The sequence below is a fragment of the Camelus bactrianus genome, chromosome 8, assembly GCF_048773025.1.
Source record: "Camelus bactrianus isolate YW-2024 breed Bactrian camel chromosome 8, ASM4877302v1, whole genome shotgun sequence".
Classification (NCBI taxonomy): Eukaryota; Metazoa; Chordata; class Mammalia; order Artiodactyla; family Camelidae; genus Camelus; species Camelus bactrianus.
In genome coordinates, this window is record NC_133546.1 from 73,439,923 (window position 1) to 74,593,355 (window position 1,153,433).

Below are 1,153,433 nucleotides of genomic sequence, written 5' to 3' on the forward strand. Positions count from 1 at the left end.
TACAGTGTTTCTTGAGTTCCGGCTTACGTTGTTGCTGCTCCCATGGATCAACTACTACTTCTTTAGAGGTGCTCTCTCTTGCTCTTTCGAGACCTTCACTTTGAGCTCTTTCGCTTCCGCGCACCACGGAAGATCCTGGTGTCGCCATGGGCCGCCGCCCCGCCCGGTGTTACCGGTACTGTAAGAACAAGCCGTACCCAAAGTCACGCTTCTGCCGAGGTGTCCCTGATGCTAAGATCCGCATCTTTGACCTGGGGCGGAAGAAGGCAAAAGTGGATGAGTTCCCACTCTGTGGCCACATGGTGTCAGATGAATATGAGCAGCTTTCCTCTGAAGCCCTGGAGGCTGCCCGTATCTGTGCCAACAAGTACATGGTGAAAAGCTGTGGCAAAGATGGTTTTCATATTCGAGTGCGGCTCCACCCCTTCCACGTAATCCGTATCAACAAGATGTTGTCCTGTGCTGGAGCTGACAGGCTCCAGACGGGTATGCGGGGTGCCTTTGGAAAGCCCCAGGGCACGGTGGCCAGGGTCCACATTGGCCAAGTCATCATGTCCATCCGCCACCAAGCTGCAGAACAAGGAGCATGTGATTGAGGCCCTGCGCAGGGCCAAGTTCAAGTTCCCCGGCCGCCAGAAGATCCACATCTCAAAGAAGTGGGGATTTACCAAGTTTAATGCAGATGAATTTGAAAACATGGTGGCAGAAAAGCGGCTCATCCCAGATGGCTGAGGGGTCAAATACATCCCGAATCGTGGCCCCCTGGACAAATGGCGGGCCCTGCACTCATGAGAGCCTTGGCGCCATCCCCTCCTTCCTCACAACCACCAATAAATCCTACTTTCCTGTCAAAAAAAAAAAAAAAAAAAAAAAAAAAAAAGACCTTCACTTTGATTTGGGGGCTCTAGTTTTGTACCAGACCTCTGCATACAGATTTCCTGCCAGCCTGCCTGCTTCTTCCCTTTATTCCTTCTTTCCTTCCTTCCTTCACTTTGATCTTGCTTAATACTTGTCATTTCTAGATATAAGGATTAATCTTTTCAAAGCCTTAGAAATGTTCAGATACTGCTTCTCCAATTATTCTCTCTTCTCTCACTTTCTGGAATTCCTGTTAGACATACGCTCAACCTTTTTTTCTACTTTTTATTACTCTTAACAAATCATTCATGTTTTCCTTCTATGTGTCTTCCTTTATTGCTTTCTGGTTCTCTTAACGTAGTGTTTAATTTATGATTTTGCTTACCTATTAAAATTTTAATTTGTGGGATTCCTCTTTGGTGCTATTTAATTCTAAGATAATTTTTATCTCTCCTCCTGGTTTTGTTTCATTTTCATGCCAAATCATCTTCACCAAATATATAATTTCTAACAGCTTAGTTGGATAAAACTCTTGGATTCAAATAATGCTATTTGTCACATCTGACTGTCATTTATGGTGACTTATTTCCTAGTGTATTTTGTAATTTTACAGTATAAATATCACTTTAGTAATACTGCTGAAATCTTTTGCAGCCTGGATTGAAACCCTTTCCTTTCCAAAAAGTTTTGCATTTGCTTCTGCAGGCACCTCAGCCACATCCCTAAGCTAAAACAATGTCTGTCATTGTCTTGCTAATTTCTTAGACTGGAACTTTCTGGACCATGAATTTGTAAATTTGTGCCACAAAGTCAGATGTAATACATTTAAATTTTAAAAATCTTATATTAAAAAAAAAAAACTTAGTGATAAGGCCAAGGCAGGAAAATGTTGATTACTTATTATGCTGTTGAGATTTATTTTCCTACTGCTTACATTTAACTGAACCCCCTTGAGGGCTCTGAATTTATGCAGTAGAATCACTTATAACACCCCAATCTGCAGAGTCCAATGCCTTATTTCCTGTCCCCACATGGCAAACACCTACTAGAAACTCTACAGCATCAGCCCATATGCCTCCCACTCTGGTTTTCAGTCTTGTCTTTGTTTTAATTTCCTGGGTCCTTCCCAAACTTCCTTATGAGTTCAGCTATGTAGTATTTAAAGAATGAGGATTTTTTTATTATTTAAATTATTTCTAGGTGTCTTGACACAGGAAGTTATTTAGGTTATCTAATCCATCATGGTACTGAAAACAACAAGCTATCCTCTTTGATTTTAGTGAAGTTAGCCTTAAAGGATGATATGTGATACCATGCTTGGAATTACCTTCTCATCTATATCCTTCTCAGAACTCAGATTTGCCTGGCCTGGCTGTAAGTTTTCAGTTGTTTTATGTATTGGACACCTCCCTTAAAAAAATGCATCCTTGATTTTTATTTAGCAAAGAGGTACATTAATTAAGAGCTAGATTAAGATCATGATTTATTTTTGGCTTTTTTTCTTAATTGAAATATAATTAACGTACAACACTGTATTAGTTTCAGGTGTACAACAAATAATTTTATATTTGTATACTTTGCAAAATGAATAAAATCTGTCACCATAAATAGCTGTAAATGTTTTTTTGTAATTCTAATCAGAGAAGCTAAGAAGTATATATGCTTTAAAATAATGTAACATACCCATTTATTTTTGATCGTCTGAAAAGGACCTAATCCTTTCCAAGGTAAAGAACAGGAACATGTGTGTTAAAAATTCCTTAAACTGCTCAAATTTTCTATTATTTGAACCTGTGACCTACAATTTGACTACTAAAAAGTTAAATATGCTGAAGAATGAAAATTCTTCAGTACAGTTAAGTAGGTCACGTTCTACCTAATATAGAATATATTTTATGGTCGACATTTTAACAGCATCATAATATCTATCTATGTCAAGGGATTAAACTGTAGTACTAGGCTCCCAAAGAGGAAGAAAATTAATTTTTACCAGTATTGCATTTGATCCAGGTAAACTTGGATGGGAGAGAACAGGGGGTTCTTCAAGGAAATTTAGAAATTGGGGGCATTAAAGACTTCTTTAGCTATTTGTGTCATAGTTCTGCTCACCACTTTATTGTCTCTTCATTCTGACCTCATCAATTATTACAAATCAAGGAAAAGAAAGACTAATGTATTTATTTTTTAAATAGAATCAAGGCAGTATTAAAATTACTTCTAGCTAATTATAACTGAGAATGATTACATCATAAATGTTTTGTAATCATTATCGCGTGTGTTTGTGATCTGTGTGAGAGCTCATTTCCTAATCTAGAAAATTCTACGTGCAATCGTATTAGTTTCCTTTTTATTATTTAGGTGGAACTGTATTAACAGAGAATAGAATTACCTTTAAGGAAGTATCTTTTATTAATGGACGTACTATTTGATTTATTTGACATTCAGTTTAATTATCCCTCTACATGATTCAGTGCCCTGAATTATATAGTTCCATTGTCCCATTAGGAAAACATATATTGAAGACCCAACAACATGCTATGCACTGCCTTAGACAACAGAGGTATGGCTACAAACATGATCGTATGTGTTATCAAGGGTTTTGCAAATTCATGGAGAGAAATCTTTCAAAGTGATCATATCTACTCACCATATTATCTGATTATTTAGGCCCGCTCAAATGTTATTCCCTTGGGAGCAACAGCGTGATATATATATTAAGAGAGCCTGTTAAAAATGACAGTTTTCTTTATTGCCATATCATAAGTTGTTTAAATAAACATAACTAGCTCTTGCAGAAAACCTATAGCATACAAACATGAAAGCAATGGACCAGAATGTGATTCCCAAGACTGAGTGACTCATAATAAATTAGGCCACTTGTAGTTGAACGCTGCCCAAAGGTAGCTGTGCTACTGGGGATCTAACTTGAATGTGATAGTAGGTAAAATTGAGGTCAACTAAAGAGGCTTTTAATACCTTAGTGAGGAGCTAGAAAGTCACATGCCTGGTTTTCTGAATGAGTATTGAAACATTTTGTTTGTTTTATTATTTTTATTGGAGAATTCCAAATATTTTCTTATCCAGAAGTTTGATAAATTTTCTATTGATAGGTGGATTTAGATATTTCTCTATCTCATGAAACTTTTTTTCACAAATAGCAGTAAATATGTACAAATACAATTCTGTTTTACAACCTTGTAGTCTCTATCTTTGGATAGTTTTATAATCACATTGATTTTAAAAATAAAATTTTAAGCTACAGATTTAATTATTATCTTGTGAATGAAGAAATGAAATAATGAGTTATGATGTCAAGGAAAATTGCGATTAACTTACTGATACTCAAAATGGCTTTTAAAATTCCTTATATTTTGTGTAGTATATTTATAACCCATAAATATATATTGGGTAAATATGTATCATCTTAAATATTCCTTTGTAAAATATCAGTATTTAAAAGTGTAGTTGTTATATTTTGTTAATTTTAGAAGAATAAAGCCTTGGAATAAACATGTATATATTCACATGTATAAAACAGAAAAGAAAATAGAATTATAAACAGAATTTTTAAAGTGTCTATGAATTTAGTATGAATAAAATAGTTTAAAAATTAAAATGAAAACATAAGAAACTAAGATAGTTAACCACTTAGAAGTTATCTTGATTAAGTCTTTCATTTAATGGGTGAGAATCCCATTGAATTCTCACCATTTAAGTAAAAGGTTATATGTTGATTCTCAGTTGTTTAGAAAATTGTTAATTGCACAAGGTTAGGGATCTAATTGTATGAAACAATTAGCTTTTTATATAAAAAAATCAACATCAACAACAACAAAGCTGTTCTACCAACACAAATCACACCATTAAGTGCGGCCAGCCATTTAGGAAAACAAGACAATGGTCCCTATGGGATGGGTACAACATATTTTCTCTCCTGGAAGAACAATTAAATACACATTTCCAGCTGTTGTCAGTTCAGCAATAGCATCTTAATTTAGGAAGACACCTTTGAAACAGAGGTAGCTAAGGGGGAATGATCTGTGATGAAACAGCAGGCAGGGAAACCAAACTGAACTTCAGAAAAAGTACAGGGTAATAATTGTTCATCGCTTAACAACCTCAAGCCATGCAAAAGTTTTGGACTTCCAATCAGTCCCAGAGCTGTGGTGACTTTCAGCAGTCTTTTGGAATTCAGAAAGCGTTGGTTCTGTTCCATCCTGCAGCTGGTAGCCAGCAAACCAAGTAAGCACACCAAGAAATGGCACCGTATTTATTTGAAATAGTAGGTACACCAAGAGCCTTCACTTGTGAAGGATTGAAAAAGGAGGCTAAGTATGCTTGAGTGAACTGTTAAAAGTTCTCAGCAATCGAAAGGAGTTCCAAACAATATATACTCGTATTCAGTATTTAAAAAATAAAATATAAAACTTATACTCTGAAAACTACAAAATATTGTTGAAATTAAAGAAGAAATAAAATAGAAGATATATCATGAATCAACAGATTTAATATTGTTAATGATGGCTGTCCTCCTGAAATTGATCTGCAGATTAAATAAAATTTTCATCAAAATCTCAGTTTGCTTTTTTGCATAAATTAACAACCTAATCCTAAAATTCATATGAGTATACAAGGGACCCAGAATTGCCAAAACAATCTTGAAAACGAAAAACATAACTGGAAGATAATACTTCTTGTTTATCAAAATTTACTATAAAGCTATAGCAATCAAGACAGTGTAATGAACATACAGATCAATGGAACAGAATAGAAATTCCAGATGTAAATCCTTACATTTATGGTCAATAGATTTCTAATAAGGGTACCAAGAAAATTAAATGGAAAATGAATAGTCCTTTCAAAAATAGTGTCAGAGCAATGGAAAATCCACATGCAAAAGAATGAACTTGAACCCTTTTCTCACACCATACACAAAAAAAAACTCACAATAAATCATAGACCTATATGTAAGTGTTAAAACTATGAAACCATTAGAAGAAAACATGGGTCTGTCTGTTCATTGCCTATTGGATTAGTAAAGCCTTTATATATGTCACATCAAACGCACAAGTGAAAAAGAAAAAAATAGTCAAGTTGAACTTCATCAAAATTAAAAACTGTTGTGTTTCAAAGGCATTTTCAAGATACTTCCACATGAAAAGACAACTTCTATAATAAGAGAAAATATTTGCAAATCAAATATCTGATAAAGAGCTAATATCTACAATATAAAGAACTCTTACAACTCAGTAATTAAGAAAAAACAAATAATCTAATTTTTTTCATTTGAAGTACTAGAATAAGTGAGGAAACAGGAGAGGGAGTAAAAGGTTAAAATTTGGATTTAGAAGTCATCATAGTTACTAAGGGTGAGAACATATAAGCTATATCTAGAAAGTGAGTGGTCAGAAAGTGTAAAATGGAGGAAAGATTCTTAATGCTCAGAAGGCAAAGAAAAGACCAAGAGAGTCATCCATTTGGGTTGTCAAGACGCAAGGATATGCTTGGGGAGGAATTCAGTGAACCAGGAACCAAAGTGTTCAGTGAATATTAGGAGTGACTGGGAGGTTACATGGTGAAAGCAACAAAAAGAATTTTAAGGGAATTCAGGAAAAAATGAGGTAGTAGTTATAGGCATCAATATCACATAAAAGTTAAGAACTTGGATTTAAATCACTGCTTTGTCATTATTTAATTGTGTAGTTTATGACAAATTACCTAGTGTCACTAATCCTCCCTCCATTATCTGTAAAACTTGGAAGAATAACACTTACAAAGTTATTGTAGGAATTGAATAAAATCATGACTATGAAGTACCTGGTATATACTTGGTTCTTAAGGCATTTTAGCTACTTATTGATTAATGTATTAATCTAAATCATTTTTGCAATAGAAATTCCCGAAGCTAGCTTGGGCAAAAAGAAATTAACTGAAAGACTAAGTGTTGAACATTTATATTGTCTGCTAGACTTTGAAATAACTTTTTGTGTTCGGGAATTTGCCATTGTGCAGCTCATGGAGAGAGGTGGGATTCACCTCTGACCTCAGAAATGGTTTCCCCTTGAGTCTTGGTGTGTATACACATAACCTAGGTTAGGTAATCAGAGGGTCTCCCCTGGGACTTTACCCTGGGTAAGTGAAGCAGAGTAACTGACAGTTGAGAATCCATTCTGGTGGGAACAGCAGTGACACCAGGTGGTAGGGGTGTTAGAGATGACATCTAATGTCTAGAGTTGTCTCCCTCAGACTGTTTCTGTGGTTTGGTTAGGCTGTTCTTGACAGTCTCCCCATATTCAAGTCTGGTTTCAGGAACAAGGAATTTGAATGCTATAGGTCTCTTCCTCTGGAATATTTGCTTCCATCTCAACTTCATTCTCTCTCACTGTCTCCAGAAAAATGATGGGAAGTATAACCAGCATCAGCCTTTGCTCCTCATAGTTTCCGATTAGCCCCTGAGAAAGGCTAAAGATTTTCCTTCTTTGATTACAGATACAAAACTGAGGAAAGACTGTGGTTTTCCTGGCAATGTCTATTCTTTGAGTAATTCAGTGGCAATAGTGATGAAGAAATACATTTGGCTTATATCAGATTGAATGCTAAACTCCAGATCCATCATCATACCAATGTCTCTTTAAAAAATGGAGTCATACTAGAATAAACATGATTGGAATAGAGGGAAGACAGGGAAGGAAGAGAAAATGGAGTAATAGATAGGTGAGTCAGACATCCACTACAATTTAAGCATGTACATAGGAGCAAGAGAGTTAACACATCAGATACCACTTTGTAAGTAGAGGAGAACCATTAAGTAACTTGGCACACCTTTATATATCCCACACAGTGTTTCAGAATATCATATTATGATGGGGTATCAAAAAATATAGGAAAGGAGAAACTGAGGAAATAATATTAGGAAGAAATATATTTTGATGGATTTTGATGGTTCATTTATGCAGGCTTAAACTAAGGTAAAGTCAATAAGAATATGAAAAAAGGGCTAAATGAAAGACTTATTTTGAAAGAAGAATCAATGAAACTTGATAGATGATTGGTTCAGATTTGTGAAGGTGATTTCAAAGCTGACATCGAATGTGTCTGTAGTACTGAATAAAAAACCTCTAATAGAAACAGAGAATTTATTTGTGTGTACATGTGTGTTTGGGAGGTCCATCTGATGACAATGGCAGAAGCAAATGAAAACTATTTTAATAAATTTCTCAATAATTTATACTATATTAATATAAAACTTTTTCTTTATTTGCCTTTTGTATTCATTTATAGTCCTCCAAAAAATAGGTCAATGGATGAACGAATACGTGAATAAATATATGTCAACATTTCTATTTTACTGACTTTCTTATGATACATCAAGTGACTGTAACCCATAATCTGCAAAATGCTGGCCTAATGCAACAAAATATATTTGAAATAGAACTCACTCATTCTTCCACTGAGCAAGCTGCTACCTGCAAGCAAATTAGGCACTTTTCGTTATTGCATCAAACAATAATTTAAGGCCATGAGAGCAAAGTAATGCTTTTTATACTAAATGTATTCTCACATTCTGAAAGAATTGGTTTGGCTTTCAGAAGCAGCTGACGCTGTAGAAGTCGTTTACTTCCTGTAAAAATAGTTTTGAATTCGTGTTTTGGGGTTTTTTTTTGTTTTTTGAATAAACATCCAGGAGGGATTTGCTGAATTGCATGTTCTATTTTTAGGTTTTTAAATTTTTTAAATTTATTTTTTAATTTTGTTGGTGAGGAGGTAATTAGGTAATGTATTTATTTTTTTAATGGAGGTACTGGTGATTGAATCCAGGACCTCATGCATGCCAGGCATGCATTCTACCACTGAGCTATATATCCTGACCCCTATTTTTAGTTTTTTTAAAGGAATCTCCATCTTGTTTTCCATAGTGGCCGCACCAGTTTACAGTCCCACCTACACTGCATGAGGATTCCCTTTACTTCACATCCTCGCACTTGTTATTTCTTGTCTTTGTGAAAATAGCCATTCCAACCAGTGTGAGGTGATATCTATTTGTGGGTTTGGTTTTCTTTTGCATGATGATAATGATATTGAGCATCTTTTCATGTCCCTGCTGGCCATCTGTTTGTCTCATTTGGAAAAATGTCTGTTCAAGGCCTCTGCCCACTTTTTAATTGGGTTGTTTGTTTGATAATGAGTTGTGTAAGTTCTTTATGTATTTTGATACTAGCCCCTTACTGAACATATGATTTACATACATGTTTCTCCCACTCAGTAGGCTGTTTTATTTTGTTGATGGTTTCCTTTGCTGTGCAAAAGGTTTCTAGTTTGATGTAGTCTGTTTATGTATCTATTTATTTTTACTTTTGTTGCCCTTACCTGAGGAGACAGGTCCAAAAAATATTGCTAAGACTGATATCAAAGTGCTTACTGCTTATGCTTTCTTCTTGGAGTTTATGGTTTTAGATTTTTCATTTATGTATTTAATCCTTTTTTTTTTATATATAGTGGGAAAAAATGTTCTAATTTCTTTTCCTTTTTTTTTTTTTTTTTTTTGCATAAAGCTGTCCAGTTTTCCCAACACTGTTTATTGAAAAGTCTGTCTTTTCCCCATTGTATATTCTTGGCTCCTTTGTCATAGATTAATTGACTGTATAATTGCAGATCTATTTCTGGGCTCTCTATTCTGTTTCATTGATCTATGGGTCTGCTTTTCTGCCAGTACCATGCTACTTTAATTACTATAGCTTTATAGTAGAGTCTTAAGTCTAGGAGTCTTTCTTTGTTCTTTTTCCTCAAGATTTCTTTGGCAATTTGTTGTCTTTTGTGTTCCCATATAAATTTTAGGATTATTTGTTCTAGTTGTGTGAAATATGTTATGGGTATTTTGATAAGGATTGCATTAAATCTGTAGATTGCTTTCCATATGATGGCCATTTTAACAATATTAATTCTTCCAGTCCAAGAGCATCAGATATTTTTCCAGTTCTTTGTACAATTTTCAAATTATTTCACAAATGTTTTATAGTTTTAAGAGGACACGTCTTCCACCTACTTGGTTAAGTTTATTCCTAAGTATTGTTTTTGATACATTTTTAATTGTGATTTTTTTTTTTTGCTTTTTATTTCAGACAGTTCATTATCAGTGCATTGAAAAGTAACAGTTTTCTATACATTAATTTTGTATCCTGCAACTTTACTAGGTTCATTTATTAATTCTAATAGTTTTTTCGTGGAGAGTTTCTGGTTTTCTACATGTAGTATCGTGTTATATGCAAGGAGAGTTTCATAAAGCTTTTAGCATTTTCTTTATTTAATTGGTTACTAGTTTCATACTGTTGCAGTCAGAAAAATAAAGGCTTGATATAATTTCTATACTCAGATTTGTTGAGACTTGTTTTGTTGCCTAGCTTGCAATCTATTTTGGAGAATATTCCATGTGCACTTGAAAAGAACGTGTATTCTGCTGTTTTTGATGGAATGGCCTGTAGGTATCTATTAAGTCCAACTCTTCTAATGGATTATTGAAGACCACCACTGCCTAATTCATTTTCTGTCTAGATTATTTCTCATTTGAAGTTAGTGAGGGTGTTAAAGTCCCCTAGTATTATTGTATTACTGTCAGTTTCTACTCTTCTGTCTGCTAATATTTTCTGAATATATTTAAGTTCTCCTGTATTACGTATTTGTTAACAAATGTTATACCCTCTTCTTTTACTGATCCCTTTATTATTATATAACACCTTTTAAATAGAATTTGTTTCAAAGTCCATATCATCTGCTATGACTATTTCTACCCCCACTTTCTTGTTGCTTCCGTTTGCATGAAAGTTCATCTTCCATCCCCTCATTTTCCCCTCACTTCTGCGTCTTTGACTCTGAAGTGAGTCTTGTAAGCAGAAGATAGATGAGTCTTGTTTTTTTATTCAGTAAACTACCCTATGTCTTTGACTGGAGGATTTAGTGTGTTGACATTTAAAGTGATTATTGAGACGTATATACTTATTGCCATGTTTTTACTTGTTTTCTAGTTGTTTTGTAGTTTTTCTCTGTTCTTTTCTTCTTGTAGTTCCTTCCCTTACAGTTTGATGATTTTCTTTAGTGGTGTGGTTGCATTTATTTCTCTCTAACTTCTATGTGGCTATTGTAGGTTTTTGATTTGTGGTTTTCATGAGGTTCATATATATTGTCTTATGATTATCTCACATCTACTTGTTTTGAACAGGTAGTCATTTATGTTCAAACACATCTTCTAAGAGATCTACATATTTACTTCTTTCCCCCACAGTTTTTTTTATGTCATATTTTATTTGTTTTTTTATGTTGTATTTTAAATCTTCATGTTTATCCATTCATTGATTATTGTAGTTATAGCTGATTTCACAATTTTTTGTCTTTTAATCTTTGTACTAGCTTATACATGTGGTTGATCCTCAGTCTTACTATCTATTTGTGTTTACTGGTGAGTGTTTTCCTTTTCTATAGGTACTTACTTCTTGTAATTGCCTTTTCTTTCCCACTTAGAGAAGACCCTTTAACATTTCTTTTAGGATTGTTTTAGTATTGATGCTTTTAGTTTTCACACGTCTGATAAGTTTTTTGCCTCCCCTTCAATTCTAAGTGATAGCTTTGCTAAGTAGAGTATCCTAGGTTGCAGGTTTTTCATTCTCATCAAGTTGAATGCATCACTCTCTTCTCACCTGCAAAGTGTGTGCAGAATAATCAGCTGATAGCATTATGTGGGTTGCCTTATATACAACTCTTTGTTTTTCTCTTTCTGCCTTTAAATTATCTCTTTACCTTTAACTTTTGCCATCTTAGTTATGATATTAATTGGGCTGGGTTTATTAGCTTTCACATATCTTTGGATCTTGTGTATTTCCTGTACAAATATATCTGTTTCCTTATTCAGGTTTGTAAAGTTCTCAGCATAATTTCATCAAATATATTTCCCACCCTCTTCTTTCTTCTCCTTCTGGGAACCCTATTTTTGGTACTCTTGATGGTTTCACAGGGTTCCTTTTAAACTGGCTTCAATTTTTTAACATTATTTTTTCTATTCTGATTGTGTGATTCCCATTATTCTGTTTTTCAGATCATTTATGTGTACTTCTGTATCACATAGTCTACTATTCACTTCATCTCATGTGCTTTTCATTTAGTTACTGTTTTCTTCAGTTCTGTGTAGTACTTTTTTATGTATTCTACTTCCTTGTTAAAATTCTCACTGTTTATCTATTCTATCCTTTTTTCTTTTGGATGAATTTTGATAGATGTACATCCATGAAACCACCACCACAATCAACACAGCTAACATTTTCATCACTCCCCAAGAGGTGCAATTTTCAAATTCCCAATTTATCCCTCCCCCCCCCCCACTTACCTGCTGGTAACCATAAGTTTATTGTCTATGTCTGTGAGTCTGTTTCTGTTTTGTAGATTCTTTGTCTATTCTTTTCTTTAATGCAGTTAGCATTTTTATTACTGAAGCTTTGAATTCTTTACCTAGTAAGTTGTTTATTTCTGTTTCATTACTTATTTTTTAAGGGGCTTTCTTTTGCCCTTTCAATTGAGACCAATTCCTCTGCTTTTTGTTTTCCATAAATTTCCCTTCACTTTGAATTTGGGGAAAACAGTTATCCATTCTGCTCTTGAAGGGGTATCCTTAAGTTGGAGCATCCCTGTACATATTGCATGTGCCTAATGCCTTTGATAGGAAAGCTGGATTTGACATGGATGTAATTCATGTCTTTCCTCGGGGTGTGCAAGTAGCTATCACTTTGGAGAGGAGAAGCCCCAAGGCCCTCTCATATTGTAAAATGTTAAACTGCCTATGGCCCTGGATAGTATTCATTAATATCAGTAAAAATCTTAGAGTTAGTTTTAGGGCACTTTTTGTTTTGAGAGCATGCAGTATAGAATGTGTCAATGAGATTGTTAATAAAGCTCAAGCCTCTTGCAAAATGATTTTTTTAATTAAATGCAAAAAGTCTTTTTGAATAATATTGTATGCACTGCCATTTGCTTGATTATGTGATGTCAAAAGTTTAACTATATTCCAAGTACAAAAACAAACTGGATTATGTTGAGAATGTTGAATAACATTGGGACTACTCTTCTTAGTAGCCATCATCATCCTATCATGGGTGGATTCAGGTCCCAAGGTGCTGGCACAGAAGCCTTGAGAACTGAGTCCAACCTGGCTGCATTTCATTAAGTGTGTGTTTTCCACCTTTCCAGCGCCAGCAACCTGACCCCAGAGGACAGCAGTAATGGAGCAAGAGGGGCTGGTGCAGGTACTTGGCCTGGATCAAGGTGTGGGCTGTGTCAGGCCTGGTTGCAGTCAGCAACTTGGACCAGTTCTGATATGTTGCCTGTGTAAGCAACAGTGGTGGCTGCCCCTGCTCTGCTCAGTTGCAGCTCTGGGTCTGCACCACCTTTGTCCCTCACAGCTCAGCTCTCCACTCAGCCATGGCAACCTCTGTCCCAGTGTGGAGCTTTTTCCTAAAAGCAAGCAGAGCCAGAGTGGTGGCTTGTCTCAGGCTGGGGTCCACTTGGTTGGTTGTGGGAAACAAGCCAGCATCCCATGCAATTTTAATTCATCCTCTCTGTCCTATTTTTGGAGCAAACAAGCAGGGTACACTTCTCACAATTAGAGTCCAGGCTTCTCATAGCCCTCCTACTAGTCCTAACAGTCAAAGGGACCAGTCAAAGGCACTTATCTTCTCGGTGTTGGACCTCAGGCCTGGAGTCAACATATGAGGCTCAAAACACTCCCAAGGAGGATCTTTTGTATGTGATCCCCTCTTTTTCTGACTTCTTTCCCAGGGGCACATGTCCCAACCTGATTGCTTCTCTTCCCTTCCTACCTGATTCTACGTGGATCTTTCTTACAGTCTTGGTTTTACAGGAATCTTTCTGCCAGTCTCCAGTTAGATTTCAGCAAGAGTTGTTCTCCATGTAGGTGTGTTTTTGATGTGTTCATTGGGAGAAATGAGTTCTGCAACTTCCTACTCTGTCATTTTGAACTTCTTCTCCCTTTTTCTTCTCTTTACCTTTACTTTTCCAGCTGAAACTTTTCTCCCTCCTTTCTTTACAAATTAAAGCTCTAATTAACCATTTACAGCAAGCTGAAATCTAACTACTTTCATTAAGGGATCTGGTCCACACAGCTCTTGTTTTCACGAACAGGCCTAACTCACATTGAATATAGCATGCTTTTGGCACTGATGTCATGCTGAACTGCACTGTAATTATTCATTCTTTTTTGTCTACATATGCATTTCTCCTCAACCAAATTGCACTCTTTAGGAGAGTGGAGTCATTCCCCAAATTTTTTTACACCCTTCTCTCTATCCTATACCCTCACTCTTATCATCATGACACACACACCCCGGGTTATATCTATCACATAGTATCAACGTGCTTTGTCATAAATTTACTAGAGTTATGCAAATATACAATTTGATGCATAGTCGATTGGTATTGATAAGAATGGGGACCATTCAGCCAACACCCTTTACCATAAAATGTAACTATATTTTCATTTCTTCTGGCCTTTTTAACTCCTCTCAGGAATGATATCAAAATGCATTAATGGTTTAAAACTAATTTCTCCTTCCTTTCTTACATGGTTCAAAGTTCTTGAAATCTAAATGTCTTTAAACAGTCCCAAATATCCTATAACATCCCATTAATTGTCATGTTCTCAACCTCATAAATGTCCAATTAACTTTCTGCTTTGCATCTCCCATCATGCTGTTACTCTATGAGTAGTGTATTTATTCATTGAATGAGCAACATATCAATGTGAGTAAGGCAATTATTTCTTATTTTACTGGTGTAATATTTAGTTTGCCTCATGGAAACAGGTATAAGGAATCTGTGTGTGTCAGCCTAGTTAATTGGCGTGTTCAGGCAATTGCCTTAGGTGTATGAAATTTATTTCCGTGGGTGATATTTAATTGCTGGAAAACTACAGTATTCATTTAAATCTAGCGGCTTGCATGCACATAAGACATTCTTTTCATTGCTGAAAACTCCCTTGACTTATTATTGTTTTCATCTGCAGTATTTTAATAAAATAATTATTTAGTTGATAGTATAATACACATCCATTCTTCTGTGGATTTTGGATGCACTTTATCAATCAAAAGTTTGTGATTTTAGACTTATTTCTGACAGAAAGTATAGACAATTATTAAACTATTAAACTGTAAAGTATGTCTAAATCTATGTAAAGAGTTTCTTTTTTAGCATGTCAGATATACTACAAAATAATCATAGTTTTCTCTGACTTCACTTGATTATTTTCTTAATAGAATAAAAGCAATTTACATGTCCTTGTTCTTACACTTAACCTATTAATTCCATTTATTGACTGTGTATTTTCTACATACATATTTATTTTTAGATTAAATCTCAAAGGGGGACATCTAAGGACAATGTGAACGTATTTATGTAAAATATAGGTCAGTCTTATCTTTTAATCTTTAGATAATCTTTTTATACACAAATCATATGAAGATTAGACAGGTAGCTTCATTTTATGCATTTTTTAGTAAATGGATGCAGACTGTCTCATTGCCCTTTTTCGGTAGAAAATATTAGTACATTTAGAATTTTTCAATTCCATTTGTTTTTCTGTGGGAAAGAAAAATTACATACAAGGTATTAGGCAGTAGTTGACTTTTTTTCTTTTTTTTTTTTTTAATCTCTTTGTGTGTGATATAGTGAGATAATTTATAAACAGTTTTAAAATAGCAGAAGTGGAATATTTGAATCTTTGAAATAGAATGAAAATATCTCCTGAGGTCATTTAGGTTCTCTGATACCAGAACTTCAATTTCTTTTCATACTTTGTATTTTATATTGCTTCTATGGATTCCAGTGTAACCTGATGAACTGTAATTATTAAAGTTGTCCTATTTTAATAACACAATATTGGAATTCAGTCAAGAAGTAAGTTACAAAAAGTAAAAAGTTATATAATAGAAATTTCTCTCTACTTATTCAAGATCAGAAGAAAGAAAAAACAACAAATAACCCTCCCAAAAAATTGATGCTAGACTTCCAGATAATTAAGATCCTAAATTCTAATTAAATATGCTTCTGTATCTTGCAGAAATATTACAGAAAAATTTGCCTTTAAAGATTCCAAAGAGTAAAAGCATATTATAGAACGGTTAAAGAGGATCATTTCAAAATCATCCCCATGAGATTCTAGTTTGTGACGGTGACCTGCATTGGCAAACAATCTGTCAACATATATAATAAACAAGACACTTGTGATAGAAACAAAGTTACAGTAACCTGACTTTCAAAAAGAACTTTTTAAATGAACCTGCTCAATAAGTTACATATACTTTATTTGTATAAATTACCAAATTATTAACATTTCATTATATAAATATAATTATGAATATACTTTAGTTGCATTTTTTTACTAAAATAGGAAATATTGATTTCCAAGAACTAGATAGAAAATGATACAGAACTTTTGGGAAAAAATGGACAAGCAAGAACTTGCATTTACTAATTCTTCTTCCTATACCTCATTAAAATGAAAAAAGATACTAGAAAAATTGGAATTAGCCATTTTAGAAAGCCCAAAAATTATCAGACTTAAAATTGTGAAGAATTTGAGAACATATAAACTATATGGGACCAGAGTAAGGATGAAATGGAATAGAACTGAAAATTTCACAACCCCATTTATCAAAGAAGAGAAGTTTCAAAGTGTGAGTATTACTTGCAAAACCATTTTAGAAGTCTAAGGTTATAGATATTAGTGGATGACAGAATGAGAAAAGTCTAAGGTGAACAAGTAATTAGAATGTTATTTAAAGGGTTACAGAAACTGGTATTTGCTTCCAGGATAAAGCAGCAAATACAGCTTGTAAGCCACTGTTGCATGAATTTTACCACTACATAGGGTTGAATGAAATGTGACCCAATAAACCTAGGCATTGTCACACTTACCTCTCCTTTTCCCTTTCCATCAAATCCTTTGATCCAGGGTGCCAGAAATTGGAAGTGTCACCAACTGGAGACACTTCAGCTGTAACTGCAGGAAGGCAAAATTAACCCCCTCAAGCCTGGCAAAAAAGAACAAACTGGTATCCTTTACCAACATATAGATAAATTATACTGGGGGGAGGGGGAAAGGTGTACCCTGAAGTATAAAATATGAGTTCAAAGAAACTAAATTTACACTGGGGTTTAAATAACAATAACAAATCATTTGAAACCAGAAGACTGAGTTACACTCATCTCCGTATCTCTGCTTAGGAGAAAATGGAGAGCTGCTCTATGAGGACATGTCTACTCTTGAAAATAAAGACACTCTTTTTTAACATTCTGCACGTTTGTAGTGAACATTGCTAGTGCCCTGCCCAAAGATCTTCACCCAACCAGTATGTAGATCTCCCAGTTGCTCTATTTGCTGCTAATAACTCATAGCTTGTCCCTACCCTTTCCTGCTTCCAGCAGTCCCCTTTTGAGACCATTTCTTCAATAAATCAGAAGGACATTTTTCCATACTTGGATTCTGCTTCTAGGAAATACAACCTAAGACAATATCTATACTAATTCTATTGAATATATAATTCAATTTGTTCCCTACAATTGTATTGGTTATGTTTTTAGAGATCATAGATAAAGCAACCTATGTGAACTTGGTATAAAATTGTGTATTTGAAGACAGTATGATACATAGTATCATGACCAACAATAATTCCAGTGCTCAGTCATAGAGCCTCAGTATTCAAATGTGTATACAGTGAAAAGTCCAATGAAGGGTTAGCAAAAGAAAAATATTATTCTCCTAATTTTACCCAGATGTGCAAATCTCTTACCAAGCTCCAAGTTCAAACATAAACAATGTCCCTCAATTGTGCAAGACAGTATTTTTTAAAATGAAGAATATGATAACTAAGATCTGTTTGATCCTGCGTAGAGTTCAAAATAGATGGCAGTGCCTCTCACAATAGCATTATTTCTTTGTTCTTATACTAACTCTAATAATATGCCCCATAGGCAACCAACATTTTCTATTAAAAATTTAGAATTATATAAGTTTATATACGAATAGAATCACTATTACAAAAAGGTGAAGGGAAATGAGATCTTTCTCATTCAGATTAATGAAAAAATAATACTGTGTTCCCTGCATTGTAGCCTAAGACTAAATATTTTGAGACATCTCATATAGAACAGAAGATGATTTTTGGATGACTCTACATTGACATACATGGCAGTCATGTGTCTCTGTGCTCTAAGTCTTCGAATAGTCCATTTAAAAAGTCAAAACACATCTTTTCTTAAAAATGGAAAGTGCTTAAGTCATTCAATATATTATAAAAACAGTTAAAAGGAGATTATGTCAAAAGGCATTATGTTCTTTGGTTATTTTTATTGTTATACTGCAGTATTATTGTTTATATTCATTATACTGTGCTCATTTACCATTCATTACAAGTTTGTGCTTTTAAACACCATTATTCTTATCCTACCCTCCCTCTGGTAACCACCACTTTGCTCTCTGTTTTTTACAGGTTTAATTATTTAGATTCCAGCCATAAGAGATATCATACAGTAATTTTCTTTTTCTGTCTGACTTATCTTGCTTAGCATTGTGTGCTCACGGTCCATCCATGTTGTCACAAATTGTAGGATGTCTTCCTTTCTCATGGCTGAATAATATTCTATTTTGTATATGTACCATATCTTTTAATTTTATCTGTTTATTTATTAATGGGCTTTCAGGTTATTTTCATATCTTGGCTATTGTGAATAATGCTGTAATAAACACGGAAATGCATAAGTCTCTTTGAAATTCTCTTTCTGTTTCCTTTGGGTATGTACCCAGAAGTGGAATGCTGGATCATATGGTAGTTCTATTTTTATTTTTTTAAGGGACCTCTGTATTGTTTTCCATAATGGTTGGACAAATTTAACTTCCCACCAAAAATGTGTAAGTGTTCCCTTTCCACCACATCCTCACCAGAATCTTTTGTCTCTTATCTAGAGTAGGGTTTTTTTGTTTGCTACTGAGTTGACTGATTTCTTTATATTTTTTTGGATACTTTCTACATATCCAATACGTGGTTTGCAAAAATTTTCTCCCATTCTTTAGCTTGTCTTTTCATCTTGTTAATTGTTTCTTTTGCTGTGCAGAAGCTTTGGATTTTAATGTCGTCCCATTTGTTGATTTTTAAATTTTGTTGTTTATGCTTTTGGCTTCATGAACCAAAAGTTATTCACAAGACAAATATCAATGAGATTCTTTCCTCTGTTTTTTTCTAGGCGTTTTATGATATCAGGTTTTATGTTTAAGTGTTTGATCCATTTCAAGATAATGTTTGTGAATGGTGTGAGAGAAGGGCACACATTCATTGTTCTGCATGTGTTTTTTTCAGTTTTCCCAGCACCATTTGGTGAGGAGACTCTTCTTTCCTAATTGGGTATTCTCGGCTCCCTTGTTGAATAGTAGCTGATTGTATATGCCAAGGTTTAATTCTGGACTCTATTCTGTTGCATTGTTTTTTGTGTCTCTTTTCATGCCAGTACCATACTATTTTTATTACTATGGCTTTGCAGAATAGTTTGAAATTTGGTAATAGGGATTGCATTAAATCTGCAGAAGGCTTTGAGTAATATGGCCATTTTAACAATATTAATTCTTCCAATTAATAAACATGGGATGCCTTCTCATTTGCTTGTGGTTTCTTTGATTTCTTTCAGCAAAGTTTAGTAGTTTTCATTGTACAGATATTTCATTTCCTTGGCTAAACTTATTCCTAGGTAATTTATTTATTCTTTTTTTTTTTTTTTTTTTTTTTTTTTTGCTATTGTGAATGAGATGTTTTTCTTTCTTTTTCAGATGCTTTATCATTAGTGCAAAGGAAGTTGATTTCTGAATGTTGATTCTTATTGTGTATTTGCCACTTCACTGAAGTCATTGAGTAACTCCAACAGTTTTTTGACTGATTCTTTAGGATTTTGTATATATAGGATTATAGCATCAGTGAATAATGATAATTCTGCACTTCCTTTCTGATCTGGATTCCTTTTTATTTTTTCGTCTTGCCTAAATACTCTAGGTAGGATTTCCAGTACTATATTTATTGAATAAGAGTGGTGAGAGTGGGCATTCTTGCCTTATTTCTGATCAGGGAGGAAGTGCTTTCGATTTCCCTCCATTAGCATAATATTAGTTGTGAGTTTTTCATGTATAGCCTTTATTATTTTGAGTTATGTTCTTTCTATACCCAGTCTGTCATGAAAGGTTGATGCATTTTGCCAAATGCTTTTTCTGCATCTATTATATGATCTTACAATTTTGATCTTTTATTTAATTGATGAAACGTACTACATTTATTGATTTGTTTGTGTTGAGCCATCCTTGCATGCCAAGGATAAATCTCTCTTGGTCATTGTGTATAATCCTTTGAACATGTTGTGAATTCAGTTTATTAATACTTTGTTGAGAATTTTTTCATATATATTCACCAAGGATATTGGTCTATAGTTTTTATAGGTGTTTTTTCTTTTTTGTGTTAACCTTACTTGGTGTTGGTAACAGTAATGCTGGCCTTATAGAATGAGTTTGAACATGCTCCCTGCTTCTCAATATTTTGGGAGAGTTTGAGGAGGATTGGTATTAATTCTTTAAATATTTGGTGGAATTCTCCAGTGAGTCATCTGGTCTTGGGTTTCTGTGTGGGGTGTTTTTTGATTACTGATTCAGTATCTACTGGTTATTGGTCTGTTTGGATTTTCTTTCTTTCTGATTCAGTCTTGACAGGTTGTGTGTTTCTAGAAATGTATCCATTCCTTCTAGGTTATATAATTTGTTGCATACATTTTTTCACATAATCTCTTATGATTCTATGTATTTCAGTAGTGTAAGTTGTAATGTCTTTTTCATTTCTAATTTTATTTATTTGAGTCTTTTTTTAACTTACCTAAAGGTTTATAAATTTTATTTATCTTTTTGAAGAACCAACTCTGTTTTATTGATTATATAATTTCTCTAGTCTCTGTTTTACTTATTTCTGTTCTGATTCTTAATATTCATTCTTTCTGATAACTTAGGCTTAATATATTTTTATTTTTCTAGTCCCTTAAGTTTTAAAGTTAGGAAGTTTATTTAAGATCTTACTAATTTTAAAATATATGTTTATTGCTATAAACTTTCCTCTCATAACTGCTTTTTGCTGCATCCCACAATATTTGATATGTTGTGTTTTTATTTTCATTCGTTTGGAGATAATTTATTTCCCTTTTGACTTCTTCTTTGACCTGATGGTTGTTTAGAGGTTTGTTGTTTAGTTTCCACATATTTGTGGATTTTTCACTCTCCTCTTGCTTATTTCTAGTTTCATATTATTGTAGTCAAGAGAAGATAGACGGTATGATTTTAACTTTCTTATATTTGCTAAGGTTTGTTCGGGGGCTAGTAAGATCAATCTTGGAGAATGTTTCACGTGCACTTGAGCTTATGTATTCTGCTGCTCTTGGATAGAATATTCTGTATATGTCTGTTAAATACATTTGTTTTAAAGTGTAGTTCAGCATTTCTTGTTGATTTTCAGTCTGGATGAACTGTCCATTGCTAATAAGGGTGTATTCACATCCCCTAATATTGTCATATTGTTGTCTATTACTTCCTTAAGATCTATTATTCACTGTTTAATATATTATGTTTCTCAGGAGCATTTACATTTGTGATTGTTATATCTTCTTGATATATTGGCCCTTTTATCATTAAATAATGACTTTTTTGTCTCATTATCTTTTTAGGCTTCAAGTCCATTTTGTCTAAGAATGAATACATCTGTCTTCTTTTTGTTTCCATTTGTTGGGAATATCATCTTCCAACCTTTCACTTTGAACCTATATGTGTCTTTAGAGCTGAAATGAATAACCTATTGGAAGCTTATGGTTGTGTCTTGTTTTTTGATCTATCCAGCCACTGTGTGCCTTTTGATTGGTGAACTCAATGCATTTACATTTAGGGTGATTATTGATATGTAAGGATTTACTACTGCCATTTCATCTTTTGCCTTCTGGTTATTTTGTCTCTCCATTGTTTCTCTCTCCTCCTTTCAACCTTTGTAAATTAGTGATTTGCTCATTCTCCCACCTCACCTCATTTTTCTTTTTTACACTGTGTGTCTCTGCCCTAAATTTTTGCTTTGTGGTTACCACGAGGTTTACATAAAGTATCTTATAAATGAGGTTTACATAAAGTATCTTATAAATAAAAGTCTCTTTTATGCTGATAGCAACTTGCTAATTTCCAAATTGTCTTTAAAAAGTTCCATCCTTTTACTCTTCCCCTTTCATATTTTTGATGTCACAGAGAATCTCTTTTTATGCTGTGATTTTGTTACCAGGTTGTGGTAGCTATAGTTGTTTTTAATGCTCTTTTCCTTTCACTTTTACACTATAGTTAAGAGTTTAGTACTATTTCAAAAATTAGTTACAGGATTCTAATTCTATTTACCACCTAATCAGAGTTTTGTGTACTTCAGCTTTTCCATTTCAGGTAGGAGACCTCCTTTCAATGTGACTTATAATGCAGGTATAGTGATGGTGAACTCCCTTTGCTTTTTTGTCTGGGAAAGCCTTTATTTCTCCTTCAGATCTGAGGGAAGATATGGCAGCAGGATGAGGGAGGCATGTACTTAACACTTGGGGCTTTGTGTGTGCCCCTGGCTCAGTAGGGGGATCCAAACCAGGGACATCCCAGAGGTCTGTGGGCAGCTTTCATAATTCCTGGGGCAGATAGCAGGAGATGCTTTCCTTCAGTTCTATTTGTCTGCCTACTTCCCTTTTCTTTCCCTTCCTCAGTTGTTGAAGTCTCTCTTCAGAGAGAGCAACTGATCCTTCCAGCCACCGTGTGCACGGCTGGGCAGACCCCCACTCACCCCTTCACACTTCATCTCCTCAACCAGGAAGGCCTTGCTGGCTTGCTGTCAGACCAGATGCTGCCTTCTCTGCTGTCACTGCCTCTGAAAATGTTGGCTCTGCCACCTGCTTCCCTTTGCTCTGCCGTCTCCACCATGATCCAATCCACTCTCTTTCCAGTGTATGGACAGATGGACTCTTGGGTGTCCTATGCCATGACAAGCACCTTTTTTTTTTTCCAGTTATTCATGCCCAGTTGTTGGAAGTCAAAGAGGAGAGAAAAGAGAAATGGCTTACAACTCCATGATGCTGACATCACCCTTCTTTGGCTATTTTTTTAAATTAAATCTTACAATGGGTGAATATTCATAAGCATTTTTAAATATGGAAACTAGTACAAAAAAGAAGAAATATATACTTGCTGTGTATCAAGGGGCTTTGTGGAAAAGCATACACATGAGTCTGAGCAAAAGAAACGCACAGCTCATATCCAGGGACTGAAGGTAAATAAAGGACAAAGAGATGCCCGAGCATCCAGAAGTGGAAAATAATCAGATACAAAACATTGGCAAGAGCCAATGGAGCAAAGAGGATGTCCGTGGGGGAGACAATACAACAGTATTTTAAGTGATATTAGTCATTTTAGACTAGGGAGAGCTTGAGTTCCTATTTTAAATTATTTGATAGCTTTGTTTTTATTTACTACTTTCAAATATAATTTGTATTATTCTAGTATGCTCTTTTACCTAAAGTAAGAATCAGTTGTGCTTTGTAAAACCCTGGTTTGGTGATGCCTCATTTGAGTATTTTAATTCAAGCATTTTAAAACAGAAATAATTGCATTAACCCTGGTATTCTAAAGTGGTATGGTATCAAAATTATACATTGATTTAATATGTTAGTATTAAATCTTATTAGTGATGTTACTAGTACTTGACAGTATGCTTCTTCCTCTCCTGAGCGGGAACACTGATTTTGCTGAAGAACAGCAAGGCTGTGTGTGCACTGATGAGTTTGGTAATCTTAGTCAACGGCAAAGTTACTATTATTTATACTGTTTTTTTCACCAATGGTTATTTTTGTAAGAAACAGTATTTTGTTAGAGAAATTACTGAAGGTTTTAAAAGTCAAAGAAATGAACAACCATGAAAAAAAGAGAGACATTATGACAGGATAAAGCATTTGAAATGAGAATTTAAATAAATCAGACTGGACAAGTAAGTTGTTTGTTATTAGTATTAGATAATGGAAAGACTGAACTAGAAAAGTAGGAGAAATAACACTAATTGAAGGACAAAATGCTATGCTCTTCCAACTGAAAAATAATCTGAAATCAATTGCCTATAGTATCTAATTAGGGAAGGAAGGACTAGATGCCAAAGCAAACAGCCATCGCACCGTTGCTTGTCAGTGATGGGCTCTGTGAAGGGATGCCAACAGCGAAAGTAAAAAGCCGTCATACTGTGTGGCTTAAATAAACAAAAAGGACTTTAAGACCATCGCTTTAAGAGAGAATCAATGAATGAATTTATTGTGGTAAAGCATGGTAAAGAGGACATTAGTGGAATACAAGTGAGGTCATAAAATTAGAGTACCTTTTAAGAACAAGGCGGGCTAAACACAATGGCAAGTATCTGTACATTTCCCTGACAAGGTTGTCTAGGGTATTTATGCTAACAGTCCTCTTAGATGGGAGCACTGGAGAAGAGAGGAAAAGTGTATTTTTCAGTTAATATTTTTTTCAAGAAACATTATGTTTTCTTGGCCAAGCTTCAGTTCTCTGAGTATATAGCATACCATGAATATCATTTGCTATAGCTTTCCAAAGCTCCCCATTTACATTATTATAATGGATTTGACATTTTACGTTTTGTCTTCTAGGAAAATTTTGATCTAATATCTTAAGGAAGAGGAATTTAACAATTCTTACACATAATGAAATTAAATGATGGAAATGTGCAAGTATTTCTCATAAACTTTCTTAAAGCATAGCCCCTTTAAGTGAACACATGTACTGATGTGATTACATACTTCCATCATGCTATTAGTTATATACTGATTCTTTTATTTGGAAAGCATATGTAATGGATTAGAGAGTAAATATATAGCTATGTGCATGTGTTACCTCAAAGTAGAAGATTTCCATTAGCATAAGAAAAGCTATATAAGATTCTGAGATCTTGCAGTAAATCTACCACAAAAATTATATTTGGCAGAAGCTTCATATTTATAGTTTAAATTTTGTAAACATTTTAAAATGGTTCAGGAATATGGGTCACAAGGGAACTTCATTTAGAATTGAAAACTTATTGTTTTGCCAAAAAAAAAAAAGACCATATACAGGTGAATAACGTTGTGCAGCCTGCATGCTCCTGGGGGAAAGTATCACGGAAACTTCTTTTGCCACCTGCAAGATTTCACAGTCATTTTCTAATTTGAGGGTTCAAAAAAAAATGTAAAAACAGGCAGTTGCTGTACAGATCCTACACATGGGACTGCAGCCATAGCAATCATGTATGGCTTGTAAATGATCAATCATTAAAGCTTGGATAGCATCGTCTGTCCAGAAGGACAAGTTGAGATCACAATGAAGCTGATGCTTTGTATGGTTGCTTGCACCATGACAGTCCCACCACCACTACCACTACCACTACCACCACCACTGCACAATTCTCCCACTTTCTTTTCAGGCTCCCCCAGAAGATGGACACATGGTAGCTGGAGAGGGTCACTGACTCTGCAGGAGAACTTGGAAATTGACTCTGAGTTTGAAATTTGGCAGCCTGCACGTTGCAAGGGAGTCAGATTGTTCATTACATAGTTTGAATAGTACATTGGTTTTACACATAATTTGACTTTAGTTAATTAAATCATTTAACAAGATACTATTGACTGCTTACTTGCTTCAGGCTTTCTTAGAGGCACTGAGGATGTACTGTGGGAACAAAGACAAGATATCCACTGTTACAGAACCTAATAGTCTAGCAGGAACCAGTAGATTTTAAGAAATAATTCCCCATATAATTTCAGAGAGTGATAAGTGATGAAGAAAATTAAACATGAATAAGTTAAATGGAGAGAAGTATACTGGAAGCTAATTTCATCTGAGGATACTAATACTTTCTGAGGAGGTGACCTCTAAGACAAGGTCTGGAGAGATGAGCCACAGGAAGCAACATGGTGCATCCAGGAGAGGGAGGGTCAAGGCCAAGGCCCCAAAGGCACAGACGAATTCATTGTGTTCTTGTAACAGAAAGAAGGCCAATGTGCTCACAGTGTGGTGGTTAATGCAGACCATATAGTGGTACCAAATAAAGAAAGAGAAGCCAATACTGAAGCTTACTTTTCTGCCTCCAAATCACCTTTAAATGTCTCACTGGTGCCCTAGTAGATCCTGTACAAGAATGGCTTTATCAGCATGTGCTCTTTATTTAATTGATGTAGTGTCAATTTCCGGTGTACAGAGTAATGTCACAGTCGTACATATACATACATATGTTCGTTTTCATATTCTTTTGCACTATAGGTTACTACAAGGAATTGAACATAGTTCCCTGTGCTATACAGAAGAGACTTTTTAATTTATTTTATATTTATAATCTACATCCCTGTGGCTGTCATAGCAGCTTAAATATTGGGGTTACTGATCCACCTTTAAAGATTCTTTCCTTCCATTCTCCTTTCCATAAAACAAAAACGTCATGTTCTGTCAAGGGACGTTTCACAGTCTAGAAGCCCCACGTGAGCTAAAGACGTGGTCCCATGATGATACGGCAGGGTAAAGAGGAAGCTGGGCTGCTAAAAGAGCACACCTGGATGTAGACATTATCAAGGTAAACAATGTTTACAGTCCCTATCATATCACTTATATGTGGAATCTTTAAAAAAAAATGAACTTATTTACAAAACAGAAATAGACTGATCGACATAGAAAACAAACTTGTGGTTACCAGGAGGGGAAGAGGGTGGGAAGGGATAAATTGGGATTTTGAGATTTGCAGATACTACTATATATAAAATAGATAAACAAGTTTCTACTGTGTAGCACAGGGAACTATTTTCAATATCTTGTAGTCACCTATAATGAAAAGAATATGAGAGTGAATATATGTATGTACATGTATGACTGAAACGTTATGCTGTACACCAGAAACTGACACAACATTGTAAACTGACTATTCAATTAAAAAATAATAATAATGTTTACAGTCACTATCATTTTTTAGAACAGTTTTCAAAATTGTGCAATTTTGTCTCAGAATATGTAGAATATTTGTTTTTCAAAGTATACATACTTTATTTAGACAAGAATAAAAGTAGCCACATTAAAATCACACTGCGGGGGGAGGAGATAGCTCAGTGGTAGAGTGCCTGCCTAGCATGCACAAGGTCCTGGGTTCAATCCCCAGTGCCTCCACTTAAAAAATAAGTAAACAAATAAACGTAGTTACCTCTTCCCCTAAAAAAAAAAAATTACACTGCAGATAGCACTCATGTCATAACACGGGTAACATTCTATCCACTGAGGACATATATTAAAATCCATAAACTTAAGTTCAAATAGATGTATAATCTATAATTTACGCATATTTCTATTTGTCTCTAATTTTCAAAACTATTTTGAAGTAGTTTAAACTTTTGTAAATCCTATGACTAATGTTTTTAATTTAATTTTATGTGAAAGCAAATATGTTAAGTTAAAAAATAACATAAAGGGGGAATTGATGAACACTAAAGTGCTGTGTTTTTAGACATATGTGCAGTGCTTGATATCATGCAATTTCTAATAGACCCTTACGAAACTGTTCAGCTGAGAAAAAATTAAGAATAAGATCAAGTGAGTGGGGAGGGGATAGCTCAGTAGTAGAGTGTGTGCTTAGCATGCACGAGGTCCTGGGCTCAATCCCCAGTGCCTCCACTAAATTATTGCCTCCATTAAAAATAATAATAATAATAATAAGATCAAGTGAAGTGCCGTGTCCCTATGATACTGAGGCAAATCCCTGGTGACTCATAGGGGACACCTTAGTGTTTTACATTTTTCTGGGAGAAAAGAACAAGAAATCATTGGAAATCCTGCCTAGTGGCCTAGCATGCTGGGCGTTCACTGGAGTTATATTATTGAGCTAGATAAACCCTCCAAAAAGAAATTCCACATGGTAGGTCCAGGTCCAGGAGTTCACTGCAAAGTCACTTAATAAGGGCAGTTAGAACACACAGCCTGCAGAATCAATCAAATGTGCTTAGGTAGGTTACTCCCACCAAAGAGCATTTGCAGCTATACGAATAACTTCCATTTTGAAATGATTTTGTTTTACTTCTTTAATGGATAATTGATGTGATTTACAAATGTATATACTTAATATGAATAGACATATTAATCAGGAACAGGAAGAATTACGAGGAAACAGCATTGTGTAAGCAGATTAGAGTAAATACTGGTCATTAAATGATTATCAATTTATAAGACACAGACTTCTCTGTTCTAATTCTGGAGGGACCATTAAAAATGTCAACTGGGGAGCATGAGTGTGAGACGCAAAAATGGATCAGGCAAACAAAGTATTCCAGAAGTATATCTTGTTTGATTTAGAACAAAAGCTAGTGGGAACTTAGGCACTAAAGTCAGTAATTTGTTAGACAAATATGTTAGGGCAAAGGCTAAGTGTGTGAGTATAGGGGAGTATTATTCTATGAGATGCCTGTTTTCCAGAAAATGCATAAATTTTATTTTCCTTAATAACTTTTACAGCAGTCATGTCTTATTTACATTAACCTGTTTTTTTCCCAGAAATGGAACATACCACCATTCTTTCAAAATGAACGGAAAAGCAACTACCTTTTTCATTTTGTTTGTCTGTTTTCACTGTATGTCAGTGAATTAATTCATATTAAGCCCTACTTTGGCAAAAAATCTCCTGCTTGAATTTTTCTTTATAGATATATAATTTCATGAAGTCATTCCACCTTTGAATGTAACTTGTAACCTAACCTAACATGCATATCCAGTTGCCAAGGGTATTTCAATCCCAGCATCATTAAACTATGAAAAATGGATGTTATAATATTCTGGCAGTAGAATACTATTACATTAAGATGAAAATTCTGTGGATCTTAGGTCTTTATGCATAAAGTCCAAGAATAAGGTAATATAATAAAACACAGTCTTTCAGCAATCTTTTTTGCCATTCAGTGCAAAGTCCCACCCGCTAAAGGCTTTAAAGTTATTTTAAGTTCATAATAATAAAAGCCCAACCATAACTAGCATTCTTGCACACCTTAGATAAGATTGAAAACAGGGCACTGTTCAGACTTGAAAATCATTCTTTTTGAAGAAAAATAAATAATAATTAGTGTTTACCACCTGCACATATAATTTCTTTCCTAACAAATTTATTGTTTTGTGGATAACCAGTATGAAAATGGCAAGTTCTTTTTACCTTTACAAAAAATCTGGAGAGTGACTGAGCATGGCTTTATGTAACTTTTCAAAAATTTCTGGAAACCCTAGGGAATATTTCTCCTTGCCATTAATTACTATAGTTAATAATACTTGAAGTCTTTATAAAGTATTTGTTCAGGGGAATTCAAAACATGTTAGTATTTTTCATATCTACTCCCTGAAGCAAAAATATTTTCTTGATAACTTGAAAACTTAATTGTATACAATGTATCCTTTATTCAAGGTCACTAGGATGACTCAGTGTAAAAAACCAGGTGTATAACTAATATTTACCATGAAGTGTCTTTTTGTAATGCATCCCCCTGCACCCCATTTCCTCTCATTGATCCTGTAAAAGCATGTAGAGAATGGGAAAAAGCATGACTGGAAGAATTGGGATCTTCTTTTTGTGACCTTGAAAGTATTATTTTATCCTATTGGAAAAGGAAAGTAAAGCTGAACTGTTGTCATAGACAATAGGGTCATTATGAAATATAGAAGTAAAATAAATGGAAAGCCCTAAATATATTTCTTGAAAACACTTGAACGCAGTCTGTCTGTGTCTATTCCCATGGACAAATCAGGCTTTGAATTGGAATCAGAGTCTGGCAAGGGGAACTAGAGGCCACACAAAGTGTCACCATTCCAGTTAGATCAGACAGCTTGGGTACCACCAGAGGGACGAGTGCAAACCGCGCAGGGACTGATCTCTGTTACCCCTGTTACCTTTATTACTGGAACAAGCACTGACATTGAATTCCTCGGAAGGCAAAGGGAATGTTGCTTCTTAAACTCAGTCATCCCCGGACAAAACGCAGCTGGAGGCCAGATCCCAGGCTAAGAAGCATGAATGGTTGTTCATAGATTACCAATCATGATCACCAGCACCATTCACAAATGATGTACTTAAATAATTTTATGTCTATTTTTGCATTTAGCAATGTGTTAAATGAGCTGTGTAAACTTTTTCACTGAAGTTTTTCCGGTTACTGGATTACACAACCTATACTGTAAAATTAAAAAAGGTTCCTTCAGATAAGCACGGTTAACGAATCACAGTGGTAACAACATTAAAGAAGTTAAAATACTAACGAAAGTTGAAACAGTTTTATTAGGATGACTTACATTAACTTACATGGAAACAAGATGTAAGTAATATAATTAAATAAGTTAAAAATACAAAGTTCTATTGAATCAAAGTGTTATCTCAAGTGCTGGTAAAGATCTAGTTCTAAGAAGTAGATGTTAGAATTAAAATTCAACTGGATAATTATATTTTTATATTCACCATAGTCTGCAGGAGTTTAGACAAATAAGTGTATTAAAAGAATGGCTTGAGAAAATTAAGGGCAATGGAACAGTGAAATACATCACCCAAAACAATTTAGATAATAATCAAAAAAAAAGAAATTTGAGAGCTACCCTAGGGATCACAGTTTTCAAGGCACCATATTTTTTAAAGTGCTTTTGTCAGCTGAATAACATGCTTGCCTATTCATTGTTGAATGAAAAACCCATGTTCCCCACCCTGGCCCTGATGCCCTTGTTGTTTTCAGAGATCAGAATCATGTGGATTTCAAACTGTAATATCAGAATGGCATTTGCATTTGGAAACTTGGATTCCCAGAGATCAAGCTGCTGATCACCATTTCATAAAGCGTGCACCATTTCTGACTATTTCAAACAGATGGATGAGGCCGCCTTAACACCTAACCACACGTCCTCTTTCTACAGCAAAGGCCTACATGTATGTTATAGCAAATGACCCACATACACAATTTGACTTCTATGTAGGGCTCGCCCTAACAGTGGCATGTACAATTTTTTCTATGTACTTAAACCAAGAAAAGAGGTTATTTTAAAAAGCAAGTCCTGCGCATGGCATAGAACTAGGGAAAGATGAATTGACTCTAGATAACTGATGTGTCTAGACAATGTCATTATATTTTTGAGACTGAATTTACTACACAGCGAACGTTACCAAATATTTAAAGACTACCTAATATTTTGAACAAGCAAACATATGCTGTATGTGAACCTTTCCTCCTCTACATTACAAAATAATTAATTGCTGAAAATAAAAAATTACATATATATACAAATAAAAGTCAACAGAATTAGTGAAATTTTTACGATACTTCAAAGCTCTTTTCAAATAAGACCATCTATAAATAATACTGTCAGTACAGTTTTAAAAGGAAGGTACACATGTTATCTTCAGTATGTATCAAAAATGACGAAATTATACTTATTTCTATCTCTTTTGTGTTTTAGTCTCTGTTTTCTACCTTCACCACTAGTTTTCAGCACAGTCCCTCAGGCTGGTCATTTACTTCTTTATATTTATTCTAAGTAGTTAACATTTATAAATTAAAACATATACATAACCTCATGGTTATAAGAAAGATGATTAAAGTATATGGTTAAACTTATTTACAAAACAGAAACAGACTCACAGAGAGAAAACAAACTAATGGTTCCCTGGGGGAAAGAGGGTGGGAAGGGATAAATTAGGAGTTTGAGATTTGTAGATACTAACTACTGTGTATAAAACAGATAAACAACAAGTTTCTTCTGTATAACACAGAGAACTATATTCAATATCTCATAGTAACATATAATAAAAAAGAATATGAAAAGGAGTATATGTATGTACATGTATGACTGAAACATTATGCTGTACACCAGAAATTGACACAACATTGTAAATTGACTATACTTCAATTAAAAAAATAAAGTACGTGGTTAAAAGAAATAAAATATATATATATTTATAGTGTATGGAAAAATTACCAAATTATTTTCCAATATTAATAATAATTACTAGGATATTAAATCTCAATATCTCAGAAGATTAAAGGCAATTAGATTGCACTATGGCATATAATATTATAGGAAAATTAGATAGCCTTGTCACAGTAATGAGGTTAGACACAAATGACACTTAGTTTTTGTGGATCCCTCATGAAATTTAGAATGACTTTGTTTTCCCAGAATGTTAATTCCACTGTTTCATCACAATGATGCAAAAACCTAAGTACAATGCATACTTTATAATTTAACTTTAATAAAATAAATTGCCACAGGCCAAAGATTAATAAGCTTGTAGCAATATAATTGGCACCTAAAATAACCCCAGATTAAACACTTCTCATCATTTTTATGATGCTGTGAGAAAGATTGCTTGATATAAAAATAATTTGTACATCCATTGCAAATTAAATATTATATATACATATATGCTATTGTACATACGTCATAATTCCAAAAAAGCTAGAGGAATTGCATATTATTTGCTGATGATTTATTACCGTCTGTATTTGTGACTTGGTTCATATATGGCTCTTCCTCAAATTAGGGAAAAAACGCGAATGACTGACTTTCAAGCGTCTTCTATAATAACCAGAAGGGAGAAGTCACACTGGCTTTCAGCTGATGGGTCTGTGTAACCACTTTTGAAGTTTCACATAAGGAAAAACGCTGTAGTCTATGTCCTCCAAGAAATCCAACATCAGTTAGGATTTTCTCCTGTACAAGTTGATGAATTACATCCCTCACATTTTTAACCTTTTAATCGAGATGTTCAGCCTTTATTCTGGTATCCTGTGCTTCTTTATTTCATTTTTATTTTACCTGATTCCTTTTTTAATTTGTCTTTGTTTGCTTGGCTTAGTTTATTTTCTATAATTTCAGGCAGGAGCGGAGGAAAAACAAAATGCACTTAATAGTCTGTGCCTGCGGGGCGGTCTTTCTCGTGAGCTCTCCCCAGCTCTCCAGAGCCCGAAGCCCTGCCCTGAAACACAAATCTCTCAGCTTTCTGCCTGATTTCCAGGGAAAATTACATTCTATAGACACAATACCCCTCCCTCTAAAGATAACTCAGGGGTGCTAAGGGAAATTGATGATTTTTCTCATATTCAGAACTATTGTTCTAATATTGAAAAACAGAGTGATAATATCAATGTATACAATCATTTTATGCCATTTAATTTATCCACACTTTCACAGTCCCAGGACGAGGGGACAACCATGTATAGATAAACTGAAGTAAATACACACGTTCCCTATAATTTAAAGGGGTTTTCGTTTTTGTTTTTTTTTTTTTACTGAAGTATAGTCAGTTACAATGTTAATTTCTTGTGTACAGCACAATGTCCCAGTCATGCATATACATACATATATTCCTTTTCATATTTTTTTCATTATAGTTTACTGCAATATATTGAATATGGTTCCCTGTGCTCTACAGAATAAACTTGTTGTTTATCTATTTTATATATAGTAGTTAGTATCTGCAAATCTCAAACTCCCAGTTTATTCCTTCCCACTCTCTTTCCCCCCGGTAACCATAAGTTTGTTTACTATGTCTATGAGTCTGTTTCTGTTTTGTAGATAAGTTCATTAGTACTTTCTCTCTCTCTCTTTTTAAGATTCCACATGTGGGTGATATCTATGGTATTTTTAAATGTGCTTTCCGATGACTAAACAACTTAATGGGCATGTGGGAGGATGCAGAAACAAATTTGAAGCTGTAAATCTTATAAACTCTTTATATGGAATATTTACTATATACAAAGAGACAAATTGCTATCTTGATATTTCTGAAACTGTAAGTTTTGAGTCCTTTAAGTAGGAAAACTCCTATAAAGTGAAATTTTATCTACTGAGGATCCCAATGCATGTTACAAGTTGCAGATTAAAGGGTGGAGACAGAGAAAGGCTCTGTGCATTTAATGTGGGAAACAGATTTTTGTTTTTAGGAGAGAAAAGTTAGGTGTATTTTATTGCTCTCTTTGTTTTGTGTGTGGAGAATAAAGTCTTGAATCTGTGCAGCACATTTTTTTAACTTCCACATGATGAATTTGCTATGTCATCTAAGAAATTCAATTTTTTAAGAGATTTTCTTTTTTTTTTAGTGGTTTTTTTGGTTTTGTTTTATTGGGGGGGTAATTAGGTTTATTTATTTATTTATTTATTTACTCAATTATTTACTTCTTTATTTATTTTAATAGAGGTACTGGGGATTCAACCCAGGACCTCGTGAATGCTAAGCACATACTCTACCATTTGAGTTATACCCTCCCCTAAAGTCAGATCTTCATTTGCATCAGAAGTTCAGAAATAACAGACGCAAAGACAGTGGATCACCAAGGTAGAAATTCGTTTAAAAGTTAATTGTGCACACACCAGAAAGACAGTTCTTGACTAGGAGCACTCAAACCAAAACATGGAATGAGTCTCAGGGACACACTGTTTGTTATAAAGTAGTTTATATTTTGAGAAAGCAGTGACTGTTTATTTTTCTCAGTGGTTGGTTACAGTATTAGAAAACTTTTTTAACAATAGGCAATTTGTGAGTGATTACCTCCCATCAGTCTTAAGAAACAAAATTAACTTATTTAAATTAATTAATATAAGTTTTGCTTATGATTTCCAGAGACATAAGCAAGAAATAACCTGGTCAAGTTAGTCTTGCAAAATAAGTTAAATTAAATTTGGTTTGTATAACTAAAATGGTTTTGTCTGTCCAAAGCGTTTTCAAGACTGGTCTCTCTTTGTTTTTGTTTTAACAGTTGCAAAAGCTGGTTATTTACATCTCTCCCTTTGGAAATATGTTTTAATTTAGATGTTCTGCTTTCCTTGGGCCTCATTAAACTTATTCTGCTGCCTTCGACCATCGTAATTTCATCTGATTTTTCTTAATTTTTAAAACTTTTAATTTTTTCTTTTGTTGAAGTAAAATGCACAGCAAAATGCACTGATCATAAGGGCCCAGTTGCATGAATCTTGATAAATACATAAACCAGGGTGACCATGACCTCAATCAAGGTATTAAACAGGAACATTACTCTTGAAAGTTTCCTATTCCAGTCAGCCCTCCCCCAGCAAAGGCAACCAATCACTGTCCTGAATTCTATCTCTGTGGATTCTAATCTATCTAATTTTAATTCTATCTCTGTGGATTTTGCTGCCCTAGAGCAATATACAAATGGAATCATACACTGTTTACTCTTTGGTTTCTGACTTCTTTCTCCTAACGTTCTGTACTTGAGGTCTAGCCCCATCGTGGAGTAGGTCATTCACTCCTTGTATTGTTGTATAGAATCCATTGTATGAATACAGCATATGGATAAACTAATTTGGTTGTCCATTCTTCTGTTCATAGATATCTGAGTTGTCTCCAACTGGGGGCTAGTCTTATTAAGATTTTCATAAATATTTCTGTACAAGTAATTTTGAGGATGTTTTTCTTTCTTTCTTTTTTTAAGATTTCTTTTGAGTAAATAATAAAGACTGAAATTGAGTTAATGATACTTAAGAGTGTGTCAAAGGATGGGTGTATAATTATCTTTATAAGAAGCTGCCAAATTTTTCAAAGTGGCTGCACCATTTTACCTCCCCACAAGCAATCTATGAGAGCCCCAGATGCCGCGTGTCTCCACTCATTATTTGGTGTTGCTAACCTGTGAAAATTTAGCCAGTCTAGTGAATCTATAATTTATCTTACGATTTTAATTTGAATTTTCTTGGTGACCAGGGATATCAAGCATCTTTTCACATGCTTATGGGCCACTTGAGTATCTTCTCTTGTGAATATCTGTTTAATTCATTTGTTCCCTGTTGATATATGGGAGTTATTTATATATTTAGGATAAAAGTTCATTGCCAGATACATATACTGAAAATATATATATATATATACATATATATACTGCCTTTCTTTTCTTTTTTTTAACATTTTTTATTGAGTTCTAGTCATTTTACAATGTTGTGTCAATTTCCAGTGTAGAGCACAATTTTACAGTTATACATGAACATACATATATTTATTGTCACATTTTTTTTTCACTAGGAGCTACCACAAGATCTTGTATACATTTCCCTGTGCTATACAGTATAATCTTGTTTATCTATTCTGCACATGCTTCTCATTAGCTACAAATTTTGAAATCCCAGTCCTGCCTTTATTTTCTTGACAGTTTTTCAAAAATCAAAAGATATTTAACATGAATAGATATTGAATTTACACCATTTTTATTCTTTATTCTATTACTCTGGTAAATTTATTTAGTTTGTTTTTGTTTTTAAGTGTTACATAAACTATGCTTTCCTGGGATATACCCCATTTGACCAATATATAATTTGCAAAAGATTTACTGATGTGTCAATTTGGCTAGACCACAGTCTCCAAGTTTTCAATCAAACAATAATCTAGGTGTTTCTATGAAAGTACTATTTTACAAATCCCACTAATCCGTTGACCTTCAAAGTGAGGGGAATCGTGTTGAGTACAATGTTCCCTTGTGGTGCTGACCAGATCCCTTTGAAAGCCTTAAAATCAGAGCTGAGGTTACCTCTGGAGAGAAAAGGAATGGTATCTGTGGATATAGTAGCTTTAGCCTGTGCCTGCGGACCTCCAACCTGCTCATGGCCTTGCCTTCCTCACACTTACTAGGCTAGCTTCTACCAATCATGTATGCCAGTGTCTTCTAATAAAAACCATCTATCTATCTATCTATCTATCTAGCTATCCAGTCAATCTATCTAATCAATCTAGTCAACCTATCATCTATTCTATCATTTATTTATATCTATCTACCTACCTATCTGTCCATCCATCCATCTATCCATTCTATCCTATCATCTTTCATCTATCTAATCTATTCTCTATCGATCGATCGATCGATGATCTGTCTAATCTCCTTCTGGTTCTTCTTCTCTGATTCAATCCTGATTAATGAAAACATATACCTTATATTTTGCTGAATTGAATATACTAATATCTTGTAGAGAATTCTTGTATCTATGTTTGAAGGATTTGTCTTTAATTTTCCTTTCTTGTATTAACTCTGTCAAGGTTTGATATAAGGGTTCTGCTTATAATTTCTGAAAGAGGTTTTATGTAATTGGCTTTATTACTCACTTAAGCATTTTGTGGAAACCATCTGACTCTGGAGTTTTCTATGTAGGAAATGGTTGTGATAAAATTAAAAGCTTTAGTAGATACAGGCAGGGCTTTTTAGGTTTTCTATTTATGCTTGTGTAACTTTTGGTAAATTGCAATGAATTTGTCCACTTTATCAAAATTATTGCAAATAATTGGCTAATAAGTGTTCATATCTCCTTATAACTACTATAATGTCTAGGAGCTATAGTGATATGTGTCTTTTTAATTAACACAGTAGGTGTTTGTCAAATTTTAATATTTTCGAAGAACCAAATTTTGGCTTTTAAATTTTTCTGTTGTTTGCTTTCTTTTTAGCTGATTGATGCTCTTATCCATATTATATCTTGCCTTTAATTTGTTCTCTTTTTGAAGTTTCTATGAGACTTACATCACCAAAAGTAGAACTTTTCTTTTCTGATATAACTGTTTGAAGCTATGGTTTTTCCTTAAGCATTGGTTTAGCTGCCAGAAGGCAAAGTTGGATATTTGCTTTTAATATAATTCAGTTTACAGTGATTTCTGATTTCCACTTTGATCTCATCTTTAAACTCTAGATTATATAACAGTATATTTGAAAAGAAAAACTATCCACAGTTGTTGGATGGAGTGGCCTGCAAACGTTCACGAAGCAAAGTTTCTTCTCTTGTTTTCTTTGTTCAAGGGGAGGTTTGAAAATGTCTTGCTATGACTGTAGATCCCTAATTGTCTCTATTTCTGTCCATTTTTGTTTCATTAGTTAGGAGATTCTGTTAACAGCTTTGTACAACTTTATAATTGTATATCTTTGTGATAAACCCCCTCTTTCATGATAATAGAGGTCGCTCTTTGTGCCTGATAGTTATCCTTGTCTTAAAGGCTACTTTATATGATCTCCATATAGCTATCCAGATTTCTTGCATTTATTTATGATTGCATAGTATATTTTTTTTACATACATGTTTTGCTTTCAAACTATATCTGCCTTTGTATCTTGTAGATAGCATCTAATCTGGTCTTGCTATTTTAGTCTTATCTGATAAAACACCTTCTCATTAAAGGCTTTAGTCCATTTATTTTAACTAATTTATTAGCATGCTTGGTATAAATAAAATATTTTATAATATTTAATTTCCTTGATTCACATTTGAATTATATTTCTTAATATTCTTTTTTTCAGTTTGGTTCTTTAAACACAAGTCTGTATTCTTTTTAATATGGGGCATTAAACAAAGCTAATATTTTTGTTAGAACTTCCTAAATTTCAGCTTGTTAAAGTTTTTAAATTTACAGAAAATCTTTTTTAATTACTATTTTTCTTTAACTACTCTATGTTTGAAGATATGGGAACAAAGGGAAAAAGAAGAAGCAAAATAGAAGATATAAAGACAAAGTAATAAAGACTTTTACATGCAGATCAGTACGAATAGTATCTAGAAAAAGACAAGTCATGAATGATTAAACAATAGTTGAATTAATCAAAGCTTCATGTTGCCCTGTTTAAAACAAAACAATTCTCCCCCTACCTTTGTTCCAATTGGTAATTTTGTGTAGACTCTGCTGCTGAATCTGGGTCCTTACACAGAGAGTGAATATCTTATTTCCCTTTGTCTCCCACAACAGGACACACGGGGCACCTTGTTAGTGCTCAAGACATTATTTGTTGAATTAATAAAGTAGGAAACCAGTTTTTCCTGAGCATCATCTTCAGGATGGGGAAAGAAAATGAGCACAATTTCATTTTGCAACATTTCTCCCTCGGGTTGTAAAAGGATTTGTGATTTCTCTAGTCTTTTGTGCTCCCAGTTGACATAAATTCATCCCATCCTGCATTGGGGGCACCAGTGTCTCTATTTTAGGATCTTAGAAGGCGGCTACTAAGTCTAATTTGACTATTTTATGTCAAGTTTGTCTATGCAATATTGTATGTTTTGGTAAGAAGCCACAAAAACATCATTTTGCATTTTTATGAGACTTCACGGTATAAACCATCTCACATATATTATTTAATCTTTGTAATATTGCGGCATCATTCCTGCTAAGAAAAAAATATGAAAAACTTGGAAGTAAGATAGAAGGATGATTACATGTGCTTTCAATGTCACACTGGAGCATTGTTTAATAATCTCACACAAAAATTATTGAAATCTTTAGTGTAAAGCAACTTTTTTAAAAATATGCTTTTTATTACTCATCAGAGTCCAAACTTTTGAATGTTACATGTTACCTTAACGACTTTGTCTGATAGAGATGCAAGTAATTTCTGTCTGGTTGAAATTATAAACAAAGGAAATGGTTTTATTGTCCTTTACGACATTATTCAGGATTGTATATAAACTAGAAATCCAATAATTTTTGTTCAGTACTTGTCAGTACTCAGTTCCTAAACCTCCTTTTGAATAAGGTTACCATCCTGCTTCCTTCATTAATGAGTTAAATAAATCTGTTGCATATATTTATTCTTTCTTTGTATAATAAACACATTTTTTAAGGTTCTTGAAAAAGTACTCTTTGATACCACCATGCTTATTTTCAACTAGCTTCCTTGGGTTGTCTACAAAAAAATGAAAAATTGAGGAGCTTTGATACACAAAAATGAAATAGGGGCACATAATGATCACTTGAATCAGTGTGTCCTAATTGGCAGCTCTTGGAGGACAACTACTCACAGGTAACAATGTTTGTAAAAATGAAAAATGAAAAATGTGGGGAAACATGTGTAGTACCAAGACTCCACTAACAAAAGTCTGGGTTGGGAATAGGGAGGAAGAGATGGATAATGCCAACCGTGAAGAGCCATCATTCCATCTTTCCTCTGTAAGTGCAAAGTGAGACAAATACGATGTATGAACACATCAAAATGAAGACAAAGAAATGACTGCCCATTTATGAAACAAAGACTTCAGCAATTTCTTTAAATAGTTATCAGATCGAAAGCAAAGCCCAACTCTGGTGAGAATAGCCATTTCAAATAAAATATTTATTTTGTTCTCAGCTGTCTCTTATTTTTAATTAAGGTATAATTGATGTATAACATTATATTAGTTTCATATTGCAACATACTGATTCAACATTTGTATCTACTGCAAAATGATGACAACAATGAGTCAGGCTAATGTCTACCATGCATAGTTACAAATTTTTTCCCTTGTGATGAGAAATTTTCTGGTCTACTCTTTGAGCAGCTTCAAAATGTGTGATACAGTCTTACAAACTATAGCACCATGCTCAGCATTACCTCCTCCTCCCATTTATTTATTTTATAACTGGGAGTTTGTATCTTTTGACACTCCTCATCCATTTTTGCCTACCCCCAAAACTGCACCTCTTGCAACCAACAATCTCTTCTCTGTATCTATGAGCTTTTGTTTGTTTGTTTTTTGTTTTTATTTTAGATTCCACATATAAGTGAGATCATATGGTATTTATTCTTCTCTGTCTCACTTATTTCACACGGCATAATGTCCTCAAAGTCCATCTATGGGGCCACAAATTGCAGGATTACCCTCATTTTCATAGTTGAACAATATTCCACTGTATCTATAGCACATTTTCTTCATCCATCAGCGGACATTTAAGTGGTTTTCATATCCTTGCTAACTTAAACTGTGCTGCAGTGAACTTGGGGACGCATACATCTTTTTGAGTCAATGTTTTCATTTTCTTCAGATAAATATCTAGGGGTGGAATTGCCGGATCATATGGTAGTTCTACTTTCAATCGTAAGAGAAACTTCATACTGTTTTCCATAGTGGCAGCACCAATCACATTCCCACCAGCAGTGCACAAGGGCTCCCCCTCCACGTCGTCACCTGCACTTGTTGTGTCCTGCCTTTTTGGTAACAGCCTTTCTAAGAGGTATGAGGAAATATCTCATTGTGGTTTTGATTTACATTTCCCTGATGGTTAGTGATGTTCCGCACCTTTTTCATGTGTCTGTGGGACAACTGTACATCATTTTTGGAAAAAATGTCTAGTCAGATTCTCTACCCATTTTTAAAAAATGGATCATTTTCTTTTTTTGCTATTGAATTATGTGAGTTCTTTATAGATTTTGGATATTGACCTGTTATCAGATTTGTGATTTTCAAATATTTTCTCCGACTTGGCAGTTTGCCTTTTCATTTATTTGATGGTTTTCTTTGCAGTGCAGAACTTTTTTAGTTTGATATAGTCTCACTTGTTTATTTTTGCTTTCATTGCCTTTGCTTTTGGTTGTCAATTCAAAAACTCATCACTGAGACCAATGTCAAGGTAAACTCAGTGAGTTTACTGCCTATGTTTTCTTTAGCAGTTTTATGGTTTCAGATCTTACATTCAATCTTTAATTTATTTTGAGTTAAATTTTGTGTGTGGTATACGATAGTGGTCCAGTTTTATTCTTTTGCATGTACCTGTCCAGTTTTCCTAACACTTTTTATTTGAGATTCCTTTCCCCATTATATATTCTTGGCTCGTTTACCATAAATTAAGTGACAATATATACATAAGCTTATTTCTGGGTTCTCTATTTTTCCATCGATCAATGTGTCTGTTTTTATGACATTATCATACTGTTTTAATTTCAAGCTCACCTTGTTTCATTGTGCTTCACTTGCCCATGCTTGGCAGACATTGTAGTTTTTTACAAATTGAAGGTTTCTGGCAACCCTGCATTAAGCAAGTCTGTGAGCCATTTTTTCAAAAACATTTGCTCACTCGGTATCTCTGTGTCATACTTTGGTAATTCTCACAGTATTTCAAACTCTTAAGTTTATGATTACATATGTTATGACAACTGTGATCAGTGATCTCTGATGTTACCCTTATAATTATTTGGGGGCACCACAAACTACTCCCAGATGAAACAGCAAACTTAATTGATAAATATTGTGTGTGTGACTCCTCCACCAACCAGCCACCCCTCATCTCCTTCTGTCAATCCTCAGGCCTCCCTGTTTGCTGAGACAAGACAACATTAAAATATGGCCAGTTAATAACTCTAAAATGGCCTCTACGTGTTTGAATGAAAGGAAGAGTCACACATTTCTCACCTTAAATCAAAAGTTAGAAATGATTAAGTTTTGGGAGGAAAGCATGTTGAAAACCAAGATATGCCAAAAGCTAGGCCTCTGGCACCAAACAGTTAGCCAAGCTGTGAATGCAGTTTTAAAGGAAATTAAAAGGGCTATTCCAGTGAACACAAAAACGAACAGAAATTGAAATAGCCTTATTGCTGACATGGAGAAAGTTTTAGTGATCTAGAGAGAGCATCAAGCCAACCACGAGATTCCCTTAAGCCAAAGCCTAACCCAGAGCCAGGCCCTAACTCTTTTCAATTCTGTGATGGCTGAGAGAGGTGAGGAAGCTGTAAAAGAAAATTCTGGAGCTACCAGAAGCTGGTTCATGAGGTTTAAAGAAAGAAGTCATCTCTGTAACGTAAAAGTGCAAGATGATGCAGAAAAGGGAGCAAGCTATCCAGAAGATTGAGCTCAGATCGTTCATGAAGGTGGCTACACCAAACAATAGATTTGCAATGTAGACAAAACTGCATTTTATTGGAAGAAAATTCCATCTAGGATTGAGAGGAGAAATCAGTGCCTGGATTCAAGGCTTTGAAAGAAAAACTGACTCTCTTGTTAGGGGCTAATGCTGCTGGTGACTTGAAGTTGAAACCAATGCTCATTTACCGTTCTGAGTATCATAGGGCCCTTAAGAATTATGCTAAATCTACTCTCCCTGTGCTCTGTAAATAGAACAACAAGGCCTGGATGACAGCACATCTTTTTACAACCTGGTTTATTGGTTATTTTTATCCCATGGTTGAGAACAACTGTCCAGGAAAAAAAAAAAAAAAAAAAAGATTCCTCCCAAAATATTGTTGCTCATTATTAAGAACTCTGATGGAGATGCACAACAAGGCTAACATTGTTTTCATGCATGTTAACACAACATTTGTTCTGCAGCCAATGGTTCAAGGAGTAATTTTTGCTTTCAAGTCTTATTATTTAAGAAACATATTTTGTAAGACTACAGCTGCCATAGATTGTGATTCCTCTGATGGATCTGGGTAAAGTCAACTGATAGTCTTCTGGAAAAGAGTCATCATTCCAGATGCTGGTCTGCAGAAATTCTGCCAAAAAATGCTGACAGTCTTATGGGAGTTCCTTTGTATGTTATTTGTTGCTTTTTCATTGATGCTTTTAATATCCTCTCTTTATCTTTAATTTTTGTCATTTCAGTTATAACATACCTAGGTGTGTTCCTCTTTGAGTTAACTCTGTACGGGACTCTGTGCTTCCTGGACTTGGGTAACTTTTTCCTCTCCTAGGTTAGGGAAATTTTCTGCTGTTATCTCTTCAAGTATTTTTCTCAGGCCCTTTCTCTCTCTCCCTTCTCTTTCTGGGACCCCTATAATGCAAACATTAGTATGCTTGACGTTGTCCCAGAGGTCTCTTAAACTGTCATTTCTTTTCATTCTTTTCTCTCTCTCTTTTTTTTTTCCCTGTTCATGGCAGTAATTTCTACTATTCTGTCTTCCTAGGAACTGATCCATTCTTCTGTATCATTTAGCTTATTGTTGACTCCTTCCAGTGTATTTTTCAGTTATTGTATTCTTCATCTCCGTTTGGTTGTTCTTTATAACTCATTATTAAACCTTCTAACTTCTCACTCTATGCATCCATTCTTCTTCCAAGTTCTTTGATCATCTTTTCAATCATCACTTTGAACACTTTCTCAGATAGAATGCCTGTCTTCATTTAGTTCTTCTTCTGAGGTTTTATAGTTTTTTTTCCATCTGGAACATACTCGTCTTTGCCTCATTTGGTTAAGTTGCTGTTTGTATTTTTATACATGTAGTTAGTTAGTTACATTTCTCGACCTTGGAGAAGTGGCCTTTGTAGGAGACATCCTGTGCATCCCAGCAGGGCACTCCCCTCTGGTCACCCAAGCTTTATGCCCTAGGATCCCCCTAGCAGAGCTGAGTGGGTCGTTCTGTTGTGGTGGGCTATGTGGGCAGTCTGGTGGGCCTGGTTGGCCCCTAAACTGGATAGTTGCCAGGCTCTGCCTTTTGCAGATGCTGCTGGCTGCTGTTTAGCAGGGCCTGGTCATGATGTGGCTGGTTGTGGAAACCTAGGAGTCCCCAGGGCTGGTGATGAGCGGAGTCAGGGTCCCAAACTCTCTTCACCACTGTCAGGTGAAGGCAGACCCTGGGATTAGGGCCAGACTGCTGACAGGCAGAGCTGGTTCCTGGAGTCTGGCTGCAGGGCCCAGGGATCCGAAGGCTCATAACAGATCACTGGTGAGAGAGACAGTGGTGGGGTTCCTGACATAGTTGAGAATGGGGTCTGGGGTATTCCGAAGGTTTCACTGGCCTGCTAGTGGGCAGGGCCAGGACCCAGCTGGTCCCAGGGTAGGGTCTGCCCACTGAGGGCAGACCTGGTGGGCAGACTCAGTCTGCAGGCTGCAGGATCATAGTTTTCTTGCTTCTGGTGTCTGCCCCCTGGTGGGTGAGGCTGGCCTAGAGGCTAGTTCAGGCTTCCTGAAGTGGGGGTCAGTTCCTCTCCACTGGTGGGTGGTCTTGGCACTCTGGTGAGCAGGGCCATGTCTAGGGGCATGTTTTGAAGTGGCTCTGACTTCAGGAAAGCTTTAGTTAGCCTGTCTGATGGTAGGTGGGACTGTGTGTGTTCCCCCCCCCCCCATTTGTTTGGTCTGAGAGGTCCCAGCACTGGAGACTGTTAGGCTGTTAGGTGGGGCCAGGTCTTGGCACTCCTGAGCCAAGATGGCAGCTGCCAGGAATGTTCCCCAATATGTCTGCACCAGTGTCTTTGTCCCTGGGGTGAGCCACAGCTGCCCACTCCCTCTCCAGGAGATTCTCCAAGACCAACAGGTTGGTCTGGCTCAGGCTCCTATCAAGTTACTGCTTTTACCTTGGGTCCTGGTGCACGTGAGATTTTGTACGCACCTTTTAAGAATGAGGTCTCTGTCTTTCTCCTGGTCCTGTGGGGTTCCTCTTGGCCTTCAAAGCCAGATGCTCTGGGGGTTCAGCTTCCTGGTGATGGGCCCTCAGGCTAGGTAGTCTGACATGGGGTTCACAACTCTCACTCTTATAGGAGAACCTTGAAATATAATTATTCTCTAGTTTATGGATCACCCACCTGGGAGCATGAGATGTGATTATGCTGCAAGTCCACCCCTCCCACCCATCTTGTATTGGTTCCTTCTTTATGTCTGTAGTTTTGGAAGATCGCTTCTGGTAGATTCGTTTCTTTTTCATCAGTAGTTGTTCTGAAGATGGCTGTGATTTTGGTTTGCTCTTGAAAAAAGGTGAGCTCAGGGTCTTTCTACCTCACCATATTGGTTGATCTCTGCGGAAATCCCAAGTCTAGAAACCCTGCTGTGGGGCTTGGTATCCAAATAAATTTTAATTATAGTGTTTACATTATTTTTTAGACATGATGCTTTTGCACACTGAGTAGACTACAGCATAGTGTAAGCATAACTTTCATGTGCACTGGGAAGCCAAAAATTTACTTGACTCGCTTGTGATGGTCAGTTTATTGCGGTGGTCTGGAAGTGAGCCTGCAGTACCTCTGAGGTATGCCTGTACTGTAGCGATGTAATTTACTTTGAAATCATGGGTCTCAGTACCTCTTGCTTTGTTTTTCTTTCTCAAAATTGTCTTGGCTATTTGGCGTCCCTTAGGGTCCTTATGAATTTGAAGATCATTTATTCTCTTCCTGTAGAAAATGCCCTTGTTACTTTGGTAGGATTGCATTGAATCTGTAGATTGCTTTGGGTAATACGGACATTTTAATGATATTAATTCTTCCAATCCATGAGTCGGAATTTTCTTTCCATTTGCTTGAGGCTTCTATAATTATTTTCATCAATGTCTTATAGTTTTCAGTGTATGGAACTTTCACCTCCTTGGTTAAATTTATTCCTAGGTATTTTATTTTTGATACAATGAAAATAAGTTAGTTTTCTTAATTTATCTTTTTGATATGTTGTTAGTGTATAAAATGCAGAGGTTTTCATATATTGATTTTATATCTTGCAGCCTCATTGAATTTGTTTATTAGTTTTAACATTTTTTCAGTAGAGTCTTAGGGATTTCTATATATAATATCATGTAATCTGTAAATATTCACAGTTGTACTTCTTCCTTTCTGATTTAGATGTATTTTACTTCTTTTTCTTGCCTAATTGCTCTGGATAAGAAATCAGTACTATGCTGAATCAAAGTGGTGACAGCAGGCATACTTATTTCATTCTTGATCTTACAGGAAAATCTTTTAGCTTCTGATCGCTGAGTATAAGGTTAGCTGTAGGTTTGTCAATATATGACTTTATTATGCCCACTTTATAAAGTTTTTTTTCATAATTTATGTTGAATTTTATTAAATGCTTTTTCTGCATCTATTGAGATGATCGTATAATTTTTATCTTAATGTAAATAATATGCCTCATTACACTGACTGACTCATGTGTTGAACCATCCTTACATTCCTGGAAAAAGTCCCACTTGATCATGGTGTATGATACTTTTAATATCTTGTTGAATTCATTTTACTAATATTTTGTTGAAGATTTTTGCATCTTTGTTTATCCAGAATGTTAACCTGTATTTTTTTTTTCCTTTTGGCACCCTTGTCTTGTATGGTGAGTTTGGAAATTTTCCCTCCTTTTCTATTTCTTTAAGAGATTGGGAAAGATTGTATTAATTTTTCTTTGACTATTTGGTAGAATTCACCAGTGTTGCAATCTTCTCCTAGACCATTTGGGTGGGGGAGGTGATTACTGATTCGATCACCTTACTAGTGATCACTGTTTAGATTTTTTATTTCCTTATGATGCCTCCTTGGTAAATTAACACTTGCCCCAAATATTAAAAAGTCATCGCAGTCAACATTTTTTGGTACCATTTGCTAAAGAATTATAGAGTCTTGTTCAAGTACTTTTGAATTGCTTGATAAGATTCAAAGTTCATACATAATGGAGAATATTGGCTCCATTTAAAGTTATTTCTACTAAAGTGGATTGGTTTTCCTCCTGGGTAATAAAATGTCAGGTTTCTAAAAATTGAAAACAAATAACTTTTTAAACTTCGTATCTAATAGTACAAACATCAGACTTTCTCTTACAGTGATACAATTTGTAGCACAGGGCAAGGATTAAGAGTATGGGTTCTGAGCCAAACTCCATGGGCTCCAGTCCTGGCTCCACCACTTCCTAGTAGCCTGAAATTGGCCCAATATATTACGCTCTCTGTGCTTCAGTTCTCAACCTATAAAATGATGAGTACAATTATATCTGCATCACAAGACTGATGTGAGGATTAAATTAATTAATAAATGTAAAGCATTTAGAATAATCATGGGCTCATAACATGTACTATACAAGTATTAAAACCATTATAATCCTGTAAAATAATTCAAATAAGAATTGACTTTACTTCACCGCCTTCCAAAGATTTGGAAAGTCATGAGACAACTCAAAGTGTCATGTTATGGTCATTGTTAATAGCCGTCCATCTACAGCCTTAAAGCTCTATTTAATAGTAAATTAATAGTAAATATTTTCAAAGCTCTTTGAAAAGTGCATCTTTGCTGGGGGAAAGGAGGGTTCATGCATTATTCTTTCAGTCAATATTTGTTGCTTGCCTATTCTTAGACAATGAACAAAATGGACCCCAAATATCTACCTCATAGAGTTTACATTCTAATAGGGACTCAGAGAATAAATAAGTTATGCAAGAATGTGTGCTAAGAAGCGAAAAAGGAAGAAAGGATATAGGAAGTGTTAGGCATGAGAGTAATTCCAGCTGTAAACACTCTTGTGGATGGGGACTTGTCCACTGTACTAGTGGTTTTATGTCATATGCCAACCATTCTACTTTGTCATGCATGATGCATAAAGTAAGTCACTTTGTGAATAACAGCACAATCCTTAAATCAAATCTGGGTGGTAATAGTTGTCAGGTCAGCAAACTATTAAGTATATGATTAAGTTCTCTAGGTTCAGTTTATCCATCTTCCAAGGTGGGAAAAACATACCGTATACAATTTTTGTGATGGCCAAACCAAACAGGTGGAAGAATTGTTCAGAGACCTCTATGCATAAAGCACTCCCTTTTGAAGAACCCCAATAGTTTCCTCTCAAGAAGGGCCTAGTGATTCATTTTTTTAAAATTTTTTTAACAAGCTCTTATTTTTTATACTCTTTGATGGGGACTTGTCTCAGCACTTTAACAACAGTAACTCATTCATTCGATCCTCATAACCACCCAATTCGTATTTATTATTAACCTCATTTTAGAGATGAGAAACTGAGGCACAGAAAGGCCAACTGTTTTGTCCAAGGTGACAAGACCAGTAAATGGTAGGGAAACCCTTTCATATTAAGTTTTCTTAAAGTTTATGTTACTCTGCACAGTTAGGAGAAAGTGACACCTCCGCCCTGGTCTCGGCAGACCGGTTAGGACAAGGCACCACATCCTTCCTGCGGATGTAGCTCTGTGCCAGGGAGCAGTCAAACAGAGCTGGCGTGGAGTATCAATGCCCAGTCAAGCTGCTCCTGCTTCGTGTGTTCTGTGGATGCTTAGGAAAACTTACACAGTCCTCAGCCACCCTCCCTCATCACCTGCCGTGTAACGATTTTTTCTTCTTGTGAGAGACATGAATAGGAGTATACGTGATGCTAAACAAAGTGTGGCTAACTGTTCACGCAACCTGTAATCCTGGTCATTCCTTATTCGGAACACGAGCTATGCACACACTCGAGAGGGAATAAACAACAGATGTGGATTCTGTGCTTCAAGTCTCTGTGTTTAAGCGTTTTGCTGGTTCATCCTTTTGGATCTGTGTCTCCCCTACTGAGAAAGGGGCTTGCTCTTGCATTTAAGGTTAATTAACATCAACAGAGTGAGAAGCAGTATGTCTTTGCTTAGACAATATCTACTAGAAATAAGCCCTGGGAGTCTGAGGCGAAATTGAACACCAGCTACTGTCTCTGCCTTTTCTGCAGAAGAGAAAAAAAATTTTAAGAAGTAAAAAAGAGGTCACATTGCCCTTCCTTCTAAGCCAGTACTTCTAAACTCTGCCTGCACATTATAATATTATGGGATACTTTTTTTTTTTTTTTTGTCATGGTAAACATCAGACTATTTAAATAGAAACTCCAGAAATGGGGCCTGAGCAGAAGTGTCCTTAAAAAGTTACCTGGGTGATTCTATAGTTCAGTCAGAGCTGATCTGGAATGTGAGGGTTGGACACTTTGTCACCAAGCCTCAACTGGGACCCTTTTCAACTGAAGCCTCTCACCTTCAGCAACAGGACCACAGGACATACGTCCAGGGCATAGTTAAGAATTGCTTATTAGGGATTAAAATATTTGCTGAAACCCTTTGAACAGTCTCCTCCCTGGTGTCCTAAAATTCCTTTTAATAGTTATTAAAGGGACCCAAGTGTCATCTAGTCAGGTAGGGGTGCCACCTCTAATTTCCTGTAACAGAGTTAGTGTAATGCTTGGTATATAATATACTTATGATAAACAGTAGTAGTTATTAGTTCTCAAGAAAAAATTTTATGTGTATACTTTCTATTGTTAAATAATGATAATTGTGTAAAACGTTTTTAATTCCTTGAAGTTTTATGTGCCAATTAAGTCAAAGGGTAACTGCAGGGAGCCAGTTACATCTATGCCCTTTGCTCATTATAGGATGTTCTGCTCTTGTACATAATTTATTTATAACATGGTTGATTATGAGATCAAATTATATAGCCTGAAATATAAATATGTAAGTAACATGTTAAGGTCATGCCATCAAATATTTACTAGTTAAATCATGTAGGGCCAATGGTTAAATAAGGGGGAAATTTACAAAGTAGTTTCTTATTGGTATAATTTTTGGAGGGGGAGTTTATTGCTACAGGACGAGTTTTGCTGTTTTCTACTCTTTGTAAACAAAGGGTTTATTAATAGTGTTTATTAAAAGGGTTTACTTATAAAGTCATCGTAGTTAATAATCATATCTAGTAGCTTGGAAAATAGCATTAATATAGATTACATAAGTTAAAAAAAAAAGTCAAAACACATCACACTTGACTTCACATTTCATAGTATAACCTAACATAAAAACTGTTTTATGAATTTTGCCATTATCATAACATTTTCTTACTGGAATTAAATTTCATTTAAAAATGAAAATTTTTAAATATAGAATTTTAAAATGTAGAATTATTTAAAAATATAGAATTATCTCCCAAATCAGAGTAAAACTCTGCATACTAAAAACAGAGAAAGGTAAACAATCTTTTCTGTATTAGGATTCTCCAGAGAAACAGAACCAAGAAGTTCCATGTGCTCCATGGGCGCACGCGCGCACGCACACCCACACACACACACGCACACACACACCCACACACACACACACATAAATCCCAGGATCTATAGGTTGATGTCAAACTAGAAACCCGGGAGAGAGAATGGTGTCACTCTACTCCAAAGGCTGTCAGACTGGAAGCCTTGAAAGAGGCAATGCCTGAGTTCAAAGGCAGGAAAAATCAGTCTCGGATCAAAGACAGTCAAGTAGAAGGAATCTTCTTTTATTCAGGAGATGGTCTGCCTTTTTTTTTTTTTTTTTTTTTTTTTCCTTCTACTCAAGGTTTCCACTGGTTGGCTGAGGCCCACACAGCAGGGAGAGCAATCTTCTTTACTCAGTCTAACAGTTTAAGTGTTAATCTCATGCCAAGACACTCTCACAGAAATATCCAGAATAAGATTTGACCAAATATCTGGACACCCTATGGACCAGTCAAGTTCACACATAAAATTAACCACCACAATATGCTTATACAGTATGCTATGAAATATTGAAAATCTGGTTTGTATTCGTAGAGAAGCGCATAATGGCAGACTGTGGGTGTAGTTGTGAAACGGGCTGACTAGCCCTGGGCCTCCTCCTCTCCTGTCTGTGCCTTCTCTGTATTGAGGACACCCACTACCTCCACTTTTGCAGGGCTAGTGTTTGGCCAGCATCCAGATGATGCACTGATCGTTTCGTGGTCTGTGTGTTTGTAGACATGCTGCCCACATTTTCTGGCCTGAGTAACTTCATTTGTCAGGAGATACCTGAATGCCACCAACTCCCAGATCCTCTGCTCTATAACCTCTAAAGGAAGATGCAGATCTCACCTTTCATTACTATGAGAGATATTATGATATAGAAAACCCACACCAATGAGAGAATGAATTTTTATTCTCCACTTACTAGTATATTGTTCATGAGAATGTTATTTGGCCAAGTTACTTAGTATCTATAATCTTTGCTTTTCCCCTGTACAAAATGCAGAAGAAAACAACCTACTTTACAAAGTTAGCATCGAGACTAATTCATACATAGAAAGTTCCAGGAACAGTGTCTGATACATGGTAAAAGCATTGACTGTGTAAATATATTTTGAGTAGGAGACCCTAAGTTGCCTGTCTCTGTAACTCTAAAGTCCTATCCACGTAATTTTCATATTTGAACACATATCTAACAATAGTGACCCCACAATAACCTTTAATTGTAATTTCTGCAACTCTTCTCCTTGGGGTTAAAGAATTTTGTTTTAATGGTCCATATAAGGAAAAGGGACTTTTAAAAAAGTTTCCTTGTCTTTGAGATGCTTGTGAACTCTCACATCATCTTCTCATTCGATACCACTAATTGTTGTCAAACTCAGAAGGTAATGGGTGAGACTTCAAGTTATAATAATATCTCAGATCATAGGGAATAAAGACAGGCTTCAAATATATTTCAAATCTCTTGGCTTCTTGAGGAAATGGATACTAAATCTGTCACTTGACTCTAAATCAAGTAGTCAGCATTTGACCCTGTTCCAGTATATAATGGAACAAATTCCAGACCTTTCCTAGAGTAATTCTTCTTTGCAGTCCAGAGACATAAGGCTGCTGTAGTTAGATGTTAATAAAAGATCTCAATGCAGTGGAGCAAAGTCCAGGAGGAGCAAGTCTTGGTGTGTAAGCCAAACGGGTCAGCTCTCTGTCATCTGGTAGCTGTCAGGAAGGAACAGCAGAGAGCAGAATTATAAAGCATGGCTATATGTGCAGATTAAATAAACTATTGTCATTGTTTTGGATAATTTTAAGAAAATCAAAGAGCTTGAAATGGTTATGGAGATGAAGTGTAAATTATGTAAAGATGAAAAGAAAAAACATTAGAATTGAAGAATTTCATGAAAACTTTGTTACCTCACGACAACTAATCTAAAAATGTTCTTCTGAAATGAAATTATAACGTCCATCATTTATTACTACCATTAAAAGAGGAGTCTGGTCTGATTAGTTCAATGTATAATTTAGAATTTAAGTCTCTAAATTGAATCCTTATGTTACATGGTTCCTCAAGCCAGGTGTATGTTAAAGTGAGCAATGGTGTGTAGAAGATAATAAACGTCATTACTGGAACTGACTCCTCCAGGGTAATTTTATGGGTGACCACATGGCTGAGGTAATGGTTGGTTGTAGTCAATTAAATTAACTAAATGCAATTCTTTTCTAATTTAAACAATTTCATTCAGAATTAAAGTTAAAAAAAACATTTTTTTCTATATTAAGCTACTACATCAGGAAGTTACGGGAAAATATCAACTTTCATTAATGTAAAAAAGAGATGTTAGTGAGAAATCCCCAATCTATGTGCATTAACTTAGAGGATGTATATTCATTCTAGTCTTATAATCAGTTACATAGAAATGCGTAGTCCAAAATCTTTATCTACCAAAGCAGACTTTTAAACAAAAGTAAATATTATATGAGAATTTTCTTGGAGTCATACTAAGGGTCACAAGATTGTATCAGTGCTACTTCTGCAATGCTTGAATATGGTTAGGTGACTAAAATTGGTACTTACCAATTCCAACAGGGTAGAGCATCGTGGAAGTGACACACACTTGGGACGCTACACCAGGACATTAATCCTAAATATCAACCAAGAGGAATAAAACAAATATGGAAAGCATGAAGAATATGAAGAAATTTGATGTCAAAAAAGCAAATGATAAACTAACAAGTTTCTCCTGTAGAGCACAGGGAACTATAGTCAGTATCTTGTAGTAACCTATAATGAAAGAGAATATGAAAACAAATAAATGTATGTCCATGTATGACTGAAACATTATGCTGTACACCAGAAACTGACACATAGTAAGCTGACTATATACTTCAGTTAAAAAAACGAAAATTAAAAAATAAATCTAGATTAAAAAAACAAATGATATTTTTCATAAATGGAGAACACAAATTTGTGCAGAAAATTAAAATCAGAGTTGAGCTTCTATCTGTGTTGGTAAACATAAAACCTATAAACAATAAAGAAATGTATAGATAAGAATATTTTCTGTAGAAGTGACATCATGGAAAATGACAGAATAGGCCAAAGAACCAGTCCCTCCACTAAAACAATTATAAACTCACAAAGACTGACAGAATCTTTTTTTGTTTGTTTTAAATCTGGAAACTAATCCAAAACTTTCATCAGCCTGAGGGCTGTTTCATGAAGAAAAGGGCAGCTGACTGGTAGCAAGAGAGGGCTGTACTCTTCTCACTCGCCTCCCATCTCCCGTTCCCCAGCACGGCACAGCAGCCAGTGTTCCTGGGGCAGGCTGCTGGTTCCAGAGGACTAACGCTGACCTTGCTCTTAAAATACCGTGGTTGTGCATTTTGACGGGTTTGTAGTTCCCTCAGGAACCAGTGCAGAGACTGGTCCTGAGGCTGAGCAGTTTTCCCAGGCAGCCACAGCTGGCTGATAGATTTAAAGATGTGTACTACCTGTGCCCACCTGATAAGAGACAGCAAGCAGGGTAAGCGGCGGAAAGACCCAGAAACCCAAGAAGGAGAAGGTAAGGTAAGAAGTCCTTTGAGGGAGAAAGAGCTTAGAGAGCCTCCGCATGTACTGGGTGGGAGGGAATGCAATGCGCATGCTCAGGTTCCAGGCAAGGAGTTTAAGACGAAATGCAGAAGAGGAAACGACAGGACAGGGCAGCAGGGGGCCTGGCTTAGCGCTGAAGGAATTCCTGCTTCACGGCCAAACTGCCCAAGCCAAGTAAAATAGTGCTTTCCATGTTTTAGCTCAAGACATTTAAGTAAACCCCTGTCAAGTCACTGGCTGCCCCGTGAGATCATGAACAGAGACTTCAGTGACCACACAGGACAAGAAATAAAGGCTTTACAAAAGCTCAAGGAGATTAGAAAAACAGTTTACAAAGAAAAAAAGAATGTCAATAAAAAGAAAGTATGAAAAGGAACAACATAAAAAGCCTGGGACTGAAAAGCACCATAACTGAAATAAAAATGTATTAGATCTTTTGTCTAGCACAAGGAAATATATTTACTATCTTGTAATAACCTTTGATGAAAAAGAATATGAAAATGAATACATGTATATATATGCATGACTGGGACATTGTGCTGTACACCAGAAATTGATATATTGTGACTATACTTCAATAAAAAAATTCATTAGAAACTTCAACAAGTGATGTACGGAGGCAGAAAAGATAAATCTGTGAACTTGGCCATTGAGCAGAAAGAAGAAACATAAACAGAATCAAAGGACCTGTGGGAAACCTTCAACCAATATGTACTATGGGAGTCCCAGAAAGAACGTATGTCAGAGAGACATTGTTCCCTTTAAAATGTATAATTTTATGCTATGAATCTATTAATTTTACCTCAATTTTTTGAAAAGCACATTTTCTATCTGTAAAAATATCCTGCTATTTTTAAAGGTACCTGGCCAGTGGAATCAAATCTTGAATAAAATACAGACAAACCCAAATTGAGGAACTTTCTACAAAATAATTGGCATGTATTCTTCAAAACTGCTAAGATCATGAAAGCCAAGGAAAAATGGAGGAATTCTTCCAAACTGAGATACTAAAGAGACATGACAGATAAACAAAGCATATCTTCCTGGACCAGAATCTTTGCTGTAAGTGGCATTATTGGAACAATTGGTTATTTCTAAATGGAATTATGGATTAGATGATTTTAATTGTGATTATGTGGCTGTGTTCTTTTAAAGGTGTGATAGTTTTCAAGGATGATGGGATATAATATCAGCAGTAAAGAAAGAGAGATGGAGAGATAATTTTATACACTGCTAACAACAATGAAATCTAAATTAATGGAATAAAGGATATTATTTGTGCTGTTTTTTCCCCATCACTTTAATGCATGTATTCCTGTGTTCCATCATTCTAAATCTGCTGATCTTTGTAAACATGCTTCCCTTGGCAACTCCGTTCACTTTCTTGGTTTTTAACTCCCGCTTTGATTTTAATGATTTCCAAATCCATACATTCACGCCAGGACTTGTGCCTCAGGATCCCACTTATCTAAGTCCTTAGAGTCACAATTACTTCAAATTTAACACAATCTATTCATTCACTGATTGAACAAATATTTGCTGAATTCCTAGATGGCAGGTATACTAGACAGCTTGCGAGCTGAACTTTCCCAAGCTACCAGTCTTGTTTTATTACTTTCAAGGCTTTCTTTGCTAAAATCTGTACCCTATGAGATCCAGAAATCTAGGAGTCAGTCTAGCTTTTATGATTAATCATTCATCTACTTGCATTTTATTACAAAATTGTGCCAATTTTATTTCCTGAAGATTTCTTTTTTTCCCAGGGATGAACTTTTTTTTAATGAAGTACAATTACAATTGAAGTCAGTTACAATGTGTCAATTTCTGGTGCACAGCACAATGTCCCAGTCTTGCATATACATACATATATTCATTTTCATATTTTTTCCATTAAAGGTTATTACAAGATATTGAGCATAGTTTCCTGTGTATACAAAAAAATTTTAATCTTTTTTTATATATAGTGGCTAACATTTGTAAATATCCAAGTCCCAAATTTATCCCCTCCCACCCCCTTTCCCCAGTAACTATAAGATTGTTTACTAAGTCTGAGAGTCTGTTTCTGTTTTATGGATGAGTTCATAATGTCTTTTTTTTTTTTTAGATTGCACATATGAGTGGTATCATATGGCATTTTTCTTTCTCTTTCTGGCTTACTTCACTTAAAATGATGATTTCTAGGTCCATCCATGTTGCTGCAAATGGCATTATTTTATTCTTTTTCATGGCAGAGTAGTATTCCATTGTATAAATACACTGGTACTTCTTTGTCCGGTCATATGTTGCTTCATTTAGATTGCTTTCATATCTTGGCTATTGTAAATAATGCTGCTGTGAACACTGGGGTGCAGGTGTCTTTTCGCATTAGAGTTTCCTCCAGATACATGCCCAGGAGTGGGATTGCTGGATTATGTGTTAAGTCTATTTTTGGCCTTTTGAGGAATCTCCATACTGTTTTCCATAATGGCTACACCAAACTACATTCCCACCACCAGTGTAGGAGGGTTCCCTGTTCTCCACACCCCCTCCAGCATTTATCATTTGTGGACTGAATGACGATCATTCTGACTGGTGTGAGGTGATATCTCATTGTAGTTTTGATTTGCATTTCTTTGATAATTAGCAATATTGAGCATTTTTTCATGTGCCTATTGGCCATTTGTATGTCTTCATTGGAGAATTGCTTGTTTAGGTCTTCTGCCCATTTTTGGATTGGGTTGTTTGTTTTTTCTTATTAAGTTGTATGAGCTGTTTATATATTCTGGAGATAAAACCCTTGTCAGTTGCATCATTTGCAAATATTTTCTGCCATTCTGTAGGTTGTCATTTTGTTTTGCTTATGGTTTCCTTTGCTGTGCAAAAGCTTATGAGTTTAATTAGGCCCCATTTGTTTATTTCCTGAAGATTTCTTTATCTGACTTGCCTTCCTTGCCACTTCACTTTACCTCTCCCTATCACTCCTGATTTCTGCCATAATTTACTGTTGGCTCTTCATGTGAATTTTGTTAGCAACCTTTGAATGGATTCTGTTACCTAGAATCTTGCCTTGCCTAAATCTGTTTTACATGCTACAGCCAGGCTGATCCATTTTAACTAAGAGTTTATTCACATTCATCTGCTAACAGGGTGCATTAAGTACATGTTATATAAAATAATGTTTATAGTATCAGTTAAAACAGAGAATGCTTTATGCTAACCTCTTTTATACCTTTCCCCAAATATCATTTTTTAAAATTAGGCATTTCCTGGCCACTCCTTCTAAATTTCCACAACCCACCGACATTCACTATCTCCTCTATCACTAGGATTGCCCATCTTAGTTCTAAACACCTTGTTAAATACTGTACATGTTACTTACTTCTCTTCATTAGCAGTAGTCTTTCTCTCCCTAGAGTACCAAGCTCTATGAAGACAGAAATATTTGCCTTTTTTTGTCATTTTCTGAATCCCCAGTGCTTAGAGCAGTGCCAGAAATATGATAGCCACTTAATAAATATTTGTTAATTAGATGAAGGAATGCATTTCAAGGAAACTTTAAAGTACAAAGCATGTAAAGGAGCATTGGTTTGACTAAAGAGTGAGGGAGAAACGAGGGCAGTGACTCTTCTCTCCCCAAGCCCAAAACCCATCGGGACTCTGCTTCCCCCAAGGAACCTTCCAACGACTGTCAGTGCCTGTTAGTATAGACCTGAGTCCCTGGTCAGCATCTCAAAAGTCATACTCCAGTGTCTAGGAATACAGACAGAGCTCTTTATAGCTGGCCGGGGTGCTTCCTGTCCCGCGCACTGGCCCATGCTCGGCCCGTACTCCATTTCCAAATGCAGGATTCTTATTCTTTCATATTTATGAGTCTCACATCTGAAACCATCCCAGACTTTTCTGTGATCCCTACTGTGCTGTACGATCTGCTTCTATGATAATGAAACTCCCACTTCTATCTTGATATCGTAGCAATTAAAATATAATTTTGAATTATTGGTTTCTGTTTTAATGACATATGTAGTATTATGTTCAAAATGAAGGCCTAATTCATTACTTGACATCTGACAAGGGTTGAACATTTTTAACAGATCTGAAAAAAAAAATGGTTTTTATGATACACGAAGTACTATATTGATTGTAAGTGAAACATTAGTGATAGATTGTAGTTTTTCAAAAGCTCAAAGGCTTGGACTCAAAAGTATTATTGACCATATTTTAATAGAACAATCCATAGTTTTATTTAAAATCACAGATATCCACTCTCACCCTGGGAAAGATAAACACAGACTGTTGAGAGGGTGCTGGGTGGCAAGCACTGCTAGGCACTTTCAAGCATTGTCTCAGTCAATACTATGAAAAACCCAGTATTTTTACATATTTCTTAAATACAGATAAATAAAATGAAACTCTAAGAGATTAAATATTTTGCCTAAGGTCATGCAACTGGGAAATATCAGAGCAAGGTTCTGATCCAGACTTATTCACCTTCCAAAGCTGATACTATGTCCACTCTTCAAAGGTGCTCTTCTACGAACAATAACAACAGTGGTGGCTTGAGATAACTGAGTATCTACTTAATATGCATCGTTTCATTGACTCCTCATGAAAATCTGCACTGTGGTGACTAGTCTTTTCACAGCGTCATTTCCACTTTAAGGACGAGAAAATCGAAGTAAAGAGATTAAATCATTTACCCCCAAGAACCAGAATTTGACCTCATTTGCTTTGACCCCAAAGCATGTATTTTTATAAATATAAATATAACAAAGAACTTCAGTTTTGTTGAGAAAATAATTTGTAAGCCCCAAAATAAATGCCAAAACAGTTTGATTCAGATAATGACTAAAACAAATTTCAGTAAAAGGGAGATCAAGGCATTTTAATATTATCAACAAAAAATTTTCACAAAAGCAGCAAAAGTACAACAATATTAGAATAAGAAATAAGGAAATAGCATTTTAATACTTAATTTTTAACATAATTTCTAATTATGTAATTTATAACTGTATTGTTTTTACTGAATATAGGCACCAGGAGGGCAAGGGCTATTGTCTGCTCTGTTCCCTAATATTTCTAATTGTAGGAGATGCTAATGCCTGGCATATAGTAGACACTCAATAAGTATTTCCTTATTGCATAATTATGGGAGTAGATAGTACAGTGTAGCTGGGATTGAGGTAAAATGCTACCTGAAAAAGAGCTAATCTGAAACATAAAATTATAACCAGGGAAGGAGCATTTTACAGAACAAAAAATTAGCACAAGTAAGGAATTTCAAGAACGGTAAGAAGTCATCTAATAATTATAAAAGCAAGAGTGCTCTTAGTTTTTACCTTGTATTCTAAGCTTGAGAAATTGTGAAAATATAGACATATAAACATAATATAAATCATATAGAATATTATTTATCAGCTAATACTCTGTTTACTAATATATTAATACAAATAAAGATATGCCACCCTAGCAAGATTCATGAAATAAATATTTAGAGAATTTCTTAATAAACATTTACAAATATAGTTGATAAATGAGTAACTTTTATAAACAATTATGTGCCACCAAATAAGCAAACCTAGAGGAAATGGTAAATTCCCTGAAACATACAACCTACAAAGACTGAATCATGAAGAAGTAAAAAAATCTGAACAAACTAACTACTAGAAAGGAGATTGAATCAGTAAGCAAAAACCTCCCAACAAACAGAGGTCCAGGGCCAGCCGGCTGAAATGGTGAATTCTACCAAACATTGAAAGAATACTAATCCTTCTCAAACTCTTCCAAGGAAAACAGAAGAGAAGGAAGTACTTCCAAACACATTTTTGGAGGCCAGCATTACCCTGATACCAAAATAAGACAGGGACACTGCTAAAGAGGAAAATTACAGGCCAATATCCCCGATGAACACAGATGCAAAAATCCTTAACAAAATATTAGCAAACTGAGTTCAACAATACATTAAAAGGATCACACCATGATCAAATGGTATTTATTCAGTTTCATATCTGCAAATCAATGTGATACATCACATTAGCAAAATGAAGGATAAAAATCATGATCATCTCAGTAGATGCAAGAAAAGCATTTGACAAAGTTCAACAACGATTTGGAATAAAAACTCTCAACAAAGTGGGCATAGTGGGAACATAACTCAACATATACAGGCCATATGTTACAAGCCCACAGCTAACATCATACTCAATGGTGAAGAGCTGGAAGTTTTTCCTCTAAGATTAGGAACAAGACAAGGGTGCCAATTCTGGCCAATTTATTCAGCATAGTATTGGAAGTCCCAGCCAGAGCAACCAGGCAAGAAAAAGAAATAAGGCATCCAAATTAGAAAGGAAGAAGTAAAACTATCACTGTTTGTGGATGGTATGACGTTATATACAAAAAGTCCTAAGGACGTCACAAAAAGCTGTTAGAATTACATAAATTCATAAAGCTGCATGATATAAAATCAACATACAAAAATATGTTGCATTTCTGTACAGTATAACAAAGTATCAGGAACAGAAATTCATTTAAAAACTCCCACTTGCAATGCACCAAAAAGAATAAAATACCTGGGAATAAATTTAACCAAGGAGGTTAAAGATCTACGTGCTGAAAACTATGACATTGATGAAATAAATTAAGAAGATCCAAACAAGTGGAAAGATAGTCCATACTCATGAATTGGAAGAACTAATACTGTTGCAATGTCCATCCTTACCCAGAGCAGTTTATAGATTCAATGCAATCCCTATCAAAATTCCAATGTCATTTTTCAGAGAAAGAGAAAAAACAATTCTAAAAATTTTATGGAGCTCCCAAAGACCCCCAAACAGCCAAAGCAATCTTGAGAAAGAATAAAACTAGAGGTATCACATGCCCTGAGTTTAAACTATATTACAAAGCTATAGTAATCAAAACAGTATGGTATCATCATGAAAATGAACACAGAGATAAATGAAATATAATATTGAAAGCACAGAAAGAAACTCATGCATATATGTTCAATTAACAACAAAGGAGCCAAGAATATACAATGCGGGAAAGACAGCCTCTTCAATAAATGGCTTTCAAAACTGGACAGGCACATGTGAAAGAATGAAACTGGACTCTTCTCTTACACCATACATAAAAATTAAATTTAAATGGATTAAAGACTTGAATATAAGACCTGAATCTATAACATTCCTAGAGGGAAACATAGGCAGTAAACTCCTTGAAAGTGGTCTTGGAGATGATATTTTTTGGATTTGACATCAAAAGCAAGGATAACAGAAGCGAGAATAAACAAGCAGGATTGTGTCAAACTAAAAAGTTTCTGCACATCAAAGGAAACCATCAACAAAATGAAAAGACAACCTACTGAATGGGAGATAATATTTGCAAATTACATATATGATGAGTGATTAATATCCACAATATACAAAGAATTCATACAAGTCAACATCAAACAAATAGCGTGATTTTAAAAATAAGCAATAGACCTGAGTAGAAATGTTTCCAATGAAGACATACAGATGGCCAACAACCACAGGAAAATATGCCCACTAATCATGAGGAAGAATTCATACAAGTCAACATCAAACAAACAGCGTGATTTTAAAAATAAGCAATAGACCTGAGTAGAAATGTTTCCAATGAAGACATACAGATGGCCAACAACCACAGGAAAATATGCCCACTAATCATGAGGAAAATGCAAATAACATCCCAACAAAATACCACCTCACACATGTCAGAATGCTTAACATCAAAAAGACAACAAGTAACAAGTGATGGCAAGGATGTGGAGAAAAGGGAACACTTGTGCACTACTGGTAGGAATGTAAATTGATGCAGCCACTGTGGAAAACAGTAGGGTGGCTCCTCAGAATAGAACTACCATAACAACCAGCAATTCTACTTCTGGGTATTTATCCAAAGAAAATAAAAACACCGACTCAGAAAAGATATACCCACCACCCTGTTCATTGTGCCATTGTTTACAGTAACCAAGATACGGAAACAACCCTCATGTCCACTGATGCTTGGATGAGTAAAATGTTATACACACACACACAAACACATACAGGGAGAGAGTTCATGAAAAAAGAAGTTAATCATGTCGTTTGTGACAACATGGATGGATCCTGAGGGTATTATGCTAAGTGAAATAAATTAGGCAGAAAAAGACAAATAATGTATGATCTCACTTATATGTGGAATTAAAAAAAATACTAGGCTCATTAATATAAATAACAGATTGGCAGTTGCCAGAGCTGGTGGGAGGAGAGGGCAAAGTGTGTTAAATGTGTTAAAAGGTACAAACTTACAGTTACAAAATAAATAAGGCATGGGAATGTAATATACAGCATGGTTACTATAATGATATTGTATTACATATTTGAAAATTATGAGAGTTCCTAAGAGAATAAATCTTAAAATTTCTCATCATAAGAAAAAAAACAAATTTTGTATCTATGTATGGTGTTGGATGTTAACTAGATTTAATGAGGTGATAATTTCACAATAGAAAGTTTAAATCACTATGTTGTACAGCTGAAAATAATATGTTACATAACAATTATACATAAATTTTTAAAAAGTCCTGTAGCTCAAAATCATTTCTTTAAACAGGAGTAGATATTTGTTTCTGGGTGAATTAGAATTTCAAGCAGAGAGAATAATGGGATTGATGCCAAGTAGATGTGACAATGCATGGTATACTCCAGGAAGGATAAAAGTTCTTTGATCTATTCAAATTAGAAATATTTAATTCATCCATTCACCAAACATTTGTAGAACACCAAATACGTGTGACATACCAGATTATAGTAACATGACAATTAAGATAATATTTTCCCACTGATATATACTGATTTCTATATATTACATGAGTGGAAATGAATTAATCCATTTCTCTAAACTTCCTGTTGATAATCTGCTTCTGTTGTATAAGAAAGTACAATGAGTAGTTAAATATATTCATACATTCCACTCCAGAAAAACAATAGTCTTCATTCAACAATAGACATCCACTCAACTCTTCCATTACATTGAAAGCATCAAGCATTTAGATACATAGTATGTTCTAGATACAATAGTCTAGTTAAAGAAAAGGCACAGACCTTCCTGTCGGAGTAAATTGTGTTAGTTTCCATGTTGAAGGTAAGAACTATTCATGTTGTATCCCATGTGGTTCTTCTAATTCATCAGGAACAAAATGGTGGCATTATATAATGTTGTTTTTATTTTCATCTGTACAACCAAAAGTATCTTTCCATCATACCTGAAAATATAATAAAAACCCAAAAGCTGAATTTTTGTGAACATTTGGATATGATTAGGGATTATAACTGAATCATTTTGATAATAGGACTGAGGTTCATTGCTCCAATATTTATTTGTTATATGAATTTAAACAATTTGGCCTCTCTAAGCTCAATTTACTCATTTTAAACAAGGGAAATAATAGCCCCTAACACACAGGACTGTGGTAAGATTCAGTCTGATGGCTTGTGTACAATCCTTAGACCAAAACGAAATAACTAGCACTCTACAAATGCCAAATATTATTTGTAGTATCTTCTTGGTCAGTTTTTAGCAAAAGATGTCTTTCCAATGGTAAAGACTTCAATTACTGAGATGGTGATTACATGTCATAATTGCAAACACACTAGCTTTCAAGAAATGAGATGTCCAGAACATTATAGAAGGCAAAACACACCCTCCATGTACCCACAATCAAAGAGACGTGGAGTTTTGAAGGAAACAAGAAATATTAATTTAGGAAGTAGAGGTCACCAAGATTATGAAGTGGGAGACCCCAGCCTTCATCCTCGCAACAAAGATCGACAATTGAATAGCAGTCCACAAAGGAAAACCACTCTGGGGAGTCTACTTAAGAAATTTCAGCAACACAGTGGAACAACAACAACAACAACAACAAAAACAGAGAGTAACTACACAAAAAAAGGGAAGAAAGAACAGCTTCATTCTGCCGGCATTACCCACCCCCTGGTCAGCACAGCTCAATGCCAAGAGGACATTCCCCAGCTAGGAGTTCCCCTCACCAGGTAAGGGAGAATGGGGTGAGGGTCTAGCTTCCCCAGCCGTTAGGGGCAACACACAAGGGACCCGCTTTGGTCTCACCCCACCCAGAGACCAGCAAAACTGAGGTGTATAGAGACAGCTGGGAACAAGGAGGAACAGGGGCTACCGGAACCAGCCGAGGGAGCAGCGGCGCCCGGTGACCTGCTGTGCAGAGAACTGCTTTCGCCGCCGAAGAAGCCAGTGGCTTCCCCACGCACGTTTCATCCCCCGGGTATCCACGCTCCTGACATCAGCCACCGGAGTCCCTCCCATCTCTCTCCCCTGCCTGGGACCCACACAGGTAGCCAGCCCGAGTCTCTACAGCCGTGCGAGTGGAAGACACCAGCCTATACCCCCACAGCTGACCCTCACCACCGTGAGGGTGTCCCAGGGCCAGCCCCTCTGACTGGGGCGAGGTCACTTGCACGCCAACTGCCTGGTTCTCGTCACCGGCCTCCACCGCTGTGTGCCAGTGGCGACACCTGCGCTTGCAGCCACAGTGGTAGATGCCGATACCCAGAGCCCCGCGGCTGCTGGATGGCCAGGCCCCGCCCCGTCTCCTGTCACTAGCCTGCTCCCCTGTGCTTGCCTGCAGCCAGCCCCTCCAGCTGTGCACCTGCACGTGCCTGGCCTGACTCTCTTCGTTCGCCTCCACTTATGTCCATGAACCCACGTGGCGAACTGACAACCACAAGAAAACATGCCAAGAGCCAGGGCCCCTGCAGCTCCCTGTGGGCCTGGCTCTGGCCCTGTCACCTGTCAGTGGCCTGCACTGCTAGGCTATCTTGCACCTTCAGCTATGAGATTGCACCTTGCTGCCCAGACACCCTTCACTGGCCTCCACGACTATGTGGACCTGAGTTGAGACCCTGCAGCCACAGGAGCACATGCAACATCCAGGCCCCTGCAGCTGGCAGTGCCCTGCCAGCTGGCTCTGGGCCTTGTTGCTGGCCCCAGCACTATGTGTGTGCGGGAAACTGGCCCATGCCACCACACAGATAGCTTCAGCGGGCTCCTGCAGCTGAGCGTGTGCGCACCACCCACTCCGGCTCGCCTGCTGCCTGCCCTGATTCCTGGCACTGGACCTGGAGGTCCTACTGAGGACCCGAACAGTGCTGGCAGCCACTACAGATCCCCTACAGTGGGCACCAAGGGCCATACCCTGGTGGCCTGAGCTACAGAGTCATCATGCTCCCCTGGACTTGGAACCATCACACACCCCTGTACTTGGCGCCCTGCACCACTAGGCCTGAGGTCAGAGCTTGCTCCTGGATGGCCTTGCTGCGGGTAAAGGTATTTCCTTACTAAAGTCATAATCAAAACAGGACGTTACTGGCAAAAAGATAGACAAATGGATGAAAGGAACATAATTGAGAACCCAGAAATAAACCCACATGTATATGATTAACTAATATTTGACAAGGAGCCAAGAATACTCAATGGAGAAAGGATAGTTTCCTCCATCAATGGTGTTGGTAAAAAATTCACATTAAAAAAAATGAGGTTCTATCTCCACCTTATATCACTCACAAAAATCAACTCAAAATGAATTAAGGCTATCAATGGAAGACTGTTTCAGGCCAACCGCCCAGATGCAAATACTGGGGAAAACCTCTGACGTCAGTCTCCAGCAAGAATTTTTTGGATATGCCACCAAAAGAGCAAACAACAAAAGCAAAAATCAGTTGAGACTACGTCAAACTAAATTGCTTCTGCACAGCCAAAAATAAAAGTTAAAAAATTAAAAAATCAGCAACATAAAGAGGCAACCTATGGAACAGGAAGAAAATATTTGCAAATCTATATCTGGATAAAAGATTAATAGCCAAAATAGATTAGAAACTCATTGGCAAAAAAAAAAAAAATCTACCTTACTTTAAAAAAATGGACGGAGGACTTGAATTTCTCTGGAGAAGACATACAAATGGCAAACAAGTGCATAACAAAGTGTTCAACATTATGAATCACCAGGAAAATGAAAATCAAAATTTTATAATGAATAAATTTTGGGGATCTAAGGTACAGCATATTCATATAGTTAACAACACTGCTGTATATTTTGAAGTTGCCACGAGAGCAGGGCTTTAATGTTCTCACCATAAACAATCAAACGGTAATTACATGAGGTGAAGGATGTTTTAACTAACCTATCATGGTAAACATTTTACAACACGTATGTGTGTAAAATCATCACATTGTACACATCAAACTTATGCAATGTTTTATGTCAATTACATCTCAATAAAAAAGAAAAATTAGTTTAGTTAGGTGCAGATTTGTATCACCTTTTTGTTTCCTCTTCCTTCAGAAATCTGTTTATTTAATATTGCTTATTATATAATACAATATAATCTTATATTGTCTGTAAACAATAAACAATATCTGCTTACTTTTTTCTTTTGGAAAAAGAATGTGTTTAGCCTAAACTTGCAACTATAAGTGTCTTCTTCATATCCCTTCAACAATTAAGATTTAAACAGTAGATTTAAACTATGCCCCATGAATAGTTAGAGAAACTTAACTTCCAATGATTTACATATGGCTTTGTCAGCAAAAGATGACACATGATTGAGCAATAAATTGGAAATTTTTACTTTTTCTTCTTTAAAATATGGTGGCAATACTGTTTACTTGCACATTTATGTTCTTTAATCTTATTGGTGTTAAAGGATATAAAGCTGATGCAGAATACCGCTAATAGGTTAACAAGGGCAGAGCAACCAAATGACCTTGGAGAACTTTTTAATAAAAGTGAGAGACATTACAGTCCACTGTTGACATGCATTTTCCTTTATGTCCTACAGAAAATATTACCCGTAAGAAAGACGAGCAATAACTTCTTATTTGAAAATTTCTGAGTTTTTAATTACATGTGGCAAGATTAAATTTTAGAATATTTAATCTTTACATTCCTAATCTCTTAGTCAACAAGTACATGATGATTTCAGTGTCATATACTTATAAATTGCTTTTCATTCACAGTCATCCTATACAAATATCTCTAATTTGAGTTGAAATAATTCTATAAGATGATTTCTGATGAAAATTGCAATAAACTTAGCCACACTAAAAATCAAGAACAATCTGGCTTAGTTGACTCAGTTCAAAGCAACTTTCAAGACTTTTTTTTTTAATAATTAGAGCTTGACTCCCCCACCAAAACATATCATGTAAATTTAGAATAAGATATGCAAGATCTGTCAGCACTATTATCTAAAATGTCACTTATAAATCTTGTAATATTCCTACTCTAATATTATGCATGCTTTTATAGTAGGAGATAAAAACCGAAATCACCATCAAATGGAGCTGCTCTCCTGAAAACTATTTATTCCTTTTACAGTTGTTGTAATGGAAGGTACAAAATCAACACGACCTGAGGAAACTAACCAGCTGTCTCCTGCCGGGATATGGAAGAAAAACCTTTGCCATCTATTTGTGTTTATTTTTATCGCATCCTTTTTTAAAAACTCTGTTTTTTTATTTGTTTTATGTTATGCAGCTTTCAGTAGTATGGTACACAGATATAATGCATAAATATGTATGAGGTTAGAGAATGTACACGGAAAAATATTAACTGATGGGAATGCGTGATATAAAAATTTAGGGGACTCCCAGACTAGATAATGATGCATTCATTTCCAGAAGAAGTTTCATTTGACACAAGGGTGGGAGGTTGTGCTTTGTTCCCTCTTCCTCTCAGTTTTACTGCCAGTCTTCGCTAGCTCCCAGCTAATTTTAAAATTTGGCACCACCGAGGGCTGAGCAGTCTCTTTAGTAGCAAAACCAAGCATTACTTGATCCAGTTATGATCTACATTCGAAACTGACTCGTCAAACTTCCAACATCCCGACCTATATTTGTTTTTCTAAATTTATGAGGCGATACTCAGCAGGAATGATTGAGGGGCTGGGGGGAGTGGCAAGGGGCACTCTTGTTTCCTACTAACATTTCCAACCAAAGCTGAACCATCATCGATCTGTTTAAGATTGGGGACTTCAGGTAAGATTTCGTTTTGAGAAATCATTCCATAGTTACAACAGTTTTACAAAGCAGAGCTTTACGCAAATAAGCAGCTCTAATTTGTCTCTATATTCAGCCTTTCTATTTCATTTAAGTAATATGTTGTCTACATTTATATCACATACCATTCTTTCACTTTAACATTAAAAACACTGACTGTATTGTACATTCTAAAAAGTGTATTTCCTGAATTCAAAAAATGTTATCGATATGTGCAAACCTAGCCCTCAGTTTGTATGGTTTATGTGGATGAAATATAGGCAAACGTTTTATTTGTCTACATTAAACCTAAACTACTCTCACACCTGTCGCTGATAAACTTGTAAGGAGAATAATGTATATGATCCATTTCTCCATGCCAAGAGGATTTTAGTATATAGTACAAACAGGTTTTTGAGTGTCATAAATTAGCTACTATTTTCAAAGTCTCTTATCATTTTCTATTAATTTATCTCATTCTTAATTGTTTTAAGGAATTATTTTAATGTTTTGAATAATAAACCCTTATCAGATATGTGAGTTAAAAATATCTTTTCACAGTTCTCTTACAGTATCCTTTGATGACATTCTTATTTTTTATGATCATGTTGTTTTTCAGTTTTTTTCTTCAGCTGAAGACTGTCCAGCTCCCATGTTGGGCACAGTAGGATGTAATGTATATCCTCAGATTCCTCCAAGTGCTCCAGCTTTCTCTAAAGCTCATTTTTACCTCTTTCTGAAGTTAGGAATCAATAACTATATAAAGCAGATGCTATAGTAATTATTCCTCATAAGCCATTCCTAATAAATATATTCCCTATCCTCTTTCCACTAATCCTTCCCTCCTAAAATACGGTAACCTTTTTCCTTTCCTTCCTTGCTAAGTATTTTAAGAAATAATTTATTCTCCATTCCCTAACCATCATCAGGTTTTTCTTCTTTAAGTCTTTGAAACCTTGCTCCAGCTCCCAGCACTCTATTAGGCTCGTAAAAGTCACTAATTTACTGATGTCTGGCAAATATATTATCCTTTTCCTGGAACTCCAGCTTTTCAGACACTATTAGGATGCTGTAAGGTTCTCCACGCTGCAGAGGAATCGCAGCGTACGGTTTCCATGGTAGGGAGTCTGTCTTCTTTGCTCTGGCCTGCTCTCCGGCTGTTTCTCTGCAAATGCCCTGTCTCCGTGCATGTCCCTTCTTGCTCTGTTCGAATCTCGGATGCAGTTATTCTGCAGAGATTAGCGTTTGGTCCTCTTACCTTCTCATTCAAAGTTGCATTTTGTGAGGAAATTTTCTATACTTACTCGGCTTCATGTGTGAACTTTTCTAATTAAAGCATATAGGGAAGTTCTTGGCAAATACTAAGCAATAATATTTGTTTAATGAATCAATAAATAAATGGATATTGAATGTCTCTACCTCCAGCCATGACTACCGTCTTTCATTGAAAACAAACACTTCTATCTTCCTATTTGAATTTCAAAAAAAATACTACACAAAAGCATCAAACTAGTTGATCCACATAACAATGTAATTCTCTACGACGTCCCCTCATATTTTAGCTGTTGAAACCACAATTATGGGGATTATATTTGGTCAAATGAAAATCAGAACTCATAACTTGACAGATACTAAAGTAAATTCATTTAATTTCCAAAAAGACTAGCTCTTAATTTGCTTAACTTCAAGAAAGCAAAAAAAGAAAGAAAAAGGAAAAAAAGGCAGACAGCATGAAAAGTTCTTATTCTTTATCAGGAAAAAATTAACCTGGCTTTATGTATAACTCTGGCACATAAAGCATTCCCACAAAATATTTACATGAATTTACAATTAAATCATTTTATTATGTTAATGTAATACATTGCCTTGCACAGCTTTTCTAGCAAAAGATCAAAAAAAGATATAATTCTTTTCAAACTAGAATGCTTGTGATACTTAATTTACTATGCATTTTAATAAAATAACAAAGGTAAGATTCTTTTTAAGATAACCTGAAAGGTTTAGTTATGAATTCTCAATTATTGCCTATGTATTTTTCTAACAGTCCAGAATTTAGAACAGTCTACAACAAAATAAGACTTAGTGAATATGAATGAATATTTGTTGAATTACTGGTTTCCCACAAGAAAGCATTCACATTTCCTTTTTTTCTCAATTATTTACCCACTATCTAAGAGACAATATACGCCAACTATTTTCTGAAATATAAAACAACCTCATACATTTAATTAAGATATATTTTCAGTAAAAAATATATTTTCAGAAATGAATTTTCCAGCAAGATTTTTTTTTGTAGTAGTTGTTATTCATCAGCAAACTCAGTAATTTATTTTAGGAGCACATTAATAAGAACTTCTTTATCTGGCCTTGATACTTTCTCAAACATCTCTCTTATGATTAATTCTCATGTGACAATTCAGCAATCAGATCACCTGCATCTCTCTCAGACCAAATATGTTTCTAAATGAAAAGAAACTTGTAACAGTGATCATCATATACTATTTGCACATCATATGATAGTATCCTAAATGTGTTCCTATCTCTGGTTTTATCCTTCTTCTGACTTCCCAGATTTGAGCATACCACATAGCATGTAGTACATACTCAACAAATTGGAATGATCTACCACAAATGATAAATGCTGGAGAGGGTGTGGAGAAAAAGGAACCCTCCTACACTGCTGGTGGGAATGCAGTTTGGTGCAGCCACTGTGGAAAACAGTATGGAGATTCCTCAAAAGACTAGGAATAGACTTACCATATGATCTAGGAATCCCACTCCTGGGCATATATTCAGAAGGAACCTTAATTCAAAAGGACACCAGCACCCCAATGTTCATAGCAACACTGTTTACAATAGCCAAGCCAAACAACCTAAATGTCCATCAACAGATGACTGGATAAAGAAGATGTGGTATATTTATACAATGGAATACTATTCGGCCATAAAAAATGATAATATAATGCCATTTGCAGCAACATGGATGTCCCTGGAGAATGTCATTCTAAGTGAAGTAAGCCAGAAAGAGAAAGAAAAATACCATATGATATCACTTATATGTGGAATCTTAAAAAAAAAAAAAAAGAAGAAGACAAATGAACTTAAACGTAAAACAGGAACAGACTCATAGACATAGAATACAAACTTGTGGCTGCTAGCAGGGAGGGAGGTGGGAAGGGATAGACTGGGAGTTCAAGATTTGTAGATACTGACAGGTATATATAGAATAGATAAACAAGTTTATTCTGTGTAGCACAGGGAAATATATACAAGGTCTTTTAGTAGCTCACAGGGAAAAAGAATATGAAAATGAATATATGTATATTCATGTATGACTGAAAAATTGTGCTGTACACCAGAAATTGACACAACATTGTATACTGACTATAACTCAATAAAATTAAAAAAATTTGTGATGACCTAAATTAAATACACTAAAGCTGGTTTCTTTTTTTTTTCCCCTATGTGTCTGTTAAATAAACCCTCTGTTTCTAATTTTATAGGACACTCCTCTCCTGAAATATCAGATGTGCTTGGTAAATTCAAAGCACATACTGCTTTTTATTTTACTTCTTCAAAATATTTGTAATATTGGCTTAATTTCAGACCTAGACTACAACCAAAAACAACACAAGAAATTGTACACTCAGAATCCCCCGTTGCTAATACTTTATCACATATACTTTATTTTTTCCCTTTCTCTTATGCTCTACTTTATTTTCTGAATCATTGGAGGTTAAGCTGTAAATATGAAGCCCCACACCCCTAAATATATCATCATGTTTTCCCTTATGGGTGAAGGAATGTTCACCCACAACATCAGAATACAGTGATCAATATCAGGAAATTAAATTGATACAATAGTATGAAAGCTATAAACTTTATTTAGTTTTTGCAATTGTGCAGACAATGTCCTTTATAGTAAAATGAAATCTTGAGTTGTGTACTGCATTCAAATTTCTCATTGCTTTTTTCTCCTTTAATCTCTGATGGAAATCTGGATCTACATAGAGAAATGAAGAGCAACAGAAGTGGTAACTACATGGGTATATGTAGACAGAATTTTTTTATTATTTAATCTCTTTAAAAGATAATTATCTGTCTAATAACAACAAATTGAAGAATTTACAACATATATTTTATTAAAATGTGTGACAATAATATCATAAAGACCAGGAGAGGGGAAATGGAAGTGTACTGTTTTAAGATTCAACAAATGGTACTATATCAAACTAAAAAGGTTTTGCACATCAGAGGAATCCATGAACTAACACAAAGACAACCTACTGAATGTGAGAAGATATTTGTAAGTCATATATTCAATAAGGGGTTAATATCCAAAAACATATAAAGAATGTATACAAGTTAATATAAAAAAATAAACAACCTAATTATTAAATGGGCAGGGGACCTAGAGAGACATTTAAAAAGATACGTACAGATGGCTCACAGGCACATGAAAACATTTTCAACATCACTAATCATCAGGGAAATGCAAATCAAAATCACAGCAAGATATCACCTCACACTTGTCAGATGAATAATATGAAAAGGAAAACAAGGTAAGTATTGGAGGAGAGATTATGAAGAAAAGGGAATGCTCATGCATTCTTTTGGAAATGTCAATTGGTGAAGCCACTGTGGAGAATAGAATTAACATTCCTCACAAAATTAAAAACATCATATGATACAGCAAATCCACTTCTGAGTATTTATCTGAAGAAAACAAAAATACTAACTCAAAAGGATGTATGCACTTCTATGTTCATTGCAGCATTATTTACAATAGCCAAGATACAGATGCAACCTAAGTGTCCATTGAAAGATGAATGGATAAAGATGTGATATATAATGGAATATTTCTCATCCACAGAAAAGAACAAAATTTTGGTTTTTGTGACAACATGGATAAAATGAGGGTATTATGCTAAGTGAAATAAGTCAGACAGAGAGAGATAAATATCATATGCTCGCACTTACATATAGAATCTAAAAAATAAAACAAACAAACAAAACAAAACATAAAGAGACTCATAAGTACAAAGAATAAACTGGAGGTCACCAGGGTGGGAAAAGCATGGGGTTGGATGAAGTAGGTGAAGGGGGTTAAGAGATACAGACTCCTAGTTACGAATAAGTCACTGCCATGTATGTCATAGAGAGCGTTGTCAATAATATTGTAGCATCTTTGTATGGTGACAGTTATAGACTTACCATGATAATCACTTTGTAATCTATACAAAGGTTGAATCACTCTTTGTGCTACTGAAACTACTATAATATTGTATGTCACCTATAGTTACATAAAAAAATTAAAATGAAAAAAATTTAATGTTGCTATAAACTTAAGTGAGAAAGTGAAGTTTTGTCATTTCTAGTCCTGCTTAAGTGGAAGCAGGTTCTGCTGATGATCACTAAGGAGGTTGAATATGTTTTAATAGGAAATAATACCTGCTAACTCTCTTTGATTCCCAGTTCCAACAAGAAAGCAGGCTTTCTGTCACACTTGGACCTTTGGTGAGAGAGGTGTATTTTTAGAAGAACTTGGCAGCTTTCTAGGGATGCACTAGAGAGGAGAGGTGTCCAGGAGAAATGTTTGTCCGTGTGGATAGGTAATACCACAAATTTCTTCCACAGTTACCTTCTTGGCTTCTCAACACATCCCTCTTCTGAAATATACAATTCAAAATCTTCTTCCGTCTCCCCCAGAATATATTTTAGATATATTATTTTGGATTTATCACATTAAATTGTGAATACTTTCACTCCTGCTATAATAGAAAACAAACCAAAGTCATAACTAACAACTTCCTCCACTTCCAAATTTAGAACCTCTGGTTGTTATTCATTCCTTTCAGTCTTGAGTGCAGTTTAAAAAAAAAATAGATTTTATTTTTAGAGTAGTTTTGAGTTCACAGAAAAAAATTAGCTGAAAGTAGAGAGAGTTTCCATATGAATATAGTTTCTCATGGTCAAGCAACATATGGGGTGAATGATAAATGTATCATTCACAAACGTATCTAATATACCAAAATACGGATGAAAAAATAAACACTACCATCATGATTAGAGACAAAGGGAACTGACATGGGTTTCAATTGATCCCAGTGGTTCCATCTATGCTTCTGAGTTTCAGCTTGTCCCTCCTCTCCCCAGCTTCACATCCATCCTCTCTTTTAGACTGCCTGTCCCGAGGCTTACAGTTCCAACATCACATGGATGACCAGGCCTTTGTAAAGAATTTGCCTTTAATCAGTTCCCAGAACTGCGTAAGGTCAAATTCCTTTAACTACATATGTAATATACATACATATATATGTGTGTGTATAGACATTGTATAAAACATATGTATTATTTATCTTAGCTATTCTGCTTTTCTGTTGGAATCTTGCCAGATACAGATAAATAGACAAGTACACAGTTGCAATTGTTGTTGGATTGTTTAAAACTCTTCTCAACAATTTGTAGAATAGGTGGAAAATCAGTAAGGATACAGAATATTTAAGCAGGACTATCAACCAACTTGACTCAACGACTGTAAAATATACAGGTTTTTCAAGGGCACATGGACCATTCATCAAGAAAGATAATAGGTTGGACTATAAAGAAGTCTTAATGAATTTAAAATGAATGAAATCGGTGTTAAAAGAATCTTTAGATATTTAGAAATGGATTAAAGAGTAAACCACAAGGAAAATTATAAAATACTTTTATATGAAGGATAAATAAAATAAATCAAATCAAATTCTGTGTGTTATATCTTAAGCAACATTACTTTAAATATTTATGTTTAAATATTTAATGTATTTATAGTTGAATATTTAAATATTTATATTTGAAAAGAAAACAGGTCTAAAATCAAAGATATAAGATTCCATCTTTTGATTCTAGATGAAGGATAGTAAAATGAATCCAAAACAAGTAGAAGGTGGGAAATTACTTTTAAAAAGAGCAGAAATCAATGAAGTAGAAAACACAAGCAATTCAAAAATTCAGTGAAACCTAAACTGGTTTTGTAAAAAGATTGATAAAATTAATAAATCTCTAGCTAGACTAACCTAGACAAAAAGAAAAGCAGCAAATTGTCAACATCAGAAGTGAAGAAATGACGTATCCACAGGTACTACAGACAATAATAAGATGATAAAGAAATACATTTTTAAATCTTTATGCCAATACATTTAACTACTAGGATAAAATAGACAAGTTTTTTGAATCTCAGAAGTTACCAAAACCAAATGAAGGAAGAATATAAATATGAATAACCCTATATCTATAAAAGTAATTTAATTCTTAAAAACCTTCCTATAAAGAAAACTGTAGGCCAAGAAGTCTTCCCTGGTGAATTTTAATAATTAAGAAAGCAAACAAAAATGAAGAAACTAAAAACCCTCTTGGAAGAGAATCGAACACTTTCCAACTAATTTTGAAAGCTCCTCCTCAGCAAAGCTCTAATCACCAAAACTTTACAAAAACATTATAAAAATGAAATGAAATTACAGAATCCAGACCACTATTCTGATCACAAGAAATGATTAATATGCCTTATGAATGTAGATACAAGTGTCCCTATCAGAATATTGGCAAAGCAAACCCAGCAATTTATAAAAAGAATAATCCAGCACAGGTAGTTATGTTACATCCTGGGAATTCAATCTGGGTTAACATTTGACAATCAGTATAATCCAGCATATTCACAGAATAAAGGATTAAAAACCATTTAAGTATTTCAGTATGTGTAAAAATCTGACAAGATTTAATATTCATTCTGGATTTTAAAAACAACTCTCAATAAACTAGTAATAGAAGAAAACTTTTCCAGTGTGTAAGGGAATCTGTGGAAAATGTATAACTAATATTATACTTGAGTGAAATACTGAATTATTTCCCACTAAGGCAAAAATAAAGACTAGGATAACCACTATTATTTCTTGTAATTAACTTAGTACTAGAGGTGCTAGCCAGTGCAATAATGTGGGAAAATGAATATAAATAATAGAAATCAAAAAGAAAGAAAACGTACATGACATGAATAAGACATGCACACACACACACAAAATTCAACATCCTGACGAAAAGGGCTAAAGAAGTCCTCAGTAAATGTAGAAATGTTTCATGTTTAAAGATTGACAGTTTCTGTATTCTTAACATGTTAATTCTTTTTAAATAGATCTATCCAAAACAATCACAATTGAAATCTCTGCAGACTTTTTAGCAGAAATGGACAATATGTATTTGGCAATTCAAAGAGCCCAGAAGAGTCAACCTTTTTCAAAAGAGATTTGAAAAAGAAGACTTACTATTAGAGTTATCAAGAGAGTATAAATCAAGCATAAATACAGTGTACCCATATGTCCAAACAAATTTTAACAAAAGCAACCAAGAAATTCAATGGAAAAAGATGGGGTCTTATCAACAAATAATTGAAAACAACTAGCTATCCATGAGGAGGGAAAAAAGGGAACATGGTCCTTACAACATACACAGATGTTAATTCCAAATATATCATAAGCCTAAAAGAGAAAAATAAGACACTAAACATTTAGAAAAAAATATAAGAAAATATCTTTGTGACCTTGAGTTAAGCAAAATTTCTTGGTTATGATACCAAAATCTTAACCCATAAACACATTGATAAATTTGACTTAATCAGAATAAAGAACTCTGCTTTTTGAAGAACATTGCTGGGAGAATGAAAAAACAAATCATATACTGAGATAATTTATTTGAAGTTTCATAATTTATTAAAGATTTGCATCCAGAAAATACAAAAAACTCCCAGAATTCAGCAACAAGGAAAATATTTAGTAAGAATGTTTATTTGAACATTCTGAAAATAAACCTTTAAAAATATTTTTCAATAGTTATCATAAAGAGTAATGTAATTACAGATAATTTTAGCAAAAAAAAAAGTACAATATTAGCACACTGGAAATCTCAAATTATTGATGAGAGACTATAAGGAGACCTAATTGAGAAGGATACCATTATCATGAATTGGAAGACAATAATTTGAAACATTCAACTCTTTGCAAACTAATCTATAAGTTCAAAACTATCTTACCTATAATTCCATCAGGATTTTTTTTGCAGATAATGCAAAGCTGAGTCCAAGGTTATTGTGGAAATGCAGAGCTTAAAATAGACAAAGAGAAATCTTGACAAAGAACACATTTGGAAAATGTAAGTGGAAAAAAAATACATAATGACTAAAAATTAAAAGCACAGGTGACACCAAATGTTGGTAAGGAAGTACAGTAATAAGACTCTCAACACTGTTGGCAGTAAAAAGATACAACCAAAGTGGGAAAGGATTTGGCAGTTTGTTATAGAGCTAAATACATGCCTACCCAGCGGATCAGAAATTTCATTTCTAGGTCACTGTCCAAGAGAAATAAAAATATGTCCACAAAAAGATATGTGCAATAACTTTTTATAATAGTCCCCAACTGGAAACAGGCCATGTGCCACCAGTAAAAGAACAACGGGCATGGTATATCCATGCAACAGACTGTTCTTCTGTAATGCAAACTAATGAACTATAAATACATACCATATGTATAACTATGGGGGAGGGTGTAGCTCAGGGTGTATGCTCAGACCTAGCATACACGAGGTCCTGGGTTCAATCCCTGGTACCTCCTTAGAAAGAAAGGAAGGAAGGAAGGGAGAAAGAAAGGAAAGAAAGAAAAGAGATAGAGAGGGAAAGAGGGAGGAAGGGAGGAAGAACCCCCACAACAATGACAATTTAAAAAAAATAATGTTGAGTAAATAAGCCTTATACATCTGTATTATAGGATTCCTCTCATTTAAATTTCTTAAACTAGTAGAATGAATCTACTGTGGAAAAAAGAAGAAACGCGGCTGCTTCTTGGTGGTAGGGGCAGACATTGACTGGGAAGAGGCATAAGAGAACTTTCTAGGTGATAGTAATGTTCCTGCTCTTGATAGAGGTCTGGGTTACCATACGAGTGTGTCGAAACTCATTGACTAGTACACTTAATATTTGTGCATTTTCCTTTATATAAATTTACCTCAAAAGAAAAATAAGAACTGCAAGTAAGTGTCGAACTCAATGATATACCTACTAAAACATTTACGGTGATATTTACCACTGTTTGCATTTTACTTTGAAATACATCAAAACAATAAGATGGATTGATAAATGGATAAAGGGATGGGTAGATGGACACATAAGTGACAAATCAGTTATAGAAAACGTAACCAAAAAAAAAGAAAATGTAACTAGTAGGATCTAATGGGTGGTAGTGTGAAGATTCACTGTAAAAATCTTTCAATTTTCCTGTGTGTTTGAAAATTTCCATAACAGAATGTTGGAAAAACTCTTCAACTACACACTTGAAAGGGGAAATTTATAATATGTAAGTTATGCCTCACAAAGTTGATTGGAGATAACTCTACACACTTGGGCTGATGTTCTGTATAACTTTTCAGATGGCATTGCAAGTTGTTTCAATCTTTCAGACTTTTGTTGAAGGTTACAATAACTCCCATTTTGCATATTTTCTCATCAGGTCTCCTGAATTTAGCTATTTCTTGAAACTCAAGCTATGTGCTCAGTAACTGATTTAACCAAGCATTTTGTTCCTTTATAATAAGGACTGCTAAAGAGTCAGTCCAGCTAATGGGGTACCTACTGCCTCCCAAAATTGTGCATCACTCAGATACTTTCTCTCAGATGCAAAAGACATAGACTCAAACTAAAAGACATAGACTCAACTTAAGTAGATTTATGAGACAGAACTTTAAAAAATGACACCCTGTGAAGGACGGACAAGGAAGCCATTTGGCACTCAAATCAGGAATGCCGTAGAGCTAGAAGTAGGTAATATTTCTACAGCTCTTTAACTATCCCTCCATTTTTTGGTGTTTGTTTGTTTGTTTGCAAAAGGAGATTTGTTTTTCGGGTGTGTGTGTGTTTTTTTTTTCTTCTGATCTTGGACTTTATTACCACACTGCAAACTGACTACTCCACTTTTAAAGACACATGGCTTCTATATTTGCAAAATTCTAAATCCTGTGGTTTTACTAACTGGTGAGAGTTACTACTGATGCAATTATTCCTAATTGCAAAAGTCTTAAGAAAGGATCTCTTCACCCTAGCTTAGTTTACATAACCACCTATGGTTGCATTGACTATGGCCAGGGAACCAGGGGATATGGGGTCATGATATATATGGCATCTCCAGTGATAGCTTTGAGGATGTCAGGGTTGAGAAATTAAGAAGGGTATGCTACAAAAGTGAAAAATACTTGGAAAATACTTTAATATAGGCTTATGATAATAGGCATATTGCTATGTATTAAATATTTATCCAACTACTCTTTTTTTATCCAAGTATTAAGACACAAAGATGGGCCCTGTATTCATTTTTTGCCAGAATAATATCTAAAATACTTCTAAATCAATTCTGAGAAACTAACAGGCCTAATAATGAAGTAATGTTTCAATACATTTTCCATATTTTACCAAAAAATCTCTAAATAAAATTTTGAAGTAAAAAATTCATATTTTAATCATATCAGCAATGAAAGAATGAGCACTTTACATTCATATAAAAGTAATGAACAATTTGGGAAGGAGAACTCTTACAGTGAGTGGAAGTAATTGAAGGAAATGTTCTAGTATGGACACTGGACGGGGAGAAATTAAGGGAATCAGGGTCTAGTTTGAGTTCAATGATTGATCACTGGTTCTTCCATGCTGTTCATCTCTGGCAATCAGTTTTCTGTCACACAAATTAAAGAACTGACAGTGGATGACTTTCAGCATCCATCCCATTGGGATGCTGTGGGCCCCCTGGCCCCAAAATCCTTTCCTCACACAATGAATGTTAGAAGGTAGAATTTAATCAGGGCTATTACTAAGTAGTCCTTCTAATGTGCTGAAAAAGGATGAAACCTTAGAATCTAAGAAGGTTAGATATTCTTTGATAAACAGAAAGATGCTGGAGAACAAATTTCCATTCTACAAGACTGCCATTACTTAAATATTGTCCCTGTCTTCAAAAAAGGGACATATTAAAAAAGGAAGTTTGGGTTTTTATTTGACAACTTGAGGCAACTCTATAAAAACATAGATAGTCCAAGGAAATTTAAAACAAGTGTATTTTTTAGCAGCAATATGCTTTTTTGGTTTATTACATATTCATATCCTTATTGAAATGTAAGATGATGCAGTAAATGTATGTTAACTATATACAAATCATATATTTTGGCATTTATGGAGAACATTTCTAAATGTATATGTAAATTCAAAATATTTTTCTGATTCTAATTTAAGGAATGGAATTTCCATAGTTTTAAATAAATACCATGTAAGTGAATATTTATTTCCATTATTCTTTCCAATATTGATCTTACACCAGTTAAAATAAAGTTTTTGGTTGTATTTTTAAAACATTTTAAAGTATTATGTTCTAGAACTTTAAAATCTTGCATCAATTCCATGAATGAAATTCTGATTTTATATATCTTATTCTACACTAAATTCAGGTCAAACAAAAAGCAGACTATCAACTTTAATATTTATTCACTTATTCTCCACTAAATTCAGGTCAAGCAAAAAGCAGACTATCAACTTTAATATTTATTCACTTATTCTCCTCGACCCAGAATTGGTTTTTACCCTTCATATCAATCTTTACCCAATCATTTCAAGCAGAATTCCCCTGAGTTAAGAATTTTTACAAAGCAGTAACAATAATTTTTTAAATAATCATTATTGAAAATACCATTGTTCCAAAATAAACCACTATATGAGATAGCAATTATTGAAAATACCATTGTTCCAAAATAAACCACTATATGAGATAGCAATTTTTCAAAATGCTTCCCCAGAATTTCCCCCAGAATAATATAGTATTTTAAAAAAATACTGCAGTGAAAAATGAATAGATCAGCAACTTTTGTCCATGAATAACTCTCCAATGAGAAATTTGTAATCAGGAAAATACAGCATCCATTAAATGAATGACTGAAACCAGTGTTTCTAACTTGTTTTAGCGCTATTTTGGAGGCAGATTCTTCCTACTGCAGTAAGTCCAAAAGTTTGCTCTCAGCTAATATGATTCATTTCCTAGCAGTTGGAAGGAAACTTTTTGAATTGCAGAGCAAATTTCCTTGTCAGCATCTTACAGTGTTTATGGATGGTACTTTTAACATTTAATTGTAAATGTTCTGATTACCCAGAAATTACTACTACCTTGAAAAGACAAAATATATCAAAATTCATGTAAAGAATTAGATGCTTGGATCAGTGTTCTACAAGGCAGGGGTTCAGTGCATAGCTCCCTAGTGACTAAGCGTTAGTGTTGTAGTCAGTGAAAATCCAGGACTGTTTCATCTTCCAATAAGCAATAATTGCATAGAAATTTACATAGCTAAGTTACAGAAATCTTCCTTTGAGGTTGATAACCATATACTTGGACAAAATTGTGTTTCCTTATTAATTATACACAATTATACCAGTTAAAAATGATTTAACTGCATATATTGAAAAAAATACAAAAGTACAGTGAGTTAAAGATAGTTTACCTCTCTCTTACATAAAGGAAACCTAGAAGGAAGCAGTCCAAGGAAGGGTCTACTAGGTCATCAGTGACTAAGATCATTGTCTTTGTGCTTTATTGCCAAGGGTATGATTTCACTGTAAGAATCACCACATAAACCTAGGTGGATACTGAAGTCCAACCATCATATGAAAAGTTTTCAGCCAGAATAAAAAAGATAAGGTGAAAATAGTGATCTTCTCAGTTGAGTTGGCTCCCTTAAGCTCCTTTCCTAAAAACTTCCCATGACATTTCTTTAATCTGTGCTTTAAAATCAACTGCTCTAGACTAGGTTCTTCTCTTATAGAACTTAGTTGAAATTAGCAAAACATTGCCAGCAGGTGATAGTATAATGACCTACAACATCCCTAGTACCACAGAATCCATTGACATATGTCTAAAGATTGTTTTCTTCACAGTGAGATAAAAAGACAACGTTTTAAGGGATCAAATAATTCCTTCCTCCACAGTAAATGGTATTGCTTTTCTACATGGTAATTCATAAGATGCAACCATTACCATTATAAAACAAATGTCTGCAATGTGACTAATCCTTTGCTAGCTTCTCGTGAGTCATTTTGAACAGTAATTTCACCACTTCCTACAGATCACATATTTTACCATTTTTCTTTTGGAAATTATAATATGTAGTTTATATTCTGTTTGTGTATCTATATGTGGTTTTCATAAATCAAGATTGTTGATTTTGAACTTTCTAGGATCAGTGAAATTCAGTTCAGTTTCTGTAGCACTGAATTCAGCTCAAGTGAAGAGCTTTCTATCTACTTGCCATCCTCATTTCCGTCATTTATTTCCATCTGTTTCTGTCATCTGCACCGGTACTGCTCCTCAGAAGATCAGTGATGGGGCTCTGGCAGAATCATTTCTACTTACCTAACAAGATACCATCCTTCTTCTAAGAAAGAAAAATTTCTGAAATTTCCCTCTTTACTGTGCTTAAATTTTGTTGTATTTGCTCTCAATTTGTCAGAAACACCTGGAAAATTTGGCATTTAGATTGGGTTCTTTCTTTGTTTATGGCAATATTACAGGAATTCTCTCATTTTTATATAGTTAGCAAATTTTTCAGTTAGGATTTCAGAGGGAGAAATGTAAACACTTGTGCTTAAGGGTTGTTTTTTTTTTTAATGTTAGAAAGAGCAAGCTTGTATTTAGTATATACTTCATATGGAACAAGAACGGATTTCCCTTAATTTTTATTACCCTGATATGTTTACTGAGATAATCTCAAAATATGCAAAAAGCTCCACTACTTTATTTTTCATTATTTTATGATAAATTTGGGTCTGTTTCTAGACTCTGCTGTTCAATTGATCTATTTTTCTAGCCTTATACCAAAACTAAATTGACTGCTACAGCTTTTAGTGAATCTTGACAACAAATAATATAAATAATTCAAAAAATTTTTTTTCAAAATTGTTTTGGCTATTCTAGATCCTTTGCATTCTTGTATGAATTTTAGAATTAACTTGTCAATTTCTATCAAAAAACCACTTGCAACTATTTTGATTGTGATAATTGTGTTAAATCTACAGATCCTTTTACAGATAATTAATAATGCAAAATATTGAATACCTCAATCTATGAACATGATGTTTCTATTTATTTGGGTCTTTAATTTTTCTTTATATATTTTATATATTTTATAATATTTTATATATTTCAATGTAGACTTCTTGCCTATATTGGTTAAATTTATTCCCATGTACTTTGTATGCATTTGTAAAGATGTTATATTATAATTATAATGTTATTTTCCATTTGTTTATTGCTAACATAATAATAAAAACTTGACATTTATATTAAATATACATTTTTCAAATGTATTAAATTCATTTATTAATCATATTAAAATTATTTATATACAAAAACTTTGTGTGAATAAAAATATTTTTAAGGTTTTATTTCAAACTTTATGCATTTTATTTCATTATATTTCTTTCTCTTGCCTTATTGCACTGGCTAGCATCTGTAGTACAATGCTGAATAGAAAATGTGAAAGAAGACGTCTTTGCCTTAGTCCTGATCTTGTGGGAAAGCAATCAGTACATCAGCATTAAGTATATTATTAGCTGTGGGATTTTAGCACCCTGTGTCAGACTGCAAAAAATCTCTTCTATATTTTTTGAGAGTATTTTTTAATAATGGGTGTTAAATTTTGTCAAATGTTTACTTCTGTGTCTATCAAGGTGGCCACATGGTTTTCCTCTTCATTATTTTAGTGGTGAATTATATTTTCTGAGCAACCCCTCATACATGGTATACATCACACTTGGTTATGGTGCTTTATATATATATATTATATGTATATATGTATTTCTGGAATTGATTTATTTCATTAAGATGTTTATGTACATGTTCAGGAGAAATATTTGCCTACCATTTTCATTTTTTGGTAATCTTATTAGTTTTGACTAGCAAGGTTTATACAACCATCATAAAATAGTCAGAAAAGATTCTTCCTCTATTTTTCAAAGTAAGACTGTTATTATATTGCTATTTTCCTTCTTTATATGTTGGGGAGGATTTATCAATGAAACAGTCCAGTGCTGTAGTTTTCTCTGTGGAAGAAGATATATTTTTTAAATTTTGAAATAATTATAGATTCACAGAAAGTAGCAAAAATAGTAGCGTACCCTTTGTTGAATTTCCTTACTCAATACATAACTTACATAGTACAATATAAGAACATGGAAATTGGCACTGGTAAAATGTGGGTGTAGAGTTTTATGCCATTTTATCACATCTGTGTATCTGTATAATGACCACCACAAGATACAAACCTATTTCATTACCACAAATATCTTCCTCATGCTACCTCTTCATTGTTTCACCCACCCAATTGTCCCCACACCATTCCTACACCCCAGAAGCCACTCGTTTTTCCTTCACCTCTACAATTTTGTTATTTCAAGAAGGTTATATAGAGAAGCATATAGTATGTGTCCTTTTGAGACTGACTTTTTTTTTTTTTTGATTCAGCATAATGCCCTGGAGATTCATCCAAATTATTGCCTGCATCAATAGTTTGTCTCTTATGCTGCTGAGAAGTGCCCCATTGAAGGGAATAAAACAAGGTGGGCCCTCTGATTTCCCCAGATACTTCCCACAGTCAGATTCCAGGCTTCACTGCAGAGAGCAGAAACCCAAACAGAGCCCGGAGTCTCAGTAAATACAGAATATGTATATTGGACTTCAGAACGTCTGAGACATCTAGAACTTTCAGAGAGCAAAATCAGCAAAGGAGCCATATCTACTCTTTGGATGAGTAACTCTGCATGCCTGGCTTAACGCTCCCCATGCTTGACGATATAAATAGGTTGAAACATCCCAAGTGCACACATCCCTCTTAGAGCACCTTGTCCCATTAGAGAGAATGGCGAGGTCTCACAATACAGGATATTACATTAAGTTCCAAACGGCCACACTTCAGTCATCAGGCAAAATTAGAACCTGACTGATAGCTAATCTGGATTCAGAATAACAAACCAAGCTTAAAATCAAGCTTTAAAAAAAAAAAAGATTCTCAAATAGCGTTAAGTACCTGCCAGAACAAAACCCAAACCTCTTTAAAGAATGCAAAAAAAAAAAAAAATCCAGATTTCAGCCATACAAAATTAACAAAGGGGAGGACTCGAGTAAGTAAAGTAAAAAATGGAAGAGGAACATTACAACTAATACCAGAGAAATACCAAGAATCATGAGAGACTACTATGAACAAATATATAACCAAAAATGCGAAAACCTGAAAGAAAGAAAGTTCTAGAAACATGAACCTATCAACACTGAATTATGAAAAAATAAAAAATCTGAAAAGACTGACTACTAGTAAGGAGACTGAATTAGTAATTAAAAACTTCCCAACAAACAAAAGTCCGGGACAGCACAGCCACACTGGTGAGTTCCACCAAACACTCAAGGAAGAATGAATGTCAATCCTACCCCAGCTCTTCTGCAAAAAAGAAAAGGAGGAAACACTTCAAAACTCATTTTTAAGTTTGACATTATCCTGATCAAAACCAGAAAAGGACACCACAAGAAAAGAAAAGTACACGCCAATTTATCTGATGAACATACATGCAAAAATCCTCAATAAAATGTAAGCAAACAGAATTCAACAACTGATTTAAAAGTTCATCCGTCATGACCAAGTGGGATTTGTTCCAGGGCTGGAAAGATGGTTCAGTATCTGGAAACAACAAAAGGAAGGGAAAATGCCTTTGTTATTTTGACAGGGACCACACTGAATCTATAAATCGCCTTGGGGATTATAGTCATTTTAATCATATTAATTCTTCCAACCCATAAACACAGTGTATCTTTATATTTGTTTGTGTCGTCTTCAGTTTCTTTCATCAATGTCTTATAGTTTTCAGAGTACAAGTCTTTTACCTCTTTGGTTAGATTTATTCATAGGTATTTTATTCTTTTGATACAATTGTAAATGGGATTGTTTTCTTAATTTATCTTCCTCATAGTTCATTATTACTGTAGGGAAATGCAACAGATTTCTATATATCAATTTCGTATCCTGTAACTTTACTGAATTCATTTATTAGTCACAATAGTTTTTTGGTGGTGTCTCAATTTAAAAAAAGATTTTTTTTTGCAGAAAAGGAAAGTAGACATTTCAACTTTGTGGCTCTAGCAACCACATATATCACCAAGAAATCCATGTTCCCCGGATATGAACAGATTCAAATAAGCATATGCTTCCTTGAATAGCCCTGCCAGGGAAATCTGGGTCTTCTACTAAAATAGGATTGCCATTTAGAGCAGGTGGATTCTGCTATTGTTTTTAGCCTCCTTCCCCGACACCTTTCAGGAATAAGAAGTTAAGCAAGACCAGTATCCATTCCTTATTTAAATGTCTCAACTCTTCCTTAATGGCCCTTGACCATGGAAGACAAAATATTTTGATATGTGGTCATTTCTTAGACAAACACTTCCTTAATCTGTGCATTTTTATATGGAATCAAAAATATCTATTGAAATAACCAACCACAGCTGAAATAGAAACTGAACCAGAACCCTTCACAGAGAGAACACATCTTTAAAATCTATGTTTACTTTTAGAACAAACTTGCTCATTCTTTCCCAAGAAGATATAGTAACGTAGATAACTAGGTAGAAAAAGAATGGAATTTTTTGTATAGTATTTTTCCGTGGCCTCTTTGATGGTCATTGTGGATTTATTCAGCCATACGGCTACAGATAAAAGTATGAAATAGGTCATTTGTCCTTAGCCCGCATGCGTGCCAGGGGTTCCCTGTTCACGTCAGTCATTCCTGAGGATTTCTCTATTCTTTTACTGCATAGTCTTACTCTTGTAATTTTCAGTAACTACCAACTATTAAACTAAGAACCTAATTCCTGCCAAAGTGATAGTTGAGAAGTCTTATGTTCCTATCCTTTTCAGAGTGTGTTTGTTACATGTAAGCAAAATACTTTTTTAAGACTAAAGCATATTTCTTTCAAATCGAGGTATGAACGCAGTGCTTTGCATATCAAGTTCTGAAGTCTGAGGAAACAATTTTGGCACAAGAACATTCTCAGTATGCAGAAAACCAAGCCCCATATTGTATTCAGAAGTCAGATCCTAACTATAGACTGCTTTCTAGATCTCTGAACAAGATTTATATAAAGAACCCAAACCTTCGAGATCTCCTACATGGTAAGCATCTTAGAAAATACGTATCTTTGTGGACAAATTATTTTCCTGGCAAAGACCAGGGATTTATATTCAGTATGACAGATCTTACACAACTTGGGCCAGGAGGAGATTAGGGAGACTCAGAGACTGAGATAAGATAATTAGGTCCATGAGCTAATGCAGGAAGGAGTGATGCCAGGAAGATGGCATATGTTAGTAAAGTTTAAGCAGGCATATTGTTTTCAGAGCATTCTGGAAGTGGTTAGCAGAGACGTAACTCAGAGGACTGAAAAAAACACAGTCCAGGACCATGTGTAAGAAAGATCAAAAACAGCAAGCACTACTGCCTCTGAAATAGCTGGAGTACCAGTTATCCAGCCTGAGGGAATAGATGTGAAAACCATCTGAAGGATGAGGCAGGGGCTTGCTCACAAGAAACAAGGTGAAGGCCAAATAATAAAAACTTTGGTCAGAATCAATATGTTCCGAATTTCTACTCCTGGCAATGATACAAGAGTAAGTGACCAGACTTACATTTCAGTCTTCAACAATAATAAACTGTGAAACAACAGCTTTCAGACATTCAGCAAGTTAGCCCAGGAAAATGATCCTTGAAGAAGGGAGACAAGGTAAGCGTATGGCAGCCCCAGCCTGCCACCTGGAAAGAACACTTTTTGATGTCTCAGGATTCACTCATCTCTGTTCATGTCTTTCTTTTTTTTTTTTATACTTGTGTTTTGTTTTTAATAGTCTCTTGGTTTGTTTTCAAGGTCAGTAAATTTTTTTTGTAGTATCTTAGCTGCTATTAATCCCACCCACTGTATTTTTCATCTGATACAATGTATTGATTATCTCTAGTAATCTGATTTGAGTCTTTCTTTTAAATTTCGTATTTATTGTCATGCTTAACATTTCCTCGACCTTCTTTTTTTAAATTTTTTATTTATTATTTAATTTTGGCAGGGGAGTAGTTAATTAGGTTTGTTTATTTTCAGAGGAGGTACTAGGAATTGAACCCAGGCCCTTGTGCATACTAAGCATGCACTCTACCACTTGAGCTATACCTTGCCGGCTAAATTTTTATTTTTGGAGGGGAGGCAACTAGGTTTATTTATTTATTAATGGCAGTACTGGGAATTGAACCCAGGACCTCGTGCATGCTAAGCACATGCTCTACCATTGAGCTATACCCTCCTCCCTACCTTTACTTTCTTGATATATGGATATTAGTACATATTTAACATTCATGTGCACTAATTTTATCACAGGTATTATTTCTGGGTTTGTTTTCATGATTTTTTTTCTCCATTGTGTGTCATATTTTCTTCCTTTCTTGAATGTCTGTAATTCTTTCTTGCATATCAGGCACTGTAAATTTTATACTTTTGAGTGATGAAATATTTAATTTAGGGGAAAAAACTAAGTTGAAGGACTTATAATTACTAATTTCAAAACAATATAAAAGTAAAATAGTGTAGTATTTGCATAAATCAACATATAGAATAATGGAACAAAATCATGAGTCCAGAAATAGAGCCATACATAGCTGTTACAATGATTTCAACAAATGTGACAAGGATAAATTTTAACAAATGATGTTCAACAAAGACAGTATTACAAGGAGGAGGGGGAATGCTGGATTCTAATAAAAAAAAAAAAACAACTTAACTTGCATGTGGGATAGTAATTAACCTGTTATCTATCACAGACTTAGAAAGGGCCTAAACCTGTTAAACTTCTAAAAGAAAACATTAAAAAAGCTTAATGATTTTAGGTAAAGATTTGTATGATATAATAACTCATATATAAAGCATAAAAAGAAAATTTTATTAAATGGCCTTATCAAAATTAAGATTTTCTGCTCTTCAGATGACAGGTTTTAAAAAATAAAAACTTAAGACAGAAATGAGAGAGAATATTTTCAAAACATGTATCTGATAAAAGGACTTATATCCAGAATATAAAGAAGGCTTACTACTCAATTATAAGATGACAAACAACCTGGTTCAACCTGGTTTTAAAATAAGCAAAAGATGTGGAGAAAACAAAAACCTTCCCAAAGAAGGGAAACCAGTGCATACCCACTAGAATGCCTAAAATTTTAAAGTTTGACCATACCAAGTGTTGACAAGGAGGTAGAGGAAAGGACTCTCACAGAGGGAATGAAATATATTACAATCCCTTTGGCAAACAGTTTCATAGTTTCTTTAAAAGTTGCCACATACAGAAGAAAGTAACTTTATAGTGGAGGAAACTGATAAACACTAAGTCAGCTACATTATCAAGGTCATCATCACCAGTGATAAGTTATATAGATGCAGATATCCCTCATATGATGTTATGAGAATGCAACTTAATTCTGTCATCTTATACCCAAGAAGAAACATAGCCCCTTGTCTATCATGAGTAAAACACCAGACAAACCCAAATTGGAAGACATTCAACAAAGTGCCTAATGATATGCCTCAAAATGGTCAAAGTTATCAAAAATAAGGAAAATCTGAGAAACTATTGCAGTCAAGAGGCACCTAAGGAGAATGATGACTCTCTCTAATATGGTATCCTGGATAGGGTCCTGCAACAGAATAAGAACATACAGAATAACAATGTATAATATTCTTCATTCTTTGTGACAAGTGCACCATAGTTATGTATTATATGAACAATAAAAGACCTGGGCACAGGGTATACTGAGTCCTCTCTACTATCTTTTCAACTTTTACATAAATTTAAAATTATTCTAAAATTAAAACTTTATTAAATACAAAAGTTAGCTTATGGCCCAGCCCTTTCACACCCAGGTTTTTACCCAAGAGAAATAAAGGCTTATGTCTAAAGAAGACCTTGTATGTGAATATTCATAGCATCTTTATTTCTAATAGCCAAAAATTGGAAGCAAGCCAAATATCTATCAAAAAGCAGATTATAAAAGCATTGCATTTTATCTATACAATAGAATACTATTCAGCAAAACAAAGGAACAGAATATTGATACGTGCAACAGGTATCCAGACCTCCAAAAAAAGGAGTATGTATTTCATAATTCCATTTATTTAAAATTCTAGAAAATCCAAAGTAATTCTTAATGACATAAAGTGAACCACAGTTTATTTTGAGCAGGGGATGAAAGACAGATTACACAGGGGTACAACAAAACTTTTCAAGGTGATGCAAATGTTTGCTACCTTGATGATGGTGATGTTTTCATTAATGCCAAAACTCATCCAACAGGACACAATATAAGTAGTTTATTATGTATCAGTTGTAACTTCATAAAGCTATAAGCAATAAAAGAGGTAGTAAGTGCTCATTATTTTGTCCTTATCTATCTATATTCACTCCCTTGGTGAATGAAGAACCCCAAGAAGACATCAGGTCCTAATCCTTAGAACCTGGGAATGTTACTTTCTTTGGAAAAACAGGTCCCTGCAGGTGGGATTCAATATCTTGAAACGGGAAGGTTAGCTTGAATCACCCTTGTGGGTCCTAAATGCACTCACATACATGAAGGCGACAGAGGAAGATCTGACACAGAAAGAAGAGAATGAAGCAGTGTAACAACGGAGGTAGAGACTGGAATGATGGGGTCTCAAGTAAAGTCAGGAGAAGGTGAGAGAAGCAAGGATCAGAACACCCAGGAGCCTCCAAAGAGAGGTCAGCCTCATGACACCCTGATTTAGTATCAGAGAAACTGATCTGGGGCTCCTGGTCTCCAGAATGGGGAGAATAGTTTTCTGTTACTTTAAGTCAACAAGTCTGTGACAATTTGTCACAGCGGCCACAGGAATCTGATAACTATCTTACCCATTCCCAAAGATTTAAAAACACTTTCTCTTCAGAAATGATTTTTTTTTGTCGTTGTTTCTGCTATTATGTTTTTGTTGTTTTTAAACCTCCACTCTAGTCTTCTCTTCAAATTTAAACCATGAACTCAGTTGGCAACTTGAGAGCTTCCCTAGGAAAATGTCAATGTTTCCAAAGTTGAATACTTTTTCCCCAAAACCTGCTCTCTGCCCAGCTTTCCCATATCAGTGATACCAAATCTGTCCCTCCATTTGCCAAAATTCTTATTTGGCATCATAAACACTTCTTTTCTTTTCACCACCAACACCCAATGTGTAGGGAGAATCAAGTTAGCTCGACCTTCAAAGTATATCCAGAAATCTGACCACATAGTGTATCTGCCACTCCTGCTAATTTGGTTCACGTCTCCACTCCCTCTCATTGGGATTACTAAAGTATCCTACAGCTCTGCCCTTCTATCTTTGCTGAGCTCTAGTCACCTGGCAGAAGTTACTTACCCTATTAACACCCCGAAAGGATCAAGTCACTCATCTGCTCTGAATGATTCTCCACTGAACTCAGAGTAGCAGTATTGTCTCTACGTGGCCTACCTCCAGGCCCTACTTGATCTGGCCCGCCCATCACTTTTCTAACCTGCTCTCCCAGGTGAGAGTTCAGTCACCTGAACTCTCAAACTCTCCTGGCTGATCTCAAATAGCCCGCCTCAGAGCCTTTGCTCCAACTATCCCCTTTACCTGGAACGCTCCTCTCCTAGATAGATTTCCGAGTCCATGCCCAATTTCAAACTCTCAATGCAGTCCTTCCACAGGGCTATACCTAATAAAACAAAGCAAACCCTCCCATAGCTGTCGTGCTCAATTCTCCTCACCCTGCTCTAATTTTTCTTTTCCCATAATACTTATAATCTTTTAATAAACTATGTAATTTTACTTATTATATTTATTTTTCATTGTCTTAGCAATACTGGAAGGTTGTGTTCCAAGGGTAAAAAGCAGTGCCTGCTTCACAGCAGGCAGTCAATGAACACTTACTGAAAGACCAACTTAATAAATAAATGAATTAACATTTAAATGAATCCCTGTTTTTGTAATTTATTCTCACTTGAATTGAGTGATAGGACAAAAGCAGGCTGGGACAATATTTTATTGACTATGAACTTGTAAGAAATTAATTTTGTTATCGTTCTGGTCAGTTTATACACAAAGTACGCTATCTTATTACTCAACAAAGTGTCATTCATGGGAATGCCACTTCCAATTGGGTAGGAAGAAAATAAATTCACCTCTATGTTGTTCAATCATGTGGAATCCAATTCTCTTGAAGCTTTTCTAAAATATTCTACATTTTCAAAACGGTTAATTCTTTCAAGGTAAAGGACTGAAGCAAGACCTTGCTAAACAGTAGTCTGAACACCTGCAACAAATCAACTTCCAAAAACGTTTTCACGAACTGAAGGAAGGAGCCTAAGATACATGAAAATTTGCTGACCTCTGAAACAATTATATGAGCACTTAATCCATGCAAATGCTCCACTGAAATTGAAATTTGCTCAGTGAGAACCATTAGAAAATAAGTGTGTTTTCACGACAGTGAGAAACTGTTCTGTGTTCTGACAAGTACATTAGGAACAAAGAAAGAAAGGCAACCGAACACAGAACAATTCACTTTAAAATTCTGTACTAATTCAATATGAAATTACTAGGCATTTATAAATATTTTTCTACTTTTGAACCACCAGACATAATTAAGTTGTGAGATTCAATGACATACTCTTTTTCACTGCCTTTTCATATTATAGGTTGTTATATATAATTACTAAAATTGCCTTGTAAGTCAAAGGACCGTGGAGGATATAATTCCATCATAATTCCGGTTGCTATCACTGGAGATTCTAGGATACAAAAGTTTCCTCAAGGTTTTGGACTAGAAATAAAAACCATATTTGTACTTGTCTCTATACTGCATGGTACCTGCACGGAGGTGTACAAATGGTTGTTATTTAATAAATATTTATTAAACAATGAATGAATAATAACAGTTACCTAGACATACACCTGAATTTCTTAATAATAATAATACCTCACGTGAATCCTTGAAAAAAATTTTTTTTTCCCGTAGCTGCTTTTGTGTGTGCCTGTTGCTGTAGGCTACCTACCTCAGCCACTATTCCCATCAGCATACTGATTAATCCTATTAACACTTCTTCCATCTTTTTTTGCCCAAATTGTATTTCTCTTTTATCAAACATATAAAGGCAATTACAGTAAATGGCTCTAGTCATTTATACCAGTAATTTTATACTGTGCACACCATATTAAATAAGGTACCACCTCAGGATTAAGATTTCAATACATTTTAGAACTGTAACTTAAAAGTAGAAGTGAAATTTCTTCATATTTAATCACATGGTCCTCAATTCAAGGTCTTTTTCCCAAAGATCAAAGTTCCAAAGAAAATGATAAGCACTGCTCAGTGTACTGGGCTAAATAGTATCCACCAAAACTCCATGTCTTTCCTGGAACCTCGTAATTAGAGCTTATTTGAAAATAAAGTCATTGCAGCTGTAATTAATTCAGTTAATATGCACTCACCCTGCACAGGCCCTTAGCCAACATGACTGCTGTCCTTAGAAGATGGGGAGAAGAGAAACAGAACGAAACACAAATGAGATGGCAGAAGCTTGTGATGTTGGAGGCAGAGTCTGGAGCACAGCTGCAAGCCAAGGGAAGAGCAAGATTGCCTGCAAACACCGGAAGTTAGGGCATGGCTAAGCTCCGCCCCTAAATCCTCAGAGAGGGTGCATGTCCCTGCCTTCACCTTCCCTTCAGGTTCCCAGCCTTTAGAACCAAGAGAGAATGAACTGCTGTTGTTTTTAGCTACTAGGTTTGTAGTATTCTGTTATGGCAGCCCCAGGGAACTAATGCACTTAGTTTCTTCTTAATCAATTAATATGCAATATCTATTTACAATAGCCAAGGCATGGAAGCAACCTAAATGGCCATCAATGGATAAAGAAGATGCAGTATGTAGATATAATGGAATACTATTCAGCCATAAAAAGAATAAAATAATGCCATTTTCAACAACATGATTGGACCTGGAGATCATCATACTAAGTCAGAGAAGCCAGAAAGAGAAAAAAAAGTACCACATGATATCACTTATTTGTAGAATCTGAAAAAAGGATACAAATGAACTTATTTACAAAACAGAGACAGACTCACAGACATAGAAAACAAACTTATGGTTACCAGGGAGGAAAGGGGGTAGAGAGGGATAAACTGGGAGTGTAGATACTAACTACTATAAATAAAACAGGTAAACAACAAGATCCTACTGTATAGCACAGGGAACTATATTCAGCACCTTATAATGGCCTATAATGAAAAAAAAATGTGAAAAGGAATATAAATATGTAAAGTGAATCATTTATGCTGTACACTAGAAATTAACACAATTTTGTAAACTGACTATACTTAAATTAAAAAATTATGTGCAATATGAAAATCTATAATTAACACTGTCAACTCACCCCCTTCCTTAACTCCCACACCACTGAACTATGGAATGAAAAGCTGGATGTTTTAATAGTCTTCTGTTACAAGAAGTACAACACACCCTTAGGATATGACTATGTCTACATTTCAGTGATTATGTCTAGTGATTTCAACTCTGAGACACTGAAGTATGTTATTTTATTTTTAAAATGCTTATATATATAAATAATTACTCGTATATGCGTATTCATATATATATGAAAACTATCTATGACTACTATTTGCATTTTTATTAACTGATAGTTATTAATTTCCTTCAAAGCCATTGCTAATTATGCAGGAGACAGTGATTTTTTCTTCCTCCCTCATCCATAACTGGATATTTTGAATTGCACTGTGCTTCGTACACTCAACAGCATTTATGTGTGTATCTGTGTGTATTTTCGTCTTAGCAGATGGCAAAACTCTCCACCACTTCTCTGAAGTCTGGAAAAAGAAGAGCAGGGACATCCTGAAAGTGTGTTTAGAGAGAATTGTCTGAGACCTACTGTATTAAAGCACCTGGTGGGCTTTAAGAGGAAAGCTATCCAAGTTGTCATTCTATATTATAATCATTTTTCTCTGTTATTTGTCACCCACAGATAGCATTCATTTAATCATTCCAGAATGATTTTTTAAAGTTTCAACACATAATATATTAATTAGATGAGCATCTTTTGTCTTTACCTCAGTCAATTGTTGAGTGATTTTAAGGAAGGTTGAATATCAATCAAGGTGTATCTGGCCATGTCTTCGGTTGCTTGTATTTGACAGAGTGACTGTAGACGTGTAATGAAGGACTCCTGCTCACATAATTCATGCTTTCCTGGCTTCCCTCTGATTGTTTATGACTTTCTCTTTTCTTGCATTTCTTTAAAAAATAATCCTGAAATGAAACTAATGCTGTGTACAATTTCTTCCCCTAGAATACCTTCTAAAGTCAGAACAAAAAAGGGTTGCATTGAATTAAGCTTTTATTTCAGTTACAAATTTGAATACAGTTATCAGTTAAGTGAAGGAATATACATGACAGTGCTCTGTGTACTCCAAGGTGTTAAAAACAACCTGGTTGTAATAATGTAATAATTACAAATATTTATAACATAAGGTATATTAAAACTAAACTTTAAGAAAGAATATTTGTGACATTTACTTTAGTATTACTAATTTTAAGGATTCTGATGGTCATAGCCGTTAATTAATGAGCTAATTGACATATACTGTGATTACCAAACTAATAAAAGCTTGTCTATTAAAATATGTGGGCTTTATTTTAGTTGATGCAAAGCATTTGATCTCATATACTCCCTTTTGCCTGCTAGAAGTTCTGAAACAATTCTTTCTACAGAGATTCTTTTTTTAATGAAAGTATAGTCAGTTACAATGTGTCAATCTCTGGTGCACAGCAAAATGTTTCAGCCATACATATACATACACATATTGTTTTCATATTCTTTTCCATTATAGGTTACTACAAGATATGGAATGTGGTTCTCTGTGCTATACAAAAGAAACTTATTGTTTATCTATCTTATATATAGTAGTTAGTATTTGCACGTCTCTATTTCCCAATTTATCACTTCCCACTCCTTTTCCCCCCAGTAACCATAGTTTGTTTACTATGTCTGTGAGTCTGTTTCTGTTTTGTAGATAAGTTCATTTGTGTCTTTTTTTTTTAGATTCCACATATAAGTGACATCATATGGTATTTTTCTTTCTCTTTCTGTCTTACTTCACTTTAAATGACAATCTCCAGATCCATTCATGTTGCTGCAAATGGCATTATTTTACTCTTTTTACAGCTGAGTAATATTCCATTGTATAAATATACCACAGTTTCTTTATCCAAACATCTGTCAATGGACATGTACGTTGCTTCCATGTCTCAGCTATTGTATATAGTACTGCTGTGAACATCAGGGTGCATGTATCTTTTCAAATTTGTGTTCCCTCCAGTTGTATGCCCAGGGGTGGGATTGCCAGATCATATGGTAAGTCTATTTTTAATTTTTTGAGAAATCTCCATACTGTCTTCCATGGTGGCTGCACCAGACTACATTCCCAACAGTGTAGGAGTGTTCCCTGTTCTCCACACCCTCTTCAGAATTTATCATTTGTGGATTTTTTAATGATGGCCATTCTGACTGGTATGAAGTGATACTTCGTAGCTTTGATTTTCATTTCTCTGATAATTATTGATATTGAGCATTTTTTCATGTGCTTATTGGCCATTTGTATGTCTTCACTGGAGAAGCTCTTGTTTAGGTCTTCTGCCAATTTTTGGATTGGGTTGCTTGGGGATTTTTTGTTACTAAGTCTTAGGAGCTGTTTATATATTCTGGACATTAAACCTTTGTCAGTAGCATCATTTGCAAATATTTTCTCCCATTTGGGAAATAAAAGCAAAAATAAACAAATGGGACCTAATTAAATTTTACAGCTTTTGCACAGCAAAGGAAACCATAAGCAAAACAGAGATTTTTTGTTTTAATCTTGAACAATTACCTCTCTTGTGCAATAAAACTTCAAGTCTTTAGGTATTAGAGAGGAAATTTGGGAAATATCGGATAGAATAGTCTGTATTTTTTAACTCCTTTGCTATTTATAACTTATATTTGCCTCAAGTGCTCTTTTCTTCATGCTGGAAGCATAGTATATGTATCATAGGTTAGAGTTTTTATCTAGAGAAAATTACATTTCTCATAATACAGTTATCTTGCCATATATGTTTATTGTATATGTGTATGTCAGTCTAGGAGTCTTAAAAATTGGTGACTTAATGACAACAAATATATATATGGCAAGTATTTATCTGTTTCCAGCTGCCTATAACTTCAAAATGTAAAAGGATAGTATATTTTTGAAGAAACAGCCAACTATATTGTATTTGGAACCCCTAAACAGACTGACTATTTATCATGTGATTTTTTTAAACATAATAAATATGCTTTAACTCACTGTGGTCAGCACTTGAGTGTCCTTGAGAAATTTGAATATGCCACTGTAGGTAAGGAACCACCGATGGATGTTTCAGGTGATAAAGACCATGCGTTTAGCCAACTAAGGAAGCTTGACCCCTGTCCCTGGCAAGGATAAGATTTATAGTGCTTCGTAAGATGTGCAATACAATTTCTTGCCATTAAATAGCTACCTTTTGCCTCAAGCCATCCCTAGGTTAACTCTTCTAGGATAATCACTATGTTTATTTAGACAGGATCACTCATACTCAGTAGTCTAGTATTCAGCAATGATAAACATACAGCAAGCAATTATTATAAAGTGAAAAATTCCAGGAGACAGTTTTACAATTTTGAGAGAAATGTACTCACGAAAACTTGATTTCTAAATAACATGCTTTAAGTACACATAAATGTTTACTTCAATGCCATAGAATTGAAGACATAATAAGGACATGGCTAGATTCACCTTGAATTGTAGGCTTATTTGATGGAAATCCTAATGTTATAAAATTTTTATATTTCACAAACTAGGAGAGATTTGACTATTTTTTAAGAAGTCGGGATTCCTCCAAGGGCAAAGCAGCGTATAGGACAAGCCCATTTGTATACATCAAGCTCTAACCATTAATCTCCTACAAAGCTGACCTGAGCAGTTCTCATTAGATTTCTTCCCTATCCAATGAGCATGATGATTTGCAAAGGTTAAATTGAATCAGAGCCGTAACCCACAGTCTCATCGGATTCTGCTCCTTTACAATCATAACATTTCCCACCTAATTAGGTCTCTATTGTGCTTCCTATTATTAATTTGTAGATAATCCCCAGCCTTGCTTTGGCAAGTTATACCTCTTTTCCATGACCCATGTCTTCTCTTCTCCCAATAGCTTGAGGGATATTACCTCCACTGGCTGACCCAGTCTTGCCCCTGGTTCTCTGACCTCCTGATGTCAACTATATGTTCAGATATGGAGATATTATATACTTTTATAAGTGTTCTGACTATATTTTAAATATTAGTGCTTACACATCAATCTGAACTTGCTTGCCTTTAAGCCAATCACAGCCCACCCAATGTTTATTTACCAGGGCGTGGCCAGTACAGCACCACCATATGATCTGCAAGATCCTAGATGAGACGCTATTCCTAAGGCTATGAATTGCTGTAGCTTTAAATTTAACTGTCATTACACTGTTGCTCACATACCAACTCGACCTACTGTGTCAGAAACTGGCTGGGAAACAACAGCTTTTTAATAATACCGTGTTCCCAGAAATGGGTTACAAACACCCACACCAACAAAATGTAGAAAGGGACTACTGAGAATCAGATGTCTGGGGAGTTATTCTAGATAATGAGACTATGGGTGGACACTTGACTTTATTAAATGGTTAAGGTTCTTAATCACACATTGACAATATGTTACAGAAAATTATGGAAGGTTTTTAAACAGATGGATAATGTGGCAGAGTTTATGAGTTAGAAAGTTTCCATGGAGAATGGAATGAGAATGGAAGAACAGAATGGGAGAAACTCTTGGAAAGGAGCCTGGGAAAACCTAGAAGATGGACAAAAATAGATACCCAGTTATAAGGACGAGATAACACTGGGGGTGTAATAGAAAATCTGAGGTAAAGGGATGACTGTGCCTCAGGATCCCAGATGACACACTCACTTACTGTGAACTTCCTCAACATGCTTCTGAGGCTATTAATAGTTTCTTTGCCTTAATTAGAACTAGTTTACAAAGAGGCATGTGGCAAAATTTGCAGCTGGAAGAAGACAGTACACACAGTTCTAACAAGACAGTCTTGGTAAGGGCAAAGAAAGCAGGCAGGAATGACAAATTTTATCATTAAACAGAAAAGGAATGAAAGGGGGACCGGATGTAAGGGTGAGGAACGAGGTTTCTTGGGGATTGCGCTGAGTGTTAAGCATTGTGGGGCTTCCAGGTAAAGGGCTAGTGGACGTGGAGCCCTAGAGAAAAGTGTGGATTGGAGGCAACGTGTCACTAAATGCAAAAGAATAAAATTTCAAGAAGAAAGAGACAGCACTTTCTCATGGTTTAGAAAGGTTAAATAAGAGGAATGCTGAAAACACAGCACTGATTTGGCAATTAGGAGGTCGTTGGGGACCTTCGCAAATGCTGTTTTGATAAAATGACGAGGCAGAAGACTGAATTGAGTGACGGGATGTGAAAATGTGAGTTAGTAGATGCATTCAAGTAGTTTGCCAATGAATACGTGGAAAATAGTTTTATATCTTCTTGCCCAAAGAGGGAGAGTTTGCAGACATTTCTAAAACTTTCTATTAGGCTTGGGAAACTCAAGAGAGTTAATATGCCAATTAAAAAATAATAATAAATGAAAGGACAGTCTGGTTCCACATGTAAGGAGCTTGGAAGTTGCCACTTCATCCTAACAACGAATAAACAGCCAAACTGACTGAAAAATGAGCAACTTCTCTTTCATCCATAAGACAAGGGAAGGACACAAGGCAAACCACGGCCCCTGGGATTGGCGAGACAGACATGCAAATACAGAAAAGTTATAGCTTACCAGAGCAGAGACTCGTGAGCTAAAACGCTGTGGAAACCAGTTCTGGGGCAGGAAAACCTGAACTGTCATTGAAGAGTTGCTGGAGGCTCAGGGTGGACAACTCTGAGAGTTTAAAACTCCAGGGTGTCCCAGTCACATTGGTGCCCCCCATATTGTGAGATTTACCTCCAGGAGCTCAACAAGGTTCGCACGGTGAATATCAGAGAAAAAAATCCCCTCACGCTTCCAGCAGGAGGAGGAGAAAAGGAACCACCTTGAAATGGCCAGAGCTCTCAGTTCTTCTTAACAAGACCTGTGCTCAGGGGAAACGAGTTACCTAGATCCTCTCAGGGGAAACTAGTTAACCAGAGCCCAACCTCCTCATGAATTTTCAGAAGCTAACTGACATAAGGAAGGGAAACACTCAACTTTAGCCAGCTCTAGCCATCTTGTCCCACCTAAGAGGGGAGAAAAAACCGAGAAACAATTGTGAAGTTTATAAACCAGAGGTAGAAGCCAATTAAAAGGCTGCGGCTATATCACAGACCTAAAGAAGCCTTCACCTCCCCTCACATCCCACCACCACCTTACGAAAGGCTCTTTTGTAGAAGTTCCTTTCATCCAGTGTATCATGTCTGGCTACCAAGAAAAAATTGCAAGGCATACAAAATACAACCTCCCCCACCAAAAATAAAAAGAAAATTTTAAAAGACAGAGCAAGCATTAGAACCAGACTTGGCAGGGATTTTGGAATTATCAGCCCAGGAATATTAAGCAACTATGACTAGTTTGCTAAGGGGTCTAATGGATAAGGTAGACAGCATGTAAGGGCACATGGACGACATGAGCAGAGAGATGGAAATCCCCAAGAAAAACCTCCCAAATGCTAGAGATAAAAACACGGTAACAGAAGTGAAAAATGCCTCTAATAGATTCACTAGTAGACTGGACACAAATGAGGGAAGTCTCTGAGTCAGAGAACATACCAATAGAATCCTTAAAAACCAAAAAGCAAAGAGAACAGAGGCTGAAAGAAAGCACAATATTCAAAGACTGTGGGACAACTATAAAAGATGTAACATGCATGCAATGGAAATGCCAGGGGAAAGGAAAGGAAAATGGAACAGAAGAAATGGTTGAAGCAATGATGACTGAGAATTTCCCTCAAAATAATGTCAGACACCAAATCCCAGACTCAGGGAGAGAACCCCATAACACCAGGTAGGATAAATACAAAACACCACACTTAGGCATCTCATCTTCAAACTATAGGAAATCAAAAAGAAAGAAAAAAATTCTGAAAGAAGCTGGGGTTCAGTGAGGAGTAGGAGACACCTTACCTGGGGAGGAACAAAGAATCTGACTTCTCAGATCTGAGTTCTCAGAAACCATGCAAGCAAGAAGAGAGCAGAGTGAAATACTTAAAAGTAGTGAGAGCAAAAAAATATATCCCACTAACCTGGAATTGTGTACCCTGTGAAATTATCCTTCAAAAGTAAAGGAGAAATAAAGACTTTCTCAGACAAACAGAAAAAGGGCTTTGTTTAGTCAGTAGACTCACCTTGCAAGAAATGTTAAAAGAAGTTCTTTAGTAAGAAATAAAATAATAAAAATAAGAAACTTACATCTTTATAAAGATCATTGAAGAAGGAATAAGTGAAGGTAAAATAAAAATTTGTATTTTTGTCTTTCTTAATTTACCTTACAGGCCATTCTTTTGAATGATAAAAATAAAATAAAAATTAAAAATTTGTTCAAAATAATAAATAGCACATTTTTATTATGAATGCTTATGTGTATATACATATGTGTATATATATATGTATATATATACATGCTTACATATAAGTGAAATGAATGACAACAATGACACAAGAGATAGGAGGAAAGAAAGTAGGATTATTTTGTAATTATAAGGTACTCACACTACCCATGAAGCAGTATAGTGTTACTTAAAAGTGAACTTAGATTACTTGTAAATATATACTGCAAATTCTAGGGCAAACACTAAAAAAAGTAAAAAAAAAAAAAAAAGAAGAAGTAAAACTGATATGCTTAAAAAAGAAAGAAATGGAATCATATTAAATGTTCAATTAAAACCACAAAAGGAAGAAAAAGAGTGGAAGACAAAATAACAACAAAAAATAAAGGCAACAAATAGAAAACAGTAACAAATATGGTGCCTATTAACCAACTATATCAATAATCATTTTGAATGCCAATGGTCTAAATGCACCAATTAAAAGAGGTTGTTAGAATGGATCAAAAATACCCAACCAGATGTTGTTTACAGGAAACCCACTTTAAATATAAAAACACATATAAATTACAAGTAAATGAATGGAGAAAATACATTATGCTAACACTAATCAAAGGAAAACAAGAGTAGCTACATTAACTTCAGACAGAACAGGCTTCAAAGTAACAAAAATTATCAGGGGTAAAGAAGGCATTACAATTCTCCAAGAAGATGCAACAATTCTTAATGTGTATATGCCTAGCAGCAGATTGTCAAACCATGAGAAGCAAAAACTGATATAACTCAAAGAGAAATAGATGCATCCACTATCATAGTTGGAGACTTCAACACTCCTCTATCAGAAATGCAGTCTCGGCAGGCAAAAAAAATCATTAAGGACATAGTTGAACTCAACATCATCAATTCATTCAACATAATTGACATTTATAGACTACTTCATCCAACAACAGCAGAATACACATTCTTCTTAAATTCACGTAAAACAGTCACCAGAATAGCCCACAGCCTGGGCTGGAAAGCACTCCTTAACAAATTTAAAATAATAGAAACTGTACTATGTCTGCTCTCAGACCACAGTGGAATTAAGTAAGAAATTACTAACAAAACAAAAAAAAAAAAGGAAAAATCCCCAATGAAGTGAAGATTAAACAAACTTCTAAATAACCCCTGGGTCAAAGAAGAAATCTCAAGAGAAATGAAATATTCTGAAAAAAATTAAAATGAAAAAACAACTTTTCAAAATGTGTGGGATATAGTAAATGCAGTGCTTAGAGGGAAACTGATGTCACTGAATGCATATATTAGAAAAGAAAATCTAAAATCAATAATTTAAGTTTCCACATTAGTTTCCACTGCAACATCACCATCATTTGTATTATTAAAACATAATTTTAGAATTTATCCCCTTTTGTAGAATCTCTTTTACAGACTTTCAGTATATATCAGGCTAAACGTGTAAAAACAAGATTTGAGTGACATTTGATATAGTGACAAATAAACAAATTTAGAACTACATGTTTTATTACTATGTCAAAATAAAGTAGTGACATTTAGAACTATTTTACCTGAATGCTTTTCTATTCTCTCCAAACAATCTGAAGTTTTTAATTTGCTGTACCCAAGTTCCGTCTAAAGGTAAATAATTCATCTTGGGTCAAAAAATAAATATTTTCAAATACCACATAATGAACCTTTTTAAAGGAAGTAGATAAAAAGTGTTACTTATTTTCTTCTCTGTATTTTTCCACATTTTCCAAATTTTTTATAATAAATACATGTAGCTTTTATATGAGAAGAGCATTTTAATGGGATAGCAAATAAAATTATACTAAGGACTGTCTCCACCAGAACAAGTTGAGGTTGATGCATACTTTAGAATTTGGTGTGTATAAAAGGAGAGAAAAAAGCTACAAAATTTTCTTCCCATTTTCTTGCAGGCCCTTAACCTGAATTATGTTCTGAGTTGTATTTGTGTAAATCTCACTTAACTATTAAAAACTGTAATAAGACCTGAAAGACAGGATAATTAGTCTTCCTGTGCTCTGACACCACAACAGTAAACTAAAAAGAAGAGAAACTCAGCATCCAGAAAATAATTACGGAACTGATTTCACTACAGTCTTCTTAGGTGAGCAATGGGTGACAAGAACCTGCTGAAAAAGAGTCAAACCAACTTTCCTCAGAAGTATGAAGTCTGCTTTCACCTGAAGTTTAATAGTCATTCATTCAAAATGCATAGGAGGGTATAGCAACTGAATAAAAAATAAAAATATGCTTTCATTAATGTATAATTTTTATAAAAAGATAAATACTACTGCTTGAGTGGAGATGATGTCCAGAATAAAAAAGCTCACTGATTAAAAAATAAATAAGTCCCCTAGAGCAAAAAAAGTAAAAGAAAAAAAGAAAGAAAAGCAAATTGTTTCCCGATATGCCAACAATTAACAAGTGGAGTCCAAAATTAAAAACAAAATACCATTTGCATTAGCACCCAAAAAACTGAAGTACTTAGGCATGAATTTACCAAAATGTATATAAGATTTATATGAGGAAAACTACAAAATTCTGACCAATGAAATTAAAAAGAACTGAATAAACAGAGTGAGATTTCACATTCATGGATAAGAACATGTCTTTCAACACTGTTAAGATGTCAGCTCTTCTGAACTGAATCTCTAGATTCAGTGCAATCAAAATCAAAATCCCAGCAAGTTATCTTATGGATATAAACAAATATATCCTAAAGTTAAATGGATAAGCAAAGGATCCAGAATAGGCAACACCTTACTGAAGAAGTACAAAGTTGGAGGACTGACGCTACTTGACTTTAAGACTTACTTCAAGGCTATAGTAGTGAAGAAAGTTTGATATTGGTGAAAAAAAACAGACAAATAGGTCAATGGAACAGAATAGGAAAGAGACCCCCATAAGTAGACTCAACTGATCTTTGACAAGAACCAAAGACAATACCATGGAGCTGCTTCTGCAAATGGTGTGGGAACAACTGGACACCCACATGCAAAAAATAAAATGAATCTAGACACACACCTTACACGCTTCACAAAAATTAGCACAAAGTGGGTCATAGACCTACACATAGAAGGCAAAACTATCAAACTCCTAGACAATAACATAGGAGTAATTCTAAATGATCTTGGGTATGGTGATTCTTTTTTAGAAACAACACCAAAGACACAATCCATGAAGGAAATAATTAAGCCAGGTGACATTAAAGTTAAAACATTCTGCTTTGTGAAAGACAATATCAAGAGAATTGGAAGACAAACTACACACTGGGAGAAAATATTTGCAAAAGATACATCTGGTAAAGAACTATTATTCAAAATACACAACCCTTAAAAATTAACAAAAAGGAAACAAATGACCCAATTTAAAAATGACCCAAAGACCTTAACAGACAGTTTACCAAAGAAGATAAACATATGGCAAATAAGCACATGAAAAGATGGCCCACATCATTTGCTTTGAGGGAAACACAGATTAAAACAACATTACATATTTAGTAAAACAGCCAAAATCCAGAACGGTGACAACCAAACACTGGTGAGGATGTGGAGCAATAGGAACTCCCCCACCTTGCTGGAGGGAATGCAAAATGGTGCAGCCACTTTGGAAAACATTTTGGCAGTTTCTTACAAAATTAAACATACTCTTCCCATACAATCCAGCTCATGTTCCTTAGTATTTACCCAAAGGAGCTGGAAAAAAAAATATGTCCACAAGGAAATCTAAACATGGATATTTACAGCAGCTTTATTCATAATTGCCAATACTTGGAAGCAACAAAGAATGCCCTTCACTAGGTGAAGGGATAAATAAACTGCAGTACATCCAGACAGTGGAACATTATACAGCACTAAAAACAAATGAGCTATTAAGCCATAAAAAAAGTGGAGGAAGCTTTCATTCATATTGTTAAGTAAAAGAAGCCAATCTGAAAAGGCTATATACTGTATGATTTCAACTGTATATCTGGAAAATGCAAACCATGGAGACAGTAAGATCAGCAGTTGCCCCAAGTTGGGCATGAGCGGAAGAACGAGTAGGTGAAGAATAGAGGCTTTTTAGGGCAGAGAAAATATGCTAGGTGATAATGTGACAATGGCTGTACATCATTATACATTTGTACAAATCTATAGAATATGTAATACCAAGAGTGAACCCAAAGGTAAACTCTGAACTTTGGGTGATTATGACTTGTCAATGTAAGTTCGTGTTAAAAGTGTATCGTCCTGGTGAGCGATGTTGATAAAAGAGAAAGATGCTGCATGAGTGGAGGTGCACAGTATATGGGAAATCTCTGTACCTCACTCAGAATTTTGTTGTAAGCAATTTTAATTGCTCTTAAAATTTAAAGTCCTAAAATTAAAAAAGTAAAAAAAAGTAACACTAAATAAAAGAGAACTATGATGGGCAGATGAACACGGAGAGAAAATCGAGAGTCCAGAGGTACCTACACACTGTTGGTGGGAGTATAAATATGCATGATATTTCAAGGAAGAACTTGGTATTTTTAAGAATCAAAAATGTGTTCTTACCCTATGTAGCAATGACTTAATTGATGTGGTTCTATACTAAATAATCTCCATGTTATGTAACTTCCATTTCTCTCCTAAATATATAATCAGCTATGGCAAATGAAACATATACAAACATGTATCTATATTTATTTTTTAAATGTTGACAAACTGGAAACAACTTAAAGATGTCCGAGGATGATAATTAATAAGTATATATGAATGTGCTGCAATGATATGGGACCATTAAAATCTTTGCTTTGGGAAAGTATGTAGCAACACAGAATAAATTATCAGTGTATAATAAGTTTAAAAATTAGGATATATTGATGCAAAAACAGACACATGGACCAGTGGAACAGAATAGAGAGCCCAGAAATAAACCCACAAACTTTTGGTCAACTCATCTTCGACAAAAGAGGCAAGAATATACAATGGAATAAAGACAGTCTCTTCAGAAAATGGTGTTGTGAAAACTGGACAGCAGCATGTAAAGCAATGAAGCTAGAGCACTCCCTTATATCATACACAAAAATAAACTTAAAATAGATCAAAGACTTAAACATAAGACAAGATAAAATAAACCTCCTACAAGAAAATATAGGCAAAACATAATCTCACGTACATCTCAAAAATGTTCTCCTATGGCAGTCTACCCAAGCAATTGAAATAAAAGCAAGAATAAACAAATGAGACCTAATTTAACTTACAAGCTTCTGCACAGCAAAGGAAATCATAAGTAAAACAAAACAACAACCTACGGAATGGAAGAAAATTTTCGCAAACGATGAAACTGACAAAGGCTTGATCTCCAGAATATATAAGGAGCTCATACAACTTAATAAGAAAAAAACAAACAACCCAATCCAAAAATGGGCAGAAGACCTAAACAAGCAATTCTCTGAGGAAGAAACACAAGTGATCAATAGACACATGAAAAAATGGCCAGTATCACTAATTATCAGAGAAATGTAAATCAAAACTACAATGAGGTACACCTCACAACAGTCAGAATGGCCATCATTCAAAAATCCACAAATGACAAATGCTGGAGAGGATATGGAGAAAAGGGAACCCTCCTTCACTGCTGGTGGGAGTGTTTGGTGCAGCCACTGTGGAAAACAGTATGGAGATTCCTCAAAAGACTAGGAACAGATTTACCATATGACCCAGAAATCCTGGGCATATATCCAGAAGGAACCCTATTTCAAAAAGACATCTGCACCCCAATGTTCATAGCAGCACTATTTACAACAGCCAAGACATGGAAACAACCTAAATGTCCATCAACAGATGATTGGATAAAGAAGAAGTGGTGTATTTATACACTGGAATACTATTCAGCCATAAAAAAAGAACAACATAATGCCATTTGAAGCAACATGCATGTCCCTGGAGATTGTCATTCTAAGTGAAATAAGCCAGAAAGAGAAAGAAAAACACCATATGAGATTATTCATATGTGGTATCTATAAAAAAAAAAAAGAACATAAATACAAAACAGAAACAGACTCATAGACATAGAATACAAACTTGTGGTTGCCAAGGGGGAGGAGGGTGGGAAGGGACAGACTGGGAGTTCAAAATTTGTAGACACTGACAGGCATATGCAGAATAGATAAACAAGATTATACTGTATAGCACAGGGAAATATATACAAGATCTTGTGGTAGCTCACAGCAAAAAAAAAATGTGACAATGAATATATGTATGTTCATGTATAACTGAAAAATAGTGCTCTACACTGGAATTTGACATAACATTATAAAATGACTATAACTCAATAAAAAATGTTTTAAAAACTAGGATATAAATTTCTTTAGAGGGTTATTTCTATAATTTTGCAAAATTGAAATACTTAGAATGATCATAACCATGTACATAATTTGTAAATACAAAAATAACTGAAAAGTAATATATTAGAATTATGACACTGGATAAACTTGAGGGTGGTAAGTAAATTAGATGTGCATTTTGATTTGAAAGAATTATTTTGGGTGCAGCATGGATAGAGTTTCAGGAATATAGGATTGCATCCAAAGAGAACAGTTAAGAGGAATCTAAAAAAATAAGATACAAAGTTTATTTACAAACCAGAAATAGACTCACAGACATAGAAAACAAACTGTGGTTAGGGAAAGGGGATGAGGGATAGAATAGAAATTTGAGATTCCTATATATATATAGTGATATGTATATATTGGGGTTCAGATATACATCACTATATATAAAATAGATAAACTACAAAGATACTGTATAGCAGAGGGAACTATATTCAATTTCTTGTAATGAACATAATGGAAAAGAAACTGAAAAAAATACATATGTATGTATGTATATGTATAACTGAATTGCTTTGCTGTACACCTGAAACTAACATTGTAAATCGACAACGCTTCAATAAAAAAATAAGAATTTTTTTCAAAAAAGGCTATTACACAAATAATGAAGGTTGCTGGAATTAGCCTGCTGGTAGTGACAACTGGGAAAAGTGGAAAGATCTTCACAATATTTGAAAGTTACATCAGTGGGGTTTGATGAAGGGTTCATGAATGAATTGAGGGTGTTGCTTATGACTCACAGGTTTCTTTCTCCCTTGAATCACAAGGACAAAAAGCCAGCAGTAATTGTGTATCATTATAGCCAACACATTTTTTTTCATGCTTCTTATTTAAGCCCTCAGCAATAAACGGCAATGTTTGCCATATTCTTGTGGTTATATAACTTGAGGGGAGCACCCATTTTAGCTCTGCCTGTTTTTTCTCCATTTCCTTTACTGGCTCCTCTCTTACTGCTCCTATGAACGTAGTTCTTATAATCATGGTTCTAATATTCCATCTTTTTATTCTATACAATCTCTACATGTCAATGGACTAAAAAGTTTTTGACTATGTCCCACAATCAAAAATAAATTTTACATTGGAACCTAGCACACATGTATGTATTTACATAGAATTGACACAAAATGTTTTTTGAAATAATATTTACATGAACTATGTGCAATCCTCTTTAATATTTTGTATTCTGTGCTATTTTATTTCATTTTTTACAGATGAATTTTTGGTACCTCTAAATTTATTCATGACCCGCAAAGAGACCTTTGCTCATGATTTGAAATCAGTATTTGATTATTCTTAAGTACTACAATGACTTCTGTTTTATCTATTAGCTAATTGAGCACAAATTTGAATTCTTTGTAAAAATCTCTTTTCAAAATCTAAAACCATAAATTCTGGTTATAAGTAAAAATTAACTATTAATTCCCCTAGAAAAATTACAGACATGTCAAATTCAAGGTGACTGAAATGGAGCCTGTATTTCCCTCCAAACCTGCATCCAACTCCAGAAAGCCTCATCTTTGCAAATGCAGTGGCATCTACACATAACACATGCCAGGAACTGGTGTTCATTCTCACGTGACGGTTCTCACTCTTCTCTATGTCCAACCAATGTCCAGGTCTGGTCAAGTCTGTTTAATATTTCTTGAAGGCATGTTCTTCTCCTGATCCCATTAATAATACCTTTGAGCCTTATAGGAGTTTCTCTGGATTACTGCTAAAAATGGTATCTTGGCTTCTAGACTAGACCAGAGCAATCTTTTTACCATACTGCATCCAGATGGATTTTTTTGACAAACAAAGTATTTATAGTATTTTCCATTCTTAAAAGTCTTGAGCAGTTCCATGTTGCTGGCAGTGCAAGCTCTGTAGTATGGGGATACTCTTCATGATCATATGCAGATTTGCTTCTCCTTCTCAAAATACTGGCACTTACACTCTGCCCTTATTTTCCTCCTCCATCCATACAGAATTGTACAGATTTTAGTAACTCCTGCTTGAAAAGCTATTCCTCCCCAATCCTCATACACTGATCCTTCAGGTTTAGGGTAAATGCATCCCCTTCAAGGAGACTTTCCTTCCCTGCAGACAGGGTGAAATACCATTCCTTAAGGCTCCGTTTTGCATTTATTTCTAACGTAAAACTCATTATGTTGAGTTTCAATTGCCTATTTACTTAACCATCTCCCCTTCAGCACATATGCTCCTGGAGGGAAGGGATAGTTTCTTGTTTATCACTGAAAGTTCAGCAATAAGTCACTGGCACAAAGAGAAGAAAATAATCTTTAAAATTAGATGACTGGATGAGTTATCAAAAAAATATTTCAAGTGATGACATTCAAATTTAAGATGTAGATGAGATCAGTGCCTAATTTTCCTTCAAACTTTTCATTAAAATACTCATAAAGGAGCTATTCATTATAGGGTCTAATTGAAACCCTGTTTAGATGCCTACTGATACAATCAAATAATTAAAAAAAAAACAGAAACACATACACATTAAGTATGAAAATATAGATTAGGTATGGATAGATGGATGGATGGATAGATAGACAGATACAGGCATAAGTAATAAATATGATTAATGTATGTAAAATATAATGCAATGGTCTCATTCACAATACATTTTTAAATAGTAATAATAATAAAACACCTGGGGTGAATTCATAAAACATTATATGCATGAGAATAAAAACAGAATTTACCATAACCCCTGAGCATTTCCCAACCCGAGAGGGTGTATAGTGGAGAAAGTTCAAGGGTCCACATTAAAGATACTCTGTTCTATCTTTTCTTAAGTTTGGTTATTGTATTTCTCAGTTATAGAACTTTTATTTGGTTTTTATTATCCTTTCCAAGTATCTGCTGGAAATTTCAGTGTTGCTTGCATTTCACTGTGCATATTAAGCACAATTATTTTAATGTCTTTTTCTGACAACTCCATTATCTGGATCCCCTGTGGTTCTGTTTCAGCTATCTATTGTTTGTCATGGTTGAGAATCACACTGTTTCATCTCTTGATGTGTCTGGTTAGTTTTGATTGAGTGGTGGATATCTGATATAAAAATTATAGAAATAATTTCAGGCCCAGGATAATGTGATTTTTCCTCCACAGAGAATTGGCTTTGCCTTTGCTGGGTGCCTATAGAGACTCATTTTGAGAGAGCTACAATCCGATACAGGGACTGAGATCATCTGAAGCTGAGCTACAGTCTTTGTTAAATTATCTCTACTTGGGGCTCATCCTTATTCGTAGGGTGCAGCCCTTCTGTCTCAAATCACAGAAAGCACGGTCATTAGCATATACCCTTTGGCAGGCCCTTGACGTCAACATTGACCCCTAGCCCTACAAGACTGTCAAACTGCTCCCCAAATTTTCAGATAATTGGGCCCCTTCAAAATCAACAAGCGTCTTTCTTCCGAGTAAAAGCAGACCCGAATGCTCTGCTGGTGCCCCTGCAGCTCGTGTGTCTGCTAGATGTTGCTCCAGCATTTCTTCCCAGTCTTGGAATCTTCCCACACCCTCCTGCAGCTTTACCTACAGCAATATCAGTCTGAATCCAGATCTCTGTTTATCCCACTTTTCCCCTTGTTCTTGGGCTCGAGAATTAGTCTGCTTAGCACAAGTTGGTGGTGCTGAAGGCAGAAATCCCTGAGCTAATCTTAAATAAAAATTCCTCTGTGGAATTCCTCCAAGAATCGAGTTGACTCTGCCTTCCTGGACAGCATCTTTCACATTTTTTATCAGGTGCTTCTCAGCTAGGGGTGTATTTTCATCTCACCCTCTCAACTTGTTGCTTTCTGGCCCACACAGATAGCGTATGTTTGAAACCCAAATATATTTGTTGGGTTTTGGCCCTTGGTTACAAATTCACGGGTAAGGTGCTTTTCCTGGCCTAGAGTCTAAATAGCAATATAGAAAAGTCTTGTTCTTTTGGCAGCAGTGGATCAATTCCTAGTGTTTCAAGGTTTAGTTTTCTCTCTGTACTTCCTGTGTATCCAAACAAGCTCTTGTCCTGTCTCCCTAGAAATTTGTTAACAACCAAACCCCTTAGTTACCAAACTGGAAACCCTCCAGCATGGCCTGAGAGTCAGCTCAGGCGTTCAACAACCCAGATTTTGGTTTCACCTTTATTTTAGATTCTTAGTTTTTTTCTTCGTTTCTTGAATGCTCAAGTGGTAATTTTAAAATATACCTGATAAACTTTATCCAGAATTTATCTATATTTCATTACAGCAGCTTTTTCAGATTAATTTGTCTGATACATGGCTAGAACCAGAAGCCTATTAAAAAGGTTTATGTGTATTATTACTTTCATAATAAGCTAGCAATGATTATGAATAGCCATGAAAACTCACAAAAAGTCACAAAAATTGTACCAGCCCCGAAATACAACAGTATGATATGAGTTAACAGAGTTTCAAAGAGGAGTCACATTGAGAAATTATCAGTGACCAATGGGTGCTTTGACTTATAAACTCAATTAACGGGGTCAAACATGAGGCTTATCAGATTTAGACTGAACTCAACTCTCTTAAGATTTGCTACTACAGAATCTCAGAGTCTATCAACAGAGAATCAATTCAGGAACTTAGTGCTCAGGCCTTACTCTGCGGGCAGCCCTCCCCGAGAGCAGTATACTCTTCTACCCTCATCCCACACTGATTCTGACCCTTGTTAACCACTCTGTCATCAGAGGTACCTTGGTCCCTCCATCCATTTGGAGATACAGTGCCCAGGTTGTACTAAATCATCAGCTAAGAAAGCCTAGGAGACCAGGGGAGTGTTCATTTTCTTCTGTTTCTCAGAAAAAAAAAAAAAGTGGGTATTGGAAGTGAAGTCTGAGAGGGTCCTGGATACAGTTTACTTTAATTGTGTTTTTACGTATATCTTTTGGTCAAAAAAGAAAGCACAAATTGCCTTTTCTTATACAGGAATACATTTTCTCCACAGAGATAACCAGTCAAGGGGAAGAATAAAAATTCCCTCCTTAGCCAATAAAGCCATTTGAGGCCAATGCTGCAAGGTCCGCGGAGTTTGTTGAGGGTGTGTACACATCTAGACTGTATAGCTTAAAACGAAGGAAGAGGGCTCTGTCCACGTCCAGCAAACACTACAGCGTATGCAGAAGAATCTATGTCTTCTCTGTTAGTAAACGTCAGTTCTACATAGAACTATCCTACTTTTACAACAATAAATCATTAGCAACAACAGAGAAACAAAATAAATATCCAGAAAGCATCTACTTTGCACAGCATAAGACCGATACAACATGTGGCTACGGTAAAATGTGAGACTGAAGATTAGATTAAGAGACAGTGGACTGAGTGGCTCCAGGTACAGAAATCAAAGGGGATCCCAATGAAAATAGAACAAGAATGAAAAAGTACCTCAGATGAAATATGAGAATTAAGTTCCCCAGAAAGAGTCCATTAAAGGGAGAATTAACACTGCAGAGGCACAACTGAGTGACAAGATGAAAAGCTTCCTACGAATCCAGGGGAAGTGAAATAGAGACGAAAGTGAAATAGATGATAAATAAGGAGGGGAGAGGAGGGGGACCCAACCCATGAATTACAGGTGCTGCCGAGGAGGAAATGAGAACAAACAAATGAAGCAGGAGGAATGATAATAAGCAGAATCATTGTAATAAAACATGTTCCTGTGCAAGAAAATCTGTCTGTAGATCTTTCTGCTCAGAATGTTATGGGAAAAGAAACAGAATTAACCCATGCCTACATTTATATAGAAATAGATATGCTTTCTTTTTAACTTAAACCACCAGCACATTTTAGATAGATAGATCGATAGATAAATAGATAGATAGATAGATAGATAGATAGATAGATAGATAGATAGATAGATAGATAGACAGACAGACAGACAGGCAGGCAGACAGGCAGGCAGACAGACAGACAGATAGATAGGATTCTCTCTCATAGAAGAAGTCATAGTTCATTAATAAGAAAAACTAAAAGAAAATAAAGACCTGAGCTAAGGTGTATATTCAGTGATGTGGCTCATCATTTTCTAAGCACTTTACATATACTCTGAATCCTTAGTAAGATTACAAAATAAGAAACCCAATCAAAAACTGGGATGAAGACCTAAATAGACATTTCTCCAAAGAAGACATCCAGATGGCCAACAGGCACATAAAAAGATGTTCAGTATCCCTAATCAACAGAGAAGTGCAAATCAAAACTGCAATGGACGTATCACCTCACACCAGTCATAATGGCCATCACTAAACAGTCTACAAATAATAAACGCTGGAAAAGGTGTGGAGAAAAAGGAATCCTCCTGCACTGTTGGTAGAAATGTAAATTGATGCAGCCGCTATGGAAAACAATATGGAGAGTTCCTTAAAAAACTAAAAATAGAGTTACCATATGATCCAACAATCCCACCACGGGACATATATCTGGAGAAAACTTAAATTTGTAAAGATATATACACCTCAATGTTCATAGCAACACTATTTACAATAGCCAAGACTTGGAAACAACCTAAATGTTCATCGACAGATTGGATAAAGAAGTTGTGGTGTATTTATGCGATGGAATACTACTCAGCCATAAAAATGAAACAATGTCACCTGCAGCAACATGGATAGACCTAGAGATTATCCTACTAAGTGAAATAAGTCAGACAGAGAAAGACAAATATCATATGATATCACTTATATGTAGGATCCAAAAAGTTACACAAATGAACTTATTTACAAAACAGAAACAGACTCACAGACAGAGATAATAAACTGATGGTTACCAGGGGGGAAAGTGGGAGGAGGGATAAATTAGGATTTGGGGATTAGCAGATACAAACTACTACATATAAAATAGGTAAACAACAAGGTCCTGCCATATAGCACAGGGAACTATACTCAGTATCTTGTAATAACCTACAATAAAAAAGAATATGAAAAAGAATACATATACATGTATATGTATGACTGAATCACTATGCTGTACACCAGAAACTAACACAACACTGTAAATCAACTATATTCCAGGTAAAAAAAATTACATACAGTCTTAATTCTTACAAGCACCCAGTGATGGAGGCATCGCCATCCCCTGTTCCGTGCAGAGTGGATTAGCTGATTATCCTTCTTCATACAACCAGGAACTGGCTAAGCCAGAATTTGCAACTGAGCAGGATGTTTCCAGAAACTGTGCCCTTAACCACTGGCATTTCATCTAAAATAATTTAAAATATCTTCAGAGATATTTAAAGCAAAGAAGTTATGATAAGATATTACAACAAGTATTTTTGAATAAAAAGTAATTATAAAAATGGTTTTAATTTCCTAACAATGAACTGACTCTCAGATTGAGATATAAACTATATAACGGTGTATTTCCATTTTAGTCAGGAGTCTTTTGGCTTACAGTAACAGAAATCTAACTCAACATATGAAATTTATTATTGCAAAGTACAACTGATGTGGCTGGTTCCAGATGTGACAGAATCCATGGTTTCAAAGCAGCCCTGGGACACGCTGGCCATCCATCTCTCACCGTCAGATTCCAGTGTTGATTTCATTCCCTGCAAGGCTCTCTCCATGTGGTGGCCACAATGTAAACAAGCCACAGCTAAGGATTTAAAAATTCTAAGTAATGAGTGACCCTGAGTAATGAGAGATAGAAAGGACTCTGATTGGCCCAACTATGGCTACAAATCCTCTTCTGAACCAATCGCTGTGGCCAGGCGTGTGGGACTCACAGAGCAAAGATGGAGTAGCCCCACAGGAGGAGGAGGAAGTGCTGACAGAGGGAGAGATGATGCTAACTGCAATACATAAAACAGATCAACAACAAGGTCCTACTGTAGAGCACAGGGGAACTACATTTAATATCTTGTAATAGCCTATAATGAAAAAGAATATGAAAACAAACATATATATCTGTATAACTGAATCACTATGTTGTATACCAGAAACTAACACAGCATTGTAATTAGACTATAATCCATTTTTTTTTAAAAGGGTGAAGTGAAGAGCAAACACAAATGGCAACAGACGTCCACTGCCACTGCTCACAAGAGGACCACTGTGATATAAAGATGCTTAAACAAAAATGACGCTTAACGTTTATAAAGAAAATAAAGTAAAATTGGAGTATTACGTCAGAAAAGAATCCAAACAAAAGCATGAGTGCAACAAACATCTGTACTGATGGAAGTTAAATGCATAATGAAAACCGAACATGTATGGGCCTCTATCAATTGAATAATATAGCAAAAACATAGAGATAGAAAACTGTTAGAAAAAAATAACAGATCTGAGAGAAATGCAATTAAGGTATAAAAACCCAAAATATAGTAATCACTCTATGACAGATCAGTAGAAATAGGAAGACAAGGAAGACTGTATAGCAGAACAAATGTGGAGGAACGTTGATATATATTTTGAATTTCCTAAATAGGAAACATAACTTTAATTTTCTGCAAAACCTTTTCAGAAATTGGCTATAAACTGAAACACAAATTTAAAAAGTCTCAAATTCCCAAAACAGGTATTATACTGTTCAGAATTAGACATGAACGACAAACACCTGCAGGTAAAAAAATCCAAACACTTGAAAATCTAAAAATCCTCCTGAATTAAAGGGCTGAATAACAAGATTCCTTTTAACTCTGTTTCTAGGATTTGATGAGTTGAAAAATAGTTAAAGGAGGATATTAAGTTAATAAGCGCATCATTTTAAAATTAAGTAAAAGCATTGTTCATTCATGTTTAAAATTAATGACCAGTTTAGTAGGTAAAAATGTTGAACACATATTTAGAACTTAATAAAATCTACTTTAACTTAGTTGTGTATTTTTTAAAGCCCCAGATTATTTTCTTCTGTATATCTTCCAATACACAAAATAACCTATTTCTTCATGTTTTACCCTTTCCAAAAAAAAAAAACTGATGGTAATTAGAAAGTATCACACAGGATGAAAAAGGTGAATAAAGTCGATTAAAAGGATGCAGCCAAGATGCCTGTATTCTGGTTGAATTTGATATTAATGGTTAACTCATATGAAGATTATAGAAAAAATTACCTAAAGTTCTCGCCAACTTTAACACATTTATCTTTATTCTTAGATACTGACGCTATTTTTCTCTCAGACATCTCTAAATTTGTGAATACAATTAATTTCCCAAATGAACTTGACAAACGCGTCACTACTAGAGGGCAGTACAGTCTTGTTTTGCGCCCAGGAGGATTGCCAGGAAAATCCGTCCCTTGCAAAGCCCACGTGGGGTAACTGCATGATGCAACCTTCCGCTTTCTTTTCTTTTCCTTTTACCACAAGTAGTGAAGGCTGAGAAGTCTGTCTGATTCTAATACTTGCATTTTAAACAAACCCAACCACGTGATTCATCTTAGTCCAAAAACACTGATTAGCAAGCCAACCTTTGTCAGTAGGTTAGAAATCAGTTAAAGTGGTCTCTTCCTTGTAAGTCTCAGATATTAACTCTCTTCCACTAAAACTCTCTATGCAAATTGTCTTCGGACTTTTTAAAAAACGGTCATTCTAAATGTAATTACACCATTGTTTCATTTAAGATGTCATGACAAATATTTACTATAAAATCACGTATCTAGCAAACTTTGAAACATTTAATGATTCACTGGAAAGAAATAGCCAGAATAGAATTTTGGTGCCCTGAGAAATATATGTTAAGAATGATGGAGTTGCCTGGCAACACACCAAAAAGTAGATGAGAAACTTTGTATACTGTGTAGCTGTTTATTCTTCTTTTCTTTTCTTTCTTTCTTTCTTTTTTTTTTTTTTTTTCAATGTTATTCCTGTCGTGTAGCGTATTAGATCAGCGTGGCTTGTGAACAGGATTTTAACAGTCAGGAGATGTGACTGTGTTTAAGATTCCTTTTTCCAGTCACTAGTTCATTGTCAGCGGCAGCTACAGAGCAGCTTCACGCGCATTCAGAGACCGCCAGGAAATTAGCGCTGCATGACTGAGTCAGCGCTGGGGCCCAGCGAGCCAGGCTCACCCACTTCCTTCAGCAACTGTTTATTCCTTGTTGGGATAACAATCTGAAGTATAATTCTGGTGTTAAAAAAAAAAAAAAAAAGGTCACGTCATTATAGCTCCTGTGAACACATAGCCACCCCTAAGAGGGTGACCCATACTGCAGACTTTACTAAGTTTAAATGTAACTTGCTGAGCTTTTCTTGGCTTCCTGTCGCCTTCCAAATCCTGGATGGCTGTTGATAGCCGACTTAGTATCCTCTCACCTCCCGAACTGTATGAGGCAGCGAAGTACAATGTCAGTAAAACCGATTCTGGGAAATTGAACGTTTGAAACTCACAATGGCTAAAATTAAAGTGATCTTTAAAATGAAAGCAAGTGTTTTTGTTTCTATGGTTTTCAAAAAAGGAAAAAAAAAAAAGGCCTGGGCATTAAGATTTTCCTGTCTGCAATAATTAGGCAGGAGGCTGCCTCCCAAAGTGAGTGGACACTCTTCCCACCGGCTGCACCGCGTGCCCGTCCTGTCCCCGGGATCCCTGTAGCCCACCACCCAAGTCAGGTTTCATTTCTGTTCTTTCCATCACAAGGCAATATAAAATATTCCTAGACCCAGTCTTCTAGGTTGGGCACTGTTTCCTAATTAAAGTCTAAGCTGTGTATCTAAATAATGCTTTTGTATATTCTTTTCACCGTTACCACACACTACACATGCATAAGCAAGACTGCAGAGAGCCTCTTCGTTTTTTGGTTTTTTTTTTTTTTTTTGGTACATTTCCAAACCATATATCAAAATATAATATATAATCTCAAAATATTGCACACCTCCACATGCACACACCATTCTCACACAGCTTCGAGTTTAGGCAAATTATCCTTAACTGAATGCAAAGGTATAACCTATTCAGAATTTAAGATCTAAGAGTTCTCTGGGGGAACTTCTAGGTATTTTAATAAAGGCAGGATTCCTGTTTTATGTTCCTCAGTGTATATTATATATACGTGCCTCTTTTTAGGATTTCAACAAAATTGCTAGCTATCATCTTTTAGACCCAGGAAACTGATATGAAACTGTAAACTAGAACATGGAAAAGAAACTCAATTCAACAGAAATGTATTAAGCACTTATTCTATAGCTTGAACTTTGCCATGGTGAATACACAAGTACATGACACAGCTCTTACGCTGATCTTTGTGCTTTTTAACAAGATGAAAGATACCAATTTACACATCTGTCATGAGTTTTTGGTTGAAAAATGTAAGAACATGTCAAGTAAAGTTAGCTTGTAAAACTTTGCAAAGCAGGAAGAATAGAACAGAACTTCTGCATAACAATATTTTTTAAATTGATCAAATTCTGTTTTACGATGGAAGACAGGCTTCCTAACTTAGGAGAATCAGGAGATGTAATATGTTGACTCTGCCTAGTCACCAGTACCAGCAAAAAAATGGAAAATCTGGTTTACTCTGAACTGTCTGCTCTGACTTGAAAATGGGTAGTGTCAGGAATAAATGTTAATTAACACGTTAGCCCAAGGAGGACAGAAAAGTAGTGCTGTTGGGATCATTTGTTGAATCTGAACTTGATAAGTGACAAAGTATCAGGAATCTATTTTGTTGCAATCATAAGTTGTAGCAAACACCAAACTAAGAAATTGGGAGAGATGAATAAATATGCAACAATCAAAATCAGACGAGGAGACCAGGATACAACAAAGGAGTAAAATCAAAGCCAATGAGAATTTGTGTGACTTTCTAAAGAGCTAAGTCCTAATGTTTGGTTCCCGTTCTGAGAGTATCTTATTACCACTTCACTGAACCTCCAAGTGAAGTTAAATTTTGAAGAACTAAAGGGCATCACAATTCATTCAGGAAAAATATTAAATTTGTTTAAAAAAAAACACTAGGACTACCTAGCCACGAAAGAAAATAATTTAGAAAAATATTTTTTAAAAATAATTTAGTAGAGGAGGAATACTTCTGATATTCTTTAATGTCTAAGACATGCATACATAGGTAATGTACAAATACCATCAGGGATGACTTCCACAGGTGCACTAGGGTCCTGCACAAGGACCAGTCTGAGCAGGTGACTGAGACGAAGTCTGCCTCCAATCTGTTCTTAAAGTCATGGGGTTGTGTTGACCTGGAAGGAAAAGATACCTTTTTAATACGTATTTTGTCCAGCTGTCTAAGGAGTCAGAGGAAGCACAAGCCTTTGTTCACTCACGAGCAACTTTCTCTATTCATTTGTGTTTGCTTGACCCTTCTTGCCCTTATGTAATAAAAAGATAGCACTTTGGATTAAGAAACATTTTTATACATACTGCAGTCATTTACTATAAGAAGCAGAGGCATCGATATTCTGTAGCAATTATAAAAGAAGTATTTGTCTTTTCATGATTTGTTCCATTATTGTTTTCTTTTCACAGTGAAATTATTTTTAAAAATTGTAAAGAAAAATCTTTATTTAGTTAACTCAGCTTGAACACAATAATTTATACTCTAAAAGTATACTTTATACTTGTATCTTTCAGATAATAGAGAGCTGAATCTATTTCATAGCCTTTAATAGATATGAAAATAAATACTTTGATTTTTGCCTTATTTTAAAGTCAATGTTTTTACTTTGTCAAAAATAAAAGCTAGTCAAACTGTAAGAATGAGGATTTTCATATTAGCTATAAAGTTTTCTTTTCTGGGTGAGATCTACACAATTCTTGGAAAAAGGAAAGAAAAATATCAATTAATGCATGCAACTACGTATCACCAGCCAGCTGATGCACTGAACACAAGACATTATGCTGAGAACTGTTCAAAACTTAAACCTTAAAGTAGCTCTAAGCCCATTAGGAGCTGACAATCTGTCACCATAAGTAAGCTCTACAAGGCAACTGTGTGACAAGACTTGCAAACAGATACTCACTTTCCAAAAACATAATCCCAATTATAAGATTTTAGAGCTCTGCCAAGAATGTAAAGATCCTAGGAATAAGAAGATGGAGATTTGATTGAGAAAAAGGGAAAAGAAATGGTACAGGCAGTCTGCAGCAGGTTGGGGTAGATGATTATGAGTTGGGATTCTTAAAGAGAGAAGAGAAAATAAAAGATGAAGAAATAGAGAACATTGATCTTCACCTACACCCAAAAGAAAAATTGTCCTCTTTCTCACCTGATTGTCATTTCTACTCAATTGTGTTCCGTCTCTAATCATTCCGCTCCACCCACACCTGTTAGAGGAAGGCTCCACAGATAAGACCAGTTCCACCCCGATCACTTACTAGGCTTTGACTGATGCTCTCACACAACCACTGCCAACACTTCGGGACTCACTCCTGTACCTCTTGTCTCTCTGGGAGCGGAAACTAATGATAGGATAATCTCTTGCTCGGTATTACTTCCTGACTCCTATCATGGTCATTCCAGACTTCAGATGCCTTTCCTCACAGGGTAGGATCAGAAAGTCCACAAAAGATGGTTCAGGAAGCAATGAGAACTCACAGTGACCAAACTCCCACGAGCTGAGATCTCTAGATTTCCTGTTTGTCAGAGCCTTCTGTCTTGGCTCAGAACCCTTCCCACCATTCCCATGGCCATTGGAGCCTGTTACAATATTGCACAACGCAGTCCCTGCTACATTACAACGTGCATGTTCTGCAGCTTCCTTTAAAACAAGGAAAACATACATAAAGATGCAAGGAGAAAAGGAACACGATATTGAAGAGTTATGAAAAAAAGAGACACCTTGATCACCTAACTCCAGTAAAGAAAAGAGACAGTGTATCAGTGTCACTATGCTTACTCATAAAAGGAATAATCAACTAAGTGGACAACTGGCATTTGAAGTATGTGGAAAGTGTGGAAGTGTCATTTGAATCTGGTCAAACAGAAATTAGTGGATTCAATTACAGAATTTACATCATCTGTAAGCTATGCTTTGGGTAGATCAGCTACGTAATGGGGTGTTTTGTGGACAGGTATTTGCTGTCTGATACATGTAAAGATCTGCTGTTATTTCAAATTGGAGATTAGGCTTTATAGATCTGTAACAATTGTAGAGGCCAATAAAACAATATCAAAAAGTGAAGTGAGACTTGTAACAGATCTTCGAGTGTATAAGATTCTTAAAGCTTTTAGTCACCATCTCCATCTCAACAGACCATACTCAGGTAGTTTATCCACGTTTTCTAGAATGAGACCCTAACAGTATCATAAGTTACCCCATACTTTCCCCCTCCTTTAGGTTTCCAAATGCTCAAAACCAAAACTTTTTTTCTTTCCCTAGCAGAGTCTTGAGATTCCATTTGGAAATTCCTGTGAGTTTTCATCCATCATCTGAATGGAGTGTGGAAATAATTCCTTGTTTTGTCTTTGCTAAGTGCGCTAATGGACTTCTGATAGACTCATAACCCTTGAAGGTAATGGTGTGAAACTGCTCCAAAACGGGCTAGAAAAATAGAGATCCCATTTCAGCCCCGACCTCTTGATGGTTGCAAATCATATACTTTTTCTATTAGAGGGTGAAACAGCCCCTCAAAGAATATTCCTTAGTTTTCACTCAAAAGAAGATACATATTTTGAATTTCATATTTTAAAAAGCCTTTTCAGCCAAATAAATACTTTCTATGCAAAACTATTCAAATCTAACTATTAGGTGATAATAAATAAATTAGAGTTTTTATCCCAATCATAAAATTTCCAGATATTGTTTATAATAGCAACAGTTTACCTAACATACACATACAGACACATACACACACACAAATTTCACTAAGCATCATGTAATGTATTTTACTCACATTTCAGTGAGTAAATGAGCTGCACCGCGCCATCCCAAATACGCCAGCAAGGTTGGTGTCTTTATTGTATCTCTATTTTAGTTACTGTATGAAATTAGGAAGCTGGAGTATCTCACTCCAGGTAGAGTCAGAGTGTGTGTTCCATCTTGATGAAATCTTCCTTTGAATTTCATAATGACTTTGTATCACATTTCTTTGCCTTCATTGTAGTTTTATTTTACTTGAAGGAAATCCAGTCACTAGAATGGACTGATTCCTTATGGAATAATAAATTGCCGTTTTTTTAATTACAAAATTCTTCAGTTTATGAGTGTTGAATCATCTTTCCTTTATGAGAGGTTAGCTGAAGAGAATTTATATGGCAAACTCCACAGTGTCTTGTTTTCTGCATATCCAGAGAAAAGCTGATTTCTCTCTCACCCTAGCAATGGTAATTTAATGCTTTATTCTCAAATTACTGTATCCAATAACTGCTATATTTCTTCTTGTTTTCAAAAAGTTACATTTTGTTTTTAATTATTTGTTCGCTAAGGGTTATGCAGGGAGTTATAACATCTGTGATCAAACTGCTATTTCACTCTCTCATGAGGTATATTGAGGGAATATGTGGCATCTATCAAAAAAGTGCAGACTAGCAGAAGAACACAACAGATAGTATTTCTTTATGAGCCAAAATGATTCCAAGTGAGCAGGGATGTTACAGTACATCTCTGCTTTCACAGAGCCACTCTCACTTACCCTCGTAACACTACTCACAGATGTAGGAAACAAACTGAGAGTTACCAGCGAGGAAAGGGGGAAGACGGATAAATTAGGAGTTTGGGATTAGCAGATACACACTAGTGCCTATAAAGAAGATAAACAACAAGGACCTACTGTATAGCACAGGGAACTATATTCAATAACTTGTAATAACCTATAATGAAAAAGAATATGACTGAATATATATGACTGAATCAGTATGGTATACGCTGGAAACTAACACAGCATTGTAAATTCTATACTCCAATAAAAATAAATAAATAAATAAATGAATAAATGAATAAATAAATAAATAAATAAATCTATAAAGGCATTGAAAAATGCCTGAAATAAATAATAATAAAAGGTGACTGGTTAAAAAAAAAAAAAAGCCCTTTGGTGAAACAAAATCCTATGCTGTGACTTAAAAAAACACAGAAAGAAGAAAGAATGAATTAAAAATGGGAGAGGAAGAGAGGGAGGAGTGAATAAGTCTACAGAATAATGGGTGAAAGAAAAAAAGACTCTAAAGAATGAAATAATGCCATTGGCAGCAACATGGATGGGCCTAGAGATTATCATACTAAGTGAAGTAAATCAGGCAGAGAAGACAAATACCATATAATATAACTTGTATGTGGAATCCAGAAAAAAAGATACAAATGAACTAATTTCAAAACAGGAAGAGACTCACATAGAAAACTAACTTATGGTGATGAAGGTGGGGGGATAAATTAGGAGTTTGAGATTAGCAGCTATAAACTACCATATATAAAACAGGTAGACAACAAGGTCCTACTGTACAGCATAGGAAACTACGTTCAATAGTTTGTAATAACCTATAATGAAAAAATATATACAAAAGAATATATACATATTTATAAAATAATATATGTATATATATAAATATATAACTGAATCACTTTGCTCTACACTTAGAACCTGATATTGTAAATCAACTATGCTTCAATTAGAAAAAGATAAAGACTCTGGAAAGTATAAACTATTAGCAGGAGCATTCATATGACTTTCCTGATCCCACATCAGAATCCAAAAAAAAAAAAAAAGTGGAGAAAAAAGGAAAAAGTTCATGAGAGGTTTTGGGGGTGATGGAAGAGCTTTACATGAAACCTATGGTTTTCAGCTGTTAATTCTTGCTACGTCAAGAGAATACACAACTCAGATATTTGGAGCAGAAATAGGTGGAAAGTCAATTATGTAATAACAAGTGTTACTACGCATAATGGTTAAAAGGGCATGTTTTTGAGGGAGACAGATATGGGTTTGAAATATTGGCAACACTATCTCTTAAATTACTTAAGTCTCCTGAATGTAGTTTTCTTACTTAAAATGGAGACGATAATACTTACCTTGTTAATGATGTTGCAGATTGAATACATAGAAAATGCCAGGCAAATTATAGCACAGAGGAGTAAAAAAGCGCAGCTAACCTCCCTCACTGTCTTGCTCTCCGTGACACAGCAAACCCATCCTTTGCTCAGTGCTTACCTTCCTTGTTAGCATATCCTGTGATAAGACATCAGCTCACATTCACTCTGCCCTCTCATGCGACTTCGGCCACTGTGCAGTCACCTGCACAGAATACACAAAAGTATGGAGTAGAGAACCTAGAGTAAGTCTGTCACTGGCCAGGTTCTCAGTCTCCTTAACCAACAGAAATTGATAAGAGGCCAGATGAGAAATTCAGTGAAGACTCTACTGGGACTCATGCTACAGCACGAGGGAGCAAATACAAGTAGCAGATTCCCTTGCTGGCTCCCTGTGCAGTGGGGGAGCTGGCCCCTTAATTGGGGTGAGGGCAGGTCCAGGAGTTGGGCTGGACGGCTGGCTTGGGTGGGCTGCCCACCTCCTTGGCGGTGCTGTGTGTAGGGATCCCGCACAGCATCTGGCTTCTGACCCAGGGACCCTGCTTTTGTTCCTAACGCCTCAGAAGTGGCAGTTGGAGTAACCTATAATGAAAAATAATATAAAAATGAATCTATGTATGTATATGTATGACTGAAGCATTATGCTGTACGCAAGAAACTGACACAACATTGTAAACTGACTATACTTCAATAAAAAAATAAAATGCCATGAAATGAAAAAAAAAAAGAAGTGGCTGTTGGGTTTTTGGTCTTTTTGTATCTTATTGCTCATAATTCACCCTAACTGTACATGCATGCAGTTATTTTCAGTCCTTTATAGTTTCCCTGTATTTTGTTGTTCGGATCCCAGTGCAGGCATTGCAGCCCAGGGTCCCAGGTTCTAGGTCCCCGTCTGTCTCAAGTCTAGCTGATGCACTGGAGTCATCTGTAGCTGTTAGGAATCCAGGGAGATCTCCTAACATGACTACGTGTAATACGCGAGGATGATACAAATAGGTGACCAGATGCAGTGTTGACAGTGATGCCAAGCAAGAGGCTTGAGACACTGCTGAGTGGATGACGTGGTGAAAAGTGGAGGCGTAGGAGCGGAAGTAAAGGCAGAACGGGGAGGAAGGTCAGAAATAGTCTGGGATCTTGGAAACAAAGTCGGCAATGAGTGTTTTATTATCATTGTTAAAACATGTAACAACACAGCAATTACAAAATCATATATAACACCACTCCCTCCAAAAATGGATATTGTTTCCTGTGGAGGATTATTAGAAAAGAACACGGTGGTGGACAAGGTAGTAAACCAACTCCACCACTGCTCCCGGGCCAGAAGCTGAAACATATGCATGAATGAACTATTTCTACTCCATAAACAAGGTCATCCATAGCTGTGTTACCACACACCAAGGCATAAAAGAAAAAAAACAAGAAAGGGCAGAGATGACAAATGAATACAAGAGAATGCATTTTAAGTGATAATTTTAAAAGGGAAAGCAAGTCAAAACATCAGAATTCAGCTTTAACACTCAAGTGATCACTTGTGAGGCTGAGTGGCCCAGTATTTCTATAATATTTAAGATAAAGTTTAATTTTTATCTCAGTGACACAACCAAGCAACTCCTTCTGCTGCTTTAGCCTCTGCATAATTGTGAAGTAGACAAAAGAGTGTCCTCTCAGATTTTTATGCTTCACCTTTTTCTGAGTAATCAGTTCTCATTTTTACCTCCTACCAATGTTTGGTCTTGTGGTCAATAAATAAGTTCCTGAAAACCACCTAAAATGTCACCCCTTAAGCAGATTTGAGTTAAGGAAGAGAACTCAGAGTCTGTCTGAGGTCAAGTCCCTAGAAACTAAAAATAGACTTACCATATGATCCAGCAATCCCATGCCTGGGCATATATCTAGAGGGAACTCTAATTTGAAAAAAATACATGCACCCCAATGTTCATAACAGCATTATTTACAATAGCCAAGACATGGAAGCAACCTAAATGTTCATGGACAGATGACTAGATAAAGAATGTGTAGTATTTATACAATGGAATACTACTCAGCCAAAAAAAATGAAATAGTGCCACTTGCAGCAGCATGGATGGATCTGGAGATCATCATTCTAAGTGAAGTAAGCCAGAAAGAGAAAGACAAATATCATATAATATCACTTACATGTGGAATTAAAAAAAAAAGACATAAATGAACTTCTTTACAAAACAGAAACAGACTCACAGGCATTGAAAACAAACTTATGGCTACCAGGGGAGGAAGAGGGTGGGAAGGGATAAATTGGGAGTTTGGGATTTGCAGATACGAACTATTATATCTAAAACAGACAAATCCTACAACAAGGTCCTAATGTAGAGCACAGGGAACTATAGTCAATATCTTGTAGTAACCTATAGTGAAAAAGAATATGAAAAGGGATATATGTGTGTGTGTGCCTGAAGCATGACGTTGTGCACCAGAAACTGACACAACATTGTAAACTATACTTCAGTTAAAAAAATTTATTGAGACAGAGAAAAAGAAAAAAATCACTAAAAACAAGATGATTCATTACAGGTGAGAGCAGGTAATTCACTACATTAAAATCATCCTATGCTGAACTTATACAACATATTATGATAATATTTAGCTTATCAACAGTGTAGCATTATTTATTAAATTGCTTAAATTTGAAAAAAAAAAAAAAAAGACTAAGATTGAGATTCTTAGACCTAAGATTGTCAAGGGCATGTCCTCAGGAGAAGCCTTTGAGGCTGTGAATAGAGCTGCTCCAGGGAAGGGGAGAAGTGAGGGAAGGGTTGGTTTGAGGGGAAGTGACTCAGCCTGGTCCCATCAGGCTCTAGAGCACGCATTTCACTGCGGTCTGTCTCCCGGAGGCAAGGGCCCTTGCAGTCCAACATAGTCAGGCCTTCTCTGGCCCCCCAGGGAGTGAGGCAGCTCCGAAAGTCAAAGGATCAGCACTCCAGGAAGGTTGGAGAAAGCTGAGTCCTTGGCCACCCCTGCTGCTGTGGTGAAAAGGGATTCCCCAAGAATCTGGGGGAGGCACCTCTAGGGTCAGCTAGACCCCTTATCAAAATCACCTAAAAAATTATCCAAAAAGATTCTTACAAAAATCTCTAAGAAGTTACATTGAGATGAGTTTTGAGTGACTGGGGAAGTGGGGGCAGGCATGGGAGAGAGAGAAGTAGCATCATTCTGGTCTCCCTGAAGGCATTTTTCGAAGTTTGAGCCCTGATTCCTCAATAATATGACTTAACAGTGTTGGGTAAGCACGGAGCGGCCCGAACAAAGGGGAGGAGTCGAGCCTACAGACCCATCCGTTGGCGTATTTCTCAGTACAGATCTGCAAGTAGGTACTGATATTCTATCTTGTAATAATACAGATGTTATTCATAAATCCTCTAATGACCCTGAGAAGTAAGTGGAGAAGGATTAATGATCTTTTTATAAACAGGCAAACCAAGACCCGGAAAAATCTCACACTGATGCTGTTCACGCACCTCTTAAGTGGTGTTTCCAAAACCCGAACCCACTGTATCTAACCAGGTTTCAACTTCCCAAACTACGTTTAAAAAAGAAAAAAAAAAAGAAAGAATGAAAAGAAAATCTGTTGTCTAAACAGATCAAAGTTCATCATTCCAGATAACACTTCGTAATAACGCTGGTGAACTGAAGAGGAAAAGCACCTAGCATCAAAGGAAATAGGCTTCTGGACAATAACGCTAAGTCACAGGGGTCTGTATATTTTTCTAAATTGAAACAAATAAAACAAAAAACAAACAAAAAATTTAAGATCTATCTTTGTCACTTATTATCTCTACAACCACAGACCATACCTGCTGAACTTTAGTTTTTTCCACTGAAAAATTACAGGTCGAAATATTACCTTTGCTTCAAGATGGGTTGGGCTGTCTCTGCAAAAGATACACTATTTGAATACCGTCAAATACTGGAAGGTGTTTTATTATCATCAGCATCGTATGGAAAAGACCATATGGTCTCTTTTCAGGGAAAGTCATTTCCACGTGACCATTACACCAAGTCTTTACAGCTTCCATCATTCAGAAGGCTTTAAGATTCCAAAATAATAGGACTCCAGAACCTAGGTTTATGATCCAGACCTAGCTTTACTATCTGTCCATCCAAATGACTGCAAACTTTATTCTTTTTGCTCCTGGGGTTTAGTGTCATCTTAATGCCAGACACCCCCTGGGGCCCAGAGCTTGTGTGGGTCTTTCTGGATGAATCGTCCTCACTTCTTTTGGGGTGGTTGCACCATTTCCTACCTAAGTAGCATAGCTTGGGGATGCCATTTAACTCTATTTTTCTGACGAAAATCTTCATGTTCTGTTTCGATTTCCTGTGACTGCAATTAAAACTGCAAATAGAATTCATAGTCATAGTTTGGGGTCATAAATTACGAATACCTAGAAGAATTTCCTTCGAAGAGAAGAGAATAAATTCTGAGGTTTTAAAATGAATAAAACTACCATGATTACAATGCACACCTAGTATAAATCCCCTCCTGACAAGGACATACAGATTTCAAAACCTAGATTAGACAGTACGAGTGCCTGTTTAATCGCTCCATCAGAAGATTAAGTATGATTAATCTTGTAACTGAAAAATTGTACCTTTTGACTATCCACATCCAGTCTCCCCTGCCCCTCGTGTCCAACTCTGGGAACCACAAATCTGATCTCTTTTCTTAAGCATTTGTTTGTTTAAGTATAAATGACCTATAACATTGTGTGGGTTCCTATTTCATAACATAGCAATTCTATATTTTCAAATGTTACAAAATGACCACCATAATAAGTCCAGTTACCATCAGTCACCATACAGAGATATGACATTATTATTAACTATATTCCCCATGCTGGACAAATAGTCACATTCATAAGCTATTTGAATTTCAAACACAGTTATCTATTAAAAAGTAATCTAAAGCAACCATGTCTCAATTATTTTATCAAAGTAAAACATATGTTTTGGCTTAAATAAACTAACAAAAGCATAAACAAGAAAGACCTACTCTATAGCACAGGGAACAAAAAAAGTGACAAAGGCAGTCAGATACCTGAAAATAATACAGTTGGTAGTAAAAGAAAATATTTCTCTCTCTCTCTCTCTCTCTCTCTCACATACACACACACACACAGACACACAGACACACAGAGCAATTGACACTTGAAGAATCCATAATTTCCCTTTTGTTTCCCTATTTGTCTGAATTGGACCCAGGAGTAGGTGGCTGTGTGATAATGCAAATGATCCAAGATAGTCTAAGTGCCTGACATCTTAAATTTTACGGTTATGATTCAAACTGAAGTACAACATATAATTCAGCTAGAAAGAAAGGAAGGAAGGAAGGAAGGAAGGAAGGAAGGAAGGAAGGAAGGAAGGAAGGAAGGAAGGAAGGAAGAGAGAAAGAAAGAAAGGAAGGAAGGAAGGAAGAGAGAAAGAAAGAAAGAAAGAAAGAAAGAAAGAAAGAAAGAAAGAAAGAAAGAAAGAAAGAAAGAAAGAAAGAAAGAAAGAAAGAAAGAAAGAAAGAAAAAGAAAGAAAGAATGAAAGAAAGGAAGGAAGGAAGGAAGGAAGGAAGGAAGGAAGGAAGAAAGAAAGAAAGAAAGAAAGAAAGAAAGAAAGAAAGAAAGAAAGAAAGAGAAAGAAAGAAAGAATGAAAGAAAGGAAGGAAGGAAGGAAGGAAGGAAGGAAAGAAGGAAGGAAGAAAGAAAGAAAGAAAGAAAGAAAGAAAGAAAGAAAGAAAGAAAGAAAGAAAGAAAGAAAGAAAGAAAGAAAGAAAGAAAGAAAGAAAGAATCTCTCAATGAGTGCAAATAATCATTTTGCACAACACTTTAGTTGCCTGGATTCTGAATGGAGTAATGCCAAATATTGCAACAAAGAGACTAATTCCGTGGAAGATAATTGTTCTCCAGTGACTTTAAGATATTTAAAGGTTGAGGCTACATTTTCAAAGAACTGGCTCTTCTAAATCAAGCATTTCTTCAAAATAAACAAACTCACAGTTCTACAATGGGAAACTTTTTTTTTTCCAACTAACTCTCAGAATGTAGCCTTTTTCTACCCTCCTCATCCAACTTGAGAGGGAGGATTTCAGAACACAGTTACAATAGTTTGTTAAATCCTCAGGACAGCACAAAGGTATTCTGCTGATCTTAAAATCTCTTTTTCTGCTACCAGCCTTCCAGATCCCCATGCTCATCCTAGCCTGAGGGGCTACACGAGTCATGCAGCCTGAACCCGGTGCTTTGGTTTAGTTTGAAATCAGCAATCACAAAACCACAGGAATTCGATCTGGAACTGGGCTTATACCAGTGGAGCAGCCTATTTTGTTTTAAGTATCGTGTCCATCTACGAGACAGAAAAATAGCACATTAGGTCAAACAGACAATGCTCATCTCTGTCCAATTAGTTTCAGCACAGGCTCTTCTCTATGTACGGTCGCAGGCTTGGATAATTATTCGTTTTGTTTTACTAACACGCTATGATCACACTGCTGATCAAAGTCCAAACTGACTCTCAACAAGGACAATATACTGGAACTACTACTTAATGATGTAGCTGCTTCCATCATCAAGACGCATTTTAAACCTATAAAATACCTCACGGATGTTGCTAATTGGTCTGCACTTCTGAAAGGACTATCACCATGTATTTTCGTGATTTCTATAAATCAGTAGGAAAAAAAGCTTCAAATGAGGTAATGACAATCAAGTCCTTCAGTTGCCTGTATAAAATAACAGAGCATTCATTGATCTTAATTAAAAGCTAAATGAATACAGCCAAGGTGGAGTGCCAAGACAAGAAGAGATATGTTGCTTGCTCTCTGTGTCCAAGAAATTATTAACAGCATCCTCCCATCATAGTCTCCTTCAGTGAGTGTTCATCTACTGAAGAAAGGAAAAGTAGCAGATATTGTATACCCATGGAGGTATTCCTCCCTTTACTTAAATAAGAATAATGCCATTCACTCGAATGGTACATAAAAATTATTTTATCTCCCGGGTGCTCAGCATGGAGGTACTGCTCCACTCTGATCAAACTTCTTTTGGAGGAAATACACTGTCATGTCAATAACAAATCTACCTACACCTTATCTTCCTACTGGAGACCAATTCAAAACTCATACTCAGTAACTTTATCTCAGTTGCCTTCTGGGCAGTACATTCTACAACATACACATTTTGGAGATTTATGTTCCAGAAGTGTGGAATTTTTAGTTATTTAAGAACACAAAAACATAGATCACATATAAATATTTTGACCAGCGGGGAGGGGTATAGCTCAATGGTAGAGTGAGCACTTAGCATGCATAAATAAGGTCCTGGGTTCAATTCCCAGTATCTCTATTAAAAAATAAATAAATAAAAACTTAATTACCTCCTCCCTTCCCCCCAAAAAAAGAATTTAAATATTTTGACAGATTGTGGCTTAGTTAACATTTGGTTCTTGAAACAACAAAGAAGCTGTCTCGTATTCTGTGGTTTTGGATCAGTCATTAAGGTTTAATGTAAATCACACAGTAGGCATGGGCAGGGGTTGATATTTTACAATTTTTCCTATTTTATTTATTGATTTCCTTCTATTCTATACTCTTCTTCAACTTCTCTGCACGGGCCACCATTAAATTTCATGTCTGCATGTGGTTTTTCAAAGTGTATATAATTGTTTTGTGGGTTTGTGTTTTTAACTCTCATAAAGGCCTGTGCACTGTACAGCTAATTCTCTTTCTCTGCTTCTTCACTAAGCACTGTTATTTTAAGATCTGCCTTTGTTTATCCAGTGGACTTCTAATAAGCTGCTTCTAAGTGCAGTATGATATGCATGCATCAAGCATGTTTTACTTATCCCTTGAAATGGAAACCCAGAGTGCTTCCAACTGCTCACTTGCTATAATAGCTTACTGCAGGGAACATATACATACATAACCCCCTATGGAGCTGTGTAAAAATGACTCCAGGGTTCATCTTCAGGAAGGTGATTGATGACTGAGCATTAGCACACTTTTCTCAAAAATGGTTGCACCAAACTACAGTCCCACCAGAGTATTCCCAAGTCCCACACAGCCACCCATGCTTTGCACTTTGGGTTGGGTTGAAAGAGGTATAGTGAAATAAGGTGGTTTTAGTTTGCATTTATATGAATACAATAACTTTAAAATCTCTTCTTATACTCGTGAAATTGAGGGATCACATTTCTGGCATCACAAAATCATTTGCTCATTTTCAGTTTTGGATGCTTTCCTCATTTTAGTAAAGACATCACTTGTATATTCCAGATAAACAACATAACATCGTGTTGTATATAACACTAATGTTGTGTTATGACAATATCTTCTCCCATTCTATGATCTGTGGTCTCTTTCATTTCACAAAAATCCCCAATTTTCACATAATCCCAATGGTCAAATTTTTCCCTTATAATGGGTGCTTTTGAAGATTGTTTAATATTTCCCCATACGTTGGTCACTAAGATATTGCACATACAGATCTTTTTTAGAATAAATTATTTTCTTAATTCTTTTTTTAAAAAATTTTATTTGTTTTCCCTTAATGGAGACATTGGGGATTGAACCCGGGACCTCATACACGCCAAGAACACACTACCACTGAGCTAAACCCCCAACCCCCAAGATCTTTAAGCTCTCTAGAATCCTTCTTTCTATAAACAAATTTGCCTATAGCATACAGTGACTGCAGTTGTCTCAAAAGAATGGGTAGGTATAAAGGTTGGGAATGCAACATTACGAAAGTATAAGAGTAAGTGATTATAACTGACAAGAAAATATATTCGTGAAGGGAAAAACAAGTTGGAGAGAGAATTATTTTTAACAATTTCACCTTCTAAAGTAAGTTTATTTTCAGATTTTTGCAGATGTATTCTATAGCAAACACAAGGATAAAGACACTTGGCAAAGAACTATATATGAATTCAAACAGATTTCAACCAGTACTGTGGTGACAATATTCTATAGAAAGCTGATTCTCCATTAGAGTGACATTGTTTATTTCTTGAGTGACTCAAATCCTATGCTTTCCCCCTCCACTGGGCTCCCCTCCCTCATTCCTTCTTTTAACCGAGATACACATTTAGTATGAATGAGAAATTAATAATACTATATACAATTCTTCTACGACAATTTGCTTTTTAAGCATTTCTCCTAATACTGAAAGAAAATAAATTTTAAAGGAATGTTAAGTATATTGAACTGAGACAAACAGACTGCTAGATATTTCTCCAGCAGAGATGGGTTTATGTGGGACCGGCAGAGAATTGCAATTCTGCATCTATATAATGTGGTGAGCCACATGCAAGTCCCCAGCAAAAATAGAGATGAGAACCCTTTTATAGAGGGGAGAGGAAGTGGGGGTGGGGGCTCTAGCAACAAAGAGTCCATGGCTTCTCATTGGCTGAGTCCTTGCCGGGAAAGAACAGGAGTCTTTTTCCTTCCTGTGGGCCTTGGCTATCATCAATGGGTGTGAGAGCTCCCCCTTGCTGGTCTCCCCACTCTAATGTACGTTTCTGTTTATTCATTTTTCATGTCATTATTTAAGCCTTGAAATAATAGGTGAATATCAGTTGATCTTTGAAAAGTAATGGATTACATATTTCATCATATCAAACTTTCCACAGCAGTACTTAAAAATGGCTTCAATTGCTTCAGACTAAAAGGATGTGTTACCAGGCAGCTATTGCTATATACACAACCACGAGATCTCGATGGTCTACAAATGCCAGCATTTATTTCTCGTACGTCTGAGGATCTGTTTTAAACTGTGATTCCTCACCGCTGATTCATCACTCTTCTACTAAATATGTTCTCATTCAGGGGTCTGGGATGAAGAGGCAGCTAGCCTGGGGATGTTCTTCTCCTGGTAATGATGGGAAAACAAGATGCAACCCCTCCCCGTGCAGGCAAATTCCGGATTTTGCGTGCACTATGACTGCTATAATCCATTGGTCACAGCAAGTCACGTGGCCATACCCAGAGTCAAGGGGCATATTCAGCCCACCATAAGACCAAGGAACACATGGCCGAATCCACCATATAGCAAGACAGGAAGTGCATTCCACCCAAGGGGGTCAATATCTTCTGCACAAAAATCCAAACTATTACAGGTAGTTTTTAATTGAAGTATAGCTGATGTACAATACTGCATAAGTTCCAGGTGCACAACAATGTGACTCATGATTTCTAAAGTTTACCTTCCATTTATAGTTTCTACAAAATACTGGCTATGTTCCCTTTGTTGTACAATACATGCTTGTAGCTACTTTATTCTATAACCATCACAGATATTTTTTTTGAAACAAGTACTCAGACACACCCTTCTTACATACATTATTAAGCACAGGAGAAAGGAGGCATATCTTTATCACTGGGAATCATATAAGTTTTGCAACATGATTCTTGGAGGCTTGGTAATTAATGCAGAAGGTTCCTGTTTTAATTTGTTCCAAATACCATAAGGAAATACCATAAACTGGGTGGCTTAAACAATAGAAACTCATTTTCTCAAGGTTCTGGAGGCTGGAAGTCTGAGATTATAACCCAGCAGAGTAAGGTTCTGATGGGAGCCCTCTCCCTAGCTTGGAGATGGCCACTTTCTCACTGTGTCCTCACATGAAGGAGAAAAAAACAAGCTCTGGTCTCTTCCTTTTCTTGTAAAGACATTAATCTCATCTTGACAGCTACAAGGTCATGACCTCATCTAAACCTAATTATCTCCTCAAGGCCCGACCTCCAAATGCCATCAAGTTGGAGATTTAGGGCTCCAATGTATGAATTGAGGTTGGGGAGCACAAAAACTTTCAGTCCATAACAACCGATGAGAAGATTCTGGAAACACCTAACAAAACTACACATGCATCTGTCCTTTGACTCGGCAATCCCACTCCTGAGCATTTATTAAGGAACATAAACATCTAACTGTGTTTTAAAAACCCATGACACAAGAGCATTTTCTGTGGCATTATTTGTAAGAGTGAAATATTAGAAACAATCTCAATGCTCACACATAAGTAGCTAGTGGAATAAACTGTGATGTGACATTCATGCAACCAGGTACTACGCAGATATTTGAAAAATGAATGAGGAAGAGTTCCATGAACTGGTGTAGACTGATACCCAGGACATACCATAAATTAAAAAAAAAAAAAAGCCAAATTCTAAAGAGTTTATATAATACACTTTTGTGTGACAAAGAAGGAGACATGAGACCACATGTGAACATTTGCTTAAGTTTCAAGAAGCAATGCAGGAAGGATAAGCCAGAAACTAGTGTAATTGGTTCCTTGTAGGAAGTTTGTGAGAATGAGATGGAAAAGACTGGAAAGAGAGTTGAGACAGCTTTGAGCTTTTATCTCATTACATTGTGATTTTTTTAACAATACCAAAGTTTTATATATTAAAAAATAAAATAAAATCAACAAAAATGGGGAGGAAATCTTTAAAACTGAAGAGTCATAAAGCCAAATGAATCGAACTGCATACCAGCTGACAACATACACAGAAGTCATTTTGTACAGTCAGAATATGTGCATATAGAGCTGATTGAAGAATTCAGCAAGGTAGCAGGTTACAAGATTAACGTTCAAAAATGAGTTGCATTTCTTTACACTAATGATGAATCAACAGAAGAAGAAAGTAAAGAAACAATCCCCTTTAAAATAGCACCCAAAGTAATAAAATACCTAGGAATAAATCTAACCAAGGAGGTGAAAGAATTATACACAGAAAACTATAAACCACTGATGAAGGAAATTAAAGAAGGCTTTAAAAAATTGAAAGATATCCCATGCTCCTGGATTGGAAGAATCAATATTGTTAAAATGGTCACACTGCCCAAGGCAATCTACAGATTTAATACAATCCCTATCAAATTACCCAGGACATATTTCACAGAACTAGAACAAATCATAATAAAATTTATATGGAACCATCAAAGACCTAGAATTGCCAAAGCATTACTGAAGAAAAAGAAAGAGGCTGGAGGAATAACTCTCCCAGACTTCAGACAATACTGTAGAGCTACAGTCATCAAGACAGCATGGTATTGGTACAAAAACAGACATATAGACCAATGGAACAGAATAGAGAGCCCAGAAATGAACCCACAAACTTTTGGTCAACTAAACTTCGACAAAGGAGGCAAGAATATACAATGGAATAAAGACAGTCTCTTCAGCAAATGGTGTTGGGAAAACTTGACAGCAGCATGTAAAAACAATGAAGCTAGAACACTCCCTTACACCATACACAAAAATAAACTCAAAATAGATCAAAGACTTAAACATAAGACAAGATAAAATAAACCTCCTAGAAGAAAATATAGGCAAAACATTATCTGACATACATCTCAAAAATGTTCTCCTAGGGCAGTCTACTCAAGCAATAGAAATAAAAGCAAGAATAAACAAATGGGACACAATGAAACTTACAAGCTTCTGCACAGCAAAGGAAACCACAAGTAAAACAAAACGACAACCTACAGAATGGAAGAAAATTTTTGCAAACGATGAAACTGACAAAGGCTTGATCTCTGGAATATATAAGCAGCTCATATGACTAAATAAGAAAAAAACAAATAACCCAATCCAAAAATGGGCAGAAGACCTAAACAAGCAATTCTCTGAGGAAGAAACACAAGTGATCAATAGACACATGAAAAAATGGCCAGTATCACTAATTATCAGAGAAATGTAAATTAAAACTACAATGAGGTATCACCTCACATTAGTCAGAATGGCCATCATTCAAAAATCCACAAATGACAAATGCTGGAGAGGCTGTGGAGAAAAGGGAACCCTCCTACACTGCTGGTGGGGATGCAGTTTGGTGCAGCTATTGTGGAAAACAATACGGAGATTCCTCAAAAGACTAGAAATAGACTTACCATATGACCCAGGAATCCCACTCCTGGGCATATATCCAGAAGGAACCCTACTCCAAAATGACACCTGCACCCCAATGTTCATAGCAGCACTATTCACAATAGCCAAGACATGGAAACAGCCTAAATGTCCATCAACAGATGATTGGATAAAGAAGAGGTGGTATATTTATACAATGGAATACTATTCAGCCATAAAAACTGACAACATAATGCCATTTGCAGCAACATGGATGCTCCTGGAGAATGTCATTCTAAGTGAAGTAAGCCAGAAAGAGAAAGAAAAATACCACATGAGATCGCTCATATGTGGAATCTAAAAACAAAGCAAAACAAAACAAACAAAACATAAATGCAAAACAGAAACAGACTCATAGACATTGAATACAAAGTTGTGGTTGCCAAGGGGGCAGGGGGTGGGAAGGGATAGATGGGGATTTCAAAATGTAGAATAGATAAACAAGATTATACTGTATAGCAAGATCTTATGGTAGCTCACAGAGAAAAAAATGTGATAATGAATATATATATGTTCATGTATAACTGAAAGATTGGGCTCTACCCTGGAATTTGACACAACATTGTAAAATTATTATAAATCAATTAAAAAAGTTAAAAAAAAAGAATATGTGCATGTAATTTTGGATACAGTCCTCTTACCACACACCCTCAAGAAAACTATTCAAAGATAAAATGAACAGCAGAAATATTTGAGCCATATTTGGTAAGTAGGTGGCGTGTTTGGACTCTAAACCATTTCTTTTGTCATGAAAGTAGAGTAAATAAATAAAGACGTTGATATAGTTCAGAACCAAGGTTCTCAATGTGAGGGAAGAGAGGTGCAAATACAGACGCAGGAAGGACAGAAAGAAGATACAGTGAATGGCCTTGGACTTGAAGGTACCAACATGAACAGGTGAATTCCCCAGCTCTGATCCTGGCAGGGCCTTGAGGCAATGCTAACTCAAGAGCTATGCATATTTCCAGTGCCCAATGACATTCATCAGAAAATGCGGTTGGGAAAGGACTACTGGAGAAATGGCAGATTCCAGGACTGAACTGTGAAAAGCGCGAGGTAAGGTAAGCCTGGAATATCTATGCTGACAGGGAGGAAGTGCCACACACTGAATGTGTGTGTATGTTAACTGAGTCATCAGTGATACTCAAAAATACAGTGGAGGTGGGTACGAGGGGAGCTGTCCTTTACAGAAGAATGATGAACAGTAATTGTAGAAGGGAAGACAGATTAAAAATTACCTTTAGAAACCACTAAAATAATACATGCTGTAGAAAAGAATCATCCATTGATGCTAAAACCATGAGGTGAATGATTGGGAAAAGGGTCTTCACCTAGTCTCAAAGACTTTTTATGAATATGTTACATACTGATTAAAAAAAGGAAAGGACACCTTAGCAATGGAGAAACCTGTTGGACACCTCAACCAAGCCTTCAGAACTAAAGGCTTCCATATGGAGCACACAGGCATGGTGGGTGTCTTGCTATGATATACTGAGGACATGTCACCTATTTAATGTTATTTCCAAAACAGTATTTAATCCGATTGTCACAATAAGGTCCTAATCAGACAAATTCAAATTGAGGGACATTCTAAAAAACAAGTGGCCTGAAATGTTTTGTTATTTTTGTTTTCAAATGGTAATATCCGGAAAGGCACAAAAAGAAGGGAGGGGCTCTTCCAGGTAAAAGGAAACTTTACAACCAAAGGCAATGCTCTAAATTTCATTGGATTCTGGATTTTTTTTAAACTTGTTTTTATTAAATTATAGTCAGTTTACAATGTTGTGTCCATTTCCAGAGTAGAGCACAACTTTTCAGTTATACGTGAACGTACATATATTCATTGTCACACTCTTTTTCGCTGTGAGCTGCCACAAGATCTTTTATGTGTTTCCCTGTGCTATGCAAGTATAGCACAGGATTCTGGATATTTTTTAAAGTGAAAAGAATATTATTAGAAAAAGTGAAAAATTTTCAAAATAGATCATATGTTAGATTACTGAGTCGGTGTTAAGTATTTCCTCTGGTTATCGTGATGGAGTTACATGACTACACTTCCTCTCACTAGCTTGTATTATACATTAACTATAACACACTGTTTATGAATTATAAACATCCTGGCAGTGTCTGAATGTGATCAGTCAACAGGCATTTATTCTGAGTCTATTATATAGCAAGTCAACAACTGTCCCAAGGGGATTCATAGGCGTGTGGCGATCCCTGTGCTTGACAGGTAAGAGATTAATCAGGGAAACAATAAACAATGGTATAGGTAATATACCCCCAAAATGTCAAATTCCATGGAACAGACGAGTGCTTCTTAAATTTGTTATGTACTATGAATCACCAAGGACCTTCTTAAAGGGCAGGCTGTGATTCAGTAGATCTGGTGGAGGGCCTGAGACTCTGCATTTCTAATAAACTCTGGCCCTTGGACCACCATTGAAGCAGTGGGTGTAGACTGTAATAGCTAAAGAAGAAAGCAATTAAGCATTAGAGTAATTAAGGAAGGCTTTGGGAGAAAATGAATCTTGATACCTTAACTCCTTTTCAAAAATGAAGGGGCAAAGGGAAAGTTATTCATGTAGTGCTGATTATGTATTCATTCCTTGTCTCATGTATCTTCTCAGCATCCAACATGTTAAAGACCCTATATGCAGTCGTGAAGGCAGTGTTTCAGTTCATTTGGCATCTCTCACAGTGTCTTCCATAGATGAGGAGCTCAGTGAATATACTCATTAAACTGAATTTATGGCTAGGAAATAACTGGAAAAAAGAATTGGAGAGAGAAATGATCATGACACAGTTGTCAGCTGGCAAAATAAATAATCCAACTCAAGAGAAACATAGCTGCTCCTGGGAGGACAGGGTGAAGAAAGGTGAGGAACACATTCAAGGGGCAACAAAAAGTGTACATTTGATACAGTTAAAATTTTCTGAATTGGGAAATAACATTCTAAAAGTAATGTTTGAGACCAGTTTGGCAACAGAAGATCTTGCCTGGACAGAGCTAAAATGAACGTGTGTTGGAAGCTGTTGCATAATCCAAAACCACCTTATCTCCCAGCACCCGTCTTCTCTGGGCTACAGTCATTTCCTTTACCATTTGTTTTCTTTTGTCTGTATTAAAGGTTGGTGGGCTGAGTTCTAATTCCAGGACACTAGGTCCCTGGTGAAGGTGAGACAGACCCTGGTCATCTCTTTTGACCCACGTCAAAGATTTTTATATTCACAACTGATTTTTTTTAAAATGTTTTACAAAAATTTCTTTCTAAGCTGCTTTTAGAGGAACTTGATATCAAAGATAAGGCATCTTGCTAATCATCTTAATCAGGTTCTTCCTTGAATCACTGATAAAGTTCAATTAACTAGACAATCGTTTATGTTAGCTTGTTAGGTACAAACATTTAACAGCTTCTGTATGTTACACTTACGCCCATTGGTAAACACTATTTACATGTATATTGTGAAAATTCCTCCCTGTCCATGGCTTGCATTTTTATTTCTGTAATGCTATCCTTTGACAAACAAAATGCAGTCATTATTAAGAATAATTTATCCACTTTTTCATCAACCCCTAATAAGCTGTTGAAAATATGTCTAGAAATTTTTGGAGAAGAAATAAAAAAGTGTGAAAATTGAATTACAGATTAAATCATATTATATGATTTATATCTATAATATGAAACCATAACTATAAAGTGAAATAATTTAAACACATTGATTCTTCCAAGAGATTCAAAAATATATAAATGCTTAGAAATGGAAAATGTGGCATTTTAGGTACCTGCTAGGAATCCATGCATAGTGCCAGGAGTATATGATAAGGTGTATTAATTATGTGTTACAACATAACACATTGCCACACATTTAGTGGCTTTAAAAAACACAGATGTATCGTCTCAAGTTTCTTGGCGTGTGGAGTGTGTGTACACATTAGTTCCTGTGCTCAGGATCTCACAAAGCTCTACTCCGCGTATCCCAGGCTCCTATCTTATCTGATGTTTATGGTGCTCTTCCAAGCTCAGTTGTTGTCACAGAATTTAGTGCCTGGCAGTGGCAGGACTGAGGTCTTCAGCTACTGGAGGTCACCAGCTGTTCCTGGCACATGGCCCTCTCCCCAAGACGGCAGATTGCTGACGCCAGGACAACAGGACTTCTCTCCCCTTTGAATCTCTCCGCCTTTTTCCATCTCTGACCTCCAGACCCTCAAAGGGCTCACTTATGTCCGACTTAACCAGGATGATCTCCTTCTTGGTGAACTTAATTGATTAGATATCTTAATTGCAGGGGAAGGCTACAGCTCAGTGATAAAGCATGTGCCTAGCATGCACTAGGTCCTCGGTTCAAGCCCCAGTACCTCCGTTAAAAATAAATAAATAAATAAACCTAATTATCTCCCCCTCCAAAAACAAAAAAGAAATCCTAATTGCATCTACAAAACACCCTCATCATTCCTTATTGCCTAATCTCATCATTGGAGTGCTTAATTACCATGTTCTCAGGTATCACACACGATCACAGCTTGGGATTACAGAGGACACATACATGGAGCAGGTGCATGGGCGAAACCAACTAATCAAATAATTAGATGAAAATAAAGATGCCCATTTAGTTCACCCTACTGTGGGGAAAGCATTACCTGAATTAAGAAAAAAGAAAGAGAGAGAAATAATAAAAAAAAAAAAAGAGGATAGTAGATTTGTTTATAAAATACTTCTTAATTATATAAATTAAAATGAGAAAACTTTGAAAACTGGGAAATTATATTTACATTTTTAATTTATTTTGTTCCTGTGGAAACATGTCTTAAGAATTTATAAGAAAAATAATCTCAAGAGAAAAATGGAAAGACTATAGGAGCAAGAATCTTAACACATAACATTAGCTGACAGGGAATCCGACTGCACTCTGCCACAATCTGTGTTAAGAGCTTGGCAGCAGTTAATCACCACAATGAGCTTGTGATGAGATGATATTATTACACCTGTCATGAGTTGATGGTGTCCCCTCCAAAAAGATGTTGGAGTCCTAAGCCCCAGTACGCTTATCTAGAGATATCGTTTTTATAGAGGTAATCAAGTTAAAATGAAGTCATTTGCGTGGGCCCCATCCAGAATGACCAATGGTGATATAAAAAGGGGAAGTTTGACACATACATAGACATGCATAGAAAGAAGAGGATGTGAAGAGATTCTCAGAAGACAGCCCATATAAACCAAGAAGGGAGGCCTCAAACAGACCCTTACCCTCGCATCACTCCAAGGGAACCAACCCTGCTGACACCTTGATTTCAAATCTCTTTCCTTCAGAATTGTGAGAAGGTAAATTTCTGTTTATAATCCACCCAGTTTGTGGTACTTTGTTACAACAGCCCCAGCGAAGTAATACACAAAAGAAAAAAAAAAGTCTTAGATGAATTAATACATCCAAGGGAACACATCCAATGATATCAGAGCCTGGTCTCAAACTCAACTCCCTCTACGCCGAAGGCCATGCCTTTAACCATTTCACTGCACTGAAGATGGCAAAATAGTCAATACATATCTGAAAATATTCTCATTGGGAATAAGCAGTGGTGATCCTTAAAGAAATAATCATATGTCTTACTCATTTATCAACAGAAAAATGTTTTTAGTTGTGAATATTGCGGTGGGAGACACTTATTGAATTAGTCGCTCTTGTCCATTTTTGTTTGGGGTGTAAATTAACACAAATTCGTTTATGACATTTGGTAACTTGGCAATATAAATATACACAAATCCTTAGAAATTGTCATCTGTTACACTTAGAAGAGATTCATCTAAAATGTCATTAGAAATGTGAACTAGAAAAGTTTGATAATTGTGATATGATTTATAGTACCAAAATTTTAGACACTTTCAAAGTTATCAAGAAAGTAATGTTTAAATGAACTATGTATGGCACATTCTTATGATATAATTTTATAGTCATTAAAAGTGATGACAAAAAAAAGTTTTTAAAAAAAAGCCAAATATACATTCCTTAAAAAACAAGTTATGAGTGGGAATTTTTAAACATCATGGCAAGGATGGAAAATGGGACATTAGCAAGATGGCAGACTAGAATTTTCTACTGTCACCTCCCTGCCTCCCCACCAGAAAACCAATTGTGACAATCAGCCACAAATGAGAGTATCTTTGGGAGAGTTCAAGAGTTCAGCAGAGAAGTTCCAGCACAACACTAGAGCAAACAAATCTGAGATGGACACATTGAATATGGTAAGAAAACAATTTCACTCCATCCACATCACTCCTCCCCCAGTGTTGTAGCTCAGTGCCGAGAGATCCCCTCTGCCCAGGACCCCTACCACGGGGAAAATGATAGCATTGTCGTAGGTGCCTGGCTTCCCCATTGTGCAGGGTGCTGCCCAAAGGCCCACTTCTTTCATGCGCCACTTGGAATACTGAGGTGACCTGCAAAGCTGATGGGTCAGGAGAGATGGGGGGCACAGTAACCAGAGTTCAGGACACTTTAAAGGGATGTTATTCATCAATTCACAGTTCATTCTATCAGTCTCCTGGTGGACTGCATCAGGAAGCCAGCTCACCAGCTGCTGAGGACAACTTCCCTGCAGACCCCTCCAACAGGAACACAGGCACCCCAATGCTCCAGTGCTCTGCACATCTCACCCAAACTCTCTGTTCTGCCATGGCCAGATCCCCACACACACTCCAATAGACAGCAAGTATGTATGAGCCTTTGCAAACAGCTGGCAAGGACTCACAAAAAGCCTCCCAACCCTGTGAGATTGACAAAAGACTCACGAGCTTGAGTATTTCAGGACACTGCCTTACGGAAAACAAACTAGAGGTTTGCAGGATTGAGGGACGGCATACAACACACACTTTTTATCCCACAAGAGGGAACCTGAAGTGTAGAGCAGATATATCCACAGAAAAGGTCTGAGAAAGCCTCAGAATCCCTAGCTGAACTGACTAGTGAAGGCATTTCTCTCCTAAAGCCAGTCAGTAAAAACATTGGAGACAACAATGCAAGACTTCAGTGAACATAAAAAATCAAGGAAACATGACATCACCAAAGGAACAATATAATTTTCTAGTAACTGACCCAAAGAAATGGAAATCTACTAATTGCCTTACAAAAATTCAGAATAATTAGCTTAAGGAAGATCAGTGAGCTGTAAGAGAACACAGACTACTCAATAAAATCAGGAAAATAATACATGGACAAAATGAGAGGTTGAACAGAGACAGAAAAATCATTAAAAAAAAAAAAACAAACAGAAATTCTGGAGCTAAAGATTACACTGTATGAAACAAAAAATGAGTAGACCATCACAGAAGATGTGATCAAGCAGAAAATGTATCTGTGAACTCAAAGATAGGTCATTTGAAATAATGTGGTCAGAGGAGAAAAAATGAAAAAAAGAAGGCTATATCAATTATAGGACAATGTCAAGAGAAACAACACATACATACACATGGAAGTCCGAGAAGGAGAAGAGAGAGAGAAAGAGGCAGAAAGCTAATTTTTAAAAATGATGGCTGAAATCTTCCCAGACTTGGGGAGAGTATGTTCATCCAGCTAAATGAAGCCCCTAGGTCCCCAAGCAGATTTATGCCAGAGAAAACTTCACAGAGGCACATGAAAACAAAACTGCCAAAATTTAGACAAAGAGAGAAATTTGAAAGCCACAAGAAAAAAGAAACATTGTGTACAAGGGAACCCCCATAAGGCTATCAGAGAGTTTCTCTGCAGAAAACTTTCAGGCCAGGAGAGCGTGGAATAATAAATTCAAAGTGTTTAAAGAAAAAAACTGCCAACCAAACACTTTTTACCTGGCAAAGCTGTCCTTCAGAAATGAATCAGTAATAAAGTCTTTCTCAGACAAACAAAAACTGAGGGAGTTCATCATGACTATACCAAAGAAATGCTAAAGGGAGTTCTTCAAGCTGAAACAAGATGCAGTAATGAGTAACACAAAACCATAGGAAATTATAATACTTACAGGTAAAAGGAAGTATATGATGAAATTCAGATTAATAATGTAACAGCAGCATGTAATTACTTAACTCTAATATACAGGTTAAAAAATAAAAGTATTAAAAGTAACTATAGCTATAATAATTTGTTAATGGTTACACAATATAAAATGATGTAAATGTAACATCAAATGATAAAATGGAATGGGGAAAGTAAAAGGGTTGAGATTTTGCATGTGACTAAAGTTAAGGCGTGATCAGCTTCAAACAGATTACTGTAACTGTAAGCTGTTTTATGTAAGCCTCATGGTAATCACAACACAAAAGCCAACAGTAGATATACAAGAGATAAAAAGAATCAAGGCACATCACTATAGAAAAATCATCAAATCACAAAGACAGCAAGAGAAAAGGAAAGGAACTATAAAACAGCCAGAAAACCATCAACAAGATAGTAATAATAAGTCTGTATCTATCAATAAATCTCTAAATTTAAATGCATTAAATTCTCTAAACAAATGACAAAAAGTGGCTGATTTTTTTTTTTTTAAATCCAACAACATGCTGCCTACAAGAGACTCATTTTAGCTTTAAGGACACATATAGCCTGAAATTGCAGGGATGGAAAAAGATATTTCATACAAATGGAAACCAAAAGAGAACAGTGGTAACTCTACTTTTAACAGACAAAATAGACTTTAAGTTAAAAAGTTAAAGATGATCATTATATAATGATTAAATAGTCAATTCATCAAGAGGATATAACAATTATAAATATATACGGACCCAACATTGCAGTATCTAAATGTATTAAAGGAACACTAACACTTCTGAAGGGAGACATAGACAGCAATGTAATAATTGAAAGGGAATTCAATATGCCATGTTCAACAGGCAGAAAATCAATTAGAAAACATTGGACTTAAGCTATATTTTAGAGCAGGTGGTCTTAGCCAACACATAACAGCATATTGCAACCAACAGCAGCAAAACTCACACTTTTCTCAAATTCGCATGGAACATTTTCCATGATAGACCATATGTAATGTCACAAAACAAATCTTAACAAATTTAAGAAGACCGAATTCATATCATGCATCATTTTCCAACCAAACTGACATGAAACTAGAAATCAATAACAGGAGGAAAATAGGAAAATTCACAAATATGTGGACATTAAACAACAAATTCCTGAACAACCAATAGGTCAAAGATGGAATCAAAAGGAAGTCAAAAATATTTTGAAACAAATAAAATGGAAACACAACACAAACATAAACAAAATGGAAACACAACATACCAAAACTTCAGAGGTGCAGAAAAAGAATTCTAAAAGAGAAGTTTATAATGCTAAATGTCTATATTGACAACAACAAAAAAGGTTCCAAATAAATAACTTAAATTTACACTTCAAGGATTTATAAAAAGAACATACTAATCCCAGACTTAGCAGAAGGAAAGAAACAATAAATATCAGAGCAGAAACATAAAGAGACATAAAAAATGGAAATGATTAATAACAAAGAGCTTATTTTGAAGAGATAATCAAAATTGACAAAACTTAGCAAGACAAATTATGGAAAATAAAGAGAGAAGCATCAAATAATATCAGAAATAAAACAGAAGACATTACAACCGACAATGCAGAAATTTCAAGGATTATTCTATGAAAAATTATATGACAACAAATTGGATAATCTAGAAGAGATAGATAAATTTCTAGAAACATACAACCTACAAAGACTGAGATACAAAGGAACAGAAAATCTGAACACACCAATAAAGAGTAAAGAAATTGAATCTGTAATCAAAATTGTCAGAACAACAACAAAAAAGGCTGAGGACCAAGCAGTTTCACTAGTGAATTCTACCAAACACTTAAAGAGGAAGTAATACCAGTTTTCCCCAAACTCTTCCAAAACACTGAAGACAGGGGACACTTCCAAACCCATTTTATGAAACCAGCATTATCCTGAACCAAAACCAGCCTAGGAAGCTACAAGAGAGAAAATTATCAATATCCCTGTATATAGATGTATATAGATGCAAAGATTATCGAAAATACTAGCCAACTGAATTCATCAGCACATTAAAAGGGTCATGCCCCATAATCAAGTGTTATTTATGCCTGGATACAAAGATGTCTCAACATATCACAGACCAAACAATGTGATACACTACATTAACAGAACAGAGGATAAACATAACATGATCATCTCAATTGATGCAGAAAAGCATTTCACAAAAATCATCATCCTTTTGACAAAAGCTTTCAACAAATTGATATAAAAGGAATGTATCTCAGCATAATAAAGGCCATTTATGACAAGCCCACAGTTAACTCACACTCATCAGGGAAAACTTGAAAGCTTTCCTCTAAGATCAGCAATAAGACAATGATACCCATTCTTGCCAATTCTACTCAACATAATACTTAAAATCCTAGCCACAGCAATTAGGCAAGAAAAATAAATAAAAGGTATCCAAATCAGAAAGAAAGACGTAAAGTTATCTGTTTGCAGATTATATAATCTTCTGTGCAAAAAAACCAAAAACTCCAACAAAAACCAGTTAGAACTAATAAACAAATTCAGTAAAGTTTAAGGACATAAAATCAACACAAAAAATTTTGTTGTATTTCCATGCACTGACAATGATGTATCAGAGAAATTAAAAAAAACAATTCCATTTACAATAGCATCAAAAAGAATAAATATTGAGAAAAAAGGTGAGAGACCTTACACTGAAAATTATGACATTGATAAAAGAAGCTGAAAAATACTTCATGTTCTTAGAAGAATTACTACTGTTAAAATATCCATACTACCCAAAAGGCTTTACAGATTCAATACAATTTCTATCAAAATTCCAAAGGAATTTTTCACAGAAATAGAAAAATCAGTTCTAAATATGGAAACATAAGAGATCCTTAATATCCAAAACAATCCTGAAAAAGAAGAACAAAGCTGGAGGTATCACTTATTGGTTTCAAACTATATTATAAAGGTATAGTAATCAAAACAGTATGGTACTAGCAGAAGACCAGAGATACAGTTGACCATATGAAGAATGTGGAGATTAGGTGCTTTGACCCTCTGTGCATTTGAGAATTAGAGTAAAGTTTACAGGTGGCTCTCCAAAAACATAGTTCCTCCTTATCCACAGATTCGACCAACTGTAGATTGTGCAATGCTGCAATTTCATTACTGAAAAAAATCTGCATGTAAGTGAACTTATGCAGTTCAAACCCTTGTTCTAGGGTCAACTCTAGTCAGATTTAGCAAATGTTAAAGCTTTGCAATATGTCCCACAGATTATTTTATAAAGAAATAAAACTTAGATACAGTTTTAAAACCCTCTTACCACTCTCCTTTTCTCTTTCCTCCTTGTCCAGAGTTAAGCCCTATCCAGAAACGGTTATGTTTGTTTCCTGTGTTGTTTACCATTATTATTCTGTATGCCATGCATTATATAATTTTGCAATTTTACATAGTTTTATATTATAGTATTTGTTTTTTACATTTTATTGCTTTGAAATGTAGAAAGCATACTATATCCCTTTGCATAATTCACTTTATTAAGATATTCCAAATTTTTTTCAATTAAAAAGAGTTACAGAATATATACACAGGATGATACAATTGTGCATATGTACTTAAATGTACTTATACACAGGCAACCAAGGAGATGGTTATAAATACAAATCTTGCCATGTGTAGTTCTGAATATTTTCTTCCTCAAACTGGTCACATTCTTAATGAACTTGTGTTCCTTATTAAATTATATATATATATAATATATATATTATATATATATATAATTTGTATATGCAACTTTTAAATATCACATCCATAGATCAGTGAACTATATGAACTATGTAATTTGAAGGACTTATTTATCTATTAGTATTGTGTAGGTGGGAGTGGGGTCAAAAACTTTTTGGTGTCTTATTAAGGGTTTAATTTATAAGCCAAAGTGATTTAAACATGTATGAAATCTGTATTGACATATATTGAATCATAACTCCTTTGGAGCAAAAAAATTAAGAATCGAGCACATTAGTCCACTAGAGACATAAAGAGTTATAAAGAGAATGAAAATATTTGAATAAATATGAGGAAGCAATGGGCTAACCTAATATGACATTAAAAAACCTGATCTTTATTAATAAGGTAGTAACATGCTGAAATTGTCAAGCCAGTTGCGCAGAGATTAGAATAAGAAAGTAGATGTGTTTAATTATCACGGTATTTGTTGAAACGACAGAGTGAGTTGTCTGATAAAAACCCATGTAGCTATTATTAGTACAGTGAAACCTTTCACAATAACCAGAGGAGAGCCTCCCAGAGCTCCCGAGTCTAAAAAACATCTGTGAGAGCGGGTGGCGCAGCAGTGCCCGGGAATCCAGGATATTTCTGTTGGTTTGTTCGGAACCTCAGTATTCTAACTTCATCTCCCATCAGTGACCCCTGTCACTCAAGCATCTTTCCGTTTGGGCACCTAGTTCCTGAGTTTTGGCCTCTGGAAAGTTGCACACCCCTCTGGCAAAGGTTGCATCACCTTGTACGGTCGGCTCCTCAGGGCTGATACTCACTGGCTTTGGAATGTGATGTCTGGTGCCTCAGTTTCCCCCTCACATTGTTTCTACTCCTTGTAGAGTTCAGACAATTGCATAGTTGTGCACTGAAAAGGCATCTATGCAGCCATATCAAATCAAAATCGATTGTACAGTTTTTCATTGCTAAGACAGGTGTTTCCTGCTAATGTTCATATGATGTTATGGAGAAAATAAGCCTGGACATGGATTTAAAAGAGTTGGCTTTGCATTTGATTGATTGCACATGTGCATTCGATTAGGTACATAAATATGTAGCACTAGTCAAACTTTTTGCATTTCAGTTTAGGCATTTATAAAAGGGTCGGACAAACATTTTCTGCAAAGGATCAGATAGTAAATATTTTAGGTTTTGTGGGCTATACTTCGCTGTTCTGACTACTCGACTCTGCCCCTGTAGGTCCAAAGCAGCTATAAAAAAATATGTAAATGATTGGACATGGCTGTGATCCAATAAAATTTTATTTACACAAACAAGTGGTTGGCCAGCTTTAGCCCACAGAGCACAGTTTGCCAACTCTTGATGTATGAAATGGGAATAATAACACTCTTTCACAGGGCTGACATAAACGACCAAGCACGTGGGAATGAACTCCTTCATGAACTGTGAATTGCTATAATCCTGCATGATGTTATTATTAATAACTTTGTAATCTTAGACTTCATTCTGTGAGATACTTCTATGTTGAAACATAATGTGATACTTTGATCTATAGCAAGTAACTTGACTCACTTCCATGAACAGCTTGAGTCTAATATCTGCTCTTTAATGTCGAAACACAAAATCCTGGATTTTTAAATATACCTTGAAGTGTCAAATTTTGATGTTTCATCTATGAAGAGCATATGGCATAAACACACGACTGCATTTTATTTGATTGATGGACATCAACAAAAACGTAGGATGAAATGACACAGGAGAATGAAATAGATGGTATAACATTAAGGTTACATACTATCTTACTGAGCCACCTTAAAGAGATAGAATGTTCCAAAATGGATTTCCATCAGAGTAGTAAGGGGCGATGCTATCCATTTAAATGGATTTTAATTCATCCTAAATTATAATTGAAATACAAAGCACACGAGGTGACCACATTAAAGAGTCATTGTTCAGCAAGACGGAGCCTGATGTCAGCTTTGCTGTCTGCTTGGGAATGCAGAGCAGAGACAATGGCACTTCTGCTAGGAAATCCAGGAGAGCCCATTTTATGGACATCTCTGAGGAGCAATTAGACTAACCGAATTCAATTAAGAACTGGCTGGAAACCAGGAAGATATGAATGTAGCCAGGAGACTTCAGCTATGTATTAATTTTTTGTTGTTGTTGTTTTAAACCCTAGACTTGGAGGCAAGAGGTAGAGCCTTGTTCTGATGCTTGCAGATGCTACAAAGAACGAGACGGTGTGACTGCTATGAGAGCAAATCATTTTAATATTCAAGGACTTTTATGAATTTTTTCCAGGTCACCACTTCAAAAGCTAAACTAAGCAACTGAGTATGAACCTTGCCAAAGTATTTACTTGGAAATCTCTTTTATACCACTTAAGCTATTCTCCTTTCTCATGACAATTTGTTTGACATATGCTAGATTTGCCTGCATCTTTCTACGTGATAAACATTTAAAACCACCTCTACATGTCTAAGTTAATCATTCTGTTCTACTTTCTTATCAAGATGTATATTTTTTTCTATTTTCCTGCTGACTGCATTAGCCTTGTCAGCACACACATATATGTACACACAAGAAATAGTCACCTGTGAAGACTACACCAAGAACATTGCCGTTCTATTATAAACATCCAGTTAAGTAGATAACAAGGGTAACAGGTTATCTTCTTTCTTAACGTGAAATTTACTACTACATAAGGATTTGGACGTAAAGGACTGTGACACGGAAAGTCTATATTTCTTCCTAGGTATTTTATATTTGTCTATTAAATACATGCTAGTGTTTCAGTTTGAATTTGTTGACCCAGTAGAAAGGCTTCCTTATGGCGTGGACAATAATATACTATCTGATTTAATATTATATATAAAAATGTTATTAAAATAATACAAGCAATGAGCAATTATTGTTACACTTAATTGCCAGATACAGTAAATATACAGTGTGTATAGAAAAATGATGTTGAGTTACAAGTAAAAGCAGGGACAATATAATATATTGCTCAGTGCTGTGCCTGGGGCTACTTACTGTGAAACTCAACTGCATTTTTTTCTCTCATACCTCACAATAACTCTATGAAGCAGGTGTTATTATTATCTCCAATTTATATTTGAGGAAACTGAGTGCCTTTGATAGACTAAGGATATTAATTAGTATTTAACACTCCTTACTATTAATCCTACAACCCTATAAAATGAACATTAGTCTCCCCATTTTACTGATGAAGAAACTGGGGTTCAGAAGTTAAGCAATTCAAATAAGTGGTAGTACTACAATTAGATTCAGTATTCTTTTTTTCAGAATTCACCCGCTTCGCCAATACAATATGCAAAATATAATCAGCAATGTCAATATCAATGTTCATATTGATTTAACTACATAGTTTTAGATTGAAATTAATTGTCTTTATAGCTGGCACCACAACATTGCTCAGGGAGGAAGTATCTTTGTTTGGAAAAATAGATTGGTGAGTTGCTTGGAGGTAAGACTTGAATACCAGGATATAGAGACATAATTGAAAATAAGATAATTTTTTTTGGTCATTGTTCTTGCAGAGCAGGAGAAGAAAGATGGAAGATGAAGAGAGGAAGATGGCTTTATAATTTAAGGGAACTTTAGGAATATGAATGTATAATATGCAACGTCGAAGTGTGTGTTGGTTGGCTTGTGACATGATCATTCCACAGAAATTGGGTTTTGAAGCATCCTTGTTAAGATCTCAGGAGACATAGAAGACTCCTAATGACATCAGATCGATCAATCTATCAATCTATCTATCTATCTATCTATCTATCTATCTATCTATCTATCTATCTACCTACCATCTGTCTATCCATCTATCTGATAAAGGCTATGATAACAAAATTCAAGCTAACTTACTTACCGGATTACCTAAACTGGCTGGCTCATTCTCATTACTAGGACATTTATTCAAATATTTCCATGCAAAGCTTTTGAATACCCCTTCAATCTTATAACCATATCCCGTATACATTTATAACTAAACAAACTGAGAAAGGGTGGAAATGAAATACCTGTGTTAAAAAGAAAGAATAAATTAAAATACTGAAAATGTCAAACAGATGATGTTGGAATTTGATCAAAATGTATGTTTGTTAAATCTAAAATCTGGCTCCATTCCGCGTTCCAACAGACAAGAGGAGACTGTGCAGAGAGACCTGGAAAGATCTTCTGATGCAGAATACTAGATGCGATATGCCATTCAGAGCTCAACATTAATTTTCTTTACGTAACAAGGGAGATAATCTGATTCTTCAATTCCTATTGAATTTCAATGGAATTCTGAAATTTTATGAACTCCATGGGCATTGATATGAAGATTTGATGTCTTGGCTACATAGTGATTATTTATGCAGATTTGGAAGAGTGAGAAGAATGTGTCTGACAATTTGTAAAATGTTCTCTTCAAAAGTTGCCATGAGTCCTTTTCTCTTTTTGCTTTGAAATAACCGGCGTATTTAACAATTTTTGTAAAATAAAAATATTGGCTGTTGTTTCAAGTTAACTTATACTTAGCGATTGTTTGGAAAGAGTGTTGCAGTTAGTAACACCTAGCAATGACCCCAGAACACTTAACACTGTTCAACATCTTTCGAAACGTCATACCTAAAAACAGCTAGATTAAACCCTAGTTTAATCTTAAGTTTTAATTCAGAAAAACTAAGTTTTCAATGATTGCCATAATCTACTTTTTACTGTAAGCACACCACAGAAACTTAATTTTCCAATTACTTGAGTTTTATTATGGAAGCACTCAACTATACTGCCACAGTCGTATTCTCTGTGTGTTTTTTAGGAGGTTGCGAGCAGTTTGACGTTCGCTGGAAATGTTCATCTCAGAATAAAACTTTACGCTTGAAGCCTCTTTCAGCAAACTTTTTAATCATGTGAATTGAAAAAAGCATGACAATTGTTAGAGTTAACATATGTCTTGAATCTATTCTTATGCAATTGTTGAAAACTAAGATGATCACTATTAAATAATCAGAAGTGAAAAGTAGGTTTAAAGCTTCTAGTGCCATTTTTGTTACATGTAGAAGAATCTTAAGAGATATTTTGATATTTTATTGTGCCTATTTTCACAGAATTAAAACTAAATTTAAGTTTAAAATGTTAACATAGTTCCTGAATCATGGACTTATTATTTATCACCCAAATCTGATTATAAATAAAATTACTTGGCATAAGTAGGAATGTATCTGAATGCTGGTTTTATACGTCAGGAATACCTAAATGCTATATCCACAAATGAAGACAGGTTTGTGCTTAGATATTTACTGCTTCAAGAAAACATAATTCACATTCTATCATACAAGTAACGTTTTTTGAAAAGAGTTTTAACATGGCTAGGATTTAATGATAACCATTCAGACTCCAAAGATTATGACCTGAATGTCACCATCTCTAGAAAACTGTTTCATTCAATCAGTTTTCTATATCTAGCTTTTATTTTGCTTTTCATGGAAAAAATACATATAGCCAAATAAGTTCAAGTAATGCTATTTTAATAGTTAAACCATAACAGAAAATGGGTATTATATTAGCTCATTTTAACCTTTCTCTGCCAAGTGCTTGGAATATTTGATATAGAAAGTAGTCTCCAGTCTAAAACTATGTGGGCAACACTTAACAATATTACATGTCAACCCCTCCCCGCTCAGCACCACCTGCAGGGCTCTGGGTCATATCAATCCTTTACCTTGAGAACAGGAAATTCTCATATTTATCCTTCTGTCACTACTGCTTAATTCAGCATATATGAGTCAATATCTATGAGTCAGAGTCATAGGTTTGTAAATAGTGCCAACCATTACCACTTCTTATAATAACAATGTAATTATGCAGCTTATAATTATAATATTTATTTATATTATAAATGAAGTCTTATTTCTTCCACCATACTTAGCACTTCCCATATTATCCCTAATATTCATGACAATGATGTGAATTAAGTGGGATCATCTTCATAACTGATTTTTTTTTTTAATACTGAGACTTAGATGGGAAATGACTTACCTAAGTCATTAGGAAGCCAAGTCAAAATCCAAACTTCAGTCTGTCTCAAAACCTATACTTCAGCACTGACATGTTCTGTTTATCTCTATCCTGCAGGCCATGATGATCTTTGAATTATTTCAAATACAGCATATCTATAGCTGGAACAGAGACATAGCAAACATTTCTCTTAAATGGATGCATTAGTAAAAGCTTATTGGTTTTATGAATAGCACTCTTTGACTTCCATGAATTTCAACCACAATTTTAAATAATTAATTTCAAAGTGCACCGAACAAAGCTCTCCAGGGGTTACATAATATTTAACCGGCTCTCTGTCTAGGCACACTGAAGAGGGGTCACCAGGATGGCTCCCCATTCTCTAAAGGTTGCCTATTCTCAGCAGAGCAGCCACAATGCAGGTCCCAGAGCAGAAAGATAAGGAATACTGATATCTTACTATCAAGGAAGAGAAAATAAGGCAGTATATTTTTTGTTCAAATTTGATCTAATAAAATGATCAAAACATCTACTGGGGAGAATTGGATGAATAATCATTTTTCAGGAATTGAGATAAAAATATCAAAGTAGAAATGATTTTGAGAATAGACCATGGAAACTGACCATGGAAACCTAGCTTCTCATCTCAGCTCTGCCATCGCCTTGCTGGGTAACGCTGGCTGGGTCATGCTGACACCTGTGTCTCAGTTTCTTTATCTATAAAGGGAGGACCTTCTACTACACTATCATTTCCCACACTGATCTAATCATAAGAATCACTTGGGGTCAAGGTTAAAAATATAATTCTGGAAAGCCTAGAGATTGAGAGTCCTTGAGAATAAGAGTGTGTATTTTAATGCAAATCCTTGTTAATGCTGATGATAAGGTAAGTTTCAGAAACAAAGGAGAAAACTGCTTCCAGTGTTGCTTACAGTTATGAAAATCCATAATTCGACTTTCTAATTAAGTGACGAAGTCTTATGCAGAAAATGGAGAGTGGATAATCCACATGATGCATCATTGCTCATATTTGTGCTTCATCTAGATTTTTTTTTCCCTCCAGTTTGTAAGTTACTTTCTTGAAGAAAATAAAATTTAGCCTTAGTACAAATTCTGTTGTGACTGCAGGCCCTGCTACGAAGACAGTATGAAGAACGAAATATTGAGTAAAATTAAGATAAAGTTGCATATGTGAAGCATGAATTTCTCCCTATGTTTAATGTGCTCAGTAATTCAGAAGGTAACATTAATTTGATGAGGACATTTCATTTTTAGCCTATGGGGAAACTGAATACGTAGATGTGAATCTGCATTTTTATATCTTAATGGCAGCTGAAAATGAAGCTTTCACTGCTTCTAACTCAGGGTGATTCAAGAGAGACATAGAGGGAAAAAATGAATACGAGCCATGCTGAATCCCCTCCTCTTCCCTATAAAGAAAATACGAAGATGCATTTAGATAACTGAGACCCAATTAGCAGTTTGTTTTTCTTTTGAAGTCACCAAATAATGCCTTTATAGCTAAGGTTCTAAGGACTAACGTGTCACCTGGGTGCCCCACAGCTGTGCTGAGCAGGCTCTGCGATATAAAGGAATTATTCAGATGTTGACACTGAAATGGTCAACTGAGGAGGCTGGGTGGCTTTTAAAAAGAGACCTTTGTAAGGAGCTGTTTACCAGTCTTGCCCGTAGGAGAGCAACTAAGATCATAGGGAGACAGAGGTAACATGAAAATGGCAAAGGTGCCTGAGATTTAATCTCCAATAGCAAAATCAAAAAATAATCTATTGATTGATTGATTGATTGATTGAAGTATAGTTGATTTACAATGTTGTGTTAGTTTCTTGTTTCCAGCATAGAGATTCAGTTATACATATATATATATATATATATATATATATATATATATATGTGTGTGTGTGTGTGTGTGTGTGTGTGTGTGTGTGTGTGTATTCTTTTTCATATTGTTTTTTATTATAGGCTATTACAAACTGTTGAATATAGTTCCCAGTGCTTATAGTAGGACCTTGCTGTTTACCTATTTTATATATAGTAGTGTGTATCTATTAATCCCAAACTCCAAATTTATCTGTACACCCCACCGCTTTCTCCTTTGATAACCATAGTGTGTTTTCTATGTCTGTGAGTCTATTTCTAGTTTGTAAATAAGTTCTCTTGTATCACTGTTTTAGATTCCACATATGAGTGATATATGATATTTTTCTTTCTCTTTCTGGCTGACTTCACTATATATTACAACTCTAGGTGCATCCATGTTGCTGAAAATGGTATTATTTTTATGTTTTATGGCTGAGTAGTATTCCATTGAATAGGTATACCACAACTTCTTTATCCAGCCATCTATTGATGGACATTTAGATGGCAGAAATGATTTCTCTATGTGTCAATTTCTCCATAGTATTAAAAGTCAAGATATATAAAAGAGGTTCCAGTAAACAAATTTCTCTTCAAAAGACTCTATTTTAATAGATTATTTTACCTTCAAGGAAAAATGTTTTAAAAGTATTAAGAAAATGAACTGCCCCAAATGGATAATCTATGTAACTCCTGTCAAATAAGGCCAAAATTATGTGAGATAGTGTCACTAGGATCCCTCAAACTGAGATAAAATTTTGAAAGGATATTAAAAAGAGAGAAATATGATCACATGAAGCAAGACAAAGGAAACAAGTAAGTTCAAATGTGTAATCATAACAGAAAATCTGAAGATCCTGACTTCATGGTCCAGAACGTTTAATGACAATGGAGGAGAGGGGTAAAGCTACATTTATTCTATTCTTACTTTGATGTTATCTTCCACCAAAAAGAAAATGATCTTTCACCTTGTAAGTATGGTCCAACAATGTTTGAATGAAATGATACTCAAGCAATCAAGAAAATACTGAAAGAACCCTCACATCCTTCATATTGATTCAAATGTCCTAGTCCAGAAAAATTGCATCACAGTATAAAAAAGGTATAAATGGGCTTATGAAAGCATTTTCAATGATTTTTGAAAAATCCTGCAAAGTAAATAGGCACAGGAAAAAGACAGCATTAAATGGTAGATACTGACTCTATCCTAAAAGGGAGAAAGGACTAATTTCTAGAAACCATAATTTAATAAATTCAGTATTTGTTCCCTGGAAAAATTATGAGATAAATTATTGAATGGGTGGTTGGTGAATATATAGAAAAAAAATGGTGATAAATAGGAACCAAACTGGTTATCCTAAGAAACAGTATTGTTAATCCAGTGGCTACTGCTGGGGACGTTACAGGAAAGGAATGTCAGATGTTTCTTATTACAAGGTATTTGGCATCATCTGGTATATTCCTGGACAAAGGAAAGACAAACGATGTGGGTTGTTTGGGTAAAAAGCACTCTACAACAACTAGAAGAATATCAGTTAGTGGTCCAGCCAACAAGCATTTATCAGGTGCTGCTCCAAAGACTAAAATCACGGCGTAAGACAATATCCTTGCTTTCTGGAAATGTATACCCTATGGAGAGATGGTTCTAGTGGTGTGTTGTTATTGGACAGTATATTTGAACCTGACCTATTTACCTGTCCACTTTCCACTGTCTTGGATAAGCACATCAGATATGCAGGTGTCATTAATTCAGAAATAATACTTGATACTTTAAATGGTACAATCCATCCATAAATGTTGATAAACAGAGTGGGCACCATCTATCACACATTCTTTAACATTCCTTCCATTGAGAAGTGATCACGTCAAGAACTAGAGACATTCCTCCAACCCTACCCCTCACTGCCACAGGCACCTTGAACTTGGCCAAACTTAGTGACTGCCCCCAGCCAACAGCCTCCGCCCAATGCCAGTCATATGAGTATGCCATCTTGGAAGTAGATTCTCCTGATGCAGTTTGAACAAGCTCTTCCAGCAAACACTGCAAAGCCTAGAGACAATCCTTCCCACCCACAGAGCCCTTCTCAGACTATATATTTAGGAGGAAAACAAATGACTGTTAATAAGCCACCATGTTTTGGGATGTCCTCCCACCCACACACACACTAAAAACTCAATTGTGTAAATAACACATCGGTCAAAGCATTATAACTGATTGTCACTTCAAAAGGAACCAGCAGTAGGTAGGGTCACTAACAGAGGCTCTTATCTCAATCCAGTCATTCTTGCTGCATCTAACCATTGGCAAATTCTACTGATATTACCTCCAAATGTCTTTTGGATACTTCTCCTTCTCTCTGTCACCACTGTCACTTATGCAGGATCCTAATAAGTCGTTTCTTTGTACCCATTCTTACTCTCCTCAAATCGATCCTCATACTGAAGTGAGAAGAACAGTTAAAAACAGAAATCCGGGTGGGGGAGGTATGGCTTAGTGGTAGAGCGCCTGCTTAGCATGCACGAGGTCCTGGGTTCAATCCCCAATACCTCCAGTTAAATAAACAAACAAACAAACAAACAAACCTAATTAATGCCCCCCTCCCAAAAAAAAACAGAAATCTGAATGAGTTACTTCTCTGTTTACAAAACTTATTGCTATTAGTATAAAGACCTAATGATTTCATCCTAATCTTCACCAACAGCATCAATTACCACTGACCTCTTCCTTTTTTTTCATCCCCCTCACCTTTATTCTCATTTTCTAGAATGTGTTCTGCTCCCGTTAGCCTCAGTACCTGGGCACACTCTGTCCCCCTTGCATGGAATAATTTGGAGTCTCTCATTGGCCTTCAGATCTCTGATCAAATGTCACTTCTTCAAGAAAATGTTCTCTGTCCTCCCACACCAGGTCATACATCCCCCCTCCTCCACCATACACACTCCACACCTTTCATTATATACAGTTGCGAGTTACAATTAAGTAATGCCTGGCTGCTCATTAGTTCTCTCTACCAACAGAGACAATCATCACAAGGTCATGCACTATTATTACCACCTGTTTCCCAAACATCTTACAACATGTCTCATATGAAGTATGTGTTTAATAATTGTGTTCAGTACATCACTGATTGGTTCATTTCAGGGAATTTAAAGCTTTATTCTCCACAAATGGAAGACCATGAGATACTCATCCTGCAAATACAGAGTATGGCTAAGTAGATGCTCAGTAAATCTTTATCCATTAAAACTGAATAAGTAGATTTATCATATATATGCTAGAAAGTTACAGTCTGGAGTAATTGTTAAAATTGCCCATCCAAGGACCGAAATACTGACAAACTGAAATAAATTCAACTAAAAGCAGCCATAAAGGTGAATAAAAGATGGCATATTAATAAATTGTCATCTGCAAAGATTTATGTTACCATCTTCTAGCAGGCTTGGGAATTTGGATGAAAGGGTCTCCATGAAGACTCGGTGTGAAAAACAGATCTACGATTTAATTTTCTCAAATAAAGCCATTCCTCCAAATTTCATTAACATAAATAAACAGCCATAAAAGTGGAGAGTCTTGACACAAGGCACACAAGAAATGACTGGAGGAAACAAAGCACTTGGTCCAGGGAAGAGAGAACTCTGAGCTGTGATACAAACATGGGTCATACAGCTATTAAAACAGACAATACCCCAGTGGGCACAAACTAATACCAACATACGGAATTTATCTTGCTGAAAATTTCAACCAACTCATTCCCTTAATATTAAATAATCACTTACTATGTGACTTCTGGCATGTTAGGCAAAAGGGCAGGCTAATGAGGAAAACTTAAATAGCAATTAAATAATTAAAACTCAGCAAATCCTGCAGAGGTGGGGCGGGTATAGTTCCGTAGCAGAGCACATGCTTAGCACGTATGAGGTCCTGGGTTCAATTCCCAGTACTTCCACTGGAAAAAAAAATTAGCAAATAGTATAAAACAGACAAATAAGTATCTTGAGAGAGAATATAAGGAGAGAGACCAGAGACTGGGTGGTTACAAAAAAAGCTTCTCTGAAGAGACGATTTTTCAAGATGGAACCTGAGAAAAAGACAGGCCAAGGAGAGTTATCCCAATGCCAAGAGAAGGGAAGTCCATTCCTTACATGGGAAGGGTGCAAGGAAAGGAAAAGAACTGGTACCCTTGAGACAGAGGAAGTAAGCAAAAACGTGCAGGATGAAGGGAAACAGAAGTCACATGATGTGGGCCCTGTAGGCCATGACGAAGGGTTTGGATTTATCCTGTGCGCCATGAGAAGAGTTAAAAAAAATATTTTCAATCCATTTTAAAAAACACACCTTTTTTTTTTGCCTTGAGCATGATTGATTGAAGGTGGATTAACAAGGAACATTTCAGGCCAGGTAGAAGGCTATCACAGTCAACTAGGCAAAAAACGCCAAGCTCTGGGAAAGAAAGATGTAAGTGAAAAGGGAAAGAATTGGCCAGATTTGAGACACATGTGTTTAGGATGTGTTACGGTTTGAATAACGTCCCCTCAAAATGCCTATATGTTGAATCTGTAAGTCTCAGTACCACAGATCATGACTATATTTGGAGAGAGGGTCTTAAAAAGGTGATTAAGTTAACATAAGGTCACTAAGGTGGGCCCTCATCCAATCTGCTTGATGTCCTTATAAAAAGAGATTAGGACACACAGAGAGACACAGAGGTGCTAGGCACAGAGGGGCCATCATGTGACGAAACAAAGAGGGTGGCCATCTGCAAGCCAAGGAGAGACTTCAGGAAATCAACCCTACCCACACCTTGATCTTGGACTTGTAACCTCCAGAACTGTGAGAAGATGTATTTATGTTGTTGAAGCCACCCAGCATGCGATAGCCTGTGTTATAGGCCTAGCAAACCAATACAAAGTGGAACAGGCAGCACTCATCCAGAGGCTGGACTGAAGAATGGGAAAAAAACGAGGCACCAGCATAATTCCGACGCCTGCAGGTTGCATAGCTGGGTGCACAGTGTGAAGATGGAAAGACTGAGGGGAAACACGTTTCTTTGGGGGTAACCAGGAGTCTTGTTTGGTTACTTAAATCTGAGATGGCTGCACAACATCTTGAGTACAGCTGTCATTAGACAACTGATTATATGAAAATCCAGCGCTCAGAAGAGAGTTCCTGGCTAAAGAAATATATCTGTGTGTGCCTGTGTGTTTCTATATAAGTGTGTGTGTTCATTTGTTTCTATGTATGTGTGTATGTCTACATTCTTCCAGTGATATTTGCTATCAGGGAATGTGTTAGATCACCAAGAAAGAGATGGCAGAGAAATGGAGAGAAGTAGATCCAACATTGATCTCTAAGGAGGTGACATTTCAAGGTCATGGAGAAAAAGACCCAGTTAAAGAGTATGGAAAGTTAGTGAGGCCTAGGAGAGCAGGAGAAAACAGAAACCAAGATGGAAGTGGTTTTCAAAATGCCGGGTTCAGTGAGCAAAATGCCCCTGAAAGTTGGAGTCTAATGAGAAAAGATATTTATCCTTGAACTTGGCAACAGGAAGGTCTTTGGTGACCTTGGTCAGAACTTTTCCAGGGGGACAGTGAGGCTGCAAGCAGGCTGGAGTGAAAGAAGAAATAAAGAGGGAAGTGAGGACGTGAAATGAATGTGACAGATTGCTTTTTAAAGGTTAGTTACAAAGGGGAACAGAGGATAGGGATTGCTGATCAAAAGCCATTTTAGGATGAGCAACACTGCTATAAAATACCTGTATGCTGATAAGAAAGATCTAGGAGACAGGGGGGGTTTGTGGTGTGAGGACCAATAGATGTAAGATCTGAAGCACCTGGAGGTGGGATGGCTTCTGAGACAAGGCAGTATCTCCCTAGAGACAAGAGGAGAAAATGGGTGAAGACTCAGTAGGTTGGCAGAATTTGTTATGTGGGATGAGGGAGTTCCTATGTGCTCACATCTGTTTTATCGAAGAAGAATGCAGAAAGTTATCAGAAGTAAAGGGAAGCTTTAAGTTTTAATGATCAAGTAAAAGTTACAAAATGTTCATAGGGTACAATGGGAAAGTGGGCTTACCAGTGAAAGTTAAGATCTTCAGCCTGTGCGTGAGGCCACGTGACCCTGGTGAGCGTACAGGGACATCAGACTGCCCGAGGGTGTGTTGGTATCCAAGACCAAGCAGATCTAGAAGGCAAAGTGGGGAGGGAGGCTGCCAAGATGGCGGAGTAGAGGACACGGTACCCACCCTCTCCCATGAACACGTCAAGAAGTACACCTGCATACAGACCAAGTCGCACAGGACACCTACTGAACTTCAGCAGGATATCTCTACATTGGAAATACAAGGATAATCCTCACAAAATCAGATGAACAACAAGTTTCTACTGTAGAGCACAGGAAACTCTATTCAATATCTTGTAGTAAGCTCTAAAGAAAAAGAATATGAAAAGGAATATATGTATGTGTATGTATGACTGAAACATTATGCTGTACACCAGAAATTGACACAACATTGTAAACTGACAATATTTCAATAAAAAATTCTTAGAAAATAGAAGGCAAAGTGAGAAAATCTGGCAGAAAGAGGAATAGTAGGGGTGAGTGGGTCAGGACTGGTCAGGAATAGGACTGGAAAAGTACAGGAGTTCAGAAATAACGGGTGATTAATAGACCTCAATCTCTAGTGTTGATTAAAGCCAGACATGCTGGTCCTCATAGCTTTAGTTCCTGTTGTCACGACTGGTAGGGTGGGAACTCAATCTCAGAAAAAAAAAATGATCAGGGCAAGGAAAGAATAAGCACATAAAGGGCTGTCTTTACACTAGCAGATGACAGCAGGGATGAAAGTAAAGCTCGTAAAACAATGGAGGCTTTAAAAATTACATAGAGTAAAGCTGTTTCCAGTGTTTGAGGGGAACCTCCGTCATTCTTCGTAGGCTGGACTTCGTTGCATTTTTCTCATTGCTTCCATTTCTTGTGAGATGCCTTCTTTTAGTTAGAAGATAGCAGGAAAACGCTTAGAAATTATTTACTCAAACCTTTTTCTTTGAGGAAACTGAAGTCCACAGCATCTTGTCCATGACCAGGTATATAAACAGTGTCAGATTCGGGGAAAATGAGAAGACTCTTGGTTTTTACTTCACTTGAAGTTCTGTGGATAAAAGATAGTGGCATAGATATAGTAACTCATAACAAAAATGTAGGCAGACAAAGTAGCTGACAAGGGAAGGATCTGGGAGTGAATTCCTGTTTAATTGCCAACCTATATTTTGAGCTATTAAAGTCCATGTTTTTCAAGATGCTTTGACAGCACACAAGTGTGACATTGGGTCTTATCTACCTATGGCATTTCCTGAATCTCAAATGGAGCCTTGGAAATTGATAGCCAAATTTTTTTTTTTTTTTTTTTTACCAGTTTTTGTACTTGTGTCACCATAGAGGGACATAAACACAGAAATGGAAACGGGATGTAGATCCGTTCTTCCAACTAAAAGGAACTCAGGCTGTGCCTGGCATGGGGCAAGTTGGGCCTAACCAAGCCAGGATAACCACTGTATCACATCCCCCTTACTGTACTCTGTCTTTTGCTTTTTAGTACTTTTTTCATGTACTTTCTATTCTGGGATGTCCCAGTGAAAACGGCCAATTTGTTTTTAGAGACTGATGAGAATCAGCTAAGTTCCTGAAAGACTCCAATATTTAATAATAGTAATAAGGAAGAAGAAAGGGAGGCGGAGGAGGAGAAAGAGAAGCTGTTGTTTCAGTTCATAATAAATGTGCTAATTGTAAGTATAATGTAAGTACTCATAACTTGATCATGTAATAGTTTGTTTTATCAACATAGAATATATATAAGCATTAGTGGATTATCATAAATGATAAGGTAAAGGTTTGTATCTCTGAAGTTACTACATTAATTTAAATGCCATAATTTAATTTAAATTCCCTCTTTAGAAGGAGTTAGTGGTTTCCGATCTTTTTTAGTGTACATTGGAGACATTAAGTATTGAAAAATTAGGGCATATTGAACAAGGAATACTCTACAAACTTACTGGTGCTTCTGAAAGCCATAAGAAGAGAAGTTATAAAATTTAGAATGTGGTAATATAGGAATACCAGAAAGATGATGAGAGAGTGGGGTGAGGAGAGAAAACACTTATGAAAACTGAGTAAACATATTCTTATTCTTTGAGGCTGAGAATTGTGTAGCTGATACTGAATTTTAAACCGTGATCCTGGAGGATGGGGTCATTTTCAAATGTAGTAGGACCAAAACATAGCAAGAAAAAAAAAAGCATAGAAGAAAAAGTGAGAGATAAATTACACTTAGAAATCTCATTTTTCTGAAGTACTTTTAATAAAAATGTATAAAAACTTAGAGAAACAAACTGGAAAGACTTTAACTTGACAAACTTGGGCCAACTGAAAATACCACACTATATCTTGATGTGTTAACACTGGTTTCTCAATAGTCCTTTTGAAAGTTGCCAAGGAAACTGTTGAAAGGAAAATTAGTTTATACAGGTAATCTGGCCATTTGGGGGTTAGAATAATTTATCAAAGAGAAATAAATATAAAGCAATGTAGTGAAAACATCCTCCCAAACAAATCTATGTGTAACAACTGAAATACACTTGTACGTATTATGTATTTATAGCTGGGTGTATGCATACTACATATAACATGTGCACGGATGTACATGTGTATTTATCGTGTGTATATGTGTGTACATGTGTTTTCGTACATACAGACACATACAGGGACTTGTGAAAGAGGCCAAGGAAGGCTGATGATTATAATTTGAAATGGTAATTTTAAATGCATTAAAGCACAACACAGACCAATCTCAGTAGAAAGGACAGAGAGCCTGCCTACAGCAAGTCAACTGTTGAGCTCCTTTTGTTGGCGGGTCAATGTGTCAGTGGTGCTATCACGAGGAACACCGTGCAGACCTTGCTAGGGTGCTTCTCCCTTGCTTTGCCCTGGAATTGTGCTGTTGTCAGGGTCCAGAGACCAGATTCTCCATGGAAGGTTCTTTTTGTGATTCCTGATTCTGACTCCTGGAGGAAGTCAGACCAGCCTGGGATGACTGGAGCCCGTGTCTTGCTTGGCATATTTATCATCCACAAATCATCTGCTATAAATACACCTCAGCAGGACCACCATCAGGCCGGCTCAGTAACCTGCAATTTATGAAGGTTATGGAAAACAGAGTGAAGGGTGAAGTGCTTTATTAAGGGTGGCTTTCTCCCTAATCCAGTCCTGCGTTCCACTTCAGTATAAATGGGAGAGAGTGATCCTTTCCTTGCCTGATTAAGGCTTTTTAAATTGTCCCTTTTGGCTGTTATTCTTATGTCATTATGCCATGAGACACACACAGTTTTTAAAGAAACATCTCAATCGGTGTTCCAAGATAATGTGAGAAATCATTGGATGCAGAATGAAAGTATAGCTAAACCTCACAGTGTTTCCTGTTTATGTACAAATTATGCAAAACATTCTCCTTTTCTCCATTTTTTTTTTTGCACGTCATTAGTCTCTTTATCTTTGCTCCTGGCAAAATAGCAGAACTGACCAAAATGTCTTGCAAATGGCATAATCTCAATTTCAGTAGAAGTTGAAATAAACGAAATATGTATTGCTGAATGTAGTTTGGTTTTCAGAGAAAATGTGTTTGCTAAAGACACAATGTTTTGGGTTATGCCCTGGATATAAACCTTATTTTCCTTCCACATTCTCTTAAATGAGTAAAAAACAAATACTGTAATGAAACAAAAATGACACAAAACCAAACTGCCACCCAGGCGGCTCTCTCAGCAGTGAATTTTCCTGGAACATGGTGAAGCCTGCTGGCTGGAGAATGATTAACTGTTTCCCTTACAGAGTGTTATTCTGAACACTTGTCCCAGAAGAGGCCTTGAAGAGGGTCACCCTATTCATATGTATTAAGCAGTAAAGGGCCAATTTCAATATTTCAAACAACTCCTGTGTATAAAAGATCACTGGCACCTTCCTGTGTTCACTATAATCCTCTTTTTAAAATGACGTTCTTGGCTATCCAATCGCCCCAAGGGTGAGGGACAAGAGGAAGAAAAAAATGCAGAAAAAGTAGGGAGAGAAAAATGATGGAAAATTGCTTTATTCAACTTCACCTACCGCTCAAGCAACTCCCCCTTAGAAGACTCGACACTTCAGATGAATTACCCATTACAGTCTCCTCCCACCAGATCACCGCACTGTTTTAGCACCTGTTTTGCAAACCACCAACTGCATTTACAAGCAGAGACACAATCGGTAGGCGAATGACCTTTTGCAGCACGAATTGGAAGCTAGTTCATCAAATACTTGTCGGCCAACTGTCCCGGAGGCAAGAAAATTAAGGTGGGGAACGGTGGAAATTTATCCCTCTTCTCCCGGCTAAAGCGAGAATCTGATGGCTTTTCCCCCCCGTTCCCCTCCTTCCTTCCCACCCATCCCCTCCCCAAACCTGTTACTAGGGAAACTTGAAAAGAATCTGAGACATTAAGAAAACAAAAGTTTAGATCCCATTGCCATGCAGAAACCAACGCGGATGCCCAACCTCGGTCGCCGCACCGCGGTCCTGACAAAGCCTGTATCAGCCAGAACAAGATGCTAATTGCAGCCTCGCTGAGAAAAACTAGTGTTGTTCCAGCCGGGGACACCAGCAGTTCGGGAGCTGCGACGTGCCCCCTCCGCGGTGGGCGAGCCATCCGCTCTGAATCCCGGGGCGGAGATGACAGCTCTTCGGCTGCGACAGGTCCGCGCTGAAAAGAGAGAGAAAGACGATCAAGTCCACTGTTTACTTCCCAGCCCCCGGAGTCGCCTCCCCGCACTCCGCGCCCCCCTAGCCTCCCTCCCAGGGAGTTTCTCTTACAGTGAGTGGGGCGCCGCCAGCCCCAATGGTGGGAACGGAGGATGCAGAGACCTCCCAGACGCGGAGAATACCGCTCGGGGGACGTGCTCGGTTTTGAGTAGCGGTGACGTGGAGGCGCACCGCGGCCCGGGACTGGAGCTGGCGGGGCCCCTCCCGCCTCCCTCCGCGCCCCCGCCTCCGCCCGCGCCCCGCGCCCCGCGCCCGGCGCCCCGCAGAGCTCCGGGGAGGCGCCGCGTGCGCGCAGGGAGCCCCGGGCGGCCGCCGGGCGCACCGCGCTGGTGCCGGCGAGGGACGCGCGCGCCCACGAGCACGCGGGACGGCGGCGGCGCGCGCGCGCGCCTCGGGGACGCGCCCCCTCCCTCGTGCGCCCAGGGAGAGCGAGCGCCGCGCACCGGCGCGCACACCCGAGACAGAGCTTTACTATCTCGCTCCCTCCCGCGCCTCCCTCCTCGCTGGGCATTCAAACAGCTTTCCGACATCACCAGCCAAGGATTTTCCCCCCCTCTGCTTAGTCGCCGTCCGTCCATCAGTACCTGCGGGGGGGAGGAGGAGGAGGAGGAGGAGGAGGGAGGAGAGCGGAAAGAGGAGAAAGCAAAAGCTTGAGCCTTCCGATCCGACCACGAATACTCTCGTAATAAACCCACCGCCCCTACAAATCTGCCTTAGCTGCCGCCGCCGCCGGCCGCTTCTCGTCTCAGCGCTTTCTTTGCTTCTTGGCTGATCGGTTTGTTGTGGGGGGAGATTCGGTCAAACAAATCCTCGCTTTTAAACCACTTGCATTTTTTTGTTTTCTTGGTGTCTGTCTTGGGGGCTTCCCCCCGCCCCCCCGCCGCCGCCGCCTCTCGGTTGGAGGTTGGATTCAGTTGGATACGGCGTAGGCTCGGGGATCCTGGGGGCTTTTTTTCTCATACCCCCCTCTTTGATTCCCTCCCCCCATCTTTTGCCTCTCTTATGTGTGCGTTAAAAAAAAAAATAATAAATCCTGATTTTTGAAGCTCAGCCGGGGAAAATGGGCAACGGTGCTTGGGGCCGAAGGGGAGTCTCTCCGTCACCGCTGCTGGGACGCGTGCCTGCGCTGGTGTCTTAGAGCAAGAGCCTCCCTGAGCTTTCGGAGTGGAAGGTAAGGAAGGGGGTCCAGGGGTCACCTTTCCTCTGCCAGGGTCGTCACCGGGGAGCTTTCCGCTGGGTGTTTGCGGAGGGAGGACCAGCCAAGACAAGGCTGTCCCTGGCTGACGGAGGGGCTGCGAGCGAAGCCGACTGTCTGCGTTTACTTAAACGACGCAGTTGAAAAGTTAGAGAAGTCGGGTTTGCAGGATATGTGCGGGGTCGGAAGGAAGAGGCAGGGAGACCTAGAAAATCTGATGGTTGTGCGTGGTGGGGGTAATTTTATGGGGGGAAATTGTAGGTTAAAAGGAAGTTAAGATGAGGGGAGGCAGTGGGTCTGCTATTGGGGAAAAAAATCAGTGGAGTGAGGGCGCCGTCTATGTTCGACTAAACTAAAGTGTCACCCAGAAAATCAATTTGGAGCAGATCTAAACTAAACGCCGCTTTGCTTCGCAGCAGGAAACTAATAAATAAATGCAGCATCCTTGAAACCTGGGTGGCCGGCCCTTAGGCACCCCTCCCCACCCCATTCTTTCTTTCTTAAAGAGAAAAATACAATTGTTTGAACCGGCCCTGCAGTCGGGGGCTGGAGCGGGGTGGGGGCGGTGGGAGGCGAGTGGCGACAGAGTTCAGTGCTTCATTTTTGATTATTTAGAATAATCAAATAAGGAGACTCCGTACACCAAGAAGGAATGACTCAAATAAAGCGCATCCTGTTGAGGGGGCTTTCTTGACCAGGCTCGAAAGTGCGATCAGAGCCATTTCCTCACTCTTTCTAATCCTTGATGAGCACAGCAATGCAGACGTTGCACTGGCAAAGAAATGGAAGCAAAAGTACTGGATTTCACTAGGCAAAGAGATACGACCTCTTTTTGAGTTACCGATTCTAAAATGAAGCCCCCTTTCATGGGTGGAATTCCTAATTTAGACACTTATTGTCACATTGGCTCTCAACGCCTACACTCTATCCTGAAGAACACTGCGCAGACCTGCATTGCCTGCAAAGTGCTACAGCAAAAAAAAAAAAAAAAAAGAGGAAAATTTTTCCAGAATTTCCTCTAACTTTCCCAATTTTTTAACCTCTAAATGTTCATTGGCTTTATTTTCTCAAGAAGAAAAATGCATTATTCATGGAGCTGCGTGGTTGACTCAGAGAACACTGTTTTGATAGTCCCAGCAATTCTGATGTTATTTTAAACTGCTGCTATACAGAGATTTAGAGTTGGGGCTGTTTTTGCTTATATCAAGGCATAGAATTTGAAGTATGGTCTGGGGAATGCAGATCTATCCTCAGGGACTTCAGTCACTGGATTTTGTGTGCATGCGTTGGTGTGTGTTATGCAATGAAGAAGGGTTTTATCCTTTGGTTCAGAGAGGACCCAGGCAAAGACATGAAAACTCTTAACTATCTATGTATGTCTGTATGTCTGTCTCTGTTTACAGAACAGTGGAAGAGACTGCAGCCTAAAGACTTTTAAAATTAACTTGGCATCACTTTTCCCAGCTCAAGGCTAAACAAACAAACAAACAAAAAAGCAGTGTCATTTGTTCTAAGAAATAACTTCTTAAAGGTTAAAGCTGAAAAATATTCAAGTTACTTTTGGATAACAACTTACAGAGGTAAATATAACCAAGGTTTACTGTATTATGCAAGGCAAGGTTTAAAAAAAAAAAGGAAAGTAAAAAAGAGGAGCTTTGGAGCTGGGGTTGGATAGAGATCAATTAATTTGACAATTGAAATCTGCTAGGAAAGACAGTGCTGATGTCTTTTATCTACTATGTGCAAATCTTAAATTACAGTAGGTAACTCTTGATAAAATAGCCCTAATTAAAAAAAATAAAAGACTGCAACCAGCTCAGTTCCTGTGGTTCTGGGATTTTTTCACTGACATGGCCTTTGGATACAGATACTAATACCGTGATCCACTTTATGTATCTCAAGAGGGCATGTCACATTGGAATGACTGTTTTAAATCCTGGTTCTCAGTGATAATGTCCAGAAACAAGTGTTCCCTATGTATCTGCCCTTCCTTGGATGATGGTTTAAAGATTCTGTTCATCCACGTGAATACCTGTGTTTCTGCACAGGAATTTCCCGTTAGCTCACAATGTGGCCCCTGCAAAGACTAGTAGCAGCATTTGGGAAATGATGTTCCAGTTGCAACAAATGATCAGTTTTGCTTGTAACACTGAGGCTCACATTTATCACAATGGCTTTTCACGTTTAAAAGCAAAGAAATATTATGACAGCTGTTCCCAGATTATCAGATTAGATTTTGTGTGGTGATGTTTACTGCAAGCAGACGGCTGAGGGAAAGAAAAGGTGGTACAGGTTGTTAACAATATTTCAAAAAATTAACATTTAGGCTATTATACTTTAAAAAATTATTTTTCCTCTTCTTTCAGTAGAATCATAGTGCGCTTGAAGGAAATTCTGGTAGAGAAGTTAAGAGCATTCCTATTAATAATCTATTGAATATTATTTTTAAAATGCATGTAGAGAATTTGGCCATTGTGAACAACCACGTGAGGGCGCTGTTCACACAGCAACAGATAATTCTCTGGCGTTACAAAATAAAGATCACCTGCCCTTCTTTTAAAAAGGGTTTTTTCTTTTTTTAAACTGAAATCTTGAAAACAGCTGGCTGTACTATTGGAAGCAGTTTCTTTTTTTCAATGCGCATAGACTCCTACTTGCATTTTACTTTCATTGCCATTTTTACAGGCCAAATGACATAGGATGAAGGCTGTTCGTAACCTGCTGATTTATATATTTTCCACCTATCTCCTGGTTATGTTTGGATTTAATGCTGCCCAAGACTTCTGGTGTTCAACTTTGGTGAAGGGAGTTATTTATGGATCGTATTCTGTAAGTGAAATGTTTCCCAAAAACTTTACAAACTGCACTTGGACGCTGGAAAATCCAGATCCAACCAAATATAGCATTTACCTGAAATTTTCCAAAAAGGACCTTAGCTGCTCTAACTTTTCCCTCCTGGCTTATCAGTTTGATCATTTTTCTCATGAAAAAATAAAGGATCTTTTAAGAAAGAATCACTCGATAATGCAACTCTGCGAATCCAAGAATGCTTTCGTTTTTCTACAGTATGATAAAAATTTTATTCAAATACGTCGGGTCTTTCCAACCGACTTCCCTGGATTACAGAAAAAAGGGGAAGAAGATCAGAAATCGTTTTTTGAGTTTCTGGTATTGAACAAGGTGAGCCCAAGCCAGTTCGGTTGCCATGTCTTATGCACTTGGTTGGAGAGCTGCTTAAAATCAGAAAATGGGAGAACCGAGTCCTGCGGGATCATGTATACAAAATGCACCTGTCCTCAGCATTTGGGAGAGTGGGGGCTCGACGACCAGTCGCTGGTTTTGTTAAATAACGTGGTGTTACCCCTGAATGAGCAGACCGAGGGCTGCTTGACCCAAGAGCTGCAAACCACCCAGGTCTGCAATCTTACCAGGGAGGCCAAGCGACCGCCCAAAGAAGGTAAGCGCCGGCGGAGAGGGGGCTGGGGGAGGGATGGAGCTAAGATGTGCTGTGTGGCAACGCGTAATCTTTGCTCCTATGCCCTGTCACCTTTGGATTCATGTGGTTTGTGATCGTCACTGCTTCAGGTCTCTTAAGCTTAGTTTTACGTTTCGAGATTGTAGAGATGGGTCGGTGAGGATGGGATAGCTCTCCGCAACAGGCCCCCGAGGTGCCAGCGGAATATTCAGGGAAAAAGAGATGTAAAATCACGGAGCCAGTTTGCGCTAGAGGTCGGTGAGGAGGGAGGGGGTGGGGGAAGAGTGCTTTATTAGGCTGCAGCCCCTGGGGAGGCAGGCGGACGGACACACACACACACACACACACACACGCGACAACGGTGAATGCATTTGCCGACTTCTCTCCTGCTCAGAAAAAGTCCCTTTCGTTTGCCCTCTCCTTTCCCCTCGCCCTCCCACCCTCTCATCCGTGACCTCTTTCCAGGTTTGAACTTGGGGCATCGCGACTCAAAGATGACGCACAGTCAGGAGCGCGCCTGTGAGGACCAAATGTGACTTACTGACCCCCGAAGACAAGGGTGCCCCTCCCCCACAGGCCCGGGTTTTGTTTCGGCTGCTTTGCGCCAGGAGGAGTCCGCCTGCTGGCTCTTCTGTCCAGGGAACCCCGCTGGCGGCGCAAACTCTGGTCCCCTGGGCTGTGAAGTCACGTGGGGGCGAGAGGAGGGCGGAAGCGAAACAGGCGGATGCTGCCAGACCTGATGTCCCCTTGGCGTGCCTTTTGCCCCATCTTCTCGGTCCTTTGTTGGTGTACAACAACCAGGAGGAGGAGAGGGAGCTTGTCAGGGGTGAGCTAGATGGAAAACCAGGGCAAGGGAAATGCAGGGCAAAAAGAGAAAGTACAGGAGTGATTAATAGCGTTCACCCAGCCCCTCGCGGGGGAGCTGCCAGGGGATTTGAGACAGTGGGTTATGTTTAATGATGCAAGAAAGCTGTCAGATTCTAAGAAAACGACTTTCCTGTTTGGAAGGTTAGGGCATGTGTTCTGTTCGTTTGAGGGCACGGCTGGTGCATATTCGCTCTTGCTCCCCAACGCTGCAGCCAAAGAGTGCGTTGATTTTTTCATGCAGGAAATGTTTTCTGATCGCCACAAAGATCCTTGTCTGGAAAGGGACAGCCAAGCTCCAGTCCCTCTTTCCTCCCCCTCCGCCAACAGAAGTTGTCTTTGTGGCCATTATAAAATTGACACGTTGTTGGAGAATTTTCTTTAAGGGTAGCCAAGGTTTTGTAAAGGGGGGGGGGTGAGGGAGGGGAGAGAGAGAGAGAGAGAGAAGGGCTTAACGAGCGAAAAGCAGTGATTTCTCTGCTGAAAGCATTTGTTGGGGGATGGGAATTAAGGAAGTGCAAAGGCACAGGGGGAAAAGAAGTGTTGGAAAACAAATGCAGACAGACTAATGCCATTGAGAGAAGGGTGAAAAACCTTACGATTTCTACAGGTCAGTGTTTCACTAATAGCTGTGACTGAGGAAAGCAAAGTGGTTTTAAATTACAGGAGTTCTTTTCTCGAGTAAAAATCCCAGAGAAGCACTTGCCACTGCAAGGATGGTATTTAACACCATTTAAAACCAATTAGTGTCCCCTAGAATAAGAAGCTACAGTACCCAAGGAAAGTGTGATGCTACAGACTGGCTAATAAGACAATTAACACGAGGAACTAGTTTTTGTTTGTTTGTTTTGTTGTTGTTTTAATGAAATTCAGAAAATCTCTGTCTTCAATGCTTAAGATTTTTATCTTCAACATGACTGCTGATGACAGTGGAAAGAGAATCCAGTTTGACAAGCTTTTTTTTTTTTTTGTGAATGGTAGCAAGTGACAAAAACAACGCTGTTGTGGGCACATGAAATATGATTTTCAAAGATTTTGCTGGTTATGATCACGCAGTGTGGGTTAAGACAGTGCTGGGACTTACAGAAGTTGGATGAAATGGCCATTCGTTTTAGTGAATGACTAAACATAAGAGTGATTTTAGACATTAGATGTTTAAGTCGTGTGGGAGAACGTACGTTTCTTTTGGCTAATTAGCTGGCAAAATGAGAAATACCTCCATAGACAAATAAACGTTTGTATTAAGATTAACACGTTAATAGAACTGAAGAAGAAAAGTTAATGTAAAAGGGGAAGAATATAGGCTGCATCAGTAAAATTGCACAGCCTGTGTTCTCTGTAGTATAAATTTGTGCTCTGTAATTGTTTAGGTATTATGAGTCAGAAAGGTAAGAGTAATCGTGATGACATAATGGTAGCTGATGCATCTGTAAGTAATTCTTATAAAGTATGTATATAGCACGCCTTACCTCATTCAAAGAAGATGTTTGAAACTATGCTGAATTGTAGGAAAGGAATGTGAGAATCTGCAGACTCTTAATTCAGTCAAATTTATGCAAAGTACATTAAATCTTGAATATTTGATATAAACGACATGTAAAATCTTATGAAAGAATTATTTAATGCTATTGCAAATAAACTGCCACATAATGATATTCACAAGGCTTGAAGTTAATAATTGCATACATTTGTGCTTCTCCCATCTGATTTTACTCCAAAAGAGCTTCACTTTATTTGGTAACATGGAATCCTAGCTTCTAAAATGGAGTTTTAAAAATTCCACTTCTATTTTATATTAATTTATGGTTTCTATTTTTTTTGTGAAAAAATAAACTGTTCTCTAAGTCATCGGGGAATACATACAAGATGATTCTCCATAGTTTTTGACTCCCACTTTATTCACTGTAGTAAGTACTGACTCAGAAGCCCTGAGTAGAAATATTTCCCACATTTATTACATCACAGAGGTGGCACAGATTTGACAGAAGAGAAGTTAGGCTCAGTAGATGCAGACCCAGAATTGTTTTATGTGACGCTAATAGTGATGCTGGAGGTATACCAAATGTTGAATATGTTGAATGTGTCCATTGGTATTATCATATTTAGTTAATATTTGAGAAAATCGTAGGCTCTTAGGAGTGTGATGTCAACTTTGAGATAGGATTTCTACTACGATTTTTAATTTAATGATACATTCAGGTACTTAAGAATTTCATTGCCAGAAAATAGCAAGAAGACTGTCACTGAAATGACAACACCAACAATTACCAATGTTACCTTGAATACATTTTAAAAGTAAATTAGTGAAAGATGTTCCTTAAAGTGTTAAATTTGAGTACATTTAAGTCTCTTCTTATTTAAGGTCATATTTGAGGGGCTATGTGAGTATAGAAAGTTAGTTGTCATTCCCCAATTTTTATGTGAAAACTTGAAAACGAAGTAAATCAACAAAATGAAGCCTTTTAAAAATAATGATATCTTATTTCAGGGAGTTACTAAATAAAAAAACTGTCTACCTACAGTGCATATAACTGCTTTTAAAAGAAGACTCAAATAACATTGCTGTTAACTTGGTTTTCAGATACAAGTTTGGGGAGAGTGCGACATTTATTCATAATTCTTTATTGTGTCTTGTAGGACTCTTTTACCAAAGATGATTCTGACTATATAGCTCAAATATAAAAGGTGAAATATGGTCTTATTTCTTACTACTTCACTTAAAATAAGTAATTAAAACAGCTTGGACAGAAAACGTCCACACCAGAGTATTTAAGTCACATAATAAGCCTTAATGGAATCTTTGTTTGCTACTTACATCAATGGTGCTACTTATGTGAAGGGAGGTTGGGATCCCTGTATAATTCCAGGAAATCTGAACACACACACTTACTTGTCTTTTCATTCTGCCTCTGCTGATCCTTTGATAATCAACCACCCAAGGGAAGTCTCACCAAGTGCCTGTGTGAAATCTCACCTGTGTTTGTGAGTGTGTTTGCCCTTTTAGGCACAGATCTAGAGCAATTTGTGTGTCTCTTAGTTTTAAGTGTTTTTAATTCTTTCTACCTTTGCTTTTTTTATCCTCTTTAGTATTTCAGGCCCCTTTCACCTTCCTCTTTGCCCTCCTTTGATCTTATTTCCTTTGCAAATGCTGTGATTGCACACCCTTTTTTCTTCATTGAAGAATAGTTGATCTACAATGTTGTGTTAGTTTCTGGTGCACTGCATAGTGATTCATATATATATATATATATATATATATGAATATATATATATTCTTTTTCCAATTCTTTGCCATATTGGGTTACTACAAGATATTGAATATAGTTTCTGGTGCCATACAGTAGGTCCTTGTTTATCTGTTTTATATACATCAGTGTATATCTGCTAATCCCAAACTCCCAGTGTATCCCCAACCCCTTTTCCCCTTTGGTAACCATAAGTTAATTTTCTATATCTGAGTCTGTTTCATAAGTAATATCTATAAAATCTGTATTTTTATAAAATATATTTACAAAAATATTTACAAAAGATGATTCCACACTCTCTGTGAGATTGTGGAAAGATACACTGAGTCTGCTGTTCCTTGAAGACACAGAGCCTGACAGTTTGCCCTACCCCTTGGCTGGACCCATGGCCCTTTGCACACACTGTATTTCTGTTCTAGCATTTATCATATTGCAGTGTATTTTCCACTTATGTTTCCATCTCCCTCCACTGGACTTGTGAGTTATTCAAGTATACAGACTTGGTCTTCTAATTGTCCAGCACAGTCTAAACAGAGCTTCAGAAACATTTGTTGAAATGAATGTTAAGTGAACAAAACAAAACAAAAATCTCAATAGGAAAGGTAGCAATAAATTGATTGCAATCAAAAGAATAAAAATGACTCATTGTTGGAAAGCAGCCTCTGTTCCTGTCTCTTTTTCTAGGGGAAGAAGGCTACCATTTATAGCATTTCCAGTTCCATTAATGTATTATTTATACCAGCTCTGAATCTCAATGGTTAATGTTTAATTACATTTTTAAAAGAACAAGAAGAATGGAATCATTGAGAAATAGTCTTAATTCCATATGTATTATTTTAATAATTAATGTTGAATATAACTTTCTATACATGGCTATCTACACAAAAAGTGGTAAGAAAATTTGCCGATTTCTACTTGTTTTATTATGTTTGTTTCCGCCTACATTTCTCTCTTCTGGCTCTAGTGTTACTTCTACAGAAGTGACATTTCCCCAATCCTTTCTTCCACAATGTGAAGACACACGTATGCAAACACTTTCCAAGAAAGAGGAAATGAGTATTTGCCTGTCAAGTTCCGCACTTCTGCTGTTCACTCCAGGTTATGATCTATAAATATAGGAAATGATCTATAAATATTGTAATAGTAGAATACTAAAGTTGTAGGGCTGCTCAAATAACATGTCCTAATTTTTACTTTGACAATTGTAGAATTTTGTGAAGCAATTTAGGAAGTAGCTTATATATACATAGTACTAATAGAAACGAAACTCCATTGGATGGCAATTTTTTTTTGGTAGACAGCAGATTTACATATTAACAAGAACATATTTGTGTACGCACGTGTGTCACACATGCACACGTGTGCTGAAATGCACATTTCAACAGGTTTTACTGTTACCTTAGATAAATGCACTGAAGACTAGTTGTCTTCAAACTTGAGAGGTAAAGTTTACTTTGAATCTTGCTTCATGCATTCCTTTACTTCATTTTCTGAAAGAAGTGATTTTATTGTTAAACTGAATCCTTTTATGAAATATAGTATTCTTTAGAGTCAATTTGATGTATATTACATATAAAAGCGATCTGGCCCTTGGATCTGAAATCAGTGTTCATTCAATATATATGTATGTATGTGTATAACTGAAACATTGTGCTGTACACCAGAAATTGATGCAACATTGTAAACTGACTAGACTTCAGTAAAATAAATAAATAAATAAATAAATAAATAAATAAAGATAAAAATAAAAACAAACAAACAAAAAAACCAAACAAAAACAAGTAAAAGAAACTTTTCTTACTTTTTTGAAACTTCATGAGCTGGGCTAAGGACCCCAAACACAGAGAGCTGAGTTTGAATCTGCTCCTTCACCTCAGAGCTGTGTTCTACTGAGTCGTGACTTACCTTCTCAGATTGTTAGTAATGCTTATTCCTCAGGAGAACAGGATATGACATTTTGTAGTAAAAAAAAAAAAGGAAAGATAAGAAAGAAAGGAGGAAAGAAAGAAAGAAAGAATAAGAAAGAAAGGAGGAAAGAAAGAAAGAAAGAAAAAGAAAGAAAGAAAGGAAGAAAGGAAAGGAAGGAAGGAAAGAAGGGAGGGAGGAAGGGAGGGAGGAAGAAAGGAAGGAAGGAAGAAGGAAAGAGAAGGAAGGAAACAGAAAGAAAAAGAAAAGAAAAGAAATGAAGGAAGGAAGGGAAGGAGGGAGGGAGGGAGGAAGGAAGGAAGCAAGGAAGGAGCTAATAAAATTAATGGCTTGGAATATTTTAGTTCCTGTCAGCCCTGTGGAAATGTCTTACCAATTCAATTAGCTAATAAAAATAAGAGGGGTATTCAATTTCTCTAAGAGTGTCCCTTCACTGAAATGAAAGATATGTTTTGGTGTAAGAAACACTTGGGTCCTGGGAGTGACTCAGCCACCTCGTTGCATCTTTGACAAGGGACTGAGCTTTCCTGAGCTTAACTCATCAGTCTACCATAGCAGAGTGTTGTATTAAATGAGATTGCAGATGTAAAACACTCAGTCAGCTTAGCTCAAGTTGCATTAGGTCTTTAATTCAGTTTTTGAAACCTCTTTTTTATCCTTATCTTCTGACTAGAAGTGATAGAGAATTGATAATAAATAACGAAGTAGATTGTAGGTTAATTATTTCAACTTGTTTAAGACTTTAGGGCATTTTACAAAGGATCACTGATCATCTTGAATGTATGTGTGTTTTGTATTATATAAAGAAAGGCATCTAATACCTTTGTGTTGGTGGAGGCATGGCCAACACATCAAATAGATGGAGCTGGTGGTGTGTGAGTCATTCTCCGCCTGGGAGGCTGTCCTTCGGATATCATTGCTGATAGTCTGCAAAATTGAAATGTAAATTAAGCAGCTTCTAAGGATCTTAATCTTTGCTGCCTTATGCAAAGTTGTCATGTTTTGAGATCTATTTTGAAAAGGAATTATCTTGAGATATTAAGTGTATAGTAAACCATTTGGAAAAAAGTAAGACTTTTTTGGGATGTTTTTCACCAGTTATTATTGACCAGAGAGCCCCAAGATTCCTCCAAAGGCTTACATATTCAGGTATTGAAAAGAAAATTTTAAAAATTAGTTAATACTCATTCGAACAATCTGATATTTTCTTAAAGCAAAATTACAAAGTGCCGTCTGTAGGCCTCCATAAAATGCTAAATGCCCTATGTTCAGTTATCTTTCCACTGTCAGACAGGAATTTTGACCTAGCTTATCTGTTGTGGGTCAATAAGTAATATATTTCTAATTTGCACAAGTAACAAATGCATGGTAAATACATTAGTGTGTGGCTGTTTCTCTAAAATAATTGCATGAGTAGGAGTCTTTTCTGAAATCTGACATGTTTGCTGATGTCTTCCCATAATCAACCCCTTATCACACATTTATTATGCTTGGAACGTGTTATAAAACATGAAGGCAAAGTGGTTGTTGTTTGGTTTCTGCCATGTTGAGTGAAGTAATTTACCTGCCAACCCCATCTCGGATGTTCTATTCTCAAATTATTTCTTCTAGATAACAAGTTTCTTTGGGGACTGAGAGTTGCTTGGGGGAAACAACAAATATGTGCATGGAAAAGACATTGATACATTGATGGGACCAGATTACTGCGGAAGAACGTAATTTACATGCACTTAGACGTAATTAAAAGCACTGAAACAGTTGTGGAACCAACCAGGGATGGTTACCTTGGGGAATTACTTTTTAGCAATAGATATGTTGAGGTGATAGAAATGTCACAGAAATACTTGCTCTCCTGGGTAATTCATACTGGCTGAGTGGTGTAGAGTATTTATTTCATGACACTTCAACCGGTGTTCCTGTTTTAAAATAATTTTTAATTTTTAAAATATATTTTATATATTAATATATATATTTTTTAAAATAATTTGATAATTAAAAAAATAATTTCTGTACTTGCATATCTAAAGAGGGATAATCTGTTCTCCAATAAGCTGTTTTTAAAGAGAAGCTTCAGTTACATATCACCCCTAAGTAAATGAAGAAGTGTTTTAATAAGCATTTTATAAATTAAAAAAATACAATGAACCCTAACTTTGAGCAAGTGCTTTCTGGTTTGCAAAGGTCTGTGACATGTGCCATTTTACTGGGGCAGTAACTGTGTGAGGTAACTGTTAATTGGTTCAAATGAAAAACTATAGAATTTCAGAGCTGTGGGTTTTCTATTTCTGGAGCACTTGAATCAATCACAAATTCTCAGTTTGTAAGGGGCTTTAGGCATTATCGAGTCCAAATCTTACCTGGTTAAAGGAATCCCATTCTGCAAATGTATCATCGGAACATTATTTCAGCTGAACATACATCTCCTTGGAGTTTATATTTAATACCACTTCTATAATGTGAAAGAGAGACAGTCATTTAGGACAGCTGGAGAGACCTAATCAAAAAAAAAAAAAAGAAAGAAAAAAGCTACCTGGTGTCCAGCCAGGACAATAACCAGAGTATACTTGGCTAAAATATTTAATATAGTCTCTAAAAATCAAGGCTTTCATTCATTAGATTTTTGTTCTATTTGGTGTGTATTATTTAAACAAATGTGATGTAGGTCTCAAAAAAACTATTGGTTTTCAGTCCAAGTTCATTAAATTTAAAGAGCAGTGTGTTTCAAGTCCAGAGTCTGGATTTAGGAAGGTCATTTAGCAAGCTCCATCTTGGATTTTCACTCCATTATCATTTTCAAGGGAAGTCTGTATTTTGGAGAAATGACATGTCATATTTTTTTAGTCATCTTTTGATGCATTGAGAAATACTGTTGCCGGTGGGAGACAGGGAGGTCAGGATCTCCTCCCTGTGCCGAAGGTCACAGCTTCTGTGGGATGGACTTGCCCTTGGCGCTCTGGAAACCTACTCTCTCCTGTCACTCGGGAGGCTGCCCACTGCTTCTAGCCCCAGGAGCCTACTCTGTCTCCTTGGTTTCTCCAAGCACTGTCCGCGCCTTACTCTCTTCTCAAACTACCTTCCTTGAGGACATGGTCAGTTTCTTGCTAGGCCCTGACTGGTACAGGAGTGTATGATTTTATTGGTGAGGTGATTTCTGATTACTTATGAGATTGGTCTAAAACCAGCATTTAAAATCTTTGATCCTTCCTTTTAATGTGCTAAAGATCTTATATAACAATTGGCCCTTTTCCAGGTGGGCATAGAGACCAGCCTATTTAACGAAGAGATAAATAAGAATGATAATTTAAAGAAATGGCTTAATGAAAGTGAAGATCAGTTGGCCATTTTTTTAAGCTCAGTTGAAGTGATTTTTTTACACTGAATTCTAGCTCAGCCTCAACACATGTTCATCTTCATAGCTCCATGGAGTCTGGGCCCTCCTCCAGAGGTTTTCCTATACTTACCTGTTGGTTTGGTGATTATTTAGCTTGTTTTAAAATCACGGAACATGCATCCATTCAGATACATCTTATACACAATTTTTCAGTGTTGTGACCAGGGAACATTTGAATTGGCCTGGATAGTCAAAGAAACTTGTGTGAGTTGATGATTTCAAGGCTTGCATATAAAAAAACAAAAAATCTTGACAGATTAATATTTCGGTCTAATTTTATGTCATTATAATTATGGAAATACAAAACAAAAACAGAATTTCAGTTACTAATATGTTTCATTTTGCCTGTTGATTTCACTAACCCTCTCAAAGCAAACAAAACAAAACAAAACAAAAACCCCAAAAGCAAAACCCAAGACTCACACCTCACACAAAGCAATTTTTTCTTTTTTTCTTTTTTCATCGCAAAGAAGAAATCAAGGCAGCTAAGGTTGCCCTTATGATTTCATAAAGAAAATTACAATTTTTAACTCTTGCTCTGTGTTACGCTACTGGTTCCCTTTCATGTCAAGGAAGGGTCCTAAGATGGAAAAAGAGAAGTAATTCCTCCTGCCCCCCCCCCCCAAAAGAGGGCTAAATTTTTTTCTGACATTCTGTAGGCATTCAGCTTTATGGTCTTTCTGGATAGATGATACATAACAAATATTCATTATATAGTGTTTGCTTTTGGAAATATGTCTTCTAATGCTGGCTGCTCATAAGAATTGTAATGTGGAAGAGGGCACCTTGGGAAGACAGAGAATCTGTTTGCTTTATATAATCTTTCCACATAAATCTGGCAGACTTTCAAAGATCTGCTTCTGCACCGTAGACTGAGAAATTTCAGTTTATTTTGGCTTCCCAGAGAGGTCAGCTTCCTTTACAGAAAAGTCAGCCTGTGGTCAGCTCTCTTTGGCTGGCCTTGGTTTTTGTAACTTAGAGGGCAGACAATGTATATTTTTTAAGTGGTGCCTGAGAAATTAACCAAGTGCAGTCCTTCAGTAGGCTTTTACTTCCAAATATGATGAAGTAAATAGCCACGAAGCCCTATTGTTCTGTTTGCACTGTACAGAACATTTTAATACCTTAGTTTCTAATATATTAAAAATCTGTTCTCTTAACAATGTATGGCTTCTTTTCGTTTAGTGATTTCCCTGGAATTTTCTGATGACTGTACTTTGGTGTTCAGTTGGTTACGAAAGTCATAAACAAGTTCTAGGCAATCATAAATATTACATATACTTGCCTCTGGTCTATGCATCCTGAGGCCACCGAAACCACAGTGACAGAGCAAGAGGAGTTTGGAAGCATTCTAGAAGGTGATCCACTGAGCAGCCAGAACTGATTAAGGCACAATAAATAAGTACACATGGGCTGTGAATTAATACAGCTTTTCTTTCCCCTTTAGCCTTAGAACCTTTTTTCTGAATAAAAACCAATATACAAAAAAGATTTTTAAAAATAGAGCTGCTTTGGTGGAAGTGGGCAGAAGGCCCAGAGCCTTGCCTAACTGGTCTCCAGAGGTACAGCCCCCTCTCCCACCCCAGCACCACACCTGTGGAATGAGACCCGCTCGTGACCCATCCCTCGTGCCTGTGATGTGAACACTTCCCTCCGGGTCTGCCAGTTCATCCCGTGGCTCCATGTGGGGTCTCAGGACAAACAGCCCAATTCTCCATCCTTTTAATCTGGATTCTAAACCTCTTCCACCCAGGGTTCCCGAATCTGCAAATTTGCTTATTTCAGTCATGTCTCTGGCTCACATCCTAGTTTACTCAGAGAAATACGAACGTTCTTTAGAATCCTTCTGGCTCTTTAAGTTTACCTGATAAATAGTAAAGCCCTCACTTGAAATCTTTGTAAGTGGAGTCTGTTTGTGTGGTAGTCATTCTGTTTGGTAAATCCCCAAGTAGTTCAGTTGCAAACTGTCAAATTTCTTGCAATAAACTAGAGTTATCAGGGTGATAAATGAAATGAGATATAGGGAAGTCCTTATGGCTTACACATGAGCTCACTAAAATGGCCTGTGACCTACCGAACATACATTGTACATCTGCTTTAATTATTAAAGAAGAGGGCACACTGGCCAGAAGTAAAGACTGTCCATGTTAGAAATAAAGATTTAAATGCCCCTCTTCCCGGGACACCAGTGCTGGTCCTTACTTGGTGATAAGACACCCGTGCCAGGTGCAAAGGCCACGTTGTACGTGCTGTACGTGTGTGTGCTGGGCTGTTTGTGTGTGTGTGTATGTGTGTGTGTGTGTGTGTTTGATTAATTTTTAAACTTGAAGAAATATAACCGTGACTTGTTTAATGTTCTTTGTTATGACAAGATGACAAGATATATAAAAAAAAAAAAAACTATGCTGGAAACCCTGCTTCTCCAGAGCAGCTTCTCAGAGTAATTGGGGAAGCTGGCTTCCGGGCTACAGTCCTCAGTTTGGCTCAAATAAAACTCTTTACTATTCTTATTACTGATTGATTATTTTCACTGACAAGGGCATAAAAATTATTTTGAGTTCCTTTGATTGCTCACACATAATGGATATCCACAGCTGAAGACAGGTTATTAAAACAAGGGAAAGCTGATTAGCATGGCCATTGCATAGATAGGAGTGGGTAACTGAGGCGGAATTAAAGCCCTTCATGTAGTTCCAGCCTTCTAGCAGCCTGGGCACAAGTAGGAATTCTTTTCCTGGACCATTTGTTGTTGGATGGGGTCATGTGACTGGCTCTGGCCAATGAGTTGTGAGCAAAGGTGGCATTCCTCACATCTGAGCTGGATCACTTCATTGGAGTGAGACACCAAATGAAGACCTTGGAGTAAGGCCACCAAGGTGCCTTTACTTCTGGCAGGGAGACCTGTGCTTAGAAGGGCCTCCTCTGTCCATCTGAGTCCTTGAATGTCTGAAATGAGAAGGTCCCCCTCCCCACTTCCCTTGCTGATCTGTGGTGGTCCTGAAGACTGAACCAGGCAGGACTTTTCCTCTTTTGAGACATGGGGGATTTGGGGGTTGTCTTTGTTACTGCAGCCTAACCTAGCATATTCTGACTGATACAATGTCCTGTGAGGGAAGATTGGGTTGTAGTGCTGTTGACTGACTGTGCTAAAGGTGATGTGTCACGTTGGTGATGTGCTCTGTGATTCAGCTGTAATGATGTGATGGCCATACAGGACTATGATGTTTTTGGTGGGGAGAAACTGACCTGCATATGCCACAATGTATTCTGGGGTAGCTGTACTTGAATTTATTGCTAGCAACCCTCTGGAGTCCATTTTTGGTATTACTTATCAATATTTAATTGTTTTAGTCTAATTAAAACAAACGTTAATATACCTACAATAATTGTATGTTTATAGTACAAAGGACATCCTTTTGACATAGATTTAAAATTACTGGGTTTTTAGAAAAAAAAAAAATCTGATCTGGGTTTTTGAGTTTTCAAACTCACCCCGATTAGAGAGGGCATGGTGGTCTTTTGCTGAGTCACAATGGTCACAGAACTAAGTAGAAAACATTCATTGTGGCACGGTGGTTCTTGCTAAAGGTAAAAACCTGTCTTGTTCCCTGCCCTTCATCCTTCCTTCTCTTCTTTATTTCTTCCTTCCCTTCTCTTCTTTTCTTCCTTCTTTATTACATGCTTTTTCCCCCCAGATACATAAGCTATGATTTATGCATGTTCATCCAGATTTCCTGTTGCAGTAATTTACAGACTCCATTATCAGTATACAGGGAGGTGTTGGTGGTAAACAGATATTTCTATGGCGGTTCGGGAGGAGCTGATAATCACTGGGTAAGCACCGCTTCATTAATCTTAATTTTCTTGCGAGGTTAATTATGTAGTAATAATTAACCTCCCGTTTGAGTAGGTGGGCTTCTGCCACGATGAGCAGCCTTCCCTTCCGTGAGAGGTGGGAGGGGAAAAGTAGGCTGCTGTGTGCTTTAAACAAGCCCCTGTGAGTTGGTGCAGACTGGATGTTGCCGTTACAGTGGCAAGTTCTGTTATCCCGGGTGGTGCCTCCCATCAGCTCCCTGGTTTTCCTCTTTTCAAGTTTGGATTCTGATAGGCTCAGGAATTAAGAGACTCCAGGATCTAAATAGAGGGGTACAGAACATTGAGCAACTGAGAAATTAAAACAAAAATGAACACAAACACTTTCAGGTTTCTTTTTTTTTTTCCATTTTATTTCATCTTCTGATAAAAATACAAATACGGAGCAATCTGTCAGTTTCTTCCCCACATATTTTATATCTGATGTGCGGGATGATGCCCATATACACGTAGTCACTCATCTATGAATCCGTGGTATTAAATGCTCACAGGTATTTATGCAATATGATTTGAGAAGATAAACATTTTTCAATAGTTAGAGAATATTGTCCCTGTTAAAGTGCATAGACTAACTCAGTGTTTACAAAATATAAATCTAGCTGGAGTGACTGAGGAGAAGACCCTAGGAAGCATGGAGAATAAAGATACCGCTTGCAAGGGAAACTTCAAGTTGATGGGTTTGAAAATTCATACTTGGAGTCTTTTAATAAATACATTCAGATCAGTATTTCGTGGATCTTCTTGGATATCAGAGATGAACGTTTTACTTAGGATTTAAGAGTAAATCTTTTGCCAAGCAGGTTTCCCAAGGTTGAAAACAAATGTCCGTTTCAAAAAGTGAACATTTGCGTTTCTGAGCAGTTCATGTAGATCATGTTATAACAAATTAGTACTCTTTTAAATTCTCTTTTATCATTATTTTCTTCTTTTGGAACTGGCTCCCTATTGGAGCCCACACATCCCACAGCCGTTAATTCTGTTTCAGATTTTAGACATTTCCTTATAAGAGGTAATCTTATTGTAAAACAAAAATGCTGCAAGAGACAACATTTCATAGTGGATGAGAGTCAGACCTTCTGGGTTCTAAACTCTTTTTTTTTTTTTCAACTTCTAACGGAAGTCTCTCGGTTTCTTTGCTTGCGAAGAGGTGATTATTGTAGTGAGGTTACTGAGAGCTTGAATGAGATAATTGATATAAAAACTTAACACGGTTCCTGTACTGTGTGGTAGAGGGTCAATGAATGTTAACTCTCATTAATTGGATGATTCTGGAACCCTTTACTGCATGAGATTTCTTTAGTGCAACAAGTAAAATTTTGGCTTGTAATAAAAAGTAATCAATTTATTTAACTGACCTCAAAGAAATTAAAATGCCTCCTGGGTCGTTTAGTCTGGAGAAACGCACTGTCTCTTTGATCCTTTCCTCCCTTTGAATACTCACGTTCCCGAGAACAGTCTGAGTTAAGCTGCCGTGTCTCTTTTCAGAAATGAACTACTCTGTTCACAGCTTCGTCATTTTCCTTTTAAAACAGACTAACCGGGGATATTCACAGGTGGTTTGACGCAGAGTAATTGCCCTGAGTGATTTTTCTCCTGGAGACCCAGGTCCCCTCTAAGCAGAAAGCGTTGTTGATTGCATTTTGTCCCTTGAAGCAACTTCATCTTCTGGGGATTTACCTGAAAATGTGTCCCTTTGGGATAGTCGTTTCTCCATAAATTATGGTTTCAGTGAATTCATATCTTATTGATTAAGTCAAGGTAAAATCTGTATTCTGATTTCTTTCTAAGAGTTGATATGCATATTAAAATGAAGCCCACTGTAACTTACTTCTTGGCTTGCAGTGAATCCCTTTTTCCTTCTGAGCAGAGTTGGAGCTCCTGGAGAAATAGCTTGCTTGCTCTCTGCTTCTTAACATTTATTCTAAGGCTTACTGGAAGAAAATATCAATACAGCACAAATCCATACTATATTTTTCAAAGGATCATCCTTTTCTACTTCAATTTTGTAAAACTTTTCCTTTTGCCATTATAAACAAGAGAATTAGCAATGTGGGATTAGATTTTTTTTTTTTCCCCAACTCTGTATAGTGTTTTGTATTTGGAAGGGCACTTGAAGGACTGAACAGCAACCTTCTGGATGAGGTTTTCCCTAACTTCAGGCAAGTCACAGCAGCTCAGAGAGAACTTCAGTCTGCTCAGTTATGAAAATAAAAACGGGCGTCTGAAACTCACTGGGTAATATGAAAAGTAAAACTATACATGAAGGCCATTAAGAAAATGAAAAGAGGCATCCAGAAATGTGGCTGTGACTGTTATTGCCAACATTAACTTGTAAATTTGATTAAGTGTATTAGTTGAGCTCCTTGGCGTGTATGTATGTGAAGTAAGGGTCCTGTCACGTGATGCTAAATATCACAGATTGTTGGATGGTTGGCTGGGCTGGACGTTTTTGTCTTCTGTCCTTGGGAAAACACCATTCTCTCGGTTTTTCCTTTTATTTTTTTACATCAGTGGAAGCAATAACAATTTGAGCTTCACATTCAAACCTTTTAGTTTGATTCTCAGCCTGGCCTTCCACCGGCTTGGTGACCTTTGGTAATTTGCTTCATATTTGCAAACCACATTTTCTGGGTCTGTATAATAGAAGTCATCTCTATGCCTTTTTTTTTTTTTTAATGTAGTCTGTACAGAAAACAATATTAAGATGAATGCATGAAAAATGCAGAAGTGGTCAATTCTCTTAATGCAGAGTAGTCAAAGTCTTTAAGTTTTAAGGGGGGAAAGATTTAGCTCAGTGGTAGAGCGTATGCTTAGCATGCATGAGGTCCCTGGTTCAATCCCCAGTAACTCCTTCAAAAACAAACAAACAAACAGATAAATAAAACTACCTCCCCTCAAAAAATGAAAAATGAAAAAAAAGATATCTTTTAACAAATAGGAAGCTTTAAGTTTTAGACTGCCCACAGTAAAGTATGACTTCAATTGTGCTCAGCTCCAACTTTCCTCATCTGTAGATGAACATCAGGAACACAGTGACCCACCCCGCTTGCACTCTGTGTCAGTCAGAGAAGCAGTTTGAAAATGAACACACCGTTTCTCTCCTGTGTCGTGGAAAAGTCAGGAGTTAGCATTAGCAGAGAACCGAGTAGATGAACGCTTGCCCCAAAAACTTATCCCAAGTGCCAAAAACCTGTGTGGGAGAAATTGTAACTTTACAGAACTACTTGTTTCTCCAGGGGACAAAGTCTCCCTATAAATAAGCAAGGGTTTCTGTGTCATATTAAGCAATTAAAAATGAAATGTATTTATTCATCGTTAAGGACTACACGTTAGGTAAATTTTGCAACAGGGTATGTTCTGAAACAGACTAAAATATGGAAACGTGGATAGAGCTTGATGATTTCATGAGGTGCCCATCGGTCCTCAAAAGACTACAGCTTGGAATCTGTTCTCTACAGGTCACAGGTGGGACTATTTAAGAGGTCAGCTGTGATCTAGCGGCCAGTCATGCAGTTGTTCTGATGGGATTATTCATCAAATAGAGTACATAGAATGCCTGCCTATTACTTTCTACTTAAAATAATAAATTAACCTATGAAGAGTTTTGGCAAACTGAATACTTGGTAAACACTGTTTGCAAACACTCAATTTTGTGCTTTTGAACAAGTGTAGCAAAGTTAATAGGTGGAACTATATTCAGATTTTTAAAACAGACTTTCTTTAATTCAGGCTTAAGCCTAAGTATTTACTTTGATTTAGCTTCCTACACTTGGCATTATACAATTTAAGCTCTAATGTCATAAACTTTTCTGTTAACCTGGCATCAGTGGGGAATGGCTACTTTAGAAATCCATTAACAGAAATTTACCATGGATAATGGATATTTTCAAGAGAATCCAACTGGAACAAAATGGACCACCAAGACTATACTTTCTAAATTTAACTTTTTGTAAATTTATGTGTGTTTTATTTTCTAATCACAATACTAATGAATACCTGTGTGTCAAGCATAATTTTAGATATCAACTCTTTTAATGTTATAAGACCCCTGTGAGATGTCTATTATTGTTATAACCTCCAATTTCCAGGTGAAGTATCCTGAACACAGAGACACTGAGTGACTTGCCCAGTGTCACATTGAGAAGGGAAAAGAGCTGAATTTGAACGCTTCTTTTAATCCTTACACTCTGTAAGGATGAATGCAATCAATATTTTGAATAATTCAAGACGTACTTAAACTCTTGCAATCCTTTGGAAATGTAAGGTGTTTTAAAACAGTATAAAGTTTTATTTCAGTCCCTTCGAAGTACATTTCCTTGTGTGTGTTTGTGTGTGTGTGTGTGTGTTTCCTTTGTTCTGTTGATACTCTTTCGACCCTCAGTCTTTCCCAAGCCCTAGCCTGGGTGTAGATCCTAACACAGGAGTTTTCTTCTTTAACCAAGTCCATTTTTCATAGAACTCTTCGATCTCATCTCTCCCGGGAAACATCAAGTGATTAAAATAAGAGTATTGATTTTGACCTGCTCTGTGACATGCAGTACTTATGAAATACTTTTTAACTCATAAATATACATTTTTGAATTTTTATATTTGCAATTAATGTAAATATTCATTTAGATATCAGTGTAGCCTGTGTTTAATATTTTTCAATAAAGGTGAATTTCTTAGGTTACGAGAGTATGGATGGTGAAGACTGTGGTTTAATAACCTTGAACTTAGCACCACATTAACACAAAGAGGTGCTTCATCTTTTCTGTAATTATGATCATAGAAGATCAAAATAAAATTAGAATTACAATGATCTTTTCTTGTATAAGTTAAGCATTTTAAGTTGGTAAGATGCCATTTATATTAGACAAAAATAGTTGATAGTTGGATTAAGTGTCTCTAACGCTAGAAAATACAGGAAGCTTATAAAAAGGAGCAGAGGTGAAAATTTCATTCCCCATCTCAGGGAATATTTTATTTAATCTTTGCCCTTAAATTAATTTTGATCAGTTCTTTTTAAATTCTCGGCTTTTATTTGCTTGGCCATTGAAAATGACTATTATCCTATTGGGAAAAAGAACAGATCCTGATCCATTCTGATTAAAATCATTCTTTGCGGAATTGTCTTCATTGTGATAACATTCAAATACTGAAAATCAAGCTGGTGCCTACTTCTCTTTTTGAATGACAGTGATTCCGTGTTTTGGGGATGTAAGAGTTTCTTGAGAGGAAGTAATCAAAATAAAATCATTTTTCTTCATCAAAAGAGCATCTATTCCATTTATTCTAAGAAGGGGAATTCAGAGACTTTCTGTAGGTAAATGTCAATCATGAAGTAAAAAGTGGAAAAGATAACTGGAAAACAATTACCTGAAAAGTTCACGGACATCAGAAGATTTAAGGTTTACTTCCGTTTTCTCTTTGTTTATTTTATATTTTCTTGAATTTCTTTCACACTTATGTGTACTAGGAAAACATATTCCCCAATACATTTTATTCTGTGTTTCTTATTGAATTTTATAGAGAATATATTTTTATTACAACTTAAATATGCCTTATCTCCTGTCAGCCCCAATAGTCATTATTTGATATACTTCATTTATTTCGAAGGGTAATTGTATTTGAATTACCCCAGAATTCTTGCTACTTTTGTAGCAAGACTTTAGGTGCATGATTAAAAATATTCTAGCATTTGCATAATTTAGCAGATTAAGAAAAAGAATTTAGAAAAACATTCTGGGGCAATTTACTTGTTTTGAACATCTGGTTAACAGCTGGAGTAGTGCGAGTTAAGGCAGCAGAAAGCATCTACTACACTGATCCCCCAAGCACTCACAAATACTAGGAGGGATTAACTACTATTAATTCTTGCTTTCTTTTGCTGTAGGGATTTGCTTAAAAAAGGAAAAGAAGATTTGAGAATTCTTAACCATAGAATGTCAGCTGAAATTTATATGCAAAATGGGAATAACATGGACTAAAATCAGATTCCAACTTCATTATTAAATTGTAAAAAGAAAGCTAACTCTTGATAGCTGACACAGATAATTACGTTAGAATTTCCTTGAAATTGAAATAAGCACACTTGATGCAAGAAGTCATTTTGTTCTAACAGCCACTGTCACATTTAGCAGAACCTTAATGTTGAATTGATTCAACATTAGATTTGATAAGAATTGAGCACACGCATTTTAACATGTTTAATATATTTGTTATGTTATAAATTTTGTATGTACTGTATATAATACGTAATAAGTGTAGTATATTTTAATACTGTAAGTTTTTAACCTTTCAAATGAATCTTTTTAATATTAATCTATTTTCCTTTAGAGTGTTGATAACTTTGGGATGCTTTCAGTTAGAAATGTTAAATGAGCTTGATCCTATCCTCAGATCCCAGTGAAAAAATGATTAACTTTCTGATTTCATTTAAAAAGTAAATAATCGTTATACTCTCAGTTGTTAGAAAACACCAAAAGTTAGTATAGTGAGTGAATTGTCCTTCCAAGCCAAAATCGCTCAGATTGATACTCCTTCCTTTAAAAATTTTACTCCCATATATCTAAATTTTGGGGCAGAGTTAATAGAGTGAAAACAGTTGAAGACAAAGTTGAAATTTTTGAAAAGTAAACCATAATGGACATCTTTCCAAATGTCTCATCTCTAACTAAGCTTCAGTGGTGTGGCATAGTAACTCTTACAATAATTCTAGCTTTTAAGCTATTGTCAAGGAAGAGGCTTGAATTTTGTCACGTGCTTCTCTCCAGCAAAGTTTGTTTAGTTCATGCCACATTACAATAGTTGTAAATGGCATATATATATATATATATATATATATATATATATATATATATATATCTCCTTAATCTGAGATAGTTTGACTGATAAGCTGAAAGAAAAATCATGATTTTTGGTGTTTACTTTCTTTTACCCTAAGATCACTTTGCAAGAATAAGATTAGATGAATTTGTATATAATAGTTAAAATATGTAATTACTGGCATATACATGGTATCTCAGAGTGATGTAGTCTGATGAGTTCAGTTCTTTTCTGTACAAAATATTTGTTTTGCAACGTTACTTTCCAAGAAGTGTCTGTAGGTATGGTATTACATGAATGAGTAATGGCAAACAGGCCTTATTGCATATGTTATGTTCTTGTCCTTGACGTTAGAGCCATGCAATAGAAATATAAGGATCATGTTTAATATATATCCCAAATGAAGAGTTATTTAAGATTTTTGCCATTATTGGGAAGAAGCAAACACTATAGAGGGTCAAAAAGAAGAGATTATTATGGCTCACGGCCACTAGGATTTAGACATTCAGAAATTGGCAAGAGTATAATTGAGGCGAAGGAAACAGCTTTAACAGAGATCAGTAAGGGAATATTTATGGATTACTCTTGAGAGGTGTAGAGATTGGGTTATAAGAGGCATGGGTGCACATAGAATTAGGTGGGACAGATCGGAGAGCTGCTTAGGCACCTTGGGTTCTAATCTGAAGGTAGTGGGAGCTATGGAAAAAAAATTGATGATGAGTGTGGGGGAGGAGGGCAAGAGTTTATCATGAAGAAGGTAGAGGTTGAGTGGAGTCTAAGTAACAGCAGAATTAGACTATCTGGGAAGGGATATAAGATACCTTACACCTTGAGATGTAAGGTATCTTACATCTAGTGGTGGCGTTTCTGCTCTAATAATGTGACTGAACAGCCCTAATTGAAAAGCAACATGATTAGCTTGAGATGTTTAAAATGGCAAAAGGTGGCGTGCTAGGGGTAGCTCAGTGGTAGAGCGAATGCTTAGCAAGCACCAGGTCCTGGGTTCAGTCCCCAGGACCTCCATTGAAAAAAAAAAAAAAAGAGAGAAAGAAAGAAAAAAAGTTGCTGTACACCAGAGATTGACACACATTGTAAAATAACTATACTTCAATTAAAAATTTTTAAATTAACAAACATGGCAAGAAGTGATCCGTTTTTCAAATGAAAGACCGGAGGGAAAGAAGAGGCCTGAGTTTTGATGATTGTGGCTTTGGCACAAGGGAGGAATCTGCAAAGAGGAGCTGGTTCAAGTTCAGTCAAGTATGGTTCAGAAATGATGAGTCTGAGGTTTTTGGCAGATAATTATCTTGGCAGTGTCCTGTGAAAAATCAGACTTTCCTATCACAGCTCTGTCACTTGATAGCGGTGGGGCTCGCCACAGAAGTAAATACACACATACACACAGAAACACGTCCATCAATCAGTCAGTCTATTGATAGAGCTTAGAGTAGTGACTTGCATGTAGTTGGTGCTTAATTTTGGAGAAAAACAGTAAGTAACTGGAGAAAGTAGTCTAATTTCAGACGAGTAACTTATTTCATATGATCAGAAATGGCAGTGACTTAAGACAGAGAATTGAGGTGAAGACCATAGGATAGGGCTAAGGTCCTTGGGAGCCCTTGGGAGTGGCCAACTTGTGAGAAGCGAAAACAGGGTTAAGTAGAGAATTTTGGGAGAGGACTTCAAAGCTGTCATCATGGGACATGCGTCTCAGACATTGTATGGTTTTCCGAAGCATCGCAAAATCTAACGTTTAAAATCAAAATAGTGCTGTGCGAGGCAAAAGGAGAGCCAGGGATAGTCAAAATATAAAGCTGTTTATTCTTTGAGGATTTCTTAAACACTGTTATTTAAGGGTCATTGAATTAAGTTACAGATAAATGTTTTATTTTTCTGACTCTAAGAAATAGCAAATGTACTTTAAAAATAATGTTAGGATATAAAATCCACTCATTGTAGAAAGTTTATACTACAATGTATCATATGTAAAAATATCATTTTTAGTCTTGCTAAAAATCTCATGCATATACGTTAGTTTTGTCACAAGGGGATCATGAAAATCTTGCTTGTTGACTTTATTGGCACTGTTTCTCAAATTAAAGCTAAAAAGCAGTCTTCTAGAACTAGTCAACTTACAGGGGAAAATGAAAAGAAAAAAATTAACCCTGAGATTTTAAAAATTGATAGAAAAATGTTGCTACAAATTTCTTCTCAGATACGATGCAATCCTATTTGTCAAATAAAGAATCCATTTTTATCATATTAATTTTATCAGCTTTTAACAAGCTATTTAAATAATAAAAACTAAAATAGATAAGAAAAAAATTTAAACAACTTACATTTTCTTTTAACTTACCTCTGTTATTCCAATTCATTTTTCTGAAGTTTTATAAATACATAGGAAGAAGACATTAGATTCTAAGAAAGAATTTTAATGGTATTTTGTAAGCAATAAATTATTGTTTGTATTCATTATATAATTTCTACATAGAACTGTACCATTACCCCCATCAGCTCTATTTTGAAAAGCTGTTGGAAGTGATTCTTGATTTTGGAATCAAATTTTTTTCTTCTTAGAATTCTATAAATGTATATAGTTTACCAAAACTTTGCACAATAAATTATGCATAAACACAAATCACATTTTAGTATTTGAAAAAAAAGTCTTTATATATTAAGAGTCATTTTAGGGATTTTCAGTTTGAGATGAAAAGGATTGAATTGTCCATCCAAGCCCATGCAACCAATTTTATGCCTTTTACGTTGCCTGCGTTTGCTGAAATCTGCTCTTAATGTCCATATATGTTCTGCCTACACAAGGCAGTGCATCGTAGGAATTCTGAGTTATTTTGAAAGAAACAGTTTGCCTTCAAGAAAGTAGGATTCAGAATTGCCCACTTGAAATGTTTCCCTTCTTTCTTTGGAAGTTGTTAATGGCTTTGAGTAGAAATAATTTTAAAGTAGAAATTCCCCAGCTATCAATGAACCAATTGCTTTGATTTCAATGTGAATTAAGCATGCAGAGTGGAACAGAGTATTAGGCCTTCCCTTGTTTCTTCTTCATCTAGAAACTTCAGTGTGAACTGAGTGAAAGCCGCCGATGATGCCGGCATTTTAGCATCCTACATACTGTGATCCTCAGAGTTACATTATCTATAAATTACAAGTAGCCTGACTAAAACATCTGCAGTGTGGCTGTTCCTGGGCAATTTAATTTTCCCTAAAAGCATGTGAGTCAATAGGAAAATCACCCCGTCAGCAAAATTTGAACATAGAAATTCCATTCATGGGATAAAAGGATTATTTGTAAATGGTGTAAGACACGCTGAGTGGTGTTTGTCATTTTGTTAATGATCCCTGTTCTCATTTGCCCTAATTTATTTTATTTTCCCTCATATGTGCTACATTTGTAAAATAGAATGAATAATCTTACTCACATTTTTACTATTTTACAACCCCATCACTACCTAAAGCTGATAAGCTGTCATCTTCAAACTTATAGTTTTGAAATGCCATGATATGAAAATGTTTGAGGTGTGCTTGATGTTTAGGATGGAATATCTTGTCTTCCTAGTGTTTTCACACTGTTCTGGCCCCAGCAAGGAGGCTGAGGATGAGTGGTTTCATGCAATTTTTGGTGGAGGACTTAAGGGACAGGACACTCATCTGCACCAGGGCAGTCAGTCTCCAAAGCCTGTGCCCTCCTCCACTGCAGGGCACTTCACTGCCTTCAGATGTTTGCTGAAAAATTTCATAGGAGGAGGGCAAGTGAGGGAGTCTTGGGGGTAGAGAGAGTGTGGTTGCAAGTGAATATGCTGGAGAAATTTCCATCAGAGCGTACAGTCTTACACATTCTTACTGAGTCTTCTTTTAATTCCTTCTTGGCGGTTGGTTGAGAGGATATCTCTGTTTTCTGTGTTCAGACCCACAGTGTCTGAGATCATTTAAGACCCACAGTGTGTGAGATCATTTAAGTCATAGGATCTCACCCTTCCCACCTTTACCAGGCATGACCTTCAGCCCTCTGTACCGGCCAGGAGACTTTAGGGACCCCTGTATCCTGCTTGAGGGCTGAGGAGTGAGGTGCCACTCTAGCAACAGTCCCCTTTCCATGGGATTTGTAGGTTCTCCGCAGCTGGTGTTTCAGGGCTGATGGTGGTTTCATGTCTTTGATGAAAATGGAGTTAGTCTTGCCCTCTGTGTATGTTTCACTGTGTTGCCACAAAACCGGCCTCTGTATTCCCAAAACCGGATTGAGATTTGGAGGCGGAGTTTTGGGAATATCAGAAAAGAACAGCTTTATTGCTCTGACAGTCAAAGTGGAGTCACAGTGGCTAATGCCTTAGGGACTGTGGGTCCATCTTGGGGTTGGGGTCTTGGGTTTCTGGATGAAACAGAAAAGGTGATAACAATCAGGGCACTTTACAGGGTGCTGCTACCTTCCTCTTAACCTTGATGAATCTTTCTGGTGTCATGGGGGAACTCCCAAGGGTCTGTCCATTCTTTGGGGATTACCTGGATTATTGGCTCATTACCTCCTTCCTGGAGCATAGCCTCTGGGTGAAAGCTATTCTCAGTGAAGAATGTAAGGGAAAGCTTTGGGGGTGTTTAGCAGAAAAGCAGTAAGGGAGAGGAAGCAAATGCAGGATTTCTTAGAAAAAATCAGCAAACAGTTTTAGCATCAGGGAAGTTAGTTTTTTTCCGACTCCTTCAGTTGTGCCCATTGGGTCTAAAGGATTGGGAAGAAAAAGGTTTAGAAACTTGTTGATCCTCTGCAGTCTTTAACCATCACCCCCAATTTTTTTTTGAAAGAATTTTATCTAAATTAAAATTATAAGATCTCAGGACAACTTGTATACCTCTGGGAGGGTGGGGGGAGCACAAAAAGTAGCTATTGCACAGAATGATATTGACGTTTAATGAAACTCACAAATGTGCAAAGCGTTTAGCCAAGTACCATATACTGTAATAAGTACACAATGTTTAGCTGTCATCATCATCATCATCATATAATTGGCACTTTTTGGGGGCAAATATTATATATATGTTTTGTTTGGATTTCACTTTAAATTTTGAATTAATTCAAATTAATAATGCTACAGATACTTTATTTTGAACGTAATGATTGATGAAATTAAATGCTTCCAATAATTCTTTTTTAATCTTTGGAGCAGAATTTACTGTCAGTGTATACACGGAGTGAGCTTTAACATTCTAAGCTGCAGCCAGACTGATAGAAATATATATCACACAAGCATCAGTATATCAATGTCTGATTTCTATATTCCCAAGTTGAGCAGTTCAATATGATCTCTTCAGAGTTTCTCTATCATCAAACGGTAAATAGATATAGTCTTAGGTTTAATATAGTATCTTTTAATTACTTATGTGTGTATCCCAGCTAGAATATACTCATAGGCTTTATTTACCCTGACCTTAGATGAGAGACTTCCGTCCTGTGAGTTTCATGTTCCTCATTATTGAAGTATCTCATAATGAGTTCTAGGATCATCTACTAGCAGACCTGAATCTGCCTGGAGAAATGTTTTGATGTATCAGTACAGTGTTTATGGTGTTTTTAATTTAAATGCCTCAGTCAAGACGTGGAGTTACCAGTTCTCTCCAGACTGTACCTCTCTCAGTGTTAGTTTACGTGCAGCTGCTTTATACGTTTATGTTAGGTGTGTGGCCATGGAAGGAATCTGAGGTTTTGACTCCTAGATCTGAATCTCTGAGGTCCTTCCCACTTTAAAGATTTTGTGCCTCCGTGTGACTGTTCCTCAAGTAGAGAGTTGAAGGCATTGGTTGTTATTTGTACCCACCTGCCCCATCCATTTGGTGAATACCTATGTCTGCCATATTTCTCTTGAATAAGAATGGCTGTTTCTGTGTTGAACATGGGACCCAAAAAATAACATTATGATTTTTGTCAGTGCTCATTATTTTGCATTCTATAAAGCTAGTTCAAGGAAAAAATGTATTATTAATTCACTGTAAAAAGTAGCAGATTTAGATTCCATCTTATATTCTCAATTTTATCATTGGCTATTTTCATTTTTCTCTTAAAACATTTTTGAACAGTTGTGAATGTCAAAAACTGTGATTTATTTTGAACTTCATAAGCATAATTGGATGACTACCCCTCAAAAGTAATGATACATGATGTTGATATAAATGTCATGGAAATTTGATAGGCTAAAAATCAAGATAATGAGGTAATTTAAAGGAATTGGTTTGGACTCTTCGAAAAAAATGTTATTATATCCAAAGTAATGATGATTTTTAGTAATTTATAGATGCGAAGTTGACCCACGACTGTCAGTAGTACTACCTGGAAAATGAAGAGGTGTCGTTCACTGGTTCTAATGGATTGTTTTATAGTCAAACTGCCTTATAACCATGGGAAAGAGTAATATAACTGAAAATATGAGGTTCAGACTTGGTCTTATTAACTGAGATCAGTTTGTCATTATAATTCTGGAATGACCAAGAAGAAGACACTCATGGCTGAAAAGGGGAGATTTGATAGGGTTTAAAGTGATTATTTGCTCATAGTATGATAAAAATAAACACTCAATATTACAAATTTAAGCAAAACACATCAAACTGCTTGGTGGTTTCACACTTCTACTGAAACTGGATTTTGCATGTGAAAATTCTAATTCATAGGTCTTTCTCTGTTTACAGTCAACAGTGCTATGTCCTCTGTAACTCAAGGCAACAGATTCATAAATTTTAGGAACTCCATCAGTATGAATTTATATCTTGAGAGCCTTAGAGAGTCAAACAATTCTTAGAAATAATATGTGTTCCAAATAAATATTTGAACAAAATCATTATTTCCCTACAGTGTGGCCTTACTTAGGGACCAACCATCCTTCCTTGATAGATTTCAAGTGTATTGGTTAGAAACCCAGGGTACAAAATGTTCATGTAGTTCTTAAGGGGTCCAGGTCGCTCCAGTGGTTGAGGAACAGTGGCCTGCAGGTATTGTGGGGTGCTGCGTACACTGTCTGACCCCCGTAGCTGGAGCTTACCTAAATGTGTAACATCTAACCCCTACCTTAATGCTTAGTGGTCACCCAATAAATGTTGCAGGAGTAAATTAAAATAAATAAATAAATAAAATGAAAGAAATCAATACAATGATGAGTGCGTTCACCAGAGCAACCATAGCAAAATGTAATAATTGCAGCTACCGACAACCTTCGTAAAAGTTTATTAGGAGTATTGGAAGAAAAAGTACAACTTGGTAAAGAATATAATTTTTTTAAATGGAACAATATGCTATTTTGCTTAGATGATAAATCTAAGATTTATGAAAATGTTAATTTTTCGAAAGTAAAATTATGTTTCCAGTGGATTTTTTTAATGGAAAGGTTTGAAAATATTACTCTAACAACAACTTTTTTTTTCAATAAGACCTCTAAGGGGAACTCAGTTATCAAGTAATTATAAAATTATAAGTAAAAAGTGTAAATATTTACTCAACAATTGACATATATCACTGAGATTTAATATAAAGCCCTGGAGACCATTGATTAATGGGAACTTAATGTTCAGTAAGGAAGCATCATCACTGGATACAAATGGAATCAAATGTTCAATTCATAGCATCAAATGGCTATTTGGAAAACTACAACTCAAGTTTAAATTCTCCCCTCAAATCTTATGCTAAAAGGAAAAAAAATATCTGAATGGGTTACATGGATCGCTGTGTTAAATGTGAATATATAATTACAAAAATTGAAAGAAAATACTGATATTTCAGTAATCTCAGGATATTTAACATTAGAAAAAAATGGAAAATGCAAAAGAAATTTTTGATAAGATTGACTATCAAAAATTTTAAAAAAGAAAAGAAAACTAATACATATCAGAAAATGTTATAATCAAACTTAAAAGCCGAATTTCCAAATAGGCAAGATATTTACAAAAAAAAAAATTCAGAGAATAGATTGACTTCTTGCTGCATAAACAGCTCTTATAAATCAAATCTCTGTTTCACTGTGCTCAGAAGTCAGTATTATTTTAAATTAATAATGACTTATCATAAAAGTGCTGTAATGAAAGAATACAAGATATGAATAGAAAGTAGATCAAAAAATAAATCCAAATGAGCAGTAAATATATTAGAACACTGAACATCACTAGTCATGAAATACCACTCAAGCAACAATTAGGGTGCCAGTTAGAATATCAGTTTTTTAATCTATAGAATCTGCAAATTTTGAAGAAGATAATAGTGATAAGAAGAATGAAATCATAGGTGCCTTTTAAAAAACTACTATTGGTAAAAAATATAAAAATACATAAAATATAAAAATATAAATTTTTAACAAAAATAAAAAAAGAAATTTGGGAATATATCTCAGGAGCTTTAAACCAGTAATTCTGCATTCTAAGAATATAACTGAATTTTCAGAAAATCTTTATGTAATGTTCTTGTGTAATTTTTATATTTATCAGTACCTGGAAAAATTCATGTGCCCAGTGAAAACTAAATGATTAATTCAGTTATGATATGTTTTATGCTGAAATAATAATGAATATTCAGATTCATGGTTTTGAGTATTTATTAACATAGAAAAGTGACCGGGATTTAATGCTAAGTGAAACAAAGGTAGAAAAATTGTGGCTATGAAGCCAAAGTTTTAAATTATGTATTTGTATATGTTTAGACTATCTAGAAACACACGTTAATATTCATAGTCTTACCTCTAGTAGGATTATGGGTTGGCTTCATTTGCTTCCTCATGTGTTTTTAATGTTCATTTCCAGTAAGTACAAGAACACAGAAGAAAGTGTTATATAGTAATGTTAAAACTTTCCAATCCCAGAAGACATACGTTGCTGCTGAAATTATGGTAAAAATTGCAATAAGTCAAAGTTCAGTTACCATTAATGGAAATCACTGTCACTAAGCACAAAGGACTTGCTAAGTTTGTATGTTGGAAGGCACAGTGGCTCTCCTCTGATATCCTGATGGGGCTGCAGTAGCTAAGGTGGTACCTTGGCTTCCCCCATGTGTCCTCAGTCTTTAGTAGGTTAGATTGAATTTTTTCACAGCATGGTTCTCAGGGTCCCACAAGAGCAATAGCAGAAACTGCAGGGCATCTTTAAGCCTAGGAATCCAAGCAGCAAGTGCTTATTTCTACCATATTTTATTTGTCAAAATGAGGATCAGGGCCATCCCAGATTCAAAACAGAGGGGAATAGATGCTTGATGGGAAGAACAGCAAAATGTTGTTGCCACGTTTTCGTGTACTGTGTGATTTGCTTTGGCCATTGGGACATTGAGAAATGCTTGCAATTAAAACTAGCCTTCTGGAAAGTGAGAGGCCACAAAGAGAGGGGATCCAGCCATCCCCACCATTTCCGCCATCCCCACCAGGGGCCAGATGTGTAACCATTTACCTAGACTTGAAGTTGCCTGAGGCTCAGAAGAACAACCCAGACAATCCATGTCATCTAGAGAAATATAAATGTTTATGGTTTTAAGCCACTAAATACTTTATGTCAGAAGCTAACTGATGATAATCCCCTGTGGTACAAGTCAGAGAACAGGAAGTTAGTTCCCAGGTCAGATATTACCTCAAAACTGTGAAGCAACTGCTCCAGCCACACACTGAATTTCGGGGCAGAGTCTCTGCACAGCCATCATTGATGGACCAGGGCCCTGGAAGACAGAATCCTTTCATGGGCATCCTCATGGCAGAGTGCATCTCTTCCACCACTGCCCCCCGCGGTGCACCCTGAAGGAACTCAGGATATGGAAGAATAGGATACTGGCCCTAGATAGCTAGATTCATATCAAAAGAATGATTTCAAAGAGCCCAGACTTTTGCATACATAGAAACGTGCTAAATTCCTTAATTTGAGATATCTGGTTCTCTTTAATTAACAGTAGTCTTTTGATGTTCTGACTACCTGGTCTTCGTTGCAAAAACTCCTATATATCCTGGCTCCTCCCCTTCCTCTTTGGAGAAGTCTCTCAGAGTGATCAGAGAGGCTGTTATCCTGGGCTTAAGTCCTTAGAAATGTCTGCTGAATAAAACATAACTCTCAGCTTTTAGATTGTGCATTTTTTTTTTTCAGTTGACAAAGGCAACATTAAAAGCCAAGTGAATCTTAGATTTTTTCCAAAACTGTATTGGGAGAGCTCTGCTCCCCTGAGAGATTTTGGAGTTCACAGATTAGTTATGTTTTGCCTAGGACAGAGGGTGTGGATCAAATCAAGAGTTAAGATGGGAAAGTTACTTAAAAGTTGAGGTTTTGGACTCTGTTTCAGAGGATGTCCTTATTCCTGCTAATTTTGCAAATATTGAAATTTAATATACACCAGTCTTAACTTTAATGCAGTCTAGTTGCAAGAAATTGATATTGTCAGGGAAACTTTAGCATTTTTTCCTGAACGCATGGTTACAAAGTGCAAAGTAGCTGGGAGTAAGATAACCTCCACTCTCCTGAGTCTGATACATTGGCATCCCCTCCTCTAAGCTTACATCTTGCTGATGGTCAATTTAGAAAAGAAGAGAAGATAAAGGAGGTTATAAATTATTGCTATGGAATTTTAAGTTCAGGCTTAAAGTCAGTAAGCAAAGAAAATATAGGGAAAGAAACAAGTACACAAAAGATTTAAGATGGGAGATTTAAAGGATCAAAAGCAAAGAGAAAAAGAAAAAGGATTATAACTAGGCTTCAAAGCTCAAAATAGTATTTAGAGCTGAGAAATAAAGTTGAGTGAAATGAGTGTTAGAATAAAAAGCAAAATTGGAATCAAAGTGAAGAGGCTGAAACCTGTGTATAAGGCAGAGAGAGTAAAAGGACCAGTAGGAAAAGCTGTAAACTTAAGGAAGTGAGATGAGCAATAGAATCAGCAGGAGAGAGCCAGGAAGTAGGAGGTCTGGAGGGATGCCAGCTCGTGGGGAGGTGCCTTGGCAGGACTCAGCTGCTCCAGTTTACCTTCCCTGCAGGTGAGGGTGTGGCCTTCCCCGTGGAAGACCAGTGATGGAGCCCCTCCCTCTGCTGTTCCCACCTCTCCCTAAAGGGGGAGCTGTAGGTAAGGTTCTCAATCACTGTTACATGCAGAACCTTCTCTAATCACTCAAACCACAAATAGTCACTGAAGAACCTGTTGTTTATAAAAGTTAGTGCTGCTCTTTGATGATTTTCTTGACTTTTCTTTTCTCTGATTGGATTTCTCATAATTGAAACATTGTAGAGAATTATAAAAAGGTCCATTCTCTTTGCCAACTTGCCATTTTGTTTTCCACTCCCCCCAAAATGCCTTTTCTTTGTCCCATTTTAGCATTTGTGTGAGAAAATACTTGGTATAGATTTATTCAAAATGATTTGACCTAAAGAGTCCTCTCCTTTAAAATTATCTTCCAACATTTCGTTGTTTGTTTCCTAAATGAAAGTCTGCCATGTTTATGGATCGTGTTGTCTTTCTAGAATGTTAATGCGATAATGAAACTGTAATAAAGCTAACTCACAGCCAGAGAACTGCTGTTTAAGCACCTACCTATGTTGTGAATCTCTTCAAGCTACATTAATAGGCACTTGCTTTCATTTTCTAATATTTCTATGGGCTTCCGTTCCCAGCTAAACTGTAAAGTCCCCCAGAACAGGGACGGTACCTTAACTACTTTTATGTCCTCTATAGCTCTTGGTATAGTGCTGAATACACTGTGCTTTTTAATGTACGTGTGTTGAATTAATGAGACAGTTTTTACATGCGTATAAGGAGTCGGGTAACATCTCTAAGTTACTAAGGATTTCCAGTCTAGTCAACCTGCATTTAAAGGAAAATAGCTTTCTTAAAAAGATGCTTTTTAAAAAATTTTGAGAGTCTGCAATTCAGTTTGCAAAAACATAATGCTGTTACTCAGGAGTTAACCATTTCAGAATATTGTTTATTCTGATTGCATTGTTTAATTCTAGAAATCTTAAATAAATCCTCCTTAGTGGACTTTTTTTTTTGGCAAAGAGTATACCTAAAGAGTAAGTACTCGATACATTAATCTTTGGCAAGAATATTTACATTAGATGGCAAAGTTCTGTCATTTCTTTTATTCAGATACTTGAATTTCTTAAAAGCCTCCAGAAGACCAAAACAATGCAATGCATGCATTATGTAAAACTGAAAGGTTTTTTTTGTTTGTTTTTTCTTTTTTTTTTTTTTTTTAATGCTGCATGTGGATTTCTTTCCTTAGGAGGTTTATTGTTCTCAGTGCATTTCTACTGGCTTTGATTTAATGCCAATCTTTGATAGCTCTCAGTTTTCTTCAGAAGTAAGTCTCTTTCTTCTTGTCACTATGATGCCAGCTCAGTTTTTTAAGAGGTGCCACTATTTTTCCCTGTTGTGTTTTCCCCCCCACCTGAGTGTTTCTAAGAAACACTCAGAATTTATTGATATACATGGAATCACAGGAATTCAAAATGTAATTTCAAGTAATGGAGAGGGCACAACCCCAAAAATGCATCCAAATTTCTTTCCTTTCCTTTATTCACTTATATGAGAAAAAAATGTAATGGCTCCAGGTATAATCCTGAAAAAAATAACAATATTGATAATCTGTCATTAACAAAGGCCATCTTGTCTCTTTCGGACATGCTGAGTCAAAACACAGGGCAGAGTATCTTTGCTCCTGAGTGATCTTTGCTTTTTATTTTTTTCATCAATTTAAAATACACCCTCCGTTGTTCACATATAGGTAGAATCTTTAGAACACAGGTCAGGGCTGTGTCCGCAGTGTATTTTGGTTGCTTTTCAGTGTCTCAAAAGTTAATTTCACATGCATCTCTGCACTGTCAATTTTTCTGAAAAACAACCAGAAGATTCAAAATCCCTACACTGGCATTTCCACAAGGCATTTGCCTGGAGCCTGGCATCTGCTTCCTTTAGAGGGGACACAGCTGCCTCCATTTCATTACAAGCTCACACTGCCCAGTAAGTATGGCCTGCAGGCCTAGGCCACTCCCCACTGCCTCTATGTTTTGGGATTTGTAGTCCCTGCTATTGAATATATAAATGACAGCTATATATGATGAAAAATGGTGGTTAAAAATAAAAGGTTGAATTCCTATGGAGTTGAAATATGGATGTGATCAGAGGAAAATTAGATGGAGTGAAAGATATGAAATTGAGGAATACATCCAGGATTCAGATCTTTATATTCAGGACTCCTGCCTGTTGATCTAGTAGCCAGTTTTCTCTCTCTTTTTTTAGAATTTCTTATATTCATTAACTTGATTATGATTTTTAATATGTAAGGTTGTCAGTATTATAGAAATCTTAACACTTTATTAATTACAGGATTCATAAAATATAGAATATATAAATTAAAATAATTATAATAACAAAGTTGAAGGAACATCATCATCATCATCATAATAAGAATAATGATAAGATTTCAAAATGATATTATTTCAAGCTATCCAGTGACTTACCTTATTGCCAAAATACTGGCCTCTATACTCCAGTAGCCAAATTGAGGCTTACAGCCAGAGTTTTGGGAGAATTAGAAAAGAATAGCTTCATTGCTTTGTCAGGCAAAGCGGAGTCACAGAATGGTAATGCCTCAAAGGCTGTGAATCCAGCGTGGGATTGGTGTCCTGAGGTTTTATAGAAAAACTGGACAGAACAGAAAAGTAACAACAATCGGGCATTTTCCAGGATGCTGTATTCTTAATCTTGCTGAATCCACCTGGCGTCATGGAAAAACTCTGGAGGGTCTGTTCATTCTTCTGAGGCTATCAGCCCATGAGTACCTTCCTGGAATACAGCTTCTGGGTTAAAAGATAAGCTATTCTGGGTAAAGAAAGTATAGGGAGTGGAGAGTGTAGTGAAAAGTTTGGGGGCTTTTTAGGACAGAAGCAGTTGAGCAAGTGAAGCAGAGATGAGAATTTGTCAGAGAAAAGGAGAAAAACAAGTTGCAAGAATTTTAAGTCAGAATGAATCAGCGAACAGCCTTAGCATCAGAGAAGCCATTTTGTTAGTTAGTTTCCTATTCTTTCAACCTGACATATGTTTTGGTGTTAAGCACACAAATGCAAATGATGGCTTTTCTTAGCTCCTTTCAAATTTCTATCCCAGTTTAATGCATTGTTTAGATTTTTACATTTTCTATGCATCTTCTCAAAAATATTTATGCTGGTATTTCAACATTCAAATTGTATAGGAGATACTGCATACAAGTAAATATTTGTTAGATTACTATGAAAATGTTTAAGTCTAGACCAAAAAAAAAAAAAAAACCACTGAGATTGAGAGTGTATTAATTTGGGTTAGGTTTGGTGTTGTAACAAACTCCAAAGCTTTAGTGGCTGAACACAATGGAATTTTATTTCTTGCTCTTATAACAGTTCAGTGAAGGTGTTCCTGGTGTGTGGTTGGCTTTCCTTCATGGGGCGATAGTAGGGTTCAGATTCCTTCCTTGTGATTCCGCATCGCTTAGGGATGGGGAGATTCTTGCATCTAAGTTGAGAGAGGGGAAAGCATGTAGAGAAGGAATGCCTCCTTATGGACTGGAAGTACCACTTCCACTCACATTTTTATTGGCTAAAATTAGTTAATCTATCTTCCCACATTAATAAATCGTTCCACATGAAACCCCATTCTATACTGATCACAGTGGATCTGACAAGCAAAGAGGTCAGCTTTATTTTTGAAGGAGAAACAAGTTAAAAAAAATAACTTGAAGACATATTAAAAGAAAAAGCATCATCAATTATGATTACCCAGGGGGAAGGGGTGGGAAGGGATAAATGGGGAATTTGAGATTTACAGATATTAACTACTATACATGAAATAGATAACAAATGTCTTCTGTATGCACAGGGAACCACATTCAATGTCTTGTAGTAACCTATAATGAAAAAGATCATGAAGATGAATGTATGTATGTATATGTATGACTGAAACATGCTGTACACCAGAAACTGACACAACACTGCAAACTGACTGTACATCAATGAAAACAAAGAAAGGCATCATCAAAAGAAAAAAACCTGAATTCAGTTATATTTTTCCCATAGAGAAAAAAGTGAGAATAGTAAATGTAAACATATAATCTTCATAGATATATTGTTATCAGATAAATATAGAAGGAGGAAAAATAACGCAACTATACCTGTTGGCATTTGTATGTCTTCTTTTTAGAAATATCTGTTCAGGTCCTAAGCCTGTTTTTAAATTGGGCTATTTGTGTTTTTGCTATTGAGTTGTTTGAGTTACTTATATATTTTGCTTATTGACTCCTTTTCAGGTATATAGTTTGCAAATATTTTCTCGTATTCCATAAGTTGCCTTTGTATTCTGTTGGTTGTTCCCTTTGCTGTGCAGGAAAATTTTTAGTTTGATGCAGTGACACTTGTCTGATTTTTCTTTTGCTGCCTGTGCTTTTGGTGTCATATTTCAAAAAAATCATTGCCCAGACCAATGTCAGGAATTTTTTTCTCTACATTTTTTCTATTAGTTTTATGGTTTCAATTCTTATATTTAAGTCTTATTCCATTATGAGTTGAGTTTTGTAGATGGTATGAGATAAGGGTACAGTTTCTTTCTTCTGCAGGTGACTATGGAGTTTTCCCAACACTAGTTATTGAAGAGATGATTCTTTTCCCATTGCTTATTTTTGGCACCCTTGTCTAAGAACAGTTGACAATAGATGTGCATTATTATTTTGGGGCTCTATATTCTGTTTCATTGGGCTCTGTGTCGGTTGTTATGCCAGTATCATACTGATTTGATTCCTGTAGCTTTGTAATATATTTCCTATGATGCCTCCAGCTCTGTCCTTCCTCAAGGTTGCTTTGGATATTCTGGGTCTTCTGTGGTTCCATATGAATTTTAAGATTACTTTTTTCTGTTACTGTAAAAAGTATCATTGGGATTTTGGTAAGGATTGCACTGTATCTGTACGCCACATAGGTAGTATGGACATTTTAACAATGTTAATGTTTCTGTCTATGAACATGGGATGTCTTTACATTTACCTGTGTCTTCTTTAATTCCTTCATCAGTGTTTTAAAATATTCAGTATACAAGTCTTTCAACTCTTTGGTTAAGTTTATTCCTAAGTACATTATACTTTTTGTTTGCTACTGTGAATGGGATTTTTTTAAATTTCCTTTTTAGATAGTTTGTTGGCAAGGATATAGAGAAAAGGGGACCTTTGTACACTGTTGGTGGGAGTGTACTTTGATTTTCCTGTTGTGGAAAACAACATGGTGAGTCCTCAAAAAATTGAAAATAGAACTACTATATAATCCAGCCATCCCAATTCTGGGTATCTACCCAAAAAAAATGAAGTTAGTATCTTGAAGAGGTATCTGCACACCCATGTTCATTGTAGCATTTTATTCACAATATCCAAGATATGGAAACAACCTAAATGTTTGTTGATGGATGAACAGATAAGAAGTTGTGAGATATGTGTATAATTTCAGCCTTTAAAAAAGAGGGAAATCTGCAGCAACATGGATGAACCTGGAGGACATGATGTTAAGTGAAATAATGTAGCCGGAAAGGCAAATAATGCGTGATCTCGAGTGTGGGAGCCAGAACAGTGGAACTCATTACAAGTAGAGATTAGAATGGTAGTTGGCAGGTTCTGGGAGGTGGGAGAAATTAGGAAATGTTGGTTAAAGGCTACAAACTTTTAGTTATGTAGTGTGAACAGGTAATGAACATTTACTGTACAGCGTAGTAAAGGGCAGTTAATAAGATACCATATACTTGAAATTTTCTTCCTTTTAAAAAAATTTGTTTCACTTTTTTTTTGGGGGGGGATTAGGTTTATTTATTTATTTATTTATTTTTGGAGGAGGTACTGGGGATTGAACCCAGGACCTCATGCATGCTAAGCATGTGCTCTACCCACTGAACTATACCCTTGCCCCCATACTTGAAATTTTCCAAGAAATTTATCTTATGTGTTCTCATCACACGAAGAAATTGTAACTTTGAGGTGAACTGTATGCTAATTAGCTTGACTGTGGTAATCATTTCACAACATACACATATGTTGTATGCTTGAAATAGATACAGTTTTTATTGATCAATTTTACCACGATAAAGGTGGAAAAAAAAGGAAAAAGAGCCAATAAGCTAAGAAACCAGAAAAAAAGAAGGAAGAGGGAAGGTAGAGGCAGTAAAAATAGACCTATACGAACCAAGCAGAAGGGGAGAATGAAAGAGACTCACAGCGGGCAGGGTGTAAGAAGGGAGGTTTTCAAGTGTGTGCTGGAGGACAGCTCAGCTATGCACTTTGCTCTTGGGCAGTGGAGCATCCTGGACTCTTAGTCTATCTGAAATGTGGCAGAGTGCTCTGTCCTCTTTAATCCTGAAGTCTTTAGGCTACTCTGAATCGAACAGCTAGAGCAACCCAACAGGGTAGAAATTAATTTCTGTGCCTGGGGATCAGGAACAGAAGAACTAAATGAAATCAGTTGCAACTGGTTTCGTAGTTAGTTTCCTCTTCCTTTGAGACATACATTCAGATACCTATTAATAGATGAATAACAACAAATATATTTTTGTTTTCAGCGGAGGAGGTAATTAGGTTTATTTATTTATCTATTTATTTTAATGGCTGTACTGGGGAGTGAACCCAGGACCTCATGCATGCTAAGCACTCTCTGTACCACTGAGCTGTACTCTCCCCCACCAATAACATATTATTTTCTATGCATTTAAATTATATGTTTATATATAAATTTATCAAAATTTATATTTATAAAAATATAAATATATATAAAACACTTGGATTTCTTGAATATGTGTAAGCACATTTGACTGTCCTTTAAGATTGGATTACTGCATTCTGTTTTGTGTTTGGCTTTATTCCTTTGGTAACTATGTAAGTTTAAAAAGCTAAAGCTCTGAACTGTTATTAGAAACAATGAACAGTACATATATGTAAATTGAGAAAAAAGAAATGTCCAGAATAGATAAATCCACAGAGAGAGAATGCATATTGGTTATTACCAGGGGCTGGGAGAAGGGTACCAATAGAGGGAAAGTGCTTAATGTGTGAGAGGTTTTATTTTTGGTGATGGCAATGTTTTGGAACTGGATAGAAGTGGTGTTGCACAACGTGAATGTACTGGATGCCCCTGAATTGTTCGTTTTATAATGGTTATTTTCTAGGTTGTGAATTTCACCTCAGTAAATTATTTAAATAAATAAAAAATAAATAAAGTGGCGAAAAAAAAAACACCCCAAAACAAAAACAAACAAAACTTGGAAATTAAAATATATATTGCTCAATTTATTTTCTATTTCAAAGTTATGGGGTTACGGTAGGGTTATCATGAGAAGACTTGGAACTCTTGTTCCATAACTGACATAGAATATAGGAGATCTATTTATCAATAATACGGGAACACAGCATAGAGGGTAAGAGTAATTTAAATAGGATGCTTTAAAATCATCCAAAAAGAATGAGATTCAAGGCTATGGGAGAAATGCTCCCTTTTTTTAAAAAAATTCAGTACCCTTGCAGCTTTTTTGCTTACCTGTAATAGTTAAAATGAGTTACACATCTTTTAAAATCTCTAAACTATCCCCTGGAATAGTGCTATTTCACTCTTTACTACTTTCTTACTCTTACCTAATTAAACTTAAGTTCTGCTCCAGATCTGTGACATTATTATTTTCCCAGAAATTAAATGTCAGTTATCTGGGTGATGAAGTTGGAAACATACTAGGACATTTTTAAAGCTATGCTTCTTTGTTTGGTTTTGTTTTTTTCCTCTAGAACAACATCCCTTCAGTGAATTGTGTCTATTCTAAAACATCCAACTTCCTAAATCTGTCGAAATGCAACAGAGTTATTATCTTTACTAAATTAGTTAAAATAAAACTAATTCATAAAGTTAATAGCTTTTAATGAGGTTGAATTTATCTCTATCTAACCCTTTTAATACCTGGATGTTTGGATGAAGGAAAAAAAGTTTCTGATGAGGCTGAAGTGATGGTCATAATGGTTGCTGCAAAAGACTCCTCAATTTAGCCGACAATATTTTCAAGATATTTTGTGCACTGATTAGCTTCATGTATGAAAATTCTAATAATATTGGTGATCTGATTTTTCAGATTGGCAGTAATAAAAAACTGTGATGGTAATAAACCCCATGTAAAGTGGCAGACGTCGTCTATATAGTATTTGAAATTTTCTAATCATCCTACAGTTTAAGGCTAGTGCTATTTTCCATTAATTCTGAAGGGGAAACTGAGTCATTCCAGAATAAGTGACTTCCTAAGTCACACAGGTGGATCTGGACTTAGAGCCAAGGATTGTCTGTTCCCAGACCCTAACTGCTTCCAATGACACCACTCTCACCTAGTTTTAGAGCAATGCTCACATTGCAGTGCAGTTCATTACTGGGTGGGGAAAAGGCTGACGTCAGGTAAGTAAGAAATATCTGTGATACCTTTGGTATGGTTAGTTTGAAAAATGAAGAAATGCAATTCCAAAGGAGTTTTTGGAGAACATATTTTAAGTTAAATGCAATCTCTTGGCACTTAAATGAGAAAATTCCGATTTATTGGGACACTTGGCTAGACAAAAAAGCACGTTTCATGATGACTACATTTATGTCAGCAGAATCAAGGACTCCCGCAGTAAAACAAGTACACGTTATTTCTCAGTTATTAGTAAAAAAAAAAAAAATTTTCATGTTGAGTTATTATTCATTCTGTATTAGTGTGGGTTTGCCAGAGGGACAGAACCAGAAATGTTGGTTGGTTTGTTTCTTCTTTCATTCTATTTTATATATATCATTCTACTTTCTATATATTTTTAAATGTGTATATTTTATTTTATAATGTAAATATATTTATATTTTTAAATATATATTTTAAATATAAAATATATATTTTATATATTCCATATATGTAAAAAGAATATTTTATATGTGTCAATTTTATTTGTATATATAAAAATATATATATAATAAAAGATTGGTATATGTGGTTTTGCAGGCCAAGCCCTAGGATCAGTGGTCAGTGAGCAGGAGAGCAGACAGAATAAATTCCAGTATCAGACTGAGTTCTAGGGCAGGGGAAGACTATTCTGGTTTGAAGACAGTCAGACAGAGAGGGAAAATGATTCAGGCTTTCAATGACTCAGATGTAACCAGCCAGCACTGAGGAGGACAACAGCTTTATGCAATCTATTGCTTCAAATGTTACTCTCACCAGAAACGCCCTCACAGTCACATCCAGAGTCACGTCTAGCCAAATATCTGGGCACCCTGTGCCCTAGTCAAGGTAGCACATAAAACTAACCATCAGGAACTTCTAGGAAAATTTGTATCAGTACTGGTTTTTGAGTCATGATTGATCTAATAATAGCTGTACAACAGTATTCAACAAACACTCAACCTGCATCATAAATATACTCACTAACTAGCTTTCAGAGAAAAGAAAAGATGGATAAATGTATCACTATCACTACTTTGAATTAGAAAGGACTTTCTTTCTCCAGATTTCCTGTTTCTTTTTCCTTTCTTAACTGCAAATCTGAGATCAGAGAATTCACGATGGAACTAGACTAGATTCAGACTGGCCACTAGGCCGGTAAATAATCATTATTATCACAACAGCAATCAGGCTATGACTGAACATGGTGAGTGCACTTCAGACCTACTTTTTTCCCATTTAATCCAGGAGAGAGTCTATGGCTATCTGTGAATTTATCATCGAATTTAGATGTTGGCAAGTATCATATTCTTAAACTTGTCCTAGAAATCTGTGTGTTTACTCTAATGTGACACCAGGTTGAAGCGTTGGTTCCAGGTGAGGAGGAAATAGGCACCAACAGTATGAAGAGGAGCCATGGGAGGCAGGCAGGTCAAGTGCTGGAGGGAGCTGGGAGATTTCTCCAGTCCAGCAGGGGAGGTTCACTTGTCAAGGCTGACCCTGAAACCAAGGATCCGAGGAAGAAACCAGTGGACGTTGTTCCTGGAGAACCAGTTGAAGATGGTGTTTTCCTGCTCAACACTTGAGGTCAAGCTCTCTTTCCTGAATCCACTCGTGGGACAGATACACCCTTACTGGTCTTTGACCGTCTTTTACAAGAATCGCTTAAGAGAGCTTATTTCACACACTGATGGTGAAGGAGTACTTCCAGTGTCCAATGAATGCAGTCAGTTTTGCTTGAACTCATCTTATTTTGTTACATTCCCAAAGCAGGAAGATCCTTGAAGACAAAACCTATTACATAAATGAAGATAACAGCTGAGGTGGCTTGAAGATGGATATTTGACCTAAGCAGATAAATTCAGAACAACAAATTATGTGAATAAATTTATTTACATTGATAAACTTTCAGTCACACAATGCACTCTACAAGTTAATTGTCAGAAAAAAAGTTAGTTTAAAAACTCACTCCCCATCATATACCACGTGAAGTTTCAGTATTCATGATTTTTTTCAAAAAGAACAAATAAACAATTATAATTCCGTAAGAAATTTATTGATTATTGGGTCTCAGTGGCAATCGGACTTTTTAACATAAAAAGCCAAGGAAGAAACTCTTAAAAAAAATAGTTAAGTATATTTGATGTTACAAGTTTAACCATTTTGGATGTATACCAAACACCGTGAATGAAATAAGTGACAAATGACACAAATGTGCTTGGTTCACTGATTTTTAAAAACCAAATAGTTAAATATTTTAAAATAAAACTAGCCAAAGCTATGTGAAGGCTTCAGGTACACACTGCTAGCTAGAATCGTGGAAGGTGGCTTACCTGTTTATTTTTAAATAAATTGATTCATAATTCTTCTTCCCATTATATGTCTTACAAAAATAATCTGAGATGTTAATAAGTTGTATTATGATGGTTGTATTTATAAGACACTCCGTTGGAAAAAAGGTACCCAAACTTTGGTCCATAAATTATGACATAAGGTAATATGGTACAGCCATAAAACAAAGATTACTTTTAAAAATTTTATTGATTTGCTAAATTTGTTTGCATCGTTTCTCTTATTAAATTAAAAGAAGCAGACAAACAAAATGATACGGTTATTAAAAACAACCAGCATGGTGATTATTTTAGAATACATAGGATTAAGAGTAGTTTTTTTTTTTTCTTTACCTATTTCATACTTTTGAAGTTTCCTACAGTAAGTAGGCATTATTTTAAATTAGGTGAATGTTGATATTGAACATAGTGAGTTGGTCACTAGAATTATGATGAACTGTGTGGCCTGGCAGCTGGGGTTGTGCCGATACTGCAGGGCCTTCGGCTTCCATTTGGAATGAGATGTGGGACCCGTGGAGGGCTGTGACTTAGGTTTATAAATCCCTGCTGACACTTCCTGCATTTAACCTTGGAGGGGTGTTCTTTTCTCTGTGCACGTGCCTCATACAAGGCAAAGCAAATGCAAGGGCGTTTTTGTATCAGGCAGGTGCAGACCTGGGTGAAGGGTGCCGGGCATGAGGGCATGGGTGTCCCTGCACTGTGTGAGTGATAAGGACACCAGGAAACAGTCTGGAGGGGACATCTGCTTCCTAGCTCCAAATGACCTTAGAAATGGGGGAAGTGTTACCTGATCTAACATGTTGACCAGGAAAGCTGAACATCTCAGTTTTCATATGATTTCAAAATTTTGTGACATGGCAACATAGATGTGGGATAAATCTCACTCTGAATGTTCGTTTGCAGTCTTTTGTCTTCTTCTCATTCATAGTATCTTAGAATTATTTGCAATGTTCCAGTAGTCTCCTGATAGCTCTCATGTCTGCCCTTCAGTTTTCTCTGTTGCTCTGGATTTAATGTACTTGGTTTATCTACCTGCCTGTCTTATTTATGGATCTGGTTGGATCTTGAGCCTGCACAATGCCTTTCCTGGCTATTTGCTGCTTAGTTTTAATTCCGCTGCATTGTTTGTTATAGTTCATACTGTCAGTTAGGAGGAAAAAAAAGAAAAGAAAAAAATAAAAGCTCAAGCAGCTTTTTAATAATAATCTTGTTAGCTCAGGGGCAAAAAAGATTCAAAAGATGTATTTTTTAGACCCCCAGTGGCAGAATATGGCCATCTCTTAAGATTTAATCATACATTTTATAATGGGGTCACTGAAATCTGAATTGCGATGTCTGGCCTACTTTAAATTAGGCCCCGTTCTTTTAATATAGCTTTTATTAAGAGGGACTTGATTTCCTTTGGGAGAAAAATGAGGGCAATATGATATAAATTGCAATTATAAGAGATTCTAGTGTTAATATCGGGGCATTTTTTTTCCCAGAAAAAAAACTGAGGATGTGTTTATAATAGACAATAGATGAGCTACACATAAACAGATAACGTTTTGGAGTAAAACCATATAGGCATATAATTTAATTCTAAGTTAATTCTTTTCATTAAAATTACCATAGAAATGCCTTTTTAAAAAAATAATGGTTCTTTTAAAATAGGAGTCTATACTTTTGTGTATGTTAAAAATACACAAGTATCGGGGAGGTGAGCATAGCTCAGTGGTAGAGCACGTGCTTAACAGTATGAGGTCCTGGGTTCAATCCCCAGTACCTCTGTTAAAAACTAACTAACTAACTAACCAAACTTAAATTACCACCCCTCCAAAAATCCTAAAAATAAATAAATACATAAATAATCAATAATAAATCCATTAAAATTAAAAAATGAACTAGTCTGAAAAAAAATATATGTGAGTGTGGAAGCAAGGAGTGTTTGAACTTGACTCTCAAACTCATAGGAGGGTGGGGTGACCTACCGGACAAAAAGGGATGGAAATATGTAAAGAGACCATGATTAGCTCTTACTCCGCTAGACCCCAGATGGCCACACCTTCCACCTTTCAGGGAAGGACGGAGGAACAAGAATTGAACCAACTCAGACAAAAGACCTTCTTCACACCCGTAGACATGACCTTCCTCAAAAACCTCGATTTGCATTTGTGAATCTCCTTGATTGGACACTGGCTGCCGTGACAGGCAACTTACTCAGCATTTTCCTCCTAAGTAAGTTAAGGAAAACCTCTAATATTAACAGTCCCAATAAAAAGAGTGAAAAAGGAACCCAGGAAATGACTTTGTGAGAGCAAAACTTCCAAGAGGCTATACATTGTTATCCTGAAAGAAATCAAAGGAGATATTGTATCTCTAAAACGGAAGAAGAAAAAAGAACTCAACAAACATGAGAGAACTCTTAGAAGTGAAAACTATGAGAAGCGAAAGACACGTTCACTATATGAGGTTGAAATACAGAATGAAAGATGATGGAAAGTAGGAAAAGTACAAAGATGGACAGTGAAAACTGGAAGAATTCAAAAAGTACAGCTCAGTCTGTAAGATGCAGTGTCTGATGGATAGGGACTCCCCAAATAGAAAAAATGCCTGTGACACAGGAAAAACGGGGCATGAGAGGATGGCCACGTCCCGGGGCCCAGGCGAGGCCCTGGGACACGCCCCGCCGAGTGAGTGTCAACAAGCAACAAACACATACTGTGTATTTATTATACAGACATGAATCTTCCCTTTCAGAGGAGAAGTTGCACATGTAACTTACACAAATAATGTACAACTAACTCCACCTGGACGTTCCCAAGCGCCTTTCCCCCACTAAAACCCAGCATTTAGATCCTGAGCTGCGTGGTTCACTAAAGCACACCTAGTTCTAGTGTAAGAACAAGGTAGTTTTTCATCATCCCTTTCAACTAGATTCAGAAAAAGAGAAAGATATTGTTCCCTCTGTTTGGCTCTTGGGGAAGTTGAGTCGAGGGGAGACTGAATAACTTGTCAGAGAAAATTACGTCATGAAAGCTGGAGCTCGTTCCCTCCAGGCTCCCGTCCTAGGACTGAGTCGTCAGGCTTGGCTTGTAGACAAAGAATCTAAGAACCTCAGTTCCGACCCCATCATTTTGAAGAGGGTAATATTTAGGTCCAGGGACTTGCCCACCGTCAGAAAAAGTGTGGAGCTGAGCTAGTGTGCAGCTGACTTGATCTCAAGCCTTCTACTTTCGCTTCTCTCTGACCTTAAGCCATCGTCAGTAAGGTTACTTGTACTTTAATTTATTATTATTATTTTTTTAACCAAGAGAAATAAAAGTTTAACATCACCAGAAACCAACCAAGGGACCAAGTAAAATCAAATTATCAAATTGTACTTTAAAATAGCTATGTTTTTTTTTTTTTTATTGAAGTATAGTCGGTTTACAATGTGTTAGTTTCAGGTGTACGGCATAGTGATTCAGTTATACACACATATGTATGTATTCCTTTTCATATTCTTTTCCATTACAGGCTATTACAAGGTATTTAGTATAGTTCCCTGTGCTCTACCGTATAAGGTTAATTTTAGATTCCATCTAACTTTTAAAGATTGTGCTTTCTCTTTAAATTTAAATATTCCATACTGTCAGAGATTCTGATTTCCCCTTCATCTGCCTCTACTTAATTGGATGCTTGGTCTTCACCCAAGCCTGAGATTTCTGGTAAAGGTGTAGTCCCTGAGACACCTAGTCTGAGTCATGATTTCACCTTTTCCCTCCTGCTGAAATTTCTGTTTGTTGTTCCCCAAATACCGGGCTATTTCATGCTCACTTATGTTGACAGCTTATATTGTCCTTTTTACCGATTTTTTGTGCAGTAACAAGCTCCATTGTCCGGTTGTGGAAATACATCTTCTGTTTCTGCCTTGGTTTTTCTGTGAAGGGCCTGTCCTAAGTTTATGTCCCTAATAACTCCCCCAAAACATAAAGCATATGGTGGGTGTTACATAAAGGGAATGTACCCAATATAAGCGTTTTGTGTTTAATTTCATGGAATTTTTTAACTTCATTTTTCTCTCCCAGGTATTATCTAGTCAGTCTTTAAAATGTTTTTAAACATAGTCATTATTCCTTATCTGAGTTCTGTATTCCTTTATTAACATACCATTGTTAGCTGTGGGTTAGATACTAGCAAAGGAAACACATACTTCTTCTTAACAAAAATACTTATAATTTTTTATATATTTTTAATATGGAGATAACGTTAATCTAGTTGGTGATCTCTGCTCGACCATGGCAGGGAGAAACATTCAAGAGGCAAGACAACAGAATTTTGTGGTATCCACAGCCTTAATAAAGTTTGCAGTCGCTTTTAAAGAAAGAATGCAAAAGTATAGATATGGATGTGAATATTTAAGACAAGGAAACAAATTCATATGAAAATGTACATTTGGAACTGATAAATGCTGCTAGTGTCATGAAATCCAGAATACTTCAGGAATTTTAATAGTTAAGCAACTGAGATAGCTCTTTAAGTTTTCCTAATTTTTTGACTGCATACTTTTAAATCACCTCTTCATAAGACATCAGTTTTATACTTTTTTCTTCCCCCTAAGGGAAATAGAGAGTTGATTCAGTCTTCCCCTAGAGTGAATTTTATTATTGATAGCTGAGATGAATAAATCATGGCCTTTGGCACAAAGGCGGACTTGCCGTTTGTAGAACTGCTCCAGGTTTGTGCCCTGAACACCCAGGGGTTATGGTAAATTCTATTCCATGCAATTCCCGTGAACAAGAGAGAAAGTATGGCGTGTTTATCACGTGTATTGCTGAGAGCAGAGAACTTCTGTTTGGACAAGACATTGATGAGAACCAAACTCTTTGAGTTTTATCAGCCTGGCGTTTAGAATCATTTTCCACGGAGCTCACTTTGTGGTCTGTACACGATGTGCGAAAAAATCTTTTTTTTCTCCTCCACCACCCACCTACTCCCACTGCCGGGCACGGCACGAGGTGTGCTTATTGTGATAAAACCTTCCTGTCCCAGCGCCTGTAAGTCATCAGTTAGCATGATTCCAGGAACCCATTCCCCCCGGGGAGGGACCGCAAAGATCACTCTGACCATATACCTAGATCCCACAAGACCCAACCTGAATGGGTCCTTTAGTTTCCTTCACCACAGCTGGATCTCAAATCGCCCAGGACCACGGTATTGTCACCCCATGTGATTGAGCTAAAACTGTCTTAGAAAGAGACAATGGTTTTAGTTGACTGCAGTTGAAATATTTATGCAAATCTGACAAAAAAGAAATGACCATATAAGCATATTGCTAGGCTCCCTTCCAAGGTTTTAAGAAGATCCCCGCAAGTGGGGGGCCCTGAAGCTTAAAGCTTCATTGAGTTCACAGGACATAAGCCTCTGGCCCCCGAAAGCTTGGAATCAAATTTGCAACCTACCTTTATCAATAGACTTGAGAACCTGATTGGAATACATTTCCGATGTCTAATCTTTTCTCTGGCATTATTTAATCCTTCCATGAGTGATTTCCCATTGTCTTAATTCTTGCTTATTTTGTTCTGTCGCATTGTGTACAGACACAAATGGCACCTTCAGAGTTTTTGCTGATGCAGTTTAAGAAAGATCTGTTTACAGACATGTGGACAGGGTTCAGGTGAAGTTCTCAGAGACTAGCTCATGGGAAATTGTCAACTACCTAACAACCCCAGGCCTGGCAGGGCTAATGGGGGAGTCTTAGCATTGGAGCCAGAGAGAGCCCAGGCCCCTAGGATGGAAGAGGAGGGGGTGGGGTGGGGGACTGCAGCTAATTAGAACCTAGGCTTTGAGGCAGAGTACTCAGAGTGCCCCCCAGCCCCACTTCCTCAGGTCTCCTGGTGGTGCCTCCCACTAGAGTTCATAGGGTTCAAAGTAGAGCAGAGAATGATGACCATGAATGTGGTGGTGAAACAAACCAGAATTAACTGACACAGGTACCAAATACCCTTCGAGTGAGGTCTGGAATAATGTAGATTAGTATTTTGATTACCTGGCTACATGTCTATATGGATTTCTTTTTGTTGTTTTTGTTTGTTCATTTTTCCCTTTAATTTTTTTAATTGAAGTATGGTCAGTTTACAATGTTGTATCAATTTTTGGTGTACAGCATCATGTTTCAGCCATACATATACATACATATATTCTTTTCATATTCATTTTCCTTGTAGGTTACAGCAAGATTTTGAGTATAGTTCCCTGTGCTCTACAGTAGAAACTTGTTGTTTATCTGTTTTATATATAGTAGTTAGTATCTGCAAATCTCGAACTCTCAATTTATCCCTTCCCACTCCCTTCCCCACTGGTAACCACAAGTTTGTTTTCTATGTCCATATTTAAATTTCTATCATGATCACTAATTAAACTCTCTTTACCACTCATTAAAGCACCATGAAAAAGAAAGCAAAACTGCTAGAGGTTTTTGTTTGGTTGGTTTTGTTGCTTGTTCTGGTTTTTGATGTTGAGGGCTAAAAGAAACAAAACAATTCAAAAAAAAATTCATAAGGCGCTGGTGTTACAGAACCAAACTTGGATCCCCTTGCTCTGTACCCAGTAAAGGCAATCTACTGCCACCAGGTGGTGGTGAAGGAAAATGCAGCATTTATTGCAGGCGCCATATGAGGAATCCAGGACAGCTAAGGCTCAGAGAGCCCAAAGTCTCCTATGGGTTTTCAGGCAAAGCATTTTTAAAAGCAGGGTGAGGGAGGGGAGTCACAGGGTGTGTTAGCAGCTCGTGCTCAATTCTGATTGGTTGATGGTGAGGTAATAGGGCAGTGTCACAGGGGTTGACATTAGCCATCCTTAGGTGCAGTAGGTCTGGGGGCTCTGTGCTCATGGTCATCAAGTAGTTAACGTCTTCCATTTGGTGGTGGTCTTAGCATCTGTAAAACAGCTCAGGAATATGCATCAGATAGTGTTACCTAGGTACTTCAGGGAGGAACTAAAGATTCTGTGACTGCCATATGGCTGATTTACTGTTTAAATTCTTACCAGTTTTCCTGGCCCATCTGCTGCTTTTGTCACTACATGTTCATGTCCTTTCAAACAGTAATTTTTTTAAAAAAATTGAAGTATAGTTGATTTCCAGTGTTTCAGGTGTACAGCAAAGTGATTCAGTTATACATACATATGTATGTAATCTTTTTCAGATTCTTTTCCATTACAGGTTATTGTAAGACATTGAATGTAGCTCCCTATATTAGACTGTAGATCCTTGTTATTTATCTGTTTTATATATAGTAGTGTGTGTCTGTTAATCCCAAATTCCAAATTTATCCCTCCTCCCCTTCCCTCTTTGGTAGAGCCATAAGTTTGTTTTCTATTTTTGTGAGTCTACTTCTATTTTGTAAATAAGTTCCTTTGTATCATTTTTTTACATTCCACATGTAAGTGATATCATATGATATTCGTCTTTCTCTGTTTGACTTATTTCACTTAGTATGATATGTCTAGGTCCATCCATGTTGCTACAAATGGCATTATTTCATTCTTTTTTATAATTGAGTATATTCTAGTGTGTGTGTGTGTGTGTGTGTGTGTGTGTGTGTGTGTGTAATCTCACAACTTCTTTATCCAGTCATCTGTCAATGGACATTTAAGTTGCTTCCATGTCTTGGCTATTGTAAATAGTGCTGCTATGAACATTGGGGTGCATTTGTCTTTTCAAATTAGAGTTCCCTCTGGATATGTGCCCATGAGTGGGGTTGCTGGATCATATGGTAAATCTTATTTTTAGTCTTTTTAAGCAACCATAAATTCTTGAGTTAGGCTTTTGTGATTCAGGGGAGGCCTGGGAGACTACAGCTGTTCTACAAACAAAAGGCAGGCAGAGGACATAGTGGGAGGGATCTGTCCCAGGAAGGCCCTATAGAGTCCTGCCTGGTTACAATGTGAAATCATACAATCATGCAATATTTAGGGGTTTATTGCTCAACCTGTGTTTGGAAAACACATATTCTGAAAGGAGAGTGAACTATAGTTTAAGCACAAAATAAATTCTCCTGCAAACAAAAGTTTGGAACCATTTCCTGGCCCCTTCCTGGAAATTACTTTCTTCAGACTCCTTGGCTCAGTTCTTGTCCAGTGTGTCCATGGTGACAGGCTTGTGTGGAGGTGACAGTGAAGGCCTTGTCAGCCAGTGAGAGGTGGCCTTGCCTTTCTTCTCTGTGTGAGTCCATGGGTCCTGCAGTCGGAGAAGAATTGAGTAATTAATGTAGGTGTAGATCTCAGCCTTTATGTGCTGCTGAGCTGCCAGGAGGAACGTGTGGGACAAACTGCAGGTCTGTTGCGTGTGTGTGGGAGGTTCGTCCCCAAAAGACTTGAAAATATTATAATGCCCCTTTGTTAGCTTGTGCGTTTTTCACATACATTTAGGGACTATAGGTTTCCTCCTGTCAACGTTTAAATCTCAAAAAGAATAACTCCTTTTTGGGTGACGTAATAATAGGTTTGCTGCTGTCAAAATGAATGTTTCTGTCCACTGGTAGGCTCTCTATAAATAAGATCAAATTCCTTTATGTTTTAAATATATAGAAAAACTAAGAAGAAAAGTTTGTGTATCTAACCCCCGAATAACTTCAAATCATCAGTTCTCTTGGGGTTATGGTTGAAAGTGGATTTTTGATTTAGAGAAGCTTCAGTTTGATTTACTTTACTAGTTTCCCTAACTTTCCTCATTCATAATATGAGCTTGGAGAACAACTACCTTGTGTAAGGAATAAATCATTTATACAGATTAAACTAATTCTTTAATTAATTCTTATTTAACTAATTCTTCTGAATAATTTAACCAATTTAATTAATTATTAATTTAATGAATTTTTATCAATTAATTTAACACATTCTTATTACTATAACTAATTCTTTTAATTATTAACTAATTCTTAGCTAATTACTAATAAAACTAATCCTTAACGAATTATTCATTTAACTAATTCTTTAATTTGGTTGGGACCCCAAATATAACAGTTTCCTTCTTTCTTTTTTTCTCCATGCATTATTATTTTATCTTTATTTTCCTAGTCATTTCATAGAGACACCATCTGGGTTATACTTTCCGTAAGGAAAGGAATGAATTATCCAAAGAATTAGAAAAGAATACCTTACACTAATGTACTCATCTACAAAACAGAAACAGACTCGAATATGTAGTAAACAGTCTTATAGTTACTGGGGGATCGGGGGTGGGAAGGGGTAAATCTGGGAGTTTGAGGTTTGCAAATGTTATCCACTATATATAAAAACAGATAAAAAAACAAGTTTCCTCTCTATAGCACAGGAAACCATATTCAATATTTTGTAATAGCCTTTAATTAAAAAGAATATGAAAATGAATATATGTGTAATATATGCATAATAGGGGCATTATGTTGTATACCAGAAATTGGCACATTGTAACTGACTATACTTCAATTAAAAAAGTATGTATAGAGAGTTGAAATATAACTATAAAAAAGAACACCAGTAATCATATTATAAAACGACTACAACATTTTTTCTAGACAGCTAGATGTTTTCCCACAATGCCACGTTATTTTACATATTTTAAGGACTTGAGACATGTTTGCCAAAAACGCTTGTCACTGGTTTTATTTCATTTGTTATTACTATAGACTTTAGGACAAAGTAGGATACATACAGGTTTATATGTAATCATGTGGCCAGTTTAGTTGTAGGGGCGTCAGTTGAATATTTGCAAGGGTCTTAAGCAACACTTGAATGTGTTTTATAGAGGACACGACTTTTTTCCTTAATTAACTGCCTGAATGGCGGTAGGCACTGTGGTTGGTTTCCCATCATGGTTGCTCTCTTCTCTCTGAGAATAGCTGCCGACTTTATCAGAGTGCGAAGTCACAGCTGCAGGAACCTTCCAGAGCCTTCAAACAAGGAACTGTAATTTGGTCAATTGATGAATGTGCAGTGTCTGAGTTTTATCCCTCCCAGGAAAATTTTGTATGTGTCTGACTAGCAGCAGCTTTCCGTGGTGGAAACTTCTTTATCACCAAGTGTCTCAGTTAGTGGACTCCCCAGACCGAAGACAGTGTATTTAAATTGACTGTGTTATACAGGCACCTAAGTGTAAGTGATTCTAAGTGCATTGACTCTTTAATTGCCACTTTCTTATCCAACAATCTTAGGTGTGATGGCAGCCATTGGAAAGACATTAATACAGTCATTTTTAATTCATACTTTCACATCATTCAAATAAGTTAATAAGTATATATACATTTTAGACCACAGATTATTTCAGTAAACGGGGGCTAATGTTGACAACTAAATAATAATAGTAAGCACTTATTAAAGTGCCAATTTCTATTTCTACTCTGCCTGAGAGAGAGAACCATCCAAGGCCTATTTAAAGGACCACAATTTATAAATACCTAAATAAGTTTAGTGTTCATTTTGAAAAAAATGTCTATCTGAATTGCTTTTAAATTTCAGATGCATTATCTCTTCCTAACAGGTGCTAATGAAACCAGCCAAAGAAGCTGGACCCTAATCCACAAATAAATTGTTAGTATACAGGGAATCGGCAAAAAAAAATTGCCGTGTATACACACTTATACAACTGTGCACATACACACTCATATATACAAAATCCAAGATGGAACACCTCCAATATTTAGACCATGATACAATTATGAAAGAACGAGGCTCTTAATATTTACTCCTAAAATAATTTCAGATATGTTCCCTTGGAAACTTAAAGACGGGATTAACATTTTCTAACATTTGAAGTAACTATGAAAAATCTCTTGAAATCAGTTTTCAGAGTCCATTAACTTTGATGTCATTTAAAATGCTGTTTCCATATGGAATAACTACGTTGATTATTCCCTAAGAAGTTAATTTGGTGTTTCAAGCAGTGAAATCAGCTTTCTTCCACACTTAAAATTACAGAGGGGAAAAAAAAAGTAAAGAATAGCAGTTTTGTAAGCTAGGATGCTGAAAAAATACAGTCCGTGCTGCTCAAATTATGTTTTTTCTCTAAAATTCCTATTTTTTTTCTTTCTAATTTTAAGAAGTGAGGCAATACATTTAAATATTCCATTTGTTACACCATTTCTGCACCTGGGTTTTTTCAAAAAAATGAAGTATACCAGAGGTTACTCAGACCTGTAAAACAGCTATCCAAGCCCCCATGAAATACACACTCACCAGCAGTGCTCCTTAACTAAGGCTGAGATCAGCCCAGCAAGGGAAACCTTAGGGAGATTGTGAAGTGGCTGTGGTTGTTGAGGCTACTGTTGCCCGTTGGAGGTTGTCAAACATTTCATTGCTGTGTTGTGTTACTAGAATTTTGAAATTGATAGAATTTTGAAACTAAATATCATTGTTTTTTAAAAGTTTGCCTTTTTGACTCTCACTTCTGTTTTGAAATGTTGGAAAATGATTTTTCCTCCTGCAAAGGGGGCTGTAAAGAGAAATGAAAGTGGTAACTACTAGGGCAGAGAGAGTTGCCTCCTTAAAAATGTCAACAGTGAAATAATGCTTTCAAAAGGGCTCTTAAAATCACACACTTAAAACCAAATACTGAAAAAAAAAAAAAAAAAAGGCATGGCTTCCATGACTACTCAGCTCCATGGAATCAATTTAAGGGAATTTAGAAGCTGCAGACAGACAGCATGCTCAATTTCAAAGGTAACTGAGTTTAAGGAAGGAAATAATAGTGGAAAATTGCTAGCGGTCAAATTTTTCCTGATAAAAATCTCTGTTCTTCTGTGAGTTCAATGGGTGATGTAGTTCACTGACCACATTTTTCCTCATATACCCGTATAATCCCAACTGTGGGGCTTAGGCTTATGAAAATTAATTGCACAACAAAGAGAGTAAATGAAATGAATTGTCTGGCTTGGGGTTTGGCCATCTATTGAAACCTACCCAAGTGTATCATGAATCTAGTGATGAGAACATTGCAGTATTTTATAGATGGTCTTCAAAGTTTAAGGCATTTTAAATTATTGATAAGATATTACTAGAGCCTTCCATACTGTATAATCTAAATCAGTTAACCAGAATGGCATGTCACTGTCCCCTGACCCCTTAGGAACCGTGTTGGATTTACTTAAAATTAAGTAATGTGTGCTATACTGTTGGTGTTTTTTTCCCTCTGATGTGTATTGGTCTTGGATTTTCATGTATATTTTTGCCTGTGAATTACCAGAATCATTTTTTTTCACCCTGAACTTATGATATCAGCGGGACTAGATGTTCTATACTCATCGACAAATTAGATGCGCATTAATCACCAGGAACACATGGCAACGACCCGCGAATTTGGAAACCACTCAAAAGTATCATTTGTGAGTTTGGCACTGTTGACAAAATGGGCAGTTTTTTGTTTTTCTTTTTTTTAATGCAAAAGGCATGATGCCAGGGACCTGGTGAATTAACATACTGAACCCTGTTTATAAGAAAGTATAAAGGATGTGACGGTCGTTTCTCAACTTGGGTGATAAGACAGACAGCTCCATTTGGAATCACCTTCCACCAGGATGGTAGAAACTTAATTTCAGTGAGTTTCTGACCCGGTCCCTCCCCTTCAGCTCCCTGAGATTTACCCAAGTTTGGGGTAACTAGTGTCAAGATATTTCGTGGACGTGGGGTGGAAGGAAATGAGCGTGGGGGTGGGCTGACCCGTCTTGTCCCCAGGTCCTCTGCCCACGCACGCGGAGGTCGGCGGAGATGGCCGTCATCCCATATGGCCCTCAATCATTTTTCCCATAGGTTACCTCAGAGCCATGCTGTGTTCCTGTCAGATCAACCTCTTAAGGTCTGGTGCCCTCTCCCTTTTCAGAGCTGGCAATCGTTTGACTGTTTCCAGGCTACATTATGGAAAGGAAAAGGGGATTTTGTACTTTCCAGACTCCCACCCACTCCCTCTGCATCTCTGGACTCAGTCCCGTAACCAACCACCTCCTTGCTCCCCAGGCCAGGAGTCCTGTCTAAGAGGAAGCTTCAGTCTCCTTAAAATCCATTCTCCTAAGCATTGCAGATCCATCTTGGACTTCTCTCTGTGTCCCTGTGGGTTTACACTTGCAGAAATTAAAGTCAGGAACATGCCTTTCTTTTCTGTGATGTTCTACTTTATACCTCCTGTTATGAGGTAATAAGCACAGTACAGTTTGTTGTCAGTGTGTCCAATAAAACTTGCTGTGATGATGGAAACAGCTGTCCAGTATCATCGCTAGCTCCATGACGCTACTGAATGCTTGAAATGCAGCCAGTGCGCCCGAGAACTGAAGTTTTAATTTTATTCACTTGTAATTAATTGAAATTGAAATTGCCACATGTGGCCAGTGACCACTGTATCAGATAAACCCAGGTAACTACTTAACTGTGGGAAAGGACCAAGGCTTTTTTTAAGATATGGCTCTAAATTGCAAAATATCTTACAGTCCTAAAATTGGATTTGGGAAGTACTATACGGCATGTGTAATTCAAATTTTCCTCATTGCAACTCGGATTGATTGCCTGCAAGAAAAACTGCTCCTCTTTCTGAATAGATTCTTCTTGTGCTCCTCTGTCACCAGTGGGTGTGGGCAGGTTGCAGCACGAGCAGATGGGAACAAACCTCAAGTCTCTGTGTAAGATCTCTTCTGACTCAGCTCTCAGTCTTTCATGAGAATTCTTTCTTTCAGTTTCCAACAAGGCCTCTGGAGATGTCTTCCTGGGATGGGAAGGGGCTCCCTGGCTGGCCTGCCATTCGCAGGGTCTCTTTAGTCTCCCAAAGACTGGAGCTGGACAGACGTGTGTCTGGGCACGGCTCCCTCCCTGCTGGGACAGTCCACAGCAGCTCGGACTCCTGGTCTGGTTCTGATGGTTCTTGTCGCTCGTGCCCTCCCCTCATCTGACCTCAGTGTTGGTGGGATCAGCCTGCTGGCTCTCCCGTACAGCACAGACAAAGATCTCTGAGAGCCCAAACTGTTTCTGCATCATTTCCTAGTGCTTTGGAGCTGACAGAGGCCAAACAACAGCCAGTGCCACGTTAAATGGGGTGGGGGAAGGAGCCAGGTGCTCAGAGGCTCTTGGGTTCATCCTTTGCTTCTCTGGAATTTCTGCGGGGAATTTTCTCAGCTTCTACCTGCATTTGGCAGAGGCCCAAAGGCACAGTCACTTTACAGGGTCTGTGGAACTGAATCTCCTCTTCTCTGAAAGCTTCTCTTCCTCTTCCTGCCAGGCAGAGCTTCTCTGAAATTCTCAAATGGTTTTTAGTAAGCCTTTTTTCTTTAATTCATTATTTTTTTAATTTTATTTTTTTTAATTGAAGTAGAGTCAATTTACAATGTTGTTTTGATTTATGGCGTACAGCATCATGATTCTGTTATACACACACATATCTTCCTTTTCATATTCTTTTTTATTGTAGGCCATTAAAAGGGATTGAATATGGTTCCCTATGCTCTACAGTAGGACCTGTTGCTTATCTGTTTTGTATACAGTAGTGCGTATCTACAAATCCTGAGCTTTTATGATCTGAATTAGCCAAATTTGTGGAAACTTCTAGAATTTTAGAATTTCTCACTTTCTCTTTAGGAAAAGCCTGGCTTTCTCATAATTATTGTGTCACAGTGGAATCAACTGCCTAGTTTTGAAACTGAAAGTGAATACTGGTTTTTTAAAATTTTTTTCCTGCATTAAAAATACAAAAGACACATACAGTGATAGTAATAATGCAGCCTATAAAATTGGGAGTTTCCATTTTTGAATACTTGGCTGTGTTTTTGAAAATTGACATTTGTCACTTTTATGTCCTAAAAGAAATACTCTGCAAGGGAAAATTAGCAAATCTCCCACAGTTTTATTTAAAAGTAAAATACTAACCACAACTGAATTAATGAAAGTGTTTGGATAAAGAAACTCCTGAATTTGGTATCTTTTTGTTCCAAAAGAAAGCAGATCTCCTCCTGAGCTTCATTTAAAAATGTTTAAATGTGTAACAAAAATCAAATGTTTCGCACGGTATGAAAAATTCTGAATCACGAACACTTATGTAATTTTTTGCCCTAATGATAAGAAGTAACTAAGGGACAGTTTCCATTCTGGCTGCAAAGAGTTGAACATAAAACTGTTTTAGAGATCATAAAGTGGGTAGGTCCCTTAGTCTAGAAAATTAGCCATTTATTTATATATTGTAGAAGATCAATATGAAACAAATTTAGCCAAATTGTAGTAAACTTTGCTTGAGCGTTTGCTTTAAAGAAAGTCTGGAAAGCCCAAGATTGTTTTGATTAATTAAAGGACGGTTCATTCTCCTGTAAACTGATTCCATCGTAGTATGGTGCCTCTTCCTCTTGGAGAATTATCACCTGTCAACTCAGCAGGTGGGAGGATAATAAAAAAGGCCTCAGGTGACCGGAAAGGATGCTCTGATGATACTCCCTGAGGCACTGAGTGTGGGAAGGATCAAACCTGAGCTCAAAATGTTCAGCCATGATTTTATGTTTAAAAAAACTACAGCTTTTGATATTCCCATCTATACATTAACACCATTCTTTTTGGGGGACATGGTGGGACATCATCATTAAAGTTGACACAGGTAATTTCATAAAAATCACTGTTTCATTTTGCTTAACCAGTTGCTTCATGGTTCATTTCAGAATGGACTTCCTGAAGCAAGGATTCTGGTATTTTTGAAGTTAGAAATTTTTTTTCTTTTAAAAAGATTTTTATTAAAATGTAGCTGATTTACAATGTTAGTTTCAGGTGTTTACCAAAGTGATTCAGCTATACATGTACACATATATATATATATATTTTTTTTATTTTCAGATTCTTTTCCCTTATATACTATTACAAGAAATTGAGTATAGTTCCATGTGCTATACAGTAGGTCCTTGTTGTTTATCTATTTTATATACAGTAGTGTGTGTGTGTTAATCCTACATTCCTAGTTTATCCCTCCGTACTTTCTCCTTTGATCACCATAGTTTGTTTTCTATGTCCGTAGGTCTGTTTTTGGTTTGTAAATAGAACTTATATCATTTTTTTTTTAGATTCCACATATAAGTAATATCATCATGATATCTATCTTTCTCACTCAATATGATAATCTCTAGGTCCATCCATGTTGCTGCAAATGGCATTATTTCATTACTTTTTATGGCTGAGTAATATTCCATTATATACATACCACATCTTCTTTATCCAGTAAAGCTAGAAATTATATGTAGAGTCATCTTTTGGTCATAGTTATTGATATCCTCACTTATATTAGTCTAAGGGGCAAATGACTGACTTTTTCTCTTTGAGCATGTAAACTAGTGTTCATTTACACTATTTGTTCTTTTAAAAACATGTGAAATACTTTGCTGGTTTTCTTTTTTCTCTCATCTATCTTTATTTTAAAGGGCTAAGTCCTTCATAATGACCTTTTTTATTGTTGACATATCTAGGTTCATTTTTCATTTTTTAAGACTTTTAGTTTTAGAACAGTTTTAGGTTTCATTTCATTTTTAAAAACTTTTTAGAGCAGTTTTAGGTTTACAGCAAAACTGAGAAGGAGGTATGAAAGTTCCTGTATTCTCACTGCCCCAGTACATACATAACCCCCGTTTTCAACATCCCGCACCAGACTGGTATGTTTGTTACAACTGATGAACCTACTGTGACATGTCATTTTCACCCCAAGTCCACAGTTTACATTAGAGTTCACTCTTGGTGTTTTACATTATTTGGGTTTAGACAAATGTATAATGACATATATCTATCATCACAGTATCATAGATTATTTTTACTGCCCTAGAAGTCCTCTGTGCTTCAGCTATTCAAGCCTGCCCCAACTGACCTGGGCAAGTGCTGATTTTTTTTTTCACTGGGTCTGTAATTTTTCCTTTTCCAGAACATCCTATATTTGGAACTATACAGGATGTAGCCTTTTCAGATTGGCCTTTTTCACTTAGTAGGTATTTAAGTTGCCTCCATTCCTTTTTATGACTTGATAGCTCATTTTTTTTTTTAATACTGAGTAATATTCCGTTGTCTGAATGAACCACACTGCATCTACCTGTTCATCTCCTGGAGGACATCGTGGGTGCTTCCAAGTTTGGCATTATGAATAATGCTGCTATAAATACCTATGTGCAGGTTTTTGTGTGGACATTAGTTTTCAACTCCTTTGGGTAAATATCAAGGAACAGGATTGTTGGATCATATGGTAGGGGTATATTTAGTTTTGTAAAAAACTGCCAAACTGTCTTCTAAAGTGGCTGGACCATTTTGCATTCCCACCAGCAATGAATAAGAGTTCTGGTCCTTATCAGCATTTGGAGTTGTTAGTATTTCAGACTTTGAGCATTCTAATAGGTGATGCTGATTATTTTATTAATAATTTCAGTTGTTGTAATGGAATGGCCTACCTATTTGTTTCAAAGTAGTGGGGACCACTGTTTAGAAAGCAAGGATTTCACTATCCTTGCCTTCCTTGTCTTCTGTTCAATGCAAAAAACTGGACATGCGCTGTTACTCATTCTACTGCAGGGTGACACTGTTGCTCACCACCTGTCATTTAATCTTTGCCACTTGATGAAACAGACACCTCTCACTGTTTTCTGTATTATATTGAGTCTCAGACGCATGACCAGTTCTTTGCTATTGAATATTGTCAGAGGTCATTACAATTTGTAATCAGAGGAACTTGAGGTTGAATTCTGGCTCCACCAAGTAATATTCAAATAATATTGTGCATGTTATTTGTAAGATAAACTTGAGTTTCTTCATCTGTGAAATTGGAATAATGCCTACTATTTAGGGTTATTGTAAGGACCAAATGGGTATACAGATTCATAGATATGGATATACAGATAGATATTGATTTAGATTACTAAGCACAAAATCTCTCTTACAGTTATGGTATATTATAATGATTACATGATTATCATTTGTGTTGGATTTGTAACTAACCATTGGGATACATTTATATTTTAATTTCACTGAATTGCCTTCCAATTTGGAACAGTTTTGAATTGCAAGCTTTTTATCTGACTGGTGGTGAGCAAAACTGGGAAAGGTCAGTGAAACAGAAAAAAAGCAAGTCTTATGCAAAATTTAAATGAGACAGTAATCATTTAAGAATGTGAATGATTATAACACAAAGAATACATATTAATGAGGAAAGATCAAATTGTAAAGAACTTAAATTATACCGTAGTGAATTGAAATGGATTTTTCACAGTAAATAGAAAACTTTGATTCATACATAAGATGGTCAACTAATTGCTCTATTTTGTTGGTTTATTTAATCATCTTAGATCATGTGTTCTGTTTACTTTATTCATTGTCTTCAGTCTTTCTGTTTATTTCAAGTTATGTCATTGACTATCTTACCAAGTGATAGACATAAATCATCCTTTTTCCTTTCTGAGTAATGGGCACCGGGGCATGAAAACTGGTCATAGAGAGAGAATATGGTTATTAATGATGGGATAAAAATATGCTGGAGAGATCGGGTGGGGGAAAGCAAATAGGAGAGATATTTATTCCAGTCTGTGGGTTCAGGGATGGTCCACTGAGGAGACGGTGATGTGTCTTTGTGACTCCCAGGTCTAACCAAGCAGGAAGGACACAGGAAACTGGCATAGGATAAACAGCAGGATCAAAGATGTTCTCTTGGGCCTGCTGAGTTGGAATCTGGTAGACCTGGGCACGTGTATTATTTGTGCAAAGCTTCCAGGCGACTCTCATGCCTCCTTGTGCTCTTTTCACTTCAACATGGAAGTCTCTAACTTTTATGTAGTTTCTTCCTCCAGAAAAAATAACTAACAAAATGAATATTAAAATATTGTTTTAAAAGGAAGGATTTATCTATAACGAAATCATTTCCTAACACCCTACGAATTTTGAATCACAAATCCTGGAAAGTCAAGCTCTGTAATGTGACTGGACATCAGCTCTTCCTCATTTGACAGCAACTGCGGAAACTTATTGTTTGAATAAACACGGTACAATTTGCAGATACCTCAGGCTCGTCTTAGATTCGTGTGTCTCCCTTTGTAAATTCTTGCTATTGAGAGAGAGAGAGAGAAAAAAAAAAAAAAACCAGCCACCTAAATGAGGTAATTCTAAAGAGGAAATCCAACTATTTTGCTCCTAGAAATTTTCAGAGACCAGTATTTCAAAAACTTTCATAAAACCAAGCTGATATTACTGGGATATAGTGATTTATTTTGAATACTGGCAGAAGGGAATGAAACTTCTTAGTTTGGCTAAGAAGCATTTTCATATTTTGAGACAAATTTAGGTGAACCTGAAATGTATTGTCTGCAGCAGCTGGTTGGGTTAGGTCAATCACATTTGTTTCTATTCAGACAACCTCTTCCTTTAACACCCCATAGTTTCCTTTGATTTAAGTGGGCATGTCTCATTTGGAGACCCAAATCAGACCTGTCAGCCTGGGCACAGTCACACAGAGAATACAAACTCCCAGGGTTGTGTATTAGCCTGAAAAAACAAGAGGCAGAAGATGACTGCTCATCACCATCCAGAGCAGGTGAGCAGGACCACATACCAGACGGTGCCCCTGAAGCATCCTGCCATGGGCTTAGCTTTAAGCTGCCTTCCCAGCACTGGCGGACCAACAGGAGACACCTGATTCCAAGGTGCAGTTAGTGATTCCAACAGAAGGCAGTCTCCACCGCTTACCTAGTCTAGGTGAGGTGCTTCCTGTTTTCAAAGACATTTAATGTTTAGGCCAGGGTTGACGAATAAACAGGAATTCTGCTAGTTCCCTCCATCCTTTCCAACGGGAGCTGTCAGTCAACACTCGGGCATCCCTTCCCACCTGGCTCAAGTGAAGACCCACTGACACACTCAAGAGAGGACTCCAGACTGTCACTCCCAAGTGATCACAACTGGCATGAAAGATGAAACCTATTCGCCCTCTCCATATTAGGGTGAATTTTTATAAGTCAACACAGAGGGCAAAAAAACTCGTGTTTGTGGCTATGATTATGGCTCTGCCGCATCTGAAATTAACAGAACGTCTTCTTGAAAACTTGCTTCTTTTATTTAATGATCTGTCTTTTCTTTTTTAAACCACATCTTGGTTCAGGGTTCTTAATGGACAGCTTGCGAAACAAAAGATTCATTTTTCTCCTGTGCTCTGAAAGCCATTTAAATTGGCTATTTATTACTCTTCTGCCTCAAAAAGGAAAATTAGAATTTTCCCAGATCAGATGCTACAGACACATGACACCAAAAAAACCCTCCTTTTTCACATTCATCCATTGTCCTAATTACTCTTTAAAGATAGAGAAGGTGTTCTAAGCGCTTCAGGTTTTTGGTTTGGGTTAATTTTTCCAAACTGGGGGAAGCCAAAGAGACTGGGGGCAATTGATTCTGATTTGGAAAGATGGATAAGCTGGCTTAGAATCTGCAAAGTTTATTTTATATTTAAGCCTCTGAGTGCATTTACTCAGTTCATCAAATTATTTTTAAACTCCTTAATGACTTGAGTGTGGACGAGGCCGGCTGCCCCCACCTGGAGTAACACAGGAGTGGGCTTGGGAAGGGTCTGTGGCCAAAGGAGCATATCAGTGAACTGTCTTCCAAATGTTAGGGCCTCTTAATATTTCAGGCCCGTTAATAAGATGCATATAAACCTAAGAGAATCTGTAATCAGCCAAGAAAAAAGTATCATAAATATCTCATGGTAATATTTTGGTCTTTTGGACCCACTCACAGTGGTTTGTGTTTTCCTAATTGGACCCCGACTGATACATTTACTTTACTGAAATATAAAATATATAGATTTGAGTCTTATCTTTTGGGTACATATATGTGTGGTTAGAACTGGCCTACTGTTTGTGTCACTTCTGACCATTATTTCACAGAGTATTTAAGATATATCTATGATTTTTAAAAAATATTTTAAACTTGGACTTTTGGCAGTATTATTGAAAATGCTTTTTAGTAACCCAAGGATTTTTTAAAATAATTCAAAGAATTGAATAAACCAATTACAACTTGATATCATCAATTTATTTTAAAATAAACCAAAAATGATATAGTTTGATGTTTGTTAGGAAAGATCAATAATAGATTGATATCAAAAAAAAAGTATAGTAAAATGTTAGTAAAATCAAGGTATACAGCTGTTTACTGTAAAAATCTCTAATTTTCTGTATGTTTGAAAAAGTTCATAATAAAATTTTGGAAAAGAATCAAATTTTGTAGATTCCAGTACAATTTCTTTTTCTTTTTGACACTCAGAATCAATGATTTAGAATTCTTAATCAACTTTTTTTCTCCTAATTAGCTAAAAATAAGAAGAAAAGCCTGTTTAAATACAACTTAAGCAGTCTTCTTCATAGACTACCACTATTTTGTAGGTCATCAAAGGACTGTAACTTTAAAATTTTAGGAGCATCATCATGTAGTCATAAAGGCCAGATTCATAATTGAAATGTAAGAAGAGAACATTATTATTCACTTTACTAATTTTTTAACAGAAAGTATGACTATGATTGAGGACCTTTCCTGTTTGGACGATTTAATTGATATTTTTGCATAATGCCTAAAATATTAACTATAAGGCGTGTGATTCATGGAGGTTAGCATTTTGCTCTTGAGGTAGTCCCTTTAAAGGAGGTCTCTGCATGATTCTTAGAAGTGCACTGTTGTCAACATCTATGTCCTTAATACATGCTGATAACCTATTCAGTTATTTTTATTTTCCCACTGAACAGCATTTTACCGTCTTAAATGTAAATTCTTACGTAATTTTTAATTGAGATAATTGACGTCTAGCGTCATGTAAATTTAAAGTGTGCAACATTATTGATCTGAAATGCAGTGTCAGCTCACACCTCTATTGGGTCACATAATTGTCATTTCTTCTAGTGATGGGATCTTAAGATTTAGTCCCTCAGCACGTTTAATGTTTACGATATAATTGTACTGTTGTCTACAATCACTGCACTGTGTATTAGATCCCCAGGACTTGCCTATCTACTACTTGCCAGTCTGTACCCTTAAACATCATCTCTTCCATTCCCCGACCCCCAAGCCTCTGGTGACCACCACTCCACTTTGTTTCTTTTTTAATTCTTTTTTTAAAATTCCTCATATAAGGGATATCATACAGAATTTGTCTTTCTCTGTCTGACTTATCTCACTTAGCATAATGTCCTCAGCGTCCATCCATGTTGTCACAGACGGCAGAATTTCCTTTTTCTCCCCCCCTCATGGCTGAGTAGTTTTTCACTGTATATATGCCACACATTTTTATCCATTCATCTGTTGATGGACACTTAGGTTGTTTTCATGTCTTGGCTATTGTGAGTGATGTTGCAGTAAACATGGGATTCAGACATCTCTTCAATAACTTTTCCATTTGCTTTGGATGCACACCACCCCGAAGTGGGATTGCTGGATCATATGGCAGTGCTGTTTTTAATTTTTTGAGGAATCTCCATACTGTTCTCCATATTCTGCATTAAATTTACGGGTAGTCCAAGTTTTTTTAAAATAAAATGTAAGTAAGAACCCCCCCCAACCCCGGAGTATTGAGGTAAAAGTGGCATTATTGAACTTCACATCAAGACTTACTACCCTCACATATTATGTATCCTTGTTGTTGTAAAAGTTTTGCTCTGTTTTAAGATTTGGGGCATTTAGAGAATAATGCCAATCTGATTATCATTCTCAAGTGAGCTTTCAAGAGTTCATTAAAAGTTAAGAGAACAGCATGCTCTGGGAAGCAGCTATTTTTAACAGCACCAAATTTGAATTCACCTACTTTAAAGCTTTCCACTCCTTTTAGAAAATATTTCTACCAATAATTTTTAGATTTTTATAAGCCTGTTGAGGTTGCAGTTTATAGACCTATCTTGCCATGAACTGACATTTTTGTCTTTTAACTGATTTCAAGAGAACCAAATTGTTTCACTTCAAGAGCAGTCTATATAGAGAAGCAGAGTTTGCTCTAAAAAAATGGGAAATCATCAATCAGCGTTTCCAAATGTTTAGTTTAGTTGGGAGTCCTCAAATATAAGTGCTTATTATACTTTATATGATAAATGGCAGCAAAGTTTTTGGCTACATGAGAACCTCGCTTTAACGGTAAAGGGCTCCTTTTAAAAGTGGAAATTTATAATTCCACTAAAAAATAAAATCCTAGAACAGGAGGTATACTTTTGTCTTGGATTTGAATAAAAAAAAATTAAAAAAAGTCAAAACCAGCCTTTGAAAGCTATAACATCTGCTGAGTAATTCAGCTATCTCACCAACAATCTATTTTCAGTGTACTTACAAGTATGTTATATTAGTGCAGATTTATTTAGAGAAATCCTGGAAAAATAATTTTTGAGATCACAAATGTATTTAACAAAAGTTACTGGACAAAAGAATGCTGCATTTTGGAAATACCGTGCCTGGAACCGATCACAGCTCTCTTGGCTGTGGTTCGCTGTATCTGAAATGTTCTTCTCTTTGACTTGTCAGCTACTCTTTGCTCTTGAGTGTCTTTTTCTCTATGTCTGTTTCCCTGTCCCTGCAATATATTCCACAAAAGAATAAGAAAAGAAAACAACTCCAAAAAAAAAAAGAAAGAAAGAAAGAAAGAAAGCAGAGAAAAATTAATTTGATGAAATAACTCTGCCTAGCCCATAAGAGAGAGAAGCAGGTTGTGCACAAGGAGGTGATTGTGTGTGTGCAACACGGATGTACGTTTGAGTGGCTGCGGTGTTCGCGCATGCGCTCTGAGCCAGGCAGGCTGCGTTCATGTCCTGGCTTTGACACTTGCTAGCTTCGTGACCTCGGGCAAGTTACCCGATATCTCTGAGTATTCACTTCCATGCCCACATAAATGGAGATAACAATATTGTTTGCCGTAGGATAATCTGAGATACACAAGTTCAGAGAACAAGTCATACAAGCCTTTATTCAATATTAGCATTATTCCAAGTATGTGTAATAATTTTTAATGCATATATAATGTTATATATCCACATATAGTTGTCCAATCCTAATTAAGCTGTTACTCAATTATAATTATGCTTTTTTGACTAAAGGATTTGCTGGCAATGATTGTACCAGTGACAAAAAAGGTCTTTTTTGTTTTTTCAGTATAGCCTATTCGAACTACAGTCTTGATGGGCTGACAGATTATATTGAAACTGGTCTTGAAACAAGGCTGGATTAGAGTTTAAATCACATCTTCTTGGATTAATTGCGCTTTGCAGGTATTTTCCTTCCTAGCATTAAATCTGCATTATCTATCCAGATACCTTAAGAAACTCCTGTATTTGCGTATTTTCTGCTAGAGCAAGATAAAATCATTTGTGTACGTCAGTGTGTGTGTGCATGTATGTGTGTATCTGAAAGAAAAAGGACTTCAAATATCTACAACTTAGTATTATAAAAAACCATACTCTTTTGCAAAAATTTTCTCCCATTTTGTAGGTTGTCATTTTGTTTTGTTTATAGTTTCCTTGCTGTGCATAAGCTTGTTAAGTTTAATTAGGTCCCATTTGTTTATTCTTGCTTTTATTTCTATTGCTTGAGTAGACTGCCCTAGGAGAACATTTTTGAGATGTATGTGAGATAATGTTTTGCCTATGTTTTCTTTTAGGAGGTTTATTGTATCTTGTCTTATATGTAAGTGTTTGATCCATTTTGAGTTGATTTTTGTGTATGGTGTAAGGGAGTGTTCTAGCTTCATTGCTTTACATGCTGCTGTCCAGTTTTCCCAACACCATTTGCTGAAGAGACTGTCTTTATTCCACTGTATATTCTTGCCTTCTTTGTCAAAGATTAGTTGACCAAAAGTTTGTGGCTTCATTTCTGGGCTCTCTGTTCTGTTCCATTGGTCCATATGTCTGTTTTTGTACCAACACCATGTTGTCTTGATGACTGTAGCTCTATAGTGTTGTCCAAGTCTGGGAGAGTTATTCCTCCAGCCTCTGACAAGGGCTTGATCTCCAGAATATATAAGCAGCTCATACGACTTAATAAGAAAAAACCAAACAGTCCAACCCAAAAATGGGCAGAAGACCTAAACAGGCAATTTTCCAAGGAAGACATACAAATGATCAGTAGACACATGAAAAAATGCTCAATATCACTAATTATCAGAGAAGTGCAAATCAAAACTACAATGAGGTATCACCTCACACCAGTCAGAATGGCCATCATTCAAAAATCCACAAATGACAAGTGCTAGAGAGGCTGTGGAGAAAATGGAAGCCTCCTACACTGCTGGTGGGAATGCAGTTTGGTGCAGCCACTGTGGAAAACAGTATGGAGATTCCTCAAAAGACTAGGAACAGACTTACCGTATGACCCAGGAATCCGGCTCCTGGGCTTATATCCAGAAGGAACCCTACTCCAAAATGACACCTGCACCCCAATGTTCATAGCAGCACTATTTACAAGAGCCAAGACATGGAAACAGCCTAAATGTCCATCGACAGATGACTGGATAAAGCAGATGTTGTATATTTATACAGTGGAATACTACTCAGCCATAAAAATGACAACATAATGCCATTTGCAGCAACATGGATGTCCCTGGGGAATGTCATTCTAAGTGAAATAAGCCAGAAAGAGAAAGAAAAATACCATATGAGATTGCTTATATGTGGAATCTAAAAAAAAAAAAAATGAACATAAATACAAAACAGAAGCAGACTCATAGACATAGAATACAAACTTGTGGTTGCCAAGGAGGAGTGGTATGGGAACGGACAGACAAGGAGTTCAAAATTTGTAGATACTGACAGGTATATAGATAATAGATAAACAAGATTATACTGTATAGCACAGGGAAATATGTACAAGATCTTGTGTTAGCTCATAGTGAAAAAGAATGCAACAATGAATATATGTATGTTCATGCATAACTGAAAAATTGTGCTCTACACTGGAAATTGACACAACATTGTAAACTGACTATAACTCAATAAAAAAAGTTATTAAAAAAATAAAAAATCATACTCAGTGATAAAAAACAAATGACTTTATTTTTACCCAGGCATCAGTTGATTGCAGTTTACATGTCCAATTAATATAATCCAATCAGGTGGGCTAAATATTAAAATATAATTTTCTGTAAGTATGAGATGAAGTAATTACACTTGAATAATCTTTGTTTTTATTCAAAATAAATTCATCAAGTCATTATAATTGCATTAGCTGGTAAATGGAAGAATAAAATTGGGTGCATCATTGTTAGGTAGGAGCCTAGCCGTGTAACCACCATAGAGATTAGTTATTCAGACTCCCACCCCACCCCCCATCTCCACTTCCACCCTGATTAGAGCACTGGCCGGCTGGGGGCCTCTGAGGGGCTGACACAAGGTGGGACAATTGGATCAAGTCACTTAGCCCTGGAGGTCTGAACAGGAAGGTTAGAAAGCCTCAGAGGCTGGAAGTGAGTTCCTCTCCCCTGTCCTCACCAGTCCCTACCTCCAAAAATGACACTCTCCACTAAGGTTTCTGAAGGGCTTGGTTCATAGATAAATGCAGTCTGAAAAATGAGCAGAAGTTTGAATCATCTCACATTGTTGGATGTTTAAAGTACTAAAACCAAAGATATTTCTAATTAAAGAGGTCTGCCTTTAAAAAGATCTTAACCATTGACATCTGTGCTGAATATTAAAAAAATATTTTGTATTATTTCAAGAACAGCTAATTAAGAACAAGATAAGAGCTCACTCTTGATACACATCAGATTTGAAGCTTCACTTGATTTCATTTCTAACATCATTTTCTCATACAGAAAATCAAGTGAATGTTTCATACTTGCAAATGGTGTCTTAGGAACTTCTGAAAGTGAGCTTTTTTTTTTTTTTTTAAAGAACTTGATTAATGTCAATGCCTATTATCAATCTGCACCTAATGTCATTTTCCTACTTAATAGCATTGAAATCAGTAAAAAGCCATTCTGCCTCGCTCATGGAAATGTACACTGGGGTTGGGATGAAAGGAAATGCACTTTGCAGGCGCTCCTTGAGTTTAGAATTTGTTGAAAATGTAGGTGTTTCTTCCTTAAAGCTCAACACTCTGGACATTTTGAACCTTTTGCTTCATTAACCGCATTCATTCTAAAATACCTTTCAATGGAAAACAGGAGCTAATTGTAATACCTTGAAGCAAATGAGATATTATTGCAATCATTAAATCCAAAATGAGATGCAGATACATTAGGCCTGCCGTTCTGTCAGCCTGTTAATAGCGACTCACACTTCCGTCGGTCACACCGATTTCTTTCTTTTCCAGTTGAGACGGAGTACTGCATACTAATCGTCTACTAATGCCTTTTACAGGAGGTAAAATGTGTATTGAGCTCTCTCACACTATTTTCTATTCATCTAATTTTGCAAAAGTGACATATGACATGATGCTTTCACCCCATGCAAAGATGCATCTGCTTTAAGAAAATGATTTTATGTAACAATAGGATGACGAATACAGAGTGTGTGTCTTTCCACTAATGAAACTGTTGGTAGAATCAGGGGGCTTTTTATGAGATCTCTCAAGATTCAGTGTTTAAAATATGCCTCAGCATTTCTGTGCAAGGTGCAGAGCCTGTGGACTTGGTAGGGTGTGTGGCTGGCTTATGCCAAGAAGAGAAAGCATCTGTTTTCTCCAAATTGTGTGATTTATTTTTTTTTTTTTGGAGGGGAATAATGTTTTCATCAAGGACATAGCTCCTATATTAAAATATTCAACTGAGATACGTTATGTGTGTCAAATGACGTAGGCAAAAGGAAGTTTCTGTTTATAGAATCGACCTAAATTACGATTCGTCGTGAACTGCTTCAGGTAGATGGGTTTTTCTTTCGGTGAAGATTGCTATGCTCTTTGGTTTCTGAGAAGCTGAAAACAGCTATGGTCTTCCTGACCCTTTAATCCTTGACCATGTCCTTTCTTACTGCTTCTTTCTTCCTTTTATCTTAAATCTTACCTTAATATTAATAAAAATGCTACTAGAAATAATAACTTATTAACACTTATTGAACATTTACTGGGTGATGGACTCTATGCTTAGTACTATGAAAGATGACCCCCTTTAATCCACACAATAAACATATAAAAGGGATATCATTATTATCTATATTTTACAAGCAAAAAGCCCAGACCCATGGGTGGTGGAGTCACTCACGTGATGTCCTACAGCAGATGTGCGTGTAGGTGGTCTGGTTCTGGGTCTCCTGCTGTCAACATCTCCATCATCCGGTGTTTACAGGGGCTGGCAGGATGGATGCTGGAAAGAGAGTCAAATCAAAGATGTAGGTAGTGTTTTCTCAGAAGTGTTTTGAGAATAACCTTTAAGCTACACTCTCATCAGAAGAATCAGGGCAACCTCGTGCCATGCAAGCCACTTTCTTCCCTTGATTCTCTCTGTATGTTTCTAAATCCACTCCAGCTGCTGCTGTGGGTGTCCATTTCCTTGCCCTCCGCCTTCCAGTGCCCCCTCCCCCGTTGCCCCCGTCCCATGCCATCGTAAAGCAACTTTGATTTTGATTTTGTTGTAAAGCAGCTTTGAAGGTTCTCCGTCTTCTGCCCTGGCCCTTGTTGCTGACTTTTGTATTGAGTTTGGCGTTCCTGGTGACTCGTGCCCTCCGATACTTGGGTTTACCTGGCTCCTCTCCTGCTGGCTGATGTGCTTTTGCTGAGTGTTTAAAGGAGAACCAGCGTCCAGTTCCTCCAGCTACACCATTGTCATCGTGTTTCTCGTTGAAGGCAGAACCTTCTCTCTTGCTGCCACAAGGGATGCGAGGGGATGGCTGGGACAGTGCACCTCCCTGACCCTTGAGGGTGCATCTCTGTTGAGCATCCTCTAGACCTTTCTTTGCAGAAGCCACTAATGATCAAAGGGTAGCTCCGCCTTCTGCCAAGTTTCAGAGCCTTAGACTAGGGGGTGACTCTGTGCCCAGGGTTTCCCATCATTTTCCTACCGTGGGCTTAGCTAGCTGGTCTTCACGGAAATTGAACTCCAAGACGTGTGCACTGATAGTCTGAAATCTCCCTGAGGGCCTGCCCCCTGCAGTAGTTTTCTTTCTGAGGCCCCCTTTCTTTCCTCCTTCCCTTACATGTCTTGAAATGAATGAAAGACCTTGATGGGAAAGTGAACTATTCTAATTCCCACACTCCTCCCTCTCCCCTCAAACTGCTGTGAGTTTAACCCAGTGAGTGTCCATCTGTGTCTGTACATCCTTTGTTTTCTACCCGGGCCAGATCTCTTCATCCTCATGGCGTAAGGACCACAGGTGCTATCTTTATCTCTCCGGATCCCAGATCCACAACCCAAGACCTTCTTTCTTTCCTCCTGCCAAGGGTGTGAACGGCTTGTATTTACACCTATTCTAGCATTTTCTTTGTCTTGGACTCCTTTCCCCTCCAGGAGATGGATAAATTTTAATTTCTAATTCCTCTTTCACAAGACATTTATTAAAACCAATAAACACAATGATTTCTATTTTGTATGAGTTTTTATGGCTTGTTCATAGGAAAGCAAACAGAATTTACAAAATTGGCAAATAATGAGAATTATGGAAATGCAAACCCTCTGAAGGCTTAATTCAAACTGAAGCGGGAGCTTCAGGGTGCTTTCTAGGATGCCCCCCAAATGCCCTTGACTTTCTGCATGGGTGTTCCTCTGCCGACCTCTGGTTTTTATCTGAGGGCTCAGTCAGCCCAACAAAGCCAATGAGATTTTACCCTCGGGAAAAAGAGGCTGATTTGGTTGCCAGGTTAGCTGTTAGCCATCCTGTCCAGAGTGCTTGCTGGCCCACTTCTTTCATTTTCTGTAGCCACTTTGACTAATTCACAGCCATGGCTCCAATCACTGCCCAACTTACATCTACACAGGGACTCATCACATGATATAGAGGAACGTGGTCATGCCCCTTAGTACCTTAAACCCAATTAGCATGAACATTTTTTGTGAACTAAACACTACGAAAATTCCTTACGCAAATGAGATAGGGTTGGAAGGAGTGGCTTTTAGGGGAACATGATTTGTTGGGAAGGCATATTTTTTTGTTTATTTGTTTGGTTTGGTTAATATTTAATTTTTTATTGAAGTAGAGTTGATTTACAGTGTTCTGTTAGTTTGGAAAGGCATAGTTTTTTAAACTGATGGATAGTCAGTTTACAACGTGTCAATTTCTGGTGTACAGCATAATGTTTCAGTCATATGTATATTTGTTTTCATATTCTTTTTCATTGTAGATTACTACAAGATATTGAGTATAGTTCCCTGTGCTATACACTAGAAACTTGTTGTTTATTTATTTTATATATAGCGGTTAGAATCTGCTAATCTTGAACTCCCAATGTATCCCTTCCCACCTCCTTTATCCCGTTGGGAAGGGCATAGTTTTAATGTGATTATATCTTAAAGATTCTGTCTGTTCTTGGCTTATACTATTATGCTATGGAAACAAAGGATAACTCTGGGGTAAGTGTTCTTAAAAAGTATGAATTAAAGTCCCATAAATAATGACTGAGGACAAAATATTCCTAGTAAATTTATTGACTTCCAAAGTGCATAAAAATTTTTATGAAACAGAAGTTGAACAGAGGCTTAATTTATTTGTGGAACATTAGTAGCAGAGATAAAAGCCCTCTTGTATAAATAAAGAGGCAGCGATTTATGGTGATTAAGACTGAGAAGGTAGAGGGTGTTATTGAATTGAACCAGGGTCTTGTCTGCAACGCAGCAAAGCCTATCTACTGACACTAGGTTGTGGTGAAGGAAAGTACAGTGTTTATTGCAGGATGCCCAGCAAGGAGAACAGGCAGCTCATGCTCAAAAGACCTAAACTCCTCAATGGCTTTCAGGCAAAAGTTTTTAAAGGCAAGATTTAGGATACAGGTTGCAGCTCCTGGACTCTAGTACAATTGATTGTTGGTCAGGTAACATGGTGATGTTTCAGGAATCTCCATCATCAACCTTCTGGTTTCAACCAGCCTGAGGTCCACTTGCTGTAGTCAGCATGTAACATCCTCCTCCATCTGAGTGGGGGTCTTACCTTCTGAATAACAACTCAAAGATTCATCACCAGGAAGGCCTCACAGGGTCCTGCTCTGTTTCAAGGGCATGGCTATATTAGCAATTTTGATCTTGATCTATACCACAGCCATTTCAACTGCTACAATTTCAAACTCTTTTTTTTTTTGTATTTTAATATCCTTGCTTCTAACACTAGAATGCAAATGTGAGTTTTTGCTTTTGGCATATTTTATTTTTTACCTGGTCAAAATCACTAGGAATCTATATTCTTATAATAGTACCCTGCACTTCTCAGAAATCAGGAGAAGAATGTAGGGGTAAAAAATGAGAGGGTATCAAAAGGAGTCTTGTGAAAATGAGGACAGACAGAGACAGAGTAGAAATACTGGAGGAAGGATTAGGGGAAAAGGAGACACTAAAGAGAGACACAGAAAAACAGAGTAAAACATGAAAGAGAAGTTCAATAAATTATGACTTTGGATGTTTAGACCAGTTGAATGAATTTTACTTTTCCCATTTATACTTGGATAATGACCACGCTCAACTTTTATCACCATTACTTGGAATAGTCACTATAATAGCTAAGAGCTCCCCTTTCTTCCTTGGCACCTTTAATTTTCAGAGTTCAAAGTTCTGATGTCTGTAGAATAAACCTTCTTGAATACAGATGGTTTTGCTGGAGGATGAAATAATTTTTGGTTTATAAATTCATTTTCAAACTTTAGAGGTTTTGGTTAGTTTAGAATATGGGCTTATATACATACCTCTGACGTTCAAACGCGGGCAGAAAATCGTTTTTGCTTGTTTGTTTCTGTTTGTGGATTATTACAGCTGCCTTGTACCAAAATAGCTGAAGGTTATATTTTGAATCAGCAGCTACTTCATACTTCTCAGCCTTTCCTTTCAAATCAAACTCAGGTTTACAGACTAATTAGGGATAACATATGGTGTGAACAACAATAACAAAACGCCGCCTTGATGGAAACAAAAAGGCCCCGAGGTAAACAGATTAGGCACCTTTCCACAGTTTTCAGTTTTTGTGAGCAAGTCATTCAGAGAATGTTGTTCTGAATCATGAGACCAGAGCCTCCACTGTTTGTCTTCCTGCTTCCACTGCCAACGCTCCTTGCACCTCATTCCAGGAAGATTCCAGTTCCTCTTCCACTGATGTCCTGGAGTTCACATTTTTTAATTCTTAGGTATATTTTATATGATAACAGAATTATTCCCAGATTGCCTGCTGGGGGCATTTTATCCCTTGTCACTGCTCTATTTCTGCCTTCCTGTCTCTCTCTGTGTGTCTTTGGGTCTCTGTCTGTGAGCGTCCATTGCTTTCTGAATCAAATGGAAATTTCTTAACGCTAGCTTAACATGTGCTTTGCCAACTTGACCTCTCCTTTCATTGCCTGTTGTAGTTCTTCCATTGTCAGCCTCCTTTTTAACAAAATTTTAATTTTTTAAGCTTTTTTTTGGGGGGGAGGGGTGGAAGTTTATTTATTTGTGTGTTTTTATTAATGAAGGTACTGGGGATTAAACCCAGGACCTTGTGCACGTGAGGCATAGACTCACATTGTCACCCCCCTAGTTAACAGATCGCCTTCCTTTTGCCCCTGTGGTATGGACTCCCATCAGGTGTCTCTTCTTTAGTTTGAACACACCAGGGGTGACAAAGGGCAGCTGCCCTCATTTCAGATATTTACACATCTCCTTTATGTTCAAGTTAAAATTTTATTTTTCCACCTAGAAAGTTGGAGTGAATATCTCTTATCCCAGGATAATGTATCTATAACTGTTTAATAAATTAAAACCAAATCTTTATTATTTATGTATCGTATATATTGTACATTTAAAATGTAAAAAACATATGGAAGGAGCATTATGGAGTCATGTCTCTTCATTAGAAGAGCAGTACATACTTGCTAACTGATGTCTTCAAAGAGGATTCTTTGGTTCCTCTAAACATTTTGCACCTGTGTTCTTATCTGTGTACTGGAAACAGTTGCTCAGGACTTTCTGTAAAATATTTGTGGGCCTGGGTGGTGGTTTTTAACCTGTACTTAAGACTCTAATTTGTGAGTTAGTCTTTTGAATTTCAAAAAATAAATCGTTGAACATATATTATTTTCAAAACTTTTGTGAGCATTCATCAGTGTAGTCTGTTGATAACCTAGGTGACTTTTTTGGGGGGAGACGGAGGTAATGAGGTTTATGTATTTACTTATTTATTTATTTATTCAGTGGAGGAACTGGGGATTGAACCCAGGACCTTGTGCATTCTCAGCACACACTCTACCTCTGAGCTATACACCTCCCCCCCCGCCCCAGGAATAAACTCTTCTGGTAAACGTGTGGGCAGCTAGTGTACTTTATTTTAGGCTTCTTATATATATCATGATCAGTCTCAACAGGATTCTATAAATCAGCCGTCTTATACCTATTGGTATCCACTATTGGCTGCAGTTGACAGAAAATAACTGAACTCAAAATAACATAATAAAAAAAAGGAAGCTACTTTACATAACGAGGCATTCAAAAGTGAGAAGAGGCATGAGTCATGGTAGTCAACTTGCAAGATTCACGTCTCTTTAGCGGAATGTGTGTGTTGATGTGTATGTTTGTTGGGGGATGTTGACAGAGTTTGCTGTACACCTGAAGCTAGCATTGTAAATCAACTACACTTCAATTAAAAAAAAAAAACCCTCTAAGGGCTCCAACTAAGTGCCCAGCATTGTACTTACACAATCCCATCAGGGTTGGTATAATCTAGATTAAATAAAGAAACTGAGGTACCACTGGGTCAAATGAGTTGTTTGGGGCTATGCAAGTCATAACTGGTAATTGGGGCATTCAGATCCAGGTTTTTCTGATTTTTTCAATCTGTGCTTTTTCCAGTGACCATACCACCATTCTTCCATTAAAACGCCTTGGGAACATCTGGAGTTGATCTTCCATTACCCTGTAGGATAAATTTTCACTTGCTTGATTTTGTATGAATATACATATATATTCATATATATGTATATAAATAATGAATATATATATATATATTCAAAGGGACTATATGTGTAAGTACAATCTAGTTTGGTAGATTTGAAATATTATTATCCTACTTAATTCATTGCAAAGAATTCTAAAGATACTAAAAATCTAAAGTGGACCAACGTTTTACTTAATGGTCTTATAATATGGACCTTATTTTACATATTTATTGGTATTAGTTAAAATTTACATCACAGCTCAGTTTCGGTTTCTTTTCTAGAGGCAGAGTGAAACCATCTCATAGCAGCTCCCTGAGCTGGTATTTTTTCCTGATTCAGTGACCTCACATGGGTGGCTTGAGATCACCTACTAGGAGTCTTTATACCACAGAAATTGGCAGACCCTGCAAATCAGAGCTTCTTCCTTCCTCATGTCCCACCTTCTGCCAAGCCAGGAGAACCAGTTGTTAAATTTTTTCAAGCTTGTCACTGCTTGTAATTCTTGCTTGAAAGTCTGCTGAAGTATTTAGGAAGGTTTGTGAAGAGACTGCATCTAAGCAAATTAATTTACCTTCCTGTTCCCAAGAGATAAGCTCTGACTTTTGGAAGTGATTTATTTTCTCTGAGCCCATAAAGTTAAGATTCAAATATTTTTCTTTCTTGTAGGACTAATTTTCTCATGTTCTTTATTTCTACAAAGAGAGCTGGTGATAGAGCCGACTTTCTTCGTGTCTCACTTTGGTGCTTATCTTTCTACATGGGATGTTCAGCAGATTTCAAGTTCTGTCCAAGGCTGTTTTGTTTGAAAGGACCTTCTTTTTCCCAAAGTGCCACTGTATAACATATTTAGAAATAAATTGCTTCAATTTGCCTGAACAACCTTTCAATAAGGGACAATCTTTAAGGGAAATTTTTGCTTCTGCAATATCAACAGTTTTAAATGCTAAGTACGCACAGCACTTAAGAAGGCCCTTGCAGCAATGGATCTATACATAATTCACAGCATTTTATAGTAATTCCAAGTTTAGAGCTCCAGCTACAGATGCTAATCTCTCCAATTCACGTAAAAGCCTTGGCATTAGAAACCATACATTTTGGATGCCACATCATAGCAAATTCTGCTCTGCAAATGTCTTAGATATTCAAAATGATGAAAATAAAAGTTACCTTATAGAAAGTCTTCCTGACTGGGTAAGATGAAAATGAGTTGTAGTGTAGATAAGTGCAAGGTCGTGCTTTTAGGGAAAAGTGATTCTGCTTGGAAGTCACTTGGGTCCAAGATCTCCTGCACCCAGAGAGAGCTAGAAGTACTCTCTCTCTCTCTCTCTCTTTTTTTTTTTAAAGAATCTGATGGAATTTTATTGATTAGAGAGGTCTTCACATTACTAGCCAATTTAATGAGGATATGAAAATTAACCTCTTTTTCTTTTGATTTTTGTGAATTAACAAAACCATAATGTCTTTCTGCTATGTTAAGTAAAATTCATTAATGTGTCTCTTGAAGGTAACATGGAGAAACTCTATTGGACAGAAGATTTGATTAAGAAAATTTTGGAGGGAGGGTATAGCTTAGTGGTAGAGCACGTACTTAGCATGCATGAGGTCCTGGGTTCAATCCCCAGTACTTCCATTTAAATTAATTAATTAATTAATAAACCTAATTACCACCTCAAAACAAACAAAAAGCTACAAAATTAAATTAAATTAAAAACATTAAAAATACAGCCTGAAAAAAATCCTCTAAAAAATAAAATAAAGTCTCAAAAAAAAAGGAAAAAAAGAAAATGTGAAGCAAAGGATGAGAGTGAAAATGACTTTAAGAAGTTATATATTTTATTCCAGAAAACTGAGGCCAGAAAAAGGGAGTAAGTCAAATATTCAGATTCTTCAGTAGAATGATAAGGTGAACACAGGCCCATGCAATGAGCTGAAAGGAGTTACAGTCAATGGGGAGGAACTTCTCAAAACCACTTTCAACAGTGGATAGTAAACTAACTACTTCAAGAGAAGATGATGACTGAAAACTGACTCAATAATACTTCTAATACTATTCAGCCTGTATTAAATGTTCAGTCCATTTTAAATGCTAAAACTCTTCGATCTGTTTTAAGTGATTAAGGAAATGTACTTAGGCACGTTTTAACTAACCAATATATGTCAGTGGTTCTCACATGTTCATGTGCCTCAGAATCACAGCAGTGCTTGCCCAGAATGGAGATTTCCAGGCACCACCCCAAATCTACTGAATTGGAATTTCTGGGGATGGGGGTGCAAGACTCTAAACTTTAACAGACACCAGAGATGATGCAGCTGAGCCATGGACCACTTGGAGAAATCCTGCTGTTAGGAAAGACCATCCTAGTATATTTTTAGAAAGCATGATGGCTTCTCACTAATAATATGTTCTTCTGGGTGAATCTGTCAGCTCCAGTTACTGTATCTACCACCAACTCACTGAACGAGTCCCCGGCTTTTAAGCCTTTTGTCTTTCTTCACGTTGATGCTTCTTGCTGAGTTTCCTGTGGCTTCAAGTCTACTTCCCTGAAGTCATGTTCATCTTTCAAGACCCATTTTGGATCTCAGCTCCTCTGGGAAATCTTCAGTTCACTCAGTCAGAATCTATCTCTCAACTCTGTGTTTCTGTAAGACATTGAACATGGGATAGCATTTATCACAGTGTGTCTGGTATCTACGTAGAGTTCTTTACCAATTATGTAAGTGCTTCTCTATCAGCGCGACCAGGGGTTGGCAAATTATGGTCTGTAGGCAAAATCTAGCCCACGCCTGTTTTGTAAATAACATCTTATGGGGACGCAGCCATGCCCATTTGATTGCACATTGTTTAAGTCTGCCTTTGCACTATAAAGGCATGCTGAGTAGTGTCAATAGGGAGCAATGGTCCTCAAAGTCAGATATTTATTATCTGGTTCTTTTCTTTTTCATTTCATTTCATTTTATTTTTTTTTAATTTAATTTGAGGTATAGTTAGTTTACAATGTTGTGTCAATTTCTGATGTACAGCATAATGTTTCCATCATACATATATATATGTATGTTCCTTTAAATATTCTTCTTCATTGTAGGTTACTACAAGATACCGAATATAGTTCCCTGGGCTATACAGGAGAAATTTGTTTTTTTTAATCTATTTTATTGAAAAGCTGTACTTTAAACTGATCTATGAGCCCAAGGAGGTGGCATCCCCTACTATTAGTTGACTTCTCCTTTTCCAATGTGAAGATCTTTAAATGGGGGAGAGGAGGACAACTTGAATAAACTTCAGAAATGACAATTAAGCATTTCTTTAATGATAAGACTTAATGTGTTCATGCAACTCTGCAATAAAATTTTACTAAAAATTTTTCCCTCACATTTTACAAAACAACTTTCTTCATTTTCATATGCATTTTGTACAGAGCTGTGTCAACATCGTCACCACGGTTGTTTTTTTGAGTTATATAATGCAGATGGACAATATCATCGCTTCCTACCAAATTATTTGAAATACAGTTCGTTTTTGAATCCGTGTATGGTTTTACTCCAAGCCACAGATACTCATTTCCATAGTGTTAGGATTTCAAACATTGATCCTGAGTTTTATGTTCCTAGGTGCCACAGAAGGTGATTGCTGCTAAAAGATGAGGTTATACTGCCTTGCATAATGAATGAATTTGTGCTCAATTTCTTTTCCTCCTTTTTCAGGTGCTTCTACCAGGTTTCTTGTGTTATATCGAACCATCATTGCTTGAGGTCATTTCAGGCTGATGTGTGTTCCCAAATAGCACTTTATTTTGGAAGATAAAGTGATTAAAAACTGCCCCGTAAGATGCGACACTGTGTGAAGTCTCAAATCAAAATCAACTCTTTCTTTCCTAAGTGATGATTTCAGGGAGGGACCCTATCTTGTCTATATTTAATTATTGCATACAGTGATGTTCATTTAGAAATGAGACCAAGACAGTAAGCAACCAAATGAAAAAAGGCAAGGAAAAAAACACCTTAGAAGTTCCATGGAGGAAATTATGTGGAGCGAAAGGCCCCCGAGGACACAGTGCTCTCTGGAGTGCAGCCGGCCCTTTGCGGGCTTTGTGCGATTCCATTCATTGGGTGAATTATTGCCCGTGGACATGGCTGTACTCAAATAACAGTGCAGTGCTTGCAGATGTTAAACGTTCTATTGTATAACCGACTTCTTTTGTTCTGATTTTATGCTCAACAAGCAAACTTCTGATAATTTGGCCTCCCACGGAGTTTGCTTGTAGAAAGATAATATGAAGATGTGACTTGAAAAAAGATAACAAGCTACCTGGAGTCAATCCCCGGGGTGGCTGGACTCCACATTTGCCTCCATGCCTTTCTTTGTTGTCTATTTCCCCCAGTTCTCTCTTAACTGGTATCTTTCATCTTCTGATGTTAATACATTCGGTGATGTTTTAGCCCCTGTCTGCCCATCTTAGGGACATTTGACCTCTTAAAGCTGACTTTCTATGACTTCTCCCTTATCTGCTAAGTGATGGTTTGACAGTGTAACTCTCAGAAGACAGTATTATTTCCTGCTTGCTCTGGGAGTCTGAAATCCCTGAAGAGGAATGATTATAAATTGTGTTCTTCCTCACATTAAAAAATTGAGCAACTTACTTACACGTAAAGAAGTCAAATGCTGTTGGTTTTATAAATTTTCCCAGGAGTGGGGAGAATTCCATCTTCCATCAGTTCTTATGGACTGGATAGACCCTGGGGCTGCGACACGTGTAATTGTAGGGTTGCTGAGACAGAGTATAACCTATAGTTTGAAATATTATTAGCACTTTCTAATTTTTTAAGGAAATGTATTGAATACCTACTCTGTGCCGGGTGAGATGCTATGTGATAACAGCGTAAAGAAGTTTTAGGCAAGTTGCTTTTCATCTAAAGCAATGATTCTCACTTGGAGATTATTCTGCCCCCTGGGGGACATTTGGGAACATTTGGAGACATGTCTGGGTGTCACACTTGGGAGATGCTGACATCCACTGTCATCTAATGCCATTTAGGGACGTGCTAAACACTGTACAATACACAGGACAGCTCTCCACATCAAAGGGATATCCAGCCCAGTAGTGCCAAGGTTGAGAAACCTCGACCTGAATGTTAAAACAAGTGTAAAAAATTTCTGCATGACCTGATAGTGACTCTAACAGAAGTATATGTGAAATGTTAAGGAAATAGCCTCAGTGGAAATGCTGTTTTTATCTGGTTGATTATTTTATATTTTGCTTATTATATACCAGTCTAGGGCATGTTGACTTCTGGACAGATACCTTCAAGAACCAGATAGATGTCCTGTTATCACATTAAGAAGTTCAGTCTTCATACATTGATTTTTCTTTTTAGCTTGTATTGCAGAGATTCCAAATCCCTGACTAGAAACAGATTTTAACTGCGCAATGGGAACTATGAAATCAAATTAGAGGTTCAGTGGACTTCTAGTGACTTTTGGGAATGGCCAAAATATAGGTCAACTGTCGGTCAGTTCTCTAAATCTCAATAGTTTATTGTCCAAGGAAGAAGTATCTAATTTAATAACTCTTGCTCAGGGTGAAAACAAGCTTTTCTGCTTCCTGGATACCAACAACATCTTGAAATACACGTGTGCATGCACACGTGCATGCACACACACACACACACACACACACACACACACACACACACAACTCCCACAAAACTCTGTATTAGAAGTAAGCAAAATAAATACATAAATAATCATAAAATTTTAACTTGACCTGTTACATGCCAAAGTGAGAGAACTGATTACTGACTTTGTGTGTCGCTTTGCTTTCTAGATTTATGATCTTGGCAGATCTGGGCTCACACATAAAACAAACAAGCACAGATTGAAAAACAGTGAATTGTCTATAAAAACTCATGTTCCTTTATGAGTTCATGCGAAGAGTCTTTCCCATTCTCCTCGGTTTTTTTTAACTTTCGTCATTGGGAAAAACATACCCCAAAACTGTTTAATTAATTGAGAAAATGCAGAAGCAGTTTGTTCATCATTAGGATTATAAACCAAAGCAAGACCCCATCTGTGCACTTGATGGATATATAGTTACAAATGCTGTAATGAAGGTGTGTGTACCGCCACCTTACATCCCACAACTTCTAATGCTGTCTTAGTGTTTAATGACGGGACCTATAGTTTCCATGAGTATATTTATATCTGTCAGACCTTGTGGCTGTGCTACTGGGAGTCAGAAAATTGTCCTGTCAATGCCTTGGGGAGCTTAAGAAAGCTTCATAGATTAGGAAGGGTTTGGAATTCTGGGCAGAAGGGAAGTGACATTCAAGGTCATTGTAATAGAAACATGAAACACAAATTTTAAAGAGTACACCTGTGCCCCTCCACCCTTTGGAGGAGCAGTGGGAGACAAAATGGGGGTTTGATCTGGAATGGGAAGGATGTCATTGGATATACTGTGAATTTTAGGGGTTATCTCCTATGAAATTTAGATTCCGAAATTTTAAGACAATGAGAATGGCATAATTAGATTTCTGTTTTAGAAAGATAATTCAGTAGTTAGTTGATGGATTAGACGGAAGGAAAACTAGAATGACAGAACTCATCTAGGAGGCTATCATAGCAGTCCACGTGCCAAAGGTGTGAACTAAGTCAGCAGATAGCACCCGGAAGGGAATGTTTTTCAACAACAGCTTCAGCACGAATTGGAAGGAATTGATGGCCAGTTAGATGTCGGAAGTAAGAACACACAACAGTCTGAGAATGATGGATGTCACAGTTTTAGCCTGGGCAGCGTGAAGGATGCAAATCAAAGAACTGTTTTGAGATGAAAGTGTTTTAGTTGCCTGTGCAGCATTTAGGGAACTGTTGAGAAGACTGATCTCTTGGAAGAGAGGACAGAGTGAGAGGTTAGGATTTAAGAATCATTAGTAACTGCAGATGGTGGTTCTGATTCTGAGAGGGATGAGTCTGTACCAGCACAAGATGAAAAGTAGGCATCTTTGACAGAAGTTTAAGGAGCAGGTTGATGAAAAGGAGCTAAGAGTCTTAATTTCAGATACAGATTCCAGGAGAGTGTTGTCATCGTCACCAAGATGGGAATAGAGGGAGTTTGGAGGATGAACAACAGCAGCAAATTTTGCAGAAAGTCTAAGAAAGCTAAAGCCTATGAAAGAAGCTTATGGATTTGAGAACTGGGAAGCTATTAATACTGACTATAAATTTTTCCATAGCATCTGTGGATAAAAGCAAGATTGCTGAGTTAGATGGAGTGTTGGAGGGGGTGCTGTTTAGATTAGATGAGTTTGGTGAAGATTATTAACTGAACATTATATGCTGGAAAGTTTTCTTCCATGATTTTTTTTGTTGTTATCATCTGAATGATTTTTTTTTTTCCAAAGGAAAGTACACCCACATAAATAGAAGAGGGACACAGAAAAGAACTGTATAGATTATCTTATCTACCTACTCAATTTAGAGAGAGGGAAGTCAGAATCAAAAAGGTTAAGTGTCTTGCCCCATATATGCACACAGTCAGTTGTAAAACCAAATCTGGGATTGGCCTCTTGATTCCTCGTCCGGTACATTATCCATTCCTCCGTGAACGGAAAGATAGAGGTCATTTCTATGCAGAGGAAAACAAATGAGCTGTGTCATTGCAGAAATGTTCTGCATGGTTTGCTGCCATCTGTCTTGACGCTCTGTCTGGACTCACAGGAACTGAGGCTGCTGAGTTGCATTTAGATGAACCGTGCGGGCACAACATGGAAAATCTTTTACTTGGGGGTTCAGTAATTTCCATAGATGGAAGATGGAAGATACAAAATCTTTAGGAGACAATTCCTAGAGCTGTGGAGTTTTTGAGGACTGACTGTGGTTTCCTGTTTTGTGAGATTCTGGATCTCTATGTCTTCTTATTAGACCTTCTGTATTTTATATGGATGGAAATGCAATTGGAGCCAAATCCATTGCTTTCAGAGGGAGAAAGTGATAAAGCAGGCAGAGCATTGGGGTGGAAGTCGGTTCACCTAGATTCTGACCCCAGCTGTGGTCCTTTGTGCCTTTAGACACTTCACACTCTCTGGGCCAAGTTTCCTTTTTGGATTAGCTCAGGGTTTGAAACTGGGGGTCTCTAAGCCTTGCTTGTCAAGCCCACGTAACTGTTGGAATTTTAACGTCTTCAGTCAGAAGTGCTTTCCCTAGGTTACCTTATGTCCTCTCTTCATACACACGTCATGTCGTCTGTAGACATAGGACTTGTGAGCCCTGATGTCCAGGTCCCTTTCAGCTTGGGCATTCAGTGATTCTGTTACTGAGCCCAGCTTGGGTCCACCTGGCTGCACAGCAAAGCCAGTCTACTGACACCTGGTTGTGGTGAAGGAACGCGCAGCGTTTACTGCAGGAGCCAAGCAAGGAGTCCAGGTAGCTAGTGCTTCAAAGATCCAAACTCCCCAATGGCTTTCAGGGAAAGAATTTTAAGGACAGGATGAGGGAGCAGGGGTTGTGGAGTGTGTGATCAGCTTGTGGATATTCTTCTGATTGGTGGGTGGTGAGGGAAGCGGGAGTCAACCTCATCAACCTTCTGGTTCCAACTGGTCTGGGGTCTACGTGCTTGTGGGCAGCACACAGTTAGCATCTTCCACTTGGTGGGAGTTTCAATGTCTGAAAAACAGCTCAACAGATATGACTCAGAATATTCTCTGTAGCCCTTGAGAAGGAACAAAAGGTCCTTGAGTTTGCTTAATGGCTAAACTATTATTATTTTGTCTTGCTTGACAGGTTTCCTCTCTTTCTGCATTTTCTCACTTCTCTGATTAAATGTACTCTGTAGAACTTGAAGAAGGCTAGGAGACTGAAGTTTTTCTCCAGACAAGAGGCAGGTGGAGGACATGGGGTGGGAGGTTTGTTCCAGGAAGGCCCTGTAAGGTCCTGCTTGGTTACAATTCCACAACAGAAGGATTTAGAGTTAATAGCTCTGTGGATTCAGATGTTCAAAGTATTAATTTACTACATTGAAACTGTCAAAGCAAGTGCACTTAAGCTATATGTATACAACCACCACCACCACCACCACCACAACAAAAAACAAAATATAAACCCAGAACTATTGTCCAGGCTTATTATTTATTGCCCATAATGGCATAATTGTGAACTTCTGGAAAACTGACTTAGGACTAGAAATTAAGAATCCTTTAGGTTAAAGAAACGTGTAGTTTGATGTAATTATTAAAACTTATCAGAACATTAAAGGTCATCAGAAGAATTGCACCAAGATGTGATTAGTAGGATGTTCTTTCTTGTTTTTAAACAGCCTTTCCAAATTACTTTCAATATTCTTGCACAAAATTTGGAGAAAAAGCAAAAGATCTATCCACAGAAATCTGTGGTGGTATGCCATAATTTAGCTCCCGTTTCTTTTCCAAAAGTCACTTTAGACTAAGACATGTTTGTCATTATAGGGAGTGACTACAGTTCTATATTTTATTTCATTGAGACTTTCTTGGCTTACTTATAAAGGGTCATAAGATTTGTCCTACATAGGGAACACTGGGGCTTTCTGTTCTGTACACGTTCCTTGGAAATCCAAATGTCACATGAAAAACTAGAAAATTGATGCTAGGAATTGTTTGTGTGACTTCCCTTAAGTGTACTACATCCAACCAGTTGACAGCAAGTCTGTCTCGGTGATAAACTGGTTGTCCTCTCAATCAGATGACAAAAACCGGTTCTCCAGGGTCCAGCTGAACTCCTTCACCAAGAGGACTGTTGAACTTTTAATAGTTTCCGAAAATGAAATAATCAGGCATTTATTTGTCAGAAGCTTAATATAAATTTCTTTTGTTTGATTTTATCTGGGCATTTTTATTGAATTTTTCTTGATTCAATTTCTCTGACTCTTCGGTGAGAATGGCTTTTTGCTTGTAAGTTTCACTCAAGTTGACATTTTGATGGTTTAACACATTAATGAAATTTCTAGAAGATGGGCTGTGTTCTTTGAAAAATAAAATATTGACAGAGTACACTAAAGGGACATTTTAAAGTACGTTTTGATTTCCTTTGCAGCTTGATAACATATTTGCTGCTGTTCAGTAGCTCCCCAAGCAATTCTTACCACTCCACGTCCAGATGATATTTGACAATGTTGCAGTACATCTTTCTGTGTCTAGATTTATGTATGCAAATCTAGTTCTTGGCTGTCTGTGAATACCACAAAACCTTCATCTCCTAGTCTAGCAATATGGAATCAAGAAAATAAAGCTTTCTGGAAACCATGAAGGAAGCTTCTCCACAGACACTGAATTTCCAGACCACAGTCTACTTTGCTTTACAAAAGGTTTTATTTTGCAAAAACACAGACTTGCATACATGTAAATGCTTTCCGTATGTTCACATACAGGTGCCAGGCACACCTCTAAATTGTATATATAATCCACATCATTTGTTCTCAATAGCCTCCTTACATTATAGGGATGTTGTTAGCTGTGTTTTGCAGATGAGGAAATTGAGGCACAAAGTCACATAGCCAGCAAGAGGGGACAGAGCAGGGCCCGACAAGATAGCTTGACTCCCAAGTCCCTAAACCTAACCAATAACACTGTTCTGCGTCACCTAATAAATGGGCAAAATACAATGTAAGAGCGTAGCTCCTAGTGAGACAAGATAACCCTCAGAGTTTCTTACTCAAGCCAGAATTCTGCAATGAACTGTTTCTTTCTTCCCATTAAGAGGCAGCCATGAAACTTTTCCTTTTCCACTAGTGAGTGACAAACTAAGCTAAGCCACTGTGACGTAGGCAAGGGATTTAGATGAGTAAGGATAGAATAATTCAAACATTACACTGGTAAGTAAATTGAGAAATATTTGCACTGTAATCAGATTCAAATTCAAAATCAAATCCCAGACTCCACTTTATCCCTCCCTCCCCCCCTTTCCCCTCTGGAAACCATAAGTTTGTTTTCTATGTCTGTGAGTCTGTTTACATTGAGTAAATAAGTTCACTTGTGTCATATTTTTAGATTCCACATATAAGTGATATCATATGCTGTTTTTCTTTCTCTTTCTGGCTTACTTCACTTAGAGTGACAATCTCCAGGTCCACCCATGTTGCTTTGCAGATACACACTTCTATGCATAAAACAGATAAACAGCAAAGTTCTACTGTAGAGCACAGGGAACTATATTCAATATCTTGTAATAGCCTATAATGAAAAATAATCTGAAAAATAATATATATATAACTGAATCACTATGCTGAACACCAGAAATTAACACAACATTGTACACTGACTTCAATTAAAAAAGAAAAAACAAATAAACAAACAAACAAAACACCCAAAAAACAACAGCAACAAAAACCCAAAGCAGCGTTAGCAGGTGATATTAGTCTAGCCATGGGAGTCCCTGTGCCTCTGCCTGGTTGCTCTGCCCTGGGCCACGCCCCTGGATGGCAGGAATGCCGTGAAGGCTCTGGTGCTGTAGCTGATGCTCAGTGTAGAGGCAGGACTTAGAGCCTCCTTGGATGAGTAATCAGGAAAATAGGAGGTCCCTTTGCAAAGTAAAGCCCTTGCTAAATGCTCGATTCACCATAAAAATCAACATCTAACTTTCAGAAAGCTTCTGTTATGTATTGTTAAGACTTGGTGTATGAGTGACCTTGATTATCTTCAGGAAATGTATGGCATCTGATTTCTGATTCAAGGAACCCCAAATTCGGAGCACTGTGTCTCGTGCCAGAGAGCATGATGGACACTGCGGAGAAAAGGCTGGGGCAGGACTATTCCAAGGGACCAGCAGGGACCAGAGCCTGGAGGGAGGTCTCTGGCTCCTGTACATCCGTGGCCTGAGTTTATGGGGTTCTTGTGCTCTGGGGCAGGCAGCTAGGGCCCGAGCCAGGTTGGACTCATGGACGAAACCCGAGAATCTCTTTCTCGTGCTATTTACAGAATCAGGGCCAGTTTCAATTATTGTTCCGTGGGAGTTGTTGCAATTACTGTTGCTATTACGGTGACACTTTTCAGAACGGTTAACTTCAGCGCTGTGCTGAGGGGAGCATGGTCAGATAATGGCTTTTCTGCTTGCCTTATTGATTCTCCATTTACAAATACACATTTTTTCTCTATATTCTTATAGTCAGGAACCTGCATCTAGAAGCCAAAAATCTATTGTGCCAATTTATAAAGTGGTAAAAAAAAAAAGAGAAAAAAACCATCTCCTCAGCTCTGGTAATGCAAAGATGAATAAGAAAGCACCTTTGCCTTAGAAAAGTTTACAACTGACTAGCAAGAGGATGCTTGAAAAAGAAGGCAATTGGCATTGCTGTGCAATTGGTATTTGGAAATAAGACTGTATCCTGTTCCATTTGTCCTTGTCTGCTTCTATGATTAAACAGTGAAATATTGGAAACTAGGGCGAGTGTCTTACTCGTCTTTATAAGCGCCTGGCACTTAAAAGTCTTTTCAAAATGGAATCAGGTAAATATCTAAATTCTTATATTCAATTAGATATACAGTAAGTTTGTATTTAAAATTTTAGTAGGTTTTTAGCCATAAACAATTAATTGTACAATTTTGTACCAGTCATTCCCATTCTCTTAAACTTCTCGATCTGTCCATCGTAAGAGGTTCATGAACCATCACCAGAGAGAAATTAATGAAATTAATCTCGTGAGGGGAGTAACATTTCGTTTCTGTATATATTTCTGCAGTGCTGTATGCAATCTAAACACTGTGATGCCTCTTTCCTCTAGAAATTTGCATTTGAAGATAGAGTTATGACACACATTCTGCAAACATCCCTTACAGATGATGACTCAGGCACTGTGGAGCCCGAAAAAAGAACTAGAAAGCTTGAACCCATAAATCCACATGGACAGAAGCCACACTCCATTGCCTCTAAGATGTTGAAGGGCTGTGGGCTGTAGATTCTCTCTCATGCTCCCCAGTTTGCTTCCTGCTTTTGGTCATTCTCACCCTTCTAGCAAGTGAGCAGGAAAGGGGGCGATAAAACTCAAGGGTAGATGCCGTAATTTTCAACAACTGGTTTACAAAGAGAAGTCATAGTGAAGATGCTAAAACTAATGGTTTATGTGAAGCTTTTTAATTATGCGTAGCTTTCGCTGACACATGAGTGTTTTTGTGTTCAGTTAGTCATACGGCCGAGTTAGCTTCTGCTGTAGATGTTAATCTGAAGATTGAGATGGTGCTGTCACCACTGCTGTGGCTTTGATGTCAGTGACGGGCCTTCAGGTCATGTTCAGAAAGGAAGAAGAAAAATCTTAATTATTCAGAAGGGCAAGGAAAACTTCTTTAGGGAGAAAGCAAGAAGGGATTAATGATTTTTCTGGATTACAGCCAAGCAACAAGTAAGTTAAATGGAGCAAGCGTAATAAAGTATAAGAAAGGGATAGAAAAGATGTTTATAATAGCCAAGGCATGGAAGCAACCTAGATGTCCATCAACAGATGACTGGATAAAGAAGTTGTGGTATATATGTGGTATATGTGTGTGTGTGTGTGTGTGTGTGTATACATATGTGTACGTATGTATACACACACATATGCATATATATACAGTGAAATATTACTCATCCTTAAAAAAGAATGAAATAATGCCATTTGCCATTGATGGACCTAGAGATTATCATATTAAGTTAAGGAAATCAGACAGAGAAAGACAAATATTGCGTGATATCACTTATGCATGGAATCTAAAAAAAGATACAAATTTTATTTACAAACCAGAAGTATACTCACAGACATAGAAAACAAAGTATGGTTACCAAAGGGTAGAGGGAGGGGAGGGATAGATTAGAAGTTTGGTATTAACAGATGCACACTGCTAACTATAAAATGGATAAACAAGAGCATGCTGGATAGCACAGGCAAGGATACTCAATTTCTGGTAATAAGCTATAGTGGAAAAGAATCTGAAAATATATGTGTGTGTGTATGTGTGTGTGCATATATATTTATTTTTGTATATATACATATGTATGTATATGTATAACTGAATCATTTTGCTGTACACCTGAAACTGATATTGTAAATCAACTACAGGTCAATAAACGATGAAATTTAAAAAAAAAAAAAACCCACCAAAAAACCAAAAGATGTATAAGTCCTTTCTTCCAAGTCTGCTGAAGATGAAAGAGACTTAAGAATAATAGTGATGATAGACAAATATATAAATGAATATTTGGTCAATAATCATGTATCTAATTCTTCCTTTTCTCTTGAAAGCGTTTTTTTTTTTTTTTCCCTATAGATATCTTAATCTTCATGAGACTGATTTACTATAGGTCAATTACATGTATATTTTTTCCAAAAAGAAAGAACTCCACTAGAGTTTGATTTAAATTATTTCTATTTGAATTTTTTATAAGGAATATACATTATGCTTCAATGCAACAATACAAACTATAATATAGTTATGCTTCAGTGCATAACTTAAACTGCATTTCAAGATGTCAAGTTGAGTACAGACCAGTCACACAAAAAAACCTACAATTTCAAACTATAACATTAGAATGTGATTTACAATGCTGATACTTTTGTTAAAAACCTTCAAGTTCAGAACATCAGTGTTTTAAAAAATGGCATACTTCAAATAAATGTTTTACAATTTCTAATAATATGATGTGTCACTAATGATCAAACTCATACTTTTTATACACACTTTAGATTACTCAGGTTTTAGTCATAAGCATAGCTTATAGCATACACTGACATATGCCTAAATCAAATTATTTTCATTTATAATAAAACAGGAATGATATAATTTTAGTTATTTTTACAACTTAAAATTCTATTTAAGTTCAAGGATGAAAATGAAATAGGATATATTGATGTTACCTATTTTTAGACATGTGAATCACATTATCAATATATATAAAAATTGATCACAGTTTATAAAAAGTAATAGACTTGAATAAATTAGATAATATTCATTAACAACTTAAATATATATCATCATATATGGACATGTATACACATATGTATATATACACACATATATGTATACACACATATGTTTTCAGTACTTTTAGGTTGTTTTCTAAGACTTTATTGGTTAATAGAGTAAAAAGAAACATGCATTAGAGCTTATCTACTTGTAATTATATTTTATAAATCAATTAACTTTAGTATTACCCCTTATAACAGTGAAATAATTGCTTATTACATAATTGGTAATTTAAGAGCACAAATTACTAGCTTTAAAACCAATTTAACTGTTTAAAAGGATTTCAGTATTGACCTATTTTTGAAGGAGAGTTGTTTCTAGTTATAAAAACTGTAACAGTTTTAAATTCAGAAAGAAATGAAGATGATCAGAGGCCACGGTCTCCTATTGTAGGACCACTGCTCAGATTGTGGTGTGGTGCTGGGGTGGGGGTCAGTGACAAGGGGGCTGAGAAGAGGTTGAGGAGTTGGGGCACAAGGAGTCCAGGATGACTGTGCAGAGCGTTCCACTGCGGGCGGACAGGAGTCGAACTGAAGTGCAGGAGACCTGTGTGCGGGTCCAGGAGACACGAAACTCCACTCTCACTGCGTGTCAGTGTTGGTGAGACACGGGGCTGTGCCGTATTGGGATGCGCTGCTCTGCGGTGAGTCCTCCCCAAGGGTACTTAACAGCTCCCAGATGTCTTTAATGTGCGGTGAGGGTTAAGGAAAACGATTCATGGTTTTCAAACTTTGGAGAGCATCAAAACCACCTGGAGAGCTGTGAAAGCACAAGTTGCTGGACCCCACCCCAGCATTTCTGATGCAGTCGAACTGGGGCTGGACGAAATTTGTATCTTTGCTATTGTCTCATCTGAGGATGCTGCTGTGGGTCTGGGACCTTACTCTGAGCACCACGCCTCACCATCCTTGGGAGAATTTTGGTTTTAAAATGCAAGGGTGCTATTCAGTAATTAGAGAGAGGACTTTCTCAACTTCTTCATGGAAGAAGGTACTATCATAAATAGATTTATAAATACAAACTTGAAAATGAAACAAAGTTCACAGAAATATTTTGTACGAGAAAATAGATCATAGGAAAAGAAAATGATAGTGATAATAGAAATAGAAAATAGTAAATTGTAGGGTGTGCTGAAGTTTCTCATAGGACTTAAGAAGGAAAAAATATTAATGATGACGTTTATCAGAGGAATATAGAATATAGACGGAAGGGGGCAAAGACATCTTCCCCTCTTCCTCTAGACAGAATGATTTTGAATGTCTCATTTTTGAACCTTTCTGTTCCATTTTTCCTTCCTGAGCACTGCACACCTAGTAATTATCTTCTATCAGCTTCTTACTACCTATTCATAGCTAGGCATCCACATTGAAAAATTAGCATCTTGCCCCTTTATTTTGACTGGCATTTATCGTTTGGCAAAAGTATTACTCAGTTGTATTTTAACTTACCAAGAAGACCGAAGAAGTTAATGACGTGCAGTTCTGAGGTTTTTGAAAACTCAGAGGGCGAAAGATTAAAATGTTGTGTTGAGTGACAGTAAGTTTTGCCTCTTGTCCTAAGTCTTGGGCATGTGCTGAAGGAGTACATATGAGAAGACACTGAATTTTACCTCGTGAAACTTAAAAGGGCTATTCCATTTGGATATTTAAATATGTGTCCTGGGTGACGCTAATGTAGAAGAAAAATACTGATTCTGTAAGAACATTCTGTAAGAACACTGAGAAGTGTCCCAGATCCTAGAGGGTGGTAATGATAATGGGTATAAATGGATATAAACAGGTGACAAGGATGTTCAACAAGGAGGCTGTTCGGCAGTCTAACCAGACGGCATATTTATCAAAAAGACACATCAGGGAAGAATGGGGAGAATGCTGGGTTGCCCTTTTAATGAAACATTCGGAAGAATGGTCAACTCTTCAACTTGAAGGAGTTTTTATGAAAGTACTTTGGGAAGAGGGGAAGTCCAGGTTTTGGTGCAGATCAGGTCTGCCGATCAAGCCGCCTGAAAGTTCTAATTCTTACCCTACTGACGGAGTCTAACCTGGGCTTCTGCTGGGAGGTCCAGTACTTGAATGCATAAAGCGTAGTGACAAAACACAGAGATCATACAAAGTCAATACAACTATGAAAACGACTAATATTGATGCAAAGAGTCAAGAACAGTTTCAGAAATTGTGATACTTAGACCACTGCCCATGCCACTCCTAGTTTACTCTTCTTAGTTTCCCATTATAAGTGAAAACTAAAAATAAAAAAATAAATCTGTGTATCTCCATCCTCGTTAGCTTTCCGCCTCATTCACTATGACTCGCTCAAGCCATCTGGGACTTCTTTCCAGTGCTCAGCATTCACCTTAATCTTTTCTGTCTCACTGTCTCTGCTGTTCTTTCTGCTTTGGATACTGGCCACTTCACCTCTGACCTGAAGCTCCTGTGTCTAGCTAGGGTCACTGGTTATGAGCCCCATAACCATCTTTATAACATTCTCCATACCTGAGCTTATTTGCTCCATTTTTTTTCCCCCTTCTAGACTGCTACCTCCAGGAAACAATCTAGTCTACCCAATGCAGTGCTATACATGCCATATTTAGTATACACATAACGTAATAAAAATGTTAGTCGAAAAAATGAATAATCAGGCAACTCTATTCGTATCTTGTAATAACCTTTAATGAAAAAGAGTATAAAAATGAATATATGTATATATTTGCATGACTGCGACATTATGCTGTACACCAGAAACGGACACATTCTAACCGACTATACTTCAGTAATAAATAAATAAATAAATAAGAGAAGAAGAAACAATGAGTAATCAATTTATAGAATCAAATTCTAGCATTGGGATTATTAACTAAAATAGAAAATACAGATAGTAGAGTCTAAGACATGGCTGACCTGAAAAATAGGCTTAACCGAGTTTCTGAAAGCCTGTTCAGTGCTCAGAATACCTAACATATTTTCACTTTTCTATGATGGCAGATACAATGATGATTTGATGATTTGATAGCATCTAAGAATAAAGAAACTGCATTACAATTACAGGCTGCATAAATGCAAATGAGAGAGGACAGGGAAACACAGTGTTACAAACTAAAGCTAGAAATACTCTATTAATTTACTGAGCAGATATCTGGAAAGCTCTAAGGAGGGTATGATGGTTTAATAATATGTTTGTGCCCAAGTGAGAATACACTGGAGGGGGGAGGTATAGCTCCGTGGTAGACTGCATGCTTAGCATGGACAAGGTCCTGGATTCAATCCCCACTGCCTCCATTAACAAAAAAATAAATAAACCTAATTATCACCCCCTCAAAAATTGTTTAAAAAATACATTGGACACTAAAGATTTGTCAAATTAAATTGATTCCACATTTTTGGAGCTTTTTAGGAAGCTTAGTTTTGAAATTATAAAATTAGACGGGATAAATCCTATCTTCAAATTTATTCTCTGGAAAGGCTTCTAACCTGGATACTTGGGGTTATCTGATCACTATGCCTGCATGAAACAGTTATTCAGTGGAGGCTGAAGGAGGCAGTAGACTGAATTTAATTTATGGAGAAAAAGAAGTAGAGATTGCATAAGCACATATGAGGGTCAAACTCTGGAAACCTATTTTTCTTCCTTCTGTCTTAAAATAGATGAACGCTTCAGTTTAGGTGAAAGGTTTTGAGTGAAAAGATTTGACAGTGTTCATAACACAGCAGCCACTGAATTCTCCTTTTACCCTAAAAAATATTTTATTGCAAGTATTGACTTTGAATTTTGCACTATGGGTGGAGAATGATATGGCTTAAAGTAGCTTATCAATGTTTTATGACAAAATAAATCTATTTTAAATTGAAATTATTATTATTATTATAATGTTTATAGGAATCATTATCATTCTTCTTATTGGAGTAATAGTTGAAAATCATTCTTTAAAAATTTATAATATAAATAACATTGAATAGTCACATGGAAAGAAAAATATATTAGACTGTGTTAATTTGAACTCTGCTTAGCTACAAACAAATAGCAAGTTTTGTTTTCTCACAATTTGGCTCTTCAAATTGGACTTGATGCATATATATTACTGTTCTGTGTAAATACTGGTAGGATTTAATTGAGGGCTCTATGATAAAGACCACTGGATTGGTAAGTAACTGAGAAGGACTAGGGTGGGGAAGACCTGAAAAGTCCCCAAAACAGGACTGGGGTGCTTTTAGAGGACATGTGCACCTAGGACTCACAGAGAATGAAGATTGAATTGTGTGAAAATGAAAGGCTGGTTGTCAAATAATTACTGTTGTCTAGTTAATATAAAAAAAATGAATTTATTCCACATTAAACCTCCATTCCTGAGGGGTATAGGCAAACTTTAAAAAAATATTTTTACTTAAAAAATTTTTGCAGAAAAGTCGTTTCACTACCCAAAGGCACTCACTGCTAGTAGTTGTTACATTTTCTGTCAATCCATCTTATTGTTTAAACATACTTGAATGAGTCGTGTTTAGCATTTTAATGTCCCATACTTTTCAATAAGAGTATTTCCCTTAATAAGGCAGAATGAGCATTCTATGTAACAGGAGACATTCCATGTGGTTATGATATACTCCAGTCTTCATAGTCCTCAACACACCATAATTTGTTTAACTTTTAAAAAAATTTTGGTGGTTTTTTTTAAATTTCATTATACTGTGACAATGACTATTTTCATGCTTAAATTTTTATGTGAGACACAGATCATTACTGTTCATAACTGGAATTACTGTATTAGGAGTTATTAATGAAGCAGGAGTGGTGTATCAATAATCTTCCTTCAACCAGGAGCCAGCTCCCCATACCCTTCATACCACTGAGTATTTTATAATTTGTTATTTCACAGGGAAAAATGAGATCAATACCATTTTGCATCTATTTCATTACTAGTGATGTGTAATGCTTTCCCCATGTTTAAAAGTCACTGGTGTGTTTTTTCATCCGAAAGAGAAAGTAAAAAAAAAATCCCTTTTAAAATCATGTAAAAAAATAACCTAGGAAAAAACTTAACCAAAAGGAGAAAGACCTATATAGGCTGAAAACTATAAAACACTGATAGAGAAAATTGAAGATGATTCAGAGAAATGGAAAGATACCCTGTGTTCTTGGACTGGAAGAATGAATATTGTTATTAAAATGGCCATATTACCCAAAGCAATCTACAGACTTAATGTGATATCTATCAAATTACCCATGACATTTTCACAGAACTAGAGCAAATAATTCTAAAAAGCATACAGAATCACAAAAGACCCAGAATTGCCAAGGCAATTCTAAGAGAAAAGAACAAGGTTGGAGGCATAACTCTCTCAGACTTCAGATAATACCAAAAAGCTACAGTAATTAAAATAGTATGGTACTGGCACAAAAACAGATACATGGATCAATGGAACAGAATAGAGAGCCAGAAATAAACCCACATACCAATCTTTGATAAAGGAGGCAAGAATATACAATGGAGAAAAGACAGTCTCTTTAGCAAGTGGTGTTGGGAAAGCTGGACAGTTGCATATAAATCAGTGAAGTTAGAACATTCCCTCACACCATATACAAAAATAAACTCAAAATGGCTTAAAGACCTAAATATAAGATATGACACTATGAAACTCCTAGAAGACAACATAGGCAACAATTCTCAGACATAAATTGTGGAAGTATTTCCTTCAATCAGTCTCCCAAGAAAAAGAAATAATAAGAAAAAAATTAATAAATGGGACCTAATCAAACTTTTTGACAAAACAAAAAGACAACCTATGGAACAAAAGAAAATATTTTCAAATGATGTGACTGACAAGGGGTTAATGTCCAAAATATGCAAACAGCTCATACAACTCAGTATCAATAAAAAGAAAAACCCTAATCAAAAAATGGGCAGAAGATCTAAACAGACAATTTTTTTTCCCAAAGAAAACATGCAGATGGCTTACAGGCATGTGAAAAGATGCTTAACATCATTAATTATTAGAGAAATGCAAATTAAAACTACAATGAAGTATCACCTCACACAGGTCATCATCAAAATGTCTACAAATAATAAATGCTGGAGAGGGCATGGAGAAAAGGGAATCCTCCTGCACTGTTGGTGGGAATGTAAATTAGTGCAGCCACTATGGAGAACAGTATGGAGGCTCCTTAAAAAACTAAAAATAAAACTACCATAGGATTCAGCAGTTCCACTCTTGGGTATGTATCTGGAAAAATAAATGAAAAGACTATTTCAAAAACAGATGCACCCTGTTGTTCATAGCAGCACTACTTAACAATAGCCAAGACATGGAAACAACCCAAGTGCCCATCAACAGGCGACTGGTTTAAGAAGAAGATATATATGTATGTGTGTATACACACACACACACACACACACACACACACACACACACACACACACACACAATGGAAAACTACTCAGCCATGAAAAGAATGAAATTATGCCATTTGCAACAAATGGATAGTCTTAGAGATTATCATACTCAGTGAAGTTAGTCAGACAGGGAAAGACAAATATATAGCATCATTTATATGTGGAATCTAAAAAATAATGGAACGGAATCTGTATACAAAACAGAAACAGACTCACAGACATAGAACACAAACATATGGGAAAGTGTAAGGGGGGATAAATTAGGAGTATGGTATTAACAGATATAAACTGTTTATATCTGTTATAAAAATATCTGTTTCATAACAGATATAAAACAGATAAGCAAGAAGGATTTAGTGGATAGCCCAGGAAACTATACTTAATATCTTATAATAACCTATAGTGGACAATAATCTAAAAATAATACATACGTAACTGAATCACTTTGCTGTACACCTGAAACTGACACAATATTGTAAATCAACTATACTTCCATACCAAAGCTTTAAAAGTCACATATATTTTTCAATTTTTTTGTTATTATTTGTTTATAAGCAACCACTTTAAATATAAGGATGTTGTTTCTTAATAAGCCTTTTGACTCCATAGGGTCGGCATTGGCATTTGAATTCAGGCTTGAAAATGCCAGTCCTTGCCACTTGCCCCCTCTGCAGTCAGGATGTTACTGGCAGGCACGGGATGGAAGGCAGGAGGTGGCAGGGTTGCAGAGATCCGAACTGGAAAACGGCCAGGGAGCCTGAGGGCCCTGAAATAAAAGGGTTTAACACAGATCATCTCTCTTCCCTGGGTGTTCCAGCAACCTGCACATACTCAGTGGTCAGCTCAGCTTCCTGTGCAAGACTGTTTCCAAGTAAAGCCAAAATATGTGAAACTGAGAGCCTCCAGCAGTAAATATTTATTAAATGCTACCAATGGGCTAGACATGACTTTAGGGGCCAAGGTTACAATAGGACAAAAGGAGACGGGAGGAATCTCCATACTGTTTCCATAGTGGCTGCACCAAACAGTACAATCTCACCAACAGTGTAGTATTGAGCATTTTTTCATGTGCCTATTGGCCATTTGTATGTCTTCATTGGACAATTGCTTGTTTAGGTCTTCTGCCCATTTTTGGATTGGGTTGTTAGTTTTTTTCTTATTGAGTTTTATGAGCTGTTTAAAATAGACTTACCATATGATCCAGCAATCCTACTCCCAATCATGTATCTGGAGAAAACTCCAATTCAAAAGGATACATGCACCCCAATGTTCATAGCAGCACTATTTACAATAGCCAAGACACAGAAACAACCTAAATGTCCATCGACAGGTGACTGGATAAAGAAGTTGTGGTATATTTAAACAATGGAATACTACTCAGCCATAAAAAAGAATAAAATAATGCCATTTGCAGCAAATGGATGGACATAGAGATTGTCATTCTAAGTGAAGCAAGTGAAAGAGAAAGAAAAATACTGTATGGTATCACTCATATGTGGAATCTTAAAAAAAAAAAAGGACAAAAAAAGACACTATGAACTCAAGGAGTTCTTCATTTCTCTGAGGTTTTAAAAGTCAGAAATCTGCATCACCTGAGTGTGGTAGGTTTAAGGGTGGATAGGAAGAGAGTGATTTGGAAGCAACAAGTAAAGGCAACTCCTTCTGGGAACTTTGTTGGGAAGAGGAACAGAACTGGGTATTGGCAAGGTATGTGTCGTCAAGTGGGAGTTTTGTTTTGATTTGTTTTAAGATTGGAGAAAGTTTAGCATGCTTTCATACCCTGATGAGAATGATTCTGTTGAGAGGAACAACTTGATGATGGAGGGAACCAAGAGGGTAAAAGCTTGCCCTTAAGGTGAGAGATGGGAATGAAAATGGAGTTAGTCTCAGGAATTAAATAGGAGGGAATCTGGCAATGGATGGAGTTCTTCACATGAGTTAAAAATAGATTTGTCCTGCGAGAGCAGTGGGCTTTGTCTCAGGAGGAAAGGGGCAAATCTTGCGAGATTTGCAGACCCTCTGGTGAGAGAATAAGGGAATACTCTCCCCAGGGTACACAGTTGGAGGGTCCTTCTTTAGATGGGAGCCTGGGGGAGATGAAGGAACCAGAATCTGCAGGTACAGATGAAGGTAGATGGTAGAATCATTGGAAACTCTTTTCTGTTTGTTTGTAATTTGTGGTTATAAACTCAGCTGCAGGTGAGGATGGAAGGTGTTGAAGGTTTAGAAAGAAAAGATCTATGGCATAATTGACCAGGAAAGGGAATCATCCCTTCCTTAACTCTGACTTATTTTTCAAAAAATCCATAGTACTAAATACAGTGCATGTATTTGCATATTCAAATTGTAGGTTAACTATTAACAGATATCACTGCATTTCTTGTCATTCATTGGAGAATTTAAACTATTGTCCTTTGGTTTCGTCATCTCAGCTGCTTGGTTTTAAATAGTTTTCTTTGCTTTTGTGTTTAACTTTCTGTCCTACTGGTAGCAAAGGTTTGTAGCTTGTTAGGGGAAATGCTGATTTAGCATTTTCAAGTGAACAACAGTATTTCTCAACGCAGGTACAGACATTGGAGACTAATTCCAATTATTCAGAAGTAGTGGATCCTCACAGAGCTTTCTGTCTTGTCAGTTACTGTACACTGGACTGGGCACCTATACTGTCTGCTTTTGCTACTTTCTGCTGATCAATAAAGAATTCCTTTCAAAACATATGTCAGGGTGTATTTTAGTGAGTGGAAGTCTGTACTAATAATCAAGCACAGTGTCTGGGCAAGCTTTTCAAAGGGACTCCGGTCCACACCAAATCCATGAAGTGAGAAATAAATATCGACAGCAAAAAAACCCCAAACCATTCTTCTAAATAATTAAAACACCTTAAAAATCAACTTGTATCATTCAGATCAGGTGGGAACAGGGGAGAAGTGTAGGTTTAGAATTAGACACACTATTTTAGAAACATTTAAGTTGGCTAGCGAGAATAAAACATGAACTTTGCGGGAACCGTGACATTATATGGGCCACAACGTCAGTGTTCATTTTCTTGTGTGCTTTTATTTAAAAGTATGTATGCATAAGTTGGAAAGTTATTCTTTCATAATATCATATGTTAGTAAGACATTTTTATTTATACCTGTACTTTTTGGAAAACTAGCTTCAGTGTATTTATAGAAGGATATCAGCAATTTTTTAATAGAATTTTAATTGGGACACAACCTTGTCTTCCATTTCTCTTACACTCTCAGCAAAGATTCAGCAAGTCTGTGGGAACTGAAACAGCTGGAAGGGATGTTGGTAGACCCAGTCAGTCCTTCATGTGACCCGGCCCTGCCCCTAGCACTCTGTCCTGCAGACAATGATCTGCACTTTAGCTGAGGGAATTGTGGAGGGGAACTGGATTGTCACACACAAAAAAGAAATATTTTGGTTTTCTGAGCAATGCTATTTTTACCTGCATGATGTGATGGATTATGAAACCGAGGCATAGGAAAGAAGTAAGCTTTCCAAGGGCACACAGCTATGGTGGGTGGTGCTGGCATTTGAACACAAGGAGCTTGCCTGCCTGCCTGCCTGCCTGCCTTCCTTCCTTCCTGCCTTAACTGAAGTGTGATCAGTTTACAATGTTGTGTCAATATCTGGTGTACAGCATGTTTCAGTCATACACATACATACATATATTCCTTTTCATATTGTTTTTCATGATAGATTACTACAAGGTATTGAGCAGTTGTCTGTGCTCTAAAGGGGTGGGAAGGGAGAAAATGGGAGTTGGAGATTTGCAGCCTGGCTTTCTTAATCGCTATTTCACATGGTCTTTGCCATCAGACACAGAGGAGGGTCATCTAATGTCAAATTGGCTCATTGAGGGGGCACTTTGAATTCATGTTGTTAATTCCTGAGAGACTAAAATTATTTGCTTCTGATGCAATGTTTTAAAAAAATCATTCCCATCTTTTTTTTTTTTACATTTTTTATTGAGTTATAGTCATATTACAATGTTGTGTCAAATTCCAGTGTAGAGCACAATTTTTCAGTTATGCATGAATATATGTACATTCATTGTCACAATCTCTTTTTTTACCTTCTTTTTCTTCAAGTATTTTAATCTATGTGTGTAAATTCTCTCATCGTCACTCACAAGTGACTATGTTGCTTTGGTAAGAAAGGGCAAGTGAAAAAGTTCATAAAGATTTTAGAGCTGAATTCTTTTGCTGAAGGGTCAAAAGACTGAATATGTATGTATCTTGTGTGAAGAATTTAGCCTAAAAAATAAAGAAAATAACAGACCAACATCTTCTCTGAAATGAGAGTTATAAGTCAGTGATGGTTTTCACTACTGTTGTCTTGCAACTGACTTTTGGAGAAATCCTGGAAAATAAATTGCTTGTATGTGTGTAGGTTTTTTTTTCCCCAGTCTTATCACTAAACATTGCTCATGAATAGCTTCTTCGTGATGTAAAATAGTTTCAAATTCAGCACGAATTGTAGATTCTTCAAGTTCTAATTAAGCACACTGTTTATAGAGTGTGTCTCAACATAAGTGTCTGAATGGAGAGTCACGCCTTTCCCAGTGACAGGTGATACACATTTAACCACTGATCTGACGGTTTTCCCGCCTCCTCTGGGACTTGACTCTGACAGAGGAGGAAGAGAAATATAAACACACTGCCTAGACCCCTCCTTCTCAGAAATAAGGTTCATTGTTTGAAAATTGAGTTAGTAGATTGAAAGAGGACGGAGGAAAAGGGTAGCTGAATTTCAAATTTACAAAGTGAAGAAGTTCTAGAGCTATTTCAAAGCAACATGAATACACTGCACACTCCTAGACTGTACACTCAAAATTGTTGTGTTACACCCTTCTTAACTCTAATAGAGAAATGATAGGAATACTACTGAGACATAAAAAATGACAACATAATGTGGTTTGCAGCAACATGGATGTCCCTGTAGATTGTCATTTTAACAGAAATTAGCTAGAAAGAGAAAGAAAAAATACCACATATCACTCTTATATGGAATCTAAAAAAAAGAAGACAAATGAACTTAAATTTAAAACAGAAACAGACTCACAGACATAGAATACAAACTTGTGGTTGCCGGGGGGAGGCGGGTGGGCAGGGACAGACTGGGAGTTCGAGATTTGTAGATACTGACAGGTATATATAGAATTGATAAGCAAGTTTATACTGTATAGCACAGGGAAATACATTCAAGATCTTGTAGTAGCTCACAGTGAAAAAGAATATGAAAACAAATATATGTATGTTCATGTATGACTGAGAAATTGTTCTCTACACCAGAAATTGACACAACATTGTAAACTGACTGTAACTCTATAAATAAATAAATAAATAAATAAATAATAATTGAAAAAGAATCCTCCTCTAAAAAAAAAGAAATGATAAAAAAATCAATATGTAGCCTTCCATCCTTCCGCAGCACTTTTGTGAATCACAATGTATGTCATTTATATATTTACATATATATATATATCTTACATCTAATATCTATACATTGATTTAGAAGTAAATTTAGAACACACCTATAAATATAAGTGTATATCTGTACACATCACACATATATCTAGTTACCGTTTTCTCCCCAGTGAGGTCTTATTATTTCTTTTGTGCTGCTGCTGGCCCTTTGCACTTGACAATATAGCACAGCTCTCCATCTGTGTCTGTTTATTACAGTTTGTGTGGAAGGTGATATTGATGATGCTAATGTTACTGACAGCGTAGCATTCTTTTACTGGTGGGCACGTTTATTGTAAAAAGGGCTGCAGCGAACAACTCTGTACACATTTTCTTATAGATGCATTCGTGTAAGTGGAATTCTTAGTTGCTGATATATATATTTACTTTTTTTTTTCTATTTTAAAAAGGTAACTCTGCAAATTAATCCCCACAGAACTTGACAATTTCCTTTCTGGTATAGCCTTGCCAGCATTGGATAATATCACCTTAAACAGTTTATCTGAAAACAAAATTTGCGAATGTAATTTTTAATGCTCCGTGATTTGTATTTTTTCTGGATACTTCCTATTCTTAGCCACATTCTGCCTTTTTATTGTGATTATTGCTGTCTTCTTTTTGATTCATGGGAACCCTGTCTGTATCTTTGCTTAGAAAGAATCACACTACAGAAATGCATATAGTCTTTATATAATCAAATAAATTAGAGTTTATTTAATAGGACACATGATGCTAAATTATAATTAGAATTCGACTTCTTCTGTCTTAATAAAGCTTGTCCCGTAGTGCCTTGGGACATGAACATTGCCCCAGGGGCTATTACCCTCTCTTTCTTTGGTTGTGAAACTGTTCTTTTCACTCTTCTTTTTCTTGTGGAGCATTTTATTATTTATCCTTAGGCTTTCTTTCCTTAATTTTTTTTTCCTTCTCTACGTTTTTCTAGGCTATCCAGAAATATTCATTTGATTTTTTTCAGTACATTTTTTGACTCTCTCTAATCCCCTTAAACCAATCTTTTAATTTTATTTAATACTCTTTGAAGATCTTTTGATTTTCACATCCTCTAATATTTCACTCTATGTTGTTAGTCCCATGGTCCATTTGTTTTTCCCTGTGGATAATTGAACTTGCCCTGTCATTGGGCTGTTGTGTCTTTTGGACGGAATATATCGGTCATAAAAGCATCTTCTTACAGCTCCCATCAGTCACTGCCTTGTTAAGGCGGCAGGTACTTGATGGTTCACACAAGGCTCGGGTGGGCAAGACAAGAGGCAGGAGGCCCATGGAAAGAAGAAATTAAATTACCTTCAGTGAGTTAAATTACGTGATCACACGCAATGCACGGATTTATTTTTATGTAAATATGTATTTATATAGATATGAAAAGTTGCTTTCGATATAAAATCGCCTATCCGAATGAAGACTCTGGCTATGTGGGCAGAAAAATAGTCTCCTGGGAATGTGACCCCCTATGTTGCTTTTCAGGACAATGAATCATCCAGATATGCGTGGTGAGCAGCAAAAGTAGGGAAATAACTCAAAGGCAAACATTTGTATAACATTCGTATTTGTGGCCAAGTTTGCAGTAATGGACCCATCGATTAAGAACTCTTTGTTGCATTCTGCAGTCAGATGACATGCTTTTTAATCAATTACTCTTTTTATCCATTTGAACCTATAGAATGCATTTTCATGCAGCAGAAGGCACCTCCTAGAATTGTCTCAGAAGCTGACATACTATTTCCATATACTTTAGCATAATTCATCCAAGGACTGTAAATGGCATCATGTCAGCCAATTGCATTTGCAAATTTGGCACTAATCACAGAGCAGTGAAGAAGGTTGATAAAAAAAGTGTGACACGAAAGAATCTTTGAATAGTTTATGGAAGACTGTGAAACCGAGAAACAGTCAGAATTGTCTAGTTGAGAGTTTTCTTGTCAATAAAATGCCCGCAGTATTCATACTACCATTTGGTAAAAAAAAAAACTGTCATTAGCAGTATTAACATTTCATTGGCAATGTTGCCTGTAAATGAGTCCAGGATTGTAATGTTGAATAAAAGTGGTTTCAGGTAACATGATGATCAAGTTTTCTGTCACTGTGAATCTGTCCAATAGCACTGGCTGTCAGGAAAAAGTGTTATTAAATTTCGTAAATCACTATGGCTTAATCACTATGATTACCTAGTCTAACATTTTTGCAGCAATAATCTTGCAGAGGTGCAGCATATATTAAAAAAACAAAAGGACTCTGGCATTCTAAGTCAAGGATTGTGACTCCTGAAAAATAAGTTAGTATAGTCCAACTTAGGGTACAGCCTTCGGTTCCTGGCCTGTAGGCAGCATTTCTAAACATCTGTAAGGATACTGACAGATGTATATGACTACAAAAACACCAGCTCCTGGAGCATGATCTGAATCAATGCAAAATGAAATTATTTATAAAAATTGAAGAATAAACTACTTTAGTGTGCTCTACTTCTTGGATTATTGGTAACCCACATAAAATATCCCTATGCTAACCATAATATTTGATGAATGAGTTTCCACTTTATGCCATACTGGATAATTGAAAAACTTACATTAAAATAATATTGTGAAACTGGGTTTAGTGGAATTTAGCAGTTAACACCAGTGCCGTAAACATCAGTATCCATGTGTGCTGTAGTAAGAATGAACAGTATGGCTCTAAAAGGAAGTAGGAAGTTTTAGAATATTTTATACTTAATATTAAATCAAGCATCTCTGATTAAACATGGAGTCTTATGATCACTGAATTGCTATAAAAGCTTTTATGTGTTTCTGAACTATACAGTATTGGGTACACAGTTGCAGCCTATGTGACTGGGGGTAGGATGAATTTGTGGAAGAGGGTCAATCACAATAGGCCATATGCTTTATTTACTGCTACAAGAACCATGGTTTTGTTTCCCCTTTGTTTAGAGACTATGAATAAATGAATGCATAAATTAGAGTCCATTTTATTTTTCCATGTGATCAAATGTAGCTCTCTGCGTGTTTGCTCTGAAGCAAATCTGTATGACAAATAACTTGTCCATTAATTCTTAATTTTATCTTTGTGTACAGCTTTGTTCGTAACATGGTTTTTCTTTTCTTTCCAGCATTTAACAACACTGTCTTGATTCTGCAAGGCTTTCTTTCACCTCTGCCTTACTTTACACAATCTGTGTTGCTGTTTTGTTTGGACCCGTATTTCAAAACCTCTTGGAACGTGCTTGCTTTGAAGTATATATGATGCATAATATGGGAAACCTTGCAATGTGAGCACTGTGTGAGTATGAGATCTGGACCTAATTAAGATAAAAAATCATTCAGCATTTCTTTCTGCATATTTTCTTACCTACTGTTACTGAACTCAGGTTTGGCTGCTCACTGCCCAAAAGCCAATAATCCAAAGGCAAATGTCAGCAGAAAAAAAGGTGCTTTAATTAGAAAATCTGAGAATCTAAGGAGAAAGTGGACTCATGTCCAGAGACCACCTCTGAAAATTCTGCTCAGCCATGACAGCATATAGAGGGAAAAATAGGGGAGGAATCTCAGTGAATCTTTGAAACAGGAGGTTGGTCTCTGCATCATTCCCCATCGTGAGCAGACTGGCTGACTCTCTCTTCAGAAGTTATCTTGTCCCCATGATCTGCCTGCAGGATTGCTCAGGGGGCTGTTGGGAGTAGGGAGCTAGTCATTCTTTAACTGCTTAATTCCTCATTCTTTGTTCTTTCCATCTAGGAAAAGAATCAACAGGTTAGACAAGGCATGGTGTGCATTCAGGACAGCATAAGTCAGGAGTCAGTTTCAATTGCTTAGTGATCTCATTCCTATAATTCTGTTCTTTCAAGGTTAGAGGGGGACAGAGAGGGTGAACAGGAAAGGAGCCAAAGAGCTGCTTTCAATTCTGTGGGATTTCTATGGGATTAGGGGAGGAGGTCCATCTTCTGTAACATCTTCATGCTGACGTAAGGCACCATGTTCTCAGAGTCGAAGATGTCGACATGGGTCTGTGGCATTTCTTTGCTGACCATTTTAGTTACCCACTTACATGTACGGGTGGAGCAATCTGCAAGTACTTTGATGCCCACAGAGATACAGATTATCATGAGCAATAGGGTTAATCCCATTCTCTTGAGGCCAGTTCTTGGAAGCGTTCAGGGCATAGCTTCAGTCCTGCTCAAGGTGGAGCAGCTTATGTCATGGCTACAGTCTGGGCATTATGCTTTTTTTCCTCCAGGGTCAGTTACAGTGTCTGTAAATGACTCAGGAGTGTGCATCAGACACTGAGTCTGTGGGTCTGTTGTCCTAATCATAACTGCTCAGTTTTGTACTTTGAGGTGAGCGGGGGCTGGGGGGACTCCAAGGTTCTGCTTGGTCCCACTACCATGGACCAGTGGAAGGATGGAGTGGAAGTGCTGACTGCGGGGAGGTAAGGGATGGTGGAAAGTGTGTATAACATAGGCCAGAAAAACTACAGTGTTAAAGCATTGAGCTGCAGAAATGTGTTGTTTCCTAGGCTCCTTTCCCCATGTGTTTCTGGAAGTTGGGAATTCTGACCTTTCCCACCCATCTGCCCTGGGTTCCCGAGATGCACCGCCCTCTTCTGGAAGTCGTCTCTTGTCCCTCATGGGCAACTTCCTTCTCCCAAGATGGCTGTTTCTCTGCCTGGAAAGCTGCTCCTCCAAGCCGGCCACTCTGAGCCTGGCTGGGTCCAACCTCTACTACCTCGCGGTACTTACAGAAAACGCTGGTCAGGCAGGAATGACTCCAGCTCAGTGCTGGATGTACCTACTCTCAGGCCACATAAGATGAGACTGGGTCCCTCGCTGGGCGCTCAGTGCTTTGTCTTCTGCTGTGTTTCAGAGACCAGTTCATCTCCCCTCAATGAGACCGCCCTTCTCCAGGTCACTCCCAAACAGTTTGTGCCTACCTACTCCCCTCCCGCCCCACTGCCGTTAGTACGCCCAGGCTACGCAGAGGAAAACTAGTTTCCATCTCATCTCCCTTTCGCCCACTCACAGCTCAGCCTTCTAGTTAAATAAAATAAAATGATAAAACTACGAACATGTAAATTCATGGAGAAAGGAAGAAACCTCCTTAAAATATATCATTAGGCAAAATGATTGTCTCTTAGGTATTGCAAAATGTTTACATAACCAAAAGGCTTATTAAATTTTCCTATCACGGAAGCATTTTGCACTCAAATAGTTTAAAATGCAACCTGCAGAGAAATAAAGAAAAGCTGATGGTTTAAAAAGAAAAACACAAATATATCCTACCATCAGTCCCCCATCTGTGGATAGCCACTGTCAAAGTTGGAGTCCGTTCACTCGCTGCTGGAAAATCCTGTTTCATATGTAGAGAGAACATAAATGTAAGAAGATTTACTGCAATTATTTTATTATTACATATAGATGACTACTCACTGAGCACCGACTTAGTGTGTGACACTATTGTAAAGCCTCTGTCTATATGACATAAAGAGCCTTGAAGATGTGATGTGAATGACTAGGCACTCATTATATATTTCCTGTAATTCTGTGTTCATTGAATTCAATTATCATTCGCTGCCTATTCATCTCACATCAGCCCATGCCGGATACTGTAGAAAATATGAAGACATTTATAACAAAGGTTCTCACTTTTCAGGAACCTACAATAATTAAATCATGGGTAAAAATGTGTGCATGAAAATTTGAGATGATTTGCAAGTAATATAGAAACAAATTGCAAGATAATGCATTGTAAGTGTGATAAGCAATTTAAAACTGGGATGGGGAAGTAGTTAGCTTACCAAGGGATGATAAGAATTGGCTTAGCCTTAAAAAGGTAATGGCTTTTCAGTTGTGGTAGACTCTTCCTGAAATATGAAGGTATATATGAACAAGTCTCAGAAAGAGCTAGACTAAATAAAGAGAAATATGCAAAACGAGAAGATGGGGCCAGTTGAAGGGCACCCTTGCGTGTCAGACTGAGCCGTTGAGGTTAAGTTCAAGAGGCAGCATTGAAGTGCTTGCCCCAGAGAGTGAGGCACGTACAGTGCGTGTGTGATGGATTGCTTTTGATTGATGAAATCAGATTTTAATGAGGAAGTCTGGAAACTATTTTAATGATGGGAGAACTTGGGAGCAAATGAACATCAAAGATTCACGCAGGCCTTGGACCAGAAGGAAAATGGAGTTAGCTTTGAAAACCATTAAGAAGCTGCCGATGGAAAGTGAAGGACTTGTGTTCAGTTTTTTTTTTTTAATATTCTTATTTTTTATTGAGGTGTAGTCAGTTTGCAATGTTAGTTTCATGTGTACAGCAAAGCCATTCAGCTGTACATATACATACATACATAAATTTTTTTTCAGATTTCCATTACAGCTCATTATAAGAAGTTGAATATAGTTCCTTGTGCTATACAGTAGGTCCTTGTTGTTCATCTGTTTTATACATAGTGTGTATCTGTTAGTCCCCAGCTCCTAATTAATAGAGATGGTGTTGGAGGCAGGGCATATGGAACAGGTATCTGTGGGAGGTGTTAATGGCCTCAGGCTGATGAGATGACAACAGGTCGTCAGCATTTTCATTAGAAACAAGTCGAGTTGCTGGGGAAGAGTTACCACCCTAGGCGATAAGGATAGAGTGAGACATCAGGCACCCTCCCCGACTTACAGGGATAACAGGATTCAAACACAAACATACCGGTGACAAGGTCAGGCCTCACCTGCCAGGAAACTGTCAAATTTGGGCACATGTTCAACAAAGGAGATTGATTAGAAAAACCCTTTGGACAGAATTGGACTTGAGCTGGGCCTTTCCGGAGGAGTAGGAGAGAAAATGGAAAAAGAGATGAGAGGAAATGACCTGAGTCTTCCCAGAGTTTGCAGGTGGATAACACAACGAGGATTTGCAGGGGACCAGTGGGCATCAGATCAGCAAAGTAGGCAGAGCATCATTTGGAACTCATCTTTCCATCAACGGATGCCTACGGAAGAGTTTTAAATATAGGCTGATGCAAAACCTTCTGTTTGGGGGAGTTATCATTAAGGATGCATTATTTGATCTGAGGATAGAAACTGAAGGCTAGCAGAGCAGATGCTGCTTAATTATAACAGTCCAGGTGAACTTCTCTATAGAGAGGGGAGGAGACAGCTGGCCCTCTGTATCTGTGGGTCCTGTTTCTGTGGATACGGAGGACCACCTATACTGCTTCATTTTATATCAGGATCTTGGTATCCGTGGAAGGTCTGGGAACCAATCCTCCAAAGATTCCAAGGGACCACTGTAATGGAGAAACAAAGAAGAGTACCAATGGAGAGCCACTGTAGGGAATAATCTCAGTAACTGACTGGAAGGAAGAGAGTGAAAGTAAAGAAAAATCATACTTCCTAATCTGGTGCGTTTTTAAGGTGATCTGTCAGGAAAGCAGGCTGGTGCTGGTTGGAGGGGCTGGTGCACCCCTAAGACAACACGACAAATCTGGGTTTGAGGTCTTGGAAGAGTGCCACGTTGGAAATTTTTGCCAGACTGTCAGAGATGCCATTTTTGAAAGCACAAGGTTATTTTAAAAATGAGATTTCTCAATTAAATCACTTTAAATAGAAGGACTTCAGGATCCCAAGAAGGCATATTATTTGAGGTCACAGCTGGAAACCTGAAGTGTGAATTCTGTAAAAGAGCAGGTCCCTCCGGGAAGAGCAGAGTGTCACCTTGTGATGTGGGTCACTGACTTTGGAAGCAAGATTTACTTTTCTCTGGAAGTCAGAGATGAAAACTGAGGATAAAACAGACTGCTTTCAAGTGCAGAGCACCTTTGATCTTCATGTTAATCATGAGGGAGGCAGGACAGATTGTGTTGTCCCATGTTGAATTAGGAAAGGCAGACTTTTGTTCCTCTCTGAACACCTTGCTTTCCTGCCAGCCCTCTGGCTAGCGGAAGAGAATCAAGACACAGAAGGCAGGGGTTAGGGAGTACCTCCACTTGAGAAGTTGCAGACATGAATGATGCATAGAGCTGAGGGCTGAGCAGCATTTCTGAATGAAAGGGCTGGGGTCTGGGAGAGAGACACGGGTGACATCACAATCCATGACAGACAGACAGACAGACAGGTATTGAAGGTGTGAGAGGAAAAAAGGAGATAAGTCCACGTGACAGTGTCAAACAGAGAGTCCCAAGATCATGGGACATGTGTGTCCGTCCGTAGGAGTTTGGATGTGCAGGGTGACGTGCTTGTGGTCCAGCAGCTCCGTGAGCTCGTTTGCATCTGACACGAGCCAGTGGGAGCATATCTGGTTTGGAGGCACCAATGAGGGTGGAGCTAAGGGTCCTACAGAGGCTCCAGGAGTGGACAGCAAGGTCAAGCACATTATGAGGGTGGAGGTTATCTCTCCCCCAGGTCACTGTTGGTATGATTATGTTTAAGGATGTAAAGGAAGGAGCAAGGAAAGTAAGACAGCAAACATGCTGCCATTAGTGATGTTACCATGAAAGGCCAACTCAGAGGGAGGTGGGGGCTGGTGTCTGGGCAGCTTTGGCCTGATGGAGTGGGATGTGGTGTCTCTATTTTTTTTGACCTTGGAGAGAAGGATGAGAAACGGTAGGGATGCTGATGGACGTGGAGGGCAACTCCAAGAGTGAGCTCATGATAGATTCCACGGTCCTTCATGGTTGTTCTTGGAGAATTAGATAGCAAGGTCACCTGCCAAGGATGAGGCTGATGTAGACTTGAAATAAGAAGGAAATGTTAGTAGTGAGCCCCGTGGGAACCCCATGGGCTCAGTGGAAGATGAGTCAAGATGCTGGGGGTTTGAAGGGAACAGAGGTCAGCCCAGGGGAAGTTGAGCACTCAGGATCGGAGGGAAGGAGGGGAGAAACATCAAGAGGGGAAAAAGAGTCAAAATATGTATGATGAGAGCAGGAGCTGAGAGCTTTGGTCACCCAGCAGTGGTTAAGTCGCAGATCCAGGAGAAATATTTTTCTGAAGAATTTACTGAGGGCGTTTGCTTTGGAGCACTGCACCTAAAATTTCCATTTTCCTGCTCAATGGTGTCTTGTTTTGTGTTAACCTCCTGCTGTAGATCTAGTCCTTCTGTTTATATTTCCATTAAAATAAAATGATTTGCAAAAATAAGTCCTTTAAAAGAAGGTAACGCTCAGGTGATGGCAGAAGCCCTCTTTTTCCTGGCCTGGTTTTAGAAAGAGCTTTTAGAAACCGTTGCTCTATGGGTCCTTGTTGCTGGGCACACTGGCCTGCCAGCGCCTCCTTCACTGGTGGCTCACTTGGCTCTGGAAAATCTCTCCAGGTCAAATTAAGGGTAGAGGACAGAGAAGTCCTGCCCCAGGAGATGGCTGTATATAACTTCCCATTTCAATGCCACCCCTGAAAAAATTGCCCTGGTGTAATTTAAAGCATTTGGTTAAGGAGAGAGTTACTTCGTAATTAAATAACACTGTTTCCTTCCTATCTACCCCATGGGTATGAGAGTTAAGAACTACAATGATTTAATAAGATCATATTTCAAGAGCATACAAAGCACTTTCAAGCCAAGGGGGACGAGCACGCGCAGAGTCAAGGCAGAAAGCTGGGCTCCTGGAAGCTGGCGGTTGCCGAGATGCAAACACAGAGCAGAGAAGCAACGCAGAGGCTCCGTGTTTTTAGCAAATCTGTTTGATGGGATGGCGGTGGGTTATTGTCCTGTCGTGCAGTGCAGGTGTTCACTTCCCCCAAGGCCATTTTCAACACTAAAAAAAAAACTCTCTAGATCTTCATGGGCCACCTGCCCTACCCGGGGACCAGATGGGAGCTCAGGGCTGTTTTGTGTCTCAGGCAGCTTCTACTGTTGGAGGAAGTTGCCACAAGGAGCAGCGACTGCTTACTCCCATCGCATCCCTTGCCTTTTTCTTTTCTTTCTTTTTTTTGTATTCTAAAAGTTGCAGACACACTGCTTCTGCGCAAAACACGTTTTTACTTTCAGGATGATCATTGTTTGGGTGCAGTGTATTTCTTGCAGTGTGATAATGGACACTGAATCACACAACATGTGGCTTCGTTTGTGAGCCATCACGGAGCCTTCAGCCCAGCTCAGTGCTGCCACAGCTCCGTGGACACGTCTCTGACTCTCCTTTCCCCAGAAGGGCTGCCACCCATCTTCTGCCTCTTCCCACGCCTTCACATCCTTATCTCCGCACTCCTGGATTCCTGCTTCTCTGAGCTGTTAGGAACTCAGCCATAAAAAAGAATAAAATAATGCCATTTGCAGCAACATGGATGGACCTGGAGATTATCATACTAAGTGAAGTAAGCCAGACAGAGAAAAAAAAAGTAGCATATGATATCACTCATATGTGGAATCTAAAAAAAAAAAAAAAAAAGAAGAAGAAGGAAAGAACACTATGAACTCATCTACAAAATAGAAACAGACTTGCAGACATAGAAAACAAACTTGTGGTTGGGGGAAAGGGGGTGGGAAGGGATAAACTGGGAGGTGGAGATTTGCAGATACTGACTACTATATATAAAATAGATAAACAACAAGTTTCTATTGTACAGCACAGGGAACTATATTCAATACCTTGTAGTAACCTGTAATGAAAATGAATATATACATGTATATGTATGACTGAAATATGCTGTACACCAGAAATGGATGCAACATTGCAAACTGACTATACTTCAATTTAAAAAAAAATGAAAAAAAGAAAAAAAGGAAATGAACAGCAGCTTGTTGAGAATGCCTTCACCTTCCCTCCAAGTTGGTCACAGATTTCTGTGTAGTCATCCCTCCCTTTCTGTTCTTTCTCAGGAGTGCACAACCCCTTTCAGAGCAAAATCTCCCTTAAGCAGGACCCTGTGCTGAATGTAAGGGCTGTTTCTCCACCAGCCCAGCTGTGTGAGCATTCTCTCTCCTGACTTCCCCATTGCTGGGTTTTGTTTACCTTCCTCCACTTTATCTGGACTCTCCATCTGCCTGTACTTTGGGAAAAAAAAAAAAAGTAGATTTCCCTCTTGGGTGCTGCCTTGTTGCTAAGCAGAACCCCTAAAATTAGTGCTTAAATCTTGGCAATTTCCTTGTCTCCACCCAATTGGCCTGACTAATTCCTCATCTGAGATTACCTGACCTCGTCCCCTCTACATGACCATAGATTTGAAAATAAAATGCCTATAGCCTCTAAAGTTGAGGCTTTGGCCAGCTTATCTCCCAGGGTTGTTAATCACACAGTTTCATTTCTCCAGGCTCTGCCCTTTCTTTCCCCCATATGCTCCTGAAACTTCCTTGTCACCTCTTACAGCTCTTTTTCTGCAAGCCCTCAAGATGCTTGAAAGTTTCCTATTGTAATAAGCCAAACGAAGCGTTTTAAAATAACCTTCTTTTAATCTTGCTTTCCTCCCTCAAAATAACAACCTATCTCTCTTTACTTCCCTGAAAACTGTTTGAAACTTACTACCACCATTTTAGTCACTTACAGTCTGGCTTCCAAGGTTACCACTTATGTTCTCCACCATTACTGCTGACCTCCAAAAGTACTGATTATAGTATTTGATTACAGTATTTATACTGCTCGTTGCTTGACTGTTACTTGCAGTTTTGATCATAAACTCCTCGTTACGTCCTCTTGGTTTTTAGAACATGTGTCCTTTTTCCTGTCATTAATGAGAAGCACTCTGGTGAAACTCTCAAAATGTGGGCTGTGGAGCCTTACAGACCCACATTTCCATTCTGGCCTCTGATGATACATATGTGACCCTAGGAGAGAGATTTAACTCTTCTAAGGCTCACTTATTCATCTATAGAAGATAATGGTCCTCACAGATTTGCTATTATGATTAGAGGTAATGGATATTAACTTTTAGCAAGTTCTTGATACATATGAAGAACTCAGTAAGTGGTCCCAGCCTCACAGATTCCTAACATCACTACGTCCCCGTATCACCATCACCACCATCATCCCAGTAACATTGCCATCACCACACCATTATCACCATCACCATTACCATCATCACCATCATCACCATCATCATCACCATCATCACCATCATCATCACCATCAGCCTTATCGGTGCCTTAACTATTGGAGCACCAGGTTTCTCTCCAGTGATGTGTTCACTCATTATCCCTTGCTTGCTGATAGGCCTCCAATAACAGTAACACAACTATAACAAACACAGCATTAAAAAACAGAGTGTCACTGTGTCGCTTTTGTTGTCAAAAACTTCCAGTTGTCAGCCATTTCTCCATAATGCTATTTATGTCATCTATGATTTTGTCTCATAGTATATTCCTTTATACATCTCATGTTTAAGCCGCAGGGTTTCACATACTTCCTGCACCTTGGTGTTTGTTGTTTATCGGCCATATATGTTATTTACTCATGCTTCCTGACACCAGCAGTCCAGCTGAATTATCGTCTCCTTCTTAAAGCAAATTTTACAGCCCCCAGTTGGAAATGAATGATTAAATATTCCTCCCGTTAAATGTATTCAGAACTTCTTACAGCTTTAGGATGTATCTGTTCTTAAGCTTGTAGTTTATCAAGTTACTTACATGTCTGTTGATCCCCCCTCTCCTAATCCTAAAAGCTGCTTAGAGTAACTGCATTGTTTCATTCATTTTTGATTTATAAGCAGCTTTGTACCTCAAATGGGTGATTTCTGGGACTGAGAGTTTTACATATGCATGCCTGCAAACACGCATAATTTCAAAGGTAATTAAATATAGTAGGTGCCCAGAATATGAAGTCCTGGATGCATAAACTCTTGTGGGCTTGAAAAATCAAAAAGATTATCATGTTGGAAGAGGCCATCCATGATAAATTATAATGAAACAAGCAATCTGCCTTGATAGTTTCCTTACTACTGAGAATATAATAGACACTGAATTCCAGAAGATCTGGGCAACTTAGATATATTTTTAATAGATTGTGGCCTGTTATTATTATTATTATTAATTATTATTATTATTATTATTAATATTTAGTGTGTATGGCTATTAATAAACAGCATTTAGTTTTTCATATATTTGAGGCAAAATGAAAAAATATAATCAACATGTTCCAAAATATTTAAATTAATTTGCTATTCATTTATGAGTTAAAAAAAAGATTTATATAGTACTCTGACCTTTTTTTGAGTTCTTTTATTCAGTTCTTAAAAGATAATTCACATTTCCTCACCTAACAAAATGTGAGCTCCTCACTGACTGTCTATCTAGACCAATCCTTTTTTGTCTTTTCAGTTGTCTATATTAATTCCAATCCTAGCCTCTTTTTGTTTTTAATATAGGCACTGTGTGTGAAATATTTGGCCAATGCTCCCCGTAACTCCAGAACTACTTTTACATTTGCATTCTGATAGGGCCTAATTTTATATAAAATGTTGCTCATGAAGTCTTTAGATCAAATTGAATTCTTTTGTGTACAAGATATTTCCAATATATACATCCAAAATTTCTTAAACTCAAATATGACTTAAATATAGATTATTTCTGGTGTTAATGAACATTTTCTTAATGTGAAAAAAATAACTCTCCTCTCCAGAAAATCCAAAGAAAATAGGTCAATTGAGACATTAAAAAAAAATTGAGGGCTATAGTTGAAGAAAGTGGATTTTAATAGTACAAGTTATTTCATTACATTATCATATGTTATAAAATTTAACTGAAGACGATCTCATGAATTTTTGTTCTTTAACTAAAATAATGACTGTTTTGAAATTATTTCTTTTTTTACTTCAGTTTGGGTACTATACTATATATACTGTTAATTTTTCCTTCTAGTCAATGTGTTTTTAACTCGGAAAATTTTATTTAATCATGTAATTTTCTGGCCAGGTCCATTATTTTCTATTAAATCTAGATTAAAAGCAGAAGATATAAGCAGAAGCAAGCTGTTCAGTATATCTGAACAGCATTTCATAATAAAAAGTCTTTCATTACTTACACGTGATGTTAGCTCCTTCTGCCATCAAAGTTGAAGGGAAAAATTAGATATTTCAGTGATTTTTGAGAATGGCTGTCATACTGTCACACGCACACACACGCATGCGTGCGCACGCATACACACATCTCAAGGACCTTTCTCCCCTTGGGATGGTTGTCAGTATGTTTCAGTAATGGAGACTAAATTCCTAGTAGTTAGTTGGGTAAGTCTTTTCCTAACGGAGAAGCTGAAATTCATTAAAAACTAATCAGGAATGTATAGCAGGTTAATTTTCCGTGTTCAGCCTTGTTAAAATGAGATAACTAATTCATAAAGTATCAAAGGATTGCTTTGGACAAAACTCAATAAAGTGACACTACCAAGTTTTGGTTCCTAAAAAAATAATAGAAACTGTGAAAGCAAGTCAAGGTGAAAATTCAAGTCCAGTGCATCTTGCCTTTGGTCAAGAGGAAAACCGCAAACATCTTGTGCTCTCATGAAGGTGGACCATGGCCCTTTTAGCATCCTAGCTAGAGAAAACTGTGCCATTTGCAGAATAGATTTCCCCCCAGCAGCAGGTAACTGGATATGAATTCTAGCTGGGTTTGGTATCCGATGGCTGCACCTACCAGAGGATTCTGTAATAGCAGTGTGTCCAGTTTTCTGAATAAATTCATCAGTGGCAGCTTAGATACATGGCATGTAGTGGAAACCAAGGGAAAATATTCTAATACTGTTTTTTTTTCTTTTTGTCAAACTTATAATTTCTAAAATACATTAGCATCCCTTTGAATCTTTCCTTCGGGCTAAAGAGCTTGGGTTATTTCCATGTTGCTGAAAAAAAAAAAGTCAATTCCGTTGTTCATGTTTCCTGCAACCTCCTCCTGTGGGTGTCTCAAGCCTCCTTGCTGGTCATAAGGGACAGGACAGCTGCTCTGAGCAGTCAACAGCCATGTGATCCCTGTGGTCCAGCTCAGCTCCATGCCCTGGCAAGGCAGGCAGCCTCCCACCTCGCAGTCTCCAGGTGAGAGGCAGGAGGGAGAGATGGAGAAATAAGAAGTAGGTAGGCAGTGCTGTAAATATTGTCAAATAAGCGTGCTTTTATTTGTCTGTATACAAATGCCCTAAACCTCCTTATTTGGTCCTGTCTTTTGACTCAGCCAGGCTTTAGTTGGTACCTCCTGTGGGCAGTCCCTGTCAGGCCCAGTTAGTCTCTGGCGTTGGCTCCCTTGGGCCTAAATCAGGCTCTCCATCCACTGGTGCACCTTACTATAAATCCACACAGCCCAGGTGGTATCTAGTGTCCTCGGCAGCCTCTTTCTGTACCTGTGTGGGCCTGGTTTGGTTTCCTTCAGGGTGTACACAGTGTTACTTTGCTGCTATGATCCACGTTGTGTACGATCCAGCCATGGATTTTCTGTTTTATCATATGTCTACATGTGTGTATGTATGTGTTTGTCTGCAGATCTATATGTAGATGTAGTTGGTGTTACATTGGCCTGTTTTTTAGGTTCTGCTTTTTAGGGGGTGCAAACTTGCTTTTCTTCAGATTAAGTCCAAGTTTTTCTCCCCTCTAAGGACCATATTTTATTCTTTTTTTGTATTACAATGTCTAACACTGTACTTATTTACCAATATCATACCATCATACTAATTAGCATATCTTATTTTAAAATTGGTATGTCTTACTATCAATATCGTATTATAATTTAATTGTCAAATTTTTTTTCTCTTGCAGTGGTGAATAATATAATAGTCTCCTGATATCAAGGGTGGTTTAGATTCAGGGAAATACAGTAATAAACCTCTGGAGTCATAAATGGAGCATCCATTCTTCTAAACAATTTTTTTTTCTTCTAAGCATCTTCTAATGCATTTTAATTGGTGGCTGTCTCTCTTTTTTTTTTTTTTAATTGAATATAGTTGGTTTACAAATGCTGCTATATTTTACTGTCAGATTTTTTCCTTACTGTTATACTTGCCTATCTTCCAAAATAATAATTAAAAAACAGAAATGTGCTTATGAGGCCAATTAGATAATATGTAGGTCAAATTTGTGGTTACCTGAGAAGTACTGAATATAAACATTTTACTGCCTACTACTGCTTTTATTTAAGAATGATAGGTTTTCATTCTTATTCATATAATGACTTAAGCCAGAACACCACACTTAAAGTGTAAAATGACCCCCTAGTAAATATATACATAGATTTAAATATCGTAGAGACACACCATGTCCCTGGCTGGTCAAACACAGTAATGTACAAAAATCGCTGTTTTCCAACCTGCTCCCCAGGTTCAGTGCAGCCTTTTAGCATTGCCCTCTTCCCCCGTCTCCCCCTTCATTTTTCTCCTCAACCTTCTCTTTTCTTTTTCCTCCTCCTCTTTTTCCTCTTTCTTTTCCTATCCACTTTTTAAGAGCTTATAGGAGTGATCCTGGAGTTTACATGGAAGAGCAAACAGGTGAGAAATAACATATGTTTTGTTTTAAAAAAAAGTGAGTAATAATGAGCAGCTTGATCTAAGTGCTAAACCTTCCTGTGAACTCACAATAGTGAAATGAAATAGTGAAGTAGTGACATGTACAGATGGAGCATAAAAATAAGGCAAAATAAATCAACCCCCTTCGAAGACCAAGTATGAATAAATCCATAGTGAGTAATAGGTATGACCCAAAAAGTGGATGAATCAAAGAATTGTTCAATAAGCAGGACTGGTAAATAAATTATTTGTAAAGTAGAAAAAAGTGGAAAAGGAGAGACTGCATTCTAAACTTTCACCTAAACATGAAAACAGTGAAATAAGTCATAGACCTAGTTGTATAAGTTTTAAATGCTATATTATGCTTAGAGTTAAATAATATTATGATTGCTGATAATTGGAACACAAAATTATCAGAGGATTAGACTTATGGGTATAAATAATAAAATAAGAATTAAAATAATGATTATAATAATAATAGCACCTTTCATTTTCTGAAAATTTACATTGTGTCAGGAACTCCATTTGTTCTTCTTTTTCTAGTTCTTTTCGGTGGTAGGTTCGGTTGTTTATTTGAGATTGTGCTTGTTTTTTGAGGAAGTCCTGTATTGCTATGAACTTCCCTCTTAGGACTGCTTTTGCTGCATCCCATAGATCTTTGTGTGGTTGTGTTTTTATTGTCATTTGTCTCAAGGTATTTTTTAATTTTCTCTTTGATTTCATTGTTGACCCTTTTTTTTCTTTCTAACATATTGTTTAGTCTCTATGCAGTTGTTTTTTATTGTTTTACTTTCTCTGGTTGATTTCTAGTTTCATACCATTATGGTCAGAAAAGATGCTTGAAATAAGCGGTTTACTTACAATATCACATTTACTCTTCTGTGACGCACACATTATAATCTCTGTAATCTTCAGGAGAGGGATGTAGGGCTTAGATTTCAAGTAACTCAACAAATTCTGTCATAATTTAAACTTTAGCCTGGCCTTTTATATTTATTTAAAATAGTCCTGTATGTAGTTATTTAGGTTGTTTTACTTTATTAATAACACTGAGATGAGCTTTAGGATGTACACACACACATGTTAAAGAGAGAAATCTACTTCTAACTGTAGTGTTTTAATGATTCAGAAGAATGGACCACTCACTGCATTCATTTATGTCATATTGGTAGACATTTATATTGCTTGTTGATTTTCCCTATTCCATGTGAACATTTTCATGTACCCACATTTTTGCACATATTGAAAGGTTTCTTCTAGTAAAATTACTGAATGATAGGGGGTGCACATTTTACATGCTAACTTGTTGTTATCAGAAGCGATAGCAGGTATTCATCTCTTATTTCTGATTTTAATGGAAATGCATCTGAGGATTGATCTTTAAGGATTATTTCATGTTATTTGCTTGTTTTTGAAACAAGAGTTATTGTTCCTTAATTGAGGAAGTTGTTTCTATTCCTTTTTTTAAATAATATTTTAGACATGAACAGGCTTTCTAAAATTTTTGTGCAATTGTTCTCTCGTATGATTCTTACAATCAATATTTAAAGTTCTTGCAAAAGCCTACTTGCAAAAAAATCTTCTAGTTCTATTGACTAGAGTTCTGGAGTAAGTAAAAGATAGAACATGCCAGATTTTTAGAGAAAGTCAAGACTTAGAAAAAAGAGATAAAGAATATGGTGACTGAGCTGTAACATCAGAGGGTACCAAACAGATTATGACTGTTATTCAAAATGAAGATGAAAAGAATAAAGAAGTGTATGTGACTCATGTCAGAGCTAGAACCAGAAATAAAGATAAGGTTACTCATAGGAGCCAAAATTGCAACACTGGAAAACGTAACTGGAATCTTGCATCCTTTCTCAATGAAGATGTAAGAAGCAAGATGGCGGAGATGGTGTCCCTTAAAAAATGTCCTTTAGAATTATGGCCCATTTCTTGCTTTAATAGTGTTATCCTTGCATTAGGAAAAAATGTTCTCCAAATAATTCCTGATGGGATTTGGATTAGCATTGAATTCATTGATTATTTCATCTTTGAATATTTCAACATGTTGCACTGCCTCGTTTATTCATGCCTTCATTCATGTTCTTCTCTAAAAATGTATAATTTTATTTGCAGAATGTTTCACATTTTGGTAAACTTTGCTCTGTTATATTTTATAAAATTTTACTACTTAACTTTCCTCTACTAAAATTTTTGTTTGATTACTTTTGGTTTAATGGAAGGTCATTGCATTTAGCATGTTGACCTGATAGCCAGCAACTTTTTGAACTTTTTTCTTAATTCTAAGAGGTTGTCTATAGATTCTTTGGGTTCATACAAAAATGAGAAATGCCTGTTTTCTGCAGAATATGTCAGTTTTGACTCTGCTTTATGTTTCTTCCAACCTTTCTTTACTTTCACTAGAAGTGATAGGTTCTTGTGCCATGATTCTTATGGTGTGCTTATAAAGTGACACCAATCAAAGATACGTACTTTAGACTGGTGTGTTTGAGGAAGAGGGGAGCTGTTTTTCATAGATTAAGGAAGTAACTTTTACTCCTGGTTTTTTTTATAACACTTTTGAATGTTCATAAATATTCACAAATAGTCATGAAGGGACATTAAGCTTTATCACAGATATTTTCTGCATCTGTTGACACTGAGCATATTGTCTGCCCTTTATGTGATGAAATTACATTGGTAGACTTTCTAAATGTGGACTATCATTGAAAAAAAACCCTTCTTATCTATGATATATAAATATTTTAAATATACCAGTGGAACAGAAGGTTGGGGTAATTATGCCCCATAGTTCACAGCGTGTTATCAAGGCTCTTGTCTTATTTAATTCATCTTTATTTATAAATTTGACAGGCTTGTAATTTTCTTTACATATGATGCCTTATATAGTTCTAAGATCAAGTTTATACTAGTTTCAAAAAATTGGATAATTTTGGATTTTTTCCTATACTATGGAACAGTATGTATAAGGATTATATGTTGGTTGAAATATTGAAAGAGATCCTTGCAAATGCTCCTAGACTAGGCACCTATTTTTATTCTTTGGTCAATTCTGATAATTTGTATACTTCTAAATATTTTACAGATTTCTAGAAACATATTGTTTCATTTAGGTTTTCCAATTTAGTGACACATTTTAATGATACATATATTTTAAAATGACAAATTTATATCTAGGTATTCCATTTTACCTATTTTTAATATTATGTGAGCTTTTATTTCATTTTTGTTTAGTTTTGAGTTCTTTCTCAAAAAATAGGAAATTATTTTTATTCACTACATCGTTTTTTGTTCTTAGTTTCTACTTTATTTACTTTTTCCCTCAATTGTTTCTTTTCTTTATATTTCTATGTTAATTCTGTTTTTCTTTTTATTGCTTATTCCACTGAATGTTCAGATTATTTTCAACTTTTTAAATGTTTTCTGTTAAATGAGTTGTTGGCTAAACATTTTCCTGAAGGTACTATAACTGGCTGCTTCCTATGTGGTATGAACTTTTTCAAATATCATACACGTATTGATGGTTGTTTTACAAAGCCTATGTCAGTTTATACACACAGCAACTCTACGTATGAAAGTGTGTGGTCTTTGGCACTACATCATTTCTAGGTCTAGAATTATAGATCTTATAGAGTGTTTGCAGTTTAATGATCAAATATATTGTGTTTGCTTTAATACAAGTGCCAAGACATCTTAGAATAAAGCCATTTTGAATTTCATTTTGTATTTACTTGATTTGTATTCTCTTGATTGTCTTATTTATTTTTGAAATTTTTTTATTGAAGAATAGTCAGTTTACAATGTGTTAATTTCTGGTATACAGCATAGAGGTTTAGTTATATATATATATCTTCCTTTTCTTTTGATATTTTTAATAAATGATTTCCCTTACAGACTTTTGTTAATAAGTGAAGGAAATGATCCCAATCAGTAGTCACTTTAAAAATATTTTTTATTTCTTGTCCAACTCCTCTTTACATACTTAATAGTTACTAGTTCCACTTAAACAATCTCCAGAAGAGATATATCCATAGAAAATTAATTATGGGAAAAAAAAGTTACAGCTTATGCATGATGCAAATATACCTGTTTGCATCGTATCTGTTAACGATGAGTATTCAAATTAGTTACTAATGTGGAGATTGAGTCAATGAAATCTGTTGAAGGAACAATAATTCATTCATAATGCATTGGTTATGCATTGGAATGATCCATCGTTCCCAAGATAAATTGTACCAACACTACCTTCTCTGGGTTCCTCCTATCCATTTTGACTACATGGTCATATTTTCAAATGCCCAGGGAAGTAAATTTTCTATATATTGTGTATACTCTCTATAAGTCTAGATTCACTTTAAAATAAAAGTGCTTTTTAAAGGTTATTTATTTTTAGGTCCTTAATTGTATGTTTCTAGAGGCATAAGTTATTTGTTTTAGTATCTACACATCATTGATGTAGAAATAGTCAGAGTATGTTGTCCCGCTTTTTAAGTTTTATGAATTAGAATAAATAACATTACGATTCTGATTTAGCTCCCATTTGGCAAGCTGCAATTTAATTAAAAGACTCCAGGGGCAAAGTTGTACATAATCTCTCCCTTTAAAATAACAGCATAGTAGAACTCCTTGCTGAAAAATGTGGCATTCTTTAAATTAAAAATTTTAAACTTAAGTATTTATACCATAAACATATATGATCAAATGTCTTGACTGTTATATTTTATATATCGATATAGTCTAGGTGCTGACAATAAAGGAAAGGAAATAAAATTGTAAAGTATTAGTAAATATAGCAGTTGCATGACGAAGCATATGTGGGGAGAAAAAGTCTTTCTCTACCCTCCCGAGGTCCTTTGTCTGGTCTAATCATCACATTAGCATTAGATGGGTTAACAGGAGAAAAACAAATTTAATTTTGTGTGTAAAATTTACATGTAAATATGTATGTAAATTGTATGTAAATTTGTATGCATGTAAATTTGTGTTTAATTTAATTAAGTATAGAGGCTCAATAAGTATGAGAAGTAAGGGGTGATCAAAGCAGGCTGTTTATATAGCTTTTTAGGCAAAGAATCAAGTATTTGCAAAGATTTGACTAAATAAGAGGGGTTTCGCTTGGAGTAGCAAATTAACGAAGAAGTAACAAAGTTTGTTTATACAGTTTTCTCCGCCTCTAATTCCCTGTCTCTGGTGATGAGGATACCCTCCATCCTCCTGGCAAGGGGAAGATACCTTCCCATGGGAGCTTTGTTTCCTGCTTTCATGGGTGCAGAGGAGGGCCAGAGTGCTCTCTTTGTACTGGCTGTCTCTCCGGTAACTTTAATTCAGAATAATCACTGTGCCACCTTGCCATATTTTGGGGCAGCCTGCCCTGAGCCACATCACAGGTAATATTGAAAAAGAGAATCTATATTAAAATACCATGCTTGTTATATTTTAGAATCTCTTCCTCGCACTAAAATCCCTTTTCTAGAGATATAATTGAATTGATTCTACAGTACAGGCCAACCTCATTTTACTGCATTTCTTAGATAATGCGTTTTTCACAAATTGAAGGTTCTTATTAACCCTACCTCAAGCCAGTCTGGTGGCGCCTTTTTTGCAACTGTATTTGTCACTTTGTGGATTTGTTACATACTGGTAATTCCCGCAATATTTCAGACTTCTTTGTGATTATTGTTACGGTGATCTGTGGTCAGCGATCTTTTTGTTGTTGTTGTAATACCTTAAATAATAGACTTTAATACACCATGGAATTACTTGTAAAAAAAATAATGGTCAGATCTTTTTCCAACCCCAGCCCCCTCCCCTCACCCATGTGAGTGCATCTGCCCACTCTGAAATCTTTTAGTCTCATATTCTTAAAAAAAAAACAATATTTTTAAATTCTTATTTTTTAAGTGTGAGATAAAAGGGAAGGGGGCAGGGCACAACCATTGAGGGGATGACACAGCACTGAGGACAGGACAAACTGGTTAGAACCAAGATGGCAGAAGACTGGGCTTCCAGTAGACCTTGAGCCTATTGCGCACCCACAGGCGCCATGACAGATCCCAGGCTGCCCATAAAAGACCCAAAAGTGAGCAGGGGCCCAATTCCTGGAAATTCCAGCCCCTTCCCCAAAGTAATTAGAATAATCCTCCTCCTCACTAGCATATGCAATTACCCAGCCCATAGAAACTAACCACCCCCACACCTGGTGGTGGCTCTCTCTCTTGCCTTCTGAGATACCCCACACTCTGTATATGGAGTGTGTATCTACTTTTACTTTAAACCAAACATCCGACACCTCTCAGTCTCTCTCCCTGTCACCCTTTTGAGATGGCCCACAATCTGCCTATGGACTATATATTTCCTGAGCTCTTTTCCATTATGAGTGAGACAGACCTCACTCTGTCTATGGAGTGTGTATCTCTCTAAATAAACTTGCTTTTGCTTTACTATGCCTTGCTCTTAAGTTCTTTCCTGTGCTAGGCAAAAGCCTCTTCTCTGACAACAAGTGTAGCTGATTTACAATGTTAGTTTCATGTGTACAGCAAAGCAATTCAGTTATACATATACATGCATATATTTTTTCAGATTCTCTTCCATTACAGCTCATTACAAGAAACTGAATATAATTCCCTGTGCTATAGAGCAGGTCCTTGTTGTTCATCTATTTTATATATAAGAATGTGTACCTATTAATCCAAAACTACTAATCTACCCCTCCCCGCCTTTCCCCCTTGGTAACCACAGTTTGTTTTCCATATCTATGAGTCTATTTCCAGTTTGTGAATTATTTTTGATGTTATGGTTATAATTGTTTTGGCGCACCAGGAACCGTGCCTGTATAAGTTGGTGAACTTAATTCTTAAGTGTTTTGTGTGTCCTGACTGCTCTACCCACCAGCTATTCTCTCTCCCTCTCCTCGGGATGGACACAGCAATATTGCATCAGGACAAGTCATAAACCTACGATGAGACACGGCAGTATTGGTGTTAGGACAGTGAATAACCTTACAATGGTCTCTAAGTGTTCAAGTGAAAGGAATAGTCGTATCTCTCAATTGAAATCAAAAGCTAGAAATGATTAAGCTCAGTGAGGAAGGCATGTCCAAAGGCAAGATAAACCAACAGCTGGACGTCCTGTGCCAGTTAGCCACATTGTGAATGTAAAGGAAAAATCCTGGAGGAAGATTGCAGGTGTTACTCCAGTGAACACAGGAATTATGAGAAAGCAAAATAATCTTATTGCTGAGATGGAGAAAGTTTTAGGGTCTGGAGAGAAGATCAAACCAGCCATAATATTCCCTTCCACCAAAGCCTAATCCAGACCCAGGCCCTATCTCTCTCCAATTCCATGACGACTGAGAGAGGTGAGGAAGTTGCAGAATAGTTTCAAGCCAGCAGAGGTTGGTTTGGGAAGTTTAAGGAAAGAAGTCACCTCCATAAAATAAAAGTGCCAGAGGAAGCAGCAAGAGATGTTGTAGAAGCTGCAGCAAGTTCTCCAGAAGCTCTCGCTCAGATAATTCATGAAGGTGACTACTCGAAACAGTAGATTTTTCAGTGCAAATGAAACAACCTTTCATTGGAAGATGGTGCCATTTAGGACTTTCATAGCTAGAGAGGAGAAGTCAACGCCTGGCTTCAAAGCTTCAGAGAACAGGCTGACTCTCCTGTTAGGACAATGCAGCTGGTGACTTGAAATAGAAACCAAAGCTCACTTATAATTCTGAAAATCCTAGGACCCTTAAGACTTAGGCTAAATCTACTCTGCTTGTGATCTATAAATGGAACCACAGATCTTGGATGACAGCACATCTGTTCATGATGTTTTTTTGAATATTTTCAGCTCATTGCTGAGACCTACTGCTCAGAAAAAAAAAAAAAAAAAAAAAGAGTCCTTTCAGAACATTACTGCTCACTGACAGTGTACCTGGTCACCCAAGAGCTCTGATGGAGATGGGCAATGGGATTAATGGTTTTCATGCCTGCTAACACAGCATCCATTCTGAAACCCGTGATTCAAGGAGTCATTTTGACTTTCAAGTCTTATATAAGAAATGTATTTCCTAAGGCTGCAGCTTCCAGAGAGAAGGACCCTTCTGATGGATCTGGACAGTCAGTAGAAAACCTTCTGGACAGGATTCGCCATTCTAGATGCCATTAAGGACATTCATGATTCATGAGAAGAGGTCCAAATACCACCATTAACAAGAGTTTAGAGTCACTTGATTCCAACCCTCATGGGTGACTTGGAGGGTTCAAGACTTCAGTGGAGGAAGTCACTGAAGATGTGGTGGAAATATCAAGAGAACTAGACTCAGAGGTGGAGCCTGAAGATGGGACTGAATTGCTGTAATCTCATGATAAAATCTTAATGGAGGAAGAGTTGCTTCTTAGGGGTGAGCAAAGAAAGTGGTTCCTGGTAAAGATGCTGTGCAGATTGCTTAAGTGACAACAAAGGATTTAGAATATGATGTAAACTTAGTTGATAAAGCTTCATAAGGGTTTGAGAGGATTGACTCCAATTTTGAGGTTCTACTGTTGGTAAAACACTACTAAACAGCATTGTGTGCTACAGAGAAATGGTTTGTGAGAGGAAGAGTAAATCAATGTGGCAAACTTCATTTTCTTCATTGAAGAAATTGCCACAGCTACCCCAGCCTTCAGCAACCACCACCCTCATCAGTCCGCAGCCATCACCCTCATCAGTCAGCAGCCATCACCATCAAGGCAAGACCATTAACCAGCAAAAAGACTGACTTGCTGAAGGCTCAGTGATGGTTAGCATTTTTTAACAATAAACTATTTTAAAAGTAAGGCATGCACATTGTTTTTAAACATAATGCTATTGCACACTTAATGGACTAGAGTAAGTGTAAGCATAACTTTGTAGGCATTGGGAAACCAAAAAATTTGTGTGACTTGCATTATTGGGATATTTTGTTTATTGTGGTGGTCTGGAACCGAACCTGCAGTATCTCTCAGGTGTGCCTGTATTTAATTTATTTCTTAATATCTTAATGTAAATATACTTTAGGTTAAAGAAGATAAAGAAGAAAGGTGTATATTCATTGTCAAAACTTAAAAAGCATTCCTTTAATTCAACTTATATATATATAAAACAAACATGCCAATTTTTGTTCCCATTCTTATTTCAAGTCTTTGTAAAACAAATTTATTTAATATATGAAATATATAAATTTACAGACTTGATTTCAATCTATAGTAAGTACTCTAGCACAGAGGTTCATAATATATTTGAATTTTATTGATACGAACTTTGATCTAGTATGATCAGAGAATTATTGTCTTGAAAATATAAAATATACAGTATCAAGTTTTTCTAAATTTTGTGAAAACAAATGGAACACTATTTTCTTTTGCTGTATATAGGAAGCGAAATTCTGATTTAACATGTTTGAAATCATTTTATAAAAGAAATTTAAAAGTATAGCTATCAATCCGTTAAGAACCCATTTCTAAACTTTGTCCTCTTACTGGATGGGGGGAGCTGAGAATTCACCACTGAGAGAATGTCCTAAATTTTTAATGACTTCCTATTGAAATTAACTGAAGCTCAATCATTAGAAACATGCCATGGCATATCTTTATGCATTCAAGATTTTGAATTACTCTGGCTGTCTTTGTTTTCAACTGACAACCACGGTCTTCATCCTCCTAATAGAATGAGAAAAAGAAATCTGCATACTTTGTTTTCTGCTGTTTAATACCCAAACCTCGGTAATTGGATTCTCAGACTTCACTCTCATTGTCATTCCAGGGCTCTTATTGATTATTTGGCCAAGAAGAGCAACACTGTCTGATAAGTGGTTGCCAGAATCACTGATGTCATAATTTTGGAAATGCATATCTCTGTCTCAAGTTATAAGGTTGGGAATATGTAGACACTCTTCTCATCACTGTATGTGTCATCTGCTGCCTTTTTGCCTGTCATTAGCGTCTGCAGTCTAATCTGTGCCAAAAAATGAGGAACCACACTTTTGCTAGAACAATTGGGAGACTTTTTTTTTTTTTTAACTTGGTTCATAACCACTAACACCACACTCACCAGCAAACTAGAGGAAATAATTAATTTTCTATCCATAAGAGAATGTGTTACCCAAATGAGCTACCCAAATGAGCTGTTGTTTATTTGCAAGAAGGACTTCTGTTCTGCTCTTCTTGTTATTCAGACATGCTCTCATTGTATTTCAAAAAGAATTTTGTTTAGGTTATTGTTCAACTTACATAAATCATTATGTTCTCAAGATGAGTGGGTGTGTACTTGAAAGACTATTCTAATGAAAACTCAAAAGTCATTGGTTTATTTCTATGCCATGGAACACTTTATAAAATTTATGTAACCACTTCAGAATTCTTTTAAAAAAGTACTAAGAACATGCTCTTCTATAAAATCAAAATTTCAATTGAAGTTTGCAAAATACCAAGGTAACCCTGTGTATAATTCAAATAATTGAAATTACAGTTGAAGATGTTGAAAGAAACCTGTACAGTATAAAATTATTCATTCTAATGCTGGAGAGGGTGTGGAGCAAAGGGAAACCTCCTACACTGTTGGTGGGAATGTAGTTTGGTGCAGCCATTAGGGAAAACAGTATGAAGATTTCTTAAAAAAACTGAAAATCTTACCATATGATCCAGCAATCCCACTCCTGGGAATATATCTGGAGAATACTCTGATTTGAAAAGATATATGCACACTAACGTTCATAGCAGTACTATTTACAATAGCCAAGATATGGACATGGAAGCAACTTAGATGCGCATCAACAGATGATTGGATAAAGAAGATTTGGGGTGTGTGTGTGTGTGTGTGTGTGTGTGTGTGTGTGTGTGTGTGTGTGTGTTGGAATACTACTCAGCCATAAAAAAGGATGAAATAATGTCATTTGCAGCAACATGGATGGACCTAGAGATGATCATACTAAGCAAAGTAAGTCAGATGGAGAAAGAAAAATGCATATGGTATCACTTGTGTGGAATCTAAAAAAAAGGACACTAATGAACTTATTTACAAAACAGAGACGAACTCACAGACATAGAAAATGAACCTATGGTTACGGGGGGAAGGAGTAGGGAGGGATAAATTGGGAGTTTGGGATTTGAAGATACTTACTACTACATATAAAATAGATAAACAACAAGGTCTTACTGTAGAGCACAGGGAACTATATTCAATACCTTACAATAGCCTATAATGAAAAAGAATTGAAAAGGAATATTAAAAAATAAGTCAGACCGAGTAAGACAAATACCTTATGTTCTCACTTATATGTGGAATCTAGAAAACAAAACAAAACAAAACAAAACAAAACAAATACTCAATATATGCATATAATTTGATTTGATTCACTGTCTACTGAACACCTATAGTGTGTCAAGAACATGCTTTGTGCTGAAGGGGCTATAAAAAGACATGTGCCCTGCTCATATGTAGATTACATTTTATATGCAGATTGCATTGTAATAGAAGAGATTTAAATGGAGACAGCTATTGTATTTTAACTCCTAAAGTGATAACAGCCATATTCATCCAATCATCCATTCATCCGTTCTTCAATAGGTATTGTTTGAGGGCTTGATCTGAGCCCAGGTTCTGAGGATACCCAAGTGAATGAAATAGTGTCCCTGTGCTCAGTGAACTTACTTCAAACCAGGAGAGACAGACAATGACCAAGTCAACAAGCCAATGTTTAATATCATAGTTTCAAGTGCTCTGAAGCAAAATAAGGCAGCATCAGGAGGTAGAGATGTCATGCTCTAGATGTGCTCAGGTGGATGTGTAGGGAAGGCTTCCCTGGTCACCTTGGCATCTGACTGGTGGGAGAGGGAGAGGTTGCAGTGCAGAAAAAGCAAGTAGAACCTGAGCGAGAAGAGGTTGTTTTCCAGAACCACTGATGCTTGGTGGAGGGGCGTGGTCTCCTGAGTCAGGCGTGGGAAACCACTGACAGCTCTGCTTATTGCTTGCTTCTATTTATAAGCAGAGGGCTACTATGAGGGGTGTTGTTCTTAGAAATGGAATAGTGTTCCACTGACACTTTGTGGGAGGAAGTGGAGGAGGGAAGAACCCACTCAGACAGATCAGTTACAAAGCTAAAGCAACTCCCTGGGCAAGTGAGTAGTGAGATCAGATTGAGAGGATGGACGTGGAGCTTCATAGAAGCAAAACTGAAAAGGCTTGCAATGGAACGTGTGCACAAAGGGAAGGGAGGTAGGTGAGATGAAGGATGGGGGCACTAGAGGTGCTTCTGAAGTTTTGAACCTGAGTACATGAAGGCATGGCAAAGCCATGAATGGAGACATGGAAAAAGCAGGTTTCTGGAGTTAGGACAGGTCATTTCAGATGTGGACTTGTGAGATAATGCTCAGGATTTGAGATATCCAGGAATCTTATGCAACGATGGGCTGTATTTGGGAAGACTGAAATTCAAGTTGCAGATTTGGAAGTGAAGATGTTTAGCATAAAAAGGAATAGCTGAGACATGGTTAGTTAGTTAGTTAGTTTGTTTAAAGAACAAAACTGTCTGTAATGATACAATACCAGTAATCAATTCTGAGAGATCTGTTATTCTGTCAGTTACTCTAAGGGGAAATGTGGACATTTGAAACAGAAGAAAACTAAGGCAGCTCCCAGTTGTGTAGGCAAAAATAGCCCTACACAAGTTAGTAATAGTAATTACAGACATGACACAGCTGGTTATTTATTGCTTGTTGAAAAAATTTTCAGATATTGTCTCATTTTTTCCAACAACAACAACCTGTAGGTTCAGTATTGATATTCACATTTAACACAGAAGAAAGTTGAGGTTTAAAGAAACAGCAATTTTTCCAAGGCTGCCCAACTTGTATGTGGCAGGGTTAGCACTCAGGTTGACCTCCTCCTACTGTTTAACCACAAGAAAACAGATTCCTTCTTCTGTCCTGTGCTGTGCTCACAGAATTGATGCCCTAAACACGCCCAACTGCCTGAGTTAAGAAACATCAATGAAACCATTACCAACTTGGTGTAGTGCTATTCAGTTCATGAACTCGTTAGACCCCAGTATTAGTGATTGGCTAAGTACATGAGACAGAGCACAGGGTTTGAGCTAAAGGCATAGATCTAATACAGAGTCAAATTTGTTCTTCCCTGTTACAAAGTGATTTTGTTACCAAACCAAACTTGGATCCACTCACCCTTGAACAGGAAAGCCAATCTACTGACACAGAGTTGTGGTGAAGGAAAGTAAAGCCTTTAATGCAGGTGCCAAGCAAGGAGTTCAGGACAGCTAGTGCTCAAAAATGCCGAACTCCCTGTTGGGTTTCAGCAAAGTATTTTTAAAGGCCAGGTGAGGGAGGAGCATCTCAGAGTGTGTGATCAGCCTGTGCACAAGTCTCTGGTTGGTTGATGGCGAGGTAACAGTCGGGGTCACAGGGGTTGACATTATCCATCCTTATGTGCCTGTAGGTCTGTGGGCTACCTGCTCATGATTGTCAGGTAGTTAATTTCTTCCATTTGGTGGGGATTTTAGCATCTGTACAACAACTCAGGAAATGTGCATCATATACTATTATCTTGGTACTTCAGAGAGGAACTAAAGCAGAGGATATGAGGGAAGGGTCTGTCCTGGGAAGGCCCCCATAGGGTCCTGCTCAGTTACAATATCTAAGCTGAAATCTGAAGTGTGACATGATGAGTTGGGTTTATTAAAGAGGCAGCAAGACATGAAGATGGAAAGTCCTAAGATGAGGACAGTGTTGTTGGAACCTAAAAAGATCAGTCGAGAAGGGCACGTGTGAACTCAAAGAGGTAAGAGGCGGAGAGCAAAGTGCAAACTTGACACCTAAATTACACATAAAAGTATGAAACTATATGCTATGGGTTTTCTCTAAAGAGGATAGAATGTCATACATTTGAAGTTTCTATCAAAAATTTTTTAAAGAGGATGGAGTGAAGCCTAATATATTTTAAGTTGCTATCAAAAAAAATTTAAGTTTATAAAACTTATTGTTAAATTTTAATTTTTCTGGAAAATGACCTTGTGAGAACTAAGGTATTCCTGGATGCCTGGGTATCCCTGTGATCCCTTATAGTCTGTGAAGTCATTTGTCCTAAGAATGGAGGAAAGTGTAGTGTAGGGAAAAGGAAAAAAAAGAAAAATGTTCAATAATTTTGATAATCTATTTCTGTGTAATTTAGTGCCTTTTTAGGGCAGAAGAACGCTGAATGTTCCACTTTGCCTCCTTTTCTTTTTTAGGGGGTATGAACTCACCAGTGGTTCAACTGAACTTTCTTGGAATTGATATCCTCAGGGTTGCTCCCAAGAATATATGAATTTAGCTCTAACAAACCTCTAAATGAAACTAGAGTAATTTCCCCCAGTTTTGCCTTTGTAATTACATGGGTTTTTGGATACAGGAGGAAGATTTTGGACACTGGACCTGCAGGGGCATGGGCCTGTCAATGTTTATTGCTATGTTCTTTTTCAGTGATACTTCTGTTCTGGAAAAGGTCATGTTTCAGGAACACAGTTGTTCCTAAGAAACATTTCTGAAGATGTGAAATACAACAGGAGGCCTGGGAATCCATCCCAATTGGCTCCCCAAATATGTTACTTTGAAACATTTTTCACCCACATGAAAGCTACAACAGTAATGTTGTTTGATCAACAAGTGTATTTATCATAGCAGTAAACACTTTTCTAGCAAAAACTTGTTCAGGATTCAACAAATATATCCCAGCCCTGAGCATCATCCTACTCTATAAATATGGCCTCATCCTGTAAGATTTGGGGAAGAGGAGTTCAAGAAGAGAGGTTTTTTTTTTTTTTTTTTTAGCAAGGGGCATTTCAGTTGTTTAAGAGGGTAATTGGGCAGGAGTCAGGGACGGCTGGAGAGAGGGAAAAGAAAGACCTCACCTGTTAAGTGGTGTAACTGAACGTAACCTTACTGTCATCACTGGTGACCATTGGAAATCTGTAATGGTGTTTGGAGCTGCTTATCTGTATGATGGTTTGAAGGGTTTTTCTCATGCTCTTGTTGACCAGGGTTGGGCTGGAGAGGAGAGAGTCTTGGGCGGTCCCCCCAACCCCCTTGTGGTGCTGTGTACAGGGGTCATACTCAGTGCCCTGCTCTTGCCCCCAATGCCATGCACTTGACTGCTTGTGATTTCCTCATATCCTGTTGTTCGAGCTACAGGTCTCAGCCTGCAGCAGGAGGTTCCATGCCTCAGCTTGGTTAAAACGCTAAAAGCCTTCATCAAGCTGACTTTAGACTGTACAGGTTTCTCTCTAGAGCTCTTTTCCATGATCCCCTTCCTATGCATCCTTTGTTCTAGGTACAAGAACATTAAGAGGGTCCCAAAGCTGGAGGTGAGCTTCATACCCAGCAGAGGGAAGGGGGCCACTGCATCTGTGAAAACAAGAACAACTTTGCAGCAATGTACTACCCTGTGTATGATCTCTGTGGAAACTAGCTCTGCCCCATGAACTTTTATTATGAAACCCCCTGCCCTGTCTCCCCAGCAGGCTCTCAGTCATGGAGGCATTAGTCCTCAGTGGCCTCCTTAGCCAGGCAGAGACATAAAACTGTCTTTTCTACTTCATCCAAACCTGTGCCCTTGAGTCTCAATTGGTTAAGTGGGGTACGGTGTCCATCTTTTGGCAACAGTAGGAATAAGAACCTTTCTTGTGAGATTTAACTAAGTTCCAGAAACCCGTGAGTCCCTTATTTGATAGCTATATACCACCCTGTCATAAATCTTTGATTATTATCTTAAAATCTTATTTAGGAGGGAGGGTATAGCTCAGTGGTAAAGTGTGTGCTGAGCATGCACAAGGTCCTGTGTTCAATCCCCAGTTCCTCCATTACATAAGTAAGTAAGTAAATTAAGTTAAGTAAGTAAGTAAATGAATGAATGAATGAATAAATAAACAAACCTAATTACCTGCCCCCCAAAACAAAGCAAAGCAAATACATTTTTTTTTTTAAAAAAATCCTGTTTAAACCTACTTTGTCATGTATCTTTTTCATTCGTAAGCTTAACTCCACTACAGATTCTCTTTTTAAGGCTGAGAACTATGTCAGGTTGACCTTTGTGTTCCCCACAAAGCCTAGCACGTCTTCAGTTTTGAATAAATATCTGGTATATTAGTTAGCTCACATGTAGGTTTCTGTGTATTTCATACGAAGTATTCTGTTAGTTTAGAACCTGTGATCATGTTAAACAGTGGTGAAAGTCATCTGAAAGTGCGGCAAAAACTTGAGGAAGTTTTTAAATGTATGATTTATATATTGTCTTGGTTCAGGAAGAGCCACAATATAAGTGTTATGGGAAAAGTATCTAACAGGGAAATGTTTCCGTCTATCTAGGTAGATTGAGACATGATTTTAAGATCTAATAAAATCACAATGACAGAAAAAAGAAAAAAAAATCTTGTCTCTCAGAAGCTAATTGCTCAGGGAAAAAAAAAAAGTAGTAGTATTATTTTTTCTTTATCCAGTCTTAGTTTCCAGTCTGCATTTTCCTGTGGCCCAGTGGAGGTGGGGTGGGGTAGGGAGTGAGCAATAAGGGTCGAAACAAACGAGGATGGATGCAACCGTGTCTTGCATTTCCTTGATGTGAGAGGACGGTACCACTGGTCCAGGGGCACAGAAGTGCTGCCTCTGTGCATCACCTGATGTTTATGGGCCTCTGGTCACTGCAGGTCACCGGAGATGGCCATGGAGGGTGGAAGGCAGTCGGTGCCTGCCTTCTGTTAGGGGGAAGACAGCAAGATTAAGGCAGGAGCCTGATTCCTCTGTCCGAGTTCCCTCCCGACAGCAGCTGGAAGCCCCCAAGCCTCACACTTAACCTTTGATGCCCAAGAGTAAATGAGTTAAAGCTTACATGTATAAAAAAAGGGGGGGGGCCTCAGAACAGCGGCTGGCCTCAAGCTGGCTCCATGCAACTGTTTTGAATAAAATAAAAATCAGCATCTGAGGCATCCCCAGATTTCATACATGATGGACAAAAAACAGCAAGTCTCCATTTTGTGCTTTTCATCTTTTTTGTACACGCTGGTCACAAACTTCTCTATTTCAGCCACCACGCATCCTGACCCCACCACGAGAAGTGTCCTCTCTTCGGCTTCTCAATTCATGTTGACTCTGCCAAAAGAATTTTTTTTTCTTTTTCTTTTTCTTCTTTCCTATAAAAGAAATACCTGGCTGATTTATTGTTTTTTAAAAAAATCATATTTTTGTATAGTACTTATTAAGTAATATATCATCCTTTTGTTGTTTTCAGTGGGGTGAGACATAAGAATTTGGAGGGTAAGGTAAAATTGTGCTGTGTCACTCCAGGCTGAGTGTTTTCCTTACATCTTTTAGTGCATAGAGAGCACATATTTGGTTATTAACCAGAGACCAGGACAAACACAGACTCTTCTGTTACTGCGGCAACTTCTGCTAATTGCACTTTCCCCACTTTGTGGCCATTTGCTGCTAATAGTGCCTCAATTTTAATTGGATACAAAAAAATCAGGAGGTAAGGGACTAAGTCTTGCCACTTTATTCCTGGTTAGAAAATCTAATAAGAGCCTTCGCGCACAAAGTCATGATATTAAAAATAAAAAAATTGCTTTGCACAATTAAGTCAGTGATGCTCTCCTTAACCCTCTAGCCTAGGTAACTGAGAGAGGTTACAGATAATGATCTTTAAAAGAAGGCTCAGGTTTCACCTGCTCTGAGTGGCTGACAAGTAGACGGGGAGCCTGAACGAGCCGGGTGTGGATGGAGGAGTTGACCTCCCTGGCTTCCTTTCAAGTCCCTTGGTCCCATAATTTGAAAGCATAATTTCCCTTGCATCTATTCAGAAATATGTGCACCTAGACTACTCTCTGCTAAATGCAGACTCCCACTCTTCAACTCTGGATAGAGAAAGACGAAGCCTGTTAAATGACATTTGCAATTTCAGAATGGCACCGTGTGGGAGAGAGAACTGTCAATCATTTCTGCCAACATCACTCTCCAGGGGGATCTAAACGAAGCTTGGCTTGGTCCAGTTAAAAGAAGCAATTATGAGTCATGGAAAGTAAACAAATCTAAGAAAAATGGTAGTCCTGATTATAGTGGGTGCTCACAGTGAGAGGCTGTCATCTGTGGAGTATCATCCTTGTTGCAAAAGCTATTAATCGACTTTGATTTTATTGAAGATTTTTAGATGAAATGATCAGAAATAAATCATTAACCTTCATTTCGTAACCAAGGAACATTCACAGTACTGGAAAAATGCGAAAGCTCTTTACAGAGCTTTAATTATGTCAGTTTTCTACATGGCCTTTGGGTTAGGAAAAATATATAAAATATTACCTTGTGACCCCTTTAGCTGCTTGGTTATAGAAAATATTGTGAAACAGCCTGGCAGACCTACTTTTTTTTTGCTAAGGTTGAATCTATAATATGTGAATTTTTCTTTTGTAATATAATGTAATCCAACTGTCGTAAAATGCAGGTTTTGATAAACTCCATCTTTATATCTTCCCCTACATGCAGGGGAAATTGGACCATGCACTGTCATGTAGCATAAGTGTGTGTGTTACCTCTGAAAGCACAGTGGTGTATTTTTACCACTGCCGACAAACTTTGTGTTAAACTCATTAACTTGTGTTTACTTGCACGGTGATGTAACTAACAAATGTCTGTGGGCATCAACATTTGCTTGATGAAACAGAAAAATATGCCTGACTCAAAGTTCTGGAAGAAATGTAGAAATTTTTTTTTTCAAAATAGTTTTCCTTCTCTCAGTATCTCTATACTTGGGTTATACAAGATAAATTTTTATTAGGGAAGCAAAGTACAAACTCATTACCTACCATTGATAATCGGAATAAAAGGCACAAGAGCAAGGGGCAGGTGTCTTTGGACACACAAGAAAGGGTGGCAAATGGCTGAAAAAGAAACACAAGATTTTTTAATACTGGAAAACTGCTAACGGGACCAAAGGGAACAGAAAGCAATTAATTGATCTCGCCGGGAACTAAGAAAACTATTCAAAATAAGCAGGACATGCTAACGTTTATTCACAGAAAAGGTTTTGAACCATCCATCAAAGGTGTTTGCAGCTGGCTTCCAATTAAGAGGAGATGAAGGTCCAGGAGTCTCATGCACAAAAATGTCCATGGTTTGCTTCAAAAATACAAAATTGAGAGCTGAAGCTCAATTTTCATTTAGCTGATGTCCAGAGAGTGCTGTAAAATGCTATCTTGATAAGCAAGGTAAAGCAAAACCATCCTGCTCGAGTCAGCTGAGCACATCCAGAAAGCAAGGCACCAGCAAAGCCTGTTGGTGCCAATGGCACATCCAGCAGGTACAAGCCTGCGTCTACCCATCCTTGTCTCTGGAGCTGGCCCTTGAGCCCGTCCCGGATATCACATCGGGCGTCCTGAAGTAGGTGCTATTTCATTAGCATCACTTAACTGCCGGCAAATGACATGGTCCTGGAGCAGAGCCAGGCTCCTGGCATGAGAGATGCCTTGGAGATCCTGGACTGGATTTCCCAGGAATGGGTGAGAGCTATTGGTTTGGTCCTGGGTCAAGGTTGCTGAGAGAGACAGATGGGAAAGTTTCATGCACCCCATGCTGCTGGGCAAAATGAGCTTTTTCAGGAATCCCTCCATCACCACAGAAGGACAATTCCTTGCAGCTCGTCTGTGCACGTGAACATGTTCTGACTTAGTCCCACGGGCACATGTCCTCATGCCCTCTTTACAAATGAAACATTGAGGCAGTTTCTAGCTACGAAGCAGAGGCACATTTAGAATACTCACCCAATGCAGTTAGTGACTATAACTGCACACATGAGCATGTTCTATGTTTCAGAGGTTTGTTTGCAACTCCTGCAGAGACCTGTAGCAGAAGCTGAGATTAGTCATCAAAATATTTTTAAGCCAGGCAGTTCCAATAGTTGGCTTTGTATTTTTGTAGAACTCTTGTGATGAATTTGTACCAAAAACCTACACTTCATTTCTTACAGACCAAGCTGTATATGTGTCAGTATTCCTATCATAGAAAAATACCAGAATTACATACTTTTAGATCCAAAATTCTACTATCAACCCCCATTTTTTTTTCTCCTAGTCCTGATGCGGGACTGCCATCTGGTGGAACGGGGAAGGCACTTCTGGTTTGGACTTGACCAAAATTGTGTGATCGTGGTTTCTCAGGTTTCCAAAAGTCCAGAATAACAAGTGGAAACCCTGTTTCTGGATGGAGATGAGCCTATAGGGCAGAGAGAAGACAGTCATAATGATGATCATAGCTGAGACCATCACCAGGAAAGGCAGCGGTCATGATGGGTGATGGATTGCAAGAAGAAATCACTTGATTTTATTAGTCAAGATATTTTTTAAATTTTTAAATTAAAAATATTTATATTTAACTTTAAAATATATATATATTTATTTATTTACACATAATGCATATATATATATGTTACATGAACGTGTGTGTGTTCATTAGACAAGGTAAAGAAAATCATAGTGGAAACAAAGCACGCTCAAAAGCTGGAGCAGATACAGCAGAGCTACCTTCCCGACTTGACCCCCTCCCCACACACACGTGCCCCGGTACCCGCTCCCTAGAGTCCCTGGCAGGGTCCCACACTGCCCAGAGATGCTTCCTGGGCTTCGCCCTGGAAGGTTCAGTTCTTGCTGTGTGGCAGCCCTGTTACCCTCAGGGTTAACGTAGACATGGCAGCAGAATTACACTGACAAATGGTGAAGCAGCACAGAGGGAATGTTTATCAACATTTGGTGCACCCGATCGTGAACTGAAACCAGTGTCCATCATCAGTGGGAAGGGAGCAGAATCAGTGCCCAGGTATTTCAGGATAATAGGCCTGCCTCTGGCCATCTAGTTTTCAGGAAGCAAAGGGCTTCTTGGGTGCCACGTACTGTGCCAAATCCATCTAAGTGAATCACTGGCATTAAATACAGGGTGCTTTTTAGATGAGGCACAGAGAGGCTAAGAACGTTCTCAGTCAAACCGCAGGGATGATGCTATACGTGGTGCACTCCCAGCAACTTCTTCCACCTGCGGGCAGGGAGGAGCGGGTGCCTGCTGACTTCTGACTTCCCCTACTTCATACACAAGCTGCGTCTATGCGACGAAGTAACATTTTGGAAGGAGATAAAGCCCCAGGACAGACACTGCTGGAGCCTCTGGAGCAGTTTTCCTAAGATGTTGTTTGTTTGAAAGTAATGTCTTTGAGGCTGAAGAATCCCATTGCGCCAAGAAAAGGATGCTTGTATGTTTTTCATCCGGAGGAAATTCAAGGTGGCTGGGAGAAATTCCTGAAGCGTGTTCATGGTCAGAGCCGGACTCCCGCTATCCTCTTGACTGACTTCAGGGATCCCTGGACTCAGAGTGGAACCCAGCCCTGAGAGTATGTCCCCAAACATCTGCATGATGAAGAATGGAACTGCACTATTTGTCCTAACGTTTTCTTCTTTTCCTAGTCCTCAGACAAGTTACGTATAGACCAAGAGGTAAATATCAACCGGAAGTGATCAGAGCTTCACGTTTGACTGACAGGTGCGTGGTCTCTGACATTTTGAGAAGCGAGCTGTGGGTATCTGGTGACTAGCTGTCCTTGGATGTTCATGGGGATGAATAAACCTCAAGGAGAGGAGTTTAAATTACTGGAAACTCACGGCCAAGTGAAGAATGGATGGGAAAAGAAGACAGAACATCTCTCAAATGGTAAAAGACCTGAGGACAGGTCTTTTGTGACAACACACCCAGGGCATAATGGCTTGATGGTCCATGTTTGTGGAGTGATTCAAAAAATGCTTAAGTATCTTGGTTATGTACAGAGTAAGAGCTGTATTTCTAATTCCATGCAGACAGTCCTACGGCTGCAAAATTTGCACTTCATCGTTTCAATGGCTTTTTTTGTTGTGTGTTTTACATCCCCTTGGTATATGATGCAATATTTAAAAAAAAAACTTTATTTTGAATTAAATAGCTTTGGTTTTACAAGTAGTTGCAAAAATAGTACAGGGTTCCTAGCTCCTCTAATGATAACACTGTACTTAAACAGAATATAGTATCCAAACAAGGACATTGACATTTGTACACTACTATTAACTACAGACTTTATTTGAATTTTTACAATTATGCAATTTTTTAAAAGTTATTTACTATGTCTTCATTGTTTATGTTTTTGTTTTGTTTTTTAAGTATTTTATTGTGTTTCAGATAGCTGCTTGGTAATATGCCTTAATTCAGAACTCAAAAATTTACCTGAAAATTGGATTTCTTAAGCAAAGCCTTGCTATCTGCATTTCTGTCTTACTTTTGTTTTTGTGTTGTTCTCAAATAAATGGATAGCATAACTGGCCATTGCATGAATTCTTGTGGTGTTTAATGTGATTGCTCATCTGCAAAATTAAGGCTTGGAGCAAAGTCTAAGGTGGCTGTCTTCCAAGTGGTTCCTTGTTTTCCCTAAAGTCATAATTTTCACCGTTGCTATCAGTGTCTTCTGACTTATGAGCTCATAAGAATGCTGCTGTGCCAAACTCAGTTATCTCTTGGACTCTGTCCTCCCCTTTATAATCAACTGTGCAAGTTGCAGGCATGATGTCATCGGAAGACATCAGTATCCTTTGGAACATTGCTGCTGTAGATCAATGAAGCTACATTGTTCCTTTGCAAATGTTGTTCTTTTGAAAGTATTCAGAGCAAACTGTTGTATTTGTGTATAGTTTCAAAATACTTTCACGTGCTGAAATTTCCTGGATCCCACACAGCCACCCTGTAAAAATAGAGCACTTTTTTTTTTAATCTTCACTTAAACTCTGTGAGACCCTGAGACTAAAGGTCAGATCCATTCAGAACAAAAAAGAAAAAAAAAGACTAGGCTCAGCCAGGAAGACGTATTTGTGCCAGTTAAAGCAATAGAGGAACTTCAATATGGAGCATTGAAAATATGATGGTTAGAATTAGATGGGAGAGGGAGAGAGGGTAGAGTTAAGTGGTAAAGTGTGTGCTTAGCATGAACAAGGTCTTGGGTTCAATCCCCAGTATTAATAAATAAATAAATAAATAAATAAACCTAATCCCCTCACCCCCCCCCCCAAAAAGGAAAAACAATTAAAACTTTGTTAAAAAAAAGAATGAGATGGAAGAGATGGAAGAGTTCCAAGAACAATCAGGGGAAAGTGAAGCCAACCTGAGGTTGACACACCTCAGAAGCTGTCTCCTTATGCTGGAGGGGCATGGAGCAGAGATGGGGTGACTGGGTCTCAGGAAGCAGAGGTGCCTTGTTCAACCAGTGCCACCCACCTGGATGCAAGGTTAAAGGCAAGCGAAGGAAGGAAACATAGCTTCACACCAACAAATATTCCAAGCAGGAGAAAGGAAGTGTAGGGGGCTGATCTGAGAGCAAATGTGCCAAACAGCGCTGTGCCGGGTGCACTCATTTTTAATAAAAATGCCACCTGATGGCGTGTTGCTGAGCACGAAGGTCAGGGACGAAATGGACATCATCTCTGCTGGGAAGAAACGTTCAGTTTTGTAAGCGGAGACCGTTGTTAACCGCTCTCATTATTACTGCTGCCAACCCTTATGTTAACAACCAACTTACATGCATTGACCACTTCCTATATGCCAGGAACTACAATGCACTATTTAAATGTAGTTCCTCATTTAACCCTTAGAGTTCTGTTTATTTTTTTATTGACGTACAGTCAGTTTACAGTGTTGTGTCAATTTCTGGTGTACAGCATAGTGTTTCACTCATACATATACATATGTATATTCCTTCCCATATTCTTTTTCATTATAGGTTGTGACAAGATATTGATTACAGTTCCCTGTGCATACAGAATAAACTTATCTATTTTATATAGAGTACTTAGTGTGAGTTCTGTTTATTATTCCCATTTTACAGATGATCTCATTGAGGCTTTAAGAGGTCAGGTGTAATGCCGAGGCTCACGAGGCTGGATAGCCAAGATTCTGACACAGACCATCTGAATCTAAGGTCCATGCTCCTTTCTCTACCCGATATTGCCTCCCTAAATGTAATAAGGTGTTTGAAGTTCTAGGATTTCTTCTAGGTCCTGGTAGATGGGTAGGTACAGAAGAATAAGTGACCAATTTGCCCCAGAGGGCCTGGGGAGACTTCAGAGGAGACAGTACACTCAAGTTGAACTAGGATTAAGAGTGAAGGTTTCTCCAGGCGAACCAAGAGACCAGAGGCAGGTCAGCACCAGGTCACATTCAGGAGATACTTCATACATGAGAAAGTGGGAACCTTTGATGATGGTGTGCTGTGCAGAATCCTGGCCAGTTTTGCTTTAGAAACTGCCCTCTGCCCGCAGTTAGGCGGCTGCTGGGATGCATTCATGTAGCACGTGATTGTTGTTCTGCAACTGGGTGAATGTCAGGGGGCGCCTTGAAAAAATGGACTTGAGCTTGCATGTTACTCTGTGAAAGCAGAAGCACCACCAGCTCCATCCAACCATTTTCAGTTCTTTCTCAGCTTCTCAATCATTGGAAATTGATGTTCTTGATAAGAGGTTGGTGATATTTGAGTAGGCGTCTGCTGTATGTGCTTGGTTGGGCTCTTTATTACCTGGGTTCAAAATTAAATTGTCTCTCATTATTCTATTATAATTATGCCGTGTATTTATTTAAAGAAATTAAATGTCCGTAGCATTCCCCCAGTATTTCTCTGTCTTGTGTTTTCCTTTTATATCCCCATGCACACTTATGACTTCTCAGTAATGGACTTTGTGATGGATTTAATTTTTTTTTTCCCTTTGGCAATCGTCTGCATCTCAGAAATGTCACCTGTCAGGGATATCAATTTCTTCAGTAAATAGAAAGCTATCAAATACGTTTATATGAGCCTTAAACTTCGCTTCACCTGGTTTCCATTATGTTGCAAGGTGCTTTAGAGGTAGAAATGCATTTTTTGGTCTACTCACAAACAGGTGAAAAATGATTTTCCTGCCTTCTTTGATGTACTTTCTTGTAAAGCGCTCATCTGAGTTATACGTCATCTGTGTTAAAATGGAAGTAGCTTCGTATCAGCAAAGCAGAAAGAATTCTTAATATTGAAACAGTCCGCCTCCTTTTCTTGTTTTCTTCTTCTTCACAGAGTTTAAGAGTGTTCACCTTATTTATTTGAATGTCGGGATTCACTAGGAACCTGCCACAAGTCTTGATGAAAGCGGTTTAGGTGAATGGAAAAGAGTAGGTCAGTCGGCGAATTTAATTACGGTTGAAAACCACAGTAGGAAGGGATGAAAGGCATTGTGATTCTCGGAGCACTTTCTTGCACTGCTTACTGAGCAAAATAACTCAGTATTAATGAGCGTATATTGTAATTGATTTATCTGTGCCTGATACAAAATATTAGGTCCTTAAATGACAATCTCTCTATCTTCTGAGTTTCCTTAGTAACATCTTCGAAGTTATCAATAGGATTTCGTCAGAGAACAGAGTTTAAACTGTCAGTATCTTGATTCCGAAATGAACATCGATTTATGACTGTTCCTCACTGGGCTCGCATGCACCTATATTCACAAAGCGATTCATGACTGTGCAGGTGACAGTTGGAAAGTGTTGCTCTTAAAAAGAGTAAAAAAAAAATCATACCATGTGTATAGAAGTTATAAATATATGCAATGTAAGTATGATGAAAATATATATAGGTATAGATAGAGTATAAAATACAAAGAAAATTAGTTGATGATTTTTATTCCGTGTTTTACTCCTTTGGTCGCTGTTGTTTCTCTGGAAATTGACTATTTAAGAAGATTCAATCTCCTACCAGGAAAGACCGAACAGTGTCTTACACAGGGTGGCGTGTAGGCTCTGCAGACTCCCTGAGTTGGAGGCCATGAGCTTGGGAGGTGCTGGCTGGCTGACAGAACAAGGAAACTGTGCCTCATTTTCCCATAGAAATAAGAATGTGATCACATTTACAATCTAAAATGGTCTTCTTGAGGATAAATGTAAAAATTTTGTGTATTTTAACCTATGAGGCTTTGATGAATGCAGTAATGTCTTGGGAATGATGTTTTACATTTAAACCAGGTCCATTAGAAATCAGTTGAATGTGACAATATAGATTCTTTTAGCCAGGCCAAGGATCTTACAGTCATGCTTGTGGGCAAATATAAATTATGGTTTGGAAAGCCCAGAAAGACAGGTTCTAGGAACGAAATCAGAGTCCGAAGTCTTGAAAGGTCAGTGCAGTTGGACAAGTGGTCCACTCGAGCAGGGTTGGCATAGCCTGCAGGGTGGCCAGAGAGAGAACTTTGGTTAAGGAAGAATTTAGTAGAAGGGTGAATATTGCTTCCCTCCTTTACCACCTCCAAGCCCTAGAAAATTGACTCAAAGAGTGATGTAGGGTGTTCCTGAGTCTATTGCTAAAGATTATTTTACTCAAGGAAATTTTAAAGGTAAGTGCATTTGTGAGAATGATGGATGTAATCCCACACTCTTCGATGACACCTGAGTGCAGTTAATTGGTTGTGACTCTGTGTCCTGCTCATGGGGGAGCCAGCATAGATACTACTTGAGACTGGGGAGGGGAGCTCTGCTTCTTATAGCAGAAAGAGAGGCAGAGCCTGGCCTCTGTCCTTTGAGCTGGGTTGCCCACGGGGCATCTTATTGCTAAGTTATGGTAAATGCTTCACCTTTCAATTCCGAGTCACGCCTTGCTTTTCTTTCTCTGTGATCTACAAAGTGATGCTTCCCCGTGGTTCTGAAACCCTCCATCTCACCAACCTGAATTCTTCTGTGTCTGTATCTGTGCTGTCCTGGGAGCCTCCTGTGTCCTGTGCAATCAGCCTTCCCTCTCACTATCAAGAGCCCTGGCATTTTAAACCACCTGGGTGGAAACAGTTTACTGTAAATACGTCTCCTGTTGAGCAGAACAAAGATGCTCTGATGATGCTTGTTTTCGGTCCACAATAAACACCCCTGCATTCTCCCACCCCCTCACCCTCACAATAGCTGAGATGCATGGCCTTTGAAGCATCTTTGGTCCCTGCTCTACTTGCAAGCCTCCTCGTCATTTAGGGGGGCAGGTAGGATGGCCAAGTGGGCTACACAGAGCTACAAGACCATGCGTGCGGGAAGGCATGGAGCAGACGTGGAGAGACAGTCCATCATGGGGGCCCCCATGCTTACCTTGGCTGACACGTGCCTTCTTGTTCCTGGTGCACTTTTGTCTCATCCTCTCCCTCCTTTTTAGACCCAGGGCCTCCCCCAAGCCCCTGTCTAATCTTAAAATGTTAACACAGAGCTACTTTAATGAGGAGAGTACTCAGCACGCTGACAGAAGTGTTTGCACTTGGATGCCTGAGCGAGTGTCAGTCTTCCCTGCCAGACGAGTGTACGAGCCACACAGCCAGGAAGACCCAGCGGAGGAACCCTTGGCTAGACACAGCTGTGTACCTGCAGGAAGCACATTTCTGGGCATTTTGCACAGTGGCTGCTTTGCTTTTGTTTGTTTTTCCCCTTGTTTCCTGTTATCAAGCATTTGGAATTATTTCTGGTAAATTTTTGCATTCAAAATATTTGGCCATATGATTCAATTAGGATCCTTGGTAAACCAAAAACAGGACCTCAGGGGCACACAGTTGTGACAGAGGAGAGGGAGGTGGTGGCTACGAGCTTGCCCAGTGGGTCTTCCAGGCTGTGTCCCTCCTTCAGGCCTTCTGCCCCTGTGGGTTGATACCTGGGTTTTTACTTTTTTTTTTTAATTGAAGTATAGTCAGTTTGCAATATTGTGTCGGTTTCTGGTGCACAGCATAATGTTTCAGTCATGCACATACATACATATGTTCCTTTTCATATTCTTTTCCATTACAGGTTACTGCAAGGTACTGAATGTGGTTCCCTGTGCTCTCCAGTGGAGACTTGGTGTTTCTCTGTTTTATATATAGCAGTGTGTATCTGCAGATCTCAAATTTCGCTAACTGGGTTTTGATCTTTGAAATTTGCCACTCGTTATGATAATCCCAGCAGCCCCCAGGCCACACATCTTGTCTGTGTGCACCACACTCACCAAGCGAGAGCACGCTACGCCTCTCGTATTATTTGTGTGTGCACGTCTACTTGTGTACGCTGCAGTTGACCCCCGGACAACACAGGTTTGGACTGTGCAGCTCCAAGTATGAGTGGATTTTTTTCAATAGTAAATGGTACATTACCACACAGGGATGGCAGAGTCTTTGGATGTGGAGCCGTGGATACAGAGGACCCACATAGAGTGCGGGCCCAGTGTAATTTATAGTCTGATTTTTTTACTGCCCTGAGGGTTAGCATCCCCAGCTCCTGCCTTGTTCAAGGGCCAACTGTATTTCCATCTATATATTGTCCCCTGAACTTCATGGTACCTGGTCCAGTGTGAGTTACTTTCTTAGTTATATGCACACATTTGCTCTTACAGCATTCATAATTTTCTTCAAGGTTATACTCTGTCTTTTAAAATTTTAATTGGCTAAAATTATCACCCTTTTTACAAACTAGTTTATATCCGTTACAGTCTCACTCATCATTGAAAACAGTCTTTCGTGCTTTAAATCTGGAAACTATACACAGTTAGCGGGTTATTTACTGCCCTTGCAACCAGAGCAGAGTGAGTTTTTCCACTTCTCCTTTCTCAAGATGCATGTAAACCTGTCTCATTAGAGCTCTAAGTGTTAAAAATCGCCTTCGCAGTTTGGGAATTGTATGTGAGAAGCAGTATTTCAGCTCAGATATCCGGGCCTTACTTTCTTACTTTCTAAGCTTGTCGGGGCTCCCAGATGGCAAAAGTGCTTATGGATATTAGCAAGTCGTATGTATTGTTTAAATTTGGAAGTGATTCAAAGCTATAGCCAGAGTAAAGAGGTGAATCAAAATATAGTCCTTTAAGGGAGAGCTGTGTGATGTTAACATGTCTTATGTTTTGACATTGTTTGTGTGTATATGTGTATGTATTTATACTAATGCTTACATGTCCATATATAAATATTTATATATAAAATATAAATAGATACACATATTTATATATAAAATATAGTTATATAACTATATTAAAACTTATTCATATATGTGTATGTTTATATATTTTATTAGTATGTATTTATATTTTTCCAATATATAAATAAATACTAATATTTAAAAGTCTAAATAATTTTATATTTAAATAAATTTAAATATTAAATATATAAATGCATATTTTATTAGTGTATATTTATACTAATGTATAAACAGATCAGTGAACTATAAGAATTATTAAAGCTGTGGAATCAGTCTGAAATGCAAGCATTTATGTTTTACTCTTCTGCAAGATGAGATGCAAAATGGGGAAGAAATTTTTGCTGTGGTCGGAGCTATAGCGTGTTGGGTCCATACCATGGACCACTTTATATGCTCATCTATTTAAAATTCACAACAACCCTTTAATTATACTATTTCTTATTTTATAAATTTATATTTATAAAAAATATAAATAATACTATTATTATTCCCATTGTACCTAGAGGTGAGCCCTAAAGATATCAAGTAGTTTACCCAAGAAAGGGAGTCAGCACGTCTCCAGCCTGGCGGTCTATTTGAGTGGCTTTATTGCCTTTGTATTTCCAAGGAAGGGAGAGCTACAGAGATGAGCCAAATGCCTGCTAGGAATACAATTCATAAGAGGCTGAATCAGGGATTGGAAGCTCTTCTCCGACAGCTAATCCTCCCTGAGAGGTCTGTGTGCAGAAGGGATCACAAGGTTTTGGAGTTCCGGCCCTTACATCCGGCTTGATCCTGTCCTGTATTTGACTGTTACCAATGCTCAGATAATTTAAAAGTTTAATACCAGGCACTGCTGGAGTCCTGCGACGGCAGCATGTTATGAATGTTATATATCCTCCTTCCGTTCCCAGAGATCAACCGGAATGTTAATGGATTTCCTGGGACAGTTCTCTGAAAAAAACTTCATAAACTTTATTATTTTTAACCATAATTATTTTGGTACACTTTTGAGGTTATGTAAAATATTGGCTAAAGCCAGGAACACATAGGTGGAACCAAGTGATGGAGCTTTTGGGTAGCGTTTTCCTGAGAGGGGAAGTGAACACGTGAGCATTTAGGCTCCTTAACTTCAGGCCCCTGAACTGTCAGGTGTGTTCTGGGGTGTTAACTGTTCCCTGGACTTCCATGCAGATGCCAGTGGAAACTTACACTTTAGCAATTATACATCTTAAGACTGGTGATCCGTCCGTGGTATACAAATCGGAAGTTAAAGTTGTCTTTGATAAGTTACAGGTGAATGATATTATCCTGGAGGGAAAAAATATATATCTTGATATAAAACAAAATGTATAGTATAGAAAGGCACAAAAGTCCAAGAAAAATGAGATCTGTTCTTTTAAACTCAAGATTGACAAGACATTCAAGAAGCGAGGGGTTGCTCTGAAAAACACAGGTGCAATTATATATTTCTTCTGAAAATAATCAGATGCAAGTGTACAGTGATCAATTGCAAATCTTAAGGTGCTCTCCACTAGCTTGAGGTTAAATCAATGTTTTTCCCCAAATCAAAACATCAGAATTTTTCCTCAGTCGAGGTTTAATTTTTTAAAGGTTGAATATTTATGGGGAACCTAAACACTGAAATTGTCAGAAGTCCTTGGAGAAAGGTTAAGCTAGGTAATGAGTAAACTCAGAATGTTCGGGAGTAGTCCTGAAGGTGTCCGTGAACACCTTGAATTAAAATGCAAAGCATTCTGTAGAGAAAGTCTGTACCTTTCATCAGATTTCCAACAGAGTCCAAAAACTCTTAACAATTATTTCCTTAGGATGGCATTGCTTTCCTTTTTTTTTTTTTTTTTAAATTTGTCCATGAGCTAGACTGGCTTGGAGACTTTATACTTAACGTGCCTTAACGTCTTTATATAAAGTTGTAGAATCACAGGCTCTTGGAATGTATCTCTTCTGTGTTTGCCGCCAAGTAAAAATAACCCTGTTCTTAAGAATCACTCGTGTGAAAGAAAAAAAAGAAAAAAAAAGAAGCTTTGAAGCCTGGTAGACTTGAGTTCAGAGCTTTCTCTGCTACTTGGTCAGGTTTCAGAAGGTTTTTTTTTAATTTATTCCTTTCTTATAATAATGATGATTATATAGCATAAGGTTGTAGTGGATTAACTGAAAAAATAAAAGTAGATAAAAATCATTTGGCATCTAGATGGAACTCCATATTAGTCCAGGATATTTCATTCTGTGTTTTGCCATTTTAGCCGAATATTCTTGTATGTACTATATTGACTGGAATTGGCCGTGATGTAATTTCCCTCCAACTTTTTTTGAAGCAGTGTATTCAAATATTGCGAGTCTCAGCCCTCTTCTGCCCGTGACTCCCCGGCTCCTTTCCACTCTTCTGGGGCGTCAGGTGTTCTCATCACCTTTGCCATTGTTGGGATGTCATATATTAATGTCAGCGCGTCTGTGCTCATTCTGCCAACAGTCTTTCCAAGTGATTTCTGAGAATTTCCTATTTGCTCCAAAGGCTGCAGCGAAGCGCTTTCTGAATGCAGGTCTTCTGGGAATACGCCTGTCCCGTCTTTGAGGTTCGCTGCATAGGTCTCTGCTGTCTTGGTGACCGTCCTACTATGATGACCCAAATTCAGAAAACTGTGAAATGAAAGGTTGCTTCTAAAACTTCTGATGCAGTCAGTTCAGGGAATAACATTGCCCATTGATAACTACTTAGGCGCAAATCTTTCTGGAAATGAAATAAAACAGCATGGGTTTGCCAAAGCACAGGGTACAACTTCTTAGGTACCATTTTATAGGTAGTCTTTGTAGGGGAAAATAGTGTAGAACAAAACGTATACTGTTTATGTATATGTGTATCTGTGCTGTACATCCTCCTTGTAAAGTGAGAAAAGAATCTCACCAGCAATGATAAAAGCTATTTGAACAATATTTTCAGGGACACAAGTATTTGTTTCCCTAATGTCCAAGGGTTTGGGGAGAAAACATTCTATGACGAGAATGTCTCGTTGTTCCCCATATAAGTGATATCATATGATATTTGTCTCTGTCTGACTTACTTCACTTAGTATGATAATCTTGAGGTCCATCCATGTTGCTGACAACAAGGACCTACTGTAGAGCACAGGGAACTATATTTAATAGCTTGTAATAACCTGTAATTATAAATAATGTGAAAAAGAATATATATATATATACATATAAAAAACTGAATCATTATGCTGTACACCAGAAACTAACACAACATTGTAAATCAAGTGTATTTCAAAAAAAAAAAAAAAGAATGTCTAGTTGTCATCTCAAGGCCCATCTAGTAGGTGAAGCGAGCCGTTACCAGAGGTGGATGAGCCTTGTAACCTGTCGTTCCTGAATCCGTTCCCTCCACACACATGCATTGGGTGTCTAGCATTGTCGAACGCTGAGATAGAAGTTTCTGGTACTGGGCAGAGGAGGACTGCCTGGCTTCTACGCTGCAGATGCTCACTGCCTAGTGAAAGGAGACAGACGCGTCAACAAGCAGGCTGTGGAAAACAAACTATGTCGGGAAATGTTCCGTCCCTCCTGGAGCTGAAAGGGAAAGCTTTCTGGGGATGTTTTCCACTTGCGTCTCAGCAGGAGGAGAGCGGGGCGAGGGCACTATGTTTAGAAGGAGGACGGGAGAGATGTCTGCACCCCCTGAACCCCGGAAGCTGCCTTCCCACTAGAGGGAGGGGCGCCTGGTCCCTCGGCAACACCCCTAGGAGTCACCTTCCCATCTGACTGAAGTGGGAGGAGAGGTTCTGCGCTTGCCTGGAGGCGTCTGTTTACTGAGTTACATCACTGACCTCGAGCTGAAGGCTCGCAGCTCCTGCTCTAGGGACTTGGTCATATCGCACGACGTTGCTGCCTCTGTGGCTTCTAGAGACAAGCAGCCTCCTTTGGGGCAGGTCCTGCCCCTATTATTTGGATGCCTTCAGTCGTGCATACTGTCACCTCTGTTGGACAGTAGACCTTAAGCAAGAAAGCTGACACCATGTAATTACGTTTGATTTATCAACAAAGCATTTGAAAGCATTTCCATGTGACGGGTTCTACCCGGCACCAGTGGACGGGCCTCTGTGCCTCTTCTCCTCTCATCCTGCTTTCTTCCTCCTCTCTGCGCATCCTCTCACCTTGGCACTCCCGTTGGCTCCTCTCTCACCTGAAGCAGTTCTCTCCAAGATGCATATTAAAACTGAAGAGCATTTTTCCTGCTACCTCGTCCTTGGGGCAGACTTCCTTTCCAAGTCCAAGGATGAAATTCTTGGAAGAAATTTAAAATAAACTCATTAAAATGGATGGTTTATTGAAAAACAGCTACCCTACCCCTGATGTAAATTGATGGAAGGATATCTTCATAGAGTTCGGTGGATATTCATGGATTCACAAGACTCCTATGCTTCAAGTCTGCTCTCGGTCTTCATGCAGAGGGTTAGAAGATGAATGAAACATCACAACCACGCTTGAGGGGTTCTCAGGTTGGTAGGGGAGCCAAACATTTAAGCTAATGAACTGGAACAGTGGACAGAGGATGCAGCATTGGTGCCCATGTAAAGTACAGAGAGGATGCTGAGAGAGAGTGACTAAACCGGAGAAGGAGAAGCTTCCTGGAGAAAGGGACCTCAAAATTGTACTTTCAAAACAGCCAAGGATTCTTCTACGATGAGCCAGTTAATGGGGGCAGGAACCCCCAGCAGAAAGAATGTTCTGTGTAGTGATGTGGATGGATGAAATGGCATGAAATGCTCAGGAATGGCCAGTCCATCAGCCTTGAACTTCAGGTGTGGAAGGACAATGGGAAAAGGTGGGGTCCTGGCAAGACTGTGGCTGAAAGGTCTTATAGACCCACCTGATGGCTTCGACTTCACCCTCTGGGCTGTGGGAAGACAGGAGAATTTAAAACAGGAAATTTAAAAGACTTATATCATAGAAAAAATAAAGACTTTTTTAGTTGGAAGAGTATGTTAGTGGGTGGAGGGAGGGGAAGGGAGCTGAAATTTACAAAAGGGAGACTAGTTAGAAAATTGTTGCCAAATCCAAAAAGAGACGATAAAATATTAGAACCAAATGGTGACGTTCTCCAGAATCACTGCAGTGCTGTGATGAAAAGTGCACTTGAACCCTTTTCCATCTGACGGCTGGGCTCTCCCGATAGAGGGTAGGAACCGGGGTGCCCTTGGGGCTCCACCTGTGTCTGTCCGTGGGGCAGGTGGCTGGCATCCACAAGAAGGTGGCCTGGACCATCGGGATCTTGATGGACCCGAGGTGGGGGAACAAGAGCACAGAGCCCCTGCAGACCAGCATGTGGTGGCTGAAGGGGCAGGGCGCCGGGCTCGTCCTCGTCCCCAGGAAGCCCTGCAGACCAGCATGTGGTGGCTGAAGGGGCAGGGCGCCGGGCTCGTCCTCGTCCCCAGGAAGCCCTGCAGACCAGCATGTGGTGGCTGAAGGGGCAGGGCGCCGAGCTCGTCCTCGTCCCCAGGAAGCCCTGCAGACCAGCATGTGGTGGCTGAAGGGCCAGGGCGCCGAGCTCGTCCTCGTCCCCAGGAAGCCCTGCAGACCAGCATGTGGTGGCTGAAGGGGCAGGGCGCCGAGCTCGTCCTCGTCCCCAGGAAGCCCTTGGCCCCCTGAGTGGAGGCAGCTCTGCTGAAGGGCTCCAACTGGCCACCCAGCTGATGGGAGCAGTCATGCTCATATGGAACATCTACAAGAAGGAGAAAGTCAGAGACTTCACAGAGAAGGAGGAGAACTTGAAGACGTTTACCAGTCTCTGCATGACCCATGCCTTTTGGCATCTGAGCAGAAAGGGCCAAGGAAGCTGCAGAACAAGATGTTGAAAAGAAAAAGAATAAATAAAATGCTGCTGGCAACTTGTGATAAATAAAAATAAAATAAAGACACATAAACCGGGAAGTGGTACCACTAACCAGGACAGGGGATGGGAAACTTTGGAGGGAGCGGTCATTCCTTCACTTAACAACTATTATCAAGTATTTAGATGCCAACGTTGCTCTAAAAAACAAAGGAGACAAATCTCCCATTCTTTGGGAGTTTATAATCTGTAGAGAAAAGAGGTAACACACAAAAAGAATTTGTCGTATAATTCCAGGAGGTAGTGAGTGCTACTGAGAAAATTAAGGCAGGTAAGCAACGAGAGGCTGTAGGCTGGGGGTGCTCTTCCAGGCAAGGTGGTCTTCTCTCTGAGAAGGTGATATTTAATTGGAGAACTGAATGAAGCAGGCGTCTGCATGAGGATCTGGGAGAGAGACCAGAAACGGGAGTAATTTGGGCGTGGAGTGGAGAGAGCCAACGTGGAGAGTGAACAGGGTGGGAAATGAGTTTCAGAGAGAGAGGGAGTGGCCTTGCAGTCAAGAAGAGTTTGGATTTTATGTCATTTGAAATGAAACCCTGAAGAGTTTGGTCATCAGAGTGACAAGATCTGATTTATGTCTTTAAGAGATCATGCGGGCTGTTGTACATAGAGAATTGATGGTTGGAAGGTGGTATCGATGCAGAGAGATGAACTAGAGAGTGACTTCCGCCTTTTAGAGAGGATATCAAGATCTGTTGGACCAGGGAGATGGTGAGGAATTGAGGAGTGTTTAGATTCAGGATGTATTTCCATATATGGCTCTATCGATGGGTTACTTTCAATGGCAGAAAAAAAGAAGAGTCAAGGAAGAGTACTAGATTTTTGACCTGAGCAGTTAAGGTGTGATGAGAGCAAAGTTTTTTGGGGGGGAGATGTGGAGGAAGGGACATTAAGAGTTTCTTTTTGGCCACCTTAAGCTTGGGACACCTTTTGGACATTCATGGAGAGAAGTCAGGTCCCTGGTTGGCTGGCGTCCTCCGGAGTTCTGAGAGAGTTCCAACTGGAGATGTCAACGTGGGAATTATCAGTGTGTGTGAATGACATCATCCAGCCTGGAGGACAGTGGGTGGGAGAGGCACCCAGGAATCAGGATAAGATGGGTCCTAGGAACTGAGGGAGAGAAGAAACAGGGAGAGATTTGGGGAACCCTCCCTTGAGTTTCAGTGATAAAAGTGTCCCTAGAAGGAGGGGGTGGACCAATTATGTCGATTGCGACTGACAGGTCAGATAATTCAACATTGAGTTATTGCAGAGTTTTCAAAATTAGCAGGACTCTGCTTTTGAATAAACTAGTTCAAAGATTCAGAATTGACTGGTGCATCTGAAATTACTGCACAAAAGAGCATTGCTGCTCAGACCAGTACAAAGAACTGTGGTGGGAGAACAGAGAAGAGGGAGGTGGGTCTGAAAGGCAGATGGTGGATGAGAAAGCAGCAGTAAATTTCTGATCCAGACGTGCTGAGGACCAAGAAGGCCTCACAGAGTGTGCAATGTGAAGGCTTTATTCTGAGACAGAAGCGTCGTGAACTCCGTGATAACCAAATTTCACTTCTGTTTCCTCCAGCTCCATTAGCCTGTGTGTATAGGCTTAACTAATATGCATGTTATTAATTTAGTTATTTTACTTGATTCTTGCCCATGTGCATAATGGAATCTTAGTCTCCTCTTCTGCCCTGTGTTATTTCTAGGAGTTTGCAGAATATGTAACTCTAGGAACTGCAGAACGTTTCTAGGAGCTCACAGAACATGGGTTCCTCAGATGTTCTGTCTCTCCCCTCCTCAGCGTCATGCTTTATTCCTAGATGCTGTGAGTATCACTCTCCTTCAGTCTGGACTTCAGACAGAGACTTCAAACTCAACAGAATGAGTGTCTTTCTCCTGCCCTTTCCGTGTTTGATCTCCTCAGTGTTTGTCAACCAAGAGCACAATGCTCACCCATTCCTGGTTAAGCCAAAGAACACTACTCACATGGCATGGATAAATCCAGTCTTCTCCAGTCTGTCCACTCACCTGACAAGTATGCCCAGACATATCCGAACCACAGCAGTGGACACAACGTAAGATGAAGCGGAACTCTGCCACATAGATTATGGGATTTCCAAAATATTGAAACCACATGGTAATGAAGCGGACCAAAAACAGACATACAAGCAAACAAACAAACAAAAAAAACTGCATCTTGGATCCTTAGGCAAGAAAAGGAAATAGTCCAACCTCTTTATTTTTCATGTGAGGAAAACTGAAATCCAACAAATTTAACTGATGCATCTAAGGACACAAAGCTGAACTTTGCAGAACTCAGACATGTACCCACGTTTCCAAACTTCAGGCTATTTCCTTTTCCAATAAAATAGAAGCACACACATACACACACAGAAAGGCCACAGTAACTGACTTAATTCTGAATACAGTCTAATTCCTTCCACTGGATAGGGGGAGTAATTTTACTGTATTCTTGGAAATAAGAGCACTATTTGGGAAACAAATATGGTAATATATGGCTATCATATAACAGATGCAGAAAGAGAAGTAATTATAATAATAATGCTTGGCTAATTTCTGTTTGTGTTTCAAGCTTCAAAGTGTATTCAACTGTATTCAAATTGTAGTTTGGAAGCAAAAATTTTGACTACATCTGATTAGACGATGGGGACCTTAACACATATTGACAAGGTGCATAAAATCTTAATTTCTGAAGTTCATGAATCTTGTAGAGAATAACAGTATAACCAAATAATTATAGTGACGTGTGTTTACTGGACAACTGGTCAGTTGAACTGCAAATCTAATTGAACTAATCATTTGATTAATGAATCAACTTAATCAGTTAAACTGTTGGCCTGTGTACAGAAGGTATGTTAGAGTTTTTAAAATTTATTTGTGTAAATGGCTGGGAAATCAATTTTCCAGGTAGGAGATACAGTCTCCACCAATCCAATCCTGGTTCCACATTTCTCTAAGAGTTACCCTTTTAAAACCCTCTGTTTATTCATTCTCTTTATTTAAAATCTTCCCCCCTATTTCCCACAGAATGAATATCAAACTTCTTTCAGTGGCAGTCAGGGGTATCTCCATCTGCCTGGACTTATCTTTCCAATGGTGTCACTGGCCCCTGTTCCTCAATCTCTTTCCTAGCCATACTCTTTTTTCCCCTTTCTTTTAAATATTCTACTATATACCTTTTATTGAACAACTGCCTCTGATATTTTTTAGCCTGTATACATCACATACTTAACTCACCCCTGGGCCTTTCTTTATGTTTCTCTCTCTTACAGGAACCTTTCTAAACTTTCTTTACTGGTTGACAGCCTATGACTTCTTCAAATGCCCAGATCAAATGTCAACTTATCTGAGACTCCAATAACTGCTTCTGGGCTTCATTATAATTCATAATCTCTTATTTACAGGATCTTCCAGGAACATCAGCTACCCACTTTCCTATCCAGAGTCCCATAGTTTTTTATTCTCAGAAGCAGCCAGTTCAAATATACCGGTTTTCATTCTTTTTATGGCTGTGTAATATTCCATTGCATACATAAACCACACATTATTTATCTAGTCATCTGTCAGTGAACATTTAGGTTGCTTCTGTGTCTTGGTTATTGTAGATAGTGCTGCTATGAACATTGGGGTGCATGTATCTTTTCGAGTTAAAGTTCCCTCTGAATATATGCCCTCGAGTGGGATTGCTGGATCATTTGGTAACTATTTTTAGTTTTTTAAGGAATCTCCATACTGTTTTCCATAGCAGCTGCACCAAATTACATACTCCTTATGAAATAAACAACATCCTACTGTTTAACACAGGGGACTAGATTCAATATCTTGTAATAACCTATAATGAAAAAAGTATATGAAAATGAATGCATATATATATGTGTATAACTGAATCACTATGCTGTACACTGGAAACTAACACAGCATTGTGAATCAACTATACTTTGATTAAAAAAAAATCTACCACTTGTTTTCAACTCTCCAATCCCATCACCATCATTACTCACTCGGCTGACTCACTGAGAAACCAGCTGTGAGGTGTGAACACTACCAAATTGTATCCCTCAGCTTCCGCTGCATCCATGCCATCCTCCCGCATCCTCTCTCCCACGGAGCAGAGCAGTGTCCCCTTCCAGATCTTTCACCTGTGCTCTCGGCCGCTTTCCTTTCCCTATCTGGGATGTTTCCATATTTCCCTCTCATACCTTTGCTATTTTTTTTTTTTTTTACCATGTCTTTCCCGGCCATCTATGCTACACTTGCTTTTTATTTTTGTTCATGGTAAACAGCAGTGTTTTCCAGCAGCTCTGCCTCTTTCCCAGACAACTGCCATGTAGCTAATTGCTCATTTTGTATCTGATGACAGACATGTAGAAATGCTCATTGACGCCTGTGACCTGCCTTCAGTTCTATTTATTCTTCAGTTCCATGCACACAGGTGATAGCTCCCCCTGCCCACCTGGTGTGGTTCTAAAGTCCAAATCCATGGTCTTTCCATCTTTGTTCTCATTCTCTTTATTTCCCTCCAGTGTTCAGTGTCCCATGTGACCTTCTTTCATGAAATACTTCCCATGTCTTGTTTTAAGAATATGGATTTTCCCAGTGTCCTCTCCCACTTTTCTGAGTTTTCCCCTCCCTGTTCATTAGAAGCTGAATGTCTAGTTGGATGTGCCCCTCGTGAAATATTATCCATGGCTCCTCATTACTTACGTAATAAACTTCGTGGCCTTTCTCTGTCATAATACTGACTTTTACACAACCTTTTCGAGCCAGAACACCTCCAAAATGCCCCTCACTCATTCCTCCAGACCTTGGATTATGCTGTTGCTCTGTCTAGAATGCTGTCTCATACTTTCCAACTTGAGAGAGTCATGCTTATCTTGCAAATTATCCCCCAGATGTCACTTCCCCCGTGCCACCTGCTTTCTCTAATTATTACGTGGAGAATTAGTCACTGCCTCTGCTGCCTTAACACTTTTTATGTGCATTACAAACTTTTGGTAATACTACATGTCATGTGTTGAAAGTAATCTTAAAACTGTCTCCTTCCCATTACACTCCTCCCTCAGTTCGGCTGGGGTCTCCATTAATCTTTACATTCACAGTGTAAGTGGTCACTAAGGACTGATTTATTTAGTAATTGCTTGTCCTCAATCAAAGCTCTCTGGTGAGGGGAATTCTACAATATTCTTCCATATCACAGATCTCTATAAAAGAATGAAGGAGATTGAATTAAAAAATAGTTTTTCTACAATATAAACGGTGAATTTGCAGTAATGAGGGAGAAAATCTTTATTGTCATTGCCACAACAAAATTAAATATTTTAAATAAATATTCAGAAATGCTTCTCAATATTTATTTTGCATGTCAGACCCATCACATTCAATTAATACTAATCGTAGCTCTTATTTTTTTCATCATTCATGATTTCTTATCTCAGACTTTTCTCTGATTTCTTATGTTCTATTAAATGTGTAGACCATGGTTCTGAAAAAAGGTCATATTAAAATGAGTCTATACGCTATGCATGCTACAGACTACAGTGTGAACATTTTACAGATGCTTAATCTCCCCCAAACACTGATCGCTCACCTGAGAGCTGTTTCTTTTCTCAGCCTGACTTGACTTGATTTACTCCATCTTGATAACGGGTGTAACTGAATGGTTGAGAAAACCCAACGCGGGCTAACTTCCGTCTTGTTTTACTTTATCCCATGAAAGAAACTTTCCTCCCTCAGGGGACCTTCTGGGAGTCTTTCATCCACTGAAGGCCTTGGGACGGGAGATAAAAATTCGGATTTTTAGCAACCGAATGGTGGGGGAGGAGGTGCTGGGAGCCTTCACCCCCCTGATCATATCTCAGTCCCAGGAACCAAGTCTGGTAGCTGCATAAGGCACTTCTGTGCCGGAGCTCAGCACAGTGGCTTTGTGTTACAGATGTAAATGAATGAATGATGACCATGGTAATTCTTTTTCATGCTAAAATTCATTATATTATATTCCCTTTTTTGTTTTAGGATTATAAGAGTGTTTACAAAATCAATGTTTATGATTTGACAAAATTAATGTATTGAGGTTAAGACGGATTATTTTTTAACCCCTGGGGATTTGGTTTCGCCATTTGAAACAAATATACAGACATCATGGCATTTCCTCTTGTCATAGAAATAAAATGTCCTTATGATTCCAATTGTTAACTTTTAATCTGAACACTTTGGTTTATATAATCACAACCCATATTCTTTTATAGTCAGTAAGGACCTGGCCCATCAGAGGTTCAGAAGTAAACAGGTACTTGATGTGAACTCCAGGATAAGCACTTAATATTTATAGATTACAACTTTGGATCTATGCACCTGAGTTCAGATTTTTAAAAAATTAAGATTATTAACATTTAAAGTGTTAAAAAAAAAGAAAAAGCTCTCATAATTTCAAAACCTAGTAAATCACTGGCATTGATTTTTCCACGTTCCTCCCACAAAACTTTTATAACACTAAGTTGGAATCTTAGCATATATACCATTTTGTGTTCTGTGGATTCATATTTTGCCAAACAGAACTGTCCATGTTGTTAAAATTTTTATATTATTATTTAGTGGTTGCATAATCATCTAGAGAGCTGATATTCTAAAATTGACATAATACTTTCATTACTGTTTACTTACAAAATAATCACATTTATTATAGTTATAAATTAGCAAGCAGCCTGAATTGAAAAGAAAAAGTACTTATCTCTTCACTTCCCAGAGATGATGACAATAAATAATGGATATATTAGACTATATCTTGAACTTTTTATTGGAGTGTAGTCGGTTTACACTGTTGAGTTAATTTCTGATGTACAGCATAGTGATTCAGATATATATATATATATATATTCCTTTTCATATTTTTTATTACAGGTTATTGAAAGGTATTGAATACAGTTTCCTGTGCTATACAATAGGACCTTGTTGTTTATCCATTTTATATATAGTAGTTAATAGCTGCAAATCCCAAACTTCCACTTTATCCCCTCCCCTCCCTTTTCCCCCCCGGTAACCATATATTTGCTTTCTATGTCTGTGAGTCTATCTCTGTTTTGTAAATAAGTTCATTTGTATTTTTTTTTTTTTAGATACCATGTAAAAGTGATATTATATGGTATTTTTCTTTCTCTTTCTGGCTTACTTCACTTAGAATGACGATCTCCAGGTCCATCCATGTTGCTGCAAATGACATTATTTTAGTCTTTTTTATGGCTGAGTAGTATTCCGTTCCAGAAAGAAAGAGAGAGAAAGAGAGAGAGAGAGTTTTCTCTGGATATATACTCAGAAGTGGGATTGCTGGGTCATAGTTTAAGTCTATTTTTAGTGATTTAAGGAATCTCCATACTATTTTCCATAATGGCTGCACCAAACTACATTCTTACCAATACAAATGGCCAACAGGCACATAAAAAAAATGCTCAATATCGCTAGTTGTCAGAGAAATGCAAATCAAAACCACAATGAGGTATCACCTCACACTAGTCAGAATGGCCATCATTAAAAAGTCCACAGACGATAATTGCTGGAGAGGGTGTGGAGAAAAGGGAGCCCTCCTGTATCTTGACTATCTTACATATCTGTCTTCTTAACTATCTATACAAATATGCATACAAATATATATTATGTGTATTTCTTTAAAATGTGACCATATAATTTATAATAAAATTATACAGATTATAATCAGAAATTTTGCTAATAATATATTATGATCAATTTTTGTATCTATAAATCAGAGTTTTCTGTGTAGCATTTCCCTTTTGGAATATAGTATAGTTCCCAGTTTTAGAAAACTGAATTTGTGGCAGTGCTATGGTAAGCACGCATATCATTACACAGTTGTCTTATTAGTTATTTAACATAAATTCCTAAAATTGGGTTAAAGGTATGCATATTTTTAAGGCTTTGGTAGCTATGGATTAGACAGCATCAAGAAAAAGTTATACAAAGTTATATTCCTAACAGCAAGGATGTGACACAACTTAGTCTTTTTGAAAATTTAAAAAGAACTCTTTGGCATAAATTGCTGAATTTACTTCAACATGTTACAAAATAACAAAACCCAATTTTAATTATAGATAAGGCAAGAGATCTTGGCTGTATTAGATTAGTTCTCATATCACATTGAAACAAGTACTAATTTCTTCCCGCATGACAGTGCAGTGATGTATTTTCTGCTTGCCACTCGGCCATGAATTCCAAAATAAGAGTAGAGACCGCGCGGTGACGATGCACAGCCAGTCGCATCCCTTAGTCTGTAGATGGAGTTCTTTCAAATTAAGAATTTAAACAAATGTTTAGGTGTATTTCACTTAAGTGAGGGCCCAGAAATCTGTGAAACGTTAAAAAAAAAAAACCAAACCTAGTGTTTTTTCCTACTTGGGTACTGTGCCGCATTACCAGTGGAGCCACTTCTAACAGCTCAGTTAGTTAAATGTATGGTTAGTTAATAGTTGAAAGGATTTCATGGACTGAGAGTTATGAAAACATTTAAGTATATGAATTTCCATTTGCATTCCCTTTAATACCAAGTCACAATAACTTTGATGGACCTTTACGAAATCTCTGAAATATTTCTAAAATTAGTTCAATGAGAAAATTTCAAGTTCAGGTGGATCTAATTTCCTTTTTATTGCTGAAAAACTAAAGTCAAAATAAAATTAAGTCAGGCCCTGCGGATTCCAGGATGATAGCTTCAGACCTGGCATTTAGCAGCTTTGAAAGGCCAGGCACGGGGTGGCATATGGCTCAGTGGTAGAGCGTGTGCTTAGCATGAGCAAGGTCCTGGGTTCAGTCCCCAGTACCTCCTTTAAAAAAATAATAAAGAAGAAAAAACTTTTAAATAGAAATCCAGTGAAAGGGAGGGGAGTTTGTTTTGGTGATTTCATCCATCATCTTGTCAGCTGGATACAAAACAGAGATTTGGCTTCTATTTCAGGTAGCATCTCTGGAACCGTTCTCAATCCTACATTCTTGTTACCTATGTAGTCTGGCAAGACAGAAATACCTTACTTTTCAAAACCTTTCTTTTGCATAACTATGCATTTACTGCACTTAGGACTTTTTTCAAATCTAGTCCATTTTCAATATTATGCAGTTTGGATCCTTTTTTTTTTTTTTTTTCCTGAACAGTTATTTTTGTCACAGAAGTACTCTCTGCCAGGAATGGTTAAAATGGATATATCCAGTTAGACTTCACATACAATAATAGTGTATTTCATAATACCCCTCAGAATGCGTTAACCTCCATGAGATACTATACAAGGTGACTCATTAAAAAGTACATTTTGTGTCTATTCAATGATGAGTGTCATCAGGAAGGAGGAGGAGAAAGGAAAGGATGAAAAGGAGGAGAGGAAGAGAAAGAAGTAAGATGAACGCCTGATGAGTAAAAGAATGTCCTTGCCTAGGCAGCTGCTATCAGAGAATTAGCTACAGTGGCATTTTTCCAAGTGTGGTCAGAGGACCACCTGCAAACGGATGACACTGTGTGCTTGTTAGAAGCAGAGCATCCTGCCTGCTCCTCCTTATCTGCTAAGTCAGATTCCCTTGGGAGGGAGCTCAGGGATCTGTATTTTTCCTGAGCACCGAAGATGATCTTGTGCCCACTGAAGTTTTAAATCTCTTGAACTAAAGTGTAAAGTTAATTGAAAATTCTGACCCATAGCCTGATTTAAAAAGATTGTACTGGCTTGGAAAATCTGCTCGTATATTATGACTTGTTCTCAAGCATTCAGAGCGGTATAAATGCACAGCACCCTGTCAAGCATTTGGAATGGTATAAATGCATGGGATCCTCTAAGAAAATAAATTTTTTATAGAGAAAGCATTGGAAAGCGGAAACTGATGGGGACTCATTCACCCTATATTCTCAGTACTGTTGGAAGACTCATCTTTGAAATGCAAGCAGGGAGGATATTAGGATAGAATGACTATTCACTTACAGAGTGTTTTTCTTTCAAGAGAATCTTAAATGATGAGTGTAATTAATGTTTAAGTAACACAATAATTAAGCATGTAGGTATAGCCTCTCTCTGAATTGCTGAAGCATACAAATTATTTTAAGAATTTGAATATCAAATGCTGCTTGCATGCCAACATGTTTACTATAAATTTATTGATGTGGGAACACAGTTTGTCCAGGCAAATAGTGTAAATACAATCTAAATAACATAATGGTCGTTGACCATTGGTAATAGTGATTTTTCTTAAATTAAAAAAAAAATACATTTGTAGGCATATTTTAATTATGGCTTCTGAGAATAGAAGCCTGTTTCTCTATTTATGTAATTTAAATAAATTTTCTGATCTCAAGGGAAAAAAGTAGTGTGAAAAAACAAGAGATGAATTCCCAGCCCCAAAGGTCAAATGCTAATTTTGGATTTCCTTCATTTAAGAAAATACTACCAATTTCAGTGTCAAAACTATTGATTATTAATGAAAAACACATTTGCTATGGAGCTGTTTTTGACTTGTACATTTTAATCTCTGGTAAAAACATATTAATCTCTGCCTCTTTTCCCTCCAATGTCTGAAGCTGAATCACAACACAGGGACATAATGCAAATCAAGACAATTCTTTCCAAAGCTCTGAAAATTTAATGTCAAAAAATACATATTTTAGCATACATTATTTAGTGAAAAGTTCACTTTTATTTCTTATGCAAAAGTGCTCTAAGCTTTGGAATAAGAGAATTTTGTGGGTTCCTGGTTTTACCGTGTGATTTAGAAGTTTTAACTTCCTCATGGGTGTCCGGAGGTGTTCACGTTTGTCTTCTACTGGTCATTGCACCAATTTCATTTCCATTTTATTGTTGTTATGATTATGAGTATGATTATGATTACCCTAGGCAGGCGCATAAATGAAAATCACTCGAAGGGTCAGTCAGTGACCAGCACCTTACTCGGAGGCTGTGATTCCTGGGAGCAGTGGGCCATGTCTGCTCCCTAAGGGAGAATGGAGTCATGTTGTCTGTAACTTAGGATGGCCCATAAATGCTTCTGAAAACAGTCACCACCACCTTCACCAACAGCAGCCCACTGAGAATCCCTGCCCCGGGCACAACCAGCGATGGCAAAACCTTGAGCCACTTCTGATGGACATGGGCTGGCAAGAAGCAGGGGCTTATCCCCAGATGGCTGAGTTGTTGGTTTTTGAGGTGCAGGACACCGACTTCTAGGTCTCACTGTCACTAACACATTGATTTGGAGAAAGTCAACTGCTCTTGCCAGACCTGTTTTCTCCTTTGAGGAAAAGTGGTTGGAAGTAGATGATTCTTAATGTTTTCTCTGGTTGTACAAAACCCGTGGGAGGGTGAGGAAAACGCAAAATACGTGGTGGTGAATAAACAATGATCAGATCACAATGAGACTGAAAGTGAATAAAAATTAAGGAGGCTAATTAGAAAAACATGATAAAAATCAAAATATGAAACTTCTTTGGGACAGAAATAAAACAGGTTGTGAGAATGACAGGAAAGGAATTTTGAAAGTGTCCTTAAAAGTATAAGGCATGTCTCTACTGGAGAAAGGTTTGTGCAGGTCTTCTGCCATTTCGGGACTGGGTTGTTTGTTTCATTGTTATTAAATTGTGTAAGCTGTTTGTATATTCTGGGGATTAAGCCCTTACCAACCACACAGTTTGCATATGTTTTCTCCCATTCCATAGGTTGTCTTTTTATTTTGTTTATGTTGTCCTTATACCAAAAAAAAAATTTTTTTTTAAAGGATACAAACTTATTTACAAAACAGAGACAGACTCATAGACGTTGAAAATAAACTTACGGTTAACAGAGGGTGAAAGGGAGTGGGAAGGGATAAACTGGGAGTTTGGGATTTACAGATACAAACTACTAAATATAAAGTCGATGAACAACAAGGTCCCACTGTATAGCACAGGGACTAGAATAATTAGATAGCTTTTTAAGACGATTTGAGAGAATATTTCACTTCTGTGAATAAAGTTTGCTTGTCTTTTTGTTGAGAGGAAAAAAGTATCAGGTAGTGAACACTGGTAGAGGGATCAAGTCAAAAAGAAAGAATAGCAGTATTTTTTTCTAAACTTCTGTGTGATTAGATAAAAAGAAAATGAATAAAATAATATTTTAAAAAGGTGCTTTTCAACACATCTGCTTTAGGAAATTTTAACCATGCTTTTTAAATTATTTAACAAAAATGACAATGTGGATTCATTCTGTAGTTTCTCACCATTTGCTTTTTATGAGGGTTATTGAAAATATAAAAATCATCTTCCAAAATTGATTAAAATCAAACAACTCCACTTAACCTCACATGGTCAGTAAATTCTTAATATCTGAATACACTGCTACACTCTATCTTAAGATCAACTTCTATTACTATTTTTGTGCTTTTGAATTGTTCTCTTTTATTTACAAGGATAGGAACAGTTTAATTCCTGGGCACTTGCATTTTCTGTGTATGGGACGTCTGTTGAGTTTTCTACATCTCTATATATAAACAAACCAAAGTACGTAAGTTTGTATTTGGCATAAATCGTATGGATCTGATTAGGATTTATATTTTATGGGTTTTTTTTTTTATTATTCAGTGTTGGATCTCACCATCATGCCAAGTCAATTAATTTTTTAAAGTTACTGATGGAACATCACGGTGGACAAGGCACTTTTCAAGTGGAAGAAACATGATAGGAGATAGATACAGAGATGGACAGATGATGACAGACAGACTTATACATACACAAAACTGACATATTATTCAATGTGTAAATATTTTTGAGTGGTTGAGTCAGTGAATATGCTAAGGATTTAGCAATTTAGTGAGGAAGAAATCATTTTTAGTTGCAGTTGATAAAGAAAAGATTGTAACAGCAGAATTAGAATTATTTGGCCAGGGTTGGACCTGGGCTTTGAACCCAGGGTTCTTTAAAAATTGAGTCCGGGGAATCTAAATGCTCTTAGCATCCTATGAGTGGCCCGGAAGTATAGAGGGAAGATGAATACGAGTATGAGTTTGCAACATGTAAAGCGGTTTTGGGGTGACACCAAGGAGATTAGTAGATGAGCCTGTGTATTAACAGCAACCTCATCTGAGAAGAGGTGTATGTGGTTGGGACCCAGTTATAAAGAGCCTTCAGTGCCAGGTTAGCAGAAATGTATCCTGTGGGCACCAGAAAGCTTAGGGATAATAGAAATATTTACACTATTACTGGACTCTCTGTTCCGTTCCGTTGTCTGTTTTTGTGCCTGTACCAGCACTGTTTTGATTCCTGTAGCTCTGTAGTATTGTCTGAAGTCTGGAAGGGTTATTCCTCCGGCTTCATTCTTTTTCTTCAGTATTGCTTTGTTAATTCTGGGTCATTTGTGATTCCATATAAAATTTTAGGATTATCTGTGTTAGTTCTGTGAAAAAAATGTCCTGGGTAATTTGATAGGGATCCCATCATATGAGTAGATTGCTTCGGGCAGTGTGGCCATTTTAACAATGTTCATTCTTCCAATCCAAGAGCATGGGGCATCTTTCCATTTCTTTAAGTCACCTTTAATTTCCTTTATCAATGTTTTGTAGTTCTAAGATATGCTGAGGTTAGATTCATCTGCCTTAATTCTTATTTCTGATTTTACTTTTTAAAAAAGAATAACTACTTTGTAAATATGTGTACTTCCTAGAGTTTAAATACATTCCTGTATTAGATGATTCTGTTAATTGCCAACTGTAGTGGAAGAATTTTAAGTATTTTAGTAGTGCTTTACAGATAACAGTAACTGTCATAGCTATCCTTTGAGTCTTGCCTAATATGACCATTCCTTCGGGAATGACAGTACAAGTCAGTGGCCTGTGTAGCAAGCACGTTAAGGCTTCTCATCAAGCAGGGTCATTTATTAGGTGCTTAACTGTGAACGTTGCTCTCACCAGGCAAGGTACCAAGATTGCTACTTAGGGGTTCTTTAAAAGTTGAGTCCAGGGAATCTAAACGCTCTTAGCATTCTCTAAATGGCACACTACTTCTGCACCCACTGGGCTAAATTGTGCTTGATAGTATCAGCTGAATATGTTGAATAGTCACAGTTACAAGCAGCCTTCCAGAAATACCAGATACTGGACCTATTATTACCGCGAAGCAGGTACGTAGGCTCACATCAACTTAGCGCCTGCAGTAACCAGACAGTGCAAAGGATTTGACTTGCCATGAATGACAGAATGCTTTCTTTTGCATTTGTTAGCCAATCCTTCAGGGCCCTTTCCTCAGATGCTCTAAGTGATCACTACACAATTTAAGTTAGAACTTAAATTTCAGTTCTTTTTTTTTTTTTTTTCACTTTTTCCAAAATAATATTCTCAGTATTATTTATTATTGATAGCACATGACTTCACTTCTTAACATAATTAAGAAAAAAAGATTTACTTCTTCTTTTTTAGGATAAAGTTGGTTTGCTTTTATTTTTTCCCCTTTTTCAGTTTTATTATGTAGAATTATTAGAGTTCGACTGCACATACCCATTATATTGCATGTAAATACATATCTACAGTATACTGCACATTTCTTTTAGTTTACATATATGTACTAGTTATTGTTTCTAAGAACAGATTAGATCTCTAGCTTTTTAAACTTACATAGTTATCAAAGGAATAAAGCCAACTACAAAATAAGAATCAACAGAATGTGATAATTCAATTTTAAAGGACAGTCAAATGTGCTGACACATATTCAAGAAATCAAAATAATAATTAGTTCACTTGTGGCCTTATTATTATTGCGATTATTTTTTGGACTCCTCATATAAGTGATATCATTTGGCATTTTTCTTTCTCTTTCCAGCCCACTTCACTTAGAATGACAGTCTTCAGGTCCATCCGTATTGCTGCAAATGGCGCTATTCTGTTCTTTTTTATGGCTGAGTAATGTTCCATTGTATATATGTACCACATCTTCTGTATCCAGTCATCTGTTGATTTCAGTTCTTACACTTTTCCTTTATGATACTCACAAACTAAATACTGAATCTCGAAAGATGGGGCTTCTTTAGCTTTGAATCTTAATATAAGGTAACTATAGCATTGGCATTATTAGCCAACAGGCTAAATTTGTCAAAGCCAACTGAAATTGTTGAATTTTTATGAAACAGTTAAAACGACAGCATTCTGTCTAATTGTGTTGAGTTAGGAGATTCTTTGTATCAGCTTCCCAAAGGAAATATTTATTTTCTTTAGTGTACTTTTTGTTAATCCAAAAACACTTTCAGCACTCAATAGTCAGCTTTCAAGATACCCACATCTGACTGATTTAACTGTCAGGAATACTTACATATGTGTGTGAGTATAAGTGTGTCTGTAGTCCTTATGTGAAATAATAATTCCCTGAAGACTCTTCCTGGATAACAAAACTCAGCCAAATGAAAAAAATTACTGGCCTTAAACATATTTTGCATATATAATTACACAAAATAGTCATATGTTAGAGTTACACAGCCAAAAATATTCCAGAAAACTTTAATATTTGTATTCCCTTACATATTTCCAAAAAGGGTGTAATGATTTGGTTGATAAACACTCTGCCATATTTGACACTTTTTTTAAAAGTCATAATATTGCACATAGTCACATTGCTCGATTTATTTACCAGCCTCAAAATCATTTTATATTTTCTTTTAGAGCAGTATGAAGCTTTTCAGCTGCAAATTATTATCCTACTTGGAAAAAAAGAACTTCTAAAATCTCTTGCAGTTTCTCTGAAATAATAATGGCCCAATATATCATAATTCTAGGCTGCAAAAATCCTTTGGAACAAAATATTTTAAGAGAAGATTATGGTAACAGGAGACAATTGCCTTTTGACATTACAATTTATCTAGTAAAGTTAAGAAGCCTTTAAATAGGATCTATTCATGGTATTTCAACTTCCTTTCCCATTTGTTGGTGTATATGTGCTTTTGGTTTTTAAACTGGCTTTGATAAAACTGTGTATTTTGAAAGAAAACCCTCAGTAATGTAGATGGTCATGGGGAAGGTGTCTTCCAGCATCCTTTCTTCTGTTTTTGGCTTTGAAAGTTCCTGAAGAATAAAAATCCATCCCTGAAAGAAAAGCAGAAGTCAAAGATCGAATAAAATTAAATACAGTGGACAAAAGCTTCTACTTGAAAGTATTAGTTGATATATGAAAAGAAAAGGTTATTTAATTGATTTTAAGTTAGCCAACTAAGTTAAATGGACTTTGAATAACCAATTTAAGCACTCTTTAATATACTGAGATGTATTTGAATCTGAAATAGACCTAGAAATCTCTAGTTTGGGACAAGTATCCAATGCTTATTGGAATAAAAGTTACGATTATTTATTATTGTGAAAATGATTAAGAATCTGTACTGAGTTGTGACACTGTTAAATGGAGAGTTATTAGAAAGCATAACAGAGAGTACTAATATCTAATTATATGCAATTGATTTGTAATTAGCTCTACAGGAGTGCAAAAATAATTCCTGCAGTATTAATGACAACCAGATCAGAGAGGAAAGCATTTTTTTTTCACTCCTTGCTCTAATTAGTTTGGTTTGCAAATTCTTATTTATGAAACAAATATTTATCTTCCTCTAAATGCTATGGCCCCCAAGCTACCTTTCCTTGCATGAAACTTTCAGGTGTCTTCTCCCTACTTTGCCTTAAAGCTCTTCTTGTAATCACACAAAGGCTACAGCGAATGAAAAAAGAAAAAAAAAAATAGACCCAGTCCTAAACAAGTGATTATTTGTAAATTATTTGTCAATGGCATGGATGCTTCTTCCATTCCCCTAAATCACGAGTTTCAGTCCCCTTCAGTGTAAGCAGCCTTCAGGGACCCTTGGGTTCATCAGCACCAGATCCCCAGCCCACCCAGCCTGCCCTCCTCAGTGTGGGATTTTGCTTTTCAGGACTCCCATGGCTCCATCAAACTCACAACTCTGTTGGGTACCATTCCATGATGTCATTCTAAATTTCTTGTTGGCATCTCACTAATCCCGTATGAATCCACTAAGTACTATTCTCTCAGATCTTACTTGAGAAGTATATAGAGACTCTTTACTCTTTTCTAACCCAGAGAGACCTGTGAAGATAACCCCTGGCTTTCATCTTCACAACACCAAATATCTTTTATAAAATATACTTGTCTTCCCTATCTTTATTTCTGAACAGTAAATACCTGTTTTGCTCAACCTCTCTCTTCCTCAGTGGCCACTATTCCACTTGGCCACTACCGACATTTTAAAAATATTTGTTGAATACATGAAGAGAAGAAACACTCAGTATCTATCTGATATAAATACCAATGAGCACAAGGAACTACATTCAATATTTGTAGTGACCTATAATGAAAAAGAATACAAAAACGAATATATGTATGTATCTACATGTATGACTGAAACATGATGCTGTACACCAGAAATGGACACATTGTAACCAACTATACTTCAATTTAGAAAAAAAGAAGAAAGAAAGAAAACACGCCACAAGCAAAGGTTTATCAACTATGAGGTAATAAATGGTGAAAAGTTGCTTCTTTTGTTTGTCCTTCTGTGTATGAAACTTGTGACTGTATGTTACATTTCCTCCCTTTAAGGCAGTCATTTTATTCTTCTAGCTAGTTTTGTTCTCCCTACCTTGAATACTCTTTTCCAGCTGGGACCCCTGTCTAGTATAAAAAGACGGCTGAATGTGGTATGATACTAGAATGCTAAAAGAGTACTTTTAAGCGTACAAAAGTCCTGTGTATAGAAAATGTATATAGCAAAGCACCCAGCAACACCCAAAATGCCTCCGTAAAATGCATCTTCTCATCATCCTTAAGAGGGTTGCAAGTTTTAGCAAAAATGTTTGTAAAGTATCTGGGATAGAGCCTTGCGTCCACGGTGAAGCCCCCAATACATTGTAGCTATGGCTGTGTTTCATGCTGCTTTTCAAGCCAGGTGCAGTTGTGAGTAGCAGGGAGGCAATCAGAAAGAGTGGTTATCACACACAGAGGAAAGGTGTATAGTAGAGCTTTGAGGAAAAAAAAAAAAAAGAGTTAATGATCTGGTCTCCCCATTTCTGTTGCCACCTACCTGCTCATTGCTGTAAAGGGACTGTCCTGCTTGTCGTTGAAATGTTTAGTGTCATGATTTGTATCTGTGGCTGGAGGTGAAAGGAGCTAGAAGAGAAAGTGATTAACTGAGTTATTCTTTTTTATTGTTATTTTTTAAACAGCCAAAGCTTAGGGAATAGACTTCTGTTCTAGGACCTGGGGCCTGTTCCTTCTCCTCTGCCATGTTAGGAGAGATGCTCACAGAACAAAGGCTTTAGAGAAGGAAGAATGCAAATCCCAGGCATGGTTCTCTGGGCTGTCAGCCTCTCCATCTGCACACTCTCCCTGCAGTGAGAGCGGAAACCAGCACAGACGGTTTCCTGGCTCACACCTTTAATGTCACCACTCCTTCGTGTAAAATCGGCAGCTCGGTGCCCACCTCCATTAGTGGGATTGAAGGAGCGAGAGAGAGACCGGCATCCAGCAGCCTGCACGGGACCCGGCATGTCCTTCCCCCTCCTCTTCCCTTTCCAACCCTCCGTCCACGCTCTTGCGATGTGTGACGACACTACTGGGGAAATGAAACAGCTTGACTTGCAGGGGGAGGTGGAAACTCAAAGGAGGAAATTTGGATTTCGAGCCAGTTGTGTAACTACCATGAAGCCTTTATTGGGAAGGAGAAAGTGAGTTCAAGTCCTGGCGTGGTTACACTAAGTATGTAGTCTGGGACCCTCCAAGAAATTTTGGACCTCAGTTTTCTCCCGTAGAATGTAGGTTTAGTTATTTATTACTTGCAGCTCTAATGATCTACTATTCCAAAATGAACGGTCAAGTCTTCCATCCCCAGACAGAGAGACACTAAGAAATGTCAGGACATTTTGCCAATACAACAATTTGAAACATGGAAAATTCAAGGACAAGAAAGCCTCTCCAGTCTTCATTTAATCTTCCAGACTTTCTCTCTTTCACATTCTTAAAGAAAACCCACTCGCCAAGGAAAGATAAATTTCAAAGAAGTCAGCAGTGTTTCTATAAAAGACTGATAAGTGCACGTTTCAGTATATAACACATTTGACTTAGAAGGAACAGAGCGCATGGCAGATGCTTCTTTATCCTGAAATTTCACAGCTGTCGTCTGTTGTAGCAATGATGGTGGAGTGAGTGGAATATTGTTTATTCCACTAAAGAAATTACGCAGCCTTCAGTATATAAAGACTTCTTTCATTTTTCTCACCTTTCTATCTGAAAGCAAAGGAACACACCTATCTTCGCAGGGAACCAGCTGCTCACTGCCAGTTCTGGGAGCTCTCCTTGACACTCGCACGCCCCTTTAAAATCTGGCTTTCACCAGTTTCACTCCGTGAAGGCTGCTCATTCCCACTGCAGTGACCGTCTAACTGCGTGCACGCTTTCCCTCTGTCTCCTCCTCAGCCTCTCTGTGCCACGTGGCCCCTTCCACCGTACATGCTTTCTGCTCTGCACTGCCCTGCATTTGCCATCATCCATTGTCTCTGAAATTAGCCTGCCTTTGCGCTCCCGTCTGCAACTGGGGTGCATCCTCAGAGGACTGCTCTCCGTGTAAGTCCCCTTCTTGTTGTGTTCCTTCACCCTCATCCATGGAGTTCAGCTAGTACCTCTAGGGCCTCAACTCCAGAATCTCTATAAGTAATGCTGACATCTTCCATATATATCCAGCTGCTTCTGGGTATTTCTGCCAGCGGGTACCAACGGGCACCTCAAAGCCCTGAGTCCCGAGGCAAAACTCACTGTTTCCTCATGGAGATTTATTTCCCCTTTCTTTCTTATGCCGGTAATAGATGTCAGTTTGAAGTTGCAAAGCAAAACTTCACTTCCTCATTCCCTTCTGCCCCTTACTTGCTTTTGTGCAAGGGGATTTTCCTCCTCGTTTTCAAAGTCACTGCTTCTCTACTCCCCCGCTCTCACCATCCAGCTTTTGTTACCTGTCGCCTGAGCTGTTGTAATAAATGTGCTTATAATTGGTTCCACATCATCTCTTTTTCTGTCTCGATCCATCCTGCATCTCTGCCGGGCTAGACTTTTTCAAGATTCACGCTGATTGTATAATTGTCCTTCACTGTAGCTGCCGCTGCCTTCTGCGTCGACTTGGCATTCGAGGCCCTGCACAGACAAGCTGATCTGCCTTCTACTCAGTGCTTGCCTTCACGTTAGTTTATTTTAACCCTATTAGTTCTATCGCAGCCACACCCATCTCTCTACTTTGCTCACAGTTTCTCTTTTTATAAAACTCCCCCTACTTCTCTTCCTTCCTTCCTTCCTCTCTCTCTTCCTCCCTCTCTCCCTCCCTCCTCCACTCTCTTCTTTTTAGTTCTTTTGTCTATTCTTTTATTTATTCACTTGTCCACTTATTTGACAAAAAATTTAAAAAAACACTTTTAAGCATTTATTGTGTGCTGGGCACAGTTTGGAATACTGAGGCTAGAATGTTAGAACAAAGCAAAGACCATGCGTGATGCCCTGTTGCCTCTTATGGTTTAGACAGATGGCTCTCAGGTAACCACGTATGTGTGGTCAGGGCTGAGAAGATGGGGTCCAGAAGGGTGTGCAGCCCTCCTTCATAGGCCTGCTCTGTTGTCCGAGGCTCCCTTCAAATGCCACCTTATTCAGGAATCCTTTTCCCACAATTGGGCCAGGATGGAAATTTTGTGCCCCAATAATAATGCACATTTCATGAAGACAAGGATTTGGGGCAGTTTTTTTTTTCCTTTAATTATTGCATTCCAAGCACCTTAAGAAGAGGTCAATGTGAATGCTCTATAAATACTCATCAAACGAATGAATAATTGAAGCTCCCCATTCTTTGTTTTTACCTCGTCTCGTGGCATTTATATTACCATGCTTTATGCCTTGTTTGTTTATTTATATATTTATTTTATCCTCCCTTCAATCTGTAAGAACCGAAAAGGCAGGGGCTACACTTCACTTATTTTTCTAACCTCGCAATGGTGAACCCAGTGTAAAATACTCTCAAATATTTATTGAGTTGAATGGCAATATTCACTTACAGCTGTCTTAATGACTCAGATCCTTCTATGCAAATACTATGACTTATTACTTAGATACAAACATTAGTCAGTACTGTTGTTGTGTATTGAGATTGGTCTCATTTTGCCGCTTTGCAATATATTTTCAACGGCGTGACTTAATGCCTCAGCTGTTTATTATTTGTTTCTATAAAAATTGTGTTAATTGAAATGGACCATATATGTATTTTGTTTCTGTAAAAATGTTGTGTTGGTTGAAATGAACCATATATATATATATATATATATATACACACACACACACACACACACACATATATATATATATATATAAAATCTGCCTTTTTCAAAAAAATCTTTTCAAATTCCAGTATAGTGTTATATAAATTAAAAGGGCTTAGGACAAGATTGATAAGTTTTAGTAAGCTCAATTGATAGCAAGGCTGCACTGTTCTGTTTAAACTTTTGTTGCATTAGTAACGTTATTTATAAATTTCTGACATGGATCTTACTAAGAAACAGAACAATTTAGTATTATGATGCAACTGGACAACTGGAAAGCTACAGATAGTAGTTGTTAAAATGTGGATTGTGTTTAGTACGTGTCTCACCCTCTTCTTAAGATGGAGATTAACCCATTTAATATTTTACAACTGTGGGTGTTCAGAACTATTATTGTCCACATTTACAGATGGAGTAACTGAAACACCCAGAGTTTATGTCAATTGTCCAACATCAGAGAGCTGGTGCGGCCACTAAGAGTGACTTCAGATTCTGTGCCCTTAGGAATGTTACTCCACTGGCTCTTGTATAGATGTATGTGCCTGTAAGCTGAGGAAAAGGAATGCCGATGGCATACAGAAAATAAAGAGATGAGAGGCTAACTTCAAGTACATTCCTAAGTATATCGTGCACAATTTAATACACAGCTTTTCATGTAACCAGTTCCATCATTCCCAAAATGATGAGTAGTAACAGTAAGGAGAGGGTGTAAAAAGAGGAAATATGGGGAAAAATGAAATAATTATTTATAATTTGGTATATACAATTCTAGAATGTATCAGAACACAGTGATCAGAAGCAGCCTGGTGAGATCTTTTTGATATTTGACAATCTGGCTCCTTTTTGACGACTTCCTTCTTTTCTCACATTTTGTTCCATTTGAAATACCTATTATTTGATATATTTGAGACGCATTGTCAAATAAGAATAGTTTAAAAATGTTCTTCAAATAGGGTTATTGTGTCCTCTGAAAGCCAATATTCCTATTGTTTAGTAGTTTTTCTTATTACAATTCAAAAGCTGCCATTCAGGGTCTGTCTGATATCTATTTGAACTACCAGATCTCCAAAGGATTTACCCAAGGAATAGTTCATCATGCAGCTAAAAATATATATATATATATATATTTTCTCTGTAGAAAGTTTCAGATTTAGAGCCTTGGACTATACCTCAAGAAATTCTATAAGCGATCTTGAGAAATGGGATTTGTCATCCAAGCATTTTATGAGGCATTTCATTTTAGATCTGAATTAAAGGGCTTTCTGGTCGTTAAAGGTAGTGACAGTTTGAAGAGGCTTTGCTGGCACTAAGTTAAGTGTCTCTGGAAGTATCATTTCCTTTTACATCTGACAAGAAAGCCATATTGGTTTCCAAGCTAAAGAATAAGTTATTCCCCTTCTAGGAATCCAACTGGAAGACATAAACATAAAGCACAAAACGTTGTACGCACAGAGGTGATTGCTACTCTCAAGAAGTTCATGATAACTGCAGAAGTCCTTTGCAGGGGCAGAGGCAGGCGGATTTTGTTCATCTGCACTGTGGAATATTACAGAGTCACTAAAAGGTGCTATTAATGTTCAGTGAGAGTTTTAGAGCACAAAATCCTACAGTCAGTACGACCATGATTCTGGGCACAGGGGAAAATAGAGCAAGTCAGCGTGGATACTTGTCATGCTTTAGAAGGTTTTACATTTTGAATGAGAAGTTACTACTTTTATGATGGAAAACATGAATTTGCTGTTATAGCAAGTTCTCCTTACCTTTTGAAAGCTTACAGAAGGGGGAGGGAGGGAAGGGAAGGGAATGGAAAATATAGATAGATGTTAATATTCTATGATTTATTTAAACGTGGAAATGCTTATTAAGGTCATGCAGAAGAAAATAGGTTTTCCTGTGTTCTGGTTCTTGGTTTTTTTAAGACCTTCATGATAAATAATGATAAATATTTTTTTCTGTCATGAAAATTTCTTCCAGCTGTTCACAGGATTATTTTTCTAAGAACTCTTCATATTTTGGTTAATAATGAAGCCAGTGACTCGCAGTCTTGATGCAAAACTAATCACACTTGATGTGCTTTGTTATATGATGTAGGGAGAAGTTCGAGAGGATGTTTTGAATGTGGGAGTCACGTTATAAAACAGGAAATGAAACCTCATTGCTTTATTAAGCTAGGTGATCATTACTTCATTCTCTCAAGTTAGAAGTTCCACCAGTGAGTTTCCTTTAACGGTAAACTTTCTCAGGTTTTTTATAAAATACCAAAATTCCCTCATTCTTGTATGATAATTTAGTTAGATATTCAATTTTATGTTATTTTCTCTGAAAACTGAAGATTTTAACCCCACTATCTTCTGATTTCTGTTGTTTCCGTCTTGTCTAACGGTTATTCCTGCATAGGATTTTTCCTTGACAGCTTTTGATTTTTTTTCTGATTGTCTTCGTGGGCTGAAGTTTTAGTGCCCTGTGCCTAGCCGTGGGGTTCTTTATCACCGTATGGCTTGCTCTAGATTGCCTTCTTGCATCTGAAGTTTCATGTCTTTCATCATTTATGAGACTATTTTTTTCCGTTTTCACTTTGAACATGTCGCATCGTCCATTGTACCAATTTTCTTATTGTGAAACTCATTTTAGAGATAGGCAGGACTCACCCTGATCTCCGTGTCTCCTAGCCTCTCTCTGTATTTCCGTTTCTTTAAATTTCTATGAAGAATTTCATCACATCTTTAGCTACATCTTCTAAGTGATGACTTTTCACACCGTGATTAACCTACTGTTTTCACCATTCCCTGCACCTTCATTTCCAAGACTATTTTTCTTTCTATAACTTCCTCTAAAATCAGCTTTATTGAAGTATCTTTTACAGAAGATAAACTTTCCTGATTTCAATATCATGGATATAATAAATATATGTAATCATAATGGGAAGCTTTTTTATCAGTTATTTTTGGGGTTTTTTCCCCTAACATGTCTCATCATTTTTAATAGTATCTTATTGCCTTCACATATTTCCATTCATTATTTGAGTCTTGAGCATTTAAACATGTTCGTTTCTTGATATGCACCCAGTTAGTTCTATAATCTGGACCTTTTGTGGTCTAATTGTGGCTGCCTTTTTGGTTTGGTTTGTTTTTGATGACTTAGAACACTCGTGGTGGCTTTGCTCCCTGTGTGTTTTGTCAATGTGCACAGTGAGTGCTTGTTTTTGCACATTTTCAACTGGCAGTTTTTGCCTGATCTTTACTGTGGATATGTTCTTCAAGGGAGAGTCTGCGTTTGTTTTATCTGCGTGCCCCACAGGTATCCAAGATCACTGTAAAGTTTTTATTGGGTAATACCTCACGCATAAACAGAATTTTCAAATACATAGGGGGAAGCGTACATATGTATCAGATGTCATATGTAAATAAAACATGATAATGAAATGAATGCCTCTTTCTCTCCCCACAGATCGTGTCCTCTTTTACAATAACTTTCCAGGACTAACCATCCACTCTGGTGGGCAGGTTCCTCCCTATGTTTGTGCCAAAAGTTTTTTTCTTGAGGAAATCATTTGTTTATGCATACAGCAGGTAGTGATTAAATGCCCATTCTAAGTGCTGGGAGCAGAGAAATGAGCAAAACAGATGGAATCCTCTGCCCTTAGAGAGCTTACATGCCAGTAGGGACAAGGTCATACACTTAGAAGGAGTCAGTAACACACACGACTTGTCCGACAGGAGTAATTGCTACAGAGGAAAAAGCAGAAGAGTTATAGAGAGTGTTCGTGGGGGCAGGAATTAGACTTTGAAATTTATGCCTTCAAATTTAGAGTCTGGCAGGGCCTCGCTGAGAAGACAGACTTGAAGAGGGCGAGGAAGTGAGTCGGGAAGTTGTATGGGAAAATAGTGGAGGCAGAGGGAACGGAAACCACCAGCCCTGCAGGGGGTTTAGGACAAGGAAGGGTGTGGGCATCGGATCTGCCGGAGCAGAGAGATTACAGAGAGATTCAGCAGCAGGGGAAGTCGGGTCTGGAACAGGGGCCAGACCGTGTAGACACTGGAGGAAGCTTGGCTTCAACTCCAAATGGAACTGGGAAGCTATGGAGGGTTTTGAGAAGAGAAATGGTGTCATCTGATTTGTCTTAAAGGGATCGAGATGCTGGAATTAGTCAAAGATAAAGTGGGAGGACCTGCCAGGAGGCCACTGTAGTGGCCCAGAGGGCAGATGGTGATTCTTCCGGAGTGGCAGCCATGGAGGTGGAGAGAAGGGGCCAGATTTGGGGGTTACTTTTAAAGGACAGCCCACAAGACTTGCCCGTGGGTGGGTTGTGCGATGTGAACAAGTAGAGCGTCCACACTGTTTCTGCTCCTGGGCACCACCAAGGGTGGGCTCACTGCCAGCTGAGACGGGAGGAGAACAGGACGCCCGCGATCTGGAGAGGAAGCTCGGTTTGGGGAACGTTCAGCTGATGCTGCCGGCCAAAGTGGTAAGGGTAGAAAGGAGATGAATTTCTAGGATTGAATCCCGGGGAGCTCTATGTTGTGAGGTTTAGAGATGAGGGGAAACTGGACAGGTGAGTTGGAATCGAGCAGGTCACTTAGGAGAAGGAAAGCCACAAGTGTAGCATCCTGAAAAGAGGACAGTGATGCCGTGACAACTGGGCTGGTGCTGCTGACAGCATGGAGATGGGGACGGTGACTTGACCGCAGCATTGTAGTCGGGAGGGCGGGTTTAAGGCTGACTGGACTGAGTGCAAGAGAGAAAAAGAAGAAATGAGCTGATTCTTGTTTTGTTTTTGTTTTTGTTTTTTAGCAAAGCAAGAAAATGGGGCCATAATGAGAGAGGAAAGGGGGATATAAAGGGTTTTATTTGGGTGGTGAAAACAGCATGTTTGTAGAGGGGAAAAATTGAAGAGAGAAGAACTGATGCTGCAGGAGAAGGAAGGGAGATTACTGGGGCTTCGCTCGAGAATAGAGGGGGCGGATGGATCTAAGGCAGCGTGAGCGTTGGAGCCTTTGCTGAGGACCCAGAGGGCTTTGGCTTCAAAGGATGTATTTTAAGGTGTTTCATGGATGGGTTTTTTTTTTGTTGTTGTTCATATAGTCTGCAAGATTGTCAGAAACGGCCATATATTTTCCCAGATGCAATGTGTCATCTTTGGTAGCACAGCATGAAGCTGCCTACTCCAGCCCCCTTCTCTGTGGTCCAGCCACAGCAACCTCTCAGTCTTTGAAAGCCTCGTGTTTCCACTCACCTTTGCACCTGCTGTTACATCTGCCTCCAAGGGCATCCCCTCCATGGCTTCATTCAGCTTTCATAGCGCTTTCCGCAGATGCAACTTTCTGTTCAATCACATGCTCGCTGATTAACGCGTCTTTAACACTAGGCTTTAATCACATGAGCCTGGACCTCATCTCTTAGAATGTATAAAAAGCACACAGTAAGTATCTGCCATACAAAATAGATTAACAACATATATATACAAAATACATCAACAGCAAGGACCTACTCTGTAGCACAGGGAACTATATTCAATAGCTTGTAATAACCTATAATCAAAAGAATATGAAAAAGCATATGTGTATATACATATTTAAAACTGAATCACTGTACTGTACACCAGAAACTAACACCACATTGTAAATCAACTATATTTCAATTTTAAAAAATCACATAGCATACTGAGTAGCAAACTGACATTCACTATTTATTGATTAACAAGCGTATTATTAATGCAATATATTTTTATTTTTAAAAATGGACTTAGTTTATATTTTCAATCTGTATGATACAAATTAAATAATGAAGGTGCCTCCTGTTGTTTAGTTTGGCTGCCTAGGTGGTATACAGATTATGCAGACGATATTCATAATTGTACTTAGTTCTCTGCTGTCTGGGTAGCATATTTTAAGGAATAAAATGTAATCTCAGTGAGCCAGCAAGTCATTTTACATTGGAAGAAGATGTTCCAGCACTCTGTTCGAGAGAACAAAATGCATTCACACAGCAAATGCTATTTGGACATCCAAGACTAGGCTTGAGTTTAAGAACCTTTCTTTGTGCCTCTGCAATTTAGAGACAGCACTGCCTCAAATATGTATAATATTTTCCAACTGAAATAAAATGTTCACTGGCCTGTAAAATCATGTCTTTAGCAGAGCACGTTGATGTTGAAGTGTGAGTGGGACTGTGGGAGCAGAGGGATGGAAATCAAAATTTAAACAAAATAAAACCGAATCAGTGGCTCCATGTAGATTCAAGTGATAGACAGACAGTGAGGCTAAAATATTTTATTGACACCCAAAAATCAAGAAACTTTCAAAAATAACTAAAATCTAGCAGGAATCAAATAAAATGAGTGTTAGAAATGTAAATTTAAAGTACTGAGTTCCACAGAAAGAGATTACCTACTATCAGCATATAATTTTTTTATATGTTCCATCCATGAACATGCAGCCTCAAGGTCCATATTGTCCCTTATTTGGTGTCCCACATAGCCTGCATCTCAAATGGAACAGACAAGGTTTAATACGTGTGCCTTTCCAATAACTGCCCTCACATCATGGCTGCGGTGCCAAAGCAAAATTCAGTCCTAACAGTTTCTGGCATAAAAATAAGTAGAGAATTTTATGAGACAAAGTCAAAAGAATGAAGGAATTAAGGTGGGGTGAGATGTTACATAAAATTACTTAGATCTTTAATGCAATAATCTACATTATTTTAGCATCAGTGGAGAGAGGGAAGGGAGATTTGTGATTCTCTGACTTGAAGCTCTATAGAATTAATTTAATATTTTAGAAAGAGTTAGTCATTTTTCAAAGATGTATTCGTTTTGGTAAATTAAATGTTGTGGTGGATCCTGCAGGAGGTTCGACTCTGACCTGTGTTGATTCAAAGCTGAAGAGTGTCAACGATCCAAAATCATCACGCTGGTAATGCCTGCTTGTTAGGAGAAGTGAGTAAGTTGTCAAGAAGGAAAAAATATTAATTATTCAGATGCTTATAATGGAACTGTGCTAATACCCAACGTCCTATCTTTGATGGATATAAAACCGGAAACGTTTTTGTTGACAAACACATTTAGTAACTTCAGGTACCTCTTTCCTGGGATCTGCTTTTACATTGACATGTAATCAAAAGGGCTCACTTAAAAGACAAGTTTTCAGGTTAATTGTTCTTAATTTTCCCACGTTCATCTTTAAATGAGTATCATGTAACGCAAGTACTGTTTTGCACATTGATTAAAATAGAAAATAACGTTCTGAATGGATTTTACTATTATTAGAAGATGAAATAAAATAATCTCATCTGAGATAGAACATAATGAAAAGAACGAGTATTTGAAGTAGCTGCAGCTGCTCTGCAGACACACTGAATTCACAGAATTATCGTCAGTGAGTTGAACGATAGATTTTTTTTAAGAAGAGCAATAAATGGCTACGGTCTTACTCTCACAGCAGAGGCAATAACAGCTGTCCCAACTTACCTTCAAATAGAATCATGGTACATGAGTCTCACTTTAAGAAAAGTTTTGATTTCTTGTGAATCGGAAGTGTTTCCATAACCATAGTCAGTCAGCAGTCTCCATTAGCAAGTGTTATTTTTGACATTTTCAGATCTGTGATGGGATCAGAACCAGAAATGCCTTGCCCTTTACTTGGACATGGACGATAAAATGCTAGATAAAGGGGAAACAAGGAGAAAAATTCAAAGTAAGCAAAGTTCATATTCAGATTTGGAATTTATAACGTAAACCAACTTTTTCTTCTATAACCTAGATCTTTCCATTCCAGCTACAAATTCAGTGTCTAAAAGCAATACATAGAACTTGGGATTTCTGCCTTAGTTCTCACATCTACATGGTATTGGCTTTGAGAGACTTACCGATCACACCTTTCAGTTTAAATTAAAATGACTGGTGTCTAAAGATACAGAAAAGCAAAGTGAATTTCTTTTCTGAACTTTTCCTAATTTCAGTCCCAATTATTGTGCCTAGGTGACCAGAAATGATATATTTAAAAACACTCATAGAACTGAAAATGTCTGTTCAATTGACTGCCCAACAGAAGGGGAGTGTGGAGAAGGGGCCACATGTAAGAAAGTGGTAGGGACACAGTAGGAACCCTGGTGCTGAACCAGCTCTGAGTATAAAAGAGAGCGAAGATGTCACAGTGGCCACCAGGCCTTCCTTCTCATTGAGGCCAATGGTGAATGCTAACGTGGAGAAGACAGAAGGAAACACTTGTCTGAGTGATTTGGGGCATGTCCACTTGGAGGCATTCAAGAGTTTTGTGGCTATTTAAGTGGCAGGTCATTCAGCAGTTGAGAGAATGAGGGTAGAAGTCCAGAGAGAAGACTGGGTTGTATTAATCAGATTACTCAACCGTGATTTTCTGTCTGTGGGACACAGTGGTCTGTCTTGTTAAGGTCTCAGAGTCATTGGATTTAGTTAGTATTGAATAGGGTAGTGAATGAGATCTCCTGGGTGAGCCTGTGGTCTGGGAGAAGGCGGTCAAGTGTGGGACTCAGCGAAAGCCCTTAGCTGAGGAAGTCATCAGAGAGGAAGGAAGGGGAGGGACCAGGAGAGAAGGGAGACTGGAGAGTCAAGGGGGGATGGTGTTGAGAAGAAGGCAGTGGTCAAAAGGATCGGACTCTGCAAACAGTCAAATGAAATGAGAAATAAGTTGTGCTTCGGAGATTGGGGAAAATAGTTATTCTAATTATATCCTAAATTGTATCCTCTGCCCCCAAAGCATTTCCATCCATCCCTCGTTAGAGGGCCAGACGGTCTTGGAGATCACTCCGGCATTTTCACTTCCACCATGCTTAACTCTTTTGACTGGTCCCACCACGATCTGAGCCCAGATGGACTTAACAGAGTCAGTGATGACATTGCTGGCAGGATCATGGGCAATGGTTAAATATGAACTTGGCAGCTACCTTTTTTTGTTACTGTCCCCATGTTAAGGAGTTTAAATCAGAGCATTTCATTTTAATTACCTATGCATATTTTAAAGCATATGTTCTAAATTGGACTTTGTATCCAAAGTATGCAAAACCTAGTAGGATTGAACAGAATTAATATAAAAATCCTTAAGGTGATTTGCCATAATCACATTTGGAGAAAAGACCCTTGACATTCAGAAAGTATTTTTTTAATTTTTTATTGAAGTAAAATTGATTTACAGTGTTGTGCTGGTTTCTGGTATACAGCATAGTGATTCATATATATATATATATATGAATCTTCTTTTTCATATTCTTTTTCATTATAGGCTATTACAAGATATTGAATGTAGTTCCCTGTGCTAATATTAGAACCTTGTTGTTTATTTGTTTTATATACAGTAGTTTGTATCCAGAAAGTATTTTAAAGTAGTAATGTTACATTTAAATCTGACTGAATTATTAAAATAACTATGTGTGCTTCCATAAACATGAATAAAATACAACACTGATTACGTTACCATTTATTTAAAAGTCTATATCATTAGAATCAATAAAGACACAACCTTTTTCTAACTTTGTAATTATTCAGGTATTTCTCCTCTTCAACTGACTCTTAATTTCTCTGGTGAGAGGACTCTTCTGGCTCATGTCTGAGTTCCCCATTTGCTTTGCTTCCAGACCCAACGTCCAGAATTAAGATAAAATGAAGTATTTCCCAATATATCATATCAACATAATATCAACAAAAACCACATATCTGGTTTGATGAGATTCAATCTTGCTCCTGCCTCAATGAAATCAGCTCGCACTGAGTGTTTTCCAGTCTTCAGATTAGCCTCTTTAATTTCCTCATTACAGCTTTGACCAGTGATGAGGCTGGTTGGAGTGTGGCACTAATACCATCAACTCAGGGTTTGAATTCTGCCTGGGACTTTTCGCTGTCTTTCTCAGAGCCACAGATCCACTCTTAACCTTGGCCACATTTTGCAACTGTGCAATATTGGTTAAAAAAAAAATAAAGGGGCAGTGGGTGGACAGACGTGGAAAATCTATTTACAAATCCATTTATATACCTGGGAAATGAGTTCAAAGATTGTGTCTATTCGGGATGAATCAGTAGCACATTTGTTCTCAAGGAGCAGCATGTTTTCTTTGCCCTGCCTGAGATCTGAATTTCCTGTATTGATGATCCTCCAATATTGACCTGTCATTATCTGCCCTCTGTGAACCTTCTGGTGTGCTGTTATCAGAAGACTGAGGAGGAACATAAGCCTGTCTCAAACCTGACTCATTTTTCAAAGCATGACTTTCATAAGACATGTTTATTTCCAAGGCTCATGATTTTAAATCCAAATAGCCATCTCCTTTCTGTACAGGAGAGAACATTTGTAAGCAATATACAAACCCAAGATGTTATAATGTTTCTTGATTCAATTACATGTAACATTTTATGCTGAATTATTTTAAGAAAATTATGTAATAAATGAAACAAATTAACAGGTAGTATGCAAAATTTTTTCATTAAAATAATTTTAAGGTAGTACATAAGCTAAACTAACTAAAAAATTAAATCTGTATGGGAACACAGAGCTTAAAAATATTATAGATATTCAGTTTAAAATACTGATACTGTGAAGGCCTTTTAGTATCAAAGGGACACAATACATCAGGTCATTCAGGTTGTGGCTTTGGTCAGGTCTAAAAGTTGAAAATCTTATCATTGAAATCAATTATTATTATGCTGTTTATACTTTCAAGTAGTAAAAAGAAAAAAAATTCCTTATTATGATTAGTTAAGTATTCTTACCTGAAAAGATGAAAAAGTATTTGAACTCAGAATTGTCAATATCTTCCTATTTTTCTGAAATCAGTGTAACAATTGGCTCAATATTATTTAACTTACTAAAACAATAGAAATTCATTAATATTATTGCAGATTTATTTAAAATAGAAAAAATAACTTTCTTGACAATTACTCTACTAAAAGCAATTCATAACATACAAATGATTTAACTCTCGTAATTGCTGGAAAAACATTTTGTAGTTATTGCTTCAAAAAAAGCAATATTTTTTCCTGGAATTAGAAATGCTGAAAGAAGGGAAAGGAAACATTAATTTATTTGATATTATAGCCAGGCAAAGGGAAAACCTTTTCCTTTGTACCAGAGTGTAAGCTTCATGTGGGCAAGGATTTTATCTGCTTTGATCTCTTCAGTATCCTCAGCACTGAGAACAGATTTTATATACAAGTGATTGATAAGAAGCATCAAATGAATGAAAATGAATCCGATAATCTGGGAACCATCTCCTATTTATACATCAACATAATTGTGCTGTACAATAATAATAATAATAATAACATGTAAACAGAGATGAATGAACTTTTTGGCATCGTTCTGTGCAAGTCCAGTCACTTGTCCAATCTGTACAGAACCCAAAGCTTTGTGCCCTCGCAGCAGGGTCTCGCAGTCCCCAAGCTCCCCCAAGGCAGACAAGGGTCCAGTCTGGACCAGGAGAAGGTGTGTGTAGATCAACACAAAGCTAATGACCAGCCCTGTAAGGAGTAATCACTTGTAATAATTACTTGAACATCATAGTCTCCTGAGTATGTGCCAGGATTTATTTTAATTCAGGAAAAATAGGATAGTATTAAAATAACAATGGCACTGTGCTTAAGGTTTTGTGCATAGCTAAATATAAAGTTTACTTTTAAAAATCAAAAATATCAAAGCTTGAAGGCAGTCTGATGGTTCCATTCTGTGACTGGTTGATCTGAATTCAAAGTTATAAAACAAAGCAACTTAGAAAATAACCACCTTGTGTGGAGGACTGGAAATCTGGAAGATCGTAGCCAAGTTGAACTCCTTCAGGAGAATCCTTCAGCCCGATGCTTCCGCCGCCTTTTACATTCTGAGTTCGTTTTGCTGAGTTTATTCACGGAGACTCCATCTGTTCGGTGCGGAGGGAGCTAGAGGAGCGTGTCTATGGGAAGCCTCTCGCTCCGATCTGATGAGTCACTAGAGCAGGAAAGGACTAAGATGACGCCCGAATTCAGAAGAGCTTGTGAAATACTCCTGATAACATAAAGTTCAAGATTCTGTTTTGAAGAATCTGGGTCAGACCACAAGCCTACAAGTTTTGGGCAAATCAGGCATAAATATTTTATTTTTTTCTCCAACTGAAAATTACTGCTTAAGTCAAATTGAAAATATTTGAGTTGAGACAAGCAGTATCTAGGTCATTTAACAGCTATGCAACTTCTTTATTTGTGTCCTTTAAACCCTTTAAATATTTGGCACACCCTATTAGGGGAGAATTTTAAAGGAAAGGTCAAAAATGTTTGTCAACATCACAACACTTGGAACTCTGAGTTTGTACGGTGGGACTTCAAGATAAGAGGCTTGGTGTTGGGTCTGCTAAAGTAAGGTTGCCTTCCTGGTCCTCACCTGCTGCTCTGGGGAGTAGGGGGTTCCAGGCTGCACAGAGGGGTTAGGCCATCTGATACACCATTGGCCAACAATAATTTTCAGATTCAGCTTGAATTGGTATCTTTGACATCAATTTAAGCAGCTGTTCTGTGATTGGAGGCGACTGATCTTCCAGAGGAGTTTATATTTAGACAAAATATATGCAAATGATGCGTGGCAATTCCTTGCTCTCTTATTTTCATAAGAAGGAAGTGTGTGTTAGGTTTCTTTTGCAATTAGGAAAAAAAGATAACTATCCTAAATGTAAATAAAAATAATCTGGAGGAGTTATTAAGGAACCAAAGTACATCCCACATAAACATGAGGTATGATCCAATTACTGTGTTTTGTTTTGTTTTTCATTTTTACCCTGGCTTTTTCATCTTGTGTTCTTTTTTAAAAAATTTTGAGCCCTTACACACGTTTATAGAGTTCCTGTGTTAGAGAGGTCACAACGTCCTCAATTTCTTAGATTTGAAGGAGTCTTTTTATAGTTGTCTGTTTTTCAGCACAATTTTTCTGCTTGAAATTCTTCATCTGTCTTGAGTTCTTCATGGCCTTCTCTCTCTCTCTCCCTCTCTCTCTCTCTTTTTTTTTTTTTTTTTTTTTCCTTGTGGCATTTTTTTTGGATTTGATTTTGGCTAAAATCGGTTTTCTTCATGAAGAAAGGTTTAGTGAAAGTTATTTCTTTTCCCCGGCCCAGCGGTTTTGTAAGAGCTGTGTGGGGCGAGGGGCTGGTGGGATGCGAGCTGGTCCATGCCAGGGCCGCCCCGCTCCAGCCCGCTGCCCTGCAGGGAGCCCGTCTCTGCTCCTGGCTACCAGGGATGCTGGCAGGCTCATGGTGATTCATGTGTGTCACCAGTGCTGGGCATCGCAACTTACTTTTCTCTAAGACACAAAGACACGGGTGTGACGAATCAGAAGTCCACCTTGCATTAGAGATGCCACAGATGTGCTTTCTCTCGTCTGGCTCCATCCTCCCAGCTGCCCTTTGATGAAGGGCTCAGGGATTTTGAGCCTATCTGCCCAAACAGCTCTCATCTTTGTAGGTGAGGCGTACTGGCCTGGTACTGAGGGGTATTTGCTGCCGGCGAGCTGCAGGGGCAGGGACTCACTCTGGACTTCGTCCCTGGACGAGGGCCAGTTTTCACTGCCCTTAGCTGCCTGTCTTCTTAGATCGTGGTTCAGGACTGTGGCCATTGCCTAGTTTCACCAAGAGGCGTTTTTCTTTCCTGTATTTGCGTTCTTCTTGGTTAGTTTCAAAAACAAGAACCAGACAGAGGCAGCCTTACTTCTGGATCTTTAACTGGATGGTCTAGATTACATTTATTTATTTTATTTTATTTTTAATTTAATTTTATATATATATATATATTTAATTGAAATGTAGTTGATTTACAATGTTAGTTTCAGGTGTACAGCAAAGTGATTCAGTTACACATATACATACACACACACACACATATATGTATATATTCTGTTCATATTCTTTTCCATTACATGTTATTACAAGAAATTGAATAGAGTTCCCTGTGCCACACAGTAGGTCCTTGTTTATGTGTTTTATATGTAGTAATGTGTGCCTGTTAGCATTATGTCCTTTGAAATTCTGAGGAGCTGCATGCTACGGGTACTGATAGATGTTTAATCTGCTATGGAAAAATTATTTATCCAAGTTTGTCATAAAGAACAGCAATGCATAACTTCTTACCTCGTTTCCATGTACATTATTTTAAGAGTAAAGTGTCTGTGAAAGAGGATGTGTGGAGAGAGGATGAAAATAAGTTATACATGAAGATGTGGTGGGGATGACTTTAAAATTCATTTTCATTTGATTGTAAAATTCAGGGTGTTAAAAGCCCATGTGTCTCAAACAAAACAAAACAAACCAAACACCTCCCTTGTGAGGATCCTAATTTAGAGAAATTAGAAAGCTGCTTAGCTTTCCTGCCCCCCACCCTCCACTCACCAATCCAACCACTGACCCTGCCCCCCCACCATCTAAACCCTTGGACGGGAAGAAATGAATTACCTCCAAGATTCACACACACCAAAAGCCAGGAGCTGAATGGAAAACACAACAACACCACTAGAGACCTTTTTTTTCTGTAACCACTTTGCTGACTATGAAGCTTTCCTGGGGTATAGAAATTAATTAACAATCTTGATTCAGGAGGCTGGTCCTTTTGACACTTGCTACACTGTGAGACAGGTGAGAATGTAAGCGTGAATAAAGAAGCTCACAATTCAAATTATGAAGATAAAGAAAAAATGTATAGAAGTCAGTAATATAATTTTGCACTAAAATTAACTTTCTATACAATACATTCACTTTACATATAGCATAACTATGTGTTATTTGTACAACTCTACAAATGTGTTTATAAATAACATGATAAAATTAATCTGCAATTTGTATAGTTAAAAAGTAGATAAATGCAAGAATTTCCGTAAAGTGCATGCCCTTTAAAGAAAAAGGGGGTATCCATAAAAAGTTTCATTTGCTCTTTTTGAAGAGTTGAAATTGGCTGAAAACTGAGTTGTGTCATTCAGGGACAGTTTATGGCCCTTGCCTATGAAATAGATATGGGCTTAAAGACAGCCTTTCCTAGATAGGATTATAGTCTTTCTCATTTGAAAAATTGGTTTGGTGACCTGGGGTCTATTGCCTGGCTTCTGAAGGCCAAGCTCCCATCTGAGTGGATTTATCATTAGAGCCACCTCTGTACGTGGACTCCCGCTCCCTCCCCTGAAGGAGAGTGCTGCTGTCTGAGGATTTAACCAGGTTTAAAGTCTATTTGAAGTAGCAACTACCAAGCATTCTCTCAAGCTGAGCCCATCAAGGTTAACTCCCAAGGCTCTTCTGCTATCATCGCCTTGATTCTGGAGCTTGAATTTTCGGCACCTAAATTTTCACTTTCCTGTGAAAAAAATAATCAGAGGGAAAAAGAAGTATTCAGAAAACAAAAATGTATATGTATATTTATATATATAAATACACACACACACATACATACAGGGAAATACCAGCCTGGTATATGACAGGTAAATGAATGCCAGGAACTCAGCAGACTGTTACCAGGATGCCAGTTTCAGAAACCAGTTGGTAGATGTTGCAATAAATAGTTTATGGCTTTCCAGAACCTTCACGCCTCACCAGGGCTCATTTCCCAGAGTCTCCTCAAAACAGAGAAATTAGCATTAGCTCTGTCATGCTAATTTCGCCTCAGAACAATCAGCCCTCTCTAACCCTTGTCTCTTCACGCCTTGTAGCTCATCTGTTTACCATAACATGTGGGCAGAGATGTAGCTCCTGGGGCACATGCAGCAATTTGTCTCACTTCCTTTTCTTGCTTTAACAAAGTATTAAAGGAAACAAATAATGACAACAACAGACTTTTATTCCTGTGCTGAACTGGAGTGACTTCATTGTTCCCCGTTTCTCATTCCACAATCACCTCATTTGGCAAACACAATCAATTCAGATCAGATGCAACAGTGAACAACACTATATTCCTTTCGTCTGGTAAACTATTTGGTTGGTAAAATGAAAGTGGTTGTAGCAGAGCCAAAGGAGAAAATGGAAAGACCGTTGATTGGTTGATTGAAGTAGGACTTAGGACCCTAAGCTGAGAGTTCTCTATATATGGACTCGGTTTATAGAAGTGGCTCTACATCTCTGTGCCTGATAAGCTGATGAGCAAAGTGGATAAATGCTTCCACTAATTTAAAGGATTATTTGGCGATCATTTCATGTTGTCTGTATGTGTTTGCTTTTTTTTTCATCCCGCTTTGTTTCAAAATATGTTTGAAGTGGCTTATGGAGACCTATAGAGTATGAGCAGATAATTGGAACAAAATTAAGTCACGGCAAAGAGTAGGCTACACGCGGGACTTGGTCGGTGCTTGGTCTCTAGAAGTCAACCCCAAAAGGAGAGAAAGCTCTGTGGGTCCACTGACCTGAACGTTCTCTTTCTTTGCTATGACTAGTCATGAACAGGGTGGTCCCGATTAGAAAGACGGTCTTGATTTGCATTCAAGGATAGAACAGAAGTCCCTTTTCTGTCATTTTCTGACAGTTTTTCATCCTCATCTGGCTTCTCACGAAGGCCAGGTGAAGTTGTGTTACTCTGCCGTCCTTCCGCTCCAGGGCTGTAGCACATTTAGTCAAAGTTTATCTGGAACCATGAACTTCAAAAAGTACCGCTTCTTATATGATGATTTGATTATGTAGAATGTCAAAGGCAGCAGCATTCTGAAAGGTCAGGTTTACCATTTATTTCTATGTGAATAGCACTTCCAGTCCTGGTATGTTTTCTCTGCCTTTCTTCCAAGTACCCAGGAATGCAGTGTCTTGCTGAACTCACTTTAGATAGATGCTACCTTCTAGGAAGAAAGTTCCAATCTCCTGTTGGTGGTGTGGACCTTCTCCCATTGTAGCCTGGCAATCCTGTTCCCCATTGGCCACTGTTAAAACATATGAAATCAAACGGTGTAACTAACATGTAAAAACCACATTCAAAAGGGACCAGTGGAGGATTACATTTGCAAAAGAAGAAAGAAAAAAAAAAGTGGGGGGGGGGTTGTTAACAAGGTAACGATTTAAGAACTTGAAGCATACAACTGAGAAATTATACCCAGAAAAGATATACCAACGTCAAATAGTTTTTATTTACTTATTTTTTTATTGAAGTATAGTTGATTTACAATGTTGTGTTAGTTTCTGGTGTACAGTGTAGTAATTCAGTTGTACATATATATATTTTCTTTTCATCATAGGTTATTACAAGATATTGAATGCACTTCCTTGTGCTATACAGCAGGACTTTGTTGTTTTATCTATTTTATATATAGTACTTTCTATCTGCTAATCCCAGCCTCCAAATTTACCCCCCACTCTTTCCCCTTTGGTAACCATAAATTTGTTTTATTTGTCTGTCTATTTCTGTTTTGTAAATTTAGTTCATTTGTTTCCTTTTTTTTTAGATTCCACATATGAGTGATATCATATGATATTTGTTCTCCTCTGTCTTACTTCATTTAGTATGATAATCTCTTGTAAAATATTTTTTAAAAATCTAAAAGATTTAAATGAGGAAAAGCTAGAATTTATTAACTATATTGTAAAATTAAATAACAAGTTATTAAATCAAAATGAAAAACATTTATAAATTTTAAAAAAGGACTAGAACATTTAAAACAAAACAAAATAAAACAAAAAAACCCCAACAGGGTGGTAACCATTAAAAAACAACATTAAAAAAAAATCAGTGAAGAACAGTCTATGTAAAAGCATAAATCTTCCATATTGGTTATTCAGTCCAGGTCTCCTAATTTCATCTTGCACTTTGGTAACTACTACATAAATAAAAGACATTTTATGATTCCCATTAACAACAACAATAAACATTTCCATCTAAAAAGCAGAGGGAAAATGCTAATCTTCATTCACTCTTAAAAACTAAGAAGGCAGGTAGAAACTCAAGTTTTACATGTTTTCATTTAAAATTAGCTTTTCCTACAAATATATTGACTCTTGGAGTTGTCAACTGAAATAAACGCACAGCCTGAAAGTTGAGAGTTATGTTTTATTTGGCGGGAGGACTTGAGCTGGGATGACAGCCTCTCACATGGCTCCAAGGGACTGCTCCGAAGAGGTAGGGGAGGAGCCAGGATATATAGGAGCTTTACAACAAAGACCAGGTAGTGGGAACAGTAAAAGATTACTTATTAACTAAAGAAAAGCAGGCATCTCAAGTTAAAGAATTTAGTGCTTTTCTATGTATGGGAGGAAGCAAAGATTTGGACTTATTGAAATCATTCCTTTGACAAGCATCTAGCTATCTAGGGCCAGGATCCTGTCCTTTCTTATTTTACGTTCCCTCAGGCTGCAAAGCCAGGGCTACAGGCTTCTCTTCACTGTTGGGGGTGGTGGCAGTGGCTGATGACTTGATTGGCTTCTGCATTCTTCCTTTACTGATATGGCTTGCAGCATTTTTCATTCACAGAGTGAAAAAATCATAGAAACAACATAGTGGCTATTGTTTTGTATCAATCTAAGGAACTAGCTGCCAAATATTCCATTTCTATTTTTAGAGGATCTTCTCTTTCTCAGACTCCTAACATTTTTTTTTTACCATGTTTTACGTAATTCTACTAAAATATGTTTCTATTTTTCTCTGTGGTTTACAAAATCACAATTTCAAAATCAACAGGGAAAAGGAAAATTCTGACTGAGGAACAAAATAATGCAAACAGTACTTCTGTGTTTGTTCTGCCGAAATGTGTTTTGCCCTAAAAGTTAGTATTCTTTCCATGATCAAACCTATCAAAATTTAGAACTTAATAATTAGTACACATACACTAACATTAAAAGAAACTTTTTCTGAGGTTAACTTTTTCTGAGAACAGAACTGTTCGTTGAATTTTGAACACTGACATTTCAAAGACTAACCCAATTTTTGATGTATCTTCCCAGTAAAGAAAAAGGCTATAACCTGATTAAAATTTGTTGGAGGAAAACAGAAGATTGCTCTCTAAGGTTGATTAATTTTTTTAAAAAATGTTAACGCTCACTCAGACTTGTGGTGAGTGAAATGTCTAAGTTGTTTATCAGGAAGATTTTGAAGAGGAATAATATGTGCTTTGATGTCTTTTTTAGTTGAAAAATGGTTCTTGAATCATGAAAAAGGGCCTTTGGAAAACATCAGTGTCCTTAAATTAAATCTTTCCCAGTGGAAGTACTTTTATGACTTATTTTTATTAATATCATCTTAAAATCTGTGTCTGGGGATTTTTCAGGAGAGTCTAAGGAATGACCAGAATGTATAGGCTGGTATCTGAATCACACAGTTCAGTTAAATTCAGACTTACGATTTTTAAAAAGACTCAATGAAATTTAAAAATCATCTCTTACTTAGGAAAGGAAATAGCAACCGATGAGTAGCTAAATTATACACACAAAAGTGTTACACCCAGGTTATCCAAGTCCAACCTGTCATTAATCTTTGATTAGGAGCTACCTAATGAAAAATTAGAATATTACAGCAGTTTTACATATTTGCTTCCAGTTTTTAAAGAAAAAAGTATTTCATTTTGGGGGCATAATTATATAGGCTTAAGAATACAAGCAATATTGGAAATTAAAGATGAAAAATTAAATTCTACTGCTCTAAAACAATCATTTTCAACATTAGCTGAACACCATCCCATACGTTTCTCATTGCACTGATTCCCTTTTCTCTGTACAGAAATACGGCTGGAAATCTGGGTCCATGGATGGATGGGTGGCTGGCTGGCTGGATGGGAACATGGAAGTACTTTATAATATGGAAACCATAATGTAGATGTGTTTTTTTTTAAATAAAAAACAACTCAGTTTGATTTGAAGTTCATAGAAGAAAAGTAAACTGGTATAAAGATGAAGAAAACTTTTAATGTCAAATAAATGATTCTTCACTACAATGTAGTATCTCTTTAAAAAAAAGGCCTCTTAGGTTAAAGAGAGAGCTGGGGAGGGAGTAGGGAAGAGATGAGGACAGGAGAAAAAAGACAAAGGAGAAAATAGCAGGACAGGATGGAGAAGGGAGGAAAAATTTTTTTAAAGACAGAGTCGTTATTCAAAACTATCTACTTTAACTCTATGGGCTCTCTGTTTAAAAGATGAATATATCACCACTCATTTTGATACAGCATGTTATTGTTTTTACATCTCCCTTGGGTGTGACATTCATATTTTGTCCTGTAACCTCAGATCCCGTGGAGTGTTATTACTCTTTCTGAGTCACCGGATTCAGTGTGCCTCACCTGTCCTTTTACCACGGAGTGTCAGTTCCCCAGAGTTTATTTTCATTTACTTCTTAATTGGACGGATTAATGGTCTACCTTTGTTTCTTATCTGTTTTCTCGACGCATACCTCGGGGAATTGCATTATCTTAATGTTTCCTGTTTAAGAATACTACCTTCCTATTGCCTTTATACATAAATAACATTGTGACTGGCTATAAAATTCTTGGGTTACACTTCCGTCACATTACAATGTTACCGGCGTTGCTTTATTACCTCTTGCCTTGAACGTTGGAAATACCTGATGTTTTCCCTCCTATTAAGCAAAGTTTTGGGGGAGACGAGAGAACACTGTAGAGTTAATAGGTTAACTAGCCCATGTCTTGGCATTGACTATTCTTTATTAAATTTGTTTGAAACAGTGTATTCTTAAATGTATAGATTCAGTTCCTCATTGAGGGGACTTATGTTACAGATTTAAAATGCATCTTCTCTTGCATTTGCATGGCTCTCTGCTTTATGGACATAAATGATCTTTGTGCTGGATTCCTTTTGTCTTGCTTCTATACTTATTTTACTCTAATCATTTTAATCCCTTACATTAAAAAAAATCAGCCTTCACTATATAAACATCAGTGTTTCCTCAATATCACTTATTTAATATTTAATCAGTTTTATTTGTACTGTTTCTGAATTATGTATTGTTCTGTAACAATGGAATTATGATCCTGGGTTTGTGGTTCTTAAGTTTTCAGCAGCCATCTTAATCTCATGTAGTTGCCTCATGTCATCTTTGAACTCTTTTTCGCAGAATTCACATTCTCAGTGTTATTTTTAAATCATGAAATGATTGTGAGGAATTCCATTTTGTTCCATGAGTTAGTTTTCTTCCATGTTAGACACTTGATCTTTCTGTCTTTATTTGCTCATAGTAGGAATTCTACAAAGATGTTCTATGTGCTCTGATTCAATATGGTCAACATGTTTACCCTCTTCTCACTGTACCTGATACCAGTTAGGTTTTCTTTCAGAGCTGCAGATCGAAGGCTGTGTATTTTGTTTTCGTACCTTTTTTTTTTTCCTTTGGTTGCATGTACTTTAATTTTTTTTTAAATTTTTAATGTTTTAAACAATTTTAAAAGTTACTTTCAATTTACAGTTATTACAAAATAGTAGCCATATTCCCTGTGATGTACAGTGCATCCTTAAGCTCATCTTATACCCAGTAGTTTGTACCTCCCATTCCTTCCCCCCTATATCGACCCTCCCCACAACTGATAACCACTAGTTTGTTCTTTATATCAGTGTCTGCTTCTTTTTTGTTTTCTTCACTAGTTTGTTGTATGTTTTAGATTCTACATATAAGTGATATCATATAGTATTTATCTTTCTCTATCTCATTTCACTTAGCACAATGCCCTCCGAGTCCATCCATGATGCTGCAAATGGCAAAATTTCATTCTTTTTTGTGGCTTAGTAGTATTCCACTGTATAAATATGCCATATCTTCTATATCCAGTCATCTGTTGATGGACACTTAAGGTTGTTTCCATACCTTGACAATCATAAATAATGCTGCTATGAACATTGGGATGCATGTATCTTTTTGAGTTAGTAGTTTTGGGTTTTTTTTGGATATATATACTCTGGAGTGGGATTGCTGGGTTATATGGTAATGGTTTCTACTTTTAGTTTTTTGTGAAACCTTTAGTTTTTTTTATGAAACAGTATGGCTGTTTTCCATAGTGGCTGCACCAATTTACATTCCCATCAGCAGCGTAATCAGGTTATCTTTTCTCCACCTCATTGCCAATATTTGTTATTTTTTTGTTCTTTTTGATGGTGGTCATTCTGACAGGTGTGAGGTGCTACCTCATTGTAGTTTCGATTTGCATTTCTCTAATGGTTAGGAATATTGAGCATCTTTGCTTATGCCTGTAGGCCACCTGCATGTCTTCTTTGGAAAATGGCTATGTAGTTCTTCTGTCCATTTTTCAATCAGACTGTTTTGATGTTGAGTTTTATGAACTATTTATATATGTTGGATAGTAACCCCTTATTAGTCATATCATTTGCAAATAACTTCTCCCATTTCATAGGTTGTTTTTTTCTTTTTGTCAATGGTTTCCTTTTTAAGTTTAATTGGGCTTCACTTATTTTTTTTTTGTTTTTATTTCCTGTACTTTAGGAGACAGATCCAAAAAATATTGCTGCGATTTATGTCAAAGAATGTTCTGCCTATGTTTTCCTCTAGGAGGTTTAGAGTATCTGGTCTTAACATTTAGGTCTTTGATCGATTTTGAGTTTATCTTTGTACATAGTATTAGGGGACACTCCTATTTTACTTTTTACATGCAGCTGTCCAGTTTTCCCAGCACCACTTATCTAAGAGACTGTCTTTTCTCCATTGTGTATTCTTGCTTCCTTTGTCATAGGTTAATTTTTAAAGTCAGAGGTAAGGGCAGAGTGAGTGGAACTGGGTGGCTGGGCTGAGGTGCTACCCAGTCTTTGTTAGATTTTTCTCTCCTTTTGAAATTGTGTTACATATTTGATTCTGGAGTCACGCTATCTGATTTTAGGGGGGAGGGTATAGTTGATTTTCAAAAAGCTGGACTTGGGATCAGCAATCCAATTCATTCTGTATCTTCCAGAATCTTCACTTCTACTCCACTTTACTAATAAGGATGCTTACTCAGGTTTACGTCCCTACAGATTAAGCACCTTTAGTGGGGGTTAGTAAGCTTGTGACTCAGTGGTTTTAAGGTAGAACAAGGTGCCAGCAGGTGCTGCGCTCAGCAAGCCCCCCCCCAGAGACCACGTGCCTGCTCTCCCTTCTCTCTGTGTCTCTCTCTTCTCCTCTTTCTTCCTCTTTTTCTTCGTGTAAGTCTTCTCTCTCTCCGTTTTGCTTGCTTGTTTTTGATTGTTGTACGATGTTAGCCGATTACCTTGTCTGCATACTTTTTTTTTCCTTTGCATGACCATTTCTTCTTCATTATGAGGTATCAGTGGAGAAAAACCTAATAGTATGAAGAGATTTTAGTCTTCTTAACCCAGAAGTCCCCATTTAATCTTCGAAGTTCTGCACAAACATTGTCAAATGATTTTCCCAACACCACATATAATTTTTAATGATCATTTATTTCTGAGACAATTATACTACATGAACTGCAGTGTTTGTAAATACCTTGCCTTTTCTTTTAAAGTGCTTTATTAGTGACAGAAAGCTTACCATAACGTATTGGGATGATCCTTAAATATATCTTTGAATTTTTTTCCTCTGATCAGTAGGTAAAATGACATTTGGAGAGTTTCTGCACAGCAAATAGAAGTCACATTAAACATACAATTTCCATGCAAGCAGTTTAACTTCCTTCTGAGATTGTTGCCTGATCATAAAAACAGAAGCTACATTTTCGCGTTGTGCAGTGAGCCATGGCTTCTTTTCTTACATGAGTAAGACAAAAACACATGTTTAAAATCTCTTTATCATTTATTCATTTCAACACTGATTTTTATAATCTGTTGTAGTATGTTTTTAAGTCCTTGTGCTGTAAGTCAGTAGTTACTAAGCCACTTTCTAAATAAATTGACAATTTATATTTCTTGTTTTAAAAAAAAAAAAACAAGGGTTTGAAAATCATATATCAAATCAGGTACTTACAAATATATTCTCATCATGAGGATCTAGATTTTTTAGTTATTTTGTGATGACCTTGAACTCTGTATTTGAAAAAACATATTTGCACTCTATGTCTTTTATATTTAATTAGTAAGATCTCCACAAATAAGAGCATTTTTGTAAAGAGATTCAGGACTCTTTAAGAAACTAAATGTGTGTACGTTGAATATATTAAGTTAACCTAATATAGAAAAACAGAATAAATATGGTAATGGTTCTGTGATAAAAATGCTCCAATTATTTTATATAATTTGTAGAAAATTGTGTTAGCCAATTACTTGTGCATCTTTAAAGACTATAGATACACACTTGAGTTATTGTCAAAAAAGCTCATAAAGACCATCTGAAATTGTTTTCTTTCAGAGGCAAAGAAATGCCTTCTGGCTTCATTAGACATTTACATAAAAAAAAATCCACCTTTTAGGATTTATATCAACACCATTCGTGACTTCTATTTAATAGAGTTTCCCTGAAAAAAGTGCTATGTAAGCTAATCTACTGTGGTTTTTAAGTTCTGAACATTTTTTTTTCTTTAAATAAAACCCTGTAGCTTTCAATGCTGCACGCTGTAACAAGCTGGCTGTCAAAGACTGGGGAGCTAATTTAGCTGGAAATGAATTAATGCCATCTCATGTCACGTTAATTTTGTTAGAATTGCGTCTCAAGTAGAAAACGTTGGCTTTGAGTATGGAATAATGAGTTCCTTCTTTAGGCTCAATTGAGTACAATGCCAAGAGTGGAAACCATGTCACCTTTGTGACTAGAATATTAAGTGATGGATGTGTATTGTTGAGTGGCAAAAATGTCCTCAGTGCAGATGTGATCAGTTTGACCAAGTTCACTATTTGAATTCATCCCTGAAATAATGTATAGTTGGCTTTGTGTACATTCTAGAGCTCAGATTTTTTTTTCTCTAAGAATTCTTATTCATTAGTGTATATAATTTATTTTTGCCCGTGGGTAAACTTTTCATCTTTTCTGCAATCATGACAAGCCAGAGCAGAACAAATTATGATATATCTTTGTACAACAATACCTGACAGAAATTGCCCAGAGTAAATAAAAAGAAAAATGCATTTGGGAAAAAAGCAATTAACTTATGTTATAATTGAGTGGAGATTTCATAACCTGTATTGTTTCCAAAAGATTTTAAAGCCTGATATTTAGTAACCATAAGTTGGAAATAAATGAGTGGTTTCATTCAATTGTTGGCAAAACATTTAATAACGTTTTTCATTCTGCAGTGATTCTTATCTTTCCAAGTAAAAAAACAACCCAGTTTTTTTTTTTTTTTATTGGAGACAACATGAAATCCATGTTATTACACAGAGAAACAACATGTGGGCAATGGGGAAAACAACTAAAATCTGAACTATTTCTGTTAATATTTTGAGTCAAAAACCTAATTGTAAAGAACATGCTTTGTTAAACATAGCTCTGTGAGGGGTACGGCACTGCTATCTGCTCAATCTGGAAATATTCTCAGTATTTGTCAACTTGGGATCTGTTTCATGTCTCCATTTAACACTAACTAGAGTGCTTGTTCTAACCTGGGCTTGCAAAAAACAACGTAAGTGATGTGGGAAGGACCGAAGTCACACATGGAACATAATGTGTACAGCTTGTTAGAGAGTTCACTGAAACGTGAGTAAAGATAGCACAGGTTACAAATAGCAGAGTTGTGATGTCTGTGTCCAGATCAGGGAAGTGCTGAAATCCTTAACCAAGTGGGTGCAAAGGGAATTTTCTTCAACCCCGTCCTCTGCAGACCTTTTATTAATCATCCTAATTCTTAATTCTGCAGCATCTGCTCGTTCCTCGCTGTGTTTGTTTTGTAGTGATCTATATAAGGACGGCTACTTCCTGCTGTCAAGGCATTCTAAAGGTGTTCTGTCTTGGCTTGATCCAAGACTCTGTGGGCACAGACTGTCAGCTGTCCCTCTTAGCACTTATTGTTTCCTTCTCTTGGACAATCTTTGCAGATCTCTGCCCCTGGCTGCTGGTTTTCTGGAAATCATTTTTCTCTATTTAGTTTGCATTTTTGCAAGTCAAGAGCTCGGCTTTGAGAGCTGGGCTGGGTGATGCAGAGAGGTGACTCACCCATACGGAATGGTTCTCATTGTGGCAAAGGGTTTGGCTGTGAAGAAAAGTAATGTCCAGCCTGTGCCAGCATTTCGCAGATTTAGAGTCTGAACCAAGAGATCTTAGCCACCATGTGCTCAACTTCATCCTCTCCAGCTCGGAAGCTAGAGCACACATCTCTCCGTGTTGGTTGCTTGCCTTTCTGCTATGAACTTGACCTCATTTCTGCTCTCCACCACCCAGTCCCCACAGCTGCTCTCCTCCAGCTGTTTTCATTTCTCCTTCAGGGCAGAGTACCCATGGAGAGCATCCTTGCTGGACCTGGCCTGGGACCCTCTCCCTGTCCCCTCCTCCTATAGGTAGCTTCTCACCTCTCCTGTCTGCCAGAGAAACTAGACCCAAATAGGATGGCTCTGGGCGGGAAGGAACCTGCTTCCAAACTTATTCTGACATAAAAGCGCTCCCCTTGTGTCCCAAGTCTTTGTTGCATTATTAATTATTCCCTTTAGGAAAGTTCAGGTTTCCTGTGTAACTCTTTCATGCCTGCCTCGTAGTAGGTATAAACTCTTAAACATCTCCAGATATCTACAACCAGGGTGACGGTGGAGTAGGCTTTCTAAAGCCAACAAAAACTCTCATTTTAAATACTTGTACATAGCAGGTATAGCTTTACCTTATAGGGTCTTCAAATAGTTTCCTGTCTACTACTGAATGAGAGACTACCAGAACGTGAGCTTTTTGATCCATAAAATTAAAATTTTAATACTTGGGTTGGGGGAGGGTATGGCTCAGTGGTAGAATGTATGCCTAGCATGCACAAGGTCCTGGGTTCAATACCTCCAGTAAAAACAACCAAAAAAACAAACAAACAGACAGACAGATAAATAAATAACTCCCAAAGAAACCTTAAAAATAGAAAATAAAAAAATTTTCAATACTTTACCCTAAAAAAACTAAAAGCATCTATAATTTCTACTTACTAACCTTTACATTATTTGTGACTCCTTAAACGTATCATGCTAAAAGTGTATCCTTTTTTCTCAGATATTATATATTGCTTTTTTATTTGAGATGATCAGCCATTTTTATTCTCCAATATGCAGCATTATTAAACAAAATAATTTTGTAACTAGTGTCATCATTTTTGTAAACAATGACAAATTCTGCTCTTTAAAAAACAATGGGAAAATGATAACATTGTAACTTATAGACTTCATTATTTCATGAAATATTAAGAATGTACTGGATTGGTAACAAGTCCACATTGTTTGTGCAACTGAGTAACATAGCCATTGAAAACTATTACTTTATTACATAGTAGAATGCTGTTTTTAAGTTACAATGATAAATAAAATTTTAAAAGATTTTTTAAAAACTATACCTATTACTAACCAAATTAAGGGAGGAAGGTATTGGTATTCACTGGGCCAATTTTTTCTCAAGTTTTTTACACTCAGAACTACTTTTCACTCTTAAAAATGATTGAGGAGACCCCCCCCCCCAATTTTTGTTTATATGGGTTATATCTATTAATTGAAATTAAACTGAGAAAATTTTAAATATGTATTTATTCATTTAAATGAAATAATGTCTATGGCATATTAATAGCAATATAATCTTAATTAAGAGCATATTTTTCAAATCCAAGCAAAAAATAATGGAAAGAATGGCACTGTTTTATGTTTTTGCAAATATCTTTACTGTCTGGGCATATGGAAGATAATTGGACTTCCATATCTGCTTCTGCATTTAGTGTGTATGTTTTACTGTTTTGACTATGTATATACTGACATGCTATGTATATAAAACTATATATAAAAAGAAATTCAAGTCTCACACAGGCAGGTAGTTCAAAAAGGGAGGACTGTTTTAATATTCTTTTCAAATAACTATGGGTATTATTTGGTACTGCCCTAAAACTTAATAAGGGATAGTATCTTTAAAGTTACTTAAATGTAACATCGGAAGCCATATCAATACACATTGCACACCCATTACATCAAAATCCTTTGGTCTATTTTGCACTTCAAATGGATGTTTTACCTGTGCGTGATTCTGACCTTGAAGACCCCAAAAGCATCTTGGGTGCCCCAAGGGGTTCCTGGACCACATTGGGAACCACTCTGCTAGTCATTGCTTTTGGAAAACAAAATGACAATATGAATCAATCCTGTTATCCTCTGCTTGCATATTATGAATCTGAGTCTAGTTGAGTGGACGATGGCTAGATTTTATCTCCCGGCTAGCCTGGGTTTGCAGTCCACCTCCACCACTTACCAGCTGTCTGACTTGAAACATTTTACGCACTCTTTCCTATACCACAGTTGTGCAAATATGCACATGTGTAGTATTTCATTTTCAAAGAGACCATATCACAATTAACTCCCTTTAGTTTATTTTTTTGCAAGGTACTCGATTTTGATTGAATCTCATATTCAGCGATCATTAGCCTAGCCTAATTTTTAGACACCTGGACTCTGGGAGCCAGATTTTCTCAGTCCAAACCCAGATTATGCCATTTTTCTAGTCTACATGACCTTCAGAGTCCTCATAGGGCCCTTTATGAAGTTGTGAGAATTAAATAAGCTGAGACTCTATGTGTTATGTGCTTAGAACCGTGTCTGGCGTATGGGAAGGGCTAGCTGAATGCATGCTATTAATTACTACCGTGACTGTTACTGCTGCTAATGATTATTTATGCTGCTGCCTGGGCCCTTTTTGCTTTCTCAGGAGTGAGTCGGACCCTCTGCTATCCTGGCTCCCAACCCCAGGAAACTTATTTCAAGCTCTCCAACTCCAGGGACACTTTCTTCTAGGTGGGGGTAGGGGTCTCCTATGACTCTTGCCAAATAAATGTCTCTGCAGACCCCCTCCTTTCCACAGTAACCACCTTTGATAGCCTTGATCTTCCCCAAAGTTCTGACATTGGTTTTCAACCATTCCTTCATGAAATCTTTCTTTGGGGATATGCCTGTCACTCCCACTGGTGTCTGCTACTTACCCGATGGACATCGTGGATGAAACAGGAAGTGATCCATCTTAATGTGCCATCACACAACAAGAACAACTCAGGAGAACACAGAAGGGACCTGAGACACTTTGTATTTCTGTACAGCAAGTGGCGTTAGCCCTTAACAAGCATCATCACTTTTCATCTTTCCAATGATTCGGGGAGGCACTACTTTTTGTCCTCCCTGAAGTGAATACTTATTATCTTTTCTCATTTCATTGTACTTTTCATATGGTAAGCTTTGTGCATACCCACCACCATTCCAGTCCTCAAATGTTTGCTAATCATCTCCATTTTCCCACCAAACGTTCTAGCCCCACCAAGGGCTAGGCTAATAAAGGAGTCATTTTTTTTCCATTAATTATCACATTCTATTTGCCACCTGTTTGGATTTCCAGAGATATTTGAAATATTCATAAATCCAGTTTTGTCAGTACAAATGAAAGGAAACGGCCAGATATATTCATTTAAGAAAAATGTATTAACGAAATTTCTCATTTAAGTTAATATTAAAAGTGAATTGTTATTAAAATTGCCTTATATTTATCACGTAAGACAGCCTGTAGAGCTTCTCATTGCATTTTGACTGTGAAGTTTAAGGTAATTTGGAATATTCTAGCAATTAGGAGAAGTCATAATGTCACGTCTGAGTAAAATGATTGTATCTGTTACAATGATTATGAAGCACAGTTACTGATCTTCAATAGCATTTATAATTCTCTTTTGGTGCAATTCAATCTATTTCCAGTCTCACACATTTAAAAAATCTGTATGTCCAAGTGCATAAAAGTTGTTCATTGATGAACACACTTACGAATGTACACAGGGACATATTAAAGGTAAACGCTCAGATGTCTGGCTTATATTGAGAATGGATTTTTCTGAAGAGATGAATTTTTGAAATGCCTGGTGATTGTTGCCGGTAAGCACAGAAATTAGCTAAATCTGGCCCCAAACTGCATTACATCCAACCCTGCTTTCCTTCACAGAGCACAGCCTGTCTTGAAAGCTCAAATGAACTTCAATTATTATTCCAGTGATACTTGTAGTATAAAATAATGACTGAATGGCATATGCCTGACACTCAATATTTCTAGATCTCTGTGCTGTTTGAGTGTTGTGTCTTTTTTTTTTCTCCCCCTTAATTACATTTGCTTTCAGGCTACCAATGTTTGCTCTCGTGTGGTATCTCTTTCTTTTTCTTCTCTTCTCCTTTCTTATAATTGATTGCTTCTCTTCCACTGAGGGCTTTGTATCATAGAATCAAATTTATTTGATCAGGGTAAAAATGAATAATGAAGCTCTAAGGGCTTTTTTGTGAATAAAGCTTGGTGCATAGATTTGCAATACTTCTATGGACTGCCCAGGATACACTATGACTTAATTCCTAGGTGTCACTTGATCTGTGTCTAAGTAAGCTTGTCATAAAAGTGAGGTGTGTGAGCAACAGCTGTTTGCTAGTTACCCCCCTGTGCCTTCTCTCCTTCTTCTGTAACAGAACTGTCACCTTTAGCTGGGGCACTGGCAGCCAGGAAGGGGCAGCTGTGTGACTTAGTTCTGGACAAAGAGGGGAGGGAGAGGGTACCATTTTCAGGACTCAGCCTGAATGGAAGCCGTGTGGGTTTTATGCCCCTCTCTCCATCCTGCTGCTTGGAATTCACAGTTTCCCCTTTGGCGGGTACAGGATGACAGTCACACCCGAGGGATGATGGGGCAGAAGGTTGACCAGGAAGTCCTGGAACTAACAGCAAAATAAACGGCTTGTCTTTTGTTTAAGCCTCTGTTATTTGCAGCATATGTTACGCTTCTGCCCGTGAATCCTAATGAATATAAGTGAACAGTTAATTGTGTGAAGACGCATCTTCTTTGCCCTAGGTGCTGGCCAGTTCATTTGCTCTTGTAGCCCTGGGGTTCAGGGAAAAACCTTAGTAGACTTTGCTTAAATCTCACCCACTTGGGCCCTGAGGTTTGAAACATTAGTTTTCTGAAGATAGTTGGCTGCCCTTACATTGTTGATTTGCTAGACAGTAAATCAAGCAAGTACTGCTGAGTGAGGTGTTAATTAGAACGGACTCTTTTTCTCAGACTCGGACTCCAGTTGGTAAACTAAACAATATACTGTAAGTTCTGATGATGTTGGCCTATTGAAGGTTTTGAGGCAGTGAAGAACTTATCTGCCTTCTACCCTGGAGGCTGAATCTTGGTCTGCAAAGTTGTTTGTACTTCTGGTGTCAGCTGCCTCTTCTCCAAATGTACATTCAAAAAATAATAGAAGAGACGAGAAGAGAAGAGATGAGAAAAGAAGAGAAGAGCCAATAGTAACCTGAGTCTTGGTGAAACTGCATTTAATTGAGGCATTTAACTCACTGGGAGGTTATGTATAAAACTGATTTTTTTTTCCTTTAATCTTTCAGTGCTCCTCAGACCCTTTCCTATACTCTGACAATATTTTGTATAAGTTGCTCAGTTTTCTTGTGATTTTGGTTATTAAAAGCCCAGTTCAGTTCTCAAACTTAAGATTTCATTTTCTCTTCTTTCTCAAGCACAAAACATGGCCGTGGCTGACGGGCCTGGAATGGGAAGGAAAGAGAAAAATCTGATTTTTCTCATCTCATTTCACCCTACGGGTTCACCTTCTCTAGGATGAGAGGATGAAACACCGGTGTCTTGTGGGAGGGCCCTGCAGGGTCTTCCTGTGGCTCAGTTTGTCAGGGTGGAGGTGGAAGACCCTTCTGGATCATGACCCTGCAGCCCTCTGAGCCCTCACCCCTGGAAAAGCATGTGCACACTCCAATCCAGGTGCCCCTTCATCATTGGGGGCGCTCTCCTGGGTGGATGACTGTGGAAGAACTCAAGTCCTTGGCCTCCTCGGGGGACCATGGGCCTGTGGGCACTGTGGGCATTCCTGTATCGAATGCTGGGCTTGTGGGGGCCCAGACCCACCCCGTCCAGCCACACTCCCTGCTGTCTCTCCTTGCTGTTTCTCACCAATTCTCTTTTGTCCAGAGGTGCCAGAGTCAGATGATTAAATCTATTCCTTCAGTAGCTATCTGGCCAGATGGGAGTATGATAACATCTTTCTTTCTACCATGGAATTGCCACTTACGCTGTGGGCATAATGCGGCAGGCCGGTGACTCGGGTTGGTAAAAGCATTACCGGAGACCAGGAAAAGTTTGGGAAAGTTTAATAGGGACACTGTTACAGGCAACAGCGGGCCACACGGAGGAGAGATGCCCGTGTGTGCCCCGAGGGTGGGCGTGCAAGGTCTTTTATTGTGGGGAGAGGGCTGTGCACACAAGGAGTAGGGGCTACCTGATCAGTCCCTTCTCAGGTCCCTGGCTGGCTGTAAGGTCTGTCAAGGACTTCTCTGAACAGCAGATTTTACAACTTTGATCAGGGCAGGATGTGAGACCTGTCTAACTAGGGTATTGTGAGATGGGCTCTCTCCTGGGGCCATGAGTTTTGGTAGGGTAAACACACATCAAGAGATTTTTTTTTTTTTTTGTCCTGCAAAAATGCAGGTATGCGGAGTGGTCCTTCAGTGGGGAGTGGGGGTTAAGGGGTCAGTGGCTCCAGGCACACAGAGAGCCCAGGAGTGGGGGCTTTATGACTCTAGCGAGTGCCAGCCAGCTTCACATCTTAGTGGTAACAACATTTTCACAAGAGGTAGGCGTTCTCACCCGACCTCTGCTCTTTTCCCATCTATTTACTAGATGGGGCTTGGAGAGGTTCTGTGGTCCTTTGATTCTTAGAGACCCATGAGAAAGAGATCTGGCCCCAGTGACAGGCATCTCTCTTGAGGAAGGCGGGTTACTTAAAATGCTTTGTGTCTGTTACAAGGTATTCAATTCAATACCTTGTCATGGCCTAGAATGAAAAGGAACCTGAAAAGGAATATATGTGTGTGTGTATAAATACATGTCTATGCATAACCGAATCACTGTGCTGTACACCTGAAATTAACACAATATTGTAAATCGACTCTTCTTCAATTAAAAAAAATGCTTTCTATCCAAGTTGGGCCATCATCCCATTTTACATGCTGTCAGCCCCTGGGAAGATGTTCGTAGTAAGGACCACGCATCACTTTCTACAGAGTAATATGATTTGTAAACCAAAACTGCAAAATTGGCTTTAGCAATTATACAGTAGTTTCACAAGGCACATTTAAAACAAACATTTCTGTTCTCTTGCTCCCCAAGTGCCCGTTTTTCAGGGAGTATAAAATGCTGCTATTTTTAGGTTTATTTGAGAACATCTAGTTAAGGAATTGTCATAACCTTGATAACTAGTATTATCTTTCTCAGAGAGGTTTTGAATAAATATTATGCTACACATTGGTGCAGTATTTCTGTGCAGGCAGATTCCAGATGTGTAATGACCTGGAGCCTTGCAATCCAACAATTCCAGCTCCTGGAAGCGTAGTACCAGGAAGTAATTCATATACTGAATATAACTCTGGAGGCAAGTCTCGCAGATAGTGGGGTGTGTGTGTGTGTGTGTGTTCCAGAAGATTCCAATGAAACTAATGAGTTTAACCTCCAAGATTTTATCCTTCTCTGCAGTCAACTAGAAGCTAACATCCATCAGAGAAAAACTAATTATAACAGGCTTGCATTTCAATTATTCTGCATTTATCATTCCAATTACTAATTTCATCTGTTGTTCACTTGCTAAATATAGGAATATAGGATTAAAAAAAAAACCCAAATTCATAGTCCTTTCAGAAATGAAAATAGTCTGTAGTTGACATACACAATTCTTTATGTATTTGTAATTTTAAGTATGACCAAAACCATGGTTCAATTTATTTAGAGAGATTTCTCCACGATAGAACGTTTAAGAAATAATCTTTGGTCGTTTTGAGTATGCCACATACAGGCTTCAGATTTAGAAAGAAGAGCATATCTGTAGGAACTTAAATTGTCTGGACTGGAAACTAGGAGAGAAATCATGTAGGAAAGTCAAAGATCAGTTGGAGCAAACAGTGGAAAGCAAACTCATCTCCCCTGATGTGGCAGCCACAGGAGTTTCACCGCATGTCCTGTGTCTGAAACCCAAGGCGTCGCTGCCGTAAGTTTCCCTTGGGAAATGCTTGTTACATCTCCTGCCACGTGGGTATTGTAGGGGAGTTTTAGGGCATTGGCTCTGGAGAAAAAGCAACAGGTGACTCATGACAGCATCCACCACCGTTGTGCTTGGTCTAGTTAGTGTTTCAAGTATTCGGAAATTTCACATAGAAATGTGGATTCTCAGCTTGTTTTGAAAATTCACTGGAGTTTGAGATTTGCAAATGTTTAGCCACTATATATGAAAATAGATTAAAAAACAAATTTCTTCTGTATAGCGCAGGGAACTATATTCAATATCTTGTCATAACCTTTAATGAAAACAAATATATGTGTATATGCATGACTGGGACGTTGTGCTGTACATCAGAAACTGACACATTGTAACTGACTATACTTCAGTCAAAAAACAAAAGACAAAAGAAAATACACTGGGCCTATGTAGCCATCAGGGGAAGCTGATCCCTGTAGAGGGAGGTGTTTTCCCCAGGCCTCCACAACCCCCACCATCCCCCTGCCTTGCCAACAGTACGCTCCACCATTCAGCATCTGGGACACTCGAGCTTTTGACTCCTGACCTAGCTGGTCTTCTGCAGGTGAACACATTTGAGGTCTCATGGATCCCATGAGTTTTCTAAACATAAATATAAGGTACTGGTTAAACGCATGATCCCTGGAGTCAGTCTGTAGGGATTCAAATCCCAGCGCAGCAACTTACCAGCTCTGTGATCTTGAGCAAGTTACGGAACATTTCTGGGCCTTAGTTTCCTCCTCTCTAAAGGAAGGAGTGAAATATACCTGCCTCCCTGGATTTTGTCAAGCTGGGCCAGTCAATGTGAGTGGTGCGCTTAGCAAGCTGCCTGGCAGACTTTACGCTGTGAATGTTTGCTGCTCTTATTGAACTTTCTACAGAAGTCGAGGCCCGGAGTGACCTCTTCACAGGGCACGCCCATCCGCAGCCAGGCCCCAGATCCAGGTGCTGCTTGTAGACCTGATGTCCACTTGTCGTCCCTCTGGGTCGGCCCCTCCCAGCTCCGTGTATTTGAAGGCAGGCTTTTGCAGTTTTGGCGTTTGCTGTGTTTCACTGCTCTTGGACAATGTGGTCTTTTTTTTTTTTTAATTGAGGCATAGTCGGTTATAATGTGTCCATTTCCAGTGTAGAGCATAACGTTCCAGTCATACATATACATACATGTATTCATTTCCACATTCTTTTTTATTATATGTTACTACAAGATATTGAATGTAGTTCCTTGTGCTATGTCGTAGAAACTTGTTTAACTCATTTTGAGGATTTTCCTTATATTTCCAATGTAAGAGATATTCTGCCAAAGTTCAGTAGGTGTTTTGTGCAAATTGTTCCGTATGTAGATGAACCTTCTGATGTATTTGTGGGAAAGGGTGAGCACCGCGTCCTTCCACTCCTCCCTCCTGGCAATCCCCTCTCAGGGTGGTCTTGAAAATGAGGAAAGTATTAAGGTTGGTGTGGAAGCCAGTCCCAACATATAAAAGATCAGATCCAAAAGTGATCGAGAAGAATTAAGTATTGTTCTAATGAACAGCTTGACTTCTTTAAGTAAGAAGTTGTAGAGATAGAAAAGTCACTGATGATTTTCACCTTTAGTTGTCAATTGCAAGGAGGAGGAAGAATTTCATTATTTTCCCATTTCTGTGCATAATTAATATTAACATTTTGAAAAGCTAGAATTCGATTACTCATTGAGGAGATAAAGGGGATGGGACAGGAAATTCATTCCCTTTCAAAATATTCTTTAATTTGGTTAGTTGATTTTAAATGCTCTCTTTTAGAATCACATTGATTGCACTGGGTAAAAAAAGATTCTTTTTTATTATTCGTATAATCAATTTTATACTCAATAAAGAATAAAGTGTTTTTCTAACTGAAAAGATTTTTGTGACAGTTTTTAAATGTATGTTCCCAAACGTTCCTTTCCCATAATTACAATCAAGAGGCTGTGCTCCTCTATAAAACTGTTATTTGTTAAGTAAATTACAAAGGATTAAGAATGGTGTTGACATGCATTAGTCTACTCTCTGACAAAAAGGCCTTAAAAATCCTACATTTAAAGGGAAAAATTTTGTATTCAACATATATATACATATATATGTATGTTTATGTGTGTGTGTATATATATATTCTTTAACAATATATATATTGTCCTAAAGAAAGGGACTTAAAAGAGAGAAATATATTGAATATTCAGGTCTTTGGATACATAAATACTCTTCCCTAATGGCTAGAAACTGAAACTTCATCAGTTTCCATGAACCCACAACCACATGTGTTCCTCTGTGTCCTTGGCTACTGAACACATACTGACTTTTGGAAAATGGCATTGCTGAAAATCCGAGAAATCTGAAAAACTGAACTGGCCACTTTTGTTTTCAATGACTGAAATTGTGACACATCCTTTAAGATGTCTTAAAAATAATGTGGTATTAACATGTAGTATGGTACTGCATTAGCTTTGCATTATTCTGAACCTGTCTCAGCAAAGAAAATGGGTGAAAATCATTTCTCAACAGCAGGGGAACACACTCTGATTTTCAGCTTGGCTACTTTTTTGTAAGATCGGAGTTGGATGACGGTCTTATTTCATGTATTTTTTTGTCTCCGAAAGCTCACGAAAATTGTCTGGACGTAATGCATTTAACCCCTGGAGGAGAAATAACTGGGGAAACATTCCGTATCACAGATGTGGGCTCTGTAAGAGCTGCTGATAAGATCAGAGTCAGTGCATTAGGCAATGACGGTTAAATAAGGACAGCTGAGAGATGGAGGAAACGGTTCTGTTTGCCCTGAGGAAAGTGTCATGATAAACCAATGCCTTCAGTGTTTGATTTCAATAACATTGAGGTAATAATAAGTAAGATTCAACCTTGAATTATTGACCCAACCGTGCAAAGTATAAGATAATCATTACAAGATCCAAGTTTCTTCACCAAAGAAGCAATATTAATAAAATATTCACTCTTGAGGGAGGGCGGTGTAAAGGAAAAATAACTTCATTATACTAGGGGATTGTATTAAATATTCAAAATGCCTATATTACATTTCTCTATAGGTAATTCAGTATGTTTTGAAGGACATTTTTATTTTATAAAAATTTAGTGTGTATTCTTTCTTCCTTCCAACTTAGTTCACATAACTCAGAAAATTCTAAATATTAAATGAAAGCTCTAAAATTATATTGGTCATTAAATATTATAAATACTGATGATCTCGGGATGCTAATTTCCCATGCATCACAGCGTGTAGCAGCCCTGAAATCTGACTTTCAGAAATGCTGGCTGTGCATGCACATTTTTTATGCCATGTGACCCTGTTGATAATGTTGGAACTTTCTAATAAGATGGGGTAATGTTTCCTATAATAAATGCTACTGTTTATAAATCTGCTTTTGGCAAGTATGAAAATGTATGAGTTCCCATAAATATGCCTACTGTAACTGTTTTCTTAAAACATGACCTTCTGGGAAATAACATGTTGTGTCCTCATGATTTACTATTACACTTTCAGGTAACCCCTCAAGTTTCTAAGCTTGACTTCTTATGACTATAAATTTTTCAAAACTATGAATTATGAATTTTGATTCATTCACTATAGAGTCTTAAACATACTTCAAAAAATTCCCACCTCAGGGAGCATTTAGTCTGGATTACACCCTAGCCTCTTAGAAGATTAGTAATAAGTAAAAATTTGTCTATGTCCTGAATTAGCTTTATAAGAAATCTATACATTAAGCTTCATATTTAGGCAAAATTAAAAATGCTATTTATATACCTTAAACAAAAATCACGATTTTAGGAAGATTGAGAAAGCCAATATTAATATTTCAGTAACCCATATGTACAGTGTCAGATCCTAGCAGAATTCCATATATGAAATTCCAGTAAAGCCACTTTCCCTTAATTATTTACATGGATTAGCATGTATTAAATAATCGTAAGTGACTTTCACGGAATTTGCAATTAGAGTGTTCAGTTAATCAGTCCATCCGTGAATGTGTCCTCATAACTTTGTGATCATGATTCACATAGTACATTGTTTGGGGTCTGCTCTTGAGAAATCCGAATTAAAGTGTCACGAACAACGTGTGAGGATGTCTAAACTTCATACTCCGTGCAGCAGAGGTATACGCTGAAGCAGGCTTGGTCCCACGATGCCCAAGGTTGCTCGTGAATGCCTGTGTGTTAGGGATCAGTGCGCCCGATGCCAGTGGCAGGCACCTCCTTTCCTCCAGAGCCTCGATGCTGATATTTGATACTTGATGCTCGTCCACCCCAAGTATCAGTCTGGGTGGAAATGTTTTCTTCTTGTTCTTTCTTTTTTCTCCAAAGCAAAACTCTTTTAACAAGAACATGGGTTCTTAGCTCTCTTTCTGATCATCATTTTTCTAAGTTAGCTGATACTTCTGCTGGGGTTAAATGGGAATCTTGGAAGTGAGCCGTTGCCCATGAAACAAGTGGTTTCCCCAAGCTGATGACATGGCCCTACGACCACATCTGCCATATGCACGTGTCCACTTAGAACCATAAGAAATAGCTCAATTCAGTTACCAGGCAGTCTTCCTCTTCCTGAAGTGTGCCTACCACTTAGATTTTATTTTGTTTCAATCACTGTATTGACACAACATCCCTATGGGTTGCAGGACTCTTGTTGACATTTTAAGGATTAAGTAAACTGAGTATTTTATTGAAGTAACAGAAAGGTGAGATTTGAGTCCATGCTTTCTGATTTCCAAAGTGGTAAAGTCTTTTAAATATTAATTAATAAATAAACATTAATTTAAATATGTTGATACTATTTTAATCACATTAAAAAATAAAAACAAATTACCTTATTTCAAGTAAATGATTTGGTGTTAAGTGAAAAGTTTTCTGGGAATATTTTATTGGACAAACAGTTTCAACTTTTTAAAAATTTCAAATGGCAGGAAGTATATTCAATACCTTGTAATAGCCTATAATGAAAAAGAATATGAAAAGGAATATATATGTATAACTGAATCACTATGCTGTACACCAGAAATTAGCACAACATTGTAAATCAACTGTACCACAATTAAAAAATTTCAAATGGAAAGAGTGAGAAAAACCAAGCTTACTAATATGTACCATGTTGGCCCCAGAAAATTACAAGTACTGTTACTGTCCACATGCTCTGTGTTGAAATTAATTTATTAATGTTTTCTGTTCAGTGCTGAAGCATATAATAGAATGAATCTTAGAGGAAGTTATTTTGGAGACAGTTTTAAAATTTTATATTTGAAACTTATTTCCATTGACATCTGATTTAATAAACAACCATATATACAAACCTAACTTTTAAATATAAACAATGCATTTATTAATTCATTACTTAATGCATTAATCAATAATTATGTATTGAGTATAGCAGCCATTGAGCACAGAGGTCGAGTGAATGAACCACATGGACTGTCTCTGCCTTCAAGGAGCTTCCTGTCTCGTGATGTTTGCACACATACACAAGATGAGTCATGGCTAAAAAGACATCAAACAGAATGGTGACCTGCTGTTTGGTGAAGGATACCCTCTGCGAACTGGACCTTGGTGGATTCTGCAGAGCTTCTTTGTGGGCTCTGAAACTGAACTATGTCAGTCTACCGAGAGATGATCAGTCATTGATAAATGGACCCTTCTTAACTAAACTCATCAGAGAGGGACATAAAAGCCAAAGCAATTGACATAGAACATTGTGTAAGTTTAAGTACACACCAGAAATTGACACAACATTGTACGCTGACTACACTTCAATTGAAAAAAGATTTAAAAACAGAACCGTTATTGTATCACGTATTCTTCTCATGGGTTACTGAAAACAACATTACAGAAACAATGTAGGTTAATGGTTAAATTTATTGTCTTTCTCTGGATATACCCTAGTCTTCTGGATGTGACCTGGCCATTTGCCTTCTGCAGAATATTCTCAGGCTGAGCATGTTCTGTATTATTACATATGGCCAAGTTTGCTTTTTATTGATAGTTCTAACTAGCTTTTACTGACGTTTTCTCAAAATTAGAAATATCGATTTGTAACCAGCCAATAATACATTGACAAAAATGGGTTTCATTTGGCTATACCATAATCTTAAATGTTTAATAGGAACACAAATACTTCAAAATTTTTAATTTGTAAAATGACCTATGAAACATCTTTTTAATTTTCAGTAGTAGTAGCAGTGTTTTAGTGCACATTTAAGTCATTCTCGATTCTTTCACTTTTTTTGGTAAGGTCATTGATAAAATATCCATTCATTATTTAATAGTTTACTTCTGTATTTCTCTTCAGAAACATTCAGGTGGATACATGTACATGTCAATTAATATTTGGATATAATGATAGGAGTGGCTTTTTGTGAATCATTGGGTTCTGTACTTATTCTGTTTCTAGACATTATTAGGCTGTGCCCAGCTTTAACCCTTAGGTGGCAGCATTTGAGAACAGTTACGTACACACTTTGAAAATTGCCACCATTTAGAAAAATATGATGAAGAATAAATAAGTTCAAAAGAAAGGATTTAGGATTTATTATACTTTGTATTTAGATTCAAGACAATCCTTCAACCAGCCACAGTACAGTCTCATATTTAGGAATGCTAAAAAAAAAAAAAATCTCCTGTCCACAAAAGACTACTTTGTTCCCATACAAAGTCCATCATTTTTTTCCTGATATTTCTTCACTGCTTATACTTTCATTGAAGGCAGGGGATCTTCCAAATGCATATTCCTAAGGGGCCTTTTTTTCTCAGCGTAGCTCCCATTTTAATGAGTCTTAGCTAATTAGATGTATCTGAATATTCCTTCTGAAGTGCTGAAGATGAAAAGATAGCTTCCTCCTTGCAATTCATTGGTTAAAAAGGACTTCCAATGAATGTATACTAAGTGATGAAAGAGGAAAATACAGTTTAAAACTATTTATAGCAACCATTCTGGTAAATCGTCCATCTTAGTCGCTAAGTAGAATCATCATCACACAAGGTAAATTTTGTTGCAAAATTAATAGCTCAGTTGATCTGATCTAGCACTCCAATCTTGTTTCCTTTTTTAAAAATTGGAGTCAAGTAATTTTATTTCACTATTTAAGTACCTAGTCAAGCTCAGGCCATATATGACTAACTTCATTAAGAAATAAAGTTATGACTGGAATCTACAGTATTTATTGGAATTTGAATGTTTAATTTTCACATAGGATCATGTCAGCTTTTCCAACACTGACTATAATTCTTGTTGCTATCACTTTTCATTATCTTAAACTCAAAATTTTTTTATTTGACTCCATTTAGATTTTAATATAGTCAAGGAAATCAGAGTAATTTTTAAAATAATATTTCTTTATTCTTTGATCCTTATGCTTATTGGAAAATATTTCAATATTTTTATCCTGGTTAAAATTCTGAGAATATTTTATTAGACAAGCAGTTTTAATTTTTAAGTTTTAATTTTATTCTAAGTGCTTATTCCATTATTATAAGACAGATATCAAATTTAAAGGGACTTAATTAAAGCCATGTTTATACAGAGCTACCTGGTCCATAAGATTAAAGAATGTGTAACTCTTTATTTTGTCTGTCTAAAAAAAATTAAATCATTTTGCTGAGGGTGAAGTGTTCAGTATGACTTCGATGGATGGTTAGCAAAATCGTTTTAAAAATCTCATTACCCAGTAATTATCTAAAAAATTATAGGCATAATCCAAACTATAGAAAACCCTTCATGTTTTAGATATTCATTTTGTTCATTTCTGTGCTATTTATATTCATGAAGGTTTGGGAGGTGCCTAAAGATTCAAATATGGGAGAATGGGTAATGCTTTCATTCACGTTAGGACCTGTGTGTGGTCTTGGTGAGTGCAGGGTACTGAAGTGTGTGTATTCTGTGACCACTTCACTTTTTGTCGAGATTCTGTCATTTGCATGAGTTACCTAAAATGGTATAATGCAGGAGAAATGGTTTGTCTGTTTATCGACTGGACCCAGGGGCTGGGAAATCTGACTCTCCCTGTCTCTTCTCTGCTTTCCTTTCGGTTGACTTCATTCTCCGTGACTCTCCTCCAGTTGGTAGCAAAGCAAGTTTCCACCACTCCTGGCTGGCGTCCCCGGCAGAGAAAGCACAAGCCTGCATCGTTCCAGGGACCTCAGTGCATATTCCAGGCTGGGCTTTCCTTGTCTCAGCCTGAGTTATCAGCATCAGGAAGTAGGGGTGGGCTGGGGTCTCAGCTCCCCCTCCTTTGTCGCCCCCCCCCCCCAGGAGGACAGAGTTAGCATCAGCCTTATCCAAGCCACATGGACTAACGCAGAAGTGAAGCTGGTTCCCCAGAGGAAAGATGAGAATTTTCACTTGAAGAACCAGTATCTATGTGTGTATATATGCCAGACAACCTGTAAAATTAAATAATAGACTGTTTTATACCATGTGAGAGAGAGAGAGAGAGAAAGTCAGTGGGAGAATGATACAAATAAAAATAACATGGGTGGATTAACCTCTTTTTTTTTTTTAGATTTTTAATTTGTTTGTTTGCTTTGGGTTTTTTGGGGGGGTGGGAATTAGGTTTTGATTCATTTATTTATTTGTTCAGTGGAGGGACTGGGGATTGAACCCAGGATCTTGTGGATGCTAAGTGTGCGCTTAACCCCCCCCCCAACCCCCGGATTAACTGTCCTTGAGTCTTATTCTGATCACATAGCTGGTACGTATGTACAATATTGATGACTAAAGCCAGTTACAAAGACAAGCCAATTAACTGAAATCAAGCATAATGAGAGTATAGTGCATATTTTTGTATATAATGCTGTATTACTAAAAATTCTAAGATTGTTCTGCTATCCTTAACAGTCTTATGGTGAAACCTTTGTCACAATTTTTTTAAGTCTCTGTATTGGCATAATAAAAGGTAGAGTTCAGATGATTATTTTAAAAGACATATCGCGAAGAATTCTTTGCAAGTGTAATTGTGGTAAAAGAGAAATGACTGTGAATACCCTCTAAATTGGGCAACTTGAGGCCCAATATTCAAATTTGCTGTCATCTACTTGTAACTGTATTTGCTAGAGAGCTGCAGTGTTTGGACAAACACTCAGTTTCGTATTCAGCAAGATGGGTTATGATACCACACTGGCTCTTCTGAGGAGTAAGTGAGATGGGAGCTCAGCACAAAAACGTACACACTCACACACATTTCCCTTAGTGGTAAGGGCATAGTTAACAGTTTTGTGACAAAGATTATTAAAATGATTAGGCTCACCTTCTAAGAGCTTTAGTGACTTAAAAAACTAAATTTTGTATCTGTACTTAAGAACAGTAAAATTAGGATTCAGTATATTCTTTAAATGTAAACCTATCAGGACTTTTTTGGACTCATTTAAATTAAGCCCCTTAGGTTCCTTCTTATAACTGACTTATTAAGATGAAAGTCAAGATTAAAGGGCAGGGGGCAGGGTGGGTGGGAGGAAGGAGATAACTCACACGGGACGACCACGAGGTGGGGGTTCCTCTTATGCAATGACCCCAGCATTCAGCTTTCTTGTGATCATACTATTTCTATCTCTATGAATCCGCTATTTCCAAATTTTAAAGTAGCCTTGTATCAAAAGCCTCTGGTTTTCTTTTTAAAATATTTTTCTTTTTAAAAAATTTTTATGGAAGTATAGTTGAATTACAATGTTGCGTTAGTTTCAGGTGTACTGCAAAGTGATCAGTTATATGTGTATATTTTCATATTATTTTTCACTATAGATTATTACAAAATACTGAATATAGTTCCTGCGCTGTACAGTACGTCCTTGTTGTTTACCTATTTTATATATAGTAGTGTGTATATGTTAATTCCAAACTCCTAATCTAGCCCTTCACCCCTTTGGTAACCATAGTTTCTTTTCTATGTCTGTGTCTATTTCTAGTTTGTAAGTAAGTTCATTTGTATTATTTTTTTTTAGAATAAACATGTAAATGATATCATGTGATATTTGTCTTTCTCTGTCTGAGTTACTTTACTTAGTATGATAATCTCTAGGTCCATCCATGTTGCTGCAAATGGCACCATTTCATTATTTTTTATGTCTGAGTAGTATTCCGTAGTATATACAGACTGTGTCTTGTTTATCCAGCCATCCATTGATGGACATTTGGTTGCTTCCGTGTCTTGGCTATTGTACATAGTGCTGCTATGAAAAGCCTTTGGCTCTCTGAAATACCTTACATATTTAGGTACTGAGAAATATTAGCAGAGAATCAACACTGCAATGTATATCTTTTCTGAGTTCAAACTGTAATCAGGCCCTGACAAATTTTAGCTTATGCACCATCCAGGTCATTTGGGGGTGTTAGTTAATTTTTATGTTAATAAAATTTAGGACAAATGAGCCAGAGCAGATATCGAGGCTTTTTACTCTTTCTCGCTGGCACTTTGACCCAGTTCAGTTGTATTCAAAGCATGTCTACAGGACAACACAACAAACTGTGAGATGAAAGCCAGTTTCAATAAAATGGAAATGTGTGTGTTGTAGCAGTTTTATAATAGTATTTAGGTATGTTCTGACTGCTTGAAACTGTATGAAGAGGAGAGATTGCTAAATCAGGGGACATTGTTATATGATCAGAAGGTTTGGGATGCAAAAGAGCCTGACTTTTGACCTCCAGATTAGCACAGCCACTGCCTGGGGTTAAGCGGTGGGTCCTGTCTGATAACTCAGCATGTGTGAGGTTGACTCAGAATTACAAAGCTGCCCCACCTGACAACAGCTCCTACAGTCATGGCAGTAAGTTACAGTGTTAGACATGGCTTGTGTCATTCCCTCCACGTGAACAGTCCTGTTTCCTATACAATTACAGAAGTTTATCCCTCTAAAAATGACATTTAAGTCAATTTTTCCCTTAAGTGTAAAATTTTTATACAGTCAACGCTTCTTTTGCATTAAGTTAGCTTTCTTACTACCCCACCATCCAAAGCATCTCTTCCCACTCCATTTAACAACACTCTTATTTCAAGCTGGCTAGATAGATATCCTGTGAATCATGAGGGAACCACATAACTCCTAATTCATACTATAGTGTAAATGACTACCGGAAGAATACTTTTTGAAGTGTTTGTACTGTATAAAGAAGACATTTAAAGAAGGCACCAGAGGGGACTGTGCAATTCAGATCAAAGGTGTGGCCTTTTTCAGAGAATACATACAAGAAAAAGAAAATCAAAAGAGCCACCATACCCTAGAACAAATTCAGAGTTCATTCATATATTTAGTCAACCAATATTGGTTGATATTGCTATAATATTCTAGGCACCGCTGTTGAAGTTTTATTTTTAATCATAAAAATATAGATCTTACCTTTTAAAAAAGACCAAGGAATATAAAGCTAATCAAAAGTTCAACACTATTTGTATCAATTTTGTGATTTGTTAAAAAGGAAACGCATCAACGTGCTCATAGTGATTAGCTGTGGGAGGTGAGGATTATGGACGATTGTCAGTTATTACTTTAAACTCTTGTGTATTTCTAGTTGTCTGCAGCAAGCATGGAATTCTTGTAAAATTGAAAACAATAAATGTCATTAAAACGGAAAATAATGTTTAAAAATAGTAAGAGGGGGAAAAAAGATATATTTTGTGGTTTATTTTCTTAACTGGACTTCTATTGGTTGGGAAGAAGGAGCAGAAACCAGTTTCCCATCTTCACCAGGGAGCTGCACTGGGAGGGCTGAGGGGTCGACCCTCTACTCCCCGGTGCCTGGATCTGGGGCAAGCAGCCCAACACTAGCACAGCCCCGGTTTTCAAACCACCATTCTTTTAGAAGTTCTTTAAAAGGGGTGATGAAAAATATGCGTCGGATATTTTGACATCTTTCATGTCAAATCCACAAATTATGACCGAAAACCACAAATCGCACCTCCTTGCCGTCTTCATGTGGCAGGGCGATCGCTCTCAAAAGCCAGCCTGCTTATCACATCCTTCTTCTCTTTGCTCTCTGCTCCTTGTGTTTAGGACGGGTGTGTGCTACCGGGCCCTTCATCCAGGCCCATCCTTCCAGCCTCCTCCACGATCTCCTCTCTCCACTCTCCTATCCTGTTACTCTGCATTAACTCCACTAATACAGCATCGTGTCATTGGTTTTAAGTGCCCCACCTTCACCTGCCAGGGTCCTTCTCACTCATCAGGACTCACTTTGCCGGAGTGCCTTCCTTCAGAAAGGCTCCTCTGATGGTGCACCCCGTAACCCCAGCATCCCAAGGGTACCCTCTGTTCGTGTATCAGAGCACTCAACACATATTATTGCAACTGCTTTATTACTTGCTGTCAACATTTAGCTCTTGAGGGCAAATATGGTGTTTGCTTTGTTCAGTGCTTAGCAGTTTTCGCCCAGGGTAGGTGCTTGGTTAGCGTATGTTGAACGGATGAACTACGTTCCGTTCAGTAAATATTTCCTGGGTGAGCCTGAGTGCACAAAGTTCTCTTCTGTGCAACATAAAGATGACTAAGACACGTGTCTTCTCCTCACACAGTTTTCCATGTAGTAGGCGTAGGTGTTTGGAGATAAGTCAGTACAAACATCCTATCATAAGGCGGATTGCAGTCGTGAACAAATGGTTTCGGGGATTTAACCTCAGAGGTCAGAGATCGTGGAATCTCTTGGAGATTAGAGTTCATGGTGGAACATTTTGATTAGTGTTTTGGAAGCTAATTCTCTCTTTGAGTAGCTGGTTTTTAATTGGCTTTTTTGATTAACGAGTACCACAAGGATTTGCTTCCTTTACGCTGTGTTTCAGTTTAAAATAGTAAAAATGATGATCATATTTATCTGTTCCATCCTGGAGTAAACAAAATATTTTATGTATATTTCAGTATTGCCATAATTATAGTTTTTATCTTGCTAGGCAGGTTACATCCAGATTTGACGCACGTAGGTCTGTGATTATGATAATCCATTCATAATTGCTTGTGTGAAATCTATGAATCCTTTTCTGTACACTGTTGTATCCTCCTAAATGTTGATAAACTAGATCCATTAACAATCTTTAATGTTCCCTTAAAGGTTATTTGACTTTGACTTAGAAATGTTACGTTCCCATTAATTTCATAAAGATTCCTCTAATGCTTTTTCTAAACCTGGGACATAATATAGATCTTTATTCCACAGAAAATTATATATATTACCAGTAATTGCTCTATTGCCACAAGGGAAAAAAAACATATTTAGATTGTAGAGTCCTGAGGTATTTCACAAAACCCTTCGAAGTGGTGGTTCAATCCTGGAAATACAGGTAGTTTGCATACAAATAATAGTTATTATGCATTCATGTGTAACTCTTAAGCCACTGGCTACTGATGTTCTCATTTCTTGTTGGGAATTTTTCATGTAAATGTAGTGCTGTTCTTCTATTGAAGAGCTATAGATTTCCGTTTTCTTGTATTAAATGTACAGTGGAATGATGAAGATGCTTTGCTGTGATTTTTTTTTTAAAGGTTGTTTCCAAAGCCTGAAAAGAATGCCTTGCTTTCTTCACATTGCATCATCTTATTCTATTTTGTGATAATATCCTTTATAATTCCTTCTCCGAATTGAAATCTGCTCTGGGGATGGACTCGCCTCCTCCCTTATCTGGCGACATAAGAAACCTCAGCTATGCTCGTTTCTACACATTAGATAAGGTATTTTCCATGACAGTATAGATGTCCTCCTCTTCCCTATTTTTACTATAAACGCATTTATACAACACCTCAAAAGGCTTTTTGAAATAATGGAAGACCCATTCCCAAAGCACACAGTCCGGCAGCTGCCACTGTTACTGGCTTAGTAAGTCAGGTGTGAGCATCTAGCCCGCAGGGCAAGAAAATGTTCAGGATGATAAATTTGTCTTCCTGAGATGCTCTGTGAAATGGCTTAGTCAGAAAGGCATAGGATAGAGGCATGCCTAGCTTGCATGAGGTCCTGGGTTCGTTCCCCAGTACCTCCATCAAAAATAAACAAATAAACCTAATTACCGCCCCAAGAAAAAAGAAAAATTTAAAAAAAAAGGCATAGGAAAAGAATGATTCATTTTCCTAAGTATTTCATTATCTTTAATTCTTTTTTTTCATTTTTTTATTGAAGTATGGTCAGTTACAATGTGTCAATTTCTGGTGTACAGCATTATGTCCCAGTCGTGCATATATATACATACAGTATCCTTAATTCTTAATTGACCATGTTATAATGTTTATCTTTCTTTTAAGTAAGTGATTAAAAGAAAGATCAAGCCTCTTTTTAAAAAAATATAAGATAAAATTGTTGAGAGATTAGTGTAAAAAAAAGCCTCTTCTTCTCAAAGTAATGAGAAAAAGAAATTAGGTATTTTAGAATCTGCTCTGACATGCTCACTAGGCTGCTTTGGTGAAGATGGAAATACTGAGGCAAAATACCTTTAAACCTGCAGACGTCTCATTTATTTAATTACAGTTAGAATTAACGAGGCTTGCACTCGAACAAGTATTAAACATACTGCTTAGATTGGTGTTCTGCCCATGGATATTGTTCAGTGATATATTTTGAGTAAGAATGGCAGAATTAGAAGGGAATTTGAGCAGAACTCCAAGTCCTTGATTTGTCCCTCACTTAGTGTGGGACTCATGCTCTCCTTCTGTCTCTAAAATAAAATGAGGTCATTGGCTTTGGTTTCCACGATCTTCAAAGTTCATCTAAGTCTAAAAGAGATCAATTTTTGGAATGACAATAGTCTTTTCTGTACTCTGAGCACTTCCTTCATGTGGGGCACCTGGCTGGACACAGGGATCAAATGTGGACAAAACAGGCAGTTTCTGCGCTGTGGGGTCCGGGGTCCGGGGTCCAGGTCACATAATCAGAGAAGTAAGTAGCCACGTAGAAATTGTGACCAGCGCAGCAAACACATTGTGGAAGGTGTCGGGGAGACACCAGTGGAATGAACCTGAACTAGAGGAGAGCTGGGACTTTCTCTGACAGAGTGAGAGGGCTGAGCTGAGACCCGAGGGCTGGGATGCAGCAGCAGTGGGCGCAGGGAGCCAGAACCCGGGCTCCGGACGGAGCCAAGTGTGCCTAGAAGAGCCTTGAGGTGGCAAATCACCCAGCACAGAAAATTTCAAAGTCAGTTAGATGAGTAATCATAAAAATTGATATTTCAACTCACAGGTGGTGGGTGACAAGAGCCGCATCTTCACTCTTCTCATTGGCACCCCTTTCCGAATGTTGTGCTGACTGCATGCCTTTCAGTTTCTCACACGAAATTGTAGTTACTTAAAAGAGTAAGAAAACTTATCCTTCTCAAGACTAGAGACGTGGGCAGAAATTTGGTGATGGGGAACCTATTGAGATGGACATCGGAGACCAGGTTATGATGGTGTTCACGGACCCATCCGGTGAGAACAGAGGAGATAAGGGAGGGTAAGAAGAAAGTATGTCTACACAGTGTGTGTCACCTTACTTCTCAAGTGTTTACAGGAGATTGAGGACAAAAGTGGTTTCTTGTGGTGGAGGGTACAGCTCAGGGGTAGAGCGCCGTGCTTAGCATGCATGAAGTCCTGGGCTCAGTCCCCAGCACCTCCAACAAATAAACAAACAAACAACTAAATAAATAAATGAACCTAATTACCTCCCGCTCAAAATAAGTAGCTTATTAATGCAGTTTAATAATTGTTTCCATATATTCATAAGAAGAGATATGGTCATAGTATGAAAGGCTTCTCTCCATAATTAACAGTTTAATCCATTCATGGACATAAATTTTCTATCTGATTCTGGAAGAGGTAGACATCAGGCAGATTCGCATTGCCCGATAGGATCAATTAGTTTGGTCTCATGATTTGTTCCACTGGTGTTTATCAGCAGGTGTCAGATGCACAGTTCGGGTGTCAGAACAAAGCTTGACCGAGAACAAAGCTTGACCAAGAACAAAGCTTCTGCCCTCCACTTACATTCTAAGTGGGAACTTAATAACATGCAAACTGACAGTTACAGAATATAATGAAGGATAAAGATAAGTGCTATGAAGAAAACTAAACACAGGAAGGAGTTAGAGGGAAACAGAGGCTCTTACTGTTGTGTAGATGATTGGTGATGATGACTGTGAGGAAATGGCACTGGAGCGCGGTCCTGGGAGAATTCTATAGATCCCTGGAGTGAAGAGTGTCTAAGTCTGAGAGAACAGCACATGGGGGTGGCCCCGAGACAGGAGTGTGCTTGATTCTAGCAAGGTCAAGAATTGTCTGGAAACTCTATATTACTTCCTCATTTTCTTATTGAGTTAATGTTTTGCAGTTAACATCAAATCCACCCAAGTGAATGGAAAGTAGGAATCATTCATCATGCATCTTCATTGTCTGTGCCGCCCATCAAGTTGTTAGTGTATAAATTTTAACAAGACCATTTTAGTGGTGTGACTAATGACCTCCAGTGACTACATAAGTCAACACTGTTCTGCGTATCCGAATATTGAAATCGAGACTCATTTCAGCTCAGTGTCTTGGTTTCCATGCACGATTTAAGTGACAGCAACACCACCAACAAAAATTAGTGTCTTTGAACAATGACTCTTCCAAAAGTTATATCCACATTTGGTTCCTGGATTTTTATTTATGGCTAGTCGCCATGAGACTGAGTTTAAAAAGCAAAACTTAATGGAAGCAGGTATATGATATCTATCTTTTAGACTATTCCTACTTGGTGCTCCAGACTGATATCAAATAAATATTCCTGGCATCAAAATGAGCAGTGATGACGGCATTAACAGAATTTGCAGTAACAGCATTTGCAAGATTAACCCAGCATTATGATGTAACATTTCCATATTCTTTTGTGTCTATCTATCTATCTACATATATAGCATTATTTATAGTGTTATGTATAGATATAAATAGTAATCAGTACTACTGTAAAACTCTAGCCATGACCGTCAACTAATTATGAAATTTTTCAAGTGCTTTCTCCAAAAGGATATGCAAAACAATAAAACTTCAATGATACTTCTGCACATTTCATGATTTAAATGATGAAGGCGTTTTTTTTCTTGAAGACCTTCATTTTAATAAAGTCCTGAGGAAACAATAAAGCCCTTAGTTCATCAAGATGTCAGCCTGTCTGTTCTTCATTGTATGTGCCGCCCATCAGGAGAACTCTGCTAAGTACCCAAGAGCAAATCATGACTTTTACATTCTCAGGAACTCAACTGGGGCTAAAGACTTTGAGAATTGAAATCCTGGCAGAGGTTGACTTGCAGGTAAGCACAGTCACTTGAGAATTTCACACATGATATTCAATTTATTCTGAGCAAATACTTTTGCCCTGAAAAAGCAGAACATTTTGTGCTTCTTTTCCCAGGTAAGAACAATCTATCTAAGAGACTCCAAAGGGATTGAAGACTTCAGTTCCCACTTCCAAACTTTTTTAAAGGAACATTGCTAAACTACTTGAGAAGTCTTTACAAGGACAGTAGGCTTTTTTTTTTTTTTTTTGATACCTAGATAAATTAAGGCAGGGTATTTCTTTAGAACCACAGTGAAATCCGTAATGAATATGGGGATATTTGTATATTGCATTTAATTCAATTAAATAAATATGTTAGATGTTGCCTTGTATACAAGTATGTGGACACTATTCTTGCCCTTAGAATCTACCATGTATAAGACAATAATAAACCCTGATGCTGGGTGAAAAATTGTAAACTCAAGGGGGAAAGACATTTAAAAATTGTACTGAGAATTAACCAGAGAAAATGCCAAGTTTTGAATCTAAAGAACAACTTTAGAGCAAGTAGCATTTATGATGGTTATGAAAGGAGAGTTTAGATAATCAGAAGCGGAGACGAGATGTTTAGCAGATGGAAAGGAGTTTCCATGAACAAAGTTTGAGGGTGAAATGGATGGGACAGGTTCCTGTAATAGCAAACAAGCTATGAAAAAGAGTAAGAAACAGTAAAGTTGAAAATCTGATGTCATTTTTACACCAGTACTGGGAAAAAAGTATGACTCTTTGAGCAGGGACTATATTTGACACTGATTGAAACTTTAGTTCAAGAAGATTACTCTGACAATGCTGATTTGGAATGAGTTTTATTGGGGAAGTTATAAAATTAGCCTAGGCAAGAATTAATTAGGCAGTATTGGAAATAGAAGTGTGTAAGAGGTTATTATGAAGGCAGCTCATATACGTATAAGCAAATTGTTGAATGCCCGTCTGAGAATGGAGTGGAGGTGACTGATGGCAGTGCTATTCATAAAAAAATAGAGGGATCAGGAGGTGCTATGGTCACGGGGAACATCAGTACAGTTATGGACGTCTTGGATGTACATTGCCTCATCACAGCTCTATGATGCTGTGCAACAGGCTGCTAGAAATTTGTGTCTGGAATAGAGGAAGAGAAAAGGGAAGAACCAATGGGGAAGGAGACGTAGACGTGGGAGAGTCTGGAAAATGCAGAAGGAAGGTGAGGAAGCCAAGAGGCTTGCTATAGCTGGTAGGTTCCGTGGAGAGGTGGAGATGCTCAGGATGGAGGCCAGGAAGATACGGATGCTGTTGCCGAGCATCACTGCCCGGAGGAGGTCCTGCACTGATGGGAACGTTCTCTATCTGTGCGTCCAGGATGCTGGCCAGCAGCCACACGTGTCTGTTGAGGACCTGAGTTTTAAATCTTGTTTAATTTTAAAGAGTAACTTTGAGTCCCCACATGTGGCTGGTGGCTACCACATTGATAAGTGCATTCCGGACACTTTGAAAGCACTTCTGTCTCACTTGCCATCACATGTCCACTCAGCCACTGAGTGACACCCCTAAAATATAAATTGGGAAATGTCCTTCTCCTGCTTAAAATTCCCCAGTGGCTCTTCACTGTCTGGAATAAGGTCCAAACTACTGCATCACGGCTCCGAGGAGGCACCACCAGTCTCACCCTCCCAACGCAAGCCCCGGCCACGTCCGCCTCCCCGAACAGGCTGATCCTTTTCCAGGTCAGACTTTTGTCCTTGTTTCTCTAGTGCTTCCATCAGTTTTTTCCCTGCTTTCTCCGTGTTACTTCCTCCCAGTATTTCATGCCTTCCTGTAAGTGTCCTTCCTCAGAGGGGTCTCCCTGGAGCCCCCATTCTAAACAAGCCAGATTGGCTCCTGTGTTCTCCATCTCAACTCTCTTTCCTTTACACCACTGATCATAATTTGTCAGTTACTTCTTTTCCTCAGCCCCACTCATTAAATTGTAAACTCCCAGAGAGCAAGGATCATATGTGTCCTCTCTTTCTCAAACCTCTCAGAGTGCCTGGCGTATGGTGTGTGTGCAGTAATTCTTCACCAAGTATTGATCAAGTACCAAAAAAGACTGTCTGAGGAAAGACTATGTACCTGCTGGCAAGTGTCCACAATCTTTTGCTGTCGTTACCCGAGTACATTTCAGTAAACACCTGCTCAGGGAAACTTACACAAACAGGCTGATAAAAGATAAACTGGAAAAGTCCATTAAAACAGAAGAAACTATTAAAGTGTTGAAAGCTGCAATTCGGGCAATACTTCATGTGGAGCAGAGTTGTGTAACTTTTGTACTTTGTAAAGCCTCACGTCTCGAATTTTCAGCCTCGTCAGACACTAGAGGAAGATTTTGCTTCTTAGCTCCTCCTCTAATGCCTACCTCGGATTTATATTTTGGACTCCTATGACCCTTGAAAGCACCGGAAAATTTTCGCTCAGGGTATTTTCTGGGATTGTCACTAGTGCTGGAAGACAGACATGACCACTATTACCATTTGGAAAACAAAATAAAATAAAACCTGTGTTCTCAGATGGGCAGTTTATTAGAGAAAGAGAAAGGATCTGTTATTGCTTGGCAATGCATGAGGAATAAGGACCAATTTATCACCTGGAAAAATAGTTGTTTACTTTCATTGTCAAACTGAAATAAAGAGGCTGGTCTATTGAACTGCCTCCATTACGTAAGTAACCAGAAAATGATACTTTTGATAAAATTTTATTTCACTAGGAATGAAATTGATGGTACATCGTTTTTAAGTTTTTAAAATAAAAGAACTTTGTCTTTTAAGGTTAAATATAAAAAAAAATTACGTCTATGAAAGCCAGTATTTTTCCATAGTGTTTAGAGTGAGAGTTCCTATCTACTGATCGAAAAAAAAAAAAATTAACTCCAGGAGAAGCAGATCTTTCTCCCCCAGTGTTCTGTTTCCCATTTTACTGCTGTGAATGTTTAAAAATATTTTCAAAATAGGAAAAGAAGGGCAGTGAAGGAAGAAAGAAAGGAAATATAACTGAATATGCTCATATGAAGTGGGCAGGTTTTATCTCAAAAATATGAGTTTAATGAATGCTGAATTTATTTCCAAATCTAAGTTAAAAATTAAATTCCATGGATTTAATTTGTGTATGCCTATGTGTAGTTTTTATAAATACCAAGGGTCTGGGAAGTAAAGTTGGATTTATAAAAACAGATTCTAATTCTAACTCTATTCAAATACTTATAAATCTTCCTTCATCGATAACTTAGTCCCGTATCCAAATGTGTTCCTCCAGGAGGCAGTTTGAAAAGCATAACATTTCTTAGATGTGTATAGATAATTTAAACATAGATAAAATGTGATTTTTTAAAAATGATATGTTTTAGTAATATAAAATTAAGGCTTCAGTATAAAAAATACTCCAATAAAGTTGTCCCCAAGTTGAGATAATCTGATGAATAGTACTGTAAAATAACCTCTTTTTTGAAATCTTTTTTAATTCCTTCATTTTCCCATTGAATTAAACGCAATTACTCTGGGACCCATTACTTAGCAGGGGGTGCTTGTTAAATTAGACGATCATGAAATCCCCCGCAGAGGGATACTGTACATTTGGCTAATGTCCTACATCAAAGAATAAAAGTAAAATGGGTCTTTGTTTTAATGTTCTGAATGATAACTTGGGACATAAAAATGGGACATACTTTACAAGCTTCGTAAGGTTTTTCTGATATGATTGCTGAACTTCCAGAATGTCTATTCTGGGGATGTATTTTCCATACTATGTAAGTTACAAAATTTGTAAAAATCTGTTGCTAAACTATGCCTCCTCAGGTAGAAAATCTGAGAAAATAAAAGGCAGATGACTCTCCAGCAGTGAAAATTACTCGTGAGTCCTCAAAAGACTGGCTCTTTTATGTTCCTTTCTCGCCCAAAGGGGCATGGTGGGAAGTGGATAATTACCGTGTGAACTCATGTTGTATACACAGATGGATTGGTTAGTACGAAAAAAAATTGCATGAATGGCCTGTGAAATGCAGATGAGGTGATTACTTAGATAGCTCCTTCAAAACACTAATTCATTCTGATCTCAGAAATTTAAATGAGTCTCAGGAGCATGTGGTGTGTCCCAGTAATTTGGGCATAAACATTTCACTTCAAATCGTAAGAGTTAAGATACAAGCTTAATTTGTTACTTCAGATAACTATTAATCCAACTGCTATGTGAATTAACATCATTTTTATTTCTGTCTTCTGGTATGTAAATAATCAGATGGGATTCCATTATCATTTTGGTGGTTCCTAACCGACTACATATTTAGGTTATCAAAAAGCATCATTTTTGAAAAAAAAAAGTCAAACTTTAGATCTCATAGGTAAAAGGAGTCAGTGGAAACAATAACTGAAGTGCTATTACACATATTTATTAAATACAGGAAACCAAAAATTTCTGAAACAGATCATACTCATTAGCATAATAATCCTTTCCCAGACATAACTCTCCTTTGGCATCCGGTTTCTCCTTAATTCAGAAAACATTCCATTGGCTTCACAAGCTGATGAATCTGCTCAGACTGATAATGTTTTCGGAGTTCAGTGGGTGCAGATGAACTTGTGTGCTTGTGTGCAATGTGTGCTTCCTGCTGAAATATTTGAAATAAGTCACACTGACTTGAAATATAAAGTCTTTTGCACTCATATTTTTTTCTTTATTTTTTCAAGTCTTGTGGAATGTGTATTTAGGGTCCAGGACTTCACAAACTTTTGTGATGCTTAAGAGGACATCTTTCTGGGTCCGGGGTTCTAGTATGTACCAAGAGAGTGGAATTGAACAAATCTGCCTGCGTCCTACCCCACAGATCTGCCATGTGTCCTACAGGAGGGGAGGAGTACTTGCTGTGTGTTCTTATTTAAGAGGATTAAACTGAACTTATAATATATGAAAATATTTCATGCCTCAGAACATGAATATATAAATGTTAAGTCTTGCTGTCTCAAAATTTGACATTGGTAGAGGATGAATGTAGTTCATAGGATATCAATTATTCAGATCAGTGCTTCCCAGTGTTTCCTGATGAGTAAAGTCACCAAGAAATTTGTTGAAAATACAAAATCTCCAAGGCCCGCAGTATATAAATGAAATCTGAATACCCAGGTAGGGGCAGGGGGAGCTGAGAACGTAAGTGATGTCATTTTTTCTGGTGAATGGTCATCAGTGTATATATTCTTGAAGAAACAGTTGTTCTAAGAAAACTGAACCACACTAGCAGACCAAAAAAAAAAAAAACAAACAAACAAAATACAACAACAACTTTGTAAAGAATCAAAGTAATAGTTTTAAGAAGGGAACCTATTATTTGTTATTAAAGGAAATTATGTCATTGAGGGCAAGAAGAAAATGAGTAACAGTGGTGAATCTTCGTGTAGACAACAATTTCATATGGAGAACTTAAAGTTCTGGTATAAGGACGAAGGTCAGAAACAAGGTTAGCACAACCTTTTTGTGGATTTGAAAGATTAATGGAACTGGAAGCTTCTTTTAAGGGGAACATAAACACTTCATGAGGGACGGGAGAAAGAGAACAGAGATTCACGTATAAGTCATCCTTGAAAGCGATACTTCCCTTAGAACTTGTTGACCTGACAGCTAATAATCACATAGGGCTTTGAAAAATATATAAAAGAAATGGAGAATTTATAATAGTTTCTGAAAGTCCTCTGTGTCCTGATACACACTATATAGAGAGGGAAGACCAGATGAAAAGTCCACATTACCTTGGGACCATGGTCAGAGATTGCCACGAAGGGACGCAGAAGACTCTCTTTTCAACAGATTGTCCTTTTCTGTTAAAGAGAGCAGAATTTAAAAAATAAATAAATAAAGTTACAATTTTAAAGTTATGGAGCAAGTAGAAAATGCTGAGAAGCATTTTGCTTTAGTCAAGAACCAGCTCTTCTCTGTTTAACTGACTATAACTTCTCCCCACTGTCACCTCCTGCCTTAATTAACCCCACTTACAATGGTAATTAATCCTGCTACGCCCTCTTGTAGTTGTGTAAGTTTCACAGACAGAAAGTTATTTCTTGCTGGCTAAGCATGAAGTGTGTGGGGAAAAAGATTTTTTTTAGAGTTTTTTTTTTTTTTTTTAGAGATTGAATATCTGATGTTTCATTGAGAATTTTAAAGAGAAGTAATATTATAAATCGTCACCTGATCCCATCTGAGCATCAAGATAAAAACACCTGGCTGCTAGGCTACGCACCCTAGTTGAATTGCCACCCCCAACAACAGTCTTGCTAAGAAAAATGGTCTCTAACCCATGATTTATGAAATCAGAGCCTATAACTTTAAATAAACCAACAAAATGAAGCAAAAAACTAATTCTTTTATCTGAAAATCAATAATTCTCTTCGTCTCCTGGTCTCACCTAGCTGTGACTCCAGATACCTCACTAAGGTTCCAAGATCAACCTTCGATTTAATTTTTTCTCCCAGCTTCCCTGAGGTCTTAGACTTTAATCTCAGCCCTCAGGCTAAGACACACTTAACAGAAAGCCCACCAGCTGATCTAAACTGGTGTGTGTGTAGCTGGCTAGATACTGGAAAAGAAAGAAAAAGAGATTGCAGAAAGGTCAGGGGATGGTGATAATTTTATTGTGAAACATCAACACTTCAGATTTAATAAGTCTACTACAAGAAATGCAGGGAAACACATTATAGCAAAACTCCAGAATATTTGCTTTGAGAGAAAAATTATTTGGAGCACTTATTTTAAAAAGAGTAGAAGTCCCACCTGCTAGGTGTGGACGGCATGTAGTGACTTCCTTCCAAAGAGGACAGTGTGGGAAAAGGGGGAAAGAACTTCACAGTGGAGATGGGGAAGCCGTGCAAACACTACTGCAGACGGGTGACCAGCGTTGGCATCCATGGTGGTGTCACGGCGAGTATCCCTGATACAATGTGATGAGACAGGTTCTTCACTGCAGTGATCTCCTCCCTGAACCCTGTAACTCCAGTCTCATCATCAGAAAATTATCAGGCGAATTCCACGAAGGGACACGCTACAAAATACCTGCCCAGTCCTCGTCAAAGCTGCTAATGTCATCAAGACCAAGGAGAGTATGAGGAACTGTCATAACCAAGGAACCTTAGGAGACTTGACGCCGAAGTCTCATGTGATGTCCTGGGTGAGATCTTGGGCAAAAGGACATTAAATCTAAGGAAATCTGAAAAAAATATGGACTTTAGTCACTGATGATGTAACAAAATTGACTCATCAATTGCGACAACTTTACCATAGTAATGGGAGATTTTAACAGCAGGGGAAACTGGGCCTGTGGTAGTGGGACCCGTGTTCCCAGCTTTTTATATAAATCTAAGACCAATCTGAAATAAAAGTGATTTAAAAAATTATTTGATGGCTACGCACAACATAATATTAAGAGCCTTTTAGAAGGAAAGGTGTGTGAGATAAAACTGGTTTTTAGATAAATGCTTCTGCCATTCTCATGTCATTATGATAATATCTATATACCAAATATAGGCCAAAGGGACTGAATTGTTAAGTATTAGAAAATTAAACATAGCAGTAATAGGAACAAATACATTTCCAAAAAGATTTTGTTTTTAAGATTCGATGTGTTAGGAAGAAAACGTTTTAAAAGATTGTTTTTTAAACTTCTGCCTAAACAATATAAGGTACTGTATAACACTATTAGAAGTTTAAAAATATACTATTTAAAGACTAATGAATTAATATTTTTAAATCAAGGGCTCAACAGAGCAGGGAGGGTATTGCTTAGTGGTGGAGCACATGCTTAGCATGCATGAGGTCCTGGGTTCAATCCCCAGTCCCCCCATTAAAATAAATAAATAAACCTAATTACCTCTCCCCACCCACAACCCCTCAAAATAATAATAATAAAAAAAAACAGCATTGCCTTAAAAAAAATCCCAAACAATAGGGAAACAAAGTTATATGTGAAAATACAGATTTAAAAAGCACTAAAATAGTATACTGCATTATACATAAACGGAACATTCTTACTTAAAAAAAGAGTTCAGCAGACGACTAAGAGAAAGACATGAGCAGTCTGCATGAGGTTCCCCCTCTGGTAACCATGAGTTTGTTCTCTATGTCTGACAGTTTGTTTCATCTTGTAGATAAATTCATGTGTCCTTTTCTTCTAGTTTCCACAAATAAGAGAGATATGAGTTCAGCTTAAGAACTGTCCTAAAATGGACATGACTGGAATGAGGATGACTCAACTGCAAATTTTTTATCACTCATGGCAGTAGGCTTTTAGTAACATTATCCTGGTGTGTATAGAATCCATAATCTTGCACCACGTGTTTTCTTATCTGTATTCTGGAACCCGCCTCCGAGTAATCAGGCATTACTCACACTGCTGCCTCTGATTCAGACTGGCAGGAACAGCCGTATGCATTCAGTTGTCTTACTCACTGAACGCTGTGTCTGCTGTCGCATCCATCACTGTGCCGACAGTAGAGGGCTTATCCCCTCAACCTTTTTAGGACACTAAATCAAACCATCTGTAGTAATTTTTTTTTCCATTTAGGAAATGATCGTTAACATATGGTAGTGTCAAATAATTTTAATTTATCTTTCCTTAAGCAAGAAATAACATGTCTCTTCAGTAGCCTGAAGATCGTTTGCTTTTTTCACTGTGACTCACTAATGAAAGCATATTGCCCACTGTCCTTCCCCGTGATACACCTGAAAAATTCAGAAATGTCCCTAAGTTTATATAAAAAGTCAAAGAATTTAAAGAAGAACTTAACAAATGAGATACTGTTAGTTGAGATTTCAGCACCAAATTGTGATGAATAGACTTGGTTGTATGATAATCTTGAAAAAAAAAAAAAAGTCCTGAAAAAGCCTATAATCTTGTTGAGAGGAGGCACTGGAAGGACTAACTATATTATTTACTATAAAATTTTTTTAAAAATGCATTATCCAATTACAATCTTCTGCAGCCTTTCCCATTTGGATAATAAATTGAAAAAAAGCTGTACCTAACGATCTTGGCACTGGTACTCAGAACTTAACCTCCCTGAGATTAAATAGAATGAAGGGGTTAGACGGTGTGATTTCAGTTTCTCTGACCTCATGGTATCTGTATCTGACATACTTTTAAAACTATTTAATTTCAGGGAGTTCACCTTTGTGAGGTTTCTGGTGTCTGTGAAGGCTTTTTGAATATGGAATATATAAAAACAAATATCCATCCACATGTTCTGATAAATATAAATGCATTTATGGTTATAGAATAAATTGGGGCTCCTCTAGAAATCTAAGACATATGACGTAAGATTTAAAAATCTCATTGGTCCGTTATTTCTCCACCTGAGTTGAGCTCACTCTCAGCAGGCGCAGGGATCCACCCACAAAAGAAGTCTTCTGAGAAAAGGAGATAAACTGGGAGGACAAGAGCAATTTTCTAAGTAACAATGATAAATGCTGATAGGATAGAATAGATTTGACAGTCTAGAGTTAAACAATTTTATCACCATCATCATAATGATGATACTAAACTATTCTGTGTCTCTAACTCTCTTATCGCCTAAAATAGAGAAATAGCCAAAGTAATCTATCGTGGACTAAAAACCCACCGTGAAGGAAATCTGAACACAGATTTCTTAATGAATGGAACAAGATTACACACTGACAATGTTATTTCAAAAACATTCCATCAGCCTATCCAACATATTGTATTTGCTTTAGTATATATTTATTACTCTAGAGATAAGGCACTAACAACCCAATACCCTATTAGTATTTTTTTTTTTAGTAGGAAGTCCTACCTAATTAGGACAATAGAATTACAGCTATTTTAAAGTTGACAAAATAATACTGCCTGTAAGACTGATAACACTTGTCGTGCTTATAACATCCTGAGGAGTAACTAAATCTCAGTTACTAATTCAATCTGAAGAAATTCTAGTAAACGCTCAGTCACCTTTTGATGAATCAAACTAAATAATTCAACTAAATAATAAGAACCTAGTGGGGTCTGTAAAGAGCCCTCTATCAAGTTCAGCCTGAAAGTCAGACATCAGTTTGTATTTTGAGATAGGACGCCCAGATGATCTGCATGTGTGGGAAGTTCTGAAGTCTAGAGTTGCTAACAGGCAAAGTTAATGAGTGAAACTGGTAAGAAAGGTGTTCAGGAACTGGTGGGGACGCTAGGGACTGGAGTGTGTGTGTGTGTGTGTGTGTGTGTGTGTGTGTGTGTGTGCGCGCGCCTAGTCTAAAGAATTTTCTCCCCTAGAAAAAGGCTGTCCGTCATTGCCAGATGTTCAGATATTTAAACAGAAGTCAGAAATGTTGGTCTAATGGGAAATTACATGATGGTTAAGACTCGTTTTAAACCAAGCCCAACCCTTGTGCATACCGTTTGCGGTGGTTGATAAATGTTTTTAAGGAGGGGTGACTGTTAGGAGGTAGAGATGGGCTGCACAATCACCAGGTATCTGTTACAAATAAGTGTTTCCTGGGGCTCACTGCCATCACTTCTGATTTGACAGGTCTAAAGTAGACACTGATATACATTTTTTAAAGCTGTAACAGGTCTTTCCTCGGCAATCTGAAGTTTTTTAAACGTAGTATAAGCTATTTCTTCTGAAAATTTGAAAAGGAAAGAAGTTAGAAAGTAACATGTAAGCGGCGGGACCTTTTAGGCAGAGGCATTATGGGAGTATCACCTTCTTCCATGTGACGTCAGGTTTCTAGGTTAGTCATTTCAGTGTCACGTGATCTCTGAGAAGGCACATCTCAGTCTGTCCTGCACCTACTGCACCACCACATAGGAGACTTTCCAGTTACAAACATTAAGAAAAGTGGTATTTAGGCATGAAAGTATTTATTTTGAGAATCATATTCCAGAAGGACTTGTGTGAGAATGTCCCATAATGCAAATGATCATGCCATTGGAAGTGACCCAGGACTCAGTGGAACCAGCGTTTCCTTGTATTTTGAGTGCAGAATTGAGTTAGTTGTGACTTGAAAAAAATCCCCACATCACTGCCCAAAGCTGGGGAGTGTTGTGGAGATGAAGCCTGAATCTGCCCTGAGGTGAGAACCTCTTTTCAGTTACGTTCCCTAAAGGTCATCTTGTAGATAATCAGTCCCCTGTGTGTGTCTGCCGTCCAGAGCCGCCAGCTTACAACTTGCATGTGATGTATACAGTCTCCCATTCATTTATGTAGATTTACGAAGATTAGGACCTTTCTGAGTTATCCTGTGCTTGACTGACTTGATTTTTTTTTTGTAATCCTTAGACTTAAAGAAAAAACTGTTTCAGTGCCGATTTTAAAATTGTTGTTATCCTAGTTAATACATGGTTATGTGTTTACTGGAAAAAACCCAAACAGTACAAGAGTATATTGACTTCATACTTCGATAGCTCCTCCATCCGACTTAGGTACAAAGACGTAACCAATGTTAATACCCGGTGTGATTATTTTGAGACATTTATACATGCACACAAGCTCACTAACATTTTAATGAAGGTCTAAATACGTGGAATTGGGTGCAAGTTTTCTGACTTTTTATTCACTTCACAGTGTAGCTTGGAGGACCTTCCAAGTCCGTAAACATGAATCTGCTTCGTATTTCATTGCTTGAGAAATATTCTGTATTTTGGCAGTATTCTAATCTCATTCTTGCTTATTGATAGACATTTAGGATGTTTCCATGGACGTACTTCTGATCATGGGCATCCAAGGACCTTGTGTTGCGACCTCCCGTTTTGCGTGTTTCTCTCATGGTCCTGTTTCAAATACTGAAACCAATCCCCGAGTCCTTTCTTCCCTTAACACCCAACCCAATGAAGTTCTGTTGTGATTTCCATCACTTCGGTGGTGTTAGGACCATTGAGAATGTAAATCTTTCTTTCTCTTAATTTAAAGGAAGGCGTGTTTATAAAATGGATCGTGTTACCCGGGAATTGAATTTTAGTCCATTTGTAAAGATAGACGTGACCACTTGTGTAGCTGCCAACTTTGGCTCATCCTGGATGAAGAAAATGTATGTTTTGGTTGTTGGGGTGTCTCCTCTCTCTGTATTATCTGGCCAGTGTATAGCACCATTATGCTTTGTAATCATAACGTTACTAATAGTTCCAAATTGTGTTATTAGAGCTCTCTTTCTAAAGACAAAGAACATGTGATTGAGGATACATATTAGTTTTGAGATCTATGTTGTTTATGCTACCCTCAACCTTTCTCCAGCTGACATAAACTCCACAAAGCCTCTTCCTGAGCCTCTGACATTGAGAGTAATTAATAAGTTCATCCTGTTTCTTATTATATGAGGTTGCATAATTCACTGTCCATAAGGATTGAGCAAAAACACGTCCTTTGTTATGGATTAAAACCATAAGGCAACTTGGGAATAGATGTATTCCACAGGAAAATATGCTGCAAGCTCTTATAATCACAAAGCAATGAGGACTCTGGCAGGCTTCCCTGTCTGCTTGGTTGGCCAAGCAGATAATTACAGGTGTCCCACTTCAAAGACACCTGCTGCAGGCTGGTCCCTGACCTCCATCCTCCCCCTCATCACTGCACAGCGCTGAGCAGAGACGGTGAAGCTCCTCATGGCTCCTTGCTCCACAGTGGTTCTTTGATTGTCTTCAAACTGTAAATGAGTTTTGCAAATTAGGTTAAAAAGTTTCCCAAATATTCAAACTCTTTCCCTCTTACCATTGGCCCCAATTTTCTCCTTTTTTTTTCACAGTTACAGAATGAGTGAACTTGACCACTGTCTCCACATTCTCCCCACCTACTCTCCTTAAATACATGAATTTAGTTTCTATATATATATACATTCTAGTGAAATTGTGCTGAAAACAAGTTCTTTAAAAAGGCTCCCTTCCTGAATTAGAAATAACACATACTCATTGTGGATAACTTGGAAAAGATAATGAACTATAGTGACACACAAGAAATTGTTTATAATGTCACAGAATAAACACTGTGGGCCTGTGTTTGGTTTTTTGTTCTATTTTGTTTTTCTGTTTATTTTAGTTTTTTGTTTTCTTGCTTGTGTGGTTGTTTTGTTTTTACTGAACTTATAAATACAGCAAGAACATTTTTCCTTTGCCATTAAAATTTCTTGGAAAATGGTTTTTAAAGCTGCATTAATTTTATTATTTACTATTTGTTCCTTAGCTTTTAATTATTTGCTATTAGATTTGATCATACATGTTTTACTGTATCTCCAGTATTTTTATTTTTATTAAAGTATAGTTCATTTACAATGTCATGTTAATTTCTGGTGTACAGCAAAGTGATTCAGTTGTGTGTATATATATATATATATATATACTTTTTCATATTCTTTTTCATTATAGGTTATTACAAGTCTCCAGTATTGTTAATCATATACATTCAGGAAAGTAGCCTGGTCAATATACAATATTGATCATTTTCAATTTCCTGGTACAAGTCGAAATAGTTCAGATTCTAATAGCTTTTGCTGAGCATTCGTTTCTTGAAATGAGCTCTTAAAGGGATTGTCTATCTTTTAACGTTTGCTAATCTCATACATTAAATACAATTTTGTTATTGCAATTTGTCTTACCTGGGTTGCTAGTGGGGGCAGCATGTGTATTAGTTACTATCTTTTTTGGGCTGTTCATCGTGTGTTCATGGAACATGACCACAAGTATCTCCACTGGTTTGTTGTTAAACCTTAGATTATGATGTTTCTGATCAACAAAATCTTTACTACGAATAGAAAGTCTTCCACAGTAAAATCTGTCATGTCCAGGAGTAATCACCTCTTTCCCTTCACCTTTTTTCTTCCCTCTTTTCCTCCCCTCCTGTCCTCTTCCTTCTGCCCCTTAACTGTGAGGCACTAGGAAAGTCTGTTCATCATGACAAGCCTCAGAGGAAGACACTACATATACAGAGGATGATTGTAAGGGGTAAAACAGGTCATATTGTGAAGCACAGTGTCTGTCACACTCTGTATTTCTGATTACAATTTTTAATTTTGCTTCATAGAGCTTTTGCATATTTATTGTTAGCTGCTTGTTTTATACTTTGTTGGTATGTTTTAAGAAAATATTTATAATTTGTTATTGTTGATTGGAGTAAGGCTTCTTCTTTTGGGGAAAAAAAACTGTTAGTACCTTTACCTTGGGATGACTTTCAATGGTAAAGTCTACTCTTGTGTCCATGGAAGACACTGGAGATTTTAATTCAGTAAATTTTTTCTCAACAGTGAAATCTTTGCACTATTAAGTCACCCCCAGTACAAGTTCTCAAAGAAAAACTTTGTAACATCTTATTACAGATGCCTCTCCACAAAAGAAAGGCCAACACTTGGAAGATACTGATAGTAAGAATTTTTTGGTGGTGGAGTAGGGGTATATTTTTTCTGGCGTCTTTGTTTTCTATAATGAACTTGAATTACTTTTACGTGGGGAATGCACTCTGTGCCTTTGTGCATTTACTTTCAGTATTGTAGAGCAAAGAACATAGGCTTTGATCAAAAACATACTAATTTTGAATCTCAGCTCTTTAATTTGTAGTTTAGGTGACATTATTACATTATCCTTTGCTTTTTCATCTCTGCACTGGGTGAGGGAGTAAGAATTCTTAAATATAAGTGATGTAACGAACTCTGTCCTTTTACCAAAGGGTGCTATATCTACATAGTAGATGCTAAAGAAAGGTTGGCATCCTCACTTAAGCACAAAAGAGAGTATTAACACATTATTTATGTGGGGACTCTGAAATTAATTTCATATGATCATTCCATGGTAACTTTGTTAATGTCTTTGCTGATATCACATACTGGCTGGTCTCAGGTAGGACCAAAATGGTTCTAACCACCCTTTTCCAAACAATCTGTTCTATGAAGCCTGGAGACTGCCTTTTATGGAAGCAGTGTGAGATCTGGAGGCAAAGCCTGAGGTCTAGACAGCAAACCATGAGCCTGCTTTAAATGTGCAAGTCACTAAATTCAGTGAGACCCAGGATACCGGCATACGGTGCTCTGCATCTTTAGAGGAGGCTGCAAGAGAAGGCGGTTTAGCAATTAGAAAGAAAATGTTCCTTCGGTAAAGTTACCAAAACTGGCTCAGCAGTTTTGCAAAAGTGACATGAGAATTGATGGAGCATTTCTACTTAATCTGGGCATTGAACTTCACTAATTTCAGTGGTGTTTGCAAAAAAAAAAAAAAAAAAAAAGTTTATGGCTAGTAATTACTTTTTAGCTGGTGATGTCTTTTCATTTGCAAATTTGTTTCTGGGAAAGTTTAAATATTGGCTTCTTGGAAAATGACTCTATTTGCTACACAAAGGTCATTCTTAAATGTCAAACATCATTTGCTAGTCGTTCATGTTTCTTTTTTTTTAACATCTGGAAGAGTATTTTTTTTCCAGACTTGTTTTTGAGGTCAAACTAGTGTTTTGAGGTAGTGGGAAATTCTGATTCTCTGAAACCATTGGGTATGAGAAAAATGTAGAGCACTGTTACACAAGAAAATCAAGCTTTTGTGTGATTCAGTTGTGACCTTTATGAGTGATCAACAGATTGCTTCTCTGGGAAAGGAGTTCAGTTCTCTCTCAGCCGTTTATCAAAAAGAATTGAGTACTGTTGTTAGAATTGTATTCTTTTATTAACATTGGGGTCAGAAAACCTTTACAGTCTGTAGAGGACACCAAAATTAATGCCTTTTCAATCTCAATAATTTAAGAACTGAATATATTCATTTCTCTGACTTTCTATGTGCCTCTTCCAGAATGGATTTAATATGGCCTCGTGTTCACACTTTTAAATTCTTCATTGAAAATATAAATGCATCTTCTTTCTTATGCTCAATAAAGAAAATTTGGGTAGAAGCAAATTAAAAAAGCGTCAGTTGCCAAGGGTGAAAACATTGGGGAAGGAGCAGTGTGATACATTACTCACCATCAAAATATTTCCATTATATCCAACCTCATGTTAATGGTGCTATCAGATTATACTTTTTTAGGGCATCTTAATATCAGTTCACATTGTGAGGCTCTTAATTTAGCAGATTTTTCTTCCTATGGTGTATCAGGGAAAAACCTACCAAGCAGTTGGGCAGGATCTGCAGCTGAGATTATAAAAACTCTGAGCAAACATTAGCCTGATTATATATTCCACCATGATGAACATCAAGAAAACCACATATTCCAATTAAGGGAAGTAAACCATGCAAAGTGCAAGGATATAAGATTAATTTTAAGAGTGAAATGGATTCTAGTGGTCTTATTAACTATATGGCCTTATACTTGAGCACCTTTCTTGGCCATTGATTATAAGTAATTTTTTTGAATCTCAAACCTAAAACACCATAGCTGTATACTGATGGACAAGTGATGTAACCTCTTGAAATGCCATCATCTCCATATTTAAAAGAGAACTAATAATAGAACCTAACTCATGAGGAAGATAGAGCTTAAATATAGTGCCTAACTCAATGGAAAGACTTCGAACAACATGGCAGAATGAGCTGATGTGGGCAGATCCCAGCCTTGACAAAAAGTGGGTAGAAATGCTAGGTAAAATGTTAGGACAACAAAAATGAGCCCCACTGAAAAGAAAAGGAAATATATAGGTTTCCATAAAATACAGTAGCAACATTAAAAGACAAAAGTCAAAGTGTTAAGGATAAGCTGGGTCTTTTCAATGTTTTGGGCAGTTGTAAGCTCAAACAGTTAAGAATTAGGATTTCAGTGTTTTTGCATGGAGAGGAGAGTGTCCTCAGCCTTTGTAGGTTTGGGTAATGAAATCAATTCAACTACGTAAGGCCTGGGGCCTCACAGGATTACCTTTCTGTCAAAGACAGTGTAAAGAACTTTTATTCAATGGCCTGAGAAAACAGTGAGAAGGAACTCTGCCTTCTTTTAGGAGCCTTCATGGGCAGAAAAAAGCCCCCCCCCCCAAAAAAAAAAAAAAAAAAGATTCTAACACATACCATGCAGACGTATGGTGTAAACTTCTGCTTTTGTAATACAGTAACCTAGAGTCAAGAAATTTACTGCTGCAAAGGGATGTTTTTACAGTGAGGATTACAGGAGTTTCACAGGGGGAATACTGCTATGCAAGATGAACCCTCAACAGAAATAAGATAAAATAAAATAAAAATAAAATAAAATAAAATAAGCTATAAGAGAAAACAAAGACCATGCAAAATCAGCAGAGGCAAGGCAAGGAGCACACTGCAGACTAGAAAACAAACAAGAAAAACCCTTCAATAAACCATAAAAGAAATGTTTAAAGTGATTTTTTTTTAAAAGAGTAGAAATAATAAAGAAAGGATAATAAAGAGTAAAGAATAATAAAGAATAAATATAGAACAGAATCACAGAAAATAGAGTTGGGGAAAAAAATGGAACTACCCAAAATAAAGCATATAGTCACTGAAATTAAAAATTCAGTGGATGGGTTAAGTATTAATTTGACACTGTTAAAGGGGATGTTTGTGAATTGGAAGATAGATCTGAGGAAGTCACCCAGAATGCAGTGGGCATGATATTGTTCAGTAATTGTAACTATCCCCACCTCATCTCTTTTTCCGCTCTCCATTCCAAAGTACTTTTTAGTCACAGGGCACAAGATATAATTAGGGACAAAACAGGTAAGACTCTCAGCTCACATATGAAGCTCACATTTTAGTGGGTTGATGGATAGAGTTATTAAACAAATAAATGAAAAATAAACAAAACTTGGATATTGATAAGTTTTGTGCAGAGAATTAAAATCAAGTTTCAAGGAATGATTGTATAAGTAATTTGTATTTGCCCATCAGGGAGAGCCCCTTCAAGGAGATGAAATTTTAGCTTAGATAAGAATGACAAGAAAAAAATCTACCATGCAAAGATCAGAAGAATTTCCCAATTAGCAAAATCAATTGTATATTTAAGGACCTGAAAGGAGGCCAGTGTGGCTGGAACTTGGCGAGTCATAGGGAGGAGGATGCGAGACCATCTTGCAGATGAAGGCTGGGGTAGATTGCAGAGTAAGGAGTTAGATTTTATTCTAAGAGTCAAGAAGACATGAAAGGACTTTACGAAGGGATTTACAGTGTCCTTTTTACCTTTTAAAAGATCTGTGTGTCTGCTCTGTGGAGAATGGGCTGTAAGCAGAAGTGCAGGCAGGGTCGGGGGGCACTTAGGCGTCATTGCGGTGGTCCCAGTGCTGGAGAGAACCGGGGTGTGGACGAGGGTGGTACCGTTGGAGATGAAAAGATGCCGACATATTTGGAACGTGCTTTGGACAGAGACATGATGGTTGATAACTGATACAATCGGGGTTCGGGGAATGGGAAGAATCAAATATTCTAGGAATCAGAGATACATTCATGTAGGAACAATCACTACAATACTCATTAGTCGCACAGCCACTACTTAAGCACTTCCAGTGATGAAGATATTGACACTTCCTAGGGCCACCCACTCATTTATGCACCCCAAATTGCTAGAAAGCTCCTCCTGCAGATTTCACCCTTTCCCCTTAATTCTTTCTTAATAAACAACATACCTACAATCCTTCTGCTACATAACAAGTTTCTGAATATTCAGAGAAAATGCCTCTTTCTTCCTGAGTTTTTTCCCCAAGCTAAATAACTCAGTTTTTCATTCTAATAAAACCTATTTTATGGCACTCATAGCTCTGATAATTCTATATTGAGGTTTGATTGTTTAAATTTGCCAACCTTTCCAATTAAATTCTATTCTCTAAAGTGCTGTATCTGTTGGGCACTCAAAATTTATTTCCAAAATATGCCTGGCACTAAACTATACTTTTTGAGACAGTTCTCACTCTTACCATTTTGAGCACTATTTCTTTCCACATATTATGCTTTATCAATAGTCCTCTCCGAAAAACTAGTGACCACAACTAAGTGCTAAGTACTCCGAAAGTTCCGAACTCCATCCTTTAAAAAATGCAACCAACTTTAAATTGAGATTTGCTACAGCTGTTTCACAATGTTGACTCATAAAACTTCAGTCGTCAAAACCCCAGCACATTCACTTATTATAACTTGTTGAGCCAGGTTATCCCAGCCCGGAAGGTAGACCTTCACACACAGTTCTGGCAAAGGACTAGTAATATATGGAATACATGGATTTGAAGAAATATTATCATTAATTGGAAAACATGAGAAAAAAAAAACTACAGTACAAGGAAGACACTGTTTCCTTCAGAGAAGCAAAATTTTAATTACGTCTTCCACTTAAGTCTTGATGCAAAGGTTCACAATAATTGGGTGATCAGAGCAAGTGTCCCCTATAAACGTTGGAGACAGGGAAGAAGAAAAAGCCCTAAACTGAAACAGGAAAGGTTTTAGCATGTAAAAGCTGGCATCTGTAACCCCCTCTGCCAACCCTCGGCCACTTGGCCTCCAGCCCTGTTGAAACTCAGTCCTGGGATGATCAGTAAATAATTTTGGACTCCTTGCTAGATTAGGTTAGAGCTCACATTTGGTTCAGAAAGTACGAAGTCAGCTGAGGGACCACGTCAAATGGCTATTACAACTTGACCACCCCAAACCCGGTATCAGAATGTCGATTTGTCATCCTAGAGTTATCATCTTTACTTACTTTTATCTTTACTTTAGTCTAGGTTTGAAACAAACCCTTGACTTGATCTTCCACATAGTTTAGAACTAGAAATCCAATATACTCCCAACATCCCTGAGGATTCTCTGAGGGAGGGTTTGCACGACCCCTGCCTTCTGACTCTCACACGTATTTCACTACATCATCAGCCATCACTTTGTATATTGGGTCTCGGGCTGTTCTCTTTTATTCTGTCCCTTGCCAACCTCAGTGTGAAATCAATCTTTCTTTTCTTTGACCATTTTTTTTTAAAATATTTCTAGTACAAGGTATGGGCTTTGAATAAAAGTGGCGGTAGAAGGATTTTATTTCACCCCAGCGCCGTATGTACATTTATACCCGAATATCACTGTTCTTAAAATTGCTTCCGGTGTTTCTTCCACTTGGAATCTCCTGGTTTTCTCCTCTTGTGTTATCCTCCCACCCTTTTTCTGGACACTTCCTTCCTTACTCCTCTCCCAAGATCTCTTAACCTCACCCCTCAATTTTCCTCACCTTCTCTCTCTGTCAGCCTCAGTAAATTTCAAATCATTATTCCGCTATTATGCAAAATAATGTCTCTCTTTTATAACCTTTAAAGTTTTCCACATTTAACCCTAAGGCCTGTCTTTACCCAACCCAACTAGTCTATCAAGATATGTTTGATAAACCTAAGAAAAAAATTCTGCATTATTTCTGGGCAGCTTTTATTTTTATTTTGCTATTTATTTATTCACAAACTATTTTGAGCACAGTATGTTTATTAAAAGTGAATCTGAAACACACATCGAGGGCCAGTCTCAGCAGGGCAATGGTTAGCTTGCTTTCATAGATGCTAGGTTTGCCACAGACTCTAGGTGGCGCTGTAGTGTTGGAGGTCTGATGATGTAGCTCTGCCTCCTGGAGCTGGAGACCAACGGACTTTGACTAAAAGTGATATCCGAGTCTGCAGGGATGGGTGGCGTTTCTGAGGGAGAGCATTTGAGGAGCAACTTGAGGGGAAGCTCATCTTTAGAATGTGAAGAGTCATCCAGGCAGTGAAGGAGGCAGAAAAGCAGTCAAGAGAAGGCAGGAAATCAAATTGTCGGCTTTGAGAACCAAGGGAGGCGAACGTTTTAGGAAAAGTTGTGGGATGGGTAGGGGGAGGTGGGTGGGTGGGAGGGCGTCAAATGCTGAAGGAATCAAGATGAAGGTGACAGTTTCTAAGAAGGAACTGACTTTCCAGAGAGCAGTTTTGTTCAGGGAAGGAGGCTTGAAGTCAGATTGCCTGACACGATGGGGTGAGTGGGAAGTGAGGAATGAGAAGATATTCTTCTGAAAGGTTTATGTAAGTAGGAAAAAGATCTGCGCGGAGACTGAAATGGAAAGTAATATGTTTGGCACTTGCCCTTTCATAGAAATCAGGGGTTCAATTTTCTCAGAGAAGTTCTTAGTGAATACATGGGGCAGAGATGGAAGCCAGTACCCCATGCAGTAACTGAACCTCCTCATCAGATACGGAAGGAAACCAAGAAAGGAGGCAGTTAGTTCGAGAGAAAAGAACTCCATGTGCTTAGCTAAAGTGCAGGACCTTGACTGGAAAGGAATCAGAGTTCCAAGTACGCTGAATGGGAAAGACCAATGTCTAGACATATGTTGGTAACATTTCAGAACTCCAAGGATAAAAGAAAAATCTTCAAAAAGGCTTCTAGGAAAAAAAAAAAAAGATTTTCTTACCAGAAGACATCTCACAGGCAACACTGGGTACCAGCTTTCAATGTAAAAGTTATCATCAAAGTTCAGGGAGAAAAAAACTTTTGATCTCAAGTTTCTGCACTGAACCAAAGTAGCGTTCACGTGTGAGAGTCCCAAGGCTGAGTCAATTTTAGACCCTTCTCTGTTAAAGGATGTACTTGAGCAAAAATTAAAAACAAATGTAAGAAAAGATATCAACAAAGAAATTAATAGTAAGACTAATAGTTGAGAAAATAGTTCTAATTATCACAGCACAATATACAATAATTAAGAAATGAATTTGGAAAGAGTGACATATGAGCATCAAGGCAGAGGGACAAAAAATTACACTCAAATTCTTGTCTTGGTTTGGAAAGAGTACAGCTATTGACTCACTAAAGATACTGAGAAATTTAAAAACATATTTAAGTACATGTGGTAAAATTAGTGTACAGCATTTGAATGACTGAAGATATCAAGAGGAAAAAAAAAGCAACAAAATCCCTATCAATTCCCCCCCAAAAAAAATTGAAAGGGGAAAAATGAAGAAACAGCAAGAAAATATGCTAAAGAGAAACCCTAATATAAGATGGAAGGACTAAGTTCAACATTATTGTATATATAATAAATGTCAATGAGTTTAATTTCCTACTAAAAGGAAGTGGACCAGATGGGAGTTTTAAAATACAACTAAACGTGTTTTGTATGAGATGAATGCTTAAAGCAAAATGACACAGAAGTAGGAAATATATGGGGAAAGATGTAACAAACAAATGTGTTACCAAAGCAGCAGTAATAGTATTAATATCAAGCAAAATTGGACAAGGAAAAGCACTACTCAGAATGAAGAGGGATGTTGTATGTGGATAGAAAGTAGACCAAAAAAATCTAACATTTTTCCTTCCTTCACTATTTGTTGTGAAGTACATTACGATAAACATTTGGGAGGGAAGGTGACATTAGCATAATTTTAGTGTTTCCTCACAGTAAAACCACTTTTAGGAATCTTTCCTCTGGTAACAAACCTTTGAAGGCAACACAAATGTAAATGTCTGGTAATAGGAAATAGAGAGGATTGGTATAATGAAAGTTATGTATATCTTCGGGGGTACTTTACAAAATTAAAAATATTTAAAAGATATAAGATGACAATAAGTGAATAGAATGAGAAAGAACAAACATTTTCTGAGGAGGTATTTGGAGACTATATCGGTGTATAACAAATTCACTTAATTTAAAGGATAGTGATTCATTTATACATATGTATATTCAAAATCGACTGTAATTCAGTAAAAAAAAAAAATTAAAAGAAAGAAAACTCTAAAGATAATACAAAAGAAATCAATGAGATAACTGCATTGTTTTGGACATGGTGACCAGGCTTTAATGTCAATGGTTTTCATCTAAATAGCCCTCTTAACCAATTTCTGTTGAATGATATGGATGAGAGATGTACTTAAATTAGTTTTATCTGAGACAGTATATGAATGAAAGAATGAAATTTAAAGTTGTCAATCTGACAAATGTATATTTTACCTTTCAAAGGGCTGGCCAGTAAATTTAATATTCATATAAGATTTTTTATATATATCAGACTAGGAATAACTAAAAAATTTTCTCTTACAAAAACAAACTTTTATCTGCTCTGTTCACAGCTTAATCTCCAATGCCTGGAATCCCTCCTGGAATATAACAAGTGCTCATTTAATGTGTGTTGAATGAATGGAATTCATTCATTCTCAAATGCCTTTGAAAGCCTATTGTCTTCTAAAATAAAATCCCTCTCCAAGGTGGATGCTAGCTACTGCATTCAAATAAGTCTAAAGGAGCCTGAGGTTTCACAGGCAAAGTAAACCTTGCGTCAGTGCTTAGACAAGAATTCAGTTCATTGTTTGACACTGATGGACTTAAGAAAAGGTTTAGAAGCAACTCCAGCTCCGTGCTTTACTTAGATTCCAATGTGTGTGTGTGTGTGTGTGTGTGTGTGTGTGTGTGTGTGTGTGTCTGTGCACAGCCCAGTCCAGCTTGGTCGGAGCCTCCAGGCTTCTAGGTTTGCTAAGAGATGGCCCATGTGTTCATGGGCCAACTTGTGACTTGAGAAAATAATGCAGTTTTAGAGCTTTACAAGACCTCAGAGACCATGTTCCCAGCATCCCCTTTTGCGGGAAGAGGAAACAGGTCAAGAGGACTTCAGGTGTGATGCTCTGAAACAGGTGCTGCACCTGCTCGTCCCCATGTATTTGTCCAGCTCTCCATTCAGCTTTAGCCTACGTCTTAAATGAAGTGGACTTACATGTCTTTAGGCGCTGCTTTGAAAAGGCTTATCATTTTGAGTTTTCTCTATAGAATACCCTTTGGGCTTCAATACTAATAATGAGAACTTACGGGAACAATTTGAATATACGTGAACTGATTATAAAGATAATTTACATCCTAGAAAAATACATGAAATTATCCAGGTGTATTTATTTGTCCCTGAAGAATAAGCTAAAGTATTACGGGAATAGTTAACATAGTATTACTGCTATTTTTAGAAATTATTGTAAACACTATGTGTATGTCTTAGTAGAATCATTTTCATTAAGAAAGTCAGCTTTAGTATTTCAGTAAACATGTATACAATGGCACTGCTTTAAACTAAAACATTCTGTACTAAAATGTCGAAAGATAGCAGTAGAGAAATGGTAAAACATGAGTAGAACTATTCACTTTGATATTCATAGATTCTCTAAAAAAGAAATTCTGTGTAAACAAAGTGGCTAAGTTAAAAAGCGTAAGTGATAGAGGAAATTTTCTTTCTCACCTCCAGGTAGAAAAAGTAAACCTTGAAACCATATAAGTCAATTGAATGTAATTTAAGTGCTATAAAAATGTTTCAGAACTATCCGGATACTAGTGCCTTATGAAAAAAGCAAGTTATTTTGTGGACCATGCACTGTGTATATATGTTGAAATGTTTTGGTCAGGTAACCATTGATCTAGTCTTTTAACTTCCAACTGGGGTGTAGAATGTACTAATTATTTTTATGGAATATCTTATTAGTTTATTTCAGTAAATATGCTTAGATTAATATTGCTTTAAGTTACGTTATTCTGTGCTAAACTGTTGAAAGTAAATGAGACAACTTTAGCAAGTTGAAAAGGTCCATATGGATATGAGTCAATTAAAAAATCATAGAGGAATCATTTTTCTTAAACATTCTAAATAAATACATAACAGATAATACAGTATGTATTATATATATATATATATACATATACATATATACACACACACACAAAGGTAAGCTCTATCAAAAATATCATACTAAAAAGGACCACTCTTTTTAAGCATAAACTTTCTCATAAAACACTTTTCCTGTAAATTTTTGGGGCAAGGAAATTTGCTCTAATTACCAACAATTTGGACCCAATGGTCCAAAGATGTTTTCAACCTGCGGGAAGCTGGGACTGGCCGGCATTCTGTGTGTTGTTCTAATTCTGATCTAGTAGGGGACCTCCCTCCATCTGCTTACCCAAGCTTAGGAGCTGTCAGTGAACCACCCATCAAACTTGACCCCCTCTCCCAAACCATGGATAGTTGTATTGGACAATTGCAAGAGCCTCTTCATGGTTTATGCTGCCTTGAGTTTATTTCCCTACAGTCTACTCTTCATTCTTCAATTAGAGTTAGCTTTCTGAAATTCACATCTAACCATGATTTCTCACTCCGCAAGAGCAACTCTTAAAACCCTACAAAAGTTTCACATTTAATCGGATAAAGATACTCTCCCGGGTTCTTAGGGAGGCCTAAAAGAGGCTTTCTGTGGGCCTCATTCCCTCTGCACGTCAGAGAGCTTGGCAGGAAAGCTAGTAAGCTCCATTCTTCTTAGGAAAATGTAGAAAGGCTTCATCCAGGGACAGCTCAGTACACTTACTTATAATTCAGCTTCTCTAAGATCTTTTGGGACCACTTCAGCAATAAGATGATCCAAATCTTACAGTGTGAGAGTTTTAGTCCTCTGCAAAAAAGGCTAGAGCTCACAGTACAGCATCTTATTTTGCCACTGATGTGCTAATGTGCTAAATTAAATTCTGATACAGATCAACAAGGAAAAGCAAATGAATACTACTAGTTTACTGTTGGAAATAGAACGGCATTTATTATTTATGTGCGTGTACATTTATTTTATTCACCACCAGAAAATAAAGTATTTTTCAAGCAAATCATTGCTGATAGTTTATAAAAATTCAATAGTTACCTCAAAAAGAGATGAGATCATAAAATGCAGTTGGATGATGTATAAGAAATATTAACAAATAATTCCTACATGATTTCACACATTGATGGTTTCTTACATGGAATGGTGCATCGAATTCACTAGCATTTCCCAGAAGTGAGGCAGAGGAAGTATAAAAATAATGATTAAAGGGTTTACACCCCAAATTTCCTGGAATCATTCTAGATGAGATGTTTTGCAATATACATGATTTTCAAACACACATTTCTGAAGATCTAAAACAAAATCTGTTGTGGGGAAGAGGGGATAGCTCAGTGGTAGAGCATGTGCTTAGCATGCACAGGGTCCTGGGTTCAATCCCCAGTAAGTCTAGCTGAAAAAAAAAGAAAAAAGATTTACATAAATAAAAAAATAAACCTAATTCCCCCCTCCAAAAAAAGCTTAAAAAAATCTATCATTGTATGTAATTATTTTAAAGTTTCTACCTGGAAATAAAATAAATTAATCATTGTCTAAGAGTTATATACACTAAATATATTTGATAATCACTTCTGTAAAATATTTTAGGTCTCATAATTTAACAATTTAACTGAATACACCTGAACATTTAAAGATTTTTTTATAAACATACAAGCAGTATGCCCTGTGACAGTATGTTTTGCCTATTTTAGAGGTGCCATCAAATCACCCATTTACTTAGAGTCATGCCCAACTGTCTAGTAAAGTCATTTCTGTGGGTGTATTTTGAAAAGCAAGATTCTGTTTTATTGTTGTAATAAATAGCATTTTGGTGCTTAACGAGGTATCTAATCATGGCAATGGAACCAGGAAATCATTTGAAGGAAAGAATATCAATTAACCTTTTAAATTTTAATGATGGATTCCTCAGATTTCTAATATTTTTAATATGTATTTATTTATTGTAAGTATTTCTTAATATTAATTTTTCTCAAAATTTATTTTACTGAACTATTTCCTGGTATGTATAACTGTCATTCTTGAGTTATTTCTTTGGAAATTGTCTTTTATTTGCTTATTCTATTCCTGTTTGGTTCTTCGGGAAAATAAAATTAGTATATTTATAATTATATACATATATATATTTATATAAACAGTAAAAAGTATTTCTTAACCAAAGTCCTTCAGAATTTGAACTGATGGTATTAATATTTTAGCATTCTTGTTAAGCTTTAAAATTAAAACTTTCTTCTTTGTAATAATTCATGCTAGTTCTAGAAATGTCTTGGATAATACAGATTGCAAAAGATAATATAGTCTTTTCCCCGATCAGCTGTATGTTTTCATAAAGCACCTGACTCAACAAATAGTTGATGAGGTACATAATACAATTTTTAAGTTTAATTACATTTCAAGTAGCATTTTTTTAAAAAAAAATCTCAGTAAACAGAAGGATATCAAAATGACTGATAATCAGGGCTCCTCTACACTGTCTAAATATCTCTAAACTATCTAAAGCACATAAAAAATTTTACATTCAAATAATTGTGCCAACTCTGTTTCCATTAAGTGTAAAAATAAATGAACAAATTTGGTGATTTATACTCCTATTAATGTGAACCTAGAATGCATTAAATATAATAACCTTATTTCAGAAAATATCTGGTTGCTTCGTGACAAAATTTGTCTATACCACCATAATCCAGCCAGATAATAGAATCTTTCCTCTGCCAACAGGTTATGCATTCAATATTCTTACTTGCTAGGCAATGACAAATGAAATACCGCTTTAAATGTCCAGTTGCATGATTTAGAAAACGTATTTTCTCTTTGGAGAAATAATATCAACAAGTCATTGTTAAGAGTAATGAATTATTTGGGAAATTAATATAAAAATTGGGTCTCAAGTGTAGCTTAATATTTCAATTAAGATAAATAATCTTACATATCTGAATGGATGAGGACATGGTTAGTGGGTTTTCTTGGGTCTGAGAATACCAGAGACTATTTCTTACTTAATTTTGTAATTTTAAGTACTTAACACAATAAGTAATTAATAAATGTTTACTGACAAAGATTTAGCATTGTTTTAGGGCATTAAGCTTTATTTTAGGGCAGTGAGATTTAAGTTCTAAATAAAGCAACATTTCGATTATTTTAATAATGACCTGAAATACTTATCAATAGTAAACTTTGTTGACAAAAGAAATGTTGACCACCATAATAATAATAACTAACTTTTAAGTATTTCACTAAGAATTTAATTTTTCCCCATTGAAATATTCACCAAGAAAGTTAAAGAAAAGGTTTTAGACATCTAGAAATTCATGTTTTAGAGAAGCAATTCTTTGCATGATATGTATTTATAGAATAAATATTGAACCCCAGCTATGTGCAAAGCAAAAGGTAATTTTAAGACTCATAAGTCATACTTCCTTCCCATAGAAATTTATACTCTAATAGGAGAATCTAGTAAAAGTCCATTATTGATGCAAAGCAAAACAGAAGTTAAGGAAGACGGAGGCCATGTATGATTGGTTGGTTAGTTCATGGAGGTGGTGCCCTTGGCATTGGACTTGAAGAGGGGCTTTATTGTAGGCATGGTTAGAAGAGTAAGTGTTCCAAGTGGAGGAGAATAAGAGGCAGAATGCATTAGCTTGACCATTTCCATGACAAAAACTAGTGCCGGTTGTCCATAGAGTAAAGGTAGGGGATGACTTTGAGAGTTTCTTGAGAAGCAGTAGTGGGCTTCTGTGGAAATTCAAAGGAAAGTCAGCTAACAATGTGAACTTAACACTTCCATTGCATCATAGATTGCAGTAATAAATGTTATCAACTAATCTGATATTCTGCTTGTCTATACGTTGAAGGATAAACACAGGGTAAAATAACAAATGGATATGTGTGTGTTTTAACTTTAGGATGCCTTCAATGTCACGTTATTTTAACCCTTGATTTCCAGACTAAAATTGTTCATAACTGACAACTGACTTCCAAGAGTCAGTTTTCAAGTATGTATGTTTCTTAATGATCTACTTAGAATATTCCTGGATGCGGGAAGAAAAGACAAGACACAGAACTATGCTTAAAGCAACAGATTTTCAAAAACCTTTCTTTCATGGGACTTTGATTGTATCTCACTTTCAGAAACTACTGCTTTGCGTCAAGAAGAACAGTGAAAGAGGGCATGTGAGAAAATGTACCTAAACACAGAAGTCATGAGTTTTAGACATGAACACAGTTATTTACCTACCACTTCATTGATACCATCAACATAAAGGTTTAGGAAATAACCCTCTCTTCATAAGCCATGTACCATATGCACATACACAATATTACGCTGGACATTACTTTTTTTGATTTCATAACTTGCTTTCCATTGCTTTCACCAAGGCAGATCATCTTTTTATTTGGCTATGCCATTTTTCTCGTGTAACTAATGTAGTATATGATCTTTGCCAACTCAAAATCACTCAAATGTGAATCAGTAACCATGAAGAACTTCTATTATTCAGAAGAGCATAACATGCTAAAGGTTACCACAACCCACAGTCACCAAGTAAGAGAAGAAGTGTAAAGATAATAGCTTGGTGTTTCTTCTAAGTTTGGATGGTCCATTTGACCTTCATTTTCATTAGAAGTCAAGGAGATAATCTCATCTTGAAAGAGAACACCAATATTTTGGAAGTATTACATTGTGAGATATGAGTGGAACCATAACATGTATTGTTAACTCTTACCATTGACAACAACCCTTTGACAAACAGGATTTTTTTTTCCCCAAATATTTGGCACATAAACATTGGCAACAGAAACTCCCTTTGTTAGATAACAGTTTACATGTTCCACTTACAAGTTAGGACACTTTTAGGTCTGAAACAATAGGTCTAGAACATTTAAAAAAATACCACCATAGTGTTGTTTTTCCATCGGAGAAAAAGAAATAAATTGTTAGTATTAGTCTTCGATCTTATCGGCAATTTAGTTATATCAAGGCCTCATATTAGTTTTAACTCTTTGAAAGTAAGTTTTCAGATAAACTGTATGGAATACAATAATCAAAAATTTCATTTTAAACTTCCGGTTGTGTAAAAATATATATAATTAAGGCCACTGATGATTGAAGAATTTCTTAAATACTGTGACCCATGATAAGGGATCAGCACTAACACTCATATAACATTGATTACTGATAAGTGGAGGTGACGACAGTGAGGAATAATGAAATTTAATTTGTAATATACATACGTTTGAGAGTTTTCAATCACATTCCAGCTAATAATATGAAACAGTTCACTGAAATATGAATGCTCATTTTAAAAAATAAGTACTTTTACTTGTGCTTAAATTTCAGAAATCATTAAAAATTAAAGATGACACTTTTAAAATGATCTCAGCAGTGTCAATCTACATAGGCAGACTCCTACATTTCAGGATCATAGCCCCTGTACAGTCAACTATTTTTCCTCAGAAAATAAACTGACTTATGTAAACACACGCTTTGACTCAAATGCCCCAAGTGGTAGACACACACAGGTGCACAGCATAAGTGATAAGTTCAAGAGGACAAATGGCAAAGCACACTGTTAGGAAAAATCACTACTAAATTTCTTTTGCTGTTTCAGATCCAGAAAGTTTTCAGCTATATATAGCATTTTTTAATGTTGGGTAGTGCGAAAGAGTCTAAATATAATTCTAACTAGTCACTTTCCAAAATCGTTCAATGATATGTGATTAGATACTTCTTATTAGCAGAATGAAATGTGGTTTAAGAAGCACATACCAGATGCATAAATGAATGGACTGAAAGGATGTTGGCGGTCAGGGAAAACGCGGAAGGATTTTACAAGATTAAACCAATGGGCATGTTATGAAAATTCCTGTTTCCTGCCTAGGATTTTATCTAAACTGACAAAAACAAACACACATTTAGAGTTCTCAAATTTCTCATGAGATGTTCTCCTGGGTAGAATATCTAGAAAGAATTTCTGACAGATCAATCCATCAGGGCCAGACTTTAATATTGATGAAGAAATCTGCCCAGATGGACAAAAACACGTGCTACTGTCTTCTCCTCACATGAAAGATGAGAGTTGTGCATACGGAAATACACTGCTTAATTGCACAAAGGGAGTTGTCATATTCTTGCAGGAGATGATTTAAAGCTTGATGGGAAAAGGCAAAATAATAAGCTGGTGAAATTATCCATTCCCAAATGTGGACATTATTAGTTCTAGCAACACATGTGCACTGTCATTGGAACACATTTTACCCAGCCTTCTTTGTCATGTATAAAGGACCTGGTCTTAAGGACCCAACAATGTTCTCGATGTAACAGTGAGCATCACTGATCCCTGCCCCTCAGTAACACCCTTCCCACAGCTACACTCCTGTGAGTCAGAACCAACTTCTCTATTCATTAGACTTGGGTTTTATTAAACTTGTTTTACGGTAATAGTGAAATAAACATGGAACTCTTGTAGAATTCTAAGCGCATGTATTAAAAAAAATACTTTATGTGGAATCTGTTCTCTTGTTCAACTTATTTTTCTCTCCCCATCTGTTTCTGAGATAGGCTGAGACTTTTTTCCCTTTCTTAAGAGGTATCCTTTTCAAGGATTAAATAGCAGAAACCTGGAGTCATTCTCTTTTTCAAACCTAACCTTTAAATGAGAAAACACTCTTCCATGTAGTTAGAAAAGGGATGAGGAATTCTTGGGGGACCAGGCAGGTGAGAAATGAGAATTACATCAGCCACCATTTTCTGTATAAGCTTTTGAGAACACCAAGGGCAACTTCATCTTTAGAAAAAATAGTCCATCGAGTGAATGTTTACCTTAGGAAAGCTAGGTTACAGGATTACTCATTCCTTAAAAAAAAAAATGCTGAAAAACTTGTAGGGGTGATTACTCTTCAGCAAAGTAGCAGCTGTTACCGCAGTCAGGATCCTACCTCTGAAAAACAACAGTTAACACTGTGGTTGTATTTTTTCTGATGTATTGCTTGAAGACGTTATCAGAGAAGAGTACACTATTTCTGTGAACCAAGCTGACTTCAAACCTGATGTGTCATTTCATTGACTGTTATTACTGTTTCTTGAAGCCTTGTTCTTGTTTATGGATTTTTTTTTTTGACTTGAGTTTAGAAATATTCCAAGCAGATCAGTCTAGAGAATTTAGAATTGTGAATTTGATCAGTAACTTCTAGTTCTGTGTAGGAACATATTGCATGAGACAGTGATGTAATTTGTGAGAAATGTCTACACACAAGCTTTCATATATACCTTTATTCTGTCTTTAGAATTTGGAATGATGGGAGATCATACAATTAAAAGTCAGCGACCTCGATCTGTTCATGAAAAAAGGGTCCCTCAGGAACAAGCTGATGCTGCTAAATTTATGGCACAAACTGGTAATACGTTAGTTACATTTTTCTATTTATTGTTGTTAATTTAATGAAACCACTGCATGTTTCCATAATCTTTTGCTGCACATTTGTCAGTTTTTGGAGCTGATATTTTTTTGAGCCATTTTTTTTTTTCTTTGTCACCAGTTAAAGTCCATAAATGAAGTAGCTGTGAATTGAAAAGTGCACAAAAAATGTGTAAGATTTATTTTGTTTTCAGTGTGGGACATTTAGGGTTTACATATTATTATTTACTTATGTTAATTAACTACTTACAGTGTATCATTAAACTTTTAAAGAAAGTCAACAAAGTTATTTCATCAATAATTGATTAATTTAGGACTTTTCAGAATTAAATTTTTAAGTAAGACTTTAGATGATGAAATTTAATATTTAATATGTTGAGTATTTTTTTCAAATGCCATGCATCTTATAAATATTGATTGTTAAAATGTGTAGTAATAACTAGAAACTTTTTTTAGAACTTAATATTTGTTCTTTGAAAAGAGAGATTTGTTATACAAGCTGAATAATAAAAAGTTGGCAGTCTTTGATACTAAGCTCTAATATGCTCCAAATAATTAAATATCAACAAAAATGACTTTTGATTTAATTTAATTGATTTAATCCTAAATTAATTAGATTACTTCTAAATACCTCCCTTCCCAAAATATTTATATATAAACAAATAGATACATTCCTATTTTGGCTTATCATAATAAATGGGCTATAATTTCATCTCTTCAGTTTGTATGTAGTATATTCTTAGATGAAACCATGATTAAACTGTGTTATGAACATTTCTAGGTGTCACTTTTATTTCAGGAAATTGCAAACTAACAGTTTTATCTATGTCTTCAAAAAGGTTTAGACATTCCAATCTAAATGATGTGTTTTACCACAATGCAGAAGTTTCAAGTTTCAAGTACAGGACCAGCTTTTTTCCATGGCACTCAGACTGGTTTTTGATGAAATCCCCTTGAAGAATGAATATTTCTTCCTTTTGTTCCTATGTTCTTAGGATAATATTTACTCAGAACATTAGATTTGAGTCTACAACTTAAAAAAGCAAATATTCTTAATGAGTTGTGCACTTGGTAATGGGTGAGTATTTAATACATTAGTTGCAAGTAGGTCAAAGAATTTTCAGAGCAGGAAAGATGTATAGAATAAATTCTACATTAAGGACATATTTTTAGCTTCTTAAAAATACATATTGCAGCCAAATCTAGAAATGAAGAAAACCGGCTTATCTGGATTGCTTTTGGTGCGCCTTCTTATTTAAGAAAAGGCAATTAACATTTTTACTATTTGATTGAACAAGTCCAAAAATGCATTACCAGGTTTGGGCAAATTTCAAACTTCTCAATGTATTTTTCTCCTTTACAAGGAGAAGAAATTCCACTACTGGCCAGAAATCAGGATGTTTGATGCTAAACAGAGGCACAGGGCGTGGGCCACTCCGTAACCTACTCCATGTGCCATTTCCTGGGGTATTTCTAAAGCTTAGAGGTGTCCTTACTTTTTGCAAAAGAGGGGCAGGCATTCGTTGACTGAAATTCCTTAAAATTAGGGTCACTTAGTAGTAAAATGGTGAACCATAGCTTTAAATTTCCAAAAATGTAGTAAAATTAGTTTATACATAAATATTATGCAGTTTGGCCAGGAGTTTTTATATAAATTCAGTTTTTGGATTTGTCTGTGACATATACCAAGAAAATGCAGACTTTTCAGCCAAAACCCTTTTTGCAAACTCAAATCACAGAGAATATGATGTTTTTGTTAGTGAGAAATTACTAATTTCTGTTTTCATTTACTCGTTAATTTCCAGGCATTGTTTTGAATCTAATATACAGCGACATGTGATTTAGTAAAATAGATGAAATACTTATTAAATAGATCCATGAGGAGCTTTAAAATCATTTCTCCATATTGTTAACAATAACTCAAAAAGCTAATGAACTTCAAAATTAAAGTTCTGAAAATATTGATTGAATGGATTGATGAATTCATGGATAATACATATTTATTATTTCATTTTAAACAAAAGATAGTATAGGGAAATATAAATACACATATAATACTTACTTTAAATTTAAATTACTATGATACTGATAAAAGAATGGAAAACTCCATTATTTAAATAGTTTTTAAAATATGGAATTTGACACTAGACAATTATAAAGCTAAAAAAGGGGGGTTTTTTCCCTTAACTTTTTCTGAAATTCTACTTTCTTTAGTTGTTAAGGTAGTCTAAATAAATAGCTAAATGTCACACAGTAAAATTTTACAAAAATTAATTTTTAATTAAACTTCTATTTGTCTTTCAAACCAAGAAATGGATGTTATATATAAACAATGATAAACATTTGCTAACATTTACTTGAGGACAAAGAATAATGCACTAGAGGTAAAACTGAATAATACAACATATATATAATATACTTTTATATTAGTCATGAGGAAAAACAAAGCAAAAGCTATCAGACCCCATAAATTAAGAATTACTTCTCAAAATGAGTAACCCAGTCTCTTCAATCAATATGATCAGTCAGCCCTGTATTTTAAAATAAGCTTTCTATAAAGTAATAGCATGAGTGGAAATTTTTTTAGAAGAGTGATGTCTAGTAAAGTAGCATTACTTTATCAAAATAACTTGATTATTTTGGTCAGTTTGATAATTGAAAGAAGCTAATTTGGACATAAATGTACAATGCTCAAACAGCCTGGGCCAAAATGGCATTTACAGTCAAGGGAAATGAAATGGTAAGATACAGAGATTTAATATAGACATCTAAATTAAGTGCTAATACGAAGGCTTAAGACATCTTACACTTACTGATGATTTTCAACATCATAGCTATCACATGATCTAATACACATGTTTAGAAAAGTAGTCTTTTATTCCAGCTGGGGACACAGTCTACATCAGCAGTGCATAGCACGTTACTAAAAACAGAAAAATAAAATGAGAGGTGTGTTTCTAATTTCACGATTGTAACATACTAGCCACATTTTATATTACTATTTTATTTACAGCTTAAAACGCACTCTCATACATTATCGCATTTAATCCTCACAAATAGGCTGTGAGGTGGATGTATTACTCATTTTTTTGAGAGGTTCAGAGAAATGCAGTGACTTTCTCAAGGTCACAGAGCTAACATTCAGTAGCCTTCCATCAAACACGGGTCTTCTGAATTTAACTGCGATGTTTTTACAGTTTCCTTCCATGTTTTGTGTCAGGATAGAGAGTCTTAATTGTACGTTAGCTGCTGAATCCTTCTACGTGACGTGCAATGTGCCTTCTCAGCTGTAAGTTAAGAAACTGCTTTAATTTGTGCCGTCTCCCAAGACACACACACTTAAGTAGTATACTTCGTATTATACTTTAATATCTTCATATCAGTGTTTTTTTTAATCTTTCTTATAAAATATATTACCTATTTCTCACAATGCCCCAGTGTAATTGACTAGAGTGCCTTCATGCCTGCTGGAATGAGGAACTGGTGGCACTGAAATCATCTCTATTTAGTGGCAATGTCACCTGAAACTATAGATTTGAGATACAACAGGGTCATTTTGGTCGGTAGGCCAGTCTTTGAATGGCAACATTTGATCCATAGTTTGAAAGCCCATTTATGTTTTAGTCGGTTATTTCGTTTTTGATCAACAAAATGAACCATCCATTTGAGAGAGAGAAGAGAAAGAGAGTGAGTAAGGCCAGTTCTGAGCACTAATGGTCAACGTCTCGTGATCCTCGCATCACTGCCTAGCCTGGTCAGTGTCACTGTGCTGTCGCGCATTGCAAAGCACCCCCAACATTTAACTACTTGTGCAGAGACACACTTAAAAGTAGTTATTGATCCTGATGCATTGCAAAGTTTAGTTAAAACTTTTCCTGCCATGATAACAGTGTAAGGGTAAGAGAAAGACTGCTTTTGTGGAAAAACATAACTAATTGTATTCATAACCTTTACCATTTTGCTTAAGTAGATTTCACATTGCTCAAGGTTTTCTGGCTTTTAATTCATAATACACAGCCATAATATTTCTACTTCACTTAACCTCATCACAAACACAGGTTGAACTGTCACAAGAAAAATAAAATTGCATTATATTTTCCCCAAATTTAAGCTTAAGTGTTTCATTGCTAAATATATATGTGCATATATACATATATGTGTAGTTTTTTTTTAACCACTGTCATATGATTGGGTTTCTAAAAAGTAATTTTTAATATTGACAGAGTATTCTTTAGTGTAAAAGAACAAACTTTGAGGTATAGCTTTAAATATTATTCAAATGATCATCCAATAACATTTTAATGGATTACTGATAAATAAATTGGTAAAGGCAAAAAATCCTGAAATAATCAAGGGTGAAGCATAGAGGACTGCCAGGACAAACACTGATCACAACGCTGAAAAGATCCTATTTAATATGTTATCCCAGTTACCACTGTCTGTGCCCTTTTGATACATATCCAGTTATAAATGCCTTTATTGTCTACACCTCTGGGTGCATGATACAGACCAACATAAAAGCAAGTGCTTCCTAAAGGTGCTACCCAAGGTGTGGTTGAACTTGTGCTTGTCTGAGATTTAGTTGTCGTGGGCCCTCGAGGAGATAAGAAGCTTATACCAGAATGTACCTTGAACTACTTGATCAAACACGTGTTTTGTTTTATTTCAGCTGACTCTCCTCTTTTTTTTTTTTTTTTATGGAAAAAGAAATGCTCAGTGAAGAAATCAGCCAGTTGAATTACATTCTGGTCCAAACTCCTTCTGTCCTAGCATACCAATGGGTCAGCTGCCTTGAGTGGCACTGCAAATAATTTCCACATCATTTACTCACCTTTCAAAAAAAGGTGGACAAATGATGATCATATTCTATCCCTTGAATGCTACTTCAAAGGCAAATTCTAAACAGAATCTCTAAAATATAAATTGCTCCTTGATTTATATAATCGGTGATTCAAAGGTTTCAGAAACAGTCCACCAAGTGAATAAAAAGTAAAGTTTTTGAACAAGTAAGGTTAATTTAAATAGTTCCTGCCAGCAGGTAAATGGCCCAATTTTGTATCTGGAGAAAAGCAACTGCAGGTTTTCAAACCACTCTTAAAAATCTGTCCTGAACACGATGCCAGAACAGAATTAGAAGCCCATTGCCATGGTCTTAGAAATCCTTGACTTTACATCTCCATGGGGCATGACTTTAGGTAATGGCAGAACTTAAACATAGTTTCAGTGTGATGCCTACTCCAAAAAAATGAATGAATTCAGACATTCAATGACTTTCTCAGGCCTTTTTTTTTTTTTTTTTAGTGTATTTTAGTTCCATATTAAACTAATAGAAATCATAGGGGAATTGTCCTTCATTTCAAGTAAAAATCACTACTCTCATTTCATGGGGGAAATTGTGAGCAGAATTTTTTAAAATAAATTCTCACAAAATAAATAGCTGTCATGGTTTGAAAAAGTAAGGATTGCACTAAGAATAAATTATAAATGTGTCAGTGTTCAACACAATAAAAAGAGGATGTGCCCAAACTCCCAGAGCTCTGCCTCCTGCAGCGTTAGAAAGATTACACAACAAGGGGCTGAAGAAGACCACCTCAGTATAACCCTGCTCACCCACGCCAGATGAGTTTAGCCATACATTCTGCTTCCTCTTCCATCAAAGTCCAAAGCCTTACACTGGCTTGAAAAGAGTCGTTGGAACAATCACTCTTGTTGAAGAATGCTGACTGGTCCCTTCCTGGTGCCCACAGCCCAGGATGGGTGAAGCGTAGTCTCGCTAACCAGGTTAGAGCTAACTTGGCCCTTGCATCAGCGTGATGTGTGCCTCTCTGTACATTTCTTTTGCCCTGAAAAGTTTTCTTGTACCTTTTGATGTATTGTCATATTTTTACATTTAAATGATCCTTGCATGTCATGATGTTAGCTTGGTATGATGCTTACTCGATGACTATTCAAGACAGTATTTCATGCTTATTTGTTGTCTTGCACACAGGTGAATCTGGTGTGGAAGAGTGGTCCCCGTGGAGCACATGCTCAGTTACTTGTGGTCAAGGGTCGCAGGTGCGAACCAGAACTTGTGTATCACCTTACGGGACACACTGCAGCGGCCCATTAAGAGAATCAAGGGTTTGCAATAACACTGCCCTCTGTCCAGGTAGTGTTAGCAGCAACTACAACTGTGGATGTTTTGAATTGTGTCATGCTACGCATTGGGAACGATGTGTTATTTTCCTATGAACCGGGTCTAGACATTTTAATGAGAGTGATTATGTGTGATTGTTATTCAACTGTGAAATTTTATATGTCTGCGATCATTTCTGCGTTCAGAGCAGTCAAGAAATTCCATTGACTCCCTACCCACTGCAACTTTAAGCATGAAATTTCTGTACTAGCTGCTTATGGTGTTTAAGGTTCAAATAGCTTTCCTTATTTTAGATGGTAAAAAATGTCCAGTGGAAGGTTTGAGGAATTATGTCATTTGCTAGCATCCTGGAAATAAGATCAGTACCCATTGTTTAAGGCAGTGGTTGATACAGTTTTTAAGGCAGTCAGCTATTTCCTTTCCACTTATTTGACCCTTTGGGGGGGGGCAATAGTGCCCCCAGCCGAGGGCTTTCTGTTAGTTTATTTCATTCAAGTGACTGCCCTCCTCAGAGCCATCATCTGCTTTGTAAACTTAAAGTCACTAATGGAGGAAAAAAGAAAAAAGTTCTTTCATGTTAAATGGAGCACAGCATACTAGCTTGCCCACTTAGGATCAAATTTACTATGTGACATCAGTTGATGTATTCATGAATATTACACGTGTTTCCCCCACTCAGACTGCTGACTTTCATGTAGAAATAAGCACTCAACGGATTCGAAGTCAAAGCACATAATCCTGTGAATCTCCAGGTTTCTATTTCTGTGCAGCCCTTTGGTGGGTGAGTGGTTCACTCACTGGCCATGGCAGCTGACACTGGACTTGCATTCACAGCCCTTCTGGGGGCCTCCGAAGTGAGGTGGCACAGAGAAAGGGAGCTGGCACTGCAGCCTTTCATCTGCTAAGTCTTCTGGCAAGTTCCATTTCCAGAGGAGGCTGATTCCGCAGTGGCTAAAAGCAAGAGTACAGAGGGACAGGGACAATCTCACGTCCCCAGAAGAAAGGACAAGGGCAAGCCACTAGAAAACAATCTGAGGGAGGAGGGTATAGCTCAGTGGTAGAGTGTGTGCTTAGCGTGCACAGAGTCCTGGGTTCGATCCCCAGCACCTCCACTGAGAAAAACAATAATAATTAGAAAAATAAACCTAATTGCCTCCCTCTCCCCAAAAGAGTTTGTTTTTTTTTTAAAGAAAAGAAAACAATCTGGAGGAGGCCTTGTTTAATAGGTGCAGAGTTTTGATTTGCAAGATGTGAAGGTTTTGGAGACCTGTTTCCCAACACCATGATATACTGAAGGCTACTGAATTCTGCACCTAAAATAGTTTAGATGGTAAATGTTGCATTCTATATTTTTTTATCACAATAAAAGAAGAGAGAATCAGGAAAAGAAATAAAAGAGGAAGGAAACGTTGGGCAGTCGAGGAGGGAGGATGCTGCAGTGAGGTGGGTGACCCCTTTGTCACCCACCTGGGAGGCACAAAGCAGCAGAGAAAAGACTAGAATTAAAAGATAAACAAGGTAGAAGGCTACGAGGGAGGGAAGACAATTACAGAATTAGCAGGGAAAGAGCAATGATTTCCACTGCAAACAAGAAAAATCAATGAGAGTCAGTGGGAATCAGATTAGGGGGAATGATTCATCCAACGAAAAATAAAAAGATTCAGAGGAGGGAAAAATGCTTAAGGAAGTTGCGGATGGAGGGGAGACAATGAAAAAGATGACAAAAACAGGGGTCATAGAGCAAACAGACTCTGGTACATTGGGCAAGAGAAGGAAAACAAGAGCAGTAAGGAGACGGGCATTTTAGGAATTATAAAGTTTCTAAATTTTTTAGGCAAAAGGACCTCATGAGGAAACGCCAGTGGATTCTCCATTCGGTGTGGGTTAAGTGTGTTGTCTGGACTCGTGCACGAAGCTGGCCCCTGTTTACAACATCTACATTAAGGGATTCAGAGTCCAGTGCCCTCTACTGGGCAATGAGAAAAGTTTCAAGGCAGGGGAAGCTGCCCTTGACGCACTTATCTCGGCAGCATCCTTTTGAAAGAGTCAAGATCCTTTCAATGTACGAGGCTAGAATCTAATGGCAGATAGGTCCCCTAATGGGAGTCTGAGTGGGTGCTAAAGTGTTCTCCACGCTGCTCCATTCAGAACTTACTCCTCAGACACGAGTTATGAGCATTCACTTGGTTGACATATGGAAATCTCCATCCTTGTACCAGAGGCTCTCAATGGATCCCGTCAGTGGGTGCAGAGAGCATGTGTAGTGGGACCCAACTGCTCTCCCTTTTACGCCAAGTCTCATGCCCAGAAAACTGAATAATATTCAGTGATTCTAAAGTTCTTCCTCCATTTCTTAAACCTCCTACCGTTGGACCTACTGGAGAAGCACACGCTAATTACTAGTTCCTCCTCCCTTTCTCCCTTCCATACACATACAGGTTTGTCTTTCTAAATTTGGTTAAATAGTCCTGGGGATGACAAATAGGTATCTTTTCATCATTGCTATAATTCATGTTGAATTAAAGAGAATGAAAAGAGTCTTGTTGATTTCTTGTTAATTTTTCAAACATGAAGAATAATTTAACAACTCCATTATTTTAAATGTATTATAAGGATCCTGCTAGAGGAAACTGGGGTAATCTCTCAGGTGGTTATTATTTTTGTGATGAAATATTTTGTGTTCAGTAATTTGCCATGCTGGTAAATGTGTATTTTTTGGATACAGTACACAATGAAAACACTGACAGAGTGAATCTGAAACCTACAATAGGACTTTAACCAGTGTAAATTTCTTTCTTAAGTAATACTTTCTTCCCAAGAAGAAAATTATCTCAGAAATCAATAACCTACTTGTCACCCTGCAGATAATCGAGTGAACTTGGACTAATTTACGGAAATGACACAGGACAAACCGAGTATTAAAAGTCACTTTCCACAAAATATGTGGATTGATAAAATTAGAGCTTATGTTTATGTGTGCCATTAGGCTAATCAACAGTGTGATAAGTTAGTTACCTTTCACCCATTTAATTCAAACTTCAAATGAAAGGTTTTCTTAATTAAACTGCATAATAACGTATTATCTCTAATATGCATCCTAAGATACCCAGCCTTTTACAAAATTGTTGTTTTGACATTATAGTCCCTTCAAAAGACTCTTTTCACTCAGAGCAGAAAATGATCCGGATAAAAATAAAGTAAATTAGAAAAGTCGAGAGCTACATAAAATTGTGTATTTACTGTCCTGGTTTCTGACTTCCAGTTTTACGATCTCCTCCAGGGCTTCTCACTCTTGGAACTATTGACATTTTCGGATGATAAAGCTTTATTGTGGGGGCTGGCCTCAGGATTTGGGGATGTTTGACAGCATCCCTGGCCTCTGCGCATTAGATGCCAGTAGCCCCTGCCTCCCCTGAACTGTGATAATGAAAAATGTCTCCGTGTTGCCCAATGTCCCCTGGGGGGCAGCATTACTCCTGGTTGAGAACCACGGGTCTGCTCTCCATGCATTCTAATCCTTTAGAAAAAGTTTATTTAGGATAAGGAACGGTTTTAAACTTTTTTTTTTAAATATCAGTTTTCACATCTGTTTATTTCTTAAGAAAAAAAACCTTCACAAGGAGTTATTTTATACATCCCATTTTAAATCACAAGATAATTTGTATGCTTATTTAAAAATTTGTTACTAATATAATTTATGCCTTGTATATTCCCCATATCAGCTCTAGATAACAGAGTAGAGATGTGATAATATAGCGTGTCTAAATAAAGAAGAAAACTATAAAAATAGATTAATCTGATTTAAATTTCTTAGTTTTATTAGGTGCATTTTTCAAATCGACTAGCTCATTTACAGATTTTCATGCTTTTCTGAAAAATAATAATTTCTATAACAATTTTCCATTGAAGTAAATATATTTCATCTTTTTCATAAATCTTATGAAGAGCATTCATTAAATTACAAGACATGTCCTATAATTTCCTACTAATACAATGGTATCTAAAATAACAATCTATTAATGATTTTATATCCTTTTCGAATGAAAAAGAGTATTTTTTGCCTTTTAACAGTGATGTGGAGGAGTCATGAAATTTCACCAGGGAATAATAAAGATTGTTAAAAAGTAGTTAGTAAGATTACTTCTCAGAGGATCCCAGCTTCATAATGTAACTAAGTCGTCAAGGTTAAACAACATGTCCTTGAGATTTTAGAGAAAAATCTGCCAATTTAGCAGCTTTATCTTCTGGGATTTTTCAGTGTATATGGAACAATGTGATTTAAGAGAAGACAAAATGAACAGACCCAGAAAGACGAATACTGTTTAGTCTATTAACACCTTACACAGAAAATAGGGGAGAAAAGTTGGTTTTTAAATGGAGAAATTTGGTGAACTAGAAATAAATGCAAAAATCGTTCAAAGGTATACATTTCATATAACAAAATACATTCATATAAGTGACTTTTAAAATATTTTGCTATAATGAATCATATATACCTATACGTAAATATAGGTAAATGCATAGTTTTTTTTTCCTTAGACTTAAATGCAGACTTACTATTTCTTTTTATACTTACGGATACAAATTGCCTTTGGTTTTCCCAAACTTAAATGGGAAATCTGTAAACATCTTAATTTCTCTCACCCTCTTTTTTTCTATATAGTATTTTAAAAATGTATTTTCCAGTAAGTTTCACAGAAACTTAAAGAATTTTTCATTGAATGTTATATGAATTTGGCTAATTTTTAAAAATCTTTGCACATATTTTTACAGCCAGTTGGGGCAGCTAAACAGTATAAATAGAAGAGAACAGACTGTTTCATAATTAAGGGTCTCACATGTGTGTTTTTAAAGTAACAGCTTGTGTGTCAGCAGATAGACACAGAAGGTTCTAGATATACTATGTTTACTCGCATAACTCCTCTGAGACTTTATGTGGGCTTCTGCTTACCCCTACCAATGCTGAGGAGAAAATGAATATTTGTGTCATCTTGTATTACAAGTTTCTCCTCCCCCTACTCATGTCAGTGGGTGTTATATCAAACATCTGCTCATGAACTTCTAAGAGTAAGGCCAGAGGTCCAGCATCAGGACAGGAACTTTTGCACCAAAGAGCACATTTGGTCTGACTTCTTTTTATCTGTACTGTCCATGGAGTGCTGTTTACTTAGTGTCCCAAGTAGGAACAACTGAGATGAGTTTGATTTGATAGTACAAGGAAGGGGTCTAAACTGTCAACCCTCATGGATGGATTTTAGTTTTCAAAAGATGTCAGGATTTATTTACAGCAGTAAATGGAGAAACACAAACTGTATTAGTATTTCTGACCGAGTCTGAATTTATTGTTCTGGCGTATTTGATGTATCGGTGTCTCAATAGTTATGTATATGCTTATAAGCATAATCTTAATTAGATCATTTTTTTCTAAAATTTTAATCAATCAAGAGGATTTCCAGGGCCATCCGGTTATTGGAAAAGTTATTGGCATCTCCTGGATTCAAAGCGGCTAGGAAGAGATTTTCATATTTTAAAACTGGGGAAAGACGAGGATCTTATGCGAGTAGATACAATTTTTGAAATTTCCCTCATATTCAAAAGACAGTGACTTTTAATATCCACATTTATAAATGGAAAAAAATACATTCATTTTCTAAAATGTGAGGCCACAAGGCTGTTTAAAATATGTACCATCAGTTTTCAGATTATTTTTCATTCTCTGACACCAGAAAATGTATGAATCCTGAAACTTTGTAAATGTTGGAAGAATTAAATTGGCCCTTATCTTTTTAAGTGCAATTTTAAACTCCAGAATATCACTCTAAGTCTAGTTGATGTTACTTTTATGTAGAAATAACTCATGATTATTTTACCATGAGGGAGACAGGTGCATTTACATTAAAAAAAAAAAAGGACATGTTTAAACTTTATGAGATAAATAACTGTTCAAATACAGAAAAAATGGCATACAATTTTCTATTATTTTAATGATTTTTGAGTTAACTCTTGTGTTTTGTGGCAAATCAGAGTAAGTTAACTAAGTTTTTAAAATATCGCCATCACTTGTCTATTTGATGAGTTTTTTTTCTTAGTGATAAAGAAAAAATAATCTTTGAGTTCACCTCTGCTTTTGTTGTTGAAGCTTCTTTGCTTTATTTCAGTCCATGGAGTCTGGGAGGAGTGGTCTCCGTGGAGTCTGTGTTCATTCACATGTGGTCGAGGCCAAAGAACGAGAACACGGTCGTGCACTCCGCCCCAGTACGGGGGAAGGCCGTGTGAAGGACCGGAGACCCATCACAAGCCTTGTAATATTGCCCTCTGCCCAGGTGAGCATGCTCTGCATTTGGTGAACTTTGCATTATTGTCCTTTGTACGTGGTGCTTAGTATTCACAGGAAATGTTAAAAAGTGCAACCGTCACTTGATTACATTGGAAAATGTGTCCTTTGGTTATTGATTCTTGGTGAAAACTGGGTCCCTTCCATGATTCCATCATACACAAAGATGTATGATAATATTTCCTTGACTGAGTACCAATCATTGCTCACCTTTATTGGATTTCTATAAATATGTACATTAATGCTTCCTGCTAAGATTTTATCTATACTTGGTTTTCCCTCCTGGGAAAAGTAGAAGTCGTCCCATAGACTTGGATTGACTGTCACATCCATACTGTAACTGGAGAGACTGATGTAGACACTGTCCTTCGGATGTTACTTTTTCACGTTCATCCAGGTACGGAGTCGGGTACCCTTCTGACCACGTATAAGCCTGATGGACACCTGCTGGGGAATCAGATTTTCTAGATTCACTGCTGGATGCGTAAAATGTTTAGATCACAAATGAAATGTAATCTCTATATGATCTTAAGGACTGTAGAGTCTGTTCTGAGAGTGCATTTAAGTTATTTAACATTTTTCTTTCCTTTAAAATGTTTCAATTCTGTTTCACCCAACTTCGATCATTTCACCCATTATTCCAGAGAGAAGTCTTCAAAATGCCATTATTTAGGTTGCTGAAACGTTCAAACGTAAAGCAAATACCTACAAAATGAAAAAGACTCATCTCCAGCTTGAATGGGCTTGCAATTTATGGGAGAAAGTAAACACAGATGACATAGAATCTCCCAGGAAAAGCAAAGGCAAGGCACATCTTAGAGGAAGAGACAGACATGAGTGGCAACGGCAAAGGGTGACAAAAATGGCAAAGACCAAAATCAATAAGCATTCATCTTCTCTTGGGGAGAGTTTCTCCCCTGCCCACGGAGTCACATATTCTGCGTACAAGCATCGTAGCTGGGATCCCGGTCATGTGCTGTAGACACGTTATTCAGTTCACATTGAGTCCTGTTTGCACTGTAAATCTGCAAGTTAATTTAACTTCCCCAATCTATGTTATGAGGCAGTGATTCAAAGTTCTTCTGGGAATGTTAAGAATCTAAAACATGTGAAGACTATGAAAAACACCCAGAAAGGAAAAACAAACAAGCAAACAAAAAGACAAAAAAACACCCAAAATGTAGAGAAGCCACGGTCATCTCCCAAGCTTAATTGTTCCCTTTTACTTTGAAGACAGACCCCTGGGTTCCTATACTTAGGGATATCCATTCAAATATGTAGTAGTTGTATTAATATCATCACTTTTAGAATTTTATGAATTGTATTAATTGTGAATAGAACTCATGCAATTCAATATTCAGGTATCATGAATACTGGGGAGTCAAAAATCATGATTCCTTATTTGTAGGAAAATCTTGCCCAGAAAATCTATTTAAGTTCTGTCTTATTTCTATCTCTCATTAAACACACAGATAGGCACACAGACACACACATATATATTTAGGCTCTGACTTTCCCCCAAAGATTTGAGTAAGCTTATGCAAATTTTGGAATTTTTTTTTTAAGTGCCGAGGTGTGACATTTATAGGGAGTCAAATGGAGTTCACTCTTATTTGCCCGTGGAGAATGAAAAAATAGATAACACAGGGAAATAAAAAGTGATAGCTAACTATAGAATCTCTTCTAATATGTTGGGTTTTAATTAACTCTTAGCTCAGTGGGTCCCCTTAAGTGTAAGGATAAAATGGCACTGGTCAGCATAATGTTATCAATCTGGGTTTTCATAGTCTACTTTCCATAAATTTTTCTAGGAGTAGAAAACTTGGATATCAGTACACAGGGACGCTAAGTTGTTAGCATTCAGATAAGAAAACTCATTTTTCTAAGTTGATGTAGTAGTTGCTTTATCAAGTCATAACCACATGGGTTTTCAAGCCAGTTGTGTTTTCCCTCTATTACACTATCATCGGAGTCACTCTAAGACCATTAAAGTCGGATGGCTGTCTTTTGTTAGGTCCTTCATTTTTGGAAGTAATGATTTTTTTGTGTGGTGGGGGGACAAGAAAAACCATCTTTATTGATAAATAGATTAGAGTGAAATAAAGAGAGTGACGGTTTCTAGAGGAACGAAAAAGCAGAATCTCAGTCTCTCTCCACCCCACCTCTAGCTCTTGGCTTCTGCCTTCTTACTGGCCACTCTGGGTGATGAGGGCTTGGTGGGACCGCCAGGCCTTTTTGGGTGCTTGAGGGCCTCTGCCTTCTGGCCAGTGGTACCATCTCCATCTTGGACTCACCACCCTTGGGAGAAGCAGGACCCTTGGCCTTCAGCCCCTCCCTGACCCCCTGGGCAGCAGCCTCTTTGAGGCCTTGTTCTTCATCTTCTTTCTGGTTATGGAAGAGGCACACTTCCCCCCCTGGGGGCCACAGGTTTTGAACTCTGACTCCCAGCCTTTTTTTTCCTGCGGACCTCGGCATCTTGGAGGCTTTTTCTGCCTTTGACCTTTGACTTCCTGCCCGGCTCACTGGCACCGGGAGGGGCCTGAGTGGTCTTGTCTGATGAGGAGTCCACGGGGCATGCCGGGGGCCAGGGCCTGCTTCTGCAGGTGCTTGAGCCGGAGGCTAGTCACCGTCAGGCACTTCTGCAGGTCGTAAGTCTGGCCTAGCTCATCTCTTCTCATAAGTAAGCATTACAGGTCTGCCTTGAATACTGAATACATTTATCTGTTATTTCCGACCTCTGTTATTTCCATTCTTAGTTGCATCATAAAACATATAAAATTCTTACCCTTTTGTATCCCAATTTCCTTACTATCTAGAAGGGAATTCTAATTGCTATGATAAAAAATATATTTTACACTCTGCTCAAAGTTGTGGCATTATGTTTTAAAAATATGTAAGATTTATTTGGTACAAACATTTGGAGATTCTTAGATATTAGAAGAATTAGAATTAGGACTAATTCTCTTATAAGCTAATCTCAGGCACCTTCACTGAATACAAAAGCACTATCAAGTATCAACCAGATGTAAGACATTACTGAGAAGAATATATGGTCCCTGATGTCAGGAAATTTGCAAACTCCTCAGAGGATTTAGAAGCAAGCGTGTGAGAAATTGAGTGCAATTCTGAAAGATGTATATAAACTCTAGGCTCAATGAAAGGTGGTAATTTGACTTTAAGGGGTCTCAGCCTACATTTCTTGGAGCCCTTCTACCTGAGATCCCTAGGGCACTCTGCTAAGGGTGAGAACTGTAGTAGGAGGCATGTCAGTGATGAATAAAGTAGGTCAAGACCTGCACTTGGTTCCCCTTGGTTAGGCTGATTGTGAAATAGACCAAAAGAGGGCAGAAGAAACATTCAGAACAATAAATTGGCTCTCTGCTCACCACCTGTGCAAGATTTGCCCACGTGGGTTGTGGTAATGGGCAGTGACGTTTTTGTGCGAGTTCAGGTCTGAACCGCATCGCAGCATCCTGCTTTTAATAGATGCAGGTCATCACTATAATGAAGCGGGTGCTATGTAGGCATGATGCGGATCGTTCACATCAAATAATGAAATGTGTTTATTTGTGAAAATGTTGCTGTCTACTTTTAAGTAGATGATATCCTCGTTTTTTTCTTCTTTTTTTAAATTTGAAGTATAGGTGATTTACAGTGGTGTGTTAGTTTTAGGTGTACAGCATAGTGATTCAGTTATACATATATATGTTATTTTTCAGATTATTTTTCAGTATAGGTTATTACAAGCTATTGAATATAGTTCCCTGTGCTCTACAGTAGGACCTTGTTGTTTATCTATTTTATCTATAGTAGTTTGTATTTGCTAATCCCAAACTCACAATTTTTCCCTCCCTGCCCTTTCCCCTTTGGTAACAAGTTTGTTTTCTATGTCTGTGAGTCTGTTTCTGTTTTTTGTAAATAAGTTCCTTTGTATCATATTTTTTAGATTCCACACGTAAGTGATGTCATATGATGTTTGTTTTCTCTGTCTGACTTACTTCACTTAGTATGATAATCTCCACGTCCATCCATGTTGCTGCAAATGGCATTAGTTAATGCTTTTTTGATCTCTGAGTTGTATTCCATTGTATAAATATATTACAACTTCTTTATACAGTCATCTATTGATGGACATTTAAGTTGTTTCCATTTGGCTATTGTAAATAATGCTGTTATGAATATTGGGGTGCATGTATATTTTTGAATTATAGTTTTCTTTGGATATGTGCCCAGGAGTGGGATTGCTGGATCATATGGTAGCTCTATTTTCAGTTTTTTAAGGGACCTTCATACTGTCCTCCATGGTGGCTGCACCAAATTACATGCCCACTAACAGTGTAGGAGGGTTTCCTTTACTCCACACTTTCTCCAGCATTTATGATTCGTGAACATTTTAATGATGGCCATTCTGACCAGTGTGAGGTGATACCTCATTGTAGCTTTGATTTTCATTTCTCTGGTAATTAGCGATGTTGAGCATCTTGCCATGTGCCTATTGGCCATCTGTAGATGACATCCTGTTTTTATCTGATACTTTCCTTAGTCAATATACAAGTTTCTCCCACCTCTTTTCAGGTAAAGCTTAAACCATCTGCTCAAGATCCATAGAAAAGGAGAGGAAAGAAAGGAAAGGGTGGATCTGATAGTCCCTAGTTTGAGTTATTAGTTACTGATTTGTGTACGGTGACGTTGATTGGGGAAGATGAGCCAGATGTAAAGAATAACAAAAGGATTTCATTAGGATTCACTCTCTGGCTTATAATCATAATGGGACCCATTTTCCTTCTTTTCTCATCTACACTAATAATTGTGATATTATATGAAAGGGTGTGAGTTATGTACGTGTGTGGTCAATGGTCTTTGTCATCCGTTTCTCTTATCTCACCACACTCAGAACCTCTGGAATTCCAGCTTATGTTTTCTCGTTTCGTTGAATTTTCATTGCAGTCACTAATTGAACATCATGTTCATAATGGCATTAATTGATATATTTGAGGACAAGGAAATGCTCTTCCATTTCCTGTTTGTTTCATGCAACTTTGTACCTGGTAGGAACCGGTGGATGTTCTTGACACGTGCATATCCAAATTTCTAATACTCATCCAAATTTTTGTAGGACATTTTCTGTGTCTACTTAATCATACACTGATGTGTTGTAGTGGAAAGATCTTGGACTTTTGCAAAATAATGCATAGTTAAATTGCGATATCACCTTCTCATATCTGTGCTGCTCCTCTGATCCTTTGTTTCTTCAGCTGTAGAATGAGGACCATATCGTGATGCCCACTTCCCAGGAGGACTGTGACAGGACCACACGAGATGCTATAAGGGAAAAAACATGATAAACAGCAAACGCCATTAAGTATTAGTGTTATTATCACATCAGTGCCCTCCAGAGAGAGCCCGTCGCGATGACACTTGTGGTTGAGCAGGTTGGATTTGTTACTCCTGGTGGTGAGGAGAAATCAATAGGGAACCAGAGGGTATCTTAGTAAGAGAGTTAGGAAACATCTACGAAGGGTTGGAGCTTGTGTTGGGTAATTTCACAGAGGGTTTAAAAACGTGGGGCTTTGTTCCAGATTTGGGAGTCTCAACGGGAACAATTCTATGATTGGGCATCTTAATAACTTTTCTAGGAGGAAGGAAGAACTAGCTGTAGTTGGTAGAGAAGTGAGTCACTCAGATTAGCAGAGAGAAGAGAATGTTTGGAACACTGTGGGTTCCACTGTGACCTTGTCTTTGTGTATGAAGTGGCCTTGCTTTATCTCAGTTTTATCACGGTCTCAGAGGGACGTTGCCTGGTGTTAAAGTGCCCTGTGATGGTTTTAGGTTCAACAGGAGATAACACAGCCTGGTGATGACACGAAGGAAGCCGCCTGGATGTCCCCTTGGGGGTGACGCCTCCTCCAGGGTAATAATGATCACGTTAGGTGTTTCTGTTTTTAATGATTTTCATTTTGATCAATACTCAACTGAAGAAAAGGGACATTGTGGAATGTTTGCATTTTCTAGGTAGGCCCTTCGTTAAAATTTTATAGATCCATACCCCCATAAAAAAGTTGATGTTGTGTTTCCCAAAATTAAATTATTAGGGGGAAAATAAAAGCTTACGCTTTTAGTTCAAAGCTTCAAGCTTGATAGTAACTTTCTTCATGGTATTTTACTTTAAAGTAATAATATTTTTTCCTCTGTCAGTAGCTGAAGACTGGAGGAACCAATGATTCAAGCTTGCCCTCTTCGAGTTTTGACAATTCTCTTTCTGATATATAGTTATGAAGTAGCACACACGTAATATAGAGGATGGATAGGGATAAATAATGAGACATTGACAGATTGAAGACTGCAGTAAAGAACTATTGACAAATCAGTTTTCATTTATATACAAAACTATGTATAAATGAATAATTATGTGATTCAGTGGTCTGGAATTCACAAGACGCGGATCAAGCTTTGGCCCTACTCCTTAATCACAAGTGTGTTCTCATGCAACGTCCTCCTCTCCTGCATTCCTTGGTTCTTTCATTCTTAAAATAAGGCCAATATATATATATATATATTTATTGAAGTACAGTTAGCTTACAATGTTGTGTCAATGTGTGGTGTACAGCATAATAGCTGAGTCGTACATACACGTAAATGTATTCCTTTTCATATTCTTTAGCGTTAGAGGTTACTTAAAACGGGGGCTGGTGCCAGGAGAATCAACCCAATGATTGGACGGTTGGAAGTTTCTTTTCTTTTTTTTTAAATTTTATTTTGTTTTATTTTAGTGGGGAGGTAATTAGATTTATTTATTCATTTGTTTTAGTGGAGATGCTGGGGATTGAACGCAGGACCTCGTGCATGCTAAGCACGTGCTCTACTGCTGAGCTATACCCTCGCAACGCGGGCCAGCATTCATTACCCTTCTATAAAATAGGAATGATATTTGATTAAGTGGAAGAATCTTGAAAAGTATAAAACAATATAAAGTCGAAGCATATTTCTCATGGTTTATATGAGAATGTCATTTTAAAAGAAAGGGATCTGGACAGAAATAGGGGATATAAAGTCAGGATATTACGGTGGTTTTTGAGCTTTGTTTCTTCTGGACAGCCTTAATCAGAAACTCAGAGGGGTTCTTCAGTCAGGATGGCACTGGGAGAAGGATGTGCATAAGGACCTGTGTCAGTCTGTGGGGCTGAGCCCTGTCACACTGGTCAGTCCTGCATTTGAGAAATGCATTCTTGTCAATCCAGAACCTTTCTAGAGACATTCTGTTAGGTTGTAGTTTCCAGATAAATTTTCAAACTCCCACAGACCCGAAGAAGAAGGAAAAAATCACCCAACAGCAGGTCCAGAGGAACACAGCTGGACCGGACATCTGTTACCTGTAGCAAGAGGCTTCAGTCTCTGTGGAGCTGGTATTTTGATCTGTCAGCCTCTGTGAGGGGCGACCTCCCCACAGTCCCTCTGCAGGGAGCCGTTCTGGTGAGCACAGTGGGAGGGAAGGTGCTGAGCGTTTGTCCCACACTGGGTCAGAGGTCCCTGATCATCCCAGCATGAGGGTGTTATCATTTGAAACCCAAATGCTGCCTCATTAACCTGGTCTTTAAGTAATTTGCATTTTAGCATCTTAACATTCTAGTCTGTTGTATGGCAATTGTATTCATTTGTGTCATTTCAGATTTTTAGCATTCTTCTGGTGATCTTTCAGTGCTTAGCTTATGAGCTTTTGTTTTGTTTTGTTTTGTTTTTTAGTTAATTGTCTCTTTATTAATCCTGGCTTGCTTTCTTTTACTATTTAACATATTTTTTCTCACTTAAACTTGGTCTTACTTACTTACCAGCTTTTTTTTTTTTTAAGTCTTCTTTGCCTTACCATGATAACTTACTTCTATTGTTAATTCTAATTTTTTAAAATGGTATTTCATTTTGAGTTTTCCTCTATTGTAATTTATTTAAAAATAGCAAATAGGAAACATAAGTTTTGGCTCTTTTACATTTCAGTCCTGTATCCCAAAGGGACCTTTCCAATTCCTTGAGTAACTCCCAATTCAATAAAAATCAGAACTCAAGAACTTTACCAGCACTAAATCAGACAGCCTCAAATCCAGGGACCAGAACCCCTCCCAACAGGCAGGTTAATCAATGGTAATCAATCCAGCAGAGCTGCTGAAATGATGGTTTTAGTATTCAAAATATTTGTGACTTTATAATGAGTACATACGTCATTGTTATCCAGCCTGTTCTATATTGTCGCCAGTTATTGGTCAAGGTGTGAAAATAGACTGAAACATAGCCTTTTCATTAAAATACACAGTAGAAATGAATTTGGCCCCTGTACGTGGGAGACTGGGTTTCCTTTGAGGCAAACACAATTGCAGAAGGAAGTGTATATAACAAAGTAAACCCTAGGAATCTAACAATGTAGCCTTTGCAGTTTTAATTCTTCTGAGTCCAGACAATCTGGTAAATGTCATATTACTGAAGCAAAACGTTAAGTGTCCCCAGTGTGACACTGTTGTATAAGGTAGCATGTTATGTGACAGTAAGCCAGGCTGATCCCAGTATCCTCCCATCTTCAAAACACAGCCTGAACTTCTCTCTTCTTAATCACCTTTGTGGGATGGTTCATAAAGTAGTAGGCTTTGGGATTTTTAAATTGAAAAATAACACTTCAAAAATTTTCAACTGCAAATGCCTGTGATCAAATGAAGAGGAAGTTGCAAAGCCTGAGAAATGGCTGATTCTTAAACCGGTTGCATATCATGGAGGGAACTCTGTCCTCCAATGCGATGATTTCCAGATGGTGTTCCATGAAAGGGATAAAGGGAAAGAAGGGAGGGAGGACTGCCTTTCAAAGAAACTTGGGAGGTACAGTTTTCAGCAAAGTCTATTCAAGGCAGTAACTCCCTGCATTTCTGTCTATAAATGCATCACAAATTCAATGTGTTCAATGTAGACATTTTGATTTGGGGGCTCTATATCCACCTACCTGTTTGAAACCTACTCTAACCCAGTTCTGTAAAATGTTCCACCACTTACCTCTGTCTGAGCTACCATAGTGTCCCCTGACATCTCTCATACCCATTCTCACCCCTAGGCAATCCATTCTGCACACAACAGCACAATTATGGGTTAAAATGTGATTTATATCCCGTCTCTTCCCTGCTTTAAAATCCTCTTGTAGCTTCTCAGCCTTTTGGTCACGTGGTGGCAGGGTCTTCCAGGATCTGGCTTTTGTTCACCCTCTGAACCCACCTCCTGCCTGGCCCTGCTTCGTGAGCCCTCAAGCCCCAGCCTGGTGTCTGTATTCCAATAGATGAAGCATCCTTGACCTCAAGACTGCCCTTGGGTAAAGCCTTCCACAGATCTTCATGTTTCTGGCTCCTTCTAGTGACTGGGGACTCAGCTTCCCTGTGGTTATGTTAGAGCAGGCAGATTGCTAGATATGAGCAGAGAAAGGGGGAGGGGGACACAGGCCAAATGGCAGGAATTGGGAAAAAATAAAGAGAGGGGCAAGGGGCCAAACGCAGGAAACCATACATCATGTGAACACCAGAGGTCCGTGGGTAGACAAAGAAAAGCAGAAACCTCTGGGCTAATAAGAAATCACACATTTTGGGGTGACAAGTGCCCTGGAGGCTGACAAAGAAAAGTGGGGAAAGGCAGGACTCTCTAGTGTCTGAATAGAACCTTTTGCTCATTATGCCCTCATTGCAGTTAAATCAACCTTGCAGATTAGAAGTCCCCGTCATGCACCAACGTCATGACACTTCCGATCCAGGCCAAATAAGGACGAAGGTCCCTCCTCCCCTCAGGAAGGTGGAACTGGGATGAAAATCAAGAATAGGACCCCAGACCCCTCCCTCCCCAATGAATATTCTGCCCATTCATTTTTATACCCCGGGTAACCAGCTTGCCAGAGAAACTCAGGGCAGCCGCTCACCTGAGCCTGCCCGTCTCCCCTTGAGAGTGCACTGTCCGTCCCTTAATAAATCTTCACTTTACTTTCTTGACCTCCATGTCTCATTGCTGAATTCTTTCTGCGATGAGACAAGAAACTAGTCGCTGGGAACAATTACACTGTCTTCTTAACACTTCCAACTGACACTCCCTTGTTTCCGCTGGTCCCCACCCCAGCCCCAGCCCACCTGCCCCAGGAGCGCAGAGCTTGGCGGGTGGGGAGGGGGCTGGACTCTCTGTGACTCTTTCCTCAGGAGAGCATCAGGAGGCTCCAAGACCAGCTTTGGAGTGTTTTTACATTTTCTCAAATCTTCGAGAACACTCTTCTGACAGAATGACAAGATGTTCGTTGGTGTTCAATAGGAAAGTTCTAGAAAGAAAGCTTTGAGGTGTTTTCAGATTTATGGGTTTTCAGTGCATCTGGGGGTCTATGAGTGTGGGAGGACCTCCAGACTCACCCAGGTGGGAAGGAGACCTCACTGCAGCTGCGGGAGAAGCAGCTTCAGTAAACTTAGAATTCCCAGTTAAGCATCAGACAAGAGGAAAAAAAGCGGTCTCTTCACATCTTGTAGTGCCTAGATAAGTGGTTATGAGAGACAAATATTTGGTGAATCCTATCATAGCTGTTTTTTTTTTTAATATCTCAATATTTATCCCTGAAATAGAATTAGCACATATCTGACTTGGAAATGTTTAAATGTCCAAAACAGAACTCTTAATTTCCACCTCTCAAAGCTATCCACTTTTTCCCATCCGGTAAAAATGACACTACCATTTCCTGACAGATCTTGGGGCTAATAGCCCTAAAAAGAACATAACTAATGAATGCTTTTTGTTTAGTAATTCTAGGATGACAAACTGAAGAAAAAAAAAAAACTAAAATAAAACATTGTCCCACATTTGGCACTAAAAGAAATTCTTTCACGTACATATAGTGTCCGTTGTCTAGTCCTTTAAATTAAATTCACATACCCCTCTCTTTCTAGCTTCCATTTTCCCAGTGGAAATGGAATTGTGACCTACCACACTATGTAACACATTAAAGGAGCGTTGGGTTTCTCCTCTTTTTTAAAATATTCGATCAGTTACTTTGTCAGTTCTTTCATGATGGTGCAGTGAATGTTCAGCAAAAGACACTTCCAGTTCTCGGTGTAAAATAAACATCAAAAATGCCCACTTGCTCCTTCTTCGATTTCATTGTTACTGATATTCTGTAACTAACTTTATCAATAAAACTGTTCGTGTCTAAAACATATGTTTTATTGATGTTTATGGTGGTGTTGAACCACAAAAATTCCCTCAAATATCTAATTTAACTCATGCTTGAACTTCAGCCCAAACATCAAATGTGTACGTTGGCAGAAAGAACCGAACTGACCGCACAAATGTAAGAATTTGAAAAGTTTAATTTTTTTAACCAGTGGTAACACAGTCTTCTTTCAGGAAAAGCCTAATGAGCAAAACACAAATGCTCTTATTTTTCCTAATCTCTCTTCAGCAAAGTCTTCTCTTTCCTCATCCTCAACTCAGCCCCCTGCCTGATTACCTTCTCTCTGATTCCACCTTCGATTCTCCCATTCCTGACATCTTCTTAGCTGGAGAGACATCCTTTCTTCTTTGCCAGTTGAGTGTTTAACTATTACATTCATCAAAAAAAAAACAAAAACAAACAAAAAAACCCCTCAAGCCAGAATTCTTAAGGACATCACATATTACATTATTCTAGTCACCTTGCCCTGCACCGGACCGCATCACTTAATTCATCTCTGTTTTATGTGTTGCTTTCTGAATGTTCTCAATAATTTGAATACCTGCACATTCTTTTGCCAAATAGGTGGTAAGGTAGAAGCATGAATCTGATTTTTGTTTTAAACTCTTCTCCTCAGAATGCTTTAGGAGAGTGAGAGTTCATAATGTGAGCTCCATCAGTGTTATCTTTGCAAAGCAAAATTCTGAAGTGAAAAACACACATCTTGAAAGCCACCGTAGAGAGGAAATGGCTACTTTATAACATCTTACTGATTCACTAGACTTCTCTTTTTTTTTTTCCAGCAAATGGATTACATAGCCAATAAGACTGTGTCATGTATTTTTAATAAAGTGAGATGCTAAAATTACATGAACAGGATAATTAAATTGGCATTTTGTGATTTTTTCATCTCACAAGGGGTTTATTAAAACCCTCTATTTTAATACCTACCTGCATGACCTGAAATTAGGTGGAAGGTACTGACTCCTGTTCTGCCAGGCTTTCTCGTTTTGGGGGGTGGGTTTGCAAGCAACGTTAGTTTCTGTTGGTGCTTCGGATTTTAGCAAACTCTCTTTCACTGTAATGAAATGGACCAAGAGCCTTGGAATGATATTGGGAAAATAGACAATCATATATATGCTGGTGTGTTCATAACACTTACCTGCTATTTTATGTCTTCTAAATGAGGTAAATATTTTTGACTGATTTCTTTGCTCACTTGTGTTTTGTGGCTTATGGTCTTATACTTTTGGGAATGCTGTCTCCTTTGTTGAAATTATCCAAATCTTACCATATTAGTCCAACATAATTACCCCCCAAGTAGATGTGATCTGTCCTCTGAAAGTCGTCATTGCTATGTTGAGATGTTTTTGCTCTTAATTTTTTAGTTACTTATTTGTGTGGGTAGAGTAATTCTTCTACTGTTATAAGATTTTCAGTGTTGGGATTCAAATTCTTCTATTTCTGTTTCTCATAACACCTATCACAGTGTCTGATGACTTACAGATTCTCAAAAGTCACTTAAATGAGCGAATAACGAAATGCATCTCAGTTTGAACTCCCAAAGACAAGTTCAATCGTCTATATTCCATCCCAGTCACAGGACATCGGGGCGGCATCTTGATCATCTCTCCATGCAAGGTCCTTCCCACGGAGCCCTGATCTTCCCAGGACGCCCCGTCGGTACTGTCTCATCAGCCCAGCTCAGACCCTCCCTACCCTCTCCTGTGATTCTGTCTCTGCCCTGCACTAGATATGATCACAGAATCCCATTCAGATCCTTCAATGGCTTCTTAGTGAGCTGAGAAAATAGCCAACGTCCCTAACATAGTTGACAAAAAGTTGGCAACATCTGTCTGGCTTCTGTCTTTTCCCTGACATCCTCTGCTCTAGTTCTTTACCTGGTTCTCTGGGTTCCACTCACACTGTCCTCCATTCAGTTCCTGCAAGTGTTCTTCCGCTCCGGGCCTTTGTTGTGTCTTTACGGGACATGCCCCAACCTGAGGTGTTTCCCATTATCCTTCTAGCTAACCTGAAACCTCACTTTGTCAAGGAAGACGCCACAGACCCTGCAAGTCCTTATCTCACAGTATCTTGAAATCATCCTCTGCAGTGATGCAATGTAATGAATGTTTTTGGCGTCTAATTAATTTTTTAACTCATTCTAGGAATTTCTTTTCTAAACTACTGTCTCTGTGAGTTACGGGTCATTATTTATTATGTTCACTGTTCCCTGGGGAACAGGGTATCTCTGGGATGAAGGTCTTGGATTTTCAAGTGGTCAACAAATATTTTTAAAGAAATAAGTACATAGAAAGAGAAAATAATGCATAAAAGATAAAGAAGTGAAAAATAAGGTAATAGTAGTTTAGGGAGTAACAAAATCTAATGCCAGTGTGACCTCCTTTGCATTCATTCAAAGTCTCTGGGTCAGGACACATTGTCAAGGTTAGTTTTACTTGGTGCGAGCACACCGCAGAGATATTGTGGGTTTGGTTCCAGACCCCCCAGTAAAGCGAATAAAGTGAGTCACATCAAGTTTGTGGTTTCCCAGTGCATAGAAGAGTTACGTTTACACTACACTGTAGTCTGTTATGTGTGCAATAGCATTATGTCTAAAAAAACAATGCCCATGCCTTAATTTAAAAATATTTTATTGCTACAAAATGCTAACCATCATCTGAGCTTTCAGTAAGTTGTAATCTTTTTGCTGGTGGAGGGTCTTGCTTCTGTGTTGATGTCTGCTGCCTGACCAGGGGGGTGGTGGCTGACGGTTGGGGTGGCCATGGCAGTTTCTTAAAGTGAGACAGCAATGAAGCCTGCCTCATAGAGTGACTATTTTACAGATGGTTTCTGTGTAGCATACGGCACTGTTGGATAGCATTTTACCCACAGTAGAACTTCTTTCAGAGCTGAAGTCTGTCCTCTCGAACTCTGCCACTGCTTTATCGACTATGTTTATGCAGTATTCTAAACCTTTTGTTGTCATTTCAACAGTCTTCACAACAGCTTCACCAAGAGTGGGTTCCAACCATTTTCTTTGCTCACCCACAAGAGCAACTCCTCCTCCATTCAAGTTTTATGGGATTACAGTGATTCAGCCCCATCTTCAGGCTCCACTTCTGAGTCTAGTTCTCTTGCTATTTCTACCACATCTGCAGTCCTTCCTCCACTGAAGTCTTGAACCCTCCAAGTCACCCATGAAGATTGAAATCAGCTGGTTCTAACCTCTTCTTAATGGTGGTGTTTGGACCTCTTCCCATGAATCACAAACATCATTAATGGCATCTTTCCAGAAGGTTTTCTATTGACTGCCCAGGTCCATCAGAAGAGTCCTTCTCTCTGGAAGCTGCAGCCTTAGGAAATGTATTTCTTAAATCATAAGACTTGAAAGTCAAAATGACTCCTTGATCCATGGGCTGCAGAGTGGATGTTGTGTTGGCAGACATGAAAATGACATGAATCTCACTGTCCATCTCCATCAGAGCTCTTGGGTGACCAGGTACATGGTCAATGAGCAGTAATATTTTGAAAGGAATCTTCTTTTCTGAGAGTACATGGTTTAAAATATTCAGAAAACCACGTTGTAAACAGATGTGCTGCCACCCAGGCTTTCTTGTTCCGTTTATAGAGCACAAACAGAGTCAATTTAACACAATTCTCAAGGGCCCTAGGATTTTCAGAATGGTAAATGAGCATTGGCTTCAACTTGAAGTCACCAGCTGCATTCACCCCTAACGAGAGAATCAGCCTGTCCCGTGAAGCTCTGTAGCCAGGCACTGACTTCCCCTCCCTAGCTATGAAAGTCCTAGGTGGCATCTTCTTCTAATACAAGGCTGTTCCATCTGCGTGAAAATCTGCTGTTTCGAGTGGCCACCTTCATGAATGATCTGAGCTCGATCTCCTGGAGAACTTGCTGCAGCTTCTGCATCGTCACTTTCCGCTGCATCCTGCACTTTTATGTTCCAGAGACGACTTCTTTCTAGGAAACTCATGAACCAGCCTCTGGTAGCTTCAGAATTTTCTTTTGCAGCTTCCTCACCTTTCTCAGTCTTCACAGAATTGAACAGAGTCAGGGCCTGGCTCTGGATTAGGCTTCGGCTTAAGGGAATGTTGTGGCTGGTTCGATCTTCTCCCCAGACCCAAACCCTAACCCAGCCCTGCTCCGAGTGCAGGGGGCCGTGGGCAGAAAGCAGAGAGCGTTACAGCTCAGCAATAAGGCTGCTTCACTTCCTTATCATTTGCGTGTCCACTAGGGTAGCGCTTTTAATTTCCTTCAAGGACTCTTCCACTGCATCACAGCTTGGCTAATCGGCACAAGAAAGGCCAAGCTTTTGGCCTGTCTTGGCTTTTGACATGCCTTCGTCTCTAAGCTTAATCACTTCTGGCTTTCAGTTTTAAGTGAGAGACACGTGCCTCTTCCTTTAGAACACTCAGAGGCCACTGTAGGCTTATCAATTGGCCTAATTTCATTCTTGTTGTGCCTTAGGGAAGGGGGAGGCCTGAGGAGAGGGAGAGAGACGGGGGAGCAGCCCATTGGTGGAGCAGTCAGGACACACGCAGCATTTATCTGTTTAGTTCCCCGTCCAATGCCGGCATGGTTCATGGCACCCCAAGGCAAAACGTCAAAGATCACAGATCACCATAACAAACACAATCATAATGAGAACGTTTGGAATATTGCCAGAATGACCAAAATGTGACACAGAGACACAAACTGAGCAAATGCTGTTGGGAAAAAACGGCACCAAAAGACTTGCTCCAAGCAGAGTTGCCACAGAGCTTTCGCTGCTAAAAAAAAAAAAAAAAAAATGCAGTCTATGTGAAGTGCAGGGAACGGAAGCTTGTGCTTTGCCTGCAGCCTTGCCCCCGGTGTCTGCTCACGCCTCTCTGCTCCTGTGTTGGCAGTTGACGGCCAGTGGCAGGAGTGGAGCTCCTGGAGCCAGTGCTCTGTGACCTGCTCCAACGGGACGCAGCAGAGGAGCCGGCAGTGCACGGCAGCTGCCCACGGGGGCTCCGAGTGCAGGGGGCCGTGGGCAGAGAGCAGAGAGTGCTACAACCCTGAGTGCACAGGTGAGGCCTCATTCCTGTCTGGATTTATTTTTAAAATTATTTGTAGTTTGTTTGGGGTTTTCTGGGAGAAGGTAATTAGGTTTGTTTGTTTATTTTTTAACAGAGGTCCTCGTGCATGCTAAGTAGGCACTCTACCACTGAGCTACACCCTCCCCCCTGATTCTTATTTCTAAAGGATGCTTGCCCTTTGTATAAAGTGACCGAACCATGTCAGACGGTCATGGCATCATCAGATAATTAGACATTTCTAGTAAATGAAGCTCATTCTACTGTATGTTATATTAACAACAAAATTTGAGAGATTTTTAGATGAAATTAATTATTAGATTATATAATTAAATTGGTGACGGTTAGCACCAAACCTGTATTGTTTACAAGTAAGATTCAACATCCATTGGTAGACGCTGACAAACTCATACAAACTTCTGTTTATCAAAATGCTCTGTAATTGACCGGCAAGTCAAATGCTCATGTCCGTTTCATTCTGGGTGGGGGAGTAATCAGACCTGAAAAGACAGCAACGGTCCGAAATTTTAGAATTGCTAAAGCAGTGCGCAGTGGATGACTGCCGCTGACCGTGATGTGTGTCTTCCAGCCAATGGTCAGTGGAATCCGTGGGGTCATTGGAGTGGCTGTTCCAAGTCCTGTGACGGCGGCTGGGAGAGGCGAGTGAGGACGTGTCAGGGAGCCGCGGTGACCGGGCAGCCCTGCGAAGGGACAGGCGAGGAAGTGAGAAGATGCAGCGAGCAGCGCTGTCCAGGTGAGAGAGAACTCAGATTCTCCCCCCTGGAAATGCTTTGGTACCTGGGGAAAAACAGCTTAGAAATACTGTCATTGGCTAAAGGCAGTGTTTCGTCAATTGCAATATGGCCAACAGTAAGTGACAATTCACTTGCTTCCATAAGGCATGAGGTTTCCTCCACTTGTGTGTTATGGACTATGCCTTCCAGAGTCAGAGTTTTTCAAAGTATTTGCTGCAAAATGATATTGAAAAATGTGATAATACCAAAGTAGGCATACTGAACAATAACCTGGCTAGATATTTTAAAAACTAGTGTGGGGTACTGTTTTTTTTTCACTCCTTTTATGGAATATTTGTTTACTGAGAACACAAAATAAGTTGCCTGAGAATATTTTAGTAGAAATATGAAGATTTAAATGTGAGATAGCTTAGCAAGAAAATAAAGAGGTGGGGTTGAAACTCAGAAACTTGTAAATTCCGCTGCTAATGCATCTCGATGTGTGACCTTGGACACCCCCAATTTACTTGTTCTTGCCCTGTTTCCACCATAAAAGGGAATGCCTATGAAGAACTCATTTTAAAATAACAGCATAAAGTCTTAATTCATAGTGAAAGATTGGAAATACTGCTACATTAGATGATTTCACATAAAGGCCTAGAAAAGAAGGTCAGAAACTGCCCAGATTATAAATCATGGGTTTTAAGCAATCATGTCGAACAAAGATGCCTTCCTAAGTGTGTGGACTTTCCATAAAATACTATTGACATCCTCAAGACTCAGTAAGTGAAAATTCGGATTTTTGGATATCATAGGCAAAATTTTATAAACATGCTAGAAAAGCTGATAGAATGGAACTTAAAAATTTCCCAGCTGGGTATAAAGCCCAGACTTGAATTTAGAGAATTTGAAGACCCAGCTAGCGTTGTGCGGCTGCTGGAAACTCTTTGTGGGCAAGCTCGCTGACCTCTGGCTATCGGGGTCCTAGTGGAAATACTGACCGCACCTGACTGGGGTTCCTTTTCAGTTCAGAACGCTATGGATTTCCGTCTCTATCTAACGTGACGACTTTGACTTAGAAAAACCAAGGAATTCAAAGAGATACCCGGGGGTCCAAACGTCATATTTCTCCATAGGTAGACTTCTAAAGACTTTTCACAGTTCAACACTAATACCAAAATAAACTGAACTCTAAGGGTAACAATACAGCAATAGGTTTGTTTGTTTTTAGAGCTTAAAAAAAGATCTAAAGTTAGTTGTTTTTAATTCTTAAGGCCACGTGAACCCCGAATGGTAAGAAGTAACTAACATGTAGGATGCTGTTTAGAAGGAAACTGGTACAGATCAGCACTGTGAAATTTCTCCAGTGCTGTGTAAGAATTAAGACGCATGAAACAAAACTATTTATTTTGCCCAAGGATGATTTCTTGAAACACCAGGCATGATTAAATAAGACCCTTTTAATATCTGAAGTTATCTAAACTAGGCTGAGCAGGCTAAGCAAGGTTCTTAACTGGTGTTTTAAAACTGTCTTTCATCTGCATCTATGGAGGTAAGATGGTCCTGCTACAATCAGATTTATAAAGATTGCCACCTGCTGTTTGGAAAACATTTTACATCTCTGTTTACAAAAAAGATACAGCTTATCTGCTGGCTTTCATGATTTGAGGCATATTGAAAAATTACCATATAAGACTGTAAAAACTTTTTTGAGATTATATTCTGTATATTTTGGATATTAATCTTAGTGTGTTTATATTTCTCTTTTCAATAAGATGATCTGAAATCACCTCCAAGTATATAAATAACACTTTCTAATTAAAATGAAGTATTGAATCATTGTTGAATCATTGAATCATCAGCTGTTGTCAATAAACAATTTACAAATTAGTGCTTATGCAGGGATTAAGAAATAAATATATGTGCGAAGCTTTTGAAAATATATCCTAATCTTTTACCTTTATGCAAATCACATTAGCCATCAAATATTATATGTGGCTATTAATTTCAACTATGCCTCTGCCTTCGTAGAGTATAGAATATTTTAATCAAAAAAGTAGGGTGTTTTTAATATTCATCCTTTAACTTTTCAATGTGAAGTCATGTCATTCCCACATTATTTTATCATGAAAGCAGGATTTATAAATAACTCAGTTTTCCACAGTGGGCTTGATTTATGCACTGTTGTTCCAACTCTGCGCAGTTGCTACTCTGTGGTCGAAATATATTCCTTTTACAATTAGCAGCATAGTGTTCCTAATTTCTGCCATTACATTACTCCAAATTTACACATTGACAATATAAATTGAGAAAACTTTCACATTATCTTAGCAGGTGCGAAGGCATTTTTCTCCTTTTGTCAGTGAGAAAGCCTTAACAAATGCTTATTTTGAAACAATATTTTTTTCTAGTTTTATTTTTAGTATCACTCATTCTTAATTTTTCTTCATCTTGCTGGAAACAACTAGTATTTATGTTTACACTCCACTTAATTTGGATACAAAAACACATTAATCAGGTTTGCCAAGAGATCTGTTGTCAAGAATAAGAAATATAATATATGCACATCTTTGTTGGGATAATTAATGGAAATAATGATTAATCATCTGGATTTAATCAAAAGCTGTTGTGACATCTACTAAAAATGGAAAATGAGAAGTGGTTTCCCATCAAGATTAGGATATTCCTTTACTGGTAAATGGATCAAATGAAAGTATTAAAAATAACACTATTGACCAAAAATAAGATACTGCCCCTGCCTTTATAAGAAGAGAGAATTAGAGGTATGAAAAAAGCATATTATTTTTTAAAAATACTTCTCCTTGAGGAGTAGAGTAGCTACAGGGGAGATAAGTAAGTTGCCCAATTTTTAAACTGGTCATACTCAACAAGTAATAATTTCATTGACGTCAATCTCATTGTCCACACAGGCTTTGACGGTTAAAATAGTAGAAAGGTAATAGCTCCTCTAATTTTGTTACATTGCCACAATGTGAAAATGTACTATTTTTAATCCTTTGTTTGTTTGTTTGTTTGTTTTTCCCCAATAATGCCCTGGCTGATACCACTCAGAAAGCAGAGGTTATGGGTGGATGGACCTAAATCAGCCCAGAGTCCCTGCCCAGTTCTAGGATCCATTAACCTGTAGTCATTAGCTACTAAAGTGGGACCTGCCATTCACAGGTAGATGTCTAACTTAATTTATACATAAAGTGTCCTTCTTGGAGTCACCATTGCTTTTTCTGCCAATGGCGAGTGAAGCCCGCAGGTTGGAAGTGTTGAGAATAACTTGTGAAGTATGGTAGCCATTCCATAAATGTGCACAGAAACAGCAACCTGGACCAGAGATGGAGAGATTATTATCAGATCTAACTCTAAATATCCATACTGAAGGAGGTCAGCAGACATGTTGTCGTCCCAAACTGGTCCTGGATGCTGCGATGCATTTGTGTTAGAGTTTGGTGCCCTGTGATCTGGTGACTGTCAGCCCTCACCCCCCACCAAGGAGAGCTGCCATTCTAGGGTGACTCTTCCTTATCTCTGCCAGGCTACTCCCCTTCCCCACTTCTACCCTTTTAAAAATACTCTGGACTGTGCCTCTCATTAAAGTGCTGAGTTTATCACACACACACACACACACACACACACACACACACACACACACACACATACACACACACACACACAAAGGGAATTCCCTAGGATTGCAACTTCTCTGGAGTCTCATTTGGTTTCTGAGCAATTTTCTTTTAGTGGGAAGAAAGAATCACAATGCTTGCTTCCTCTGGGTTCCTGTCTTCTCTGAGTGGCCCCCCTCATTGTCCAGAGCTGTGCTTCTCAAATTTCAGCGACCCAGAGAACCACCCAGAGAACTCATTAAGACAGAGATTCTTGAGCCAGCTCCCCTCACCACCCCCGCAAGATCCTGATTCAGGAGGTCTGGTCCCAGCCTGTGAATCTGCACTTCTCACAAGCTCCCAGGTGATGGCATGATGGTGCTGTGGATGCCCCCTTGGGTTGCACTGGCCTGGAGTCAAAATAAATAAATTAATTAAAAAGAATGGAAAACTCACCAGGAGTGGAAAACAGTCCTCCCACCGCGGCGCCACTGCTGACAGTTGAGATGATCTCCCAACAAAACTGCAGAAGTTTGTTCGATACATACTTCTTCATAAACAGCAAAGGGTGGTTTCTGCAATCCATTCATTAGGAGAAAACAGACAACGCGTTTCAAGTCTCCCTAACCAGCTTGTGTTTCAACCGAAATAAGATCTCTTTACAGCCATCACTTACACAGGGCTGTCAACTAGTCGTGGACAAGGAAGAATGGTTTAGTCATCACCCAGATCTCAGCTGAACAGCCCCAGTGCCCCTGTCTGGTGGGGAGCAGGAGGAAGAGCTGGGGGTCATTGAAACCCGTTTGCTGTGAAGCTCTGCCCCCCAGAACACAGATCTAATGTAGCAGGAGTGAATTTTCACTGTCCCCCAAGGCTATATGCTACTCTAGGTGGATAACATTTGGGATGGGGGCATATCAGGGAGAAGAATGGGGTATGAGCTCTCATTAAAATGCTTTCCTCAGTTCCCATTTGGAGGAGTGTGTGTGTGTGTGAGAAACAATTCTGTCTCTGTTAGAGACAAACTTAACGAGTAAAGAAGTCAGACTTCCAAATTTTGTGGACCACTGTATTTTAAAGCTAAACGTAATCCTTCTTGGAAACCCAAATACAGAAGTGTAAAATTTATATTTTTTTCTAAAGTGAAAAAAAAAAAACCCCTACTACTCTCTATGGAAATTTTCCCATCCAAGTTGGCACCTTTTTTATCTTTTTCATTCAAAACCACAAGGTGAATCACTAACAGTAGTTTTTTTTAAAAAAGCTCCAATTCCATTAGATTTCTGTCCTTTTTGCAATCAGATGTTACCTGTGTACCCTCTAAGGAGTTATATTATGACCTGTTCAGTTTCAAAAGGTTAAAGCAAGTGTTTTCACTGAATACCTGGGGAAATGGCAAGTAATGTCACACCCAGGTGACCACACCAGCCATTCATCTGAAACCAGCCAGCGAGGCCGGGGTGGCAGTAGGTGGCACCAGGCACTGACTTCTTTATCTTCAGTGCCTTATTTGTTCTTGCTGAGTCATCTCAGATACACTCCAAACAGTAGGGCAATAAGCTAGAACTTGAAAACACCCCAGAGGGATGCTTATTCAATGTCTAAACCATCATCCGATCTTCTTGAAAATCTGGGGTTTCCCTCCCTGGTCTGGTCTGCAGTTCGGCAACAGATCGGCTCGACGGGAGAGGGAGAATTAGAGAAGAACCACTGGGGTCTGAAACAAGCCATGCATATGCCAGATAGTACCACCTGTCTGCTATTCAAACCTGTTGCTATGGAAACAATTACTCTCAGACTTTGCCTTATCAGATTACTCATCAGATGAGACTCTGAGAAACTCACAGCTTCTGCCAGAGCATAAACTTGAAAAGCAATTTTTGTAAACTTAGATGATGCTACCTTGGCCAATTTAGAAATATTTGGCAACATGCTGATCATTGGCAAATTGAAATCGAAAATTTAAGAAGCACTCTAAATTTTTTTTTATTTTTAATACACTGCTAGATTTGAATTCTTAGGTTTTTTTTCCTTCTTTTTTTTTAATTCAAGTGTAGTCAGTTTACAGTCGATGTTGTGTTCATTTCAGGTGTACAGCATAGTGATTCGGTTATACATTTATATTTATTCCTTTTCATATACTTTCTCATTATAGGTTATTACAAGACATTGAATATACTTCTCTGTGCTACACAGTAGGACCTTGTTGTTCATCTATTTCATATATAGTAGCTTGTATTTGCAAATCTTGAACTTCCACTTTATTCCTCTCCCACTGTCCCTTTCCCCCGGGGAAGCATAAGTTTGCTTTTTATGTCTGTGAGTCTGTTTCTGTTTTGCAAATAAGTTCATGTGTGTCTTTTCCCCCTAGATTCCATGTATAAGTGATGTCACATAGTATTTTTCTTTCTCTTTATGGCTTGTCATCACTTAGTATGACAATCTTCAGGTCCATCCATGTTACTGCAAATGGCATTATTTAATTCTTTCTTATGGCTGAGTAGTATTCCATTGTATAAATATACCACAACTTCTTTATCCAGTCATCTGTCAGTGGACGTTTAGGTTGTTTCCATGACTTGGCTATTGTAAATAGTGCTGCTGTGAACATTGGGGTGCAGGTGTCTTTTCAAATTAGAGTTCCCTCCAGATACATGCTCAGGAGTGGGACTGCTGGATCATATGGTAAGTCTACTTTTAGTTTTTTGAGGAATCTCTATACTGTTTTTCATAGTGGCTGCACCAAACTGCATTCCCACCAACTGTGTAGGAGGGTTCCCTTTTCTCCACATCCTCTCCAGCATTTAACATTTGTGGACTTTTTAATGATGACCATTCTGACCAGTGTGAGGTGACTGACTTCCAGAATTAGAAAACAATTTTTGCAAAATACATAAATACTTATTCTACCTCTGCAACAAATGTTTAGAGATGGTGTAACATTCTCTGCATATGGGCTAAGAGAGCTGTTTGATTGACGTCGGTCCACCACCTCCTCACTGAGTGATTTGTCTCTGCCGTGTTTTCCCCATGTTTACAGTGAGAATAATTGCACCCACTTTAAAGGTTGTAATGACAGTTATTTGAATTAAAACATTTAATGTGCTGAGAAGAGTGCCTAGTTCAGAGTGATGTGTAAAATATGCTTTCACCTTGAGGCTGATCACAGTCATTCTCTATGTAAGGAAGGCTAGTATGAAACACATTCGATAAACACCCTTCTTTTTCCCTCAGACCTTAGCAGCACCGTGAATTCTTCATGTGTGTAAGTTCCACTGCTGAGATGAGAACTATAAGCAGTGTGAACAGAGAGGTTGGATCCATCTCATTCTCCTCTGCGCCCCCTCCAGCGTAGGGGATTCCCAAAACTTAAGAATTAATGAATTGCCAGCAAGTGAAATTTGAAGTGTGGGGTCAGGCAGAGTGCATTTTTTTTCTTATTTTTTTCCATTCTGCACGCAGCTCTGTAGTTTAGAATCAATTTCTCTTTAATGCTGAAATTCTCGCATAAGTGGTGAAAACTAATTTTCCACATCAAATTGATTTAAGCCCTGTATAATTTCTGCTATTTTTAAGAGACAGAAAATCAGTTTGAAGACACTGATTAACAGCTAATCACTAGGTAATTGCTACCTTGTTTTAAGGGAGCGTGCTAACTACATACTTGTGACTTCAAGTACAGTTGTGTCTTTGCAGATGGGTTTTTCCATCTTTACACTAGGACAGCAAAGTGTAGGGTCCTTAAGCTGATGAACAGAGTCTCCATTCCATTTGGCTGAGGCATAAAGAAGCAAGGACTTCAGATTGATACATAATAATCTTTTTTTTAATGTTGAGCACGGAGGGATGGCCTGAGCTAATTATATTTTCTAATTTACAAAATTCACACAGGAAGGATTAAACAGAAAAAAAGTGAACACACATCTCTATCTATAGCTTTTGTTTCTTTCCGGAGACTTGGGTAAATGCACCAACCAGCTTTTTACACCAGGATGTGCTCACATTACCTCCCACTTGAAACTATTTTTAGCATTTTCTCTCCCAAGTCTACCCTCCTCATGTGCTGTAACTCAGGGTAGAGCAAACCAGACGTTCTTCCTGGAAACCTGAGTTTCATCTCTTTTTTCTCTCTTCTCACCTCCTACACCAGCTGGAGCTGAGCCCACCCCTCCTCTTAAATAGAGTTGGAATCTGCCCACTTCCGGTGATGTCACAACCCTTCTTCTTCAATTACACCCTTTAGATAGGGTGACACAGGCCTCCTGACTTCAGTGTCGCTTTCCTTCAACCCATTCTCCAAACTGTAGGCACAGCCTTCAGATCATTATAATACATTTCCCTCATACTTCATTTTTTTTTATTAAAGTCTAGTCATTTTACAATGTTGTGTCAGTTTCCAGTGTGCAGCATCATGTTGCAGTCATAACACATACATACATATATTCCTTTTCATATTCTTTTTCATTATAGGTTACTGCAAGGTATTGAATATAGTTGCCTGTGCTTTACAGCATAAACTTGTTGTTTATCTATTTTATATATAGTAGTTAGTATCTGCAAATCTCGACCTCCCAGTTTATTCCTTGGCACCCCCTTTCCCCACCAGTAACCATAAGTTTGTACACTATGTCTGTGAGCTTTTTTCTGTTTTGTAGATAAGTTCATTTGTAGGGCTATCATTAAAAAGTCCACAAACAATAAATGCTGGAGAGGCTATGGAGAAAAGGGAACCCTCCTATTCTGTTGGTGGGAATGTAGTTTGGTGCAGCTACTATGGAAAACAGTATGGAGATTCCTCAAAAGACTAAAAATAGACTTACATATGATCCAGCAATCCCACTCCTAGGCTTATATCCAGAAGAAACTCTAATTCGAAAAGATACATTCACCCCAATATTCATAGCAACCCTATTTACAATAGCCAAGACATAGAAACAAGATGGCTATTTGATAAAGTAGTGGTATATTTATACAATGGAATACCAGTCAGCCATAAAAAAATTAAATAATGCCATCAGCAGCAACATGGATGGACCTGGAGATCATCATTCTAAGTGAAGTAAGCCAGAGAAAGAAAAACACCACATGACCATACGATATCACTTATATGTGGAATCTTAAAAAAAAAGACCCACACCCTTAAATTCAACCTCCTAGTTTAGCTCATCATTTTCACCCTTTCCTCCTCCTGCAGTTACCCACTTTCACTCATCCGCAGATTTTCCTAGCCCTTCTGAAATGTTCCTAATTTCTTGGATGCACCAGGTTTTCCTTGCCCCAAGTCTTGCCACATGTGGTCCCCGAGGCACACTTTCTCATCCTCTTTAACTAATGCCTACTGGTCCTTCACCTCTCAACCTGGACATCCTTCTGGAAGTCCTCCACTGATGGGCTCTCCCCTCAAGTTCTCCTGGAGCAGCCGAGACTTCTCAGGTCGTAATGGGAACCCTGCTGTATTATAATTTTTCTACTTACTGTGTCTCTCACCTTCTTGGAAGCTGAGAGGCCCTGACTCTTCTTGTTTGTTCTTTTTATGCACAGGATTTAACAAGGTGACTGGAACATATGGGTGTTCAGTAAATATGTGTAGAATGAGTAGGTTACATTCGTTCCACTGAGGAGGCCCCAGAAAGTGTCTCACAACGGGCCTCCATAAGCCTCAGATGGACGAAAATAAATTGGTATTTTAATATTTAGGCTGTTTTGCTTTTGGGATGGGCCTAAAGAGACCTATTTTCTGAACCAAAGTTTTTAAAGATAGAATCTTCAAAGATGTCAAATCACCTTTGATGAAATATTCAAAGCAGCTGTGGGATTTGACATGACTTCTAAAAAGCTGAAAACCCTGGCTGGACCCATTTGCAGCTCTGAATCTCTGATTCCCCTGTTGTCTCTCTTTCTGATGATTTGTGTCCTGAGTTTTGGTCTCCAAGAAGCACAGTGAACCCAAAGCTTCTCGAATTTACAGTGCAGAAACCAAAGTTCGTTGATTTTCAAAAAATCACTCTGATTATTTTTTGGTCTGGAAGTGCACCATAGTGATTGTCACTAGGTAAATGGGAATTGATACTTGAGCAGTGTGATTGGAAGAACTATTTAATCAGCTTTCTTCTTAACCAGTTAGGATGGATGAAGATCACATCACAGGATTCTGAATAGGGCCCTCTGGACTCTTACCAAGTCAGGCCCAGCCCTACAAGGTCAAGTTTTGTAAATACTTGGTACCATGGAAGCCCATTTTGGCTAATTGGGTTTTTTAAATTTTTAAATTTTTTGAATTTTTATTCCCATTTCTGAAAAATTGAAGTATAGTTGATTTACAGTGTTGTATTAGCTTCTGGTGTACAGCATAGTGATTCAGTTATACATATATTATTTTGGCTAATTGTTAAGAAAACTATAGGAGCCAAGTGCTCTCTTATTGGTCCTAAGTGAACATACTACCTACTGCAGGCCTATTTCATACACACACACACACACACACACACAGAGTTCTTAGTACTTTGCTGAATCATCCTCGTTCTCTGTCCCCTTAAGAACTGGAGCAATGGGAAAATAGATCTTTTGAACGTAATTACTAGTTAACGGTATATGTGTGTCTGCAGGTGTCCACCATCATTTGCTAGACCTGAAAACGCTCTGTGCTCTGAGTGAAAAAAAACAACAGAAAAATCCCCGACTTCATGGTGCTTACATTTTACCAGGAGGAGGCAAAAAATAAAAACTAAGCAGACTAGAGAACCGTGTAGAAGTTATAAGGTGATGGGTGTTTTGGAGAGTAGTCAGGCCGGGGAGGGGAGGGAGTGTGGAAGGCAGACAGGACGCCTCTGAGAAGGTGAGATCCCAGCAGAGCTTGAAGGCAGCGAACATCAGCCCTGCACAGGCTCAGGGGTGGGGCCCTCCTGTAGTACCGGAGAAGCCTCTAGGGGGCAGTGTAGCAGAGGGGCCGGTGGGAGCAGAGAGGGTGGGAGTGACGCCGCGTCCAGATGGAGGGGCCCTGTAACTGATGGTCTTTTAATCGCTCAGCGTTGTACTTACACGAAGAGAAGAATCTTTTCCCCAAGTAGTGTACCTTTAAAACACCGAGCAGTGACCTATATCTGAGGGCTGCCAGTTACTCCTTCTGTCTTCTTGATTTGAGCCTCGTGTCAGCGGTGAGCCCCGCAAGCGCTTCTCCCTCCTGGCCCACCCGTGCCATCTAGTGGTGAACGCCTGCAATTACCAGGTTTTTTGACCACGAGATGGAAGGGGGAAAGGCTTGGGGAACAGAGCCCTCGTGAAACCACACGGGGAGATGAAGACATCCCCTGTGCGAATTGCTTCTTCATTGGCTATGTCAAGACTGCATCAGGGAAAAACAAAACAAAACAAAACCCTAAAAGCTATAGCAACAAATTTCATGAAATGCATTTCAAATTTCATCAGTGGAAACTGAAGAAAATTTGTGTCTGAGGGCGGGGAGGGATAAATTAGGGGCCAGGGATTAACAGACACGTTGCTCTATATAAAATAGATAAACAACGAGGACCTACTGCAGAGCATAGTGAACTATATTCAATACCCTGTAATAGCCTATAATGGAAAAGAATCTGAAAAGAAAAAAAATATGTCTGTATCTGTATAACTGAATCACTTTGCTGTACACTTGAAACATACATTATAAATCAACTACCCTTCAATAAAAAATATTTTTAAAAAAAGAGTTTGAAAACATTAAGAAAGTAAGAGTGAAGTGAAAGATTAACATGAAGAGTTAATGAGGACACTGAACAGAAGTTGGGCATATAGATTAAAAAGAATAATCAAGCATCATAGTAGTATTAGATTAGTTACTGTTATATCTTTATTAAAAATAGACTAATTTATACAGGATTCAACTATGTCATAAAGTAGGCATGATGTATTTTGTGAGTTTCAACATGTGTTATATTTTCCTTTTCATATTCTGCAGTTGTTTTGGTTGACATTTACAGAAACACGGTTATCATCTATTACAGTGTCGTCCCATGTGGTAGCTATTAAAATTCAAATTTACACACAGCCCTGCAGCCCAGCAGGGACTCCCTCACCACGGCCTGCCTCCCGGGCTCTGCATCCGCCCTTCACGAAGCAGGGGACGGCGCAGTGGGTGAAGCAGCCAGTCTGCTAATTCTCTGGCCAGTGAGGGAGTGGCTGCTGCATCTCTGAATTTTTTTCTCTGCTGTTTCTGTTCTTGCGATATAGGGTGAAAGAGTCCAGGACCTTATCCTCGCTGGAGTTGGACCATTTGCGGGAGATGGGTCTTATTTTTTATTTTATTATTTTCTGATTTTATTGATTTATGATGGTTCCTCTGCAATTCATCACTGCTACTCCCACGCCAGACTCAGTGGCACATTCAGCAATCTGGTCCCAGGAAGGGGCTTTGCCAAACCTCAGCCCTCCAGCCCCTGTAACAGTCCAGCTATGCAGGCGGTGGGTAAGGGTGGGAATGGGAGGGTCCAGAACAGCTCCTGAAGGGGTAAGGGTGGAGCACCCCGGCAAGGCGACTCCTCCCCACCCAGTCCTCTATTCCTACCCTTAGTTTCTCCTCTGGACCCACCATGTAACAAAAATAATATATATTTGGAATCTGAAAACAACAACAACAACTCAATTCACCTCACTCTACCTGTTTCCCCATTTGATAAATGGGGCTAGTATCTCTACCTTATAAAGTTGTTGGGGAAAATTAAATGAGGCTATTCAAGGAAAACTGTTAATATTATTACTGTTATTAATAGCTTGGAAATTATCTAAGGAAAGCATTTAACGTAAGGCAAAAGTAAAGTGTGGGTGATTCTGCGAAGGACACGGAATGAGATGGAGAGAGAGCGGTCCGAGTCCCTGGTGGGGTCCTGAGAGAAAACAGCTTTCTGAGACCCTCAGAAACATGTTTTCAAGGAGGAGGGAGAAGTCAATGTGGAACGCGTCATAGGAAAGGTCCAGTGCGTGATGATCGAAGGGGACGCATCGGACTTGACGTTAGAAGGTCATTGGTGGGGTGAGGAGGGGACATTTATGGAAACAGGACCGATGAAGGTTGGACCACCTGCTAAACCACCCACTATGGGTTGGAAACACGTGCCTAGGAGTTTTAATGAGAACCTAGATTAAATATATGGATCATCTCAGCGTGAGGGGAATTATCTTGAACAATTCAAGGGAGCAAGGAGGCGATGCAAGAATCAGGATTCTGGAATCTGGTCGTGCTGACACCTCCACCAGCCCCATCACCTTAGACAAGCCCCTTCTTCTGGGACCCTCCTCTGTAAAGAGGAAGGAGATGGCATAGGTGATCTTCAATGTCACTCTCCTTTCTAAATGCCCCACGAGTTTAAACCATCCGTCTTATCTCAGGTAATTATAAAGTAAATATTACTTCAAGACAGTAATGCCTCAAACTGCACTGTTTACCTGCTCACAATTGTAATGTATCGTAATGAGTCCATAAATTCTAAAGTTGAATTCGATTTGCATTGATTAAATCATCTATTGTCCCCAAAGGGGGCAGTTCTCCCCAGATAGCACACTCACATATATATTAGGTACTTACAATTTTTAGGTCCTTATTTATTTACTAGGTATTTATATAGCCATGTATTCATTCACTTATTCATTCAACTTTGAGCATCTTCTGTGTGCAAACCACACCATTAAGTGAAAGATACAGAGATAAGAGGACCCAAGATCTCAGTCAAGTTGTGGAGACAAATATCTGAACATATCTGCATGGCAGTGCCGTGTGGGTGTGTCTGGAGGAGGGACTGGTGTGTTCTTTCTGGGAGCAAGATGTCAGCTTTCATACTACAAAGATAGACCTGGGGGAAGGTATGGCTCAGTGGTAGCGTGCCTGCTTAACATGCATGAGGTTCTGGGTTCGATCCCCAGTACCTCCATTAATAAACCTAATTACCTTCCCCCTCCAAAAAAAAAAAAAAAAAAAAAAAAGAAGAAGAATACTATATAAGTAGATGTTATTCTTTCACGAATTCCTTGGCTTTCCACTAAGACATTTCTAGGATGCATCTGTTTTTCTTGAAATTCCCTTTAACTCTCTTGCCTCACTGATAAAATTGAGCTTTCAAAGTAAATAAGGCTAAAAGATAAAAGCTGTTTATTTGTATATGCTGTAGGATGATTGACATCATTGCTTTTATAGGAAGAAAGAAATAAAAAAGTTTTAGATCTTTGCCCTTTATGTTTATTTACTCTTGGCACCTACAGTTAATAATTCTAAGATGGCTTTCCATTTACTAGAAATCATTTTATTGTATCACTTCCCAAAACCTTATGGATGTTGAGGAATGGCAGAAAGATTTTTTATATGTCTGCTTGAATATAATGTTCAATTTATAGGCAAATCCAAATGACTTTTTCTAAAAGCCTATGCAGTAAGCACGTTCAAAAGAAAATACATCTCTGTGAAGATTTTGTAGATAATGAAGTGAAAGCTAGTGGTGTTTTGTTGATGAAGACATCTCTGACATTTCAGTTAACCATCCAATTTAAGGAAAATGAAAGCTCTTTATATTTTGGGGATTGTATATTGCCAATATTCAAAAAATAAACACCACTGGCATTCAAGTCCCTCTGTTTTAAATTGCAGCACCTTATGAAATCTGCCCAGAGGATTATCTGATGTCGATGGTGTGGAAGAGGACTCCAGCCGGTGACTTGGCCTTCAATCAGTGCCCACTGAATGCCACAGGTAAAGCAGGGTGACCCCCCACCCAAACGATGACCGCCACCCAACAGCAGGATGCTGTGTTCCTGGGCCACGCTTTGCCCCATATCCACAAATAAATCCGTCCAGTAAGCAGCTAATAAAGCAGTTTTGGTAAAGGGCTTTCTAAGTGGAGGCAACAAAGAGATCTAGAAAATATTGCTGATGGAGTTGGTTTCTTGACGTGACTCCTATGCATTATATAAATCAACCAAGTACCAGTTCCACCTGCATGTTTGTTTAGAGCACGGAAGTGTACACACCCAGTTTTTCAGCCCGCCTCTGGGTTCTGTGTCGCCTCCCAGCCTCCCTGTCCTAAAGCTCTCCCTGTTCTCTGTGACTCGCAGGCACCGCTAGCAGACGCTGCTCGCTCAGTCTTCATGGAGTGGCCTTCTGGGAACAGCCCAGCTTTGCAAGATGCATATCCAATGAGTACAGACACTTGCAGCATTCAGTAGGTGCAAAGCCAGCTTTAATACTTGCTCTGTTTCTTGTTTGCTCATGATCGCTGTCCTAGAATTGAATCTTCTGCTGTAATGTCAACTCCGTAAACTCTCTGAAAAAAGGCCGGGAGGAAAGCTAATGCTTATAAGTCAGCGCTGTATTGTTTCGTTCCCAGGGTTTGGGTTTTTAGGGGTCCTGCTATTTAAATGAAAGAATTCCTTGTCTAGCGGGAGAAGGCCTGAATCGAATCCATCATTCAGGTTTATCTATAAGAGTTAAACTGTATATCATGATTGACACAAACCTGTGTTACATATTACATAAAACTTACTTCAAAAATACCCTGCTTTTTTAAATTAAATTTAAAAGTAGTTGGGAAATGAGAATGCTTTGTCACTTAGGTATCAAATTTCTCACTGCATTTTGACATTGACACACACACAAAAATGACAGTGCTATTATCCAAGAGAAAATGAGTTACTCACGAAAGATTACATGGGGCACGTTTCCAAAAATAGCCCCTGTTCTCCCACACATCCTTGTGTTATCCATGCTGGATGGATATTTTGAGCACCGGTAAATGCCGCGTGGTACTTTACGAGTGCAAGTCATTGTCATTTTCGAAGACTGTTGTCATTCACCCTGACAGTCGAGAGAGCTCCCTTCCAGAACAAACACTGCAGGGCTTAGAACAAAATACGAAGCAGGAGCCACTGGAGAGCCCACCATTGGCAGGGATGCTGTTTTGATAAGAGCCTTGAAGTTTTGTTGTGTTTATAATTTCTTTTCATTTTCTTACTGCTGCTCACAAATAAATGTGATTCTTAAAAAAAAAAATCCTGGAGAAACTTCTTGCTTGTGGATGGACAAGTAGCTTGTGCAGTAACAACTCTTACTAATGAGGGAAAAGTATCCAATTATCAGAGAAACAAAAAAGCACGATTTAAAAAGATCTGAGAGCCAAATGCTGTCTAATATGTTTACTTACCAAATCGATAATTGAATTGATGATCACTTGGCTACATAGAGCTTTATTTCTGTCATTGTGTACATATACATACATATATATTCACATACATTATATATACATCCATGTTATTGAATATATATGTATACACTTAAATACTGATTACACACAAATGCATATATTTAATAACAGATATTTATGTCCATATCAGTCATGGGTGATATTTGGCTTCACTGAGTTTTATTTCTATCAAAATTAAAATATTTCAGAATTAGGTATAACCAAAGACTTCATTATGAATTTCATTTTTAATAAATTCCATTTCCCCCTAATTTTAGAGGTTAGACTTTGTTTACTTAATCTTAATAATATCCATACTTAGTTCTTGTCTGTTCATGATAACAAGTGAGACTAAATTGCATGGATTAAGTAAAGCATGAGTCAGCTCTTACAGATTTGTTAAGAATGAATACTATCAGTTGTTTGCAGAAAATGTTTTCCTTTATAAACTCAGTGTTTTGTACAATAATATTTAAATGAGTTTGCTTGCTGTGAGAGCAGGCCATCGGATAATAGAAACAGAAACTCTCTTTGAAACAGGAGAGATGGTCTGGAATCGGGACTGTCACAGGAATTGTGTGGTCAGCGGCTGGACAGCCGGGGTGCCTGCTGGTGCCGAGGTGCCCGGGGGAGTATGTGCAGCCCCAGGGCACTCCGCGCCCACAGGGCGCCAGGCACTCGGCGGGCACGTTTATAATTAGCCCCAGTCCTCAGCACGCCTTGCAAGTGGGTCTCAGGTTGCATGAAAAGAAACGGACCCTCCGCGGAGGAGCAGTCCAGTTCAGTGAGACAAGAATGAAAGTCACACCCCAGGTACAATTGTTCCAAAGTGTACCCTCTTCTCTGAAAGTCATACTACCTCCTGATTTTTTTTTTTTTTTTTTTTTTTTTCTGGTTGGAAATCCTCTGCCTTGGATTCTGGTGCTGGGGACGTTGCTTTCTGGTTGTGTGTCCTGTTTAAAAGCCATGTGATTTCACTCAAGTCTTGCCTTGCTATTTGCAAAATGAAACTGGTAGTGTCATCGTAGCATCTCTGGAGGTTTGGGAAGAGTAGATGAGATGCTCTAAGTGAGATGTTTGCAAAGCAAAAGTTATGTAACTATGAGATACCGATATCTACATGGACAGAAAATGGGTTAGTTTAAAAATTATCTCAATGAGAGTAAAAATTTAGATTTCAGTGTATTACTGACATGAACTGTGCATGTGGAAAAATACAGATAAATACAGATGAATGGATAGTAGGTAGGGAGGCAGGTAACTGATTGGATGGATGGATGGATAGGATTGACATTACATGTACTTTTGCACATGAATTCTTCCTACATGCACATACAGAAATATACACGCACTTAAACCTGCATACACGCACACGTACACGCATACACACACACATCTAGGGTTGCCTGGGGGCCACGATCTTTACAAGTTCAGGGAAGTATAGGACCACTGTATGGGTGCTTATCCAGTACATCAAGCTCATCATGTATACTCTGAACAGTCACCTGGAGGTGGAAATTAAGTCACCTTCCTTGCGCACTCTCACTTTCGTGGGTCCCACGCCTTGCTGTGTGGCAAAGCTAGCTGGTGCTTGTTTACAGAACAGTTCTGACTCCTGTAAATTCTTAAATCACTATGAAGACTCTACATATGCTCCTCTAGGAAAATTTATCTTTTCACAATTTAATGTTCTCTTTTCCTTGGGAGATTTCACTAATTGACTCTATATTCATTAAGCTCATTAAATGTTCCTTGTCACCCACTAAAGAGAATTACTTAGGGAGATCTGTGTTTTCAAACTCTTCACGTATAGAATATAGGCGATGTACTGTACAAACACACACAGATTGCACGATTTTATACACCTGTTTTATAAAGTGACATGAAAAGTAAGTTGGAAATGACATTTTATCATCAATAAACATAAGTTGACTGTGTTCTATGATCTCTCATAGTTATAAACTAATGGAGGTAGGCAGAAAGGAGTTGTTAAGCAATTTAATATATAAAATTACTAATCTGTGCTATTGAACATTCACTGAATTCTTTGAGGAAAGAAACCATTCCTTTTAATCTTCATTTCTCTGGTGCCCATCACAATGCTCAGCATACTCTAGGTGTTCCAGAGATGCTTGCATAAAAAATGACTGTCACTTTTCTTATCAGGAGGGGGATACTGGCAGCAATGCCAGACTTAATGTTCACGAATTTTCATCACGTGATCTTATTAAGTGTTATCCCTCATGTGCAATTTTCCTAGCCCCCAAACATCTCGAAAGGTGGAGTGACTGATGATGTTACATTATGAAATAATTTGGCCCTTGCAGAAGAATTTTGATAAGCTAAAAATCATGACGTTTGTTGGAAACTTTGTAAGATAGAAAATTAAATGCTATGACTGGACCGCTGTTTATAAAAAAGGAAAGTCACAAAGAAATGCACACAATTAAAAGAAAATTGAGGATGGAGCAATAAAGTGTTGAATGTAGTGGACTTCTTGGAAATTTCATGGTTTCTCCATACGATAACATGTCATTTCATATTCTGGGATATTTTTTGAATTTTATACCAAGCAAGGTGGAAATAATTTCAGAACTTATTGATAAGTAGACACAGAAGTCAGGCAAATTAAGAACACTGTCTTTTACTTATAAAACTATTTGGAGAAAAGGGGTGACTATTAGGGGTCAGGTGAGTCAGTCTTATCTTGAATTAAAGAAACAGATCCATCTTGTCTTCAGAGCACCTGGATAGTCCCAGCATGCCTCTCCCTTGTTCATTCTCTCCCTCTCTCTTGTATTCACACACAGATGCGGACCTACACACACGCAGACCTGAAGTGACAGACAACACAGAACTAGGAGAAGGCATCCCCTCTGCAGGTAGTTCTAGAACAAAAGGAGTTGACTCAAGCATACTTGGCTTTACCTAAATTCATCAGACAGGAAAGTCAGTCCTCCTTCCCTGGAGAGGAGTGAGTGATGGGGGACTGAGAAAGGCCAAAGGTACTCCTCTTAGAGAAGAAGACCCTCCACATGGAAATACAAAGAATCGGTGTAAAGGTTTCCTTTTAAGTCATGGTTTCTTAAAACCTCTGTTTCTATCTTTTCAAGCCTTCATTTGACAATGAATAAATACAGACTTTGGAGCACTGATCTGTGTGGTCGGGGAATGGTGACTTTGTGGGAAGGATGTCAAAAAGCCCACATCCTGGTTGAAGGATGTTGTTTCTCCTGGTTTCCTCTGCTTTTCTGGGTGGTTTATTAGGAGAGAGAGAGAAGGATAGAGATGGGTGGGGTGAGGAGTTAGAGGAAGGGAGAGAGAGCCAGAGAGAGGCTGACATGGAGAAGGGCTGGCTGATTGTGGCAGGACCCAGCAGGAAGAGCAGGTGAGAGTCAGGGGACTGGAGATACTCAAAACCAGTGGCCAGTATCCAGTTTACGTGTCACTCAGTTTATTGCAGACAATAAGCACGCAACACAGGTTTGTCTAAGTTGTGAAAATAGAAGAGAAGGTAACAAACCACTGCAGGCAAAGCTTGGCAAGAGGGGTAGCGGTCTCTGCTCTGACAATGTGTTTTGGACACGTGTGAGTGGGGAGTCACCATCTGCTCCGACTGGAACGGGTCTCAGCATTTTGGAGAGGGTCCTCCAGATAAGAGCCTTCAGATCACTCAGCTTCCTGGCGTCTTTGTAAGGAGCAATGGTTACACCAGAGGAGGGGGTCTTGACTTTACCGGTCGCTTCCTCTGTTCCAGTGACGTCCATCACCCATCAAACTTCTTATCTAAAGTAACACTCTTAGTTTATCACTCAAAGACACTCACAGTCCTACAGAGGACGTTTGAGAACAACCAATATGGAAGTTCACACTGGCCTCTGTGACACATTTTGAGCTACTCATCGTGTCTTAACGTAGCTTAAACTCTGTAAGTTTCATGCAAGTTGAGTAGAAATTGTAACCCGAAAATCGTAGGAATCGTAACCCAAAGGAAGTCATGTCATAATATTGCTTTCTGTTTTCCCATATTCCCTGCCTTCCTTCCAGGGGAATTTTGCTTCATTGCGACAAAACTTATCACATATCACACTTTTTTGGCCACCACCTCAATGCACAAATGTCCAGCCCATCACCAAAAGAGGGCAATACTTTTGATTATTGCAGCTTATTTAGGGGAAGAAAAGTAAACAATGACCACCATCGTTTTGTTGACAGCAAATCCATATTGAGCCAAAAAAGTAGATTAGTTCTATTGTTTTTTTAATGAGTGATTGTGAAACAAAGAACTCAGGACTATGGACCAGTCAGCCAGGGAAACTAGCATGTGATTTTAATTTTTGAAAGTAAGTAAAGGTGAGTGAGCTTGGGAGAGCAAGAGATATTTGTTCTGCCATTTTTTTTTTTTTTTTTTTTTTTTTTTTTGCAGTTTAATGTAGCTGGGACAAGGTGAGTGATGGGGAAATCGAGGAGAAGCTAGATTAGTAGCTTTTGTTTTGTTTTGTTTTGTTTTGTTTTAATTCTGGCTGAACATTATACCCATGTAAGAGTTCTTAAAAAAATACCAATGGAAAGTTCAACCAAGGCCAATTAAGTACAGTTGTTACCAGCCCTTAGTGGACGTTCGATGGATGTGAACTGTTATCATTATTAATTACAATATTAACTTGACATTCATGTACATATGTTTCTATTTACATGGAGTTCTCATGAAACAATGTGGACATCCTCGTTTTAAGTACTCAAGACATAGCACATGACTGTCTTTTTATCCTTGTTGCCAAATTTTAGGTTTCTCAGAGTCCTCCCTCCCAGAGCTCAAAAAATCGTTGCAAAATCCAACAATGCCAAGGGAAAGTTGAAGAACATTATTTCCTTTAAGATGGACAGAAGCCTCTTAATTTTATTTTCGACCATGTGTTAAAATTTTGGTATCTGAGTTCCACTGTATGATTCTAAAGTTTTTAGCATGTGGCCCTGAATAAAATTATGAGTTTCCTAAGTGTTCAGTAAATGATAATAGTTCACAGTTTTTAAATGCTACCTTCCCTGAAGGAGCTGATTGGAAAAAAAAAAATCGGAAGGAAGGTGTTAATTGAATCGTGATATTCTAAGCAATTTATATGTCAAAGTTTACAGCATATTTCAAGGACAAGATAGAGAATATTTTAGACTTTATATTCCGTATGCTCCCTGTTCTAACTATTCAGCTCTGCTGTTAGAGCACAAGAGCAACCATGGACAGTTAGTAAACATGACTGTGTTCCAGTAAAACCTTTACCAAAACAGGCAATGGGCTGGATTTGGCCCGTAGGCTGTAATTCGCTAGCTCCTGGTCTATAATATACATTTTATTTTAAAGTTTGGTTTTTCTTTTTTAAGATTTTAACTCTATTAGAATTTTCCATCAGAGAATGGACAAATTTTATTTTCTTCTTTTCTTCTCTGTTTTCTTTAATGTTTTAACCGGTCATTTTAAATTTCTTATCAGCGAAATTTAATATTTGGAAAATCTGTGAAGGGGCTTGTTTTGTTTTCTTGCATCAGTCACAGAAGCAGGCATGTCTAGTAATTTTTGATTAACTCTCAGGCATTGTGTAAAACAGATGTAGCTTTTTAGATAACGTTAATTTCCACCCGAAAGCATTCCCTCTTTCCTTGGTTATTCAAATATAAATGAAGAGCTGGAACTTTAATGCAGCTGAGGATTGATCTGGGTCAGGATGTTTTGCAGTTTTTGTAAGACTACATCCATGTAGTCTCTCCTTCTTCACTGTGTGTCTTACATGCTTTAGATAGAGAGCTTATGTGTGTCCATCCCATTAGCCCTGAGAAACTGTAGAAGATTCAGGTCTGCCTTTCAAAGGGTCCAAGCTTTCTGCCCAAGCAACTTCAGATGCATCGGATGTCCTGAGGAGGAGACAGCTGGTTGCTTAAAGCTGGAATCCTCCCTCAGCAGGCATTTGTTTCTAAATATCTACTTACAGGGATGGAGAAAATTGTGCCCTGCTTTTCAAAAGTGTTTATCCTAACTCTTCACTTCCTACACATTTCAAAAATTCAGCAAATGTCTCAAGGAGAAAAATCCGAGTAAGATTTTTAGGGATCCTACAATTTCCATTATATTTCTCCAGCCCTAGGCAACCAAACCTAATAATAATAATAATAATAATAATAATAATAATAATAATAATAATAATAATAATAATAATAATAATAATAATAATGACAATAATAATAATAATAACATTAGTTTCGCTTTCTACCCTAGAGGTCCTCTGCCTGGGCCATGCCTGCCCCTCACTTCTTGCCAAAATTTTACAAGCATTCCTAAGGTGGGGGGGAATCCAACTGGCTGAAATTGTTGTTCTACCTCAGAAAGTATCTCCTTTTCCTGGAATTTTAATTTGTCTCATCCAGAGCTTTCTGATGCTTTAAAGAGTATGATTTTTGTAATTTATATGGTTTTCTTTCTAGTTGTGGTGGCAAGCACATTAGCCTTACAGGAATTGCTATATTCTACCAAACTAATAAATTTTAATTAAAAAAAAAATCTTTAATCATGTATGATAGTGTTTCCTAAGGAATTTTAAAGGAGTCTATTACATAGATGTATAATGAAATACTTCTAAAATTATACTTTATTCCTCATTTTGAAAAACTCACAACATATTATGATTGTATTTACAAAGGCCTGGGAGATTTTTAAGTTTATCCCTGGTTATGGATTTAGTGTGCCTTGGTGAAGAAATGTTAGTGTTAGTTCTAGCCATTGAATCCACTGACTTGAAACTTATTCATAGGGTGACTTAATGGAATATACTTGTACAGAGAATTATATTTAGGCTAATGCCAAAGGAAGACTATTATAAAGGAAAATGTACTCTATTATTCAGTCATTCATCCATTCATCCAACTACCCATTAGGTTATTCTACACATATCCACTGCACTTTACTAGGTCCAACACAGTGCGAGGATCGGAGGATGCAACATAACAAATACACAATAAAGTAGACAGGAAAAGGCATAAAATAATTCCAAACTCTGATATGTTGGAGGAACTTAACAAAGGGCCAACATAGGGAATAAAGTTTGGGGACCACTTTACATAAGGAAGTCACTGAGGTATCTATGAGGAAATGAACTCATAACTGTGACCTGAAAGATAAGGTAGATCTAGACGTGCAAAGAGTGAGGCAAATGAGATTGTCAGGGAACAAGAGTACATTTTACCAGGGAGAAGAGCATATGAAAAAACCTTGAGATAAGGAAGTGAAACTTGAGTCAGTGTCCAGAGATGGTGAGCAAGGAGAGAGTGTCATGAGATGAGTTTGGAGAACTAGGTAGAGAAGAAATTACTCTGTGCCTCAAAGACCTCTGCTAAGAGTTTGGATTTTGTTCTAAGGGCAGTGGGAAGCCATTGACAGTAATGAGTGATGTGATTCAGTATAATTAAAGAGAGTCATAAGACTGTTCTATGGAGACCAGGCTGTAGGGCCGGGACACAGAGCTGTGGAGTTTGCCTCAGAATTCAGAGGAGTCTCTCCTCTGAGTAATGGTGCCCTTTATTGAGATTGAGTGAGCACATGCAGCTGATGGTGACATCATTTTCTGCAGTGAGGAAGGCAGGATGCTGAAGATTACCCTGAGGCAGGTGGGCTTTGGGTTTGCCAAAGGCTGTATGGTACAGAAGTTTGAAATAAAGAACTTAGAGTAGAGCTAGCAAGGGTCAATGTGACTACTCTTCAGCAAAGTCAAGCTCCTTGGATGCAGATGTGGAGAGCGCATCTGGTGGAGCCAAAATGTTTCCTAAAGACCAGAAGTAGAAGCAGTACCCGGGAGCTTGTTAGAAATAAAGAATCTCAGACCCTGTCCCAGACCTACTTCCTCAGAGTCTGCACTTCGGAACGTTCCCTTTGTGATTTATATGCACACGAACTTTAAGAAGCACTGTGGTAGGTTTTATCTAGGGTTGAAGTTCTGGTGGATGAATACAAAGAAGTTAAATGAGTGCCAGCAAGCTCCACACCATCACAAGACATACTATGTCAAGCAATACCCAGTTTTCCTCTCCTGGGCACACAAGAGGATTGTGTTTCTTCACTGCTTGATGTTGGATGTAAAAAGTTGGTTGTGTGTGGAAGTGACCTTTGTTCTGTCAAGCCTGAGACTGCTCTTGCCAGTGCAAAACTCTTCATCCTCTATCATCTCTATACCCTAAGGGACTAGGATGAACAGAGCCTCCCTGATAACCTGAGTTGCATATGGCGTGTGAGTAAGAAATACATCTTTTTGTTTTCAGGGGCTGAAATTTTGGAGCATTTTGTTATCATAGCATAACCTATCCCATTCTGACTGATGCAGTATCTCTTGAACTAGAAAACTCAAGGAGCAGAAGCAGAATTGAAAAACTCTTTGAGACAGGGGGTTACTTAATGCTCTATCTCCCCTTGAACAGGTTCCTGAAAGTTTGGGTCCCCATCTGTGTGCACTAGGCTGCTTTGAGCTCATGCACATGCTCTAGTGCTGTCCCCTGGCTCAGAATATTAATAATAATTCTAGATGTGTCTAGTGTTAACAGGAGAAATCCCACCTACCTATGGCCTTTGCTTGGGAATTGTACTTTTGATATTCGACTAGAAATTAAAGCTTTTTCGAGATTTTTACTGGGTAGGAAGTTGACTGTGCTGTCATCCCTACTTTGGAAACATCCAGGCTTTACAGGGAAATATACACAGTGTATATTTATCTCTGTTTTCTTCAAGAACTTACATTCTCGTAACAATACCTTGCAGTCCTCAAATTCATGGCATCCTATAACTCACTCCAGGAACTCCTAGGGCAAGAATTCAGGGTATTCAATGCCCCTGTGGCCAAAAGCTGTTCATCCTGGGTTCTGGGTGATACATTTATGCAGGGGAAATTTAACTAAATCACCCAATTACATTGTCCCTAGACAAGAATTGTCTTTTCAAATTTGAACTTCTAGTCCTAAGATGAATACACATTTTTTATATCAAATATGGGGGCGGGGGGGTGGGAAACAAGTATTCATGTATTAGAACAAAAGATACACTTTCTTTTTCATACAGGATGATTGTTGTCTTTCCTGAAGATACCAGATAGATCTGTGAATAATTTAATACCATCATTTAGTGAGTGACTTTGGTCTGAGTAAATGGCAGTTATGAACTGAAGCAAAAAATGTATATTTAGATTATCGCTTTATGAAAAGAAGTGTCTGGTGTAATTATCTCTTAATTGAAGCCACTTAGCGCTGTGAGAACCTTTAATATACCTTACAGATGGACTGTAGGAGTTGATGCTGAAAATAATATATAAATATATGATGTTTAAAGTGTGTCATTTGCACAGAGTGACTATGATAAGCCTTCTTTTAAGATTCACACAACAGAGGCAGCTGTGGCTGGCAGTGGGAGGCATACGATGAAAATAAGATTATTTCAGAAACACACCTACTCTTTGCACCATGACCCTCACCACATCTCTCTATATAAAGAGTAAGGAGGCTTAATCCAGAACCATAAAAAGCAACTCTTTTTAGACTTCAGGGATTTCTCTTTTTTCTTTCACTGTTGATCTTGTCAACAGTATTAAATGCGAATGACACAGGAACTTTTAAGACTTGTCCTTTGGAGCAAAAATGCTCACAGAGTACTGCAATGTGAGCAGACAAAATCGCTGATAATTGTAATTTTAAAGGAAATATTAAAATTACAAACCTTTCTGAGCTACTTCAGTGACCAAATTAAGATAGAAATTTTTAAAAATGCAGCCTAAATGTTATAGAATCCTTGCTGTATCCATGGAATCTTTTTGTCTACACTTGAATAAAACTACCCACAGAAACGTTTATAGAAGTTGGCAAATAGCTTTAGGAACCTTTCCACATTGCTTTCAAAAATAGCCATCACAACTCAGGTCATTGATAGCCAGCCCCTCAGCAGCCTGGAAAGTTGTTCTTCAAACTGTCTGCTTCCTATACTCTTTCTTCATGTGATAAAAGATGTAATGTCTCTTGAAAACAGCCATGATTGAGAATGATTTCTAAATATTGAAGCATTCTGACAACGTCCAGCAAAAGCACTCTATAAAACCTGAGTTAAGCATGCAGTGGTTAAGAGCATGGATTCTGGCGTCTAACTGTCTGGGCTCAAATGTTGGTACAATTTGGGAGCTATGCAATCCTGAGGAATGCATGTCACCACACTGGACCTCTATTTCTTCACTATAAGGTGTAGGTGATGATAGCACCTCCAATGGTTGTTTTAAAACTCAAATAACTCATGTAGAACACTTAGTTCCATGCTTACCATAAAATCAACACTTAATAATGCTCTACTTTTCTAATGGTTATTATTTTCTAAAAGGTAGCAATTTCATAACTATAACTGTAGAAATTTAAAACTTCTGAAATCATTTGCCTATTTGTATTAAGTGGATATCATAATTTGAAGGCAATGCTGCCAGACAATGTAGACGCAGTCTAATTCTTATGTATTTCTTTGTTTTGAATACTCATAGACAGCTCTGTTTTTACCTTGTCAACTTTTGAGGATGATAGTCACAGAAGAAAAAAGAAAACCCTTCTGTAGTTTCAGTTTAATTTAACAAGCACTTTGAGCAGATACCTTTGTGTGTCAGACAATATGCTCAAAATTATAGGGGGAACAAATTGAAAAAGAAACGACAGGCCCTTTAGGAGTTTGTGGTCTAACAGAATGGATAAGATAAGGACACAAACACTATAATAATATAAGATAGAGCAAGATTACTTCCATGAAGTTTGAAAGTAGAGATGGTATCATGATTGCCGTTACCTGAAAAGAATTCAGGAAGGAGAAAGGAAAGATAATTTAACAAAAGGATTTGGGGAAAGCATTTTAAGTTATAGAAGCGAATAAGTCAGGGAGTAACAGCAGGATCCCTGCTTGGCCTTTCTTTGGGAAGCGGTGAGCAATTCATTCTGGTTGGTATCAGGCACCTGCAGCAGTAATGGAACAGTGGGACGGACCAAGCTGATACTTCTGAGCTGAGCATACTGAGGTTCTAAATAAATTATAGCAAGAATATATTTTCAAGCAGTGTGTGATGGCTGAGCTCAGAAGAAAGACAGAGAATTACTTAGATACCAGGATTGAAGGGGAAAAGTAACACTGAAAGCCAGAGCAACAGGAGAAAGCTGATGGTTGATCTATGCAGGGTTTGGGGAGAAAAATGAAAGAAATCACCTTATGGAAACTGAAACTCCTGGTCTAAATCATAAATAGGAGTTAACATGCATAGTAGCATAAAATGATCTGGCTTCACTGAACTGCCTGAGGCCTTTGCCCTCAGAGAACACACTCTAACAGCTCTTCCACAAACCAGCCAAAGGATAAACACACCTTACTGAATATGAGTTGACAGTAATTTCAAATATCATGAGGGAGAATTAGCAAGTGCAAGAATGAGGAGAATTAGCAATGCAAGGAGTAGAAATAATAGAAAATATGAAAGAAACTATAACATATTTGTTTAAAATAATTTGAGAGATGAAAGAAAGAACAGAAAGCACAGTTAAGAACTGGAAGAATGTGAAAAAGATGAGCTAGAACTTCTATAAATGGAAAATATTGTAATTGAAATTAATGAACAAAGTAGCCAATTAGACACAATTGAAGAAAGAATTAGTGATCCAGAAGTTAGGAGTGGAAAACGACCACCCAGGAGCCAAAATAGATAAAGAAATGAAAAACATAAAAGAGAACTTAGAAAATGAAGAGTTAAATGGGAAAGTTTAGTAGAAATTTATATAACGTAATAGAAATATATTCTAGAAAGAGTCCACAAAGAGACTGCAAGAGAGGCACCATTCTATGAATTAGTGCTTAAGAATTTTCCAAAGTGGAAGACAGATAATATATTCAGATTGAAAAAGTCCTGAATAAATAACAGCAAATCCACATAGACTTAATCTGCATTGTACAAAAACACGAAGAAAAATACTAAAATCTACCACAAAGAAAAGACTGGTAATCTACAAAAAAGCAACTGTTTAACTTGGAACAACAGAGGCACCAAATTCCATTATGAAAATGCTAAGGGGAGAATAAAAACATCCCCATCTAAAAGATCCGTTGAAAGTGAACATAACTTAAAAAAAAAAAAGTGACTGCAAGATTGAGTTACCATTCGCAGAACCTTACTAAAACAAAAACAATTGCTAAAAGATTAGAAAACAGGAAAATATGCTCTGAAAGATGAGAACTTAAGAAGCAGTGGTTGAGAAGCAATAGTGAATAGATTGGATTAAAATGGTTATACTTTAAAAAGTCAATAAGAATGATAGTAAAGACTTACCTAAGGAATTCAAAAGCAAAGCAGATTGAATCGTAATGTAGCTTAAAGATGGAAGAGTAAGACTGAAATAATCACCAACTGAATAGAAATAATGGGAGAATAGGGTTGATGAAATGAGACAGTGAGATAAAATGTTTGAATTGTAGGTTAGGATGGCCTTGGAAGTCAAACAATGGAGGATGTATTTGATCTAATGTGAAAATGGAAGGATTTTGTGGTTTTTTTCTTTTTATAGTAGAGAAGTGACATATTCATACATGTGAAGGGTAGAGTAGTTTAGGACGGGGAAAGACTCAGTAAAACCGGTTAGAAGACAACTGCAAAGAGTGTGAAGATAGGGACTGATGACCTGTAACAGGATTCATCGTTTTGGTTTTTTTTTAATTGAAATATAGTCAGTTTACAATGTGTCAATTTCTAATGTACAGCATAATGTTTCAGTCACACCTATACACACATATATTCGTTTTCATATTCTTTTTGCTATAGGTCACTACAAGATGTTGAACATAGTTCCCTGTACTGTACAGAAGAAACTTGTTGTTTATCTATTTTATATATAGTAGTTAGTATCTGTGGATCTCAAACTTTCAATTTATCCTTTCCCACCCCTTCTCCCTGACCCTGTAACCATAAGTTTGTTTTCTATGTCTGTGAGTCTGTTTCAGTTTTGTAGACAAGTTCATTAGTGTCTTCTGTCAAGATCCATCTTGCCCACAGATAAAAAGATGGATCTGAGAAACATTTCATAGCTAGTATTTAGAGGAATTGGAAATTGAAGATGGAAAGATAAGAAGGGGAAATGGTCACTGAGTGTCCACTTTTAATCTCTCTCTTTGTATTACCCCATCACAGCCACATTCTGATATTTGCTCTTTTTTTATAGACAAATCAAATGATCCTAGGAAAGAGACAATTTTTCCAGTGGTCCTAAGTAATAAGGGGTAGAACCACAATTTAAATCCAGGTTTTATGACTCCAGCTGCTCCTTAAACTTAATATGCTCATAAGATTTCAAGAGAGAACTCTTAGGAGGTAATCGTTGAGTTTAATTTACAACTTAAAGAGCTGTGGGGCTCAAATCTGATTTCATACTTCTGATTTTGATTTTGAAGAGAAACAAAGACTAGCTGAAAGGAAATTTCAAGATGAAGAGTTGGTACTTAAATCAGATATCCAATATCAGTCCATATTTTTGAGAGAGAGAGAGAGAGACAGATTGGAGAAGATGAAGATTGAGGAGTGGATGGGATTCAAAGTCATAGAGATAGCCATGGAGTTCAATCATCGAGATAAAAACAGAGGATACAAGTGAGGGAGAGTCTGAAATAGGGAAAGGTGAGGTGAGCAAACTCAATATGAACTCTAGGTTTTCAATATCCCATAAAGAGAAAAACAGTCCAGCAGATAACCAGGGATTGGTCATTCTAGAAAAAGGTAGCGAAGGGGTGGGCACAAGATGGGAGAGAGCCGTTCCCAGTGTGCTGGTGTTGCAGCAGGAAGATCAAGAGACTGGAATTGTTCTCCACCTAAATCTGTTCTGGGTGGAAATCTGTCTTATCCGGACACCCTTTGTGCCCTTTATAAATGCCACCAATAGCCTACGCTGGTGTACAAATGTTACAAGGTATTTGTTCCGGGGGCCTTCCGCTGACAATGCCAGGAAGGATGCTATTAGTGCCAATTGTGAGAGCTGGTGGTGCGATCTGGACATCTGCTTCCAAAGAGCTGGACCAAGAATAAGTTATTCCACATAAGCCAGCCAAGCAGCTGTCAGATGGCAGGGATGGTCATTTACTAGCGACTGGGCCACATTTGATGCTGACCCAGTTGTGAAAGACTTCCTTTCCTATCTCTGATGAGCAGAGCCATTCAAGGTCTTCTGTAGTATTTTTATTGCAAACAGAAAAACATGTCTACATGTCTTACTCCTCAAGATTCAAGTCGGTGTTGCGATGCTTTTGTTTGAAAGGAAGGGTGTATGACGTGTGAGTTAGACCCTCACGGGCACAGGTAGGAGTTGCTGAAATAATAAATCTGGAGCTGATCTGAGCAGTCAGACGATGTTGACCCTGGCAACCATCACTGCATGTCACTCCTAATGGAGAACCTTCTCAGCTCCCCTCAATGTGAACACTGGATTCTATGACATTTTTAGAGTAGATCTTTTTAATTTCATTCCTCTTCAACAATCTTTACTCCACCTACTACATCAGATGCTTTTGAGCCCAGGAGCTGCACTGTCTCTGTAAGTCGGGTATTTTAATTATCTCATCCTATTTAAAACTGATGTTTTGTCTAAACTATGTTGAGGGACAGCTTAGGACAGATTCCTGGTGTGCCCGATTTAATTCGGTGTGCTTCCAAGAGCATAGAAGGACTCATTCAATCATTTGTTTATTAACTCATCTGTCCAATATATTGAGTAAGTCCTCTAGGTACTGGGAATATAATAGTAAACAAAATACACAAAAATCTCTTCATTCACAAGGCTTCTATTCTAATGGGGGAGACAGAAGAAAAAAAAAAAAGAAGAATCAGACCAAAAATAGATGCACAGTGGCAGGTAAGTCTGATTTTTTAAAAAGGAAAGATAAATAAGTAAATACATAAATACATAGAAGGGTAAGATCGTTGAGAATGACAGGGACACCACTTTCGATAGGCAGCCAGGTAAGACCTCTCTGAGGAGATGACCAAAAAAGCCTGTGGATCTCTGTGAGAAGACTGTTCCAGGCAAAAGGAAAAGCAAGTGCAAAGGCCCTGAGACAGGCAAACGTCTTTGAGGAAGATCAAAACGACCAGAGGACCAGAGCAGAGTGAACGGGGGAAAAGTGTTAGAAGTCTCCAGGAACTAGATCAGATAGGGCACACACACCGTGACGGGGTGGTCCATGTGCCGTATCTGTGGCCGTGCTATCTTAGGCTTGTGTGGGTTCATTTGAATTAAAAAAAAAAAAGAAGATTTTTTAAACTTTTTAACCATATAGGCACATTTTTCAAAGCTTAGAAGAGACATGGTAAACTGAATCTCTGATGGCTTCAATTATATAAAAAGTTGAAGAGCTTAAATAAAAATCTAGGCAGTCCTGGCTCCAAAGCCCATTCCATCGTGTTTCCATCATGAAGATATAGTTAGGATATCATAACTGAATTCACTGTAACAAACTCTTACTGTACTATATTCTTTTTTCTTGTTGGAGTATAATTGATTTACAATGTTGTGATAGGTTAGAGTGTACAGCAAAGTGATTCAATTATACAAATACGTATGTATGTATATTCCTTTTCATACTCTTTCCCATTATAGGAAAGGTTACTGTAAGATACTGTAATAACTATTCCAATATATTGAATATCGTTCCCTGTGCTACACAGTAGGTCCTTGTTGTTTACATATTTTGTATATAGTAGTGTGTATGAGTTAATCTCAGACTTCTAATGTATCCCTCCCCTTTTCCCCTTTGGTAATTAGAGTTTTGCTTTCTATATCTGTGAGTCTATTTCTGGCTTGTAAACTAGTTCGTTTGTATCATTTTTTTAGTTTCCACATATAAGTAATACCATATGATATTTGTCTTTCTCTGTCTAACTTACTTAGTGTGATATATCTAGATCTATCCATGTTATCGCAAATGGCATTATTGCATTCTTTTCTATGGCTGAGTAGTATTCCTGTATATATATACACACACACATATATATATACACATACACATACATATATACATATATGCCACATTTCCTTTGTCCATTCATCTGTCAATGGACGCTTAGGTTGCTTTCATGTCTTGGCTGATGTAAATAGTGCTGCTAGGAACATTGAGGTGCAGTAAAAATACTGTACTATATTCTAAGGCAGTAAATAAGGCAGGGAGCCTACCCTCAAGATTTACAAAGACATATAAGCAAATGATTATAATTCAGTATGATAAAGTAATGTGTGTGTGGGTTAAGAGAGAGAAAGAGAAGGAAGTGATTAACACCATTTGGATATTTAGAAGAATCAGGGCTAAATCTGAGAGGTGTATAAAGATGAGATAATGTAAGAGAGGAGGGCAGACTATCCAGCACAAAAGCATGAAGTTATGGTATGTGTGAGCTGAACAGGAACTTGCAAATAGTTATCACTGATTTAGAGGCAGGGCTGGAGCTCAGCCTGGCGGTACATACCATCATATCATCCTGGTACACTGCTGCCTTCTATTCGGAGGATCAGTGTCCTTTCTGATTGGTGAGCACAGTATCTGTGTCCTGGTTAGTATGTTACTGTCACTCCACAGCAGTGGGCACTGACACTGAAGGGCCAGGTCTCTGATACCACGTCAGTCCCATGGGCTTCGGTCAGTGGTGGATGGCTGCCACTGAGGGGGCCAGAGAGAGACGTGAAAAGAGAAAATGGGCTCAAAAAGACTCCCCAAATATGTCATGTTTTTAACATCCCATGATGGAAATAGAGTAGGTCCCTGAAGATTTTTATCTTGCCAAAGTATTTTTAGACCAAGTTTTAGAGACTAAAGAAAAGTAAAATATCTGAGGTGTCAAGATAGCACCTTTTAAAACATGTTTTATAGAAAATCCCTAACTTTTGGATTCTTTTAGATTGATTGCCGCACTTCAGAGGGCTTGCTGGCCCTTTTCTTAGTGGGAAATTGAGGATGACAGTGGCTCTACTTCAGCCTCTCTTGTTCAGTCTTCCTCGGGTGTGTTAGTCCTTGTTTATTCTGTGATCTTTTGATAAATTGATTTTTTAATCACAAATGATAAAGACTAACCTTTTAATAAACGAGTAAATGTGTGTGGATCCTTGCTAGGGCTTCACCTTCTCGCGCCCTCACGTGCTTCCACTTTATAAGATTTTTCTTCCCTTGGACTAGTATAAGCAAATATGAAATTTGATGGCATATTCCTCTGGCCATCAAACCAACTTAAGCCTCACACCTCAATAGTTAGTTCTGTTGCTGAAGACCTAGCTGAGAGTTTTCTTTTCCTTTTTTTTTTTTTTTTCTTTTTTTCTCTCTCTTTTTTTCTTTTCTCTTTTAATTTCCTCTTTCTCTCTTTTAGTTTTATTATTATTAGTTTTTTAATGGAGGGACTGGGGATTGTACCCAGGACCTCATGCATGCTAAGCGTGCGCTCTACCACTGAACGGTACCCTCCCCCCTAGTTGAGAGTTTTCTTGATTTTGTTGTTGTTTATTTCTTTTTCAAATAAAGCTAAAGTCACGTAGCTTTCAGCCTCATCAGTCACAGTAGACCTCCAAAGTTTTGCTAAATGTCTTTCTTACACTCAGTGTCCTTGTGAAAACTTTTTTTTTTGCTGCCATATAAAAATGTGTTTATTTTAAGAGATAGGGCAAAAATCATTAAGCTCTGCTTGTTAATAAAAACAGGTATTTTGGAGTGTTTACAGTCTCCCATCTTGCTCACACGTCACTAAACAATCTCCCATGTTTACCACGTGCAAAAGTACTTTTTAATTTTTACTTCAATAAAAACCCTAAATTAATACACACTTTTTGCAATGTGTTAAATTGTGTTTTCTGAGAACTAGAAAAGGCAAGTCCAGAACCTCTGCCAAAGTGTGGACACGGATGCTGGGTGCTTATCCATGTGTGTGGGACACACACAACTTACAGGTCTGAAATCCTCCCAGTGTTACAACGCTATTTGAAGGTGGACTCCACAGTTTGAAATACATTTGTTTGATGAAGATAGTGGAGGTACGGTCATGAAGATTCTGATGTTTATGCTGTTCTTTTGACCATCCCAGATCAAAGAACACCTTGCGAAGGGGCAGAGGATGCTGGCAGGTGACGGGATGTCCCAGGTCACCAAGACACTGCTGGATTTAACTCAGAGGAAAAACTTCTATGCAGGAGATCTTCTGATGTCCGTGGAAATCCTCAGGAATGTGACAGACACGTTTAAAAGGGCAAGTTACATCCCTGCATCCGATGGTGTCCAGGTAAGGGAGGCAGTCCCATCAAGGAAAAGACAAGTGAGCTTGGGATCAATTCTGGGCCTTAAGAAACCAGTGCAGCCACCTTGGAGGAGGCTTCCCGGCCTGGAGGGGAAGCATCCAGGCTGTGCTTGGTGTGAGCTCTGGAGATGACCCCGATTCCTTAGTATTTCTATACCTCAGTGTCCTCAACCGAAAACGCACATAATGCACCTCAAGGAGGTGCTGAATGAAAATGTGTGTGAAGTGCTTTGAACCCTCAGATTAAAGGCACTGTAGCAAATTTAAGGTTGTAACGTGGATATTTTAATCCCACATTTAATAGCACCATCTTGCCACAGGAAACTATTAAAAGTACATTAAGCGTAATGAAAGCACATTAACTGTAGTGTGCAAAGAACACACTGTTTAAGTTTTGTTTGGGGTTCTGCTATTAGAAGGGAGAAGGTTGTATGTAATTTTGTGGAACCATTGTCTGAAATATCAGGCAAACAGAGGATTGTTCTGGATAGGAAAATGAGAAATTCAGTAACTCCTCACCACCTATTTTTGCTAGTCATGGAAGACTTGTATAACTTCATCATTTATTTCCATAATAATAAAGTTTAAGGACTCACCCAATTTCAGAATCACCTTTGCCCTTAGAACAAAGCTTGTTGAATGGCAACCATGCATATTGAATGCAACTCTAGTTTGCATTTCAGATTAACTCTTCTTGTGCTGGGGGCTAAAATGTTCTCCTGCCAAGAAGGCTGAGTTGGTTTTGGCATTTCCAGCATAATGTTCTCCCTGAATCTCTGCAGAAAGTTCATTAAAATGAAGGGTTGGCAAAACTCCTGGATCAAGTAGCTTTCTTTCAGCCTACTCTTCATTTGGGAGTTTTATTTGCATGTCACTTGGAGAATGCAGAGGGTGGGTTTTTGTTTTGTTTTCTGTTTTTTTGTTTTGTCTTGATCAGCTATTGAGGGTGATACAGGAAAAATGGCACGCGAGAGGATGGCCACATCCCAGGCCACATCCCTGGGGTGTGTCCCTCCACGTGTGGGTCCTTGGCTTCGCGCAGGAAAGAATTCAAGAATGAGCCATAGTTGAGTAAAGGTAGATTTATTCAGAGAGATACATACTCCATAGACAGAGTGCAGGCTGTCTCAGAAGGCAAGAGAAAGGCCGAGAGAGAGAAAGAGAGAGAGAGAGAGAGAGAGATGTGAGGTTGTTAGTTTTTCTGGGCTCAGTAACCTCACATGCTAACAAGTTGGAGGATTATTTCAACTACTTTGGGGAAGGGGGTGGGATTCCCAGGAATTGCACCATCACCCACTTTCTGACCTTTAATGGGCAGCCTTGAAACTGTCCTGGCCCCTGTGGGAGGGCCACTTAGCAGCTACCGTATGTCAATGATCCTATATTAAAGCTCAAGGTCTACTGAGAGTTGAATCTCCCACCATCTCGGTGCTAATTGCTGTGTCATTCTTTTAATGGTTGTACCCACCCCCTACTTCCCTCCTGCCTCAGGGAAAGAGGAAAAGAAGGCTTTTTGGAGTCATGGGATTATTCATAAGTAACCCTGACGCCCCAGTTTGTATAGAGGCACATATATTACTTACGTTACATGCGTTTACTGCTGAAAGGTGGTGGGACCATGGGGACTGTTGGGACTGCATGCTGTGTTGTATTACCAGTGTCCAGGAATAGACTTTTAATTGTAAAAAATACATTGGTGGGGAGGGATTGGTGTTATTTGATCATTTCAAAGATTTTTTTTTCTTTACAAAGCATGAAACAGTTTTCCAGTTTTAAAAACCTTACTAAAGTAAGCCAGGTAACACCGTTTCCCTGTAGCTCTGAAGTACTTCCATCCATTAGCATTGGCGTTAAAAATAACACCTGACGTCCGTGACGTCAAATGCAAGATGCAGTTTCGAAAACCCTCAGATGCTTGTGTTCACGGCTGAAACATCAGGGCGAAGGCTGCACTAGCTGATTTCCAGTGCCTCTTCTATCCTTGACAGTGTAGGGCATGAAGGTTTGTAGGTGCTGAAGTTCAGGAAAGTCAGATTTCTAGGCTGTATTAGGAACGTCTCATTCGACTGCGTGTACCGAACGAACAATTAGGGACACTAGCTGGCTTGACTTAAATAGAACGATTTGGTAGATTCTTTTGTTGCCATTTGGGCATAAACAGAAACAGATCCGTCCAGGTCCGTCCTGCCCGCTCATTAGGCCTCCACACGTGTACAGAATTCTCAGCAGGTTGGTGTCCTAGTTGGTCTCCAAACAGGAGCTGCATTTTTCTCTTCCATCGTCTTTACTCGTGTCTTTTCAGGCACCTGGAAGCCTTCCTCTGCTGGGACTCCTCCTTCCATCTCAGCCTCCCAGAGTCCTCACACAGCTCTAAGTCTTCCTGAATGCCAGACTTGCAGACCCAGCCTCTACCTGAAAACCATCTCTCTCTTCTCTGCAATCCCAGAGAACTCGGCATCTCTTTGGTTCCACTTTCCACAAACAATTTTGTGTAGATCTTTTGTATGGACGGTCTTTGCTTGGTTATAGCCTTATTCAGCACCTCCTATCCTTATTTAAACTTCAGTTCTCTGTGTTCAAGGGCTCCGGGCACTTTTGATTGGCTAGCCCCTCGGGCTTAATGTGGCATAAAGGAAACTCGTCTGAGTTCCACATTTAAGTGCATTTTCTACTTTGCCTTGGAGAATTAGTGGTCCTGAGGCTGGAATTGTGATGTCATCCTGACCTTTTCTTTCTCTTCCTTTCCTGTTGGATGGGCTTACGCGTGCCTTCCCATCCATTCTTTCTTTTCTCTCCCCGCTGCTGTTTCCCAACTTCGCTTCAGTTACCCCAGCCTCTGTTATTTCCTCGGCCCCTTTCCTTTCATCCTCCCTCAGATCTTCACCTACATGCCTTCGCATCTCGTCCTCTGGGGTCCTATTGGCTGTCCGAGGACAGCTCTGGGGATGTCATTCCTTAGTCAGAAGCCTTCAGTGGGGCTCCAAGGCCACCTGGATGGCAACCCGAAGCCTTGATCTTGGCTTTGACAGTCCAAGTCCATCCACAGTACTTAGGTCACCTACCTCTCCAGTCATGCACACGGATCACTCTTTATAGACTTGGAGCCAAATGAACCACTTCTGCTTCCTGAAAGCATCATATTTTCTTGGCTCCAGGACTTTGCTTTCTCTGGGTTTTCAGGCTGGCTTGGTCTGTCTTCAGATTCTAACATAATCTCTTGGTCCCCGAGATGTCTGAACTCCAGTGGCACCTTTTCTCCTTCATCTCTTTATATCTCGAATTATAAGCGCTCATCCCTGCATCTTTGAAAAAGAAGAAGTAGTCCTGATCCATCTTTAAGTCCCAGCTGAGCTCCACTCCCCTCTCCCCCAAACAAGATTTAGCACAGAGTCTTGCCTATAGAAAGTGTCCAGCTAATGTTGGTTGAATTAGTTAACAACAAAATTAATAATAATATCGATACCACTGAGCTCTTTTATCCTTTTTAAAAAAAAAAACTGGGAAGTAAACAAAGACCAAATAAAGATTAAATAAAATTATTTAAAGAGAGTGCATTTTTTCAAATTCTTAGTTATGTGCTGGGCATTTGATTTAAAATGCCTAATAATGCTGGATTCACGAAAAGATTGACTTGATACATTGAGGAAAGTGAGAGAGAAGAGCTACAAGCTGTTAAAATTGGGGAAAAAAATAAAGTGTGGTTTTGTGTCTTGGAATGATAAAATATAATTGTAGTTTTATTTGGGGAAACTGGTAGAAAAGCTATTCCAAAAGTCTTTTCCCTTTCGATATGTTCTTTTCCAAACCCTGGGATTGGTCATAATGCCAAGTCTCCGCTCACGTTGGTCCTGCACGTAACTTACTCATCCTATTTCCAATCTGATGCCAATTCCTTCAAGCTCTAGCTTACAATTCATTTCTACTCCAAAGTCTTGTCTTCAAATCCAGGCAGAATTCGGTATTTTCCTAATTGCCTGGCCTTTTAGAACCCCGTAAATATCCCTGCTAGAGCGCATCTCTCCTCTAACAAAGGTAATTACTTGTTTCCAGGCTGCCCTGCAGCAGTAAATTTGAAGCTTGTTGAGAGACAATTAGGTCCCTGGGGCTTCGCCTGGCACTTGGAGCATCGTAGACACTCAAATATTTGTTCAAGTAATTAATGAATGGATATGAGTAATGTAGCAATAGTGGGGGCATTTACTTGCTTCACAAAAATAAAATAGGAAAAGTACTCTGAACTTCCAGTTAGGAGAGAGCGAGAAAAAGAGGGGAAAACTTGTCCATTCACTTTTTTTCAGCCCTGGGAAAATCCTTCTTGAGTCTCTTATCAACAGAGGATGAGTTTACACCCCCGACACCAGAAACTGTGAGGCCTGACCAAGGTGGATGAGACGTGCAAGCTGAAATTCCCGCTTGTCCAACAACTGCCTTGATGTCTTCAGACACATTTCTTAGTCCTTCTCTACTTCATGTCTTTATAGCTAAAGAAGAAATAGGCGTGCAGTCCTTCCCCATCAGTCACAGGAGTCGTGGTCTATAAAATTAAAGAATATCGAACCATTTACTCGTAAGATAAATATGGGATGGGTTCCGTCCAGTATCTGGTCATACAATTTGCATCAGCTACTCAATACATGACCTTGTTTTATGTGTGTTTCTGTTAAAAGGCACCTTATTTGATATATATTGTTATTCATTACCATGGAGCTCACAGCCAAGAGACTCTAACTTACGCCTAAACAAAGCTTATTTAACACACACATGTTCTGTGTAGGACACACCACTGGCTGCTTGAGTTTAGGAATTCAGCACTCTGATAGAGGCCATTTTCAACAGTAAAATTACCAACAAAAAGCACAAAAGATATGGCGGAAAAAAAAATAACTGGGCATTAAATAGACCATGAAAAGGACACATGTTTACAGTCTGTGGGCTGAAACTAGAAGTTGAGCGGCACCACGTGGCTTCAGCTGGGCATGTGTGCGTGGGGTGACTCAAATTCACCTCTCCGTCCGTGTCCTGGAAGGACCAGGAGAGCGCTGTGAGCTTTGATTTGGGGGCCACCCATACATTTTTAGCAAGTAGTTGAATTCGCAAATACGGAATCCATGAATAATGAAGTTTGATGGTTACAATTTTCCAGGCATAGGAATAAAGTAGATGAAATACCTAATCACTCAGCCATAATGATGTGCGTGAGTTGGCCGGCACACAGCAGGGAATCTGTGACCCAGTAGGGCTGGCGGTGTAACTCTGAACATAAAAGATGGGTCTTGCCCTCAAGCTGCTCACAGTGTCATCTAAGAAAAAAGGTAACACACATATACACACGTACAAACACACACACATACACACAGCCCTCACCACACCCTTACACATATGCACACAGACCCACACATACAAACACACGCACACACATGCACATACACACACCCTCACCACACACAAGACATGCAAACACACATGTGCACACAGAGACACAAACACATATACACATACAAACACACACATACCCTCACCACACACACACATACACACACATGCACACACACTCCCTTCGCTGCCCATTCTCCAGCCCCAAAGACTTTAATTTTTGTAGCATCACCTCGAATCATTTTTAAAATGTGCTTATTTATCACCTTTCTTTACACCACACAGTAGAAGCTCCAGGAGGGCAGGAACCCTCGTGTGTGTCTTGCACACCCCTGTGTTCCCAGCCCTCAGCTCAGTACAAGTAGGGAGCAAGGGTTCGGTAAGCACTCCCGAGAGTGGGCCCATCTCTGCCCATCGAGGAGTCTGTGTCCCTCCTCCCCTTCCCGCCCACGGCCACTGCTCTCCTTCAGGTCCTCGCAGTCTCACCTGGGCTGTCCATCAATTTCCCAGGGACGTTCCTTTCTCCTCCCTTCTCCCTCACCAGGCGGCACCCCTGCTCCTGGGGAGGGGGCAGTGGGCGTGGTGCACGGGGAGGGAGGGCCCACTGCGTTTGGCAAGGAGCGAGCCGTGTGGGTGGGAGAGGAGGCCCCTTCCTTGGGAGACAGCCAGGCTCCAACCTCCATCCCTGCTCTGTCCACTCATCAGTCTCTACACTTTCGCAAAAGTGTGTCCCTGCACCCAGAGTGGCCTTGCGACCTCAGAATGCCATTTTCCACAGGAACAGTTTGAGCCCAGATTTATTCAGGTTAACTCACTTTCTCATCTGTAAATGTAAGCATCCACTCTCCTTCCGTGGACATTCTAGAACCCCGGGTATATGGCAGAGGGAGGTATCGAATTGGAAAGGAGGCAGTGAATTAGGTGGGATCATTTATCGATGTCTTGTAATGCCCCCAATGCCTGGCACCTTGTCATCTACACAGGAGGCATGCAGTCAGTAGATTTGAAACACTGAGTATTTACGTTTTCCTGTGCCTTAAGCTGTACGTGGCGGGGGGGGGGGGGGGCTGGGGTCGGGGGAGAAGACTGAACTAAAGAGAAGTAATGCCAACAGAAGTGTAGGCTGGCAGAGAAACAGCCCTAAACCGATCGTCATACAAATGCATCGTAATTAAGAACGGTGATGTACTTCCAAAGAAGCCGACACAGGGCAAGGTTCGCCGCCCTGTAAGTCAGTGCCTGCATCCCTGGCCTCTCTGGTATGAGACGGGGAAGGAGCCCTTATCGCTGGAAAAGTGCGCTGGTTTTGTATCGCTGGTTTTGCTGAGTTGCTGGTGCGCGGAGGTACAGCCAGAGACCGTCATGCTAGCTCACCCTGTACCGGGGAAAGCTGACTCCCAGAATGGAGAGCAAGGACCCCTTCTGGTCGATCTAACCTCTCCCTTCACATCATATTCTCTTGGGTGATTACTTCCGTAAATTGGCTGTTTCCTTTTGCCATAGATATTTTGCAAAGCATGAATGATGATGGTACTGGTAAATGAAAAATAAAAATGTTTACTGATGAAAATCAGGAAAATTTAAAAAACTATGCAGACCCTGTATACCTGCGGGGGGGTGGGGGGTGGTGATCTGATAAAGCCTTTTTGAGGACACTGAGTATAAATCTAGACGTGGAGGACAAAAAAAGTTATTTGAGTGAAGAACCAGAAGTAAAGTGGCTGAAGAAAAGGAATAGCATTATATAGGGTCCCGAGGCTGGGAGGAATGAGTCTGGGATGCGGGAAGACGTTTTCTGAGTCTGGGGTAGAGACAGTATGGGGCAGGACCGCTCAGAGAGAGCTGGAGGGACAGCGAGGGGCTCGACTGTGCTTCACCATGCACCCATCAGCTGCCCTCTGATCAGGGATGAAGGACCGTTCTGGGCTGTGCATCCTAATTCTGATGGCGACGGCGTGTCCCTGCCTCCTCACTTAGCCTTTGAGCCTTTCTTAGGATCCCTTTATATTCTTAGTCAGGACCGCCATGATTCCTCAAAGCTTTCAGTTCTACTTATTAACTCTGTTCCTTGGGGCTTGTGTCTGCCTCCAGATGCCCAGATATTTGCTGCTGGGTTAGGAGGGGGAGAAGTTCCCTTGTAGCTCAGATAGTTCAGATCACTAGCCTCACCTACAGCCTCATTTCCACAGGGAATTCAGCAAATCTGCGTGCTAAGATGTGCTTCTGTATATTTATAGACAATTGTATATAGTCCCTGAGAAATTTGTTAGCTAGAAGCCGACCAGACATAGAACAAGGAATTGCATGGCCACCACTTTCCATAAAATTGAATGTCCTTTTCGTCTCTCATGTGACCAAAGCTAGAACTTACAATTTGAAACTGGCAGAGACATTTATACGTCTATGGCCTTCGTTCACTGCACTGATTTTCATATTTCCTGCAAAGGAAAAGCAGAGTCCTGCCCCCTGATCTGCGTGTCCCAGGACTATTTGCCACAGTCCCACCCACATAGTGGGTATCTCGTTGTATCAGCACTGAAACTCCTCCCTGCAGAAGACGTTTTTAGGAAGGAGAATTTTCTGATGAACAAATCATGGGCCGTGTGAGTAAGCTGTGTGCTGTACATGTGCTCAGGGAGGGAGGGACTGGAAAGCACTGCAAGAGAGGGAGCTTCTGGTCGTGAAAGTCTGGAGCAGCATTTATAGGTGCATATCCACCATAATGTGGCTGTAAATGCAGATCACGTAGCCAGTCGTAAAAAGATAATACAAAGGCAATCAAATCATAAAGCTGCTGTAGACTGAGTACTTAGCGTGTGTCAGATACTGGGAGCTTTGCAACCACTCTGCACGGCAGCTCTTAGCGTCTCTGCCTTACACATAGGGGAAGGCAAGTGTAGGTGGGCAATTAACCCAGACCCACACAGTTAATAAATATCAGGGGCATTTTAAACCAGGTCTGCCTTGTTCAAGTTCCAAACTCAGACTCTGCCAAGGACACTCAGTTTTTCAAATTGGTCCGGGCCATAGACATCAGGGCTGCTTCAAACCACACAAAATAAACCTCCTGTCTGATGCAACAAAGGGCCCAAGGCATTTGATCCATAAGTCATCAAGAGAGAGATATGACCACAATGAGCAGAGCTCTTAAAAAAACTCTAGCAAATACTGGATCTACTGCTCTGCTTCCTACTTTTCTGGAAAATTCCATCAAGTGGCCTGAAATGTTATGAGTACCCTCTTCAAAATACTGTTCTGGTTAGTTCAGCTTTGTTCTGTCTGTCTCTCTGATCTTTAAGCAAATGTCAAAGTGAATTGAGATATATATATATATATATGTGTATATATATGTATGTATATATGTGTATATATATGTGTGTGTTATATATATATATATACACACACATTTTTTCAATGTGTGAGAGACAGATTAGGGCAGGGTCAGCTTCAAGGAATGAGGCTTGTGTCTCGTTAGAGACCCTGAGGTGTACTGACTATCACTTCATTATTTCCTTGAAGTCGGGACTTCGTTAAATACCTGCTGTGGACAAAGCATTGCATGTGATATCCACACTGATGAACAAGAGAAGCTCAGTATCCCTGTACATGTTCCTCCTCCTCCCCGACCTGGGATGCTCAGGCTCAGCCCCACCCCCCGTGCCCCTGCCTGGCCCCACATCTAATCATTGCCAAACGGAATCCACCAGGAGATAGAAGAAGAGCTTTGTTCTGTACCAGTGCCCCATGCCGATTTAGTGAAGTCCAATTTACTGGCCTTGGAAAATAGTACAAAAATGTTTCTTATACTCTCCGCTTCATTGAATGTGTATCTGAAACATTTGTGGGGTTTTTTTTTTTTTTAATGTATGCCCTTTGGTGATTTTGAAAACCGAACTCTGAATTTATAGTTTTGATCAGGGAATGGTGTGTGCTCACTGGCTTTCGCCGATAGCATAGAGTCGCTGACCCGCTGTCAGGACAACATGCTTTGTGAAATGTTTTCCCAGAAACGGAGACGCATTTGCACAAATTGCTTCCCATTGCCGTGGTTCCCTTGTTAGCAGCAGCATGCATTTTGTATGAAAGCTGGCAGAGATGGGGATGCAGCCGCGGTGGTGGACCTCAGCACAGCTCGCCAGCGTGGACGTGGGTGAAATCGGCAACTTTAGCCTCATTAGCACCAGGTCCCCTACTGAGTTAACCAGCTGCAGGCAATCTCAGAACTCTGAAGGTTAATTCTTTCTGCACAGACATAGAGTTACAGCTCAATGGACAAAGGCCCTAAAATGTTATCCCTCCAGCCAGGAAATTTTAAGTGGGAAAAAAGAAGAAAAGGTTAAATGAGTTAGGAAACTGGTCTACCACAGACTTGCAATTTTTGTTAAGTGTTGCAGCAAATATTCTGTAACTTTTATCGCGGTTAGGACTCGAAACATGTTTCCATGTGGTTGCCAGGAGCTATTAAAATAAACAGCACAAAGAGGGCAATTAAATATAGATACTAACAGATTCAAACCACAAAATACCAGGAAGTATCTTGTATGTTTCGTCTAAAAACACTCAGGGTGAATTTATTTGGGATTAGAATAAAGGCATGTTTTGAAAAGCTAGCTGGATAGGGAGGCAGGCTGAGGAGGCTAAAAAATTGCAACCACCTCCATCCATCTGCCGAAGGGAGTCCTGTCCTCAGGGAAGGCATCATTGTGAGGCAGCGGTCCTGTTAATTACATACGAAGCAGTTACATGCGAACCAGTTAGAAGAGGTGTGCTCTGAGGACAAAAGCAAGGGACCTCCATCCGTGAAGCTTTAGACAAACGTCGTGGCTTCACTTTACGCTTCTTAAGTCTCTTGTGACCCCAGGTCACTGCTCATCTTTAAGGGGCACCTGATTTTCCTTCCCCGGTTCCTGTGTTTTGAAGACGCGGTGAGTGTGAGAGGACAGGAAAGTATCTCTTTGGTAAAGTCGCCTTGTGTGTGAACTCAGCACTAACACAGCCGGCGTGGATGTGGGAAACAAAAATGAATGCCAAGAGGGAAAATCAAAACTTGCTGTGGGTACTCTTGGAATAAGATAAAGCCAATGGGCTCCAACAGTGAGGACGAGGGGAACGGCAAGGATTTGGAACTTCAGTAGGGACATGATGCTGTGTTCAGCCCTCTCTTTTGGCTGGTTGCAAAAGGCTGGGGTGTTGAGAAGAATAATTTGAAAATAGCTAAGATTTATTGAACTCTTACTGTGCTGGGTCTTTGAAAAATTGCATGTCATCTTTATAATATGTCATTGTGAACGTTAAACTAAAACAGCCAGGAAGGGCAGAGCCAGGATCCAGCCGAGAAAGACTCTCACTTACCTAGGGTTTGTTCATCGTCCATGTCTTTACTATAATGCCTTTCAAAACAGCATGGCTCACAGGTACTGGGCGACTTTCCTTACAGGAGCATGCAAAGAAAGCTTCTTTGTAGGGAATAATTATGCAATGACGTGAAAGAGTATAATATTGGGGCAATTATGGGACAAATACCTGTGAGAGAAAATAAGTGTCGAGCCTGTTCTGATGCCTTCCAAGGGGTATATATGAGGATCTACAGAAATCCCAGAATCACAACGCTGAGAAATAGTCCTCCGAGATCTCCTAGAACAGCTCGTGAGGGTCACTCAGCAATATTGCATAGCGTTTATACCCTCAGCATGTAATCAGTCCAAACAGACGCTGTTGGAAAGTATATCCTCTCACCTAACATTAAACCTTGCATCTAATTTCATTTGCAGAACTTCTTTCAAATAGTCAGCAACCTTCTAGATGAAGACAACAAGGAGAAGTGGGAAGATGCCCAGCAGGTAAGGCTGGAGTTTTTCCCGAACTTAAGATGAAGTTGGCTAAATATAGTCTCATTGGGGGGGGGGGGGCTCGCTATTCTAAGAACGTAAAAGGAAAATTTTAAAAATATGTCTTGATGATCTTATACTGGTTTGCAAGAAAACTAGTGATCTGTTTTATCTTAACCGTCTATGGAATGAATGATATTTATAAATGTGGAAAATTCTAAGCAGCTTCCAGTACTGTATCACTTGAAGGTGCCAGCACATAACGACTGTCTGGCTTACCCATCACTTCCGTTCCTATCTACAGACTATGGGAAAAGCAGCAAACCTTTAAGGACATATTACAGACTGAACTGTAGGGTCCTACCTAGCAAAATCATTTGTGTTTACTACAACGTTACACAGAGTCTGCATCATATATACAGATGTGCATTTTGACTCAAATCCAAGAGTAATTAAAAAAAAGAGTTCTCTTTAAAAAAAAAATTGTATTCTGCTTTTTTCTCTTTCTGTAGCAGGTAGCCTTATTGTTTTAGTTATCATTTTAACAATACCTTGCACAGCACTTGTGCTATGCTGACACGTGGTTAACAATATTTTTTTCTAAATCACAGCAAATGTGGGCTAGAGGTTAAAAAAGGGCTACTGAGCATTAAAAAAAAATCCTGTGAAAATTTAACTGAATGTTCTTTAAGTTTTCTCCTGGACCTTTGTTAAAAATTCCAAGAGATCAATGCAATATTGAAAATAAGAATATTTACTGAGGTTCAGGGGAACCGTCTCTCCCCTTTTCCCTTTATCAGGGGCAAACTTGGCCCTTTATTTGTATTATGATAGGAACTCTAAAAATCATCCATTGTGGGCTCACCTCCCTCTCAGGTACAAATGCTGTGCTTCTGGCCACAGCAAGAAAAAAAAAAAAAAAAGCCTTAGTTTAAGACCCTGAATCTATCTTTTCCTGCTAGTTTGAATTGTGTGTTTGTCCTTGGCTCCAATCGCCAGGAAAGCCTCAATCACTCCCTGTGGGAAAATGGTGTTTTTCCTGAGAATACAGCCGCAGAGCCTAAGCACATTTTTCTAGAAGGCCGGAGGCTCTTGTTTATGGGTATGTTTAGAACAAATGTATAGTCCTCTGTTTAAAGCAAGACTGCAGTTCATCAGGGGCTGTTATTTACTGAGAGGTCCTGACCCGAACAAGTAATGAACAGTGGCAGAACTTTTGTCAATGGAAAATCCTGGATCCGTAATCCATCTACTTACTTGGGATTCTGAGTTAGTAATATGCTTATCTTTGAAATATTTTTTTCCATGGTGATGATCCTTAATGCTCCTTTGAAATAACTATTTGAAATAAAAGCAGCTGTTTTGTCACAGTGTTGTCATAGAAGCAGCCACGCGGTAGATGTCTCCAAGTTTGTGACACAAAGGCTGAAGGCCTCGGAAGTCAGAGATGCTTAAAATCTACCAAAGATCATCCCTCGCAGGGTCCCTTATCTATTTAAGAGGCATTAGCGCCAACACAGTGCAACATAAAACACCGTTCTGTGTGGATTTGGAAAACCAGCTGAGGAAAACGGTGACTATTGACCTAGGAAGGTTTTTGCAATTAGAATTTACACTTTGGGGCAGTCAACAGTGTCATTTCAGAGTTTGATCGCTACACATCAGCCCCAGTTAGGAAAGACCAGACTGTGCTGAGTTATAGCATCCGACTGAACACAGAGTGAAGTGAGGTGGAAAAAGGCTGCACTCTATATGCCAGTACTTTCTATACCATCATTGTGGTTAGAATGAACAAGTCCGTTTCAGTCCAGACAAGCCATTTCAGTTGTGATATTGGGTTCCGTGTTTCCTGGTTATACAGAAAGCTCATGTGTCTCTAAGGAGCCGGCAATCTGCGGCCAGGGGCCAGATCGCACCTTGCACCTGCTTTGTAAATGAAGTTTGGGCGCATAGCCACACATATCTATGGTTGCTGTGATACCACAGAACTGCGCTGTCCCCACAGGGACCCCCTCATGCCCCTGCCATGGCCCACGAAGCCGAAAATGTGTACTCTCTGGTCCTTCACAGAAAAACAGGAAGTATTACCAGCCCTTGTTCAAAACCATTTGAATACTGTAGGGAAAATGTAACGACGAACAGAATCCCCTGTCACCCTAGAAAACCTCTCCATAAAGAAAGAGGAGAAAGGAAACAGGTTTATTATTGAATAAGCATTGAACCCAAATGTGACGTGCACTACAGGCAGGCCACTAGGAGACTGTAAAGACAGAAAGAAACCGCACCCTTTTACGCAGCCGAGAGCGGATGCAATGCATTACACCTGTGTCTTCAAGATGAATGGTGACTAGTCCTCAAGTAAGAGGACGTGATGACACCGTTTGTCACACTTGGTAATTGGGGTGGGTGACCATCTTGTTACTTAATTGGATTTACCCAAAGAAGAAATAAGCTTTTATATCATAATAACTGGAGGCAGGTCTGCAACTCGAAGCGAAGCACCTGCTGACGTGAGGCTCCCGTCCGCCCACACCGACAGAAGATAGACCCCTGTCTTCCCTGGTGACTTTGTTTTCAGGGAGAGACATCCCTGGGTCTGTATGCTGGGAAGAGGCTACTTCGCATTTAAAAAGATATACATACGTTTCCGGGAGACAGAGAAAGAACTTCACAGTGACTGGTTTTCTGAACAAATGCTCTTAAGAAAAGGGAGGGGGAGAAAAGGGTTGGGAGGAAGTCTCTTCCCTCTTTGCAACAGGGAGAATGAAGCCCCTTATTTTTAATTTGTATTTACCCCACACTCCACATCCTCAATACACGTACACCTACACAGAGACGGAGGGAAAAGACAGTAGCAGCAGGAAGCTCGGAGCTGATGGAAAATTTGATGCTTTTTTTTTTTTTTTTGGAATGGGGATGATGTGCTGTCAGAATTCATATTTAATGATTGGAAATGTAGGTAAGAAACAGCATTTCTCCCCAGATCTTCCTGAAATTAAAAAAAGTACAACTATTTAGGCCATATGTTTCTAACCGTAATAGCCACTGTTCTTGTCGTCAAGTATATGTGAGTAGAAATATTATGTATTCTAGGTGTCTGATGTTTGGATGGGCACAGCCACAAGCTCTTGAAAAATATACACACCGTTCCCGCTCCCCGCCCTGTCCGACACGTCTTCCTGCTAATAAGCGTGTCTCTGCCCCTTCTGCACCAGCCTTTGCAAATACAAAGCCACTAAAACTCTCTAATCCACTTAAATTTTTCATGGCTAGAAGCTCCTGTCATGCTGAATGGCCAAAAGAAATGAACCTAACATCAAAAGACTTTCTGCCCTAATAAGGTTATATAATGCCAGATGGCTTTAGAAGCCTGATGGGTTCCAGATGCTAAAATTCACGTGACCTTGTAAATGGCCCTCACATTCCACTCCCTATAATCTACCACCAGAATCGGGTCATCTTTAAGCAAACACTCATCTGTTTGCAGTGTGCAAGGTGGATGGGGTCGGGTGTGTCTTGTGTGCGGACGTGTGAGGTATCAACACGACAGCTGTTACTATGATCCCGAAAGTGTTGCCAACATTATTATTCATACAGTGGCTATTGTAATGATTAGAAATAAAGGTCTCTCCCAGGATATTCTGCAGTGAACTTAATAGTCTGTAAATATTCATGTTGGCAATAATACTTGTTTTTTCTCTCAGTACTTATCTTATAGATGCTAAGTAAAAAAGATAAAAAGCACCCCCTCGATTTCAGTGTTTGTTCTATGTTATATTTAAGTGAGGACAGGAACCCATCCAAAGTAAAGACATGCCACTTCTAAGAATACAATCTGTTAGACATTTTCGGATTTTTTAGATTTGTGAAGGATTAATCATTGCATCATAACACCGCCAGAGTTCTTGCTGTGTGACACATGCTGTTACTCTCAACGATTAGTTCAAAAAAATGCACCTGTTAGATGGGTTAAAAAATTAATACATATAAATACATAAATATAATTTAAAGAACTATTAAAAGTTAAAAAAATTAAAAAGTCAAAAAAAAAATACAGCTCCTGCTGGTTGTAGAAATGTCTTCAAATAAATCAGAGCTCATTTATGTTCTTGTTGTGTACCTTTTAAATTCTAGTTATATGTTCTATTTTATAGATTTTTATTTTGCTCCATCTAACCTTTGCTTGTTTTCGTAGATTTACCCAGGCTCGATAGAGTTAATGCAGGTGATTGAAGATTTTATACACATTGTTGGAATGGGGATGATGGACTTTCAGAATTCATACTTAATGACTGGAAATGTAGGTAAGAAATAGAATGTTTTCCCAAAATCTTACTGAAATTAAAAAAAAAATTGCAGGTATCTGGGTCATGCATTTTTAAGTGTAATATCCATTGTTTGTATCTTTGAGTATATGTGAATAATACACTGTGGGTACTTGGTGTCTGCTTCTCCCATGGGCCCAACCGCATATACGTTGTACACATGCATACGCACACGCACATTTGCATGTATCTGCATGTATTTGTATACATTTAGATGGGCCTACTTGTGTTTATCTGCACAGCAGATGTAAAGGAGAATATGCCAAATGTTTATTGCTATCCAATCTCATGTTGAAAATATGTGATGTATATACTCTAGTATGTTTTTTAAAAAATGCATCTTCATGACCTCCCATTGTTCATGAAGATGTCGAGTTACTTTCTTGCTAGGTGTCCCAAGGAAGCGCTGAATTTATAGGTGGTCGGATGGGATGTTTCAGAGACCTTTGAGGGTATGGTCATGGTGCTGCTGTCCTGTGTAACTCCCAGGACACAGTGGGTCTTTGAGGCCCCTCTGTAGTGGATTCTGTAGTCTAGTGCACACAGTGTGAGAACATCTTTCTTCTTGAGTTGCCTTTAGCATTACCTCTTATAGGAGGGGATTACCTTACAGGGAGGGGCTACACAGAGGCGTGAAACCCACACATCCCCTCTCAGTACCAGAATTGCCTTCAGCCAACAGCAATGATGGTAACCAAAGGACGTGTTTCTCTTTGTAGTTAAAAAAAAAAAAAGGCAAGAGCAAAGAAATGGTCTTCTTAAATATGATATGCAGTGAGTTGATACAGCCTTCCAGTTTTATTTCTTCAAAGCGTCTCTGCATGGTGTTACTGTGGTTCAGAAAGATCTTTCATTTGTCAGGTTTGAGTGGTCTTCACATGAAGATCGCTAACTGTACATAATAATGTGTTTAAATAAGTATTTCTTACCTCACATTCTTATTCATAGGATGTTTAAGTTTTCATTTCTAGATCAGGAAGAGACCTCACTTGGTGGAGGGATTAACTAGGGAAATTCAGCTGGTACCAAGCATGACATTTTTATGATTATGGCTTCTGGTGGTTCATTTTACACTTGATTTCTTCTGGAGGTCCTTTAGTCCTAGAGGGGCTCATTCGACTCTTAAGGTATCTTCCATCAGGGTGACCTCAAGTTGTAACAGGTAATAGCTAACTACGAGTAACAGTCTTCAGTGGAGGAGAGCCTATGTAATGGGGTTCTCAAAGGCCTGGAGTCGGTTGCCTGCCCATATGCCATCTTCAGGCAGCATCAGACCTTACCAGTTAGATTTAGTCTTAACCCACTTTCCGGAGGTCGGGGGGAGCCCAGGCTTTTTTCCCGAGTGGATATTCAGCAGCTTGTGCTGGTTCAGGAGGGAAGTGAGCTGTCCTTGCTCTGGGCAATGAGAAGAAAAAGTGACCCGAAATAGTACCTTTGTTGAAGGTTGAATTCAGAAATCGGAGAAAATCCAAATTAGATGCCCGTTCCAAAAGTGGTTGGGCAAAGAGAGGAAAGGTAAAGTCTGGGGGAAAAGGGAAGGCATGTTGGGCTGTGGATTTGGGGGCACATGCCAGGGAGAGCCTAGAGAGATTTTGGGGGTGCTGGTCATTCAAGATGGAACTGCTCTTCTGCAGGCCTGTGGCTTTTGGGGGCAGGAAGGAACCAGGAAGGCTCTGGATAGGACAATTTGCAAAGTAATTTACAAGAAAAACCGAGTTGTGGGGAGGAAGCAAAGAGCTATTGTTTTCTTGCTTTTTGTACATGGTAACAGCTAATTCTAAAATGCGTTGCTAATTAAAAGTATTGCCAGATCAATGCATGGCACTTGCTCAGAATATATTTGGAAAAAAACTTTGCAAAACAAAGCCAGTCTCAGAGTCTAATAATTTAAATTTGAAGGTAAAGTAGGCTAGATGAATAACAGTTTATCAAATTCCTTATAGTGTCTGTATTATTTGCTATAAAAATTCCATAAATATCCATAAATTACAAATATTTATTCATCTTTATCCTTCTTTTGACTTACCAAAATTATATACTTGAAAAATGTGTTATTATTTTTGTGTCAAAATTATGTTTTGTCTAAGTTTGCCTACTTTACCATCACTAAACTTTAAGAAGTATATTAGGCATAGTACCTCAAGGCAATTCAATGCTGCAAATAAAGCCAATCTTGTCCTATATTGTCTTCAGTCTTGTGTAAGGACCGTGTGATTGTTTGGCCTTCTGATTGCATGTGTCACACTAATTATCCATATGAGAAAAGGTTATGTTCTGTGAACGATTATCCCAAACATTGTTACACCACCCAGGGGGAGGGTAGAGCTCAGTGGCAGAGCACGTGCTTACCATGCACGAGGTCCTGTACCCCCAAACTCCAGTCCCCCCATTAAAAAAAAAAAAAAGGATAAATATTACACCACCCAAAAGAGCTTTTTTTATTGTTGATTCTTCCAAGTCCTAGCCCAGGGTTGGACTGATTGTTGTTTGATGACCAGAAGGAGGTTATTCTCAATAACATGTGAGAATTTTCCAATGTATATCCATATATTAGTCTGAGTTCTCCAGAGAAACAGAACCAACAGGCCATGTGTAGCTATGTAGAAAGAAATTTTGGGAGGGAGATTGGCTCTTGCAATTTTGGAGCCTGAACGGTCCCCCAGTCTGCTGCCTACAAACTGGAGGCCAGGGGAGCTGACGGAGTAGTCCCAGCCCAGAGAGGAAGGCTTGAGGACCAGGAAGCCAGTGGCATCAGTTCCAGTTTGAATTCAAAGGCCTGAGATCCGGGAGCACTGATGCCCCAGGGCAGAGAAGAGAAGATGGAGGTCCCAGCTCAAGCAGAGAGCACGCTGGCCCTTCCTCTGCCTTTCTGTTCTATTCAGGCCCCCCGTGGACGGGATGATGCCCACCTGCCTCAGTAAGGGAGGCCTTTACTCAGCCTGCTGACTCAAATGATAATCTCTTCCGGAAATATCCTCACAGACACACCCAGAAATGTTGTTTTACCAGCTATTGGGCCTCCCTAAGCGCAGTCTAACTGACTCCTAAAATTAACCATCACAATCCACTCAATATCAAGTTGGGTAATATAAATAATAATTACTGACTATTTATATTCTTCATGTTATCTGATTTGATACCAGTACATATAAAACACAATTATACTGCTTTGTCTGATACGCCCAATATCTTCGGAGAAGGACACACATAGTGAGTAATTCACAGTAATAAGTTGTGAAGTGTGCGAGTTGGCCTTTGTCTTATGTCCTCAGTCCAGATATTAGTTACCGGACACCAAGCTCACCCACACGCACAGCCTGTGAGTGATGAGCAGAGATGAGGTAACCACGAAAGTTTGCTCATTTCTTGTGGCCATTTTCTTGAGAGTGTGTTGGAGTGAGACTACGTAAAGAACTTCCAAAGATCCTCACGTCTTTTAACGAGATCACAATTTTTCTTTTAATAATAAAGCCTGTATGCATAGCCACCTCACTTTTCTGGAATAGAGATAAACTCCTGGAGAAGGAGATGGAGTTGGATAGGCACAGATAAATAGCAGAAAGACCATACAGTTGAATAAGAGCATCTCAGAATCTTGCTGATAGTCTGATTTCGACTTTAAATATAGTATTTCAGCATCTCTGTTTTGTGATTCCTGGTTTACATAGAAGGAGCTGGAAAGCAGAGACAGTGCTATTAGAAGTACCTATGCAGCAGATAGGATGGCTAAAATGCTGAGACAACAAAGAAAAGGAAGTTCTGAAGGACAGCTGGGGAGCAGTGATCAATTACTCAAAAGACCTCAAAAAGTTTACCCAGAGACTTAGGAAAAAATAACATCTATGAACAGAGATGTTGAACAAACCAATGCATTTAAAAAATAATTGAGGTTAACTCAAATATTTTTATCTTCACATATGAATATGACGTTTAAAATAGACACATGATAAATTATAGTGAATAAAAATTAGTTAGCATTTACTCAACCCTACTAAAAGGCTTATATAATTACTGAATAAATTAATTAATGAATATGAAAAATTGATATGCTTCGGAGAGAGTTAAATTTTCAGTATGCCTCAGTTGATCGTAAAGTTGTGCTCTAAATGTTCTAAATATTCTGTACCAGTGTGTTTTTTTTTCCAGTAAAATATGAATGTTTCAACATATTTTAAAAAATGGTACTACCATCAGCTTGTTCAGAAGGACTTTGCTTGATATTATTTAATATGAGTTTAAGTTATTTTTTGGCAACAAAAATATTCTTTGCAGAGTTGTTTAAACTGACTTTCTACCTTTTCTCCCCAAATATTTTCTCTTCAGTCCCTTTCAGCCTACCGTTTCTCTCATCACTTTCCTGAAAGTCCTCTCAGAAAAGCCTTCTGGAAACTTCCAGCTGCCAAATTAAACCTCCACCCATATTTCAGCCTCATGTCCCCTGTGCCTTGCTCGCCATTCTCCGTTGAAACTCTCCATTCTGTTAACATTTTTTGTATTTATTATACATAGTATAAAATAGAATTAAAGGATAAGAATTAGACTCAACTTGGGAACATTTAGAATTTGGGGAAGCAGTAGCACAAAGCAAAGCAGACTAAGCGCTGAGGAGGGAACATGGAGGTGGTCTGAGGCCCAGCTGTCTGCAGTCCCGGAGGCAGAAGGGGACGGAGAGTCCTCACGCGGCCAGAGGGCCAGGGCATGTGCACAGATCCCACGGTCCTGAAGGTCTGTCTGAAGTTGCAGCAGAGTGTTTTAATCATTTTTTATTATGCGTTTTGTCATCTATTTTCCACAATCACTTCAAGCAGCACGTTGCATTTGCTTTATTTATTGGTAAGAATAGCCTATTCTTTAGAAATTATTTGTTTTAGCTTTGTTGTCGGAGAATAGGTTCTTGCCTTGCATAGGGAAGAATTCAAGAGCGAGGCATAGGACAGTGACAGCACGTTTGTTTAGAGAGATGCACACTCCATAGACAGAGTGGGGTCCGTCTCACTCAGAAGGGAGTGTGGCTTGGGAGATACACGCTCCGTAGGCAGAATGCGGGCCATCTGGAAAGGCAAGAGGGAGAGAGGCCGATAGGCATGGGGGTGTTTAGTTTAAAGTAAAGGTAGATACACACTCCATACACAGAGTGCAGGCCATTTCAGAAGACGAGAGAGAGGGAGCGCGCAAGGTGCAGAGCTGTTAGGTTTTACGGGCTCAGTAATTACATATGCTAATGAGGAGGAGGATTATCCCAACTACTTTGGGGAAGGAGCAGGGATTTCCAGGAATTGGGCCCCTGCCCACTTTTTGACCTTTTATAGTCAGCCTAGGAACTGTCATAGCGCCTGTGGGTGTGCAGTTAGTCCAGGGTCTACTGGAAGTCCAGTCTTCTGCCATCGTGGTTCTAACCAGTTCGTCCTGTCCTCAAATGCTGTGTCATTCCCTCAATGGTTGTGCCCTGCTCCCTTCCCTCCTGTCTCAGTTTTGGACTTAAAACCTGAATTGTGTTCATTGAACTGAATTCAAGGCGTGTCAGTGATGGGGTGCCTGTTGCAGCCTACTGACTGCTCAATTAAAAACAAAATAATTTGTCTCTTAATATAAGCAAAACCTTTCCCAAGGGATTCAGGTCATTGATAAATAAATAATCTTCTACACTGCAAGGAGACTGCAGTCTAGTTGTGGACATCCAAGAATCACATAGATAAACAAGATACCAAGTACACTCTGGTATGTGTCACGTAAACCAAACGTTACAGAAATGTGTTCCCAGAGATGTTGTTCTGTGTGAGGGACTAGAAGACCTGCTCAAAGAAGGAATTATTTCCTGTAGACTTTAACGGATGGCTGGATTATTGTCAGTCCAACCTGAAGGAGACCGAGTGGCAGGGAGATGGTTACATTCCAGAACATCCTTTTAGCAAAGGCAGTATAGAGTTGTCAAAGTTGAGATTGTGTTTAGGGGATAAATGATCGATTTTGATAAAGACACATATGTATGGAAGTAAAGGAAATGAAATAAAGTTGGCGAGACACGCTGAGACCCGGTGTAGGATGGTTCTTAATTCTGAAGATGGTAGGGAGCTACTGAGGCTTGACTGGATGGGTGAGAGCTGCGCTTTGGACAGCAGAAATAACATTTGTTGAAATTGAGAAAGACTTTCAACATGGAGAATAGAAGGCTTTTTATAATAATCCAGGCAGGAGATAATGAAGACTTGAATTTATGGTAGAAAGAACAGAAACCAAAATGTGGTTATCAATTTAAGACACTGTCTGAGGGTAGAAATGATGGCTTTCCATAACTGAGTGAGGTGTCAGAAAGAAGGAAGGGATAAGGGTGACATGTATTCAACAAACTTTTGAGAGTGTCTTTCACTTACGAATGTTTAAATGCAGGTGTACCCCTCAAGTGAAAAAATAAAGTGTGGTCTGGGGGTTGGTAGAGATGTCAAACTTATGATATTCACTGGTAATCAACTGTGTAAAAGTGATAGTTGAAGGGAAAAAAAAAAGCTTTTTCAATTATCAGGACAGTAATAAGAGGACTAAATGCCTGTATTAAAAATGAAATTCTAACTGTGTGGTGATAGATGTTAACCTAGACTTATTGTGCTGATCATTTCATTATATATAAAAATATTGAATCATTATGTTGTACACTGAAGCTAATGTTATATGTCAATTATCTCTCAGTAAAAATATCTCTCTCTATAACCATGGAGAGGTCTCTAGGATATATTATTACCTAGAAAAGTATTCATATCAATAACCAGATTAAGAAATGTATTTTGTGTTCAAATAAAATTTACACATTATGCTAAGAGGTCATGTAAATTATAGAATAAAAACCAATGTTGAGGGAAAAAGACAAAGAATTGTAGCAGGTGTCAGAATAAGAGCAGTCAGAGGTAGTAGGTATATAAGTTCCAGAACAGGGCAGCGGAAAGTCAGGGTCATGTAATTAGTAAGAGAGAGAGAATATTTCAGAATGAATACTGTAGTTAATATCAATTGCTAGCAAAGTTCAGATTGGTAGAGCTGTGAAAAATCTTATGTGATTGCTGATGATATTATGTAAAAGTTCTCCAGAAAAAAAATGCAGACACAATAACAGGGTCTAAATTTCCAAGCTCTTTAGGTGATTTCAATGGTTTCACCCTTAACATTGTGATACAGTTATCTCTAAGGATTTACTTTGCACAAGTCTGTATTGTTACAGCTGTTTACCACTGTCTCACAACTTCCTCAGGAACTATTCAAAGTTGACAATATCAGATAAAAAAAGGAATATTTTTAGGCTAATAATGTACCAAAATATAGAATATTATCATTGTTAGCTGTAAGGAATTTCTGAAGCCACCCCTATGTACACCCTAAAAGATACAATATTCTGGAAAGTATTCTTTCAGTTTTTCTTTAGTAATCCCATAAGGCCAGTGCCTTGAGAACTTCAACATGAAGGCATTTTTCTTTGCCAAGTTAAATATCACTGTCTCTTCTTGGTTTAGAAATGCGAAATGCTGGGCTTTACAGAATGAACATTCATACTTGATATTTCCTTGAAATTGAGTCCAAATTCAATCTGAGAAAACGGCATAATACAATTGTGCCAGCCGCTTTCCACAATGTGGTCCCGTCAACAGCAGATCTATGTTATTTCTGAAGCTCCCTGGTAAAGGCAATCATTTCTTTAGTAGAATATCTTGTTCTTCAATTGACAAACCAACCCTTAGTCTGATGAGGTAATTCTCCAAATAAAGTGGTTTCTCGTTTTAGGCTTCTTTTCCTTTCTGTCACTGCTTCATTTTGTGGTTCACACGTCTTCGTCACTTGTTTAACCTCCTCTCTGTAAAAATAAGACACCTGTAGTCAGTTGACACCAAGCCTGAAAAATACAGAATTTAACGTCTTTTTTGGTTTGTTTGCTTGTCTGTAGCACCTGACGTCGGCTCATTCAGCTAGACTTGAGTCTGAAAGTGTCAGATTCTACCTCCTCAGCCTGGCTGTCTACACTTTTTCTTGCTAGACATGTGAAGCAAGGGGTGTGTTTTTCTGTAGGTCAGAAAGAACAAACTAAGAATATCTGCTTGCTGGGTTTTTTAAATGGTAGGAACATGCTGGTTCCCTTGAAAAAATAATAGTTCAAACATCATTTTAAAACTGTGCCCTGGAATGATGTGCAGCACTATGAGTTATTTGATTATTTCTTGTTGAATAGAAATTATCTCCTTGCGTTTCCTCTGATCCACTTATGCTAAATGGTGGGGCTGGAAACACTGGGAGGCTACTGAGGAAGGGCCACACCAGATCCTTCTTGTGGCAGGAAAGACATAATCCTCACCAGGATGTGATTGGCCCCCTGTCACCCAACTGAGCCCCTCTGTGTAGAAGCTCCCTGATGTCAACTTAATAGTTTGGTAATGACCTGTGGATTTAATTGGCTTTAAGAGGGTGCCAGGTCCTGGTCTTAGTTCCGGAGATTTCTCAGTAAGCAAGTCAGGTGAAGCTCTCGCTCTGAAGGAACTTGTGTTTTATAGGCAAGACAGATGTCCAACATGCACCGTCTCACATACCCAGTGGCTCTAAGGGAGATGAAGAAATGTGAAGAATCCATCAGGAAAGGGGAGAGGGAGTGGGGAGAGGAGGGGGTGGATGGTGGATCAGGAAGGCCTCTGGCAGAAGAAGCTCGAGGTGAATGTAGACCCGGGTGCCTCGGGACATGAAGCCCATTGATCTGTGGGGACAGACCTTTTCCAGCAGAAGGAAACAAGCACAAGACCCTGAGGTATGCATGTGCTTGATGTCTTAGAGGCCCTGGAGGAGGCCAGTGATGTCAGAGTGGCTGGTGGAGCTGCTGTGGGAGGAGATGGAGTCAGGAAGGGCGGGGGGAGCCAGACTGTGGAAGGCGTTGGACTCTAGATCTGAATGAGATACAAGCCACTAAGGGATTTGAGCAGAAAAATGACTTGATGTGATTTATGTCCTGAAAGGACCCTCTGACTATGGAACAGTCAGGGATATGAGTATACAGAGAGGTAGGTAATGGGGATGGAAGTTACTGCCATAGTCCAGGTGAGATAGCTCCCTGGTTTGGACCAGATATCAATGGAAATGGTGAGAAGAGGTCAGATGCTGGATGTGTTTTATTGGTGATCTGATCGAGTTTACTGATGCTTAGAAATAGGGTGTAAAAAAAAAAGAGATGATTCAAGGAAATACTTCCACTATGTCTCCAAGAGCCCAATTACAAAAATAAGGCAGGTTTATTTCCAAATCTGTGTACTGTAAACAAACGTCAAAAACCTACCTTGGTAACCACCTAAATGTCTCGAAACTTTAGAACCCAAAGCAAGCTGTTTGGCTAATATCTTTTTACATTTTTTTAATTAAAATATAATTGACATATAGCCTTATATTAGATTTAGGTGTACAACATAATGATTTGATATATATATATATACTGTGAAATAGTTAATATAATAACTCTAGCTAACAGTCATCACCACGCATATTTATAGATTTTTTTTCTTGTGATGAGAACTTGTAAGATCTACTCTCTTAACCACTTTCAAATATACAATTCAGAACAGCTAAGTATAGTCACCATGCTATTTAATTTTTATATATTCTCATTCCTGAGTCCAACGCAAATCCTTGCCCTTACAGTTTAAGCAGTTTTAGCCTTTGAAGCCATCAGCATTCTGTCATCATCACACCACCGGAATCCTTGGACAAAAGCTAGAATGAAAAATGGTTCAGGAAAATGACTTTTTAAGGCTGTTCCTCATATTGGGCTGCCAGTTAGCAAATGAAATAAACCCTACCTTTCCTACTAGTTTTGGATTTTTCTTTTTTTGGTATTTTCAGTTGAAATGTAGTTGATTTACAACGTTTCAGATGTACAGCAAAGTGATTTGGGCTTTATATACTTAAATATATATATATATATGTCATTTTTCAGATTATTTTCCATTATAGGTTATTAAAAGATATTGAATATAGTTTCCTGTGCTATACTGTAGGTTCTTGTCGTTTATCTGTTTTATATATAACAGTGTGTATCTACTAATCCTGAACCCCTAATTTATCCCTTCTCCCTCCCCCTTTGGTAACCATACATTTGCTTTCTGCGTCTGTGAGTCTATTTCTCTTTTGTAAATAAATTCATTTGTATCTTTTTTTTTAGATTCTACATATAAGTGATATCATATATTTGTCTTTCTCTGTCTGACTTCACTTAGTATGATAATCTCTTAAGTCCATCCATGTTGCTGTGAATAGCATTATTTTATTCTTTTTATGGCTGAGTAGTATTCCACTGTGTGAATGTGTGTGTGTGTGTGTGTATATATATATATCTCACATCTTCTTTATCCAGTCATCTGTTGATGGACATTTAGGTTTCTTCCTTGTCTTGGCTATTGTGAATAGTGCTGCTGTGAACATTTGGATGCATGTATCTTTTCAAATTAGAGTTTTCTACAGCTATCTGCCCAAGATTGGAATTTCTGGGTCATAATAAAAATCTGTTTTTAGTTTTTTAGGAACGTCCATACAGTTTTCCACAGTGGTTGCACCAATTTACATTCCTACCAACAGTGTAGGAGAGTTTCCTTTTCTCCACCCCTCTCCAGCATTTATGTGTAGACTTTCTGATGATCTCCATTCTGACTGGTGTGAGGTGGTACCTTATTGTAGTTTTGATTTGCATTTCTCTGATAATTAGTGATGTCAAGCATCTTTTCATGTGTCTTTTGGCCACTGGTGTATCTCTTTTGGAGAAATGTCTGTTTAGACTTCTGCCTATTTTTTCATTGGGTTGTTTGTTTTTTTCTTTTTTTTTTTTATATTAAGCCAAATGAGTTGTTTGTACATTTTGGAAGTTAATTATTTGTCTGTAGCATCGTTTGCAATATTTTCTCCCAGCCTGTAGGTTGTCTTCTTGTTTTGTTTATGGTTTCCTCAGCTGTGCAAAAGCTTTTAAAAGTTTAATTAGGTCGCATTTGTTTATTTTTGCTTTTGTTTCCATTATTCTAGGAGACATATCCAAAAAAACATTGCTGCAATTTATGTCAAAGAGTGTTCTGTTTATGTTTTCCTCCAGAAGTTTTATAGTATCTGGTCTTACATTTAGGTCTTTAATCCATTTCAAGTTTATTTTTATATACAGTGTTAGACAATGTTCCAACTGCATTCTTCTATATGTAGCTGTCTGATTTTCCTAGCACCATTTATTGAAGAGACTGTCTTTTCTCCATTGTATGTTCTTGCCTCCTTTGTTGTAGGTTAGTTGACCATAAGTGCATGTTTTTATTTCTGAGCTTTCTAACCCGTTTCATTGATCTGTGTGTCTGTTTTTGTGCCAGCACCATACTATTTTGATTACTGTAGCTCTAGTATAGTCTGAAGCCAAGCAGCATGATTCCTCTAGCTTCATTCTTCTTTCTTGAGATTGTTTTTACTCTTCAAGGTCTTTCATGTTTCCATACAAATTAAAAAAAAAATTGTTCCAGTTCTGTGAAAAATGCCATTGGTACTTTGATAGGGATTCATTGAGTCTGTAGATCGCCTCGGGTAGTCTGGTCATTTTAGCAATATTGATTCTTCCCATCCAAGAACAAAGTATATCTTTCCATCTGTTTGTGTTGTCTTCATTTGCTTTCATCAACATCTTACAATTTCTGAGTAAGCTCCTTTGCCTCCTTAGGTAGGTTTATTCCTATGTATTTTATTCTTTTTGATTTGGGGGTAATTGGGATTGTTTCCTTAATTTCTCCTTCTGATATTTCATTGTAAGTGCATAGAAATGCAACCAATTTCTGTATGTTAATGTTGTATCCAGCAAATCTGCACATTCATTGGTGAGCTCTAGTAGTTTCTGGTAGCCTCTGTAAGATATTCTATGTATAGTAGCAGGTCATCTGAAAACGTCGACAGTTTTTCTTCTTCCTTGTGATTTGGATGTTACTTCTCCTCTGATTGCTGTGGCTAGGACTTCCAAAACTGTGTTGCCTATAAAAGAGGTGAGAGTGGGCATCCTTGTATTATTGCTGATTTTAGATGAAATGCTTTCAGATTTTCACTATTGAGTATGATAGCTGTGGGTTTGTCATGTATGGCCTTCATTATGTTGAGGTCTGTTCCCTCTTATGCCCACTTTTTTGAGTTTTATCATAATTGGATGTTGCATTTCATCAAAAGATTTTTCTACATCATATGGCTTTTATTCTTCAATTTGTTAATATGGTGCATCACATTGATTAATTTGTGGATATTGAAAAATCCTGTGTCCCTGGGGATAAATCCCACCCGATTATGGTGTATGATCCTTTTAATGTATTTTTGGGTTCAGTTTGCTAGTAATTTGTTGAGGATCTTTGCATCTATGTTTATCAGTGATATTGGCTGTTAATATTCCTTTTTTGGATATTTGTCTGGTTTTCATATCAAGGTGCTGGTGGCCTCATAGAGTGAGTTTGGAAGTATTCCTTCCTCTGCAATTTTTTAGAATCATTTCAGTAGGATATGTGACAACCTTTCACTAAATATCTGATAGAATTCACCTGTGAAGCCATCTGATCCTGGACTTTTGTTAGGAGTTTTGGTTTGTTCATATTTTCTATCTCTTCCTGGTTCAGTCTTTGGAGATTGTACTTTCCTAGGAATCTGTCCAATTTCTTCTAGGTGGTCCATTTTATTGGCATATATTTGTTCATAGCAGTTTTTTATGATCTTTTGTATTTCTGAGGTGTTGGTTGTAATTTCTCTTTTTTCATTTCTGATTTTATTGATTTGGACTCTGCTATTTTTGATGAGTCTGGCTAAAGTTTATCAATTTTGTTTATCCAAAGAACCAGCTTTTAACTTCACTCATCTTTTCTATTATCTTTTTAGTCTCTGTTCCATTTATTTCTATTCTGATCTTTATGATTTCTTTCCTTCTACTAACTTTCACTTTTGCTTTTTCTTCTTTGCCTAGTTGCTTTGGGTGTCAGTTTAGGTTGTTGCTTTGGGTGTCAGTTTAGGTTGTTTATTTGAGATTTTTGTTTTGTTTTGTTTCCTGAGGTATAAGCTTGTATCACTATAAACTTCCCTCTTGGGACTGCTTTTGTTGTGCCCCGTAGGTTTTGAATCATTGTATTTCCATTCTGTTTTGTCTCTAGGTATTTTTTTTTTCTATCTCCTCTTAGATTTCTTTAGTGATACATTGGTTTTTTGGTAGCATTAGGTTAGCCTCTACCTGTTTGTGTTTTTTGCAGTTTTTTTTTTTTTTTTTTTTGTAGTGGATTTCTAGTTTCATATTGTGGTCTGAAAAGATGCTTAATATGATTTCAGTTTTCTTAAATTTACCAAGGCTTGTTTTCTGGCCTAGCATGTGATCTATCCTGGAGAATGTTCCATGGGCACTTGAAAAGGATGTGTATTCTGCTGCTTTCCTGTAAAATTCTCTTTAAATATCAAAAAATCCATGGTCTAATGTATTATTTAACACCCGTGCTTCCTTATTGATTTTCTGTCTGAATGATCTGTCCATTGATGTTATTGGGTTGCTAAAGCCCCCCACTATTATTGGGTCATTTTCTCATTTTATGTTTCTTAATATGTGTTTTATATATTGAGGTGCTCCTATGCTGGGGGCATATATGTTTACAATTGTTATATCTTCTTGGATTCATCTCTTGGTCATTAGGTAGTGTCATTCTTTGTCTGTGTAACAGTCTTTATTTTAAAGTCTATTTTGTCTGATACAAGTTTTGCTACTCTGGCCTTCTTTTGACTTGCATTTGCATGGAATACTTTTTCCATCCTCTCACTTTTAACTTTCAGCCTATACGTGTCTCTAGATCTGAAATGAATATCTTGTAGGCAGCATATATACAGGTCTTGGTTTTGTATTTATTAAGCTAGTCTGTGTCTTTTGGTTGGAACGTTTAGTCTGTTTATGTATATATTGATAATATGTTCTTTATGCCATTTTGTTGTTTTGGACTTGTTTTTCTAGGTTTTTTTTTTTTTTCTCTTCTTTTATTCTCTTGTGACTAATGACTATCTTCAGTGTTGTGTTTGGATTCTTTTTTATTTTTTGTGTTTATATCTATTAGGGATTGTTGGTTTGTGTTTACCATAGGTTTTTGTATAACAGTCTACATACATATATGATTATTTTAAGTTGCTGATCTTTTCATTTCAAATGCATTTTAAATAGCCTGCATTTGTACTCTCCTCCCCTCATGATTACTATTTTTGATATCATATTTTACATCCGATTCTTTTGTGTATCCCTTAACTGCTTATTGTGGATGCAGATGATTTTTACCACTTTTTTCTTGTAACCTTCCCACCAGCTTTGTGTGTGGATGATTTCCTACCTTTACTATATGTTTGCCTTTACCAATAAGCTCTTTTATTTCATTATTTTCTTTTTTTCTAGTTGTGGCCATTTCTTTTTCACCTAGTGAAGTTCCTTTAACCTTTGTTGTAAAGCTAGTTTGGTGGTACTGAATCCTTAGCTTTTGCTTGTCTGTAAAGCTTTTGATTTCTCCATCAAATCTGAATGAGATCCTTGCTGGGTAGAGTTTTCTTGTTGTAAGTTTTTCATTTTCATCATTTTGAATACATCATGCCACTCTCTTCCGGCATCCAGTTTCTGCTGAAAAATCAGCTGATAGCCTTATGGGAGTTCCCTTGTATGTTATTTTTTGCTTTTCCCTTGCTGCTTTTAATATTCTCTCTTTATCTTTCTTCTTTTTTTCATTTTGATTACAATATGTCTTGGTGTGTTCCTCTTTGGGTTAATTCTGTATTGGAATCTCTTTGCTTCCTGGACTTGGGTGACTGTTCCCTTTCCTAGGTTAAAGAAGTTTCCAGCTGTTATCTCTTATTTTCTCTTTCTGGCTGGCTCCTCTGTAATGTGAATATGAGTGCACTTTATGTTGTCCTAGAGGTCTCTTAAACTGTCTTCATCTCTTTTCATACTTTTTTCTGTTCATGGCTGTAATTTCCACTACTCCATCTTCCCACTCACTGATCTGCTCTTCTGTATCATTTGGTCTACTATTGATTCCTTCTAGTGTGTTTTTCATTTCAGTTATTGTATTTTTTATCTCTGTTTGGTTGGTTTTTATATTTGCTCTTTGTTAAAACCTTATAACTCCTCACTCCGTGCAGCCATTCTTCTCCCGAGTTCTTTGATCGTCTTCACAATCGTTATTCTGAACTCTTTCTCAGTTAGATGGCCTGTCTCCACTTCACTTAATTCTTCTTCTGGGATTTCATGTTGTTCTTTCATCTTGAATATATCTTTTCCACCTCATTTTGTTAAGTTGCTCTTTGTATTTTTATGTATGTGGTAGGTTAGTTACATTTCTTGACCTTAGAGAAGTGGCTTTTTGTAGGAGACAGCCTATGCCTCCCAGCACTGCATCCCCCCTTGTCATCCAAGCTTTATGCTCCAGCAGTTCCCCCTAAGAGGTCTACATTGGTCCTTCAGTTGTGGTGGGCTGACATTGCGGGCGGTCTGGGAGGTTTGGTCGGCCCCTAGTCTGGGTGGGTGTCAGGCCCGCCTTGTACAGTTGCTGCTGGCTGCTGTCCAGAGGGACCTGGACACGACGTGGCTCTCTGTGAAAGTCCCGGGTACTCGTGCTGGATCGCTGGAGGGTGGAATCAGTGTCCTGAAGACTCTGGGGATTTTGCTCACCCAGTGGCAGGGGAAGCCAGATCTTGGGGTTAGTGCTGGATTACTGGCAGGCAGAGCTGGTTCCTGGAGTCTGGCAGCAGGGATCTGGGACCTCAGAGCTCATTTCAGATCATTGGGCAGAGCTGGGGGTGGTGAGGGGATGGTTCCTGACACAACTGAGTATGCGCTCCAGGGAGTCCCAAAGGTTATGTTAGTGGACACGGCCAGGGCCCAGCTGGCCTCAGAGCAGAGTCTGGCCTGCATTGCAGGACCATAGTTTTCTTGCCGCTGGTGTCTGCCCCCTGGTGGATGAGGCTGGTGTAGAGGCTTGTGCTGGCTTCCTCATGGGAGGGGTTGGTGCCTGCCCGCTGGTGGGTAGAGCTGGGTCTTGTGGGCAGAGCCGTGTCTAGAGGCAGTTGTGGGCTCAGGAAGTCATTAGGCAGCCTGTCTGCTAGTGGGTAGGGTTGTGTCCCCACCCAGTTAGTTCTTTGATCTGGGGTGTCAGCACTGGCGCCTACAGGCTATTGGGTGGGGCCAGGTCTTGGCACTTATGAGCCAAGATGTCAGCCACCAGGAATGTTCATGCAATTGAATGTTCCCTAGTATGTCTGCCACCAGAGACTGTGTCCCCAGGGTGAGTCGCCAGCCACCTTCAACCTCTCCAGGAGACTCTTAAGGCCAGCAGGTAGGTCTGGCCCAGGTTCCTATCAAATTATTGCTTTTGCCCTGGGTCCTGGTACTTGTAACCATTTTGTATGCACCCTTTCAGAGTGAAGTCTCTATTTCTCCCAGTCCTGTGGGCTCCTGCAACTAAGTTCCACTGTCCTTCAAAGCCAGATACTGCGGGGATTTGTTGTCCAGTGCTACAGTCCCTGGCTGGGGAGCCTGATATGGGGCTCAGAACCCTCACTCCTGTTTATGGGTCACCCACCCCCAGGGGTATGTGATCTGAATATATCATGATTCTGCCCCTGCTATGTGTCTCATTGTGGTTTCTTATTTATATCTTTAGTTGTAGAGGATCTTTTCTGGTAGGTTCCAGTCTTTTTCAGTGATGGTTGTTCTGCAGAGAGTTGGGATTTTGGTGTGCTCAGGAGAAGAGTTGAGCTCAGGGTCTCTCTACTCAGCCATCATGACTGCTTTCAGGGTATTTTTGCTTCCATTTAAAAGTCACGGGAGCTCAAGAATGGAAGAAGACTTATAGATCAATTAAGTCGAGCCATAAACCTGTCAGCTTCATTCTGTTTAAACTGTTTTGTATTGTTTTAAGTCTTTTTGGAAAATAAAACACATAAATAAAATTTTATTATGCAAGTTGGAAATGTCTTTGCAGGGCACCTTTATCTCTCCAATTAAGAAAAATATATATTTCTAGTAGTAATATCATCATAGTTACAGCCCTGGACCTTGGCATAGAAAACACTCATCATGTTATAGTTTTTCAATTATCAGTAGGTCTGTGTTCTTTCAGAAGTTAACTGGGGTGAAAATAGCTACATAATATTTCCAGGCTTATAGAGTCTGTATCATACAGCCATACTCCAGGACAGTTATTCATGGAGTCATTATTAAATAATGCTTCTTTTCCCTGAAAAACTCAAGCTAGAAACCATTGTTAATAGCCCTTCTTTTTCATTTCAAGTAACCCAAATGCCCTAAACTTTTCCTCTACTGTCCTTGTACTGTGCCAACTCCAGGTCGAATCCTAACTACTGCTCTGCTGTGAATTTCTCACATCATCTCCTGACCCTTGACAGCTTTTGCTTTTTTTTATCCTGATTTAATTTGCCATTAGGGAAAAAATAGAGTCTACATGTTGCTACTTTGCCATGCTTCCTTTTTTATAGTACCTTATGTATACATTACTTGAGTATACGTTTTAACAAAAATTCCCTTCTGTCCGACAGTGACTGTTTTTCTAAGGAATTCATTTCAGAACTGCCATTTGAGTACACTGCACTGGAGAATGTTTTTATTTGTTTGTTTCTACTTTTATCCCTCAGGCTTCCCAAGAAAGGCTTTGGTAAAGCATCCCCTGTGTTACATAGAATTTCCCAAATTAACTCTTTCACAAATACGCACGTGCAGTTTTGCTGCTGGAGCGTTAAGGGCACCCACGCAACGTGTCCTCCCTCAGTGCCTCCCATTCAGAGCGGGTGCCTTTCTATCCCTTTGCATCTTGGTAATTGAAAGTTAGAGATTTGTTTCATCATCTTGCTCAGCCAACCACACTCTAACCTACTTCTGTTATATGAAGAGCTTCACTGCAGTTTTCAATACGATCCCAGGGGAATCTTTCTCATATGTTCTGTATTTTTACATCAAAGTAAAATGAGTCCTAACCTTTATTTTCTTTTGTCATATTATTTTTCATATGTATCTATCTTATTAGCTAATTCAAAACTGTTTTCCTGGCTAATTACACGTTTTTAAAGGATGCCTGGATGATGCTTTTTCTGATCTTTTATAACACATCTTGGCCAACATAAATTTTGTATACTTGTCACTCATTCAGTCTCTAGCCCTTTAGGAACTGTCTAGTAGAGAATGCCTAGATGAAGACCAAATCTTTGCCCACGGCCTATCATTTCTTTTTGATTTTATGTTTACTGGGAAGATGCTCATGATGTGAAGAAACCCAATGAGGTCACACAAAAAGTTGGAAATGAACAATGTGTGCTATCAGAATGATGCTCAGCTGCATTGAACATGCACAGGAAGAGCTGGCTTCTGCCACAGCTACGCATATGTATGGGAAAAGAGTTAAAAACCTAAAGAGTGAAATGTATGTAACAGAAATGGTGAAGAGGTGTGTTTGAGGGCTGCATCTTGGTGTATTGGGCATGGATTGTGAAAGCCACCTTGAAACAGAAGACCACAATTTCAAAAAAAAAAAAAGATCATTTCTGGTGCGACTACAGGCAGATTCCTGGGTTTCTCACATGTTGAGACCTACCCACAAACATTTTGGGTTTGAGTTTTCTTTAATTATTGTCTTTAAAGAACATGAGTTTCTGCAGGAAAGTTGCTCCTGACTTCTGTGCCTGTGGGAAGCTATGAAGAGGAGAAGAGGAAATTTGCATTAAGGGGTCAGTGCTTTGGCCTGTCGATCAGCTGGAGAGCAGGGAGAGGACCCCAATGAGGGGAAGGCTTTCAGAGATGGGATGAGCACAGGGCCATCTGGGAAACTGCGTGGCTTCCTCTTTCTGCGGAGACATTGACTCCAAAACCCAGAAGCATAGGTCTTCCCAGCCTGACTTCATTCTTCTGTTTGAGATCAATTCCTGCAGAATCAGATAGACTCATGCGTATGGGCTAGGATGGAAACACACAATCTGAAGCCAACTAGAAACAAAAGCTGAATGTTATAAAATAATATCTCATCTCTATTGATTTATGCCATAAGGATTTGGAATCACTAAAATTGTAGTACGTGCCTTCTTTCTGATTTTCCCATTCAAATGAATTAGAAGGATGTGGCCGTGAGTTTGTGTGAATATGAGAAACAGTTCCATTTTAACTGTCTCTATGGCAATAGTGGTTTGCCTCTGAAACAACAACCAGTGATGAGAAAAGAGCTACCGATTCCCTTTTAACAATTGTCTCATTTCCTTTTTGCTTTTTATGATGTCACCTTTTGAAATGTTTTAGTTTATTTGGTTATACCAACAAGTCTGCACTAAACTGTTCCTTTTCTCCACTGTTCCCTTCACTGGATTAAAAAAAAAAAAAGAAGAAGATTCTCATCTGAATTTGGCAGAAAACTCTGACTGAGATGAAAGGCTGGTTGGTTCTCATTATGTTGGTGAAAGTTAGGGCACCGCTTTGCATCTAGGAAAACACGCCGGCTTTGAAATGTGATTGGCGGCTACACACCTTGGCCGTACCACAATGAACTGACCTTTATTTTATCTCTGAATCACTCAGTGTGCTCCTTTCTATAGTAGAAGTAATGTTATCTTTCTTAAAGAGTTATTGTAAAGATTAAAGATTTTATATAAATATATGTATCTATCTCACCTGGTGTGAAATAGGCCCTCAGTGGAGAGATACAAGGCCAGATGTGGCTTCAGCTACTAATGACTTTGGTCAGGTCGTTCGGTCCCAGTAGCCACAGTCTGTACCTCTTGGGAACTTCTCAAGTCCTACCTAAACTTAAGACCCTAAGTTTTTGATCGTTTTTGTTTCTAGTCTCAATAGTACGCTTCTTGTTTATTTCACAGAGCAGACCGGGATCCCCGACTTCGGTGTAGATACTGTAACTAAATTGAGAAAACCATTTTTGCTGTGTCTTGTCTGTTTCAGAATGAGTTTGTGACACAGTTGTCTTCGATGCTGTAATCACACCATAGCCGACAAACATTTCAGTGGTACTTGCCCTTTGCTATCTCCTCTCTTCTCTGTATTTATGTGTCATTAGTCAGATCCTTGCTCCCTTGAAAGATTCACAAAGAATAATCCTTAATTTTATAATTTCTGCTACTTAACTTGTAATCCAACATCTGTAGTCTACAAAATTGTATCAGTTATCTCTATAAATGCATCAAATAATTCTGTAGTGTTTCTATAATTCATAAGTGTATTAGTTTTCTTTTGTCCTTAAATAATGTCTTTTAAACAGTCAAAAATACTTTTCTGCATGTGTTACCTACTTAAATTTTTCATATAGAGAATTTTAACCTTAGAAGTGTAAGTAATTACTTACGTGGCTACTTTAACGTGTTTTCTTTAACACGTTAACGTGATCTTCTGTTTTGGATTGTGGCATGTGGATATGAGAGAGTAGGTGTGGATGAGTGTGCTGGTGTGTGTACATTCTAAAATATTTATCAGTGTTCATACCTGAAGTGAAGTTGCTTTAGACACCATTAAAATTCATATTATGGGCTTAGGGGAAAGCTGTTTTTTTTTTTTCTTTTAAACTTTATCAAAGACTAAAGATACTTTTTAATAGAAGTTAAACTGAATTGAAAATCCAATAATAACAAGCTTTAAAGGTCATGAAACTATGTGCCGGACTGTATTTGATTCAAGTTTTGGCTGATAACTACAAAATAGATGTGTTATAATTGTAGGGACTGAACAGTTCATAGAAGACTGATTAATACTGGATAATAGGTTATATATCCAAATAATACATTCTGAAATCGAATAAAGCCTGATACATTGAAAATATTAGAAGGTTTCTAAGATGCAGTAGAAATACAGGAAAATATAGAAACATCTTCTTTGCCACTACAAAAAGTTTTAATACTCAGTATCCACATGGGCTACTTTGTTGCTTTTTGAAATAAGAGCCTTCCTTCTTTTTGAAGACTCTGTCTCCATTCTTGACAGCATTAATCTCCCTTTTTTTTTTCCCCTAGGTAGTGGCTTTTGCTTTCCCCAAACTCGTTGCCTGATTAATTCTCTTGTAACTTTCCCTGACTCCTTCAGTTTTTTCTTTGCTTTCTCTAAAACGTAATGTTTCTACTAAAGAGAATAACCTCTATTATCTTGAAAATTTATTTTAAAAACCCATAGTATTTCAGAAATATCATGGCATATTAGAAAGATTTGAGTTACTTCTAAAAGGTCAATTTCTTAATAGAAAAGTGAATATATTATTGAGCTATGTAATTTAGACTGCCTAGGTACAGCAAACCTGTAACTGGTTTGTATACCCTTTTAAATTATATAGAAATTATTATGATGAAATAGAGCACTCCATTTACCCTTAGAGTGTATTTTTTTTTATGTATTTGTGCCTGCGTGTGTGCGGGGAGAAAGAGTGAATTATTGTTTGGGGATTTTTTGTTTGTTTGTTTTCTTTTGTTTTGTTTTTGGTTTCATGATCCAAAGACCAAAACTTTTTTCTGAACTTGAGGGGAAAGAAATGATGTTCACAAATACAGAGCTCTTGAATTTTTTCCAATAGTCATTCTTTATTTATATTCCAACTGTAAACTCCTGAATCTCTACTGTAGTGTCATTCAGATTAAAGATTATCTTTGCAGCGTAAGGATCCAAAACTAGTGTATAAAATGGGATTCATTGTGCTTGGTTCAGAGTGTGTTGTGAAATTAAGTGAGGAAATACACTAGTGCTGAAACTTAAGAGCTCAGTGAATGGTATCTCCTGTCATTGCTCTATGTCCCTGCTCTTTCTTAAAAAAAATTACATTTGGTAAGGCACCCATGTCTAACCTCAGTTCTCCCTATTTTGAAAAGGACACACGGTCCCTTGTTTCTTTTTGGTAAGATGAAGGCTAAAGTTCCACAAACAACTGGAAATCACCTCCTCATTCTCATACATTATTTTAGAGCCCTGGACTGAACCTTGCCCAGTTCCCCTTCCCCAATTCAAATTAATATCCTGTTCTTCACTTCTTCCTTCATTCATTATATTAAATCAATATTTAAGTGCCTGCCAGGGACCAGCTCTTCTCTGGACACAAAAAGATGAGCCAGACATGCCTGGTCTTTCCTTATGGAGACTACACTCCTGGTGGGGAAGGATGTTAAGTTTTTAAATGTAAAACATATGTAGGTGAGTGAATGAATATATGCTTTGTATTGTTGTATGTAACATAAGGTAAAAGAACTTTAAAAGCCCAAATACATAGAGATAGATATGTGGATATAATTTAAATTGTGGTAGATGAAAGAAGGAAGGGAGACTAACGAGGATTCCTAACTTAGAAAAGGGCAGTGGTTGCTCGGTGCTAGGAAGTTCTCCTCGGTGTTTAAGCCAAGACCCGATGGTTGCGTAAGAATTAGCCAAGGGAGGAATAAGTGTGCCTGAAGAGAAGCTGTCATGAGTTCTAACATTGAAGAGGAAGTCAAGGACCAGGGCACGGAGACCCTGGAGAGGATTTCATATATACAAGAGTCATAGGAAGTCATTAGGAGTGACATGATTCAACTCTGCTTTAAAAATATATCACTGCCCTGGGGAGAGTGGACTGGAAAGGTACAAGAATGGAAGGCATGAACACAGTGAGTTGTTTTAACCTAGGCAACATTTGGTGGACTATTTTGTGGAGTCAAGGAGAAGATAAGGAGTCAAGTCTAAGTTATGTTTTGGAAGGGAACCAGCAAGCAGCGTGATGGACTAGATTCTGGGCATGTGAGTATGGACATTTCAAGGATACTTTACTGTTTCCTGTCTTGAGAAAAGAGTGGGTGGAAGCACTACCCTGCATAGACATAGGAAAGACTGCATAGGGAAAGAGTATTTTGATGAAGAAAGGGTGGAAATCAAGAGTTAGAAGCTTGAGAAATGCTACCTTTAAGATGCCTGAAGACATTCCATTAGACAGTCCCAGGAGGCAGGTTTGGAGTTCACAAGAAGAGTTCTTACACCCATTCTGCCCATACTGAAGATTTTTGTGTGAAACAGGCATCTCATCGGGTTGTAGTTTCTGTCTATGGAAGGATTTTTTATTCTTGTTAAATTTTGCGTCTCCCTTACACAAGGCAGAGAATGGTTGAGTTGAAGGATGAAAGGAAATTGGCATGTATTGTGTCTTATGGTGTATAGAAAATGAGCTAACTGTGTTTGGCTTAATCCTCATAAAAGACTGTCGATTTTTACAGGTGGTCAAACTAAAGCAATTAAGTATCTTGCCAAAGATCACAAAGTAATTGCAAAACCAAGCCTGTCTTCAGGGCCCAAAGATACCATGTTAAACCCCAGTGCCTCCTATTGAGCTTTTGGAAAACCTCATTAATTAAAAAAAAAGTGAAGAATTGTGTCAAATCTACTAGATGTTAGGCTCCTACCATGAAACAGTAAATAGGGAAAACTCCTTTCTTTTTGGAGCGGATAGTCTAGTGTGAGAGGCAGATAATAGACAAGTCAATGTAAACTGGATAATATTTGACTAGGAGTAAAGCCACAAAGACCAAAAAACAGGATCATATAATAGAAATGGAGGAGTTGACTTCTTTAGATGGGGCGGTTAAGACAGCCCAAGCTAAGGAAAACATGATTTAGCAGAGACTCAATATAAGAATAGAAAACAATGTTCTCATTAGAGAGGAGGAGCCCTGTGATGGAGAAGAAAAGCATCGTGCAGCCCACCCAGGGCAGGTCAGCAGGCAGGATGGCAGTGTTGGCTTCTGACTGTGAGGCTGGCCAGTGCCCGGCCACACAGAGACTGGTAGGCCCTGGTGTAGATTTGGATTTGCCTCTAAAAGCACTGATGAGCCACTGAATTACTTCATGTAAGAACAACATGATCTGATTTACTTTTTTTTTAAATTTTTTGAAGTATAGTTGATTCACAATGTTGTGTTAGTTTCTGGTGTACAGCAAAGTGATTCAGTTATCCATATACACATGCATACATATATATATTCTTTTTCATAATCTTTTCCATTATGGTTTATTACAGGTTATTGACTATAGTTCCCTGTGCTATACAGTAGGTCCTTGTGCTTTATCTCTTTTATATACAGTAGTTTGTATCTGCTAATCCCAAACTCCTAATTTATCCCTCCACCCCTTTTCCCCTTTGGTAACCATCAGTTTGTTTTCTCTATCTGTGCATCTGTTTCTGTTTTGTAAACAAGTGCATTTGTATCATATTTGATTTACATTTTAAAAAGAGAACTCTGGTTTCTGAGAGAAGAAGGAATTCAGGGAACAAGAGTGGAATCAAGGAGGTTAGTTGGGTGGCCCTTGAATTACTTCAGGTTAGAGATTCTGGAGGCTTCTAAGAGGGTAATGGAGTAGAGGTAGAGGGAAGTGTGGTGACTTAAGACACATTCTAGAGATGATACTCAGAGGATGTGTTGATGGATAGTTGTAGGAGGACAAGGAAAACCAGAAGAACGACGTTAGGATTTTGATTCGAACATCTGAGTACATAGTGGCACCTTCTATGAAACTGGGAGAGAAGTGCTTTGGTGGCAGGAAACCCAGGGTTCTGCCCAAGGAACATTTGTTGAACTAAAGAACCACAATATGGGTCACGTCAGAATTCTCTCTTATATGATTAAATATCGTATTTTCTTGCATGTTTCTTCATTTATGAATTATTACTGGCAGCTTTCAAGTCCTACCAGCAGAGTTAGGTAGTTGCAGCAGAAACCTGATGGTCCACGAGGCTGAAGATACGTACTTTTTGGCCCTTCATAGAAAGTTGGCACCAACTGTCCAATAGATTGTGGCCTGAACCAAATTTTAGGGCATGATTTCCATTTTTCTAAAGCGATGGCCCTTTTCCATAATCTTTATAAAGCCTTTGACTCCTTGTAAAACCTTTGACTCCTTGAAGAGCCAATCTGTCATTGTAAAAATACATCTCTCTGTTCCACACTTAGTTCCCTATTCTGGTTTATTCTCTCTCCATTTATTTTTGGCATCTTTCATTATTTATTTCCCTTTCCCCTCTAAAAGCGAATCTTTCCTAAACTACACTTCTCAGCTCTTTTCCTGTCCTCCCCTCGACGTCTGCATGGCTCCCCGTCTCTGTTCCGCAGGTGTCTGCCCCAAGGCCAGCCCACCAAAGAAGCTGTTCTTACTTAGTAAATCTCCCCGACCCCACGCACTGTCCTTGGCATTATCGTTCATGGTTCCCAATGTTTGATCTGGTTGCATGTGTTTGTTCTCTGTCTGTCTCTCCTCAGACACCGTGCCAGTCCCATAAGGGCAGGGACTTGAACGGTTTTGTTCACTGGTGTATCTCCAATGCCCAGAACTGTGCTTGGTGTGATAGGTGCTCAATTAATATCTACTGAATGAACGAATCCACCCGCTGTATTCTCTCGTTTGGGGAACCTTTCCATGTCCACATTATCAATTATTACTTCTAATGAGAAGACATCCAATTTACGTCTCCAACTTCCACATTTTGATCATGCTCCAAATCTTAGACCTCTTGGCCTAAGATGTCATTTTCAGCCCTTTCTTTGGCTGCTTCTCTATCTAATAAACCTTTGTGCCCTATTACAAATGTTACTCTTTTTCTAGGATATAATGTCTCCTCATCTCATACCTTTGCTTATGTCCCTCCTCCTACCCAGACACTTCTATTCTGATATTTCTGGAACAGTACAGCCCTTCTCCAGGCTCTCAGTCTGCACGGGCTGTCTCTTCTTCCCCTCAAGTGTAGTCAACCACCAAACCTCAGTTACAAGCTCCTTTAGAGAAGCATTCCTTGGCCAACCGACCACACGCCATCTCATCGGTTACTTCTTTCATGCCACCTGTCATGATCTAGAAGCATCTGCCTAGTTTCCTTACTTACCAGTTGTGTGTATTTTCCACTAGACTGTGAGTTTGTTAAGGGCAAAGGCTTTGTGTCTCTTTCTCGGTTGCTGGATCCTCAGGGCCAGTGCTCAGAACACTGTGGGAGCTCAACAGAAGTTTGCTGGATGAAAGTGTTTCCTGAATGAGCTCTTCAGTCTCCAGTGATCCCGTTTGTCTTGCCAAGTCATAGAGCTTGGCATTGCTATTACTCTTCTGGGAATGGTTGGTGCACCTTCTTGGGAAGCGTCTGGCCAAGTTCTGTGCTGAGAACAGGGCCTCGCACAGAGGAACCATTCGATAAAGACTTGCTGAGCCAGGCAAGGAATGGGTAGCAAGTGCCAAGGATGTGTCAGTGTTCAGTGAACTTCCACTATCGCTCCTTTCCTTCCAAAACACCCTTAGTATTTCACAAGACATTTCGCCATTGCTATAGAAATATAAAAATAATGTCTTTTAAGTGGCACATGCCAGGGGGTCTCACCGCATACAGGTGCTACTCAGCCCCCACGTGCTTGCTATGGGCTCAGGAGGAAAACTCAGGGTCACTTGCTCTCACGCTGATGCAATGCCTCATTTCCCCCCTCCCATGTTTTACTTCCAGGATTTTGAAATAGTGCAGGTGACCATCTAGTAATATTGACTGAGAGATGTTTTCTGCAAGCAATTCCATTTTGATAACTGGCCAATTTTCTAATATTGATGCATCAGGACCCAGTTTGTCAGTCATTCCCCTCTGAATCGACATTAAAAGTGATACAAACTTGAAATAGATTGGAAACATCAATAGGAGGACATGATGAGAAGGACCGTTTTTAGGGCATCCCAGAAACTTCTTCTGTATCCCTCCAGGCGTGCCTTTGTGATCACGAGGAGCCCTTGCCTGGGAGTTCCCACTACTCATCTTCAGAGTGGGAGTTGCTGCATTAAGCATTTAGGTTATGGCTTAGGAAGAGTGCTTTTCTGTGCAGTCTGGGCCATGGCTGCAAAAGAAATACTGAATTTGTCATTCATGATGGAGTCATTTCCCTTTTCAATGGAGACAATAGATTTTTTTTTTAATTGAGTTATAGTCAGTTTACAATGTTGTGTCAAATTCTGGTGTACCGCACAATTCTTCAGTCATACATGAATATATATATATATATATATATATTCTTTTTCACCATGAGCTACTACAAGATCTTGACTATATTTCCCTGTGCTATACAGTATACACTTGTTTATCTATTCTACATATGCATGTCAGTATCTACAAATCTTGAACTCCCAGTATGTCCCTTCCTACCCACCTCTCCTCTGGCAACCACAAGTTTGTATTCTATGTCTGTGAGTCTATCTCTGTTTTATATTTAAGTTATTTTTCTTCTTCTTCCTTTTTTTTTTTAAGATTCCAAATATGAGTCATATCATATGGTATTTTTCTTTCTTTTTTTGGCTAACTTCACTTAGAATGACATTCTCCAGGAACATCCATGTTGCTGCAAATGGCATTATGTTGTCATTTTTATGGCTGAATAGTATTCCATTGTATAAATATACCATACCTTCTTTATCCAGTCATCTGTTGATGGACATTTAGACTGTTTCCATGTCTTGGCTGTTGTAAATAGTGCTGCTATGAACATTGGGGTGCAGGTGTCTTTTTGAAGTAGGGTTCCCTCTGGATATATGCCCAGGAGGCAATAGATTTTAACCTGACTGACCTAGCCAGTCAGCCCTTTCCTTCTGGCAGAATCTATCAGGAAAAAGGAAGGAGGGAGGGAAGGAAGAATGATAATGAGTGAAAAGGAACCCTCATTCACTGCCTAGGTGATGCATTAAAGCATTAAAAGATGAGCTCTGTTTATTTTAAGTGCAATTCCTGCTTTTGGTAGTCTGAATATATTCAACATTAAGTTTTTAAACCATTTTTTTCTGAAAGTATAGTCAGTTTATAATGTGTCAATTTCTGGTGTACAGCATCATGTTTCAGTCATGCATATGCATACATAGATTCCTTTTCATATTCTTTTTCATTATAGGTTACTACAAGATATTGCATATAATTCCCTGTGCTATGCAGGAGAAACTTGTTTATTTTATTTACAGTAATGTGTATCTGAAAATCTCTAACTCCCAATTTGTCCCTTCCCACCCCGTTTCCCCCCTGGTGACCACAAGTTTGTTTTCTTTGTCTGTGAGTCTTGTTTCTGTTTTATAAATAAGTTCATTTGTGTCTTTTTTTAGATTCTACATATAAGTGATATCATACTCAACATTAAGTTTTGACTATGTAATCTCATGCCTAAGGTCACTGAAGGACAACCCAAAAAGGGTGTTTGATGCAAAAGTCAAATGCTTTATCAAAACATGGAACTTCCAATGAGGTAGTTCCCTGGGAAGTCATTATGAGAAAACCCCAGTGTTAACAGCTAACACTGATGTAGGACCCCCATGCTCTGGGTACTGTTCTAGGCGCCCGACTCTTACTTCTTGACATATAGTAACTTATTTCATCTTCCAGCATCCCAATGAGGTAGATAATGTTATTGTTCCCATGGTACGGAGGAGAAAATTGAGGCACAGAGAGGTTAGGCAGTTTGCCTAGTGTCACACGACCTACAAGATGAACATGGAATGGATCTTCTAAAAGGAGCCTTTTGAGGATGTTTAGGGATGCTAATCACAAGTATGTGAAATATCAGCAGTGAACTGGGACTGGCCCTAAAACACTAGGACATCATAGCTAGCCTAGCATATCAAGGATTTGAATCCAGGGCCCAGATACAGAGTCTGCACTTCTGCCCCTTTGGTCAACTACCACCTTCCTCTGCTGGTCCTCCTTTGCCCACCGTGCGCATTTCTGCGTCATTCATCTGTGCGCTTTTGCTCTCTAGTGTTTTCCTTCCTGAAGCCTTACGTGCTTTTCTTTCTATGGTGCAAATGGTGCATCAAATGAACTAGCTTCAGCTTGTAGTGAACCATTCACATGACAAAGATGAGTAAGATACAATCCCCATCACCCAGGACCTCAGCCAGTCAGGACAAAGTGCTAAAACCTCATGATCTTCCTCAAGAACTAGTTAGAAGCCTCACTTTGTTTTGATGAACCAAAAGAGAACTCAGGGATTCCAAAAAAAACAAAACAAAAACAAAACAATGGCTCATGTGTTTTTTAAACCCATTTGCAAAAATTCCCTTAAGCTTTCTGATGAGCAAAAATCTATACGCAACCTGAATCCTTGGAGAGCTTGGCCAATGACAGACGTGATGCTCTCAGGGGATTTTATGCTGCATTTCCAAATTCACAATGAAAGCATTAAAAATGCAAAATGAAAGTGCAGCTGGTTTTGCTCCAAGGTTTATCCGTGATGAGTCACCTATTTTTATTGCATAAGAAATCAAATCTAGTGTTGTAATGAAAACACGACACAGTGAATTCAGGGTAGTTCCTGGAGCATTCATGATGTGCCTGTTTGTTCAGGGACGCTGTGTCCTTTGAGGTTTCTTCTAAGCACTACAATCTTCGCTAAGAAAGGCACTTTCTGAATTTTTGAGGAAAGATGCTCTATCATCTAAACACCCACAATGGCTTGTTTTAATGCAGCAGTTGTTGCAGAAGCTGAGTGTGGAGATTGTGCCCTCATGCTTTGCATTCACACCCCTTCATCCAGACTGGAGACAGTCGTACAGTAGACATACTTTGAGGTCTTCATTTTTAATCTTAGCTCATGGGGATTCATGTAGCATCAGAGCTACCTAGTTCCCAAAAGACTTACTGTACCTAAGTTTTACCTTAGAGTCTGGATAAACTCAGTGAAGAAGGGAAAAGGATTGAGGACTGGATTGGCCCTACTGTCTGGTATAGGGACTGGAAGAAGGAGAAAAAGTCATTTTTAATTGTTTTTGCTGTATGGAAATAGGTTTTCTTGTTAATCACTGGAAGGTCGTGAAGAATTACAGTGTCACCTTAGGAATCTTCTAAGTAGGTTTAAGGTAAAAATGTCCAACTTTAAATACTGCATATTTTAAAGAACATGTATGCTGACAGTTTGAAGACTAGCATTTGAATCTCAGCAGTCTATGAAGACATATGCCTTTTTATAATGTATTTATTGAAAATACCACCTTACTTTATGAACTACATTTCCACTAAAATCAATGAGTTGATGTTTGTTTTTATACATCAATGCTCAAAACTGCAATTTTTAAAAAATGTTTTATTGACGTGTAGTTGATTTACAATGTTAGTTTCAGGTGTTCAGCAAAGTGATTCAGTTATACATATACATACATATATATATTTTTTCTTTTCAGATTCTTTTCTGTTATATATTATTACAAGAAACTGAATATAGTTCCCTGTAGGTCCTTGTTGTTTATCTATTTTATACACAGTAACGTGTGTCAAGACTGCAATTTAAAGGACTTCTTGCACAAATTAAATAGTGGTCCTAACTGATGTTTATATTCCTTTTGTCTGCACTATGTTCAAAAGTCAATCGAATCTATGCAGTCATAATTTAACACCCAGTGTACCTCCAGGTGAAAAATGAGCACATTTCATAAAGTGAGATGAATGTATGTATAACTATCATTTTTATATTTAAGGTTGTTGTGTTAGACCAGCACTTTAGGATAAAGTGATATATAATTGGTACAGAATATGCTTCTTCCATTTGTTATTTCTTCCTTGTGTTTGTTTATTTGCTTTTTAAAAATTTTCTCTCCAATCTATATAGAAACAGAGAGATTATCAGATCTCAAGGTCCATCAGTTCATCTCTTGTTTGTCTTCCTTTATAATAGAAGCCAGAAGTCAGAAAAACCTTCATTGCTTTCTATCACTTTTTAGAGCAGAGAGGTGAAATAAATTTCCTCTATGCATCAAGACGACCAAAGTTAGAGTCAGGGAATTTTGGAAGCAGATGATCTGTTTTTGCATATTGAATAAAGCTTGCAGGATTCTTTAAAAACTGTGCTGCCAATTCACTGATCTGTCCAGCTGTATGTAATGAAGGCTTTGGACCCTTTAGGACATGTGAACTGGGTTATTTATGGACAAGAGATGAGAAACTGTTTGAATGATAAAAGAAACTAAAATAGTTAAGAGATGTTATCCTAAAATAGCATTTAACATCTGTAACAATTTATGTGCTACCAGCACCCTCTTTCCTTCAACATTTAGTTACAAAATCCTTTCTGAAGCTTCTTATGGCGAATCACAGGCCAGATGAAATTCTATCCTGTGCTGATAATGGATGTGTGTCATAGCCTGAAAGAACTTTAATAGAGTCGTACGTAACCAATTTAATTGGCATCTAAGCCAGCAGTGTGGTCATATATTTATACAACTAATATCTTTAAGTTTTTAATTTTCGCCCTCACTTAATTTAAGTTACGAGTTTCTTTAGAATGGAATCCACCGATGAGAAGCGTAATGGTTTCTTACTTCAGCTTTCCTATTGTGACACCTTTGAGTTTTCTCATTATCTTTCTGGTTCCATCTCCCACGGGACACCTGAAACGTTCATGTGGAACAAGTGTGGACCTGTGTAAAAGTTATACAAATTACATGTCTTAATTGAAAACGTATATAGTCAGTAAATACTTCAGTGTCTACTATCATTAGTTTTGTTATACGTACCTCTATGCATGTGTGCAAGAATATATATATTTATAAAATAAAAAATATACTCAGGAATTACCAAACGTATCATTCATTAATTTTCTCAATATATTTTATAATACTTATTGTGAGTAAAGACAGAATTCTCCATTCACATCTATACGTTCATTACTTTCAATTGTGGGTGTACATTTTAAGAATTATTTGTTATTCCTATTCTGTTTGCTAAATATTTCTGCATATTATATTGGCCCTGTGGTTACGATGTTATTGGTGCTTCATTATTTGAATGCTGACAGCTCTGTCTCCCAGAGCAATATGAGTCTGTTTTTTTATGTCTTCGTAGTGCTCCATCTAATCCATGAAACTGTGTTCCAAAGGCACTGTTCAGATGTAAGTGCAGAAAACTTGTTCTGAGGATAAAGTTCAGATTTAAATGAACACTTTGGTCTATGAATCAGGAGTGTTCATCAAAGTGTTTTAACAGAAAATAGTGTCAGCTTCTAACAAATGGAACAGAGGCCAACCATGGGCAACCAATATGGCCACTTAGCATGCCCACCAGCTGTTGATCATCACTGTGTGATTCCTGCTGAAAGCAACAGAAACCAAATTCATAAGAAAAGCAACCAGCCACCTTAATGAATATCACCTAATAATAAGAAATACATCTGTTTTACATCTCTGATAAATAGAATTTTAACTAGAAATTTGATTTTGAATGTACTGCAATGTTTAACTTGATCAGTTCTGGTAACACGGAAAGATTTTAGCCAACATTGTTTCTTCTTTGTTAATAGTGGCTAGCATTCAGAAACTTCCTGCAGCCTCTGTTCTAACGGACATCAACTTCCCAATGAAAGGCCGGAAGGGGATGGTGGACTGGGCCAGAAACTCTGAAGACAGGGTAGTCATTCCAAAAAGCATCTTCACTCCGGTGTCATCAAAAGGTAAATGCGTGAAACAATTTAAGCCTTGAACAAAAAAAATTATCAGTTCAGTTCATAATACACTAGGTATAAAATACTTCCATATGCTACATGATTTAGGAAAAAAAGTCTGGCATCAGGATTCTAAACTCATTTTGTACGTATGGAAAATTTATTTGGTCTTTAAATCTGAATGTACTTGAGGAAAGGATCTATTAAAATGGAGAGAGAAATGCAAGTGCAAATTTTAGACCTGAGCTTGACACGTTCAGATTTCAGCGCTGATAATCTTATCCCAGCGCAAAGCACGGGGCCTTGTATTTTAAGTTTAGGTATTGAAATGGGTCGCCTGGTCCGTTTCATGCAAAGTGATTGTTATTTCGGCCTCACATTTTTTTTTTAAGTTTTAGTATATAAAAACACATCTAAGAAAAAATGAAGTTTCAAGAACATCTTTAGCAGCCTCTAAAATTTAATGGCTATTTTCAGTAGTGACATAGCGGTCTTAATTCTTAGCTTGGAGATTTTGACATTTTAACCGAGAACTCCAAAGGAGAATTGGTTCTCTCTCCACATCATTGGGAATTTAAACTTTTTAGCTGCATCTGAAGCAGCGTCTTGTCTCAGCCTGAAGGAAGTTTCCTTCATGACACAAAACCACTGAGAACACAGCTTCTGAACCTGCAGTTAACGTGCGCAGCGTGAGCTCACTTGCCCAGCGTGGTTAGTAAGGCATTTCTTCTACTTGGCTTCGCATCGGCAAAGACTGGGATCCCCTTGTAATTAGGAGATTAAAGTTTTATAAGACAGTATTGTTCTTGCTGTTACGCTAATATTTTTAAATTTTATTCTTTCTAGAATTAGACGAATCATCGGTCTTTGTTCTCGGAGCAGTCCTGTACAAAAACTTAGATCTAATTTTGCCCACTCTGAGGTAAGCTACCAAGTAATAAGCAGTTGTGATCTTTGTAAATTCTTCCAAAAATGTGATTATAGCTCATTCTCTGAAAATAGTCAAACAAGCTTTGGTAGTAATACAAAGGGCTTTTTCTTAAAATGAAATGGAAAATACCAATTTAATGAACAGCTTATTAGCATATTGTGCATTTCAAAACAACTAGAAAAGACAATTTTGGTCTCTGATTATAGCCCTGTAATTCTTTTTGTGACTAATCACGATTTGCCTTAAGACCAAGGGAAAAAAAAAATTAAGAGAAAGAAAACCTTAAAGCTTGACAATAGAATGGGTCATTTTAAAATTAATCTGTCTTCTCGCTTTATTTGTACTTAATGGTACTGTTCATGAACATTCCATGAAATTAAAGGAGTGTCACGATGACTGGGAATGCACGGTTTTGTTCTTCATTTGCACAAGAGCTCAATTGGCTTCTAAATAAATATTCAATTACAGTTACATTAAGAAAAAAAGCTGTTGTTCAATTAGAGGACTAATTTCGGGAGAAATCCATTGATTTCGTTCCTCCCAGACATTAAAAGCAACAATTACACATAGTGATTCTACCAGCATCAATTTATTTGCTCCCATGTCTTAACTGCTTTACCAGCTCTCCCAGAAAACAGGATTGACGTCTCTCTGGATGGCACTGTTGTCACTCTTGGGGACTTGTTTCCTCCACACCACCTCACTGTGGAGGGCTGAGCCAAAGCTGTGTTTTAGTTAGACACAGTCACACAACAGTGGGCGCTTGGTCACACCTTCACGAATAAAGCTTCAAGGTTTTCGGGAGGAGAGACTGCGAATGCTGTGCGCTGTTATACCAGGGGCATAACAAGCGGTCTCATCAATAAAAACAACTAGAGTTCAGTCCAGCAGAAAAAGGCATCACAAGGAAGCAACAACATCTGCAGTGACTACTCATGATTGTTTCGAGAAAATCTTTTCATGTGCTGCGCATTATTAATGCAGTTGGTGACTCAGCCTTTGGACCATAGAGACAACTATGGGAAGCCTAGTTTTCTTTACCTCCCTTCCTTGCTAGATGGAATTTGGGCTTTCTGAGGTTGAATAGGTTTGTGTTTGGTTTTGTTCTATGAAAATACATTTTCAAAGCTCGTAAGGTTACTCTCCAATTTAAACACACTGATAGGTACAGTGACAGCTAAAATGGATCAGAGAAGAAACTTACGGTTACTGGGAGATAAAGGAGGTGGGAAGGGATCAGTTAGGAATTCAAAATTTCGACCTCCTGGGGAGTGATGGAAATGTGAGCTATCTTGACTGTGGTGGTGGTTTCACTGGTGTAGACATCTATCAAAACTTATCAAATAGTACATCTGAAATATGTGTAGTTTACTGTACAGGAATTATACCACAATAAAAGTGTTTAAATGGGAAATAATATGGATTTATAAGGGGAAATGATATAGCTCAGTGATAGCGTATGTGCTTGGCCTGACCATGGTCTTGGGTTCAATCCCCAGTACCACCACTTAAAATAAATAAATACATGAATAAACCTAAGTACCTCCCCCTTCAGTAATAATAATAATAATAATAATAATAATAATGAAATTTTAAAATGATAATAACAAATAAAATTGATTTATAGTTATGGCCTCTAGCTCTGTGTATGACGTTCATTTGAGGAGAAATGTGCTAAAAGTAAAATTACCCAGATACTCAAAGTCAGCCCCTTATTTCAACAGGGAGTTCATTTGCAAGAATTCTAGACGAGGCACTGACTCAAAATCAGCTGATCTGGGATTTAATTTCAACTTAATATAACAAGAACTTTATAAACCTGTCCAGTCAGTCAGTCATCCTCTGCCTTCATGTCATCTTCCAAATAGAAGCACCTTTATGTGCAATATTCCTTCTGTTTGCTGCAGAGGGATATAGGAAATGCAAACAAAATAGTCACAGAAAATGCTTTGAATTGTGAACTAGTCTCCCTGCTATATGTTTAACAGAGTTGCATTATGATTAATCTTATTTTGAAGATTGTTCTCACTTACACAAGGTGAAGTCAAGTTATTCCGAGTTTCATAAATTTATACTGTCAGAGGAATTGGAAATTTATCTCAGATTTCACCCTTTTGTGAAAAAAAAAAAGATATTTCAACATTTTTAAAATTGTGGCAGAGGCACTGGCCACTTGTGGGTGGATTTGTGATAACATCATGAGTGATTTAATGGATAAAGCAGGGAAAAGTCCAGAGCAGCCACTCCCCTAACATTCCCTGTGACACAAACAGGTCCAGTTTGGCCTTTGGGCAAGTCAGTGACTTTTTTTTTCAATTGAAGTATAATTGATTTACAGTGTTGTGTTAATTTATGGTGTACAACATAGTGATTCAGGATATATGTATATTCCTTTCCATATTCTTTTTTGTTATGGGTCATTACAAGAGATTGACCTATATTGACCTTGTGCTATACAGTAGGACTTTGTTGTTTATCTATTTTATATATAGTAGTGTGTTTCTGCAAATCCTGAACTCCCAATTTATCCCTCTAGTCCCCTTTGCCCTGCTGGTAACCATAAGTTTGTTTTCTATGTCTGTTTGTCTGTCTCTGTTTTGCAAATAAGGTCATCTGGTTCTTTTTTTTTTTTTTTTTTTTTTTTTTGATTCCACATATAAGTGATATCATATGGTATTTTTCTTTCTCTTTCTGGCTGACTTCACTTAGTTTGACAATATCCAGGTCCATCCACATTGCTGCAAATGGCATTCTTTTATTCTTCTTTATGGCTGAGTAGTATTCCTCAAGTAGTATTAACTTTTTATATGTTAATCATGGGTTGAACTGAAAAGTTCTTTTTAACTTTGAAAATTCCCTGTCTTTATTGTTGTAAAGCAGTAGGATTTTAGAGTGTTGAAATATTATTCTTTATCAGGAAGTTCTTAAAACCCTTGTATAAGATTATGAATATACCAATGGGGTATACTAGTGGTAGAGCACATGCATAGCATGCACAAAGTCCTGGGTTCAATCCCCAGTACCTCTGGTTAAATAAATAAATACATAAATATGCTTAATTAACCCCCCAAAAAAGAACAACAAAAAAGACTATGAATATACCTACTCATATTTTCTATGTATAAAGGGATTAGGTAAGTGACTCTAGGGAAACAATATGCACATTTAGAGTCACTAGAAATAATGACAATATACTGCTCAGCAGGAAGTGTTTGTTGAAGCACTTTGAAAGGTGAAATATTAGCAGTACCTTTCATTTCCTTTTATTTCAGATTATAAAGTAATATAACCGTAAGCAATCTCAGCTTGCTTTTTTATCTTCTTTCCAAAAATTTGTTCCGGAAAGTTTAGCGAGTAGAATAAGCCTTTCAAAGGACAAGGGTGATGTCTTTGTTTCAGAGTCACTCAACAGACTTTCAATAAGCAACACCCCTCCTAACTGAACTATCTCAATTCTCTTAAATCTCCTCTATCCTCAAAACACCTAGAATAGTACAGTAAACAATAGAGGTTCGAGAAATGTTTATTAGAATAATACGTTGTCTTATCTGATACAATACTCTATATAAGCCATTTTTAAAAAGGGGGTACATAGAAGTTTAGTGCGTATAGTATAAAAATATTTTAGAAACAGAGGAATAAAATACATATTTTTTTGTTTTGCTGTATAAATTTGACTGCATTTATGGAACCCATAGTAGAAAAGGAAATATCTTCTTATTCAACATGAAAAAATATGAGAATTCGCTCTATATGTTTGGTTATTATTTACCAAAATTTCATGACACAGTTTCCTCTGTGATCATTTTACTAATAATTATCTGTTGACCATTTTGGAGACAGGTTTCCTACACACCAAGTAATGTTAGGCTTGCTCTTAAGTTTCTAGAAATTTTATATTTTGATACAATTATTTTTAAAACAATACTCTGCATAATTTTCCCTCATGGACACCAAGAAGGAGAACTTGACATAATGTTTTGAGTAGGTATCATTTAGAAATTTTCCTTTTTACAAAGACAGAAATAACTTTGCATGTAGACTCTTATTTAAATATTCTTTTTCTTCTTTTGCCCTAATCTGGGTTCAACTATTCTTCAAGCTGCAATTTTAATTTTACTGTTGGATTGTCTTTCCTTTTACAATTAAATAGATTCAAATTGTCCCTTCACCTGAAGGAATTTACTCTACTCAAGTCCAAACTAAATAAGGGCTATTCTCAGCCTCCCAACTGTATTCTTCACAATAATGTCTTACAGTTGAAATGCACAGAGTCCGTGGATATTAGTCCTGCAAGCCCTTTAAAGGTTAGTGCCATCCAGAACTCTGATTCTACACACAAGAGGAACTGAATTCCTTATTATTATTATTATCCCACCCAAGATTCCAAGATTACGTGTTCAGTAAGGGACTGGGTTCTAATCCAACTCAAGTCTTCAGTCCTCCAAAATCAGGACTTGTCCACTGTCTTGCTGCCTCTGTGGTGCTACTTCCAATTCCTTTATGCAGTACCAACCATAGACTTCTCTATTCCTGTGAATACTCATCCATCTTCTGTAAAAGTCTCAAAAGGCCCAGGAGGAGGTGGCCGTGTGTGGGAGGCTCAAGACGGGGTCAACTTGGTGGCCTCAGGCCAGGCTGTTGACACCAAGGCCTGAGGCTGTCGCTTCAGCACTTTTGCGGCTGATAGATGCTGGCCAGCCAAGGCCGGGTGGGTGATCTTTAGGGGAAGTGAGGCCACCCACACAGGCCCCATTCATATTAGGAAAACAATAACCACCCACGGCCTGGTGAGGTCTTAAACTGCTGGTGAGGATCTAAACTGTAGTGCCTTTTAGTGGGGTAATTTAGTGGTACCAAGAGGCTTTAAAAATGCACTGTCGTTGATACAGCAGTGCCATTTCTAAGGATTTATCTTACAGAAATCGTCTCTAAAAACAATTGTATATCCAAGCATACATTCAAGCCAAAGAGTTCAAGAAACAGTTGTAATCAGTTCATATTCTGATTCATTTCATAAAGTCAGGTTCCAGTTTTATAGGAAAATCACAGTACTTTTGAGTATGGGAGCAAGGTGTAGTTTTCCTGGTCTTATGGAAGATGTAGTCCTGAGAAAGAAAGAAATGAAAGAGAGGGAGGGAGGGAAAGATGAAAAGAAAAGAGAAAAGAAAGGAAAGGAAAGGAAGAGAAGAGAAAAGAAAAGAGAAAGAAAGAAGGCACATTAATATAGCTATTAGTATGCAAGATATTATAGAGGATCTAATTAAAATTATATGCAAACTACCCTATAGTAATAAAAAGCCAGGAAAAATACATGTGAACAAAAAACCCCCGCTGTTCTCATAAGCCAGTAGCAGTAGCATTAAAACTAGCTTTTAGAAAGGAAAAAAAAATCGATGATGCAACATCACATGAATTTGCTGTCAAGTGACCAACTTAATAACAGATAAATAATGCTAATTTTTTTTCATTAAATATGGAAATGCAGCCCATTTGAGCTCCTACTGTAGGAATTAAAAACAAACAGGAACAGCAATTAAACTAAACATTATGGGAAATCATAGAAAAACGAACACATTATCTCTTTTATGCTAGTATGTCCTGAAGGCAAGCCCCCTGGGGTACTGAGTCCTCAAGAGAGCGTGTTCTTCAGTTTGAGGAGCTGGGCTTTGATCCTTGCCTCTTCGTTCTGAGTTTGGAACGGAATATTGTGGCTTTGTGATACTCCGTATCTCTCTATAATGTCCTATGCTGAGGACAGTAGAAATTAAAATTAACCATATGGATAACAAATTTGCATGTCTAATACTATAAAATATTGTAATATTACATAGTCAATAAAATTACTAATAAATTTTTTTCACAAAAATCTGAGTTCAATTTGACCTTACTGTGTGAAAGTAATTTGCATCCCTGATCACTTAGCTTCACTGTGGCTCTAGGTGTCACATCCCTTAGCAAATCTAAGTTGAAATTCTGTTTAGTGTTCAAAGTTCTAAGTTAGCTCAACCCTACAGTTTTTTTTTGAGTCAATGTATTTAGATTAATGATTTTGATGAAGTCCTCAGTTCCTGGAATATATGAAATCATCTATTTTGTTTGGGCTTTATTTAACTGGGAGGCTAAAACAATTTTGAAAACTCTCAGATTGGAAGGTACATGTGCTGTAATTTAAAAAATACAAGCTAGAGTAATTTTAATAATTTTTATCAAACCATTAGCATCTTTTTACTGTACCTTAGTCTGCCTACATTTTCTTTGCACAATTAGTTCCACAGTTCCCTCCACTGACACTTGTTCTGTAATGTTGCATTGCATTTTCTTTTTAATGTGGTGAAAAACACATAACATGAAATTTACCATCTCTAGAACTTTCTCACCTTGCAAAACTGAAACTCTATATTCTTTGAATGACAATATCCCTTTCACTTCCTCTACTCAGCTCCTGGAAACCAACATTCTGCTGTTTCTAAAAAATTTGACTTATGTTAGATGCCTGATATAAGTGGAAATATGCAATAGTTGTCTCTCTGTTACTGGCTTATTGCACGTGGCGTAATGTTCTCAAAGGTCACCCATGTTATACCATACGACAGAATTTCCTTTTTCTTTAAGGCTGGATAATAATCCATTTTCTGTATATCCCTTATTTTCTTTATCCATTCATCTGTCAATGGACATTTAGGTTGCTTCCACCTCTTGGCAATTTTGAATATTGCTGCAATGAACATGAGTGAGCAAATACCTTCTTGAAATCCTGTTTTCACTTTTTTGGGATATATACCTAGAAATGGAATTTCTAGATCGTGTGGTAATTCTATTTGTAATTTTTTCTATAGCAGCTACACCATTTTAGATTGATTATAGTAATTGATCTTTTTCATGTGTTGTTGAATTTGATTTTGTATTTTGTTTAGAATTTTTGCATCAATATTCATCAAGGATATTGCCCTGTGGTTTTCATTTCTTGTGCTGTCTTTGTCTGATTTTGGTATCAGGGTAATGCTGGCCTTATAAAATGAACTTGGAAGTTTTACCTCCTCTTTAATACTTTGGAAGAGTTTGAGAAGAATCAGTGTTAATTCTTCTTTACATGTTCAGTGGAATTCTTCAGGGAAGCCATTGGGTCCTGGGCTTTTCTTTGCTGGGAGGTTTTGATTATTGATTCAATGTCCTTACTTGTTATAGGTCTGTTTAGATTTTTCAACTTCTACATGAATCAGTCTTGGCAGGTTGTACGTTTATAGGAATTTATCTACTTCTACATTATTCAGGTTGTTGGCATATAATTGTTCATAGCACTTTCCTATGATCCTTTTAATTTCTGTGACATCAGTTGCAATGCCCCCTCTTCATTCCTGATTTTTATTGAGTTTTATTTCTTTTTTAATTAGTTACTCTAGCTAAGTATTTGTCAATTGTTTTTTTCAAACAACCAATGCTTAGTTTGGCTGATGTTCTCTCTGTGTTTCTATTCTCTATCTCATTTATCTCCACACTAATCTTTGTCATTTCCTTCCTTCCGCTAACTATGGATTTGTTCTTACTCTGGTTCCTTGAAGTGTGAAGTTAGGTGGTGGCTGATTTGAGATCTTCTTTAAAAGGAGGCATTTCCCCTACCTATTTTTTGTCTTAGTACTGCTTTTGCTACATTTCACCAGTTTTGGTATGTTGTGTTTTCATTTTTATTAGTGTCAAGATATTTTCTAATTTCCCTCATGATCTCCTTTTTAACCCACTGATTGTTTAATTTCCACATATTTGTGAGCTTCCAGTTCTCCTTTTGGCTTTGATTCTCAGTTTCATTCCATTATGGTTGGAAAAGGTACTTAGTATGATTTCAGTTTCTTAGTTTAAGAGTGTTTTTTGTGCCTCACCTGTGAGCTATCCTGAAGAATGCTCTGTAACCACTTGAGAAGAATCTATGCTGTTGATGGAGTGCTCTGTTTATGTCTGTTAGGTTCAACCGATCTAAAGTGTTGTTCAAGTTCTCTGTTTCTTTATGGATCTACTATCTTGTTGATCATTATTAAAGTGGGATATTGTGTTGATATCTTTTGCTATCATTACATTACTGTCTATTTCTCCTTTCAGTTCTGTCAGCGTTTGCTTCATGTATTTGAGTGCTCTGCTGTTAGGTACATACATATTTATAATTGTTTTATCTTCCTGGTGAATTGACCCTTTTACCATTATTTAGTGACCTTCTTTGTATTTTATTACAGTTTTTGACTTAAAGTCTCTTTTGTCCGATACAAATACGTCTATCCTTGCTCTCTTTTGGTTACCATTGGCATGGAATATTATCTTAAATCTTTCACTTTCAGCCTGTGTAAGCTCCTATATCTAAAGTGAGTCTCTTGTAAACAGCTGTATTGCATTTATAATCACTTGTTTACTCTCTTTAAGATATGGTTCATGTGCTCTAAGCACCTTCAGCCTTTGTAAAAATTGTTAAGAATAATTTGAGCCTTCTTTGAAGAAAGAACTCTACGCATTTTTAAGTGTTTTAGAAACTGAGTGGCACAAATCTCCAAGAGAAGAAAGAACTTCATTATTTTAGTTATGAAATCCACTAGGCTATAATATTTGCTTTTCTAGCAGGGAATGCAAATGTGAACCCAGCCAGGAAGCATTAGTAGATCACAAAGCCTGACATGGCACACAAGGAGCCAGCTATTCACTTATGCAAATTAGAATAAATTGATAGAATAAATTAAAGAAATTGTGTACACTGTCCATTTTTTAAAAAGGGAGCAATTGCATAATGTAAATTTGCTTATTTTTCCTTTATTAAATAGTTTAATACTGTGATAGTGACATCACATTTTAAATCAACTTGGTCAAAAGTTTGATAATCTCTGCTTAGTATGTGTTATTTAATAAGACATTCAAATATATGTTAGCACTGAAATGTGCCACGTTTAATGCAAACGAGGATGTATACTGGCTACAAATCTTGCCCTCATTGAACTATAATCTTATGGAAGGTGCTGTGTAGAGAGAAGTATGTGTTAGTAATGCAGGGTGGGGGGCCACTCACATAAATGTTATAAGAATATCCATCTGCATAAATATAGTGACATAATCTCTTCCCCAATGTGTTCTAAATGAGTCAACGCACACTTGCATGTGCACACACACACACACACACACACATACACAAACACACTTAGCAAAAGCTATAAGGCAGGCTCCGCCCTCTTGGGACCTTCTTCAGCAGGCCGATTAAGTAGCTAACAAATCTGGCAAAGAGTAAATGCCCTGTGGAAGGTTGCTTATCTTAAGTTATTTCGCTTTCCACAGCCCAGTTTCCTAGGGCTAAAATCTCCATAGGCCAAAACACACAAAGAGAAAGTCATAAGTACCTTGACAAAATTATAAATTCCTGTTTGGAATACCCACGTCTATATTTTCCAGTAAATTACCCTCTTAGGCAACTTTTAAAATAATGCAACATATCTGTTGTATAATATCAAATTTAACTAGCATGTATTATAATTTCAGTTTATAAGTTAGCATTTGGTTTTATTTCTAGCAGGGAAATGACATTATAAACAGGGCCAGAATAAAGGGGCAGATTGAATTTGGGTGATGTGTAAATATTTTTGTTTCAGGTCACCAACCAGAATTCAAACATATTCAGGCTAATCTGAAAAAGGAGCTTGTGTCTGTGTCCTAGGATTGTTCTCTGGGAGAAATCTCCATAATTTTTTTTTTTTTTTTTTTTTTTGGTGGTAACAGATGGATATTCTCCCCAACCTCAATTTAAATATAGCTTGTCATTCTCTGGGAATCCTGTCAGATCTGTGAATGTAGTTAATCACCCAGCATCACCTCACAGTTAATTCCATATATTCTCACTTGATCCCCTGATCACTTCTACTCATACAGAAACAGGGAAGTCTAAGTTTGCAAAGGGAGCTTGGCATTTAGAGGTTACTTCCATATCCTTCTCAATGCACTTTACCTTCAGTTGACTCATTTAGTATAAAATGAAATAAACAACAGTTAACTGGCTTTCTCTGTTTGCAACCACCTTCCTGCTAAGAATATAAAAACAAATTTATACTATATTTTTTTTTACTGTTTTGCTGTTAGACTGGATGCCATGAGGCTTCCTAAATACTCAAGAATTTGTTATTTGGCATACTAAATATATATGAGAAGTGGGTTAAAAAATGTTTTCCCTCTCAAAATGTTTGTAGTTCCTCTGCTACTAAGTATTCCTCCAAGTGTGGCACAAGTTGGCTTTTTTTCTAGTGAAATCTGTGGAAAAGATCATCTCATTAGAGATAATGTTTTCCCAAAGAATGTGAGGTTCAGCATTATTCTATATTAGAATTATACAACTTTGATGATACAACCATTTTAGAAAACCGTGTGGCAGTGACTTATAAAATTAAACCACAAGCAAGCAATTCCACTCATAGTTATTTACTCAAGATATACAAAAATATATGTCCACTCACAGAGAATGTACACCAGTTATTCATAATAGCAAAATATGAAGAGCTACTAAAAATCATAAAAGCTAAAAATCAGAAGTCCTAGAGGTTGCTAACTGAACTGATGAATAGATCACAAATTGTGGTATATCCATGTCATGAAATACTGCTCATCTATGAAAAGGATGAATCTCAAAAACAGTACACTAAGTGAATTAAGTCCAACACACAAAAGTCTATGTATTGTATGATTCTATTTAAATGAAACTCAAAAAAGGCACAATTCTGGGAACAGCATGTCCATGGTTTCCTGGGGCCGTGGTGGGGAGGGCATCAAGTATACAGGGGCTCATGGAAACTATGGAAGGTTGTCTGTCTGGATTTGGTGGTGCTGGCATGGTAGCATACAATTACCAAAAGCATTAAACTGCCCATGTAAAGTTGGTGAATTTTATTATCTATAAATAACACCTTGAACAACAAAAAAGAGAAAAAAAATTAAATGATTTTGTCTTGATACCAGTTATGAACTCCTCAAAACATTACATGCTCTATGTAAGAACAGATGGTTTATTTCAAATCAAAGAGGAAGGATGAAAAAATATATTTATATGTATGTATTTCTTCAAATAGTTGAAGTCCAATAAAATCTTTAAGTCTTATGTAATAGACATATAGCATTTTATATGTGTTGGGTGAAAACCTATATATGCAAAAAACAGTTGGTTCATTTTATATGTTTATATTTAGAGATGATTTTTTGTAGCTTGTGAATATAATTATATTTAAAATTTCTTTGAGTAAACTGTACTGGTAAAATCTTTCAAAATGCAAATATGGTCCTTACATTGAGTGCATTGCGATAAAGAAGTGGCTGGTAGATCTTTATTGTTGAGATGAGTCAGCAATTAGCAATAGCATTTATTGACATTTACATCCTGTTGGTTTTCACTCTTTGCCACATTCCAATCACTAATCTTGATGAATTTTGAGATAGTCTAAAAAACCCTAGGACAGCACTTTGCAAGAACAATATTTGGTCTCCTAGGGAACAGAACTGTTAGGGCCACCTTGAGGTAAATCAATTATATTCATTTAAATATTGCCTGAAGGTTTGAATTCATGGTCCATCTATCTCACAGATTTAAGAATCAGATTTAAGTAATGGAAAGCTCGTCAGCTCTACTGTTTTTTCATCTGTCCTCCATCTGAAGTGGTAACCATCAGCAGTAGCTTTCCCCCAAAGTTTCTGGTCCAGATGGGGTGTATTTACAACAAAAAAATCAACCATATCTTTCCATGAATAGCACTTCAGTATCATGCTTTAAATCTATTTGCCAAATGTTTCAATGTCTTTGCTTAGGATACCTTTATTTAAAATGTCATCCCAACATGTACTGAGTGGTAGGAATTAATATTCGTCATCAATCCTTTCTCCTTCTAATCATAATTATTCTGTTTCAGAAATTATACTGTCGTTAATTCCAAAATCATCGTGGTCACGATAAGGCCTGAACCCAAAACAACGGATTCGTTCCTGGAGATAGAACTAGCTCATTTGGCTAACGTAAGTATCGTCTACTTGGCATTGAGTTGCTTATAGAATTTACTTGTCAGAAAAGGTTAACAATTATCCTTTCAACGGATAAGACCAGAGCATACTACTTACACTCTTGAGAGTTGCAAATGAATTGATTTGTTATGGAGATATGTATTATATAGAAACGAAGTGACCTGTTATCCTATGCTTTTGTTCATGATAGAATTCTCTTCAATTTCTCCAATGTAATAGTTAACAAATTGTTTACCAGTGTGCACGTCTTTATTAGGCTCTGAGAGAGGCAGTGGGGGAGACCCAGATGCATGAACCAGTCTCCCCACGTGGTAGGGAAGACTGCTATGGAAACACATAGACTGAAGATGCACACAACACAAAGGGAGTGATGTCCTAGAGGGTATCCCGGGGTGGGAACAGGGTGGAGCAGCATTTTAAAGCACTGCGTCCAGGATCAGAGGAGGCTCCTTGTAACAACCTGGGTGCTCCTGTGGTCCAAGTCCAAATCTTCCATCCAAAATAGCAAGCACCCTTTCTTAAATCCAACCAACTGCAATGGAAATTTTTCACACCTTGTTCACGCCTTCTGTAGAAATTTAAAATACCTACATATCCTTTGTAGGTTCACCTTAAATGCCTAAATCAATAGTTGAAGGGACAAAGAAGGTGATTCCTAAGAAAGTTAGGCTTTTTTAATTATGCTTTTACATTTCCTGTGTTAAAGTAGGACTGTTTCATGTGTTGCATAGACATAGTTTTTTTTTTTTTTATTCCTTGCAAAGTTTCTGTGAACTTGACCTTTGTGTACAGTTAATGAAAGCACAAAGTGATTGTCATTTTCCCAAACTGGTATACTCAGTGAATGACATAATGGGATTTATTCTCACATCCTTTACCTTACAAAACCTGTGCATTTTTCAGTATTTTATAATTTCTGATTTTTAAAAAACTCAGCTTCGTTTGTAAAAAATAACAATCACCTTTCCTGCAAACCACTTTTTGCCAAGATGTCCAGTCTTCCTAGATTATGTAATGAAAATCTCGAATCTCTCAGCAATAACTTTTAAACGTCACAATTGATACTTAAACTATTAGGTCTTTTCCCCTTCTGCCAAAATGTGACCATGGTGGTTCTAACTAACTTGGACAGTGTGTTTTATTTCTATAATATCTACCTCCTCATACCTCATAATGGCCCTGATCTCGTCACTGCACTGAAAACTGGGAGATACTTTTAGCATTGCTTTTGAGTAAGGAACTTATTTCTTTGTATGTTCAACATGTATTATAAAAATATTTATTGACTTATTTGTTTATTTATATTATTTATCCTGGTAATGTCTATCCAGTTATAAGCACTGTGAAAAATAGTAAAAGATATTAATTCCCTGAATTGCTTTCTGAAAAAAAAAAATTGCAGAATGTATATCCTATCTCTTATGGAGGAAACACTTTGGTAAATGAACATTCACAAAACTTTCCTAAGTCAAGATAGAATCAATATTGATTGATGTTAATTAAATAGCATTTTTCCCATAAGTTGAAGAAAGAGTAACCTTAAAAATAGTGTTGATTAAAAAAATAGTGTTGATAAAACAGTCACATTAATTCAATTCCATAGAACAATTTGAAATGAACAGATTTAAGCTTTGAATCAAACTTTCTGGGGGCATATTTTGTCAGCAGAATTACAAAGAAGAAAAACCAGGTACAAAAAAGATTGTTTTCTACACATGAGAGCCAGAGTATATGATCAGTAAATTTTATGAAGCACCAACTAGGTGCTGGAGTGGCAGTCAAAGTCAGAATATAGAAATGAAGTGTGTGGATATAGCTCAGTGGCAGAGCACATGCTTAGCATGCACAAGGTCCTGGGTTCAATCCCCAGGACCTCCATTAGATTAAATAAATAAATAAATAAATAAATCTAATTACCTCCCGCCAAAACAAAACAAAAACACCAACCGATAAATAAATATTTTAAAAAAGAATATAAGAATGCTGAGATTATCACAAGGCACTTAGAGTTAATTCTTTCAGTATTTTGAGTGAGTTGACCAGATTCCCAGAACAATACTACCCCATGCTGGAAGGCTCAGATTTAAGAGAATTTAAGAATTTAAGACAAATCTGTTTCACAAAGGAGCTGAGGGGAAAGAGGAATAAGAAGAAAAGTTTACTCCGGAGATGAAAATGCCCCAAGGGTTTCCCACCTATGGCCTGCGTCATGTCACCTGCAGACCCCGACTGTGCCTGTGTTCGGGGGCCCCCGGGACTCCCAGCCACATGGTGGAGGTGCTCTGGGCGACTCCAACCTTCATTTCTTCCCTCCATGTCATGGTTTATTGAGTATCTTGTAAAGTACATTCTATATACTGACTTTAGTTTATTTTTTTTTGAAGAGATAATCAAAAGAGCCTCTGCTGAAATAAAATAGTCTTTGCTAAAATGTGAAGAAAACACATATCTTAAACATGAAAATTAAAAGAGATTAGTACAAGCTGAAATTTCATTGTAACTATCTAGATATTGATATATATGACCATTGGTCTCACCTTCAAAACTGAGCTATTTCAGATATGTTATGTTGCTAATATTAAGATTTTCTACCTTCTCCTATTTTCTTATAGCAGATGTATCTGCTGCATTTCCCTAAGCTCAGAAAAGAATAATGACTTGCAAATTATATCTGTTGCATGTACCATGTGCAAAAAAATGCAGAAGGGGAATTAATAGTTATAATGAGTCTAGGGAAAAGCCCGTTAACATTTTCTAAATGAAATGTGTTCTTTTAAAAAGCTTTTTAGCAAATAGCATTTAAAGTGTGTTAAATATAATCAGGCCCTTGGGAACTGGTAGGAATAGGTAATAGAATGTGGAATCTTGAAATTCCAAATTGTTTTTAGCGAAGCCCTGTGTGGTTTTAACCAGTTCATAAGTCACTAAAGAGTAAAATACTGTTCTTAGTTCAGTTGTCTAGGTTTATGGCTTAATGTTATAATCTGTAGAGTCAGGGTTGTGCTTGGGCATGAGCAATTTTTGACTTATTGGAAATATCAAAATTCTTTTCTCAGAAAAAGAAGGTTTCTTCAGTCTGACATTCATGCTTATTAATAGTTAGACTCCATAAAGCACAAATGTTAGTGTGAAATGCAAAAGTTAGTAATTTTATTGAAAGTAATTATTGAGATCTAAACAAGTGCAGTAGAATGGATCTGTGTGTACAGACACACCCCCACGGGCACACGTGAACGCACCTGTACACATCTGCCCTTAGGATGCCTTGGTCCTGACAGATCTGAGCCTACTGTGAATTTCCAAGATACATAACATCCTTATCTTTAAAGATGAGTTAGAAGAATAAGAAAATGCATGTATTTCAGTTGTCTCATGCTCTATCAACTTTGCAAGCCTGAAAATGCATTTTTTTTTTCCAAATTAAAAATCTTAATGTAGTTCCATTTCTGGGGGAAGGGCAGAGGGACTACTCCAGCCTGCAGCCTCTGCTGTCTGTTCCTGCCCCCCCCCCCTTTTTTTTTTTTTTCTTCCTTCCTCTGAGCAACAGGTCTAGGTAGGGTGAACCTGCTGTTTTTCAGGACTGAGAAGAATCCACCAGGTTCATTTGTGGTTCTCAAACTGGTCATGTTCACAAACAATTGCATGGGAATATGAGCTTGTGTGTCACCATATCAGCTTGCATTCGCTTGCATATAACAGGATCAGGCTAACAAATTAAGGAGTTTGTTATATGTATATAAACTAAAATTAACCATGAGCCGTGGCCTTTGTAAGTCATAGTGGAAGAAAACAATGGAAGACTGTGATGAATGTGAGCTTTATCATTAGAGAAGCATGAGCAACAATGAAGAGAGATTCCAAATTCATCAGTGGATATTTTCATGAATAGCAAAGGCTGATAATAGCCCAAAGAATTAAAAAAAAAAATCACTTGGCAAAGCTTAAAGAAGCCCAGCCTATGCATCTATAATTTCTACAAGGTGGCGTTTGTATCCCTTTATTTTTTAAATTACTTTTCTACCCTAGCTTTTGTCTTTTTTGGAAGAGATTTCTGATGTTTTGCCTGCTTAAAGCTCTTGGTAACTTTTATGGAAGAGTCTTGAAATGCTAACTAGACAAGTGGATTGATGGTTCTGCCAACAGCTGAACTTGATATAGAAATTATTCTCTAGCTATAGTTTGTTGTTTTGGTTATTTCCTAAATTCCTAAACTTGAGTAAGCATCCTTCCCACTTACATTTCAAATTCAGTTTATTTTTGTTCATAATATATAACTGATATTCTTCAAAAAGATTTTAGATTAATTATGCTATCATTGGAGCAGGGGTCAGTGAACATTTTCTGTTGAGTCAGACATTTTAGACATATAAGCCGTAGTCATCTTTGTCACAGCTACTCAGCTCTGATATCGTAGTGTGAAAGCAACCCCAGGCAATATATATACAAATGGATGTGGCTCTGTTACAACAAAATTTGATTTACAAAAGTAGGTGGCAAGCCAGATTTGCCCCTGGACTATATAGGTTGTCACCCTTGTATAGTCAAGAGAATATGCCCCCCGCCAAAGATGCCCACCTCCTAACTCCTATGACCTGTGAATACATTATGTTACATGTCAAAGAGAGTTTGCAGTGATTAAGGGAAAGGACATTGAGATGGGGAAACTGTCCTGGATTATGCAAGTAGGTTTAATTTAATCCCGTGAGCCATTAGGAGTGGAGAGCCTTTGCCGGCTGTGGTTAGAGAGATGCAATGAGATGCAGTGTAAGAAAGACTCAAGCTACCATTGCTGACTTTGAAGAAGAAGGAAGAGGACCACAGGCCAAGGACTGTGGGCAGCCTCTGAAGCCTGAAAACAACCCCTGGTTTCCAAGCAGGAAGGAAATGTGGATCTCAGTCCTGCAACCACAAGGATCTGAATTCTGCTGAAACCTGAATGAGCCTGGATATGGATTCATCCCCAAATCCTCTAGAAAAGAATGCAATCCTGCCAACATTCTGATTTCAGCCTTCTGAATCTCTTGAGCAGAAACCCAGCTATGATCACCAGATTCCTGACACACAGCAACTGTGAAATGATAAATCTGTGTTGTTCTCTGCTACTAAGTTTCTCATAATTTATTACAGCAGCAATAGGAAGCTAATAATCCTGCATTGGAGCATTGCATAATTAATTTTTTGATTATGAAAATAATATGCATGCATACATTACTAGTGCCGTTTTGAGTCAGATAAACTCTAATGCTGATAATTTATTAGTCAGTGAAAGTCAGTTAGCAAACTAGAAATTACATTTTGCCCTGCTGATTACCATGCCGGCACGTTAAGAATCGAATGAAAGGAGTCACCAGTGAGCATGGCCATCGCAAAGTGGTGCTGGGATAGTAGGGACAGTTGGAGGATGCCAGGGGCAACTCTGACATTTGTAGATATGTTGTGCTCTTTAAGCAATTTAGAAAAACCTCTCTGCCAGCAGCCAACGGGCTGGAACAGTGCAAGATAACCCTGCCGGCCCTTGCCTCTGTTACAACCCCATAAAAGCATTGTTAGGACACATCGTATATCCTCTTGGATGTGAAAGGATGTGCGTTAAGCTGTGTGCTGTATCTGCATGGAACCTACTTATTTAAGTATTTGTTTATTAAAATGGTTTGCCATTTCGACTCATGGGAAGTGCTTGGAGAGATTTTGCCCATAGATAACCCATCTGTTGGATGAGAGGTGAGTCAGACTCCTGTGTGGCCACTGTTGGAAACGAGGCAACCACATACGGAGAAGGCACTCTAAGACATGTATGAGAAGGCAATGATTTTCTCTGAAGGATGCATATATAATAATTCCTGATAGTGGTCCTACTTTTTGCTGCTTCCCACATACCAGAAAGTATTCATCAGGAAATCATGCACATTCAGTGATTACTGACATGCACCAGAAATTAAAGAAGCAAGCTCTCATCACCTCCACAAAAACGGCATCATCTAGTTGATGTGAGCGACTGAGCAACCAGACAGCAGACGCGGAGTTAGATACGTGCCCTCTCCTTGTGCTCTAACTGAGCAGCTCTGAGTCCTGGAGATGGCCTCTGCCAGTTGCATGGACATGACTGGCACTGACAGAAGCGTGTTCTGCACTTCTCACTTCAGTGGCCTCTCTACCGCTCTGCTTTAGCTAAAGACAACTCTTTCTTTTCCATCTTGATTTGACTGGTTCTCCGTGTGATGTTTTCTATAGAACTTATGCAAGTCCATTAAAAAAATCCCATGTCTCCATCTTCTTTTAAGTGAGAACACAGTATTCCATTTTCAATGAAGCTCTTTAGGCTTCAGGTGTATATCAGTCACGCCATCAAAAGATGAGAGTCAGACCCAGATTTTGCTCTTTCTAAGTATCATTTTAACATGCTAAAGTACTCTCATAACCTTGAGAAGAGGCATGGAGAACATTCAATGGACTGTCTCCTACTGTTGAGTTTCATATGATACGGTATCTTTTCAGCTGCATCATCCCCTTGGGTGGCATATTTCACTTCCAGGGACCATGAAGATGTTTATACGTTAAAAGACATAATCCCAAAAGGGTTCTCTCTTACTGACCAGGTTTAGTGACCCATCATAGATTGGACTGTGGAAAAATTTACACCTACTAAAATCTTACTTCCCCTAGAGTGCATTCCTGAGCTTTTAAAAATATGTCTTTTCTCAAGTAGTATTAGAATTATAAGTAGAATATAAATTAGTCTTTCATGGGTCAGGTCATGTATTTTGGAAATGTTCTTAGGGTATTCCCCAAATCTGTGCAGTGGTATAGTAACTACAGTTAACTTCAGTGGGGAAAGAAAAGGAGGCTAAACTTAGCAAAATCCAGGTCTTTTTAATGTAATGCCTTTATGACTAAAATTTTGAAAATAAAGAGAGGCTTTTTAGTGTCAGATGAAGTCTGTCTCCAGTCCACGTTCAGAAACTCAATGTGCAATTCACTGGAAGACGTGACAGAAGGACTCGTGCTGGCACCTCTGACCCAGGGCACTGGAAAGTGTTGACAGCATTATGATGAAGTCACCGACCTTCTCTGTGTCCTTAGATGCTTTGTCTATGTGCTGGCTTTGCCTCTGTAGACAAGAGGATATTTTTGTTTCAAGAGGACCACGAAAATTACAAGGAAGTTAAGAGATTTCCAGATTAGGAATTTATGTTGGCATCTGAGCAGTAAACATTAGAAAATTTCAGGAACAATGAAGCAACCATGTTATTTCTGTTGTGCGTCCATGCCTCTACAAATGTGGTGTAGATAAAAATTGTAAGGAGTGGAGGGAGCAGATGTTAGCATGCATATTCCTAAATTAAGCCCCAGTCTCAGAACCCATGCAGGAATCTACATTTTTAACAAGCATCCCCGTTGATTCTGGAGGATGACCAGAGAAAACACTTTGAAAACATGAAGATAACAAGACTGTAAATAAGATAGCATGTGAATTGAATTGAATTCAGAACTTAAAAACACCGAGGAAAAATTAAAAACCTTGGTCATCATTAATTTTTATTGTGACTTTTATCTTTTCTGTAACCGATTTCCTTCAGATATTTGTTCAAATATTGTCCTATTGGTGAAATCTTCTTAATATACAAAATTACAGTCTACCACTTCCCAGTCTTTCCTACTTACTGTGATTTACTTTTCATCATAACACATATTAGCACTTAACATGTTATATATTTACTTGTTTATGTTTTGTGTCTCTCTCCCTGCCCCCTTCATTACATTAAGTCTATGAGACAAGGCTTTTGTTTTTTTCAGTGCTGTATCCCCAGTTCCTCCAAGAGCGTCTTGAATGTCATAGGTGTTTGCTAAGTGGTTTTTCATACATGAATCAATTTGCTTTGACCATCTTCCTGGTTCCCTCTTCTGACTTCTTCACTTTGTGAGAGTGATTTACCGTAGTGAAATGTATTGAAAATATTCCATAGTTGGAGGAGGGGGTGGGTATGACTTGGAAGAGAGTTAAAAAAAAAAAGAATTCATTTATAAATGTTTTTCCAGAATCATTGAGAACTAGGGCTTAGAAAAGTGGCCTGAATTCCCTATTTTACAAACAAGAAAACAGAAAAATTATACAAAACAAAGGGAAACAGAGAACCACCTGTAGAAATACATGGGCAAAGCCAGCAGTGTATTATAATGCTAAGAAGATATACAGACAGTCCCCAGTTTACAGTGGTTCGACAACAATTTTTTGACGTTATGATGGTGGGAAAGTGATATAAATTCAGTAGAAACCGTACTCAGAATTTGGAATTCTGATTTTTTTTCCTGGGCTAGTGATATGGGTAGGATGCTGCCTCATGATGCTGGGCAGCGGCCGGGACCCACAGCTCCTAGACAGCCACCCACCCACCAGGGTATACAGTTGATTCACTTTTAGCCATTCTCGACCCAGACAGCCGTTCTGTCATTCACTTTCAGTACAGTATTCAAGAAGTTACACAAGGTACTCAACACCGTCTTATAAGACAGGCTTTGTGCTAGATGGTTTTGCCCAATTGTTGGCTAATGCAAGTGTTCTGAGCACATTTAAGGTAGGCGAGGCTAAGTTATCATGTTCAGAAGGTTAAGTGTATTAAGTGCATTCTTGACTTACAGTATTTTCAGTCTGTGATGGGTTTATCAGAATGTAGCACCATCGTTAAGTCAAGGAAGATCTGTGTTGGTTTGCTTGATGTTGAGACAGAGGAAATATCAAAGACTATTAAAGACACTAAAAGCGGTGCCTGGAACATCTGTGGTAGTAAGGAAATTTGGGTCATGGTATATTTTTTAATTGCTTAAAAGTGAGTGAGTAGAAATGTCTAACTCAAGTTCCACTGTGCTATTTTGAATGGAGTCAAGAGACAAGGTTTTTTTTTTTAATATGTTTTTGGTGTTTTCTGGCCAGAAATGTGTTTTTCAAGAATAGTATATTCTTTCCCAAACTTTTCAAATACGTTCAATTTTAATATTTTATGTGTCAATTATACTGACAGCTCTATAAATTAATCTTCTTTTGCCCATCTGTCTAACTGATCTGACAATTTTTGTTTTCTTAGTTTGATGCACTTCTATAAGTCACCTCATAGCTTGCCTGTTTCCCTTTTGTTTCTGTCATTCCATTTTGTTCCAGCTCTGTCGGGCTCACCATTTCCTGTTATTGATTGTCTGTAAATTCCTTATAACAGATCTCGCAGTAGAGGGCCTTTGAGAAAAGTATCTGAAAATTGTAACAAGTATTTTACAAGCGATTTCTTAGCAGAACCTTTTGGCCAGTTGTTTTTTGTTTTCCGTGTTGAGATTTCATTCATCACTGGTTTTGGCTTTGTTTACCATCTCAGATTCTTATTCCCTGACTGGTCTATCCAGGTATTGAGAGTCCTCTAATTTGCTCACTCTGCTTATTTTTATAGACTTGGAATGTTTAAATACTTGATCTCAGCTCATAGGCTAACCTACTAGTGACTGCACTAGAATGAATATTCACAGAGGAGTGCCTGTCTTTTGCGTAGGTCCAAGAATGTATAGTGAAACACAGGATTGAGTGGGGCATTCTGGAACTTAGAATAATTTTCATGTGGATTGTTTCTAAGTTTTCCCAAGAACAGAAAGAGAGAGAAACCTGAGATCTAAGAGGTGAGGGGTGAGGGAGGCAGTGGGTGAAACTGAGTGTTGACAGAGGCATGGCATAAGAATAGAAGAAGCATTTCTCGTCTTCTTACCTTTAACTGAAAGTAGAAATTAGTTTCTTTAGGAGGGGTAGAAAGGAAAAGGATGTGTAAACAATTAAGATCAGATCATTTCTTTTCTAATATTATTTTCTTTCTTGTAACTTGTTAAGGACTCTAATTGTGAAGTATCGATCTTATAATCAGTATCCTGTGCTGGTTTGTATAGAGATTTAACTCAATCTAACTTGGACATTACGAAAGAAGCGAGCTAGATGTAGTGGATGTGTGATCTCAAGTTCGTCACCTGCACTTACTGTCTATATCCATGACGTATGTACTCCCATGCCCTTCATTGTCATCTTCTAAGGTTAATTTACTTTCTAGAAAGTGCACTGAGCTCTTCTGAGCAGAACCTTAGATAAATGTAGCATAACTTTATGATACAACATTGTGGCCAGGCTGAGGGTTTCTTAGGAAGTCACAAGCTGTATGAAAATGGCAGGTAAAACCTGACAGCGTCTCCTTGGACAGAGAAAGAAACCAACTGGAAACTCCATTCCCCTCCCCATCTCTTGAGTAGCCATATCTATGCCTCTTGTAAGATCCAAATAGGGACCCACTTCTTCTGTGTAACTTGTTCTCACACAGGCCCTGATGCTCTGTCCAGCATTTGTCCCTTACACAGTAAGTTTTGACCGGTGACTTCTATGTGGGCATGCCTCTTTGTTGTTATAGGAACATTCCGTATGTGAGTTCCTCGTCAACTTCTGTAAGACTATAACCTAATTCAGGGCGGGGAAAGTTTTTATGCTCTAAGAGCATAGTTTATAAGTGTGAGTGTTTGATAAGAAGTAGGAGACCTTAGAGATACGGTCTTTGAGGAATTTTGGAGAATGGTAATGGTGCTGAATTATAAGAACTAGCCAAATGTCCCAATTAAAATGAGTAATAAACAAATTAGAGGCTGATTTCACAAATTTTAGAATAGTGAGTTTAATTTTAATTTCTAGGGGAATTCTAGAATAGACCCAGTGACCAGCACTTATAAAGGTGATGTTTCACAAAAAATTTTTCCTAGACTTCTAAAGATGTTGCTTTGCCAGATACACCCCAGTGATTATCTACTTGTAAACAAGACTGAGGGCTGGTTCACAGCTGGCCGTTGCTGAGGGAGCATGTCCACCTGTGGGAAGAAGCTCGTAGCCTGTTTCAGGACTGTGGTTTTCACCTGCCTTGGCCTGTTCACCATCTGTACGAATGACTTGGTTTGATGAAGGCGTAGATATCATGTTTGTTTTTTAATCCTGTAATGAGACAAAGTTTGGAAGCAAGAGTGAGTGGGTGGGATGTCCCATCAGGATTCAAAAAGCTCTTGAGCGACTTTGATGTGTAATTATACTTGTCAAGCTCAGGAGAAGGCTACCAAAGTATCCCCTACACTGTTAGCTTGCAGTCTGAGGAATATGGTATCTACATTGGAGAGCAATAGTTCTGCTTTGTCCTGGAAACATGTGGATGGTTTCCCTAAACACGCTTTAAAGTGTGTGCTCCAGGAGATGAGTGATGTGGAGGATGAGAGAATTTGAAACCAACAGAGGATGCTTAACAGAAAAGAGAAGACTGTTCAGGGGTGGGGAAGGATCTGTAGGTAACTAAAAACACCACAGAGAGGAAGAATTATTAGGTTAGCTTCAAAGGGAAAAATAAGGGCCAATGAATGTGACAGAAAAACAGAAAGAAAAACGTTCCAACAATGAGTCCTCTTCAAAACAGAAGGTACTTGGCTGGAAAATCCAATGTGGAAAACTCATGTGTCATCCTGAAGGCCACTGTGAACGCTCAGCGCAGAATTATTGAACTGAATAAAAATTTAGCATGTTTTTCTCATAGTTTTGTTAGACATGATTCTGTAGAATATTTCAGTGGTCTACTGATTAAGACAATATTGCAAGTCAACAAACTCTCTGGAAATGGCCGATTAATGCCACCATGTCTTGTCTCTGGGAAGCTGCAGGCCTGGAGGTTGAAGAGCAGATTGTGTGGTAGTGATTATATATGTGCTTAATACAAACTTTTTCACCGTGATTTAAATTGTGTAAACGCATTGGTCTTCTTAAAGGAAATCATCTGGCAATTAACATTTTAGAGAAAAAAAATGAAATCCAAATTATCAAAATATGGACCTTGTCGTGTATGAGAGCTTTACTTTCAATTAAAAAAAAACTAAATGCGGGCTATGGCATTTGGAATAAATGTGAAATTTTCATGAATAGAATTTCACAAAAGGGGCCATCAAATCTCTGAGAAAGGACGTGCCAATTTTTTATGCAAAAAACACAGGTAGGATCTTTAAAGTATCTTCTACAAGATAAGAAATCTGCCATTCTGTGTGCATTTCACATAATCCTTTAGTTTTTTTTTTTAATGTATGTACTCAAGACACATTTATTCTTTCTCTCCTTATTTGCAGGGCACTTTGAACCCCTATTGTGTGTTATGGGATGACTCAAAAACGTAAGTGACAGATGTTTTCTTACATTACTTTGGACTAAATATTCAAAGCACATTAAGTTATTTCAGCTGCCTTCTAGTCAAAAGGCAGATGATAAGTTAGTGGGATGTGAGTCACACTGGGAAAAGAAACAGTCCCCTTCCTGAATCTGCAGGACAGCATGATGAATGTGTTTGTGTGATAACGCCATCAGGTCGCATCCCAAGATAAGCTTGCGTTACCTAGTGTGCAAGGCACATTGCGATGTGAATTCCATGAGGAGTTTTTGAAAAGCTCTAATATTTTACAATTATAGAAGTTCAAATGCTATTTCAACATTTTGCCCTAGTCATTTGACTTAGCATTGCAGAACAGAATAGCAATCTCTGTGGTCATTTAGCTGATGCATCACTGACATGACCTTGAATCTATTGTCAGAGTAATGCAAAACGTATACGGCCCTTCCGAATTGTTTGGTTGCAAAAACACTGAGTGGCATTTAATTTTCTTATTCATATATTTTATGAATTCATGAAGACGAAAGAAAATAATTGCAATAAAGAAGGACAAACAATTCTTCCACGTATTCCTTTGTTTGTACAAGTAATTGCAATGTATCTGGTCAAAATCATCTTAATCTCACTGGTAATTCTATGAGGTTTTGAGGTCTCAAAGAAGAGAAAAATCCATGATTAAGTCTTCATTAGACTCCTATTCTTTAAATACTTCTGTGGATTTATTCCACTGTAGTAGTTGGATTATACAGTCTTGGTTTGTTTTGTTTCGTTTTGCATGGAGATTGGATAAATGTTACGAAGTCCCCAAAGCTAATACCACCATGTGTGATGCTGTCATTGGGTTCTTTGTATTCTATGATTTTCCCCAGTTTTCTTCACCCCACATCTGATCTACAGCTAAGGTCTTACAGTCTTACTTGTCTCTCAACAGTAGTCATTGGAGAGTCTAGAGGAGGGACATTCTTAGACTTTCTAGGTAAAGAGCAAACCTACTGGCATTGGGCTAATTCTTCGGATACTGATGTAATTTAAATTACAGTATTTATGTGGGTGAAAAAAATCAATGATACTAAATTTTTTTTTTTTTGCTATGGATTCTCATACTCTAGAGATCCTCTTCTCCTAGAAACCTTAATGCCTAAAGGAGAACCCCAGCTTCCCGTAGTGACAACATGAGCTAGATCGTCTCACTGACATCATACTTTTTTTTTCTTTTTGAAATCTCATAGAGAAATCCACAGCAGTCTAATTTTTTCAAGCTCTCCTCTTTACCAACAGCCAAAGAAGATGTGGGTAGTATATTCTGAGGCACTGTTTAGTACGTTGTACGGCCGAGGGAAAAATAAAATACTGCAAAAATCAAACTGAATGTTCTCTACTCAAGAAAAGCATGCCGTCGTAAACACCTGATTACAGTCCCTTGCATATCTCCATGAATAATACCCAACTTTAGCTTTATTATCTTTTTAGTGAGTAGATTGTGCTTCTGTGTTGATCCAAAGAGGGGAACGTGTTGGTTATTCCAAAAGAATTGTGGGACTTAAAGGGATATTCCAAAAAGAAAGAGCATCTCCTATTTTGTGTTTCTCTTGGTTTTCTTAAACAGCTTGTCTAAGGTGTAAAGTTTTTTTTTCATATATTTTATTTTACTTTATTGAGTTATAGTCAGTTTACAATGTTGTGTCAATTTCCAGTGTACAGCACAACTTTTCAGTTATACATGAACATACATATGTTCATTGTCGCATTTGTTTTCACTGTGAGCTACCACAAGATCTTGTATATAGTTCTCTGTGCTATGCAGTATAACCTTGTTTATCTATTCTGCATATGCCTCTCAGTATCTACAAATTTTGAACCCCCAGTCTGTCCTGTCCCAACCCTCTCCCCTCTGGCAACCACAAGTTTGTATTCTATGTCTATGAGTATGTTCCTGTTTTGTATTTATATTCATTTGTCTTTTTCTTTTCTTTTCTTTTAGATTCCACATATGAGTGATCTCATATGATATTTTTCTTTCTCTTTCTGATTTACTTCCCTTAGAATGACATTCTCCAGGGATATCCATGTTGCTGCAAATGGTGTTATATTGTCATTTTTTATGGCTGGATAGTATTCCATTGTATAAATATACCACCTCTTCTTTATCCAGTCATCTGTTGATGGACATTTAGGCTGTTTCCATGTCTTGGCTAGTGTAAATAGTGCTGCTGTGAACATTGGGGTGCAGGTGTCTTTCTGAAGTGGGGTTCCTTCTGGATATATGCCCAGGAGTGGGATTACATATATATGTTCATGTATAACTGAAAAATTGTGCTCTACATTGGAATTTGACACAACATTGTAAAATGATTATAAATCAATAAAAAATGTTAAAAAAAAAGTTAGACTAAGTGAGGGAGCATATAGCTCATATATGCTAAGCATATAGCTTAGCATGCACAAGGCCCTGGGTTCAATCCGCATTACCTCCACTTAAAAAATAAATTAAATAAATGAACCTCATTGCCTCCCCTAGCGAAAAAAAAGTTAAAAAAAAAAAGTTGGCCTGAAAGCTCGACTGAAGTACAGATGTACCATTTTCACTGCTGTATAACTAGACCCTGACATATAATAATTGCTCAATTGTTTTTAATGAATGGATAATAAATGAATGAATGGAAGCATTTAAAGTAAGGAAAAAAACATATATGAAAATAGACAATTAAGAAGTTCGAATTATAAACAACATTACAGCAACATAAACATATGAAGTCAGACTAGGAATAGACTTAAGGTGTTAAGTTTAATTTAATTATAAAACTATTAGTGCTTGAAGTCAGCGTTCACTTTAGGACTCAATCACCCTGGACTTTCTATAACATCTGCTGATAACATGACTCCTATCCATCACAAAGCACATGTCTTAGCTTTGCAAAATTCAACTTTTGAATTGTCCTTGGAAAAAAACTATTCTGTGAGAGGTGTGTTTAGCTGCCTTTCAAATTAAAATATCTCCAGAGATCGGTGCAGCTCATGTTTCCGTGATGAGAAGTGATCAAAAAGCTTTCAACGGTGACAGGACTTCTGCCCATTGCACTTTTACCAGACTGTTTCAACATTAGATTGTTTTTCTGAGTGAGTTTTAAACAACGAAGGTTAAGACAACTTTACTTCCTTTCTTCACATCTGTCCTTCCACTTTGATCATGTTCACATACACAGTAGTTTAATCGATGCTGTGATTTTTAACTTTGAGTGCAAGACCTCCAAGTATAGTTAATAATGAAAAGGTACAACTATTTCTTTTTATTCACAGAAAAGGACTGAACTAAAAGATGTTTTCAAGATTTCAGTAACAAAGTTGAAATTAGAAGTTGTCTTCTAATTTTGGTTTGGTACATTTATTGAGGCATACATGACATATAACATTGTATTAGTTTTAGATGTGAAACATGATGATTCAATATTTGTATACACTGCCAAATGGTCACCATGATAAGTCTAGTTACTGGCTGTCACCATATATGGTTACATTTTTTTTCTCATAATGAGAACTTGTAATATTTACTCTCTTAGCAATTTTCAAATATGCAATACTGTATTATTAGCTATAGTCACCCTGTGTGCTGAACTTTGCATCCCCAGGACTGATCTATTTTATAACTGGATGATTTACCTGTTGCCCCTCCCCCTTCACCCATTTCACTCACCCTCATCTCCCCTTCCCGCTGGAAATATCAAGTTGCCTGACTTTTAAGTCTTTAAAATTAATTTTGAATTACAAAAGTAATACATGAGTATCTTTTATGTATAAAAACACAACTTCTAAGGCAAAAGACCCCACTAATTATTATTACCTTAGGTCTCCATATCCATCCATCCACCCCTCCAAGGTCACCCCTATCATACTCTGTTATGTATAATTTCAGGCATCTACTTATCCATTGAGATAAGTGAGTACGTGTCTAAATTAACATGACTTTGACATACTGTATTAATACTTGGCATCCTCAATTTTTAATGCAAGGGTTATTATGGAGGTTTTTAAAGTTTTACTACATACATTTCATTCCTCGTACTGCTGCATTGAATAGACACATTGTACTTGATCTAGTGTTCCCAATATTGATGGCATTGAGGTGCTTTTCAATTTATTTTATTCTGCATACTTTCTTCTGTGTCCTCCTTGAGATGGTCTCTAACCGTCAAACATGTTACCCTTTAACCGTCAAACGTGTTACCCTTTTTTCTTTTTGTAGAACCCTATTTTAAATTCTTCACGGCATGCATTGCTTCTTTCTTATTTATTTGTGTTGCTCATTGTCTGAGTTCCCCAGCAGAAAGCAAGTACCATAAGAGAGATCCTTTATCCTGCATATTCACTGAGTGCAGCCTTAATGCTTAGGATACCTGCCCATAGTATGAATTCAACAAATATTGATTGGTTAGTTTTGTACAAGAATGAGTATTTGAATATTTCTCAGGTATCCTTTCTACTTTGGAATTATTTTCACTTCTGTTTCATTTTATTAGTGACATTTATTTCTAGCAATCATTAGCGCTAACATGGGAAGTTGGAAGGGACAATCCTTCAGCTTGCTATAGTACTGAGGTCCAGTATAAACAATTAACTTTTTCTCTCACAGAAGTCTACGATGCTGATAATCCCAAATAAGGCCATTTTATTTTACTCTGATGAGACACAACAGTTTCAGACAATTAGAACACAGTTTTATTCTGCTTTGACTAATTAACAGGATGCAGAAAATGCCTCATCATGGGTGACACATGGAATAAACTGAAAGGACTTTGCTCACTTCAGAATAAATGCTTATTTTAGTTAGGAGAAGTGTTTCTTTTTACATTTTTAAATGATTTCTTTTAATGTAACTTGTAAAATTATCATTTGTGTGATTGATAATTTGCACGTTCCTGGGGCTAGTCCAAATTGGATCTTGTGTGGTGACTACATCCCCTGGAAAACCTATAATCCTTTATATTGACCTATAGTTTTCCTCCATGGGTCTTAGTAGCAGCATCTGATGTTGTCAGCTCTGTGAAGTGTCATATTTGTTTTCATAAATGTTACAGAGTTTCTCTTTTCTTTCTTTTTTTATTGAATTATAGCTCATTTACCATATTATATTAGTTCCAGGAGTTCAACATATTTGAATAGATTACACTCTATTTAAAGTTATTGAAAAATAATAGCTCTATTCCCCGGTGCTCTACAATATATCCTTGTTGCTTATTTATTTTGTACATAGTCATTTGTACCTCTTAATCCCATCCCCTAATCTTGCCTGTCCTACTGTCCCTCTTCCCTCTGGTAACCACTAGTTTGTTCTATATATCTGTGAGTCTGTTTCTATTTTGTTTTATACATTTCCTTGATTTTTTAAACATTCCATGTATAAATAAAAACATAGTTTTTGTCTTTCTCTGTCTAATTTCACTAAGTATAATACCTTCTAGGTTCATCCACCTTATTGCAAATGGCAGAATTTCATTCTTTTTCATGGCAGAGTAGTATCCCATTGTATGTATATACCACATCTTCTTTATCCATTCATCTGTTGATGTACACTCAGATTGCTTCCGTATCTTAGCTGTTGTAAATAATGCTGCTTTGAACATTAGGGTATGTGTGTCTTTTCAAATTAGTGTTTTTGTTTTTGTTTTTGTTTTGATATATACCCACAAGTGGAATTGCTTGATCATGTAGTAGTTCCAATTTTAGATTTTGGAGGACTATCCATACTGTCTTCCATAGTGGCTGCACCAATTTGCATTCTGAACAACAGTATACTAGGGTTTGCTTTTCTCCACATCCTCACCAATGTTTGTTAAATTGTAGACTTTTTGATAATAGTTATTTTGACAGGTGTGGGGTGATATCTTTGTGGTTTTGACTTGCATTTCTCTGAAGATTAGTGGTACTGAGCATTTTTTCATGTGCCTTTTGACCTTATGTATATCTTCTTTAGGAAAATGTCTATTCAGGTCTTCTGCACATTCTTCAACCAGGTTGTTTGATTTTTTGATATTGCATTGTATGAGCTGTTTATATGTTTTACAAATTAACCCCTTATTGGTCATATCATTTGCAAATATTTTTTTCCCTTTCTGCAGATTGCCTTTCATTTTGTCGATGGTTTCCTTTGCTGTCCAAAAGCCTTTAATTTTAATGAGGTTCCATTAGTTTGTGTCTGTGTGTGTGTGTGTGTGTTTGTTTGTTTTGCCAGATTCAAAAAATATTGCTACAATTTATGTCAAAGAGTGTTATGCCTATATTCTGTTCTAGGGTTCTACGATTTCAAGTCTTACATTTAGATCTTTAATCCATTTTGAGTTTATTTTTGTATATGGTGTGAAAAATGTTCTAGTTTCATACTTTTACACTTAGTTGTCCAATTTTCAAAGCACCACTTTTTAAATCTATTTTTTATTTAAGTGTAGTCTGTTTACAACATTGTGTCAATTTCTGGTCAAAGCACCACTTATTGAAGAGACTGTCTTTTATCCATTACATATTCTTTCCTCCCTTGATGTATTTTAATTAACTATAGTTTTGTGGGTTTATTTCTGAGCTCTCTATTCTGTTCCATAGCTCTTTGTGTCTGTTTTTGTGTCAGTACCATGCTGTTTTGATTATTGTAGCTTTGTAGTATACTTTGAAGTCAGAGACTGTGATATCTACAGTTTTGTTCTTTTTCCTTAAGATTACTTTGGCAATTCAGGGTCTTTTGTGGTTCCATATGAATTTTAGGACTGTTTATTCTAGTTCTGTGAAAAATGTTATTTTGATAGGGATTGCATTAAATCTGTAGATAGCTTTGGATAGTATGGCAATTTTAATAATATTAATACTTCCAATCCAAGAGCATGAGGTATATTTCCATTTCTTTGTGTAATCTTCAATTTCCTCCATCAGTGTTTTATAGTTTTAAAAGTCTTTCACATCCTTGGTTAAGTTTATTACTAAGTATTTTATTCTTTTTAATGCAAATTCATATGGGATTGTTTTATTGCTTTCTGTTTTTAATAGTTCTCTATTAGTGTATAAAAAAGCAATAGGCTTCTGTATGTTAATATTGAATCCTGCAACTTTATGGAGCTCATTTATTAGTTCTAATAGTTTTTCTGTGGCATCTTTAGGGTTTTCTATATATAGCATCATATCATCTGCAAATAGTGAGAGTTTTACTCCTCTTCCAATTTGGATGTGTTTCATTTATTTTTCTTGTCTCATTGCTGTGGCTAGGACTTCCAGTACTGTGTTGAATAGAAGTGGAGAAAGTGGGCATCCTTGTCTTCTTCCTGATTTTAGGGGAAGGCTTTCAGCTTTTCACCACTGAGTATGATATTAGCTGTGGGTTTGTCATAAGTAGCCTTTATTCTGTTGAGATATGTTCCCCTGTATCAGTTTTTATCATGAATGGATGTTCAATTTTTTTCAAATGTTTTTTCTGTGTCTATTGGGATGATCATGTGATTTTTATCCTTCCTTTTAGTGTGGTATATCACATTGATTGACTTGTGTATGTTGAACCATCCTTGTGTCCCTCATATGACATTTAACGTAATTACTGACATAAGTGCATATTTATCAATAATTACTTTAAATGTCACATTTTTCCTTGGGATGTACTGGCAACTATCACCCTGGTAGGAAGTGGATTTGGAGGCAGAGGGGCTAGGGCCACAGCCAGGTGTGAGGTGGGACTCCTACTCTCTCAGTGGCCATCCCACCCTATCAGGGGAAAGGTTAGGACCAGTTACTGGAGCAGAAGCCCTGAGAGTTGGGTCTGAGCTGGCTTTGTTTCCTCTTAATGTGTACTCTCCTCTCTCCCAGCACTGGTGCCTTCACTCCAGAGGTGGTGAAGCAGGAGAGGCTTGTGAGGGTGCTTGTCCTGGGTCTGGGTGTGAGCTGTGGTGACCCTGGCTGTAGTCAGTGCCCCAGGTGCTTCTGATGCACTGCCTGTGTAAGCAGCTGTAATGGTTGCCCCCACCCTGTTTAGATGCTGCTTCAGGTCCGAGCCTACTTGGTTTCTAATTACTGAGTTTTCTCCTTGGCTGGGCAGTCTTTTCCCAGTGCGGAGCTGCATAGTGAAGCAGAGGGTCCAGGGTCCAGAGTGGTCACTCACCTCAGGCTGGGACATGTGCCAGGGTGGGCATGGAAACCAGCCAGCAATCTGTGGAGTTTCAGTCCACCCTCTCTGCCCTGTTTCACGAGTAAGCAAATGTGTGCATTCTCATCACGAGCAGAGTCCAGGCCTCCCACAGCCCTCCTGTTAGTCGCACTGGTTCTCCAACCAGTTTGGAGACTCATCTTCTTGCTGTTGGACCCCATGTTTGGGGCACCCAATCTGAAGCTCTCACCAGTCACTCCCCGGAGTGGATCTAGATCTCCACCCATATATTCTCCTGTTTCCTCTGAGTCCCCTCCCAGGGAAAGAAGTCCCAACATGCTCTCCTTCCTTCCTACCCAATTTCTTGTGGATCTTTCTTACATCCTTGATTGTACAGGAGTTTTTTTTTTTTTTTTTTTTCAAGTTTGCAGTTAGTTTTCAGTGAGAATTGCTCCACACATAGATACATTTTTGACATGTGCATGGGAGGAGGTGAGTTCCATGTTTTCCTGCTCTGCCATCTTGATCTCAGTCTCCAGAGTTTTATTTGCATGAATTTTTATTATAACTATTTAACTATTGATACACAGTTTTATCAATCTCCTTATAACTTATTTTCCTGCCTGGTAATTGGAAACAAATACTTTTACAGACTAGACTTTAAATTTCTCTACATGTCAAACTGATTTATTGGAGTTGGAAGTAACAACAGTCACATCTTGGCTGAGACTGATCCTGGCTTGTTTTATCTCAGAATTAAGTCATCGAGTTGAAGTGGTTCCTCTGCTTTGCTTTTGTTATCCCTATTTCTTCATACCCAGGACAACTTTCTCTTTTTTATCTTTTTTATATTGGGAGGCATCCTTTCATTTACCTCGCAGTATGATTGTATGATTCTTAGAAAATATAAAACTAACAGTCTAGCCCCGTCCCATCACTCCAGAGGGCTTGCAATTATTGCTCTTGCTCTTCTCGTGACAGGCATACCTGTGTCATTAGAAGACACAATATTGTACTGTTAGGAACACACACTTTCAGAAAGACTCGTTAGCTCTTAGAGAAGTTCAGAGCAATTACAGACCACGTTGCTATTATTGAATAACCAACCTTTTCCCTCCAAGTAATAACCCAATGATAGAGCTCTTTTATAGGCTCTATTCAAACTACTAGACTTGGGGAAAACTGATAAGGACAGAACTTAATCCTCTTAATAACTTACGGTTATTGTGAGGAAGCAAAAAGAACAAGGAAGAGATCTTGTTGGAGACTTAATTATAAAACAGTTAAGAAAGAAAATAGACCAGTTAGCTTCAAAAACCAACCAACCAACCAACAAAATCATAGAAAAAGGCATCAGTCACATTTGTGATTATCAGAGATGGGAGTGGGAAGAGGGGAAATTGTATGAAGGCGGTCAAAAGGTACAAACTTCCAGTTTATAAGATAAAGAAGTACCAGGGATGTAATGCACAACATGATAAATATAATTAACACTGCTGTATGTTATATATGAAAGTTTTTAAGAGAGCAAATCCTGAGAGTTTTCATCATAAAGGAATTTTTTTTTATTTCTTTAGATTGGTATCTATATAAGATGATGCAATGTTCATTAAATTTATTGTGATAATCATTTCACAATGTATGTAAGCCAAGTCATTACACCTTAAACTTATAATGTGCTGTATGTCAATTACATCTCAATAAGACTGAAAGGAAGAAAGACTAGAACAGTTACGTAAAACAGTAATGTGATCGTCTTATTGTTATAGGGGAGAAATGGAAGCATTCTTTACAGACCTGCAGTTACCTAACTGACGCCTTTTCTTGATAAGCAATGAAAAAAGAAAGTCTATATTCAAAATATTCAGCATACTTATAGCCATGATTCCAGTAGGTAACTGTCTCTAGAATTTCATAGTGATTCAATTAACCAGAGACAGAATTTTAAAGCTACTTAACTTCAGAAAGTGTTATTACTTTCATTGCACAGGTTGCTCTTTTTAAATATGTTAAAATTTCACTGAGGGCATTGTAGAAGGGAATACTTTAGAAACAAATTACACAGTTATATGACAAACATACAGCTTTCAGTCTTCCAAGTTGACATTGTTATGTGCAAATTCTAACTGTCCGATATAAGCCCCAGGTGTCAACACGTTCAGTGTTACTGGGGAGTCTCTGAGGTCCTGTCTGCTTTTCTATAGCTAGAGAGGTAAAAAAAATAGCTATTTCTGAGTGGCGCTCATTGTAAGTCTGCCTCGGTGAGTATATCCAGAGCCCATATGGATCCAACTGCAGAAGCAGTTAAGAGAGTTTTTGGTATTTGCATCCAAGAGGTCAGGATTCCATGGAATTTCCCATCATCCATTTAGGTTCAGTGATCAGTTATCTAATAATATAAAACCACTATGCTTTTTTTTTCCTCTTGGTTACATTCACAATAACAGAAATAAGTATATTAGACCCTTGCATGGTTAAAAAGTCCTTGTAAATTAAAATGTACCCAATCTCCAACAAATTAAATGTTTTATCATGGCTAAAACTAAACATGCCCAAGTTCATAACAGTTACTGGCTTTCAGATTTATCATTGATAAAATTTTTACTTCTGTTTGCAAAACAACTGTGCTCTTCTAAAAGTACTACAAAAAGCAATAGCAAAACTTTAGTTTTCTGAGAAACTGGAAATATAGTTAAATATTCATTGACAATAAACTAAATGGAGCTTTCTTTACTTTTGTTCTTCTGCCTTAGACTGTGCATTACTTTTTGAATTTTTCTGATATCCACGATGGTGTTTTTTTTTTCTCATAAATCTATTATAACTCAAAATGACCTTGTTTCAGGTTTCTTCAGGAAACTTTTTCCTTTTCATCCTTTAAAATGTTTTTAAAAATTTTAGAATGTTTTAAATTACATCATAGATTTTATGCTATTTAATTTAATTTCCTAAAGGCGTAGTTTTGGATTTGTTAGTGGGGATAAACTATCCCTTTTTAACTGATAAAGTTTACATAAGTGCCTCTAATACTATTAACAACCCATTATGTCCATTAGTGTGAGCTATAAAGTTCAAGAAACACTGCATTATACCTTTCACATGTATTCTGTGGACCTATATTGGAAGTAAAACTGTGCCACGCATTTTTTTAATTGTAACCCTTGCCTTGATCCTCTAAAGTGGAAGTTGGCAAAGTATAGCCTACAGCCTGTGGGACAAATCCAGACTGATACCTGTTTCAGTAAATAAAGTTTCACTGGACAGCACTCATGTCTATCTGTTTACATTATTGTTTATGATTGCTTTTTTCCTACGTCTGCTACATTGTAATGGAAGCCATATGGCCCAGAAGTCCTAAAATATTGACTATCTGGTCCTTTACAGGAAAAAATTGGCAAATCCCTGCTCCAGTGTTTTCAGCATTTTTCATGTCTTGGCACACATAGAAAATCATCATACAGCATATTGGGATAAATGAATGAAACATTTGTGAACTGAGTCAGGTTAGGGTGCCCAGGGGTGGAGAGGGCCAATATCTCTATTAGTTCTGAAAAATTCCTACTCACCGAGTTTTTTCAAATGCATATTCACTTTAATGTTTGGTCATCCTCTAGAACTCTAAAGAATGCTGTTTCCTGTTTGGCTCGTATCATCCTCTCTTTTCCGGATTTTCTGCTCTGTTGTTTTTTTACTTTTTTCTCTAAGTAATATAATTTGGAAACATTTTTAACCTAACAGTTCAGTTCACTATTTCTCTTTTCCTTTTTGTCTAAGCTGTTGTTTAATTATCCACAGAGTTTTGATTCTAAGTTATTGGCTTTTTTTTTCCATTTCTTGAACTTGATAATTTTTTAATCTATGAGATGACTTTTTAGACTTTTGTAGTTTATGCAGGTACTTTTAAGTCTCTGTTTCCTTTATTTTAACTTTGTAAGCACAGTTTTATAATCTGTGGTTAGTAATTTCTATATTTGAAATTTTGTAGGTCTATTCTGCCATCTTTTGTTTTTCTTAATTTCTTAACTTTCACTCATAGGACCTCATTTCCAAGTATGCTAGGTTATGCCATGCTGACTGTCCTTACGATATCATTTGTGAGGATTCTTTGAGGCCTGGTATAAATGTTTCTTCTTCCAAAGATGATTTGTTTTGCCTTTTCTGAGCTCTTGGTGATACTGCTACCCAGGATCCCAATTCAACCCAGAAGTTACCTGGACCACAAGTTGCAAATCCACATGAGGGCCATTGTCACATTCTTTTCCCACATATGTTCCAGCATTTCTATCAGTATTCACATGGGAGGACTGATTTGAAAAATAACTCATTGCTGGAAATCTAAAATCTAAATATCTCATCACACCTATAATTATTTTTGTTGTTGTTGTTTTGTTTGCTTTTGTTTATTTTTTAATTTGCATTCCTTTTTATTGAATTATAGTCAGTTTACAATGTTGTGTCAATTCTGCCTATAGTTCTTGAATAATCCACCATATCCATTAGCATATCTGTTGGGAAACACTGCCCTAATTATGTCTATTCTTGAGAACCCTATATTCTCTGCCTTATATTGTAGCAATTTGATATTTCCTTCTAGACTTGAGTACTTCGGGGACTGGAAGTGTGTCTCATTCGTTCATCTTTGTAAATTCAACGCTTAGTAAAGAGATTTGCACATAGTGCTGAATAAATTCGTTAATTAATATGACAAACACTTTTTGAGAACCCATTATTTCTTCTGATATTCAAGGTTCCTGGCACATAGATTAGTGAACAGACAAAAATACCTGACTTACAGAGCTTAGATGGGGTCACCAGCAAAAGAAGTGTGATAAGAACATAAATATAATAGATAAATATATAGTGTGTTAAAAGGTAAAAATTTCATAGTGGGTTTGATCAAGACAGGAAAAGAGAGAGTGTCATTTAATTCTGTTGGTTTATTTGTATTCCTTTGATTAATTCTAAGATGCCATCATTTTTTTATATTGAAGTATACAGTCAGTTACAATGTGTCAGTTTCCAGTGTATAGCATGATGTCCCAGTCATACATATACATACATATATTTGTTTTCATGTTCTTTTTCATTAAAGGTTACTAAAGGATATTGAATATAGTTCCTGTACTATACAGAAGAAACTTTTTTTTTTTTTTTTACTATTTTTATACATAGTAAAGGTGCCACCATTTATTTACACAATATTTACTTAACAAGTGCCCAGTGGGCGGGGTGTCTCTTCAGGATCCATCTCTGTTTCCTCAAGTTTGGCCAAGTGCTGGAACACTTGGTGGTCCAGTTCTCTGTCCTTTCCACTTAGCTCTCCCTAACTTAGCCCTTCCATCTTCATCTGTATTCTGTCTGTGATCCAAATGTCTGTCCCTCTGGCCCCACAACAGTCATTACCCCAACTATTAGATTCAATGTGTGATGCCTGAGAAGTGGTAGGCATAAACTATTCAAGTTAAATATTTTCTGAAAGTGAGACAGCTAAACAAACAACCAAAAACTAAAGGATCAGAGTCTATTCATTTCCTACGTGCCATTAAAATTCAGAAATGAAAACTCCCTGACTACCCATAGGTGTTTCTAAGTCCAAAATACTACTGATGATATTTAAATTCATAATTTTTCACAATTATTTACTGTATGAATAATGATCTGGAAAGATTGACATTTTGAAGGGAATAATCTTGCACAATATTTCTCTTCAAAGTTCAGTGCACATACTGTGGGAATTAGGGGCTTTCAATTTGTTAGTAAGGCTGTCTACTTATTTGAGGTTATGAAACTAAAAATTAGCTTCAACTTTTTATCAATAATACAGAAAAAGCATGGTATTAAAAATAACTCTACCATATCTAAATACTCTAAACTCTAGATTCCTTAAAAGTGAAGGTGGGCATAATATTGCTTATTGCACAGAGTGAGCATGAGGATCAACCAAAAAAAGTTGCTGTAACACGCTTGACCCAGTGACTGAGACACGGCAGAAGCTCCAGCTTCGGGGGATGGGTGAGTTGTCTGGGTCACTGGTTAGTTAGCAGGATAGTCTAACAGGGAAGGGTAGTTATACATATTCCCTTGTCTGAACAATGAGCCTCGTGCCTGTGGAAAAGTAACTTTTTTAAGATGTTAGATGCCTTGAGTAAGATTATAGTATGGAAAGGAAACAAAAAAATTAACCTGGACAAAATAAAGCCAAGAGATGCTGGCCAAGAGACTCGTCTGTGCCATGGAAACTCTCATGGGTGTTTACATACATACATGCCGCACCCACGGACCCTCCTTCTCCGTGTCATCTTCACAAAGTCACTGAAGTCCATTTGCAAAGTATTTACTTAAACTAGACGTTTTAAAAAAAAAATCAACTGAGAATGCATCCAGCATTTCTCACCAATGTACTTAGGGAGTCCTGGGATGATTCCAAGAGACCCTTTTGACAGGGTTTCTAAAATTACATTGTTAAAATATTACTGGGTATCATATTAATGGAGGTAACCTGGAGCTGGCTGGTGAAGGCAGGCCCCTGGGGAACCTCTCCTAATCTGCCAGTGTCTGTGGTTCTATTTCTGAAAAGATCCAGGTTTAAATTACTGAGAATTTATATTAGATAAATTTAGAACTCTATTTTTCAGTTGTTTGAATGACTTAGGCTAAAAATTTCCCCTAGTTATATATCCTGTAAACAACAGACTGGAAATTTTTCTTAATATTTAATTTGCTATTTCCTCTTTTTAATGTAAGCCTCAGAACTGTTCACTTGTACCACAGTTAATAATTATTTGACAGCTTTCTGTAAATTAAATACATTCAATAATTAAAGGCAGCTAATGTTGTCTCTCTGTAGACCCCATTAACCAAGAAATTCACTATGTATTTGTAAATATCTCTTAAAATTTTTAATAATATTATCTTCCAAATTACCTAAAATTTAGATGTCAATGAACATTAGGAAATGTGAGATCAATATAAAGAAAATTATTTTAAATTTTGGTAATAAATGCACAAGTTAAAGACTTAACTTTGAGGACCATTGAGGAAAAGCGATTCAGGATAAGAATGTATGTAGTGGTCATGACTTCCGTTAAAAAAGTGAAACCTACTCCTTAATAATTTTCATTTATTTGATAAAATAGACATACGGAATTACATTTGAGAGTTACAAATCAAGTAACAGCTGTAATCATATCTTAAAAATTTTATTTGGACTCAAATTGAGTTCTTATTGCAGATGCCATGTTTTGAAAAGATTGAAAACAAAATAAGTCATTTTAAAATATGTATAAATATAGCCTATGAAAAAAAAAGGAATTTGGAAATCCACACTGAAAAAGATTGATATCTTCAATATTAGACTGAAACACGATATTGTCAATATATAATGTACAAAGGATCGTCCAGCCACTCTCTGTGCTTCCTACAAGCAGCTTTTTCACTATGTCCTGGTGTGGTTATGGGACTACTTTTTAATGCTATTTGTAGAACTGGGCTTTGGCAAGAACTCGACAAGTTTCATTGCCCTGAATTTTCAGCAGCACCATGAGCCAGCAGTGTTCTCAAATGGGACACGCAGAGAGCCAACTCGAAGTGGGGGGCATTTTTTTCTTCTCTCTAGTGGATGTATTTGTGATCTTTAAAAGTGTGGTTTAGTTTACCAGATTTTATAAAACTGTATTTGAGAACATAGTCAAAAACTTGAAGCCTGATGCTGGGCTTTTGGTTGGTTGATTGGTTGGTTGGCTTTGTTTGTTTTGTTTTTTGGGGTGTTTTTTTTTGTTCGTTTGTTTGTTTGTTTTCGGAGAAGGAAAAGAGGACTAGCATTGAAGAAATTCTTCCACTAGAGTGTAGCTTAAACCATTTCCAATGTCACAGTGGCAGCTACCCAGGAATTGCTGTGTGTGGATGCCCGTGTGCTTGAAATATCCATGCAGCTAAGCAGATTCTGAAGTTTTAACTCATTAAGACTCCTCCACCCCAACACACACACATAAAAAGTGTTCTGGTAGCAAGGAAAACTTTGCACACAGCCTAAGCTATTGTATTAGAGACATAATTGTAACAATATACCATGTAGTCTCAGAATTCAGCCACTGACATACTTCTTACCAAAGTCTACAGCCAGTCCCCTTCTTTTTTGGAACCATACGTGGAAATTGATCTTTTACAGTTTGTAACTTGAGCTTAGACTAAAACTCAAGTCCTAGAAGGGCCCCAGACTGTCTCCACGTCTGCTGCCTGCAAAGGGAATCTCATTTATTTTCTTAAATTTTGGTCGACTTCAAGTCTCAGGACAAGATAGCTGAAACTTCAAAGGAAGAATTGAACATCACTGTTCTAAATCTATTAACGTCCAGCTTCCTAAGTTAGAAATGAGTGGAAATAGAATACCTGGTTATCCAAACAGCTGTTACACACTGAACTGGTGCTTGGAAAATAAAAGAAACTATATAAAATGTATAGATAGAATTAGAAAACAGCTTATAGACAACTAACGTGTGTTGCAGCTAAAAGCAACATGACACCCTTGGAACAACCTCACAGCCATCCATGAGTCTAGGGCACAGCTGAGCAACTATCCTTTGAATAATTACTGTAATTAAAAGGCATTTATGGCTGGACCTAGAGATGATCATATTAAGTAAATCAGACAGAGAAAGATAAATATCATATGATATCACTTATATGTGAAATCTAAAAAAAGACACAAATGAATTTATTGATAAAACAGACTCACAGACATAGAAAACAAACTTATGATTAACAAAGGTGAAAGGGGGTGGGAAGGGATAAATTTGGAGTTTGAGGTTATCAGGTATTAACTACTATATATCAAATAGGTAAACGACAAGGACCTTCTGTATAGCATAGGGAACTATATTCAATAGCTTGTAATAACCTATAATGAAAAAGAATATGAAAAATAATATATATATATAACTGAGTCACTATACTGTAGACCAGAAACTAACACATTTTAAATCAATTATACTTCAATTTTTTAAAAAAAGCATTTATGCCTTAAGCTCAACTTAAGCACTATGCTGACAGATCTTTTCAGCCTTCTCTGCGTGCAGATCACAAGTTGCTGAAATATAAACTCCCTTTCAAAAACTAAGGACAAGAAAATAGACTTCTACAGTTTCAGGCCCTCAAAATTTATTAAATTGTGTTGAGTGCCATTGGCTTTCTCAGGAGGCCTCTCCCTCATCCCTGGGTTTCTGCGAATTTCCTTGGTACCTCAGTCTATTTCTGTTTTTTCAGCACCTAGAACAGTTCCTGGATAAAGTAGACATTTAATAAATATTTACCAAATTGAAATCAAAAGAAGTGTTCAGTTTTATAGTAAATTTGTGTAGGTTATTTCCTTGTCTATATAGATATGTTACACAAAAATGGTAAGTTTTATGATATATATATAAAGAATAAAATGCTAATTCAGAGTTCATAAGGTATCAAGCTCAATATTGCTATCTTACGTGTTCCTGAAAGTTAAAATGTTCTTGTTCTTCTTCTTTTTCCTTCAAGAGTGAAATCAGTTTTTTTTTCCACTTTTTTTTTTTTGCCACAGAAAATACAAAGTGATTCAATGTTCATGGGAGGAATTCATAATTCAGGCTCTCATTTTCACACTGCCTTTCAGCCAACACCTACACCACCCAGAATAATAATGTGCTAAGCTGCCGTGGCTGCAAAGTATTTCAATAAGTGAAGGGAATTATTTTCATTAATTACTGCTAAGTTCTTAATTTGTTCTGCTAAACGGTAAATCAACCACAGTTGGTGAAAAAAGCAATTCTTATGTGTTGATATTACAGGTTTAGAAAGGAGGGTTCCAGTTGTCTTAAAATGCCAGGGAGTGATCCTTTCATTTTAAGGAGATGAAGTGTTGATTAGTGGAAATTCTTTGAGGCCCAAAAGATCAAGCATTGTTTTGCACTCTGATATTTAAAATACTCAGGAAAGTCATTTACGGATTTCTACTATTATTGAAAGTGGAGGATTTTTTTTTTAATGAATAGTCTTGTATGATGTCAGCAGGACAGAAATCAGTTCAAACTGTAATTCAACTTGTCAGAAAATATTAGCACAGGATATTTATTGAGACCTACCGTGAACTGAGGCATAATCATTCACTTTATAAAGAAAGTGTACCATTTCAGTTTTTATCTGACATGTCAATTAGGTACTCTATAATTACACATTGAAAAGAATACTTGTTTAATGAATAAATGAATGAACAGTCACATTGCTTTTTTTCTGAGCTAGTCTCTCCCTAGCAGTATACCTGGGAACATCAGGAACTTTTCTGAACCTCTCTTGTTAGGGTTAAATAAATTAGTGATTCAGTAACACCTCATTTACCCAGCATTACTGGAGGATGATTGCTGCTGGTTAAAGAACTGACAGGTAACAGTCCTGATCATTCAAGCTGCATCTTTGTAGCATGGACCTCACCTTCTCCTCTCTGCTCATGGGTGTGGTCCAGGCTCAGGGAGAGTTGCAGCCCTGCCTCACACACTCTCTCTCCACCAATCTGCAGCTTCCCTTGACCTGTGACTGGGATGTTTAGCGGCATCCCCAGCTCTCCCCATTAGACACCAGGAGCTCTCCACTCCCTGTCAGCTGTGATGAACAAAAGTATCTCCCGGTGTTGCCAAATGTCCCCAAAGCTGGGGGAGGGCAAAGTCATTTCTGGTTAAGACCATTGATACTGGAGAACTTGGTGAAACTCAAATTTGGCCCCAACTCAGATCCGCTGAATCACAACCTCTGGGGGCTCAGTAAGTACCGTGTGCTTTTGTATCAGGTTAAACTTCCTAAGTGGGTCTAACACACACTAAATTTGAGAATCATTGTTCAAATAGTCCTCACTGCTTTTAATTTTCTAAACTTTTGATATGTAAGTGCAAAATCAAATAGCCAAACTAAGTCTGTACACTTAATTTTACCCACAGAGCTAAGCCCTGGTTGGTCCTCTCCTGCAGGTAAGTTCATGGGCTGTGAAACCATGAGTTTCCTCAGTACCTCTGGGCCCTCAGGTGTTGGCAGAGCTGTTAGGAAACCTGACTGCAATGTGGTATCTGGTACACACCAAAGTGATGGGTGATGCCCCTGGAGGGGCCATCCCTTGCCCGGAAGTGCACTGTATTGTCTTCCAGCACTTGTGAATTTCCTCAGACTAATCTAAGAGATAGCAACCATGGTGGATGGAGCAAAACATTCATTCACTCACTCAATTATTCAGTTATTAGTTTATTTAATATATTCATGCATTAAAGAGCTATTCATGGGATGGTGTACCTACAGTGTGCCGGGCACTCGTTCAGTACAGCAGGTACAAAGTGTGCGTGAGCTGTGGAGTGAGTTATGGGCTGTCACTGAGCTAACCAGCTAAGGGGGGTTAATTAGCAACTTATCTGTTCAACAAAAGAAGTCACACTCTAATTGTCTGGAAAAGATAATTTAGTATCTAATATTTGCCCCAGTCACCACTAATACCATAGGGGAAATTAACTCAACAATCCTGTAAATGTATTCCCTGAACTCTTACTATTAGGGAGAGGTGATTTTCCTGGAATTTAATTAACATAAATAGTTGAATTTTAAGCATAAAAGGATGTTAAAAGTAGCCTTCTGTATCTTCTACTGATGTTATTTTTATTTTTATTTATTTATTTTATTGAAGTATAGTTGATTTACAATGTGGTGTTAGTTTCAGTTGTACAGCATAGTGATTCAGTTACATATATATATATATATATGAATAATATGTGTATATATATATATTCTTTTTTGTATTTTTTTCATTATAGGTTACCAAATGTAGTTTGCTGTGCTATACAGTAGGACCTTGTTTTTTTTAATCTATTTTGTATGTAGTAGTTTGTATCTGAACTCACACTTTATCCCTCCCCCTTTACCTTTGGTAACTATAAGTTTGTTTTCTATGTCTGTGAGTCTCTCTCTCTTTTGTAAATAACTTCATCTGTATCATTTTTTTAGATTCTATGTATAAGTGATATCACATGATATTTGTCTTTGTCTGATTTACTTCACTTAGTATAACAATCTCCAGGGCCATCCATGTTGCTGCAAACAGCATTATTTCATTCTTTTTTTATGGATATGTAATATTCCTGTGTGTGTGTGTGTGTGTGTGTGTGTGTGTGTGTGTGTGGTGTGTGTATGTGTGTATGCCACAACTTCCTTATCCAATCATCAGTCAGTGGACATTTAGGTTTTTCCATGTCTTGGCTATTGTAAATAGTGCTCTATGAACAATGGGGTGCAGGCATCTTTTTTAATTGGGGTTTTCTCCAAATATATTATTATGTTAAAAGTTTAGTGTATTTTTGGACAAGATAAGAAAAATGTAAAAAAGTGAACTTTTATTTATAAATTTGGAAAATAATCGCCGAAGGCGTCATTTGTTTCCGTTTCTGTCCGGAGCCGCTTCTGGGGCCTGGATCCCCTGCATCAGCCTCTGTCAGGACTTGGCTGCAACAGTGCATCCGCCCCTCCTGGTTCTGCTGTTCTTCACCTTGACCCTCCCCATAGCTTTTCTCCTCTGCTAGCAAAGACTGTCCTATCCCATTCACCTTAAAAGTCAATAGGCTCCTTCGAACCTATTTAAACGTTATAGCCGTCCTCACAGTTCTGATTGTCTGTTCTATTCTTGCCACCCCTTCTTCAAAATTGTGGACTTGCCTTAATGAGCATCAGAAACGTCCATCACCCTTATGTCAGTTCTAGTGACTTCTGGAAAGAGAGAAATCGTGGAGCTGACGCCATATCTTACATGCTTATGTAATGGTTTATTTCAAGTAACATTTCTAATGAAGCTTTTCATGAGTTTATCTCTTTCACCAATTAGAATGTAAATTCCTCAGGGACAGAGTCTCAATTTTATTTACCTTTGTATCCACCTCAAAAACCACCCCCAAACTTTTATCTATCTTTGCACATAGTACAGGATCATAAAAGACTTCGGAGAGTTGATTTATTCATGATGCTTGTAACCAACATGGATGAAATATGTGTGGTATGCAGGTCACTCTTCTGGACATCGATTAATAAACAGGGACCCTTCCTTCAAGAAGTTACAGTTAGTGGTCAGACCAGAAAAGGAGACAACTGATAAGCAAAAGATTGTGTAGAAAACCTGTCAGACTAAGGGATCCAGAGAGGAGCTCTCGGAGGAAATGATACCTGAATTGATTCCTGAAGGTATTAGCCTATAAAATATAGTCAGGAGAGTGCCAGGTGGGTGGGAAGGGAGCAGAGGAAGAAAGTTATCAAAACCGAATAAGCAGCGTGTGTAACAGTCCGGAGGGTGGTGTGAGAGTACCTCGCTTGTTAGGGATGCTTGGAGCCTGAGTACAGGGTCCGGGCAGCCCCGACAATTAAAGGTCGTCAGGACCAGAGAGAGAAGAGCTGGGTCAACCTTTCTAGAGAATTAGGACTTTTTCTTAAAAGTTATAGAAAGACACAAAAATTGTTTAACCAGAGAAATACACAAAGAAATACTTTTAAAAAAAATTAGATGGTGATGGAGAAAGAAACTGATGAAGACTGCAGGCAAAGGACCTCTTAAAGTCTCCATAGGAATCCAGGCCAGACAGGAGGGAGTTTGGACAGTGGACAGGGAAGAAGAGGGACAGTGGACGGGGAAGAAGAGGCATATGTGACCAGAAACCAACAGAACTTGGTGACCAGCTGGACACAGGGCAGGGGGACAGAGAACAGGCGAGGATGCCCTCAGGACCCACCTTATCTGTGGACCCTTATTCTTTTATGGAGGGAAATTTAATTGGTATCTTTTCATTAGACATCGAAATGGATGGTTCTCTCCTGCTCTGACCTGATACTGGATGAAATGGTTAAAGATGAAAATTCTTCTTTCCTAAGCTATTAGTTTATGAGTTGCTACTGTGTTTACTAACAAAAGTGCGGGTACCAATATTTATTAGGCCAAACTACTTTCTTTTTTTATGAAAATTATCTCATTCTTTTTTTCATTGAAGTATAGTCAGTTTACAATGTTGTGTCAATTTCGGGTGCACAGCACAATGCTTCAGTCATACATGAACATACATATATTCGTTTCCATGTTCTTTTTCACTGTAAGCTGCTACAAGATATTGAATATAGTTCCTTGTGTTCTACAGTAGGTCCTTGTTGTTTATCTATTTTGTATACAGTAGTTAGTAGAGAGTTTGAGATTTTCTTTTTTTAATTGAAGTTTCGTTGATTTACAATGTTGTGTTAGTTTCTGCTGTACAGCATAGTGATTCAATTATACGTACATATATATATATATATACTTTCTTCATATTCCTTTTCATTTTAGGTTATTACAAGACATTGACTGTAGTTCCCTGTGCTAAATAGTAGGACCTTGTTATAGGCCAAACTACTTACTGGCCTTGTTATAGGCCAACCTACTTTCTAATTAATGTTTAGCATTTGCATATATGCATCCGAGTTAAATTGGCACCAAGAAGAGGAAAGTTTGAATTTTTCAGCAGATATTGAAAGCTGTATATCAGTTTGTGTTTATACTGTGGTTATCAGATGTTGGTTTTTAGTATTCCATCAAATATACTTTCTTTCTGATATATCATTCAAATATTTATAGTTGACTATCAGTATAGAATGTAAGAATAAAGATTTTTTAATTGAATGACTTATGTACATTGAAAAAATCTAAGTTTCTAGGAAGATAATGTGACTTAAGGGCTGTTTCTGAATACTAGCCCATTTGCCGAGAAACCACCCATGCCTCGATCACTTGTATTGTTGCCCGAGAATAGGTTTTTACCTCGTTCAGAAAAGAATTCAAGCGAGAAGTATAGTAAAGTAAAAGCAAGTTTATTTAGAGAGATAACGCACTCCATAGACAGAGTGGGGTCCATCTCACTCAGAAAGGAGAGCATGTTAGGAGATACACGCTCCATAGACAGAATGCGGGCCGTCTCAAAAGGCAAGGGACAGAGTGACCATGAGGGGTTGTTAGTTTTTATGGGCTGGATAATTCCATATGCTAATGAGTAGGAGGATTATTCCAACTACTTTGGGGAAGGGGCAGGGATTTCCAGAAACTGGGCCTCCGGCCACTTTTGGACCTTTTATGGTCAGCCCAGGAACTGTCATGGCTCCTGTGGGTGCGCCATGGGGCTCAGGGTCTCCTGGAAGTCCAGCCTTCCACCATCTTGGTCCTAACCAGTTTGTCTTGTCCTCAGTTACTGTGTCATTCGTCAGTGGTTATGATCTGCCCCCTTCCCTCCTGTCTCACTATCTGGGGCAGAAAACTTATTTAGCAAATTTCAAGATGCAAATGTCAGTACACTTTTAACAGGGCTTAAAATCATATAAATGACAAGCTACTTCTGACTTGAGCTACATGGAGAGGAAAAAGCTGTAGATCTCTTTGAAGGCATCCGTATGGTCCTCCTGCCCTAGGACTTTGTTAAGCCCAGGAATGTGTCATAACTCACTCCCGCTTGCATGTGTATGCCTTTGTTCTAATTAGCCCAAGTCAGAATTAATAAACCCTGTGTTTCTGAGTAACCTATGGTTTTCTTCAGGCTACTCTGCACAGATGGCATTCACTGTGTTGTAACATTCCAGAAAATCTGGATTAAATGACAAGGATGAACAGAAGAGCAGTAGATTCACTGAGTTGGTTTTGCAATTCCTAGTATTTTAGAAATAGCAGTAGGAATGGGAAAATTTGATCCTGGGAGGCTTTCAGAAAAGAAGAGTTTTGAAGGGGATTTTGTGAAGACTGAGTGCCCTGCAGAGGCACAGGGGGAGAGGACCTGGGGAGGCACGGTTGACAGCAGCTTGTACATGAAGCAGGAGGTGGGGTGCAGGTGGGGGGACTAGTAAATTTGTTCAAAGGCACACTGTGATTGAACAAAAGTTTGTGTGCCTGATGCACCGTGAGGCCAAACAAACTGAAACATCAGAGTCTGGAGCAAAGAAATGTTTTCTGCAGGGCCCAGCAAGGAGGACAGGCAGCTTACGCTCGAAAAACTCAAACTCCCTGATGGTTTCGGCAGGCGGGGATGGGGGGCAGTTTTTAATGGTAAAATTTGGGGATGAGGGCGGCAGGGTGTGTGACTTTCTTCTGATTGGCTGGTAGTGACCTAACAGGGCGGGGCTCCAGGGATCTTGTGCTTAGACTGAAATTGCCATCCTCCACCTGGGTGGGGGCCTTAGTTTTTGCAGAAGAACTCAAAGGTACTGTTATATAGATATATGTATATGTGTACATATATATATAGAGAGAGAGAGAGAGAGGGAGAGAGAGAGGAGGAACCAGGTCCCCGCCCCAAGGCTGCACTATTGTTTCCTGACTGTTCCTCCCTTGTCCTGTATCCCCTCCCTTCCCTGATTAGCAACTATTTGAATCTGCCCTTTGGAGCTCAGGGAAGGTCACGGAGGCTGAAGGAAGCCTGTGCCTTACCAACAAGACACGGGAGCACAGAAAGGATTTGTGCCAGGGAGGACCCCACAGGGTCCTGCTGTTTCACAACCAACATATTTGGTTGGTGAAAAACAATGATAACTCGGATATAAGGCAGAGAAGACTGGTTAGTGAGGAACTTTTAAAACCCAGGCTAAGAAAATTGAGTTTAGCAATAAGCTTTGTTAGTTTACCCACATGTTTTTGTTTGTTTTTGTTTTTGTTTTTGTTTTACTCTGCCCACATGTTTGAATAGCTCTGACTGTCTGGAAGAAAGTGTCATACTTGAGGATTGGTTTTTACTTTTTAGTTCATGAAGTCTGGGCATATGAAAGACATTTATTTACCTCACAAAGTAATTATGAAGAGGTTCCAAGAACTAAGCAAACAGAAGTGCCTTTTGCAATTTATTCCTTCAGTATTTCAGTATCAAGGGATGGTACACACGCACACACACACACACACACACACACACACACACACACACACACGCAGTTTGTACTATTGTATTGCATATTGGGTTTTTTTTTCTTTTCTGTGTGTCCTATATGCCACTAGTTCAGATGATTTCTGTAAGATTTCAAACACGTAGAGCAGATATAAATAATGAATAATAATCTGAGATAAAGATCAGGGCACCTAGAACTTCTCTAAAGACAATGAAAACTCAATGCTTGTATTCATTGTTTTGCCTCAGATTTTTCTGCGACTCACTTTGTGCGTTTTAGTGGAGTTTTTCATTTCTTTCTAGAACTTTGTAAAGACTCCATTTGAAATGTTTCTGATGTGACAAAGTCTGGAAAGTCCCTTTAGGTCATAAAATGAATATTTTAGTCTTCCTAATTCTTCACTACGAACTGCTATAGTCAGAAGTTGCAAATTTAAGTTTCCATTTTTATGTGATGCTGCCTTGCATCAGGATGTAAAGTCAACCCGAGTCCCAAAGCTCTGTGAGCTCGCTTTCACTGAAGATGATTGTCTCTGCTCAAGAAAGGATTTCTTCTCTTTCCTTGGTCATCACCTATTAAATCATCGTCTATTTTGTGCATCTATATACACATTCAGATTTTTCCTGAGAGTAAGAGTAACATTCACAATTATGTTAACTTGTTGATGTTGCTAAAATGCTTAGAAATTTAAAAGGTCTCTGAATATTAGCTCTCCCAATGCCTTATTTTAAAAATTACCTAAACTCTTAGCTTTTTAACTTAAAATCTGATATTTTCCTGATCCCCAGCCGTATAATTTTGCATATTGTTTGTGCTTAACATTTTTCTTTGTAAAACTCTTAGCTCTGGTCATTTCTACGCTTATGACTGGGCTCTCATAGCTGCTACGCGGTTTTAAAAGCCCCTGGTACACTCTGTTCAAACACATTAAGTCTCAACTTGGCGGTAGAAAAGGGCGATGCTTTCTGCTCTCCTTAAGTGCCTCATTTCATCTTAGGGAACAATTCTGGCACCCAGAGGTTTTGTTCTGTGTTTTAACCACGCTGCACACTGCATTTCAAGTGAAATGTTTGGTGAATCGTGAGATCTCTCAGGAATCCAAGTGGAATTTGCATTGAGTCTGCAAGAGAAAGAAATCACATTCTCTCTGCGAGTTAGCTATTTGAATTCTGGCAGTATATAAATACTAGAAGCTGACTCTGAAGTGCCTCTAACATTAAAGAGGACACTCAGAAAGTGATTTCACTTTCAAAGCTGTAACTGGTAATGAGAAGTAAATATTACAATCTGTTTCATTTTATCTTTGAGAATGTTCTGTAATTTTTAAAGACAGGTCATGCCGTTGCCACTTATCCCATCATGAGATTAGAATCTCTATGATTCAGGGTCAGCTATACAGATGACCAGCTTAATAAGAATAACACAAATGAATCTGGATTTAAACGTTTCACATTTCAAATGAATGACAATAATACTACACGAACAGGTTTAAGTCAAATGATTTCACTGAAAGAATGTATATTTTTTAAAATAACGGCTGGATCATGGATGAATTAACTAATCTTTTGCTGGAAACACGTGGCATCCTTTGTGATCCTTGGAATCATGCAACGAGCAGCATTTCGTGAGAAGCCAAGTGTAATATACCTAACTGGTCACGTCTACGTGCTTGAAACGGTGTGTCTCAGTAGATTCTACTTTTCTTTAAGATATAAATATACATCTCATAGGCTTCTGCAGATGTTGAAAAAATCTAGATACACCAAGCACTTGGGAAGTGTCTCCTAGCATTATTTTCATACACAAATATATTCACCACGGCTAAATAATTACAGTCTTCTCTCAAAAGAGCCTAGGAAACAGATAAAAAGTCTTTAACGTAAAAATTTGTGAGTTATTTTAAACAAAATAGTTGTAGTGATTCATATAAAAAGAAAAAGAAAAGGTATGTTAGCCTTAAAACCAGATCTTCTGTGGCCTCGATTACACAGTGAGATTTAGATCTTTTAGGTGAAACAGGTGATTGGCTTGAATTACCCAATGAATGATTTCTGACTTGAATAAACTGCCTCAACTTTATTCATTATTTTACAATTTTTTTAATTGTGTTTTCTTCACACACATACACACACAAGTAAAACTTTACTTAAAGTAGGGGTACCGCTTACCTGAGTTGTTACTGTCAGCAGATAGTCTCTCTTTTTCGCTGATACGTTAGTGCAAAGTTTAAGTAAAACGTTCATCTTTAGTATCCAGTGGAGGCCCTGCTTCTTTTCCGATATGTTCCCCCCGAGGGTGGACTTTCTCACTTTTCACTTTGCTGTACTTGCTACTCCTAGGTGCTCATTCATTAGTTCTCCCCAAAATATATACACTTTGAACACATTTGTGTTTACCTAGACTTCCTTCATCCCCACAAGGCAGAAATGTGGTCTTCAAGACCATCCCACATGAGGCCACACACTGGGTGGGACCGCCCAGGGGCTGAATTCTGCTCAGCCAGTCCCTGCCCAGTACTATGTAAGCGGAACTGAGTAAATCACCCCCCGCAGAGGCTTAAATATGGAATACGGAATGTTTTTTCAGTCCTTTGGTTCTTTGTATGAATATCTGTGGCTCTTGCATTAATATCCCTACAGAATAAGGCAGGTAACACTGGAGTAATTCCAGATATAGGAAATACTTTTAAAGTCAGTTTTATAAACCTTATTATTAGATTTTGACACATAGTCATTTATACCTGAACAAATTAAGCAATCATCTTTTCTATGCAAAAAAAAAACAACTCCTCCTGCTTCTTCTAGATGATATTTTAAATTTTATTAGAGACACATTTGCAGAGGAATATGTGTGAATGCGTTTCCTCCACTGTGATGCCGAATTCCCTGTACATCATTCTGTTTGCATCTGTAAATCTTAAACGTGTCTCAGACATTAACTTTTTCTTTCACTCATCCTTACATTTTGGTTTTGACTCTTGTCTTTTACATTCTGTGAAAAACACGCATTATTCATTATTCACCTAGAGGGATGTAGCTGGATGTAGACCAACTGAAAAAACAAAAACAAAAACAAAACACATTTGTTCCAATCCATAAAGTATTCACTGAGAAGATAGTGTCTACAAAGTTCTTTGTATACTGAGGAGTGGATAACCTCCAAGAAATACTGTGTGTTTTATGCTTCTGTTTATCCTGCTGTACAGAACCTCCAAGAAATACTGTGTGTTTTATGCTTCTGTTTATCCTGCTGTACAGTTGGGAGGTATGTCCGACTTCCTGCAGTGTACCTCAGGTTCCTTATACTCAGAGCGATAACCAGAGAAACAGCGGTAATCACAGATATGAATGTCGGCATCCAGCAAAGCTGACAAATGTGGGCTTCTCTAAACTTTTGTGTGTGTGTGTGTGACTTAAATGTCTAAGAAGAGTTGCTCTGGCTTTAAGAACGAGAGAAAGAAAGGCAAAAGCTAAATTCTCCTATTTTTAAGTTAATAACGGGGGAGCTTATACTCAAGTGAAACAGTTGACTGTCCCCTGAATTAAATGATTTGGGGCTGGATGGACCAGTAGGAACGTAAGCAGAGCCATCCTTGATCACACAACATGAAAGTTGAGGCTTCAGTTTTATTTGCGGCAAAATGAGGACGGTAGCCCGGGAAACAGCATCTCAGATCGCTCTGTGGAACTGCTCCAAAAGAGACAGGGGGAAAACTCAGTGTCGTATAGGATTTCAGTGAGGGGGACACATGCAGTCAAGCACACACTTAGGCAGAGGCTGCTGCTGGTCACGAGGAGCAGGTGTCACCATTAATGATTTTAGTGCTTTTCTAAATATGAGGAAATGCAAGAATTGGGCTCATAAAATCTTCTTCTTGAAAATACCTAACTATCTGAAGGCCTGTTCAGCAGTTTTCCCAGAGCACAGAGCGCCTCATTCCTGACCTCCACCCTGAGTGCATTTTAGGATGTGTCGGAGGTCAGAGGCTGCAGTGACTCATGATTTACTCCAAGCAGAGGTAGTTGGCAAGTGCCAACGTGATCCAGTCCTTGGAGAGGCAGACAGCAAGTGCCAACACGATTTAATCTTTGTAGAGGCAGATGGCAGGTATCAATTTTTAGTTGGCAATACCTTAAAATGTGATCATAATTTCAGAAAGATAATTACTATTAAATTTTTGGCCTCTAAGAAGGCCTTTAAGTTCAATTTCTTCTTAGAAAAAGTGTAGACTTAATGAAGGAAAGGCAAGAAAAAGGACGGTAGAAAGGAATGGAGAGAGGGAGGAGGAAAAAAGAGGCTTGTGAAGTCACAGCGGCAGGTCTGCACAAGCGTCTCCAGATGCACGGAAACCACTGACGTGCTCCTGGAACAGGAGGTAGAGCAATTTTCTGAAGTTCAAAGTGTGATTTCATTCTCTACATTGTTTCCCAGATCAGTGAAGCTGTCGGGGTGGACTGAGCTGTCTTTCCTTCTGGGCTGTCTCCATCCGTCCCTGTGTTGCCGGAAAACCAGCCTCTGTACCCTGAGAGCCGAACTGAGAGTCGGAGGCAGAGTTTGGGGAGGATTAGGAAAGCACAGCCTTATTGCTTTGCCAGGCAAAGTGAGCCACAGCAGGCTCATGCCTTAAAGACTAGGAGCCCGTCTTGGGCTGAGGGTCCTGGGGTTTTACAATGGGAACGGGAGGGTGACAACGGTCAGGGTGTAAGCAGGGGCTGCCTTCCTTTCATCGTGATAAGACCTTGCTGCTGCTATGGAGGAGTTTAGGAGGGTCTGCCCGCTTTCTTGAGGTTCAGTACATGCCCTTCTTTCCAGAGCTCTTGGGTAAAAAGGTAAGTTATTCTAAGAAAAGAAAGCACAGGGAGGGGGGCGTGTGAGTCATAAGTTCAGTTTAGCTAGAAGGACAGGCCTGAACATCTCAGTAGCTGTCTTGTTAGCTTTCACCCCCCCCCTCCAGGCCCCACCCTACTCCCACCAAGACGTTTCAAAATCAGAATTTTCTCACTGTCCATTGCTCTGTATTTTGATTTTTAAAAAATTGCAGCCAAAAAAAAAAAAATCATAATTAAACAGGCCATAGGAGGAGCCATGTGGTCAAAATGCCCCCTTAACCCACCCGGACATGTCAAACCCACCCTTGGCTGACCTTCTGTGACCCCATTTTTAATTGTTTTTTCTTTTTTTAAACAAGAGAAAGTAGACAGATATATGATGGTAAATGCCAACTGTCCATGTTCATGTGAGAGACGCAGTGTAATCTCAGAGCCCAATATACAGAGAAAGGAAGGAAAAAGCTAGAATTCTATGTCCTGCTACCCAGGGGTCCAGCAGCTTCCAGCAGAGTTTTCCTTTTTTTCCCACAGCGCCCAGTGGTGGTGATTCCATAAAATTTTTCTTGAGACAGAAAGGTGTTGAAAATAAATTTGGAACAGAAAGGGGGAAGAGATTCTTTCCCCCACTGAATTCTACTCAAGGTATGTGCCCCCAAAACAAACTGATTGAGGACAGCTTGGAGCTGATCCCCTGTGCCAACTTCCAGCAGGTAATCCAAAATGCTTACGGAGTGAGACATGGCTTAAAGGAATGGTTTGGTTCACTGGGGCTTAATACTTATAGCATGTATGTCCTCTTGTTCTTTAAATCTCTATCCTACAGCAAAATGAAATGTTGCCTAACTTCTTTCTTAAAACAATGTGATCTCCTTGTTTTGACTTAGAAGGTTTTTGTGAGAACTGAAACTCACTAGGGCTGCAAAAGCACGTATCGGATGCAGTCAGTGTCATGTGTATGGGCTTCAGAACACTGGGCCAGAGAGGAAGGCGCGGGGCTCCGACGCGCATCGGCCCTGAGCTGTTGGGGTTTTCACGCCATTGATGTCTTTCTTATAAAAGTAGACTGTGAAAGAGTAGACTTGAACTTCTGCTTCCCATCCTTACACAAAATATTTAGATGGTAGTTCCTCGGTGCAAGGGACTGTTCTAAATTTTTTTTTAAGATCTCTTTCTTTTTTTTGTTTTGTTATTGTTGGTGTTTTATTTGGAGGGGTGGGTAATTAGGTTTATTTATTTATCTACTTATTTTTAGAGGCAGTCCTAGGGACTGAACCCAGGACCTTGTGCATGCTAGGCATGCACTCTACCAATTGAGGTATACTCTCCGCCCACAAATGTTTGCAATGTATAATAGGTTTACTCTCATAAAGATAGTATTATCTCTATTTCATACAACAGACAATGAGGCACAGAGAATTAAAAATCTTGTCCGATATCACTAAGCTAGTGAAAGTTGAATGGGATTTCAACCCAGTCTACACCAGCATGAATACTATTTTGCCTCCTGATAATATATAGTAAGAATCTCCATCTTAAAAACTCTTAAATACAAGATGTGCTTCATCGCTTTGAAGCCTTCAGATCAGAATTATTTTAATTTGCTGTAGTGAACTATAGAATGTGATTCCAAACAGAAGACAAGCACCTGTCCTGAAGTTCTTATAAATAGGGTTAAATAAGTCAGTAGGGTAATTACCTTAGAATAAGTCTGCAAAGACGATCTCAAGTATGTGTAGTTTTGTACATGTTTAATATTTTTAACGTACATCTAAAATCCCTTGCAAGAAACACCAACCTGTGTCTGTAGTGTGGCTTAGCTTTTGAGCAGCAGCCGTCTAAATACGTAGCATTAGGGATCAGAGGTCTCCGGCTCTGGGATGGAGGCCACGTTCCCCAGGCTGCCTGGAGCCCCGGTGTTCACATCACCGTGAGTATAAGGTGATGTTAAGGTACAGATCAGCGAATTGTGGGGCAGCAAATGTGGCCCAGTGGAGCCCAAATGGAAAACAGAGAACCAGTTATTTTATAGTGATTACTTGGCAGAAAAGAGTCCACCTGGTGCCACATCTGATTTATGGAACAGATTGCATTTGTAATGAGAGTCCAGATATAACTGACCTCTTTCAAAGAAAGTTGCAACCTTTTTTGATATCCTTTGCATGTGGGTTCATGCATAAATTATCACCATGCAGTTTTTTTTTTTTAATTTTATGCTGAATCTCATTCTTGTGTTTAAATTCCAATTTCTCCATAAGAACAATTGTAGAATCCAATATGTAATTCATTTCCTTCTTTTTTTCCTTCTCCCGCTATATTTTTTGTTTAAAAGGAAGGCATTGTGATATACTTTATATTGGTTCTCATGACAACAATTCCAACAGGAAAAAATGCTCAGAATGAATTCATTTCCACGGTGTTTTCAGGATGAAAATTATAAAGTGTTCAGATGTTGTCCTCAAAAGAACTAACAAATTAAAGAGCTGCTAACCTCTGTAAAGAAGAGAACATAGCCCATGTCTGGGCACGCACAAATGGGAGTCAGCTATATTGATCTTTAGAAGAGGTCACGTGTTTCAGTACATTGAAACCATGCTTCATTTAGTTGAAAGACATGTCATAACTATGAAGTTGTTGCAGTATTTGCTGAAATGAAATTTAGATCATGCCAATATATCAAGAGAAGCTAATTTTTGTTAAGCAAAGTAGATTTCAAAAGACCATTTTATGTAGCTCGGCTCAGATGACTACATTAAGGAAGCTCTTTTTATAGACTTAATTATAGACATCATAATTAAAATGTGCCAATTGTCAATCAAGTAAAATGTCCTTACCTTCTGTCTCCAGAATCATATATTCTTAATACATTGGTGAAGGAAAACAAGTCTCATTTAGCAACAAGCCTTGGGATATTTATTAATTATGACAAGTCTATGGTGTTGATCCAATTTTTAAAAATCTTTTATCACCTCCTAAAAGGGATTGAAGATTTTTAGGTCTTTCCTTTAGCTGCCATCCTTAGTTCTGACGTGTGAAAATAATGAAGAAGGCTAATTGCTTGGCTCCTCTTGGGTTTGTACTCAGAAAAGCTCTTTTTGTCAAATATTATCTCCAAGTGAATGTGTGCAATATATATTTGTAATTATGAAGCAGCATATATTAAGGCAGAAGCATTCGTGTTTGACAATTACCAGGTGGTAACAGTCAATGAACCTGCAGGCAGATTAACAAGCAGGACCTCTCTCTCAAGGTTTTCCCTGGTCCTGACGTTAATATTTAAATTGCACGTGAATCCACCAAGCGTTGAATAATAATACGTTATGATGTTGAAATTTCTGTTTGTATCCTAGATTCCCTGAAATTTCATATGTTAATGTGTTAAAGGTCTAGGACAGAGGATCAGTTTTGCTTGTTGTTAAATTTTAGTTTGGGATGTTTGGTTTTTTAATTAGATTTCTTGCAGCCTTTGATATAAAATTTATGAGCAGAATAAAATCATAGGGTGAAGAATATTCTGCCTTTTTCCATAATACAATATAGAAAACATGTGGAAACCCCTAACCAACTACACTTGTGGTAAGGAACCAAAGAATAACACTGAAAACATAATATTTGTCTCAGTAAAACTTCCCCGGTAGTTCAGTAATTCAATATTTTAGTTCTTTTATCCACCCATTTTCTGGTAATTTACTTTTCTGGAAATTTCTAGGAAAATTTATATTTAAATAAGTTATCTGTTGCCTGCTTCAACGAAGTTCAATCTTATATATATATATATACACACACACACATTTTCTGTTTCATTATCCATCCATTTTTATCTGTAAGATATCTTTCTTTTAAAATATCTTCTTACTGGGAGAGGCCAAATATCACAATCCACATGAATTTTCTGTGGTTTTGATCACATTTGGAGAGTGAACTTGCTCTAATGCTCTAGATTATATCAAATGACTTAAGAATTGATTCTTAAAGTGAAGTAGGAAGCTAGTTGATAGTGATAGCAGTGGTAAGTGATATGGGAATGGGTATGCAGTGGATATAATTTGTGCACCGCCAGTTCTGGATTACAGGAAGCGTCTCATCTGATGCTCAGATCTGCACGCGTGTTCCGCACCACAACTGCTGATATAATCTGCCTGACTTTCTCACCCGTCAGCCTCTCACCATGCCCGCGTTCTCCTTGCAACGCTGCAGATCAGTTTGCAGAAAATCATGTTACTTCCTATACGTGTTTCCCTTGACTACAAAGCTTATTTTTTCCTGGTTGCTAAAAATACTATAAAATTGATTAGTAAATACAGGATGAAGAAATCTTCAGCTAGAGAACATAGAAATTGTCATACTTAAAAAAATAAAAACAGATTACCATGATCCCATTAAGAAGTAGGCTTCCAAAAAAATTTTTAACTAGGCTATCCGAACCAAGCACATCTGTAAAAGCTAAATATTGTGTCACAAATAATAATAACCTTAGGGCATTATTTTATAACAATGATCAGATTTGGTAATGATTTTGTTCCTTTTTTTACATTGGTCAACAGTTTATGTTTTGCATTTTTACCTTTTTTTTTTTGCATGATTTTGCCACTGTCACTATTACCTGACTGAGTAAGGTGTGCCTGTCTAGCCATGCATGTTCAGGTAGAGGGTTCTGAAGAGGTGTAAATTGCATTTAACGAATGGCGGCGTGCATAGCCCTTCGGGCTGAGGTTGAAGTCACACTTCTGCCACCTGTTACTTTTACTGGTATTTTTCCTGTCCCGACTGAAAATGCGAGAAAATGCATTTTTCCCAAGAGAAAATAAATCACCTTTCAAAGAGTATCCAAGTAAGGAAAAGCTTTTGTTCCTCAGCCAGTGTATTTCAGTCGTCATCACTGGTCAGAGCCACTCGTTCACCAGGAGAATTCAGTGGATTCAGCAGTTTTCCAAAGGCTTTAGTAGTGTTCGATAAAGGCACTTTTCCTCAAGGAACTTCTGTTGTAAAGGATTGTGCTTCTGGGAAAACATTCATTGTGAGTGATTCGATCCCACCTGTACCGTGTGGTGGTGCAAAAGTGACCCATGTGCCAGCAGCCATGAAAGAGACAAAGGGAGTGGCTAAACAGCTGAAGGAAATCAGACCAGGACTGAAACGTGCGTAAAGCCTCCCCTAGGGCAGCTGACAGTGCAAATGTGGACCCTGCACGTGGCCAACATGAAATCCTTCCCGTCAGAGAAAACCAGAATGGAAGCAGCTTTGATCCAATCGCATTAGCTCACTCAAATGTAAATCTGGCCCAATTCTCCAGTCTCTCAAACCTCGTGTATTACTTCATCGAGGACCTTTATGTTACTATTATATGCAAGCCTGTTCAATAATTATCTTCATCAAAGACTATCTAAATAAATCTGTGATGTTCTTTTTAAATAACAAAACAGTAGACTGTGACTAATCTTTGTTAACCTTCTGCAAGAAAATTACATGGTATGTTTAAGCGTGCTTCCTTATTAATTAGGCTTTTTTAAATCGCAAAAACCTTGAATACATTTCTGCTTAGGTAGATGAGCAAGAGTTTTTAAAATCCAGGTTTTCTAAAATTAATGTTTCTTTTTTAATTATCCTGAAAGTATATATAAAGATCACTTTCAAACGTACATTATAAAGATCACTTTCAAACGTACATTATTTTAATTTATCACATTAAATTACATTATAACCCATGAAAATTCTTTATTTAACAGACATTTATTGTGTCTCATATGTACCAAGCATTAGCCAGGGTTCTAGGAACAAGAGAGTTTTGTTTCTTATTTATGCCCTTCTCAGATTGGAGCTTTATCATTGTGAGAAGTCAACCAAGAGTGTGTGGGTTACTAGCAGTCACAAAATACACTAAATAAAAAAAAAAAAACCAAAACAGCACTGAACTAAAAAGTGATGGCCAATGAAGAAGGCACCTTCTTGACCGTGTGGACCAAGGAGTAAGTCAGTGGAAATCATTAGGAATTTCAGCTCCAGATCACAGAGGCTATTAGGGTTCCTCTTAGGAGGGACCGTAAATGCTAAACTTGGCCAAGAGATTTCTTAGCATTGCAATGCCCACAGCCTTGAGATAGAGTACAGTGGGTACAGGTGATCTGAGTGTGTACCCAGGCTGCTGTCTGATCAGATGTTAACATACTTGTGTGGGACAGGGAATCAAATGAACTTGAGTTCTAAAATCAGCTTCACTTGTAACTGGGGAGCTTCTTGTATTTTCTTAAATCTCATCTGTGAAATGAGGATTAGAAATGCAGTGGATTTGGGGGAGAATGAAGATCAAATATCATATGTGAAATAACTAACCTTGGGAGGGTACAATGTAAAAATGAGAAAGACACGTCCTCAATACCTAATTGTGTGTGTGTGTGTGTGTGTGTGTGTGTGTGTGTGTGTGTGTGATGCCAACTTGTGATAAGGGCAGGGATGGTAAAGACAAGATACTAGGAGAGAGGAGAATGGAGTGGAGGTCAAAATTTGGCTTGGGGAAATCCAAGAAGGCCTTTTGGAGAAAGTAAAGTGAAACTGAGGTCTGGGGACAGAGAAGAGTCACCCTGGGGAGGTTTGGCCGCATCTGGAGGGTAATGACATCCTTTATATTCTGAGCAGGGAAACTCAGTGAAGAGCAGAGGTGGCGGGAGGGGGCGCTGTTGGTCGGTACGGAGCAACAGGGAGTGTGCTGGGCACACACAGCTGCAAGGCTGTGTGTCTTCAGCCATGTCCAAGAGCTGGGGTTTTGTTCTGAGTGCATGCATTAAACGGTGACATTATCCAATCTATGTTTTAATAAAAACTAGCCACTCTAGTGGCCTATGAGAGAGATTCTGGGATTATATTCCTCTTAGTTTATAGAAGAGCCAGTTTGATGACATAGTTTAGCCAAGGTTGGTTTTTTTCTGTAATTATATCTCATTAATGAAATAAATGCGGAAAAAGGAGAAGTGTCTTTTGTACTTTGAAGAGGGATGTAGAAGTCCTTTGACTGGGGCCTACCATTTGGATATGCTTCCAAAATCAGTGGCCAAGGGCTGGTGAGAGGTGCGAATGAAATGAGTACTGTGTCCCAGCCTCACTCATTCCAGACCCTCACTTTCCTTTGTAGATCAACGTGATTCAGCTAGTGTTCATGTAACTCAATACAAGTAAACAATAAAATAGTAATAATAATGGGTAATACTGATCGCCAGAAAGCATGCTTCTGAGCTTCCCATACGTTACCTTATTTAATTCTCAAACTGTGAGGCAGGTATCATTAGCCTTATTTAATAGAAGGGAAAATGGAGCCTTATGGGGGTCTGGGGCCCTGTCCAACCAGCAAGGGAAGAACTGAGCCCCATCTCAGGTTGTCTGGTGGCAGAGCGCCTGCTCAACCCCCTGTACTGGGGGAGGTGGCTCAGTAACTGATCAGAGCCCTGTTCTGGTGACCCCCTGGGGGCGGGGAGGGGGTAAGATTAACTACTCTTTGCTGGGCTGTACAGTGTCTAAGGCCAAGTCCAAGTGCAAGCCGTATTAAGAGAGATTTCTGCAGTTTTAAGGCGTCACGCCAATAACTGTTGTTGAGCTAACTGTTGTTTATAACTAACAGCCATAGTGCTTTCAAAATGGAAATAGCACAGTGATACTATGACTGCCTTCTTGTTTGTAAATTGTATGAGGAATTGCTGCATTTGTAGGCTGGGATATTAACTCTGGAATAGCTCTCATGCTTAACAATGAGATTAAAGTATTCTGTGTCTTGAGTTAAAGACGGAATAAAGCCATATTTTGGACATAACATCCCTACCAATAGTGAGCAATTTACAATTGCCTGGTTATTATTCTGTGCTGAAAATGGGGGGAAAAAGTCATTTTAATTTAGATAGGAAATGGCTATAGAAAAACAATGTACTGTATATCAAGAAGTTTTAAATATCTTGTGTTGATGAAATCTCATTGATTGTAGAATTTATTTTGATAACAAGTATGTAATCAAGTCTTAGCATTTCTCTTGAAACATGTTTCCTCCTTATCTTTCTCCTTTTTCTGATTAAAGTGGTAGAAGATAAGCCGTTATTTTTTAAAGTAGCAATAATTTTTAAACCCCATTTATTTTGTATAATAATACAAAGCCCATCAAAAGTGGCAAGGTATAAACATTTAGTACAGAATTTACAGGCGGTTGATAGTACCAGGGGTGTATAAAGAAAGCAGGAAAATTTACGGCCTCCCTAGTGTTGAGACGGGTTATCTTCAGTTTACATACTGTGAACATTTTGAAATCTTGTTCTCCAGCTTCTTAACGGAACACGCATGATGAGACTTTCCGTTTGTGGGAGCATTCAACTTCACAAACACAGAACGCAGGCAGGAAAATTTTCTTGAAAATAGATTATGTTTTTATCATCCTTCAAATATCACATGGATTTGGTTTCTTGCTGAGGATTTAGTTTTTAATGAAATAATATTGTTGTATAAAGATGCTCTCTTTTTTCAGCAAACAGGATGCTCCCCGTTACTAGAATCATAGCTCATGCAAGCACGTTAGAATCACTTAGGGTCCTTCCAGAGAAACTGGGGTCGAAGTATATGAAGGGCCGTTCTGTTGCCCAATGTGTTTCCCCATTTCTTCTGGGAAGACTGTCTCCACTGCCCTTAGCAAAACCACTCAGTCCTCCATATAAAGCCATGGGTTTTGTGTAAGTTTCACCTAATTCCTAACCAAAGCAACAGAATGTGTTGACGGGTCTAAATCATGGCCACCTAGTTGGCTGGGGCTTGGCACATGACCTAAGGCTGTCTAGGAGAACCACATCTCATGGCTTTCTCTGGAACAACACCTCCCCCTTTTTGTGGCCTAAATAAGAGACTATGGAGCCCCGGTTGCTGCCTACAACCATCTTGTGACCTTGGGGAGATGGCACTAGGATAAAACTGTCATGCAGGGAAACAGCACGGAGAAAAGGGGAAACGTAAGTGTACCTTTGGTGGCATCGTGGAGCATCTGACTCAGGCCACACCTGAACTTCCCACTAGCTCTGGATTCTTCGGCTAAATAACTCAGCACGTTTATCTAATTGTTTACTCAGTTTGGGTTGAGTTTTCTGTGACCTGGAACCACGATAGTTGCAATTGAGGCAATGAAATATTTTAATGAAAATTTCATTTTACTGCAGTCGTATGAACAGGAGAAGCAGCAAAACACTTGATTCCCTGTGAACCGTCAGGTTCAAAACCTGTCTGTGATGCTTTGGAGAGAAAGCATGAAAGAATTACCTTCCAGTTGGGTAGCACACTGGGTGTGTGTTGGGGAAGGGGTCACTTTCGGTGGACGGGACGTAATCTAGTTGGTTCCGTTGGTCTGGACTCCTCTCACAGGCAGGAATGATCTAATCATCTGGGCGCCAGCGCCTCCTGATTACAAATGGGCTCTGTGATATTTAGGGAGTAGAGTAACCACCCCCCATAGCAAACAGACCCCCAAAATGCAGGAGTTCAAACAGGGAAGAAGTTACCTTGTCTCTTCCTAACAGTCCGCGGGTAGGCAGGCAGACTAGAGAGGGCAGCTGCCTCAGCCCACAAGCCCACCTGAGGAACTGCTCCTCCGGGGCTGGTGCTACTGCATTGTTGTCCTCTGCGTGGCTTCTGTCTCGGGATCAGAGGCAGACGTTCCATGGAACCCTCCCGCAGCCAGCAGAATGGGGAAAGAAAAGTGGAGGGCGAACGCTTTCCTTCATGGAATGTGGATGGTGATTGTTCACTTTGCTTCCACTCACATCCCACTGACCCACTGACCACTGACCAACACTTTGTCAAAATCACGTGTCCCACCAGGTGGCAATAAAGGCTGAGAAGTGTAGTCTCTGGCTAAAGCTTTCTAGAACTCTAGTACTACAGAGATGAGAGTGTCAGAGGCAATTTAAGTCTGTTCCACGTTTCCATCATAATAATACCGGAAAATATTCTCCTTCTTATAAATATACATATCTCTATGCCCATCTCTATGTGTCCATTATGTATATTATGCACATGTTTATACACATACATGCACCCCCCTCTCCACCTACTCCCCAGAGAAGTATTTTTCTAATTCTTATGTGATTTTACAAATTAGTGGAAATTCAAGTTCTAAAAGATACTCAACTAAAATAAAGTTATAATTAGTAACCACCATAGAATGCATAAGCCCAGTTCCTTTATAATTCTGAGTAAATTAAGTGAGAAAGCAAATGTTCACTTCAATAGATGGTAAATATTTATGCAAAAATGACTAAAGAAGTTAACGTTTTACCTAAGTTCTGAAATTTATATTATTTGTTGTGACGTTTCCTGGCCTGAAAATGGGAGGAGAAACTTCCATGAGGGAGGCTGTTCATCACTGATTTTGCCTCTGGGAAGTGATTTATTCAAAGTCTTTTTGGGAGCTGCAGTGGGCATCATTTTTATTTTATGACTTCCCCTAATAGTGTTTTGCAGCAGCAAGTAATTGAATGAGTATTACTTTAGGTCTGATTTAGACAGACGTTAATCATGTCACCTGACTCAGCCTGGGTGTTGGAGTTTGTAGAACAGGGAGGCTCTCTTCCAAGTACATCTTAAAATGGAGACTTGCATCGTGTGATTGCTTGTGTTCCCAGTGTAATACTAGCACATGAGCCCTGCTGAATTTCTGGGGCCTAGGATGGGGCCAAACAATGACACCTTGGGAGGAAAACAATGGAGCTTCCCAGTAACATCTCCACATGGCTTTATAGTTTTTGTTTGTTTTTAAGCCAGGACTCCCTGAGCACTCACCCTGCCCCAGGTGCTGTCCTAAGTGCTTTGCTTTTAATCCTTACAACAGCTCATAGGTGAGGGTTGTTGTCCCCATTTTACAGATAGGAAAGCTGAGGCTTGAAAAGTGATGGAATAATTCAAGACAATACCAAGGTTTCCCCCTCCTTTGCTGGGCTCCGAAATCTTTGAGTATTACCCAACTCTTATTACATCCAGGTCCAAGTGGGTGTGGCTGTGTCAGTCAAGTTCTCCAGAGAAACAGAGATAGATAAATAGATAGATAGACAGACAGACAGACAGACAACAGATAGACTCCCAAACTTAATTAAAGAGAGAGACTTCAGGTGCGTGTGGTGTGTGGAATAAATGTAGGTCCTGATGGACGGTCGGACAGAAAGAGCCGGACTGGGCGGGGCTGAGTGTTTTCATTGATGAGACCCATGTAAGCTGTAGGAGAAATAAGAAAAAAAAAAAGGCAGGGTAGTGGGTGCTTCTTTCCACTGATTAAAGTGAAAACTGAAGGCATCCTCTTGCCCCGGGTGGTATGAGGAAGGTGGAGTTTCTGAAAGCTGCAGTATTAGGCAACAGCTGTGCCTTCTTTAAGGGTAGCATTGCTAGAGTGAGATAAAGGTGTCTGGTTTTCAGAAGACGACTTTCATTAACAAACAGACTGTCCTTGGGCAAGTGGCTCATCCCCTGGGGCAGAGCTCTGAGAACACAACTCGACAGCGCGAGTGCCGGCGGCACTGCTGTGCCTGGCTGATGCGCGGGCTTCGTTAGTGCCTGCAGGGGGCTCTTAGCCTCGCAGGGCTGGACCTCAGCTGGTGGGCGGCTTGCTGGCTACCCCTTCCCTCCAGTTGAGCTGTGCCGACTCCGAAAGTCAAAGCCCTCGGGATATTTCCTCTGCCTCCAACTTTGTTTTTCTTGCTACAAAAGCAATATCCATTGTCTGCAAAAAAATATAGACCAAAAAAGTATCTGTAATCCTACCAGGTACGTTAGGATTCCTAAACTTTTTAATTTAGCCAGGATGTTAATGTGGACCTGGCTATGCATATAGGGGAATATAGTTTTAAAACAATGGGCTGATGCTTTATATACTGGTTTATGCCCTGCTTTTTCATTTATTGTATCATTAATATAGTTCCATGTCAATAGATATATTTGTACAACATATATCTGTTGGTAGGCTGCATAGAATTCCGTTAATTTAGATTCTCTACTACTGTTGAAGTGTATACTCTCCTGATAAATTATAAATTATGTTATTCCACCAGAGCACACATTCCTGAGATTTTTGTGGTTCTCAGGCCTTCAGTCATACATTGATTTTTTTTTCTTCTCTCTTTAAAAAGCAGGAAGAGAAAAAGACATCCTTGTGTCATCTGAATCATCATCCTCTGAGAAGTAATATCACAGCCATATTACACTAAGCCCAACTCTCACAGGCACTAGGTGATACTTCAGGAGTAAACATTAAAGTTTAATTATCTCAACAAGTTCAGGAATAAGAGTGGTGAATCAAGGACGACTTTTTTTTATTGAAGTATAGTCAGTTACAATGTGTCAATTTCTGGTGCATGGCATAGTGTTTCAGTCATGCATATGTATACATATATTTGTTTTCATATTCTTTTTCATTATAGGTTACTACAAGGACAACTTGCTTTTAATTTTTATTTTCTTGAGCTTTAAGGCAGCAGGCACCAAACCCAAGACAAATTTTCAGTGCCCTCTAACTATTGTCTTATCTTCTTGTATCTGAATGTGATGTGTTGTCTTGAATTAGATTAAAATTAAGTTCAGGAGCTTATTATTCAGTGGTCTCCAGAGAGCATACTTTGACTTCACTGTTGCCTGTTTTAGGGATTGCTTGATACCTATAATGCGTGGCTGTACCATTCCTTTCTAGAATGTCTGTCTTCAAATATGTGAAGATAGTGGTGGTGTCTGATTGCAACATACAAGTTTTCCTTTCCTGTTTTTCTGACTCTTCTACCAATGTGTGCATTTTACAAAGCCACAGAAGTAACCATGTAATGAATACGTTAAGGACCAATTCTATGTGATTGTAGCAAGAATTGCTTTGAACAGGTTGTCAGGGGCACCTGAAGTCCAGCTTTGGCTCTGTCACCAATCAAATTGAGAAAGTAATTGGCTCCCACTTCCTCTACCTGTAAGTTGAGATGGAGGAACTCAGTGAGCATTGGGATCCTTCCAGATATGGCACAATCCTGATATATTTCACCCCTTTGGAAATCAGAAGCTTCTTCTCACTCCTGCATTGATGACTGGGGACCAGAGACGGGGTTCTGTTCCTGTCAGAGACAAACTGCCAAGAAACATTTCACTTTATCGAGGTTAATCTGTGATATGAAATGGCTTGCTGAATCCACTGGGCTGAGTTTCTAGAAGGGACTCGCAAAGCCTCAACATAGAACTTAGCCGGCCACCTGGTAAGTGACACTCCTGCTATAATCGAGGAGCTGCCTGCATGAGAGAAAGTCACAGGCACCAGTCTGCACCACGGGATGGATGCCTGGCTCCTGCTGCTCTTTTTCATGCACCTCGGTTCTAAATTCAGGACTCACAGGAGTGCATGTTATTGATGAAACCTAAGTGTCATTCAGACCCTCAGCTGCAAAGGCCTCTGGAACGTGGTACAGTCCCCATTTCCAGCCTCTGCAGTAGAAGGTGTGACACTAGACTGGAGGTTGGATTAGATACTGAGGGAGGCAGACCCCCGTCCCAGATGTCCCCAGTATCCGACTGGTACCAGAAACCCATAAGTAAGCCACTTCTTTATTAAAAAAAAAAAAAATATATATATATATATGCCTTCATGTCTTAGTAAGTACATATACTTATTTTAAATAGGACTATATTATCATATAAAGTTTTGAAAGTGATTATTTAATAATTAATAACCAAATTGATATCTGGTCTACATATAATAAAATTGCTTTTGGGTGACAATATTTAAATATTGTTTTTCCCTTGAAAGAAGAGTGTATGATAAATATGCCCTAGAAGAATGTGAGTTAATCTATAATTTGTTCATATTTTATTCTACCTAAAAAGAATTAGAGCTGCAATTGTAATGGACATATCCCAGTCTTTAGATTACAAATTTCTCAAAGCTGACATTTGTTGTTAATAGTTTTTTGAGTCCATATGCCACTATATGAATGCCCTTTTTCCAGTTTATCACTGTCATTGAAAATTTCTGATTTTACATGGAAATCGGAAATTATCGATAATTTTATTTTCTGTGTCTAGCTGAGCTAAACGGTATTTCAGAGAGATTATCGATGGCTGGCTGATACCAGAGAAGATCGTTAGCGTGGAATTTGTCAGTATGATGAACTGTTAGGCAAATAGGAATAATTATTCTTTTATTCATTCAACAAATATTTATTGGTGCCTGCTGTGTGTGAGGCGCCAGCAGGGATTTGGAACACAGAGGTGAGCAAAACAGACGAAGGTTGCTGGTCGTCTCAGAGCATCTAACATGGGTAGACAGACAACAAGCAAGAGACATCATACAGAAGCAAATTATATGGCAGAAGATGCTATGAAAAAATAAAACATAAAACAAGGGGATATGGGTGGGGATTGTAGTGGGGTGGGGTCAGCGTAGCTGTCATGGAGATGGGAGATTGGAGCAAAGACAAAAAATGGGAAAATGTATTCATGTGACCACCAGGAGAAAGAGCATTGCAGCCAGAGGGGACGACTGGGGTCAACGGCATTGAGGGAGGAGACTTAGTGGACGGTGAGCTTGGAGAGCTCCGAAAGCTGCGTGTTAGAGGGTCTCACAGGCCATTCACTACGAGCACTTGGAAGCTGGCGCTGAGGAAATGAGTCACGTCCAGGTTTTGAGCAGAAGAGTGATGTAAAGTTACACGTTAAATGTATCTTGCTGTAGCTCCTCTGGTGTCAGCAAACTACAGGCAGGGGGATCAGATGTGAGTCTACTGCAATGATCTGGGTGAGAGATGATGGTGTCTCTGTCAGGATGGTACCAGGAGAGGCAGTAAGAAGCAGTCAGACTCCAGCCACGTAGTGTGAAAAGTTGGATTTACATTGTGCCATCTATAGGGGGTTCAAGTATGGCTTCAAAGGCTTTGGTCTGAGCTCCTGGAGGATTGGAGTTGCCATGAAGCGGGATGGAAAAGACGGCACGTGGATTAGGTTTGTGGGATGGGAATGTGAGTTCTGAATCCTTTTGTCAAAGGTTGGAGGGTACGTGTTTGTATATATCACAGTGCTTCTCAAAGTGCGGTCCCTGGACCAGCACATCAGCATCACCTGGGAACATGTTAGGGGTGCATATTCTTGGGCCCCATCCTAGACCTTCTCAATCAGAAACTCTGGCCATGGGGCCCAGCTGTCTGTGCTTTAGCCAGCCGTTCAGGTGATTCTGATGTTGCTTCAAGTTTAAGAAACACTGTGTATCGTCGACAAGGACCACGGACCACTGTTACAGAGTGGGAACGCCATGGGTTCTGAAGCTAGAAGACCTGGATCCAAATCCTGCCTGACTGGAGCTGGATAGTCCCTCCACCTGAGCCTTAATTTCTATACCTTTAAAGGGTGGACACTAATGATACCTGTGCCACCAGATTGGTATGAGGACCTGGATAAAAACAATGTAGGTTAACAATCCTGTGCACCTTAACAAGAATTAGGGCTGGGAGACAGGAGGCTGAGGGTGGGGAGGTGCAATACAGTTTGCCTCTACTTTTCTCTAATATCCTCTTGCTTTCAAAAAGAAATAATAATGGTTACGTGGAAGATCAGAGTTTCCCTTGAAGTTCGGCTAGACCTTTAACACACAGGGAATAAAGATGACTGCTTAGCAAACAGTAGATTGGTGATGCTACTTGTGTGACTCAGTAGAAGGAATAGCTGCTTGAGCTGAATAATGTCTTTACTTCCCTTGGATACAGAAAAAAAGAAAAGTCTATATTTTTACTGCAAAATAGAAAAACCCATTTCAATATGAATTTGCTTCTATAAGTGTATGTTGTTATCTTTTTACATCCATTTAAATTTCATTTGCAATCTTTAGGTTTATTTTTCTGCTTTTCTACAAAATGTAGGGTATGACGTCTATGAGTTTCACAGAAGTCTGCAGGTCAGTTAAAAAGAAGGAGAGATGTTGTCTTGGAACCATTTTTCCAGGAAAAGTCATTATTTTTTCATTTTGTTATAAAATACTCAAGCTATCTACTAAAATCAAGTCTATGTGGTGGCAAAGCAATGTTTTAAGGTTTAAAGGACTTGTTATATGGCTTGAGTTTTTACATTTGAAGTCACTAACCTATTTTTGCCATGGCAATGTTTTGGCAAACAAAAAAAAAGTTTGAAACCAGCTTGGTTCTGCCGTATTGATTTTCAGACAAAAATAGTTGGTCATGCCAATCTTAATTATTCTAGATTTCTTATTGAGGAGCTATTGTGGTCCACATAGAAATAAATAAATTTTCAGAACATAGACTAACATCACTAGGCTGGGAAATTAAAAATTAACTACCATTTGTATTTGTATACATTCAGAGAGTAAAGGTTATACACATACACACACACACACACACACACAAACACACATATGGGATTAAATAATAAAGTAGAATTAGAAAGTCTTGTTTTATGTAAGTACAATTTAAGTCACTATTCATCTGCCTATTCCGGAAAACTCACTTCCTGCCTCTGAAAATCCTCTAATAATATTCTCACAGAGTGTTCAATGTTCATTCAGCAAAAATATGTCAAACATCTACTATGTGTGTGGTACTGTTCCGATGTCTGGGAACAGTAAACTAAATAGATACACATCTGGAAGTTATACTCCAGTGGATGGTGGCGGACAAGAAATAAGATAAGCAAATCATGTCATATGCTACACATGCTGTGTGACAGATGCTGTGAAGAATGATAAAACGGGGAGAAGGAGATTAATAACGGGGAATGAGAAAAAGACAATTTTGCATAGAGTGCCCAGGAAAGGGACCCCTGAGGAGGTGCCATTGGAGTCTAGACCTCATGGGTGTGAAGGAGCCGTGTAGATATTTGGGGAAGAGAGCTGTGGGATGATGGACTGCAAAGGCATGGAGTTAGAACACATCTGTGGGGCAGAAGGGCAGCCAGGAAAGACCAGAGAGGAGGGACAGAGACTTAAGAGATGGGGACAACAAGATGCAAAGTAGAGAGCGCCTCGTGGGCCTTTCTCAGGACTGCACTACTTGGCATCAAGGAGAAACTGGAGAGTTTGTCAGGGGCCTTACATGATCTGTCATCCATTCAAAGATCTCTTCCTTTTGCATTTTCATTTGATTGAGAGCTTGCCTAGAAATAAGCTTCTAGGGTTCAGTCATCTTTTTTATAAAATCTGGAGTCATCACCACTGACCCCAACCATGCGGCATTGCACAGGACTCTGCTTTGTGTTCTTTTGTACATGATAGTTTCAACTCTCCGTAATGTTTATTTAGTACGAGGACCATATTCCCAAGCTGTGTTCTGTCTCTTTCTAAGTCTATTTCTGATCTCTGATTCCTGTTAAAATTGATGCTGTACAGGTCAGTCTGACCCATAAACTACACAAAATTGTTTTTTGAGGTTTGAAGCCTTAATATCAGGCATTTTTGAAATCTGCCATGAAATTTTGCTTTGTGCTTTTTGTTCCACAAATGGTAATTACTACTTTCATCATCATTTTCAAGTCTTGATAGACCACCTCGCTTTAAAAATACTGACATTTAAAAAAAATACGCATAATGTATTTCTTTTGGAAATTAACTACTGATTCTACACCGAAATGGAGACTCCCATAATTTTAATTTTCTTTCTTATCCTAAAAGAAATGACTGCTGTTGCAAATTCATGTCACCTATGTGTGGTTCCCTGGTTTCTCATTCTCGAACATGAGTTGAGTCTGCTACATTAGAAAATTTCCCCCAGTATCTTCAAACACATGAAGTCAGCCACTTCAACCCTTTCTTTTTTTATTTTATTTTATTTTATTTTTTTGGTTGAAGTGCAGTCAGTTGACGATGTTGTGTCGATTTCTGGTGCACAGCGTCGTGTTTCAGTCACACATGTACACACATACATTCCTTTTCATGTTCTTTTTCATTATAGGTTACTACAAGACATTGAATACAATTCCCCATGTTATACAGTAGAAACTTGCTATTTTATATATAGTAGTTAGTATCTGCAAGTCTTGAACTCCCCATTTATCTCTTCCCACTCATATTCCCCCCCTAGTAACCATAAGCTTTCTCTTTTTTTTACCCTACCCCTGCCCATAAGTTTGTTTTCTATGTCTGTGAGTCTAATTCTGTTTTGTAAATACATTCATTTGTGTCTTTTTTTATTCCGTATATAAGTGATATCATATGGTGTTTTTCTTTCTCTTTCTGGTTTATTTCACTTAGAATGATAGTCTGTAGTTCCATCCATTTTGTTGAAAATGGCATTATTCTTTCCTATAGCTGAGTAGTATTCAATTATACACACACACACACTTCTAAGTTTGAAAGTTTTGCTCCGTGAGTGCTCAAGTGCCCCGGAATTGTGTGCACAAGGACCTTCAGGGCAAGGTTACAGCCAAGGTAATAGTGCTTCTTCTGGCGCATTTGGACACTGATGCCTTTGACCGTCTCCTTCACCCACCCCCTAACAAGATACAAGAGCTGTCTCCCTATAAAGGAAATCAAATGTTAATGTGTTCACATCTGGACGGATTCTCCGTTTTAAACAATCCAGTTATTCTATTTCCAGCAAGAAATTGTAGATAGGAGGTCCCCAATCTATAGAAAGTGCAAGCCGGCTGTGACCTGGGTACGCTTGCTTTCAGTATTTAAGACACGTCTATTTATACTCACGTCACCTGTCTGTTCATAAGAAGACGTATCTCAGGGCTATCCCTTCATTTGAAAGTCAAATGCATTTCGGTATCTTTGCCACATCAATTTTACTTAAAGACGTTAATTCCCCAAAGCCAGAATGACAAAATCCACAGCTTAGAGTCATTTATTAAAATTTAAAGCCTCTGTTTAAATGAAGAGGGCTGTTCGGGGATCCTGTAGCCCAGGACTTGAAGACAATTCTTTATTCTGCAGGAACAATACTGATAATTTAAAGCGTTCCTTCTTTGCCTTTAATAGGTAGTAACTGTAATCATAGAATGTCTTCTGAAGTCTTTTTCTGCTATTTGGCAAATCACATGGCAGATATAAACCACCCCTTCCCCAGAGGAAAAAAGGAAAAAAAAAAAAAAACAAACCTCCAAGGAATCATTGATCCAGACTTGGAGCCTAGCAATCTATTTTTAGTCTTTCTCAACAAGCCACATAATAAAAATGTAAATGGAGTGGTGCTACCTTCTCCTCGTACCTTTTTTCAGTGTGTAAAGTTTGATGCTGTTTAAATTGGTTATTTTCAGACTGTCTTCAAGGAACTTAGTTTCTCTGGTTTTAGGAGGCCTTCCTGTCCCAATTTCACATTCATCATAATTCCATGTTTCTTATTGCTGTACATCTAGATGATTTGAGGCTTTCTGACTCCCCCTTTATTCCCCTTCTCTGGTTCTAGAAGTTATCCATTCTGTTTCAATTCTTTCAACAGTTGTCCATTATGTTTAAATTATAAACTTGATTTAACAGAGCCTGATGTGGATCAGTATCTCAGCCCTTTTCCTTAACAAGACAAGGATGTATTACCCTTTAACTCCTGCTATGTCCTCCTGACCTATTCATTATTTTTCCCAGACTTTTATATCTACTTTGTGTTTATACTTCCCAAATTTAGTCACAGTCATTTTTGTTTTAAAAGTCTGTGCTTGTTAAATGTTGCCTGCATATGATTAACAAATTCTTTCCCCATCATTTCCTTCACTCCTTGTTGTATCAGTTGTCTTCTGCTTGAAATGCATCCTTTAGTAGTTCTTCCACTAAGGAAATCCTATTAGAGACCCCTCTCAGTCTGTTTCTGAACATGTGTTTATTCTTTGTTCAATATCAAATGATATAAAACAGATTTTTTTTTGCTAATTTTCCTTCAATTTTTAATTATATTTTTGTGAAATTCTCCAGATGAGAATTAAGAAACCATTAAGACAGAATGATATTCTGAAAAGAAGCTATGAATTTCAAGTGTTGGAAGACAGCCATTCATTATTTCAAGGTTACAATCGAATATAAATGAGCTCAAAATTAGGAAAAAAAAAAAAAGAAGAGTGTTTAACTCAATGGCCTTTCAGTATAAGACATTTAATTAGAAATCGTGGCATTATCGTGAAGGTCAAACAGTAGAGTACTGAAACTTAATATTGAAAATTATCTTTAAAACAGAGTAGAGAGACGACACTGAGCATTCTCATTCTGCCTAGCACCAAATGGTATTGAGAAGATAGCTTTAAGTTTGAATACATGTCCATGGTGTGTAAGAGCAACAAGTACAGTGTCCATAGGTGTCTTTGCACGTAAAGCACAAGGATTTAAATGGGACTATTTGAAAATTATCATTCACGCATATGCTTTTAATAAACCTTCTCCCTGCAGACCATCCACCCCCATCACCCTTCCTTTGCTGTCATGAAATATGCTCTCTACTCTTGTCCACATGGTCAATGCTTATTTTTCACTGAAGGCTCGGAGCAAGTCCTCCTTTCTCCTGAAAGCTTCTCTGCATCACCGTGAAGTCCTGCGTCACTTAGAGGACGGGTTATTTATTCTGGTCATCGAATGCTTCATTGTTGGCAGACAGCTTTCTGAGTCTGTCTTTGCCAATTGAGTTGTGAGGACACCCTTGTGATTGAGGACCATGCCTCTTGCTTCCCTGTAACCAGCCTGGCCCTTCATGTGTCTTGTCTCACATGTGATTCTTACTGCATTTTTATTTTTACTTATTTTTTTAATTGAAGTATAGTCAGTTACAAGGTATCAATTTCTGGTGTACAGCACAATGGCCCAGTCATACATATATATACATTTATTTTCATATTCTTTTTCATTAAAAGTTATTATAAGATATTGAATATAGTCCCCTGTGCTATACAGAAGAAATTTGTTTTGTTATCTATTTTTATATGTAGTAGTTAATATTTTCAAATCCAGAACGCCCAAATTTATCCCTTCCCACCTCCTTTCCCTCAGTAACCATAAGATTGTTTACTATGTCTGCAACTTGTTTTGTTTTGTAGATGAGTTCATTAGTGTCTTTTCTTTGTTAAGATTCTACATAAAAATCTTAAAACTGATACATGGTATTTTTCTTTCTCTTTCTGGTTTACTTCACTTAGAATGGCAATCTCCAGATCCATCCATGTTGCTGCAAATGGCATTATTTTACTATTTTTATGGCTGAGTAGTATCCCATTGTATAAATATACCACAACTTCTTTATCCAGTCAACCGTCGATGGACGTTTAGGTTGCTTCTATGTCTTGGCTATTGTATATAGTGCTGCTATGAACATTGGGGTGCCTGTGTCTTTTCAAATTAGAGTTCCTTCTGGATATATGCCCAGGAATGGGATTGCTGGATCATATGGTAAGTCCATCTTTAGTTTTTTGAGGAATCTCCATACTGTTTTCCATAATGGCTGCACCAAACTACATTCCCACAAACAGTGTAGGAGGGTTCCCTTTTCCCCACACCCTGTCCAGCATTTATCGTTTGTGGACTTTTTAATGATGACCATTCTGACTGGTGATACCTCATTGTAGTTTTGATTTGCATTTCTCTGATAATTAGCGATATAGAGTATTTTTTTTCATATGCCTATTGGTCATTTGTATATCTTCATTGGAGAATTGCTTGTTTAGGTCTTTTGCCCATTTTTGAAATGGGTTGTTTTGTTGTTGTTAAGTTGTATGAGCTGTTTATATATTCTGGAAATTAAACATTTGTCAGTTGCATCATTTACAAATATTTTCTCCCATTCTATATAGGCTGTTGTTTTGTTTTGCTTATAGTTTCCCTCACTCTGCAAAAGCTTCTAAGTTTAATTAGGTTCCGTTTGTTTATTTTTGCTTTTATTTCTATTGCCTACATAGCCTGCCCTAGGAGAACATTACTAAGATTTATGTCAGAATGTTTTGCATATGTTTTCTTCTAGGAGGTTTATAATTCGTATTGCATTTTTAAAGTACAGTAGTAAACACTAGCCAGTTTGGAAAGAGGAGGACAAGAGGATACAAGGCAATCAAACAGACAGCTTCTGCCCTCATGAACCTAATGAGGTGGGTTCTGTGCTTGAGGGGGATATATACATACATGCCTAAAATAATCAGAGAAGAATATTCATCATACATGAGCAGGTGGACAATAAGGAAATACAAGCTAGGTATCAGAGGAATCTGAAGAATCATATCCCCACAGAATACACTCAGTCAGAGAAGGCTGTTTACGTGTGTTTTAATGAACATCTTAGAAATGGGAACTGCACCTTCGGCATACAAGCAATCCCTGTTGACTGTGTTGGTTTCTGTCTTCTGGAAAGGTCTGTTTTCACAGTATATTCTGAGGGGTGTAAATTTGAATCCAGTTGGGAGTTTTATTTAAGAGGAACCCTGAGTTACTCCCTGAAGAAATGAAGGACCTACTGGTTATGCTATGTAAGCGATCTTTTTTGTTCATTACAGACTTATCTTCCGGTTTCCTCCGGAAGTAGCCTGACAGATGTATTACTAGTTAGCCAAAATACAACTGCACTGTGTGTGGAAAGGCTTTGATGCGTTACATCAGGCCTCCTCACGTAAAGTATTTTCAGATTTTTGCCTGGTGACATTGATTTCAATAAGGTTCATAAAAATGTCCTCTTTAAGCTAATTTTTTTCTACTAATTTTAAAAAAATTATTAATAGATTTTTATTGGTAGAGCAGTTTCAGGTTCGCAGCAGAATTGAGCAGAAAATGCAGAGGGTTTGCACGTAGCCCTCCCTACGCACACACATATACTCCCCTACCCTCAACATCCCTCATCAGTGTGGCTTATTTGGTACAATCGATGAACCAACACGTTATTATCAACCAAAGTCCACACTTTACATTAGGGTTCACTCTTGATGTTGTATGTTCTATGGGTTTTGACAAATTTAATGTCAATGAAAACATAGGTTATCTTTTTAAAAAAAATGTTCTGATCACTCAACAGAATAAATGTACCATCATGTTAAGCAAGGAAAAAGGCTATACATGAATTCGTTTTTGCATATAAATTTTGTAAGTACAGATAACATGGCATTTATAGTTTATATGATCTTTATCTAAAAAAAAATTCTTGTCCTGGAACAAAAAAAAAAATCTAGCAAGTTAAAACATATTAATTACTAGGAATTTGCAGTGTCTTGAGTCTAAATGATGCCAAAGGATCGATTTCAACTCTGGCTTAGAAATTCAGCAGCTTATGTTTTTTGATTTATGATTATCAAAAATCTGCCTGAGGATAAAAAGGTCCATAATAACCAGGAAAAGAGACTACAGGGACAATTAAGAGAAGAAGAAAAAGTGCCAAGAGTTGAATTTGGTAAAGTCATAACAGGTTAGTCTGTGGCAATAAAGAGAACATAAAACAGAAAATGTTCCCTCTACAAGAGATGCCCTGTGTAATTGAAATGAAATACAAGGAAATGTACCAGGATATAACTTTGATTTAGTCTTCACTGAGGAAGGAAGAAAGTCACAGGGACCAAAATTAAACAATAACTCTGTCTCTCTTTCCTAGCATATTCTTTAATGAAAAACAGTTGTTTCAGATATGGCCTTAGTTAGCATGAATATACACACATATGTGTATATACATGTTTATTCGTTTGTGTGTGTATACATGCACGTGCATGTGTGTATACACAAGTGTGTGTGCATATATGAATATATGTGTACAGTTGTAAATAAGGTACAAACTACTGTGGCTATAAAAAGTATTAGAATAGAGAAAATATACAGAGTCAAACATTGTTTTTTTTTTTCCCCTCCCATATTCTCTAAGTAACAGTGGTATCATAAAATAATTTCTGGGAAAAATCAGATATTTGATGATGATAACCTCCAAAAATTAGGAATATACACCTGACATCTGTTTCTCTCTCTGAATGTATCACTTACAAATGCAAATACGTGCTCCTTGTTGTGGGGGTCCGCCCAGATGAAACACCACATTGCTTTTTGCTACAGAATGTACATCTTACTATACTGAAGAGTCATTCCTTTCTTTCATTTAATATAGAATTTCTTGTCTGCTGCTGTAGGTCTGTAAATTTGGAATTTCATAAACAAATCCATTTTCTTTTCAATATTCCCTTCACAGTTCTATTCCTTTTGGTTATCCTCTACTGATGGTCCTTTTCCATCTTCAAAATGAAGAATTCTTCAGAGTTTAACCTTTTTCTTGGATTATTTTAGTTCCTCTTTGAACTGTATTTTCTTTAATAGCCAGACTATATTTAGAACCCAAAATTTCAAGTAATAGACTATTTTGTTTATACATACATCTGGAGGAGAATATTAAGTGTAGAGTACTTTGAATAATGCTCAGCTCTTTTATTTTCTGGTGGTGTAAACACATTATCTCCTATGACTAGACATCTTCTATCTGGCCCATGATTTTACTGAGTAAAGAACAGATTTCAGTTCCTCACTGTTAATTTCCTTCTGTTTTAAAAATATTTTTCCAATAAAAAATATCTTTCCTCTCCTTATCCACCAATACAGTAGTGTTTCCTTTTTGTAAGATGTTTCTGAGCCTCTGATGTGAAATTAAAAATAGATGACCAGTGTGGTCGCTTATGACTCCTGCGTTCTGTGAGTGTCACGTGTGGATTCTCATGTAAATGTTCATAAATTTAGACAAAGCCCTTTCCCCTTGTCTCTGTACAGACTGGTTTTTCTCTCAACTATGTTACTCTTTCCCTCATAAGTTATGACAATAATTGTATTCTTTGCTAAAGACTTTACCAATTTATACAATGATAAAAGGCACCTATGCACATATATTTCCTTTGGTTAGTTGGCTAGTTTAAATGAACAGTTTAAGTTACAGTGAATTAAAACAAACATGCACACAAATGAATAAATATCAGCAGCTTGAAACAGCAGTTTGTCAAATTGTACTGTTCTGCATATTAGGTACCATACGCTAGCTGCTGTAAGGAAGAGCCCCTTAATTTACCGTGGTCCCAACCCAATTGATGTCTTCCTTCTCCTCGTGTTAAAAAGAAGGTGAAGCAGGTGAAGGGGTTGGCAGGGTGGGTCTTCCTCCAGTCTGTCATTCAGCAACCCAGCTGAAGGACGTGTTTCCATCTTCAACACATCTGCAGAGCTGGCTTTGAGGTCATGTCCATTCCAGGCAACAGAAAATAGAGCACAGCATAGAAGAGTGAGGACTGGAGGTTTTAATGGACCCAGGCCTGGAAATGGCACCTATAACTTCTAGGTACATTTTATTGGCTAAAACTGTATCCGACCTAAATAGAAACAAACACACAAACAAATAGAATTATTAATATAACATAACATAACAATGTAACATAACATAGTATAAAATAATATAATGTAATGTAATATAATATTTAACAACATAGTGACCATACCTAAATAAAAGGAAGAAACCAGGAATGCATAGAGTACTGTGTTTCCAAGAAGGTGGGAAAAGGAGCTTTTTGGAGGCTATCTGTCAGTCTCTGTCACATTTGCTTTGCTCGGCAGTCTTGTCCCAGCATCAGGGAAGGCACAGTATGAAGGCACTAGCTACCAGCAGCTTGTGGGTGTCTACTTCAGAGTCTTCGGTTCACCTGAGCATATTCAGCTGCTAACTGAGTCGTGTGGGGCTCAGGTATGGCTGCATCATGGTCCTAACGTGGTGCCATCACTGTGTCACCATGGGTTCCTGACAAACTCAGTCAGTGGCAGCCAGTGTTCAAGAGTTCACAACATCCATGAGCCAAACTGGGAGTGAGATTTCAAACTAACCTTAATGATCTGTGACCTCTACATATCCATCGACAACTGACTTGATTCTTTATCCTGAGTTCTTTTCTTGGAGGAAAGGAGGCTGGCTCAGCGTCAGGCCCTTGGGCGGTTAAAGTGAGTTATCAGACAGTGAATTCTTTTTCACTGGGGGTTGCTCTTTTTTTTCTTCCTTGAATCCCAAATTAATGAAATTTATAAGATTAGGTTTATAGGACGCTAAGGTAATGAATTATAATGAGGAATAAGACTAGTCCATTGCAAAGGTGTCATTAAGACGAAAGGGGGGAGCTCTGTGATGAGGTTCACACCAGGATTCAAGTGACCGAGGAGAGCAGAAGTGGCCAGAAGAGCAGTGCTCACGGGAGAAAAATCGCCCTGCGCCCATCAGAAGACGCCAGAGGAGAACATTTCACTTTACAATTAACTAGCGCACGGCTGTGTTCAGAACAAGCGGATGTTGATTTGTGAGTTGACTCTAAGCCCAAGAACGTCTACTTGAAAATTCAGAGGTGCTGAGAAACGTGGTGCGACATGACACAGCTGCTAGCCGTGCCTGCGGGTGGTTATGAAAGCGGGGGGCCTTGCCAAGTTCCGTCGGCCGACGGTGGCCCGGGTGTTTTTGGAGCTGTCCAGCGCTCTTTTCAAGCTTGTTCATCTCAGCCCCTCCCCATGCCAGGTACCTGGTTACCCCGGGCAGCCCAGGGCTTCCCCAGGTGTTTGCCCCGCCCAGCCTGGTCCCACAGGCTGTCCCTACTCACCAGTGCCCCGCCCTGCTGGGCTCCCTGCCTGGTGTCAGGGCCACACGGACTTGTTCTTGCAGGCAGCAAATGGCCGTGTGCTTTACTGATACCAGGACTGGTTCTTCTGTGCCCGCTTAGTGTGAAAATTAACTGCTGATGCAGTAATTTCCGGCGTTCTGCGTTCGGTGAGAGATTTTATTGGGGGTGGATCTTCACTGTCCCTCAAATTATGACATGTAACTATTGGATAAGGTTGCATTTTGTGTGAAAATCTGTTTTTATTTGTATATTACTAATATAATGAAATGATTTATATCCATAAACTATCCCCAGAAATGTGTGGAAAAAGGGATAATAAAAGCTACCCTTTTTGACTTGTATATGCCAGTCAGTGAATGAAGAATGGTACCTAAGTTCATCCTCCCCAAAGCTGTTGATACTTGTTTTTACAAATGAGGAGATAATTTTTCAAAATTGTGTAAGTTGCACAAAACTCACTCAATAAGCCCTAAGTAGGAGACAAGCTTAGATCACAGGTCTGTCCAGGGCCAGTGCCCACTGTGTTAATAGCCACTAGTCTGTCTTAACTTCAAATGCGTATTTTCACTTTGACTCTCAATAAGACACAAGCAAGCTAGAAACATTTCACGTGTTGAAGGAATTTGGAGATCACTTTATCCAAAGCAGTTATTCTACTGAGACCCATAGGAATGAGATGCCCCTACTTCGAGCTAAGTTAGCTGGTTCGCAGCATAACACAGACTAGAAGAACTGGAGTGAGTGTTGCCTCTCTGACGTGTGGCTTCACGCCCTGTGACCTGGAGGATTCACTGAACCATTTTAGAAACTGATCTCTCCAACCTTGCCCTTTCAGCCTCTTGGGCAGACTCCAAGCTTCATTATCAACATACTAATCGGTAATATTATATCATTAAGCTTATGTGCTGAATTCAGGAGCTTCATAAATAAGATTAAATAAAACCATTCTTGGAAATTGTGAGCATAGAGGAAAGACAAACAAAAAAAAATTACAGTTTTCCTCTTGATCCCATCCCAGATTAGAGCATGTACAGACTCCCACACAGAGAGACCCACTGAGAGAGAGACCCCCAGCAGAGCCCCCCCCCCCCGCCCAGTCGAGAGGAGGCAGTCACGCTGACAAACAGCACTGCTGCTCATCCGTCTTTGTCGTGAGCGTGAGCTAGGGAGGAACCAGCTTACCCTAACTCAAGACTAATCACTCTGAGGTTTTTGTTTTGTTTGGGGGTTTTTATTTGAAGGGGCTGGTAATTAAGTTTCTTTCTTTAGAGGAGCTTCCTGGGATTGACCCAGGACCTCGTGCATGCTGAGCACGTGCTCTGCCACTTGAGCCACACCGTCCCCCCAACAGTCACCAAGAGTTTTAAGAGGATGCTGCCGACCCAGCATCAGAATGGCAGTGTGCTCTGAGCCATCTTTTTCCCCATCCACAATGCTTGGCTTGCGTGGTCCTGTCCTTCTGAGCAAGGGCACGCATTTTCGAGACAGCTGGCTGGGGTTTGGGATGCATTCTGCAGCTGTGATGAGGCCAAGGTATATGCCCACGTCGGAAAGAACTCATGCTCTCAACTTAATTAGCTTCGAGCCTCACACAGAGCCAAATGGCCGAAGAGTTCTCCCTGAGAAGCCTTGCGTGTCAACGCACGTACCCTCACATCTAACTACAGACGAGACCAATGCACTCCTTGGCACAGGCAAATCACAGAGACCGTGAGGTGCCCTGGAAACCGTTTGTGAGAGCACTTTACATTAACCCCCAAAGAGAAAATGTCAGGATGGATCAATCTAACCACTTAAAATCCTCCTCACAGAACATGATCTGATTAAAAACATTCAATAAATAAATAAAACTTGCCAAAAGCAAGATCAAAGCATAATGCTAGATGGATGGACCTGGAGATTGTCATGCTAAGTGAAGTAAGCCAGAAAAGAGGAAGACAAATACCATATGAGGTCACTCATATGTGGAATCTGGAAAAGAAAAAAAAAAAAGATATAAATGAACTTATCTACAAAACAGAAACAGACTCACAGACATAGAAAATAAATTCATGGTTACCCAGGGGTGGGGCGGGGGGGGAAGGGGAGTTTGAGATTTGAAGATATTAACTACTAGGTATAAAATAAACAACAAGGTCCCACTGTATACAGCACGTGGAATTATAGTCAATATTCTGTAGTAACCTATAATGAAAAAGAATGTGAAAATGAACGTACGTATGTATGTATGTGACTGAAACATTATGCTGTGCACCAGAAATTGACACAACATTGTAAACTGACTAGACTGCATTAAGGAAAGCTACTTTGGAAAACAAGAAAAAGCATAATGCTAGAGAGTTCTTTTCCCCAGTGCTTTGTTAATGTGATTGTTCAGCTCAGGGTCACTGATTTTAAACTCATCAATACTAATCTCCGAACCTCCAGTCTCCTTGAAGTAAGACTCCTTCCTGAGACTCTGCGAGACTTTGAGACAGTGGACATGATTGAGTTAGAGCTGAGCTTCTGAGCAGCTACACGTGGGTAAATCCTAACTGCTGTCTGCTTTTATTTCCTCATCTGAAAATGGAGTACTCAGGCTTGGTCAAAAGCTCAGATACGTCAACTTCTCAATTTCTCCGATTTTACAACCTACTTTATTTCCGTTCCCCTGCTATCAGTTAAAGCTCCGAAGAATGAACCCATGTCGGTACTATCTATCTATTGCCTTCAAGTTTCCACAGGAACTGCCCCGGCCCTCATTACCTCTCCTCCTTGTCCTCCACCTCTCTCTGGCCCCCTTCCCTTCCCTTCTGCACACCGGGCAGCCTCTGGAATAACCTTTGCAAGGACTGGAATGCTTCCCCTCCAGCTGCCCTTGGGACTTGGTTTACTCACCCATCACCTTGTTGGGGAGGCACTCCCTGGCCGCTGTCCTGAAGTATTCATCCCTGCCCCTACACTGACTCTTCCTGCCTCCTTTCTCGCACTTCCTTTATTCTCCTTAATGTTTACCATCCAAATACTGTATGATTGTTCTTACTTGTCCTGCTTATTACATGTTCCTGCCACCATGCAAGCTCTCTTAGGGGAGAGATTTGTATCTGCTTTATTTACTGCTATATCTAAACCAGTGCCTAGCACAGAGTAAGTGCTCCTTGAGTGTTTGTTGAATGAATGAATGAATGAATGAAGCTAATCTCTTTATTAACCACCCCACTTAGGGGTCCTTGTCCATTTATTTCTTGTACTATGAATGGTTGGGTGCTTGATTATATTATGTATTTGGAAGGGTCCAACCAGAGCTCACTAATGCATTTTATTTTTTGTTTTTTAAAGCTGGTCTTTTGGGGGTGAGGAGGGAGCAATCTTCTTTTCAAGCTCTAAATCTGATTTCTCTATGTCAAAAATACATGCATTATTCCACACTTATTACCTCAAAATGGATTTATGTGGTGGTGCCATTGCTTCTTAAAGCTTCCACAGCACTCGGAGAGAAATCCTGGGCACACCGTGTTTAAATTCAGGTCCCACATGTGACTCTCTTGAATGCAAATGGAGTGTGAATTTATTAGAAACCATTAGTGGGATAAATGTTCTCCTATTATGTAAATCTGTGTCTTTAATCTGAAATGTGGAAAGTGAATTGCTTTCCAGAATATCTAATCTGTGATTCTGTAATTAGGTGAGCAGGTGGTTAATTACAGGTGCAGTGAGTGACTTGCCCCTAATCACAAGAACACAGATAGCTAATTCTGTGTCTTGAGTCACTCGTAAGGGCTGTTGTGTTGGCTACACAGTTCTTAAATCTACAAGAGAGTTAAGTGCTTGAAGTCATAAGCAGAACTGGGTATGCGTTTTTATTTTATAAATATCAAAGTTGACCGTTCACAACTGATACACATTTAAGGTATTTTGGTGACGCATTTATATTGATTTGACATAATGTTTTATAATAGTATCTGGTTGAATATCTAAGCAGCTGATGGAGCAGGTAGAAAAATTGGGTTATATCTTCCTTTTTTTTTTTTTAACTATACTGTAATAGTATGTGACAAGTTTAACTAAATTGTAAAAGGTGTTGTTTAGCTCTCTCAGGCTAACCTGAGGGTCCTGGAGCCTCACTGAGCCACTCAAATATGATCTCACTTATTTTCTAATATATATTGAAGACATAGTGTTAAGGAAAAACTATCAAACAAATTCAGGTGCTGAGCTTGGAGTCATAACCAACATTATGGAGCCCTAGGAGTGAATTCTGCATGAAATGTCCTCCAGATATTGAAAAGACTAGCTGTAAAATGTAGGAAACCCCAAAAACCCAGTGTAGAGTTAGATTTTCAATTATAAACTCTATGAAAAGGGAGAAAGTGTTTACAAAGCCAGAACGGGTAGCATGGAGACAGAAATTGTATGGCAGGAGATAGAGAGAAGAACTTTATAGAATTGTCCTTAAAGACTCATCCTTCCTCCTGCTTCTAACCATGTAGCCTTGGGGTCCAGGAAATTGTATTGCGGTCTTTCATCAAGGCTGATAACCCTCAAGACTTAAAGACATACACAGACGGAGTAACACAGGGAAAGGGAGATTGGGGGATTTTTTTAAAAGCCCAAAGAAAATACTTGCAAATGATGCAACTGATAAGAGCTTAATTTCCAGAATATATAAACAGTTCATACAGCTTAATAACAAAAAAAAACCTAATATAAAAATGGGCAGAAGACCTAAATAAGCAATTCTCCAATGAAGATCAATAGGCATATGAAAAAAATATTCGACATTGCTAATTATCAGAGAAATGCAAATCAAAAGTACAATGAGGTATCACCTCACACAAGTCAAAATGGCCATCATTCAAAAGTCTACAAAGGATAAATGCTGGAGAGGGTGTAGAGAAAAGGGAACCCTGCTGCACTGTTTGTGGGAATGTAGTTTGGTGCAGCCACTATGGAAAATAGTATGGAAATTCCTTAAAAAACTAAAGACAGACTTACCAGCAATCTTACTCCTGGGCATATATCTGGAAGGAATTCTAATTCAAAGAGATACATGCACCCCAATGTTCATAGCAGCACTATATACAATAGCCAAGACATGGAAGCAACCTAAATGTCCATCGACAGAGGACTAGACAAAGAAGCTATGCTGTATTTATACAATGGTATACTACTCAGCCATAAAAACTAATAAAATAATGCCATTTGCAGCAACATGAATAGACCTGGAGATAGTCATTATAAGTAAAGTAAGCCAGAAAGAAAAAGAAAAATACCATATGAGGTCGCTCATATGTGGAATCTGGGAAAAGAAAAAAAAAGACACAAATGAACTTATTTACAAAACAGAAACAGACTCACAGACATAGAAAACAAATTCATGGTTACCAGAGAGGAAAGGGGGTAGGAAGGGCTAAATTGGGAGTTTGAGATGTGCAGATACTAACTACTATATATAAAATAGATAAACAACAAGTTTCTACCATATAGCACAGGGAAATATGTTCAATATCTTGTAGTGACCTATAATGAAAAAGAATATGAAAAGGAATATATGTATGTACATGTATGACTGAAACATGATGCTGCACACCAGAAATTGACACAACATTGCAAACTGACTAGACTTCAATTAAAATTAAAAAAAGCCAGAGAAGGATTATAGAAAGATAGGGTGAAGAGTAGACGGAGGAAACAGTGAAGGGTAAGAGGAGTTGGCACTTTGAATCCAGATATTGTGATTGTCTTTCAAGGAAACGGGAAGCTCTTTTCAGCGAGGTAGAGCCCCATAGCCTTGTCCTCAGGAAATGTTAGTTGAGTTTAATGTCATGGCTAAATGAAAATAGGGAAACTTCAAATGGAATCCATCAGATAAAGATCATCTGACTTACTTAGACTCCACCCCAAGAAAAGTTCAGTATTAGCATTTGGTAAGAACAACAAACTACATTGGAGATAGTGAAAGTAGGCCTTGCAGAATTCTAGTAAAACAAAATGAGCTCTAATGATGTAATAATGAAACTGACTCCTGGAGCCACACGTCAAAACTGGTCTCTGGTGACTTTGAAGTCACCTTTTATGCCCGTGCTTCCTTTGCCCACAGATCTTGGCTTCTTCATTGTCTCCTGAACTGATCAGTGTTAGAGTTTCAGGACAGCTCCTACTGCTCATGTGATGGCCCGAGACCTGCATTTATAATCAATAATTGTAGTAAGAGACACCCCTGGTCTTCGGTTCTGGAATCTATCTTCCATTTTCTACCAGAATAGTTTCTCTTTTGCTGGTTTCCCCACATGCTCCTAAGATAAAGCGCAGGCTCGTCAGCCTGGTTTGCGAGGCCTTTGTGAGGCCTTGTCCCAGCAGTCAACCTGTGTTACTGTTTCCCTAACACACCACCCTGACTCACAACTTTCTTCGTGCTATCTGTCTGCCTCAAATAGCTCTCTCCATCCACGTCATCTGTGCCTGGCAAATTCAGGTCACAACTTCAGCCTCTACCTTCTATTTTCTCAGGGTTCCTTTAACTGATCATTCATTTAGCATATAGTGCATGGTAACGAGCTTCTGTGTTACTAGCAGCTTCCGCCCTGCAGTACGGGTCTGAAGGTCAAAGACTTGTCCTTGGACTTGAATTCCCCAGTGCCTCGCACAGGGCTTAGCACATGTTAGTGCTCATTGTCTGTTGAGCTGGACTGAACAGTGTATGTGAGTCTGCCCTAATATGTACATCCATCTGTCCATCCATTCGAACAGCAGCTATGGGATTTCATTGCATTTATCACGACCCTCGCTACTTGCTGAGATAACATATGCTTATAAGTAAAGAATGACCAGCTTAAGACTTTTAAAATTGTAGCAGTTTTGACAGTTCCAAAGTGATGAACTGAATAGAGAACATTGAAAATGCATTTTGCCCGCATCTGGTTATTTAAGTCACCCTGAAACTCTTAATAGTCTTTACAAGTGTTCTGAAATCTAAGACCTGATTTATTAAGTTGGATTTGAGAGGTAATTCTCATACAGCTAATAGCCTGATGTGACAGATTGCCTCGTATGGAAGGATGTGTCCAGGATATCTAAGAAGAGAAAAAGGTGTAAATTGAATACCTCACATCTTGGCAGTGCTGTCTTTCCCAGACACCTCCCAAAACACTACCTCCACAAAATTTTAGACAAGATAAACATCTACATTTTGGTGTCAGCCACCCAACAGGTTGTGTGTGCCCTTTCCATCTGCCAAAACGGAAATGACAATTCATGATTTGTTTTGTCTGATTCCAAGAAAATCAAATTTAAAAATTCCAAGAAAACATAAAATTTGACATCATGCCGTCATGTACCTCACTGTGTAATACATTTTGCCCTCTATCGTGGTACATTATAAATTCTATATTATGACAAAATTTAATCCAATAGTATTTTCAAAGGATTACTAGATGCAGGAATAAATTGAATCATCACAGGGAAGGCAATTAAGAACAGCCAGCATCAATCCTAATCAGTCTACTGCTGTCATCGACTATGGGAGCGTCTCTAGAGCAGAGGCTATATATGAATAATTTGTATCATTCAAAATGTTTTCATAGGCCATCCTGTTTCTAAAACATACTACAATTTCAACTGCTTCTTAGAAGAAGATATAGTTAAATAAAATGGAGAAAGATTTGTTTCTTCATTTGGAAGCTGCAAATGACTGAATATTATTTGAATTATTTGAATATTAATATTTGGACAAAACCGCAAGGGAAATTAGCCCTCTTCACTGACATGACAGTATGACAGTGTCTATATCAATCTGTTCTTATGTTCCTTATACATATTTAATAAAAGTCAAAAAATAAAATATATGTGTCATTAGGAGATTTATTAATATTGTTTTGCATTTACTGGTTGATTTAATTTAAAAATACTTACTTGAGAGCTTATTCTCAATTAAGCCCCAAAACATTGTAACTGTCCTTCACAGAACTGGGAAGCTCCTTTTTAACAAGGTATTCTTATTCTAGGTGGTGGTTTTAAAAAAAAAAAAGGCATTGTCCATGCCCTCAAATTAATGATAAAAGGCAATTTCAGAAAATGGAAAGAAGGCGGGATAGCATGATAAAGAACGGTTGGAACATGGAGCTTTTGTAAAAAACTAAAAATAGAGTCACTGTGTGATCTAGCAATCCCACTGCTGGGCATATATCCAGAGAAAACTCCAATTCAGAAAGATGCATGCACCACAGTGTTCACAGCAGCACTATTTACAGTAGCCAAGACATGGAAGCAACCTAAATGTCCATCAACAGATGACTGGATAAAGAAGATGTGGTCTATATATACAATGGAATACTACTCAGCCATAGAATAGAATGAAATAATGCCATTTGCAGCAACATGGATGGACCTGGAAATTATCATACTAAGTGAAGTCAGTCAGACAAGGCAAGATAGATACCATATGATATCACTTATATGTGGAATCTAAAAAATGACACAAATGAATTTATTTACAGAACAGAAACACACTCACAGATATAGAGAACAAACATGTTTACCAAAGGAGAAGAGGGGGTAGGAATAAATTAGGAGTTTGGAATAGCAGATACACACTACTATATATAAAAGAGGTAAACAACAAGGTCCTACTGTAGAGCACAAGGAACTATATTCAATATCGTGTAATAACCTATAATGGAAAAGAATACGAAAAATAATATATGTTTATATGCATAACTGAATCACTGTGCTGTATACCAGAAACTAACACAACATTGTAAATCAACTACATTTCAATTAAACAAAATGGCTAGGTAAGCAGAGAGGCTGAGGGTGGGGTGAGCCAGTGGGTCAGGGCAAGCCACTGTGAGGAGGTGGTATCTGAGCTGAGATCTGAGTGATGGGGATCTCTGTGAGGAGCTGGCACAAGAGCGTTTGCAGCTGAGGACATGGCAGCACCATTGCCCTGAGACGAGAAACCGCTGGAGATGGTGAAGAGAGGCAGGGAGGTCCAAGGGGCTGGGGCTTGTATGGTAGGATACAGAGTTGACTCTAGCATCAGACCATGTGGGTCTTTAGGATATTGTGAGTTTGAATATTTTCTAAGAGTGATGAGAAATCATATGGGGCCCTGTAGCTAAGGGAACAGCATAACTGGTTTAATTTTCTTTTTCTGCTAAGATCCTTGTGTGTGTGTGTGTGTGTGAGTGTGTGTGTGTGAGCGCATGTGCACCCATGCATTCTTTTTTTATTATTTTTGAGGTATAGTTGATTTACAAGTTTCTAGTATACAACATGGTGATTCACAGTTTTTAAAGTTTTATTCTCTATTTACAGTTATTATAAAATATTGGCTGTGTTCCCTATGGTATACAATATGTCCTTGTAGCTTAGTTTAATTTTATTTTTTTGTTGAAGTACAATCAATTACAATGTGTCAATTTCTGGTGTTTATACCTTATTTTATATATAATAGTTTGTACCTCTTAATCCCCTACCCTTATATTGTCCCTCCCCTCCTCCTTCTTCCCACTGGTGACCACTAGTTTGTCCTCTATTTCTGTGAGTCTGTTTCTTTTTTGTTATATTCACTAGTTTATTGAATTTATTTGATTCCACATATAAGTGCTATCATACAGTATTTGTCTTTGTCTGACTTATTTCACTAAGCATAATACTCTCCAAGTCCATCCATGTTGTTACAAATGGCAAAATTTCATTCTTTTTAAAGACTGAGTAATATTTTATTATATACATGGATATATGTCGCACCTTCTTTATCCATTCATATGTCGATGGACACCTAGATTGCTTCCATGTCTTGACTATTGCAAATAGTGCTGCTATGGACATTGGGGTGCCTGTGTCTTTTTAAATTAATGTGTTTTCATTTTTTTCCGCTGTTTACCCAGGACTGGAATTGCTGGGTCATATGGTAGTTCTATTTTCAGTTTTCTGAGAAAACTCCATACTGCTTTCCATAGCGGCTGCACCAATTTACATTCCCACCAGCAGTTACAAGGGTTCCCCTTTCTCCATATCCTCATCAACAGAGGCTCTTTCGCTAAGGGAACAACATGATTGGTTTAATTTTTAAAGGCTCCATCACGCTGCTGTGTGGACAGTGGACACAAATGGAAATAGAAAGACCGGCGTTGCTAAGAAAATAGGAAGCTGACTTTCAACTCTTTTCAAAGCAACTCCAGTTAATACTTATCAATTCCACTGTTGAATGTTTAAGAAGAAAATGACCTTAGAGGTCTTGTACATTTTTTTTCCCATTTTACAGATGAAGAAACTAAAGTGCAGGGATGTTAGGTGTGTAACACAGCTTCCTGCTTGGTCAAGTTGTGTCGCAGCAGTGTCTATTAATGCTCCCAAGATAACCATCCTTCCTCCCAAGGAGACCCAAGCTTCAAGTCAGAGCAGACACCTGGTTTCCTCAGACCACTGTGGAGGTGGCACAGCAGAGATGTTGGAACAACCACTCTGGATCCAAATGGCCTTTATTTCACATCCTGCCCACGACTTTATAGCTTCATCAAAGTGGTCAACTTACTAAAGTTTCCTGGGCCTCTGTTTCTTTGTCTATAAGCAGAGAAGATAGTAATAATAACCCTATTCACAGAGTTGGTATGAGAGTTGCATGAGTTGGTATGAGAATTGCGTGAGTTGGTATTCATAAAGTGCTGAGAGCAGTGCCTGATAAATACTGTAAAATGGTTGTTAAAAACAGAACAGGGTAGACCACTGAAGCACAGAGGGGTGGGACACTGCAAGCACCAGGGGCCAAGGTCCTGGGAGGCGTGGATATGTGGGAAGCCCGTGTGCCCCGTGGAGCGCTTGGAGGGGGCATGCGCATTAGGGGGATGTTGGATGTTGTTCATTGGATCGAGGAAATGATCGATGGTGATATTCTGAGAGAATCCACTATTGGCTGTTGTAATTTCCTTCTCTTTTTAAAAAAATTTTTTGTTTTGTTTTTGGTTTTTAAGGGGGAAGGAGGTAATTAGGTATATTTTGTATTTTTTAATTAATTTAAAAATTTTTATTTTTTTAACGGAGGTACTGGGGATTGAACCCAGGACCTTGTGCATGCTAAGCACACACTTTATCATTGAGCTATCCCCTCCTTTTGTTTTTGGTGGACCTCACATCCTAACGACAAAAGCTTAAATACCATACATGCACGCACATTCCTCCTCAGACTTCATTTCTGGGCTGCGCCATCTGATTCTGGCAAAAGACGGTAGGGGAAACTGTGTGTGGTGGAGGAGGGGGGAGGGTAAGGTTCTGATAACAAATTACCTCTCGGAAAAAAAAAAAAAGAGAGACAGAGAGAGAGAAATTCTCTTGAGAAGATTCCCTTTTCCCATCCATGATTTTGGATATTTCCATATAAGGAACAGATGGTTGGAATGGTGACAGCCAACTTATGACCATGAGAAAAGTCCAGGTGTATCACAAAGTGACCAGAGTCATGAAATCATTGAGCTGCTGAATTCTCCACCCAGAGAAATGACCTACGTCTGGAATTCTTTTTAAGTCCAATTTATTAATAAAATTTCTCTTGTCCTGGCTTCTTTGGACTGGTGCTTTGTTACCTGGAGTAGAATCATCTTGTCTGATACACTGTGCCAAATCATTCATTTTTTTTCAACAAATAGTAATTAGATGACTTTAACGCCATCTTTTGCTTAATCTTATCAGACACATAAAATATGTATGAATCTTTATAGCATTTATGATGCTTTTCTTAGTCACTGTTTATTTCTATGATTCCTTCCTGCTCTGTTGTAAATAATTTGAAGACAGTGTTTTTTTTGTTTTGTTTTTTGTTTTTGTTTGTTTTTTATTTCTTCCCTTAGACCTCCGTAATACCCAATAAAGTTCTTTGGGTACCAAATGAAATTAATCAGTGTTTATTAAATTGTATTGAATAGCTTTGGATAATTGAATCTTCCTTCGCTCATCTCTTGCAGCTCTAATTCCATATCACCTAAGGTGATTAAACTTAGACTGAAAAACACACATTACGTTAAGTATTAATTTTCTCACCCTCAGCTAAAGTCCAGTCAAAGGAAAGCAATACACACAAGGCTTGAGCCATTTCAGAATGAATGTAAATAGATGAATGTTGCTCTAATTGAAAGACATTCTGGCTAAGAATTATGCTTCACTTAAATATAGCTTCATAAAAACAGGAAATGAAAAATAAAATTGATTTCAAGTTGATGTTACTAATAAACTTCTCTTATTGCTACTACTCATTGGAGGATATTGTGGGGGAAGAAGGATCCCTATCTAATAAGTCTCTCAGCATCACTCAAGTATAATGACAGCTTTCTCTGAACACTTCTTGAAGACATCATTTTTTTCCCCATTTGCTCCACTCAGCTTTTTCTCATCTACTTCAAAGTGAATGTAAGAGCACTTCCCAGAGTGAGCTGGTTTTCTCCCAGCTCCAAAGTAAAAAATACAGTAATGTAGACTATAATATCATTTGATTATCACAATTTTTCCATCTTTTTGAAGCTCTGAATAAGGCAGAATCGAACTCCTAATTCCAGTTTTCTTATAGCATTTTTCATTTCCTCTTATTTCTCTCAGGTTTCCAGCCCCCTCCTCTCTGCTATGTCTTGTGAAATTATTCTCAAGTTTCATCAGGTGAGGGACAGTGAGAAACTATGGCTTTAGTCTAATGTCTGAAGTTCCAAAATGTCCTTTGGACTTCTACAGAGAATCTGCCATGTAGACACATAAGTAACTCGACCTCAACTCCATCTATTGCATCTCCTCTCATTGCTTCTGAAATTCTTTCCATAACTTCCCAACCCACTTGTAAGCTTCATGTCCTAATAAAAGTCACATCATTAAGTAGAATTTAGAAGCTAAAATGAATAGCCTTCTTTTACATTTGATCAGCATTTTAACTGTGGTCCTAATATTGTGTATGGACTATACTGATTGTGTGTGTGTGTGTGTGTGTGTGTGTGTGTGTGTGTGTGAGCATTTATTTTCTTACCTTAGTCTTTGTAGAGTTGATTAAAGTTGACAACTTGTTCAAAAAAACATGGATTGAAAACCTGTTATATGCCAGGTTCCTGGGATGGAAAGGGTCCGTTAAATGGGTCCTGGCTCAGTGGGCTCTTGGTCTAGTTGGGAAGCAGCAGACCACCCATCTCTAGCTGGTTGCTAAGCATATAGTAGAGATTTGTTATGCAAATGTTTAAGAAGGAAAGAAGGGAATGAGAGAGGGCTGTGTTTGAGTATACACGTTTGTTCAGAGTCCAAGTATTTTATCTGCATTCATTCAGGAGTCCCAAGTATTTTATCTGTATTCATTCTCTTGATAATCTCAGCCAGTCTTGTGGCTTTAAATATTGGGTATTAACCGATGACTACCAGATTTAGATCTGTAGCATCAGCTGCTCTTCTGAATGTCCCTGTGTATCTGATTTCTCACTTGGACATCTCCACATAGGTAGCTATTATTCTTCACAAATTGAACATTATAAACCCAGAGATTTGAACTTTCTCCTCATACCTACTGTTTCCACATTCTTGCCTGTCTCAGTAAAAGACAGCTCTGTTGCTCAAGTTGCTCTGACCAAAAAAGTTGGCTTCTTTTCTTTCACACTCTGTATCCAGTCCTTTAGTGAATGCTGTCAGCTCTGGCTTTAAAAGGTATCCGGAATCTGATCACTTCTTATGAATTCCACTGCCATCATCATGGCCCCAAAGCTTCCAGATTATGGAAGTCGGTTTCTAACTACTCCCCCTGGTCTTCTTGCTTCCACCCTTGCCCATGTAGTTTAGTCTCACCGCATCACCCTAAGTGATCTACTAAGCTAGACGTTAGATGATGCCATTTCCTCTTTGCAAGGCCCTTCTCAACAGTTCTCCTCCTTTCTCTCTCTGACCTCATCTCAGGCTACCTGTTCCTTAACTCAGTCTGCTTCAGCTGCTTAGGTCTCCTCAATGTCCCCCCAACTTGACAGACACTCCCCCACCTCAGGACCTTTGCACTTGCTTATTGTGAGTCATGGCATATTCCTACCCAAGCCACAACCACCTTCCTTGCCTACATCAGGAATCTGCGCAAGTGTTATCTTTCAGTGCCAGCCTCCCTAATTTAATTTCATTATTTATTTAATATCAGAACACCATTCTCCACTGCCACTAATTTCTTTATCAGTTTCCCTGATTTGTTTGATGCTGTTTTAAAATAATCAGCTAAACAAATAGTTATTTGTTTTCAAGCATTTCTCTTTTAGGTGGTCTCCTCTAACCCCCAACTAGAATGTAAGGTCCAAAGCAAGAATTCTTATCTGTTGGCTTATTTATTTATTTCTCTTCCAGCACTAAATTTATAATGTCTGGAATATTTCCAGGCATAGTATAAGCTTTTGATAAACATGAATGAATGAGCATGTATCTCTGCCAGAGAGAGCTGGGGAAAGTTTAATAAAGGCAGTTACCACTGAACTTGGTTTGAGGGGAGAGGCCTGGAGACTTGAGAGAGCACAGGGAACTCAGGGACCTGTGGATGTGTCCTTGGAAGGCATGCGACCCATTAGCTCCAAGTAAAAACTCTACAGTCAGATTCATGCCAAATCGTGACTCTAACAGTAATCCACGTGATCTTAGGCAACTTCCTTTATCTCTGTGACACTTGTCCTTAGTTTTTAAATAGGGATAATAACACTATAGATTTCACAGGTCTTGGTTAGGAAATCCTCACATGCTATGACATAGAAAGGGACCTGATAATGGAGTCTGCATTCAACAAGTATCTATCACTGCTCGAGCAATTATTAATTGATGAGTTGATATATTCAATTTACTTAGCATAGTTTTCAGCAGCTAATAAGCCAGTCAGTGGCTTCTACAACTTCTTCAGCTGCAGCTACTGCTGCTGGAATTCACTGAGACAGAAAATTCTTAGGGGCGAATGACACAGGAGGAAGGGATAAGGTTTTTTTAAAAAGCTATAGGAAGGGTCTTGTGGGCCTAGCTAAGGGCTTTCCTTAAGGATCTCTCCTAGAAGGCAGTGGTTCCAGAGTTGGAAAAGGATCAGAATCACCTGGGACTTGTTAAAACTCCACCCCCAAAGTTTCTAGTTCAGTAGGTCTGGAATAGATCCTCAAAATTTGCATTTCTAATGAGTTCCCAGGAATATTCATTAAAACTATGGCTGCATAACAAGCCATCTCAAAACTGACTTACTTAAAAGAACAAACATTTATTAGCTCATAGTTTTTGTGGCTCAAGAATCCAGGTGAGGATTGCAGTCAAGTGTCAGCTAGGGCTGTGGTCTTACTGGAAATCTTCACTGAAGGAGGACCTGCTTTAATTTTTTCAGGGCTTCCTTTTCATTTTTTTAATTGAAATATAGTTGATTGACAATATTAGCTTCAGATATACAATGTAGTGATTCAGTATTTTTGCATCCTGTTTTCCACAGTGGCTGCACCAATTTACAGTCCCAGTGAGAATGTACTAGGGTTCCCTTTTCTCCACATCCCCACCAACACTTGGTATTTCTGTTCTTTTTGATGACAGCCATTCTGACAGCCGTGAGGTGATATCTCATTGTTGTTTTGATTTGCATTTCTCTAATAATTAGCAATGTTGAGCATCTTTTCATGTGCCTGTTAGCCATCTGTATGTCTTCTTTGGAAAAATGTCCATTCAGATCCTCTGCCCATTTTTTGATTGGGTTGTTGTTGTTGTTTGTTTGTTTTGATATTGCATTTTATGATCTGTTTGTATATTTTGGATATTGACCCCTTGTCAGTCACGTCATTTGCAAATTCTTTCTCCTATTCAGTAGACTATCTCTTCATTTTTGTTGGTGGTTTATTTTGCTGTGCAAAATGTTTTAAGTTTAATTAGGTCCTATTTGTATATTTTTGCTTTTACTTTTTTGCCTCCAGAAACAGATCCAAAAGGATATTATTGCTATGATTTATGTCAAAGATTGTTCTTCCTATGATCTCTTCTGAGAGTTTTATGGTTTCCATTCTTACATTTAGTTCTTTAAACCACGTTGAGTTTATTTTCGTATATGGTGTGAAGGAATGTTCTAATCTCATTGTTTTACATATAGCTGTCCAGTTTTTCCCAGCACCAATTGCTAAAGAGATTGTTTTGTTTTTTCCATTGTATATTCTTGCCTTCTTTCATAGATTAATTGACCACAGGTGCAAGGGTTTATTTCTGGGCTCTGGGCTATAGATCTATGTGTCTGTTTTTGTGCCAGTGCTACACTGTTTTGATTACTGTAGCTTTGTAGTATAGTCTGACATCTAGAAGGATTGTACTTCCAGCTTTTTTCTTTTTTCTCAAGGTTGTTTTGGCATTTGGGGATCTTTTGTGGTTCCACATGAATTTTAGGATTATTTGTTCCAGTTCTGTGGAAAATATCATGACTATTTTGATAGGGATCACATTAAATCTGTAGATTGCTTTGGGTAGTATGGCCATTTTAATGATATCAGTTCTTCCAATCCAAGTTCATTGGATCTCTTTCTATTTTTTGGTATCATTTTCAATTTCCTTTATCAACATTCTATAGTTTTCAGAATATAGGTCTTTTCATCTCCTTTTAAGTTTATTCCTAGGTATTTTATTCTTTTTGATGAAATTTTAAATGGGATTGTTTACTTACTTTCTCTTTCTGATATTTCATTATTAGTGTATTGAAATATAACAGATCTATGTACGCAAATCTTGTATCCTGCAACCCTGCTGAGTTCATTTATTAGTTCTAATAGTTTTTGGGTGCAGACTTTAGGTTTCTCCATATAAAGTATCATGTCATCTGCAAATAGTGACAGTTTTACATCTTCCCTTTCAATTTGGATCCCTTGTACTTCTTTTTCTTGGGTAGGACTTCCAACACTATATTAAATATAAGTAGTGACAGAGGACATCCTTGTCTTGTTCCTGACTTTAGCAATTTTTAGCTGTTGAGTATTATGTTGGCTGTGAGTTTGTCATAAATGTCCTTTTTATGTTGAGAAATGGCTATGCTATACCCACTTTGATGAGAGTTTTTACCATGAATGGCTGATGAACTTTGTCAAATGCTCTTTCTTCATCTATTGAGATGATCATGTGATTTTTATCCTTCCGTTTTTTAACGTGGTTTATCACATTAATTAATTTGTGAATGTTGAACTATCCTTGTGACCTTGGAGTAAACCCAACTTGATTTGTGTGTATGATTCTTATTGTTGGATTAAGTTTGGTAATATTTTGTTGAGAAATTTTTTCATCTATGTTTCTTAAAGATATTGGCTTGTTATTTTCTCTCTTTTTTTGTAGTGTCTTTGTCTGGTTTTGGTATCAGGGTAGTTGTGTCCTTGTAGAATGAATTTGGAAGTGTTCCCTCCTCTTTAATTTTTTAGACTAGTTTGAGAAGGGTAAGTATTAGGTCTTTATATATGTTTTGTATAATTCCCCTGTGAAGCTGGTCCTGGACTTTTGTTTGCTAGGAGTTTTTTAAATTACAAATTCAGTTTCACTACTACTAATCAGTCTGTTCAAATTATCTTTATCTTCTTGACTCAGTCTTGGCAGGCTGTCTATTTCTAGAATTTTGAACATTTCCTCTATGTTGCCCAACTTTTTGGCATACGACTGTTCATAGTATTCTCCTATGATTTTTTGTGTCTATGTAGCATCAGTCATTACTTCTCCTCTTTCATTTCTTATATTGTTTATTTGGATTCTCTCCTTTCTTCTTGGTGAGCCTGGCTAGAAGTTTATCAGTTGTCTTTATCTTTTCAAAATCTAGCTGTTGGTTTCATTGATCTTTCCTATGCATTTTTTTTGTCTCTATTTCATTTACTTCATCTGATGTTTATGATTTCTTTCCATTTGCTGACTTCTGGCTTTCTTTGTTTTTCTTCTTCTAATACTTTTAGATGGTAGATTAGGTTGTTTATTTGAGATTTTCTTGTTTCTGAAGGAAGGCCTGTGTTGCTGTGAATTCTCTATTGCAACTGCTTTTGCTTCATCCTATCGATTTTGGAAAGTCTTGTTTCCATTTTCATTTGCCTCGAGGTTTTTTCTGATTTCCCCTTTGACATCACCATTGACTCATTGTTTTTTTAGTAGCAAGTTGTTTAGTCTCCATATGTTTGTTCTTCACATTTTTTTTCCTGTAGTTGTTTTTAGTTTCATACTGCTGTGGTCAGAAAAAAGGGCTTGAAAAATCCCTTTTTTATTATATAATGCCCTTCTTTGTCTTTTGTTGTAGTCTTTGTTTTAAAGTCTATTTTGTCTGATATGGATATTGCTACTCCCACTTTTGTGCTGTTTCCATTTGTGTGAAGTATCTTTTTCCATCCTCTCACTTTCAGTCTGTGTGTGTCTTTAGCCCTGAAGTGAGTCTTTTGTAGGCATATATTGAAGGGACTTGTTTTTTAAATATGTATCTATTGCCATTTTATCACTTGTTTTCCAGTTGTTTTGTAGGACTTTTCTGTTCATTTTTATATCTTTTTGTTTCTCCCATTGTGGTGTGATGATTTTTTTTTTAATAGTATGCTTGTGTTCCTTTCTTTTTGGCTTTTGTGTATATTTTGTAGGTTTTTGATTTGTGGTTACCATGGGGTTCATATATGTTGACCCATAATTATGTCAGCTTGATTTAAATTTATGGTCATTTAAATTCAAACTCATTCTAAAAGATCTACATTTTTATTCCCCTCCCTCACGTTCTGTGTTTTTGATGTCAAATTTTACATCTTTATGTATCCCTTAACTGTTTACTGCAGTTGTTGCTTTTACAATTTTTTTTTCTTTCAATCTTGTACTGGCTTGAGTGGTTGATGCTGTCTTTACTATATATTTGTCTTTCCTAGTAAGATTTCTCCTTTCCAATAGCTTCTTACTTCTTTTCAACTTAGAGAAGTCCCTTCAACATTTCTTTGGTAAGTTAGGTATTGATGAACTCTTTTAGTTTTTGCTTATCTGAGAAGTTCTTTATCTCTCCATCTATTCTAAGTGATAATCTTGCTATACAAAGTTAGCATAGGTTGCAGATTTTCCCCTTCAGGACTTTGGATATATTACACTGCTTCCTTCTGGCCTGCAAAGTTTCTGCGGAGAAATCACCTGATAGCCTTATAGAGATTTGCTTGTGTGTGACTCTTTGCTTTCTCTTGGTGCTTTTAGAATTCTGTCTTTATCTTTGACATTTGCCATTTAAATTATGATATGTTTTGCTGTTGGTCTATTTGGGTTCAGCTTGTTTGCTGATCTCTGTGCTTCCTGTACCTGGATATCTGTTTTCTTCTTTAAGTTTAGGAAGTTTTCAGCCATAGTTTCTTCAAATGCATTTTTGATACTATTCTTTCTTTCTCCTTCTGGAACCCCTATCATTGCAAAAGTTGGCATATTTAATGTTGTCCCAGAGATCTCGTGTGTTACTTTTGTGTGTGTGTGTGTGTCTTTCTGTCTGCAGTTCTGATTGGGTGATTTCTGTTATTCTGTCTTCCAGATCACTTATGTGTCATTTATTTTCTTCTGTGTCATTTATTCTGCTGTTCATTCCTTCTAGAGTATTTTTTTTTATTTCAGGTATTGAATTATCTATTTTTGATTGGGTTTTCTTTATACTTTCTAGTTCCTTGTTAAAAGAATCTGTATTTAAATCAGTTCTCTTCCCTAATTCACTTAGCTTTTTTTTTTTAAACCAATAATTCGAATTCTATATCTGGTAAATGTTTAATTTATTTTTTTCAGGGTTTTTTCACTCACTCTTTCTACTCTTTCAGTTGAGAGTAGTTCTTCTGTCTTTTCATTTTACTTAATTTTCTTTGTCTGTATGAATTTAGTTGAACATTTACCTATTGTGATCTTGAAGTGGTATTCTTATACGGGAATGTCCCTATGCAGACTGCATATGCCCAGTGCCTTAGATTGGAAAGCTGGATTTGACGGGATGCCAATCACATTTTTCATCAGGATGTGATGGCCACTGTCATATGGAGGAGGGTGTGGCTGGTGATGGAGGTGCTAGAGCTGGGGCAGGCTGCGAGACAGGACTTCCTCTCTTCTCAGTGGCCATCACTGCCCTGTCCGTGGCAGGGTCTGCTCTAAGCTGCTGAAGCAAAAGCTTTGAGGATCAGGCACTAGTTGTCTCTGTTCCCTTTAAGTGTGTATTTTTCCTTCTCCCTGTGCTGGGACATTTGCCCCAAAGGAAAAGAATGCTGAAGTAAATAGGGCTGGTGTGCTTACAGAGGTGTGATGTTCTGTTGTGTAGGTGTCTATCCCTGTGTTTATGGTGCTTTTTTGAGCTGACTCTGAGTTTCCTGAGTGGTAATCAGGCCTGGGCTACCAGTCTCACCCACACTCTGAGAGACCTCAGTTCCTGGGGATGTTGTCCCAGCTCCTGTTCCTGTTGGCTTATCATTTAAATAAATTTCAGTTGCCAGTTGCCAGGGGGTAAAAAAAAAAAAACCCTATAAAACCATTGCTGCAAATAATTTTAAGCAAGTGAGCGACAGGGAGGGCTCCAGCATGGAGAGGTACTAAAAATGAAGGTGAGACCAGTTAGGTAGTTATTTCAGTCACCTATGTGATGATTTTTATATTTTGGTAATTAATATCCTTGTATATTTTGAAAATGAATACTCTTTCAAAATCAATACATTTAACAATTATGCCTCCAATTTTTGGTCTATTTTTCCACTATAAGTTAGATATTTGAAAATCACTTTCAAGGTTATATAAAAAAGTCTCAGTGGAGTTAAATTCCATTAAGAGTTTCAGTATAATTTGTCCCCTTGCTTACCATTAAGCGTGTATTTAAATCAAGAAAGGCTTCAGCCTCAACTGTCAGAAAAGATACTGTAGCCTTGGGCACCAACAACGTCCAGGAGGAAGGCAATTGGTGGTTCTAAATATGTAAGTAAAGACTTCAACATGCCTATCTCTCCTTTCTCTCTCTCTCTCAGTCTTTCTAAAAGTTTAGACTAGACTTTAAATAAACAACATATTCAAGGACACAATAACTGTTAAAGCTGCTAGAAAAATCAACATAAAACATAGAGCAGTGTTTCATAAAAACAAGGGAAAATGATTTTAATCTAAAGGTAGAAGTGAATGGCTTTAAAAGTGTGGGGATTTGTGCAACATAAGTAGATTTATGTTATTTTAATAAAATTAGTTTTGTATAGGAACACCTATGCTCTGATTATATTTTTTCTAAAGCGTGACAGTTTGATTGAGATTCTGCAACCAGAAGGTGTCCTGTTAGCTGAGGCAGACAGCCTGCCTCACCCCATCACCCATTCCCACCCTGGCTCGGGGAGTCAGGAACATCCACGCTCAGCAGCAGTGTCCGTATACCTTTGCTGCAGCAGCAGGGGGCAGCTGAGCCCCTCCGACTGAGGATTCTGTTTCCCTGGCTTGCTTATTTGTCTGAAGTCAATTCACTTGCCTCCGTCTGCTCTCACCTCCTGGTTATTGATTTTGGCTGACATTTAGTTCAACATGTTATCAATTCTCTTAGTCATCTCAAGAAGAGAGAAGGGAGCAGAGGTGCCCTAACCATTACGCATCACATCAACCCAAGACAGCTTCAGGTCGACTGGTCCACAGACAGCAGCCCACGTACATGGAAGTGTTTTTCTTAGCGCTGCTTCAGCCACAGCGGCAGTCACGGAAAAGTTAGCTCATGCATCAGGAAGTATAATCAAAGACCTCATCCTTTTTTATTGTTGTTCATTTATTTATTTACTTGTCCTGCGTTGTTTTTTTTTAATTTTTTTAAAAAAATTAATTGAAATATAGTCGTTTTACATTAGTTTCTGGTATACAGCATATTTTTTTTCTCTCTACTGCAACCAGCTGTCTCCTCCCAGCCTCGTCATCTTGCCATGAGATAAATAATTAACACTCAGCAAAATACAGAAGGACATGATTTTGAAATTGTTAAATATTACTCAGAAAATCAGCAAGTATAACCATGCAGGCTATATGAAAAAATTTAAAAGAGGCAGAGACAAGGTACATTTTGTTTGGTCGTATAAATGCTAATCAGTTCCCTAAGGAGATGGTAGATAGAACCACTGCTTTGAAGTGACCCTAAGTCCGGGTGAAATAGATGCCCATCACTTGGATCGCCTGAGGCTAGATTAAGGAGCGGGTTGAACTGTCAATATTGCATAACCCTTTCAGTAGAGTGAGAAAGGATTGCATTATATGAGTAAAGTAAGTGCGCTTCAGAGCACTTGTTGCATTATTTGAACCATTTCTAGTTTGAACCCTGACTTTCTTCCAATTACTCCTAAATTCTAGACCAGCATTTCTAATTACCTAATGAGACAACTTACAGGTCTGAACCTGTCCCTCTTTCAGTATGACCTGCCTCTCTTCAAGGCAGAATCAACCGTGTTGTTGTGAGATCTTTGAAGGTGGAGGTTATATCTAATTCAGCTTTGTATTTCTAGTATTTTTATTCCCAAAGTAGAAAGAAGGCAAGCAGATGTCATCAGATAGATACACAGACTCTGAAATGATTCCATGAAGTACCGGAAGAAATTAATTAGTTTGTAACTTGCACACTTAAGGTTAGCGTAAGATTCACCTCTGAAAGCAAAACCTTGGCGTTAAAGGATAAGAAGACACGCATTAGCCACCAACTCGGAAGCCTGTACAGGTGCGTTTATAGTCAGGACAGATAAACACTCAGAACAGGTCCCCAGGCAAGGGATAAATTAAGATACTTATTCCATTAACCAGGCATTCATTAAGCACTTCTTATGGGCAAGTCACTGTTCGAAGACCAATGAATAAGACATCATCGCTGAACTCTGGAAATGTCTATTTAAGGGGGAGGCATAGCACCTATCACAATTATAAGTGGATAATTTTCCATTGTCTGTTTCTCCTTTTAGTTTCAAAGCTCTGTGAGGACCAGGATTTTCCTTTCCTAGCAGCCAGCACTGTGCCTGGTGTATATAAGGCATTCCGCAGATCCTTGTGGAATGAATGAGTCACTCTGATACCGGGCGGAGGGGATCATCCCCTTTCAGTGCCCACCATCCCTCCACCCTCAGCCCCTCATCTCTTCCTGGACCATTGAAAGGCTCCTCTCTCATCACTCAAATCTCTTCCACGAGCCTTCTTTCACGCTGCCACTAGAGGGACCTTTCTAAAAGCAGACTCGATCCTGCTTCAAATCCTTCACGTCATGTAAGAGATTCAAAGGATCTCTTGGTCATGGAGAGCCTTTTGAAATTCTGATGAAAGCCGCGGAACGTTTTCCCACTTACCTGCACCCGCTGCGTGAGATTTTGTACCAGTTTCTGGGTGTTGATGAAGGCCACTTCCTAAGCCTGATAGAGGTCTGGGAACTCTCACGGAAGAGTCCCAATACGAAATACAATGTGTCTAGTAGGACACAAGCCATCTGTCACTTCTGTGTCATCCTCTGGCACAACCCTCAACCCCATTTTACACAGCAGCTCTTCTGGACCCGTGCATCTTCCTGACTTGGTGCTCTCATCTCGTAACCCCACCCCTTATCTGCTCGGTGAGCCTTAGCCACCCTTCAAAACCAAGCTCGCATTAGCCCCTCTTCCAGGAAGTCTCCTTCAACAGGCCCTAATAAAAAGCATCCCTTATCTCCCCGGGTTACCTCTGGTCCTTCCACATATTTCTGAGGTTGCTCATCTTAACTATATTATAATCATCGTTACTCACATGTCACTCCTAAAAACTCTAGAAATATTGCTACTACTACTAATGATAATGGCTAGTGTTTATTCTGAAAAAAATATAATTGCACAAGGCCCTGTTCTAACCATTTTATACACATAACATAATTTAAATCTCACAAAACTCAATGAGGTAGGTATTATTTTTATCTACATTTATAAAATATAAGTTGAAATACTGGGGTGCAAAAACCAGGGCACAAAAGTTACATTTTAAGTTTTACCTGAAAACGTGCTTATTAAAATGAGTTGGATCAAAATGCAGTATTAGATACAGCAGCAGCCCAGGGAGCCACATTCAATACCTTGTAGTGACCCTATAATGAAAAAGAATCTGAAAAGGAAGCTATGTGTGTGCAGGTGTGTCTGAAGCATCATGCTGTGCACCCAGAAAGTGACACAACATTGTAAATCGACTGTGCTACAAGAAAAAAACTAAAAAAAAAATAAAACTACCTTGATATCAAGGGGAAAAAAGAAATAGCAGCAAACTTCTGAAACAGTACCGTCATTCACCCTCTCACTGCACTTGGAAATTTACCTTCCCTTGTCACTGATGTTAATCTTGTTTCATCAAGGCAGGTGTTAGCGTCCATCTTTACCAGTGGGGGAAGAGCATCCTCTGTTAACCCCTTTACAGACTTCTGTGCAATCCAAACACAGAACAGATCAGCCTCCAGAAGACGTCTAGGAGGGGCTGGTCTGTGGGTGAAGACAGTGAAGACAGGAGTTTTGGAGTTTCGGCAACTCCTGTTGCTCGGAGAAAGGGTGTTAACTAAGGAAGGTTACTTGGCCTCTCAGATCCCCACAGTGAGGAGGACCATGATATGGTCCCATAGTCTCACCCTGCAGATCACGTATTCTCACTCTGAACTTTGTAGATTCACAAACTTGAATGTTAGTGCCTCAAGGAATCATCAGTTTTTAGAATATTTATTCAATTTCAACAAATTCATCAGAAGCCAGTATATAAAAATGACAGTGATACTTTATTAATTCATCAGCCATTCACTGATAAGTCCATTCACTTCTTGTCATATCTGCATGAGAAGTTACTTCATAATGAAAGAATTGTTAGGACACACAGATCAGAGCTGTGCCAGCTGGTGGAACAATTTTCCAACAAACACTAAGTACATATACATGCCACTCACTGCACTGAGGAACACAACAGTGACCAAAAAGAGACAGCATCTATGCTCACAGATGTTAAATACCAGGGTGGCATCATTAGGTCCTGTGTGCCTGTCCTTCCATCTGCTTTATAGGGACAACCCTATCATGTGCTAATAGTGATGGCAGGGAGCCCTCCTGGGAACAGGACAATCAGCTCTCAGTCAGTGTTTGCTCCCTGACTGTCCTTTCTCAGTCAATGCTCTGTTGCTGATAACGAGTCCACTTTAGATTTAAGAAATTCTCTCTTATCGATTATTCTACTTCAAAGGAAGCAAGACTACACAGTGGAAAAAAAGACAGTCTCTTCAATAAGTGGTGCTGGGAAAACTGGACAGCTAAGTGTGAAAGAATGAAATTATGACATTCTATAAAACCATATAGAAAAATAAATTCAAAGTGAATTAAAGACCTAAGTGTAAGACTGGAAATCATAAAACTCCTAGAGCAAAACATAAGCGGAATACTCGTCGACATAAATCATAGCAGTATTTTTTTTGATCTGTCTCCTAAAGCAAAGGAAATAAAAGCAAAAATAAACAAATGGAACCTAATTAAACTTAAAAACTTCTGCACAGCAAAGGAAACCATCTACAGAATGAAAAGATAACCTAGTGAATGGGAGAAAATATTTGCAAATGATATGACTGATAAGGAATTAATATCCCCAATACATAAACAAGTCATACAACTCAGCATCAAAAAAACCAAAGAACCCAATTTAAAAATGGGCAGAAGACCTGAATAGACATTTTTTCCAAAGAGAAAATGCCTTTGGATGGCCAACAGCACACGAAAAGATGCTCGGCATCACAAATCATCAGGGAAATGCAAATCAAAACCACAATGAGATGTCACCTCACACCCGACAGAACAGCTAACAAATGTTGGCAAGGATGTGAAGGAAAGGGAACATTTGTGTGCTGTTGGTAGGAATGCAAATTGGTGCAGCCATGATGGAAAGCAGTATGAAGGTTTCTCAAAAAACTTAAACTAGGCCTACCGTATGACCCAGCAGATCCAATCCTGGGTATAAATGCAAAAAAAAAAAAAAAAAAAAAAAACCCACTAATTCAAATAGATACACGCACTATAATGTTCATAGAAGATAACGCTATGTTATTTACAATTACCAAGATATGGGAGCAACCTATGTGTCCATCAACAAATGACTGGATAAAGAAGATGTGGTATACATATACAATGGAGTACTACTCGGCCATAAAAAAGAATAAAAGTACGCCATTTGCAGCAACTTGGAGGGACTTGGAGGGTATTATACCTAGTAAAATAAGTCAGACAGAGAAAGACAAATACTGTATGACATCACTTGTATGTGGAACCTAGTGAATATAACAAAAAAGGAGCAGACTCACAGACACAGAGAACAAATGAGTGGTTACCAGTGGGGAGAGTGAAAGCAGAAGGGGTCCTATAAGAGTAGGAGATTAAGAAGTACCAAGTATTATGTCTGAAATAAGCTACAAAGATATATTGTACAATATAGGGAATATAGCTAATATATTATAATAACTATAAACAGAGTATAACCTTTAAAAATTGTGACTCACTATGTTGTACACCTGTAACATATAATATTGTACAGCAACTATACTTCAGTAAAAATATATATATATATTAAAAAAGAAATTCTTTTTTTTTTTTTAGTTCTGTCTTTTGTAGGGGAGTAATTGAGTTTTATTTATTTAGTTGTTTGTTTGTTTGTTTATTTTTAATGGAAGTACTGGGGATTGAACCCAGGACCTCGTGCATGTTAAGCACATGCTCTACCACTGAGCTGTACCCTCACCCCAAGAAATTGTTTCTGGAGTGATGTTTATGTTAACAATCAGATTATACTCAAGCCTTGGACTGATGTCATTCTATCTCTTTTTTGCGTATCTCTCTATTTTGTTTCATGCTTATTTCGAGTTTAGCTTTCAGCAAGCGAGAAGCCTTGTTTCTAGAACTGTGTTTCTGCATGTTTGCAAATTGACAAATAGATCACTATGTCTATAGCTTACAATACAGAGAGAATAATTCAAAAATGTAGCTTAGAGCCAAATGAGGAGGATTTTGAGGACCAGTATGAGGAATAGGATCTTTATTCTGTATTTGGTGCAAAGTCATGGCAGGTTTTAGAATGGAGTGATGTAATCAGATACAAATTTTTAGAGGGTGCAAACTTCAGGACAAAAATTCAGCTATACAAGATAAAAACTTTCTTTTTCTCAAGCTGATCCTAATTCCTATTTCATGCCTCCATCCCTCTGGCATATACAACTTCATCCCAATTGTTTTAGGATCATCCATGCCTGTTCCTAGATTTCCTTGCTAGACGTTGAAATTCAGTAACTTGGGTTTTTCTGGTGGTTTTCATCATGCCAGTTTTATTTTTATTTATTTATTTATTTTTTTTATTGAAGTACAGTCAGTTTCAATGTATCAATTTCTGATGTACAGCACAATGTCCCAGTCATACATTTATCATACCAGTTTTAAATGTCTTCCTGGCTAGAAGGCTGATACATTTCCCCAGCTATGTTTGTGAATGTTAGAACGGAAGGGACTTGGCTGGCTAACCAGAGCCCAGAGTTCTCTCCAGCAAGTGCAGAAGCTGCACTGTGGAAATGGCCAGTCAGCCGGTACTGGAGCCAGACAGAGGGTTTCAGTCAGGCTCCAGAGTTTAGTGCCACGGGCCGGGACGCGCAACATTGAGATGGTTCATGAGATAGTTCATCCTTAATGAGTTTCCCACCACAATGAAATTTTTCCTGTGTGCCCACGAAGGGCTCAGAGAAATAGCTAGCAGGGAGTTGGATTTAGAGTGACCTCACCATCCAGAGTGAGGGACAACGCATGATCTGCTCATGTTAAGAGATTATTTACATCCCTGCAACTTGAATGCTGAATTAAGGCACATATGAGAAATTAATTTTTAGAAAATCAAAGAAATTTGACATCCTCTAGACCTAACTATGTAGCCTGAAATTCTGACTTGCTGCAAAGTTTAGAGTCCAATAAACTATGACCCAGTGACTATTAAGGAACGTTGTTTAATCAATGGAAAGTTATAATATGCTACAAACTAGGTCTGAGTTTAATTTCACCAGTTAAAAAGCAGTTTCGGACCAATATGACTCTAGTTATCTGAATAATTAAGTGTAGAATTAAAAGCAGAATTCTAGCATGAGTAAACAAATTCTATGGAGAAGCAACAAAGGTAAATGACTGGTTAGTGTTGGGCATACTTATTACCCAAATATTCACTGTCCCCAGATAGTAAATACCCAAGTTATGATGACAATAATGGATAACCAAAGGTTGCTTAAAGGAAAAATGTGACCCAATAAAGTAGTGTTCTATAAAGCCAATCCCCAGTAAAACAACCTACTCAGTTCACAGTAGCATTTATCCCCACCGGTTCAATCAAAGCCTTTTATCAGTCGGTCTCTCACTGATTATCACTCATATTAAATCTCCAACTTCACATTTAATTTTGATGCAATTCCATTGCAAACTGGAATTTCAGATTTTGCAGGATTGGATTCCATGAAGTTTCTGTAAATAAAGTCGTAGAAATCACTCGATCTCATACCAGAATTATTGGCAGAATATCATTTTGCTCTATCTTAATTTCTTATTGGAAAAATCAGCATTCGATTCAGTTTACAGTGGTTGTAAGAATCCATGTATTGTTGAATTACAAACTAAATTATTAAAATAAGCACATCATAAATTATTTTTTTTTACTCTAACATCTCAATTTAACTTGTTTTATAATATTTACCATGGAAATGTGATATGTTGCAAAGGGATTCACTTTCAATTTCAGTTGCCTTTTCTGGTCCTGTAATGAGTAAATGCTGTACTGAGTAAATGCTGTACTAAATAAAGCAGTTGAAAGTTTATGTAGGCAAAAAGACAGTTCCTCTGTAGCCATTCTGTCTAAGGGACAAATATGCTTTAAAAAGAAGCAAATAGCATTGGAGGAGAAAATAGATCAGATGGACGGATTGGGGAAACAGTGCCCACTTATCATAAATCCTCATTATACAGTTTTACAACTGACTCCTAGAAATGCAGCTTATTTTGAAATAATGTCACCCACATTTAGCAAGTAGCTAGGTTCTCATGGCATACGTGATGTGCTCCATGAAGCATCTATTAGAGTTTCCTTACCTAGTCTTATTTTCTTTGCTCATTTATCTTATTTATTTTAAATTTTTGTTGTGCAGTGCTGTAAGCTCTCTGCAAACATATGTGTGCTAGAAATTTAAATCAAATCCAATAGGTATTAAGGACCTTATAAAATGTCTACAGGTTGAATCTGCTGCCAGTGATAGTTTTGACCTTAGGTATAAACAAGATCTGGGGGAAATCTAAACAAAGAATACAGTCTATAACAATCAGTTTCCAGTTTAAGGCTCCGGAAGATTCAACTTTGTCTAAGCAGCGGCTCGTGAACTTTTTCCGGCAGCTATGGCCGGTGAAATGAGCATTCACAGTTTGACCTTGGACTACAGTGTATTGTACAGTCCTGGGGTCCTTGTCTGGCTAAGTGCAGAAGAACTCAGAATTGGCTAGATGGCTCTCTGGTGCACTCCTGCAATCTAATAATTCTACCAGGAAGTCAGCTCAAGAAAACTGTTCAGCTTCAGGAAGCATGGCAATTTCCGAGTACCACTGATGAGGGGAAGTTGACCCTAAAGAGAAGCTCTGGATGGATTTTCTTTACTCAGCTCTTAAGGGACCCTGGAACATTTTCCTAGTGTTTTTGACTGAATTGCTTTGAGACACTCAAAAGTCATTTTCCAAATTTTTATAATAAGGCCAAGTCTATGAGTTTTTCCCTTGGACCATTTTCAGTTTAAGTGGATGTGGAAAATAGAGCATTTTGCTAAAAAGTGTCTACATCTAGATGCTTTGACTGAGGTGGATTCTTAACTGCCTGCTTTTAGCTTTCATAGGAAATGTTTGGTTTTGTTTTTTCTGCCACATGACTAGTTTTTCATCACTTTCACAATCCCTCAGGCCCTTGTTTTCCCTTTAGTACTCACACTCTCATTTCTCAGTCTTTCTTCTAGAAGAGGCCTTTGGTTTCTCACTGCAGCACTTAACGTGTTCTCTCATCCACAGATACTGTGTTTAAGTCCTATGACGGCCAAGGGACTAAGGGGAGATACTGAGGTTCAGAAGCAAAACTTCTGACCAGAAATAAAAGCAGGCAGAGATGCTGAAACACGTAAACAGTCAATCATAGTACCTAGCAAAAGGTGTTCCCTGCCACAGAACTGTGCAGGTCACACTGTCAGGGAAAGTGACAGTGTGACCCCCAGTGGGAGAGGTATCGTGGTGCGGCTTCGTGGAAGAGATGGCATTGGAGCAAGAGCTTGAGAAGTGAGTAGCGAGTGGGACTGGGTGTGCAAGTCAAGCCCATCAGTTACATGTAGTTCAGGGTCTCTTGGAGGTAGAGGAAGTCAAGGTGGAGTGTCTTAGAAAGACGATCAAAATCCTTTTTGATGAGCTCTACCTAATTGAAATATAATATGAGTCACATATGTAATTTGTAATTTTCTAGTAGCTACATACAAAAGTTAAAAAAAAAAGTAGAATTTTTCTTTTTAGCTGAGTAGGATTTTTTTTAATCTAATTTTTTTTAGGTATCAGAACACAATTTTATTTCATTGATTTTCAGATGCATATTTTGTCTTTCTTTTTTTTATTATAGTCAGTTTACAAGGTTGTGTCAGTTTCTGGCGTATAGCATAATGTTTTAGTCATACATGAACATACGTGTATTCCTTTTCATATTCTTTTTCATTATAGGTTACTACAAGATACTGAACATAGTTCCCTGTGCTATATACAGAAGAAGCTTGTTTATTTATTTTATATACAGTAATGTGTATCTGCAAATATCAAATTCCCAATTTATCCATTCTCACCCCTTCTCCCCCCTGGTGACCATAAGTTTGTTTTGTATGTCTGTGAGTCTCTTTCTGTTTTGTAAATGATTTCATTTGTGTCTTTTTTATTTATTTTTTTTGATTCCACGTATGAGTGATATCATACGGTATTTTTCTTTTTCTTTCTGGCCTACTTCACTCTAGAATTAATTTTAATCTTATTTTTCATTTAACTCAATATATCTTAAAATATCAACACTTAACATGTAATCAATATAAGATTTATTAAGGTGATATTTGAATTCTCTCTTTCATACTAAGTCTTAGAAACCCAGTGTGTATTTTGTGCTCACAGCACATATCAGTTTCTACTAGCTAACTCTCAAGCACTGCATAATCGCATGTAGCTGGTGACTCCCATATTGGACAGTGTGGTTATTAACTTGGATTGATTATAGTTAATGGGGACAAGAAATAAAGAAAATAAATTGAGGAAAACTAGGAAGTAACACTCTTTTTGCTCAACATGTGCATGTTGTCTGATTCAGATTGAGAAACATGTGCAACCCACAGACTGACCTGCCCAACTTCTCCTTGACCTGCTCTGGGAACTATTCTGATTGTTAGCAAGGGATCTATAGCTCCCACCCACAGTGCATTCACTTAGAGGCAAGGTGACTCAACTCTTGGTTCTATAAGGGTACATATGACTTATGTCCATGCCTTCAGTCTCTTCCCCTGGACATAGTTATTGGTTATGACCAATGACATTTTCTGGGATGTATAGGAAAGGTGCTTCCTCTCTCTGTTGAGAAAGCAACCTCTTTCTCTCCTCCCCTCCTCGTTTTATGGATGTGAACAAAGGACTCTTAAGCACCCATCTTGTAACTACTCAGGGAGCAAGCCTGAAGAAAAAATACAGAGAGCCCTTGGTTACATCAGTAAGCCTCAGAGTCCGTCTAACTTTGTATCCCACGGGAGAGATTGCTACCCACTACTCATTGTCCTCTTTTTCCTTAGTAATGGACCACGACTACGATATCTGATTCTGGCACACTGCCACACAGAATTAACACTACGTTTCCTGGCCCTCTTTGAAGTGAGGTATGGCCATGTGACTAAATCTGGCCAGTGGGATGCAAGCGGAAGTGTTACATATGACTTCCTGGCGGTCCTATACTTCATGGCTTGAGCTGTAGCAGCTTTCTTGACCATGCTGTGACCTTGATGTTGGAGGTTGTCTGCTGAGGACAGTAGAGCAGAATGATCGGAGCTGGAGTTCCTTGTAAGATCCTACAAATCACTCTTAACCACCTAAGCTTCTGTATCACTTTTAATCACATTTCTTTTACATGAGAGAGGGGTGAATGTCTATATTTCTTCAACCACTTACATTTTGAGTCTTTTATATTATAGACCAGGTAAACCTCTGTTTAATCATGCCCTTCCTCTGATGGTGCAGCAGTGACCTACACAGACAAGGTCCACTAAGAGGGAAAGAAAGATAATAAATGAGTAAACAAGCAGAGGAGAGACTTTTCAGCAGAGAGAAGGGCTTCTCTGTACAGGTTGGAAGGTCTCTTGGAGCTGTGGCCTGCGGGATAACCAGGAGCCCAGCACAGAAGGCTGGTCTCAGCACACCAGGCTGAGAGAGCAGACAGAACAGGGGGCCTGATAGAAACAGGAAGAAAGGCAGTGTGTCTGGAACACACTGAGGAAATAGAGACAGATGTTCACAGTTCGGGCCAGACCAGAGAGGACCCTCTAGGCTAGAAGAACTATTTGAATTCTTTCCTAAGGGGACTGAGAAGCCACCAAGTAATTTTGTAAATAGGAGACTGAATGGTCTAGCTTTTCAGTTAACTTTTTATTTACCTATCATTTATATTTTGAGGGATCACTTTGTGGGTAAGACAGGAGCAAGAAAACCATTTGCAGTAGAAAGTGAGGAATGATGGTGGTTTGGACTAAGATGGTGGCAAGAGATGAAGATGGACACGTGTGTTTTTATACAATGAAAGCGTCAGGTGAACGGAAGGGCTTTCCAATAGTTAAATAACCTTGTAGCATTGATTTTTCTTTCTTTCTGATTTAAGTCATTACTGCTCTTTGTCATTACCTAACAGAGAGCAGGTCCTGGAAGGAGCGGGAGAAATACGGAATAAATAATGGTGGATAAAGGTGGATAAAGATGGTCAGGGGATGGAATAGGGTGGGAATCACAGTGCTTCTAGGAGAAATCTCAAGCACGTAGAGCAAATGGAACAATACTGGGAGCACCCAAAGGGCTGATGGCCAGGAGGGAAGAAGGGGATAAAGCAGAAAGCAAGAGTGGATATGGGAGAAAGGGCATTTGCTCATGTCAAAGTTGTTTCTAAGCCCTTCTTGCAGAAAATATATTAGCTCATAGGCTGACAGTTCCAGAGAACTGGAGAAAGGGATTTTTGTCACTCACTGATAAATCATAAAACTCTCCTTTTTTTTAAATGGCTCATTTAGTGTTACTGATGTTTTATTTATGATATATATCCTTTATGCATTCTCTTCCTTTATAATATATCTCTTTTTAAAAGATAGAACTGCATGTTGACAGTCACACAGGTTGAGCTCAGAAACTCTTTTCATTTAAATAAATTTTATTTTTGAAAACTTATAAAGGTGCTATGTATGCACTATAAAAATATCTAAGATGTAAAGCAGTGTAGAGTTGAAAATATTCATAATTCCATTACCTAGTGGCTAAATTCCCTTTGAATTTTTGAAGAGTTTTATACATTTCAGATCATACCAATTAGTTTCCTTTATTTCATATACATTATCAAATAAATATAGTCCCGTGTTTTAAAAATATTTCATTAAGGTGTTTTTAAGGAAATAGATTTCTCTAAATATTTTTAGTTTGAATATTTAATAAGTATTTTAATTGCATGACTATGGCTTAGTTTTCTCATCCTTTCCCTAAAACTTGAATCTTTCAATTATTTTCAATCTTTCACAGTAATAAATAGTATTGAGATACTATCTTTCTGCACAAACTATCTTCAAAACTATTTCCTCAGGTTGGAGTCCCACATGAAGATTTCCCAATACCTGCAAACTGGATTTGGTTTCTGCCTAAACTGGGCACCTTTTCATCTGGTCAGTGCTTAAATGGGCCCAGACCACTTTCTTGAGCTCTGGACCCATAAAGCGTCTTAGATATCTTCCAAGAACCTCCATCTCAAACAGAACTCACTGTCCGTACTACTGAGTCAAATGTGTAGGCTCTATTAAGCCTCTATGGAATTATCCTTGACTCTGTAATTCTTCCTCCCCTTTTCACTTTGGCTAATAGCTAATTCTTGTATGTTCTGCTTCTGCCCGGGGTCTCAGATCAAGCCTCCCTCTTTATTCCCACTGCCGCGACTCTAGTCAAGACCTGGGTAACAAGTGGATCATAATTCCACAGCAGTCCCCAGTCTCCCTGATCCTTCCTCCTCCCACTCAGGTCAATCCTATAAAGACACTACTTCCAGACTAACCTGCCTCAAATACGTCTCTGAAACCACTTCTCTGCTCAAGAACCTTCTCAGTGGCTCAGCACCAACCACTTCACTAAATACCAATGCTTCACCCTGATAGTTAAAGACCGAATGGCTCCTGATAGATTTTCCAGTTTTCTTTCCAGGTCTCCTACCTACATACTGCAGGTTCCAGTCTGTGTGTGGAACACGTCCCGTTACATACATCATGCTTCTGCCAAGCACTGTGGTGAATCCAAGACTCCCCCTACCTGCAGTCTATTAGGTTAGCCTCTGACAGTTTCACGGATACCAGGAGACTACGTGAGACTCCTGGAACCGAGACAAAGGACAGCCTATTGTTCAATGCAAAGTGGGAGACAGATTGTCAGTGTTTTTGGTTTCAGCTCCTCAAGCCCCACTTCACATAGTTTGTCACAAAAAGAGCTAGATATACTGATACTCACGGTGGGTTGTGTTACAGGAGAGAAGGGGCTTCACTCGAGCTTAGGAAACTTGGATATTTCATACTGAACAGGGAGAATTCTTGTCCGTTACTCCAAAGGGAGAGACTCTCTTTATTTGCAACAGATTCCAGAAAAGAAATGGCAATCCGTGGTTTGCTCCCAAGGGGTACAGAAATGTGACAGACCTAGGGAGAATTATGCCCAACAGTTCCCAGCTTCCTCCCTCTGCCTAGAATGCCATTTTTCCAAAAGCTTTGTTTTATTAATAATTATCCATCTGCAAAGGCCATTTAAAACAATTTATCTTAAAACTGCCCTCATGTAGCCAGAAATATAGTCTCCCTTTTTTGAATGTCCAGAGCACTGTCTTTATACCTCTTTAGTTTCACTGCATTTACATTTTACTGTAGTCCTTTAGCCAACTAGATTTTTGTAGTCAAAAAAGATTGATAATTTCTTGTGTTTAGGGGCAATCTTACTTAGCATTGTGTTTCCATTTGTACCTAGAGAAGATAGACAGTGAACAATTAAATTCTATAAAATTCTATGATTTAATAAGAGGACTTTTACGGCAGATGTTCATCACCAGATTTTCCAACCTCTGTAATTTTGACAGGGAAATATAGAAATACCCACGTATTTGGCAGGAAGCAAGAATTGACAATGAAAAAAATGCACACACACACAGATGCGCATGTGAGACAGGAAGGATCTTAAAGAGATGTGTGTAAAACAGAGATGAGAGTAATTCAAAATCACAAATGTAAACTCTGACATAGAGAAAAGTTGCAAAGTAGGTATAAAAAACCAGCTAGGAGAGGGGAGATGAGCATGGAATTGCATGTAGAAGCAGAAATCTAGCCGAGGAATCCTAAGCTAAGATCCTGCAGCTGAGGACCCTAGGCTGCCTCGAATGCTGAACTGTGGACCATTGAGTTATTTCAGTGATGGTCCTGGTTCTTCACTATTTGGTTCTGTTCATCCCAGTTGGCCCGGGACTCTTCTCTGGGCTGAGAGTCATTTGCTCCTTGTTTTTCCTGTAACCATCATTATCCTGTGCATTATTTGAGGCAATCTGAGTGAGTCACTGCCCCCTTACAATTGCAAGAGCCTCTCATAGAAGTGAATTGGATATAATGTACCAGTGGTGTGGAGGTCAATGTCTAACCACTCTCCAGAGGTAAAGGTCCTCATTAGCATTTCTCGATTTCCATGGTGGAAATACTCCTACTAGACTTATTTCAAGCTACCAGCATCAGGTTACAAACATGATGTTTGTAACATTATGTCATATACAATTCGTGCATTTCATTTTGTAACGGTACAGAAGGAAGAGCTGTCTCGTGAGCCTATACGAACTGGCCCCAGCACACCACTGAATCAAACATTAAACCTTGGCATACAGCTCTGCTTTTTTTTTTTTTTTTCCCTAATCCTTCCTTGTAATATTCAGTAACTACTTTCTGAGTGATCGCTTAAAAAAATCTGATATTACTGTTATGTGGATATTACCCCCCTCACTCTACTATTTTATGCCTATTAATTTATAGGACCGTTTAACTTCCTTTTGTATTTCAGAAGCTACATGTTACTTTATGTTTATATTTTTCTGTAACCATATGCACTCTATGTTTGCCATAGTTTTGGTTAAATTTGAAATCACTTAGTGCCTTTTGAATTGTTGTATTATAAAATCTGCTTGACTTACTTTGAAATTGAGAGTCTTCAAATGAAATGGAAAAACCTATAAGTACTTCTGTCTTAAATTGTCCTACACGATATACATTGATTTGAAATTATGGTGGTACTTTCCTTTTCGTTGTGTCTCTTTATTAGCAGAATGGACTCTGAACTTACGAAATAGAAAATAATTTAGAATTATTGGAGTGCTTTGGTGTTTTAGGAAACCTTCATTCTTTAAATTGGAATTCCAATTTGTGAAGTGCTCCAGTAAGTTTAAATTGCTGAATGCAGTAGACTCAAGATTCTGATATAGAGTTCTGTACCAAAGAAGGAATAAAAATCCTTCAGCTACTTCTAAGAGGACATGGCTAGATTATTAATTTCTTTTTTTCCCTCAGTCTGCAATTATGAATTTACATGATACATGTGAAGAATAAAAAGAGATCCATGTTTTAATCTTAAATGTTAACTCATATCCTCAAATTCTGATTCCTCCAAGATATGAGTATTATATTAGACTTTCTGAAATTCTTGAAGAGATAGAAATGAAAATAAACTTCGTAGGTTCAAACAAACTCATTTTTATGGAGGGAGACATTCTGATATTACCTCTCATGCCCTATGGATATGGACAATGTGAAAAAAAAGTGTGCCCTTTATCTTCCATATCATTATGATAACAGTTATTATTACGAAAAATTAATTAACACAGCAATTTTGTTCCCAATGGAGTAAAAATAGATTCACAAAAGCCAGTGTAATAACCCTAGAAAATGTTAAGGTATGTAGACAAAGGAGAGTAAGATTTTTTTAATCTTCATAAATCAAATAACAGTTGAAGCTGGTGGCCATGACAGTTAATGTTTGTCCATGGATTCAGCAATTTCAGAACACTTCCTCCTCCTAATAACCTTAACAAATCATGATGGAAACCAGTGGCTCTTTGCAGGTCCATCCATTGCAAGAGCATGGGACCCCATTCACCGACTTCCTGCACCACTCCCATCATTTGGTACACGTGTCCTACGTGCCGTGCCGTAAGAAACAGAAAAATTAATGCGATAGTTTGTCTTTTCTCCTATGACTTGGGGGAAAACATCAATGTAATTTTCTTCCCTCCAACCCAATTAAAAACCAACTAATACCATCATAGCTACTGCCGCCATCAACAAAAAGTGTAACCAATTAAAAATAATGGGCAAGAAGAAAACCTAGACAGACCAGAACATTAATCTGTGTGTGTACATTGGTTGTATTTGGAGTTTTGTAATTTTTTGTCACACATAGAATTTCCCTGTCCTAAAACATTTGTCAAATCCAAAAGCAGCATTATTTTTATTTTTAAAATCATAAACTAGATTGATATTATTGCCTCACTGGAAGAATTTGACCTTTTAAATTATATTTCTACCTTATTGGTTTCTTTTTTTTCTTAAGAGAAAGTGTGCATGGATCTGTGGAAAGGAAAAATGATATTTTCATATGAACTTAGAAGAAAAACCACTAATGAAAGGGGAAATGATGTAAATGAAAATGTTCTGAAAAATATCCTTGTTATTCTAAATTCACAATTTGCTTGGGACGTATGTGTTGTGGTAGGAAATAATATGACCTAAAACTAACTTGAAGATTACTTGAGAATTCACTTTGAAAATGTCTGATTTTGAAGTTTTTAATTACGTTCTTCATACGCAGTGGAGATAAAAGATTGTTCTCTGTATGACAGTGATACTTTGGCATTAAGCACAAGGAAACATCCATGCATGATACCCACGTAGACTTGTCGAAGAATTCACATCCTCAGTTCATTGTTTTATTTTTTATTATTACATGAATTCTTTTATTTTTTTTTTTCCCTAAACTGGGATTAGCCTTCAAATGCTTCCTTAGAGGAAAATAGCACATATAAGAGAACAAGGGTGATACATTTACATTCACTTGTGAGGCCATTTTGGAAGTTGAGTTTAATGAAAATTCAAGAAGCTGTAATTGTCCTGCGCATATAACCTGCCTCGTCAAAATACTGTTGGCAGAATGCAGAGGAGAAAAGAACATAGCATGAAGCTCTTCTTACAGATGTACAGGCTTTAATTCGCCGATGTGTTGCTTACAAGTGTTGACTGTAACTCTTCTTGGCCACAGGACTGATAGGAAAGTGCATAAACCCTCCACATCTTTCCGGGAAGGAAAACTACTGCGTAACTGAGGCACCAGATTAGACCAGATCCTGGGACATTTTCAGCACAGCACAGCACAGCACACGGCATATGAGTGCTAGTACCAGGCAGGGTACACTTCCTTAAAATTTCTGCTTTCATTTTATCTACCGCTATTCACACTGTTTGCCCCTTAAATAGCGAAATGCTTTCTGAACTCTTAAAGGACTACACTCCATCTTATCACTTCTTTTACAAGAAGCATATGTTGGTCTTATTTCAAGAGACTCTATTTAGGTTCTCTATTTGTGTGACTGAAAGAAATGAAATGTGTGTGTGCGCCTTATCTTTCAAAGGCAGAACCTACTTATCGTTGAAATTTGGGGATGCAAAGAGACGATGACTTCTGTGTGCTCTGAGAAGCAATTGGCATATTGTGAACTCTCAAATGTTAAATGACAGCCCTATACGAGAATCTGGCATCTGATGCATTTTGAATTTTAATTTCCAGGAAAATATCTTTGTCTAAGAAGTCTCTCTATCAGTAGCAAACACATCAAGTCAGAATGGACCAAAAGGACCACAGTAGTCAAGCAGAGTGAATGAGAAGGGAAATTAGAATTCTAGATTTTAAAATGTGCATGGTAAGTGTGTGTGTGCACACGTGTGTGCGCATGTGTGCAAGCACCTGTGCCAATAGGTGAGAGGGTGATCACTTAGCCTTGTTGGACGGAGAGTTCTTCTACAGAGAGACTTGGGTAAAGCCTGCTCAGAGGGTAAGTGATGCTGGGTATGCTCCACTCCAATTCAAGTAATTCTTGCAATGCGCCACAGAATTTAAAAAGCAGCAAAACAGTTGTCAACTGGCTCTCAACCCTTTACTGATGAAATGAAACGTCTCAGGTTATCTTTGTCCTTGGCCACAACTAGACAAATAGGTCCCATATTTCTGAGGTTAAGAGTAATAGAACTAGGGGGAAGGTGGAGCTCAGTGGCAGAGCACATGCTTAGCATGCACGGGGTCCTGGGTTCGATCCCCAGTACCTCCATTGATCAAAAAAAAAAAAGAGTAATAGAGCTAAACACGTTTTATTCATCCCTTTCATAGAAACAAAGAGTGGCGCTGACTGTTGCCCCTCAGATATTTGGAATCAGTAGTGAGGATGGGAAACAAGCTTCCTTCAACAGAAGCTCCATTTCTCCCATCATCACCATTCCTCTTTATTCCCTACCCAGTGCCGAACGAGAATGCAAGAAAAAAAAAATTGCTTGGCACAGAGTAAAAGTTCGATCACTCTTTTTAATAAAGATTTTGATAAATAACCAAACAGAATACATTTAAATCTCCAGTTTATTGTATTAACCTTGAACCTCCGTGTCTTCCAATCTGCCCCTTGGACCTAGACCAGACTGTAACTGAGTTTCTGTCTGTAGAAGTAAGAAAAAGCCAGAGCCAGTGCTCGTCCATGTCTGAGCTTATGTGTGTGTATGTGTACAGACATTTATTTCAACCCAGTTTTGCTATTATTACCAATTGCTTGGACCTCTAATCCCATGTATACTCAGTGGAAGATTTTTTTAAGAAGATATGCAGCTGAACTGATGGTTCAATATCCAGGTTCAACCCTGAGAGAACAATAATTAGAATGATAATTAGGATGGTAAAATGATAACATTTGAAATGTGATTTTTTTTTTCTTTCTGATTTTCCCTCATTCTTTTCTGAAATTATAAAAAAGGAATCAAAAGCAGTATGTACTTCTTTGTCGTTTTTCTGTCGCTTTGTATTTTGCAGTGGTGGGGGGTTGAGGGAGTATGATGGAAAGAGAATTATATCTTTTTTTTTTTTGCTTAAAATTTTTTTCTAGGTAATTGTTTAAGTAACAACTTTAAAACAGCAACCAAAAATTAAGATATTTACCTATAATGTTAAGTCTGAAGCCTTAAGGGCCAAAGATAAGATTTTTACCTGATGTAAGACTTAGGGCAGTAACAGCTGCCGACATGTATTGTGAGGCTGCCCAGTAATTTTACAAGAGGACATCTGTGTAATGATGGTTTCTGGTAGGACTAGTGGACCGTACCTGTGTTAGTTCAGATCTTTACTAAATGATATTTTTATCATCAAAGTGAAATTATATGACTTATGTCATATTCAAGTAATTTCAAGCAGTAATGGACCATCAACAATAATCTCACGTAAGACTTCATATTGTGACTTCTCATCCCCTTTGAAGTTGTGGCCCGGTGAGTTTCTGTTTCCTGGAACTTAGCAGGATGGAAATCAGTTACCTCAGTTGCAGCGCAAATCAAAGAAGGATGTTGTCTAAGGCAGATGGTCTATGTACGGGGACTTTCAAAAGCCTGCCTTTCCATGAAACTCCCACCACTTTTGACAGAGCAGGCTCTTGAGAGGAGGCTGGAGGCACAGACAATGTGAAAGGGGAAACGCTGTGAGAGATACAGACTGAGCCAGCGCTGGCTGGTCACCAGGCTCTGCTGGACCAGAGAATCCTGACATCAGCAAAAAGTCGGGAGGACCTGGATGCTGTCAAGTCCCTTTAATGTGGGATCAGTCAGAAAATAAATTATTCTATAGCTTGTCCAAGTGATGACTAAACTGCCGGTTAACTAAAAGAACTCAAACTGATTCTTTTCACCAGTTATGCTGAGATACGATTTCTTTTGCAAGACTCCCCCCTTTCTCAAGTGTCTATTCTCAGAAAGCTGTTCTGTGACTGGTATTGCCTTGTTCTGGGTGTGCTGGAGCAGGGACCGAGGGCCAGATTCAGGGGATTATCATTTCAATAAAATCTTGTTTTCTTGCTTTTTACCCCCATAGAAAAAGAAATATTCTCCATGAAATGCCTTCTGCTCTGGGAATTACTCTCCACGAAATATGTTAAGGCCATTTTCACTTATGTCTCCCTCCTGGAGTCTCTCTTTTTACTAGGTTGTGATTCATGACTTTTCACAACAGATACAGTTTTGGGTGCCATTGTGTGTCTCAGACCATAATATTAAAAGCAAGAAAACATAAAACTCATTCAAAAATATCTGAGTGTCTGGGATGAATCATTTTTTTAAATTTTTATGATTACAACAGACAAATTTGTTTGGAATCGACACATCTGGATAAGCCATTTGTCTCCATTTGCCTTTATTGGACTGCACAAATACCTGAAATATGATTATAAATGCTTCTTTATAGGTAATAAAATTAAGCCTATACAGTAAAATAAAATAAAAATAATATTGCAAATGCTCTTTGGTATTTTGGTAAATTTTTGGATTTAGTGGGACAGGAGGTACTTCTGTGTTCTTCCTTCAGAGTCGCTCTGGGAAATGATGTCTATTTAAATTAACATCATTTCTTCTGGAGAACTGGGTGCACCCTAGAAACACTTAGAAATGGAAGCAAAATGACAGTTCCGCAATTTGGAGATAATACATGAACATCAGAAACTGTCCAGTTTATCAATAACTTCCTTTTCTATTGTGAAATCAGAAATGAGACTTGAATGGTTCATTTCTGACCCCCAGAGGGTCAATTCCTTTGGGAACTCTTCACCTAAAAATTATTATCAGTTCAACTATGTTTTGATGTTTTGCATTCACACCAGCGCTTTTCATGCTTAAAATTCTGCTGTTTGTCCACAATGGTGCTGTTTCATAAAGATTTTGCATCAGCAGTGAGAGATTTCAGGATTTGCTATTGACTCAGCACAAGAAAAGGCATAAACATCTTTGATTATTGCTTTGTAAGGAATGTTATGGAATTATTAATGGGACTATAACCAGAGTTAACACATATTAATATTCACATTCGTTTCTGTGGAAAAGAATTCTGTCTGGTGAAAATGCCATTTAGTTCAATATGATTTTCCTTTGGGAATTCCTCTGAATTATAAATAGGCATATCTATTATAATTTAGGCTGATTTCTGCAAAAGTGAGTCAGCAAGTTGACCTTAGACTTATCATCAGTAACAGCCTAGTCTCTTTATAAAATACATACAGCATATTGAATCTTATTTATTAGTAGCACAAAATAATCTTATTTTAGCACAGAGAGATCCTCTGAAGAATATAACCGTATTAACGTTGTATATTTAACAACGCTACTGAGTTTAGGAAATGACTTCATATATTTCATTGCAACAAGTATTACCACACCCTTGAAGTGAAATATTGCTAGCCGCCAAATATTAAGAATCTTACTTGAGATGATACAGTTATTCGTGGGGGATTTAAGACTGAAACCCGTGCCTTGCTGTTCCAAGTTAAATGTTTTTTCCAGTCCACCTTGCTGCAAATGCTTCTGGGACAACTGTGAGGGAATGTGTTTTCATCTCAGTCTAGAGAAGAGGATTTAAAACTAGGCTGCAGGGAGCGAGCGAAGGGCCATTTGGCGGGGCAGGTCCTGGTGATCTAGCAGTCCTTGTCTTTAATCTTGGCTCTGGGACTTCTGGCACGTAAGTACCCCTCTCATCCACAGTAGAAAATGGTAAAATGGTTCTAAAACTTGGGAGTCTTTCAATGATTTGTTTTTCTTATTTCAAAGAAGACCAGGCAAGGTTATCCCTTTCTTCGTGTATGTGGTGCTTATCTCTTCTTAGAAGATCTTCCTTATATTTTGAAAGACTTATCTATGTTCCCTTCATAGGTTTTTATTCATTAGAGAGGAATTTTCAAGGGCCTATTATATTCTACACTAAAGTTGGTAAGAATGATACCAGATGAACATGACCAGCACATCCCCAACCCCCAGAGACCTTTTGTCTACAGATGTTTATCTTCACTTTTCACTGCTGACTGCAGCATTCTGCTACAAATTTAGTTAGTTTTGGGAGGAAACGTATACTTGGCAAAGTTATTGTTTTCCTAGAACTTCTATGGTGCCATTGATGTTAATGATCATTCGTCTTCTTGTGTTTCGATGTCATGAGTCCAAACAAACCACCAAGTTAAGTTTCCCTACACTAGATGTCTCTTTGCTTTTAAAGCAAGACTTGAATTTACTCTTAGACATTCTCGTGGGAAGAACTCTCTGCTAGTTTTTCCAGACTGCCCACTCCTACCTTCTGTTGTCCATCCCACCGCCCGTGTCCCTCTGCAGACCTGTCCTGTCTTCCTCTGACTCAGCAATCCCACTTCTGCCCCCTCCGTCGTCTTCTCCGAGAGCAGTGCTGTGAGGCAGCCTGATGGCGAGTTTGCAGGCACTTGCGAGAAAAAAAAAAAAAAAAACCTAAAACAAAAACAGTGCTCTGTGATTTTATGAGCCTTGTTTGCACTCGTTGTCTTGATGAGGAGAATTTTATGAAGGACTCTATTCTTGGAGGCTGATGTACTTTGGTGTCTGTACTTTCTCTCAAGCCTCTCTTCTCAGCTCAATGTCATACAAAATCGGGAGAGAGAAAGACAGAGAGGAAGAGAGGCAGAGAGAGCGCGGTGGAGACATCAAGATGTTGGTTCACCTTTCCTGACACTGCGAGGCCACATTTAAGAGCCCTGGCGAGGAAGCGTCCTGCAGGAGGAAGAACACTGTTTGTAGATGGGGACACCTGGGCTCTGCCTTGGACCAGCTGTGTGATGTTTGCAAAGCCACTTAACCCTCCGGATCTTAGTTTCCCACCTAGAGAGTCAGATAAGAACCTTCTAGATAATAACCTATTTCAAGTATGTCAGAGGATTACTCTGTGAAGTGAGGGAATAGAAGCGCCGTGTGCACTGTGACATACAGCACCGATCAAGATGACGTTATTTCTGGACCTGAACCAGGGGACCCCCAGGTCCAGTCTGAAAGGACAAAGAAAGGAGCTGACGCTGTGGCTTGTTTTCCCTTGGCCTGAGCTGCTTGTTTTGGTCTGTCTTCTCCATCTCCTGCATTCATTTGTTTTCAGGACGTTTTCTTCTTCCCATCCTTTTTCTTACCTGTCGCTGTAAATCTTCAAACCAGTGAATTCCGTGTTGGATTTTCTCTTTCTTCTTTCTCCATTTACCTCAGGAGTTGCTGTAAATATCTAAAATAAAATAAACGTGGATTCATTTTTAATTCTTTTAAATGAAAGTCATATGACATCTGGTGAAGGAAATGGAAAGGAAGCTGGCTCAAAACCAAAGAGCAGCGGGACTTAGCGTCTCCAAACAGGCTGGCGCTGAGGGTGTGTGGGGTCGTCCGTAACGGGGCTTGCACAGCACTTCGGAAGGTGCTCTGCCCCCGACGGGGGACTCATGCATGGCGGCAATGGTGATGATGTACCATTGCTGAGGAGGCCTTTATCTGTGGGCCTGGATGCCCTCACTACATCCTCTTCAGATTTTCCAGAAGGAAGCCCAGCAGAACCTCTCAGTACCTCTCTGGTTCCTTCTGGATAAGGGCATAGTTTGGCCGCTTAAGGCTTTGACGTAAATTCATGTTGACTCCCATTCTCTGTTGCCCAGAATGGTGTCTGAGTGTGTGACACTGGGCCCGGATGGGAGGTGGGTTAGCAGCTTCTAGGTCTGGTTCTGCTGTGTATGAGTCACGTGATGGTGATCAGCGCTCTCACCTCTAGTCAGGTTACCCTCTTAACTGTGCTAAAAGGACTGATGCTCAAAAATAGACTTTGTTATTCTTAGAGACTGTAAGGCGTGATGTTTAAGAGCGGAGCTTCCGGGGCAGCGCTGCCTGGGGTGAGACCAACTCCATGCTTATTGGCTGCGTGGCCTTGGGCACGTAGTTCCTCTGGATTCAGTACGGCGAATTCTAATAACAGTAAATAATAATAATCACGTGATAATAATTGTACTAACAAGATTATGAGACTCTGATGTGCTGTTACACGTAAAGTGCTGAGAGAAGGGCCTGGCACATAGCACATACCCAATACATGTTAGCAGTCAATTTTTCATTTATCTTGTGGATCAGTGGCTGGATTTCATTGCCAGAGGTGGGTGTTTGTTTATAGAGGAAGTTTGTGTAGCAGTGGACCCAGAGAGAGAGAGACCCCAAAACATCCTAGGAACTGAGGGACCAGCCACCCCACTTACACCTGCTTTTCACTGGATCTTTGGAATCATCAGACTTGAACTTTTTTTGGTTTTCAGAGCTTTACTGATGGACATATTTCAGAGTGGTACAAATGGCAGATACTTTTCTCCAAAATTTAAGAGATAGTCTGGGTCTTCATAGAGCATGAGGCAGTGGAAAGCCTGGATTCCACCCATCATTCTCCCTCCATTCTTCTTCCCACACCTTCTTCTTGCCTCCTGTCAGGGAGGTCAGGCGTTCATTTATTGGTTTTACATTGGGAGAAACCAATTCACAAAGAGATTTTATATACACAGGGCCAGACAGGGCCAGACTGGACCACGGAACTGAATCCTAGCTGCTCTCACAGCCCATCTCTCACTCCTTGGTCTCGACTATCTTTCTAAACACCAATTTGAATAAACTCCCTTTTTCTTTATGCTTTACCGAGTTATAAATATGTCACAAGGTCTTATTTATCTTTCGAAATTTAAAGTTTAGAGAACAACTATTGATTTCAAAGGAGTAATGAATATTCTGCTGATCTAAGTTGTGTACCAGCCAGAGAATCGCAAATTACTTCTAAACAGAAGTTCCCCTTCCTCCTGTGATGTTTATAAGGTAATGCATCAGTATGTAAACTCATAAACTTGTGCGTAACAGACATCTCCTCCCTTGTTAGTCTTGCGGGGATTAAAGTCTTAACTAAAGTTCCATGTAGAAATGGATCTGACATATTGGTCTTCATAAAATGTCCAACAGGTCAACTTTATTGAGGGTGTGTGTTAGGGCAGCCATAACAACACACCACAGGCTGGCTGGCTTTAACAACAGACATTTATTTATCGCAGATCTGGAGGCTGGAAGCCTGAGATCAAGGTGTAAGCAGATTTGGTCTCTCCTGAGATCTTTCTCTTTGGCCAGTAAACAGCCTGCTCCTTACTGTGTCCTGACACGGCTTTTCTTCTGTGCCTGCAGCCCCGTGTCCCTTCTCCTCATAAGGACGCTTGTCCTGTTTTAACTTAGTCAGCTCTTTAAAGGCTTTGTCTCCAAATCAGGTTGCACTCTGAGATACTGGAGTTTGAGACTTCAACATACGAATTTGGGGTGGACAAGATTCAGTCCCTCACATTAACATGATGAACAATGAGCAAATAAGGTCTCTGATGTTTGTCTGTTTTTATTTAAAAAGAGGCTTCAAAAAAAATAAAAAAATAAAAAGAGACTTCAGATTTATTGTAGTGATCATTTTGCAATATATATAGAAATAAAATCATTATGTCATATACCTGAAACTAATATGTTATATGTCAATAATACATCAATTAAAAAAACAAATTAATGCATAGTTCAATTACTTCGTTAAAGTAAGAGTGTTTACAGAAGGAAGACATTACTGTTTTATATTTAGCTGCATAGATCCCTGAAAGGAAAAAAAAAATCACATGCATAAAAGTAAGAGAGTTCTCTAATGAACAGTTAAAATACACTGTGAAGGACTTGTGTGTTTATATATTTACTTCTTGCCCAGCTTTATGTGCCGAGTTCTGTAATAAGTCCCTCACAGTATGTGCCTTGTGGTCCCTCTTACAGACACAGGAGGCGGTGGTGCTGGTCAGCCTCCTTCCTACCTTCAGGCTCACCGCACCCCCCACCCCAAACCCAGTCTCTCATCTTGTCATTCTCTAGACCAAAACTGTTCACTGATAATTCTCTAGATATAATAAAATCTAAACAGTTTTTTGGTTTTTTTTTTTTTTGGCATGTAAAAAGGATCCTTCGTGGTCTGCCCACCAGTCATGGGGATTTCTTTGCTGTAAGCGAAATGGTTCATACGTATTTGCCTTGACATAAGCTATTCCTTCTGCCTCTTACTCTTTAAAAAGAGAGAGAGAGAGAGTGAGAAATCCTTGGTTTATCACAGAGGGTTTCATCTGATGAAAAGCAGCGTGGCAGCGTGGAAGAGGCACGAACTCTAGGGTCGGGCGGACTTGAATTTGGACCCATTCCTGCAGGCGGGCACTTCACCTCCCAGAGCTCTGGTATGTCAACTGCAACGGAAACACTGCTCCTGCCCTGCTGGGTTGTTGTGAGAGTTGGAAAGAGTGACACTTTGCACTCTACCAATAATACCTGGACACGCTTATGTGTGTGTCTAATAGCTCTCACTGTTATATTGTTAGTATTAATACTACATGCCCTGGGGTTCCTTGAGTTTAAGACAGACGGTAAAAGGTAAAAATTCTGCTAGTAGATTTTGGTCTAAATTGAACTTAATATTCCCTGTTTTCCTATTCAGTAGTGCTAATATTCAAATAGATTATTTGCCATTTTCTCAAATCAAAAATACTTTAGCATTCTTAAAAATGCATGTATTTTACAGGTGGTAATTGTTTATACTGTTGTGTATATATGTCTGTTGTATTGAGTAACTGGATTTAGGTTTGGTCTAAATTTTGAAAGCACTACCTTTTATATTTTTAAACTACTGAGGTATGACTGACATACAAAAACTGTACACATTTAATATATACAACTTGATGAGTTTTGAGATAAGTATAAACCTATAAAACCATCACCATAACCCATGCCATAAAATACCCGTCACCTCCAAAAGTTCCTCCCAGCATCTCTGTTTATTCTTTTTGTGTGTATGGTAAGAGCACTTAACAGAAGACCTTCCTTCTAATGATTTTTTTTTAACACTGTTGGATTTTTCATTATCCACTTACACACTTAAATGAAAAACTACTCCACTACTGACTCTTTTCGGGACTTCAGAATAAGAAAATGTACACAAATACATGTATCCGTGAGCGTGTTATTTTATAGGAAAGGAATAGCTGTGGTATATCAGATGCTCACTTTAAAGCTCCACCGATTTTTTACAAATTTACATTTCCACTCACTTGTTCTAAACATAGGACTCCTGGGCCCCTTCTGTCATCTAATTGAAGATTTGTCGTTGAGGCACAGGAAGAGTTTGGAGTCGGGTGTAAATTAAAGCCTCGTATTACAGTAGCACACAGTGTAGGTGTTCTATTGATGGGGGATAATGTCAACCAAAGGTAAGAGGCTATGCTCTTAGTTTAAAGGCTGGGAGGAAATAAAAGCATCTGAAATAAAGGATTCATAATGTACTTTGGAAAAAATTAATCTCCTGTGCGTGGAGGCTTTCCTCCCTTTGTTCAAATCCACCCACCCCATCTTCCCTTACGTAATTCAGAGCCTGCCTCCTGTGATTCCCTAACATCCTTACTCTTCCCTCATCATTGCTTTGCCTTTTCATGCTCTTTTATTCTTTTCTTTGGTTATGAATAATTATAAAACTGACAGATAAGATGATATTTTCTACTTCTGTGTTTCCGAACTTCTTAGCAGGGGTATATACTCTAAGTATTCAGTTTAATTCCTTACCATCTGACGTACTAAGTCATTCATTATTGTTCTTCTTAATCAGTCTTTCCCAGCAGAATACAACCTCTGTGAAAGCAGGGCTTCATCCGTCTTATCCATAGCTGTATCCTGGAATCTAGAGTGGCACCTGGAAAAAACTAGGCACTCCAGCTCCTGCAGGGAACTAAGTACAGAGCAGGGTGTTCATAAGAGATGGATGAGTCTGACAAAGCCCGGACTCTCCTGAGTGTATTTCCTAGTGTAGAAGAGGGGAGTGAACACACACACATACATACTGGCGCACACAGTGTGGTCCCTTCAGATAAGTAGTATAAAGGAAGAGCACTGTGAAAGAATAGAAGTGGGATACTGGGATGCTGTTTAGATACAGTGATGAGGAAGGACTCTGGGCTCTGGGAAGAAGTGACTTTTGAGCAGATTCCTGAATGAAGTGAGCATCTGAGGACTGAGGAGATCAAGTCATTCTGAAAAAGGCAGCAGCAACCGCAAAGCCTCTGAAACAGGAACGATTTTGCATGTTGAAGAGAAAAGAAGCAAAATTAGGGAACACAGAGGAGAGTTGTAAGAGACAAGTCAGGGGTGATGAACAGGGGGTGAGATCGCATAGGGCCTTTGTGTCATCGGAAGGAGTCTGGACTTTATATTGAGAGTACTGTGAATCCGCCAAGTGAATAAATGAGTGAATGAGTCAGTGGTTCACAAATATGGTGGGATCTAAGCACACTTACTTAGGAGCAATTAACTGATTAATTGCCAAAATATCCTTTTATATGCGTTAATCACACCGTCTATCAAAATACAAAAGAAGTCTGATCATTTAATATGAATCTAGCTTAAGGGCTGGGCTCATTGGAGCAAATGATGAGAACCCTGGAGCAACTGAATTTGTAACTCAATACGGATCCGTTATTCATGCTGCCAAAGCAGCAGGGGTACAAGTGGAAGAGAAGCAGAAATGCACCGACAGTGATGGGTGTGCCAGTAAGTATCTCTGGAGTGGAGAGACGTCCACACCGAAAACTTTATTTCCTTGCTTTCTCATCACTCAGCACATCTCTGCACATGCTTCCTTAGGTGCTACATTACTGTTCCAGAGGAAACGCTTTCCCAGTAGACCAGTTGCCGTCCAAGTATTTTCGCTGACAGGGAGTATATACAAGAGTTAAGCACACAGGCTCTGGGATCAGGCATTAATTCAGCTATGTGACCTTGGGCAAGTTAAATCGCCATTGCCACCTTTTCTGCATTGGTAAAATGGGAGTAGGAAGAATCATCTTCACAATATTATTGCGAGGATTAAATGAGATAATTCATTTTAAGCCCTTCATCGAGTTCCTGGTATGAGATCATTGTTCCAGAAAGATTAACTTTTCTTATGATAACGAGGAAAAGATAAATATTTTTCCTGACATTCAGCCTTACCAAGTTAATTTCTCCAAGTTTCTAAAAGTTAAGTTTGAATTAGACTCTTTCTAGGGGAGGAAGGCACATCCTAGTCTCATGTTTATTGGTTTGGGACAAACCGTTATTGTGCTAGAAGACATGAGCATTCTCAGAAACAGTGCAGATGGCTTGCAGGGAATGTGGAATTACAGAAAGATCTTGAAGTTGAAACCCAAAAGCCCTGGACTTGGTCCTTATCGGTGAGTTGCTTTGTAGTTGATCTTGTGGACCTTATCTGAGCTTTCTTTTCTCCATGGCCTTGGCTGCAAAAGGAGGGTAATAATAATAATATTTCTTGTGCAAGGTTTTTATATGAAGTAAAAGTGGTCATTTACATAAATGTCCTTTGAAATCTTATGACCCTATTCAAATGTTGGCTCTTTTGTCATTAAAGGTTAGGAGACTTTCAATGTTGATCAAAAGACAGTTTCTTAAGATGAAAAGGGATATAATCAGTCACTTGTGGCTTTTTTTTTTTATTGAAGTATCATAGACTTAACAATATTATACTCATTTCAGTATGTACAACATTTTGATACAATATTTCCATACTTTACGAACTGAATACTACAGTAAGTCGAGCTCCCTGTGTCATTATCGAGATTATTGCAATTTTACTGACAATATTCCCTATGCTGTACATTACATCCCTGTGATTTATTCTTTTAACTGGAAGTTTGTACCTGTTAATTCCCCTCACCTATTTCACTCATCGACCCCACTCTCCTCACCTCTGGCCACCACCTGTTTGTTCTCTGTATCTATGAGTCTGTTTCTATTTTGTTTGTTCATTTGTTCTGTTTTGTAGATTTCATATCTAAGTGAAATCATAAAGTATTCGTCTTTCTCTGTCTGACTTCTAACACTTACTGTAAGTCCAAACATGTCACAATTGGCAAGATTTCATTCTTTTTGTGCATAAGGAATAATCTATTGTATATAAATTACTATATCTTGATTATCCAATCATCTGCCAATGGACACTAGGTTGTTTCCATATCTTGGCTATTGGAAATAACACTGCAATGAACATAGAGATGCATATATCTTTTTGAACTAGTGTTTTTATTTTCTTTGGAAAAAATTTTCAGAAATGGAATCGCTGGATTGTATATGATTCTAGTTTTAATTTTTTGAGGAAACTTCATACTGTTTTCCATAGTACCTGTCTCGATTTGCATTCCCACCAACAGTACACAAGGGTTACCTTTTCTCCACATCCTCACCAGCACTTGATTTGTTGTCTTTTTGATGACAGCCATTCTGACAGGTATGAGGTGATATCTCATTGTGGTTTTGTTTTGCATTTCCCTGATAATTAACGATGTTGAGCATCTTTTCATGTGCCTGTTGGCCATAATTCTTTGGCAAAATGTCTCTTCAGATGCTCTGCCCAATTTTTAATTGAGTTGTTTGTGTTTTGATGTTGAGTTGTTTGAGTTGTTTGATTTCTTTGTATACTTAGAATATTAACCTCTTATTGATATATTGTTTGCAAATATCTTCTCTCATTTAAGAGGCAGACTTTTTGATTCAGTTTTATTACTGGTAACTGGTTTGCTCATATTTCTTATTTTTTCCTGATTCAGTCTTGAGAGACTGTATATTTCTAGGAATTTATTTATTTGTTTTAGGTTGTTTATTTTATTGACATATAACTGTTCATAGTAATCTCTTAAGATCCTTTGTATTTCTGTGATGTCAGTTGTAACGTTGTCTTTCATATCTGATTTTATGTGGGGCTTTCTTTTCTTTTTTCATGAGTCAGGCTAAAGGTTTATTGATTTTGTTTATCTTCTCAAAGAACCAGATTTTGGTTTTATTGATCTTCTCTATTGTTATTTTATCTCTATTTCGTTCATTTCCATTTGATGTTTATTATTTCTTTTCTTCTAGTAACTTTGGGTTTTGCTTGTTCTTCTTTCTCTGGTTCTATGAGGTGTAAAGCTGGGTTGTTTATTTGAGATTTTTCTTGTGTCCTGAGGTAAACTTGTATCACTAGAAACTTCCCTCTTAACTGTCTTGCTGCATCCTGTACATTTTTGATCATTGTGTTTCCGTTTTCATTTGTCTCCAGGTGTTTTTTGATTTTCACTTTGATTTCCTCAGTGACCCTTTGGTTATTTAGCAACATATTGTTTAGCCTCCAAGTGTTTGTGTTCTTTGAACTTTTTTTATAAGATGATTCCTAGTCTCATGGCATTGTGGTCAGAAAAGATGCTTGATATGATTTTAGTCTTCTTAAATGTGATGAGCCCTGTTTTGTGGCCTCATATGTAATCTATCCTGGAGAATGCTCTGTGTGCACTTAAAAAGACTGTGTGCTCTGCTGCTTTTAGATGGAATGTCTATATATATATACATATATGTGTATATATATATATATGTGTGTGCTTTTAGATGGAATGTCTATATATATATACATATATGTGTATATATATATATATGTGTGTGCTTTTAGATGGAATGTCTATATATATATACATATATGTGTGTGTGTGTGTATATATATATATATATATACATATATGTGTGTGTGTGTGTGTGTGTGTGTGTGTGTGTGTTTATTCAGTGTAATGTGTCCCTTAAGGCCAGGATTTTCTTCTTGATTTTCTGTTTCAATGATCTGTCCATTGATGAAAGTGAGGTGTTAAAGTTCTCTACTGTTATTGTGTTAATGCCAGCTTCTCCCTTTATGTCTGTTAATATTTGCTTTATGCATTTAGTTGTTCCTATATTGGGTGCATATGTATTTACAATTGTTATATCTTCTTATTGGATTGATCCCTTTATCACTATGGAATGTTCGTCTTTGTTTTTTATTACAGTCTTTGTTTAAGGTCTGTTTTGTCTGCTATAAGTATTGCTACCTCACCTTTCTTTCTGTTTCCATTTACATGGAGTAGATTTTTCTATCCCCTCGCTTTCAGTCTGGGTGTCTCTCTAGATCTGAAGTGAGTGGCTTGTAAGCAACATATAGGTGAGTCTTGTTTTTGTATTCATTCAGCCACCCCTTGCCTTTTGATTAGAGCATTTGCTCCAGTTACGTTACTTATTGGTGGGTATGTACTTATTGACCTTCACCCATTTTTTATGGTTGTTATTGTAGTTTTCTTTGTTGATGTTGTTCCTTTCTTCTTTCGTTCTTTCCTCTTGTGATTTGATGACTATCTCGAGCGTTAGTGTTTTACATCTTTTTGTTTTGTGAGTCTCTTTACTACTTGCTGTGAATATAGATGATTTTAGTACGTTTGTCTTTTAAGCTTCCTACTAGCTTTATGTGATTAATCTCCTACCCTTACTGTACATTTGCCTTTAACAATGAGTTTTCCTTTGATAATTTTTATATTTCAAGTTGTTACTATTTATTTTATGCTTAGGGAGAGTCCTTTAACATTTTTGGTAATGCTAGTTTAGTGGTGTTGAATTCTTTTAGCTTCTGCTTGTCTGTAAGACTCTTTATCTCACCTTCAAATCCAACTGATAGTCTTGCCAGGCAGAGTATTCTTGGTTGTAAGGTTTTCTGTTTCATCACTTTAAAATTACTGTGCCACTCCCTTCTGTCCTGCAAAGTTTCTGCTGAAAAATCAGCTAATAGCCTTATGGGAGTTCCCGTCTATGTAACTAGCTCCTTTATGCTTGCTGCATTTAAGATTCTCTTTTATCTCTAATTTTTTTCATTTTTAATTATAATTATAAAGTCATAATTATAATGTTTCTTGATGTGGACCTGTCTGTGTTTATGTTGTTTGGGCCTTTCTGTTCTTCCTGGACCTGGTGTTTATTTCTTCTCCCAGCTGCACATTCCCCCGTGTGGGCTGCAGGGGCCCTTATGTTGTGGCGGGGCTGACTACTGTGGGTACACTGGTAGGCGGGGTTGGCCCCTCCCCCGCCCAGTTGGCTGCCAGCCCACTGGTAGATGGGGCTGGATCCCAGGACAGCTGGTGGCAGGTCTGGAGACCCAGGGCTGGTGCTGGCCTGCTGGTGGGAGGAATAATAGGCTAGTGGGAGGACTCCAAAATGGTGCTTTCCAGCACCAGTGCCCTTATGATGAACGGGCTCCCAGAAATGACTGCCACCAGCATTTTTGTCCCCAGGAGGGGTCCCAGTTGCCTCCTGCCTCTCCAGAATGCTCTCCAAGGTCAGCAAATGGGTATGACCCAGGCTTTTTTTTCACATTACTGCCTCTGCAATGGGACTTGGAGCATGTGAGATTTTGCATGCTCCCTTTAAAAGCCAGTCTCTGTTTCCTATGGCCCTCTGGCTCTCCCATACACAAGTCCCACTGGCCTTCATAGCTTGACATTCTAGGGGCTTATCTTCCTGGCTTAGGACCTGTGTGTTGGGAACCCAGTGTAAGCCTTGGACCCCCCTCACTCCTTGGGGTCCTGCAGTTGGGATTATCCTCCCATTTGTGGGTAACCTACCGAGGGTGTGAGTCTTGATTATACTGCATCTCTGCCCCTCCTCCCTGTCTTGTGTTGTTTCTTCTCTATATCTAGCTGTGGAAAAACCTTTCTGCTAGTCTTCAAGTCCTTCTTGTAGACAGTTGCTCTTTAAATAGTTGTAATTTGGGGGTGTCCATGGGATAGGGTGAGCCCAGGGTCTTCCTACTCTGCCGTCTTGGAGTCACCCCCCAGCATTTGCTTTCTGAAGTAGAAGAAAAGTGTTGTCTTCAGATTTAAATTGCTAGAACTTGAAGGCATCAGTTTTCTGTTCTATGTATACTTCTTTTTCTTTTTTAAACCAGAAATGAATTTTTAATTTGAAAAATTAAAAGAGAAAACTCTCTTGGGTCTGGTATTCTCAAGCTCAAGGTGTTGGTTTACAATATGAATTTTAAAGAAACTGGAAAGGAGAAACCAAGGAGTAAAAGTGTGCCTGCAATTCATGGAAACAACTATTTTGGTAGTGATAACTCGAAGGCAATCTCTAGATACCCTAGCCTTGACATTAGTTTGGCAAGCATATAGCACAGATGTGGCAGAGAGAACGTTAAGGCTAATTTTATAACATCAATCTGTTGTCATCAGTGTACAAATGAAATTAAACCCACATTGACAGATCAAATTACTAAAGAGAGACATGTGGATGAGAAAGGAGCAGAGGCCTGAGAACAGAAGCCTCTGATGACACCTGAGACAAAATGTTGAGTGTCAGAGTCTGAGCCCCCAGCAAGGTATTATCTACGTGCAATTTTTACTCAACTGAAGGTTCTGACCAAAGATAGAATGTTTCTGTTTCAAACGGAAATCTAAGCATCTGTAGAAAAGCAAATGGCCATAGTGGTCTCAGAAAAGCAGCTGGGAGATCTGTGGTGCCCTCTGCATAGTCCTTTGCTGAATCTCCTTGGAGACCTGCATGGCTTTAACAAGCGACGCACTACCACTGTGCTACAGACTGAAAGAGAAATCTGCAAGCAGGTGGCTTTGGGAAAACTAGAAGAAGCCAATTCCTAGATCCCCAAAGTAGAATTTTAAAAGCAGTGAGAAATAAAAGAAAAAACAGAAGAGAAGTTTTTCTAAACCAAACTGGAACCCATTTATCTCTGCAGTTTGGAAAGTACTTAGAGCCTGTTTTCCTGTGGTTACTGATTTGTTAAAGAAATGCAAAAAAAAAAAAAAAAAATTTGATGTAAGATGACAAAAATGCTTCACAGAGCATGTGACTTCATAGCTTTAATGTAGAAATTACTACTCGTGTTCCATTCTGTCTTTCCTTACAAGACCTTGCCCCACAAATCAGTCTGTTTCTTCACACTGCCATTCACATTCTTTCCCCCTAAAGAAATGAACTAACAACAATAAATAACACCCTTATTATTTCTCCCTTATCCTAAAATAGTTCCCTGGTTCCTCTTGAACTAACGTCCCATTTCTTAAAGTGCTTTACTGAAAAATCTTCCCAGGATGGTCTACACTTGCTAACTCTGCACACACACACACACACACACACACCCATCTTGGCTGCATCTCACTTCCTCCTCTGACTCCTTAGTGTTTCTGGTTCCCAGGACCTTCTGTTCCAAACAGAAGTCTAAGTATCTGTAGAAAAGCATCTGTAGAAGGACCTCAGCTGTTCTTTTCTGAACCTCTCTCTGTGACGTTAGCACTGTTGACTACCTACTTGATCTTGAAATTACCTACTGGTTTTTCCCAACCTCCTTTGTGTGTATGTGAGTGTGTGTCTGTGTGTGTGTGTGTCTGTGTCTCTGTCTTGCCTCATTCTTACTATTTCCTCTCTGATCCCTCCATCCTTCTCATTTTCCCTGATTTGTCCAACTTTTTGTTTCCTAACTTCTGAAAGTGACCATTCGCTAAAGTTCTGTTTCTAGCTCCATTCTCTCCTATACGTTTATCCTTTATTGATTTGAAATATCAAAATTAGACCCTTTTACTTTCTTCACATGCCTACGTCCTTAACTTCATCACTGTCAGCATTACCACTCTTTCGTCCATTCCAGAATTGTAACTACACAGATATCATTGACATTAGATCCATCGGACACTGTGTCTCTCTTTCCATGAGACTTCTTGTATACCAGCCTTCCCACGTGGACCCTACTCTTTCCCTGAACAGACTATTTCAACCACCTTCAGGATATTTCCATCACTCTCTAGTCTAACCTGTTATTTCATCAAACACCAATATATCTTCTATTGTCTCTTTGTGATCTAAAATTACATAAATAAGATGTCCAGAAATATGGCATTACCATCACTATTCAAATATCTTATCCAGGTAGAAACCTGAGTTCTTATATACAGCTCTTTGTATTTTGAACTCTGTTCAAAGTGGCCAGCAGGACGTGATTCCTACATGCCAGCTTGCTCTGCCAGGGTGATTTGCAGTCCTTTGTGAGGGTTCTACTTTCAGGAGTTGAACTTTGGCTTGTCTTGAGGACAAGACATATTGCTTCTGTTAATTCATAAATGTTTAATCTAGTGTGGCTGTGTCTTAGTTATAAATATCCTAATGTTGATAGGCAAATTGTCTCATGAAATTGATGCTTTAGGTTCCCCTTCTGCTTGTCAATATTAAGAATTCTGAGATTTAACGAATGCCTAATTACAAAGTTTTCTATTATTTCTATGGCAGATGCCAAGAACCTCTATATTTTTCCTGTATCCTGAAGTGGATCCTGACTCTTTTTTCTCTTGCATCTAGGACATGGACACAACCAGTTGCATTATCCCACTTATCTTAAATTTTACAACATTCCAATCCATACTTTCCATTCCATTTATTTACCTAGACAGATGGATAGATAGATAGATAGATAGATAGATAGATAGATTCTTTCTCTGCTTCTCTCAAAATTCTGTAAACCACAATTTACACCTCCAATATCAATACACCTTCTATTAGGTAGAATTGAATGTGTTCTTCTCTATACTGAAATCAGACAGTGATGTTTCCTATTTGAGATTTCAAGTAATATTTACAACTAAGTTCGTCTCCAATTGATAGTTGAAAATTGAGGGGATAGATAGCTGAATTTTTATAAACACCATTTCTTACAACCCACTGAATTCAGAAAAAGTAAAGAATGAGAGAATAGAGAGCATTTGAGAAATCAGATACTTTATTGGCAGCCACCAGAAATAAGTACCTACTTTGTTCAACTTTGCTGGTTGAAAAAGTGATAAATTCCACAGAATCTCGAGGTGTTCCAGAAGAAAGGCTTCCTCTGGCAGAGCCTGCAGAGTGAGATCAAATGCTTTCCAGGGCGTTGGAGTTATATGACCTTCAACGGTAATAGCCAAGTAATAAATTAGTCTTCCCAGCTGCTAGTGCATAATCATAACAGCAAATAGTACGTGAAAACTAACACCGGAACAGATAATAATCACGTAACGTAGCATATTGATCCCACTGAAGGACGAGCGTGCAGAGGCCTGAGAGGAACTCAGTGAAGAAGACATGTATTTCGTAAAAAGCCACTTGTGAAGTTAGCACGGCATTATGCAGAGACATTGTGAAGACCAGTTTAAATCACGCTGAACTCTTGGAAAGTACGAGCACTGTCTGTCACGTGGATCGTCATTGCCATGGCTTTACTGTTGGTATCAGTGAGTAGGTTTGGAACAACCATGGTTTGTTAAGCATCATTCGTCAGCAGAAGAGGCATTGTCAGGATGGACTGGAGACTTTGGCTTTAGGGTCAAAAAATGGCAGCATCCTTACCCCCCTTATTCCTTCACATTTTCTCTCTTCCTCCTTCTCTTTACTTCCCTTTAATTCATTACCCATAGTTAATTATAAGACTGCACGCATGTTAAGAATTGTAGGAATTATTGGAGTTGGTGGCAGTCATGTCCTTCTCCTTTATAACCTCTCAATGTTGTCCCATCATCTACAAGATGAAGACCAGTCTTGGAAATGTGGCCCTCAGATTCCTTCAGTAACTGGCCTCCGGTCATTTCTCTAGCCACAGTGCTTTCTACTTCCCGCCCCGCCCACTACTCTCTGAAGCATCTACCTCCCCTCCTCTCCCATTACATCTTTCTTCTGACCTAGCAATCATATCCCTAGTGTCACATGTAGCTCCACGGAACATCACACGTGATTCTTAAGACCTGGAAATCACTTTTAATGGGAATGCATCCTTTGCCATCTCGTAGTTTAATTTTCTTCAATTTGCTACCAAATTTTTGTGTATAAGTAATTCCAGCGATCCTTCCATTCTCATGTGCAGAGGCCGAGAGGATTGCCATTAGCTTTATGTACATTTCAACTCTAGTTTTTCATGTGAGAAGTTTCTCAGTCATCTGTATAACAGTTAACTCTTCTGTTATGGGAAACAGAGCTACCGTGTGTTTTTTAACGTTCCCAGAGCTGTGCCCTGAACGTAACACTTTTCAATAAGTGGTATTGAAACCAACCAGTCAATGGCTGGCTGACAAATAAAGTTTCGTGCTTATTCTTATTCTTAAACTTTCAAAGACTCCGTGTGACTTAGCATTGCTTTCAAGCCTAAATATTCTATGTGAACTATAAGAGCCCAGAGCCCTCAAAGTAATTTTCCCTTTTCCACGAGCACGAGTGTTTCCATTGGCCCTTATAGTTTTTAGTGGACACTTAAATCATATTTCTTTTCACCTGTAATAATAACAAAAATGGTTAAATTCTTACTTATAAAAAATCTGAAGTATTTAAATATCTAAACAAACTACGCATACAGAATTGGAGTATATATTACCAAAATGATAACTGGATGTCTTGGGTGCTCTCTGCTCTTGAATTAAGTTTTCTAAAGATGGTGATATGAGCCGGGCTCATAAAATTCACCTGCTTGGCTGCTTTTTTTTTTTTTTTCCTCTAGTTCAGTTTTTTTTTTTTAACCAAACAATTCATCTAATCATCAGAAGACTCACCTTCCAGTTGCCACCATTAGTTGTCTTTCCTTGAGCAAGTCCTTTAGCCTCTCTGACCCCTAGTTTCCAAGACTGTAAAATTATGGAATTGCTGTAAATTATCACCAATCTCTTTACAGCTTCAAGACTAATGGACAAGGTTAAGGACACCTAAGAGTAGACAGTCGGTTTTGTGTCCTTTATAGAATCTTCCATTTCTAAACATTATGCTGTGCTTGTTAACATATTCCTAACGTACTGTTCAGCAAAATCTAATATAATAAAGCTAGATTCATTTTATGTTGTGTTTAAAACATCTTTTAATATTATATGCTCATGTACTTCCTTTATTTAAAATACCACTCAAGTAAACACTAAATAATTTGTGTAATTTTTAACATATAGCAAACCAAGCTAGAAAAAAAGCCTTATTAAAAAAATATTGTGTAGGTGGAATCGAACATAGCTTTGTGCTCTTACTATCAAAATATTGACTGAAATAGTTATCTATATACCTACTCCATACAAGAAAGCTTTATTTAACTCATACCATCTGGAGTCCTCACTGTTGCAACATTTCTCTACCCTCTAAAATGTTAGGGGAACCCCTGGGTATGTATCTGAAGAAAACTCTAATTCAAAAAGATACAAGCACCCCAGTGTTCATAGCAGCACTATTTACAACAGCCAAGACACGGAAACAGCTTAAATGTCCACCGACAGATGACTGGATAAAGATGTGTGCATGTACGTACACACACACACACACACACACACACACACACACACAGTGCAATACTAAGCCATTAAAGGAATGAAATAATGCCATTTGCAGCAACATGGATGGACCTCAAGATTATCATACTAAGTAAGTCAGAGAAATATACATCTCATATGATATCACTTATATGTGGAATCTAAAGAAATGAGACAAATGAACTTGTTTACAAAACAGAAACAAACTCACAAACATAGAGAACAAACTTTTGGTTACGGGAGAGAAGCGTGGAGGGGAGGGATACATTGGGAGTTGGGGATTTGCAGATACGACAGATACAGACAGATAAACAACCAGGTCCTACTGTACAGCACAGGGAGCTATGCTCGATATCTTGTAATAGCTTATAATGAAAAAGAATATGAAAAGGAATATATATATATATGTGTGTGTGTATAACTGAATCACTATGCTTTACACGAGAAATTAACACAACATTGTAAATCAACTATACTTCAATAAAAAAATTTTTTTTTAAATGTTAGGAGATTTTCAACGTTACCCCAGAGGAAAAGACTCTTCTTACCTGGATTCTTATGTAAAATAAAACTTTTCAATAATACTGTCCCCATGTATCTGAGACTGGGACTGCCACCATTATTCTCCCCTTTTTCTATAATAAAAAAAAAAAAACCTCTTTCATTTTCAGCTGGGGCATAGCCTCCCAATTTACAAACAAACAGCAGTAAAAACTCTCCGCGTCCCCGCCTCCCTTTCACCAAGGTCTATTCAGTGAGACCCAGGCAGAGTGGTATAAATGACTTTGAAGAAGTAGCCTGAAGGAAAGGGAGAAAGCTCTCTTTCCATTTAATTTTTCACGCTGGCTACGTTGGAGATGGTCCGCCTGGAGTTGGATCCATGAACTTTGTGCTTGAACTGGAGGCCATGCATGATGAAGTAATAAAAGAGAAGGAACCGGGGTCCCTGACACAGCCTCGGGAGTAGGCGACCTTCCTTCAGTTTCTCTGTGAAAGAGAATATGATCTGGAACTTTCTGCCAAACGTAACCCTGTAAATCCATCATAGATGTGTATATTTTTAGTGCATCTGAGTGCCAGGTCCTGCCTCAGCATTTCCTCTGCATGACTTTATTTAGTGTGTTACAACAAGTCTGTGAGTTAGACGTTATCATAGAAGATGTAAAAACTGAGCCTAAAAAAGCCAGCGCACCCAAGCAGAAGCCCTGGACCCTCTCTGTCACTGACTACGCCCTTACCCTGCTCTGGTTTATCTTATATTAAATAGTTATTGGCTTATATTATCATCCACTTCTCACTCAGCTGCATAGACAGGAATGTTGCTTTGTTCATTGTCACATCCCCAGAATCTACAACTCAGCCTGGAACAATATTTGTTGAAAATACAAGCATATGACTTAAAAACCCACCAAAAAATTAGCCACCAAATTGTATTGCTATCTATCGTGTAATCTTTTAAGACCAATTCTGTGTGTGTTACAACTAAGCTACATGTATTTCGCATGTCCCAGCATTTTTTTGATTCTAGGATAAATGTTTAGAAATGACATAATCAATATGTAATCTGGAGAAATGTTTCAAGAGAAAAAGAGAGAAACTCAAGACTGTCCTTTATGATTCTATGTTGTGGAATTATTTTTATTCTTAAATGTTAACCAAATTTCACATTGTCAGGCCTCTGTATATTTGGATGTAGGAGTACAGTTAATTTCCAGTGTTAAATTAGTGAATTTGCCAAAAATCACATTAAGTGTGGTTGCAGTAAACACACTTTGAACAACAAAGGATCTGAAAAAACATCAAAATTCATCCTACTTATTACTTATTTGGCTGTGAAATGTGCTTGATGATGGCCTTTTCTTTTCTTTTCTTTTTTGTTTGTTTCAATTTTCTTTTTTTTATGGAAGTCTAGTCAGTGTACAATGTGGTGTCAGTTTCTGGTGTGCAGCACAATCGTTCAGTCATGATGGCCCTTTTGACCTCCAATTTGTTTGCTGAATCGTGAAGGCATAAATCACATGCAGCTACATTCAAAAAATTAAAGTGGGTGCATGAATTCCTTCAGCCTGAAATGGGAGCAACACAAGGCTGTGTTTAAGAATAGTTCAGAGCACACTCTTCGTGAGTTCCCACTATATGGGGGGCATTGAATTTTTCCAAAGATTATCTGATGGGAGAGAGCTAATTTACAACTGTTTCAAAATGATTTTAAAGTTAAGGGTGATTATCTGTTTTATTTTTTCCATTAAAGTTTTATTTTTAAATGGAAAAAAAAAAGAGAAGACTCCCCAGGAGAAACTGAAATAAGCCCTTTTCTTTTATTTTTCCAGGCTAATGACCAGCCATAAAGTTACACTCCTTGACTGTATTTCTCCTGTCTTGATTTGGTAGGCAGAATATTTGAAATATTTAATTGGCTAGTTATCCATATTTCAAATCCCATTGCAGGCAATGAAAGCATTGATTTGATAAGAAAACTTAATGTGTTGGAAAAGAAGAATGGGTCGCGTTTGATTAAGGGTCTTTGCAAGTAAGGGTCTTTGTCAGCATACCCGACCAGTTTTTCATCTTGCTAATTTTAGAAATTTCTCATTGACCTGTGGGCCTGAGATGTCTCTTTGCAGCAGAAGTTAGGTGGGGGGAGGTAGCAGCCATTATTGTAGTTTTACATTTATAAAGGAGAGGAAAAAAGTGACATTATCTTGTGTAACAAAGTTGATGGGTGGCTTGTCAAATGTGTTCCTGCAGTGTGATCAAATAAAGTTTCACTTTAAGCCACTAATCCAATGAGATACCTGAGGAGATACAAGGTGTGGCTAATGCATTCATTTCACAGAGAAGTCACTTTATTTTGTGATGAATGCAAATACTTAGCAAAAAATTAAAGTGAATACCCATTGGAAGATTCAGCTATTTGTTTACATCTCGCTTTCCCATTCCTCCCTCAAAAAAGCTTTCAAATGGACATAATTTTCTTCCATATATATTAATTCTAGAAATACAAAAAAATCCAATCAATAGAATTAATTTGCTCCTTACTCTCATATTGCATTTACCATATGGGTAACATACCTATGCCCTGATAGCCAGAAAGCTTCGTTCCAAAATCGTAAGTGTGAATGGGAGGCAGGTGTGTGCATTCTGTCAACAAACCTTGACTGACAATCAGTAAATACTTTTGTATGATTCAGGATTATTTCCGTGTTTTGTTTTTAGAAGTTAATAATTACCATATATTGGCTTTTGGGTAAAGAAATTTTTTGCCAAAAATAAATAGACTGCCAGATACTTCTCCAGCAAAGATGGGTTCATTTGGGACCAGCAGGGAAGTGCAGTTCAGAATTGGCCACCATGGCGAGCCACCTGCAAGTCCCCACATGGCAAGGGAAGGAGAAACCGTTTATAGAGGGGGAGGGAAGGGGGGAGGGCCATAGTAACAAGGAGTCCATGGCTTCTCATTGGCTGAGTCCTTGCCGGGAAAGAGGAGGAATCTTTCTCTTCCTGTTGGGCTCTGCAGTCATCACGGGGCATAAGGGCTTGCCTTTCTGGTCTCCCCACTCTTTTTAAGTGAGGTTTCAGTTTATTAATTTTTTTTATGTAATCATCAAACAGAGCATTCCGTGGCTACACAGCATGGTTCCTTCGGTTTCATAACATTGCTGGAATTATTTTTCACATTGATCATAAGGCTTTATTTAGACCCCATTCCTAGCAAAAATACAGGATATTAGAGCGTGTATTTTGCTTGATATACTCCTCGCTCCTTCCCCTCACCCCTACTTTTTCATATCTGTGTTTGTTTCATATTATTTTGATCTTTTATTGTGTATATTTAAATGTCATCTTAAATCTTTCAATAACCAGAAAGGTAAAGCTAGAGTAGATAGGTAGATGTGTTGATAAGCAGAGCCACAGAATGACTATGCTATAGCATTTGCTGTTTTAAAGTTTTGAAGTTTATAGTCAGTTTCTCAATATCTGCCACCTGATGTGTTCAAAGCTATTACTGTGGTTCCAAGTAGAAGAATAGAGTCTTGGGTATTGAGGACCTGGAAACTGATGAGGTGTGAAAGAGACCTCGGTGAACGACCCCTGCACAGCACGTGATTTGTTATGGACGGAGTGTGAAGGGTGCTGTTTGAACGCAGCGCCCCAGCAGCCCTGCAGTGAGAGGCCAAGGAAGCTCTTCCAGAGGGGGTGGCATTTGACCTGGGGTGAGCAAGGAAGGACATCGACGCACGGGGGGAGAAGAGAGCAAAGACACAGAGACGTGGTTGTGCGTGATGGTTTTGCAAATCCTGAATCCCCTTTTCTGTTCCAGCTGTCGTTTGTGGCTAGAAGGGCATCAGAGTGCCAGCTTGGTAATCAGTGACCGCACGCAGTACCTGACCGGGGTTCTCAGCAGCCCTTGAATCTGCCATCAGTGCTGCTTGACTAGCAATTGAGTTAAAGCATCCTCTGTTCCTGCTGATTCAGATCCACTTTATTTTTCTGCCCGGCCAAAGAGACTGCCTTTGTATTGTCTGGCCATGCGTTATATTCAGGAGCTACACTGTAACCTGTGGAAGGAAATCCTGGCAAAGATCAACTGAAAAAGTGGCTAAAACGGCAGCCAGTCTGGTGACATTAGCTGTGCAGACTTGACTCCCCAAATCTGCTAAGGTTTAAAATTAAGATGAGCGCTCTCCAGCGAGCCGTGGGGAGATGACGATAAAGAACGCTGGGTGCTGAGAAGGAAATATACATCCTGTCCCCCTATAAGAGGCCCCCAGAATCACCCATGTTTTAATTTCAAAAAGAAGGCATAGGTGTCTCAAAACAAAGTGTTACAGAACAAAAGTCCTTGTGCCCTTCGCACAGTGAGGCCAAATAAACTGAAATGTTGGAATTTGGAGCAGAGAAAGGTTTATTCCAGAGCCAAGCAAGGAGGATGGGGTGGCTGGTGCTCAAAAGACGCAAACTCCCCGATGGTTTTGGGGGGAAAGTTTTTGGGCAAAACTTGGGGTGAGGGCTGCAGGATGTGTGACTTTCTTCTCAGGGGGTGGTGATGCGGTAACAGGACAGTGTTCCAGGACTCTTGTGCTCAGCCTGAAGTTGCCATCCTCCACCTGGGTGGGGGCCTCGCTTCCTGAAGAAGAACTCAAAGGTGTTATTATGTATATTCCTTTAGGAGGAACTAGGACCCTGCCCCAGGGCTGTGCTATTGTTTCTTCTCTGTCCCTCCCTTATCTCTGCACTCCCTCCCTTCCCTGAGGGAACTGTTTGAATCTGCCCTTTGGAACTCAGGGAAGGTCAAGGAGGCTGAATGAAGCTTATTTCCTACAAACAAGTAACATGGAGAGGATCTGTAGCAGGGAGGACCCCACAGGGTCCTGCTCTGTTTTAAAAGTCCATCTCCTCAAAAGACATTTCATGATTACAAATGGGAAAAGTGGAGAAATCTGGCAGATGCAGCCTAAACCGAGTGATTAGAGCTAACTTCACCAGTCAGAAGACCTGCGTCTGTCCTGTACTTCCCAGTGGACCCAGTAAGACAAAGCATCACTTCTGTGATGCCCCTGCAAACATGCATAGCCTCAGTCTACTCTTAAGAAAATACACATACATCTAACTTGAGGGACATTCTACAAAATAAGTGGTCAGCGCTGTTCACAGCTGTCCAGGTCACCAAACACACAGGTTGAGAGCCTTCCCAGACTGGAGACTAGGGAGGTATGATAATGAAATGCAGTGCGGGATCCTGGACGAGATGCTCCATCACAGAAGTACAGGTAGTGAATTTTGAATAAGGTTTGTAGATTAGTTACTAGTGTGTGCTAATGTTAGTTTGGTGACGTAGATTAATTGCTCTATGTTTATGTCAGATTAATATTAGGGAGAGCTGGGTGAAGGATATACAGGAATTCTGGGTACTATTTTTGCAACTTTTTGTATCTAAAATTATTTTAAAATAAAATGTTAAAAAAGAGAAAACTTATAAATTATTATTCTTCCTGTTTCTTTTTGTTTTCAGTCCTGGCTTCAAAAAAAATGGTGATGAAATAAACAGGAACATAAATTTATATATGTGTGTATTTATACATATGTGTGCATATATGTATATATTTGTATATATATTTCGTTCAACCCTTTCATCTTGTGAAATATCTATTGCTTTCAAAAGTTAGCTATTTTCTTTTCAGGAAAATATTGACTAATCTCAAGGTTTTTCGCCTGAACAAAGGATTTTAAGACCTGCTGTAGCCTAGCCCCACAATTCTCATTAGAGACATTTGTCGACTGAAATAAATGCACAGCCTAAAAGTTAAGAGTTATGTTTTATTTGGCGAGAGGATTCGAGCCGGGATGACAGCCTCTCAGATCGCTCTGAGGGACTGCTCCAAAGAGGTAGGGGAGGAGCCAGGATATACAGGAGCTTTACAACAAAGACCAGGTAGTTGGAGCAATCAAAGATTACTTGTTATCTAAAGAAAGGCAGGCATCTCAAGTTAAAGAATTTAGCACTTTTCTGTGTATGAGAGGAAGAAAACACTTGGGCTCATTAAATTCATTCCTTTCACAAGCACCTAGCTATCTAGGGCCAGGATCCTGTCCTTTCTTATTCTGAGTCCCCTCAGGGTGCACCACTGTGAGTGGCTGCAGAGGCCGGGCTGCAGGCTTGTCTTCCCTGGGGGGTGGGGGCAGCCGCTGACGACTTGATGGCTTCAGCGTTCTTTGTTTACTGATATGGTTTTCAGTATTGTTTTCGTTCACACATTTTAAAGACTTAGGGGAAAAAAGAACAAAAAACGCAAAACAAACAAAAAGCTATTACAGAGTTTATTAGTGACGGTCTTGTCCATTCTCTCATAATAATACTCTTGCTGATTTAAAGGCCTCCTCCCACAGTTAAAACAGAATTTCTCTCATTTCTTGTTAAAGGGGGAGCAGTGTGGGTGACTGTCTTTCACACAATGAAATAAATGTCTTAGGTCCTGATAATCCTCAAGCAAAATGTTGCTAGCCCATTAATGCTTTTTCACAGTTGACCTAGATTGTTAAAAGACATTTAAATCTCCCAAACTGATTTATCTACCTTGACTTTCTAGAATGCAGCGATCATTTTCAAAATATTCTACCGGCAAAGGAGATGATAATATAAATGAATGTGTATTCTGCCCACCTTGTTTTTAAGCTGCTACTAAATATTGACCTTATTTTAAGTATTATGATGGTTTTGGTGACAAGTACCCTTTCCATCTCCCCAAAGCCTACTAAATGGTGGACACTTTATTTAAGTGGAGGGATGGATGGGAGGCCCTAGGCTAAAGAATTTGCACCAAAGAATTTGCTTGATTGAGAGTCCCTAATGGGTCTAAACAGAACTACTTTCCAGCTCCAAAGACTACTGCCTAGGGCTATTTGCATTTGAATACTCAGAATTAGCGAGAAAATTTGCTTGAGTCTACTTCAAGATCAAGGTTCCTTGAGAAGCTAAGTGATCTGAAGGGCTTTTAACCCTTTGCTAAGGGAAGAGTCCCCACAGGGTTTGTTGGGGTTGCCAGTGGGCACTCCCAACAGAGCTGGGTACCAGTGAGCATTAGTCTTGCTTGTTTTGTCCTGTAAGATATGAAAGTAGGACTGAGCCAGCAGTCTGTGCAATTCCTGTGGGCAAGACTAGGACTGCGTAAGCGTCCACAACCCCGGGGTCCATGATGAGAGGCCAGAGAAAAGAGAAAACGTTAGGATGTAGAGTTCTCGGCAAGGTGATGACGCCCGCATAGGTGTCAGTTCTGCAGAGAAAGGAAAACAGCCTAGAAAGCCCTAGAAGGGTCCCACGGAGTCCCAAGTTGCAAGGAATCTACTCGGACAGACTAACTAGAAAGAACCCACCCCCTGGTCCTGAAAGCAACTGTGTTTAGACTTCAGGGCCAGGACAATCCCAGTGGTTTTGATGTTGAAACAGTGGTCTTGGGCGGGATAGTGAAAGCAGCTGTCAACCAACAGAGGGACTTCAGTGATGGAGAAGGCACAGTGCTGTCTGCAGCCTGTCTTGTCCTGAGACCAGGAAGGGGCTTATTGAGGAAAAGGGGAAGAGACACTGAAGGGGCATGCCCCTTATTCCTGGAACCCTCAAGGTGTGTAAATCAGTGCACCTCTTTTCAACCACTCTGGATCCAGTCTAGCCAAATAACTGAGAAGAGTGAACCCTTGGCTTCTTTGAGTCCTGTGGAGAGATGGTGCAGGTGCCTTTTCCAGAAAGGGTCTCCCCGGAGATGCCTCTGGAGGCTGCAGCACTGAGGTCCCCATCAGCACAGACAAACCCTCCGGAGGCTCTGACCGACTCCTGGCAGCAGTCACTAACAAGGGAGGGGGCTTATCAGCATGGTCCTAAAGTCTGTGATAATGGCTGGCCTTCCCTCAAGTCTCTCAGAGACGTCGTCGGCCCGGTGATTGCAATGAAAACCTATAGGGGAAACGTTTGTTATGAAGCAATAGCATCCACAGAGAATAAAACTGGTAAAAAGCCAGCCTGGAGCGTCGGTTTTTCCTGTGCCTTATTCCTGAGTGTTGCAGTCATCAATTATCTGTAGTCGGTGACACAGCTGGTAAGGATAAGGCCACGTGACACAGGAGGAGTGCAGCGCCTTGCTCAAGGTGGCCTGGCTGCAAGGCCAAGGGAGCAGTGTGTTACCTACTGTCCTACGGGCCGTGGCACATCTCAGCGCTGGTCCTGCAAGGATTTGGCTGAAAGAGGCAGCGGGAGATGGATGATGTGGTGTTAGCATGTTTTCTCCTTTGTGTTGCTAGGATGATACAAAACCCTCATTTACTTCTCCTTGCAGCCCCCTTGGGCTGTCAGCTGGGAGAGTTCTCTGTCCTTGAGTCCTTCTTGAGTGGTATCTATAAATTAAGACCTGAACCTGGCAGAGTTAAGAGTAACGAGGCTAGAGCTTCCCCTAAGGTCCCCCACCCCCGCATCCCTTTGGCGCTAGACAGGTATTTAGTTCAAAAAGTGAAAAGGGTATGAAACAGGTGATGGAGAATTGGGCTCAGAGTATCTGAGTCTTACATAGAGACGCAAGGCCTCCGATATCCAGAAGATGATCCTGCAATACTTCTTTCTACGTTTAACATTGACATCTCAGGGTGTACGTGTGAAAATCTTATCTCCGTCTGAAAAAGAGATCAAGGCTGTTGAAGCACTATGTTGCGAAGGAAGCAGCCATTGCTACATTAATGCGAAAACTTCTGTCCAAAGCCATCCATACATACTCGTAGGTGAATATTTGAACCCATCGATTCCAGGACGGAGTCTGGTACCAACAGGAGCTACTCATATTTTAAATAACAGTCCGAATCTTAGGCTCCATTAGTAATGTGCTTTCATCTGTAAAGCCCTGTTCGTGTCAGGATTCTATATAAACTGCAGCCCTGAGTAGTTTATGTCCTGCTGAAGACGTATAAACAGGAACACCTTCAGTCTGTACTTTGGCTCTGGGAAGAGGCAGAGGAGGAGGAACTGGGTACCAGTGAACAGGAGCCTTGTTTATCTTGTCGTGTGAGACATGAAAGAAAACAAACTCACAAGGATGCAAATAAGTAAGTTACCATAAAGATGTCTGTACTCAGAACCCAGAAAAAAATCGCACTCAACTTCTGGGATATAGACAGGGGACTCGAAAAGCAAGTTTTTCCTCCTCTTTCTCTTCTTTTGTGCGTGACTTTCCATAGAGAATCTGTTGCCTCTATAGGAGGCTAATTAGGTGAAGACAGTTCAGGAAGGGAAGAGAGTAACAGTCACCAAGTTGAAGCCCGTGAGAATTTATGGGGCCGCCCGCAATGGATTTTCTATGTCTGCTGGGTTCTTGAATATTTCCCAAGCCAGTTTGTGAAATAGCATCACTTTTACTTGGAGGCGATGTGGATTTCTATCAGCATTTGTCTCTTGTGTTAAAGGTCCAAAAGCCACCTTAGTCATAGGAAACCACATAGAAAACCACTGCTCTATTACCCTTCCCAGGACTCTATCTGAACCTGTATCTGTCCCTGGGAATGGTCACAGTTGAACTCTGGGACACTGAAGACAAATACATAATGGCCTGAATTAGAGAAGCTTTAACCTAGGTAATTTGTTTCTTTGTCTGAACACTGCGAAGTTGGAAATTGTACACCGTAAGTTGTATGTGCCACTCTGGGGATAAACCCTATCCGTCTTCCCACGTGCATCCTTGGGAGGAAAGCTTCCGGTTTCCTGGGGTTTTCTACATATCCTAGATCGCTGGCTACAAAAGTAGCTTGTTTCCATGGTGGGACATTAGGTCAACTTCTCATGCTCTTTGAAGAATCTGTAGTCCTCCAAATGACGTTTGCTTCAGTGGCAGATACTATGTGACAACCCTTCTTCCTAAAATCAATCAACTAAATATGACAGACATTTCTATACTTTTAATTTTTAAGAAAATATCCCTGACTATGGTTAAGAGAAAAACAGGAACACTGAAGGACACAACGAACATAATGGGAGTCTGCGACTTGGCTATGTTACGTAATTCATAAGTACGTGTGCACACTGTCCTTGGTTTTATGACTGAATCAGTAAGCAAAATTTAAAGTAGTAGTTGAACTACTTCCATACCTATGTGCATTATTAATGTTCACATCTTTAGAGGCAACTCGAGCTATACTTTCTTGTCACCGAGAAGTAAGTGTCAAAATTTCCTGAGATTCTGCAGTCTTTACCTAATAAGAATAATAATAGAACAAATATTGTGCTATATGTGTGACATACATTATTGTAATGAGTCTGCAGTAGTCAGAAATGAGATATGAAGATGGGAGAAGAAACCTGCATCTTATATGGGAGATGCTATATTAATTATGGCAGAGAAGGCTTTCTTATTATAAGCCACATTTTTTTAAGATGCTTGAAACTTTCCCATAGGAACTTTTCTCATGACAGTTTTTTGGCCTCGTAATGAAAATAAGGAGATTAGTTTTTAATGTTTTTGAAAGATTTTATCTGGGAATAAAAAATGCTTTTCTATCCATTAAGAACCTTGTTTAGGTACTTTTCTCTCTGAAACCTCAAAACAAATAGCTTTTTAATGACCTTCCAACTTGTCTCCAGTGAAGAAGTTTAGCACCTTTGGTGTATGAGGCAAAGTTTTGATTTGCAAATAATTAAATTACAAGCATTACCAATGCTTCCTCCGCAAGTTATCGTGTCCCCAAATAGCAGTTAGCTCGCTGCACCTTGCAAATGAGGAGAACCTGCAATTAGTCGGTCAGTTACTGAAAATTAGCCACTCCTGCCCAGAATGTGAGTCTTGTGCATGTACAATTTTTGTACATGTTAAAAAAGAAACCAGAGCTGAACACTAGTTGTTAGACTCTGACTTGTCTCACTGGAGTGTAAGTGAGCTCTGCTAACAAACGAGAGAGCAGTATCAAGCTGGAACCTGTGTGATCTGCTTTTGTTTAAAAATCTAAGACAGAAGCATATCATTTTCTAAGCTTAAGAGATTGGGATCCACTCAGGAGACAGAGGGTTGAGATCCAAAACGCAAAAGGTCTAGCCTGCTCATTAAAATGTTAATTACGCCATGGAGGGTTCAGTGCTGTCCTTCAACCAGGAATTTCCACCGCTTGCCTTATTAACATATAAAGAAGCCTTAGGGCTGGTGAGCAACAGAAAGATAGGAAGCTAGCACACACATTTACTCAAGTGCTTGCAACACGTGCATCTTTAAAAAAATGGCAAGCTTTTGAGAAATGGATTTACACACCTTTTCCTCTTTGTCACCAGATAACTAGCCACACACCCTTACAGTTTCGAATTGGGTTATAAAATTTTAACATTTTCGTAACTGGGAGTGGAGAAGGACAAACTGCCTGTTTGTCTTCACACTGTCCTTGAGGGCAGGGACTATGTACATCTTTTAGTCTCTGAAATCCCTATAAGCTAGTACTGTGCAGAGCACAAAAAAAGGCACTAAAACTTTTTTTTTAAATTGTGTTCAGTTGATAGACAATGTTGTGTTTCTGGTGTACAGCATACTGATTCATTTATACATATATATGTTATTTTTCCTATTCTTTTTCATCATAGGTTATTACAAGATATTGAATATAGTTCCCTGTGCTCTACAGTAGGACTTTGTTGTTTATCTATTTTATGTATGGTAGTTTGTATCTGTAAATCCCAAACTCCTAATTTATCTCTTCCCTCCTTTCCCTTTTGGAAACCACAGGTTTGTTTTCTATGTCTGTGAGTCTTTCTCTGGTTTGTAAATAAGTTCATTTGTTTTTGTTTGTTTGGTTGGTTGTTTTTTTTTTTAGGTTCCACATATAAGTGATATCATATGATATTTGTCCTTCTCTGTCTGACTTACTTCACTTAGTATGATAATCTCTAGGTCCATCCATGTTGCTGCAAATGGCATTATTTCATTCTTTTTTTCTATATATACCACATCTTTATCCAATCATCTGTCAATGGAAATTTAAGTTGTTTCCATGTCTTGGCTATTGTAAGTAATGCTGCTATGACTACTGGGGTGCACATGTCTTGTCAAATTAGAGTTTTCTCTGCATATATGCCCAGAAGTAAGATTGCTGAATCATGTGATAATTCTATTTTTAATTTTTTTAAAGGAATCTCCATACTGTTTTCCATAATGGCCACACCAAACTATATTACATTTTATATTAATTGAAAAATGAATGCAGTTAGAGCAATATTTCATATTCTCTAAATTATGAAAGTTAGTATTTTATGGTGTCTAAATCATCATTTAAAAAACCTTAGTTTCACCTACCTATGAATTCATAGCATACAGTCCTTTCAAATTATATATCAGAATTTAAAATCGATTTAAGCATTGAGCATCGCTAAGCACTGAATTTTAAAAGGCCATGGTTCGTAGTTCACTAAAGTCACTCCGGCCTCTCTGTCACCCTGTCTGCGTGTGCTGTCATTGAGGGATTAAGCACAGGTTTCCATTGCTTTCCGTTGCTGCTCTCTGGTCAAGTTGACAGGTAGTCAAGAACGTTTAGCTTGGCAAATGCCAGGTGGGTGATACAAGACGTTCTGGAGTCTGGGAACAATGCTTTTGCTGTGAACACTTGTCAGCAGTAGTAGGTCCTCTACCCTCCCTTACCTAACATCTTTTCGTTTTGTGGGGAGTAGGTAACTTATGGCCTCCCACAAAAGAGATCTCGCTTCAAGTTCTCTCAAAGCCAGAATTTTGTAGCAATTACTACATTTTGGTCATTTCATATATTGTTCTTCTTGACCGTACTTCTCAGGGCACTTGTTTTCAATACTCATGATTTCCAGAGAGAGTACTTTGTGAGGTGTCCATTGATTGTTTCTTGACAGTGTTTAGGAGATAGAAAGGTCACATCTTTTCACTTCATCTCATGATACGACATGGGTTCTTTCCCTTGCAGTCTATATATACATTTTTCTCTTGATATTTTGCTAGGCATCCATGACTTAAGAGAAGTATGTGGTATAGCTGTTGACCACGTGGTTACATGATCCCAAAGAGATTTGCTAATTTGAGATTCTGTTTTCCATTCTTTAGGTCTTCATAATAACAACAAAAAATTATGGTGAAAAATCAATTCATACTATCTCTTTTCTTCTTCATGGAGGACATTAATTATTTCTTTTAACTTTGGGTCTTCCAAACCTGGACTCTTAAAGCTAGAAATGTTATGATGCCGTGAAAGAGAAATAATCTTTGATACATAATCTTGTTCATATCACAACTCCTCTGATATGGTTTTCTTGTCAGTCAAATGGTACACATGGTCATCATCATGATGTATTTATTGCATTTATACAGAACTTTCAACTCTGAGAAAAAATATTTTCATTACCATTAATAATGCCTGGCACATGTATCTCCTAAGTAAATAATTGGAAAGAATATCTATTATCTTGGGTTTTTTTCAACACTAAAATCCTAAAAAGGTAAGTAGACCATGCAACTGTCTAATTTTATAGATTAAGATACTGAGTCCTAGGTTAGGGAAAGGATTTCCTTCAGATAAAAGCACTCTGGTGGTAATGCATCAGAAACCAGAGCCATGTTTCCTGTTGCCACATCAGTGACTTTAAAAAACAAACCAAAAAACAAAAACAATAAAATTATGCAGGACAAAGAAATTTGTCTTCCCATACATTCTATAGTTGATATAAAAGGGAGGAAAATTGGCAAGCTCTTTTGAAACTAGCCACAAACAAATTCAAAGTGTAATTTTAACTAGAATTAAAAAAAAAAAAAAACAGATGAAAAGAACATTTACTGAAGCCATTATTATGAAGTTTGATTTGTTACAGGAACTTAACCCCATCATCAAGTAGGTACAAAATGTTTGCAACAAGGCTTTTATTGAGCGAGCTTTCTCACTTTAAACACTGCAATGCTGGGATATTGATTCGTTTTTTAAAAATTCAATAGTTGCAAATGAGTGATATTAGGGGCTGGTGCAAAATCAGTGTGTTTGTTGAATAAATAGATGACTAGGGACCACTTGATTGAAGCAAACAGATTATTGTCTTAGTTTATATTTTAATTGAAGTCAGATTTTTCTTAGACTATGTTAATTTCATGTCCATGGGTTTGTATGTAGTAATATTTTGTTCTGCCACTTCAGTTATTTCCATTTCCTCTCTGCTAATATCCAGGTTCCCAAGCTGCACACAATACTCTGGGGAAGTGAGCAGAGAAACATCCCCCTGATACTCAAGGCTCCCTTTCTCAGAGTTCTAAGAATATCGTGTCACCCAGAAACTCATGTAGACTATGTATTTGTCCAAAGAATCCTCATTTTATTTTCGTTTTCTATGTAGGCAATGATGAATCATATTTTTGGAAGTATGATTAACCCAAGATTTAAAATTTCTGTTTCTTGAAAATAATAACTCTGATATCAAAAAAAAAAAACATTATTTCTGGCTTTATCCCAGAAATAATGCATCACAATTCTGAGTGAATTAAGCTCCAGCCCCTGCGTGATATCTCAGTTTCATGTCACCACAGTGAACTGTTGAGAACTATTCTTCCAATTTGGGTTAACATTGCAGGCGAAGCGCTTCAGTTTTTGACTTAGAAATCAGCTGACCTGTGACCCAGTGCCAAAAGCATGACTAGACCAGTTTACAGCCAAACCACATCATAATTATAATCTCAAATGGAATAGGGAAAAAAAAAAAAGTTCTGTAATACAAATAGCTGCCTTAGACGCTTACTCAGTGATTCTGCTGTTGAAATTGTGCCAGGAATTTAGCGTATAGAAAACTGTTGTGAATCATGGAGGTACCTTTTACAATGTTTTAAGAAGTATTTTTGGTAGATAATGTTTAACAGGATGGTGATTTGACTTAAAAGTGTTACGAACTCTGCAAGAATCCACAACACTCATCATCTTTTCCTAAAATGTGTAGCCTAAATTTCCAGGAGAAACAGAGCTGACTTGCACTCGCAGGTCCAGGGCTATATGCTCCCTTCTAAGTTATCTTTGCACTGGGTCTTCTGCAAAATAATGGCTAAAGCTTAAAGATGACTTTTGTCAGTCAGTGGTTAAATATCAATTTGAAAAATCTGCTTTATCACTATAAATCTGGATAGATTATTTACACAACTTTAGCAAAAGATTATGTAACATTACACCTCCTTGGTAAATAGTGGAAAGTAATAAAATTAAACATCAGTTTATGACCCTAACCATTATTAATTCAATTCAGTGGGCCGTAATGCTCCTGTTTAAGAGAAAATATTTATAGGCTACAGAAAGACTTTTGATATCCAAGAATAAAAGTCTTGGAGAATCCATTAAAAATTGGAAGTCCCTTACATTCCTGAGTCACATAGAAATATATACACACTTTGGAATCTATATACAGATTTTCCTTTCATTTATCTCCATTTGTTTTCTGGTAGGAGGACTATTTTGGTTCAAGTCATGAAAGTACCTAAGAAATATTCCTTTTCTGTAACTAAAGATGATACAAGAATTAATCTTCTGATAATCATATATTAGCTTCATATTATTTCATGTAATTTTATTTTTGGATCGCAAAAATTTTTCTTTGATTATAGAGGTAATATAGTTATGCCCATACGTGGAAAATACAAAAGTACAAAAAATATAAAAAAGCAAAAAATAATACCTGTAATTCAATACCCTGAAGCAACTACTGTAATTATTTTGCCAAATATATTTTGTCTTTTTTATATGTGTATTTTACACATTTGGAATTAATCCTCTACCAAAAAAAAAAAATGAAACAGAACTATTAGGAAACAAGCGAGTTAATTTTTAATTGAAGAGAACTTGAATGCATATTGTTGTTTTATAAGTTTACAATGGGCTAGCCATGCCCCAGGACCGGCTTTGTGTCCAGGTTATCTGAGAACTAGTGTGGAAAGTAACATATGCTTAAATTTGCTCTATTTTATTTCAGTAATCCTCTTTTCAGGGTTGTGCATCTCAGCTGTTGCATATTATATCGGACTAAAAATTGGTTACTAGCCCAGATAAACAGGTTTTGTTTTTTTTTTTGAGGGAGGAAAATATCCAAATAGAATGAATTATTTTGTGATTTTGAGATGAACTAACACTCAGTGTTCAAAGAATTTTAAAGCATTTTAAAAAGAAATGAGGAGGGTATAGCTCAGTGGTAGAGTGCATGCTTAGCGCACAGGAGGTCCCAGGTTGAATCCCCAGTACCTCCAGTAAAAATTAAAATATATATATATATATTAAAAATATATATATATATATTAAAAAAAACTTCCAAGTAAAAAGAAATGAGTGAAAAAGATTTTTAGGAGCTTCCCTTACCTACATCCAAGAATGACTTTGGAAATCTTTCTTAATCTGGTTATGGATAGAACTAGTGTATTTTTGCTATTTTTACTGGATGTACCATACATAAGGCATCAATAAACTAAAGTATATTATAGCAGTCACCTCCAGTCCCATTTAAAATTTTATCTCCATATCCCTCAAACTGTCTCTCTTTGGTCTGCCCATTGATTCTGTTCTCTCTCTTTTTTTTAATAGTCTAAACAAATTTGGGGGAAATTTCTGAAAAAAAAAAAAAAGGCTTAGAATGATATAAATGAAACTTTATTCTTGAATTTTCTTTCATTTGATCAACAGCAATAGTATTTTTCCAACCTGGAAATTTCAGTAGAAGATTTTTCTTCTCTCTTTCTTTCCAATACCAACACTCTGAATCAAATTATGGGACCTCTGTCCATCGTTGCTTCATCCTCTCAGAATCTTTCTCAGTGAATTTTTTTTAACATTTTTTTAATTGAGTTACAATCATTTTACAATGTTGAGTCAAATTCTGGGATTTCTCAGTGAATTTTAAGGTCTGCCTTGGAAGGAGTTAGATTTATTCCTACTTCAAAGTAAAAACATAATTGATCAAATTTTGTTTCTGTGTTAACTCCATACAATCTTTTTTTCTTCTACTGCTAAACTCTTTGATATCACAAGTTTCTTCTCCAGAAGTCTAGTTTCCATCTGAGCCCTCCACTAAAATTGTTCTCTCCAGGGTTCTTCATGTCCTCCTCCAAGCCCACGGTGACCATTCTCACGCCACATCTTTTTCTTCCCTTAAGTATTTCACCTTTCCAATCTCCCTTTCATGAAATCCTCTCCACTTATTTTCTGTGAGATTTTAATTTCCAAAACTCTGTTACCTCTTCTGGTACATTCCTAACTCTGCCTGTGCCCTGTCCTGTCTATTCCTGACTGGGGGGGGGGGGGGGGGGACAAAGGAATGGGAACCTGCTTTGAAGTCATGCAGACTTGGGCTCAGTTCCTGGTATAGCCATGTTCCAGCTGGATGGCCTTAGGAAAGTCACAATCTCTTGCCTCCATGTATTTCTCTTAACATATAATAAAGCCCGAGGCAGGCAGTCCAGAGCTTATATGGATGGTATACAGATTGAGATGCCCAAGTGTCTTCCATCTCTAGCTCTTTTGTCTCTAGGGTCCTCAGTTTCCTGGACAGAGGCATTAGCTCCATTTGTCAATACCATCTACCTTGATATTTCATGTAAGGATTTTTTTTTGTCAATGTATTTGAAGTATCTACCATAGCATCAATCATTGAGTAGACACTCAATAAATGTTAGCTGTTATTTTCATTAGCAGGATTATTTTTATTTGCCTATTGACTAATTAATGATGGCAGCTAGCATATTTTAATCTTTAATTATTATTAAATCATGGTGGAGATATTTATACATATTTATAAGCCCAGTAGATTGGCTTCCTTAATGTTATTCCTTCCCATACTCCTTTCACTATTTCCAATTTAAAAAGCAGCAAGAAAAAGAGATAATGCTTTGCTCATTTTAAATTAAGGTGCTTTTTTTTTTTAACTGTTGAGTTGTAGGAGTTCCTTACGTATTTTATTTTATTTATTTTGGGGGTGGGTAGGTAATTAGGGTTCCTTATTTATTTACTTTTGGAGGAGGTACTGGGGATTGAACCCAGGACCTCGTACATACTAAACACGTGCTCTACCCCTTGAGCCATACCTCCCCCCTTATGTATTTTAGATATTAACCTCTTATCAGGTACATGGTTCATGAGTACTTTCTCCCATTCTGTGGGTTGCCATTTCACTCTGACATTTGTTTCCATTGCTGTGCAGAAGCTTTTTTAGTTTGATATAGTCACTTGTCTCTTTTTGGCTTTTATTGCCTATGCTTTTGAAATGGTGGTTAGGGCTGGGAGGGGCGGGAGGAAGAAATGGAGAGTTTCTGTTCCATAGGTATAAAGTTTCAGTTATCCAAGATATTAAGTTCTAGAGATCTGCTGTACGACATTGTGCTTATAGTCAACTGTATTATATATTTAAAAATCAATAATAATGTAAAGAGGATAAGTCTCATGTTAAGTGTTCTTACCACAGTTTTAAACATAAGCAAGTAGATACATAATATTACTAGCAATAAAGTTAGTGCTACCATTCTCATAAATGATATTCAGTGATCCTCAAGAGTAACATATTCTTGGTTTTAATGTGTAATTTATGGCAAAGTGACAATGACTCTACCCTTGCAGGATAATTTCCATTGACTCTCTCAAGCTCCAAAAGGCAAAGTGGAAATCTAATATGTCCACAAAATAACCTAGCATAGTGTCTTGTTTTGATGCTAAATAAATATTTGTTTAAAAATAGCAAATAAATTAATGAGGTAGGAAAATCCAACCACACTAGGTCAAAATACACACCAAGTATTCAGTCAACAGACATTTATTGAGCACCTACTATGTGTCAAGCATTGTTTAAGCAACTGGGAATATTGAAGTTAATACCACTGTTCTCAGGAAGCTTACTTCTAGTAAACAAAGACAGGCGAAAGTAAATTTAAAAATGCATGCATAAATATATCAGATGTAATAAGTTACTATCTTATACTGGGTAGTCAGTATGATCAGGGTAGGGTCCAAGGGTATGTGGGGAATTCCTGGGTAGGGTACTGATTGATTACTATATAACAAACCACCTCAAATCTTTTATTGTTCATGGTTCTATGGTTTAGTGCTTTGGTTGAGTTCAGATTGTTCATTCTTCTGCTAGTCTCGGCTGGTGTTATTCATAAGGCTACAGTCATGTGACGGTTCAGCCTAGGGATGGATGATTTCATGGATCTGATGGAAGGATGACCACTCACATGCCTGGTAGTTGGTGCCAGTTTCCCATCCTCAAGGAAGCCATCCTGGGCCAGCTCACATGAAAACAGAATTTCAAGATGGTGGGACTCGAAACGCTAAGACCTTTTGAGGCCTAGGCTCCAGGTCACACATCACTTTCACTGCATTTTTCCGCATCAAGTCATGAGCTTACGAAGCTTCAAAGGAAGAGGAAATAAACTCCACCTCTCGATGAGAACTATATAGAATGTGTGCCCATTTTAATCTAGTGCAATGGGGAGTTACCATCTTACACTGGGTAGTCAGTGACATCTCTTGGAGAGTGGCAGAGTCCTGTGTGATGTGAAGGAATAAGCAATGTGAATATCTTTGAGGACTACGTTCTGGGCTATGGGAATTGCCAGCACAAAATGCCAAGATGAGAAAACAAGGAGCACAGTGCAGTTGGAAATGATTGGCAAAGGCAATTGTGTTAGGAGATGAAGGTAAATAGGCAATGACACATCAGACGGTACGTCCTTGTAGGTCATTTTAAGGGCTTTGTCTTTTACTCCAAGTGAGATGGGAAGAACCATTGATAGAGTTTTGAACAGAGTGATGTAATCTCACCTATGGGTCAACAGGGACTCTGGCTGCTGTGTCAAAATTGACTTGAGGATAGGTAGGAAGGATGGAAACAAGGAGCCCAGAGATGTTCATCTAGGGGAGACATGATGGTGGCTTGAAACAGAAGGGCAGAAATGACAGCATTTTCTGGAATAATGTGTAGAATTAGTAAGGTAGAAAGCATTGTTGAATTGTAATATAGCCTTCCCATCCAGATTGTCAGCTTCTCTAAGAAAGAAACTACGTTAATTTTCTTTTTTTTAAATGTGTTTTCTGCATTTGAAAAACACTCCCTAAATACTTATTGACTAGTTAGTGAAGACTCAGATCTCATTGCTGGATTGAACATAATCACTGCAGGATGCAAAGTCTTTCAGAGTTCATCATCAAATGATGTTTGAAGACCAAAAGTAAATAGATGAGCCTATTAAGATCCACTGATACACTTCAGATTGCATTTCTACTAAATGCTGAAGGACAGCAATGAAACAGAGCTAACACAATCTGTCTGGATCCAACATCATTAAAAGCCATCCCTTGAAATGCAAATAATTCTTAAATTAACTGGACAAACATTTATCACTAAGCCCCTACTAAGTGAAAAGCAGTAAGTCAGAGAACTACAAGATACAGTTCTTGAAAGCACTAATACTCTAGTGTGCATCGAGAGTGCTAATTTTATAAAAGAAATGAGATGAACTTATCAACTAATATCCTAGTGTTGAATGGAAAGCATTAATAGGCATGAGGAGTGTTGGGAAGATCCAAGTGTGGGGTATTCCCGGAACTAGTTCCTTTCCAGGTAAAATATTGGAAATCTGGTGTCATGGTATGGATATGGGGCTACTGTTAATTCCAGGCTCAGCATGGTAGATGGTAAGTGTTCTTCCTGGTGGTAGCAAAGGTTCCATGTCTTAATTTCACCCCAGTGAATGAAGTGAATATGCTTTTTGTTGGTACTCTTCTTTTTATATTTAAAAAAATTTTATATATATATATATATATATATATATATATATATATATATATATATATATATATATATTTGTGTGTATACTAGTATACAATACTATAGGTAGACCTTGTGATAATTGATTTAAAATATTGAATAACAATCTTCCATTGAATCTAAATATGTAGGATATAATTTTTAGACAGAAAAAAGATATATATATAAAGAGAGAGAAAAATATATATATATATATATAGTCCATGCCAGTGAATGAAGTATATATACTTTATGTTGGTGTTCTTTTTATAGTAAAAATTTACATATATATATGTGTGTGTGTGTGTGTGTATGTATACTAGTGTATAATACTATATGCAGACATTATGATAATTGATATAAAAATATTGAATCATGATCTCCCATTAAATCTGAATACAGAGGATATCATTTTTGGAGGGAAAAAAGAACTTAATAACTTTTACTCATTATCATGTTTTCAGAATTTGGAATTTAAACTTTTATAATTACCCCAAACAATAAAGGACCTAGAGATGGGAGACACTTTATGTCATGAAAAGTTGGTGTAAAATCAATGGTTTTTTAATGTCATATATAAGGATATATAACTTAAAAAAACAGGATGAACACCATAGAGCATGATAATCGTCTTTAGCTAACTTCATCCATTGATAATTCATATTTTGTTAAAACCATTACATGAGATGGGGGAGGGTATAACTCAGTGGTAGAGTGCATACTTAGCATGCACGAGGTCCCAAATACCTCCATTAAAAATAAATAAATGAATAAATAAATGAACCTAATTCCCTCCTCCCACTTAAAAAAAAATTACACGAGGACTGCATTCTGTGTGAATAGATATGACAGTCAGATCATCTTGTAACTTCATAAGACTGTTCATTAATTCTGTTTTAAACCAGATTACAACTAAATTTTAGTATTAAAAAAATCTCTAATCTAGGAATGAGAAGCCCAACTTCGCATCTCACTCTGTGACTTAAACCAAGTTTCCTAAATTCACTGCCCTCTACTTTCCTCATCTATAAAACTAAGTGATTGGTATAGATCAGTGCTTCTCAACCCCGACTGCACACTGGAATCATCTGGGAACATTAAAAAAGTAATGATACCCAGGCCTCACCCCAAGGTTTAATTTTTAAAGGTCTCCAGGTGACTTTAATGTACAGCAAGTGTTGAACACCAATGGTCTGGGTGATCACTAAGGTTACTTCTAACTCAGCTTTGTGATTTTATGAGTCACTGTCTTTTGACATAGTAACAGTTGCTAGAGATAACAAGGTACTCAGTGTCTGCAACGTCCAGAAAAGTAGAATTTACCCTCAAAGACTGTTCCTGCTCAAAATGAAGAACATTTTCTCATCTAATTCCAAAATTGTCTGTCTTATGAGAATAACCAGTACCAAGAGGCATATATACATTATTCATAATTATTTTTCATTTGGGTGTAATGTATACATTAAAAGTAGCACAGAGTCACCTAATTCTTAGAAATTTATGACATGATTGGGAAACAATTACTTCCTTTCAGTACACATACACTCTAAGGACAATGTACTCAGAAATTGTGTGTAAATTTTTTTTAAAATTGCCATTGTAGCTATTTTGATTTTGAATAAATGGACCATGAAAATCCCAGGAGATAATCAACCTCCCAAAGTGTGTAATTTATTCATGATAAATACTTTACACTCTGCTGTATCATGAAGGGGAATAGACAGTTTCATGAAAGACTGATTTAAGTGGAGTAGTTAGTTATTTGGGTATCTCAAAAGGTAAAAGTTTGATTTCTTGGAACAGTTTTGAAATGTGTCACTACAAGTTTTTGCTGTCAGTTTTTTACTAACACCTTTTCATTGGAGTGAATGGATAGCTTTTCCTTTAATCTTAAATACTAGAGAATATAGTCACACGCTGTATTATTTAACTCTTCCATGAAAATCAAGACCCCAGGAATGAACTCAGATCCAAAGGGAAATCATGTAGAGTCTTAGGGAATTTGGAAAGGCCTCAGATAAATAAATGTTAAGCCTGGGAGTAATAGATTTGGTGTTCTAATTTTATGGATTCTGTGCTTGTGAGCATGTACCCTTGCATAGTTGGGACAGGCAGACTCTTTTCTTCTTTTAGCCAGCCTAATAATAGGAAGAAGGAAAGAGATACAGATGACAGCTAACAGCTAACATGGGTGAATGTAGGTGTAACCAGCAAAGAATGTGCTGGTTATATGGGGTTTTTGCAGGCCTACTTATTTTTGAAACTATTGGAAAAAAAAATTTAATGCCCAGAAAAGACACAATGAAAAAGAAATATGTGACTTTTCAGTAAAATGTGTATGTAGGTGTCATCATTTTGTGTTTGCTTCTGACATCGTCAGTCTGTTATTCTGTTTTTAATGTTCATACAAATTTCATTGTATTTGTTTACCCCATTGATGACAACCTAGACTTAATAACTAAGAATAATTCATAGATATACTACTAATCATGGCATGCAAAATGATGACATTGCAAGAATAATGTGACTGCTGAAATAGTCCACATGTTTTAAAACTTGTTCTGTGCAGACTGGGGAAGCTGTTTTGCTTCACATTAGCTCTGCCACATATCAGTTTGCTATACAAGGTCTGCCTGAAATCAATCAGACACGTGTACCATGCTTTCAAAGAATTTTGTACAGTAGGAATAGCTAGGAAGTGTTTGAAAATACAGGTGACATGTACCATAGCTTTTGATATAATAGCGACATGTATGCTAGTGACTTTAAAAACTAATTTATAAGAGTTTTATCTGGTTTTAAAATATCAAGAGGTTGTATGAAACGATATAAAATTTAGCATCAGATGGCATCACACATCTTATTACTCAGCTCTTGGGTGTGACCAAATATAGAATTTGGTAGTTATTCCCTCACCTTTCAAAATTTTCACTCCTACTTATCTGCTGAAATTCTGATATTCTGCTATCAGATGCATTATTTTGTGTTTTATAACTTGTTTTAAACTGGAGAGAACACATCAAGCTGTACCCAGTCACTCATATTATTATCCATTAGTTTAATCAAATAATCAGATGAAGTCAACAAAGGGACAATAATTCCTAAGAAAGGTAAGGACAAAGATTATGTAGCCTCAGGAAGGTACCCATCAAAAGGGGCGACATCTCATCCTTGGTGGGGGAATGAAAGATTAAAACCTGGAGGCCAGGGTTACTTACTTTTCAGTTTTGCCCAGGACTGGGCCAGGTCAGCACTGCAATCATTGTACAGAGCAAAGTGAGTTGACCTACTTTTCTAAAGATGTCATATAAAATTTACATGATCTGCAAAGTTTAACAACATTCTATAGAACATAGACTTCACATCTGACAACTAAAAGCTAGTGATGCTAACATCTTCTTGAGTAAACAAATTTTCATTACCTAGATATAAATATATAACTTTATCTCATATGAGGTCTTATTTACAGTAAAGATTTTTCCTAGTTAGGACTGAACTTTTTTTTTTTTTTTGGTCATAGCCACATAATGTGGAAAGTCTAAGTACTGAACTCCATCTTGGAAGCACAAATACTGCTTTAAAGCAGAGTTGCCATCCAGGATGAATAATGCAATGTTATGTTTTAAAACATGTCAAATTCTCTTAAATGTATCTTTCTTCTTTAACTTTGACTTCTTTCTTCTTTAAACTTTAATCAGCTGAGATAAATGTTTCTTATTTGGCCTTAACTGCTTGTCACAAGAAGATAAGAGACAGCCAATGAAGTAAATTGAAGTGCTGCTGTGGTTAGGTAGAACTGGAACTTGATACTGTTACAGTTGGCTAAGATACAACTTATATATGTAATTATATATATAATGTATAATTTAAATATTATATATACATATATTTAAATCTTGCATGGTTATATGACGTCATAAGAAGGAAGATACCTACCAAAATTTTAATTGGCTGATACTTAGAAGTATTCAGGTGAACTTAGGTATAATTTTTTTGTACCTCTGCCCAGATACATCTATTCCTTCTTAAAAGAAGGTGTAATTAGGCTTCAAAAATTGAGTCATGAATATTAATGATATCAAATCAATATTCAAATCAAATTAATGAATATTAAAAAGACGTTGGTTCTAAATACCGAAAGGAGATAGTGTGAATTATATCCTACAGCTCAACTTGGAAGGCCAGCTGTCCCAGTGAAACCTCTCTCACTGAAATAGCTCAGAAGTAGAATGCATTCATATTTAACCCTATAGCTTTAGGCATTCAGATATACGGAGTAGATGAAATAAAAAGTACTGTATCAAAATTAACATCAAGCCATGTGTTATCCTTCTGGAATTTTAGAGTCATTTTTAACACAGATAGTAACTTGGTTTGAAATTTAAGCGCAGACATACACACAGGTTTGCTGGTTGGAGAGTTTCCATGCCTAGGGGAGGGGAGGTGACAATTGGTGCATTCAGTATATAACACGTGTAATGATAATGAAGTTGATTGGTTGAACTCTATAGCTTTTTTTTTTTTTTCTTCCTCTTCCTGTAGAGTAGTTCAGCCGGGGGTGGAAGGATTCTCCCCCATCCCTCCCCACCAAGACAGTGTAGGTTGATACCATTTTTATTGTTCTGCTGGGGTGGGAAATAAACCATATGCTTTAGAATTTTGAATGGCTACACCAAAGAGAAAATTGAAGCAGACCTTCTCTTCCCTTTTCTACTGGACTCTGAGGTGGGGTTATTCTAAATGTTTTAGCCGACTTGGGGTTAGCTTAATGCTTCTACCCCAGGGCAGAGAGGTGGGTGGGAGGAAGACGTGTCAAGGGCTTTGGAGGAGCTTGGGCTGAATGAAATGTAGAGTGGGAAGCTGAGGTCTGAAACCCACCCCTCCCCTGGATACCAAGCAAAGGCAGTGAGAGTCGGAACCAGCTGATGCCGCTGCTGCTGCTTCCCATTTCCAGGGTGAAATTTTCACAGCAGCTAATTCTAAAGGGAGGAAGAAAAAAATCTCTAACCAGCAACGGAGAAGATTTCTATTGCCCAACACAAGCTCTATAACCTTTTAGACTGGCTTTTCAGAGAAATCCTCATTTTAAAAGGCAGCATTCACGATCCAAAAATACGGGACAGAACTGGTTTAAAAATGTGAAAAGCCTGTTTACACTCTGAGTGTTTGAAACGATCCGATGAGCATAGGAAGTAGCTGCCAACGCTCTGGCGGCTGCTCGTGCCGCCGCCGCCGCCGCCGCCGCCGCGGTCCCTCGCAGAGGGCTGGACGGAGCTAGTCCCGGTTTCAGCACCTCCGGCGCTGGACAGCTCTCTGCACGCCGCACCGCCGCCTGCCTGCTTTCTCCAAACACTCTCGCTTTGCATTACTGGAGATGCATCTAAATTACGTCCTGTTCAACAACAAGTAGATTCTTTTTTTTTTTTTTTTCCTGTACGGGAATTACAGTAGACGATTCTCAATTAAACTGCATTTTCTTCTTTACGGATTTGGCCGTCAGGCGTATTTATCCCGATCTTCCCCCCACCCTTTGCAGGAACGAGTCTTTGGGAACGTGGTCCACCCAGGGATGTAAAACTGTGCTTACCGATGCATCCCATACGAAATGCTTATGTGATCGTCTCTCTACCTTCGCCATTTTGGCTCAGCAACCTAGAGAAATAGTAAGTAACAAAGGGAAAACACGGCTTTAATGCAAAGGCAGGGACGTTGTGGAGAGTGTTTCTCCAGGGAACTGCATTTTAAATGGGGAAATGGAAAATGTTGCAGGGTGGCAAAATTAGGTTCGTCTCCTCCTTAGCTACAGGAGCTTGGTGAAAGGAATTCTAGTTGGTGTGCTGTAACTAAATTCTACTCAATCTTATGTCTTCTAACTTGAAATTTCTGCGGTATAGTTTTGAGGATGCACTCCAATCATATTGCTAATATGCTGCAAACTTTCAAATAAAAATAATTGTCAACTTAACCTTTATTTTAGAACTCGAAAGCTGTTCTGGGGAATTTGTGAGGATACTGTTGGTAGTAGAATGAAGACCCTAGACACTGTAGCTAAACACATTGCATATCTGCATTGGATATTTTCAGTACAGGTTTTCTGGGGTGTCCTTGGAGATTTATTTTTTTTTTTTAAATTCAGTGAAGTTTTTTATGAAAGCATGGACTGTCAGAAACTGTAAAATCATTCCTTAGAAACACATAGGTCTGTAAAACTAGTTTCTGAAACAGACAGCTGTATAAGCTGTCTAAAAGAAAAATAATATCCTCATCAAATGTATTTTGAAAAATTATTTCAAAAATTGAAATGCTGAAAAATAATTATTAAGAAGTGTGACTTTGTGTCTAAATCTGGCCTAACTATGCATCACTCCTCTTACTTATTTTGACTGCAAAAATGCCTAATATAATTGATTGTGCATATCTAAGATTTGGAACACACTTGATCTTAAAGTGTATTTCTTCAAACTTCCAGGATTAAAAATATGAAAAACAACAGATTTTACTAGCTAGTATCATGTTAGTGTCTAAAGAAAGAAATCTCTCAGATCAGTGACTGCTTGTAATCTTTATATATGTTTTAAAAGATATAAGGCTTGTTTTTCAAGGTCATGTATTTAGAGACTGATACTGACATTGTGAAAGTTATCTCTATATATTTTGTTCCCAGGGAAAAAAAAAATCACAAAATATATTCTAAGGTCTTACATTTGAAATTTGATTTTCTTCTATATCCTGAGAGGCCAAGCTAGTGAAATTAAATGAGAGAATACTTGACTTAGAACAAAGTTGTCAAAAGTCAAAAAGTTTGAAAATTTTTCAGTACCTAGGTCCTGGATTTGGGTAACATAATGGGTCACAAATGAGAGGGTCAAAGTAAATTTCATCAAAACACATCTTGTGAAATAACTGAACTGTAGTTAGTTGAGGAAAAATAAATACTGCTTCAAATTTCAACTGGAGAAAATTAACGTGTTGATGTTGACCAAGTTGTGGTTTCAGTTATTTATTTTAGAAAGCCTTAGGTGGACATATGCCATAGTCAAACACTGAAAACTCTTAAGGCCTTCATTAGGAAAGAGGGGGTAGCTAGAATTAGTCATGCTAGAGGTGGAGAATATGTGCACAGAGTGGTTACTGGGTAATTATCTGGTAACTATAACAACTGTATTGGCTATTTTTGAGTGTTAGGATAGTTTTGTTGACTTTAGAAGTTATTTTAATTTATTTAAAAAATTCTCTCTCTCTCTCTTTTTTTTTTTTTTTTTTTTTTTTGCTTCTTTTGTTTAATTTACAGATCATGGAATCCTCCAGTACACCTTCAGTTACCCTAATCGTAGGCAGTGGCCTTTCCTGCTTGGCTCTGATCACCCTGGCAGTTGTGTACGCAGCATTATGGAGGTATGTAATCAACTGGTACACTTGACATGGAAGGCTCTGTTATTCAGAGTCAAATCGGGGAATATGATAGCTGTTACATGTCTCCTATTTTCTTAATTTACTGAAAGAAGTACTTTTAAAACAGTTACAGTTGTGTGATTGAGCTATAATAAATGAGCTCAGTAATACTAAAGTTTTTACTTACTTTTCTTGTCTGTATTTTCCTGTGATGAGAAAATAAACAAAACACATACACACACTTTTCTTCCCAATTTGAATGATGGTAGCCTTCAACAAGTTGCTCGCCACCAAGCACAGTACTCTTTCTTACACCCCAAGTGCAGTCTATATGTGGTTTCTATTTACCCCAATGGCAGTTCAGCTTGAAAGCTTACTTGATATAGTTAAACTAATTTCTATGTTATAGAAATACTATCTGCAAATTCTCAAGTTTTAAACACATGCTCTCAGTGTGTCCTAGACCATGAGTAAAATCTTCTATAATATTAATATAATATATGATGACATTAACACAATACCATAATGGTCTAGAAAAGGCTTCTTGGTTGAATGTTTTCAATGAGTCAGATTCTGACAGATTGATTAAAAGAAGTCAGAAAAATATATAAACAAGGGGAAGTGATTGAAAAGTATTTTTCTATAGTATTTGAAACTGCATCTGTTTGATAGTATATGAAAATTTAGTATTTCTCTAAGATCTGTTGTTCTTTTAGTGAGAATCAGACTTGTGAGGTTTATTATGTCTACTGACATATTGGTAACTAGTACATAAACAAAGTTCCCAATACATTTTTACATTTTTAAATGTTAAACATTTTATATACATTTTGATTAGTTTAAAATGTTCTAAACATAGTTACTGTATTAGCAAATAGCTAATTACATATTCCTTTCTGAATATTTGAAATATTAAAATTATAAAAGTGGCCAGTCCTAATATTTTACGTATCTTTTACTTAACATAAAAAATTGTTTGAAAAATTAATTATACTTTAATAAGGAAATGTTTGATTTAACATCCTGTTTTGAAAAAAAAAAAATCTTTATTCTCCATTCTGTTTTTTACTCTTTTGAGGACAAAATTTAATTGTCCAGGATATTATATTGTCAAAGATACTAAAATTTTTATGCTTCATTCAAAGATAAAATACATATTCATTCTTGGGCCATGAGCAGAGGTACATAATAGAGGTTCTGCCTTCCTGTGAAGGAGTTATCTGGTAGTGAAATATGGGCAAAGTGAGACAATCTGATAATATATGGCCAATCTCATGAAATGAAAGAAACGCTTGGTCTAGGCATGGCATTGCAGACAGTACAGTCCAGGCTTCAGGGCTCAGGCAAATTATCCTGGTAACACAAGGGCAAGAGAGACAAAGGTTGGGCAGAAAACTTTCTTTCCCCAGTTGCCTGAATGATACTTCTCGGAAAATGAGGCCATGTTTACAGGCCAGGGTCCAAAGTAGCAGTGTCAGAGTTCATCGGTAGCATCATAATTCATACTCACTGAAGTATTGAGACTGAGTTTCATTTCTCAGTACTTAGGGTTCAGCCACCAACTCCACCTTCTCTTCTCCCCTCCATACAGATGGCTAACACCAGCACAAACACTGCAAGCATAAATGATATATAACATTTACCAAAGAAGTGCAAGATTAATTAGCCCATAATGAAGTTTTCTTTAATCCAGACAATCCAAGAAAGTCACCTATTGCAGTAGTTTTCTAGGAACTATCACCTGAAACGATCTATCCAAACTTGACTTGAAATTCAGATGTACAGAAAAAAATCATAAAAGAAATTTTAAAAGAAATATAGAAGACAGTACTGAGACATGGCATAAATTGGAATTCCTAATAGTGGCCATCAACTCTATCTACAGGTAGAAGGACTGAAGTCATATTAATAATTTGATAGATGTTTCAAGGTCCCTAACTTATAAAGTGAACCTGTAGCATGACAAATTCAATGCATTTTATAAGCATTAAATTTACTTTGTAACATTACTGTATGATAATACTCATGTCAGGATTCTAGTACCTTTTCTCCTAATTAAAAGGCTTAGATTTTGTGATTTTCTAATGATTTATAAAATGCGTGAATATCAGAATTATTTTATATATAATATATTGCTTTGAAATGTGTTGGTGTCTCATTAGCTCACAAAATGTTTATCAAAAAATGAATCCACTGTTCTCTGTATCTATAGATACATTCTGTAGAGTTACATTATTACATCAGTGAGCAACTGAGCATGTCCTTTTAATCCATGTATTGAAATGATATATTCCCAAATTTTGTTGAAAGCATCACACACATTTATAAAAAGTTTTGAAAGTTGAGATATTTTATAGCAGTTTTTAAGGCAATAATGTCACAATGCTAATGAAAATGGAAACATATAGACCCTTTAGGGTGATCAGTCTAGGTCTTTTATTATCATAATCTTTCTGTTTACAGAGCAAATAATATCAATGAAAGCCTTTTAATAATGTCATCTGTTTGCTTGTGCTGTCATGGAAGCCATTAACATCACATAAAGGGTCAATTGTGTGCAGCCCTTAAACTTTTTATGATACAGCCTCAACCCACAAAAAAATAAAATAAAATAAAAAAAAGAGAGAGAAAGAAACAACTTAATATTTAATAGTGTCTCCAGCAACCCAGTGTGTGGTTTATTATATTTTTAGATACTGATGATGCAGAGACAAGATGAAGCAACTCTTGCAGCCATTTTGTACTGAGAGTTAACCTGGGTTCATTCTCTGCGGGTTTGTTCTGAGAAGAAAAGAAGTTTCTTTTATATGAAAATAAAACCTGCTTTTTATATTTTATTGTTACTCTTGGCTTTGTTTATTGTTACTCTTGGCTTTGTTTTGCTTTCTTTTCGGAAACTGATGGAATGTGTGGCTTCTGCCTAATTATTCCTCAAAGACAGAGAGAAAGAAATTTGATAGATTTTTTATTTTTCCTGTCCAAAGAGTACCTCCAGACCTCAGGAGCCCCCATCCAGCCCCGCACAGGAAAGCCCACGCCCACTGCGGAAGGTGATTCCGTGTTCTAACACAGAATCAACAGTCTCAAATGCACAGCGAGAACAAATCTGTCTTCTTGTCACTGTCACTCAGTGATCTATCACAGGGCACAGGAAAGCAAAATAGCTGTTACCACCTTCAGGTGAACAGCTGGTAGAACACTTGATTATGAGCAGTTATCTCCATGGCTTTTCTTCTTGATGTTCTTAAAAATTATATGAGGGACCATATATAAACACTTCTTCACAAGGGTAAAATATGGCGGACACCTAGTAACTTTTCAGCCTAGTGGTGAATTACCATTTGTGGGCTGGACTTGTTTGTAGAGTTAAAGTTTCATTTTCTTTTTTCTTATTTTGGAGCAATTATTCAGGAGAAGAAGAGTTTATAAAGAGCAGCAACCTAACTATATATAAAAGTACTTGAGTGGATGAAATGGTGGATGAAAGTGTACATGGCTTCATGAAAGTAGTGGCACCTTCCTGGTGAACCCGGGGGATGCTTCAGAATCTCTGTGGGGTTTTCTTTTCAGTTCTCAGAGTTTCTGCCAGTTGATGTATATGCTAATAATGAACATATTATATACATACATATAGTAAAATTAATTACACTTCTAAGAAATTTTTCTTATTAATATATTTCTAGGAAATTTTATGTTTCTAGTAAAAAAATTATGGTGATAACAGATGTGCAACTTAGACTCTTAGATCGTGTTGTCCACACTAATGTCTAAAGAAAAATAAAAGTCAAGGCCTCTTGGACATTGCATGCCATGATAAAGTTGGGTCTTTAAGAATAATCTTTATTAAAAATGACTGTTTCTTACATTTTTTTCTCACATAAAGGCTGCATTCTAGTGTGTCTTTTTCTGGATGAATTCTGCCAATTTACATAATAGAGAATTCCCCATCTTTCCATTGAATTTTAAAGTTGGACACTCTTTCTCTCTCTGGCTAGGTACATACGCTCTGAGAGGTCCATAATTCTAATTAACTTCTGCCTGTCAATCATCTCATCCAACATCCTCATCCTGGTTGGACAGACTCAGACACATAATAAGGTATGACTGGCGATTATTCTGCTTCTCTTTGTGTGTTTATGTTGTGACATAAAGTTGGTTGTTGATAATCTAAGCATTTATCCTTGATAAAATGGGGAGCTTCTCGCAAATTATTTTTAAAAATAAAAATAGTTTATTTGTTTCTGAATTGGTTATTCCAGTCCAGAACTATATTCCCTTGGCTTAATTTCTTGGGGATGGAGAGGCTGTTGGTAATAGTAAAAATATATGTTTGTTAAATGTTGTATCAAAGCTCTCTGAGTTCAAAGCCTTGAAACATCAAAAGCACAGATTTTAATTCATTATCCTAATTGTAATAGGATTTTCTGTGGTTTAGTCTAATTTAGTAACATACTGATTCCTAAAATTCAACTATACATTATTTACAAGTGTAACATAGCTCTTGAAAAGCCACCAAGAAACTATTTTTAGACAATAACTGAAGAGAGTATTAGGTCAAAGTGAGTCTAGATTTTTAGCCTTTCAGAAAGTTCTACTTAACCAAAAAGTATTTTGCAACTTGAACAGTATTGTAGTTCTTTAACTGCGTAGTCTTTTTCAGCATAATGTAAAAATATAAGTCTATTTATATGACTTGAGTTGAATGACCATATTTTTTTTGAGAAATGACTGTCAGTCTTGGCACTAAAAGACTCTGAAATACATTTCAAGAAACTCATGGTAGCAGTCTTAAATTAACTTACCCCAGCCGCAAAGGAATTCTGCTAAACAACGCTTTGATAATATTTGTTGATCAATTCAGGCCTGTTCTTTTCTTAATTGTTTAAAATGTTCAAATACTGAACTCAACAGTTCAACTTTTCCCCCATAAGGTCATTTTTAAAATTGCCAGTTGCACTTTTTGGGAGGTCCTTTTGATGTGCTAGGTATCTGCAGGACATGCAGCCACATCAGGGGTTGTAGATAGCCTCTGTATTTTGCTAACCTACCCTCTGAAGACTGCTGACTCCCACCCAAAGAGTCTGAATTTGGCTCTGGAGAGGTCTGAGTAAATGCTTAGGTGATTGCGATGAAGATTTTAGTCTTGACCCATATTACCCTAGAGGCTGTAGAATGGGGGACAGAAGGGGAGTGGGGAAGGGGGCAAGTGGAAGGTCACAAATCCTGAAGGATGAAGAACCATCCAGCCAACCAAGCAACCAAATGCTGAGTCCGACAAGAGGCCTTGTAGCATTAAAGAACGCTTTCATGCATCTGCATGTTTAGTTTTTTCCCCTGTCTTTCTTGTGTCTTTTCTTCTTAGAAAAAGCGAGAGAATGTAAAGTCTATTGAAACGTATTTCAGGTCCACCTTATGACTATTTAACATAAATTTAAAAAGAAAAGTCGTGGGGAAAGGAAAGTCAGAGGAAGAGAGGAGACAAACCAAAGGTGTGGGAGATGCAGTTGGAACTGGAAGAGGGGAAAGGAGTGTACAGAGTGACCAGCAGAGGGGAAAGGAGGCAGAGAGAGAGGGACAGGTGGGGATGAGGAGGGAAGACAGCCTTGAGCCCTGGGGAGCGACAGTCACTCACCTCACCATCCGCCCCCGCCCCCCACATTTCCCTGGGCCGTGCCTCAGGTCCCTTGGAACTGCTCCTTCATCGTCTGTACTTGGTCACAATCCTTTAACTATCTGCCCTTGAACCTCCACGCAGAAAAAGAGAGTTTCTCTCTGAAGGAGAAACCATTTATTAGGTCTGGGAACAGAAAAAGTCAAGCTTGACCTGATAGTTTAAGGGTTTTTGTTTTTGTTTTTTTTTTCCACCAAAGCCCCCCTTTCTGGCATTTTTCACCCTCCAAAAACTCCTGAGTTATGCCCCTCTTTAGAATATGGAAAACTTTGTGATCTCAGTAGGAAATAGGCTTTAAAAACTGCTGGACATTGTGTGGCAAACTTTTTACAAGTTCTGAGCCAAGTAGTCGAATAGTAGAGTTTTCCACAATGTTTACTACATATTGTAGGTTATTGTCTAAAGCACTGTCCTCCAATAGAAATACAGTGTAAGCCACGAATGCAAGCTATGCATGCAATAGTTATATATTGTAGCAGCCGCATTAAAAGAAGTCAAAAGAAACAAATGAAATCAATTTTAATAATGTATTTAATTCAGTATATCCAAAAGATGACCATTTGAACATATAAGTAATATTTTTAAATGTGAATATAATATTCCAAAATAGAAACAGACTCACAGACATAGAGAACAAACTTATGGTTACCAGGAAGTAAAGGGGGTGGGAAGGGATAAAGTGGGAATTTGAAAATTGTACATCTTGAGGAGTGATGGAAATGTGAGCTATCTTGATTGTGATGGTGGTTTCATAGATGTAAACATTTATTAAAATTCATCAAATTGTACTTCTGAAATATGTGTAGTTTACTGTACAGGAACCATACCACAATAAAGGTGTTAAAAATAAATTTAAAGAAATTTAAATGTTAATACAATATTCCACAGTCTTTTTTATTTAGCCTTCAGAATCTGGTCTTCATTTTACACCTGCAATATGTCTCAGTTGGGACTAGCTGTGTTTCAGGCGCTCAGTGTCTACATGCCATGACCTTCATGTTGTATAGGTCTAAATGGTAATCATACTTAGAAACTAAATTAGTCTTGAGAAATTCCATTCTGCTTGTCCATTTTGGTTTTCTCAGGTTTTTAACATCCCAGTTCTTTTTTATTAAAATGTCATTTTGATATCTGTGAATATTATGAACATCAAAAGCAAGATAAGACAAGTCTGGTTTTACTTTTTATTTCTGATTATGAAGAATGGCTGGTATGGACTTAGTTAAAAAAAAAAAAAAGCAGTGCAGTTTTGTTTCTGCAGAATGGTTTTCTGTGTGGCTTTGAAGTCGTGGTTCGTTCTGTTCCAGATAAACAGTACTCATTTTTCCTGCTACCGCTGTTGATGCTTGTGGAGAAGAGCAGGTTGTAGGTGGTGGAGATGATGAAGAAAATGAGAAGTTACTGGTTTTCTCTCATGCTATGTTAATTTTGCTTTACTAGCTCTGAGTATATGATCTTGCAAGCCTAGGGCAATTCACTATGGAGTGACCAGGAGAGAAAAATGTAAAACATTAGGATTTTATTCTTAGTCACTCAACAATATCAGGTTTCCAGGGGGACTAATTGTATATTTTATTATGATATGTGTGCTGAATTCAATTAAATTGACCTTACTTCATTTTATATGTGAATTAGCAGCTTTACGGTACTTGGGATTAATGATTTCTCAAAAAATAAAGAGAGAGAGAGAGAAAATACAAAATGTATTATCCAAATAAACTATGGTCCTTATAAACTCCAGGACAGTATTTTTAAAAGGTAAAATATGATCGGTGGTGACAGTATATATTTTAAGTTGTATGTAGGATCCCTTGGCTGCTGTGAGCATTTTGTAATTGATCAGATTCCCATCTTTGATTTTCCTGGTACGTTCTGATTGATGCTTTCCTATCCCCCATTTGGAAAAATGGAAGCTCTTGAGAACACTTCCTGATGACCAAGTTCTTTGGTTCTGCCTTTGACAGTTGTCACGGCTAGTTTGTGTGAAAGCTGGTGTCCAGAATAGTTTTGAAGTGTCCGACTAGCATCTTTTCTCTGAACTGCTTGTTGAAATATAATTGACTTGATTATCTCCCTCCTGAGGATCTCTGCTTTCTTCTGAGTTGGGTTAGAAACAAGCTGAAATGATCCATACGATGTATTCAAATCTTGAAACTATAGATTCAATTGCTGGTGGCAGAGAAAGGACCCAAATGCAATTTCTCCTCTCTCTTCTTAAACTGCAGCTATAAGATGTAATTCTAACTCACCTCATTATATTTCAAGCTATCGCCTAAAGTGTCATCGCTCTTTGATTTCTTTGTGCGTTTTAAATTTCAACCGGGCTATTCATGTATCACTCAAATGTTTATTTGTAGAGTTTCCTTCGTATCTTAAAGTCTCCAAATGCTTTTCGTTGAGTCTTGTGGAGTACTTCAGACCTATTATTTTGCAGAAGGTCAAGGTTATTTTGGAAACAGATGTATTTGGAGAATAGTTTTCTTCATCACAAAAATATGTATCTGACTTTTTGAAAAGCACTTTGAGATGATTTACCCTATTAATGACTTCATAGCATTCTTTTTGACTGATGGAAGCCAAATTTGGCAAAACTGTTTCTTCTTGTTGTTGTTGTTAGATAATGGTGGCCACCCAAAAATATGATGAGAGAGGACTTTGTGAGGACAACCTCACTCTCATGTTATAATGAAAGCAAGTCAAGTCTAGATTCACTCAGACAGATATTTGTTAGATAAACACTTATTAGCAAATCAAGAGCAAAACCTGTTCTGGGAACTAGTGAAACCCTGGGGTCTCTGTATACAGCATTCACTTGAGTTGGACATAGCAACATTCTAGAAGCAGGCTTCTGTGCCTTTCAGTCAGCATCTTTCAATCAGAAATCCTCCTAATCCAGTGTCTGGACACAGAATGACTGGGGATAAAACCCTGGGCCTCATCTCTAAGAGGTACAGGGTACAGGCTTCAGTGGCATCTTTCATGCAGCCTGTTTAGAGTACGAAGCTCATCAATGCCTTTACTTTCACCAAAGGGAACCCATTAATCCATCCACCGTAATAGCTGGCTAGACATGAGTTCACCAATAAAGACCAATCTTTTATATTCAGTTTGATAATGTTGATTCTGGAGAGAGCTACCTAAATCAAAAGGACCTACAGCTGACTCAGCAAGACTCTGGAGTACGGCCCTTTCAAACACAAGGCCAGCTGCCCACCTGGTTCTATGCATTCCTGGACAGCTCCTAGGATAAAAGGTTGAACTAACTGGCACATATGTAGCATCACGCTGAGAATACCGAAGTGTTAGACAATACGTTATAGACATCCCGAATAGACATCCTTATTTTGAAAAATAATAGTCAAATGTGAGAGGACAAAATTAGACACTAACTTTAGTTCCAGGAGATTTAGGAGACCTAGCAAAATGTCTCATTGACAGATCCAGGGAGGTTCCCCAAATTATTTCAGATGTGCAAACGTTTCCTTGTCACTATTTAGAAGGAATTTCTCTCATAGTTTCTTATGTATGGACCATTGAATTACATAATAGGCTGTGTGTTTTAATTCAGTCTTGCAAAAAATACAAAAACTCTTCATGCTGAAGCACTTTTTAAAAGTCATACACTCTGCAAAATTGTCTTACTTCATCTAGGGCTTGTGTATCCTTTATAAAACATTGTTACATTTTTGTTATGTATAGAAATAATTAGCAAAGATGGGTCAAACTAGAAGGCTGTCTTCATCCTAATGGAAGATGTTCTTGTGTTGTCAGAATTGTAGGTTTTTTTAAATAAAATCTTGAATTTGAATTCTTGGGTTGGGTGAAGCCCTCTCTAACTCACCTGTTTCTCCCATGACTTTCTTTTGCCAGAGATCCAGATTCTTCATACGTTTACTTACACGCCTGTACTCGGAATGTGCATGTGGTCAGCTTCAGAGAAGGAATACTGAATATGTGTTTTCAACTACCCACTCTGTCTGTCCTGATATCCTCTGAAGCACTCTGCCCTCCTCTTGGGGGTCTGAGCTCTCCAGGGCTCCCCAGAAGTCATCCACCCCTTGGGTAGTGGAGGCTGAGAGCGGGCACTTTAAGCCAGGTGGACCCAAGGACCCTCCATCTCCCGTTTCTTAGTAGTATGGTCTTGAGCATGAGCCTCAGCCTCTCTAGACTTTAGCTTCTTCTTACTCTCTCCCTTACAGTGTTGTTGTCAAGGTTACAGGAGACAGTACACAGCACATGTGTGCATACCTTGTAAGCACTGCTTAAACAGTTGCTGTGATCATGGGATGGTGATGATGATGACTTACAGATGTACATCTGATTCTGTACTTCCCTTCCGAACTTCAGATTTCCTCATGTCCAGTTTTCTGCTCACCGCTAAATTCACCATTTTTGTCCCCACCCAACACTCAACCACATTATATAGAAGTTGCATGTATTTTCTGTAGTCTCCAACCCAGTGACATAAGCTGGAACTCTGAGAGTTATCCTCAATGTCTCCTTCCCCCTGGTGTAGTAGATCTAACACACCATCCACCTTTGCCAGTTGTACCCTCTCGTATTTCTCCAATCCAGCTTTTGGCCTCACTTAGGTCCTAATCATCTTCACCAGTCTACTGCTTCCAGCATCAGTAATCCCACTCTCTACCTTGGAGCTCAAGGAGCTAAAGTTCAAATCTGATCACTGCGCTTCCCTGGGCAAACATTTTACTGTTGTCTCGCCTGTGATGGAAGTGATTTTCCACCTGTGCTCAGACAGAAACAATGAGAAACGTTTGTCTATGAAGGTTTTTATTCACTGATATTAATATCCTGGGGCTCAGGAATGCATTTTATTGAGAAAGAGTTTTGTAGCTTATAAAACTTGAGAAACCTTAAACATGACCTCTGCCGACCTTTCCATTTTGCTTTAATTTTACTGATGTGTGATTTATCACACCAGTGACACCAAATTTCTCATAGTTTGTTAAAATCCGCACGGTTGCTTCCTCCTTGCTGCCGTCCTGCCTGGAGTGCTTACTCCCCTCCACCTCACCTGGTTTCCCAAACATCTTCCTCGGGGCTGTGCTCACCCTCCAACACTCTTTTCAGTCCTTTCCTCCTGCAGGAAGCTCTCCTCCATCCTCCACTCTTTAGGGACACCTGCTCTGAGGGTCTGTGATTTCAAGAGCAAAACTGCTGTCTTGTATTACGTTACCTGTTTCCGATCGGACTATATACTTCTTAGGGCAGAAATAGGTTATATTCATTCTTCAACTCATTGCCAACATGCAGTAAATATGTAGTGAATCTTTACTGAGTGAATCAGTAAATGCATTTATTAGAATTCATAATTTAGGCTTATACTCATGGAGCTAATAGCTGTAGTTAGTTTTACAAGGATTAGGGTCCCCTACTTTAGACAGAATCTAAGCCAACTTTGTCACAAAGACTGTTTTCCTGGGGCCAGGTTTAAGCTCTCAGTGATTGATGGCATGCTTTAATGGCAATCTGGTTCCTGGGTTTTAGTTAAAGAGACTCTGAAACCCAACAACTGTGAGTATTCTCACTTGATAAGTCATGTAATGTTCTTAACCTTCAAAAGAAACGTGCTTATTCATAATTCCTCTCATGGAAGTCACTTCCTGCCAGTAATGTCCCAAATCCATGTCTATCATGTCTCAAATGTGTGTGTGATCCCAGGGGCTGAAGCGAAAGCTTCCTATCTGGATTTATTAAAATCTCACTTATTGACTTGTTATGATGTTTATAAAAGGATTTGAATGTAATAAGCTTACGTGTAATTCATTTGAGTCCATTCTGAGGTATCTTATGAACTCTGGCAGAGTTCTGTGCTCCTGAAAACCTTCACCAAAGCAAGGACTAGATGAGCTGGCTAGTTTCTTGATTTCTTCCGGCCCCTGGCAGTGGGATTGTTGTGTCCTGTTGGTATGCGGTTCTCAAAGTGAGAGGCACTGGGGTTGGAGAGACTTTCTCGGCCATTTTAACCTGCTTGCCCCCTGATTATATGTTTCCAGTTTTGTGTGGCAGGAGCCAAAGATCACATTATCAAAGTCAACTTCAAAATAGGGCAAAAGATCAATATGAAGAATGGGTCTGAAACAAGCAGAGGAAATGAAAGTGGCATTACTGATCAATCAGGAGTTCCTGAAGTGGACGCAGTATTGGAGCAGGACAACCTTGAGGGACAAGGAAGCCAGCTTGAATATTCAGTGTGTGTTCCTAGGTCAATCCCCAAAAGTGGACAAAACTCCCAAAGAGTGAGCATTTATTCAGCAGGGGAGACATGTGTGCTTCTAGTTGCTTTGGAGAGTGTCACACCTGCTCTGATCACCTTCTGTCTGTTCATCCTCACGCAGCTGTACAGAAGTGTCCTTCAGGCCATGTAGATACTCCTCAATTTGGCCAATCCTTTGTCTCTACCCTCACCACCCCACTTTAGACCCGGCCTTCATGAGTTCTCATTGGAAAACCATAAGATTCTTCTAACATTGGTCTGCTCACTTAGCCTTTGTTTGCATTAGCCGCATCTCTGTGCAAAAGATCTCAAATTTAAAGAAAAAACAAACACCCAACTGATTAAGTCATTCCTCGGCTTCCAACTCTGCAATGGGTCTGTAGGGCTCATGAGGTTAACTCCATGTTCTGAACACCAGCCACGTAAATTCAGGGCTGCCTCTAGTACATTAGTTAACATTAGGGGACATGGAAAGGGCACTGCTTTTGGGTAGATGAGTTGTAAAAATACTCCTCTCTGTCCAAATTGAGGTAGCCTCTAGGAGGGCTTCTGGCCCCCCATTTCTGCTCCCTGCTGGGGGCCCTGTCTCTGTGCTTTCCAGAGAATACTCTCCCCAGTGTCCTGGAGCCACCCTTACCCTATGCCTCTGTACTTAACTCTTTATCGTGCCCGATAAACCTACCACCATTTGGAAGTTGGCTTATGCAAATCATCGGAGCGAAATCCTTCAATACTCCTATTTCCATAGCCTGCTTATACACCTCTGGTGTTGGCACCAACAGCATTATTCTAAAACTGCCCATTCAGTGATCAACCTTGCCCGCTTACTGTGATTCTCAAGGGTGGTATTTTCTGATGTTAGTACTTGTTTTATACATGGTATGAAATCAGCAGATGCTCAATGAATGAACGAGTGAATGAAGCTGTGTCTGTTAAATGAGGGGTAATATAACAACAGTAAAGCTACTTGGACAGTCAGGGACCTATTTGGAGTAATTCCAACCTAGGTTAATTTTTGTGTTGTTTTATGAGGAGATAAGGGAGCTGAGGAAAACAGCAAAGACTTACAGAATACTTCTGAGACCTTCCTTTGATGAGAGATGATTCGTTCAATCAGATTTTATCTTTTGGTTTTCAATTTTGAATTTGCTTTTAATGAGTTTTGGGTGTTTTTGAGAGGAGGGGAATATCGTGGCTGGTAATACTGAGTTATATATTATTTCAATAGACGAGAACTGGAGTAAAGCCTTGCATAAATGCAAAACTCTTCCTATTTGTCATAATAATTTGGGGGCTCCCTGACATTCTGAGTCTAGACTTTTTCATTTCAACTCCATATGATTTACAATAGGCGATGACACATTTTCCAGTGATTAGAGCACTGCGGGACAATGGGAAAGAGGTTGTGATTAGGTCTCAATAAATCTTAGAAATGAGTTAGTTTCACATTCTTACCCTGTCCTTTCTCCAAAGAGAGCTAAAGTGGTTTGCAAAACACTGGGGCAGTTTATAGTTCTGTGGCTGCTGGTGTCACTTTTTTTTTTTTTTTTTTGGTGATTACTTAGATGATTTTTTGTTGTTGAGGCATAGTTGATGTACAATATTATATAAGTTTCAGGTTTACAACATAGTGATTCACAATTTTTAAAGGTGATACTCCACTTACAGTTATTATAAAATATTGGCTATATTCCCTGTGCTGTACAATATTTTCTTGTAGATCATTTATTTTATACATAGTAGCTTGTACCATTTAATCCCCTACCCTTATCCTTCCTCCCCTCTTCCCTCTCCTCACTGATAGCCACTAGTTTGTTTTCTGTATCTGTGACTCTGTTTCTGTATTGTTATGGTCATTTGTTTGTTTCATTTTTTAGATTCTACATGTAAGTCATATAGTATTTGTCTTTTTCGAACTTACTTCACTTAGTATAATACCTTCCAAGTCCATCTGTGTTGTTGGAAATGGTAGAATTTCATTCCTTTTATGGCTGAGTAGTATTCCATTGTGTGTGTGTGTGTGTGTGTGTGTGTGTACCACATCTTCTTTATCCAGTCATCTGTTAATGGACATTATGTTGTTTCCATATCTTGGCTATTGTAAATAGTGCTGCTGTGAACATTAAGGTGCATGTATCTTTTCAAATAAGTGTCCTCATTTTCTTTGGATACACACCCATGAGTGGAATTGCTGGATCATATGGTAATTCTATTTTTAGTGTTCTGAGGAAACTTCATACCGTTTTCATAGTGACTGTGCCAATTAGCATTCCCACCAACAGTGTACGAGGTTCCCTTTTCTCCCATCCTCACCAACGCTGGCTATTTGTGGTCTTTTTGTTGATCGCCATAAGCCAGGTTTTATCTTGATGCAGGGATATCTGAAACAGAGTTTAAGAAGTTGGATGATTCTCTAAGAGTGTTAGAGAAAGGGTGATGATTACCTGGTTTTCTCCCCTGTAGTCAAAGGTATGATTTTTTTTTTCCACCTCCCCTCTTCTCAGTACATAAAATGAACTGGTCGGAAACTTGGCTAATGTCAACAAGGGAACCATGTTGTACAATTATAACTGAAAATGTTTGTGAGAATTATGAATGCACTGTTAAGCACTGAAGTGCAAAAATCACCACGTAAACTGAGAGACTTTAAATCACAGGCATTCTCATGAAAAAGGTCCCTTGAGATACCGTTACAGTAGAGTTTTCAATGGCCCATGATGCTAACTTTGAGGCTGTGCCTCTGTTGGGGTGAAGATGGGATGAAGAAATTTAGGGAGTCTCTAAATGATGGTTTGATCAAGGCAAACTTTGTCTCAGTGTGAGAGTGGAATGGGGCAAAGAGTACAGGGGAGTACTCTCTTCAGAAATACTTCAGAATCTTAATTCAGGGGTTGGCAGGCTTGAAGGGACAGAGTAAATACAGTAAATATTTTAGCTCTGTGGGCCAAATAGCTTCTATCACGACTACTCAGCATAGCTGGTGTAGCTCAGAAGCAGCCATGGAGATGGAGAAATAGATGCGGTTGGATTTGGCATGAGGTCATTGTTGGCCAACCCGGGGCAGTTTTGAGTTCTCTAGAAGCATCTAATGCACATCTAAATGGAAGAGCACAGTGTCAGCCGAGGCCACCCCATTTTTAGGCTGATGCTTTTATGTAAAGATGACCTTCAGTTCTGAAATCTCTACCCAAGGTTTAGTCTCTGTCGCCTGCAGAATTAGAACAGGATACCTTGGGCAGTTTCTGAAAAGGCTTCTGCAGAGATAAAAAGGAGAGAAACGCGCTTTGAATGCTTCCTTTGGAGCAAGAACTAAAACACAGGATTTCTTCACATATGGTGACTGTTGGTCACCAGTACATAAAAAAATTAAAGCATGAATCAAGTCACTCTCAACCAAGCAGGTCACTTTATGAATTAAAAGAGGCTAACAAATGCCCAATGCATGAGGCAACAAAGCTGGCTTTCTTTGTAGAAGAAAACTTCTTAAAGTAGAGCAGTCAATGTTAAAGCCCCTATTAGAGAAGGTCTGTCAACTGACGATCTTGTGCAGAAAAGGAACATCTAACACAGAAGATGCGGACGGCGGAGACCAGCTAATTCCTGCACTAAATTCACCCACCCTTTTTTTGCCTCTCATCCTCTGGTCCTCACTCTATCCTAAGAGTTGTATTATTATTATTATGTATATTAGATCATAAGCATTGCTCTAGCAAACCTTAGAGCTAAAGCACAAACACTAATGCCTATTATCAGAAAAAAAAAAGCATGTTTGAGGATTCAACTTCGTTTTTCACTTCTTTTGTGATGCAAGTCAGTTCATTTTAAATCTTAAGCCTTGAAGAATGAAATAGGTATATGTCTGAGTTGAGTTTAGGTCTTAACTACGATATTGAAGATTTATGTAATTCAAAGTGAGTAAATGCAAATATTTATAGTTACCCTAGGCTGCTGGCAGACTGACTCAAAGCTAAGGTTTCAACTATAATGTAAAGAAGAAGTCATTAGCTTAAACAGGAGACATAGATGAAAAAATGATTTTAAATTATGTATAATTTTAAATTATGTATTAAAATAAATTTTAATTCACAAATATTTATGATGAGGGCCTGTAGTATACATGTTTTTATGTCAAACTATAATACACAGAGTTTTTACATGTCTCTATAAATGTATCTGTGGTGGATGACAACATTAATATATATATACACAATTAGGACTACAAAGGATTTTGAATGAATCGTATCCGTGTTTATTGTACATTTATATTGCTACTTAAATTCTATTTGTATTTTAAAGTGATTTTTCCTAATGGAGAAGAAGAATGTGTATTACTTTTACAAAATATAGATGAGTTCTGTGTTCTGGGTTTGTTTCTCATATACACGCTGACTTTTGTCTCTTTTTGTTAAAAAAATAAGAACATTTATCCCTCAGTTTAGAAACTCTTGTTATATGTTTTCCTAATTTCCAAAATTAAATTACAAATGAATTCTGTATACCTAAGATTAAGAGGACCTTTTATGCAAAGGACATGGATGCTCTACTGCTGTGTAACAAATGACCTCGAATTTAGTGGCCTTAAAAATAAATAAGTATTTGCAATTCTCAGAGTTTCTCTGAGCAGGGATCTGGGCGTGATCTGGCTGGGCAGTTCTGCTCCGTCCCTCTCTTAAGGCTGCAGTCCAGACGTGTGAGAGCCACAGCCACCTGAAGGCTGGTGGGGCTGGAGGCCCGCTGTGAGGTGTCAGGGAAGCTTCCCTTACCCAGAACTGAAGGATTTTTAAGCGCTGCCACTTTCTGGCTACTGCCATTTGTCTAGTTACTTAACTGTTCTCCACACACCAGCCTGGTGCTCTTTCTAATTTATAAATCAGATCATGACACTCGTCTGCTTAAAACCCTTCAGTTAGTATAAGAGAAGCTTCTGTTGCCCCCGGAATGATATCCCAACCCCATAGCGTGGCCGGCAAGCTCCGGCATGACCCGACCCCTGAGTGCTTCTCCCACTCCCGGCTCATCTTTATTCCTTTACCTCTCTCGCTGTGTCCTTGTCCCGCTGGCTTCCTCTGGAAACACCGCAGGAGCAGCCAGCCAGCCATCAGCCAAGTGACCGTATGCCTGGTGTGTGCTCCACTCCCAAGTGTCCCATCCCTGAACACTTTGCGTGGCCAACCTCTTTCCCCGCCTCAGGGCTGTGCAGACTTCCCTCTGCCTCAGTGAGTCTCTGTTCCATCGCAGACTAGCCGAGGTAACTTCCATGTGGCCTGCCCCTCAAATCCAGTCGGCTCAGGGAGGCGTTCCCTATGGCTGTCAGTTTTCTCTAGACTCCTTTGCAAAGAACCCCCTTTTTTTTCCCTTCATCACCATGACTTTAACTTGTCATCTTATTTTCACATAAGAAGGGAGGGGACATTATCTTTGATTTATTCTGTGTCCCCTGTGCTCAGGACAGTGCCTGGCACGTAATAGCGGGTATCCCCAAATATTCCTCAATGGATGAAAGCTGTTGTTATTTTGTTATTTCCTAGTATAGAAATGGGGAGGGAATGTAATGTGGATCAAATAAATTACACCTAAGACAGTGTCTAGTCCATAATAAGCTTTTTAAAAACAATTTTTTTGAGCTGTCTTATTAATTTTGCACCATTTCTTCTTCTTTTTTTGGTTTGATTTTGATGGGGAGGTAAATTAGGTTTATTTATTTTTTAATGGAGGTACTGGGCACTGAACCCAGGACCTCGTGCATGCTAAGCACACACTCTGCCACTGAGCTGTACCCTCCCCCCCCCAATTAGCTTTTACTTGCAGTAAAACTGACATGTGGTGAGGTGTACAGTGAATGCCGTGATGAGTGATGACCCACATACACCTATGTAACCGACACCACAGTCAAGTTAGGGAACGTTACCGCCACCTACAAAGTCCTCTGTCCTCTTCCAGTCAGCCCTCCCCCAGAGGCAGCCGTCCGTCTGATTTCTGTCATCATGTGTGTGTTTTGTCTGTTTGGCAGTTTCGTATAAGTGGAACCGAGTAATGAGTCCTTTTCCACTCAGGCCTTTTTCACGCATCGTATTGCTCCTGAGATGCGTGTTAGCTGCATTAATTCTTTGACACTGCTGAGTGTTGTTCCATTGTATGAATCTACCACAACTGGTTTATCCATTCTCCAATGCAGAGGCATTTGAATTGTTTTCAGTTTGTTTTTTGTTGTTGTTGTCATCAGGAATAAAGTTGCTTTAAATTTCCTGTAAAAGTTCTGTATGGGCGTGTATTTTCATTTCTCTTAGCTAAATACCTAAGAGTAGAATTGTGGGCTTAAAGAGAAGTTAGAGAACTTTTTAACTTAACAGAATGAAACAAAGCTGCTGAACAGGTTTCCAAAGTGGCTGCACCATTTTATACTTGTACCAGCATTCTGTGATCATACTGGTGTTCCATACCCTTGTGAACAGTTAAATTTACACTTTCCTTAAAAATAATAGGGTTTAGCTCTTTTTCATGTGCTTACAGGCCATTTATAGCCACTGTTATGAAGTCTCTGTTTAACTCTTTCCTCCCTTTTTAAATTGGATTCTGTCTTTTTATTATTGCTTTGTAAGGGTTTTTTTTTTTTTTCAGTAATGTATTCTAAATTCAAGCCTTTTGTTATATATTATATATATTTATATACTTTTATACATGAAGCGTATACATACACATTATTTTCTCTTAGTCTGGTTTGCCTTTGTATTTTGTTAATGGCGTCTTTACTAAGTAGGGGTTATTAATTCTATAAAGTCTAGTTTATTATTTTTTTTTCACAGATTGTGTTTTGTGAGTCTTCTGTAAGAGATCTTTGCTTACTGCTCCAGGTTATGAAGATATTATCTCTTACAAGCCTTATAGTTTTAGCTTTTATGTCAATCTCTGACATATCAAAATAATTTTTGTACATGATATGAGGTAGGATTGTAGTTCAATTTTATTCCATATGGATATCCAGTTGTCCAACATCTTTTGAAAGTTGAAAAGACTTTCCTTTCCCCATTGAATTGCTTTGGTACTTTTGCAAAAAAAATAAATAAATTACGGTTAAGTCTTGAAATCAGAGAGTTTGAGTTTTCTTATTTCATTCTTTTTTAAGAAGGAATTTCATTTATTCTTTTGTCTAATCTAGATCCTTTGTCTAGATTTGCCTCATCTAGATTCTCTGGGTGTCCAAAGGTTAGAATCAGCCTGTCAACTTCTACCGAAAAAAATTAAACATAAAAAACGATTGCAATTTTGTTTGCATTGTATCAACTCTTCTGGTTGATTTAGGAAAGAACTGATATCTGCTTTCAGTACTATTATTATTAAGTTTGTGGTAGTGGGTGTGGATTGGCTTCATGAGATAGAATCATTAGGATTTTGTGCCCAGTTGTGTAAGGACACTGAGAAAGACAAGAGTGTCACAAACTGCAGTGTTCCTGTGGGCGGTGACAGATGTGCACGGTGAAACTCAAGAAATAGTTGCAGGAAATCAGGAGTCCATGGAGGCCCTCTGTGTCCTGCTCCAGGGAAAATATTTCACTCCAAGCAATTTTTTTCCTGGCTCTTGCTGTCTTCCAGTCTTTCACTTTTTGGACTTTTCGCTTGATTACATCCTAAATATGTTTTCTCTAAAAAGTAGAGCATTTGTCCTTCTCTAGTGATATAAATTTTCATCAAAACATAGGTGATTACAGACTGAATTTATTTTCTTTAAATTTCTTGAGCTTGTTAATTACCAGCTAAGGGCAAGATTGTGTCTCAGATCAAAAGTCCATGGACCACTTTCTCTTTAGGCATGTAGGCCTGTCTCTCTACTCCTTTAAAACTAGGCAAAAAAAAAAAAAGAAAAAAAAAAGTCTTTCTAGAGAGTTTAGAAAGCGAGCAACTCCATTCCTCTCCAGGAAGTCAAAGACTGGTGGCACACTTCTGGATGGGAGCAAAGCATTTCTCAGATTAAGGAGGGGAAAAAAGAGCGTAAGGAACAGAATCTCTGCCTAACAAACCACCTCTGACTTCATTTCTAATGAATGAGAACCAATTTGTAAACCCATTAGTGAGTATTCTGTCTAGCAACCGTTTATGTTTTAAATTTCACTGACTAGGTTGTTTTTTTTAAAGCATATTCTGTTATCTGACTTCCTTTAAATTACTCAGCATCCAAATATCTGAAAATAGCCACTCTTTTGCTTATTAATGCAAAGATAATGAATGTCGTTATTCAAAAGGTAAAATAAGACATTTGTCCATGTGTCATTAGCAGAGCCTGGTCCTTTATTCCTAAGAAGGTAATGGCGTAAGTGTGTATTTTTTTTTCCCAAATACTAGACAGGGTCCTGTTGTGTGTGAATTCTGTTGTACTATCTGAAAGCTTTTCCTTTTTTTTTTCCTGTGAGGCTGTTTCAGGGATATGGGAATAGAAATATGTAGCATAACTATTTCTATATTACCATTTTTTAGAGTATATTTTTAATTGAAATATAGTCAGTTTACAGTGTTGTGTCAATTTCTGGTGTGCAGCACAATTCTTCAGTCACACATGAATATATACATACTCATTTTCATGTTCTTTTTCACCATAAGCTATTACAAGATATTGAAAATATTTCCTTGTGCTGTACAGTATAAACTGGTGTATCTATTTTATATATACCTGTCAGTATCTGCAAATCTTTTTTTTCCCTTTTCCTTTCTATGCCATGAAGAAAAAGTGATGCGTTTTCTTTGATCATTAAACCCTAAAGCCAGACACCTTATAATTGTTTCTCAGATTTAGCTTGTTGAGTGGTTTTCCTTATTCAATAAGGACTGATTTTTTTTTTTTTTCCTGAAATGTGTTTGTATTCCATCCCGCACCCATTTGCATCCCTGGCAACGCTGCTTCCAGTAGTCCTCTCATTTGGCTTTATTAACTATCGGTGGTAAATAAAAAAGAAACGCCAACTGAGGTAAACAAAATACCGTGTACCTGTTTCTACTGCTTGCACGTGGTGATAAACTCAACTGAAGCACAAATGGCAACAGTGTATTACACAGATGAGGGGAAAGTTAATTACCTTCCATTTTGTTTGCTGATCATGTTCAAGATTTAGTTGACTGGTGGCGTCAGTGTCACCAAGGGAGACAGTGTGAGTTTGGTGGAGGGGCGTGTTTTCAGCCTGCATTCTCCCCTGGAAACCCACTTGTCATTTCTTTTGGTGATAACAGAGCTCAGCTCTGCACAGCAAGGGAAAACCGGCTTCTTCAGGGAGTCACACAGGGCAGCGTACACAGTCTGTTTAATGCTTGTTGGCAGATCTATCTATTTGGAGAGATGTGGTTGTTATTCTACAGTGGAGATGGCTGGAGTGTATTTCTGCAGTTTCCCTGATCTCATGCCCAGCCGTGAAGAGGATCCTCATTAATCTCGCAGAGCCCATTTGTTGGAAAAGGGGGGAATTTGAATAAAATCTCCGTAACTAGCGATATAAAGAAAATGCTTAAGCTCCATTTTCAGAAATGGAATTGTATTCACAGAGAAGGATAAAAAAAAAAAAAAAAGAAAGAAAGACAATAATTTCTGCTGGTAGTGCTGCTAGAGAGAATTCTAAGACCAGTAAAGGGATTCTGGAGGATTAGAGAAGAACTAGCAAGTTTCAGAGCTGTAAATACTGTTGATGGAGAGGAGCTGCTTTTCCATATTTTTAAAAATCCCACCCTGCCGTGATTATTTCTTTTTCTTGAAACTTTAAGGGGACATGAATAAGGTGGAATGTGGGGGTCTTTTTCATAGAAAACTGGTAAAAGGGGGCAACTTGTCAACAGAAGTTTGCCAGCATATTGAACCCACGTGTATATAGAAGTGAAGGAAGTTGAGAACTGTGCGGAGGATGAACATCTTAAATAAAGCTAATGCATTCAATAAAGTGGATACCACAAAGTTGGTAAGAAATAAATTACCTTTATGTGTCAGAGATGTTAGATCGCACAACCATTTTTTCTAAAGACTGAACGATGTATAGTCCAGGTCCCCAAGGGAGGAGCTATTAAATTGTTATAATGGGAGAAACATTTAAAAGAGGATGACTTCTGAAGAGAAATATATTCAGAGCCAAAGTGCCTATCTAGGGGTACCACCGAGACCAGAGTGGTTGTCAGCTAGGGTAGGGACCAGGCATTTAGAACCACATGGAGAGGTCTCAATCCACCTTCCCCACACCCTCTCCAGATTCTGTGCCCTTGGGAATGTTATAAATAGATGGAAAATACACTGCAAGTGGTTCTGATGGGTATCCTGGTTCAGAATCACCGGTCTTGGAGTTTGTACAAGAAATTGGACAAATGGGTAATAAACACAAGGCTCAACCATCAGCACTTCTCCGGTGTTGGTCTGTTCCATGTAATCTTGCACTTACCTTAGCTTTACCGTGTGTCACATAAGGATAAGAATATGCCACAGCACTGTTATGAAGATGAATATTAACTCTTTGACCTTCCTGGAGAAAAGCACAAGATATTAAGAGAAAGGAATCCAGCAAAGCCAAAAATATCCTCTCGTTTCAAATTTGCTTAATAAGAAAATGAGTCAGTATGGTGTAAATTAATGCAAGCTCTCAGCTCGAAGCAGATGGGACGCAACAAGAGCTGGGCCTACACAGGGAAGAATTTTAAGTAATAGATGTATTAGAAGTCTTCAATGACTAACCTTGTTGCAGTCAATTTTGTCAGCCCTCTGACCGCATGTCTTTAATATTTCCCCTGGGCCTGTGTTCAAGAACATATGTTTAGTTTTAACCTTGAAGAGTTGAAACAAGAATACATTTATAGACTTTCCCCCTCTACTTCTCTCTTTTCAATAACATCAGAGAGTATAACCCAGGGAATATTATATATCCATGTCATATTAATGGATCCAGATATCAGAAGGCATTGACTATATTAGTAAGTAAAAATAAGTAATGAAATGCTTTCAGCTGGTAAGTTTGCCCTTCGAGATTATAACACTCCATATTTTCCTGACTACAAAATTATAATTGGCAACTAGAGAAAAGTTAAACCATAATCTTACTTAACTCCAATGCTCATGATCCAAAACCATCTCTTCCACAGGCATGCCTTGTATAAAGTCTGTTTCGAACAAACAAAATCATATTCGTGCATGTGTATGTGTGTGATGTGGTTTGTGCTTAGTGATTGATATTTTGTTTTTGTAATTCTCTTATGGTGGAAGAGAGGATGTGAGGGAGGGATATATTAAAATTCAAACTTAAAAATACATGGTAATGTATCTTGTCTTTTTAATACATAGTAGACCAGACTGGATGAGTACAGCTTTGGGGGAAAATAGTTTGTGACTGTGTTTTTACACAGTGAAGCTGTATAATTCCATATGCTACAGTGTGTTAACCCTATTTTAAGAAGTGCAAGGGGAAGGGAGAGGCATTCTTCATTGGGAACAGAAATAAATCTACTAACTTTGACTTCGTATTAGGACATCCTTCTAGACACTGTTTCAGAGTCTACTTGGCATAGCAAAAAGGGGCCCTTGCCTCAAATCCTAACCGTGTCACTAATCAGGAGATGATCTTAGGCAAGTCTTCTAAACTGTCTCGACATTGATTTTCTTAATAACAAAATGGAAATACACGTGTATATGTTTGGTGGCTGTTGGATGGCCAGGGGCTGGCATCTGCTTGGAGCGGTCAAGTGGAAACTGTCTTTAATTTCCTTACAGCTCTTCAGAGTCTAGGATTCTTACCTAGAAAAAAAAAAATAAGAGTTTTGTTCAATATTTTTGTTGCGATTTCCATAAACTCCACCTTAGACCAGCATGTTTTATTCATATATTCTAATTCCCTGTGTCCTGGTATTACATGTGAAATCAGCAGTTACTACTGTATTTTCTCCCAACCATTTAGTAATGATCGTCAGTCTACCAAAGATGTGAATTACTTTGTTTATTGTACATCTGGACCAGCCTAAACTTTATTTAGGAACATTATCTACCTGCAAATGGGCCAAATCTGCCCTCAGTCTCTTACACACACACACACACACACACACACAAAAACTCTCCTAATGGTAATGGTCAGTAAATACAGTGAAGGACAAAATTGTGTCTAAAGTCATAGCAACTCATTTGCTTTTGGAGTTTTTACCATCATCTCCACGTTCTTTTACAACAGGCTTTTGCATTTGAATAATTATATGCAGTTGCACTACTGAAGAAAAAATTGTCTCCCCCCAAAAAATACTTTAAAGAGGAAATGGTAGCAGCATGGCTGATCTATAGCTCTGGCCTTTTTTAATGAGTGTTGCTGGGAAACTTTTCAGAACCCTGCAGGGAAATGCATGTTTTTGTAAGAAAAAGGTCTCAAGCTGTTACAACTGATAGAATTTCAGAAATGCCGTAAGTTCAGCTTGCAAAGAGATTTTCAGGTTTTTATTAGCCGAATGAAAAGACTTGAAGATATTCCTTTGGAATCAAAGTTCATCTAGAATGAGGAACGATCAGCTGTGTGGAACTGCAAATAAGTTTGACCCCAAGATACAGATTCAGCGACTGCGGGATGTAATAGGAGTTGTTATAATAGGCGAATTTCTATATGTTTATGTCATCTATTAGAAAATTGTAGTCTCAGTGAAATCATTCAACTGTTTTATTCAAGAGCCTTTGTATACTTTTATTCAAGTGCCATGCAAAGTGACAAAGCCCTAAGAGAATAAACACACCCACCTGTGTGAATGTACGTTTCACGTGATGGAATGACCTCCCAAGTCATTACATAGGACAATATGTAATATTTGGTCATTAGTGGTAAGTCTTTGGTTTACATTATGTAATATTTATTTGAACCAACCAAACTGAAAATTACCAGTGAAAACCAAAGCACTTTTATACTTTTGAGTAAGGGAAGATTTTATAGTATATAGTCAAGTATGAGCAGAATAGGAAGAAGCTAAGATTATCTGAGAATTCTGTACGTACATTGGCATTTATTTGTTAGTGCTAGAATAAATGTAGTATTCTGCAGTGTTTTATGAAACTATTGAAGCAATTCATTAAATTAAAGAGTCTGTCTTTAGTAACAGGTTCTAAGCACTTATAGTCAGTGTTAGCATGTCTTACCTCCAATGCATTCTGTATCTCCTACAACTACATGGGGGGAAAAGTAAGATGTTTAGGGGAAAAGATAATATAATGTGTCACAAAAAAAACAGAAATAACCACCCCTTTCTTGTCTTTAAGTCAATATACTTTGGGTGGCAACCAAGACACACTGGCCTTGTATCGAATTCCGGTTTGTGCTCTAGAAAACAGTCCTCCTATTTAGAATATCATAAAGTGGTTCACAGATATCCTGCCTTAAAGGAACAAGAATAATTTGATTTGTCTGCTAATTCTTGACTCTTCATTTTATTTCATTTTTTCATAGAAATGTATAAATTTTTGGCACCTTAGAAACTGGAAACCTTCAGTAGAAAGATAAGCAGACTTGAAAGCATGTGATAAACAAGTGTTTGTGAGGAGTTTTATATTTTTTTCATCTTTGTTCTCCTTGGACTTATCCATATCAGCCCTTACTTACACAAACGATTTTCTCCATGGGTGGTTAGGACCTTGGCGTGATATGCTATTTTTAATTGCTTCTAACTCTGTTTCAAAAAAAATCTATCATTTGTTGGCAGGTCCTCAGTTTTTCTCCTCAACCTCATATGAAAATTCCAGCAATTGGCGTTTTAAATGTAATAGTGCATCTGAGGCTTTATATATAGCATTTTTTAAATAGAAATGTCAAATTTCCCCCAAAGAGAGACATTTTGGATTTGGTTGACTGAAAAGGTTTCAGGAAGTATTATGGATCTACTTATTAAAAAATAAAGACTAAAGTTAGGGTTAATTGTAAATTAGCATTTATCTTCTGTAAAAAAGTGGCTGTGGGTGGGTATTAAAGGAAGCTGCAAAAACATCACTTTGCTATGACTTTCTTCAGTCTGCTGTGTGTGAGGTGAGAACATGAGGCAGCTGTGTCTTCATACACTAACACGCGCAGAACCACCACTGACATCAGTGAATTCTTTGTATGCTAGTGCTGCCTGTAGGAGACACACATTCTCATTCTCATTCATCTGCTCTATTTAAGATAGATCACTGATCGTGCTTCAGAAAAAGTGCTCTCAAGTTTTTCTTTCAAAGATCATGATGCTGAGAAGGGAGATTTGTGACAGATGATGCCTGAAGGACTTTTGCATTTTGACGCAAGGAGCTTGGATGACTTGTGAGTGGTGCCAGGGTTTATCCGAAGCAACATTCACTCTTCCTCACAGCACAGTGTTGGACAGCACCCTCCGGAAGCCACAACAGTCCAGAGGATGTTAACCTTGCATTTAGAAATCAAAGCTAAATTCCAAACCTGCAACCCTCAAAGGTCCAAGTTCACGTTAAAATGTGGGCAGGTCACTTGTCGGCTTTTTGATTAACTTGAGGAGGCTTCATGGGAAAGTGAAGTTTCAGGCAGATTGAATAGTAAGGGAATTGGATGTGATGTCTCATAGGAATTTGTATGCAGTTGACCCTTGAACTACATGGGTTTGAACTGCATGGGCCACTTATACACTGATTTTTTTTCAGTTGTAAATACTGCAGTACCACTGGATCTGCGGTCAGTTGAACTTGTGGTTGAATAACCATCAACATGTGGGCACCGGGCATAAAGAGGGCTGACTTCTAAGTTACACGCAGATCGGACAGTGAGGAAGGTTGGTGCCCCTCAACCCCATGTTGTCAAAGGTCAACTTAATGTCTTCATGATCAAATTCATGCAAGCCCCTCACTTTACAAATGAGGAAACTGAGATGTAGAGAGTTGACCAAATGGTTTGCAACAGAACCAGAACAAAAACTCAGCTTCCTGCAGTTCTGGGCTGCTCAGGTGAACCTCACTTAGATCTTCTCTGTGTCAAAAAAATGTCCCTCCCCCCATTAATATCCTTATGTTTCATAGCGGGCAGTTTAACTCCAGGGTCAAACCTGTAGAGGTGGCAAGGACAGTGTCCTTGGGCACAGAAACGCACTCACCCAAAGATGTACATGTGTCACAGTTCTAATTCACTGCTTCTCCCCAATTATTTTTTTTAACCAAATCAAAGACAAACATGCGGAAATTATATCCAATTAAATTTTCTTGGAAATGCCAATTTACAAAGTGAGAAGGAATCTCTCTAGGGAAATTTATTTTACTTGAAGTACAAGAGTTAAATACAATAGGGTATCTGTGATCTATAGACCAAGGAGATTTATACCTAGAAATCACGATGGCTATTTCAAGCCCAGCAAGGCTTTGCTTTATGTGCTAAAAATTCTCAGCGTGCCGAGTCTTAACTGAACTGCCAGTCCAAAAACATCTATTCTTTCTCACCCCTCTTCTGGTTTTATTATTGGATCTTCTTAATATATTGTTCACCCTTTTATTTTCCATTCTTCTTTGTTCTAAGACCATCTTTCTCCCTAGACAGGCATGTCTTCCTCCCCTTCCCGTTTCCTTGAGATTTATGCTATAACTGGAGTATTTTACTACAAAAAACCATTCGGTGCTGCATCCATGATCTCAGATTCCCGCGTGAATTCTTACTTGCGTTCTTGGTCCAGATTGTCTCTCAGATGTGCCTACTGATGGCAGGCATCCCAGCTCCCCTCACACGCGCACCACGCTATCCTGTAGGAAATAAAATAACAGCAATGGGTTATAAGGAGAGTTCTTTTTCAACATTAAAAAAAATCTTTGCATAGTTGCCAGAAAAATATCTACTAACAGCCTCCAAACTAGCGGTTCTACAGCATTCTCGGGGTCTTGTTCATTTTTCTGTATTCTATGGATGCATTAAATTTCTGGAAAATCAGTTCAACCTTTCAAGAAACACGGTTCCTTTGGTTTCTCTCTTAGTAAGATCACTATCGAAAATATAATTAGACTCCTTACTCTCTCTCTTTTTCCCTCTTTCTATCTCGTTGAAGTCCAAACAGTAGCCTTTCAGCAGGAACAAATAAACTGGGACATCACCTGAGACAGGGGTTCTCAACCCTGACTGCTCATCAGAGTCGCTCAGTGAGCCTTCTGAGGCTTTCTAAAGTCCTGGAGCTGGACCGTGAAATTGTGTGAGTTAGAACCTCCGAGGGCTGAAGTCAGGGATCTGAATGAGGGTCATACAAAGCATCACAGTGACGCTGCTGTGCACCAGGGGTGAGGCACACAGTTTATAATAGACCCTATAAGGTGACAAGTGTGACTGACACAGGCGGAATGGTCAGTTGTCCACAGAGCAGAAGGTATCCATCCGTAGACAGCAACACTCACCATCCGCCCCCACCTCCGCAAGGAAACTCTTCCTTAGTATGACTGACATTTCTCTCACATTTGATTCTTCCCACAACCCCCATTTCCCAGCTGGAGAAACTGCCTAGCATTATGGTTTTTCTTAAAAAGCAGATCTGCAGATTTGACTAAAACTTAACTTCAGTATGAAAGCATCTCTCAGTTGAAACTGATGTAGATGAATGTTACCAAATGACCTGTTCCAAAAATAAACAAATAATTCTGGCCCAACATTAAAAAAAATCCAAAGTACGACTCCTCTGTTCAAAGATCTCAAAAACCTAAGTTTCTTGGTTCCTTTTAAAAATAGAAATGGCTCCTGGTCACTTTCTTTCTTTCTTTCTGTTTTCCCTGAATGCTGTCTCCGTGTGTGTCCTGAAGCACATTTTCAATTAGCTTAACCCAGATCTCTGATGGAGGGATGTAAGCGATTCACCCTCCCTTTTGAAATACCCTGCTCATCTACAGAAGACAAATGACTCCTTCAAGGCAAATGCAGTTTGTCCCATTTTATTTCCTGCTTCACTCCATGGTCCATTATTTACATGCTTAATAATGGAAAAAAAATTACAGAAATACTTCAAACTACTTGAATCCTTTCAGAAAAGATATTAAGGTAAAGGAGAGTTTACAGAGGCTTTCTGTTTTTTGGGGTTTTTTTTTCTGTTTTTCTTTTTGTTTTTTTGGCAAAAACAGTGCTTTTATGTCATGAGTTTTATGTTTCTGTTTTTCGTTCTGATCACTTCAAAAAAAAGAGGAACTAGAGAGGGGAAAAAATGGTTCAGAGGTCCTGGCTGATATGAAATATTTACTTTATTTACTAGATAAAGGTAATAATTAGATAATGTGTGTGTGTATTATCAAAGGACTATGTAAGGTGTTGTGTTTCTTGCTGACAATAGTGGGTAAAAATAGAATCTGAATGTACTGTATGCTTGTTTGTTGTTTAATTCAAGGGTACCTATTTCAGTTTTTCCATGTTTTGTGCACTTTGCCACAGCGTGGGGAACAGCCCAAAGTCTCTGGAAGCAGGACTTAGATATACATAGAACATTCCCCGCTGAGGGCCAAGGCACATTTTTTTCACTGGAGAGCTTGGCACAAAAGGCTAATCTCAGTCTACAAAGGATTCACTATGACAGAACGTAAGAGTCCAATGTACCCATTCGAATACTAATCTGTTCACAAGTTTCCATGTTACATTTCAGTAACCTACCTAATAATCCTTTCCAATTAAACTAATTTTAAAAAGCCACATTTCTTGATATATAAATAAATTATGTATTAATCTAATTTGATACATCAAATCAAATGCTTCTTTTAAGTAGAAGTCACGTGAGGCTTAAGAAACATTGCTGCCATCAAGTAGATGTTATTTAAAACAACTGAACATTGATTTTAGTTCGTTTTAATTTTCAATGAGATTTTAATGAAGCAATTTTAACTAAATTTGGGGCTCATATCATTCTGCAGTAAGCATGTGGTGTTCATTGTCTTGGCCACCAGGCAGTGACCCCATTGGCAGTGTTGCCATCATTCTTTGACAACTGTAAAATCTTAAATGCAGCCCTGAAAATCATGATGTTGTCGTGATATAATGGTTGATGCATCCATAAATAAATTCTGGTTCACTCTAGTCTGTTCCTGATTTATAGTAAAATACTCATGAATGTAGAATATATTTATTTGCAAACCAGAAAGGATACTCAACTCAAAAATAATTCTATTTACAATTTTTAAAATAAGAAGGTTTGAAGATTTTTTTAAAAACTGACCTTGGAAAGCATTTGGAATGTTTTTTAGATTTATGTGTGGTTGTATTATTTTTTCAACTTTTTGAATCTTATTGAAAATCAGACAGTAAGGTTTTGAACAATATAGGGATAGTATTTGGCTTATGTAACCATGAAAATTTGTCATATAATTTTTCCAGTATGTTTTTAATGTGAAATTATATTTTTATGTTTTTGTAATGCCCAATTATAGTTATAAAATCTAAGTTTGTAATAGAATTATTTGAAGCTAAGGTAATGACTGTGTCTTATTTTCTTGAACACTGAACTGAGTACTGACAGGCTCTGGCTTACCATGGTTTGAATTTTGATTTTTCAACTTTAAGATGGCATGAAAGCCATCGCATTCAATAGAAATCATACCTAGAATGTTGAACGTTGGTCTCTTCCTGGGCTTGTGGCAGGCAGTACAATATTCTCTCGTGATGCGTGGAAGCCACGGGAGCCATAGGTCCTCGTCAGTCACGTGATCGTGAGATAGCTGACCACTACGCTTACCCAGAGGACCATTCTGTTTTTCACTTTCGGTACAGTATTCCTTCCATAAATTACATGAGACAGTCAACATTTTATTATAACATAGGCTTTGTGTTGATGATTTTGCCCAACTGTAGGCAGATGTGAGTGTTTTGGGCATGTTGAAGGTATGTTGGGCTAAGCTACGTTGTTCAGTAGGTCAAGTGTGTGGAATGCGTTTTCGACTTAGAATATTTTCAACTTATGTGGGTTTACTGGGAGGTAACCCCATCGTAAGTCGAGGTGTATCTGTACCCTCAAAGAGCCTGCTTCTTTTTGGATAGATAGGAAGTCAAAGTCAGGCTCAGTGTATTACACTAAGCAGTTATGACATAATATCCAGTTGAATTTATTGCTGTTCCTATTAGACTTCTCTCAAAGCAATCAGCGTTTTGACATGATGACCCCGCCAACATTTTCAGGCAGCCGGAGGGCTGATTTGCTTTCAGACTTCCGTGGCGTGGTGGGCGTCCAAGGTGAGCATCGGTACATCCTGTCCTGGGGGGCTGTGCCCTTTAGCTCTCAGGCTTTATGACCCCATGTTCTCGGCTTGGAAGCAGTTCTTGAGATTAGAAACCTCATATTGACTTTCTGAGCAGTCGATCCAGTGATTTAACTTTGCCCTTTCGTCAGGCGTGGTTTGTCTGTTCATTAGAGCAAAGCCTCTGCCACCTTAACTTCAGCACTGGTTTCCTGCCTTCCCCACCCCTCAGGTGGGCTGGCGGGAAGTCTGGGCGGGCTAGTGAACAGAGCGCTGTACGGAGAGTGAAACGGCTGAGCGGTCAGGGTGTCCCCAAAGGTTTCTGAGCCTTGATGTTTTCTTTTCTCAAATGAGCTGAGCAGACGGTCAGGAGGTTCCTTGGGTCCAGATATTTCACATGCTTGGTCTACGGTGCCTGATACTTACCACTGTCATCACCGTAAGTATTGTTATCACGCCCGACATGTATTCAGCACTTACCTTCTGTGACATATTATGCTGAATATTGTACACAAATCATCGCAGTTACTCCTCAAACACTCCAATCAAATAAGTTCTTGTATTTCCTCCACTTTAGAATTGAGGACGCTGAAACCTACAAATGTTAGCTGTCTTCCTCAACGTCACACAAATGCTCAGGCAGAACCCAGTGTTGGACTCAGGCCTGTCCAATTCCAGAAACTGTGTTCTTAGCTACAGCAAAGTAGAGAGGTGTTCATTAGAATATAAAGAAAAATGAAGTATTAAAAACTGTCTTCTTTGAGCACAGGCATTCCTGGAGATTTTATTTGAAGAGGATAAAAAATATTAAAAAGATCCATTGTGAAAAACAGTATGGAGATTCCTTAGAAAACTGAAGATTTACAATAGAATCCAGCAATCCCACTCCTGGACCCATATCCAGAGGGAACTGTAATTCGAAAAGACGCATGAACCCCAGTGTTCATAGCAGCACTGTTTACAATAGTCAACATACTACTCAGTCATAAAAAAGAATAAAATAATGCCATTTGCAGCAACATGGATGGACCTGGAGATAGTCATACTAAGTGAAGTAAACCAGAAAGAAAAAGAAAAACACCATATAATATCACTTATATGTGGAATCTAAAAAAAAAAAAAAAAGACACAAATGAACTTATTTACAAAGCAGAGACAGACTCACAGACATAAAAAACAAACTTGTGGTTACCAGGGGGAAAGGGGATGGAGAGGGATAAATTAGGAGTTTGGGATTTGCAGATACCAACTACTATATATAAAATAGATAAACAGCAAGGTCCTACTGTATAGAACAGGGAACCATATTCAGTATCTTCTAATAACCTGTAAAGAAAAAGAATATGAAAAGGAATATATATGTAACTGAATCACTATGCTGTACACCAGAAATTAATACAACATTGTAAACAGCTATACTTCAGTTTAAAACACTAAAAATCAAAAAATAAAAAATACTAAAAACATCAAGCATGTAAATATGTCTTATATGTAAAAACTAATCTTAAAGTGATAGTTGTTCCTGTAATTTGAGGGAAGCTGATACATTTGACAAAGTAGTTTATGCTCCTAATTGTTCACTCAAAATTAGTTATCCTTCAAGTGGTTCTCCTTAATCAAGAATTAAATTGCATAAATGCATATCTATCAAACAGTTCTTATGTTTCTTTACTTAGCATTTGCTTTGATGTTTCTAAAATAGTCAATACCAGCATTAGATCATTTATCTCTCCAACCCAATCAAGGGATGTCATGATTGCTGTGCCCACAGGAATGATCATTTTGTAGTACTGCGTGATTTTACAGGAAAGGACTAAGCAGGGGTCCTTAGTACTAGATGCTTAGTAAATTTTATATCACTGTAATGTTTCATTTAGTAGGTATATCATATCCTTGGAACTTTAGGTTTATTAAATAGGATTGCTTATATAATAACTTCCTTTTGAAATTTAAAAACCACTGAAGTGTTGCAGAAGCTGCAATATACTTCCCTGTCGTACAAAACCTTCTTTCACCAAATAGGAGAGATGGCACCTGTAGGATTAACACACTGGAAAAGACTGTAACATTAAAGATTTGAGAGCAATTTTGTTAATTAAGAGAGAGTATTCTAGAACAAAAGCGTAAAGGTCAGTGTTTCTCATCTGTACACCTTGGCTTGTCAGAGTCACATGCGTGGTTATGGCAGGTTTTGGAGTTCGTGATGGATTTGTTACTTTTAATGAGCACAGTCCTTCCACTGTGGCTGACATCCTGATGTTAGGCTTCCAGCGATGAATCCTTGTCAAAGCTGGGCTATAGATCACCAGGCTTTTCACGATTAGAGCTTTGGGTGCCTACTGTCAAGTACATTCATCAGTTATCAGTTAAATGCATTAAGGGTAAATGAGCAGACTGCGGGTCACACTGGAACAAGAAAGGCTGTCACAGAGATAAGTCTTAGGGTGTGGACCCTCCCCCTCGCTTTGTAAATGTCACCCCTGTTTGGCCAGTGTCTCTCACAGGAACTTTAGATGCTTAGTTTAGAGAGCAGCTTTCTGGGCGTGATTATAGTGAAACTATACATATTTTTAACACTAAGATGTACCGACCAGTCAATAAGACTTCAACGTTGAGGCGAAAATCAGGCTGCGTGGTATTTTGAAAGAATCTTTCAGAGTCATCAATTTTTCTCTTAAGGGAGGTCGAGCTGACTCTATACATTTCACTGAAGAGGAACTGAAAGTGTGTAAAGACTGAGGGAAGCTCCCAGTCTATTAGTTGATTTCACTGAATCAGTCAAATTTTAGTAAGAATTTACTAAACTTACTGAACTGTAAGCCTTAATCGTATTGCAAATCACGGGGAGAAGAGGGGCTGGGACCTTGATGTCAGCTCGCTGCCCCACTGCTCGCTGAAGAGTGGCCCTTTCTCAGGTGTGTTTGGTACAGCACACGGATTGTGTCAGTGACGCCCGTAAATTTCAGTTGATTTTCTAAATAGTTTTATTTTTGTTTTTGCACTTTTTTTTTTTTTACTGTCTATGCAACTAATAATATTTTTAAATGGAAAAATGCACATGAAATCGGCACTTTTCAGGCAATCCAGTAAATGGGTAGCATGACAAGTTTCTCTTCATTAGCTTTGGATCCGTTGACAGCATTCTCCTTCGGATGAGCAGTGCCCATAAAGGCATCCATATGTTACACTGAGTTGGGAAAGCTACGAACTGTGTTGTTAATGGAAGAATTCTCCAGTATTGTGGTCGTAAAAACAAGGAGAGCTTCCTTCCCTTATAGAAGGGCTTAAATGTGAGACTTTGTAGATATGAAATAAAACTGAGTAATAAGGAAAGAGAGCTCATAGCTGACATATGTTTAGATTTGGGTACCACAGATTAAGAGTCAAGGGGATGGGTTGGCAGAGGACGGTTGGCTGCGTATAAAGTACGCTCAAGGTTCTATCTTTTGTGTTGGATGGCTGTGTCGTGGGCACGTGTTACATTATGAGTACACCCATCAATGAATGGATCAATGAGTGAAAAAAAGAGAGAGCCTTGCGGAGGTCCGTGCTGAGACTGCTTCACAGACCAAAGAAGATCTATTAATGCAATACTGTACATTCGAGGTTCAAACAGTAAAATTTAAAAAAATGTTTAGATTATTCATCCAGATTCTTTTTCTGTTCATAAATAATATTTTGGGTAATATGTAACTCAGCAGGACAGCATCAAACTTCCCTTAATTATGTAGCATTGGAGCACTTTATTCTGAGTTTTAGTTTTCTATTGAAAGCCAAAACATCACGGAAAACATATTTTCTTGTTTCAGATCAGAAATGTAAATCAGTCTGTCCTGCTCTCTGTGTCTCCCCGTCTCTGTCCCCTGCCTGCCCACCGGCTCTCTGTGCCTTGCCTCTCTAGTCCACTTGCATTTGAAAGCTCCTGTAAATACACAAACACAAACGCACATCCTTCAAATACCAGGATGAAATATTATAATTAAGATTTCAGATTAATGAGAAAGACTTTTTGTTTCAGCCTCAGTGTTTGGCTTTTGCTTCCGTAAATATGAGTTCCTTCTCGACTTAGTAAGCACAGCCTATTTAGGGATCTGAATGTTTCCTTGCTTGTTAACAAAATCACGGTGTGCAAAGGGACCATTTCTCATTGTTGCCTGTACCACACATCTCTCTGTATCTGAAAGCTAAGAAGTAGCCCCAATATTTCCAAACCAATTAAGAAGAAAAATGATTAAGAAAAGAAGTAAACAATGATGTAAAACAAAGCCAAACATGCACATGCGTGCACGCACGCACACAAGTCCAGGCCAATAGATAGTTGTAGGAAGATCTGGTCCAAATCGTTGTAGACATTCCCACCTGTGCCTGGAGTTGTGTTAGCTCTCCTTCTCTCAGGTGGTAGGGATGCAGAGACAAGTGGGTTTCAGTTCCTTCCCTGGAGGAGACAGGCAGGTCAGCCGATAATTAGGACACCGTGTGGTTGGTGTCTAGCTCAGGAGAGAAGACGGAAAATAAATCTGCACAACACACATGGGAATGGGAAGGACCCATTCGGAAAACTCCATGTTCGGAAGACACCAAATTGGCAAAGGGGTTGATTTATAAGTAGGAATTTGCCCAACGAGAGAGAGAATGGGAGAGACAATAACCAACATTGCAGTGCAGTTATAACCCAGAGCAGGTACTGAACAGAAGGAGGGAAGCTGGAACTGGGTTGCGATGGGTCTCAAGGGCCATGGCACAGATGTAGGAGGAGAGGTCAATGTTAGAGAAATAAAGTTGGCCGCAGAGTGTGGGAGGAGCTGGAATCGGGAGAGGCCGAGATGGGGAAGCAAAGCGCAGCCTGTTGCACCACAGGTAAAAGGTGAGTCATAAGCAGAGCAGCCTCAAAAGGGTCGGTGACCCCGGGGCAGAGGAATGGAAAAGATTTGACGTCAACCCGGGATTCTCACTGGCTCCACTATAACTGGTGTGATCTGGGTGCTGCCGGGGCATAGGTTCTTGCCTTGCGCCGGAAAGAATTCGAGTGAGGCATAGTAAAATGAAAGCAAGTTTAGTTAGATACACACTCCATAGACAGAGTGCAGGCCGTCTCAGAAGGCAAGAGAGAGAGAGCGCGACCATGAGGCGCAGAGCTGTTAGGTTTTATGGGCTCAGTAATTTCATATGCTAATGAGGAGGAGGATTATTCCAACTACTTTGGGGAAGGCGTGGGGATTTCCAGGGATTAGGTCCCCACCCACTTTTGACCTTTTATGGTCAGCCTGGGAACTGTCATGGCGCCTGTGGGTGCGCCATGAGACTCAAGGTCTACTGGACGTCCAGTCTTCCGCCATCTTGGTTCTAACCAGTTGGTCCTGTCCTCAGTTGCTGTGTCATTCCTTCAGTGGTTGTGCCCTGCCCCCTTCCCTCCTGGCTCACGGGCACAGCATAATTTTTGAATCATTCCATGAGTCTGAGGTTTCCCCTCTTCATTTTATTCCTAATAACTATTGCTTTATTGCCACTTTAAAAATAATTATTTTCCATAAAAATCCACTTCTGTGCCTCTTAGGTCTAGTTGGATCCTGCTAATTGAAGTTTAGGTTTGCCTATGGAAAGGAAGGTATCTTAAAAAGAAAAAGGCCACTTAGAATAGCGGTTTTATTGACAACAGACAGCATGGTGAATAAAGGTAAATGCATGCAATCTAAAAAAATGGAAAATATTGTCCTGTGGACTGTATTATAAATCTGGAAATCCTTTGCCTTCGCTGTTTGTATCACCCAAGAATGTGAAGATTCGGGGCAGCAGCTGGCTTGGTGTGTAGGAGACAGAACTCCCAAGTAGGGAGCTGGGGTCAAAGGCGGTCAAGATCAGAAGCACTTTCTTCTTTCGATTTTGGTCATTTTCTTTGGAGGTCCAATTTTGGAATATTTACATGTGAAACACTTAAAAATAGTTTGAGGGTTTTCAGGTTTCCTTGTGTGACTTGATGAAACCACACTGCTGAGTTATGGAAGGTTTACAGAGACTTCAGGTGGTTTAAGCTTCTGCTTCTGGTGAAGGAGGTCTGTGGTTGATCGACATTTACATGGACTTTCATTGTGGAAAAGACTGTGTTCCTGGGGGTAAATTTTCATCACTCACCAGCCACCTGGCAATGTGGGTGATGCACTGAACCTGCGTAGGAAGGACTGCTCTGGATGCTAAGCTGTATCTTTGGGAATCCCCATAGGGGCATGGTGCTGGTGGATCTCTTCAGGAATTGGGGTAAAAATGTGAATAGAAACATCCTGGGTCAATAAATCTCTATTTAAACCTAAAAGGAGCTGAAATGGGCATTTTGAGCAAAACAAGATCAAGGAGATGAAAAGATTACCCACACACTAAAGTGTTCACAGTTCTGAGTGGCACTTGAAAATGTCGGAGAAAACCCAAAAATCGATGTCTGCAATGCTAGTACACAAACCTTTCACCTCTGAGAAAACTCTCTGGGTTCGAAGCCAAACCAATTTTGTAAGTTTTACCCTTCAATCTCCAGGTCACACATTTTTACCTGAATCACCATGTTCAAGCCAAGAAGCAAAGACCTGTAGATTTCATTATAGAACAGTGTGTGTGGTGTGGGAGACAGTGTGTGTAGGGAAGAGGTTGTCTGTCACGTGGATAGTCATATTTCTTCTTCTTTTTTTAAAAATTCTAACTTGAATTGGATAGGTGAGGCTGTGCTCTGAAAGAAGTCAATCAGGCAACAGAAAGGTGCTTAAAATATTCTTATATACTCTGTAAATATTACCTAGAAGTAAGGCAGAGCGAATGAGTGAGGATATGGAAATTTTGGTAGGGAGAAAAAAAGGTGTAGAATGTAGGAGCAACACTCATCAACTGAGAGAAAACTGGGCTGGAAAGTTTGTGTATTTGTCACTGGCAATGCTCAGCTGCCCAGGTGAGGCATGGAATGGGTAAATATTTCAGTTTAACAAAAATTGGAATTTTTCAAGGAAAAAAACATGAGAGGAGGTGTCTAAGAAAGTAAGGGTAGATGTTAAGTAATACAAAGTTTATATTACATATGGCTTTAAACTGGATAATGAGAAAATCAGACAAAATTGAGAAAGTCAGCAAGGCATGGATTCGAGATTTCTGCCGAGCCAAAGACTTTCTGAAGTAGAAATGCAGAATAAGAAGAATTAGTAGGACAAGAAGTGAGAAGGGATGTGATGGGATATGTAAAGAGAGATTATGGTATGATCCTCACAGTATAAAGAAAGGAGAAATAAAAGCAAGCAAATTAAGATAGACAACACTGTAACATCCTTAGCCTCTCGCCCTTTTAAGAAGATCTATATTAAAGGAAAGGCCACAGGAAAAGAAATCCTTCTTATAACCTCTTACTGAAGGAGGGTCTGGTCAGAACAGCAGGAAACCATCAACAGGACCCTTGGCCGAGGAATGGAATCAAGTCTTAGAAATGAACCAGCACACTGCTTGTGGTCCCCACCCCACTCCATCCCCACTTAGCACTCTGAGTTTGGTTTGGTGGACTCCATCACTAGTGGTCACCCAGTCCTTGTGGGTTTGGAGAATTGTTTTTCTTGACAGGGAAAGCAAACACTCGGGGCTGTTGTGGATTTACAAGGATTGAACACTCAACGCTTCCAGTAGGCTTCCCAGTGCCCCTGGGATGCCAAGAACGTTGACATCCGACCAATAGCACCTCTTTCCAAAATCCCACAGACCTCTACATTGAATAGATTGAATTCCTCGTGCAAAATCTAAAAAGTACTTCAGAGCTTAAGTTGCCATTCCTTTATAGATCCCTCTTTCATCTTTATTTCAACTGCAGTTCTTTAGGGAAAAAATGCTCATGAGACTCAAATTTGTGTGAAAGATAGAAAGGGAGGGAGAGAGGGAGGAAGAAATATTACTGTATTAGTAATTGGAAATCTCCATTGGCTTAGAAATCCCATCAGTGGCCTCAGCATTAGGCATTTTTTGAATTTCACTTCCTTGGGAGGGGGAAGGATGGTACCTGAGATTATGTTACGTATGATCCAGACACCACTGTGAAACACAGTCAGAAAATCCTTTCCTATAAAATATATGAAATGATCCATTGCTGCATTACTTTTTGATATATTTTGGGTAAAGAAGACTCTCAAGATAAAAATGATAGTTGGATGTCAAACAGTGCCCAGGGCTAGTTGTAATTCTACACGATTGAGCACACATGCAGGTATTTACTCAGCACATTCAATTATATGAAAATACTTATTTATAATGGCCTCTGAGTACTTTGAGGTTAATGGAATGATTTCTCCTGAGTTTCAAGGGTCAGGGCTTTCTGGAGGAAAGGAGAGTAATCAAAAAAGAAGAAAAGCATCATATTTGAATATGTGTTCTATAAGGTTTCTCTCAGTGTCATTTCACCAAATCCAAGTTAAGTTCTAGCCGTTCTTGCTTTTAACTTTAACTGCAACATCCTCGTGGTAATTAAGCATCAATTGTGGTTCTTTGCATGCCGTTGAAATGGTATTAAATAATGCCGTTTCCCTTCATTAAAATTTGGCATCAGCACTGGGCTTTCCCATAAGGTAACATTGCAGACAGGGCTATAGAAAAAAAATAATGATGAATTACACACAGGATTCTCCTGGATTTCTATAGCATCTGGTATTTATCCTGTTTCTGTGAAATCTCTTCATTTACATTTAGGGAGAGGGAGTGGACATCAGGAAGAGGAAAATTGTAACCATTTTAATCACATTCACAAATGACTCTAAATATCTAGTTACAAACAAAGGGCTAAATAGAGGAGAAAAAATTAAAGTAAGCAATCTTATGATCTAAAACAGTGGTTGGGGGCATTGAAATGGGTTTTGGAAAGAAAAAGCAAATAAACAACCTCTCAAGCACACACCATTCCAAATCTGAATCTAAGATAAAAATATGATATTTTTCTTTCTCTTTCTGGCTTACTTCACTTAGTATGATGATCTCCAGGTCCATCCATGCTGCAAATGGCATTATTTTATTCCTTTTTTATAGCTAAGTAGTATTCCGTTGTATAAATATACCACAGCTGCTTTATCCAGTCATCTGCTGATGGCCATTTAGGTTGTTTCCATGTCGTGGCTGTTGTAAATAGTGCTTCTGTGAACATTGGGGTGCATATGTCTTTTCAAATTAGTTTCCTCCAGATATATGACCAGGAGTGGGATTGCTGGATCATAGGGTAAACCTGGAGATCATTATACTAAGTGAAGTAAGCCAGAAAGAGAAAGAAAAATACCATATGATATCAGTTACATGTAGAATCTTAAAAAAAAAAAAAAAAAAAAGACGTAAGTGAACTTATTTACAAAACAGAGACAGACTCACAGACATAGAAAGCAAACTTATGGTTACCAGGGCAGAAGGGGGATGGGAAGGGATAAACTGGGAGTTCAAGATTTGCAGATACTAACTACTATATATAAAATAGATAAACAACAAAGTCCTACTGTGTAGCACAGGGAACTATATTCAATACCTGGTAATAGGCTAGAATGAAAAAGAAAATGAAAAGGAATATACATACATGTATAAATGAATCACCATGTTGTACACCAGAAGTTAACACAACGTTGTAAATTGACTATGCTTCAATAAAAAGTAAAGTAAAATGAAGAAACACCCCAAGCAGGTGGGAAAGAGGGAAGTCCCTATAAGGGAAGATGCTCAAAGCCCTGTCAAGGTTTGGGTTTTTTAATAAACATACATCATATTGTGTGAAGGGCTTCCAGGTTTAACTCTTCTCATTTTGGGGCCCAGAGAGGACTTTGCAAGGCCTTTTCTTCAGCCACTAGTGGATAATCAAGGGCCCTTTCTGAGAATGGATACATTGACAAGATGCAGGTGGCGTGAGCAGCCAGCCTTACTGCTTTCCCCTTGTAGCTTGTCAGCCTCGGGACCTTCTGGCCTGATGGAGCCTTCTTATTCCTAGAGTGCCTTAAGAACACAAAAACATGACTGCAGTCTTAAACTCGCGCTCCATCCGTTCACTGGAAAATGGATTTAGGGAACATTGTTCTCTACCAGTCACCATTACCCCTCTGGTGGGCCGGGGGGCCCTTGTCCTGCATTTCCGGGAGCAGCACAAACCCATTTGCTGCCCTGGGAAAGACGGGACACCAGATTGCGTGAGGTCGGCGTGGAGTTGGCCGAGTGCAGGCAGGAGCTGTGGATTCGCAGAGGAAGCTTTCCCAGGGCCGTCAAAGGGATCTGCAGCTGTCGTCTCCTAAGCTGCCACCACATCAGCTGCCGGGGAGGGTGTCAGCCACATTTCAGACTTGTCGTCTGCCGCTGATGAATTCTGCGGGGCTGATGCTCCTCTCAGCCCCAGTCATCGGTGACATCGGTGACATCGGCGTCATCGGCGTCATCGGCGTCATCGATGATGTCACCATCAGCACACAGAAGTGCCCTGAAGGACACATGCCCAGGGGTATGTCTCCCTGGCTGTGCCCCGAGCTCCGGGACTTTGGGAAATTTACTTAGTCACTTATGCTTTTTTTTTTTTAAACATTTTTTTTTGTCCCCAGTTTTTTGGAGGGGAGGGATTAGGTTTGTTTATTTATTTATTTAACTTTTTTAAATTGAAGTATATTTGACTTACAATGCTAGTTTCAGGTGTACAACAAAGTGATTCAGTTATACATATACATTTCTTTTTTTCAGATTATTTTCCATTATACGTTATTACAAGAATTTGAATATAGCTCCCTGTGCTGTACAGTATGTCCTTGTTGTTTATTTATTTTATACAGAGTAGTGGTGTCTGTTAATTCCCAGCCCTTAACTTCTCCCTCCCTGCCCTTTCCCCTTTAGTGACCATAGTTTGTTTTCTATGTCTAATTATTTTTTATCATTATTTATTTTTTCTAGTGGAGGTCCTGGGGATTGAACCCAGGAACTGGTGCATGCTAAGCACGTGCTCTGCCACTGAGCTATACCACACCCGCCCCAGTCACTCTTGCTTTGGTTTCAGAATGTGAACAATGGAGGTCGTAACAGCACTCACCTCATAGTGCTATTGTAAGTGTTAAATGAGATAATACAAGTGATGTGCTTAGAGCGGTATCTGCATACAGCAGGAATTTGATGGATGTTAACGATTATTGTTACTGCTAATTACCTCATCACATACCAAGAATAACGTTCTATCCTTGGAGACACTGGTGCTACTTTTTACTAAACTTCTTTGCACACACACAGTCTTTTTTCTTATTGATGCTTTACGAACCTGCTTTTTGAGGGAAAATAAGAGATTTCTTCAAAGAATAGAGTTTTGAGATATAAAATTCACAACCACTTTCACAGAATTCCAATGTCAATGCACCGTAGAGATACAATGGGAAAAAAAAGGCTGGTGTTTAGCATTTTCTCTATGGTTGGCATCCCGGAAAAATTATTTTTATATGTTTAAACATTGAAAGTAGTGAAACATTATGATCAGTTGCTTTTATGACAAAGCAAGAAAGACTTTGCTATAATTCCTTCCTCCTTTCATTCAGGCATTAAAAAAAATGAACTTATTTACAAAACAGAAGCAGACTTACAGACATAGAAAATAGACTTACGATTACCATGGGGAAAATGGGTGGGAAAGGATAAATTGGGAGTTCGAGATTTGCAGATACTGACTACTGTATGTAAAATAGATCAACAACAAGTTTCTACTGTAGAGCACAGGGAACTCTATTCAGTATCTTGCAGTAACCTATCATGAAAAAGAACATGAAAACGATTATATGTGTGTACCTGTATGACTGAAACATGCTGTACACCAGAAATTGACACACTGTAAACTGACTACTTCAGTTGAAAAAAAGAGAGAGAGAAAAAAAATCATCACAGTCTGAACTTAGCGAACCGTGATAAATTCTTTATGATGCATAGCAGTCGTGTATTAATGATGAGTTAATCTGGTGTAACAATTGGTGTCTTAGAATTCCCCGATTAGTTCATAAATTATTTTCCACCCATTGTTTGATACCTTGTATTACCCTTCATTTTTGCTGAATAACATTGACAGCTAATCATAGCATAAATTCAACAAATTTGGTTTTTACCTTCTTGCATCTATTACTCTTTTGGACTTAAGACATGACAACCAGGTTTACAAAAAATCAGTAAATGTTTATTCATTGTCAGCTACAAGAATTAAATCAAATCAAATCAAGTCAAATTGAACTAAAAAAAAATGAAATTTAAATAAGAGTGAAATTAGCTGGTGAAGATTACAGGTTCCAGGTTCAAATTCCTACCTCTTTGCTTTACTAATCTAATTTGGCCTCAACTTCCTCTTCTATAAAATGGGAGTAATGACACTGTCTGTCCTAAAGAGTTACTTGAGGATTAAAGAAAATAAAAGAGATATATAGAATAGTGAGCAGTCCCTGGCATAGAGAAAAGTATTCATTATATTTAAACTATCATTAATAGCACATTTAGATATGATCCAGAAATTTAGACCTTCATGGAATTTTGGGGGAAAAAATTGAAATCTTCTTCTTTTTTTTTTTTTTTTTGTTTAATGTTCTGATCTTCACAAAGAATTCTCTTCCAAGAATTCACTCCTCATCTCCCTTCCTTTATTCCTCGATATCTCACATGGCACTTTAAATATATATGTATGTTTATCTAGCGGTTTCTTATATAATGCCATCTTCCCTACATTTAAAATTTGACTTTTATTGATTCTGATATATCAGACATTCACTATATATATACTTATATATACATCCTGGAGGAATTCATTTTGAAATTTTTGATAAACATGCTCTATCTTTGGCATTACCAATTTCAAGGTTAATACCTGCCAACTTAACCAATTCATTGAAAATATGAACCCCTTTTGGCCAAGTAGTAAAATTGTGATGTCTAGAGAATCCAACCCTCTTGTGGAAAGATGCTAATTTTCCTTTGCCTTGGAATTAAGAGGTGAGCATGTAGGAGGGTGGAAAGGACCTGGTCACTGGCATTGAACTGAAATGATATTTGAATTTCATCTTCTTACACTTGGTAGTCAGACTCCCTTATTGTATCCTGTCTCTCCAACCAAACTGGAAGGAGGAAAAAAAATACAATTAAGGAAAAGCCTCTTGCTGTCAGTTGCTTTAGTCATCAGCTTCCCACGGTTTGGGGTGTCTGTGCCCCCAGTTCCTGGCCGAGCTCCCCAGTGATGGGCAGGAGATGCATTCCTCAGTGGGGAGCTGACAACCAGAGAGGGAGGGAAGGCCAGACAGTGGGACTTTTAAAAATAAACGTTCCTAGGTTTCACTTTTGCTCTCTACTCTGCTGTATGCAGAACAACATTCTTCCTTATAACAGAAGACCAAGGCCAGACAGGGGCTCAGAGGGCAAAGTCATGAAACAGTTCACATGTGTGGATCACAAATCTTAAAGCTTTTCCTGATCTCACCAGGTAGAACTGACTGGTCCTGTCCTGTTCGGGGCCCCACCCCATGGTGGGACCATTGTCAGTGCTGTACATATAATTGTTTCTGGTCTGTGTCTTACTGAGAGGCAGGATTGTATTATGGTTAAAATCAGGCACTGCCTCAGACTGCCTGGTTTGGGATCCTGGCTCCATCACTTCTGGCTGTGTGACCTTGGGTGAGTGTTTTCACCTCTCTGTGCCCAGTCATCTTATCTGTATAATGGGAATAATATTTACCTCTTATCAATGTTGTGAAGATCAAATGAGTTAATACCTGTAAAGCATTTAGAAGAATTCCTGGAACACAGCATATGCCCACCAAAGCTCTGCTTTACTTTCTTGGAAGCAAAGAACAGTTTTCAATCAATTTCTCTAATCCCAAGAACCCAGCATGATGACTGATACACAATGCATATCTAACCTGGTTCTCAAAGACAGAACTCTCTGTGGGCTCGAAACAGCAAATACCCCAGGTACCCCAGGCAGGTTTCAATGGCAAAAGAAAATTATATGTTTCTCTGACTACAAAAATAAGTCCAAAATGCATAAGAAACATAGTGGGGGAAAAAAAAAAAGAAAGAAAGAAAAAAAAAAAGCAACTAAGTTCATTGTAACAAGAAACAGAATCTCAGTGGGATCTCCTTTCCATCAAACAAAAATGTCCTCGTAGCCAGTGTTTCCCAATCCCCTCCTGAAATACAGCAGCAGGCCAATTAATTAATACGGAGCTTAGTCAAAAGGACAATGCTTCCTGGAGAACTAGGCAATTCTGTCAGCCTCGCAGCATTTAATTAAGCCACAGACCCAGAAACACCTCGTTTGGTAATTTAGAGCGTACACGTCTCCTGGAGCGTGTGTTCCGAGGCAGGTCTTCTACGCAGCTGCCTCTCCGCTGGTCCAGCGTGCTCTGCCCACACGGTGGGTCCAGCAGGGTCTCCCACCAGGCTCTTGCACGTATTTATTAAGGAATCCACAGCTGCACCCAGTTAGAGCAGTCACACCTCTGCAGACCCCAGATACCCAGCTCCCATCGCGGAGGGTTCCAGCCTCTGTAGAGCACTCTCCACTACCCTATGCTGCCTGACTCTAGGTTTTCCCAAATGTGAAGCCCCTGCAGTCCTGCAGAACCACTCTGGATGAGAGCGCAGCTTGTCCTCCAGGGTCCAGGGAGGGCTGGATAAGGCAGGCCATCAAGAAGGGCTCATTTGGGGAAGAATCCACTCTTTTAGGCAAATACAAAAGGCTTACCCTGTGTTGGGTACCAAATTAAGCTATATGATGGAGAGCGATGACAAAGCATGAAATCTATTAAATTCAGCCTGGCAGATCATATCCCTGGACAAGAAAGGAAATCCCCCAGTGGCGGGGCTAAACTAGCTTCCTTAAGGATATATTGGTGTCCTAATCAGGAGTCTTCTTGGCAAAGGGAAGGAGCAAAGCTCAATGAGAGGGTCTCTCCAGCATCCCGAGCTCATGAGGAGAAAAGGGAAGCTTGCCATATGCTTCCACCAAAGGCCCTCCCTGTGCACCCAGAGCTCCGAGGCTCAGGATGGAAATCTGTCTCTCCCAGTCCCCCAAGGGGTCTTGCTTTCACCTCCCACCCAGTTTTCTCAAGAAGAAGGGCACCAAATGAGAATCACTTGGCAAAGGGGATGAGTATCAGGATGGGAGCATCTGACTTAAAAAGTGGCTTACTTGGAAACCCAGCCACTGTTTTGAGAAGCCGTAAGATACTTGATATTGATTCCCAGAACCACATGACGAGATGGCCTTTGTGAGACTAACAGGATAATAGACACAAGAGAAAAGATAAATAAAAAAGTCCTAACCAACATATAGCCACACATTCACAAAACTAATTAAAAAAATAAATAAATCTAAAGAAGGCGGTAAAGTGTTTGAATTACTTTTGTAGAAAGTGAATTGAAATGCACTTAGACTTCTCCATATAAATATGATTCTTCAGAATTGCTTTTTTTTTTTTTTAAGTCTCAATGTCTTAAAAAAGGGCTTAAGTCAGAGTTATGATAAAGAGTTTCTCATTTGGGTTTCTTTTTCTCATAAATAACAAGTAGGAGGGTGGAAAATATGTATAAGGATGAATAATGGGATTATGGAGGCATAAACTGACCAGTATTTATTGGGTGACTATAAGCTGCGTAAACTAAATCTGACTTTATGGGGCGAGAGCTTAACATTATCTTAAATAAGATAATTGCATTAATATTTCTTGATCACTAAGCTGGGACCATGTAAGAGAGTTAAAAATGAGCAATGCACAGTTCCTGCCCTTAAGTAGCTTAACATGTACAGGCAAAGTCATCTTACCATTCAAAGCATTTGAAGGTGAATGAAAGCTGTGAGGTTCGGGCAAAGTTCTATGAATACAGGGAGAGAGAGGGGTATAGATCAAAGGCATCTAAGTTAGCAAAGGAATGATACATAGAAAATGAACAGGTAGAGAATGAGGAGGCAAACATGCAAAGGAGAAAATCAAGGCAAGAACAGAGTGATTATTAGTGGTCTGGCGGCTGCTGCAAACACAAGGTATCAGAATTGGGATAAAGGGAATGCACCTGGGAAAACGATTGGGCCTTTATTCTGTAGGGAATCGCCAGTGGTCTGGAAGATACATTGAAAGAGATTTGTTTTTGCTTTAGTTTGATAACAGAGTAGTGACACAATTAGAAAATTCTTTGAGCAAGAGATTAGATTATAATGGAAATCAAGTAAGACTGATACACCAATGATACCACACAGAGCAGCAAGCGCAGGGGCTGCAGACAATTCATGCTTCACCTTTCTCCTCAGAGGTCACAGAGGGAGCATCCAGCCCCCCCACCCCACCCCCGGCCAATTGTACAACAGCTGCCATGTTTGTGGAGGCTCCTCCCACTCTTGGTCCAGCGGGATACTGGGTTTCTCCATCCAATGAGGGAGGACATCCCAGGGAAGCTGGACACTATTCTGGTTTCTGGTGGTGGAACCTATTTTCAAACTGTGGCTATGTGAACTTGGACAAGTTACTGAGCACTTCCCACCTCAGTCTTCTTCTTCTGTGAAGAAAGCTTAGCACATTGCTGGGCAGATGGGGAAAAGGCAGTAGCTAGCAGCTCTGGTTACAAATAGGAACCATAGACAGTAAACTTACTTTGGGTCCATGAATATTCTCTTCAGTAAACCAATGTGGACTTGCCTTCGTTTAATATACAATCCAAGAGATGCATAGATATTCCCAGAAGCCTCAGCACAAGTGGGTGAGGCATTGTGAACTGCGACATCACTAGACCAACCAAGCGTGATCAGGCAGGGGGTGTCATCTGACAGCTGAGCTTCTCACACATCCCCCTCCTACAAGGCAGAGCGTGACACACGTCCCATAGTCTGTAAGTTCTTCCATGAAAGGAAAAAAAAAAACTAGCAGTGACTCATGGACTGCTGGCTTCTTCCACAAAAGGGGCTCTGGAATGATGCCTCTTTTGCCCCAAATTACTTTCACGACTGTTGTATGTAGGTGACCAAGAAGCTCTAATCCTCATTGTTCTTAAGATTTCTATTTGGAGGCTTATCCAGCAGAGTAGAACTGAAGATCTGTCACGTTTCATCGTATCTGGAGGTCCTGGCCTGACACAGAGTCCTGAGATTTCGTCTGCTGCCCCTCATCCTCCTCCCAGCTTTCATCTCTTCTCCCTGGCGACTGCCTTGATACGTATACTTTGCAGAGTCATCATATTTTTTCCCCCACTACATTTGCAGTCCAGCTTTCCTCTGGACTCTATCGAACAATGAAAATAATTGATCCCTGTTGTGTTCTTGGTAAAGGTCAGAGAAGAGAATCGTATCAGATGACTTATCTGCTTGACTTCGCAGCATCGTGATTCCTACACGGGCAACTTGTGAGGGCTGCAGCCTGTCAGCATTAAGATGAAACTTGGCCAGGCACCCAGCAAAGACCCAACATCACATAAAATTGGGCCAGGAGCCCTGGTTATTGCTTTTTAACATCTGGCCCTTTCTCAGAATCTTTCTAAAAGGATTAGAAATGCAAATTGAAATCAGGCTTTCTTTCTCTCTGCACTGTGGGTCTTGCTTTCAAAGATAACTTGGGTTGATTTAGATTTATTTGAACATTGCCACTTAACCTGACAGTTGACCAAAGGAGCTTCCTGAAATTTCCAGGTACTGGTGTGTACCAATTTTTTGTTTGCATGACTTTATGCTTCTTCACTAAAAGCATGGAGAAAAGAAGAAAAAAAAAAAAGATTGTTATATGGCTTTGCAGTAGGTGCAGAAAGCAATCAGAGAGAATTGACAACTGTAAGAAAAACACTAAGGAAAGCAAACAAAAGTTAGATTTTAACAAATGAAATTGGCAAGACATTGCAGAGAAAAAGCATTAAGAATAGAGTTATTCACCAAAAATTAAAAAATGATTAAAGTTGACAATAAAGAAACAAACCACCTTTGGGGAGTAATAAGACTCACAGAAAACTTTAGAATTTATGGGCTCTTGCTTTGGGTTTGTTTGCCCAAGACGCATAAATGTTTAAATGATCCAGAGGGATTGAGATAGTGGGACTGGTTCCCAATATTAAGATGGCTAAAGAGAGAAGTTCTGCCAAAGGGAATGGGGATGACTTTGCTTCTTTTCCACGAGTGCTGAGGAAAGAGAATGGGAACCTCCCGACAGGTTCACTCATAGTTGGGTCCCCTCTATGTCTCCACAAACCTGCCTTCTCCATTGTTCCCTTACTTCCAGAGCATCCTCCGCCCCATTCACCTCCTAATCGCCTCTGAAGGTACTTTAATGTGACAGTCTCCTCCAGATCGACTGGTAGCAGTGCATTCAAGCCTCTGTCTGTACTTGGAGATTCTGCATCACCCGTCCACCCCCTCGCCGTGGGCCAGTCTGAGCTCAGCCTCATCCCTGCACGGAGGACCATCTCCTTGAGTCTGACCTCTGTGCTCACCTGTGATCGCAGACGCCAGCCTAGTTCTTCCACTAACATAGGTCCCCCAGGTTTAGGTAAATCGAGAGCTTTGCTTAAATGCTTCCCTGATGAACAGGGCAAATGAATCCTGCCTCTGCTTGCCTCCATGGCTTCTGCCCAGACCTGGTTTCTCATCTGAGACGTGGGATCCCCCATTATCCCACTGGCCCACTCTTCTTCGACTTGCGTGTCTACCAAACAGGCTGCTGAAAAAAACAAGGACAAAGAAACAAACAAAAAAATGATTTGCCTAGGGAAAGGCTGGCACTGGCTGACTCTGCCCGACAGTCTTTGTTCTTAATTATTCCTTTGCTTTTTCCCTGGTTCAAGATGCTTTTCAGAAATCTAGCCTTCATTTCTGAACGTTTGTCTCTCTGAACATTTGCTTGATCTCACGCTCCCTCATCCCACCCGCCCCTCTCTGCCTTTGTCTTAATTCTCCGCCATCCCTAGTCTCCTCTGCTGCTCTGCTCGTCCACCCTAAGTCCTCCCCCTTTAACGCTGGGCCTCTGCCTTCTTTTTTTTTTTTTTTTTTTGTTTTCAGCTTTATTTTTTTAATTTGCATGGTTACTTTTTTTTTTTTACCAGTTTTTAAATAAATTTACTTATTTTACTTTATTTTATTTTATTTATTTTTTGAATGGGGGAGGTAATTAGGTTTATTTATTTATGGAGGAACCGGGGATTGAACCCAGGACCTCGTGCTTGCTAAGCACACGCTCTACCACTGAGCTACACCCTCCCCTCTTCCTGTTTTCTGACAGTGGGTGGGAGCCCCAGGTGGCAAAGGCGATGCTGTTCACCTGTCCCTTTGTAACTGCCGTGTCACCGAGGCAGTGCGTGCCAGGTAGCCCAGGGGCAGGAGGCTAGACTCAGGCCAGGTGGGGTGAGCAGTGCGTCCACAGATCCACAGAAAGGGCTGGAAGCCGCCGTCATCCAAGTGGAGAAGGCAGCTGTGGCTGTCACAAAGATGAGACCAGGAGAAACGCTGTTGGAGTCTTTCAAAAATGAAACTCACATACATTCTGTTTAAAAAGCCCCTGTATTTCAATCCACCATGGAACTCATAGAACTATTTGCTTGGAAGCAGCTTATTGTAAGAAAAGAGAATCAGAGGTCTAACTCTTAAAAAAAAAAGGGGGGGGAGGTGGGGGCAGGGGATGGGTATAGCTCAGTGGTATAGCTGGTGCCTGGCAAGCAGAAGGGACTGGGTTCAATCCCCAGTACCTCCATTAAAAAAAAATAAATAAATACACCCTAATTATCCCCCCTAAGAAAAGCCCCCCAAAAGTAGACAAACGGTGCCATTTATTTAAAAGAAATCACGTCAAAAAAAAAAAAAAAAAGAAGGTAGAATCAAGTTTCACATGCTTTCAGAGAGGTGATTGCCTGAGAGCTGCAGTGCGGAATCCGGCGTGTGCTGGTGGTCAGCTGCGTGAATCGTGGTGACGAGCTGCATGTCAGCATGGCTAACGGCGTGGATTCTCTTTAACCTTCTATTTATTGAGCCCCATGATTCACGGACTCTGTAGAGTCTGGGGAACCATCTCACGTGAACAGCATTTTCACAGTTTGTGGCTCTAGAAATCCTCTACTCCTATCATGTAACATTTCCTTCATAGTATACGAATGAGCATAAGGTGCTCTAAAGGAAAAATGAAAATGGTTTGGAGGCTGTAGCTTTTGAGCACGTGTGATGTGTGTGGTGTTGGGGGTGTGTGTGAGGTGTGTGGTTGTAGTGGGTGTGGTGTGTATGGTGTGTGTGGGTGTGTGGTATATGTGGGGGGGTGCGTGCGGGGTGTGTGGGGGGTATGTGTGTGAGGTGTGTATGGTGTGTGTGTTGTGAACTGTGTGTGGTGTATGTGTATCATGTGCATACGGTGTGCGGTGTGTATATGTGTGGTGTGAGGTGTATGAATGGTGTGTGTGGTGTATGGTTTGTGTGGTGTATGTGGGGGGTGTGTGTGAGGTGTATATGGTGTGTGTGTGGTATGTGTGTGTGGTGTTTGTGGTGTGAGCTCTGTGTGGTGTGTATCGTGTGCGTATGGTGTGTGGCGTGTGTGTGTGCCATGTGTGTGCACATTTTCCCTCCTCCCCTCAAGGTCACGCTGTGTCCCTCCCTTCCTGAGGACACCGTGTCTGCTCTTTGACACTCGCCTGCAGAGTGGGGATGGGTGCTAAGTGAAACCCCTCTGGGCTCCAAAGGAATTAGGGTTTCCCCTGGGTGGACAGAATAATGGGAAAACTTTTAACATGTGGATTCTGTTTACAAAATGAAATAAACTGCATCAGTGTCCCCCACCATTTCTCATGGAAGAAACTCTCGCAGGAGGAAAGAAAAACGAACTGATTATGTGGCGGGCGTCAGGCCAGGGACCTTCACAACTGTTGATGTATTGAAACTTCACAACAACCCGGTGGCAGTGTAATTGTCCCCATTTTTTCACTCTTAAGGAGACTGGAGCTCGTGAAAGCCAAGGTCACAGAGATGGTATAACAGAGGCAAGACTTCCCCCAGCTGCCCGGGGCTCCAAATCCCACCCTGTCTTCATTGGCCGCTCCTCTTTGAACATGAACTTGTTCTCAATTTCTCCTCTAATAAACCAGTTGGCCTTGTGGACGAAAGTGAATCAGCCATACAGATTGCCTGAACTTCTCTTTGAATCTTTTCTCTAACTGAGAAATCCCTGTTAATACATGAGAAGTCTCAGTGTGATCATTTTGTTTTCTGTTGTTCAGGGAAAATTACGTTAAAATACAAAGAAACTTCCAGAAACCTGCCTTTTAAAAAAGAGGGGAGATTTGAATCCTCAGTGTGTTCTGTTAGTTGAGTGGCTGAAACTTAACGGTAACAATAAAAACGTGGTTTCTGGTGGAATGTTTACTTTGCATTTGAAACAGTTTTCTCTCCTTCAAGTTCATCACGCCCCATTCTCTAGTGAGGGAAGTGAAATTCCACTCCCAACTTTCTACGTTGTTACATCTTGATGGGCTGGCTTAAGGTTCAACAGTCTAATGGCGATTCTTGTAGCGCGGTCTCCCCAGGGGAGTCACTACCTTAGACATCGGTGTACTTTCCGGGCAGGTTTTTGGTTTTAGCTTTCCCATTGTAGTTGTTCTTTGTTTTAAATTAAAGACTTTACCTTCAGGTCTGCTGCACAGTTTCTGCTGATGATGGCACCTGTCTACAGAGGATGATAGAAAAGAAAAAAACCTTTTTCTATCAAGTTCGTTTTCTTCATTTTGTCAAGCTTGATTATTCCCGTTGTGGCCTGTTTGCACCCCACCTCCCAAACCGAAACAACAAAAGGAAGAGACAAATAGCTCATGAAATACTAAAGTAGATGGAGGGAAGGGCCTCGGTCCTGTGGTCCCCTGAGTAACACAAGGATGTTTCAGGGCTGACCTCCTGAGACTGAGTCCAGTTTTCCACTCAAGAGAGTAGCGATCCACTGTGTGATTTTTAAACTAGTCGCCAAAGAGGTAGGCGACCTAACAGGGAAATACAGAGATAATTTTGGAGTGTCAGAGCATCCAGTGGCCTCCCACATCCCACCCCTGAGAAAGTCACCTGAATTATACCTCTGCACACCAGACGCCCCAACACAGCTGCCGCCCACTGGGACAGGTGTGGACTTCAGTAAAGGCCCAAACAACCAAAAACCCATCTTAGTACTTTTGTAGAACTCTGACCCAAAAAAAAAAAAAAAAAAAAGAGGCAAGGTGTTTTCACTGCCTTTCCTCCCTACATCATTCAGTAAGAACGGGTTTAGTTCAGGCCTGGTAGCTGTGCCTCAGACTTAGCTTTGCACCTGCATCTCCCAGCCACTCAGTCACCCCTCCCATTTGTGCCTCACTGATGCCTGCACGTATGTGGCACCAAAGATGCTGGCTCTGTGTCCTGCACATCCTGTTTGCCGAAGGGTCACACAGCCGTCAGCAGGGTGGCCGGCGGTGATGCCAGGCATGGCCATTGGACAAGTACCTCGTCTTTCTGGTGAACCAGAGAGAAAAGCCTGTTAAATTCCCATGGAAATGTTAGATTTTCTTAGTGGGTGCTTTAATTTTCACCCATCACCAAAGCCCAGCACCTCAGGACCAGAACTGCGCTGGGTCTGGCTGCCAGTAAACTCTTCACTTCCAGCTGCTAACCTCAGGGGTGAATTGTGCTGAGAATTATCAGAAACAAAGGGGTGTGGTGGAGAAGGCACATTAATATAACTGAGTCATTAGAGACCTTGTCCCAGGAGGAAGTCAGACAGGCACCGGCCATTGAAATAGCGAATAGAACCCTGGAGAAGCCTGGCACAAGATCTGTGCTTTGTAGCTAAGAATAGCAAGGTTAATTACAGAAGGGAGTGACAGAAACAGGAAAGCAGCGATCTCACCCAGCAGAAGTTGCTGCCAAGGTAGTTCTAAAATAATTAGTAACGACGGCTGATGGTGGAGTTGTTGAAACATTAACCCTTAAGGGCTGGAGATGGGAGAGACAGACAGAGCAAAAAGAGACACAAGGATGCCCCAAGCATACATAGGTCACTGGTGGCTTCAATTTGTAGTTTCCTTTGCCCCGCCGTGATGCAGGACAACTGCCCGTTAACCTGAGCCACGGTCGAGGTCTTTAATTCCATTTGCCAATATGGAGCTAAAGCTCCTTAAATTCACAATGTGTGATGTTCAAATGTATTCATGCAATTCTCACCCCTCATTATGCTCTGACGAGCATTAAATGCAATAATAAAAGGGGAGACTTTATTTCAAATAAATAAGTAAATAAATTGCATAGCAAAAGTCTAATCAAACCCTAGTTAATTTTCCAGCTATATGAGTCTATCATTCATGTATATATATATATATATATATATAGGCAAAATGTTGTGAAACTCCTTAAGGAAATCATATAATAATTTTCTTAAAGATATGTTCAAGTTAACAAAAAAATATCTAAAATGAGCTCATAACAAGGTTGTCCTTTACTCGAAATACGTTTTCTGAACATTGAGTCTTTTTTTTTCCTTATGATAATTCTAAGCCAGAGTTTATGATCGTGACCAGAATGATAGCAGATACTCCATTCATGTTCGGCATTCACTTTGGTTGTACCTGATTGTATAGACAGAAAACCTCAAGCATGAAGATTAGCAATGAGGGATAAAATATCGAACATAGGAAATGGGTTTCTAGAAGAAGATTTGTCATCCTCTTCTTAATATGTCTCACATTAATTTTTGTGAGAGTGACTTTGTTTGCTTTTCTGGAAAATATTTTAGCCCTCTGGGCATGTGTCCTCCTTCAGATGAGCCTCAGAATTTCATCAGTGCTCTCCTTATTAGAACCATGATTTATCACCATCATGTTACCTAACTCAGGTTTGGCTGCTTGCTGCTCAAAAGCTGAGAATTGATAGGTGACTGTTAATAGAAAAGAAAGGTGCTTTAATCAGAAAAGGCAGCAATCTGAGGAGAAGGTGGACTCATGTCCAGAGACCACCTCTAAAGACTCTGCTCAGTCTTGGCAGTTTTTAAAGAGGAAAAATAAAAGTGAGGAGGGGGAGTCTCAGTGAATGATCAAGGCAGGAAGTTGGGGTCTGCATCATTCTCAATTGTGTGCAGACTGGCTGACTCTCTCTTCTGATGTTATCTTGTCCCGTGATCCGCCTGCAGGATTGCTCAGGGGACTTTTAGGGTTAGAGAGCTAATTATTCTTTAAATATTTAATTCTTCATTCTTCCTTCTTTTTGTTTAGGAAAAAATCAGCAGGTTAGACAAGGCATGGTGTGCATTCAGGAGAGCCTAAGTCGGGAGTTAGGTTCAGTTGTTTAGTGATCTCATTCCTATAATTCTGTTCTTTTAAGGTTAGAGGGGGACAGAAATGGATGGGAAAATAGAAAAGGGGCAGAAGAGCTGCTTTCAGTCATAGCTGTTATTAAGCATTACTTAGCGTCTGCTGCATAACAGACATGTGCTAGAGTATTTACATGCACGGATCATAACTTGTCATTAAATGAGTTGATATTATTATCCTATTTGAAAGAGGAGAGAACTAAGGCTAAAGGAGCTTTAAATCACTGAAAGATACGCAATGACCATTGATGAGCAGCAGAACTAGGATTCAAATGTAGAAATTCATAGTTTTCCCAAAATACCCTGCTACTTATTTAAAGTGTTCTTAATTGTCATTATGAATCCCAGCTTCCATACCACTATTAGCATTAAATAACTGTGTTTTTTTAATTGAAGTATAGTTGATTAACAATGTTGTGTTAGTTTCTGGTGTGCAGCATAGTGATTAAGCTATACATAGATATATTTGTGCATATATATTATTTTTCATATATTTTTATATATTTATACATACATTCAGTTATTCATATATATATTCTTTTTCATATTCTTTTCCATTTATTACAGGACATTGAATATAGTTCTCTGTGCTATGCAGTAGGGCTTTGTTCTTTATCTCTTTTATGCACAGTAGTTTGCACCTGTGAATTCTAATCTCCTAATTTATCCCTTCCCACATTCTTTCCCCTTTGGTAACCATAAGTTTGTTTTCTCTGTCTGTGAGTCTGTGTCTGTTTTGTAAATAAATTCAGTGCATTTATTTTTAATATTCAGAATGGAATTACTCATAACAATATTTTCCATATTTCTTAACTTGAAACCCAATTTACAGAAGCTGCCCAATATTGTATACATTGTGGTTTCTTTAATGAGGTAAGCCGTAGCAGCCCCTGACCTCATGGCAAACATTTTCAGAGATAGTGGGAATGGGGTGAATAATAATTATTAAGAAATACAGTGAGGGGTTGCAAAGCGTCCCCCAGATCACCCCAATTCTCCTTCCTTTATTTAGAAAACAATTGATACATAAGACCAAGAAAGGCATAGTGTATATTTTTGCTCTCAGAGAGTTTCTGAACCAGATCAAGCAGCCTACAGCATAATGCATTTGTTTATGTATTTGTTTGTATGTCATCTTCTGTCTGCTCTTACTTCCATTCCCAGCCCCTTGCACTGCTCTCTGCTACTTCAGATCCTCGGGAACTCTGTTTGTCACCCTCCACTGCCTCCTGGCTCCCAGGCAATGGGAAGCTCCGGAGGAAGGTTGGAGAGCCGAGGTGCTGAGAAGACAGGGTCTTTCTCTGCTTTGACTGCTGCACTTCTTCTGTGGTTTGGTTCCTGTTGGGCTGTCCCATTCCCCACCCGGTAGCCCCCCACCGTGAGTCCAGCCCCCACTGGAAGGCCCCAGCAGTTGTGCTTTGGCCAGCCTGTCCCAACATTTGCAGGACCCAGGGCGAGGGTACAAAAGGAGGTCCACAAATATGTCCAGTATTTGAAAGTTATAAATCAGGTAGAAATTGTTAAAATATTTTCCATTTTTCTGTTTTGACAAATACACCTTCATAATGACAAATTTAAAAATAAAGTCACTTGGGAATTCACAGGCTAAATACCCCTTTTCTCTTACTCATTAGGGTGGGGGCTTTATTTCACACACCCAACCTTTGACTACTCATCTACCTGTCCGTCTTTCCTCTTCTCCACATCTAGGAAACTTGAGGATCTGATGAATGGGGAGATAAGGCATTTTGCTTTCCTTCAATCAGTTCCAGCCAAGGACTCTCTGCCCACAGGTGCCCCCAACCCGCCAACCCTTCAGTCTAGTCGATGTTGACCCTTTAAGCAACTTGAAGCTGGAAGGCCAGGTTCAAGCTGAGAGCTCTCAGGCCTTGGGCTGACAACCCACCCTTTTCTCTTCCTCTTTTAGCTGCTGTCCATCCTGTGAGGCACTCTAAGTGCACTTACCTGGTTACTGCAGACCTCACTCAAACTGTTTACTAGTACTCCAACCCCTCTCCTATAAGTAACTGCCGCCTCTGAGCCACCTCTTGGCTCTGGGGTCTGTGCTGTCCAAGGCTCCAAGGGAGAACAGACCCAGGGAAGAGGCCCCTTCAGGCTCTGGACACAAGCTTCATCCATTTTGAGTAGGGAAGTCCAAGGCCCTACACATCGGGAGCATGGTCTAGAAGAGGGCAGGGCTGAGATCTCGATATGTATATCCCCTTGACCCATTTCTTCTCTTCAGAAGGAGAGTCTTCCTAGCCAGGAAGGAACATGTCTGGGGAGAAACAGAAGAGGGGCCTTCTAAAGTGAAGAACCCAGAGCAGATTTCACCTTGCCCAGGTCTAAGGGTTTGAGAATTCCCCTGAAGATGGTGGTGTTGGCATCTTCCCACTATTGCCACATCTGGGTTGCATCACTGTCCTCTGTCTCCTTGGCTCTTCTCTCTTCTATATATAACCAAGCCCTTGCATTAAATCCCTCTACTTGAAACACCTAGAAAGTTTTCTGTTTTCCTGACTGTACCCTGATTGATGTAGCTCATTGAAAAACTTTTTTTTTTTCACAAAGTGTTTGATTGTAGTGATCTTTTCTGTGCAGTTTGTCCTTCTGTGCATTTATCTGCACAAAGGAGACCAGGTCTCATGACAAAGAGCGATTCCGAGGTATACAATGTTTTCTGACCATCGGCATCTTTTTCATGCACATTTCAGAAGTCATATCTCAAAAGACATTATATATTTGGCTGTACCTAAATTTGCATGTGGAGTTCCAAGGTAAATAGGACAGATGGAGAAAAATAGAAATGGAATATGTCAACACGCCAGGGAGAGGGGCAGGAAAGTGATAGTGATTCAACTGAAGGCTGTCTCTTCCCTAATTTAGAGCCTTGGATGGCGAGCTGCAGGTTTGGGTTCTCTGCGATCGGCTGCGACACTTCCCACATTGAATCTCTTTCACGTGTCATTCTACTAGGGCAGTACACTGCTAGGGCTTAAAATAAGACTTTCACATATGGTACTTATATAATGGAGACAAAACCTGTGCAGGGGCCTGGAACTGTTCACATTTGTTCGCTTGATAACGCTTCAGGAGAGATGCTGCCTGGCTTATGTAATGATTCAGTCCCTGGGTTTGTTGTTCTTTGTCTTTTCCTGGAAGGCACAAGAATTTGGCCTGTATCTGACTTCTGATCTTTGCTCCTTATTCTTGATGAATAAGAGTCTTTTACTTTTTTAAACATCCTGATTAGGGTGCTAAAACCAATATTCTGTATCCTGTGTCACCTTGTCCAAATCGACCCTGAGAACATACTATGGAGAAAAACCAAGGCTCTGTTTGGCAATGCGCTGCTGCTCTTGCTTCCATGCCTTTGCCTGGGACCCTCTGCCACAGCAGTGAGCCTGCTCTGACTGACCCGGTAGACTCTGCCAAGATCTGACACCAGAGGGGAAAGGAAAGGACTCAGCATCGCTGCCTGGTGTTGCTACAAACTGCAGCCAGTTTTCAATTATCCGTGTCCGATGATGCAGAGGTCCTTGGAATCAAGATCTGATCTGTAAATAACAGACAACAGCAGAAACAAAACAGCAGAGCTTCACATGTCAGTACTTGCAGACTTTGCCTGTATTTTTTTTTATCAGGGTTTCTGGAATAGTCATCACACTGCCTGCAGCTGAGAAACAGATCAAGCCTTAGGTGGGCACAGCTGGATGGTGGAATTTTGTCTTCGTTTTTAAGTACATGGTCATCTGCTCCCCAGCCACCTCCAAACTGAACTTCCTCTCCTAAATAAGCAGGAAGAACAGCTGGAGATCCTGAGGCCAGGCAATCTGGCGTGTGGAGGGGAGAGTGGGCAGGCTGCTCCCAAACCTGAGAGGAAGCCATACTACCGGGGAACAATCATGTTTAACTCTGTAAACCTGGTACCAAAACTCAGGTCCAGCTGCTCGTGGCTCGAAAGCCAATACTAAGAGAGGCTTGTGTTGGTAGAAAGTTTGCTCTATTCCAGAAGCCAGCAAAAGGGGGAGATGGAGGAGGGCAGACTCATGTCTAGGGGCCAGCTTCCCCCCCACTGTCGATCAGTAGGCAAGAGCTTTTAGAGGGGAGCTTCAGGGATGTGTAGGCAGAGGGCTGGGGCTACATGCAAAACAGCACAGTCAGCTCCGACAGTCATCTTGAGACTGATCATGTGGTGGTCTGATCAGAATCAACTTGATTGTTCTAAGTACAGTTCATCTTCTGCTCCAGGGTAAGTTTGTTCCCATTTCTTTGAGACCAGTTCTCAGAATTTTGGCACCTTATGTCGTGGCTATAGTCTGTTCATCATGTACTTAACTTCTTCCACCTGGTGAGGGTTTCAGTCTCTCCAAAACAGCTCAAAGGACATGGCTCAGAATATTATCTATAGCCCTTGAGGAGGAATACAAGGTCCTTGACTTTGTTTAATGACTATTATTGTTTTGTTTCACTATTTCCCTTTGTTTCTGCATTTTCTTATTTCTCCGATTAAACTTACTATTTGACTAAAGTTCTTCTACAGAAGAGAGGCAGGTGGAGAACATGGTTTTCAGGGGTGGTCTGTCCTGGGAAGGCGCCAGAGTGTCCTATTCCATTTCAAACCCACCCAACAGAGAGATGAGAGAGAGGTACTTGCAGACATCACTAGGTTACTACTCCATCCCAGGAGAAGACTCTCTGTCCTGCAAACAACAGGGCAGGGAACAGGGTTCCCCTAGCACTTGACTTATTAAACATATGCAGTATTCTACCTTTACTGTTAACAGAGCCAAAGAAGGAAAGTCAATAACTCGCAAGCTACGTAATCAACTACAAAGCCATGAAGGGTTGATTGTTCACATTTATTGTCACCAGTTGTGTGTTCTGTTCCAGATGTTGGCATGGCCTCCCTCATTCACATGTGAAGGCCAGACTAAGATATGTTTATGAGCCAGAAAATCATGTTGCGTCTTAGAGAAAATTAGAGAAGGTGCTTCCCAGTTGATGGACTAGTAGTACCCTGTTTGCATACACAGAATGTTCATAACGCCTTCCAGCTAACCCTCGCTGCTCCTGTTGGCGTTTAAACCAAGGGGTAAATTGTGCTTGGTTGGTGACTCCCCCCAAATATGGAACCTTCAGCCATAATTTCCAAGTTAACTCAGTTGATGAATGTTCAAAGTGTGATGGGGTTATTGTTAATAGCTGTACTAAGCATAATCGACAGGATTGCACTGCAGATTTCAAGGAATTAAATAGACTCATGGAGATTAAGAATGTTAAACCACCAGTATAGATGGTTATTTCCTGTAATAATAAGTTTCAAACAAGAGGCTCAGCAGTGTTTCCAATCTCATCATTATTTACTTATTTTATGCTTGCTTATCGCACCTCTCCCATCTCCCAGTTGCACGTTTGGGGACATGGCAATATTTTTCAAGCATTAGTAGGACTTGCTATCTTCCTTAGAAATAATTAAAGCCCTAAACATGTCAGAGAATTATAAGACAGGCTATCTTTCAGCTCAAGTAACGTTCCAGCACAGGAGACGATGAAAACGTATTATCTGAAAATTACTCCATATAAAGAGAATGGTCATGTTCTCACTTGAATTCTTCAGAAACAGATGGCCACTGTCATAGTAATAAAAATAATTCTCTTGACTTACCAAGCTTTAATTTCAAAATCAATTCGCTTGAATTATGTCATGTTATCCCCCTACCAGCCTATGAGGGAGATAGAGGCCGAGACATGGTACTGGATGGCGCCCTCAGCAGAAAAGTCTAGTCCCACCCTGGAACTTGACATCACTGTCATGGGATCTCATAGCTCATTAGATTCCACGCCAGGACTGGGACTGACCCCATTCGTAGCCATTGTCCCTCTTTGTGGAAATTTGCAGCAGCCCTTTAAAAAGATGTTCTGAGGATCTCAAGTTCATGTCAACAGGGTACAATCAGAGTTTGGTTATACCGCAGGCTCAGATTATAGTGTTACCACACTGAAGCAGCATTCGGTCCAACTCTCATCTTTCTTAGACCTTCACTCAGGGATACACGCAGCCTAACTGATACCCAAAGGCAATGTTTGGCACTTTGAGTTTTGCCGTGGTGAGATAGTGTTACTGACCAGGGTTCTTGATTTTTTCTAATCAATAGAAATTGATAAGAGGCCAGATGAGAAATTCAGGCAAAGTTTTATTGGATCTCATGCTGTAGCACAAGGGAACAAAAACATAACAGGTTCCCTTGCTGGCTCCCTTTTCAGGGGTGAGCTGGTCCCTTAAATGGGGTGAGGGAGGGGCAGGTCAAGGGACTGGGCTGGAGGGGAGGCTCACATGGTCTGCCCACCCCCTTGGTGGTGCTGTGTGCAGGGATCATGCACAAGACCCTGTTTTGTTCCTGACACCTCGAAGTGGCAGTTGAGTTTTTGGTCTTTTTGTATCTTGTTCATAACTTGCCTCAACTACAGATGCACACAGTTAATTTTATTCCCTTAGAGTTTCTTTGTATTCTGTTGCTTGAGGAGATGTTTGTCCTGGTGCAAACATTGCAGCCTAGGGTCCAAGGTCCCAGGTCCTAGTCTGTCCCAATAGTGGGGATCATGGTTGTTTCCAATGGAGATTATTTGTCAATGTGTGAAGTTGACAGAACCAATATGTTCCAGCCCAATAAATACTTAGGGAATTTGACTCTATAAATTACTTCTTGCTTTTTATTAATAATATACTATAGACACTTAGAAGAGCTTTCAGAAATCTCTACCTCAAGAAAACATGTTTTGAGGATACTTTTTGAGGTTAAGATATTTAAAGGACTCTCATTCCCTATCCTTCAGCATGAAGAAGGCAAAGGAGATGTTCTGAAGTTTCCCCTTCAGCACGCAGGTTGTTGGAGGGAGGATGCTGGTCTTCCGAGGCCTTAACTGATGGGAGAACAAAACATTTCCAAAAGATGGTTCACAAATCGTGCAAGATGAACTCAGAGAGAAGGGCACCAGCTGGTTTTTAGAAATGCCTTAAAATGGGAGAAGGAACCAAGCAAACGAACAGGAAAGGTCCTTTCTGAGTTGCAATCAAAATAGATATTTTAATTTTGTTTGCTTATGATGCTGCTTTTAATAAGAAAGATACAAAATAAATGTATGTCAATTACTTTTTATATTTTTTAAAAAATTTTTATTGAAGTAGCGTGAGTTTACAATGTTGGGTCAATTTCTGGTCTATAGCATAATATCTCAGTCATACATATATACATATATATTCCTTTTCATGTTCTTTTTCATTATAGTTTACTATAAGATATTGAATATAGTTCCTTGCACTATACAGTAGAAACTTGTTTATTTTATATACCGTTAGTGTGTATCTGCAAATCTCAGACTCCCAACTTACCCCTCTCCACCCTCTTTCCCCGTGGTAACCATAAGTTTGTTTTCTATGTCTGTGAGTCTGTTTCTGTTCTCTAAATAAGTTCATTTATGTTGGTTTTTTTTTTTTTTTTCAGATTTATGTTAAGTGATACTATATGATATTTTTCTTTCTCTGGCTTACTTCACTTAGAAAAAAGTTGTGGTATATCTATCCAATGGAATACTACTCAGCTATAAAAAAGAGTAAAATAATGCCATTTTGCAGCATTGGATGCAGGATGGACCTGGAGGTCATCATTCAAATTATTCTGTTAACATGTATCAGTTTTGACCTTACGTAGAGAGAGCTCATGGTTTGAATACCTGTTCTTCCACTTACGAAGTATGTTCATTTTCGCTACTTGGCCTCTGGGAGTTTCTGGGAGTTCATGTCACTCAGGAGTCATTGTGGGAGTCAGAGGAGACCACACACTAGGCACTCTAAAGCACTGCGTTCCTTCCCCTTGTAAAAGAGTTGCACTGGACATGAGTTAAAAATGGCAAGGAAAACTTTTCAATAAAATAGAGGAGATAGTTGCAACAGAGCAAAGAGATTGACTCAACTCTGCTGAAACAAAAGGCAGGAGGATTATTAAATGCTGGGGTCAGCAACTGGAAAGCACTGGAGAGTGATGGGGGAAGGCTGGGGAATGTGATCCTTCCTGCAGAGACTGGCAGAGGGGCACTACCTCCTGAGGATTCCATTTCGGAGAGGTGGCTCCCAGGTCCTTGAGAAAGACATTCCTGGGTCAGTCATAGGTCTTAGAAGGTTTGCATCTCAAAGGGGTAGGGAAAGAGTTACAATTCCAAGTTTCCTAAAGTGAATGCGCTAAGGAAAGGGACCTGGAGCCCACAGTCTGAAGCAGCCAGTCTAGAGTTTATCCCAGGAGGGGTTGGTAAGGCCTTGTCACCTTTCTCTCCGGGACTGCCTCGCCCTCTCTCACACTCAGCATTTTTCCATCTCACAAAGTGCGGGCCTTTATCCAGTTCCTCCCGTATCATCCCATCCTTTTGGAATCCATTTCTTCTTAAGCTTTTCTTATTTATATTTTTAATTTTTTTTAAAATTTTTATTTACTGCCTGACTTTCATTCTCAGTCTTCTCTCTCACACAATAAAGGATATTATTTTCAAAATTGCCCATAAAACTGACTGATCTCGAGAGGACTTTCTGTTTAATGGGAAGCCTGGGGAAACTAGCCTTTATTTTTTGAAAGTTGGGTCATAAAACAGGACCCCAGCATTAGCTGAATAATAACCTCCTGTGGATTATGATTCTCCCCTGAAAGGTATTTTCCTTGCCTTCAACGTACGTCCTTTACTCTATAGTTGCTCCCAAGGCCCCCACTCTGTTGGGGCCCACTGTACAGTTTTATTTGCTTTTAAATTTTCATCCTTTCCTTCTTTTTTCTTCTTTCAATAATATTATTCTAAGCAAAAAAAAAAAAAAATTTAAACAAATCATCATTTAAGGAAAAGGAGTTTATACACTTACTTTCTGATTTCCACGTTGAACTACCTTGCCACCACTCTTGGTTTATAACTGAATAGCAAAGCAAGTTGAACTTTTTAATCCTTGGGTTATCGATGTTATAGGTTTTCTCCTCAAAATTACATTGAATGAATAATTAGATCATCATGGAAAAACCCCACTTATTTTCTCCAGATTTTGAATCAAAACCAAAAGACACCATCCACAGTGCCTGGCAGTCAGCAGCCACTCAAGACAAAACAAAGTAAAACAAAAAAACGGGAGACTTCATGGTCATTCAATATTATGCTTTCACTAAATTATATTTATCCTAAATATATTTGATCCTAAGACAAAAGGAACATCTTTTAATACTTCTCTGATTATCAGTCACAAGATGCTCAAATTGGGGCAGCTCTGCAATCTGCTCTTCCGGCTGATTGAGAGGCTGTGGGCTCCTTCTCTGTTAGAATCATGAAGTCGCCCTTTGTTTCTGTTACGCAGCTGCCCTCCTGCGCTAAAGGAGTCGCTCCTGGGTCACTCCAATCCTTTTTCTAGAACTAAGGTCAGATTTACACTACCCTGCACTTACGATCCTTCCCAGTTACTCCAGGGCCCATTAAGATTAGTGTGTCAGAGTGTGTGATGGGGGGGCAGGGGAGAAAAACCAGAGTGAGATGCACCAGCCCATGTAGGGACCACCCCCACGGCCATGGTCACATTTGTGGAGTTCCCGGTAAATAGGCCACCGGACCTCAGGCTCATGTAAATGATTAAATGATCAATATTGAGCTGTTTCCTTGACCACAGAGCTTTCTCTAACTCTCCAAGCCCTCACAGAGTCTGTTATCATTGATTCTAAATATACGTTGGCATTGGGGTAAGGATTAGTACGTTAGTATGAGTTTTCTTTTATACTATAGAAATTGAGAGTGTGTCAGTGAATCATCCAGCACCATCATCATATTATCTACATAAACCCAATAATGTTGGGATATATTTTCATCCAATACATTGCTTCTTTTTTAAAACAAGACCACAAACATTTATCTTTTGCTTTGCCTTTATCCAGAGCCTCCAGTCTTTGCCATACATGGAATACGACATGCTGTCTCTTCTCATGGATGCAGAAATTAAGAACATCCTCTCATCCATGGGTTCATTAAGTTGAGACCCCATAGGCTTGGCTCAGGAATGTTCAGAGACGTGAATTGGAAACAGAGCTGCTTCAGAAGCCTTGCATTCAGGGAGCTAAGCCAGGCAAATCAATAATTATAAACAGAGCAATGCAAAGACCAGAAAGTGCTCATTCACCCAGTGGTGCACTCACTCATTCACTCATTCATTCAGCAACTGAGTCCTTTTATTTCTTAACACATGTCAGGCTCAGTTCTAGGGTAATATGATGAACAGCAACCAAATTATAGCAAATGGAAGCTCCCTCTGTGGTCCTTTTATCCTAACATGTATGTGTGGGGGTTCTGGGATGGGGTGGACAATTAAACAAGCTGTAATAAATACAGGGGCGCTTATCCAGGAGGATGGGGCTCAGGGAACACCAGAAGGCATATCACAGACTTTCGAGATCCAGCAAGATTTCCCAGAATAGTCCTTCCTTTTTGTTCCAACTCACCATGAGGTCATAGTTTCTTACTGCAGTCCTGTCACATTGTGAGGCAGCTTGTGGTTTCATGACGGCTGCCCCTTCCCTCGTTTTACTCTGTGTTTTGTTCTCAGGATATTGTATCAGTTATATTTGTAAAAATAAGGGTCTTTTTTTTTTTTTTTGGCCACCAACAACTTTCTTGCTTTCCCGATTATGCTCAGAGTACTAAGTACCACTGCATTATGTCCTCAGTAATTATTCCTTTTATTGATTTGTATTTGATTCTGAAGACCTCTTACTGCCATTATCTTCCAGAAAGTTATGATATTAAAGAACAAAATCTATTGCAACTGGGGAAAAAAATGTAGTTACATTTCTTACGGATTTCAGAATCACACTTGTGCTAAGTGCTGTATTTTAAGCAAAGCTAAGAGATTTCTCCATGCTTGAGTAATCCACATTAAAAGTCAGTCAGGTTAAAAAAAAAAAAGAAAAAAAGGTGAAGGTATCCTAATCTCTGGTTTTTGAATAAGTTTAACAGTGGTACATTTTGTGTTCCTGCAACATCCTATTTAAAATAATGATCAAAGAGGGGTTATGTTACAACCACATCTCCTAGATGGCTCGTTTCCCTGACACTTTTGGAAATTTTCTACTTGATCTGGTTCTGCCTTTATTTGCTGAAGCAGGTAGGAATTTTTTTTTTTTTCTTCATGAACCCTCCCAAGTTCTGGATTCAAAATCTGTACTTACAGATACCAGGAAAATCACATAACTGGCAGCTCTAATTCATTACAATAGCCCAAGCCAACTGGTCATCCCAGTGGAAGAGCTTGGGGAACCAGTCCTGCTGATGGGGGACGAGCTGGAGTACGTGGCTGGCACAGATGTTCTCAGTCTCTGCCACATAGCCCCCAGTATCAAATAAGTGAGTGAGGTGTTCCACTCAAGTTATGAATTAAATGTAACGCTCAAGTGTAAATTCTGGTGGCAGTATCACCCTTGGGAAAGTATGAAGGCCAGGATTGTTGACACACGTATGCTAGAAAGGCAGCGAGGAACAAGGTGAGAATTTTGTTGGGGAGGAGTTTTAGCTGTCTAGCATCTCCTCCAGGATAATCATTTTGGATGATAGAGGTCATTTCCAATTCAAAAAGAGCCATTAAAAGCATTTGGTATGAAGGAAAGCAAATGAGACCCAGGTTCTTGCTCTGCCACTCAATTTCATGGGGCATGTTTTGTTCATCCATAAAGTAAAAATTATAGTAATTACACCTACCTTTCCTATTAAATGGAAGGATCAAATGAGATAGTGGGGGTTAGAGTGCTATGTAAAACTTACCGCACTTCACAAATACCATTGATTGCTGAATGAGGGGGGACTGAGCGGAGATGAGGAAGATGTGGTTCAGAGTCTATTAAATGGAGTGTAAATATTTGGATTTACTTCAGAGCCTTGCAAATTAGTGTAATTTATTCCAGCTGGATTGCATTTACTCAAGCACAACATATATTTTTTTATCAATTAAGAGCATGATGAAATATGGCTGTCTTTTATATACTAATACCGAATATAATATTTAGGCTTAACTTTGGCTCTGAGTTATGCGGAAATTCAAAACAAGAGTGATGTAAAGATATAAAGTCTATTCCACACTTACAGAAATATAGGCAGCTCCCTGTTATTAGGGATCCGATTCCTTCTGACTTTTCTTTCTGCCCTTCTAAATTTGCAGCTTCTACCCAATGTCCAAGATGGCTGCTTCAGTGCCAGCCATCTTATAAACCTTCCATCTTACAACAAAGGGGAAAAGGGAGAGAAAAGGACACTTTCCAAAGTTTCCCATACTATTTTCCCATACTGTTTTTGTTTCTCTTCCATTGGCAAGACTCTAATCATATGGCCTTAAAAAGAAGGATAGGAAAATTCAGTTTTTATTCTGGAGCCCCATGTGCCCAAGTATTATTATTTTTTTTTAAGATTCTGTTATGAGGTCAAGGAGTGAACAAGTATTAGGGGAAGCTAGTCCTCTCCACAACAACAGTGATGGAGAACTCCTCACACAATCACTGCTAAGCAATAGCATGTATAGTCAGACCAAGATCTCCTTTGAAATTATTGATGACAGAACTGTTTTCTTTTTTTTTTTTATATGACACATATTTACTAGATAATATCTATGGGCCAAGTATTCCATTGGATGTAAAAAAGGAAAGCAAATTCCTGATCCTTAGGAGCTATACTCTATGAGATAAGCATAAAAATAGGAGTTTCCAACAGATAATGTGATAATATAAGAGAAAGTGATTTTGAGTTCACGGAAGAAAAGAAAAAAGGTGTTGTATTATTCTGAGATACAATCATTATTTGCTATAGTCATGCATTAAATGGGATCCTGGAAACCTGAAAGAATGTGGATTCCTCTCAAAGTGTTTCATTTACTACAAGGGAATATTTCATGCATTGAGAGCCTGTAATTGAGAACAGAATATGAATTATAATCTGACTTCTCTTAGAAACATACACTTGGCAGGTTCATATTGAATTGAATAAGATAAATAAGTAGGTACTTAGAAAAGACAGATATTATTTGTATAACATTAGCTGGATTTGAAATGATTCAATTCTTTGGGTAGTAATCGGTTGATTTGAACCAGGCTGATTGTAATGCAAAGCTCTCTTTCTGATGGATTCCTGGTCAAAGGAGGAGGACAGGTCCTTGCATGTAATTGGATTCTTTTTCTTCTCTCTTTGCTGCTCCAATACTGACTTCAGCTACTGCCACGCCTCTCCTCTGAAGGCAAAAATGTATGGAGAAAAATAGAAGGAGGCAAGGTTGGAGGTGGGGTGAGAGGAACAGTGTTCACCCCCTTAAAATGAAGAGAATGAAATTATAGCTCTCCAGAGAAGATGGGGCCGGGAACACATTTCAGCTCCTCCCCCACCCCTCTCGCCCCTCCCCTTCAACCTTGGGTGCAGCCCTCTCTGTCTGTCTCTTGGGACTGTTGCTTGTGGGGAAAGAGAAGGGAGTTTCTCAGCTCAGCCACATTACTTTAAACTGTATAATTTAAAGTCACTATATAAGAATAAAAGGCTATACTTAAAATATTTAGTAAGATCTATTTTTGACTTGATGGTCCTTTGGATTTTTTTGCATCTCTTTTCCTGTTGTTGACACTTTTTGCATCATCTCTTTTCCTGTTGACACTTTTTGCTATTTGAGTTTTAAATAAAAATTTCAAATATGAGAAGAGGAGATGGCATAAAGAGCACGACATGCCATTTTGCCAAAGGAGCTTAATAATAAAGCTTCGGCCAACCCAGAAACACAGCGACCTGGCTGTGACCATTTCTAAACGAAGTGTGAGGTTATTATGTAACAGACTGCTAATTTTTTAATGTTCTGAAACTAAGGTAAAATAATGATTTTATTCCTTACTCTTTTCAATCAACTTTTTGCTAGTGTCATTTAAGCTTCGTATTTAAAAGCAAACTGTCTTCATAAAATTTAGCTATTTTCTGTATTGATAAAGGAAATTAGGTAATTTCAGGAATGCGTTTGATACAAAGAAAAAAACCTAACAGCATAAGTGTCCTTGTCTTCTTGCTCTGGATCATTTCAGTAATCCATTCTAAACACATGTGTATGTCATAACTGCTTGTAGATGTGGTTTTTATACTTAAATAATTTATTTTTTATCTTCTTGTGTAAAATGTGTAAAACTTGCCTAATACAGGATTTTCCATATGCTAGATATTTCAAAAATAATTTGGCCCTAAATTCCTCAATGGAAAAACCTATTTTAAAAATATTTAATTTTTTAATTTTTTACATTTTTATTTTATTTTTGTTTTGAAAACCATGGTAAAGAAAAAGAAAAGATTACCTAGGATTTGTCTTGGCTAAACTCTTCCTTCTCAATAAATGAATGTCTTCCAAAAAGGTATTTATAGTCATTACTTACAAAAGTAATGATACTGGAAATAGTTTGTTCCGCCATCTGTGATTTTTGTCCAATCTGGACCACTGTGCTCTGACCATGGTTGTCTGTCCCACATGCTGAGAAGCTGAGAAGTCAGCCTGGTAGGGTTCCAAACTTTCAAAAGTAATTGTGTATTAAAAGATAAGAAGCAGTTTGAGACACATCTTCAATCTGGCTTCAGAATAAGGGATCTAACACAGTGTGCTTTCAGTGTATCCCAACCCATGGACTAGAATCTTGGTTTGTTCTTGGCAATAGCTTGAATTGTTTCCACAGAGCTGGTTTCTCTCTTCCAAGGGCGGAGCAGCAAGGGGTGGGCAATGAGAAGTCAAAGGGGGAGGAAAACAGAATGGTGGGTATACCAGATGGTCCGTTAAAATAAAGGCTCTCAGGAAAATCCCCAAACAGAAAAGCAGCAAGACTGGTATTTCTTGACTTTGGCATGGGACTGAAATCCTTGGTTTCAGAGTCGGGTGGGGGTCTATGTTCTGAGTCTTCGGTTTTCCAGTGGTCATGAGCTGAAAACTGCATGGTCACTCAGCTCAACAGAGGCTTCAAAATCTGCCTAAAAATTCCCTGTGACCAGGCTCTCCAACTGTCGACAAGGGGGATTTCCCATCCATTTGTATTACTTCAACCTCTGATCTTCTTCTTATTTCTTTAACTTTAGCAACTGTCTCAACTCCTACTCCAGAAAGAATCTGCCAGCCATCACAGAAAGGAATTATCTTACCATCTCACCACAGATACACCATCCACACTGCATTTCCCCCCGTTGTTTTTCTTTCCTACATGTTTTCAATCAAGAGGACTCTCTTATCAAATGTCCATTCTCGTGTGCTTTAGATTTCTAGAATTTTAGGAACTGGCTAAGACTACATAAGTTACTACAGTGGGTTAAGAGTTTGCATAGACATTATTGTTAATCCTTTTTAGAACCCACCAAGAGCTAAGCACTTTACCTTTAGTATACCCTAGGTAGTAGACATTGTCACTCCCATCTGACAGATGAAAGATTGAGGCTGTGAGAAGTTGAATCATTTGTGCAAGGTCACACGTTTGGAGTCAGTCCATGCCTGTCTACGTTGGATGTACATTGGACTCACAGGGAAGTCTCAACAATTCTAGTGGTCAGGCTACACCCCAGACTGACTGTATCAGAATCTTAGAGGGCAGCACTAATAGATGTATATTTTTTTAACTGAGTTATAGTCAGTTTACAATGTTGTGTCAATTTCTGGTGTACAGCACAATTTTTCAGTCATACATGAATATTCATATATTCGTTTTCATATTCTTTTTCACCGTGAGCCACTACCAGATCTTAAGTATATTTCCCTGTGCTATACATTATAAACTTGTTTATAGATGCATATTCTTTTAGAGCTCCCCAGGTGATAATACGGTACAGACAAGGTTGAGAATTACCAGCCTGCCTCTAAAACCTAGGACCTTTTCACACCATGCTGTTTCTGAATCAAAAATTGTTTTCACCCCCACGTTGAAATAGTTTTGTGACATCAAGTGGACTGTTGATTAAACCTGAGAAACATTACATAAATAAATGTCTTCTTGATATAATATAAAAATGTCTTCTTCTTGTTATCTTCCTCTGCCTTCCGAGTCATCAAAGAAATATTTTCAAAGCCAGAAATGTCAGCAACAGGGTTGCAGAGTTTTATTTGCTCTGCTTGTTGTGAGTTGAAGGCAGCTTTATACTTGCATTACTATTATCCTTTTTTTTAATTGAAATATAGTCGGTTTACAGTGTTGTGTTAATTTCTGGTGTACAGTACAGCATACAGAATATATATATTCAATTATTTATATATATATATATATATACGTATATATATACATATATATACGTATATATATATTCTTTTTCATGTTCTTTTCCGTTATAGGCTATTATAGGGTATTGAATATAGTTCCCTGTGCTACACAGTAGGACCTTGTTTATCTATTTTTATCCCTTTTTGAGTGACTGTATAGGGTGCTTGCTTACATCAGAGGATAGAAACTCTCTGACAAATGATTTCCTCTGGAAAACAATGTTAGTCAATTTTTAGAGGTATCTTAGAGCTTATAACACATTTTGAAAATTCTAAATTATTAGTAAAGCTTTAGTTGAACTCTTGGCCTTATTTAGCAAGTGGCTTAATTAAATTGCATTTTGAATAAAATCATTATTTCCTAAGCCTGGAGATAACAGTATATAATGAAGCATCTGCTGTGTATGAGGTACAAACGTTTGGACTCCCAAAGGACATATTTCAAGGAACCAGATTTTCCTGTTACATGTGACAAACTTTCCAAGGTCTTCAAATTATGAACATGTTTTTTGCAAGATACGTATTTTTGTCATCTGGCGAACAGATTTTTATCTCTGTTGACATCTTTCTAGCATTTGCTTTCTTTCTAATAATGCTGCTTTATTTTAATATGAAATTATAAAAATCTAACCAGTAAGAATTGTTACTGTGTGAGATACTCAATTTAGCAAATGTTGGTATTATTCCATTACTCATTAACTATTTCATACCATACATGATTTAACATTAGTAATGTCTTCTATTCAATTTTTCTTCAGAAAATGTGGATCAGAGATATAATAATATAATAATGTATTTCTTCATCATATGGTGTCATTGCTTTTAAGCAAGGATGACAACTTTTAATGGTGAGTCAAGAGTTTTCAAGAGAGAACTAAAGCACATTACATTTCTTCTATTAATAGTTTCCATTCCATCCAAGGGGAGCAATGATGGGCTAAGTATCGGGGTCTGTGAGAGACGTTTGTCAGTTGTCTGCAAATGACATTGCTGTCGATGTAACAAGTCACAGCAGCTATGGGATGAGGGAACAGAAAGCTTCTCATTGAGTCCTTAGTACCATAAAACTTTGCATTTAACTTTATGAAATGATGATGCCTGTGGTCACAGTGCTCATTGGTTTTATGATTCATCCCATTGGGATTGAGATGCTCTGTCCAGACAACCTCAAAGTATATTTGCATACGTGTTGATGAAGTCGACATAACTAAAAATGTACTTTTTAAAAATAGCTTTATTGAGGTATAATTGATATACAAAGAACCACACATACTCAAGGTGTGCAATTTGATGAGTTTAAATATATACAAACATGAACAACACAATCGCCACAATCAAGGCAGGAAATGCATCCAACATTGCCCAAAGTTGCCTGTGCACCTTTGTTGTTGTTTTTAATGGGAACACTTAACATGAAATCTACTCTCTCAATAATTTTTGTCTTTTTTATTAAAGCACAACTGATTAACAACACTATATAAGTTTAAGGTATACAGCATGTAATTCGATATTTTTATAAATTATACTCCAGATACAAACTACTATGTTTAAAATAGACAAACAACAAGATCCTACTGTAGAGCACAGGGAACTATATTCAATATCTTGTAATAATCTATAATGGAAAAGAATATGAAAAATATATATGTGTAACTGAATCACTGTGCTGTATGCCAGAAACTAATGCAACAATGTAAATCAACTATACTTCAATAAAAAAATTGGCTGTATTCCCAGTTCTGTACAATAGATCCTTGTATCTTATCTATTTTATATGTAATAGTTTGTACTTCTTAATCCCTGACCACTATCTTGCCTCTCCCCATCACTCTCCCCACTGACAACCACTAAATTTTTCTCTATATCTGTGAGTCTGTTTCAGTTTTGTTTTATTATTTTGTTTTCTTTTTTAGATTCCACATATAAGTGATAACATACAGTATTTGTCTTTGTCTGTCTTATTTCACTAAGCATAATATCCTCCAGGTGTAGCAAATGGCAAAATTTCATTCTTTTTTATGACTGAGTAATATTCCACTGTAGTAATATGTATATGTATATCACATCTTTCTTATCCATTCATCTGTTGATGGACACTTAGGTTGCTTCCATATCTTGGTTATTGTAAACAATGCTGCTTTGAACACTGGGTTGTATGTACCTTTTCAAATTAGTGGTTACATTTTCTTTGGATATATACCCAGGAGTGGGATTTCTGGATCATACTGTAACTCTAGTTTTAGTTCTTTAAGGAACCTCTATGCTGTTTTCCATAATGGCTGTACCAATTTATGTTCACACCGGCAGTGTACTAGGGTCTCCTTTTCTTGCTAACATTTGTTATTTATTGTAAACCTATACTTTTAAATGATGTGTTCTTCTGTTTTAGTTGGTGGTGATTTGGACCATAAGGGCTAATCACTTAATATCATTTTAATTTTTTATCATAATATCTATTTAACAGCTATACACTTTTATTTCAAAAAGAATTTGCAGTGACTTGAAAGGATATAGTATAACCATGTAAGCATAAGTACTAGCACAAGGCAGTACATTGTACTGAAAAGGGCATGTGCTTCATTTGCTACCTGTGTAACTTCAGACAGAACCTCATTGAGCTTCATGTCTTAATTTATGAAATATTTACCTTGCAGCATTGCTGTGAAATTGAGGTTTAGGACAGAGGACATCCTTGATAAGTTAGTTTTTTCATCATCTTTTAAAATATAGTAAAACATCTTTAAATATTTTGCCAAATGAAAATCAATTCATGTATCTGACTAACCTTTATGATCTTACTATTAACATCTATCATTTATTGTGCATTTACTATATGTGAAGCTATGTATTGCTTTTGTGTAAAGCCCTTTTTAATCCATTATCTTATTTCACCCTCATGATAATTGGTTTTCAGTCTGTAAGAACTACCATTTTTGAATAATGTAAATAAGAAGTTATTAGTGTAGCCTTTAAAGGGCTGCCTTTGAAAATCACTATGATGATGAACTGTAATTTCTTCCCATAGCAACATTCAAATGGAAAGAGCTATAGCTACATCCCAGAATTATATTGTATGTATCTTGTACATGTCTTATTTCATGTGACTAGCAAGATATACACATTTCTAATTTACGTATTATGGACAAATCAGTGTGTGAATACAATAAATTACATAAATAATTCAAGTAAGAATTGCTTCCTATGAAGAATTATTTCAGTTTGTCTAAGATTGTTAAAATGTTGTGCTAACTGAAGTAATTCTTGATTTCTCCATAAATGCTGCAATTAACATATGCAGATATCGATACTGTTTGAGATTTCCTAAATGCTTTACCTCAGTATTCTGTTTTTCATATTTTTAGCAAAAGCAAGTTTCTCTGCATTCTATACTCCATGGAGGTGTTATCGAAAACAATTTCTCTTTTGCTTTCTGAACTATTTACAAAATAGGTATCCAAGATTGCTTATCTTTAAATGTTAACACCCTTCTCTTTGATTTAATGTTAGGAATAAGGTAAACATAGTATTTTGTTCTTAGAATTCTTGAAAACCTGCCAAATGAAAAGAGTAAATCATTTCACACTTTAAGAAATTCATCACTGTAATAATGTAATAATATTTTTCAAGTTGGAATTAAAAAATCAGTAAGGTTTGAAATAAATTAGTAAAACAGACATCTTTGAGAAAACTAGTAAGTAAGAAATATAGATGAGCAACCTTAGAAGTGAACAAATGGTATTTCTTAAAACTTACAAGACCATTATATACAGTCGGACACTAAGATGTTGTAAAACAGAAATGAAATGGGTAATTTCCTGGGAAAACATAAACTGCCAAAATTAATCAATTCAAAATTAAATTAATTCAGGAAGAAGTGAATAACCTGATGAGATGTTTAATTATAGAGAGTACTGATGGTTTTGTGAATCTTATAGTGAGGGAAGCCTTTGAAGATCCTATAGTAAAAATCTCATGATTTTAAGTGAGAATGTTGAGGTTCAAAGTTTTGGGGGCAAAATAAAAAAATCTCATTCATGAGCTTCAGAAATGAGAAAGTCACAGGTGATTCCTGTGGGAGGAAATTTAGAGGGAGATGCTAAATAGCAAGAAGAAAATACATGAGCTGGTAGGAAAGAAGTCGATGTCTAGCCTAACCTTCCGAGAAATTCGATCACAATTGGAAAGAGTGAGAACAACCCAGTGAGAAACAATGCGAAAAAAAAAAAAAAAGTAATAAAAAGGAGACTGATTGGTCGGTTGGTTGATTGAAGACAGATATTTCAACACATCTATAGGCTAGGAGATATATATAAGGATATAGGCACTACCGGAAGGAGGAGAGTACAGAGTTGATCAAATATAGGACCCTGAGTAGTTACTATGGCTCAAGCTCTTTGCATAGATCATGTCATCGAATCTACAACAGTCCTGTGAGGTAGGTCCTCATTTTCATAGTAAATGAGGCAATGTGTGAACCCACAGTGTGACTTCAATGACTAGCCCTTAGCTCTATGACATCGTCTCCTGGAAGGGTACAGGTCTGCTCTGGAAAAGAGGAGGGGGTAGCTGAAGCTAAGGGTCCCAGGGACTATGAAGATAATCAGTAATATCGATGGTCCATACCTCATCAGTCAGGTTGGAGGCACACTCATCTGATACAAGAATAAGGAGGAAAGTTAGAGCCTGAAAACAATGAAAAAGATTGTGAGGATTAGACTATTCTTGAGGGAAAAAACATATTGTCAAATGCAGTTAAGGTAGTTAAGGGAGTGAACAGGCTCCGGGATCAGAGACAATATTTTAACTGCCCCCTCCTCACGCAATAGCCATGAAATGTTGGCCAGGTTACTTCATGTCTCCAAACCCTCATGGGAACATGGGGGATGGTGGTCATTTGACTATATAGTATTATGTTTTATGCCATTAGGAAACCCTCTATCCTGCTCATTCTTCTTTTTAGACTTCTGGACAACTTGTATTTGGTTTTCTCTATGTCTTAGAATTGGCTTGTCAAACTTTTAAAAATTGTTGATGGGAACTGAATTGAATATATTGATCAAGTTGGAGAAGACTGCCTCTGATATGACATTGAGCCTCTCATTTCATTACATAATGTATTTTCCATCTATTCTTGTCTTGTGTCCTTCAGTTAAATGTTATAATTTTCATTTTCAACATTAAACTCCTACATATTTTTGTTAAATATATTTGAGGTGTGTCTTATAGTTTCTGTTATTATTATGAATAGGACTTTTTCTTTCATTTGATAATCTTTCCCCAGTGATTTTGTTTTATAGGTGCAATCTCTTTTCTCAGTTTCTGAAGGACTTAAATTTCTTTTTTTTTAAGTTTTTGTTTTTCTGTTCTCTCTATTATCTCTCCTCACTCCTCATTTTCTTTTTTCTTTGCTTGGCTTTTTTTCTTTTTTCCATGTTGGAAGATTTTCTCAATTATCTGATTCTCCTTGGCTGGGTATTCATATATAAAAGCAAGGTCCTCAAAAGTGACTGGAAGCTGTCTAGGAAGGTACATGGACTTCTTGAAAGGCAGTCTAGTATATTAATCAAGGATGAGCCAGTACATGAAGATTTTTTTCCCTCTGGGGGAGAATTTTAACCCCTCACCTGCTGGTGTTCTGGGAGTAGAAGTAAGGGTAAAGTGAGACGAGGGCCCTATGGTTTAATACATATATTTACGTCCACCTTGGACATCTACCCACTAACAAGACTGATGTCTGAGTTCAGAACCCGACTCACTGAGTTTTCCAGAGACAGTGACAGTGCTAGGCTGCACTGAACTGGGATAAAATGGGAGTGTCAGCTATTTATTGTGTTTGTAGATTTTTCAACCAGCCTGGCTCTTTTTCAGCCCGACGGAAACCTAGGTCCTCCTTCTCTTTCTGGCCCCTGCTATGTGCAAGCATTAAACCCTTCTGAAGGTCTCCAGAATGAATGGGCTCCATTACATCAGTTATTTCCACCACCTGCCCAACATCCTGCAGGTACCGAGGCTGTAACTTGCTCTGCTGCTCCAAGTCAGCTATTCCTTCTTCCCTCAGCACCTTCTGACTTTGTCAGCACCTCGAGTTCACGCTTGCCTGCTGCCTAGTCTCTTTTTTCCTGGGGTTTAAACACTTGGTCATTTTCACATGGTCTGGGAGGGAGAAGAGAGATAAATCTATCATGATTAACTAGACATTTTGTGTTACATTTTCCAATGGATCTTATACTGGTGTATAAGGAAGTTAGTCTTGTACGTTGATCGTGGTGTAGAGGTACTATCATTTTTGAATGTTGAGCTTATTTCCAGCCAGCTTCTTGATTCTTCTTATTATTTCCAATTGTTTAAAAATTGATCCTCTTGGGTTTTCTAATAAGGATATCTGTTTCTACAATGATGACAGTATTGTCTCTTCCTTTCCCATTGCTTTTTCTTGTGTTGTTTTGGGAAGGACCTCCTACACAATTTAGGCTAGTAGACATGATGGCAGGCACCCTGTTTTTATTCCTGATGGGGATGCTTCTAATATTTCACTGTTAAATATCGGTTTGCATTATGTTTTAGGGTGATAACCTTTATTAGGTAAGAATGTTCACCTCTATTCACAATATGTAATAGATAATTTTTAAAATGATAATTGGACTTTGAATTTTATCAAATTCTTTCACGTTTATTGATATGATCACATAGTTTCTTTAACCTGTTAATATGATAAATTATATTGAGGTCACATTTAATGTTGAATTATCCTGCTTTAGTGGACGTACTCTTTTTGATGGTGATTGATTATCTTTTTTCTGTATTTCTGGGTTTGATCTTTCATTTAATACTTTCACATTTATGTAGATAAGTGGAAGTGCCTTTTAGTTTTCTTGTTCACTTTGGGGTCCATGTTATGCTAGCCTTGTCAAAGGAGTCAGATGCATCTAATCTTTTTCTTTGACCTGCTAATGTTTTATGAAATGGGGATTACATAGACATTGTTTGTTAGAATCTGCCTGTAAACTTTTCTGAAATTTTTGTATTTTTTGAAGGACTATTCCTTGTATTACCTTTCCATTTTAACTAAGATTAATTTTTTACCTCTCAGGCCAATTTAGATCATTTATGCTTTCCTTGAAGAATGTCCATCTTACGTAGGTTTTCAATTTTATGTACATGCTATTCTTTTATGATACTTTTAATAACCTTTTTCATTCCTAATGGTATCGGCTTTACCTCCTCCTCCACCCTTTAAAAATTCACAATTGCCCAATGTTTAGCTGCTTTATTAACCTCTTAAGTCAGCTTGAGTTTTATAGATCAATTTTGCTGTTTTTTAACTTTTTCATTTATAATTTCTGCTTTGCCTTTGTTAAATTCCTTCTTCCGATTTCTTTAAGCCACCCATTTATGTTCATTTCCTATTGTTTTCTACCCAAGGCTTTAACTATCCTGAGTACTGTCATAGCAAAATTGCACAAGTTTTGATATGTGTTTCACTTCTAAATAGTGTATCATCTGGATTTTAATTTCTCTTTAATTCATTAATTATTTTAAAATTCTGCCCCCAGTGGTACAGAATTTTAATTTTGATTTCTAAATTTACTGCATTATCGTTTGTGAAAATGTCCTGAATGTTATCAAATTTCTTAAATGTATTGTATTCTTTCTGACCTAGGATTAGTTACCTTGCGTAAATATTCTATTTGCGTTTTAAAGAACTGCACATGTTCTGCTTCTTATGTATAATATTGCAAAGGATGATTGAACACTTTTATTGATTGTTATTATGATATTTCATGTTACTATTTGTCTCCACATTTTTCTGTGACTGAGGATTGTATGTTGTCTTTTATTATAAACTTGGTTTGGCAGTTTATCCTTGTAGTTTTCTCAGGTTTTGTTTCATAGACTTTGGAAAATTTTCATTAGTTTCATAGAGATACGTTACTTTGGAATCTTCTTCGTGGCCTGCTCCTTTCATCTGTATGAAAATCCTTCATCTCTTCTAATGCTCTTCTGAATATTAATATTGTGACATCTGATTTTTGCATATTAGCATTTGCTTAATATAGTTCTTTCATCTCTCTATTCTCAATCTTCTATGTCACTGGGTTTGAAGTCTCTTATAAACACTGGATTTTTTTTTTCTATTCAGTGTAAAAGTTCTTAACTTTTAAATGGAGACTTTAAAGCATTCCCATTTATTGCAATTCCCCTATATTTGGAATTATTCTTATTATCGTTTGGGGTTTTTTGGACTTATTTTTTCTACTTATTTCCTAGTTGTCATTTTGTGTACCTGATAGATTTTTTTTAGTTCTTTTTTTTACTATTTTACAAATATGTCATTTGTTTGTACCTTTTCATGGTTACCTTAACATCAGTAACAAAATGTTCAAACATGTTATTCTAACATCTAGAGTTAACCAGCATCTCAAATATTCCTGAGAACAAAAAAAAAAAAAAGGAAGATTCACATACTTTTATTTTCCCCTGATCCCTTCCAACTTCTCTCTCTCACCTTTTAACCTTTACTAATATTATTTTGAATTTTATATCCAAGTGGCTGTATAATGATTATATATTTTTAATATTTACTAAACATTGATTTAAACTTAATATATTTTAATATCGATATTCTTGACTTCTTTTGTCTCATCATCCCCTTCTTCTGGAACTCTTATTATTATTGGCTTATATTGTCCAGCAGTTCTTTCAGAGAGAATCTTGAAGAATTAAACTTCAAAGTCCCTTTCAATTCTAAAAATGTCCTTGTTTCTGCCTCTCCTTGAATAATAGTTTTGCTGGGTGTAGAATTCTACAAAGTGCTTTTCCCTGCAAATGTTGAGGACAGTGTATTGTCTTCTTGTGTCCTGAGTTGCTCACAAGGTGTCTGATGTCAATTTAATTCTTATTTCTCTGTAGGAAATCTTTCTTTTGACTCTGACAGCTTTCAAGATTTTCTCTTTATTCTTGATGTTCACAAATGTCATCACAACATATCTTGGTGTCTGTGTGTACATTTTATTTAAATTTCACCCAGAGGATCTTTAAAGTTCTAAGAAACTTCCCCATAGTATTTCTTTACATACTTCCTTTTCCCTACATTTCCTTTTTTTTCCTTCTGAAAATACTTTTAAACAGATGTTAGAACCTCGGTGTCATCTGTGTGTCTTAAAGCCCCTGCTTTCCATGTCTTAACCTTGGCTCCTCATGGCTAGCTTCGGGCATGGTGTTCTGCACACTGCACTCCCCGGTTTTCTGTCTTCCAGGTATTTGTCACAGTCTCTGGTCTACCGCAGTTTACACATCTCTTCTTTCCAGTTACCTTATGAAACCTTTTCTATTGTCCCTAAGGATATGGGGTGAAGGTTATGTAGGTACAAACTGTTCTCGGTTTGCCAACTTAAGTACCTTTCCAAGTCTTGTAAAACTCATCACCAACGCTCATCATTTGTCAAGAGGGACCAAGTTGGGGTATGGAGAGGAAGGAAAAGCAGAAGAATTGGGTGATGAACTCAAGGGGCTAGTGAGTCTCCTGTTTGGAATGGTGAGCTGTGAAGACCCAGGTGTTTGTAGGAGTTAAGAGCAGGTGCAGAGGCTGAATAAGGAAAAGGTGTGAGACTGGACATCACGGCAGTGGGTCCAGGGGTAGGAAGAATCAAACAGGTGACAAGGTATGAACCTGTCCACAGAAAAGGAGAATCAGAGTTTGAGATTTATAAATGGAAAAAGCACTACGGGGATCCAATGAATGGTGGCTCTTTGTGGATTGCCTGTATGGGCGTTTAGGTTCTGTGGGAGAAGAAATCGAGGAACCCTGAGCCACAAATAGTAGAGTTCCTTGGTGGAAACTGATGTGACAAGTGTGGAAAATAACAGTCTTTATCTAAAAGTTGCTATTTTAAAAAGTTGTATTTTAAAAAAGACAGCTTGGTAAATAGAACAGATCAGTAGAAAAATCACCGTGTGTTTCATGATGTGGAGGATCTGACTTTCCACTGGTCCCTCACGTGATAATGAAGCCAAATGTAACTCCCTTCTCTGTCTCTCAGGATGGTAGATTTTGCTGTACTCTTCATAGGAGATGAGTTTCGTGACTTGAGATCCCTTTAGTCCACATATACACACCCCTTAGGTTGAAACAGCTTCCCTCCATACTTGGAGCTCTGTCTAGATGTAATGAATATTCACCTGACTGAAGTAGAATGCCCAGAGAACTGGGTCTTACTTCTCTAGTTACTATATATTTCCCTACACTTGTTGTGGCCGTATTGTTGTCCAGAGAGACATGCGTGATTGAAATATGAATGTCAGTAGCCCCTGATTATTTGTGTTATTTGTATTTCCACTTGTATTAGAATTAAAGTGAGTGTTGGAAGTCCCGAAGGAACAAACAGAGAGAGAGCAAATTAAAAGTCTCTGTGTTGAGACATTGAGCACTTCATTATTTCCTACAAAATTTCAGTGCATCTAGCATTTAGCATTTCAACATTTTATATGTTTTTGTATAACCCCGTACTGATAGTTTGTAAGTGGCGAAGGGATAGCTTTGCTGGCACTTACAACTGAGATGAGACGGACTGGTGGAAGAAATGATAGGCGAGTCAGAAAGTGTAACTCGTCCAGGAATTGAACAGAAGAGTTATCTTTGAAATTCAAATCGGGATCAGGGACTGCAGATCAAGAATAAGCAAAGTTATCAGCCTGCAGATGTTTAAACCTCAAGCTGGAAAAAACGTCTCACTGTCTCAGGTGCTGAAGGCACCCCAGTTGGTTGAAGCTACAGCATTGTGGCTAAAGTTATGAGGGAGAAGGTACTAGAAATCCATTGACTTCCTCATACTGAAAGTTATCATCTCTATAAGAATTAATTAAAGTACTAAGTAGATTTAAGTACCGCAAGAAAAAAGGAATCCCATGCTGATAAATGGTAACATCTTTCTTAATACTATTTAAAATAGTGATGGTTATAGTCATGGATATGATGATCAGTCATGATCGATTAAGCACTTGCTATGCGCTTAGCACACTGTTACTCAGGTTCCATACTCTGTCCCTCGTCATTAAAACTACCTGGTGAATTAAACACGGTTAAGTTCTTTGTATAGGATTAAAGGAACTGAAAAGCTGAATTAACATCTGGTGAATTCCAAAAGAAGAAACAAATAATATGAATCATTCGGGATAAATTTTTAAGAAGATATTTTGCTTTAGCAGTAGGATTAGGGTGGCGGTGGGAGGGTGGGGGCTGTGTTTTTATTTCTTTGCTGTGAGTTTTTGGTGATTTTTCTTCTGGGTCTGTATGTTGTGCTTTTTATCAATATTGGGAAACAGCACGACGGAAACTGATGAAGAAATCAGTTTGGCTACTAGTACTGTTTTATAAAGACTTGCCCTTGGACAAGATTTACACAAGGAAGTGCACCACTAGTGAAAAAATTAGTAGCCTTTGCCAAACGAAGGCGCTTATCTTTGCAGATGAGCCACAAGTAACTAAAGGTGGCATGTTTAGAGTGATTAAGTTGCATAAAGAAAGATGGCTCTGAAATCACGCCTGTGTACTGCCAGTGGCTCGATTAGCTTTTCAAAACGATTCGCTCAGGGCGCACGTTATAATGTAATAACACAGAGAAATAGCTTAAGTCCTATAAAATACATGTGCTATTTTTGTACTAGGCTATTAGCCAAACCTCATTTTTTAACTTTGCTCTTATACCTTGAATATCACACTTGTATAAAAGCAATTTTTTTTTCTTTTGAAAGGCTGTTGGCGATGTAATCTTAACATCGACAGATAAAACAACAAAGCATTATTGGTTGAAAAGGAAAGCTAAAGAATGTAGCTCCCAAATTATGCAAGATTTCTAACAAATTAAACCAAAGGAAGGGCCATTCCCATAATTATGTTTCGAGAAAAAAATTCAAGTAAAGCAGTAATTTTAATCTCCCTTGAGCTGAAATTTATATTCGGGCTTCTCCTCATAAAAAATTGAACACACAAATGGAATTAGAATTTTTTTTCCTTCTATCACAGATATTGTATACAGCATGAAGACTCCAGGGTTTCTAATTTCTGAAAATAATGACTCTGTCACAAAGGAGAGGTAGATATTTGAAATCAAAGCAGTGAGTTGGAGATGAACAGCTCTCAGAAGAACACATGATCCCCTCATAGTCAGAGTGAGTCTTTTGTGTTTCCACAGAGCATCTGTACAACCACCACGGCATTTTTGCACTTTTTCTTCTTGGCTTCGTTCTGTTGGGTTTTGACGGAGGCGTGGCAATCATATATGGCTGTAACTGGAAAAATCAGGACACGACTTATAAGGAAACGATTTTTGTGCCTTGGATGGGGTAAGCATATTAATCTTCCTTTTTGTGCTCTTGTTAAAATGACTTTGAACACTTATGTAATGAGTGAAGCTATAGAGAGTGGTTACCCCTGAGCTACTTTTTCTTTATGTTTAATTTAATATGTGGAAGTGGAAGTATAAGAGGCTGGTCATATTGGAACATTCTTTGAGCATCTGGAACTTTAAAAACAAGTAAGTATTGGATGACCACGTAGCTAGTCGGTTAACAATCAAAAGTGACCAGATGGTTTGAAATGAGACTTGAGGTACCTATAGGCAGAAAAATCAGTGTTCTCTACTAATAGGTTCTTTTTTTTTTTTTCAATTTATTTTGGGGGTAATTAGGTTTATTTATTTATACATATTTTTAATGGAGGTACTAAGGATTGAACCAAGGACCTCATGCATGCTAAGCATGTGCTCTACCACTGAGCCATACCTTCCCCCACTCTGCTAATAGGTTCTGAAAACAAAATGTCTTAAGACATTCAGGGCTCAAAGCATGGTGTTCTAGTCATGCACACTAGCCTTGTAGTCCCCACAAGAAAACTTGGAGGAGTCCGTTTCAAGAGTGCTACTCCATGTCATAAGAGAAAGCCATTTAGACAGTGAGTGAAACCGCATGGCCAGTCAGCGGGGTTCTCAAAGGAAACCCACAATTGCTGACAGGCTGAAGACGAACTAATTCTTCATTAGGCAAAGGCTCTCCCACATTGCCTTACGAAACGGACATCTGGAGCGTTTCGAAGGGCCGATTTAATGTTTAATTAGAATTAATAAATTAGTTTGAAGAGAATAAATGAATTAGTTTAATGAACTTAAGAAACTAGTTTTAGAAACAAAACAGCATTTTGTTGTAGTTGCCTTTGTGTTTCAAAAGACTTGCACACGAAAAAAGGGGGAATTGTGGACCAAATATGTAACAAACGCCTAACGTAGGAGAGGATAGGAGGCTAGAGGGAGCCTGAAAAATTACAAATAAGTGGACTTATTGCAATACTAGAATTATTCATGCTGGAAAAAAAACAGGACCAAGAACACAAAGATTATGCAGGTTCCAGCAAGGATCTGTTATGTCTGCACAGGCAAAAGGGAAAACCACTAAGAAGAAATAAGAGACTGTATTGAACTTACACTTTCTTAAAATTTTTGTCTAGATGTCATGTTAAAAACTTTCTGAAGTTGGACTGATACTGAATCAAGTATCAAAGAAATGCAGTATGCAGGGGAATGAAGACCTTCCTGGACGTATAAAGAGTAGCTTTCTCCGGGAATGTTACCTACTTTATTTCACATCATGACCAATGACCTGGAAGAGAGGGTTCACGGCTGGTCTCCAAGTTTACAGCTAATATCAGACTATGCTGGGTAGTTTCATATTTTCTAAACCAATGGTTTTAGACTTTCGGGAAGTCTGAACGAACAGAATCACGGCATGTGAGTTTCACAACGGTCAAGCATAGCATAACAAATTTAGAGAAAGTTTTTAATCTAAATTGTAGGCAATAAGGAGTATTAACCCTTCAGCTGTGACCCAGAAGAGAATTTTTTGCTAAGGAACTTGGTCTATTCAATCAAAAAAGTCAACTACATGAAAAAGGAGAAGGAGAAGAAAGAGGAGAAGACATTATATATATGTCTGTACATATGTATATATACGAATATATATACATATGAATATATATGCATATATATATACACATACACACACATACATAGAGAAAGACTGGCCAGTATTTGTTTAAAAACATGGTGTTGCAGGGGGAGGGTATAGCTCAATGGTAGAATGTGTGCGTAGCAAGCACAAGGTCTGGGTTCAATCCCCAGTACCTCCATTTAAAAAAATTAATTTAAAAAATAAATAAAACTAATTACCTACCCCCTCAAAAAAACCCTCAAACAAACAAACAAAAAAATATGATGTGTCCCTGGAAGATGTTCCCATACTTTTTGTCAGTAAACCTCATGGAGGAAGGTAATGTCACTTGGAAAGATTCACAGAAGAGAGTAGGCAGAATAAGGGAAGACGATTGGAAGAAAGAAGATGGGGCAGGGCACACAAGAAGATGATTAGATGATGGATTTTTGCAACCTGAAAAGGCACACGTGGTCTTCTTGAATAGAAGGCATGACTGGAACTTAAAAGCCAAAATTAAACAGCCTAGATTAGACTGAACCACATTCACTAAAAAGCCAGGAGTTTCCCTGTAACTTGAGTAAGATAAGTGTGCTTGATGGAAACATAAACTAGAAGATGTCAGTTCAGAACTGATGCAGGGAGGCAGGCACTTGAATTCCAAGTGGGACTGAGCAATGCATGGAATGATACCCACTTAGAGGTTCCTGAAGAAAAACTGGCATACATTTCCTGACCTTCATTCAGGAAGGAGGATAACCAGGAAGCTTGAAAATCAATTTCTTAGGGCATTGAACCCTGTTCCTACATGCTGGTTATGATAAGTAAATCATAAAGGAAGAATTAAATGATAAGATTTATTTTTTTCTATCTTAGTAGAAGTCAACTTGATGTGGATCAAGATGAAGCCAACAGAATGTTCCACTTCTCCGCTGCTCCATCACACCAGAACATCCTTTTTTTTTTTCTTTTTTTGCCTTTCTGATTTTATAACTATAAATTTCCTTTATAACAGTGTAACCCCATAGGAAAAAAATAACTTAAAAGATATACTAAATCTCTATTATTAGTTTCCTTTAAACCCATGTCAAATGTGGTGGTAACCTAGCAACATCAGAGAAGTGCACTGAGTTAAAAACCCAGCTGTCATGTTCATATTTTTGTACTTGGGAGAAATTTTGTAATGGAAGCGTACTTTGTGGTAGTTCCTCCGATTTCAGTGGTCGAGTGTGTCCCAGCTTTGCTTGAGTCAGGAGGCGCAGTGGTTGTAGCTGAACGTGAACGGTGACAATGCTTTCCTTGCAGGTTTACCAGCGTTAGTGGTGGCCACATCAGTTGGCTTCACCAGGACAAAAGGATACGGCACTGATCACTAGTAAGTCCGTCCACGGTGCTAAATCGTGTTTATGATTAAGTAAATCATCAAACATGCTTCATGACTCTTGGTTGGCATTGCTGGTGGCTTGCGTTTTTTCACTGAATCCTTAATGGTAGAAATTGCAGTCCTGAGGAAGGAGGTAAGGTAGCTTAAAGGCACAAAAGGTAGACATTAAATGCAGCAGTGCTGTTCAGAATTCTTGTTTCAATTTCCCATTTCTTTGTAAGACCAGGTTCCTTAATTTCAAAAGCACTTCCGTATTGACTTTGCATGTTCAATCTTAGATACATCTTTTAAAGAACTGGATACATCTTTTATTGTTATTATTATTTTGATTTTTCCCCAACGACTTACTGTTTTTTTGTTGTTGTTGTTGCTGTTTGTTTTTTTAATCAGGGAAAGGAGTTAATTAGCTTTATTTATTTATGTATGTATGTATTTAGAGGCGGTACTGGGGATTGAACCCAGACCTCATGCATGCTAAGCATGTGCTCTACGACTTGAGTTATACCCTCCTCCAAGAACTGGATACATTTTGACATGTTTACCTGGTAGAATATGATTCTGCTCAGAGCTTCTGATTTCACAGATAATAATATATACTGGTTATCAACCCAATTTTGTCATGTTAGTTCAAGTTTTGCTGCTGTCTTAGGGTAATACATATTAAAACTTGTAGATCAGGAAATCAGTAGATTCCACATTAGAAAATCCCAGGGCGATGGAAGAAATTACAAGAGGGAAAATGGGATATTGCATCTGCCCATCCTAATCAGAGCTGTCCCACTGATACATCCTGTGAGAAAGTATATAAGTAAAGTTTATATTTAATATTTCAAATGTCAAAAATGTACTTCCGTGTTTTACTTCATCTACCTTTCAAGCTGCAGAGACAGCTAAGGAGTGGGGAAGAGATGGGCATTTATTAGAAGCCGAAGTCTTAAAGTGATACCCTGTTTAAGTGTCCTCCGGTTTGAGATAGGAATCACTGCCAGTTAGATCCTCCGGTGAGTTCATCCAACTGGCAAGCGTGCCGAGAGACACCCCATCACCTGCCCATCCAAAAGAAACTTCCAAAGAACTGAGAAAACTCATGTCATCAGAGCACTTGCTTTCCTTGTGTGATCTATAGTCTGGAAAAACTTCCTGATGGCATGTGCTGTGAAGCAGTGCTCACTAAAGCAACGCTCCCTTTAAGCTATCACTTCTCACAATGGCACGACTCTCACTGAAAAGCACCGAACTGGGGCTATGGAAAGTAGTAGGATTATAGATGACATGGCTCCAACTTTCCAGAAGCGTATGATTCAAACCAAATGTGATATGACGATGAATGTATGAGTTTGAAGACTGATTTACACAAAAATGCAGTAGAAATTTAGGGGTAGTCCAGACTGAAGTTCTCCCTATTAGGTGTATAGATCTGTGAGTTTTAACGAACGCGTACATCACGCAACCACCACCACAACCAATATAGCGAAGTTCTTAGAACAGAGAGAAAACTGTTATTGTTCATTGTTGATTGTTGGTAATTTTGGAGGCAGCGTGCTGAATCTGTGGACTCAGAAGCAATATTGAAAGGGTCAGAGGTCAAAACCAGGTGCATGAAACGGTGGGCACAGCTCTTCATCCACAGGGAAGAAAGGGTTCCCCACACTTTCCTTGTGTGGACCTTCCTAGTTCATGCACGTGCATGCGGTCCAGCCTGCAAAGCTCCCGTGCCCAGCTGTATGTCCTCCTGACGGTCCTTTGCTGTGAGAGAATGACTGTGTTTACCTAATGTGTTACCAGGTCTATAGCAAGGCAAACCTGCACCTCATGGTGAATCTAGAAATTGAAACAAACACAGCTGCATTCATTTTTATTCAAATGCTTGTCTGTAGTGATGTTTTTTAGTAATCTGGGAAAAAAATAAAATTAGAAGCAAAAAAAAAAGAGCATGCAAAAATGTAGATTTTCCATTCCCTGAAATGACGGCTTTTAAACCAATTTCTCCCAAGATCTCAGTGGCCTCAAAGAAGGACAGATAAATGGCACACGCGAGGCTCTAAAAACACATTGTTCTTGCTTAAAAGGATATTTGAAAAATTCCATAATGGGTATAAAACAGCATTTTACCAAACTGAAGTAATAGTCACCTCGGTACTGAAAGTCAATATAAAAATCTCACCACGAGAGTAATTTGTCTAAAATGGTTTAACTGTCTGACAGTAAAGCTTTATCATAAATGCTTCTTTTCTGTGAGAGGTAGATGGTAGTTCTTACTCACAAAATGCTCTAATTGGAGCTTTCCCCCACATCTTCTATGCATTTTTAAAAGAAACTACAAACCTTTGAAATATGCCAGAATTCCAGGGCTAAGTGCGTAATCCACATTGTTTGTGTCACACTTAAATGGTTTAGCACTTATCACTAATTTTCGTTAGTTTTTGTCTGATGTTATTTTCAGCTGCTGGCTCTCTCTTGAAGGAGGCCTGCTCTACGCTTTCGTGGGACCTGCAGCCGCTGTCGTCCTGGTAAACACTGAAATCAACTTTGTTTTCTTGGCAAAGTCTGCTCTGTTTCCATTAGAGTGACGATTTGGTATTTATTATGTAGAAATTTTAAATGACTCTTTAAGTTTGAGTATCAACTGCTAGTCAGTCCTTTATGACTTTAAAATAGCCTTCTTTTGAAGACTGGAGAATCTGAAACGTGAGTGGGGGATTTCTCTTTTCTAGTAATTTCACATTTGTGGAGAAGTTTGAGTATAGTCAGTGCTTCCTCCCTAATGTGCAGAATTTCATCACAGATTATTATTTCACCTTTACACTGCTTTGTATGATCTATAGAGTTTTCAGATCTCGTAATCCTAATAACTGCAGCTGCTATCAAATATCAACAACAACAAAAAAAGTAATGTTCATCTGTCAGAGTTTCTCAGCCTCAGTGCTGCAGACATTTCGAACTGGACATTTGGGAGGCTGTCCTGTATGTTTAGAAGTATCTGTGTTGTCTATCTACTAAATACCAGTTGTCCCCTTCAGTTGCAACAATCAAAAAATGTCTCCAGATGTTTCTCAGTGTGCCCTGGGAGTAAAAAATCACCACCCCTAGTTGAGAACCTTTGCCATATGTTATGCATAAGGGTTACAAATATTTCTTTTTTTTTGAATCACAAAATAATTCCTTTACATGTTTCCTTGTGGGAACGTGAAAATTTCCTACCAATTAACTTTCCCTCTCTCTCATTCTCTCTCTCTGAGCTTACTGATTACAAGTCTTTCTTGTCCAGTAACATCTTTGGAAGATGGAAGAGAGAAGAGAAACGGTCTGAATTAAATACAAAGATCCATTTCACTGTACAATTAGATTTCCGATCAAAAGTTACCCTTTAGAGTCTTGAACGATTCATTCAATAAATTGGAAGCCAATGATATCTTTCTTAATAACTCTTTGTGACGTTTCTTCTTTTAAAGTTGGTTCTCCCTCCTCTAAGTTACAGCAGAGAGTGGAAACTGAGATTCACAAGAAGGAAAAAAAAATCTAGGCATGGGTGTTCTCAAGGGTATGGGGATACCGAAACTATTAGACACATTTTTGTCAGCTGCACTGAATTTTTATTTGGTGAATTGAATTATTTCCCTAGGCTACTAGGTTAATATACATATAACCCTAAGATGAAGGAACAGAGAGTATGGGTATAATTGAAAGACCAAAGGATGGGCTTGGGAGCCGTGATGAATTCCCTCTTGATTAAATTGTAGATTAATAGAATCCATGGAATACACTTTCTTTTAGTTCAAATAATAGAAGGACGAAGATGAGTAAGTCTTTCTCTGGATTAAGTGGTATTTTGTCAGGAAGCGATAAAGAGTGACATCTTCTAAGACCCAGGTTACCTAACAGATGCTTTGAGTCCTTCTTAAACCAGCAGTTGAACAGATTTCACCTTGATACTTCATCTGGCCAAAGTGTACTGGGGAAGTGGAATTTTCTTTTTTATTAACTGGTCATCCTGCTTCATGTAAAACAGCTTTTGGTGAACTAGTAGTTTCAAGGTAAAGGCTTCACCATTTGCCTTGGGGGACGCCCCAAGATTCTTTTGACCCTGGAAGGGAAGGGCAGGAAGGTGAAAAGAAGAAAATATTTTTCCCTGCTTACCTTGGGTTCAGCATTGTACTGGGTTCCTTTATCAGGAAGTTCTGGTAGCTTAGAGAACCGTGGGCACTTATAATAAGCTCCTATCTCTACAGCATTTTACAGGTTTACTTGAAAAAGACAAATATGTGTGATTTCGTTTCAGCCGTATTAGGCAAAAGACCTTTGAGGCAAGTGAGATAAGAGAGCCTTAGAAAGAAAATGCTGAGAAGTATTCAATAGAGCACATTATAAAAATCGGTGTTTGTGTCCATCTCTTAAAGGATGCTGTGGAGTTGAGTTGGCTTTCGCTTTTGTTTAGAAAAGCCGGGGGCATCAAAATGCCCCCCACCCCACAGGCGAGTCAGCGACACAGCATGAAGAGTTTCAGCGTTCTGTTCTCCCAGCTGGGGCAATGACAAATTCTTAGCACCTGCGGCTGCCAGGGCTCACCCTCTCCCCACCCTGCGAGACTCAAAATCTTTTGACTCACAGGCGTAGGGTGAAACTCATTTAGCTAATTTATTTCATTCAGGGGTGATTCAGAGAGAAGAATGCCAGATTGGCATGGTATAGCAATTTAAAAGTTAGACAGCCGAATGTTCATTTCCTCAGTGTTAACTGAGAAGCATGGAAATTAAATGGGTTTAATGTACCTTATTTTATTTTATTTTATTTATTTTGGGGGATGGAGGAAATTAGGTTTATTTATTTATTAGTTTATTTATGTACGTAAATAGTGGTACTGGGGATTGAGCCCAGGACCTCTATGCATGCTAAGCACACACTCTACCATTGAGATGTACCCTCCCCGCACCAGGTTTAGTGTACTTTGTTACGTTTTTTAATTGTGATATAGTCAGTTTACAATGCTGTGTCAGTTTCTGGTGCACAGCTTAATGTATTTTAATGTAACATTAAAGTAACACACCTATTCAACTCAGAGAATCCTTTAATGATGGACACCACTGTTAAATTGTTCCGTTTTCCTTTACGTGCTTGTAAAATGTTTGAGAAGTGCTTTATGTCACTCCTGTTGTAAGTATATAACTCGAGGTTGTACATTGAGAAAAATGGGTTTTCAGGAGAAACGGACCTGATTCCCTTCAACATCATTGAAAGGCCAACCTTTGTTTCTGTTTGACAGGTCAACATGGTGATTGGCATTTTGGTATTTAATAAACTTGTTTCCAGAGATGGGATCCTAGATAAAAAGCTCAAACACAGAGCCGGGTAAGCTGCCCTTGGTGGATTTTGTAGGTTCTTTACCAGGGAGTCCCATACTCCAATTCCAGAACATCGACTGCCTTTGACTGTGCCTTGGATTTTGTTCTTGACAAACTGGTGTATATGGTAGATTTTGCCATTTGAGTTTCCAATGGGTGGTTCTTCAAAGGTGTGGCCAAAATCTAAAAACAATGAAAAAGATTGTTAAGAAAAATCTGTATTTGTGTGTGCATATTACCTGTTTATAAGATAAGAAGATTAAATATCAAGGCTAGACTTAAAATATTTATCCTTGGGGTGGGGGTTTTCAAAGACCTCCTAGTTTTGGTCACCAAGGACAGGAGGGTAGATTGAATGTAATTTCAGGGTGGGACGCAATGGAATCAGAACAAGCAAACCTTAGTAGGGCAAAAAGATTGCATTTTCCTTGATTAGTTGTCTGTTGCAGAAAAATTCTTCACTTGAAATAATCACTTATGGAACACTATTCTTGTCATATATTTTCATTTTTATGACATTTTCACTATAACTTGCTAGTTATTCATAATTTTCACAGGCACATTTTAACCACTTATAAAATTTAGAAAAGCATCCCCTTTAATTTTACTGTTATTATAATATCACCGTATCTAATGACTGAATAACATTTCATAAGCAGGTTGATAGCAGCTTTTTAAGGTTGTATCGTTACCTCATATAAACTTGTAAAAACTTGAATGAACTATTAACACCTTTTAGTTTCCTTTTGTATCTTATCTTATTAAAAGTTTATAGCTTTCTCCTTTCTGTTTAACAGTACTTTCATTCAAGACTTACCCCACAATTGTTCTCATTTCTTTAATAATTTATAATATTATTTAAAGTCATAGTATTTGATCACTGACTGATGGGAATTTTGAGCCCTTTGTGCATTTATAATCTATGTAATGATTTATAAGATAAGATCATCCAGGCATTTTTTACCCTGGTAAAAGACAAGATTTACTGGCTTGCAGTTTAAAGTTTGATACCACTCGTGTCAAACATTAGAGCAGAAATGGTGTAACAGAAACATCATTGGCGGGGATCACTTCCCATGTAGAGACTCTTTTCACTCCAGATGAGTCTCTAAAGCAACTTTTAATAGGCAGCCTTGAACTTGTACACACACCGAGCATCCCATTTGAACTTGAAACTTAAACACTATTACTCGTTAGTCAGCAGGTTTGCTTGGAATTGAAGCAATAGCTACTTCAGTTGATTCTGTCTGGATTAATCCTGTCATACTGGGTACTGGGTAGAGAAAGGCAATTCTGTCACTAGCACTGTAAACTTGTATGATTATTGTTTTTAATTGGGATGGAGGAGTTTAGTGGTTAGGATAAAGCTTTGAAGTAAAAGAGAAAGCCAAGCCTGGCATCTAGCTCTGCAGTTTCCTAGCTGTGTGTGTCCTTGGGCACATTATTTCATCTTCCTGCAGCTCAGTCTTCTCACCTGTAAAATGGGGATACTAACTCTTGTCTCGTAATAGAGTAGATGACATACACTGTGTATAAAGCACTCATTAGAGTATCTAGCAAATAGCAAGGCACTCAGTCAGCAGTTGGTGACTATTGTTATGATGGGTTAATTGAAGAAGCCAAGCTGGACAGGTTGTTTGCAAAGGACCCTGAACTTCTGTCAGTCAAGCATCGATGAGTCCACTGTTCACAACACTGAGGTCAGGAAAAACAGATAAGATTATCAGAATGAATGTAATGCTAAGGATTTATTAAGCTCAGTCAGTATTTTTTTCTCACTTGATTATTTTATAGGTAATATCCAATTTGATTCACATAGCTCTTTGTAAGAGATAACATAGGCTAAGGAGAAATGACAACATAGGCTTAGGAGAAATGACAACATTGTCATATTATGAGTTTAGAAATTATCCATTTCTATCTACATACTAATTTTAAAACCTCTATTTCTAAAAACATTGTTAGAATTTAAATCTGTTTTACTGGGAAAACTGAGCCAAACAGTTTTTTTCCAGTTCAAAGGCCACAGCTTGAGAGACAGAAATAATGTAAATATATGTTATGAAAGCAGAATGCTAGTTACTGTCCAAAGCAGACGAGAACTATTAACAAATTAATGACTATAGGTTTTTAATTTTTTTCTATAATATAAAATGCTATTTTAGCTTTAAGTGTGTCTAGGTGAAACTTTGTCTCTATTTCAAAGTGTGATTGAATGAATTTTTTTTGGAAGATGTGAGTATTTGCAGCTAATTTTTAGTTCACAGAGAAGCAGTGAGGACTGTAATAAAGAAAGAGTTCAGTAAAGAACAAAGAATCAAAATTACCGAAGAAACACTGGGAAGGAAGCTAATTGATTAACGGAACAATTGATCTTCCTAATTGTAAATATTGACCATTTTGGGTTGTTTGAATATACATATATAGCAAGCATTTCTTTTGAAATGTTATTATTTAGAATCAAATATGGTATCAAGATGTTCCTCCTCCCATTTTTTTCTACTTCTTTGTTTCCTTTCTTCTTTCGATCATCAAATTACTATAAACTGCCAAGCATATAGTTTATGCTCAATAAATATTTATAAAGGAATGATTGAATGAATGTTTAATAAATGAAACAATAGTTTGACTAGTTTTATAACACTAAGACTATATTAACTTTTTCTGATATATAAAATATGTTTACCCAGGGGGCAATTTATTGCAAGTGTCAACACATCTTACATAAAATGATAATTGGAAAGAATGAAAACAAGATAAAATGATGTGTCTATTTAGAAAATCTCAAATAAAATACTTCATTTTCTCTTTTTTTTCTGCAACGGAACTTTCTTATCTACTATTTTGAACTCTGTATTGTGGAGAACACTGGTCTACTCAAGTCTTCTGGGAGTAGTTTCAAACACACTGGCATGTCCATTGAGGCACGCATGAACCAAACAGGATAGACTGTGATTAGTTATTATTTGGAAAAGTCTAGACACGTGTGACTAGAACACATGCCTCTGGGTTGAATCAGTAAAGTGAATGATTTAGAATTCTATTCCCCACCCCCACATCTAACTCTGAAAGCTTTGATTTTCCTCCTGAGGTTTAGTAGTCAATCTACTTACTTAATAGCTTTCAGATTTATTATCTCATCCAAGTGTTATTCACCAATGAGTGGACTTCTTTAAAAGAAACCAGACATTCTGAATAATAAGTCCCTTATGACTTTCTCTGTTCTACCATTTTTATTTTACACTTGGTCCACTACAATTTTATTTTTTTTAAAGAAACCTCCTGGGCAAACTTATGTCCATTGCATGGGGATGGACAAGAGAAAGACACCACACAATTATTTCAAAGTGTTTTGAGATGTGATTCAAATAATTTCTTTTTGATTTTTCCTAAGAGGATTATGTTCTCATAAACCAGTTATTTTCAAAGGTCTTTTTTCTAAAGCAAAATGTATGTAAAGTGTTTTCTATGTAGTAGGACTTTGCTTCTATGAGATAGTAGTAGATGGAAACTCAATTTACTTGCAAAATCCTGTAGAGTTGAATAGACCATTTAAATGCTATTATGTTGGGGTCTATGACAAAATGTTCAGAATATTTTGAGCTTAACGGCTATGTTAAATGTGTTTTATGAAAGCTAAAAACTCTCAACCTTTTTATTATCAACTAATATTTCATCAAATTTCATCAGCCCCTATATTCAGATCATCCTAAAGTACAGAGAGTACATCGATGTTATAAGAAATTTCAAAATATGAATTTGTTGAGATAAAGGCTACATCTTCTACAAATGACTAATGACCTAAAATACCTATCTTCCTATATTGGACTTCTGAGATACATGTTTACATTTCAGAGGGTTTTAATTGGTATTACGTGCCTTCTGTAAATGATGATGAAAATCTTTGAAGCTAGGAGTCCTTAACCTGCTTGATGATCAAAGGTCTGAATAAAGGGTTTCCACTGTATGTCTACACAAAACATATGCTTATGTTTAACTCAGTGTATTGGACAACTTTGATCTGTAGACACAAGGGCCATTTATGGTGTAAGTGATGGAAATGTGCTTCACATGTAACAAAGGCCCATATCAAGAGGTAAATGTTACAAAAATAACGTGTAGTGTAAATGCACCTGTAGGATAACCGAGAGCATTCTTCTTTTGATAACTCTACTTTTCTGCATGAAATCTTATTTGAAAGCTAACTTGCAGCAGCAACTCTTTTTTTGGTGACAATTCAATATTTTGTTCTTTTTGTGGGTGTTCTGTTTGTTTGCAGTCAGATGAGTGAGCCTCATAGCGGTTTGACGCTCAAATGTGCCAAGTGTGGAGTAGTTTCAACAACAGCTCTGTCAGCCACCACCGCCAGTAACGCCATGTTAGTCCCAATCATTTACATCTTCTTGTTACCAATCTTTTACAGTGCATGTGAGAAAATGCTATGATGGAAAAAAAAAAAAGTGTTTGCTAATATTAGCGCTAAGAGTATACTTAAATATTTATAATTTGCAACTTCCTTTATAATTATGGTGGGCTGGTCTATAAAAAAAGAAAAAGTAACTAAAACTATCGAATGTTATCTGCTTTGTGGTTTCCGAGTTAATGGTCTCGGGGCCACGGACAAGAATGCTTGGTTGAGTAGGGGTTTGGTCATTGCTGGGGATGTATGTGCAGTACGTCATGTGACCTTCTCTGTCTCCCAACAGGGCATCTCTTTGGAGCTCCTGTGTGGTGTTGCCCCTTCTGGCTCTGACGTGGATGTCTGCGGTTCTGGCCATGACAGACAAACGCTCCATATTGTTTCAAATCCTTTTTGCCGTGTTTGATTCATTGCAAGGCTTCGTGATAGTCATGGTCCACTGCATTCTTCGGAGAGAGGTGAGAGAGAGCCTTCTTGAGAGAGAGAAGAGACAGACTTAGAAGAATATTTTCCATGTTAACAAATGTGATTTTTTTTTCGTACCTTGATCTTCAGATTAAAGCTGGTCTCCTCTAAAGACGATCGCTTAGGAGTCAAAGCTAAAGGGAGATTTTAAGGCAATGTTCAGGCGGGTCTTCTTGGGATGCTGAAAGTGACAGGTTAAGCAGATGGGATGATGCAAGGAAAACCACAGGCAGGGGTGTCAGGAACCAGGGAGAGTGGATGCAAGAAGGACTATGATGGGGTCATAGGTGTAGAGGAGAGGGTGAATGCGTGTCTGTAAAAGTAATACAGTGCTGTTCCTTCCACCCGTCCCCTAACTCATGCATCTACGTACAACCTAACCCCATGTCTCATACTTAGCTAATTTTGTTTTGGATAGAAAATGCTGATGATTAAGGAGCAGTTCTTTTGTCTCTACACTAAGGTGTGGTTAGGGCTTTTGCTATGGCTGACTATGCTCAGAAAATGCAAAAAAAAAAAAAAATGGACAGAGTGGAGCATTGATGGGCAGTAATTGTCCCTAAGAACTGTGGGTCTGTCATCACCGCATTTCTCCAGATCCTGGTGAGATTTGTTGGCAGCAGCGAGGTAAAGAAGTCACTCCTTCAGGAGCTGAGGCATTCACCTGCACCACATCCATCCGCATCAGTGACAGGGTTCAGACTTGAGTCTCTTAGGGATTAAATATTGTTTTCCCACCAGTGCAAAAATTATTCTGAGTGCTTGCAAGCACTGACACAGTGTTTACAAGGTTGATGGATCATTTTAGCATGTACTCTGGAGATGGGTGGTGACTAAAACACGCAGTGACACAGTGCCACATTAGTAATTTTAAGAAAATGGCCTCCACTGTCATTTCACATTATCTTGCTTGTTTGAGGACCTTATTATGACGATGTGCACATTGCAAAAAGACGCATGTGAGTACGCATCACAGAGCTTTTCCAGAGATGTGTGAAGGCAGCCAGAGATTTTTACCTCATTCACCAGATGAGGAGGACAGTATTTCTGAGCTACTGAAGTACGATGCAGATGTCATAAACTCACACGTGTGTTCTGATCACGTGATGGAAAGCCAAAGAAGGTTGACTTCACACTGCAAGGGGAAGAGGGTGTTTCATCATTTTAAAAATCTGATTTCGCTCACAGTTCCCAAGACATCACGATTTTCTACCCAGATTATCGGCATTAGAAATCTTTCAAGTGTTGAATTTTTTATAGACCAAAGTTGAATACAAGTTAAAAAGAAATTGAATAATTTAGGGCTATGTTCGTCTCCAACCATAACTATCTTGTGAGTCTTCTGCACTAATATTATGTCTAATATGTTTACATAACAAAATTGTTTGAAGTGAGTAGACACGATGCATTTTTGATTGACAATTAAGGATAAACAGTGTGGGTTTTAAACAAGGTGCATGATATATCTACGTGCAGTTTTAAGAAGATATGAGTCTTTTAGGTGTTAAAAAGGAGAAAAGTGTCCCATCTCTAAATAAAGCCTCTCTTTTTCTTCAGAAATAAGCTTTCGAGAAAGCCTTAGGCTATGATCAAAATGTTCAGGTTTTAAAGTGACAGATATTTTCATGGCTTATTAACAAATTTGTGCTGCTTACATGAAGAAAATTATTTGGCACGAAAATTCAATTTCATCAGAACTTTTCCATTCTTGCTAATTGGGCTAATAATTACTGAAAACATGATTTGAAGGTAATTAAATTAAATCATATAATAAATACTTCTGTTAAAATAGCTGTCTGTAAATGTGTATCTTCTGTATTAATGGGGAATGAGAATGTGGGTATTGGCCCTGTTAATTGTTGTTTTTCTCAATGATTAGTTCAAATCGAATACTTTTATAGCCGATAAATTAATAGCAGAGTGTCATGACTCTCATTCCAACACTGAAATGGAAAATTGAATATCCAGTATTTTAGCATTGACCCTTAAAAACACTGTGCAACACTGCTGTAAATACACAGAGCTGATTTCAGTTACAGGCAGGTGTCTCAGAATTCCTCAGGGGAAACTGTTACTGAAAAACCCGAAGAATCTTATTTAAATTTTGCAAATTTCAGAGGCTACATCATAAGGATGCCTCACTGAGGGGGATGTCATAGTTCTTTTTGACCTTCTAAATGTGTATTGCCTGACAGTAACAATGAGTCTGTCTAATATTCCGTGTGATCATGCTGCCCTAACACTGACCATAGTCCAGGAGAGTTAAATCATCTTTCCATCTCCTTGGTGTCTCCTGCAAACAGGCATTTCATAAAAATACACCGAAGAGAATGGACTGAATAGCTCCCTGTAAAATACTGGGCAGTGACTCAGATCTATTAATCTGCTTGAAAATTCCATAGGCGATCCCGGGAATAACAGTTTTATCTCCACTGTTTTTTTCACTTTTAAGTATTTTCTTCCTAGTGACTCAAGATAATTTGCAGGGACTTTTTCTTTCTTCCAAATGTATAAGCAATGGAAGAAACATTTTCTTCAATTCAGGGAGAGACTGGATACACATAAACATATTTCTATTCCTATGTACTTTTGATACATGCTAACATCATTTGGTTGGTTTTAGTCTTTAGGGATTCATCCAATATGAATTCAAAAGGCTTTATCCTTGTTTACTTTTGTAGCCTTCCTGTGAAGAAGGTGGGTGTATTGAGGGAGGGAAAGAACCTTGCAGTTTAAGAAGGAAAAAAAATTAAATACTATAATTGGCTTTTTAAATGGGGCTTAATTTATTTTAAAAGTGCCTTTGCTTTCGGTGGGTCGAATTTTAAAACCAAAATTATTTCAAGTCAGGAGGGAGAGAAGAAACGATCACTCTGGTACCATCTCAACTCAATTACATTCCACTTTTTTTTTTTTTTAAAGCAAATTGATTATTTGCACAGCAATGTGTTGTGACCTCCAGAGCAGACATCTTACTATTTAAATTTCATAAAATCTATATTCTTGGAAGTCCAGTTTCTTCTTGTGAAGCACCTTTCTCCTCTGAATTGCTTCAGCAGAGGTTGCTGACAAAAGAGAAAACACCAAGGGAGAGTAAGAATTAAAAGAACAAAAAAATATTAAACCACCTGATTGATCACAACGCATCACTTTCGGCAACAAACCTGGATCTGGGAAGCTAATAGGTGTCATACCTAGTAAGATGGAATCTAATTGAACAAATAGAGATGCTTTCTTCATTTATCCATCGTTTCTTGATTAGGATCCATTTGCATTAAGCACAGAAGGACATATCCACTATTTACTATTCTCTGCATTGCTATGGAAATTCAAACTACCCAAGAGTTATGAAAGCTTTGAAATAGTTCCCGTTGCTAGGAAACTGCTTTCTTGGTGCCTGAACATTCTTCTCATCTCTCCTGTCTCTGGCTGTGCCTGGCTCTAAGACAATCGTACAGCTTGGTGTCAGAGGGGAAAAATAACACCACCGCAGTGCAAAATAAGCTGCAGTAAAAACCTTTTCACTAAAAGGAAGGAAAAAAATGGAAAGTGCTTAAATGGATCATTTTGTTGTAGCGGTATGTGAGGATCCCGGGGCTGCTGGTAGCCTGAGCAGCAGGGCCAAGCTCCTCTTTTCTCTTTCCCCGGCACTGGTGGGAGGTCCAGGCTGCACCAGATGAGGTCCCCGAAGCTTCATCCAAACCTGGGAAGCGATTTTGCAGCAAAATGCTTAAAATAAACATGAACGGGTTTTTCTTTCTCTCTCTCTCCTTCTCCCATGCCCCTTCCATCTTTTTTTTTTCCTGTCAATTTCCCATTTCATCTTATTATTTCCATAAAAATACACAGAATACAAAATTATTTACAAGCACGTGACAGGGACTATCCGAAGCAGACAGGCATCCTTAGCTATCTAATCTAAAGCCGATATTCTCCCCCAAATAAACTATTAAAAAAATAAATGAAGCCACTAGTGGGGAAATAACTAGACAGCCATTTGAAAAGAGGTCATATTGCATATAATAAAGTTCAGATGGAGAGTTGCATGACTCTCCCAGCTTGATTTATAAGGAAATGAGGTCGGACTCATTAGGATGGAAGGTACATTGTTTGGTCCCCCAGGAGGGAGGGCAGGGACTTCCGGAGTCTTTGAAGAGGAGGGAGGGGGTGATGGGAGATGTCAGAACTTAACGGGGTCCTGCTTGGGGTGGAGGAAGAAGAAAGTGAAAGTTTCAAGTAGGGGAAGATGGAGAGAGGATACTGGGTGTACAGCTTCCTGAGAAAAAAAGCCCGCAGTGAGTCGTAGAGAGTTGATTCTCCTCTGAGCCCCTGTGGGGCACATGGAGGCATAAAGCAAGTGACTTGTTCTTGGCCACAGGGGGATTTTTTTTTTCAATGGCTGTGGCTGTAGCATCAAGAGAAAGACACTGCTGATGACCTTTGAGGGCACAACATTAAGTGATGTCTTAGAGCATTCTCCTTGGGGTGCGCAGTGGCTTTGGTGAAAGGCCATTGTGAGTGTGTCATGAAGAACAGATTTGAGAGAGTGAGTGAGGGGCCCGGGGTGGGGAGGATCAGGGTTCTGGTGCTAACTTTCCCACTTGCTCGGAGGGAAGTCGTGTATGGACAAGAAACAAAGGGAGAGGATGGTGGCTGGCTAGGAGCTTTATTTTTGTCACGCTGAACTGAAGCTTCTGAAAGAAATACATTTAAGATGTTTTGCTTGCTTTGTTTTTAATAAAACAGAATTTGGGTCTGGAAATGAGAGAAAAAGGCTTAAGGTACCACCATAAAGCTGGATTTTAATCGGAACAGAGAGTGGGAAGCACTTTAAATAGGAGTGGGGACAGGATGCAAGCAAGGACCAGATGCTCATAGTCCTACAGACTTTTTCCCAGGAACCCCCAGCCACCCTTCACCCCATAGTCATCCCATTTCTTAGGCAGGTAAATATGAATCTTACCTCATTCCAGATTAAGCTTTCCTGATTTGAGCATAATTATGATGATGTCATGAGCATTTCTATCCATCTTCATCTGCACACATGGTTCTCCAACTCTATATAGAGGCTTCAGAGCTTAACAAGATCTTGAAATCAGATTCGTAAAATGGAATCAGTGAACACGTTAAGACACAGAGAGTTCATGGCGGAGACTGGCAAACTCGGGCATGTCTGCCAGGTAGCATCCAGCTGTGGCTTGCGGTTAACTCAAAATTCTTCTGAGTACCTGGCTGCATGGACAGGCAAATCTCACTGCCCTCTCCTTTCAGACCCCAGGGTCCCAGCTTGCCACGTTATTAAACTGGTTGTTGACTATGTCTGGAATAAAGATTTAAAACAAAAACAAGAAATAAGAGGTCGTGAATAAAGTTTTTATTTTCTGCCTCGAAGTGGATGGCGTGAGGCTAAGATGGAACGTCCGTGAAGGCACGGGTGGAGGTGTGTCTGGGGTATAACTTCCCTTCCCTTCTTTTCTCATCTGCCTGGGGAAGAAATGCCCCAGAACTCGTATGTGAAATGTTGCTTAGGGTAGTTTGTGTGACACACACACTCCCCTCAAGCTGATACAAAAACAGAAAGATCTACAACAATTTGAGATTAAGATCCTTTAGGTGTTAGAGAATTTCAGTAGAAAGTCGTTAGGACTGAAAATTTGGGACCAAAGTCTCTAGTTTTCCTGCAATGTATAGTAAATGACAAACCGTTTTTGTTTATTTCCTTTACTATCAGAGAAGTCAAGTATTATTTTAATAATGTGTAGTCATCACGGTGCTCATGTTGGTGGGTATAATACCCTTGAAATAGAGAACAATCGTATGCATTCACTTAATGGTGAAATTATATGAAATAGAATATGATTTAAAAGCCATTTGTTCAAATATGAATCAATAGAAACAATACTAGACATTAGATTCAGGAAAAAAAAAACAAAACACAGAACATTTAAGAAACTCATGCCCTCCCAAGCTAACAATCTCAAATAAATACAAGACTGTAACTTTCTTTTCCTGGCTTAAAATTGCCCTCTGGAATTGGGAAGTTCAAGAAGACAAACTGCAGGGGAAGCTGTGCTCTTAAAAGGGGATGATCTGGGGTCTGCTGCCAAGTACACAGCCCGTTTCAAACAGCACAGCTCTCTCCTGTGAGCTTCCTCTAAACTGCATCACTGCCAAGCATCGCTCTGTGCTCTTCCCCAGCGATCTCTAAATCTGGCACAGCCTTTCACAGCGACGCTGCCAGCTGCCTTCCGAGTGAGGACCAGGGGAGAAGCTCTCGCTGGCTGCTGCAGAGATGAACCCAGTCACTGTCCCCGGGGGAGGGACAGGAGCAGGACACGCCCTGTGCACCTCTTTGAACTCTCATCCCAACCAGGAGTCCATCCATAGGAAAAGAGTTGATAGCTTTTTCAGCTTTTAGAGCATATCCCCCAGCAGGATCTGGTCAGGATGACTTTGGTGGTACCCAGTGGGAGACTTTAAGAAGACAACCTGATAGCGCGCTGTGGTCCTGTCACCTTACCTTAGAAGATGTTTCTTGCAAATTGTTGTTATTAATTATTATTATTATTATTATTTCACAACATGACATCAGGTTTCCTTGAGGTCACCTATATATCCTAGGGCTATTCACACATCTGTTCTTTGCTAGTTCCCTGATACAATTTAACCCTCTGTCTGGGTGTCAATTAAGGTGAAGACCTCTGGCAGAGCATTATAAAATGAGGACATTTTGAAATCTAGATTTTAACCATGCCATAATGTCCTAAATGCTTAATCTAGACAGGTTTGCCTAAAAATTGTATTTACTTGTCTTACACAAGTTTAAAAAGTGATAAGCTTGGAAGAGCTCAGAGGTATAATGATTTTGATGTCTAAAAATACATTTTTAATTAAGTTGTTACTTAAAATAAGTAACTTGTTCTCCACCAATAGTAAGACAGCTTAAAGAGCTTAAATAGTAAATATCTGAATCTTCTAACAATTATTTTTCTGTGACCTTAGTCACAAGACAAGGAAAACAGTGGAGACTGTGCCTTTCCACGGTTGTAAACATGACTGTCGGCACATTCCATTTCAGCACGAAATAGCCACATCGAGCTTCTGTCTTTTGTTTGTTTTTACACTTTTGCTTTGTTTGGAATTAAAGTCCTTGTAGACTGGCTTTTTAAAAAATTCTAGTTATCCTCTATCAGTACAATTTACTTTGATTCTCCAAAGATAAGAGTCTCTTTGTTTACCTGATGGAAATTCCATTCAGTTATCAAAATGCTTCCAAATAGATGCATATGTGTTTTCCAGGTACTGTCCTGCCTGAAGCCCCTTTTTCGTGATAAGCTGTAGGTAGTATGACCGTGTTGGATAAATATTTAAGGCTAATTCATTTAGATTGCCGGAATGCATTTTAAAGATTTGTTTTTAAACTATCAAACGGAGCAGTTGGGATCAAGTGGAGTTTCTCGTGCAAAGCTTTCTGAATTAGAAGGAACAGAGACACTCGAAGTGTCAGAGAATCTAACACTTAAATCCTGGCACTTATATATATGACCATTAAAACTGCCTTGAATTTACTGGAGAACTTTTATGTTTTTCTGTTTTATATTTCTTTTGAAGAGCATTGACCGACTTACGAGGGTCATATCATTCTCCAGTGTAGAAACACCCTCAATCCATTGTCATATTTGGGAGTTTGGTAGTTTAAGGTATTGATTGTGTGTGTATGTGTTTGTGTGTGTGTGTGTGTGATGAAAAAGAGACCTCTTTTACATCTCCTTCAAGTGATCAGAGAGTGGATTTTGATGAGAAACCTACAGAAGTTGCTTTTCCATCTGTCATTGTCAGACAAAAATAACCTTGACCACTGCACAACAAAGGTCTGAAAGTAAAGTGGCTGGTGAGGAAGAGGGGAAATAAAGTTTGGTTTTGCCAAGTGCCACCTTTCATTATAGACTCTGGTGTTTAGAAGCAGACCTGGGAAAACATCACGTGACAAGCTCCTGGAAGGCGACATTTCTAACGTATTATTTATCTTCCTTTATAAACTGGGTGCTCCTTCAACAGTGGCCTCAGGGCACAAGCAGAAAACTAGCATGTGTCTATTTTTCTGACATTAGTTCTAAGGATTTTTTTTTTTTCCTGAAAACAGATATACTTTCTTGGAGTTCATCCCCCAAATGTAAATCTCTTTTTTTTTTAATCTTTTAAAATTTTTTTCAGTTTTGGGGGAGGAGGTAATTAGGGTTTTTTTCTTTATTTACTGTTTTTAGTGGGGGTACGTGGGATTGAACCCAGGACCTCATGTATGCTAAGTACCCACTCTCACTGAGCTATACTCCCCGCAACTCCTTACAAAAGCAGATTTCCATGTAACAGAAACAGAGACCATCCAGCAAACACTAGACTTATTAGCCAGTATGTAATGATATTTTGATTATTAACTGTGTCAGTTTATGACCTACAGCTGTGACCTCTTAATCTAAAAAGGAGGAGGAAGGAAGCATTTGCTTCTACAGAGTCTACTTTGTCCATGTCGTGTCTCCATCGGGAGAAACTGGATGATTTAGTTCCGAATATGTACCCCATTGTTCAGGAAAAGATAATCAGATGAAAAGCTCCCTGAGCCTGAACTTTTCCTGATGTGTTTGAAAGAGGAAATAAAAAAATCGCCTTGCTGGGTTGTATCAGGCAACTCCTCATTCTCCCCCCACCCCCACCCCGCCCCCAGGAAATCCCAGATTTAGAAATTCTAGAATCAGAGAATGGAAGAGAGGTCAGAGGACAGAGAGAGCGCCCATCCTCCCCTCCCGTAATTCACAGCCATGGTGACCGCATCGCCAGGACCAGAACCAGGGGGAGAACCCCACGTGGGCGGAGGTTTCACTGTGGTGGTGGCTGAGCTCTGTGTCACTTGCCACAGCTTGTAGTTTAGGAAAGAGGCCGCTAATGACTTAAGTAAATGGGTGTGAAGAACTGAAAACAACTTCAGGTTTTCCCCTGGCCAATGATACGTGAACTGCGCACATCGCACAACAAAACAGGGAGAGGATATTCCATGTCAGTGTTTTTCAAAACCAGGTCAGCAGGTGTTTCCCTCCGCGGTCTCCCCAGTGGTGCTTCAGCAAAATAGGGGGAATGCCATGTCATCTGTGCTTTGGTTTTTAATCCAATAAAACAGATAATAATAAGCGAGGAGGAGAGTATTGATAATGTGAAGTCAGAAGAACCCCCAAATATTAGGAATTTGTGTTGCCTTTGACTGACATCTCTGGTGATGCCCACACACAGCCTGCTGGGGTTCTGAGGAGCCACAGGACCAGGCAGGACCTGTTGACCTGGAGGCATCAGGAGATCAGAATAGCGTCAATGGATTTGTGTGTTTGTTATTCATCTATTCAGGTTTATCCACTTGTTTAACAAAGGATTTAACAGTCTTCAAATTTCCTGATATGTTTGTTCTTGGCTCAGAATCCAGTTGTGAATGGGTATTAAGGAAGTTTAGCTTTCCGAAGTGAATTTTTTTTTAAGACAATCAACCAGAAACAGAGTTGTTTTGTTATCTTTGTGTTTGTGTTTGTGTGTGTGTGTGTGTGTGTGTGTGTGTTTTCACATCAGGGCACTTAGTACTTGAAGGGAGACAGAAATGTTCTCCCCAGTATGCCTTACATCAGACACACAAGGAAAACCCCAAATCAGTTTCAGTCGAAAGATCATGGCGTAATCTCATTGTTTACAGTATTTAAAGCTGTGATGAAGATCATGTCATACCAAACAGTAAATCCCCCTTGAAAGACACGTATTGTTTGTAGCAGTGGAAATAAACCTGCCTTCTGGCAGGAATGATTAATACTGAGCCAGGCATAGCCTTGTGACAGCTGAGCGGTTCCCAGAACTTCCATCTATAGATTATGGCAAGTGATGAATTGCCTTGTCAAAGAGCAAAGTCCAGGTGCACCAGGGTTTGTATTACAAAGTAAACAAAATGGGTATTGGATAATAAAAAACAATGATAACTGTTTTCTCAGTCGATTGCCAATACAGACAGTATCTGGCCATTACCAAGCGAGAAGGAAACCAACGTTTGCCATTTTTTTTTCACAGGTTCAAGATGCTTTTCGATGCCGATTGAGAAACTGTCAGGACCCAATCAATGCTGATTCCTCAAGCTCTTTTCCTAATGGGCATGCTCAAATCATGGTGAGCGTTTACTTCCCCTCCCAAGCTCGATGCAAGTTATGATTTCTCAAGGGAATAAATAAATATCCTTATTAGCAAATTACTATCAAAGTTCCATTTTGGGGGGGAGGTAAATAGATTTATTTATTTATTCATTTACTTAATGGAGGTACTGGGGCTTGAGCCCAGGACCTCGTGCGTGCTAAGCACATGCTCTACCACTGAGCCACACCCTCCCCCTTCAAAGTTCCATTTTGAGTGATGTTGACTGCAGTTCGTTGGCAGACTTGGAACTCTGATGCCTGATGACGATTCTGTCTGGAGTTCAGGATCCATTCTCGGCCCCTGGGGGTGTTGAGTGTGGGGTTTCTGTGCAATACCGGAGGGTGTGTTCATCCTCACGCAGAATTGGGGATGGCAGCGCATCCGTAGGATCACGTGTGTTTACAGATCAGAGCACTATGCACTTGCACGTCTGGCCTTAGAGCGAGACCTGCAGTGGTTCTGACTTTGTGTGCTCAAGAGACTCTTCAGAGGAGCCGCGCTGCAGAGCAAGGAATCCAGGATCCCTGGGGTGGCACCCAGGCATCGGTGGTGCCAGTGGGCAGGCCAAGACATGACTCATTGCCCTAGAGCGTGAGGGGCAGACACGCTTCCAGCAGAAGGTCAGCTCTTGTATGTGAGCTCTGACTGTTGTTGGGATGAAGGGTACCTTAGCCATAACCACTTCCATACAGCTTAGAAATGAAGTAAGGTTTGAACTGTGTCATTAAAATCATGGCTTAAATAGAGTTTTCTTAGTAACATACATGATTTTTGATTAGTGTCTTTGGATTAGGCAGCATAAAACTAGTCTAAATGATACACTGGTAACTAAGACGGGAAGAAGGAATAATTAATTCCTTATTAAAAACAGAGAGATAAATATGGATATCTTGAATTTAATATTGATTAAGATGGGCTAACTTAATTTCATCATTAAAAAATAAACGAATTGTTTAGAATAAAAGTTTGTTGGAAAATATGAGGATGGAACTAAGGTCGAGCTGTTTCCAGGCCAGATTAGGATCGTTTAATCTTCAATTTTAATTCCTAAACTTGAAAGCCTTTTGTCACATTTTTGTGAAAATGGGTCATCAGAAGAGCTTATTTTGACTATTAAAGGTTTGACAAAGCTGTATTATACTACCTTACAAACAACATATTCAAATGAATGCTTAAAAATACAAATAGCAAAGATGTTTATTTAAGTATCTTCAAAATACTGCACATTCCAATGTTTTTTATTGTGGTTTAAGGAATTGCATTAAAATTCTGTTGTTGTATATCTGATGTTAGTCTCCTGAGTGAAGACAACAGTGGGTATAGTATTGCCTTATTAAAATCGTGGGCTGTGTTTCCACTGATTTTAGCCAACATGCAGAATCTAGAATATACTCTTAAAAGCAGTCTGATTATTCCTTGGGAAATTTCCTTTGCACAAAATGATGTCCTGATACTGCCTAGTCAGATACTTGTTAACTTCAGACAATTTGATCTGTAAACGTCACTGAGGTCTTCATTAAATGATATAATGTATGTAAATGATGATTCTATGTCTTATTATTTCTTGTTACAGACAGACTTTGAAAAGGATGTAGACATCGCTTGTCGATCAGGTAAGACTATTTGAATCTTGAAAATAGAGTCATTAGATGTTCAATCATTTTTATGGTTCTTGATTTTAAAGAAAATCCTGTGGTTTACACATCATCATATATTCATGAAGATGAAAAAACTGAGTCTTTCAAGTGGAGGCATTGTAGTAGCAGAACGTAAGAGAAGGGAGGGAATGAGATAGAAGGAGAGAGAGGAAATATGAATGGGGGATGAGAGAACATGCAAATGGTTAATTGGGAGCACCATGACAGCAGGAAGGCACTGACTTAGAGACTTCCATCCACCTGCTACTGGTTGCCAGGTAGAAGGCTGCTCATGTAGTCTCTGTGCTTCAGATTTCTCATCTATAGAATATAGGTCATTGTAAGGACAAAATACCATTGTGTGTGTGTTTGTGTGTGTGTGTATGTGTGTGTGATAGTTGTATTTTCAGAAGGGATCGGGACAGAGTGTGACACACTTTGCCTTGGGTGCTGGATTTCATTGACCATGGGGCTCAACTCTCACCAAGTGTAGATGACACAAAAGTTTTGAAAGGGCACTACCCATTCATTTTTCGAATAATTCCAGTTGTTAAAAATGCTCCTTTATATTGGGACAAAATATCCCTTATTTATCATGGGTTTTAGGGCTGCTTTCTAGAATAAGAATGAATATCTGCTTCATCTAACTTGCCAACTGTTTGAAAGCAAATACTGTTTAGCCCAATCCAGATCTTTTTTTCTCCAAACCATGTTCCTTCACTCGTTGCTCATAGCATTCTCTCAGGCACGCTGGGTGCCCCAGGTAGCCTCCAATGTGTCAATAACTTTAAAAATGATACCCAAATGTATACATTCTTAGCCAGCACGTAGCACAGTGTGCTCTTCACTTATATTAATGGTGTCTATGTTTGCATCTGATGGCATAGCAGCTGGTACAATACTAGTGTCAACTTGTCATCTAAAATCTCCAGGATAATTTGTAGTGGCAGTCAGGGATTTCCCAGGCTGTGATTATGAAAAAGTTCTGGGTTTTTTTTGTTTTTGTTTTCCCTTGAAGAAAAGTCTGGCCTTTGCATTTATCTCTATTTGCTATTTTCTTACTAGTTTCAGGTTAGCACCCTTATCCATTTGAAATTGGCTTCGGCCATTGAAAGTTTGATGTGAATGCCTTCTAAATCTTGATCCAAACTTCACCAATAAAGGAATTGTATTTATCTTGTTCTCTTCTGTTAAGTTACCCATTGTCCCCAGATTCATTGCATTCTGTGATTTAGTATTTTTAATATGGGCCAGTATCATTATTTTGTTAGAAAAAAATTCTCTTAAGGTTTTCATTTTCTATCTGTGCCCTTTTTAGCTGAGCTTCTCAAGAACTTGATTCTATATTTTTCTAGGCATTTCCTTCTATGTTGAGGTATATTTAGTGTTAAATTCTCAATTTATGGTCTCTAAATAATCTTTCTCTAAGTTTGGTTGAAATTCACTCTCCAAGGGGTAGAACATATATCTGAGTCTGCAAAATATTCAGGTGCTTTTTGTTTTGTGTTTCTTTGCATTTTGCCTTTCACAACTTGATTAATTTCTCTCAAAAGTCCCATCATTTCAACATGGTGTTTGTATGTGTAGGTGGTGTCGATTTGTTTATGTTGTCTACTTAGAATTTGGATATCCATTTTAAGCAAATCTAAGAACCAGACACATTTCTCATATAGAGTAGACACTACTTCATAAGAATTATATTTCCCCAAATATTTAAGATATATAAATTTTCAGTAAAGATGGCTGTATCATTTAAGAAAAATATGCTGACTATAACTGCAAATCATATTACATTTATACAAACTAAATGTACTTTATACAAATGCAGATAATGAAATCAATATTCGGTACCAAGATTTACTTTTTAGTTTACAATATAGTCATGAAAGTATGAAATTGTCTATATGTTCTAAATATAATAGGTTCCTATAAATCACCTTTAAATTGTATTGCAATAAATTTTGAATTAATTTTTACATACAGTTAAGGATTAAGTATGTTTTTCCCTGAATTTGGAGATATTTTAAGGTATTTTATTTGAAATGTTACAAAATCTATTATTTTAAAAAATTTTATCCCTGAATAGTTTCAGAGATTAAATTGTAAATTGTTCCTGGCAACCACAATTTACTACTTATATTATTTTAAAAAGTCTGGAAATAACCTTTTTAAACTGAATTATTCTACTTTTTTATATAATATTTAAATATATTTTTAAAGTCACATCAAATTGTGGATTAATAAAAAAAATATGTGATGTAGATTTAACATCTTTAACATCTAAGAAGAAAGAGGCCTAACACAATAATGAAATACAGTATCTCTAAAGATACAGGATATTATATGAATGATACATGTCTTGAAATAATGTGAAGGCTTCTCTCTGTAATAGGGAAAGACGTTCATAATCTTCTATTTTTCAGCCTCTACTTTAATGCATAATAATTAGGATCCTATTTGAAAACTGAATAATAATGGGTAAAATTGAATATGGTTGAAACGTTCCATGCGGAGACAATAAACCAAGTACTTTATCGTTATCTCTCGCCTAATGGAATGTTCAGTGACAATGACCCTGCCTGTTGATATGACAGCATTGGGTGCACGTGTTGAACCAGCTTGTATGCGGCGTTGATATGTATTCTTTCAACACCAGCATTACCAAGAATACCTCTTCAGAATTTCATTCTCTCAAAACTGACAGCTCTTCACAACTAAGCATGTTTCAAGTCATTTTGCCTCTGTTACAGATAAACTATGACTTTCTTCTTACATAGAGGCAAAAAACGTAAAATATATTTTAATAAAGAATTTTGAAGTCGTATATTGATCATGTTGATTGGTTTTTCTTTGGTTCAGTTCATGTTTTCATTTGGTTCTCTTTCCTACTACAAGTTATGGTGCATTTTTAATTTTTCTCATTCATTATTTCCAGGCTTAAGATGAAATGGAGGTTTTAGAGGCTCATGCAGGTTTTGTCTTTTTTTTTCCTGCTTAAAGTCAGTTGACAGTTTTTATACTTCCTCAAGGGCATTGGAGCATATGGATTGATCTTGTTAAAATGCCTTGCTTTTTCTATGTGGAACTGAAGTTGATAACTACATTTGAACCTTGTATCTACCTTGACCATATGGACTTCATAGATAAATGCTCATTGGTTTTCAACATGCATAATTTTTCTATTTACTGAATAGAACCTGTAGAATACTTTAGGGGAAAACCATTTAAGAAAAAGTCAGATTCTTATGAATATATCCATAATTTTATAAAGCCTTTTACAGTAGATTAATGGGGAAAACTTCTCTGGTAATCTGCCTTTCCCCTGAAAAGTTAGGTAAAGTTATTTAAGGAGAGGGCACTGAGGTTTTTGAAAGCCCGTTACTCAATTTTCCGATATGTTTTCGCTGTGGGCTACCTAAGATCTCTTAGAGCATATCAGAATCAATAAAGAGTAATTGAGTAATCTGGACCAAATGCAAAAAAAAAAAATATGTAATTTTAAAATAATTTTTATTTTATTAAGGAAAATGTTTAGTAGAACAAGAAACAACAGAATACAGTAATACATGATAAGTGCATGCTAATTTTCTTTTATGAACTTTTTACATTCTAATTCACAGTTCTTCACAAGGATATCGGTCCTTGTCGAGCAGCCACAATAACAGGCACCCTCTCCAGGATTTCTCTAAATGATGATGAAGAAGAAAAGGGAACAAACCCTGAAGGGCTAAGCTACTCAACATTGCCTGGAAACGTCATTTCCAAAGTCATTATTCAGCAGCCCACGGGTCTGCACATGCCCATGGGTATGAATGAGCTGGGCAATCAGTGTTTGAAGAAAGAGAACACTGAACTGCGGAGAACTGTGTACTTATGTACAGATGATAATTTGAGAGGCGCTGACATGGACATAGTCCATCCTCAAGAGAGAATGATGGAGAGTGACTATATTGTGATGCCCAGAAGTTCTGTAAATACCCAGCCATCGATGAAAGAAGAAAGCAAAATGAATCTTGGCATGGAAACCCTGCCCCATGAAAGGCTGTTGCACTACAAGGTGAATCCTGAATTCAACATGAATCCACCTGTCATGGACCAGTTCAATATGAACTTAGAGCAACATCTTGCACCCCAGGAACATATGCAGAGTTTGCCCTTTGAGCCTCGCACAGCTGTGAAGAACTTCATGGCCGCTGAGTTGGATGATAATGCAGGATTATCGAGAAGTGAAACTGGATCCACAATATCAATGAGTTCTTTAGAAGTAAGCGATAAAACAAACCTTTGCTTGATATTGAGAGATAGAGAGAGAGAGAGAGAGAGAGAGAGAGAGATTGATTCGTGGGGTATGGATTAGGGAAAAAGAGTCACATTAGCTTTTGCAGATAAGTATTGTGTAAGAATTGGTGCACCTTGGGATTAAGATTTTGGACATATTTTTTTTTTCCTAGGAGAATGTCAGCATCCCTTTTCTCAAGATCATATTTTTAAAAAGGAACCCTCTCCACTTAAAAAGATACCTGTCAGTCATAATTCTGTCATGATGGGAACCGAGTAGAGCACTCATAAAAAACAGAAGATCCTTCTGATGTTTCTCAGATACCAGAGGTCCTTTGTTGGTTAAAGTAGTTTCTGGAGGGCACTACAAACTGAAACCAAGGTCTGGAGTTTCTGTGTGAGAGCAGCTGTTAAAAATAACAAAATTGGAATGTTCCAACGTGGTCTACCATTACACTCATTATAAACTTTGTTAGTACCTTAGATCAATATCTTTCAGAGTCAGTGTTTTGCTTTTAGCTCTTACAGAATTATGACCACGAAAAATTTTAGTCTTAAATTGTGAACTCTCAGGAGGGATATAAATTGAGCAAGTCAAGAGTCAGAACTCTGAGGTCCAACCACAGGGCTTTGTAAAAAGAAGAACTCTCCTTAACTTCTTTCCTACATATAAAGTGAGGTAATGAGGAGTCAACAGTAACAATAGCACTCATACTGTATTACAATTAATCAAGTAAGATCTACATCAAGTAAGGCAAATAATGCCTAATTTCCTATCAACATACATCCTGTTACTGTTTTACATGTGACTTTTATATTCTTTACCTGAAAGTTTTGCTATAAACTCACTGATGATACATTGCATATATCCCATTTACAATGCAATACAGGCATTCTTCTATATGTATTGCCAATTGTTTTAATATAATAGATTATTTCATAAGACACTATAATTGGTTGCCTACTCTTTCCATTAGAAACAGGTTGATAACCCTATGTTCTAGTGTTCAAAAGTGCCCAGAGGCTATTGCTCCTCCCCTCTCCCCACAAAGCTGTGCTTCTATGAGATCAAGATGAAGGGAGATCCTGAAAGGCTAGAGTAATTTGATGTGTAGTGTGATTTGAGGATTTCCCCAACCATATAGAGGAAATTCTAGATCAAAATGGGCACATAGATGGGCTCTAGGATAAATCCCTAAATTCTAGATCAGTCTTGAACAAATAGGGTTTCTGAGAAGAATCATTCCTTGGAACCGACAGCATAGGGGCAGTGAGACCAAGTTCATGCCAAGGTGACTGGAGTTCCTTCTGGACAAAAACATTCCGTCATTCTAATTAGTCCAATAGCTGCTGTTTTGGTTTCTAAGTTGCATATACCAGAGATGAGCAGGTCTACTACAGTAATGACCATATAAGCACAAACTACATAACATCTATGCAAAATCTTAAAAGAGTTCTTAAAAGAATTTTCTTAAAAGAATTTTCAGTGAGAGTGCATGTAATGAGGTGACATCGTAAGTAATCATAATGACCACATGGAATCTACTACCTAGATTGGCTCTTTAAAATGTGCTGGAGGGATTAAAATGGAATTGCCTTAAAACATTTTGCTTGTTATAAAAACATTTTACATCTAAAAGCCTAAAAACCTTGCTGAGTTTGATGGTGTACAGGTTGTGTGTGCTTGAACAATAGACTGTATTTCCAAGTTCTGCTTTTTTCAGTTCATAATTTTTCCAAATCTCCATATCCTTATTATTAAGTGTAAGAATCATATATAAGTCTGATTCAGCCCAAAGAGTTGCATTTAAATGACTTAGAAATCACAAGGCTTACATCTTGAAAAGGAAGAAAATTCAGGATTCAGAATGAAAATTCAGTTCTTCATTTTTATTCTTTCAAAGAGTTTAATAGTTAGTAATGGCTTAGGGTGACCATTTTAGGAGACAGTTGAAAGAGAATGTATAGATGTGGGAATGAATAATAAAAATTAGCATTTATATAGCATCTTTCATTAGCAGATCCTCAAATCACCTTAAAAACATGAATTAATTAATCTTCACAACACCTCTGTACAATGGATAAGTTGCTAAAATCCTTGAAGCAAAGTCATTCATTCAAGATTACAGAGCGAGTGCATAGAAAACCTAGGGCTAGAATCTTTCTGTCCTAATCAATTTGTGCTGTCTAAAAGAGACAGCAGTGTGCCTGAACATTGCCTTGAGAGTAACTTTTGAGTTAATCAGACCCTGGACAGACACTTGGTCGTATGGTATAAAGACATGAAATGGATGAAGTATGGATGTATACACCTAGCCGATTTTGGAGACAGGACGGTGGCAATGAAGATAAAGTCGGTGGCACGGTTTCCTTTAAGAGCAGAGTGAGTTGTTAACTCTGCTACACTGTATCCACAGTCACCCAGCGGGGAGGATGGTATCTGACAGCAAAGGAGAAGCAGAAGGATGACTAGAGTTTTCCACATGGAGAGTAGGGATCAGCAACAGCCAGGTGGTGTCTCCTAAGGAGACTTTGAAGGCAGCATGAAGACACAAGTAAGAGGATATATAAGTGGCAGCAGACTGTGCCCTGGAGCAGTTGAGTCTTCTGCTCGGAGTGAGACGGGAGGTCCCAGCCCCAGAAGCCTCCTTCCTGGGAAGCTGGGACAGCAGAGGACAGCCAGATGCCTCACGATCCTTTCAAGGATAGAATTGAAAGATGTTCATAGTAATTCAGGAAATTCAGGAAGCTGCTTCCAGAGGAGTGGGTGTTCACAATTTCCCAAGTGGGAAGTGGTGGGAGGGAGAAAAAGAAAAGGGCGAAAGCTACCAGTTGCAGCACAGAATGCAGTATTGGTGAGGAAATTGCGAGCGAGGAAACACAAGAGTCGAAGGAGAAAAAAAGAAAGCTCAAGAGTGGGTGGAAGTATTTATTCACATAAGCAGGAGACAACAAAGAAAGAGGGAGGCTTCCCAACCCTGAAGGCAATGCCAGCAGAAAGGCTCCGCGGGGAGCCTCCAGGGTACTTTGTTCCGCTAACCCTCAATTACTGAGAGAGTCTAACGAATGCATGAAGTTTCTTGCATAAAAGCATATCCAGCTTTTCTCCTTCCCTCATACTAATTTGTTCCTTTCTTTCATGCAATATGTCATCTTCCATTTTCCAAACTATCCCTTCCCAGAATGGCCTTGTGAAGCAATTCTGAAAACTCTAGATTTCCACAATGATGGATGAATTTCCATACTCACATGGTAGGATGTCCCGCCATGGCTCCAGTCCTAGGTGTCCTCTAATTGCTTTGCTCAAGGTTAAGAAGAATGAAATTGTCATCAGCATTCAAGTCATTCACTGTCAGTTAATGAGCAAAATGTGTTTAGTGCGTGGTACGTTCAGAAAGCAACAAAATTACTGGGTGCTGTGGAGCCCGTAGGGGAAAAAAAGAGGCATCATCGTTCTAAGTCGTTGAGGACTATGAGATACAGTTTAAATCTCTTGGATCGTGGTTCTATTTCTCTTTTGAAAACTGATGGATATATCAGTGTAAGAAGATAGGGCAGTGTTGGTTTCGAATCATTGGAACACCTGTATTTATTCAATGGCTTATAGCTGGTAGATCTCAATACGGCACATTTCCTTACTCAAAAGTCTTCCCAACTTGTGTGAAGGTCTAGGATCCATTCTTCACTCTTTCCCCTGTGTCTCCTGGGGTTGGTAAAGCTTCTTGTGTCATTGGCTCCTGAGTGGGTGAGAAGATTGGCCCCTGGGAAGCACTGAGAGACTGGAGGTTGGGGAGAAGAGAGAATCTCCGGGCATTTCTCCTGCTCTTTCTGCTTTTGGCGCCACCTCTTGTCTCTTTGGCTCCAGTTACGTAGTGTTTCCAGCATCCTTCAGGTGCCTAAGCCCCGGGCTTAGGTCCTTATCCTGTGAATCCTGGGTTACCTCGTGGTGTCTTATGTGGTTTCTCAGCTCCTCCATCACTTGAATTCCTATGAAGCACTTTGGTCAAATGTAAACACATGAAGTGGTTTCTGTTATTCTCCTGACATATCTTGCCTTAGCTTTTCTTATAACTAATCAGAGTTAGATAGTAAATTGCACAGTTTATTTTGGTTTAAACCAAGTTTTGCTCCTCCAGTTTTTCTGAACATTTAGGTATAAATTTAACAGTGCATCCCAACGCATGCTCAGATAAATCTCCCTCAATTTATAATTGAGTAAAAAGGGACACCATTATCAGCTAACTTTTTATACACCAGTTTTCCTCTGGACGTGAATTATAGAGCTCTCAGCATAATGGTTTTGGAAAGTAAAACCTTTTAGCTGTAATGTCACATCCCAGGTGCCTTCCTTATGGCTGTTGTGATCACTAAATGGGATGATGTGTGTGAAAACCCTTTGAAAATTGCAAGGAGCACTTCAGGTTGTAAGATTGGGTGATTATTATTTCATTACCATTATATCTTGAATATCAGTGAAGAAACTTGAATGTAATATTAAATCAATATTTAGGATATTAAACAAAATGTTCTGGCCACACTTGGGAACCGGGAGACTCCATCACTAACAGAAACCATTATAGAGCTGATCACTGTGCAGAATTATCTTTTAAAAAATTTTTTTTAACTCAGGGAGCTGTGGTAAAGAAAGGCTTGCCCTTGCTTTGTTTTTGCTTGTGGATTAGGGGATGAAGTCAGTCTTCTCTGCGGGCATACAAGCAAAAGTAGCTCAAATAAGTCATTTTTCAAAATTAATTTTTTTCAAGTTCCATTTACACAGATATTTTGAATGGATTTGGGATCAAAGTTCTCTCCTGGAGTCGGTTCATTGCTCAGCCTATAATAGAAACTTTTAATGGCAGTCACATTGCTATTTTATTAGTCCATGGAATCTTCCAGTGTCTTGTCCAGCTTAATTTGCAAGGACACAAAAAATAAAGTGTTCCCTCTGAGAAATTATTCATCATTCTATGAGACTTCGATACGGAGAGTCGCCTCTATGCATATACTCGCTAAGCATTCCTCTGAGTAGCCTCCTGCTGGGGTGCATTTTCTAACTCTGCAATCACCCTAAAAGATTCTCCCCTCTCTTAGTGATAGGCGTGCGTGCCTCTAAATTGTCTTCATCCTCTTGGCTGTCAATTGAACCATTCAAGATGGTTTCCTTTGTGTATCCAAATTCTCTCGGAGTATTCCCCAGCAAAACAGCAAAACGAAAACAGAAATCGAGTCATGTTTCTTTTGGATTTGTTTGGCTTCCATAGTGCAGCTCCTTCAGTCTTTCATCAGTAATTTTGTGAATGTCCACTATTGGGCCAGGACCTCTGCTAGATACTGGGGATATAAAAGTGGTCAAGATAGATGTGGTGGGTGGGAGGAAGGGTACGGCTCAGTGGTAGAGTATGTGCTCAGCATGCACAAGGTCCTGGGTTCAATCCCCAGCACCTCCATTAAATAAATAAATACCTAATCATCCCCACCCCACCCCCCAAATTTTTTTTTTGAAAAAAGACTGATGTGGATCTTGCCCCTGTGGTGATTAAACCCTATGGAAGAGACAGATGATGAATGATGAACAAATGAATAATCTAAGAGTGTGCTGGGTAATAACCATGTGAGGGAGAGAGAATTCTTTAGATACGTTGGCCTGGGAAGCCTTCTGAAATGCTCTACAGGGTGAAAAATGAAGTTAAGAAGGAACGTGGCCTGTGAGGAGTCGAAGGGTCATTGGATGTATCAGCCAAAAGAAACTGCAAGTGAAGCAGTCCTGAGGCAGGAAAGAGCTTGGAATATTCTCGTAGGATTGGAAAACCCATGTATGTAGCAAGAGATATGCTCCTTAAAATGGAATTGGAAGAGGAAAAAGATCCTTGTAAGACAATAGAAGTAAATGATGATGGTTAAAACAACTGTCATGATCTTTTCTCCATCCATCCATCCATCCATCCATTAATTTGATGGTTTGGAAGAGAAAGGATTAGGATCCAGGGGTGGCGGGAGAGGGCATGGAGCAGAAAGCTGAAGGACTGTTAGGAGGCTACTGAAGTCATTCAGACAGGAGATAAGAATGCCTTTGACCATGAAGCGGAAGTGGAGACAGAGAAGAGTAGGCAGATCAAGGTGTATTTTGGAGGTAGGGCAGGTAGCACCACTGATGGATTTGATGTGCAGGATGAGAAGTAAGGGCTGAAGGGTGACTCCTCGGTGCCTGGCTTGACTGACTTGATGTGCGGCACTTCCTGTGATGGGAAGGACACGGGAAGGACAAAGGTATTTGTAGCTTAAAAGATGGTATTGAAAATCATGGGAACGCAGTATTTCATCCAGGAGAAAATACGAGAAGAAAAGAAAACTGTGGGACTCAAAGTTAAGAAGGCAGGCAGTTGAGAGAGCGCCAAGGGCGGGGCGGGGAAGAAAACAAAAGGAAAGGCTGAGAAAGATGAGTGCTTTGATGAGGACGTGATTAACTTTCAAAAGCTTCTGAGAGTCCAATGAGATGAGCAGAGAAAACTGACCTTGGGAATCAGCCAGATGGAGCTCATCAAAGATCTTGCCAAGGAGAATTTAATGGGATGCTGAGGACGAACACAAGTTGGGGTGAGTTCAAAGTGGGAAATTAAGAAAAGGAGAGAGCACAGAAGAAATGTCACCTACTGTGACAAAAGGGGTGATTTGTATCAAGTTATTTGGGAACTAAGGGATATACGTATAGAGAGGGATTTATCTCTTCCTGAAATATTTCAACACCATCCTGGCTCATTTTAAGTTTATATGTAGCATTTCTTCAATTATCAACTTACCAGAAAAACTACTATCTTGATCACTTTTCTTTGTTGATTCTAATTGTTTAGACACGTAACCATTGTTTCTAACCTCTTTTATACCTTGCAATAACATTCCAGAGAGCTCAGAGGGACATATGAATAAACATGTAAGTCAGTTGCAGTTTCCACAGACTTCAGTGGTATGAAAGACTTTCCAACACACTGCAAAACAGGCTGAGAGATGGTGAGTGTTAGATGAGGAAGTGACGAACAGAAGTTAGCATTCTGTTCCTTTCATCCCATCGCAGATTGCCCGACCCTTCACATGTCTTTAAGAAAAACTAGATTTTGCAGTGGAATTCACATCATGGAAGTAGGGAAGTCTGCTACTGTGTTGTTGCATCCTTGCTTATAAAATATCCCATATTCAAATGACTTTTAAGTTATTTTATTTAATGCAGATTATTGTATATCGCCATCAGATTGTTCTCTCAACTACCATATTAATACATTTTTCTCCTTTAAAATATGATTGACAAGAAAAAGTTAATCTGCTTGACTTTGCTTTATGTTTACAAAGCACCCCAGGCCCCCTGCTGTCAGCCTTGGAATGACTGGACCCTCTAGTGCTACTCTTGCTTAGTTCTAGTAACTATCAGCAATGTTTCACAAGCATCTTGGCTCTAAAATATCAGCCTTTGTACCACTGAGCAGTTATTGCAAGACAGTGGAGAAAACACAGGGTTTGGAGTCAAAAGTCCTGAGTGTGAATCCCAGTTCACTTGATCACCGCCCAGGTGATGTAGGCAAGTTGCTTTAACTCCCCTGATCCTCAGTTTTCCTCATTCATAAAACCGAGGTAATGGATAACACTACCCTAACCATCCCGCAAAGCAGTGAGCGTCTTCAAACGTGAAAGCACGTTATAAACTATAAAAGATCAGAATACTTGGTCAGGGTTGTGGGGACTGAATAATATTATGCACGTTTTTATCTCTCTTGGACTCTAAAAGCCTGCCACGTTTTTTCCCACTCTCATTTTTAAGTCTTCACCGCCGTGTTCCCCAGCCTACCTTCCCTACTCACCCCCGACTATCTTCTGGCTGTTTTGATTGAAATCTGCTTCGTGTGTTCATTTCTTGGTCTCCTCCCTCAAGGTGGCTAGATCTGCTGTACCTCTTTGTTAGAACGTGATTTTAACTACGTGAGACAGACGAGCGAGAAACTTACTTATGGGAAGATATCCATTTTCTTTTCTCTATTTCACATCCATGTAGGTGACGTCTGCTCTTATAAGAATCTTCCTCAGGTGCTCTTCTGGGTTCCCATCTTTTGTTCTTGCTCCTGAAATCCAGAGCCTTCATCAATCTGTATCCATCAGCATCCCCAGTTCTTAGGCAGCACCGTTTTGCATTCAGAAGTGAAGAGGGCGACTTATGGCTGTTGTGACCTTTCCAACAGAGAAGCCCTCAAGGCGTGCAGCGGGAAGGGCCTCTTCGCTGGCCACCTGAACTCTTTGCAGAAGGTTTCACTATTTAACTTTCAGATAGAACAGAGAGCACATGATGAACATTCTCTAATAACTGCTTGAAACTAAATGTTTCCATGCTTGAATTGTGTTATTAGGAAGGAATATTTGCTTAATGCATATTTACGAAGTGTCGTGCTGAGTCACAGCCCTGGGAAGGCGAAGCGTCCAAGAGCAGAGTGGAACCCCTGCTATTTAGTCTCGCATCTTGCAGCAAAACATGTTGCGGTACGCTGGAGCCAGACTCCTATGCAGCACAGGCTGGTAACCGCAGAGTCAGGGAGACGGCAGAGCAGGGCGGGGTTAAAGGGCTTCCCACACACTGCGCTCCTTCCAGGATGTCCCCAGGGCTGGCCCAGGGCAATGCTGGCGACATGTCGAAAAGTGAGATCAGCATGCTGAGTTTCCATTGAATAAAGCAATTGTCTTCTCAGCCTGGGTTCTCAGTCTTAAGCAGCTCCACCCAAATCAAATTATTTCAGAAATTTCAAACTTTTTTTTTTTTAACAAAACCTTTTGCTATGTCGCCTTCTGTTTTCTGAAACATGCCTAAGGGAAGTTGCTTACATAGGAAGGTTCTGGTTCTATAGTGACAATTTTAACTCTAGCTGGAGAAATTTAGTCATAATTTCCAATAAACGACATTCGTTCCCTTCTTTCTCTCCTAATAGTCAACAGTTACAAGAACCTCTCACTTCTCTTGGATGTGAGTCCCTGTGAGGTTATTAAACTTTACAGTGTAGCAATTGGGATAGGAGAGGAAAAAATAAAACAGAAGTTTGTCCAATGGTTTACATACTTTTTTCCAGCTGCCTGAATCTTATATTTTTCAATAGTTATGAATTTTCCCTGCATTTCATTCCCACGTCCTCAAAAAACAAAAAACCTGTATTGGAAACTTTTGCTTTCCAACAATTTGGAGGATGCTTTCAACATTTATCAGACATTTCCTTCTGTACCCAATCATTCTAAGAATCCAGTGACTTCTTAAAGCAAATGTTAAGAATGCCTTCCTTACACTCATGTTCTATAACCACATCAGTTTCATTTTAATCCAGTTTCCTGATTTTTATCAGTGCATATTGATCTCTAACTAGATTCACGATCTGTTTAACAGAGTCGGAGGCACAGAGGAGCATGGTGAGATATTTACACCCACATCTACGTCCTGCTGGGGTGTGACCTTTATTTGTTTTACCAAATTAGAAGAACAACTTCAGTTCCTAAGGACTAGCACAGAGAAGGACTTTCCTGTCGTGAAGGACTACCAAATGCCAAGACATTTGTGGATGACACTTATATAGAACTTTGGAATGTAGACAGGGTGTCAGAATGTGGTAGAAATGAAGACTAGAAGGTGGTGAGTGGGAGGTCTTGAGGTGGCTGGATGAGTTCCCTGTACAGCTTTTAATCCTGTAGTAGACTTTAAGTCGCCTGCAAGGCTGAACTTTTTGTGGAAATTTTCACTTAAAGATTTACCCTTGTTGAAAAAAGTTAGAGTTAAGAGGCCAAGATGAGAAATATGTTGTATCTGTATGTTCTTCGATTTTAAAGGAAGCCCAAAGTACAAATGGAATAATGTAGATGGAATATTTTGAAGTCATAAAAATTTTCACAGGTTTTTGTGGGAAGGAAATCCTTATAACACACAGAAGCAGGATTATCTTATTGAAAACAATGATTTTCATTTTATTTGAATGACTAAATATAACTCTATTGGTTTTTCTTCTTTTTTAAAAAAAATATCTAACAGAGAAGAAAATCACGGTACTCAGACCTTGACTTTGAGGTAAGTGTCTAATCATTATTTTTATAATTTTTATTTCTTGAATTCAAAATGGGTATATAATTACTGAGACATATTACTCTGTGCAGCTATGTAGGAGTTCCACTCTTTTTTAATTAAAGGAGAAGTCAAACATTTTAAATTAAAATCCATATTGTGTAACTCATCATATAAAAAAAAAAAACAAGTTCTCATTGCTTTCAATGTGTGCTAAGTCTGAGATTTTCCAGACAGGTAAAGAATCCATTTCATAAATACTAAGATAGGCAGGCAGTTTGTGGTGAGAATTGAACGTGGTCAATTTATGTATCTCTCTGCTTGTTGGGAGGTATGAATGTCCGTTCCTTGATTTTTCCATATTTGTTTCATCTCAGTAACTATGTGAAGAGAGCCTGTGGGGAGGCTCTGGCTGGTTATCTAGGCTTCCTCCAGGATTGTCTTGCCTTGTGTCCTGATTCCGCTGTTTGTACCTGGAACGTGGTACACTCCAGATCCTTTTTGCCAGTTGCAAGTGTTGGTTTGATGTGCTCCTGTGTCTGGTAAATGTCTTCTCACAGATAGAAACAAAATGGAGATGTTCATTTTCCAATTTACATTGAGTTTGTATCGATGCTGTAATATTGATGCTAGAAATGACTGAAATCATGCCATTTGAGCAGCTTATGCTAAGCACCAAATGAATGATGTTTGGGCATCGCATAAAATGCACTTATGCATCCCAATAATTGGATGTGATTCATAACCTGCTGACATAATTGGATATAATACATTATAAATTTCTCCCATATATTTGTACTTACGTAGAACTCAATAGTCTTAGCTGATATTCCTAAAATTACAGAAGCCTCCCAGACATGGAAACTTGTGGTTCCGTCATTTCATTGATGTGGCCGAGGGTTGTAGCTCAGTGATGCAATCAGGTGTCAAAAATGAGACAATGGTTTTTATTTACTGCAGTGATGAAGAAGCCTCGGTTTTACCTTGAATAGAGTCCAAGGAGCATTGGTCTTTTTCAGTCATATCTCAGTAGCATTTGTACCAGAAACGAAGTAATAATGATAACAAATATGGTCTCAATTATTAGGTGGCAAATTTTGGTACCAGTGTGGCTCCATGGTAGTAAGCTAGCTTAGGACCAATATTTCATTATATTCCAAGTTTTTAGGATTAAAGTATCAAGACTATAAATTCAAAGAGAAAAATCATCAAATAGCTTCACTTTTAGGTTCTTTGGTGACTTTTTAAGGGACAAATATTTTTGGATTTGTTTTTTTTTCTAATGATTCTCCAGGTAGCCAAAAGAGAGGATCATCCTCCTTATATGTATACTGTCCTGAAAGCAATGAGGCGTTATGCTAGTACAAGGGGAAGACGGTGGGAATGCACCCACTAGGCATCGGGGACAACATATAGTAAAAACCTAGATGTAAAATTAAGCCTCAGTGCGGCCAGCTCAGGTTACGTAATTGCAAGTGCTGGAAAGAATTCTAATCACACTGTGTCATTCGGAGCATTAGAAAAGCTGTGCTTTTTTCGTATATTCTCTATGGCAACTGGTAGCAGATTCCTTAAGCTGATACTTCCTCCTGTGCTCAGTATTCCAACCCTTAGCCAGGGCATTGCCGAGACATCTGCTGATAGTGGAAAGAAGCCACAGCACAAGCACCCTGGCTGTTTTCTTCTGCTTTTTAATTACTGTGGTTGTTGCATGATTGCTGTAGGTGTCCACATTTTCTGGGAAAAATCTTTGAGGCCTTATTTTTTTTTAAAGAAAATAAACTGTTTGTCACTGTGACCCTTAGCCCACGTGCAACCATAGTTGCACGTAGATGCAGACATCTCATAGATTGTGTTCAGGAAAATTTTGCCAGATTTAAATTTTGTGAATTTTAATACAATCTATGTGTTCTTTATGGGACAGTCATGAAGGCAGAGTCCAAGTTATCCCCTCCTGCTTTTCATTCAGGCTGGATACATTAAATATGTTTATGTCAAGCTTTCTCATAACCCCCTATTGCACCTTGCAAGCGTAACCACACAATGACCAACTTAGGCATTTTTCCACTGACACACAAGCTGTACCTCCTGGACTCCTGAAAGTGTCTTCCCTTCAGGCTTTAGGCCTTAGACACTCCCCAGAGTTTATACATGATAACAGTATTCTCTCAACTCACATATTCATAAAACTCTGTGTGTGAGGACTGCACCTGGGGGAGGTCCCTTTTGTGTAGTGGGTCTCCAAGACTTTGTTGAGCAAAGAAAGCAAAGGGCTGATGAGTCATCAGATAGTGAAACATGAATTCTTACTTTCTGGAAGGCATACAGAAAATGCTTGAGTGATGTCCCTATGTTCTGTGACCAAACCCCTTATTGGATTTATATTCCCAGATCCAAGCAAGATCTGGTGTATCGTAAGCATCCAATAAGTTTTTGTTGAGTGAGTGATGAAAAACTGAATGTTTACCCTGGTTTGCTTTAATAAAAAATTATTCATCACTCCATCTGAGTTGGGGCAGAGAGCACTATAGAAAATGAACCACTATGGAGGTAACACCTTAAAGATAGCCACATGACGTATAACTCAAGGAGAGAGAAATTCCCGGAGAAGGAAAAGTCATGGAGATTGGCTGAGTGTGGTGTCACTAAGAAACAGGAAGAAAGTCAAAATTCACTATAACATGGGGTCTATGGAAGAAAAGAGCGGACAGAGGAGATAATTTAAGAACCACATTGTGAAGAGCTTGCACTCCATGGGAACAACTTTCACCTAATTGGGTAATAAAATCTTCTAAGGCTTTTCTATTGTATTTTGCTTTGTTTACTTTTGGTGAGGAATTCTTTTAGCTCTGATCTGGGCTTTAGAAAAGTGAAGAGGAAGGAGAGGTTGTAGCTTGGTGAACAGGGAAGTTGAAATACAAATTAGGTAGTGACTAGTCCAGGAAAGAAGTGAGGGTCCACTTCCTAGAGGCGGCAGGACAAAAAATAATGAAGGGGCACTGCAGGGTCAAGATCCTCAGTGGAACATGGACTCAAAGGGCAGGGGAGCCGGAGGATAGCTCTGCGGGTCTGAGCCTGGGTTTCCACTAGTACCATGGACAGATCTAGGGACATCAGGGAGCCACCTAGCTGGGACGAGTTGCATTTTAATACTGTATTTTGGGGATCAAGGTTCCTAATATGGTGTTAAATCAAAAGTATGTGGCAGGTGCTTTAAATGGTCTGTCTTGGGTTGAGGAAGAAGCTTAAGGAAATCTTAGGAATGCAATTACAAATCTCCATTCTGAAACTGTAATAGACACTGTCATCCTTTCCCATATGGAAAATATATGAAGAGAGGTATTTATTTTTTATCTTCTCTTGCAAAAACATGGAGATAAACCTTGTCACATTCTCCCCTGGGAAACATGCGACCTCTTAAACACACCTTGGAATGTCCCTTTGAAGTTTCTAGCGAGCCCCCCACACCTACTAAACCCATGCTCCTCAAACTGGGCAGAGGTGGTGGTGGGCAGGGGGCACAAGACAGCACCGATCCAGGGTAACCATGACCTATCTTTGTGGGGACTTGATTTTATTGGAAAATTTGGGGAAACATAGTCAAGTAAGATAAAATATTATTTTATATTAGTTTTATATCACTATGACCACAGCTAAGCTATGATGTAGATGATAAAATTTACATTAATTTCTTAAATAGAAAGGATGTAATTTCTAAGAAGTGTCTTGTTCATAAAAGGCCCCTTCCTGCTTTGTCCCTGACCCCTGGCAACAAGTGTATTGTGTTAGGCAATAGGTGCATTTTGAGAGGAAAAGTTTGAGCACTGCAAGTTTCATTACATCCATCTCTTTTCACTCGCTAAATTTAAACTGTTGCAAAATTATTTGCAGACAAGTATATTCTAGAGTGATAGTGACACACACTCTCTCTCTCTTTCCCTCTCTCTCTCTCTCTCTCAAACCTCATTCAGTTTTTTTTAGACCCTTTGTTTGGTTTCTTTTAAGCCCTAGGTACATATTTATTCAAATAGAAACATACCTGAAATGTAAATAGACTCTGTAATGTCAGGCAGTTCAAGTGGCTGCAGGTTCTGTCTTATGGATCCACTGGGACTCTGGCCAAAGAGAGGTACAGAAGTCATTTCCTTCCCACAGTATGGCTTGAAGAGTCAAGCTAAACTCCCGCCATGTTGTGTCACTCCCCAAACATGAGTTTTGACATCGCTTCAGAGTAGTATTCAACAGCCCACTCTGGGTGGGCTTATATGCAAAGCAGTGAAGAAGAAAGATAACCATGGTTTTATATTAGTACATATGGACGGTCACAGTCTAGGTATATAAACTCCAAAGGCTGGAAAAGGTAATTCAGGCAAAGCGATTTCTAGTTTCTACCAGCACATGATCTCCCAGCCCTATAATCTAAACTTTACAGTCTGGAGTTCTTCCAACTTCTTCTAACAGTTTCTTTCCTTTTCTAAAAGTTTATGCATGGTACTGCCTATCTTATCTGTAATTCAGACTCAAAGAGATTGCAATGCTATGATTTACACTTATGAATTTGGAGGGGGAAGCCTTCAAACCCATCTACAGTCCCTTTATGAAGCCACTGGTGTCGGGTATGAGGTGGCACAAGGGGATCAGAACACAGGGGCAGGGTTCCTGTCTGGGACCAAGCACGTGAGTCCTTTCCAGTGGGACCCTCTTGAACAGGAGAGGAGGCAAAATTTATGTTGGCTTCCATGTTGCAGGCACCCCCCTGGCCAACGCATCTATAAGATCTCATTCATTTAATTTATTCTGTACACATTTATTGAACACCTGCCGAAGGCCAAACACCATGCTGGCATCAGGGATACATAGTCACTGCTCAAGAGGTGCTTATAGATGAGGTACGGAGACCAGCCCTTCAGAGCACAGTTGCAGTGCTGTGGGACCACGGCAGGGTGGTCAGTAATAACCAGTGTCCACAGCGTTCATGGGCCCCTCACCCACCCTGGATCGTTTCTTCTCCTTTTGCACCTGAATGACCAGATGGCATAATCACCGACTTGAACAGTCTGATGAAGGATGGCCCCCTGAACCTGTGAGATCCATCTTAGACAGCAGCGAGCAGAGAGAACTGACTAGGATTCGGATTGGATTCCAGCTGCTCACCACTCGTGTGAGCTGGGAGCTCTGGGTAGCCTTTAGATCCAAGTCTCCTCATCAGTCAAGCGAGATAATGACCACCACCTCCCAGGGTTACTGTCAGGATTAAGAAAGGTAATGAGGGCTACCGTTTCTTAAGTGGCTCTTATCTGTGTGCTCCAGTGACAAGTGATTTATGGCCCTTTTTAAATCTTCAAAACAACCTTGCAAGTTTCTTCTGACTATTGCAACTGGGGCTAAAGGGAGTTTTGTGCCTCAGACCACACAACTTGAAAGCCATGGAACTAAGATCTAAACCCAAGTTCATCCAGACCCAGAGCTATGAGATATGACATGTCCCAAGTGGTTGATCTAGGAGACTGCCTGTGATACAGGAGGAAGGGCTTAAGACTTGAAGTTTGTTTACCTCTTAATTTTTCTCAAATGTCTGAAACTTCATGAACATGCTTGACAACTTACCATTTTTTTCTCTGATTTCAACAATCAAAAGACTGCAAAGATTGCCTCCCTTGAGTTACAAAGGTATAAAATGAAAGAAAAGATTTCTGTTGAGACAGGAGGGAAGGGGGCAGGGCACAACCACTGAAGGAATGACACAGCATTTGAGGACAGGACGGACTGGTTAGAACTACGATGGCGGAAGACTGGACTTCCAGTAGACCTTGAGCCTCATGGCGCACCCACAGGCACCATGGCATTTCCTAGGCTGACTATAAAAGATCAAAAAGTAGGTGGGGGGCGAGGAGCAATTCCTGGAAATTCCCACCCCTTCCCCAACATAATTAGGATAACCCTCCTTATTGTTAGCACATGAAATTACCAAGTGCATTAAAAACTAACAACTCTGGACCTCGTGGTCGCTCTCTGTCTTGCTTCCTGAAATGGCCCGCACTCTGTCTATGGAGCATGTACGTCCTAAGCCATTTTCCTTTCTGAGTGAGACACACTGCACTCTGTCTATGGAGCGTGCATCTCCCTGAGTAAGCTTGCTTTCACTTTACCCTGCCTCGCTCTTGACTTCTTTCCTGCACGAGGCAAGGACCCACTTTCCCGCAACACTGTGAAGTAAGCTGTTTGGGAGACTGTTTTTGTGCAGTTAGGTTGCTGGTCCTCTCAGGATGGGGCCTTAAACACAGCTCCAAAAAAGGCTGTGTGATAATAATCTGAGTGGAATGGAGTTTCACCAAACATTTGTCTTTACTGCAAGAGATGCCTGTAGTATTTGATAGGCATTATAACTGAAGGAACCTGAATTTTATATAAATATAGTCAATTAGAATACATTTGCTTATTTAAAAAAGGAAATCCACAGGAGTTACAGTTTTGTCACAAAAGTCAGTTTCTTGGAGACATGGGATGTGTACGTCACAAAAGAAAGAAAAAGGAAAACAGATAAATCCTAAGGTCAGTAAAAATCCCAAAATGGCCATCCACAGGGACCGATAAGAATAATAAGCATGAAGACTTCTAGGGAGGTGATTAAGACCATCAAAGGCATGGCAGCTTCAAATAAATACTTACTTAGACAAGTAAATAGGTAAGGGGAAAGTGCCCTTATTATTTGTGAAGATTAAAACCACAGCTGAGTTTTCATCCCGGAGTGTTGCTGGATTAGAAACCCCCCAGTGTTCACTATGATGCTGCTTTCTTGTCGATGGAACCTTCCCCCCTAAAAAGGCTGAAGGATGTACTTGAGTCTGTGAACAAGAAGGAACCATGCATGGGAGGTCAACCTGAGCCCACGACAGACACGCACACTGTCCCCCTCGGCAGCCTGAAGGTGGTGCTTCTCTCAGAACCTCCAGGCCATCATTGCTATGGTGATTTCTGGCTGCGCCAAGGTGGCAATTTCAAATTAGGACGATTATCTGGCATGAGGATATATCTGCGGTTAATGTTTCTAGGTAAGCAGGGCCCCAAATTTCAGCATCTAAATTTTTTCATTTGGTTTTATATTCATTTCAGGTTCCTTGAGCCTTTTTGTTTACAGTAGCTTTCATGAACTCATGAAGAACACTGCAAACTGCTTTTGGTTCTATAACATTGCTGTCCACCATGTACATTTCTGAGAATGTCCTCACAATCCAACTCCCCAAAAGAAAGTCCACTCAGTTCAGAATAGGTGCTGCCCATACAATCAAAATATTGATTAAAAACTCCAATCAGTTCATGTATCCTCATTTCCATGGGATGTTTTTGACCCTTTGTTTGCTTCATTAAACATACTTTGTCCATTAGAGATATTTGGTTGCAAGAGACAGAGAATGACTTGACTAAGAGACGGCAGAGAACTTTGTTGGAAGGATATGGAAAAATTCTCCTCCTGCCAGGTGTTGGCAAGGACCTTGATTAACATTCCCCCAGTGCAAAGTCAGGATTCTCTCAGGAGATAAATGAGAAGTGGAGACTCAGACAAATTCATCCCACAGTCACCTTAGGACAGGGAGCTATGCCAATAATATCAACTATCTTAGAAGAAAGTCAGAAGTTCTCTTAGAAGAAGTTCTCTTTGGAAAGGAATGCAACATCCTGAGGACTCTAGTTTTGTTTGTTTGATTGTTTGTTTTAAAGCATTTCTTGTAACACAAATCCAGACTTTAGTCAGTGTCTTAGAACCTGGTGCTGCCTGCGAATAGTTACCTCCCCAAGGATAGAATGTTTGCCAGCGCCTTGGTCCTCAACCTCCCTCCATTGTGTTGCTTATGCAAATCATCAATCTCCATCAGCCATCACTAGTCGAGTGATGTTTGCCTGGTGTTTCTCTGTAAGTCCTGCAAATCTGTTTCTTGTATTCTCCCCGAAACTGATGGGGAGTTAATCACTCTGTAGCCACTTGCTGTGTTTCATGTTTCTGTTGTAAGTGATGGTGCCGTGTCCTCATCCTCCCCACCTGAGATGTCCACGGTGAACTCTTAGAGCTGAGAAAAGCACAGGTGGAAATAATCTTCTATAGCAAGACTCAAAAGGGCAGTAGTCTCTTGTCTAAAAGTAGGCTAAGGAAAGTAGAAGAATTAGTTAAACAAAGTATCATTGCCTACACACAGATTCGTTAAACACAGGGAATTAAAGTTGCATAAGAGAGAATAAGGCTTTTGAAAATATGTTAAAGACGCCATTTGCATTCCTTTCTTGCCTCCCTTTTTCTCCAGGAGATAAAGTCTTCTTCACAAGTGTCTTTTGAGAAGAAAATTAGACATTATAGATATTCCTTCCCCCAGAAGATATATTTCTTTTTTTAAAACAAATCCTTACTTTTGAAAATATCCGATAATTAAAACAATAGACCAAATGTTCAGCTCACTGCTTAGGTGTGCATAGAGTTTTCCTGTGCAACCACATGAGCAGTTGGTGAGCTACAAAGCTCATGCTTAAAAAGATGATAAAATCCTACACAAATATGAAGACATAATCTTGGAGAACCACCAAAACTTCGATTTTTTTTTTTAGCTTGTAAAAATCACAATTGAGGAAGGTATTTTTTCCTTTAGAATAACACTTGTAAATACAGGGGATTTGTTATCTCACTCTTCTTTACTAGTGCTCTTTTAAGTTCTCTGTAATAGGAAAAGATCCAGGCCGTGGAACTTACCCCAAGGTCATTTTTATTTCCGACTCTATTTGTTGAATCACAGTGAAGTTGGAGGAGAAGGTATAATCAGGGAAGAATATTAATATACTTGTATCAACCACATTATTTATGCTCTGAGTTCTAACTGTTAAGATTCTGTACTATTTCATAAACAAATGTATGAAACCTATGGGTCAGATTTTCCTTCTGCAAAGCTCAATTATTATTCACAGGGAAACTGTCAGATTTTAGATTCCATGTTATATTTCAGACACTTTACTGCTCTGAGTCAGACTTAAATGGCAGGTCCTGGGATTTTGTTCCCCCTTTAGTACCGCCAGCTAGAATTTTAGTGTTTATAGAAATAAAATATAAAAAAAAGTAATATTTCCCATGACAAACATTGAGAGACTCGGGTGCTTTACAAGTGGAAATTTTTAAACTTTTTTTTTTATATTGTAACAGCTTTTTGTAAAACAGCTTTAACTTTGATGAAAATCATACACAGGAATGGCTGCTGCATTTTTAATGCACCCACAAGAGAATATTTTTTTTTTTTTGGTAATCTTGTAAGTGGAAGAGAAAGCCAATTCTTCCTGTTCGAGAAGTGCTGACTGTAAAACATGGATTTGGTGCAACTGACTCATCTGCATTTGCGGCATCTTTTGGGACCTCCTAATGCCTGCAAAACTCAATTTCCCTTATTAGGAAAGCAAAATATTCAATCTCTTCTTCGGATGCATAAATCAAATGAGGAATGAGACCCATCTTGTTCTTTTTTGCAGAAGGTCATGCATACAAGGAAGAGGCACATGGAACTGTTCCAGGAACTAAATCAGAAATTTCAAACTTTGGACAGATTTCGGGACATACCAAATACAAGCAGCCTGGTGAGTATGCTTTGCTTCCTCAGTGCCTGATGCCATGAGAATGATGTGTCCTGTCCGCTATCATCCCTGCCCGCCGGGGACCCCCCAGTTGTCTTGGGAACATAGGAGTGGTGTACACAGAAAAAAAAAAAAGTAATAGCCCACCCAAAATGTGCCCTGGAATGTACTAAGAGGCAAATTAGGAATGACAGAATCTTTAAGCTTTTTATTCGTATTTCAAATGTTCTCCATGATAAAGTCCAATTGCAATTAGTTATATATCAGAAATGTGCTGGACTCACCTGGCCCTTTTTATCATTAGAGTTAAAAGTCAGTTAATTCAGATATCCAAATAGTTGACTAAGTATTTTCATTTGAACACCTAGCATTTCATAAAATGTAATATATAATATAGATAGGTAATACAGATAGATAATATATGTTCTAATATAAATTTATAGATTATATATAACATATGTAATTTCTTTATCTATCTGTATGTCATCTATCTATATATATGTATATATATATAAAGAGAGACAGAGACAGAGACAGAGACAGAGAGAGGGAGAGTTGTTACAGGAAACGTACGGTGGCAGGTTTTGTCTCCCAGAGTTTCCAGACACACATCAACACTCGGAGCTTTGATTGTTGATTGTGACCATCCTCTCCTCATCATTCACACCCCTATAATCCCAGCATAGGACTTAATCAAATGAAGTGATACGTTTTGGTTACCATGTACAAGGCACAGTCAAGCTCCAGAGGAAGCTACATGATTATTTGTGAGGGCACTGGAACGGGAGTCCAGAAATCAGTCTGACAATTTGACTTAAGATATTTCAACTTTATGATGGTGCAAAAGCAACACACATTCGGTAGCAGTCATGCTTGGAATTTTGAATTTGGATCTTTTCCCAGGCTAGCGATACGGGGTTCAATCCTCTCTCATGCTGCTAGGCAGTGGCAGTGAGCACGCGATCACGAGGGTGAGCAAATGATACACTTACAACCATTCTGTCGTTCACTTTCAGTACAGTATTCAATAAATTACAGGAGATATTCAACATTTTCTTATAAAACAGGCTTCGTGTTAGATGATTTTGCCTGACTGTAAGTGTTCTGACTACATTTAAGTTAGGCTAGGTTAAACTGTGTTGTTTGGTAGGTGAGGTGTATTAAATGCATTTTTGACTTATTATATTTTCAGCATACAATGGGTTTAGTGGAACATAACCCCATCATAAGTTGAGGAAGATGTGTAGTAGAGGGCTCCACCAAAAATGATCTGATCTTAAACAAATGACCCAACTCGAGTTTCAAAGCCTCAATTTTCTGCTTCCAAACTGAGCATAGAAAACATTCATTAGTAATATGCTTTCTTTGATCTTCATACTTTCCAAAGCATGTAGGGCCCTTGAGAGGCTAAAAGCTGAGTGACAGCTGGAGCTGGGGCATCCATCTGACATCACTCATCTTCACTCCAAGTGTGGTGCTCCTTTACCTCACACTTTTGCAGCCCTAAGCTGGACCTCCGCCGCCCAACATCAGGCATGTCTGATATCCCTCAATGCTATTCTTTCACGTGTGTTTGAGTCTTGGTCCCAGCTTCCTGATTAGTACCATTAGCACATCAAGGGCAAGAATGTGTGCATCTGTGTGTTTTTCTTGTATTCCTCTCAGTGCTAAGAATGACGCTGGCCTCGCATGGCAAGTTCTCAGTAAATGGCTACTCTTGATTTACTGCACGTCAGAATGGTTTAATCTGTGTTAGCTAAATGAAAGTCATAGGAAATGCTATACACTTAAAGTCTTTGTTGTTAAGTAGTTTGTGTACATAAACAGTTTGTGTATATCAGTCTATTGTCCTCCATACAGCAGGAAACATGCGTAATGTGGAATCATCAGCGCAACGCTGGGCATACAGAAAGCACTCAGATATAGTGACTAGTTCTTTCTCATCTACTCCCCCAAAATTAAGCCATCAATTTTTAGTTAGCAGGAAAATGAAAACTGCACCATTGAGATTAGACCTAAACACACTAGCTGTTCATTTTGAAACATTGAAAGCTAACATGGAAATAAATTGAAGAAACTTTGTTTTTTTGTTTTGTTTTTTAAGGAGAATGTTATGTTTACAAATCCGAAAGCCTTATGCACCAGATACAGCTGGCCGACTGCTATAACATGATTGCAATTTCCCCTTGTATGGTCTGGGTATTAAATCATTAATGGGCCAAATATCTGTATCTCAGTTTCCTGACAACCAGAATTGTCCGCTAATTATACCACATCTCTGCAGCAGCATGCCTTTTCTAGAAAAGATTTATAAATATTTATTATTTGGGAGGTTAGGAGTGGGGAGGATGGTTGTCACTGCTGCTTTACTGTTGTCCTAAATATCTGAGAAGAGAGAAAAAAAATTCCTTACTCAGTTTTGATTAATAATGAACGTGTGGGTGAGTTCATTATCCTTAATTCAGTCATATAATTCATAGCAGCACGTTGCTAATGAAACAGTACATAGTTGGGTGAAGAAAGACATTTTTAAAATGAAAACCTCAATAAAATCTCTTTCCTTCCTCTTTTTTTTCCTGGCTGCTTACTCACAACACCTGCCTAACACTGCAAATGATGATAATTATGTAGAATTTGGGGGAATCAGAGGAAGCCAAAAGACAGACCATTTGGTCCCTCTTCCAGGCAGGACAGCCCTTGAGTCACCTGCCAGGAGAAGGCATTGTTAACGGCACTTGTACCGCGCCTGGCGTCTGCCTCTTCTCCATCAAGATCTCTCCCCTGAAAGAACATCTCCAAACTCTCCCTTTTGTAGAATACAGAATAAACATATTCTCTTTCACTTTGTCCCCAATACTGGTAGGCTGGAAGAAGGAGGGAAAGGAAGAAAAGAGGGAGGGAAGAAAAGAGAAAGGGAAGGAGGGGAGAAAAGATGGAGACTTATCCACAGCCAGTCTGCCCCTGGACTGGGAGCCACGGGACACACTCAGGCTGCCCTGCCGTGTTTCGGATGGCTCTGAATTCTCACATCCAGCTGAAATTCTGTCTCTGCTTATACAGCCTAAGACCAAATTAGCATTTTTAGAAGCCTCATGCATGTTGGCTTATGTGAAGTGTATAGTGTATTAGGCCTTTATCACACATGCTTCAGTTTAACTACATCTCCTCCTTTCTGTACTTCAGTTCAAACAACAACAAACATACGTAAAACAGCTACATAAATTCAGGCACTTATACTAACTCTGATTGAATTTTATATCAAGATTCCGGCCTCCACTGAAAGATTTCCTGGCCCCGGTAGCTCTCCCTGTTGAATTAAGTGATCCCCGGAGCTGTTCTGCAGTCGAGCACACCCTGGACCATTGAATGTATTACACTCTCCATGTGAGAATCTGTCACACCCAGCCACAGAGGACGATGGGTAGTTCCCACACCCAGCCACAGAGGACGATGGGTAGTTCCCACACCCAGCCACAGAGGACGATGGGTAGTTCCCACACCCAGCCACAGAGGACGATGGGTAGTTCCCACACCCAGCCACAGAAGACAATGGGTAGCTCTCACACCCAGCCATAGTGGATGATGGGTAGCTCATGGGTACCACCCCCTACCACCCCCAGACTTCTGGGCTCTTGGCTTCCTGTACGTCATGTACCCATTCTGATTGCTGGGTGCAGAGGTTCTTCACCACTAAAGATACCTCTGACCTAAAGAATGTCCACACATTTGTGAACAGTGGTGAGAACCACAGTGCAGCAGGGAGTACTGTGGGATGCCAGAGGAGATGAATAAGAAAGCCAATCTTCTGAACTAATTGATTACCCACTAATAGAACCTCTCAGAAATTCACCCAGTCAGGCTGTGGCAACAATACTCTTTGAGATTCGAATCTAGACATCCTGACAAGGTTTAAAATTAGCCTTTTTAGTTTATGTATCCATGGTGCTAGATCTTTAAAATTTAAAAGGAAAATCACACTTGTTCCAAACATAATGGAACCCTTATTTTTAAAGCAAGGGAACAAACACTTTAACCATCTTGAATTTTTTTAGGATTGAACTAATTCAACTTCCTGTCACACTAAGGATTCTCAGGAAGCTCCTTTAGACACAGACCTCATCCAGGATGGAGCAATCCACTCCATGGCTTGATTCAGCAGAATTTACACCAGTTTTCCTTTCAGTTGATGACTAATGATTCAAATCCCCATCCTGCCCCCAGACATCCAACCACTCTTCATTGCTTTCAAAATAAATTCCAAATTGAGGAGCGTGGAATACAAGACCTCTTATGATCTGGCTTTAGTTCACCTTTTGCCTGTTTTTTTCTTTGTCTTTTTCTTTTCTTTTCTTTTCTTTTCTTTTTTCCTTCTTTTCTTTTTGACTCCAACTAAAATAAATTGGCTGCTGTTCTAAGTTGTCCCATCTCCACACTCCCTGGATTTGTCCTTCTTTGTCCACGTGCCCTTCCAGCCATCCGACCTCCAACCACACGTATGTTTTCATGACAAAACCTGTTTTTCTATGCCAGCCATAACATCCCTCTTCTCAGAAAGGTCTATGTGCTTTCCACAAAAAGAAAGCCATCTCTCCACCTTCCTCGAGCTCCCACAGCACAAATACAGATATAACTACATATTTTATACCTCCACTTAACTATCAACACTTTATGCTGAGTATGATTGCTGTATAGTGAGCATTTATTAAAATCAGGCATCATGCTAGGTCCCTCCACATTTTTTAATTTTTTGCAGCCCCACAAAGTGGGTAATGATCTGCACATTTTGCCATCTCCTTCGGCCCACAGTACAAAGCACATCTCTGTTTTGCAAATATTAAAGTGACGGTTCAGCGAGATGGAGTAAATTGCTCAAGGTGACATTCATAGGAAATGAAGCAACTGGACTGTGGACCTGCATGTTATCAGGCTTTAAATCTGAGGCTGCCTGGTGGATCACGTGCTTTCCATATTTGATTTATCACATTCCTCTCCCTAGTGCTGATTGTGATGCCCAGCACAGAGCAGCTGATAAATAAATATGGGTTGAAGGAAAGCAAGGAAGGAGAGAGGGGGGAAAAAAAAGGGCAAGAGAAATGGGGAGAGTTATAAGACTGTAGTTCATGAGACTTCAGGGTCTTAGACTAAATCAGAACTAATCCCCTGCATAACCCTAAAGGTTAGCTTTTTATTAAACCTTTACTATTAGGTATTTTTCTCTTGTATGTCCTCATGATTAAGGCTCATAAGGGCTGAAAACATCTAATACATTGAGAATTTTAATAAATTAATTTCTAGTTATAAGTGTTTCTATAAGTTGTCTCTTTTGCTTATCCAGACTAGAGAATGATTTTTTATACATTGAGCAGAACCCAAGTCATTATTCAAGGGCCAGCTTTATGTTTGCCCTGCTAATTGACTGTAGTCAGTTGAAGGTCGGAGTTTGTGGTGGGGGAGGGTAAAGGACACTTTCAACAATGATAGCTGTTTTAGTGTTTTGGTTTAATTTTTTCCTAAGGCACTTTCAGTCATGGTTTCCTTCTTGTTCTTTGACGTTACTCAGCTTAGTGTATCCCATTCAGAGCCTCGCATTTTACAGAAATCTTTAAACATGACTTCTTTAAAACAATTTCACTGCTGAATGTCAGCAAGCTATCAGGCTCTGGAAGCTGCAAATGATGTCTGCTCATGCACTTATCAAGCACCTTCAACATGGAAGGTCTTGGTGCAGTCATAATTAGGCAGATCCTAAATCCTAGGTAGTAAGAGGGTGTGGACCGTGAAACCTAAGAAGGGGTGATGGCTTGTAGACATTTTAAAAAAATGCTTACATCGCTGGATGTATTTTCCAAGAAGCTATGCTCTTTGAAAGGATTTTTGCTAACATGCAGCCCAAGTATGTAGAAAATTGTGAAGAATGCGCAGCAGAAAAAAAAATTACATAAGGGAAGATAGCAGCATTTTTCATATTCTAAAAAGGATAATTTATTGAAGAAAAACTAAGCAAAGATAGTTATCTAAAATTTTATTATATGAAATATGGCTAATTTGGGTTATGGTTTTTATTATTACATGACATGCTTTATTATGCATCCTCAATTTTTTTATCCCACCAAAGACTGCCAAAACACTTAAACTTTCTGCATTTAATCTTCATGATAACTTCACGCTCCTTCCAACCTGAACACATAGCTGTACTGACATTTCACAGGATGCCCAAAACAAACCATGCGTCTATTACACCTTCTTTAATACTATTCACTTCCTTGGATTGCTGGAAATTTTTAGGATAACTCAAAGAAAGGGTTCATCAGTTTGTTCCGTGAAAGAAAAGTAAAATCAAAACCATTTCCTGCAGCTGGCCACAATTTCCAATCATCTCTGAATCACATAAACTGGCTTAAGCTTACAAACGCGTTCTCTTCTTAGAGATTTCAAACAAGCAGCCATCCTAGTCGTTACATAAATGACACTCTTTCCCTGTGTCTTCTCAACAGGAAAACCCAGCACCAAACAAGAATCCATGGGACACTTTCAAAAACCCCAGTGAATACCAACATTACACCACAATCAATGTCTTAGACACAGAGGCAAAGGATGCATTGGAACTGAGGCCAGCAGAGTGGGAGAAATGTCTGAATTTGCCTCTGGACGTGCAGGAGGGTGACTTTCAAACAGAAGTTTAACAAAAGCGACATGGACTGAGGTGGAGACAAAATTTGTTGCACTGACACTTAAGACTTGGGAAGCCTGACGTTTCTATATGAACAGTGTGACTCTCCTCTGCCAGCACCTCTACGTGCCAAATGTCACTGGTGTTTGCTATGGTAACTTCTCACTAGAGAGGACCAGGTGTACAGTTCGGGACATCCTGTGTTGTAAGTACCCGTGGAATGGATTTGTAAGGTAATCTTTATAGATAAACCTCAAGCAACGATTCATGTTGTAACTGCTTCATCTGGTTTAGTTTTCAAAAAACTTCACCGTGAAGCACAATGTATATATTTATGCAGTTTTTAAAGTTTATAACAGTCTGTTTGGCCATTACTACACTTTTTACTTTATAATATAAAAGCAAAGTTTTTGTCATTAAATGAATGTTTGTTGAGCTACATTCTTCATTGCTTTAAATGCAATAAAGTAATAATCTCACTTTTATATGAATAATATATTTCACATCTTTATTATTGCAGTTTTCTCTGGAAAGCTCTGAGTAGCTTTCTCTGCTGCAGCTGTGTATAAAATATTTAAAATGTTGTATGGTGTAAATAAACTTTTGTCTACATATCAGTTTTTTAGTGCATTTTATTTTGGATTTGTTGAAAGGAAATTTACATATTTATAAAGTTTTTTTTTTTTTCTCAATGCAGATACTGAAAGTGTATTCCTGGTTTTAATAGCGTACCATTATTACTCCGTTGAGGTTAATGATTTCTCAAATGTAATAGTAAGTGTGTATAGTGCTTCTGTATTTTCCATTCATACACCCTTTGGAACAATGTACCATATAAATGGGGCTTGTCAGAAATCTACTGCCATCATACTTTTACATAAATATTTGTGGGGTTTTTTTTTCTATCTTGTGGCAAAAAGACAACTACTAGCAGAAAATAGTAAGTTATCAAACAACAAAAAAAAATACAGGGAAAATGTTTATTATAAGGCATGAAGTTCATTGCATGTTTCACAAAGGAAACTGTACCACTGTTCTTCACAGCGTATGGGTAAAGGAACCTATTCAGGATGTTTTAAAAATCGTATCTGTAGATTCTCTAGCAGAAGGAGAATAGGAGTGAACGTATTGGGTAGATGGTTGATCCCTGGTTTGAAGAGCCCGAGGTGAGCCGACAGCAGAGCTGTGCCCCGTGGCCTCTCTGGCCTTAGAGCCACAGGGCGACGCCCCCGCGCCCTCGCAGCAGCGCTCCAGGAAACCGGGGCGGAAGGGTTGCAGCCATTTCAGCATCTTTGCAACGGATGGGATTGCCTTTCAGGGCAGCAAAGGGAGTGGAGAGGAGACTGGGGCCTTCCCATTTTCTAGAACGTTTATTTAGATTAGTTGGCCGGTTAAACCTGAGCTGCGTGGTCCTCTGTGGTCCGGCCAAAACTCACGTGAGCTGGCTCCTGCGGCCCGTGACCGTGGGGACCCCAACCCCGCCGCGCAGCCACCGGGCAGAAACCAAGGTGCTCCAACCTCAAGCGCGCCTCTGAGCTAGAGCCTTAAAACCGAATCCTGTCAGACGCCCATAATGCGCTCAATGTAAAGACGTGAGAAGTATATTTTTAATCAGATTTTAAAAATAAAAGTGACATCGTTATGCAAAAAAGAGTATCACGTAACCCAGGACTGGTTTTTCAATAAAAATAAACTTTATGCCAATTATAATGTAATTGTAATATTTAATGCCTATTAAATTTATCAGACGACTTTCTGGTGATAGGAATATTTAGTAAATTTCTCTCACTTCCTCTCTCTGTTGTATATAAACACACATGTATATGCATGCATGTATATGTGTATGATTTTATATGCATATATGATGTTACATACATATACATATATTCGTGTATGATTTATATACACATATATGAATATCAACTCAGCCCCATCTCAGTAACTTGCAGAATGGATGAAAATCATATATACAGCTCCCCATTTCGAACTGTAGAATCTTGCTGGGGAAAAACCCACAATAAGCATATATTCGAAAACAAATTCTAGATGTTTAAAACCATAAATTCAATCTATTAGACTAATAGTTCTTCTAAAACTGTACTATCCATGGCTGTAGAACAAAATCTTACACTTTTTCACTTCTATTTTTCTCTGATAACTCTAAATGTTTGAATATTTGATGAATATATGAAAGCTAACCCAAAATTGCATACTTAAAAATGTTAGGGTAAAGTTTTAGGTTTTTCTAAGAAGGATGCCAAGCCATGGTGGTGCTTTTTGTTTGTTTTTTATCTATAGAAAAAAATGCAGGTTAGTAAGTATCAAGGGACCCTAAGTTTAAGGAAGCCCTCTTCTAGCTCACCCCTTCCAAGTTTCTGCTGCACTCTCACACACACACACACACACACACACACACACACACACACACACACACACGCTTCGCCAAAGTGGGGTTGCAGCTGTCCCCTTAGACAGTGCTGAGCGTGACCCTCGGAGCCCACTGCACACTCATGACCTACCAGGGTCTTCCTGCCCTTGGTCGGGAAGGTCTCCCCTATCCCACGACCAGCTTTTACTTATGCTTCAAGGTACCCCTCAAATGTCTTTCTCACCAAGTTTTTCATGATTTTCCACGCTAGAAAATAACGTCTCCTGGGAACTCTTAGGGCACTGCCTTGGCACCTCTCCCAGGACTTCTGAAATCTTTTGTCTTGCTCTTTATATGCATTTCTGATTTCCTCGGATGGGACTGTAGGTGCCTGGAGGCATGCCTGATCCATTTTCGTATATCTTAAGGGACCTCGCACAATAATGTTCCCGCAAGGAAGGTTTTGTTGAACTACTTGTGGAATTTATTTTAGCATTGCTTATAGTCATAAATGTCCAGCCATACAGCCAAAGGAGTTTACTGAACAACTATTATGTGTTTGTTTCTCTAAAACCTCTGTTTTAGGTAGTTCACAATATATTAAAGACAGATGTATATGAAACAAGTACTAATATTCTTTAAATATTAACAAGCTCTTATTATTTTGTCTTTTTGTCCTTCAGATTACCACACAGGGCAGGAATTAGTTACTCTGGAAAGAGGGATAAGGAAATGGGGCTCAGAAGTGGCTAAGTGACGTACCTAAGGTCACTATGAATAAATGACAGGCCCAGTACTACAGCTCAAGTCTTCTGACTTCTACTTTGGGGCCATTCCCATGATGCCATGGTGTTTCTAGTTGTTTCTTCTAGATTATTAAGTCCCCAAATCAAATAGCAACAACTTGCCTGGAGACGTTTGTCAGGCGGCTAGTACAGACTGAAAACTGAAAACATGGATTAGCTGTCACAGGAGTGCTGAGGCCAGGAGCTGACTGCAGCGGAAAAGCACAGCTCATCCAAAACTCACAGGTGACCGTAAACAGATTTGGATCTGTAACCCCTCGTGTTGTTCCATTTGCAGCTGTTTTACTCCCAGATCCACTTTAAATGTAGCTGCAGTTCCACTAGTCTTGTTATGGCCTGCACATGGGCAACAGCAGATGGAAGAAAAGCCAACTTGAATTTTCAGATTGGATTCAGACCCTCGGTAAAAATACCCAGTTGCGATAGTAGTTTAAAAAAAGGTGTGGTTAATAAACCGTGGCTTCGGAAAAACTCGGTTTATAAATTTTGAATCATTCTGAGCTTCTTAGGAGAACGCTTTTCCAGCGTTACCTATGTCAAAATCAATGAATGAAATTCTACAATTTTGTAGCACTTCATCGAAGAATACAAAACAAATATGTGTCCAGCATGTCAGTCTACACAATTTCCCATGACAAAATCCTCTTGCCCCCTGAGACATAGTTATTTGTGACTGGGGTAGTACAACAGAAAGGAGATTTAAGAACAGAGAACCAGAAAAATAAAGAGATTGAAGAAACTTTGGTAAGCAAAGAAAATGACAATCATTTGGGGGAGGGGGGGTACGGAAAAACAAATCCAGACTTAGGTGAGGATAGCCTTTATTTGAAAAGACTGTTGTTAAAAAAAAAGATACAAATGATATTATTTACAAAACAGAAACAAACTCACAGACATAGAAAAATAAAATTTATGATTACTAATGGAAGAAGGGGTAGAGGGAGGGATAAATTAGGAGTGTGGGATTAGCAGATACATACTACTGTATATAAAAGAGATAAACTACAAGGACTTACTGTATTGCACGGGGAACTATATTGAGTAGCTTGTAATAACCTATAAATTAATTACTTCGCTGTACACCAGAAACTAACACAACATTGTAAAATCAACTATACTTCAATAAAAAATTTTAAAAGATACATGAAAAAATGCTATTGCAATAAGGAGAACACTCCAACTATCAGATCTAGAACCTTCGCACCAGGCAGAAAGGGAAGAACGAGGTGTGGGAGTGTGGGATGGCCAGGCAGTAGGACCAGGTAGCTGAACAGGAAATGTCTTTCTTGGTGGCCAGTTCTGGGATAGACAGATGGGTAAGGGAGGTTGTTCCCCCTTCCATGCTTGGTGAGTCTCCTGATAGCTGTTTAAACTCAAGGATGGTCCAGAGTTCAAGGCAAGACACCTAAATAAAATTTGGTCAGGTGAATTTCCACATTATCACAGTGAAAGAAAGTAAGCCCACTGCAGCAAGAAGAATTTTTCAAGAACTGTCAGTGTTTAGCCAGCAGTGATTCCAAGAAAGGGTTTTTCTCATATGTCAACAATAGCTGTAGCTCTTTAAGCCAAAATGATTCCAAAGTGAAAGTGGTAAATGTTACAAGTAAGGATGAGAACTCCTAATTTTCTTCAATTCTGAGCTTACCAATCATCTCTGCGTTTGGACTCCTTGTACCTTTCTACCACACAACTTGCTGATATGACGTACTGGTTCAGAAATATTTACCTTTCTAAAATGTAAAAAAAAAAAAGAAAGAAAAGAAAAAAGATGCTTTGGCTTCTGATTCACATAGCGATGGGATAGAGGTGCAGATTGGTAATTGGCCTTACCCAAAAGGAAGGTAAACTTCCTCATCTCTTTTTGAGGGGAGAGAGAGTTACTCTTGAAGCAAGACTCCCGTTGAAGCTGGGCTCCTTCCTACTCTCCCACAGAGACTGGGACGTGGAGGTCCCGTCTTCCCTGATGCTCACATTTCAGAGATTCGGTTCAAGTGCTGGAGAAAGACATCCCTGGCCTGCAGAGCCTGCAAAGGCTTTTTAAAAGGTCTACATCTCACAGAGACAGATAGAGGACTTACAATTCCAAGTTTTCTGAAGTAAATGCTCTAAGAAAAGGGAGGCCAGGGGCCTAGAGAGTCAAGAAGAATCCTGTCTGAAGTTCAGTCAAGTGAGGACAGTGTGAAGGCCTTCTTGGTCACAAGGCAATGAATTGATATTTAAATAACAGCTCAAAAGTTAAGGCTCATCCAGGAGCTTAATCCACTGGAGTCCAGACTCATGAAAACACCCACCTAGAAGCATTGAGCATTTCTTACCCTTATGAAAAGCCAAGCAGCTCATTGTGAAAATAACCCTTCTGCTAGCAACCACCTATGTAAGAGGCCTCAAAGTCTCTTGAAGAGAGTCTCTGATCACACCTTCCTCCTCACCAAAACCACAAAACTCCTGGAGGAGGAGCCAGCAGGCTTTTAATAAGCAATTTTCAACAAAGATTAGAATTGAAGGTCAGGCTTTCTACCCATGTTCTTCTGTTTAATTGGTTTGGAGGTTGTGTCCACTTTTCAAATGAAGGTCTAACATGATCTTGTACTTTCTTTTTCTCTCTCTCAAATCTAGAATTGCATTTCTAAAATTCATGGAGAATTGTGTATAGAGACTGAAAGATAATTTTATGTAGTAATTATGTTGTGCTTTATTCTGAAGTGAACTTGAGGTGGTTTACAAATATATATACACACACACACATATAAATATATTTATTTCAGCAAATATTTAGAGCCAGCTGCAGCGTAGACACTGTGTTAGGAGGTGGTGATGAAACAGTGAGTAAAACATGGTCCCTAGTTTCAAAGGATTTAGTATCTTTGGGGACACACAGACCAACAAGCAGAATTAGAATAATTTAATGTTTTATGGGGAAAAGAAAGATGAGTGTGCTGTGGAAAGACTTGGAAATGGCATTGAGACATAAGTGAAAAAAGAAAACTGAGGAAAAACAATCAAGGTGACACAGAGGCTAACTTAACACCCAAAATGTATGCCTCAACATTCTAGATTCTTCTCTGGAGCGGCCACAAGAGATGGCTTCTTAGCAACCAATGCAGATATAGAGACTGTAATTAGTTGCGGAGTTCACAGTGTCCCTATGATGAAAGCTAACACTTCCTCCATAGAAGCTGAAGACCCAGAGTTGCATCCCATGAACCCTCATGCTGTGCTACGTGATAAATTCCTTATCAATGGCCTCCTTGTAAATTCCCTGAGCTTTACAGAAGATAATTGTCATGTCTCTTCTTGAAGTGTCACGTGATGGTTCATTTATATCTCAACTCAACCAGACCACAGTATTCAGTCAAACACCTGCTTACATGTGACTGTGAAGTATTTTTTGGATGAGATTAAACTTGAAATCAGTAGACTTTGACTAAAGCAGATACCCTCTATAGTATAGGTGGGCCTTATAAAATCAGTGGAAGACCTTGAGATAAAAAGACTGAGGTTTCCCAGTGCAGAAGGGGTTCTTCCCCCAGATGCCCTCAGACTAGAATTGCAACATCAACTCCTCCAGGGTCTCCAGTTGCTGGTCTGCCCCACAGATTTCAGACTCACCAGCCCCCACAATCACATGAATCGATTTCTTAAAATAAGTCTTTCTAAAAAAACATTATACACACTCTATTGTTTCTCTTTCATTAGCGAATCCTCATACGAGTAAATATTTAACCCCCAAGTACAATCACCAAAACCAGTTTTACAGAGTCAAAACATTGTGCTAACAAGGACAAAGCTCTCCTAGGCTGAATCCAAAAATAAAAGACCACCCAATCTACTTCAAGAAATCACCCATGAGTATGATTTTCCAAAACAGAGGTTTTAATAATAATCATAATCTCTTTCTGAGTGCTTACGAATTCTTTATGTATTTGGAATACATAAAGTAAATATTCATTTAATTCTTAAAATTAATCTAAAAGGCAAGTTCTACCATTATTCCCATTTTACAGTAAAGAAACTGAGAGCCATGACATCTCCAACACCACACAGGGCAGTAAATAGCAGATCCAGGAGACTCATCCTCATAATTCAGCCCCAGAGTCTAAGCTCCCGATGATTCTGCTGAAAACTGGATAATTTTCAGATAGTAGAAAGTTCAAGGCTAAACTCATACTTTGGATGAATGAAGGGCAGATGGGCAGAATCAAGCAGAGAGACATGGGTATTCAGAAGACTGCCCCCTTCAACACAGAAGGATGCTGAGAAAGAACAGCCCAGAGCTTCCCCAGAACACAAGACCTGGTTTGGTTTCACAGGAGGGCACGTGAGAGACCGAGATCCCAGAGTTTGATGTCAAAGTAACTTTTGCTTAGAGGCCAGTATCATCAGGCTGCTAAAGCAGATCATGTTCATAGATAGATAGACAGACAGATAGACACCATCTGAGCCTTTAATAAGAACTGTTGAGTCCACGTCCAGTGATTCTCATGTTTGAGCCTGAGCAGGTGGAGGAAGGGATTTGGTCCCCGGTTTTCACGTAGCTGCTTCTTGCTCATCTCCTCACTGGAGGAGAGGGAAACAGAGCCCTGGAAACAACTGATTGGCCCTTCTTTCACCACCTAATCTTGCCAGTGGCCCAAAGATCAGGGAAGCAGAATAAAGAAGTAAGTGAATTCCTGGCAAAGCCTCTTCATCCCTGAGTCCTGCCAACTCATCACCTCAGCAGACAGACTGCTGACAAAGAGAGGTGTTCCCACCACTCACTCTGAGCAAACAGCCTCCACCGTGTGACCATCACGAGGAGGACTTTTCTTTACTCGTGTTGTAGGACCTGGGCATAGAGCTAGCTTTCGGGCAGCGTTCCCTTTCCTTTCACTTCCAGACATCTGTAGATCCAACCTCCAGACAGACCAGCCACGTCAAATGGCTCATCCCATGGGAGATTTTGGGTAAAGCACTTTCTTTGCACAATTTCACTCTCGGTCATTTATCCAATGGGTAAGAGCTGGACCTGCTTTTCTCCGCGGAGCCAGGTGCAGATAGAAAGCATACCACTCATCATGCTTTGGACTGAGGCTCTCCATGGGAGTCGGGGGGGAGGGCGCACAGCTCAGATGGTAGAGCACATGCTGAGCACGCTGGAGGTAGCTGGTTCAATTCCCAGTACCTCCATTTGAAAAAAGGGGGGAGGGGAAGAAAAGAAAGAAAAAGAAATGAAAATGAAATGAATTTAGGTGCTCCAATCAGTTTCAGGGTTCTCCAGCTTTACCAACCCGTGTCCTCATTTGCTGGGAGGCTCACTGGCCAGGCTGTAAGAGAGAGAGGAAACACCAAGGCGTGTGTGAAACTGTTCAGGGCTGGCTGTCATGCTGAGACGGTGCATGGGCTGAAGCAGCATTCTCAGCGTGGGCCTAGTGCTCCCCTCTGTCCCTGCCAAGTTTGGCGGCAAAGTAGAGAGAGCATCACAGAATTCCATTTGGTGGCCTCCTGAACAGGCACCGAGGATTTGTCCTCATCACAGTCCCTTTAATGGTGCAGATCATCTACCCGGTGGCAAAGGAAAACTTCATCACGATGGTATAAAAGAGCATCACACGCTACAGATTATTTTGTGCAGTTTTTAAAGGTAATTCTCTAAGTGCTATTTTGGAGCAACCAAAAAACTGTTAGTAACCGCGTCCCGTCCAGGTACCTCAGGAGCCCAAGCAGAGACCCTTCCCGGGACACGGCAGAGCTGAGGGTGCACATCTTCCTGTTGACAGTGACATTATGACAACCGTGTGTTTATAGAGCAAGATTCTAGCCCTTGTTCATAATTTCCAACGCTTCACTTTGCTACAGCTGTTCAGGGACCTTCCTGACCCTGTTTCAATTAGTATAATTAACTTCCAGTGTTATCATTCTAGCATGGAAGATTTTTTTCCCCCCAAATTTATCATTTGACACTCAAAGAGAATAATCTCTAAAAATGATTTCATTATTCAAAGGAATCATCTTGCTGCCTTTAACTGCACATCCAAGAGAAGCTGGTAGGCACTCACAGGCATCTGCCTCATTGCATTTCATACTCTTGCAAAATGGTATACGTTCATATACTCCTTGGCTAGGAAGATTTTCTGCTGTTAAAAAATTTATGAAAAACCAAATGGAAAGAAGACTTGAAAAAATAGAAATCAGAGAATGAACATCGATTTGCCAGTGTTTTTCGGCAACACTTGGATTAAAATCAGGACCATTATTTTTAGGGGCTGGTGGATGAGGAAGGGGAGAGTGGAAGGAGGGGCGAGGTAGGAAGACAAAGAGAGATGATCAGGTTGAGAACTGACAGCTAAGTTAAGAGAAATAGAAAAGGCATAGGTATGAAGCATGTAAGACTCATGGGAATCACAAGGCAGCTGGTCTTTGGGGAAAACACTGTGCAAACAGAGAGACCAAGAAGCACTGTTGGTGTCATGAATGGGAAGGCAGGGCAGGTGGTAAGAGGAGAAGGCAGCGGCAGGTGATGGGGATGCAGGGGACATGCTGAGACGTTGAGAGGGATGTCCAGCCACAGGGACCTTTGTGAAGACCGCGGCCCAGGGACCTGCAGCTGTGTGCCAGTTGTTGCCATGAACAACGAACAAATCTTCTTAATTTCTTTTCCAACACAGGTTTTTTTTTAGCTATGTTGTCTAAGGGAAATTAGTTCTCTAGTAAACAGTATAAACTCACTGTGCAAATGTAATAACAGCACCACAGAAGTCTCATATTTAGAGAAACGAATGTGGTTTTTCATCTGCTTGAAGTCCATTTTTATCTTTCGCCAAAGTACTGGTCAAGATTAAGAATGAGATTTTTAACTTCAGGAAGTCATTCAACCTCAGCTACAGCTGATTATAACAACAACCACTAACTACTATTCCCAGTGGCCCAAAAGAACAATTGTTTTGATTACTAATGCATGAGAGATGGAAACAAAAATCTGCCAGACAAGAATATGTGTCAGAGGAGGAAACGAATAACAGCAAGACAGGAGGGGCAGTGTATATGAACATAATGATTCCCAGTTCTGTAGAAGGTGGGACAGCCAAGTAGATCTAGTAATAACTTTACTTCTTGGCGGAAAGTGTGTTGAATCTGGTGACGTTTTAAGGTCTGCTCCAACTTAGAGAGTCTACAATTCCAATGAGGGATTTTGACCCATAAAATTTATGAACACTGCAATGAGTCATATTAGCCAAATATAGAAAGATCATATTGGGGAAATGTTTGTCAGTCAAGAAAGAGGCCATGTGATTCTTTTCAGCCCTGGCTGAACTTTCAGGAACGTAAATCTCCATGGAGTGCCATCTCCTGACCAGCCCAGGGTTTATAAGGAAGATAAAAGTGTCCCCTGCTGGTGTCCCAAGGGAGAAGTTCATGGTGCATGCCTCATTTTACTGTTTGACAAGGCCCTTGAGAATGTATAGCTTTTTAAAAATTTTTAGTACCTTTTTGTTTTTAATGAAACAAAACACTTTGTTTTAATGCTCCCAAACTCTCCTAAAAGAAAAAAAGAAGAAAGTTAGCTCTTTAAGACCATTTCACACACCGTCACATCACAGGGAACAGCTGTTTGGGTAACGCAATCCAGTGACATAATCTTCTAGGAGAGGTGCTATGAAAATGTCTTCTTTCTTCAGAGAGAGTAAGAAGAGATTGAAATATACGATAAGACTGGCCTGACCCCATGTAAATACCCACCAGCAGCAATGATTGACTCCTTTTTCTGAGAATGAAGAAATCTTTTTCTCTTCTAATCAGGATAACAAATGCAGTTAAGAACTAAGTTATTAAAAAGTAGATTACCAGGCAGCCGACTCGTTTCCTGATGTAATCAGCAGAGCTGAAAGTGTGGTTGGGGACATCCGCAAAGCAGAATTGGAAGTGACAGAAAGCCACCACTTGCCAATACTGGTTGGTGACAGGGAACAGACCCTTGTGAGGTGTAGCCATGTATTTCCTCTGCCTTATCGCTAAGAGGCTTTTTCTCTATTTGATTACAAGCAGAATCCGACTTCTCAAATCCATTTTTCTAATGCCAAGTGGTGTTCAGTTAAGGGATTTTTTTCACCTAGTTGATTCCTGGTGAGTTGACCCTGTTTAACCTGACTGACTTCTCCTCTGCAAAGCTTGAAGGCTCAAAGGGGCATAGCAGCTATTGTCCAATCTTTCCTGACCCTGGGCACTACTCTGTCTACCACCCCAAGTCTGGGAACATTCTAGAAAAGCTTCTCTAGGGCAGTGACTAACCCTAAGACCCCCCCACACACAATAGAATATTTGCAAACCCTGCAGCAATAATCTTTGCTTTGTTGACCTCAGAGTCTGATCTATTATTTCTGAAAGAAACACAAATGATCTCTTATTTTTCAGAAAAGAACACTGTACAAAAAGAAAAATTTGCCGATGTTTATTTGAAAATACATCTGTAGGTAGGCTGATGGGGCCTTGAACTGCTAAAGTAATGCGGAGAATTTCTTCCAGTTACTGTCCCACAGGGAGAGCTACTGATGACCTTGAAAAATGTTACCTAACCACATAATAATTTTTTAAAAAGAGGTCCATAAAAGTTATTGGAATAACTTCAATAGTTCTCCTTCCCAGTAAAAGAAAACTAGCACTGTAATTACCTGACATCTAGATCTTTCTAGAACACTTCAGCAGATTTTCAGGGAATAAAATTTGCTTATCCTAAATTATGTTTTTAAGTTTGCAGAAAAGACAGGTATCTGAATTATTTAAATTGTTATAACATTTCGAGCAAAGCTTGTGTTCAGATACAGCATCCGCCTATAACATCACTGCCAACAACACCAAACATGTGAATATGGGTTACTGTTGTCACAAAGCAACTGAGGTTTCCAGCAAGATGTTCAGGGAGGTGTGACCCTCACAGACTTGTCTTCACATGGCACATTGCGTCAATCAAAACGTTGAAGTTAGAGTTTCATAGAGATGGTTTCACCACAGTTTTATAATTGATGTAGCCCCCAATTTAATTCTCCAATTTCCAAAAGAAAATAAACATGTTAGTTAAAAATTTTAAATGCTGGCTGTTACCAAGTCCATACTTGTACTGCTTGCTGAACAACAGGCCAATAAATTGAGAGATGAGTGTTGGGGCAAGGGATTACATCTATATTCAGAAAGCTGGCAGACAGAGAAGATGGGAAACTAATGTCCTGGAGAATCATCTTCTCCAAGTCAGAATTCAGACTCTTTTTATACTAAAATGGGGAGGCAGTATGGTTGGTTGTTGCAAACTTCTTGGTGTCAGAATCCTTTGTTCTTCCAGCTGTCCATGTAGGTCAGGTCATGGTGCCCCTGCAAACCTCCAACAAGACAAATTTTATTTTCTATTCTGCAACTTTTTATCTCTATGTGAATGGGAAAGTGGTAATATCTTTAAAGATCAGAGCCTTGAGAATAGGCTCTCCTGTGTATTTCAGGCTATAAGCAATATTTTTTTACAAAAGGTGCAGAACCAACATGACTAAGCCCAGGAAACAGAGCACAGGGTTAGAGCTAAAGGAACAGATCCAATATGGAGTCAGATGTGTTCTCCCCTGTTACAGCGGTACAACATATTGTAGAAAGAAAAGCGGCCCATAGTACGTGTCCCACCTTCCTCTCATCATCACTCAAGTATTTGAAAACATAAAATAAGGTAAACAGGCCAATAAGAAAACTGCTTCTAAATCATTACCTACTACAGAAGGAGAGATATTGAAGAAAACAACTGAAGGATAATTAAAGGTGAAAAAAAGTTTTTGACCCTTTGGTTCAGATTCTTGCTTTGCTTTAGCCATGGAGCTCATGCTCCCCTGTGTTCTGGGAGTTTGGTCCACCTGCAGCCGTACAGACCCTCCACCTGTGGCTGCCAGAATGATGGGACTTGGGTCATGATACTGCTATGTACACAAACCATTTTCTTAAAAATGAACAAGCTCACCTTATGCCTAGAGGACCTGAAAGTACCCCTCCCTATGTGGTTTGGTGCAGCCACTATGGAAAACAGTATAGAGATTCCTCAAAAGACTGAAAATAGACTCGCCGTATCATCCAGCAACCCCACTCCTGAGCATATATCCAGAAGGAACTCTAACTTGAAAAGGCACGTGCACCCAAATGTTCACAGCAGTGCTATTTACAACAGCCAAGACATGGAAGCACCTAAATGTGCATCAACAGATGACTGGATAAAGAAGCTGTGATGTATTTATACAATGAAATACCACTCAGCCATAAAAAAGAATAAAATAATGCCATTTACAGCAACATGGATGGACCTGGGGACTGTCATTCTAAGTGAAGTAAGCCAGAAAGAGAAAGAAAAATGCCCTATGATATCGCTCATATGTGGAATCTTAAAAAAAAAAAAAAAGACACAAATGAACTTATTTACAAAACAGATTCACAGACATAGAAAATAAATTTATGGTTATCAAAAGGGAAAGGAAGAGGGATAAATTAGGAGTTTGGGATTAGCAGATATGAACTACTATATATAAAACAGATAAACAACAAGGACCAACTATAGCATAGGGAATTACACTCAATAACTTATAATAACCTATAATGAAAAACAATATATACGTGTGTGTGTGTGTATATATATATATATATATATATATATATATATATATATATAACTGAATCACTATGCTATACACCAGAGACTAAAACAACATTTTAAATTAACTATACTTCAGTTAAAAAAAAAAAGAATTCTGTCCTCATCTCCTTCCCATGCTCAGGACCCCCTCCCCTCCCTCTTTTCTCTCCCCAACAACTCCTACCGCAATGCACATATTATGTAATTTACTTGCTTGGCAGAGTTACTGTGTTTTGTCTGTGCCTCCCAATCAGAAGGAAAAGAAGTCGCTGCAGGCAAGGAGTTTCATCTATTTTACACACTAACGTATACTGACTGTGGACCAGTGTGGGGCTTACAGGAGGGGCTCAAGGCAGGATGTGTTGAATATATGTTTGAATTAGAAGCAGAAAAGGGTGAGGTGTAGGGGTAAGAGTCTGCTGTTTCTCATAAGAACCCTTATAGAACCCTTTGACTTGCAATGTGTGTGGACGAATTTAAAAAAAAGAAAGACGGTTTCATAGAAGGAAATATGAAATAGTGTCAGACCTGGTAGAAAACAGAGAACATGGAAGTGGGAGTTGTGAGAGGAAAAAGGAGGGCAGAAGAAGGGCTGAAAGGAGGAGTCAGGAGGGGTCTGAGAAAGGCAGCAAGGACATGGCTGGAGCAGCCGGAAGGTCACAGTCAGAGGGAGGTTTGATGGAGGCTTCCCTGGAGACAGAGCAGAGGCTACAGCGTGGCTGCTGGCCTTCACGGGCACTGGATTTCGGCCACTCCCACCCACTTGGCCAAGTATTCTTGGTAGGAAAAATCTTGTAAAAATCACAACTGAGGAAGGTATTTTCTCCTTTAGAATAACACTTGTAAATACAGGGGATTTGTTATCTCGCTCTTCTTTACTAGTGCTCTTTTAAATTCTCTGTAATAGGAAAAGATCCAGCCCATGAAACTTACCCCAAGGTCATTTTTATTTTTGACTCTATTTGTTGAATCACAGTGAAATTGGAGGGTGGAGGGTACAGCTCAGTGGTAGAGCACATGCTTAGGATGCATGAGGTCCTGGGTTCAATCCCCAGTACCTCCAGTTAAAAAATTAAGTGCAATTAAATTAAATTAAATTAAAAGTCTATCCTCAATAAATGATATCTCCAATGAGTAGAATGCAAATTCAGGAAAGCTAATACGGCAAAGATAGCTGATTGCCTGCCAGATCTGCCAGAAATTCCTTTTCCTTTACTTTCTTAAACAAAGTCTAGATTTTTAATTGGTCATAGTGTTAACCACTTAAATGGTTACATGTCCCAGCCTCTCTTGCAGCTACATGTGGCCGTGTGATGTGAGTAGGAGTACTGTATTACATGGGGCTTCTAGAAAGTTTCATTAGAAGAAAGGGTTGCCCTTCCTTGCTCCTTCTTGCTGGCAGTCATGCAAATATGAAGGCTGTCCCTGGCTGCACCATGGGCTGTGAGACCAAACACTAAGCATAAAGAAACAGCAGGAGAGAAGGTGGTTGGGCCCCTGACAAATCTTGAGCCCCCATAAGAGTTCTTGCTGCCACTGGACTTCTTTTACTTGTAAGAAATAGACATGCCCAGATATTTAAGCATTATTTTGATGGGCTTTGAGTATAGGCATTTAGATCTAGTCCTAATGAGCTTACGATTATGACCTGAGAAGAAATGACAGCACAGGTAAAATCCAGGTGAGGCTTGAAGCTAAGGAGAGATGATGGAAATTGATAGTTTAACAGAGTAATGTTCTAAAAGAACATTACATAAAATAGATTCAAAGAAGGAATCTGTTCTCTAAAACTAATCAGCTTTGGAGAATTACATTTAATATAGGTAGAACAAGTAACTTTTTGTGTTACATGTCCTATTTCATTTGTTTTCCGAAACGTTTAAGATCTGAATTTCTCCTAACATTTTCTTTTTCATAGCATAGAGTCAAGATAGCTTTTAGGATGAACGAGAAAATTCAGAATTTAGATTTCACAAGAAGAGAGGCAAGAAGATGGTAACAGAGCACCAAGCCCTCCAGATGGAAACAAGGCTCAGGGAACAGATGAATAATGCAGAGAAATGCTGAACTTAGAGCCTCCAGGTGGATTCACTGATGGATAATGGGGATGTGCTGGGGTGAGACGGGCAAACATCCTAGGAATTCCAAGAACTTGGAACTTGGTTACATCAGTAACCTTAACCTCCAGCTCCAGTGGAATTCTAGAATAGGTTATTCAATGAATGGTTTATGAGCATCTTAGAAAAAAAAGAGGGAGTGGATTTGATAATCCCCAAGCATCAGTGAGGATGCTGCACATTCCTCCTCTCACCTGCCTGTTTTGCTCTTCCCTCTGTGTTGTTGTTGTTACCAGAATCCCCTCCTGTCTCTCTCTGCTGCCTCTCCATTTTCCTCCTTGTTACAGAATCCAAATTCTTTCTACTTTTCACATGGTATGCCAGTAAATCAGGAGACAAGATGCTGGGGCAAGGAATAACAACTTTATTGGAAAGCTAGCAGATAGAGATGATGGGGGACTAGTGTCCTAAGGAAGCATGTTTCCCAAGTCAGAATTCAGGCTTGTTTTATACAAAGAAAGGGGAAGGGGTGTGGTTGGTTGTTGCAAACTTCTTGGTGTTGGAATCCTTCGTTCCTGCAGCTGTCCATGTAGGTCAGGTCACGGTGTCCCTGTAAACCCCCAACAAGACAAATGTTATTCTCTGTTCTGCAACTTTTTATCTCTGTATGACTGGAAAAGTGTTATACTCTTAAAGGTCAGGGCTTGGAGAATGGGCTACCTTGTCTGTTTCAGGCTCTAGGCAACATTCTTTCACAAAAGGTGCAGAACCAGCATGGCTGAGCCCAGGAAACAGAGCCCAGGGTTAGAGCCAAAGGAGCAGGTCTCATACGGAGTCAGACGTGTTCTTCCCTAGTACACCCTCAGGTTGTCTCATTCCTGGCTCTACTACGACTATTCAAGGGCAGCCAAGAAGATGGTGAAACTCCACAAGGGGCACGAGGTAGTGAAATGGTTTAATACAATTATGCAGGAAGCATTGTAACATGTAAATCTCAGGCCAGTGGGGGTAAGTATTTTCAACTTGAACACAGGTGGGAAGTTAGTCCGCCTATGGAAAGAAGAGGGAACACTTTCTTGGTTACCTATTCAGTATTCCTTAGCCCTCCGGTCTTTCTTCCTCCCTTTGGAAATGAACCCCAAGCTCACAAGAGCAAACTAAAGAGGAAATGGTCAAGCTGGAGGGGTGGGGAGAGCAGACCCGTCCTGGGGGAAAGGAAGCAATTCCAGGAGGAAGTAGCAACTGAAAGCTTATATGTAATGTACGGCATGTAACATAAAGAACCTCTGAGCAGCGTAACAGCTCTGTTCTAAAACTGAAATCTGAGCAACTACAAATGAATGTGTGGGCAGGAAGCACTTTCTGGTATGGGACAAAAACAGCATGGAATATAGAACAAGACCAGCAGAACCTGAAGGAAAAGGGATAATTATCCTCGCTCCATCCAGCTGAAGATTTTCACCAGTCTCACAATGAAAAAGATTTCGACTTGGATGTGGTTGAGTGCCACTGTTTCTTATTTACAGATTTCCCATTATTGGGTTGAATTTAACCTTATGTAGTCCTAATTTCCTAGTGTGGGGTCTGCTATTTTCAGCTCAGTCTTCTATTATCTTCTTAGAATTCTAAAGAAAGACCCCCAGTAGGTATTATTCTAGGTGGAAACATCTGAATAAATTAGACCTACCCATGCTAACTGGGGTTAAGATTCTGCTGCCAAGCGTGTCATAGGGAAGAACAAACCTGACTCCATATTGGATCTGTTCCTTTGGCTTTGTGCTCTGTTTCTGGGGCTCAGTCATGCTGGTTCTGCACCTTTTGTTAAAAAATGCTGCCTAGAGCCTTAAACATACAGGACAGCCCATTCTCAAGGCTCTGACCTTTGAGGCTATTAACACTTTTCCATTCACATAGAGATAGAAAGTCATAGAATAGAGAATAACACTTGTTTTGTTGGAGGTTTACCAGGACATCATGGCCTGACCTACATGGACAGCTGCAGGAACAAAGGATTCCAACATCAAGGAGTTTGCAACAACCAGCCACACCCTCTCCCCTTCTTAGTATAAAAGGAGCCTGAATTCTGGCTGGGGGAAGATGGTTCTTCAGGGCTGTATTCCTCCAGCTCCTCTGTCTTCCAGCTTTCCAAATAAAGTTGTAATCCCTCGCCCCAACACCTTCTCTACCAATTTATTGCCCTACCATGCAGCAAGCTGAACCGGTTTGGACTCAGCAACCGGAGTGAGTAAGCCAGGTAAAGAGTACAGCTTCTAGAATGTTGCCTTCATCAGGCTTCTCCAGGTTGCTGCTGGTCAAGATGGAGTCCACTGAGAGGCCACGCCATCCCCATTCCGGACTCCTGACTGCCGTCCTGTTGCCTGCCTACTACACTTTGCTGTTGCAGACACACAAGGGAACAGGATTGAACACCTTGTCTTTCCCAGCACTGTCTGCTACCTTAGTCAGTGGTACGGTCCTCTGCATCCATCCCAGCTAATCAAGCCAGATGCCGGGAGCGAGCCAGCATCCCTCTCTGCCCACCTCCCTCCCCACACCCCATTTCTATCAGCCTCCAAGCTCTATCGATACCACCTTCAGATTTCTCTCCTTTCAGTCAGTTCCATTATCTCCTCTCCCTCTGCCGCTGCCCTGGTTCAGTCTCCTATCCATTCTTGTCTGTATTTATCTTCCTAAAACAAAAAATCTAATTATTTCACAGCAATACTTTAGAAAACCTTCTACAGTTCCATTCTGCCTACTGGATGAAGGCCAGCCCTTTAACAAGGCTCTTAAAGCCCTTAAGAATTGAGTTATCTCCCAGCCTCTCTCACTCCCTCGGTCTCTCCCTCCCTCCTTTCACAGAGAGAAAACACACACACACAAACACACACACACACACACTCTCACACTCACACAAGCCTCCCTATACTAGAATCACCAAAGGCTAAGTTTTCCAAATATAAATAACAAACATTGCGCCACCCCCTCCCCACTCAGAGCCCCAGGATTTCCCTGTGGGTGTGGAGTTACTGAGCTACTGTCTACAAACACCAGTAATATCACTACTGGTTCCCAGGCCCAGCTCTAGTATCACCACCACCGAGAAGTCTTCCCTGATTCCTGATGGCTATATTAATACTTTCCTCCTTTTTATTTTGACAATACTTTAATGGCAATCCTGACTTGGTTCTTTTCCGAATGCCTGCAGTGGACCAAGACTGTTTAGAGCCTCCAGGATTCAGACCTGGAAGGAATAACGAAGGTCTGAGGCCAAGCTGTTGGGTGGGGGTGTTGGTGGTTGGACAGGACACTCCAGGAGTGTCACTCAGAGGGTGAGGAGGAGTGAGGGGTTGAGGTGGAGGAGAAAGAGAGAAAGAATTTCCAGTGGTTTGGTTCTTTGGCTTCTGTTCCACCACATTCAGTATTTTATCAATGGCCTTGACAAAGACAGAGAGGACACAGCAAACAATTCAGCAGTTGATAGAAAACAGGGGACGTGCCGAAGACAGCACAACACAGACTAAGAATAAAATATATATTAGTAGGTTTGATTTCCAAGCTAACACAGTGGAATATACAGGGATAATTTGAAGGTATACACTTCATATTCAAAACACTGCACAAGGACAGGTGCTATGGGAGGGGTGGGGGCTGATTTAATAGCAATTTATGTAAATTGGATTTAGATTAAACAACTAATATTTGCTGACCATAGATTTGTTCCCAGTACAGTGCAAAATGCATATGCAGCATCACAGTCATACTGTCATCATCCTCATTTTACAGATGAGGAAACTGAGGCACAGAATGTTTAGTGTGAGATCGAATAGGTAGAAATGATTGACCTAAGGTTTGAAACCAAGCCTCCTGACTCTAAGGTGTCACAGACAACCACTAGGCAAGGCTGTCTAGCATTAGTAATGCTAAGCTAGTTGCAGAAAACGACCAAATTAAATAGCAAATGTAATATTGGGTTGTATTAATAGAAGTATATTGTCCAGATCAAAGGAGGTAATTGTCAGCTGTCCTCAGGAACCAACTCAAATGTGGATGTTGAGTTTAATTTGGGAACTACATTTTAGAAAGGACATGGACGAACCAGAAAGCACTCAGAGGAAGACAAGAACATACATGTCCTGAATGGGAGTTCAAAATTTGTAGATACTGACAGGCATATATAGACTAGATAAACAAGATTATACTGCATAGCATAGGGAAATATATACAAGATCTTGTGGTAGCTCACAGTGGAAAAAAAAATGTGACAATGAATATATATATGTTCACGAATAACTGAAAAATTGTGCTCTACACTGGAATTTGACGCAACATTGTAAAATGACTATAACTCAATAAAAAATGTTTAAAAAATTAGATCACAAAATATTAGCTTAGGGGGGAGGGTATAGCTCAGTGGTAGAGTGCACACTTAAGATGCATGAGGTCCTGGGTTCAATCCCCAGTACCTCCATTAAAAACAAGTAAGTAAATAAGGAAAGTTTTACCTATCCCCCCAAATTTAAATAAAAATAAATACACTTTAAAAATGAAACAAGTGAATATGCAGTTTTAAAAAATTAGCTCATGTCTTCATTTTAATGTTTTGCACAAACTTAATTATCCCTCTCTCTGCTAGATATTTGACACAAAGCTGAATTCATATTAATTATGTTTTAAAAAATAAACTTCTGATATCACCTTAAAAAAAAAAAGAACATACATGTCCTGGAACTTGGGTGTTTGACTGAAAGTGTGAAGCTCTGAAGATAGTTAGCCTGGACAAAATAAAACTCATAAGAAATATAAGTGCTGTCTTCAGCTGTTTCAAAAGAACCAACCACGTAGGAAAGGATGAAGTTTATTTTGCATTGCTATTGTCTGCAAAATTAGGACCAAAGATTAAAATGAAGATGCATCTTTTCACTTGATGTAATGAAAACAATTACAGTTTTTTTCATATTATTTTCCATTATAGGCTATTATTTAATATAGTACCCTGTGCTATACTGTAGGACCTTCTTGTTTATCTATTTTATATACAGTAGTGGAAGCTGCAAAGCCCAATGAATGTCTCAATTTATCCCTCTACACCCCTATCCCCCCTGGTAACCATATGCTTGTTTTCTATGTCTGTGAGTCTGTTTCTGTTTTGTAAATAAGTTCATTTGTGTGTTTTTTTTAGATTCCACATATAAGTGACATCATGTGATATTTGTCTTTCTCTGACTTAACTTCACTAAGTATGATAATCTCTAGGTCCATCCATGTTGCTGCAAATGGCATTATTTCATTCCTTTTTATGACTGAATTAATTCTACACTTTTGATTTTAAATTTTTTTATATCAACAAGTGAAAGCAGAAATGTGAGTTCAGACAAACTGAAGAAGTCAGGCCTCGATGTTGTGGACCCAGGCATAGAGGGGCAGTGTAATCAAAGACACAAATTGCCCTCTAGAGTTTCCTGTCCTGTGCACCTGGAGTGGAGAGTAACAGGTAATTGTTAATTATCTTCTATGCACTCCCAGAGCTGGACGGTGGCAACTGGTTGGACAGCTGCAATTGTTAGCACAACAACAAGTGTATACTGAACACCTCTTATGGGCATCACATGGTCGGTGCTATGATGGCTATGAAAGTCTAGACTCAAGGGTCTTCCACATAGATGGGTTGAACACATAACAAAATTAAAGAATCCTGACAGACAAATCCATGTATTCCATTCATAGGCAGCATATGTTAAGTTCCAAGCCCCAGGGATAAAAAGAAGGAGACCATCCCCCTATTTTTTTTTTAAACATGGGGACAATTATATATTTAAACATAAGGCTAAAAAATTCCATTACAAAGAGAAACATTAAAATCCATTTGTACTGCAAAATTCCACTATGGTCTGGTGTAAAACATATCAAAAAATGCACAAAGAATATAATCAAAATGATCAATGCCAATGATAGAATATACAGGCAAATCACAGGACTAGAAATATTTCAAAATCAATTGATAAGTGCTTATCAGCTTACCTTGTAGGACCAGAATTAAAGGATATTTGGAGGAGGTGTCACATGAAGTGGCATGAGCGCTACAGAGAAATGAACTGTGAGAGCACAGGAGAGGACTTGGCTCAGGAGAATGCGAAAGTGCTCACAGAGACGCTGTCACTGAAATCTTAAAAAGAAGGGGGATTTCAAGGGGACTGAATGAAGGGGGCAAAGACACAGGATCGTGAGGCAGGGGCCCTGTGGTCTCTGGGCACAGTGGTTTCTATGGGGCTGAAGTCAGGAGGTGTGTCAGGCAAGCCCTGTAGCAGGGCTGTGATGGGGCGAGTTCAGTGCCGCCCCTTCCTCTCTGGGAGTACAGGACATGGAGCCGTGATGCGAGTGGTGGTTCTCAAGGAGGCCTCATGGAAGAGGGGGACTGAGCTGGGCCTTTCAGAACAAATGAATTTGATGGGTTGATAAGGAGGGAGCCCTTCTGGGAAGAAAGTGATAAGAACAAGAGCACAGAAGGGAAGGGGGTGGCTTGCGTTCAGAGTGTTACTGAGTCCAAACTCGTTTTGCTCACTGCACAACAGACTGACCAAATAAATCAGGAGATGAGTTCTTGGGGCAAGGAATAACAACTTTATTCGGAAACCCAGCAGAACAAGAAGATGCGGGACTAATGTCCTAGAGAACCATCTCCCCCAAGCCAGAATTCAGGCTCCTTTTATACAACAAAGGGGGAGGGGTGTGGTTGCTTGTTGCAAACTTCTTGGTGTCAGAATCCTTCGTTCCTGCAGCTGTCAATATAGGTCAGGTCATGGTGTCCCTGTAAACCTCCAATAAACACATGTTATTCTCTGTTCTGCAACTTTTTATCTTTATTTGAATGGGAACGTGTTATGCCCTTAAAGGTCAGAGCCTTGAGAAAGGGCTGTCTGGTCTATTTCAGGCTCTAGGCAACATTCTTCTACAAAAGGTGCCGAACCAGCATGACTGAGCCCAGCAAACAGAGCCCAGGGTTAGGGCCAAAAGAACAGATCTAATATGGAGTCAGGTTTGTTCTTCCGTGTTACAAGAAGAGTGAGGTCAGAAAGCCGCCTGGACTGGAGAAGAAACCAAGAAGTGCACAGAAGTGGGAGCCTGAGTTGTGTGTTTAGGGAGCTGGTAACAGGGAACCAGCCTCATTGGCAAGAATAAACATTGCGACTAACCAACATGAATCCTTCCAAAATAGCTAGATTGATACACAGTACTTTTGCTTGTTTTTTTTTTTTCTTCCTTTTGGAAAAAAAAAGTATATATTTTTTTCTCAGGCGAGAAAGAGAAAACGCAGTTGCCCAGTGTCTACCAATCACTGTGTGAAGACACACATCGAGTATTACTTAATTCCCAAAGCAGTCTTATTTAATTAAATAAGATAACACTCGACGTGTTAGTAATGTATTATTAACATCCTCTATTAATGATGTGGAATCTGAGGAAACTCGGAGGTTAACAGAGCAGCCACCAGGCAAGGCTTTAGCCCAAATCTGTCTGGCTTCAAAATCTGTGTTTTCTGGGAAGATTGAGGTGAAGGCCACAACCCACAGAGGAGGTGGTAGAACTCAGCCTCCGTGATTTGGTCAAGTGTAGGTCAAAGAGCCTTAGACAACTGCTCATTGAAAGTTCAGCTTCTTAATATTAAACACAGAAATGAAACAAACCATGTACAAACATAACATCTTCTTTCATCCCCTGACGGTGTTATTAGGATGAACGGCATGGCTCAGCCACATGGGGAGGGAGGAGAGAAGGGATGAGGCGGGGCTCCTTTGAGTCCAGCTCTGAACTTAATAAGCTTCCTGGCTTGAACCGCTCAGGGCTACTGTGTGTCAGCACCCGTGGCAAGAGGGATTGCTTAGTTAGGGTGAGGGTACCTGGAGATACCCAGTCCGGGATGGCTGAGGCAACAAAATCAAATGAAACAGATCATTTGGAGAGGAAACAAGGAGGCAACATTGATAAACAGCAAGGTCCTACTGTAGAGCACAGGGAACTATACCCAATACCTTGTAATAGCCTATAATGAAAAAAGAATAGGAAAAGGAATATATATATATATATATATATATAAAACTGAATCACTATGTTGTACACCAGAAATTAACACAGCATTGTAAACTGATTATACTTCAGATAAAACAACAACCACCATCAAAAAAAAAAAAAAAAAAAAGCAGAGGAAGCAGGGAGGCTGAAGGCAATCCATTCCTCAAAGGTGACCTCCTTGGGTGGCACCATTAACATGTGAATTCTTCAACAGCTCACTGTTTGTCCTCATCTGTTCCATAGATTGGCTCCCAGGTCCACTTTAGGGGCCCCTGCATTTTAACTTTCCTTTCAGAAAACCTTGTCTTGCTGTCATAAAAACCCCAAACTAATCGCATTTGAACCATCTCATTTTAGACCAGGGTTTGGAAAGCATCAAAAAATCAGTCTATTCTCATAAACCATCAAATTTCCAGCATCTAAATCAGTCATGGCTTCTCCCTACTAAATATGTGAGCTCTATTTCCATAGGAACAGTCAGATGGGAGACACCATCCAAGGCGGGTGCACGGTTTCCTCCCAGTTAGAATATTGACTCTGCAGACCTTGGCATAATCACTCTTTGCATAAGAGATAATCAAGGCTACAGCGCCCCTTCATTTCTACTTACTTCATTATTTTACCAGGGGATGAAATACACTTAATAGAAGATAATTATATTATTGGCTTTGGGGCTCCAAAGAAAAAGAGATCAGTATTACATTTGTTCCTTCTTAATCCCCTAACTCTTCTCAAGACTTTTTGAAAGATAATTGCCTGTAATTCAGAAAGTTCATGAATTAATTTACTTAAAACCCTAGAAACACACATAAGACTCAAGGAAGACCTAGAGACACTCTGTGATCTTTTCCCTAACAGGATTATTGCAGACAAGAAGATTTTAAAGATGCTGTGCTGAAATGATACAGAAAAAAAATGTTTTCAGTCTGCATATGTCTGCACAAGGCAGAAACGAAACAACATATTTCATAGTATTGGTGCTAAGCAGTCTGCATTTTAGCATTTTTCATCATAAAGTAATACATGTCAGGGAAGCTTTTTCAAAAGGCTAAAGCGTTTACAATAAACAGCAAAATAGCCCTCCCTACTCACCTCCCAGTGTCCCCTAAACATTTCTCCAAGAGTAACTGCTGTAAAGACTTGTATCGCATATAAACATGTATGTATTCTGTGTTGTTTTTTATACTGTGATCTTCAAATTTTGCCTTAACAATATATTTTGAATACATTTCCTGCAAAAATATACATCCTTAGTATGTGCATATATATATGTGTGTGTGTGTGTGTTTGTATAATGGATCCTTGGTACTCAATTTTGTGGCTATACAATAACTTAAGTCACCAGTTTCCCATTAATGGACAATGAAGTTATCAGGTTTTTGTTCTTATACTTAACGCTTTATTGAGAGTCCTTGAACCTACATGTTTTCACGTATCAGGAGCATATCCTAAGATAAATTCCTACTAGGTCAGAAGGTATATGTATTTTTAAAATATTCTAGCTGGGCCATGTGTTTTACATCCATGAGGATAAAAATATTAATTCCTAGATGAAACATATAGCCAAACACGAATTTAATTTTACTTGAAATGTGACAGGAGTTATAATTCATGATTTACCTCCAAAAAGGGGATTCTTAAAATGAATTCTTTCTTTTTCCCTAAAACCAAAGAGGTTTCAATTCCTTGCTCGAACATCTTACAAAAGGACTGCCGTAAATTCACTCAGTAAACCCTGAATTTATTGCAAAGCTATACGTTTTGAATGGTGCATCATGTTTACATATTTCAGAAACTGCAGAAAATAAATGTTCTCAGTGAAAAAGTATAGAAAAGGAACATTTTACAGGAGTTAATTATTTGGATCATAACAAAAAACAAAATCTCATTGCCAGTGGGTAAAAAATCGGACTGCTGGTACCCCTGGATAACTGGCGCACAACACCTAGTAAGTATGATTGCATATAAAACAGTGCTCAGAAATATGTAGCTCCACATGTTCAGATATTCAAAAGTCATTTTCATGGTTGCTACAGTCTAAGAGAAATTTTCTTGGACATGTCCAGTCATGCATGCATCAGACAAGCCTCTCAGCCAAAATAAATAGCACTTTAGTATAAGACAGAAAGCCAAAGTCCGCAGTAGGTCCCTTTTCTATCTTTTGCTTTTTCAAATTCCATTTTTTTTTTACTTCCTCCATTCTATAGGTTTGCTCTCTCACACTCTTTCCCAACTAATACAGGGATTTGTCTATGAAAAGTTTCTGACTATCTTATATACAGTATATTTTGTATACATATGATGTAAGTATATTTCTCTCTTTAAATGTTAATATTTAATCACCCCCTTCCTCCTTTGGGGGCTCTGGTCTCACTGTCAGAATTGCTAAATAGGAAGGTACAGGCAGCCTGTGATGGCTCCCTTGTCAATCTCAGTGGGCAGGAGCCGCCGCCGGAGCTTGCAGTATCAGTTGCTAGGCAACCTGTTCATCTGCTGAGCCAGATATTTCAATTCGGCAGCAGTAAACGTCTGTTAATGCTACCGCCTTTCAGAACTACCTTCGTTACATAACATCTACCGTTTTAATAAAGGAGATCAAAATGTTGAGAGTTGTGAAGGTAGCAAGGAAAACCAGGGCAGCTGTAGCTCGAAGATAATGTCAAATTAGACTTTCTGCATATAAAAATTATAACAGGGTAACATATTTAACGCTCAGTCCTTCCTGGCAGAGCACTAAAGAAGCATCATGCTGGGACCGTTTTCCTTAATGATATCAAATCACTTCTTGTTACCATTCTAGAAGAGTTTCTAACTGCCACTACAATGAAGGTAAAACAGCAATGACTTGGAGAAATAAGAAGAATATTAATGTTCTGTAAATGAGGCTACTGTATCTAGCCAAGTATTTGTCCAAAGGACAATTCTTGAGAACAGACTTTACGGAACTACATTCAAGTCTGCAAAGCAGCTGCTACCAAGCATTTCAGGTTGCCAATCTTGCAAGAACGTTTTCCTAAATAAATGTCTGAGAGTCTCAGACGCTCGATGGAAATGATTTCAAAACGTACACTTTATCCTTGAGTTTATTTTAGAAGAAACAAACAGTTATTGTAATAAGACGGCTCAAAGTAGTTTTATTTACTTTTCGCTCTGTGTCCAAGTTTTCCCTATTTGTAAAATACAAGTGTACTAATTAGAATACGGGTTTGGATACAGTTAACAACCACAACAAACTCCCAAGTAGCAGTATCTTAAAGAAGACAGAAAGTCGTTTTTCTTTCACGTAAGTGTTTGCTATGAAAGTCCTAGACTGAGATGGTATCTTCTGTTTTTGTCTTGCCATCTTCAACTTGCAGCATCTTTCTCCGAGGCTAAGATGTATCTCACCGGTCAGGAGGCTGAAGGAGAGTGCCTTACACGCCTTCCCCTCAAGGCACACCTGGTAGCTGAGTTCATTACTTCTGCCTACATCCCACTGGAAAGACCCTGGTCACACCCAACCACGAGGGAAACTGGGAGGTGCGGTGCTGCTTGAGAGGACATGTGTCTGTCCAGCTATAACGCAGGGTGGCTCTTATCAAGGAAAAGTGAAAGTGTGGATATTGGGGGACAACTAGCTATCTCTGCTAGAAGAAACAAAAGCAATCTTCATCCTCATTGTAGAGAAGAAGTAATAAAGTTGTCTTAAGGGGGAGGGGGATAGCTCAGTGGTAGAGCACATGCTTAGCATGCATGAGGTCCTGGGTTCAATCCCCAGTACCTCCATTAAATTTTTTTTTTTAAAAAAGCTAAAAAAAAGTTATCTTAAAGCGTAAAAATAAAATTTCTCTTATAAGTTATAACTATACCCAGGAATGGAATGGGACATAGAGACTAACTTAAAAAAATTGAGTTTACTCCTTTACCTCACTTCTTTCAGAAGTGGTCCAGGACCTGAAGAGAATGAGTCTGATGATCAAAAAGCAATGTGAGGGCGACAGATAGGTTAATTCTCTTGATGATGTTGATGGCCTCACCTGTGAATGCATACATCCAAACTTAACCAATTGTACACCTTAAATATGTGCGGTTTGTTGTATGCCAATTATCCCACAATCGAGTTTTATTTTTAAAAATAAAAGAGCATGAAATGTGAACAGAAATACATTCAAATAAATGTTGTGGCTTTTCTTAGGGAAATAACTTGCAAAGAAGGTTAAACTCAAGGAATTTAAGGGGACGCTCTCATCAATAAAGTTCTCTAGCGATGCAGAAAAACCAAAAACGTGACCCATTGCTAGCACAACAGTACAGGATATGGAAAAAGCCAGGAGGAGGACTTTAGCTGGAAATGGATCACTGAGAACACTTGAGCAAAACTAGATTTATTCAATAATTCAATGTGTGTGTGTGTGTGTGTGTGTGTTTGTGATCTCTCCCAAGTCACCAACATGAGAACCTACCACATTCAGATCAGCATCAAGGCAATCACGATGAAGTTTTAAGAGGAACAGTCCTTCTGGGGGAAAAACACAAAAACAAAAACAGGAGAATGTGTTTTCTTTGGGCACAGGAGTCAGAATCTCCAGGCGGCAGACAATTGGCAAAAACAAGAGTGAAGCAAACGTGCTTTATTTTTCTATGAAGATAAACAGTAGAAGGAGGAGAAGCAGGGGACCCAAACCTGCCTGTTCATAGCAACTCCGGGCGAAAAGGTATGTCTGTAGAGGGTGGAGCACTTCTGGCCCCACTGCCTGTCCTCTGCCATCTTCCTAGTCTCAGCCTTTCTTACTAATTCTCATCCTTACGTGCTTTATATTCATTCATCCACTCAGACGATACTGAGCACCACTTTTCATGTGCCAAACACTTTGCTAAGTTCTGGGTATAAAACTGAATAAATAAATTGAACCTGAAGGAAGGTCACAAAATGGAAAAAGAGATAGGTAGACATAAAATCTCTTCAGCTCAGCCTATCCATTTATTTCTGAATCTTTGCTATGCCATTGTAAAAAAAATATATATTTACTATATATTTTAAGCAAGCCCAGAAGAAATAAGCGGTGGAAAGTGGCAGAAGACTGCTTTCTGTCCCAGAACCAGAACTCCTCTTGTCTTCACATCCTTGGGAGTTATTTTTTCTCTCTGTACTTTAGAATATCAAGTTGGGGTGGACTTGGCCTCTGTGTATCTTTGGCATCTTCTCGTTCCATGATATGGGAATATAAATAGACAAAGACAGATTGGAGAGTAGTGAGGCATGCATACATTTCAAAAGTAAAATAAAATAAAAGCTAAAACCTTTATATTAGAGCCAGGAGAACAGTGAGATTTTATGTTAAGGCCCGATCCTTAGCAAAACAAGTGTTTTATTTTACATTTCATGTTATTCTTTTCCGTGTTGCTTTATCCTTCATCTTATATTAATAAACAGACCTGAAATATGATTTACTATTTTAGATGACTTGTCCAAACAGCACCACATCTTTTCAAACATAAACCTATCATTTTTTTCAGACGGGCTAAGAAATCTGTCCTTAGAAGGGGATGAGCTCACGGTTGACATTCTTTGCTTCTTAGGCGGGTGGCACGTTTTGGATCTGTTACACTTGGATGAAAGATGAACGTGTGGGCGTGTGAAATGTGGTCAAGGAAGCTGATCACAAGGAGAAAGTCGGAATGGCAACGGTGACAACACTCTAGGTGAAAAGAGTCTTACGTCATTCCAGCCCATCAAGAACAAGCCCGGATTTCATAACGTTAATTAGCTAAAGTAATTTATGTAGAAAGGGTGATTCAAAATTTTAATTTTGTATATCTTCTCACCCCTTTTTTCCCATGTCATCAAATTTTCCAGGTCATCAAAATTTTTCTCGGCTCTTTATAAACCATCATCTACTTGGTTCTTTGCAATGCCTCTACATCCTGTTGGTGGAACGTTTCATCTTCATTTTTAAAACTTCCATTGAATCATCAGTCCATATTTAAAATAGCTTGGCTTTGTGGAGCATTCACCGTAGACTGGAGGAGATTCTCACACTCATGGCACTTTTCTGATCAAGGAAGACAACTGAGTATGGATTAAAGAAGCAACTGTGGGGGCAGGTAGGGAATAGCTCAGTGGTAGAGAGCATGCTTAACATGCACAAGTCCTGGGTTTAATCCCCAGTCCCTCCACTAAAAAATTTTTTTAAATTATTTTTTAAGTAGCTACTGGGCTTCTGTAAGCAAACAGGAAGCTCTGCTGTTCACATGTGCTGCCTTCTGTCCTGCATAACCGAAGACACAACTTGTCTGCTCCCAACTTTCTCCAAATTCTCAATGCCACCATGAGAAATTTGAGTGCACAAAGAGTAAACACATTTTTCAGAGGCAAAACCAATTTTTCACCCCATCTATCAAAACCTATCCTCACTACTGGAATAAAATATTCAAGGACGTTCAATATAAAGAAGAACTAATAACACGAGCTCCAATCAGCACTGATACTGCTGCCTATAATTTTTCCAAACACTGGGGATCATTATTTCAATTTGAAATAAGAGCTAAATCCTTCTCCCCTTGATCCATGGTTGTTATTCCCCCTAAAAAACAGCTGTGGATTCAAAAAAGAAAAAAATAATGCCAAAGTTGCTATTTTGCAAGTTCTGCAATCTTGAATATTGATTAATGTGGAGTCTTTCCCCACAAAGCTGCACGTTTTCAAGTGTTTTGGAACCTATGTGGAAGCGTTACCGTGGGGGCACTGTGAGCAAACTGGAGGCAAAGAGTGTAGGGGACACCCCTGCAACCCTATCTCATGTTCCCTTGGGAGCTAATCTCAGCCATGGGGATTATTAATAGTCCACTTTATTTGCATTTTGATAGGGGATTCTTGAATAAAGTCTTTCAATTCAAAAGAAATAAACTAAAACAATAGATTAGGGTTTATGGTTTAAGAATATTTGCTAGATACACCGCAATTAAATCACAGAGATGCTTTCTTAATCTCCAAATATAGAAGAAAATATGTTAAGTGAAATTATATATGCCATAGGAAAAGAGTGTGGTCAAGTAATTCCCAAGCGTGTAAGGGGGGAGGGTAGAGCACATACTTAGCATGCACGAGGTCCTGGGTTCAATCCCCGATACCTCCGTTGAAAAAAAACAAATAAATAAACAAATAAACTTAATTACCTCCCCCCTGCCTAAATAAATAAATAAATAAATAAATAAATAAATAAATAAATAAATAAATAAATCCCAAGGGTATTGGTCATGTTTTGGCAACTTCTGGGTTTCAGTGTTGCTAACACACTGCATGTTATCAACTCACATAAATTTCTAAAAATGTCATTTGCTATATTTAACAGATAATTACTGTGTCCTGAGCCATATAAAGTATTGGGACTTTAACAGAGAACAAGGCAGATATGGTCTTCCAGGCCATTCTAGATATTGTCTGAAGGCCATGGGAAGAAACATACATTTTGGGGGGTGGGAAATGTAGTCAGAAAGAGGCCTGAACAAGTGGGGCTAAAAGGAAATGTAAGTTAATTCATTAAGCGAAATTAAGTTGGTAATTTCTGAATGGTCACCTCCAAATAAGGCAAGCTTCTCCCTAAATCTCCCCCACCCTGTCCTTGCCTCCAAACTTTCCAATACATGTGTATGACTTTTAAATAATATAATAGATGCTTCTTAAAGCACAAAGAATGTGTCTTATTAAATACCAATACTAGTGGGGTGCACTCCAGGTTAAATAATAAATAATAAGAACATATCCAGAGCTGTTAATCTACCACGCTGACATTTGTCTAGCAAGACAATGACATGTCTTATTGCGTGGGCTGGTAACAGTGTCACCTTTATGAAGCATTACATCGGATAGTATAAAGATTAGAAATTGAACTGCCTTTGTAGGTTCTATCATCTTGCCCCACTCATATGAAGTGGCAGCCGAGGGAACTGTGCAATGTGCTCAACTACCCAGCAGAGGTGCTGTGGGGAGCTCTCACAATTCACTCATAACTTACAAGCCCCCAAAGACTCAAAATTCAAACCTGTACTTTAGCCTTTTTGGAAGCTGATAAAAAGCAAGAAAGATCAGTCTCTTTTTTTTTTTTTTTTTTGGAGAGAATAGCTCCTTCCTTGTAGAACTGAGGACGAGGCTGTCAAAATGCCAAGGATTCCCTGATGACAGTTTTGTCTAGCTCTACAAACAAGAGAAGTTCAAATGGGAGCTTCATATGTATCCCCAGAGTCAACTAGCTTTCTCTGAAGCTCAAGAGTCTTGCGAGGTGGCACAGGATGGCTGCCTAAAGACTCAGACCTTCCCAGCAGAGCAGCATCCTGCCAGCAGAGTGAGTGCAGAGGAATAAGGGATCTGGAGAAGGCTGCTGAGGGAGTCAGGCACAGGGGCCAGCTCGATGCCTGTTGTCATCGTGTAATTATTATTAGTGTCTCCTTTTGCATCCCAAGGTTTCTTAGTTTGGAAAATGAGCTATATAGTTCCCTTATAGATAGAAGAAAGAAGACTATCGACCTTACCCCATATGACCAGGTCTCACATATGTCAGCAAAACAAGAATTCAGGTGCAAGTGTGTACCCAGAGGGTCTTGCTTACACTGCAAACTTTGCGGAGTGACTTCCATTTGGTCAACGCAACCTTTTCATGCACATAGAGAGATGGTGATCATTGTCATAAGCATGGTTTGCAAACATGAAATCCAGCCTTATGATGGATTCTCAACATACTGCTGTCCACTAGAGGATGTCAGCCCCTTGGGGTCAGGGACTTTGTGTGTTTTGTTTATCCCTGTATTGCTAGTACCTAGAATAGCCCATGGCTTAGGGCAGGTGCTCAATAAAAACTTCCTGTATAAATAATTCAAGAAATCAATGCTGTCCTGCGTGATTCTTCCATGGACCACGTTATGTGTGTACAGAATATCAACAGAAGCCACACGTCTTATACATGGTTATTGCTCTTTTGTTGTAACACCCCATTGACCATGTTAGACACTCTGCCATTTTGACTTCAAGATATCAGCATCTTTTCTTCTGGTCCTCTTTTTCTTTCCCTCTGGTAAGTCTTTGTCTAGAAACCATGAGACTTCCAAAGAATAAACTAACTACAGCAACAACATCATTTTTCATCACAAAGAATCTCCCTAGAATGAAATATGAAGACCATGGCTTGGCCCTTCCCCTGTGTTGAGTCACTTGTTAGAACTAACACCAAGGATCTTTTTCCAGATGGGGGAGAAATCTGGTAACAAAATGAAACATGTTAGTGATGCTCATTCATTTTTATTTACTGAGACTCAGTTTTATTATCCCTGTAAATTACAGAGCTGTAAACTTCAATACTAAGTATAAGTGTGCTGCTTTAGAAAAAATGGAAATTCAAATCAGAACATAATTTATTTAGCTAGATGCCGACGACTTATTTCCCTTTTTGAAAGTTTATACGCCGTTTGCTCTCCCACCATGTTCATCCCATGCAAATCCTCTAAGGATGGTGCTTATCAACAAAACTCATTTTTCATTTAGAATATCTTTCCAGGAAAAAAAAAATGTCTAGAGAATCTAGTATAGGTCTTATCTACACATAACAATAATATTTACCAAAACTACACATCATGGTCAAAATCAGTGGGGACTGTCTTTTTCAGTACATCCTCCTCTACAATTCTCCAGCCAGAAGTTTGGGTCATCTTCTTTTTAATGGTCCTGCCTCTAAAGACTGAGATGCAGCCCCACAGAAGAACATGAATAACTACATAAGTTTGGAATGTCACTTTCCATGGGACAGAAAGCCAGCTACAGCTAAGAAAAATAGGATAAACTAATGATTTTTCAGAATCTAAGGAACAACTGAACAAACTCCTGCAAGGGCAGGGATGCATGAAGCCTCAGGAACACTTGGGACCAGCAACCCCAGTGGGTACCTCAGGACGTCGACTCTATTTCTAACCCCACTTTTCTGCTTTTCAGCCTCATTCTTCCTTCTCACTTTCAAGGAGTTTTCTCTGTGTGGAGAGGAAACATGACATCTTTGTCAGAGAAATGGGTTACTGTGGTTAGTTCCAGGACATTCACACACACACACACACACACACACCCTATGATTAGGTATTCATGAATCATCTCTAAGGATAAGACCAAAGCTATGACTGGGAAAGAAGCAGTGGCCACTCATATTACTTGAGAGACAGGACATTGTACGTTGCACGGTGACCTTGTTTTTGTCCCACTTACGATGGTCTTAGAGTGACCTTTTCTGATACTAATGTTCTCTGGGATGGTTTATGTCCAATAAGAGAGCATAATGGCCTTGCTGTGGGAGTCAGACCAGCTTGTACTGAGCAAGGCCCAACTGAGAGTTTTGGGACACCTGCGGCTACTCTTCGCTTCTCTCTCAAGGCTTTGATAACCAGGCAGTCAGTAGAGACACTGAGCATCACTGTGGTTGGGAAGCAGCCCAGACTGCAGAGGACAGAGTTTTGCATAACTAGTAAGTAAATGGACATATACAAACATGGGGGGGGAAATGACCTTGAAGGAAAGAATTGAGCTTGAAGGAAAAACTGAGAAGACGAATGGCATGGAAGTATCCACAGGCAGATGGACAGAAGCCAGTGAAATAGGATTTAATAAATGCACAAGGTGCCCAAGGGAGTGAGAGGGAATGAAACAGAGAATTCACTTCTTGTTCCGGGCTGCAAGTGAAGAAATATAGTGAATAAAAAGCAGAAATTTTGAGATGAAAAAGAAAATTTTAAAACAATGTATTTAGTGGATCTCAGTCTTGATGTGTGAGCCTCTACAATGAATAAAGAGGAGAAGGTGGGAATTGGGAGTGGAGGAGAATAGAAAAGCACCGTGAGTAGCATGTCCAGTCACCACTGACTGGTGAAGGAAGGGTTACTGGATGCACGTGGGGGTCCATGAGCGGGTCAGAGGAGTTGGCGGTGGAACTGGCCATAGCGCAACTCTAAGCGGTGCTGGTGATGACATCATGGCTCCGTACTGGATAATTTATCCATAGGCTTAAGATGAAAAGATAACATTGATGTTCTAACATTCAAAATATTTAGACAGGGCAGATTCCTTTTATTGTCTCCTCTAAAATGATACCTAAACTATTACATTTGAGGAACAAATTCTGTTCTTTTTTTTTGTCCTAGTGCGCCAAAAACCCTACTGGGTTACTACTTCCCTGTTTTGTTCCCTAAGATTTTCATCTTTTTTTTTTTTTTTTAACAAATTTAGTGAGATTCAGAGAATTACAGAAATATTTAAATATATAAGCACTCAAATTCCAAAAGCATTTCATATTAATCCATCACATCAGCTTGTATGACCAAGTGTTATGCAGCGTCCTGAAATACGGGCCAGGAAAGAAGAAAGAGATGAAGATTATAATAACATGACTTGACATGAATCCTCTTAATTGCCATTAAGTCAGACTTTTGATATCTTTTATCAAATTACCACTATGCTTAGGCTAACATGCCATAGGAGATGTTAAATAGAGCAGACTTTCTGTTTTGCTAGTGGCTAGGAAAATATATCAGGGCTTAAAATCAGATGTACATTAAGTTGATTTGTTTTTCTTTCTTTTCCACCTCTAAACTATGTTCTGTGGAAGATGTTGTACCATAAATAGTATTTTATTCCATCTAAAAATCCAGTGTTTATTACTGAGAATTCAGCCCTGTAGAGATTTTTAAACTTGCTTGTCTCCATAAATTCTGAGCTCTGAGATCTGTTTTGCTGCTTAAATCTCTAAAGCTGGTAAGTGAACTCTTCTGGGTAGAAATGGAGCTTTGGAAATTTGAACAGAATGTTTAGACTTTGAAAGATAAGGTTTAAGTTTCCTTAATAATCCAAAAGCGTTTATGAGGTTAACTTTTGAAAATCTGGACATACCTAATAGCAAAGTGTTAAGTTAGTCCTTGTAATTTTAACTGTAGCATCTTCTATTTGTGCCTCATATTAGGTGGAATCTTAAAAAAAAAAAAAAAAGACACAAATGAACTTATTTACAAAACAGAAACAGACTCACAGACATAGAGAACAAACTTATGGTTACCAGGGAGGAAAAGGGGTGGGAAGGGATAAATTGAGAGTTCAAGATGTGCAGATACTAAATACTACTTATAAAATAGATAAACAGCAAGGACCTACTGTATAGCACAGGGAACTATATTCAATATCTTCTAGTAATCTGTAATGGAAAAGCATATGAAAAATGAATATATGTATGTGTATGTATGACTGAAACATTATGCTGTACACCAGAAATTGACACAACATTGTAAACTGACTATAATAATTTTTTTGGATTAAATAAGGTAATAATGACCAATTACTATGGTTTTGGAAAAAACATTAAAAGTTAGTTATAATTTCAAATTGTCCTCATCAAAAATCTGAAAATTCCAAATGAAAATGCAGTGTGACTAATAGTTCCCAGAGTAGGCTGTAGGAACGTATCTGAAGATCATGGTGGGTGAGTTTTACTTTATTTTGTGTGGATCCCAGGGTTTTGACACTAACTCAAAGCATCAGGATGTCTTTTCTCCTGACTTAGCTTCTAAATAAAAATAATTTTCCCACATGACCAACATCTGATGGCAGTCCCATACATTTAAATCTGTTGTGACCTTTTATTGAAGTTTTCTTCCTTAAAACTCTTACTTTAATTTTAGCTCTGTGTTATTTGAAGCTAGCCAGATTAAATTCACTGGAGTCTGGGAGGGGTGATTTTAATTAACGGTTCCAAGGCAAGGAACTCTGACTGTGTGGCAATTTCTGCAGGACTCACTTGGACCATTGTCTCTGTGCACAGCAGCCTGAGATGTAGGATTAATTGTCCTGCTTTGGGAGCAATGGTTTAAAAAATTACTTTAGTTGAATAGGATATTGCTTTCAAAGGCACAGATGTATATAAAACACACACACACACACACACACATAAATCAGGACTTGGGTAAGGAGAGACTTTATTTGAAAGGATTATTGTAAGAGGAGAACAAGGGACTATTGCCATAGGAAGGATGTCAGACTGTGAAATCTGCAACAAAGCACAGGGTGTCTGCTGTAAGCAAGTGGATGAATGTGAAGACGGGGTGGACACGGCAGTGAGAGGACAGTAGATCAGAGACTGCGTTACCCGAGGTCAGCCTGTTCTTAGGAGGGGCCAATTCAGGCTGAAGGTGGGGGACCACTTTCAATGTCTCCCAACGTTCAGGGGTCTGGGGGGAGAAGAGAAGCTTAACTGCAGTTTAATCAAATCAAATTTCCCAAACACAAAAGGGTGGGGAAATTTCTGAACTGTAACTGTTTTTCAGGACCCATGGTTTGGGTAAAGTTCAGTGCTGTCAGTGCACAGATGTAATAATTTAGGTTTGTTTTGTTTTTGGTTTTGTCTTTTTTTCTCTCTTGTACGTGAGACAAGAAAAAATTCACCAAAATTTCTTTCACTCTGTGGTAGGTAGAATTCTAGGCTGGCCCCTCAGATCCTAGCCTCTTTGTGCAAACACTCTGTATTACCCCCTCCCCTTGAGAACGGGCAGGACTGTGAATATGATGGGCTCTCATTCCCAAGATTATGCTCCTTTATTTGGCAAAAAAGAGATTTTTCCGGTTGTAATTAAGGTCCATAATCAGTTGGTCTCTTCCCTCCATCAGAAAGAATGCAAGGGAGTTCCCATCAATCGTGTTTTAACATACAGCTCCCCACTGAGGATCCCTGCCATTTCCCTGCTCTGCGGCGGCCTGGGCAGCCCAGTGGAAACACTCCTCTAGTGCTGTGAGAAACTAAACTGCAACGAGGAGGCTGAAAACAGAATGAACGCCTCTCTCACCCAGAAGTGAAGGGTCCTACCGGAAATTGCCATTGGGCCCTTTGCATCACTGAACTTCAGTTTTAAAATGAGTGCAATGTGGTTTTTTGTTTTTTGTTTTTGTGTTCTAGAGCAAGGAGTTACCAGAAATTGAAACTCAGGGGAGCTGGCTTAGCAGGCACAGCTGGTTGAGTGTGGATCCTTCAACACCTTCTTTTCAGGCTGTGTGTGTCTAGGCAAATTCCAAACTTCTCTGTGTCTCCCGTTCCTCGTCTGCAGAGTAGGAACAACAATCCTACACTCTCACGGGGTTATGAGAATAAATGAGATCATCTGGTTTTTTTGTATAACATCTATATTGCTTAACAAGTAGAATAACTGCAAGTTGTAACTATATAAAGAAGCATTTACAAAGAAGCAAGAAAGGATTTTTCAGTTTTGTTTTTATGTTTTGTGTTGAGTTTTCTCCCTTGACTTGATTGTGCCTTAGTTTAACATTTCTGATGCTCTGCTACCATTTTTGCTGTTGGTGGTGACAGTTGCTATTATTGGTTACTTTGGGGTTTTCTTTTGTTTTACTTTTTGCTTTCATTTTTGTTTCTTTAATTCCAGTAGAGGAGTAAAGGATTTTAGAGGGTTCGAGGTCTAAGTTTCATACCATTTCACTCATAAAATGCTAAGTTCTATTCAAGAAAAAAAGAAGGGTCCTGGGTGTTTAGAGGCAATAATGAGACAACAAAGGAACCCATCAGGTTGCCGAGGGGACTTACCGTCTGAGATTAAAAAACAGAATAAGTCTTTAGAATAGAATGGATTTGAGTGGATTTGAATGCTTTGGCTGTTAGGACAGAGTTGACAAAATTACTCTTACAACTGCAGTTTTGACTGACTTAGGAGCAAAAAGGTAAAAAACAATTTTGAAGTAATTTTTTTCCCGTAAAGACAAGAAAAATGTCCACTCTTAATTCCCATTCAGTTTGCTAATAATGCTGCTCTCTTTACCTCAGGGGGCAGTAACCTGGGGAAGCCTTCTCCAGTGAATTTATGGGTTTCAATTTGGTTTTCATTGGCTACATTAGCTTGCTATTCAGTTAAAAATGATACTATACACACACACACACACACACACACACACATATATATATATAAACTGAATCACTTTGTTTACACTTGAAACTAACAGAACACTGGAAATCGACTATACTTCAATAAAAAATTTTTTAAATGTTATCTGTCCATTCAACTTTCCAAATAAACACAGGAGCTATTGTATAACTGTGAAATGCTAGAAAAATTTTGGGAATTTGTATTCGATATTAAATAACAGCTACCACCAGCTGGTTCTTGCTTGGCCAGCAAAAGCCTCAGAAACATCTCCTACTGAAAGACAGACCTGTGGTCTTAAAGGAGGCGCTGAAGTCTATTTGTCACTGAAGGTTCTCCCTTAATTAATCAAAGAATTGAAAAAGGTAATGCAAAAGGGAGTTTGGAGATTAAAAATGGCCAGCATCCTATGTGTTCTTTGAATATCCGCATGTAGGGGGGTGGGGGGATGGCAGAGGGGCATGAAGAGAGAAGGCAAAAAGCAAGGAGCAGTTCCTCAAGGACTTGCCCATTGTGGGCTGTGCAGCATCCTCCTCTTCCTATAAAGAACACCTCCTTCAGGGCTCAACCTGGGGAGTGGTCATGACATCATACCCTCATTCGTACTGAAGATGCATCTACGGTTATGTCCTACATCTGCGACTAGGAAACGGAGTCCAGTGTGACTTCATAATCAGTGGAAATATTTATGGGCTTTGTCATCAGAACCCATCTGGATGTGTGTGTGACAATATGTATGATGTTCTGGCCACAGAGGCTTCAACCCAGGCATTTTATTCCAGCGTTTTCTTGCTACAGATGAGATAAGGGGGTAAGCAGGCAGAATAATTTATTGAGGATGACAAAATCCTGATTCACAACTTATAATACCCAAGTTTACTATCTATGCAGGCACCTTTAGTTATTATGATGCAGTTTCAGAACACTTTATAATTGAGTTTCAGATGAAAATCCTTGTGGAAATGATTCATCATCTTACTGAACCAGATTTCTATTTTGTTTTTCTTTCCTTTCCTTTTTCTCTCTTCAGTTCTTCAGTTTCTCCCTACCTGTATTTTATTACATTCCCTGCTGTTATAAACTAATGCCCCTAGTTCATTTTTCAGCTGTTCCATTAATTTGATGTTTACTCCTTATTCAGATTCCCTAATAAAAATGCTAATTATGACCGTATCTAATAGTAACTGTGGAGGCACCCCACCGTCTCCTTCCTACCTCCAGCTAGACCCACTCACATTCATCACTGGGGTTTGGTTTGCCAGCCAGATTGTAGTATTCCCAACTGCCCTGCTCCCAGCCTACTAAACCCAGTTTGGGAAATAAATCCAATTCACAAGACACTCTATCAATGATTCTAGCAAACCTCAGGCAGAGTCACATTTTATGTATTTACTAACGTAAGACCATTGGGAAAGAATCAAAGCTGAAGATGAAATCAAATTTTTTCTTACTTGTTTTCATAATCACTTGACTGATTGTTCTTATACATACAGGTTTTTCTATAACCATCTCTCCTAATATTAAGTTCTGTGTTTACTTCTCTTTCAAGAAGCTGCAAATAACAATTCTATGCTGCATGGAATTCTTGCCTTTCAGAATCTCCAAAATGGATTCATAGAATGTGTTAGAACAGCGATCTGATCTCTTGACCTTATCTTAATATTTTTGAGCATTCTGGTTATTTTCCTAAAAGTTATTTTGACAAATTCTTTCATACTCTAAAATAATTTTTAAATGTTTCTTTTGTGCATCGATGTAATGAGCACAATCCACTTACTTTAAAACAAGTCTTTATGTTTACTACATAATATTTACCTGATTTATTAGAAACTTTTCTTCTTTATATTTTACTTCAGCCATCCAGGTATTAGGTTACCCATTTAATTTTTTTTTTAAAATATGTTCTATTTTGGCATGATATTAAGGTTCTGGAGGAAGAATTCACAGTACCACAGAGGAAAGACAACCTATAGAAGAAAATGTTCATGTAATTATCTTCCTTAAATAATGAGGGCCTCTATGGAAAACTTGCCATGTTGGAATAAGATTATCTCTACTTGTGATGTTCAGAACAACTCCACATTTTCCCCAACTCTCCGTATCTCCCTATGATTACACAGACATGAACAACCCTTCTATCCCTGTGATTCTGTAAATAGTCTCACTGTCAGAATCGGTCCACATCAGCTGTACTCCAGGGATGTGTCAGCTCTGTTCATGCAACTGAGTCTTTAGGATGGTGCTGTCCTCAGAGTGATGTGTTGTCACCCACAGCTACAAAGACAATAATAGTTCAGAAGAGTTGTCCCACCGAAGTTCAGAAGCAGCTCCAGTTTTCCCCACAGAACTTTGTCTCCTATTACAGAAGTTTTGAGGATGTAATTCTCATCCGGTACTAGCCGTCCTCACTTGGCAAGAATTCTAGTTTGCTAAAGCCCTCGTTAAAAAGCAGCAGCTCCTGACAACATGGTTCGAATTTCAGTTACCATGTTATAATCACCGGGACTAATTGCATAAAGTGCACGCGGCAGCTGGCCGCAATCGTCCACGAATCACCGAGAAAATAACAGACGCGCTTCGTATCGGGGACCAATCACATCACTTCTTTCAAAGTCTATACTCCGCTCACAGGCAGGTGCTTGCGTTGCCTCTTTGTCTCCCAGTTTTAAACCCATGTGACTTGTTACAAAAATGGACTCTCAAAGTGGGAACCGGCCATTTGCTGGATGTGCAGCAAAGGAACCAGAAGTGGTAACACTGGGAGAGATACTGGGCTGGAACTCACACGGAGTCGTAGCTGCCCCGAGGACGCTGGCACTGCCACCGCTTGGGGGCGCTCTGCATGCGCAGCCGGACAGCCTGGCGGAGGGGAGGCTGTCCACAAACAGGAAGAAAGCACGTGTGAAGGAAAGGAGGACGATGTCTCAGAGGAAGCGATGGTGGCAAAACTTACTGAAGGAATTCTTTATTTGACCTTAATATTAAATTAATATTTAGATAATAAATATTTAATATTTTACAACAGTGAAAGGGAAAAGGATAAAACGTGGGAAGCAGACCCAAACTTAGAAAAGAATGTGCTCATTGGCCAAGGCATGGAAAAATGTTCTGTTTCTGTCACAAGTTACACAATGACAAGAAGGTGATCGCTGTTCAAACTACCTTTGGTAATTTTCCTACAAATAAATGAAACACTGTAATTATTTATGTTTCCAATTTTAAGTAGCAGTATGTTAAATAGATGTTAGTTTTAGTATTTAAAAACATTTCCCTGTATACTTAAAACAGACTGTAAGAGAGTTTTAAGTGCTTTAAAAACAGTTTCTGGTAGTCATGGGACAATCATAAATTGTCCCATTTATTATTAAGATCACCACGCATGGTTTCAACCTGCACAGCCATTTAATGTTCCTGCCTTGCTGTGAAAAGTAAGGACTACCTGTAACAACAATTTTTTTTTAAGTTTTTCTTTTTTTAAATCAATGGCTAAAAAGGACCTGTGTCTTATCCACTAGAGGTTTATTTAAAGGCTAGGGGAAACGGAAGGCGGCTTACTCATTCCTCATTCATTGGACCTTGACTACATTGTCCCTATGGACATTCAATTCAATTTTAGTATTTCTGCATAATATAGCATATTCGTGGTTTAATTCCCCACATTTTTTCCCAAAAAACTTGATCTAAATGCTGTACAGGTTCTGATTTTCTTCCTTCCTGTACCGAACTCAAGGAGTTTACACGTCTGGTAACAAAGTTGTGCATTGTTCTCACGCGAGAGCAGATGTCTGTGTCACCCAGGAAACCAAAAATGCCGTTCTCGACGTCTGAGAACTGACTGAGTCCCGCTGGACGCTGGTGCTGAGTTGTGGCGAGAGAGCTCTGTGTACACAAGTTGGAGCCCAAGCAGGGCTGGAAGAGCTTGGTCGGCTTGAGGGAAGAAAAGCTCCGAGGGAGACAATGCAATCATTTCTCAAATTTGCGGACCGTCTAAATTAAACTTGCCACTCAAAGTATGAACACAGATTGTCTCTTGTTTATTCATAGGTTCATAATGGCCCCAAAGAGCAAGTGATTGCCAAAGGGACAGCATGACTGGAACAGAACGAGAAGTTCCTATTCTATGATACCTTTCATTCCAGAGAACATTATTTGAAACTCCCAATTCTTCTGTCGGAGTTACACATGGTGAACGCGCCAGCCCACAGAAAGCTGTTTAACCCAAAGCGCCCCTCAAATGTGATGCTAATTATTACACGGTAGGAGCCCTTCGCTTTTCTAAAGATTGTTTTACTCAGCAAGCTCACAACAAGAAATAAAGATCAGAACACCGGAAAGGTATAAAAAGTCTACAGAAACTGTCTTTAACTTGACATTACTTTGATTAGGAAATCCAGATAAACAATTTAAAAAGATCACTCATAACTTGACCACCCCACCAATTACTATGTTTAATATCTTGGGGCTCATTATCTGAGACTCGTTTCTGTACACATATATGTATAAATATGAGTCATGTTCATTTTTATTGAGAATTTTTATAAAGAAGGATGATTATACTATGCATTTTGGTTTGAAACTTGCTTTTCTTCTCTTACTATATTACATATACCATAGCAAGAAACATGTATCTGCATTATAATTATTAACCGGCTTTACTCATTGTCGCAGTAAAACTCAACTTGGCAATGGACCTTCTCATTAACAGTAGACCAGGTGATACAGAACACATACGTGATCTGGAAGATAGAATAATGGAAGTCACTCAATCAGAACATCAATAAGAAAAACAAATTTAAAAAATAAGAACAGAGGAATGAATAGATGGAGCACAAGGGATTTTTAGGGCAATGAAATTATTCTGTATGATATGAATACATACATGTCCTTATGCATTTGTCAAAGCCCATAGAATGTACAACATCAAGAGAGAACCCTAATGTAAACTATGGACTTTGGTTGATATTAATATGTCTATGTTGGTTCATCAATTGTACCAAATATGCCACACTGATGAGGGACGTTGAGGGTAGGGGAGTATATATGTGTGGGTGGGGAGTGCTATGTGGGAACTCTCTGTATTTTCTTCTCAATTCTGCTGTGAACCTGAAACTGCTCTAAAAAATAAAGTCTATTAATTTAAAAAAATAACAATTTAAAGGACCTGTGAGACAACATCAGGCACACCAACATTTGCATCCATAAGGGGACCCTAGAGGATCCCAGAAGGAGAAGACAGACAAAGGAGTAATATGTTCAAAGTGCTAAGCAAACAAACAAACAAACAAAAAACCAGGGTGATATATTCAAACCTGCAACCCAGGATACTCTACCCAGCAAGGAGGTTATCTTTCAGAATTGAGGGAGCAATAGAGAACATCCTAGAGAAGCAAAAACAGAGTTCATTAGTACAAATCCAACCCTAAAAGAAGGGTCGAAGGGTCTTCTCTAAGTGGAAAAGAAAAGGCTACAAGAAGAAGACATCACAGGAAAGGAAACCCCCACTAGGAAAGGCAGATATATACTAAAGGATGTGGATCAAACACCTACATAAGCCAGTAGAAAATTAAAAGACAGAAACTGTAAAATCAACTCTAACTATAATAAACAGTTAAGGGATAAACATGAAAATGTAAAATATGGCATCAATATACAAAACATGGGGGAGGGGAATTAAAAAATGTGTTTGAACTTAAATGACTATGAGTTTAAAACAAGTAGATATAGTTGTAGGTCAATAAATATTAACCCGATGGTAACCACAAATCAATAACCTACAAACAGATAAACAAAAACTGGAGAGGAAGGGACACAAGCATGCCGCTAAAGAAAATCATCAAACCACAAGGAAAGAAACAGAAAGAAGGAAAGAACAGAGGACTACAAAAACCACAAGAAAATAAGGAACAAAATGGCAATAAGTACGTAACAGTCAGTAATCAGCTGTAGTGTCAACCGGCTAGGTTGTTCCCTTCTTTTTGTGTTTTAACCACACACATACATGTATCCTTGAATAGCCATCTTCACATTTTTGTTGCCTTTGGATACACTGTTAGAATTAAAACATTAGGTCCAAGACTGCTGTAGTTAATGATTTTCATACCTCGCTTCACAAATGCCTTCTAGAAAGGTTGTACTGCTTTGTATTCCAGTGTAGTTTGCTCCGTCCCCACAGTGTGGTCAACATATTTTGTAAACTTTATGAACTTGCTAATCTATATAAACAAGTAAATATTGGCAGTTCCTTCATTTCAGTTGCATCTTTTACTACTGTTGAGATGGAACATTTCCCACATGTTTCCCAGCCATTTGTATTTCTTCATTTACAAGGACCTTTGACCATAAAATGGGGATAAAAGTGCTCATAAAAATAAAATACTATTAGAACTTTGGCTTTTTAATTGATATTTTAGTAGTAAAAGCAGTAATACATTTGCCACAAATGCTTTTCTTTTTTACACTCTGAATTTTTATTGGGGGATATTAATTTTATGATAAAGTTATTTTTTATTCATGAAAGCTGTCACCCTTTTTAAAAAATAATTTGTACATTTGGTGCCATGTTGAGGATGACCTTCTCCCCCTCAAGATAATATAAATGTTACCTAAATTTTGTGTAATATTTTATGGTTTTACTTTCAATATTTTATAATATTTTATATTTTTACATAAAATATAAAATTTTATATTTTTTACAATTAAATCTTATTACCTGATACAAAGCATCAGGTAGAAATCTAATGTGGTATTTTTTTTTTTTTTTTGCCAAACAGTTGTTCCTATATGATCTCTTGATATCATACAATTATGTTTTTATTTCAGATATTGTATTTTTTTTTTAGTTCTAGTATTTTCATTTGGTTCTTTTCCAGACTTTCTATATCCCTCCTGAAATTCTTAATTTTTTTCCATTGCTTTCATTTTTTTCTATAGATTTGTTAACATATTAATCATGCTAATTTTATCATCTGTGTGATCTGTTTCTAGAAATGATAGTTTTCTCTTGACAGTGAATTATACTTTCTGTTTTACTATAGGTCTAGAAATTTTTTTATTGTATGTTAAGTCCCGTAGATGATACCTTGTGGAGCTTTTTAAGCAACTGTTATCTTGAGGATTTTGTTTTGTTCTGTTTTTTCCTCCAGTTGAGCACAATTGAACCTAGTACTACCTGATACAACACCTTTATTTGGACTTGTTTCTGAGCTCTTCCTTCTTACTAATCTATTTGCTCACTTGGCTGTCAGTAAAAAACTGTGTTGTCTTCCTCAGAAGAGAATCGACTTTTGTTCCTGCAAACAATTGAATTGGTGGTGGGTCACCTTGATAGCATGGAGGCTTGGTTTCAGGCTTTGTTAAACAAAGCAGGCCCATTTCAGTTCTGCCCTTACTCTTGAAACTCTTGAAACATGGCTCATAATCCTAACCACGGCCTTCTGGATTCCATGGAAAGCCTGGGGTGTTTCCCAAACCCCATTAAATCAGTGGGAATCAACTCCACATTCTCTCTCTCCAGCATCATGCTAAAATCTCTGTACCACTTCTTTTTTCCTAGCATCCAGACACTGTTTTCCCCTGGGGCACCCAGGCATCTCCTTCCATATATATGTAGTTCTGGAGTCAGGCAAGGACTTGAGAAGTTAGCGCACACATCTGGGGGCTCCCGCTTGCATTTCTTCCTTTTCTGGGATTTCCTTCTGTCAGTTTCTAGCAACATGGCCACACCCACTTGCCAGGAAGCATGGGAAATTTGGCCTTTATCCCAGGTGCCATGCCTTCAGCCAACCAGTGGTCACTTTTAAATTATAATTATAATTTAACATACATTACTCTGTCAAGGCGAAAAATAAACTGTTTTTTGATACCCACATATAAACTGAAAGGTCAGGATACTTCTTCTTCTTCCCGTCTTCAAGTTTTTGTTGAAATAACCTGTCTTTAAAAAGAAAAATCCAGATTATCATTATTATTATTTTCATATCTTCTAATTCAATAAACTATATTTTTGGCATTTATCTTAAGCTCTGTTAACAATATTAGGCTACACCTAAACCATTTCTAATTTATTAACATTCTCCTATGTGCAATAATTTCAGAAGACGTACTTTTTGAGTGGTTGCTTATCTGCAAGTTTCTTTCCTGTTACTTCAATGAACAATGGCTTTATGACAACAACAGGTTGTGTTTTCTTGTCGTTGCTGTTTTTTTGCCTTCTCTAAGTTCTTCTGATTGGACACTTGACGGATTTCCCCTTTATTTCTGAAATTCAGCTTACTAGACTATATCTCTTCATTAATTTTTCTTGGTATTTTATTATGAAGCTTTTTATGAAGTATTTTATTATGAAGTATTTTATATTATTATGAAGAATTATTATGAAGTATTTTATTATGAAATATTTTATTATGGTATTTTATTATGAAGTATTATATTATGAAATTTTAAATTATATTTATTATTTTCAAAATCTTGGCCTTCATAATAAAGACCAAGACTTTTTTAAACTCCTGGAAATAATATTATATATATTATATATTTTTATATATTTTTTAATTTTTCTTTTGGCTTGTTGATCTGTTTGAGTACTTTTTCGTTATTTGTTGCAGTGATTCCCCAGATTTTCATATCATTAAAATCACTCCATGTTCTTATTTTGAAAGACAGAAACACTTCAGTCCAATGCCCAACACACTTAGCTAGCATCTCTGAGGACAGGGCTCAGGACACAGTGCTTTAAATGTGTCCAGGTAGCTAACACACTTACACACATTACAGAAAGATTTTTTTTTTTAATTGAAGTATAGTCCATTTACAATGTTGTGTTAATTTCTGTTATACAGCATAGTGATTCATTTATACACATATATATGTGTATATATATATTCCTTTTCATGTTCTTTTTTATTATAGGCCATTACAATGTACTGAATATAGTTGCCCGTGCTATACAGTAGGACCTTGCTGTTTACCTATTTTATACATGGTAGGAAGATGTTTTTGTATTTTTTAATGTGCCCATGTTTGGTTTTCTCCATCTGTCCTCCGTGTTGTTTGTGCCCTGCTCCTCTGTCTTCTCCCTTTGTCTTCTCAGATCCTTTCTTGAGCTACTCTTTGAATTCACTGATCCAGTTTCCTGTGGTACCTACTGTTCAACGACTAGACATTTTCTTCAGATTCAGTAATTCTGAGTCACCAGACATAAAGCTTTCCTAGTTTCTAATTCTTCTGTCATAGAAATGCAGCATCACCTTGAATCTTGTTGGGGAGACACATTCAATTTTTTTTAAACTAGGTCATTTTTCTTAAAGAATTCAGTTCCCCAGGGGCCATTTTGTCTAACTTGACTTCTCCCTTCGAACCACTGAATCACTTCCTACATGCTGTGTATAAACCGTGATTTCATTGTACTTACTAACTCATGGAGGTGTGAACTTACCACTGCGAGTGATTATATGCCCTTGTCTTTTGCAGACCAGAGGAGAAAAAATATATACTGATATTTTCTATAGTTTTTTGTCTGCGTAGTGTATATAGAAATAATTCAATGACACAACTAGCAGGTACACTGATGCTTCATGTGGCTTTGCTTGGACTGGATCTTCCTTAGAGAAGGAGAGCTGCACCCCCAGGAGGCTTAGAGAGCCTCAACTAATAATATCTAGGAAATAAAAATAGGTTTTCTCGGGGGGAGGGTATATAACTCAGTGGTAGAGTGCATGCTTAGCATGCCTGAGGTCCTGGGTTCAATCTCCAGTACCTCCATTGAATTTTTTTTTTTCTTCTTCACAGCTATCCCTTATCAGGGAAGAAGAAAACATGGGTATTAGCAAAAATTCGTTGTGCATCTCTTTTTATATTATTTTATTTTTGAAACATATGGAAGTATTATTCATTCAAAAATGAAATAAAGTTTACACATTAAAATAGTATGAAAAGTTTAAAGGAAGGTGGTAGGAATAGTGGGGACAGTCCCAGGGAAAGTATTAGTTTTTTTAAACAATACAAATTATCCTTTTTTTGCTGTAGAACCAAGTGGTCGCCCAGTTCTAGTTTGTTTAGATTTTTGAAACTCAGTTTTTAAATACAGGTTTTTGAAAATTCCTTTGAGATTTTCTCTAATGTGTTAACTCTTCATTAGAGTAACGATGCTCATTGGTATTTGCACGGCTCTGTTAAGAAGCCATTGAGGTTTCAGAAAAGCAACAAGGTTAGGCGAAGGAAAGCCAGAGAACTTGATGAATACGTTTAGACATAACAAGTGTACCAATCTCCGGCCCCCTGTTTCCTAAAGAAAGACCTTTAATATATGTTTTATTATCCCCTACGCCAAGTCTCACACATCATGATGGAATTTTCAAATAGTCACATACGTTTTTGAAAAACAACCTTCCTTGGCTGGTAGAGTGAAATACTGAGACATAAAGTCCTATCTTGGTTCCAAACTGTATAAATTAAAGGAATATTGATTTAAAAATACTAGCACAGTAAATAATTGAAGATTTAGCCTGCATGGCCCCTGCCATTGTTAGAAGTTTTGTCTTCATAATGTTCTCCCAAGCAAGCAATTACACAGACCCATTCGCTCTCTAAAGATACCAGCTTTGTCAACTTAGACAGGTTTCCTTAAGCACAGATCTCTTTCTTGAGTCTGATCATTTGCTCTGGCGAGTGATGACAAAATGCACCGTATTATCTGAACACCCATTTAAAGTAGCTATAAACACCTGCCTATGAGGTGGTGTTCAGAGAGTGGCACAATTTTCTGACCGCCTCTTCTTTTCCTGTTGTGCACACGAGTATTCTCTGGAGAAATGGCAGGACATGAATTCACTGGTGTTAATGGCCTTACTGCCCGGAACTCCAACACTCCTCTCCTTTGACAAGCAAATTGAAAATATATAATTTTATAAAAGACTCTTTCAGAAGATAATATTTTAAACAACAAAGAAAGTTGGAACATGGGCATTAAATTCTGCAGGAGAAACGGCTATAGCTCCTCCTTGTGAAAATATTTGCACATTTAAGTTGAAATCACTTATTAGTGAAAATAGTGGGAGTCTATTGATCAATACAAGGTATGAATATTATTGCACATTGTTTTAGCATAAAACAAAAAGAGTCCTTTTGGTGATGAAACTTTCCTGAGATGATTTTTTTTTTTTTTGGAAAAAGAATAGGGCTGGAAATAAGGAGGCTAAAACAAACCACCTAGAGGGGTGTCTGGCACATAGCAAGTTGGTGTTCATGGAATCAAAATCAGAATTGGGGTCTGAATCTGCCAATTACGACTTTGTGATCTTAGATGTTTTGTTCTCTGTCACATAGTTCTCTCCTCTACAGTCATATATACCTCTCAGAGTAATATGTTACAGGGTCTGTAAACACGTGGATTGTTTAAAGGGAACATATTGTCACAACATTTTACTATCTGCTTCACTTAGAAATGGACTGTCTTATTTTGAGATATTGGAGACCATTTTCGAACAAGCCCAGTATTCAGCTATGTGCTTAAATTTACATGCTTGTGTGGACCAAACATTAGCAGAATTGGTAGGATTCCACCATTGGGCATTATGTGGATAGACCAAAAATAAACTGAATTTTGCAATTTTCTGTTTGTCTCAACAGCAGTCTCAAGCTCTGGGTGACAGAGGGCTTCCGAGTGTCAGTTCAGCCCTCCCAGCCCCTAAGCAGACTGTTAAGGTGGGATGTGAGCTAGTGTATCTAGCTATTCCTGGGATGGGGTCGCTGCATCCCGTATATCCCATAAGTGCCAAAGGCTTCAGTTTCCTCTAATACCCTTGTTTTTGCACCCCTCTCTTTTTTTCTCTGTTTCTCTAAGGACTTCTTTTTAAAATAATTAATTAATTAATTAATTTTTATTGAAGTATAATCAGTTACAATGTGTCCATTTCTGGTGTGCAGCATAATGTTTCAGTCATACATGTACACACATATATCCCTTTTCATATTCTTTTTCATTATAGGTTATCACAAGATATTGAATATGGTTCCCTGTGCCATGTTGCTTGTAGCTCCTTCAGCTGTGGTCCACTGCTTGCTGGAGCTCTGTTGCCGTGGTGGGAAGCATAGGAGAGGGTAGAGGGTCTATAATGTTATGATTAAAGATCTCAGTCTTTCAGTGGGCTCGCATCCCTGCACCGTGACCTTCACAAGGGTTCCTGAGCCTTTTTTCCTCCCCTTAGGTGGGACGGGAAGGCTAGAGGAGGCTAGAGTGGGGTAGTTGCCCTTCTACCAAATAGGATAAGGACCTTCTAAGTATTTTTCCTTGGAGAGCAGCCTTTCATTATGGGGGAAATTCACGATGTATTTCAAAATGGTTACTTACTCCTCCTCCTCCTCCCAGAAACATAAGGGGACTTTTCCCCGGATCTTTCCTGTGAGATCCTGGGGAGTTCCTGCAAGTAAAATTCATAAAAACGTGTCAGGTATTCTTCTTCTCGAGTGAGCCCACGCTGCGCCTCCAGCAGTTCATCAAAATTACCATCTAACTTCTTCTACCAGTGTGTGGCTCTGGCTGCTTCCGCTCCAAGTAAACTGGTTTCATCCGTGATTCTCTGTGTTCACCTTATCTTTCCAGATCTTGAGATGGTGGTTTGCCCTGTGACCTCGAGGCTCTAATGGGTCCAAGAAAAGTCACTGACTGTCAGTTTGTTCAGCTTTTGTCTTGTTACAAGAATCAGAGCAACTACTTCCGAGCTCTTTATGTCAGAGTTGAAACTGGAAGTTGAATATCTTTTTTCTTTTAAATAAAAGTACGTTTTTAGATTAAAATATACTACTCAGCCATAAAGAAGAATAAAATAATGCCATCTGCAGCAACATGGATGGACCTGGAGATTGTCATTCTAAGTGAAGTCAGACAGACAAAGACAAACATCATATGGTATCACTTATATGTGGAATCTAAAAAAATGATACAAATGAACTTATTTACAAAACAGAGACAGACTCACAGATATAGAAAACAAACTTATGGTTACCACAGGGGAGGGGAGGAGGGATAAATGAGAAGTTTAGAATTAGCAGATACACAGTACTGTATATAAAATAGATTTTGAAAAACACAAGTTCCTACTGTACAGCACAGGAAACCATATGCAACACACTGTAATAGCATATAATGAAAAAGAATATGAAAAAGAATATATGTATGTACATATATGACTGAAACATGATGCTGTACACCAGAAACTGACACCACATTGTAAACTAACTGCACTTCAATTAAAAAATATATGAAATTTTGTATTTTCTTCAATATTATGACCAATATAAAGTTTTCACAGAGTCCTTGGTCAAGATGATTTTAGAATAAGTAATACTGAACACACTTAAAATTAAGGTTGTCAAATCCCAGTTATCCGAAGGCGCTGATTGTTTTTATTGCTATGCCTTCTCATATTTCGCCTAAGTGTCTGATTTAGAGCAATGCTCTTACTCAAATACGACTTGCTAAAGTGATTGGGAGTGGGGAAAAAAGACAAAGGAAAAAGAAACCCAAGCCTATTTTTTATCTGTTAGAAGCATCAGCGGAAGAAGTCAGGAACGAGTTTGACGCTAATAGATAAAATGAAGTGTGGGGATTGTGGAAATGAGGTAGGCTCTCCCCCAGGTCTCCATTATCATCCCTAATTGAGTAGGCGACACAGAATACAGGAGTGGGAAAACGTCTGGTGGATGTTATTAAGGGAAAGACCCTTGCAAGGTATGAGATTCATTCTCTTCACCTTGTGAAAATTTTCACTTCATTTACAGCGGCTAGCAGAGTTTTCAAAGCCTTTCTATCTTTCTGTCGTATTCATCAGCAAAGAAGACTTACCCTATTCAAGATTTGACAGTCTTCTAAAGACCCACTTCAGTGACAACATGCCTCCACCGAAGAAGAAGGTTTTGGGGATGCTATCTGTCAGGTCCTATGAGTTATATCATGAGATCTTTCCATTTTTTTTCCTGCAGATGATCAGGTGATATATCTGGAGCTCTGTTTCTGAAGAGCTAATTTGGAAGGCAAATAAAATGTTTCTACAAGCATTAATGCGTCATTGGCAAAATACAGCGCTGTAACTGGTATTCGTAAGAAAGTATCATTCAAAATAGTTTAGATGTTAGTTATCCATTTCCGCTTTTAAAAACACCCCAAAATGTGATGGCATAAAATGACAATAATCTTTTATCTTTCACGGTTTCTACAGGTCAGAGACTTGGGAAGGGCTCAATGGGGCAATTTCTCTCTTGGGGGGGTCTCAGGCACTTGCAGTCCTATGGCAGCAGGAGCTGCAGCATCTCAAAGCATGCCTGGGGCTGGAGGACCCCATGTATCTCTGCTCACTCCTTCCACTGGGTGTCTCCAGGGGGTAGCTTGAGTGTCCCCACAGCCCAGCGGCTGGCTTCCCCCAGCGTAAGCAGTCATCTGAGCACCCAAACACCCAAGGTAGAAGTTGCAGTGTCAGTTTCAACCTCGCCTTGACGTTGACAGTCACTCCCACTGTGTGCTATCGATCAACAGCAGTGAGACTCAGCACAGGAGAGTGCTGAGTACTGGCAAACAGCAGGAAAGGTGCCTCGTTAGGGCGTCTTGGAGGCTTGCAGATGCTCAAACTTCCATTTCTTATTTTTAGAAGTATGGAATCATTGATTTTTTTAGATGTGTATTTTTTAAAAATTACTCCCCCCCAAAAAACAGTTCCTTAGAAGTAAACCGATCATTACCAATCACTGTTTTCTTATAGTTCTACAGTTATTTCATTTTATATAGTTGCAATAGCCTAGTAGCTTAAAGTATATTCTTGTTTTTCTCTTTTCAATATTATTCTTCAAAGTTGAACTAGAAAAATATTTCTCTTGTCATAGCAGGATGAAAAACTAGTCAGAGCCGTCAACTAAAATCCAGTTCTGTGTTTGTAAGAAAACGAGTCAATATCTGTATTTCCCAAGAGGTATTCAGTGTGTAGTAAGTTTCAAGGTTAGATGCAGTCTTGATATTCTGGGTTTCAGAAAGTTAAACATGCTTTGTTTTGTTTTCTAGCTGTATTCTTTCATAGCATTGGTCTTTTTTTCTTTTCCATTATAGTTTATTACACAATATTGCATATAGTTCCCTGTGCTATACAGTAGGGCCTTGTTGCTTATCTATTTTATATTACAGTAGTGTGTATCTGCTTATCCCAAACTCCTAATTTATCCCTCCCCCGCTTCCCCTTTGGTAACCATAACTTTGTTGTCTATGTCACAGCATTAGGCTTTAATATGTTACATTCACTGCAGATTTCTAAGAGGTGGATATAATATGCAACATTTCCCAAAGTTACTGGATCATGGAATAGTTTGCCCTTAAGACATTCTGCACTGGTGTTTTATGAAATGTATTTTAGGAAGTGCTAGATGTCTTATTTCACTCACATATTCTCCCCGTTTATAAAGTTGAGTGTTGCCAGCAGTGTCTGGGTTTAAACCCTTCTCCACATCTTCCTGCAATTCACTTCCCCTTGCTACAGCCAGCATGTTCTTTTAAAATGCAGCTCCCACCCCACTGCCTCCAAATCTTTAAAGAATCTTCCAGTTTTTCTTATGATTAAGCCCAGTCTCCTTCATAAGACCTTGCATGGTCTGCCCCCCATGACGTGTCCCCTGTCCCCTCTCTCTGCTCGAGGTCACACTGACCCTCTCTCAGTGTTTACTGCTAACTGTGTCTGTTCCACCACGGGACTTTTCCTTTGCTGCATCTTCCACATAGAGCCCCTAACGTGCCCTCTGTAACTGATTAATTCCAGCTGATCCTTCAGAGCCACGCTCGGGTGTTAAATGAACGTCCCCTCACTGATCTTACTCGGTCAAAGCCCCCAGTAATAGGCATGTTCTACCTTTTGAAGTATGTATAATATTGATAATTTGGTAATCATTCATGTTATTATTTGATGACAGTCTGTCTCCCACAATAAATTATAAGCTCTCCTAGGGCAGAGTCTGATTTGGTAATTCCACCCTGTATGTTAGTTTATAACAATCGGACCCACTAATTCCACTCACAGGTAAATGCTAAACAGAAATCATTCACATGTTCAGCTACGATCCAGGATTGTTCTATTCATAGCAGCACTATTCTCAATGGCAAACTGGAAAATATGCAAAAGCTTATAAAGAATGGACAAGCTGGGAGGATAGAGCTCAGTGGTAGAGCACGTGCTTAGCATGCACGAGGTCCTGGACTTATTCCCCAGTACCTCCATTAAAAAAATAAAAAATAAAGAATGGATGAAGGGTACTATGTGTTTCTAAAAGCACAATAGACAAAATTAATCTAAGCCGTTAAGAGTCAGATCAGGTAGCCCCAAGGGAGAGCATGAGGGAACTTCATAGAAGTGCTCCGTTTCATGACCTGGGCGCTGGTAAGATCAGTTTGTAAAAATGTACGGAGCTGTACACTTACGACACGTGAACTACAGGAAGGAGGGAGTCACTGGCGGAAGCAATGTCCACAAAAGTTCTTTGAGGATTAAGATTGTTAAAAATTTTAGAAAGTTTTACTGGATACTGGTCATAGAGTTCTCCCACTGCTGTCTCTCTGAGAAGCTTCTGAAGAGACTTATATAACTTTCGATGGTTTTTTTAAAGCCAAATTATTTATCTATTCAATGTGACAAAATGTGGGAATGAACAATGAGATGGGACTAGAGTTCTAATTGAAAAAAAAAAGAAAAATTTTCAAACAAATATAAATAGAAAAACTTCAAAGATAGCAAGTCATCTAATTGTTGATATTTTTAATCCTTTAAATTTTGGTTTTAAGAAAATATCAAAATGAATACTGCCGTATTTTACTCCATATTGTTAGTGAATATTCAACTTTTAGACTATTTTTTAGTATCACCTAGAAATCTTAACATTATTGCTAAACTAATAATTCCAAATATATATTCCTGCCTTTTGAACTAATGACAATGGTGACAATGATGATGATGGTAATAACTGTAGCAACAACTACACCTTAAACCCCTAATCTCTAAGATACTGTGCTAAGCGTTCTAATACAGAGCTTCTTAATTCAGAATCCAGTAGAATTCAGGAATCCATAACTCTGAATGGAAAAAAAAAATACATCTTTATTTTCACTAGCCTTTAACATAAATTTAGCACTCCTTTCAACAGAAACTTAGCATTTCCTTCAATAGAAATAAAACATTTTGATCACATCACACCTATAACGGGTATCTTGAAATACTTGTTTTATGCTCCTAACTACATTGAAATTATGAGTTGTTAGACTTGCCATCAGCCCTTACTATTTAACGTGTAAAGAACCATGTATATTACTATGTCACATGATCTTTCGTATTTTGATAACTGTATTTCAAAATGACTTGTTTTCTTTTAATTCTATATATTTTATTTTACAAATTGATAAGTGTTATTTTTAATTGCACCAAAGGGTTCCATGATACCAAAAGAGTTAAGAACCTTTAAACTATCTCATTTAATTCTTACAACCTTATGCCATTGCTAATATTATCATCTTCATTTTAGAACTAAAGAAACTAAAGCATGGAAGGTTGAATGACTTTCCCAAGTTCATGAGACTAATAAATCTCAAGGCTAAAATTAGTTTGAAAGCCACCGTGCTAGGATTTGAACTTCTAACAGGCTACATAGACCCGTGGTCAAGAGGACAGGTTCTGAAGACTGATGAATTTAGGTTCTGTTGTCTGCAGAGCCCTGAGGCTCCTTGTATGAACGACAGGTTATGTCATGGGAAGCAGAAGAGATCTAGCTTAAGGTAGAACAGTACTTTGTTGACAACTTGGAGTTCCATTTAAATTTTTGCTTTTAAAATATATGGCCTCTAATATTAAAAAAAAAAAGTTCTAAACCATTGCCCTACAAATAACATAAATAATACAAGTATTACAAATGACGCTTCTAAAACAATCAGTTACCAGACAGGTATCTTTGTTATCAGCCAATTCATCTAGCCAAGGCCCCAAATAAATCATTTTACTGAGTAATTTGATGCTTCAAAATCTTAATCTGAGAACCAACTAGGTTTTTACAGACCTGATGGAACATCTCCCGTCCTGATTCCTCAAAGTCAACTACAGAACAGAGGAAGAATCCCAGGACTTCCCAAGACTGGTCCCACCCCGTCTAACCCCCAAGCCCAAGACCCTAAGTTTATTGCATTTCTTTTTTTTACAAAATTTTCATTAGCTGGTTGGTTTGGCCATGCTGAAAATACCTGATGACTGACAACATGCTAGACTTGGCTGTAGATTATGTTTAATACATAGTCACTCACGCTCATTTTTATTTTGTTTCTGTTGTTAAATTAAGCTGCTTGGCTTGATTACTTCCCGTGGGATGTCTCTGGGCTCCATGGAATAGTTTCAGAATTATATAGTTAAGGTAGCGTTTCCCTTTATGAACATATGTTGTGTGTGGAAAATGCTACCATATTTAACCAGGAGGGCTTAGATTGAGGCAAGGAAGATGCACACACACGCGTGCGCGTGTGCACGCGCGCACACACACACACACACAAAAGCACTGGGTTCTCCTTTCAGGGATGTTATTCAGGTTCAGAAGGAGGAAGGATGAGTTAAGAAAGAAAGAGCAGCCTTTTTGGGATTTATTCCTTTGGTGGAGGGTCAGAAGGAAGTACAGGGGCTGACTAGGTCAGAATGAAGAAAAACAGCTGATCCAGTGTTATTGTCTCTGCCATGAAACGTCTCAGAGTGACCAACAGTGACGTCATTCAGCACTGTTAGCTTTCCCAGCAAGTATTAAGTGGATCTTTGAACATCATACCCCAGTGCCCCAGGATATAAAGAAATGAATGAAAAATAACTTGGGAACAGATGCTGCTGGAGGAGGGAATGGATATGAAAAGACTGGAGGAATATGGATCATGGTGGTCAGGCATGTTTGCCCAAAAATCTTGGGAGTAAAAGAGAGCACCTCTGTGCAGGCTTTTCACTGATCCTGGATTTCTTATAACTGCAACAAGAAGAAAAGTCCCTGAACTGCCAAAGCCTTATGTATGTACCTGCTCTCAAATGAAACTCTCATTACCTTATAATCTTTCCTCTCCGCCCCCTTTCCCTACAAGGGAGTACCAATGACCTACACGTAGTTCTGTGCACTTTACTGGGAACTGTCAGCACAGGTTGATCTTTGTAAACTAGTCAGATGGTTATTATATAAACAAAGATGGCATGGAAAGTGGATTTGATTATTCCAGCCTCCCCTTTCTTTTATAGGTTACCTTAAGAGTGCAAGAATGGATAAATTGTGTTCTCTCTCCCTTTCTCTCTCTCTCCCACATGAAAATGGCAGACAATATCAAAGGAGAGACACAAATTTAGCAAACACCTAAGTCAGTGAGAGGTCCAGTAGTACCATAGGCATGAGTGATGGACAAGCAAGATGGGCAGAGCCAGGGGCAGAATTGCAGGAATGAGACAGGGAAGCAGAAACCACCTGCTACAGGGATCGTGGTCTAGTGGTTTGTGACTCTGAAGAACAACGATACATCAGGCCTCCTGGTAACATCATCCACATCTCAGCCTCCCCTACGATCTTTCTCACCATCTCATCACCAAAACTTTTCCAGCTGCATCTTTTGACTTCATATTTCACCAGCATGTTCTCAACCCCAAACTGCCACAGAGCGAAATGCACAAAGCCTCTTTCTTTGAAATGGGTCGTCTTTCTGTGCTGGGGTAGCCCCAGAGCCTAAAACAGTGCCTGGCACACAGTGGATTCTCATTATGTGTGTTCGAAGAACAAACGATTTATAGCAGCACTATTTACAATAGCCAAGACATGGAAGCAACCTAGGCGTTCATTAACAGATGGATGGCTAAAGAAGATGTCGTATATACATACAATGGAATACTATTCAGCCATAAAAAGTTAAATAATGCCATCCACAGTAACATGGGCAGGCCTAGAGGGTATTATGCTAAGTGAAGTAAGTTAGTAGAGAAAGACAAATATTATATGCTATCACTTGTATGTGGAATCCAAAAAATGATACAAATTAATCTATTTACAGAATAGAAACAGACTCACAGAAACTCACAGAAAACAAACATATGGTTACCAAAGGAGAAAGGGAGAAGAGGGGATAAATTAGAAGTATGGGGTTAACAGATACACACTACTATATATAAACTAGATAAACAAGGATCTACTGCATAGCACAGGGAATAATACTCAGTATCTTGTAATAACTTATAATGGAGAATAATCTGAAAAGAATTATATATATATATATATCTCAATAACTAAATCACTTAGCTGTACACCTGAGATTAATACAATATTGTAAATTAACTATATTTCCATTTTAAAAATGAAAAATTTCCCATTCTGTAGCAAAATCATGAAACATTCATTGTCACATGAGTTTAGATTTTAGATGAGCAACGTTAAGTCTGCGTGTGGTTGAGATGGTGACTATGGGACTTTATTAGTCCCAAGAGGCTTAGAAGTAATTGCTTTGGGTAAACATGAAGACGTCCCAAACAAGAGGAAACTACACTTTTCTCAAGGAAACCTGAAAGGAACCTCCCCTCACTCAGCTCTTCTGAACAAGCTGACAGACACACTCGTGAGATGACAACTCTGGCAGCGTGGAGGAAGAGGTGTTGCCAACCTCATAGTCAGACCATTGAATTAATGTTGTTTTATCTTAATTAAGCTTATTATTATAACCCTGCACTAAGTGTAACTGTCCTGCCCTCCCAGTATTCCCGGGAGTTCTACAAGAGGAAACACGCCAGCCCAGCCATATTCCACAAAATCAATTACACAGGGAAATTTGCTAAATTGTGCTCTAACGAGAATATTTCTCCTATACTTACTCTTTGGATTTTAAAATTAGTTTTTAAATTGGTTGGAGCAACAGTAATACCTTTTTAAGAAAACAAATGTCTGAATGAAGCCTCTAAACAGAATCTATGGATTTAATATTTAATATGTTAATAAACAATGTATCTGGCTCATGATCATTAGTGGGTGATCACCATTTATCAGAGCCTTGTGAAGTATCCCATTGCCAACCAAAAATGTATTGCTTCTGTTTCCCTCTTTCCGTGTTACCAACTCTAGAATTTTGCAACATATTCATTAAATATCTGGCTAAGAAGCAACACGGCTGAGTGATTATTGACCATACATCATAGAACCTGAAAACAATTATGCTTTCATCCTGAAATATAATGATATGAATTTTTAAATGCACTAGAAGACCATATCTGTCAAGTGTTTATGTAAATTGTTAAACTTCCTTATTAAGAATGGTTTTCATTTTATTGCAGCATAACTGTCCACATGCTCTTAATGAGTCATTTATTTACATCGGTAGATGTATTACTTGTTTCAACATCTAAAATGAGCGTCAAATTTCTAGAGCAAGTTTCTCCCCCAAAGCTAAAAATGTTTCTCGTGTATCACATGTCATGTCGGGAACTGGGACTGCCGATACGGTACTTGGCAGGTTCCATCATCACAAGACCACACTCAGGGAAATCAGAGCTGGAGAGACAGGGCAATGGTGGTCAAAGGAGACGTACATCCTTAAGACTAAGTAAGCACTTTATTCCAAAATTAGAGTATACTTGGTTCTAGGCTTCATTTATCTTTTTGTTTGTTTGTTTGTTTGATTTCTTGTTGGTCTGTTTCCTTAATTAGCTCTCAGAGACTTTGCTTCCAATAGCTTCTCCAGGGAAGACGGAGGAGAACCTTGAGTTTTCTGTGCATCCTGAATAGTGACTTACCATCTGACTTTTAGCTAAGGTTCATTCCAACACCATCCTCTACTCTGTCGAGATTACTGCTCCACAGGAAGAAATATATTTATTTACTTCTCTAGAGAGCTACAAACTATAATTAATGCTTCTAAAGAGCTTTTGACCTCCTTGAATGTGTACTAGCCTTTGTGTAATGATCTCTATTTTTGGTTTGGTCATATTTTTTAAACGACTTCGCTGGCAGATAATACAATAAGATGTTAGGGAAGTTAAAATTAAAAGAAGACTATTCATTTTTAATGTTAGACTACATTACATCACGCCTAAGTAACAGATGCCCTGTGACCTTCAACAAAGACATAATAGAAACCTAAGAACTCCAACCATTTGAAAAGAGGCTGTGACTGTCTTCTTGGCATTTCTGTAAAGTACCACTCTCTGTGACCTGAATTTTACCATCACCAATCCAGCAACAGAAACAACTGCGTTCAGAAATATTTTTAAATGCAAACAGCTACCACTGTTAAATACAATGCCATGGTTTTTACTCTGTAACTCAACTATTACTGCTTCTCCATAAACATTTAAGAACAAGGACATATTTCTTATCCTGCAATGCATGATATGGACATTGCTTATGAAGCCAATGCCTCAAAATTTAAACCCATTATTTTAACAGATTGGTTTCTCTGCTAGTACATCTTCTTCATCATTTTTCAATCCCAAGGGCAATATCTGCCTTAAATAATTTTCTCTTTTATTTCTAGATGTCACTCTTATCTCCTTTTGTTTTCTTAGTTTTCCCCTATCTCTTCCTAAATGTTACCGAAAACAGTTACCAACTAATATTTCAAATGAGACATACATTCAGATTTAATTCTAAATATAGGTATTTATATAAATAATACAAAAATTATTAGAAAAATAACTCTCAGATGCCTATTTAAATACTAGATTATAATTGTAATATACTATTCCCAATCTGTAAGTATTGTATGCCACGGTTTTTATTTTTTCAAGTTTTGTATAATTATGAAATATATATATTAAATATACAGAAAATATAGGATACAGTAAGGGAGATAGATTGTGTCCTCACTCCCCAAAGCTAGAAAATACTAACATTCTACCATAGTCTGCCAATCCAATTTTATCACTCCCTTCTGAGAAGTAGCCACCACTATGAAGTTGTAATATTGCCTTCCCATCTGTGTTTTCACGTACGTACATTTCCGTAAACCATAATCTGTGTGTCATATCCAGCCATGGCCTGTTCTGTACGGCCCATGAGTTAGAATAGTTTTCACATTCTTAAAGGGTTGAAAAAAAGAAGCATCTATGAAGCAGAGTCTCTTTGTGGCTCACAAAGCCTAAAATATTTACCATTTGGCCCTTTACAGAAGTGTTTACTATTCCAAGATACAGAGTATTAGTTTGGGTTGTTAAAATTTATATCAATGACATCACGTTAAAGACGCCTTCGGCAACTTTCTCTTTTTAACTCAACATCGTTTCTGAAAAGTATCGATATGGACACCGATAGGTCTATTTCATCCTTTTAAATTGCTGCTCAATTAAAATACCACTGAGAATGCCGCAGTTTATTGTGTAGTACCCCACTGACAGGTATGTCTGTTCTGCCCAATTGTTGGTCATCAAATGTACATCTGAAATGTATGTCACCATACACATCTCCTTGGACGCGTGTGCGGGGTCTCCTGCCTTGTGTGTACCCGGAAGTAGCATTGCAGGCAATAAGGGCTGCACATCTCCAGCTTTGCTCAAGTCTGACAGGTTGCAGCTCAAAGTGGCTTCATCCATTACATTCTCGCTAGCAATGTATGCTTAGTCTCATTTCAGCACTTAGCATTATCACACCTAAGTCTTGTCAGTCACGTCCCCTTGTTATGTTACATGCATTTTCCTGGTTATCAGTGCACCAGTGATCAATTTACTGACTCTCGGCTCCAAACCCACCCTTTTGGTCCTGCTCTGTGATACTGGAGCTGTACCCCGTAAACTTTTGTCATTTTATGTTAGGCTCTGTCACTGGAGGTCACTGGAGAAACTTGAACCATAGATATGTTCAATATCTTGTAATAACCTTTAATGAAAAAGAACATGAAAATGAATATATCTCTATATATGCATGATTGGGATATTATGCTGTACACCAGAAACTGACACATTGTAATTGACTATACTTCAGTTAAAACAAAAAAAGTGGAAGGGGTGTCCCGTCCTCAACCCAGTGAACTTTTCCCATCTAGCACAGCCTCCAGCCAATTGATATATGGCAGTCCCGGCAGTGTGCACTCACCTCAGTGGCCTGTGTGCTCTGACTCCAGCACACCCCTGCCCTTGGGCAAGTTCTCAGCACCTGGCTGGATGCACGGTGGACCAGTCCGAGCCCGTGTCTTCTAGCAAGCTTCTTCCCATTGGCAGCTGTAGAGAGAAGGGAGACAGAGGACAGAGCAGTCTAAGTTCTCAATTCCTTTCTTGTTTATTCTCTCAGCTTAGAAGTAGCAGCTGCTTTCTTCATTTGCGACTTCTGTACCCTTCTTCCTTTTTGGCTTCTATTATCAGTTAACCACTTTTTACCAGTTAGCTTTTCATATTAAAATCTCCCTGTTCAAATGACTGGTATAATTAATGTCTCCTACGTGGTTCCTGATTGGAACAATGAGTGAGGTTGAACATACTGTCACATGTTTATTGGTCTTTCAGTTTTCTTATCTGAATCACAGGTATGTAGATAGGTAGGTACATAGATAGACAGATGATAGACATATATGCTTCTTTTCTTGGGGGGAGGTAGATGTTCTTTATGTATTTGGGATATTAATCCTTTGTCAGATGTAGATCCAGTACCAATATCCAGTTTTAATTATGATGACTGTATCAGTTTTTAAATCTAGTAAAATGAATAAACACTTCTCCATCTCCTCTTCCTTCTTCTCCTTTAGAATTGTCTTGGCTAAAGATATGCAAGCAATTTAAGTGTATATCAACAGATGAATGGTTAAAGAAGATATATATGTATATATATGATGGAATACTACTCAGCCACAAAAAGGATAAAATCTTGCCATTTGCAACAACGTGGCTGGACCTAGAGCATATTACACTTAGTGAAATAACTCTAACGGAGAAAGAGAAAAACCATATGACTTCACTTATAAATGTAATCCAAAAAGCACAACAAATGAACAAACAGAACAGAAACAGACTCACAGATACAGAGGACAAACTGGTGGTTGTCAGAGGGGAGAGCAGTGAGATGGTGTGGGAGGGTGGTGAGTGAAATAGGTGAGAGAGACTAACAGGTACAAACTTTCAGTTAAAAAATAAATAAGTCACAGGGATGTAATGTACAGCATTAGGAATATAATAAATAATATTATAATAACTATGTGGCAACAGATGGTAACTAGACTTACCATGATGATTATTTTGTAAGGTATAAAAATATTGAATCACTATGTTGTACACCTGAAATAAGTATAATATTGTAAGTCAATTCTACTTCAATAAAAAATAAAAATTAGTGAATTAATTAAATTATTTTGGCTATTCTTTGCCCTTCACTCTTCCATCCAAATTTAGGATAATCTTATCAAGTTCAACTGGAAGTACTTTTGGGATCAATATGAATAGTATTGAATTTATTAATTAATTTGGGCAAAATAGAAACAGTTACAATGTCAGATCTTTCCACACACAACGTGGGATTTCTCTGCATTTATCAGTAAAGATTTTCTCCAAAATAGACCCGAATGACTTTTGTTCTATTTATTCCTAAATACTGTGAAAATAATTAAACAAAGGCCATTAGACCCAGGTAGCTCCAATGCCTTGGTAGCCACAGCAGCAACCAAAATCTTTTTTTCTTTTTTGAGTTATGGTCAGTTTACAGTGTTGTGTCAATTTCTGTGCACAGTACAATTTTTCAGTCATACATGAATAAACATATATTTGTTTTCATATTCTTTTTCACCATGAGCTACTACGAAATCTTGAATGTATTTCCCTGTGCTATAGAGTGTAAATTTGTTTATCTATTCTATATATACCTGTCAGTATCTATAAATCTCAAACTCCCAGCCTGTCTTACCCACCCTGCCGCAGCCAAAATCTAAGTGTCAACACACTGGAACCTGAGAAAATGAAACTGAAGGACAATCAATCACGAACAGCCAATGAGGCTCTCCCAAATAAGCTAACTGCTTAACCTACAGCCAGTCAAATACTTTCCTTGCTTGGCTTCCATATCTTCTCTACAAAAATCTCTCCCCTAGCTCCTGGGGGTGGACCACTCCTAACCACTTCTGGTCTGGCCCTGCCTGGTTCAAGTAGATTTATGTGTAAATGAAATTTTGAAAAATTTAATATACTTCAGTTTATCTTTTAACAATACCATATAGGGTGTTTTTTGTTTGTTTGTTTGTTTGTTTTGCTATATCAAAAAAGCTTTTAAAATCACACATTCTAGTTGGTGTGTAGAAATGCTGTTCATTTTGGTGGTGATTTTTTTTTTATTCAGCAAACTTGTTGATCTCATTTTTCAGTTGTAGTAGTTTGTAGAGTCTCTTGGATTTTCTACATAGCTAATCACATCATCTGTGACACTTTGCTTTACATTTTATTTCACATGGAACAGTGGAACATTCCTAAAGACCAAGGTACTTAATCATCAAAATGGGATTCACTAACTATTAAGCATCTGCTCTAAAAATTTTCCTCTAGAAATGAAGTTTAGCAGCTTTGGGAGCCCCTTGTGGATGTAAGTCCAGTAAACCTCACTTAAACATTTTGTTTTTTCAAACCAGATCGGTTCAGACATTAACGGATTTAATCACCCTTGTCAATTTTTAGTTAAGCTGAAAATTTCCAAAACTTAATTTACCTGTGTTTTAACAGAATATCAGGCTGCTGTCACATTACCTGTGTGCCCTTAATCAAAGATATGGAAAAAGAATTCCTCCCCTCTTCTTTTCTTACTTATCAGTCTTTCTAAATTTGTATCTAAAGGCAATTAAAGTTTTCAATGACCACCCAGACCAAAAAGTAAATAAATAAAAAGGAGTAGAAATGATCAATAATCATAAAAATCAACCTAACTAGTAGTAAAAAATGGATATTAAAGTATGGCTTTTACCCATATAAAATTGTTACAAGTTTTTCATTTTGCTGTTAGTTTGGATTTTTAAGTAGTAAGAAGGGTAAGAGGGTCTTTTTTTAAATATTGTTTGAGTTTGGGGAAAATGAACTCTCACAGATTTCCCACAGAGGTATAGGGTGATAGCAACCGGGCAATATTTTTTAAAAGTCCTTTTAAAAAATCGTAAATGCCATTTCATTCAAAAATTTCCATTCTATGTTTTTTATTTTAAGAAAGGACATAGGTCTGTGGTAAAGATGGGGAGAAAAGGAGGTGTGTTGTAGTCGCATTATTCATAATGACAAAAACGATACATTTAACAAGAAGAAATTTGTTAAATAAATTGTGATATATTTATATGGCAAAATACTATCCTATCATTTTAAATCATATCATAAAAGACTATTTCATGAACTAGAAGTAATTTTTCTAAGATATTCCTAATGTTTTAAAAATCATTTATGTATAATACAATGTCAATTTGAATCAAATACATGAGAATAATAGCTTTTACTTATCATGAGCCAGGCATATATGTGTATAAATTTATTTAATCTTCACAACAGTCTTATGCAAATGCTATTATCATCATTATTTTATAGATGGAGAAGCCAACGCATGGGGAGATTCAGTCATTTACTTACGATTAGACAGTAAGAAGCAAAGCTGAACATACACACTCACACACACATGCACACTCACAGATTTATGCCAAAAAATAACATGTAGTTCTCTCTAGGCAGTGGGAGTATGGGTCCTCTTTGTTTTCATATTTGTGCATGTTTGTGTGCTCTCCAAGTTTCCCAAAATGACCAGTTATTAATAAACCCCATAAATTATATAACTGTATAGATGAATATTAATATTTCTTATGAGAGCAGAAAGGAAAAAGCCTACTTAATCACAGGTAATGCAAAAGCATATTCCTCTTCATGTTCATTTCTTGTACCAGATTCTGGAGACTCAGTGCAGCCTCTGTATTGATGTATATTCACCTGTGCATTTTGTCTCTGTGAAAACAAAAACAAAAGCAAAAAATCTGTAAGCCATCCCATTGCAGCAGCTTTCTTCCTGCTGTCAGTTACATTTGATGTTGGGGGGAAATTTCCCACCCTGAAAATAACTGACATCGGGCTGCCGCTCTGCCTGTGTTCACTCATTACCCTTAGCCAGAGAGCACTAAGTTCTGTGTGGAAAAATATTGCCCCATTAAACACAGTGTCATCATTGAAAAGCAATCATTCTTTTTTATTTTTCCCATGAGGTTATCTTAGTAACTCACTCACAACAGTTATCTCCTAGGAAATATCTAGTTCACAGAGTAAGACTGTTAAACACTATGAATCTGGTACAGACTGCACAGGGTAAATGTCCCCAACCATAAAGGGTCTGTATTTATTAAAAATTTATACAAGGCAAAGACCACTGCAAGCTACTGCCAACTGTTGGTGGAAAAGGAATTTATTTTTGCCTTTTCAGGCTGTTCACTCTTCCGCATCCAACTTGTCACATTACAAGCTACCTTTCATCACAACAACGGAAGCAAAGTCAAACCTGATTGAAAAAATCCAAATTTGATTTGTGAGACCAAAGATTTGTGAGAAATAAGTTGAAATTTTATATAATCATCATTTTAATATCACCGGGCCATTTTTCCCCAATGAGGTGAGTGATTTCATTTGATTGCCTTTCCTCCAACATGGGGTTGGTGGGAGAATTTCCAAAGAGAGTTACAATGAAATCCCTGCAAAATGTAAATCCTGTTGCTATGGGGACCCGACACTCACACATGAGTAGGTGCCCACAGGACGGATCGTTTGCTTAAGTGACCAAAGCCCCAAACCACCTACATTTTCTTATTCTAACATCTATTGTTTTCTTCTCAACTGGGATTTGCTTACAATATAGACTTACTGGCAGAATTATCATTGAGATCAAACATAAATCTGCATCATTCACTGCAGAGCAAAAAGGAAACACTACTGGAAACATTTACCAAAACTTGGCACCTGACAAACCCTGAGCACGGGGCTCAATGCATAAAGTTTGAAATAATTCACACTGGAAACCAGAGCTTTTTGAAAGCACTGAGTTTAACTCAGCACATTTTGTTTCTTCCATCCAATACTAGTTTTTTAATGAAGACTCCATTTCAAGAAGGGAATGAAGGTCATTAAAAAAGGAAAATAAATATCTGGTTGCCTATCAATCACCTGATTTGGGGGGTGGGTACTCTATTTTCCAAAGTAGGGTTGCCTTTATTTTCATGTTAAGATTAAGATTTGCTTTAGTTATCACAGTGTATTAGTTATCTATTGCCACGTAACTAAATACCCCAACGTCTAATGGCTTCAAACAACAAATTTTATTATCTCACAGTTTCTGTAAGTTGAGAAACCAGATGTAGCTTAGCTACATCCCCACCTTAGGTTGTGATAAAGGTGTTGACCAGGCTCCTGTCATCTTGACGCCCACCTGGGGAAGAATCCACTTCCAAGCTCATTTGTGTGCTTGATGCAGAAATTACTTCCTCGTGGGTTGTGGACTGGAAGCCTGCCTTGCTGGCTGTTGCATGAGCCTCTTCCACATAGTAGCTTGCTCCATAGAAGTGAAAAAGCCAGAATACAAGAGAGAGCCGGCTAGCGGGAGGGAGCATCTCACCAAGATGGAGGTCAGAATCTTTGGTCCCATAATCATGGACATGACAAGCCGACACTTTTACTGTGCTCTAGCTTTGAGGAATCAGTCACTAGGTCCAGTCCACACTCAAAAGAGGGGGATCATATGAAGAAGTGATCACTGTCTTAGAAGTCTGCCTGTACACGATTGATTATATATTGTGAATTAAAACACTTTCACACTGAGTATTATGAGTGGGAATAGGATATGTGACCCCAAAATATGCCACTTTGGCATGTGGATTATTTTCAGTTGAAAGTAATTGAGGCCTAAAAGACTCAGGAAGAGGTTTGGTTTGTTGGTTTGTTGGTTTGTTTGTTTATTTGTTTTACCTCTTCCCTTAACTGCCTAAAAGAATTTATATGGGATGGCCAGTACCAAGAAAAGAGCTATTGCCAGAGATAACTTTTTACAATTTTAATGGAGGTACTGGGGATTAAACCCAGGACCTCAGGCATGCTAGGCATGCACCCTACCACTGAACTAAATTGCACCTCTTGGGGAGTGATGGAAATGTTAGCAATCTTGAATATGGTGGTGGTTTCATGGGTGTAGGCATCTATCAAAATTCATCAAATTGTACATCTGAAATATGTGTAGTTTCCTGTGCAGGAACCAGACCACAGTAAGGGTGTTTAAAAAAAAAAAAAGATTAACTGTTTACAGAAGAAAGACTTACCTGATGGCAAACATTGGTTCAACAAATATTTGCTCTTCTCATCTTCCTGTGAGTTGTCTTCCTCCCCTTTGAAGCCCCAGAACCCTACCTCCTTCTCCTTCGCTCAGGATGGTATACAAGCCTCAATTAACCATCTGAGAGCCTCATATATTTGGAGTTCCCATAATTACAAAATTAAATTTGTTTTCTTTTCTCCTGTAAGTCAGTTTTATGTCAATTTAATTATTAGATGAACCAAAGAACCTGGAAGGGAAGCAGTTTTCCTCACCTACAATTACAGGCACATCACGTTTCACTGCACCTCACTTTGCCATGCTTTCCTCACAGATACTGCATTTTTCACAAATTGAATAGTTGTGGCTGCTCTGCATTGAGCAAGTGTATTGGTACCAGTTTTCCAACAGTATTTGCTCACTCTGTGTCTCTGTCACATTTTGGTCTTCTTGCAACATTTCAAGCTTTTTCGTTATTATTATATCTGTCATGGTGACCTGCAATCAGTGATCCTTGATGTTACTTTGTAAATGAACCGTGCCCAAATAAGATGACAAACTTAATCAACACTGTGTGTGTTCTGACTGCTTCACTGACTGTTCTCCATCTCTCTCCCTCTCCTCTGGCCTCCCTATTCCTCGAGACACAACAATACTTAAATCAAGACAATTGATAACCCTACAGTGGTCTCTAAGTGTTCAAGTGAAAGGAAGAATCACACACTTTAAATAAAAAGCTAGAAAAGATTAAGTGATGGAGGCATGTCAAAAGCCACAGTAGATACAAAGCTAGACCTCTTATACCAAAGTTAGCCAAATTATGAATGCAAAAGAAAAGTTATTGAAAAAAGTTAAAATTGCTACTCCAGTGAACATCTGAATGATAAGACAGTGGAACAGTCTTACTGCTGATATGCAGAAAGTTTTAGTGTCCGGATAGAAGATCAGAAACCAGAAACAACGTTCCCTTAAGCCAAAGCCAGATCCAGAGCCAAGCCCTAGCTCTCCTCCACTCTATGAAGGCTGAGAGAAGTGAGGAAACTTCAGGAGAAAAGCTTGAAGTAGCTGAGGTTGGTTTATGAGGTTTACAGAAAGTGCCAGGTAAAGCAGCAAATGCCAATGTAGAAGCGGCAGCAAGTTATCCAGAAGCTCTAGCTCAGATAATTAGCAAAGGTGGCTACACTAAACAACAGATTTTCAATGTAGATGAAACATCCTTCTGTTGGAAGAAGACGCCATCTAGCTAGGACTTTCATAGCTAGAGAGAAGAAGTCAATGCCCGGCTTCAAAGATCCAAAGGACAGGCTGACTCTCGTATTAGAGGCTAATGCAGCTGGTGACTTTAAGTTGAAACCAATGCTCATTTATCATTCCAAAAATCCTAGAGCCCTTAAGAATGATGCTAAATCTACTCTGTCTGTGCTCTGTAAATGGAATAACAAAATCTGCATGACACACATCTATTCACAAAATGGTTTCCTGAATATTTTAAACCATATACTGCTCAGGAAAAAAAATTTCTTTCAAAATACTACTGTTCATTGACAATGCACCTGGCACCCAAGAGCTCTGATGGAGATGGGCAACAAGATTAATGTTGTTTTTATGCCTGTTGTATGTAATGTTGTTTTTATGCCTGCTAACAGAGCATCCATTCTGCAGTCCATGGATCAAGAAGTCAATTTAACTTTCAAGTCTTATTATTAAAGAAATGCATTTCATAAGGCTATAGCTGCCAGAGATGGTCATTCTTCTGGTGGATCTGGGAAAATTGAAAACCTTCCGGAAAGGATTCACCATTGTTGTTGCCATTAAGAATATTTGTGATTCATGGGAAGAGATCAAAATATCAATATTAACAGAAGTTTAGAAGAAGTTGATTCATCCTCATGGATGACTTAGAGGAGTTCAAGGCTTTAGTGGAGGAAGAAACTGCAAATGTGGTGGAAACTAGAGGATTCTAGTTCTCTTGTTCTAGAATCAGAAGTGGAGCCTGAAGATGGGACTGAATTGCTGCAATCTCAAGATAAAACTTTAATGGATGAGGAGTTGCTTCTTATGGACGAGCAAAGAAAGTGATTTCTTGAGATGAAATGTACTCTTGGTGAAGATGCTGTGAAGATTGTTGAAAGACAACATAGGATTTAGAATATTAAACTTAATGTGTAAAGCAGCAGCAGGGCTTGAGAGAACTGATTCCAATTTTGAAAGAAGTTTTACTGTGGATAAAATATTATCAAACAGTATTGCCTGCAACAATACTCATGAAAGGAAGAGTCAATCAATGAGCCATTTCACTGTCTTATTTTGTCATATTGCCACCCCAGCCTTCAACAATCATCAGCCTGATCAGTCAGCATCCATCAACATGGAGGCAAGACCCTCCACCAGCCAAAAGATTTACAACTGGTAAACTCAATGGTGAGCATTTTTTAGCAATAAAATATTTTTAATTAAGGTATCTGTTGTTTTCCTAGACACAATGGTATTGCATATTTAATAGGTGGCAATATAGTATAAACATAACTTTATATGCACTGGGAGACCACAAAGTTTGTGTGACTGCTTTATTACGATATTTGCTTTATCGCGGTCGTCTAAAACTAAACCAGCAGTATCTTGGAGATATGCTTGTACAAACCAAATCCTTATTTCTTTTATTTCTATTTTAAAAGTAATTGTCATCAAAAGTATACAATCGTTCCAGGGTATTAAACACACGCATACAGAGAAGACAGAGAGAGAGAGGTCAACTTGGAATTTAGAGTTCCAAGGTAAGAGCAGAATGAAGCATGGCATTCCTTAAAAATATTTTTAAAGTGATGCTTAGGACAGAGACAGAAACCACCGGACTTTCATAACTGCTCCCCTCTGCCCAGCTGGGTGGATTTATCAACTGGTTCAGGGACTGCTGTCTCACTCCATCAAAATTGCTCCCCCAATTCTGCAACATTTTACCGAGTATAGAGACACCTACATGATGAGAGTGAGGCGAGAGAGAGTATTTGGGCCAGTCTCTTTATCACTTCTTCAGGTTTTGCTTAAAGTACTATCTCATTTCTTTATTTAGACAGAATTTATGGAATAAACCTTTCTCTGCTTACCTCCCAATGTGTACTTCCTGAATCACCTAGGCACCCAGCATTCCACCAAGACTTGTGAGTGGTTAAAAACTGCAGATATGCCCCTTGTCCTTTAAACTAGTTTGGGGTATAACCCATGTATACCTGAGACAATAGGAAAAATAATTTAAGACCAATTTAAAATTAAATCCAGAACACTGGATGGTAAACCAGAAGGTCCTCCACAAAAATGTGGTTAAAACACTAGTGTGTTGCAATCTGTCTTTAGTTTCAAAGTAAACTCCACTGTGACAGACTATATTTTCCAAAGATGACTGCAACAGTGCCTCCTGCCCCACACCTTCTTCTAGAATCTTGTCACTCACTATCAAGAGGCAGCATTTATGTTCCCTCCCCTTGATCTTGAGTAAGCTTTTGAAACTGCCTTGAACAATAGCGTGGGGAGATTGCCATCATGTGACTCTTGTGGCAAGGTCATAAAAGGGCCATGTGCTCTTGCCTTCTTTTCTTGTGATGTTTGATCTTAGAAACCAGTTATCGTCTGTGAGAAAGCCCCAGCAGGCCATGGAGAAGCCCATACAGGAAGGAGGTGAGGCCTTTGCCTCCCAACTCTGGCTGGGCTTCCCGCCAGCAGCTGGCACAGATCTGCCAGAGGTGGGAGTGAGCCATTTTGAAAGTAGACCCTCCAGGCCCTCACTGAACCACCCCTGGTGGCAGAAAACAGACCTGTCCCACCGAGTCATGCTCAAATTGCAGATCAGTGAGCAAAATTAATAGTGTTGTTTTAAGCCACTTAAGTTTGGCTGGTTTGTTTCTTGGCAACAGGAAAATGGAAGAGCCCATGGTACCAAACTTTGCTCTCACTTGTGTTCAGCTAGACTTTCTGAAATAGAAAAAGGGCTGGAGTTACATTAAAACCCTGGAAAATGAACATAAGTCACAATCTGTCTTAATTAGGCCCAGTCATACAAACAGTAACTGTCACCAGTGTGCCATTTATAGTTACTCAATATATATAACATGATTCTATAAATACTGTGCAGCAAAATAAGTTTTCAGATCTAAAAAATACTTTTCTATAGTTTTGTCAAGATCTGTGTCTGGCCTTGAATTTTAACAACATACATCTTGCTTAACAAAGGGGATAGACTTTTTGTGTGTGCTAGAAGAGTTTAACGATGGGGAAATAAATGAGAGTTGGGGTAGTTGGGGAAGACATCCTAAAGGCGGTCGAACTTGGGCTTTGTGCTGAAGAGACAGTTGCATCTGGACAGACAAGGTGGAGTGTGTAGCGAGTAAGGGAATGAACACATAGCAAGAAACAAGCCCAGTGTCTTTTCTAGACCAACTTGTCTGAAGGAGCAGAAAAACCTTAAGAAGGGGTAAATGAAAAGGAGAGGACAGATTGCTTGCAAAGCTAAAACACAAACTCCTTTAGTACTGGTTTTAAATCTGGCTAACAGTTCCAGGAAATTTGTCAATTTGCCTGCTGTGTTTATACGCATTAATTAAGAATCCAAATCAATCTCTTTTTTATGGATTTCTCCCTCTCCCTCTGCTTCTGAGATATGCCACAGCACCCTATTTATTAAAAGGGATTAACTATTCTTTTCTCAAACAGCCCTGCAAAATTTAAAAAATACGTATCGGTTATGTTAATGTCTCTAAAGACAAGTCAGTATTTCCGTAACAGGAAGAGCCTAACGGTTTAAGCAAAGTCCTTAGCTGTCCCAGGCTTTCTTATCAATCCTAATAGCTTGAGTAAAAACCGCTGATAACCGTGTGCATCAGCCGATAGGCAGTTTCAAAGCTGAAGCAGCAGACCCCCAGTTTTGTTAGTCAATCTACCTCTGTCCCCCCATTTCAGAATTCAGCTCCTAGTATCAAGTTAGACGCCACCCCCCATGCTCTCGTATTTCCACATTCAATTACTTACCCGTTAACTCATACCTTCCAGGCAGTCTTCCAGGCACTCGTGTCTGTGACCAAGTCCCTGAGATAACGCGTTGTTGGTTTCTAGGAAGGTGTATCAATTTCCAAGGTCTTTGAGGTTGCCCGACAAATAGGTCTCCTCCAACTGTTCAAATTCTCAACCCAAAAAGACCAGTTTGTTGCAGGTCAAAATATGACTCAGGTAAATATGTGTGGGAGGAGGTGGTTTATATTTGTGCACAAGGCAAGTTCTCAGAAAGAAACAGATTGACCTGGTGTTGGACCAGAGAAGTTTTCCTTACTGTCTCTTGTATGACATCTCCAATTTGGTAGGAGCAGAATGAGGGGTGTCCTCAGCTTCTAAGCAAAGGGAAGGGAAAGGCTAGAGTTACACATGTCCAGTTTCTCTCCCCAGACTCCCAAAATGAGTGAGAATGTTGAGAGAGATCAGAGATCTTATTGCTAGAGAATTGCTTACATATACAGACTAGGCAGAGGCAAATTACAGCCCAGGGCCCAAATTCGGCCCATTTCATGTTTTTGTACAGCCTGTAAGATAAAAATAGGTTTTACATTTGTTTAATGGTTGAAGAAAATCAGAAGGCTAATATTTTGTGACTCACGGACATCATAGGAAGCTTAAATTTCAGTGTCCAGAAATAAAGTTTTACGGGAACACGGCCACGCCCATTTGTTTACGAATTGTCTCTGGCTGCTGTCATAGTACAGTGGCAGAGTTGAGTAGCTGTGACAGACACGATGGCACATAAAGGCTGAAATATTTGTGGTTTGGCCCTTTTACAGAAAGTCTGCTGACCCTTGGCAAAGAAAGAAAAATCTGAGTTGGGGAAAATCATTCTCCCTGGAAGTTTTATTAAAGATGAAATCTGTGTCCATATTTCTGTCTTTGATGTGGGACCAACATTCTCTCTGCCCCGCTGCTCCAAAACCTGGCAGGCATTTTGTGATTTTTCCTTAACCACTTTATCTAATTAATCACCACTTTGTTTTCTGTTTGTTTTTCCTTTAAATTGTCTTTGAAATATTCTTTCCAATTTTTTTCCTGCTATTTCTCTAGCTTCGCCATTTCACACCAGGATCCCTGACACAGTTCTCCAATTAGATAGATATCTTAATTCCACTCTCTCCACAGTCATTTTGAATTGAGAATAACTTTAGAGAATTCTATTCAGCCCCCTCATTAGCCAAATGAAGAAACTGTGACTCTGTGAGGCAAAATGACTCCCTCAGATTAGCAGATCTGCTTTGTGATGGACTAGCACTGGGCCCCAGGTCTCCAAACAGGAGTTCAGTGACCCTTCTGTCATGACATGCTCTTGCCTCACATTGCCCTGTTCATGAGAAATTTTCAAGTCAAGTTTATCATTTAGACCAGGGGTCAAAAAATCAGACTGTGGGCTGAATTTTGCTCTCTGCCTGCTTTTTGTAAACTAGGTTTGGTTGGAACACAGCCATGATCCTGTGCTCACTTACTGTCTGTGGCAGAGTTGAGTAGGTACATCAGAAGCCTCCCAAAGCCTAAAATACATACTCTCCAGTCCTTCAGAGGAAACATTTACAGTCCTGAGTTAGACTCACTCGAGGTGCTCCACCTGCTCCTCATCACTCCCCGTGGTTCTCATGTCTAGTTGTTTCCTATATTGATTCTTACCTTCTATGGTAATAAAACCTCTGATTTTTTTTTCTAGTTAAGCACATGGCAGCCCAAAATGAAATCTATATTTCTCAATATTCCCTTACATTGTTGTGGCCAATGAAATCCATGAGAATCGGTGTTTGCAACTTCCAGGAATTGTCCTCAAAGGAAGGAAGTGTCTTTAAAGGAAGGAAATGTGCCCTTCTCTTCCCTTTACCTCCTTCTTTCTAGCTAGAATGGTACCAATGTAACAGGAAGAGCCAGTGTGCACAAGAAGATGATATTCACATAGAATTATATATGGCGGAGCAACACGATGGAAAGAGCCCGGGTTTTTGACATCGCAGTGTTTCTACCATCCTCAGATCACATACCTCTGGGTTTTTATGAGTGAGAAATACAGTTCTATGTTGAACAAGATCCTCCACTAATTAGGACTTTTCTGCACTTTTCATTCATCCTAAGTGATATATTTTCTAGTGGGAAATCTCTCTTGCAGATGAGCTGCTGTTTTTATAACTTGCTGAATCAGCTGTGCTCATCCCCACCCCTCCACGCTTTTGCTCATGCTGGACTGCCCCCTCTCTCCTCTCCATGTGACCACATTTTATGAACTAGTCATAGCAGTTGAAGTTCTATCCACATCCTGAAGCACCTTTTTTCTCTTTTCCTGTATAAAATTGAGTGCGATCGTTTTGGGCAACTGAGATGACACACTGTATCACAGTCTTTTGAGTCATGTGTTTTGATCCTTTATGCTCCCTGAGAATGCAGAATTTTAAACGATCGGGATCATTTCTTTTGTTTTATCTTTCTTTCCAGGGCCCCCATACGATAGGTAACCACAAGATATTTGATGCATTTATTCAAATAAATTTTGGCAAAAGTGAGTCATACTTACTCATGAGCTCACAAGCTCTCGTTCTTTAAACTCAGAATGCCTTCCAACACCTCGGTCATGATGAGCTAACCAGCCAAAGGAAGCTCCGTCCTGGGAGAGGTCATTCAAAAATGCACACAGTGGACGTTTAGGCAGAGAGTTATGTGCTGCCTAGTAAAGGCGTCGTGAGACAACGCACATCCCATCAAGTGTGACAGATTGGACAGATGTGTGATGCTCTCACTGACATGAGTGGGTCAGTTCCATGTTCAAGTGCTTCCTTGATTATTTAGGAGATGCTCTGGGACCCTAGAAGCTAAATGACCATACCTCCGCCTCAGTGATAGCACCAACACTGGAACAAAAGGCTGATCAGCCACTGTTCACACTTGTCCCAGTTCACAAATCAAACAGTGATGTCCTGGCTTGTCAAGGACTTGAATATCAGAGCTCAAATGTTTCCTGAACCATCCTGTAGGCGGTTTGCTCCCTGTGGCACTGCAGAAGGTGGACTAAATCTTGTTTGCAAAGTAGAGGGCCATGTAAGCAAACCCAGTCTGCGGCTCTTAAATGGTGACGTGTAGTCTGTCTATCCACAGTAGTTGACAGCAGGGTTCTTAGCACATTCTTACCAGTGAATTGATTCCGGTGTTGGCCAAAAGCCAACCTACAGGTAAGCGCCGGGAGCTGCTGGAGGGAGGAGTGAGTGAAAGTCACGTGAGCATGCATTTCTGAGCACATGCATGTTGTTCGCTCCCAATTACCTGCACTCACCACGCCGGGCAGCTCTGTGACCAGCCTCCCCTGGGGATGCAGACAGCTGCCTGTCTGCAGAGGGAGTGAGACACAGAAGAAGCAGACGCTTGTCAGATGGCATGGGAACAGAGTGGCTCTCAAGTCTTCTGTTTGTTGTAGTGAAGCTCTTCCTGTCTGGATCCTGAGAGCCTTATTCTTCCAGCTTCACTGAACGTTTTGTTCAAATCTTCTTGAGTTCTTCACGAGTTGTTGTTACTGTTTTGAAGTACTTGTCTGAAATTTTCTTTTTCTTAAAGAGACTGTGTCACTCAGTTATGACTGTTTGCATCGTTTCCACCAACTTTGGTCTGAGAAAGAAATCTTACGCTTTCCCCTGGTTTCATGCCTTCAGCCCAGCCCTGCCAGGTGTTAGAAAATTAGAAAAGTCAAAGGCTACAGATGCTTCATTCTAAGACCTCAACTTCAGTGGAAACAAGAACAAAGGGCACTCACTGACCTTTATTTTTAGGCAACAGTTCTTCGGAGGTGTCTTAGGTCACCTGTACATTTCTGCCCCATCAACACCTAGACCTCCTGCTACAGTCTGTTGCCCATATATCTCCTCTCCATCTTCTTCAGGGACTTTGCCATTCAGTTACATTTATCCAATTCATTGTAAACACTCGTCCCTCCTTCGTGAGCCTTCCCGTAACTGATTATGTTGGGAGAATATAATTAAAAACAAAATCTTCTCCCAATCCAGAAATCCTTCCCACAAAGATAGTGGAGAAAGAAAACAGTTCTTATTATTGAATGAGCAGTAAATCAGAATGTGATGTGCATCACAGGCAAGCCAAGAAGAGACGCAAAGACAGAAAGAAACAAGCCTTTATACAGCTGAGCAAATACAATACATTCCCATATGTTTCCAAGATACTAACCAGTGCTTAAGTAAGAGGACTTGACAGCACCATTTGTTCCACGCAGTTCATCCTGATGGTACCTGGTTATGGAGGTGACCATCTGTGTTAGCTAATTGGCTTTATCCAGAGGAAAGACAAACTCCTCATTTCTTTGTGACAGGAGGCAGCTTTGCAGTTGGAGCCAGGCACCCACCAAAGTCAGGCTCCAGCCTAACCACAGAGATGGAGGGGCTGGCAGTATCTCTCTTGATATTTACACTTCAAAGTATGGTTCCTAGGTCCTTGAGAAAGATAGTCTTAGGTCAGAAAGCTGACAAAGGGCCTATCTAGTACTTAAGAGGATTTATAAGATTTTAAACATAGGAGAAAGCATTTACTTAAGTAAATGCTCTAAAAACTAGAGCAGGGGAGTCTCTTCCCTTATTTTCTACAGGGACAATTAGGTCTCTTTTTAAAAAAAAATTGTATTTGTCCTTACAATGATATCTTAACTTTAATCTCCTTGTTCTAACTAGTGAAATCATGTGTAATGAGGGAGGAGAGGTTTGAAGGCCACTTAAGGAAAAGCTCCAAAAAGGAAGCTATAGACAGAAATCGTTGAGGAAAGAGACATGGATCTTGCTCTGAGGTAGGAGGAAAATATAGTTCTTTAATGAGGTTCAGAAACACTCAATTGTTGTCACTCATGGGTGAAATGAGACTAAATAACATGCTACTAAAAAACCAATGCGCAGCGGGGAGGGTATAGCTCAGTGGTAGAGTGCATGCTTAGCATGCACAGGGTCCTGGATTCAATCCCCAGTACCTCCTCTAAAAAATAATAATTAATAAATAATCCTAACTACCTCTCCCCACCAAAAAAAAAAGGGGGGGGGCAATGAAGAAATAAAAGAAGAAATCAGAAAATACTTTGAGACAGGTGAAAATGGAGACACAGCTTTCCAAAAATCTGTGGGATGAAGCAAGTAAAAGCTTCTAAAAGGGAAGTTTATGGCAATACAGGCCTACCTCAAGAGCTAAGAAAAATATCAAATAAACAACCTACCCTACCATTTAAAGGAATTAGAAAAAGAAGAACACACACAGCCCAAAGTAAGCAGAATGAAGGAAGTAAGAAAAATCAGAGGAAATAAATAAAATAGAGACAAAAATTGAAAAGATCAGTGAAACTAAGAGTTTTGTTTTTGTTTTGTTTGGTTTTTAAGGTAAACACAATTGATAAGCCTTTAGCCAGGCTCATCAAGAAGAAAAGAGAGAGGCTCCAAATAAACAAAGTAAGAAATGAAAGAGGAGAAGTAAAAACTGATACCTCAGAGATACACAAAACCATAAAAGAAAACTAGGAATAACAATATGCCAGCAAACTGGACAACACAGAAAAAAATGGACACGTTTCTAGAAACACACAGTCTTCCACGACTGAATCAGGACGAAATATATAATAGAAAGGAAACAAAACTGACTCCATATTAGATCTTTTCCTTTTTCTTTAAGGCTGTGCCCTGTTTTTCAGGCTTAGTCTTGCCAGCTCTGCACCTTTTGTAAAACAATGTTGCCAATAGCCTGAAATAGACAAGAGAGCCTATTCTCAAGGCTCTGATCTTTAAGGATATTAACACTTTTGCACTTATATAAAGATAACAAGTTGCAGAATTTAAAAATAACATTTATTTTGTTGGAGGTTTTACAGGGGCACCATCACCTGACCCACATGGACAGCTGCAAAAACAAAAAATTCCTACACCAAGAAGTTTGCAACAACCAACCACACCGCCTGTCTGTTTAGTATAAAAGGAGCCTGAATTCTGACTTGGGGAAGATGGTTCCCCAGGACATCAGTCTGCCATCTTCTCAGTCTGCTAGCTTTCCAAATAAAGTCACTATTCCTTGCCCCAGAACCTCATCTCCCAACTTACTGGCCTGTTGTGCAGTGAGCAGAATGAGTTTGGACTCGGTAACAAATAGACGATCTGAACAGATCTATCACTAGTAGTGAGTGATATAAAAATTGTAATAAAAAAACTTCCAGCTAACAAAAATTCAGGACTGGACAGTTCCATAGGGGAATCTTACAAAACATGTGAAGAAAAGCTAATGCCTGTCCTTCTCAAACTATTCCTATCAAAATACTCATGACATTTTTCACAGAGCTAGAACAAATAATCCTAAAATTTATACAGAACCACAAAAAGCCCTGAATTGCCAAAGCAGCTTGAGATAAAAGCACAAAACTGTAAGTATCAGGATCCCAGACTTTAGACAATACTGCAAAGCTACAGTAATCAAAGCAGCATGATACTGGTACAAAAACAGACACATAGATCAATGGAACAGAATAGACAGCCCACAAATAAACCCACACATTTATGGTCAATTAATCTACAACACAGGAGGCCAGAATAAACCACAGAGAAAAGGCAGTATCTTCAGTAAGTAGTGCTGGGAACATGGGACAGCTACATGTAAGATAATAAAATTAGAACATTTTCTCACACCAAACAGACTCACAGCTACAGAGAACAAACTAGTGGTTACCAGCGGGGAGAAGGAAGAGGGGAGGGGCAAGAAGGGTGTAGAGGATTAAGAGGTACAAGCTACTACCAGTAAAATAAGTATCAAGGATATATTATGCAACACAGGGAAAGAGAGCCATTATTTCATAATAACTTTAAATGGAATACAAGCAATAAAAATATTGAATCATTCATGTTGTGCACCTGAAAGTACTACAATATTATAAATCAACCATATTGCAATATAAATAAATAAATAAATAAATAAATAAATAAATAAATAATAAAAGAGGAAAAAAAAAAGTTTCCCAAATGATTTTGATGTGCAGTCAAGTACGGGAACAACTGACTTGGTGTATAACAATATGAGCATCTCCTCTATTTTTCTTGAGTAAGTCCTACAGAGTTTGCCCTAAGAGCTTGGAGAAATAGAGATAGAAATAAATAAATTATGTATTACTAGTAGTGTATTAAAAAAATAAATAAGCAAAGCCCATTCCATTTGAAAATTTAAGAAAATGGAATCAAAGTATCTTTTCTCACTATTGAAAAGAGATCTGCATTTACATATAGATACAGTATTTATAGAAACAGAAAATAGAATGGTGATTACTGGGGACTGAGTGAGTGGAGGAATTTGGAAGACCTTGGTCAAAGGGTATGAACTTGCAGTTAGAAGATGAGTAAATTCTGGAGATCTAATGCACAGCATTGTTTTTTCAGATGGGGGGCATCCTTCAGGTTTTGGTTTTTTTTTTTCTTTTTCATTGAAGTATAGTCAGTTTACAATGTTGTGTCAATTTCTGGTGTACAGCATCATGGTTCAGTCATACATGTACATGCATCTATTTGTTTTTATATTCTATTTCGTTATAGGTTACTACAAGATATTGAATATCTGTGCTATAGGGAAGCAACTTGTTGTACATTTATTTTATATATAATAGTTAGTATCTGCAAATCCTGAACTCCCAATTTATCCCTTCCCACCCCCTTTCCCTCCTGGGAACCGTAAGTTTGTTTTCTATGTCTGTGAGTCTGCTGTTTTCTAAATAAGTTCATTTGTGTCTTTTTTTTTTTTTTTTTTTTTTTAGATTCCACATAGGAGTGATATCATATGGTATTTTTCTCACAATATTGTAGTATATACTTAAAAATCGCTAAGAAACAAGATCTTAAGTGAGCTCATCACAAAAAAAGAAATGATAATTATGGGACATGAAGGAGGTGGTAGCCAATGCTACAGAGAGAATCTTATTGTGATATATAAGTGTATGAAATCAACATTAGACACCACAAAATTATACAATGTTATATGTCAATCGTATCTCAATAAACAATAATAAAAAGAGAGCTGCTGCTGTAGATGGTTTCTATTTCCCTCCCACCTATGTCATAGGGTTTGAGAGGTGAACATCAGTCAGGCCCTGGGGCTTCAGGAGAGGCAGGCAGAGATACAGCCTCAGAGGTCTATAAGAGTCACATGGAAAGGTCACTTCTAGGAGATTGGGAAAGACTTGAGTGGGACGGACATGCCAAAGATTTCTAGGTAGAGACTTGATCATCTTATCATTATCTTTCCCTTCATCCTCTTGATTGTCTCCAACCAGATTCTTAGGTTTATAGATGAAAAGTCAAAGGTGAGTGCACCATTTCTGCTGACAGATGAGTGACAGCAACAATTAAGCACAGAACTTGGTTGAAGGCTGTGTTCTCAGAATAGCATTTGGACCCTTGAGGGCTGATAAAATATGAATTTCTCAGCACCTACAGACAAACTTGAAAGCCTACAAAAGATGTTTTCAAGACTTTCTGGTAGGGAGGCAGCACTGTTCAGCTGCAATGTTCTGTCTAAAAAAACAAATGGTCTAAAAGTAGCATCTTGAGCACAACAGGGATGGGTGGAGAGATGGGAGGGCAAGATAAGAGTGCACAGAGATACTTTTATAAAGCAATATGATTTAGTAAACAGCAAAGGGGAAAATCAAAGAGATGTGATATCTACCAAAATGATTTAAGATGCAAGATGGACTGGGATCAGAGACAACAGTAAACATAAATGCTTTGGGACACCTGCTGTAGGTAATATGAATCATACATAACCTTACCCACCGACCAAAAATGTATCCATCCAAAACCGCAAAACCAGAGTAAATACCAGCTCACATCACAGTAATGAAAATAAAAGAAAGGTTAGTGACTCTTAGTCGCAAATGAAATTCAGTCTCTTCTGATAATTACCAGGATAGTCAGTTTCTCTAACAATAACATCACATTGAATAAACAGGCTATTGAGAATGTACTGGTAACGATGCCGAGAGAAAAACTGCCATTGGCTGAGCACCTAGTGTGTGCCAGGCGGGAGGCTAAGTATCCCACACAGATTATCTCAGGAATGCACAGAGCATTTCTAAGAATTAGGTGTTATTTACATTGCATGTATTTAGAGCCTACATTTCTGAGGAATAAACTGCCCAAAATTGTACAACTAGGGGAGCAGAACTGAACTGGGGACTTCTGAGCACAAAACCCTTGCCATTTTCATACCTGCTTCTAGTATCGATTCTGTGAGTTATGCGTCCTCCGGGCTTCTGCTCTGTAATTCGATTCCAAACGGTCATGAGACCGAGAAGCTGTCTGATTAGTCCTTTTCTCATTCAACACGCAATTGCTGGACGACTTTAATCACCCAATTATCTTCAAAAGGGCAATCTCTCATTCTAATTTCCACGGGTCTCCTGAATCAGTGGTCTCTGAGGTTAATGCTCCCGTAATGATCATGCAATACCAATATATGCATATTTATTTAGTTATTTTATACAAATATATTAATATAGTACATACATTGCAATACTTTTCCAAAGATAGAATAATTTTTTAACATTTTTTATTGATTTATAATAATTTTACAATGTTGTGTCAAATTCCAGTGTAGAGCACAATTTTTCAGTTATACATGAACATATACATATATTCATTGTCACATGTTTTTCTCTGTGAGCTACCACGAGATCTTGTATATATTTCCCTGTGCCATACAGTATAATCTTGTTTATCTATTCTGCATTTTGGAGTCCCCCCGCCCCCTTGGCAACCACAAGTTTGTATTCTATGTCTATGAGTCTATTTCTGTTTTGTATTTATGGTTTGTTTGTTTGTTTGTTTGTTTTAATTTTAGATTCCACATATGAGCGATCTCATATGGTATTTTTCTTTCTCTTTCTGGCTTACTTCACTTAGAATGACATTCTCCAGGAGCATCCATGTTGCTGCAAATGGCGTTATGTTGTTGGTTTCTTATGGCTGAGTAGTATTCCATTGTATAAATATACCACATCTTCTTTATCCAGTCATCTGTTGATGGACATTTAGGCTGTCTCCATGTCTTGGCTATTGTAAACAGTGCTGCTATGAACATTGGAGTGCAGGTGTCATTTTGGAGTACAGTTCCTTCTGGATATATGCCCAATAATTTTACAATGAGATTAAATAAATAATATTTTCCATATAACATTTCCAGTAATTTTAAGTCTTATTTAGCAACATTGTGCAAGATAATGTGCACAGTGTGATGAAATAGGCTGCCTTATTTTCAAAAATCTTGGTTTGATATTTTGTTATACATTAACTAGATTCCAGGTTAGTTTCTTTCTTTCTTTTTTATTATTATTTTTTACTGACATGTAGTCAAGTTTCTAAGTTGAATTTATTTGGATATTTATGTGAGGTATCTTTCATGTGGCCATGGCAGTGATTAAAAGCAAGTGTTCAACTAGTAAATATGCCTTTTCCCTGATTTCATCCAACTGTTCTTGAAAACTCATTAGATCATGTTGCGTATTTAGATTTTTAACAAGTAGTTTCAAATACCCAGTAACACAAAATATTTTTAAACAGTTTAGAAAATTCTGTTTCCGAGTTTCTTAAATGTGTGTGTGTGTGTATGTGTATGTGTGTGTGTATATATGTGTGTTTATCACAGGTACACATAGCTAAAATGATGGAAAGATATCCAAATGTTCATTTTCAATGTATTTTTTCTATAGTACAAAAGGCAGTTATTTTCTCACTCACTGTTTATACAAAATTTATATGTGGAAAATGTGAATGTATTTGGTGGACCTTGTGAGATCCGAGTGGATGATTGTTGCTCCTAACCATGGAATGAGACTGACGAAGCTCTCCAACTACTTTATTATGTGTACATGTGCTTACGTGATTGGTATCATTTTAAAACTCTGTAATTCAATTTCTAAATGGTCATGAGACAGAGGAGCTGTCCGATTAGTCCTTTTCTCATTCAACTCATAATTTTAAGCCTCTTCTCTAACCTGAGGTATATTTATTAAAACTTAGTAATAAACTCTGTAAATCCATTTCGCATTAGCCTTGCTGGGTGGCAGGACCCTGAATAGACACACGAGGGCGCCACTGCTGGCCCCTCCACAGTGCAGAACCAAACTCTTGCACAGGGAATATTCTGTACCAAGCATGATGGTGTATAATTCATCCTGGCCCAAAACACATGGACCACACGAGCAGCCAGTGCCCATCCATAGGTGACACTTTGTAAAGCTTAATTCCTGTTTTAAAAAAAGTAATAATAAACACAAATTGAAGTTCCAGCAGTTTCTCCATATGCCGTCAGGCGTGCCCATTCCCCTTTCTGGAGACTGCTGAGTCAACAACTCTAACTAGATGCCCGGCCATCACCCCAAAAGAGTTTATCCAAAACAGAATGCCTCTCTTTCTAGATTCTGCCACAAACCAAAATGTACCACTTTTTTGGTATTCCTATCTTTAACTATTAAAAGAAAAATGTCAAAAATCAAGAAATGTTTGTCAACACCTTCTGGGTGTCAGCATTGTGTCAGGCCAAACAATGTAACTTCAAACCAAAATCTACAATGTACTTTCATAAAACGATAAGAAAAAGTGGTGATTTCCTAGAAATGTACTGAAAGATTTGATTTCATTAGTAATCAAATAAACACAACTTCTTAAAAAGAATAGCCACTTTTTAATAAATCAAGTTACACAAGATGTTTTAAATGGCAATATTCTATTAGTGAGGAAGAGAATGTTCTTTGTAGGAGAACATGACAAAATTTGTCAAGAATTTTAGAAATGTGTGTGCTATTTTAAACTATGATTAACAAGGTCATTTTCATAAATGTATTCTAAAGAAGTAATCATAAATGTGCAGAAAGATTGATTTAAAAATTAGTCTAGTAAAAAGTTGGAGACAATTTAAATATACACCAATTGGAGATTAGGTAAATCAATCACAGTGGATCCAAAAGATGGACAACTATGTGATTATTAAAATCAGATCATGGAAGAGTATTTAATGATATGATATAATTGTAAGTGAAAAAAAGTCAGAATATAAAAGAATATAAAGGAAAAAAAGGAAGATCTCAATTTTGTAAAAAAAAAAAAAATCTTAAAAAACAAGAATGCAAGAAAGAAATTGTGGTATATTTATACAATGGAATACTATCCAGCCATAAAAAATGACATCATAACACCATTTGCAGCAATATGGATGGACCTGGAGATTGTCATCTTAAGTGAAGTAAGCCAGAAAGAGAAAGAAAAATACTGTATGATATCAATCATATGTGGAATCTAAAAAAAGGCACTATGAACTCATCTACAAAACAGAAATAGACTCACAGACATAGTAAACAATCTTATGGTTACAGGGGAAAAGGAGTAGGAAGGGATAAATTTGGGAGTTTGAGATTTGCAAATCTTAGCTACTATTTATAAAAATAGATTAAAAGAAAGAAACAAGTTTCTTCTGTCTAGCACAAGGAACTATACTCAATATCTCATAATAACCTATAATGAAAAAAATATGAAAATGAATATATGTATGTATACGCATGACTAGGACATTGTGCTGTACGCCAGAGATTGACACATTGTAACTGACTATACTTCAATTAAAAAAAAAAATAGAATGGAAGGAAATACATTTTAAACAACATATATGTTATTAAAGTTATAAGTGGCTTCTACTTAAATGTTTTATGCTTTCATATTTTAACAAATTATATGTATGTATACATATGTATATATACACACATATATATGTATACATACATAAACATTCTGTTCACTATAGACATTTAAAAAATTTGAAACGTATTTGGATATCCTCTGATATGCAGCCAAATCAAATCCTGCATACATGTTTACATATGCATATACAGGATTTGATTTGGTGGAATACCATAGAAAATGCAAACACACGGCCTACATAAGACAAAGTTTTATTTCTCTCACTTGTCCAAGGTCTAGAGGAAGGGAGTCGGGTCCAACAGCTCTAGGGTTCTCAGTGACCGAGGCTTCTCATACCCTCCTGTTCTACCAGGCTTCCTTCCTCGGGGCCACCTTATAGTCCATTCCATTTCCATCTGCATTCCTGGCAGGAAGAGAGATGAAAGAGGGTGGGCAAAGGGCACACCTCCTACCAAGTCAGGCCCTGTGAGGAGCCTTCTGGGAATCTCTGTCCAGTAACATCTCATGGCTACCAGGTCTGCAAGCTGTGACTGAAGAGTTTACCTAGACATATAGTGCTGCTTGGAGTAAATTCTGGATTTTCTTCTACAGAAGGAGGGAAGAATGGCACTTGAGGAGGTTATTAGTGGGCTCTGTCATACTTTTAATAATAAAATTGCCTTTTAAAATTCTCTATAATATGTGATGGTGGCAGAACAGCAAAAAAAAAATCTATGTGAGGAAAAAAAAAAAAAAGAACAGAGGAGAAAAGAGGAGATGCAGATTAAAATAATCAGAGAAATGAAAGATCATTCTGACACCCAAGAGGGGGAAAGGGAGGCTCAACAATGGGTTCAACCATCAGCAAAGCTAAATTTCTAATCTACCCTGTACCACTTTCTAAAAATAAATTCAAAGGAAAGTGAATTGAAAAGGAGAGAAAAATACGAAGGATTACAAATCCTGATGTGGCATTCACTCTTTCACTCTTGCCCCTCTCCAGGATTCCCAAAAATTAAAGTGAATCTTGGGAGCAGAGCAGATATTGGCTAGATTAGAACCTGGTTCTTCTGTCTTCCCGTGTGAAACAGAGAAGGCTAGAATTTTCAAAACATAGAATTTGTATCTCAGAAAGATTAGTGCAATCTATTCTTCTACTTCATAGGGTTAATATTTCTATACAACACTTGCTATTAAATACATTTCTTGCTTTTCATATGAATTTGCCATGTAAATATGAATATGAATAATATTTAAATGTACATGAAAATTTTAAAGAACACGTATTTATCTATTATAGAAAAATAAATGTAAAGATAGGTATTTTATAAATATACATGTATATATATGTTCCATACGAGCCATTTTTTCACAATAATCACAAAGGCATATTATGAAATTATCAAAGTAAAAGGATTTTAAATTCATTTCAAAGTTAAAAATTAAACATCGTATCAGGCACATAATTTTAGAAAAGTTAGAGCACAAAGACTAACAGAAAACCTTATAACTAAATAAACACAAAGGATTATCCCAGTTTATGCAATTATATAGCTGAAGAAATCACAAGAAAATAAAGGAATCTACTATATAAATTATGGATTAGCTAATTTAAAGACATTAGCATTTCTGAGTAAACAGGATGGTCAAAAATTCTAAAGAGAATTTGATGCCTGGGTTTAGAATGGAACCACAATGTTTATTTTAAAGAGAACAATTAGAAGATGCTCAAAATTAAAACATGGAGGTCTTCCGTCTCTTCAGTGATGCAACTGAGTCTATGATTGTGCCATTCCCTTCCACGCCATCCCAATGATTTGTACTTTCATTTTTTTTTAATTTGAGATGTGTGAGATTGTGTGTATATTTGCAGAGAGCCTATTTTGCAAAGGAAACATAGGAATAAAAATATCTATGAATACCTGCTGACATATTCCACGATCAATGGAGGATCTCCACGAACTTCCCTAAAAGTGACGGCCCCTTCCTTTTCTAAGCTTCAAGGTCTATTATCAGAAACCCACTCCTACCAAACAGAGCTCTCCTTTTGACTCCAAGCAGTAGGATGTTAATAATCACAGGCATTCAATTTCCCCACTTAACGTCTGTAGTAAATTTGGTGAAGGCAGGACAACACCCTTATCAAAGAAGAGCTAGCGGATTATTGAAAGGCTACTAAATTATGCCATGCAAACCTTTTAATTTATTATCACTGTACAGTCTACTGACTCATTTATCTGCAGCACCAAAAAGCTCCTGAATCTGAATCCTTCTTACCTGATCCTTCGGAATCATGCAGTCAACAGCATTTATCAGAAGCCTTTCGGCACATTGTGCAGTACTGGGAATTTCACCGAGACACTTCTCTGTAAATACGTTCTTTGATCTCTGGAAACTTTCCTTGTGACAATAAAGCCTTGCTAAAGTTTTAAAAAGAATTTTAACAGCTGCCTACTGTTGTGTATTGTTTCTTGTCACGCATTGTACTGTCACAACAACCCCACCGAGAAGACACGGTTATCATCTTCATTAAGTAAAGTGATGGGCCCAAGATGAGAAAGCTAGTAATAAGTGAGCACCAGCTTCCAACACAACGCAAGTAACAGCACTGCCCTGGGCCCACAGACTGTATAAAGGACCGAATTATCTAAATCGTGCATCCATGCAGCACCACCACGGTACATTTGTTTTAAAACATGATGCTTATATGTATTTGCAACATAAATATGAATACATTTTACAGATATACACAAAAACCAAACAAAAGCCAAAAAAGAAAAATCTGCAACTTGAAACAAGTCCACATGGATTAACTTCATTTAATCAACTAGGTTAAAGCAAGGTTTTCCTGGTCAGTACTCAATAAATAATAGCTGTAATAATAATAATAACCATGTATTATTTATATATATTATAAATATATAAATATTTATTATTGTTATTATTATTACAGTAGCATGCTTTCAGGGGGAATTGAATTACATGGGGAGTGGGGATAGAAAGGGGTCCCCGATTGGATGTCACTCTCTTGATCTGAAACCCAAGTCTCAGATCAAAAATAAATGCCCTTTCCTTCCCAACAGATGCAACTAGACATCTAGAAGTGATCCAGGCTATCACCCCCAAATGTGTAAAAATGAAAATTAATTCTCTTTCTTTCCTATGAGAAAGCGAGATACTACAGTGCCAGCTGCTAATAGCATAGGACGGCCTTTGCTTCCTTTCGGTCGGCCGACTACTGGGCTAATTTTCCCAAGCCCTGGAATGAAATTGCTTAGGACTGTATCTCCAGCCTGGCCAACTCTGGCCCCCTGGGTCTCCCTGGGTGAGTCCTGGCTGTCTCTTCTGTGCTGCACCGCGTCTGCATGGCTGAGTAGTTAACACTAATCACACACGAAGTGTCAAGGAGGAAATATAAGAGCAGAGATGTCAGCTCACAAGGGATTAACTCTGTTCTTCCGTCTCTGAGAGCAGCTTCAACATAACAGTCTTCCAGATACAAAATAAAGCAACTACACTCCATATTTTCAAGTCCTAAAATTCATCACTAATGTGAAAAATTTGTCTAGCTTAGATATTGTTCATAAATCATCCGACGGAATAATTTCCAAAACAAAAACAAAGGGTAAAATGTAGTCTCTAGTCTGAATTTATGGTTTGTCTGCGTCATAAGACAAAAACGCATCCTGGTTAGTTCTCAGAATTGTCAGTTTATTGTACTGCTGAGTCTTTTAAGTGATTTATCTTCTGGATGTAAAGCCAATATTTGCACCTTGACTCATTTTTATAGCTACGTTACTGGATTGTTATGACCATGAGTTTCGCATTCTGGTATAAGAACGATAAACTCTTTTGGAATCTTGTAAAAATTGTATTTCTGTTCCTTCAGAACAACTAAAAGGTGCTAACGCTACAATTTTGGACAGAATAACAAAGTGGATGGAACACCTCGGAGTATACTGACCATCTTTACGTAGTTTGCACATTTTTATTAGCTTAGTTCATGGGAAAAGATTCATATTTATGTTTAAACAGACAGAATTAAAAAATCAACCCACAGTTGTCAGCCTGCACCAAAATATGATGATTTAAGCTAAAGAAAAAGCTAATTTTAATCACTTTCAGATTCAACTATTTCTATTTTAAAATATTTAATGAGTGCTGTCTCATTCATATATGGAAAGAACTTTAAGTATGAATATAAAGCAAAGTCATTTTTTTTTAGGTTTCATAGCAAATATTCAATTTTCTAATCTATATATACTAATTCTGTCTTTCACTAAAATCTAGCTCTAAACACATCAATCCCAACAGTATGGGAATTAAAATTGTTTCTTTAATTTGTTATAATAATGGCTTATGGAGGCAATTTATTGGAATAAAAGAACAAAACATGGATTTTAGATTTAAATGGATCTTAAAGAAGGAGAGGCAGAGGGAGAGAGGAGGATGATAATGAGGTAGATACTCACATACATACAGATATACTCACATATAGACACACATAGAATATTTTGTCTTGGTTTTTTGGATTCTATTCCTTCATTGATCTCTTTGATAAATCTTGGATTTATCCTTTGGATTTTAAACACAGTTATTTTAACATGTTTTTCATATCGCATATTCTTTTCCTGTTCTTGGGAGTAAAGTCTGTCTCCTGGTGATGGACTTTGTTGTGTGCTTTGTAAATTTTTCCCGTAAGCTCCTCTTTGACACAATACCCCTTTCAGATTATAAGGTTTCCCAATGATCAATTTTATTGTTAAGTTGAGGTATAATTTGCATACATTAATATACAAATCTTGGGTGTTCTGCTTGATTAGTTTTTGCCTATGTATATTCCTATGTAACTATCACACAAGACATGGAATGTTTCCAGTATCCTTGTGGTCCCTATCCATCAATACCCCCTGAAAGGTGACTACTGTAACTGATACATTAGTATTAGCATGTTCTCAGTTTTGTTCTTTTTAGGAAAGAAGTATGTCAGCATGTGTCCAGTTTTTGTTCTTCTTTGTAAAGTCTGCCATTCCTTTTTCTAGGTCTTTTGAATTTCCAGCTATTTAGAATCAGCTTGCCAATTTCCATTAAAAAAAAAACTTAAGATTGTGATTGTGTGATTGAATTAACAGATTGAAATAATATATAGGATCAGCTTATGGAAAATTGACATTTTCTAATTCATGAACATGGTGTGTCAAAAATCATTCCATTTATTTGGCCGTCTTTCATTTCTCTTGGCAATATTATGTAGTTTTTCATGAATCTTATTAGATTTATTTCTATCTATATGGCTTTTTGGTGCTATTGTAGAAGATACTGCTTTTAAAACTTAATTTTAATTGTTTGTTGCTTGTTAACACAAATACAATTTTTTATATTAACCTATATCCTGCAAACTAGCTTCATTATTTCTAATATTTTGTTTACTGTGATTTTTTTTTAGATTTTCTACAAATGTAATCATGTCATTGTGAATAAGGACAGTTTTCCTTCTTCCTTTCTAATTATTATACTTTTTAAATTTTTCTTACTTTACTGAACTTCTAATACAAATGTTAAATAGAAGTAGTAAGAATAGATGTCTTTGTCTTGTTCTTAACCTGAGGAGAAAGCATTCAATAATTCACTATTATATATGTTGTTTGCTATAGGTTTTTTAATAGAGAGTCTTTATGAAAGCTAGAAAATTGTCCTTTATTCCTAGTTTTCTGGACAGGAGTTGGATTTCAGCAAGTATTTATCTGCATTTCTTGAGATGATCAAATTATTTTTATATTGTAAGCTATTAATGTGAATTCTGTTTATTGATTTTTTTTTAAATTATTAAGTCATATTCACATTCCTGGAATAAATCCACATTGCAAATTTTTTAATTAGCTGTGTTCACGGCTCTATGGAGTTCACTATTTCCAGGTAGTTTTTATATTACTGTGTTAGCTTGGGGTTGTGGTATCTGAGGAAAACCCAAAAGAAAATCTATATTTAGTGAATCCAGAATCATTTTGTATGTAGATACATGAGTTACGTTTGGTAGGATACACACTCATGTATGCATACATGATAAATATGATGGACTTCTAGTATTCTGATTATAACCCACTTCTCTAAACAGAGATAAGGAGCTTAACAAAAAACAAATAAGCAAAAAGGTAGCAAAAACGTACATTTTCTTAAAATTATTTGTAGATTTTTTTACCCAGCAGAGTTCCTTGAGCATTGTCGTAGTCTGCTGAGACTGATGAGAAATAAGCAAATGAAGGAGAACCGGGGTAAAGAGTGATAAGTGGCAACAGAAAGCAGAGTCCTGAAAGCAGATAAAGGCAAGAGCACATCCGTCTGTGGTCCTCTCGCGGCTAGATGAGAAGATGACCTTCCACGGCTTCTGGGAGGTGGGCCTCACGCTTCTGCAGGGAGAGTAATCATGGGGGTCTGCAACGATGATCCTAAGTCAGCCAGAAAATACAAAAATATGTTTAGTTTGTTCTGAATCGGAAGATGAAAACACTTTTCCCAAAATATTTTCTATAAAAAGGTTGATGTTCCAAATCTGACAAAGAGGAAAAATTTCAGTTATATAAAAATTTGAATTTTTATATATTATATAGAAAGGTATATATACAGCTACATAAAATATATAGTTATAAAGGTTTAAGTATAATATACAGTTACAGATAAATTTTATATATTAAAGGTTTCTATAAAGTGATTTGCTTATATAATCATATAGACTATAGTTCAGCTATTTAGGATTCAGTCTCTTAGTTTTTAGACTAACTGAAATTTAACTTTCCTATTGCCAATGAACTCATTCTTTGTCACTCTGCTCTTTTAAAAGCAAATGCATTGTCCTCGCCAGCTAAGAAATTTCACGTCGTAATTTCAGCGATGGTTTGAATAAATAACAGCTGCCAAATGGTAACAACCTACCTGCTCTCTCATCCCTCCATCCATAAAATCATTTCCTTTTACACAAGAGTGTACTGAGGAATAATTAGTCATTGCTTTTAAAAACAATTTGAAGGTTTCAAAGAATCCTCCTAAATGCTGATTTTGATTATTATCACAATAGCTAAAAGGCAAGAAGAATAATTGCAGGGATCCTAATTGGTGACTTGATTCAGATGCTCTCAACCATCTGTGAAAAGGATAAAGCAAATAATCCTTTGGGCCCAGCCGTGGAAGCAAGGTAACAAATGTAAAACTGATGAGGCCAAAGTTCTGCATTAGAGAGTCATAATTAGATTTGCTTGCCTTTTGCCTGACAGAACATTGCCTTCAAAACACATTAAGCCTCTGATCTTCAAATGGAACCTGAAATCTCCACCAAGTTCCGTTAGGCACTGAAGTCCATCCTAGAGCAAAATCTAAATTTTATATGACCTGAGATATCAAAGACAGCAAATTTAACTTTGTGGTGAAATACACCTATTTATGTATCCTGGATATTTTACCTCCACAGGATAGGTGTGCATTCATATAAATGTTTTCTGTACCACCTATATGTTGGTAACTTCCAGATATACGTCTGTCATTGGAACATCCCTTCTGAACTCCAGACTCACGTGTTAAGCAACCGTTTGATATCTCCGACTGAATGTCTTATAGGCAATTCAGATTTTGTGTATCTAGAATATAGTGCCTACAATGCTCAACACCGCCCCCCCCCCAGTTTTTTCCTGTGTGTCTTCCACATTCCCATTGATGGCATCACCAGTCACTCAGTTGCTCAAAGCTCAGGGCTGGTTTGTTTTGTTTTGCTTTCGTTTTTCAAAAAAAAATTTTATGGACGTATAGTTGATTTACAATGTTGTGTTAGTTTCTGGTGTACAGCATAGTGATTCTGTTATACATATGCATGTGTTCTTTTTCATTTTCTTTTTCATTATAGGTGATTACAAGATAGTGAAACAGATAAACAAGCTGAGGATTGTTTTGGATCCCTCTGTCTCACCACTCAGATCCAGTCTACCTCGAGTCCTTTCTTGATTCCATTCACTTCTCTTCATCTCCGCTGCCACTGCTTTCATGACTCTGCCTAAATTATTGCAATATCTATTTATAATCCTTCTGACTTTGCTACAGCTATTTTCAATTCGATAACCAAAGCAATCTTTTAAAAAAATGTACGTCTGATCACGTCACACTCCTGTTAAACACAATGCAATGAGTCCCACTTCACTTAGAATAAAATAATTAAAAAAATTTTTAGATTGACGTATAATGTTGTGTCCATTTCTGGTGTACGGCATAATGTTTCAGTCATACATATACATGCATATATTCCTTTTCATATTCTTTTTCATTGTAAGTTACTACAAGATATTGAATATAGTTTGCTGTGCTATGCGGGAGAAACTTGCTGTTTATCTATTTTATACACAGCCGTTGTATCTGCAAATTTAACATGACCTCAAGACTGCCCAGCCTCAACTCTCCTGCTCTTATTCTTGAGCCTCACATACCAGTCACACTGGCCTTCTTCAAATTCGGACACACACTAAGCTCTTTCCTTCCTCAAGGTCATCACAAAGGCTCTTCCTTCTCCCTGAAACACTCCTTCCCCAGACTGCCAGCTTCTCTGATTTCATGACTGATCTCAAATCTCACCTCCTCAGGGAAGCTCTGATTACCATTATGCTTAGCCCCCACTGCATTGCCCAGTAGCCTCTCCTACCACACGTTTTCATTTCCTCTTCACAATATTTAGTACAATTTGTAAGGTATTGACTTATTTGCTTACTGTATTTTTATCCCTCCCCTGCAAGTTCCATGAAGACTGGGACCAGCACTCTTTTGTTCATCATTATAAATACAGTACCACTGTTACCAGGAAGTAGGCTCTTGCCTCGTGCAGGAAAGAATTCAAGAGCGAGGCATAGCAAAGTGAAAGTAAGTTTATTCAGGGAGATGCACGCCCCATAGACAGAGTGGGGTCTGTCTCACTCAGAAGGGAGTGTGGCTTAGGAGATACACCTCCACAGGCAGAATGCGGGCCATCTTAAAAGGTGAGAGGGAGAGAAGCCATGAGGTGTGGGGGTGTTTAATTTAAAGTAGATACACACTCCATAGACAGAGTGCAGGCAATGTCAGAAGGCAAGAGAGAAAGAAACCACGAGCCATGGGGTGTTAGTTTTTATGGGCTTGGGAATGTCATAGGCTAACAAGCAGGAGGATTGTTCCAACTATGATGAGGAAGGGTGGGGATATCCAGGAATTGGGCCCCTGCCTAAGTTTTGGTCTCTTAAGTTCAACCTGGAAACTGTCATGGTGCCTGTGGGTTTGGCATGAGGCTCAAGGTCTATTGGAAGTCAAATCCTCCACCATCTTGGTTCTAACCAGTGCGTTCCATCCTCAATTGCTCGGTCATTTCTGCAGTGGTTGTGCCCTGCCCCCTTCCCTCCTGTCTCACCATGTACTTGTAATATGCCTGTGTAGGAATGCTGGTGGATGTGGGTCTATGAAAAGAAGAGACTTTTCAGTTAAACTTGCTTCTCGCTGCACTGAGTTCTGAGGACTACTCTTAGGTGGGGGAATTGACCACGGGAAGCTAGAGACGGCTGCTGGAACAGTTTCTATGGGGTTGAATGTTCACCATATGCTACGTCTCCCCTTTGTACTTTCTGTATTCCATCTCTTCTCACTTAACAAGTAGCTAGATCTTCTTCCTTTGCTGCTGCAGAAATTATCCTCTTCCTCCAAGGCTCTTAGTGGTGCTCGCTCCTGCATTGCCGTCATTCTGGGTGTCTGTGTCACTCTCACCCAGCGTACCTACCTATATCACTTCCATCATTTCCCCCCTACCTGTTTCCAACACACTAATCAAGAAAATATCATTCATTTCCCCTTCTGTCTCTCTCTTTCTATAGATGCTTTATAGGACAGTTCATGCTATTTCAAAAACCTAGCACAGGCTCCCATCTGCCATCTGTTAAACCGTCATTTCTCCTTCATTAAAAATCTTTCTTAAATTCAAGCTCATTTCAAAGAAAGTATAAGTCTGGGATGGAGTGAGATTTCTCATATTTAGATTCATGTGCCTGACAATGTTCTGTATATCTACCTGGGTTTACTTAGTAAGAAAAAATTTTAAAAATAAATTATAAAATAGCAAAGCAGAATTATAGCATTTATGTATTTTAAATACATGTGACCATATTTATGTAGATGCATATTCTATTTGTGATGTGCTGCAATTTTGCAAAGTTTCTTTCGAAATTTTGCAAAGACTAGAACTACGCTTCCCTTCTGCATGCTGCTTAGCACACGGAGGATACGCGATAAACGTACATCTGTGCTATCATCAACGTGCAAATGTACAAATTACAGATAAAAGCATACGAAGTGTTAGAAGAGTTTCAGGTTGGCAGTTTTCCCAGATGTAACCACTGGCTTCCTTCTGCTGACTGAGAAGTTATGCCTGCTTAACAGCGTCAAGTTGGCCAACAAATAACCCTCCTCTTTCTGAAGTATTTAAACATTTCACTTTATTGTTTGTTTGTTTGTTTGTTTCTTCTTTGTCTTTTTGAATGATTTTGTTTTACTTAAGTATAGTCAGTTTACAATGTTGTGTCAATTTCTGGTGTACAGCATGTTTCAGTCATACATATACATACATATATTCCTTTTCATATTCTTTTTCATTATAGGTAGCTGCAAGATATTGAATATAGCTCCCTGTGCTGTACACTTGAAACTTGTTATCTATTTTATATAGTAGCCAGCATCTGCAAATTTTGAATTCCCAATTTGTCCTTCTACCCTTCCCCTTTCTCCCCTGGTAACTGTAAGTTTGTTCTCTATGTCTGTGAGTCTGTTTCAATTTTGTAAATAAGTTCATTTGTGTCATTTTTTCATATTCTACATATAAATGATATTATATGATATTTTTCTTTCTCTTTCTGGCTTATTTCACTTAGAACAACGATCTCCAGGTCCATCTATGTTGCTACAAAACATTTCATATTCTTGATGAGGCCACATTTACCAAAGTAGGATAAAGAGATTTGACAGTTCCACAATGGGGGTACAATACATCATTCATGTCAGGCTGGATAAAAAGGGAAGATTTCATCATGTATCTCCCAAGCCTTTAAGTTCCAAACAAACACCATCCTAACTGTGGAAATCACTGGCTAGACAGCAGCACCACAGTTTTAAAATGTGGGAACTGATAACAGACCATGAGTTTATTATGAGTCAGCTCTGGGTTCTTTGAAAATTCGTACTCAGAGGAGTTGTCCAGATGAGAGTAGGCAGTGATTCTCCTATACTTGTAAAGGGTTAATGTTGATCTCCATATTTTAAGAGTAGTTTGGAGAATTTGAAAAAGACCCTGGAAAAGGCATACCAAACTTATGGGTAGGATTATAAAGCCTATTAAGAAAGAACAAAGCATTTGGGTAGTTTAATTTTCAAAAGAGAAGGTAATGAGATAACAACTACTTTAAAAAGCAGAAAATTTTAATATAAATGGTAATTCCTGGGGAAGGGTATAGCTCAGTGGTAGAGTGTGTGCTTAGCATGTACAAGGTCCTGGGTTTGATCCCCAGAACTTCCATTAAAATAAACAAATTAAATAAAAACCTAATTACCTCCTTCATCCCTCCAAGAAAAGACTGATAAAAAAAACAAATAAACAAAATTAAAAAATAAATTTAAAAAAAGGGTACTTCCTAGTTTTGGGGTTTTTTTCCCCCTCTACTGTGAGGGCTATATAAGGTAGAAAACGTGGATTTACATTGTGATTGAAAAGAGATTTACCCTAGAGATAAGGGAGCTTTGTTGATAGAGATTATAACATTCAAAAAGAGCCCTCTGCAGAAATTAATACAGTCTCCATCCTCAGAGAGCCTTGGAATACAGCGCATGGTAATCTACCTCAGGCTGCTTTGGTATCAGAGAATACTGGCCAGCAGTTTGTACTTAAGAATTGGTTTTCTTTGATTCTACTTTCAGTGACTCTGGGAAACTTTTTTCCTAAAAAATAACAACTTTGTATTTCAATCAAATATGGAATACTGACTATTTTAAAACACTAATGCTTGTTGTCAGAAATCTCTATGATGTGAAGAGAGAACAAGATGTAAAACTGAGGCAATAAAGAAGGGAAGTAATTTTTCTATAATTACAGGTTCATTGGAGGGAGGGGGAAGCCCCTTTCTTTCTCATTTTCCTTTCCTCCATAATTCTAAAGATCAACTCTGATGCAATATGCATCCTGTGCATAAGGAGGTAGGAGCAGCTATCACTAAATTCAAACTCTGGGAAAGTTTAAAGATGGAGAACTTCATAAATTCATAAATTGCACTTGTCACAAATATTGTCTGCTGGAGAATTGGCATTAATCAGAGACAGAGGTGTCCTCATCGCCAATTTGTAGGACCATTCAAGAGTAATGGGGTCCCTCCTATGTCATGGATATAAATTCTACTCTCCTCTGTCTGGTTCTGACATTTCTTTCTGCATAAAGTGTGGGCTGGCTCAGTTCCATTCTGACTTTTCTCTTTCCCTGTAATGAAAAACCCCAAATAATACCTCAAGAGCAACAGGAAGTTGCTGAGCGTGACCTTTACCTAGCACAGGAAGGACATTGTCTTACAATAGTATCGTTGCAAAAATGTTACACTTGTGAACTGATAAACTTCTCATTCACAAAGAAAACCTTGTTTCAGGCTAAGTCATTAAGAATTATAAACAGCTCACAAAATCTAAATAAAGACACTGTCAGCAGTAAATATGGGCAATTATGCCAAGTTACCAAAAATTCCCCCTTATTTATGGCAGATATTTAACAATTCTAATCAGGGTGGGTAATAAACACAAATGCATTTATTGAGTTAACTTTTTCAGTTTTGCTGATCTTCAGTTTTCCCACTTGGGAATTTATATTACAGCTGATTTCTGAGAAATTTCCAATTAAAAAAGTTTTTACAGGCATAATTCAGTGACTTCTATTCATTAATATAAAGAGTCCACAGACCATAAAATATCTTCTATGTTAATGCTCTTTAAGTACCGTTTTTGCTTGCTTTTAACCAGAAAAGTTCACCCAGGAAACTGATCTGTAGTACAAACACTATAACAATCCAAGGAAAACATCCCACACATGCCTCATCACCATCCCTACCTCTCAGAATTAAGGTGCCCATCTTGGAGAAAGTGAAGGGAGAGAAAAAAATGTGAGGCAACAAAAAGATGATCTCTAGTTGGCCTAAAATTTCTAGCAGTGACAGGAGGAGTGAAAAAGTGATTGAGAAGGGAGATGTTTGAAAAATACAGTTACACACTTTTGTAGCATATATCTGAATTTTGAAAAAGAAATCAATTATTTGACTATTTACCAATTTTAGATATATCATTTTATTTCTTAAAAAAAGTACAAATAATTGAATGAATTAAGTTGTCCTTTAAATGCAACCATGAGGTCAGTGGCTTAAAAATGATCTCAGATTTTGCTAATGTTTCAAGTTGTTCATAAGAATTAAAACATACTTCTTTCTATTTTATGAAACTTGACTAGATTGCCAAAGAGTTAAAAGTTCCCCAAAGGATGGAAGAAACATAAGTGTTGACCAGGGTGTGGAGAAAAGCAAACCCTCGTGTACTTTTGGTGGGAATGTAAACTGGTACAGCCATTATGGTAAACAATATAGAGAGATTCCTCAATAAATGAAAAATAGACCTATCATATGATCCAGCATTGCCTCGTCTAGATATATATACAAAGAAAGTGAAATCAATATCTCAAAGAGATGTATGTACTCTATGTTCTTTGTAGCATTACTTGTAATAGCCAAGATATGGAAACAACCTAACTCTCCATTGATGGATGGATGTAGAAGAAATTGTGGTATATATCTACACAATAAAGGAGATTCTGCAATTGGCAACAATATTGATGGATCAGGAGGCTATTATGCCATCTTGGGCCCGTTCATTTCCTCCTGTCCTCCAGCTGACTCTTCCTAGACCTGTCCTGTGTCGTAAACCTCTCCTCTGTTGTCAAGGGCTTTGTAGTTAATACACATTGTTTAATGTTCATTAGGTTCCAGTAACCTATATGCTGTGTCAGTCTTCGAACAATGATAAGACCTTCACTGGCATATTCCTGACACCCAAGAGTTTAGTTACCCACCACAAGTGAGATATGGTCTTGACTTAGGAATGCACTCCCTGTCTCCCAGCACGTATCCTCATGCCTTAGTTTGACTATAAAATTGTCCCAGGGGCCCCTTGGTGGTGCAGAGAACTGTTGTATAGCAGAGGGGTCGCTGTCCACCCAATTCCACACAGTATGTAAGTTACTCAGTCATTAACTGATCCATTAATTATATGGAACTGGCTGCTTCATTTTTCAGTCTCAAGATCCCTTCTCAGCTCAGCGGACTTGTTTCATAGGATTTCACTTATTCTTCAGATTTTTGGTACAGTGCTTCATCCCTGCCATCAGCTGTACTTTCTGTCCTTCAGTCCAGAGCTTCTCAGGGTCAATTACTTGAAGAATAAGTCTGCTGTCTGTTGCTGGGATAGTTGCATATATGCACGAAGCAGCAGAAGAGAGCGGGGGCACAACGGCTCTTAATAGAGATTTTCAAACATTGTCCATGTTTCTACTCCATCTCTTACTCCCACCCTCAGGCGTATGTGGTGTCTCCAATGGCCAAGAACTATGAAAAATTGGGGACAATAGTAACGCCTTTGTCACACGTTTTTTATTATTTTAGAGAAGAATTACAGGGGGAAAAGCCTTTCCCTGCTGTATTAGTTTGCTAGAGCTGCTGTAACAAAGTACCACAAATGGTGTGGCTTAAACAGAATAAATACATAGTCTTACAGTTCTGGAAGCTAGGAATCTGAGATCAAGGTGTCAGCAGGGTTGGTCCCTTCCGAGGCTTGTGTGGGAGAATCTGTCCCATGCTTCTTTTCTACCTCCTGGTGGTTTGCTGGCCCTCTGGAGGTTGTTTTTTTTTTTTTTTTTTGGCTTGTAGATGCACCACCAAATTTCTTCCTTCATCTTCACACTGTATTCTCCATGTGTCTCCATCTTTGTCTCCAAATTTCCTCCAGTTTATAAGGACAGAATCATATTGAATTGGGGCCCCTAACAATCTTATCTTAACTTGATTACCTGCAAAGATTTTTCCAAACAAGGTCACATTCTTGGGTACTGGGGGTTAAGGCTTCAACATGAGAATTGCATCGGGGGAGATACATTCAGTCCATAACACCCAGTATGATATCATGATGACAGAGAAGAAAGTCTATGATCTTGATAAGAGAGGAAGGGCAGACGGGGTCTAGCATCTTCCTGTGAAAGGTGGGTCTAAAAGTTGGACCTGCCTGCTCAGTGAGAAGTTCCAGCTCCCTGGGCCACAGAAGGAGGACACTTCCCCAGGAATGCCGAGGGGAATAACCAAGAAGGGGACACCAAGAGGTGATGTCTAACCTGGAATATGAGGGGCTTTTATATAGAAGGACCTTACTTTTGTATGTAATTTTGCTCATTTCAGGCTTAACTGTTTTATTATTTCTTTTTTCCACAGTTGGCTAAATCACATTGTCCTCTTCCCAAACAAAAGAAGTTGAATTTTCTCTCTCACACAATGAAAAAAAAAAAAAAAAAGAAGGAACTCAAATGTTACCTGGTCCTTTCACCTACTTCCTGACTCCAGAGCTAATAAAGCAGCTGTCACACCCACTAAATGCCTAGTCCTGGACCTGCATCCAAGTGGATCATTTTCACCTAAGAATTGTCACCCTGTTCTTCCCTTAAGCAATCATTAAATTTAACAATTACCGCCCTTGAATGGACGGGTAATAGTTTATTATCATCCTGGTCCCAGTACAGAATCGATGCTAACAGCAATAACCTACCTAGAACATTCGATTTGTGTGTGTGTGTGTCACTTCCACTTCTTCCCCACTATCCCTACCCTCTAACTGAAATTTCCTTTCGTCAGAACTCTGGTGATCATGCTGGTGGTTCAACCCTGTAAACTTTCGCAAGGGTTGTGGGTTAATAGTAGGTATGTGGAAATAAAAAATAACAGAAACAACAATAATAGCAAGAGCTTAAGACCAAAGTTAAATTAGTATTTTGAGATTAAATGGGTGACTCTGCAGGGTGTACCAAAGAAGATTACTTGTTGCTGTTGATAAGGAAGAAAATTAGATTCTTTTCTTCTAAGTAGCTGAACATAATAATAAGAGTTGAGAATGTCTATAAGCCACATTATTAAAATCTATTTTATTTATGTGACAGCTTTCACATGAAAGATACCTTCTTCCTTTCTTTCAAGCTCGCGAATCTTAGCCTGTGAGCCAGTCTTCTACTTCCCCGAGAAAGAGGAAGTGATGTAATGCGACCTCTTTCTTCCCATCCCTCTGACCACAGAACAGAAGTGGCGTAGCGGGCTAACCTGGCTGGGAGGGAGGACAAAGGACCAGTCTCGAAACTGCGTTTGCAAACAAGCACACTGGTTTTACTAATATCATATTTTTGGGGACCGATGCATACAAGATAGTCTAAAGATCATCTATTCACATTTTAAATGATACTAAGAAAAAGCAATGCTTCATTTTAATGATGATGATGGTGGTGATTCTTTGCTTCTTTTTCTGTTTTTTAAATTCTCATTTTTATTGAAATTTAATTGATTTACAATGTTAGTTTCATATGTACAGCAAAGCGATTCAGTTATACATACATATATATATATATATATATATATATATATATATATATATTTTCTGATTCTTTTCCAGTACAGCTCATTACAAGAAATTGAATAGATGGTTATTCTTGTCTGTGGTCATTTTGATGACAATTCTGGATGTAGGGGACAGGGCTAAAACCATTCCAATACACAGCATCCTTACATTTCTGCAGACTCCCCAGTTTTGAGATTTATTTCTCTCTGCTGAAGAGCTATGTACTGTCTCATTTTCCATGTTGTGTTCTTAACATCCTAACTCATCTCTACCAAGATTTTGACCCATGAAATATCCCCTCTTGTACATACTTTAAATATATACATTTAAATGTATTCTACCACTTTCTCTGGCAAATTACAAATTATAGTCTTTTTTTTTTAATTGAGATGTAACTCACACATGACATATTAGTTTCAGGTATACAGCATAATGATTTGATAATTGTATATACTGCAAAAAGATCACCACAATATATCTAGTTAATATCCATCTCCATATATAGTTGCAAAATCATTTTTTCTTGTGGTGGGAACTTTTAAGAGCCACTCTCTTAGCAACTTTCAAATAAACTATACAGTGTTATTAACTAGAGTCACCATGCTGTACATTACATCCCTGTGTTTCCAAAGGGGCAAAGGCAGTTGGCAGAGTTGTCAGGAGGAGACTGAGAGGCTAAGTGCTCCATCTAACCCCACCATCACTGCTACCCACATCAGCAGAAAGGACTTTACACATCTAGGATTTGAGGTTTCCAGGACATTTTTATTTTACTGAAGTGAAATTTTCACTGCTAGAAAGGATATTGAAGAAGCTGCCCATGCTCACAGCAGCAGAAAGAGATGGCATCTTGGGAGCGATGGGAGAGATGCCTTATTGAATGCCTGCATTAAAATTGTTTATTTAAAAAATTTATTTTTAAACGTTGGCATACAAATAAACTTACACCTTTTATATATTCTTCCCTGCTTAAGATTTTTCTCCTTTAGAAGACATCCTTTAGCTCTCTTTCATCTCCAAATAATCTCCAATCATCATTGATCATTATTACTAGTCTCATTGCTTTTTCTTTCTTTTTTCTCTTCTTCTCCTCCTCCTCCCTTCCTCCTCTTCCTTTGTCTTCTTTACTTTTTTGTCTGTTTCCTCTCACAAGAATATAAACCCCGTGAGGACAGGGATTTTGTTCTGTTTTGTTCACGACATATTACCTAATGCCTAGAGCAATAACTGACAAAAAAATCAATACATACTTACTGAAAAAAATGAGCAAATGTTAGAAAATTGAAATAAACAGAAACAAAATAATTTCTTTTACAAGATCGCAAATAATCTCTATCCAAAATTTTTAGCATTTTATCATAGCAGCACTATTTGCAATAGCCAAGACATGGATGTAGCTCACAGCAAAATCATATGTGACAGTGAATATATGTATGTTCGTGTATAACTGAAAAATTGTGCTCTACACTGAAATTTGACACAACATTGTAAAATGACTATAACTCAATAAAAAAAATGTTAAAACAAAACAAAACAAAACAAAACAGATGACTGGATAAAGATGTGGTATATTTATACAATGGAATACTGCTCAGCCATAAAAGAGAATGAAATAATGGCATTTGCAGCAACACAGATGGACCTGGAGATCATCAGCCTAAGTGAAGTAAGCCAGAATGAGGGAAAAAAATGCCATATGATGTCACTTGTATGTGGAACTCTAAAAAGAAAAAAGACTAAAATGAACTTGTTTACAAAACAGAGACAGACTCACAGACTTAGAAAACAAACTTATGATTACAGATGAGGGAAGAGGTGGGAAGGGATAAATTGGGATTTTGAGATTTGCAGATACTACTATATATAAAATAGATAAACAACATGTTTCTACTGTACAGCACAGGGAGATATATTCAATATCTTATAGTGACCTATAATGAAAAAGAATATGAAAAGGAATATATGTACGTACATGTATGACTGAAGCATGATGCTGTACACCAGAAATTGACACAACATTGTAAACTGACTATGCTTCAATTTTTAAAAATTTACAAAACAAAGTCATTAACATTTTAATGAGATCCTTTTCTTTGCAAATATATACCATTCTAGGAGCTCACAGTCTTTGTGAGGAGACAGAAGTATAAATTACAATACAACACACTAAGTATTATGACTGAACAGAGTGCTATGAAGCAGAAAAGTTAAGTAATTAATTTGGCCTGGCAGAGTTCAGAAGTACAATAAAAGCTGAACTTAAAATATGCATAGAACTTGCCAGATTTCTATGGGATATTTTAAAGAAAATCCCAAACTTGCTCTCACCCTGCCATATAATTAACTTATGCTTATTAGAATAAGTAATATTAATAAATATATGGCCATTGTTATGCAATACAGCATAGCAAACCTTACTGCACACACCACCGCCCCCCCTTTTTTTTGGCTGTGAGATGTTTGCAGTTTGTACTAAGGAAGGAAGACTAGTACATCCAAGTTTCCCTGCCCAAAGCTTAATCTTCTGGGCTAATCCTACATTAGATAAAGGAGTCACTTGAAACTTTGCCTCCTGATAAGAATTAATGGGATTAACCCTCAAGTAGGATGTGAAAATTTTCATCAGCAGCCACAATTTCTGCCCTTTAAAGCCCTAAAAATGAGAGAACCAGGACACCATCTCCAGGGGCTGTAATTCTCTGCATTTTTATATACATTATATTCCGTGACCTAAACATAAGCAAACCAGATCCACATCTAGGATTGTTCAGGTTTCTACCCCTAGACAGAAGACCAAGAACACAGGGGTCATAGCTGGGGATGGCTTGGGTGTTTATTTAATGAGAAATATATGGACCTTAAAACTCTTGGGCCACTTTCAGACCTTGAAGACATGACATTTTTGTACAGTTGAAATTAAATGAATCAAAATGATGGATGATCCGGACCATAGAGTGACGTCATCTCAAATTCTGAGTAGATTGAAAAGCAGAGATAATAATGGTGAGCATGGGGTCCAGGTAGAGAAAACACATGGAGATTAGGGAAGGCACGTGGGAAGAATGAGAGGCTTGCTGTGTTCAGAAGAGAAGGACACATCAAAAGGAGTACTAAGAAATAAGACAAGAAAAGTGGGTTGGAGCAGGATTGTCAGAGGCACTGTCTGCCAAAATAACGAGTATGGAATTTACATTATACGTCACCATAAATGCTGTTTCCTATTTGTAGACAGCAAGTTGGCAATTCAAGTGGCTTCTATAAGGGGATGGAGAGACTCAATAAAAGAGAACACTGAGACACTAAGAGTATTTCCCAAGACCAACCTCACTTCTGTTTCTTCCTTTCCACTTTGCTGAAATCTGGGTACAGCCTCAAGGCATTTTCTGCACAAATACAGACAGAAATAGGGATCATGGACTTGTCTTAATAAAGTCAAGACAAGACTGAAAGTAATTTTGCAGAGCAACTGTATGTAAATGAATCATTTGGGGCAAAACTTCTAGCAGAACTAGAAAAGAGTTGGGAATCCATAAAATACAGGTTTTTGTAAATTAAGAGTAAGATATTATAGCAAAAAGTATCACTGTGATTTAGGGAGCAGCAAGTTTTTCTGGAAAGGGCCAGATGGTAAATATTTTAGACTTTGAGAGTCATACGCTGTCTTTTGAAACTATTGAACCCAGTCATCACAATATGAAAGCATCCACAGACCACACACAAACCCAGTAAAACCTTATGGACACTGCAATTCACATTTTGTATAATTTCTACATGTCACAAAATATTATTCTTCTTTTGATTTTCCTCAACCATTTAAAAATGTAAAAGTCATTCTTAGCTGCTGCCTGGCTTGTCACTGAACTGTGTGTGCAGTCCTGCTTCTGGGAAGGCTACTTCGACAACTGCCTTTCAGCTTTGCCTCCAACTCTTTTCCTTTGGCCTTAAAAGTCTTTTTTTCCCCTAAGTATGAAGCAAATATAAATACAATGCTGAGAAAATACAGAGAGAATATAATTTATTATTATATATCTGGTTACTTAGCAATGGATGAGTCAAAAAGGGATCTTCTGCAAAAATTGACAGGGACTATTTCAACTACAAAAAAAAAATCACCAATCATGATCTCTTTTAGAAAATTATAATGTGGCATCATGTGTATCTTTAAAGGAATTCCATAAATATGTATATTTTAAATCCTGGAAACCACTTAGATTTTATTCCCTTGTCACAGAGCCCTAGAACACCAGACGACAAATGGGGTCAGCGGAATATATTCTATATCCGTGCAGGAGGAAGAGACAGAGATGGCCCAGTTTAGGCAATCCCATTTTGGCTTTGCGGGTCACACACACCAGCTCGTGAAGTTTCTCTCTGTTTCTGGAATGAAAGCCCCCCTTTCCTGTAGAGCACTTCAGCACATCAGCTTGGAGGGGAGAGAGCTGACGGGGCTGATTTCTCTGCTGGATGTTGTGAGCAAGATGGCGTGAAGCTGACAAGCTTAAGGATTCAAATGAGGTACATCAATTAAAGTGCAGTGGAAATCCGAATAAAGCCACTAGCAATATATATGCCAAAAGAAAGAAAGAAAAGAGCATAAATGTGACCAAAGTCACACAGGAAAGAGCATGGAGAAGGAATTTCAAATGAGGAGTTTTCAAAATCTAAGAGGAGGTTATAGACAACAGGCTGGAGATGAGAGAAAATATAATCCTACCAGAGATTTAACACACTCCACTAATGAGACAGAGCACTATAGTATTTCAGCCCAAAGAACCTCTTACAGAGGGAAGGATGCAAGGGACAGCTTCTTTATAAGATTGCCTGATTCAACCCAGAATAATGTTTTCATCTTCATGGAGTCATCTTCAAAAGACTTTTTCATTGTACAGTTGACCCTTGAAAAACATGTGTTTGAACTGTGGGGCTCTATTATATACAGATTTTGATAAATAAATATAGGTAATTCCATTGTCCACAGTACCCCCACAACCCCACTTCACTGCCTTTTTGTTCTTTTATTTTTTTTCATTTTTTAAAAAATTGAAGTGTAGTCAGTTTACAATGTTGCATCAATTTCTAGTGTACAGCATATGTTTCAGTCACACATATACACACATATATTCCTTTTCATATTCTTTTTCATTATAGGTTACTACAAGATGTTGAATATAGTTCCCTGCGCTCTACAGTAAAAACTTGTTTATCTATTTTATATATATTAGTTAGTAGCTGCAAAACACAAACTTCCGATTTATCCCTTCCCACCCCCTTTCCTCCCTGGTAACCATAAGTTTGTTTTCTATGTCTGTGAGTCTGTTTCTGTCTTGTAAATAAGTTCATTTGTGGTTTTGTGTTTGTTTGTTTGTTTTTAGATTCCACATATGAATGATATCACACAATATTTTTCTTTCTCTTTCTGGCTTACCTCATTTAGTATGACAATCTTCAGGTCCATCCATGTTACTGCAGATGGCATTATTTCATTATTTTTTATTCCTGAATAGTATTCCATTGTATAAATATACCACATCTTCTTTATCCAGTCATCTGTTAATGGACACTTAGGCTGTTTCCATGTCTTGGCTATTGTAAACAATGATATTATGAACATCACGGTGCATATATTGTCCTTTTAAATTTCTTGCCAGAGTGTGAGAAGAAACACTTGAACAAGCCCAGTTTAATAATGTAGAGATCAGAGTATGATAAATGGCTTTGTAGAAAGATCCAGAAGAGACAGCAGCAGTGAACAAAGTCAAGAGTACCTGAAAGATGTAAATGAGCAAGGAGTGCTCCAAGTCTGCAGCCAAAAGACTGATGCACACTGCATTCGTTGTGCAGATATTTTGTCTTTTGCCTGCACTTGGTTGACTCACACCCAGTATTTAAAATTTATTGGAGTTAGTTACCAACATTAACAAATCTGGAGATTTTACCTTAAAATACAATTTTCTGATTTACCTGGGGCGCTATAGATCTAATCCTGGCTCCTCTAGCTGAATGATTTGGGCAAGTCACTCTCTCTGTGCCTGAATTTGTCATCTACACAGTGGGGGTAATGATATGCCTCACTTTATAGAATTTTTGTGAAGATTAAATGACAATGTGCTTAAGTTCCCTGGAACAGGACCTGGCACTGTGTAAGTATGTAATACACACTAGGTATTAGAAGCAATAGTACTTGCTGTTGTATTTGACAAACTGAGATTAGTAATCTCGAGGTAAGTGTTCAAAAGGACACAGGAAAATGACTTAGATTGATCAGCAAGGCATATTTTGAGAAATAGATACACAATTGAATTATATTGACTTCCAACCTGATGATTTGCTTTAAGAAAGCATTGGAAGTGCTCAACGAAAAGAATTCCTTTCAAAGCACCTTCCAGCTTCAAAATTCTATATACATTGAAACAATGCAGCACAAGGAAGCAGAAATTTCATCTTGAAAGTAAGTAAAGAAGCATACTTCAAAATATCAGTTGTTGAGTTTTTTTTTTAATTGAGGTAACACTGGCTTATAGTATTATATAAGTTTCATGTGTACAACATTATATCTCTACATTTATATACACCACAGGGCACTCACCACCTAAGATTTAGTTTCCATCCATTACCATACAGTTAACCCCCTTTACTTAATACACCCTTTTCCCACGCCACTGCCACTTCCCCTTCCCCTTTGGTAACCACTGCTTTGCTCTCTGTGTATCTGTGTGTTTGGTTTTTTTGGTTTGATTGGTTCTTTTTTTTTCAATTCCACATATGAGTGAGCTCACATGGTATTTGTCTATCTCCATCTGACTTACTCCACCAAGGATAAAACCCTCAAGGTCTGTCCATGTTGTCACAAATGGCAAAGTTTCATCTTTTTATGGCTGAGTAATATTCCATTTTGTGTGTATGCGTGTGTATATATATCACATCTTCTTTACCCATTCATTCATCCATAGGAATTTAGGTTGTTTCCATATCTTGGATATTGCAAATAATGCTACAATGAACATAGGGGTTTATTTATGGATCTTTTTGAATTAATGTTTTCATTTCTTCAGATAAATAGCCAGAAATGAAATACCTGGATCATACAATAGTTCTACTCTTCATTTTTTGAGGAATCTCCATATTATTTTTCATAGTGGCTGCACAAACTTACATTCCCACAACAGTGTGTAAAGGTTCTCTTTGCTCCACATCCTCTCCAACACTTTTTATTTCTTGGCTTTTTGATGATAGTCACTCTAATGGATGTGAGGTGATATCTCACTGTGGTTTTGACTTGCATTTTTGTAATAATTAGTGATGTTGGGGATCTATTCATCTGTATGTCTTTTGGGGAAAGTGCCCGTTCAGATCCTCTGCCCTTTTTAAAATCAGCTTGTTCTTTTTGTTCTTGAGTTGTATGAGTTCTTTATGTATTTTGGATATTAATCCCTTATTGGATATATAATTTGCAAATAATCTTCTCCCATTTGATAGGCTGTCTTTTCATTTTGTCAATGGTTTCTTTTTAGTTTGCATTTATTTATTTTTGCTTTTGTTTCCCTTGCTTGAAAAGACATGCCCAGAAAGACACTGCCAAGACCAATGACAAAGAGCAGTCTGCCTATGTTTTCTGCTAGGTGTTTTATGATTTCAGGCCTTACATTTAAGTCTTTAATGCATTAATTTTTGTGTGGTGTGTAAAGTAGTGGTTTAGTGTCTTTCTCTGGATGTGTGGCTGTCCAGTATTCTGAACACCATTTATTGAAGAGATTATCTTTCTCCATTGTATATTCTCTGCTCCTTTGTTGTAAATTAATTGTTCATATATGTGTGGGTTTATTTCTGGTCTCTCTATTCTGTTCCATTGACCTGTGTGTCTGTTTTTTGGCCATTATCAGGCTGTATTTAGATTCATACAGCTTTGTAGCTGTGTAGGATCAGGGAGTGATACTTGCAGCTTTGCTCTTTTTTCTCAGGATTGCTTTGGCTATTTGTGGTCTTTTGTGGTTCTTTACAAATTTTAACACTTTTTTGTTCTATTTCTGTGAAAAATGTCATTGGGATTTTAATAGGGATTACATTGAATCTATAGATTGCTATAGGTAACATGGGCATTTTAACAGTGCTATTCTTCCAATCCATGAGCACAGAGTATTTTTTCACTTATTTGTGTCTTCCTCAGTTTCTTTCAACAATATAGTTTTCAGTGTACAACTTTTAATGGTCAAATTAATTCCTAGGTGTTTTATTATTTTTTGAGATTGTCAATGAAATTGTTTTCTCAATTTTTCATTCCATTAGTTTGTTGTTAGTGTGTAGAAACTCAACAGATTTTTATATTGATTTTCTACCCTGTAACTTTACTGTATTTATCATTTCTAGCTTTTTTGGTGGAATCTTTAGAGTTTTATATATATAATCATGTTATCTGCAAATGATGCCAGTTTTACTTCTTTTTTTTTCCAATTTCAATGCCTTGTTCCCCCCTTGCCTAACTTCTTTGGCTAGAACTATATTGAATAAGAGTAGTGAGAGTGGGCGTCCTTGTATTGTTCCAGATCTTAGAGGGATAACTTGCAGTTTTTCACCACTGAGTATGATGTTAGTTGTGGGTTTGTCATATACGGCCTTTATTACGTTGGGGTACATTCCATATATACTCACTTTGTTGTGTATTTATCATAAATGGATATTGACTCTTGTCAAATGCTTTTTTTTGCCTCTATTGAGATGATCATGATTTTTACCTTCATTTTGTTAATGTGATGTATCATGTTAATTGATTTGCAGATGTTGAATCGTCTTTGCATCCCTGGAAAAAAATCCTCTTGATCATGGTGTATGATCCTTATAATTAATGTATTGTTGTATTCAGGTTGCTGATATTCTGTTGAGGTATTTGCATCTATGTTTATCAGAGATATTGGGCTGTGTGTGTGTGTGTGTGTGTGTGTGTGTTCCTTGTCTGGTTTTGGTATCAGGGTAAGGTTGGCCTTACAAAATGAGACAGGAAGCATTCCTTGCTGTTCAATTTTTTGGAAGGATTGGAGAAGAATAGTTATTAAATCTCCTTAGAATGTTTGGTATAATTCACCTGTGAAGCTGTATGGTCCTGGACTTTTGTTTTGGGGAAGTTTTTATAACTTTTACTGTTTCAATCTCCTTACTAGTGATTGGTCTGTTCAGATGTTCTATTTCTTTATGATTCAGTCTCAAAAGGTTGTATGATTCTAAGAATTGATTCATCTCTTCTAGGTTGTCCAATTTGTTGGTGTATAGCTGTTCACGGTATTTTCTTATAGTCCTCTGTGTTTTTGTGGTATGTGTTGTGATTTCTCCTCTTACCTCAGATTTTATTTATCTGAGCTGTCTCTCCTTTTCCTGTAGGAAGTCTAGCTAAAAGTCTGTCATTTTTTTCTTTTCAAAAAACTAGCTGTTAGTTTCATTGATCTTTTGTATGGTCTTTTTAGTCTCCATTTTATTTATTTCTGCTCTGATCGTTATTATTTCTGTCTTTAGTCTTACATTGGGCTTCATTTTTTTTTTATTCTTTTCCTACTTCCTTTAGGTGTAAAGATTAGGTTATTTATTTGAGTTTCATAGGCACGTATTGCCATAAACTTCCCTCTCATTACTGCTCTGGCTGTATTCTATAGATTTTGGTATGTTCTATTTTCATTTCTCTTCATAGATTTTTTTATTTCCCTTTTGATTCTTTTGTCGACCCAATAGTTTTTCAGTAGCATGCTTGTGATTTTTATAGTTTCCTTCTTTGTGATTTTCTCAGCTGTCTTCTTGTAGTTGATTTCTGGTTTCATATCACTGAGGTCGGAAAAGATGCTTGTTATAATTTTAATCTTCCTAAATAATTGAGACTTGTCTTGTGTCCCAACATAGATCTCTCCTTGAGAATGTCCCATGTGCACTTGAGAACAGTAAGTGTTCTGCTGCATTTGGATGGAATGATCTGTATAAATCTATTAAGTCTTTATGGACTAATATGTCACTTAAGGCCACTGTTTCCTTGCTGACTTTTTGTCTAGAGGAGGGTTAAAGCCCCCCGTTATTATCATGTTACTCTTAATTTCTCCCTTTAGGTTTGTTAATAATTGCTTTATATCTTTCAGTGCTCCTATGGTAGGTGAGTACATATTAATCACTGTCATGTCTTCTTGATGAACTGTCCCCTTTATCATTATGTACTGTCCATCTTTCTCTTATTACCCATTAATGACTTGAAGTCTATTTTGGCTGATATGAGTATGGTGACACCCGCTTTCTTTTGGCTGCCATTTGCTTGGAGTATCATCTTCCATCCCTTCACTTTGAGCCTATGTTTGTCTTTAGAGCTGAGGTACATCTCCTGGAGCCATCATATACTTGGGGCTTATTTTTTTAATCCATCCAGCTGCTCTATGTCTTTTTATTGGTAAATTTAATCCATTTACATTTAGGGCAAATATTGATAGCTGAGGGCTTAGTACTGCCACATTAAGTTTTATTTTTTAGCTGCTCTTTACCTCCATTTTTTCTTTGTCCTTGTGTTTCTATCTGCAATTTTAGTTTGGTGGTTTTCTATAATTTTTTTAAGTTTCCCCCTTTCTTATGTTTTCTCTCTATGCTCTAGATATGTTTTGTGGTTACCATGAGGTTTGTATCAAATGGTCTTTTTTAGACAAAAAAAAATGGTCCTTTTATACAAAAAATGGTCATAGATAGAACAGTCCTTTTTCTGCTGACAACATCTTATCTTTATTTGTCCATACAGGTTCCATCCTTTTCTTCTTCCCCTTTTATGTTTTTATTGTCTCAAATTATCCCTTTTTATGTTAGGAGTTTGTTACCAAATTGAAGTAGCTTTGTTATTTTTACTGATTTTTCTTTCTTTAATCTTCATGCTAAAATTAAGTGTTTAACAACCTATTCTGATACAGAGTTGCAATCTTCCAGTTCTGTCCATTTATCACCTTATTTAAAGTTTCCTGTACTTTCACCCTTTCATTTAACAGAAAATAACTCCATTCAGTATTTCTTGTGAGGCAGGACTCGTGGTGATGAACTCCCTCAGCTTTTGTTTGTCTGGGAAAGCCTATATTTCGCCTTCATATCTGAAAGGAACTTTGCCAGATTGAGTGTTCTTGGCTGACAGTTCTTATCTTTCAATATTTTGAGAATGTCATTCCACTCCCTCCTGACCTGTGGAATTTCTGCTGAAAATCTACTGATAGCCTCATGGGGGCTTCTTTGTAGGTTATCATCCATTTTTTCCTGACGGCTTTTCAAATTTTTTCTTTGTCATTGACTTTTGACAGTTTTAATATAGAGAGTTTTTTTGCATTGAGGTAATTAGGTGTTCTCTTAGCTTTGTGGACTTGTCTGTGCAGTTCCTTCTCAAGGTTTTGGCAGTTCTCAGGTGTTACTTCTTTAAATACATTTTCTACTCCCTTCTCCTTCCCTTCTCTCTCTGGAATACTATTATCTTTGGAGCTGGACAGTTCTCACAGAATTTCCTCGTTTATTTTAGCTCTTAATTCTCTCTCCTCTTCCACCTGTATCACTTCCAGATTTCCATACTTGAGCTCACTAATTCTCTCTTCCATATGGTCTGCTCTATTTCCAATGACTTCTAATGAATTATTTATCACATTTACTGGGTTCTTCAGCTCCAGAATTTCTGTTTGGTTTTTTTTTTTTTTTTTTTTTAGAGTTTCAATCTCGTTGATAAAATATTCCTTCTGTAAGTTAATTTTATTCCTGAGCTCACTGAGCTGTCTTTCTGGGTTTTCTTGTAGGTCATGGCAGTGTGTGGATTTAAGTTTCATTTCTGCAGAACTGTCATGTTCTTTCTGTGATACCGTGTTACCATGTTTTTTCACGTGCTTGATGAGCTGAAGTAGTGAACACTTTTCTTCCTTAGACAGTGTTTTTCTTTTTTTTTTTTTTTTAACTTGATTCTAACAGTTCAACAGATTGATAATTAGAGGTCTTTCTTTTTGTTTTCAGCAGGTGGCGCTATAGCACAAGTTTTGGCTGCTCTTAGGCTGCCTCGTGCGTCTTTGAGAATCAGCACTTTCCACCCTCCTCTGCCTCTGCTAGAACTGTCACCTGGTGCCCTTATTGCTGCTGTGCCCCTGCGGTTGCTGGTGCCTTGTCACTGCCAGTGTCACTGCTGTCACCACCTGGGGCACCAGGACTGTGGGTGCCTCTGCTGCGTCTGCGGTTGCCTGAGTTGCGGGCTCTTCCACCAGCTCCGTTTCCTCTGTGTATTCCAGTCCACCCTCCTTCAAAAGAATAGACGTGTGTAACTCTCTGGCGTCCTGGTGTGTTGGGCAGAGGGATCTTTGTTGAGTTTTTAGACGCTTTACTGGTGTAAATTGAAGGAGAGGGACAAAGTCAGCATCTCGCTCCACTGTGATGCTAACGTGACTCCTCCTTTAAGTGAATTCTTAATAGAAGGAAGCATCTGCAGCAACATGACAGAGGCGACGTGTCCTTAAGCCGCAACACAAGTTTAGGGGGACAGAACTTCTAAAAGTTACATTAAGATTTTAACAAAGAGATTTGTAACTAAACTGTTTTTAAACAAATTTCAAAACCATATGCCACAGTGGTTAATATCCTTCATAGTTATATTGTTATCTAAAATGCGAAAGGAAATAACACATTTGTAGTCAGTTATTTATATTTATATTTATATAGGCTTTTATATATAAGAAAGTAAAATGGTAAAATAATATGCAAAAATTAAGTATAAGTACATATATGTTGACAAAACCCAGGAGAACTTCTGGACTGTTGAATAATTGGTGCACTAGATGACAGTTAAAGGATTAATAGCCTTAATATACAATGAGCACTTATAGATCAAAAATAAAAGTCAAACACCATAAAGATTTGAAGTTATGGAAGTACATAATCATTTTCTAAAGACAAAAACAACAAGCAAAACATTTTAGCCTCACAAGTAATCAAATAAATACAAATTACACCATTAATGAGATTTTATAGTTTACTTACAGATTGGAAGAGATTTTTAAAATTGGAGAAGGGCTCTAGGAAGCTGGTATCAATTTTTACAAATTGTGGAGGGTGGTACATGAATAGTTGTCAAAGGCTTTAAAAATATCCCTACTCTTGAGTCGAGAATTTCACTTTTAGTAACTTGCCCAAAGGAAAGAAGTCACCAAGTGGGACAAAATGAGAGATTATATCTCATGCCTATGGTTTGGCAGTTCACCAGCAAGCAGTCCTCGTCTAGCAGGGAGGACACTAACTACAGTACCGTGACAGATGTACGTGACAGTGATTGCCTTCCTCTGACTCCATTGCTTTAATCTTCTGGTGGCACGCTGCAAAACCTATTCAGCTGGGCTAGATTGCCATCAAAACATGCAAGTCTTATCCCTAACCCTTAATTCTTGGGAACTCGTTCCTGAATGGCACACAGAAGATTTAGAGGACAACAGATGTGACCTACTACCAAGCCCATGATTCAAGAGAGAATTCAGAAGCCAGAAACAAAAATTATAGAAAGAAATATTGATTAACTTGACCACATAGCAACTTCAGATGTCTATATCACATAAAAAAAATTCATAAACTATATGAAACAAAAGAAGAGATGGAAAAAAATATAGTTGTCACATACGTGTCAAAGACCAAATACTCTTAATACTCAAAAAGCTCTCACAGATCAACATAAAAAAGACAAAAACGCCCATAAAAAATGGGCAAAATAATTCCTTGACTGTTCAAATAAAGTCAAATACAGTTTTAAAAGCATATCAAAGGAAATCAATCTTAATCATAGTTAAAACAAGTGCAAGTTAAAACTGAGAGACCATTTTTCACTTCTCAGACATGCAGAGACCACGCTGGATCATCTTTTGTGTTAGTAATAAATAAAGCGCTGACACAGAACCTAGCACACATCACTGACATCTGGACACGTTGGTACAACATCTAGGGAGGTCAAGTCAAAAGATTTACTATTTGATACAAACACATGCTTTGATCCACAATTGTACTTCTAGGAGTCGGTCAATAAATATACACGTGCATGAAGATGAAACCATTCTGTGCAATACTGTTGACAGCAGCAAAAGCTTGGACATACCCTTAAGTATCCATTAGCAACAGACTGATTAAATAAACAGTATATTTATATAATCATATATTATGAAGTAAAATTAAAAAGAAAAGGTATATATGTGTGTGTACATATATAGTGATATAGAATGATCTCCACAATCTATTACTAATCTTCTTTAAAAAGAAGTATGGAAGAAAATGTATGCATTTTTGCTTCCATTTGTTTGAATAAAACACACGTTTTATTGGCATAAACTATCTCGAGAAGGATTTACGAGAAACTTTGGCGACTGATGGCAACAGCTAAGTTCTACAGAGCACTTACAACAGGCCAGGCATTGTTCTAAACGGTTTACTTACATTATTTAATCACCAAAAAAATTCTACGTGTTAGGTATAATTATTATCCTCATCTTCCAGATGAGGGAACCGAGTCAGAGAGGTTAGGTCATCTGTCTGAGGTCACCCACACAGCAACTGCAAGCTGTGATGGGAACCCAGACAGTATGTCTCCAGGACCAGTGTTTTTCATCGTGAAGTAATTGGCCTCTGGGGAGGAAAACTCTTGTTGGGGGGGGGGGTCAGTGTTGGTAGGAACATTTAGTCTTCATTCTATTGTTTTTGCAGCTACTATGCTTTCAAAACATAAGAAGTAAAATGATCAAAAATATTACACAAAGTCTGAAGCACATCTGGAAAAACAAGTGGAAAAAAGTCCAAAATTGTGATAGTGTCTAATGACGGAGGACTGGCGCTACCCGATGGTAATGCCTGCTACAAACATAGAAAAATGTAAGCAGGGAAGAACTGGCAGAACCGTTAACAGAGAGAAGCCAGTGTTAGCAAAGGAAGAACTTTATTAGTTTTTAAAAGAATATGAAAAGGTGGGAAGATTTTTGCCTTTGGGTAAATTGACTAATTATTTGGAAGAACATTCATTTAAGTTGTCATCTAACATTATATGCTAAATGTATTATAAGTAGATTGAAGAAATCAACATAAAATGGAAGCAAAAAACATCAAGAAATGCATATACAGTTGGCCCTTCTTATCCTGGGATGCAGCAGATAAGGCAGGCCAAATACAGGACTTGAGCATCCATGGACTTTGGAACCCACGGGTGGGTCCTGACATCCCCTGTGGACACCAAGGGATGACTGTATGTGTGTGTGTGTGTGTGTGTGTAGCCTTTATTCTCTGCCAGTCTGTGTGTGTGTGTGTGTATGAACTGCATGAGTCCACTTATACATGGCTTTTTTTTCCAATAAATACACAATCTGAGGTTAGTTGAATCTGTGGATGCTGAACCGCAGATAGAGAGACACAAATTTCTGACTGCAGCAGGGGGTTGACGCCCCTTACCGGGTGTTGTTCAAGGGTTAACGGTGTATATCCATGGGAATCTTCTTCCTAGATAAGGAAGGACTTTCTTAACATAAAGCACAATAGAGGAAACAATCTGGAGAGGACAAGGCAATTTTACCAACACTGATGTTCTAAAACGGCACATTTAAAACATCACGCACAAAATTTGCAAGGCTATGAATTGGAAATGATTGTTTACAACAAATAAAATGTTGAGTTATTAGCATAACATATGAAATCTGATTATCAATAAGTAAGACATTAAGATGTTAGATGAAAAACCAGCAAAGGAAATTAACCATGCACAGGAGAAAAATTAAAAGCACACATAACTCATTTAATTCTATCTGCGATGTAGATAAAATTACTTTCCGACTTTTACAGATGAAAGCTGACACTTCAGAGAGAGATTAAGTAGTTCACCCAAGGTCATACAGCCAATAACTAGTGAGTTGAGATCTGAACTAAAAACTTCTTTTACTCCAAAGCCCATGCTTTTAATCCTGAAGTCCTTTTCTCAAGACCTCGGTGTGTGTCTTTGTATAGACACACAATATAGCACTAAGAGTGTGTCACATCAAAAGCCAAACTGAAGAAAACACTGTTCTCTGCATGTGACTGATGAGTTGGTACAGTGTTTCTCTGAATGGAGTCTCAGAATAAGGTCATTATACCTAATCAGTTCAAGACTATATCCTTACCACGTTTCCTAATGGAAATAGTCTAACGTTATCCATGTGAGAGTTTATGTGTGGGAGTAAAAATGGAAAAACAAACGTTCAGTGTCTCAATGGGAAAGGACTAAATGCATTTCTGGTTGACTGTTGCTCGGTTGTAGCGCAATTTTTTAGGAAGCCAGAGACCAAGTAGCAAAAGCACCACTAGGCATATATTGTTACCAAGAAGAAACAGAAATTATAATCACAGTTGCAGTATCTAATTTGAATTTTTCATGTGTTTGCATTATTTAAGATAATTTCATAACCAGCTAAAACCTAAGGGTATTTTTGTTTAAAAGTGAATATCTACATTCTGAGTTCAGTCGGCTTCTTTCCCAAATTGTTGGCCCAAAATGCTGGCATTGCTGAAGATACCCGATTGCTAGACGAAGAAAGAGAACATCAACGTTGGTCACAGAGGTTATCTCTGAAGATTTTAGGGATTCTTGCTAAACCCAAGGTCTATTTCTGTTTTAAGACACCTGTTGCTCCACAAATGGACTCTCTCCTCCTCTCTTCCTCCTTACCTTTTCCAGAGTCACCAGTTTCCTTCCGCCTAGAATGCTCATTGTTCCTGATACCACTGCTTTATGCTGCTTATTGCTTTATTCTGGAGCCTCTCTCCATAGTGAGATGTCTTAATTTACATATAGATATATATACAGAGAGAGAATGATAGATAGATATGGTTGGATGGATGGATGGATGGATGGATAGATGGATGGATGGATAGATTGGTAGATGGATAGATAGATAGATGAAGCATTTTCCATTTCAAAATTCATAGACAGCATTGCAAGAGGTAATCATCTTTATTTCAGATTCTACCATGACCACTTTGTGTTTGCAAGTGAAAGAAACGCTGTGTGGATGGCTGAACTGTCCCACGTAACTCAGGTGCCCTTATCAGCGGATTGATGTGTAAGTGGCCGGGGTAAAGAAGAGGGTGTGAAGTTGCTGCCAACCAACACGGCTTCAAATATCCCCTCACCAAACAGATGGTGTGCAAGTTGTATCGGTGGAAAATATGATGCTTTTGAAAATGCATACACTGAATTAGACAGTATGGAGTTGAACCTGAAAGCTTAAACCATTTTTGTCTTACAATTATACCTCTACTAGTAAGACTCTACAGAATACTGAACATTATTAATTCACCCACTTAGATGATGTGTGTCAAGAATTTTAGCTCTCATAGCAGCACTATTTACAATAGCGAAGACATGGAAACAGGCTAAATGTCCATCAGTGGATGACTGGATAAAGAAGATGTGGTATATTTATACAATGGAATACTACTCAGCCATAAAAACCAACAACATAACGCCATTTGCAGCAACATGGATGCTCCTGGAGAATATCATTCTAAGTGAAGTAAGCCAGAAAGAGAAAGAAAAATACCATATGAGATCGCTCATATGTGGAATCTAAAAAACAAAAACAAAAGCAAAAAAACAAAGCATAAATGCAAAACAGAAACAGACTCATAGACATAGAACACAAACTTGTGGTTGCCAAGGGGGCGGGGGGTGGGAAGGGATAGATGGGATTTCAAAATTGTAGAATAGATAAACAAGATTATACTGTATAGCACAGGGAAATGTATACAAGATCTTATGGTAGCTCACAGAGAAAAAATGTGACAATGAATATATACACGTTCATGTATAACTGAAAAATTGTGCTCTACACTGGAATTTGACACAACATTGTAAAATGATTATAAATCAATAAAAAATGTTAAAAAAAAGAATTTTAGCTCAAGTTCTTGAAGTATGCTATGAATATGACAACATATTTTTATTGATCAAATACACTAATATCTCCTAAATAAGAGCTCGAAGAAAAAATAGGGAGCCATGTTGAACTCATTTTATTCTGGGTACTAGCAAGATTGAAAGAAAATGGAAAGACAGAGATGATGACAAGATAGGTGTTCTGATTATTAAATGAATGCACAGATAAGCATCTTATTACAAGTTACCTAATTATTTTGTTTTCTCTTGGGCTCTTTAAAAGATTATGGTCCAGGTGATGTTCTTGTTGCTGTCAGTTACAGTGCCTTTTTAAATATCAGTATATTGCATTAGACCTTTTCATCTGTTTCATAAATATAAAATATACTTTCTGTTCATCATATACATTCATAACAATGTCTTGATAAAAAGTAAGCACTACCAAGGGTTTAATCTTACCAAATGATACCCCAGGTACCACAAAATGGCCAATTTCAGATGCACCAAAGAGTTATGACAGCAATTGAGCCCTCGTCACTGGGGATTTTTTATTTGTGCACATTTGGTGTTATGTTTTAAACACCTGCCATTTATAGAAACACTTACAAGTCATCATCCTGGACACAAAATAATAAAGCAGGTGCTGCTTCTCACTCACAACACGCCAGGACATCCCGGGGCCGAGGAGCAGGGGCCAGATTTCACCCTGGAAAGTCATAGGCGGCAGGGCGCCCAGGATTTCAGGATTCATCAAGGTTAATTAGTTATCTCAACTCCACATTCTCCCAAATGGAGCATTCTAGGAGTCTGTAATTTTCATCATGTCAAGGGTAGGGCAAACCAGGGAAAAGGAACTAAAAAAAAAAAAAAAAAAAAGAAAGAAAGAAAGAAAGAAAACAAAGCAAAACAAAAAAACTCCAGATAAAGTTAGAGATCAGCATGTAAAAAGGTGTTTTTCATTTTAAGTTTACTGATTCTTTTAAATGCAAAATTCAGAATGTCCAGAAGGTAATAGGGAAATAGCCTCCATTGTCCCCCAGCTTCCTTTGCCAAAGGCATCAGTTTCTTGTAGCTCCTTCTATAGATATTTCTCTACCTAAGCAAATAAATACATAATATTCTCTTTTTTTGGAACCAAATGGGGCTTACTACATCATTCTACATTTTGTTTTTTTCAATTAATTTTTTTCAGAGATTGTTTCCTGTCAGTACATAAGGAAAACTCCTTTTTTTTTATCACATCATAGGCAATTGTATAAATATCCAATTCATTGTTAAAAATATCTATCGAATCTTTAGATTACTTCTCATCTTGTATCATCATGAACAAATAAAGCAATATCTATATTATATACTTACACAATATTTACAGCTAATACTTACAGCCTAGGACTCTGCTTACATACCAAACCCTATAAGTGTTTAATATTTGGCTGAAATATTAGCTTGGACACAAATTGTCATACTTGAAACCATTTCATCTGGTGATTTTACCTTTTATAATCTTTTCCAGCTCTACTTGCCAAGTGTAACCGTAGGCTCTCAGTCAACATTAATTAAGAGTGATGTGGCCTATTAAATGTCATTAAAATTCTAAATGACATCACCAATAATCAGAATATTGTTTCACTGGAGGATCTCTTTGACCCGAATGAGTGAACTCAACCTGGCTTTCTTTATATTTCCTGGTGGGGAAAAAAAAAAAAAAAAAGGGACAGGGAGTTAACCACATTAATTCTGGATTTGTGACACCAGTTACAAATGACCTTCTCCGTTTGAGAACTCTAGTGGCATCAGTACCCGATGGATTAACACTCAGCTCTTCTACACTAGAGCATAATTCAGAGCCCTTTTCAAGCTACTGTGGTTCAACTATGGGTCACTTAGGCAGCAAAATATTTTACTGGAAGGATATTGGGAGCTTATAAAACTGTCTAGAGGACAAGAAAACTAATAGAAAGGGGGAACTAACGCAACTTCAGAGGCTCAGGAAACAAAAGAACAACATCTGAATAAGAGGCCATCTCGAATAACCCAAATGGCACGTCTGTGGCCTGCCGTGGCCACAGCCCCGAGACTCTCACAGCAGCCTCCATGAAGCCCCGCCACCTCTGCTGTGCCCCACATTAAGGAATATCGTTTACACAGGAGTCTAGTGTACCATACACACATAATTAAACCATTTCATTAAAGCAAGGCTCTTCCAGTGTGCACCACATTCTAGCATCATATATTCCCTTCTACTTCATTTTTTAGATGCTGGTTGCAACCCACTAAATGCAGTTCAAAATCCAGTATAGGTCAGGACCTGAAGCTTGAAAAACACTGCCCTAGAGAGATTGATTCAGACAATAGTGCCGTTATTATAGTCGATGATAAAGTGAACAAGCTTGTGGAGGAGGTGAAAAGTAAAGACAATAAAAGACCATTCTGAATTTGGAAGGTGACCAGGTAGAAAGAATGGAAAATGAAACTTGCAACACACGTCCTTTATCAGCAAAATGAAATCGGCATAACCCTAATTGAATACTATGCCAAAGGTTAACCCACGCCCATCACCACGTGGCACGGAAGCAGTACAGATCGTGGCTTGTCTGAGAAGGAGGGAGGAAAGAAAGAAAATGAAAGAAAGAAGGAAGGAGAGAAGGAAAGAAAGAAAGAAAGAGAAAAAGAAAGAAAGAGAGAGAGAGAGAGAAAGAAAGAAGAGAAAGAAAAGAAAAGAAAAAGGGAGCAAGGACAATGTTTTAAGTGCTATTTGTACGTGTAATCCAGCAGCTCAAATGCAATATAACTGCTTGTAAAATCCTCATTTATTTCCCGGGTAGCCCTTGCTATCTTCATGCCCTTTTCAGCTTCGCTCCGCAGCTCCTTTTCCCCACCATTATTTAGGCTGGAGTCTGGTTGTCTGACGTCAGCTAGACTCATAAAATTAAAAAGAGTCATCTTGTAGGTTCCAGGTGCTAAACACATCCAGCTAGATCCTAGACTAACCTCTTGCCACCCCACATGCCAAGAAATAATAAATCTGAACTCCATGGAGACATTCTGCGCTGAGGCCCGCGAACTACGTAACCTGGGGCTCAACTTGGGTGATGTCTGTGGCGAGATGACATTTTCCTCAGTCTTCGTCTCTTGTTCTCATCAAGTGGCAACCATCTCTCTTCTGGGAACGGTCAGCCTCCCTGCAAGCTTTCAGCCTTAGAATTTATCCCCTCAACAGTGTAAATCCCCTTAAAGTAAGGGGAGAAATAGACGTAATTCATTTCTTTGACTGTGCCTTCCCTGTTTCCAAATCCTCCCAGGAAATGTTAAGGCCAAGAGAAATATCTTGGAGACTGGGGCTGCATTAAAATTATGCAGAGAGGTGGCCTGTCCTAATGAAATTATCCAGGACAACCGCATGGGCTGCAGGTCCTCTTCGCTCAGAGAAAGCATCTCCTCACTGACCTTCCTGCTGGGAGGACATCTCAGCATCCTGTCTGCCCGGGCGCCCTCAGCAGTCCAGGAAAGCGGGCTGGAGTCTCCAGGCTGATTATCACGCACGCTCTGTGTGACAGGTGTTGCTCACAGTGATTTTTTTTTTCAGCCAGGGAGCAAAAATCCTACGTTCCACTCCTATTTTTAGTCGCATTTGTAGTAATGGAATGAAAAATCAGTGACTTCTTGAACTCCTGACGCATGTCAGTGAGAAGGAGCAAATATAGCTTCCCATGACAGCTCCTGCGTTAGAGCTAAAGAATTTCTCGGCAGCTCTGGGCTGTGAATTTGCACATTCTTCAAGCCGGTTGTTTCCTGGGTGCTCTGTCTCTGCAGACAAAGCGTGAAACACTGAGACACGGGGCGGCAGCACACTTGGCATTCACAGGTGACGATCAGATTCCTGTAAGTCTAATTATAACATTAAGGGTTATCAGCAAGGGCTGTGGTCCTAAATGTAACTGGTGGCGAGGCCGCGTCTTCCCCGTGAGACTTTCCCTTCACCTCAGCCCCAACCCCATAACCTCACTCCACAGTGAAGCCTGGAGGGACAGGATGTTACAAAAAAAAATCGGAGTTTGGGATCAAAAAGAAAGCATGAGACATAGAAAACGGGTGTTTTCCTAACAGAAAAAAAAAAAAAAAAAAAAAGCAAAGTAAATAAATCCAAATTGCTTCTAAACGTTAATTCTGACTCATCTTTAAATCCGTAAATACCAGTGTTAAATCCATTGTTTCCTTATTTGATTGTATTTTTCTGTTCTTCTTGCATTTTGTCACGGTAATCTGATTTTACTAAATACCAGTTCTCTTTTACTTTAGCAAATTATTGCGAATGAAGTAATTCAACAGGCAGCACTTTCAAATAATGAATAGCTCATAATAAAGACTTCTATTTCATGCCAGAGAGTTATCTATATTGTAAAGATGATTTCAAATTACTTCTATAATACCTGCCTAATGCTCAGTGTTTGAGGGTATATACGATATGACACTTGAATGACTTTTATTCACAAATATGTAAGGTCATCATTTGGCCCGTGTTATCAAAATTCAGTTTCATTTTCAAGTTCTCAACCTGTTTATACCACTATCTTTTAACCAGTAAGTTAAATACGTGATTTTCTAAATGTAAAGACTTTCACATGCAAAGGTTAGCTTCATTTTTTCTTTTCCCCCCAAAACATTGGAATTAATCCTATGCTTTACATCCTTGTTGACCTCAATCCAAGGCTTCCAGGTGGTCTTTTATAACCTGGAATCATCATACACAGCTTTGTAGACCCCCTAATCGTATCCAGTCTCCAACCCCTCTGAGACCTTCCAAGCTGGGACTTCTGTAATTTGCAGCTTTTTATCTGCAAAATACCCTTCATCCCAAACTCATAACTGAGCATTTGCTTCACTCTTTGTTGAAACTGAAATTTGACCCCACCCCGAGGATCATGCCAGAAGTTTGCTCACGTGGTGGCCTTCCTTCCCCTGATGTTGCAGAGATTCCAGGATCTGGAGCTCGGATAGGTCCTCCTTGCTCCCTGTTGACACCTTCAGACAAGCTCCCTGCCTCTTTTCTCATAAATCTCAGCTTCTCTGAAGAACATGTCGCCTGTGGGAGCCATCTACTGACTCTCTAGTCAACCCACCCCCAGATTTTAGCATTTTGTGACTTTCCTTATCACCACTGCTTCGATGGTGATTCTTTGTTACTTCAAGATCAGCGCCAATGGTCCCATCCAAAGCCTGCCCTCTCAATTTCTTTACCTTCTCTCCTGCAATGGCCTTGTCACGTGGTCCACTCAAACATGCATCCCATGGTCAAACCTCAACCCTGACAACCTCAGCAGTGGTTCCTGACTGTCCACCACAGGGATCTACATCTCTGGTCACCACCACTCATCTTTCCAGCCAACCTCCTCTGACCCTCTCGCTCTGTCCTGTCCACTGACTCGACCACTTGCTCATTGTCCATCTCCCCCTCACCTGCTTATCTGGCTTTGGTTCCATGATCATTTTAACCCCTCTCTTGCATTTACCTTCAACTTCCTTGACCCATGTCTTCATCATATGTCGGCAAAGTCTGAACTCCATTCTCTTTTTACTCTAGGATTGTTCTGCAGCTGTAGACGTTGGCTTACAAAACAAAAAACCAAAAACCAAAAACCAAACACACACACACACGTAAATGTGCAGATTAAACCTGCTTTACATTTATTCCTCCAAACCTTAAGTGGGCCCATGGGCATACCTCATAATCCTACCATATTCTTGTAATCCCAATTCACTCTGAGATTACATTTCATATCTCCTTTTTTCCTCAAAACATCAACTATTTCCTTCACCTCCTTGATCTCAGCTCTGTTCTTCAAGCTGCATACCCAGGACAATTCATCATATTTTTATTGGGCACACTTCTTAAATTCATTCAAACCTTCTTTAAAAATTGGAAGAAATCACTAGTCAGCAAAAAAAAAAAAAAAAAATTTAAAAGTATTGCTGGCAACCCTAATAGTCACTAGATCCACAGTAAGTTTTGTCAAACTTTAAGATGAGTGTCATGCTACACAAACTGTTCCAGGATGTTTACTAAAAAATGAATTGAGTTCTTTTTTTTCCAAAAAAGACATACAAATGGCCAAGAGGGAGATAAAAAGATGCTCAACTTCACTACTTATCAGGGAAATGCAAACCAAAACCATGGGGAGATAACCCCTCACACCTATTAGGAAGACTGTTAAAAAAAAAAAACAAACAAAATCAAAGCAAAACAAAAGGATAAGTGTTGGGGGGATGGATGTGGAGAACTCTTGTGCACTGTTGGTGGGAATGTAAGTAACATGGTACAACTGATATGAAAACAGCATGGAGGTCCCCCCCAAAAAAGCTAAAAATAGAATTACCATATGATCCAGCAATCCCTTTTCTGGGTATTTATTCCAAAGGATTGAAATCATCATGATCTTGAAGAGATATCTGCACTTCCATGTTCATTGTAGCCTTATTCACAACAGCCGAGACATGGAAACAACGTAAGTGCCCACTGATGGATGAATGGATGAAGAAAATGTGGCATATACACACAATGGAATACTATTTAGCTTTAAAAAAGGAAAACCTGCCACATATGACAAGGTGGATGAAACGTGACCTTATGCTAAGTGAAACGAGCCAGTCCCGGAAGGACATGTACTGCGTGATCCCACGTATAGGAACTATCTGCAGTAGTCAAGCTTGTAGAAGCAGAGAATGGTAGCTGGCAGGGGTTTGGGAGGAGAGAGGTCAGGTTGCTATTCAATGGATGTGAAGTTCAGTTACGCAAAATGAATAGTTTCTAGAGATCTGCTATACATCACCCCTATAGTTAACAATGCCGTATTGGACACTTAAACATTTATTTAGAAAGTAGATCTAGTGTTAAGTAGTTTTACCACCACAACAAAAAGCATGCGATCATTGGGGTTTATTCTACCAAAACTGGTAAAAACTTAATAACAACAACTAAAAAAGACAAAACAAAACAAAAAAACCCCTAAAACTATAGTCCATGATCACCATAACTATAGTTTAGAAAATAATAGATTAAATGCTATTAAATCAAATTCAACACTGTATTTAAAAAATGATACCTTATGGCAAGTAAGGCTTATATCATGAAAGCAGAGATGGTTTAACATTAGGGATTTGTTAATATAACATGTCCTATTTCAAAAAGAAAAGCTCCGATTAACAAACGGGGTTGACAGACGTCTAAAGCCATTTGCTAAATTTCAACAAGAGCTTCTGATTTTCTAACAACTCACTCCCTCATAAGATAAGAATAGCAGAATACTGCCTTAACAGGACATGAAAAATATATCTTAACCCAGAAGCCAGCCTCATATATAACTGAGAAACATCCAAGGAATTACTTTAAAGAATGATGCACAGATAGGATGCACACAGCCTTGTGCAAATATCTTTAACTTATAAAGAACTCAGCAAATAAAATGGCAAATAAATGAATAGGGAGTAACACACTAGAAAAGGGATAATGGACACAAAAGAAGAAAGGCAAATGGACAGTAAACATAAGAATTTTTTTTTTCTACATTGAAATACTAATTTAGTCTACCAATTATATGATTATATAATACATATATATATATACATATACATATATATATATACACACACACATATCTATCCATCTACTTATTTATATCCAAGACTGGCAGGAATGCAGGCAACTTATACTTTTTATAACCTACTATATAGAGTGGGGATTGTAAATTTTTCTGTAAAAAGCCAAGTAGAAAATATTTCCAGCCTTGTGGGTCTTATGGTCTCTGTCACAACTATTTGACTCTGCTCTTGTAGCAGCACTGCAACCACAGACAAATGGATGTGGATGTGTTCCAATAAAACTTTATTTGCAACTACAGACAGTGGGCCAGATCAGGTTAGACAGACCACTGTTTTAGAGGGAGAATTTGCAATAATTCTTCAAACACCTTGTCCAATGTTTGTGGAAAATCTTCAAATATGCGTATTATTTAACCAAACAATTTCCTTCCGGGGGTGCATTCCATAGAAACCATCGTGCTTATGAGCATTGATAGTCACCAAGGAATGTCTTTAATGCCTAACGATAAACTATTAGATAAGCAAATAAGCGAATCATGCTTTACAACATATGGCTATGCCATACCCCAGAATTATGTCATAGAAAAATACTCATGATATCAGGAAATCTTTATAACCAATTGAAAGACAGCAGGGTTTCATAGAGCATATATTCTCTCTCTCTCTCCCTGTGTGTGTGTGTGTGTGTGTATATATATATATATACACTTATATATATATATATATACTTATAACCTACTATATAGAGTGGGGAGATATATATATATCCCTAAATATCTTCATGCATATGTGCACACACACGTACATGCACACGCACACACACATTGCAGAGACTGAAAAACAGAAATTCAAATAACAGTGCCTGAGTTAAAATTCAGGTTCCACAATTTTCCATATGAATTTGGTCAAGTCATTTAATCTCTCTAAGCCTCATTCTCCTCATCTCCAAAATAGAAACAGTAATTGTGTTTAACTCATTGAGATATCGTGAGAATTAAATGACACAATACATTTGAATGTTTAGAGTAATTCAGTAAATTATATATATATACACATACATACATAGATACATGTGTGTGTATATATATATATCCAGAAATCCAGCATATTTATATATGATTTTTATTACTGTCTCAGTTCTTCCACATATTTTCTGACTTTCACATAACTAGTATATATTATTTTGTAATTATATGACAATGTTAAATTTTTGCATTTGAGAATCACACAAGCTACTTTCACTATCACATCAAAATAAAATTGTCAAGTAGGAAATATTATTTTCAAGAATTCAGTAAATTTTGAGGAGCACTGAGCTGGCCCAAAGAGCAAAACCTACATCTGATTTTCAAGAAGCTGTTTCACAGACTGCAGATGCCTTTTTCCCTCCAAGGAAGAAAATTAGAGATGTCTTTATCTCAGGGGAGACAGATGTGGACCTTAGGTTGGTAGCGTATCGTCTCACTGGTAACCAGCAGTCAGCGTGGCCTGACCGGAGGCGGGGACATGAAATATTCACCTAGTTTCAAGAGCTCATGTCCTGGAAGAAAACACCACTAAGAGCAGATCTACGTGACCCTTGTTTCTTCACTGAACAAATCAGGAAACCCAACTATGTTTTCTCTAGGATCCAAGTCCAAAAGTGGCCTCCCTGCGTGGCAGACAGACTCTATCCCCAACTATATTTTATTCATGTATTTATTTACTTTGATTGAAGTACAGTCAGTTACAATGCATTACTCTCTGGTGCACAGCACAGTGTCCCAGTCATGCATACACATGCATATACTCATTTATGTATTTTTTCCATTAGAGGTTATTACAAGATATTGAACTTTGTTCCCTGTGCTATACAGAAGAAACTTCTTTTTTAAATCTATTTTTATACATAATGGCTAACATTTGTAAATCTCAAACTCCCAAATTTATCCCTTCCCACTCCCTTTCCCCAGTGACCATAAGATTGTTTACTAAGTCTCCGAGTCTGTTTCTGTTTTGTAGATGAATTCATAGTGTCCTTTTTTTTTTTTTTAGGTTCCACATACGACAGATATCATGTGGTACTTTTCTTTCTCTTTCTGGCTTACTTCACTTAGAATGACATTCTCCAGATCCATCCATGTTGCTGCAAATGGCATTATTTTATTCTTTTTTATGGCAGAGTAGTATTCCATTGTGTAAATATACCACAACTTCTTTATCCAGTTATCTGTCGATGGACATTTAGGTTGCTTCCATGTCTCTCCAGCTATATATTTAATTTAAAATCATATTATGATGTGTCAATGTGGGTTCATCAGTTGTTACAAATGTACTTCTCTGGGGGAGGATGTTGGTAATGGGGAAGCCATGCATTTTGTTGTGGCAGGGGTGGTGTGTGCATATAGAAAATCTCTGTGCCTTCCTCTCAATTTTTCTGTGAACTCAAAACTGCTTTAAAAAGTTCTTGGGAAAAGCTCCAGTGACCTGCCATGATCCTACCATTCATCCAACAGTAAGTTACCTACTGCCCGAAAAGTGTGCACTGGACTAGGTTCTGAAGATATAAACAAAAATAAAGATGTTCTGTGTAGTTATCGGTCATAAACAACAATTTAAAAAGACAATACAAAAATCATAAGGAATATTGTACACGAGATTTTATCTTCAACTAACCCTGGAAGGTGAACACTGTTACCTCCAGATTACAGAAGAGCCTTACAGAAATTGAGGGACTTGCCTGCAATCACAAAGCTAATAAGTGGCCAAGATAGGGTTTCAGTGCAAATCTGCTCACAGAACCTAGCTCATGGGCACTGCACAGTGTCAAACTGCATAGAAACTGATTCACTCGTCCAGTGTAGAGTTAGAGACACAGACTGCCAGGCCTTACGTGGGCATCTTGATTATAGTTTAACTCAGAAAAACAGGAAGGTGGAGAAATAGACTCAGGGCAAGCGACAAGAGGCAGAAGTGACAATTTGCTCTGCAGACAGACACGAGTCAATTTTCTGCGTAAACACAAGTCGTTAATGGAATCAGATGCATTCATCGAGTGCCTTTGAGCTCCAGACACTCTGCCTGGTGCTGAGGAGCGACGGACATCCAGTCGGTGCCAGGCTCTGCTGTATCCCTCACTGCTGTGGCCTCAGCACCCAAAGGATGTGTGTGAGGAAGAGACAGCAATCGCTAAGCTAATGCCAGCCAGTTAAGTCTACTGCAGTGAAATGAATCAATTCGGTGCAGGGGACATTACTTCCTAGGGAAGTGGGAGGTCAGAAACACTTCAAAGAAAAAAATAGCTGAGCCCAAAGAATGAGTAAGATTTTATAATAAGTTGTTTCAGATCTGACTTGCATTTCTTGTCACAACTCGTATTTTAGTGGTTTCTTAAGGCTCAGAATACAATTTAACCAATGTAAGTGATTGATAGCAATAACTATCTAGCTAGATAAACAATTGCTAGATAAAAAATAAGATTAGAAATTCTTAAGTATGTCTTTCCTATATTGCTTTAGTCTTCATATAAAGCACTTATTTTATATGTGGCCTCATTCTATGAAGCTTCAAAATATGTGTGTGCATCCATACATAAATATATATGCATATACACACATTACATATATACATACACAAAAATAAATAACATCCCAACCTCAGCATTTTTTGCAAAATGTCCTGTGGCACTAATACTATCAGTACTAGTACTAAATGTAGACGCTCGTAATAGTCAAATTGTCCCTCCTGGTCTCCTTCTCTTCTTGGTGTCTTGACACCGGCCTCACCCATTGCTATCCACTGGCCTACATGCCCTGATCACTGTCCTCTCTTTTCAACCAAATCTTGATCAACAATGACTCCAATAAGCTGGTGACTTAGAAGCCACAGTGACAGATGAGTTTGCACACGCACGTGCACAGAAATCGTTTTCATCCTTCCTTGGGAAAATATATTATCGGATATATTCTTCAAAGAACTTAAAGAACTTCCACAGCTATTTTTTCATAACATTCTAGGGAAGATTATAGTGGCAGCCCATTCACTTCCGTTTCACAGACGAAGAACCAGGAAGAGGAGGGTCATGACAATGGCTCAAAACCATATGTAATGTCAAGAAACAGGATGTAGAACACACATTTCCCAAATCTTAGACTCTCCCTTTTTCTCTCTGTCATGAAACATTCACTTTTAAAGTTGCTAGATATATAGATAAGAAAAACAACATTTTGTTCATAAATTTATGCTCTATTTTACAGACAAATTGCTGTCAAACATACTCAGCCTTTTTTTTTTTTTTTTTTTGCCTTTGATACGAGAAGCTATTAGAATTAGTAAAACCTTAGTCTTGAGTATTTTCCTGGTTCTAAACTTTCATATTGATGTAGAGGACCAATGATTTTGTTAACTTCGGAAAACCCATTGCCTTGTCTGTTCAGGCAATTATGGTGGTTCTTTGAAAATATTTTTTATGGGCTTATGTAACATTTTTTAATGACAAGCAATCAAATATTTCTCAGCATTTGGCCCATCTCAAATCAATGAGTCATATAACTACCCTAGGTTCTGGCACTTGGTGTTTCTTTCCCTGAGGCTTCAGGGCATCTGATGACTATAGGATTGTATGGGTAGAGTTGATCTGGAAAAGGTGCAGAGATCACCAGACTGTTGAACACCATCAAGGTCAACATTACAACTAGGTTGACACCAGCACGTGGGGCAGGTTACCTGCTGCTCTTGAACTACAATGAGGGCTGGTCTGGGAGTAGATCCTAGAGCACCTGGGATCTGGGCTTGCCACAGCTGCTGTAACAATACATCACAAGCTGGGTAGCTCACAGAGCATAAATGTGGCCTCACTGCTCTGGAGGCCAGAAGTCCAAGATCAAGGTGCTGGCAGGGTTGGTTCCTTCAAAGGGCAGTGAGGAAAGGATCTGTTCCAGGCCTCTCTCCTAGATTTTGGTGGTTTTCAGGCATGTTTGGTGTTTCTGGGCTTCTGTTGCATCACCCCAATCTCTGCCTTCATTTCCACCCAGAATTCTCTTTCTGTGCGTATATCTGTGTCTAAATTTCCCTTTTTATAAGGGCACTAATAAAATCAGGCTGGGGGCCCATCCTACTCCAATAAGATCTCATTTTAATTAATTATCAGTACAATGACCCTATTCCAAATAAGGTCACATTCTGAGGTAATAGGGGTTAGGGTTTCAATGTATGAATTTTTGAGGGACATAATTCAGCCTGTGACACCTAAGAATGGAACTCATGGTCCAAATAAAATGTCCAGTGAATGGGGCTTAGGGGCTGGCTGTGCTTTTTTTTTTCCAGCCCTACAAAGGAGACATGGGTCTTTGGTCTGGAGCAAGGGAGTGAATTAGAGTCACACACATAAAAGAAAAATAAAAGACCACAGAGTCCCTATGGTGAGAAATGTGTGGTCCAGGTCAGTGTAGGCAGGTGAAATAACAAGCAGACATTCTGGCAGATAACATCACCTTGACTGGAATTACCCAGATGCATGACCTCTCGAAGTGGTTCAGGCTCCTTTTATTTACAGGATAGAGCAATTCCCTTGATGCTTAGGGAGTAGTAAAAGTCTTGTGATGAGATGTGAAGAAGTTATTTAGAATGCCCTGGAGCCATGTGCTTCTTGGCAATGATGAATGGGGACTGTCACCACTCTCTCTTCTCAGGGTCCAGGAAAAACGTGACATAACATATTCTCTTTTGAATTTTACAGACTTTCAGTGTAAAGATCTGTATTAGTTTTCTAATGCTGTGTAACAAATTGTCACATATTCATTTTAAATTAATATTAATTTATTATCTCACAGTTCTGTAAGCCAAAAGCCCAGCACAGCACAGCAGAGTCTCTGTCCAGGGTCTTACAGACTAAAATTGCAGTTCTCATCTGGGACTCATCATCCTATTCCAAGCTCACTGGTTGTTGGCAGAATTCCTCTCTGGCTTCCCACATGGCCACCATCTCCAAGCCAGTAACAACACATCATCACCGTGCCTTGAATTCCTCTGGCCTTCTCTTCTAGTTCCTCTTAGGCTGTCAAAGGATTCATGTGATCCACTCAGAAAATCCAAGGTAATCTCCCTATTTTAAAGTCAACTGATTAGTGACCTTAATCACATCTGCAAAGTCCCTGCCAACATTACCTGGACACATGTTTGATTGAATAACTAGGGAATAGGGGTCATGGGGGGCTTCTTTAGAATTCTGTTTCCCACAAAAGCTAGAAATCTCAGGCTAAAGACATTAACATGTAGCTAAGAAATATTACAACTTGTTTGTAAGAAACTATATATAGAGAGAAACACAAAAAAGAGAGAAAAGAATAAAAAAAAAAAAAACTGCCAAACATCTTGAATTTTTTGTCTTGATTCCGGTTTTAAAAATAAAACCTGGAATGATGGACTGAAAGTAAATTGGGAAGAAAGTTTAGGTCTGGAAACTCTTAACTCTACACATAGCAGTGACATTGGGGTAGGTAATTTAATCTCTGAGACAATTTCCTCATCAGATAAAAAGTGAGTAATATTAATATTTCATAGGATTTTTATGAAAATCAAATGAGATAATTTCTGGAATGTATTTTTTCAAGTATAAAGCCTAAAGCAAATGTGAGTTGTTAATATAATCACAGAAAGTTTAATCCTACTTCAGAGAGATTCAGACAATCCAACCCCTCCTTCCCTTAACTGAATAATCACCCTGGAGGGTAAATGAATTCTGACAACCAAAAAATCCAAACTTTAGTAGAAACTTGTCCAGCATTCATGCCAGGGGATATTCCTGTACATGGGTATGTGTGTGTGTATGTGGGTGTGGATAAGTGTGTTGAGCTTGTGTTTTGGGCAGATACACCATGTTAAAATTGTACTGAACTAATTCAGTGAGCAAAATAATATAGTTGGGGAATAGTCTGATGAAAGAAATTTAACATGTCCTTAAAGAAAAGTCAAAAAGATTCTCTTAGAACTAAGCCAGTAGGAGTGATGCCCTCACAATGAAAAGAAAAGCATTTTCAACTTCCAAGAAAACCATCTGCTGTCATTGTCTGCCCAGAAGATTTTTGCAGACCTGTCTGAAGGGTTTGGATCAGCTTCCTTTGATAAGAAACAAACCTAAGTAAACACACAAACAAACATTCAGGTACCTGTTACACCTCTGGTCACCTACCTCATGCCACAACATCACTAATGTTTATTTCTAGCCTAAATTATTGCATTGTAAAAGTTCTGTTATTTATGAACTTAACTTGCTTTCTTATAATATGCATGTGTGCAAAGCATTGTTCTAAATTCCTTATTAATGTTCACTCATAATGATAACTCATCTTGATAAGAACCCCATAAAGTTGAAAATATTATTATCCTTATTTAAAAAAAAGTAGAGTAACTGGCTTCAAAATCTTCTCCTTCTTACAAAAAGAAGAAAAACTTTCTTTTTTCTTCTTTCCATCACTTCTATGGTTAACATCAAGAAAGGATTTCAATTACAGTTGCTAAGGCTTTACCCTAGTAAAAATGACAAAACATAGTCAGACTGATCTCAGGAAAATCTTTGACGTGAACGAGTTAGAACAATACAAAACGCACTGTTACTAGAGGTGACATTGTGATTTTCTAAATCATCGCAGTTTTAACAAAGCTGAGTTCCCTCCCCACACAATAAACAGTACCAAGTAGTCTCGTTTTGGTTTACTATATCTCTTGAGCAGTATGCATCTTTCCAACATTTTAAAAGTGTATACAGTTCAAAATGCTCTGAAATTATTCTTACTACTTTCTAAGAAACAAGATGGAAATCTGCCATTTCCAATTCTAAGCAGGAAATGCATGCTCTTGGTATATTTTCTCACATTTTATTTTTTCAGCAAAATTTTCTAAAATGTCTCTCCTTTTATTGTGCTGTTGCAAGGTTAGGCTAAAAAAATAGAAAAAAAAAATATCCAAAGGACTAAATTGCTCTGCCTTACTCTTACCTTGTTAAACATACAGTTGTCTCAAGTGTGATGGTGTCTGGTCAATATGCCTTGTGTCTCAGTCAGCTGAGGCTGCATAACAAAACCATAAACTGGATGGCTAGTCAACAATGGAAATTCACTTCTCACTGTTCTGAACGCTGGAAGTCCGGGATCAGGGTGACAGCATAGACAAGTTCTGGTGAGGACCCTCTTGTGCGTTGCAGACTGCTGACTTCTCACTGTGTCCTCACACGCTCTCTTGTGCCTCTACTCCCATTCGTGAGGACTGCACACATGCTCATCGAATACTAATCTAACACTAATCACTAATACTAAATGCCTCCCAAAGGCCCCACCTCCTTATCCCATTAATTTGGGGGGGGGGTAGGTTTTCAACATGTGAATTTGGAGGGGGCACAAGCACTCGGTGCATAACAATGGGTTTCTTTTAAAAGCTACCAGGTGCAAGTAACAGAGATAGCAATTGGCCAAGAGCAGGGCTGATACTCCTAATTTAAACAGAAAAGTAGTTTTCAGAAGAGTTTTGGTAAATTTGAATTTTATTTTGAAATTTTATATATCAAGTTCCAGGTTCCTACGAGATGCTTGAAATCCATATCACGTCCTCATCAACATCAACCAGCAGATAAAAAAATGTATTGTGTGTAAGGGCACATTGATATTTGAGATCAAATCTCGTCCTTTGAGAAGTTAGCCCTACCCGGCACCAACATTAGATAAATTTTCTTTAAGAGTTCAGGGGAAAGAATATTCACTAAAGAGCCAAGCTGTGAAAAAAATATGAACATTTTATTTGCCTTTCACACAAATACATGTGAGGTTGTTCTTATGACAATAATTAACAAGCAACAGCCACTGTGGTCCTCACACAATTGGCTTTAAGTGCTTCAGCCTCAAGACTAGCCCCAGAATTGTGTGACAAGGTCCCATGTAAGATAGTTTTTCACTCTGAATTTGAGAATTCGTTCATTGGCCCCATTCCAACCCATGCTCCGAGCTTCCTGATAACATATGCAGAGCATTTTATAAACGCAAATCACCGTCTGAGTGTAAGGTGATCTAACTACAGAAATAGTAATGTCAGTTAATGTTTATTTCATGCTCACTATGTTCCAGACCTTCTTATGAGCACTTTAGAACTATTAATTCTTATCTTTGTTTTAAAAATGAGGAAACTGAAGCCTGAGAGGTTAAGTAGCTCAGGGTCACAAAGCTGGTAAGTGGGAGTCAGCATGGGAACACTGGCAGCCCATCCACAAGTCCATATTCCTAACCCCACAATCCTGAATCAAAATCTTATCCTTTCCGTAGACCATTGGACCTCATCCCCTTAAAAATTATGCTTAAACCTCCTGCGTCCTATTGATAACAGTCCTTAATGAAAAAACTTACTTCTGAATATGTTAGTTGTATATTGCTGCTTAATAAATTATCTCAAATTTTGCCACCTTAAAACAATGAGCATTGTAGGGGGCAGGGTATAGGTCCGTGGTAGAGTATGTGCTTAGCATGCACAAGGTCCTGGGTTCAATCCCCAGTACCTCCATTTAATAAATAAATTAAAAAATAAATCTAGTTGCCCCTCCCCCACCCCCCAAAAAAGCAAGCATGTATTATCACACAGCTTCGGAGGGTCTGGAATTCGAGAGCAGCTGAGATGGGTGATCTGGCTCAAGTGCCCTCAAGTAGTCATCTGAACATTCGATGGGGACTGAGGACCTCTTCAAGATGGTTCACTCATATGGCTGTTGGCTGAAATTTCTTGCTTCTCATCCCTCTTCATAAGGCTACTCAAGTGTCCTCATGACACAATAGGTGGCTTCCCCCAGAGCAAGTGATCCAAAAAGAGAGAGCAAGGCAGAGACTGGAAGCCCTGTAACCTAGTCTTGGAGGTCATGTGCCATGACTTCTTCCGTTGCCCATCATTAGACAAGAATCACTAGGCCGAACCCAAACTCAAAGAGGAGAGAATTTAGGCTCCTCTCTTTGAGGGGGGTGTTAAAGAATTTTGCACATATTTTTAAATCCACCCCTTGTACCTGTCTCACAGTAAATATTCTAAATGATTCCAGCTCTGTGTCATCTTCTCTGCCTGCTGTCTTGACTTCACTGCAAAGTGCCCACAAATACTGAGATAATCAGGGCTGGACGCTCCCCTCAACTTGTCCCAGGTGACCACGCATATCTATTGAGAAGGCCTCCATCAGAAGAAACACAACAGCAGCTATGTACCCAAGCGCTCACCTACAGCCATGTGATTCCATGAATATCCTGTTCCTACTGCATTGACCAAATTGACAAATGAGCAAAATTTATTTCAGGCTCAAGTTGCCAGCACTTCTCCTTGGATCACCACATCCTGCTTCTACCTGCCCTGGTCCAGAATCCCCCACTCAGGTATGCAGGGTAGTCAGCCTGCCTGCCTTTCCATCTGCTCATCCTCCAGCACCATCTCCTCACAGCGTCACTTTCCACTGGCACTAATGGGTAGACCCTTTCAATATGAGCGAGAGTTTTTCGATCATAGCACTATTAACACTTGATCCTAGATAATGTTTGTGTGTGTGGAGGGCTATCTTGTGTATTGCTGGGTGTTTAGCAACATCTCTGATCTATACCTATGGGTAGCACTCCCCAGTTGGGATTAAAAAAAAAAAAAGTATCTCTAGACATTGCCAAATATTCCCTGGGGGACAAAAAGCACCCCTGGTTGAGAACCATTTATCCTTACTATTACAACTGAAATTGGTTGAGTAAAACATATGAGCTTTAATCAGATAAAATACATACAGGATGTTGACCTAAAACAAATAGACTGCCAGTTACTTCTCTAGCAAAAATGGTTTTATTTAGGACCAGCAGAGAATTGCAATTCAGCATGTGCAACCACGGTGAGCCCCGTGCAAGCCCCGAGCAGAAACATGGAGGAGAACCCTAATATAGAGGGGAAAGGAAGGTGGGAGGGCCACAGTAACAAAGTCCATGGCTTTTCATTGGCTGAATCCTTGCTGGGAAAGAAGAGGAGACTTCCTCCTCCCTTTTGGGATCTGCTGTCATCTCAGGGTGTGAGAGCTCCCCCTTGTGGTCTCCTGATGTTGCAGAAAAAAGGTGTTACTGCTCAGTGTTACAGCTCAGTGCTACATTTCAGTGATACAGCAACCTGGATCTGGGCGAGAGACCAAGCAGCACTTGGAGAGTTGGAGAACTCAGGTTTATTATGCCAACAGGCCCAGAGGAGTTAACACTCCATGCTCTGGACCCCATCTGTAGGTTTACACAGGCTTTTATAGGCTGCCAGTTTACACTTTGCAACATCATATGCAAATAAGGTATAACAAAAGTTGACTAATTAGGAACAAGCTTTGTAGAAATGGACCAATCAGAAGGGAGAGAAATTACCAATCAGGAGTGAGGGAAATGAACCAATCAGGAGTGAGGGAAATGGACCAATCAGGAGTGAAGGAAATAACCAATTAGGAGTGAGCTCAGGGGACCAATAGACTTTTAGGGGTAAGTAAGCCGTTTCAGAGGCAAAAAGTGAGATAGAGCCTCTGGGCCAGGGAACCGGATGGTAATGACAGGAGAACAGTGGTCCTGCCTGGGGGTCCTGCCAGTCTTTTTATGGGGCTTCCCACCTCACTGACTATTTAATTTTTTTTCAAGAGATATCCCATGCTTTACTTTTAAGAAGTAATCGATGGTATTTGGAGTTAAGTAAGGAAGATTTCAGTATAAATTTAGGTGGTTTTCCCTTCAGCTGATACTTGGCCTTCCTTGTACTAGCTGATTTCTGGGAGAGAGGATGGTCTGTACACGATAGGTAATGGTATATGTTTTTCAAGGTTACAAATACTTGAGAAATCTGGAACAAGATGGAGGGGAAGAAGAAGAATGAGGATAGTAGAAAAAGCAAACTTGTTCTTCCACATTAAAATTATTTTAGGATATCTAATGAATATTCATCTTGATTTTTTAAGGGAATCTTTACTGAGTGGCCACCATGTACAAGTCGCTTGGCTGAACATTGTGCCCACAACATGGACTCATTTAATTCTTTAAACAACCCCATGCCTGAAACATTATCGTCTTCCTTTTGACACTTGAAGACGCTGAGACAGAGAGATTACCTGGCTTAATGGCTGGTTTAAAAAATGCTTTCAAAGATCCCCCTTCTGCTCTCTGTTCCCTCAGGGTTTTGTTTTTGTTCTCTAGCATTTCTCACTTTCCTCTACAGTGATTCATGCTAGGCATTGAAACCTTAAAAAAAAGAGAATCACACTATATGTAAAAATAGATTAAAAAAACAAGTTTCTTCTTCCATAGCACAGGAAACTATATTCAGTATAATAACCTTTAATGTAAAAGAATATGGAAACGAATATGTGTATGTATATGTATGACTGTACACCAGAAATTGACATATTATAACTGACTGTACTTCAATTAAAAAAAAAATCACTAGAAGCTCTCAGGTGCATCTTGCTGTCTGCTATCTGGAGGGGAAACAATAGAACCTACAGTCAGTAAGAAAAGGAAAGTGACCTGACAAGAGATGCCAACACCAGACTGAACAGGAAAGTGGCTTTGTCTTCAAGGGGACGGGATGTGGCAGGGACAGCTGAGGGAGGCTGGCAGGAGATCAAAACTGGAGGGTGAAGACAGGGTGCAGAGAAGTCTTTCTGCAAGGAGGGCAAATATACTTAAAACAGAAGTTGGATTTTAGTAGAAACTTGACATCTGGCCTTGAATGGAAAGAGGGTGTTATCTAAGAAAAGTGCTGTCAGCCTTAAAATGTACCTAAGAAAGTGTAATCCGTTGGAGGGCGCCATGAGTAATCCCTGAGTGCCTGCTTTTTGTGCCGAGTCATGCCCTGTATGTCAGCCTCAAGGCTTTCCCTTCTCAAAAGCCTTCAGTCACTCTCTGCTGCTTCCTTAGTTTGGTAATAAGGTCTTCTCTCATCTGACCCCATCCTGGTTTCTCAGCCTAGTCTCTGCTCAGGATGCACAACATTGATGTACTTCCATTTTGTGTGAAATGCCTTTTCCACGTCTAAACTCACAGATTCCTCTGTTTAAAATGCCCCTTTCCCAGTATCTGCTCCATTAAAATTTTGCCACCCTTCAAGGCCCAGATCAAATGTCTCCTCCTCCAAGACTCAATCTCTAACTCCTGTTGGAAGTACCCTCTGACTCTGACATCCACAGGACTCAGTTTGTGTCTATTTGAGAAACGTTTGGGATTTACCCTGTATAACAGTGAGCTGTGTGTCTGTCTGTCCTGGCACAAAACAGTCAAACTCTTAAGCGGAGGAACAAGTTTTATTCCTCTTTGTCTACGAACTTTGAAAATCATACACTCAATAAATATTTGTTGAATAAATTCAAATTTGAGCTTTTGACACATTCGTTTGAAAGATTAAGCAAAACCTAAGTCAGCAGAAAAAAATTCCACTTTCTGATATAAGTTGCCAAGTGCCTTAATAACCTTGGCATTTTTAGAATGTTTCATTTCTGAAGTCCTTTATTAATCTCTAGTTAACTCTTCAGTGAGCTTGGCTTTGCTGTATCAAGTAATAGAGTGACCCCCTGGGATAACTCTGGGGAGACTTCCCATGAAGGGTGAAGTTGGATGCTTTCCAGCGTACAGGGAAGCCAGAAGCCAGCAGGTTCCACAAGAAGTAGCTGGCAGTCACCATGCAGGCGTGGAGGGGATGGAGGTAAATACAATGAGAGGCAAAGACTTCCTCTTCCGTTTCTCTTCTTCCCTTCTTACTAGAGATGGCATTATCTTGCTAGGTCGAAGTGCTCATTTTGATAAATTCTAGAAAATAACTCAAGTTCTCGCTAGCCTAACGATCTATTTTTGTATGAAGAAAATGTGCCAAGTCCAAAAATATAAATTGGTGCGTGTGGTTGTGTTACAGACAGAAAGGAAAATAGACGTTGTTAAGTTCAGTGAAGAGCACGATCTCACTGGCGTCAGCCAACTTTAAGTCAAACTATTATGTCAACATCTAGATTTTGGAACAAGTATTTTAGAAAACCAATTCTTCCTTTGAACACAATGAATTACCATGCTTGTTCTTTCTACAATAAACGTTAATTCACAAAAAAATTAGACTCCACATAATTTTTCAGGCGTTATCTAACAACTAAATTAGAACACAATTAGTAAATTAGTAGTAAAAATTAGAAATAACTTACATATCCAATAATATAAAATTATTTATTAAATATAACAACAAAGTATGCCATTAAAATTGTGTTATTAAAATTGTGTCATAAAAATTAGTGTATTGTGGAAAAAGTATACTATTAAATAAAAAAGGAATATTTTTGAATTATGATTAATAATTCATTTGATTATGATTATGAATCCTAATATGCTTGAGGTTGTTGTAATGACAATATTTTATAGGTGACCACCACTATGATCTAAGGTATTTGGTGTTAACACTTAAATTCAGAATTGATTCACTGGGCCATTACAAACTAGGCGCTGATAATGTGCAAAAAGTGATTTGTCAACTTAAATTAGGAAGTTGAACAGAAAAATAAAAGAGGAAGAAAGAAAGGAGGGAAAGAAGAAGAAATTAAGATTCAAAAAGGAAGAAGAGAGGACTTGAGGAAAAAACCCAAAATACATAATATATAAAACAAAAAACTTAGGAATTTTAAAACACCAAAAATTGATTTTGGAAAAGCTAATTAAGTTAACAAGTCTCTGGAAAAACTCATCAAGATGAAAAAAGGTAAAAGATAGAAACCATCAATTTTAAGAATTAAACAAAGGACTTCACGACAGATCCCTTGGATATTAAAAAAGATAGCGTAAATGAGCAAAATCCTTTAAAAATCCAATTTGCCAAAAATGACACAATAAGAAACAAAATCTAAATGCTCCTCTAGCTATTAAAAGACTGTAATCTATAATTAAAATCTTTTCACCAAGAAATCTCCAGGAGCAGGTGACTTCATTAATGAATTCTTTCAAATATTTAACACCGATCTTTTGCAGACTCTTCCAGAGATCTATAAAAGAGAGTAATCATTGTGCTGATGGGATATGGGCACCTGAGAGTTGGTGACAATATTCCCTACTTTTGTGATTGATTTTTTTTGTACTAAAGAGTTGTTTAAAACAGGAGTAAAAAATTTTTTTTCAGTGAATAGAATGGTGGTGAAAGAAACAACAGAAAAGAATGCATATGGGAAAATCCATCCTGAAGTATGAATTTCTCAACTGAGGGTTCAACTCCGCCATCTACCACAGACAAAATGTCCCCATCTTTGGATGATGCAAAATGTGGTCCAGTGAAATGAATTAGCCTCTCTAACAGTTTGCTTGCAGCATTTAATTATATATATATATATGTATGCTGCAAGCAAATATATATATACACATATTTTTATATATATATATACACACACACACACATATATATATATATATATATATATATATATATATATATATATATATATATATATATGCTGATGCAAAACACTGCTCTGGCATAATTCATTTCACAATGGCCAGGAGCACTTCATAGCCTAAGCTAGTCTAAATTCATAGGAATAAGTTAACCAAGGAATTAATTACCATCCAATTTATGACCTCTTCATATCATCTAAGCTGCTGAAGAAACTGGTTACCTGCGAAATTCTGTATCTTTGGAATAATTGTCAAATTTAATTTAGGTTGAGCTGTAAGGCAGAATTAACAAGCATCTTCTGATTTCTGGTGCCAAAAGAACCACAGGTGTTTCTTCCACAGGACAGTTGATTGCAGTATGTTGGAGTAATCCTATTCTCTGCAGCTGTGCAGTCCAGGCTAACTAGAATTTAACATCTCACGGGGCCTAGCTGCAGAAATCTCAACTGAATTTAGCGGCTGTCAGCAGCTAATTGCCTGGTAGCATACCTGGTTTTCTCAGATCATAGCAATTGATTTGGGATTTGATGTCTCACATCAAGGGTATGCACATTCTTAAAAGCAAGACCTGGATTAATGCAAAATCAAAGTCTCTTCCATTTGCTTTCTTCACCAATTTGGGAGAAATAAATTTGGCTGTCCCGATACCAAGAAAGTGATCTCAGGAGACTCAAAGGATGCCTTTATGTTTTATGTCAAAATATAAACACTGACATTCAACGACTATTTTCTGATTTCCCATTAATTTCCCCCTTTTAAGTTTTGCCCTCCCTTGGCTGCTAGACCTAGCAAATAAAAATATGACTCCCAGTTAAATTTGAACTTCAGATAAACAATGAATAATTTTTTAGTATAATCATGTCCCATGAATATTTAATGTATGTCTCATGCAATATTTGAGACACACTTATATTGAAAAGTCATTTCTTGTTCATCTGATTTTCAAATTTGGCAGGTGTCCTGTATTTTATCTGACAAACCTAGCCCCTTCCATCATCAGCAATAGAAATAAAGCTTCTGAAACTTGCAAAGGAGATGAGCCTTTCTACATCATTTCAGTTAGTTCTATTCTTGCTGAAGGGAAAATTGCAGGAAGCTGGTGCAGTTCCCAAGGGAATTCTGTTAAGCACTAGCTAACTATATACATTCTTTTGAACTCAATCTCAAGAACAGATTTTCAGCTGAGAAGCAAAATCCTCAGAGCCGCTTTATTGGTTTCGCAGGTAGAGTCCCTTGGAAAGAGAACTAAATCCATTGTTGTGTAACTTGGCCTCCTATACTTACTTTCCTCTGTAACTTGGGGCAACCACTGTCCTGCTGAAGAAAGTCAATCTTGCTGAAGAAAGTCAGTCTTTCTTCAGAGAAAGAGAATTGCTTCTCAAGCTTTAAGAGGATGCAGATCACCTGGGGATCTTGTTAAAATGCAGATTCTGGATCAAGAGGAATGAATTCTTCAGTTCTAACAAGATCCCAGGTGAATCCAATGCTGCTGGCCCATCTACCACCATTTAAGAAGCAAGGGGCTAACGTAAAGCAATCCACGAAAGAGATGGCGTGCAACGCTTGGTACCAAGAGAGGCTGTTAAGTGCCCACGGCACAGCTCTCCGGAGAGCCTCGAGAATCAGGGCAAGTGAATCATGCCTGAAGCGGGGAATGTAGCCGGAATGTGATTAAATCGTGGCTGAGAACGTACTGAAGTCACGTCTAATTCTGTATAACCCTTGCCTGAGATAAGTAACAGAAATAAGCAATAAAACCTGGGTCAGAGAACTGATACTAATGGAAAATGTTTTAAAAGGTGAGCAGTCCACACTTGGCTGGATCAAGAGCTCTTACCTTAAGGTCCACAAGTGCCTAAGTGGTTCAGGAACAGATCTGGGGGAGCTCAGGAACCTCCTGAAATTTTATACAAAATTGGGTGCCAACAACGCAGGGTTGACATTGAAAATATTTAAGGATCACTCAGGTGCCACCGATAGGAGTGCGTGCTTAACAAGCCAGCCAGTACGCAGTCATGGTACGTCCCATCTGACTGTCAACTCTGTTTACGTGTTTTTCTCCAAATAGTTTCTCTTTCGTCAGATTCTCAAACGAGTCAGCGATCCAGAAAAGGTCTTTAAACTACTGCTGTCAGTGGGTTGCATCAGATAATGGAAAGCACTGCACATCGGTCACTGAGCATATGGAGTGATTGATGGATGTTAGTGGGTGGTTGTTAATATAATTCTTATTAGTATAATTTTTAAATTGCTTACTTTGGGTCAAATTTTAGAGTCGAATTCTCAGCTTTTACTGAGGATTGACCTAAGAAAGAGTCTTATGAAATCATCTGCTGGGTTTTCCTAAAGTCTGCACCTACTCTACTGCATCGTCTGACTGACACGAAGCAGTTGTAAATTAATTCACTGAAAGTCGGCTCAGGGAATGTCCAGTTTGCAAGTTTACTTTTTTTTTTTTTAAACTTTAGTTTTTACTGACCAGTGTTCATTTTGTTTCTATAACGTCACCGTAAGGAATGTTTCAGTTGTCTTCACGCTAGCTCCCCACTGCTGTCGGGAGATTCAGGGTCACAGGGAGAGGACACTCAGGTTCCAGGCACCCATCCAGAGCTTGCCTTAAATGAGTGTGGTCCTGGCCTTCCTGTGGTTTTCCTCTCAGCCCCATCTTTTCTGCCCCTCTTTTCTCTCCCCTATCCCCACAATCTAGCTCTGAGTTTCGATAGACACCTACCAGGTTTTAATTGCATTCCAGATTCAGACTGGTCCTTTTGAACATAAATCTGATTTTGTTTGAAAACTGCATGAAGATTGGGCTCTTGCCTCTGGGAAGATGGAGTAAACAGACTTTCCCCTTTGCCCCCTCTAAGTACAATTAACCCCCCTTACATGCTGTATATGTGAAAAATAAGAAGACTGTGAAAGGGGGAGAGAAGAAGGCAGACTGGTTAGGAATACTAACTTGATAAATGCCATGGTGGTAAACTCCCTGGATTTCTTTTCCCAAATATATCCCCTCTTTGGTGCTGAAGAAACTAGTAACCCAGAAATGTCAACAGGTGCAGACCAAGCGACACTCTAACAAAAGCCTGCTCCCTCTAGTCAGAGGATCAGGAAATGTGCAGCCCAGAAAGACAGAAGACTAGACAATAATGGTTGTGTTGCAGACAAACAGCAGAGAAAAAACAGCAGCCCTGTCCCCACCTCCACAGCAAGAACTAAGTGTGAAGCTAGATGCCTACCTCATGAGGCTGTAACAAGGCATCTCAACGCTCCCACTGGGGTTTTGTCAGGGTAGATCAGCAGGGAGCCAGGACTCTCATCCCCACCACCTGGTAACACTCCCATCCCTTACAGTGTCAGCAGAGGTCCCATAGCAGCCTGGGTTTCCACTCCTACCTAGCAGACGTGAGGCATACCACCCCCTTATAAATGATACCCTATATGTAAGGGAAAAATAAAACCTTCAAGTGAATGACAGATTTCTCATCAGAAACCATGAAGACCAGCTGGACACAATATTCTTTAAGGGCTGAAAGAAAAGAAATTTCAGCCTGAAGTTCTATACCCAGTGAACATGACCAGTTAGAATAGACTCATAAGTTCTGTCCTGGCATAAAAGAACTTACTGAACGGCAGAAAAACATCTCAGTTAAGATAGTTCCTGGTGCATAATGGGGCATATCTTTAAATATGATGTTGAACTAGCTTTCCTAGCCATTATAACTTTTTATCATTTTATCTTTAAAATGAATTCACTAAGATGTTTACATTTATTAATATGTTGGTGACATATATGACTTGCTGGAGATGAAGTGACATGGTGCAGGTTACAATCTTGTAGAGACAGGTGATGGTAGTTTGTTGTGAAGGGGAAATATTTAGAAAGCATTGCTGCTTATAATAAACCAGAGCATTTGGCCCTCTTAGCAAAGAACACAGTCAAGTTTCAGTTTGCATAATAGATTCAGGACTTTGATTCTTCAGCATTTTAATGGCCAGACGTTGGAGCCAAAATATCTTAGCATAATCCATTAAGCTAGGATGATCAAAAGACAGAGATGGCAGCATTCACAACCTAAACATTCTCCAGATTTTATTCAACCTTTGAGAAGTCCTGTAACTGCAGGAAGATGATACTCTAACCTACAGACCTATACTTCTGGCTTATAGTCAGGGTTTCCCTTTTGCAAAATTAAATGGGTTAAACTGGCTAGCTGCTCACCCACGCCATTTTTCTTCCTGGGCACTCAGCTCGACTACAAGTCCCAGACTCCCCTGCCCTGAGGCACGCCACGTGACTGAGCCCCGGCCAGTGGAATGCCTAACACTTCTAGGCCTGGGCCAGTTTACACTTGATCCCTAGGTTCTTGTCTCCTCCTGTGGATTGTTGGAGAGTAGCTTAGAAGCCACAGGAAAGATGGTAGAGCCACAGAGTGGACAGAATCTGGGGCCCTGAATCACAGCTTGGGAAAACAGCTGCTTACCAATCAAAAATGGACATTTTAAATTTCCTAGGAGCAAGAATGAAATTTCTCTTGTATTCAGCAACTGCAATTTGCGGGTCTTGGCACACTGCTGGTTAACGCGGTGGGTTTTGTCTTCCGTACCTGCATCCCCACCTGCTCCCCGCTTTGGTCATGTCTCCCCTCTTCAGCCCTCCTCTGGCCCCTTATTCCCGCACACATTCACCAGCCAGTCTCCAGCTCCTGGGCCCAGGACAGCTTTGAGGGCAATGCCCCTTCAGGACCTAGCGAGCTCACCTTTTCCAACACCGCACATGAGGCACCATTAGAAGGAAAAGGATTTTTAACATACACGTTAACTTGTTTCTTTTAAGATTGTATTTATTTATTTTTTATTATGATTTTGGAGGGGGAGGTAATTAGGTTTATTTATGTTTAGAGGGGGGACGGGGGATTGAACCCAGGAACTAGTGCATGCTAAGCATACATTCTACCACTTGAGCTGTACCTTCCCCCAGAAAGAAGACAATTGACTGCATCCTTGCTGAGGAAGAATTCAAACCCACACTGAGCTCCTAGGAACAGGAAGTAGACCAGAAACGGGAAGGGTAGAGACCCAGGACCCCACAGGCTCCCTGAGGGCTGGAGTCCTTTTCTTTCTAGGAACCACCTTGTCCACCTTCTGTTTGTGAAGCTATGAAAAGAAAAACACAATAACAAACAGAAACCACACCTCTCTGCTACAGGGGAAGCCAGTCAACCTTGAAATTAGAAAGTGAGTTGCCAATACTCTGACCATTCTGCACGAGCCTAACTCCCTCCTGACGGGAGTGGTTCACGAACTCTGTCTCCAGAAAGAAGGGTCTGAAACAAAAAGAAGCAAAGGAAACAAAAAAAACACAGGAGACTACAACAAGAAGCCAAAATGAAAAAAGAAAGATGCAAGCTTACTTATATCACTGGTGGAGACACAGGAGAGAAATCACCTTTGAAATGACAAGACTGTTTTTAGTTGTTTGTCTGTAGGTGACAAATGTCAGGTGGAATGCAGTTTTTCAATAATAATTTCAAGGAAAAAGGTGATGTGTTCTTTTTTTTTTTTTAAAGAGTGGCTGATACATAGTGGGTGCTTAATAAATTATAAATAAAAGAATATCAAAAAGAAACCGGGGCAATTTTTTTTTAACAAACAAAATGGAAGATTGCTACTGCTCATATGACTTCAAGATATTCTTTAAACTCTTGGAAGGGAGATGTCAATAATATCTTTTTATATCAAGAAATCTCATTAGCCACATTTGAAATGGGCAAATTTATTTTAATTCCATTTAGTTCATAAATCAGAGGCTGGACTGGCATAGAAGGTGATTCAAAATTCATAATTAAAGCAGATTTGGCCAGTTATCATGTAGAGTGAATCATCTTCCTTTCCTTGTAGAGCTAAAATAAAACTTTTTTTGGTCTGGTTTCTCTAATTTTTCTTTGGTGCTTTGATGGGAACCTACAATTAGTTCTTCTGTTCTTCTGCTTTGTGATAGTTCCTTACCTGGCCCCAACCCCTTATCCTGGAATATAAACCAATTTCAAGAGAAAGGGGAAAGAAGAAATACAATGTTGTCCAGTCAAGAGGCAAAAGAAACTTACTTTTAAAGGCTTAGCATAACATTTCAGTCCACAGTCCATGTCAGACCATAGCAGATACACTAGGACCAGAATTAGTATTGCAGACCAAGAACAGGTGTGGACCTAGGCCAAAGCAGGTGATTTCTGCCATCTTTCCCCATCAAGAAGGATCATTGAAATAGGAAGTACTGGCCCTGGATGCTGGTCCTAAACCTAATGATAATCAAATAGCTCCGTGGCCCTAGGTAAGTTAGTTCTCCACACCTCGGTTCCCCATCTGTAAAATGAGGAGTTTTGCTAAGTTTACAGTCCCCTCCATTGAAAGAGTTGATGGAACCCCATTTGGATGTTTGGAATCCTTGCCTAAAATAGAAATATTGTTTTGAGCATTTCATCCGGTTTGCTCAATATACCCACAATCAGACTTGGGGCCTCCAGAGAATAAGACGTTGTTAAAAAGAGATTTGTGAAAAACCATATAATGGAAGAGGCAAAGCATACATGTTTTCTCTGCTTTGTGACTGTCTGAATTGCCTGTATTGGAAGATTCTGTTAAATACTTTGTGTGGACATAATGTTAATGTGTAGTGTGTGTTAAGTCAGGTAGCACTCCAGTTTGCTTTCTGTCTTGCCTGTCCACTCTGCCTTCCTCCCTAACATAAATGACTGCTGTTACTCTGTTCTCTCTACTATGCCCTGTGAAGACCAAAAATGATTTAGACAAAATCTCATCTTTGAGATGCTTATAGTTCTATGAGAAAGTTTGTGTGTGTTTGCTTCATCAGTGTTAAGTGTATATTTTTAATATATTTACCTGATATGCATATATATGTATCTCCCTGATATATATCCCTCATATATATAGATAGAAATTATATAGATTTGAGAGAGTGAGATAACTATTCCCCACCCCCTTTTCCCATAGTAACCATAAATTTTTCTGTATCTGTGAGTCTGTCTCTGTTTTGTAAATAAGTTCATTTGTTTCCTTTTTTTTTATATTCCACATATAAGTGAAATCATATGGTATTTTTATGTCTCTTTCTGGCTTATTTCACTTAGTCTGATGATCTCCAGGTCCATCCATGTTGCTGCAAATGGCATTATTTCTTTCTTTTTCGTAGTTGAGTAATACTCCATTACACACACACACACACACACACACACACACACACACACACACACACACCCCACATCTTCTTTATCCAGTCATTTGTTGATGGACATTTAGGTTGCTTCCCTGTCTTGGCTATTGTAAATAGTGCTGTTATGAACTTTGGGGTGCATGTATTTTTTTGAATTAGAGTTCCCTCTGGATATATGCCCAGGAATGGGATTACTGGATCATATGATAGGTCTATTTTTAGTTTTTTGAGAAATCTCCATAATGTTTTTTCATAATGGCTGTACCAAACTACATCGCCACCAATAGTGTAGAAGGGTTCCCTTTTCTCCTCACCCTCTCCATCATTTATCATTTGTGGACTTTTTAATAATGGCCATTCTGACCTGTGTGAGGTGATACCTCATCGTAGTTTTGATTTGCATTTCTTTGATAATTATTGATATTGAGCATTTTTTCATGTGCCTATTGGCCATTTGTATGTCTTCATTGAAGAAATGTTTGTTTAGGTCTTCTGCCTAATTGATCTAAGTTAGGTCAATCCTAATTTTTGGATTGGGTTGTTTGGTTTTTTGTTATTGAGTTGTATGAACTGTTTGTATATTCTGGAAATTAAGCCCTTGTCAGTCACATTGTTTACAAATATTTTCTCCCATTCTGTAGCTTTTCTTTTTGTTTCCTTTGTTGTACAAAAGCTTATAAATGTAATTAGGTCCCATTTGTTTATTTTTGCATTTATTTCTATTGCCTCATAGACTGACCTAGGAAAACATTGCTGCAATTTATATCATAGAAAGTTTTGTCTATGTTCTCTTCTAGGAGTTTTATGGTGTCATGTCAATGTTTAAGTCTTTAAGCCATTTTGAGTTTATTTTTGTGTATGGTGTAAGGGAGTGTTCTAATTTCATTGATTTACATGTGGCTATCCAGCTTACCCAACACCACTCATTGAAGAGACTACTGTGTTTTCTCTATTGTGTAACCTTACCTCCTTTGTGATAGATTAATTGACTGTAGGTGTGTGGGTTTATTTTTGGACTTTTATTCTGATCCGTTGATCCATATGTCTGTTTTTGTGCCGATACCATGCTATCTTGATTATGTAGCTTTATAGTATTGTCTGAAGTCTGGGAGGGTTATTTCTCCAGCTTTGTTCTTTTTCTTCAGTATTGCTTTGGCAATTCTGGGTCTTTTGTGATTCTATGCAATTTTTAGTATTAATCTAGTTCTGTGAAAATTCTTGGGTAATTTGATACGGATCACACTAAATTTATAGATTGCTTTGGCTACACAACCATTTTAACAATACTAGCTCTTCCAACCCAAGAGCATGGGATAGCTTTCCATTTGTTTAAATCATATTTAATGTCCTTAGTTATTATTTTGTAGTTCTCCGTGTATAAGTCTTTTCACCTCCTTGATTAGGTTTATTCCTAAGTTTCTTTTATGTGATTTTAAAAGGGATTCTTTATTTTCTTTTCCTGCTAAGTCATTGTTAGTGTAAAGAAATGCAACAGATTTCTGTATGTTAATCTTGTAGCCTGCTACCTTGCTGATTTTGTTTATCAGCTCTAGTAGTTTTTGTGTGGAGTCTTTAGTGTTTTCTGTACATAGTATCATGTCATCTGTATATAGAGACAGTTTTGCCTCTTTTATTCCAATTTGAATCCATTTTATTTCTCTTATTTGTCTGATTGCTACAGCTAGGACTTCCAACAGTATGTTGAATAGAAGTGGTAAGAGTAGGCATCCTTGTCTTGTTCCTGAATTTACACCATAGAGTATTATGTCAGCTTTGGGTTTCTCATAAAGCTTTTATTATGTTGAGACATGTTCCCCCTATACCCATTTTGGTAAGAATCTTTATCATAAATGAGTGTTGAATTTTATCAAATGCTTTTTCTGCATCTATTGAGGTAATCATGTGATTTTTATCCTTTCTTTGGTTGATGTGATGTATCACATTGGTTGATTTACATATGTTGAACCATCCTTCTGTCTCTGAGATGAATTCAGCTTGATTGTAGAATATATTCCTTTTTATGTGCTGTTGGATTCTGTTTGCTAATATTTTGTTCAGAATTTTGGCATCTATATTCATCAAAGATATAGGCCTGTAATTTTCTGTTTTCGTAGTCTCTTTGGTTTTGCTCTGAGGGTGATGGTGGCTTTATAGGAGGAGGTTGGAAGAGTTCCCTCCTCCTCAATCTTTTAAGAGTTTGAGAGGGTTGGAGTAAGTTCTTCTATGAATGTTTAGTAGAATTCCCCAGTAAAGCCATCTGGTCCTGGACTTTTGTTTGCAGGAAGTTTTGTTTTGTTTTGTTTTGTTTTTTATTACTGGTTTTATTTCACTTCTAGTATTCGGTCTGTTCAAATTATCTATTTCTTCTTGATTCAGTTTTGGTGGGCTGTATGCTTCTAGAAGCTTGTCCATTTCTTCAAGGTTCTCCAATTTGTTGTCATATACTTATTCATAGTATTCTCTTATAGTTTTTTGTATTTCAGTGGTTTGGTTGTAATTTCTCCATTTTCATTTCTTATTTTGTTAATTTTTGTCCATTCTCTTTTCTTCTTGGTGAGCCTCCTGAGAGGAATGTTGATTTTGTTTACTTTTATGAAAAACCAGCTCTCGGTTTGATTGATTTCTTTCTATTTTTTTAAATCTCTATTTTATTTATTTCCTCCCTGATCTTTATAATTTCTTTCCTTCTGCTACCTTTAGGTTTTGTTTGTTCTTCTTTTCTAGTATGTTCTTCTTTTTCTAATATCTTTTAGATGGTACATTAGGTTGTTTATTTGATGTTGTTTTTTGAGAAAGGCCAATATTGCTATGATCTTCCCTCTTAGGGTTGCATCCCATAGATTTTTGTGTGGTTGTGTTTTCATTGTCATTTGTCTCAAAGTATTTTTAAAATTTCTTTGATTTCATAGTTGACTCATTGATTTTTTAGTAGCATGTTCTTTAGTCTCCATGCACTCATTTTTTTCTCATTTCTCTTTCTGTGGTTGATTTCTAGGTTCATGCCACTATGGTCAGAAAAGATTCTTGAAATAATTTCTACCCTATTCAATTTGTTGAGTCTTGTTTTATTTCTTGAGTATGTGGTCTATCCTCAAGAATGTTCCACGTTCACTTAAAAAGAATTTATATTCTGTTTTTTTCTCTTTTTTTGGACATAATGTCCTAAAAATATCGATTAAGACTAACAGTTCAATTGTGTCATTTAGTATCTCTGTTGCCTTATTGATATTCTGTCTGGAAGATCTGTCTAATGATGTTAGTAGGGTGTTGAAGTCTACTGTCATTGTATTCCCATCAGTTTCTTCCTTTATGTCTGTTTATATTTGTTTTATGTATTTAGGTGCTCCTATATTGGGTTTGTATATGTTAATGAGTATAATAATCCCCTTCTTGTATTGATTCTTTTATCATTATGTAGTGTCCTTCTTTATCTTTCTTTAAGGGCTCTGTTTTAAAGTCTATTTTGCCTCATAGGAGTATTACTACCCCTGCTTTCTTGTCCTTTCCATTTGTATAAAATTCCTTTTTCATCCTCTCACTTTTCACCTATGTATTTCCTTCACCCTAAAGTAGGTTTGTTGTAGGCAGCATATTGTAGGCTCTTGTTTCATTTTCCAATCTGCCACTCTGTGTCTTTTGATTGGGACATTCAGTCAATTGATAGTTATAGCAATTATTGATACATATGTGTTTATTGCCATTTTAAACTTTGTTTTCCACTTCATTTAGTGTTTCTTCTTTGTTCCTTCTTTTTTTCTCCTTTCGGGTTTGATAATTTCTTTTGTATGAGCTTGATTTTGTTTCTTTTATGTTTTTGTGACAGAATTTTATGCTTTTGATTTTTGACTATCCTATTTTTCAAGGATGTTAACACATTACTATATCTGTTTGCTTTAGGCTTGTAATCATATAGGATCAAACACTCTCTAAAAAGAAATAAAGGGAAAAAAAAACTACATTGTCTTGCTCACCTCTCCCACATTTTATGATTTTGATGTCCTCTTTTACATCTTCATGTTTATTCTTTTGCTGTTCATTGTAGTTATCACATTTCCAATTTTGATTTTCTCTTTTCTATAGATTCCTGCTTCTTTTCTATTCAAAGAAGAACTTTCAATGTTTGTTTTAGGATAAGTTAGGATTTCTGTATTCTTTAGTTTTTGCTTGTATGAGAAAGTCTTTCTCTCCTTCTGTTCTAGAGGATAGTTGTTCTGGGTAGAGCATCCTAGGTTGCAGATTTTTCTGTTTCAGGACTTTGAATATATCTTGCCACTCCCTTCTGGCCAGCAACGTTTCAGTAGTGAAATCAACTTATAGCCTTATTGGGGGTTCTCTTGTTCTTTTTCTTTTGCTGCCTTTAGAATCTGTTTTTTATCTTTAACTTTAGCCATCTTAATTATAATATATCTTGGTGTAGGTCTGTTTGGGTTCATCTAGTTTGGGGTTCTCTGTGCTTCCTGTACTTGGATATCAGTTTCCTTCTTTAGGTTTGGGAAGTTTTCAGTCATGATTTCTTAAATATGTCTTTGATTCCCTTTTCTCTTTCTTCTCCTTCTGGGACTCCAATTAAGTGTATGTTGGCATGCTTTATATTATTCCATAGGTCCCTTATATTGCTTTCGTTGGTTTTCATTTGCTTTTCTGTCTGCTGTTCTGATTGGGTGACTTCTGTTATCCTGTCTTCTAAGTCACTTATTCATCCCTCTGCATTATCTAGTCTGTGTTTGACTGCCTTTAGCTTGGCTTTTATCTCAGCGATTGAGTTTTTTTTATACTAATTGGCTCCTCTTAATAGTTTCTATTTCCTTTTTATAAGTATTTTGCATTTCTATTGATAGCCTCTCTTATTTCCTTCAGTGCTTTTATCATCTCCATTTTGAACTCAGGTTGTGGTAGACTGTAGAGGTTTATTTCATTGTTTGTCCTTTGAAGGGACTTCTTTTCTTTTAATTGGGAGTGGTTTCTCAGCTTCTTCATCTTACTTATATTTCTCTGACTCTATAAATTTAGAAGTAGCCAATATCTACTGTGGCCTTGAAGGGCTGTTTTTATGTGGAAGTGTGTGTGTCTAATGTTTTGAGGGCTGTTTTTAGTATAGATGACTGCCACATCTTTCCTCCATGTGTGCTGGCCATTATCCCCTTGATTGGGAGTGTGGTTTGTATCATGGTGACTGGAGCCCACACTGGATGTTGAGCAAGCCTTCCTGTTTGCTCTGTGGTTATCACAGCCTTGTCAGGGGCCAGGCCTGCCCCCCTTGTTGTTGGAATAGAGCCCCCCAGGTCTGTTTCTGAGCTGCAATTTGTGGTAGGTGGGACTGGAACACTTCCTCTGGGTGAGGAGTCACTGAGTATTGCTGTGCAGGATATGTTCACTGGGAAGTCCCTTTGTGGTGTCACCTGTCACTACTGCAGGGTTACAAAGTACTCTTTGTTATTGCTGCCTTTGTCCCCACCACAGCCATGGGATTTCCGGCAACCCTCACAGGCGTTCTGTGGCCATAAAGCCACCAATGCAGATATGTTGATGTCAGACACCAGGGCCCACCATAGTGCATGTGCAATCATGCACCCAGATCCACTGTGGGCCACAGGGTCAACTAAGATCCAAGCCCCATTTCTGCATATGCATGCTTGCTGTTAACACCATATCTGCCCTGGCCACACACCAGTACTCCACTCAGATGTCCCAGAGCCACCAGTCCACAAAGGCACCAGTGGAGCAAATCTGCCACAGCCACCTGAGGATGGATTCACATCTCAGTCCCACCTGTGATATGACCTCTGGGAATGGGTTCAGATTTCAGCCCTGCACCTGTCTGGAAGCCACCGACCCGTGAATGTGCCCCTCCAGAGCAAGCTGAGAAGACTGCTATGTCTGGATCCTGCCCCTCTCTTCAGGAGAGCACACCAACAATGGTGTGGCCAAGCAACACCCTCTGGACTAGTGGAGAAAGCTGCTAGGTCCAGCCATGTTGTGCCCCTCCCTGCACGTGCACTAACAGAGCGGATTTCTGTAGAGGACCCACGTTCTTTTGCACATACTCCCAGCTTCAGCCTACACCAAACTCCAGACCCCTGAGACTGCCTCTGTGCTGTCATGGGTCCCAGTCCTTTCCCTGGATCTGTCCTCTGAAGCCCAAGCTCCAGCACCAATTCCCAGCCCACACCAGCCAGCTCACAACTTGGACTCGGGATCACACAGACCCTCTGTGGCAGCCTCTTTCCATTCTGTCTGCTGCAAAGCAGCTTCTGTGCTCTCTTCTGAGACTCTGAAGCTCCCCTTCTGTCCCAGCTAAGCTCCTTACTGGAGACAGGGCTTCCCAGAGTGTTGGCATTTTTCCTCCTCAAAGGGCAAGTCATATTCTGATTTCCTTTTTCTTTTTTTCCCTCCTACACAGTTTTGTGATGCTTTTCCTTGTAGTTCCACTTGTGCAAGATCTTCTGCCAGAGTTCACTAGGTATTCTGTGAGAATTTTTCCACATGTAGATGTGTTTTTCGTGTATTTGTGGGAGAAGGTGAGCTCCCCATCCTTCTATTCCACCATCTTGAAGCCCTTTCCCCATGTGCACTTGAAAAGAATGTGTATTCTGCTGCTTTTGGATGAAATGCTTTAGGTATATCAAGTCCATTTGGTCTAATATGTCACTTAAGGCCTGCGTTTCCTTATTGATTTTTCTGTTTGAATTATCTGTCCTTTGATGTAAATGGGGTGTTAAAGTCCTCTACTATTGTTGTGTTACTGTTAATTTCTCCTTTTATGTCTGTTAATATTTGCCTTATATATTATGGTGCTCCTATGTTGGGCGCATATATATTTGCAATTGTTATATCTTCTTCTTGGATTGATCCCTTGATCATTATGTAGTGTCCTTCTTTGTCTCCTGTAACAGTCTTTATTTTAGTCATTTTTGTCTGATATAAGTATTGCTACTAGAGCTTACTTTTGATTTTGATTTGGATGGAATTTTTTCATCCTCTCACGTTCAGTCTGTCTATGTCTCTAGGTCTGAAGTGGCTCTCTTGTAGGCAGTATATATACAGGTCTTGTTTTTGTATCCATTGAGCCATTCTGTCTTTTGGTTAGAGCATTTAGTACATCTGCATTTAAGGTAATTATCAATATGTATGTTCTTATTGTCATTTTGTTAATTGTTTTGGATTTGTTTCTGTAGGTCTTTTTTCCTCTTTCTTTTGTTGTTTCTCTTGTAATTTGACAACTATCATTAGTGTTATGTTTGGATTTCTTTTTCTTTTTTTTGTGTATATCTATTATAGATTTTTGGTTTGCAGTTCCTGTGAAATTTTTATACAGCAGTCTATATATATACATAATTGTTTTAAACTGCTGCTCTCTTAATTTCAAATGTATTTTTAAAACTCTGCATTTGTACTCTCCTCCCCTCATGATTACTATTTTTGATATCATATTTTACATATAATTATTTTATATATTTCTTAACTGTATTGTGGATACAGACTACTTTTGTCTTTTAACCGCCCTACTAGCTTTGTCTATGGATGATTTCCTACCTTGTTGTATGTTCGTCTTTACTAGTGAGCTTTTCTGTTTTGTGGTTTTCTTGTTTCTAGTTGTGGTCCTTACCACAAGAGACATTCCTTTAGCATTTGTTGATAAGTTGGTTTGGTGGTGCTGAATTCTTGCAGCTTTTGTTTGTCTGTAAAGTTTTTGATTTCTCCATCAAATCTGAATGAGAGTCTTACTGGGTAGAGAATTCTTGGTTGTAGATTTTTCCCTTTCATCACTTTTTATATCGATCGTGCCACTCCCTTCTGGCCTGCAGAATTTCTGCTGAAAAATCTCCTGGTAGCATTATGGGAGTTTCCTTGTATGTGATTTTTTTGCTTTTCTCTTAATGCTTTTAATATTCTTTCTTTACCTTTAAATTTTGTCATTTTAATTACATGTCTTGGTATGTTCCTCTTTGGGTTGATTATGTTTGAGACTCTCTGTACTTCCTGGATGTGAGTGATTGTTTCCTTTCCCAGATTTGAGAAGTTTTCAACTGTTACCACTTTAGATATTTCCTCAGGCTCTTTTTCTCTCTCTTGTCCTTCTGGGATGCCTATAATGCAAATATTACTGCATTTGATGTTGCCCCAGAGTTCTCTTAAACTGTCTTCATTTCTTCTCATTCTTTTCTTTTTTCTGTTCAGCAGCAGTTATTTCCACTGCTCCGCTTTCCAGCTCACTGATCTGTTCTTCTGTATCGTTTAGTCTACTATCAATCCCTTCTAGTGTAGTTTTCACTTCAGTTATTTTGCTCTTCATCCCTGGTTGTTCTTTATATTTTCCAGCTACTTGTTAAAAACTTCTAACTTCTCATTCTGTACATCCATTCTGCTCCAGAGTTCTTTGATCATCTTTTTGATGATTACTCTGAACTTTTTCTTAATAGATTGCATATCTCCACGTCCCTTACTTCTTCTGGGGCTTTATCTTGTTCCTTTGTATAGAACATGTTCCTCTGCTACCTCATTTTGTCTAAGTTGCTATTTGTACTTTTATGTGGTAGCCTAATGACATTTCTTGACCGTGGAGACGTGGTCCTCTGTAGGAGGCACCCTATGTATCCCAATAGTGCACTCCGCTCTCATCACACGAGCTATATGCTCTAAAGGTTCCCCCAAAGAGGGCTGTGTGGGTCCTTCTGTTGTGACAGGTGACTGTGTGGTCAGTCTGGTGGGCTTGGTTGGCTCCTAGTCCAGTTGTTTGCCAGGCCCCACCTTGTGTGTTGCTGCTGGCTGCTGTTTAGTGGTGCCTGATCATGAGACAACTGTTCACAGAACCCTGTTGGGCTCCGGGGCTGGTGCTGCCTCACTGGTGGGTGGAGTCAGCATCCCAAAGACTCCAGGGCTGTTGCCCACCCACTGGCCTGTGAAGCTTGATCCTGGGGTTAGTGCCAGACTACTGTCAGGAAAAGCTGGTTCCTGGAGTTTGGCTACAGGGCCCTGGGTTCCCAGAGTTCATTTCAGATCATTGTGTGTGTGTGGAGGGGCAGTTCCTGATACGGTTGGGTATGGGATCTGAGGTGTCCTAAAAATTGTGTTGGCCCGATAGTGGGCCGGGCCGGGCCCAGCTGGTTCCAGGGTAGGGTCTGCATTTAGCAGGCTTAGTCTGCAAGCTGCAGGATTGCAGTTTTCTTATTTCTGGTGTCTGCCACCTTGCAGGTGAGGCTGGTCTGTATGCTTGTGCAGGCTTCCTGGTGGGAGGGCCTGTGCCTGCTCGCCGGTGGGTGGAGCTGGGTCTTGGCCCTCTGGTGGGCAGGGCTGTGCCTAGGTGCATGTCTAGAGGAGGCTGTGGGCTCAGGAAGTCTTGAGCTAGCCTGTCTTCTGATGGGTGGGGCTGTGTCTCACCTAGTTAGTTGTTTGGCCTAAGATGTCCCAGTGAGATTTTGTGTGCGTCCTTTAGGAGTGAAGTCCCTACTTCCCCCAGTCCTGTGAGGCTCCTGCATTAAACCCTGCTGGCCTTCATAGCCAGATGCTTTGGGGGCTCCTGTTCCCAGTGCCGGACCCCTGGGCTGGGGAGCCTAATGTGGGGCTCAGAACTCTCACTCCTGTGGGAGAACTTCTGTAAGATAATTATTCTCCAGTTTGTGGGTTGCACACCTGCGGAATATGAGATTTGATTATATTTTGAGTCTGCCCCTTCTACCCATCTCATTTGGTTTTTTGTTTATTTCTTTAGTTGTAGATCTTTTCTTACAGGCTCTAGTCTTTTCCTTCAATGTTTGTTCTGCAGATAGTTGTGATTTTGGTCTGGTCACGCGAGGAGTAGGGCTCTGAGTCTTTCTACCATGCCACCTTAGCCACTGTCTTGAAATTACTTTTTTTGATTATAATAATACCTGTTTATACTGCTGTACATACAACACTGGCCCTTGAGATGTGTTTTCTGAAGATTGTTCCTCAAAATAATAATTCTAAGGATGCATGATGAAAAATGTGATTTTTTTGTCAATTGCAATCAAGAAATGTTGAAAATTGCCCATCACGCTATTGAAAGGTCACAGCGCACGTTGGGATACAGAGGTTCCCGAGCGTCCCACCATGTGTCAGGCTAACACTTCGTGAGGCCCACGCGGAGTCCTTAAATGATCTCACCTGATGCTAGGAACAATCCAGTGCCACAGGTGACATGATTATCTCTAGTTTACAGATCAGGAAATTGAGGCATGGCAAAGTCAAGCCAATTGCCCAGGTCCCAAGATCATTAAATTGATGTGAAATCAGTTTTTCTCTCTGAGTGCATGTTAACTCAAAAGGAAACACAGTTTGGAAAATGTTGCCCCAGCAGATTGCTTTTCTGCTCCCAAGGCCACTCACTCCTACTTCTCTTTGCTGACTCCCCACTGCAGATAGGAGGCAGTGCTAATTTTTTTTTTTTTTTTTTGGCTTGTTAGTTTTGGTGGCAGCATGATGCAGACATGCCACTAACTACCAACTCAAATCTTAAACCCCTAACCCCTCAAAAGATTATGTAAATGTTATCTTGCATCTCCCCCTCTCTAGACACACCTCTAGGTTCAGACTTTCTCTAACTTTATAGAGGCTCACCACTTTGGATGCACCGGAATTTAGCCATTAGAATAAAAGTCACATTAAATGCATCCACACTTGCATTTTTCTAGCAAACTACACATGTAAAAAAAAAATTGCTGCTGCTGGAAATGACCAGACACTATGTTCAAAGAGAAAAATTAATGAATTCTCTCTTCATAGGCAAAGTGTAGGAAGTCCAAGAGAGACTACCCAAATCTACACGTTGATCTGCAGCTGAGTAACGCTGAAGCTGTCAGCCAGCAAATGGCTGATTATTCCAGAGGAAGGGGTGGGGGTGTGAGCGTCTGCGAAGAACACAATAGAAAATGAACCCCTGAAGGAAAAAGGAAAAATGCTAATGACTCAGAAAAGCAGATAAGATCCTTATGATGAAAAGAGAGATAAGGGAAAATGTAGTTACTTCAAAACTGTTGTCAGAGTCGTCGAGCACCTGCTCGACAAATGGGAAACCTGAGAAGAGAGGAGACAATGTGATACTGGGCTTTGAATCTCTATCCTTTTTTTTTTTCCCAGAATATATCAAAATAACATTTTGTTTTATATTATAGGAGTGTAGCTTCTTGAAGCTTCAGGAAGAATATTACAACTTGGGTGCAAAACAGCTCATTAAATGCAAAACTTTTACTTCCAGACAACAGAATAACTTTTAAAATTGGAAACTGATGTTTTGTATAAAGGAACTGTGGTCTTATGTTTTAAATCCAAAGTAAAAGAAGTGTATCCTATATACTAAAAATGAATTTTATATTTTTCTGGAAGTATTTTTTGCACTGTAATTATATAGAATTAAATGTACTTACTGTTTGCATAATTGTGAATTTTAGAAAGAAAATTGAGTCAAATTGCAGGCTGACACTTTAAAATATGTATTAGATACAAATTACAAGTGGAGTAACGTGTACTTTTGAATTTATTGAACTCTGGTCTTTTGTATTGGGGGCAGAAAATGTATTTGTGTGTCGTTAAAAAAAATACCACATACATTGTCTGTTCTGTAAGATATAATAAATATAGAGCACATTTATACCAGAATTTCATTTGTCTTTCACATTTTTTGGTTTCCTAAAATTTCTCATTCTGTTCACTTTCAATTATGTCTGATACCTTGCCTAGATCAACCTTATGGTCCAGGGATTTTAAATATTGATAGAATTAATTCCATTTGTAGGTAATGAATTTATCTTAGTTTTTCTTTTCATTCTCTGACTTCAAGTCTTGTTTAATCCTCTTTCCTCTCCCACCCCCAGCTCTTACGTCCTGGGGCCTCACATCGTGATTCTCGGCCTTGAGGGTTACTCTTTGGCCTCTTTGCCTGTTGACATCAGTGTATGCACGGTGGTTTCTTGGGTTTATCCAGGGAAAGTACAATAGCCCTACTTTCTGAGTAGATTCCTAAAAAATCCTAACTTGGAGAAGTTTAAGATATTAGAGTTCAAGAAACTGATGTTGGAAGTGAGCTCAGGAAAGCCCTATAAACATTTACGTTAACTCAAAAGGCAAAACAGACCCTTTGCACAAACTAACAGTAGTTCCATACAAGTAACATTGAATTTACCGTCTATTGTTAGATCCTGATCGCCTGTCCTTTCCATGAGATGTTAAGTGAAAAGATATTTCAGACAGCCGCTGCAGTGTGGCCTGATGCACAGACCCACACCTTTCAGAATCTGTTGGTGTGTTTACCAAAAAGAAAGTAGATATTATTTTATGACTGAGAAAAAAACTGGAAAAAACCTAGATCTGTGTGCATCAGTGATCTCTGGAATGACATTCTGCAGTGTCCCCTAGACTGCCAGGAAGGCAGTGCATTTGCTTTGATGAGTGGCATTTGTAAAGGCCTGAGCAGAGGAGGCAAAGATTCCCATGGGGAATATAAAAGAATGTTCCAGAGGATCACAGAGGGCCCTGCTCCTTCTAGCTGTGGATGGAGAAAGAGACCTTGCGCACGAGTGTCCTGGGAGTACCACTTAATTTAGGTGACACCATCCTCCTCATCAGGGTCTTGGAAGGGCCTGAAAAGTCTCTCCTCAAGGTACTGGACTTCCTAGGATGTGTCCCATGACATATGCCCATTCTGTTAGGCCTCAAGCAAAATCTGCAGGGCGTTTGGAAGTCACAACAAGAAATGAGCTTCGGTTCTGGGAAGATGGAGCCCAGTCCATTAATGGTAGATAAAATTATCCAGTGTTTCACAGGAGGACATTAATAAGAAAGACGAAACCTGAAACCAGGACCTCAGAATCAGGACTTAGGATCTGTTCAGTTTAAACTCATGTATAGTAGCCACTGACCCAACCAACCAATATTTTATACCATTTTATGTTAGTTCTGAGAGCTCATAGTCTTCATCATATCAAGGCAATGGCGTCAAGAGGAAGTTTATGATAAGACCAACGCTCAGGCATTCTTCTGAGAATTTCACACATTTGCTTATTTAAGTTATTTAATCCTCACAACTGATCTCTCTGATTCCATTTTAACTGTAGGGCAGTTGATACACTCAATAACCCAACTTTCATGTAAAGGAACTAGGATTTAGCCCCAGTTGTCCACCTCCAGTGCCCAGGCTCTTCATCAATATACTTGGCTTCTCTACATTTTGCCAGATACCTAGTCATCTCATCTGAGTTCCTCGCTTTCACTGATAATTTTAGTAAGTGTGCCAGGTCTTCCGTGAGCTCCTCCAGGTCCACTTCACTGCTTTATGCTCAACAGTCTCCCCCGTTGTCCTGCTTCAGCCCCGTCACCAAGGAGAGGTACCAGCTGGAGACCCGGGGGCAGGAGAAGGAGGTAAGGGACCCTCCCACTCCCCTCCTCCCCACCAGGTCACCGCCCATTTGCCACCTCTTTCTAGTCCCTTCACGTCTTGGGGTGGTAATGCCTCGCTCGTATGGTTATCGATCCCCAAGTTACTACATTATGCTTATTTCTTCTCTTATGTGCTGTCCCAACTTCATAAAGAATCCTTTTATTAAACCATTCTCATCAGATTCCTATAGAAACCAGGACAAACAGAGGTGCCTTTCAATGGGTAGGTTGTCAGCTGCCTATTTCCCTCTATGCTCATCATTTATGGGGCAGCAGTACAGAGGCGTGGTACCCAAGAGTAGAATTTATGTTCACAAAGGGTCATTTGATTGTCAAGGTCACTTGGGTCCCCCAAGGCATAAAGCCTTTCCCTATCTAAGGTGTTCCCATTTGTTCACTTGTTCATTTATTTATTCAGAAATATTTACTGAGCACTAATGTGCTAGGTATTGTGCCAGGCACTAGAGATGCAGCCATGAACAGGATGGATTGGGGTCCTACTCTCCTGCAATTTACTTGGTGGGCAGAAAGAAAAAGATAATCAAGCCAACCTAATAATTCTGATAACTGCTCTGGAGATGGTCAATCAGTATCATGGCATAGAAAGCACATTCTGGGCCAGTGGACACTGCCTTCGTTAGGATGGGCAGGGATGGTCGCTTGGAATCCAATGTGATGGGAAGGACCTAGCTGTATGAACTGGAAACAGAGAGCATTCCAAGCAAAGGGATCGCAAGCACAAAGACCAGGGAGGAATGGCACTTTCAAGGAAAGGAAAGAAGGTGAATGTGGTAAGGGATGGAGTGGGAGGAGCAAAATCACCCAGGGCTTTCTGATTCTATAGTAACTGTTAAGTCTCATACAGAAATCTGAGGTTGTCTGCCATCAGTTTTAGACAGGAGGCGTGTGGAAAGAAATCCCCCTGGGAAGAACCCAGCTAAGGGGAGTGGTCCAAAGGCAGAGAGAATCAATGCTTTTTTCAAAGGCAGCAAAGGTCTTGCTTCCAGCTTCTCAGAGACCAGATTGTTGGTGGACATTTGGAGGACAGGAGCCATGGTTTCCCCCAAGAGTAACACCCGATGGTCCTGAGAGTTTAAAATAGGACTTTGGGCAAGGGAGAGAGAGAAAACCCTACAATTCATATGTGTTTAATCTTTTTTTCCCCTTTATTTTGGATCTAAGATAGGTAGGAATCCAAACTGGAGATAAAATGCATCCTGAGAGAGATTTTTTCTGTGTCTGGTCCTACCTCCACGTTTGCAGTGCCTTTCTGATGTGATGTCTCAGTTGTGAATTCACTTCTCTGTACCTCAGCTCATTGTCCAAGATACAGAAGTGCAGAGTGACATGCATCCCAACCAGAAAGAGGGGAGATTTCAGGCTAAAACTCTGGTATAAAGGAATAAATATGTTGCCAAAAATGAAGACAGTTGACTAAATCCTAATGAGCTCAGTAACTAGAAAAGGCAATTTAAAAGCAAAAGCAAAAGCAGTCAAGGGCTGGAAGGGCTCCCTGCACTGATTCCTACTACCTGAACTGATTTGTGTTTATTTCCTGGCATCTTTAGGGGGTGGAGAGGACTTGTTCAGTGGTCACGTATGTGGTACCTCTGGACGATGGACAAGTAGCTGATGATTGGGGTCACTTTTTAGATGTTTGGATATTTTATTTATTTGTTTATTTATTTAGTAACTTTTTTTATTGAGTAATAGTCATTCTACAATGCTGTGTCAAATTCCAATGCAGAGAACGATCTTTCAATCATGCATGAACATACATATATTCACCGTCACATTATTTTTTTTGCTGTGAGCTACCACCAGATCTTGCACACATTTCCCTGTGCTATACAGTATAATCTTGTCCATCTATTCTACATTTTAAAATCCCAGTCTGTCCCTTCCCACCTCCCACCCCCCTGGCAACCACAAGTCTGCATTCTATGTCTATGAGTCCGTTTCTGTTTTGTATTTACATTCCCTTTTTTTTTTTTTTTTTTTTTTTTTTTTTAGATTCCACATATAAGGGATCTCATATGGTAGTTTTCTTTCTCTTTCTGGCTTACTTCACTTAAAATGACAATCTCTAGGTCCATCTATGTTGTTGCAAATGACATTATTTTATTCTTTTTTATGGCTGAGTAGTATTCCATTGTATAAATCTACCACATCTTCTTTATCCAGTCACCTGTTGATGGACATTGAGGCTGTTTCCATGTCTTGGCTATTGTAAATAGTGCTGCCATGAACATTGGGGTGCAGGTGTAATTTTGAAGTAGGGTTCCTTCTGGATATATGCCCAGGAGTGGGATTGCTGGATCATATGGTAAGTCTATTCCTAGTCTTTGAGGAATCTCCATACCATTTTCCACAGTGGCTTTCCTTGCTTCCCTCTCCCACTCTTAATGATGTAGATGTCTTCTTTTACAATTTTGTGTTTATTCTATTTGTAATTCATGGTAGTTATCACCTTTCCAGTTATGAGTTTCTCATTTTTGTAGCATCCTGCTTCTTTTCTATTTAGAGTAGACCTGTCAATATTTCTTTTAGGATGGGTTTAGTGTTGCTAAACTCTTTTAGTTTTTGCTTGTCTGTGAAGTTCTTTATCTCTCCTTCTAAAGGATAGCCTTGCTGGATAGAGTATCCTAGGCTGCATCTTTTTTTCATGCAGGACTTTGAATATATCTTGCCACTCCCTTCTGGCCTGTAGTACTTGTGTAGAGAAATCAGCTGAAAGCCTTATGGGGGTTCCCTTGTAACTCTTTGTTTTTCTCTTGCTGCCTTTAGGATCATTTCTTTATCCTTGACTCTGGCCATCTTAATTATGATATATCTTGGCGTGGATCTGTTTGGATTCTTCCTGTTTGGGACCCTCTGAGCCTCCCGTACTTGAATGTCTGATTCCTTCTTTAGGTTTGGGAAGTTTTCAGTCATGATTTCTTCAAATACCTTTTCAATCCCCTTTGTTCTTTCTTCCCCTTCTGGAACCCCTATTATGCGTAGATTGAAACACTTTATATTACCCCATAGGTCCCTTATGTTGTTTTCATTGTTTTTTGTTTGTTTTTCTCTCAGCTGTTCTGATTGGGTGCTTTCTGTTGTCCTGTCTTCTAGGTCACTTATTCGTTCCTCTGCATTATCTAGTCTGCTTTGCACAGCCTTTAGGTCAGCTCTCATCTCAGCCAATGAGTTTACTAATTCTACTTGGTTCTTCTTTATAGTTCTATTTCATTTTTGACATATTTTATATCTCTAAACATGATTTCTTTTAGTTCCTTCAGTATTTTGATCACTCCTTTTTTGAAATCTTGACCTAGTAGGCCATCAATGTCTATGTCCTTGATCATGCTTTCAGGGGATTTCTCTTGATCTTTTAATTGGGAGTGGTTCCTCTGCTTCTTCATATTGCTCATATCTCTCTGGCACTGTGGCCAGTGGGCGGGCAGTTCATTTCCCCTCCCAATGCCGCAGTCAGATGCTGCGCTCAGGCAAGGCAGGTGGGTGGATCGTGCCCCCTCCAAGCATCGTGGTCAAGTGTTGCATTCCTGCCAGGAAGCTGGGTGGTGACGTTTGGAAATTTTAAAAGTCATTTCTCAAGGGTCCTCTCCAAACCACATAAATATGTATCCTTGCTGTCACTGTGGTGACATCCTACCAGTACTGTTAAATCTCAGCTGAGTCCTAGGAAGTCCGATTTCCCAGTTTACTTCCTCTCGCCAAGACTGCCAGAGGAATCTTCTTTCTTCTCTGCCATTTGCTTCACTGCCATTTTTCTATTCACAAATTATCATTTCTCTTTTTCAGTGTATTCCCAAAGTGTGATGAACAGTGGCCAATACTATTAAAGAAGGACTATAATGTCAGGAAGCTACGCATATTGGAATTTTGTACAGAAAAACTCATGGACTGTGGGGAAGGTGATTTTTAGCTCCTTATAAATTATAAGGTTAAACATCCTTGAACAAATCTTCTTCATCACTAATTCCCCATATAAGAATTCCTCAATTTTGTAGTCTTCGCATCCTGTCTAAGCTGCCCTCATCAATATACTTAAGTACTGGAGGTTTCTTAATGACTTCCTGATCCTCGATGTCTTTGATACTGTGCACATTGGTTTTGATGAGACCTGTTTGCTTGGGTCTAATGCGGTGACTCATGAGGCGTGCTCGCCCGGGGTTGAGACAGGAGAGACTCCCTGGGCTTTGATACTAATGAACATGTTATCAATCACTTTGTTCCCATTCTGGGGTTTGCCACTGTTCATCACCCAGGTCTTCATACCTTTTGCTGTTTTCCCATAACTTCTCATTGCATCTTGTAATAGGTCTATATAAGATCCCTGTCATGTCCGTGCAACTAGGTGATCTGCTTCGTGTACTTGGCAGGTGGTGTTGCTCAGTAGATTTGGTGAGCTGCTATTTCAACACTTATATAATGTCTCCTGGGGGAAGGAGAGAGGAATCTAAATGCCAAAATTGGATCTTGCTTAGAAACTTATTTAAATGAATTATTGGAATGTTGTCTATAGGTAAAAACATAATTTAAAAGGGCTTGATAAACTTTGAATTACTTTGTTGAAAATTACTCACTCCTAAGATTTGATCCCTTTTTTCATTGATGAGGTAAATCTAAGAGATTATAAACATAAACAGCAAAGATGTCATTTTGAACTATTCTGAACTATTTTTAGTCAGAACAGTTTGACAGCAGAAGTCAGGTGGGGCCAAAGCCACCTTCCAAACCAACCATATTTGGGAACAATAGATAAATATTTTCCTTTCCTTATAAATTTAGTTCACATGAATTTTCACATGTGGAGTTTGTTTCCATAGTAAGAACCGTCTGTATAGCACCAGACCAGGTCATCAATTTCATTTCTCATAAGTCACTAGGGAGGAACATGCAATCCTGATTAATGCAGTTTCCTTTTTGCTCCAAGCTAAACACTTCAAAACAAAGTAGTTTAAATTAACAAATGGAACGTTCTTCAGGTATTATCAGACATGCAGGAAATTTAATAAAATAAACCCATATCCGTTTTGAAGAGATGTCAGGTGAGTGGACATTTTGCAGGTTCTGAGCAGTTTTTATTCAGTAGCTTGAGAACATCTACTGAGAAAATCAAGTTTCCAAAATAAGTTAATCCCCATTATTTGAAGGGGAGTTTTAGAATACAGAATCAAAATAGTAATAGTAATAATAATAATAATAATAGGAAGAACTTTTTGGAAATCACAGGATGCTAATTGTGATGTGCCAAAATAGTCCTACCTTAGGTGGAATTGGGCAATTTAAGGGACAGGAAACAAATATAGTGTTTTTTTTCAAGGGATAATCATCTTTTTCAAATACATTGGACAATTAATAGATGCTCACAGATTTGTCATTTTATGCAGGTGTGTTTCTCCAAACCAAATAAGCAAGCAAACATGCAAAAACTATAGATAGCCACATCTCAATTCATGTGTATGTGTGTGTGTGTGTGTGTGTGTGTGTGTGTTTGATCTAAAACAAATACACTGCCAGATAGCCAGATATTTCTCCAGCAAAGATGGGTTTATTCTCGTTCAGCAAAGAATTGCAATTCAGGGTCTGCAACCATGGTGAGCCACGTACAAGTCATCACATGGCAAAAGAAGAACAACTTTATAGAAGGGAAAGGAAATCGGGAGGGCTGTAGTAAATGAAGAGTCCGTGATTTTTCATTGGCTGAGTCCTTGCCGGAAAAGGAATCTTTCTTCTTCCTGTTGGGCTCCACTATCCTCACAGGGCATGAGAGTTCCCTCTTCTGATTTCCCAGTTATATTTGAGGTTTCTGTTCATATGTATATGTGTGTGTGTGTGTGTATGTGTGTATATACATATATAAATATAAATATATATATATTTATTTCACACAAAAATCATTTTCAATGGAAACACAAAGCCCCACATGTTAAATTCAAGATAGCTGTTCTGAGTAAACAGAACAAAAATAATCTGGATCACTGAAAAATGTCTGTAACACTGAAGTAGAACAAAGCTGTAGGAGCTCAGAGATGAACATAACCTCCAAATAGATCTGCTGCAAGAAGATTTTTAAAATGGGATAAAATCTAGTCTGAAAGAGATAAAAAGAGGACAGGACACCTATTAAACAAGAATAGTCTGAGATAAATTTTTTTTTTAAAAAAAGTGAAATCTGCAACAGAGCAAGTAAAATCACTGTGGGAAGCAGCCAAGGGCTGGTTATTATGGGAAGCTGTTATGTGGTGGAGTTAGAGGGTGAAAGTTGGAGTCTGAAGATCTGGAATTAAAACTGTTCTGGTTATTTATTCGCTATGTGATCATGAGGAAATCATTCAACCTCTCTGAGCAAAAGTTTCTTCGTATGTAAAATGCGGTTAATGGGACGTTCTAGCCTAGTGAGAAACATTCCCTTGTGGAGCCCTGGGGAATATAAAGTAAGTGGTGCCACTGGAGTTACATAGCACAATAGGCTGAAGTTCTATAAAATCATGTGCTAGTGGGCGTAGGCACTTCAAACATGTTCGATTTCACCTACAGCCAAAAAGCAGCAGCCTCGTGATAAAATGCTGACTCAGCAAAGTAAAAGACGAAAGTGACAACCATATTCTGGTCACCAGAAGAATAATTGAAAATATTAAAAATCTGCAAAAAGGTGACAATCAGGGAGAGTAATATATGGCAGTCTAACCTATACATGACAGCATTTTCCAAAGAAGAATGGGATGAAGGCGTGTTGGCATTGGTAATAAAAACATAAACTAAGAAAAAGTTCCAAACATAAGTAAAATAATAATTAAGCTTAGAAAAAGGCAACACCATGTCTCAGGTTTTAAAAAAGCTAATTGGCCATAAGTTAATTTTACCAACATGCACTTTGAAAAAAATGTTATAGTAAAGGGATAGAAAATAAAAATTCATTTGCGTCATATTTTTAGATTCCACATATCATATGATACCTAGCCTTCTCCGTCTGACTGACTTCACTTAGCATGATCATCCATAGGCCCATCCATGTTGCTGCCAATGGCAGTATTTCATTCTTTTTTAAGCAGAAAGAGATTCACAGACGTAGAAAACAAACTTATGGTTACCAAAGGGAAAATGGGATGGAGAATAAACTGGGAGTTTGAGTTTGGCAGATACAAACTACTATATATAGAGTAGATAAACAAGGACCTACTGTAGAGCACAGGGAACTATATTCAGTACTGCATAATATCCTATAATGAGAAAATATGAAAAGGAATATATGTATGTACATGTATAACTGAATCACTATGCTGTGCACCAGAAACTAGCACAAAATAGTAAATCAACTATATTTCAATAAAAGAAAATGAAAATTCAGGGAAACATTTTTCTGCTCTGGGTGGACCCAGGCTAGAATAAGGGCGTTATATCTGAATAGCTCCGCTTATGTGGAAAGTCACCAAAAGGAAATTCCCAGTTCGGTGGAGCATCTGAAAATGGATTAACCTTTTTAGAGGAGTCAGATGAAGACATACTCCAGAACACTACATATGAAGATTAATGTTTGAATGGAGAAGACTTAGTTAAAAAACTTACAGTTAGTGCTGGTATCCATTACATTTAATGGGGAAGTGGGACATATGAAGAGTAGTGAAAGGGATGAAAAAAAAAAAAAAAAAAAAACCCAACCCAGAACCCAAGGATTCCAGGAAGATAGTGACCTTCTTTCCCAGCCCCAATGTCAATGACTCTGCCCAACTTGAGGCAGATGTCTGCTGATGCCAACAGGCGACCAAATCCAAGTAAAGCCAGTGAAAGACATGAGATGAGGCTAAATCCCGGAGCCAGGGCAGCAGCTGCAGACCCGCATCAGGAAGCCCAGGTGGCTGTGACTCCCAGGTGGAAAGGAACGAGCGTGGGGAACTTCCGGTCCCTGCGGAGACCAGGAAGGCACTGGAATAATGGATGGGTGCTCCTTGGCCTGGAGCCTGGAAGAGAGCAGAAAGCCGGGAGACGGACAGCCTGCCTGCTTCTGCACAGCTGGGGGCGGGGCGGAGACAGAGGTACATCCCACCGGCCGAGGAATCCCCAGTGAGCTGGCCGAGGGAAAGAACGGCACATCACACAGGGCCCAGCAACCAGGAAGAGACATTTATCAATCAGGACGGGGTGCGCAACAGTAAAGGAGGAAAAAAAAAAAAAAAAAAAAAACAGTAAAGGAGACACAGGACAAAATAAATAACACAATAAGAAGCACCATTAAGAAGACTCGGGAGTGTAAAGGAAGTTCCTGGAGTTACCAAAAAACAGTTTTTTTTTTTTTTTTTTTTTGACTAAATATTAAAGTAGAAGAACTGAAAGAAAGATGCATAGTTTTTTAAATGTAATTTTTAAAGGTTACTTTCCATTTACAGTTATGGCAAAATATTGGCTATACTCCCCACGTTGTACAAAACCTGCCTGAGCGTAATCTTACACCCAGTAATTTGTACCTCCCACTCCCCACCCCTGTATTGCACCCCCACCTCCCCACTGATTTGTTCTCTGCCTCTGTGAGTCTGCTGCTTTTTTGTCACGTTCACTAGTTGTATGTTTTAGATTCCGTACATAAGTGGTATCATCCAGGGAACGAACTACTTACCTAACATGCTACTCAAGATGCTTTTTTTTAAATTGTGTCTCATCCTGCTTCCACAGAATGTAAGCTTCCTTGAAGGTCTTTGTCTTCATTCTTCCCTGATTCATCCAAGAGTGCCCCAAGGAGAGTAGATACTCAACGTATCTGTCAAACAAATGAAATGCACAAGACACATCGTAGTGAGACTGCCAAAGACATTTTCAGCAGTCTTTCGGAGAAAGGGCACCAGTGGATATCTGAGTCCACAGCAACAAGAGAAATTAGAAAGCTGCCGAGAAACATTTTAACTGTTGACCTAGATTACAGTTTCGTACAGCGAAACTACTTTCGAAGAATGAGAGTAATCTCAAAACATTTTCAGATGCAACAGTTTTCACCAAAACATATTCACTAAAAGAAGATTTAAAGGTGTAAGGCAAGATATAAAAACCTACAAGTCAGATCTGGGAAGTAGGAAAAATAATAAAGAAAATGATAAACATATGGGTAAATCTAAATATATACTAATATAAAACAAATAATAAATAATAGTAAATTAAACAATAAAATGATGTCCCATTTGTAGAATTTTTTATAAAAGATATAGTTAGATTGCCTGGCAGCACTTGAATGTAAGCCACAGAGTTGAAGGATTCCAAGATATTTGATATTTATGACAGAGATTGACAAACTACATCCTTTGGCTGAGCCTCATTTGACTCCTCTTTTCTTTTTAAAAAATAGAGATTTATTCTCTCCCTTTTGGAGGCTGGAAGTCCAAAGTTCAGGAGTTGGCAGGGCCCCATGCCCTCTGAAGTTTCTAGGGAAGGATTCTTTCTTGCTTCTTGGATTCTGGTGATGCCAGCAATTCCTGGTGTTCCTTGGTTTGTAGCTTCATCACCCCAGTTTCTGCCTCTGTCTTCACATGATCATCTTCCGTCTGTGTATCTGCTGTGTCTTCTTGGCCTTCTTATAGGGGCGCCAGTCATTAGATTTTAGGGTCCATTCTAGCCCAGTATGACTTCATCTTAACCTGATTATATCTGCAAAGACTGTTTCCAAATAAAGTCATGTTCACAGATACCAGGAGTTAGGACTTCAGCACATCTTTTGTGGGACACAGTTCAACCCGCAACAGTCTGTGGCCTGATACTCCACCCCCTGGACCCTTGGCATTGGAGGAGGCCCTCCTACCCACTGGACCCTGCTGACAGCTCAACGTCTATTTTTATAAATAAGGTTCTCTTGGGAGACTGCTGCATCTGTTTGCTTATGCAGAGTCTTTGGCTGCTTTCATGATACAAGGGCAGAGCTGTAGCTGCAGAAAGACCCAAAGGTGAAAATACTTACTATCTGGCTCTTCATAGAGAGAGTTTACCAATCCCTGGTTTAAGGGAAGCTCAAGGACATGGGCTACCTTTAGACTTTACATTCGCAGAGTGTGAACTAAAATCACAGAAATAGAGATAATTCTCGACACAGCAGAGCCTGACCAATTCAAATGAACAAAAGGAGAGAAGGAAGGGAGAAAGGAAAAAAAGAAACAACCACCGCAAAATCAGGATAAATGAAAACTTGAATAAAATATGCAGGAAACATCCATATTATGAATAATCATAGTATATTTAAATGGACAGAAATTTTCAATTAAGAGACATATTGTCAGATACTATTAAGAAATAAGCTAAGAATGCAGCTATTTGCAGATTATAAGGGACAGAGGAAGTTCAAAGTAAATGAATAATAAAGATATGCTAGAAAACTAACCATCAAAAAATTTATAGATCCAAATTAATATTAATTGAAGCAAACTTCAAAACAAAAACTTTATTTTAACAATGTTAACATATGTTATTTTTGTACAAATTAAACTTTATATAAACTCATCAAAGAGATTCTAGAAAAATTCTAGAATTAATAAGAATTTCATTTTAAAAGCTGGATACTAAATAAATATTAAAAAGATCAATAACAAAAATTTATAGATATAAGTATCTATAAATAGAAACAGGAAATTTTAAAATATATCAAACTACTATAATATTTTAAATATATCAGTTTTATATATAAAATTATAAATTTATATAAATGTATTTATAATGTATTGTTATTTTAATTAATTTATGTATATATAAATTTATATAAAATACATAAAATTTCAAATATATCAAGCTACTATAATACTGCAATATGAAATGAGTAGAGGTAAGTCTAAAATAGATCAGGTTCCAGAAATATATCTTAACATGTATGATAATTAACATGATAACTTTAGATTATAACTTAGTGCGGGAAGGAAGAGTTAGTTAATAAATAGCTGCTATTCTAACTGAGGATTCATCTGGAATAAAATTAAAATTTGATCTTCCTTTTATACAATAATCCAAAACTAAATTTCAAGGGAGGCTACAGCTCAGTGTTAGAGTGTGTGCTTAGCATGCATGAGGTCCTGGGTTCAATCCCCAGTACCTCCACTAAGAAAAAAAAGATTTTAATATATAAATAAACCTAATCCCCCCCCAAAAGAAAACAACAAAATGAAAACAAAAATCCCCCTCCCAAATCTAAATTTCAAATGTATTAAAGATTTCAATGCACAGAAAATTAAATATTATAAGAAAATACAAGATGTGTAAAAACTAGTGTTTAGGGAATATATTTAAAAATCAAGGTCTAGAAGTTTTTACAAAATTGTGTATTAGTCAGGACCCAGTTAGGAAAGCAAGAAATTGCATTAGTTTTTCAGCAGAGACAATTTAGTAGAAAAACTGTATGCATAGGTATTGGAGGGCTCAGTGGGCAAGAAGGAGACATGAGATTACCCAGAGATAGTAACTGCAGAAAGCAGTTGTGAACACACACACACACACACACACACACACACACACACACACACACACACACACACACACACAGAAAGAGTCATACTCCAGCAGAGCTGGGAGAATAGAGAAGAGGTTGAGGTTATCAAAACCCAGCAGCTCAGGGGTCCTGCAAGCTGGGGCCACAGACCCAGTGTGAACTTACCTGCAAGAAAAAAAGTGGTTTACAGGTTCTCAGCTCTAGCATTTGAATGGCTTTGGACTTTGGAGCTAAAAAAAATAAAGTTTAATAACTGACATAGATAGATTTAATTGAGTCCATGAACCTTAATGCTTTTTATGGCAAAGAGATCGTAAACATACTCAACAGGCAAACAACAGAACTGGATTAAGGACAAAGTCATCATCTTGGCAATCTATCCAATTGAAAGGAAAAAAAAATACCAGAACAGAATTTTTTTAACAAGGATATATTTATTGTTACATTTTTTGTACTCATAGGGGGAAAGAGAGAAAAAAAAATCATCCCCATCAATCTCAGAATAATTGAATAAATGAGTTTATACATCACGGAATATCACGCAGTGTTTACGTGTGAAGTTGGTCCAGGTTCTGATGATTGTGCAGTAACAGGTACAGGAGCAGCCTTCTGTCAAGGGCTTTGGAGAATCTGACATCTTACTTTACTTGCAAGCTAACAAGTCAGCCTGCCACAGTTTCATAGATGCTGGCGCAAGAATCCAGAGCCGGGTCAAAAACAAAGGACTTTCTTTCTCATGGCACAACAGAGCACCGATTTTTACTTTCCAAAGTTGTTTTCTATTCAACATCAGTAGCAAGATTTGAACAAAATCTGTCATACAATGTGTAGGAACATGATCTTCAACACCTTCCTGCATATAAAAATTATAAATCCTACACAAAATGTAAATATTAAACAAAACTACTTAGAGGCAATGGAAAGTGACCAAAATAGGCAAAAATTGGAAGGCATTCAAGCCTTGAGAGAACGGATGTGCACGGGGGAGACCCACTTTCAGATCGCTTTTTCCCTGAGGACCTCTTCCACCCACAAGGAGCAGAGCCACTGAAATTCCAGCAGAAAACATCTTACTGGCTTGAGGTATCAAAGGGCAAAATTTGGGGCTGTCAGAGTGGCTGGAAATTGAGAGGAAAATCCTGAAAACCAAGGAGCCATTCTTTGGAAGAAGCCCCAGAATCTCTGAAATTTTTTTTTTTCTTTTAAATCATTGGCTGACTGCTAAATTACACTTGTATATGGGAGACTCCAAAGGTAATACAGAGAAATTAAAGGTGCTCGTACTGGAAGAGAAGAAATAAAACTGCCTTTGCAGATGGAATCTATAAAAAAGTATCTTAGAACAATTAAGTGGGTTAAATAAGGCTGAAGAATTGAAGGTCAACATAAAACATCAGTTGTATAGCAACAAATTGTCAGAAATCAAAATTAAACAAAAAATACCATTTACAATAGCATTAAGCATGTGAAATACTTAGGGATAAAGGTGTCAGGAGCTGGCTAACATTTGTACTCTGAAACCTATAAAACATTGCTGAGAAAAATGAAGGACCCAAATAAATGGAGACAGAGCACTGTGTTTGTGGGTTAGAAGACTCAATATTGTTAAGACATCAATTGACCTCAAATTAATCTACAGATTCAGTACAAGTTCATCACAAATCCAGCAGATGTTTTTGTAGAAATTGATAAGCTGATTGCAAAATACTTATGGAAAAACAAAGGATCAAAACTTATTTCAAAGAGGATCAAAGTGGAGAACTTACAGTATCTTCCATCAAGACTGTTACAAAGTAATCAAGACCATGTAGTATTTGCAGAAAGATGGACAAACATTCCATAGAAAAGAACAGAACTACATCTAACGTATGAGACAAGTGACCTGCAGAAATGCAAAGGCAAGTTTGTGCCTAAAGGATAAGTCCTTTGAGCAGATGGATCTGGAGCAATTGACTATCCATGTACAAAATAATGAACCTGAATCTATACCTCGTGTCATATATAAAAATTAATTGGGAATGGATCATAAACTTGAATGTAAAATCTACACTCACAAAACCTTTACAAGAAACAGGGGAAATCTTGTGAAAATGTTTAGACAAGGATCTTTTAGATATGACACTTAAAACAGAACAGACTTATAAATGAGGTTTCTTTTTTTTTTTTTTTTTTAATGGAGGTACTGAGGATAGAACCCAGGACCTCGTGCATGCTAAGCATGTGCTCTACCACTGAGCTGTTACACCCCCTACCCCCATCAATGAGATTTCATGAAGATTACTCAGTACTGCTGATTAAAAACACACTTATAAGAAGGTGAAGAATCAGACTACAGACTGGGGGAAAATATTTGTCACTCACATAAAGGACTTTTACCTAGAATATGTTAATATTCCATCTCAAATGGAAAATATATGAGAACTGCTTCATTAGTCATTAGGGAAATACAAATGGAAATCACCACATAAGTGTTAAAAATGGCTAAAACTGAAAAGGCGGACTATACCAAGTGTTGGTGAAGTCTCCTGTGTCCCCCTCACCCCCTGCCTCGTGAGAATGAATGTGGGGCAGCCACTCTGGAAACAGGCTGATTGCTTCTTAAAGAGTTAAAGACATGTCCATATAACCATACCATTCTACCACTGGTTGGAACTGAATGAAAAGGATACAATGGCCAAGACAAATGAATTCACTGAGCCACACAAAAAGGTGTACGCAGTTGTTCATACCAGCCTCAATAGTGATAGACAAAAACTGGACTTGAAGGCACAACTTGGTAATTTTCCAAGATGATGGAAATGTTTCATTTTTTGATTAGGGTGTTGGCTATAAGAGTGCGCATATTTATCAAAAGTCTTTACTTTTAAAAAAATGTTATTGAAGTGTAGTTGATTTACAATGTTATTTTCAGGTGTATAGCAAAGTGATTCAGTTATACATATACATACATACATAGTTTTCCTTTTCAGATTCTTTTCCATTATATATTATAATAAGAAATTGAATACAGTTCCCTGTGCTTTACAGTAGGTCCTTGTCGTTTATTGATTTTATATACAGTAATGTGTGTCTGTTAATCTCCAACCCCTAATTTATCTCTCCTACCTTTTCCCTTTGGCAACCATAGTTCCTTTTCTATGTCCATGAGTCTGTTTTGGGTTTTTAAGTAGAACTTGTATTTTTTTTTTAAGATTCCACATATAAGTGATATCATATGATATTTGTCTTTCTCTGTCTGACTTACTTCACTCAATATGACAATATCTAGGTCCATTCATGTTGCTACAAATGGCATTATTTCATTCTTTTTTATGGCTGAGTAGTATTCCATTGTATATTCATACCACATTTTCTTTATCCAGTCATCTGTAGATGGACATTTAAGTTGCTTCCGTGTCTTGGCTATTATAAATAGTGCTGCTGTGAACATTGGGGTGCATGTATTTTTTTGAAATAGAGTTTTCTCCAGATATATGCCCAGGAGTGGGATTGCTGGATTATATATTAACTCTATTTTTAGTTTTTTAAGGAACCTCCATACTGTCATTATCAAAAGTCTTTAAATTAGAAACTTAAGATCTGTGGATTTCACAGATGAAAGTTTTATTTTAAAAATAATTTTAAAGTGGGGGGGTGGTATAGCTCAGAGGTAGACCATGTGCTTAGTGTGCACGAGGTCCTGTGTTCAAGCCCCAGTACCTCCATTTAAAAAAACATTAAAAATGGGAAAAAATTTATAAAATTTAGAATAAGGAAAGACAAGTTTTTTTTAAGAAAGGAAATATATCAGAGAGATGCCAGATGATTTGTCAAGATCTGTACAACAAATAAGGACACAAGGAAAGCAAGACACAGAAACAGATGTACACTATCTCCTGTACAACAAAGGTTTAAAAAAGTCCTGTCAATTACATATAATTATTTAAACGTGGTATAAACATGTAATTACATAAGCATGGGAAAATATAGGTGTATACCAGGTTATTGGGTTTTTACTGTGGTAGGTCATTGTGTGGTTTACACTTTGCAGAGGCAGGGAAAGGTATGAAAAAGGGGGAGAGAGTATTCCACAGAGAGAGAGAGAGAAGGAGGCAGAGATAGAAAGTCTGAGAGAGAATTCACTGAGTTGTGATCAGTATGTCTGCGTTTACTCTGTACGCGCAGGGCTGCTTCAGGGAGCGACCTCAGGGAGGAGCATTTCACACGAGGGTTATGCAATACAGCAGAACTTCATATGGTTGTATAAATGCAGAAATATTTTTCAAAGACCTAGAAAAAAAATGAGATAAAATAAGGGGCTATTACCTCCATAATAATCCAATCCAACCAATTCTTAGTAGGGAGAGACTCTTAGTGGCAAGTATTTCTTTCTTACCTAACAGTGAGGTCTGTAACGTTTTTATTTATGGCTTCGGAACTGGATCTAAATCTCCTAAAATGTTTGTTAAGCTTTTCTTACCGTAAAGATGATGTCTACCTGGAAATAAAACACAATGTCTCCATTTTCTTCATAGTATAATGAACTGGTTAAATTGATCCAAAGCTTGGGTTTAAGCTCAGTTCTACAGAACAAGTAGCTACAGTTGTTCTGGAAAAGGAGTGACTCAGCCTTCATTCATAAAAGGAGTAAAAACATTATTCCATGTGGATTATACCTCTGCATGCAAAGGAAATATAAAACAACCTGCTGAAAAAGCTATTAGAACTACTAAGTTCATCTAATACATACAGCTCTTCTAGTGGTCTGACCATATCTCCCTCCCATTTCTTCTTTGGTGGGCTCGAACAGGCAGGGCAGTCAGACTGGTAGTGAGGGCAGGTACATCTGAGGTGGCATGGTCCCCAGTGGAAAAGGCAGGTAAGGAATTGTTATTTCGATGCCTAGGACGGCGGAGGTACCAGCGGTGGCTCGAGGCCTTGTCTTCCTCCAGGACTGGTCAGGTCAGTGTTTCTGTGGTTCTCAGAGCAGGCACAGGATGCAGGGTGGCGCTGGATTTGCTTCTTGCCACCTTTGGTCCTGGGGGCTCACTGCATCTAAACAGCCTTGGTTGAGGGGTGCCGAGGGCGGGAACTGCGTGGTGGGCTTAACCCCCCTTTTCTGTCCCTTTCCTCCTCTGCTGGCAGAGGACCCCTCTCTCCCAGAACTGGCCATGATAGGTCAGGTCATTCACCTCTGACTCACAAGGACAGACTCACTGCTGAGGGTGATGGAGAGTCCAAAACAATCTAAATGTTGAAGGAACGTAACACAAGCAAAGCAAAATCAATACACTTAAAAGGATGTGTAACCTGAAAAAGGGAAGGTCAAACTGACCCTGCAGAACAAAGCATTCCATTTGAGGAAGAAATGAAAGCACAAAAGGATTCAAAATAAATCCAAAGAGATGACATTCGCACACATAGGCTTCCTGGAAAAAAAATGTATCCATAATTTAATTAACTGATTTTAATATATTTACCCTGTGATCACTTAAACTTTAATCTAGAATCATTTAATTAAAATCATACAGTTATCATGTAATACATACGTGTAATAAGTAGTTAAAATTTCAATGGACAAGCAAACTGAAAAAGAAGAATGTCACAACGGAGAAGACGGTTACCAGTCAGGAAAATAAAAAATGGGACAGAAGACAGAGGAAAACACAGAGAGCTGGAGGGGCAGACGGACAAGGGGAAGATGGCTCAGGCTGCCACGGGGATAAATCATCTCCAGATTGAGTGCCTTTCTCCTATCACTTCTCCTGTGATGCTGCTTCTGGTCTGGGAGCCAAACTTTGGGGCGCACGAGGCTGGAGGAGTCAGAGGACCAAAAGCTGCCACCAAAGGCTGATCTTCTGCTTTGTAAATACAACTCAGTTGTTTTCTTTTTTGAAATATAGTCAGTTACACTGTGTCAGTTTCTGGTGTACAGCATCATGTTTCAGCCATACATATACATACATAGATTTGTTTTCATATTCTTTTTCATTGTAAGTTACTACAAGAAGATATTGAATATAGTTCCCTGTGCTATAAGAAGAAACTTGTTTATCTACTTTATATATAGTAGTTAATATTTGCAAATCCATAACTCAGTTTTTAATAATAGAAATTTCAGAAAAAAAGCCATAGGTAAAAAGCAAACATATAAAGATATTTAAATCGAGGAAAATCATACAAGTAACAAATTTCACCATGCCAACCAACCTTTACATTTTTCCCAAAAGTGAGAACCCATTACAAGAAATTTGACATGAAAAGATTACTATCCAAGTTGGCAAGACATTATTACTTTTTAAGTCAAACACACAACCTGATGCTCTTGGGTACACTGGGCGTATCTCCCTGAACAGCTTAAAATAAACTTCCAAAGAGGTGTGTCCACAGTGAATTTCTGAAAACTAAGGTCTGTTTTCCCCACTGACCCTTTTCTCTTTTAATGGGAGATGTTTTCCTTTCAAAAATGTTGATTCCAAGTCTTAATAAGGATGAAAATATAAAATTGGACACATAGATAAAAAGTATTTGAGTGATATTTTTAGCATTGTTTATGATAAGTCAACTAAACCGAACCAAAATCCCAAAGCCTTGGGGCTTGAGGAACATGAGAGAGAGAGGGGGACACGGGAGCCTCAGCACTGTTTGTAATTTCTGCAGGTAAAGGACCCAGCTGTTGGCTCCTCTCCAGTGTGAAAGAATCTATTTACTGGTTGTAAATATTTATTTTTAAAATCCTAACATCATAAACCAAAGCCCAGCCTTGATAGTCCCTAATCCTTTACTTTTGACAGAGTGTTTACCTAAAGCTTTTGTACTTAAAAGGATATTTTCCTTTAATTTATTTGTAAAAACCCCGACTTCTCCCATGCTTAATTACCAGTGAGGTAGAATAAACAGCTACAGTTGATATTCTGGCCAGAAAAAAAAAAAAAAAAAAAAAAAAGATCAGCAGTACCGATTACTGGCTTGTCGGGTAGAGTTAGGAGTTCAAACAGAGGAATACACACATGCTTCCCAAGGTGGGTGCTAGATTGCGTATTAATTGCTGGGAAACACCATCCAGAGTCTCCCAATCAGATAAAGAACTTCTTTGGAGCAAAGATTATAAATTATTCATGGAGCAGATGCTGAAGGATTTTGGAAACCATGCTGACAACTGTCCACCCAGGGTGGACAGGAGCCTTGGCGAGGAGGACTACTGGCATTATCGGCCTCTCACACTGCCATTTAGAGCCCTGCAGTCTGCTTTTCTGAGAGCTGCTGAGTAAGCCCACTTATGAAATGTGACTTCCTCCAACGTGTGAAAGGATTGTGTCTTGCTGGTTGTGTTTGTCTTTGTAATCTCAGCATCTCCCGGAGTCTGGCGCACAATAAAAGTCCACAACACGTTTCTGATGGAAAACATGTTGCGTTTGTTAAGTCACCATGACTCCTCATAATAATTGCTGCTCTCAGGCAAATAATGTCATAGGAATGCTGCTGTAAGTAGAAAGAGAGATTGATCTTGAAATGTTAACATAGCCACGGCTAGATTACCTCCTGGGTGTCTGCTCATTGAAGGTTGAACAAGAGACTCCCTAAGTAAGCATCCTACACTCTCAAAAATTATAGAACTCCTAAAACAATTGCAAAAATTCCTTTTCACAGAAAACATCAGCTATGCCTTAATGTGTAAATGTTCCCAACAGTGATGACTTTTATCCAGGGAAGCGGGGGAGTGTGGAGGCATGAAATCAATTAGCAAGTCATTATTCCGACTAAGACAGAGAGGCAGCTGGAAAGACTTTGTCCGCTTTGCAGGATCACCGGTCTGTGAAATAATAGCGTCTACCTGTTACCGAGGGCCTACTAAAAGCCAGGTGTCACACTGGGGACGTTACATATACTGCGGCTGTTTCTCATAGCAAGCTGCCCACATCAGGCTTGGTAACTGACTGAGCAGACTGTGAGCCCAGGGTCTGCCGGACTTCGGGTGCATGCTCCTGGCTTGGTGAGCTGCTCTGGGAGCTGTTCCAGTAAAGACAAGGTACAGCGGGGTATGAAGCAAGGTTGCTGAGCAGCAGCCAACAGAAGGTGGGGTGAGGTGCTGAGAGGCGTGGGAAGTGAGGGAGATGGAGACTGGGATGGAGGGCTGAGGAGAGCGGTGACATGGGGCTACTCACTCCCTTTGTGAAAAATTAGTCTCTTTAACCTCTTCCCTTCCAATCTGGATTCCTTTTCTTCTTTTTCTTGTCTGATTGCTATGGGTAGGACTTTCAACACTGTGGTGAATGGACGTGGTGAGAGTGGGCATCCTTTTCTTGTTCCACATTTTAGTGGGAAGGTTTCAGCTTTTCTCTGTGGGGTATGATGTTGGCTGTGGGTCTGTTAAAAAGAGCTTTTATTATGTCGAGGTATATTCCCTCTATACACACTTTGGTTAGAGTTTTTACCATGAATCGATGTTGAATTTTATCAAATGCTTTTTCTACATCTATTGAGATGATCATGTGGGGGTTTTTTTCTTTCTTTTGTTGATGTGGTTTAGAAAACAAACTTATGGTTACCAAAGAGAAAAGGGGGAGAGAATAAATTAGGAGTTTGGGATAAGCAGATACAAACTACTATATATAAAACAGATAAAGAACAAAGTCCTACTGTAGAGCACAGGGAACTATATTCAATATCTTGTATTGCCTATAGTGAAAAAGCATATGAAAAAGAATGTATGTATGTAACTGAATCGCTTTGCTATATACCAGAAACTAACACAACATTGTAAATTAACTATACTCCAATAAAATAAAATTAGTCAAGCCTGTGGGGTAATTGTGTAAATGGCCACTGTACACTGGAAAGCCCCTGGTGGGGCTCCTGAGGCTTGGCCAGCGCATTCCTCTCAGGCCCACTGCTTCTTTTATGGGGTCTTCTGGAAATTTCTATAGATTCTAATTTTTTTTTCTTTTAATGTTTCTAAAAGTGCTCAATCTGGGAGGAGGGTAGAGCTCTGTGTTAGAGCACGTGCTTAGCACTCACGTGGTCCTCGGTTTGATCCCTAGGACCTCCGTTAAAAAATAATAATAAAGTGATGAATCTTATAAATGTATAATATTTATACCTCTGTTTCAAAAGGACAGAAGCATAACTTTGAAGTTGCTGTGATTTTTATACGCAGCGAGAGCAAACCCTATTTTTGTTTGGTTTTTTGATTACTTTGTTTAAAAGTACATGACGGGACAGATTCATGTCTCGGTTTAAAATGCGCTGAGTCATTCAGATGCGTTTTCCAGTATTGTTTTCATACATGTGGGAGGGAAGTCCGGCCTTTCACGTTGGAGGATCAGGCAAAGGTGCTCAAGAGCTGAAAAGAAATTCAGGAGAAAGAGGGGGTTGCCTGTGACTTAGAAAAAGTGAGAAATTGCTTTCACAGAGTAGAAAAAGAGTCACGCTGGGAAATGCGGAGGCTCCACAGTTGAAGTTTCTTTTTCTGTCAAACCAAAGGGAAGAGAAACAGAGTTCTGAAAGAGAGAAGCACAGAATCCTCTGAGGAAGTTACCTCCACAGCTGAACAGGGAGAGGCGGACGCAACAGGCCACTTCTGGGCCGAGCCAGGGCCCCTGGGCGGGGGGCATTCATCTCCGACGGGGTGAAACTGTATTTTCACACTGAAAATTGATGTCTGAAGTAGCACAGATGAAAAACTAGAGGTTCCATCTTTAAAGTTTTAGGAGAAAGAAGAAAGAATTAAGGCTGAGAAGAGTTAAAGGGAAGCCAGAAAATTCACTAATCCATTAGATTCTGGTATTTAAATGCCTTTCAATTTTGCCACACTAATTTGCCCTGATCATAACATATGTCATTTTATTTTTTAATTTCTTAAAAAAAATTTTTGGAGGTGGAGGTAATTAGGTTTGTTTGTTTGTTTGTTTGTTTGTTTATTTATTTATTTATTTATTTATTTGATGGAGGTACTGGGGATTGAACCCAGGACCTTGTGCATGCCAAGCACATACTTGGCCACTGAACTACACCCTCCCCCCTGCCCTGATTATAATATACTGCGTAATTTTAACTTCAACTATTAAAAAGTATCACTGAATGGAAAAGTTCCCTGGATAAGAGTGTTGAGTTCTTGTGGCTGGACTGTGAATAAAACTGACACAAGACAGGTTAACAGGTGAGAAATTAATTTAACTCTGTATGTTCAAGACAGCATACAATGATGCTCAGAGGGTGGCCAGAGGCAGTCAGCTTTTGTGCTTTTTAGACATTCTAAGAAACAGTAAATTTGTGGGGAATGGACAGGACAAAGAAACTTGGGCTTTGAGTGGTTAATTACTGAAGAATCTAAACAGAGTTTGAGCTGGAGGTAACAATTAAAACAGCAAGGTTGTGGACGCAGTTTTCTTGGACCAAATTCCCCATCTCTGGACATGAGTGTCCCTGTACCTCCAGATGCAGGGAGGGCACCTTTCACATGAGATTTATTTCCTGCTTTCAGGGAGACAGAGGAGACACAACCAAACACAACCTTTTGCTTTGGTTGTGTCTTAAATAGCTTTAATTCAAAATAATCAATATGCCACTGAGGCACATTCTGGGGTGGCCTGCCCTGGCTGTGCTTCGTACATCTTCGTCGCTTTCCACTTCTGCTCAGTCAGCCCACCAGAATAGTTATGAAATGAATGGGGACCCAGACCTGTGTTCTGGGTTTAACTGTTCCTTTGGGAAACTGATCCATTCGAACTCTAGGGACAGAATCCACAATCCACGGTCAAACTCAGAAGCCTTCATGGAGCACGTGTTTACAAACATGTGAAGTGTGGCCAACTGGAGAATATACGCCCCACCCAAAAGCACTCAAATCCATACACTTTTGGTTTGAAATCACGTGCCTCCCTAAACCAAGACTGCAGGTAGGCAGAGTGGTCCTGGGTGATCGTTGGCTCAGTGCCTACGACGTTCCGTGTACTTGGATAACTCAACGGGGTAGGCAATGTGAGACAGTTTTACAGATGAAAAAATAGGCTTCTAGAAGTGAAAAACTTGCCTAAATTCACCCAGCTACTAGGCACCTCAGGTTGGATTTTGCCCCAGGTCTGTCTGCCCTTTTCACTTTTACCGCCCTGCTGAAGCAAGCTGCTCGCAGGGGCGAGTATGAGGACACAGGAGCTTATGTAACAAATTGCAAATTCCAGCCTCTAAAGTGATGTTTCACTGAATTCTCCTTTGTTTTTGGACTCTACAGTGGTGGTACTTGTACAGTTTTTATTCGCTCTGAAAGAGAAGAAAAGCTTTACAAATGTTACGTGTTTGAATTCAGTGTTCCCAGGAGGAGCTGAAGAGAAATTCGTCATTCAGCACCTTTCAGGCAACAGAAACACAAAACCCTAGAAGAGAAAGACGATGCTGTTGTCTTTTCATAGCGACCCTGCGAGAGGGCCGTGCGAGCTAGTGGGGACACAGTGGCTGGTGCTTCGTGCTTAGTGTCCTGTTAACTCACCGCCCCCGCGCTTGAAATAACTGGGATGTTTTATTCTTGCATTTCATGACTTGGAGTTCCGAAATACAATTTGAGAAAATAAGACCTCTAAACAGAAAAAATAAAGACATTAGTAGTGATGATTTACATTACAAAAAGTTTTTAAAATCTTAAAAATACTTACTCTCCAGGGTTTCTTTCACTCTTTTTCCCTTTCGTTCACTGAGCTCTCATAATACAATTAAATGTTTGTTTTGTCACCTATTAGGTACTTAACCTAGAGGTTGAGGTACAGGAATATTTCTTAAATATTACATTTTTGGAGCCCTGATTATGAAAGGGCATTATGGAATAAAGAAAAGCGCCTTAGAAATACCAACAATAATAGCGAACAAATACTGAGAATTTACCACCTACCAGGCGCTGTGCTAAGCACCTTATACTGATTTCGTGCCTCCGGTAATCCCATGAAGAGGGTAATATTATTATCCCAATTTTACAAATGAGAAAACAGAAACATCCCTAGTAGAGCTGGCCCTCTGTATCTGAGGGTCTCACATCCAGAGACTCAACAGGGATCAAAAATATTTGGAAAAATAAAAAAACATTCCAGAAAGCCCCCCCCCCCCAAAAAAAGCAAAACTTGAATTTGCCCTGTGACGGCAACTGTTCCCATAGCATTTATGTTGTATTAGGTGTTATAAGTAATTTAGAGATGCTGTCAGGGGTGTGGGAGCATGTGCGTGCTCCCACCAGTCATACTGGATCAGGGTCCCACCTAATGGCCGCATTACCTTAATTATGTCCTGCAGGACACCATCTCCAAGTACAGTCATACGCCCAGTTACTAGGGGTTAGGACTTCAACTCAGGAATCTGGGTGGGAGGGGCACACACCTCGGTCAGAATGGAGAAGGGGGAGCAAATGGAAGGCCATTTAGGTAGAAGTCACCATGACTTGGCTGGCGAGGTGTCAGGTGTACACAGGAGAGAGGGAGGTCTGCTTGACTTCTGGTTTTGGCAGTCAAGTACGTGCCAGTGCCATTTGTCAAAAAATGAGTATGGAAAGCAGGCTCAGTACGCTCAGAACAATGAGTTCAGTTTTCATCGTGCTGCAATTGAAGTAGTAATTTCTAGTGAACAGGTGAGTCAAAGCTTGGAGCTTAAGAAAGAACAGAGACAGAAACCGAGGGTATATGAGATTGTCCAGGAAGAAAATGTGAACTAAGAACACAGGGAATTTCATTAAAGGGCACCAGACATGAAGGGCGTGAAGGTAAGAATCAAAGCAGAGCAGAGCGGCACCAAAACTGAGGCGGAGGGGAGTTCAGTCGGAGAAGACTGTGAGTTCCTCACCGTTTTTCAGAAACTTTATGGGATGATATTTCATTTCAAGGACCACAATACTTGCTTTTGGTGAGTTCTCACTTGCCGGTGTTAGTAAACGAGGACATCGTTTGTGGTGATTTCTGACCAGCCAGAATGCATTCAGAATGCCCTATCGATATTATACAGCTTTCCCTCTGTCTTTTGCAAATTCTAAATCTTTAGAATGAATAAAAATCTTTAAAGCCAAAATACGATGGTATGTATCTTAAACTCATCAGTACACTGATTTTTTTTTTTCAGGATTATTCTTGACAATTCTCCCATTTACACTGGAAAACAAATTTTGAGGTTCGCTCCCTACAACAATGTATGTGCCTTAAATACTGTAGAGGTGATAAGATAACTAATGGATTAATACCTGAACAGTATAATACATCTTGGAATGCCATGGTCTTACAGCACCAGGTAACCTGAAATTTATTAATGAAATCTATTTCAACTTAGAAATCGATTTTAATTTAGAAAACAGAAAGCAAACTGCATAGGGAATAACATTTATTTATCAGCTATACTGTGAATATTACTTTCAGACAATCAGATATAGACACTTCAAAATTCCACATTATTCCAGAGACCCAAAGGCACAAATACAAGTGATTTATTACGTTTTTAAAAAGTGACAAAAGGGAGTATTAATTCTGGAAGACTTTTAATCAATTCAACACTATTATACACTAGAGAAAAATTTCCACAAACATTCCCTCACGAAGCTGGTAGTTTTGTATTTACATAGAATTTTTATAGCAGTTTTATATGTTAATCTATGATACACTGTTACTTCAGAAAACATAAAAAATATAATTTTTTTTAATAGCCATGCTCCTCTTTATGATGAAAGCTAGTCAGTTCATCCTAATGTGTGACACTTGACAAATGCACAGAGATGCTCAGTCAGCTTTGTGGAACCTGGACTTCGGGGGCCGTCAGGCAGCATAGACGGAGGGCTCGTCCTCACTGAGGTCTGAGTCATCCTCGTCCACCCCCTCGATGACTGATTTCTTCCCTTTACAACAGGATACGATCAAGCCAATCAGGAACACCTGGATGTGGGAGCAAGCTGAGTGTCATTTCTCAGCTCCAAAATCACTCAGAAAGTACTGAATTTCACATCCAGTGGCATTACCATGATACAACGGACCACAGAGGGTCAAACCATCCTGGGATACCTGTACTTACCCCAAGGAAGGCCCAGTTACCAAAATAGTACGCAGCACTAAAGAACCAGAACTTGTGGAGGAACAGGTATGTCCGGGTGACAGTACACTGATCTGCAAAAGCAAATAAAGGATGATAGTGAGAGAGGTTCTCTCTTGAAATAGACTATTAATATTTTACCTAGAAGGTTATTAATCAAAACTAATTGTAAGTGTTAGAGATAGGATCTAGGTCTACCGCCAAAGCCTACTCTTTGAATCACCTTAACAGAGTTTAAATTACTAACTAATGTAATAGTTTGAAAAGTGAATGCCATGCATGTAATCCCAGCTCTTAGGTATTAAAAATTATATTGGCTAGTTCGACTTATTTGAAATAGAAAAAGCATTTAAGCTGGGATGTCGGACATGGTCTAGAACAACACAAAGTTTCCCTGATGAAGAATGAAAAAAAGAAATGAAGAAAGTAATCAGGCATGGTTAGTATTAAGCTGCACTTTTCTTAAAATCCAATTCTCAGGACAGCTCACTTGAAAGATATTTTGAGCTTTTTTTTTTCTTTTTAAGAATGCTATTGAAAAGATGGCTACTATTTTTAAAGAAATAGAAAAGCCATCATTTACTGATACATTTACTGTCTGAATTTTAGTCAGCATTGCAGCTTGAAGTAAAAAGTAAATGGGTGGTGGGTATAGCTCAGTGGTAAAGCGCTTGCTTAACATGCATGAGGTCCTGGGTTCCATCCCCAGTACCTCTGTTACCAAAATACAAAAAACAAACAAACAAAAAAATACTTTTCTCTTTCAAAAACAAGTAACTCTTAAAGAAAAAGTGACAGACTGGGTATTTGATACTTGTATGAGACTCCATACTCTTTTATCCAAATATATTATTTCCATTTGTTTACAAAGTTCTTTATATATATTGACACATATCTAGTAAATGACATCTAAGGAAAATACCTGTTTATTAAAAACCATTTGCCACATGGATTTCTGTTACATTTTATCCAAATACTCTCATCCTTTCCACTTCCACTGTCCTTCTACACTTCCTTCTGACCACTCAACCCCAAGCTGGGCCAGGTGTCTCTTCTTCTGGTGGGAAGACATGATGTTTCATAGAGAAGCAGCCAATGCTGACCTACTGATCCCTCAGTGGCCTCCTTCATACGGTTTGTTCTCTTTTGCAACAGAAAAGTCAAGAAGGAATATTCAGAGCTTCCAAAGAGAAACCAAAAAGGTGTCGAGAGCAGCAGGGGAGCAAATGTTTCTCTCCTCTCCTGGGGTTACTAGCACCCAAGATTACAGCTTCCCACCAGGCACTGGGAGGCCAGGCCAGCAGAGGAGACAGGACAGTCATCGGTCCTTCACTCTGCCCCACGTTTTAGTCTCACCTCCATCACAGCACTCGCTCCGTAGTGATACAGCTTATTCACTGGTTCTGTTAGATAAGCCCGAGGATTCCAAAGTAGCCACTAGAGTACTTGGCACTCATGAGCCATGCGACTGCTTATGGAAACTAAATCTTTATATAAAGGGCTATTTTATTTCAAAACTACACTGCTGAAGAATACAGTTTCTAATTTCTTTGGACTCAAATCTGACAACATTCCAAGGATGTCAAAACGAGACCCTTGAATGTGTCTGGAAAATGCAAGTATGACTTCAGTGTCCAGTATGTTAAAGGAAGTCCAGACCCTGGCCTCCGACAGACTTGGTGTCAAATGTCATCTGCCCGCTTCGCCATGTGAACAGGTAAATCTGACCCACTGAGACTCTGTGCTTGTAAAATGGGGATATTGCCATATTCCCTTACAGGCTCATTCCAGCCACCAAAGGAGGCCTGCAAAGTGGCAGTTAATATTAATTTTCTTCTTTTTTTCTCTTCAAGGGTATAATCTGACCCATGATAAAGAATACAATTTTCGAGAGCTGCTCAAAAAGTCGCAAAGAAAAAAAAAAACAAAAACAAGATTTTAGAAGACTACGTATGACAACAGGTAGCAAGGAAAATCACTGCTTAGGTGTTAGTGTCGTGACTACCCTACTTGCTCATTATTTTTCTGTCTCTATAGTCAAAACAGATCCCAGTGGGTTTGGTGAAACTGAAATGTGACTCATTCAGTAACAGGATACCTGACAAACAGTAATATACCTTTCAATAAAAACAGCCAGTTTGAAATGAAGAGAGAAACAGTTCGGGACTTAATGCAAAAAAAACCGGTTCACTATTATTTTAAAAACATGAACGGTATCTTCTGTGGCTTAAATATTAGATGCGCCCTGCTGTACAAGTATAACCCTGTTTAGGAAAAGTCATTCGATCTTCTCAACATTGTTAACGTTCTAAACTTGTAAAAGTTCCATTACTTATTTCCATACTTCAAGATATTCTGGGAGTCAGAACTTGGCTGAATTAGAAATTTCAGGGCCAGGACAGGGATTACAAGAGCTGGCAGAAGCCAGTACAATCAACTCACTTTTCACAGAGGTCTAATAGTCCACTCAGTGACATTTTCAATTGGCTATACCTGTCGATTTTCTTGCCCTCCACAAAAAAAAAAAAAAAAAAAAACTTAAATACTTCTCCTATCACATTATTTTATGTGTTTACCACTTTCAAAGGCTGCAGATTTGACACAAGCCTTCCAAAGTAAGAAAAAAAATGTAAAATCACTGTTTGTTCTGCTTTCTTGTTGAAAAAGTATGTAACAGAGCTTTCCAGTTATCTTTATATGTATATGTATGTATCATTATATTTATATTTATATAAAGTGGCAGGTGTCCACAGAAGAATTTTGCTTAATAATCCCCATGCAGATATTTTATGATCACGTGATGATTCCACACTGAATACACAGAGGGGGCTTGTCTCCTCACCACCTGCCATCTCCCAGCTGCTCACCTGAATCATGGAGCTCCAGGAGATCTAGAGATGGGCTTTCTACAGTTATCTAAAACATTATAATATATATTTTGAACTCGGTTTGACCTTCAAAGTACATCTGAATTGCTGGATGTGTTCATTGAGGGACTGCGTTCTAAAATTAGACGTGTTCAGGAGATTTCTGACTGTTACTCCTCAAAACGACACACAAAAATTCCAATTAAACCAAAGAATACATGTTTCCAATGAAAAACTAAAAATCGGGGCTCAGACAAAATTATTTTTTCTGATGACAAGGTGGCCATAGAAACAAGATCAAAATGATAACAGCAAAGAAAGGGCGCCCAGAGGACATGAACACAGCGAAGAGACTGGATCCTGCGCCTCCCGCCCATCCTCCATCTAGTCTTACTCGTCATCAAACCAGGTCAACAGCTAACAGTGCAATTAAGCCTTTGTTTTTCATGTAACAGTCGCCTTTGTAAGTACACCTGACAGACTTTATCCTCTCTATTTCTTGTTTCCTTTTGGACTATTTGTTATGTCATTGTTAATGTGTGCTGACTGCCATGAAGGTAACTTCAGTTATTAACTATGGTAAATAGCACCTTCTACTTTAAATATATTTTGAAAAAAACGTTTAGTGTTGATTTAAGCCACAATTAAGTCCTCATCATGTTATACCTTCACTGGAAATCAACTTAGAACTAATTAACTCTATATTCATACTTTATTTATAAAACGAATCCTTACGTTACATATGTATATAAAGAGAAGGCATTTGAGAAAATTCATGTACCATGGAGAATTTTAAAGCAATTTGACTAGCAAAAAAAAAAAAAAAAAAAAAAAAAAAAGAAACCTGGTAGAAGACTAGACTATTTATTTATTTTTTTACCGAAGTCTAGTCAATTTATAATGTTGTGCTAATTTCTGGTATACAGCATAGTGATTCAGTTACACATACATATGTATCTATTCGCTTTCATACTGTTTTTCATTATAAACTATTATAAGGTATTGAGTATAGTGCCCTGTGTCACACAGCAGGACCTTGTTGTTTATCTGTTTTCTATATATTAGTGTGTATCTGCAAATCCCGAACTACGAATTTATCCCTCTCGACCCCTTTCCTGGCAACCATAGGTTTGTTTTCTACGTCTGTGAGTCTGGAAGACCAGACTGTTTAGGCACCACCGCACCGCTCACAGCTGCCCGTGATTACGCTAACTTCGGTTTCTGAAGAGGGTCTTGCTGCTACCGCGTGTTTGTAATAGACATACAGATCTTAACTACATACAGCCTGAGGGTCTTGGGAATATTAAGATATGATTAGGAATTATTTACCAAATGGTTTTAAGAAAGGGAGTAACATAAGCGCACTGCAGGTTGGCCGAGGGGACTGAGAGTAGAAAGAGGGTCACCAAGCCAGGAGACAGTCCAAGTGAGGCCATGAGCTGGGGGTTGGAGAGGCTCTGGGAGCGAAAGCCCATTAATCACTGCTTTACTGTCAAGCGGATTTACAGCATATGAAACACATACATAAAAGGATCTGAGAAACTAGCAACATACATCCAGATAAGTAAAGGGAGGGCAAAAAAAATTAAAATAGGTAATAAGAACCAAAATTGTATATTTATCTTGACATTTAACAAACGGCATACAATGAAATCAATGTTGTGTTAAATCTGACCGCAGGAGCTGGGACAGAAGGGAAAGAAAGAATTGGTGAACATCAAATACTGGAAATCCTAAAAGAAACAGATTTATTATACTTAATGAATATATAAACTGTCTCAGGCTAATAAAGATAGCACTTGCCAGATGTTTTGCACTGCAGAGTAAGTCTTACAAGAATAAGTGACTATTTTTAAGAACCAGTATATCTCTGTTGAGCTCTGATTACATTTTAAACGTATTTTTATTTATTTTTTTCGGGTTACATTTAAGTAAGTTTAAGGTATTTCAAAGGTGCTAAAATACGTATTGCTCCTTTAAGAGAGAATGCACCCACTTTGTCTTGGCCATACACTATTCATAAGACAGAGTTACAGAGGGAAGCATTAGTATAAACCATGTAGAAGCACCTTGAACTGTCGTATAACCTCTAAATTAATGAGATTTACTGCCTATTAGTTTTCATTGTCCAAGGATAGTCAAACGTAAAACAACTGCTTTCTGTTACTTTATCCTTTTCACAAAACAATAGTAGTTTAAGGGGTCTAGTAGAAAATATTAGAGAAAGAATACTGAGATTTGGACCTTGAGTCTGCCACTTACACACTGAGATTCTGGGGGGGGGTGTCACTTCACTTGTAAGTATCAGTTTCTTTGTAAGTGTCACTGAGATAATACCTGCTTGTGATGGATGATAAGATAAACTGACCTGAAAATCAAATTTAGAGAGAATTCTTCACGTGATTAAAAAAAGACTGATGTTTTAGGAGTTAGTATCTTAAGCAAGGATCTTTTAAAAAGTGGCTGAGAAGTTTTACAAAATTACCTCGATTGGCTTTAGTGTGGAAGGCAGAGAACTTAGAAACCTTACACCTAATTAACTTTACTATGCTGTATTAGTTGAACTTTTATCAACACAATCAAAATGTCACCTAGAAAAAGAACTTCAACATCAAGCAACTTTCTGGATCTCCAGGAAAATCTAAGAAAAATGATGCTTTGATCAATACTTAATTTTCTGGTCTACATGGTAACTTCACTTGATAACGGACACGATACATCAGGCTACGTCACCTGGATGATACCAGCCAATACGATCAACGAGGCCCTCTCCTGACTCCATGCCAACTAGAAACCATGTGACTACAAGTCTGCTCTTCCACACAGATTCCTTCTCTCTGGTGAGACTTCACTAACCCTGAGCCTCTAGCTGCTCTCAGAGTTACACTTCCTGTGTAAATTAACAAACTGGCTAACACTTCAGTTTCCTCTCTGTTCACATATCTGAAGCCAAATAGAGATGCTGGAGATCAAGGTATGGCAGGATTCTTAAATAATAATTCTATCTCATCATGCTCTCTTCAGTACCGCTCTACCCATTTCACAGATAGAAGTAAATCAAGTCAGCCTATCAACTCAAAGTTATTATTTGTCAAGTAAAAGATGGTAAGTTTATAGTATGTAACCATAAAGAACTATTTTAAAGTGTTGAACACAAAGTGGTTCAAGAGGACAGACTGAGCATGGCCATTTGTTTTTTCTCTTTCCCAGGACCTCATTAAAATTACAGCAATAAACCCAGGAGCCACCTTTTAACAGCAAGAAAAGGGGAGGAAGGCTGTCCAATGATAAGAGATTTCAGCAATATTCTGGAAGATGGAGAGCGCACATTTAAAAGGTCTCCGTAAGACAACTGGTTTATGTCTCACTTATTTTAAAATGTAATTTAAGGATCAACAGACTCCAGTCACAGGGCCCCCAGGGATGAGATTTCCTCGTTCCTGATACTTAAAGACAAATTAACATAAATACGAATGGATCCTCAGTTATGTACAGAAAACTGTCAGTATGAGGGGGAAGAACAGGATAAACGAACTGTTCTGAGATAAAGAGAAATGTAATTTTACTTAAAGGAAACCCTTAAGAAAAATGCCTACTGTCTTCATATAGTGAAGACAATATTACATCCATAAAACAAAGATGCTTGAAAGAGAAAAATCAGAATAAAGTCCTTGAGGAAAGTATGAATTTGTTATATGAAATAAAAAATTGGGGGTATAGTTTGAATACATACCCAAGAATCTAGAGCAAAATGGTAGGCAGAAAATATAAAATATGAGAGGAAACAGATGATCAATTGAAGATATCCAGCAACGAATGAACAAGAGCTCCCCAAAGGGGAAACGGAGAGAAGAGAAACTATCAAGTTAACGTCCAACAAAGAAACAGACCGGCACGCGACTTCTCACCAGTTAAAAATGAAAGACAGATGGGGCAATGCCTTTGAAGTTCTAAAAGAAATGATTTCTTCCGTAGAATTCTAAGCACGGCCAGATTCCCCATCAATTCTCTCGCTTGTGAGGACAAAATACTTATCAGACATACAAGGAATTTTCAGATACGTTATTTCACACAAAGCATCTTTCTTTTCTTTTCTCTTTCTTTTCTTTCTCTCTTTCTTTCCTTCCTTCCTTTCCTTCTTTCTCTTCTCTCTTTCCTTTCTTTCTCTTCTCTCTTTCCTTTCTTTCTCTTCTTTCTTTCTCTTCTTTCTTTCTCTTCTTTCTTTCTTTCTTTCTTTCTTTCTTTCTTTCTTTCTTTCTTTCTTTCTCTTTCCTTCCTTCCTTCCTTCCTTCCTTCCTTCCTTCCTTCCTTCCTTCCTTCCTTCCTTCTTTCTTTCCTTTCTTTCTCTCTCTCTTTCTCTCTCTCTTCCTTCCTTCCTTCCTTTCCTTTAATGCAAGGAAAGCAAAGAGCTTGGGGAAGAAAATCAAGCAGAGATGGTACTGAGTGCACAGATGTCTAATGAACAGAAATGGTAACAATGGAGCTGGACAGCAGCATTAGAAAGCAACCGACCTCAGTCAGAAGAGGAAATCACCAGGTACTCGGAAGGAAGGAAGCCCAGTGGGCGTCATGCAACAGATACAGGGAGTGAGAAGCTGCAAGACACTAGGTCAATGGTAATCCTAGGTCTCTTTAATAACATTTTTCAAAAAGGGATTAAAAAGGAACAAGTGAAAAAAATGGATTTAATTCTACATTCTTCAAATGTTGGCTGAACAAGACAGAAATACTATAGGTATATGTATATTTTCTTATCCTCAAGGAGCTTACATTCCTCTAAGAGTAGGACAGAGGTAAGATACATAAATGACTATAAATTTAGACAGAGTAAGGTCTTGTCATAAGAAGTATAAACACTATGGGAATTCAAAGTGGAAAAAAAAAAGAAACTGGACACATATTTGAAGGTTCAAAAAAGAAGGTCAGGTTAGAATACACCTTGTAAGATGGTCAGGATTCTGACTGATGAAGGTGGGGGGAGTCGGGCAGAAACTGGCTAAGACATTTCAGGAACCAACAGTTGAAAAGCAAAGATGGAAAAGATGCCCATGCTCTGAAAATGGATGAAAAAAGGCTGGAAACTTGTAGGACGGGCTAAACAGTGGTAACCCTTCCACCCTAGACTGAATTTATCAGGTGGTACAGGGGACACTTAAGGCTCCTCTTGTAGGAACGGCGTCATCAGTACTTTAGAACAGTGGTTTTTACGTGTGGTTCCAGACCAAAACCATCAGAAAATTCGAGTCCCTCCTAAGATCCACTGCATCAAAAAGCGTGCAATCTATATTTAATGAGCCCTCCAGGTGATACTGATGTACATGAAACTTTGATAACCACTGTTTCAGAACAATTAAGCTAAGGGCGCTGTGTAGTGTGGACCAAAGTGGAGCACTGCTTAAAAGGTACAGCAACCCATGTGAGATGTGATTTAGGGGAGATGTGGGGGTCACTATGGCAACAAGCACTGCATCCGTTATCAACCGATTAGGCGCAGAGAGAGAGTGAATGAAGAATGCTAGTAATAAAACAGTGAGGTCAGTAAGTATAGTCCAAGTCCTTATCTAACAGTTTCCACTTCCCCCAGAATTACTCATTTTAAACACTTTTTATAAGCACATTACCAAACTAGGAAGGCATTATTTTCATCTGACTGACAAGACTCCTTTGGAGATACCCAGAGATAGCTAACGTGCCAACATCTTTGTTTTGCTTCCTTCCTTGACCATGAGGGAATGCCTTCCCCCTACACACCACATCACAACCTCACACACGCGTTCAGCCATCAGGGAAACCTACTGAACAAATGTGTAGGCACCAACAGGAGATGAGCAGTTACTAGGTTTCCTATTAGTTCTCAGCTGATGATGGGATACCAAGAACAAAACAAACAGGCCCAAAGGGGGAAAAAAACAGGGTAACCTTAATGGCTGTAGATAGACTATTTTTTCCCCCAGAAAATGTCTTATTGGGGAGTAGGTTTATCATACTGCTGGTACCCTCATTAATGAATTAAATTAATTTTTAAGCAAATTCATCTTAAGTTTTATGATAACAAGGTTTTAAACTTTCTAATTATTTTTTGCTGTTTTTTTTTTTTTAATTTGTATTTTTTTTAATTCTTTTTTTAAACAGAGGCACTGGGGACTGAACCCAGGACCATGTGCCTGCTAAGCAGGTGCTCCAGCACTGAGCTCTACCCTCCCCGCTGCAGGGAGACTGTAAAGCCAATTATTCTAGGTATTATCAAAAGTAGGACACAAAATATTAAGCAAGATTTTCTAAGTGAGACTCTGAAAAGCATAGGCATATCCCCTTTCTCTCTCATTCCCTCCACCAGACTCCTTGGCAAATCTTGACTCCACCTTCAAAATATATGCAAACCCTGACCACTTCTGGCCACTTCCACCACCACCAAACGCTCTCCCTTGGAGTACCGCCAAGTCTCCTGTCAACCCGCTTCTGCCCTTGGTTTATTATGGTCTATCTCAGGGGCTGGCAAACGATAATGCAAAAGGGAAATTGAGCGCATCACTTGTTTTTGTAAGTTGGACTGGAAGACGGCCACAGCCGTCCCTAACGTGCTGTGTGTGGCAGCTTCCGTGCTGCAGGGGCGGAGCTGAGCAGTGTGAGACACCTACTGTGTGCCCCACAAGGCCCACCACATTTCCTGTCGGGTCCTTTACAGGGGAAGTCTGCCGTGCCCTGGTCTACGTGCAGCATGGCAGTCAGAGCGATCTCCTGAGAACACAGGTCACATCAAGTCATTCTGCTCACAATCTTCTATATATTCTCCATCGGAAAGTAAAAGCTGAAGTCCTTGCACTCGATGCCCCGCATTCCTCTGCCTCTTCCGGCGGCCCCCACTCCGCGGTTGCTGTTGCAGGTGCTTTCCCCCAGATAACCTGCCTTCGCTCCTCACATCCTTGAGGTCTCTTCACTCAAATGTCAGCTTCTCAGTAAGGATTTCTTTTCTCCTCTACTTAAAATTTCAAACCCTCCCTCCTTCTGGGCACCACTCACCCTCCTCTGGGACCATACCTACCACCTAACATAGCTATCTGTATCCTTCTACTGTGTAAGTTCCAGGGGAAAGGAATGTTTGACAGTCTCGTTCACTGCTGTATCAGCAGTGCCTAGGATAGCTCCTGGCACACAGATCTCAGGAAACATTTGTTAAATGAAAAAGCACACAAAGAAGAGATACGTAAAATTAAATGAGCACAGGGAATCCTGGAAATGAACTAATTTATAAATTTATCTTGGAATTTCAAGACACACAAGACTGTGATTCTCAGTATTACCAAAAAAAAAAAAAAAAAAAAAGATGTATCAATGTCTTCCAAAGGTGTTTAAATTGCAAAGGCCATTACTCATACTGTATTCCTCAAATAAACAGGATAACTTTCTAAATACAGCTGTCAAATTATCACAATTCTAATAGACTTGACTTATCCTCATCTTATGGACTAAATCTAACTGTCCTTAACTTTCCCAACCCCATTATAAAACAAATTTGCTGAGTATAAAACTAAAAGACCACACAGTATTTTTTAAAGGCTACTTCCCCACATGCTTAAGTCTGAGGGAAAGGATGGTGCGTATTCTGCTGAATTCATCTTCTTGTTACAAAATTCCAGAAAGCTAAAATTAGCTTCCCTCAGTATGGGGTAGGAGGTCTGCAACTGAAAGTCTGTATTCAAGCCTGTCTTTGAACTCCACCCAGAAAGAATTGAGCACCATTTTCATTTCAGGTTGCACTAACGGACTTGGGCATGCAGCACCACAGGAGACGTTAGCAAATACTTACCACAGAGCATCAGTGTCCCTTATCAACCCGAGCCCGTAAGACTTAAGTTTCTAATGAAATCCCTTGGCCAACTTCCATTTTCAGCCTGTTAAAAGTGGCTTTCCTTAGAATGAACTCTTTGTTTCTAACTGTGTAAATCAAACTATCAAGTGTCAACTCATTCCATAAAAGTAGTTTTTAAACAGAAGTTAAGCCTTTCCTGCAAAACACATTTTTCAATTTTCTTTTTCTTTCTTTCTCCTTATTATTATTTTTTTTTCCTTACAGGTCAAAGTACGAGTGGCGAGAGTAAGAAAAACATCACCTAGACCCAGTGTTAGTAACAAGGCGAGGTCTCGAGCAGCACTGCTTAGTTAACTTGGCTTCTAAATACAATTTCCTGGAACCTCAGAGGCTCCAGCAGAAAGAAACATTTCATATTCTGGGAAAAGAGAGATGGTACCAAGAACTCAAGAATTACACTTTTTCTTTTCAAGCCTCAGGAACTCCCCTCCCCACTCCCACTTTTCAACAAACTGGAAGAAGAAAAGTCTTTCTCTATAATCAGTAACCACTTCCTTGTCTCCCATCCTTAAAAAGGCTTAACACTGTTTTTCTTTAACGACAGAATAAAAGCTATTTATTAACAAAAACTATAAAATAGTAAATATTTACTTTTTGGTCTCTGTTCCACATTTCATTTCCCTGAGGTACAGCCTGACTTTTACGCTTTGTTTATGCACAAAAGCATAAAAAACGAGGTAATGTATACACTCGTCCACCGATCATCATGTGGGGTTTGTCCTTCTATGTCAAAACATACAAAGCTGTATCATAACACTGTATGCAATGTTAATTCAAGTATCCCCATTGATGGAAAAATGCCCCGTTGTTTCTTTCTGTTTGTTGTTTCTTCTCTAACCTTGGTTGGGCTTGGAAAGTGATTAGCATTGGAAGAACCAGAAAATGTGAATATGGTTTCAAGATTTCCATCTGAGTAGATAGTTCAGGGCACACAAAAGGCACAGGACACCTCCTCCCACCCCAGGACATGAGGGTGGTGGGGGAAAGATAAGTGAAAGAGGGCGAAAAGGAGTTCAGTCTTGGAATTGAGGTTGGAGGGGCCAGGGCAGGACAAGCATTTCCAGAGCTGAGCCAGATGGCAATTAGAAAATACGAACTGTAATCTAAGATTTTGAGTTTCTTCATTAAATGATTACCGCCCCTCCTTAAATTATTCAGCATAACTAGGCTTATTTATTATCAACTGTCCAAAACACCACTTAGAAAACCTCATGGATCTAGTAAGGCTAAGTCTATCAGACTAACCACAGTGGGGGAGAACAGGAAGGGAAAAGACAAAGGAATTTCAAGGTTTAAGGGGCCGAACTGGGCTGGACCACTTCCGTCGAGGCCTCACAAGGTGGGGAACTGGTCATGAAAGAGTAGGAAGCTAACACATTGGCTTCCCTGATGCTGGAGGTCTGCTGATCTGTTCTGATTTAAAATTCTTGCAACTTGTTTTTCTCTTTTCTCTGACAAACCCCCACCTCTGCTTCACGTGCTCTCTGCTTTTGTGCTTAAGAGCCCCCAACCTTTCCACTGCACTCTCCATTCCCTACACATTCTCTACCCAGAACAGCGTATCCTTTACCCAGAAGCTGTGTTCCAGGAAGGTGGTCACGGGCTGATAGCCACAGAAGAATGTACAGACCCTCCAGAGTTTTTCCATGATGCCAGGTGGATTCAGCACGATTAAGACTACGGCACAGTGGAAAATGCCCTGATTGTTGTCGGCTTTCTGTTCCGTCCAGTTTTTCTATAAAACCTCAGGACCCCCAACCCCATGACGGATCCACAGTCTCTAAGGCGTGAGCCTGCTGTGACGCCCCTTTGCCTGGCAAAGCAGTAAAGCTGGCCTTTTCTAACTGTCCCACAAAACCGCCCCTGCGTCTCAATTCGGCTATCGAGGTGTAGAGGTGGTTTTTTGGCAACAGTTAGAATTGGGCTAAGTTTATGATACAAGTTTTGGATTGGTGGACGTAAGAAGTCTCCAAGCAAGTCTCACTGAGCAGCTGATCTTGGTAAGTAAGCTATTTTAGTTGTTCCACAGTCAGGAGTAAGCATTTCCCAGAGCAAGTGAACTATTTTTGATTGTTCTTGGGGTTACTTAACATAGGAACAGGGAGATGTGTCTGTGCCCAGAACTGCTGAACATTAGCAACATTATGTTGCTGTCAGTTCCCCGGATTTTATGGGATTAAAAAGATTTTAAGACTTATTGAGCAGCATTTGGGAATGGTTTAGACTTAGTCTATTACAGACATTAAAATACAGTGCCCTGGCATGGATAATATGCTAGAGTCAGAGTAAATATGGAAAATATCCAGAAAGAAGAAAGCCAGTTTTCTGACACATAAGAAGTGACATTGATTAGAAAATCCTCTTGTTTCAGTCGGTAGCTGTCGAAGCAAATGCTTCACACGAGAAAGGGTAAAAACTGTTCTGTCTTTAAAAATCGGTGAGAAATTTAGAAGAATATCTTAAATTGTTTAAGAAAGTTGGATTACATCACCAAATGCCATCTTTGATTTAAATTAGTGGGTTATTTAAAAATATGGGGAAAACCTTCAATAAGTTTTAAAGTATTACGTGCCTTTAGATGAGAGATGTGATTTCTGAAGAGTTTTTAATATGTTTGTGGATTTAAGCTGTCCTTTTGTATAGAGCCTCAAAAAGGACAGATTCTGTAAACCTATGAAAAGAACGACTCTTTTCCCAAGACTGAACATGCCTATAATTAAATCAAGGTTTATCTGATGCCAGAAATTTATACCAGAAGTGACAGGAAAATGTGAGAGATGAATTATTTCATGGAAGATTTAAAGCTGAAAGTAAACAGCAAAGATCAACTCACTTCCACAATAAATTACACCTTTTAAATCTAAACTGCCTCGGGGTTTACCAGATAGCACTGGCTGTATTCACTTGCTCTTACGTTCAAGGTATGTTCTGTCATTTCGTGGGGGCAAAATGCATCACACTGAACAACTGAGCATATAAATTTAAATTTAATGGAATTTAAGAAAAACAGCAAATAGAAGTGTAAATTATAAAAGGACATAAATAATGTGTAATGATATAAACAATCTAATGTATAATATCCCTAAAACGGTAACTAGACATGGTTATCTTCAGTAATTCCGTATGGTGGCCTGTACTTGGTACTGACGTTTTTACACACACACACACACACATCTGAAATGCAGGTTATCCAGCATCTCAGCAGTTTTTAATAGGCAGATGTTCTCCTACATAGAGCACAGCTATTAAATTCAGGAATTTTAATGCTGATATTATATTTTAAAGATCTACCCCACAGCCCCTCCTTCAGCGTGTCTTACCCAGTGTATTTTTTTACAGCACTTTTGTCCTTGGGCACAGGCACCAACCCAGGGTCACATGTCACCCTCGGTCACCATGTTCTCTCTCGTTCCTCAGCCTCTCTGTCCTTTCTGACACTGACCGGTCGGAAGCACACAGGCCAGCTCCTTTACACCACGTCTGTCCGCTGCCAGTCTGGGTTTGCCCTGTGTTTGCTTGGGATTTGGCCCATGTGTTCCATTCCTCTCCACATGCTGCCCCTCGGTGACATTAACGCTGTCCACCTGGAGCAGCTACTGCCCACCTTCTCTGCTGTGTAGCCACAGCTGCTTACTTTCCTCTGCCAACTAACCGACGGTAAGCAGAGATGCCTCGTTGTGCTTTTAATCTGTAGTTCCCTGAGTTTACCTTCAACTACCGTACGTTCCTTTTTACACACTATATGTGGATGATTTACAAATCTGCCAGGGTTTCGTTCATTCACTCTTTAAGGGTCTGTTGTTCCTGCCGGGATTCTGATCTGGGCTTAGGCCTTTTATCATAGCTGTTCTATAATCTGTGGTGGCAATTCCAGCACCGGGTGTGTGTAAGTCTCTCCCTGCCGTCTGCTATTTCCAGCTCTCTTACACGGCGCTCTGTTTCCTTGTGTGCTTGAATATTTGACTCTGACGTCTTTATTGGTGCTCCGTTGTGGGAATTCTGCGGAGCGCAGAATTAAGATACATCCCTCTAGTGAGGCTAGTGAGGATTTATATTTACTCGCACCACGTGCCGAGGCACCGCTGGTCTGAAATTACAGTGAAACAGGTTCACCCCGGTGATGTGTACTTGGACTGCCAATCTGCAGGGAGCTAGTCCGTGGTTGCAACTGCTCTGGGATATGATTCTTCCCTTCCTGTTCTTCACACTGAGGCCAACTACGCTTTCAGTTTGCTGCAAGTAATGTCACTTTACTTCCGGCCCACCCTCTCATGACGGTGCAATCCTCGGGAGAGGGAAGGGCTTACCTTCCTAAGAGGCTGCGTCTCCTTTGAGATGCCACCACTAGGGCGGGGTCTAGACCTGCCTTGTCCGGTAACATGTGGCTATTAAGGACTTGACATGTGACCACTGATGCCAAGGAGCCGAATTTCTACTTTATTTAATTAAAAACTGAAGCAGTGTGAAATATTTTTTCATGATATATAACTGTAGTGCTTTGGTAGAACTCTATTTTACTTTAACCAATAAATGGTTTCATTCGGATGATGGAAATTTAGTATCTGAATTAAGATGCTCTTTAAGTATAAAACACACACCAGGCATTGAAGACTTAGCATGAAAAAGGATATAATGCAGGACGCAGAGAAGGCTCGTGGACACCCGCCTTGTTTACCCAGGACGAGGCCAGACACAGTCCTCTAAATCCTCACTCTCTGCTTCTGAAAGATCCACGGAGCTATCTGTCCACACTGATTAACAGAACTAAAGGCTTGTCGATTTGATTTGACTGAACTTTGGTTAAATTTCTCTCCTTTGCCAGGCCTCTGAAGTCTAACTTGTGCCCTTGGCCTGAGCCAGCATACAGCCCTTCCTGAACAAGCCCTCGTGGCTGACCTCAGGAAAGAACATTCCATGATCATCCCACTCTCTCACACTCGGTTCTTTTTAGCCTTGTCTACTCCCCCCCAAGGAGGGAAAAGCCCTTTCCTGCCTCATCTCTGAAACACCTGCAGATCTCATGGTCAGAGTTCTTCCTCTTGCAACAGCCTCCCTCTTCCCATTGTAATAATCTGTTTAAACATAAGTCTCTCCTTGAAAATATTTGCAAATGATGCAACCGACAAGTGACTAATTTCCAAAGTATATGAACAACTTATACAGCTTAATATAAAAAAATCAAGCAACCCAATCAAAAAATAGGCAGAAGACCTAGAGATTCATTTCTCCAAAGAAGACATCCAGACAGCCAACAAGCACATGAAAAGATGCTCAATTTCACCAGAGAAATGCGAAATAAACTACAATGAAGTATCATCTCACACCAGTGAGAATGGCTATCATTCAAAAGTCTACAAATAATAAATGTTGGAGAGGGTATGGAGAAAAGGGAACTCTCCCACACTGTTTGTGAGAATGTAAATTGTAAATTGGTGCAGCCACTATGGAACACAGTGTGGAAGTCCCTTAAAAAACTAAAAGTAGACTTAGCCTATGATCCAGTAATCCCACTCCTGGGCATACATTCAGAGAAAACTGTAACTCAAAAAGACCCTAATGTTCATAGCAGCACAATTTATAACAGTCAAGACACAGAAGCAACCTTAATGTCCATCAACAGATGAATGGATAAAGAAGACGTGGCATCTATATACAATGGAATACAACTCACCTATAAAAAAAGAATGAAATAATGTATTTGTAGCAACATGGATGGACCTAGAGATTATCATATTAACTAAAGTGAGTCCAACAGAGAAAGACAAATATCCATGATGTCGCTTATATGTGGAATCTTAAAAAAAAAAAGCTACACATTTTTTTTACAAACTAGAAATAGACTGCTGGACATAGAAAACATACAGTGGTTACCAGAGGGGGAAAGTGGCGAGACAGATTAGGCCTACGGGATTAACAGACACACACTACTATATATAAAATAGATAAACAACACGGACCTATTTACTACATAGCACAGGGAACTATATTCAATTTCTTGTAATGAGCCATATGGAAAAGAAACTGAAAATATATATGTATGCACGGATATGTATAACTGAATAGCTTTGCTATACTGAAACCAGTGCTGTCAATCAACTAACTTCAATGAAAAATAAGAATTAAAAACAAAAAAACCCATAAGTCTCTCCTTCTTTTACTTGACAAATGCCAGCACTTGGAATGGCTGACCACCTTCCCTTGGTTTGCAGGGAACTGAATTACTGAATTTTCCTCCTTAGATCTCTGCTGCTGGGGCTCTCCCTCCTTCTGACCTCATAACACTGGGCAGCCACAGAGCAACCCTTGCACCTCTGCTCCATCTGAGCTCACTCTCTTGATAACCCCACATCCAACCTCACAGTTTACTTGGAATCTATCCCATCCCCAATCCAGTAAAAACTTCCCCAGAACTCCAGACCCAACTCGACTGCCAACTCAAGATCTCCACTCGGATGTTCAATCAGTGACTCAACCCAAAACACATAAACCTGAAGTCCATGTTCTCCTTCAAGGCATTAATTAGGGAAACAGAGCCGTGGAGTTAAGAAGACGTTCACTCACAAAAGGACTCAAGAGGGATTAGCCAGCAACAAGCTCTGGAGCGCATTCAGGATGAACTCATGTCACAAACGAGATGTATGTACAACTTTCAGTAACACCCACATGCCTCAGTCCACGTGCCACTCAGTATGTGGGGTTTTTAGGCTACTTAGAAAGCACGGTAAAAATCCCAAACAAAAGCCACATTCAGATAAGGAATTTTCTGCACGGCTAAATCTCTGCACTGAATTCTCAAATACTTCAGCCCAAATTCCCCTACTGCAACTGCATTCGCAGAGGTGTGAGATTGGCTAGTTGGTAAATCTCTCTCTAAAGCATCGACAATAATGATCTCTGTACGCAACACTCTCTTGGATCCTATGATGCTGCTGTCTTCTGTTCATCTCTCACTGTCCAGACTCTTGTGTTTCCTTCTCAAATAACCTAGGTTTAAGCTCTCTGACCTCTGATTTTTCTTTTATATTGTTGGTGTTTTGATTCCCCAGTGGCTTCAAATGCCTACCTCTATTATATTAAAAAAGCAGTAACATCATTTTGTTTTACAATTTGAAGGATAGACGATGCAAACAAAACACAAAACAGTGACATGTAGGAAAAAAGAGCCTTGGAATCCAGACACCAGCATTATAGTCCCAAGTCTTACACTATCAACTTTTAACTCATAGGACCTTAGATTCTGTATCTGCAAAAAAAAGGAGTATTAAACTAGTTAGATGGCCTTGCTAAAGTTCTTTTTTTTTTTTTTGCTTTAACATTCTAGTTTATATTTTAAAAATTATTTATAACTTTTGTGTCTCTTTGTGGCCTTTATTTCCATTTCAATAATTCTCATGCAGAAAATGAGGGGCAATTTTTTTCCATCTCTACCTGACATAGTATCTCAGATACATGTTTGTAGAAGGACAGGTACTTGCGGTGCCGAGAAAACAGGTCAGCCTGTTTTTATCACTGAAAAGCACAACAGCTTGGTTTTATTTACAGAGAAGCTGTTTCGAGTCCCTCCTTGATAATGGGCTTGTTTACTCCACAACTTAGTGTTCAACTACTTTCTAAAGTAAGACATCAATGCACATTTTACTTTACAATTTTTTTCTCCAACATCATCTTTAGTTATTCAAAATCATTCTCACTTTTGCCTTTGTACTTAGCATAAATAACCATACCCATGTTTTAGCTCTTTAATTTAAATCTGTTCAGTTTTTTGTAATTCATGTCTAGTTTAACACATCAGTTTCTATTTTAGCATCATCAGCTAACTTGAGATATCTTAACCATTTGTCCTGGTAAAATTATATCCTAATGCTGAAATCTAAAGCCATAGATCATTCAATGATTTTTTAAGGCTGCCTATATATATATATATATATATATATATATATATATATATATATATATAATGTTATTAACAAATATACTTAACCAGAAGAACCCACAAAAGTCAAGTTTAATTTATATGGATCATCCTACTTATAGGTACTTTAATGTCCAAATAAGACAACACAGGTTTACTTCAACAAAAGATAAAAAGAAAATCACATAGGAAGCAGAAATAAGACTTCGGGCTCATAGAGTTTTAAAAATGATCATTTGGAAACATATTATCTTGCTTCACCCCTCACTGTATTCCACAAATATTCAATGCTCCTGCCACGATGTATTTTTTCGATAACTTGCCAAATACACTTATCTTTCTGCCTTGTTAACACAGATTCCTTCTCTGTTGGGAATATCTTCCAGTTTTTTTGTTTGTTCATTTAGGTTTAAGTTGTGCTTTTGGGGCCCAGTTAAAATGTTATACTACAGAGGAAACCATTATCCCTTTCTGCTACCCCATAGCGTTTGTCTGTAATTCCATTACAGCTTGCCATTTACTTTTCTATTACAATCATTTATTTTCATGTCAAATCCATTAGGCTGTTTATCAAAGGTAGGGACTATACGTGTGTTTCCACTGACTCTCTCTTTCCCAAAATTTGTCCCGGTACTCCATTCTGTTTATCCACCGAGGGACAATGATCATTTGTCTTCCTATTTTGACTCAAATATTTCTGTATGATTATGTGACTTTTGATAATTCTATGCTTAACTATTTTTATTCATATCAACGTATATACTGTGTATTAATGATGATTAGATTAAGTAGCAATTAAAGAACCTAAAACTAAGAATGTAAAGGTCCTTTTGCTTAATAGCATACAAAATTTAAAATTTGATTTCTGATTTGCTCAGCTGACTTACTCTGAATTTACAAACAATGCATTACCTATAAGGATAAATTTAGTAATATTGTTATTTTAAGGGAACTTTATAAACATGATATGATAGGTAGTCTTTATATATCTGCTAAATCATCCTATACTTTAAGAGATTATTTTAAACACAAAGAACCTACATTATTTTTAGGTAACTCTTTTGACTCTAAAACATTATATGGGTGAAATATTACTTAAGAAAGAAGGGTCCCTCAAATGTACTTAATATGGGTAAGAGACTAATATACGTATTTTTAGAAATCATTGCTTTAACATCTTTCTAGGGAGATTATCTTTTCTCAGAAATAATTTTAAGTATAACACTATAAATTATAATTTTTGTCTCTAAAAGTCATTTTCCAAAATCCTGTTACTTGCAACAGCTACATAATGAAGGTGACATCAAGTGTCTTATGGAGTATTTGTATTACAGAGCCGTCTACTCAAGTCGAACGTGCCCACCAAAATGTCACAAATAACAGTGCTGATTTTTCTCGCTGTGTGCTGAGATTTCCCAGTGCTCGCTGAAATCAACACTGTCATTTCAGCCTGTCACCACACACTCCACCCCAGCCCCACTCTGTATGTCTTATCTCATGTTCTAATCGGCTTCTTCATCTTTCTCCATCATTTAAAAAAAATTTTAACATATAAAACTCAATTTTCATTTACTTATGTATGAAATTAGTAGGATTAATATCTTCATTATGAGCAGCAGTATCCAAAGCCATCTTAATTCTGAATCGGAGAGATCTCTCAGATCCCACCATTATTTTTATTTAAAGTATTCTCTTATTCTGCCACCCCAAGTTCAATGATTGTAATTCTATCGTCCTCTTCCAAGTGTGCACACGCAAATATGACATACAGAGATCAGCTAGAGAACAAAAAATCTTTGGGAAAAATAAATCCGTAAACCTAAAAGGAATGTTTCTGTACTGCAAAGTAACATTTCAAAGAATAAGTCAACTAAAATGTTTTAGAAAAATATTCAACCGTTCAAAGGAGGTCGTTTTAACCACTGTAAATTAGATCAGACTGAAAAAGAAAAGCACTGAATGTGACTCATAAAAAAGTTATAGGCAAGAGTATTATTTGACTAAAGCTTATTGATCTATAACACTGATCTACAAATTCACTCAGTTCAGCAATACAGGGGCATTTTAAAGCCCCTTTTACTAGTGAACCATAATTTTGAAATTTTGATTTGTTTTTATGCTAAGGTTTCAATGCAACTATAAGCATTTAAGAATCAGAACCTTAATAGGTTCTGAAGACCCTGATCTTCAGGGTCAATGCCCTCTTTAAAAAAATTACAAATCAACTCAACAGTAGTTTTTCACTGAGCTAAAAATGACAACCCAAAGCATTTCAACTGTCAACCCTATTTGTGATGTGTGTACATTTCAAAGTAAAAAATCTAGGCCTGAAGTCTTTACAAAAGTAGAACTAGAGAATCAAGTCATATTTATTTACAATAAGAACATTTTACTATTATGTCTTCTTCATACTTGTTTTCCCATGTCATTTCTTGATTTTGTTCTTTTTTCCCAGTTTCAGTCTCTTATTTCCCTGTGTATCCCGGACTCTGTGCTTGGTCACTTTACCTAACTCTCAGCCTGTCCTTTGCTTCCCAGCCCACTTCAATCCTTCAACCTGGGGTGGGACGGCATAGCTCAGTGGCAGAGCGCATGGTTAGCATGCATGAGGTCCTGGGTTTAATCCCCAGTGCCTCCATTAAATTAATAAATAAATAAACCTTACCTCCTATCCTCCCCCCAAAAAAACATTAAAAATTCTTTTTAAATCCTTCAATCCACCTTCCCCCACAAACCGAGGCACTGGTGCAGATTAATACCAGTTGTACAGATTTGTTCAACAAAGATACAGGTAGATAATTTCATCTCTGTCCCTTGACATATATATCAATCACTGACTTATCTTCGGTCAGATTCTTCTTCCATTTACCTACTGAAACTTTTGCCTCTTTCTTCAGTTTTGTGCCAGTGGCCCACACAATTCTCAGCAGCTGACCTGAACTGAGACTTGACAGCAAAATGAGACGACCATATAGAAATGGCAGCCTCCTGCCCACCCTCACTGAGAGAAGGTTACTGTGAGTCCACATGGCTGCCTCCTTCCTTGCCCTCTACAGAAAGAGGCATCCCCCACTCTACCTGCAGCATTCTCTGATGTTCTAATACCATCTCCTCCAGGACGGGGGATACTGGCCCACCATTCACCCTGTCTGCTATGTTTCTCCTGCTCCATGAATTCTATTCCATCAGCCTTGAAGTCTCTCCTAATAATAATAAAAAAAAAATCCCAAGACCCTGCAGTCTTCTCTAGTTCCCATCCAACCGCTATCAATCTCTGTGAAAAACTTGTCAAGACTAATTAATATAAACTCTGTCACTGCTTTGTAGTCCTTTTTATTCAACGTAGTGAGTTCTCACCTTCATCACTGAGTTAACATCTCTCGCCCCTTTTCCTCCCTCTTCTCCACACCTTCTCTGCCCACAGATAACAACCTTCCTCTCAGCTCCACGCTCCCTGCCCCTCACCTTCCGCCCTTTGAGCTCATTAACAGATATCCAACTGCCTATGACATCTCCACCTGAGTGTCCCTAAGATGTCTCAAGTCAACTCATCATTTCTTACATTCTTTTTCTAACCTTAATAGAGACTTTTATCTCTATTAATCTCAGGAAGGTGACACCAGAATTTACCAAATCACTGACTGGAGGGCCATGCTAGAATATTCTGTTTCCCTTCCCACTGCTTCAGATCCAAGCCATCAGAAATTCTCTCAATTCGTCCCCGAAATTTCTTTCTTCATCTCACACTCTCAAGACTATCATTTAGTTCACGCTCTCACCATCTCTGGGATTTCTGTAAACAGCTCCCAACTGATTTCTCTTCTCTGGTCTCAGTTTCTCAATGCCATGCTCCCTCTCTCTCTATTAGGATTAAGTTACTGAAATCAAATCAGATCACAAGTTCTAGTTTCATGTTTAAAAACTCTTCAGTGGGTCTTGAGTTACTTACTTCCCAAGACCTTTTGTGATTTGTTCCTAACTCTGTAATCTCACTTCCTCTGTCCATAATTTAATAAACAAAACAATAACACGATTCTAAGTTTGTTTGTACACATACCTTTATAGTTTAAGATAATTTTATTTGTGCATTTTGTTCCGCTGCCTAGAACAGCTTTCCCTGGGTGCCCAGACAAGGTGAATTCTTCTTTAACCCTGAAATGCATTCTGCTGTCCCTTTTCTGATGCAGCCTTTTTGATACCACTCCAGAGTGATCTCCAGGTAGAGTTCATACTTCCTCCTCCGGGCTACCCTGTGCTCTCCACCTAGTCCTCTTACCCTACCACATTCTATAGTTCATCTGCTAAAAAACTCCCAATTTATCTTTTTCATAATAGTACCCCTGAATGACTTATCAAGCAATATACTATATTTGATTTTACCCTGAAACAAAAGCATTTTGAAGGCAAAAGTAGAAGAAAAAAAACTGCAAACTGTGAATGAATCAATCTGGAATCTTTAATCGGGACACAATTCTGTATTATTCAGAGAGAAAAAAAAATCACCTTAGTGCACAGAAAATAGAAAAAAAAAATGATTCTCTCAAAATACACAGAGGTTAAGAGCACGGGATCACAGAGCTTTGTCGGAGCACACATGAACTACTTAGCATGATGCCTGCAACACATCTACATGTTCTTAACAGGTAACTGATACCGTCATTAACATTATTAGCATCGACTGAAGTAACTAGACTTGGATGCATTAAAAGTTGTTCCAGGTCACAGGTACTTCAGGTCTCAGTCCTGAAAATTGCAGATTCCACCAAAATGCTCTTGAATTTTTTTAAGAACGACAACAGAAAAAAGTCACCTAAGAAGGATTTCTTATTATACTAGTAAAGGTGATAAGTAACAACTACCTTCTGTTCTTCAAAAGGAACTAATTTGTAATGGTCCTCTCCCCAATGGAAATCATTATGTCAGCAAGAAATTCTGCTGAAGGGACTTACCAGTTTCTTCTTGCTGAAAGCTCCTTTGTCATCACATATTAAAACAAATGCATCAAATGATAACACCAAAATGCAAGGCAAATCATGTGTTACATACAGAGTTATATATTCTAAGACAGGTGACAAGGGCTGCGTTACCTTCAGGGGCCTCTGCGTCACATCTCTTTGGCACAGAAAGGGTTGAATTGCCTTTATGTTCATCGTACGTTATGTTGCTCTGAAAGATGAAAATGCAGTTAAAATGGAAATGTTATAGTGATAGATATATTTTGATAAGAAGTCATCACATTATGAACTTCAGACTGTTTTCCATTAAACTGCATCTAGCTAATATTCTAAAAGGTGAACTTTATGTAAAACTGCAAGTAAAAGAAAAAGATTTATGGTAAATTTAACATTAGGGCTTTTCTGCAACAGTCTTTAGGTCCTGTGTTGAACAAAGCCCAGAGAAACAGCCTACTTATTTTCCCACTGTGGAACAAGAGAAAGAGTAGCTTTCATTCACAAAAAGCATGGTCTCATTTCATTCATTTACAGAATTATAAGCATGGCCTAGGTGAAGGGATAAGGCATGAAGAGAATAAAAGATTTACAAGATGAGAAAATGATTAAGGGGACCCTCTAGCCTTGTGTTTCCCAAACTCGGGTCCTTCGTGCACCTCCATCGGGACGTGTGCCTTATCTCGGCTCCACTTACCTCGTGACAATATTTTTCAATGAACGAAGTTTTCAACCCTCAACAATATTATGGATGATATTGATTAAGGGTCTGATGTACTTATTAGATTGTTTCTTGTTTCAATTACATGTTAAAGTAAAGAAAGAATGGAGGAAGTAGAGGAGGAGAAGACAGTGATGTGGGCAGACGAGGCTGATAAAGACTCCATGAAAACAAGGCACGGACTCGCCCCTGAAACGGGGGTGTGATGTGAGCTGCTGGGAAGGAGAGCAAAGCTGTTTCGGGAAAAGAAGACTCAACAAAGGTTGGATCAGATATGGTCAAACTATTTTAAGCTGTCAAAAAAAATCCAACTAGCTTTCCAGTTACACGGAGGAATCACAGTAGGCTTTTGAAAGATCAACACCAAGAAATCAATGTAACAGGTAAGAGGATGCCCACTGTGTTAAAAGAAAGCCTCGTTACCTACAAATCAAGTATTTATGAAGTCTCTCCTGTGGGATTCACGGCACCAATGAGCAGGCATACTCTGCTCACCAAACTTTTTGGGGAGCCATATTAATAAACTTGCTTAAAATATTAATTTAGAGTAAACAGTATGAGTTTTAGCAAAGTGCTGAGATGAAGCGCAGTAGCTTGGCACCCGAGGACCTGCTGAAGGAACTATTATAATGAAATTCAGTGTCATTTTTAAAAAGAATTTGTATGAAACCAACATAAGTATGCCCCCAAATGGAAGGAAAAACTACTTTTAGCAACATGAAATGGAATCTGATGTGCTAGTATTTTATGCTAGCTTTCACAAATCAGAATTGGGTTTTAAATATCACTATGTTTAAAACATCAAAATAATGAAGTTTTCGGAAGTTTGCACTTACCTCTATTAGGTAATTTTGGCTTCCATACATAACATATTGGGGCGCAAGACTGTAAATCATGTAGCTGGTGTGAAGGACGATGAGTAAAAGTATCATGCAGAGAAACAGGAGTGCCTGGGGCCTGGTTCTGCCTCTCCTGATTTTATATAACTGGAAAGCAGACAGACAGGGATAAGATTCCAGCAGTATGTCTGATGTGAAGGCACTGAGGCCCACTCATCTGTTAGGCGGAATGAACACAGTTCAACCAATCCTTTTTTCCAAAATACTAAGAATTCTTAATCTTTGCAGGTAAGTAGAAGAATGACAGAGAGTTCTTTCCCTGTAAAGCTTTTAGGTTTAAATTCATGTTTATTACTTTTTCCTTTTTTAATTTTTAATTTTTTAATTGAAGTATAGTCAGTTTACAGAGTGTTAATTTCTGATGAACAGAATAGTGATTCTGTATATAGTGTATAATATATTCCCTTTCATATTCTTTTTCATTATAGCCAATTCAAGGTATTGAATATAGTTCCCTGTGCTATACAGTAGGACCTTGCTGTTTACCTATTTGATATACAGTAGTTAGTATCTGTAAATCTCGAACTCCAACTTTATCCCCTCCCCACCCCTTTCCCCTCTGGTAACCGTAAGTTTGCTTTCTATGTCTGAGTCTGTTTCTGTTTTGTAAATAAGTTCGTGTCTTTTTTTTTTTTTTTTAAGATTCTACTTAGAAGTGATTATCATATGATATTTTTCTCTTTCTGGCTTCACTTAGTATGGCAATCTCCAAAGAAACTCAAGACCTAGAGAATATTTTAGTATTCACAAGATCTGTTTCAGATAAATCTTCTAAACTTTTTATGTAATAGCATCTGTTAGAAGTTCACAGAGCTAAGAGGAATTGTGAACTAGCTCTAATTCTATCTAAGGATTGAAGGGGTGAGTTTAATTCACTATTAGTGATGTATCTGTGGTTTTACGTAAAATTCCTGCACAAGGACAGCGATGTCACATGTCTTGATACTCATCGCTATGAAATGCTCATGATATCCTCACATTACACTCTCCTGTAATAGCAGGCTTATGTTAGTTTGTGATCTTCTGACTGTAGATATTTTCAGATGCATCTCTACAGGAGGAAAACTAAAATGTGTGGTAACAAACACACAGAACCTGGTGACTTGCTTCATTTCAAAGGCAGGGCACACTTTTATTTTAGCAACTAAGATGTCACCTCCTTGTTTTATTACTACATTGTAGTATGATGCAGAGCAATAGAACTCCACTTCCAGATGGGACACAAGCACCTAAAAATGTGTATTTCCAGCTTCCCCACACCCTGTAGCGGCTGTAGTGACAAAATACTGAACATCAGAAGGAAAGCAGCCTGCTGGGGATTTTTGCTTCCTTTCTGTTCCAGGTGTCACCCCTTCCTCCTATCTGCCTTTTCCTTATGGAACACGGACAGGATAAACAGAGCTGAAGCAGCCCTTTTATAATCATGAGGGAGAAGCCAATGAGGACTATAGACTTGATGTTTCTGAGCTACCAAAGGAAGGCTAGATTTAAAAAGTTTTCCATAGCAAGGAAGTCTTTCATTAGTTCAAGCCACCGTTTAACTGAGTTTTCTCCTACCCACAGCTGGAAGTATGAAGGTGATATATCTCATTTAAAAATTCTTAATTTACATCAAAATGAGTATAAGGAGAAAATAACCCTTTCTCCAATCATATAGTAATCTTTGCCTCCTAGTAGTAAGGGTCACTTCTGAGCTCCCGTGTATCCACTGGTGCTGCAGTGTGTTTCCACGCAGCCAAACACTAAGGAAAATAATATAACCTCTAAAGCATGGTCTCCCAACCTTGGCACTGTTTCTTAACATCTTACACGGGGTGAGTCTTTGTTGTGGGAGGCTGCCCTGTGCAATGCAGTATGTTTAGCAGAATCCCTGACCTCTACCCTCTAAACACCATAGCATCCCTCTCCCCCAGTTATAACAACTGAAAACATCTCCAGACTTTGCCAACTGTATCCTGGGGGCAAAATCGCTCCTACTTAAGAACCACTGTTCTACATAAAATGCACTTTTATGTCAACACGAAGTGAAAAAGCTACTATTTCCACCATTTTTGGCATCAAGATATTTACAAGTTCTGTATGATAAATCTAATGGAGATTTATCTCCACTAATGGAGAGTATATACAAAATGATGAAAAAAATTCAAATAACTTTGTATCAAATACTCACTCTAATCCAAAAGAACCATATGCCAATATTTCGAATCCCCGCCATTGAAGTAAAAATGAAGTACATAATAATAATTGTTATAAGAATATAATCAAGAGGAAACACCTGAAAAAAGACAAAATTAAATTTAATACACAAACAACAGAAGTTATGTAAAATTAACTGAAACTTCATTAGTCATATTTGCCAATGTTTAAAATACCAACCCTGATCAGGCTACTATGATAATATGAAAAAAAATTTCTCCAAAAAACAATGACGAAACTATTACCAAATTGCTTAGTATCATTATCCTAAGAAAAATCCTATTACAAATTAAACTAAAATTACATTTATACATAGAATAAAAGACTTCATAAAAAAGTAAAGAATAAAAACAGGAATTCCAAGGAATTGCTTAGAAGTGTTCACCCTAAATTTGATAATGTATCCCAAATCAAATTATGTATAATGTAAGTGTTCAGTAATATATCAATACGATTTTTCAAAGCCACATATCAATGTAGAAATCATACGTAATAAAAAGTCAAATCAGCAGAGGGCACAAGGTATTGCCAGGTATCAATAGGTTTGTTAACATAATAATTGGACAGAGTGTGAGAGTGTTCGCTAGAGTACAAAATGACTGATTTTCTTTACTTACTGTTTGTAGCAAAGGCAAAAGCATATTCAGTGGATTACTCAGGTTAGCTCCAAAAATTATGAAACCAGAATCTATTCCAGCTGAATGAAGAGCTTTATCCAAACTAAAACAAACAACAAAAATTACGGAGTGAACCTATAAATCATACCACCACATCTGCAGTTAATTTAGAAAGAATAGCATCTTAAGTTAACCAGGAAGATCCAACTAAGTCAAAAAAAAAAAAAAAAGGATAACAAATTAAACCGCACTTTAAACATCTTACAGATATTGTTCAACTGACACAGAATAAAGAAACACTGTCTATTATTGGGCCTTTTTAGTCGTTCTTTGAGTTAATGCTGTAGAACACGTCAAGTGAAATAGCTACTTAGAGAAGCAGGCTACACTGATGGAATCCAGCAGGGAAACGTGTGACATTACAGGATATGCATAAGTGCTTCAGAAAGTGTCTCTACTGTACTTACTTTGACAGGAAAAGAGAAATGACAAACAGCAATGCGACTAAGATGAAAAATATTCCCCAAATTATCTAGAAGCAAAAAAAAAAAAAAATCAAGACTATAGTTCTAAAAGTTGATACTAAAAGCACAACACCATTATGCTCAATGTGAATTGCTAGCACATGACAGTGATCTAAATAAAATGACCCAAGACACATTTTAATTTAGCGCATAATCCTAGGTACTTGTCATCTAAATTTTCATTATGAGACTATTTGATTGAGAACAAATACAGAAAAGAGCCAAAGCATTTAAACGTCTTTACTGGCAAGCAAACAAATGAGATTCTTTGCTATGTCAAATAAAAGATGTATAGTCAGTTACACTCAAATATAAAAAGTTAATTGAAATCTACATTAAGACTAACACACACACACACACAACAAAACAAAACCAAGAAACTCATCAGCTTATATCAGCCTGCTGTTAAAGTAAAGAACGTGGAACATTTTCTCATAGAAGTAATGAGATATACAGCTGACCTTTGGACAACACAGGGGTTAGAGGCGCCCACCCTGCAGGCAGTCAAAAAGCTGCATATAATTTAGGGGCGACCCTCAGTATACAGGGCTCCTGCACATCCACAGATTCACACCACCACGGATGGCACAGGATTGTAATATTTACTACTGAAAAGTATCCATATATAAGTGGACCCGAGCAATTCACACTGTGTTGTTCAAGGGTCAGCTGCATATACATACTTATAAATAAGTTCCACCACAGCCTAGAAAAGGCTATCTAACAGATAATGTTTTTGAAATAGAGTACTAACAGCACTGAAGAAACCGTCATGTAAAACCGTTCCCGTGGAAAAATCTGGTAAGCGTTGTAACTGATGGAACACACTCCCTTGTACTTAAAAGTATGAACTTTATATTAGGACTATGGAAAACAAGAAGAAACATTGTTGGAACTGGGTCTCTAAGGCATAAATGTCTGAATGAAAAAGAGATGAAGTCTATGCTTGGTGACAGCCAGAAGGAAGGGTCCTATTAAGTACAGTTAAGCGTTTTGGCTTCTTCTTTGACTGGAAGTGATAGGAATAGATGGAAAATATCATGAATGTTAGGGAGAGTTCTCATCTTATTTCACATGATTGTTGAAGTATATTTTAGAAGTCTGGCATGATTAAAAAAAAAAAAGTCAACTAAGACCACATCATCCTACCCAGCATACAAAAGTGAATTTGTGGGTAAATTTTAGTGCTGTGCTCAAGGGAATTCCTCAGTATGAAAGCGCGCCTTTAGAGCTCACTTGGAAGCAGAAGCTTCGCAAGAGACCAAAAAGGCTACAATCATCACTTGAAATAAAAAACTCTGCATGTATCCATTTTACATGCTGGATTTCACATGAAAATCCATTTATTTAAAATAAGTGTGATTGGTAAATAAGTCTGAAGTGGCTCCTTTCTAGTAACAAAAGTTTATCAGTAGAGGATATCAAGGAGTGCACACAATCTTTTACTAGTAGATTTGGGCACCTCCAAAACTAGGTGAACTGGAGACAGCACCCACACCCTGAGGATCTGCAAGTGAAATATATCACTTCGCAGTGCCCTGTCAGAGCGTCTGTAGCATAACTGCCACATGCCAAAGGGCACTAGAGGAACAGGACATAGAAACAGTCACAGAAATCAAGATTTCCTTCCTTGGTGCCCATTTTAGGGGAAGAAAAGAAAAGGAGAGGAGAGCAGAGGGAGGGGAGGGGAGGAGGGAAGGGAAAGAAAAGAGAAGGAAAGAAAATCCTTAACTATTTTCTTAGTCTGTTGAGATGGAACGACACAGAGTTAGGCTGTTTAATCACAGCTACTTAACAAAACACAGAAAAAAATATTAAAAAGATAAATGTTTTATACAAACCAAGAAAACTATATATATGTAAATATGAGAACTTAAGTTACTATTTCCAGAGTCATGCTGGCGATGGCCACCTTGGGTTGACCTAAGTGCTGTGTATCCATGCTAGCTGTAATGTCAATTCTGAAATAAAAATTAAGCCAAAAGGATGGCATCAGCAAAGCAACAGAATCAGACCCTCTGCATATCCTTTCCTCCCTGAAAGCAATGAGAAAACTGGCACCAATTGTCACAATTAACTTTTTCAACACAAGGGGATGCAGCAATTCAGGAGCATTTATTCTAGAAAAAAAATGGCTGAATCTTACAAGAACACAGACCACTGGGCATCCTGACTTGTTCTAGCACCACTCCCTCCTCTCCAGTGCATGGGGGCCTTGAAAAGCAGCCCGTAAAAGCCACACGTCTAGCAGCCACCCGAGAAACGGAAAGGGGCTAGAGCTCTTCTAAAGTCTCACTCTCATAAAGCTGCCACTACTTGGCCTGCCTGGTAATTCCATGCAAGATCCCATTTGCAAGACTATCTGGGTTTGGCCTGAATTCAAGCCCACACAGTACAAAAATTCCTTTTTTCCAGAAGTGTCTGTCAAAAATTACAGGCAACCAGCGAACTTCATGGCCAAAAAAGTGGGTCAGTGTCAAGAATAAAATAAAGTAACCAAAAAGATTAACCTGGAAACCTAGGGAATGAGATGTCCACAGGGGCTCTGGAAAGTTTTCACATGTTCCTGGGAGTGAAGAAGGCCCTGTGCATACTCAGGACTGTGTACATACTCAGGAAAGGTATGAGAAGGCCTAGACTCTCACTTCTGGTTGACCCTGAAGCTGTCTGCACAAGCGGACAGTGAAGGCTAAGGCAGTGCTGTAAAGTGCCAGCCTGAGTGCTGAAGTAGTGTCTCCACACAACACACACACACACACACACACACAGCCCCTCAGCAAAGATGGGAGACTTACTGGTTCCAGGTGTCTGAGAACATCTTTTTCCAATCATTAACCACGTTAACGAAGCACAGACATCAGTGACCGCACACGACAAAGAATACAGACTTTACAGAATGAATTCACAAAAGTCACTAAACAAACAGCAACAAAGACTAATAATAACAAAGCCATGGGAGAGGGGAGAATCTGAGCTCCAGAGTTACCACATTATATTATTTAAAATTTACCAGGTTTTAACAAAAACAACAAAAAATTTAAAAGACATGCAATGAAACAAGAAAGGATGGCTAATACAGAGAAGAAAAAACTAACAGGCACTTTGAGGAAGTCCTTGATGATGCTCCACCTACTAGACAAAAACTTTAAAGTCACTATTTTAAGTATGTTCAAGGAACTAAAGAAAACCATGCCTTAAAAACTAAAACAAATTATGAGAACAATGTCTTACAGAATAGCAGTAAAGAGACAGAAATTATAAAAAAGAAGTGAACTGAAGTTCTTAAAGTGAAAAACATTAACTGAAACAAAAAGTTCACTAAAAACAACAACAAAAAGCTCAGCAGATTTGAGCAGGCAGAAGAAAAGAATCCTTAAGCTTGAAGATAAATCAGTTGAGATGATCAAGTCTTAAAAAAAAAAGAAAAGAAAAGAAAAGAAAAAGTAGAGTGAACAGAGCATCAGAAGGGTGTAGGACCCCATGAAGCATAACAACATAAGCGTAATGGGCAGCCCCGAAAGAGGAGAGAGGAAGGGGCAGAGGGGATACCTGAAGAAATTATGTCCAAAAACTTTCCACATTTTATGAAAAACAACCTACATATCCAAGAAACTCAACAAATTCCAAGAGAAAAACTGAAAGACATCCACACCTAGACATGTCATAAATGGGGGTGTGGGGGCTGGCACAAATAAGGAGGTCTTGAAAGTAGTAAGAGGGAAGGGATTCACCATGTGAAGTGATTCTCTGTAAGATGACTGCTAATTTCCTTTCAGAAACCATGCAAACCAGAAGCCAGTGGGAACACAATCCAGACAGACCTAGAATAAATGGGAAAATTCCTAGGAATATAAAAATCAGCAAAACTGATTTAAAAACTCAGAAAAAAAAATCTAGAAGAAAGAAAATCTGAAGCAATCTATAATAAGTCAAGGAACTGATCACCTAAAAACATTTCCCATAACAAAAACCCAGGACAAGGTGGCTTCACTATTGAATATTAGCAAAGGTTTCAAGAATTAGCATTACTCCTTCAAAAACTATTCAACCAAACAAATAAAAAAAGAACAGGAAGGACCACTTTCAATCCATTCTATGAGACCAGTATTACTCTGATACCCAAACGAGACAAACATATCACACAAAAGGAAAATTACAGGCCTGTGTGCCTTATAAAACTAACTGCAACAGTCCTGAACAAATAAAACACCAGGAGACCAAGCCTGGCAACGTGTAAAAACAACTGTGTACTGTGACCAAGTGCAATTAATCCCGAAATTACAAGGTGGGTTCAACAAAAGAAAATCAATCAGTATAATAACACTGTGTTAAAAGATAAAAAACAAAAACCACATGATCATCATAAAAGATGCAGAAAAAACATCTGACCAAATCCAACATGCTTTCATGAGAAACATACTTAACAAACAGAATACAAAGGATATTTCTCAACCTCGTTAAGGGCTTTGAAAAACGTACACAGCTAACACCATATTTAATGTTGACAAACTAAAAGATTTCCCACTAGAATCAGGACCAAGGTGAGGATATTCTAGTGAGGGCAGTTAGGCAAGACTCTTAAAAAAAGGAATCCGTATTGGAAAGAAATAAAACTATATATATTTGCAGGTACATATCTTGTAGATAGGCAATTCTAAGAATATCACAATAAGACAATTAGAACAAATAAATGAATTCAGCCAGATTGTGGAATACACTAACAATGAACAGCCTGAAATGAAATTATGAAAACAAGTCTATTTATAATAACATCAATTATAAAATATTTAACAATAATTTAAATAAGGAGGTGTAAGACTTGTACACTGAAAACTACAAAACATTGTTTAAAGAAATTAAAGACTTGAATAAACAGAAAGACATCTCTTGGTCATGAATCATAGATTTAATATTTTCAAGATGACAGTATTCCCTAAATAGACCTACAGATCCAATACAATGTGTATGAAACCCCAGCTGGCTTTGTTGAAAAAAATCGACAAGATGACCCTAAAATTACATGGAAATGCAAGGGACTGATAATAAACATAGCAACTTTTAAAAAGAACAACAAAGTTGAAGGGCTCACACTTCCAATTTCAAATCTTACTACAAAGCTACAGTAATTCAGAGTATGTGGCATTGGTGTTAGGTTAGACACATAGATCAATGGAATGAAACTGAGATTCCAGAGATAAAGCTACATCTATGTATGTCTACTAACTTTTCACAAAGATGCCAAGAAAATTCAGTGGTTTGCAAAGAACTTTCTTTTCAATAGTGCTGAGATAAGTGGATATCCACTTACAAAGGAATGAAGTTGGACCTCCTACCTCTGATCATACACAAAAGTTAATTGGAAATGGATCAAACACCTAAAAGGTATGTACTAAACCTATAACTCTCTTAGTAGAAAACATAGGTGTAAATATCTATGACTTTGGATTTGTCTATGGTTTTCTAGAAAACACACCTAGCACAAATAATAAAAGAAAAATAAACTGGACTTTATCAAAAATAAAAATGTTTGTACTTCAAAGATTACTATCTATATACAATGGAATATTAACTACTCAGCCATAAAAATGAAATAATGCCATCTGCAGCAACACGGATGGACCTAGAGATTATCATACTAAGTGACGTAAGTCAGACAGAGAAAGACAAATATCATATTATGTCTCTTATATGTGGAATTAAAAAATGATACAAATGAACATTTTATAAAACAGAAAGAGACTCACAGACATAGAAAACAAACTTACGGTTACCAGGAGGGAAAGTGAGGGGTGGGGGGGATTAACACATTAGAAATTTAGGATTAACAACAACAAAAAAGGATACTATCAAGAAAGACGACCCACAGAAAGGGAGAAAATATCTGTTTCCTGAATATAAAGAATTCTTGCAACTCAACAAAAGGCAACCTGATTTAAAAATGGCAAAGGATTTAAATAGATAATCTCTCCAAAGAAAATCTACAGATGGCTAAGCAGCAACTAAGAAGATGTTCAGCGTCTTTCACTAGGAAAATGCAAATCAAACTCACAATGAGATAGGACTTCACACACACAAGGATGACCATAATGAAGAGATGGATAAAAAGTGTTGGTGAGGGGGTGTAGAAACTGAAGCCCACATACAGTCCAGTGCGAATATAAAATGAGGAAGCTGCTTTGAAAAAGTCTGACATTTCCTCAAAAACTTAAATACAGTTACCATATGACCTAAAAATTCCACTCTTTGATATAATATGTACCCGACAGAACCGAAAACACATATCCAAACACAACTTCCATATGAATGTTTACAGCGGCATTATCCACACTTAAAAAGCTGAAACAACCCAAATGTCCATCAACTGATTATGGACAAACCAAATGTGGTATTATCCATATGATGAAATATTACTCAGTCATAAAAAGAAATGAAGCACCATGACACGTACTACATGGATGAACCGTTAAAACCATCATGCTAAGTGGAAGAGGACAGGCAAAATGACACATATCCAATGATTCAATTTCCATGAAATGCCCGGAATAGGCAAATCTACAGAGACAGCATAGGTGGGTGGTTGCCAGGGGGTGGGGGTGGGGGAGGAACTGGGACAGGATGCTAATGGGTATGGGATTTCTTTCCGAGGTGAAGAAAATCTACCAAACACAACAGGTGCAACCTGAACATGAGTTTGTTAAAATACAAAGCATCCTGAACAGTATTTGAAGCGTTCAGTCAAGAAATGATTTCACTTTACATAAATACACGGAGCATACGTTCATTTTAATGGCTGAAGAGCATAATACTTCCTCGTATGAAGGTTAACAGCTCACTAAGCCAGTTTTCTGCTGTTAGGCACTGGTTATTTTCACTGTGTTTATTACAAACAAAAGTGCAACACACAAAAATGTCTTTTAATTACTTTTTTCTTCCAGTTTTGCTGCAATTTAATCGACATACAGCATTATGTAAGTCTGAGATGTACAGCATAATGATCTAATATACATCCATCACGAAATTATTATTACAAAGAGTTCAGTGAGCATCCATCATCTCATATAGATACAAAATAAAAGAACAAGAAAAATAATATTTTTTCCTTGTGATGAGAACTCAGATTTTTTTCTTTCAACTTTCATGTATAGCATGCAGCAGTGTTAATTATATTTAACATGTTGTACATCATACCCCTTAGCATTTATTTACCTTATAACTGGAAGTTTGTGTCTTCTGACCACATTCATCACCATCTAAAGATACTACATTATTACTGACTGTATTCTCCAGATTGTAGCTGGGATTTTGATTGGAACTGCATTGAATTTATAGGTCAAGCTGGGAGAAACTGATCTCAAGGGGGAAAGTGTTGTTTTAGAGATATAAACAAACAGGACAGAAACCAATTTTTTTTTTCTGTGTATCAGTCAGATACAAATTATACAATTTTCACTACACTGTCATAAAATGGTGGTATGTTAAATTTAGGAAGAATACCAAGTAAGACATTGCTTTTATCAGAGTAAAAATGCTGTCAGTGCTACTAACTCTACATGGGACACTACTGAAACCAGTGGTGGATCAACTACCTAGACAATCTCTCCTCCATCACCTGAAAAGAAACTAAAGTACCTCTACGTCATTAACAGCATAGCATTCCCCCATGTCTCTTCCCTCTCCTCTTACGTAAGTTTAAACCCTTGTATTCTTTTCATTCTAAACTGGGCGTGTTTTACCACCCCCCTCCCCCAAAGGACATCTGGCAGTGTTTGGGCCATTTTGTCATGACCGGGGGAGGGGGATTTTAACTAAGGGGTAGAAACAGGGGATGCTGCTAACATCCTGCAATCCATGGGGCAGTACACCCTCCCCAAACAAAGAGTTACTGAGCCACCAATGTCAATTGTGCTGAGACTGAGAATCAAACACTGTATGGTGTTGGAAAGCAGCATGAATAAGCCATCATTATAGCAAAAATGAAAAAAGTTCTTTTTATCATTCTCTCAAAATCATTTGTGTTTTAAGATGTTTATGAGCCCAAATAAATTTCTAGTCCTAGAATTTAATGTTGTCTGAATGTGAAACAAAAATTCCAAGGGTTATAGGAACAAAGAAACATAGGGCTAATTTTTTTAATACCTTTTATCAGATTTCATAGGTGAATTTCCTATATCCACAAAATAACTTTTGTGTATCTAGAAATGTCACCAAAAAAGTAGAAAGTTACCATACCTGGAGACTGAAACAAAAGTTGTAAAATAAAAGGTAATTTCTATTGTATTTTATTATTTAATATTACCTTAAATAAAATAAATTGTCTTAAATAACAAAAATACCTTATAATAAAATATAAATATTACCTTAAATAAAATACTACCTTAAAATAAAAAATACTACCCTAAATAAAATTATTTTTTGCCAAGAGGAATTGTTGATGTGAATAATGTTAAAGAAAGAAAGAAAGATAGAAAGATAGAAAGATAGAAAGATAGAAAGAAAGAAAGAAAGAAAGAAAGAAAGAAAGAAAGAAAGAGAGAGAAGACTGTGTACTTTTCATGAAGGCTGAAGGCTGTGAGGAGGGGAAACCTTTATCTAGTTGTCTTAATCTGCCATAAAAATGAGAATATATAACAGAAGTATGCTGTCTTTTAAAACTGTGTAGAAACTTGTTACTTAAAATGGGGTCATGGACCAGAAGTATCAGTATCACCTGGGGATTTGTTAGAAATACAGACACTTGGTACCTACCTCAGGTGAAAATAATCAGAATTCATAGTTTAACATGATTCCCAAGTAATTTGTACATTAAAATTTAAGAAACTGTGCCTTAGAAAAGTCATTTAGAACATCAGATGACTACAGTAAAAAGACACCAAGCCAATCCAGGTAAACTCTTAAGTTTAAAAAGAATTTTGGAACAGAGACCTGGATTTAAATTTTAACCCAAACTGAACTTTCTTCTCTCAAAGGACCATCTGACATTCCATGCCTGGTACATAGCAAGTGTCCTTGGGTCCTAACTCTATCAAATCTAGCAAATCAAGCAGTCTTCAAGGTCATCCTCATAGGTCACAGGGTAAGAACACATGATTTTTATTCATCAAATTTCGATAGAAAATTATAACATAAGTTACAGTTCTGTGCACTGAATACTTCTTTATACACTCAAAGTATCCTACATAATGTTTTTTTTTTAATGGAAGATCAATAATACTCAGTTTTGGCTACAAATTATAATGTACCAAGTTGTAAAGATTTTCATGGTGATTTGTCAGTGTAGTATCACTCAGCTCCTGGTCATGGTTATAATTTTCCCTATTTTATATCAGAAGCAACTTCTTGAGTTCAATATTATTCTAATGGAAAAACTTTCATAAAACTCAACATTAAGAGAGTAAGGATAAGGCCAAAATGTGGGGGTTGGAGATGGGTTGGGGAGATCAAATAAAAACTAAGACTTAAAAAACTTTTTATTTTGACATTATTTCAGAGATAGAGAAAATTATAAAAATAGTGCAAAGAATTCAAGTATGCCTTTCACCCAGGTTCTCCAAATGTTAATATTTTACTTTGCTTTATCATTGTCTCTCTCTATAGATAGAACGGAACTGTTCTGAGGAATAAGTTGCAGAAAAATACTTTAGTACCTACTTCTAAAATCAAAGATATTCATTCACATAATCAGTTCAATTGTCGAAATTAAGAGATTAATATTGCTACAACACTATTATCTAATCTATATTATTCAAATTTCAGTTGTTCCACTCAAGTCACATATAGAAAAAACAATCTCTTTTTTTCTGGTCCAAAATGTAATCCAGGATCACACACTGCTTATGTCTCTTTAGCATCCTTTAATGTGGAATAGTTCTTAAATCACCCTTACTTTCATGGCCTTTACATTTTGAAGAATCTAGGGCAGTTATTTATGTTGTCCTTCTATTATGGTTTACAATTTCCTCACATTTATATTCAGATCATGTATTTTTGGCAGAAGTGATGCAGTCATATCTATTTGCCCCATTATTGATGAGCTTGGCTTGAAATCACATGGTTAAGCGGTTTAGGTCATGTGTCTCCACCATAAAATACTGTCCTCTTTGTAATTAATATGTGTCTCATGGAGAAGACATTAATTTGAGATTACTCTGAGGTTATGCAAATATCTTGTTCTTACCAAACTTTCACCTTCTCATTTTAGTATCTATTATGTCTCTTGCCAGAAACAGCATGTGTTATTTGACAGATTTTTGTTTAATTTCAATTCTCAATTACTTGTATTGTGACAGTGGTTCTTTGTTGCATTTAATGGTTTTTGACATGAATTCTACTTTGTCTAGCAGCAAGATCACTACCTGCTTTCTTAATGTGTCCACTTGCCTAGGATATCTTTCAAAACGTATATTTAGCCTTTCTGAATCACTGTTTTAGCCTTCTATTTCTGAAGTAGCTACCAATAAGTGCTGAATAATAAATCATTTTCATGTGAACAATAAAAGTAGTTTATCCCTTCACATTTGTGTTAAACTTTCAATTACATAACAATACGTCTGTATTCCCAGAATTTTCCATCAAGCATGTCTACTACTTACTAATTATTCTAAGTGTTCCCAATTATTCTATTATTCTTAACTTCCAACCAGATAATAGAAAGATAAGTAAGAATTCAGATCAACATTCAAGAATGACACACATATAACAAAATGAATAAATGATAAACTGACTATACTGGAAGTTTTAGCCAGTGTAATGAGAAAAAAAATCAGAAATCTTGAATTTGAAATTGTCTTTTAGCAGCTGACATAATCATGTAGTTTAAAAAATTCCTTAGGAATCTATAATAAAGCTACTAGAACTAATAATTTAGCCAGGTTCGATGATACAAGGTCAATGTACAACAATGAACTTCTACATACAATGCAAATAATTAAGAACTGGAATTAAACAAAATAACATATAACAGTATAAAGATACACTTATCGATAAATTTATCAAAATATTTGCAAGACCGCTACAATGAACACCACAAAACACTGCTAAAAGAAAGTTAAGATAACATAAACAAATGGAAAGATACCACGTTCATGGATTGGAAGACATAACATACTGATTCAAAGTAATCCCAATAATAGTCCCAGTGGGTGTTCTGTGGAATAATGAGTTCACTCTCAATTTATACGGAAATGCAAAGGATCTAGTATTGCCAAAATAATACTGAAAGAGGCAAACAAAACTGAAGAACCTTCACAATTGAATTTCATGACTGATTATAAAGTGCCAGTAATCAAGTTTTAGCATAAGGATGTACAGATCAATGGAGCGGAAGAGAATCCCACACATATATACGATCAGTTGACTTGACAAAAGTACCAAGGAAATTCAATGAGCAAAGGCTAGTCTTACCCACACACCTACGGTCAACTCATCTTCAACAAAGGAGGTAAGGATATACAATGGAGAAAAGACAGTCTCTGACAAGTGGTGTTGGGAATGCTGGACAAGTGCATGTAACTCAATGAAATTAGAACACTCCCTCACACCATACACAAAAATAAACTCAAACCTCAAAATGGCTTAAAGACTTAAACATAAGACAAGACACCATAAACCTCCTAGAAGAGAATATAGGCAAAACACTGATAGAAATCATAGCAATGTTCTCCTGGGTAAGTTTACCCAGGCAATAGAAATAAAAGCAAATATAAATAAGTGAGACCTAATTAAACTTTCAAGCTTTTGCACAGCGAGGAAACCACAAATAAAATGAAAAGACAACCTACAGAATGGAAGAAAATATTTGCAAATGATGTGACTGACAAGAGCTTAATTTCCAGAATATACAAATAACTCATACAACTCATTAACGAAAAAACCACAACTCAATTCAAAAATGGCCAGAAGACAAACATTTTTCCAATGAATACAAATGGCCAATAGGCACATGAAAAAATGCTCAGTATTGCTAATTATCAGAGAAATGCAGATCAAAACTACAATGAGGTATCACCTCATACCAGTCAGAATGGCCATCATTAAAAAGTCCACAAATGATAAATGCTGGAGAGGGTATGGAGAAAAAGGAACTCCCCTACACTGTTGGTGAGAATGTAGTTTGGTATAGCTGTTATGGAAAACAGTATGGAGATTCCTCAAAAAACTAAAAATAGATTTACTGTATGATCCAGCAATTTCATTCCTGGGCATATATCTGGAGAAAGCTCTTAATTCAAAGCCAAATGCACCCCAATGTTCATAACAGCACTGTTTACAAAAGCCAAGACATGGAGGCAACCTAAATGTCCATCAACAGATGACTGGATGGAGAAGCTGTGGTATATATATATAATGGAATACTACTCAGTCATTAAAAAGAATAAAATAACCAACATGTTGCACCAACATGGATGGATGTAGAGATTATCATACCCAGTGAAGTTGGCCAGAAAGACAAAAAAAAAGTCATATGATATAACTTATATGTGGAATCTTAAAAATGATACAAATGAACTTATTTATAAAACAGAAACAGACTCACAGACATAGAGAACAAAATTATGGTTACCAGCAGGGAAAGGGGTGGGAAGTGATAAACTAGGAGTTTGGGATTTGCAGATACTAACTACTATATATAAAATAGAGAAACAACAAGGTCCTACTATATACCATAGGCAACTATATTCAATACATTGTAATGGCCTATAATGAAAAAAATATAAAAAGGAATAATAATAGTATAAATGAATCACTATGCTGTACACCAGAAACAAACACAATATTGTAAATTGACTATACTTCAATAATAAAATAAAAAAAAAAGTCTTGCCAAAAAAAAGAAAAAAATGGAGCTGAAACAACTGGATATCAATATGGAAAATACAATAAACTTTGACCCTTAATTCATACCATCCCACAAAATTATACTAAAATGGACCACAAATGCAAAATGTAAGAGCTAAAACTATCATCTAGAAGAAAACACAGGAGAAAATGTTTTCCACAAAAATTTAAGAAGCGTCTGTTTGAATGACCGTGCTAAGAAAACAAAAAAGCAAGTCATCAACTAGGAGACAAAGTACTTGATCCAGAATATATAAAAGAGTCTCGCAACTCACTCAGAAAACAAAAACCTAACTTTAAGCATGGCCAAAAGATTTAAACAGGCATTTGAGAGAAGACACACAAATGGCCAAAAAGAACACAAAGAGATGCTCAATATCATTAGTCACCAGGGAAATGCAAATCAAAACCATAATGACATACTATTACACACCCATTAGAGTAACTATCATAGATGCAGTAGATAAGTTGTCAAGGATACGAAGGAACTGGAAATCTCCTATTGCTGTGGGAATGCAGAATGGTACACCCACTTTGAAAAATACTTTGGCAGTTTCTCACAAAGTTAAATGTACACTGAACATTAGACCCAGCGTCTCTCCTCCCTAGGAGTCTACCTAAGAAAAACGAATGAAATGAAAACACATATCTACACAAAGATTTGTACACAGATGTTCACATCAGCATTACTCATAATAGCCTCAAACTGGAAACAGCTCAAATGCCCACTAGCAGGTGAACTGATGAACAAATTGTGACAAAGTCACACATTGGAAGGCTACTCAGCAATGAAACTTAAAGGAACCACTGAAAAGAAATGCAGTAACATGGACGTAACATCTCAAAAGCATTGTGTTGAGCCGAAGAAGCTAGACAAAAGACTATATATGCCGGGGTACTACAGAACGCATAAAACTAAACTTGATGACAGGAGGACATCAGGGGTTGTTGGGGGTCTGAGCTCTATGGGCCAGGGGAAGGCATAAAGGAGCTTCTTGCAGTGACATGGATCTTCTATACCTACATATCTATAATTGGCACAATAAATCTGCACACTTAAGTTGATATGATGTGGTATATACATACAATGGAACGCTACTCAGCCATAAAAAAGAATGAAATAATGCCACTTACAGCAACACGGATGGACCTAGAGATTATTATACTAAGTGAAGTAAGTCAGGTAAAGAAAGACAAATATCATATATCACTTATATGTGGAATCTAAAAAAAGATACAAATTTTATTTACAAACCAGAAAGATACACAAATGGCAAGTAAACTATGGCTACCAAAGGGAAAAGGCAGGGAGGGATAAATTTGGAGTTTAGGATTAACACATATACACTACTATATATAAAACAGATTAACAACACGGACCTACTGTATAGCACAGGAAACTATATTCAATTTCTTGTCATAAGCTATAAAGGAAAAGAACATGAAAAAAAGTGTGTGTATATATATATATATCTGTGTGTGTGTGTGTGTGTGTGTGTGTGTGTGTGTGTGTGTGTGTGTGTATAAATTTAAAAATAATAAAGTTGATCTGAAAATCCCTCTAGGCACAGGTACCGTGAAATGGCACAAAGCAAGCTTAAAACAAGACAGCTAAAGCTAGAGACTGGGTTATAAATATTCATAAAGAATATTCATAAACAAGTCAGAATTAATTTAAGGTTGAACAGGTTTTCTTCATACCTTTGGAGCTATGAAGACAATCACCTTGGGAAAAGGGACTGGGCTAAATAAGTCTTTAAAAAAAACTGGTGCCTACTGGAAGGTTAAAAAAGTGATACACAGTAGATCTCACTGATTACGGTGTTTCTGAAGAACTCTTTCAAAAGAGGAGCTTTTTAGGGTGAGCAGTCAGTGCACTGTCTCATTCCCTTTTGAATTATGAGAGGGAGGCCACAGCCTGAAGAATCTGAGGCTGGCAAATGCTTTAAAAAAAAAAAGGGAATTAATGGCTTTCCATGTTAAATAATACCTTTTACAGACCTTCAGAAACACATCACCTCACAATGAAGCAAATTCTATTGAAATTTTACATTTGAATACTGAAATCTATCTAACTGGAAGGTCTAACATGGGTCCCGCATCTCTAATAGAAAAGTACAAACTTGCAAGACATGCTTAGCAGCACACTGCGTTACTTACCTCTATGTTAATTTAAATTTCCCCAAACCTCTGTTATAATATGTACATTACACATAAGTAAATGAAGCTCAGAGAGGTGACGTACTGTCCCCAAACTACCAAATGACAGAGCTGTGATTCAAAACCAGATTATTTTAACTCTAAAATCCATGCTGCAGTACCTCACAAGGAGAACTCCATCTCTCTGACAGGTACTGTAGAAACTTGGAAGCAGGACAGTATAATTTTTCAAAACGCCATTTACCTTCAGGGGACGCAGAGCACCACAAAATTTTGTCCACCAGCTGTTTTCAATGAATTCTAAGTGCCTCTCTCTTTTCCTAAGTGTTCGTAACCTTTCTTCAAATTGTTTTAAGGCACGTTTATCCCTTGCTGCCAAAGGTCGACCATCTTTGCTCTGCAAACACCAGAACAAAATAAAACAATTGTTTACCATTAAGGTGTTAATAAAGTACCCATCCAATTTAGCAGAGCAGGCAACAAAAACTTTTGGAGGTTGGATTTGGCTCCTTAGACAAATTCACAAATTGAAAATAAAAAAAAAAGACACTTACTGTATGATGATACACATCTCTGAACCAAAGTCAGACACATCAAAATACTATGTGGATGTGCATGCATTTAATACTGAACTTCCTCTTGATCCCTATTTTCCAAATATTGTATATGGTAAAGATACAGGAGACAGATAAATATTTTTAATAACAACTTTTTTATGAGGTACTTTAAATGTTCTTTGCTCAATTATTCTCCCTCACCTCCAAGTTCCTCATTCCTATCCCTTATCTTACTGTACCCGGCCCCTCCCTTTCTCTCCTTTCCGTCAAGTGACGGTGTTACAGTGTACCTGAGCTGACGCTTCTCAGCTCGACTCCAACACCAGCAGTGATGCGATACAAGCACGTGGTATGCAGAGGGTTTACAACAACTGCTAAGAGCTGGCACTTTCTTATTCTCCATTTGCAAATGAGTCATGTTTTCTTTGGCCAGCCTCTCTGACAGATAGTTCCCACCTATGTTCATATGAGATTTGCTGTAACCACGAGCAGTACCTTTCTCATGGTGTCTGAGTGACTTCCGCATTTGTACCCACCTCACCCATAAGTATCTTCAACTGGGTACAATAATAAACCATAATCAGACAACTGCTAAATATTAAAAAAAGGTGAAATGTAAATTTGTTTGCTTTTGGAAGGAATGAGAAAATATCCACATAGGACTACATTTTAAAAATATAACATTTTAAAATGTAAAGGTATAGCTCAGTGGTAAGAGTGCATGCCTAGCACACACAGGGTCCTGGGTTCAATTCCCAGGACCTCCATTAGAAAAAAATAAATAAATCTAATTACCTACCCACCCCCACAATGTAATAAAGTGAAAATGCAGACATTAGATAATTGAAATGTTAAAATCTCTACTAAGGTTCAAATAGGTTCTTGGGAGATACAGAACATACTGCTTTGCAGGCCACCCTCGCGCAGCCTCAGTCTGAAATAACAGATACGAGGAAAACAACCCCCTAACACCGTTTAATAGGGAGATTCACACAGTAACAACCGTCTCGTTACACAACAGCTCGCCATGCTCTTCCAGAAGCAGCCACGCTCTTCCACGCCTTCTCATATTGCTTCTCAGACTGTCTCTTGCATAACAATCACCGGGACAGTTTGCTGACTACAGATTTCTAGACCCTACTCCAAGAGAGCATGACTTAGTTAGATCTCGGGTGGGGCCCAGAATTTGCATTTCTACCAAATTCCCAGGAGATGCCGATGCTGCTGGTCCCGAGACCACACTTTGCATTTACGGGACTATATTTAACTATCTTCACTCCTTTAAGTCAAGTGCACTGGTTATAATGAAAACATAATCAAATTGTACCTCCCAAAAAGGAACCTTACAGAAGAGTATTTTCTGAAGAACAGGGGACAACAACACTCCCTTCTGGAAGACAGATCCAGGCAATGGTACGTCAAGTGTGTGATGTGAGAAGGGCTCAGTACTTTGTATCTTAACCATACAAATTTTTCTCAAAACTGCCATTCTAATATCAAAAGGATATCAGCAAGGTAGATTTATTTCACTGCTGGCTTTCTCTATTTCAGGAGAAAAAAATTAGTAAACTGATTTAAGGGTCCGATGCAAACAAACTCAAGGGATCTACTTGGTGGAAGGATCAGTGAGTGAAAGATGGATGTCAACTCTGCTTTGCCAACTGTCTAAACCAAGAGAAGAAGAACTTTGGTCAAACACACACACACTAGGCTGGAAACCCAGCAGTCAACTGATTATTTCATTTGGAAAAAAAAAATGTGGAATGTATAAACAATATCCTTTGTTGGAAAACCCGTAGAACATGAAAGCATCCCCCAGCACTGTCCCCAGTGACCACTCCCCTTTTCCGTGGTTATCACTGTTACGGAGGTCAAATACCCTTCTATGTAGTCCCTATGTTTTCACAGGTGTCCTTATATGTAAATACACTTACGGTTTTGTTTCACATAATAGCTAACTTTCTTGTACCTAAAACTGATCTGTTCTTTTACATTTATTCTCCTTCAGTCTCCAGAATACAAATCTGAGGTTGGTAATAGTATTTTATTCATTTATTAGATGAGGAAAATAAGGCCCCTAGATATCACACACAGAGTCAGTAGAGCCAGAATTTAAACTGAGAACGTCTGATTTGATTTTATAAGGTATGTTCTCTAAGCTGTATAAATCTACCTCATTCCTTTCACCACAGCACAGCACATTATACCATGATATTTAAATTTAGGCAACACCTTACTTTTGAACACTTAGATTATTTTCTTTTTTGGGAGGGCGGGGACATGAATACCCTCAGTCACCTGGGTACAGGTGCACACACACAAGCCAGTAAGACAGGTTCTTGGGTGTGAACTGCTGGATTAAACTTCTTAATAATTATGTATAATAATAATATAATAATTAAAGGTATGTGCTTATGTGTATAGGCACATGTAACAATATTCAGTTTTCTTTTTAAAAAGCTATATATTTTGTATTTCCACAAACAGTATCCCCATCCTCAAATTCTCTTTGACACCTTGTGACAAAGGTAAAAATTTTAAAGGTTTTTAAAGGATACAAAAAAATACTGAGTTGCTCTAATTAGCACATATCCGATTACGAGGGCAACCATCCTGGTGTTAACACTGAATGTCCCATGTTCTGGAAAACTCCCTGGGTCCCAGGCAAACAGGGCTCACAGTCAACCTACTCATTACTACTGATCTGAAGCATCATTTCCTATTTTCACTGAAGAGTTTAATTTCTCCGTCAGTAAACTGTCTATCTAGGTCTTTTGCTCAATACTTCTATGTACTGCTTGTCCATTTCTCTTCTTAACTTAAAGATGCTCATTATATATCACCTATATTGCAGATTATTTTCTCCCATATTATGGCTGGTTCTTTAAATTCCTTTTTGGTGCCACTTCTTTGGTACATAAATTTTAAAGCATAAAAATTAAAAACTCACCGACCTCTTAATTTGCACTTGGGTTTTGAGTCTTGTTTAGAAAGGTCTTCTACACACCAGGATGAAATTTAATTTTCACTTTCTCCTAACATTTTGTAAATGTTGTATCTGATTTAAATTCAGAATCTGCTTTATTATATGGTAGGAAGGTTATGAAAATTTCATTTTTTATCTTTCATAGACTGTATTGAATTTCTACCTGGACTTATGAAAAATTGTCATCTCTACAATATTGAATCTTCCCAATTAGGAACTGATGAAGTTCTCCATTTATTTCAGTCTTCCATTACATATTTCAATAAATTTTATAACTTTCACCAGGGAGATCCTGACATTTCTTATTATTTTACAGCTGGCAATTACTGTGCATGAGATCATTTTCTATTACATCCTCCAACTCATGAGTGATTTTTGTGCGTCTGTATCCAGGCACCTTGATGAACTCTTACTAGTTCTATTAGTTTGTCAGTTGACTCTTGCAGACTTTCTGGGCAGATGGTATCTGCAAATAATAAAAGTTACTTTCCTTTTTCTCTCCTCTTGCTCCCATATTTTCACCTACATTCTTTCTTATCTGACTAGGCCCTCCAGGACTGTAATGAGGATGTTGCATTCATCATTTCTTAGTTTCTTCTCTTCTAATTTGGTAAGGCTCTTTTTCTAAAAATTGTAACTGCAAATTGACTTTTACCGAACACTTTTTGGCATCTATTAAGATGTTTTTATTTCTCATTTATTCTCAGTATATTAAACTACTTTAATATATTTTCTAACGTAACATCCTTGCATTCCTGGGATAAACTTGATCTGATAATTATGAAATATTTTCTTAATACAGCCTAGTTTTTGAATTGCTAATATTTTTATTTGCATTAAAATATTTGCCTGTACTTTCATAAGAAAGACCAGTATATAAACAGTCTTCTTTTCTGTGTGCTATGACCATCTAGTTTCTGTATCGGGATTATGATAGTTCAATAGAATAATTCAGAAAACTTCCCATTATTATCTCTGTCCTATAAATGAGGTTTACCTAATACTTGACAGAGGAAGAAAAACTTTGTTGTGTTTTTAGAAGTACATTTAGTTGGCAAGTGGTTACATGTAATCTTATTCAACTAGCACATAAAACTTGAACACAAGGGATGCAGGAAAATCCGATATGACACATGGACTCAGGATACCTGGGAATCAGCAGGATCTTGATCATAGGTAAGTAGAACTCTTACGTTTAGTTGTGAGAACCTGATAAAAATTCTCCAGCTGTCAGTGTCCTACATTTCACAGAAGACATTCTTAAACAGAGACGTGGTTCTTTACTGATATGTTGAACAAAAATTCAAACGAAGTTAAAATACGGGTTGGCCAATTTCCAAGTCACAACAGCAAGCCGCTCAGAGACCAAGCACTTCATGCTCCCCAGGCACAGCAAAACACCAACTCACCTTTGCTTTAATCGTCTGGATGTGCTGCTCCACTTCTTCAATGTCTTCCGTGTTTTCTAAACGCTCATAAGCAGCGCTCCTGGTGCCTTTTATCAGATTTAAAGGCAATGCGGACATGCCATAGGCCTAGGAGAGACAAGAGGAAAACATGTTTCAGTGATACGATTCTAAACACACCATATGCGATTTTCAGGTGAAAAATGTCCTTTAAGGTAATTACAAAAAGAGTAAGTGGTTGTGAAGGGGCCCAGTCACTGAAGAATAGGGTATATGATTATATAGTCTCGTAATTCTCTTACTTAGTCCATATTTAGTTATACAAGACATCTGTAATCCTAACTATTCCCAGAACAGAGAATACCCATTCCTCAAAGGACAAGTCACAAAATCAACATAAATGCAGTACTTTATCAAAGTAATAAATCACAACTTTAGGCTAATCAGGACTTAAGTAGGTAAATCAGTAAAAACAATTTATAGAATTATTGTCTATGGAAAAAAATAATTTTCTCCAAGTATATATAGTAAAACCCTTAGTAAAATGTACATAGTTTAATTAATGCACACGTTACTTGATTAGCATATCAGTGATCTGTATGCAGTTTATTTATAAGTTCTAAATATTTATAATCTTTTTGCTATGTATTTTAAATAGTCTATAAGAAATTTTAAAATATTAATCAGCATTAAGAATAAACATATTATTATTTTATATTTACCCATTTCTATATTAGCCAGTCCCAAATGTGAAATTTTTTAACATTTTTTTGTTAGTCATTTTAGAATGTTGTGTCAAATTCCAGTGTAGAGCACAACTTTTCAGTTATACATGAACATACATATATATATTGTCACATTTGTTTTCGCTATGAGCTACCACAAGATCTTGTATATATTTCCCTGGGCTATACAGTATAATCTTGTTTATCTATTCTGTATATGCCTGTCAGTATCTACAAATTTTGAAATCCCAAATGTGAATTTTTACCATTAAAAACCATTAAAAACTCTTCACGGCAGTTGCCATGTGACCATTGTTCAAAATCATCATTGACCTTAAATTCTTAGAAGCAAAATTGTCAACTACCATCTCCTGGTTGCAGGAACAGCCTCTACAGCGATGCAACATGACATATTTAAACCTTTTTCATTTTCTGAGTACACAGCCAGACCACCTTAGCCGGTCTCCCCTGAAGTTAAGTGGGGCCATGAGACTGACTTCAAGACAATGAATGTGGGCATAAGTGAGAAATGCTACTTCCTAGGCTGAACCTCCAACTCCAAAATATCCTAAGTGATCCTGCAGCTTTTCTCTCGTGCTCTGTGCTACCTGGTGTCAACTCCAGGATGACCCTGAATACCTTTAGTGTCAATTTTAATCACTTTAATATTCTTCACTGAGTCTTCTTTACACATTGATTAAATATTGATTAGACCACAGCAGAGCATAAATTCTGATATATCTGGGTTGTTTTTAATTAAGGATTTTTAATTAATCTTAATTAAGAATATGAACTAAAAGAAGATCCCAGAAATCAACTCCTCCTATCAGATAATATCAACTCGATAGCATGTTGTATCCAGATAATTAACTAGCTGAAATTATTACCCGATATGCCAATCCCTGCATTTTCTAAAGGTGAAATACTTAAAATATTGCATTTTAAATATTGTTAAAACATTAGCTGATGTTCTGGTGATTTCCCTATGATCCAAAAACAAAAGGGAGATGCTGGGGAAAGGTTCTGTTTGTATTCGAAGAAAATATAATTTGGACAGAGTAGAGTCATTTTCCTCTAACTAAATTCTGGTCAAAATGATACTCATAATAACCTTGGTAAAATATAAAAAGGAAAAACACGATCAGGTTTAAAGTTGTATTTTTAACGTTGAATTTTATATGCTCCAAACACTGAAAATGTAAAGAATGAAGCCCCTGGAAGCCAGCAGATCCCAGAGCTCTTTACCCTTTGCCTGTAGGGTCGTCCTCTCCCTGTTTTAAATATTACTGAAAACAGTAACACAACACGTGAGACTCTGATGAATACACAGCACTACATAATGGTTATTGACTGGTTCTTCACACTCACATCTCACTTTAACACAAGTCCATGTTGCTTTTTACAACCTTGGCTATTGCCAAGGGCAAAAATATTTTGTCAAAGCCAGGTTATGCCCAAGTGTATTTCTCCATCTTTCCAACCACCTCCAACTATGGTTATTTTATCCCAGAGCTTGCTAGTCTGTGTTGGATGGATCTGGGTCTCTAAATAAGCTAAACCTGGTACTCAATACGGTTTCCCAAGGAGTCCGCTACTCCAGTCAACATTAACAACACGGCCCCTATTTAGAGTTTAATGTCAAATACAAGGTCATCTAAATTCTCCTAACTGGTCTGCTGGTCTCACTCTCTACAAATCCATCTTCTACACTGTTTCCAAAGTGATCTTCCTCTAACACTCAAGTCAGATTATGTCATTCCTCTAACATGTATGGAGATTCTCCAGGACTAACAAGGGTAGTTTTCTAAGTGTTCTGGCAGGAGGTCCTAGGAGTCTGGGCAGGTGCCTTTAGGGCCACGACAGGAGCTGAGACAGAGGGAGCCTTGCAGGCACCGGCTGCTATTTTAACCAGAGCAATTCTGCTGTGTTCATCTATTTTTCATATATTAGAACTTCATGAAAGATTGCTTGAAAAAGGTGTTTTGCTTTTCTTTTTTCCTTTCAATGAGAGGTAGAATTCCCAGACTTGTGAATAGACACCGTTATCTAATCCTGGCACACAGAGCTCTTCCAGACCTGATCCCTCCCACCCTTACCTCCTGCCTCTCAGCAGTTCCCTGTTCTTCAATCACTCTAGTTCTACAGGACATCAGGTCAGGCTCTGCCCAGCATCCGTACTTTAGTACCTGTAATGCTGGCATCTAAAATGCCTACCTCCTCAGCCTCCTTCACCAGCAATTCCCAAAGCCCTTCATGTCTCAGTTTAATTACACCAGGTCTGAGAAACCTTCCTTGATTTGTAAATGTGCCTTGCTTATAACTCAATTATATGTACAGAACACTGTAACATAACTGGTCTGCATATTTGTTTTACCACCCAATCTGTTAAACTTAATCAGAATTACTTAAAAAGTTCATAACAATACAGATTTATCAGCCAAATTAGTAAGTACAGTAGATTATCTGACACTAGGTCTCAATTTTTCTTTTTCCCACCCTTACTCTAAGAACAAACATGTATTAAATTAATAAAATAACTTCTCTAAGAAAATAATAATCAAAAAAATTTTAACAGCTCTTTATTCACACTAACTTGTTTCCTTACATGGAATTTATATATTTATTAGAAAAGTTTAACTGAATTCCTATAGCTTAAATAAACAGCTTAGTGTAAAAATGTTTTTAAATAAAAATATGTCCTTGGTACCAACTTGTGGTACAACATCTTTTTGTGAATTATTAATGGTCTGAAGAGAACAAGTAAAAGAAAGTAATAACTGTTATGGTTACCTAGCTTTTAGCTTGTTTTTGGATTGCATGTTTAAGTTTCAATGATTATCAGACAATTTAACCATAATGTAGATTACGATCAACTTGACATAACAAATTATATAAAAATATTTAATCATTACAACTTTAAGATCTTTAAACAACAGTCTTTTGAATTTAACCTTAGACGACGACTTCTTCAAAAAACAAAATGTATGAATACTGTCCTTTTCAGAAACAGAAAACTTTTATTGCTTACTACTGCCCTCTAGTGAATTACCAGAAAATCAACAAGGCTGAAGAGAGTGTATCATTTAAAATGCTTCTAGGTCGGCCATCATTGCCATCAACTTTGTTTCTACTTCCAAGAATAAACCACCATCTATATTTTAAAATCCAAATGTTTTGAAAGAATATATACAAACTACAAACATTTCTAATACCTTCTTGCCCAGACTAGAACAGCACCTTTTCCCCGCATCTCTCTCTTTCATGTAGGATGAGTTTCCAACTTACGAGCCTTGGATTACTGAAAAAGGTCAGTGCCAGGCACTGCCTGTAAACTGAATAAACATCTTGCATATATTCGTAACATCTATTACTCAAGGACCTATACCGCTGTTGTGAATAATGAAAAAACTCGCTTAATGTGTACTCAGTGAAGATTCCCTTCTAAGAAATGTATGTATTTTTTTCTCACATTTAACATAAGTGGAATACAGATGCATCTTATAATCACTGGCTAGGCAGAAGTCATGACATCGCTATCATTACCTGCACCCTCACAAGTTTGGTCATAACTCGTCACATTATAGTAACCTCTTCAGTTGAGTGACATGCATTCTTGGTACAACTACTGAGCTGAACTGCCACTTACAAGGTCTTATAAGCCAGCACTACGATTTAACGTTGAAGCAGAAAGTTAATGTGTACGGAGAAAGAGAAAAGAGGAGCAAACAGTGAAGTAAAAACACACTGGAACAATGAGCAGGATTCCCTATTTTCTTGCAAAGCGACAATCAAAAGCTTTATGAGCTTAAGAAAGGAAGACGCTCAAAGCAGAAGCCATCTTGTATTCTGCTCCCTAGGCAGCAAGAGAAGAAATAACAAAACAATAATAAAAACAGCTTAAATGTACACAATGGGTGTGTTAGCAGCTTTTAAGAAAATCCCAGAGACAAGAGTGGAGTACTTGAGAAAAGCTATATCATCAATTCTCTTGACAGCACAAAAGACAATCTTGGATAATGAAACATGGACAGGAATAACTAACTCAAAAAAGTGCTTCAGAAGACTCATTCCAAACGTGAAGTTTCAGGAATATCTTTCCAATCTATTTCGCTTATATTTTCCTTATTTTGTATGCAGGAGACTGATACGATTTTTTAACTAGATAAGTCTAAAAAGCTCTGATATGAAACAAAAATTATAAATGATAAGAAAGCCTGGGCAGGGGTCCTTCCCTTACAGTGGCACCTAAAAGAAAAGTGCATCTTACAACTGGTGTCACTGACTCAGTGAAACACAGCATCACATGCTTTAACTTTTAAAGCAGATTTCTGTCTTCAAAGATTATTGAGAACCACTGCTCTACTTATTTCTACCTTTGAATCCTTAATTTACAACTTTAATTTTCCTTAATCCATTACTTTATATTTATATTAAATTTATATGGATTAAGCATATATGCAATGTGCATATATATATTTTTATATATATATAATTCAGAAACTCCTAGAAGACATGTTCAATTTTTTTTAACTGGTAAGTGTACATAATTAAAAGTTCAGTAGTCACTGCTTTATAGGCACTGCAGTGGTCCGTATGATACATTTTGTATGAAAATAGCATTATTCAGTATTTCCCCAGCTGGTGGCACCAAAAATTTTAAATGTCTACATAAATATTTGTGCCTAGAGATTTCTTTCTTTCTTTTTTTAATCAAAAAGGTAGCAGATACCCTTTGGATTTAAGCTGAAAACAACAGGCAAGAGAACGTGTTGTTTGGCACTCTTCTCCTAAAATCGAGGGCCCCATTATCTGGCTATTCCTTAAGACCTGGTACAGTGGATACAATCTTGGTAAAATTTAAATAATCAACTAGTGTCTAAACTAAACAATAACATAACTAAGAAATTCACACTCAGTTGACACATACATTTCAAAAACTTCTCTAGTCTCATTACTCATAGTTACAGGTTCTATAACAGACATGACTTTACCTTTAGCAATTAATTCTTTGTACTCAGGGTCAAAGTCTCTTAATTATTAAACTTCCCACTTTGGGTACATTAATCAAAATTAAACCTCTTCTGCTTCCCATGAATACCTATACCCTCATCCGTGTTTCACCAAGAAAAGCCCAATTCTCCAGCTTTTCCATAACAAGCTAGGAGAAAACCTTACATTCACAAGCAAAATAACCAGTGCTGTTGACCACCCATCTGTAACAAAACCACCTACTGATAAACAGTGGATTTTCAATTTCTTTTTTAATAAAGTCTGAATAAGTTTTACTGGCCCATTTTACGATGGGGAAGCTAGGGTTCAGAAGTCAGACTTCACATAAAGACCTACACTCATGACTAGTCCTCAGCTCTGCAGATCATGCTACCCGGCCCCCCTTACATAGGACTTTCTCTATCCTACCTGCGTAGCAATGCTGGTGAGGCTGTGGTTTGGTAGTAAAACATTCTCCCACTGAGTTCCAAGCATATTTTGTAGCGCAAATGATGGTTATCTGTCTACTCACACACCCCAAATTAACTACCACCCAACCATGAACATCTCTTTAACTTACTTACCTTTTCATAATTCACATTCTCACCGATCACGATACTACTGCTGTTAACATCTGGTTTCCTTTCAGTGCAAGAGGAGAGAGGTGGGGTCTAAAGCTTGAACCATATAAAACTGAATATGCAACATTTTGAGCTACTAGTGACTATGTATGGAGTGGCCGATAGATTCCAAGACTTGGTGAATTGTTTAATTAAATCCTCACAACCTTATTAAACACTATTCCCATTTCAGAGATGAGTAAATCTAGATGGTAAAGTAGTTCAAGGGACCCATGGGCTTAAGAGGGATCTACATTTAAGCCTCTCCACCGAGGATCGTAATTTTACTGTTTATGCTACGTTAGGAAACGCGTCATATAACGCCTACGTAGTTTGACCTGGTATGCTGCGACAGCAGACCCTCTGCCCTGGTCTGAGCCCCTAAGGGGCCCCTCCCTACCTATTCAGCGTCTCTTCCATGTCTTTCTGGTTCACGTCATAAGGTCCTCTAATTGTTTTATCAACGTCCGTCAGCCTAGCCTTCTCCATGCGAGGAAAGTAAAGCTCTTCTAAAGACACCTTAACTAAGTTAGCATGAGTATTATATTTGGATTAATTGATTGCTTAAAAGATAATTTTCACAGTTTCAATTTGAATATAAAGTATTACATTAGTTTGAAATATTCATCTTTACAATAATATTGTTCCCACAGGGAAGTCCTTGCTCAAAGGGTTTTAATAATTTCACACATTTTCCCCACTCCTACTTATCACCCCCATGGCTTATTTTAACTCAGACCCACCAGAGTAATACTGTTAAAATTTTGGTCAGATCCTATTACTTTTCCACTTAAAACTTTCCAGTGGCTTCTAATCTTCATCAGAATAAAATTCAAACTCCTAACCAAGGTCTATAAGGTGCTCTATATAAAACATGTCCTCTGGCTACTTCTCATCTCAGCCCCGGCCATCCCCTCCTCCTTGGTAACCGAGCTCCAGCCAGGCTGGCGTTGCCTCTCTGCCACCGTCTGAATATATCGCCCAGGTGCCAACCCCAGGACTCCTGCACTTACCCTCTCCTCTCATGGCTGCCTGGCCCTTCACTCCAGTCAGGTCTCTTCTCAAAGGTTAGAGAAGCTACTGCTGACCTCACATTGGGATCAGCCTCCACCACTGTCTGTCCCCTTCTGCAGCTGCCCCATGTCTACATATTCATGGCATCCAGTACTCAATAGGGTTGGGGGGGGCAATTCTCCACAGGTCCCTCATTTCTGCACAACTTGCCAGCCTTTCCTCCAGCACTGTTTTTTCAAGAATGTTTGCGCAGCTAATGGCCTCGGGAGACAAAGACAGCGTCCTCCTCTGGAGCAAGAGTAGGTACGTTTACTGTCCATTATAAAGACTCAGCTTCCCTAAACGTTTGCAAGGCTCCTCTGCATGTGACAGTCTCACTCGGTGCGACACGGGACTCAGGAAACCAGACAATGCTGGCCGTGAGGCTACTGCTATTGTTGTGACTGGGACAAAGTTCTCTGTCTCTGACCCAGAAGACTTGCGTCTTTGACCAACATCCATGAAAATGTAGCAGGCTAGAAGGAGGGTAAAATCCCAGGTCCTTCACAGTTCTCAGTGATGACCTTACATATTGGTTTCCTCTTTTTCCATTTATTTCTCCTGAGTAATCTTTCACTGACTGTTATATACTCATTTCTCTGTAGTTTTCAAAGCACTTTTACAAAAAGTATCAGTTGACCTTCAAAAATCCCTAAGAGGCATTTTTTTATTCCCATTTAATGCAGAAGACACTGATAGAGGAATGCTGAAAGACAAACCCAAGATCAGTGTAACAAATCAGTCACAGAATAGCAATTCGAGTCCGGATCCAACTCTTAATGTGTCATTAACTAGTGAATGTTTCTTAAAAGACAATTCACATGCTGTACATATATTCTGTGAGATGGAAGGATAATTACCCACTGATATATGCCTTGTGTAGTAATACATGAAAAAAGCAAAAATGGCAATGAGTAATAAAACTGAGAACCAAAAAGATACTGAAATGCATGTATTTTAGACTTTTATTATACATTGTGACACTTGAATGATTGTATAACAAAACTGATTCTGCTATCACACTAACAGCTCATTTCTTTTATGTCTAAAGGAAGACATATTGGAACAATATCCAAAAATGTTTTCTTTAAGACCAGTATTTTCCACGTTTGCAAGAATCAAGAATGCTCTAAAGATAAACTCCTTTCATCTGAAAAAGATACCATATAATTTAAAGCTTCCTGCACAACTCTCTTTTGGGAAGCAGGTAAGAAGCATTTATTACTGGCTTTTCCTCTATAGTTTAAGCAAAAAAATCTCAAAAAGCAGCTGGTACACAAGTTTGTCAGGCTACTATAATTCACATCATACCATTCCCAGAAAGACTAAAAAAAAAAAAAAAAATCAAAGTCTTGGAGAGTATAATATTAGATTCTTTATACAGAGAAAAATCAAGTTATGTAAAATATCTGATTTTTAAAGTTCTATATCCCCAAACAGGATAAACCTACCAACGGATATTGATCTATGGTTCAGAGTTCCATTTAATATGCTTATAAATCACTACATCTATTACTGCATAGTATATAACCACTTTAACGTTCATAAGTTATAGAATTTGTTTCTAAATATTAAATTTCACAGATACAAATAAAATGATTATGACTAAGTAGTTAAAAATTTACCCTCCTCTTGAGTAAAGAAAACCCAAGAAAAATGAAGCACTAAAATATTAAAGAGGAAAACAGCTAAACTAAATACATAAATAAAGCAAAAAAATGCTTCAAGTGATTCTTTAATTTTAACTCAACTATCACTATTACACTTACTGTGTAAGTTATAGCTGCCAACATTCCAATCAAGGTCAGAGAACTAATGGAAAATGACAAGGCAGCTAAGCCATCTGCAAAGGAAGAAAAACACTGTTAAAAAGGCTTAGCTATTCAAACGTCTATTTCAACACATCAATATGAACATAAAAACTGAGTTTCTTACACATTCTGAAGGAATAAACCCAAAGGATTACCTTGTTCCTTAAAGTGCTAACTCCAAGTGGAAATGAGTTTTTAAAGAGCTCTTTGTTAAAGATCCTTCAGACTAAGATTTTCTTTCCTTTACCTTATAAAATTAAAGAGGGAAATTACTAATCATTGAGCCTAAAAAAAAATTCCGCAAAATATTAGATGCACCAAAGTTGGCAAAAAAACCTCCTGGCCTTTCTCAATGGCAGACCTCGAGAGACGACATGATAGGAATCCCACTGACCTTGACTCTTCCCTCTGCCCTCAATCTTGATATTTCTGGTTCCTTTGTTCTTAATTTTCAAATAGGTTTTTAAAATATAGCCTAAAACTGAAATCTTAAGAGTTTATTTCACTCTTTAACTTGAAAGGAGCTAGCATGCTCCTTTAGCAGGAAAAAAAAAAAAACAGCAAACAAATAGAAAATAGATCCAAACATAATACCAAATCAGGGAAACTGTGCTAACACTGAGATTTAGGAAACTACTTACAGGAAAGCCAGTGAGTGAGGCGTGAGAGTGACAGTTTCAGCTAAGCATACCAGACAATGCAGAAAGACTTTGCAAATATGAATATTCTTAAATGGGAGTAAATACTAATTTTTTCTAGTTTTAATACAGGTCTTATTGGACCTGTACTGATCTAGTTTAAATGCAGGTCCTGTGGAACCAAATATAATTTTGATTAATTTAATGCATCAATATCAGTCTTCTCATGAATAATAATAATGAAATTAGAATGATCTAGATTCTTAAAACTCACATCTCCGTTTTAAAACTTGACACTTGAAAAGAGCATATTATTAATAAGCTACGCAAAGCAAATTTTTAAGCCTTAATTTTTTTTAACTATAATATTACATTTTATCAAATCAAAGACACTGATACTGTTACTTTCTTCATTTTACTAAATATCAACAAGAAGTATTCATTCGACTAGGAGAGGTCTGGCATTTGGCTGATAGCAACTTTAAGGTAATCTCACTTATAAAATGTATCACCAAATCAGAGAGATGAAAACGTGTAAAAATGTGCACCTTAGAACTGATAAAATGGGAGTATTCTGCTAACGTTCTTAGCCACTCAAAAAACTTAATATTACTATTAGTGATAAGCAAAATGTACCCTAAAATGTGGTGTTTAAGATTTGAGATTTTTTTAAAATGTTAACCCTAAAGGGAATGAAATGACAGCAATTACAATAATGCCACCTATACAGTCACTGACTCAAATTATACTGATACTCAAAGACTAGCAAAGCCCAGAGGATAATGTCTAGGGCAGAAGACTGGTTACTCAAGAGGCCTGAAGGAGTTAACTGCAGGAAAAGAAGCAATTTATTTCTCAGCGATGGGATCAGGTGCATAAATCCTGACAATTCAGCATCAGTCGATGCCAGGCCTGCTATCCTGGTTCTTGCTGGTATCAGCAAGATATTAATGGACCACAATTTACAAGATGAAATCTTAAGTGGAAAGCAAGAAAATTAAGAAGTTGTACAGCAAAGACTCCAAGACTTAATTTAATCATTGCTTAATATTGTATCTGAGTAAAGAGGAAAAAAAAAAAAGCTCATCAACGAACATTCAGTACCTGTTAAAAGGAATAAATGCAAAAGCAATAAAAATTTTCAGCATAATGTTTATAAGTTTTCTAGGTTTCTTTGAAAATAAAGTTACTATGCTCAAATGCACATGACATTCTGAGTAATAAGGTGCACATTCTTATTTGATATCAGTTTCTAGTGCCAAGTATACTTTTCAATGACTATGCAAATTTCTTAAGCTAACTTCCTAAGTCTGCTTTTTTCCCCCTCTGAAAACCTAGGTCATGCTGATTAGGTAGAGGAAAACTTCTAGCAAAGCAATTCCAAGATCTTTGGTAAGGCAAATTTATAATAAAATATTATTTCATCCACACAAAACCTGTGTTAACTTATATTCCATGAAAAGATTACTTAATCATGATCAAACAGCAATATAGGGTTCTCTCAGTTAAAAACTAAAAATAAAAATAAGTATCTGGCACCTTTCTTTAACATATCATTCTGTATTATCCTAAGTGAATGAAAGACCACATAGAAATTATAAGACTTTTATTGCTAAAATACTTTCAGGGTTACATTTTCTTTTCAATATGGTAATTTTACAAAGTCAAGAGACAAGCCATATACTACTAGATGGCTCGAAGTGTGCCTCAGTAACAAAAGCTCCTAATTGGTCTAGTATCCTTTTAACCACAAGTTAAAAGAATCGTGAAATTATGTCTTAACAGTGTAAAAATAGACTCTTCCTCAAAAAAGTTGCAAAGGTCATGAAATATGAATTATTATTAATTTTTGTTAAAAGAATACTTACGACTACTTCCAAGCTCTTCAAACAGGAACTTCACCTTTTCCCACTCTGTAGAATTTTTGTTATTGGGAACATTCAATGGAACAAAAGCACTACAAAGGAGAAAATAACTCTGTTTAACGGTTTTAAAGACAAAAGGTCAAATAAAAGGAAATGGCCTGAAACTCAATTTTTAGTATTTTTTTAAAACAAGGATCAACTTTTCCCCCCAAAAGAATGAGGAAATTAGATGTGCACCATGTACAGAAGGGCATGAGAAGTTTCTCATCTATGTGTTTACTACATCACAGATTTGTTTTAATAGTTCAATTACTGTACTCAGTATAATAGCTTCCTTTGTAATCCTGTGTATTTTATTTTTCACACTTAAAACCATTTTGAGAAGGAGACACAGGCTCAAGATGGTCAGAAAGGCCATGGCAATCTCTTCATCATGTCAGTAGAACAGAATACAAATATAAGTAATGACTTCAATATGTTTATGTGCATAAAAAAGAACAGAAAGGAAATACACAAGAATTAACAGTAAATATCTCATTGTAGAATCAGGGGTGATTTTTACCTCCTTCTTAGTATTTTTCTGTATCTTTCAAGATTCTGTGCAATACATATAATGAAAGCAAGTAGTTTCTATTTATTTTTCAATCCGTAGCTCAGAAAGAAAGAGAAAGAAAGACAGGAAGGAAGGAAGGGAGGAAGAAAGGAAAGAAGGAAGAAAAGAAAAAAGGGAGGGAGAGAGGGAAAGAAAAACAGACAGACGGACAGAAAGTCACTTCATCATCTAGCTCAGAAACAAGAAGAGGAGAGATTAAGGTAAAGGGTGGGGTATCCCTTGGATCATATGTGTGGAGAATCAAACAGGAACGTGACAAGTAACCCTAACACGACCTCCTTTCCAACCTAAGTGTAACTGTAAGCAAAGTGGTAAGATGTATCCTCTTCTGTAAAGAGGAAATACTGAATGAGTTCAGCCACGTATTACGGTACCGGCTCTGACAATGTATGCTAGTAAAACAAAGTAACTATTCTAATTCTTTAAATTATAAAAACCTTTACTCCTTGGTACTACTGATACTTTCTATTCTTATAAAAAGATATATTATCAGACAGGTCACAGGTTATTTAAACTTCTAACTATCTGCACTGACATCAGTTTACTACACTCTTCTCAATCTTGGAGACTTATTTCTCACTTTCTTTTAGAGAGAAAAGTGATTGCTCACAAGGATAGAGCAATAAATGCAGAAAGTTCATTATCTGTTGCCCTGGCTATAAAATCCAAAACAATTAAATAAAAGCAGTAAGGGGGAATCAAACAAGAAAAAAATAATTCTTGCAATATTGCACTTCTGTAATGGTATTAACTTATATATTAGCATTTGAACAAAAATATAAATCAAGACAAAACTATCCATATATAATATTCCGCTATTTTAACTGACCAGTTTTTTTAGTTCCTTATATTTATACATATTTTAATATATTTTTGTATTTTATATGTATTTTACACAAATAATATATTTAAAAGTGTATTTTATATATAATATTATATATATTATAATTTTATATTATATATGTATATATAATACATATTGAAACATATATTTTGAACTTGTTAGTTGGGAAGAACCACTTCTGTGAATATGGGGAAAAATGTTTATGTTGTACAAAATATCACCTAGAGTACTATTAAAATAGCAATAAGTATTAAAAATATCTAGAATCAGCGTTCAGACTTAGAACATTCAGCATCTGTAACCAGTTTCAGCTCATCGAAGGATCAGCCCTGCAGAAGAACAAAATTAACTCTCGCCCTTGATGACACTTTCATGGTCAAATCGCTGAGCAGCGCTCCTTAGCAGCTGAAATATTTAACAAAGAATAACACCAGGGGAAACTTTACATGACCCCAAACACTTAAAAAAAAAAAAAAAGGTTAAATGGCCCAAATTAGTGTCAGAATGACATTACGAAAATACTTATTTTGAAGAGCCCAGCGGGGCGCTAACACCTCAGCACTACTACCTCAGGCAGGAACGGGGTGGGAACAAAAGCACAAACCCAAAGCGGATTCCTTGGCCACCCTGGTGCCAGGATGGTGTGATCCCAGGGACAGACAAGGTATCTTCTCATAAACTAAGAGTACCATCCACAGGCAGGATTCAAAAGAATCACTACGAAGTATGTCTGTACATCCTGAGCAATGATATTCAAAACGTTTAACCACCAGGGTGTCAAAGGCAGTAACCAATCAACACAGACCTGGGCCTTCATCTGGAAGACCGTGTGAACCAGGCTCTCCCCTGGAACAGGCCGAGGTCGGGCAAGACGAGGGCAGAGCAGCTGCTGCCTGATGGCATCTCAGCCTTGGAAGGACCGGAGGGGGCACAGCAATGTTCACTGGCCGTACACCGGCCCCGCAGACAAAGACCGGACAGAGAAAGGAGCACCTGCCACCGGATGTAGAGGCCCCTTCGGTCAGCTGGGCCTGGAACACGGACACGCCCATTCTGATGCGGCAGCCGTTAGGCAGTCATTAGGCATTTACTACATGGTGACAATCCCAAAGTGACCAAGAGTAGGGTGCGATGAGATTTGTGTGGTAGGAAGGTACAAATATTTTCTTAATCTCCATCCCTCACAAAAAACAAATACAGAGAAACTCAGCTCTCAAAGACACACATTCCTAGATCCACATAAGAACCAGAAACCCCTAAGATTACGAGGTTACAGCTAGCCCAATGTCCCTTACACTCTTAACAACAGTAAGACTGAAAAAGTTTTTTTTTTGTACAGGTGTATTTGTACAAAATATTGTACACGCGACCTGACTCGGAATTGGCTTCATATGCAGTATCTCTCCAGGAAGAGACAAAGGAGGACTCATGCATTTCATTATGAAATTGAAACGATGAATTCAGAAGAAATGAAAATAAGATTTTCTCCTCCTACACTCAATCACAGAGTCAGATTTATCTAATCTAATTTAGCTAATCTGTTTCTTCCTCTCTGCTCTCTCTGCAACCACTGCAGTTCAGACCCTCATCTTCACCTGAACGCCTGCGGTGGCAAAGTAATGGGGCTTCCGGTCTGAAGCTCACACTTCACTTCCCCGACCAGCTCCTCCAAATGCCCCTTTCAATGCATCCTTCCCACTGCTGCAACTCAAACTCATACCTGTTTACTTTCATGCCTTCACACACAAATACATACACGTCTTCACTGTCTTTCAACGGCCCAGCAGTTTAAAACTCAAAATTTCTTAAATACTGTATATAAGACCTAGAGTCAACCTATGTGGTCTGTCACTTATCAGCACAAACACTTGAAATACATTATACTTTTTTTTGGTACTGAGGGAGAGAGGATTTAAATCCACATTATATTTTTTATATCATTCTTTAAATATTCCACACTAACTTTAGCAACTCAGTTTCTGTGTGTTATGGACTCAATTGTGTCCCCTCCCCCCAAATTAACATGCTGAAGCCCTAACCCCCAGTGTGAATGGTATTTGGATGCAGGGCCTTTCAGGAAGGTAATTAGGGTTAAATGAGGCCCTAAGGGTGAGGCTCTGATCCAGTGGGAACGGTGTCCTTGTAAGAAAGGGAAGGGACACAGGGGAGCTCTCTCTCCCCACTGCTAGCAGTGGGGAAAGGCCATGGGAAGGCTCAGGGAGAAGGCGATCATCTGTAAGTCAAGAAGAGAGCTCTCACTAGAAACCAAATTTGCTGTCACCCTGATCAAGACTTTAAGCCTCCAGAACTGTGAAGAAGTAAGTGTCCACTGTCTAAGCTCCCAGACAGTGGTTTTCACTAAGGTTAGCCCAAGAAGACTAATAAAGACTTTGGTACCACGAAGTGGGTTGCTACTTTGTAATGAACATCTAAAAATGTGAATATGACTTTGGAACCCAGTGACAGGGAGGGGCCTGAAGAATTCTGACGTTCCATGCCAGAGAAAACCGAAGTTGCCTTGAAGGGACTTGATAAAAAATGTGGAGGTTAAAGGCAATCCAGGGTAGGACTCAGTGAGAAAAGAGGAGAGTTACAGAGAAAGCCTCCGTCATCTCTGAGAATACACCCCTCACCGCGAATAGAATGTTGGTAGAAATACGGACACGAAAGGTCATTCTGGGGATATCTGCGATGGAAGTGAGGAAAGTGCTAATGGAAACTGAAAGAAAGGAGATCCTTATTATAAAGTGACAGCGAACTTGGCTGAATTCTTTTGTAGTGTTTTATGGAAGGCAGAACTTGTAAGAGATAAAACTGGGTATTTCACTGAGGAGAATTCTAAGCAAAGTGTTGGAAGGAGCAGGTTGGTCATTCCTTACCATTTACAGTAAAATGTGAGAGGAGAGAGATAAGTTAAGAAAAAGGAACCTGCCTATGCAGATTGCAAAAAAAAAAATGAGAGAGCAGGTTCTAAGAATGTGGCTGAACAACACCTGACACAGTGATTAGGGTGGGAGGGACCTCGGATTTCAGCAGCGATGTCCGCAGGAGACAGGAAAGAGATGGGATGACACCAGCAGGGACTGCAGGGAACAGAGGTGAGATAAAGTAAAGGAAGGCTAGGAGACTTCTGGGATTCTACAGGACGGGCTAGGATGACAGAGCAGAAGCACGAGGTCTGTTAGGAAGTGGCTGCAATAACCCAGGCAAGACATGGTGGTTTCAGGATAAACTTCAGGATCCCTTCTGTCTGAGAAAAGATACTCCAGATTCTGTAAAGATTTGTGGTTTTACTGATGGTTCTCCATCATGTTCTAAATCTGGAGCTGTCAAACCACTGATTGCCTATGTTTGTAAATAGAGTTTTATTGGAACTCAGTAATGTCCTTTGGTTTCTGAATTGTCTATGACAACTTCAGAGCTATAGGAAGAAAGTTGAGCAGTGCCACATGGACCCCTAACCTAAAACAGTATCTACCCTCTAAGAAAAGTTGGCTGATCCGTTCCAGATCATTTAGGTTTACAGCTAGGGGGTCCTGACATTAACAAAGCAAATTCACCTAACTGGATCTGGCTTAATTTAAAAAGCCCAAAAAAACTTTAAAATCTACATATTTAAGAGCTAAAATAAATAGCAAAACCACTAAAAAATATCATTTCAATAAGTACTCTTTTTCCTGACACATCAAGACAGGGAACTAAAAATAATGCCTTAACTACAGAACATTTGGGTTCTAAGAACTCCTAGAACCACAAAAGCTACTGACCAATTTTATTCCCACTAGAAACTCTATTTATCAAATACAATTTTTTATTCATTGAAAATTCTGATCAAATTATAAACAGAAACTTGAAAAAGCTTAGCACCTCATCTATTTCCTAACATATAAAATAATCAAGATCTACTTTAACAAAGACAAATGTTTTCCATTAACAAGGACAAATGTTTTCCAAAGAGAAAATTTTAAACATAAAAATGTGTGCAAAACTGTATTGATATTAGTAGATAAAAACTGAAGAAGCATTAAGAAAGTAACTCAATGATAAAGATTAATTCAAAGATTTAAAGACTGATGCGTTAAATCAGAAAAAAATGTACAGACAAGGATTTTCATCAAAGCGTTGTTTATAAAAATGGAAAAACTGCAAACATTATAATATAAATGTCCAAGGGTCACCACTAGAAGATCAGCCCAATGAACTGTCGTATCCTAAGAAGAGAATGCAGTGCAAACAAAATTGATGGGTCTGCATTTACCATCTCAAGAGATGCTGGCAATATGTCAAACAGTAGATTACCAAGAATTACATAAAGTCTAATCACACTTGTGTAAACCTACAACATGGAGGGTGCATGGCGGGAGGGGCACTCTGCATGATTTGAGCACATAAAAAGGATTGAGATACAGCACTGCAGACCAAAAGGTCAATGATGGACCTATTCCTTTTGCTGATATAAAAGGTAAATTTTCTTTTCTTTTTTTTTTTTTTTTGGATTTTGTTGTTGTCTTTCCTAGATTTTTCTGAATAAGTCTATTATTATTATTATTATTATTATTATTATTAAAATAATGCTATTTCCATTTTCAGGAAAAAAAATTCAAGACTTACCCAACTAAAAGAAGAAGTGCACAAATCACAACAAATCCCAAAGTATACTTGAGTGCCGTTTTAATTTGCTAGATGTCAAGAAAAGAAAAAAACGTAAGACCTTTAAAATATAAACTTTTCTTGCTACAGTGTAACTGCTTTCATATACAATGTACATTTATATGCAACTGTATAAAGTTTCTTTTGTTGAAAAAAATCTTAAAATTTAAAGAAAACCAATCTATATACCACATCTTAAGTATCTTTGTAAGCTACATTAGATTTTAAAATCTTTTCAGTGGCTAGACCTTGTGAAAAACAGTACACCTAAGGCATAATTAATTCTTCACTGGGCATCTTTAGTAAAATTATCAGAATATTTGATGAAATCTTTCTCAAAACAAGGAGTAATCAGAATTTACAATGGCCCAATCCCAATTCACCAAAATGGGTTAAGTAATAATTATAATAAATATTTAATCTATATATGTGTTTGTGTGTGTATATATATATATGTATATATAAAACATATACATATATAACATCACATAAAATACGTGAAATATATATGTATCTATATAAATACATAGAAGTATATAAAACACACATCATGCCAGGATCATGGTAAAAACTTTATACATGTTAATTTCATTTCATTCTCACAACACCCCTGAGACAGGTGTTCCCATCCCTACTTTAAAGAGAAGAAAAATGGTCCAGAGGTTAAATAATTTGCCGTTAAGTCACACAGATGGTAAGTGATTAAACGAGGGCTTGAAACCAAGAGCTCAGGTCTTCAAAGCCTGTGCTTTTGCCTGGTACCCATCATGTAATCCAAAGATAAAGAAAAACATAAGCTGGACATTCTAAATACGGAAAAGTTCATCTCAAAAGAGAAGCTAAATCAGTGAGGGGGAAAAAAAAACATTACTTGTCTCTCAGCCTAATGAAATCTCTAAAAAAAATCATCTTTTAAAAGTTAACTTTATGCTTCATATGATAAATTCTCGTCCACAAGGAAGTTGAGAGAGTCTTTAGGAAAGTACCTAAAGTAAAGGTAGGGAGTGTCAACCAAAAGGGGGCGGAGATGTGCTTTAGAAGAAAGTGTCTCCCACGTTCAGTCTCTGACACTGCATCTATAACCAGCCACTTGGCCTTACGCAGCTTGGGTTTTCCAATACAGAGTTTCACAGTATCTAAAAATAATAATTTGACTTTCTTTATAAATATTTAAACATCTTATTTTTCCCTCTAACACATCAGTCTGGGAATTTACCACTCTGGGAATCATTTAAAATATCATTGATGTATTTTGCTCATGATCTTAAAGCAAATTTGTTAAGGTTTTAATAAGCACGGTTATGCATAAATCTGGCTTTTGAGTGAATACATTTGTTTTTGTCTTTAAATATAAAACAAAAAGTATGAAACAAATTCCCACAACCCAATAAAAAGACCAAAGACATTTATTTCTTTTATGCTGCTTTTTTCCCCTGAAATCAGAAAAAAGTATTTGATTTTGACAAATACCTTTCAGCACACAGCTTCTCCTTGGACCTACTAAATTACTATATATTCATGCGCTGGTTCTAAACCACCCAGGTGATCGAGAGGCAGGCCCGACTCAGTTATACTGCGTTAATGTACTTTTAAGATACTCCTGAATTCCACATGCTAATGTTTTAGTGAAGAATTTTATATCAATACTTAAGTGATACTGGTTTGCAGACTTGGACATGCATGTGCGCTCCTTGTGATCAGGGCTCTGCATCAGCGGTGCCCTGAATCAGCAAGAACAGTCTGCATGTGTTCTTTTAGGTCCTAGGACAAGGGGTCAGCCAATCACAGCCTGGGGGCCACACACAGCCCCCTCCTCTTTCACATCATGCTCACCGAGGACTGTCTCTGGCCACATTTCACACGACAACAGCAGAGTTGAGTGGTGGGGACGGAGACATCATAAGGCCTACAAAGCCTAAAACATTGACCACCTGACCTTTTACAGGAACAAGTCTGCTGATGCCTGCTCTACAACTGCTCCCAAACAACAGTCACCAGTCACATGCAGCCACTGAGCACCTGACATACGCCTGGTTGCAAGCGGGATGTGCTTGTATGTGTAAGATCCACTCCGAGCTTCAGAGACTTAGTGTGAAAAAACTTTCATATCTCGTTATGTTTTTCACTATTTGGAATAATAATACTTGGAATGCATTACGTTAAATGCAATGGATCGTGAAAAACAATTTCAATTGTTCCTTTTTACTTATTTCAATGTGGCCACTAGAAAATTTAAAATTTCACAGGTGGATTAATGTTATATTCCTATTAAACAACACTGCCTTAGAATAAATTCACATCATTCTTTAAAAAAAAGAGGAAATAACCTTTTCTCCCCCTAAATTGAGACCTCTAAAATAGAGCTACTTACAGTGCATTTACCAGTATCATCATCATCCTTTTCTTCATAGTAGAAGTAGACAAAGGGGATCCAGAAAAACACGCAGAATAATATAACAGAATATAAGGCTGTGGAAAGAAATAGTAAAGTTGAGTTGTAATAAATACATATGACCCTAATAATTGTTTCATATAGATACACACACACCCCCCAAACTCACCCCAACATCTGACCCCTAGACCCGTTATTTCCTATGTATATGCAATGTCCAAATCAGCCTTTTCTGGCCCCTGTCCCAAGAAATTAATAGCATCACTACATAACGAATCATAATTCAAGTTAACCAGGGGGCAATTTTTAGCAATAATAATGATAGTAACTATGCCGATAAAATTGTGGCAGCTAACATCCCAGCACTTACTTCGTACTCACCACAGTGCTAAGGACTTTCTGTGAAGCATCTCATTTAAACAAGCTTTAACTTCTGTATTTCCCCCAGCTTAGGAGTGAGTACAGCTGACACACTTGTCAGTCACTCAAGTTAAAGAAACGGCTATCATTGATACTGTCCTTTTATACAAATAATTCCTCCAATCTAAGCTTAAAATACGCAGTGTTAGGAAACTGTTCTTATAACAAATCAAGACAGAGAAAAAGCAGGAAGAACAGTGAAACAGCAATTAGAGTCGAAGCTAACTGACAGGAATGACTATTCATTCTCTTTAAAAGATTAGATTCGAGATACTTTCAACCAGGGTCAGTCAAAATAGTTCTTTTAATTCAATATAGAACTCAAAATTTGAACAGCTAAAGATAAATTTAACAACAAAAACAACATAAAAGACTTTTTGAGATTTAACAAATCTACCTAAGAAACCTGCTCTTAAAATCTTCTTTGCATTTACAATTATCTGCATAAATCTTAAGTTCATGAAAAACAGTCACCATATAGTTATGTAAAGCAGTCACAGGATGACAATCAGTGTACTCTTTTATTTAAAAAAGGTATTTGTTAGTGACGTATAGTAAAGCCTAAATTACTTATTCTTTTGGAAAGAATGACTGTATGAATTACAGAATTTTTAAACATGACCTAAATACTTGGGTCTATCTCATTTAACTGGGGGCAACTTATGAAACAGACCCTGCTAAATGCAACAAGGTTAAAAAAAAAATTCAGAACTAACAGAGCCCTAAATAACTGAAAAGTCAGAGCTAATTTATACTGAGCAATCACAAAATGACTGTCAGCATGCAGAATTCTGGCACTAGAGATATTTAGGGAAATTTATGCAGTCTTTTAAGATTATGAGAAACTAATAATGGCAGTAAATCTTTAAGAGTAATGAATACTGGCATTTCTACTACAAACCAGAGTAGTTAGTATTAACATCTCTATTACAAATCTGAGAGCCAGTGGAAATATACAAATATTAAAAAAGTAACCAAAATAAGTATACTAAAAGCTTCAGAAAATTAAACACGAAAGGGAAAGGACTATAATTCACCCTAAATACTGTATCAATATTATGATTAAAATAATCAAGTAATTTGTGCAGAATAGGGAAAACCCAAAATTAGCACAACAGAGTTTAGTGGGCTGATAGCCATGTGCCAAAAACTTTGACAAACAGACAGATACAGTAAGGTTTGGCTGTAGCCTCACTCAGTACGTCACTTGTGTCTACTACTCGTAGCCTTGACCTTGACAAAGCCAAGGAGCCTAAAGACTATTTCACCAACATCCCTGGTATTCCTGAACTTGTGTCATCCTTGATCTTATAAACATATAAGTTACCATCATATGCATTCAGCATCAGCATAAAAAGGTGTAAAATTAACTCCTATTACTCAATAAAACATAAATAACCCATTTTTAATGGACAAAAGACAACCTGATACTTAGTACAGAAGATACACAAAATGGGCAATTAGCATATTTAAAAAGGTGTTGATCGTCATGGGTCATCAGGAAGATGCAAACTAAACCCCTAATGAGATAACTACAGACCCACCAGAATGGCTAACATTAAACTGACAATACCAAGTGTTGTCAAGAACACAGAGCAACAGACGTTCCCATACTTTGCCAGAGGACGTGTAAAATGGCATGACACTGTAGAAAACTGTTCCGTAGCTTCTCACCAAGTTAGACATACCCCTACTATTATGACTGAACCATTCTATTCCTCCAGCAATGAAGTGCAGCGACATGTGTGAAGTCTTCGTGCCCAGAGAAGCCTGCCTGAACTGCAGGGTCCAGGGCTTTAATTGGCGACTTATAATACAGGCACATGTGCCTGAGTGACCAGCTATAATTACCTAAAGTACAGACCCCAGGAGGGAAAGCAAGAGTTCATTGTAAATCAAGTGCACGAACAGTCTACACAAATCGGGATTGCATGGTTCCAAATTCGGCTGCTGCATGAAACCACTTATCAATCAGTAACATGAGGGAACACCTAAGGGCCAGGTTCCCAGGTGCTAGCCCAGGGCTAGCCATAGGCGCAGGACCTCCTTGAAGATGTGTGAGAGTCAAACGGTGTTGAGACTGATGCATTAACTCTTTCCCAACAAGAATCGACAGCAACATTACTAACAGGGACCAAACACTGGAAATCATCCAAACGTCCATCAGCAGGTGAATGGACAGGCTGAGTGTTACAGTCCTACTAATGCCTATTACACAGTAATAAAAAAAAAGAATAAACTATGAATACATGTGACGAGCATAAATCTCACAGACCTGAAGCTCAATAAAACCAGCACAGACACAAGAGCACATTTTCTATGACTAAGCTTATGGAAGTTCTTGAACTAGCAGAACTGTATTTATTATGGCCCAAGTCAAAACAGGGGTGGGCGCAGCTACCGGCTCTAAAGAGATATGAAGACGTATAGCAAGCAAAAATGTCATATGTTGCTGGTAGGAATATCCAGAATAAGACAAAGTTTCTAGGAATCCAGACCTGACGGAAGGAAGTGGGGAACAGACACAATTCTGAAGAGACTAATATCCCCTCCGAGTTCGGCACTGCTCCACATCTGCGATTCCCTGACACCACGTTCTAAGCTATCGTCTGGTAATCTGACTGTTCTTTCTCAGTGTCCTTCAGAAAGACTTCTTCCTTTAGCCTGTAAATGTTAAACTGTAAAGATGGAATTAAATTAACATTTCTATGTGTTTCAGATCAGCTCTAATGTCAAGGTGGGCTTATATATCGGCAAATGGAAAAAAAAAAAATGCTGCTACCACTATCACGAAACAGAGAAGGTGCTTCTTACGAAGTTCTACATCAAACTGGTAATTATTTTCAAAGGAAAATTATTCTTAACTCCAACAGTGATGACATCCTCGAATCCTGACATCTTTGTAAAATATGCTTTTACTTGCAAGTGTTTTTGTTAAAAGATTGCTTCTATCAAGTAAAAGATAAACAGACTCTTTAATAGTCCCACTAACATCAAAGAAAACATGGTAAGAAAAAATTTTAAAACCCCACGTCCACAGAAATTGGCAAAAATTAAACCCATTAAGACAAGTTCTTTTTTAAAACAAAACTAACAAAGAAACAAAGTGAACAGAAAGCTATCAACTCTCAAAAGGCCACAGACAAAAATGCGGCAAAGGATATATGATAATTCTTAGGATTTTTAAAATACACAGAAAGCAAACAATCTACCTTTTAAAAATCGTATCATTAAATTATAACTCACATGAGAATTAACCTGGGTAAATTAGGCTTCTGAATCTTGGGACATTCTTTATTCTTGCCAACCACCAATGAAAACACTAAGACAAAGAATAACTTAGTCAATACTGTAACAATCATTCCAAAGCTTTTTGCTTTAGAAGGTCAAAGTATAAAGTTATTTTGGGAGCTCTAAAAGCCTTCTAAAATTATCCCATTTAGCCAGCGGAAGAAATCTGGGGCCAAGGCTGCTATTTCATATACAATTCCCATTTTCTGTCCAGCTCCCTTCTTTCAACTTTCGGCCTGAAATGGACATGTGACAACTTAGACTCCAGCCACTACTTTGGACTCAGTGGTTACCTTAGGATAGAAACCACATACTAAGATGGAGAGCAGAGAAGAAGCATCTCAGGACCCTGGGGATGCTGCCCTAGCAGCCCTGGATGGCCTATCTCCAGACTTAACTGGAAGTGAGACTGAAAAACCATTGTACTGTTTAAGCCACGTATCTCCAATCTGTTCACAACAGCCAGGTGCAATTCCTGAATGAGAATTCTGTAGGAGACATGGGGAAACCCCAGCACCCACGCCTGAGCTATCCTGCATCCTTGGTGGTGCTGTCTGGGGTGGGGTGAGTAGACTAGGTCTCAATTAGTTTCTGCCACTGAACACGGCAGCATCACGAGGTGCCACGAATCCCTTGGGTTTATTCCCCGCATCATCGGCATCAGTCCCTCCAGCTGATATGGTCCCTCTTACTGCCTGTTCATTCAGTGGAACACGGACACCGAAACGGTCAGGTAGGAACCGTGCCTCCTACGCAATGAAACCACAGTTCCCTCCTCAACTGAAGTGCTCCCGTGTGGCTGTTAAGAATTCTACAATAGCAGAGTACAGCTGCAGGGTAAAAAGCCAAAGTTCTGTGAATAGTTCATTAGGAGTAACAGTACAAACACTCACTTTTACCCCTTCATTACCAGTAACACATGCACAGATTACGGGAGAAAGGAACCGTACTGTCAGTGCTCGCCAGTGCACAGCATTCTCTACCACGTGGAAAGGGCGCTTCTCAATCATTTTATGAAGCTGGCTGAGACTTGATCCCCAAACCTGACTAGAATAAGATGAAGGAAAATTACAGACCAGTTTCACCTCTCAATCAATTTTTAAAAGAATCCTAAACAAGATAGCAGGAAAAGACTTTAAAACCAAAAAAGCCACCGTCACAACCACTCTGGGTTTGTCCAAGGAACTGCAGAGCTGGTTTAAGAGTAGTCTATCCATGTAATACATCACTTGAAAGAATTAAAGAAAGAAACAAATCTCACAGGATTATCTCCCCTGACAAATACTCAACAAATATCTACTGAGTCTTCTCCAGGCTTCCTTCTAGGGGTCACAGACCAGAAGTTCCCAACTCTCTTAATTCTAGTGGGGAAAAGAGAAAATATTTAGAGTCACTCTATGAGCTACTCAAAGTATACTAAAAAAAAAAAAAAAAAAAATTAAATCAGTAAGGAAAACACAAACAACCCAAACAGCAAAAAGGCACTTGAAGCAGAAAACGGGAAAAAAAAGAATCAATAAATTTTAAAAGACATGCAACTTCATTTCCAAACAGTGAAATATACACTAGTGAACTCTCATTTCACACTCGCCAGACTGGCAAAAACAAAAAAATACATGGCAATATCAAAGATTAGGATATAACGCAGCCAGAAGGCTTATATCCTTCTAATGGGACTTAAATTAGTACACTTAGAAAAATAATCTGTCATTACTTAGACTGTCAAAGACGCACGTAACTTATGATCCATGAACTCTACTACATGTATTTTGCACATATGCAACAGAAACACGTACAAACATGTTCACTGCACAATTTTTAATAGGAGAAAATTCACACGTCCAAACTGACTAACATGTGGTTGAGTCATACACAAGGAAAATAAACTACACTTTATGCAATAATATGTAAGAATCTCAGGAATATATGGCTGAATGAAAACAATCAAGTAATTTCATATAACATTGAAAAAATGTAAAACTAAGGATATCGCGTGGTCAAACTAGGAGGCAAGTGAGGGATGAACACAGACTACATTTAAGCAGTGTCACTTCCAAGGGGGCTGGGGGTGAGACGGCAGCAGGGAAAGGCACACAAGGGACTTCAAAGTGCTGACCTTGAACCTTGCATGCTTAATGTACATTTTGCAAGAATAAAAGTATTATATGTTGACTACATATCAAAGCTGTCAGTATCTGCCAAACAGCTGCGGCAGGCAGCCTCTGAAATGGTCCCAAGGATCCTAGCAGCTGCGATGTTCACGCCTTTGAGTGTGGGCTGGACCAGTGACTCACTGCTGATAAGCAGATTGTGGCAACAGTGGTGGGAGAATTTACTAGAAGACTGGTTTCCATCCTGCTCACTCCTGGGATCTCAGCTGCCACGTTGTGAACCACTGGATGGAAGGTCCACATCGCCAGGGACTGATGCTGCAGGCGACCACAGGTGGCTGAGACCTGAGGCTGCCTACACCCACGTGAGGGAGCCCGAAACCAAGTCTTCCCTAGTGGAGCCTTGAGACGCCTGTGGTCCCCACAGACACGGCTGCAGCCTTGTGAGAATACCGGAGCTGGGGTCCCAGCTCAGCTGTGTCTGGATTCCTGACCCACAGAAACTGTAAGAATGTTTGCTGTTGTAAATGGCCAAATTTGGGCGTAATTTGTTACCCAACAATAGATACCTAGTACCACTGCTGACAGTACAGCAAAGTGATTAATACATTCTGGTGCAGGATCTGACAGTGTGTAACTTGGAGAATAAAACTGTTTACAGGTTGTAATTTACAATATGCAGTCTTAGGAGGAGTCACTTCCCTTCAGGGCTATTTTCGTTGTTCGTTTCCTCTCTGTAGTATGTGTTCCAAGGCTTACACTGCAATGTCATTTTTATAACAAGAAATGCTTAAATTACATGGTCAAAGAAAAGGCTAAGCAATTTATAGTGTAACTCAACAACTGTGTTGCAATCAGTGATGACGAGACTGTTGACTCCAAAGCTACACAGAAACATTAGCCGAAATAACAGTACATGAAAGAGACATAATGCAAATCTGTGGTTACAAACTGACTATTCTTAGAAGCCACGTTGGCTGATACACAAAGAATCACATTCTGATTTATAAACCTTGGTATGTCACAACTTTTCGTCCTCACGTTTTCTTTTTCCCATCTGTAAATTAGGATAAGATTCCACCTCTAGAAAATAACAAGAAATCATAAAACTGCAAGTCCCTTCAAGTTTTAAGTCATAATAATAGCAGCCCTCCTGTACTGAGAGTGGTCCTCTATCTGGCCCTGTGTTAGACTCTTGACTCAAACCTGCTCATCCAGTATTTTTCCCCGACAACTTTGTAATCTAATGTGCATATCACAAGATGCACAAATTGTAAGTCTCCAATTCCATGATCTTTCATAAATTTATGCAGTTGTGTAATTATCACCATAATCCATTTTTAGACCATTTCCATTACCTTGAATAAGCTGCTTTGTGCCTGTCTGCAACTAATCCCCCTCCAACTCCCAGTTTGGGGCAACTACTGATCTGCATCCTGTCTTCAGAGATTTGCCTTCTCTGGACATTTCATAAGGATATAATCATACAAGACGCCATCTCTTGCATCTGGCTCCTTCTGACTTAGCTTGCGGAATATGCGTTCCATTGTATGGACACGTTTTATTTCAACATCCATCAGCTGCTGGACATCTGGATTCTTTCCAGTTCTCTGCTATTATGAAGAAAGCTCCTGCGGCGTTTGCATACCTATTTTTGTGAGGACATTGTGTTCATTTCTCTTGAGCATATACACCTAGAAGTGTAACTGCTGGCTCACAGGGGAAGTTCAGCTTTTTAAGGAAGTTGAAAACTGCCTTCCAATACAGTGTACCATCTTACATTCCCAATGGCAGCAATGAAACTTTCCAGTCTCTCCCCATCTGTCAATACGTGGATATCATCTACTTTTTATTATAGTTGTTATGGACTGAATGTTTGTTCCCCCCAAAATGCACAGGTTATGGCCCTAACCTCCAGCGTGATGGTATTTAGAGTTGGGACCTTTGGTAGGTAATTAGGTTCAGACAAAGTCTGGAGTGGGGTCCCCATGACGTGACTGGGGTCCTTAGGATAAAAGGAAGAGAGCCCAGCTCTCTCTCTCCCCTCCTTTCCTGCTCCCTCTACTGCCAAGTGAGGACACACAAGAAGAAGGTGACGATCTGCAAACCAGGAGGCAGGTCCTCACCAGACACTAGGTTGTCAGCACTTTGACCTTCGACTTCCCAGCCTCCAGAACTGAGGGAAATAAACGTTTGTTGTTTAAGCACCCAGTCTAGGATACTTTTGTTACAGTAGCCCAAACTGACCAAGACAGAAATTAGAAGTGGTCAGATTCTGGATACATTCTGAAACTCAAAACACAAGAGGACATACTGCCACATTTGATACAATATGTGAAAAAATAGAGTCGAGGATGATGCTAAGGTTTGTGGCCTGAGCAATTCTAACCTAGCTGCTATTCACTGAAACCAGGAAATTGACAGTGTGTAACAGACTGAAGACAAGTTGTTCTAGAAATGTTAAGTCAGAGGTGCCATCTTCTTGGTAGGAATCGTCAGGTGGGTGACTGGACACAGGGATGTGAAGCTCAGGTGAGGTCTGCACAAAGATCTGGGTCTGGCAGCAGGGCACACGGACAGTACTTAGAGCCAAGCAGCAGTATAAGATAACCAAGGGATTAACTGGGGTGAAGAACAGGCCCGGGATGGAACTCCGAGCACATAAACATTAAAGAGGCCAGGAGAAGAGGAAAGAGGGCCTAAGCAGGAATTTAGAAGGAAAATCGAGAGCCTGTGTCTTCCTTTCTCTCCTGGAGCATTCAGGAAGGTTTAAGATGTTAATGTGACAAATTAGCAGTTAGTTTAGGGATTGAATGTACAAGTCACACCAGATAAGAGACCAAGAAAGCACTTGTTTTCCTAATATTTCCACCTGGAAACAAAGTCATAGTCACTAAGTCTCAAGGAGTCCTCATCTAGAGAATCTCTTGAGCAAACCTAAGCGGAAGCCACTAAGAAAACTCCTCCTAAGAGTGAGAGTGCATTATTTCGGGAGGGTGTAGCTCAGCAGCAGAGTGCCATGCTCAGCATGCAGGAGGTCCTGGGTTCCACCCCCAGTGCCTCCATTAAAATAAACAAATTAAATAAAAACCTAATTAGCTTCCCTTCCCCAGCCCCTCCAAAAAAAAAAAGGCTGATTAAAAAATAAATGAAATAAAAAATTTTAATTAAAAAAAAAAGAATTCATTGCTTTAAAAAGGGGGAGGGAAAACAGGAAAGAGGACACAACTGAATCCCATCAAAAAGCACTTTACAGACCTGAATTAACTAAACAAACCCCCCAAATTAGTCTCAGTTTTTCTATCTTGTCTGGGAAAGCAATGAAATACATTAGAGATGTTTTCCAAACAATAAAGTACCGCAGAGATGGAAGTTTGACGAGATGCTCGGTCAGTCTTTTCAGTGTCAATTTTCTCATGTCTTCACAGTGAGGAGGTTTCTTCCTCCTGCTCCCTGAGCGGATGTGAGTTACAGCCGCGCCGTGCACCCCTAACAGGACGACGGCCACGCTGCTCTGTTGTCACGGCACTTAACTGACTTCAAGCTCCCACAGTGCTCATCACAAATTAGACACGACGAGGTTCTAAACCCTAAGTTCAAAATAACGGCATTTACACCAGGTACAGTTTTTCAGCAATTAACCAATAGGGAGTGAGGAGGAACTTCCTGAAAACTCTGCTGGCTGCTCCAAAATGCCTGGGGGAGAAATGGGAGTTGGAAAGTTTCTTGGTCCATCTTATTCTCCCTTAGTTCCATAACTTAATTCATCTAAGTATGTACTATTTTCACTACAGGATGGCTTAAAAGTGAAAAGTAAGAATTTACTAAATAACTAATAATCTGGAATTGTTTGAAAAAGAGCATCTATAAAATGGAAAACAATGCAGTAAATGTATATGTATATATACACATATACACATACCTACACACATATACTTACATTCACACATACACACACATATACACATATATGAACACACATATACACACATATATACATACATACACACACATACATGTGCACACACACACACACAAGATCCTCACAGCAGCAGTATCTGAAATAGCCAAAAACTGAACCCAACTGATCATCAGTATGAGGATGGATGAACTACAATACGTTACCAGAATGGAATATTATACAGTAATGAGAAACAACAAAGTACTGTTGCGCGCAGCAATGCAGGTGAGTCTCAGATGTAGTGTGAGGACCAAGGAGGCCAAACAGAGAACAATATACGGCTACACGGCTATACGGCTATACGGCTCAGTGCATATGTTCACCTAAAGTGACAGTCCCAAAATCAGCGTCAAGAAGAGGAAGGGTCTCAGAACGAAGCGACAGGAAAACCAAAGAGGAGCTCAACACGACAGCCTTGAATGATCCCTGCGTAGGGTACAGGATCTCCCCGTTGTCAACCCCTGCATTCACTGCAAAATCAGAATAAGGAGTCAGGAAAAAAGGATTAAATGAAAGGAAAATTCACAGAAACAAAAGCGAAGTAACTGGTGGAAGAATTAAAACCAAACATTTCAAGAACAGTCAGAGAAGACAGAATAAACATTTATGACAGATTACAGTAAATAAAAGGAGAGAATTTAAAGATAAAAATAACATGTGAAACCAAAAATAGAACTCAGATAAAAGGCTAAATACATACAGGAGAGGTAAAAGATTTCAGAAGAGGCTCAAACGTGAGATGAAAACAGAACTGAGAGCCAGAGTCAGACAAGAGAAGTTTTTTAGAAGAAATATGAAAGAAATTCGAAGACACAGATGAAGAAATAAACAAAAACATTCAAAAGGAATAAAAGACTGAGTCCTGAATGTTTCTGGGGTGGACACAGCATCCTCGGATGAGGGAGTCTCCTTCTGTGTGTATGGTCCCCATGAGCACAGGGCAAAGGGGCAGAAATAAACAACCGCACCCTCTCATTCCCCACCGAGCCCCTGGAAACTGTATCTCTGTAGGCAGCTTTGGTTCATGAAAACTGGTCCAAACCAGTCAACAGCTGGGGGTATCCAGTGGGTAGGAGCAGCAGGCCTGACTTCTGCAAACTTTCCAAAAAAAAAAAAAACAAAACCCAGAAGTTCCATTAATGTAACATGAGTTTCTCTAAAACGTGCTTTCGAGAACTGAAGATTAGCAGAGATCCTTTTAGGGTGTCCTCAGGGCGAAATGATTTTTGTGACTGTCCTCTTCGCCACCAAGCACTCCCCAGTGGGGCTGTTTTTACTCAGGAAAGTTCCTCTGAAGCAGCAACAATTCTGTGAGATCTCCACCCTCGAGTGCACATCTTTCCAACATTCTGAGGGAAGGGCAGGTCACACACGGTGTACTTGGGAGAAGCACCCGTGCTGTCTCAGTTGTGAGCTACACTGGTTGCTTTTTTCCCCCAAGAACGTCTTTTTGACTCGAAAGAACAAGGGATGGAAAAGCAATAGTTATCCAGACTTGATTATTAGGTTGACTTTCTCAGAAATGAATCAAGGGGGCCTGGCACTTCAAAGAAAACAGTAACAGTGTTTGCTGCCAATGATAAAATCTGAGCTCTCCAGAGAAAATGGGGACGTTTGGAAAACTTGAACCCAGCATGGTAAGCCTTACATCTTTCCAATGCACAAATGCTTCTCTGATAAGCACAGTAGTGATGTTAGCATGGTCATTTAAAATTACCAGTAGGCAATTAAAAAATATCGTGATAGTGTTCTGAATAATTTTTAATGGAAAAAAAAGGATCAGAAAACAATGAAAGTTTACAGAGTCATACAAATTATTTTCTTTTATCCTGAGATTAGAATATGAAATACAAATAACAGTGACCTCTAAAATCCTCAGCCAGTTTGAGGGCAAAACAATTTCCTACTGAAGTATCAGGCGTTCTTTGTTTCCTAAATGTCTTGCAGCTCTGGCTGGGCCCTCACATCAGTCTCCAAGGATGCTCCTTCAGAAAGCCCTGCGAGTCCTCCCCGCCTCCCAAGGGGGGGCATAACTGATGACCAGCGACTCAGCAGTGGTGGACTCTGACGGTACCAGTAGGACAGCTTTATGTTTAACTCTCTGTCTGTAAAAATTCTGCCTTTTTGAATATACTGCCAACCAGTAAACATGCTGCCAACGGAAATCAGAATCTCTCTGGATGTATTCTAGCATTCTGTATTATTTGAAAGGTCTCCGGATGATTTTTTTGAAGCTGCCCTGGGGTTTCAGTGCTGCTAAGCATTCCCACAGGTAACATTCCCAGAACCACTGATGAAAAGGCAGCTCACTCAATGGTCAGCAGCGGCCAGCTCAGGAAACAACACGCCCTCTGGGCTCCATCACTCACTAAACAAAGTGATCTTCAACATCTCTAAATACCAGTGTCTTCATCTGGAAGAGGCAGAAAAGACCTCCACAAAATGACATTCATGAAAGTCAAATAAAATGGTGAATGTCAAAGTCTTGCCCAGTGCCTGGCAAGGTCAGACAATGAAAACGTGTTGATGTGTTAGGAGAGATCAGACGAACAACAGAATCTCACAGACGGGAATGGATATAAATAGTGTTTTGGACTATATGGAGTCTGTATTGTCCTCAGGACTCAGGAGAAGACACCTAGTGGGCAGTTAGATACTGTCTAGCATTTCTGGGAAGCAGATGGCCTCCAGGCTATTCACTATCTCAGAAGCTATCCAATCCTCTCACATTCCCAGCTCAAGGTCACCATCTGAGTCAAAGTCAAAGGCCTATTAGCCATAGCTAAAATGGACATAACTAGCTTTGTGACAACAACCACTAATATTACAGAATTAAGTCCTCTTGCTTTGATTCCATGGTCATCAAGAAAATCTTCTATTCATAATTTGGCTTCTCATGTAAATTTCTTCTCAATGATCCTTATCCCAAGGTAGCTGTATTTCTCATTACAACTCAAGTTCAACCAAGAATCAAACCCTAAGTCATCTTGTTTATAATAAGTAATTTATCTCCCATGCATTTAAAATGATACTAGAGACACACTATCCTTGGGAGGATTAAAAAAAAAAAAAAAAACACTAAAATCATTTCATGTAGGCTTAATTCCCTCCACGAACCCAACTGGAAAGGCTGCTGAATTAACACTCTAGTTTAGAAGTCTTTGTAACCTTGGTTACAATGGATTAATCCACTAGCCTCTATATTAAATGATAAGATATGGCTCCTAAACCCAGACTGCACTAAGATACAAGTTGGCTTACCACATCACATGTTCTACAGCCTAAATATGCTTCAGTGTCACACAGGAGACAGGCTCCATCCCCCCAAAATTGTTTTTGAAGAAGTGATTTATATCCTTCCAGTGAATTTGTATTGAAAACGCAATATTCTGCTTAACATAGCACCACTTCAAAAGTTTTAACTTAAAAGGTCAAATTTAAAATGGTATGATACATATTTAATGTATTCATTAGAAATAATAAACTCTATACTAAAATGCCATAAAAATATTTCTAAAATATACACCAACGGGATAGAATTTCATAGGTCCTATAGATTTTAGATCAGGAGACAAGACAAAGCAACTAAATTAAAATCCAATGAAACTCTTGAAAATTTATCCCATCAACAGAACCTTCTGCAGATTTATTCTCAGTGTCCTACTGAAATCTTATTCAACCTTTGGATTCCTTGCTGAAAAATAATGACACCCCTTTGCTGACTCGGCACTTACACATTTTTATAAAAGTATGAGTCACATTTATTCAAAGGGAAAATTTCAGGAATATTTAAATGGTTATTACAAAGCTTTTCTAATCCAACATGAGAGTGGGAAAAGAAAGTTTCCTCTCTCTTCATCCCCTGGATTAAACTGGCTCTGGAGAGTACAAGAAAGTCGATGCTGCAAACTCCCAGATGGTACACTCCACCACTGTCAATACCTACAAGAAATTTCTAGAAAACTGAGATTTTTTTCAATCCAGAGGGCAAGAGGGAAACTGGTAACAATGTTACCAAACAACGGTAACAAAGGAAGACACTGAGATTTAAAATGACCTGACTGGACCTCCACAAACAAGTGCTGCAGGTGAACCCAGATGGAGCAAAGCATGAGAAGGCGGTTTCAGGATGATGAGATGAGTTCCCTGTTACTGTCCACGGAGCGATGCAGTCATCGCCAATGTGATATTAAAAACAGAAGTTCCTCTAGAGCTATCTTCTACATTTTGGTGAGCAGCCTAGATGGGAAATGAAACAGAAAGATACTTACTATAGTAACCATACAGTACAGTGTCCTCGATCTGTCTGCTGACGTTAGCGTTGGCCCAGTCCTAGGATAAAAAAGAAACAGTAGAAATATTGATGAAACATCATTTGCTTAGCCATTAGAAGTAAGTTTTATTATGACTGAATATCACTGATAAATATACCATCTATTCTGACAGGTATGGTGTATGCCTTCAAGAAGGGAGAGACGGACAAGTAAACACACAAACTTCAACAGGTAGACGCTAGGATAAGAAGACAGCGTCGTACTGGGGAAGCACAGAAGCAGGAGGCAGCTCTGAGCAGACTGAAGACCAGGGAAGGCTTTGCTGAACGACTGTCAACTCAGATCGGAAGGAAGAGAGGTTGTTCTCAGGGAAGGGGAGGGGAAAAATAGTCAGAAGGAGGGAAGGGAGTCAAGGAACACACACAGAGAGTTTGAAGAAACTGCATGAAGCTAAACAGAGGTTCACTAGAGCTTTTGGAAAGGTAACAGAGCAGCGGTGAGTGGGGAGACAGGGCTTCGAGGGACCTGTGAGTCATGCTGAGTATTCTGGCCTTTGTCCTAAGGGCAGTGAAAATCAGTGATGCATTTTTATGCAGAGAGTGGCAAACACGATTTGTATTTGAGAAAGAAGATATACAGCATAATATAAAATTTTTAAATACCTAAAAGAATAGCCAATTTAAACTCTTTTGCATTCCATCCATACATGTTCTTTAAACTAGCAATTAAAATTTAGTAATTTAACTTAAAAAATTAATTCTATTTAATCTTTTCCAATAAAAAAAATCTGTATATGAATGAATTAGAACTGAGGCAGGATAGCAAGCCTTTCTGTTGAATATCCTGATTTTACGCATATAAAAAATTAAACCTGGAGAGTCTATGTGACTGGTCATTGCTAGTAAGTAGCAAGGCAGAAATTAGCATCCAAGTCAAATTTTTCCTCTCAATACTTTAAGCAACTCAGGTCAGTATCAACATCCTACTACAAGGTCTCTTAGGGAAGAGTATCCACATTTAATTCTCCAAAAATAATCTAGGTTTTCTTTTTTTTTCCTTTTTCACCCATAAATGCCTCTAGCAATGAATATGAATTTCCATTCACCTATGCCTAAAAGAACAAAAATGTGGAAGCCTGAATTCAGCACTACAAATGCAAACATTGACACACAATGCACAATAAAAACAGTATTTTTCTACTAGCAGTTAAGACTATAAAAACTTTAATATGCTAAATAAAAAAAAATCTGCATTGACTACATAAAGAAACTCATAGAATATAAAAGTTGTAAATAAATGAAAAGTCACATGTTCACACAGGAAAAGATCATAAATACCAAATTTCTCCAAATTAATTTATAAAAACTATACACTGCCAACCAAAATCCCATAGCTGGTAGTCTTTTGATGTGCTGATTCTAAAAGTCATCTGAAAAACATAGGTAAGAGCTAGAAAACTTTTTGAAAAAGACCAATAATGAAGAATTTAGCCACTTACTAAACTTGATTAATGAAGCATGAAAATCTATGATTATGGTGACCTTTCACCTTACCTAAACGGCAGAATTCAGAACATTAACAAGACCCAGTGGTGGCAAATACGGAGGAAAAGCCACCTACACACCGTAGTGGTAAGAAAGCTGGTCTATGACACAGACATTCTTTGTTGGAATCGCTCCTAAAAAGATTCAGACAATCAGGACAGGTGTCAGTAGACATGCGTTTTAAGACAAGCAGTCCCGCAGTGGATGAACTCCTGCTGGGACGCCTGGCAGCAAGCAGGGACAGAGGCCTCCCCTTCCCACCCTGGAGGACCAGCTGGACTCAATGTCAATCACTTGCGGGACCCAGGGGCCCAGGGGCTGCAGGTGTTCGGCGACTGGAGGGTCCCAGCGCCCCACAAACAGCTTAGATCCAGCTCCCACTACTTGGCACCCAAGCCCGGGGTGTTCGTCTCCTGTAAGGGCCACTCTTCTGCTCACCCTATGAGAAGAGAGAACAAAAGGAGGTCGGGTACCTCTGCTGACTCACGTGTATTTGGGGAAAGCTCACCGCCTTGTGGAAGGTCAAGTGTACAAGGACGTGCGTACTTGGAGACCCTCATCCCCAAAAACTCCAGCCTGCACCAAGCAATGTTTACTGATGTTTCACCAAAAAGCCTTTTCCCCAATGCTATTCAGGGTAATTTTGTTTAAAATACTAAAAAAACAATAAACAACAACAACAAACAGAGACAATCTGCCTGCCTGAGGAAAAATGGTAAAATGCATTCTCGTACACTTATAACATGGAATACCACAGAGACATTAACAATGATGAAGATGAAATCTCTATAAACTGGCCTACATGAATATCCACGAAGCACTTTCGAGTTGGGGAGGAATCAGAACAAGCTGCAACAAAGAGTTTTTGACACCCAGTCTCATTGTCTAAAAAATGTAATGCAAGAAACACCTGTCCATGTACTACAGGAGCCTGGAAAGAGTGGTAAACAACGTTCCCACGTGAGTGCAAAAGCATGGGGTCGGTAGAGGGGGAGAATTCTTGCCGATGACTGGAAATTTTTTCATCAATGATTCAAGGATCCAGATGAATCTACACTCAATCAAAGCTTCACTTTCCAAAAGCTGTGTTTCTTTAGTGCCTATACTTGTGCAACAAACCAGAAATTTTAAAAGTTTGAAACGGAGATTTTTTTGAAATTGAGGATAATCACACCTACCCTCACACAAACTCCATACCAATTTCCAAGTCAACCCCATGAGGTATTAATGTAGCCGTTGAGAATCACAAGTTAAACTTGAAAATTGAAGACGAACCCCAACCTCAGAAAAAGATTACATGTAGGAAGTCTGAAGGTAAATTTAAAGCCAAAGGTTCACTGAAATTTAGTGTCTTTTACTCTCCAAGGTTCTTTCGTTTAACCAAATCTTATGGCAATTAGAGAGTATTACTGTTACTATTTTAGAGCAAAAATATGTGTAAAATATACAACATCACTCCAGTACTCTGTAATATCTGGCTTTTATGTACTGCCCTGCCTCCAAGGTATCTGATCTACCATCAAAAGAACTTAGTTTTTGAAACCTTCCTTCTTCTACATTCTGAGAAATGCTATGCCCTTGATACATTTTATAAATCATTGCCTCCCAAAGTAGAGACCAAAAGGAACTTCAGAAGACCCAAAGGAACATGAGACAATCAAGAACTAATATTACATAGAGAATATGGAAGAACATAAATTCCACAAAACAAAAATGTACTGGGCTATGTAAAATTCTCTTCCCATTCTTCAAGATGACTCTTTGAAACACACAGTCCAATCCAAAACTACACTTTATTCTCTTGAATTTTACCAGATAACCTCACCTTAGACCAGTGGTTCTTACTCAGGTTTTGTCCCCCATGGGACACCTGGCAATGTCTTGGAGACACTGAGGGGGAATGGAGGGGGGTTAGGATGCTACTGGCTTCTGGTGGGTAGAGGCAAGGATCTGCTACACACCTACAGTACACAGGACAGCCCCTCACAGCAAAGAACTACCCAGCACAAAACATCCATGATTGAGACAACACTGACTTAGAGGTCTGTAAAGAAGACAAGAGCTCCTCGGTTTCCTCCCAGATCTGAAACCTGCCTCTATCTGTATTCCAGTGCGACCCCTTCCTCGGACCCAATGCCCGTGCTCTTCACAGCTGACCCTCTCCTTTGAGATCCAGACTCAAGGACACTGCCCCTGGATGCACCCCCACAACATCTTTCCCACTCCACTGAATCCTAAAGTACGTGAACTTGAGTTTCCATGAAAACAACATACCACCACTATAAATAAGAACAGCTCCCTGGACCCCCTGCTACTTTTCTAGGGAACAGAACTTCCCAGGAGGTCATATGCATCCCCATCACCACTGGCCCGCCTTATGTCTGCCTCTCACTCACTCCAACTGCCTGCCCCTCCGCTCTGCGGGAATCACTCTGCATGTTCTTGGTCCCCCCAAAATCTCTCTCACTCTACCTCTCAGCATCACTCAGAAAAGCTACCTACCATTCGCTCTTCCGGAAATATGTTCTTCTCCTGAGAAGCCTCCCCTTCTCCACACCTCTCTGGCTGCCCTCTGCCCTGGGCGGCTTCGACGTAAGGTAGCCTCTCACCCCTGGCCCAGCGCCAACCCCTCTCTTGCCACTCAGCTCCCCCAGACACTAGTCAGTCCACAGCTCTAAACATGGCCCACGTGATGATGACGTCCAGATACTTCTCCCCGTCCCCGAGGCTTCCCCGAAGCTTCAGCCGCCAGGTGAATACATGTGGTAGGCACTCTGAAGGGAACTGGTCCAAAACATGGCTCTTTTCCCTACACTCCCCCACCTGCCCGTGTACACGCATGGGCCTTACTGCTCCTCCAGGCCTCCCCACTTCTCTGAGGAGGAAGCGGACCTAGGCATCCCTTCGGTTTTCTTCTTCCCTCACCCCCACATTTACTCCATCAGCAAATCTAGGCAGCTCTACCTACAAAGTACACACTGACTTTTTTTTAACTTACTTTTTTATTGAAGTGTAGTCAATTCGCAACGTTAGTTTCTGGTGTACAGCAAAGCGGTTCAGTTATACATAGACATACATATTTTTTTTCCAGATTCTTTTTCATTCTATGTTATTACAACACACTTAATGTAGTTCCGTGTGCCATACAGAAGGACCTTGCTGTTAATCTACTTTATATACAGCAGTGTGTATCTGTTAATCACCAACTCCTAACCCTCCCTGCTGCTTCCCCTCCGGTAACCACCATTTATTTTTTATGTCTGTGGGTCCATTTCTGGTTCAAAATACACACTGATTTTCACCACTTTTCTTCACTAATACCACTCTCATCCAGATCAACTTCATTTCTTACCTTCATTAACTTCCCACTGCAGTCAGGAGAAAATCTAAAGTCATTTACAGGATCTGAAAGTCCTAAACCATCTGGTCCCCACCTTCCTCTCAATCGCAGCTTTACCAAAGCACAACCCACAACACTACTCTTCAGCCAAGCAGGCCAAACCCACTTCTGCCTGGGGGCCTCTGTATCTGCTGCCCCTTCTCCCCAAAGGCCGTCCCCCACCCCACCGGCTCTGCCAGTGACTCCAGTCTCATCTCGAGTATCCTTAGCAGCCTGGTGCCCCTCCGCAATCTGGCCTTCCAGTTCTCCTGCCTGGGCAACCACAACTCAAATGCCTCTCACATCAGCCTGCTGGACGTCCTCACGGAACTGAGCACTAGGACGCTGGCTTGTTTTATGTGCTGCTTTACTGTCGGCCTGGTCTTAACAGAACGGGAGCTCCCAGAGAGCAGCAGCCTCCTTTGTTTTCATCCTCAGTCTCTAGCATTTGTCAGATACATATTACAGACTTATTAAATATCAAGTAAATGAACATATTTAACGTGTGATAAAGAATACAAAGTCCTAAGATACAGTTACCACCATCTGTGAGTACGAATGAGGCAGCAGTACCAAGTTCAACCCAGACGTCTCATCATAACTGGCCAGAAAGTGATTAATCACTGGGGGAGGGAAGTAAGATATGAACACTCCAGCTACCGAAACATTAAATGTTTTGATGCCATAGCTTAACTACTAATTCTCACTTTACATACTGTATAACATAAAGGACATTTGTTCACGTGAGTGTCAGTTTCTGATTTTTTTTGATTGGTACACTTTGTGTGTATCACTGCAAAGTTATTTGCTAACAATACAAGACACTGTAATAGAACACGTCTAGCTATCCTTTAGGATTTTTTTTTAATCTAAAAAGTTAATTATTTCACACAAAAAAACTAGAAACAAAAAAATTTCCTAGCTAAAATTATTCATAGTCTTGGAAAAAAAAGTCGATGGAAACAGCTCAGACGTTATAATAATACACCTTTGGCCAAAAGAAGGCAGAGACAGCTAGGAAGGTAAATAAGACAAAACAGAGAAAAGTACTGTTGATTGCCTGCCTGAAACCCTCTGTTCCTAGGCCAAATTTTAGCAGTCGTTTATATCTGGTGTTTCCAAATAATTACACCTTATACACAGAACTGTGATCAATTTAGAGTCTTCAATATTTGAGGTGGAAATAGAGAAAGTTAGACAATACATACATTCATTTAGAAATAAGAAACGCACATTATAAAATTTAAGATACAACATAATTCATCTTGGAAAACAATGTCAACTTGTACATTTATCCTGACTAATAAGGATGGAATAGACTGAAGACACCATGGTATACTTTCACCCTAAGATGTCTAAATTCAGGGGGAGGGTGTAGTTCAGTGGTAGAGTGCACGCTTAGCATGCATGAGGTCATGGGTTCAAGCCCCAGTACCTCTGATTAAATAAAAAAAAAATAGTAACAATAAATAAATAAACCTAATTCTCTCCCCCCGCAAAAAAAAAAAAAAAGATGTCTAAATTTACAGCTGTAGCATGAAGTCTAGAAAATTAATTCTTCACTACTGGCTCCTGTCTTTCACTAAGCACTCAAGAGAATTCATTAATAACTTACTGGAGAAAATCCTCTCTACAGTTTACTGAGAAAGAGTTCTTTGAGAGTCTTCTCAGTTCTACTTTGAGAGTTAGCACAGGCCAGCTTCAAATGACAACTCTTGTGAATGTCACTGACCCCTCCCCCCATCCCACCACCTCCCAAAAAAAGACCAAAAGAGAAATAAAGAATGTTTTAAAATATCACAAAGGTATTAAGGTACTAGAGGAAAAACTGGTACATTACCTAAGCTCTGAGTTGGCTAAAAAAAACAGAACTAAATACAGCCAAATAATTGAAAAGTAGGGGGGAAAAGGACATACAATTGCTGAATAAATAATCCCTCAATAATGCAAGATAAAAGTATTTAAAAAGTGGGAGGAAAGAACATTAACATGGAATTGCTCCCTTCTAAGTACTGGTGCCACATTTAGATTTAACAAACAGAAAATAAGCACATTGACTACAGTTAAACACTTTCTTCCCTTATGGGGCATTTAGTAAGTACCCTAAGTTTTTAGGAGTAATACTTTTGCTTCTGTAGGTGGGTGAATTCCTAACAAGTCCTGTTTAAACAAACATAATCCAATCTCACAGATTTAAATAAATTAACTAATAAAAGAAAAACCTAGCGCCCAGAAAGTGATGACTCAACTGTGCACGGTCTCAGAGCAACTACATCATCTGAGGTTCAGGACTTCATGAACATACTTACTTCAGAAACTCCACGATGAAGACCATAATCCTGCAAAATCTAAACAAATCAAATATTCCAACTTTAACTTTAAAACAGAAAATCTCCTTATTCAGACCATCATGACCAAGGGATACCACTACTTCCACTGCATCAGATACAGATACAGGCACAGATGCACTGCAAGTGAGCAAAGAACCCTGGACCGGACTCCAGAGCCTCGGATCCCAGCGCCAGCACTCACAGCCCTCCCACCTGAGAGGGGGGACGTCGCCTCTCCGAACCTTGGTTTCCTGCCCATAAAAACATGGGTAACACCACCTACCTCATAGGGTTGTTTGGGACATCCATGACAGTTAAGATACGGAAACCATGTAGGACAGGGCCTGACACATGGTAAAGACTCCCCAGATGTCAGCTACCATCTCTGCAGCATTTGGACATACTATGTGCTCAATGAATCCTCACTACCAGGGAACTATATTCAATTTCTTGTAATGAGCTGTAACGGAAAAGAATCTGAAAAAAAATATGTATGTGTGTATATGTATAACTGAATCACTCTGCTGTACATCTGAAACTAACACTGTAAATCGACTACACTTCAATAAAAAATTAGAATTAAAAAAAAAATTTAATACTTGCTAAACAAACGACCGGCCTACAGAAAATAACTGGAGTTTTCACAGCAAGCAGGATACATCTAAACCTAACTACAAAAACATTTTCCAATTATTTCAACCCAGTTGGCCCAATTCAGGAACTTATTTTGGAATCATGCATTACTGAGATAACTGAAATGAGATTTCAAATATTTAAGTACCTACTGTGTGTTAGACAAATAATCAAGACATAGTTCGTGCCTCAGAGAAGCTTACACTGATAAGAAGTAATCTGCATAACTGTAAAAAGTAATCTGCATAACTGAAAAGGAACTGGGAAATCTTCCAGTCCAACACCATTTATTCTACGAATGAGGAATTTAAAGTCCAGAAAAGCGCATGGCTTGGCCAAAGACACAGGCTCTAGATAGCAGAGTCAAGGCTGGAACTTAGGTCTCATAATTCCCAGCCTACTGGTCTCCTCACCACCTCACAGTGACTCCAAGTGCTCGATCTGAGACAGAGATGAAGACCCCAACTTAATATGAACAAAAGCACTTCTGAATTATTTATTTACTGTATCAATGTAAATCAAGTCAAAGAAACTTCAAGGGAGCTATAAGAGGCCCCACAAATTAAACCTGTTACAATGACTTGGTCTATTTCCAGATTAACAAAGGCATTGTTCACACTTGCATGGTGGCTGCATTGACAGTTGTCATGTCAGTGAACAGTCTGTTCCATGTTAGTTGTCAGAGTCTCAACCCCTAGGTTCACTTCCATTCTCAATCATTCCCAGAGATCACAAGAAAACACTGCTCAACTTAAACACTTAATGGTCAAGAATATGAAAGGAAAAAATTCACGTAGTACGATCATAGTTACCTTAAATGTACCATTTTGATTTTTCATGTAGGAAACCAGAAATATATCCACGGGCAGAAGAGCTGATGTGATCAGTGCAATTGCCAGGGAGAAAATCGCTGTGATGGTGGAGACAACTTCACTTTCCCGCTGGCTCTGATATTTACGGACGTATATCCAGCAGAATGCCAAGATAGCCTGAAAAAGAACCAAGAGAAATGTTCTGTGACTGCCCAACGTACTCTCTCAGACTGATTTCAGCATGTGTCTGAAAGTCTCCAGCAGGAAACTTCATGTCAAGGAAAGATGCTTTCAGATGTGTAAGAAAAGCCACTACCCCTCATGAACTGATTCAAGATTTTTAATTCTCAAAGCCTATTTCATGGATGCAGTACAACCTCACTTAGGGACAAAGACACAGTAAAAAACAAGCAAAAGTGACAGATAACAGTTATGTTTGTCCTCACTGAACACAGCGCAGTCATTAACAGTCTCATACAACATTACAGTTATAACTAGCTTTGAATACTTTTTCCCTACAGATCTCCCCAACCTGAAGAAGCTGCAGCTAGACATTGTTCTATCCTACTCTTACTACATAAGCAGCGCAGAATATAAGTTGAATTGAAATTAACTTCTGTCCCATTATGACAGCTCAAGAGTACCATCCAGCTATGGATCAACTGCCAGGGATCACCATGCAATCCACACATTATACTGTAATTCAAACTGTAAAGGACATTACACAAGGAAAAGGGAACAGTGAAAATGGTTCGTGTGCACTGCAAGGAGGTTTCCAGTGAAAAAAGTACACTCAGAGGTACTGAGGTTATCACTCAATCAACCAGGCACTCTTAACAGTCCCAAGCCCTCTGCAGTAACTAATGCAACCTCCGGCAACCCTCTAAGGGCACATCAGAACCCCGTGGAGGGCTGCTCCCAGAGTTTCAGACTCAATAGGTCTGGAGCAGGTCCAGAAAATCTGCACGTCTTACAAGTTCCCAGGTGACGCTGATGCCAGTCCCAGGACGACACTTTGAGAACTTCTGCTCCACTCAACAGTAGGGGGTCATAGAGAGAAACTACATCAGTGATCCGCAACCTTGGCTGTGTCAGAATCACCTGCGTCGTTTTTAAATACCTTTATGCCCACCCCCGAAATCAATGCAATCAGGGACTGAGGATCCACCAGGCGTCAGCGCTTTAAATGCCTGCGGATCCCATCTGAGCCCAACCTGAGAACCACTGGTTGAAGTAAGCGGTAGAAAAGCTCTGGGACAAAAGCACTGTTTTGTCCTTTCACGCTTTTCAACAGACTCAACTTCTAGTGTCAGTGGAAAGGGTCGGGGGTCCCCGAAGAGAACCAGGCATGGTTCTCAGAGAAGCCATTTTTAGCCCGAGCTTTTCTGCAATTTAAGCCAGGCCACAGCACTGTCCATGAACAGGTCTCAGTAATTAAAGATCTTAAGGGAATTGAGAAGCAAAGGACTGTTTTATCAGGCAAGAGAAGTAACAACAGCAAAGACAATAAATCAGCTGTAAACTCCCAGTTCTGTTTCAATGGTAAAGATTAGCCTGAAGCACTTTCTTGAGCTGTTTTACAGAATTTAAACCCCCCTCAGTGCCCAGCCAGGAGATCAGCTGGAACTAAGGGATGATGATGTTGACCTTTTCTGACCCTCGTGACCTCACTCAACTACAGCCTGGACTCTGTTGACCTTTTCCCCCATTCTATGCTGAATTCTGCTCCACTCAAGCCCCTTCATGAATATGCATGGCCCTTAGTTTAACCCCCCTCCCCCTCCCGTCTGGCTGTTGAGGAGACACTGCTCTGGGAAACATTCCCAGTGTTTGCCTTGCCAGCTCCCTTCTTCTGCTCTTTGGCTTGGTTGTGACCTTTGGCTCCACACCCACCAAGAGATGAACCTAGTTTTTCATGTAACAATACATCCCTTCTGGGTATCTTAGTTCAGGAGCCAGACTGAATAATATCACCTATCTGGTTTCTATTTCCTAATTGTCCTACCCCAATCAGGACAGAGCAGTTCCACCACAACAAAAAAACCCCTCTGCCCCTCCACAGTCAACGCCTCTCCACTCTCCAGTCCTTGACAACCACTGTCTGTCATCCGTCCCCATAGCTTCTGCTTTGTCTAGAATGTCATAATGTACTTATAGTATGATGTTTTGGGTCTGCCTTCTTTCACTTAGCATAATACACCTGAAACCCATCCAAGTGGCTGCACGTCACTCCTTCACATCACTAATATTTCAGGTGTTGTCAGAACAGCAGGAAAAAGTAAAGTGAAAAAGGAACGTGCACTTTGGATGGATGCTGGAGGAAAAGATAGAAAGAAAATGAGAAGAGAGAAGAAAAGAAGAAAGGAAAGAGAAAAGAAAGGGGGGAAGGGAAGGAAGCAAGAAAGAAAAGAAAAGGAAGGAAAGGAGGGAGGGAGGGAGGGAAGCAAGCAGGCAGGCAGGCAGGAAGGATGGACAGACCAACCTAGGTTCAAATGTGGGCTTAACTACTTACAAATTTCTTTTTTCTTTTGGAAAATTATTTTTCTAAATGTTATTTACAGTAATACTTACTGAGTTTGATTTTAAATGAATTCACAAATATTTAAAACATTCCTCAAATTACTTTGAGGTCATCAGAAGATGAGCCTTTTCTATCTACCTAACGCAAAGTGTTCAATAAATTTTTTGTTGGCCTTCAAGACAATCTGCACTGTTACAAAGTGATGGGTATTCCGGAGGAAGGAGTGTGCCAATAACAGGCAGAGAAGCAGGGAAAGGGCACTCCAGGCAAAATAATTAAGTCAGAGGTGGTCAAACTTTCTGGTCTCAGGATCCCCTTACAGTTTTAAAACAGAGCCCCAAAGAGCTTTTTGTTTCTGTGAGTTAAATCCATCAGTAGTCACTATATTATAAAATAAATCAAATGTCCCCACCTATAAAAAAAGAATAAGAACACTTCTTTCACAGCAGGCTGTAAGAATTAAATGGCACGGAAAGAGCTTAGCACGGTGCCTGCCCAAAGGAATTGCTTAAGAAGTAGCAGCAATTATTATTAAGTGCCAAATGAAGTAACATCTTAGAGGACTTCATAAAAGAAACTAGTATGTGATTTTGTTAAGGAAAAGGTTTAGAGCAGTCGGCAGCTCCTCCCAAGAGATTCTGATTCAGCTGGTCTGGGCACTGGGGTTTTTAATTCTCCCGAGGTGGCTTTAATGAGCAGGCAAGGTGGAGAACCACTGGGGCAGAGGTAGGAGTGAGAATAGATGAATGTTTGCTAAATGACCGGGCACACATAGCGCCTGGGATCTTGCTAAACTGCAGATTCCGGTTCAGTAGGGCTGGGGTCTTAGATTTTGTACTTCTAACAAGTTCCCAGATTTCCCCCTCACTCTGAGTAACAAGAGTAAACCTGCTTTATAGACATGGAGACTCAATCTTGTATCGTAATGAGAAATGCAATGTGAAAGATGGTGTTAGCCAAATTACTGAGGGTCAGATTTGACAGAGTAAACACAGTTAGATTACAGGCCTGGAGGAACCAAATCTAACCAGTCCTCACGGGGCAGAAGAAACCGAAGTCCATTCTGTTGGCCCAAGATTACAGAAGTCACCAGCCTTAGTGTTCTGATTCTTTAGCAGGGGACTGGCAGTGGTTCTCAAAGTCTTAAGTCCCCAGACCCCCGGCAGTCTCCCCCACCCTTTCTGGGGATTTGCAAATTGAAAACTATTCTCATAATAGTACTAAGATGTCATTTGCCTTTTCCACTACGTTGGTATTTGCACTCATGGTGCATAAGCCAAGCTGGGTAAAACTGCTGGAGAATTAAGTAGGAATCAAGACAAGGGCACGAAACTCTGCCAGGATTGAGTCATTTTATTCTTCACCATCACACACTCATTTGGGGGGGGGGGGCTATTTAACTAAAGACTAAAGACTGTACCTGATGAAGTAGTAAAAGTTAACTGCATTAACCTTCAATCTTCGAGTTTTCTAATACCCCACGAGGGAAGATATGAGGGAGCCAGTGCCCAGCTACAGAGCATGGTGTGACGGCTGTCTCCAGGAAAAACACCTCCACACTTACGACTTGAGAGCCAAACCAGGCACTCTTCGAGAAACATCATTTTTACTTGAAAGCACAAGAGACCGACTCTGGTTATTCAGACTTGGACGGTTGGCAGATTTTTGTCTGAAGGAACAAAGGGACCCTGTCACTTCAAGGAAAACAACTGACAGCATTTGTTGCCAATGACAATAATTCAAGCTTTCAAAGGAAAATCGGAATTTTAGAAAACTTGTATCCAGGACAGTGAGCTTGACAATTGCTTGGTACTTGTTTCTGGGACATTTCTTCTGACAAGATCAGATGGTGATATTGATGAATGTGTTATTTTGATATTATGTGATAGAATGTATCAATCTTTGGCAGATCTGCTTAACTCAGTGAAGCTGGATTTTCTAAATGACCAAATGCACCATGGTATAAAACCAAGCCTGGGGAACCAATCATTCAAAGTGCAACACACACTAAGGGATTTTAATGAAACAGAACAAAAAATTCATTGATAGGGTTTCAGATTCCATATTCCAACTAAGTTGGTTACTGAGTTTTGATGTAGTATTATAGAACCACAATTATCCAAAAAATACTGTGCTTCCAACTACGTATCACTAAAAACTTCATATACTTCAACTGAAATAACATCTCAAAAGACTAAATGCAGAAGCAGACATGAGAATTCAGCTCTTTTCTAATAATCCAGGAATTAAAGAAATTTGCAGAAAATTAAACAACAGCCTTCCTAATTTCTTTCTACTCCAGTATCTAATTTCAAACCCTTAATTTCCTTCTCATTTTATTTTGTTCCTGTGGTCATATCACTACCTTAAATGCCTTCCTTTCTTCATGTATCCAACATTAGCCTTAATTCCACTTTCTTCCAATATTGTTCTCTATTCTCTGGAGTCCTATTTAATTCATAAAATCACACTTTGGTTTTCAGCACTTAAAATACCAGTCTGAAGAATTTTTGTTTTCCCACCTATCTGCAGGCCCTCTGAAAAGCCACATTTTCTTTGTTTGCATTTACTTACACCGTGTCCTACAATTTACAGAGCAACTGTTGTACCTTAAATGTTTAATAATTAAAAACTGCCAAGATATTCCCCCTCAACTTTGATACTGGTTACATGCTCATTTTCCTCTCAACTGTCGGTGATGAAGAAATTTACCTTTCCTTCTAAAGTTCTTCTGGCTAGTCTAAGAATTAAATTGACATGAGATAGATCAACAGGAGAAAAACAAATGAAAGTTTAATAATAAGGTAAATATCACACAGAGACCCAAGAAAACTGAATACCTAGCAAAAATGGCTAAGCTATTGACAGAGGAGGATGCTGGGGTCAGTGGTTTGGGCCTTCAACAGGGAGGCAGGCAATTCATATGCAGATATAAAAACAAAAGTTTGGTTAACAAATGTCTGCTCGGCCTGGCAGGGACAAGGGGACACAGAGCAGACTCAGATCTCTAGGCCCCGTGGAGTGCCCCCCACCACACCTAGTCCACATTCTTTGCAGATATCTCTGGTGATAGCTCTATTTCATGAACAGGCCCCTTATCTAAATTCTTTAGGCAGCTAGGACAGAGGTAAGAAAAAGAGGACCCAGGAAATCTTTCTTTTTAACAACTATCAGCCTAAATTCATCAAGCCAACGAGACATATTTTGGGATGCCAACTTCTGCTCCCCTACAAAGTCAACTGAATATGACAGTCTAGAAAAGGCAGTGACCTCTCCAAATACAGGACTGGATGGGCTTTGGAGACCACAACCAACCTTTACAATGTCAATTTTCTCCAAGTGAAATGTAGCATGTTCCAGTGGAAAGGCAGTATTATTTTCTGGGAGAGTGGTCTAGGTAACAAGGGAAGCCTTTTCTAACGTCTTCACATTTTGGGGGACGGGGAAGGGGAAGCTTAAGAGTTTTTGCTGCAACATTTACTAGAGAAGCAGAATACACAGGCTGCTGTCACTGTAGTGCAATCTATAAAGCATACACATCTTGATTTCAGGAAGTAAAGGTTTTTTGTTGATTTTGTTTGTTTTCATAATGCAAAGTGGCAAAATACTTTGAGACTCCGAAGCAACAACAGGATGGGATGAAGACAATGAGGGAAGAAATCAGGGAAGGGTAGAAAAGAAATAAAATGAACTCTCAAATAAAATAAACCCAAGGCTTTTAATACGGGTTAGTGAAGTAAAAACTAGGTCTATTAAGGTCCACGTTCTGCCCCCTGGATAAACAGGACTCAGATGGCTGGGACAGAAGGCACCTGAGGTCAAACAGGTGGAGCTATAAATACCCTGGCACTGGCGGTGAAGAGGACTACAGTTAGGCCCTGCACAGGTGTCTACACCTGTCAACAAGAATGGAAAGGAACGTGAGACCTGGAAGTCAGAACGGACAACTCACGTCATCAAGGCAGACTCGCACAATGGGCAGAGAAGGTTAGCGACTCAACCACCCCAAGGGCAGCGAGCCAGGAAAAAACAGAGGAGCAGAGAGGCCCCCTTCCAGGTGGACAAGGCAGCGGCCGCTGAACTTGCAAAGACAGGTGCTGCCGTCTTCCCGAGGGTCCTTCTCACCCCGAGGGGCCCCAGAGCCCAAGCCGACGGTTCCCAGGAAGGACACCTGCACCACCAGGACCACCGCAGGAGGCCGGAAGTGCCCCCTCCCTGCCCCCCGCGGCCCCGCCCCCGCCGCCCAGCCCCCCGCAGCCCCGCTCTCAGGGGCGGGGCGGGGCCAGGAGGGTCTCCGGCCGGCGCGGCCCCTCCCTCCCCCTTCCAGCCCAAACCCCGGGAACACTCCAAGCGCCTCCCCTACCAGGAGCAGGAGGCCGAAGATGCACCAGCCGATCACAAGCTCGGCCGACGCCGCGCCTGCCGCCGCCGCCGCTGCCGCCGCCGCCGCCATCTTCACTTCCGGCCGGGACGGCCCCGAGCCCAAGGGTGGGGAGGAGAAGGGGAGAGGGTAGAGAGCAGGGCCGCGGCGCCCGCGCACCCTAAAGGTTAAAGGGGCGGAGGGGGCGGAGCGGTGGTTGCCTAGGGGACCCGGCCCGCGCGCGCCCCCTAGCGACCAGTGGGAGGGGCGGAGCGCGCCTGGGACGCCGGACGCTGTGACGTATCCCCGTCTCCTGGGGGCGGGGCCGAGCGCGGGGGCGGGGCCGAGCGCGGGGGCGGGGTCTCTAATGAGGACTAGTTGATTAGGTCCAGGCGGATGGGGTGGAAAAGGCAGGGATCCCCGCGCGGATGGAGCGGCTGTGTCTAGAGGGCCCGAAAACCTTCGCGGCTCCCACTGCCGCCGTCAAGTAAGAGTGTCCTTAGTGTCCGAGAAGAATGAGCGCCCTGAGTAGCAGAAGGCCTCCTCAGGTTGCAGGAGTGGCTGACTCCGAAGTAAAAGTTTCCCGGCTGCTCCGATGACTTTCTGATATGCTGGCATCAGGGTCCAGCCTGGCTGGACGCTGCCTTATCATGTGATGTTATGGTCTTTCTGTTTAGATCCGTACACGCTTGTAAATTTCCATGATGACAAATACCCTAGAGATATTTGAGTTTGGGAACATGCTCATAATGAAATCGCAGCTTCGGGTAATATTCCTAAGTGAACAAAACAGATCCTGCCGTAGCCACCTAGTGAACCACAGGGCAGTAGTTCTCGGATGGGCTGGCGCGGGTCCACTGGAGCGTGGGTACCTATTTAACCACCGAACTGAACAAACACACTTGTACTCAAAACACAGCTTTATGAATGAATCCCACGTCTCTACAATGTATTATGTGGTGGTAAGTTATCCTCAGCCTAGGACCTATTTCAGGCTAGAATCCCGCAGTAGGGAGGGAGCAGAGTGGCCGCCCTCCCAGGATGAAATGAGGAGGGAAGAGAAAATACGCGAGAAGACAGTTTTAACGTGAGCTGTACCATCAAAGGTGGCTTCATGTTCTCTGAACTTGATTGTCTGAACGTGACTCTTTCTCCTGTGAGCCATTCACTTCTCCGAGACCTCTCTCCTATAGTCTCCCTAAAGTAAATAGGGACGTCTCTATTCCAGGTGGCCACTTAGAATTCATTCCCCAGCTGCAGGGCATACTAAGGTACACAAACTTTTGCCTCTTCCTGCTAAGTTCTCCTGTCTTCTGCTGGAGGCCCCCTGGCTTGGAGGAGAGCTTTAAGACAACACCAGGCCAGTTTCCCCCGTTGCCCACACGACCCAGCTTCCCCCCTGCACATCATCATGCATACCTTGCACCCACAACGTTTGAGAGCACAGGCCATTCCCAATGTAGTTTCATTCTCCTAGTTCTACCTGGAAAACAATCAGCCCTTCTTGGACATCCCAGAGGGAGGCAGCCTACACTCCAGAGCCTGCTGAAATTCTCCCAGCCCTGAGTTGGGTACCAGCCACCTGTATCTCTCAGATGCAAGGACTACATTTCAAATTTTCCAAGTAGCTCTCTTGAGGCCTCCCTTACTAGGCTAGGAATTTGATGGTAGCACCCCACCCTAAACTTACACACACACATACACAAAGACACACACACACACATCACTTTTGGGGGTTCGAGGTGGGGATTCACAGACCAGCAACAATTCTCACCAAAGAAACCTCTTCAATTTCTCTTCTCCCACTCCAGTCCACTTATTAATATTTTATTTGGCTCAAGGGCCCAAGAATTTAGAATAAATTCCTCTTACCTCCCTTTTTAACTCTGCACATAAAGATGAATTTATGGTTAGGAGAGAGACAAAGAATTAAAGACCCTAATCTCCCCACCACTTTACATTTTATGTGAAATGAGCAATTTTTTCAAGATGGAATGAACCTTTTTTTAATAGCTGATGTACCCTCCATTGAACTGACCCCATTCAATACTGGGTTCACTCTTTTTTGTGTGCCTGAGAATATTTTATTGTGTCTTGATATTTGGGTTTTTTGGGGGAGAGGGTGGTTGGGGGATGTCACTCTTTTGCTGACTCTGAACACCTAAGTATCGGGATAGTATTGGGCCATTGCTTGATTTAAAGGTTGGAAAAGCTTTATGCACCAGTGTTGCTGATGAGAGTGACTCATGACAAGGCTAGTAGTAGTTTGATTCAGGAAAATTGAGAGAGAGAGAGAAAAGAGAAAGTGAGGCTTCTGAGCAGGCAGAAATGGGCACATCAACCCATCTCTCCATACTTCCACTTGGTAGAGTCATACTATTTAATCAGCACATGACCAGACCAGCAAGGACTGAACACATTCTCCTGAATGATGTTCTTAGATCTCCGAAGCCTTCTATTACACACCAGAATTCTTTAAAAAAATCATTATCATCATCATCTTTCTTGGTTGTTTATGATTAGACAAGGAAGGCATGCTCACTTTTAAAATTTCCAAACATGAGTAATTCAGAAACAGAACAGGTCCTGATAAACCTCAGCCCAAGATACCTGCCTTTAAGAGCTTCAAGGCTCCCTGTGTTCACATTCTAATGTAGTCCATGAGTATGTGAAAAACCAATAGATAGTCCACTGGTGCTACAGATTGAATATTTGAATATGTGCCCCACCCCCAAATTGATATGTTAAATCCTGAAGTCCTAGGTAGTAGTCTTTGGAGGTAGGGCCTTTGGGAGGTGTTTAGATCGTGAGGGCATCTCGTGAAGGTCAATGCCCGACTCTTTGGCCCCCTCTGCTTTGTGAAATTTAAGTGAGAAGACAGCCGGCCCTCACCAGACACCGAATCTGTTGGTACTTTGATCTTGGACTTTCCGTCCTCCAGAACTGTGAGAACAAATTTCTGCTGTCTCTAAGCCACCTGTGGTATTTCTGTTAAAGCAGCTCTAATGGACTAAAACACCTGGAGTTCCTGTAGAAACTCTTGCCCTATCTCCCAAACCCAACAACTCATGGGAGGGTACCAGGATTTCTGTGGACTTTGTTCCATTTTAAGTTAAAGAAATGCCCATTTAAATAGCCCATCACTCCCAAAGGGTGTAATAAGAGGAGACGTTGCAGAAAGCGTAGACCTATCAGAACCTAGACCCCCTTGACTATCAAGAGGACTAGAAGCCTTTGGAGGAAGGCAGTGTTTAGGGAGCAACGGTCCTCCCCAAACTCCTCTGTCTCTCAGCTTTTGAATAGCCTTTCCCCAAAGTCACTGGGATGTGTGTCTCTTTTAGAGTTAGAGTTCCTTCTGGAAATATGCCCAGGAGTGGGTTTGCTGGCTCATAGGGTAAGTCTATTTTTAATTTTTTAAGGGATCTGCATACTGTTTTTCATAATGGCTGCACCAAACTGCATTCCCACCAGCAGTTTAGGAGGGTTCCCTTTTCTCCACACCCTCTCAGCATTTATCGGTTGTGGACTTTTGAATGATGACCATTCTGACTGATGTGAGGTGATACCTCATTGTAGTTTTGATTTGCATTTCTCTGATAATTAGTGCTATTGAGCAAAAATAAAGCTGATTTTTATGTAACTTTTTTTAATGTTGTTGCCTTGTTGGAAGTTTAAAATGTCAGATTGTTCTTCCAAAGAAGACATTTGAAAAGCCTCTGAATTTGTCTTTCTGTCACTTTTGTCTGTACTTCTCTTGCTAACCCATAATCCTCCTCTGATTGACAAATTCTTCTTCAGCTCTTTTAATACCTTTGGTCAGGTTGCAGTTAAGCCTTGCTGGCCTCAGATCCTAGTGACTTTGCCCATGTCTGTCCTGATCCATTATGTGTTGATTCAGAATTTATCTCTCTGTCGTGCTTCGTGAACCGCCTACACTTAATCTTCCGTCCAGAGGATTTAGCAGTGATCCGGGGCGAGCGTTAGCATGGGCCTGGGGAAGGCTGAGCAAGCTTTTCCTTCTGATACTGCGTTATCTCCTCTTCTCCGCCCCTGCAGACCTTCCACTGACATCCAACTGAATTGTCATCACAACTCTAAGACGTTCTTCTTTGCTTTTTTTTTTTTTTTAATTTTTATTGAAGTACAGTTGATTTACAATATTTTGTTAGTTTCAGGTGTACGGCAAAGTGATTCAATTACACATATTCTTTTTCATATTCTTTTCATAATAGGTTATTACAAGATATTGAATAGAGTTCCCTGTGCTCTACAGTGGGTCCTTGTTGTTTATCTATTTTATATATAGTAGTTAGTATCTGCAAATCCCAAATTCATAATTTATCCCTCCCTTCCTCTTTCCTCTTTGGTAACCATACTTTGTTTCCTATGTCTGTGAGTCTATTTCTGGTTTGCAAATAAGTTCATTTGTATCATTTATTTAGATGCCACGTATGTGATATCATATGATATTTTCTTCTTTCCTTTGTGAAAGGGCTTACAGTGTGTTAGGAGGTAATTGGCACATATGGTTGAAAGGCCCATTTGGTTCTGCTAGAACATTTGCTCATTTGCTCATTTGTATATAACCCAGTGGGGAGCCAGAGGTTTTTGCACAAGTGCCAGTCCATGAAAAATGAAATGCTTATGTTCTCCATTCTTTTTCATGTAAAGTCAAAATAGTTTTTTTTGAGTCCCAAAGTAGAAACTATATTCAGAAATGTAGTTCACCCATTTTGTTGTAAAGAAAACTGCTCAGAAGAAAATGGCACTGAAATGTTAATATCTGAGTGTTTTTTTGATTTATAGACCCAGAGGCAATTTTCCAATTTCTCATCCTAAAATTAGATTGCACACAGTATCATAAAGTAAATTCACATTTCCATATTTCTGTAATTATAAACTCCTAGTGGATACCATTTTTACATTTCCCCTACTGGGACAAATGTTCCCACATGAACTGGTGGTACATGTGAGTTTTCTTCTTAATATTTTTCTTCTGGCTATGCAAGACCTGATTTATTCATCGTCTAGACATGTGAAAATATCAGTTAATTCCTGCAAGTATTTTTCATTGTGTCAATTCCTAAACCTGGTGTTTACATACGTTAAGATATAAAAAATGAATTTGGTTATACAAGTCAAACATACAGTAATCTCAAAGTCAGTTTATATTATAAGTAGAAATTATAATAAAAAATGATTTTAAACTTATGATATTGAAAAATGATCCATAGAACACTCAATAATTTTAACAAAGGATATATTTTTTGGTTTGTTTATAGCATATGTTGCTCTTTTTCTAACAATAGGATTCCTCTTGGGACTTCAGTATCTTTTTTTTTTCATTGTTGGGTTCCATTTGCCTTATTTCTGGCCATAGTTTCTCAGATTATATTTGAAATCAAAGTGTAACTTTTAGTGTTCAATTCCCATATATTAATGATTTAGTGGTCACAAACTTTTGTAAAGCTAACTAGTCCAATTCGTGTTTATCAGGCTACAGTAACTCAGGTCTACATGGTCGTATCTGTAGCACAATGTGAAAAATTTTTCATTGATCTTTAAGTTTTCAAACAATAAAGACATTTATCCTTCTGTTTCATTTGTTGCCAGATATATGTCATAATTTTTTCTGTGTTTTTAATGATATAAAGTAAGGAATTTTGACCATTAGATACAAATTCTGTTTTTAAAAATATTTTAATTTAAAAATTTTCAAGAAGTTGATTGAGGTTTGAAAAGGATTCCAGGAGGAGGTAACATTGGGCTAGGTTTTAAAGGATGAAGAAGAGTTTACCAAGCAGCCTAGGGTGGAATGAGCAAGTCCTTCATCAAGGGAACAGAGTGTGTAAAGGCTTGAGGTACCAAGTTCAGTACTGCTTGAGCAATCAGGGTAACAGTGAGAGGAATTAGCCAATTAAGAGACTAGGTCTTGAATGGACGTGTATTCCCTGCCAAGAAACTTGGGCTTTATCCTGAAGGTGATGAGAACAGTGAAGGCTTCTAAGCAGGCGAGCGATGTAGTAAGACGTGCATTTTCAAAAGGTCCCCTTAGGATGATCTGAATGCTGGGTTGGAGATGGGGAAAACTTGAAGCCAGGATTTATTTCAATTAAGACACTTGCTCCAGTCGAGGCAAGAGCTGACTAAGCTGAGGCCAGTGATTATCAATGTCAGATGTAATGAGAGGACTAGCAAGTACCCACTGACCATGTCACTAATGACTTCTAGAACAGTTTCGGTGGGGCATGAAGAAGACAGGTGCATTGGCTGAGGAATGATGGAGCTTTAGGACAGCAGAGACCATGAATATGAGCCATTCTTTAAGGAAGCTTGACTAACGAGGGATGGAATGATGAAAAAAAACGAAGGGGATGAGGTCAAAGATGGTTTTCTTAGGAGTGGCTCAGACTTGAACTTGTTTCTAAGATAAATAGTAAGGGTGTGGGCCACAGCTACATCAATCTAAGTTTGATTGACATCTTAAACTCTAAAGAAATGAGGTAATCAGGTGAGAGGGAGGAGATGAGCTCATCAGCCAGGATTCCAGCAGAAAACAAAGAGTATACCTAAAAGGGGTGATTCAAGACACTTTAATGACTGGACTTTTACTACAGGGAAGCTAACCCTAAGGTTGACAACAGCAAGAACTCCTAAAAGGACAAGGACAAGAAATTACTGGAATCTGGAAAGACCCATAAGCTTAGGAAAGAGCTGCCAGGCCACAGTTGTCAACCCCGAGTCCCTGAGGGAGAGCACGCTGGGAGTAAATCCTCCAACCCTTCTCTCCTTCTACACCCTTGTCTCCTGCAGTGCCCCCTTTTGGATGAATTTAGCAGGAAGCTAGAAGGAGTCTATATGATGCAAAGCATAATTATTAGCCTCCTAGGGCACAGAGCAGGGTGGAGAAGGGTGAAGAATGGATTTGGCAGGGCAAATGGAAGGCACTTGGCAGAAGAGGAGAGGTGTGTCCAAATGGCAGTAAAAGCTGGAGCAATGGCATTCCTGGTGAAGACAAAGGGCGTTTTCTGCAGATTCTGTGGTGTATTCTACTAACGGTAACAAAAAACGCTCTTCTAATTTTTGCCTAGTTAGTGAGAAACGAATATTACTAAATAAGAAAAGACTCAATATCCTCTTCTTAATTAAATTCCATTGCTCATGTATCATATAAAATGAAAACAGCCAGTCACATATACGGTTCAAAAAACATTCTAATTCTCTGCAGAATAACTCCTAACATAATGTTTCATCTTTATATTAAAATAACAGCTTTCCCTTAAGAGGATGCTTCTCATTTCAAAAATTTGAATAAATTGATTTTTTTTAAAAAAAAATAACTGCCACTGGTTAATTTTAGCCCTAAAAAAATAATAATCAATGTTAAAACTTTCTGTAGGTCTTGTAGACTAAGTAAGTAACTTCAGGAATGTTGATTTCATATCAATTTTGTTTTTTAGGGTCAATTATAAAAACCTTTAGCTAGTAGACAATTTAAGGATTGTATCAAATAAAAAGCCAATGCAATTTCTGCAAATGTGATACCTTAGAGAAACAGGACCTAGAACTAACAGATACCAAATTTTGATTTTTAGAATTATTCTTATCAATACATGTATGGGTCCACATGCACACTTTCTGCTTTGATAGCTCACTGTCACTCAGAGAATCTTTTTCTCATATTAAAGTGGAAGGCAGCTTTGGTGATTGATAGAAAAGCCTCAAGAAATTTCCTTTTCATAACTTTTAAACAAACTCAAAACAAAACAAAACAAAACCCGCACACTACTTTTCTTTGCTAAGCCCTAAAAATCAATTAATATCTCATCAATTCTAGAATATGCTTAATTGTGAAGGAAATATGGAGATTTGTGGAAGATAAGGAATCATCCCATTTCTGATGTTTACAACTAATTTTTCCTCATGTCAGATTGCAAATTCAAATTTTCACAAATTCTTTTTGAAAGCCATTCAGTCTTTACTTATCTACCCAAGTCAACGATCTGTTTATTATTTATCTAATTGTCTTGTAACCTGCGTGACTCTGGGGCTACTCATAATCCAGTCTTATGGACTCACATTCGAAGAATTAAATATAATTAGAAACAAGTGAAATCTTCAGTCTCTTAAAAAATCACCAGAGGATAATTAGGGTAATTCACCTTCCTTAAGGTCCTCTTTAGACCTTCCTCTCATTCTCTCTCACGTGTCTGTGGGGGCAGATTTACAATGATGCTAATGAAGCTTAAACTTCAACGACCCACTTGCCCAGGCGTTTCCTGTGGTCCCTGAAAGAGGCCCTAGCATTGTCTTCACAGGATCTTAGAATTTTTTGGTAAAATTTTTGAAACACAATGTGTATAATGTAATTTCTTTTCCATCTTTTAAAAAATATTTTATTTTATTATTTATTTTTGGGGTGTTTTGGTTGTTTTTGTTTGTTTTGGGAGGAGTAATTAGGTTTGTTTACTTATTTATTTTAATGGAGGTACTGGGGATTGAACCCAGGACCTCATGCATGCTAAGCAGGTACTCTACCACTGAGCTATATCCTCCCCCTCACTTCTATCTTTTGACACCACTCTTTCTTTCCATTTAGACTATCTCTCCATCACACTTCCCCTCACATGAGTGTATGTGAATGGCCATAGACATTCTGAAGATGCAGATCTGGGTTAAGTAGGTTTGGGTTTAATGGGTTATATTTATGTGGCTCATACTTATGCTTGTGTGTAGTTAAATTATTGCTAGGCATCCAAGTGTAGGAATGTCTTCCAGGAACACTCTCATTGCCCTCCTTTTTAATTGTGGTGTCATAAAAATATGTGTTTGTTTTAGTCTGTGATTTCTGGCACGATGCTCCTTTTAAAATCTTGGGAATTTCCTGAGCAATAGGAGTGTCTTTTATGGGGTGTAAAAATGAATAGTCAATGGGGAGGGATGGGTTTGGGAGCATTTTCCCTGATCTCTTTCCCAGATCCACCTTCCTGAGGGGAGGAGGGATTTTTGTCCTTATTTAGTCTTAATCAGAAGTGTCATGGCCTCGAAGCATGATGGGTACTTCTTTTCTGCAAGGCTGTTTTTATTATAATGAGGGCACAATGAGCAAAAGGTTACATTCAGATACTGGAGATTCCTGCCTTATCCCACCTTTCTTTGTCAGCCTCCAGGACACTTGTCAACCCCAAATGTGGTTTCTTATCAGTCTGCAGGTTCCTGCTTGTTGTTGTTGTTGTTGTTGTTGTTGTTGTTGTTGTTGTTTGCCCAAGGACCCCTGTCATTCACAAGATGTGTGGTTTCCTGCCATTTGGCCCATGCTCCCCTTTCTTTGCTCACATCTAGCTTTCTGCCTCCTCTAACAATGATAAGCTGGTAAACATAAGTATAGTGTTTTTCTGAGTCTGTGAGCCAGTCTGGCAAATTACAGAGCCTAGAAAATTATCGAGGGAGCTATGGGAAACCCAGACAGACAGCCAGTCAATCAGAAGTGCAGGTGACCCAATACTTGAGATTGGCATGTGAAGTAGGAGTGGTTTTGGGGAAACAAGCCCTTTAACTTGTGGGATCTAATGCCATCTCCAGGTAGATAGTATTAGAACTGAACTGAATTGTTGGGCACCCAGTTGGTGTCAAGAGAGTTGGAGAATTGGTTGTGGTATTGGTAAATACCCCGTAACTTAATGGACGCCATTGTGACAGGAGGGAAGAGGGCAGGGCACAACCATTAAAAGAATGATTACAGCCATCGACGATAGGACAAAAACTGGTTAAAATCCACTAGTCCCAAGATGGTGGAAAATCAATTCCCAATAGAACTTGAGGCCCAAGATGGCAGGAGATTTGACTTCCAGTAGACCTTGAGCTTCATTACATGCTCATTGTAATATATTAGCATGTTAATGACACATCTACAGGTGCCATGACAGTTCAAGGCTGGCCATAAAAGGTCAAAAAGTGGGTAGTGGCCCAGTTCCTGGAAATCCCTATCCCTTCCCCAAAGTAGTTGAAATAATCCTCCCACTTGTTAGCATATGAAGCTACCAAGCTCACAAAAATTAACCGTCCCCACACCTTGGGACTGGTCTCACATTCCCAGAGGATCCCATGCTCTGAGGCTGTGTCTCATCTCTCGAGATGCCCCACATTCTGCCTATAAAATGTGTATCTCCTAGGCCTGTCGCTCTCTCTCACTTTTGGAAGCAGACTGCACTGTCTGTGGAGTGTGTATCTACTTTTACTTTCAACTAAACACCTCCCATGCCTTGTGGCCTCTCTAGTCTTCTGAGATTGCCTGCACTCTATCTAGGGAATACGCATCTCTCTAAATAAATCTACCTTTGCTCAGCTGTGGCTTGCTCTTGAATTCCTCCCTGCTCGAAGCCAAGGACCCTCACTTGATAAGGCGTGTCCCAGGGACCTGCCTGGGACCTGGGATGCGGCCATCCCCTCTTGCCCCATTTTCTTGTATCACCATGACACTAAGGCCAAGACTAGAGCTCTTTATTGTGAGAAGAAATAGAAAAAAATTTCATAATACCCAATAATAGAGGTTTGTGGGTGGTGGAGGAGAC

The 1,153,433-nt window shown here is 38.1% G+C and overlaps 3 protein-coding genes, 4 non-coding genes and 1 pseudogene across 11 annotated transcripts; 5 read left to right on the forward strand and 3 right to left on the reverse strand.

The window, feature by feature from the left end:
* The first annotated feature begins 104 nt into the window (after positions 1-104).
* On the forward strand, positions 105-807 carry LOC105069846 (large ribosomal subunit protein uL16-like; annotated as a pseudogene).
* Positions 808-158,469: 157,662 nt separating this feature from the next.
* On the reverse strand, positions 158,470-169,163 carry LOC141578278 (uncharacterized). Its single transcript, XM_074367907.1, has 4 exons — positions 169,037-169,163; positions 168,685-168,959; positions 168,370-168,574; positions 158,470-164,940 (listed from the first exon to the last, which is right to left on the reverse strand). The coding sequence occupies exons 1-4, from the start codon at positions 169,161-169,163 to the stop codon at positions 164,924-164,926; spliced, it is 624 nt and encodes a 207-aa protein (XP_074224008.1). The 3' UTR covers positions 158,470-164,923.
* Positions 169,049-855,565, forward strand: ADGRB3 (adhesion G protein-coupled receptor B3). 5 transcript variants are annotated; one of them, XM_074368743.1, is made up of 32 exons: positions 169,050-169,804; positions 171,232-171,408; positions 172,514-173,285; positions 431,680-431,790; positions 437,800-437,961; positions 444,108-444,272; positions 460,389-460,553; positions 461,149-461,313; positions 475,538-475,639; positions 476,002-476,108; positions 495,260-495,454; positions 506,614-506,682; positions 510,866-510,974; positions 543,306-543,455; positions 544,293-544,368; positions 556,290-556,392; positions 568,561-568,604; positions 712,370-712,496; positions 714,125-714,228; positions 718,221-718,323; positions 798,081-798,231; positions 801,172-801,241; positions 803,694-803,760; positions 806,511-806,596; positions 810,869-810,967; positions 811,296-811,467; positions 821,570-821,665; positions 823,263-823,302; positions 826,947-827,590; positions 837,647-837,682; positions 847,178-847,282; positions 853,774-855,564. In XM_074368743.1, exons 3-32 carry the CDS (start codon positions 172,529-172,531, stop codon positions 853,960-853,962), a joined length of 4,569 nt encoding a protein of 1,522 aa, XP_074224844.1. In that variant the 5' UTR covers positions 169,050-169,804; positions 171,232-171,408; positions 172,514-172,528; the 3' UTR covers positions 853,963-855,564. The 5 variants fall into 5 exon arrangements, with proteins under 5 accessions (XP_074224846.1, XP_074224844.1, XP_074224847.1 ...); XM_074368745.1 differs by lacking the exon at positions 837,647-837,682 and having other exon boundaries at positions 169,049-169,804; positions 853,774-855,565; XM_074368746.1 differs by lacking the exon at positions 810,869-810,967.
* TRNAS-AGA (transfer RNA serine (anticodon AGA)) lies at positions 248,407-248,480 on the reverse strand. Its single transcript has one exon. It is a non-coding gene; the product is annotated as a tRNA-Ser (tRNA).
* On the forward strand, positions 326,463-326,547 carry LOC123617165 (small nucleolar RNA MBII-202). The gene has a single exon (XR_006725266.1). It is a non-coding gene; the product is annotated as a small nucleolar RNA MBII-202 (small nucleolar RNA).
* A 13,178-nt stretch (positions 855,566-868,743) lies between the features above and the next one.
* Positions 868,744-868,816, forward strand: TRNAP-AGG (transfer RNA proline (anticodon AGG)). Its single transcript has one exon. It is a non-coding gene; the product is annotated as a tRNA-Pro (tRNA).
* A 5,392-nt stretch (positions 868,817-874,208) lies between these two features.
* TRNAL-AAG (transfer RNA leucine (anticodon AAG)) lies at positions 874,209-874,281 on the forward strand. Its single transcript has one exon. It is a non-coding gene; the product is annotated as a tRNA-Leu (tRNA).
* A 169,531-nt stretch (positions 874,282-1,043,812) lies between these two features.
* On the reverse strand, positions 1,043,813-1,143,121 carry LMBRD1 (LMBR1 domain containing 1). Its single transcript, XM_074368748.1, has 16 exons — positions 1,142,866-1,143,121; positions 1,135,982-1,136,158; positions 1,127,281-1,127,341; positions 1,113,206-1,113,303; positions 1,110,796-1,110,863; positions 1,104,731-1,104,819; positions 1,102,183-1,102,256; positions 1,093,030-1,093,155; positions 1,088,322-1,088,474; positions 1,073,027-1,073,091; positions 1,072,560-1,072,662; positions 1,071,917-1,072,021; positions 1,069,684-1,069,833; positions 1,068,265-1,068,343; positions 1,044,511-1,044,602; positions 1,043,813-1,044,374 (listed from the first exon to the last, which is right to left on the reverse strand). The coding sequence occupies exons 1-16, from the start codon at positions 1,142,953-1,142,955 to the stop codon at positions 1,044,258-1,044,260; spliced, it is 1,647 nt and encodes a 548-aa protein (XP_074224849.1). The 5' UTR covers positions 1,142,956-1,143,121; the 3' UTR covers positions 1,043,813-1,044,257.
* Positions 1,143,122-1,153,433: the final 10,312 nt, after the last annotated feature.

What these genes read in the sequence shown, in the direction of transcription:
- ADGRB3 (XM_074368743.1), top strand. Translation starts at nt 172,529, where the DNA reads ATGAAGGCTGTTCGTAACCTGCTGATTTATATATTTTCCACCTATCTC. An exon ending in TAATATTGCCCTCTGCCCAG is followed by an intron (nt 444,273 to 460,388) that starts GTGAGCATGCTC and finishes CTGTGTTGGCAG; the next exon opens with TTGACGGCCAGTGGCAGGAG. An exon ending in ATGGGCATGCTCAAATCATG is followed by an intron (nt 821,666 to 823,262) that starts GTGAGCGTTTAC and finishes TTCTTGTTACAG; the next exon opens with ACAGACTTTGAAAAGGATGT.
- LOC141578278 (XM_074367907.1), bottom strand. Translation starts at nt 169,163, where the DNA reads ATGTCGGAAAGCTGTTTGAATGCCCAGCGAGGAGGGAGGCGCGGGAGG. An exon ending in CTGGGCGCACGAGGGAGGGG is followed by an intron (nt 168,960 to 169,036) that starts GCGCGTCCCCGA and finishes CGCCGGCACCAG; the next exon opens with CGCGGTGCGCCCGGCGGCCG. An exon ending in CTGGCGGCGCCCCACTCACT is followed by an intron (nt 168,575 to 168,684) that starts GTAAGAGAAACT and finishes CTCTCTTTTCAG; the next exon opens with CGCGGACCTGTCGCAGCCGA.
- LMBRD1 (XM_074368748.1), bottom strand. Translation starts at nt 1,142,955, where the DNA reads ATGGCGGCGGCGGCGGCAGCGGCGGCGGCGGCAGGCGCGGCGTCGGCC. An exon ending in GCACTTCTTCTTTTAGTTGG is followed by an intron (nt 1,104,820 to 1,110,795) that starts GTAAGTCTTGAA and finishes TCTCCTTTGTAG; the next exon opens with TGCTTTTGTTCCATTGAATG. An exon ending in TATGGTTCTTTTGGATTAGA is followed by an intron (nt 1,069,834 to 1,071,916) that starts GTGAGTATTTGA and finishes TCTGCTTTCCAG; the next exon opens with TTATATAAAATCAGGAGAGG.